This window comes from Schistocerca piceifrons, chromosome 4 (assembly GCF_021461385.2).
Source record: "Schistocerca piceifrons isolate TAMUIC-IGC-003096 chromosome 4, iqSchPice1.1, whole genome shotgun sequence".
In the NCBI taxonomy this organism is placed as follows: domain Eukaryota; kingdom Metazoa; phylum Arthropoda; class Insecta; order Orthoptera; family Acrididae; genus Schistocerca; species Schistocerca piceifrons.
Window position 1 is genome coordinate 350,534,247 of NC_060141.1, and position 1,114,303 is coordinate 351,648,549.

General features: G+C 42.8%; 4 protein-coding genes, 4 non-coding genes and 1 pseudogene across 13 annotated transcripts; 3 read left to right on the forward strand and 6 right to left on the reverse strand.

Annotated features, from left to right (window-relative positions):
• The first annotated feature begins 15,381 nt into the window (after positions 1-15,381).
• LOC124795331 (syntaxin-6) lies at positions 15,382-190,019 on the forward strand. Its single transcript, XM_047259313.1, has 7 exons — positions 15,382-15,612; positions 22,649-22,821; positions 182,409-182,503; positions 182,645-182,704; positions 186,768-187,000; positions 187,655-187,749; positions 188,341-190,019. The coding sequence occupies exons 1-7, from the start codon at positions 15,578-15,580 to the stop codon at positions 188,415-188,417; spliced, it is 768 nt and encodes a 255-aa protein (XP_047115269.1). The 5' UTR covers positions 15,382-15,577; the 3' UTR covers positions 188,418-190,019.
• On the reverse strand, positions 127,728-127,845 carry LOC124796665 (annotated as a pseudogene).
• Positions 138,726-138,800, forward strand: Trnas-cga. Its single transcript has one exon. It is a non-coding gene; the product is annotated as a tRNA-Ser (tRNA).
• Positions 190,020-249,988: 59,969 nt separating the features above from the next.
• Positions 249,989-272,643, reverse strand: LOC124794702 (selenocysteine-specific elongation factor). Of its 3 annotated transcripts, none has more exons than XM_047258274.1 (6): positions 272,562-272,643; positions 264,170-264,339; positions 263,979-264,090; positions 259,823-259,983; positions 251,248-252,058; positions 249,989-250,569 (listed from the first exon to the last, which is right to left on the reverse strand). In XM_047258274.1, the coding sequence occupies exons 2-6, from the start codon at positions 264,320-264,322 to the stop codon at positions 250,406-250,408; spliced, it is 1,401 nt and encodes a 466-aa protein (XP_047114230.1). In that variant the 5' UTR covers positions 264,323-264,339; positions 272,562-272,643; the 3' UTR covers positions 249,989-250,405. The 3 variants fall into 3 exon arrangements, with proteins under 3 accessions (XP_047114230.1, XP_047114229.1, XP_047114228.1); XM_047258273.1 differs by lacking the exon at positions 272,562-272,643 and adding an exon at positions 269,493-269,593; XM_047258272.1 differs by lacking the exon at positions 272,562-272,643 and adding an exon at positions 268,849-269,485.
• On the forward strand, positions 269,899-969,194 carry LOC124794701 (WD repeat-containing protein 47). Of its 4 annotated transcripts, XM_047258268.1 has the most exons (11): positions 269,899-269,962; positions 387,496-387,553; positions 586,978-588,693; positions 707,486-707,647; positions 741,092-741,173; positions 942,465-942,676; positions 955,906-956,075; positions 956,460-956,630; positions 962,211-962,347; positions 964,650-964,869; positions 967,818-969,194. In XM_047258268.1, the coding sequence occupies exons 3-11, from the start codon at positions 586,997-586,999 to the stop codon at positions 967,961-967,963; spliced, it is 2,997 nt and encodes a 998-aa protein (XP_047114224.1). In that variant the 5' UTR covers positions 269,899-269,962; positions 387,496-387,553; positions 586,978-586,996; the 3' UTR covers positions 967,964-969,194. The 4 variants fall into 4 exon arrangements, with proteins under 4 accessions (XP_047114224.1, XP_047114227.1, XP_047114225.1 ...); XM_047258271.1 differs by lacking the exon at positions 387,496-387,553 and having other exon boundaries at positions 269,908-269,962; XM_047258269.1 differs by lacking the exons at positions 269,899-269,962; positions 387,496-387,553 and adding an exon at positions 498,623-498,853.
• Positions 744,016-744,090, reverse strand: Trnas-aga. The gene has a single exon. It is a non-coding gene; the product is annotated as a tRNA-Ser (tRNA).
• On the reverse strand, positions 824,627-824,701 carry Trnat-ugu. The gene has a single exon. It is a non-coding gene; the product is annotated as a tRNA-Thr (tRNA).
• Positions 900,449-900,523, reverse strand: Trnar-gcg. The gene has a single exon. It is a non-coding gene; the product is annotated as a tRNA-Arg (tRNA).
• A 33,817-nt stretch (positions 969,195-1,003,011) lies between the features above and the next one.
• Positions 1,003,012-1,083,618, reverse strand: LOC124795829 (protein spire-like). Its single transcript, XM_047259911.1, has 9 exons — positions 1,083,492-1,083,618; positions 1,066,968-1,067,203; positions 1,065,167-1,065,292; positions 1,049,007-1,049,235; positions 1,042,202-1,042,470; positions 1,041,853-1,041,990; positions 1,023,511-1,023,612; positions 1,010,870-1,011,165; positions 1,003,012-1,005,105 (listed from the first exon to the last, which is right to left on the reverse strand). Exons 1-9 carry the CDS (start codon positions 1,083,616-1,083,618, stop codon positions 1,004,922-1,004,924), a joined length of 1,707 nt encoding a protein of 568 aa, XP_047115867.1. The 3' UTR covers positions 1,003,012-1,004,921.
• Between the last annotated feature and the right edge of the window lie 30,685 nt (positions 1,083,619-1,114,303).

Genomic DNA, 1,114,303 nt, shown 5'->3' on the forward strand with positions numbered 1-1,114,303 from the left:
CAGGGAGTAACTCTCAATTAGTTCACCTCTTACTTTAACAACAAACAGCAAAAGGTCATTAGAATCGCTACGACATGGGGCCTGAGTGGGGCATGGTTAAATGGGGTATGGTGGCAGAGGGGGGGAAGGGGTACCCCAAGAATCATTGCTGGGGCCATTCCTGTTTCATATTTATATGAATGATATGCCCTCTAGTATTACAGGTGACTAAAATATTTCTGTCTGCTGATGACATTAGCTTGGTAGTAAAGGCTGTTGTGTGCAATGTTGGCACTGTTTTAAATAGTGCAGTTCATGACATAAGTTCATGGCTTGTAGAAAATAAACTAATGTTAAATCACAGTAAGACTCAGTTTCTAACACACAAATCAACAAAACACCATGTTTTAACTTCATAGAATGGGTGTATGATTAGCGAAACTAAACAGTTTAAATGTCTAGTTGTTCAGATAGACAGCGAACTGTCATGTAAAGCCCACATTCAGGATGTTATTCAGAAGCTTAATGTTGCCATTCATCTGAAGTAAGTGATATTTCGACATGAAAAGTAGTCATTCACTTATGACATATGGTATTATATTTTGGGGTAACTCTTCCCTTTCTCAAAGGATATGTTTTGCTCAGAAATGGGCAGTTCAGGCAATAAATGGTGTAAGTTTGCAAACCTCTTGTCGACCCCTGTTCATTAGTCCGGGTATTCAGACATCGTCCTCTCTCTCTCTCTCTCTCTCTACCGTTATTCTTGTTAACAATATCAGCTTATTCCCAAGAATTAGCAGTTTTCACTCAGTTAATATTAGGCAGAAATCCAGTGTGCATTTGAATCACACTTCCTTGCAGAAAGGTTTGCAGTATGCTGCTGCAACCATTTTCAATAAGCTACCACAAGAAATCAAAAATATTAGCAGCAATTCACATGCTTTCAAATCTAAACTGAAGAGTTTTCTCATGGGTCACTGCTTCTATTCTGTTAAGGAGTTCCTTGAAAAATTAAACTGATTGCTGCATTATACTGTTGATTGTGTTTACATAAACTTGTGTGTTGTCATTTTTTGGATTTATAAACATTGCAGTTAATCTGTTATTACTTTTATGTTGTAATTTCATGTATTGACACATTCCATGACCGTGGAGATTTGCTCCTCAGTTTGGTCCTACAGAACTAGATGTATAAAATACAAATAAATAAGTAATGGTTATGAAGATACTTGCACAGGATAGAGTATTGTGGAGAGCCACATCAAATGAATCTTTGCACTGAAGACCACAGCAACAACATCGGAAATTAGGAACAGTACAACAACATCGGAAATTAGGAACAGCATCAACTACTAACAGTCACTTTGTCTCTGAACAGCCATGAAAAATCAGTGTGTACCCATTTCGAAGGGTGTTCTGGTGTGGGTCACAGTGAAAACTATTGTGTGGTGGAGAACTGGTTTCATTAACATGCATGGCAAACTGTTTGTTTCATTTCATTGTCAATCAATAACCTGTTTCTGAAATATTGCCTTCATTCTGCTCACACCACTTCTGCCGCCATCACCACCATTACACATTCCCCACTAGGTCTGCATCTGTAAAGCCAGTCTCTGTGAATTATTGTTCTATCACTAATTTCATGAATACCTGTCCTGCTGTGGAAGGGGCATTGGTCTCAGTCCAGCTGGGTGTTGGTAGTTGCCTTAAAATTGCCACATATTCCTATAGCTGTGCTTGGTTTCTTTATCACTATAGCATGTAGCCCACTAACACATTAATATAAGAGTAATTATTGTAATCAATCAAGATCTGCTTTTACTGTATCTTTCAATGTACTGGCTGTGCCCTATAAAAAAGCTGTTATGCCAATGTTTCAAGTGTCAGTTGCACATGAAGACTACTTGCTCATAATAACATAATTCAAGTAACTCTTGGTAATCATTCTACAGTTTTTGTAAATCCATGTATGGAATGCCCATTGGTACTAGATCGCTTAGCTTTTCATTTTTGAACCCATGTAATGTAATATCACCAAAGTCAAATTTGTTACTAGTCATAGAGGAATTAATGAAAAATAGATTAAAAGCTACTTGTGGTGTGATTTGGCTCGCATTGGGATCATCTGTTTACTGCAGGTGAGCACTTACCACTGCTGTTGCTGTAACAACAGAGGGTCATTACATTGGTATATTTACATGTTTATGAGTAACACAGAGATCTGCAACATATCCACTGTTTTTTTTTTTTTATTTAAGGAATGACGATCTCACCATTCTGGTGGTGCCGGAGTGACAATTTTCTGTCTGCTCCCACATTAGAGTATCTCATGATGTTGTAGGAGTTACTAATATAACTACTTTACTGGCTTCTGTACAAATCATTGCCTTGTGAAAGTGCGTCTGGTAATAATGATGATGATATATTTTCACCAGATGACGAATAACTGCAAAATTGTCAGCTCATGAAATACACTCAGTCAAATGTTTTATGCAGAAAAATAATTATTTCCATAGATTAGGCAATTTTGCAACTTCTTTTACACTAGGATTGGAAGCACCTAATGCCCTGGCATGTACTTTATAATCAGAAGCAAATCGGTTGATGATTTCCCATTTAAGAAAATTCACATTGGAAACGTTGAGGAAAAAAGATGAAGAGAGAAAGAAAGAAATACCCGCCATTCAAGGTTTTGACTGGACTGTAGCCAACCAGTAAAATGCCTTTTTGCTATCAAAAATGTTTAAAAAGTTCTATACTGCTAGGTCCTACTTACCAGAGCAGTTTTTGGGCCACTTCTTATGGAGCAGCATTCAAAGAAAGCAACTTAGTTTGTTGCTGACTCAGCTCATTAATATTATTTACCTCTGAAAGCATGAAGTGACGAAGGTAAGTTGCAAGCATCTCAACGGATCACTATGCTGCTGCTCTGTCTGTCACTAATGTTTAGTGTCATCTGCTGGTGTAGCTCATGCTACTGTTTTTGCAGCATTAACTCCTGCTGGCCCTACACCCAGAACTTTGTACTCATAATGCATTGAAGACTGGTTTGATGCAGCCTTCAATGATAGTCTATCACGTGGAAGCCTCTTCATCCCTGCATAGCCCCAGAAAACTACATCCATTTACTGCTTACTGTAGTCAAGCTTAGGTGTCCCTCTACAATTTTTACGTCCCTCTCCCCCACCCCCCGCATTACACTCCTTTACCAAGTTGATTCCCTGGTGCCTAAGGATGTGTTAAGTCAGTTCAGAACCTCCACATTAGTTATGCAAGCTATCCATCTAATCTTCAGCATTATTCACTAGCACCAATTTTCAAATGCTTCTGTTCTCTTCTTGTCTAAACTATTTATCATCCATGTTTCCCTTCAGTACCAGGCTACACTCCAGACAAATAACTTCATACTAGACTTCCTAACATTTAAATTTATGTTTGATGTTAATGAAGTTTTCTCTTTTAGAATTGCTTTTCTTGTTATCACCAATCAGCGCTACTCTACTTTGGCAATAGTCAGTTATTTTGCTGTTCTAATAACAAAACTCAACAATTAATTTTAGTGTCATTTTTCAATTTAATTCCCTCAGCATCTCCTCATTTAATTAGACTACATTTCATTATCTTTGTTTTATTTTTGTTGTTGTTCATGTTATGTCTCTTTCCAAGACACTACCAATTTTATTCATCTGTCCTTCCAAGCCCTTTGTTGTCATTTTCAGAATTGCAGTGTTATCAGTAAATTTCTGAACTTCAATTCATTTTCCAAATTTCTTCTTTCTTTCCTTTGCCAGTTTCTCAGTGTACATATTGAACAACATGGGGAATAAGCTATGACACTGTCACTCCCTCTCCTCATCTACTGGTTTCCTTTCATGTTATTTGACTCTTATCACTGCAGTTTGGTGTCTGTACAAGTAGCAGATATCATCTTGCTCCTCATATTTGAGGCTATCAGCACTATAGTGGCCTAACCCACAGCACATTGGTTTGTGGGAATGGCCACTGGAAGATATTGATGTTTGCAGAATTGAAGTGTAGTGATTCATCTACATCTACATCCATACTCCGCAAGCCACCTGACGGTGTGTGGCGGAGGGTACCTTGAGTACCTCTATCGGTTCTCCCTTCTATTCCATTCTCGTATTGTTCGTGGAAAGAAGGATTGTCGGTATGCCTCTGTGTGGGCTCTAATCTCTCTGATTTTATCCTCAAGGTCTCTTCGCGAGATATACGTAGGAGGGAGCAATATACTGCTTGACTCTTCGGTGAAGGTATGTTCTCGAAACTTTGACAAAAGCCTGTACCGAGCTACTGAGCGTCTCTCCTGCAGAGTCTTCCACTGGAGTTTATCTATCATCTCCGTAACGCTTTCACAATTACTAAATGATCCTGTAACGAAGCGCGCTGCTCTCCGTTGGATCTTCTCTATATCTTCTATCAACCCTATCTGGTACGGATCCCACACTGCTGAGCAGTATTCAAGCAGTGGGCGAACAAGCGTACTGTAACCTACTTCCTTTGTTTTCGGATTGCATTTCCTTAGGATTCTTCCAATGAATCTCAGTCTGGCATCTGCTTTACCGACGATCAACATTATATGATCATTCCATTTTAAATCACTCCTAATGCGTACTCCCAGATAATTTATGGTATTAACTGCTTCCAGTTGCTGACCGGCTATTTTGTAGCTAAATGATAAAGGATCTATCTTTCTGTGTATTCGCAGCACATTACACTTGTCTACATTGAGATTCAATTGCCATTCCCTGCACCGTGCGTCAATTCGCTGCAGATCCTCCTGCATTTCAGTACAATTTTCCATTGTTACAACCTCTCGATACACCACAGCATCATCCGCAAAAAGCTTCAGTGAACTTCTGATGTCATCCACAAGGTCATTTATGTATATTGTGAATAGCAACGGTCCTATGACACTCCCCTGCGGCACACCTGAAATCACTCTTACTTCGGAAGACTTCTCTCCATTGAGAATGACATGCTGCGTCCTGTTATCTAGGAACTCCTCAATCCAATCACACAATTGGTCTGATAGTCCATATGCTCTTACTTTGTTCATTAAACGACTGTGGGGAACTGTATCGAACGCCTTGCGGAAGTCAAGAAACACGGCATCTACCTGTGAACCCGTATCTATGGCCCTCTGAGTCACGTGGACGAATAGCGCGAGCTGGGTTTCACATGACCGTCTTTTTCGAAACCCATGCTGATTCCTACAGAGTAGATTTCTAGTCTCCAGAAAAGTCATTATACTCGAACACAATACGTGTTCCAAAATTCTACGGCGTATAGCAATGATTGTGGTATACATAATGTGGTATGGTGTCTGGTAATCGGCTATACGTGGTGTCCGGTAATCGGCTATACGTGGAGTTAACCATAATAGCGTTTTTAGACCATTTTTTGTGTGGGCAGGGCCACTACTGTTTCAGCGCACTTGGCTGTAATACACGAAACATGTGGGATAGGCCATTATTGCTTTACACACTGTAGTCAAACATTGAACAAGATACCCATGAGGTGTTAATGTTCACCATCGTATTATCATTTACAGGGATGGTGTCGCCACTCGCTGGCCGGGGTGGCCGTGCGGTTCTAGGCGCTACAGTCTGGAACTGAGCGACCGCTACGGCCGCAGGTTCGAATCCTGCCTCGGGCATGTTTGTGTGTGCTGTCCTTAGGTTAGTTAGGTTAAATTAGTTCTAAGTTCTAGGCAACTGATGACCTGAAGTTAAGCCGCATAGTGCTCAGAGCCATTTGAACCATTTGTCGCCACACGGCTGTGCAGATGTCTTCAAGTTACGGTAATAACCACAGTGCATTGGGGGTATGAATTGCAGCAAGATCATTAAAACGGTCTTTTTCAATGCACTGATAGCATGTCCATTGGGATATAGTACGTCCAGAGTCTCAATTACTTTCAACCCTGGTTTACCAAAACTGATGCCAGTAAGCGGGACATCTGGCTCATTGGACTACTTAGAAAGCATGATATGGGGAGAGGATGCTTTATACTGAAGCCACTAGATATGGAACCATTGCACCCTGGTATTTTGTGTCGACACTTTATGGTTGCAGTGGTAATGACATTCATCCAGTCAGAGGGTGTGTATATGTTCAGGTGAAATTTCCTGTTCTTCGCGATGATACTGAAGTCCTAGTCACATGGTAGGTATGAATGCCCACTGGCTAGGAATTTATGGTGGATTACTTCTGGTGTGAATTCTGCATGCAGAGCCATGAATTGACACAGTAAGGCCATTTTTATATTCTGATTTTGCCCACCACATTGATCCAAGTACATAATCAGTTGCTTTGTTTGGACATTATGTTTAATGTAATGCTTGAGAGACAATCCAATTTCTTGCAATCCTCAGGATGCTTTGTCCTCACTCCATACATGCATGGTAGGTTTCTTGGTATGTAGATCGTGTATTCCAAGAGGCAGTATGTCCACAATTGCCACTTGTAGTAACAGATACCTGTCGCAAGTACCAGTGTCGGTAAAGTCCTCATCAGATCAGAGGCAATCTCGTTCATATCGTTGTCCTGATGCCTCCCTTCTGCTGCATCGTGATACATTCCCGTCCGCACGGTCTCGACCATTCATTGATGCAACTCTCTTTCATGTTCCCATTAACCCTTCTCTTCCACAGTGTCAGCTGCAGCATGTTTGATTTTATAGAGGCACATTATGGCAGGAATCAGTTACAGGGGGGTTAGGGGATGAAAGGACAGATTAAATCTTGTATTAAATATCTGACCAAACATGTAGTATGAGACCAGATCATCATGCTTGTCTTTATGTAAATGGTATAACTTCCCCATGCTCAGGTCTAGTGACAAATACTTCCGACCACTGTTTCATTCATTTATGCATAATGGCTCCGATATTCTGGAAACCATTTTATGAAGTTCTCTACCGCAACCATCTTTGCTATTGGTGTTTTGTTTTTAGCAGGACATGCGCCTCGCTTATTGACGGGTACGGTCTGGTGCTGCACTTTGTGCGAAAGACCCCTTATAATCCTACCATCTGTTATTTGCAAAATGTTCTTAAGGAACATTTTACACACCTTCATGTCCATTTACTCTTCATTCTAGAAATGGTATAGGCGTGTTGTTACTCATGACTATGTAGTCCCAGAGGAATATAAGCATGCTGTAGGGACTACCTTCACCATAGCAAAAATGTATGCCAACTGCAATTCAAAACTACCTAATGCATGGAATGAGTCAGAGAGATGTTGACAGTGTTCAGGTGAAAAATATCGACCACATTCCTTCTGACGTGCATATGCTCTGAGGATGGGACATTTCTTTGGCACTATATTTCCCTTCACGTTAATGTATTCTTCTCCTTTCGATCGCTTTTCTTTCCAAATGTTCTGTTCCCACAGGTGTGCATTCCGGACCCGTTTTCTTCCTTGTTGCAGTGCAATTACGGTACCAGTACTACGATCCCACTCCGATACATCCATGGTTGACGTAGTGGGTGTGGTGTCCTTCGATGTATTGGGTAGATAGGGCTCTGCCAACATGACATGTAACTCATCCACTGTACCACTTGCACGCTGGCTGAATTGGCCAGGTGCACATTCCACATCTGAGGCATCGGTAGTAATTTCCGATCCAAATAGGTCTGAACTGAAAATGTTCCTTATCTGCACCAGTATCCATATCAAATTATACGAGTCCAACAAGGGAACGTAACACCATCCTTCCCTCGCAGTGCGGCTTCCACATCATCATCAGGGCTACTGCACATCTCGTTCTGTAGTGCACACACACTAATGACCATTCAGCAGTATGTCGACCACAATACTGTGAGTTTATACTGCAGCTGTGTCCTCCGCTGGCTGTCACGTGCTGTATGACCGGCCTACTCACTATGCATACATGGCGCAGTAGTGGCCTGTGTGGCATAGGCCACTATTGCGTCCCGTTTCATATGGCACTGCACAGTGCACAAACATCTGACACTGCCACATTGTCCATGGCGTCCGAATACATGTCCAGCGATTGTAGGATTTTTTCCAAAAATGTGGTTAAGGCTACTATTGCACTGGTAGCCTCTTTTAACCCTGCTATCTTTAGAATTTCATTGAGAGTATCCAGTCAACATTGTCAAATGCTTTCTCAACATCTACAAATCCTATAAATGTGGGTTTGCCTTTCTTCAATCTACATACTAAGATAAGGGTCAGTACTGTCTTGAGTGTTCCAATATTTTTCCAGAATCCAGACTAATCTTACTTGAAGCTGGCTTCTACAAGTCTTTCCATTTCTTTCTTTTTTTTTTCTTTTTTTTTTCTTTTTAATAATTCGTGTTAATACGTGCAACCATGATTTTTTAATGACAGGTAAATGATATGGTCACCTGTCAATACCAGCCTTTTTTGGAACTGAAATTCTTACTTTTTCCTTGAAGTCTTAGGCTATTTTTCCTGTCTCATATATCTTGCACATCTGGTAAAATAGTTTTTTCATGGCTGAGTCTTCCAGAGACCTCAATAATTCTCAGGGAATGTTGTCCCACTCCAGGTGCCTTGTAGAGTATAGGTTAGATTTTTATTGCTCATTTTTACACAATAAATTCTTATTGATTCAGCTTCAATGTGTTACAAAATTGTTCTGTAAAATATCAGCAGCTGACAGTGTGCAAAATGTGTTATCATTTTTGTATGCAGTTCAAGACAGAAAGATGTACTTCTAATTGCTAGTCAGGCTGAACTGTGTTTTATGATCAGCATGTTCAAGTGCTGATCCCATCTCAGTTATCTGTCCATCCAAACACCATAAGGGAGGAATATTAGGTTTTAGCGTGAAGTCGATGGTAAGGTCATGAGAGTTCCAGGACAAGTCTGAATGTGTCAAGGATGGTGAAGGAAATTTGCCACACCTTTTGTCAAGGAAACATACTGGCAATATCATAACCAATTTAGGGAAACCACAGAAACTTAAAACAGTATCGTCAGGCAGGAAATTTTAAAATTGGTCGCCCCAAATATGAGTCTTCATGAAACGGTAAATGTCAAAAAATAACAGTTCTGACTGTTTGACGAGTTACTGGAGACAATGAATGAATGAGATTTTGACATGCACAATTCGGAACTATCAGAAATTTCTGGTGAAGAAGATTCCTTACAAGATACAGCTAATAATGACAGCAAGTTACAGTGATGACTTTGATGGTGGTAATAAAAAATTACATGATTTTATGACACAATTAATTAAAAATTTGTAGGAAATAAAAGTAGTTCACCTTTTTGGTAGGTCATGACAAGGAATCAAAATCAGAAACTGGTTCCAGGAAAGCTATTTTCAAATAATCTATGAAAAGACAAGACAGTGGACAGAACCATACTGCCCAATTGACTACGTAACTGTGCTATTTGTGTGCCGGTCCTTCAAAGGTGAATCAGTTATTGACAAGTATCAAACTGATTAAATGAGGAGGCAAAAGTTTTCATATGAATGAGAGCTTTGGTTGAGGAAATGTTCAGCACAGATAGTTGGTGTATTGAAGGAAAGTTGGTAAAGCTTTAGTTTCGGTCAATAAAGAAACGTTTTAAGTTGATAGCATTTGTTGAGGAAATGTTGAGTAGCAGACTGTTGGTGTACCCTACAGATGTTGGTAAACAATGCAATTTCAGTCAGTCAAGAAACATTAAAGAAAATTTAGACAAGTAACAAATATTTATTAACAAAAATGGCACACCAAAAAAAGGCACAAAACTACATGACAAATATTTCACATTTTTTCTGCAAACAATTTGTATGCTTCCATTCCAGTGATGTGCAGCTGCACAGCTGGAAAAAGCTCTCAAACACAATATCTTCCACAAGTTTCTGTTATTTTAGAAACCACTTGTGTGATTTGCAATATTATTTACAGTAGAGTGTGGAGTCTGTATTCTTGAATGAACATGCCTAAGAAGCTATAAGAAAATCTGATACATGAAACAGAGCACACACATATGTTTTTAAAAAGTTAAAAACATCTTCCATAGTTAGTTACCCCTCCATTGCTTTTATTTTAGTGACCAAAAAACATCAGCTAAACACAGTGGAAAGCTCAGACGTTAATAAGATGATCAAATATGTTGTGAAGGAAATTTTCTATAGAATGTATAGCAGTTACACAAATCATACAAATCATTTTAGTCACATCATGCATAAACATGGAAAATACATTGTCAATCTCTGTAATTGCTATGACAACTTTCAGAGGCATCGCAAGCCACGTGGCATGAGGTTTATGGCCTCATACTATGTGAGCTGGTTGCCTGGGCTGTTGTAAGCCATTTTGGTGTTCATGTATATCCAAAAATTAAAGTGACATCTGTATCCTCTTCAAAACACATCCTGCAATCCTCAGGACGGTGTTTATTTTGATTTTTGGACTTTCCTATATCTGCCACATTAAACTCATGTCTGGATGTGTACTGTGATAGGGTTTCTTCTCGTGACTTGCCTGCCTGAGTCTATGGTGAATTTACCTGTTTCCTGTTTTATGAAGCCACATTTACTCCATGTATTTGTACAGAGTCTTATATGGAAATAGATGTTCCGTGATGTCTACAGAATCCAAAAGATCAGCTTGTGATCAGACATATGTACTGGTATTTTGAACTACAAAGTATGCTTGCAAAGTGCTGTGATGTACCATTGAAACTGCATCAAGTGAACTTTCATTAAGGCTGTTAAGTCATTCAATGGTTACTCAAATAAAAGCAGCAACAGACAGCGTTAGTATCACACTCCTAAAAGCAACTGCAGAAAGCAGTAACATGTGTCTCAGTTTGTCTCAAACAATGCAGAGGCATTATATCAGTCTCACTATTTGTGATGTACCTAAATTTAAAATCTTTTCATAATGCAACAAATTTTATCTAGTTATTCACCAAAAACCTTTTTGGGCCAAACTCCAAAATGCCTAATCATACTGCACAAAGGTTCATTGCGCTGGGCAGTTACTTGTCAAATTTTCAATATTCAGTTTACAAGAGCATACTGAAAAGTAAAGCTTCTGAATTTTTTATGTGAAAACTCTTAAATCTTTTCAAGCAAAACAAATGTTATTAACATTCTACACTTTTATTTTTTATGTCTGCATATTCTCACCCTGAAGACGAAACATTTCTCCCAACAGGAGAGGAGTTTTTTGATACTGGTGCTGTAGAATATTTGACTTTGTTGACAGAGCCGCAATCTTATTTCTGCTTGCACCGCTTCATCGCTATCAAAATGAAGTTCTTGTAGATGTTCTTTAAATCTTGGAAACAGTTGGAAATCAGAGAGGGGCCAAATTGGGGCTGCATGGAGGATGATCGATGACAGTAAACCCAAGGTGTCAGATTGTTGCTGCAGTCATGTGTGTTCTGACATTGTCATGCTGAAGGAGAGGGCGTTCCATGCAAGGACGAACCTTCAAAGTTTCGCTGTTTCTCATGCAACGACACAGTTACATTACACACGTCTATGTTACATGCTACAATTTGGAGCCATCTCGTGGTACAGGACTGCAAATGTGCAGACATGAAGAATAAAGATGTAGAATGTCAATAATGTTGGTTTTATTTTTAAAAAAACTTTAAGAATTTTCATGTAAAAAAATTTGCAAACTCATTGCAATAATGTTCAAAAGCAGATGCACTATATATTTTGGCTATGGAACATGATCCAAACTTTCATAAACAGGAAACTTTGTTGTTGCAAATAAACCATCACATTGTCCAACCCTCAGAGAAGTTCCTTCTCATGCGTTGGGATGCGCCACTGTGATAAGGCAAGCTCCTATTCTCAGCCATGTACTGTCTTATATGCAACAAGGTTGGTGAACCACACTATTGACAGCATAACAGACCAGTCTTCATATATTTGACGAAACAACACCAACTGCATGATTTCAAAGGAGTTACCCTCTTAACATCTGGAAATGCAGTGTAATGTGGACACTATGATGTGGCCAGTCAGCCACAAGTGTGAACAAATGAGAACTTAAGACCATATAAAGGGTGAGGAATGGTACAGGGGGGGGGGGGGGGGGGGGGAAAAGGCCCCAACTCACTATTGTAGGCATGGCAGTCTACATGCACATTCTTCGCTTGTGCTAAAGCAAAACTGGTACATGGTTGCAGGTGTTGCTGAACTGTTCTATGGTACAAAATATAATGAACTGTGTAACTGCTGTGGTCGTACTTAGCCTGGGAGTTTATAAGCAGATTGTGTTGTGTGAGAAAGTCACACAGGATAATTCTTTTGAATATCTTCCTAAAGATGGGAATTAATAATATTGGCCTATAGTTAAAGACATCTTTCTTACTTCCCTTTTCATACACTGGTTTCACAAGACTCATTTTTAGAACAGTTGGATACATTTACCCAATGTTGCAATTATTCATGTAGGTAATAGGTTTTGAGATTACTTTTAGGCACATCTTAGTAATTGCACTGGGTATGTCACACCATACAGATGAATTTTCTTTCTTTACCATTTGTGTTACCTTGCAGACTTCCTGCTCATTCACCTCCATAAATTCACATTCGGCACCTTGGGTGAGGTGGTATGGGGTCTCAAGCTGTGTATTTATAATAAGGGTTGATTGTTACTCCCAGGATGCTTTACTTATATTATCGGAGTGCTTCATTGCTTTGTTGTTAATCTGCTTCCTAAGATTATTAGTTTCAGTTTTAAAAGTTATACTTTTTCCTTAAAAATCTGTAGATTAATAGCTTTACAAGGCAGGTTTAGATTGTGTATACTGTGCCTGAGCCTAATAAGACTTGGTGGGAGCTTCAGTCTAGGGTTACTTCCATTTTGACAATGCTTAACTACCTTTTGGGTTTCTGTGACAGAGCAGCAATAAACGTAATGTCTCAACAGGCTGGAATAGAACTCTTTCCATACATCATTGGACCATTTCACCAGGTACATAGAACGCCATTTATCCTTTGCTAGTTTATATTTAGGAACATTCATATTTGATCAGTTCAGAGCTTGTTTCTGGAGAACAACCTTCACTATTTTTGGCACAGATGAATTTAGGTACTCTGATAAAAAACAGTCAGAGTAATGAAAATTAAGCTTACTATAATCTCTTTATCTATAGTATTTCTGCTGATTATAGCTTAAGATATTTGTCTGGAGTGTGGCCTTGTACGAAAGTGCAACACGGATGACAGACAGTTCAGACAAGAAGAGAGTAGATGTTTATGAAATGTGGTGGCATAGAAGAAATACTGTAGATAGAGAGAGAGAGAGAGAGAGAGAGAGAGAGAGAGAGAGAGAGAGAGTGTGCAGTAACCAGGTTCAAATGGATGTATGTATGTATGTAGCAGCAGTTTTTCACAGGTGATGTTATAGTAGCATTGAGAACCACATCTAACCATTCTTCACATTGATGACAATGACAATGGCAAGTTATGAGTTAATATGCAGAAGCAGCCATTGCAGGCTACTATCAACTGATGAGGGAATTTTTTTGTGTGTGCTTTGAGGTTCTTGCAGTTGGGATTACATTCTTTTGTTCTGCACTTTCTTAACTTTAGTAGCTGATATAGAAGACAGTACCACAAAACACATATCTTTTATAATGAAGCAAAATGCTCTTTTGTCTGGTGCCCAATTTGTTTGTGTTACTCTACATTAATTGAAACAATACTGAACAGCACTTTTTAAACAAATAATCATAAAATACTAACATTCGTTCACCTGATGGAAGTAGGCCCTAACTAAATTTTTGCAATTTTTTTTTAAATAATTATAGTTGTAGAACAGTTATGATAGTTTCACTCACAAATATAACTCAAAGAGAAACTGTTATGAACTTTTGTTTCTTATATGACATAATCTGTTATAAACAGATACTTTCTTCCCACGTGTCTCATGCTGGATAATTTCAGTGGTATCAGAAAATAGCACTATTATGTATTTATGTTCTGTGGCACAAAAATATCATGTAACAGTTATTCTTAATCAAAAGTTATGGAATTACAATATATTGCCATACATTAGAAAACTCTAAAACAAGTCATGCATATTTTCCTTCATGCTGTTCAGTAGCATTAATTCTTGAGAATTTCTCCTGAATACGTAAGTTCCTAAATGTAAGCCTATATCCATCAGACTGTTATGTGTGATATAAACCTCTGTAGCACTGATAATAACCTGGCACTCTTATACACCACCATTATGAAACATACATGAAATAAAAAGAGTCAACTCAAGAGTAGTTATTTTATTTTTATTTATTTACAAACCTTCTCATATAATAATTTGTCCTGTTTCTTAAATACCATCGAGTTACTAGACAAAGGGGATATTTAAAGTAACCATTCGGTACCAGAACCAACAGCAAACTTAATGTGAATCTTTGCAATATGTCATTTATACTAAAATAAAATTATCAATAAAACTGCAGCATAGCAAATTAGCTTATTAGGCGTATGTTTTAAAAACTGACAAATATGACTGACCACATTCTCCCCTCTCCATCCCCCCCACACGAACGAAAATGAAAACCACACGATTAGAAGCAAATTTATTGCTATATAACACTTTGTGTGCAACACGTGGGCGTTTCCCTTAAAGTTCCAAAAACTGATAGTATCACACATGAAATGTTTTAAATCACTAGATGAACGAAAGATGTACAGAAATTGCGAAGCTGAACTTCGAGGGAAGCACCTTCATAATTTTTCATGACCATAAACATTTTAATTGGTGTAAAACATACGCTAAAATACTGTGCTGCTAAACTGTTTATGGGAAATCTCTCTTTTGGCATCATTCATACAATACTACTATTCCTTTTACACAACATTAGGCATATCGAGTATATAATTGTTCGGTGGACATTAAAGTATCCCTTTATCCGGGATGACGTTCTTTTACTAATGGTGAGAGAAAAGTAGATCCCAAAACTTAACAACACCTCTAATTTTGGACTTTTGTTCGTTTTCCTACGCTATTTAAAGGCAACGTTTAATGTTTGTACTTATGGCTAAATCGATGCAAATAAACTTATGTGAAGGGAAGAGAGAGGAAAAATATTACCGATACACGGCAATCCTGCACTAGAACTCCCACATACCCACGTCTTCCTCATTACAAAATTCCTTATTACCGCGTCTCTAATCGCTCTTCGATACATGTATCTACGGTCAAAGATGTTATCTCCTGTCTACATTACCAACATTAGCCTAGACTGGAAGGTTAATACATATTTCCATAAGCAACTTTTGAACCATCGTTAAAAACCTCATTTATGCCACTCTAATTTAGCATGTAAGTGCACTGCGTTATGTAAGAGTTTCTTTTTTGTAACGTTGGTATCACAACACTTTGCTGTCAAGCTCAGCAACGAACCTCTCTGATATAGCAGAATATAGTTGTTCTAGTCGATGAAGGTGCGAAATGTGCGGTGGTTGTTTGGGTGTCTAGGTGCTAAGTATACAGCTGACTTCGCATTGATGCAACTGTGTGCTTTAAATAAAGCCTCATGAGTGAAAACGCGTGTATACAGACCGAATTCCACATCAGAAGCCTCTTGAATGAGTGTCGCTGAAAGCTGACATGACCCTTGAAGATCCATTCTTTGTAGTCAAAGAGTGAGTAAATATAATTAACTGTATCTTTTCCGTAGGTCACCTGCACTCACACTAATAAGCATTGTTTAACAGTAATATTTGTTGTCTTTTAGTTTCTTATTACTAATACGACATAAATTAATTATTGCATTGAGCCGGCGCTGCGGGAAAAAGTTTTCGAAATCCAGGGAAGAATCAGAATTTTGAAACTTCTCTGGTCTCCGTAGCGATCTACTAGTAAAGCATTTCAGACGATAAAATTCTTTCCTTTTAGTGAATGTGCCTACGTGTTAAAGATTTATCCCAACGCAGACGGTTCGTTACAAATCACTGTAGTTGAAAAGTTTCAGCGACAAAGCAAAATACCCTACGGTATTTCACATTCCTGTCTGTCACATGTGTATATGCAAGGAAGAAATAGATGCTTCTGAGTTTCTTCTTCTCTTCTCAATAGTTATTGTGCTATGCGTATAACAGTGCCCATCAAATTCCTTCGTTCTTTTTTCTACGATTTTTGTTTGCTAAGTCAAAAAGCGCACATCAGACATTTACAAAGCCCTTTCTATGATTTAGATCAAAGTACAGAGTGTTTTTTGTTTCTATGGTATTCGTAAGGCAAAGTGAGTGTGATGTCTGCATTGTTCCAGTAATTCAATATTGTGGATCTTCCGAGACATCTTGACGTTCACTTTTGTACTTTTCCATTAAAACAATACAACACTTTACAATTTGTGTATTGTATTAATACAGCATTGAACAAGCCCAGGCACTTCTTTTTTCAAGTGTAAAACATTCATTACGAAGTCGTCGCTTATACTGAAGGTTTTTTCCACCTTGGCACCCGAAAAAGATTTACCCTCACATTCCAGCCGCTATGCACCGGCTGGAACCCCGCGGCTTTGTCATTTATGCTCTGACAGCCAACAATGAGACGGGTTCTACTCGTTTATTTTCTGTTTAAATCAATTGCCTGACGTTAATCAGACGCCGAAGCATCTTGTCTATGCACGAATGATAATGAGTGCGCCGAAGTTTGTGCTTTAAAAATACGGATAGTGACGTTCTGGAATTTCTTTTCACGCCAATTCGAGAACAAGGAAGTGTCTTGTATAAATAGCATAAGTTTAAATTCCAGAAAAACGTATGTTGTTCGATTTAAAATGGGCAAAATAATGCACAGTGGAATTATGTGAAGCCTCTGCGACAAAGCGATTTCTGCCGTGTCAGTATGTCAGACAAAAAGAGCGAGCTAAATGTAGTAGTTGCGTAGAAGCAAAAGTGAAACAGGTATGTTCGATCAATATGACTCACGTGAACGCCTGCTTGCGTTGTACATGCTTCGATGTCAACGAATAAATGAATCATTGCATATTATTTCACTGTCGCGAGTTTTAAATTAGACTAAACATGAGAAAGAAAAGCAACGGCTGTATGTAGATCTAACAATCGAATTTGTAATACCAGTGCTGAAGCCAACAGGCAATAACAGTAACTTACCTCATTTTTATATATATATATATAAACTGAAAAATATTGAAGTGAATACGTCTGATAATACTAGGAAAACCTTAACAGACGGAACGGAAAATTGAGATGCAAAAATAGTTTCCAAAATCTGTAGAGAAATACAAGGATCACGCATTTCTTTAATTGCCAGAGGCCCTATTAGCGTGCGAAGACCAGCGACTTGTTGGCGATACGAGACAGTTTCTCACGAACCGGGGAGATGTTCGTGTACCTCATCCTGTATCAGCTGATGGAGAAAAAATATGTGATATGAAATGCAGACTGTCCATTTTTCCTCTGAGAGGAAAAAGTGCAGAAGAATTAAAGACTCTATTTTCTGGACCTACCTTAGTTCCATTGTGAAACCCCTCGCTTTTCATGTCAGTGCTCCAGCAGACGCACAAGCAAACATAGAGGCAACGCCGGAACTACTTTGGGCGGAAAGGCTTCTTTAAAACTACTTTGGTGTGTAGGTTGTTGCTAAAATCAAAAGGGGGGGGGGGGGGTCGAAAGATTCAGGCTTCAAGAGTGTCGGATGTTGCAGGTCAATGAAGTCTGTTATGAACGTCGATAACTATTAGAGAACTAAGCAGTCCAACTTTTTCTTCGCCAACCATTGAGAGAAACTCTTTCCCCTCCTTGTTTTCGGTGAAAGTAAATGATGAGGGATAAAAAATAAAGGAAAAACATGACTATTTATATGGCTTCCTTATGACAACAGGACATAACTGGATTCAGAACACATGTGGAGTTACAGAAGCTCTAGGAACAAGAAACTATTTTGCATGTGCTTACCAGAACCCATTTAAAAGCCACTGACACATCTAAGAGACTAATAGCTCCATAGGCAACATGAACTTACTAGAGAAGAGATTAAAGGCGGAGTGGATATGTTTGTTAGTGAAACGTATCACTGTTTCCTAGTTCTCGCACTGGCTTTCAGTTGTTGAGGTTCCTGCACAAATCAAGATCACTGTGTGTTCTTTATACCAGCTACGATGTGACCCACTGGATGAAAAAGTGCTTAAAGAGGTCGCGGAACCCCTAGTGGAAGACTTCATCGCGTTGTGTGTGTGTTATGAGGCTCAGTAACCGCCTGCCTCTGGAGTCGAATGACTGAAAAATCGTCCATGAAGGAGGGCAGCTATACACCAATGGTGCTGAAAAGCTTAAGTTAGTGGTGGGGCCTTTTACATGTCGGTCACATTTTTTTTTTATTTTCTCCAGAGTCCCAGAATGACGTCGTTTTAAGGCATTTTTCAATTTCGGGAAAAGAGAAAAGGTCCATTGACAGATAAAGTGAGTAGGGACCTGTGGAACAACAGGAATCCTTTTGAGTTAAAAAATTCAGTAATGGAAATGGCCGTGTGGCCTGGAGCGTGCAGCCCACTTGTCAGCGGTGGCCAGTCGTACTCGATTCACGCGTTTCCTCAGCCTTTCAAGAACATCTTTGTAAAACGGTTGGTTGGTGAAACAAATTGTTTACACGCGATACCCCTACTTATCAAAATAATAATATAATAATAAAAATTAATAAAAGAAAACTAATCTGCATTGTTTTGATCTGCTCATTCGAGCTTTTTCGGTTGAGGAAATGTCTCTGTGTGCCACTGCTTCTCACTTTGCTACTTTGTCTCAGGATCGTACTAAAAATCCAGAATTCATCATCTGTGATCACACCACTCAACTATTCGTGGTCATTGGAAATACTGTCAAGAAGAAAAATGTACATGTTTCTTAAATTGCCCTTTTTCTCGGCTGTGAGATTTTTCCGGGATCATTTTGGCACAAACCTTTCTTATGTGCAAAATTTCGGTAAAAATTTGATATATGGTGAAAGTGTTTGACAGGTCACCCATAATCATTATTGTTAAACAACGGTCTGATGTCACAAGAGAACGCACACTTTCGACGTCTTCGTCGATTTCTGAAGTTGAAAGTCTCCCTGAGCTAGATTCATCTTCAACGTGTTCTCGGCTTTCCAAAAAAAGTTGCGCTCTTGATAAGGAATGTTTCCCACAGGCCTATTTCAACTTTTCATAGGTGACACTCGTGGATTCCCCAAGTTTAACACAAAATTTGATGGCATAGCTTTGCTTTAAATTCCGCTTTTCCAGTTTCGGAACACACAACAAAAACACAGCTTCACTGATGGCGCTATCAAAAATCACGTGATGGCTATACGTAGCTGAAACTCGGACCGAACATTTGGAAGGAATGAACGCACCTGTCTACCCAAATAGAACAAAACAGCGTGCCAGATTTCTCGCAATGTTGTCAGTCAAATTACTTTTCTCACACCCCTCATATGACTGTACACATAGAGCAAGGAAAGATCTTGGAATGAGTTTCTGAATTACTATTCCACAATGCTACACAAGTTTGGAAGGCAGTAAGGACGATTTTGAGCAAGACATTGTATCTAGCCATATTGTCTTGATGAAATTGCCTTGAGATTGATTCATACATTGAGGGAGCAAATTTTTCAACTACAAAGTCTAACATTGCAAGCCATCGACAGGTCTGTGGAGCTTGGGAGGTTAAGCTTCTTTCCCAGCAACGAAGAAACCTGTTTTTGAGCATGGGAAAATTGATCCTGCGCACTGTGGCACCAAATTCAGTATACCATGGCTACTTATCTTTGTCTGGTAGGTGAAATCTGGTCTGTTAGTCAATGCACTGACACAGATATTGAAGCAATAATGAATCTTTATCGAATTTAGCAAGAATTACACCAGTCCATGCAATTACCAGTCTATTGCTCCCTCCTACGGATAATCGCCCAGTACCCCGTATGGGTTCTCGAATCCTAAAACCGGGGAGACGTATCCGCTCCTGATCGTTCTATCAATAACTTAATACTAAGCGGGAGCGTGCATGTACAAGTTTTTCTTACGTGTAAATCATTCATTTAGTGCCAGTGTTCAAAAATGAGTCTTATAAAGAATCCGACAATTCTTCTTCAGACTTTCTATACCTTCAATACACGTTTGTTAACGTGTTAATTGACTATTTTTAATAGACATAAATTGCATTTAATTCACAGTAAGGAATTCTTTTAAATGTTGGCTGTATGTGGGAGATTTATTATTATTTTTTTTTTTAGTTTTGACTGTTCGTTTATCCCAACAATTGAGATTCGGAGCGGAAACTGACAAATGAGAAGGCTAGAAAAATGGGCAGGAAGGCTGGTTTTAGGGTTTTGAGACTATCATCTTCATTTTTTGAAACAGCCATATCTCAAAATGGAGACAATACATCATGTTATGAGGAATTTGCGCGGTTTGCAGGCGATATCAGTAACAAGAAATGAACCTGGTTACCACACCTGAAAGACCTACAAACAAGTGCGTAAAATCACAGAATATTTTGAAATGCGTTAGCAGACGAGCATTGGGCACGACACGTGTTGTCTCCTACTGTTATGTAAAGGATTCATAACTTCTGAATGTACTGCTGTGATGTTTATAGATCACCATGGGCCTACTACGTCAAGATACTACATGCTTTCCACCATAAAGGGATTAAGGTTACGCCTTTCGGACCGGAATTGTCCTGAATCCATAAAGAGGTTTGTGAACAGTTTCTGCGAATACAGTGGCATCTCCTCAAGCGAGAATGACACTGACAAGCTTGCCACAGTCAGTGGCATTAAGTGCAGTTGACTATGGAAACTCTGGACGATACTTGATTGTCAGTCTTTATGCACTCAAGTATTGATTCACGACAAATAGAATGCCAACATATATGTCTGTCCAGATGAGATCGGAACAATACCTGTAAATTTACGCTGACGAAAATGTGAAAGTGTTACATATTGAAGCACCAGTCCGATATTTCTCAAACTTGTAGAGATGCTCATCACAAAACGTATAATAAAAGATTAAATTTTCATTCCATTCGGAACCGATGTCCTTCAACAACAATATAAACATAGATAAGAATACGTTTTTGTATTCGTTGTGGCTTGGAAGCACACAGCCTCTGAATGTCATCTACAGGAGTTTCTTACTATGCCAGACACAGATGCTGTGTCAGTTCATGAAGATTTCTGGCTGGATGCTCGTATGGAAGTATGTCATCTCGTCGCATCCCAGTCATGACCTGTGGGTAACAAATGAGATAACTGGGCAGGCCAGCGGAGGAATCGTACCTTCTTGGAGGCGTTTGTGGTGTGATCTGCATTTCCTGATCTTCATTATCCTGCGGGGATGTGACAGCAGGGTGTAGCATTTCTGCCACATATTCACGGGCATGCAACTTCCCTCCAACTACTACCAAATCACTCCTGTTTTCATATTCAGTGGCTCTCCCCACATTTCCAGGAGTTGAAGTGGTACGCTTCTCGAGGATCTCTGCTTCCGGCCTACGGACACGTTGGCGTCAATCTGACCACCACAAACAGAAGTTAGGCTCATCGCTGAGCACGAGAGGATGCTACTCAGTGTCCCAGTTTTACTGTGGCCTTACATCAAAAATGTTGCTGTTATCTGTGGTATAGTGTTAACGGTAAACGACCCATGGCAACTTGAGATATTAACCCAGTTTCCAGAAATTTGTTTCTGGCGTTTCGTGGCGACTCTACTATCACCCTTTACCCGTATTCCAGCTGTTGTCATCCAATAAAACAATATTCTCGTGGTATATTTCTTCTGGAAGAACCTGTCTCTGCTCTCTTTGCTCTTTGCCACACTGCTGTCGTGAGTCCGTCACGTCTCTACTTGTTTTTCGGTAATTCCAGTACAGTCAGTTGCCTCTGTGGTCTGTCGGTATGATACTTCCGTGTTCCTCATGCCAATGATTCGACCTCTCTCAACGCCTGAACTGCTCGAACATATCCGTTCGGCATACTGTATTGTGATTTCCGACTGAAAAGTTCCAGTAACGTTAGACACACCGAACAGCCATCATGTGCTCACACCATCCTTCATCTGTAAGAATGCCTTTTTTCTGTACTGGAAACAAGCGCGCATAAGAATGGGATTTTAATCAACATATCCTACGCCATGAGCATAATACTGGAGTATTAGTTTGGTAGCGTCTGGTCAAGGTGTTCATGGTCTAACACTTTCCATTTCCGTCAGTGCTGTTGTTTCCAGGTAAAGAAACACATTTTATCTGATTATTGCGTGGATCGCGTAACAGACAGGCTCTTGGATGTAGTTTTTGTATCTCATTCCACGACAAAACAACTAAAATAAGGCAGTTAATGCTGTAGCTTTTATAGGTTGTAAGTTACTTGTAGCACACTGTTTCATTAATACTTTATCAATATTGAAAGCATTATTGTAATCAGACTATAAAAAAAGGCCGAACTTAAATAGTTCTGTAATGTTCAGGCCACAAAATTTATAATACGGAAAAATATCTTAATAGCACTGTAAAACAAGAAAGGAAATGAACAGAGTAGCTAAAACTGATTAACTATAGATTGACAGGAGTGAACATATTTGTCATTGCCTCAATATAAATATATATATATATATATATATAACCTTAGAAGTACATGATATATTTTCCATATTTTGTTTAATAAAGTTATTTATTACAGTGAAGTATGCAAAGCTTTAAACAAAACGAGAGGATTGTATCGTCGTTGGCTTGAGCTACATGATGACCCAGGTAACAGTGTATCAAAAGATGAATTGGAATGGACTACAACAGAACTACGAAATGCGCTTCGCAGCATTGAATGGGATCTAGAAGATTTGGAAGATACTATTGATATCCTTTTTGAATGAATTAAGTTTCTTGGCAACATGAAATAGTTTTAGTATACAGCTTTCCTTTTTCTTATTAATTTTATTTTGAGAGAATTACTAATGTCCGAATAGCGTTTTCTCTTCTGCCACAAACGTAGCATCCATGCTGTGACGAGATCTTTTGAACTAACCTCGAAAAATTCTTTTATATTGCGTCTTGCAATACAGTATATCACATTCTTCTGTGAAAGATTTGAGAAACGGTGTTTCCTCTATTAATTGCGGTTGAGCGTAGAATATTTCAACGGAAGAATAGCGATACCTGAAGCGATTGTTTAGACAATCATTGTTTGCAAAATTATAGTTCATTTATAGTCTTTAAATATTTTTACGACTTCTTATGGGGACTAGAGACTCTGTAGTTTGCAGCTAGATTACCCTTGGTGTTTGCTAGTGTGCGACGTTCATTGTATGTGATGACAGAAATGGAACAGAAAAAATACTTTTGATGCATAATACCGTCATAGTGCCACAAGTTGAATGACAGTACGTAGACACATGAATAATCGAGAAAGAGAGACCATGAATAATCGAGAAAGAGAAGAGACTCATATCACTCTCTCGAAGACCAAGCGAAATAGTTGAATGATAACGAGTTTTTAATATCGGCGTACTAATTTTAAGTATTCTGCCGTCTCCTCAGAGCGTGCGTTTCATCATCCAGTCAACGCCAGCCTCCTTCCAACCTTCTTGTCCTCTGATTCGCGACGACGGAACATCTAAACGAAAAACTGTAGTAAAGAGTAGAGAACAGAAGACGAGAGAAGAGGACGACCTGATGGAGAGAATCTAAAGTGTAATTGTTTTTAAAAGCGTCACTTGCTTTTACTGCCTGTTTTCTTTTATCTTTGATGTGCACGGGACATAATGTAGCAGTTAACGATCCATACAGCGGACAAACCATTGTCACCAGTTTTTAATCCAGTTTATCTAACGTATAGCAGGTCGTTGGAAGCTGTAGGGGAAAACATTTCTAGGAGCCGCAAAGTACTCTGCAGCCATAAAATGACAAAATTTTTGCTGCATGACAGTAGGAAATACTTAATTAGCCATTCTCGCTACCATAATCGATTTCGACGTTCGAGCCATTACGAATATGTTGTGAACTGAAATGAGATGCGGAAGTGGACATTATATTCCTACAGCTGAAATGTTCACCGAGCGAGGTGGCGCAGCGGTTATCACACTGGACTCTCATTCGGGAGGACGTCGCTTCAAACCCGCGTCCGGCCATCCTGATGTAGTTTTTCCGTGATTTCCCTAAATCGATTCAGGCAAATGCCGGGATGGTTCATTTGAAAAGGGCACGGCCGACTTCCTTACCTATCGTTCCCTAATCCGATGGGACCGATGATCTCTTTGTTCGGTCCCCTCCCCTAAATCCACCCCCTCCCCCACCACCACTGCTGAAATGTACGCATTTCGTTTCGCCAACCAAAGTGAAAACTGTGTGGTGTGGTGGGTACTATATAGTTCTCGAACTTATTATATTGTTTCCCGTGTTTGCATCTTCTTAGGTGCTCTTCTTGACCATTCAGTTCCAGTCTACGTACCGAAGCACTGATTGATGATGGAAATAGTTTTGAGAATTCACGATGAATGGTTCTGAGTCCACTTGCTACTAATCATTATCCATTATATGCTCCGCCTTTCTTCGGGGTGATACGTCTACTTGTGTGACAGAGCAGGATTAAAGTTCGAAGTATTTTTTGTGTACGGAGGATAGGGGCAGTTGAAGTTTCGTCTCTTTTGATTCAAGGGTAAAGCAACCTGCTGCAGGCGTGATTCTTCTCTTACTGTTCCTAAACGAACAATATGTAAGAGGTTCAAAGACATTTGTTGACTTCTATGTGGCAAGCAAATCTCGGAATTTTCGGAGTATGCTTTCATAGATATTTGGTTTATTTCTTTTTCTTTTGAAGCGTCTGCTAGTTTAAATTTTGCAACATTTGTTCCGTATCCTCTCGCTAGTCAAACCAGTCTGTGGTCATTCGCGGTGCTGTTCTATGTAGTTGCTCGATGCAAACTAGAGAACAGGGAAATAACGTTCCGAAACCTGAAAATTGCATTTGATGATTTGCTGACGCTTTGGGATCTCTCCTGTAGTCTCTTCACAGGGGACGGCAGTCGCGCGTGAAAATATACTTCAGCCTGTCAATCCGTTTATCGTACTTTGTAACTAGTCGTACTGTCTTTCGGGGGGGGGGGGGGATTACATACTTACATATACTCACAAATTCAGAACATGGAGTTGATCTTATTTAATTCTTTGTATTCAAAAATTAGTACTGAGCGTTTGGGTCAGATACAGGAATCTCGCATTTCCGTCGTGGGCAAGAGTTTGTTTGAAGTTGTCTTATCACAGTCAGTAATATGTAGAGTTCCTTGTGACGTGTGGTGGATGCATTGGGTGAGAGGACGCAAAATTGTGAAACGCGGAGGCGGCACACAGCTTAGTTACTCCTCTAGAATAACACCAAGCGTGGCCCTGAGATTAACGTTTCCATTCGAACGGATCACAATCAGCAGTGTAGCATGCTCCCACTCCATGGGACACTGCGAAGAGATTTGGCAGCCAAGAACGGTCATTGCCCCCATTTTTTAAAGATAAACAACTTTGCTGCGCCGCCACCTGTCTTACCTCTACGGGCCAAATCTGCTGAAAGTATCTTCCGCTACCATTAATAAAATTGACTTCTTCTGAGTCGAGTGCCAGCATGCTGTAGTGCGTTAACGTCCTCGGTGGGGATGTGGGTTTGGGTTCGTAGTATACAACACCAATAAAATATTTCTCCTAGACTTACCTTGGTATCTTTCACAAACAAGTCAAAATAAACTTTCGTAAAATAACGTGTCAAGATTGCATTAACGTGAAATTAATGTCTGTGTTTACAACTTACTGTACTAAAACGTTTCAGCACGCGAGGAAACACCAGCAATCGATGACGTTTTGTAACCTTGAAGAAAGTGTCTTTGTTAAAGATTTATGATTTATCAACACAACTAGAATCACAGAGAGTATACACGGCTAACGAGAACAGTCAAGCACCCCGAAGACATGGTTGGATGATAATGTAACTTCGTACACGTACATACCCTTGAAGTCTATGTAAATTATTACAGTTGCAGTTCTGTGTGACAGAACCGCCACCAGAGAACATTAGTGTTGTTCGTTTTTAGTGCTGTTACCATTCTCGTAGGGTAAGGGAGGCGCACGAAAGCGTTAGACGTTCAATGGCAGTTGCGAAGGACCCAGATGCCACGTACTCGTGTTAGACAGCATTATCAGCACCGGACAGAGTGTGGAAAATGCCGCATTGGGGGTCTCCATTTGGCCTGCTGGTCCAATTGTGCAGCAGCCATCTTTCTGGGGCATTCGGATATGTTAGTGGCCCAACGTTGGAACGCAGGGGAACTTAAGGATCGGCATAGTCGTCGTCGATGCTCCAATCGACCATGTCTAATCTTGACGAGGTAGGATCGCCATACCGTGCACGAAGCACATCATAACCTCCTGACATCTGCTCTTACCATCCGAGAACAAGTAGTGGACTGCCAGCAACATTTTGTATTCCCGCACCATTGGTCGGGGACCAGCATGTTTAGGATGCCGTTAACACCACAACACAAACGGCTGCGCTTGGAGCGATGCCGTGACCAGGATGCCGCTCCTCTCGGAAGGAGTCCACTGTTTTATGCCGTCTACGCATTGGTTATACCAGGCTCACCCATTGTTTCCTCCTGCGTAACGAACCACTCCTGCAGTGTGATTGTGGAGCCAGACTGACGGTGTCCTACATATTGGTGGAATGTCCCCTTCTTTTGGCCCTTCGTGCTAAGTTTAGTCTTCCCGATATCTTAATTTTAATATTAGCAGACGATTAAGGAATGGCTGAACTGGTCCTCAGTCTCCTCTCTGAAAGTGGTTTTTATTTCTAGATGTAAGGTTTTGCCTTACTCCGGGAGCGAGGGCAGGGTGGTTGTGGTTGGGACCTCTCTTCATGTCTTATCGGTCTGCAAACCCACGATTACTCTTCCATGGAAAGACCGCCCTTTTTTCCAGTTTCTAGATTTGGTCTCACGTTTTATGCTTTTTACTGTGCGTGTTTTAACTTCATTATTTTGTAATTTGACTCCCCTGACGATTAATCCACTTTTAGCGGACGCTCTTTATTCAGTAAGTACCTTCGGAATCGCGGGACTGATGACCTCGCCGTTTGGTTCCATAGACACTTTCCATAAATCAGGAAGAGCGGCTCTGCATTATTTCGGATGACCGTCGTCAGCGAGTATGGCGGTGGCTGTGGAGAGTTCCCATCCTTCCAATGTTTCAGAGAGGCACGGCGGTAGTACTCTTGCCGTCACGGCGTGGGGTGCCATCGTGTATGATTTCAGGTCACGGCTGATAGTGACTGAGGAAACTCTGACAGCACAATGGTATGTCAGTGACGTCCTGTATCCTCATGTGTTATGCGTTAATATCGTGGTGCCATTGTTCAACAGTACAGTGCTCACACTTGGCACGTGTCTTTATTAAGTGTCTGCGTGATGTTTAGGTACTACTGTGGCCAGCAAGATCCCCAGATCTGTCCCCAATGGAAAATGCGTGGGACCAGCTCGGTCGTAAACTCCGCCCTAGCGCCAGTACCCAGGATATCAAGGACCAGTTACAACAGTTGCTGGCCAGCTTGCATCAACAAAGGGTACGACAGCATTAAGACACTAGTGCCAACCTAGTCAATGTGTGCATCTATGCCTTAGAGAGCGCACCGTCATATTCATATGTGGGATTATACTGCCGAGTTCTTTGTCAATTTGACTCGAATTTGTAATCAGAGAGATAACATAATGTACACTATGTGATCAAAAGTATCCGGACACCCCCCAAAACATACGTTTTTCATATTAGGTGCATTGTGCTGTCACTTACTGCCAGGGACTCCATATCAGCGTCCTCAGTAGTCATTAGACATCGTGAGAGAGCAGAATGGGGCGCTCCGCGGAACTCACGGACTTCGAACGTGGTCAGGTGATTGCGTGTCACTTGTCATACGTCTGTACGCGAGATTTCCACACTCCTAAACATCCCTAGGTCCGCTGTTTCCGATGTGATAGTGAAGTCGAAACGTGAAGGGACATGTACAGCACAAAGCGTACAGGCCGATCTCGTCTGTCGACTGACAGAGACAGCAGATAGTTTAAGAGGGTCGTAATGTGTAATAGGCAGACATCTATCCAGACTGCAACAGCATCTACTGCAAGTAGTATGACAGTTAGGCAGGAGGTGACAAAACTTGGATTTCATGGTTGTGCGGCTGCTATAAGCCACTCATTACGCCGGTAAATGCCAAACAACGCCTCGCTTGGTGTAAGGAACGTAAACATTGGATGATTGAACAGTGGCAAACGCTGTGTGGAGTGACGAATCACGGAACACGATGTAGCGGTCCGACGGCAGGGTGTGGGCATGGCAAATGCCTGTTGAACGTCATCTGCTAGTGTTTGTAGTGCCAGCAGTAAAACTCGGAGGTGGTGGTGTTAGCGTGTGGTCGTGTTTTTAATGGAGGGGTCCTACACCCCTTGCTGTTTCGCGTGGCACTATCACAGCACAGGCCTACATTGATGTTTTAAGCACCTTCTTGCTTCCCACTGTTGAGGAGCAATTCGGAAATGGCGATTGAATCTTTCAACACAATCGAGCACCTGTTCATAATGCACGGCCTGTGGCAGTGTGGTTACATGACAATAACATCCCTGTAATGGACTGGCCTGCTCAGTGTCCTGACCTGAAGCCTATAGGACACCTTTGGGATGTTTTGGAATACCGACTTCGTGCCAGGTCTGACCGACCGACATCGATACCTCCCCTGAGTGCAGCATTCCGTGAAGAATGGGCTGCCATTCCCCAAAACACATTCCAGCACCTGATTGAACGTATGTCTGCGAGAGTGGAAGCTATCATCAAGGCTAAGGTCGGACCAACACCGTATTGACTTCCCGCATTACCGATGGAGGTGTAAGTGATTTTCAGTCAGGTGTCCGGATACATTTGATCACATCGTGTACCTCTCAACCTGTGAAGTTTCAATTCGTCACCTCCTCGTCTGGTGGGTGCTTCACTTTTTTTGTCATTATGTATCTCCAATGTAGGCTTTTCCTCTCATTTTAAAATGCATGAAGGGATATGAAAACAGTGTTTCAGTGAATATTAATTTATAAGTGGAATCGTGGAAAGACCAAGTATCGAAACGATAATAACTCCTTATCACAAAAATTTTGTCACAGTTTGATAGTGCATGTAAATGAGCTGTGTATGGGAAGAGCTTCGTTGCTAAAAGACAGTCATCTTACAAAATACTGTAGCGGAAGGCGAGCAGCTGTGATGGAGATCGAAAGTAGAATTGTCGATAGCTAATTTCTAGTTTTTCATGCTAGCTCTGTCTCACGGAGCTAAACTCTATACTCGTTTTTTATTCATTAAAATTTCCCCGTGTGGCTACTCCTCGTGATATTTTTACAGCGAACTCGTACATTTACAGTTCACTCTGGGTTTGTAAGATTTGTAATTAGTGGTAAAAAAATTGTGTAATTCTGCTCTGATATTACGAACTTCCTAATCTTTGAGGCATCTGTGAAACCAGGCGAGTTGTCACTTTTTTACGAATCGAACTCGTATCCGGAAAAGAGTGAGATGGTGCAGTGGTAGGACACTGGACTCGTACTCGCGAGAACGATGGTTCGTACCCTTTTCCAGCCAGCCAGATTTAGGTTTCCGTGATTTCCCTAACCCTGTTAAGATCATTTCAAAATCTACGGCTGACTTCCTCTTCCAATTCGAGCTTGTGCTTCGATTTTAATGACTTCTTCGTCGACAGGATATTGAACCTTAATTTTCCGTCCTTCGTTTCGTATCGAGGAGGAGGAGTTTCCCAGAATGCCTCAGGCAAAGATAGGGATGATATATTGATAACCCCGACATCTTTCTCTCGTTTCTGCTCAAATGAAATGGCGCTCAGTCTTCAGTCACCTGCATATTGACAGATCTCTCTTCTAATACTCTTCCTCCATCTTGAATAAGGAATGCACCGTAGGCTATTAAGCGTATTATGTATATGCTCTTCACCTATAAGTAATTATAACCAATCTAATATTTGCAAACTTTGTCTATTCCAGGCAGCCTCCACTAAAATATTTCTTTATGACAAATAGTTTCAAGAATTCGACTGTCAGATGTCACTTGTTGCCTGCTTCACAGGAAGTGATCCTTGTGACATTTTAATTCTAAGAGTGATTCTCAGCACTAGTTGCCCCATAAAGAAAAGCTTTAATCAATCTTAATGGAATAAATTCGTACCGTATCTCATTAGTCATGTGACCTACGTGCAAGTTCATCTTGATGTTATATAAAGCCCTACATCCTCGTATTATTAAACATATGCAATCTACATCTACATGGATACTCTGCAAATCACATTAAAGTGCCTGGCAGAGGGTTCAACGAACCACCTCCACAATTCTCTATTATTCCAATCTCGTATAGCGCGCGGAAAGAACGAACACCTATATCTTTCCGTACGAGCTCCGATTTCCCTTATTTTATCGTGGTGATCGTTTCTCCCTATGTAGATCTGTGTCAACAAAATATTTTCGCATTCGGAGGAGAAAGTTCGTGATTGGAATTTCGTGAGAAGAATCCGTCGCAACGAAAAACGCCTTTCTTTTAATGATGTCCATCCCAAATCCTGTATCATTTGACTGACACTCTCTCCCCTACTTCGCGATTATACAAAACGTGCTGCCCTTCTTTGAGCTTTTTCGATGTAGTCCGTCAATCCTATCTCATAAGGATCCCACACCGCGCAGCAGTATTCTAAAAGAGAACGGACAAGCGTAGTGTAGGCAGTCTCCTTAGTAGGTCTGTTACATTTTCTAAATATCCTGCCAATAAAACACGGTCTTTGGTTAGCATTCCCCACAGCATTTTCTGTGTGTTCCTTCCAATTTAAGTTGTTCGTAATTGTAATTCCTAGGTATTTAGTTGAATTTACGGCCTTTAGATTTGACTGATTTTTCGTGTAACCAAAGTTTAACGGATTCCTTTTAGCACTCATGTGGATGACCTCACACTTTTCTTTACTTAGGGTCAACTGTCAATTTTCGCACCGTTCAGATATCTTTCCCAAATCGTTTTGCAGTTTGTTTTGATCTTCTGATGACTTTATTAGTCGATAAACTACAGTGTCATCTGCAAACAAGACGGCTGCTCAGATTGTCTCCAAAATCGTTTATGTAGGTAAGGAACAGCAAAGGGCCTATAACACTACTTTGGGGAACGGCAGAAATCACTTCTGTTTTACTCGATGACTTTACTACGAACTGTGACCTCTCTGACAGGGAATCACAATTCCAGTCACATAACTGAGACGATATTCCATAAGCAAACAATTTCATTACAAGCCGCTTGTGTGGTACAGTGTAAAAAGCCTTCCGGAAATCCATAAATACGGAATAAATCTGAAATCCCTTGTCAGTAGCACTCAGAACTTACTTTGAATAAAGAGCTAGTTGTGTTTCACAGGAACGATGTTTTATAAATCCATGTTGACCACGTGTCAATACTGTTTTCTTCGAGGTAATTCATTATGTTTGAACACAATATATGCTCCAAAATCCTGCTGGATAACGACGTTAATGATATGGGCTTGTAATTTAGTGCATTACTCCTACTACCTTTCTTGAATATTGGTGTGACCTGTGCAACCTTCCAGTCTTTTGAACGAAAGAATGTTCTTAACGTCTGGAAGAATGACCAGAACGTTGGCGACCACATAAGTGAAGGTACTAACTAACAAGCGAGCGAAGTTTCAGTGCGTACTCAACCTTCGGTATAACTACTGGAAACAACCAAATTAATAAGTGAAATATGATGCTGGTAAATATCCCTCTACTCCGGAAATTGTTTCTGTCGCTGTATATTAGGGGGTCTCGTCCTTGCCCTTTTGCAAGAGGTACCTTGCGAGTTTTGAGAACAACTGTATTCCGGTCCATGTAAGGTGGACATATGAGAGCCTAATACAGTCTAATCCGTTATTCCGAAATTCGCTATTGTGCGGATTACAAATGCGCTGCAAAAGTTCTTCATTGTTGTGCTTAACATGTCATGGAGCTGAGGAATCTGAGGGTTTGCGTTTGGATCTAGCAAGGACGGCCGCTAGACTTTGCCAGCACATCATGTATATTTTGAGGCATTGGCCACTGACCGTCATAAAGTTCTTACCACGATAGACTTTATACCTAGAAAATCTCCTGTCTATTGGTACTGCAACAAATAACTCGGTAACAGAAGGGTGAGTGTTGGGAGCTGTTAATTGTGGCTCAATAGTTTTTATTCTGGCAGGATGGGGTCGATTTTCGTCGTCTGGAGGCCATATATGATTCCATTGATTAGAAGCATGGGAAGAGGCCTTTATGTCCCGTGTGGGCCGAATTAGTTTGCACACGTTCGCGGAAGGTGGATACATACCTTCAATCGCAACTGAAAAAAATGTTGGACAGTTTTGTCAAACTGTTATTCTGTACTGAGTTGCGGACAAAACTCACTTTTGCCTCTTGTAGAAAACGAGTGCCAAGAACACTAGCTACAGCACAAAACACGTGTTTTCGGATAAGAGATTATCAGATGTCTTGCGACTTCATCATCCAAGGCATATTCAAGTCGAATGGTCAGATACTATCTTTCTAATAGACGCAGAAGAATTTGGCGGTTTTCTTTCGGTTTGTGAACAATACTCCTGGGGAGTAAGAAAAGATGCATTTGCTGAAACATATTGTTCGGTAGCAAGTAATATGGCTGAGAATGCGCTTCTTGGCCCACACGTCCTTGCTGCTGCGCGGACATTGGATTGTATTTCCCGTAAGTTGTCCGTAGCACCATTTGCAGCGTTTTACCGCAAGGAAAGCTTAAGGTAATCTGATTTAGCCCGCACCAAGCATTCATTTCGTTCCGTCCCGAGCACATTGCTCCAGTGTGTGGACTTCATCATCAAAGATGAAAACATTTCCACGAAACATTCCCGAGAAGGTCAGTGTGAATTTTGATGCGAGAAAGCATATTTACATCCAAACCACGCAAGCCGCTTTCAAGTGTGAGGTAGCGTGTAGGCTACTCATGGTACCACTATCAAGCCCCGCCCCCCCCCTTTTTTTTTTTTGTTCCATTCGCGAATGATGCGTGGGAACACAGACAATAGGTAGGTCTATGCATGAGGTCTAATATTTATAGGAAATAGACTTCGATGCGAGCTGTAGCCTAATTTGCCATTATTTCTAACTCTGAAGTCTACTGGCGATTTGCCCCAGCTTTTTGTACACTAGGCGATATGTTATTGTTCGATTAACATTAAATTTCATTTATGTTTGACAAATAATATTTAGTAGGACTACGGAGCACAATTCTGCCGTTACCTTCAAATTTATGCCGAGAATTCTCAGACATGCATTTTAGTGTACTCCCAGTACAGTACCTAGAAACTCACCGAACCGTTTCTGAACCGTCTCCATTTATAATAGAAACATATGTCGCAATTTATTCGCCTATTTTAGTTTTTGCTGTAAATGAATCATTTGGGACGCTGCAGCGAAGTCGCAATTTTATGTCTTAACAACACTGTCACTTCCTGTTGGAGGATAATCAATATTTAAGTACGTGGACATTTTCGTCGTAGGGGGCGTAATACTTACTTCTATCAGCCGTTGAAATGGGGGAGATTCGAAAGAAACGCCCAGCATTTCGGCGAGGAAAAAGGTCCGAGCTGCACATTAACAAATTTTTTACTATTACTGAAAGTCTATCAAATGTTCATCTGTGGCGACGTTGTTTGCTCCGCTAACCACATGATGCTCTGGTAAAATGCTGAACTCGTAAATTCAGAAGTATCGGCGCTACCCAGAAACTTTTTTACATCATGAAATCAGGCTGATGACTGGATTGTTTATTTAGTAAAGGCCACACTCGCGTTCTTTTTTTACCATCTGAAGAGACGAATCTTTCGTCTATAGGACGGTGAATAAAGAGAGAACGATGAAAACTGGCGTATAGCAAACACTGTTAGTAACACTGAGACTTAGGCCTGCCTGACCTTTGGGAAAGTGTTTTTTCGGTACTGGGCAACGCAATAGCAATTTTAGATATTCCCTTTGAATCCTTCATCGTGTTTGAAGACCAGTCGCAAGTGACTAGTTCGCGGCGTTGTCTGGTATCTCAAGCACCTCAACCGCGTTGCACTCCACGCGAAGGCTACTTGATATATGGGTCGCGGAAAGGATACGCTCCGCGGAACACCAGTTGCTCAAGAGAATGGGATTTCTGCAGACACGGAAAACAAGCAAGCGTGACTATTTCCTTGTCTCGGATTTGCCCTTGAGTTTCCTATTATTGTCTCATTCATACGTGTTACACCTCAATGGAAAAGCGCGTGGAATTTGCATTTTCCGTTTGGGGCAGGTGTGTAGATTCTCGGCAAGGTATCAGCTGGACAGGCTGTCCTAATGTACGTCTGATATGTATTCTGCAAGTGTGCAGTGCATGGCGGAGGGTACTGCGTACCAACATAGGGATCTTCTGTCTTATTCAATTCACGTATTGAGCGAGAGAAAAATGGGCAAGGAATTCAAACGCTGGAACAGTAATCTAGATTTCCCTTACAGGTGCATTGCACTTTCCCAGAACCCTTCCAATAAATCTTGCTTCTTTCATTCATCTTCCCGAATACTGATTTGACGTGATCGTCCAATTTCATATCGCTTCTTAGTAGTGTCCCTGTAAGATGCGACGTTCTCAAGAAGTTCGCCCCTAATATTCTAATCCGGTACTATCGGATTTTCTCTTTCTTATAGGTATTACCTTGCAAATATCCACAAGTAAAGAGAGCTGCTATTCATTACACAAAGTGGAAATATTTGTCCTGGTCTTTCTGTAGTTGTGCCTCTTCCCAATTTCTGTCTTCATCCTGAGCTATCATGCTTCTGTGCCCTGCAATGAAGCATGACGGATAGTTTAGTGTGGTTGATGTTCAGTGCTCCTTGCGCAATTTTACTGCTCATAGATGACACAAGTTCCGTTGTGCCAAAGCAAAAAAGAATAGACTGTGTTGTCTAGCTGCAAAGAGAGAATGTAATTGTCAGTGCCCTGTTAGAAGGAACCACGCGGGAATTACCTTTTAACGAGTCAAGAAATCCACGGAACACTTAAATGTTGATGGCGGGACGGTGATTTGAACCCCTCTCCTCCCGAATTCAATTTCCTAAGTACAAAGGCACTTTCCTCAGTTCCCTGCTACACATCTACGAAATTACTTCCCTTGAATTGGAGACAACACACGTAATTTTCACGAGGCTAGTAGGAGTCTCACACGTGAGACAATGACCAGCTTTATTGGCTGTTTCTCGCCTGTTGTTATCATTCGTAAATGCGTTTTGTTGCAACTACTACCACCACGTAGTTGTCATGTGAAAAAGTCCTTGACCTGATCGTAATCATCAATTACGGAAAGTGATATTGTTTTTCACAGGGGATCTGTAGGGTTTGGTCAAAAATATGGAACTGCATGCTTTAGCATAAATGCAGATGCTAGCCACCCCTTCAGGTTGCGCCGTTGTATTTGACCACGGACGGCACCTGTGCAATGCGTTCAATGCGTAAATGCATTACGTGGATAATCCGAGACAACAAGGCCCCTATCCGCAAAGCTCACATCGCCCAGGACTGGTTTTGTGAGAACGTAGATGAACTGTCTCATCTCCCCTGGCCAACAGTCACCAGGTCTCAATATTATTGAACCTTTGTGGCCAATTTGGAGAGAAGGATACGCGATCGCTATCCACCTCAATCATCGCTATCTGAACTTGCTATTATTTTGGTAAGAATCGTGTAAGATTCCTTTGAAATCGGCATATAGAACCTGTATTCCCGAAACGACTGGAAGCTGTTTTTAATGCCAACGGACTTCCTACGCCATATGAAGCATGATAATGTGTTGTTTTTTGATGTTTCCATATTTTTTATTTGCCCCGTATGTTATATGTTGTAATGCTGTTTGCTGCTTATTGACAAAAGCGCTAACGTCGAACTTAGCCAGTGGCAAAAAATTGTGATAAAAATTAGAACTGTGAGCGCAAAAATGACCACTTTTAAATTTCTCTTTAGTATCTTAACCTGGGAAAGTACGACTTGTAAGTTTCGAAACGGAAATGGTTGTTAGTACGGCAGTTGCGTTGCCAGAAAGGTGTGCGATAAGCGGCAAGCAATTAAGCACACTAAGGGGAGAAATGTGATACAAGAGTAGATGTACCAGATCCTCTTGATCAGAAGAGCCAGATCAGAAGAGCCAGATCTTTCAAGGTCCATTTAAGCATTAACACAAGTGGCGCTGAGGATTCGTAATAAAAGAAATGTCTCCGCTTTTTAGATATGAGAGATGTTTGTCAAATGTACACTCATGCTCGTAAATTAGGGATAATGCTGATACATGGTGGAACAACGCTCTGGTGGGCGGTTTGCGAGTTTAAATCATCTAGGGGTATGACCATGCGGTACATTTGACCTGCAATCGTCGCACGGTGGCGCTGGCAACAGTTAACATACGCAGAGGTGTGTTGGTGCATGTCAGAATACGGTTCAGCGAGTATGTGTGCAGACGTTTTCAGACGTGCTAGTGGTGACTGTGTGTTGAAAATGGCTCAAACAACACATTGATGACGTTATGTGGGGTACAATACTAGGGCGACTGGAGGCTAGTCAAACACAGCAGGTCGTAGCACGGGCCCCCCGTGTGCCACAAAGTGTTATCTCAGGATTATGGCAACGATTCCAGCAGTCAGGAAACGTGTCCAGGCAGAACAGTACGGGACGTCCACAGTGTACAACACCACAAGAAGACCGATATCTCACCATCAGTGGCCGCAGACGGCCACGGAGTACTGCAGGTAGCCTTGCTAGGGACCTTACGGCAGCCACTGAAACAGTTTTCTCCAGACACACAGTCTACAGACGACTGAACAGACATGGTTTATTCGCCCGGAGACCTGCAACGTTCATTCCACTGACCCCTGGTCACAGGAGAGCCTGTAAAGCCTGGTGTCAAGAACACAGTTCATATTCATTTGAACAGTGGTCCCAGGTTATATTCACGGACGAGTCCAGGTATAGTCTGAACAGTGGTTCTCGCCGGGTTTTCATCTGGTGTGAACCAGGAACTAGAACCAACCCCTTAATGTCCTTGAATGTGACCTGTATGGAGGTCGTGGTTTGATGGTGTGGGGTGGGATTATGATTAGTACACGTACACCCCTGAATGTCTTTGACAGAGGAACTGTAACAGGTCAGGTGTATCGGGACGTAATTTTGCACCCGTATGTCCGACTTTTCAGGGGTGCAGTGGGTCCCACCTTCCTCCTGATGGATGATAACACACGGCCCCACCGAGCTGTCATCGTGAAGGAGTACCTTGAAACAGAAGATATCAGACGAATGGAGTGGACTGCCCGTCTGGGGTGCTCTCGGTCGACGTATCGCTGCACGTCTTCAAACCCCTACGACACTTCAGGAGCTCCGACAGGAACTGGTGCAAGAATGGGAGGCTATGCAGCAGCAGCAGCTGCTCGACCACCTGATCCAGAGTACGCCAACCCGTTGTGCGGCCTGTGTACGTGTGCATGGTGATCATATCCCATACTGATGTCGGCGTACATGCGCAGGAAACAGTGGTGTTCTGTAGCACATGTGTTTCGGGACGGTGTTCTCAACTTATCACCAATACCGTGAACTTACAGATCTGTGTCGTGTGTGTTCCCTATGTGCCTATGCTATTAGCGCCAGTTTTGTGTAGTGCCACGTTGTGTGGCACCACATTCTGCAATTATCCTTAATCTATGAGCAAGAGTGTATATCGTGAAGACGATTTAACTTTTGCTGACCACTTTTCTGCGCCACTCACAATACAGCGACGTGCGCTGCGCCTTGAATCCGGTAATGCTGGCGCTGGTGTGAATAGTTATCCCCTGGAAATCTTAGCGCGGGCCCCACCGCGGCAGCCGCAAAGTGCCGGCGAAACCTTAGGACGGCGTGCCGCCGCAAAGCGCTTTACCTACCGCCTGCTCCACCCGTCTCACTTCTCGGCGCCCCTTTCTTGTTTCCGCGACTCACAGGATTCTCTGCCACGGAGACTCCAGACTATCGAGGGACAAACATGCAGTCCTCATTGACAACACTACCACTTCCACCACTGGCCTTTCAGTCAGTTGCGAACTTCATGTATCATGTTGAATTGTTGACTTTTGCTTCTAGTCTTCGGTCGTCTACGCACTCGATAGAAGGCCCTAAGCCAGGGGTTCCCAGTCTTTGTGGGACAGTTACTCACGAGCGAGAGCAGATATGAGCCATTATATACAACAACTTTTGCCACCAAACTCACCCTCTGAAACAAAATCTCATTATTTTTTAATTGATGAAGTCATTTATTTTATGCATCCAGGACACACACACACACACACACACACACACACACACACACACACACACACACACACACACACACAGAGAGAGAGAGAGAGAGAGAGAGAGAGAGAGAGAGAGAGAGAGAGAGAGAGAGAGAGATTAATTACGTTGAAAGAAGAAGTTACAAAGGATATTCAATGAAATACAAACATAAAGTACACTACTGACCTTTAAAATTGCTACACCACGAGGACGACGTGCTACAGACGCGAAATTTAACCGACAGTAAGAAGATGCTGAGATCTGCAACTGATTAGCTTTTCGGAGCAATCACACAAGGTTGGCGCCGGTGGCGACACCTAAAACGTGCTGACATGAGGAACGTTTCCAACTGATTTCTCATACACAAACAGCAGTTGACCGGCGTTGCCTGGTGAAACGTTGTTGTGATGCCTCGTGTAAGAAGGAGAATTGCGTACCATCACGTTTCCGACTTTGATAAAGGTCGGAGTGTAGCGTATCGCGATTGCGGTTTATCGTATCGCGACATTGCTGCTCGCGTTGGTCGAGATGCGATGACTGTAAGCAGAATATGGAATCGGTGGGTTCAGGAGGGTAATACGGAACGCCGTGCTAGATCCCAACAGGCATCTTATCTGCATGGCTGTAACGTCTCGATCCCTGAGTCAACAGACGGGGACGTTTGCAAGACAACAACCATCTGCACGAACAGTTCGACGACGTTTGCAGCAGCATGGACTATCAGCTCGGAGACCATGGCTGCAGTTACCCTTGACGCTGTATCACAGACAGGAGCGCCTGCGATGGTGTACTCAACGACGAACCTGGGTGCACGAATGGCAAAGCGTCATTTTTTCAGATGAATCTAGGTTCTGTTTACAGCATCGTGGTGGTCGCATCCGTGTTTGGCGACATCGCGGTGAACGCACATTGGAAGCGTGTATTCGTTATCGCCATACTGGCGTATCACCCGGCGCGATGGTATGGGGTGCCATTGGTTACACGTCTCGGTCACCTGTTGTTCGCATTGACGGCACTTTGCACAGTGGACGTTACATTTCAGATGTGTTACGACCCGTGGCTCTACTCTTCATTCGATCCCTGCGAAACCCTACATTTCAGCAGGATAATGCACGACTGCATGTTGCAGGTCCTGTACGGTCCTTTCTGGATACAGAAAATGTTCGACTGCTGCCCTGGCCAGCACATTCTCCAGATCTCTCAACAATTGAAAACGTCTGGTCAATGGTGGCCGAGCAATTGGCTCGTCACAATACGCCAGTCACTACTCTTGATGAACTGTGGTATCGTGTTGAAGCTGCATGGGCAGCTGTACCTGTACTCGCCATCCAAGCTCTGACTCAATGCCCAGGCGTATCAAGGCGGTTATTACGGCCAGAGGTGGTTGTTCTGGGTACTGATTTCTCAGGATCTATGCACCCAAATTGCGTGAAAATGTAATCACATGTCAGTTCTAGTATAATATATTTGTCCAATGAATACCCGTTTATCATCTACATTTCTTCTTGGTGTAGCAGTTTCAATGGCCAGTAGTGTAATAATAATAGAAATTAATACGTACGACAAATATTTATAAAAATATATAAAACAGACAGGAAAATAAAAAAATAAACGGCAAGCTACTTCTCTTAATATTATGTGGAGAGCCCAGTATTCGGTGGTTTTGATTATTTTGTTTGCTGCATCAAGATCACTGGCAGTATATGTATCCGGCAAGTTCCTGTAGACCAGTAAACGTTGTTGGTTCTGCAGAACATCACACTGACAAATTTCATCATCACTGCTGAAGTACATTATCTTAGGTTGACTTTGGATCATGACACCTCAGTTGTCAATTTGTTCAGCGTCCTGCATGTCACATAATGCATGTGTGAACCTGCGGCTGGCTCCTCTGACATTCGTTCGGTGTGCTTCGGACAAAGAATCTCCACAAAATTCCGCGCGGCGAGTTCCGGAAGATAAGTTATGTAGTTGTTGGCATGAAGCTCTTTATGTGAGTCTTCGTCGTTGATGCTCGTGCCCAAACAAGGGATCCCTTGGACCAGTTTTCTGTGTCTCCCTCTCCACTTCTGAAGCTACTTTCCCGCGGATACCCAGTGGTGCCATACCCAGAATTTGGCACAGTTTATTGACAGGAGCTGGTCGAAGACAGAATGTCACACTGCGTCTCGTTGGAGGCTGTATCAGCCTGTTTGGCAAAGTGATGAATAATAAATCATTCTTAGTTAACTGTTAAAAAACGGAGTGTTTTTGCTGTTTTTTTACTAAGTAAGAAATAATGAGTTACTGAGGGGGTTGATTCTGCAATTTTCTAATAATGCTTTTCCATAAGGAACGTAAGTCGCAGCGACATTCTTGGTTAAATGTTTCTCCGATTTCTTGCTGCGTCAGAAAGGTGTGTAAACCGAAGCTTTCAACAACTTTCTCTGTCGTCATCGTAAGGAGTTATGTTATACGAAAATGATATGTGGTATTTTCGTATTTATTTATGTCATGAAGGCGTCACGAAGTCATGAAATTTCCATATGGTACTATAGATTATGTCGATGTCTATGATGAACATTGTCGTGCCGATTCCGTTAGACGGTGGATAATTCAGCTTATTTCTCTTCACCCTTTCAGTACCGAGCGCCCGTTTCAAAGCGTCTGTGAAGGTATACCTCCTGTCCTGGTTAATGTGTAACAACAGGAAACACTGCCTATATATCTTCCGGAATAGGAAACCGAGTTGGTCTTTTTTAGGTTCAGGGCCTCTGGTTTCCACACACTGTTTTGTCTGCTGCTTCGTTGCTGGCATGAAGTTGTGAATCCACATTTCATTTACCGCAACAGATCGTCGCACAAAATTCGGAGGGATTCTGTTCAAAAAGGCCCATGCATTGCAGACATATTTTCCTGTATTAGGTTTTGATGAACATTCGGAAAATGCGGAATTCATATCGAACATATTTCTCTTAGTTGATTCTTCAGGCCATATGTAACTTACTACTTTTTGCAATATGTCTGTGGCATCAGCTGTTTCATACACCTTTCATGGCTGATAGTCCAATATCATTTTGCACACTTTCTCCATTTCATCATCCGTGGTTTCACTTTCATGGCGTCCTTCGCGTGGATGTGTTCAAGCGAAATAGGGCCACGTTTAAATTCATCCGCCCATTTATTAACTGTTGACAATGATGGCGTAGACCTTTCACCGACGTTGGTTAATTCGTTGATAAACTACCAAGAAAAAAGTTTTATGATCAAAAGTTATTTCATTTTACAGTTTTGTATGATACATATACAACACTACTATAAAAAGACGTTTAAACAAAACTGTTCCGCAGATATAGCTCAATCGCGACTTACATTATTGCATAGCGGGCACCAAAATTTTTTAAAAAATCTGTTTGTTTCAATGCTACCTCTGTGCCCCGCTGAGATTTCCCTCGCTTTCTCCTGTGTGGTTTATTATAGATTCATATGTTACATAGATATAACAGAAACATTCGTATTCTCATCGAGCGGGTAGAAGCAGTGGCAAGAGTTAGGAGTCGTATTCAGGACGATAGTGGTCCAACTCCCTGTCCCGACAATCCATATTTAGGTAATTTCCCTAAATCGCGTAAGGCAAATGGCGGGATGGTTCGTTCGAAAGGCAACAGCCAATTAATTACCTTCACCGTCCGTCCCCGACCAGAGCTTGTGCTCCGCCTACGGGACGTTAAACTCCCAGCTTTCTTTACTTTTGATTTCTTTGCTCGTGGTACTGTATAAGCCAGGAACCGACGCATATTAGGTGTTGTAAATAGCTGGTAGCTTCATAACTATTCAATTAGCGTTAAGTCTTTCGTGGTAAAGTTAAAATGAACGAAATAATTAAAAATACATTGATCTACTCGTAATCAGTAGCATACTGCAAAGCGCTGTGGATTAACCACTACTATTTAAAAAACAAAGAAATAAACGATATTTCAGCTGACAAATGTGACTGACGTCACTGGTAAATGGAGCTCTCTTCACGCACGGGTGCATGTTGGTTATAATTAAAGTGCAACTGCTCACGAAGGTCCATTGTGGACTGTAATTATTGTATGGCAGCGAAACGTAGTACTTATGCTAATGCGTTAATGTGGGACGGATTTGCTCTGGAAAAAAAATTAGTTCCAGTTTTGGTCATCAAAGTGCTAATATGACACTGTACTCAATTTGTACGATGATATGACATCCACCCAGTCATTTGACAAGCCATAACGTGAGTCAGCAGTATGGCTGTCAAGAAAAGAGAGACGATGCACGGTTAGTGAAACTGTTTGATGTCAACACCAACAATTACAGCACTCCATTGAGAGAATATCGCCGACTGAAAGGTCCGAGGTTTAAAGAAGACGATAAAGAAATTCGAAAACTGGGATGAGCTTGGTGTGGCACATGTAAGAGGGAAGCGTCCTATCCAGGTGGAAGTTGTTGACGAGGTTGCTGTTCTTGTAACTGAGCACATGCTTGTTCAGTGTCTCGAGAATTGTATCTCTCATGGTCAACAGTACGGAAAGTACTGTCTACGTTACACTGGTAACCGTAGAAGATCCAGGTGGTGTAGCAACTGAAACTTCGTGTTCCACAGCAACGTTCTGAATTTTCTCTTCGGTATCGGACACTGGTCGAATTGATGGCATGTGGCTGGTCAACAAGCACTTCTATTTTTGGTCCATCTTTCCGTGAAGAGAATACACACAGAGAGCGTGTCAGGGGTACCGTGACGTCTGGACGTCATCGAGGCCTCCTTCTATGCAAGGTGGTGAAACAGCTCACTCAGTGAACGAGCTGGTTAATGCAGCCTCCACGAACGTTTCATGTCCTGAGGTTTTCCAGATGCATGGCCTGCAATAGCTTCTGATGTGAATCCATGTGACTTGTAGCTCTGCGGATATTTAAATGAACGCGTGTAGCAAGGACACGTTTGGTATCTGTCTCATCTCAAGGTCAGTAGACAGGAACACGTTGCTCAGATTCCACCGGAACTAATATGAGCTACCCTTTGAACACGCCGTTTTACAGATGAAGTATCTCGTCGACGTCACCTGTGCTCATCTTGAACAAATTGTGTAAGCAGCGGATGATGATAAAATCAACGTTATGCCTTTCTCACTTGTCGGCCTTTTCTGCCCACGCTCAATTCCTAATCCATTACATATGGAAACATTTTTATACGTCTTACTTGCATTCACAGAGCCAGATTTGCACCTAGTCTTCAAAATTGGAACAACTTTTTTCCAGCGTAGATAGATTCCGCAATATCACATTAGTAGATTACCAAATTTCGCTGTCACACGATAATTATAGCCCACATTGGACCTATATGAGTAGCAACACTTCAATTATAGCGACGCGGTTCTTGCTTATGACAAATTTCGAAAGTGTTCCCGTATCGAACTCGCTATGGACTCAGGTACTAGCCAATCGCCAAATAAAGAGATGTAATAAAAGTTACACTTTTAAGAGATGGCGCACACGGCAAGCAATATCACTGTCCTTAAGTTTCATTAATCCGTAAAACAAAAAGCAAATAATAAATACGTCGTGATAGTTGAAAATCTGTGCCAGACCAGTCTTCAATCCACATTCCCTGCTTTTGGTAAGTAGTCATCATAACCATTTGACTCTCTGAGAGTACATCCACGACTGACTCAAACTTCCATTGTCACCGGACTGTCAGGTGTGGTGTACATGGAAACTTTGGGGAACGCTGTCGTTGGAGGATCTTGGCTGATCCTGCCACAAGGGCAGGATGAAATCAGTGAAGGTGCAAAGACATGAAATCATAGCAGTGCAAACCGCTCAGAATCGCTGACCCTGTAATGTGTCGAGCTATCTACTTCATTTCATTACACTACTTTCTCATTCAATCCATAATAAATAAATCAATGAAAGGAGACATAAACGCACAGAAAGAATGTATCCAGCACTTACCGGTGGCACACTTCTGTAACGTTTCTTAATGATTCGTTTCGCTCGCAGCAGTCCTCTCGTTAAGTGAATTGTCACGGCCTTCAACTAGTCTGGAAATTCTGAGTGCCTGCTTATACACTTCACGGGAAAAAACCCGGACAGACTCAGGTAAACTGAGAGCGTGAAGGGCAGACTGTTAGTAATGGTTTCTTGGTGCGTGCTCAGCAGACAATGGACAGCACATCATTATCCAAAAACTTTGAGGAATTATTTTAGAGTTCTATTTATCCCATCGAAAGTATTGGAATTTAAGTCCGAACGGTAGCTCATTTCTAGTGCATAAGGGACGAATTAAATGTCGCTTTAGTGGAGGAACCATTTTAATGTTCCGTAAAGTGGTTTGGATAAACCATGGAAATTCTACAGCTGTAGTGCATGTTGCAATTTGATTGTTGTTCTTTCCGAATACAAGTGCAGTTGCCCCACATCGGGTACATTTTTAAAGTTTGTCAGTTGACTGAAGCCGGGCGAGGTGACGCGGTGGTATGACGCAGGACTGGTACTCAGGAAGATGGCGGTTCAAATCCTTGTCGGACCATCCAGATTTAGGTCTTCCGGGATTTCCATAAATCGCTCAATTCGAAAGATGCCGGAATTGCTCCTTTGAAAGTGCTCGACCGATTTCCTTCCCACATCTGAGCTTCTGCTCAGCTTCTAATGAATCTTTGTCGATGAGTTTTTATACCCTAATGTTCCTTGCGAGATAAATAAAAAATGGAGACGTGAGTAGATAACTCAAGATGGTCCACACGAAGCTGGCAGCTTTCTGTTTGTGATAACAAAGGTAAACGTATTTGACAGTGTACTTGAAACTACTCGACCTGGCCAGGTCTCGATCTGGTACCCTTGTCTTTCGTGGACAGTGTGATCTTGCCGATTTTTAAAAGACAGACTTCACCGTTGTGAACATCCCTGGACGTTTGTATTGCACATAAGGAGCTGTATGAACTGCTTTTCAGCAACTCGCCATCCGCTTTCACACCTTCGTCTGTCTCTGCTGCCCAAGTTTCCTGACGATCTTGGGTCTGACGCAGTGGAACTCTCACAAAAGAGAACACTCCTCGCAGAATAAAAGATTCGCTGCGACCTGTGTACTTTGTTTATAAACTTCGAATGGTAATACAATACCATTTGTATGTTACAACCGATCTCATTCATTTTTTGAACAGTGCATCTGTCAAATGTGCCCCACCAATCTCGGTTACAGCTCGAGACTTCACTATATGTATAAGTGACTTTCTAGGTGACGTCGGACGCAGCAGGAGGCTTTTCGCGGATGTTGCTGTTGAATACAGAGTGGTCGCAACGCCAGGAAACGATTGGTTCAGTAATTGCAAACACAAAAACAAATGCGCAAAAAATAGGTGGAAACTGCCGCTGTATGTTTACACTGTTACTGAACGAGCACTGGAAGCAGTTACACCCATCAAATATCTGGGAGTGTGCATGAGGAGCAGAGCGACTGAAAATCGAACGATCGCGTAAACTAATCGCAAGAAAGACAAAAACCAGACTGAGATTTATTGGAAGAATCCTCAGGAAATGCTGTCCATCCACAAAGAAGGTAGCTTACATACAAAACACTTGTTTTGTCAATACTTGAATAGAGCTCGTCAGACGGGGACCCGTACCAAAAAGGATTGATAGGGGAAACAGAGAAGATCCAAAGAACAGCAGCGCAATACGTCACCGGTTCGTTTAGCAAGCGCGAAAGCGTCACAGAGATGCTCAACCATCTCCAATGGCAGACGCTACAGGAGGGACGTGCTTCACTGTACGATTTACCATTAAAATTCCGTGAACGTACTTTCCCGGCAGAGTCAACCAATATACAACATTTCTTCCACTTTCGCATATTTCGCGAAAGGCCATAATGGTAAGATAAGAGATTAGAGCTCACTCGGGGGCTTACCGAAAATTATTCTTACCGCGCTGTGTTTGCAACTGGAACAGGAAGAGGAGAAAAAGATAGTGGTACACAATTTACTCTCCGCCACGCACCTAAAGGTGATTTGCAGAGTAAAGATGTAGATAACCCATTCAGTCAGATAGAGCCTGAATTACCACGCGGATCGTCAACTGGATAATGTTCCGAGTAATGCTTATGTATACCAGCGATTTAAGATGTCCTTAAAGGAATTAGTCATCTAATCTCTGTGTGTTTATCTATTTAGGGATGGTTGCAGGACTCGGCTGTTCGTTAGAGGATGTCAAATTAAATGCCTTTCAGCCGTCAATTTTCAACTTAAGTTTTATTGGGCAACCAGTTCCAGCCATCTACAGGCAGGTGATGGTCGAAGTGGTCACTGCAACAAAATTCTACTAATACCATTATTGCTGGCCCCTGTTTTGCTCACAAGCGAGGTAGATTATTCCTACACGACGATCAGGGGCCTGGAAGATGGCGTAGGAAAACGCTGAAACTGGTTGCCCAGAAAAATAAGGTTGACAGTTGACTGCTGAAAGGCGTTTAGTTTGACATCCTTTAGTCACCTAAGGTCACGTCTGGCGAACGTGCAGGCGACGGTATGTCTCCTCCCCACTGGACATCACGTGCTGGAAACATATCTTGCCTCTCGCAGGATGTGCTGTAACGCCATCTCACTAAAATCATTTCCCCCGGCTAGAGATGTCACGGTGGCACTGAAGAACACACGAATATAGCAGCCCCGTGTGCCGACAAGGATTAAATGACAACCCTCCCACGCTTTAAAGATATATAGACAAGGGCGTACCCTCCTAGGGGTAGGGGAGGATAGCTACTCCCTCCCTATCCCCGTAAGGAGAAAAACTGTACATATTCACCAACTGAACTCGCAACTTGCCCGTCAAACACCGAAATATCAGCTCAGTATCAGAGTGAAGCTAGCCAGACCGTAAAATGTGTAATGGCTACTAGCAATGTTACCTAGAGTCATACGCATGAAATGTCAAAATTATTTCGTCCTCTGCGAAACTAGTATGATCGCTACACCTTCACTTTCTCTCCGCCTCCCCCACCCCCTACTCCCCTCCGCGTTATTCGGAACCGAGCCGCAGTAGCGCGATGGTCAGCATACTGGAGTCGCAATGGGGAGGACGACGGTTCAAACCCGCCTTCGGCCATTCTGATTTAGGTTTTCTGTGATTTCCCTTAATCGCTTAAGGCAAATGCCGGGATGGTTCCTTCGAAAGGGCACAGCCACTTTCCTTCTCCACGCTTCCCTAATCCCAGCTTGTGCTTCGTCTCTAATGATCCCGCTGTCGACGGAACGTTAAACACTAATCGACTCATCCTCATCCTCCTCCTCCTCCTCATTCGGATCCTAGGTGCGCTCTTGCTTTATGCGTGTAGGGTGTATTTTCGCGAACTGGATTGTGAGGAGGACACATGAGCAGCAGCAACGGATTTGCTTCTAACCAGTAAGGAATATTTTTTGTTTTGTTTCACCTTACTCGATACAAGGTTACGGGTTTCTTCACTCATTTTAAGAACCATGTCATAGGTCAGTTCATTAAGGAAGATCTCGTCGTCCAGTCGTGTATGGTTCGAGGAAAGAACGATTGCCGGTAAGGCTCCGTCTGGGTTCGAATCTCTGTAATTTTGTCTTCGTGGTCTTTTCGCGAGATATGACCTACGTAGGAGGAAGTAATGTATTTGTTCACTTTTCCAGGAAAATATGCTCTCTGAACTTCCACAATCAACACACAGTGATGCAGGATGCCTCTTTTCGTAGTGTTTGCCACTGGAATTGGTTGATCATCTCCGTGACGCTTTAGTGCTTACTAAATGAATCAGTTACGAAAAGGCGCTGCTATTCTTTGGATTTCTCTATTTCCTCTATCAGTCCTATCTGATAGGGGGATACCATGCTGCCGAACCACATTCAAGTATTGGTCGAGCGAATCTGTTGTAAGCTACCTCCTTTCTGACGGACCCTATGCCTTGAGGATTCCTCCAGTGAATCTGTTTGGCATCTTCTTTTCCTGCACTTACTTTTATGTGATCGTTCCCTTCAAACCGCATACTCCTAGATATTTTATGCGAGTAACTGCTTCCAGTGATTGTTCTGCAAACGTGTAACCTTGCAAAAATGGACCTTTCTGTCTATTTATACGCAGTACGTTACATTTATGTTGGCTGTCGCTTGTCCCTCCCTGGACAAAGCGACGATCCTATGCAGGTCGTCCTGTATTTCACAACAGTTTTCTAGCATTGCGACTTTGCTGTATACAACAGCATCGTCCGCGAAAAGTGTCATAGAAATTCCTATGAACAGTTATGGACCTATAACAGGCCCATGCCGTAAGCTAGAAGTCACTTTTACGTCTGAAGACTGAGCTCTTACATCACAGATATTAAAGTTCAAATACTTTTTCAAGATTTTGTGGGAAACTGGTACGAGTTACCTGAATTGCGGCCTCATAGTTTTCATATTGAGTGTGGAGAGCTCCTTATCAGCACATGCCTCAGTGGTCGATATTAATCGGACTTCGTACACATTCAATAGGAGGAGTTGGTTTCATCTTTTGAGTGAAAGCTGATTCAACGGAAGGTACTAATACAAAAGCCTGTTTTACAGTGTAAAGAAAACTTAGAGATCTTCTATAGAATCTTCGACGGTACACCGCTATATTTTGATGATATCTTTTATAAACTTGGACTGCGTTCGTTCCTAGCTTTTATAAAAGAGTTGTCAGTTATCTTTGAGAGTGTAATACTGGCTAGAGGGATGCTGTATTGCGGCTAGTGACGCGACCGTGACGTGCAATATTGAAAAGGCGACGGAACAGTCGCCTTATCTTCACGACGGAGGCAACCTACAAAAAAGAAAGAAAAAACTCTACTATGAACACAGTGTGAGATTTCACTGGTGGGTTACTACTAAAGTAACGTCTCTTATGTAAGCAAGCAGGAAGTACACTCAGCGCAAATACAGCAGTTTGGTCAGGCTACGAGTATTGTACTCAGAATCTTTTAAGGTTCCTTGGGTCTCACCTTGTGTACTATCTCAGTCTGAAGGAAAGTAAAGATGCAGTTGACGCATACATCTAGTAGATCATCGGAAACGCAGAGTATGCCTTCCTTGCGGTTTCTCGTGTGCGTGTTACGAGCAAGATCGAATTCAGTGCCTGTTTCTTTCCTGTGGCAGAGTAAATATAGAAGACCTGGACAACCAGCAAGTTGTTAACTAGTATGTTTGCGAGCACTGTGGCGTAACAGCGACTAGGAGAATCAGTAGTTTCCTGTTCCCGGCTGCACGTCTGCCTCACTGCACGACTGTCTCCCTTTTATGTAAGACGCATACGCCAAACCGGACCTTAAGAAACGTCGTTTCATAACTTCCTTAACCCATTTCCTCAGTCGTTCTCTGTCCCTTCTGTACGTGTGTATACATAAAGAGGACAAATTCTTCTATTAGGGACGCATCAATATTAACGCACATTATAATGGAAGGAGGTCGGCTCCACAGTACAAAGCGCGTTCGCGCTATACTAAGTAGTGATACAAATGATCACCATTCAGTAGCCGCACTGGTTCAAAGATGACTTAGTGGTTTTGAAAACAGTCGGAAACTGATAAAACGCGCAAACGCCCATATGGAAAACGTGTCAGGTCCTACCAGAATTTGCAACTGAATTAGCTCGTCTCGTGACTGTAATTGGTTGCAGATTTCTCGAACAGAACACAGCTTTCTGCGAGCAGGAAAGGTCTGGGATCACTGTAATCTACAAAAAAGGCACCGGAGTGGATTCCACTCCCGTCGTCGTCCTATGTCACTCACCTCTAATTATAGCAGCCTTCTGTAGCGTATTCTGATGTCAAGCAAAATGACCTACCTCAAGGGGAAAAACAGAGAAATCAGCTAACTAGTCGACACTTTCTTAAGACAAGGCAATTAATTGCTGGTATGGTACCATTGAAAGCGCACCACAGATTTTCTTCCACAGTCTGAGCTTGTGCTCTGCTTTAATGATCTTGTCGTTGACGAGGCGCTAAATCCTAAAACACACACACACACACACACACACACACACACACACACACACACACACACTACAAAGTGTTCCACAAAGAACTCTGTATGTCCGAGAAGCTTTTGATTCAGTACACCATTAATAAAGAACATACGTTCATATGGGTTATTTCTCAGATGTGCGATTATCTTTGATGAAATTATACCTGACGTAAATTGCAGTAACATCTAATTATATGCTGATAAAATATAAAACTGCTGTAAATATTGGCATCTAGCCGGGGTTGAATCCCAAGTCACTTTGCAAAGTTTTAAAGACTGAGTCTTGCTCTATCATCGGACAGTTTTGTAACCGATGGCCTAGTTGAGAGGCTATTTTCTGAAGCCACGGTCCGACTTGGGAAGGTATCTCACACAAGTTGTCATAACTTCAGCGTACAGCCGGCCGGAGTGGCCGAGCGGTTCTAGGCGCTTCAGTCTGGACCGCTACGGTCGCAGGTTCGAATCCTGCTTCGGGCATGGGTGTGTGTGATGTCCTTAGGTTTGGTAGGTTTAAGTAGTTCTAAGTTCTAGGGGACTGATGACCTCCGAAGTTAAGTCCCATAGTGCTCAGAGCCATTTGAACCATTTTAGCGTACAGAAATGAATATACAGTAGTTTGTGAACTTGTATTAATGCTAATAACATTTTAACTCGGACACTGTTGAAGTGGAAGAGTACTCTTCAATGCTTAGCACGTGTAGGGAGTTCTGACACGTGTACAGAACACACTTTTCAAATTCACAATGGAAATATTTTTGAAAAATAGATTTTCTCTCAGCTAGTTTACAGTCTTCCAGCACTGCAATGTGCTATTACGTAGTCTGGCGTAGAATTTGAAAATGTGTTTCCAAGTAGTCAGTTATTTCTCGATAAAGATTCAAAATGGCTCTGAGCACTATGGGACTTAACTTCTGAGGTCATCAGTCCCCTAGAACTTAGAACTACTTAAACCTAACTAACCTAAGGACACCACACACATCCATGCCCGAGGCAGGATTCGAACCTGCGACCGTAGCGGTCGAACGGTTCCAGACTGAAGCGCCTAGAACCGCTCGGCCACACCGACCGGCACTCGATAAAGGTAAAGGTAAATACAATCCGTAACATAAATTAATTTTGGGTAGGCACGGTCGCATTCAGCTGCAGAATTTTGGCCACTATTTTCTTTATTAAAAAAACTAATTTTACTAGCTCATCCAGCCAGCTATATAGCGTTAATTGCTAAGCAGAAGAATAAGTCAGTTCGCCGATGAAAAAGGGGACGGAATATGCTTCCAGGATTATAAAGTGTTACAGAATGACAACTGGTAAAATACGAAACGGGAGATACCATGTGATGATGGGTGAAATTCCAATATTTTCTCCCAAGCGACGAAAGTACTTAGGTGCACTTTTCTCGCAAGAGACAGAAGTACTTAGGTGTTCTGTATAAAATACTCTGCGTAAAGGTGCTGAGAGATAACTGTCTCTGCGTACTATGGACAGCGTAGTCACTTGCTTCATCTCTGTATATTGCAGTTTTTGTATCACAGAAGTGGACTTTAAAGTTAACCATGGGAAAAAAGACAGTATGTTTTACCGGTACGATCCTGTTTCAAAGGTGCCAGAATAGACCAGCGACCAAGTGCTAACAGCAGACCTTTGTTGCCGCTTGGAGTTTTACGATGAAAAATACAATAGGAGTCCAAACGGCTATTGATTTACTTACATAAGACGAGCATTCACACATTACAGGGCGAATAAGTGTTGGCAGAACGACAGTGCTTGCTCCTCAATGTTTGTTTTTCCGTCTCCGGTTCATTCAGTAGACGAAATGTTGCCAAAAAAAAGAAAATTCTAACCACTCCGACAGCCACTTTACCGTCCACTGAAACTCGTAAAAATAAACATACTTCGAATCCTGTAAAAATCAGGTGTCGTTTCAGATTTAAGTGCTTAAAAAATAGCATTCTGTCCGTCCACTGACACAGTTTTAGACGAAAAGCGCTATATCCTAAACAAATAAGTCAGAAATGCTGAAATGACTCGTATATTGGCGAACTATGGACCCTAAAAGATGTTCCGCTAGACGCTAAGTACCCTAGCGAAGAATAATTATGGCCATCGGTGAACGAAGTGATTGAAGGCAAATCCTTAGCCACAGGTGTCGACTGCGAAATCGCCATAGAAATTACTTGCGCACATACTGTCGGAGAAACGTGTTAGCAGTAGAGACAAATGGTTCAAATGGCTCTGAGCACTATGGCACTTAACATCTACGGTCATCAGTCCCCTAGAACTTAGAACTACTTAAACCTAACTAACCTAAGGACATCACACAACACCCAGTCATCACGAGTAGAGACAAGAAGCTAGTCTTGTTTGTTTTCTTGTAGCAGCTTGGCAGTAACTTTTAGTAACGTGTACTCAGCAGCGGATAAAAGCATTCTGCTTGTAATAATAGTGGACGTATCTGGTTTATGCCTCAATCTTTCGCGATCGCAAACACGACGGCGATGTGACGTTTGCTGGTGTCAGTTATCCATCATTATTCTTCTCCCCCTGCTTCTTCTTCATCTTCATGTCCTTATCGATCCATCTCTTCCTTGCCCGTCTTCTTGGTCTGTCGTGTTCTGCTTCCTTCTGAAACCACAATCTGTTCTATGTGGGTCCATTCCTTTGAGATGACTAAACTTCAAAGCCAAGAGGTTGTTTGATATATAAGGACAGCGCGCGCGCGCGCGCGCGCGCCTGTGTGTGTGTGTGTGTGTGTGTGTGTGTGTGTGTGTGTGTGTGTGTTCTCTGATATTGTCGTTGTCTCAATTTTTTAATCATAATTCTTAAGAACTCCATCTGCACCACTAGTAATTCGCTATTCCTTCGTTGGTTTGCGTACATATTTCTGGACTTATTTGGTAACTGGTACATGGAACATTTATACTTACACCGCCAAATTTTAGCTAAATTATGTATTTCTTGTGTACAGCAGCTTGGCGACTATTCATATGATCGTACGGCAGACATTAAAGTTTCAAATGGTGTATACATGTCCATTATCCTAAAGTCTCTACGTATCTATTTAGTGCTGTGGAAGCAAATGGGGCTGTTGCGCACACATCAACCAACCCACAGCGCTACCTAGATTTGAATGATATTTTACAATAATGGACATGTGGTATATACCACTTTCTAACTTTAAACTCTGTCAGGTGATAACATAAAATGTCGAAATTATCTGTAGTATAATAAAACCTTAAACAATTTTCTGCAGTGTGCGTATGAGATATATTTCATCAAAGCTGTGGAATAAGACCTAAAGAAGATTTAATAGAATAAAAAAGCTCGTGTAAAGTTACTTTTGATTTTAAGGAAACTTTTTTATCCCAGTCAAGGTTTCTCGCAACGTGGTAAATTATTGTCCAGTCCATAATTGATCAGTGATTTCAGCAGATGGTTGGTTATCGGTTGTTGCTACAATGCCAATACAAAGGAACTGCCGCACTTGTAACTACTTTTTCGTGCAGTGTGATAGTAGTACATATGTCCCGTTGGCTAACGATAAAACTGCCGGTCTTGACTTCCTTATTTTCAGAACGAATTGGATATTATATATATCAATGCAATATTGAATATTATAATTTAACTTCTTGTTTGTCATCCTAATTTTCGTCCCATGTTACGTTATCTGCAAAGGGAAGGACCTGAAACTCATCTATGTTGTTGACTCTTTCGATTTTGTTATTTATTTCATCATTGCAATGATGAATAAAATTGGGGAAAATGCATTGCTATGCTGTACTTTCTGCTCGATCCCTAGCCACTCGCGGCCATCATCTATTTCAACAGAACTCTGGCAGTGTTCGTACACTATTTTGCCTCGATCAATTAAACAGTACGGCGAGATATATATACTCTGTGTATTCCCAGGTTTCGTATCTGTAGTTTTTCCAAGCCGCCTCAGTATAATCAAGGAAATGAAGATTACAGATTGTCCTTTATCCTAGTGCTTCTTCAAGATCAACCTTACAGAAGATATCAAGCGTGTTTCTTCTAAAACCACTCTGCTCTTGGAACTTCCTCATTAAAACTATGTGCCAGATCGGAATTCGTACTCGGGACCTACGCCTTTCGTGGGAAACTGCTCTACCGAATGAGCTACCCAAGCACGACTAACGGAAGTACAGCTGAGTACGGGTCGTGAGTCGTGTTTGGGTAGCTCATTCGGTAAACCAGTTGCCCGCGAAAGGCAAAGGTGTCAGAGTTCGAGTCTCTCTCACACAGTTTTAATCTGCCAGGATGTTTCATATCATCGCATACTGCGCTGCAGAGTGAAAATTTCATGCTGCATACTGCTCTTCTTCAAGGTTCAAAATTTTCGTCCAGTGTTCAATCCCAGTATTCTGAGCCATCAGACAGAAGAGTAATACGCATCTAGAATTGGTATCTGTCTCTCTTCTTTAAGTTTATATTATGGGGTAAAAATTTGAATTTTTTGCTAGAATGTAGGTTTAAAAATGGCTCTGAAAGCTATGGTACTAAACATCTGAGGTCATCAGTCCCCTACAACTTAGAACTACTTAAACCTAACTAACCTAAGGACATCACACACAGCCATACCCGAGGTAGGATTCGAACCTGCGACTGTAGCGGTCGCGCGGTTCCAGGACTGAAGTGGCTGGAACCGCTCGGGCACAGCGAATGTAGGTTTCCTCGTAATTAAATTGCTGTAGAGCAGAAAGCTGAAATAGGTGTTGGCTGTAGTCACGACATTACCAGATGGTCGAAACTCTTTGTAGTCATGCACTCGATAGCTTGTTGAAAGAGGAAATTTCTTAGCAAATGCTACATCAATCCTGGGATCACAACTTTTTAAGCAATTTGCACGGCATTGTGAAAGTCGACTGTGCTGTTGAAGATGTAGAGCGCCCCTGTATTAATTTACCCACCTATATCTCTTCCTGCGTGACGTCCAAATGTGCCGTAAGACAGCGCAAGCTGTTAGGTAGCTGTGCGTTTGTCTTACGCCCTTGGTCGGACTATAACCTCTTGTTTGGAACTGAACACTATTCCTTTATCTCTGCCTGCCTTGCATCTAAACTGAAGTTGACCCCAAGTTTGTCTTTCCGCTTGACTAGTTACTCAAATAACATCTCTAAACAATCCTGTATATGGATGTTAACCCAAACGTAGCATTTCAGTACATATCCTTCATAGGTTGACTCTAATTTCTAAACCGTCATATATATTTACACACACTTACCGCCAGTTACGCTATTGTTTCTCGTAACCACATTCGTATATTAATAATTCTTGCTGATTTCCATCAGGTGTTTTTCTAAATTACTTCCGACCATATAAATATTAGTAGTAGCATGCGGAGTAGTAGAAACATGAGACAATGTGTGTGATAAATATTGTAATTTTTAATTAATATGTAGTGTACGACGAAAACAAATAGTTGTAAATCGCTGTCATACTAACTTGTTAAATAAATGCAAACTTGAACTGTAACTGTGTGTTTTTTATCTCAATGAACTGGACTTCGTGACCAAATAAAAGAACTATCGTTTGAATGCTTTTTTGAACAATGGCAAAAATCAAAGTGGCGAATGTTTTCTCTTCAGCTAGTGTAATCTAAGCAGCAGTAAATCTCTCTGTAACTACAGTGTTGTTTTTATCGGTCTGACGTTAGACAGTGGAGGTATTTTTTTTTGGGTACTTTGACTCGTATCGTTAAAACATCGCTATTTTAAATTAACAGCTTGTAATGACAAATTTACCGAATTTTCATCTACGTGTGCAAAATATATTTTTTAAAATGCTTAAAAGTAGGGTTCGCATCGTTATTTTTATTCTTTTTAAGGATTTTTAAACTTCCAAGCGAGATGATGCAGTGGAAGTCACTATTTCGCTTTCGTGAGGAGCAGGACTCAAAATCCCTCCGGTCATCCGAATTTAAGTTTTCCGCGCTTTCCATTCTAGTTCGACAAATGCCGAAATGGTTCCTTAGACGGGGCACGGCCAGTTTTCATAGTCATCCTTGTTCATCCAGTGTTGTGCCCCCTCTTTAATAGCATAGCCGTCAACTATTCTATGACTGTCTTGTTCATGTATGAATTGCCTTGAGACAAATACTTAGTTTTGTAATTTTTCTTAACAGTATCCATTTGCTCAAGTCTAGTTGTCATTTGTAGAACGCCGTGCCGTGCTCTAAGAAACAATAAAGAACTTACGCAACCTCGCCGTTAAGTCTGTTCAGATTTTGGACCCGCGTGGCGAACTGCTTCATTCGTCGTTGCTATCTAATCTCGATTGAGATATGGGCACCGAATACGCCGTGTCCAACACTAAAGGCGAAGATACCATTTTGGAAAAATTACTTCCACCTGCGTTCTTCACATTTGCGGCTGTTTAAAATCCATAATACCACCTTTGGACATTGTAATTCTGTTCGTTGTGGAGTACGTCTTGCTCCACATTCTGTACGCGAGGAAGTGCTGTACAGTTATTGTAAAGTTACCATTATCTTATATTTCGTAAAATTATCGAATGTTACAAATTGTGCAAAGTGGCTGTTTCGGTGTATTATCGTTGATGTATTTTACCATGCAGATACTGACGTAAGGCAGACAGGCGAGTGTCAAACTTCACGAAGAAAAGAAAAACAGTGGACGAAACGCTGTGAAACTGCGTCTTAAAAAAAATCATATCTCACATAAATAACCGGTAAATAAATCACAAAAAAGGTTCAGAAAGTATAAACGTTTCGTCATCCGTGACGTTACTGGCCTTCGGACATCAGCAGTCGAAAGTTAAACATACACTCCTGGAAATGGAAAAAAGAACACATTGACACCGGTGTGTCAGACCCACCATACTTGCTCCGGACACTGCGAGAGGGCTGTACAAGCAATGATCACACGCACGGCACAGCGGACACACCAGGAACCGCGGTGTTGGCCGTCGAATGGCGCTAGCTGCGCAGCATTTGTGCACCGCCGCCGTCAGTGTCAGCCAGTTTGCCGTGGCATACGGAGCTCCATCGCAGTCTTTAACACTGGTAGCATGCCGCGACAGCGTGGACGTGAACCGTATGTGCAGTTGACGGACTTTGAGCGAGGGCGTATAGTGGGCATGCGGGAGGCCGGGTGGACGTACCGCCGAATTGCTCAACACGTGGGGCGTGAGGTCTCCACAGTACATCGATGTTGTCGCCAGTGGTCGGCAGAAGGTGCACGTGCCCGTCGACCTGGGACCGGACCGCAGCGACGCACGGATACACGCCAAGACCGTAGGATCCTACGCAGTGCCGTAGGGGACCGCACCGCCACTTCCCAGCAAATTAGGGACACTGTTGCTCCTGGGGTATCGGCGAGGACCATTCGCAACCGTCTCCATGAAGCTGGGCTACGGTCCCGCACACCGTTAGGCCGTCTTCCGCTCACGCCCCAACATCGTGCAGCCCGCCTCCAGTGGTGTCGCGACAGGCGTGAATGGAGGGACGAATGGAGACGTGTCGTCTTCAGCGATGAGAGTCGCTTCTGCCTTGGTGCCAATGATGGTCGTATGCGTGTTTGGCGCCGTGCAGGTGAGCGCCACAATCAGGACTGCATACGACCGAGGCACACAGGGCCAACACCCGGCATCATGGTGTGGGGAGCGATCTCCTACACTGGCCGTACACCACTGGTAATCGTCGAGGGGACACTGAATAGTGCACGGTGCATCCAAACCGTCATCGAACCCATCGTTCTACCATTCCTAGACCGGCAAGGGAACTTGCTGTTCCAACAGGACAATGCACGTCCGCATGTATCCCGTGCCACCCAACGTGCTCTAGAAGGTGTAAGTCAACTACCCTGGCCAGCAAGATCTCCGGATCTGTCCCCCATTGAGCATGTTTGGGACTGGATGAAGCGTCGTCTCACGCAGTCTGCACGTCCAGCACGAACGCTGGTCCAACTGAGGCGCCAGGTGGAAATGGCATGGCAAGCCGTTCCACAGGACTACATCCAGCATCTCTACGATCGTCTCCATGGGAGAATAGCAGCCTGCATTGCTGCGAAAGGTGGATATACACTGTACTAGTGCCGACATTGTGCATGCTCTGTTGCCTGTGTCTATGTGCCTGTGGTTCTGTCAGTGTGATCATGTGATGTATCTGACCCCAGGAATGTGTCAATAAAATTTCCCCTTCCTGGGACAATGAATTCACGGTGTTCTTATTTCAATTTCCAGGAGTGTATTTATTTCATTTTATTCTGTCGGATGTAAAACAAAATAGAGTTCTATAGATGACATATTCGTCCCAAGAGAATCAGCAACTGTATTGATATTTGAAACAATTTTCATTTACTCTTCACTCTCAGTCGCACAAAGAAATGTGCAACTACGACTGAATGGCGAATAAAAAGTACTCGAGTTTCCAACCGTATCAAGTAATTAAAATTACACGAGCTTTCGACCAAGTACTCCTTGGCCGAAAGCTAGTATAATTTTATTTGACGCGGTTGGAAACCTGAAAATATATTTTTCAGTGTTACCACTGCGAGAGTCTGTATTGATAATGAAGAGTAAATGAGAATTATTTCAAAACAGAATAATAAAATAATAATGCGCTATGATGTTCGTGGATCGGTATGACAATAAAACATTATTACGATAGTAATTAATATTAGTATCAGAGTTAACATTATTCTACAAATATTGATAATTGATAAACGAATGGGAACGTTTAGACTATGGTGTGTTACGAAGCACTGTTTCGAGATTCCCAGAAACAACTTGGAAGTGCAATTCAAACATCGTAGTTTTCCTCCTTCAGGTAAATTTACCCTTAGTTTTACTTTCGAATCCATTTAAGCAAATCACATACATACGGTTAGCTTCATAATTATCGGGCTTTTCTGTAACTTAAAGTGGGATTAAACTTTAAGTTAAGGAATTCTGTTCGTTGTCTTGATATTGTCCGTTCAGCGGAAGACAAAACGGATTCAGTAATTAAAGTTTCAAACGGGAGTGTCGCTATTGTATATATATTAGGAAATAAAACTGTTGAAATCCGTCTCCAGTACTTCATATCGTAAATTTTAATTATTTTGTTCTGTTGTTTTACAGCTCTTTTGTGAAAGTACTTCCACATTTCCTTTCTTCTTCTTGAAAATCAAGCAAGCGTATGATTTTTCTTTTAAATATTTCCTTGTTCTGAATATCTTCTAGATCCTTCTATTTTTGCTCTCGTTAATATTGAAGTATTGAAAAATTAGTTTAGTTAATCTGTATTCTCTCATGCTTCTGATACACGCTAGAAACAAAACACATCTCTCCCGTGAGCTTAAGAGTTGTGGGTTATTTCTTAAATTTCTTTCTTAATACTTGTTTTTGCTCCAGATTTTATCGAAGCATTTTTCACTCCTTTTCGCATATTGTGTTTTCTTTGCCTTACTTTGGTCAAATGATTTATTTGTATTACTACTCCAAGCTAATCGATTCTTGCACTTTGACTTTTACAGAACCAGTTTTTAACGACTTGTTTGCTGCGGAAATGTTGGTCATGTACTCTATTTTGGATGTGGGGATTAGAAGGCTTGTTTTGTTTGAAATATTTGCCAAAATATCTGTTTATATGACGGTTTTAGAAGAAGTAAGTTCATTGTTTCCGAAGCGAGGCACTTAAATGGACGACTTGATTTTGGTCCTTAATTTGTTTTGGTTCTTTATTCCTGTTTGACAGTGACTGTTCGCACTGTTTTTATATATATATATATATATATATATATATAGAGAGAGAGAGAGAGAGAGAGAGAGAGAGAGAGAGAGAGAGAGAGAGAGAGAGAGAGAGAGAGAGAGAGAGATATTTGGGACACAGTTAAAGAGCACGGGCGACTTACAGTATACCCCATTGTCAGAGTATTGTTTTCATTTCGAATATTTGTGATAATTTTGCTAGAAACGTGGCTCACTATTTGTTTGAGATTTTTTGATTCAATTCATCAGTTTGTTTAGTACTATACATCAGGTTGCGTAAAGAACAATTGATCCATGACTCGAACGCTTCTTGGAAATATACAGAAGTCATGACAGTATGCTTCGTCATCGTATTGTGTCATTACTGAGTTGAGGTTGAAGATTTGCTCGCTATACTTTTCGGAATGTTGCCCACAGCAGTTAAGCAAGCAGAAGTGTAGTGCAAGATTAACGCACTTCTTAAGTAGTAAAATACACATATATATCAATACAGAGGGTGTAATAACTGCCTTTACACTAAAATTACAATTAAACCGTGAAACACGATGCGTGTCAACGTGTATATACTGGATGAGTCGCTTAAACCGAAACACCCCCTTTGTCATGGACGGTGAAGATTTTCGGCAGATAGTAGTACGCAGAGGTGCACTTAATTCTGGTGCGTGTTCAAAAGTCTTAACTGTTCTAGCATCCGAAATATTGGAGAAAGTATATTTTTTAATGGAATTATGTAATTTTAAGGGCGTTCAATAGTTCGTATCAAGCCATTCGACTGTTTACTTGTCTCTACTGCAGAAGTAGCAAGAGATTCTTGCTGCAGATAATGACAGAGCTTTGCATCGGAGCACCGTTTGGCGGTCTTTACACTGCAATAGCAGATTTCGGCCATCTTGCCAATTTTAAATTAATTCTCGGATCCCTTTACGCAACATTTCAATGCAGACATTAACAAGATATACGCCGTACTCGGACTTTGTAGAGCTTATGACTACCCTCAGGAAGAAAAATACACTGTTCCATTAAACAACATACTTGCTTCAGTACCTCGGTTGATACAACAGTTAAAAGTATTAACCATGCACTATAATTTGCCGAAAACCTAATTAGGTATCTTGAACCATTCACAAATTTAAGTGTGTTAACTCTTCCGCGAATCACACTGTGTATCAGTTTACTGAAGATACTTCATATTAAATAGAGAAGAAATTGCATAAGGTAGACTATACAGGTTGTTTCAAAGTCTTAGCATCAAATGTCTAGGGGTGATGGGTTGTGTTGGAGACAAAATGTTGCTTCCCGGCGATACTTGGCGTCGTTTTATTAAGTTTACCGGCCTTGGGACGACAAGATTTCACCGAACTAGCAGGATCTACTAGGTGTGCTTCATCTGCATACTACGGACCTCAAGAAATTGCTAAGAGTGGTTTTCAACCAGAAAACTATAAGAATGGGTGTCTGTAAGCGGAGAAAGGTATTTTATAGAGGAATCAGGAATTCAGGATACCCCTTGCACAGAATATCCCTTTCACGCGGAGCAGATACAGCATTATAGGCAACACACATTGCATGTGCACACTACTACTACGTGGACAGCCGAGGCGCCGTCGTCACTAGCCGTAGGGGTCTCACATCTGAAGATGACTTTAACTTAAAAGTCGAAATCGGTCATAATAAATAAATATCATTGCGATATAGACTGTTACTTCAAACAAAATACTACGGCTCCTAGCGTCACCGGGAAGTGTCAGCGAAAATTTTGTTTCTAACAAAAGTTGTTCCCCATTGCGTGAGGAATACCTATCCAAAGCTTCGTTAAGTGGAATGACCACATAAAGCAAATAGTAGGAGAAAACAGGTGCCAAACTGAGATTCTCAGGAAAAATATTGAGTAAATGTAACTGATCCACGAAGTGGCATAAGAGGCGTTTGTTCGTTCGATTCTTGAATATTGTTCATTTATCTGGGGTCCTCACCAGGTAGGACTGATAGAAGAGATAGAGAAGTTCCAAGGATTGGGTTGGGTTTTTTGGGGGAAGAGACCAAACAGCGAGGTCATCGGTCTCATCGGATTAGGGAATTACGGGGAAGGAAGTCGGCCGTGCCCTTTCAAAGGAACTTTCCCGGCATTTGCCTGGAGTGATTTAGGGAAATCACGGAAAACCAAAATCAGGATGGCCGGACGCGGGATTGAACCGTCGTCACCCCGAATGCGAGTCCAGTGTGCTAACCACTGCGCCACCTCGCTCGGTTCCAACGAAGAGCGGCACGTTTCCTCACGGGATCGCTTAGTCGACTCGAGAGCCTTACGAAGATGTTCAACAAACTCCATTCGCAGACATTACAAGAGAGGCGTTGTGCATCAGGGAGAGATTTACTATTCAAATTTCGAGAGAGCACTTTCCGAGAAGAGTCGAACAGCATATTACTTCCTTCCACGTACTTATCGCGAAATTATTACGCCAAGAAAATTCTAGAAATTAGAACTAATTCAGAGGCTTACCGACGATTATTCCTCCCACGCGCCATTTGCGAGCGGAACAGGGAAAGGTGTATGAGTTTGTGGTACCAGAAGTACCCTCATCCACACACTGATAGGTTGCTTGCGTAGTACGATGTAGATGTGATCTATCGCCCCTAGAGTTTGATGTGAAGACTTGAAACAACCTGTACGTGTAAAATTGCATTTAATCATGTGGACATAGACGTAACCTCGGTGTCATCGATATAGTGTTGCTACCAAATACCCGAGGATTGACAGATCAGCGGTATTAAAAATATTTGTCCCAGAAATTTCGATATCATCCTAGAGCTCTTTCGTCGTGAATTACAAATGTATACCTAACCTTCTCCGCCTTACTGAAAAATAATTTCCGGTTCACAAACATAGTAGTGCACTCTCAACAAGAATGAACGGCAGGAATGCTACGTAGATCGCTGATGGCAACAAGATAATTGAGACAGAACGAAACGGGAAAAAACATGCTCAGTTCTGGAAGCAAGTTGGATTTGTACCTCTGACAGCTCTTTATAGAGACGTTGAGAAACTGCGGTTTTCGCGGGGATTCGCTCGTGTGCATACTACTCACGTAGCTGCCGGCATATCGCGAACATTTGTCTCCCCGTTCCCGCAACGAGCCTGCATAAAAGCGGGCCATTACCGCCGCCCCGCGAAAAAGCTTTTCCGGCCCCGAGAGGGCGTTGTGGCCAAGCACGCTTCAAGGTAGTACAGCATTGTCTACGCGCGCCTGGGAAGCTGGGCATATCCGCACAGCCTGCCAGTCTATAAGCAAGTGCAGCGCCTCCGTCGGTTCCTCCGAAACCATCAGCCGGGGAAACCAACTAGCTGACCGTGAAAGAGTTCCCAGCTAGAAATGTGGCCGTTCGGTGAACTTAGATAAATCGGTTTCGATGTACCAACGCTTTTCAGCACTTATTCTATGGTGTGGGAATTTAGCTATGATTGTTGTACTTCCGGTGAGCATTTTTTGTACTTCTCTCTCGGATCAAAGTTTCCGAATGTGTAGAAATTGCAAAACTTCACACAAATAAGATTTTTTCGCGAAGATTCACAACTGAAGCAAACGCTGTCATAACGCAGCAGAAACCGTAGCACCGTTGCTGAATGGTTTTTCCTTTAGTGTTCCACACTTGGAGTATTTTGTGTATCGGCGATGAAGAAAGGAAGATTATGGTTTAACGTCCCGTCGACGTCGCGGTCATAAGATACGGAGCACAAGCTCGGATTGTTTCAAGGATGGGGTACGAAATCGGCCGTGTCCTTACAAAGGTACCATCCCCTCATTTGCCGGAGTGATTTAGGAAAATCACTGGAAACCTGAATCTGGACTGCTGGACACATTTGAATCACGGTCCTTCCGAACACGAGTGCAGTGTGCTTACCAGTGCGCCACCTCACTCAGTATCGATGATGAAAGAGCATTTTCTATCAGGAGACAACAGGCGACTCCTTGTGGGAGACGTAATTTCATTCTCGTTTACATGACTTACGTAAACCATCATTAGCTTGACATGCCAGGTTTTTCCCTTGTAAGTGCTTGGTATGAAATATTGTTTCAGTTCTTCTGTGTGCTGCGTTAGACACACAGTGAGCTTACTACGTTTCTGTGTGGTCTGGTACTTACTCCATCCGATCCTCGGATCAACCTTCAGGAAGTAGTGCTGAATTTATCAACATACAATAAATTACTTGCTATTTTCTTACTAATATTTTCGATTTATTTATGGTTTTTAGGAACTGAGAAAATTCTTGTTGTGCAAATGTCGAAAACCAAAGGTTGTAAAATACCCGTAAATGAAGATTAAACAGATGTAATTCATTAACTTGGCACTTGTCTATGATTAATTTCGTTCTTACCATGGCGAAGAATTGATCACGTAATTTCACTTGTGACAAGCATTTCAAGCAATTTCACCGTGTGCCGGGAATGAATATTAATGGCCTAACGCTCCATCGACAACCATGTACGTAAAGACGGAACACAAGCTCGGATAGGACAGAATTGGGAAGGAAATCGATCGTGCCCATGCCCAAGAAACAGTCGCGGTAATTGCCTTAATCAGTTTAAGGAAAGCACAAGAAACACACAGGAATGAGGAGGCCCGAACGGGAATTTCAACAATCCTTCAACGGAATAAAAGACCATTTTGCCGTAACCACTGCACCTTCTCGCACGTGCAACGTACGGGAATTCGAAAAACACTGTGCACCCAAGAATAAGACAGTGGTTTCGGTATTTAAGTTAAACTAAAATACAAATTGGAAGAAAAATATTATTCGGTTGATTTACGTTTTACACATCATAGATACAGAAAACGGACAATATGTATGCAGGGTGAATCATCTAAAACTTGCACCGTAAATACTGCGGAAATGAAAGGTGCTACAGATGTGAGGCTTTCACAGAATGGATTGGTGGTCAGGGGCTCGTATTTGTTGTGACTTGGCAAGACAGCCAAGCCACTAGGACAGGAAGCCGAAAGGCACGCGTTTAAGCTCACGCAGGCTGGCGTGAGGTCTGGAACAGTTAAAGGAGTTCAGTCTAGTAAAAAAAGTACGTAGCTTCTGGAATACTTAACTTTAATCCATAATTGGTGAACATCGGTCTGACGGTACATGCATCACAAGATAAATAGCAATTGATAATGGCGCCTTGCTAGGTCGTAGCAAATGACGTAGCTGAAGGCTATGCTAACTATCGTCTCGGCAAATGTGAGCGTAATTTGTCAGTGAACCATCGCTAGCAAAGTCGGCTGTACAACTGGGGCGAGTGCTAGGAAGTCTCTCTAGACCTGCCGTGTGGCGGCCCTCGGTCTGCAATCACTGACAGTGGCGACACGCGGGTCCGACGTATACTAACGGACCGCGGCCGATTTAAAGGCTACTACCTAGCAAGTGTGGTGTCTGGCGGTGACACTACAGTATTGTCAGCCAAACGATATATTGTAATGATACTTAGAAAGTGGTTTTTTTTGTGCAACATACATTTCTTTAAAAAAGGAGCAATGCCTATTGACATTAACAAACTAAAAGCAGTGTAAATTAGAATGTCATTGATGTTTGCTGCAGGATTCTAACGCGAAGTCGTTTAAGAGATATCGTACTTGGTAAAATTCCCGCACCGACATTTATACAACACAAGTGCACACAAGTTATATGGATTCTGACCAGTAACGAGACACTTGACTATCACAGGTTGTGTTCAAAATGACCACCGGCAGCGGCAATATACGCTTCCAGTCTGGTATGGAACGACTACTGCACACGTGCTAGCATTTCAGCGAAGATGTCCGAGCAGGCTGCAGTAATAATGGGTCGTTGCATATCATCGGGTGAAGTTGGCATGTTCTGGTAGACAGCGTTTGCCAGCTTTCCCCGCAGAATAAAAGACTACAGGTATCAAATCCTGGAACAGGCCGGCCAAGGTACAAGTCCTCTGCATCCAATCCAAAGATCTGGAAACAATCCGTGAAGACATGCAGTAGTACTCCGTGCATTAACGACTGGACAGCCATCATGTTGCTACCGCAAGCTCCTCTTAGCCCGCTCAGGAACCTCTTCTAGCATCCGTGGAAGGTGGTCTGTTGAGAGGCTACGATACTCGAGCGCGTTCAGTGTTCCGCCTATGAAAAACGGCCCCATGAGCTGATGGTTCACTATCCCACACCACACGTTTACACTCCGTGGACGCAGGTATTCCAACTGAGGAAACCAACGGGAATTGTCAACAGACAAATAGTGCATGTATCTGCGGTTTACGTGCCTATGTTTGGTAAATGTGGCGTCAACACTGAACGAGATACATGCTACATTTGTAGATGTCTTAATGCCCATGTACAGAAGTTAACACGATTCTCATAATCGTAATCATGTAGCTCTTGATGAGGTGAGATGTGATAGGATGGAACCTATGTCGATGGAGAATGTGTAGGACATTTGCCTGACTCATGCCACTTCCTCGTGCGATTGTACGAGAGATAACTTGCGGATCAAGTGGAACAGCAGCAAGAACATCAATTTTCCTTTCTTCTGTCGTCATTTTTTCTTCCGTCTGTTAGGTTCTCTAGGTGTTACGTTATCACTTGGCTGAAGAGGATGGTAAATAATTACAAGATAGTTGACATCTGTCAAGATATCTTACCGCATAAACCGTACAAGAACGAATAGTATTCTTCCTACACACTCTATACACCATGAGCATATTGGCTTTTTCTGTATTGATAAATCGCATCAGCTACTCACAACGTACTGCTTGGACTGTCACTCACCGACCGACTAGCAAGTCGCAGTGCACTCAGGGAACACACAGGCACAATGTAAGCAAATATAACAACATCGTATGTAGCAACTACGCAGTTTGAATGGCACAAACAAGTATCCACGTGGAAACGTTTCGAAACACTATATCTCGTAAACGACTTTCTAATTTACCCTACTTTTAGTTTGTTAATGTCAATTGTATTTAAAAAGCGTATGTTTGCAAAAAAAAGTTCGAAATATTATCACAATCTGTTGACTGATTAACAGTACGAGCCGTAACAACACCGCGTTCTGTGGAAACCTCGCATCAATAGCAGTTTCATTTCCGCAAATGTTGCGGATCCACCCCACATTCATACTTGGACACACAGGGTTAAACAATGTAAGACGTGCAGCTGCCAAACTAACGTGTTTGGAAAACAAAAAAATGTTGCAAAGTACCAGCACTGTATTGTTTCTCTATTACATCATTAGTTTGGTTCGTTGAACATATCGGGCCAGTGGAGATGTGTTGAAGTTTGGAAGTCGTCGCAGTCATAAAGATAGCTGCTATCAATTCGACGGATTCTCCATTTCATTGCGCTGTGTTTAGTTCTTGGCATTCCTGATCTAATTCGATTGCTAGATCTCTCCATGTCTTTCATCCATCTTCCGCACTGCCTAGTAACTTTTCCTGAGTCTGAATACATCCCTAGTGTCGTCCAAGCACGCAGCTCATTTTTGCTCCCTTGCTGTTTGGGTGTGGTAGTGATTTCATTGTCGGTATTTAGAAAGCTCTTCGTGTATAAAAGTCGTTATTTTATTGTTGCAGAGCACACGGCGTGATATACACTGAAGAGCGAAATAATCTGGTACACCTGTCTGATATCGTGTAAGGCCCCAGCGAGCACGCAGAAGTGCCAAAAGACGACTTGGCATGGACTCGATTAATGTCTCAAGTACGGCTGGTTGGAAGTTACACCATGAATCCTGCCGGGCTGTCCATGAATCCGTAAGAGTACGAGGGGTTGGAGATCTCTTCTGAACAGCACGTTGCAAGGCATCCCACATTTGCTCAATAATCTTCATGTCTGGGGAGTATGGTGGCTAGCGGAAGTGTTCCTAGAGCCATTCTGTAGCAATTCTGAACGTGTGGGGTGTCGCAATGTCCTGCTGGAGTGCCGAAGTGCGTCGGAATGCACAATGGACATGAATGGATACAGGTGAGCAGACATGATGCTTAAGTTCGTGTCACTTGTCGGAGTCGTATCTAGACGTATCAGGGGTCCCATGTCGCTCCAACTACACACGCCCCACACCATTACAGAGCCTCCACCAGCTTGAACAGTCCCCTGCTGACATGCAGGGTCCATGGACTCATGAGGTTGTCTCCATACTCGTACACGTCCATCCGCTCGATACAATTTGAAACAAGATTTGACCGACCAGGCAACATGTTTCCTGTCATCAACAGTCCAATGTCGGTGTTGACGGGCCCAAGCGAGACGTAAAGCATTGTGTCGTGCATAAAGGGTAAACGAGTGGGCCTTCGGCTTCGGAAGCCCACATCGATGATCTTCCGTTGAATAGTTCGCGCGCTGACACTTGTTGATGGCAAAGCACTGAAATCTGCAGCAATTTGCGAAAGGGTTGCACTTCCGTCACGTTGAACGATTGATTCTCTTCAGTCGTCGTCGGTCCCGTTCTCGCAGGATCTCTTTCCGGCCGCAGCAATGTCGGAGATTCGATGTTTTACCGGATTCCTGATATTAACGATACACTCGTTAAATGGTCGTATGGGAAAATCCCCACTTCATCGCTATCTCGGAGATGCTTTTGCACCGACTGTAACGCCACGCTCACTCACTTAAATCTCGATAACCTGCCATTGTAGCAGCAGTAATAGATCTAACAACTGCGGCAGACACTTATATAGGCGTTGTCAACCGGAGCGGCGTATTCTGCCTGCTTTTATATCTCTGTATTTGAATACGCATGCCTATACCAGTTTCTTTGGCGCTTCAGTGTATGTGGTATGCTTTTGTAAATTCGACGTCTGCTGCAACCTCTCTGTGGGTACATGGTGGCACTACAACCACTATGTATAAGTTTTATACATAGGCAGCCTGTGATGCTGCAGGTACTAGAGTTAAGTGCCATGTCTACTTTCTTTGCTTGTGGATAGGCGCACCACATTGGGCTTACGTATTCTACTGGCTTGAGTATTCTGCAGGCGAACAGCACAACAAAGCGGCTGCTCGCAGCCTGACAGTCCTAGCTACTTACAATGTTTTAAGGCTGTTACGTTTGGCGACTTCTTCTTTGAAGTTTTAGCAATGTGCTTCGAAAGATAGGATTCTGTCAACGTTAACTAACAAATAGTGAGGATTACTCCATGGCTCCATGTCCGTTCCATTTCACTTGACTTTTTGTTCTTGTTTGGCCTCTGCTTGGAGGATAAAATGCGCATGTCTGAATTTTGTCTGCATTATGCCGTAATTTGCTTGTGTATTGGTATGAATGCAATCTCATGAAAACTTGCTGCTTGGATAGTAAGCGCTAGACTGGGTTGCAGGTCCAGTTGGCTGGTTATACCGGTATACACTGAGGATCCAAAACATTTTAACCACATGTGTTGATCCACCCTTTGGAACATAACACATCAGTTCTTATGCGAGGCGTGGATTCGGCAAGTTCTTGATACTTTTCCGGAGGCGTGAGGCACCAGAGTCGGCCGGGGTCGCTGAGCGGTTCTAGGCGCTTCAGTCCGGAACCGCGCGACTGTTACGGTTGCAGGTTCGAATCCTGCCTCGGGCATGGGTGTGTGTGATGTCCTTAGGTTAGTTGGGTAAGTAGTTCTAAGTTCTAGGGGACTGGTAACCTCAGATGTTAAGTCCCATACTGGCGGTGGTTTGAGGATCTGATGCAGGCGCCCGATAGTCTCCCTTTCTGGCTTTGTGATATGGACAGTTGTCCTGCTGGAAGATGCCAGCGCCATCGGGGAAGGTATGAAGCCTGAAGGGATGCAGGTGCCCGAAACAGTGTTCACGTAGTTCACAGCTGTCGTAATGCCTTCGATTTTTACCATAGGTCTCGTGGAAGCCCGGGTGAATGTCTCGCACAGCATAATACAGGGTGATTCAAAAAGAATACCACAACTTTAAAAATGTGTATTTAATGAAAGAAACATAATATAACCTTCTGTTATACATCATTACAAAGAGTATTTAAAAAGGTTTTTTCACTCAAAAACAAGTTCAGAGATGTTCAATATGGCCCCCTCCAGACACTCGAGCAATATCAACCCGATACTCCAACTCGTTCCACACTCTCTGTAGCATATCAGGCGTAACAGTTTGGATAGCTGCTGTTATTTCTCGTTTCAAATCATCAATGGTGGCTGGGAGAGGTGGCCGAAACACCATCCTTAACATACCCCTATAAGAAAAAATCGCAGGGGGTAAGATCAGGGCTTCTTGGAGGCCAGTGATGAAGTGCTCTGTCACGGGCTGCCTGGCGGCCGATCCATCGCCTCGGGTAGTTGACGTTCAGGTAGTTACGGACAGATAAGTGCCAATGTGGTGGCGCTCCATCCTGCTGAAATATGAATTGTGCTTCTTGTTCGAGCTGAGGGAACAGCCAATTCTCTAACATCTCCGGGTCATGGCAACATGAGAATGTACCCTTTATTTGAGTCGTCTATGTTAGTGACGTTCAAATGTGTGTGAATTCGTAAGGGACCAAACTGCTGAGGTCATCGGTCCCTAGACTTACCCACTACTTAAACTAACTTATGCTAAGAACGACACACACACACACCCATGCCCGAGGGAAGACTTGAACCTCCGGCGGGAGGGGCCGCGCAATCACTGACATTTTAGTGACGTCTACCGTCGCCAGATGATCGGCCTCCCTTACCGTGTGGCGTACCCGCAACGCCAGCAGATGCCGTCCAGTCTCACGGTGAGCAGGTGTCATAGTTTTTCGGTTCATCATCGTATATTAAATTGAAGAGCCGCCAATACGCTTTGCTGAGATAAACTGTTACGTTGTACTCTCCAGCTATTCTTACATGCCTGAAATTCCAAGGACGGAGCGCCTGTCTTTAACCACGAAAGGAGTCTGTCAGATTCGTGCCAAAAATGTTAAACTTGATGAAAAACCAATAACAGTTATTGCATCAAGAAATCATTTAACCCTATTCAAGCAAACCGCAGATGGGTTACTTCCCAGATTTGGGTCTTTTGAATCAGAGATGAGTTGGTCTTTTTTAACCAACACGTAAACATCAGAGTAGGTAGCTATTAGACACACTGCGTCAAGGCAATACGAAGATTTAATAATATTATGCACGACTTATTCAGCTATGAAAGACCGTAAAATCATAGATTGGTTGTGTCGCTTGTGGGATAAACTTCGTCCATCTGAAAAAGTGACGTGTGCTTCCTTGGAAATTCCAGTTTGTTGACTAGATCTTTAGCAGAGAAATAAAAGGAGTGATACATACACAGAATAGTGGCCTTAGCCATGCAGCTGTTTACATTATTTTGCTTCTTGTAATCACAACTTGTCGTTTGAAGTGTTGAGTGATAACTTTTTTGTACAAAATTGTTAAGGCTTCAGTGGCGACTAATTTATAAATTGCCTGTTGGCTTCTGTCTCGGCTTCTTATCAAACAACCGTCGGCCGAACAAACCGAGACTGAAGCGAAAAGGCAATTTGTTAACTTTTTTTAATCGAATTGCGCCAATGTAGCGTTGTGAGGTGTGTAACAACTTTATCGGGGAGATGGTAATTCCGTTTTGCCCTCGTACTGCGAAAACGATATTTCGAAATGGAGCTGCATACACCTCACGAATGTGACCAGTGCCCAGTCCTAGCTTATCCCCCAATAGCTTTGAACTTGCTCACGCTTGAGCGGTGCACATTAAAGCTGAGCTAACACTGGCTACGCTGCATCTACATCTACTTATATACTCTGTAAGCCACTGTCTAGTGCACTTCTGAAAACGTCTTATTCTTTTAAGGGCCCCGCGGTTTGAGGCGCCGTGTCACGGATTGCGCGGTCCCTCCCGCCGGAGGTTCGAGTCTTCCCTCGGGCATGGATGTGTGTGTTGTTCTTAGCATAAGTTAGTTGAAGTAGTGTGTAAGTATAGGGACTGATGACCTCAGCAGTGTGGTCCCTTAGGAATTCACACAGATTTGAACATTTGGTTCTTTTAAAATTAAGTGGCATTTGATACTGAGTGTTTTGATCACATTAATATCTTTCACATACACGAGCTGGTCAACGTGTTTTGGTCATTGTTTTAGACTGTAAACTATTCTCAATAAAGAGACACTAAAATAAATTTATTAAAAAAAAGAAAAATCTTATATTCCTACGAAGATTATCAGATTGATGCACAAAGACTGTCTTGTGCAACTCATTGGTAAATCCGCGATATTCGAGGAACTGCCAAAACAGTTCAAAACGTAGCTATTGAACAGCCGTAGGTTATGTGAAAAACAGCGTCCTGTACGTTTTAATCTAACTATTCCTACGACATCAACCGTCATAACACAAAGGTTTACATTTACATCGTAGTTGAAAAGTAGAATCAATTGCGTCGGTTGTTAATTGCTGAAGCAGGCACACTTGATATTTGTCGATTACAGCACCATCTGCCACGAAAGAGAAACAACGGTTTGAGCAAACCGTACGTATTTCTTTTGTGTAGATTCCGAATATGTAGTAAAAATGTGAGGCTCCCATTTTAAAATACAAAGCTGACTCGGTCCATCCTGTAGGGGTGTTTAGGAGGTGGCCAGTTGTAACACAGACGGATGCCCCATTTACTAATATTAAATTTTGACATAGAACTTTTTTTTCGAGATATTTACTTGTCTTAATTTAAAACAAACGCCGTATATACTCCACAAGCCTCCGCACACTTCGTGGTAGAGGTAGAGGATTCCTCGTACCGATATTAGCGATTTTCCGTTTTATTCCATTCGCGAATCGAGCGGGGATAAGTGATTGTAGATTCCTCTTGTCTTATTTTGGTGATCCCTATTGGAGATACACGATGGTGACAACAGAATGGCCATACATCTTACTCGAATACACGTTCTTCAAACTTACGCTACAAGGTTTTGCGAGTGCTACGTCGCCTTTCTTCTTAAAATTCCGATTTGAAATTCCTGAGATTTTCTTTTACACTTTCATATGAGCTACAACGATCTGTTACGAACCTGCAGCGCGTCTCTGAGTTTTTGGTCTGTTGTCAGTGCGTACTTATTAAGTACTCCGAACATCGGGACAGTATTTCAGGAATGGTCGCACAAGTCTTTAAGTCGTTTTCCTTTACAGGAGTAGTGGTACTGCACTTTCTCGCAACTTTCCAACAAATCAAAGTATTCCGTTCACTTTCCCTAACATTGATCTTACACGTTCGTCCCGTTTCAATACAACATCTCATTATTACCCCTAAATGCTTATACGATGGTGTGATATATACTGTCGAGTTCATTCCCCTTTTTTTTTCAGAAATTATCTGAACGCGTACAGTTTCGTGCCCTATAAAAAAGACATGGATAAATAAGGATCTGTTTAAGAAATTCTATACAAAGCGATGACCTAATGCTCTATCCCAAGAGCGTATCCCAGCGAGGGGGGAGAGGAGTGCAACCTCTCTCAGCCCCCTCCCCCTGTCGACACGAAGGTTACCGGTGTGTTCCGATCACAACTTCGTAAAGCAGCTCAGATTATCTTGGATGTGACGCACACGCTCGCCGCGCCCCCTCCCCCCCCCCCCCCCCCACACACACACACAGTACCTCGTTCCACACTCCCATGTTGGTCACCCGGTGCCACGTTCAACTGATGTGGGTACACTGGAAAATTAGAATGAAGTTGCGATTTAATACATGTGTATTTTTGTAAATGTCAGGTGCCGACTTATTCCAGTGAATTCAGAAGAAAAAAAAATCCCAGGAAGATCCCGGAACATCGCTTCGGCACGTTCCGGCCGAAATTAATCCCTGCCCCACATTATCCAATAAGTCATTGTTTATTTCATCACAACAGTGGCATTACTTACATAATTTTTAGGTATTTCATCTACAACTCTCCGCAAGCCACCTAATGGTGTGTGGCGGAGGGTACTTTTTGTTCCAATAACTGAGCTCTCCAACCATGTTCCATTCGCGAATAGCGCATGGGAAGAATGATTGTCGGTAAGCCACTGTATTGTCTCTAATTTCTCGAATTTTCTCTTCATAGTCCTTACGCGAGACGTATGTAAGGGAAATAATATGTTGTTCGACTCTTCCCGAAAGTGCTCTCACGAAATTTCAATAGTAAATCTCTCCGTGATGCACAACGCCTCTCTTGTAACGTCTGCCAATGGAGTTCGTTGAGCATCTCCGTAACGCTCTCGTGCCGGCTAAGCGATCCCGTGACGAAACGTGCCGCTCTTCGTTGGATCTTCTCCATCTCTTCTATCGTTCTATCTGGTAGGCATCCCAGGTAGAACGAAAATACTCATGGATGGGTCGAACAAGCGCCTTATAAGCCACTTCCTTTGTGTATGAGCAACATTTCCTTAAGATTCTTCCTGTGAATCTGAGCCTGGCATCTGCTTTTTCCGCTGTTTGTTTTATATGGTCATTCTATTTAAGGTTGCTCTAGATAGTTACTCTTATATATTTTCCTGAAGATATTGTTTCCAGCGGTTTGTCGTCAATAGTGTAGTGGATTTCTTGTCCTTAATGTGCACAGTATGTTACTTTTTTTACGTTCAGGGTTAAATGCCAGAGCCTGCACCATTTATCAATTCTCTGGAGGTCATTTTGCAAATGTTTTCTGTCCAGAAGATAGTTGCTGTTTTGCTATGGTCAACCGCATCATCTACGAACAGCCTTAGAGAGCATCAGACGCTTTCTACTAGATCATTCATTAAACGACAGTGCGGGATGGTGTCAAATGTCTTCTTGAAGTCAAAGAACACGCCGTCAACCCGAGCGTCATTGTCTGTGGCACTGTGGATCTGATGGAGGAACAGAACGACCTGAGCTTCGTAGGATCTCTGTTTGCGGAGCCCATGTTGATTATTATAGAGGAGATTTTCCGTCTCCAAGAACATCATAATTCTTAAGCGTGAAACATGTTCTAATTCTACAACAGATTTACGTCAGCCATATAGGTCTATAATTGTGTGTATCTGTACTTCTATGGGAATGACCTGCGCTTTCTTTCAGTCACTCGGTACTCTTCGTTGCTCAAGCAATCTACAGTAAATTACTGCTAGAAGTGGAGCAAGTTCTTTCGCATAATCTTTGTAGAATCTTGTATGTATCTCATCTGGTCCTGGCAGCTTTCCATTACTAAGCGATTGTAGTTGTTCTTCTATTGCGCGATCCGTTATCTCAATATCTGCCATTTTGACGTTTGTACGACGATTGAAAGGATGGACCGTGTTACTATCTTCCGCGGTGAAACAATTCTGGAAGACCGAATTCATTATTTCGGCCTTATCTCTGTTGTCTTTCAGTATGGTCACTGAGTGAATGAGTAGATAATTTTGACCCACTTATTTTACATACGACCAAAATCTCTTAAGCTTTTTATTCAGATCGGTTGACAATGTTTTACTTTCAAAGTCATTAAAAGCTTCATTCATTGCTCTCCTTACACTCATTTTCATGTCCTTCAGCTTTTGTTTGTCAGCTAGGGTTTTACTTCTCTTGAATCTGAGGTGAAGTTCACTTTGTTTATGTAGCAGTTTTCTAACACAGCTATTGTACCAGGGTGAGTCTTTCCCAAGTCTTAAGACCTTATTCGGAACATATTTGTCTAGGACATTGCATGATTCCTTTGAATTTTTTCCACTTGTTTTCCTCATCTTCGTCCTCATCACCGGATATTTGATGTTGACTGCTCAGATACTCTGAAATTTGTATCCTGTCACTCTTCCAACCTTTCTTAACATTCTTTGTCAGACCCGTTGTCGTAGATGCTATCACAGCCCTATGATCGCTGTGATACCTTCCTCTACTGTAACTGATTCGATAAGTTGAGGGCCGGCCGCGGTGGCCGAGCGGTTCTAGGCTCTTCAGTCCGGGACCGCGCGACTGCTACGGTCGCAGGTTCGAATCCTGCCTCGGGCATAGATGTGTGTGACGTCCTTAGGTTAGTTAGGTTTAAGTAGTTCTAAGTTCTAGGGGACTGATGACCTCAGCAGTTAAGTCCCATAGTGCTCAGAGCCATTTGAACCATTTGATAAGTTGAGGTTTGTTTGTTGCCATGAGGTCTAAGACGTTACCCTCACGAGTTGGTTCTCTATCTGCTCACACCTAATTTTTGGACAGGATATCCAGAACAATGTCACACGAATCCCTGTGTCTGGCACCAGTGTTGACAGTATTACACTACCAATCTATACATGGAAAGTTGAAGACACCCCCTATTACAAAAGTATGATCAGGAAAATTACTAACAGTATTCTGCGAGTTCTTCTGAAGCGCTCTACCACTGGAGCTCCTTGCCCAGGCGGTCTATAAATGCATCCGATAACCGTTTTTGGCCGATCTTTGATACTTCACCCACATTAATTAACAATCGAAATCCGTGATAACCTCGCTAGATTTTATCGGATTCTTTGTTCAGTAAACACGCCGTCACCATTGGCGACTAACGTATCCTTCTGATAAATATTACATTTTTAACTTAGGATTTCGTTGTCATTAACTTCCGGTTTCAACCAACTTTCTGTTCCTAATACTATCTGTGCTTTATAACCTTCAGTAAGCTATACTAATCCTTGGACTTTTCCTTGGACGCTCTTGCAGTTTAGGCGTTTCATGCTGTGTTTTATGAGTACTGCATATATTTTAGGTATTTTTTAACATAAATTGTATTCACTTTGAACATTTCCCAAAGTTTTAGTGAATCACACCATTTTTTAAAAATTTGGTATTTGAGTCTTATTTTATCCTGGGGCAATGCATTGACTACCAATATAAACATTTCATTCATAAAATATAAGCTGAGGACTGAGGAGGTTAAGGCGTCCGAGAAAACGTGTCGGATGACGTAAGACAGGAATTAGTCAATCGATCGGCGGCCCGCTTTGAGCGGCAAGTTCGGTGCCTTCCTGTCCCCAGCCGTCCTTCCGTCCCGGCTGAGTAGTGTTCCGGCGCGCGCAGCGGCTGCGTCACACAGTAGGTCGGCGCCCGGCCGCCAGCCCCGCGACAATTTACGAAACGGGCTGCTGCTCCTTTGTATGCGCACAGCATCGACCGGCGCGATGCCCACTTGACTGTACGCTCTCAGGTTGCAGCCTCATTAGTCCACGGAGCGGGCGGTGCGCGGCTCCGCTGCGAGTATTGCTAGCACAGGCTATCCACCCGTGTGTCCACTTCGCGGCGGCGAGCTCCCATTCAGCTCCACGGACCCACCGTATTAGTTTTCTTATTGCCGTTTCGTCACTTGCACCTTAAAATTTTGTAACAGTCTAGGTGGAGCAATGCTAGAGCCTCTTCAGTGAATCTTACGTTCCAGTACTCGCGGTGCAACATCCCCTGTTTTCGCTTGGGCGCTAAAGGCGCGTATACACTAGGCCAACGAACAACAGAGACTGGTTTCGGCCGAACGCTTTTCACCAGTGCATCGGCGTTCGGCTTCTCATCCACACTAGATGAAGGGCATGGAGCCAAGGGATTCGGCCATATTGGATGGAATCGCACTTCGCTCTGACAACTTGACGAAGTTGCTCGCGCTATGTCGTTGTTATAAAGTAGTGTTTCAATTACAATTTCACTGGCCGATATGAGGAAAGAAGAGGATTTAGCAGTCGCCGCATATGCAGCATTTATTTTCCTGCAGGAAGCTGAGCGTCAGAAAAAGAAGAAACGACCCTGGTGGACGACCTCTCATTTAAAAAGTAGGGAGGAATGTGGTGGGACAAAATTGTCTGACCTTAAAACTTGATTGGAACGTGGGCTATTTCATAATCCTTTTCGCTAATGAAACCTACAGATTTCGAATTTTTATTGAATTGTGTAGGCCCTAAAATTTCCAAAGGTGACCCCTCTCTTTTAGGAGAGCTGTACCTGCAGCAGAAAGTTAAGTCACTACCAGTTTTGCTTTTGTCTTTTTGTCAATGAAGAGTTTTTCTTTTTCATATCGTGCATATCACTTTTAACAGCTGAGTGATTTCCCTCCCAGTGTCTAATCTTTTCAGTTTGTTTTTATAATCGCAATTAACAGAGGCCCATAAACATTCCCGTTCACGATTAACTCTATCAACTTTATGCTTTCTTCATACTCCACTCTATACTTCGGTTTTTAAACACTGTAAATACCGGGTGATAAAAAGTCAGTATAAATTTGAATACTGAGTAAATCACGGAATAATGTAGATAGAGAGGTACAAATTGATACAAATGCTTGGAATGACATGGGGTTTTATTAGAACCAAAAAAATACAAAAGTTCAAAAAATGTCCGACAGATGGCGCCTCATCTGATCAGAATAGCAATAATTAGCATAACAAAGTAAAGATGATGTTCTTTACAGGAAATGCTAAACATGTCCACCATCATTCCTCAGCAATAGCTGTAGTCGAGGAATAATGTTGTGAAGAGCACTGTAAAGCATGTCGGTAGTTATGGTGAGGCATTGGCGTCGGATGTTGTCTTTCAGCATCCATAGAGATGTCGGTCGATCAAGATACACTTGCGACTTCAGGTAACCCCAAAGCCAGTAATCGCACGGACTGAGGTCTGAGGACCTGAGAGGCCAAGCATGACGAAAGTGGCGGCTGAGCACACGATCATCACCAAACGACACGCGCAAGAGATCTTTCACGCGTCTACCAATACTTTTTTTTGTTCTAATAAAACCCCATGTCATTCCAAGCATGTGTTTCAATTTTTATCTCTATATCTACATTATTCCGTGGTTTATTAAGTTTTCAAATTTATACTGACTTTTTGATTGACCGTTAGCGAGAGCAGGCTTTGCTTACGGGAGAAACAGCGACCGTTGAAATTAAGTTTTCCAGGCCAGCCACAAGTCGCACTCGGTATGTTGTATTGACTGGTTTCGCTCTTTAATTTGACAGACAGCTACTGTAGCTTAAAATGTAAATTCCAAGAGTTTCTGATGATGCTCTTGTTAAATGAAAGAGCGAAACCGGTCAAGAAAGCATACTAAGTGCGGCTTGTGGCACTCCTGAGAAATTTAACTACACGCCCTTTCTAGAGGCATAGCAAATTGCTGCTGAACCAGCGAACATTCCACCCGGCGTCCACACACACACACACACACACACACACACACACACACACACACACACACACACACACACACAGAGAGAGAGAGAGAGAGAGAGAGAGAGAGAGAGAGAGAGAGAGAGAGAGGGGGGGGGGGGGGCGGGGGTACAATCCCAACCAGCTGCCAACACTTTGATGTTACCGCCAGTAGACCGAACCCCAACCAAGCCCAACCGCTTCGTTGGCTCAGATTTGCCGCCTGCACACACTAAGCAAACCTCGGCCAACAAAGGGGTTGGCTGTTGTTCGTTGGCCTTCGATGGCCTAGTGAGTACGCTCCTTTAAGACTCTGTACAGCTCTTGGCTTTTACTAGCATACCATGCGCTAGGCATGCAGTGTCAAATGACGTTCTCATCACAGCTGAGAATTTTCAGCAGCAGATTTAAAATGCAGGCTACTCGTTTTTAAGTGATGCAATAATAATGAAAAATTTATGAAAGGTATCAACAGTTGGTTCGGCACCTGGGTATGCATTGAATAGTTGTTTATTTTTCCATTATTGGCACAGTTACTATTCCCCAAATGCCTGTAATCTGATTAAAATTACTTCATAATTGACGTCTATCAGTTGCCACTACACTGTCGCCACACCCGCTGCTAGCAAACGCTCGATCATGGGCGAAACCCAAACAAGGCGGGTCACCTCACAAGGGCTGTTAATGTATTACACGGAGCAATGTTGGAAGCTGCCGCCGCGAGGTATGACGGCAATGGGAGATGCCCTGTCTACTTCAGATTGTAAATGTCCAGCGACTGAACTGTGGCAGACGACTGATTAGCCCGGAATTTAAACTCATATCCTAACCTATCCACAGTCTCGTGAACTGCAGTGTATCCGAGAAAACGGCGATCAGCAATCTGTGGCAGAAATGAAATCACGATCGCTCTGTTCACGGCATTTGTGGTTAACATTTATGACCAAACTCAGGACAGAAAGAATTCATAAAATGTTTGCATATCCATCTTCCGCAGCAAAATTTCAGTTTTAGCGGTAAATGCAAATTGTAATTTCTCACTGTCATTGGCTACCTGAAATTACTCACACTGGCTAGACGAGATGTCGCGTTACCAATCGATGAGCAGTCCTCGTTGGCACTTGGTTGCAGATTATAGGCAACACCGGCAGAATTCAGACGAAGAAAGAATGATAAGAAGAAAAATAAGAGCAAATAAAGTCAATACGACGCGACATAGTATCAGAAATAAAATATTAATACACTTAATTGAATAAAAATGATAATCAGTGTTTTGCTTCGATATAGAAGAATAAAAAGTTTTGCTGCGTTTGACGAGGTTCGAACCTTCGACGTTATACACTACTGGCCATTAAACTTGCTACACCACGAAGATAACGTGCTACAGACGCGAAATTTAATCGACAGGAAGAAGACGCTGTGATACGCAAATTTTTAGCTTTTCAGAGCATTCACACAAGGTTGGCGCCGGTGGCGACACCTACAACGTGCTGACATGAGGAATCTGATAGCACGTCGAAAAGATACACTACTTTCAGGAAACAACTGAAGCTTTGACATTTAACTATTGTTGTCATATGATCAGAGATTGAATGGGAGAAAACATTAAAATCACAACAAGGTGCTTATGGAGGGAAGTGCATTTGTTTTTGACTTACAAAGTGAACCTTTGAGTAAATCAGCGACTGGCTCTCGTTACTTGATACTATATCTGACATATAATTTGACCAGCGAGAACATACCTCCTCTAAGCCTTCCTGATTATTGGCCATTTCAACTTCAGGTATGGTACTCAAAAACAAGATCCGTTCTTAAAGTTCTCGGCCATAAGAGACAAAGATGTTTATTTTGTAAACACAGTCATCAAGTAAATCATGACGCATTGTCCAATGAGGTTATGAGTACAACAGAATTTGTACGATATAACATTCGTCTCAGTCTCAACATTTGGTATGTAGCTTTGTTCACCCAATCATTTCTGTAGACTTGAAAACAAAAAGTAATCCCTGATAGCCATATTCGGAGAATAGGACGACGTGAAAGCACTTTGAAACGACGGTCTAACATGTTTGTAGCAACAATCTGAGATATTTGTGAGGGCTCATTAATGTTGTGGAGAAAAGCTAACTACTTCGCACGAAACATAGGCGTAGCCTGAATAACGCTCTTCAGTTTACCTGGTAGTGAAGCATAGTAGTCCCAGCTCGTGGTCCTGTCCTTCCGCAGGTAGTCTGTGAGCACTAGAGTATGAGGGTCCCAGAAAATGTTAGTCATTTCCTGTTGGTAGAACCGTTTTCGCTTTTTTCGGTGCTTTCCACATTTGGTCATTCATTCTTTTTCGTCATGTCATTTGTATTTGTTATGTCTTCTCAATAGCGAATCCATATATAATCTAGTTCGATTCCAGGCGGGGTCAGGGATTTTCTCTGCCTCGTGATGACTGGGTGTTGTGTGATGTCCTTAGGTTAGTTAGATTTAAGTAGTTCTAAGTTCTAGGGGACTGATGGCCATAGATGTTAAGTCCCATAGTGCTCAGAGCCATTTGAACCATTTTATAATCTAGTTACCTGAAGCGTAGCGGTATTCACTGGAATTGCGTCCGAATAAGCGTAAACAATCTTGACCAGAGGCTACTCCACTGCGTTTTTGCTCGATGGTAACCAGAAACTGCACCTAGGAGCTGAAAGATTTATCATACGAAAAAAATCGTATAAATGCGGTGATCAGTCTATCAAAATATTTGAAACTCCAGTGAGCTCTCGTACTAGCAGCAGACAGTATTTAGCTACAGCGTTGTGAATTTTTTCCTCAGTTCCGTTGATGGTATAAATTTTTAAATGAGCGAAGGCACGTTTTGATCAATGGTCGGACGACCACGCTTAAATTTAAAACATCACTTCTTAACGATTCAAAACGAAGAGGATGACTCAGTCTCCATCCGATAAAACTCATTTTTTATATCCGATGGGCTTAAAACGAAGTATTTTACGTCAGTTCGTGAATCACTTCTATCCACTTATCGCTCGAGCGAGATGGCGGAGTGCCTGACTCATATTCCAAAGGACAGTAGTTTAAATCTCCGTACAGCCATTCGGATTTAGTATTACATGGTTTTTGTACATCGCTTAAGGTAAATTTCGAGATGGTAGATTTGAGAAAAGAAAACACGGCCGATTTCCTTCCCTATGTTAATCCAGTCCGAACTTCTGTTCGCCTCTAATAACTTCGTTGTTGAAGAGACGTTAGATCCCAGTACTTGTTTGTTTATTCTGACTCCGCACCCTCGACTAGTGCTGACGCTGATTGTGTCCTTGAATACAGACGATAAATAGAAGCTGTTTGAATTATTAAAATAAATTCGCGATTTAGGGAAATCATGCGATATCAAAATCTGAGTGTCCGGACACGAATTTGAACCGTCGTCCTTCTGAATGAGAGTCAGTATGCTAACAACTGCTCCATCTCGCTCGGTACTTGATATCGAATCTCTCGGCTTGCCGATGTACCTCAGCCCGCGGCGATACTTGACTATGCTGCAGCTTTCACTTTCCCTGGAAGTAAAAAAAAGCTGACTGACAACCAACTCCCGCCCTCGATAGCGGACAGCGTATCGTAGGTCACTCTGTAGCATGGCAGACTGCAGGCGTGTTCTGACAAGGAAATGAAATTCCTGAAGCGTGGCCAACCAAAGTGTCATGGGCAACCTTACATCTGAACTCGGCAAACGACCATGCGGTATGTGACGGAGTTAAGCAGTGCTCCAGAATTTTCCCCATCCATTCACCCTTGTGCGCGGCAATAAGCGCTCCAGTGTCAGTAATTTTACCCTAGTGGTCATTATGAGAGTAGAAGTTTGAGGATGTAGTGAAACATGGCCACTCGGTATTTTGAGACTAAGAGTTTAATGCGCTGCACGGCCCTCTCTTCATGTCTCCCTTTGGGGTTTGTCCAGCATTTTTGAAGCTAAAAAATTTGCGACGAAGCGCGCAATTCTCATTCGAAATTTCTCTCTCTCCTCCAGTGGTTCAACTAGATAGATGTCCCTCATATGGAGGGAGGTGGGAAAACGTAATGCATCAAGGGACACTGTCGAACATGATCATTTCAATGCTCCAGGTCTTATGGTGCGGGGAGGCATAAAGTTCCATGGGAGTACTAACCTCCAAATTTATGAACACGGTACACTGAGCGCTCAACGTTGTTGTGTCACTGTACTCATTCGCTATGCACGTTACTAGTATTTTCAGAGGTGCATTCGGCCAGGCATCATTTTTATATGTGGCAATTCGGACCGTATCGAACAGCACAGGTCGAGCAGCTCTTGAAACGAGAGGATATTTAGCGAGTGGGCTAGCCTGCCGTTCGCCGACTTAAAAAATCATCTCTAGTTAGGGAGACGTAGTTAATCCACATGCATCAGCGATCATCTAGCAATTGTCAACCACACTTGTGGAGAAGTGGAACGTCGCAAGAGCTTACCGATCTTGTGGCAAGCTTGGTAGCACGTTGCAGAACATGCACTGCCGGCCGTGGTGATCACACACACTGTTAAAAACCACGTTCTGCCTTTTGTAATGCCCAGAAGACCATGATACGTTGCGGTTACATCAGTGCAATCATTGTATTTGAATAAAAGTGTCGTTTCTGTTATTTCGTGTTTCTTTCTGTTACCTTCTGTAATATACACTACTGGCCATTAAAATTGCTACACCACAAAGATGACGTGCTACAGACGCGAAATTTAACCGACAGGAAGAAGATGCTGTCATATGCAAATGATTAGCTTTTCAAAGCATTCACACAAGGTTGGCGCCAGTGGCGATACCTACAACGTGCTGACATGAGGAACGTTTCCTACCGATTTCTCATACACAAACAGCAGTTGACCGGCGTTACCTGGTGAAACGTTGTTGTGATGCCTCGAGTAAGGAGGAGAAATGCGTACCATCACGTTTCCGACTTTGATAAAGGTCGGATTGTAGCCTATCGCGATTGCGGTTTATCGTATCGCGACATTGCTGCTCGCGTTGGTCGACATCCAATGACTGACTGTTAGCAGAATATGGAATCGATGGGTTCAGGAGGGTAATACGGAACGCAGTGCTGGATCCCAACGGCCTCGTATCACTAGCAGTCGTGATGACAGGCATCTTATCCGCATGGCTGTAACGGATCGGGCAGCCACGTCTCGATCCCTGAGTCAACAGATGGGGACGTTTGCAAGACGACAACCATCTGCACGAACAGTTCGACGACGTTTGCAGCAGCATGGACTATGAGCTCGGAGACCATGGCTGCGGTTACCCTTGACGCTGCATCACGGACAGAAGCGCCTGCGATGGTGTACTCAACGACGAACCTGGATGCACGAATGGCAAAACGTACTTTTTTCCTGATGAATCCAGGTTCTGTTTACAGGATCATGATGGTCGCATCTGTTTTTGGCGACATCGCGGTGAACGCACATTGGAAGCGTGTATTCGTCATCGCCATACTGGCGTATCACCCGGCGTGATGGTATGGGGTGCCATTGGTTACACGTCTCGGTCACCTCTTGTTCGCATTGACGGCTCTTTGAACAGTGGGCGTTACATTTCAGATGTGTTACGACCCGTGGCTCTACCCTTCATTCGATCCCTTTGAAACCCTACATTTCAGCAGGATAATGCACGACTGCATGTTGCAGGTCCTGTACGGTCCTTTCTGGATACAGAAAATGTTCGACTGCTGCCCTGGCCAGCACATTCTCCAGATCTCTCAACAATTGAAAACGTCTGGTCAATGGTGGCCGAGCAATTGGCTCGTCACAATACGCCAGTCACTACTCTTGATGAACTGTGGTATCGTGTTGAAGCTGCATGGGCAGCTGTACCTGTACACGCCATCCAAGCTCTGACTCAATGCCCAGGCGTATCAAGGCGGTTATTACGGCCAGAGGTGGTTGTTCTGGGTACTGATTTCTCAGGATCTATGCACCCAAATTGCGTGAAAATGTAATCACATGCCAGCTATAGTATAACATATTTGTCCAATGAATACTCGTTTATCATCTGCAGTTCTTTTTGGTGTAGCAATTTTAATGGCCAGTAGTGTACTATAGCAGTTATGTATCAAGTAGTTACTTGGCAGTGACGCATCACGCGAAAGTTACTTTTGTCCTTGAATTTTGCACGCCAGTCGATAATTAAGCAGTTTACTAGACAGTCACTATATTCCTGTAAGGCAGTATGACTAGTCTTCTTCTTTCACACCTTCGCATGTCCCTTGGAGTCGGTCCTCCTAGTCTTTTTACGCCGTACTGAATGTTTTTATGTCGTTGCAGGGTGCAATCCCGTCGTTTTCAGGTCTTTATAATCCTTCACCATGTAGTTCGGTGAATGTCCAGGGCACGCTTTCGGCTCATGTATGCCAAGTACTTACAGTTCTTGTCATATGGTTTGGTTCACGGCGCGTGATATGCTCGTAGGAGCGTAGGCGATTCTCTTGTAACTTTTCCGCGTTGTTTGCCACCTTAAACAACCCTCGGACGTGGTCGTTCCTTATTCTGTCTTTTAGGATCACTCCTCCAGGCCTCCTTGTCTCTGTAACCTCTAGTTCCAGTTCCTCTGGTCTGCGCTTGCCCCACCTTTTTGAAACATATGTTAGAGGTAGTCTTATCGCTCGTGTTTAGATTTCCTTTGACTTCGATAGGCATTTTCGTATTGTAAATGGCTCTTATTAAAGTCCTCCATTTCAACGCCCCAATCCTTGCACGGTTTTCGGTGTCTTTATTAGTGGAAGCTGTGGATGTTATTACCGAACCGAGATACTCGAACAGATAGATTGGTGTTTGGAGAGCATTGTATAGATCTAGTTGCGGTTTCGAACTTGCGCCCGTTCTTGATAAGATGCGATACACTTACTCCGTTTTGGTCCCGCTTACTCTAAGTCCTTTATTTTCTAACGCCGTGCATCAAGCATTAAGGTCGTCGTGAATTTCTGGTAGAGGTTTTGCTATTAGAAATACGGGGGTCACTCCAAAAGAAATGCACACTATTTTTGTAAAAATACAGTTTTCACTCTGCATGTGTGAAAGTTTTACAGTGTGTGGATACATCCTTCCCGCTTGCTTTCAAACTTAATTCAACCTATTCCAGTGAGTGGTGCCGTCACATCATGTCTTCAAGATGGCTGCCACACTTGACGTTCGTCAGAAGCAACGTGCTGTCATAGAATTCCTGTGCTGTGAAAACGAGACAGTGGGAAACATCCACAAGAGGTTGAAAAAGGTGTATGGAGATGCTGCTGTCGATCGCAGTACAGTTAGTCGGTGGGCAAGCAGGTTACGTGATAAAAGCGGGCACGGCAATATTGAGGTTTGTCCTCGCAGCGGCAGGCCTCGTACTGCACACACTCTAATGTACAGAGAGTTAACGAATTGGTGACTGCTGATAGACGCATCACAGTGAACGAATTGTCACGCTACGTTGGGATAGGGGAAGGAAGTGTTTGCAGAATACTGAAAGTGTTGGCGTTAAAAAAGGTTTGTGCCAGGTGGGTTCCCAGGATGTTAACAGTGGCTCACAAAGAAACAAGAAAAACGGTATGCAGCGAACTTTTGGAACAGTACGAGAATGGTGGAGATGAATTTCTTGGGAGAATTGTGACAGGTGATGAAACATGGCTCCATCATTTTTCACCAGAGATGAAGATTCAATCAGTGGAGTGGCATCATGCAAATTCACCCAAGAAAAAAAAATTCAAAACCACACCTTCTGTTGGGAAAGTTATGGCTACGGTGTTTTTCGATTCCGAAGGACTCTTGCTTGTGGACATCATGCCAAGTGGAACCACCATAAATTCTGATGCATATGTGACGTCACTGAAGAAACTTCAAGCTCGACTGAGTCGTGTTCGACCACATCGGCAAAGGCAGGATGTTTTGCTATTGCACGGCCACATGTCAGTCAAAAAACCATGGAAGCGATCATAAAACTCGGATGGACAACACTGAAACACCCACCTTACAGTCCTGACCTCGCTCCATGTGACTATCATCTCTTTGGGAAAGTGAAAGGCTCTCTTTGTGTAACAGGGTTTGAAGATGATGACTCTCTTGTGCACGCTGTCAAACAGTGGCTCCAACAGGTTGCTCCAGAATTTTACCGTGCGGGTATACAGGCGCTAGTTCCAAGATGGCGTTAGGCAAAATGGCTCTGAGCGCAATGGGACTCAACTGCTGAGGTCATTAGTCCCCTAGAACTTAGAACTAGTTAAACCTAACTAACCTAAGGACATCACAAACATCCATGCCCGAGGCAGGATTCGAACCTGCGACCGTAGCGGTCTTGCGGTTCCAGACTGCAGCGCCTTTAACCGCACGGCCACTTCGGCCGGCTGGCGTAAGGCAGTTGAGAGGGATGGAAATTATGTGGAGAAATGAAAATTTTGTTCGTAAGGGATGTATCTACACACTGTAAAACTTTCAAAATGTAGAATAAAAGATGGATTTAAAAAAAAAGTGTGCATTTCTTTTGGAGTGACCCTCGTATATCGTGATGGTATTAAAGTCTCACGGAGTTGATTTCTGTAGATGTTCTGTGACATTGTTCTGGACCAGATTGAATAACGGTGCACACAAAGCAGAGCCTAGGTATGTATGATTTTCTAGCTGTGCGTATTAATTGCAGTTAAATTCTATTACTTTAATGGATTTGCTTTAAAAAAAATGTGTATTTTTAACATCGTGTGGCTAAAAAAGCAGCAATATGGCTGCTGCCAGCCCGTTATCTGCCATTAAAGAAAATAATGCGAATCGGTGGATACCATTTACTTGTTGTAGAGCAGGAAGAAACGTTACCGGTGGAGAAAATGCTCTGTGGGATACCTGGCGTGCTGGTTGCGGCATTGACTGGAATGCGAAACAATGCGGCTCGTGAGTGCCACTTGGCTTTTTTTTTCCGTCACGACTCAGCGGTCCCGGAAACAGAAGCGGGCGCGAGCGCAGGCGCTGCTTAGAAAGTGCTCACGAGGTAGAAGCAGCTACCGACCGCGAATTGCTCCGGCGCCGAGCAGCGGTAAGGCTAATTTGCGCTCGCGGTTATCGGCACTTGTAACCGTGCGTCACAACCGGACAGAATCGTCTCACGTCAGTAGAAGCGAAGAGTAGCACACAGAATTCACTGGGCGACGTCAACGTTTTAAATCAGGCGTATCGACTGAAAGCACACTATCTGATCAAAAGTATCCGGACAACTTAGTAGACATTAATAGGGTTTTTTTCCATCCTTCACATTTATGACAGCTTGAAGTGTGATGCGGACGGTTTCAATGAGGAGGAATGGCAGGCCGTCCTTCCTCAAGAGCCGAAACGAGAGGGTAGTCATGTTGGATGCTGGGTCTGGGGCGAAAGATGTTCCATTGGGTTCAGATTCTGGCTAGGCCAGTTCATTTCAGAAATGTTAGTGTGCACATACCTCTGTCTCAAAGAGGCTGTTTCATGGCAGAGTATATTGTCGTGCTGATACAAGTAATCATCGTCTTCGAACTTTTCTTGTACTGCACGTATTACACAACACTATAAAAGGTGTTTACGTCTTTCTACAAGTAGCGTTTTCTTAAGCGCAATAAGTGGACCCCACCCTATCCTCTAAAAACATCCCCATACCCTAGCGCTACTTGCTCCAAATTTCACTGTTGGCTCTACACATTATGACAGGTAAAGCTATCCACGCATTCGACAAATCTCAATCCTTCCATCGCGCTGGCTCTGGGTGTAGCGTGTTTCATACTCCAAATCCTCGTTCCCAGTCATCTGTTGCCCATTGATATCGCTCTGTGCATCACCTAATGCTTCGGTTAGCACTGACTACAGAAATGTGCGGCTTTTGAGGAGAGGATCAGCCATTGTACCTCATTATTTTGACCCTTTACGCACAGTTATTGTGCTAGCTGACTGTTGGTAGCACTTTGGAACTCATGGGTGATTTCTTCCTCTGATTTCATGCGATTTTTTTACAACCCTCTAGTGCTCCACGGTCCGTGCCCGTCATGAAGTGTGCTTGGCCTTTTGACAGTCTCGTCTCCAGTAGTTGCGGTTAGTAGCTTTAGAAGAGTTGAAATGCGTTTGACGGGTTTGTTACTAAAGGTAATAGCGAATGAGAGGCAGCAACGTGAAGTGAGCTTGGCCTTTTGACAGTCTCGTCTCCAGCAGTTGCTGTTGGTAGCTTTAGAAGAGTTGAAATGCGTTTGACGGGTTTGTTACTAAGGTAATAGCGAATGAGAGGCAGCAACGTGAAGTGAGCTTGGCCTTTTGACAGTCTCGTCTCCAGCAGTTGCTGTTGGTAGCTTTAGAAGAGTTGAAATGCGTTTGACGGGTTTGTTACTAAGGTAATAGCGAATGAGAGGCAGCAACGTGAAGTGAGCTTGGCCTTTTGACAGTCTCGTCTCCAGCAGTTGCTGTTGGTAGCTTTAGAAGAGTTGAAATGCGTTTGACGGGTTTGTTACTAAGGTAATAGCGAATGAGAGGCAGCAACGTTCGAGGAATACATACTACGCACACTAAGACATTGAAATATATAGATCTGGTATTCCAATACCCAAGGCAAAATTCATTTGTACTGATATAGTGACTCTAGGTAAAATGAGAAAAGCAGGAAAAGAGTGAATGTATGAAACGAAAAAAGTGGAAGATTGTTTCCCGAAAGTGAACTGTTACCATTTCTTCCAATAAAAATTTGTATTATCCGCGTTTTTCGATCATGTGTGCAATATCGGGTCCGCATTAGTCGTGTATTCAAAACTTGCTGTATTTGGTTGTAACTTCTGCAGTTAATTCAACTTATTACACTTTACTGTGTGAGTGGTTAGGGCCTACCTCTTGACTTTCTTACAAGTTTTCTATCGAAGATGTTCTCTGTGTTGAAATAAGTGTCCAATTAATTTACTTTTTCCTCTTCTGTATGATATTAAAGTGTGACGACTTGTCCGGACAACCAGGAAAATCGAAACTTCCCCGGGGAAACTGAACTTACTGGAAACTTCAGGGAAATGTCAAGAAATAATGCAAGACTTAGATGTTTTTAAGAGGCTATAGGGGGAGCTGAAGTGTTCATTGACGAAAAGAAATATTCTGAGTCATTTTGTTACAAGTCACTGAGGGATTGTGTTACGTTCTTTAGGAACAGTCGGGTGTGGAGTCGTGTGTACTCAGCAGTTTGTCACCTATTGGATAGTTGAAAATTCCTGACAGATTAAAAATGTGCGCCTGTGCGAGACTCGGTCGCCGACTTTCGCAGGCCGTTTCAAAACAACGTCCACGACGATCCAGAACTGGGGTGTCCGACGTGCTACCTTACATCGGCCATTTTGGAAGAAGACGAATATTTTTGGGCCGCACATAATATACTTAACACTAATAACTGCTGAAGGGAAAAAAGAAGAAAGAAAATGGGATGGACCAATAAGAGAGTAGCCTCATGTGGCGGGAATTTCACACTGAAAAAATTCAGTTTATCGTAACTTCACAGAAACCGAATTCTGTGAAATTTATTTATATTTTACCGATCGTGTGATGGATGTTCACTTCTTGGGCCGCATTGATACTTGTTTTGGGCCGCGGGTTGGGCAACCTTGCTCTAGAGAAAAGAAAACCCTTCTAAAACCCACACCTATTAAAGCGCGCTACACAAGTGCAGTTAGAAGTGTAAGTAACTGTCAGGCCATTTCGAGGCCTGCTGAGTACACACACGATTCAGGTTTGTTGGTCCTTGGCTCAGCGGACAATACTCTGGCTATACACGATTCCTCTATGACAATCTAAGGAACTATTAAAACCAGGAAAAAATGTGAAGTTGTGTAAATAATGGTATTCAGCTATAAGCTCGTCATGAGAAATTATTTAATTTTACGTGCTTCAGCTCTAGTATCCTCGTGGCCACTTTCGATATTTGAAGATGAATTTCGAAGAACATCTCGATCATTCAATTAATTCAGCAGCATAAAGAGCAACAGCCTTATATTCTAAACGAAATCATTCCTTTACTTTTTACATTTACATTCTGCAAGTGGCGATCAACAAGTAATGCAACACGTTCTCTCTCTCTCTCTCTCTCTCTCTCTCTCTCTCTCTCTCTCTCTCTGGCAGTATCGGTTGAAGAAATGCGGGGTCTGTTGCGGGACAGCCTCCATAGTTTGATAAAGTTCCAGTAGTTGGCAGCGTTATACGTAGCTTTCAAAATGGTGTCTGTAACGGAAGTGCGTTCTAAGGAGAGAGCTGTCAATGAGTTTCTGTACGCGGAGAAACAGAACGTCGCAGATATTTTTCTCCCGCGTGCTGGCCGGCCGCACACAGCTGTGACTCCTGCAGTGTTCGAACGTGCGGACACTCTCAGTCGATGTTTCCGACGGATCACAATCGAACACCTCGCTGCTCAATCTCTGTTGATAGTGCTGACACACTCCTCGGCCAGTTGGGATTCCCAAATGTGTGTGCCCGCCGGGTTCCTCCTTGCCTAACAGAAGACCGTAAAGAGCAACGAAGGACCCTCTGTGACCGCGCGGTATGAGGCGCCATGTCGCGGACTGCGCGGGCCCTCCCGCCGGAGGTTCGAGTCCTCCCTCGGGCATGGGCGTGTGTGTTGTTCTTAGGGTAAGTTAGTTTAAGTAGTGTGTAAGTCTAGGGACCGATGACCTCAGCAGTTTCATCCCTTAGGAATTCACACATTTGGGCCCTCTGTGCGGAATTGCGCAACTGAAGGGTGCACCGCGCGGGAAGCAGTAAGTGGATGGTGGGAAAGTTGTCGATACAGCAGAACGTTGGCTCAGATGTCGACCAGTAGAGTGGTACCATTAAGACATAAAGGCCCTCACAATAAGGTGGCGTAAGGCCGTCGCATTGAACGGAGAGTATGTTGAAAAATAGGGTATTCTAGCTAAAAGAGTGGGGAACAATTTAGTGTATTGGAATCTTGAATAAAATCTACCTGCTTTCAGTGTTGCATTGGTTACTGAATATAATTGCCTCTAACATTAATTTCAAAAACTAGCGAGCCAGTGGGTGTGTTGGACCTTCCATCGAGCTACGGACTCCCTTGAAGACGTCTCCCGCAGTCGGAGACGAAACGTTGGGAATCGACACAGAATTCATCAACCGACCACGGCATAACAGCCCGGATAATTATAATGGACATGATATTTCCGGCCGTGAAAGTCTACATTTTAGTACTATTCGGTTTGTTGACAACAGATTATATTTTTGCGATTACAATCTTTCTCGGCGTATTCCACTGATGAATTCTTCTCGGGTTATCAGCCGAGTGGTAGCGTCGTCTTGTCGCAACGTTTTCTTCGCCAGAAGATGATGGGTACGAAACTCATCGAAACTGATAACCAGAGAAGAATTCATCAGATTATATTTTTCAATTTTTTCTGTAAATATTGAATATGCCACCAGGTTTTTTCTTCTGATTGCGACCTACAGCGGGAGCAACGATCACCGTAATAAAGTAAGGAAATCAGAGCTCGCACGCAAAGATACAGGTGTTCCTTTTTTCCGCGCGCTGTACGAGATTGTAATAACAGAGAATTATTGTGAAGGTGGTTCGATTAACTGTCTGCCAGGCACTTACATGTGATTTGTAGAGTATCCATGTAGATAGATATAGATCTTTGCATTTAACTTGGCAAAAGCAAGGCTGACTGCAGTAAATTTATAAAACTAACCGCGCTTTACCTGAACAGCGTGTGCGCGCGGGCATACGCAGGTATCGAATCCTTCTTTCTTTTCCGTAGCATTTATCCCGCCTAGTGCGGTGTCCGTTTTTTCAGAATCTGGCAGATTTTTATTCTATTATTTAGCATTGTGGCGGCGCTCTGCCTGACGTCGAGGTAACCTAAAGGAAGGAAGTCGTGTGCGCCATCTCACTGTGAATTGTGTACACTTTTTTCTGTGATTTAATTATTTGCTTATCGTTTTTTCCAACGTGGAATTTGGGGACCACCCCAGCATGTATCTAATCGAGCGTCCTTAACCATTTAAACCACGCTTAGGATGGCCATTAAACCAGCCAACGTTAATTAATCCTCTGCGCGGATTCGGTCAGGGTCTGGCTCACTTTGCTATCTCGCAAGCTACGACCTGGTGACCCGCAAGTATATCGAATAGCTTGATATATATATGCTACGATCCCCTGCGGAGGTAAATAACCCTGCGTGTTTGGCTTTCCGCAAATTCCGATTTGACTGCATAGGCATGATTGCGTTGGTAAACCAGTTAAATCAATCAGAACGCGCATAGTAGCCTTAATCCTTTCTTCGTTCGTCCAGCAACATATGCTGCGTCTATGGGGCATGGTAAATAGAGAAGGCGGACTGCAGAATTTGAAGTTCCGAAGACGAGTGGTGGGTCGCGCTTGGACACTTGAGTCGGGAAAGCACTCGCCAAGAAGGGCAAAAGTTCCAGTCAGTCCCACTGTAGCACATTGTTTTAATCTCTTAGAAAACTTCACGGAATCGTATCTCCGCTGCAGAGTTAAAGGTTCATTCTGGGTATTGGTTTTTTCTTTTATTTATCGCGTTTAAAGCAAATTAAAAGTATTACTAAAATATGTACCATCAGCTAGCAAGTGCAACGTAATTTCCACGTCATTACTCTGTTTTTGTCCTTTTTACCGAAACATGGCCACTTCAGTAGCGCACTGTTTTGCTGTGTGGAGGTTGTTCTTCAAATGCCGGTACATCGCAGTGGACGGTCTGTGGCCCGCTCTTGTCCGTGTACACACTCACAGTGTTGACTCCGCGCTCAAGCATCCCAAGCCTCAAGGTTGACTCTGTTTTGTGGTAACGATCTCAGTGTGTTCCGGCTCTTCCAAACCACGCATCCTCTGGTTGTGTTGGAAGAAGCTTCCCATTCAGTGTCAGCAAATTGCGAAGGTTCGATATGCTGGTTCACTAGTTCTTTTACTCCACGTGCTGGAATGAAGGTGGTTTTCCAGTAGTGAGAAAAAACCGTGGCCTTCCGAAGAAAAGTGTGTGTGTGTGTGGGGGGGGGGGGGGAGGGGGGGGGCACCATACAAACTAAGGTGACATGTGACACGGTACAGTCACGTTAAAGTGCTAAGTGTGTGAGCCGTTATGTTGTAGCACAAGCACAGTTGTCAGTAAGAGGAACGTCCTCACCAGCAGGTACGATTGTTTCCTTCTAACGTTATTAAATTGACAAGCAGAAGAAGAGTAGAGAGAGAGCCGATGAGAATGGTGTTGAAATGTGCTTCCAAGATATTGTGGTGGTATTAGAAGCCTTCATTTAAAACTTCCACGCTGAGAGGCTGTAGTTGATATCTATGGTTCAAATGGCTCTGAGCACTATGGGACTTAACATCTGTTAAAGGCGCTGCAGTCTGGAACCGCAAGACCGCTACGGTCGCAGGTTCGAATCCTGCCTCGGGCATGGGTGTTTGTGATGTCCTTAGGTTAGTTAGGTTTAACTAGTTCTAAGTTCTAGGGGACTAATGACCTCAGCAGTTGAGTCCCATAGTGCTCAGAGCCAATTGAACCATTTGAACTTAACATCTGTGATCATCAGTCCCCTAGAACTTAGAACTACTTAAACCTAACTAACCTAAGGACATCACACATATCCATGCCAGAGGCAGGATTCGAACCTGCGACCGTAGCGGTCACGCGGTTCGAGACTGAAGCTCCTAGAACCGCACGGCCACACCGGCCGGCAGTTGATATCTATCCCGAAATAAAATTCAGTGAGGCGAGGGTTTTAGCAAAGACAATACGTTATCACGTTCGCGTGTGTAAAGGCCATAGAGATTCGTAAACGTCGCTATAATTTTAACTAAAAACAATAAGGCGTTAAGTTAGATAAAATATGGATGTCGACTGTACATCAACAGAATGACGATCGATTACGTTAAATCGAGAACGATGATGCCAACCAGAGATGATCAAATGATCGGCATCACGCGTGGGCGTAATAATAAGGGGAAATTGCGTTACAGATTTATGCCGTACGTTACTTTCATGCCGGTGCCACACTGTTACATTCCCCGAAGTATAGCAGACTACTGCTTACGAATGTTTCTTGTTATTAAGTTCTGTCGTGTGCGCGCAAGAGTTATTTTAACACGATCGCGCCGGCGTGTACCACCAGAGGCTCACTCTGGACCCTCCCATTGCGCAGTGGCTCACCGTTGACTGTACAAATTATGCTACCAGCAATACAGTGACGCACGATGTATTACCTGTCAGCCAGGCGCAACGAACAGTTCCGAGTAAAATTTTGTGTAAGGCTTAAACGAGACAGCTTTCTCAATAAATGAGATGTCACGTAATTTGTGATTAATTTAGTGTTAAATTATTTTATGCGATATGTCTCGTTTTATAAGAATGGACTTAACACCACTTTCAAAAGAAAAGGTCAGTATATTAAAGTAGTAACATAAGATGTTTGAACATGACCGGCGGCCCACAGCAAGAACCAGGAAAAGCAGCGCCGCCAGGTGAAGGAAAGCTTGAATACGCGCGCCGCCTAACAGAGAGAAAAACAATTCTCAGAACAGGAGTGAACGTGTTAAGTACCAGTAGAAAATTTTGGTGCTTTCGTGAGTACCACAAGGTTATGAAGGCATTTTCTGGTCCTAAATACATATTTAATCCGGTAATACGATACATTTCGATCGTTAATGTGACTTTCTTTTTGTTATAGGTTTCTGATAGCGAAGAAGAGACGTATGTGATATGGAAAGTCTGCTTTCGTTATTCAACATTTTGCATAATACGGAGTGACGAAACTCATATTCGGTCTACTTTCCAGTCCCGAAAACATTGAGAACGTATTTTGCTATGTTTAGTCGTTTCCAGTCTTTCCTTCTCCCAGCGTTGATCCATCGAGTTTTTCGAGTTGTACTGATAGAAATTCTATAGGCAAACGACAAAAATAAAACCACTCAGTAAAAGTAAACAACACAGTCAAAATTCATTTATATAAAAGAAAACGTCGCATAAGAGTCCACTTCCGAATGGAATGTGATTCCTTTGGACTTCAGACTATAGTCAGAAAGTTTAGTATACCTGTAAATGATAGTTTAAACCCATTCCACTAGAAGGGACAACTAGCATGGCGGGCGTCGGCTTCAAGTTCGTGACGTCGTGAGAATTTCACTTATTATACGTTCATGGTATCACATGACGAATGGTGATTCCCTCTCTGCAGCTTTATATATCCGGGGTGCACTGCACCCTTGATGCAACGGTCCATAGCCTAATTGTCGCGAACATGAGCCTACCAGAAGATACATCATAGCAAGCATTCGCAGTCGAGAAGATTCAGCAAGAAGAACCGAAATGCAGGAAACGCCGCAAGGTCAACCCTGCAATGACCACCCATTAATAATAATAATAATAATAATAATAATAATAATAATAATAATAATAATAATAATAATAATAATAATAATGGCGAGCGGCCATTGATGCCACCACACACTCTAAGGCTGAAAGTTTTAACGGGATTAAACACACACTGTGAAAGTCTACATTGTCTGATTATTAGGGGAACTATTTTGTACATATATTCTTCCAGGTTTTTTTGCAGTTGACACTTCATTAATTCTTTGTACTGGGTCTGGCGGAATGAATAGTCGCATATAAAGAGAACATAACTTCGAAGCGAAATAACAAATTTATTGAAACACAATTTGAAAACAAAGAAAAATACATGCTGTTACATATTACATACGCTCTTTACTTTGTTTTGAATGCAATGCCATCTAGATGGTCGCCATCGTGCTTCGCGCATTCCACAAGGTGGCGATCGATAGCTTCCACCGATTCAGAATCGTCGATGGGCTCTGTTTCACAGCTGTACGTATCCCTTTATTCGGTTCAGCCACGATATGAGGACGTGTAGCGTACACTTGATTCTTAAAGTATCCCCGCAAGAAGAAGTCGTGGGTAGTTAGATCGGGCGACCGTGCTGCCCATTGAATAACTCCAAATCTGGAAACTAAAGAAAATGACGCCACGCCGCCGGAGAGTCATGGACTGGCGAGCCGCATGAGCTTTTGCCCCGTCCTGCTGGAGCCATATAACGTTGTTCAACCTGTGAAGGAAGAAGTCATTTAACATTTGGAAATAACGATCGCTGGTAACATTTACTGCACGGCCATGGAGATCCGGAAAAAAAAGGACCGATGGTGCCAAACGAAGTCATGCCCTACCGCACGTTCACAGTGTACGATTTTATCATGCTGATAGCGATAATTATCTTGGTTACGTGGCGCCCAGAACCTGTAAGTGTGTTTATTTACACCACCATCTAGATGAGAAGGGACCTCATCTGACATTAGTATACTGTTTCCCATCGGCGGGTCAGCTGCTAAACGTTTCAGGAAGCGTAAGACGAAGGTTTGTCGGGTAACTCTGTTGTTCGTTTAGTTCCTGTACGACCTGCAGTTTGTATTGGTGGGAGTGCAGGTGAGATGTCGCAATGAATGACCTGACGTTGTTAGCGCCAAGGCATGTCTGGCAGGAGAACGGTGGACTCCGGATGAGTGCTTAGTGCCCTTGCTCCACTCGCGCCGCGGTCCTCTGCGTCCTGCTTCACCCTGGACTTTTCTTCTTTGCACAGATGCGGTAATCTGAACTGATGCAACCACCGTGGAATCATCGGATCATACAGGACTTTATCCTTTCCTTTCAAATTGAAACAGTGACGAAAGAGTTGCTGAAATGTGGGGAAACGCGTTATTTTCGAAATACCCCTCGACGGCCAATGATAGAGATTCTAAACTCCACAAAGTCATAATTACAAATGACTCTCCTTCCGTACTGCACCGCGCTCATAGTTATTTCACTCAAGCGCAACAGCGTCTCTGTACTAAGTGACTGAAATCCTACTGTTCATTCTTGCGGACCTCTTCTTTGCATCGCGACGAGCTCGTTTCGGGAATTTTTGCCGTATTAAAGTGATCCTGTAATGATGTTATAGTTTTTATCTTATTATACGATAAAATAATGTTGCTTACGTCTATTGGCAATTGTTTGTTCTACAAGCAATATTTCTATCATATAATATTAGAAAAGATTGTATCATTATTGTAGGAACACTTGAGAATGACATACTGCCGAAATGAGCAAATCGTGATGTAAATTGCTACAAAAACGTGGAAGAATATAATATAATATGCCGTTATTGAACCTAATAAGTGCTGCGGGCCCAGCAAAAAGAAAACGTTAAGAGACTTAGCTTTTTGACGTTCCGTCGACAACGAGATCAGTAGAGGCAGATCATAAGTCCGGCTTGCACACAAGCATGAGAAGGAAACAAGCTGCGTCCTTAAAAAACAATTGTCCACGAAAAATACCGGATGTTTAAAATTAACATGCAGCTACTCACAGAGATCCAATTTGGGCTGTAATTATCATATGACAGCGAAAATTTGCAGATTTTCTAATGGTTTAATGCGAAACACATTTACACTGGAAAAAAATTTAGTCCCAATTTCGGCCACCGGGTGCAAATCTGGCAGTGTGAATGCAAGAAAAATGTTTAGCAATGTTTTCATATATAGTGGATCAGGGACGGGACGTGGGCAGAAAAAGGTCAAATAATAAAATAAACATCATGCCTTTCTCACTTATTAACCTCCGCTTACACACTTTGTTCGATATGAGCACCGGAGGCGTGAACGAGATGCTGTACAGCGCTGTATTTGCACCTGGTGGCTAAACTGGAACTAATTTTTTTTCAGCGCAAATTGGTACCGCATTACGCATTAAAATATCTGCCATTAGATAATTCCAGTCCATACTGGACGTCCGTGAGTAGCTGCACTTTAATTCATCTACATCTACATACATACTCCGCAATCCACCATACGGTGCGTGCCGGAGGGTACCTCGTACCACAACTAGCATCTTCTCTCCCTGTTCCACTCCCAAACAGAACGAGGGAAAAATGACTGCCTATATGCCTCTGTACGAGCACTAATCTCTCATATCTTATCTTTGTGGTCTTTCCTAGAAATAAAAGTTGGCGGCAGTAAAATTGTACTGCAGTCAGCCTCAAATGCTGGTTCTCTAAATTTCCTCAGTAGCGATTCACGAAAAGAACGCCTCCTTTCCTCTAGAGACTCCCACCCGAGTTCCTGAAGCATTTCCGTAACACTCACGTGATGATCAAACCTACCAGTAACAAATCTAGCAGCCCGCCTCTGAATTGCTTCTATGTACTCCCTCAATCCGACCTGATAGGGATCCCAAACGCTCGAGCAGTACTCAAGAATAGGGCGCACCAGCGTTCTATAAGCGGTCTCCTTTACAGATGAACCACATCTTCCCAAAATTCTACCAATGAACCGAAGACGACCATCCGCCTTCCCCACAACTGCCATTACATGCTTGTCCCACTTCATATCGCTCTGCAGTGTTATGCCCAAATATTTAATCGACGTAACTGTGTCAAGAGCTACACTACTAATGGAGTATTCAAACATTACGGGATTCTTTTTCCTATTCATCTGCATTAATTTACATTTATCTATATCTAGAGTTAGCTGCAATTCTTTACACCAATCACAAATCCTGTCCAAGTCATCTTGTATCCTCCTACAGTCACTCAACGACGACACCTTCCCGTACACCACAGCTTCATCAGCAAACAGCCCCACATTGCTATCCAGCTTATCGAAAATATCATTTATGTATTCAGAATGAGATTTTCACTCTGCAGCGGAGTGTGCGCTGATATGAAACTTCCTGGCAGATTAAAACTGTGTGCCCGACCGAGACTCGAAATCGAGTTCGAGTTCGAGTCTCGGTCGGGCACACAGTTTTAATCTGCCAGGAAGTTTCATCATTTATGTAGATAGAAAACAACAGCGGACCTACCACACTTCCCTGGGGCACTCCAGATGATACCGTCACCTCCGATGAACACTCACCATCGAGGACAACGTACTGGGTTCTATTACTTAAGAAGTCTTCGAGCCACTCACATACTTGGGAACCAATCCCATATGCTTGTACCTTAGTTAGGAGTCTGCAGCGGGGCACCGAGTCAAACGCTTTCCGGAAGTCAGGGAATATGGCATCCGTCTGATACCCTTCATCCATTGTTAGCAAGATATCATGTGAAAAAAGGGCGAGTTGCGTTTCGCAGGAGCGGTGATTTCTAAAGCCGTGCTGATGCATGGAGAGCAACTTATCTCTCTCAAGGAAATTCATTATATTCGAACCGAGAATGTGTTCGAGAATCCTGCAACAAACCGATGTTAAGGATATTGGTTTGTAATTTTGAGGATCCGTCCTTCTACCCTTCTTATATACAGCATCCGTTATGAACTCTTGATGCACCACTCGCAACGCAGCACGAAAACAAAGTAGCAATAAAAAAAAAGACGAAGACACAAAAGCACAATATCCATCACTATAACACCAGTGAGTACTGCGAGAACAGGTTAACTTCTGATGTTAACAGACGACGGTAAAGTCCCGCGGTTCCGCGCACGCGTAGTTTGCAGCATACCCCTTACTGGCCGTAGTAATTGATCATCGACATCACTGACCTATTCGTGACGTGACTGGCGGAAGATTTTCGCGCATGCATGTGACGCGCACCTGCCGCGAGTAGTAAGTTTTGAGTCGCTGGCGCAAAACGGGCTTAATGCAGTAGGAACTCGGTAGCCGTTACAGCGCCGCCGCGGCGGCGAGCGTGAGCGGCCTATTGATTTTAAATGGCCGAGGTATTTGCAGCGAGCTGCTAATATCCGCTGCTGGACGGTACGGGCCGCGGCGCCTGTTCGGACAATTAGGTGGCGGGCCACGAGTAATTGGGCCGGCGCCATCGCCTAACGTAGGCTAGCCTAGCCCAGCTGCAGCACTTGGCGGCGCCGCGGGTGCACGACGCCCGGGGCCCGCCGTCGTTCTGGGCGCGCTCGCGCCGGTCGGGCCGCCACGGATCGTAGATAATCAATTTTTCAAGGCGGATCGGAAGGCTATTTCGTTTACTCGCCTTCTCTACCCTGCGGAAGTAAAAGAAATTGCAGCCATAATCGAGACGTAGGTAGGGTGTATCAATCCAAAACAACGTACCGCTGGGGCGCTATATACCGCGTCGCGCAGAGTACCCCGTCGCCTGCTCCGATAAGCTGCGAGTTCATTTTAACGACTAAGATATTTAGCCAACGGGACACCGAAGTTGCTCGTCTGTAGCAAGACTGTTCTACATACAGAGATGTTACAAATGTTACTCTCGTACGACGCGGTTCTCCAGCGTTATCGAGGAACGAAGCTAAAAGTTTTGCGACCGAGTTGAATACCAGAGCGAACCGTAGAGCAACGGCGTTAGCGCAACTGGCTAAAGCGCTATTCACACTGGCCGTCACGCACTGTCACGTAATGTTACGTCATGGCACCGTCACGTCAGGGTGTATTCGCGCAGTCCGTCACGTCAGGTCACATCACATAATCTCAACTCGCATGGCTGTCCTCAACTGTTTGCAGCAAGTTCAAAATGGTTCAAATGGCTCTGAGCACTATGGGACTGAACTGCTGAGGTCATTAGTCCCCTAGAACTTAGAACTAGTTAAACATAACTAACCTAAGGACATCACAAACATCCATGCCCGAGGCAGGATTCGAACCTGCGACCGCAGCGGTCTTGCGGTTCCAGACTGCAGCGCCTTTAACCGCACGGCCACTTCGGCCGGCTTGCAGTAAGTACCAAATAGTACGAAATAAGAAAGAACCAATAACAAAGACTTACAATAACAACTGATATCAGCCATGAAAACTATGACCTAACGAAAGGATGAGTGCATGGCTATATATCGGCAGAAAATGTGCTTGAAGATCACGTGATGAAGTACGGACGATGACGTCAGCCTTCAAAACTTTTTTTTCCGCAGAAACATTGACGCTACCATGACGTGACGTGACGTGACGGTCAGTGTGAATGCCGACATTTGGTATGCTGTGTGGAATATTTTGACGTGGCGTGACGTGACGGCCAGTGTGAATTGGCCTTCAGACGGCAGACTTAGTCTGTCCGTACAGTCATCGATTCTTGTAACTTTTTTCTAATCTTCCCACGTCAGAGGTCCGAGTCCTCCCTCGGGCGTGTGTGTGTGTGTGTGTGTGTGTGTGTGTGTGTGTGTGTGTGTGTGTGTGTTGTCAACAGCGTAAGTTAGTTAAGTTAGAAAAAGGAGTGTGTAGGCTTAGGGAGCGGTGACCTCTTCAGTTTGGTCCCATAAGACCTTACCAGAAATTTCCAAATTTTTTTCTAATCTTCAACCAATTACTTGTATGGTTACAACCAACCATGTTTCTTCGGAAATGAACAATAATGATGGTGAAAATAATAGTAGTAGTAATAATAATAATAATAATAATAATAATAATAATAATAATAATAATATAATTAGTAGTAGTACACTTCTATAGCAAGTCAAAAATTTCCCGAAGCAATTGCAGACTCTCTCTACATTATTGCTGGGCCTGAGAAGATTATCTCATGGGAAGGCTGCACTGGTCTTCAATTCCTGTACGCGCATCAGTAAAATAGAGCAAGTGGAAAACGTTCTTAAAGGCCTTTTTGCAGTTTTCAAAAACGCGTTTTCAGCACTGTTGTGTTGTCAGTACTCAATTGAATGTTGCTAGACATACTCCAATTGTCAGATCCTGGAGAAAATGTTTCAAATTTTCATTACTAGAAAGTGAATTGTATTTGCGCCAAGCAGAGCTGTTTTTAGGACTTGCGTGCGTCAGCAAAAGCGAAGAAACCATTCCATGTAATTTCAATGAACACAATTGATGTGTTGGATTTACAAGATGGTACTGAAACATTGTCAGTGAAGGTAGCTGAGATCGCCATATGCAGTATCGCAGAAATGTTTTATACTCATCTGCCTCAAATAGCTATTAAAAATTCTTACTCTGAAGCACGGTAGAGGAGAGGAAAGACCAACTATGTTTCTCAGCTGGAAAAGAAAGATCTGTTGACGATGTTGCCGTTCCTTCCTCAACAGGACAGGGATTTTTGCAGTAAACTTTGTAACGTCTGATGAGAAGAATGGAGCTGTGTAAGAAACAGAAGTCAATGTGAGAGATTTGTCAGTTCTTTATACACAAATACATATTTACGGAATATGTATAATAACATGAGATTTGTCATTTAGAACCTGAAAGTTAACCACTTCCACTCTTCTGCTGACACTTCCGATACTCATATCACCTTGAAATACTCATTATTTGCCTTAAAAATATTATATCTGAACGGTCATTCTTCTTAAATATTAGTGTTTTTTTCGCAATCATTATTAAGAATAAAATGTGCTTGTCATAAACTGGCATTCATCTACATAAGTAAATAGCAAGCCACCGAACGGCGCATGGAGGAGGGTACCCTGTCCCACTCGCAGATAGTGAGGGAAAACGATTGTCTTTATGCGTCCCTATATGACCTAACTTTTCCTATCTTCGTGGTCCTTACGCGAGGTGTATGTTGGCTGCAGTAGGATCGTTCCGCAGTCGGTTTCAAATGCCGGTTCTTTAAATTTTCTCAATAGTGTGCCTCGAAAACAACGTCGCTTTCCCTCCAGGCATTCCGTTTTGAGTTCCCGAAGCATCTTCGTAACACTTACTTGTTGTTCGAACTTACTGCTAACAAATCTAGCAGCCCGCCTCAGAATTGCTTTGTCGTCTTCCTTTAATCCGACTTGGTGCGCATCCTAATATTTGAATAGTGCTCAACAGTGGGTCACAATGTCCTATATGAGGTCTCCTTTACTGAAGAACCACTGTTTCCTAAAATTCTCCCAATAAACCGAAGTCGACCATTCGCCTTCCCTATCACAATCCTTACATGCTCGTCCCATTTCATATCGCTTTTCAACGTTGCGCCCAGATATTTAAATGACGTGACTGTGTCAACTAGGACTTTAGTAATGTTGCACTCGAACATTACGGGTTTGTTTCTGCTAGTCTTCCGCATTAAATTAAATTTTTCTATATTTAAAGTCAGCTACCATTCATCACACCAACTACAAGTTCTGTCAGTTGTCTTGTACCCTCGTACAGTCACTGAACGACGACAACTTCCCGTGCGCCACAGCATCATCAGCAAACGACCATAGCAACTGCTCACCCTGTCCGAAAGATCGTTTATGTATATAAAAAATAACAGCGGTCCTATCACACTTCCCTGGGGCTCTCCTGGCATACCCTTGTCTATGATGAACACTCACCGTCGAGGACAACATACTGGGTTCTGTTCCTTAAGATGTCTTCGAGGCACTCACATCGGGGAACCTATTCCTTATGTCCCTACCTTTGTTAAGTCTGTAAAGGACATTAGTCTTTAATTTTGCGGATCCTTTCTCCTCCCCTTCTTATATTCAGGAGACACATGCACTTTTTTCCAATCGCCTGGGACTTCGCGCTGGGCGAGAGATTTGCGGCAAATGCAAGCAAGGGGCCAGTGCCGTAGAGCACTCTTTGTAAAACCTAATTGGAATTGCATCTGGACCTGGCGACTTATTCGTTTTCAACTCTTCTATTCATCTAATATGCTTTTGCAGGCTTTCGCTTTGGTTTCATGCTTGATATCCAATCGCTGATGTCGGCTTACCAATGACGACGATGAATTATAATTGCAATGATTTCAGTGTAATAACTTTTTAGTGCGCTTATAAATATATAGACAAACGTCCATTTCGTGACGATTCCTTATTATACCTTGCCACTAACGTAGCTTATGATTATTCTTATGGTTCCTTTTCGAAGAAGCTACAATTTGTTGCAGGGATACAAGTATGTAGTAACAGGTTAGAGGAAAGAAAAGAAAATGAGGGGACACGAACGCAATGGGGATAGGCATGTATTATGCCGCCTTAAAGCGGCTGCACCTAAAGCCGCTGTTTGGCGTATGGCGCTCTCGTTGGTGTTCTGCAGTTACGGTAAATCTTTGAAACTCGATTGATGGGCACATCGTACTAGAACGACACTAGTTACGTCTAAATATGTACAATAAGGGCGCGAAAGAGGAGCAAAATCGGTAACGCATTGGGTGCTTGCTCTCCTTGTAAGATGAACAGCGTTCAAAAAGTAATTGTCATAATAAAACACAATAATTATTTCTTGAAATTTTCAATAAACGGTGTATACAGCCAACCGGTTGCGTGAAGTTTGTTTAATAAGCCTTGGCCAGGTTTCAGTACCACTGAGGGTATCTTCTTCAGAAGGAATAAAGTCACATAATTTGCATTACGTTAAAATTATAAACACACGAGCTAAAACGTTGAAGTCAGACAACAGCAATTATGGGTAAAGTCCTCCGTGGAAAACAGCAGAAATTATTATGCGCAGCGTAGAGCGTACATTGAACTCAGTAATTTTTTTAGAAAGATTTGTTTGATAACAATTATGAAACCACAAAATAACTAACAAGTGGTTTCTCAACCAGTATTTCATTACCGGGACGATGATTTGAAATGAAGACCTCAGTAACCGATTCGAAACTCACTTCACGCTTTCCCCATAAACGATTGCAGAGGGCATTACGCGACTTGTAGGTTCGTATCTAGTAATGCACCATGCCATTCAAATCAACCTATGAATTTATGACTGCTGCTTTAGCTTAAAAAATAGTCGTAGCATCTAGTTCGTCTTCTTCGCACTAGACCCAGGTACCAGAAGCTGCGAGCAAATTAAGTCGCAGTCAACTGTTTATCGGTGTGTCGTACAAGACATGGAAATATGGTCAAGCTTGTCTTTTCAAAATTATAAGCTTCTGTTTCATAAGCATTCTTTCCCCTTCTCTCCAACAAACCGCCGTCCTCGAATTACGGAGCACTACAGTAGTTAGCAACGTACTCTGAGATGACAAAAGTCATGGGATATCTCCTAATACCTTATCAGACCTCCTTTTGCCCGGCATACTGCAGCAGCTCGGCATGGCATGGACTCAACAAGTCGTTGGAAGTCCCCTGCAAAAACATGGAGCCATACTGCCTCTACAGCCGTCCGTAGTTGCGAAAATGTCGGTGCAGATTTTGTGCACTAACTGACCTCGCGATCAAATTCCACAAATGTTCGATGGGATTAAAGTCGGAAGATCTGGGTGGCAAATCGTTCCCTGGAATGGTCCAGAATGTTCATCAAGCCAATTGCAAACAGTTGTGGCATGGTGGCATGGCGCATTGTCATCCGTAAAAACTCCACCGCCATCTGTAAATGTGCACATCGCTATCCGATGACTTATGTAGCCACAATATATGTCCCTCGCATACAGATTTGTTGAAGATCCTTCACATTAGCCAAGTAATTCCGTATAGCTGTTTTTCTTGGACTGATAGTATTTCTGAAGTTGATGCCAACATGATGCTGTATGATGGTGTTACAGACCATTTCCGCCCTCTGGGGCTAGTGACTAGTGTCGGGGCACAGGTTCTGATTGCGAAAGGACGGAGGGTGGACTCGGCCGTGTTCTTTTCAGAGGAACCATCCTGCCTGTTGTCTTCAGCAATTTAGGGATACCACTGAAAACCTAAATCTGGGTGGCTGGAACAGGTTTTGAACCGCCGTCCTCACGAATGCTTGTCCAATGTCTCGACCACTGCGCAGCCTCTCTCGGTAGTGATGGTGCTGGAATGTGCGCTACAGGATGCTACACGATGGGCCCTCTGGCGTAAAAACCAGACGTACGAGGTGTGTTAGAAATATAAATGAAGTTTTTGTTTTTTTGGAAAGAATTTAATTTATTCTTCTACAACAATGTTAGCTCCTTCAAAACAATCTTCATTAAATATTACACATTATGCGAGCGCTTTTCTGATTGCCCGAAACACTTCTGGATCTCGATCTTTTGGACAGCTTTTAGCTCTCTAGGTGGTGCATTTTTAATCTGATCTGTGCTTGTAAAACAACGACCCTTTAAGGTTTTCTTGTTTCGGGGAGCGTAACAAATCCTCATGGTGCCATGTTCGATGAATATGGAGACAGTGGCATAGTTACAGTATTGTGACTTAGTAAGCTTTCCCGGCGGAATATCTTGTGATACTCTTGTAGAGTTTGCACCCGGATCTTCAAGTCGCGTCGACACAGTATCTCGAAGGACACTCTGGCCGTTATCCTCAGCTTAGATCCTGCCTTTGCTGAGCCTCATTGAGCTATTGCTGTGCTGGAACCGCCCCCTACAGGGGGACAACGTATGCAAACATAAAAAACAAAACATATTACAACGCCTAATACTGTATAGGAAAACCACAAGCATTCTAAACAGCTTCCAGGCTTGTTGGAATGGATAAATACGTGTCCTCTATAGTTTTAAAAGGAGTCTTATACCATTCTTCCTCGCAACCGCTACGGTCGCAGGTTCGAATCCTGCCTCGGGCATGGATGATGTGTGTGATGTCCTTAGGTTAGTTAGGTTTAAGCAGTTCTAAGTTCTAGGGGACTGATGACCTCAGGTGTTAAGTCCCGTAGTGCTCAGAGCCATTTGAACCATTTGCCATTCTTCCTGCAAATACTGGCAAGTTCAGGTGACTTTGATGGAGGGTAGATACCGATCACGCACCGTTCTCTTCAAAGCAGACCTCAAATGCTCAAAAATATTACCTCGTGACTGTGGTGGTCAGGGAAGATGCTGGTATTCAATAATGGTGTTGGACTACCCACAGCCTTGATGACAGCTTCCACTCTCGCAAGCATACGTTCAAACAGGTGCTGGAAGGTTTCTTGGGGAATGGCAGCCCATTCTTCACGGAGTGCTGCACTGAGGAGAGATACCGATGTCGGTCAGGACTCTATCCATTACAGAGATGTTATTGTCGTCTAACTACCCCGCCACAGACCGTGCAATATGAACAGGTGCTCAATTCAGTGATTCGTCACTCCACACAACGTTTTTCCACTGTTCAGTCGTCCAGTGTTTACGCTCCTTACACCAAGCGAGGCATCGTTTGGCATTTAGCGGCGTGATGTGTGGCTTATGAGCAACTGCTCGACCATGAAATCCAAGTTTTCTCACCTCCTGCCTAACTGTCACAGTACTTGCAGTGCATCCTGATGCAGTTTGTAATTCCTGTGTGATGGTCTGGATAGATGTCTGCCTATTACATATTACGACCCTCTTAAACTGTCGGCGGTGTCTGTCAGTCAACAGACGCTTTTGTGCTGTACGTATCCTTTCACGTTTCCACTTCACTATCACATCGAAAACAGTGGACCTAGAGATGTTTACGTGTGTGGAAATCTCGCTTACAGACGTATGACACAAGTGACACCCAATCACCTGACCACGTTTGAAGCCCGTGAGTTCCGCGGAGCGTCCCATTCTGCTTTCTCACGATGTCTAAGGACTACTGAGGTCGCTGATATGGAGTACCTGGCACTTGGTGGCAGCACAATGCACCTAACATGAAAAACGTATGTTTTTTGGGGGTGTCCGGATACATTTGATCACATAGCGTGTAATTCTTGACAGTAATGCGACCTTGCAGAGTATATACGTGGCCCATGGAATACCACGAAATGCTTACCCAAATCGCCGAACTCCACCATATTTCACTCTTGGGACGTAAACTGGACCAGAAATTGGGAACAGTGTGAAACAACTCATCCGCCCAAAAGATTTTCTTCCATTTCTCCTTAGTCCAGGTTTTATAGCTCCGACTCTTAAATTTTCCTGTTACGGGCATTTGCATTTTGGAATTCCAGCACGTCCTGGAATTCCCTGTCTATGAAACTCCCTTGGTGTTGCTTTGGTGCTGACAGGGTTCGCGAGTGCGACATTCAGTTCTGCAGCGACTTTTGCAGTTGTCCTCTCATTTTTCAGCACAATCCTTTTCAATGGCCGTCCGTCACTCTCACTCAACGCACACTTTCGTCTGCGTTGTGGCATAGCGGATGGGTTTCCGCATTCCCTGTATGCACGAATATATCTTCGATACGGTACGTCTTCAAACACCGAACGCCTCGGCTCCTTTGGATACGGAAGCACCCACCGTACGAGAACCAACAATTTGCCAACGTTCGATTTCACTAAGCTCAGACATAATGAACTCACAACTGCATAGAACAATGTTCTGACCACGGCTGGCACTTGCAATGTATTAAAGGGATTGCACAGGTATCGTTGGTGGTCAAATGCACCAGCGCAAGCCGCAGGCGTGGCTAGCTCCTTGATTTATTTTCATGCATGCATTTCTCACGGTGTTTCCATATTTTTCTCTAGCCCCTGCATTTGGGGCAGCAGAGAGCATTGAGCGCACCACCAAATGACGTCATTACTGCCCGCACTGCAAACGGTACTAGTAGCAATGCCGCCAGTGGTGAAGGCAAACAAGAACAAGATATCGCTGCTGTAAGTAGCTGTCACATTCTTCTGCCGATTGAGAACGAATATGTTTTAATGCAGGTCAGAGCAGGGTTCCACTAACTGCTCAGATTACAACCGTTTCCTTTAGCAACAGCTATAATTCAGCAACAGCAGCGTCTCACCTGAGGATGAAGCCCAGGTGGACGGTCGAATTATTGTGTCAACTTGACTTGAAGATACGGGTGCAAACGCGCAAAGAGTATTACTAGTTACAGTATTGTTTTTGCCTAAAAATTTACAAACAAGTGACAAAGTGGTAGCAGGTGCACTATCGCGGTGCAAAAGCCATGAAGTCTTTCGCCATAGATACAGTTTTCTTTCGGACTGCTTGACGCATACGGCGTCGAACTTGTAAGTCGTACTCCTTATTGATCGTTCGACCTTAAGGCGAAAACGCGTGTGCACAATGCCCTTAAAATCGAAGAATGCAATGAGCAAAGCTTTCGCATTTGACCGCACTTCGCCATCTTTTTACGGTCTTTGCGATCCAGAATGCTCCCAAAGGGAAGAGTCAGCCTTATATTCGTCGTCATATCAGTAAACCCATGTTTCATCACCTGTTACGACAAGTTTCAGAAGTTCAAAATTGTTGTGAATTCATCGAGTGGCCCTGAGCAACTTGCTCTTTTTATTCAAAAGTAAACAAACAGGGAACAAATATTGCTGTCACGCCTTTCACACACAAACTGATATGCCAACATCGTCAGCGACTTCTCCAGTTCTGATTCGTCCATTGTTCAAAATCATTTCTTTCACTTTTCATTATTTCATCAGTTTATGTGGTACAGCGGCGTCCATTTCGCTCGTCGTCTTCAACCTATCCACAGTTTTCTTCGAAACGCTTCTGCCACTGGTAAATAAAAAACTAAACTCCGTGCGAACGGGACTCAGAAGGGCCAACGACCCGGGTTCGATTCCCGGCTGGGTCGGTGATTTTCTCCGCTCAGGGACTGGGTGTTGTGTCGTCCTAATCATCATTTCATCCCCATCGACGCGCAAGTCGCCGAAGTGTAGTTCAATGGAAAGACTTGCACCCTGCGAACGGTCTACCCGACGGGAGGCCCTAGTCACACGACATTCACATTTATCCTCAGCTGAGAAGGATCACTGGATATGGATGTGGAAGGTTGTCAGTTTTCGTGACCAGAGCTGCTGCTACTCAGTCGAGTAGCTTCTCAGTTTGCCTCACAAGGTTTAAGTGCACCCTGCTTGCCAACAGCCCTCGATAGACCCGGACGGTGACCCATCCAAGTTCTAGCTAGGCCCGACAGCATTTCATTAGTGACCTGACTGGAACTGGTGTTACCACTGCGGCAACGCCGGTGGCTATACCACTTGTAAACTTTGCTGTAGCCATGGCAGACTTACGAAAAGCAATATTTACAAATTTCTAAAACTATGCTGTCGTTTATTGTGTTCTTATGGTAAAATTTAATACAAATTTTCTAGTCAATTTTTATACAAAATAAATTATCACCGATACTACCAAAATACGTATAACCTCTTCCAAAACTGATAACGGATTAAATGTTTGATATGTTTAACACTGTAGAGAGATTTTTCAGGCATGTTTACTAACCCGACAACGAAAAAATCTTTCTTAGTCTGACTAATCCAACACGCGAGTGTAACGTTCCTATTACTTTTTGAACATATCTTATTTGTCGAAGGTAGCTCTTACAAATGTTGTTCTGCAGTTCTGTTCAAAACTATATTATTGCCTCAAATCATCAGTGCAACAAACATGTACTTATACACAGGCTTAATAAATTTTCACCACGAGCCACCCCTAAATCCTTTTCGTATCGTTACACAATTAGTCTTCAAGATTACGGTATTTTGAAACTTAGTCATGCAAAACGAGCATAAAAGACTAAATCTGGCACAAGAATCAGTTATTTCCTCTGAACTCTCCACGGACATGTCGCTTTTCTTTTCACGGTGCACGAGGTTTATGATCCATAACTGCCGCAAAGATAAGACAGCTAACACACTCACCGTGCGAGAAAACTTTGAACTTTTAATGACTACTTGGGTTTTTACGGTGTCTTAAAACCCGGGAACACGTGGACTGTACGCAGGAGATCTCGGTCGTGAAAATGCCACGAGATTATCTCTTATACTGATACTAGTGAAATAGTTAAGATTTTTGTGAGTGTGAAAAGAGTCCAGGAATTGTCGGGCGTGTGTAAAGAACTTTAGCTGGGAAAAGTCTTGGCGTAGCTTTTGCTGCGTGACGCAGCAGTACAGAATTTCAACGCATTTAGCGTCATTACAACGGGATATTTTAAAACTGAAGTACTTTCTTGTATTGCGTGTGTTGTATGCGGGAATTAGAAAATCACAATTGCCATCCTAGGTACGTCAAGTTGGCCACATTTTCGTAGCTGCTTTCGGATGTTTCAGCATTTCCAGTTGTCAGAATTGTAAAGGACTTGTTCGGACTGGATTTAACACCACACCTTTTCCAAACATTTTTTCCAGTACTAATAATATGACTGATTCTGTTACACATACATATACATCATGTAGAATTTTATCTTTAGGGTACCCGTCACATTTGTGGATGAAATGTGGAAAAACGTTAAGTTATTCACAGATAGGAATGATGCTGACTGTCGGGGCTTCTATTCCTGTACTGTCTTAGCCGGGAATAAAGGGGTTGCATTCAGTCAAGAGGACAATAACATGCTAAGGGAGTTACCTGAGATAAAAAGCAAAACCCATCACGGTGAGGCACCCATTTCCATGCCGTGGATTGTCGGAAAATATTGCCACTTTTGACAGGTTGATCGTGCACTAGAAAGCGGCGAATGCTGCTTATTTTTCAGTTAGTTTACCTAGGCGAAGATTCTCACTGTCTTCATTAGTCTAAGAAATTATAGTAGGTATGCTGTGGAACTGAGCTACAGATATGTCTTCTCAACATTACGACAGCTTTTAGTCTACTCCCATCCACTACTACCAGACGCTTCACATCAACTGCTGTCCGAATGCCTTCTCTGCCTTTTACATGCACTCCGGTCTTTAGCGGTAAGAGTCGATGCCATTCCTGCACGTTTTATGAAACCATCTACTCACCTTACATTAAGCTTAATTTTCGGTATTATTCTTCTTTCGTGTAATTGAGCAAAGAACTTCCTTGGTCCAGTTACAATTCCGTCGCCTACATATCCTGTCCACCTCTCTTTCACTTTCAGTACAGAATTACACCCTCCAGTCTATTTGTTTGTTTTTGCGCCTACCTAGTCCCACTCCAATAAGTGCACTTTTGTGTGTGTGTGTGTGTGTGTGTGTGTGTGTGTGTGTGTGTGTGTGTGTGTGTGTCTGTGGTGTTACAATTACAAAGGATGGTCTCATAAGTTTACACCGAAATAGATATTTTTTAAAACTCATGGTTACAAAAGGGAAAACAACATTTTCGGTACATCCATCTGAGAAGTACAGATATTTGCATGTTTAATATCTCTGCAAAGTACACAGCTGGATTTATAGAAACAGATTGAACATTTGTCCCGGACCGGAAATCGAACCTAGTTCCTTTGCCTTTTGTGGACAAGTGCTCTTCCGACTCAGCTATCCAAACGTCACTCACGACCCGCCGCCACAGTTTTAATTCCGCTAGTAGGAGAACAGTTACTCGCGAATGATGATGATATTTGGTTGTTGGGCGCTCAACTCTGTGGTTATCAGCGCCCGCATCAAATCCCAATCTTTTGACAGTCCAGTCACGCCACTTTTCCCGAATCATGATGAAGTGATGAGGACAAAACAGCAAACAGTACCCGTGCAGAGAAAATCCCCGATCCGGTCGGGAATCGAAGACCCCGTGATGCAGAGGCAGTAACGCTAGCCACTTTTATTTTTTTTTCATTTTGTCGTTGTTGATCGTTGTTTGGTCGTTGCGGACGTCACATGACATCGGTTCAAGTTCGTTGTTGATCCTTTCACTCAGTTTTTTATTAGAGGCCCACCAGCTCTCTGACCGAACACACTGAGCTACCGTGCTGGCTGCCATTAGACCGCGAGCTGCGAAGCTGTTGAAGCGCCCGTGAGTCGTGCTTGGATATATCAGTCGGTCGAGCACTTGGCGAAAGGCAAAGAACAATAACCGTAACTGATTAGATTACAGTATTTTCTGAAGATGGGTATTTAGTACCCCCGCCCCTCCATTCATTCATCCATCCATCCACCCGCGCCATCTTGGTACTGCGTAGGTTGATGAATACGAAGATATGGTAGGCAGTTTACAGAAGAGACGAGGCCTATTTCCATTTGTTCGGTTACGACAACAAGCAGAAGATCTGGTTTTGCAGTCACGTGAATCCTAGAGAGCAGCATCGGCAACCTCTGTGTGCCACAAGAAGTTGTTGTGTTGTGCGCTGTGCCCGTATCAGCTATCGTAGAACACTGCTTTTCCGATGGCGATCTATTCAGCGTTGTGCCAATGACTTCACAAAGATACGCAAACATGTTGGAAAACTTTGACTCTACAACGTCCTAATTACGATGTAAATGTGGTGACATTTTTTTCAACAAGACAGAGCAACCTCCCACACGGCAATAGAAAGCACACAATGTTGCTAAAATGCTTTGTATCTCGAAATGGCGATTTCGCAATGGCCACTCCGTTCACCGGAGTTAACAAAGAGTGATTTTTTTCTTGTGGCGTTAGCTAAAGAGTTAAATGTGTCAGTATAACCATCCCTCACCCCCCACAAACAATTGAAGCACAGAAAGAACCGATTCGTTGGGAGGTGTTGTAAATGCCACTGGGAATACTGTAGAATGTGGTGATTAACTGCAGGACTCCTCTGTAACAATGTCTGTGCCTGAACTGACATCTTACTGGTGTTTTTTTTTTAATTAAGTCGATTTACGTAATTAACTTAAATGCATGTTATTTAATGTGGTAAAAAGACAATTTGGAGAAACTTACTGATTTTTTACAGCATTTTCATAATAGTTTTTTATTGGGTTGGGGCATAAGTTCCTGGCGTTTTTCCATAAGTTTAATAAACACAACATACACATGTGAGGGACTTTAGCTATAGCACTCCGTCGTCAGGCCACGAGTGGCCTACCGGGACCATCCGACCGCCGTGTCAGTGGAGGATGCGGATAGGAGGGGCGTGGGGTCAGCTCACCACTCTCCCGTTCGTTATGATGGTATTCTTGACCGAAGCCGCTACTATTCTGTCGAGTAGCTCCTCAATTGGCATCACGAGGCTGAGTGCACCCCGAAAAATGGCAACAGTGCATGGTGGCCTGGATGGTCACCCACCAAGTGCCGACCACGCCCGACAGCACTGAACTTCGATGATCTCACGGGAACCGGTGTAGCCACTGCGGCAAGGCCGTTGCCTAAGAGACTTTAGCCATGTATAATATATTCTCTTTCACTGTTCACAGTAGTCTGCCAACTATGGGGTAACGTTTCGTTTCCGCGACTGTAGAAATCACGTGGTTTTGAGGCAAAGAACTCGTCGAGCCATGTTCGGAGAGCCTTTTCATCCGGAAAGAAAGTTCCTTGAAGGTTTTTCGATGGAGAGAAGGTGAAAACCTGAGGACGCGAGATCAGATGAATAAGATGGGTGCGGAATGACTTCCCAACCCAACTCCTGTAAAGCGTTTTTTGTCAGTCCAGTAGAATGTGGGCAGGCGTTATCGTGGAGTAGCATCACCTCACACCGTCTTCCTGGTCGTTGTTCTTGGATTGCTTCTGCAAGACGTCTCAATTGTTGACAATGTCAGCTGTGATGGTTACAGCTCAGGGAAGCAATTCGTAGTACAACACACCGTCGCTGTTCCAACAGATGCGTAACATTATATTTTTTGGATGCGTGCAGGTCTTTGTACGGGGAATTGCTGCTTTGTTTGGGCTCAACCATTCCTTTCTGTTCCTTAAGTTAGCATAAAGACACCATTTCCCGTCAGCGTTAACGGTACAGGATAAGACTGGTGTCCGCACCCGGTATCTGAGTGGTTAGCGCGACAGTGTGTCAATCCCAAGGGCCTGGGTTCGATTACCGGCTGGGTGGAGGATTTCTCCGCTCACGGACTGGGTGATGTGTTGTCCTAATAATCATCCTTTCATCCCCATCGACACGCAAGTGTCCGAAGTGGCGTCCAATCGAAAGACTTGCACCCGGCGTACGGTCTACCCGACGGGAGGCCCTAGTCACACGACATTTATTTATTTATAAGACTGGTCGGTGTCGTTCACGAGCCAATTGATGACGAGCAAGCAGAGATGCACACGTGGCCAACCGCTGATTTTTGTGATTTTGGCTTAGAGCATGCGGTACACATATACGCGCTTTTTGAACCTTCCACATTGAACGTAAATGATCGCAGCTCATCACATTTGGCAGTTCTCGAGTACACTGACGTGGATCATTGTCGATTAATGCGTGTAAACGATATTCATGAAAACCCAAAGGTCTTCCTAAACGTGGAGACACACGATCCTCCTTAACAAGAGAAAACTATTTTCCTGCCGTGTTCTGTCCCCATGCACGGCGCAAATGTTTCTGGCTGCCTCCGCTGCTGTTACCCCTTTACCGAATTCAGGCAGAAGAATAAGTCGGAGATGTTAAGATTTCTGCACTTACCGCTCCAATTTTCTAGCGTCCACTGCCCCACTCACTATCTCCAAATGACAACACGTATACTCAAACAGCAACAGTGCACTACAAATAAAAAAGACCATGGATAAATAAAGCCATAGCAACCGGAATACCAACATGCAAAACAAAAACACTGAAAACTTATGCTTGAACGTAATACACTATTGGCCATTAAAATTGCTACACCAAGAAGAAATGCAGATGATAAACGGGTATTCATTGGACAAATATATTATACTAGAACTGACATGTGGTTACATTTTCACGCAATTTGGGTGCATAGATCATGAGAAATTAGTACCCAGAACAACCAACTCTGGCCGTAATAACGGCCTTGATACGCCTGGCCATCGAGTCAAACCGAGCTGCCCATGCAGCTTCAACACGATAGCTCAGTTCATCAATAGTAGTGACCGGCGTATTGTGGCGAGCCAGTTGCTCGGCCACCATTGACCAGACGTTTTCAGTTGGTGAGAGATCTGGAGAATGTGCTGGCCAGGGCAGCAGTCGAACATTTTCTGTATCCAGAAAGGCCCGTACAGGACCTCCACATGCGGTCGTGCATTATCCTGCTGAAATGTACGGTTTCGCAGGGATCAAATGAAGGGTAGAGCCACGGGTAGTAACACATCTGAAATGTAACGTCCACTGTTCAAAGCGCCGTCAATGCGAACAAGAGGTAAGCCGGCCGCGGTGGTCGAGCGGTTCTAGGCGCTTCAGTCTGGAACCGCGCGACTGCTACGGTCGGAGGTTCGAATCCTGCCTCGGGCATGGATGTGTGTGATGTCCTTAGGTTAGTTAGGTTTAAGTAGTTATAAGTTCTAGGGGACTGATGACCACAGCTGTTAAGTCCCATAGTGCTCACAGCCATTTTCGAACAAGAGGTGAGAGACGTGTAACCATTGGCACCCCATACGATCACGCCGAGTGATACGCCAGCATGGTGATGACGAATACACGCTTCCAATGTGCGTTCACCGCGATGTCGCCAAACACGGATGCGACCATCATGATGCTGTAAACAGAACCTGGGTTCATCCGAAAAAATGACGTTTTGCCATTCGTGCTCCGAGGTTCGTCCTTGAGTACACCATCTCAGGCGCTCCTGTCTGTGATGCAGCGTCAAGGGTAACCGCAGCCATGGTCTCCGAGCTGATAGTCCATGCTGCTGCACACGTCGTCGAACTGTTCGTGCAGATGGTTGTTGTCTTGCAGACGTCCCCACCTGTTGACTCAGGGATTGAGACGTGGCTGCACGATCCATTACAGCCCTGCGGATAAGATGCCTGTCACCTCGACTGCTAGTGATACGAGGTCGTTGGGATCCAGCACGGCGTTCCGTATTACCCTCCTGAACCCACCGATTCCATGTTCTGCTAACAGTCATTGGATCTCGACCAACGCGAGCAGCAATGTCGCGATACGATAAAACGAATCGCGTTAGGCTACAATCCGACCTTTTTGAAAGTCGGAAACGTGATGGTACGCATTTCTCCTCCTTACACGAGGCATCACAACAACGTTTCACCAGGCAACTCCGGTCGACTGCTGTTTGTGTATGAGAAATCGGTTGGAAACTTTCCTCATGTCAGCACGTCGTAGGTGTCGCCACCGGCGCCAACCTTGTGTGAATGCTCTGAAAAGCTAATAATTTGCATATCACATCATCTTCTTCCTGTCGGTTAAATTTCGCGACTGTAGCACGTCATCTTCGTGGTGTAGCAATTTTAATGGCCAGTAGTGTACTTTGCTCTATCCTGTAACTGGAAAACACTATACGCGAGGGCACTTCCACGGCAGACCGATGTCCGTCGGGAGGAGTTAGTTCCGCTCGGAAATACGCTACAGTTGGCCGACAGGGGCTTAATTGCAACGGCGGTGGAGGGCCTGAATGATGGTGACGTGACGCCGCGTGCATTAGTCAGCTTCGTAGACGGCGAGTGCTGAGCGGCGTGGGAGCGGGCCGTGCCCTATGCGGCGCTGTGCTCTGCGGCACAATATCGCCAGCATACCACTGCACTCGGCTGCGGGTGGCGCGTGGCGCATTCCAGCGCTCTCGCCTCTGCAGGCGCAGGTCCCGCTGCCTGGCCGTTTCAGCGTTCCGGAGCGGCGTCTCGGCCGCTTTGAATATGTGTATAACTATACCAATTCCCGCTGCCACTGACACACACACACACACACACACACACACACACACACACACACACACACACACACACACACAACCGGGAGGGGGAGGAGGGAGTTGTTCTCAAGGAATGTTTCCGTGTCAGTTTTCCTCCTTACTTCTTTAACCTGCTTCCCTGTTGGCATTAAAGGGCTAAGTGAACCTCAACCGTGCTCCAATCCAAGCAATAACCCGATCGGTCACCGAGAGACAAACCCGGGGACCACCACGTTTGAAGATATCATAGCGTGGAAAAAGCACGTTGGGGGAGTCCCAGAGCAATATCTAGCATGTCAGATATTCTGAACGCGAGTCTGAATGTAGACCAGTGAGATAGAAGAACGCCACCTACGTCACATTTACGCCATCTTTATTGAATACATAGGCGCGAGACGCCATATTGGTTTCCATTTGGAGCTGATATGTATAATTGCCATTTCTAAGCACCAGCAAATTGAAGATCTTTCGAAAACTCGTCGTTAATTGTTTGATATGTTGTAATAACATTACCGGAAACATCATACTGGTGGTTAATGAGTTACTGTAACTTGCTTATCATGAAAGTATGCCGTTTCTGTGCAACGGCACGTTTGGGATCTATCAAAAACGCATTGTTGTTGGTAGAGTTTGTTATAATTAAATGCCAGTCAATAACCTGTCTGCGATTAAAGTTTTTCAGCAGATTGTAATACGAGTAGTATGGTCATAAATCATTCATGGTCGGTGTAGCGTAATGAAAAAAAAAGTGTTCAGATGGCTCTGAGCACTATGGGACTTAACATCTGAAATCATCAGTCCCCTAGAACTTAGAACTACTTAAACCTAACTAACCTAAGGACATCACACACATATCCATGCCCGAGGCAGGATTCGAACCTGCGACCGTAGCGGTCGCGCGGTTCCAGACTGAAGTGCCTAGAACCGCTCGGCCACAATGGCCGGCCGTAATGAACAGAGTCCCAGAATTGTAAGGTGATGCGCAGCAGGTCCGCAACTCATTATATCCAAATATTTTTTACTATCTATCGCGTTTACTATTACCTTGTGATACTTTCTTATTAGTTTGATAAAAGTATATTCTATAATACTAGATGTTATGTAAATATAATGGTGCTCTTCTTAAGAGTTTGTTCGATTGTCGTAATCTACATGATAGCTTCCAGTACTTGCAGTAAGATAATTGAAAATATCTTCTCTCAAGTTGTGTATTACACTTGTTGTAAATATTGTCCTGCGGAATAGGAACAGTGATCAAGTAAGCAAGACCTTAGGGTTTTACTAAAAAGTGGGAATGATGACATAATTTTTATCTTATGTGGAGATCTGTTTTAAATTTGTGTCGCACTATATGTTATGCAACTTTTATAAGCCGATGTCCTTATTGGTTGTACGCGGCACTTTCCTTTTTGCCTTAAAACATTTGCATTGATATTGAAACTTTTATTCATGTATATTGCAGACAGAACAACGTGACTAGCATACGCAGAAAGGAGGAAATGAGCCTTTTAATAGATCTGACGCAGGAATTTTACGCTCCTTCCATTTCGTAAACACTGTAATTTGCGAGCCACATACAGCCAACAACTGCCGCTGGACCGCGCTGCTATCGCGTTTACCTTGTTGAGGCACGTGTAGATGCACAAGTCACATGGTCTCTGAGCGTTCGGCAGCACTTTAAACTCGGCACGCTCAACGCCAAGGTTCGAAAGCACGGCCTGCGTGCCGACGGCTTTAGAGACGGAACGCAAGCTCGAATCGGCGAAGGAAATCGTGTGTTCCCTTTCAAGGGAATCATCGTGGCGTTTGCAGTAAGCGATTCGTGGAATATATAAATCTGGATGTTTGGGTGGGGATTTGAACAGTCATCCTCTCGCATTCGAGTCCAGTGTTACCACAATGCCACCATACTTATCGATCACATAAATTAATTTATTTGTGTATAATCAAATACAGTTGTATGTAGTGCTCACTAGCACGTCTCTGGCACCTGTGTTCGTATATCTACATTGTGATTGTACAGTGCGGGAGAATTGATTGCCATCCCCTTATTTCCACTGAAATGCTAAATTAGAACCCAAGACAAATTACATGATGCCTAGCGCTTTCCGATCACTGCTGAGTTTCCTGGACAAAGACACGCGTCCACTCGCTGCGGAGTCTCAAAGTACAATATCCGGCCTGAGCAAAGGGACTGGATGCTCCAGGTAATCTCTCTGCCGATAGACAGCAAATTGTACTGCATAGGTTGACCTGCCTACCCGCAACATGCAGCACTACATTCCACTTACTTAAACTTAGTTACTCCAGTGCTAATTAGCATATATACTGAGGTGACAAAAGTCATTGGATACCCCTAATATCGCGTCGGACCTCCTTTTGTCCAGCGTAGTGCAGCGACTCGACGTGGCGTGGACTCAACAAATCGTTGGAAGTACCTTGCAGAAAAATATTGAGCCATACTGCATTTATAGCCGCCCGTAATTGTAAAAGTGTTGCCGATGCAGAATTTTGTACACGGGCTGACGTCTCGATTACGTCCCAGAAATGTTCGACGGGATTAGTTTTGGCCGATATGCGTGGCCAAATCATTCGCTCGAATTGTCCAGAATGTTCTTCTAACCAATCGCAAACAATTGTGGCCCAGTGACATGGCGTGTTTTCATCCACAAAATTGAAGTCCGTGAATGGCTGCTAAAGGTCTCCAAGTACCCGAACAAAAGCATTCCTAATGAATGATGGCTCCAGTTGGGCCAAAGGACCCAGTCCAATCCATGAAAAGAAAGCCCCCCACCAGCTCGCACAGAGCCTTATTGACATCCTGGGTCCATGGCGTCATGGAGTCTGCGCCACGCTCGAACCCTACCATCCGCTCTTACCAACTGAAATCGAGACATCTGACCAGATCACGTTTTTACAATCGTCTAGGTTCTAACTGATGTGGTCACGAGCCCAGGAGAGGCGCTGCAGGCGATGTCGTGCTGTTAGCAAAGGCACTCGCGTCGGTCGTCTGCTGCCGTAGCCCATTAGCGCCAAATTTTGCCTCACTGTCCTAAAAGTTAAGTCTGCCGTACGTCCTACTTTGATTTCTGCTGTTATTTCACGCTGTGGTGCTTGTTTGTTAGCACTGACAACTCTACGCAAACGCCGCTGCTCTCGTTCAGTGGCCGGCGGCCTTTGCTTAATGCTTTGTCCGTGGTTGAAGGTAATACCTGAAATTTGGTATTCTCGTCACGCTGTTGACACTGTGGATCTCAGAATATTGAATTCGCTAACGAGTTCCGGAACGGAATGTCCCATGCCTCTACCTCCAACTACCATTCCGCCTTCGAAGTCTCTAATTTAAGCGGAGCAGCCATAATCACTTCGAAAACTTTTTCACGTGAATCATCTGAGTACAAATGACATGCTCTTTCATGCCATATGTACGCGATACTGTCGCCATTTGTATACACGGTGTTCGGAAATTCGCGTTACAAACTTCTAGGATTTGTATAGGGGACTGAGTAGATAATATGTCCGGAGGCGTGCCGTTTCCGTGCTACGACGATTTGAAAATGTGTTGGTAGTGCGACCACTTTCGCAAGTAATTGATTAGGCGTGACCCAGTAAATCACTTGTTTTACAGTTCCGCTCACTAATAACTGAAGAAATTGCTCGTGTGCTGATTTCTCTTCAACAGCATTATCGAATTTGGGTGTGTGGCGTTTCTTTGGGGCACCATAGTTGAGCTTGCTGAAGGTGAAGGTGTCATTTCCAGAAGCCGTTGCGTAATTGTGGCGAAAAGGGTATGCGATGGAGTCATATGTTGTGGAGAACGGTGAAGATAAAGGCGACGAGCAGCTCTTCCATTGCCGTGAGCTTCGCCATTGAGAAGGATCATGTCGGTGTATTGTGCAAATGTGTACGCAACCATTTTACTCTAATGTTGATAGACACGTGAATGAGATTCGAACTAGGTCAGTGAGGTAGGACAAAGGTCAAATGACATCAGTCGATCCGAATTAACCACCCAAACGTGATTACTCTGTTGCATACCTATGTTTTCAAACGGCTGTCGACATGGGTTCCTATTCGAAATATTTTATACTGACTCCCCTCTACATGTCCTAGAAATTTGTGACGGGAGTTTCCTAGTCCCTTATATGTGCGTATCGCTATCCCATGACTTGTCGGCTTAGTGTAGAGACCACTGATTCCTGTAAAGAGCTACCTGTCATTGAAAAAGTAACTACAGTCGCAATTAACTTTAGTATTTGTAAGGCAGTAGTACACAACTTTAAAACTATGTAATAGGCGTATCACCATAAGCTACTAGAGTATGTATAGCTTTTACAGAACGACTGGTTTCGGCAGCATGTCCTTTCTCAGGACCACACGCAATACATTGTACCCAGTGGATGCCTGGAGATGCCCGAGACACTTCATACTCAAACATCGGTATGCCGAGCGGTCTAAGGCCCTGCAGTCATGGGCTGTGCGGCTGGTCCCGGCGGAGGTTGGAGTTCTCCCTCGGGCATGGGTGTGTGTTTGTTAAGTAGTGTGTAAGCTTAGGGACTGATGACCTTAGCAGTTAAGTCCCATAAGATTTCACACACATTTGAACATCGATGTGTGCATGCTTTCTGTGGACTTCACACTTTGTTTAATGGTTATTGTGTGATCTTGTTAGACAGTATGTGTCGTTTCATTATTGAAATCGACTACGTGATGATATCTTCTCACTCAGCGTCATCACAGGGGCAGAGGGGGGGGGGGGGGGGCGTTTTGCCTTGCCTTAAGCCTCTTTTCAATTACAAGCCATTAGGTTTATGCCTTCTTCCATATTGGGGTGTTTTTCTCCACGCCTGTATTTTGACTTCATAGTCGGTGTAAATAAGGAATATAATACCTATGTGCACAGGTACATATAAAAGCAAGGAACTTCGCTGCATTTTCTTTCCGTAGTCTCACATTTTAGACACCTCCATTGGATGTAATGTGCTGCGTGTTGCATTGAGATTGACTGTACAACAGAAACTAGTTTCTCAGTAAAGATTATATTCTGTAGCAGCTTGCGGTGGTTCAATATCAAACTGTTTAAATTTCTGCATTATTTTAAACATCGCTTTTCTTTCTGTAAAAAACAAATTGCGCTACAAGTAGTATACGTTTTGAATTAAATACTTTTTACATTATCTGTTACGGTATATCTGCTGTCTTTCTAACAGCGGACAGGGCTGAAAAGATATTCCAAACGAATGAGAGAGTGGTTATTTCCTAATACTCCTAATGAGAACTGTGGAAATAAAATATTCGTACATGAGTAGCTGTTGTGGTTTTCAGTCCGAAGACTGGTTTGATGCAAGTCTCCACACTAGTCTAGTCTGCGCATGCCTCTTCGTCTCTACGTAACTACTGCATCCCACGTCCACTTGAATCCGCTTGCTGCATTCGAGACTTATTGTCCCTCTGTAATTTTTGCCGCGCCCCCCTCCTCCATACTTCCATCCGTTACCAAATTGAGGATTCCGTGACGCCTCAGGGCGTGTCATATAAGTCTGTCTCTGCCTCTACATACATGCTCCGCAAGGATGCCGATCGTGTGTGGTGGAGGGTACCCTGTACCACCACTAATCATTTTCTTTTCCGTTCCACTCGCAAATAGAGAGAGGGAAAAAGGACTGCCTACATGCCTCTGTACGAACCCTAATCTCTCTGATCTTATCGCCATGGTCCTTGCGCAAAATGTACGTTGGCGGCAGAAGAATTGATCTGCAGTCAGCCTCAAATGCCGATTCTCAAATTTTCTCTACAGTGTTCCTCGAAAACAACGTCGCCTTCCCTCCAGGGATTCCCATTTGAGTTTCCGAAGCACCTCTGCAATACTTGCGTGTTGTTAGAACCTACCAGTATCAAATATAGCGGCCCGCCTCTCAATTGCTTCGATGTCTTCCTTTAATCCGACCTGGTGCGGATCCCAAACACTCGAAATGTACTCAACAATGGGTCGTACTCGTGTCCTATATGCTGTCTCCTTTACGGATGAACGACACTTTCCCAAAGTTGTCACAATAAACTGAGGTCGACCATTCGCCATCTCTGCCACAGTTCTCACATGCTCACTCCATTTCGTTACGCCTAGATATGTAATCGACGTGACTGCGTCAAGCGGCACACTGCCAAAGCTGTACTCGAATGTTATGCGTTTGTTTTCCTACCCATCTGCATTAACTTACATTTTTCTACATTTAGAGCTAGCTGCCATTCGTCACACAAGTGGGTATTATTGAAGTCTGAGGTGGTTTTGCCCGTCTGACGGATATTGCACAGCATGTGCAATACTTTTTTCATGACTGGCTCTCGCAAGGACTTCAATAATTCTGAGGGTGATCTTGTCTACCCCATGTTTCCGCTTGGATCTTTGAATTTCCTATCAGATTCTTCTCGCAGCATCGTATCTGACACCTCATCCTCATTTACTTCCTCTCCCTTTTCCATAATGTGAACTGTACCGAGTAGAAAGGAAAACAATCTTCAAAACCATTTTTATGCGAGATATCTCGGGATAACACTAAATGCTTATTTTAATTAGCTTTCCTCATAGCTTTCGCTGCAGTTTCCCCAACTGCAGAGCTATCCTTCTCTTTATCTTTATTCTTGTATTCTGAGCTTTTTTGTCCATATTAAAGCTAATACACACTAAGCACATTTGATAACACCATCAGTTTTTAAGAATCGTTTGAATTGTCTGTGGAAAGGAAACCAGTACACAGTAATTTCTCTTTGCCCACACAACATGTGTAAACAATGTTAAACGACGCCCGACGTCTCAGGCTAAACTGTCCTGGTACCATTTGTTGCCTCGAAATGTGTAGAATAAAGCTCACAGTTTTTGCCTGGAGCCACATCCGGCCGCTCGGCGACGTGTTGTATTACTGGGCGTCTGTTTGCGGTTTGTGCGCACAGACGCACAACACGGTTCTTGCTTCTGACGAGGTTGCCTCTAGTGGTGATCCCTCCCACTAGGCCGCATGTAAGCAGTATGTTTTCAGCAAAGCCGACTACGAACACACATGTTGATAGGAAGAACTGCAGTACAGAACATCTTCCTCGAGAGAAACTCCGACGCAACAGTGCACTGCAGTATTTGTGTTTCCATTATCGTTTTACTTAGTTATGAGCCGGCCGAAGTGGCCGTGCGGTTAAAGGCGCTGCAGTCTGGAACCGCGAGACCGCTACGGTCGCAGGTTCGAATCCTGCCTCGGGCATGGATGTTTGTGATGTCCTTAGGTTAGTTAGGTTTAACTAGTTCTAAGTTCTAGGGGACTAATGGCCTCAGCAGTTGAGTCCCATAGTGCTCAGAGCCATTTGAACCATTTTGAATTAGTTATGATTTACAGTGACAAATGTGTAGGTCACTGCTGAAAGGATGAAAACCGACATTTGTCAGTTATTGTACGGAGTTTCTGTTGAGATGTTTCGCCTATATAACATATTCATATAAAGCAGTTTATATTCATTCGTCTCCTGTATAGGGCTCCTTTTCACGAGCCGCATAAATTTGAGCAAAAAAACAGATTTTTTCCGCATAAGTAATCGCTGCTATACTGCTGACATTTCTTATAAAACAGGTGAATTGTTATATCGTTCATAATATCCAACTTCTAAACAAAATAGACAGGTTTTGTAACACTAGTGAACAGTGCACTAGAACACACTTCGGCGCATACCTCTAACAAATGAAATGATCGTATGGCATTGTTGGCCGGGATGTCCCAGTCGGCTTCGGCCGCCAAGTGCAGTCTTATTTCGGTCGGCGCCACATTGGGCGACTGGCGGCCGATAATGAGGATGAAATTATGATGATGACAACACAACACCCAGTCCAACTCTCGAGCCCGGGCCCAGTACATGGGAGGCAAGCACGTTACCACCCAGCTAAGCAGGCGGACGACCCCTAACAAAGAGTGGTACCGATAGGTTGGGATCGCACTTTTGAACCCATCTATACGGTGATTTAGGTTAAGGTTCCAGGTATCACACCCTGCACACATTCGCCCTGGTGGGCCCTCATTTGCAAGTAATCGACGAAAGAAATCGAAATTTTGCATGGTATTCTAGAGTCTCAAAAAAGATCATTCTCCACAGAGTGGTATTGTGGTGTATCGGTTAAGGTACGTACCTGCAATGCAGAAGGTCTAGGGGTCGAATCTCATCACGTCTTTCCAAATTTATTTTCAAATTTTTATCAATCTGACTTTGATCATTATTCTTATGTAGTTAATTAGTTTAAATGAATTTTAACATTTGTAATTCTTTAAAGCATCATTTTAATCAGTATACTACTTGGTTCATTTACTCTTATTTTGTCTTGAAAGAAGGGTGATTGGAACCCTTCTGTATATGATTTTAAGTACTTTGACTTATTCATCATAATACTTAAACGTTTGAAAACGCTTATGTGTCGGTTTAAAAAAACAAAAGACTAAATAATCTCTATTTGTTCTGCAGTGGTGTTACGAACATATTTTTCGTTACAAGATCCCTTTTTTTTTTTTTTTTAGAGCAATCGTCATACAAACATTTAAAACAAAAAAAATGGCTCTGAGCACTATGGGACTCAACTGCTGTGGTCATAAGTCCCCTAGAACTTAGAACTACTTAAACCTAACTAACCTAAGGACAGCACACAACATCCAGCCATCACGAGGCAGAGAAAATCCCTGACCCCGCCGGGAATCGAACCCGGGAACCCGGGCGTGGGAAGCGAGAACGCTACCGCACGACCACGAGATGCGGGCAAACATTTAAAACATAATTTCTTGTTGCTCTATTTACAAAATAAGCAATATGAAGATTTAAACGAAAGAAAGAAGTATGTTTCGTTCTCAATCCGGCGTATGTGTCAAGAATAAGTTTTCATTCGCCAGCGAAAAATAGCGGGCATTTGTCATTTCATAGATCGGTTTTACGAGCAAGAGTCGTTGGGTTGTTTTCCGGATTTTAGGATCATCTTGCTTTTCACAGTCTTCCATTGAGTCGATGTATACTTCACTCACAGTGCCTCTGTCGACCTCGTCACCTTATTTATTGCTACACTTTTTTTTTTCTTCTCTAATATTTGATATGAATTATATTTGGTTTTCGTCAAAGACGCTGGTCAGTGCAAACTAGTTGTCCTTCCAGTTAGTGACTAGTTCTCTAAGTGCTTCGTTGAAGTGACTAATCTCCTTCCGAACAGGCCCAACGGCACCGACCGGCCGCCGTGTCATCCTCAACCACAGGCGTCACTGGATGCGGATATGGAGGGGCATGTGGTCAGCACACCTCTCTCCCGGCCGTATGTCAGTTACGAGACCCTAGCCGCTACTTCTCAATCAAGTAGCTCCTCAGTTTGCCTCACAAGGGCTGAGTGCACCACGCTTGCCAACAGCGCTCGGCAGATCGGACGGTCACCCATCCAAGTGCTAGCCCAGCCCGACAGCGCTTAACTTCGGTGATCTGACGGGAACCGGTGTTACCACTGCGACAAGGCCGTTGGCTTCGTTGGCTGGAATTTCGAGGGTAGAAGCCGCTACCCTTTCTGAAGGTCTGCTCTTCAGCGCAGCTTTCGCAATTTCCTCCGTTGTATTTTTGAATATTTGCCAGAACTGAGAGGAGTTCGTGTGGTTACACTGGCGAGTTGTTGCTTTGCTGAGAGCATTGAGTCAGTTCCTCTCGATGTTTAGGTGTGGTTCCTGCAATTGCTTGAGAGCTCAACATACGTTTCGATTTCGTTTTCAATGTCTCATGAGGAAACGAGGATTTGTGATTATTTTAGGAGTACCGTAGACTTGCGTGTTTTCGAGCAGCTCTTTACCGCTAATACATTTTGGCTCTGATGGTTCTGTGAGGGGATATCATTATGATTATAGACATAGTTTCTTATAACGTAGGAATTTTGTTTGTTGACCTCTGTTTCTTTTGTGGACTGACTAGAGTGTTAAATCGTTTCAGTATATACTTCGGTTGTGCCTACCATAGGGGCTAACAATGTAGATGCTGTGTTGTTGAGAGTTATATTGTTCGATTTGTAGATCGGTGTCGCCAATTTTCTATTGGACACGAAAACAAAAAATGGTTGAAGTGGCTCTGAACACTATGGGACTTAACATCTGAGGTCATCAGTCCCCTAGAATTTAGAACTACTTAAACCTAACTAACCTAAGGACATCACACACATCCATGCCCGAGGCAGGATTCGAACCTGCGACCGGAGCGGTCGTGCGGTTCCAGACTGTAGCGCGTAGAACCGATCGGCTACCCTGGCCGGCGACACGAAAACAAAAAATAAACTGTGTTCGTAGTGTAATATCGAAAAAATTCCATTTCCATGTATTCGTGAAAACGCCTTTTAAATTGTGAAACAGTTTTCGTACGCTGAGCGCAGCTGCTTCGCTTGTATACAATGCCATTTTGTAAACACCTGTATGGCAACGCCTCTTCATGGTGTTATAGACAGCTATTGTTTTCCCCTACAGCCGTTTGCGCTTCACAGTTGAAGTCTGTCAAAAGCACTGCCAGATGGCAAGGATTTCCGTAAGTTGACTTGATTGTAGGAGAGTCTTAGTAGTAAAGAATACATGTATTAAAACTTAATGTATGATGCGACGTTTTAACGCAGCTCAGTGTTTTATGACGTCATATACCTCCTGAACTATGATGTGTAAAATGTTCTAAGCCCCCTACCCCCTCCAGCGATTGCTGACTTATGTCAAGGGATATCTGTATCAAGTTAGGTTGAAATCGGTCTAGTAGTTTGAGATGTGGGACGTACATACATGCATGCATGCATGCATTCATTTTATAATATTTATCGGTTTCATGAGCTTTTTGGTGTTTGTGTCACCAAGTGTTTTGATGCAAGCATGGAACTAAACTGTTGATATGTTTGAGGAATTAGACTTTGATATCCTGTGGCACCATCACCACCACCACCAGAAACAGCAAAGTAAAATCCTGCATCGAAGCCCTAGGTGCCTATTGAGCATTAAAAAACTCGAATCCTTGATTCTGTTTGAATGTTGCAGAACATGTTCTGGTAGCAGTCCGATCCCTCTCTTGTTGCCTTCAACAACACAAAATGTATTCATCGCAGTAAGATGAACAGTTGTACTAACTCATTTGACTGTCATCTCGCAAGGGAAAGGCAAACTGGAAAAGTGTCACGAATTTTCTCAATAAACGGTACCAAGCGTGATTTTACAAAGAAAAAAGTTGAAGTGGCTCTGAGCACTATGGGACTTAAGGTCATCAGTCCCCTAGCACCGCTAGGCCACCCGGCCGGCGTGATTTTACAGCGAAACCGTAGGCGTCCCTTAATTTCAGCAGTATCAGCGAATTTCTTTCTTGGATTGCGAAAGGTTGCTAATTACTCAGAAGAGACATTCAACGCACTTGGCCGTGGTATAACACGTACATGCTAGTAATGTTGCGTACAGATCATAACTCTGAACGAAAGCAGCGTCACCCACGCATTCACGTATTGTGTTCAGCGCAAAATATGTGACGATGTAAATTTATCATGCATTGAAACAATACAGAGAAGAATGAAGTTCATTTAAATTACACAGTCCGCCCCCACGGAATGTCACATTTCCGTTCGTTCTACCGTGTGTTCGCTGTTTGTTTTAGGGCTAGATTGCTTTTGCTCTGCTGGTAATCTAATAGTACGGAGAGCTGTTGTCGTGACAACCTACACGGAAATTCAAAACAGGAACTGTATAAATGTCATGATTTATTGTGGAGCTACATCCAAGGGAAAAAATTGACAAAAAATTGTGAAATTTGAGTTAGTGAAATGTAAAGTAAGGAGTATAAAATTATTTTCGGTACGTGAACAACGTAGGGAGAAGAATAGCGCATAACAAAGGCAACAACTTCCTCATAGACAATGGCTTAGCAGCGGGCAAACTCCGACAAGAGACGGCATAGAAATTACATTCGTTTTAAAACCGCAATTTTAAAAAAAATTGTGCCAAAGGTTCTTGCTTCCTTGTCTTTTACCTTGGAAAAGTCCTCTAACGTAGGTGATCCGCGTCTGCATTCACAATAAACCGCAAGCAACCATTCTGCATAGAACTCATCTCAAGGCGACAGAACTGGTAGATTGCCAAGTTGGTCTCTGAAAAACACTGTCGACTTCTCCCCGACTACAAGCGAAGGATTGCGTCAGCCATTCTGCTAAGGCATACGCTTCAAGAGGAAACAAAACAGTCGTTACATCTTCTGTTCGCGATATAATATAAACAGACGCATTTAGAACATACTGTTTAACACAGCAGCCACAGGCCGCTGAAGAATACCAAGAATGCGCTGCAGTGTCCAGCTATGAGCGTGATTGCGTGAGACACGAACTTGCCGGTGGGGGATGAATAGCACGGGAAGCAAATTCACTAATTTGTTTGCGGTAACCCTGCTCTTTGTAAGACCAGAATACAAAAAATGTGTTTTCTGTCTCATTGAACCCAACTTTTAGCTGCAGAAGTGTGTCAGCACATCTCAATTTCTAAAATATTATGAATGGGTGATACTATTGACACTATTCGCTTGAAAATAGAGATTCTGTTCCTATCAGTCCTAAACTCTTCTGCACGCCGACTGTGTAATTTCGATGTATTTCACACTGTATACCAGAAAGACGCTTAGTTGGGTTACCTCGGTTTTACATCCACGTAAATATTCTGGAAGCCATCGTTCAATGCATGACGGAAGTTACTTTGTACCAATATTAGCTATCTTCTGCCCTATTCCAGTGGTGTACTGAGCACGGAAAAATGAATGTATACGCCATGAGACGCGCCCTAGTGCCTCCTGTGCCTTAATGAACAACGCACCACTTATGAGATAGTCAGCAAAACTGGACAATTGGTCAGATAAGTTGCTGAATCTTTAACTTAAAAAAAAGTGACATCACAGAATGCCCAAAATTTAGTCCCAGTACTTGCGACGCTCTCTCGGAAACAGTAGGTGATAGTAGTAGATAGCTGTTTGTAGGGGGGTCTCAGCTACCAAAATATCATACGAGTGAACTAAGAGACGCTTTGCGTGGAGCATCGAGGATAACTTTGCCCCGACTAGCGACACAGGCGCCTTGCGTTGGTATCTCAGATCTCTACTGCCGGGTTCATGTGGGTAGCGTATCCTGGCGGGAACCTGACTGGATAATGTAACGCTCTAGCCTTCGAGACAGGGAAGTGACCCACACCCGCAGTGAGTCCGCGTGCGGAGATTTAACGGCCATGACTGTGCAACACCGGCCAGCCTTAAACATTAGTATGCTTTATGTATGGTTTCCCAGGTCCGCCCATGTAGGTACACGGGGTATCGAACGGAAAGTACCGATACTTTTATCGTGGTATCGTAAGAGAGGTATCTTACTGTTAAGATATTGAATGAAAACTGTAGATACCTTGGGTATCAACTCTTGTTTTTGATAAAAAGATTAGTGTAGATACTATCTGTCGGCTCCTATCTCTCCCGCTCTGTTTTTAAAACTTGTGTAGAATGGAGAGAGAGAGAGAGAGAGAGAGAGAGAGAGAGAGAGAGAGAAAATTTTCGCAACTTTTAAACAGAATAAAGCAAACAGTATTTTTATTTTCATTACAGATTAGTTTTCAAAAGTTTGAAGCTTGAAATATGGAAGTACAGGACATATTATCAGAAAACAGCTGAAAAATGGCCAAAAGCAAATTAAATAAATCTACCTAAACTTCATTATTATACGTTTTATCAAAAAACAGCCATTCTATCTGCTGATTCAGTAATTCCTGCTCTTATACACTGTTTAAGCGAAAGAGTAAGTCGAATCGTGAAAATAGGGAGATTCCAAGTGAAGGAACTGCGAACGAAACCTTGTCGAAACCATGTGCCGGAGCGGGACTCTAACGTGGGACATTTGCCTTTCACGGGCAAATGTTCTACTAACCGAGCTACCCGAACACGACATAGCCGTGCAGGGTGATTAAAAAATAGCGAACAGATTTCAGTTGTTTATTACAGACAAACTATAAAAGATAAAAACACATTGCGGATGTGACTGGATAGAGGAAGGTTCAGAGTTTTGACACAGTCGCGCTGTTGTTTGTTTGTAGCATTTTGGCTGCTACACCACAGAGCAATCATTTTATGTATTGGAATTTGCGCGCAGTCGGTCCAATTGTTAAAACCGAGCGAGGTGGCGCAGTGGTTAGCACACTGGACTTTCATTCGGGAACACAATGGTTCAAAATCGCGCCCGGCTATCCAGATTTAGGTTTTCCGTGAGTTCCCTAAATGGAGGCAATTGCAAGGTTTCTTTGAAAGGGCACGCCCGATTTCTTTCCTGATGCCTGACACCATCCGAGCTTGTGCTCCGTCTGTAATGACCTCAAAGTCGACGACACGTTAAACACATTTTTCCTTCATTCCTTCTTTTCCAATTGCCCAAGTGCAAACTGCATTCCGCCGTCGATTCAGCAAGAAGCCGCCTCTGCACAAGCAGATTTATATATGGCATAGAAAATTCTTGGAAGCTGGTTGCATATGCAAAGGGAGGAGCACTGGTCGGCCCGTACGTCTGATGAAAATGTCTAATGTATCCGCAATGCGTTCACACGGAACCCTAGGAAGTCCACAAGACAGGCATGCCAGAATATTCGTCTTCCTCAGACGATAGTCTGTTCTCAGACGCCGCCTGCATGTGGATCCTTACGAATTGCAGATATTGCAACAGTTGCGCCCAGGCGATCATAACAGAAGGTGCGAATTTTGCATTTGAATTTCCAGGATGTGGCAGAGGATCATTTTTCCAAATGATCTTTTCGATTGAATCGACTTTCCAACTTTCGGGTAAAGTAAACAGCTATAATGTAAGAAGTTGGGACACAAAATAGTGCTGTCCTCGTCGAACATGAGACTCACCGAAACTGAATGTGTTTTGTGCTGTTTTTGTGCTCTTTCTTTTCACAAAGTTTAATTATAACGGCGTTCCGCCTCACTTTCAGCTTGAGGTGCGGCGTTACCTCAACACCATCAGCCCACAACGCTGGACTGGAAGAGGTGGACAGGATCTAGTTCATTGTTCATGGCGTCCCAGGTCACCAGGTCTTAGACCTTGTGATTTTTTTTTTCTGGGGGGGGGGGGGGGGGGGTACATAAAACATAGTATTTGTCCCACTCATGGCAGCACTGCTTCAGGATTTGATAAATCTAATTGTTGAACCTGTCGCTTCAATAAACAGGGACCTGTTCAGTCAAAAAAATGGTTCAAATGGCTCTGAGCACTATGCGACTTAACTTCTGAGGTCATCAGTCGCCTAGAACTTAGAACTAATTAAACCTAACTAACCTAGGGACATCACACACATCCATGCCCGAGGCAGGATTCGAACCTGCGACCGTAACGATCACGCGGTTCCAGACTGAAGCGCCTTTAACCGCACGGCCACACCGGCCGGCCCTGTTCGGTCATATGTGGAAGAAAATGGACTCCCATTTCAATGTTGCTCGAACAACGCATGTTGCTCATCTTTGAGTATATGGTATAATGTCTGTCTGAACACACAACTCTGAACCTTCCTCTGTCCAGTGACTTGCGCAATTTGTTTCTATCTTTCACTATTTTTCCTTTTTGAATCACGCTGTATTTCCGCCAGTACCTCATTTCATACCGTCCAAACTTAATAGGAGTTCTCCTTCTCATAGCCTGTGGTACCAACACTCCTGCTTTGATTATAGCAAGGTGACGTGTTCGAGTATTGGTAGCTGCCACATTTTTCCGCTTATAATTTCCATACTTGTAAACAAACAAAAATGTTATTTAACAAATACTGAATTAAAATTTTTATAAAGAAAGTTATTTTTAATTCTTGTTTGTATCAAACAAGATTAAAATTTGATACAAACACGCTAAATTCTTTATTGTAAATAAAAATATTATGTCATCAATAATACTGTTCCATATCCGTAAATAAAAATAGTATTTTATTTTGTAATCGACTCTTCTTCGCCAAATTTTAATTTCTCGTGAATATTATGTTGTGCTGTATTTTTAGACAATCAGCAATTAAAAATAAAAACGTTAGTTTTGCTAAAAAATTTTGATTCATTATTTGTTAATGGACATTTTTGTTTGTTAATAAATATTTTGCGCTCGAAAATCTTAAAGGCGATTTTTTCGCGTCCATTAGAGAATTGCGTTGTAATGGCGTAGAAAACTGATGTCCTATCTGTGGACTTCAAATCCTCTAAACATCAAAAGAAACCTAAGAGAGCCCGTCAGCCGGCCGAGCTGTCCGAGCAGTTCTAGGCGCTTCAATCCGGAACCGCGCGACTGCTACGGCCGCATGTTCGAATCTTGCCTCGGGAATCGGTGTGTGTGATGTCCTTAGGTTAGTTAGGTTTAAGTAGTTCTAAGTCCTAGGGGACTGATTACCTCAGATGTTAAGTCCCTTAGTGCTCAGAGCCATTTGAACCATTTGAAGAGCCTGTCTGTGATGTCTTCTTGTCAGTAATTAATACATATATCAACAGCTGTACTGTCTGCACTACGACATGTGTTTTGTGCGGTAACCCTTATGAGATTTTCTCTGCTCAGGGACTGGGTGTTGTGTTGTCCTAATCATCATCATTTCATCCCCATCGACGCGCAGGTCGCCGAAGTGGCGTCAAATCGAAAGACCTGCACCAGGCGAACGGTCTACCCGACGGGAGGCCCTAGCCACAAGACATTTCCATTATTATTATTATTATTATTATTATTACTACTACTACTGATAAGGAGTTCTTGTGGTAGTGTTCCACGCCGCCACCACCACACTGCTGAATGTGCTACAGTATGTCTCCCCAACTCATCCCACATGTGCTCAATGGGATTATGTCCGCGGCAGGGGGGGGGGGGGGCGGTCATCCCTCTCCGTTCACCGAATATCTTCTCATTCCAAGACCTGCACTACCTGCGCATCTCGATGCGGTCGCGCATTGTCATCCACAAAAAGACACACGCAAGCACGCGCGCGCGCTATAACACCGGGACCACCACTACGATCATATTAAACACTTCCTGGGTGCATTTCATACATTCATGTGGCGAGAGGGAGAACACCCTTCGTCAGATCCCAGATACGAAGCATGTTCGGTAAGTAACGCCTGTTCGGTCGCAAAATGTTTTATTTGTAACAGTTAGCTACTTCTGTACATAGTCACCGCTCCGATTTAGACATTTGCGTAGCGTTGTACCAACTTCCCAATAACCTCGTCATAGAAAGATGCCATCTGTGTCTCCTGCCAATTCTCTACGCTGGTCTACAGCTCGTTGTCTGTGCCAGAACGTTATCTTCATTGCTAGCTGTTCGTGTGAGCAGAGATCAAACTCAGGTGTAGTCAATTACAGGCTCTGTTGTGGGTGGTCAAACGCTTCCTATCGAAAACGCTGCAGGAGCATCTTCATTGCCCCTTCAGCGTGCGGCCGAGAATTGCCATGCAGAAGGAAACGTATCGCAGTTATGTTATATGGGCTGCATGACATTAGGTGAAATCTCACCAAGCCCTTATACTTGGCGGGAGACACTATTGTTCTAAGCATCTTTACGTGCTCACTGTGCGTTCAGAACTGAAAAGAGCTACGTGACGCTATCGACGGGCATACTGGAGACACTGCCCAACACATCTGTGCGAAGCTTCATCGGATATTCACTGTGGTTTCCACTTAGCACCCCATGAGACCTTACTTTCCGAATAACCCTCGTATTTTGCTTTATAGTCCTTCTGGGATGACTCGTGCCTAAACTCCCTGCTACACGGCTGCCCTGAGTCCACCGTATCGTCATTCTCTCCTCAAAGGCGGAAAGACTGCGATGAGTTGCACATGCATGTGCACGTGCAGTTCCATGTCCACACATGTTGCCATCATCACTTGAAGAAATCCAGTAACGTGACACCCTAAATCGTTTCAGGCAAATGCCGGGATGGTTCCTTTGAAAGGGCACGGCCGATTTCCTTCCCAATCCTTCCCTAACCCGAGCTTGCGCTCCGTCTCTAATGACCTCGTTGTCGACGGGACGTTAAACACTAACCACCACCATCAGTAACGTGACACACACCGTACCTCAAGTGTAGGAATGGCTTCTTTCTGCACTAAAAATACTTAAATAAGCTCGTATAAGTATGAAATTGTAATCTAGATATTCCAAGGACGTGGAAATAGAAGCGCTAGGCCAGAGCGATCATTGTGTCACACTTTTCATTTCAGTCGTTGTACTAAATGGATCATTTGTAACAGACGTTCATAAGAGTTCTGTGGAGTAATTCACGTTTATAATCTTGCTCTGGACATGTAATATTGTGTGAATCGTTTGAAGGTAACATTCTAACCATTCTTCATAGCTGTCGCTATTGGTTCAAATGGCTCTGAGCACTATGGGACTTAACATCTGAGGTCATCAGTCCCCTAGAACTCAGAACTACTTAAACCTAACTAACCTAAGGACGTCACACTCATCCATGCCCGAGGCAGGATTCGAATCTGCGACCGTAGCGGTGGCGCGGTTCCAGACTGAAGCGCCTAGAACCGCACGGCCACAACTTCCGGCGCTGTCGCTATTATCAGAGTGCACTGATTATGTGAATGATGGGAAATAATGTCAGAACAGGCAACTTCTGTCCTTACTGTCGTAATCCTCCGTCGGCTCGCGACAGCGAGTTCACGTTACACAAGAAAATGAAAGGGGGGACTAATAGGCGACTATAATTTCATGGTCGGCAGTTGGAAAACTTGTCGCCCAAGGCCGACGTGGTCTAGAGTACAGGTTTACGTGTAACGAGACACGCCGGTAGTCAGTGTTAACCTGTCACCAACTGCACCGTGTTTTTTGCAAGTCTGTTTGAACGCTCACAGGTGTCCTGCGCGTGAACCCCGAGTTCATCTTCGGGTCAGTAAAAAGGACCACCATCGTTTCACAATTGGCGTACAGCATTTAAGTGTCCTGAATTTAACGGCATGTGACTTTCAGAGTGCATGAGAATCACAAACTAAAAGGAAGCACAGTTCTGCTTTGCAAACATGAAAGGCATTGATGTGGGCTAAGGAGTCGCGCAGGACGTAAACGGTTGGAAGAATACCTTCCGGCCATGAAAGACGTTAATCGAACTTTACGAAATATCGTTAAGAGCTAATGACATGTTTCCTCCCATATGCCAAGATACAATAAGAGGAATTACTGTGCTGCATAAATGTATTGTCGTAACAAATGTGCAGAGGAAGACAGTAAAAATAAGTTTATTTACTAGCCAATCTAGGCGCTGGCGATTGGAAACTCCACGCGAAAATGAAGATATTGAAACTCATCCACATTTTGTGCGATGAGTTAGTTTGCAGAGATGCAAAAGTATCAATTTGTTAGGCTACAGGGAAAGCACTGTTACTGCAGTACACAGACATTTTGGACTGACAACTTACTTTTTTCCCTCCCTTCTTGTACAACCGAGCGAGGTGGAGCAGTGGTAAGACACTGGACATGTATTCGGGAGGACTGCGGTTCAAATCCCTTCCAACTATCTAGATACAGATTTCCCATAATTTTCATAGATCGCTTGAGGCGGATTCCGGAAGAAACGGCGTAGCCTGTTTTCTTCCCCCTTTTCTTCCAGTCCGACTTTCTGCTCCATCTCTAAGGACTTTTTCACCGACGGCGTATTGAATCCTACTCTAACCTTCCTTCGCTGCGGGGGACTAGCCGAGCAGTCTGAGGCGCTGCAGTCATGGACTGTGCGGCTGATCCCGAAGGAGGTTCGAGTCCTCCCTCGGGCGTGGGCGTGTGTGTTTGTCCTTAGGATAATTTAAGTTAAGTAGTGTGTAAGCTTAGGGACTGATGACCGTAGCAGTTAAGTCCCTTATGATTTCACACACATTTGAACATATTCTACCGACCTTCCTTCCTTCGTAATTTATGTAATCACCAATCTTAACTTTAGTTCTGTGTCAAGTGGAGATTTTTAACCTGTGTGGTGGGGTATTATTATCATGTTGTGTACAAAAATTGTTCTGAAGTGTAGTTGCTGAATTTGACTCATCTACATTAGCGAAAACAGATGTTTTCAAACAAAACGAAGCGAAGAAAGGATACTGCGGAGACATGGCTCACCTACAGCCTAGGGGATGTTTCCAGAATGAGATGTTCTCTCTGCAGCGGAGTGTGCGCTGCTATGAAACTCCCTGGCAGATTAAAACTGTGTGCCGCACCGAGACTCGAACTCGGGACCTTTGCCTTTCGCGGGCAAGTGCTCTACCTTCCTTTCTTCCAGGAGTGCTAGTCCTGCAAGGTTCGCAGAAGAGCTTCTGTGAAGTTTGGAATGTAGGGGACGAGGTACTGGCAGAATTGAAGCTGTGAGGACGTGTCGTGAGTCGTGCTTGGGTAGCTCAGATGGTAGAGCACTTGCCCTCGAAAGGCAAAGGTCCCGAGTTCGAGTCTCGGTCCGGTACACAGTTTTAATCTGCCAGGAAGTTTCATATCAGCGCACACTTCGCTGCAGAGTGAAAATCTCATTTTGGCATCAGACACATTTGTGGAGAGGATTAGTCGCAGGATATGATGGACGGTATGAAACACAGTACATACGTAATGGAGTTGGAGTGGTATATTTATAACGAAAAGTGGTATATATTTCACCTTTCGTGAAAGCAGGATGCTAGGAGTAAATAACATTCGTTGTTGTTGTTGTTGCATCTGGAGGGCGCTCAACATCGTGGTCATCAGCGCCCGTACGCTGACTGTGAGAGGCGAACGGGGCTATAGCACGCAAAATGAGGATAGCCTTAAATGCAACATAAGATCACATAAATATCGTTCATGTTTGGCACAGGTGATACTCCAAACATACAGTTAGATATCAGACTCTGGGTAAGGAACATGTCCTCCTCGGGCACTAATACACATTTTGCACCTGTTGTTCAAGCTGGCTACCAAACTGTAAAACAGTCGGTGTGGGATGTCGTCCCACACCTCTCTCAAGGCAGTTTTCAGGTCTTGCATGGTTCAAGAAGGGGATGTACGTTGACAAACACGTCTGCCAAAATCATCCCAGGCATGCTCTATAGCAGTGGTTCCTAAACTTCTTAGCTGTGCGGACTACCTATCTTCTAAAAACTGCTTAGAAGCCAAGGAACTAAATATGCAAGTAAAAAACATAAAGGCACAAAAATATATTTGTATGCGCATTTGTGTCAGTAGGCCTAATTAGTAAAAGGCTTATGCAAAAAGGATTGAAAAATATTTGATTCTTTTATGAAGTAAAGATCTGTATTGTATTCACTTAGCTGTCACAGCTATATGAAAACTCAAAATCGAGTGGTCAGTGTCAAAAATAAGAGCCCTATGGGACTTTTGACATTGTGTGTCCCCCATGAGAGAATAAAGATCAATATTAAAACTGTTAATTTTAACCTGAAATATAATTTTAGCCTTACTTTCAGTCCATTCCTTTACTTTTTTAAAAAAAGAAAGTAAAATTGTTCACACAGCTATGTTCTCGAGAACCCCATCAAGTGGCTCAGTATAATTTTGGCAATTGCTGGATACCCTTGCCGAACACATATGCAGAACGAGATTGATAGTGTTGTTTCAAAAAACAAATTTGGAGATTGATCACATGATACTTCAACTAAAGTTTGAGTTCTCTTCATTTCATGACATTTTAGGTTTTTTAAGTATTGTTTTCCGAAGGGATTTCTAATCCATTGGATTTTGCCCACATTTTTAGGGAAGTAGTTCCTAAAAGAAACATGAAAAGGAACAGATACTACTCTAGTAAGTCTAGTTAGTTGATTTCTCATTAATATGAATGAAGAACAAAATTTATACTTATAGTTTAAGACAAGTAATTAAAATAAGTTATAATTTTTGAAAATCGTTGCGTTTGGAAAATTAACTGTTTTAGAAAAAGATACAGTCTAAAGGAAATTAGTATTTACAATTAGGCCTACTAAAAATATTCGCATAAAATTGAGGAAAGTGTATGATTTTAAATTGCCTGTGGCTGGTGGTCAAAGATTTGGGGGGAGCCGTTATTTGATCAGTCTCGACTTCGTTGGTCTCCAGAAAATCACGTAAGAATGAAAACACGTCGAAGGTATATTTTCCAACTTTGAACCCACTGCTGAAGTTTCATTATCATTACTTCTACTTTGTCTTGTATAAAAAAAAAACCTTATGAAAATCCTTGCCCTGCAGAGCAGTTAAGGACGTTGAAGGCACCGAAAACATTCGTCAGATATGCCAACCGTGTGAACCAGTTTTCATCGGTCACACACTCTAAGTAGGAACTTGACAGAAAAATAAAGCAGGGCAGGTTTCGACATGACAAAAAGACTACTACGTTGTCGATGGTATGGGATAGCGATAGGGCATTTCTACTCTATTTCATTCTGTACTCGCTGACCCTGACGACTGATGAGTGAAACCCTTGAAGCTCCCGATAATTTTTATCTTGTCTTAGACTCCTCACCAGCGTTTATGGCCCAGTCCCAAGTTGCCCGTGGTCCTGAAATCGGCCGCGGCCAACGGGTTCAGAACCGCTGCTCTATAGGGTTTAGGTCTGGCAAGTATGCAGGCCATTCCATACGTTCAGTATCTTTTTCTAGTGTGTGAGATACCTCAGTGGTCCTGTACGGGCAGGCATACTTGGCCAATGAACAAAAAATCGGGACGTAGAGCAGCCTAAACAGACGTACACGATCCAGAATCATATCCCTCCAATACTGCTGTCCTGTGCTGATACGTCGGGCAAAGATACCCAACGGTATTCAGCCATTGAGCATAATGCCTGCTCACACCATAACGCCTACGCCATACCGAAGACATTCATGAACATTCTGTGATGTGCAACGTGTTCCCCCTTGTCTCCACACTAACTGGCGGCCAGAATCACTTGCCACAGTGAAGCGAGAGGGAGGACAAGGAGGAGGACATTACTGTTTAACATACCGTCGACATCGGGGTCATTAGAGACGGAGCACAAGCTCGTATTAGGGAAGGATGAAGGAGGAAGTGGGCCGCATCCTTTCAAAAGAACCATCCCGGGATTTGACTTAAGTCATTTAGGGAAAACACTGAAAACCTAAATTTGGATGGCTGGACGCGAGTTCATACCGTTGTCCACCCAAATGCCAGTCTAGTGTGCTAACCACTGCGCTAGTTGTTAAAGCGGCATTCGTCGGAGAACATCACTCTGAACCAATGTTGCCGACTCCATCCAGTATGGTCCCTACACCAGCGCACTCTTTCTCAACGATGGCGTGGTTGAAGTGGGATGCATTTAACAGGCTTCCGAGCAATACAGACCAGCCTGATTGAACCATCGCGAAATGCTTCTGGTAGAGACACGTGTACCGGTAGCGGTTGCAAGGTCTGCAGCGAACTGCGTAGAAGTGTGATGGTCCATCTACTGCCACCAGCATGGTTTCACATAGCATTTCCACTTTCAGTGGCCTTTTTTGGTCGTGAAATGACACTTTTTGACACACCCATTACTGTTATAACCATGGTGACACTTCCTGCGACATCAAGTCGTCCACGATTGATGCACTCTGATGGCGTCTCGCGGGCATGTTACGTACCACATGGAATGTCACACTAACCGATTCCATAACCACCTTCGACAAACACCACACTGCCTGAACTCTCGAATGCACAAAGAGCGTTCGTGCACAGTCTTCGTTATGCGGTTAACAAGTCCCATTTTCTTTTACTGTCATTGGTCGTGTGTTTCTTAGTAATTGTCGTCTGTTTGGTTGTTTGGCAGTCGGTCTTCAGCAGTTGTCAAGTACATATACAGATATACCCCAGAATATTATCTTGGAGGGGATCATTGTTTGAAGATACGTTAACTTACTGCTTTCGATGTCCCGAAAGTTGGCAGTTATTCTTAGGAAAAAGTAGCTGAATGAGGGCGTTTCAGCCTGTGTACTATACGTAAATTGGAAATTTCTGTTAAGTTCCTATGGGACCAAATTGCTGAGGCCATCGGTCCATAGGCTTGCATATTACTTAACCCTTTAACTGCTCTGGACGTGTAAATGCGCGCGCCTTTGTACCTGTCCCTGTGTGCTCTGAACGTGTTTACGCGCGCCACTAGTCCTTCTACCTGGTACTCTGAACGTGCCTACGCGTAGAAGTAGAGTACCAGGTAGAAGGACTGGTGGCGCGCGTAAACACGTTCAGAGCACACAGGGACAGGTACAAAGGCGCGCGCGTTTACATGTCCAGAGCAGTTAAAGGGTTAATCTAACTTAAACTGACTCACGCCAAGTACGACACACACACCTATGCCAGAGGGAGGACTCTAACCTCCGATGAGGGGAACCGCGCGAACCGTGGCAAGGCGCCCAAGACCGCGCGGCTACCCCGCGCGGCTGTACTATATGGTTTTCCCACGCGGCTGTACTATATGGTTTTCCCAATTTAAGTTTACATCAATCTGCACTGCCAAGAACTTAGAATTTTCTACTCTGTTTACTATTATTATTATTATTATTATTATTATTATTATTATTATTATATGACGCTATCTCGAGTCCTCGTTGTCTTATTTTGCTTTGATGTGACTATCAAATTGTTTCCATAACTAATCTGAATAAATTTGTGTGTGTTTCTATGTCATGAAGGCCATACTGAATCACCTGCGTACAATTATTTATGTTGTCATTGTACACTGGACGAAAATTGACTGCCCCTCTGTTATTTAAGGCCGACCGTCTGCACGATCTAGCAACTCTGTTGCATGCGGATGTGTCTTGATGAAGTATTGTCTTCAGCTCGAATTTTTACGTTGCTATATCTGTTCATTTTCTAATGGTTAACGTCGGTAAACGTCGCGCATTGCAATGTAAAGTTGCGGGTTCGAGTCCACACATTCCTTCATTTTTTATCCGCATTTCGGCTGTCTGCTAAAGGTATCAGTCTGAAGGAACCTTAAAGATAATTTGATTCCCTTTCGAACCCACCAGTAATAGCAACACCATTCACGAAAGAACTCGTGGCTGCGTCAAGATCAGAACAGTTGATGGTCGGAGGCGTCCTCGTCCTACAGCGGCCACTCGACGCTGGCGACCATCAGACCAGGTGAACGGCAGTGGCGCGTCTTAGGCGCGTCTCCGCTCTCGCACTGGAAAGCATAAAATTGCTTCTTATTGTACTTTGATTTTCCGTGCCAAATAATTTCGATAAACTGAGTGAAATTTGTGCTGTTATACAGCATGCGTAGCGTGCTACATGTATCAGTTGTCATTTTCTCTTTATTTTTGAAGTTCTAATATTTGCGTTGCAGTTACGAATTGGATTTTGCGTACTTGAATGTTATGAACGTTGTTTACTATAGAAGAGTCACAAGTGGTGAAAGGTCTCACATATACGGCGTTTGTTCACTTTAGTTTAATAGAGGGTTGAAGGCAGCAGAGGTACCTTGAAACATGTGTGTCATGTATGGAGCGAGTGTTATCCGACAAATCACGTCAGAAGAGGATTTCCTTGTTTAAAGATGGATCGTACCGGCATCACTGAAGTTCCATATTCCGAAAGTCTCGATAATTAAATGTGACGAAATGCGACATTTGCATTCAGTAGACTATGTTCAGATGCTGGAAACAGGAGTGCTGCATGCTGTAATTCACAGCAAGAAAATAATAGGGGTGACTGTTACTGCATTTTCGCTTGAACGTCGTCAGTTCGCTCATTGGGCATTCGTATGCAATATCGTTACTGGTGATTAGTTACAATGCCTTCGGGTTCATTTCTTAGGATTAAATTAATGATTGGCCCTTAACGAAAGACATTGCCTCAAGGAAAGGATAGTGCGAACAAATAATACTTTGCACGAAACTTCCTGGCAGATTAAAACTGTGTGCGGGACCGAGATTCGAACTCGGGACCTTTGCCTTTCGCGGGCAAGTCGTAAAGCACTTGCCCGCGAAAGGCAAAGGTCCCGAGTTCGAGTCTCGGTCCAGCACACAGTTTTACTCTGCAAGGAGGTTTCATATCAGCGCACACTCCGCTGCAGAGTGAAAATCTCATTCTGAATACTTTGCATCTTCTGGGAAAAAAAGGGTGTTTTACGCTACGCACTTCTCTCCTGGGGCGTGTCCATCGGAGCTGGCATTTGTTGTCAATAATGATCAATGAGCGAACAGATGAAGTTTAAACAAATAAGCGGTAATACTCACCCTTCTGATTTTTGTTGCTTTGAATTAGAGCAACCAATAATCCTCCCGACATCTGAACCTTGCCTATTGAATGCAAATGTCGATCAAAGGTTACATGGTCTGAGTTCGTAACATGCGTCAATTATCGAGTCTTCTTGAATGTAGAAAATCATTCACGTCAGAACGATCTTTACCGAAACAAGAAACTGTTTTTCTGACCTGAATTTTCCGACAGCACTCGCCCCATACAAGGCATAAATGTTTCAAGGCGTCTACGCTGCCTTCACTCCTCTATTAAGCGCAAAGCGAACAACTTGTCGCAAATGGTACACCTTTTTCCACTTTGCAACTCTCTTTTATAATGTTCCAGCAGCGTTCACAAGGTGCAGGTATGCAAAATGCGGTTTGTAGCTGAAAGACAAATACTAATACTTCAAATAAGTAAATGGCATTTGATAAATACACGCATACTAACCTACGCATGTTGTGTAAGTGCACGGTGCTCACTCGACTAATCAAGTTATTTCGCACGAAAAGTCTAACTACAATAACCTCTTCAGTTGCAGTAGTAGAAAAATACGAAGGGCATTCGATAAGCGGTGCAACACTTTTCCTCTGAAAGCGGGTTGGTTTTATTCATGATTCCAGTACACCATATTATTCCCCACTCTTTTGGCTACAAAACCCTATTTTTCAATATAATCTCCGTTGCGACGGCCTTACGCCACCTTACAGGGAGGCCGTGTCCGTCTGCTTGGTAGCACTCTACTGGTCGACGTCGGAGCCAACGTCAGCTGCATCAGTAACGTCCCCGTCATCCACATACTGCTTCCTACAGAGTGCATCGTTCACTGGGCCGAACAGATGGAAGCTCGTTATGATCTTCTCTTAGGCGGCGAGCACCTTAGTAGGCACAGCACTTTGACTACCCCTCTGGTGGACGAATGTGTCAGTAGTACCAACAGAGACATCCAGTTAAGAGTGACGTGTTTGATTGTGATCCGTCCATCACCTCGAATGAGTGTGTCAGCACGTTCCAACACTGCAGGAGTCACAGCTGTGTGCGGCCGGCCAGCACGCGGAAGATCGGACAGGTTTCCACGACCTTGTTGCAATGACGACAGACGCCTCGCCCAACGGCTCATCGCGCTTTTGTTCACTGCCAAGTCTCCGTAATCATTCTGCAAGCCTATCAACATCTGCGAAGCTCTCGTTTTTCCCCCCAAAGCAACTCAATGACAGCTCTCTGCTTGGAACACACCGCCATTCCAGACCCAATTCTGAAGCTTGCCTATAGCGTCGCCACCTACAGGAACGTGATGGAACTATATAGTCTGAAGCGGGAATAGTAGATTACGTCTCACAACAAATTCCGGATTTTTTCAACCGAAACTGGACGAGAAACGAAGTGTTGCCTTACTTGTAGAACACCCGTCGTATATTTTTCTACATAATATTTGTATTATGCCTAATTAACGACACATGTTACTGAAATTTGTTGCAGTAGATAGTAACACCTTGCGCAAGGTGAACAAAGTATTAGCTTGTTTATCTTAGGTGTTACAGAGGTTTTGTCTGCAGATAAGTAAGCAGTCCCGTATGTCGTATACGACATGCGAGAAGCGAAGAGGATGAGAAACAGTTTTATGCTTACTAATGCACAAGCACAGACGTGCCCGAGATGTGCCAAGAGGGGCCACGCTGTAATCACCTCGTCCAATGACGACTGGCGTCAAGCGTCCGGTGACGAGTGGCGGGTGCCACTAAAGGGCGAAGAAACACTCCAGCATAAACTGTTCTGGTCGTGACGCAGCCACTTCTTTCGTTGAAGGTGTTGCTAATGCTGGCGGCGTAGAAACACAAAATGATGCAAATTATCTTTGAGATTGCATCAGCCTGATCCCTTTAACACACATCCGAAATGCGGTTAAAAAAAAAATGAATGAGTTGACTCGAACTCGCAACTTTGCGCCAACAATGCGCGACGTTTGCCATTAGACCATCAGCAGATACAGCACTGTAACAGACCCCTTACTCTAGACTCTTCAGCATCATACATTGTTGCAGATCGTGCATATAGCTTAGAATTCGGAGGGGCGGCCAATTTTTGTGCCGTCAGGTGTCCTAGCCTCGCAAATGTAATTCCGTTTGTATTCACCCTTTTTGAGAACATCTAACAAGGCAATGACTGAAATCTCAAGGAGCCATAATTGGTATTTGAAATCGCAACATACAAATATTTTAACAAGTAGTAAAGAAACATGATCATAATAATAAATTAAATATTGGAGTCACAAAATGCGCCGTACCACAAATTCCCTCCAATGTAGACACGTGTTCCCTGTTGTTCTTCTGTTCCAGTCCTCCATATCTTCCCTTGCACCCGCAGTGCAGTGAAACTTATCTTCTAGTTTACTGTCACCATCATTGCGAACAGCCATTCTACCACCAGTTTCTCCTCTTTAACTATTTGTGCTACAGTCATTATGAACTCTGTAAACATTATAATATATTTGTGTCTCGCAGAAGAAGAGCGGATAATTACGGTTGATCGATAATCCCTAGTTTTGGGGAGAAAAACGAAATTTCAGTAGAGGAAGGAGAACACTGGCATTTATTTTCCCTATAAGCACCTCAGTTATAAATAATCCTATACTTACAAAACTCGCTGCCAAAATGAATATTCAGACTCCACACACTAACAAAACTTCTTGGCATATCATAAATGTGAATTGGGACCCAAATGCTGACCTTTGCCTTCTTAGGAGATAGTTCTTGCAGATTTGACCAGTTAATCGTACGTTGAGGAATGCGTGGAGCGCCCAGCTGGTAAGAGCGTTGGCTGTGTAAAGAATAGGTCTGGTAACAGTCCCGATTCAGCACGTGGTACTAATCTTTCAGGAACTTTTCCAACAAACCGGTGCTTTGCCGACAATAAAATAAGTCTACGCTACCGTGCCTAACATGCACCACGCGTGCTAAACGCTTCCCATGTGTAAATACCGGCTGTGGAAACATCGATGAGTTTTACCGCTTTCTCACACATAGCCAGTTAACATGTAGGACACATTCGCAGGTTACCTAACACAATACAGTAGGATTTCGACATAATGAACGGAACTCGGCCTTCATTTCTATCAGCCGAAGGTTCAAAGCATACTTCGTTGTTTATATTGACTACCTTTTCGTGCTATTGGTATGCAATGCTCAAAATTATATTTATGTTTGGAGTACGGCGGATTGGTTACGTCATTATGGTTCAACAACAAGTATCGCAGTCAGACATATTTGCCGTTGGTCTACAGAAACCGTTAAAGTCTGTGTCAACAGGCGATTTAAATCTTATCTCTAACAGCTGCAGAGTTAGAAAAGTACATATTTATGCTAACCTACGGCAGTATACGTAGCGACATGCCGCATTAAATGTTCTTTCATTGCTGTCAGTGGAAAAGGTATTTTTCACATTTTTGTTTACTGCAACAAAACGGTTAAACACAGACGTCTTCTACAGGTTATTGGCAGTAACGATTAGCGTGTGGCTCTTACTGGAAGATTACTTCTGTCATAAACTTTAGTGTTACGTTTTATTTCAGCGCTGTTGAGCATAAACCTGCGGTAATGTTGTGTGACACTACACGACTTGTTTAAAGTTTATTATTTCTAAAAAAGAAGCAAAGCGTCGAATATTATGATGCCGATGTCCTACTAGAGCATGGAGAAATTTGTCTGCCTGCCTGGAGTGGCCTAGTATGGACGTGCCTTAACACATTTTATCTAGGCCACTTTCGCGAGCTGTAAGATTTTATTAAATTATTTTTATTTGATAGGTTACAAAACAGTTACCAGCCATTAACTTGATGATTTTACATGAATACATTTTTCTTGCCATTACTAGTTCCGACCTTTTGTTTATCATATGGCTGCGTTGTATTTACAGGACGAGCTGTTAATCAGATGTTGAATGCTTTGAATACCATGGTGCCCTACAGTGAAAATATTACAAAGAGATAAATATTCTAAAATGAAATGAAAATAGAGGATAAATTCATGTCGGATATTACGTGATAAACATACAGAACACGTACTTAAAAGTGAATGCGTCCTAGTTGCTTCGAAGGCTTGCAGGAAAAGAATACAAGTCTTTAAAGCAACTAAGGTATATGCGCTGGAAACATGACATTCAAAACATTGAATAACGTTTTAATAGTTCATCCTGTAGCCATCTGATCATGAACAATATGTTCGAAACAGTTAATCAAAACAAGCAATAAAGTGCATTAAAGAAAAGTGTCAGCTTAGTGGTTGGTGGCTGTATTTAGAACATACGTTACAACACAGCCACAGAATCATCATAGTTTCATCTACAGACAAATAATTTTTATTTGACAGTTGGTTGGATTCGCAATGCACGCATGCAAAATTTAGGTACTAAAAGTGATAATGGAACTAAAACGAATAAAATAACAATTTTCTGCTCGGATACTGTTTGTCCCATGTTGCAACTAGAACACAACGTCATTTTAGGAAAATCTGCGCAGTTGGGCTTCATAGCGGTAGAAACGTACAGGGATGGACAAAAATAAGGAAACACCGCAAGAAATGCGTGCTTGAACACACATGTCGCTGCTAGTCAAGCCTGCATTACGTCGGAGCACAGTGCATTCGAACGTGGGCAAATTGTTGGTGCTCTTATGGAGGACGCTTCGGTGTGTCATGGTAGCCGATCAGTTTAGTGTTCCAAGAGGTACCATATCGAAGATTTATACTGCATACAGGGAAAGCGGAAAATCATAATCCGATAAGTCTCAACCCGGACGAAAGTGGGTGTTGACTGATCGTGACAGAGGTCGTTGAAGAGGATTGTGACGAAAAATAGGCGACGACAGCTGCAACCATGTCAGCACCAAAACGAGAAGGGAGCTGCGTAAGCGGGGAATTGCAGGGAGAGTTGGAAATCCAAAACCACTCATGTGTGATCCAAATACCGGTATCAGGAAAACGTGGAGCCAAAGCCATAAAACCTGGTCCGTGGAGCAGTGGAAGATTGTCATGTGGCCGGTTGAGTCTTGATAGTAATGGGCATAACGCCCTGGTCCAAGCGACAGTTCTCTGCCTGACGTTTCGCCTTCCACTGCTGGAGACTTCTTTAGGGGCCTCAACGACTCAGAAAGCTGTTGCAGAATCAATAGAAGCTCAGCAAGCGGAACTGTTCACATGCATCAACGCAACGGTCGGTTCGTGACGTCATCAGACTGCTGCCTAAGATCGCGGAGTCGCGCTTATGTAACCTGGCTGTTTCGTTTAGCACTAGGAGCCACAACGTGTCCACTTTCAATCCTTCTTTTCTCTTGAAATTGTTTTTGTGCTTTTGAATTTCTGTGGCCTCTCTGTACATCCTAGCGTATTAATTACTAGATGTCAGAGAAACGAATTTGGTGGTTTCCCGGTCTTAGTGCTTGAACTGCTACTGCTGATTTATCCCTCTTGCCCAAGCGACAGTTTCTCTTGTGTTCCTTGTGACGGATGTTAACGGTTGTACACTTGGCCGCAAGTGCAAGGTATTTTATATACTCGTTTTGCGGCAACAGGCGGATGTATGTCATGTTCATTATTCAAATATTCTCGCACCTTTCTTGTTGGATTATGCACCGTATCAATTCCGTGTTTTCTGAGTACTTTGCCGGTGCGATCTGTGATAGTCTTTACAAATGGCCGGCCGCGGTAGTCTAGCGGTTCTAGGCGCTCAGTCCGGAACCGCGCGACTGCTACGGTCGCAGGTTCGAATCCTGCCTCGGGCATGGATGTGTGTGATGTCCTTAGGTTAGTTAGGTTTAAGTAGGTCTAAGTTCTAAGGGAATGATGACCGCAGATGTTAAGGCCCATAGTGCTCAGAGCCATTTGAACCATTTTTTTACAAATGGAAGGAAATTCCCTTTGCTCTTTCATTAGAAACTTCAGACCTTGTAGGATATAGCGCCGTATTTCTCTCTCTTCCGGGAGTAGCCATTTTTTCTGAAGGCCGTTCTTAAATGATCGAGCATGTCTTCCATTCCTGTTTCACAATGTTTCCAGCTTCAGGCGAAGTTTAGTCGTACGTCCCAAGTGTGAAACATGGAGCGGGTTCAGTGATAATTTGTGCAACCATCAGCCATATCGTGGTATTCCATGGTTACTCTGCAAGGTTGCATTACTACCAAGGTTTACGTGACCATTATGGCTGATCAAGTCCATCCCATGATACACAATATTCTCCTATGGTGATGCTGTGTTCCAAGAAGACGGGGCCCCTGTCCACACAGCACGCACCGTCCAGGACTGGTTTTTTGAGCACGACTGTACATTGTCACATCTCCTTTGGCCACCACCGTCACCAGGTCTCAATATTATTGAGCCTTTGTGGTCTACTTTGGAAAGAAGGGTGCGCAATCGCCGTCCACCCTCCGTCACCGTTACCCGAACTTGCCACTATTTTGCAGGGCGAAAGGTCGAAGATTCCCTTGAAAACCATACAAGACCGGTATACAGGGTGGTCCATTGATAGTGACCGGGCCAAGTATCTCATGAAATAAGGATCAAACGAAAAAACTACAAAGAACGAAACTCGTCTTGCTTGAAGGGAGAAACCAGATAGCGCTGTGGTTGGCCTGCTAGATGGCGATGCCATAGGTCAAATGGATATCAACTGCGTTTTTTTAAATAGGAACCCCCATTTTTTATTACATATTCGTGAAGTACGTAAAGAAATATGAATGTTTTAGTTGGACCACTTTTTCAGCTTTGTGATCGATGGCGCTGTAATAATCACAAATGTATAAGTACGTGGTATCACGTAACATTCCGCCAGTGCGGACGGTATTTGCTTCGTGATACATAACCCGTGTTAAAATGGAACGTTTACCAATTGCGGAAAATGTCGATATCTTGTTGATATATGGCTATTGTGATTAAAATGCCCAACGGGCGTGTGCTGTCTATGCTGCTCGGTATCCTGGACGACATCATCCAAGTGTCCGGACCGTTCGCCGGATAGTTATTTAAGGAAACAGGAAGTGTTCAGCCACATGTGAAACGTCAGCCACGACCTGCAACAAATGATGATGCCCAAGTAGGTGTTTTAGCTGCTGTCGCAGCTAATCCGCGCATCAGTAGCAGACAAATTGCGCGAAAATCGGGAATCTCAAAGACGTCGGTGTTGAGAATGCTACATCAACATCGATTGCACCCGTACCATATTTCTATGCACCAGGAATTGCACGGCGACGACTTTGAACGTCGTGCACAGTTCTGCCACTGGGCACAAGAGAAATTACGAGACGATGATAGATTTTTTGCACGCGTTCTATTTAGCGACGAAGCGTCATTCATCAACAGCAGTAACGTAAACCGGCATAATATGCGCTATTGAGCAAAGAAAAATCCACGATGGCTGCGACAAGTGGAACATCAGCGACCTTGGCGGGTTAATGTATGGTACGACATTATGGGAGGAAGGATAATTGGCCTCCATTTTTATCGATGGCAATCTACATGGTGCAATGTATGCTGATTTCCGACGTAATGTTCTACCGATGTTGCTACAAGATGTTTCACTGCATGACAGAATGGCGATGTACTTCCAACATGACGGATGTCAGGCACATAGCTCGCGTGCGGTTGAAGTGGTATTGAATAGCATATTTCATGACAGGTGGATTGGTCGTCGAAGCACCATACCGTGGCCCGCACGTTCAACGTATCTGACGTCCCCGGATTTCTTTCTGTGGGGAAAGTTGAAGGGTATTTGCTATCGTTATCCACCGACAACGCCTGACAACATGCGTCAGCGCATTGTCAATGCATGTGCGAACATTACGGAAGGCGAACTACTCGCTGTTGAGAGGAATGTCGTTACACGTATTGCCAAATGCACTGAGGTTGACGGACATCATTTTGAACATTTGTTGCATTAATGTGGTATTTACAGGTAATCACGCTATAACAGCATGCGTTCTCAGTAATGGTAAGTTCACAAAGGTACATGTATCGCATTGGAACAACCGAAATAAAATGTTCAAACGTACTTCCGTTCGGTATTTTAATTTAAAAAACCTATCTGTTACCAACTGTTCGTCTATAATTGTGAGCCATATGTTTGTGACTATTACAGCGCCATCTATGACAAAGCGAAAAAGTGGTCCAACTAAAACATTGATATTTCTTTACGTACTACACGAATATGTAATAAAAATGGGGGTTCCTATTTAAAAAACGCTGTTGATATCCGTTTGACATATGGCAGCGCCATCTAGCGGGCCAACCATTGCGTCATCTGGTTTCCCCCTTCAAGCTAGACAAGTTTTTTCGTTTCCTTGTAGTTTTTTCGTTTGACGCTTATTTCGTGAGATATTTGGCCCGGTCACGACCAATGGACCACCCTGTATATTTATCCATTCCGAGACTACTGGAAGGTGTTTCCAATGCCAACGGTTTTCCTATTTTCGACTATCCCCTGTACGTACGAAAGTTTGTGTGAATGTCAATGTAGGAGTGGGATTCGAGATTTTCCAAATATGACAACGGCGGCAAGAGTGTCACAATCTTTCACATCAATCGGGACTGCACCGTCGGACCATCTGAGCGCGAGTCAAGCATTTTGCCGTCGAGAAAGAACTGTTAGCTTAGGATGCCAGAGGCTGACACTTGGCGGTGAAGAGGACGACAGCACTTTCCTCTGATGTTTGGTCTGTTCTAGAAAGCGCACACATAAGCGTGCAGTGAAAGTCCTGTTACCGAAGCTCGGTGTTAACCAGAGTCCATAGGAAACCGGTCTGTCATCACGTAATGCGGTTCTCCACGTCGGCGTCCCGTCTACAACAACCGGAAACACTCTGGCAGTGGCCGCATTCAGAAATTTCAAAAAATTAATCCTATTTTGTTGTCTCTGTGGAGCCTCTTCCTTAATTCTGTATAATGCTTTTTGCTACCAAGCAAAGTCTTCAAGTTTCAGAAACGTCAGGGTCAATGGAAAAATGTAAGTTACTGCGGACGAGTAGGAAGAATAAACCTATAACGTTCGGATACACTATTACTAGTGTCCTGTTTGACTCGGTCAAGTCGTTTACATATTTGGGCGTAATGTTGCAAAGTTGTACGAAATGGAACGAGCATGTGGGGATTGTGGTGGGCAAGGCGAATAGTCGAATACGGATTATTGGGAGAATTTTAGGAAAGAGCGGTTCACCTGTAAAGGAGACCACATATGGGACGTTAGTGCGACCTATTCTTGAGTGCTGCTCGAGTGTGTGGGATCCGTAACACGTCGAATTACAGGAAGACTTCCAAGCATTTCAGAGGCGGGCTACTAGATTTATTACTGGTAGGTTCAAACAACACGTGTTACGGAGATGGTTCAGAAATTCAAATGGGCGACGTTCATGTTGAGGAACACTGCTGAGAAAATTTAGAGAACCGGTAATTGAAGACGACTGCCAAACGCCTCTACTGCCGCGAACATACACTGCACGTAAGGATCACGAAGACAAGACACGAGAGATTGGGGCTTATACGGAGGCTTATAGACGGTCGTTTTTCCCTCGCTCTATTTGAGAGTGGAACAGGAAAGGAAATGACTAGTTGTGGTACACGGTGCCCTCCACCACGCAACGTACGGAGGCTTGCAGAGTATGTACATGGATGTAGAAAGAATGCCCTTCCGAGACCGGCCTCAACGATGAGTATGGCGAGAAATGAGAAAACGCTGCATACAGTCTGCACTAAGGCTGCGAAACGTGTATCACTGAATCATTAAAAATCCCAGTTAGAACCAACAGTATGTCATATATTTGGAATTGTGTTAAAGACGCAGTTTGTTCAAAGTTCTGAATATTCGGTGTACACACTGTTCTCACTGTACAGAAATTACTTTTTCTTAGATAAAAAAGTATCTAACAAATAATATAACATTTTTAAGGAATCCGTAATTGTTCCATGTGACGTACGCTGAAAATAAAACCTTAAAACATCACGACTATGTTCTTACAATATAAATTGCTCATCCCAAAAAGAACGGCATGAGCGATTCTATACAAAACTGCGCGTTTTACCACGCGAAACATTTGAATTATAACCTATTCAAGGTCTAAGAGAGGAACTTCGGCAACTCGAAGAACCGAAATATCAGTGTAATAGGACCAAACACACGTTTCAGTGTCATGACGTATTGCTGTATTTCCCTACGAAGTCTGAGCAACACATTTTTCTACTGACTGGATAGTGTTCCACAGTATCAAAGTGCACGTGTGGGTTCCAATAAAGTTGTCAAAGCAAAGTCATCATTTCACATTCAACATCACTTCTCCACTCAAGCAGTCCTGTATCAGACGTCACACTAATTACATTTTTAGTATATGGTATTGGTATGTCAGTGTCATAACCTGCCTTTTGCCAAGCATAATTATTGTAACATAGACTTGTCAGATGTACATCGTCAAAACTCTTCTTCGAAGCGAATAGAATTCACATTCTAATCGGCCTATTTCGACTGAGGTTATCAAGGGTTTGTACGAATATTTGTTCCAAAAAATTGTGTGTCCCCATTCCATCGACTGCCCATTTATTTCACAGTTCACATGCTTCACAGAAGTCTCGTCTCCAGTTATGATGCGACCGATAACTTGGTTACCATTTCTCTCGTAATCTTCGAGGAAGGTCATTGCTGCTGCCATTCTCTTGTTTTTTTGTTGTCCTCAGTTAGGATCGTGGGGACCCACCTACCACAAAATTTGTGGTAACCAAAACACTCCGCAACAGTTTCTTGCACCGAACTCCCTGAGCCGGCCGATGTAGCAGAGCGGTTCTAGGCGCTTCAGTCTAGAAGCACGCGACCGCTACGGTCGCAGGTTCGAATCCTGCCTCCGACATGGATGTATGTGATGTCCTTAGGTTAGTTAGGTTTAAGTAGTTATATGTTCTAGGGGACTGATGACCTCAGATGTTAAGTCCCATAGTGCTCAGACCCATTTGAACTCCGTGAAATTTGCGGAAAATGTCGCAAAAGTTCCATAGTAGTGAAACGATTTTTGTCGTTGATTTTCATCACCAGTTCTTCAGTCACAAGGCTAGACCTACCATTACGTTCACAATTATGAAAATTGGTACGGAGATGTTTAAAATCAATGCACCGTTGCCTCATTCGGCTTTCGCTCATTATTCCTTTTCCTACAAATCACAAGGTCGCGATAAATTTCAATTGTTTGCTGTGTCTTAGCAACAAAAACCTGATCTTACGCACCTCACAAGTGGCGAGATTTTCAATTGCAGCGCCCATTTGAACACGTCACAGAAAGCAAAGCAGCAGAGTCGCAGTCCACACGCTATCACCGATGGATGCGTACTGCGTGAAGGAAAGTTGTTGCACTAAGATGGCGGCTGTAGTACCGCTTACCGCCGCGATAGACCAAAACGTGTGTTTCGGATAGCCCTTGTACAATCCTCGATCAACAACGCTCTGCAGCCCAGCGTTAAGGAGATCGCGTAGCAAATTTCGTAGGGGAACTTCGCTGGATTGTCCTCAGTATCTCGACGACATGGTCGCTTAGCAACGCTGTGCGTCCTGGCAGCGTAGAAGTAACGTCCATTGCAGCAATTGATGTCAACTAGATTTACCAAGTACCTCGATGATTTCTTCTTCTCTGACCTGAAAAAGAACCACTCACCTATTTCGTCTTTGAAATTACGTCAGCTGGTTATTCGCTATTGAAGGGGACTTCCAGAGATGTGGGGATGCTGTAAAATATTTATAAGCCACTTACTAATCGTTATCAAATAATTGACAGCCATGGAAAATCGTAAAGGACTCTTGTACGTTAACTTATTAACACAAAATGAAATAAGGGTCGTGCAGGTGTAAGAATGTGAGTAAATTTCTACCAGCAGCATAGTGAACGCATTATCATAACCAATATAGACAAAAAGCCAACACCCACAGCAGTAGTATAAGTTTATGTGGCAACTAGCTCCGCAGACAATTACAAGATAGTAGAAATGTGTGAAAAACAAAATAAATTGTTCATGTCGTTAAGTGAGACGAAAATTTATGTAGGGGGATTGGAATTAACGGAGAGAATAATTTAATCATCATCAACACTAGGTATAAAAACCACAAAAGAAAGAAGTTTGCATTTAAGAGACCTGGAGACACAGGAAAGGTTCAAAAGAGTACACAATGTTAAAACAGACTCCGAAACCAAATTTTAAACTGTAAAACATTTGCACATATGGATATGAACTCTAACCATAATTTATTGGTTATGAGCTGAAGATTAAAAATTAATGAATTGCAGAGGGGTAGTATTAAGTAAATGGGAACTGAATAAGTTAAAAGAACGACACAGTGAGAGTTTCAAGGCAGTATTAGGCAACGATTGATTGAAAAAGTGGCAGGGAAAGCAATAGAAGACGAATGGGTAGGCGTGGTAGGTCAAATAGTGAACGCTGCAGAGAATCAAATACGTAAAAAGACAAAGCGTAATAAAAATCATAGGCAGCCATGACTAAGAGATACAGACTCTAACTGAGGAAAGAGGAAATGAGAAAAATGCAGCGAGTGAAGCAGGAAAAAGATAATATCGAAGTCTAAAAGACGAGATTGATAGTAAGTGCAAAATGGCTAAACAGGAATGGCTAGACGAGAATTGCAAGCATATACTCGTAAAAACGTGCACAACTAGGAGCAAGATACGTGCCACCTGCAGGTCAATTAAAGGTACTTCTCGAGGAAAGAGGAGCACCGGTATGAATAGAAAAAGCTCAGATGGCAAGGCATACTAAGCAAAGCAGGGAAAACTGAATTTAAATTAATATTATAGAAAGTGAAAATGAAGTAGGTGAAGATAAGTTGGGTGATATGATACTGCGGGAAGAATTTGACAGAAAACTGAAAGACCAAGTCGAAACAACGCCCCGGAGTGGACGAGTTCCCTCAGAATTAGTGAGAAGCTTGGGAGAGACAGCCACGACTAAACAATTCCACCTGGTGTGCAAGATATGAGACAAGGGAAATGTCCTCAGATTTCAAGAAGAATATAATAATTACAATACCAAAGAAAGCAGGAACTCACAAATGTGAATATTACCGAACTGTCAGTTTAATAAGTCATGGTTACAAAATACTGACACGAATTGTTTACAGAAGAATGGAAAATGCCGACCTTACGAAAGATTAATATGGATTCCGGAGAAATTTTGGGGGCATGAGGCAGCACTGACCCTACAGCTTAGTTTATAAGCTAGGTCGAGGAAAGGCAAATCTACATTTATAGTATTTGTAGATTTGGAGTAAGCTTTTGACTATGTTAAATGGACTACACTCATTGAAATTTTTAGGGTCACAAGGATAAAATACAGGGAGTGAAATGTTATTTAGAACTTGTACAGAAACAAAAAGCAGCTATAAGCGTCGAAGGGCGTGGGGAAGCAGTGTTGAGAAGGGAATAAGAGAGCGTTGTAACCTATCCCCAATGTTACTCAATCTGTATATTGAGCAATCAGTAAAGGAAACCTAGGAGAAATTTGGAGACGAAATCAAAGTTGAGGGAGAAGAAATAAAAACTTTGAGATTTGGGGATTGTAAGTTTACTGTAATTTTTTCAGAGGCAGCAAAGGATCTGAAAGAGCAGAAGTGGCATGGAATGTGGTCTAATAATTAGGAAATAGGACACTTAAAGTAGTAGCAGAGCAGCTGATGATGGCTATAGTACAGGGAATATAAAATGCAGACAGCCAGTAGCACGAAAATCATTTGTGAAGAAGAGGAATTTGTCAACATATTAAGTGTTAGGAAATCTTTGATAAAGGTATCGGTCTGAAGTAGCATGGTATGGAAGGGATACTTGGCGACAAGCAGTTGAAACAAGAAGAGAATAGAAACTTTTGAAATGTGGTGCTACAGAAGAAAGTAGGAGATTAGATGGGTAGGTCAATAACAAATCGGAATGTACTAAATCGAGTCGAGGAGAAAGGAGATTCATGACAGAACTTGACAAAAAAAAAGAGATCGAATGATAGAACACATCCTGAGACATAAAGAAATCGTCAGTTTGGTAATGGAGGAAAGTGTGTTTTACACCCGTTATATGCTATCTGAGCAGAGAAACTATTACCAGAAATCTTTCTTACTAAATAAAGTCTGAAGTTGGACCGAGTCATTAACGAGCCTTGCTATCAGACCGCTTAAAACGCGCATCGCAGTGAGAGAAGTCTACGTTGAAACTGTTCATTACAGATGTCTTACGACATACTATCTCTCACCCTGCAAATTAATAACCTGAACCCGCTTGAATGACCGTGACATTTAAAATGATATGTGCGCAAATTTCTGTTCGCACTAGCAAATCGGACTTGGTTAATAGTAGACAAGCAGGTTCTATGTAATGTATGTAAGTAAAACTATCTTAATGTAATGCCCACAGTGGCGGCCGAACAGATCGCGGCCAAGCTCCTTAATTCTAATTACAAAAACTCACCGGTTATCCCATGAGATGAGCTACTAAAATGTAATATTGTGATTAAAATAAATGACCAAAATGTAAGTAGATTCCTTTCTACCTAAACTTGTTACTCAATAAGTAGTTTTGCATGGGCCGTATGTCAGTACAGATACAATCCAGAAGAAAAGCATGAGAACAGATAACATGAAAAGAGTGTAAAAACGAGTGACACAAAAGTGAATAAGATTTTCCTTTCTTGCTGTCGGAGATAATAGCTAAATCAGCGTTACTGTACTGTATGTCCTAATAGTATGCGAGTCCTATTCTCCTAATAACAGTATTATTTCCCCTTTAATGAAAGATCACCGTCTTTAAGTTATCCCAGCGTTACTGTACTGTATGTCCTAATAGTATGCGAGTCCTATTCTCCTAATAACAGTATTATTTCCCCTTTAATGAAAGATCACCGTCTTTAAGTTATCCAACCACGAAAGAACAGAAACATGTAATTTAGTCCTTGGGCTTTCAAATGTGAGAGATAAAAATTGTAGAGGCAAAACAAGGGATCAATACAGTAAACAGGTTCAAATGGAGGTAGGCTGGAGTAGTTATTCAGAAATGAAGTAGAAATGTTGACTCCAACAGTGCTTTTAAGCTGCGTCGTCTGTGGAGTGCTTATGGTATAACTTTTAAATTCTATGCAGTGTACTTACGTATCTATTTGATTTCTTAATGTAATATATATATATATATATATATATATATATATATATATATATATATATGCTTTCCTGTTGCATAGTTTTTATGAGGCATTTGATAGTGATTAGCTAGTAGAGACTACTACAGCGTGAGGAGTAATTAAAATAAATTTGATACTTAAAAATTTTGTACTTACTGATGGTCTATGCCAATGACAACGCAAATATGAACGACTGTAGTTTTATTTAACAGGATTAAACCGCCTCGATAAACGTAACGTCAGCTTATTTCTTTTCAGACAACCAACGTATTCGCTCTTCGCTTAGGCTCTATGAAAGTACAGATTAATAATCTACGTAATTCGCCGCTACCTGTTGTTCAATATATAAGCAGATCCAGAAGTCACAGCTGCTGAGGAAGCGGCGAAGCTTGTCTGTCGGCTGCTGAGAATAGCTGTAGCGTCCGTATTTTGGTAACTACCGGAAGAGCAGCAGGAAGGTGTCTGTGTGACGCCCCTTCCTGCAGCTCAAGCCGAAAATTAGCAAAGACGACCGGCGTTTAGACTTTTCCTTTGGCTACAAGGGGACGGCAGTCTCGCTTCGGAATTCGTATTAAATGTGCAAAGAGGAAGGGTCTGAAATACAGCAGAGAACACAGCCCATATTACATTCTCTTGCGCAGGTCAACTGTGCCGCCGTCCTAGCTGCCCGCATCCACACATCCCCTCTCCAGCAGAGAAAGAAATAAATCAATAGAAGAGACTGTGTGAAATGGAAGGAGCAAACGGCTTAACGAAGAAGAAGATGGAGCGTGTCAAAAGGCGGAACTGAGTCAGTATGCTGCAGTTATTAACATGTGTTTGATGTGTATGTGATCAGCTGAAATGTGAAGTATTCTGTGACAAATTATCAGTGCAATAAAAACAAAATATGGTTAAAAATAAGGGATAATGATATATATTACGAGAGGCACAACATATTGGAAATAACGAGAAAATCAGGGAGCAAGTACGATAGGATTAATAAAACAATTTTTTCAGTTTTTTAAAAAGGAAATCTAGACAAATCTAAAAAGAAACAGCATTCAAAGATGACAAATGACGAACTGTTTTAAAAAATAAATACTTAAAATACAAGATGGAGATACATAACAAATCTCGAGCATCATGTACGGAAGGGAAGAAAACTATCAGGAAAGATGATGAAACAATATTATTATAACAGGAAACAAGAGAGAAGTACAGATAAAGAATTGAAGTTGTGACGTGAATAATTCACTTACTGATTAAAGTGGGAGATGTACTGAAAGCTGACGCATCACGCGAGATAATCATGTGCAGATTAAAGCTACAAATAGCTTATTTTACGTGCCCCATGAGTCTTTAATTCTATTCCTAATAATTCTGAGCTGTTAACGATTGCCAGGCTCATTTGGCTCTGACTCCAGTGCTGCTTTTTTATTTATTAAGAGTTCCGAATCAGTCCGTGTCTGACAAGTTGGTGTATTTCTACGGCATGCTTAAATAGTATTTTTTTATCGTTGGATCATTGCACATAAAGAATAATTCTTGATTATACCATTAGTGAAGTAAGTAACAAGCAAAAAAACTTAGAATTTTGATGCACCAAGTAATACTTTTCACCCCTTTTATTTCTGCAGAAATTGCCATTTTTTGTGTAAATGAGTTGCTCAAACTTAAGTTGTGTGGTAATTGCTAAAACACACAGTGTTGACTCAATGCGATCCGTGTCTTGAGACAACGTAATTGAGTACTCTGACTTTATTCATCCACTATTTGAGAATGAGCATTTACAGAGTTCCCACAAACTTCACACACATTTCAAACATTTACGAAACTTCTTTCGCCGCTCCCCCTCCCCCCCCCTCTCGTCCCCCCCTCCCCCCCACACACACACACACGCACACAAATGATGAAAGGGAAAAAAGTTCCTCTTACTATATTTTCGCTGTTCGTGCAGTAAAGCGTTTTAGTTTATTACTTCTTTACTACCGACTATTCGCAACACAGTTCGCAGACAGTGTCCACAATTATACCATTGAATGTAACAGCAAAATTGCCATTCTGCGACGCATAGTTCAGGAGATATGACGTCATAAACATTTAGATACGTGAAAAACTTGCTTTTGCTTAAAATGTAGCGGAAATTATCCAGCCTATATTCATCCAGTGTTTCATAATGAGAGCACTCATAACAAACTTTAACATAATTTCAAACCTTTTCCAGACTTCTCGCTTACATGCTTAATGTCAAATATTAAACACATTAACGTTCAAAGCTGTTTTGTAAATGGGAGTTCGTTAAAGAATCTGGTGTTTACTGGTAACTGGCTAATAGGTTTAGCGGAATCGGACGGCCGCTGGTGGCCGAGCGGTTCTAGGCGCTTCAGTATGGAACCGCGCGACCGCTACGGTCGCAGGTTCGAATCCTGCCTCGGGCATGGATGTGTGTGATGTCTTCAGGTTAGTTCGGTTTAAGTAGTTCTAAGTTCTAGGGGACTGATGACCTGAGATGTTAAGTCCCATAGTGCTCAGAGCCATTTGAACCATTTTTTAGCGGAATCGCGAGAAATCACTTCTGGAAGTGTATGAAAACTCTCATGAACAAAAACGCTTTACTCCATATGCCAGGCGTTCAAGATACCTAAACGATGTTTTCTGAAAATAATGGTACGCAGGGAAGTTCGTAATTTTGTTGCATTTTTGTACTCTCTAACTTCAGTATGGACAGAGGCATTGATGCAAATACCTTTTTGAATTGATGTATATAGTTTTTGTCAGGGCTCGGAAAAGAAAAATACGGCGATATAACGCTTTTAAATGTTGTCGCAGAAATTTTCGCAATGGTATTGGAGAAATGTGCCCAAATTGGAAGTATTGCGGGATAAACACTCTCAAGTTGGACTGTCATGCCAGAACGTGAGATAACAACTGGGTGGTCTGAAACGTACACCGTTCATGACTGGTTGTGCCATGGAATCACGGAGAGCTTGGTTATGTTGCTAGACAATCTCGCTCCACGCTGTTGGTATGCGGCACATTTTTCGTCTATATAACCGCGCGCATCTATGAAGCTGAGGGAGTCGCTATACGAACGTCTGATTCTTCTCAATCGAATTTCTGTCTGAGAACAGTGAAACTACTTCGGCGAGAAAATTTTTCGTTTCTAAAAAGGGATACGATGTCTTTCTGTGCATCTTTGTAGAAAGACAAAATTAGTCAGTACAGTACTTTACTTCTTAGGGTTGCGTATCCCGAGGGGTAAAAATGGAACCCATGTAGGATTATTTTGTCCGTCTTATCTGCCTGGTGACCTGTTCGTTCGTTCGTTCGTCCGTCCATCCGTCCGTCCATTCATCCGTCCATTCATCCATCTGTTAAGGTCCCTTTTTCCCCAGGAACGGGTAGATGTATAAAGTTGAAATTTATGCCAAATTCCAAGGTTTACGGTCCCCTGGCGGCGTAAATAATTCAAGCTTTTAAGCCATTACAATCAAAACATACAACCGTATATGTCCATATTTTACATTCGCAAACTCACTCATCAAACCCTACCGATGAACTATGTACGGACATACCTGTCGGGCCGGGTAGTCTAGCGGTAAAGCGTGTTCCTGGAAACAGAGGTCGCGGCATCGAGTCTTGGGCGGACTACGTATTTTTTGGTCGTCCATTTAACCTACCCTTCAGCTCTCAACGATGTGAGCAGTCGCCAGAAACAAACGTTATTCATATTCTACATTAAACGGTACATCCCCTTTCCACGGTCGGAAAACTGGGGTTTGTTAGGCACACGCAAGTCGACGAAGTGGCGTCCAATAGAAAGGCTTGCACCAGGCCATTGTGCCATTCGAAATTGTCCGATGTTTTCACCTTTTCTCTGCCTTTTAAACCTCACTTCCAATGCCTCAACTTTTGATGCTAACCTCTTGTTGTCCTATGGTTAATTGTAAGTAAGAGAGAGCTAGTAGTTCTGTCCCTATTGTTACGGAATGTTTCGAGAGCACGTACTGCAAGTTATTAGCCGCGTTGCGCCGCCAAGCACAGGCTGACAGTGGCAGACGACGCTTGAATGTTCCCGTCCGTATGGGAGTCTGAATTGTCTTACAGAAGTGCAGCAGGTTTGTCTGTATTCTGCTGTAGCTTATTCTCTCGCAGAGATCCATACACGAGATTCTGCGCGGTATACTGTCGCTGTCCCCTCCGTGACACTCCGCGTCGCTGAATGCTACCAGACGGTGCCTCATTGCAGCAGGGAGCAGCCCCCGTAACGGGTATATGCACACATATTATAAAAATGGATGTATGTATGTTCCACATCTCCTCCTAAACCTCTGGACCGATTTCAACCAAACTTGGTACACAAATCTCTTAGCGTCAGGTAAAATCGTTGTGGGGGTAAAAACCCCCTACCCATCATGGGATGTGACGTCTTAAACAACGTGACGCGAAAGAACTGCCGCGCCACGCATGACAAAAAATGTATTACTTCTGTGATACTAACTCTATTCGCAATAAATTTCGCGAACAATATATCTATATATGCCTCTAAACGTGCCTACAAAGCTACATCATGGTACCATATATATTTCAGGAGATATGACGTCATAAACACTGACGTGCGTGGAAAAACTATTGCATTCTGCATGATGTTTCAGTTTAATTAATTAGTGCTGCAGAATTTCAGTGTGTTCAGAGAGCGGCATCATGGAACCATCAAAAGCTGCTGTAACGTGTATTTCTTCAGACACCCGGACTCGGTAAAGCAACCATCTGCATGTCACGGATTACCATTACGTCAGGATTAGGAACATTCCTTGGCGTCAAATACATAATCATCATCAGTGCTAGAATCTAAATGAAATAGTAACAAAAGCAGTATGCATAACGACATTAAAAGAAAGATTCTTTATCATTTAGCTACAATATAGCAGGTCAGCAACTGGAAGCAGTTAATTCCATAAATTATCTGGGAGTACGCATTAGGAGCGATTTAAAAATGGAATGACCATATAAAATTAATCGTCGGTAAAGCAGATGCCAGACTGAGATTCATTGGAAGAATCCTGAGGAAATGAGATTCGAAAACAAAGGAAGTAGGTTACAGTACGATTGTTCGCCCATTGCTTGAATACTGCTCACGGGTGTAGGATCCGTACTAGATAGGGTTGATAGAAATAGAGAAGATTCAACGGAGAGCAGCGCGCTTCGTTACAGGATCATTTAGTAATCGCGAAAGCGTTAGGGAGATTACAGATAAACTCCAGTGGAAGACTGCAGGAGAGATGCTCAGTAGCTCGGTACGGGCTTTTGTTGAAGTTTCGAGAACGTACCTTCACCGAGGAGTCAAGCAGTATATTGCTCCCTCCTACGTATATCTCGCGAAGAGACCATGAGGATAAAATCAGAGAGATTAGAGCCCCCACAGTAGGAGACTGGAATAGAAGGGAGAACCGATAGAGGTACTCAAGGTACCCTCCGCTACACACTGTCAGGTGGCTTGCGGAGTGTGGATGTAGATTAAAATATGTGGTATGCGATCACTGATAACCCAGAATATTACAACCATCTTCTTTACGCAGTGTTGGTTCACACTTGGAAAGCAGTACAGTAGCTATTGTGCGTGACATGGATCTGACAAGCCCTTGGCAGGATTCTCAGGTATGTGTCTACACACGGGTCACACAGTTCCCGTAAATTAGTTTGTGGGCGCAGAACTGGCGTCCGTTAGCGTCCCATACATGTTCCGCTGGGTTCACATTAAGCGAATTTTGTGGCCAAGACATCACGCTCATGAGACTAGTGCAGGACGATTCTTGTGACTTGGACTGTTATCCTGAAGGAAAATGTTATCACATGAAAGGATGCAGGTGGTCCGCAGTAATGTTTACGTAGTGCACAGATGTCATGGTGCCTCTAGCTACTACCACAGGTCCCTTGGAAGCCCAGGTTAACGTTCCCCAAAGCATAATACTACTACCACCACCAACAACCTTCGTCCGTGGCGCTGTGCATGCTTCGAGCAGCCATTCTGCTGGATGATGGGTATCTGCACACGACCCTCGATATGGACCAGGCGACAAATTTCCATTGATCCACGGTCCAGTCTCCATGATGATGTGCCCACTGCAGTCGTAACTGACGATATCGTTGGGTCAACATGGAACACGTAGAGCCATGGTCGGCCACTGGCGGGCCGCGGAAGGTCAGAAACTGTAGCGCCAAAAATTTTTTGCAAGCATAAATTATTCAAATTAAGTTCGTAGCGTTCCTGCTTTGCATGTTGGTATTCCAGTTTCTATTGGTTTACGTATCGATTGACATTTTTTATTTGTGGCTCATTGTTGCTGTTTGAGTTTGCATATTATCAATTTGTCAGCTGGAGATAGTGATTGGAACTGTGGACACTAGAAAATGGAGTGCCAAGTGAACAAATAGGAATATTTCCGACATATTCGTCTCTTTGTGTTCAATAGAGGGTTGACGGCAGCGGAGGTAGCCAGAAACATTCCCGCCCTGTAGGGGGATAATGCCAGTGGACAGAGCACGGCAAGAAAAATTGTTTTCTCGTTTTAAAGGGGCCGACATTAGTGATTCTCCACGTTCAGGAAGACCTTCGAGGTTTGATGAAGATTGTTTAAACGGATTAATCCTCAATGATCCACGTCAGTGTACTCGAGAACTGACAAATCTGATCATTCCACCATCGTGCGACATTTGCATGCAATGGGGAAGATTCAAAAATCTAGTGTATGGGTACCGCATACTCTAAGCAAAATCACAAAAACCAGGAGGTGGTCATTTGTGCATCTGTGCTTGCCCGTCATCAGTTGGCTCGTGAACAACACCCATCATTCTTCTCCTAGGTAGTTACTTGTGACGAGAAACATTGTCTTTATTCTAACAGGAAAAGAAAGGAATGGTTGGGCCCAAACCAAATAGGAGCTCCCCGTTCAAAGACCTGCGCACATACGCAAAAGATTATGTTATGCATCTGGTAGAACAGCGATGGTGTGGTGTACTGTGAATTGCTTCCTCGAGGTGTAACCATCACTACTAACATTTAATGTCAACAACTGAACCATCATGCAGACGCAGTCCAAGATCAATGACCAGGAAGACTGCGTGAAGTAATGCTACTCCACAATAACGCCCTCCTCCACTCTGTTAGACCGACAAAAAAACGCTATTCAGGAGTTGGGTCAGGAAGTCATTTTCTTACCCACCTTACCCACCTGATTTTGTGCCCTCAGATTTTCACTTTTTCCGCTCTCTATCGCACAACCTTCAAGGAACTTCATTTACGGATGCAAATGCGCTCCGAACATTGCTCGACCACTTCTTCGCTTTAAAATCACGTAATTTCTACAGTCGCTGTATAGAAAAGTTACCCCAGCGGTGGCAAGTGTTGTAAATAGTGAAGGAGAAACCAATGTAACCGCCAGAATGTTGAATGCAGGCATCCAGACGTGTATGCGTTGTGGTGTACAGGTGCCGGATGGCAATTTGTTCCATGCCTACTCCACTTGGTCGGTCAAGACAGGAACGGTTAACGCTGTCTTTGGATGACATTAGAGTGGTCGGCCGATGATGTCCCATGTGTTTTGGACTGGAGACAGATCTGTTGACCGAGCAGGCCAAAGCAACATGTCGACACTCTGTAGAGCCTGTGGAGTTAGAACAACGCTATGTGGGTTCAAATGGTTCAGAGCGCTATGGAACTTAACATCTGAGGTCATCAGTCCCCTAGAACTTACAAGGGAACCTCCCCATCGCACCCCCCTCAGATTAAGTTATAAGTTGGCATAGTGGATAGGCCTTGATAAACTGAACACAGATCAATTGAGAAAACAGGAAGAAGTTGTGTGGAAATGTGAAAAAATAAACAAAATATACAAACTGAGTAGTCCATGGGCCACATAAGCAATATCATGGACAATGTGAGCTCAGGAGCGCCGTGGTCCGATGGTAGCGTGAGCAGCTGCTGAACGAGAGGACCTTGGTTCAAGTCTTCCCTCGAGTGAAAATTTTGCTTTCTTTATTTTTGCATAGTTATTATCTGTCCGTTCGTTCATTGACGTCTCTGTTCGCTGTAATAAGTTTAGTTTCTGTGTTTTGCGACCGCATAGCAAAACCGTGCGATTAGTAGACGAAAGGACGTGCCTCTCCAATGGGAACCGAAAACATTTGATCGCAAGGTCATAGGTCAACCGATTCCTCCACAGGAAAACACATCTGATATATTCTGTACGACACTGGTGACGGCATGCGCGTCACATGACAGGAATATGTTGTCGACCCACCAAACTTGTACACTTGGCGAATGGGTAAAAAGATTCTTTTACCTTGCCCGATTTAGGTTTTCTTGTGGATGTGATAATCACTCCCAAAAAAGTGATGAAAACATAAGAGTTTGTCACATAACCTGAAAATAAAAAGTTAAAATTTTCACTCGATGGAGGATTTGAACCAAGGACCATTCCTTCCGCAGCTGCTCACGTTACCACGAGACCAGGGCGCTCCTGCCTTCTCAGTCCCCTGTATGTTGCACATCTTCGCATGAACTACTCAGTTTGTATATTTGGTTTATTTTTTCACAGTTCCACACAACTTCTTCCTGTTTTCTCAATTGATCTGTGTTCAGTTTTCTAAGGCCTATCCACTGTGCCAACTTATAACTAAATCTGAGGGGGGTGCGATGGGGAGGTTCCCTTGTTAGAACTGGTTAAACTTAACTAACTTGAGAACAACACACACATCCATGCCCGAGGCAGTATTCAAACCTGCGACCGTAGCGCTCGCGCGGTTCCAGACTGAAGCACCTAGAACCGCTCGACCACAGCGGCCGGCTATCCTGTTGGAAAACACCTCTTGGAATGCTGTTGTTGAATGGCAGCACAACAGATCGAAACACCGGACTTATGAACATTTTTGCAGTCAGGGTGCGTGGGATAGTCACGAAAGTGCTCCTGCTGTCGTACGAAATCGCACCCCAGACCCTAACACCAGATGTAGGTCCAGTGTGTCGAGCGCGCAGACAGGTTGGTTGCTGGCCCTCAATTGGCCTCCTCCTAACCAAGACTCGGCCATCACTGGCACCGAGACAGAACCAGCTTTCATCAGAAAACACAACAGAGGTCCACAACAGAGACAATGAAGATGCTCCTGCAGCGTTTTCGATGGAAAGTGTTTGATCACCCTCAACACAGCCCGTAATCGGCTTCCCCTGAGTTTCATCTCTAGTCACACGAACCGCTGGGTATGGAGCCAACATTTTAGCACGGACAACCGAGGTGTAGACCAGTATAGAGAATTGGCGGAAAGCGCAGGCGGCTGACTTCTATAACAGGGTATTGAAGGGAAAAAAAAGGTTCGTACAACACTACGACAGACGTCTAAGTCGGAGCGACGACTACGTAGAGAAGTAGCTATAAGGTATAGCTAACTATTGCAAATAAAACTTTTTTTTTTTTATTCTCACAGTGGTGTCCATTTTGCGACCTATTGGAGCTAACTTTCCGAATAGCCCTCGTAGCTCGGAAACGGGGCAACGTATCGATTTTGTTTTAACAGTTATTTCTCAGCACAAGCTCCACTGCGGGACCCGTACAAGCTTTTCAGAATCTTTCTGCTGACCCTGTGTACTTTGCTCACTGCATCACGTGCACACAACGCCAGCAGGCGGCAGTCAATCTCGCTTTGGGCAGTGGTCATAATATTTTGGCTCATCAGTATACGTATATTATGTATTATAATGTCTTTACGCATATTATTTTTTAACTCTTTCATGTCGATGCTGCAACTGGTAACAATTAGGTATTCAGCGACAAGGAACCTTCCCTTAACCTAAGGCAACATCAGTCCGTGACTTGAAGGTGGTCGCTTGACCGAATTTGATTGTCTGTGAATAAATGCGTCTTACAGCATTTTTCGATGGTCCCATGATACCGGTCTGTAAATATGCGGAATACTCGCGACCTCCTGACCGAGGATTTCAGTGGCCAGCTCGATAGACTCGCATTCTGCTAGACGGCGGTTCAACCCCCCCCCCCCCCCCTCATGTGGTAATCCACATTTAGGTTTTCGTGGTTTCCGGGCGGATATTTAAAAAACGACTTGGCGTATTCCGTAGCCCCAGTAGTATCGTGTGATCTCGTCGGCTTTTATTCCCAATCTTCCTTTATAGAGTTCAGGAACTCAATCTGTAAAAACGGGATCGTTATAGGATCACTTTGTAGTCTGTCACTCGATTTGTCTGTGTGTCTGTCCGTCAGATTGTTAAATATCAAGTTGAAATTTATGTCGTGTATTAAGGTCTACAGTCCCTTCGCGGCGTAAAAAATTGAAGCTTCTAAGTCAGTGCAATCAAAAGATACGGCAATTTAGGTCACATATTTTGATACTAGAAAATTCACTCATCCAAAGCTATAGGGCATTCCCGCTGACGTAGAATCATGAAATTTGGCAAGAAGCAAGGCTACACTGTACAAGCAAAGGAAAAATCATAAAATTGTTACACTGAAAACACACAAATGTACACCACAAAATAGAAAGTGCAAGTGATAAATGCGATGTGACGAAAGTGGGCGAAATAACGCCAGAAATCAGCCAGCTGGAGCATAGAAACTAACGAATACATCTCCAGGACAAGACGCATGAGTTAACAGCGTTGGAAATCGCCACTGAAGATGCTTCCCAAATAAAAGAAGCGAAAGGTGTATGGCATGGCAATAAACAGTCTTCAATTAGTTGCATGGACGGAACATACCTCCACGAATTTATAGCAACTAAGGGAAAGACGGAAAACAGAAAAGGACGATAAAATTGTTAATTTATAAATATATCACACGAAAAAATTCTTTCGTCATTTATCTGACGTCCAGCTTGATATTAACACATTCTCGAAAGTCTTCAAAGCCCTGAGACCGACATCTTGGCAGCATCAATATCGATAACAGGCAAAAAGCGTCGAAAGTCTCGATTCCCAGAATCGATTAACTTTCTGTAATCATTGGGTTGTTTTGAAAATCAGCCTTATGCAAACACAATTTTTGTATTTACTCAGACATGTTTCGATACCTGTGTGTCATCTTCTGTAGGTCAAATTTTTATTCCTTTAAAGTTCACTATCAGATTTATAATAATTTAACTGTAGTAGGCCTAAGAATTACAGTATGTGCCATTTGTTTTGCTTAGACGCTCACCTTGAAATAACAGGACGAAAAAAGCACAGAAACGCACATAAAATCTACCCATGAAACAGTTCTTGATAAATACGCATTAATTTTCTTCATGGCTAATTGCAGATGACATGCTGTCAAAAAAAAGTTGAAAAAGAACACAAAAATGGGTGTATAATTAATGCAGTTCATCCAGCGATGTAATTTTAAGGTGAGCGTCTAAACAAAACAAAGCAAATGGCACATATTGTAAATCTTAGGCCTACAACAGTTAAATTATTATAAATATGATATTACACTTTACAGAAATAAAAATTTGACCCACAGAAGACGACACATTGGTATCGAGACATATCTGGATAAATACAAAAATAAACTAATTGTGTTTGCGTAAGGTTGATTTTTCAAAACAACCCAATTTTAAATCGCAAACCTAGAAGAACATCAAGAGGAGCTTCAAACCTTAGTAAAATGAGTATTCTATATTCATATTTGTGCGGAACTCTCAGTACTCCTAATCGTACCTGGCCATTTTCTTTTCTAAACGCTTGGCCATCTGTCGCTCCTATTCTCGTCACTTTCTTTTTCTTTCGGTACTCGTGGTTCTTTATTTCGCAAATCTATGGTAGGCAATGAAAACATCATAACTCCATCTGTCTTTGAAAACTCGAAATTCCAGCAACTAGTAACTCCATAATCAGAGAGAGATTTGAAAGTGCAAGGACTTTTCTAATCTGCTAATTACTAGGCTGCTTCTTCACATTTACATATGTAGCAACTTTCTGTTCCACTTTATATTATTTTTTAAAAAACTTCTTTTGCTTCACCTGCAAAAATTAACAAAATGGAGTTAGTAGGTTTCCATTGCCTACCATCGATATGTGATTTTCTGATGTCAACTACCTGGTGCCCAACGTCATTGAAGTTACCTTGAAAGTCGGAGTATTGTGTAACAAAGTTTGTAGTGAACCTTATCTGGGGGAAAGGCACATATGCACCAAATATGGGAGACATGACAGTGGTGCGTATAAAGTATCTCCCTATTAAGCGTGGAAAATCGGGTGAAACTGTACTGTTCCAAGACTATTTTCCGAAGATTTGTATTGTAAACTTTAACGAGTACAGTATCGTTATGCTCATTTCAAGGACTCCCAAACGCCGTGGTTTCCTCGGACATCACTTCAGGCAAATGTCCGGGTCGTTCTTTTGGAAACTTACTCTTTTTTTTTTTTTTTTTTTTTTTTTTCAAACTTACTTCTGTCTAACACCATTTATAAATAAGTGCTGCTTAAAGTACAATATACTGGATTCAGCATTTCAAAACAATTGTGATTATCATTAACTGCGAAGCAAAAAGCTTATCCTTCTGCCGAAAACCATGGTTCAGTAGCTTGTACCGCGTATGAAGTAGTAAATAACTCTTTTTCGTAGCATTTTAATTACATTCGTGTCTATGAACCCAACTGCCAACTTTGTCTCTTTCGACTCCAGCAGCTGTTGGAGAGATTTTCTTTCCCCCAGACTCGCTGTTGATATTCCCGGAAGCACGTGCGAAGCAAGGCCAGCAAGAGCCGGTCGCGGTCTCAGCTTTCGCCGCGGGGTGCCAGATGCGTCAAGATTACAAGCGGGTTAATCTGCTCGGAAACTAGCTGTCAACTCAATTTAGGGCCGGTGACGCCATTACGCGCGCAATTTGCGGCCCCGCTGTCGTTCTGTGGATAACTCGCTGTTGCTGCCAGCAACTATCTTCCTTGCCAAATTCGAATGGATGGTTGCGCATCGCTTGACGATGTAAGCTTTCCAAGGTAACTAAAAACCTAATCTTCTAAGAAACTTTGTTTGCTAATTCATAACAAGTCTCGTATCCGAAATGTGTAGCATATCACTGTCTACATAACTAAAAATGTAAATCAAATGAATATCTATGGTTCCAGAGACATTTCCAAGTCTCAGACATTAATGTTGTATATATACAGACTGAAGCGATGGCTGCGAATTTGTGACCAAGTCTCCTGTTCACTAGGCAGATGCGCTAACCACTAGCCACCCTGGCAAAGTGGCTTTGCATAATTGCACGGACTGCTCTAGCCTCCATCCTCAATCAAAATTCCCATTCACTCCTGAGCCAACTTGGTATTCCTCCTAATCCCGAACAGAATTGCAGAGCCTCTCTAACTGTATCCGAACAGCCCCTCAGCATCGAACAAAACAGGGGATCCTGTTAGAAACCCAGGCATAGGTGCTTTAATGTGCAGGAGATCCGGGGTTTGAATCCCAGCCTTGCTACAAATTTTCATTCTTTGCTTCAGTCTGCATATACAGGGTGGTTCATTGATAGTGACCGGGCCAAATATCTCACGAAATAAGCATCAAACGAAAAAACTACACGGACCGTTCGCCGGATAGTCACATTATTTAAGGAAACAGGAAGTGTTCAGCCACATGTGAAACGTCAACCACGACCTGCAACAAATGATGATGCCCAAGACAAATTGCACGAGAATCGGGAATCTCAAAAACGTCGGTGTTGAGAATACTACATCAACATCGATTGCGCCCGTACCATATTTCTATGCACCAGGAATTGCATGGCGACGACTTTGAAAGTCATGTACAGTTCTGCCACTGGGCACAAGAGAAATTACGAGACGATGATAGATTTTTTGCACGCGTTCTATTTAGCGACGAAGCGTCATTCATCAACAGCAGTAACGTAAACCGGCATAATATGTGCTATTGAGCAAAGAAAAATCCACGATGGCTGCGACAAGTGGAACATCAGCGACCTTGGCGGGTTAATGTATGGTGCGGCATTGTGGGAGGAAGGATAATTGGCTCCCATTTTATCGATGCCAATGTAAATGGTGCAATGTATGCTGATTTCCTACGTAATGTTCTACCGATGTTACTACAAGACGCTTCACAGCATGACAGAATGGCGATGTACTTCCAACATGATAGATGTCCGGCACATAGCTCGCGTGTGGCTGAAGCGGTATTGAATAGCATATTTCATGACAGGTGGATTGGTCGTCGAAGCACCATACCATGGCCCGCACGTTCACCGCATCTGACGTCCCCGGATTTCTTTCTGTGGGGAAAGTTGAAGGATATTTGCTATCGTGATTCACCGACAACGCCTGACAACATGCGTCAGCGCATTGTCAATGCGTGTGCGAGCATTACGGAAGGCAAACTACTCACTTTTGAGAGGAATGTCGTTACACGCATTGCCAAATGCATTGAGGTTCACGGACGTCATTTTGAACATTTCTTGCATTAATGTGGTATTTACAGGTAATCACGCTGTAACAGCATGCGTTCTCAGAAATTATAAGTTCACAAAGGTACATGTATCACATTGGAACAACCGAAATAAAATGTTCAAACGTACTTCCGTTCTGTATTTTAATTTAAAAAACCTTCCTGTTACCAACTATTCGTCTAAAATTGTGAGCCATATGTTTGTGACTATTACAGCGCCATCTGTCACAAAGCGAAAAAAGTGGTCCAACTAAAACATTCATATTTCTTTACGTACTACACAAACATGTAATAAAAAATGGGGGTTCCTATTTTTAAAAAACGCAGTTGATATCCGTTTGACCTATGGCAGCGCCATTTAGCGGGCCAACCATAGCAGCATCTGGTTTCCCCCTTCAAGCTAGACAAGTTTCGTACTTTGTAGTTTTTCATTTGATGCTTATTTCGTGAGATATTTGGCCCGGTCACGATCAATGGTCCACCCTGTATACATCATAGATGTTTGAGACTTGAAAAGGTCTCTAGAAGCATATAGTTTCATTTCATTAAAGCAGCTGTGTTTGGATTGCAGGCAGGATCCCCCGTGTTTGCTCGATGTTGAGATGCTATTCCAGTACAGTTGGAGTGCCTCTGCAATGCTATTTGAGTTTAGAGGGAATACCAGGGGGGCTGAGGCGTGAATGTGAGTTTGGAGTGAGGGAGGAGTCGTTTTGGGGTAATCCGTGCAGTTGTGCAAAGCCACTGCGCCATGGTAGCGTGAGCTAGCGCATCTGCCTCATGAGCAGGAGACTTGGGTTTGAGTCATGGCTTTGGTACAAATTTGCATTCGTCTTTTAGTCTTCAAACATGAAAAATGTAAATGATCATTTGTTCGAAATCGTAAATCTTGGAAAGTTCTTACGGATTGTTCCTAAATTTTGACACGACGTTGCCTTCCAAGAAGCGCATGTTTTCGTAATGTATGTAATGCATAAATAAATATTTAATACTAGTCAGTTCCAACTGAACTTTCCCTACTTAACACATTATAACACAGAAACCAATTACCGCACGAGTACCAGACTTGGTAGCATTAATTTCAAGGACATGACGAATAGAAATAATGCAGAATCAATACGAAGCATGTCCGTAGGTGTGCTGGCTACGTCTCTTGATAAACTGCGCTTCATATCAGCACATGTGTGAATGTTTCCTTGGTATACCCCGTTCTTCAGGTAGCCCCACAACCAGAAATCACAGGGAGTGAGACCAGGTGATCGTGCCGGCCAAATATTTGGAAATGGTCGGCTGATAGTTCGATTGTTTCCAAATGTGTTTGGGAGAAGTAGGTGAACTTCACGAGTGATGTGCTATGGGGCCCCATCCTGCATGAAAACTGTCTATTTCAATACGTCTCTCTCCTCTGGGGCGGGTATGACGTATTGTTGTGTCAAAAAATTGTTCCCGCCGCCCGAAGTGGCCGTGCCGTTCTAGGCGCTGAAGTCTGGAACCGCGAGACCGCTACGGTCGCAGGTTCGAATCCTGCCTCGGGCATGGATGTGTGTGATGTCCTTAGGTTAGTCAGGTTTAACTAGTTCTGAGGTCATTAGTCCCCTAGAACTTAGAAGTTGAGTCCCATAGTGCTCAGGGCCACACATTGTTCCCGTACTGTACCGAAAGTCTTAAATGAATTTCTGCCCCTGATACGCCTTCCGACCACAAAAAACGGATCACTGAACGTTGCTCTGTTTTGGTGCAAATAGACTGCGGAGCAGCCATGATTAACAGCACGGCAGCGATAACGAAACTAACCTAGCGGCTTGAATATTGCAAAGGTATAACAACAAATAAACAAAGCATTTGTCATCAACGTAAAACGACAGTACTACCAAAATAAACAAAAATATAACTTGCGGATGATAATTGAGTTACCCTCGTAGTTTAAATGCTCCTCTAAACTCAACTTCCATACCTCCATTATCTACACTGCTTCTTGACGCCTGGGCTTCCTACTTCTGAATCAGTAAAACACGTAGGACCAAAAAAGTGTTAGTGTTTCATGTCTGGTCGTTGCCAAACATAGCGATCAAACAATGTTGTGGTACTTTAGCAGTCATTATAAAATGTTATATTACGTTCGAGATTTTGATGCTACGAAAACAAATACCTGGTCTATCGCAGGCGCTAACTACGATTCCTCCTAGGAAACGAAATCTAACATTCATAGGTGTACTAGCCACACCACATGAGGGACGACTGAGACAGGGCTTGATACGGTCGCACAGCTCCTAACACATCGTCAGGAAATATGCACTGCATGCATCCTCTGCCGCCTGTTTCGACTCCCTCTACGTCTGTCTAACCCCCTGCGGTCTCCAACCCCTCGCCATCTCTGCCCCCCATTTCCACCCTCTATCTCCTCGTCACCCCCCCCCCCCTCCCACCTTCCTCCACCTCCTAACTCTGCGCCCCCCCCCCTCCCCCCGTCTGCGCTGGGGCTATTTCCAAGGTTGGAACGTGGTCTCAGAACCTATTTAGTAATATTTAAAACGTTTCCCTCAATGTTCTCCAAAACCATTCTCTTTGTGTTGGGTGAAATTAATAAATAATAATAAACACCAGTACCTGTAATATGCAGTCCCTTGCAGATCTCAAGCTTACCTGTGCTGGAATATGACATAACACTTTGTCATATAAAGGGCAGTTATAAGAAAATAAGGCAGATGAAAGAAAGTAAGTAAGCTTTTTATTGTTTCAGATCTAAGTGCCATAACTGTTACTACTTTTTTCCACTGTAAGACGAAATGGTCAATTTACTTATTTTTTCCATTTGTCTCATTTTCATGTGATTGCCATTTACATAAGACAGGCAAGCTGAACAGTTGTTACATTGTTAGCAGCAGTCTACAATCCTGTTGCTGTATGCACATCTGTATTTTGCTCGGTGATGTGCAGTAGAATACCTAGCACAATACTTTGGCTTGAGCCTACAGCAATATCTGCCAGCTAAAAGACTGGACATTGGCTCAGTTGTGACACTAAGGTGGAAAGGAACCATGTCAGCATATTTTTGGAACAAATACACTCCTGGAAATGGAAAAAAGAACACATTGACACCGGTGTGTCAGACCCACCATACTTGCTCCGGACACTGCGAGAGGGCTGTGAAAGCAATGATCACACGCACGGCACAGCGGACACACCAGGAACCGCGGTGTTGGCCGTCAAATGGCGCTAGCTGCGCAGCATTTGTGCACCGCCGCCGTCAGTGTCAGCCAGTTTGCCGTGGCATACGGAGCTCCATCGCAGTCTTTAACACTGGTAGCATGCCGCGACAGCGTGGACGTGAACCGTATGTGCAGTTGACGGACTTTGAGCGAGGGCGTATAATGGGCATGCGGGAGGCCGGGTGGACGTACCGCCGAACTGCTCAACACGTGGGGCGTGAGGTCTCCACAGTACATCGATGTTGTCGCCAGTGGTCGGCGGAAGGTGCACGTGCCCGTCGACCTGGGACCGGACCGCAGCGACGCACGGATGCACGCCAAGACCGTAGGATCCTACGCAGTGCCGTAGGGGACCGCACCGCCACTTCCCAGCAAATTAGGGACGCTGTTGCTCCTGGGGTATCGGCGAGGACCATTCGCAACCGTCTCCATGAAGCTGGGCTACGGTCCCGCACACCGTTAGGCTGTCTTCCGCTCACGCCCCAACATCGTGCAGCCCGCCTCCAGTGGTGTCGCGACAGGCGTGAATGGAGGGACGAATGGAGACGTGTCGTCTTCAGCGATGAGAGTCGCTTCTGCCTTGGTGCCAATGATGGTCGTATGGGTGTTTGGCGCCGTGCAGGTGAGCGCCACAATCAGGACTGCATACGACCGAGGCACACAGGGCCAACACCCGGCATCATGGTGTGGGGAGCGATCTCCTACACTGGCCGTACACCACTGGTGATCGTCGAGGGGACACTGAATAGTGCACGGTACATCCAAACCGTCATCGAACCCATCGTTCTACCATTCCTAGACCGGCAAGGGAACTTGCTGTTCCAACAGGATAATGCACGTCCGCATGTATCCCGTGCCACCCAACGTGCTCTAGAAGGTGTAAGTCAGCTACCCTGGCCAGCAAGATCTCCGGATCTGTCCCCCACTGAGCGTGTTTGAGACTGGATGAAGCGTCGTCTGACGCGGTGTGCACGTCCAGCACGAACGCTGGTCCAACTGAGGCGCCAGGTGGAAATGGCATGGCAAGCCGTTCCACAGGACTACATCCAGCATCTCTACGATCGTCTCCATGGGAGAATAGCAGCCTGCATTGCTGCGAAAGGTGGATATACACTGTACTAGTGCCGACATTGTGCATACTCTGTTGCCTGTGTCTATGTGCCTGTGGTTCTGTCAATGTGATCATGTGATGTATCTGACCCCAGGAATGTGTCAATAAAGTTTCCCCTTCCTGGGACAATGAATTCACAGTGTTCTTATTTCAATTTCCAGGAGTGTATTTGTAAACCCGCGATGATGTCATTCGAAATCACCTGACTAGACTGTGAACTCTGTTCATTTACATTTTGAAGAAGAATTTTGATGATGTGCATCTGACAAGCCTAAGTTACAATACACTGAGTTTACGAAAGTCGTGGGATACCTTATAATATGTATCACAACTCCTTTTGTCCATGCAGCAATTTGACCTGGCATGGGCTCAAAAAGTGATTAAAAGTCCTCTGCAAAAATATGAGCCATGCTGCCTCTTTAACGATTCATTATTGCAAAAGTGTTGCCAGTGCAGGACTTTATGTGTGAACTGACCTCCTGATTACGTCCCATAAGTGTTAATGGGATTCATCTCAGGTAATCAGGGAGGACAAATCTTTCAATCAAATTGTCCATAATGTTCCTCACACCAGTTGTGAACATTTGTGACCTGGTGCCCACATGGTGCATTGTAATCCATAAAAATTCAATCATTGTTTGGAAACATTAAGTCCATGAATGGCTGCAAATGGTCTCAAAATAGCTAAACCTAATCATTTCCAGTCAGTGATTGGTTCAGTTGGACCAGAGGACCCAGTCCATTCTGTGTAAACACAGCCCGCACTATTATGGAGCCAGCACCAGGTTGCACAGTGCCTTGTAAAAAAACTTGGGTCCATGGCTTCGTGGGGTGTGTCACACATGACCCCTACCATCAGCTCTTACCTGCTCAGATTGGGACTCATCTGACCAGGCCATGGTTCTCCAGTCATCTGGGGTCCAACTGACATATCTCAAGGCCAGGAGAGGTGCTGAAGGCAATATCACGGTGTTAGAAAAGGCACTTTCATCAGTCATATGCTACCATAGTCCATTACCACTAATTTTGGCCATACTGTCCTAATGTATATGTTCGGTTATTTCACACAGTGTTGCTTGTCAGTTAGCACTGACAAAATGGCTCTGAGCACTTTGGGACTCAACTGCTGAGGTCATAAGTCCCCTAGAACTTAGAACTACTTAAACCTAACTAACCTAAGGACAATACACACATCCATGCCCGAGGCAGGATTCGAACCTGCGACCGTAGCGGTCGCGCGGTTCCAGACTGTAGTGCCAGAACCGCTCGGCCACCATCGGCTGGCTTAGCACTGACAACTCTACACAAATGCAACTACTCTCGGTCATTAAGTGAAGGCTGTCGGCCACTGCATTGTCCATGGTGAGAGGTAGTGTGTGAAATGTGGTATTCTCGGCACACTCTCGGCACTGTGGATTTTGGCATCCCCTAATGGTTTCCGAAATAGAATGTTCTATGCATCTAGCTCCAGCTACCATTCCCCATTCAAAATTTGTTAATTCCCATTGTGTGGCCATAATCGCATTGGAAACCTTTTCACATAAATCATCTGAGTACAAATGACAGTTCCACCAACGGACTGCCCTTTTATACTTTTTGTACGCAATACCACTGTCATCTGCATATTGCTATTTTATGACTTTTGTCACCTCATTGTGTTTTCTATAGGTGTGAAAACAGCTACTTGTCAAACTTTGTTAATTACAAAATAATGCAGAACAGGGAATGGAGGAAGTGAACTCCCCTTAGCATGTGTCACAGGGGTAGAAATGGTGTGTGAGTCAACAAGCCCCAACTCCCCCACCCATTGCTAGTATTAACCAGATGCTTTGCGTTGAGCAGCTATCAAACGAGAAATTAGGTCATTTTACTGCACATTGTAACTCACCATCTCAGAGGAGAACTAACTTTGGGTGTACCCAGGGAAGTGTGTTTTCATCCTTCTTGTTCGTGTTGTATATTGATCTTGCAGACAATACTAATAGTAGCCTCACACTTTTCGCAGATCATGCAGTTATGTGTAATTAAGAACTGCCTGAAAAAAAGCTGCACAGGTATTCAGGCAGATCATGATAAGCTTTCAAAGTGGTGCAAAGATTGGCAGCTTGCTTTAAATGAGCACTTTACGAAACAAAAAAAGCATAGTGTCCTATGACTATAGTATCACCGAGTCGCAGTTGGTGTTGATCAACTCGTACAAATACCCGAGTATAAAACTTATATTAAAAACTTATATAAAAACTTATATATTTCCCACGTGAAATGTTTCCCTCTATTTTATTCATATCGAGTATAAAACTTTGTAAGGATATGACACAAAATAGTCACACAGGCTAAGTTGTAAGTAAAGCAGGTGGCAGACTTCAATTTGCTCATAGAATACAAGGAAAACACAATTAGTCTATGAAGGAGATTGCTTAAAGATCAGATGTGTGACCCATCATTGAATATAGCTACATCTACATCTATACTCTGCAAATCACATGTAAGTTCCTGGCTAAAGTGTCTGGGATCCATTGCTGAACTGTGTGGGATCCGTACCAAATAGGATTAATAAAGGATATTGACTGTATGCAGAGAATGGCAGCGTGAATGGTCACAGGTTTGTTTGGCCTGTGTAAGTGTCTGCCAGTTCAGTTTCTTCAGCATCTCTGCAACACTCTTCCAAAGTTTCAAGAACAGGCTTTAAATAATGACTCTAGGAATATACCAAAACTTCCTTATGTCTCACTCATACAGAGATTGTGAGAACAAGATTAGATTAATTATAGAATGCAAAGAAGCAATTAAACAGCCATTCTTCCCACTCTCCACATGTGAATGGAGCAGCAAGAAGCCCTAATGTATAGTGGCTAGCGTTGCTGCCTCTGCATCACGAGGTCCCGAGTTCGATTCCTGGCCAGGTTGCAGACTTCCTCTGCCTGGGGACTGGTGTTTGTGTTGTCCTCATCATTTCATCCTCATCATCATCATCATCATCCATGACAGTGGCTAGATTGGGTTGTGAAAAAATTGGGACTTTGTATGGGCGCTGATGACTGCGCAGTTGAGTGCCCCACGAAGTACCCTCTGCCATGCATTTCACAGTGGTTTGGAGAGTACGGATGTGGATTGTAGATGTGGAGAAGTTGTAAATAACACCCTGGTTGACCTGCGATTGCATTGTCAGTCGTATTGGAGCCAACAAATTAGAAGCACAGCACAATGTTTAATATGTAATGCATACTACACACATTATGGCTATTTTTAGATCCATAACATTGGCAGTGGCTGAACATCGAAGACTTGCTGCATGAAGCCATCAGACTGGTACTATTTAAAAACAAATTAGATGGCACCATGTGCAAGGAAAGTTTGACAAGCTGTGGTGAGATCTGATGTATTGTCTTTGACAGAGGGTAGCTTTTATTTACAGTGGGTGGAGGGACTTGATCTGCTGGAAGCTCAGCCTTTTTTATTAGTCTTACTAACAGTGGAATCCAGATAGATGTAACAGGTATCTACTATTTAAAATAACAGCAAAATAATATGTTAAAAAGGAGAGTTTAATATTTGATCTTAAAGCAGAAATGCAGTACATTTGTTGAAGAATAATATTAATTTATATCTGAGACTGACATCTTATTTTGGAGTGGATATGAGCCGAGATTAAAGTATTTTGTTACAGTTTTCGTAATGAAAAAGATGCATGTTCTTCCAACTAATCTGTATATTTTTTGGCGTTTGGCAAAAGGCAGTTTAGCCTAACCATCTTGCAGGTAACATCACCATTATTTTTTTTAGAAAAAGTTTGGTGGAAGCTGCAAGAGCTGAAGAAATGATAAATATGTGCCTGGGGGAGGGGGGGGGGGGGGGATTGACAGCTGCTTTGTGGTTCAATAATCTGTGTACTGTGTGGTATTTTCTTATTATGTCTTGTAAACTATGGTTGCAGCCTTAACTTTTTCACGCATTGTCGAGAAAAATCCAGGAAAATTTAAAATTGACAACAAGGAATTGAGCAGCCGAAGGAATTTTATAGACCAAACACGAGACGAAGTGAAGGTGAGAAATTTTGTTTCTGCTTTTTTTCCAAATATTAATTACAGATTGTCAACTGTTAGACTGAATGTCACTATAAAGTTGTTAACATACTGCTGTTTACAAAATAAGTAATTCTCTGTTCTCGTTTGATCTCCTCTGCAGACAATGAAAGACAAGATGAACATTTCAAGAGGTAGAGACAGGGATCGCACTGCAAGACAGGTAATATTACGTTTAATCCCACTCCCATCCACAGCTCTTTGCTTAATTTTATGTAAGTCACTTTGCATGGTTATCACATAATAGTCTAATAACTTATCAATATTTTACAAGGTATGAATAAAAATCCCCGAAATAACATTACAAGAATGAATGTACTTGGAAAGAATCTTCTTCTTCTTGGCTTCTAAGTGTGTCTAAGGTCCCATGCTAATCTCACATACTGCCACCAAATACTTCTGTCTTGTGCTACTTCTAGCTAATTACTTATACCCAGCCAGTTGCATATTGTTTTAATTTCATTTAGCCATGTATTTCCAGGTGTCTCCATTGAGCTTTTATGAAATGACTTCACTCCTAAATATTCTTGAAACCACTTGATCCTCTTTCATTTTGATGAGGTGAAGTCGGAACCATGCTACATTGGTTTGAGGAGCATTATAGTGAATTCACATTGATATCTCAGCAACCAAATTCGCCTGATGTAAATCATACGGTACCCACCTGGGTTGCTGTTGGGTGTCATCACCATGTATGAAAATCAGTGGCCTGTTATTTACTTGAATTACATGATCTGTGCATAGTTTAGTTTTAATTTAGTTTAGTTATCTCATGTTCCATACATCATTTTCACGATTATTGTATCGATATGATGTGGAACAAGTCAAATTACACACACACACACACACACACACACACACACACACACACACGAATAGTGCTAATATTAATATTACTGAAATTTTTTAGTTCTACTCATGCAACTACATTTAGAGGTACAATTCTTTTTTAACCAGTTTTGAAACAGAAATTTGTCCATGGAATAGGAGGAGTTGCCCAAAAGAAAAGATTTTAAGCTAGATTTAAAACTTGATCTGCTACCTGCCAGACACTTTGTTGTTTGGCAAATTTTTGTTGCTGAATAATGTACTCATTTTTGAGTAACTGACAGCTTCAATAATGGATAGTAAAGGTTATTTTTCCCTCTAGTGTTGTACATATCAACATCACTGTTCTTCGCGTATTGAGATGGATTATTTATAATGAATTTCATTAGTGAATATATGTACTCTGATAGTGCAGGTAAAATACCCAGCTCCTTGAATATATGCCTACATGATGTCCTTGGGTGAACATCACTAATTATTCTCCCTGCTCTCTTTTTTGCAATCAATACTTTATGTCTAAGTGGTGAGTTATCCCAGAAAACTATTCCATAAGACATTATTGAGTGGAAATATGCGAAGTACATTAGGAGGCTGATATGTTTATTACCAAGACTCACAATTATACAAAGAGCGAAAGAAGCTGAACTTAATTGTTTGAGACACTCAGTGAAATGCATCTTCCTGTTCAAGTTGTCATCAATGTGAACACTCAAAATTTGAAGAATTCTACCCTGTTAACTGAGGCCCATTAATATGCTACATCAATTGTCAGTATGACTCTGTTCGGTGTTCAGAACTGGATATAGTGAGTTTTTTCAAAATTAAGGGAGAGTCCATTTTCTGAGAACCACTTAATAATTCTTTGAAAGACATCCTTAACAATATCTTCAGCTGCTTTTTCAGAAATGGGATTTATTATAACATTCATGTCATCTGCAAAAGTACTAGTTCTGCTTGCTGAACGTTACGTGAGAGGTCATTCACATGAATAAGGAACAGCAGAGGACCCAAAAGGAAAACCTGTGGGACTCCTTTTGTGATAACTCCCCATTCATTACAATTTACCACCCTCCCAACGTTATTTGTGATATTCAGCACAACTTTTTGCTTTCTGTTTGTTAAGCATGATTCAAGTCAGCTGTGTGTATAGCCTTCAGTTCCATAAAACCTGAGTTTTTCTAAGAGTGTGACATCTTGCTAGAATGCCCACTGACTACCCTGCTGCATTTCCCCCCCCCCCCCCCCCCCCCCCCCCCCCCCCCCCCGCCCTCCCAATGAAAATACTTTGGAAAGATCCCACATTGAAACCCACTACTTACAAACTTAAGACAATGCCCACACATCTCACTCATTGTAAAATTTTTAACAGGTAAAGGAGACATTTAGTTTTTTCAGCAACTAAGTTCAATTACAACAGTAGAGCTATTTAAACAACTAACAATAGTGGTCTCGAAATTCTCTCTCCACTAAGAAAGCAACAACTTTTATTACTACTACTACTAAGCCACATTTAATACCAATACCACCAAAACTTCACACAATTTCTTAGCTAAAACCAAAAATTCAAGTGGCCATTGGAACATTCAACGAAATTAAAATAGTGAATGAAAATTTTACTGAAATATTTCACTAGACACAATAAAAAATATCAGCTGAAAACCACTGCATGAAATTTGCTAAGCCACTTCAACACACAGAAAAAAAAGAGGTGGGAGAATGTTTCCAAAAAGTTCATTAAACCATTATTTCGCCACAAGCAGTATGAGACACCACTGAAAATACTACATTTAATAACTGTGTAACAGTGCACAAACAATTTTGTCAGAATTTAAGAACCACTACAACTACAACTGCAATTGCATGCCACGAAATCTAAACACACTGCTAATATTTGGATGAAAGATTGAAAACTACTAAATTTAATATTCGAATATAGTGCACAAACCACATGCCGGCTGGTGTGGCCGTGCGATTCTAGGCGCTTCAGTCTGGAATCGAGCGACCGCTACGGTCGCAGGTTCGAATCCTGCCTCGGGCATGGATGTGTGTATTGTCCTTAGGTTAGTTAGGTTTAAGTAGTTCTAAGTTCTAGGCGACTGATGACCTCAGATGTTAAGTCCCATAGTGCTCAGAGCCAGTTTTTTTTTAACAAACCACATCTGGATCCTCTTTGTACCACATTGGTAGTGGTTGCTGTCTGGGTCCACTTAGACTCTGCTGTCAATGTGTGCAACCTCTATCTCCCTTCTGACAGGACACTTACAGCTGCTGCCTCAACTGCTCTCTCTCTGCAACTCCACTGTCTCCTCCTCTTTATAAGGGATTTTAATGCCCATCGCCCTTTGTGGGCAGTGCTTTCTCATCTAGTTAGGGTCTCCTCATAAACCTTCCAGCAGGAATATTCCATCCTGTGCCGTCTTCCTATCGTCCATACCATTGACCCGTGGTTCTTCACTCAAGAGTACCCCTCCCCCCCCCCTCTTTCTCAAATCTGCCTACTAACAATAGGGTGTTTATTCTAACTTGAAACTTGAGACAACTAACTCTATTGAAAATAATGCATCATAAGAAAAAAATGAGCTACATGAAAAGTTAATATTAGTAAAAGGGTCATCTGCCTATGCTGCAATTGGCTACTTCCTAACCACCCCTCCTGTCTGAACAGGTCAGCCTTCTATTTCCAAATGGGAACCCCCATTTTTATTGTATGCTCAGGTTCTGCATCAAAAAATATGTATGGTTTACTCAAGCCATTGTTTTCCACTGAAGGTGGATGACGACGTAATTGCCAAATACCAGGTTTCCTGTTTCTCCAGTTAAGAACCAACACACACATTCATACATTTCTTTTGTGATGTAAATGTAAACCTTTGTGTTCTAATTGTTGATATTTATGTTTGAAATTTACCGTGCTGTTTCAAATTTGATTTTACCGTACAGTATGGTTAGCTGTTTGAAGATCTGGTTAGAGACTACATTTTGCATGATCCAAGAACAATGATGTGGATGTAACTGTTTTCCTTTCCGACTGGGATGCTGGATATGAAAGCTTTACCTTTATGTGTGTATTCTCCTACTGCTACTTGACAAGTAGATTTTTCATCTAGCCAGTTACATTATATATAACCTCCTTCCCACCTCTGTGTCTGAACTTTTTCAGCCACTTTCCTTTTTACCACTGTCCCTTTTTTCTTCTTCGAATTTGTCATATGAGATTGGTTGTATTGCAGGTCTAGCATTACTTAATGGATTTCACTGATATAATTTCTAGGAGTTTAAGTTAAATGGGCATTTAGTGTGTTTATTACTTAATTTTCTGATTATTTACATTTGGTCACTGTTTCAGTTTCTTTAGTATTTACGTATATTAGTCCAATTAACTTTGGTGTATTTCACAGCCTCTTCTTGAGAACAGTCCTGTGAGAGTGCCATCTACTCATGGAACAACAAAATATTCAAAACTGGAAAATGAACTGGACAGTCCCAACAGACAATTCTTAGATGATACTCTGCAGCAACAGAACCATATGCTCCGTAGTCAAGATGAACAATTGGATATAATCAGTGACTCTGTGGGAACCCTTAAAACAGTATCCAGGCAGATTGGGAATGAACTGGATGAGCAAGCAGTGTAAGTATTCATCAGAACTAATGTAGAGACTTTTAGAAGTCAGATGTATTCTTCCTGTAAATATTAGCCACTCACTTAGATTTGTTTCTTGTCGTAATATCCTTCGCACTGTAACGAAACTTCTGTTTCCAAAACAGGGAGATTTAAATCCTCTTTTTTTTTTTTTTTTTTTACATAATTCGTTTTTCTATTTCAGTTGTGCATTTTTATTGCGTGGCTAGTTTCAATGACACTCAAACATCTTCAGATCTATGTAGTTGCTTATTCTGATGTATAGTTCACATACAGGCACGATGCGTTACTTACGCAAGTACATAAATCTAAAAATGATTGTGTGTGATTGAAACTAGTCACACAGTAAAAGAAATGAACAACTAAGATGGAAAAACAAATCATATATAAAACAAATTTTAAAAATCAACACAGTTGCAGAATTCTCTTGCAATGAATAAGTTAACCATAGTCACAGTGAGACTTCGTTTTATGAGTATGTTGATTGTGGGGGGTTAATACATTGTACTTCATTGATTATTATTGTTGTGTGTGTGTGTGTGTGTGTGTGTGTGTGTGTGTGTGTGTGTGTGTGTTAATTCATAAGATTTGCAAGAACATAATAATTTTTATGAAAATTTGATGGAAATATCTTTTTCACAGGATGCTTGATGAATTTGGTAATGAAATGGAAAACACTGATTCAAAACTTGACTCTACAATGAAAAGAGTAGCTAAGGTTTTCCATATTTCAAATGGTATGTCTTCCATTTTTTTTCATGTCTACAGTTCTTTTCTTAAATGACCATGCATAGTAATTGTAAGACAAGCCTTAAATCTTCTAACCCATATCTAACATCACAACTCTGTACTATTCCTGACATTATCAGGTTAACTATGCCTGCATGCTCAAAATGAAAATTTGAGTACCCACTGGGGAGAGCTCTTGTCCACAGCTAGTATAAGAGATTAAGTTTAAAGACAATTAAATGCTGCATGGTAAGTTTAAGTACCAATGTTTTGGTTTAAAATAGATGCAGTAATTTCTGAAGCATCATATGTAGAGAAAACTACTTAAAATGAATGTGTTAATTTGTCACTAAAAAAGCAGTCATCTTCAATATACCTGCTGGTGATTTTTTTCACATTGTGAGATGGGTAATGCAGTTCAATATTTCATGTATCCCAGGCAACAGAAATATAAAGTACTTAAGAGCTTTAATGTGCATGTGTGTGCGTCAGAGAGAGAGAGAGAGAGAGAGAGAGAGAGAGAGAGAGAGAGAGAGAGATATCCGAGTGCAAGTGCACACACATCCTATGTCCTTTTTAACTTTTCCTTTTTTTCGTAGATCGAAGACAATGGATTGCTATTGGAGTACTGTCGGGAATAATGGTTATTGTCATCATCCTGTTCATCTTTACATGAGGAGACCTACAAGCAGATTTGTGACAGTGCATGAATTTGTGTTTTATTTTCTTTATACTGCTGCATACAAGAAGAAAAAGGAATTTTGGCACTGAGTGTGTAACATTCTTTGTGCAATAACTGTTACAAAATAGTTATAAATCATTGTTATATACATTGTTGAATAACATTGGGGGCTAGGATCACACAGTTAAATTTCTGATTTTTCATATGAAAGTGTAAGTATTACTGAAGGGGTGCTTTATTATTTATACAAGGTTTTTATTCATAGCTTATAGGATTTTATAAATTAGTTTTACTGTGCGTGTGATACAGCACTTTACCTAACATTCAAAATATGATCAAGAAGTAAAACTGTACTTACAGTGTGTTACTACAAAGTACATACTGAGATTTAAATAGTGAGTCAGCAGTTTTGTTTGCAGTTTACATTTATTTTCTGTAAATTCGCAGGTGATGCAAATAATGTATAATGTATATAATAGAAATAAAGAAAATAATTCTAAGTGCTGTTTTATGCATAAAGTTGCAAAACATTTTATTAACTCAAAAGACTATTTGGTGCCAACCATCAACTTAACCTTTAATTCTAGAGATAATCATCTGGTATGTGCAAAAGATGTAGATGGCAGGTAATATAAAAACTTAATGTACTGGAATTATTAGTGTTACTTATATGAAAAGAGGATTTTCACAATTAATATGAGAAAAATACCAGTAGATATATATAGATAAGGTGTGCATCTGTACCATCTGTTTGGTAATGGATTTGATTTGAATTACTTGCAAATAAAAAGGGACTTTAATCACAGCAAAAGAAAAGTTCTAGATAGAATCAGATCCTCTCGCAACAAAAATCAAGTGGGACATGTTACTCAGAGGAGCTTCATGATATAAGTGAGAGCTTCAAAATGTAAATAATTTCACATTGTCACTTTGAAAGATGGCACAAATTTCAGAGGGTTATTTGTACAGGGAGAAATTAATTTGCATTCTCTGAATGATCCATGTACAAATGAAATGTATGGACTGTGTTACTCCAATTTCCTTAGGTACTTATAAGTCTTTTAATAGTGTGTAAGATTTTATTTATGCTTGTCTACTACAATATTACAATAAAGTAAATAGTTAAAACTGATCATTTTCAGTTATCCTCTAGGGAACAGCTGTATTATATTTTACTGTTTTAAATTTATGGTGCTGCTACACTGTATTGTTATGCACACTCTTTACTGTTCCTTTATATTACAGTATTCTGTAGTTAAGTTTCTTTCAATGATACTTCGTGTAATTTTGTAAATACCTCATTTAGTTGTGATTTATACTGGTATGAACATTGTGTAAAAGACTGACTGACATTTGCCTGCTTTAAATGTGTATTTGCATATGCTACATTGGTATTGGCATAAAATTTTCATTGTTTGTTTCCAGTACAAATGAATTGTTCATAATAATTAATTTTGAACTGTGGGTGACAGATGCAGAATTTGCCAGTGTCAAGAATAAGAGCAGTATCACACAGTAAAATAACAATTTGTAATTTCAAAATAGTGTATCAAAATCATTTGTTTAGTATAGTAAATCCATCAGAGAAAGCATTCATATTGCAGCATTTTTTTTTACCTCATCTGATTCAAAAATGAAACAAATTATACCTTACTAATGAATGTGTCGCATTTTTTAAATTACTGTATAGATTTCTCTTTTGTCAGCAGCAGCAGCGATAGGTTGAATGACTGTACTGCTGTTAGAGATAAATGGCATTTATGTGGACAATCGTAAGTTTCTGAGATTCATCTCAATGAAACATGCTACTTGCAATAGGATTGACACTAACAAAATGTTAATTATTAAAAGATACAGCTGTGTTAATATAATAGTGTGGTATCGGACCACTTCTGTAAATACACTGGGTTTATATTTTGTTATGGTGATATGAAACTGAAGGTGCACAACTGAAATTTATTGGACTGAATTTCATAAGAAATTGGACCAGATAAGAGAAAATAAAAAACAAATGTATTGAATATTACAAGTATTTTTTGATTACAGAACATCTTTGGTTGTTAAATATTTATCATATTTTCAAAAACAAAAAGTTTGCTGAAAAGGAGCAAACAGTACTTGAAACTTAGATACAGATATCTGATAGGTAGTCTAATATTTCTTTATGTGAAAATACGCAGAACACAGTTTATGTATATGTTAAAATTTCATTTATTTATTTGTGTTCTGGATTTAAAAAAGCAGACTTTACTATATGTGCAATAAATTTACAAATATAGTCAGTTATTTTCAGTTTTATCCAGTTAATGATCCATTAACCTTAACAACGAGAACTGATATACTGTGTAGACAAAGGTGCAATGGATTGATACATGAGAATCATGAAATTTATGTTGTTTCGTTCATAAAAATGTACATAGTAGCTGCACATCATAAGTGTGCCAGTTGGTTGGCTGTGTCTTTTTTCCCCCTTTATACATACAAGTAACAAAAGATTCTCTCAACTTCAATGTCTTATAGAACTGTATTATTGTGTTCTTAAGCTTTTTAAATAAATGTAGATTTGAAACTGTACATAATTTAAAATAGGCTCTAAGGATTATTGAAGTGTACATCAAAGGTGCAAGCTTATGGTGGTTCAGAAGAAAAAACCACTGTATAATCCTACTGATGGTCCCATTGTGGTGAATAACATGTGTCCTACAACTGCATTTTGTGCGGAAATGTTAAGTGAACAATAACTCAATAGGGTATTCACAGAAACTGGACTTTCTTGTCTTATTTTATTTACTCTCTCATACTGCTTATCAAAGTCAACTTTCTTCTTGATAGAAAAATGCGGAAAATCTGAAAATATCAAAAATGAAAATGGAATTGATTTTTAATTTCTGTACCATTTCTGTTAAATTCTATAATAAATTACAGAATGAACCTATATGGGCTTTTGTGAATAACATTTCATTTATTTTCAGTTTGTTACAGACCAGCACTAATAACAGTTGCAACAGGTGATGGAGTCAGTTTCCATAACCAGTAACTTGTGTGTGATTCCATACAGTTCAGCAGTCTTGCATGAATCAAATCTAAAGAATATCTACATAACTTAAAAAATATGCTAATACATAACTTCAGACCTGCTGACTTTCTTGATGAGAAATGTAAAGGGTAAAAGAACGGATCTGCAGAATTATAAATCAATATCCTTAACTTTGATTTGCTGCAGAATCTTCGAGTATATTCTCAGTTGAAATATAATAAATTTCCATGAGGAGAAACATCTTCTGCCCACTAATCAGTACAGTGTTAGAAGACATGACGTATGTGAAACTCAGCTTACCCTTTTCTCACGATATCCTGTGATCTGTCGATGAAGGGGGAGTCTATATTGCTAGATTTCCGTAAACCATTTGACACAGTGCCACTCTGCGAAGTCTTTGGAGGTACAAGTACTTGGAATAAGTTTCCAGATATGCGAGTTGCTCAAACACGTCTGAAGTAACAGAACCCAGTACATTGTCCTCGATGGTGAGTGTTCATCAGAGACAAGATTATTGTCAGGAGTGCCCCAGGGAAGTGTAATTGGACTGCTGTATTTTATAAATACAAAAATGATCTGGCAGGCAGGGTAAGGCAGTCTGCAACTGTCTGGTGGTGGTGGTGGTGGTGGTGGTGGTGGTGGTGGTGGTGGTGGTGATGCAGTATTGGGGGGGGGGGGGGATGTCGGCATTGAGTTGCTGTAGGAGGATACAAGGCTTAGACTAAATTTCTGGTTGATGTGATGAATGGCAGCTAGCTTTAAATGTAGAAAAATGTAACTTAATGCAGATGAGTAGGAAAACAAATCCATAATGTTCGAATACAGCATTAATAATGTGCTGCTTCACATAGTAATGTCGATTAAATATCTAGGTGTAACATTGCAAAGCAATATGAAATGGAATGAGCATGTAAGGATTGTAGTAGGGAAGGCGAATGGTTAACTTTGGTTTATTGAGAGAATATTAGGAAAGTGGTTCATCTATAAAGGAGACCACATATAGGGCAACAGTGCAATGCATCGCTTCATTGCTTGGAGTAGTACTCAATTGTTTGGGATTCGCATCTAAAAGAAGACACCAAAGTAATTCAGATACAGGCTGCTTGATTTGTTGTGGTGATGATGTTGGTTTGTGGGGCACTCAACATCGTGGTCATCAGCGCCCACACAAGTTCCCAATATTTACATTTCCAGTCCCACCACTTCCTGAATGGTAATGGGGATGAGGATGAGGTGGTGGTGGTGGTGGTGGTGGGATTTAGGTGGTGGTGGTGGTGGTGGTGACGACGACACAAACACCCAGTCCGCAGGTGGAGAAAATTCCCAACCCAGCCAGGAATTGAACCCGAGACCCCATTATCCAGAGGTGGCAATGCTAGCCACTGGACCACGAGCTGTGGTCTCTGGATTTGTTACTGGTAGATTTTAACAATATGCAAGTTTTACAGAGGTGCTCAAATGGGAAACACTGGAAGGAAGGTGGTTGAGCACAAGGACCATGAAGATAAGATTAGAGATTGCGGGCAGTACAGAGGCATATAGACAGTCATTTTTCACCTCACTCTATTTGCATACTTTACACTATATTCTTTACTAGTCTATTCAACAAAGGAAAATTGGAGGAGAAAAATCATGCAGTCACAAATTTTTGTACAGTGGCAGGAGGGAATGTCATGAACAACATACTAAAAATCCCCACTATTGGGGTGTGAGGATGGGAGTGGGGGGGAGCGAGAGGGGAGAGGGTATTTAAAGGTCTCTTTTCTTTTTTATTTTTTATTTTTTTTCTTAAATAACTTGAAAACTGCAGCAACTAGCAAACATTTTTCCCAGTACAAAATTAAACAACATTAAATTTGCTAAAAAAAAGATCTCATTCATTTTGTCTCTATTAAAAATAATATTGGAAAATCTCAGATTATTAAAAATAGTGTTGGAGTGGTATAAAATTATAGTTTACTGTTAAATGAAGTGGTTTAAGTACAAATATTAAATTTGTGAACCACCTTAGTGCAGTAGAGCCATAGTAAGGGATAAAACTGTTGTGTTCTGGGGGGTGTAACAGGGTGGAAGGGGTGTGGTGGAGGCTAGAAGTGTGAGGGAAGGTAGGTCATTATATTGTGGTTGTGCACTTCTCTCCTTAATAGGTGGCAAGCTGAAGAGTGAGCAGATCATTCCCCAGTCTATCCACCCCACTACATCAAAGAAGCAGTACAAGGTGTTTCACAAACTTATACTGCCCCTCTGCAGTGCATCTTATGAATTATTGGTGGCACATTATGTAGACATGCTCGGACAGCGTTTATTTCCCACAGAGTGCATTAACACTACTTGTAATACAGATATGAGTGACTAACAATGCTAACAAAAGAAACTCATGTGGACATAAGAATGTAAATCTCTGCACCCTGTTCTACACTGCTAGAGGATAGCATTTTTTCAGAAAAGGCAATTTAACTCATCACAGGTGTTGCTCACTTTTCAGTTTACAGGCAGACTATACCTCCCCAGTATGTTGTGTCCATTTCTTTTAAGGTAGCAGATAAAATAACTTTACTGAGCTCATGTTTATGTACTGGAGTTATTTTCTGTTTATTAAATGGGTACTTATTTGCAGTTGTTAAGTGAACTTTTATATAAAATGTGTTGCTGTAATCAGTGTCTGAATAATGTGTAATTTGTAACTGCAATGTTACCAGCAACCTCCTTAGTGTTGGTGGGAAAGGGATTGGATTGGTAAATGTGGCACTTTCCGGTGTCTGTTGTTTTATTGACAGTGAATATCAAGCCATGTAATTTTGTGGTATTTGCTTTTTGGTTAATTAATGATTGATTAGAAAGTTATTGCATTTCTCTCACCACTAATTGTGTTTCTGGTAGACTGCATAAATCTCAGAATGAGATTTTCACTCTGCAGTGGAGTGTGTGCTGATATGAAACTTCCTGGTAGATTAAAACTGTGTGCTGGACCGAGAATCGAACTCGGGACCTTTGCCGTTCGCGGGCAAGTGCTCTACCAACTGAGCTACCTTGGTAGCAGGTTCGCAGGAGAGCTTTTGTACAGTTTGGAAGGTAGGAGACGAGGTACTGGCAGATGTAAAACTGTGAGGATGGAGTGTGAGTCGTGACTGGGTTGCTCAGTTGGTAGAGCACTTGCCTGCGAAAGGCAAAGGTCCCGAGTTCGAGTCTAGGTCCAGCACACAGCTTTAATCTGCCAGGAAGTTGCATAAATCTCATCCGTTCAGGAAATGCTGGCACTTGTGAGTTGGCTGCACAGAGTGAGGCTGCTTGCCACACTTTGCGATATCTTCCAAGGTCGGTGTCAATATGTCTGATGGAATGGGATTTATCATGTTCAAGTCTAGAACAGTAGTCTGCTTTAATGCATCGCTTGACTTAAGTCAAAGTATCTGAAGTTCCATGACACCTAGGTGACCTATTTCTCTTGCATAGGGAGACAATTTAAGCCTCTGGGCCTTTTCAGATGTTGGTAGGGCTGAGGCTGGGTGATTATTTCATAACCTTCATGCTGTGAAAGGTATTTCAGCCAGTGACATTGGAGACAGTAAAATCAACATTGTGGAATACATATTCACTGTGTTACATCTGGGACGGGTTCTTCAGTGTGGTAGACACTTCCAACTGTTGAACTTTATATATAAACAGCTCACTTACCAGCTGCAAATAAGTACGTAAGAAACAGAAAATAATTCCACTATGCAAACAAGAACTCGGTGAAATTATTTTGTTTGCTAACTTAAGAAAAGTTGACAGGGAATGCTGGGGAGTTGTAGTCCGTCTGCAAAATGAAAAGTGAGCAGTGCTTGCGGTGGTGAAGTTACCTTTCCCCAAAGAATGCTACAACTGCCATACAGAAACACTAAGCATCAATTTTGCCTCTAGCAGTGTAGAACTGTGCAGAGATCTATTTAGAATATGCCCATATGTGTTACTTGTGTTTTTAGTGTTAGTAACTCATATCTGCATTCCACGTAGTGTTAATGAACTTTGTGGAACATAAACACTCCCAGCACATGTCTGCACACTGCATCACCAGTGGTTCATAAGACATGCCAAGGAGGGTTGATATAACTTAGTGAAACACCTTGTAGGTGCTTCTTGTGACATATTGGGGTGGACGGAATGGAGAATTACCTGCTCACTTTTCCATTTGCAGACCTATGAAAGGGAGAAGTGCACGCCCACCATACTCCCTGATACGTATATCCTCCACCCCTGCCCCCTCCATCCCACTTCCTCCCTCCACCCCGTTAAACCTTCAGAACACACTAATTGTATCCCTTAATATGGTTCTACTGCACTTGGACGTGGTACACACATTTAATATTTGAACTTAACTGATTTCATTTAAGAGTAAACAGTAATTTTATACCATTAAAACACTATTTTTAATAATCTAAGGGTTTTTGAAAACTATTTACCCCTAGAGAAAAAATGAATATAACCTTTTTTTGTAATAAAATGAATGTAATTTAATTTTGTACTGGGAAACATTTTCAATAGAAGCTGCACTTTTTGACTTATTGAAGAACAATGTAAAAAATGAGACCTTTACATGGCCTCACCCCCATGGTCATATCCCACCAGTGGGGATGTCTAGTATGTTGTCCATGACACTCCCACCTACCACTGTACAAAAATTTATGACAACACAATTTTTTCCCTTATTCAACTCTCTTTGATTGTCAGCTGGACTATAAGTACAGAGAATAAATGCATGTTTTGTGTACCTGTACCATCATAGCATGTTTCATTAATCTCAATACAGTGCATGAATCATATGCCATAAATCCCTCAAAGGGAAGACTCTGGTAAGCAGAAAGAAGTCAGTGGTCTGTATTTCAAGTACTGTACTGTAGAATGACACAGTTATGAAATAATATTATATTAATAGTAGGGTAAGGTGGGATGAATGACCAGAGTGGGAAAAGTGGCCAATGCATATGTTTTACCTTGAACAGTGCTGCTGACTGTTGAGAAGTGGTCATCGACGTTATACACCATCATTGTGATCACTGAGTTTGACAGAGGAAGTTTGTGCCTCCCCCCCCCCTCTTTTTTAAGGTAAAGCACTTTTCTGCTTTTTCAGTCATGTGATGAAGGTAAGTCATTTATGTTATTCTGGTTACCTCACTTATATGTAGACTAATACTTTTTGACAATATTAATGTTTAAATATCATCATCTGGCATAGTTCCTATTGTGTCTTTTGGTTTGGTAGTTTCATCTGTGAACCACTAATGCCAACAGTGTGTCCAATCACGAAAAGTTGACAAGATGTTTAACCTCATCTATGTTCCGTTATATTTGGCCTAATTCAAATACCTGCTGGAAAATAGCCTGCTGCAGCTGCCTGGCATTGTTTCAGATGCTAGGACATCTAGATGCCTAGAAAATACATCCAGGAATTGGGCCAACTAATACAGGATCCTGCTGTGATGGTACTTGGCACATTACTACCTTAGACAGGGAAAAGCACTTTCTATGTAAGCTTTTGGACAAATGTGTCTTGTTCATATATATCATTCTGTTTTTCACATAAAATGTGAGGTGTGATACCTTTTGATATGGAGATTGAGTCGCCAAGAGGTACAATGAAAAGTCTACTAAACACTTAAGCTTTTACATTGTTTTCGACCACAACGGCCACAGAATCATGGATCTGCACTACTCCTGGCAACCAACTTTAGCGAGTGTGGTTGTGATCTGGAGACAGGTCCCATTCTTCCATTGTTTTGGAGAGGAACAGCTTTGTTACTCCCGATGTTGTGGTTGGGAAGCCATCAAGCATAACTGCAGAACATGGCTGGCAGTGAAAGAGGGAACTCGAATGACGTAATGGAACATCACAGACATCCTGTGTCTTCATGTGTTACCTCTCATGTTCCAGTATTATTGTGCCATTTTTCAACAGGACAGCACTTATCCACACACTGCATGTGTGTCTATGAACTGTTTGCCTGATGTTGAGGAACTCTCATGGCCAGTAAGAACCCCAGATCAGTCCCCAATAGAACATGAATGGAACAGTTTGATCGTCAACTCTGTGCCAGTGTCAGTGTCCAAAATATCAAGGACCAGTTACAATCGTTGTTGGCCAGTTTGCCTCAGAAGCGGATACAACAGCTTTATGACGTCTGCCCAGCAGAGTCAGTGCATGCATCAATGCCAGTGGGAGGTGCTATGTTATATGATAAGTGGACTCATACAGTCAAGTCCTTTCAAAATTTGACTTGATTTTGTAATCATTGTAATAACATCAAATACCCCCCTCAAACCATGAAATACTAAGTTGCTCTTAATTTAATTAAAAGAGAACATGTCGGCCTTCAATAATAACAGCTTCAGTGAAGTAAAATTACCAAATACCTATGGCAGACCTATATGTATCAGTAAGAAAATAACAGTTTAGACCTCAAAATTCAAAACTTAACTGAAGTTCAAGAATCAAAGCTGAAGCTCTCCGGTTCCAAACTGGTCTCAGAATTCAGCACAACAATTCTGGCTTCAACTCTCTCGTTGGTGCACCACATCCCAGAGCCGGCTGGCCAGGCTAAGCATGAAGACGGCACTCGGAGTCAGCCATGTATTACAACCCGCCCACAAACATGCGCAGCAACCACTCGCCAGACTCCATGTCCAAGACACTTGCACATGTGCTCATGTTAGTCGCCTGTGCTCACTCTGTTACCACTCCCCAACTCCGCACCCCGTAATTCCCTCCTCCCCTTCTGTGTACTTGACTTTTTTTTTTCAAGTAGTGTAGACTGATAAGTATACCAACAAAACTTGGTACTGAAGTCCTTATGTACTGTTGTTAAGTGTGTATATTGTAATTCTGTAAGAATTCCTAGCTCAATTGTTTTCATGGGAATTCCATGCTATATTTAAAAGTCAAAGCCCTAAAATCACGGTTTTTAAAGTGTTTTTACAGTGGGTTGTACACTGCTTTCCTTTTGCAGTCTCGTTTTCCTCTGCACTACATTATTTCAAAACCAGCTTCTGCCTTCCTACACTATCTGGTTGAAAGCATCTGGAAGCCCCTATGGAAAATGGAATTGACTGCTACCTGTCACAGGAGGCGGACCCACCAGTATAAAATGAGGCGGGTGTATTGTATCATCAGTACAGAAGCAATAACAGCAGAATAGGTTGGTCAGGAGAGCTCAGTGACTTCAAACCTGGACTAGTCATTGGAGGGTAGTTGTAAAAAATCACATGAAATCAGTGGAAGGAATCACTCGTGAGATTCCAGAGTGCTACCAGCAGTGCAGCTAGCACAATGACTATGCATGTGGGGTTAAAAAGAATGGGTACAGTGGCTGAGCATCTCCTAATAAGCCATAGATTTCTGTAGTTGACACTATGTGGCACTTGAGGTCGTGTAAAGAGTGACACCACTGGACAATGGATAACTGTAAATGAGTAATTTGGAATGATGAGTCACACTATACCCTGTAGAGAGGTTTGCGTTTGGCACGTATTTGGAGAACATTACCTGCCATAGTGTGTAGTGCCAACATTGAAGTGTGGAAGAGGTGTTGTTACGCTATGGGGGTGTTTTTCATGATTACGGTGTGGTCCACTTATCGTGCTTAAGCATGCAGAAGTAAGTGAACTTATTTTATGGCACTTTGTGCTGCTTACAGTAGAGAAACAGTTCGGAGATGGTGACCGAGTGTATCAGCATGACAGTTCACTGTGTCATGAAGCAGCATCTGTGAGAGGACAGTTTGTGGACATAGACACCTGATTGAAAGTGTCCCCAAGTGGAGAGAAAGAAATCATAAAGGTGTAGGGTGGACATACCCCACATCAATATCCTATAATATGTATCTGGAAACTCTTGATCAGATAGCATATATGCATGCGTCTAGGCACTTTGTGAGCTTCTGATCTGAAAATATTTGATTTGATCTATGTAGACAAACACTGAATAATCCAGAACATACAAATATTAAAAACATATTTAGAGAACCTTCCAGAAATGACAAATACTAAATAACAAATTGCTGGTGGTTGTGTCTGAACTGGCAACCTGCAGCATGCATGGTAGTGTCAATGACCACTGCATTACATTGTATACACCACAGTTCATGGGATAGCTCCCCCTCCTGGAGAAACAGCGACCCACTGTTTCAAAAGTTGTCATTGGAAGTGACTGTCGCCCTGGATCTACATCTTGTAAGCAGTCCTCAGTATGGCTGCACTGGTGGATCCTTACGTTGTGGTCATGTTGTTACATCCTCATCACCATAAACATCAAAGGTAACCCCTACTATCAAAACTACATTACACCACACTACATTTCTACTGGGTCTTCAGATTCCTTGAACCTCCCATCACTGATTTGTGCCTCTGGACTCAAGTAGGACTTCATATGTCTCTGTCCTTTTGCATTCCTCATGAAAGGTCATAAGCCTCAACGTATCATCTCACATGCAATGAAGGTTATGATGAAACCCAACGTAGTACTTCAGTTACTTTTCCAATACTTTCTATTTCCAAACAGGCTTAAAAACCCACACCAAGTGTCCCAGGCTGCATCTCACTTGGCATTATAGTGCTCTTTCTTGCTCCTGGGCATTCAGGGTCCAAATGTGAGCTGGCTGCCTTGCTTTGTCAGTCCTGGTGCTGCAATGTTTCATGTAGTCATTCTGAGTATCATTTGGTTGAAACAGGATCAGTGTATCCAGTGTCATTTCAGCATCGCATCAATGGAGCAGAAAGAATGGTGTGAAACCCATAGTGTCTTGTTTTGCTCTGTTGTAAGTAAAAGTCACAACTGGCAGCATTGTAGCTCAAACTTTGTGCTCAACATCAGATTACATTGAGAAGCAGCAGGAGAACACACGTATAAAAAGGTACTAGTATCGCAGTTTGCAAGGTTTTGGAGCCAGAGGCCCCATCTTCTTGCTGAGAGCTTGAAGGGGAAGGGTGTGAAGGAAAAGGACTGGTGAGGTTTAGGAAAAGAAATAGTGTTCAGAAACATCACGCAGAACCCCAGGTCAGGGGCAACTTACCAGATGAGATGAAAAGGAAACACTGATTCTTGGGGAGTGTTCTCAGGTTTTCAAATCTCATCTGGTGTAGTCCCTAACAATCAGTCTTCCCTTCTCATCCCATGCAGTAAGTCTCCTCTGACCTGGTTTTCTGGTTGATGTTTCTGAACTCTACCCCTTTTCCTAAATCTCACCACTCCTTTTCCTTTACCCCTCTTCCTTTCCCTTCAATCCTTCTGCCAGGAGTAGGAGCCACTGGCTCTGAAAGTTTGCAGACTATGATATCTTTTTATGTGTGTGTTCTACTGCTGCTGCTTCACGAGTAGATTGTTTATCTATCCAATTACTTGTATTTTCAAAAACTAATTATTTTGTTGATACATTACTTTGAGAGCATATCTCCCAATGTCTTATAAAAATGTACTGAGAGGCCATTTGTCTGTGGATGGTAAGCAGTTGTACTGTGGATGACATTGCAATGTGAAATTATAGTCTCAACTGGAAAATGTTTCCATGATGAGAAATCATCTAATGGAGTGCACTGTGCTTCAGAATGATGTCTTACTAAAGAAAATCTGCAGTTTCTGGAGCATTGGCAGTCAGCACAGCTTTTGTGAGGTACTCAATTCAGACTATTATCAATTGATTCCCATTTTTCGACTTTGGGAACCTCCCCATGAGGCCAATTCCATTACAGAGGAATGGTGCTGCTGCAAGCAGGATTGGTACTAGACTCCCTGAAGAAACCAAAGCATATGCTTCTGTCAGTGGCATTACTTGCAGTGGCTCACATAGTGTCTAAAAGATTGGTAAAATCTTGGCCACTGATACTAGCATCTGATTCTGCTTAGTCTTCATGAATCCCAGCTGACAAGGTGTGGGAGTGCCATGGAAAATGCTTTAGGATTGCTCACCACAAATGAGCTGGGATGACAAGCAACAATCTCCACCCCATCAGATTATAGTTCCTCTTATACAATGTTCAGTCTATTAAATGAAATCCACTTTTGGTGGGTTTCTCATTCTTCATGAGCTCTATGGTTTTGAGCAATGCTGGAAATTCCCTCTGTTCATCAGCAATGTCATGTTATGCAGTGATGACTGAGGTTTCATCCATGCTGCTGTGTTCTACCAAAGAATTCTCTAAAAGACTGTCAGTGACCTTGTGTTTGTGTTTCTTTTTGTATACCATGATGTTGCACTCACGAAGCCTCAATACCCATCTCACCAGTCGACCCGACAGATCTTTGTCTAATCGGCCTTAATATGTATAAGGGCACTGATAACCTCAGCGTTGAGCTCCCATAAACACCAAATACACACACACACACACACACACACACACACACACACACACACACACACACACACACGTGTGTGCTAATCAGAAGCATAGAGAATAGTGATCTGTCACAACAGAGAATAGTTTGTCAAATACATAGTGCCTGAACTTATTAATGGTCCAGACAACTACAAAGCATGCTTTCTCAGTGGTAGAATAGTTCATCTCAGATTTGGAGAGTACTCTGGAATCATAAGCCATTACGTTTCCAGCATCTTCTTGACTTTGTGCTAGAACTACCATATCCCAACTCCTAGCATTGGTGTGGAGTTCTGTCTTGGAATTCTCATCAAACAGTGCTATGACTACAGATGATTTCGGTGCCTCCTTAAAGACAAGAAAGATCTTTCATACATCCCAGGCCAGGAAAATCTGGCTGCTCCCTGCAATAATTTTCACAAGGGGCATGTCTTAGTACAGAAGTCTTTTATGAATTATCAGTAATATGAGCACATTCCAAGAAAGCTTCTCATGTCACAAATGTGCTGTGGAGTCAGAAAATCTGTGACTGGCCTTATTTTCTCTGGATCAGGACAGACTCTACTGGAATTCATTAGGTATCCTAACATTTTTATTTCCTGGGTCATGAAGAAGCACTTTTAGTGGAAACCAGCTGTCTGAACACACTCCGGCACAGTTGTCAGGAGGCTTAAATGTTCTTCACATGACTTTGAAAAAGTGACAATGTCGATCCAGATACTAAACACACGTCACCCATTTCAGGTATGAAGCACGTTGTACATCATATATTAGAAGGTGGCTGCAGCATTACATAACTCTTAGAGGCTGTTGGGAGATATGAAAACAGTCTTTTCTCAGTTAGCCTTAATTTTCAAATAGCCTGCCTCCAAGTTCATAGTTGAGAAATACTTTGCTTCTCCCACACAGTCTAGGGTATCATCAATGTACATCAGTGGGCAGAGATGGTTTTTGTGATTTTGTTCAGTCATCTGGAATGCCAGGTGGCATCTTTTCTCACAAGAACCACAGGGGAGGACTAGAACTCTTTGAAGATTCAACGATATCATCTTGCGGCACTTTCTCCATTTCCACCTGCATTATCGATCACCTGGCTGGTGATTCTCTATGTTAGTACTGACTATTTAGCGAGCAATCTCCAGTGTTGATACAGAGTTTTATTGTTGCCTGGTTGATCTGTCTTTTCTTCATTCTGGATTTGAAAGCATCTGAAAATTGGTACAGAATTCCTGCCAGTCACTGGCATTGTTAAAAAGTTTCACAGTTGAATTGAGCATCTGGATAGAAATTAGCACTTATGTCATTGATGAAGGCAAGATTACTATGTCTGCAATAGCAAACAACTTCCCAGAGCAATATTTGTGGTGCGTAGTTGGTGAAACAGCTTCATCAGTTGGGAGCTCAGATCTTCCACAGTCTGTGGCTGCTTTTGATATCTGCAAAAAGTTCCAGTTGAGAACAACAATCCATTAAAAATTACAAATTCAAAGTGCCGTGTTTTGTCATTGATAGTTATTTTTGCAATATGTATTCACGTCAGCTGTACATATTTTCCATCTGCAAGCTTCAGCACAATCCCTTTCATATTATAGAACTTCATCTTCTTTATCTGGTGACAATACACATCATGACTAAAGAAAAAAGTGGCCCTGACTCTACTAGCATCTAGACTAGTCGGCCATCGATGAAATTTACTGTCATCTTGTTAACTATCATCCATGGAGGATTTTCAGCTGTGTTGTGCCGTCATCTCCATGGGTGGTTCTCTAAATTAGTTTTCCTGATTTCGGCAGCTAGGAAAGTGGCTGGTACATCAGTATGGCAACATGGAATGGCTACGGCATTTTGGGAAGCAACCTCGCATGCAGTGTACGGTGATGAGATTCAGCCCACAGGTTGACTATAATCTTCTGCATTTCACTGGCATGAATAGGAATGTTGTGATGACTAACACCTTGTGGTGCAACAGTTTTCGAAACCTCACATTCTTTCTCTGAAATAGTGCACATTGTTTCCAGGGCATCCCCAGTGAAAATCCAACAAATTTTCCTCCACCCTCCAGTTGTCTGTTCTTCTGTGGCATGTTGCACTTCCTAAAGGAGTTGTACCTGTATTGGTTGGATACTGGGTTGTCGATTGAAGGCAGCAGCATAAGTCCAGGTTGGATGAGTCTACTTTTCATTGTGTGTTCAATGGAGACCAGTGCCCAAGATTGAAACACCTCTTCTTCGACATTCTCTATTATCTCCTGATATTCTTCTTGATTCAGTATTCTTTGCTGCTATCTCCTGTGTACCCAGCCAGACAGCTCTGGCTGCTATAAAATGTTGTATCTCTTCTCTTAGAAGATGGAATATAAGAGGAAGGAGGTGATAGTGGTCTTCCATAACTGCAATACAGATCACATTTTGGAGATTGTCATACCTGTTTCGCTTGACTCTTTTTCTGTTGCATTATTTTAATGCTTTCACAGCATTAGATTATTTCCATTGTTGTGCCATCCTTTAAGAGAAGAGTTTGGACATGATGTCTGTGACTCCTTTTGTTCCTGAGTTGGTCTTCTGCTAAATGGACTTGCTGTTGATTGGCACTAAAACTTTTCTTCAGTTTGTCCTGTAATTTGTTCTAGCAGTTGAGCCTCTCTTCATTGTTCTTCAACCATTACTGGGCTGTGCTATCAAAGTAAAAGTACACATTTGCCAAACAATCATGTCATCCCAGCTTTTGTAATTGGCAGCTTGGTTGAATCCTCTGTCATTTCGTCAGGTTCTGATCACATCTCCAGAAAAGACTGAAAGATATCTTAGTGCTTTTTTGAAGTCCACCTCTCTCCTGAACATATGGGTCTTAGGAATGTACTGTTTGTATTCCATTTCCTGTCCATGTAAGCAACAGTTTTTATGTTGCCTATTTAGAACTACAGTTATGAAGATGTATTGAAGAACATGGCATCTCCACCAAACATTGTCATGCTGAAACTACAATGAAATCCAAATCCCAAGGCAGGGTGATAGGTGAAATACAAAACTTGGCCCTGGAAGAACATTTATTACTGAGACCAGTGTAGAACCAGAATGGAACTGACATCCTGGATGTAGAGTACAACTGTTGACACAAACATCAAATATTCCAGACGCTGGTATTTTTACCAACATTGAATATTCTAGCAATGGAAAGTCCAGGAATGAATGATGACAATATTATGAAAAGTAAGTTTACTACTCACCATATAGTGGAAATGCTGAGTTGCAGACAGGCACAACTAAAAGATTGCTAAATAAGTAAGCTTTCAGCTAAAAGACACACACGCAACTTGCATACGCATGACCACTATCTGTGGTTGCCAAGGCCGGAATGCAAGCAACAGCACATGATGGGAGAATCAATCTGGGTGGCGTGGGTAAGGAGGAGGGTGGCATAGAGGTAGGGAATGGTAAAGTGGTGCTTGTGAGAGCATACAGTGATGAGGTGGGGAGAGGGTAGGGCAACTTGATAGAGGGCAGAGGAGGGGGGGGGGGAGGAGGAGGGCAGGGCAGCTGAGTGGGGGTGGGGGGAGCAGAAAAGGAGAGAAGTAAAAATGCCTGTGGGTGTGTTGGTGGATTAGAAGACTGTAGTGCTGGAGAGGGAATAGCGGAGGGAATAGATGGGTCAGGGACATTGGCTAGTGAAGTATAAGACCAGGAAGATTACAGGAATGTAGGATATACTGCAGGGAGAGTTTCCACCTGCGCAATTAAGAAAAACTGGTATTGGTAGGAAGGATCCAGATGCCACAGGCTGTTAGCAGCAGTCATTGAAACAAAGAACATTGTGTTGGGCAGTATGCTGAACAATTGGGTGGTCCAGCTGTTTCTTGGCCACAATTTGTTGGTGACTATTCATGCCCATGTAGAATGCAGCACAATGGTTGCAGCTTAGTTTGTAAATCAGGATTTCTTTTGCAGATAACCCTGTTTTGGATGGGATAGATGCTGCTTGTGACTGGAATGGAGTAGGTGATGGTGGGAGGATATAGGGATAGGTCTTGCATCTAAGTCTGTTACATGAATATGGGCTCAGAGGCAAGGGGTTGGGAGCAGGGGTTTAGAAGGGATGGATAAGGATATTGTATAGGTTTGGTTGCACAATTTTTGCAGCTTAGTTTGTAAATCAGGATTTCTTTCACAGATAACCCTGTTTTGGATGGGATAGATGCTGCTTGTGACTGGAATGGAGTAGGTGATAGTGGGAGGATATAGGGATAGGTCTTGCATCTAGGTCTATTACATGAATATGGGATCAGAGGCAAGGGGTTGGGAGCAGGGGTTTAGAAGGGATGGATAAGGGTATTGTGTAGGTTTGGTGGGCAGTCAGATACCATTGTGGGAGGGTTGAGAAAAATAGTGGGTTAGACATTCCTCATTTGAGCACCCAGTGAGAGAACGGCAGAGAAAGTGACTCAGTTGCTTCAGTCCTGGGTGGTACTGAGTCATGAGGGGAACACTCCTCCGTGGTTGGACGGTGGGACTTTGGGAGGTGGTGGGTGACTGGAGATATAATGCATGGGAGATGTTTCTGTACAAAGTTGGCAGGGTAATTTCATTCAGAGGAGGCCTCAGTGATACCCTTGGTATGTTTGGCGAGGGATTGTTCGTCACTACAGATGCAGCAGCCATAGATGGCTAGGCTGTATGGAAGAGACTTCTTGGTATGGAATAAGTGGCAGCTGTCTAAGTGTAGGTATTACTGGTGGATAGGTTTGATAAAAATGGAGTCCTTCCATCAGGTAATCCTTGTGGTTCAAAACCACAGTGGTGGAGCCTTTCTCAGCAGGTAGGATTATAAGGTCAGGATAAATTTTTAGGTGGTGGATTGAGGTTTTTTCTGTGGATGTAAGGTTAGCTTGCAGGTTGAGGAATCTGGAGAATGATGATGAGGCAAGGCTTAAGGTTAAGAAAGTCTGAAAAGTCAACAGGGTGTGATTTGGGGGCAGTGAGGGTGGATCATGGCTGGATGGAGGAGTGAACTGGCTCAGGCAGGGCTAAAAATTGGTTTTGGGTTGATTCTTATTGGTAGGGATGTTGACAAAGAAGTGTTTCCACTGTAGGGGCTGAGAGAAGGAAAGAAAGTCTTTAACAACAGGTCCAGCACGATTGAATTTTTGAGTGGGACAAAAGGTAAGGCACTGAAGGGACTGATATTTCTGTTAACTTTCCAGAACCTCAAAGTTTGCCTCATCATCATTCCCCAAATCCCTGAACATGCAAGTTAATCTTACATCAATAGAAATAACTGCAGTCCATCGCCTGGAAACTGATTCCAACCTTATATTTCTACCTGCGGACAAAGGCTCCACCACTATTGTATTGAACCACAAGGATTACCTGGTGGAAGAACTCCGCTGTCTGTCAGATTAATTCGCTTACAAACACTGCCATGTGGCAGCATCCTAAACCAACCTACTCAGGGGGGCAACTAGAGGTATCTTTCATAACCACCCAGAATCCCAAACATCCAGAACCTCAAAACTGTCTCCCCCATGCACTTCACATGATCCTTCTCAACCCAAAAAGCCATGGTCCTTGATGTTGACCTCCACCTCAAAGATGGCTACATCAGTACCTCCATCCACATCAGACCTACCATTCACCAGCAATTCCTCCTTGTAACTCAGTACCAACTGGGACTGAAGCACCTGAATCACATTCTCCGCCAGTGTTCTGACTACCTCTCATTGTGTCCTGAAATGAGGAATGTCTTACCCACTACCCTTCTCACCCCTCCCACAGAGGTATTCTGCCACCATCTTAGTCTACACAACATTCTCATCCATTCCTACACAACCCTTGCTCCTGACGCCTTGCCTCATATCCCTGTAAGAGGACTGTATGCAAGACCTGTCCCATACACCCTACCACCACCACCACCACCACCACCACCTACTCCTGTCCAGTCACAAGCATCACCCATCCCATCAAAGGCAGGGCTGCCTGTGAAACCAGTCATGTAATCTACAAGCTAAGCTGCAACTACTGTGCTATGTTCTACGCGAGCAATAGAACCAACAAGTTGTCTGTCAGCATGAATGGCCACTGATGAACTGTAACAAAGAAGCAGCTGGACTACCAAGTTGTTGAGCACACTGCCAAACACAATGTTATTCACTTCAGTGACTGCTTTACAGTCTGTGACATCTGGATCCTTTCTACTAACAACAGCTGTACTGAAATGCGAAGAGTTGTGTGTGTGTGTGTGTGTGTGTGTGTGTGTGTGTGTGTGTGTGTGTGTGGTGTTGTTGTTGTTGATGATGATGATGATGATGATGAAGGCCACAATGGCCAAAAGCTTTATTTGGTAGTCTTTTTGTTGTGCCTATCAGCGACTCAGCATCTGCGCTATATGGTGAGTAGCAACTTTCCTTTCATAATATCGTTACAGTCTATCCAGGATATTTTCCATTGTTTAATGTATCTTTTTCATAATATTGTCATTGAATATACTAGAATATACAAACATTACAAATTTAGGTTATTTCAAGAAGCTTGTAGAAATGATTAATACTAAGTAACAAATAATTGCTTGTGGTTGGGTTTGAATTGGCAACCCACAACCCACCACCCACCTGCCAGGTTGTCTTCCTTGCCACTACACTACACTGCATGCACCACAGTTCACAACACTGTTCCCTCTTCTATAGAAACAGTGACCCACTGTTTCAGAAGGTCACACTGGAGCTGACTGCAATATGTTTATGAGGGTCACTCACTAATTAAATGGACAAATAGCTGGTAGCAAAACTGGTTTACTAAAGCAATACAGTTTTTGTAGATTTATTCTTGTAATACTCACCAATTTCTATAAATTTGCTTAATCTTCTTAGGTAACTTCTTGTCCCTTCAGCAAAGAATTGTTTACCTAGTTCTTAAAGCCAGTTTTGTACTTTTTTTATCCTTTGTCGCTGTTGAACTTTATGCCACACAAAGCACCTTTCATCAAATTGAGAAGAATCTCCAGGGCCAAGGCCAGATCTGTTGTGAGGATGAGCTAACAGCACCCTTTCCTTTACAAATAGTTTCCAGCATCAGATGCACTGTAAAAGATCAAGCATTGTGCTGAAGGAGCACCAAGTCTCCCCTCTGCATACTGGATGTTTCCTCTGTATCACGGAGTTGACTTTATTCTCAATTATGCCTGAACAGTATAGGCTGTTGACACTGCATCGCTCCTCAAAGGAAATTGGACCATTGGACCATGGGAACTGCAAAACATGATAAACATGATCTTACCAGCTGATGGTTGTTCTGAATTCCTCATGAATAGGTAGGTGATTTTGGATGTTTTCACTATATATTTTGATGCTTGCATTCTGGCTCAGAATGACATATCCAAGTTTTACTACAGTTTAAAATTCTGTGCGAAAACATATCAGTTCACCATTGAAACCTGATGTAAATGAAAAATCTTGTGAACCCATCCCAAATATGTCCTATGGTGATTCAGTTTGTTTTGAATAGTAGAGGTGAAATGTGGCAACACTTACTCAACATTTTTTAAAAATTTGTTCAACTACAAGCCATTGGTCCTCTTGGTCATCAAGGCTGCTACTGATGCCGGGAGGGTACTCATTGGTTATGTTTTTTCAGCTACTTCTAAAATTTTTCACTCATACATAAAAACTCTCACTGTTCATGCAACTACAGTTGTACTGTTTGTTCTTTCAAGACAATGTTTCTGACAGTTGTAAAAGTAAAAATCATACACTCTAAGTGCATGTGAGGGTAGGGGTGGGGTGATGGGGAGGGGGAGGGAAGAGTGCTTCACAAATTGATCAAGTCAGTGACACATTGGTCCACCTCTGGCCCTTATACAGGCAATTGTTCAGCTTGTTATTGACTGAGAGTTGTTGGGTGTCATCCTGAAGGACATCGTGCCAAATTCTGTCCAATTGGTGCATTAGAGTGTGAGAATCTTGAGCTTGTTGGACAGTTTTGCCCATATTGCTCCAAACATTCTCAACTGGGGAGAGACCCAACGGTGTTGTTGGTCAGGTTAGGGTTTGGCAAGCATGAAAACAGCAGTAGTAACCCTCATTGTGTATAGGCTGGCTTCATCTTGCTGAAAAGTAAGCCCAGGACTGCTTGCCTTGGATGACAACCAAAAGGGTCCTGCTGTGAAAAGAAATGGCCCCCCAGAGCACCACTCATTGTCATGCTGTATGCTGGGTGACATTCAGGTTGGTATCCACTGCTGTCCATTGTGCCTCCAGACATGTTGTCACATCATTGGGGCGCTATTCAAATTAAGACTAGATCACTGAAGACAGTTCTACTCCAATTAAATATGAAATGTAGGAAGGGGAAGGAAAGGAAAAGGATGGATGGGACACTATAATGGCTATCCACACAGGGAATTGTGGTAATGCAATGGCAAAAGTTGAAAATTGGTGCCAGACCATGACTCGAACTCAGATTCACCACTTGTCATAAGTGGTTGCCTTAACTGCTTTGGCCATCCAAACATGGTTCCTGATTGACTCAGATTTTCAGTTATCACATGATGCAATGCAGTGCCGCTCATCATGACCCACAAATCCAGATTCCCATATGAGTTTGGACAATATTTGTGCATTCGCACTGAAATGAACATCAGTCAGCAGTTCCCTTCTTTTCTAGAAACTTGTATATCTGAGTGGTGTCTGTTCTTTCAGATACACCCAGCAGTAAAGACACCACTCAGGTAGGTATATACAATTCTACTCCAGTCAATGAGATTCCAGGCTGAAGTAGTGTATGGAGATGATCCGGACTGCAGTGAGATACCAGACTGGAGTGATGATCTGAGGTGCCATTTCTTTTCATAGTTGGACCTCTTTAATTGTCATCAGAAGCATCCTTGCAGCACAACAGGATGTCAACAATATTCTATTTTTCCCTCGTTCTGTTTGGGAGTGGAACAGGAAGAGAAGATGCTAGTTGTGGTACGAGGTACCCTCCGCCATGCACCGTATGGTGGATTGCGGAGTATGTATGTAGATGTAGATGTTGTTGCCCTTCGTGACAAGACATCCTGGGCTTACATTTCAGTAAGATAATGTCCACCCGCACATGGCGAGAGTTTCTATTGCTTGTCTTCGTGTCTGCCAAGCACTACTTTGGCTAGCTAGGTTGCTGGACCTCTCCACAGTTGAGAATGTTCGAAGCATTATGGGCAGGGCCCTCCAACCATCTTCAGATTTTGATAAGCTAACAAACAAATTGGACATAATTTGGCACGATATTCATCAGGATGACATCCAACAGTTCTCAGTCAATACCAAGCTGAATCACTGCTTGCATAACAGCTAGGTATGGACCAATGGGTTGTTCGCCTGCTCAATTTGAGAAGCTCTTTCTCTTGAATGTATCATCCAATTTTTGTGAAATCATTTGTCTGTACATGTACATCACCTCTTCCAATTTCCATCTCATTTGTTTAATTCCTTCTTGGTGCATTTTTTTTTTTTCATACACAACCTGTCAAAAAACGTGAGGCACCCAGAAGACATGGTCAAATGTCAGTGTAACTCCACAAACATACACACCATAGGGAGACATATAAATGATTCCATTTCCAATTCTCCATGACAAGTACAACAGCCACCAGAATGCATTAGTATTGTTAGTTTTTTCGCATTGTTACCAGGCCTGGTAGAGTACATATGTGAGCATGAACAGTATCAGATGTTGAGTAATCGCTGACATGTGTGTAGATGCCACATAGTCATATATGTTATCAGCACCTGACAGAGTTAGAAAGAGGACTCACAGAATACTGTTTTGTGGGGCATTCAGATGTGACTGGTTTGAAGCTGGACTACACGGGAAAATGAGGGAAGCCATACTTGTCGTCAATGTTCTGGTCAACCATACCTGACTACAGCAAGATAAGATCGCCATATTGTGCACCAAGCACATTGTAGCCCCTTCACATCTGGACCTGCCATCCGAGAACAAATAATAGACTCCCTGCAACTCTCTGTCATTCTGCACCTCTGATTGGAGACTAGCAGCAGCCATACTAGGGAGTTACTTCCCATGTGTAGGCTATGGTTAACGCCACAAAATAAACAGCTGTATTTGGAGTGGTGCTGTGCTCAGGAAGCATGGCTTGCTGATCAATGCTTTGTGCATTGTGTAATGAATCACATTTCTGGACTATCCTGTATGACCATCACCAGCTAGTATGGCAGTGACCTGGGTAGAGGTCCCATTCCTCCAGTTTTTTGGAAAGGGCACAACAGTGTTACTCCTGGTGCCATGGTGAGGGGAATCAATAGATATAATTTCAGGTTACAGCTAGTAGTACTGGTTGAGTGAACACTGACAGCACAGTAGTACACCACAGACATCATGCAACCTCGTATGTTACCTCTAATGGGATAGTATTGTGGTGCCATTTTCAATAGGATAATGCCCATCCACATAGGGCATATTTCTCTTTGATATTGAGGTAAACTTGTGGCCATCAAGATCCCCAGACCTGCCACCAATAGAATGTGTGGAACCAGCTTGGCTGTCAACCCAGTGCCTGTATCCAGGAAATCGAGGACCAGTTACAACATTTGCAGGACACCTTGCCTTAGACGAGGATACAATATTTTTGACCACCCTTCCCAACTGAATCAGTGCATACATCCAGGCATTGGTGTTGCAAATCACTAAAATGAGATCATGTATCCCCTCAACCCATCAACTTTCATTTCATTTCCTCCTCTCTATCAGAGTGCTTCAGTTTTTTCGTCACCCAGTGTTTGGACATTAAAATTACAGAGAATTTCCATCCACAAGTCCAAATATTCTGATAAATTGTGGTAGTGACTGATTAGGTACTCTTTTACTATGTTTTTCAATATCTGGAAAGTTTTTTCTGCCTGATGTTTCTTGCTAACCTGTTATATACCTGGACAAGAATATGAAACTCCATTTGGAATCCTTGACAACAATGTAGTCTATATGAAAATTATTTTTACATCTACTCTCTTTAGTCCAGTCAAATAGCAGATATACCTTGCAAAAGGTGGGGTAGAAGAGTTTATTTTTTCAACTCGTTCATATGGTTGGAAAGATTAGAAAACCGAGTTTTTCCAACAAAATTTCGCTTGGGAAAACTTTCTGCAGTCAAAAAACTTGGAAAATTTCGGCCTTTTTTCAGTTTTTTTTCAAAATATCTCAGTTTTTTGCTCCTGTCGCTTTAACATCTATTTTCTTTTCTAAAGAGCACAAAATTCTCTACAAATTTGATTCTTGCCATTTTTTTCTACTCATATCTAAGGCGCTACAGCGTCTCAAAAAATACCAATTTTTTCAAATTTTGAGCATAGTGGCAAAATACCATATTTTTTAACATTATTTTTTTTCAGTTTCTGTTTGTGTAGTATAAATACATTATACATCATGTTATATGTTGGAATTTATCATTTCACTTTCAGGTATTAATTTCTCTGTATGCAACATGAGGATTGCTGGGCACCCAACTATTGTGATTCTTAAATCACTACCTGAAGTTCACTATGGGCCACCTCAGCCCTGGTACTTGTAAAACTATAAATATAAAAATACATCATTAACACACACACACACACACACACACACACACACACACACACACACACACACAAAATAAATTGTGTCAGGAAACTGAACTATTATTAGCTGCAATAGGCAACCTAATTAGGTAGGTAATTATTCTTGTGTATAAAAGCCACACAGTTGACATTAAAAGTAAGTAGCTTTATTACAATTAAAATGCATTGTCAGTTACTAAAAAATGTTGACAGTTCTGGGTGTGTAATACTTGTAATATCACACTTTAGCACACTTGAGACAGATATGAGCATCACTTCCGACGTTTTGATGGGCCAGGTTCCTCAGTGTCACCAGAAATACCTTGAGTTACAGATTCAGGGTCTGTACATAGAGTTGATCCCAGATTGACCTCTTCTTTAAACAGCGAGTCAGCCTCAGCAAGTTCTTTGATTTCGTCAGCGGTTTCCTCAACATCCTCCATAACATCTTCTTCACTGTCTCCATATCAAAATTTTGGCACTTTTTCACAGTTGACCCCAATACATTTCTTGCAAATTGAAGAACATTTCAAACCTACTTTTCTGCAGGAGCACGCTCCACCACAGTTCAGCTTGCATGAGCATGAAACAATGTGAAGAAGTGCTTCAGGTGCTGGATTTTGGCTCATTATAACAGGTATTGGACCATGGTCACTGTGATTCCAGCCCCATTTCTCAGGAGGTTTCCAGTTTCCCATCCAACTTCGGACTTGTTGGTAAGCCCGCAACGAATGATGTTGTGCAGCATCTTGTGTAGGTGGCAACCGTGCAAGATTCAGTTTGCTTTTTGTGGCAGACTTGGCGAATAGCTGGTACCGCAAATGGTCTAGTGTGTGCGAACTGCTGACACCTCCACTATACAATACAATAGTAACCTGTTCTCCTGCTGTTATTATTTCTTCACAGGTAGCTATCATTCTCTCATTAATGTACTTCTTGTAGCATGCTTCGTGCACCATCACTTCAATGAGTGTTTTCAAAAAATGGGTGTGAGCAGACTCCCTGCGTTTAGCACTACAATCGATAAGTGTGCTCAGTCCTTTCTTTTTCCCATTGCGTCCACTACTCACCACAGTTTTTTCGCAAATGAAACACAAATTCATGTCAGACATACTCATTTTCAGCACCACAACATATACTGAATGGAAGCGACTCCAAACTGTAGGACCCTTATTGTTGTGTGCTAATAGCTGTCAGCGCGCTGTGAACAATCACCAGAGATAATCGCCTTCTGCCCGCCAAAGAATAAATGCGCTTTTGTCTGCTAAAGAACAATTCTTACATACTTTTTCTTATAACTGATCATTAACATTAATCAACTGTAGAAAATGTATGGCACCTGCATGCAATCGTATTACATATTGTAACACAAATAAACTTCACGCAATCCGACGTGAATGTGTTTGTAGTTACTGAATATGATGCTGTTTGTCCTGGCCCTGCAGCAGAGTGAGATGGTAAATTCCAATGAATAACATGATGAGTAATATGTTTATACTACACAAATAAAAACTGAAATAACTGTTCAAAAATTAGGTAATTTGTCACTTTCCTCGAAATTAGAAAAATTGGTATTTTTTGAGGCGCTGTAGTGCCTTAGATACTGGGAGTAGAAAAAAATGGTAAGAATCAAATTTGTAGAGAATTTAGTACTCTTTACAAACGAAAATAGACGTCAAAGCGATAGGAGCAAATGAAACTGAGATAATTTGAAAAAACTGAAAAAAGTCCGAAATTTTTGAAGTTTATTGACTGCAGAAAGTTTTCCCAAGAGAAATTTTGTTGGCAAAACTTGGTTTTCTAACCTTTCCAACAATATGAACGAGTTAAAAAAATAAAATCTTCTACCCCACATTTTGCAAGGTACAGGCTTTTTTTCTGACAGTTTCACTGGACTACATCTGCAAGAAGGAAGTCAGTACCAAGACTAAGTTATCTTTGCACCATTCAATCTTTCGACCAACTTTGTTGTATGGGAGCAAAAGCTGGTTGGATTCAGGTTACCTTATCAATAAGGTTGAGGTTACAGATATGAAAGTAGCTAGGATGACTGCAGGTACTAGTAGATGGGAACAATGGCATGTCCACAATGAGGAAATCTAAGAAAAACTGGGAATGAACTCTATAGATGTAGCAGTCAGGGCGAACAGGCTTAGATGGTGGGGTCATGTTACACGCATGGGAGAAGCAAGGTTACCCAAGAGACTCATGGGTTCAGCAGTAGAGGGTAGGAGAAGTCTGGGTAGACCAAGGAGAAGGTACCTGGATTCGGTTAAGAATGATTTTGAAGTAATAGGCTTAACATCAGAAGAGGCACCAATGTTAGCACTGAATGGGGGATCATGGAGGAATTTTATAAGGGGGACTACGCTCCAGACTGAACACTGAAAGGCATAATCGGTCTTAAATGATGATGATGATGATGATCTAGTACTGTGGCTGTGAATTCCACATTTTATCATAAATTCACTCTTGTTATTTAACCACCTATATTATTATGGAATAAATGTATTGGCATGCAAGTGTAGAGTCTCTGAAGAAGCTACTTCAAACTATTCAGTTCCCAACTTTACACAATATCCTTGCTGATTTTTTTTACTGCATGTTCTTAGAATACTGAATGACAGTATGCTAGCAATCTCATCTGCACATCAACACAATGAGATTGTTTTCTAGTGGCAAATCAAATAGAAATGAGATTTTTTGTCAACCCATCAATATTCTGGTACTGCCACATTATTATTCATCTGGATACCTAGAAACTTCACACATGGAACTTCACCCAGAATGTGTCCATTGAACTTTACTTCCAGAATCCTGTGAGTCATTAAGATTTGTATGAAACTGGAGAACAAGATTTTTTGTACAATGCACCACAGGTATTTATAGGTACTTACAGAATATCTGCTGAGACCTGGCAGTGAACAAACACATGGTGAGTCACTGGGCAAGGTGTCTGTCAGGATCGTAACAAGGTCATGCAAATCTCCCCCATGCCAGCTGGCCACACACAGCTGTGACTTCTACAATGTTGAAATGTGTGGACACATTCGTTCAGGGTGATAGACAGATCACAAACAAACACCTCACTGCTCAACTGGACATCTCTATTGGTAGTGCTGACAGACTCATCCAGGGGTGCCAACTTATAAAAAATACTGGCGGGGGGGGAGGGGGGGCAGGCAGGCCATACTGGAGGTCTTGCCCCGGGAAATTTTCTGAAGTTTAGATGAAAAATAGTGAGGTTTAAAGTTTTTTTAAGCCCTCTAGAGTCATATGACCAACATCAGAACCCCGAAAAATGGACTCTCAATAACTCGATGCTCTGGGAAACTCGACAAGCCTGACACATCTTTTGGCTTTGAAAAAAGAAACAAAACATAAGCACACATGGTATTTTCATAATATATCTCTGAAAAGACTGAAATTATATTTAAATAAATCCTAAACTATCATTAAAAGAATAAAACATAAAATATTGCTGTTGCACAATAAAAGCACTTTGATTAATAAGTGAAATAGCTAATTTATGTTTACTTTGAATTTAATGCCTTAATACAGTTAATAAAGTTAATATAAGATGCCTTATATTTTCAGTCAAAAAGTTTGTAAATAGCGGGTAGTAATCAAGTACACTCCTGGAAATTGAAATAAGAACACCGTGAATTCATTGTCCCAGGAAGGGGAAACTTTATTGACACATTCCTGGGGTCAGATACATCACATGATCACACTGACAGAACCACAGGAACATAGACACAGGCAACAGAGCATGCACAATGTCGGCACTAGTACAGTGTATATCCACCTTTCGCAGCAATGCAGGCTGCTATTCTCCCATGGAGACAATCGTAGAGATGCTGGATGTAGTCCTGTGGAACAGCTTGCCATGCCATTTCCACCTGGCACCTCAGTTGGACCAGCGTTCGTGCTGGACGTGCAGACCACGTGAGACGACGCTTCATCCAGTCCCAAACATGCTCAATGGGGGACAGATCCGGAGATCTTGCTGGCCAGGGTAGTTGACTTACACCTTCTAGAGCACATTGGGTGGCACGGGATACATGCGGACGTGCATTGTCCTGTTGGAACAGCAAGTTCCCTTGCCGGTCTAGGAATGGTAGAACGATGGGTTCGATGACGGTTTGGATGTACCGTGCACTATTCAGTGTCCCCTCGACGATCACCAGTGGTGTACGGCCAGTGTAGGAGATCGCTCCCCACACCATGATGCCGGGTGTTGGCCCTGTGTGCCTCGGTCGTATGCAGTCCTGATTGTGGCGCTCACCTGCACGGCGCCAAACACGCATACGACCATCATTGGCACCAAGGCAGAAGCGACTCTCATCGCTGAAGACGACACGTCTCCATTCGTCCCTCCATTCACGCCTGTCGCGACACCACTGGAGGCGGGCTGCACGATGTTGGGGCGTGAGCGGAAGACGGCCTAACGGTGTGCGGGACCGTAGCCCAGCTTCATGGAGACGGTTGCGAATGGTCCTCGCCGATACCCCAGGAGCAACAGTGTCCCTAATTTGCTGGGAAGTGGCGGTGCGGTCCCCTACGGCACTGCGTAGGATCCTACGGTCTTGGCGTGTATCCGTGCGTCGCTGCGGTCCGGTCCCAGGTCGACGGGCACGTGCACCTTCCGCCGACCACTGGCGACAACATCGATGTACTGTGGAGACCTCACGCCCCACGTGTTGAGCAATTCGGCGGTACGTCCACCCGGCCTCCCGCATGCCCACTATACGCCCTCGCTCAAAGTCCGTCAACTGCACATACGGTTCACGTCCACGCTGTCGCGGCATGCTACCAGTGTTAAAGACTGCGATGGAGCTCCGTATGCCACGGCAAACTGGCTGACACTGACGGCGGCGGTGCACAAATGCTGCGCAGCTAGCGCCATTCGACGGCCAACACCGCGGTTCCTGGTGTGTCCGCTGTGCCGTGCGTGTGATCATTGCTTGTACAGCCCTCTCGCAGTGTCCGGAGCAAGTATGGTGGGTCTGACACACCGGTGTCAATGTGTTCTTTTTTCCATTTCCAGGAGTGTATTTGGAAATAACTAATGCAGTACTATAGTAATATAGTAATACAGAACTAGAACTAATATTTCGAAACTGAAAATTTTACATTATTTATGTATTTAATTCGCTACTGTACAAAGATTTTTAATATTTCTCTAAATGCCATTATTAGGGTTCAAAATGGCTCTGAGCACTATGAGACTTAACTTCTGAGGTCATCAGTTCCCTATAACTTAGAACTACTTAAACCTAACCAACCTAAGGACATCACACTCATCCATGCCCGAGGCAGGATTCGAACCTTCAACTGTAGTGGTCGCGCACTTCCAGACTGTAGCGCCTAGAACCACTCGGCCACTCCGGCCGGCCATTATTAGGGCTAGAGTGTCTTTAGAAAGGTGCAAATGTCGACTGTCTGACTGTATTACTGAATATGTCTTCGTTGATGATTGGTCAGATATCCAATTCATCCAAAACATCTCAGTGGGCATGAAAAACAGCCAAGTTGTGCAGTCGCTTGTATCCCATTGTTGACTGGAGATACGACTTCAGACACATAAGGGAGCTAAATGGCCGTTCTGCTGTTGCTGTTATGATAGGAACTACTTGGAGAAGCTTAACATGCTTCACTACCTCACATAACATTTCTCCAACTGCAGGCTCTTCAGTAATGTACTTTCTTACATCACATGTTTTTTAAGGCCAGTTGTTTTTTTTATTAGCGATATAGGCTAACATATTCAAGTGTAAGTGCAGTCTCTCAATGTCTAGGTCAATTTTGAAAAATTCGGTTGACTTTTCCAAATTTGTTTCACTTTTGCTTACTAAAAGCAAGCACTCTTGTTCAACTGTAGTGACTTGTGTGAGTCCAGTTGAAGCAAACTGCTCAGTAATGCAAGACTGCACCGTTTCACAAACTTCAATGTAAATAGCTTTGTAGTATTCCTTTGGGGTTTTGGAAGTGTGTGGTGAGCTGGCTTTGTTGTTTTCATACGTCTTTGATATACTTTGATTCTGAGGAAGCAAGGGATCATCAACTTGTGAAGGTTTTTCTTTTTAAACACAATTCCCAAAAGTGTTCAAAACTATCACACCTTCCATTCAATATGCAAATCAAGCCCTCGTATACTTTTTTCCAGAGCGGCAACACTTAGATAAGGGCATTGAATTTTTTCATTGATGTCCTCTACTGGCTTCATTATATGACAATAAATACATAAAAAGAAATAAGTATTGAATTGTAACATTAACTCAAGGTAGCCTGCACATTTGTAACCTGCCTCTGTTTCGTCCTCTGCAGAAAATGTTTCAAAAAACTCTAGAAGTTCTTGAGAGTTTTTCAATATTCTAGAGACACTAGAAGCTCACATAATCCATTGGGTCAGGCAAAGGAGTTGTAGACCAGCTTGGTCTCTCACAGCATACGCTTCTGAAAAGTCCCATCCTTTAGTTGGATTCCCTTACTGTGTTTATTAAGTACTTGGCTAAAGCCATAATATCCCTCATAGATGTAAGATGGCGGAGACTGTCTACAACTGCCAAATCTAAACAGTGAGCATTGCAGTGCACATAATGTGCTTTCAGTTGTATATCCGAAACTAACTTTTTTCAGTCCTTTGAACTTAGCTCTCATATTCGAGGCACCATCATAGCACTGTCCTCTTAAGTTATCCATTGACAAATCAAGACAAGCAAACACGTCTTTTAAAATACTAAACAGAGTTTGTGATTCAGTGTTGTGGGTCTTGTATAAGCCAACAAAGTCTTCATTGATAATTAAGGAATCATTGATGATACGAATACAAAATGACACTTGTTCGTGAATCAAAGAATCACTTGTTTTGTCAACTGTAATAAAAAAATGTTCAGTCTTCTTGACTGAAGCCAATACCTTTCTCAAAACAGACTTTCCTAGTAGATCAATGAGCTTGTTTTGAATATTGTGGGACATCCACTTGCACCCCGAACACCCTAACCAATCTTTCAACTCAGGTATGTCATTCTTTCGGAGTGCCAACAATTGAAAAAGATTTGAGTTTACATCTTCGTACCCTCTAATTCCTAGTCCTTGTTGGCATATAAAATTTTACAGTAGTAAAATTTGTCTCAAGAGCTAAACTGCCATTCTTCAGATTGTCACATAGAAGAAGGTGTAATTAGATGAATGACGAACACTGACTTTACTTAACGAAGGTTTATTCAGCACTTGCACATAGTTCAGGTGAGTTTTGAACTCACGACCCTCCATGCAAAAGTCTAGTATCATAACCACTACACCACAGTGGCGGTGCAACTTAGCTTCTTCTGTGACATTGCTCCCTCCTTAAGAGAACAGCGTCTCAGTGTTACGTCCTCCTAATCCGGAAACGAGTCATCGGTCCTGCATACTCCAACTCCTGATGACTGATGTTCGCCCTGGCACTGATCTTCTTAGAACTTCCTTTGCCACTATGCTCTTCGTCACCACTCTGCTTGTTGCCTGTCACTGGAGCTTCAAATTTACCCTGGGTTGCAGGATCCTTAAAGGGCTTCAATCGAAGGACATGGACTGTATCTCTGATCTTTCATCGTCTTGTGTTGGGATCGAAATCTTCAACTTCATAAGTAACATCAGACAACTGTCTTACAACCTTACAAGGTCCAAAGTAGCGCCTGAAGAGCTTCTCAGAGAGACCAACCTTCCGAAAAGGAGTGAAGATCCAGATGAGGTCACCAGGCTGGTAGACAATAGGGCAGTGGTTTGCATCATACCTTTAGCGACCATTTCCTTGAGCCTGCAGCATGCGGAGTCGAGCTAATTGCCGAGCTTCCTCAGCTCTGGTTAACACCTGGCTGATGTAGTCGTCATCCACATAATCAGGATGTAACGGAAACACAGTGCCCATTATCGTAGTCGCTTACGCCCATGTACCAGCAAAAATGGCGTAAATCCTTTGGTGTCTTGTTGTAGGCAAATGTCATGAAAGGTAGCACCTCATCCCAGATGCTCTGCTCAACAATGATGAACATTAATAGCATATTGGCTAAGGTCTTATTAAGGCGTTCAGTAAGCCCATTAGTTTGTGGATAGTAGGCAGTCCACATGTGATGAGTAATGTTGCACCGACAGTTTATCTCTGTCACAAGATTCAATTGAAAAACTTTCCCTCGATCCGTAATTAACGACCTTGGGGCACCGTGTTTTAATACAATGTCTTCCACGATGAATTTGGCTACCTCGAATGCTTTGTCTGTTTTCACGGCTTTTGCAATGGCATAGCATGTCAGATAATCAGTGCAAACAATAATCCATCAATTGCCACTAGCAGACGTTGGAAATTGTCCGAGGTCAATCCTAACACACTGGAAAGGTGTTTCGGCTGGTGAAATTGGTATGAGTTGGCCAGGTGGTTTCTGAGGAACTGCTTTTCTCCTCTGGCACTGTTGACAGAGCAACACATAGTGACGGACACTCTAAATAAACCTGGCCAGAAAAATATCTTGCGGACCCTATCATATGTCTCAATAAATCCTAAACGTCCGGCCTTAGGTGTGCCATGGAATTTCTGTAGAACATCTAAGCGCATGTGTTTAGGAATCACTGGCAGCCACCTCTTTCTAAACGGATCAGTTTTTCTTGCAAAGTAATCCATTAACTACCTTAAATTGTCCTTTCATATCCTCTGACTGATTTAAGGCAAGCATAATTTGAGATATCTTGGCGTCCTTCTGCTCAGCAGAGAGATCATGGAGTGCAGCGAGACAGTCACTATCTTCATCAGTCTTGATGGTATTGCACAGGGTTTCTTGAGAGACATTAGACATCTTGGTGTTTTCTTCCACTTTTGTACACTATGGTAATGCCATACTCTTGAAGATGTAGTGCCCATCTGGCGAGTCATCCTGTTGGATCTTTAAGGCCTGTCAACCAACAAAGTGAATGATGGTCTGTAACAACTGTGAATGGCCTTTCATATAGATACTGTCAATTTCTGCACATGGCCAAAGTCACAGCAAGACATTCTCTTTCTTTAGTTGAGTAGTTTCTCTTGGCTTTTCTAAGTGTCCTGGAAGCACAGGATATAACCTTCTCTTTTCCATCCGAAATTTGCACCAGAACAGCATCGATCCCATACGCTCTGTCATCATACAGACCAAGTACTGGGTCAGTCATCAGAGCTTTTCGCAGCACATTGAAAGAATCTTGTTGAGCACCTCCCCAGATAAATTTAGCATCAGCTTTTAACAGCTTTTGGAGTGGCCTGGCTTTGATAAAAAAAGTCTTTGATAAAAAAGTCTTTGATAAAAAGGCGGTAATAGGAACATTATCTGAGGAAGCTTCTCACATCTCTAATACTTTTAGGAGAAGAAAATTCCATTATAGATCTCACCTTTTCTGGACCTGGCCGCACACCTTCGTTTGACACAAGGTGTCCAAGTATTTTAATTTCTTTTGCTCCAAAGAGAGACTTTGTTTGATTTAGTTTCAGTCCGCCTTGTTGGAGACACTTAAGAATGACCCTCAGTCTTTTTATATGTTCATCAAATGTATCTGAGAACACTTTAATGTCATTTAAATTACAAAGACACATCGTCCACTTCAGGTGACGTAGAAGATTATCCATCATCCGTTCAAAAGTAGCTGGTGCATTACACAAACAAATGGCATTACCTTAAACTCATAGAGGCCCTCAGGGGTGATGAATGCAGTTTTCTCATGATCATCCTCATTTACTTTGATTTGCTAGTATCCCAAGTACATGTCCATGGTTGAGAAAAACTTAGCCCCCTTCAGACAATCTAGTGTATCGTCAGTTCGTGGAAGAGGGTAAATGTCCTTTTTAGTTATCTTATTAAGCTTGCTGAAATCAACACAAAAGCGCCAACTGCCATCTTTCTTCCTGACGAGAACCACTGGTGACGACCAGGGGCTCTGTGAAGACTGAATGATGTCATTCTTCATTATTTTCTCTACCTTGTTGTGAATTATTCGATGTTCCATTGCTGACACATGGTATGCTCTCTGGCTTATTGGTTGATGGTCTCCAGAGATAATCTGGTGATTCACCATCGATTTGTCTAATTTGCTCTTCACCTGTGGATTGAAGCATTCAGAGAAGTCTTGACGAATGGTAAGTAGCTTTTTATGTTGTTCCTTAGTGAGGTCTGGTAATAGTTGAGCTAGAAGATCTTCTCTTGTAGTACTAGCACTAATTTCGCCCACGGACTCGGCATGGGAGGTTTCTATGATGCTCAGCTGTTCTACAATTAACAGCTCAACATTTGCTACGCACACGCATCTTGGAAGGCTCTGTGGTTCTCGGCGACAGTTAACTATCCATAATTCACTGAATATGTTCTTAAACGAGATGACAGAGGCTGGGATGACCAAGTTATTCTTTAGTGGTATGCTTCTCTTACATCCCACTACAAGATCCATGGGTTGATGCATGGCTTGACACATGACAGTTACCTTTCTAGTGCTGACTGCAGGAATGATAACTTCATCCAGCACACATTCTCCACACACTGGGATGCGCATCTTCCTGTCCACAGTATCTCACCTCATCTAGCATAATCTTCGAGCGACCACAATCTATAATTGCCTAAGAAGCTTTCAAAAAGTCCCACCCGTGAATGACATCATGACTACACTCTTGTAAGACGATGAATTCTAAGGGCTGTGTATGGCCAGTTACACCCACACGAATAGTACATCTTCCTGTAGGTTGTACATATTTCCCATTAGTCACCTTCAGCAGAGATGTTTTGCTGTCAACGAATATGGTTTTCTGCAACTGGCAACGGTACTTCTCCGAAATGACTGAATATGATGCTCCAGAGTCCATAAGAGGTTGGGCTGGTGAGCCATCCGTGAGGATATTGATGTAGTTTCCTATCCTTTTTGTAGTGGTTGACGGCGGAGGATTGTTCTCTTCGGCAACCTCACCTCCAAGGAAGGTCGCACCCTTTAGTATTCCAGGTTGCGGTGACTAGGTGATCAGCTGGAGCTTCTAAACGGCGATGGAGACCTTTATTGTAGTGTTGGGGAGAGACCTCTCCAGTGCCTAGCTTGTGGCAATGGTGACCTACATTGTCCTGCACCCACATCTTCTTCTTCATCTTCGTTGTCCCGGAGTTGGTGTTGGCTAAGATCAGTCTGCTGACATCTGGCGTGGGTCTTATCAAATATCCACCGCCTTTCTTGACAACAGTGCACCACATGTCCCGGTCGTCCGCAGTGGAAACATACTGGTTGGTTATCCTGAGTCCTCCAGACGTCAGTCTTCCTTGGCGACCAAACAGGTTCCTCATGTGGCATTGTAGGAATGTAACTTCTTCTGGGTCTCGACTTTTTCACCATTTTAAAGGGAAATGAAGGACAAGATATTGGGTTCAATGTCTGTTCCACTTCCTCCCTTATGACCTCTTGAAGCGTCTCGGTTTCTTGCTCGTTGTGCAATCCAAGTGCCTTCTGAACTTCCTCTCTCACTATACGACGAAGAACACTTGTGAAATCAGTTTGTTCCTCCATCACAGACATTGATACGATGTTTGGAGGCTGTTCAAACTTCTTGCATGTAATTCTTTTTTCATGCATTGTCACGATATACTGGCACCATTTTATGAAGTCGTCTGCTGTCGAAACCTCCTTCAGGAGTAGAACTTGACACATGTCCTCAGCAACACCCTTCATGAGATGTGCAACCTTATCTCCCTTCTTCATTCATTCTAGGATCCACTAGTTTACACAGCTCCAAGACGTCTTGAATGTAGGATGCTGTAGTTTCTCCTGGATGCTGTGCCGTGCACTTTAATGTATCTTCAGCCTTGCACTTCCGTCGTGTGTTGCAGAAATACTTGTGCAGTTCCACCTGGAATACTTCCCAGCTTGTGAACTTCTCCTCGTTGTCCTCATCCCATTGCTTGGCAGTGCTCTCCAAGTAGAAAAATATGTTAGCCAAACACACGGTGTCATCCCATTTGTTAAATTTGGCTATATGCCACTTGAATATGGCTCGAACTCGGGTTTATCGCCATGTAAATGGTGGCTCTGTCGTGGCCTTATGGGAGCCATTGTGTCATTGATAATGTGTGCTATCACAAGTTCCAATACCTGGCACCTACACCAGAATAATGTCAAGTAGAAGAAGGTGTAATTAGATGAATGATGAACACTAACTTCACTTAACGAAGGTTTATTCAGCACTTGCACATACAAGACTGCGGAGCAAACTGCCTCCAGCCAAAACACATACAGTATATATACCGTTACAGAACATTCCAGTACAATGATTCTTGACATTCATGGATACTTCTAGAATGTTCTCAAACCGAATACAGAAATTAAAATTTTATAGTTCAGGTGGGTTTTGAATTCACTACCCTTCATGCGACAATCTAGTTTCAGAACCGCTACACCAGTGATGATGTTACTCTGCTTCTTCTGCGACAATATCACTGTTTAACTGTTCATTCAATTGGGAGGCCACACTTTGGTTAGTAATAGAATTTAGTTTCAGAACACCTTCTTTAACCGTAAACGTATTTTCATGAAGACAGAATTTTTTCAAAGCCTTTTTCAGTTAGGAAACATCTGCCTGTTTCTAGATTTTGCAAAAAACTTTGTCGGTAGATGCTTCATGTTCTAGCCATGTGTATTTGATCAACAAAGACTTCTGAAATGATCTTCCCTTACCGGATTGCCCAGGTTTTGGCTGTGAATGGTTCTTGCCCAAGACAACGAAGCAATTGACGACACAATAATTGCCGGAGGTTGACTTGCAATATCATCAACTTCCAAGCGTGCCTTTTTGGTAACAAATTTATCCATTGCAAACTTAATTCACAAGAGACTAAAGTAAATGAATAAAATATATTCATATAAAATAGTGCACTAGACACTAAAAATCGAAACACTCAACACGTCTGCAGCATGCACTGAATGAAACTATCCACACTGAATGACTGCAACAGCAGGGTAGGCTTTATATAGCCTCAGCATTGTAATGTCTCGAAGCATCAAGGCAACGCGAGGTGGAGGGTTCCAGGCACTTCTGTTCCAGTTCTTTTGATGTTGCCACAGCCGCAGAACTGGCCCACCAGCATCAGACTGTACTCAAAGATTCGCACACCGCGACAAATTCTAAGTGTGTCCGCAGCACCGCAACACTATCATGATTCACACCACTCGTTTTCAGTTAACCTGCTTACTATCATAATAATTATTTGTTTTAACTCATTACTGAATGTATTTTAAAAGGTAACTATCATCAAACAAGTAAAGTAAAAAAAATCCAATATAATTGTGTGATTTTACAAAGAATAGTATAACTAATAATTTTCTTAAATTATTGGGGGAGCTTTGGTCCCCAAAAGAATTTTTGAGGGGGCTTGGGCCATCTGGCCCCATCCTTCCACCTTTCTGCTTTCCCTTCTTTGCTTAGAACTGGGTTTCCATCTGAGCTCTTGATGTTCATGCAAGTGGTTCTCTTATCTCCAAAAGTCTCTTTAATTTTCCTGTAGGCAGTATCTATCTTACCCCTAGTGATAGTCACTTCTACATCCTTACATTTGTCCTCTAGCCATCCCTGCTTAGCAATTTTACACTTCCTGTCGATCTCATTTTTGAGACGTTTGTATTCCTTTTTGCCTGCTTCATTTTTGCATTTTTATATTTTCTCCTTTCATCAATTAAATCCAATATATCTTCTGTTACCCAAGGATTTCTACTAGCCCTCGTCTTTTTACCTACTTGATCCTCTGCTGCCTACACTACTTCATCCCTCAGAGCTACCCATTCTTCTTCTACTGTATTTTTTCCCCCATTCCTGTCAATTGTTCCCTTATGCTATCCCTGAAACTCTGTACAACCTCTGGTTTAGTCAGTTTATCCAGGTCCCACCTTTTTGCTGTTTCTTCAGTTTTAATCTACAGATCATAACCAATAGACTGTGGTCAGAGTCCACATCTGCTCCTGGAAATGTCTTACAATTTGAAACCTGGTTCCTAAATCTCTGTCTTACCGTTATATAATCTATCTGATACCTTTTAGTAGCTCCAGGATTCTTCCATATATACAACCTTCTCTTATGATTCTTGAACCAAGTGTTAGCTATGATAAACCTATGCTCTGTGCAAAAGTCTACCAGGCGGCTTTCTCTTTCATTTCTTAGCCCCAATCCATATTCACCTACTATGTTTCCTTCTCTCCCTTTTCCTACTACTGAACTCAAGTCACCCATGACTATTAAATTTTCATCACCCTTTACTATCTGAATAATTTCTTTTATCTCATCATGCATTTCTTCAATTTCTTCGTCATCTGCAGAGCTAGTTGGCATATAAACTTGTACTACTGTAGTAGGCGTGGGCTTCGTATCTATCTTTGCCACAATAATGGGTTCACTATGCTGTTTGTAGTAGCTTACCCGCATTCTTATTTTCCTATTCAATATTAAACCTATTCCTGCATTACCCCTATTTGATTTTGTGTTTATAACCCTGTAGTCACCTGACCAGAAGTCTTGTTCCTCCTGCCACTGAACGTCACTAATTCCCACTATATCTAACTTTAACCTAGCCATTTCTCCTTTTAAATTTTCTAACCTACCTGCCCGATTAAGGGATCTGATATTCCACGCTCCGATCCGTAGAACACCAGTTTTCTTTCTCCTGATAACGACATCCTCTTGAGTAATTCCCGCCCGGAGATCCGAATGGGGGACTATTTTACCTCCGTAATATTTTACCCAAGAGCACGCCTTCATCATTTAACCATACAGTAAAGCTGCATGCCCTTGGGAAAAATTACGGCTGTAGTTTCCCCTTGCTTTCAGCCGTTCGCAGTACCAAACCAGCAAGGCCGTTTTGGTTAGTGTTACAAGGCCAGATCAGTCAATCATCCAGACTGTTGCCCTTGCAACTACTCAAAAGGCTGGTGCCCCTCTTCAGGAACCACACATTTGTCTGGCCTCTCAACAGATACCCCTCCGTTGTGGTTGCACCTACGGTACGGCTATCTATATCGCTGAGGCACACAAGCCTCCCCACCAACGGCAAGGTCCATGGTTCTTGGGGGGGGGGGAATTGATTTAAGAAGTTAAATAGCAACAAACGTTCACAACTTCGACAACTTCATAATTTATATGGTACAAAATTGTGTTCACCACTCATCATTCTCATTATTGCAATTAGCACTAAGAGTGTGAACAAAGGACTGCAGACTGTAGTCGTAAGACTATGTACATGGGACGCGGAGGGAGGGAGGGAGGGAGAATGTGTATCTTTCAGTCATTTCCATGAACATTTAGAAAAGTGAGCCTTTATGTTATTTTTTTTCTTTTCTTTGTGGAGCCTTTTTCTCCCTTATGTCTTGACTTACTCAAAATTCTGTGGTTTGCTGGTTCCACCTATGGACTAAGTATGCTCAGCCCATTAACCAGCAGCTTTTCCCAGCTCGAATGTTGTCTGCGCCCAGTCAGGCTTAAACCAGCTCACATGAGCTACCCCCAAGGAAAGCAATGGAAAGTATCAAAAGTATCATGTTAAACAAAGCTTATATAATTTTTTTAGAATTTATTGCCATATTTGAGCTTTGGTTTTCATGCTATTTTATTATCCCGCAGATAGCTGAAACATTTGGAAATTAATATATGTAAGGATATAGATGCTTTTAGTAAAAGTTGTGGGGGTGAGGACGATGGTACCAACAACCCCCCTACCCCTCCTCCCACTCTGGATCCACATATGTATCTGTAGTGCAACTGTTGGTTCTGTTTCTTAGTTAAGCCTGATTGATGAGAACACTTAGTTGCTGGAAATGTTACAGTAGGGGTTCACACCGAGATTGATATCAGCTTCATCAATCAGAAAAATCTAAGATGAAATCAGTATTGAAATTCCCATAAGTATCACTTTGCTAAATATTAGTAGAATCATCATCTTTTCCTTATTGAAGTACTGATGGAGGTCTGTACACTGTCATGAGTGCTATCTTGTATATTTACAAGCACAGCACTCACACTCTTTTAGGTTTGTAGCCAAAAACTTTATTCCACATTCTGCGTATAAAGCCACAATCCTTTCTTTACATTACACCCACAGTAATATAGTAATAATTTGTATCCACTTAGATGCATCTGTTCAGTTCCTGGAATTCAAAACGGCATTCTGTATGCCTAGCACATTGTAAAAATACCTTTATGTTATACATTTTTTCAGGAGTGATATGACAAGCTCATGCTTCTTATTCAACAACCTTCTTATGTTCGGATGGAAAAGTCAAGATTTATTATGATTTTTACCATTTGTGCAGTCCACACTGCCATTTTTCTCCCCCAGTGATTGTTGCAGCTGTGTCTACAATTACTTGGCACTCTGCCCCTTGAAAGCAAAAAAATTACAAAAAAAGGTCTGGCGAATATACTAAAAATCACAGTGCTCTGGTTACACTGAATTCTCCTGGAAATAAGTTGTGCAAGTAACCCCTTACTAGAAAGAATCAGATGTAGACCACGATGTGTGTTGCAACCACATGAGGAGGCAATGCATCAATCACACCTGTATGTGAATGCCCCACACTGAAGCTCTTAGTTCACATGTCTAATAGAATGCACCATCTAGGACTTGTCATATTACGCAAACAATGTTACAATCTTTACATTAACATGAGCAGCATTCCCAGCGAAGAGATATGCCATATGTCATCCTCAATCGCATTGTTGAGGTTATGGTCCAGACTTCGCTGCCACCTACATTGATCACTGCATGATCTTTATCAAGATATTTTCCCCAGAGAGCCTAAATCACAGGTGACAGTGCTGAGCTCGCAACTTGCATAAAACATACTATTACCAAGTATGCCATATCCAGAGAGTCCTGCCCTAACATAAGACATTCCCCTGCCATGAATGACTACATCCAAAAACAAGGATCTTTGTAGTCTATTTCATCCTCTGACTACTACTTGACCTATCTTTTACTTTTCTCTCTCTCTTCTCAGGTTTTTCCTGTATATCTTAGTTGGTCTGCTCACTTTGGCCTAAGGTCTTTGGAGCAGTGAAGTTGTTGGAGACATCTAACCTAAAGTTAACAGAGTTGTAACTTTACAGAGTTGCAAATTTTCTTAAACTCGTGTTTGATTTTGTAGGTTTGACAGCAGTCCAACCATATATCTTATTTTTAAAATTACTGCTGACAACTGCAGCTCTCAACTGCTATGATTCTACATTTTCTGCTTCCAGATCAGCTTTGAGTTTTAAAATCAATTGCTCCTTCTTCATAATAGTAGAAGGATAAGCACAGCTACTGCAATACCGACCATTAGCAACATATCCATTCAAGGAGGTTGCTTCATAACATCGAACATGAAAACATGTAAAGGCAGCCATCAACTGTTGAGTATTCTGTAAAGTTTCCACATTTTTTCAGTGCAATAATAATGGAGATATAATAGGGGGAGGTGGCTGTACATTGTTTTGAAGCTGGTACTGCCATGTTAACAGGCCCTAAACATTACTGTACTGTCTACAATTGCTTCTTGTTCTTAACTTCTGTCATGAAGCTGCAACAGTTGTCTGAAATGGTAAATATTACAGTACTTTCTTGAATAACACAGTGTGAGGAATGCATTTTCACAGTTTTTCTGGTCTTAACAGCATACTTGATCAAGTAACAGATGCAGTTAACTTCGTTAATGTAAGTTTCTTTATGTGACACATTTTGAATAACCAAGAAGAGAAGTATGCTGTGATGGATACATGTGGGGGGGCTTGCAGGGCTGGTCACATTGCCACCCGCACCGCCCCCACCAGTCAACCCACACGCTGTTCGTTCATTTCCCTCGTCAGATGACTCGACTGGATCGAGTTATCGAGTAGTTTTATTTTTCTACGTGGCATGCGCGTCTGCGTCGTCATATTTTATATGTTTCTGTCGGGCATGTACGAGAAAAGTCGCGGCCATTCTAGTGATCTTGATACATTATTGTGTCTGGCATTTGTTCGACAAAAGTTGTGAATATTCTACTGTTTTCTTGTACAGAGAATCTTCGATAAGTAGTGTTCTAAATACAGACTATTTGCTAGTTTACATTCAGAAGCAGAAATATTAAGACTGATGAATGAATAAGTAAAAACTTCTAGTTGTAGCAAGTGCAAGTATGAAGATTAGTCCAGAGTGAGAGTGATCAGTTGATTGTCAAGTATTAATAATAGTAATTCATAGTACTTTCTCAGTAAAAATATTGTTACAAGACTCATTTTTTTTATTGTGGTAAAAGCAAGCAGAGGTAGCTCAAGATATCTTTAGCGCCCCCTCCTTGAAGTATGTGATGTGAAGAAACAACTTTTCGTAATCCAACATTTTCCTTAATGCAAACTGATGTTCAGTCTATGTCCTCTTTCCGTGAATGCTGAGAACATATTTTGCTGTGTTTGGTCTAGTTCCAGTACTTTCTTCTGACAGCTTCCACTTGAAGGGCTTTACGAGTTGGAATGATTGGTTGGTTAGTTTGTGGGGGTTGAAGGGATCAGTCTTCAAAGGTCATCGGTCCCTTGCTCCATGACCATAAAAACTCACAAGGCGTAAAAACAAGTAAAAGAGGCAACAAGGGACGACACAGAACAAGAAAGACACAGACAAAGACCAGAAAACAAGGAAATAAAAGCACATAGAGATTTACAGTGGTTGGCCGGCCATAGAAACAAAAAAGGAAAATCCAACCACCAAGAAACACACTAAAAACCACAATCTAAAACCGTAGGCAAAAGGCCAGACTCGACACAAAAAGGAAACAAACCCTTAGATCGAGCAATAAAAGCCCCCCGCATAAATAAATGACAGAAATAAAAAACACACAATAGAAAGTCCAGGTTGAGATATCAGCAACATTAGGAAAAGGACAGATTGGTACTCACCATAAAGATAACACATCGAGTTGCAGAAAGGCACAATGAAAAGATGGTTACTCATACAGCTTTTGGCCAAAGCCTTATTCAGAAAAGAAAATACACACACCTTCATACATGTGTGACTGTCTCCAGCACCAGCAGCTCTGATGGCAATTCAATTGTCAGGTTATATGAAAGCAGCAATCTGGAGTGGGGTGAGGAATGGGGAGGGATAGCAGAGTACGGGGGGAGGGGGGGGGGGGAGCGAGGAAACAGCTGTGTGGCGATGCAGGGACTAGGTGACGGTATGACAAGACTTCCAGGTATAGTGTCAGGAGGCTCTAGGGCAGGGAGGTGGGAAGGAGAGACAGGGACAGAGGAGGAGGTGACACGGAATGGCACAGAAATGGAGCATGGAAGGGAAAAAAGATGGGTGAGTGTGTCAACATAGAGCAACACACAGTGAGGGTGACAGATGTGAATAGGAAAGAGGGAATAGGACATATGGGGATGGAAACTATTGGATGGAGGTTGTGGGAACAGTTGTTTACTGTAGGTTGAGACTGGGATAACTTCGGGAGTGCAGAATGTGTTGTAAGAATATCTCCCACCTGTACAGTACACAAAAGCTGGTTGTGGAGGGGAGGGTCCAGGTGGCATGCATTGTGAAGCCAAGCATGTTGTGCCACCATTTGACAGTGGCCATTCAATTGGATGGGCAGCTGGTTGATAGTCATACCAATATAAAAACGTCTGCAATGACTGCAGCACACACATGACATAGCTGCTTTCACAAGTGGCCTGGCCTCTGATCGGATAGGATAAGCATGTTACAGGTCTAGAATAGCAAGTGCTAGTTGGGTGGATTGGTCAGATCTTGCATCTGGTTCTTCCGTGGGGATATAATCCCTCTGGCAAGGGGCTGGGATTGGGAGTTGCATAGGGATGGACTAGGATGTTTTGGAGGTTGAGTGGGTGATGGAACACCACTTCAGGAGTGGTGGGAATGATCTTGGTTAGTACATCCCTCATTTCAGGGCACGGTGATAATCAAAGCCCTGACAAAGGATGTAATTCAGTTGTCCGAGTCTGGGGTAGTGTTGGGTTATGAAGGGGGACACTCATTTGTGGCTAGTTCTTGAGGGTGGTGGGAGGATTGAGGTTGTGTGGGGAAGTGGCATGGGAAATCTGCTTGTGAACTACACCTGGGAGATAGTGCCTGTCTGTGGGGTCTTGGTGGGACATTCAGCATACTAGGCAAGGGAGTTCTCATTACTGCTGTTACATTGTCCCAGGGTCACTAGGCTGTATGGAAGGGATCACAGTTGTTGAAACGCAGGTACTGTTGGTGGCTGGTGGGTTTAATGTGGACAGAGGTGTGCATGGAGCCATCAGAGTGGAGGTGGTCAACATCCAGGAAGGTGGCACACTGGCTTGAGGGAGACCAGGTGAAGCAGACGGAACAGAAGTTGCTGAGGTTGTGAAGAAATGAGGATAGTGGTGTCTTGGCCCTGAGTCCAAATCATGAAGATATCCTCAGTGAATCTGAACCAGACCTGTAGTTTGGGGCTTTGGGAGTCTAGAAAGGTTTCCTATAGATGGCCCATAAACAGGTTGGCATAGGATGATGCCATGCAGGTGCTGATGGCTGTGCCATGGGTTTGTCTGCATACCTTCCCTTCAAACGAGAAACAGTTGTATATAAGAATAAAGTTAGTAAAATGTATGAGGAATGAATTAGTGCATTTGGAATCTTCTGGACATTGGGAGAGAGAGTGTACAGGCAGCAGTGTCAACAGCGATGAATTGGAATTCAGGAAGTAAAGAGATAAAGATGGCGGAGAGTTGAAGAAAGTTGTTGGTATTTTAGACATGGGAGGATATGTTACGGACAATGGTCGAAGGTGTTTGTCAATGAGAGCTGAAATTCTTTCAGTGGGGGCACAATAAGCAGCTGCAGTGGGGCACTCAGGATTGATGGGTTTGTGGATTTTGCAAAGGAGGTAGAAGGTGGGCATGCAGGGTGTCATAGGGGTGAGGAGAAAAACAGATTAATGGGAGAGTTCCTGGGAAGAGCCTAAGGCTTTAAGCAGGGATTGGAAGTTATGTTGGACTTCTGGGAGGGAATCACTGTGGTAGAGTTTATAGGTGGAGTGCTCAGGTAATTAGCAGAGGTCTTATGTATCAGATATTCACTGTTATTCATACTGACAATGGTGAAGTCTTTGTCTGTAGGTTGAATGATTAGGTCAGGATTTGTTTTACAACTGTGTATGGCTGACCTTTCTTCTGCTGAAAAGTTAGTGTTCTTAAAAAGGAGCCTGTAAAACGATGGTGTGGCCACATTGGAGTTAAGGATCTCCAGGAAGGTGACTAGGAGCTGTTAACCAGGAGAAGGGGCGGGGAAGGGGAGGGGGGGGGGGGGGAGAATCATAGTTGAATGCTGCTATGAACTGAGAGGGGTAGGTTTCAATGTTGGGATTAGGTTTGCTTTGGTTGGGGAGCTTGGTGGCAAAGAAGTGTTTCCATTGCAGGGATCGGGAGAAGGAGAATATGTCCTTGACAAGTCCAACGTGGTTAAATTTGTGTGTAGGATTAAAGGTGAGGATATTGTGTAGCAGAGGGTTTTGATGGAAAGGTTAACAACAGTGTTCTTGGATTGTTTCAGCTCTGGATTTAGTGTAGTGTTGGTAGTGAGTTTTGTGGAATACACTAAGCTGACAAGTTAGGCAAGGCAGGGTTTGGATGCTATGAATGGTTGATGAGGAAGAACACTGTGGGTTGGATAACTTATGGAGGTGATGCCTGGAATTCTCTTCTAGATGCTGGAGAGCAAGGGATTCCAATGCCAGAGACATGATGTATATAGCAGGGATTGCACAGTAGCATCATCTTGTGGAGGGAGCAGAGATGGTTCTGGGATGCCTGTGCCATGGATCCACGGATATGTGTTTTTGCTGCACCAGGTTTGTGAGGGACAAGGATTGGCAGAATCCGAAAAGGTGAAGCTAACTGTGGAAGGAGGGGTGGGATCCAGAGAAAGGAATTTTTATGGTTAGGCCGTTGGGTGGGGGGTACTAAATGGTTTAGACAGCATTTAAGGAAGAGGACATGGAAATGGGTTTCAGCCAGGGAAAAAGATACTTTCCTGAACTGGTGCAGAAATATGTTGCAGGGGTTCATTGTGGCACAAATGAAACAGAAAATGATGTAGGGTTTGGCTAAATGAAGGTGTTAGGTGGTTGTGAGGGGGGAGCTGGATAACAGAAACCAACACGTAAAAATACAGACAGGTAAAAACATGTGTAAATACGTGAAATAATGAAAAAATGTGTAAAGAATGTACAACAGTGGAATAAGGAATGGGTGTGGTTTATAAGAATTCACATATTGGGATATGGGGGGGGGGGGGGGGAGAGAGAGAGAGAGAGAGAGAGAGAGAGAGAGAGAGAGAGAAGGACAGGGCATTGGATAGGTTAAGATTCGGAATTTCATGTGGCATGGGTAGGAGTAGAAAATATAACACAATAACACATGAGGATGCACGAGGGAATGTCTTCAATAGGAATAATTATAATTATCAATGGGAACAATATGGGGCATGAGCTGCCGCATCAGAAATCTGTGTGTTCACATAGTCGTGTAATGTGCATGGAGGAAGAGATCATTCATGGAGTGTGACTCTGAAGACAAAGCATGTATGGTTTGGCAGGTGATGAGAAAACATAGCCAAGAATGGAGAGAACAGGCACAAAGGATAGTAATGCTTTATAGAATAGTAACAAAGGAAAACATAACAGGGTTGTGGGAAGGAATACAAGCTGTTGGGCAGAATCAAACAATGTGAAGTTCAGGTTGGAATACCATCAATATTAGGAAAAGGATGGATTGCTACTCACTGAAAAGATGACACATTGAGTTGCAGACAGGTGTAATGAAAATACTGTTATACATTTACCTTTCAGCCAGGACTTCTTCAGAAGAGAAAACACACACACATTTACACAAGCAAGCAGACCTGATGCACACATAACTGCTATCTATAGCAGCTCTGACCAGAATGCAACCATATGTTATACGTAAGCAGCAATCTGTGGTACGTGGGAAGTGGGGATGGATAACAGGGTACAGGTGGAGGGGTGAGAAGAGTGCTGTCTGATGGAGTATGCAGGGACTAGATGGTGGCAAAACAAGACAGACAAGCAAAGTGATGGGAGGCTGAAGGGCATGGGGGTGGGAGGAGGAGAGAACAGGAACAGCAGCAGGGCATGGAAGGTTCTTGCATTTTATTTTGCACACCTACCTGTGCTACACAGACTTGCCAACCTTCATATAACCAATCCCCCGTCCTCCTCTCCTTATCCCAACATGGGCACACTTTTGTACCACATCTCTTCCTTTATCCCACCCCTCGTATCTTTTTTAGATCTTTTTTTCATATTTTTGTGTTTTTTTACATACCTATATTTTCACATATCTGTTATCCAGCTCCTATCAAAATCACCTAAAGCCTTCGTTTACCATATCCTACATCATTTCGCGTTTCTCCAGTGCCATCCCTGTCACAAAGGACCACTGCTGCATCATTCTGAACCAGTTCAGAAAAAACCAGGTACTGCAAAAACACATCTCCATGGCTCAGGCATCCTAAAACCAACTCTTCTCCCTCTGCAAGATACTGCTGCTGTGCAATCCCTACTACATACATCATATCACTGACACCAAATCCCTTGCTCTCCAGCACCTGGAAGAGCATTCCAGACACCACCTCTGTAAGTTAACCAACCTGCTGACATCCTAGTGCTGCCTTGGGGCACCACTTCCAACCCCTATCCTATTCACAGTGTCTTCCTCATTAACCCCTGATAGCACCCAGAACCCGCCTACCTACTCTTTCACCTTACCACATCCCCCAAAACTCATTACCAACACTACACTAAATCCAGAGCCAACACAATCTCGGTACACTGTTGTTAATCTTTCCACCAAAATGCTCACCCCCACAGAAGTTTTAGGCCTATGCAGAGGCCTCACCTTTAGCCCTACATACAAATTTAACCATGATGGACTTGTAAAAGACATACTCTCCTCCTCCTGATATCTGCAATGGAAACACTTCTTTGCCACCAATCCCCCCACCCATAGCAAACCTTGAAGCCTACATTGAACATTGAAGCCTACCCCTCCCAGTTCATAGTACCATCCAATCATGATCCTCCCCACTCTTGCCTAGCAGCTCCTAGTCACCTTCCTTGAAATCCTTAACTCCAATTTGGCCACATCATCCCTGTCCAGGCCCCTTCTTAAGAAAACTAACCTTTCAACAGAAGAAAGGACAGCCATACACAGCCTTAAAACAAATCCTGACCTAATCATTCTACCTGTAAGCAAAGGTTCCGCCACTTTCATTACAAATCATTGTGACTACCTGGTGGAAGGCCTCTGCTAATTATCTGAGTGCCCCACCTATAAATTCTGCCACTGCGATCCCACCTTAGAACCTCTCCTATGAAACCATTCTGTTCTAATCCCTATGACGCCACATATCCACCTTCTACATGCTCCCCAAAATCCACAAATCTAACAATCCTGGATGCCCCACTTGCAGAATTTCTGCCCACTGAACAACATCTCTAACCAACTGCCTGAAATGTAGTCTCCCACATTAAGGATACCAATGGCTTTGTTTATCGATTCTCCACCACTTCCACCTCTTCATCTCCTCGATCCCTACTCATCACTGTTTATGGCGTTTCAGTATACACCAGCATCCCTCAAGCCCATGATCTTGCTGCTATTGAACACTGACTTTCCCAATGCCCTTCAAACTCCAAACCCACTACCTCATTTCTCTTACACCTTAGTAATTTTATCATAAAACACAATTATTTCTTCTTTGAAGGGAAGGTATACAAACAAATTCATGGCACAGGCATGAGCACATGCATGGCACCCTCTTATTCAAACCTGTTTATTGGCCATCTAGAAGAAATCTTCCTAGTCTCCTGAAACCACAAACCCCTGCTCTGGTTCGGGTTCATTGATGATGTATTCACAACCTGGACTAAGGGCCAAGACACCCAACTGCCATTCCTTCACAACCTCAACACATTCTGCTCTTCAACCCAGTGTGCCACCTACCTGGACGTTGACCACACATCTCTGATGGCTCCATCCACATTCCTGTCCACATTAAACCCAATAACAACCAGCAGTATCTGCATTTTGACAGCTGTCATCCCTTCCACACCAAAGAATCCCCCCATACAGCTTTAACCCAGGGATGGCATAAAAGTAGTGACAAGAACTCCCTTGCCCAGTATGCTGAAAGTCTCATCAAGGCCTCCACCGACAGACACTATCTCCCAGATCTAGTCTGCATGCAGATTTCCCATGCCATTTCCCCACAGACCTCAAGTGCTCCCACCACCCCGAAGAACTGGCCACAATTGAGTGCCCCTTCATAACTCAATACCACCCTGGACAGGGACAACTGAACTACATTTAATGTCAGGGCTTTGATTATCATTATGCCCTGAAATGAGGGAAATGCTACCCAAGATCATTCCTACCCCTCCGGAAGTGGTGTTCCATTGCCCACCCAACCTCATCAATATTCTAGTCCATCCCTATGCAGCTCTCAATCCCAACCCTTTGCCAGAGGGATCATATCCCTGTGGAAGACCCAGCTGCAAGACCTGTCCAGTCCACTAACTCTACACTTCCTATTCACAAGCTTACCCTACCCCATCAGGGGATAGGCAAACTGTGAAAGCAGTCATGTCATATACCAGCTCTACTGCAATCATTGCTCCATTTGTTATATTTGTATGGCTACCAATCAGCTGTTCACCAGGATGAATGGCCACACCAAACTGGGGCCAAGAGCAAAACAGAGCATCCTGTGGCACAACTTGCAGCTGAACATAACTTGCTTGATTTCAATGGTTGCTTAACAGCCTGAGTCGTGTGAATCCTCCCCTCCACAACCACTTTTTCTGCACAACGCAGATGGGAGTTATTCTTAAAACACATTCTCCACTCCCAAGCTACAGTAACCTACTGTCCCCACTCAACAATTTATGGCCCTTCTGTCCCATCACCTCTCCCTACTCATGTCCCCACACCCGTACTATAATACTGAATGTGAAGATCAAAAAGGGGAAAGAGAGAAAAGGAAGAATGCTAAGCTAATGGTAGGAGAAGGAATGTAGCATCAAGAACCTAAGAAATGGTGTTCAGGGAGAAGTAGTAGAAGAAATGGTGGAAAATTTAGGATAAGTCAATATAAACTGAGGATAGATAGCTAACAGAAACCAAGCACAAATCATAAAGCAAATTTCAGTCTCATAATTTCTAAGGCACTGGTATTGGTGAGAATGAGCTATCTATACATATTACGTTCCTTAATACAGTGTAGAGCTACTTTTTGCCTCGGAAATAACACAAATCCTCCTGAAAATCTATGAAAATCAATCTTGAATCACAAGCAATATTGTTTTATACTGCCCCTCACAATTTATGAATACAGTGTGCATATTCATATGGAGGTGACTGAAGAGGTTCAGGGATTAAGCCGTTTTCCCAATATAGGCAGCAATAGCTGAATACTATACAAATCTGTCAACTGTATGGAGGAGGGGTGGCAGCAAAAATGAGTCACACTTCTTGCGCATCAGACAGATGAGCAACTTTTCAAACTGTGAAGAGAGATAATCAGTATCATGGAAGATGCAGTCTCCTAATGGGGAAGATAAATGCACTGCAGAATTAACAACCCAAACAATGAGAACCTCTATATGACTGCCAAACAATTAGAGAAGTTACACCATGCTTCACAGGTAAATGAAGACAGCCTTCATTTTACATTATCCCTGTGCATATTTGTCTTGTGGCAGTGAAAAGGAGATATGTTGACTTGTCAAAGTACAGTATTATTTGCACTTGTCAGAAGTCTCTCTTTCTTCACTGAAGGTGGTCTTGTCATTTATATTCATCTGTTCATGAAGTACATCACCTTTAGGGATGTAGAATGAGTCAAGGTATACATTAACAAATGACACAGAAATCATAGAAAATTACTGTGTGTACTGCATTAATAAAAACTATCACTCTAATAAATGCTAGATGCTGTGATACACTAGAAGTACAAAACTCAGTCTTACAGGAGCAAATTGTTGGAAATGTAAAGACATAGAATGCTCCATTGTTAGTATTTCTAAAAATTATGGAGGCAACTGGGAAGCAAGGTTCATCATGGACCTTAGACAATTATACAGTGTAACAATAGGTTACTAATTTCCCTTACCTCACATCTCTGTGATATTAACCAGATGGAACATGTGAAGTAAAACATTTTTCAAAGCTTGACATGGTAAGTGGCTAACAACAGATTGTGATCAATGAGAAAGGTAGGAAGATATAACATTCAGTTGTAACAATCATGGCTATGAATATAAAATATCTGTGGGCCTAAGGGAAGCTCTAGAATACTTAAATAGATTTGCGAACGTAATCTTTTCAGGACTATTGAGAATGAAATGCTTAATTTATAAGAATAAAGGAAATTCCTGGATAGAAATTATTAATTTATTCATTTGTATGATCTATGTTTTATACTATGGTCACTCTGGGTAGATATACAATTAGAAACTCCAAGCGATATTTGCATGAACATAATTTGCAGCTGAACCTGAAAAAATTGAACTCCTGAGAAGGGAAGCTACACTAAAGTGCCAAAGAAACTGGTATGGGCATCTGTATTCAAATACAGAGATATTAAACAGGCAGAATACGGCACTGCAGTCGGCAAAGCCTATATAAGACAACAAGTGTCTGGAGCAGTTGTTAGATTGATTACTGCTGTTACAATGGCAGGTTATCAAGATTTAAGTGAGTTTGAATGTGGTGTTATGGTGCACAAGCAAAGGTAGCGATGAAGTGGGGATTTTCCTGTATGACCATTACACATGTGTACCGTGAATATCGGGAACCTGGTAAAACAGCAAATCCCCAACATCGCAGTGACCAGAAAAATATCCTGCAAGAAAAGGACCAACAACACCTGAAGAGAATAGTTCAGTGTGACAGAAGTGCAACCCTTCCGCAAATTGTTGCAGATTTCAATGTTGGGCCATCAACAAGTGTCAGCGTGCAAACCATTCAACGAAACATCATCGACACAGGCTTTCAGAGCCAAATGCCTACTCGTGTACCCTTAATGACTGCACGACAGAAAGTTTTACACTGACAATGGACTGTTGATGACTGGAAACATGTTGCCTGGTCGGACAAGTCTCGTTTCAAATTGTATCGGGTGGATGAACGGATGTGTACGGGTAGGGAGACAACCTCATGAATCCCTGGATGCTGCATGTCAGCAGGGGACTGTTTAAGCTGGTGGAGGCTCTGTAATGGTGCATGGTGCGGGGTGTGTAGAGCTGGAGTGATATGGGAGCCCTGATATGTCTAGATAATACTCTGACAGGTGATACATATGTAAGCATCCTGTCTCATCATCTGCATCCATTCATGTCCATTGTGCATTCCAACGGACTTTGGCAATTCCGCAGGACAACACAACACACCACACATCCTGAATTGCTACAGAGAGGCTCCAGGAACACTCTTCTGAGTTTAAACACTTCCTCAGGCCACCAAATTCCGCAGACATGAACATTATTGAGCATATCTGGGGTGCCTTGCAATGTGCTGTTCAGAAGAGATCTCGCCCCCTCATACTCTTATGGGTTTATGGACAGCCCTGCAGGATTCATGGTGTCAATTCCCTCCAGCACTACTTCAGAAATTAGTCAAGTCCATGCCACATCGTGTTGTGGCCCTACTCAAGACTGGGCAGTAATATCAGTTTCTTTGGGTCTTCAGTGTAATTTTATATGTGATTAGAGATGAAGGAATTCCCCCAGACATGGAAAAAATGGAAAACGTAAAGTTTGTGCTAGATCATAAAGGACCAAGGAATTAAAGGGGTTCACATTTTTGGATAGTTACTATTGTATGTTCAATCCAAGTTTAACAAATTTCTAAAGTCACACCATGAACTTTTAACAAAGGGTATAGGATGTTGATGAATGAATACAATATATGAAGCACAGAAGGAAAAACTAATGAAGCCTCCATTGCTTCAATGACCTGATTTCAGAAAGGTATTCATAACTATGTTCCACCAAGTCTTTTCTGGTAGCATAACTGCATACAATGTTTTCAATTTTCAGGCCCCATCAGTTGAGATAAAATTCTTGAGCTCTTGACGTGTGTCACCACCATCATTCTCAGAAGTTAAAACTTCTGACTGGCAGGACAGGCAAGCCATATAAAGAGCAGAATCCAGAATGTTCTACAGGTGAGTTGAATTAATTCGATTGCAGGAAAGTCAGGTGGGAAGTGTGCCACAGATCCAGCTTGCCACATGTGTGATGAAAGGTGTGAGGACAGGTGCCATATTTGAAACAGTCATGCCTGTAAACCTGTAAATGTCATTTTCCTCCATTTCCATTCTGTGTTCAGAGCTGTCCCTGTTGAAATTACTGCACTATAACAATATTTAGCTACCTGAGCCAAGATCCTTGTCTCCTCAAACAGTACTCTGTGCCGATTCTCAAGGCAATAATTCTGCCACAACAACTTGTCCAGTTTCCTTTGTTTTATATGGCTGATGTTCAGCAGAGTGCTCAGTGAGCATGCTGATGGTTTGTTCTATGTAAATACTGATGTATTCACAGGGAATACTATAGACACTTGGCAGTGTATGACCAATGTTGTCTTCACCAGGGCGTAACTTTTCCTGAATCTTCGGAGTGGGAAGACTTGCTGAAGGCTTTGCCTCTACCGCACTGTCACAAAGTGATCTCCGCCGCTTTCGCCTAAAAGCATATACATTGTCTTTCTTGTTATAGCTGTTGTCTTTCAACACTTGAAATGATCTAGATTAGATTGTAGATTATTATCACCAGTATTAATCAACACTCACTGTATTGGTGTTCAAGACCACTTTCTTGTGCACAGGATGGTGGAAACTACTGTCATTCTGGTAGCTACTGGTGTGTGTTGGCTTCCTGTACACTGAATGACCGAGCTCACCACCTGCCTTGTGCTCAGATAATGCATCCTTGATCGATTGCTTGCCCTCCCTCTCCACCTGTCTGTAAATTTGATGCTGAGATGTTCACCATTCATATGACCTACAAAATGCTGTAGCACCCATGACGCCATATTAAAAATGTGTCAACAACATACTGGAAAAACTGAGACGGGCACAGCAGTTCAGAGTTTATTCTTCAAAATATTCCATGATGAAACTCACCATGGCCAGCAACTGTGGAGAACCTCTCACTGTGCTACCCATAATTCTTCAATATTAACCATAATACAGGAAACTTGTCACCAGAATGGGGTGAAACAGTTTAATAATATCAGGTGGAAATTCAGACCAAAAAACTTTTCACAGACACCCTCGTAAAAAATACCACCACATCTAGACTAACCACAATGTAGGCATGGTCTACCTTCAGTTTTTTAAGCATCTCCACAAGCACTAGTGAATAATGTGCTGCTCAGAACTGCAAAACTGTAAGTAGGCAAGCCATTGGCTCTTAAAATTGGTGTAAGAGAAATCCCAACTCATAATTTTGTTACACATGCCAATAATGAAGCAGTAACTACATCAGATAACGGTAAGCATTTGCAGCTTGCATGTTCTTATAAAACAGTAAATAAGGCACAAAAAATTATAATGCAAAAGAAGAGGACCTGACAACTATAGTGTTCCCAAAGAAGCACTATTGACAGTATAGCTTTGGAACATGGCTAATGATGGTGAATGATCATATCTTGATGTGAATTTTTAGCTTGAAGGACATGAGTTCCAAACTTGACCAGTGGAGACCGAAGATGAATTCACATAAGATGAACAGCAATGTTGAAGCACTTTACAGAATAAGACAACTGACTCAAATGTTCAACAGAATTCTACCAGGAGCAATCTGACAGAACAGTAACTTAAAAACAAACCCAAAAGTGAGTACAACGGTATTGTGACACACACATGCCAGGTAGCTATAACAAGGAATATGATGAATGTGTGGCAGGCACAAGTAATTACAGGGAAATAAATGATGCAATAGGCTCAGTAAATGAAGTGAAAGTATTTTAAAATAAATCCATGACAACCCATTCGGGAAGTGCCCAGAGATGATGACAGTCACGGAGGACGTTTGTGTAGCACATAGTCTTCAGGCATGGAATTCTATATGCCCTCGTACAGACTGAGGTTCCAATTTCTTAAGAGATCATTTCAACAGGGTATAACAAACAGCTAAAAAATAAATTAGTGATTGATAGTATTCGATGCAGAGATTCTTACATGCTTGAGAGAAGACACCATACATTACTGGATTATTTGAGCACCTAGCATGAGAGATCACCCTATGCAATCTTTTTATTTAACAAAACTATATAAAGCTATATAAGTTATACACAATCTGAATTATTGTACAGACAAAGAGTAAATATACCGGGAGCATTACAAGAAAAATTGAGTAAGTTAAGTATGATTATGATTCCAATGTAGGCACATTAAAGGCAAGAAGCCCACAATGCAGCAAGGGAATCGATAATAAATAAGAATACTAATAAGAAGTATTTTGATAATATTCTGAACTGTGTGCATGAAGTAAAGTTCTGCTTTTTGACAAGGCAGTCAATTGTGGCCACTCCAGAAAAGCAGTCTCACAGTGGAGAGAATCTTCAATGTGGTAAACATAGATAACCCACATGAAGTAAGACCACAAGAAGAAAAGAACAGACATACAGACTACAACACTATTTTAATTTTAGGTAGTGAAGACAAAGTTCAAAATGCTCAATCTCAGCTTACCTATAACACCATATCCACACAAGACCATCAACAGTTGGTGAGAAACTTCAATACTGTTGTTTCAGTACTGTCATTAGATATAATTCTATAATGCAGGAAGAAAAATTATAAAGGGTTTTAAATTGAAAGAGTGTACACAAGAATGAACATAAATGTAATTATAAAAAAATTATGTAAACACAATTAAATATTACACTAACTGGTATGACTGAAGTGTAACACAAATGTTCTGGGCAGAGAAGCTACCATATTTAAGATCAAAATAACAAGTCTTGTTGGCATTTACCACAAAATTTGTTGTGTTGGGGACTGGGTGGTGGCCGTGCTGCTTGGAATGGGGTCTTCGGTCCCTTCCCCCCTGCAGGGTCGGGGGACGTGGGTTGCGTTGCTGCAGGTGCAGTTTGTTGTTTGACGCAATTATGATGGGCTGCCGGTGAAAGGGGGGATGGGTGATGGAGAGGGCTCGTGCATGTGGTCAGTTGTGGTATTGGGGATTTGAACTTGTGATGGATTTTTGTTGTGGATGTGGGGAGGGTGGCTTTCTTGCCGGGGGGGTCGGACATCTTGAATAGATAATGGATGATGGTAGTGCATAGAAGTGCGGTTTTCGAGACAGTGTCGTGTTGGAGTTTGAATTTGGCGCGGTTTTCTAGTGGAGGTGGGCCTGTGGTAGTGGATGGTGGTGAATGGTGGTAGATGATGGTGAATGATAGTGAATGTTAGTGGATGATAGTGAGTAGTGGACGAAAGTTGGGTTTTGCAGCCATTGACGTGTTGGAGTTGGAGTTTGGAGGGAGTTTCTGGTGGAGGCGGGTCAGTAGTGGTAAGTAGTAATAAGTGATGGTGAGTGTTGGTAAGTGATGGTCAATGATGATGGAAGGACAAGTGCGGTCTTTGCATGCATTGTCATGTTGGAGTTCAGGCTTCCCGCCGGTTTATTTTCTGGAGGCTTGGGTTGGTGGATGTGGCACGGTTGGACTGTTTTCCCACCAAGATTCGGACTTCCCGCCGTTTTTTCTGAGGGTTGGGTTGGTGGACGTGGCACAGTTGGACTGTTCTCCCACTGGGGTCCGCCATCTTGGATGGCATCGTGCGGCGTTGCCAGGTCTGCGTGCCGCCATCTTGGGTGACATCATCGCCGCCATCTTGAGTGAATTTGGCAGCAATGGAGGGTGGGGTGGGCATGGGTTGTCCCCCTACTGACGGTACGTCCAGAAACACTACTTAGATTGAATCTGCTGCCTTCGGAGAAGAGCACGCGACAACTCCCCGTTGGACCAGCCTCTATGCTCTTGGCGTCATAGCCGCCTGTGTAAGGTGTCAACGCAACACAACCTACTGGTGGTCGGGCTAAGAGACCACTCCATGCAGTCGTCGTGCCACTGTGGAGTTTGAGATTGCGTGCCTCGAAGTCCTGTTAAATGTGGTTCCAATAAGCACCCATTGTTTGACACGGGTTCTTTCTTGCTTGTTACACTATGTAGTGGTCATCTGCTACTGTAGCTAAGCCACTGTCGATCACCTCCTCTCCTTTGGGCAACAGTGCCTGCGGTTAACAATGCTACCTTATGGATTCATCGGAAGTTCACTGAGGCTTTTTGCGGATGATGCTGTGGTACATCGAGAGGTTGTAACAATGGAAAATTGTACTGAAATGCAGGAGGATCTGCAGCGAATTGACGCATGGTGCAGGGAATGGCAATTGAATCTCAGTGCAGACAAGTGTAATGTGGTGCGAATACATAGAAAGAAATATCCCATATCATTTAGCTACAATATAGCAGGTCAGCAACTGGAAGCAGTTAATTCCATAAATTATCTGGGAGTACGCATTATGAGTGATTTAAAACGGAATGCTCATATAAAGTTGATCATCGGTAAAGCAGATGCCAGACAGAGATTCATTGGAAGAATCCTAAGGAAATGCAATCGGAAAACAAAGGAAGTAGGTTACAGTATGCTTGTTCGCCCACTGCTTGAATACTGCTCAGCAGTGTGGGATCTGTACCAGATAGAGTTGATAGGAGAGAGAGAGAGAGAGAAGATCCAACGGAGAGCAGCGCGCTTCGTTACGGGATCATTTAGTAATCGCAAAAGCGCTACGGAGATGATAGATAAACTCCAGTGGAAGACTCTGCAGCAGAGACGCTCAGTAGCTCGGTACGGGTTTTGCTGAAGTTTCAAGAACACACCTTCACCGAGCAGTCAAGCAGTATATTGCTCCCTCCTACGTATATCTTGTGAAGAGACCATGGGGATAAACTCAGAGAGATTACAGCTCACACAGAGGCATACCGACAATCCTTCTTTCCACGAACAATATGAGACTGGAATAGAAAGGAGAACCGATAGAGGTACTCAAGGTACCCTCCGCCACATACCGTCAGGTGGCTTGCGGAGTATGGATGTAGAAAATTTTATAATGTAACACACTTGGAAGCAGCAACAAAAGGAACTGCAGCACCATGGTGTTATCTCAGAGTAGTGTGATACATGTTTAGTTAGTTTTATCAGACAAACAGGTCTTTATTACAGGCACCAAATATTGCGTCTCTGTGAGTAAAAAAGCAACGTGTTTATACTAAGCTACAAGACCAACAATGCATAATGGGCTAAAATGATTGGTTGGTTTGAAATGAAAGGGACTAAACTACAAGATCATCAGTTCCTTCAACCATCTTGTGGCAAATCAGGAATGGTCAATGAAGGAACGTGGTGAAAGGGAAACCCTAGAAAGCCTAAATGTAACTGACACAATAAAAAACAGAAATAAAAGCCCAGAAAGAAGACCGCACACACAAGTCAAAAGATCAGTCAAGACAAGGCTTTAAAGCCAAGAGATAAAAAAGAATAAAGAGAATAAAACGGTGGAAAAGGTAGGGGCCAGGCTGGGCCATCGAGCAAGGACCGACAAAGAATACCTGGTGAGGTGGACAGAGGGTGGGTGGGAGGGAGGGAAGGAGGGGGGGGGGGGGGGCGGGAGCAGGAGAGGGGTGCTCCACCAACCCCTCAGACGGTCAATGAGGCCAAAAAGCCCTACCTTACAGGGGTGCATAGAAACCACTTTTGCAGGAAAAACTTATCACCAGATCAGCCGCTTTGGTGTCATCTGCTAGCACCAGAGGAAGCTTGTCAGTAAGATTAAGATGCCACCTCAAATCAGCCAAATGAGAGCAATCTATGAGTAAGTGGGCCACCATTAGGTGGGTTCCGCACCGGCAGTGAGGAGGATCCTCATGTCGGAGAATGTGGCCATGGATAGCCACTTGCGGCCAATGTGGAGCCAACAGAGGACGGTGGATTCCCTGCAAGAAGCACGCAGGGAAGATTGCCATAGGGTTGTGGTCTCCTTCATTGTCCTCAATCTGTTTGAGAAGATCAGGGTAGCCCACTCTGAGTTCCATACCTCCAGCAATCGATGGGGTAAACGTGACCAAAGATCCAGTTCTGGGACCCCCACTTGCAGAATCGGCATCCTGGTGGCCACCTTGGCCAGCCAGTCAGCTCGTTCATTACCCAAACTCCCAACATGACAAGGGGTCCAAACGAAAATAACAGCTCCCAGGTCGATGGAGATAACAGGCAAGATCCTGGATAGGCATAACCAGTGGGTGAGAAGAGTAGCACTGGTCCATAGCCTGAAGGTTGCTATGGGAGTCACTACAAATTAGGATACACTTGCCAGTGGAAGAACGAACATGCCTAAGGGATAGTTTAATGAGCATTAATTAAGCAGGAAAGACACTGCAGCCATCTGGCAGAGAGTGCAGTTCACTGCACCATGCATGTGTGTACACAAAACCTGTTCGTCCATCGACTATTGAGCCGTTCTGTGAATACCATTTCCAAACCTGAATATGTCTCAAGGACAGCCAAGAACAGGTGTCAAAAAATGGCTAAAATTATCTATTGATGATTACTAACAGCAGTTCTGAGTATGACAGGGAGTGTAAGCAGAGAGAAAAGTAATTAGTCTAGGGGGAGAACATAGCACACCACTGACTGTTAATGAAGGTTTCTGTACTTCAGTACTGTAACAGTTTGCCACAAGTCACCAACAGAGATCAGACCTTCCCCCCCTCTCCCCCCCCCCCCCCGGTCTCTCTCTCTCTCTCTCTCTCTCTCTCTCTCTCTCTCTCTCTCTCTATGTGGGGGAGGGGGGTGCAGCAGTGGCAGTGTCTATTCCATCTTTAATACACTCATAGTACTCTACCTGTTTCACAATTAATGTGTTTCTCTAGCACCTTCCTTTCCTGCCATGATCACCTACAAGATTTTCCATCTAGCTACATCAGTCTCCCTCTCACTGCATTCAACTGGTTAAATTGTGTTGCTCAATCCCCCTTGATGAATTCATATCTCACTTCAAAGTGGTTTTAAACAATAGCATAAATTTCACATGTGGGTAAGCTTGAAGATGCCTTTCTCTCGAACAATGACATAGGCCTACACCAACTCAGCTCCACTAGTTTCTAGACTGACACAAATTCTATCTAATGCCTCATGAAAGAGGCTGATTTGAGCTGTCAATATTCTAGACACCAAAGTTACAATTCCAAAGTACAGAAGATATTTCTTCACAGCACTACGCTCCTGTCAGCCCTCAGGAAAACACTTCTTTAATAGAGCTTATAACTATTTCTTCTCATACTTCTCTTGAAGATAATTGAACAATATTTATAGCTAAACTAATAGAAAGGGTTTGAGGTTTTGGCTACAATGGAAGCATAAACAGATCAAAAGGTGCACAAGTTGATTCTAGCTTGATCGGTCAGTACAGAAACATTAGCAATAAATGAATTTATTAGATTTAAAAGTAGGAAGCAGGGTTATTAAACACTCCATCAACAATGAGGTCATTAGATACTCCTTGATTATAGAAGGAATTCAGCCAGATGCTTTTCAAAGGAATCACTCCAACATTCCTGCCAAGTAATTTAGGGGAACCGTGGAAATCCTAAATCTGGATGACCACACAGATTTTTGAACTGTCATCCTCACAACTGCAAATCCAGTGCCTTTGAGAACTACTCGCAAGGCTTAATTTTGACAGATCTTCCTAGTTTGACCAGTATTGCAGCATTATGTATTGAAGGAGAAATGAAAAATCACTTGGGCAATTTTTTCACATTTGAATGACTTCAGTGTCTTAGACATTTATTTTATTTCTCATTTAACAGAGTAACTTTAATTACAAACAATTTCAAGTTTGTCTTTGCAGGCATTAAAGCTGTATCATCCTCTTTTCAGGATCATATGCATATCTTTTGAATGCAACTGTAAATTTCACAGGGCCAGTATCATTTCCATCATCTTGTACAGCAACATTTTTACCCTTTTTCTTTGAGCCTTGATTTATTTGAGAAATAGTTGTATCTTTCAAGCCACCTGCAACAGAGTAATATACAGAATATGCTGCATACCCAAATAACCTGGAAATTATGTGGCAGTATACATGCAACAATAATAGATACACATGAGACAAACTGAACCATGTACTGTATACATTTAAGTCCACACATGCTGGAAAATGCAAATAGGCCTGCTTCTGTGGATATTCTAATAATTTATAGTATACGTAGATCTTGACCTACCCATACGAATAACATCTATATATGCCTCATGCTTAAGATGGGTGTACACACAACATTATCTAAAATCAGGCACAGAGATTTTTATAGAGAGAGGCATGTAGATGATGTAGAGATGACAGCACAGAAAAACAGGTCTGTATGTACGTTCACTGAAGTACCAGTTAGGAAAAAATCAAACAACAGAAAATCCATGATGGAATGTAACAACAATATGAAAAGGGAAGTTGCTGCTCACCATATAGCAGAGACGTTGAGTCGCAGATAGGCACAACAAAAAGCCTGTTACAAATAAAGCTTTCGGCCAGTAAGGCCTTCGTCAAAAATAGAACACACACACACACACACACACACACACACACACACACACACACACACACACACACACGTGTAATATTGCAGGTGATTATGTGACCTATATATTATCAGTCAACAAAGATGAAAGGTATCACTCTCCAGTAATTCAGGAACTGACCTGGAATTCTGATGTTTATTTTCCCACTCTGGCCAAATGCTCCATCTATTACTCCCTCTTCACCAGTGGACAGGTTCACTTTTAACCCTACAAACAGCTGGATGTTTGTTTCCTTCTTGAAAATGTCCTTTCCAATTACTTCATTTGCATTTTTTATTCTGTCAACAATTCCAGTCTTGCATTTGTCTTTGTAAACTTTGAGTTTTGGTAGTACAGCAGTGGAATAATTTTTATCAACAATCCTCTCAAGCATCTTTCCCCAGAATGCAATTCGACAACTGTTACTATTGATATCAATGTCCAGTTTTGAACCAATGACAAGGGAACGAGAACTTGCCAATATTGGTTTCTCAAACTCAAGTAAAACATATTGTTTTAAAGGTAATTCCTTTTCTATCTGTTTCGTGCTATCTGATTCATCAGACAGTAACTCATCTTGATACTTGTATATCTGCTGAAAATTGAAGGAGTCACCTCTGTCATCAGACTTCTTACAGCACTTATCATTCTCCATGAGCCCAAAAACTGAAACTTTTGCCATTACAGTTTCATAACCAACACTTATATGAAATTTCATTTTTGATTTTACAGAACTCTTGAAATACCTGATCTTCTGTGCAGAAATAATTGCAGCATGTATATTTGTGATATATCCTGGGCAACACACTAGCCCTCTTTCTAGAAGTTTTGGATCAAACTGTGTAACACATATACCTAGTCGATCTCCTTGTGACGCCTGTTCAACTGGCTGACGAAACATCTGCATTGTTTTTACCTTTTTAGTAACTTGCATTGAAGGGATTTCAATTGCCTGAAAAGAAATGAAACATATACATAAAAATTATGACACAACGTTTTTATAATCAAATGACTATTCCAAGAGGAAAAAGTACAGTCATGTTACACAATTCAGACTGAAAACTTATGAAAAGAAATTCATGCTATAAAAGAGTAGCCAATCTCTATTACTATTTCTTGCACATTAAAAAAGTCATAATAAAAAATTGAATGATAAGACTGATTTGAAAAGAAGATGTAACACCATGAATAGTGTTTCTATTTCCTTCATTGCCACTGCCCAACCTATGTTTGTTGACATGTAGCAAATGCAGACAGAGAGAGAGAGAGAGAGAGAGAGAGAGAGAGAGAGAGAGAGAGAGAGAGAGAGAGATGTTATGGGGTGTGGAAGGTAGGCAGAATTTGGAGGACTTGACATGCAGAATCATACAAATTTACCTAACTTTATAACTTAGGTTGAGATCAATGTAGTTAAACTGTGCAAACTTTAAAAAGGTATTAAAAATACAAACACAGTCAAATCACACTTACTGTCTCTAGGTTTTACTCACAGTCACCTAAATAATCACACACTATCACCAAAATTATAAATATGATGTCTATTCTAAAGTCTGCTAAAACCCCAATAGATCAGCAAAGAGGGGCTGCAGTAAGAACACAGGAAAATTTGACTGGTTGATCATCTACACACAACCTGAAAAAAACATTAAACTCTACCCCCCAATAATTGAGAAATGAAACCATGCAGTTCAAAAAACTTAAAAAGCTGTATCACATACATATATCTGTCTGCTAAGATAGATGGCAGATATGCAGTTGAACTAGCCTCCACATTCAGGTCTGAAAATAAAATATAACTTATTAAAATGCTGTGTCCTAAAATTGGTATGCGAAAAGACCTGGAAAATCTGCTAACTCCACCTCTTGCCTTTAGCAGCTGCAGCCAATCATCCATCACTTCCAGATACTCTCATTCCTGTGAATGCATGGTTTTGTACCTCAACAGTAATGTCACAGTAATGTGCGAGGATGTTACAAAGGGCCATGGAATTTGCAGCATCTGTTTTTCTGGCTGCCTCTTCAGCCAGTTCATCCTTTAAGTTTCAAAGTGTCTTGGCACCCAGTAGTACTTCTTCCCCGCCTTCTTTATAAGCAGAGCACAGAATTATGGATATTCTGAACTTGTTTGTGTGTTATATTGAATGAACGTCAGTTCTGGAATCAAAGCACACATGAAATTTCACAACCAGAATATCGTTCATCTGCTCCAGAGCTCTCAAGATAACATTTAGCTCCACCTAAAACACTCTGTATTTATTTGGTGAACATATCTCAAGGAAAAACTCAGAGAAAATCATAGAGAAGTGAAGACTGTCATTTCATTTAGACCCATCTTTGATTTCTGCTGTACAATTGTGGTGGTAATTTAAAATTTCATGAAACATTGAGTAAAAATAAACCCAGGAATGCAGTCCCTGCTGTACCTCAATAAACCTGAAATTACTCTGGGCATAAGGTGGTTCATCTACATCTACATCTACATAGATACTCCGCAAGCCATCATATGGTGTGTGGCGGAGGGTACCTTGTACCATTATTTGTCAATTGCTTTACTGTTCAACTCGCAAATAGAGCAAGGAAAAAACAACTGCCTATATGCCTCCATATGAGCCCTAATCTCTCATATCTTATCTTTGTGGTCCTTACACAACAATGTATGTTGGCAGCAGCAGAATCGTTCAACAGTCAGCTTCAAATGCCAGTTCCTTTAAATTTTCTCGATAGTGTTTCTTGAAAAGAATGTCGCCTTGACTCCAGGGATTCCCATTTGAGTTTCCAAAGTATCTCCGTGACACTTATGTGGTGTTCAAACCTGCTGGTAACAAATCTTGCAGCCCGCCTCTGAATTGCTTCGATGTCTTCCTTCAATTCAACAAGGAATGGATCCCAAACATCGAGCAGTACTCAAGAATAGGTCACACCAGCATCCTATAGGTGGTCTCCTTTACAGGTGAAACATACTTTCCTAAAATTCTACCAATAAACCAAAGCCAGCCATTTGCCTTCCCTACCACAGTTCTCACATACTCATTCCACCTCACATTGCTTTGCAAAGTTATGCGCAGATATTTAAACGACTTGATTGTGTATACGAGTATTACGGGTTTGATCGTCCAACTCATCCACATTAACTTACATTTTTCCACATTTAGGGCTAAGCTGCCATTCATCACACTAACCAGAAATTTTGTCTTTGTTATCTTGTATCTTCCTACAGTCACTCAACTGCGAGATCTTACTGTACACCCCGGCATCATCAGCAAATAACCGCAGACTGCTGCCCACCCTATCCGCCAAATCATTTATGTCTACAGAGAACAGCAGCAGTCCTATTACACTTCCCTAGAGTACTCCTGACAACACCATTGTCTCTGATTAACACTTGCTGTCGAGGACAACACACTGAGTTCTATTATTTAAGAAGTCTTCAAGCCACTCTCATAACTGTGAACTTATTCCATGTGCTCTTACCGTCATTAACAGCCTGCAATGAGGCACGGTGTCACATGCTTTCCAGAAATATGGACTCTACCTGTTACCCTTCATCCGTAGTTCCCAGTATATTATGTGAGAAAAGGGCAAACTCATTTTCACACGAGCAACGCTTTCTAAACTATGCCGATTCATAGACATAAGCTTCTCAGTCTCAAGAAAGTTTATTATATTCGAAATGAGAATATGTTCAAGGATTCTGCAGCATACACAAGTTAGGGATATTGGCCTTTAATTTTATGGGTCCATTCTTTTACCCTGCTTATATTAGCTTCTTTCCAGTCACTTGGGACTTTGTGCTGGGCGAGAGATTCATGATAAGTGCAAGCTACATAAGTGGCCAGTGCCATAGAGTACTCCGGTTTCACCCATGTGTCAAGGTTGACATTTGTCCCATATAAACAGTCTCTTGGCCATGCTTTGCACAGATCATACATCCCCTAATTATTCAAAGGTGAATTTAAAAAATCATTTCTATGGTAGGAAGAGCAACAGTTTGGCATACTGGTGATTACAGAACATCACAGAAACTGTATGCATAACACATTAAGAAGAGATGCCACTGAAAGGTGAGTAGTAACTTCCCGGCCTAAGCACAGGGACTGGTGGATAGAGTCGATGAGTTTGATACGTACAGGTCTCATCGACCCATACTCAGTGCACCCAAAATTAGGCCAGGATCAGAAAGAAGCCTTATAAACTGGTACAGTTCCCAGGACCAGTGGCTGTGGTTCTTTAGGACATGCAGTGAATTCAAAGAACTGTATGTAATGTGCTTTAGGATTCAACCGTGCTCTCTCACTACCTCTCTCTAATCCCTTGGTTGTGGTAACCATAATAGCTTTGAATCAAATATGAGACCCGTAAAGCTCTCCCAAATCTTTCAGGCTGGATGCTGAATCTAGGCTGACAATGGTGGTGGTTTTAGCAAATTGCTTTACCATGGGCAATGTCTTCAAGTGATGTTTGGAGACACTCTTCCTCCTGTACAACAGCTATGGATAGTCACAAGCTTCAAATATAGCCAGTTCAATACACATAGTCCAGATGGCCTCGTTAAGCAACCATTTTCGTTGCTTTCTTTTGTACACTGTTTAATCTCTCAAGAGAATTGAGATTGGGAAGTGGACACTGGAGTGCAAATTGCCAATCACTTACTATTCAGCAGTATCCGCAAGGGTGTATTGAGATAGATGCGATATGGTAAGGCACCATAGCTTTTCTGAAGTGCATGCTGTGCCCATTGTTCTGAAGAGAGGGGGTTCTCACCAGCTTTATCCAAAGGGCACTTATGGCCATACCCTAAAATCACACAGTCTGCAGCACAAATGCAAAAATGCTTGCAAGTTGCTCCCTGCAGTCTACCAGTGCTGTGTGGTGAAAATTAGTTATTAGTTCTCCCTCCACCCACCTAATGTTTTAGGGCCTCTCAACTCTATGTCTTTATTACTGTCTATGTTAAGATCATGTTTGTGCTAAAAATCAGAATGAGTAAGAAGAAAATGGCTGAGAAGGAGTCACATTATGCAAAACAAAAATTTTGTGAATTCTTCCACTTCAAGCTCAGTGGGTAGAAGATTACTGTCAGTGGGCTGATTTGTAATCTGTTACTTAACAGAAGTATCGTGAGAATGGCTGTTACTAAGTGTTTTACATCCAGCAACAGATTGTAATTGAGTGGCAGAAACATCCAGTCAGTTGTCGTCACATGTAATGAAATTTGTAAAACACAAATGCTTTATAGCACTTGAGGAAGGCCAATCTGACTTCAATGCATAGTTTTCAACTACAACATTGCAAAATATTTAACACTGATTTATATTGTGAAGAGCATTTCAGTTCCGGTAGTGCACTTAATTTTTCATTTTGTTGGCAAACTGAAAATTTATCATATTCTCCAAACACAGAAATCAATTTCTTCTTGACTTTGGATACAATAAAGTACACATCATCAAACCTCAACTGAAGAAAATCTGAAGGCTACGGAATAGCATTCTCCAAGTTTCTACATGACAGTTGGAACATAGGTCATCTGCAAATAGCAGGAACATCATGGAGTTCATAAGGTCCTTATCATAACTAGGAATTGCCTCCACTGAGTGCATTTTATGACTTTATGGCATTCTAATTGATTAAACAATCAGTACTACAACTCCTGCTTATTTACAAAGCACATAATTGTAACTACACCAACATATATAGATTCAAAACCATCACATGAGAACACCTCATACAAAACAGAACATAACCATCCATATTTGACTGTGCTGTACTGTCAGTTCATCATTCAAACTGTTTATATCAGCTTCCATACAATAATAATAATAATAATAATAATAATAATAATAAGCAACATCCACCATCTTTCAAAGGAAAACACGGCACAGCAGAATTGTGATGATGTTGGTGACAGTCAGGCATTTCAGTGCTTGGATGCTGCTTTAAGTAACTTTAGGCAAGTTCTATGCCATATCATTTGCTATCTCTATGCTGTAATCTCAAAGGTTCTTTCCATTAAGGCATTATACCACTAAGAATGACAGTAAGGACAGTCACATCTAAAATTAACAGATATCAACCTCTTACTCGGAATTATAGAATGATACCAATTCAAAAACTGGAAAAGTTTTGGGTTGTGGAGAGTTGAATGAATGCCTCATTTATTGAGCTACATGAGTTTGGAAGGCCACTGAGCAATAACATATGCCTTCTACCTATTAATAAACAATAATAAATATGAAAATTACTGTTATTTTATTACTATCTGTTTTATGATATAAACACATTTTGGAACGTCCATGAAAACTCAAATCCAAGTACAATACTGCTGATCATGCTTCAAACTACATTCTACATCTAAATCTACTTGGATACTCTGCAAATCACATTTAAGTGCCTAGCAGAGGGTTCATCGAACCACCTTCACAATTCTCTATTATTCCAATCTTGTATAGTGCGTGGAATGAATGAACACCTATATCTTTCCGTACGAGCTCTGATTTCCCTTATTTTATCATGGTGATCATTCCTCCTTATGTACATCAGTGTCAACAAAATATTTTCGCATTTGGAGGAGAAAGTTGGTGATTGGAATTTCTTGAGAAGATTCCGTCGCAACGAAAAACCCCTTTCTTTTAACGATTTCCAGCCCAAATCCTGTATCATTTCTGTGACTCTCTCTCCCATATTTCTTTCTTTGAACTTTTTGATGTGCTCTGTCAGTCCTATCTGGTAAGGATCCCACACCACGCAGCAGTATTCTAAAAGAGGACGGACAAGCGTAGTGTACGCTGTCTCTGTAGTAGGTCTGTTATATTTTTTTTAAGTGTCCTGCCAATAAAACACAGTCTTTGGTTAGCCTTCCCCACAACATTTTCTACGTGTTCCTTCCAATTTAAGTTGTTCGTAATTGTAATACCTAGGTATTTTGTTGAAGTTATGGATTTTAGATTAGACTGATTTATTGTGTAACCGAAGTTTAACGAGTTCCTTTTAGCACTCATGTGGATGACCTCACACTTTTCGTTATTCAGGGTCAACTGCCACTTTTTGCAACATTCAGATATTTTTTCTAAATTGTTTTGCAGTTTGTTTTGATCTTCTGATGACTTTATTAGTCGATAAATGACAGCATCATCTGCAAACAACTGAAGACGGCTGCTCAGACTGTCTCCCAAATTGTTTATATAGATAAGGAGCAGCAAAAGGCCTATAACACTACCTTGGGGAACGCCAGAAATCACTTCTGCTTTACTCGATGACTTTCTGTCAGTTACTACGAACTGTGACCTCTCTGACAGGAAATCACAAATCCAGTCACATAACTGATACGAAATTCCATAAGCATGCAATTTCAATACGAGCCGCTTGTGTGGTACTGTGTCAAAAGCCTTCTGGAAATCCAGAAATACGGAATCGATCTGAAATCCCTTGTCAATAGCACTCAACGCTTCATGTGAATAAAGAGCTAGTTGTGTTTCACAAGAACGATGTTTTCTAAACCCATGTTGACTGTGTATCAATAGACAGTTTTCTTCGAGGTAATTCATAATGTTCGAACACAATATATGTTCTAAAATTCTGCTGCATATCGACGTTAACAATATGCTCCTGTAATTTAGTGGATTACTCCTACTACCTTTCTTGAATATTGGTGTGACCTGTGCAACTTTCCAGTCTTTGGGTGCGGTTCTTTCGTCGAGCGAACGGTTGTATATGATTGTTAAGTATGGAGCTAATGCATCAGCATACTCCGAAAAGAACCTAATTGGTATACAGTCTGGACCAGAAGACTTGCTTTTATTAAGTGATTTAAGTTGCTTCACTACTCCAAGGATATTTACTTCTACGTTACTCATGTTGGCAGCTGTTCTCGATTCGAATTCTGGAATATTTACTTCATCTTCTTTTGTGAAGGCATTTTGGAAGGCTGTGTTTAGTAACATTAGTTCTTCATTTATACATGCTTGCTGCAACTGTAACATGAGAGCTAAGTATCATGGAGGGTTGGCAAGGGATATCCGGATTAACTAATTTGAAAGAAACTAGATTCTTTGGACCATATTGAAACACAGTGGGATAATCAGAACTTTAGCCAGCACTGATCAGTTTGCATCAAATACTCACACTGGGAACTTTTTACAAGAATCATTCTTCTATGTCATCATCAAAAAGATGAAAAATCTCTATAATACTGCTTCCATTCCACGCCAAAAAATACATCACTTGTGACTTTCCACAACACCCCTACACTTCTGATAAATTCTACAATGACTACATAATTCAGGTTATCACAAAGTACAGATAAAATTTGTAGAGTTATAACAACACCCCGATAATTAAAAAGGTACCATCAAAACTCATTCTGCAAAGCTACAGTTGTGAAAGGAATAGACTATGGGCAATTCTATGATGAACTAGACATTCAAGACATTGCCCTATCACATTGGTGGTTCGGGCACACAATGAACACAATCAAGTGCATGTGAATGGAGACATATAAAAACAATTTACACATCATGCTGTATTAATATCCAATATTTTCAAAAATAATTTAACAACACCAATAAATACCTAAAGAACTTCATTAGTTATATCAACCTCTACAGCAGAAACTAAGATCAGTTCCTACTGTGCAACAGTAACAATACACAATCTGTCAAATAATTTTTTTAATTCTCTATAACTATTTTTATGAGAGGAATAAAAGATTAAGTCTACATACATCATTAACATTTACAGATCCCTGGAGAACAGTTCCAGTCATTACAGTCCCCTGTCCACGAATGCTGAAGCAATGATCAACAGCAAACAAGAATGGTTCCGAGGTACCACGGGTGGGAACATAAGCATATTGTTTTAGTGTTTCTATAAGTTCTTCTATTCCTGTGAAACAGATTATATATTATTACCACCTACAGGGCATGCATCATATTTCAATATATAAAACATAAAATGTAACTACAACCTCCTTCATAGTCATCAAAAGAAAATATTACAATATTTTTCATTTATACAGGATTTATCAGAAAACAAAAATTGACATAAGGAAATGATATGGTAATACAGTCAAAATCATTCCAGTAAACATAGATCCAGAAAGATGCCATTTGTGAGATAATTTTGAACGTGTGGTTATAAGCTGCCATTTGTGACAGCACGGGAAAAAAAATTTATTGCATTCTAAATTAAATACGATGGCTCTTGTTGTCTTCACTGATGATGATAAATTCAGCTTCTCTTTCCTGAGTGGATCAGTAATCGAAATAATGAAATTAAATTTGTTCTTGATGCTATTAACCACTGAGACAATTAATCACTAGGCATTATCCAGTTGCAAATTATGTGAAATGATGACCTGTGACTACAACATTTCAATTTGCGCTAATAAAAGTTTATTGTCTCTAAAACTGTCACATAAACCTAAAGACTGGTGAAACCAACTACTTCAGCAAGTTGTTAAAAGCGACTTGAGCCTCCAATATAGCGGGAGGTAAACTTGCTATATAAAACTTAATAAATTGAAAAAACTGCCGAAAAATATTAATTTTGTTCACTGCTAACCGTTAAAGGAAAATCAACCACAGACTAACCCATACTTAATTTGAGTCAAACTGACACATGATGCTACTCCTAAGTGCTTATTTGTGGTAAAATCATCAGAGACCCTTGGAGGTAAAACTGGGATAAAGTCCAACTTTAGTGTTCAGAAACAGAGTCCAAAACCCACATCACACGATAATTACAAGTCCAGATGGTCACCTGGGAGAAGATAACCAGACATCTGACTAGGCCCTAAGTTTTGTAAGTCCAGCTAATCGACTGTCCATAAAATTTTTATCTCCCTAAAGCCTGTGTGCCTGGAATCACCACACAGCTTGACCTACATGCTGCTTCAGTTAGATTGCAAAGAACATTTTCCAACCAGCACAGGTCCTACTCCAACCACATTGCACCGAACTCTCTCCCTGCCATGATGGCTGTCGCCCTTATATAGCCTCAGTCCACCTCCACAGAATTCCTGTATATGTCGCTTAATGAGGTCTGCAGTTGCATCAGCCTCACTTACATCTTTTGATACAGAGTATTTATGAATTATGTGACTGCCCCATTAAGCTACGTGCCAAAATTCTTGTCTAAAATGTTGCAATAATCAAAAAGCATTCTCTCTCTTTGTGCTGTTAAATATTATTACAACTATTAATTTAGTACCACTTCCCTAACAAATTTTTACTGATCTTACCATTGCTCTACTCAAAATTTATGATCTTCAACAGTTCATCAGTTATGGATGACATAAATAAAAAAAAAAGAAACATACATCAAAAATTATAAATTTTAAGAACGAAAGATGATGAATTGTGTGTTACAACCTTCACCAATGCATACTACCTTGCTGTCTGTGAACTTGTTTCGATTATATATCAATTTTCAACTAAAGTCCAACTAAAATGTCTCACACTGCTGAATTAATTATGCTATAAATCTTGTGTATGTACCCGTTGAAGCACCTCACCAAGAGCTTAATTTGATTGCCCAATCTTCATTTTACATTAATTGGTAAAGAAATAATTATACTTTTGCTGACTGGCACTTACAAGAAAACTTCTTGATGGGTGTATCTTTTTTATATATGATGATCGCCATGACTCATGGCTGGGGAATATGGTACATGTATGATGGGAACCTGGAACGTTTTGTAAGTGAATTGTGAAACAATGCCATTGATAAAGTTAAGGAATTCAGGCATTGAATTGTACAGTCTTGTCAAGATTCATGAGATGATACAGCAGTGTTTGAAGAATCTGTAACTCATTGCAGTGATAGGTGAAGTATTACACACAAATATGAGGACAACAAGTGTAAAACTGCAGTAAACTATAACATGAAATGAGCCAAACTAGCACTGAATTTCTTGTTACATTTCAAATACATTTGTACTAAGTAGGACAACATTTCATACTGAAGTCAATGGCGGCTTACAACCACATGTTCACAATTATTTTCCAAACTCATGTCTACTGGAATGTTATTGGTTCTATTTTCGCATATCTTCAGCCACGTCAGTTTTCATTGTTAATTATCATACACATTATTTTATCAAGTTACATTTACTCTTTAACTGCTTATCAAAAACACTGATAAATAAAAGTTGAACACCATAAAATGTTCAGAAAATAGCTCTTTAAAGTAAAACATTTCATCTGAATATAGGTAATTTGACATCATACTCAGGAAAAAAAGGAAATCACACTACAACAATATGAAAGGGCAATGTAAAAAAAGGAACTGCAGAGTAGCAATCTTGAAGATGGAACCTAAAGGGAAAGAAATACTAAAAATAATTCACTTACTCTTTGCAGAGTACAAGCTAAAACGATTTAATGTAGTTCTATTAAAAATTGTCACGCTGGAAACAGAACCCTGCCTTTCACACTTGGTGTACAATCAGCTGAACTAGACAAACATACCTCACAAACTGACAAAGTTTCAAGGGAAAAATATCATGACAATTTGAAGCTTTGAAGTAGATTATTGGAAGGCCTCATATTGTGCACACCGCATGCGAAAGGATTTTTGGATTTGAATCCTGGACCAGCACTTAACTTGTCAAATACAGTTAAAAAGAAAAATGTTTACAAAATAACTATTTTTCAACCGTGTCCCTGGACTTTCAGATTACAGGAACACTCTTATGTGGTAAGTTAGCCTTCAGGTTAACTTAACCCAATTGTTACATAAAATTGTGTCAACTAATCATGTAAAAAATTAAGAAAAATAAAAAATAAATGACAGAAATATATTCTTAATCTTGGTGGCAAACTGAAGTAATACAGAGTCAAATTTGGAAAGTTAAAGCAATAGTTACTAACCTGCTAGAAAGAAAAACCAAATTAAAATTCTTCTTTCTTAAATCCCCTTTTTTCTTCGCGTATGTTTCATTTACATCAAAACATAAGCACTTATTTTCTACTGTAGGCAGTCTGTAGCTTGATAAGTGTGTAAGTTGTGGGGGGAGGGGGGGGGACATTTTCCCTCGTTACAATTGAGCATCCCACATGCAATATAGGTAACAATTAAAATAGGTACCCTGTATTGAGAGAGGAAGCAGCAGTATTTTGGTCTTGTTCTGGAAACAGTCTCTAAATTTACCTGAAGTGATGTAGGAAAATCACTAGAGAAATAAATCACAATGATCTGAATGTGCCTTTTTGCAATTAATTACACAGCAATGCACAGAGCAATAACATTTTCCATACAATGACACACTACTACTACTACTACTACTACTACTAGTAGTAGTAGTAGCAGCAGCAGTACTAGTACTAGGAGTAAGGAATGATGAGAAAGAATAATACTTTGTTCTAAATTGTATACATCATGAACACCAAAATTATGCTCAGCAAATGGACATTATTAAACACTGTACTATAAATGCATTCAAGGAACATCTCAAAGAATATGAAATTAAATTAATAAGTTATTACAGACCACTTCCGAAATAATTAGTGCTGGTGATGTTCTATTTAGGCAATATCAGTCAGGGATATTTGCTTTGGTATTTCTTAAATAGAAAGCTGTTTATTTACTTCATACAATTTAACTGCTGTTTACTAAATACTATTTACATCTGGAAGCATGAAGAATTATTTTGGGAACAGAATTATTGCATACAGTACTAACAGGTGTTTTCATTATCAGATTAAGAACAACAGATACCTTGCACTGTATGAACGCCCCAGTTAAGTAAAGGAAAAATGATCTATAATAAATTTGTCATTTTCTATAATTTCTTCCAATTATACATATTATTTAACAGATGAACGATATACTGAGAAAATAAGAAAAGGTAAGAGAGACTCAACATAAAAAATACATACCAACAGAACTACTGTTTAAATCAGAATCTCCCCCAGATTTTGCAGAAATACTAACTACAGGAGCATCTTTAAAGACAGTGTTTGCTAAAGTATTTTTCATTCTCTTTGTCATCTGTAAAATGTAATAAGTTAATGAGCTTTCTTCTGTAATTAAAGCACTGTCCTGTTAGATAATTATAAAATTATCTTACCTTTTCAATCATTACTCCTCTTTTCTCAGGTGGTAGTAAATCAATTTTATTTAAAACAACAATCATATGTTTGCACGTTATTTCCCCAATAATCAAGCACTCAGCAGTTTGAGTCTGCATGCCTTTTATTATATCAACTACAAGTATCATCATGTCTATAATCTGAGCTCCTGAAATATTTAAACGATCATTATTTCAGTAAAGACAACATTACACAGGTTCATTCATTAACCAGCAAAGTTCCATATTTATAAAGGTAAAAACACAGAAAATTATTTCTTTTATAAATATAAGGCAAGCCACTTGGTCAAAGTCTGCTGTCATCTACACAAGAGAGAAAATTAGTTGCATGAATCAGTGATATTATTCTAATAATTTAAATAAAATATTTTGAGTGTTTCAAAGAAAATTTAAATTATTCTTGTAGATTTCTGTATGGTAGAAGTTCAAGTGAAACTTACTGATAAAGGTGATAACACTGAAAAGTCTACCAAATGGAACACAATAGAAATACATAAATATGTTGCAAGGAAGTTAGGAGGAGGAAAATATAATGCAAATGGATAAGAGCACCTTGCTCCAGAAACAAAGCAAAACCGTATTAACAATCTATACCATTCCTTACTAGTTTCCTTATGCCAGACATCTGTAACCTAATAAATTAATTGCAACACCAATAATTTAGATAAATAACCTTCTATTTCCACAATTACATTATAGCTCAAATAAAATAACTCTGTGATTGACAAATTGCAGTGTTGCTGGCCTGCAGCAAGCTAAACATGACAAGATTATTTGTATATCTAACCAAACAAGCAACACAGTATGAAAACAACTACACGTGCCTGGTCACTGGCCCTTCTACTCAACTTGCTTGAACTGTTTGTCCTTACTAGCAGCTTAGTCTTTACATGAATACATTAATATTTTTCAAAGAAATTAATCTGAACTACATAGGCCTGCTTACAAAGCAGTATTCCTTGTCATGCTGCTACACACTGAACATTGTTTCTTAGCACAGACAAAACAGAAGGTTTCAATCTCAAATCTAGGTTATCATATAATTTTCAGAAGGGGTAGCTGTGGGCAGAGATGTCCTGTATTTTTATTTATGTTCAATGGGATGTTTTTGGAGATGTCTGCATCATGGTGAATTACTAAATTCTGCATCCTAGACAAAGAAGTAACAATAATTATTTTTGTGTTTTGTATTATGGTTACGCGCATCATAGTGCAGATGAAATAGCTTTTTACCATCAGAAAGAAAGAGCCTACCATTAAGAAGTAAATCTATTGTGAAGAGAGGCATTCTAAGACAAAGGTGCCCTTCCCCAGTAGAAACAAGGGCTGCCCCCACCCCTGACCCACAGCTCTCAGGGAAAGCAAAAAATGTAGTGTAGGTTTTCTCTTTCAAGAAAATGATTCAAAAGTCAATATTATGCTGTCTCTAACAAGGTCAAAACTGGAACATTTTCATGACTACTTACACATTGCTATTCGTCTTTCAAAATACTGAACATACTCCACACTCCCTGGTCTAGCCCCCTCTCCCCCAAACTATCTTATGGGTGCACCCTTGCTGTCCAACACATGTACAGTTTCACCCAAACTTCTAAGGTTATAATTATATAGACAATGTAGTATCCTAAAACAAGCAATTTCAGATAGGAACTAGAAATGACTGTTTTAGCAGTATCAAGTCTTGAAAGAGTAATGTGTGCAAGACATGTGTTTGTAAACTGTTTGTGTTTTATACTGAACAATCACTTTACATCCACATCTCAAATCCCCATCATCTGCTGAGCTGGAATTGTATAAGATACTAATACCACCCTATTTGAATGGTACACATTATTTTGGGCTCATTCGAGATGTGTTGCCACACTTGTTTGGACTTTACCTCTTATTTTCCATGAGAGGACATAGTAGGCAACACAATGGTGCACCAGCCCACTTCAGTTTTCATGTCCATGAGTATCTAAATAGTGGTTGATACCTGGACATACAAAAATAAAAATGCAACAACATTTTATTCATGACTGTACTTCTTGCATTGGGAATGGGGATTGTTATTTGCGTAGAAGTAGTGAAACTTGAAAAATGAAGTAGCAACAGCAGAAACCACAAGGAGATCAGCATCATCAAATAATCTAGTAAATTGTGTGAATGTGCTAAAGCTGTTGAAACATAAATAAATGCAATAGACCAACATGATGAAAAAGACATGTGACAAACTATAATAACAATGGAGACTTCAGGTAGGAATATCAATAATGAGGGAACTAGCAGAAATTGTGGCAAGTAGCAACCCAAGTTTCAATGTCGTGGATATCACCAATCCTCATATTGCACTTAAGGAAATGCTGAAAGGCTGTGAGAAGTCATTTAAGACCTGGCAGTGATTGTGTGCTAGCTGGAGGTGCAAACAATGTGTGTAGAAGCAAGAGGGCATGTGCACAGAGTGTTCTAATTGAAGCTTTCCAAAAATGCCAAAGGCGGACTACTACAGCATTAGTATACCAGAAAGAGCCGATCTCATGGAAGTATCATGTGTTATCTCCAAATAACATCCATCAAAACAAAACAATTGTAAAGATCTGCACTGATTACACAAATGCTACATTTGCATGTGCAGACAGTACCATAAGAGGCCACTTCATTAGACATGGTCTTCATGGAATAGAAAGGCCAAAGAAGCTATGACCATCGAAATTCTGAAGGTTGTGAAACCATGTACTCATGGGAAAAGCATGACTACTCATCTGCAAGACTGCCAGTCACCAGAACCTAATGTCAGGTCAGCCAGAGCAGAAGTCACATCACCTACAACAGAAGTCACGTCAAAGAGTTAATTTAAACTTTTGTATAGCTTTCGGACCTTGTTTTGAATATGCGTGAAGCAATAGGAATTAACAGGTGTGTAACTCACATTGGTTTATTCTAATTACAAAGTCAGATTAGTATCTGATGCAAAAAACTGAAGTAGGCTAGATAGTGTGCTAGACCTCTACCTGTTCATCTCAATATCATAGCCCAGCCGAAAATGCTAAGGACAGAAGATTGAAATTTGAATAATGGGACCATGTTTAGCCCAGAAACTACAACAGAATCATATTAATGGATTTTTAACTGCTTCCTCACGCAAAAATTTCATGTTTAAGAGTGAAAAGTAAATAAACTGTGTTTTGTTAAACTAATATAAGGGAAGGAAAACATCATTTGTTTACTTTCATCCTTGAAAAAATACAATAGGAATGTTGGACCCAGCAGGCCACAAACTTCAACAAAAAATTTTACTTAACAGATAACTCTTCTGATACATCAAAGAAAATTATTATGTAATCATACAGTCAGTATTTTAGTCTAAGCATGTAACACGTTGTGACTGAAAGGCAAAATATAAGCACGAACCCTGTTGAATGAAATAGAGAGAAAACTGGAGATACTGTCAGTATGAGCAATACAGCTGGTCTCAAAAACAGAGTCCAAAAAAAGTTAAAGACCCTGGAAGAATATATACATCTCATCTGTACATCACAGTGAGTGAATAGAAGTTACAGCCACATCCACACCAAACATAAATAATTTAATTTCATGTGGAATACAGTCATCTCTAACTTCATGTATGCCATGCTCACCCGCAAATCAAGAAGAAACAGCTAACATGGAAGCAGTAGCTCAAGGTACATTTGTTTATTTCTTTCTCTTAGGCCTTATGGAAGTATTGTAGACATATAATTTTGACAAGTCTCAATGTTGTAAGGATGTGAGGACAGGTCAATAATTTGCATTCGAAGAGACAAATACTGAGATGAGAGTCTGAAATATACTGTCTATTCGCAGAGCACATGTCAAAATTTATATCAGTAGTTAACAATTTACAGATACACTGTGTCAAGGATCAAAAGGTAAAGTGTGCTGGCAATAGCACAGGGAAAATTTTATGTAAAACAGTGAGAATGAAATAAGAGGCTTTGGAATACATATGATGGAAGTATTTCCATGACATGGTATGCTCGTTTAGCATATATCTGGTATTTTAGCTGCATAAACTTTCACATCATTCTTTACTGTCCAAATATAGTGCTGATCACTGAGTGAACTCATTGCCTCTGCCACATCTTAATCTTGCCTATCAATCTATCACTAACATTTACAAAGCTTATATGATTACAGTGCCATTAAAAAAAATTGCAGTAGCAAACACTGCTTACGTTTTGCCATTATGCATGGCTGTTCTCACAAGCTCTAAATTTGGAAACCTAAAAGCTTATTATCAAAAATAATCTGAATGTTGGATAATGTAATAAGCCTGGAAATAACAGTAAAACCATCACCATCATCCAACTGTACAATATTCCTTTATTAATGAGTCTGTTATAAACTGACAATAATTCACAGAACACATAGCAACAGAAATTGTTGAGTAGGCTAATGTACTAAATTTTCTGATTCAGCATGCACTTATACAAGTGTTCATGAACATATACAGGTAATCAAATATATACTGTATGAATGTACAAAATGAAAACTGAAAATCTCTAAGAGCAGTTGGAAATTTACGGTACAAAGTGTAAATGTATTAGGCCATTTAAATTCATAAATCACGTCGTAGAAACAGCTTACATCCTAGTGGAGGGTTATTATTTGATTCCTATAGCGTATATGAATTTACGCACCACCAATAATTGTTCGTATCAGAGAGGCATGGCCAGGACAGTCCACAAATGTGAACTGCAAAATCTCTTTATCACTATATTTCGTAAGATGGGGCGGCATGTCAACCTGAAAAGAACTGAATCCAAGATCAATCGTTATTCCTCTTTCTTGAGATTGAGGATTCTTGTCAAACGCCGCTGTGCTGGCAACTGTACTAATTGCTTTTGCTAAAGAGGTTTTTCCGGAATCAACGTGACCCAGAATGCCTACATTTAAATTCAGAATTTGTCTACCCATCGCTATTTGTTTTCTAGTCACTATAACAGAATACCGAAACTGGAGCTATGCATTAGGTTATTTAGGTTATGTTGTTTTGACAGTAATGGATGGACTCCACTGTTCTGACAATTCATAAACATTAAGCTGCTTTCTTGGGTATCCACTACAACTCAGAATGAAACGACTGTCACACGCTTGCTTTTTGGTAAGTTCCGCTGCAGATGTTTGAAAATCGCGCACGTCCTCTAACTAGCACTCAACAAAACACTCTTTGCCCACATTACTCTGCGGCTATGATGTAATTTCAAGGTGTTATCTCGTACATTAATGAGGCACTGGCTACAAAAATGTTGACGCTAGCGATAAACTGAAATCCGATTATTACATGAATCTCATGATGTGAACTGTACAGCGCCGATATTTATAGTTTACCAATGGTGTGCAACTTTGCACTATGTATGTGTGAGTGAATGGGGTGGTTTGGGAGAATCTAAACCTGTTATGTATTTTTTAAGTTATCCTTAATTTATCTTAACAAACGCGACACATTTTTCTCGTTTCTCTTAGTAAGGGAAAATTTTCAGTTTTCAGAAAATTGCTTTAAAAATTCAGGTAATCAGTTCAATCTGTTGCCCACTATTCGTGTTAATAAAACTGCAAATCCGTGGTTTAGCTCGATTCAAATAAGTTCTAGCTGTTCTGTCTATTTTGACACTAGCACGGCCAGAGATCGTTAGCACAGCGAAGAAATACATCTTTGATCGTAAGATGTTTGTTATATTTAGTGTGCGAGAAGCGTGTTGTCGAATGTGATGTGTTGAGTATCTTGTGTTTAGGAATCGAGGATTTCGGAAAGTAAGTCGCATGTCTTGATTATCTATGAATCCTAAATGTAAATCACTGAACCCTGGCTAGATTTCACAGAAAGTCGTTTGTTCTCCAAGGTTTAAAACAAATCGTCGTAAATGCCGCCAACTGACATTTGCCTTATAACTTAATCTCTTAGAATGAAATTTTGACATTAACTTCCTCGTGACATGTTTTAGTAACCCATATTACGCAGAATATGTTTTTTGCCATATGTTATGATGGATCCAGTATTTTAAGATAGCAGGTCATCTCAGCCACTGTTTTCAGTGATAGTTGTCTTCTCGGAATCAGCGTAAATTAAGAATAACCGGTACCGATTGTGTAGTTTCTCACTGTATGAAACCAGCTATTTTTTCTGATTTGTAACTGCCGAACCTGTGGAAGCAAAGAGCCTATTTGAAAATGCCTTTGGCTTGGCTTTTGCAACCGTTTGATTAGAATAATTTGAAGTACGAACCGCAATACGTGATTAACACCGAACAACAATTAACGCGCTTAAATTTTAAATGAAAACTATTGCATTAAAGGTATTTCATACAATGAGACTTCTAACAATGCAGTTTGCATTTCATTTTACGTACCACTGCCTTTTTTTTTCTTTTTTGTGTCACTCCTAATTAGTGTGAACAGCGCTCCAAAGGGCACTGTATTTTGGAGACACTTTCGTAGAGTTAGAAGGGACGTGTTAATCATGTGTGCTGGTCTTCTATTGCTGATACACTATATGCACTGTTTGTGATGATAGATTTAATGTCAGTTCTCCATTTTTGATGTTTATGCATAACATTCTTTACTGAATATCTGAGAGATGGATTATCGTAAAAAAAACATAGCTGAACCGTAAAATGATATATTGAGTTTTAAACCGTACTATGAAATTAAAGCACCTACTACTATACACCAAAATGCAAAGTTGTCTCAATATTTTCCATTTTTTATGTTTGGAGACAAAAATGTGCACAAATATCTATCTGAATTTATTTTCTAAGACTCAATTTTCTTTTCTTTTAGTGCTAGTTGTGGAATATCTCGGTCTCTCGATAACAATCAGCGTCACTCATGACAACCCTGAATTGTTGAAGTTTACGGTACTCGCTCCTTTTTGGGGCCAAGTGCCCTTTACAAAGCAGAATGCATAGATGTGTGTTCAAGCAGATGGGAATAATTTGGTTACACTGACTAAAGGATTCTTCTAAGAAATACCAAACTTAGGTAACCTGAAGATGCCTAAAAAGGCGAAACGCGTAGTTAAAAAATAAAAAAGTAAAATTGCAACCAAGATAACCAATACTATAATTTGGTTTGATATCCATGCTTTTCTCAGTGGCTCACTTGGTCCCTTTTTGACCTTTTTTCATACTCAGAAACATGCGAAACAACCATGTTTAAATCGTGCATACAGTGGCGTGTTCGCTGTAATGAAAAACTACTACTGTGACGATTGTCAGCCGACGTCAAGTAAAATGAAATTGTTGGATAAAATCAAATGGCATACGTTTAATCTTGCTGTATCTGCTTGCCCGCTACTCCCAGCGCCTGTTTTATGTTACCATGTTCGCCCATGTAATGCCTAGTTACTTATTGCTAGATACCTTTTACAAATGTCTCGTTAACCTGTCTTGGAACGTATCTCCACCCCCACCCTTACTCGTATCTTCTATTGATAAAGATTTTGCATATACTTCCTACTGTTACCTCTCAGTCTCGTGATTGACCAATAATTTTTTATCATTCCGTGGCACTCTATTTCACGTGCTTAAAGTTTATTAAAATAGGTTTTCCCATGGAGCAAGATTGCATAGTGGCCATCACACTTGACTCATCTTCAGGAGGATCAGGGATCACATCCCCGGCCGGCTATCTAGATTTGAGGAACTCTTCGACAACGAGACGGTAAATCTCCCAGTTTTCTCGCGGTGCGTTTCGTTTTATACTACACACTGCAGTTATATATAATCTTCAGTTTCATGCCATTATTTTATAGCAGTTCGTACGTTTTCTTTAGAATGTTTACCTCACAAGCACAACCTGATTCTGATGTCTCACTAGCTCCAGTCGGCCTTACTTCCTAAATAACCATATTTTTTCACGTTTTCTAATGCCGCAGCCAAACATTTTTTTTTTTTTTTTTTTTTTTTTTTTTTTTTTTTTTTTAAAAGAACGGCGCTATGTCCCTTTTGTAGTACTCTTCGCGCATCTGCCAGTGTTAAAATGACCAATAATCCTACTTAAAGAGCGGAGGGCAGTGTATATGCGTAGTAGCAAGGGGTATTGCTTTCTAGTCGTCACAGTCTGATCCCGGCCGAAATGCCGATTAACCTCTACAAACTTTGTGATAAGTGAGACATTCGTTAGGAAACTTTCCTTTTGTTCAAAAATGGCTCTGAGCACTAAGGGACTTAACAGCTATGGTCATCAGTCCCCTAGAACTTAGAACTACTTAAACCTAACTAACCTAAGGACAGCACACAACACCCAGTCATCACGAGGCAGAGAAAATCCCTGACCCCGCCGGGAATCGAACCCGGGAACCAGGGCGTGGGAAGCGAGAACGCTACCGCACGACCACGAGCTGCGGACTTTCCGTTTGTTATCAAGAAAGCTTTAACACGTGTGTCGACGTTTTGATGTGTTCTGTAATAACGTTACGCTGCTCTCAAACAGAGTTCCGTAACGGTGGCCGAGCTTTCGTACACTCTCGTCGTTGAACTCGCCCGCCAGCGACCTTAATCATGATTGGACGTCTGTCACGATAGCCGACATGCCAAGTTGTTTGTTGACCTTGCCCTTCGTAGCTGTTTCTCAATTTTCTTTGAAGTTTTGCTGTTCACTGCTGAATATTGTTGTGCCTCGTTAGACAGATAGATACAAGGGTCACCTAAATTTATAGAAACGACCAGCAATGGTTGCGTTTGAGAAGTGACATCACTATTTTAATTAATTTATAGTTAGCTGTACATTTAAAACAGTAGCAGCTCACAAATTGGCTGATTCTACTAATTAGATAGAGCGTTTACGAAACTAATTTTGTGACAAAATGGAAATTTCGCTTGTTTCATTGGTGTGCAGAATTTCATCGTGATCGTAATTCCATCAGCGATATATTTCGTGAAGTTCGACCAAAGTGGATTGCAGTTTAAAAAAATAAGGACACTGTGCGTACGCCTGCCATCACGTCAGTTGCCGATCCCGGGCAAGGACTTCGAAAACCCCTGACGTATGAGTCACATCGAATTACTTTCCCGGACCCACACGGCCTGTTGATGACCTTTTCGAAAGCGGTACGGGGCATTCGATTGTCGGCGGCTTCTAATTGTTCCCAGTCAAGAAGTATGGAAAATATGTACGTAGGAGAGCGACTAAGCGTGCTTGCCATTGGCATTCTAATATAAAAAGATTCATTTAGTGAATTTAAACTATGATTTATTAAAACCGATTTTCAGTCAGTTGAGTATCTCTAGACAAAAAAGGTCCGGGATTGCCCCGACCAGTTGATAAATAAATAAAAATAAACCGGACACCCTCAAAACTGAGACAAATTCGGGGAAACGCGGAGGTATGTCAGCTCTACCTATGCGCAAAATGTCTGAAGAGGATGGACATTCAACAATCCGAGAGATTTATTTATTTTTCATCCTTGGATCACTTTTGGTACTACACTACTTGCCATTAAAATTGCTACACCAAGAAGAAATGAAGATGATAAACGGGTATTCATCGGACAAATATATTATACTGGAACTGACATGTGATTACATTTTCACGCAATTTGGGTGCGTAGATCCTGAGAAATCAGTACCCAGAACAACCACGTCTGGCTGTAATAACGGCCTTGATACGCCTGAGCATTGAGTCAAACAGAGCTTGAGTTTGGATGGCGTGTACAGGTACAGCTGCCCATGCAGTTTCAACACGATACCACAGTTCATCAAGAGTAGTGACTGGAGTATTGGGACGAGCCAGTTGCTCGGCCACCATTGACCAGACGTTTTCAATTGGTAAGAGATCTGGAGAATGTGCTGGTCAGGGCAGCAGTCGAACATTTTCTGTATCCAGAAAGGCCCGTACAGGACCTGCAACATGCGGTCGTGCATTACCCTGCTGAAATGTAGGGTTTCGCAGGGATCGAATGAAGGGTAGAGCCACGGGTCGTAACACATCTGAAATGTAACGTCCGCGGTTCAAAGTGCTGTCAATGCGAACAAGAGGTGACCGAGACGTGTAACCAATGGCACCCCATACCATCACGCCGGGTGATACGCCAGTAAGGCGATGACGAATATACGCTTCCAATGTGCGTTCACCGCGATGTCGCCAAACACGGATTCGACCATAATGATGCTGTAAACAGAACCTGGATTCATCCGAAAAATGAAGTTTTGCCTTTCGTGCACCCAGGTTCGTCGTTGAGTACACCATCGCAGGCGCTCCTGTCTGTGATGCAGCGTCAAGGGTAACCGCAGCCATGATCTCCGAGCAGATAGCCCATGCTGCTGCGGCAAACTTCGTAGAACTGTTAGTGCAGATGGTTGTTGTCTTGCAAACGTCCCCATCTGTTGACTCAGGGATCGAGACGTGGCTGCACGATCCGTTACAGCCATGCGGATAAGATGCCTGTCATCTCGACTGCTAGTGATACGAGGCCGTTGGGATCCAGCACGGCGTTCGGTATTACCCTCCTGAACCCACCGATTCCATATTCTGCTAACAGTCATTGGATCTCGACCAACGTGAGCAGCAATGTCGCGATACGACAAACCGCAATCGCGATAGGCTACAATCCGACCTTTATCAAAGTCGGAAACGTGATGGTACGCATTTCTCCTTCTTACACGAGGCATCACAACAACGTTTCACCAGGAAACGCCGGTCAATTGCTGTTTGTGTATAAGAAATCGGTTGGAAACGTTCCTCAGGTCAGCACGTAGGTGTCGCCACCGACGCCATCCTTGTGTGAATGCTCTGAAAAGCTAATCATTTTCATATCACGGCATCTTCTTCCTATCGGTTAAATTTCGCGTCTGTAGCACGTCATGTTCATGGTGTGGCAATTTTAATGGCCAGTAGTGCATATTGGATACTTCATGATATACATGGATGTGTTACAAAGTATCTGGTACTTGCATAAAAGCAAAGACATATAGGCCTACAATTTTTCAGACATTTATAAAAGAGATTAAGAGTCTACACAATGCAAATAAAATTACTTAGCCATATCGAATACTTCGGTATGTGCCGTTTTGCACGAACGTTTAGCGCTGAAAAATATCTTTACCAACTGGATTCCGCACAATTTGACCGAAACTCAGACCTGTGTCTGTTGGTGTAAGGACGTACTCAAATAGTATGTTCGAGAAAATGCAGAATCCGTATGCAATATTGTAACAGAAGGCGAAACTTGGATGTGTTTGTACAACCCGGAAACTAAACAGCAATCAACTTTTTTGGTGTTTCGAGATGAACCGAAGCCAGCAACAGCGGTTTGTTCAGGAAGCATCTCCAAGAAATGGTCGCGACCATTGCTATAGGATCGATGATAAGTCAGAAGTGCTGAACGGTATACAGCAATTTGGTTGCCAGGTCTTCGATGAAATCAGAATAAAACTAAAACTTGGCAACATTGTTGGTCGTGATAATGCCAGCTGTGACACAGCAAGTTACGTAATTGATTATTTTACAGAAAAAAATGTGATTAATGTCTCATTGACCTATTTATCTGAACTAATTTTTGTTGCTTTGTCTCAAAAAAATGAGCGAATAATGACTTTCTTCGTCTCAAGATCCCGCGAATCCTTCCAAAACAATGTTTTTGATGTACCAATACTAGACTGGAAAAAGTTATTTCGGTATTAGGTTGAAATATAAATTACAAATAATCTAAATTGGAACGATCACATAGATAATATTGTGGGTAGAGCAAACCAAAGACTGCGATTCATTGGCAGAACACTTAGAAGGCGCAACACGTCTACCAAAGAGACTGCTTACACTACGCTTGTCTGCCCTTTTCTGGAGTATTGATGTGCGATGTGGGATCCGCATCAGGTGGGACTGACGGATGACATCGAAAAAGTACAAAGAAGGGCAGCTCGTTTTGTATTATCTTGGAATAGGGGAGTTAGTGTCGCAGACATGATATGTGAATTGTAGTGGCAATCATTAAAACAAAGGCGATTTTCGTTGCGACAGGATCTTCTCATGAAATTTCAATCACCAGTTTTCTCCTCCGATTGCGAAAACATTCTGTTGGCACCCACCCACATAGGGAGAAATGATCATCACGATAAAATAAGAGAAATCAGGACTCGCACAGAAAAATTTAAGTGCTCGTTTCTCCCGCGTGCCGTTCGAGAGTGGAACGGTAGAGAGACAGGATGAAGGTGGTTCATTGAACCCTCTGCCAGGCACTTTATTGTGAATAGCAGAGTAATCACGTAGATATAAATGTAGAACGTTACAGAAGTGCATGACTTTTAGGGTGGAAAATATTTGAGAAACAAAACAAGTTTTTCTTTCAGTGTTCTAAAGGCGGGTCTCTCCAGATATACTTTGCATACCATAGATCCATAGCGAGAACCTCAAGGACATATAACATGTCACGAACACGAAAAATACATTTTACGAAAGAACGGATATATGCTAATGTTCCTAGCACATCTCCTAAGTGAAAGGATCGTAAAGGATGTGGAATAAATCTACGTTGTGAAACATATGTTCATTTAAAAATTAATATCTCTTTCCACAACCCTGTAAATGTACATACATCGAACTAAAACTACGTCTTCCCTGTATTCGAGAAAATTGTCATACCTCCGATGCCCCCGTGGGCTCGCTTTATTGCATGAGTTCGTGTGTGGTGCCGACGGGGCCCCGAGCTATTGCAGCCTAGGCTGCATTTCATTCGCCGTCGTTGCTCTTTCCCTGCTACCCCCTCCTTCCCCTCTCTCTGTTTTCTTGACCTGGCTGTCCACTTGGTTTCCTGTATTCCTTGCGATTTTGTTCCACTTGCCCTTTCGTCCTTCCTTTTTGTCGTTTTTGTTTCTCCTTTGAGTTTAATCTCCACTTCTAAATTTTCTCTCCGTAGTGTGAGCCATTTGGGGAAGAACTCCCTCCATACCGTCTACAGCGTGGATTCCTCTCTCCCTTCCCTCCTCCTTCCTTGCCACAGCCCTCCTCTGTCCCGCTAGGTCACCTGCAGGTGTAGGCAGTCCGTTTGGTGGGTCTGTTTTGTACCCATCTGGCTGAGCCCCGTGACAATACAGGGATCACACTTCTGACACCTCATCTATTGCTTCCCCATGTGTGCCCAGGAGTGGTTACTTTTCATTCTGGAGCGTTGGAGCTCCCGGCAACAGCCACCGTGACACGCAGTTACTGTTACGGCTGGGTGGCTCCCTTGGGGAGAGCTTCGGATCAGAGTGGCTGGTGTCAGAGCGGATGCTTTGCTTATGAAACGTATCAAACTCCAAAAATTTGGCCGTTATTCTATGATCATCTCTTCGGTTGGTAAGGGATCATTGAATGCTGCTGCTTATGACCCTGTAGCCTTCCTTTCCCTGGCTGCGCACTGGGAGGAGGATCAAGGTCTCCTGGACTCGTATTCGGGAGGACGACGGTTCAATCTCGCGTCTAGCCATCCTGATTTAGGTTTTCCATGATTTCCCTAAATCGCTCCAGGCGAATGCCGGGATGGTTACTTTGAAAGGGCACGGCCGACTTCCTTCCCCATCCTGCCTTAATCTGATGAGACCAATGACCTCGCTGTTTGGTCTCCTCCTCCAAACAACCCAACCCCAACCAGGCTCTCTGGCTTGGGGCAAAAGACTTTCCCACTACCTGGTCTGTGCTAGTATAGACGAGGACACATTCACCACCACAAAGCCATTATTTTTTGTGGAAAATATCGAAGACAAATGTGGCGAAGTGGAGTGTGTATTAAGATGCGGTGGTGTCCTTGTTGATCAAAACTACTTCTTCTGCCCAGTCTGCAGCTCTTTGAGCTTGTAATAATCTTGGCGACGTTCCGGTGTCCGTTACATCTCAACAGTTTTCAAATATGGTTCATGGAGTCATTTTGCATAGGGACCTAATTGTTGAAACTGATGGGGAACTCTGGGTCAGTCTAAAACAATGGGGCGTTCATTGTGTTCTGCGTGTGCAGAATGATTGTAAGGACAATCGCACAGTTATTGGCGCCTTTATTCTGGCTTTTGTGGGAGATACCCCCGTGTAGAAGCTCAAGGTTATGTGTTATCGGTGTTGTGAAGCTGTATGTCTTGCCGTCCATGAGGTGCTTTCGGTGTGCGCATATCTTCCTGATGTATGGCGGACCATCTGTATGGTGAATGTGGACACCCACTCCATGAGGGGTGCCCCTGTGTTCCATCACCCATGTGTGTTAATTGTCACATACATCACTCTCCGCACTCACCAGATTGCCCAGCTTACAAGAAAGAAAAGAAGTGCAGGAGTATAAGTCCGTTAAACATTCATCTTACACTGAGGCTCGTCAGAAATATGACAGACTTCACCCCTTGTAAGTGACTTCTACTTTTGCTTCCGTTATGCCCTTTCTCCCTCTTCTCTCTTCCTTACCCCAGTCCCATCCCCCCTCCTCTACCCCTCACCTGCAGTTCCCGCACCCTCCCCTCAGGTGCCGCTCCTACTCCCCTGGCAAAGTGCGACGGGGCTCCCTTGCAGACTCTTCCCTACAACATCTCTCAGGTCGAAAGCCTGCTGTCACAATATGGCCACAGGACGCAGAATCTGTGCGCCCTATGGTCGCCTGCTCTCTTTCAGTTCCAAATCTTGTAGAAGCCTGCGCTCCCTCTGTGCCCTGCACTCTGCAGGCTGTGGAAGAGGAGAAGACGAAGAAGAAGAAACAACGTAAGGCCCAGGACAAGCCCACCCCTGCCCAGTTCCCCTGGACGTGCCATCTCCCCCCTTGCATCCTGAGTCTGACATTTTATTTATGGCTGTCACCCCATCATCGTTGGTGAAGGGTGGTGACCCAGTGGCGTGATTGGCTCCAGCTCGTTCGCCTCCCATTTGGATACCCACTCTGTTCAATGGAAGAACTGTAATGGATACTACCGTCACCTCCCAAAGTTGCAATCCCTTATTGCCCTTTATTCGGCTGCTTGTGTTGTTCTCCAGGAATCTCATTTTACTGACGCTCATTCAGCGACTCTGTGGATTCTGTCCTTTCGGACTGAACTGGGTTGGTCCTCTGAGGGCTTCTAGTGGTGTTCACACATTAGTCTGTACAGATATTGTTAGCACATGGATCCCACTTTATACCACATTGGAAACAGTTGCCATCTGGGTTCACTTGGACGCTGTGGTCACGATTTGCAATCTCCGTCTTTCTCTTGACAGGCCACCTACATCTGCTGCTCTAACTGCCGGCCGCGGTGGCCGTGCGGTTCTAGGCACTCCAGTCCGGAACCGCGTGACTGCTACGGTCGCAGGTTCGAATCCTGCCTCGGGCATGGATGTGTGTGATGTCCTTAGGTTAGTTAGGTTTAAGTAGTTCTAAATTCTAGGAGACTGATGACCTCAGATGTTGAGTCTCATAGTGCTCAGAGCCATTTGAACCATTTTTTTGCTGCCCTAACTGCAGCTTCCACCTCCTTGGTGATGTGAATGCCCATCACCTTTTGTAGGGCAGTTCTTTCTGTATAGTCAGGGGTTCATAATTGACCAATTTTTTGCAGACCACGACCTGTGCCTTCTTAACGACGGTTCCCCTACTCATTTTAGTGCCGTACGTGACACTTTCCTTGCTACTGATCTTTCGCTCTCTTCCCCCTCCCCTTCTTCCTTCCTTAAACTGGTCGCCACATGATGACCTCTGTGATAGTGACCACTTCCCTTTGATTCTCTTGTTCCCTTTCAACCTTCCGATGATCAGGTTACCCCATTGGGCTTTCCATCGTGCTGATTGGCCTCTACATACCTCCCAGTTTGTGTTTACACCTTCGACATGTCGTATAGATGTTCATGATCTGTCTGATAAGATAATAAACACTGCCATTATTGCCATTCTTCACTTGACAGCCCCTGTTCGCCATCGGTTGGTTCTGCAGTGGAACATGGCTATTGCCACTGCTATCCGTTATCTTCGTACCACCTTGCAACATTTTAAGGGAGATCTGCCCTCTGCTGGTCTTATAAACTTCAAACGTCTTCGCGCCAAAGCCTGTTACGTAATCAAACAGAGCAAGCGGGTGTGTTGAGAACACTTCAGTCTAGGTCCTTGTAACCCTTCATCATGGAAGTGGACTACACTCCACATCCTCAAAATTTGTCAGTGGCACTCTTCTATGTTGGGCCTTGCCCTTCCTGGTGCCTTCGTACAGCTCCATCAGCTCTCATGAAAAACCTGTGAAAAACCTCGTAAGTTTTACCCCTTGTCTGGCAGAATCCTACAATGGGGAACTTCTTCTGTCCCTCCCTTCTTCCCACGATTCTGCTCCTGGCCCTGATTCTATCCATAACCAATTGCTTCAACACCTCAGTCCTCCACAACGACAATCTCTCCACCAGGTGTTTAACTGTATTTGGCTCCAAGATATATTCCACTCTCAATGGAGGAACGTTACTGTGGTTTCTGTCATTAAGTCCAGCAAGGATCCATTGTCCCTTGATAGTTACCGGACAGTCTGTCTGACCAATGTCCCCTGCACGTTACTAGAACGAATGGTGGCTTGTCGGCTCTGTTGGCTCCTTGAACCTCGGGAGCTTTCATCTTCTTACCAATGTAGCTGTCAGGAAGGACTGTCTCTGATGGACCATCTGTTTCGATTGGAAATGGCTATTCGATAGACCTTTTCTCATAATTGCCATCTTGTCGCAGTTTTCTTTGATCTCTGTAAGGCTTACGACATAGCTTGGCACCAACATTTCTTAGATATTCTTTTTGGCAACAAGCTTTCTCCATTGTTCCATCTGAAGGTTGACTGTTTTCGTAAACTCAATGTGCCTTTACTTCCTTGCCCACACCTCTTGGGGTGCAGATGGTTCAGCCCTAAAAGCTGAATTAAATCATCCATCTTTTAACCACATGAGCGTCTGGCAACACAGTCATTACTCAAAGTAGCCTTTCTGCGGCTCCCAGTAGGGGGCACTAGGAGAGCCACCTTCCTCCAACACTGACCTTCTTGCTGTGCACACGTATTACCTGCTCCTGGCTGATAAACTTCGACGCCGCCGTGCGATTATCATCAGTCCCGTCTTGCAGCAGTGATTACCACCACCTGAAAATGTCGCAGCGCTGAAATATTGTGGGATTTACGCAGTACGATCCGGCAGCAAACCCGAAAAGTATATTTGCCACAATTTTCACCGTGTATACTTAACAAGAGTCCAGATTTGCGATTGTAACGGCCATTCTAAGCATTTATCACATAAGGCACAATGTCGTAGCGATCTTCCACTTCGTGAATGCGAGAAACATAACCATGTTACAATAGAAGCCTGTCCTCTTCCACAAGTAGTTGTAAACGGAACTTACTGTGTAGCCAAATGGGTGGTAGACTACCGATGTAAAGGTCCGGGATTCAATCCCCAACCAGTAAAAGGAATTTTCTGTCACTTATCGCTTCTTCCACCTGTGGTAATGGTATGTATATATGAAAACTGCCGAGTTCCCTGGTTTCGAGTCCACGTTAAACCCCGCCCCCCCCCCCTTTTAATCCAAAATACTGTAAACCATCTCTCAGACGACTACGATTTTTGTCTCGTGATATTTCACATAGAACTGCAATGTGAAATAGGGATTCTTCTGTGCGCCTTCGTATTGGATAGCAAGCTACACGCACCAGGGCTACACCTGCCAGAAATCTTGCATAGCTGATGCCTTTTTTGCCTTTAGATGTCGCACAGACATTCTAGCGTTGGCATGTCGCATTTCTGTTGAATATTACCGCCTCTCCGTGGTAGAGAAAACTGTACCAATGCAACGTGTTTTACTTGAAACATGTGGATGTTCAGGACAGACTCAGTAAATTCCCATAGGGAGACAATGAAGACAGCGATAATGACTCTGATTTTGAAGTATTTAGTGATCAAGACATTAAATTTGAGCAGGAAACTGAAAGCGATGAAGGTGTGAGAGGTGATGACAATGGAAGAGTTTACTTCAATCAAAATAGATGTTTTCACTGGAGAAAATAGCAGCTATTAACTAATGTCAGAGGAAGACAACTCATCGTCATCATCTTGTCGGTGCCTGGACAGTGACATGGCGAAGAGTCTTTGAGTAAACCCTGCTGCTGTGGAGATACAGAATCTCTTTTGTACCCAAGATATTCTAGACAAATTCATTCTATGGACAAATCCGAATATATATGAGCACAGTACGTTAAAAAACGCTTATCTTATCTACAAGATGCTGATGTCATTGAATTGAAGGCATTAATTGGACCATTAGAGCATTCAGCCATTTTCAGATCAGTGAACGAGTCGTTTACAGCTTGTTTACAACTGGTGGAATGGGAAGAGGCGTTACAGATGTAATTTTAGCAAATGAAGACTCTTTTTATTATTTGCATTATGATTTGACAATCCATACAATTGTGAAAAGAGAGAGAAAGGGTGGTAGTCAGTAGTTTCACAAATGTTTCTGCATTTCATTTAAAACGTTCAGCTTTGCTATTCTATAGATGCAACGGTGCGTCGATGAATGGTTGTACCTTTCAGTGGAAGGTGAAGGTTTAGAATAAACAAGAAAATAGGGATGTCAGGTAAGCTGCTCTGAACAACATAGTGAATGCAGTACCGTAAACACTCGTCGCAGCAGGAAAGGTTCATATGCCAACTAGCACTGTAGATGATGACGAGGAGATTGAAAGAATGTATGATGCGATAAAATAAGTAACTCATGTGGTTAACGGAGAGAAAAATTTTACTTGATGGGGGACTGAGATTCGATGCTATGAAAAGGAAGATAATGAAAAATCGTAGGAGAATGTAGACCGTAGGAAGGAGTGAAAGAGGAAGCCATCTGATAGAATTTTGTGCGGAGCATGATTTAATTATGGATAACATTTAGTTTAAGAATCATGAAAGAAGATTGTTTTACGTGGAAGAGATCTAGAGACACTGGAAGGTTTCAGACTTATTATAGAGGGTGAAGAAAAATACGCGCACTCGGACATCGCAGCGCAATTCCTCACGTACTAGCAATACAAAAAGTCTCACGAAATTTCGCGCATATTTCGGGCAGGAAATAGACGACAAGATCGGCAATTTGGCAACACTATAATCACATGTAAGGTAAATACCTCTGTTTTCTGTGTACTCTGCCCCGGTGGCCCACCGAAATTATTTGCAAAGCATGGTGCTAGCCCCACTGGTGACGTAAGGCCTTAACTAAATGAATGGACATGAACACGGCAAGAATAATAGTCGGTATTAATCGATGGAACCACTGAGGGAGGGTACACAAAAAGCAAGTTTGAAATCTAGTAAATGCAGTGGTGCGAAACAATTTGTATCCACGACGTAAAAAAGGTTTCTTTAAAAGCTGAGTAATGAAAAACGATTGTATTTCCATTTCTGTGTATGTAGTGCGTAACTGCAAATGTTTTGTAGAAGACCCACTGTAATCGCTGCATGACGATTAAAAAGCCAGATAGCGTACCACGCAGAATACTTTTAGCGAATAAAAACAAACAAGCCTCGATCCAGAATCGAACCCTCTACTTCCTGCATGCTTACCTAGAACACATCCACTGCACCAACTGGACAGCAGTACCACTATAGCCAGTCAGAGGTAGTTACTCTACATGTGATTGTAGTGTTGCCAGATTGCCAATATTTAATCCATTTACTGTCCGAAATATGCGGAGGCCGAAATTTTTGTAACACACAATTTTTGTATTGCTAGTATGTGATGAATCGTGCTGCGAAGTCAAATTATGCGAATTTTTCTTCACCCTGTATATCGGTAAGACACATATTTCGAAATTAGATGTTAAACTGCAGAACTTCTACAGGTGCAGATGCGGACTCTGACCATAGTTTGTTGATTACGAACCGCATATTAAAGCTGAGAAATTGCAGAAAGCTTAGGAAATTAAGGAGATGGAACCTGAATAAGTAGAAAGAACCAGAGGTCGTTGCGAGGTACAATGGAAGTATTATCCATAGTGGACCGAAATAGGGGACAAGAATACAGATGAGGGAAGACAGCAGAGGATCAAGTAGGTACAAAGACAAGGCCTAGTAAAAATCGTTGGAGGAGATAACCTGGCCTTTGAGCATCCATACACTCCCCACCACCACCCCAGAAATCCTTGGATATCACAGGAGACGTTAATTCTAATTGATAAAAGGAGAAAATATAAAAATGCAGCAGGCGAAAGAGGATGCAGACATATAAAAATGAAATTGACAAGAAGTGAAAAGTGGCAAATCAGGAATGGCTGGAGGCATGTATAACTAGGGGAAAGGTAGGTAGTGCTAACAGGAAGATTAAAGAGATCTTTGGAGAAAAGAAAAGCAGCTGTATGAATAACAAGAATTCGGATGGTAAACCAGTATTAAGCAAAGAAGAGAACCTAATGTGGAAAATACATAGGACGACTATATAAGGGAAATAAACTTGAAAGCAATGCAGTAGAGGAGGAAGATGAGGTGGATAAAGATGAGATAGAGGATATGATACTGTGGAGGGGCATTCGACAGAACACTGAGGGAACTGAGTCGCAGCAAGGCCCTTGTAGTGGATGACGTTCCCTCAGAAATACTGATGTCCTTGGGAAAGCCAGCCGTGACAAAACTATTCCACCCAGTGTGCAGGAAGTATGAGGCGGGTGAAATACCCTGGACATGAGGAGGAATGTGATAGTTGCAGTTTCAAAGAAGGCAGATGCTGATAAATATTTTATAAACTACCAGTTTAGTAAGCCATGATTGCAGAAGAATCGGAAAACTGGTAAAACCAACCTCAGGGAAGATCAGTTTGTCTTCCAGAGAAATGTAGAAATACATGAGGCAATACTGAACCTACGACTATACTTAGAAGATAATTTAAAGAAAGGCAAACGTATGTAGCATTTGTAGACTGAGGAATAATTTGACAACGTTGACTGGAATACACTCCTTGAAACTCTGAAGCGAAATATTATTTACAACTTGTACAGATACCAGTCAGCTATTTGGGAGTCAAAGGGCTTGAAGGCGAAGCGGTGGTTGAGAAAGGAGTGAGACTGGGCTTTAGCCTGTCCCTGGTGTTATTCAGTTTATGTACTGAACAAGCAGTAAAGTAAATCAAAGAAAAAATTTGGAGTAGAAACTAAAGTTCAGGGAGAGGGGGGAAAAACTTTGAGGCTTGCCAATGACATTGTTATTCTGTCAGAGGTTGCAAAGAATTTGGAAAACAGTTGAATGGAATGGACAGTGTCTTGAAAGGAACACCAACAAAAGCAAAACAAGGGTAATTCAGTGGAATCGAATTAAATCGGGCGATGAGGGATTTAGATTAGGAAGTGCGACACTAAAAACGGTACATGAGTTTTGCTATGTGGGATGTAGAATAACGAGGATAGTCGAACTAGAGAGGATATAAACTGTAGACTGGCAGTGAAAAGAAAAAGCGTTTTACAATAAGAGTATTTGACAATGTCGAATATAGATCTAAGTATTATGAAGTCTTTTCAGAAAGTATTTATCTGGAATATAGCTGTCTATGGAAGTGTAACAAAATAGATCATGAAACTAGAGATGAGGTACTGAATAAGATTGGGGAGACGAAGAACTTTCTAACACTACTAACAGTGGGGCTCAGTTGACAGGACACATTCTAAGGCATTAAGGAATCGTCAGATGCAGGGAAGGGGGGGGTTGGGGAGGGGAGACGGAGACCAAGAGGCAAGTACAGTAAGCATGTCGGAATTGATGTGATTTTCAGTATTTATTCAGAGATGAGTAGTCTTGCGCGGATAGAGCAGCATGGAGAGCTGTATCAAACCAGTCTAAGGACTGAAGAAAGGAAAATGCTTAGCGTCATGTTTGAAGGCTGGATTGTGTGTTTACATGAGAAGCATTTATCGTAAAAATTGAGTTCCGTAGTGATGAGGTTTTCACCTACTTATTTCACTGATGGGAATCAGTGGTGCCACGATGGCAGATAGTGCTGTAAAGAACTGCTTGCTACAATACACGCCAAGAACAGTGTCGACAAAATTCTCAGTGGCTATGCGTACTCGAGGGTTATGAGAACTCATACATTGACTAAACTTCGCCTGGATAATTTGACTCTTAATGAGGCGTAGCTGAGAGAGAACGAGCAGAAATGAAGAGTGCTAAGTGAGAAGTAACTTCTCCGTTTTGCCAGAGAGGATGAAACTGTCCAGATTGTTCGTGCTACATTCAAAACTGCATTGGAAAGGCTGGAAAGGGAAGGCCCTACCTCTGAACTCTGGGTGCAGTATTGTCAAATGATCGTACGGAAGAGATCAGTTGAAGCAGAGAGGATGGGTGATTGGGAGCTTCATATGGATACAAGAAGTAAAATGCTCCCTTTCTTTCACTCAGTGGGTCAATGTTTTTACACTAAAAGTGCTCGTCTACAAGACACGAATAGCCTACAGCACCGGATGCTCCCAAACAAATTTACTATTTTAACTGAAGAGGACTTCATGATTGGCAGATCTGGCACATTTGGGTGAATTCTGTCGACAGATTTAACTTTAGAGCAAGTTCTAATGAGGTCAATCAAGAGCCAGGGAGGATTAACACGTGGTTGTGATATATCCAGCAGCTTTCTCAGTGGACTGGAGGAATGGTGTACATGCTAAACATCTGCAACGGGCTAGAACGATTTTGGAACATTTCTTCTACAATATCAGAACAACACATCGATACAAGACAAGCGCCTCGATGGTATCAGAGTACTAGCTGCTTCTAGCGTTTCACATCTAGGGAGTGCGAACGACAAACGTTAATATAGTGATACCTCCTGTGAACCTGACAGCTCATTTCTATGTAAAGCGACCAGCCTCAAAAGGGTTTTATACAACCTTTGCATGAATTAAATTCAATTATGGCTGTTTAAAAATACTTAACATCGCCTTTTAATGACTGACAGCCTTCTTTGCGCTTATGGAGAAGAGGAAGGTATGAACTATGATATTAGGAAGTTCTCTCAAGGAACTGGGGGAGTCCACATTATCATCCACTGCAGACTCTAAGCCCTGCAAGTACAGTAACTTTTTTTCTTTTTGCAGCCGGCAACACGAGTCCACTTGAAAGAGCGGCCCTTGTGAAGGAGCAAAACCGGAACAAAGTAACACATTGCCTGAAAATGGGATTCTAATTGTAGAATACGTCGGAAAATCAATCAGAAACTTGAAGTGTAGCGTACACATTTAACTTCTTTTCAGAAAAGTTCACGATTGTCTGTATTCTTGATGCTTCCTGTGGCATCAAAAATTATCTAAATTGCAATCTCGGGCTGCGATGGACGACGCTTTCGCTACCTATGGAGTGTGTCTCGACCATAAGCACATCTCGTGCTCTATGTGTCCCAACTTCAGCAACGTATGTTTAGTGATGCGCACATAGAGAACAGACTAGTGCAATGGTCTAAGATGCAAATGTTGTTAACGCAGGCGCAAACAATTCAAAACTCCACAAACGATTTTTTCCGTTATAAATTCCCCGCTGTTATGGTTACGCGATCATTCAATGGTACAGTATTCAAGTGCATAAATATCGCGAGTTTCTGCGAAGCCACTGCAGGCAACAGATCATAATTAATCGACATTGAGAAAAAAACTATTTAGATTTTTGTTGCCAGCAGGCTCTGAGAAGTGTCCGGCGCTAGATAAGTAATGACCACGTGTGAGCACGTCGATAAAAGAAAGGATGTATGTGGCAGTCTCACTTCTGGCAAACTCGACAAAGAGGAATCCTCAGAGACATTATTGATTTCCTGCAAAGTGTTGGAACACACAGATCACTCAGCAGTAGCTCGTTTTGCAAATGACAGACTTAATGTGCCATGGCTTGAGTTAATTCTAAAATAAAAATCTCTTGTTACGTATTCGGATTCTGCGACATACATGCTGAAGGCGGCATCTGTCCTGCCTATTCTAGCAGCATTTAATTCATTCTGCTTGCTGCCTGGTCCAGGCACTGCAACATATCGCTGCGAAGAGCATACAATAATTTTATATGCCAACAAAATGTTTCTCAAAGCCTCGCATCGTGTGTCGCTCTACAGGAAACCACTGCCGAACCTAGTGTTGTCTCCCGAGAATGTCCTGACAATTTGGGGACAGGAATTGAAGCCGTCAGTTTTGTAATGATCTTCAAGCCACGAAATCTGTCACTTACTCGTTTCCGCGAAAATGTTCAATTTCAGTACGAGGGTACAAAATGCTTTCACCGAACCAACAACTGGGAGTGCTTCCGGCTTCTTTGCCAGCAATATTGAAGAATTATAATCTGTTGGGTTGCCGTTGCAGAAATCGTTAGCAATTGAGCAAAGGATAGTGAGTAAGTTTGACACTATTTTGGCAAGAGATCCAGGCTACTCTACTTTTGCTACTATCTGCAATATCCACAGAGGGGAAGAGGAACACAATCCAGCAGGATCTTTCAAGGAGTACTTTATCTCCTAAAATTTGCACCATCGACCTTCTTCCTCGTACAGAAACATTAGTTATGATCGGCAACTTTCTGCGAATTGATAGAATTTGGGGAAATACCTGCGCTACAAAACGAAAGATAAAGTGGGGTACCTTAGAAATATTAGTGACTATGGACATTGTAGCAGATGATACCGAAAATTTTCTTTTATTGTCGCAGTATACACTTTAAAAATAAAAAATAAGTATTATGATGTACTTTTCCTGCCAATAGAGTAATTCGAATTCAGTTGAAATTATTGTTTTATGTTAAATACACTGTCGGAAAAAGTTGCAACACCGAGGTGTTATGCGACATAAACGAAATTTGATAGTCGTGTTTCTTCATTTGAAAGACGATATCTATTCATATTTCGCACCAGTCGCGTAAGAGTTGCGCTAGAAGCTCCACTATAAGGATGCATATCAGGTTTGTTTGAAAGACGTGCAGCGACGGTTGTGAGCGTTAGTTACTTTTGAGACTGGACTTAGTGAGTTGATGTTAGTCAGTAATGTCTCTAAGACGATAAAGACGCTGTTATCAGCACCTCACCGAGTTTGAACCAGGCCGTGTAACAGGACTACGAGAAGCTGGCCATTTCTTATGTGAGATTGCAGAAACACTTGGCAGGAATGTAGCCACTGTACATGTTTGTTGGAAGCGATGGTCACGAGAATGTAAGGTCGGAAGAAGAACGGGTTCTGAACGGCTATGTGGCACTATCGAGAAGGAAGACCATCGTGTTCCGCATTCTACTCTGGCGCATCATGCTTTACCTGCAGCAGCACTTTGAGCAGCATTCGGCACCTCAGTAACACAACGAACTGTTGAAAATCTGTTACTTTAAGGACAGCTCCGAGTCAGACGCCCTATAGCGTGCATTCCATTGACCCCAAACAACCGCATTTTGCGACTTCTCTGGTGTCAAGCGAGAGCTCACTGGAGGGAAGGGTGGAGGTCTGTTGTGTTTTCTGATGAAAGCTGCTTCTGCCTCGGTGCCAGTGATAACCATGTGTTGCTAGAAGGAAGCCAATTGAGGGCTCGCAACCAACCTCTCTGCGTGCTAGACACACTGGACTACACCGGAACTCCTGGTATGGGGAACGATCTCGTATGACAGCAGGAGACTCATGATTATCTCACAAAAACTGACTGAAAATTTGAACGTCAGTCTGGTGATACGATCTGTTGTGCTGCTATTCATGAACAGCATTCCATCAGTGTTTTACAACAGAATAACGCTCGCCAGCATACCGCTGCTGTAACCCAACATGTTCTATAGTGTGTCGACGTGTTACCACGGCCTGATCGATCACTAGATCTGTCTGCAATAGAACACACATGGGACATCATCGGACGATAACTCCAGCATCATCCACAAAAAGCATTGACTGTACCAGTATCGACTGACCAAGTGCAACAGGCATGGAACGCCATGAGATACCTGTTTTCCATTAAATTGATAGATTAAGGTTCTTTGATGTTGTGTGGAGGCTTCAGTGTTGACAGCCACAAGGATTTTGTCATTGTCCATGGTCGCCTTATCACCAGGCATTATGTCAGACGGATCCTGTGGAGCATTTGGTAGTTGCTGTATATAGTGGCGGCCCTGAATTCCTTTTAATGCCAGCATCCATGTGGCAGGCGTCTGTGGGTATGTCATGTGAAACATGGACATTGGTGTAATGGAATGGCGAGGCCCGACAGAAGCTCCATTGTGCATATGTGGGACATGCTTGACACATGTGTTCATGATCGTCCTGTTCCACCACAGCTCTCCAAGAAATCTCTTGGGCTTTATCTTTGAAGAATGGAGGCGGATAGCACAGAGTGACCTCCGTAGACTTACACAGAGCGTGTCACTTAGGTGTCAGGCAGTGATAAACGCTCACGGAGGACATACATGTTACAGAAGTTGTCAGAGTCCAATGAAAAGCACACAGGATGACGGAATGAATGACTGTTTCCATTCTGTTTAGGACACCTTGTGGTCGTTACAGGTTTTTTTTTATGTAAGCGATCAAGGATGTAGTGGTGTTTTGTCATGTACTTAATTTGTGTTAAAATAAAGGTGTAATTTGCTAACATACCCAGTCCTCAATTATTGCTCAGTGGAGTCTGGCAGGCGCCCAAAGTCGTGTTCCTCTAATTCTTTTGAGCGGTGGATGTGGTGTGAATCAACTAAAACTTGCATCGCAAATATTGAAGAAATGCAAAGCGCTACTGATGTGTGGTTTTCACGGAAAGGATGGTAGTCAGGGGCTCGTACTGTTAGCCAATCAACAGAATGTAATAATATGTAGAAAGTAAATGTTTTGTGCGAACGTAAATACTTTTTTAATGAAACAATACTTGTTGAAAATTTTCACACTGACACATGTACAACACTTGTGGTAGCACACTCTAAAGAACAACATAAGTGCATACACCAGTTATGTGGATTCTGACAAGTAACGAGACAACTCTAAGACAGGCAGCAGCAATATACGGTGCCAGTCTGGTATGGAACGACTGCTGCACACATGCTAGCATTTCGGGGCAGATGTCCGAGCAGGCTGCAGTAATATGTCGTTACGTATCAAAGGATGTAATTGGAATGTCCTTGTAGACAGCATATTTCAGCTTTCCTCACAGAAATGAGTCTACAGGTGTCAAATGCAGGGGATGGGCCGGCCAAGGTACAGGTTCACTGCTACCAGTCCAACGATATGGAAACAATTCGTGAAGACATGCTATAGTACTTCGTGCACTATGGGCTGAATAGCCATCATTTTGGTACTACAGGTTCGTCCTAGTCTCCAGAGGAACGTCTTCTGGCATCCGTGGAAGATGACCGGTTAGGAGGCTGTGATACTTGTGCACGTTGAGTGTTCTGTCTATGAAAAACGTGCCTATGAGCTGACGGTTCACCGTCCCACACCACACGTTTACACTCCATGAACGCTGATGTTCCACTTGACGAAGCCATTGGGGATTATCAACAGACCGCAGGCCGTTGTGGCCGAGTGGTTCTAGGCGCTTCAGTCGGGAACCGCGCTGCTGCTACGGTCGCAGGTTCGAATCCCGCCTCGGGCATGGATGTGTGTGGCGTCCTTAGGTTAGTTAGGTTTAAGTAGTTCTAAGTCCAGGGGACTGATAATTTCAGATGTTAAGTTCCATAGTGCTCAGAGCTATTTGAACCATTTGTCAACAGACCAGTAGTGCATGTTTCGGCCATAGCATCGTTATTCCAAATGTCATCCTCTACTCTGTCTTTGTGTAAATCGTAGTTTCGCGAACGTAGTTTTTCCTCGGCCTTCATTCCTACATTTTCTATGTTTGATTTAATTGTTAGCTGATACCCACTACAAGTGGCAGTTTTTATTAAACTACATTGTTAGCATTTTCGTCCTACACACAGTTATCACCTCGTTACCCTCTTTCTGTGCACTGGTACATCAAATAGTGTTATCCATAACCAGAAACGTTGGCTCCGTTCCCGAAATGTTGCGTGGAATGTAGGATTATCATCCAGTTATTGAAGCGTGTGGGTAGAAATCCCGCGTCAAGATTGCAATTTTTGTGTGATTATCGGTTTCGGCTCATTGCCGAGCCATCTTCAGAATAAAATATGTAAGGATTGTCACACACTGAACAACATTTTAGATTGATCTGAAGATGGCTCGGCAATGAGCAGAAGCTGGTAATCAATAAAGAAAAGTTGCTATCTTGACGTACGGTTTATATACACACGTTTTAAATAAACAGATCGCGTATCTCATCGTTGGCAATGATAAAGAATAACATCCAGTTATTGCTCCTCTTGTGGTACATATGGGATAGCGATATGCAAATGGCGGTACGCGTACAAAAGGTATATAAGGGCCGTGCATTGGCAGAGCTGTCATTTATACTCGGGTAATTCTTGTGAAAAGGTTTCCAACGTGATTGTGCCTGCACGACGGGAATTAACAGACTTTGAACACGGAATGGTAGTTGGAGCTAGACGCGTGGCACATTCCAGATCGGAAATCGTTAGGGAATTCAATTTTCCGAGATCCGCAGTGTCAGGAGCGTGCCGAGAATACCCAGTTTCAGGCATTACGTCTCGCCACGGACGACACAGTTGCCGATGGCCTCCATCTATCGACCGAGTGCAACAGCGTTTACGTAGACTTCCAGTGCTACCAGACAAGCAACGCTGCATGAAATAACCGCAGAAATCAATGTGGGACGTACGACGAACGCATGCGCTAGGACAGAGTGGCGTAATTTGACGCTAACGGGCTATGGCATTACACACCGATGCGAGTACTTTTGCTAGCAGTAAGACATCGCCTGCACCGCCTCTCCTGGGCTCGTGACCGTATCGTTTGGACCCTAGACGATTGGAGGAAAATCGTGGCCTTGTCAGATAGGTCCCGATTTAAGTTGGTAAGAACTGATGGTAGAGTTCTTGTGTGCGCAGACCCCAAGAAAATATGGAGCCAAGTTGTCAGCAAGGCACTGTGGAACCTGGTGGTGGCTCCATAATGGTGGGGGCTTTGTTTACATGGAATGGACTGCGTCCTATGGACGTTTGTCTACTTGGAGACCATTTGCAACCATTCATGTACATCATGTTCCAAAATTCCGATGGAGTTTTTGTGGATGACAATGCTCCATGTCATCGGGCCATAATTGTTCGCGATTCAGTACAAGTCTTGCGAACGGTTTGGCCCCCTAGATCGCCTGACGTGAATTTATGGGACATAATCGAGAGGTCACTTCGTACACAAAATCCTGCACCGTCAACACTTTCGCAATTATGGACGGCTCAATATTTCTGTAGGAGACTTCCAACGACATGTTGAGTCCATGCCATGTCGAGATGCTGCACTATGCCGGGCAAAAGTTGGTCCGACAAGATATTATGAGGTAACCCATGACTTTTGTTGCCTCAGTGTACATATTAGTTGTAAGTCGCGTAAGGAAGGATTATTTCCTTCTATAAGCCAAGCTCGAATTGCCTCCCTAATGAGCTGGCCGTAGACAGTGTATTAAACCTCGGTACTCGTTCCTCTGCCCTTCGACTGAGCCTGTGGCAACAGAGACGGAAATGTGGATGTAAAAACTGACCAAACGTAAGAGTAACTTCATGTAAATGGTAGTCGTTCAAATAAACACTGAAACGTCGGATTACACTGTCAGACACTTAAATTGAAAGATCTCATCCTAAGATTGAGAAAGGAAGCTGCGATATAACGCATGCTGATGCATGAGGGAATTTGCCAGTTCATGGTGATTGTAGCGTAATAACTTTAGTGTCGCATATTGTTAAGCAGTTTCATTTGTGCATTGATTGGAGGATCCCTCTTTACATTAGTTGTCCGAGAATTAATTGTAATCTGTAACAGTTTGGTATTACATGTCAAGTGTCCTCCATAAAGTCACCAGTTGCTATTTGTGCTGTTTTTGCAAAAAAAATATTTTCAGTTTTATTTTTATATTGGATAGGTGGAATTTGCCCAAAATAAGTTTGCGCGTGGTATGTTTTATACGACGTCAAGCTTCACTGCTGTGTGACGAGACTGTGAGGTCAGCCGCCGGCTTACTGACTCTCTGCTGGAAACGCTGATTATTCTTCTTGCTCTCGTATCACTGTCAGTAAATATCCTTGAAATTAACATCATAGCATCCATCAATCAGGTATATAAAATTTCAAACCAGAGATTTCATTTGTAATGAGCAGGCCGTGGTGGCCGAGCGGTTCAAGGCGCTTCAGTCTGGAACCGCGCGACCGCTACTGTCGCAGGTTGGACCCTGCCTCGGGCATGGATGTGTCCTTAGGTTAGTTAGGTTTAAGTAGTTCTCAGTTCTAGGGGACTGGTGACCTGAGATGTTAAGTCCCATAGTGCTCAGAGCCATTTTTGAAATACCAAAAGAAACTGCATCTGACGGTTCATTCATGGTCGCCCGATGTTGTGTATACAGGGTGAATCACCCAAAACTTACACTGCAGATATAGTGAAAATTGAAAGTGATATTGGTGTGCTGTATTCACAGAATATATTGGTAGTCAGGAGCTCGTATTTTTAGCCCGTCAACAGATTGTAGTAATACTTAGAAAGTGGTTTTTTTTTAACAAGACACTTTTTTAAATGGAACAATGCCTATTGACATTAATAAACTAAAGGTGGAGTAAGTTAGAATGTCAGTGGTGTTTCTTGCTGAATTCTAGCGTGAGTCTTCTAATGAGATATTGTATTTTGAAAAGATTCTACACCGACAATTGGACAACACCTGTGCAAACGTGCCAACTTTTACGGTTTATACGTAAAAAAAATCGCAGAACTTGCAGCATTTTACAGTTTTACGGATGGACGGTGTCATTTTACGACTTCGCGGAAAAAAGTGAATCGTTAACGTTCGATAATCACCCCACTTCCGCACAATCGATTGTTTGCGTGGTTCGAAGGCAAGTCTGCGGTAGGTTAGACAAAGTTGAAGATGCAGTTTTCTTTTTTGTTGGAAAAGTTCTTTGATATGACCGGTATGATGTTTGTGTCGTTATTGGAATTGAATTTAAAATCGTGATAACAGTTCTTGCATGTGTCTACAGGCTCTGCTCCACAAATTCTTTGTTTCGCCCCGTTCGTTTGTTGTGATTTAACCAGTATTCTTTGACTATGCCTGAACTAATTACATTCGTTCCACGTGTGTGTGTATTTTTTACCATGTGCATATTTCTTGTTCACGAGGTTGGCGTCATGTTCATTTAATGGTTTAAGACTTTGTGTGCTTTGACATATTTCAATGAAGTGTTTGTTATAATTTTATGCGACTTTCAGTGATCCAGGTTCCTTTCGATACTTCAGTACATATCGAGACATTTGTTCTCGTACTTTTCATACGCTATATTCCTGTGTTGTAAAATTCATGAATTAATCCAATACAAAACAGACATTTTTTGAATCATGTTCTGTTGATTTTCCGTGCATGCTAAAATCAAAAAAAGGGAGAAAAATTTGCCTTTTGCACGGTGTGAGGGTGTGATACTAATAATGCATATGGTGGAAGAACGACGTAAGTAATCATGAGAAGTGCCGTGAACACGTAAGTTATGCTAAATAGAAGAAAGATAATGAGAAAACCAACACCTTTTTATCAAGTCTGGAAACGTTGACAGTGACGTAATTAGGGCCGAGTGTTTACTTGCTTTTTGGTGGAACACAATGTGCCATTACGTGCAGTTGATCACGCTGGTGCTGTATGTAAAATGTTTCGCACGAAAACGATATATATTGTAAGTAAAATGGCAAAAACTGTATCATCTGAAGTTGTTAAGTGCCTTCAGAACGCACCATTTTCTTTGGCAGCGGATGGAAGCGATGATACGAATGCCAAGTTGTATCCTATTGTTATTACATTCTATGACATTCAGCAGGAAAAAGTAGTCAGAACTATGTTATCCATACCAGAGTTTGACGGGTACTCGTCAGGGCGAAACGTAGATAACCTGATGTTATCGCAGCTGAATTCTCATAACATACCGATTGAAAACTTTGTGGCTTTCTGCTTCGACAATCCTTCCGTTGTGATAGGACACAAAAATGGGGTTTGAGCATTCTGAAGGAAGTTCAACCAGGTATTGCCATCATTGGTTGCATTTGCCACCTGATTAATCTAGCAGTTGAAAAAGGTGGCCGAAGATTACCACGTAAAGTGGATCAGAGCGTTGTTGATATATTTTATTTCTTAGAGAATAGTATCAAAAGAAAGAACGCCTTCATAGATATCAGAAGTTGCACAATAAAGAGGCAAAGAAAAGTCTGAAGCATGTATGTACTAGATGGTATTCTTTAGGCAGATGTTTGGACTACTGGACCAGTGGGATCAGCTTCTTTCTGTCTCCAAGAGGAAGTAATTTTATGTACACACAACATTTCCACAAGCTTGACTTCTTTCAGAATACCTAGAGTTGACGAAGTGGATTCAAAGACTATCAGAAGAAGAGAATTCTTGATTCTGCTGCTACCTATTCCTGTATTTGACAAATTGAATGTTGCCGTTTCAGACTTTTTACGCACAAGCTCATTTTTTATTAGAACTTCTAATGGATTTGCTAAAGCTATCGTTCACCAAGTGTGTTAAGCCCAACATTTTCAAAAGCATCTCATTACTTGAAGTTGAGTACAACTTGATTCAGAATCAAAGAAATGATGATGAGTTAGTTATTGACCTTCAGACTTCGAACATAATGAATGATCTCCAATATACAGATGAATCCCTTTTCTTTTCAACAGTGAGAAACTACTCTTGTACTGTCTCTGACTGCATCACAACAAGTTTGATATGTTAAGCATGCACAAGTTACTAGGTTAGACAAAGTTGAAGATGCAGTTTTCTTTTTTCTTGGAAAAGTTCACTAATAGTTATGCAAGGAAGAGAATGAAACTACAGAAGAGGTCGTGAATGAGCTTCAGAGGCAGTTCACAGCTCTTCTGGTAGATGGCACTTTGGCTGCAAATCGAGATGCTGCAAGTGATTCCCGTTGGGCACAAATGTCAAGAATTCGTGGAGCTGATGGACTTCTTAAGTATAACCGTATTTATAGAGTAATGCTCTCTATTCTCACCATAGCCCGTAGCAATGCAGAATGTGAACGTGGTTTCTACGTTGTGAAGAAAAATAGAACAGAGTTCAGATCATCCATGTCCAATGAATCTTCGGAGTCTTTCTTTTTTGAAGACCAGGAGATCTGGTCCGTGTAATGACAAAACATTTTCTCAAGAGTTTCTGCAGCAAGCTAAAAAGGCTACAACTGAGACTTTAAAATCGAACTAGCATGTGATTTACAGTGTGTATTATACTATTTCTTGCCTGTGTTACGTTAAACAAGTTGTATTGTGTAAAGCTTTGTTCAGTTATCGCGTATCTGCTTTAATTTAGCAAGGAAGTCCTGTTATGTATGCTCCAAACCAATATTCACCACGCCTGCTGCTGTTTAACATGGATTTCTTCTTGGTCGTTATGTTCAGTTACAAATCATTGGCCTATGATGTAAGATTTCATTGAAGTATCCTGTTGAAAGTATGAATTATTGTGTTTTGTAGCCCAGTAGTAGTATTATTATTTTCGTCAAGCCAGGGTATGTAAAAAAATTGTTAGGTTTTTTGTCGCACGTAAGTTTTACTTATAGCTCTTTTCAAAAGTTGGCAAGTATACCTGTCGTAACAAACACTGAAGAACAACCCAAGTGCATAAACTAGTTACGTGGATTTTGACCATCATAGGATGCGTTCAGAATGAACTGCAGCTGCAGTACACACTTCCAATCTGGTGTGAAACGACTGCTGCACAATTGCCATCGTTTCATCACAGATGTCCAAGCGGGTTGCTGTAATACGTCTTTACATATCATCACGTGTAGTTGGTATGTCCTTGTAGACAGCGTCTTTCAGCTTTCCTCACAGAACACTCTACAGGCGTCAAATGCTGTGAACGGGCCGGCGCTACGTACAGGTCTTTTGCCTACAAACCAGCGATTTGAAACAGTTCGTGAATATATGCTGTAGTGCTCCGTGCACAATGGGCTAGACAGCCATCATGTTGGTACCGTAGTTTCTTCCTAGTCTACAGACGAACGTCTTTTAGCATCCGTGGAAGATTGTCTGTTACGAGACTGCAATACTTGGGCGCGTTCAGCATTCCGCCTATGAGAAACGGGCCTATGAGCTGATGGTTCGCTGTCCCACATCGCACGTTTACACGCCACGGACGTTGACCTGAAGAAGCTCACAGGAATGGTTGGTAAATGTGGCTTCATCACAAAAAATGATACGTGATACATCTGGAGCATCCTGTCTTAACGCCCATGTATTCTCATAATCGTTTCAGTGCAGCTCTTGATGGAGAGACGTGATAGGGCTTTTAATATATGTCGAGGGAGAACGCATAGGACACTTACCTGACTCGCGCCACGTCTTCGTCCGATTGCGCGGTAGCTAACGTGCGGATCAACTGCAACATCAGCAAGAACATTAATTTCTCCCTCTTCTGTCGTCACTTGTTTCCTTCTGACACGTCGTCCAGTTGTTACACTACGACTTTCACGTATCTAGTTGAAGAGGTTGACAAATAATTGCCGAGATGGTTGATGTCTGTTGGGATATCTTGACGCATACACTGTACAAAAACGAACTGCACTCTTCCTAGACTCTCCTTACACCGCGGTAATGTCGGCTTTTTCTGTATTGGTGAATTCCATCGTCCACTCACTCCCTTTTGCTTGGACTGTCACACACAGACTAACAAGTCGCAGTGCTGTCAAGGAACACACAAGCCCACTGTAAGCAAACATAACAACATTGTACTTAGCAACTGCGCAGGTTGAAAGGCACAAACAAGTATCGATGAGGAAAATTTTCAAAATTTACTCGCACTAGACTCCAGCAACAAGCACCACTGCCGTTCTGATTTATCCTACTTTTAGTTTGTTAGTGTCAATAGGCATTGTTCCATTTAAAAAAGTGTATTTGTGCACAAAAAATGTATCATCTATGTATTATTACAATCTGTTGACTAGCTAACAATACGAGCCCCTGACTATCAATCCATACTGTGAAAACCGCACATCAATAGCACATTCCGTTTCGACAATATTTGCTGTTCAAGTTTTAGGTCATTCACCATGTACAATTAGCGCGCTTAGAAAGTTTTTTAGACAATTGCTTACCACTTTAGTCAGATTACTTTATCGGAGGGTGCTGATCAAATTGTTGAGTGGAAAGGAGTGACCTGCTGCAGTTTGTATTGGCATGTATTTTGCAAGGTCATGGAGCTTGGGGGAAGGTAAATTCCACGCTTAGGATATGCAGTTGCAGTAGACAACGAGGAAATGGCTTCTGAATTTTTGATTTGGCGGTCGGTGGCATCCTAGATATGGTCGATAATTTGAAATCAGATACAGTTCGTTATCGTGCGCGTCAAAGCACTGTACGCTGTGATGTGGACAGTTGTCACGGAAGAGCCACCTCCGCCGAAAAGATACCAATTTTATCAATAAAAACATTAATAAAGTGCCATCTGGACCTTCACCGTGCGTATTGGAGCAGAAGAGGTCTAAGGAGATCTAGATGAATGTCCCCATACCATAAAACGGCCTGTGTAGTCTGTATGCGTCTCGCATTGGCGGCATCTTCGTGATATGATATGAAAGGAAGCTCGATTCATCTGACTAGTCAACTTACTTCTAATGTGCATAGATCAATCGCCGAGTTTCGCTGCACACTGCAGTCGCAACTTAAGTTGTCGTTTGGGTAACGACGCCACTCTTGAAATCTGATCCGCTGTGGAATCCCATCTACAACAACGTGTAATGAACTACGTTTTCCGAAGCACTTGTACCTTGCAAACTATTCCTAGAATCTGTCTAAATATTACGATTCGCTTCGGGGCCATTTTCGTGCAGTATCGGCGTGTAGTCTAATCTATAGTTACAAATTTCAGCGATTAGTGCTATTACAAGCGGAGGGAGAGCTTTCGTTTTTATTGTATGCGCGTTATTCAGTGAATGTCTGCCGTTGAACATATCTATTGAAAGAGTTTCGAATGCAGACAGGGAGGAAAACCGAGGGTCGGTCCGGGTGTCCAGCAACAGCTGCTGCGTGAGAAAATGCGTTTAGTGCTGTATGAATAATTGACGAGGACGTCTGCTGCGCCTACCGGTACATTTATTCTATCCTTGAGTCGGATCGACGTCCATCTATACGATCTTATTTGTGAGTCCACAAGTGAGGGGTATTTGAAGTCGTCTCGAGTGGACTTCTGACGCCACAGGAGGACACATCGCCACGGTCATACTTGAATACAGCAAAACACTTAACTACATATTGTTATGAAATACTTCTTCCGTTATGAATGTGTTCACATGTGCTAGCATGGACTTACTATCGTCCCTTTTACGGTTTTTATTGGAGTGTGTGGCGTCTTAGTGCCTGCGCACGAGATGGTATGAAGAATACGGTGTTAAGGAGTCATTAGACTTGGATTTAATTACAGCTAATTAAAGGCATATGTTTCTGTCGAAACATGAATATTGACGTAGTGACTTTGAGCTGGAAAGTACAAGCCCAAAATACCTGTTTTTGTCATATTTCATTTAAATCTGTCATTTATGAAAAATACGCAAATTTAGGAGTTTGATGAAAACTATGTCCACAGCCTTGGTGAAATTTTTAAATGAAATCATTCCTCTTTTGTCTCTTAAATCATTATTTACCGCGACTGCAGTTTCGACGTGTGGTCATTTTCAAGCATTCTGCAAACAGTCAGTCGTCAGATATAAAAAACGTAATTATGAAATTAACGAACGTTAAAAGTGAAAATTTTAAGCTTAGTTACGTGGAATGTTGTAACCCATGTAAACATGTGACACGCTGTGTAAGGGCAGTTGCATGTGGTGGTGTGAATTTATCTGCATTTCCATATACCATACACGTTAGAAAGCTGGTGAAATAATGATGTAAACACTTAAGTTTAAATTTAATGTACCAGGCGTGGTAGAGGGATCATAAAAGCGGCACAGATGTAGACACACAAAGAGTATGAGCTATGGATTGCAAAGGTGCTAACAAATGTTTAGAAATCTATGTGTAGGGAGGAGAAAGGTGACGAAAATATGTGTTAAATAAAAACCGAATCCACAAACGATCCTGAGAATATAGCTTAAAAGGGGATAAAAAGATGAAGTGACTATCAAGTCACAGTACAACAATATTAAGTGTATTAATTCGACGACTGATTGTTTTCAGAATGCTTGAAAATGACCACATGCCGAAATTGCAGTCGCAATAAATAACGTTTTAACAGCCAAAAGCGGAGTGATTTCATTCAAAAAATAAATTTGTTGGCTCTAGTTTACGTCGTCTACGGGAACAGGCATCGAATGTGATGCATACTTAGGTTTATTAAAGTTACGTATTGTAGGTGTCAGTAGTGATCGTCTTTAAATAAAGTTAAACTTGAGTCAAAGCCTTTAGTTTATTTGTCATCGTCAAATTTTGACACATTAACGTCCTTTAACACCGTCAGATACCTCGCCGATTGTATCAAAATTAAGCAGGCGGATTAAGTATGGCTGTTCGCCATTGTATACAAGATACTACGCCCCTCCTAATATTAGCAGAAAGGAACTGTTGTAAAATCCTCCAAAAAAACTCAGAAGTCAAATCGGCACCTTAGCCTACAGCCAACGCTATACGGGTTGATACATAGATCGATCGACAGCAAGTCGTGTAATTACATCACAGCTGTTACCCTGTCAGGTTTTTGTGAACATTTGTTGGAAAGTTACAAAAAAAAAAAAAACCACACACAGTTTGATATATTGATTGTAGGCCTTCGTTGTCGGTTCCCATGATAGGTCGGAACCTTTCCGAAGACAGTGTTACAGGACATTTGTTATTGGCGTTACAGAAGTGACAACTTTAACCCTTTCTTGCGAATCAAAGCTAATATGGTTGCACTTGTTAAGACTGAAGCTTCTCGCAGGTTGAAACTGTGTGACGGACCGGGACACGGAACCTTCCTTTTCGAGGACAATGCACTTACTGTAACAGCTTTACTTCCGCCGTTACCTGTCTCATTGTTAAGTCCGTTTTGAAAGTGTATCAGTGCTGATGATCGATCCGGGTACCATGATAAACATTTCATTTGTTAATCAGTAGCGCAATACATTGTTTAATGCATCTCGCGTGCCGCAAATGATTGTAACAGCGCGCGGATTCCGACCGCGCCCGCTAATGGGCGATGCTGTGTCATCTCCCAACACAAGGAGAAGGAACATTTCGCTATGGTGTCAGCTATTTCGTACACTTTTCATTGGTGAACGTACAGCAGCTTGCGCACTTTCTCGTTGTTTCGATCTGTTGTTGCAGTTTTTGGACGGCCTTCAGTTTAAATGGCTGACAGTAAGCTCCGCTGTATTCATCAAGGATATACAAACGCGGTTTGCATTCGACTACGCATTACTCAACTGCTGGAAATGTAAGGAAACAAAAGAAAAATTCTCACATGCCATAGGTGACAAATTGTCCAAAACAAAAATAATAAAAAGCTATTAGCGCCACGAATTTTCAATTCATTCCTTTGAACCGAAAAAAGAAATAAACACTGCTACGTGAAAGATCCGAGAGCAAAATATTTCGCAAGGTAAGTTGACACAAGGTGGCCACTATCTGTTGGAAAAATATCCGGAGACCTGCTGGGGGCGCTTTCAGCGACGTGCCTGAATGTATGTAGTAAAACTGCAGCCCATGTTCCTAATTAGCTGAAACAGTAGAAGGTAGTGAATGTTGGACGATGGCGACTGGGGCGAAGTCGACACATAATAAAGGTGTTCCATTGCTTTATAATAGGGTACATTATCGAGCTGATACTGTTCCTCTACTCTACGCAGTACACAATGCTGTAAAATGCCATGTGCTTTAGGATTTAGCTTTTTGTAAAGCGCCATAACCACGGAAGAACATTTCCGACTCCTCCTTACTTCACTGTCGGCGCTACGCATGATGGCAGGTAACGTTCTCTAGCCATTCGCCAAACCTAAATCCTTTCATCGGATTCGCACATTACACCGTGATACTTCACTCCAAATCACTCATTTCCAGTTGTACACTGTGCAATTGCTTCTCTTTACCTAGCCTCGAGTATCGCCTACCACTGACTACAGAAATATGTGGCTTCTGAAGAGCTACTCGACCATTGTGCTAGCCGGACTGCTGGAAGCAGTTTGGAATATCACAAGTGATTCCTTCGGCCGGTGTCATTTGATTTTTGACAACTAACTCTCGTATTGCTCGACGGTCCAGGCCAGGGCTGTTACAAAATATCATTACATCGAAATTTTTGTCAAAAAAATATCGATATATAGAGCCGGTCATTACTCCACGATATATTGATATCGAAAAATAGGATCGAGGGCCGATATTTTTATTTTATATTACATTCTTCCGAAATTTTCGTTAAATATTTGAAACTGTTCTTTTGAAATTGTAATAGAACAGAGTTTTACTTTCACTGTGTGAAGGAGTCTTACTACTTTTTGAGCTTTCATCAAGTCCAGTCTTTCACTCTGATTGTGTAAAGCAAATGTATGTGGCTCAAAGAAGAAAACAGAATGAACTTCCGGGGGGTGAATGGAATAACAAGATTACCGATATGCAAAAATTTCACACCAGCATTCTTCAAAAACAGTTTCTGAAAATTATTAACAAAAACCTAAATAGTAAGATTGGTCTTTGCAGTGAGCAGAGACGTGTGAGGGGAAATGTTGACGCTAATCAGCGCTCTATGCCATCAACACAAACTACAACGTTTGAGCTTGAAACCTTCCCGTCTCCTCTATATCTCTTTTGTTACCCAACCTTCCCTTCTACAATAACCTATGAAAACTTCCCTTAGGATTTCTACCTCTTGTTTAATAATAACAAATGAAAACTTCCCTTTGAAATTAATTCTCTTTCTCAATCTTAGCATACAAATTTAAATGCTAGAATGAGATTTTTCACTCTGCAGTGGAGTGTGCGCTGATATGAAACTTCCTGGCAGATTAAAACTGTGTGCCCGACCGACTCGAACTCGGGACCTTTGCCTTTCGCGGGCAAGTGCTCTAACATCTGAGCTACCGAAGCACGACTCACGCCCGGTACTCACAGCTTTGCTTCTGCCAGTATCTCGTCTCCTACCTTCCAAACTTTACAGAAGCTCTCCTGCGGACCTTGCCCGCGAAAGGCAAAGGTCCCGAGTTCGAGTCTCGGTCGGGCACACAGTTTTAATCTGCCAGGAAGTTTCAATTTAAATGCTGCTTATTAAAAGTTATTTTCTGATTATTTCGACGAAACATAGAATGTGTCGTCGTCGTGGCCCACAGTCGTTACCGCAATAACCCAAAACTGTTCCTTACCTATTTTACTGTTACTGGATCGCCATCTGACTGCTACATCGGACTGCGACATGAATATACTTACTCTGTTTTACTATACTCTATTAGCTGCTGGTGGGCTGTCATAATAAGTGGCTGTATTTATTACCGAAGATGACGTTATTCTTTTATAACAAAGCTGACGTTATTCTTTAATTAATTTGACTGAAGTTACGTAATTCATAGTTAAACTTTTTCTTGACAGCAATAAAATTTTGCAAAGTTTTACGTTGATGGTTTTTGGGTTGGATTATAATCAGTAATGCAATATTGCTGACAAAAATTAGTTATATTCTGAATGAAATGATTTTACAAACGTTCAAATGGGACTTACTTTCTACAATAATCTTACAACTAGCAATGCGCAAACATACCGTCAGTAGTCTTGAGTTTCTCAAAAAATTATTTCAATAATATTAGTTCCTCTTATGATAATAGTTAGCTGATGTCTCTGTACATCCGTTCATAATCTCTTGTAAATCATAGCATGGCTGGTAGACACACCGCTCCTCTCAGCCTCTCGCTTCAGACCTGCTACCGACTCGCTTCACATCTCGCTTACTACTGACTTCCTACGAACGCTCTCTTGCCAACAATACTTTCTGGTGTAGACAATCCCTGCTGCCATTACAAAATGTATCAATGCGCGGTCTTTCCCGCTCTTTTTCTTAAAATGTGTCCATACGCGGTCTCTCCCGCCCTTTTTAAAAATATATCATTCTGCGGTCTCTCTCGCCAACAATATTTTGGTGCAGACATTCCCTGCTACCACAATTATTTCCAACATGACAAATATTAGTTATTCCTACTTAATCCTACTAATAAAATATAAACATCTTTCGTAAATTGTGGTTTGACAATAGACACTAGAAATATACACGTCTTACTAGCTCACCACGCAATTTTGGCACGACAACTGCTAGGTCGCTGACGTTGAAATATATATATATATATATATATATATATATATATATATATATATAAGAACTACGGCAGTCGACATGAAGTGTTCCGGACAAATCGTATATGCGACGAAACAGAACGACAGACACCTTTCTTTTATTGTGCCATTTACATGCAGTTACCATTCTTAGCAAAGTTGTTATTGCCAAGCGTGAACGTGCGTCGTTTTCCTTACAATTCTTGTTCTAAGGGGGTTGGCAGGCTGCTAGCTTGTTGATGTACAGAATATCTAGTAATAATCAGTACTTGAATATACAGCCGTAAACCAGCCTTATATATTTATAGGCCAGTGCGTTGATATATTTTCCTTCGATACATCGAGGGCCAAAAATGACTTTTCTTTTTTTTTAAAATATCGATGTATCGGATGTACGATATTTTTAAAAATATCAACAGTCCTAGTCCAGGCGTTGATGCTTAAGGCTGCCTCGTCTTTGTGTAGCTTGGCTTTCTTGTTTTCGCTTGGCAATCACACCACAACCAGTCGACTTGGGCAGATTTATAACGGTTGGAATGTCGCTGATGGATTTGTTACTCATGTGGCATCCAATGAGTAGACGACGCTCGAAGTCACTGCGCTTTCCAGACCGACCCATTCTGCTGTTGATACTTCCGTGCCGACAGCACATTACTCCCTGTTCTCTTTTATATTGGCGGTTCGGCCTCCAGTGACGTCTAGTGATCAGTTCCGCATTATATAGTTCTGCCCGGATACTTTCGATCAGACAGTGAATGTTATTACACACCACATACAAGCATCACAAAAATAGAATTTCATTCACATCAACGCTATGTCTATGCCAGGCATATAACTTTTCAGCCTGCCATCGTTTATGTTTCAGCGCTTCATTAGTGGAGCTGCACTGTAATATTTGCAGTATAAATAATTCTGCGATGCTGTTGGACTAGAAACAGTTAATGTGTGAATGCTCCCCTATCTTAATGCTTATTCGGGCGATTCACCTTTTCGTGATGTTAGTTTTATTTTTGGCCAATCTTTAATGCTGTCGGGACCGATGTTTATAACGCACACGCTGGCGACAAACGGACAAATCCGAAATTGCAGAGAACTGCCTTGATACCGATCATCCGATCGGATTCAACAAAACAGAGATTCCGGCGCGCAATTTCATATTGGATTAGTGTTATTAAGGAAGCTGTTGAGATTACAGTAGCAAGTGACGGAGAGCTTTTTGATTAAATTCTTCTTATAGTCCTCCTCCTTCTGGGCAGACAACGGAGTGATAGTAGTAGCGTCCCTTGCTAACCCTTTGTTCGTTAATATTTCACTACCGATAACGTCTGTCATTTGTTATCTTTGGTTACGTGGTTGCACGAGTTGTCCATGGCCTGGCGTGTCTCTCTGCATTCTGTCTTTTGGTTTCTTGTGTGATGGAACGAAATTCCACTGTGGATCTCCTGGTTCGCGTAGCCCCACCCACCGAGCCTTTAAATTGCCATACGCAAATATCTCTCGTTTCAAGTGCGGTTCGGAAATGACGGGGTGTTCATTTGTCGCAATATGGGCGGGATTCGTGGTCTTCATAATTAACGTACAAAGTCAACTTTAACAACCGACAAACAAAACACTGGCCACCCAATCATTAACAAAGAAAAAAGAACTTTACTACGCCACCATTTAACAAGAGCCGTGTAACTGGTGTAATGGGGGATGTGTACTAGCACAAAAAATCGGGGTGAAATCCTGAATAAAATTATTCTAATGATAATTTTGTCATATGTATTTGTTTTATGAAATAATTATAGTTGCAAATAGAGGAATATATTTAATAGTTTACGAGTCTCGAACCGTAATTAAATAACTAATTTTAGGTTGCATCCTGAAGCATATATTTAATACACACATTGCCGTTATGTAACATTTTTTGGTATTATACATATCATCTGGCGCAAAAACAGTTTGCAAATATCGTATTGTTTGAGACTTAGTTTCTACGCGACAAAGAAAATTCAAGATTTACCGGTAGAAGCAAAATGTGAAAGTTTTTGCTGATTTATCATAACGGATTCAACAGTATTAATAATGGCCGACGATCCATTTTTTTTCCAATAACAATGCGAAAATGAAAGGATACTGCGCTAAAATGCTTTCCTCGCGCTCTCCCTCCCTCCCTCCCTCCAAAAAAATACTGCAGTTGGTACAGTTGATTTTCTTTGTGACCTGTAATTACAGAGTTACTGAAATGTTTAGTGTCTTATCACTTACTACAATCTATATATACTTTTACGTAACAAATATTCTGCTCCGTGCCCGGAATCGGCACGGAGCTCTTACTACGAATGCAGAGAGAGAGATAGATAGAGATATTAGATGAACTCCCAGTGCGCTGGCGAGAGGAGAATTAGAAGGATATCGAAAATTGTTGATATCGGACATAATTCGTATGCGTTTACTTGCAGTATCTTAATTATTACCTTTGGTTGCTACTATCAACCTTTGAGGATACTGTAAACCCAAGATCATCTTTTATGAGCAGGAGAATTTCAACAACTCTGGGGCAACGCCAATTCACGCTATAGATCCACGTAGTCACCTCATAGGAAGCGTCAAAACAGGCAGAGAAATGTGAAGCTGCATCTGGATTTTTTTCGTTTCTGAATTATTGCGTCTACTGTAGCGTTTGGGTGGACAAGAATTAATACAGCCGCCCGTTCTGTGCCTCATAGCTGCAATGTGCAATTCTCTCTGCAGATTCTTTACTAGTTCATCCTCGGTTACTGATCTCCACTTCATAGGACATTGTATAAAATTGATCTTCTCTATCTTCAATTCCTTGATTATAGTAGGGCGAGCTGTCTCGCGCGCCATGGTAACAGAGAGCGCTAATGCGCTGCTTCCTGGAGTCGGGCAGGCGCGCCGGCCCCGGATCGAATCCGTCCGGCGGATTAACGACGAGGGCCGGTATGCTGGCCAGTCTGGATGTGGTTTTTAGGTGGTTTTCCACATCCCGCTAGGTGAATACTGTTCTGGTCCCCACGTTCCGCCTCGGTTACACGCCTCACAGATATTTGAACACGTTCGCATTATTTCATGGCTTACACTAGATACAGACAGCTGGGGTACACTACTTACGTCTTGGGGTGTTCGGGGTAGCGGCAGGAAGGGCATCCGGCCATCTTCTACACCTAAAACTGCCAAACCGGTAATAACACGGCCTCGTTGGCGCGGGACAAGGCAAAAAGAAAGAAAAATAGGGCGAGCTGTCTCAGTTCTTTGAAATTCTTAGATATTGACTTCTGCAATGTCGTACTGACGTAAATAACCTTTTGTGTTGTAATACACAGCCAGATGTTCTGGCATTCTGCTACCCAGCTGATCTAGTCATCAAGCTGCATGCGAGTGTCAATTTTCGGATGTAACAAACATCTGGGGTTTATGGTGACATGTATTTGGCATATGTGCATAAAGAAATTCTGTAATACGAAGAATTACTTAAATTAACGCCTTTCAAATGACAACTAAGTAAAAGTCTAACGGATGCAAGTCAAGAACACGTGCGGTATTCCAGTAATTTCTGCGCGACTCAGCTGTGTGGTATACAGGCAGCTGAAACATTTCACGCTAATGTGTTGTGTGAAATTCCAAAGTTCGCCGCAATGTCTCATGGAGTAGGGACATTTGGCCCAGTTGAAGAAGACACGCCTGTCGTGTGGGAGCATTAAGGCCAGCGGCTCCCCTTTTGTGCTATTCGAGGAGAATAGGCTACGTGCAGTTATCGGATTTCAGCATTACCCTTTTCTATAGCATCACCGACACACACAACAGTACACTCCACGCGCATTCATCAGGATCACCTTCTCCAAACAGAACAAACTCCCGATTATCTGTGTTAATGCGATCCGAGGCTGCACAGGTAATCTGAAAACAAGGGTAATCCAAAATACATATGTTTTTGCCAGAAGCTTTAATTTATTAATACTGTAGTTACAAAACATTCTACAGATCACACATGAATTCACGTTGCATTACTCACGCGCTATTCGACGGAAAGTAATAACTTTTTATAAAATTACTCTAAACCATTAGACCATCAATTTTTGCGGAGTGAATGACGTTAATGTCTGGTCATTTTAATTGCTCCCGCATTCGAAGTAACAATATGAAAAAAACTTACCTTTCCATTATCCAACTTGGGAGGGGCTGAGACAATACAGGGTTATTTAATAGTACTTCCAGGGTCTGAGAAAGCGACTGCGCAAAAATAACACACACACACACACACACACACACACACACACACACATACACACACACACATACACGTGTACGGAGCATATCGCTAAGCTTTTAAGTCACACTACAAGAGCTCAGTACGAACACCATTTGTGACGCAGCAAACGTCAATACTAGAGTGCAGTTCTTTGCGTGTCCAGCAAGGCGCAACAGCAGCCCGCTTTGCAAAAGTGTTCACTGGTTGTCTGCTTCGAGGTGCGAATTAATTGGACGTGACAATACAGAGCAGAGGGTTAGCAATGAAACTTTAAAAGACAGCACAACCAACAGTAGCAGTCTATTGTTATAAGAATCCTGTAATCCATTGGCGGGTTTCCCTTTACCAGTGGAACATTGATACATAAAAACAACAGTCAGCAAATTCTCATTGATTCTCTGATCACTTGCCGTGGGACACATATGTACCGATTGTTTCATATCACATGCATCCAGTTCATTTTCTGGTAATAATATTGCATTTTTTTGTTTCTGTTTCTCATTCACATTTTTCTTCGACGATTCTCGTAGGAAGAATAGAAAAACCTTGGCGAATTTTGCACCACGTACTCTGATACCAAATCAACGCCGTTTAGTGCCTCGGTATGCGTAAAAACCGGTTCCTCGATCACCTCATCTACGTCTTCTTTCTTGTCGAACACACTTAGTCCACTGTATGTGTTAATTAGAACGCCGCAAAAACAAGAATAAATTAATAAAATTAAGCTAAAGGAGGAAGAATATCTTGAAGATGGCATTATAACGTAGAAAAGTAGGTGCTTATGTTACTCGTATTGACTGGCGAGAAACTGCGACTGCACTAGAAAAAAATCGCAGAAATGGTGTAAATTGTCGCTCATATGGAATTTTTAAATTCCAGCATCTGCTGTTATTGGTGACGCGAGTCCCTTTTATTGAATATGATAGTATGCAGTATAAGATTGTATACAGTATGAAACGTCGTGTTTCCTGTCTGCATGGGGCAAATTTCGCAATATGGATTGTTATGTCTCGCCGACGCCGAAGAGCGTTATATCACGAAGGATACTTAGACGAACTTTGCGAACGTTGTATTTGTACGGGGAGTGATTCTGTCGGAGGTATGTGTGTGAAAAACGCAGGTCGGAGATCAGAATACTCGTCAACTCTGCAGTGAGCCACAAATTGCGACGTCAGCACAAGGATGGCACGTCATCCCTCATCCACATGACTGTGATGGATCGTAGAGCTTCACCACGAGACTTGGTGCAACGATGAAGCATTACCACACGTCTGCTCTCTTCTGCTCTCACAGTTCGTTGGATACTGTTGGACCATGTGCACCGTTCGCTTCGATTTAGATTACCATGGTGATCTAGAACACTATTCGCATTTACGAGTGATTTCAACTACTCGAATTTAGGTCACTCAATAGCCTCAACTGCAACGTGGAATTTGTTGACCCCAAAGCAATAGCCTTTCTTCGAAGCGTTCGTGGTGCTCGGCTGTGTGTTACAAGACTTTCTTTTTTGGTACGGCAAATACTGTTTCTCATTCCCATACAGTTAACGTGTCGGCCCTTGACTTTGTTAGCAATTTCATAGTTTCGTGAATTCCGAAAGTCCACACGGAGAGTCACTTCGGGCTATGATAGGAGCTGTCGAGGATCCCATCCTCAAGAACCGATTAAAAATATTTGTTTGTTTCGACGTCGTAACGGCATATAACTGCACTATTTGTATCTCTGTACGTGGTCTAAATTTAGTTCAAATGGTTCAAATGGCTCTGAGCACTATGCGACTTAACTTCTGAGGTCATCAGTCGCCTAGAACTTAGAACTAATTAAACCTAACTAACCTAAGGACATCACACACATCCATGCCCGTGGCAGGATTCGAACCTGCGACCGTAGCGGCCTCGCAGTTCCAGACCGACACGCCTAGAATCGCACGGCCACACTGGCCGGCTAAATTTAGTTCATCTACGATTACTCCTTTGTTATAAGTATCTGACTCAGTGTATAAGTACTGGACTACAGGTTCAAAGCTAAAATTCCCAGTAAGTACTAGGATTTTTATTTGTCTCGTATCACATCTTACACGTCTGGCAATGCTGGTTAATGTGAAACATGCAGAGGTGCACTGTGGTACAGCGTCCACATTTAACTGTTGGTCTCTTGTAAGTGGATGGCTAATTTACTTCTGAAGTCGGAGGAAGGATAGAGCGTACCACGTCCAGTAGAACCATATCCAGTAAAGCACTGCTGGTGTTCAAACCAACCTTGTCTTAATGACAGCTTTAGGTTTTTATAAGAAAAGACGCTGCGAGGAAATACGACAGTAAATTGCAAACAGAACACGAGACCGAACAGAGGACGGCGAAATTTCGTCAAGTCCATACATTATCTTAATGTAAAATCCAAAATAGCGTGATGTAAATACACACATCAAAAAAAGTTTTGCGTCACCTCGGTTCCGGAGGTTCCGGAACCTGTACATAAAATTGGAATAGAGATGAACATAAACATCATTTTTGCTCTTTTTATTGTTCATGAAAACCACACATTGCATGTTATACCACCATACAGCGGGACCTTCAGAGGTGGTGGTCCAAACTGCTGTACACACCGGTACCTCTAATACCAAGTAGCACGTCCTCTTGCATTGATGCATGCCTTATTCGTCGTATCATACTGTCCACAAGTTCATCAACGCACTGTTGGTCCAGATTGTCCCACTCCTCAACGGCGATTCGGCATGGATCCCTCAGAGTGGTTGGTGGGTCACGTTGTCCATAAACAACCCTTTTGAATCTATCCCAGGCATGTTTGATAGGGTTCAAGTCTGGAGAACATGCTGGCCACTCTTGTCGAGCGATGTCATTATCCTGAAGGAAGTCTTTTACAAGATGTGCACGATGGCGGCGCGAATCGTCTTCCATGAAGACGAATGCCTCGCCAATACAGTTGCACTATCGGTCGGAGGATGATATTCACGTGACCACCATCGATGTACGTCGACCCCACATAATGCCACCCCAAAACAGCAGGGAACCTCGACCTTGCTGCACTCTCTGGATAGTGTGTCTAAGGCGCTCAGCCTGACCGGGTTATCTCCAAACACATTTCCGAAGATTGTCTGGTTGAAGGCTTATGCGACGCTCATCGATGAAGAGAACGTGATGCCTGTCCTAAGCGGTCCATTTAGTATGTTATTGGGCCCAATTGCACCGCGCTGCATGATGTCGTGGTTTCAAAGATGGACCTCACCTTGGATGTGTTGAGTGAAGTTGCGCATCATGCAGCCTATTGCGTACAGTTTGAGTCGTAATGCGACGTCCTGTGGCTGCACGAAAAGCATTATTCAACATGGTGGCGACGCTGTCAGGTTTCTCAGAGCCATAATCCGTAGGTAGCGGTCATCCACTACCCTGTGGATGTCATCGACAGTTCCTGTCTCTCTGTATCTCCTCCTTGTCCGAACAGCATCGCTTTTGTTCACCCGAGATCCCTTGACACTTCCCTTGTTGAGAACCGCTCGTGGCACAAAGTAACAATGCGGACGCAATTGAACCGCGATATTGACCCTCTAGGCATGGTTGAACTAGAAACAACCAGAGCCGTGTATCTCCTTCCTGGTGGAATGACTGGAACTGATTGGCTGTCGGACCCCCTCCGTCTAATAGGCGCTACCCATGCATGGTTGTTTACATCTTTGGGCGGGTTTAGTGACATCTCTGAACAGTCAAAGGGACTGTGTCTGTGATACAATATCCACATTCAACGTCTATCTGCAGGAGTTCTGGGAAACGGGGTGATGCAAAACTTTTATTGATGTTTGTACAAGGAACAACTGCACAGATTGGCGCATCATGCCGGTGACGACTTCGTTCTCAGTTAAGTGCTAGTGATGCTAAGTAGCGTTCATTGTCGACTTGAGGTAAAATGCCACCTTTTAAATTGTAAAAGCTCCTGATTTGAGCATCAGCTCAGTCTTAAGACGATGGGTAATGTCAACTGAATTTGATGAATTGTTACTGTGTTAATTAAAAATTTTGACAGCAAGGAGATGATGAACTGAAACATTTTGTTGGTGGAAGACAATAGTAAGACGTCAGCACTTCGGCTACAATCATTGTGAACCCACCACCATATGAAGTACTTGTTACTTCACCGTTGTAACTGCGTAAAGGGCAGCGGTGCTATTCGAAAACCCTCTTCCGGGCGGTCGCCATGTTAACGAAGCCGTGGTGGCGAGCATTCTGGTGTTAAGAAGACTCCCGTAAGGCTTCCAGCACCACTTTATAAAAGAACAGTGGCGTGGATGAAGTTCAAGGGCACTTGTTAATGCAGGGGTGCCACTTTCCCTTTAAAAGCAACTCGATGAACAAGAACTAGACGCATACAGAGGGTGGATGCAAGCTGTGAAAAGGGCCGCAGGAAACGTAATCTGGTGGCCCCCACGTCTAAAAGCACTCCGCAAAGGAGCTGTGGCTGCGAACATATGCCTCAGAATCACTTTTTGTACGGGTGATACTCACGCAAAGGCGACAAGTAGATGCTAATAGTTCTTAACAAAAGAATGGAGAATGTTAGAAATTTGACTGTGATATGCAAATTAAGCATAATGCTGAGTAGATGAAGAAGTTAAAGTCTAAATCTTTAATTTGGATAAATGACACTGGTGAAGAAACACGAAGAGATGTTCTGATGCACGACATGCAACTGTTAAATTGTCCTTTATTATAACTACCAGTTTCAGTTTTCACTAACATCAGAGCATCTGTGTAAGTCAAAACAAAGCTTGAAACAACTAGAAATCAGTAAAGTCTAGTCAATTGTACATGAGTGTCATAAATGTATATTTAACAAAAGATAAAATATTAGTCACATGTCGGAGTATATCATATTAGTATAAAAATCAATAGAGACACTGCAGTTCAGATGGAGCAGTATCCTAATAATAGGGATTGCCATATTGGTATGATATGCTATGACCTGTGATTAATAATATATCTTTTGGCCGTAGGCCATTAAAATATCATTAATTTTTAACTGATTGGACTTGATGCATTTCTAGTTGTTCTGTACTTTGTTTTGATATATACAGATGTCGTGATGGTATAAACAGAAACGGGTAGTTACAATAAGAGAAAATTTAACGCAGCATGTCATGCATTTTTTAAAAAAATGCTTAACGTCTATTGGGAATCGCCTTCAAGAAATATTCACAAAAATATTTTTCGACCGTTACACTAAAGGCAGTAGTTATTAAAGTGAAGGCGACGTTGTCCTGATCACATTAATAATCAACTGAAGACAGTTATAACAATTACCAATTAAAGCAATTACGTATAGCATCTCATTTAATTCATTGATGTAACCTGTCAAGATTAGGTCTATAAGGCCATTGTTACGTATAACCATATTGGGAAATTACTACGATGTAAATAAAAAAAACAGTCTACATTCATTCGTGACGGTTAAAATCGTAAAGGCAAATTACAGGAAGGCAGATGTAAAATATGAGCGCGGGCAGATATGATAATGGCAGAAAGAGTGAGAGAAAGAGGCATTTGATTAAGAAAGCAGTGTAGATAAGGGAAAAGAAACTGGCGGACTGACAGATGGAAAGAGAAAGATGCGTAACAAGGAAAAAATGGTAGCATTTACTTTACTATTTGACACGGAGGAAACTGTCCTTCTAAATTAGTTTGTGGGAAACTTTTTGATGTTAACAGAATGGAGAACTTCAGCTTCTTCTAAAAGCAACAGGGCAGTGAAGTGTAGCTTGTTGCAGAGGCGGACAGCTGGAACAGAGAAGGGGTTAGAAATATTTATTTATTTATTTATTTATTTGTTTATGGATCGACACAGGTAGGGTATTGGGTAAGGTAAACCCCTAATTGGGTAAGTTAGACCTTGTGTTTCAATCATTATGAGATGATAGATATTTAATCTCCTGTGTTTCGTACTGGGATACATGCACACTTAGTGCCCTATGAAATGGATATGCTGCATGGTAGTCGCGTGTAATTTGTCTGGCTGCAACCATGCTAACTGGGCGTATGAAACACTGATATCGCCGAATAAATGAATGTTGTTGATGTAACCCACACAAACATTCGTGTTTTATTCAAACCGTCTGCAGTTTCCTTTATTAGTGCCTTGTTGGATAACATAGTCGTAGTGGAGGTTCGGTAGAGCAAGTGATTCCACTAGTTTGCGTTTCATGGTGCTACAGTGCAGTGCGCAGGAGACGGTAGCGCTTGTACTACCGTCATTTCCCCCTTTACCTGTTACATTCGCGAATTGTGTGTAGGGAAAAAGCGGTTGGTAAGCCTCCGCATGAGTTCTAACTCCTCTCTTTTCCCTGTCGTGGACATTTTGCAAGATGTCTTTCTGTTCTCAGTAATTGATTATAGATTTTAAATTAGACGAATTGACATAATGACAGTCGACGGTTTTGGAACTCTTGATACTGAGTGACTTTTATCGAATAGGTTGCAGCTAATCTTAAGGCTGCGCGTTGTAATGCTGGTTAGCTAAGTGAAGCAGAGATTTGGTGACTTGGCTTCTACTGAGTGGAGTTCCTTGTTATAAGGTTGATGCGTAAGTTCGTACCGTTTTTCCATAAGTTTAAAAACACAAGAGGTACACATAACAGAGACCTTAGTCATCACTTCGCTGGGGTAACGTTTCGATTCCTCGACTGTATAATTCACTGGTTTTGAGGCGAAGAACTCGTCGAACCATGGTTCAAATGGCTCTGACCACAATGGGACTTAACATCTAAGGTCATCAGTCCCCTAGAACTTAGAACTACTTAAACCTAACTAACCTAAGGACATCACAAACAGCCATGCCCGAGGCAGGATTCGAACTTGCGACCGTAGCTGTCGCGCGGTTCCAGACTGTAGCGCCTATAACCGCTCGGCAACCCCGGTCGGCGATCCATGTTCGGAGCGCATTTTCATCAGGAAGGAAATTGCTTGGAGGTTGTTCGACAGAGATCGGAAAAGGTGAAAAATTAAGGGTGCAATGTCAGATAACTAAATGGGTGCGGAATGATTTCCAAACCCAACTACTGTATAGTGTTTTTTGCCGTCTAGCGGAATGCGTTCCTGGTAGGTATTATTGGACTGCGTCTGCAAGACGTCTGTTGACAATAAATGTCAGCAAGTTGTACACCACACTGTCGCTGTTACATTAAGTGCATAACATTCTCTCTTGTAGATGCGTGTAAGTCTATGTACGCGGAGTTGCTGCTTTGTTTAGGATCAACCATTCCTCTCTTTTTCCCTATGTTTGCATAAAGACGCCATTTCTCATCACCAGTAACGATACGGTATAGGAATGGTCGGTGTTGTTCGCGGGTCAGTTGATATCGTGCTAGAAATGATGCACATGTGACCCCCTTCCCCCGAGCGAGGTGGCGCACTGGTTAGTGGTTAGCACATTGGTATGGCATTCGAGAGGATTTAGGTTTTCCGTGACTTTCCTAAATCGCTTCAGCCAAATGTCGGGATGATTCCTTCGAAATGGCACGGCCGAGTTCCTTCCCTATCCCTGCCTAACCGAGCTTGTGCTCCGTCTCTAATGATCTCGTTGTCGACGAGACATATACGAACTTCCGGAAAGCTCAGATCCTCCAGCCTATCCGTCCGCTGTCCACGTCACGCCATACTGAATTTCGTCCTGATCAATTGATGCCCGTATTTGGGCGGTTCCATATTATAATTTTCGCCCTGAGAATATAGCATGCCGTTTCAAAGCACCAACGGATTGACAATCTCCTCAAAACGCGTCGTTATTTGCACGATTTGTTGTAAAAAAAAAAAAAAAGTTACAGGAATCATTGTGTTGGCGGTTAACGAATTTTCGTATTTCGTTGTTTTCGTATTATAACTTCCATGTTATGAAAGTATGTCGTTACAAGTCAGTGGCGCACTGATAATGTATCAAAAACTCGTCACTCTTGGTAAGGTTTGTTATTATTAAATGTCAGTCAATTATATACTGCTGCTTAATGCCTCCAGGGCATCATAAAATATGACACATAAGCACGTAAGTTCACAGTAGTGTAATGGATAGAGACGCAAACTTACGACGCCCAAGTTAGTCGGTTGTGGGTCCGCGGCGTCCTGATTCCTCCAAATTTATATTATTCACCTTTGCGTTTTGTAAAATATTCTGCGACTTTCTTATTAATTTAATAGAAATATATTCTCTAATATTAGACATGTCTATATGAGCTCTCTGTCTCTCTTGTTCCATTGTTTAAACATTCCAGTAAATATGAGCCAGCGAATTGCAAGATTGCTTTTTTCGTCATTGCCTTATTCAGTTCCAAATCAGAATTTATTTATTCGTACAAAATATACACCACAACACCAAAAATTAAACTTCTGAAGTTTAGACTAGAAAAGACGAAGAACATACGCATGCAACGAAGCTAACATTCGCAGCATTAAAAATCTCCCCAAAACGCTTCTTTTATTGCTGTGTATTCGTTCTGATAAAGTGCCGGGAAATGTTGTGGTCTTCAGTCCTGAGACTGGTTTGATGCAGCTCTCCATGCTAATCTATCCTGTGCAAGCTCCTTCATCTTCCAGTACCTACTGCAACCTACATCCTTCTGAATCTGCTTAGTGTATTCATCTCTTGGTCTCCCTCTACGATTTTTACCTTCCACACTGCCCTCCATTGCTAAATTTGTGATCCCTTGATGCCTCAGGACATGTCCTACCAACCGATCCCTTCTTCTAGTCAAGTTGTGCCACAAACTTCTCTTCTCCCCAATCCTATTCAATACCTCCTCATTTGTTACGTGATCTACCCACCTAATCTTCAACATTCTTCTGTAGCACCACATTTCGAAAGCTTCTATTCTCTTCTTGTCCATACTAGTTATCGTCCAGGTTTCACTTCCATACATGGCTACACTCCATACAAATACTTTCAGAAACGAGTTCCTGACACTTAAATCTATACTCGATGTTAACAAATTTCTCTTCTTCAGAAACGCTTTCCTTGCCATTGCCAATTTACATTTTATATCCTCTCTACTTCGACCATCATCAGTTATTTTGCTTCCCAAATAGCAAAACTCCTTTATTACTTTAAGTGTCTCATTTCCTAATCTAATTCCCTCAGCATCACCCGACTTAAATGTAAATGCTTAAATGTAACTGCGGATAAATACGCTACCTATATGGCTGGTTCAAATGGCTCTAAGCACTTAGAACTTAGAACTACTTAAACCTAACTAACCTAAAGACATCACACACATCCATGCCCGAGGCAGGATTCGAACCTGCGACCGTAGCGGTCGCGCGGTTCCATACTGTAGCGCCTAGAACCGCTCGGCCACCCCGGCCGGCTATGCTACCTATAGATATTAACTTATTTACCTTTTGATATTATTTAGTAGTTGCTTATGAAACGGGAAGAAGATATGGTATGTAAAATAAGAGTGGAGTACAGTACAATGTGACGCATAAAGACGACAGAGAAAGTTACCTGAACACTTATGAATCGAACCTCCAATCATCTGATTTAGGATAAATATTGCTACTGATGGAACAGTTCTATGCCTTTCGCTGCATAATCCGTATAATGGTATGTTATTCTGCAAAAAGAGCTCCATTTTCCCCTTAATGTGAAATGAACGACGTAATAAACTGAACATGCTACACTCGTGACAAGGGCTTAACCCAACTTCATGCAGCTTGGGTTTTTCCTCTGTTTTGGAAAATTAGAAGGCGTCCGGTGAACAAATATGCTCCAGTGAATGTGAAGCTGAAAGCACAACAATGGATTCCAGTGAACACGATACAACCTTTCCTGACCAAGAATTGTAAAGTGATTTTACGCTACTTTGATGATTATATGAAAGAATGTAATGGCGCCATAATACATTTCTGTTACGTTTATTTCCCAAACTTCGACGAAGTTCAGAAAGTCACCGTTTGTGTTTACCATGATCTAGACTGTTCATGACATTTTGGGCTGTACAGATGACATACTATTTCGTCTTGTAATCTTTTGACGAATTGCTGGTAGAATAACGGAAGCAACATGCCCGCTGTAGATCAACGTGGAAGCGTAAATGCCGCTTCTACAGATGCTCACTGGTCATCACCTGATGTGAGGGGAAAATCTGGAGACCTTGGTTTTAGTTCTTTGCTCCACATTCTTCCTGATGATGTAGTGCTTACATCCTCACAGCAAGGCGAACATGTTTTGCAGCAGTTAACCGGAATCCATTAAGCAAGATGCTAGACTTGTTTGACAACTTGGTATACTTATAGTACCTTTTGTCTGACCTTTTGCATCGTTCCGTAGACGCGTGTGCGAGGAGTTCTTCGGATAACAACTGGCTCGTTAGTGCTTTCTGTCAGATATCAGTTTTCTACGTATGTTTATAACACTTTTGTATTTTTCCTCGAAAGTGTGGAATTATAAATATAAATTATGTCCATTTTATAGTTTCTTTGGGTGGCTATCTTTCTCAATAGCCGTTATATATTAATTATTTATTTTCTCCATCTTAAATGTGCTGCAGTTTAAGAGAGTTTTACAGCAGACGTGATTCGCCTTTCTTTACAAAGCATCAGCAGTGTTGATTCTATAAATATCAGTATTATGAGGGATAGTTAAATGAAAACGATACGGATAGAAAAAAAATAAGTGAGCTGCTTATTATTTCAAAAGTAATTGCCATAGCTGTTAATACATTTATCCCACTGTGATACAAGACGGTTAGTGCCTTCATAGAAAAATGTTTGCGGTTTCCTAAGGAGCCATAATTGTACCAAGGCTAGCACCACTTCGTCCGAAGCAAATCGACGGCCACAAATGACTCTCTCTCTCTCTCTCTCTCTCTCTTTTTTTTCAGGGTTTCAAAAATAGGGAGATAACCTAGGGAGAGATCAGGATTGAATGGACGATGGGTAAGGGCTTTGCTGTGTAATTTTTGCAGCATGGGCGAAACAACCTTGCCCAGTGGGCGGGCTTTATCTTGCAACAGAATGATACCGTTCTTTAACATTCCTAGGCGTTTGGACAACATGGCACGCTTAAATTTTTCCAGTGCCCACGTACCCCTGTGCTTTAATTGTGGCGCCGTGTTCCAGGAAGTCAATGAGCGTTGTGCTCTTGCAGTCAAAGAAAATGGCCACCATGACCTTTCGTAATCTGGCGTGCATGGCTTTGGATTTTTTTTGCGGGAAGGGGGGGGGGGGGTGTTGAATCCATGTGTTTCCATTGTCGTCTCTGATGCTTGCTCTCCGGCTTAAGATGACGACACCACGTTTCATCTGCCGCGGCAGTACGGGACTGGAAACAATATTCTTCATCGTTATACCAGGTGCTTCAGTGATGCCGACATTATGTTTAACTTCTGCCTAGCGGTACGTGGATAATTTGCAAAAATTGAAGCGCTCCATCAAGTTCAAACGCCCAAGGACGTTGACTGACGGCCCCGTTCTGTTGCAGGATAATCCAGCCCATATGTTGCGCCCCGCGCGGAGTGGCCGCGTGGTTTGAGGCGTCATGTCACGGACTGCGCGGCCCCTCCCGCCGGGGATTCGAGTCCTCTCTCGGGCATGAGTATGTGTGTTGTTCTTAGCATAACTTAAAGTAGTGTGTAACTCTAGGCACCGATGACCTAAGCAGTTTGGTCCCTTAGGAATTCACACTTTTGAACCTTTTTGAACCATATGTTGCCAGGGTTGATTCGATTACGCTGCGGCAGTTTCGCTGGGAAATCCGTACACATCCTCCATGCAGTCCTGATCTCTCCCCATGTGACCGAGCGAGGTGGCGCAGTGGTTAGCACACTGGACTCGCATTTGGGAGGACGACGGTTCAATCCCGCATCCGGCTATCCTGATTTAGATTTTCCGTGTTTTCCGTAAATCGCTTCAGGCAAATGCCGGGATGATTCCTTTCAAAGAGCACGGCCGACTTCCTTCCCTAATCCGATGAGACCGATGACCTCGCCGTTTGATCTCTTCCACCAAATCAACCCAACCCCCCTCTCCCTATGTGATTTTCATTTTTCTGGAGCCCAGTTCTACGGGAACACTGAGGCGTTGCCACAGTAACGTAAACAAAAGCTCACGATCTGATTTGTCGTCGTGGGTGCGCGAAGCACGTGCGCCAAGGCCTCGTCAACTGTCAGACCTCTTTTCTTGCCGTACGCACTGTAGCAAGGTCCTACTTTAAATCTTACGAAATAGACTCCGCCAGTATGTAGACAGAGAGCTATGTGAAGAACAAGCTGGATTTAGGAAAGGAAAAGGGACCAGATACTTTATTGATGATGCTAAAGTCTTTGTGTCGACAATAATAATTTATGGGAAGTACTCAAAAAGATGGGCGTACCAGACATCTCATTTACCTCATATTGTATTTATATTCTGTCCAAGGAACCACGGAGGCTACCATATATGGAGCAACTAAATGGGTCAAGATTCACAAAAGGGTACGGCAATGCTGCATGTTGTAACCTAATTTATTCAGTCTGTATGCAGTGCACATCATGAAACCGGAATTAAAATAGTTAGAATTAAATATAAATAGCTTAGATATGCAAGTGCTACCATACCTATGGCAGAAATTGAGGAAGGTTTAAAGATCCTCTTACTGAAGATGGAAGAAGAAAGCGCAAAGGCTGATGTAATGCTGAATGTCAAGAATACGAAAATTATGGCAATCGCGCCTATCACGTTGTAGCATATAGGAGAAGAAATAGAGGAAGTATTTTCTATGTTCAATTATCACGGTCCTCAAATTTCTGCTGGTGGTGACTGAAGCCACGAAATCGAGGGCGCTTGTTACTTAGCAGAAAGGCAGTGTCCAGCCTTGACAATGTTTTGAAGAGTAGAGACATAAATAACAAAAACCCGTATAGTAAGGGCTATGGCCTTCCATGATGTTCGGATGTGAGACGTGGATCATAAGAAAGACTGATCGGCATAGAATAAGCACCTTTGAATTGTGGCTTGGAGGAAACTCCTTAGAGGTTAACAGATCGTAAAAAGAGCGAGTAAGTCGGTATGACAGCAAATAAAACCAGATTGCTCCTTGGAAGGTCTAACAATGAAACAAAAAAGGACCTACTTTGGGCACACCATGAGAAGACATGAATCGCTGTAAAAGACGTTAATGCTATGGAAGTTCGAAAGCACAAGGAGAAGAGGGCGGCAAAGGATGAGACGAGATCACAGAAGTAGTGGATTCCAACCTGCAAAGTCCGGGAGAAGGTGTAGTACAGGAGAAATTGAGAAATTGGAGTGCATTAATTCATGGGGCCACGGAGAGTCGCAATCTACTGAACGGCCGGGGGAGGGAGGGGGGGAGAGAGGGAGAGAGAGAGAGAGAGAGAGAGAGAGAGAGAGAGAGAGAGAGAGAGAGAGAGGCAGTGCAACTCATGGCGCTCAAATTTCTCTCACTATATTCACCCAGTATATGAGAATGAGAGCGCTTATTGACTTGCAACAATTTTTACACTTAATTTCGAAACTTTTTCTCAAAGATACCCCCACAAGAAAGTGAAAGGGAGAAAGTTTATCACTTATCACATTTTTACTGTTTATGAAGTAAAATTTTGGTTTTTGTCTGTGGATGAATAATTCGAAACTAATTAAACCAACATACTTAGTGTTTTTCGTTTTCAACCATAAAGATTTTACATGATTAACGTCAGATATGTAACCAATGGCAACCTCGGCCAGCAGTTCTGTACAGTGGTGGTGGCGATTGTACGATTTCGCGCTGTCAGTTAGTTCCGCGCAAGCTGGGAGGAGCGCTGTGTTTCGTCTATTAACTCCGTACCGTTTACTCAAAGTTGATTTATATATATGTCTATGTCTGTATGTTCATTTTTACTCTATGGTTATATCTGTCATGACTGTCATTGTGCATAGCTCGTAGTAGCCAGTCAACAAGAGAGAGTCTTAGCCGTTTTCTTACGAGTCTTGTCTTGGCGTACATTGCGTCTAAAAGACGTACTATATTACTTGACCTACGAAGGAATAAAGTCCCTGTCATCCCAATAAGGATACATCGCTCGTGCGTTATTTATCGTAAATTAAACAGGCTAGTCGATCGGATGGGCCAGTACTCAGCCCTACGGCCAAAAACTCAACAACACATTTGTAAAATAATCAGACGTTTGAGGCTGTTTGTATATGGGAGTTTGAATCGTTAGAGAATCGGGGGTGGGGCGGGCGAGAGGTTACTGGAAGTCTACATATGGTTCTATTTTTGCTATTTATGGATTAATAACAATTTTTCCTTATTAATTTACTTATGTTGTTTATTTCTTTTTTTCGCAAGTTCTGAAGTCGAAAGGGTTTTTCCTAATGGTTAGCAGGTGTTAAAGTCAAGAAAAACTTGGTTTCTCTTTCAGCCTTCGCGATTTGTCGACTTTTACGATCCCACCCTTTCTTTTGTGAGGTGCAAGAACACAAATACAGAAAAAGGAAACTCGGGTTCGTATAAGACTATCCGAATGGTGAAAGTGCGACTTAGTTTTTTCACCTCTGTCTTTCCTAACGAGGGGAAAACTTATCAACTACAGAACATGTAAAATGGAGTAAGAAGTACCGTTAAGTAAATCGTACGCCAAATTCGTAAGGAAAAACTGCTTTTAATCTGTATATAGCAAAATGTAAAAACGTGTTATATGTACTGGATTTACAGACCACCACTAATGATGTTTGTAAATGAAAGTGAATCGTGTCTGGTGTGAAACTTTAAAATTGCATTACGCTTAAGACAGAAAAAAAGTGTGTGTGTGTGTGTGTGTGTGTGTGTGTGTGTGTGTGTTGAATTTTGTTTTTATAAGTTCTGAGTTACTGTGACGTGACGATGGCTGTAGGCGAAACGTCGTTGTAAATAGGCATAAAGTCTATTAAGTGAACTGGGCGGCTTTATTAACAAAAATCCATGACAAGTGTCGCTTAAATCTGTTAAAGACCGACAAGAAGAGATCGGCTATATTGCAATTGTAAGATAGAGTGCTGATCTATTATATACAAGGCAATGTAAATTTCCTAGTGATAAATATGAACGTTACATTAGAGATCCCCGGTAGCCTTGTCAGGTGGTCTCGCTGTGCCCTTTAAACCGTTGCGCCTCGCTCTTATTCTGTTGCCACCGCAGCATTCCAACGGATCGCTGGTCCCCATCCTCCGCACCTTTCATAAAGCAACGGTCCAGAGACCCTTCGCCCAGGTACGCCACATACATATTCATTCGTACCTCCACGATCTGTCAGTCCCTTCCGGCTTTTGCTCGAGCGTACACGGTAGCTAACTTCCTACATGTAAATCCATTTACCAGTTTTCGGCAAATTGCTGAATGAGGTCCAGATTCTCTTACCGTCCAGCTTAGAACGACAGTTTCTAGCCATGTTATACAAATCTTGTCTTAGAAGAAAGAAATTTTATGCAAAGCAGCTCATGAATTAGTGACGACTGTAAAGTGTATAATATAAGGATTCGCATTCTTTCCCCTGCCCTATCCGCTACCATCGCCACACCCAGGAATGCTGTTAATTAATGATCGGCGATGAAAAATTTCATTATTTAGGCTCAAATACAGAATAAAAATACACATTTACTGTCGACTTTCTTTCGTACCGACGCACCACTCTTAAAAATATGTTACATTCAAAACTTGTCGTGACAAGTGGGAGTACTACCTTGATACCTCCCAACCGGTATTGTAGTTAGGATGACTTGCTAATCAAGTCCTAGTATTCAATTTTTTTTTTTTTTCAGGAGGAGAATGAAATTTTTTGTGAACATGCATGGTGACGCATCTGGCCCAATGTTCTTTCCATGATGTAAATGCACTTCGGTAAAATTCTGGGGATTGACTTTTACACCATCGCTTGACACAGGAAATAAGGTCTTTCTCACTATCAAATGTTTTACCACGCAGGTGGGTCCTCAGACGACCAAAGAGGTAAAAATCAGATGGAGCCAAGTCCGGACTGTAGGGAGGATGACGAACAATTTTCCAACCCATTTTCCTGATTTTCTCCTGCGTCATAATGGTTGTATGGGGTTTGGCATTGTCATGGTGTAATCTGATGATCTGACCCTGAAGCTGTGGTCTATGGGTCTTAATGGCACGTCGCAGCTTGTCCAGTGATAAACTGTAACGGTGCCGGTTAATTGTGGAGCCAGGTTCCAAAAAGTCAATGAAAATGACACCACACTGATCCCAGAAGAAGGAGGCCATCACCTTTCGGCCTGCTGTTCGTGAAAGTCTTGGTTTCGTCTTTCGAGGGGAACCCCGGATGACGCCACTCCATGGATTGGGTTTTGCTCTCAGGTTCGGACAAAAACAATCATGTTTCATCCTAGGTAATGACGCCGTCAAAACACTGTTTCCACTCTTCAGTAAAGGTCTTCCTGAGAGCCTCGCACACATTCTTCCTCATCGTTTTCATTTATCTTGTCAATAATCTAGGCAGCCAACGTGCAAAATTTTTTCTGTACCCTAGTGACTCTACCAGTGATACCACACTACCCAATGACAAACTAGTCATTTCAGCAAGCTCTCGTGTTGTCACACATCTGTCATTTTGGATGATTTGATCTGTGGTCTCATTCACATCACTCACTGCCGTCAATGGTCAACCGCATCGTGGATTGTCCAGTAGAGAGAAATCACCTTTAAACCTCTGCAACCACCGCTGGATACTGCTGCGATCCACTGTGTCCTCCGCATAAACAGGAAGGAACTTCCTGTGAATCATTGTGGCAGAATCATCGCCTGTCTTGAAGAGGGAACTCCATCACCGACCGTTGTCGCAACCTGACATCTACTTCACGGTCCATTATGGGTCACCTGTAAATAAAAGAAAATAGTTTTATATACCAAATTATAGCAAAATGTTCCAAGTACGTTCACAAAAAATTTCATTCTCGTCCTGCAAAAAATTAAAAAAATAGAGACGTCTGTGCAAAACCTTTTGAACGCCATTTGTATGTAGTAATTCATTTTCAAAAAATAATCTACACGTTTACAAAAAATCTACTTTTTGAACTTTATTATTGGCAAAATCCATGATAACAGTACTGATTTAAGTTCAACGGGAAGAAGGGGCCCAATTAATGATAAGACTCACAAGTGTTTAGAAGCCTGTCATTGATGTAAAACAGCTGTCGTGTTTATATGTAATATAAAATTCTAATGTGGTAGCTTTGATTATGGGTTTATAATTATGCCAGTGACGGATCGTGCTCTGTTTCTACGCCCCCGTCTCCCCGCCCTCGCTCTCGGCAACTGGCTCCTGAGCAGGGCCGGTTCTGGTGAGTTCACTGTAGTTTCGTAGTTTAATATTATTTTCGCTACATGAGATGTGGAGTGGTGTGTAGCCTGTTTCATCTTACATGGAGCTACTTGAGTGAAAGCGAATCTTCCAAGTTTGTTTCAAGCCCACTGTTATAAATTAAGGATATGCACACACTGATTAAAAACAAGGCATGGATTCTGCCAACGTCAGTACACTGAAGAATGTAATCCTCAGCGTTACAGCTGCCGTTACACTTTCCCTGGGTAATGGTAAATTCAAAACTGCGCCTAAACTATTTTCTTCGGTCCTAGAGAAAGTCTTCAGATATCAAAATGGAGAAAAAAAGCGGACGAATACCTGCTGGCCGAACACACTTGCATCACGGTCGTTTTTCTTAGAGCATTGCACTGTTTTGCTCTAATGCAGGTACTCTTATTGAACGAAACGACTTCATACAGTGCGCTATAACATGTATATAACCAGCATATCCAAAAGAAAATATTGCAAATTAATAGTAACTTGGTAGAATCAGTTAGTGCAAATTAATAGTAACGTGGTAGAACCAGTTGATTAAATTTTATATTTAAAGCACGTGGAGACGATGGACAGGAAAAGTGACGAACAGAAAAATAAAAATGACCGGAAATGGTGTCGGTAAATTAAATAAGCTTTTATTAATTGTTATGGACTTTCATTTACAACATACTTTTAAAGAGATACTGCTAAACACGAAGTAAACTCTGCCACACACCCTAAGGTGATACGTTGATTGTAGATGTAGATGTTTATGTAAGCTTCATAACCTGAAAATATGTTTTAATGGCATTAATTATTGAATAAGTCGTTTGTTGTGAAATCTCAATCAATCCAGAAAATTTAGTTTAACCGCAAAATTTTGAAACAATTGTACTATCATGTAGAAGACTTCATTAAAAAGAATAAATATTTTTCAAATGGCTCTTGTTTAGCGCTGGGAATGACCAGAGAGAGAGAGAGAGAGAGAGAGAGAGAGAGAGAGAGAGATGGGTCAGGGAACAGACAGGAGTGGAAGACGTTATTAGAACTGTAATGAAGGTTAATGTGACATGAAGGCAAGCCGTTGGATGGTGGGGAACTATGTATATTTTTAAAATTTATCCCAAGAGATTAAAAAATACAGAGGTGACTACTAATGGATGATGGATACATGGCAGTAGAAAACGGAGGAGTTGCAAGGGTGCTTTTAGCAGAAAACTGTAATGCATGGTAAGGTATAGAGTCTTTATCTAGCAGAGTATGGCAAAAGGCTACGACGACGACGATGATGATGATACAGGCATTTAATACAAAATGTTGGTAATTAGGAGCGGTAGAATTTCGTTCCACTTGAGTATGAGGAAATTACACTCGATCGATAGTTGAATGGGAATGTGTCTTGTTTCATAAGGAGCATCAATTAACGGGATGTTTATCACGTAATAATTCGTAAGGTGCAAGGAAGTCCTCAATGTACCGCTTACAAACGTTACCCATTCACTGAATTATGTTCTTAATGAAAAAAGAATTAATTCCTGCCAACTTCTATAGTCCGAGACACAGCAAGCAGTCTCTCCTTTTCGCCGCGAGAAGTTGGACAATAATGGTTTGGGCTTAGGAGTATATTTTGTTTCCTCCATGCGCCCTTCTGAGATTCCCATGCCTCAGTGGCTACACATTCACATACAAAAAAGAAGAACGCAAGCCGTACGTTAGGGGTTTTCTAGTGGTCCTCCAGCAACAATTACTGGCATCTCGTGACCTCATGTTAATTAAGTTAGTAAAAAGAGAAAAATCGCCGATAACCTTCAAATGCAAGTGAATTCATCCATCTCTGATTCATGTTTTTCTGCGGCTTTCTAGTATTTCAGCCAGAAAAGCTGTGCGACGTGTTACTAAGATGAACATGTGTGTTTAAATGACAACGGCGGCATGTTTCTTTCTTCATGTGTACAAAAACCTATCTTAAGGTAAAATTCCTTTCCTAAATAAAAAATTGAAAAATTGTTCATTTTATTAGCCATTAACTCTGTTATTTGATTATATAAAGCAGGCATACACATTCAATGAAGGTTGAAGTCACGTGAATGGTGTTCGAAAGGCCAGTCGTAATGTTACCTGTATCAGTGTGGGGAAAGATTATTAAGAAAGATATTGTTCTGTTTCATAAGTTTTAGAAGTTCTTACAAAATGGATCTTTAAAATATATGTCGTTGTGCGGTATACAGTTCTGCATAGGTAGACCTTCAGTTATCTGTTACAAGTGCTGCTTTAGCCCAGAAAAAAATCTTTCGAAAGAATCCGTAGTACGGTAATAAATGCCTGTTACATCCTCCTACCTTAATAATACACGATGACATGAATAGATTACTGTAGGTGTAAGATAAGGAATATAGACACCCCTTAAAAATGGAGGGGACGCTCTGTTAGGAAATAAGGTAATTGTGAATGTACAGGCTGCTTCAAAATGAATATACAGATTTTAAGGTTTTGTAGCACATATTACATTCACCTTACAGTTATAAGTAATACACCAACTGAAATAGAAACAAAACAGTTTTTCTTACAATTATTCAGTGTGAACACCGATCACACATCGAGTCGACAGGCGAGTTGTTCCGAAACCTTGATCAGTGTGTCAGGAGTAACTGTTGCAGTAACACTGTTTCCAAAGTCGGATGGATCAGCTGGTATCGGAGGCAGATACACATGATCGCGTCAGATCGTATGTGAACGTGGTCATGCATAAAATTCTGTGTCAACCGATCCCTTGCGCCCAATCCACCGGTCGGATACAACGTCGTTTAACCAGTCTCGTACTGAGTTATGCCATTGAGACGGCGCACCATCTTGCTGCCAAACAAAGATGTGTTGTTCAACATCAGTTACAGTTGATTTACCGGAAAAGAAAGGCCCATAAACTTTCCGCAGGGATGTTTGTTGGGGGCTAAGCGTGGAAGACTCGCACTCGTTCAGCACATCTTTCAGTCACTTTTTGTCATTCCATACCCTTCCCATTGCGCACTGGTATACTGTTTGAGTTGCTCTATCATTTGGTGTATTATTTACAATTGTAAGTTGAACATAATAAATGTTACAACGCCTTAAAACCGGTTGTTCATTTTGAAACACCCTGTATTATTTATTTACTTTTGTTTCGGTATATTTACAAATACTACGAAAATACCTGAGATAGTTGTAATGATATGGTTTTTCATCATAACTGCTTAACTCACAATAAGAGCAAAAGTTGCACGAAGAAACTCTTTTCGCTAGGACATTCAGTAACCCATGTTGTTGTTGTTGTGGTCTTCAGTCCTGAGACTGGTTTGATGCAGCTCTCCATGCTACTCTATCCTGTGCAAGCTTTTTCATCTCCCAGTACCTACTGCAACCTACATCCTTCTGAATCTGCTTAGTGTATTCATCTCTTGGTCTCCGTCTACGATTTTTACCCTCCACGCTGCCCTCCAATACTAAATTGGTGATCCCTTGATGCCTCAGAACATGTCCTACCAACCGATCCCTTCTTCTGGTCAAGTTGTGCCACAAACTTCTCTTCTCCCCAATCCTATTCAATACTTCCTCATTAGTTATGTGATCTACCCATCTAATCTTCAGCATTCTTCTGTAGCACCACATTTCAAAAGCTTCTATTCTCTTCTTGTCCAAACTATTTATCGTCCATGTTTCACTTCCATACATGGCTACACTCCATACGAATACTTTCAGAAATGACTTCCTGACACTTAAATCGATACTGGATGTTAACAAATTTCTCATCTTTAGAAACGCTTTCCTTGCCATTGCCAGCCTACATTTTATATCCTCTCTACTTCGACCATCATCAGTTATTTTGCTCCCCAAATAGCAAAACTCCTTTTCTACTTTAAGTGCCTCATTTCCTAATCTAATTCCCTCAGCATCACCCGACTTAATTAGACTACATTCAATTATCCTTGTTTTGCTTTTGTTGATGTTCATCTTATATCCTCCTTTCTAGACACTGTCCATTCCATTCAATTGCTCTTCCAAGTCCTTTGCTGTCTCTGACAGAATTACAATGTCATCGGCGAACCTCAAAGTTTTTATTTCTTCTCCATGAATTTTAATACCTACTCCGAATTTTTCTTTTGTTTCCTTTACTGCTTGCTCAATATACAGATTGAACAACATCGGGGAGAGGCTACAACCCTGTCTTACTCCCTTCCCAACTACTGCTTCCCTTTCATGTCCCTCGACTCTTATAACTGCCATCTGGTTTGTGTACAAATTGTAAATAGCCTTTCGCTCCCTGTATTTTACCCCTGCCACCTTTAGAATTTGAAAGAGAGTATTCCAGTCAACATTGTCAAAAGCTTTCTCTAAGTCTACAAATGCTAGAAACGTAGGTTTGCCTTTCCTTAATCTTTCTTCTAAGATAAGTCGTAAGGTCAGTATTGCCTCACGTGTTCCAGTGTTTCTACGGAATCCAAACTGATCTTCCCCAAGGTTGGCTTCTACTAGTTTTTCCATTCGTCTGTAAAGAATTCGTGTTAGTATTTTGCAGCTGTGACTTATTAAGCTGATAGTTCGGTAATTTTCACATCTGTCAACACCTGCTTTCTTTGGGATTGGAATTATTATATTCTTCTTGAAGTCTGAGGGTATTTCGCCTGTTTCATACATCTTGCTCACCAGATGGTAGAGTTTTGTCAGGACTGGCTCTCCCAAGGCCGTCAGTAGTTCCAATGAAATATTGTCTACTCCGGGGGCCTTGTTTCGACTCAGGTCTTTCAGTGCTCTGTCAAACTCTTCACGCAGTATCATATCTCCCATTTCATCTTCATCTACATCCTCTTCCATTTCCATAATATTGTCCTCAAGTACATCGCCCTTGTATAGACCCTCTATATACTCCTTCCACCTTTCTGCTTTCCCTTCTTTGCTTAGAACTGGGTTTCCATCTGAGCTCTTGATATTCATACAAGTCATTCTCTTATCTCCAAAGGTCTCTTTAATTTTCCTGTAGGCGGTATCTATCTTACCCCTAGCGAGATAGGCCTCTACATCCTTACATTTGTCCTCTAGCCATCCCTGCTTAGCCATTTTGCACTTCCTGTCGATCTCATTTTTGAGACGTTTGTATTCCTTTTTGCCTGTTTCACTTACTGCATTTTTATATTTTCTCCTTTCATCAATTAAATTCAGTATTTCTTCTGTTACCCAAGGATTTCTACTAGCCCTCGTCTTTTTACCTACTTGATCCTCTGCTGCCTTCACTACTTCATCCCTCAAAGCTACCCATTCTTCTTCTACTGTATTTATTTCCCCCATTCCTGTCAATTGCTCCCTTATGCTCTCCCTGAAACTCTGTACAACCTCTGGTTCTTTTAGTTTATCCAGGTCCCATCTCCTTAAATTCCCACCTTTTTGCAGTTTCTTCAGTTTTAATCTACAGGTCATAACCAATAGATTGTGGTCAGAGTCCACATCTGCCCCTGGAAATGTCTTACAATTTAAAACCTGGTTCCTAAATCTCTGTCTTACCATTATAAAATCTATCTGATACCTTTTAGTATCTCCAAGGTTCTTCCATGTACACGACCTTCTTTCATGATTCTTAAACCAAGTGTTAGTTATGATTATGTTGTGCTCTGTGCAAAATTCTACAAGGCGGCTTCCTCTTTCATTTCTGTCCCCCAATCCATATTCACCTACTATGTTTCCTTCTCTCCCTTTTCCTACACTCGAATTCCAGTCACCCATGACTATTAAATTTTCGTCTCCCTTCACAATCTGAATAATTTCTTTTATTTCATCATACATTTCTTCAATTTCTTCGTCATCTGCAGAGCTAGTTGGCATATAAACTTGTACTACTGTAGTAGGTGTGGGCTTCGTATCTATCTTGGCCACAATAATGCGTTCACTATGCTGTTTGTAGTAGCTTACCCGCATTCCTATTTTCCTATTCATTATTAAACCTACTCCTGCATTACCCCTATTTGATTTTGTGTTTATAACCCTGTAGTCACCTGACCAGAAGTCTTGTTCCTCCTGCCACCGAACTTCACTAATTCCCACTATATCTAACTTCAACCTATCCATTTCCCTTTTTAAATTTTCTAACCTACCTGCCCGATTAAGGGATCTGACATTCCACGCTCCGATCCGTAGAACGCCAGTTTTCTTTCTCCTGATAACGACATCCTCATGAGTAGTCCCCGCCCGGAGATCCCATGGTACAACTAAAATGTATACTGTATTCTGAATATATCATTTGTAGAATATGCTGCTCATCCCCCGTAAAAAATCACGGAGTACTCTGTAGACCTGGATGTTATTCGTAGAATTAACGCGCGTGTTGGGCGTTGACGCTTTAGTTGATCACAAAGATAGATGTGACTAATGCGCCGTATTGCATACAGGACATTTAAAGTAACTTTCCTGTGGAAGTAAACCCAGCCAGCGGTATTTTCGGGGATTATTCTTTTTACACTACGAACGTGAAAAAGGTCCCATGCATGCTGTTGTATAAACCGTTATTAGATACACATTTTGAAAAGGCGTACCGCTTGGCTTTAGTTCCGACGCCGCGGATACAGGAGAGAAACGCAGAAACTCTAGTTACGACCGCAGTTAGTAAAAGAAACATTATGTGAAGCATCTTGAGAATGAAGCTGGCATGTAGCATGTGTCTGTTGTACAACACGCTCTACAGTTCGCAACTGCGATACCTTGTCGGAAAAGACGATTTTGTACAATATACGACATCTCGCAAATAAGGGATACCAAAATAAACACAAAATTTTCTGTGGACATATGTCCCGTTGAGATTTATCCCTGTGGTACGAACAATATTTTGGAAACCATGCCTGCGGTGCACCTCACAGTTGTATTACGTCCATGTTTCTGTAGTTTCTTTACGTAAACCTTTACCGGTCTGTTAAGAGAATATTTTCAGACTGTACTTAAAATTTATCTACCCTGTCCTCCTACAGACAAAGTAAACTTGGGTCGCACGACCGTGTAATATCATACCTGTGCGACATTTTTCTTAGCAGTTGTGCGGAATTCATTTTTCTTGACCTTCTGGGCCACTTCTGAACTGAGAATACTACACTGGATTGTTATTCAAGAACAACTGCGCAATAGTTAACGCTGAATGCTTCACTGTTGTGGCCAGTGATTGCTAAGGAGAACTGTCCACAGCAATCTATGAAGAATACTGGCTAAAATTACATGTATTAATGCAGTAGCTAGTAGATATATACGCAACAGGACACTTCCATGTGATAGAAGAGTTAAAGAGGTCCCGCAGGACGTCGTTCTTAGAAGGCCAAGTACAAAAGAGAGCGTCTCGCGTGGTTGCTGAAATCGCCGATAGGCCCGCTGAATACTAGAAACAGATAGGCTGGTCAAATAGTTTAGAACTGAGGATCTTACTTCACAAGTCAGCTACTAGAAGATACCCGTGCAAGACAGTTAGAAATAATTTCAACGCGTAAAAAGCTGTTCTCAACGCTGAGGTTGTTTTGAATACCGCACTGCTTCTAGTAGGCATGATCCTGTTACAGATGATATGCCCTTACTTTCTTCCAACCTCTAAACTGAATTACTCGCCAGTTGTAGCAAGACATACAGTTTAAAGTGGACACCCAGCCACAGAGCAACTTGTCATTTTTCATATTAACAAAATCATTGCCAGAAGTGAAAGAAGCGACAAGTAACAGAAGAAAAACAAGATAGACTGGGGAATGAACTCTGTACCTACGGTTTTGGAGTCTGACACTTTTCCTCCGAGCCGTCAAGCCGCACTTTTACGATTATATTTAGTTAATTTACATACAAAACAATGGCATGCGAATCTTTTCATATATTTTAAAGTTAAAAAATGTGCACTCTCGTTTAAAGGATGTTTACCGCAATTCAAGAGACAATGTTATCCAGTACGTACTGTCTCGAAGATTAGAGGGGTGCGTTGTAGAATATTAAAATTCCAGGGAGTCAGTTCTCCCTCAGCAGCTATATTTCTTCAATATTAAGTGCCTTTTCCCGGATCGTTGTACACATCGAAACTGATGTGACGGACAAATCTTGTAACATTATGAAAGCTTCAGTTAAACGTACCCGTGTGTGTGCCTGCCTAGTTACGATGTATATAAAACAAAATACATCACGCTTATGAAAGTTCGGGGACATTTTATTGAAGGTGACAACGGCCACTTAAGCCAACGCTCGCACGTTATCAAATCTGATTAAGTTTTCACTTTTTTACGCGGACGGTAATAGGTATTCAGCTGCACTAGCGCGTGCGTGCGCTTGTGTGTGTGTGTGTGTGTGTGTGTGTGTGTGTGTGTGTGTGTGTGTGTGTGTGTTATAGTTTTTATCGCCAGAAACTTTAAATACAGCAAAATGAAACTGGTAGGGTTAGATTGAGTGCTTTATTTACTAAATATTTATGTAACAACAAACTGCCGTACCAATTACTAAAAGAGGTGAGTATTACAGAAGTTAAATTGTTTTATAAATGTCATGATAAAATGGATATCTATCTGAAGGTTCTTTGCCTGGTTTTCAGCAGTGAAATCTAAGTAATTCTGTGTATCGGCGTTGACATAGCTATCGTTCGTCATCGTAACAACCACACTTAAAATGACCTTCAAACTCAACATTACTGTTGGCAAGCCTCGCGGCCGCTGCGTTGGACGAAGTTCTCCAGCACATCCTTAAGCTCGACGGGAATATCACCGCTGTGAATAATCTATGGGTTAGGGACACACTGGCGCAATTCTACATTAACACCAGCATCGATACCATAGTATCGAAAGTGCCGAGTTCGTCATTTTCTGCCGTAACATTCCACGCTACATCGCAGTAAACACACACGCTATGGCCACACAACATTTAATTTGGGCATGCAACTATTAAACAGCTGCTGCAAAGATCTTACGCTGAGATATAAACTGACACACATAGTCGATGTACTCAGCCTACATACGCGGTGCACGCGGATGTTAATCGTCAAGTTGACAAAAGCGATAAGGTGAATAAAAAGAAGAGAAAATAATTTACCAGTCGAATATCTCAAATGCTAAAATTTGTGCTCTTATAGCTAAAATAAAATAAGAACGAAAGCGTAAAACAAAGTAGAACTGCCATGAGTTGTTGTTATAAGGCTTTGAGGATACCTGGGCTGCTCAGTACGCCGCATCGCCGGCCGGAGTGGCCGAGCGGTTCTAGGCGCTACAGTCTGAAACCGCGCGACCGCTGCGGTCGCAGGTTCGAATCCTGCCTCGGGCATGGATGTGTGTGATGTCCTTAGGTTATTTAGGTTTAAGTAGTTCTAAGTTCTAGGGGACTGATGACCTCAGCAGTTAAGTCCCATATTGCTCAGAGCCATTTGAACCATTTTACGCCGCATCGATTATCGTCATGTGGAATGGGTAAATCTTTATTTTCTCGGGAGATTGTTTCTCTGAGATCCCACTTGTTTTGATCCTTATTGGGGAAGTATTAATGTTCCTTCGATCTGTCGTTGATAATCGCGGCATACACAAGGGTGCATGTCAGTGAATATTTACGTTAAGTAATTTTATCTTATTTTGAGTATTTCAGTGCCAGTTATTATTATAATGCACTCCAGAGAACACTTTTGCAGTTGCTTCCCCTTACGTAGATACGTTGACAGGAAGTGTAGCTTCGACTGTATGTAACAACCCTAGTAATTAAACTCTATTTTTGCTATATTTCTTGATAGTTGGGTAAGTTACTGCTTGCTTCATGGGTGCTATGTGACCCAGTCGATAGATCGTAATAATATTACAGGTGCTCGTTTTCCCCAACGATAAATATTTTGCGAACCGAACCACCTGCTGGACCTAATGAAATTAGGTCCATTGTTTTAAACAGCATGAAACCATTAAGCCAAAAATGACTAACAGTTTGTATTTTCCTTCAAACAAGGAAAAACTTTTCACTTTGTTAATGCCAATTAGCGGTTTCTCTTATCTTGTCTTCCTCTTGTAACGTTTGTTGTGGGCAGCAAGAAATACAGGTGAATTGGTCTTTTTCTGTGTTATTGGCCACTTCTCTCGTAGAATTATTTGCATATAAAATTCTTGTGATAGTTAACTATGCCTCCCCCCATGAACCATGGACCTTGCCGTTGGTGGGGAGGCTTGCGTGCCTCAGCGATACAGATAGCCATACCGTAGGTGCAACCACAACGGAGGGGTATCTGTTGAGAGGCCAGACAAACGTGTGGTTCCTGAAGAGGGGCACGAGCCTTTTGAGTAGTTGCAAGGGCAACAGTCTGGATGATTGACTGATCTGGCCTTGTAACAATAACCAAAACGGCCTTGCTGTGCTGGTACTGCGAACGGCTGAAAGCAAGGGGAAACTACAGCCGTAATTTTTCCCGAGGGCATGCAGCTTTACTGTATGGTTGCATGATGATGGCGTCCTCTTGGGTAAAATATTCCGGAGGTAAAATAGTCCCCCATTCGGATCTCCGGGCGGGGACTACTCAAGAGGATGTCGTTATCAGGAGAAAGAAAACTGGCGTTCTACGGATCGGAGCGTGGAATGTCAGATCCCTTAATCGGGCAGGTAGGTTAGAAAATTTAAAAAGGGAAATGGATAGGTTGAAGTTAGATATAGTGGGAATTAGTGAAGTTCAGTGGCAGGAGGAACAAGACTTCTGGTCAGGTGACTACAGGGTTATAAACACAAAATCAAATAGGGGTAATGCAGGAGTAGGTTTAATAATGAATAGGAAAATAGGAATGCGGGTAAGCTACTACAAACAGCATAGTGAACGCATTATTGTGGCCAAGATAGATACGAAGCCCACGCCTACTACAGTAGTACAAGTTTATATGCCAACTAGCTCTGCAGATGACGAAGAAATTGAAGAAATGTATGATGAAATAAAAGAAATTATTCAGATTGTGAAGGGAGACGAAAATTTAATAGTCATGGGTGACTGGAATTCGAGTGTAGGAAAAGGGAGAGAAGGAAACATAGTAGGTGAATATGGATTGGGGGACAGAAATGAAAGAGGAAGCCGCCTGGTCGAATTTTGCACAGAGCACAACATAATCATAACTAACACTTGGTTTAAGAATCATGAAAGAAGGTTGCATACATGGAAGAACCCTGGAGATACTAAAAGGTATCAGATAGATTATATGATGGTAAGACAGAGATTTAGGAACCAGGTTTTAAATTGTAAGACATTTCCAGGGGCAGATGTGGACTCTGACCACAATCTATTGGTTATGACCCGTAGATTAAAACTGAAGAAACTGCAAAAAGGTGGGAATTTAAGGAGATGGGACCTGGATAAACTAAAAGAACCAGAGGTTGTACAGAGATTCAGGGAGAGCATAAGGGAGCAATTGACAGGAATGGGGGAAATAAATACAGTAGAAGAAGAATGGGTAGCTTTGAGGGATGAAGTAGTGAAGGCAGCAGAGGATCAAGTAGGTAAAAAGACGAGGGCTAGTAGAAATCCTTGGGTAACAGAAGAAATATTGAATTTAATTGATGAAAGGAGAAAATATAAAAATGCAGTAAGTGAAACAGGCAAAAAGGAATACAAACGTCTCAAAAATGAGATCGACAGGAAGTGCAAAATGGCTAAGCAGGGATGGCTAGAGGACAAATGTAAGGATGTAGAGGCCTATCTCACTAGGGGTAAGATAGATACCGCCTACAGGAAAATTAAAGAGACCTTTGGAGATAAGAGAACGACTTGTATGAATATCAAGAGCTCAGATGGAAACCCAGTTCTAAGCAAAGAAGGGAAAGCAGAAAGGTGGAAGGAGTATATAGAGGGTCTATACAAGGGCGATGTACTTGAGGACAATATTATGGAAATGGAAGAGGATGTAGATGAAGATGAACTGGGAGATATGATACTGCGTGAAGAGTTTGACAGAGCACTGAAAGACCTTAGTCGAAACAAGGCCTCCGGAGTAGACAATATTCCATTGGAACTGCTGACGGCCGTGGGAGAGCCAGTCCTGACAAAACTCTACCATCTGGTGAGCAAGATGTATGAAACAGGCGAAATACCCTCAGACTTCAAGAAGAATATAATAATTCCAATCCCAAAGAAAGCAGGTGTTGACAGATGTGAAAATTACCGAACTATCAGCTTAATAAGTCACAGCTGCAAAATACTAACACGAATTCTTTACAGACGAATGGAAAAACTAGTAGAAGCCAACCTCGGGGAAGATCAGTTTGGATTCCGTAGAAACACTGGAACACGTGAGGCAATACTGACCTTACGACTTACCTTGTTGTTGTTGTTGTTGTGGTCTTCAGTCCTGAGACTGGTTTGATGCAGCTCTCCATGCTACTCTATCCTGTGCACGCTTCAGTGGTCCCTTGATGCCTCAGAATATGCCCTACCAACCGATCCCTTCTACTAGTAAAGTCGTGCCACAAATTTCTCTTTTCCCCAATCCTATTCAGTACTTCCTCATTAGTTATGTGATCTACCCATCTAATCTTCAGCATTCTTCTGTAGCACCACATTTCGAAAGCTTCTATTCTCTTCTTGTCCAAACTATTTATCGTCCATGTTTCACTTCCATACATGGCTACACTCCATACGAATACTTTCAGAAATGACTTCCTGACACTTAAATCAATACTGGATGTTAACAAATTTCTCTTCTTCAGAAACGCTTTCCTTGCCATTGCCAGCCTACATTTTATATCCTCTCTACTTCGACCATCATCAGTTATTTTGCTCCCCAAATAGCAAAACTCCTTTACTACTTTAAGTGCCTCATTTCCTAATCTAATTCCCTCAGCATCACCCGACTTAATTAGACTACATTCCATTATCCTTGTTTTGCTTTTGTTGATGTTCATCTTATATCCTCCTTTCAAGAAACTGTCCATTCCATTCAACTGCTCTTTCAAGTCCTTTGCTGTCTCTGACAGAATTACAATGTCATCGGTGAACCTCAAAGTTTTTATTTCTTCTCCATGAATTTTAATACCTACTCCTAATTTTTCTTTTGTTTCCTTTACTGCTTGCTCAATATACAGATTGAACAACATCGGGGAGAGGCTACAACCCTGTCTTACTCCCTTCCCAACCACTGCTTCCCTTTCATGTCCCTCGACTCTTATAACTGCCATCTGGTTTGTGTACAAATTGTAAATAGCCTTTCGCTCCCTGTATTTTACCCCTGCCACCTTTAGAATTTGAAATAGAGTATTCCAGTCAACATTGTCAAAAGCTTTCTCTAAGTCTACAAATGCTAGAAACGTATGTTTGCCTTTCCTTAATCTTTCTTCTAAGATAAGTCGTAAGGTCAGTATTGCCTCACGTGTTCCAGTGATTCTACGGAATCCAAACTGATCTTCTCCGAGGTTGGCTTCTACTAGTTTTTCCATTCGTGTTAGTATTTTGCAGCTGTGACTTATTAAGCTGATAGTTCGGTAATTTTCACATCTGTCAACACCTGCTTTCTTTGGGATTGGAATTATTATATTCTTCTTGAAGTCTGAGGGTATTTCGCCTGTTTCATACATCTTGCTCACCAGATGGTAGAGTTTTGTCAGGACTGGCTCTCCCAAGGCCGTCAGTAGTTCCAATGGAATATTGTCTACTCCGGGGGCCTTGTTTCGACTCAGGTCTTTCAGTGCTCTGTCAAACTCTTCACGCAGTATCATATCTCCCATTTCATCTTCATCTACATCCTCTTCCATTTCCATAATATTGTCCTCAAGTACATCGCCCTTGTATAGACCCTCTATATACTCCTTCCACCTTTCTGCTTTCCCTTCTTTGCTTAGAACTGGGTTTCCATCTGAGCTCTTGATATTCATACAAGTCGTTCTCTTATCTCCAAAGGTCTCTTTAATTTTCCTGTAGGCGGTATCTATCTTACCCCTAGTGAGATAGGCCTCTACATCCTTACATTTGTTCTCTAGCCATCCCTGCTTAGCCATTTTGCACTTCCTGTCGATCTCATTTTTGAGACGTTTGTATTCCTTTTTGCCTGTTTCACTTACTGCATTTTTATATTTTCTCCTTTCATCAATTAAATTCAGTATTTCTTCTGTTACCCAAGGATTTCTACTAGCCCTCGTCTTTTTACCTACTTGATCCTCTGCTGCCTTCACTACTTCATCCCTCAAAGCTACCCATTCTTCTTCTACTGTATTTCTTTCCCCCATTCCTCTTAATTGTTCCCTTATGCTCTCCCTGAAACTCTGTACAACCTCTGGTTCTTTTAGTTTATCCAGGTCCCATCTCCTTAAATTCCCACCTTTTTGCAGTTTCTTCAGTTTTAATCTACAGGTCATAACCAATAGATTGTGGTCAGAGTCCACATCTGCCCCTGGAAATGTCTTACAATTTAAAACCTGGTTCCTAAATCTCTGTCTTACCATTATATAATCTATCTGATACCTTTTAGTATCTCCAGGGTTCTTCAATGTACACAACCTTCTTTCATGATTCTTAAACCAAGTGTTAGTTATGATTATGTTGTGCTCTGTGCAAAATTCTACCAGGCGGCTTCCTCTTTCATTTCTGTCCCCCAATCCATATTCATCTACTATGTTTCCTTCTCTCCCTTTTCATACACTCGAATTCCAGTCACCCATGACTATTAAATTTTCGTCTCCCTTCACAATCTGAATAATTTCTTTTATTTCATCATACATTTCTTCAATTTCTTCGTCATCTGCAGAGCTAGTTGGCATATAAACTTGTACTATTGTAGTAGGTGTGGGCTTCGTATCTATCTTGGCCACAATAATGCGTTCACTATTCTGTTTGTAGTAGCTTACCCGCATTCCTATTTTCCTATTCATTATTAAACCTACTCCTGCATTACCCCTATTTGATTTTGTGTTTATAACCCTGTAGTCACCTGACCAGAAGTCTTGTTCCTCCTGCCACCGAACTTCACTAATTCCCACTATATCTAAACTTCAACCTATCCATTTCCCTTTTTAAATTTTCTAACCTACCTGCCCGATTAAGGGATCTGACATTCCACGCTCCGATCCGTAGAACGCCAGTTTTTTCTCCTGATAACGACATCCTCTTGAGTAGTCCCCGCCCGGAGATCCGAATGGGGGACTATTTTACCTCCGGAATATTTTACCCAGAAAGATTAAGGAAAGGCAAACCTACGTTTCTAGCATTTGTAGACTTAGAGAAAGCTTTTGACAATGTTGACTGGAATACTCTATTTCAAATTCTAAAGGTGGCAGGGGTAAAATACAGGGAGCGAAAGGCTATTTACAATTTGTACACAAACCAGATGGCAGTTATAAGAGTCGAGGGGTATGAAAGGGAAGCAGTGGTCGGGAAGGGAGTGAGACGGGGTTGTAGCCTCTCCCCGATGTTGTTCAATCTGTATATTGAGCAAGCAGTAAAGGAAACAAAAGAAAAATTCGGAGTAGGTATTAAAATTCATGGAGAAGAAATAAAAACTTTGAGGTTCGCCGATGACATTGTAATTCTGTCAGAGACAGCAAAGGACTTGGAAGAGCAATTGAATGGAATGGACAGTGTCTTGAAAGGAGGATATAAGATGAACATCAACAAAAGCAAAACGAGGATAATGGAATGTAGTCTAATTAAGTCGGGTGATGCTGAGGGAATTAGATTAGGAAATGAGGCACTTAAAGTAGTAAAGGAGTTTTGCTATTTGGGGAGCAAAATAACTGATGATGGTCGAAGTAGAGAGGATATAAAATGTAGGCTGGCAATGGCAAGGAAAGCGTTTCTGAAGAAGAGAAATTTGTTAACATCCAGTATTGATTTAAGTGTCAGGAAGTCATTTCTGAAAGTATTCGTATGGAGTGTAGCCATGTATGGAAGTGAAACATGGACGATAAATAGTTTGGACAAGAAGAGAATAGAAGCTTTCGAAATGTGGTGCTACAGAAGAATGCTGAAGATTAGATGGGTAGATCACATAACTAATAAGGAAGTATTGAATAGGATTGGGGAGAAGAGAAGTTTGTGGCACAACTTGACCAGAAGAAGGGATCGGTTGGTAGGACATGTTCTGAGGCATCAAGGGATCACCAATTTAGTATTGGAGGGCAGCGTGGAGGGTAAAAATCGTAGAGGGAGTCCAAGAGATGAATACACTAAGCAGATTCAGAAGGATGTAGGTTGCAGTAGGTACTGGGAGATGAAAAAGCTTGCACAGGATAGAGTAGCATGGAGAGCTGCATCAAACCAGTCTCAGGACTGAAGACCACAACAACAACAACAGTTAACTATGACATACATCGTCTTGAGCCCCAATATATGATCCTTACGTGAGGCAGGGTAACTCGTGAGAGCATAGTTCAGTTGGCGAAAGTTCGCGGAATTTCTGTGTTCTTGTGCAATAGTCGATCAGTTATGCTTTAACGTGGTATCCCAGGAATTCAGTTGTAACTACGATATTGTTATCCAGCTTTGAGTGTCTAAGGCATGGTTCCCATGCGTGATAATCGCCAACGGTTACTCCACATCTTTCTCATTACTAAAGAATTCTCTTTCGACCTCATCCCAATCTGAAAGAGAACGGAAAATGTTCAGTACTAGAATGTTGGAGAAATTGAAAATGAAACACTCTTCACTCGAGTCAATAAAGAGGTTTTATTTAATTTAACCACGGCTAGCTCCTGTTAAAAGAAGCGAGACGTAGACAACGCAAGAACTATTTAAATCTATGGGGAAACTATTTATTTCACAGTTTTAATTCGGTTTCTCGCTTGCAATTTTCTGTGACATACCTTCTTTACCTACAATCGAAATTGGTCGCTGTTAAGCAGCTTAACTTTGCTTGAATACTGCATTACACGCTCTTTCGTTAATCTTCAGCCGATACCAAGACGGTGATTCTGCAGAGCTTGTTTATTAAGGCGTATTGGTGCAACAATTCGGAGGTTCTCCAGTTATAGGGAATATGTCTCTTGGCGGAAGCTTGTGAAGGTCCTATGGCACGCTCGTGGAGAGTGTGAAGATATTATGGGGTGAGCGTGTGTAGGTACTGTGGCCAGACCGCGATGTGCAGTAATTAAGAATCTCATTTTTAAGATACTGATGTTACATGAACACAAACTGGCACAATAACTTGTCTGAGACAAGGTACAGTGTGAACGAAGTGTGGAGCTAAGCAAGTCAACTCAGAGAAATATGCTTAGAGCGTTGTAATGCTAGTGAATCACACAGGAGACACGATCGTATTCAATGTAACTTCGTAAACACACATACCATCGGCAGGTATGTAAATGATAATAGAATCGTCTTTTCTGTGACCTCGCTGTGGGTTTAAATATGGCCGGCTTGTCGAACCATGAAATATCCAGATTTTTCGGGCATTAAGACGTAACGGTGGCCCTATGTTGGACTGCATGGGATCATCAGGGAAGGCACACACGTCGTCAAGATTCACGTCGACCGTCACAAGGGAGCATCGCTTTGTTGTGCACCAAGCACATTGTTCCCGTTCAGATCTGTGCCTGCCATCCGAGAACAAGAAATGGACTCCCTGCAACGTTCGATATCATCTAATTCCAGTGGTTGGAAACTATCAGCAGCCGGATTTGGGAATCACTGTATTGTGCGTGTCCCCCCCCCCCCCCCCTCCCCCGTTAACTCCACAACACGAACGGTTGCTTTCGGAGTGGTGCCGTGACTGGGAAGCACGGACTGGTGATGCATTGTGTTCATCGATGAATCTTGGTTCTGCACAACTTTGAATGACCATCGTTGGCGAGTATGGCAACGACGTGGAGAGATGTCCGATTCTTCCAATGTTTCGTAGAGGTACAAGGTGTTACTCCTGGCATCATGGTGGGGGAACCGTCGGGAATGATTTTAGGTCACGGGTGGTGGTGATTGAGGGAACTCTGACGGCAGAACGGTACGTCAGACATCAAAATGGTTCAAATGGCTCCGAGCACTATAGGACTAAACATCTGAAGTCATCAATCCCCTAGAACTTAGAACTACTTAAACCTAACTAACCTAAGGACATGACACACATCCATGCCCGAGGCAGGATTCGAACCTGCGACCGTAGCGGTCGCGCGGTGCCAGACTGAAGCGCCTAGAACCGCTCGGCCACGCGGCCGGCCCTTCATACGTCCTAAGGTCTTATGTATTATCTCTCATGCGACAGTGTAGTGGTGTAGGACAATGCTCGTCCACACATGGCACGTTTCTCTGTGAATTGCCTGCGTGAGGTTGGGTCATTTCTGCTGCCAGCAAGATCCCCAGATCAGTCCCCGATAGAACAAATGTGGGCTTAAATCGGCCGTAACAACGTCCCAGTGCCGGTATCAGGGATATCAAGGACAAGTTACAGCAGTTGTGGACCAGCTTGCCTCAGAAGAGGATACAACGGCTTTACGACACCTGTCCGACTCGAATTAGTGCATGCATCCAGGCCACAGGGTCAGGAACTTCATATTCATAAGAGAGCTCATACTGGCAAGTTCATTGTAAATTTGACTCGATTTTGTAAACACCGAAATGATGTCATATACCCTCTCAGCCCTCAGCCAGCGAAGTTTATTTCGACCTTCCTGTCTGGGCGCTTCGCTTACATTGTCAGATATCTTGTCATCTGGTTGTAAAGTGAAAAACCTGAAAGTCAGCTTTTCACGCGCTCGTTTTGAAATTTGAATTACTGGTGAACTGTTGGGAAATTAGTTGATTTGCTTCAGTGGAATGCGAAAAGCACGGGTGCTTAATAACTTTCTGATATTACTGTATAGACGGCCAAGTCTGCAGGCATTGGTCCAGATTCAGTTGGAGAGGGAGGGGGTTAGGTGCGTCACAGTTTGTTACTCTCTCTTCCACCCCCTCCCCTCCCACGGGAATGTAACTTCCGTTCGCACCTATGATGTGTCACAGTGAACACGAATTTAACAATGAGAATATAAAAAGCTGTGATAAAAATAGTGTTTAATAACAATATAATGCTTAATAATTCTTGATAATGATCATTTGCTTGGGTCAGGAATTAATGTTCAAAGAAATACAGCATTCGTCGCTATATTTGATAAGTACATGTGGGTAAATTTGATTTAAGAGATACACTGACAAAAAAAAAAAAAAAAAAAAAAAGAGAAAGAATCGAGTCATCAAGAAGAAGTTGTGCGACATAAACGAAAGTAGGCGTGTTTCTACATCTGAAAGATGATGTCTATTCCGATTTCGCGCCAGTCTCATAAGAGTGGCGCTAGTAGCGCCACTGTGAGGATGCAATTCAGGTTTGCTTTAAATACACGCTGTAACGGTCGTGAGCGTTGATTAATTTTGAGACTCGGCGTGGTGAGTTGATGTTAGTCAAGAATGCCTTTAAGGCAGAAAAGACGCCATTGATAACACTTCACCGTGTTTGAACGAGATCATGTTACAGGGCTACGAGAAAATACATGTTCCGTCTGTGATACTGCAGAAAGACTTGGCAGGAATGTAGCCACTGTACATGATTGCTGGCAGCGGTCGTCCCGGGAATGTACGGACACAAGAAGACCGGAATCCGGGCGCCCAAGTGGTACTATCGAGATGGCGACATCGTGTCAGGCATATGTGTCTGCATTTGTAGCAGCAATTTGAGCAGCATTTGACACCACAGGGACGCAAAGAACTGTGTTACAAATTGGTTACTTCAGTGTCAGCTCTGAGGCAGAAGCCTTGTAGTGTGTATTCCACTGACCCCAGACCAACGCTATTTGCAACTTCAGTGGCGTCAAGCGAGAGCTCACTGGAGGGCAGGGTGGGGGTCTGTTGTGTGCCGCGCGGGATTAGCCGAGCGGTCTGAGGCGCTGCAGTCATGGACTCTGCGGCTAGTCCGGGCGGAGGTTCGAGTCCTCTCTCGGGCATGGGTGTGTGTGTTTGTCCTTAGGATAATTTATGTTAAGTAGTGTGTAAGCTTAGGGACTGATGACCTTAGCAGTTAAGTCCCATAAGATTTCACACACATTTGAACATTTTTTTGGTCAGTTGTGTTTTCTGATGAAAGCCGGTTCTGCCTCGATGCCAATGATAGCCATGTGTTGGTTAGGAGGCGGCCAGTTGAGGGCCAGCAACCAACCTGCCTGCGTGCTAGGCACACTGGACCTACACCTGGAGCTATGGTCTGGGGTGCAATTTCGTGTGACGGAAGGAGCACTCTCGTGGTTATCTTACGCAGCCTGATTGCAAATTCGTAAGTAAATCTGTTCATTCATGGACAGCTTTCCAGGTGGTGTTTTCCAACAGGATAACGCTCGCTCAAATACCGCTGTTGTAACCAAACATGCTCTACAGATTGTCGACACGTTGCTTCGGCCTGCTGGATCACCATACCTGTCTCCAATCGAGCACATATGGGACATTATCGGACAACTCCAGTGTCATTCACGAACAGCATTACCGTCCCTCTACTGAGCGGCAAAGTGCAACAGACATGGAACTCCACCACACAAACTGACATCCAGCACCTGTACATCATAATGTATGCACGTTTGCCTGCTTGCATTCATCGGGTTATTAATGTACCATTATCTTGGAATTACATTTACCTGTGTTCTAGGGATCTTAATCTCTCAAACACGTTACGTAGAGAAATATATTACTGAAATTTTACTACTTCACATTATTTTTTGGTGTTGCTGTTTTTTACGTCAGTGTATAACAGCAACAAACTCTCACAACGGGACGCAGGTCTGCACACTATTATTTATCTTCGAGTCTGTAAATGAGGGGAATGCTGTTTGTGTCACTCATTTCCGCCTACATTCGAGAAGTCAGTTATTTTTTCTCCTAGTGGATGGACTCTCCCTTCTTGTCTTGGATTACTCAACTTCCCATGGCTTCACGGTTCTGCCTGTGGACTCACAATCCATGTCGGATTTGTCGTCGACTGCATGTGCGGTCAGTCTGTGAAAGGGCGCGGTCGCCTTCCACTGGCTGAAGCGTTCTTTGCATCTGGAAGCCCAGCTCGCCCTTACAGCGATAGCTGAAAAGTATCTTGTGTGTAATTTCTAGAGTTCCTTGCCAATATCGAGGCATAGTTTCCAGGTTACTTTATTTTACGAAAGTTAGCTCTTAAATTTGAAAATTTATATACGAAAAAAATATAAATTCTTTTACTGGATTTTTTGCTTTTTTTTTGGGGGGGGGGGGGAGAGTGGATCAAGACCACTGTATCCGCGCCTGTAAGTCTGTAGTCCATTATGGGCTGCTGCCGACGTGACCAAGGAGTTTAAAGTCATTGCGTAAGCTGCATATTCACCAGAGTTGGTTTCTCAAGACTGTTGGGCAGTTACGAGACCTTTTTGAGAGACAAGCTGCTTCTTAACAAAGATACTGAGCTTCACGTGATGAACTAATCGTTAGGCATTGTTGTACTGACTTCCACCACTGTACGTACAGTACCATTGCTGTGGCTCAATGTGGTTAACTGCAAAAGAAAGACAAGTGACATTCATGGGAATTGGATCTATATCTATATCTGGATCCACTCCAGCTACTGCCGGGTCTGCGTGCTGAGTCCTCTCCATTTGGCTCGATCCTCCCACCACTTTTCTTCCTCCACTTGCTGCCAGGTCACACCTCTTCTTTCCACAGATATTCTCACTTCCATTTTCCACCGCGTTGTCGGGCGCCCTCTAGGTCTTTTCCCATCCATCTTTAGTTCTTCCATAATTTTGGGGAGTCTCTGCCCATGCATCCTCTTAACATTATTGGATATATGTACTAATCTCCTTGTCCTCGTTCCCATCTCTTTGTCCGTCTTCTCCTGCTGCCCCCTCTTCTATCCATCATCTCCTTTCTCGCTCCATCTCTTCCTGCTCCCTCCCCCCCTTTCTGTCCATCTCCTCCTTTTCGCTTTCTATGTCCATTTTCTCTCACCCTCTTTTCACAACCAATTCCCCGCTCTGTCTGACCACGAGCCTTGTTTATTGTTATTGCAGATTCTGGTTCTGTAATAGTGTTATAATCATAAGCCGATAAACTGTAAATAAAAATTTTCTGTTTGCTAGCATCGTTTCACTATTACATATTTTGTATGTTTATGTAATATCTCATATACCCTATACGTACCCCACACGTTTATTGCAGTAACGTGTAACCGTTAGAAGTAAATCGATCGAACACCTTTAGAGATTTTTTTAACAATGTTTCCTCATTGTCCTTCACGTATATATTTATATAATATATCTATTGAAAATATACAGCCATTGTTCGTCCAAATGTTCATCAGAGTAATGTGTAAAAATTGGAAGTAAATCGGTCAAGAACTTATTGAGTTTTTGGTAGTAACATTTCCCTTTTATACGTTGCTTATATATATATGTGTGTGTGTGTGTGTGTGTGTGTGTGTAATAGATAATCGAGATAGAGATATCAAGACACGCGTTTATGCGAACGCGCGAGTACTTTCCTGAATAATTTTTTCCTATGTCTGTGCGCACGCGCTTTTGTGTACAGTGGCAACCGAAACCTCACACTCGGTTTCCTACGTTTCTGTAAATATTTCTCTATCTCCATAGAGGCACAAAAATGTTCCTGACAAGAATGGCGCTGTAGGATGCGTTGATTCTGTTGACCAGAGTATTTAACTCTGAGCCTCCAGACAGTTGACCTTCACTGACGAATATCTCTGTCGTCATGCACTTCAATTATGTGTCCTCTGAGTTGCTAAGATGTATCAACGAAACAAATCAGCCTGTAAAATAATTCATTTAAACTACGTAAGTTTGTTATTATTGATCGGTAATTACTGATGTCCGGCAATTTGAAAATTGGACGTCATCTTTGGCTACTTAGAGATAGACTTCTCTTCACGTAAGACGATCAAAGAGGCCCCTACTTATTTAACATGCTGTTAAATGTGATAAATGAACAGATAGTTGTAATGTATAGAATAAGCATTTTAAATCTGTTGTGGGTTTCGTGAAAATGGCAAATGAAACATAATTTTCAAAGCAACGTCCCTATTTTACTGCGAGAAGCGGTTGTGGACATTAATGTAGACAGATACACCAAGACACGCTCGCGTTAAATGACCACAGAAAATCATGGCAGCGACGTTATTAATGCCGGTGTGTGAAACAGCACTCATATTAAATCCGGGATATCCCTAGAAGAATACTGTTCCTAGAACAACTTGGAGGACGAACATTTAGCATTAGTCTGAGAAGTAGATGATGGCCGTTACACTCGCCTAGCCATATGTTTAACGATACGTTGATAATAGAAGGTAATTACAGCCGTAGCTGTACTGAAGTGGTGGTGTCATCGAGACGTATTCAGTGCGAGCCTTCATTTCAGGTGGAAGACACGTGCTGTAGTGGTAAAATAAGTTAATGTTCTAGAATGGATGACATGGGGAACAGTCGGATGCCATTGAAGTTTTGGAAGGTATAATTCAATGATTGTGGAATAATTTGTAAGTACTGGATAATAATGAATATAAAAGAATAGTTGATGACGCACTGGATAGATATGATGGGAGGGGCCCTCCAAGGTATACAATCGCTGTAAATAAACTTCTACAGAACTACAGAAACGGAAACTACGCCATAGTAGGTGTAAAACAAAGAGATACAAAAGAGAGAGAGAGAGAGAGAGAGAGAGAGAGAGAGAGAGAGAGAGAGAGAGAGAGAGATGCTGAATGAGACGCATTTAGCCGTCAAATGAGCAATGCGTGAACCCTTACATGGCTGCTAAAGCATGATTTTTCACAAAACCCAGAGAAATTCTGGTCGTATGTAAAGGCTGTTACTGACGCCGAAGTTAGTGTCCACTCACATGTGGATGAGACAGGAACTGAAACTGAGGGTAGCAAAACAAAAGCTAAAATACTTAAATCTGTTTTAAAATGTTCCTTTACATCGGCATCTACGTGATTACTCTGCTATTCACAATTAAGTGCCTGGCAGAGGGTTCAGTGAACCACCTTCAAGCTGCCTCTATACCGTTCCACTCTCGAACGGCGCGCAGGAAAAAAGAGCACTTAAATTTTTCTGTTCGAACCCTGATTTCTCTTATTTTATCGTGATGATCATTTCTCTCTATGTAGGTGGGCGCCAACAATGTTTTCGCAATCGGAGGAGAAAACTGGTGATTGAAATTTCGTGAGAAGATCCCGTCGCAACAAAAAACGCCTTTGTTTTAATGATTGCCACTCCAATTCACGTGTCATGTCTATGGCACTATCTCCCCTATTTCGCAATAGTGCAAAACTAGGCGCCCTTCTTTGAGCTTTTTCAATATCATCCGTCAGTCCCACTTGATACGCATCCCACACAGCATGGCAATACTCCAGAATAGGGCGGACAAGTGTAGTGTAAGCAGATCTGTTGCACCTACTAAGTGTTCTGCCAATGAATCGCTGTCTTTGGTTTGCTCTACCCACAACATTATCTATGTGATAGTTCCAGTGTAGGTTATTTGTAATTTTAATCCCTAAGTATTTAGTTGAATTTACAGCCTTCATATTTGTGTGACTTATCGCGTAATCTAAATTTAGCGGATTTCTTTTAGTACTCATGTGAGTAACTTAACACTTTTCTTTATTCGGGGTCAATAGCTACTTTTCGCACAACACAGATATCTTATCTAAATAATTTTGCATTTCGTTTTGGTCATCTGATGACTTTACAAGACGGTAAATGACAGCATCATCTGCAAATAATCTAAGAGGGCTACTCAGATTGTCTCCTATGTCGGTAATATAGATCAGGAACAATAGAGAGCCTATAACACTTCCAAGGGAAACGCCGGATATTACTTCCATCTTGCTCGATGACTTTCCGTCTATTACTATGAACTGTGACCTTTCTGAAAGGAAATCACGAATCCAGTGGCACAACTAAGGCGATATTCCATAGGCACGCAGTTTGGTTAGAAGACGAATGTGAGGAACGGTGTCGAAAACCTTCTGGAAATCTAAAAATATGGAATCAATTTGACATCCCCTGTCGACAGCATTACTTCATGAGTATAAAAAGCTAATTTTATTTCACAAGAACGATATTTTCTCAATCCGTGCTGACTGTGTGTCAGTAAATCGTTTTCTTCGAGGTACTTCATAATGTTCGAATACAGTATCTGTTCCAAAACCCTACTGCAAATCGACGTTAGTGATATGGGCCTGTAATTCAGCGGATTACACTTATTTCTCTCTTTGGGTATTGGTGTGACTTTAGTAACTTTCCATTCTTTAGTTACGGAACTTTCTGTGAGCGAGAGGTCGTATAAAGGAAAACCCAGGATAACTGCCCAGATTTAGTTTTCTTACCACTGAAAAGATGAGTGAAACAGATATTTCTCTGTGGCGTTGAGAAACAGCTGAAATCGTTGAAATTGAACAAATGCTCCAGCGCCCGATGGAATTCCTGTCAGATTCTGTTCTGAATTTGCAGGTCAGTTAGTCCCTCTTTTAACTACACTACTGACCACCAAAATTGCTACACCAAGAAGAAATGGAGATGATAAACGGGTATTCATTGGACAAATATATTATACTAGAACTGGCATGTGATTACATTTTCACGCAATTTTGGTGCATAGATCCTGAGGAGTCAGTACCCAAAACAACCACCTCTGGCCGTAATAACGGCCGTGATACGCCTGGGCATTGAGCCAAACAGAGCTTGGATGGCGTGTACAGGTACAGCTGCCCATGCAGCTTCAACACGATACCACAGTTCATCAAGAGTAGTGACTGGCGTATTGTGACGAGCCAGTTGCTCGGCCACCATTGACCAGACGTTTGCAATTGGTGAGAGATCTGGAGAATGTGCTGGCCAGGACAGCAGTCGAACATTTTCTGTATCCAGAAAGGCCCGTACAGGACCTGCAACATGCGGTCGTGCATTATCCTGCTGAAATGTAGGGTTTCGCAGGGATCGAATGAAAGGTAGAGCCACGGGTCGTAACACATGTGAAATGTAACGTCCACTGTTCAAAGTGCCGTCAATGCGAACAAGATGTGACCGAGACGTGTAGCCAATTGCACCCCAAACCATCACGCCGGGTGATACGCCAGTATGGCGATGACGAATACACGCTTGTGCGTTCACCGCGATGTCGCCAAACACGGATTCGACCATCATGATGCTGTAAACAGAACCTGGATTCGTCCGAAAACAATGACGTTTTGCCAATCGTGCACCCAGGTTCGTCGTTGAGTACACCACCGCAGGCGCTCCTGCCTGTGATTCAGCGTCAAGGGTAACCGCAGCCATGGTCTCCGAGCTGGTAGTCCATGCTGCTGCAAAAGTCGTCGAACTGTTCGTGCAGCTGGTTGTTGTCTTGCAAACGTCCCCATCTGTTGACTCAGGGATCGAGACGTGGCAGCACGATCGGATACAGCCATGCGGATAAGATGCCTGTCATCTCGACTGCTAGTGATGCGAGGCCGTTGGGATCCAGCACAGCGTTCCGTATTACCCTCCTGAAGCCACCGATTCCATATTCTGCTAACAGTCATTGGATCTAGACCAACGCGAGCAGCAGTGTCGCGATATGATAAACCGCAATCGCGATAGGCTACAATCTGACCTTTATCAAAGTCGGAAACGTGATGGTACGCATTTCCCCTCCTTACACGAGGCATCACAACAACGTTTCACCAGGCAACGCCGGTCAACTGGTGTTTGTGTATGAGAAACCGTTTGGAAACGTTCCTCATGTCAACACGTTGTAGGTGTCGCCACTGGCGCCAACCCAGTGTGAATGCTCTGAAAAGCTAATCGTTTGCATATCACAGCATCCTCTTCCTGTCGGTAGCACGTCATCTTCGTCGTGTGGCAATTTGAATGGCCAGTAGTGTACAATCCATCCTAGATCCCTCGAACAAGACAACGTGCCCAGTAGTTGGAAGACAGCACAGGTCTACAAGAAGGGTAGCAGAAGTGATCTACAAAAGTACCGTCCAGTATCCTTGACATAGATTTGTTGTAGAATTTTAGAACATATTCTGAACTCACACAATGAGGTATCTCGAACAGAATGATCTCTTCCATACCAACCAGCATGGATTCCAGAAACAGCGACATGCTGCCTTCGATCAAGGTAGTCAGGTAGATGCGGTATTTCTTGGATGCCAAAAATAATATGACTTAGTACCACACCTACGCTTATTATCGTAAGTACGATCGTATGGAATATCAAGCGAAGTTTGTGACTGGTTTGAGAATTTTTTATTTTGTTTTTGTAGGTAGGATGCAGCAAGTTACCTTGGATGGAGTGTCGTCGATAGGCGAAGAAATAACTTCGGGTGTGCCCCCAGGAAATTGTTCATGTTCTATATTAATGACCTTGCGGATAATATAAGTAGTAACCTCAGACTTTTCGCAGATGATGCAGTTACATATTATGAAGTACTGTCTGAAACACTTTGCACAAATATTCAGTCAGATCGTGATAAGATTTCAAAGTGGTGCAGAGATTGGCAACTTGCTTTAAATGTTCGGAAATGGATAAAATTGTACTTCACAAAACTGAGATACGTTGTGTCCTCTGACCATGATATCAGTGAGTCGCCGTTGTAATCGGCTAACTTATACAAATACCTGAATGTAATACTACGTGGGGATATCAAATGGAATGTGCACATACGCTCAGTCGTGGGTAAAGCAGGTGGCAGACCTCAGTTTATTGGTAGTATACTGAGGAAGTGTAATCAGTCTACGAAGGCGACTGATTACAAATCGCTCGTGCGACCAATCCTAGAATATTGCTTAAGGTTGTGGGACTAATCGAGGATATTGAACGTATAAGAGAATTCCAGCACAAATGGTCACGGGTTTGTTTGACCTGTTCGAGAGTGTTACAGAGATGCCGAAGAAACGGAACTGGCAGACCCCTGAAATTAAACGTAATATATCCCGAGAAAGGCTCTTACAAAGTTTCTGGAACCGGCTTTAAATGGTGATTCTAGGAATATACTACAACCCTCCTACGTATCGCTCCTGTAGGGTTCGTGGGGACAATATTAGATTAATCACAGTACGCACGGAGGGATATAAGCAGCCGTTCTTCCCGTGCTCCGTACGTGGGTGGAAGGAGGGAAACCCTAATAACTGGTACAATGAGACGTACCGCCTGCCATGCACTTCACAGTAGTTTGCAGAATATTGAATCTGACGTAGATGTAGAAGAGCATGGAGACTAGATTTTATAGCTTAACGCGCAGTGCGCTAACAGGCAGGGAGGCGACCAAACCCGTCTCGATTTCGAACGCTTGATTGACGGCCGTTGGTCTGGTACGCCCTAGTATGGTTTTTCGGCAAATACTAGGTTATTTCTCAATCTCCGGAACAGGAAACACTATACATAAACAAAGTAGAATTAGTAGAAAGATGGCGCAGACCAGTTCCCTCTCTTAGGTCAACTGAAAGAGCATCCGCCCCGAAAGTTAACAAATCTGAAGTAGCATACCGTATAATAAGCGAACTCTGTAACCACGAGATAATCTTTGGGAAGGAGGAAGAGCAGACTGAAGTAGACCGGGCGTAGTCGAGGATGCAGATAAGAACTTCACCTCCCAATAACGGACTTCGGGAAGTAGCGGTAAATTGCAGATCCGCTGCACGAGACCATACAAAGAAAAGCGCCCCCAATATAAGGCAGAGTGCTACAAAAGTCCTCAGAGATCAATGGTAGTGGTGCAGTGAATTTCATCGTGGTTGCACGAGCACGACTAACAACAGTTATCCAGGCCGTCCTGTTAGGGATAGAAGTAAAGAGCTGGCAATAACATTTGTGATGATGGACATCCGCCTAGGAAAGACAGACGAGATACCAAAGGCTGTGAACACCTTAAGTGAACACGTATTGCACACTGTTAACAAAAACTGATAATCGTGCAACCATTTTGTAGCGTTTTTCTTCAAACAGAATTCATGTTAGATTCTGAGACAATGAGTCTCGTTCCTACAAATTAGATTCTTTGCGGGACTCGCCCATCAAGTTTAGAGTATGTGACGCAAATTCCTGCCTTTTTTGAAAACATGCCTTCGAATGTTGTGAAAGTATAACGAAAACCCACATTACCGCTTCTGTAGACCATCTAGATTGGTTCTTTCACGTTTTTCAGGAGAAGGAATTGACATGGGCCTTCCCTAGGCAGTAAGGTGGATATTAAAGAGGCTGGATTCGGGACTTCTGAAGAAAATGATTGGGTTGCGACCCTCCAGTGAGCAGACATGTAGTTGTGATGGAGACCCCATAGAAACCCACTAATGGGTCACACCTCCTGGATCTTTCCAAAAACTATGCATCTCCTTCTAACGAACAATCTTTATCTCACATTCCATACATACTTTACTTTTGTTTCGTGAACTTAATCGGTGAAGTCCGTAGCTATCTCTTTCATCCGATCGGTGGGGAGTCATGTTTTGTATATTGCTGCGATGTTTAATATATTTTTTGACCTTAAGAGCTACCGCTATCAAGTACACGTAGACAAAACTCCTAATGATGAGCATTCTGTTTCCCGGTTAAACAGCAGGACCAACAAATATTTTTCGCATAAATATTATCCTGCAACATCTTATTATAGGTTGCTGAGTCAGTCACAACAATGTAGTAGACATTTTGGTGAGTGCTGTGACTTCGTTTTTACTGGTTTCCTGTACGCGGAACGCGTTTTCTTCGATAGCACCTGTTGCTGAACGGCCGTTTCAACTTTCATTTTCAAGGGGATTTCTTTCGTGCTGGTATTTCCATTTCTAATTACCTTGTCGTCGAGGGGCCGTTAAACCGTAAATTTCCCTTTTTTTCCTCTGTGATGTAGGAATTCAGCGAACTGACAGCAAGCATTAGACACAAAGATAAAACTCTGAATGGTAATTGGGATCGACCAAGAAACTGGATCGCACGCTAATTTGTTCTGAAAGCTTTTTCCAAAAAATCCTACGAAACTGCACACAGTTTAATTTCACTCGCCCATTACATAGAGTACTGAAGTGAAGATCTGTCCAGTCGCACATGCAAAATTCGTCGTATCTTACCAGCTGACACGTTATCTTTTGTGTGACAGTACGCGGAACCAATTCAAAACTGTTAGACTCACACCCGTCCGAAACGTAGCACACTGTTGCGTGACGAGGAGTATCTCACATAATCATCTCTGTGTTTTCTCTTGTTTGATCGCCATTACGCTTTGGTCGTGCCTATGAAATTCTCACTACATCATGCACTACTGCTCGTTGTTGCAGCTCTCCGAAAATATCCACATGGGACATTATCAGCTGACCCAAATGTACATTTTGCGGTTTTTGCCCTGCATGGAGGCTTTAATCTAAGTAATCAGGCTATGATGGTAGTATAGTCTACAAAAGTGTAATCTAGTATTTAAATCATGCCGACTGTAGTTAAATATAGAAGAATAAATTAAGCAAAATTAACAAAATAGTGTAAAATAAGGAAAAGTACTCATTCGTTGTTAGATACATGGGGTTTTGCCTGTTGAACAGCGTTCGCTCTTACCGCAGTGTATGAAATACAAAAACGTTCAGTACAGTGGAGGTGTTAAGAGAGATTTCCGCAACGCAAGTAATATGTATCTTTAAATTATCGTTACGATGAGATTTATACTGGACTTCCCCCACATGAAAACAGTATGATCTACTTTATTAGCAGGCTTTTGTTCCCGACCAGTTAAAAGTGAATAAGCTGCCAGAAATGTTTTTTCTACGATGTATTCAACTTTTTTCGGTAGCTGACGAAGTAAAACAGTTGTCTTTATGTGATAAGAAGTATTGGCGTAAAAGAATAAAACTCCTCAATTATGTGTGAAATAAAACTTTCGAGGAATAGGCACGAAGAAAGCAACGATATTTATTTGTTATTCCCCACAAGTAAAGTGAAGGTGCTCCATCCTAATGGTTGATTTGAACAGCATAGTGCTTTAGAAACGATAATCTTACTCTAGGTGGTATGCCCTTGAATGCCACCAACCAGTGGTGAAGGGACCCACATTAAGTTTTGGATATCACTGAGATGCAGCGATTATGAAGATATTAAAAATATCATTTAGGCAGTCACAAAGTTATCAAATCTCAAGTGTGTAGTCGTTGCAGAATTGTTACGTTGGTCCCATCCTTCCTCCCAGTTAATAATACTTTCATGTAAACACTCTTCTGAAATAGTAACCTGTAATTATAGAGTAGTTAGCACAGTTTGCACACAGACGTTATCCGCCGTACCAATACACCGTTCCTGCAGTATTTTATTCTGATCTGAAAATTGTTCTTTTGCAGTAATTCCTTGGTCATGCAATGTACACACATCTTACCATCTAATTTGTAGACATTGAATATACTTTCAACCACAAATACATTTTTCCATCGCTTTGGGTCTTTATTAACATAGCTTTTTGCGACATTTTTTTCCCCTACTCACCTTTTGTTAGCAGCCTTGGTTATCCAAAACGCTCTTAAACTTCCTGTGGGCCGACTTTCGTCCCATTCTCCTCAACGCTGAGGCAATAATTTTCACCTTACGCTTGCAGTTTTATGACATTTCTCTGGCTGGTCTCTTTCTGCTAGTATCTCAATTTCTTTAGCAACACACGTTGTTGCCAATGATAGAGCGGGTTATTTTTAGTAAACGCCAGATCTCCTTGTTCAAAGTAACTCTTTTTCGTGAAGGTTGATCATTAGCTGTTGCTGATCGAAGGGGGCGCGTGACGCCTTTCTGTCTATGACATTTTAAATTGAATCTTCCAAGTTACCTGCTAACAGTTTTGTTATATTTCGTAACTAGGCCTATTTCGACGGTATTCCATTGTCAAGTATACCTGCGAATATACCGGTTGGTTGCGACATTGCATATGGAGTTAATTGTGCATGTATACTTACATATAGATTTTCACTCTGCAGCGGTCGGGCACACAGTTTTAATCTGCCAGGAAGTTTCATATCAGCGCACACTCCGCTGCAGAGTGAAAATCTCATTCTGGAAACATCCCCCAGGCTGTGGCTAAGCCATGTCTCCGCAATATCCTTTCTTTCAGGAGTGCTAGTTCTGCAAGGTTCGCAGGAGAGCTTCTGTAAAGTTTGGAAAGTAGGAGACGAGGTACTGGCAGAAGTAAAGCTGTGAGTACCGGGCGTGAGTCGTGCTTCGGTAGCTCAGTTGGTAGAGCACTTGCCCGCGAAAGGCAAAGGTCCCGAGTTCGAGTCTCGGTCGGGCACACAGTTTTAATCTGCCAGGAAGTTTCATATCAGCGCACACTCCGCTGCAGAGTGAAAATCTCATTCTAGATGAAGGCAGTTTGGCACAGCGGTTCACACAACTGCACGGATTACCCTGGCACACCTCTCTCCTCGATCCAAATTCTCAGTGCCCCGCCCCATGTTCTGGAATAGCACCTCAGCATTGAACATAAATGGGGGATCCAGCCTTTAACCCAGGTGCAGGTACTTATACAAATGAATTCACTCGCCGCTTCAGTCTATACAGGGTGTTACAAAAAGGTACGGCCAAACTTTCAAGAAACATTCCTCACACACAAAGAAGGAAAATACGTTATTTGAACATGTGTCCGGAAACGCTTAATTTCCATGTTAGAGCTCATTTTATTACTTCTCTTCAAATTACATTTATCATGGAATGGAAACACACAGCAACAGAACGTATCAGCGTGACTTCTAACACTTTGTTACAGGAAATGTTCAAAATGTCCTCCGTTAGCGAGGATACATGCATCCACCCTCCGTCGCATGGAATCCCTGATGCGCTGATGCAGCCCTGGAGAATGGCGTATTGTATCACAGCCGTCCACAACACGAGCACGAAGAGTCTCTACATTTGATACCGGGGTTGCGTAGACAAGAGCTTTCAAATGCCCCCATAAATGAAAGTCAAGAGGGTTGAGGTCAGGAGAGCGTGGAGGCCATGGAATTGGTCCGCCTCTACCAATCCATCGGTCACCGAATCTGTTGTTGAGAAGCGTACGAACACTTCGACTGAAATGTGCAGGAGCTCCATCGTGCATGAACCACATGTTGTGTCGTACTTGTAAAGCCATATGTTCTAGCAGCATGATAACGTGCTCCATTGAGCGTAGGTGGAAGAACACGGGGCCCAATCAAGACATCACCAACAATGCCTGCCCAAACGTTCCCAGGAAATCTGTGTTGATGACGCGATTGCACAATTGCGTACGGATTCTCGTCAGCCCACACATGTTGATTGTGAAAATTTACAATTTGATCACGTTGGAATGAAGCCTCATCCGTTAAGAGAGCATTTGCATCTGAAATGAGGATTGACACATTGTTGAATGAACCATTAGCAGAAGTGGAGGCCAATCAGCTGCTGATGGTGCCTGCACACGCTGTACATTGTACGGAAACAACTGGTTCTCCCGTAGCACTCTCCATACAGTGACGTGGTCAACGTTACCTCGTACAGCAGCAACTTCTCTGACACTGACATTAGGGCTATCGTCAACTGCACGAAGAATTGCCTCGTCCATTGCAGGTGTCCTCGTCGTTCTAGGTCTTCCCCAGTCGCGAGTCATAGGCTGGAATGTTCCGTGCTCCCTAAGACGCCGATCAATTGCTTCGAACGTCTTCCTGTCGGGACACCTTCGTTCTGGAAATCTGTCTCGATACAAACGTACCGCGCCACGGCTATTGCCCCGTGCTAATCCATACATCAAATGGGCATCTGCCAACTCTGCACTTGTAAACATAGCACTGACTGCAAAACCACGTTCGTGATGAACACTAACCTGTCAACACAAGCTCCGAAGTCAACATTACCTTCCTTCAACTGGGCCAACTGGAGGTGAATGGAGGAAGTACAGTACATACCGACGAAACTAAAATGAGCTCTAACATGGAAATTAAGCATTTCCGGACACATGTCCACATAACATATTTTCTTTCTTTGTGTGTAAGGAATGTTTCCTGAAAGTTTGGCCGTACCTTTTTGTAACACCCTGTATACATAAAATCATATCAGTGTGAGATCAATACAGTTTCTGAAATTGTGTCATTTCATTTGTATACGTAGCTGCACCTGTGTTTCAGGTTGGATCCCCCATTTACGTTCGATGCTGTGGTGCTATTCGAGAACATGGAGAGCCTTGGCAATTCTGTTAAGTGTGCAGGGGGGGAATTTAAAGTAGACTGGGGCGGCAGTGAGGCTTTGGATCGAGGTGGGGGGCGTGCGAGGGTAATCCGTGCAGCTGTGTGAACCGCTGTGCAAGTGGCTAGCGCACCTGCCTAATAAGGAGGACACACGGATTCGATTTTCGGTCTTGGTACAAATTTTCACTCGCCGTTTCAGTCTATATATATAAAATTATATCTGCATGAGACCAGTAAAAAACTCTGAAATTGTGTCATTTCATTTGTACAGAAAATATTACATGTGGGTCTACATTTTCATATTTTCCCAGCAGTGACTGGCCCATTAGATTTCGGATGTGCGTTGGTAGAATCTCCGTTTCTTCCACTAATATTTCGACCGTCTTTCGTGTGATCCAATCGAATGAAGCTACGAGAGTCACCTTCATCTGTTTAAATCTGCGGACAACAGATACACATACATCAAGGATATTTGCGTAGACATCTAACTGATAGGGAAACTGAAACGATGTTCATACACTCTTAATGGGCTGACCTAAAGCACGAGCGGAAGGAGAAGACACTACGCAGTGGCACATTATTTGACACATTAAATGGACCATACAAAAAAAACACAGAAACAGATAAGAATTGGCGAGACCTCCCCCACAAACACACACAGAAGAGAGAGAAGTAGGAGGGGGAAGAATAGTGGGGGGAGGGAGGGGGGGGCATGATAACAAGTGATCGTCATGTATGTGTTTGTGAAGTTTGAAGTGTTAACATGCGAACATAGTTCAATAAAAACATATACATTGTCTCTACGTGTATTTCGACTGTAGATGAACATGTGTATGTGAAACAAAAATTGCTGTAAGCAAGCCCGATATATTTACGCACAACTTACGTCTATCTACAAACTGTTTTGTTTGCTGACCAACCAACCTAATAATAGTGTCATTTCGCTGCAGATGGCTAGTTACATAAAAATTTAAAAAGGTCCTACAGAACTTAACCTTATAAATAAAAAGGTAATAATTACAACCGACGTAGAATGTTTTTAAATATAATTTTTCATCTCGATAATTATTTAAAGGATTATGCGTTTTGCAAACCTGGAAAGAAGTACCCACTCAAGATGGCACAAATTTGCTGAAACTTTTTTGAGATTAAGCAGAGTAGTTGCTTGCATACTAGGCGGACCTTAATTTCCATAACTTAATCTACAAACGCGCGTAGTGTGATGGCTTCGATACCAAACTATGTTGATTCTAAAGACATGTTGCTGTAATGGGATGTCTGTTGTTAAAGTGAATAATGTGGTACACCAGAAGACTGTGAAGAAATGGAAGAATTATGTGTAAGGTTGAAGAGGCTTAAAAGCTTAATAAAGAAACAGAACACCATCTGTATCGCAATTTCTTTTATTAACCTTCGGAGACATGTTTCAATCTGCCCAGCCTGTCGTTTTCAGATCTGAATTTGAAAAGTTAAAAAAGAGGCAACAAAATAAAAATTACAAAAGTGTAATATTACAAACAGTGCCATAATAAAACTGGATAGGCATTTCGCGGTATGCAAGAATCGTTTTACAGTTCTGTAGTACCTAGACATGTTTCAGCACTTTATGAGGTATCTTCAGTTGGATTTTTGTTCATTTTCTTTCTCGCATGACGCTATTATTTATGTATGCTGGCATGTTTATATCTCCCATACATTATAGCTTTTTCTACTGCTGTTGTAGTTTCTTACTGTTACACAGGCATTTTGTATAATTTGTCAGCAAAGCACGAGGTTCCTACCGCCCTTTCACATGTGTGAAGAGCTACGACATCCAAAAGATGATCAATACCATCAAAGGTAGCGCAATAGATATCAGAACATCATGAAAAATACACGTACTTGGTGCCGCAAATTGCAGTTTTTGTCAGCAGTGGTATGAATGACATAAAATTAACGGAAAAATACAAAGTATGTAGCGGAAATAAATAGTATAATCAGCCACGTAACATACGCACAAGTCATTGGCTTGTACATCGGTACAGCGTAAAGGAAATTCTTCCGTCATGAAATAAAAATGAACAAAATTAAAAAGTACGGTAGTCTAATAGTATATTCCCATATGTGTTATAAAGCAAAAGATAAAATACAAATGTAGAAAAAAACTACACCGTGAGCTGTAGAGTATACATATTTGTGACAATGATATTGGTTCCTATCTTTGTATTTTATCTTTTGCTTTATAACACACTAGCTTATTGCCAGCTGCTTCACTCTTGCAGACTGTGTGGTGTGCACAGATATTTTTTTTCTTTTCTCTAGTCGATTTTTATGGCGTTTACAAATTGCAATATCTTCTAAACGTAATTAAGACCATGGAAGCATGGTCTTTCCCGCATGTATTTTTAACCAGAAAGAGATTCTGGTAGCTGGTACTTTGGTGGTCTCTGTTAAACCTACCTTTTATATCATGTGATGATATTTCCATAGAAACCTTCATCTCCCAACATCTTTTTTAACAGCCAAATACCAGTTTTCATAGATTTAACTTTCAAAATGTTTTACTGTATTTTCATTAAAATTTTCATCCTCTATTTCATCCTCTTAGGGGTTGAATTTCCAAAAACATTGAAACAGTTTTTTTTATTTCTAACCGAGAAATCAAATACCAATTTTCATTTAAGTAGCTTTAAAAACGCTTTATTACTGATTGAGTAATGATTTATTTTTTTAAAAATCTTTCACCAAGTATTTTACCCTCCTAGTGGTTGAATTTCCAAAAATGTGTAATTTTATTTCTGAACAAGAAACGAAATACTAATTTTCTTAGTTATAGCTTCAAAACTGCCTTAATAGCGACATAATTTCAAGAAGCCTTTCATCCCTATTTCACCCCCTTACTAAAACATGTCTGTAGTATAAGATAAACACTCACTCCAAATTCGAGGTTTCTATCCTCAGCGATCTGGGCTGGGAGATGTTGAGTCAGTGAATCAGACAGGCCCTATATCGCTCCGATAGAGGTTGAATTTCCAACAAATATTGAAACGCGTACATTTTTATGTCGAAACGAGAAGCCAAATACAAATTTTGATAGATTTAGCTTCAAAAATTCTTTCATAATGAAATTTTTCCATGAAAACTTCCATCTCTTATTTCACCCCCTTAGGGGTCGAATTTCCGAAAATATTAAAAGAAAGTTTTTATTTCTAACCGAGAAACAAAATACCTATTTGACCCCCTTTGGGGTGGAATTTCGAACAATCGCTTCTTAAACGATGCCTATAGCATAAGACCAATACCCACTTCATATTTCAAGTTTCTCTCCTTAGCGGTCTGGATTGGTCGATGATGAATAAGTCAGTCAGGAGGTTTCCTTTTCTTTATAGAAATAACGTATATGGAATGTATTAATTGAAGGTGGTTTTAATTTTGTTGATTACTCACTCCCGTATGCGATCATGGGTCCTGAGACATAGCGTCCGATCATGGGTCCTGAGACATAGCGTCAATCAGTAAAAGCGTGGCGAAGATGATACAGTGATATCCGTCCTAGAGGTATCGAAGAGCACAAGTTATTGTGGCAGAATGTTGCCGTGGCGGTAAATTCTGTACGAAATCCGGTGATTTGTGGGTGAGGAGTAGCACGGGCGTGAAGCGCTCGCCGCTGAGGGAAGCAGGCAGGAGGGGACCCCGGAGGGTGGACGCAGGGCGCAATTTGGCTGAGTGCGTCGCGGCGCGGCGCGCAGCCGGAATGCGGCGTGTCCCTTCTGGCTGCCGGTGCCGAGAAAGTGGCGCGAGCGTGACTCCGCAACGGAAGCGCCAGCTCCGGAGGCGTCTCGTCTCTCCCAGAACTGCATTCTTATTACATTTCGTGCTTTTAGAAACAACTCTGTTGCAAGGAAAGTGCAATCGCAGTAGGCTTGTGCACATTTGCAGACGCCTCTAATATCTGGAGGAGTTTCAGTATAATTCAATTTTATCAAGTACTGTCTGGTGATCTGCCTCCTCATAGATTGTTATGTCTCCCCCAACCCCTTTGATACCGGCAGTTCCAACTTCCATTTCTCCGAGGTGTCTTGAAAAAATAAGCTGCAACTTTTTTTCTTTTAAGGAATTTCTTTTATTCGTCTATATCTTCGGAAAACTCCCTGTGAAGCGATTGTTTATTAGTGTACGATCAGTAAACATCACACCTTCGATGCTTGAAACAACCGAACTCCCCATGTACAGAACGACATATACCCGAACGGTATGTCGTGCAACGATATACCTTTCCAGGTACATTCAAAGGATATGTTAAAAACTGCCCGCAAAATCTGTTGCGAATAGAGTGAGTAGTAAAGCAGTAGTAAATTAAAACGCCTTGCTTGATGCCGCAGTTTTACTTCATGAACAGCGAGAATGCAGTAAACGATTAACATCATTTTGTGGGGGACGTCAGCGAAACAATGTTGAACGTTTGCTATTTTGTGTAAAGTTTATTGCAAATGAATAAGTGCTCCTATTCTCAAATACTGTATGAATGTAGCCTCCTATCTGCGCACGGTGGATTACGCTGCCTTAAGACAGTTTCTAATTTTAGCTGTAGATCTGTTGTGCTAAACTTGTAACATAACATTGTAGCTCTTAATGTTGGTTTGTTGGTTGATTTGGGGGACTGGAGCAAACTGCGAGGTCATCGGTCCCCTTTGGATTAGGGAAGAAAGTCGGCCGCGCCCTTTCAGAGGAACCAGCCCGGCATTCGCCTGGAGCGATTTAGGGAAACCACGGAAAACCTGTATCATGATGGCCGGACCCTAGTTTCAACCGTCGTCTTCGACTTCAATGTGGTAACCACTGCGCCACCTCGCTCAGTCAAACTCATAATCTGTAAAATGACAGCATTTTAAATTTTTAAATTTTGTCAGTAACTGTATGAAATACTGAAAATCAAACTTTTGTTCAAGCCGCTAGATAAGTAGCCAGCAACTGGGCTCGAACACCTTGTTAGCCGTTTAGTAGTACACTGATGTGAGAAATGTCATGGAATACCTCCTAATATCGTGTCGGACCTCCTTTTGCCCGGCACAGTGCAGCAACTCGATAGGGCATGCGCTCAAAAGTCATTGAAAATCCCCTGCTGAAATATTGAGCCATGCTGCCTCCATAGCCGTCCATAATTGCGAAAGTGTTGCAGGCGCAGGATTTTGTGCATGAACTGACCTCTCGATTATCTCACATAAATGTTTTATGGGTGGCCGAATCACTCGCTCGAACTGTCCAGAATGTTTTTCAAACCAATCGCAAATAATTGTGGCACGGTGCGTTGTCATCCATAAAAATTCCATCTTTTTTTGGGAACATGAAGTCCATGATGGCTGCAAATGCTCTCAGGGTAGCCGAACATACCATTACCAGTCAATGATCGGTTCGGTTCAGTTGGACCAGAGAACCCAGTCCATTCAATGTAGACACAGCCCAAGCCAATATGGAGCCACCACCAGATTGCACAGTGCCTTGTTGACAACTTGGGTTCATATCTTCGTGAGGTCTACGCCACACTCGCACTGTACCATCAGCTCTTCCCAACTGAAGTCGGGACTCATCTAACAAGGCCACGGTTTTCCAGTCGTCTAGGATCCAACCGATATGGTCACGAGCTCAGGAGAGGCGCTGCGGGCGATGTCGTGCTGTTAGTAAATGCACTCCCGTCGTGTGTCTGGTGCCAAAGCCCATTAACGCCACATTTCGCCGCACTGTTCTAACGGATACGTTCGTTATACGTCCCACATTGATTTCTGCGTATATTTCACGCAGTGTTGCTTGTTTGTTACCACAGACAACTCTACGCAAACGCCGCTGTTCTCGGTCGTTAAGCGAAGGCCGTCGTCCACTGCACCGACCGTGGTGAGGAGTAATGCCTGAAATATAGTATTCTCGGCACACTCTTGTCGCTGTGGGTCTCGGAATATTGATTCCCCTAACGATTTCCTAAATGGAATACCCCATGCGTCTAGCTCCAATTACCATTCCGCGTTCAAAGGCTGTTAATTCCCGTTGCGCGGCCATAATCACGTCGGAAACTCTCATATGAATCACCTGTGTACGCCATACTCTCGCTATCTGTGTGTGTGTGCGTATCGCTGTCACATGACTTTTGTCACCTTAGTGTATAGATGCCAACTTTTCTTCCAATCCTCCAAACACTGCTTGAACTCGACATTTGCGATAAGTTTTAACGTTCTCAGCGCTGAGTTTTAATTTCATCTGAGCTTGTAAAACGACGGCCCTTCAAGGTTTTATTTTTGGCAACAGAAAATGTTCTTTTTTGGACCATGTCTGACCAGTATAGAGGCTGGGACATCGTTGCAGTATTGTTTTGGACCAGAAATTCACTAAAACTCATGAAGGGTGGGCAGATGGATTATCGTGATCAACAAATCTTTCTTTCTTTTTTTCGAACTGCTTCATGCAAACGGCATTGAACTAGTAAGTAGCATTTCAGATTGACTGTTCTACCGTACGGCAAAAATTCGTGCTACACTATCTCGTTAAAATCGAAGAACGCAGTGAGTATGTTTGAACGCACTTCTGGAACTTTTTTTTTTTTTCGCCCAAAATGCTTCCACTGGAACGACTGAGCCTTATTTTCGACGCCACATCCGTAAATCGCTGGTTCATCACCTTCACGTTTCAGTAATTGAGCACAGCTGTTGACTTCATCTAAGGGCTGCTGAGCAACTTGCGTTCACACACAATGTATTTTATTTCGAGCAGAGTACAATTTCTGAAGACTGTTGCATCGTTTGTATCTTCAGAGTAACATAAAAAAATTATATGAAATGGGAGGAACGATTAGAATCAGTACTAGGGAAGAGGAATAATTTGTTGGAAGAGTTTTCGAAATGTGATAGATCTTTAAAGGGAGTCACATACAAAATAGTAACGTTATCAGTGCTGGAACGCTGATCCAGTGTGGAGTCCTTATCATAGAGGCAACAGAACAAACGTCAAACTAATTCAGGGACATGGTGCTAGGATATTAACAGACCGATATAGTCCATACGGAAGTGTTACAGAAATGCTTAGGGAACTTAAATGAAGTTTTGGAAGATATGTGAATCTATTCTGGTGAAATCCGATTGGTTACTCAAAGGAGACAGTCCAACAATTCTGTTGCAACTGTCATTTATCCCGTGTAGGGACCAGTAGCAGCTAAACAAGATGAAACAGAAATGGAGAAAGAAGAGGACAAGGTGGAAGAGGAAAATGTCGCCGTGGTAAATGGGGGTAACTCGCCGTAACTCTGTTGTCTCGGCGATATAGAGAGGAACGCTTTCCATTCTTGTCGATAGCTTTTTATATCATGCAGCAAACTCTTCCCTTTTATATGTCGTGGGCTTTTATGAGAACAGTAACTCAATGGAGGACGCTTAATGGAACGCCTGAAAGAGAGGGGAACAATAGCAGCCTTTCCTTGTGGTGCCTGTCTGTCAGTAGGCTAACAGCTGCATGCAGCAGCCAGGGAAGAGATGGTGAGATGCGGAAATTCTATCCGAGCAGTTTTATGGAATTGTTCCGTTAGAATAGGTATGCGTGCGCAGTTTGGCAAAATTTTATTGAAGACCTGCGTAACTTTATTTCGATGAGCATTCTGTGTGTGGCATCAGTATTAATTTAAATGATAATACTTTTTTCGGCTGTCATGTTTGTAGCACTTAGCTATTACCATACATCTTTTTGTCTACTTTGACTGGGAGGAATGTCATACATTGGAAACCTGTTTATCTGGTTCTCGTTAACCGGTATCTCCGGTACACTATTTGATGCTCCAGAAGTAATAGCGGCAACAATCAACAGCGACAGTCATTAAGTCTAAATTCAGCCAAGCTTCATACGCGGTTCATGGCACGGTCTCAGTTAACAAGTTACAGTTGAATTATACAATACTTCTTTGCCCCCGTGTATTGTGGATGTGAAATGACATCTACATGGTACTCTGCAAGCCACATTACGGCGCGTAGCGCAGGGTGCCCCGTACCACTACTAGTCATTTTCCTTCATATTCCTCTCGCAAATAGAGCGAGGGAAAAAACTACTGTCGATGTGCCTCCGTACGACCCATAATTTTTCGAATCTTATCTTCTTGTTCTAAGGCGCAAAGTATGTTGGCGGCAGTAGAATCGTTATGCAGTCAGGTTCAGATGCCCGTTCTCTAAATTTTCTGAACAGTGTTCCTCGAAAAGAATGTCTCCTTCTCTCCAGGGATTCCCATTTGACTTCCCGAAGTATCTTCGTAAGACTTGGTTGTTGTTGAAACTACCAGTAACAAATCTAGCACAGGGAAAGAATTTTCTTGGTTGTGTCCATGGACAGTGTCGATCCGTCGGAGATCGCTGATGCATTTGCAAACATTCCAGGATACTCAGACTTAAGTGTTAATGTCATAAATGACTTGCTGCGAAATGACAGTGACGCTAGCTGTAGCATGATTTATAATAGCGAAATTATCACGGTCTGTTCGTCTGCAGACAGTGGCGATAGGCGTGTTGTATTGGCTAAGTAATTTGGTTCTCTGTCTGAAGGCATTCCGATACATACAGCGGCAACAACGCTGCTAGACAAAATGATGGTTTATTCGGAACGCCAGGCGGAAACGGTTTCGGTTGAAATGATACTGGTGAAAAGGCTGCCCGATCTCGCTGTGCGTTAAACACATACGAATCTGCCGTAATATGTCTGACGAAAATTTGTATGAAAATAATGTATAATTTTTGTGTTCGTTTGTGTTCATGGTATTTCAATGATGTCACTCTAATTTTTGTACGAGTTTGCGGATTTTTCGGTAATCTAGATGACCCACGGTCCCACCGAGTCCGAATATACGAGGTTCCACTGTATGACAAAGCAGGAACGGCAAAGTTGTCGCAAAAAAGAACGGGATTCAATCTAACTCTGGTTACAGAGAGATTTTGGTACCTTGTGGTTTCAAGTAAATACTCTGCACGATGGTTTGCTACGCAAATAATCTGTGGAGCATCGATGATTTCCTGAAAAAAAAAAAAAACGCATGCGATGTGTATGTACAATAGCACCGCTTGTCTCTCCCCTTCTCTAGTTAGTGGATCCATTAGACGGCGGTATTCCTGTTGCACAGACATCTGTATTCGCTGAATCTCAGACTGTGACCAAAGAACAGCTAATGGTTAGCAGCTTACGACTGTGTCATGTGTTTCAGAATTATGTTTTATTTGTTGCCCTGTTATTAAACTTGTTCGATGGCGGCTTGTAATGTTTTCTGTTTCTTTTTTTTTTTTCAGAATAGGGGTTTATATTTATACTTTGTTTTAAGCTAGTTCTAAAGTCTTGTTATAAAATCTAATGTCACATAATGTACGAGGGTAATCACAAAAGTTAGCAAAATCAGTTATGGCAAGTATTGCGTATCGAAAGGATAGTAACTGAGGACCAGTACAGCAACGTGTAGGAACATTACAGTTAATATCTTGGTTATCCGTGGAACTCCATAGACACGGAGCATATAGTACAGATATTTCCTGTGTTCATTCAGTTTACCAATTCACTCTCCAGATTGCGGTAATTTACGAGGGCTGTTCAATAAAGAATGATCATAATTTTTATGGTCATAATTTCTCGCGCTACAATTTAATCTTGTGATATTCTCTTACCTTAATGTGCAACAAACACTCCGTAGTAGTTTCATCGTTGGGACTCCTGGTTCCCGCCTGTGAGAGGCAGGCAGGGTCAAACATGTTCAGTATCGCCTACCGCTACAATGGAGGTACACGTGAGGAACAATATGCTGCTTTGAAATTCTGCTTTCGTCTCAATAAATCTTCGGCTGAAGCCTATACAATGTTACAGGCGGGCCTCGTGATGACTGGGTGTTGTGTGATGTCCTTAGGTAGTTAGGTTTAAGTAGTTCTAAGTTCTAGGGGACTGATGACCATAGATGTTAAGTCCCATAGTGCTCAGAGCCATTTTGTTACAGGCGGCCTATGGAGAGTCTGTTCTTCCCTACAGCACAGCTCGAAGGTGGTTTAAAATGTTTAAAAGAGGGGAGACAATCAGTTTCAAAGGAAGGTGCTCAGTTACTGCTCGTACGGCAGAAAACATCAACACCGCTGTTCTCATTGCGAGAGAGGATCGACGAATTACCTTCAGATCATTTTCTGAAATTCTGAACATTTCACTGGATGCCACCCACACGTTGATAACAGAAAAAATACTCAGGACACGTGTTGGTGCGCGACGGCTTCAAAGACTGTTGATTGCCGAAGAAAAGGACATTCGCGTGCAGGTCTGCATGCATTTAAAGTTGATGTTAGAGGAATATCCGGCGTGTCTTTCAAATGTAATCACTGCTTATGAAACTTGGCTACATCATTTTGATTCTGAGAGCAAACAGCAAAGCTCAGTGTGGAAATCTCCTTTATCACCAACACCCAAAAAAGCAAAAGTGGTTGCTTCTGCTGGGGCAGTTATGGTCATCTCATTCTTTGATATTCATGGAATGGTTTATCAGCATGTTGTAACTGCACACACATCAGTAACTGGACAGTACTACAGGGGTGTCCTGAAAGTATTGCAAGTCCGTATCAGGCGCAAAAGATCACATTTGCGTGAAGCAGGCTGGATGCTGCACCACGATAATGCGCGGCCGCACATTGCCAATGTTGTTGCTGAATATCTTGCAAAAATCAACGTGAAGTGCATCCCTCACCCTCCCTGTAGTCCGGATTTAGCCCCATGTGACTTTTTTCTGTTCTCTAACATGAAGAAACGCCTTCGTGGGAGGCATTATTAATCATGAGATGCAGTGGTAAAGGCTGCGGAGGCGGTTTTGAAGGAACTCTCAAAAAATGGTTTCCAGCGTGTATTTGAAGACTGGCTGAAACGCTGGGACAAGTGCATCGCATTCACGGGCGACTACTTTGAGAAGGACCATAAAAATTATGAGAATGAGTAAAAGTATGTTGTCAAAAAAAAGATCATTCTTTTTGAACAGCCCTCGTATGTAGTAGCGCGTTCCATGACTAAGTGGCTTTGGCTTACACGGTGACACAGAAGCTGGCTGGTCTGTTAAATTTCTGCTGTGGCATCAAGCAACGGGTAAACACGATTTTAGGAGAACTGCTTCGTACAAGCGGACAGGCAGTGAAACACCGTTCTGTTCGTACACATTATTCAGCATTTGGCATTGATCTGGGACGTTGCTGGAGATACAAATGCCATGCCGTCCGCCAAGAGAAGTCGGTGGCGGGGGCTCTGATCTCAAGCGGCTCCACGCTAATGAGGAACAGGATTACAAAGCTCAGCTCACGACGGTACCGCTTTATTAACGTCGTTATAACTCGGAAGCTGATAATGTTATTAGGTAACGATGCAATTAAACGAATAAGCACCATTCACCATCAGGTTGTATCTGTATCGTGACACCACGGTATCTTCTTTGATGTCAAGACTTCGTTCTGTTCTTTGTGTGATAACTCTGAATTTATTTAAAAGTCACAGAAAGCGTAGCACATTTACGCAAAGGCTTAGCATATCTGACATGGGTTTCCGCAGAAATTTATCCCGGGGGGGATAAGATTATAATATTAACCTATTTGACGCAAATCATTCGGTGAATTTGGAGACGTATCGTGCCTCCAGTAATCAAATTCGTCAAGTAGTACTCTAAACGTACTGTACCCCAAACGGTTAATAGTTTTTCACTCATTCCTGAAGGTAAATTGCTTTCAGACCAAAAATGTAAGCATATTTCATTAGTAAGTTCAAAGTACGTCCTTTTTATTATTAATATGAATTAATATACCACCTCTTCAGTGGCAGTGACTTGAAATTACACTCTCATACGCCTACACATTCACGGAGTTAGCCGGCCGAAGTGGCCGTGCGGTTAAAGGCGCTGCAGTCTGGAACCGCAAAACCGCTACGGTCGCAGGTTCGAATCCTGCCTGGGGCATGGATGTTTGTGATGTCCTTAGGTTAGTTAGGTTTAACTAGTTCTAAGTTCTAGGGGACTAATGACCTCGGCAGTTGAGTCCCATAGTGCTCAGAGCCATTTGAACCATTTTGAACCATTCACGGAGTTCGGAGAAATACAACTAGAAAATCTTTGGAGAATATGTTTCTATTCCAGTAATATTAGGGTAAAAATGAAAATTAAAAATAGAAAAGAGAACGACAGCAAAAATCTTACTGTATATTAAGAAAAATAATACAGCAGAAAATGTCTTCTGTTACTTCTCTTGAAAATGGAAAAAAAGGAGAACTACACGGTTAAAAATTTTTTACGCTGTTTTGGTAAATCCGCTATACATTGCTTACGAAACCTAACATCGGACCATGCTAATGACTTTATTAGAGTATTTTCATGCCCCCAAATTTTTAACATTGATATTTGTACGTAATTAAAATGAAGCGAGGTGGTGCACACTGGACTCGCATTCGGGAGGGCCACTATTCAAACCCGCGTCATGATTTAGGTTTTCCGTAATTTCCCTAAACCACTCCACACAATTGCCGAGATGGTTCCTTTGAAACGACACGGCCGATTTCCTTCTCCATCCTTGAAAATTTAGGCGCTCATGATCTGTCACTAATCAATGCCTTCGACGTCGACAGGACGTCAAACCCAAACCTTCCATCCATTTTGATATGATGTAATTAAAGTTGAACAAAATGTGTTATAAAAGCTATATTTTAGGTGTTTGCGTGAAGTATAATCATTAAGTGTAATTCAGTGCCTGCATTCAACTAGGTGAATGGGGGGAAACCTTCGAAAACCGCCCGCAAATAGGCCAAATACAGCACTAAGGACAGTACTTGTCTCCGGTGTTGTGCAGCCATGCCTATTGGGTTGAACAATTTGCAACAGTATGACTACATGTCCCACTGTTTTGCATAAAATTCCAAATCATACAAACTCCGAGAGCAGCAAATCTTCTCGACGTAGAAACTTCAAGCCTTTCTTCCTTTTCTAGAAACACATAATGGTTTTTAAAAATGTCACTCTCTTTCTTGCTATTGCATCTGCATCCACGAAGATAAACACACCTTTAGTATGAAACGTCGCTATTTTACAAAGTTCAAATCACTCTGCTGTGTAAGACTTATTATAGCCTGACCACATGTCTTATTTGCGCACGGTCAAAACGTTAACTTCTTGTGTCGTTCAAGTTGTGCAGGAGAGGCAGGAGCACCCTTGTTGGTGTTGGGGACGGATTTATTAGTGTGCTTCAGTTCCATTTACGTTCCACTGCTGAGGAAGGAGAGAAGTATCCTGGATTATTTCGAAACTGTTCTGCAAAGGTTTCCATCCGTATGACTGCAAGACAACGCAGAAACTAACTGCAACCCCACCCCGCGTGGAGGAACGGGCGCACTTTCTCGTGAAAAATTCTGACAGACTGGCAGATGTAAGTTACACCGTAGTTGCTAAAGCCGAGATACAGGGTGACGGTTATTCAACTATATGAAATAAAATCGTCAGAACTTCTGAACGGTTTGCCTTAGGACGTTCAAACTGTACAGTTGGCCGCAGGGAATGATGGGAATTAATATGCGCAATATGGTTATCTTTAGCGACGAAGCCCACTTTCATTTGGATTGGTTCGTCAATAAGCAAAATTGGCGCATCTGGGGGACTGAGAATCCGCATTTCGCGATCGAGAAGTATCTTCATCCTCAACGGGTGACAGTGCGGTGTGTAATATCCAGACACTGAATAATCTGTCCGATGTTCTTTGATGGCACAGTGACTACCGATCGGTACTTGAAGGTTTCATCCCCATTATCCAAACTTTAATAAGCCACGGCTGCAAAATACTAACAAGAATTCTTTACAGACGAATGGAAAAACTGGTAGAAGCCGACCTCGGGGAAGGTCAGTTTGGATTCCGTAGAAATATTGGAACACGTGAGGCAATACTGACCCTACGACTTGTCTTAGAAAATAGATTAAGGAAAGGCAAACCTACGTTTCTAGTATTTGTAGACTTAGAGAAAGCTTTTGACAATGTTGACTGGAATACTCTCTTTCAAATTCTGAAGGTGGCAGGGGTAAAATACAGGGAGCGAAAGGCTATTTACAATTTGTACAGAAACCAGATGGCAGTTATAAAGAGTCGAGGGGCATGAAAGGGAAGCAGTGGTTGGGAAGGGAGTGAGACAAGGTTGTAGCCTCTCCCCGACGCTATTCAATCTGTATATTGAGCAAGCAGTAATGGAAACAAAAGATAAATTCGGAGTAGGTATTAAAATCCATGTAGAAGAAAGAAAAACTTTTAGGTTCGCCAATGACATTGTAACTCTGTCAGAGACAGCAAAGGACTTGGAAGAGCAGTTGAACGGAATGGACAGTGTCTTGAAAGGAGGATATAAGATGAACATCAACAAAAGCAAAACGAGGATAATGGAATGTAGTCGAATTAAGTCTGGTGATGCTGCGGGAATTAGATTAGGAAATGAGACGCTTAAAGTAGTAAATGAGTTTTGCTATTTGGGGAGCAAAATAACGGAGGATGGTCGAATTAGAGAGGATATAAAATGTAGACTGGCAATGGGAAGGAAAGCGTTTCTGAAGAAGAGAAATTTGTTAACATCGAGTATAGATTTAAGTGTCAGGAAGTCGTTTCTGAAAGTATTTGTATGGAGTGTTGCCATGCATCGAAGTGAAACGAGGACGATAAATAGTTTGCACGAGAAGAGAAGAGAAGGTTTCGAAATGTGGTGCTACAGAAGAATGCTGAAGATCAGATGGGTAGATCACATAACTAATGAGGAGGTATTGAATAGAATTGGGGAAAAGAGAAATTTGTGGCACGACTTTACTAGTAGAAGGGATCGGTTGGTAGGGCATATTCTGAGGCATCAAGGGACCACTGAAGCGTGCACAGGATAGAGTAGCATGGAGAGCTGCATCAAACCAATCTCTGGACTGACGACCACAACAACAATATCCGAAGTGGCCCTGATTTCGACAAGGTGTGGTTCATGCAAGACGACTTCGATCCCGTCGAAGCAGGAGAGTGTTCGATGTCCTGGCCGAGCACTGTGGGGACTGCATTCTGGCTCTGGGGTACCCAGAGGCCCCTGGCATGGGCCTCGATTGGCCGCTATATTCTCCGGATCTGAACACATGCCACTCCTATTTGTGGGGCTAAATTAAAGACAAGATGTACAGCAATAACCCGAAAACCATTGCTGAGCTGAAAAAATCCATTTGGGAGGTCATCGACAGCATCGATGTTCCGACACTTCAGTGGGTCATGCAGAATTTCGCTATTCGTCTGCGCCACATCATCGCAAATGATGCCAGTCATATTGATCATGTCATATCCTAAATCCCAATATCAATAGTGATGTTTACCTGTTGAATAAAGTGTGTGCACGCCGTAGTTTCTAACTAATTTACGTTTGTTTTCATATAGTTCAATAAGTGTCGCCCTTTATTTCCTTCGGTTGTGCTAAATCTGCGGTTTAGTAGAATTGCAGGCAATCATTATTAGAGATGGAAAGTAATAAATTAAAAGTGTGTATCCTAGATTCCAAGAGTTTTCATTTCGCATGTTGGTGCTTCAGTTTCCTATTTGTCGACTTCTTTTTGGTTCAGATTGTGACGTTGACCTTGACTTTAAACGCTACTACTTGCAGAGAATACTATAAACGCATTTCCCAACACACAGTTCCAGATTAAAGAGTATTCTCTCGAGTTTTCACTGAATTGCATGAGTCGTGTTGAGTTCCCGGCAGTAATATTTCATCAGAACGCGCAAATGAACAAGGTGTGGGTGAGGTAAAATACGTTATTAAGTAGGTGGAACGTAGTCCTTCAACAAGCACATGCAGAATCTAAACCTAACATTCCCCGGAAGACGGATCGGCAGACATACGTTTCTTGGACAACTCCTCGGACCTTACCCCTTAAAATTTTTTTCCTGTGGGGAATGGTTGAAAGACGAAATCTACAGATAAAAAGGAAACACAAGAGACGAATTTCTCGCGCTGCCCTCATAAAAGAACGCTAAGACACTCTCAGATGTCAAGAGATGTCGGAAGGGCATTTAAGTTGATGGAGGAATTTATGAAAATCAGTCTTGAACGCAACTATTTGCTTTTGCCTTAACATCTTCTATAAGAATTTGTTGTAGTTACATGCTAACAGCTGTATCTCTGTAGCCAATAAAAACTTAACAAATATTATACGGAATACTGTATTCGAAGTAGTTTGTACTACACCGCCTCCTAATATATTTACTATTCCTCCTGAAATAACATATAATGTCATCTCAAGATGTCCTACTAATTGTATACAATATTATCAGGAACTCTTTCGATTCTCTTCCCGCCCGGTTTCAATGCAGTTATGCGTAATTCAAGAAAATAACCATCAGTGTTGGGTATTTACTATTACTTCCACGGACTGTAGAGAAACTGCGTGACAGGGACACTAAATACCCACAAACATGTAGCTAATAACTGATAATTACATGGTATTAACACCGGCGTAAACATTCTCTTTATTCTCTTTTCTAGTATATTACAAGTAATTTGTATCTGCGTACGCCGTGCGAACGTATTGTTCCGGACGTGTCTGTAAGGAAGACACCAATAACGTTCCTGCGGTGTATTTTGGAAGCTGCACCCTGTATTATCCAGACACAGGAGGGAGTATATAATGAGTGTGGGATGAGGGAGCGGGAAGCTAATTCTGTTGCAGCAGAAATAGTAGCGGGGATTGAGTGGTTAGGGTGTTCGGAAGACGAGGTTCAGTGCGCCGACGTCTGAAGAGCACGGCAGTGCCCCATCTGGCTTGGCATCGCTTCCGTGTGCTCGAAAGCGAGATCGGGCGGTCGTAGGCCGGTAAGTCGGCAGTGCGTTCGCGTAATACCGTACCATAGGCAAGCATACAGATTGTAAGTAAAAGAAAGGAGTTTTACGTCTATCTGTGAAATAGTTATTTTTCGTACTTATTCTTAAAACAGGCAGTACCTCTTAGAGGGATCCCGCTCAATGGTTAAGACAACTACTCGCGAGAATTCTGATTCCAATCTCACACCTGCTATCCTAGCTAAGCTTTTCTATTGTTCCCAGAACTACTTCAGTACTAACATTACCCCCCCCCCCCCCTCCCAATTTTCATCACCACCATGAACTACGGCTTCTAATGCCCTAGCTGTTGTGAAACAGCTAACCTTATAAAAACAAAATGTACATATTTTGTAGAACTGGGACGTAATATATTCTAAACTAGCAGCATTGTAGATTCCATTCAAAATATTCCAAGTTCTGGGATGTTTATTTGACTCTTGGTTTCTGCCTTTTAAAAGATCTGAGCTATTTTTATGCTCCTAAAAAGCACATGAAATAAGAAACTAACATTCGTCTACAAATGGTCATTACGGAACAATCGAATACGTAGTACTTTTGTGCAGTGTGTAAGATGTTTGTGGACCTCAAATTGCCTACCAGCGACACACTTTAAAGTAATTTTGCTAAAACGACCAACATTCGTTTGGAGAAAATGTATTCTTTTTTCTTTGACGACCAAATAAAAGCTAATTCAACATGCAAAAAAATAAGAAAATAAAGACACTGGCCTGACTTTGGTCGTTTTGTGCTGAGGAGACCAGGTGAGCGAGTGAATTATTTTGCTGTAAAGGGGAAAGAATTTAGTAAACCTCATTTTTACTGATACCTGTTGTGTCCAGCATGGCCGGACAGTTTCATGAGTAAGGAAGACCATAGGCTATCAGAAAACGCGCACACATGTTTTTGTGGGCAGCTTTGACATCGTGTGCGAATATCTGTTATGGAGTGAAATAAATTAATTGAAAAATTAATTTAAATTTTTTCCTTCAATTACTAAAAATAGTGCCTCTGAGCACTATGGGACTTAACTTCTGAGGTCATAAGTCCCCTAGAACTTAGAACTACTTAAACCTAACTAACCTAAGGACATCACACACATCTATGCCTGAGGCAAGATTCGAACCTGCGACCGTCGCGGTCGCGCGGTTCCAGACTGTAGCGCCTAGAACCGCTTGGCTACTCTGGCCGGCCCTTCAATTACTGTTTCAGAGTTTACTTAATAGATCTCGTATGCTTCAGCACGGAATGTAACCACTAGTGAATATGCGATCGGAGTTAGAAAGTCTTCTGCCTTGTATCTGTCGCATGCACTCGTTAATTTCTTCCTGTAATATGAATTGTGTCTTACTCCTTAACATTTTCGGGCGTCGTTTGTGCCCCACCTTTCCTTCGTTTGACAAGAGGAGGGAGGAAGGAATATTAATGCTTAACGGTCTTCCGTGGGCGAGGTTGTTAGAAGTGGCCTAAAAGGATGTGTAAGGAAACAGTCTACGTCCTTGTGAAGCAAACCATGGATAGCCTAAATGTGTATGGCCAGTCAGGTGCCATCCTTCTGTTCAATTACAAGGAACTCTTCAAACAATAATACCATCTTGCAAGTGATAAATACACTACAGTTCGTGTTTTCGCTGAAACGACGCTGACGACATAACTATAAATGCTAATTTTAAAATCTTACATTAGTTGTACGGTCGCAGGTTCGAATCCTGCCTCGGGCATGGATGTGAGTGATGTCCTTAGGTTAGTTAGGTTTAAGTAATTCTAAGTTCTAGGGGACTGATGACCTCAGAAGTCCCATAGTGCTCGTAGCCATTTGAACCATTGTTTTGGGAGGGAGCAATGTGAGCGAGACTATCATATCCTCACTCGTTGCTGATTGGTCGTGGTCTGCCTTAATGTGGTTTATAAACCGGTTTCTACACTTGTGTATAAAAATGCGCAGCCAGTTCTGTATGTCCATCTCGTAATCACAAACACTTACGATGCATACATAACACTGCACGAAGTTCATACCATCCCAACAGTTGGTGGACACTACTTGACTCTCTTAGGATAACTGGTGTTTCTTGGTGATAGGAGGAGAATCTGACGAAGGAATTAAAATACTTTACTGATTCGCGAATGGATTAATTCCAACATTACCGGACCTCCCGCAGGCAGGAAAATACCAAGGAAGGCGAACTTAAAACCGTATGTTAATGGAACCTTCCGTTGCTTCTTTATATAACAATTTCATATTTAAGGATGAAAAGTAGATAAATTGCGTTATGGTCCGCAATTATTTGTTTAGTGCTAATCGGTTTCCGATTTATGAACTGTAAATATTAGTGGAACCAGTGACTTTGCTGTTGCACTTGATGGGACATGGCAACGTCGAGGACATGGTTCCTTGAATGGTGTTGGAAGTGCTACTTCTGTGGAGAATGGAAAAGTTGTTGATGTTGAGTGCTTATCTAAGTACGGCAAAAAGTTGTTGATGTTGAGTGCTTATCTAAGTACTGCCACACCTGCCATGATAACACTGAAGGACATATTGAACATCAGTGTTCTAAGAATTATGATGGTTACAGTGGAGGTATGGAATGTGATGGAGCTCCAAAAATATTTCAGAGGTCGGTGCCCGTTTATAACGTTAGATGTACGAAGTACCTAGGCGATGGGCACTCTAAAGCTTTCAATAAAATTAATGAGTTAAGTGATTATAGTGACACCTTGGTAACAAAACTGGAGTGTTTTGGACATGTGGAAAATAGGTTGGGTGCTAGATTGAGGAAGCTACGAAGAGAAATGAAAGGAAAGTGCTGTCTGATGGAAAATCTCTGTCTGGCCGAGGCAGATTGACAGACACTGAAATAGACCTCCTTCAGAGTTATTATGGACCGGACATTAGACGAACTGCACCTCTGAGTGATGTTACAGCAATGAGAAAAGCTGTATGGGCCACTTACTTTCATAAGTCGTCCACAGATGACCACCCTGTTCACGGACTTTGGCCTAAAGGAGCAGGTTATTGGTGTGGTTGTCAAAAAGCAAAAGAAAGTGGTCAAATATACCACTATAAGCATTCTCTTCCTGAGCCTGTTATGAATGAAATAAAACCAATTTTTAGAGACCTGAGTGACCCTGTTTTGCTTAGTAAATGTCTTCATGGGGCACTCAGAACACAAATGAAAGTTTCAACCTTTGCATATGGTAAGGATTATCCAACAATGTTTTTGTAGGACTAAATTCATTAAAAGTTAGTATACTAGATGAAGTCATATGTTTCAATGATGGAGTGATAGGAAGGTTGGAAGTCATGAGAAATTTAGGCATAAAATGTGGCTCTAATATGGAAGATCAATTGCTCGCTTGTGACAGACAACAGATGCATGAAGCTGTAAGATTCGCTCTTCAAGTTACCAAAGGAGCAAGAAGTGTTAAAAGGAATGCCAAGAGGAAGCTTAAAGATGAAGAAATGCTGCAGGATGAAGACTATGCTTCAGGAATGTTCTGAGGCACAGTTCAATTGGACTCGTATCTTCATTCGCAATCTCCCGCAAGTTGTATTTTTCAGAATTCAGGTACAAATATTTCCTAAAGTTTATACAGCATTGCTCTAATTTTTTTCTGTAACATGCAATTGTCCATACTTATGTAGTAGACCTAAACTTTATTGTAGAATCAACTAAATTATAGAAAAAATATTTTTATTAGGAAAAAATTATAAAAATTAAAATGTAAGATGTGATATTTTTTTGTTCTTGTAATATACATAGTAGGTGAAATTAAATAGGTCTAGTACCTCAGCCATCATGTCATGCATATCTGGTAAACATTTGGTCTCCTTCAAATGTATAACATTGGATTAAATGGTACCTCAATTTGAGGAAGAATTTTGGGGAAAAATGCTTCAATTTCTTTGTAATTTGTTAATAGCCTTAAGCAGGTTCAAAAATATTCAAAATACTTCTAATTTGTTTAGAACGTGTGCTGCATTGCCTGATATCAACAAAAAATCTGTGAAACATATACATTATAAACAGTGCCTCAAAGAAATCTGTGTTGGTTTTTACCTAATATTGAGCCGGGAAAGTACCCTGTATCGTTAAATAAATCTGCTTCATTGTGTGCTGTTTTGTTTCCCGATCTTACTTGATTTAATGCAATACTGCTGACAATAGAGATTTTAACGCTTCTGGGAAATTCTTATATTGTCAGTTATGATGTCCGGAGCTCAAACATGCGTTATGTGAGGAAACAATAAAAGCGAAAATAGGTACCTGCTAAGAACTTAGACTTTTGTCTTGAAATTGGCGTAATTCGTTAAGGGCGTTGGCAAAGACACGCGCACTGTCTTTGTTGAAAGCAGCGATTTATTTGAATTTAATGCAACATTTCAAATTACTTGTTGAAGAGGTATTGATAAAATCATTGCTAAACGACCCGTAACCAGTGATCTTAATCGTTCCCATGTTACTGATGCACTTTCCGTGAAGCTTCGAGAATGAGAAAGTTGTTATCAGATTCGTCATTCGAAGAAAGTTTTCTTACGTTTCATCATACCGATGCGAACGATGTACTAGAAACAGAGCACGAGGTTGGAGTGGATGGGGAAAGGAAATAGACCGTATTGTTTTAAAATTAAACACCGCGGTACACGCCTAAAGCGATTTTTAAGGAAATCAGGGAAAACCTTCATGTGGATGTCGCTACAGGGATTTGAAACTCGCTTTCCTGAATTGGAATCCTGCATGTTAACATCGCTCTATAATTGATCACTGGAGGATTATGATACTCCATTCGCTATGTGTTACTTAGTGTCATTAAGCACTACTAACGCTTTGTATAAATCGCGTAGGTCATACGGAAGAAAAACTCAACGCTCATTGAGACGTCGACGACAGCTACCAACGTTGAGTAACGTTTTTAGCGAGATGTTTTCGCATTAATGTAGCGGCATCGGTACAGGCGAGGTTGACATAGTGAAAGAAAAAAGGGCTAATTAGTATCGTGTAAGAAATGTATTTTGTCGTTAGAATTTTTTATCCATGCACGGTAATGAATACTGAGTGTCTGTTAACACGAGCGTAGCTTCGCTACGTATTCGGTAAAAACACGAGCGTAAATAGATTTTTCTGTAAGTCGTCAATTAATGCTCTCACGAAACTATATGTCTCGGTCGTTTCTACCCAAGATCTAGTTATCAACGTGGCGAATTGTCTATTGAAGTCCTCTTCAAGCCGAGCGTTGTGTTAGCGCCGGTGGATATGGAATCATAAGAGCATCTGAATCAACCACTGTCACGATAATTAAACAGCAGTTATCTTTGACTGGAAGTCAGTTAAATATTTATTAATAAAACAATACTTAAATACAATAGTATGCCAGACTATGCAGATAAGGATACAGCATATGGTTGCACTGTTTTTTCTTCTATTTCGTTTTTTTCCTACGTGCCGTGCCCCAGCTACCCAGACCACCATTCTGGCAGTACCCTGGCTGTGTCACTTCAGCGGCCTGAACATGGCTCTTAGAACAAATTTCGAGCTGCGACGGTACAAGGAGACCCTTTTCCTGGCTAAATAGCAATGTACAATGAAATTAGAATGGCCCACTCGGTACTCTAGAAAGAAGGACGAATAACAGAGTGACTCCAGACATACTCACTGTTAAAGAAAAAAAACTTGAACACGCGTACCATCCTCCGGAATGGTAAAGGGGAACATATAGACCTGTTTGTGCCTCAATAACATGTCGTAAGTTCTCGTATCTGCTATGAGAGGTCCAGAAAAACTATATCGAGCTGGAAAGAAAATAAAATATTACGCAGCACGATAACGCCTTTACGAACATTGAGGACGACGCCAAGGAACTGGTCTCGTTCTTAAGGCGAATAGTTCTGGCAGTCAGCCTCCGTGACCTCGTGGCTGCGTTGCTCTCTCTTGAAGGTGAGGTCGTGGGTTCGACTCTCACCTCCGACACGGACTTGGGTTTCAAACGAGGCATGACTTTGCGTTTTCTACGTAACTATTGGATCTGTGGTAACAACATGAGAATAAACAGTAGTATATATAACAGTGGGTGGTTTCCGTATTATAGCCTTTCCATCAAACATCTAGGGGTGATAAGATCACTTCATGGGGAACAAATTTCGTTACGGACAAAATGTTCGCTTGCACTTTCCTCGTCGCTAGTCGTCTTTTTATTGAATTCGCCGGCCCTGGGACGACGAGGTTTGACCAAACTAGCAGGCTCTACTAACAAGGAGTGCTGCATCTGCGTATACCTTAAGAACGAGTGGCTGGACGCGATCGACAGCGCGGACTACCCCCTTTCACATGAAATAACTATACGTAACACACACTGCATACGCTCACCGCAGAATGCCAACGCCCTGCCACCTCTTACGGGTATAACCAGCAAAAGACGCTTAGCGTCACATCAGCGAACATTTTGTCTCTAACAGAAGTTGTCTCCATGACGTAATCTATCACCCCTACACGTTTGATGCAAAGACTTTGAAACACCACGTATATAATAGTGGTTTGTTTCCACACTAACATTTCAAAGCCAGTACTTTGGTAGGACACACAAGCCCATTCCCATGCCAGAGGGTTACAGTAGGTGATTCTAATGGAAATGGGAGGGGGGAGGGGAGAGACCTCTTGATTACATCGTACAGAGGGTTAAAGGAACCTGCCAGCGTAGGTACCAGTCGTTCACGCTGTGCAGCCATTAGTGCTCATAAAGAAACAATTTTAATGAATCGCCTTATGGCTCCTCAGCAACGCGCAGTGAGAAAACCTGGTGAGTTAAAGTCTGCAATCGGCTCGGCAAAATGTATTTCGGAAGACCCAATGATTACATAACTATTACATCATGACGTTTTTGACTAAAGACTTCGAGGCAACTCTTATTCCATTTGAAAAAACCAAGTTGATAGCGGTATCTCGGCAACTGGTATAGCTATGACAAAAGACTGTAAGTCGTTTTGTGAAGACTTTCGTACTATTCTGGGCGAAAGCAGAATCATAACATGTCAGCAGCTCCGAAAATATTTGAAGCTTAGAGAACGAGAGACGGTGACACGATGGTTGAGGGAGCAGGTTAAATCCTGCTTAAACACTGCAATGAAAAACCTCAAATACTAGAGAATGGAAATAAGCGCTGATTATGTGGAATAGTTACCAAAGGTAAATTAATAAATTATACAATACTTCGTAAGTTCTACCCTTCAACATTTTTTTGTAAAGCTTATACACTGCTCAAAAGAATTAAAAGAACGTGACTTTGGGCTTTGCCATACTCCACTGAGCACCAATTGAGGACTGGGTATGTTACCAAATTATACCTTTATCTTTCACAAACTAAGTACACATCAAAACATAATTACATCTTCGTTCGTGTACATGACAGTGTCGAAAACAAAATGAACCAAGTCATTCATCCCTTCGTCTTGGGTGCTATTCGGTGGACTTGAGAGCTTCGATAACATGTGGGGCCTCCGTGAGCCATTTATCAATTCCTGACACCTGCAGAGGCCACCCTTTGGTATCCGTTCCCGCCCTTGAGAGTTCTCGGAGAGCCTGTGATGGAATAGGACGACCCAAACATGTCCGTCAAGCACGTCCCAAGTACGCACCATGGGGTTTAGGTCGGGACTCTCCGCCTACCGTTCGACTACTTCAGTATCCATGCTTCCCAAAACATTCCTACTGATCGCGCCTTATAGGGACTGATATTAGAATTCAGAGCCACTACCGTATGCAGCAGCCACCACATGGTCCAATAAGATCTGTTCGATGTACTGCCTGGCGGTAAGACGACCATGGACAACAACAAGACTCGCATGGCTGTGAAGACTGAAGCCTCCCCACAACATCACAGAACCTTGGAAATCTGCCAATTTCCTGACAGCATTTGGCAGGTACCGCTAACCACGAGTCTCCGCACGCGAACAAGGCCATCAATTTGCGTCAGAGGATATCTGGATTCGTCTGTGAATAACACGTTTCGCATGTGGGCTTTCGGAAGTTGCCACTCGACATGAAAACAGCGGAAATGATGACGAGCTACAAGATTCTGCCGTGTCAAGCGAGGTACTCGAACAGGACGTCTGGGTCGTAAGATCTTTCCTCTGAACCTGTTCATTACAGTAGAGATTGAAAATACCGCTTAAGTTCTAAATTTCTTTATTTTCACATTACCGGTTTCGGACTGTTATAAGCCCATCTTCAGGTGTCGTAGCTACAGCTTATAACAGTCCGGAACCGGTCGTGTGAAAATAAAGAAATTTACAACTTCAGCGATATTTTCAACCTCTGCTATAGTGCTCAGTTGCAGATGTTCTTCCAACTGGAGTGTTTGCTGTTCATTACAGTCTGATCGGACACAGCGACTCCAGTGCCCCTTCTGACACCGTCTTGCAGGACTCTGGCGGTATCCGTACGACGCCGCCACGCAGAGATGACCAGATATCGGTCTTCACCTGGGGCTGTAATGCGGCGGCAACCTCGTCCAACTACTATTGTGTACTGACTGACCTGTTTCCCTGTAAACTGTCCACAGCCTGTGAATGATCGATACATGGAGAGACATTGGCATCTGTAGCAACACGACCGAAAGTCCATCCTTTTTGGATCAAACAGACCACCCCTGCAACTTGCACAGCATTAAGATTGCCTGTGCTTGGTTGAATTCAACGTCCACAAATGGCAACTGCCATCTGTGCACGTGACTAGAAAATGCCACCTGACACTGTAATGTATGAAACAGTCAATAGCTGGCGAATTATTTCAATTATCGCCTGCACTGTAAGCAAAGATCTCAGACCATGCTATAAGACCACAGGTAGTGCCCGTATCACAATAGACTTATCGGACGTTGGTTCACATGTTCCCGCAAATCTTTTGAATATAATATAATATGTCAACGATTTGTTGTCGAGACGTGTGTGTATTTCGTCAATAGTTGTTCAAAATATAATTTCTAAGAGCATAAGCTTCGTACAAGCTGTTGTTTGTGTACACTCAATTGTTCAAAACCAGATTTGGTTCAAAAAATGGCTCTGAGCACTATGGGACTCAACTGCTGAGGTCATTAGTCCCCTAGAACTTAGAACTAGTTAAACCTAACTAACCTAAGGACATCACAAACATCCATGCCCGAGGCAGGATTCGAACCTACGACCGTAGCGGTCTTGCGGTTCCAGACTGCAGCGCCTTTAACCGCACGGCCACTTCGGCCGGCAAAACCAGATTTCCGTGCCATAATACGTAAGACAGAGTACTTGTATTCTTGAAGGAGCCAGGTCCATATCCTAGTTTGAAAATTTTGGCAATACGTTTGTTGTGATAACTTGAGCGTCTGTCGAGATTCACATTGGAATTTGTTACTAATGAGATTGACACCTGGTGTGTATGTGCGTGTTTTTTTTTTTTCTGTGGGCATTGTTTGCAAGACTACAGTCTCGTGTCTGGCTTTACAGCGTGGCCTTGTTCTGTTGCAGGTCTGTGGGCTGCAGCATTCATGTAGGCGACGTGGGCGTCGCCCTGTCAGCTGCCCTGGTGAGTCAAACAACGTATCCGCATTCTGCCTGTGCATCGACAAAAAGATTCTTACATTTTCCGGAATAATCGCGAATTCACAGAACAAATGGAGTTTCATACATAATGTAAGGTATGCTTCAGACGCAGAATGGAGTTGATTGCATTGCTACGAAGTCGTTTTTCATGCGAATTCCGATGTGAGTAGCTGTCCATTGAAGTTATCGACCATGACAGCGTGAATTATTCGCTCTAAGATGGAATAACTACACTACGTGCGGTCTATGACCGCTTCTCAGAGCTAGTGAAGGTCGACATAACTTGATTGAATGATAGATTGTGATTGTTAGACTAATTACCTCATGTAACTACGTCGTCAGTCCTAAATTCTCTCTCCAGGCGCAGTCATGGCACATACCCTCCAATGGTTGCGCCGTTTTATTGTGTTCAACACGTGGTTTATTTTAACTGCCTATTGTTTCCGATCAGCTTCTGGGAATATTGGCGACAGCTGTTCGTCGCGACGAACTCGTACCGCCTGCCCATCCCCAATCCTTTGTTGTGGGTACACACAGCGTTTTCAGATAGAGATTTCGAAATTCCGCCATAGAAGGAAAAAAAAAAATTCCTGAGAATGATAGAATCCGGCAACTTTTCTCCAAACATCGCAACACTGCCTATTCCTTTAAAATTTTGTTATCAATGTGGGCAGCTTGAAAAGGTGGAACTGTGTGTTCGGAGCGATAAAATTATCGTACTTATCAAAAAATTATAGTACATAAACTGAATAATAGTCTGACCAGCAAAGTAAAAGGCCTGCTCTAGGAGCGCCACATTCGCTTTCCTATGCTTGTTTCATTGTTCCACTGATATACCATTGACGCACCACCAATATCTCCAACAAAAAGAAAGGTCATCGAATGATTTGACGATAGAGTGACATCTGTTGAATATCAAGAAAATTAAGTATGTGCGGTTTGAACTAAAATATCAGAGATGGCATTAGTAGTAAGACTGGGCCCATAAAATACTTCCCCAGTTTCCCCCTATACCGAAATTTTCTTCCTCAAAAATTCCCTCATATAATGTTTTCCCCTAATATTACGAAAAAAAATCTGAAGTTGCTGGGTACGTAAACTACTTTATCAGTACGTGCACTGCTGTTGTACTAAATGCTACACACGACCGGTGGAGGGTTAATACGTGCTCGGGTTTTCGTGGGCTCCACGCAGTTGTAAGGACTACTGACAGAAAGCACAACAAAAAAAAATATGACGGCGACAGGAAATGTTTTAGTCAGCAGTCATTCAAATGGTGTTATACCGCCTTGTATCTCTTCCAGTCTTGTGATAACTTTTTTGTCTCGGTTTTTGTAAGATAATCTACAGGGTGTCAACTATTGAACTATATGGGGAAAAAACGTAAATTAGTTAGAAACTACGGCGTGCACACACTTTATTCAACACGTAAACGGCCCTACAGATATTCGGGTTTAAGTCATCACATGTTCTATATGTTTACCATCATTGGCATGATATGGCGCAGACGAATGGTGAAATTCTCTGCATGACCCGCTGAAGTGTCGGTCCATAGATGCTGTCGATGACCTCGTGAATGGCAGTTTTCAGCTCAGAGCCCAAAATGCTCCTCCAGGACATCAAACACTCTCCTGCTTCGATGCGATCGAGCTTCGACTTGCATGAACCACATCTCGTCGAAATCAGGTTGGATAATGGGGGTGAAATCATCTTCTAAAACCTTAACGTACCGTTCGGTAGTCACCGTGCCATCAAGGAATATCGCACCGATTGTTCCTTGACTGGGCATTGCACGCCACACTGTCACTCGTTGAAGATGAAGAGACTTCTCGATCGCGAAATGCGGATTCTCAGACCCTCAAATGCTCCAGTTTTGCTTATTGATGAACCAATCCAAATGAAAGTGGGCTTCGTCGCTAAAACAAACCACATACCGCGTACTAAAATCCCCATAATGCTCCGCGGCGAACCGTGCAGTTTGAACGTCCTAACAGAAACCGTTCAGGAGTTAAGACGATTGTATTTCATATAGTTCAGTAATTATTGTCCTGTATTTTATATGTCCTAATATTTACTCCAGTAATTTTTCCCTTATACTGGCGCTTTTATCCTCGGAATAACTATCCATCGATAATTCAGTACGCATCCCGTCCATCTCTCCCCTTTGCCGACAGCAACTATTCATAGACGTTTTACCTCGCCTGTTCCCACTAGTACCTCTTCATTTCGTACTTCATCCACCTAATCACTTTTCAGCAAACTTTTGAAGCACCTTATTTTAAATAGTTGTCTCCGCCTGTCGTATCGATACTTCATAATAATCCGTTTGTAATTGTGTGACACACACAGTTTCAGAAACTTCCTTCTCGATGCCACATTAGTATTTTATATCAACAGGCTCGTTTTCTTGAAGACTGCTTGCATCGGCTGCACCAGTATTCTACTCATGTCTTTCTTCCTTGACCTATCCTCTTTTATCTCATTACATACACTACACAACTCTTTTTCATGACCTCTTCCGCCCTGCCCTACACATTTAGGTGTTCGTGGTTTCCCTAAAACGATTAAAGTGGGAGGGCTCATTTGGAAATACCCGGTTGATATGCTTCTTAATTCTTTATCAATAATGAACTCGTCGTCGGCTTTTACATTAAACACTGCTCTTCCTCCCTTCCTTGTATTGTGCCTTCTCCAATTTTCCGTCCACAAAAATACTATTCTGTTTCTGTTAACTCTTCATCTCTTTCATCTTTGCTATATTTATTCCCCCGAACGTCCTCCTCTTCACTTAGCTGTTATGGGGGTAATTTTAATATGAATAGCTCATCCACTTTTTATTAACTATCTGTCAGTCATTTATCTGTAATGTTACTGTAAGTCCTTTGCAGTCTTAAGCTATATCGTCATTTACTATGTATTTTACTTTTCTCGAGAACTTCTTGCTCATTTAGAAAACTAAAATAACAGTATTTTAAAGTCTTCATTTGTGTGGTCTTACTGCCCGTAGTTGCTTTATAATTATTGAAGATTTTTTAAATCCGTCTTTACAACTGCAAGAAAATACCTATTTTTGGTGATAGAAATACAAATTTTCTAGTACTTGCAAAGATGGATTTACCATTCCTTCAATAACAATACTTTAGTTGCACCGCCCATGAAGCTGTGACTGTAACCCAAAACATATGAATTCAACTTATTTAACATTTTACCCGGAAATGCCAACGCAGCCGAAACTTCGTAGTACACAAAATACAAATAAAATGAAGCTAAAAATAACAAATGCAGGAAACTAATTTCTTTCAAGGCACGGTTCAGTGCTCCCTCGCACTAGCAAATGGCTTGGCTGTGTGCTACAGTTTGTATAGAACCGGATTTCGTGGCCTTAGCTCCCATGCCCGACCCCCCACGCACTGCCCATAAAATTATATGACCGCAACCCAAAATATATGTCTTTAACGGGTCAGATACTTTACTTGAAAATGGCTACATAGCCGAAACTTCGTAGTACAAAATAAAATGGATATAAAAAACAGGCATTGCAGGAAACTAATTTCTTTAAAGGAATTAAACAACATTGTTTAAATATATAGGTATTAAATTTTGATTACGAGACCCGGTCTGAAACCTACAAACCACAGTTAACCATAAACTGTACTTCTTTGAGCGCTAATAACTTAAGCCGTCGTACGACCTCAAAATAAACGACCACCGCCACCGTAGCAGAGGCTGCTAATTGACGCTAAGTTTGTCTTCATAAACCCACTGGTAGCCAGTCGGAATCCTAGTGAAGAAAAAAATTTTTGATAATAAAGGATTTGAAACCGATTGTGATTACACGCTCATTGTAGCACTATACTGCACAGCTAATCATGAAAACTGCAACATCGGGGAAAATAGCAAATAACGAAATAACACTCTTTGGGCATATACGGCATACTAAGAACAATATACACACATCGAAAAGAGTTTTGCATCACTCCGGTTTCCAGAACTGAAGATAGACGTTGACTGTGGATATTGTATCACAGACACAGTCCCTTTGACTGTTCAGAGATGTCACTAAACCCGCCTTGAAATGTAAACAACCGTGCATGAGCAACGCCTATTACACGGAGGGCTTCGGACAACCCATCAGTTCCAGTCATTCCATCAGGAAGTAGGTACACGGCTCGTGTTGTCTGTAGTTCAACCATGCCTAGACGGTCAATACCGAAGTTAGATTATGTCCGCATTGTTACTTTGTACCAGGAAGGGCTCTCAGCGAGGGAAGTGTCCAGGCGTCTCGGAGTGAACCAAAGCGATGTTGTTCGGACATGGAGATACAAGAGATATAGGAACTGCCCATGACATGCCTCGCTCAGGCCGCCCAAGGGCTACTACAGCAGTGGATGACCGCTACCTATGGATTATGGCTCGGAGGAACCCTGACAACAACGCCGCCATGTTGAATAATGCTTTACTTGCAGCCACAGGACGTCGTGTTACGACTCAAACTGCGCGCAATAGGCTGCATGATGCGCAACTTCACTCCCCACATCCATGGCGAGGTCCATCTTTGCAACCACGACACCATATAGCGCGTTACAGATGGGCACAACAGCATGCCGAATGGACCGCTCAGGATTGGCACCACGTTCATCTTCACCGATGAGTGTCGCATATGCCTTCAACCAGACAATCGGAGACGTGTTTGGGGGCAGCCCGGTCAGGCTGAACGCTTTAGACACAGTGTCCAGCGAGTGCAGCAAGGTGGAGGTTCCCTGGTGTTTTGGAGTGGTATTAGGCGGGGGCGACGTACGCCGCTGGTGGTCATGGAAGGCGCCGTAACGGCTGTACGATACGTGAATGCCATCCTCCGACCGATGGTGCAACCATATTGGCGAGGCATTCGTCTTCATGGAAGAAAATTCGCTCCCCCATCGTGCACATCTTGTGAATGACTTCCTTCAGGATAACGACATCGCTCGACTAGAGCGGCCAGCATGTTCTCCACACATGAACCCTATCGAACATGCCTGGGGCAGACTGAAAAGGGCTGTTTATGGACGACGTGACCCACCAACCACTCCGAGGGATCTACGCCGAATCGCCGTTGAGGAGTGGGACAGTCTGGACCAACAGTGGCTTGCGGACAGTATGCCATGACGAATACAGGCATGCATCAATGCTAGAGGACGTGCTACTGGGTATTAGAGGTACCGGTGTGTACAACAATCTGGACGACAACCTCTGAAGGTCTCGCTGTATGGTGGAACATCATACAATTTGTGGTTTTCATAAGCAATAAAAAGGGCGGAAATAGTGTTTATGTTAGTCTCTATTCCAGGTTTCTGCGTAAGTTCCGGAACTCTCGGAACAGAGGTGATGCAAAATTCTTTTTGATGCTTGTGTGATTAAATTTGTAGTGATTTGGGGGTATGCAGGGTGCGAAGTTCAGTAGACATTGCAACACCTCTGGCAGCAACAGTGGCTCAAACTCTGGTGGCCATCACGCACATCTGTTCGTTGCAAGCCATCTTGCGGTGTGCGGCGGAGGGTATTTTATGTGCCACTGTCACTCCCCTTCCCCTTTACTTTTCCATTCGTCAGTGGTTCGTGAGAAGGACGATTGCAAGTAAGGCTCCGTGTGGACTCGAATGTTTCTGATTTTGTCTTGATTGTTCTGCTTCATGGTACGGTTTACTGTCCCGCGTGTGTTCCTAGACGACTAAACAGATACATTGCTTCCTCCTACGTATATCTCGTGGAACTAATAAATGTCAGGAACGGTGTGGAAGGCTTCGGCATCTGACAGGTAATGCAACGTCATCACGGTATACTTAATCCATGTTATCACCGTCCACTCGACAAAGATGTGTCGCATTATTTGGGAGTGGTGCGGTGTCTGTCCGTATAGTATCACTGCGCCTTGTTGAGCAAGGTCTGGCTTCCCGGCGTCTCTTCTCCTCCTATTAGCACTTCACAAATGAGCGGTTCTTTTACGTGTTTTTGGTCATTTACTGTACAGACTATAGTCATATCTGTTAGTGAAACCAGGTTTAATCAGAATACATTGATTACTGAATCCGACTGCGCAAACGTCCAGGGCAGCCCGTAGATGAGTTATTCATTGTGAAGAACAGGTGGTTGTATTGTTCGGCAGCCGTAGTTGAGGAAATTCTGCAGGTGTTACTGTAGCAGCTCCAGCACACCTATATTCTAGCACAGTAACGCCTGCACACAGCATAGGTCTGAATATTCTGTACAGATGTGTCATGCTTTCAAGATATCAAAGAAAATGTTTGTGACCATATGGGAAGGCGTTCTGAAACATTATCAAATTTGATGGATTGGAAACACAGCATATGTAATGAGGTGGCGATGTTACAAAAAAGCCGGCCGAAGTGGCCGTGCGGTTCTAGGCGCTGCAGTCTGGAACCGCGAGACCGCTACGGTCGCAGGTTCGAATCCTGCCTCGGGCATGGATGTGTGTGATGTCCTTAGGTTAGTTAGGTTTAACTAGTTCTAAGTTCTAGGGGACTAATGACCTCAGCAGTTGAGTCCCATAGTGCTCAGAGCCATTTCACAGCATATGTCCTCGTTACATAGCGTCACTAAACTACGTAGTGTATCGACGTTTATAGGGGTTTATAGGTATATACGTAAAAATTGCTGTATTTGAGTTTTTTCAAGCATAACTCACAAACCCAGGGAGAAACTTAAACCAAATATGGCACACATTTGCTCTCCTGCCTAGAAAAAACAACCTTCATCCACCTAAGAGTGGGTAAGCGTGGCCAGGAGGTGACATGTGAAAGTGATACAAAATAGCAGTATTAATTTGGAATCCATAGTTTTGGAAGTTGCCAGGCTTATAGGTGACAACGCTGATCACATTCTCTTCCTGCCGATGTGAGAGGAGGTAGTAGTGGGTGGCGTAAGAACAATCGAAAAAGGCCAATTTTAGCGTCAGAAGTTCTAGACTAACTGGTACAATCCAGCGACATTTACGAGGCGTGCTAAAAAGTAATGTCTCCGAATTTTGTACGTGAAAATTCTTAAAGATTTTTAAATAAAACAAACATTTTTAAGAATCAACATCTTATTCTTCATATCTGCATAGTCACATTTCTCCCAATGAGAGACCAGTTTGTTGACGACATCACTGTGTGTTTGACTTTGTAGCTGGAGACACCCTCACCTCTGCTATGAACGTTAAGTACTCGAAGGTGTTATTTACGTTTTGGAAAAAGATGAAAATCGGATGGCGCCAAGTCGGGACTGATATGGAGGATGATCGATGACAGTGAATCCAAGGCGTCGGATTGTCGTAGATGTCGCATCGCTCGTGTGTAGTTTGGCACTGTCATGCTGAAGAAGAGAGTTATACATATGGATGAACTCTTCGAATTCGAAACCCGATTACAGTTCGCTGTTACTTGCGTCGTCATAGTTATTTTACACGCCGCCATGGTACACACTACAATGATTCGGAGCCTTCTAGTGGCAGAGGGCTGCAATATGTATACACGAAGAATAAAGATGTAGAATGTTAATAACGTTTGTTTTATTGCGAAAGGTTTAAGAGTTCTTACATAAAAAATTCGGTGGCATTACTTTTAAGCACACCCTTGTCATTCTATGTTTAGTGGAACAGAACTTTGAAACAGCTTAGTGAAACATGCAGAAACTTTTTTGCATGCTATTTTTCTAAGAAATCATTCGTCTTGCTATAGACAGACTCACATGTGTATGTACTGTATTTAGATTGGAGAAGCCAGGGCAAGGCAAGGGTCAGAATCAGGTGGCGGCGTTAGTTACTCCAGACATTCCATACTTACGCTGGAACATACAGTCATACACAAATCAGTTTTTGCTCGTTCAAGAATTTATTTATTCCTGCTCCCGGTGAGGAAACCAATAGTTTAGTTGAGGACTAAGTTTTGTTTTATACTAACATAATAATAAATCAGTGAAATATTTTACTTTATAATACTATAAACACTATAAAGTTAAGCTGTCAGTGACCCGAAGGTTCGTTTGGACACACGATGATTTACTGGTGATGATCCAATTGGTAATACCTCAGATTGTGAAGTCATTTACAGGAGGAACCTGGTGTTCAGCGTAGATAGCGAACGAAGGCAGAAATTGACAATTTCCACATTAGCAGTTCATTGGCAGAGGTGAAAAGAGTGATAAGTGACAGAAAAAAGTTTTGAAAAGAAAAAAAAACTAAACTTGACGCTATAGAGACATTTGATTAATTTTTCTGTCTGATAGAACCCCGGGTAAACGGGAAAGAGCAGACACAAACTCCCCATCTCAAGATAATCGATGAATGGTCCACTGAGTCCCTCACACAAATTCTGCAACATGCTCTTTGTGTTCCTATGAGCACCAGTGTATTCTGTATCAAACCACCATTTTTTTTAATTTGAAATAACAGTGCCTTTCGCATGAAAACACCGTGACATCTTGTGGTACACTGACTTACTTCACGAATGTAGTGCGCTGCACAGCGTTCAAAGCAACAGTCGGCGCGGAAATTGTGCTACGTGATTGTGAGAGATAGTGACATGTTTGTTATTTTTTTTTAATCAAATTGAGGAGGTAGTTGATAGTGAAAATAAATACACTGTGTGATCAAAAGTATCCGGACACCCCCAAAAACATACGTGCTGCCACCTAATGCCAGGTACTCCATATCAATGCGGAGGTCCACGGAACTCACGGACTTCGAACGTGGTCAGGTGATTGCGTGTTAATTGTGTCACAAGTCTGTACGCGAGATTTCCACACTCCTAAACGTCCATAGATCCACTGTTTCCGATGTGATAGTGAAGTGGAAGCGTGAAGGAAAATGTACAGCACAAAAGCGCATAGGCCGATCTCGTCTGTTGACTGACAGAGACCGCCCGACACTTGAAGAGGGTCGTAATGTGTAATAGGCGGACATCTATCCAGATCATAACACAGGAATTCCAAACTGCATCAGGATCCACTGCAAATACTATGCCAGTTAGACGGGAGGTGAAAAAAGTTGGTTTTCATGCTCGAGCGGCTGCTCATAAGCCACACATCACGCCAGTAGATGCCAAACGACTCCTCGTTTGGTGTAAGAGGCGTAAACATTGGACGATTGAACAGTGGAGAAACGTTATGTGGAGTGACTAATCACGGTACACAATGTGGCGATCCGATGGCAGGGTGTGGGTATGGCGAATGCCTGGTGAACATCTGCCAGCGTGTGTAGTGCCAACAGAAAATTCGGAGGCGGTGGTGTTATGGTGTGGTCATGTTTTTCATGGAGGGGGGGGGGCTTGGTACTATCACAACACGGGCCTTCATTGATGTTTTAAGCACCTTCTTGCTTCCTACTGTTGAAGAACAATTCCAGGATAGCGACTCCATCTTTCAACACAATTGAGCTCATGTTCATTAAGCACGGCCTGTGGCGGAATGGTTACACGACAGTAACAACCCTGTAATGGACTGGCCTGCATAGAGTCCTGACCTGAATCCTATAGAATACCTTTGGGATGTTTTGGAACGCCGACTTCGTGGCAGGACTCACCGACCGACATCGATACCTCTCCTCAGCGCAGCACTCCGTGAGGAATGGGCTGCCATTCCCCAAGAAACCTTCCACCACCTGACGTTTTGCTTGTTGTTTAAGACTGTAATTTATTTTAAGCGTTATGAGCCCATGAAAGTTCAGAGATGTTGGATTGCGTGTAGGAAAAATGCGAAATTGCTTTCAAATGAAATGATGGTGTGCTGAAAATTTTACGTCCCAGTGACTCCAAAGTGAAACCACCTCCTTAAAACAATTGATTGTTTACTTTTGCCAGTATCTTTTTGTATTCGTTACTTACTACGACAGTAAAGTTTATTTTTGTGAACAATTTTAAGATATTTTTTCGTAGTGTTGGGACTCACAAGATTAAGATACAAAGGGTACTTTCCGCGTGCATCCAGCATCGTTATCTTAGGGCCAGACAGCTTGTAGCTGGTGGCAGAGACTAGCGAAGTTTCTAAAACGTACTGTTAAACGTGTAGGTTAGTGATGCTAAAGATGGAATGAAAGTACTTGTAAGCGAAGCTCGTTATTATATAGTTTCGTTTCTTCAAACACTTTCTGGTTAGAAGTCCGTTAAGGTATTTGAGACAATTTATCTTTCTACAAATATTGTAATAAAAATACGAAATTACACTTCATCTGAAGATCAATGCAGTCCTGTAATATAACTTACCGATGTGTAGTGGAGAGTAGTCATGAGAAAATAACAGCTTTGTTTTTATTTGCAGATTTCAGGTATTGGTGGTAAGGGTAATTTCGGGAAGTTGCTGAATTCGGGTGCTGACCAGGTAAAAGTTGAGAAGTTTGTGTGAACCGCCTGGCAACACAGACTGTAATGAGGTGGCGATGTTACAAAAAAGCCGGCCGAAGTGGCCGTGCGGTTAAAGGCGCTGCAGTCTGGAACCGCAAGACCGCTACGGTCGCAGGTTCGCATCCTGCCTCGGGCATGGATGTTTGTGATGTCCTTAGGTTAGTTAGGTTTAACTAGTTCTAAGTTCTAGGGGACTAATGACCTGAGCAGTTGAGTCCCATAGTGCTCAGAGCCATTTAAGTTACAAAAAAAAAAAAAATAATCATCGTCTCGTTCCAAGATCTATTTCAGTAAAATATTGTTCTGTACTGAGTGAACGTATCATATTTATACTCTTATTTTGGCAACATAGTACTACTGTCAGTACGTGTGTAAGCATTACACTGCTACGGTTCGCTCTCAGTTGTAAGTATTGCTTTTTCAAAGTACGACAAAGACCAGGTGCGCAGCTTTGTGACCTCTCCAAGAAGAAATCCCTTTAAGAGGGCAATGCTGGAATTACTCCTTTGTTAAATTTCACTTTCGTGGGAAGGCCGTGTAGTTGCGCTCGCTTCCCTCGCGTCGTGGGAAACACTAGAGGGAGCAAAAAGCTTTTCAACTGTCTTGCAAACAGGAGTGCGGTATTCTCTTTGCGCTGACAACAGATTGCAACATTATGTACATTTCCGCCGACCAGCACAATGCTATGCGCTGATGTGACGTTTTTACCTCTGCATTTAAAATCGGATGCGTTCTTACTAGGATTTTTGATAAAATATCGATATATATCGGCGACATTTTTTTTAACCCATGTATATCTATATATCAGTATCGAAATGGCAATAATGAGTGCAGTTATTTTTATTGTATATTATATTTTTTCGCCATTTTCGATAAATGTTTGAAGTTGTTCTTTTGAAATTGTAGTAGACCATAATTTTATATTCACTGTTTGAAGGAGTCTTACTACTTTTTGGGCTTTCATCACTTCCAGTCTTTCTCTTTGACTTTGTGAAGCAGGTATAAGAGGGTACAAAAAAATCTGATTGCACTGGCGGGTGGCGGTTTTAATGGAATAACAAGATATCCGATGTGAAAAAATAGCACAACAGTTGCATTAAGAAACAATTTTTAAAGCAACTACCGTGCTGTTGCCTCACATCGGCATTCTTCAAAATCAGTTGCTGACATTGGTGAATAAAAATCTAAATGATAAGATTTGCCTTTAATCGGCGCTCAGTGCTACCAACAGTAACAGCAACGTTTAACTTCACCACGCAATTTTGACACTACGATTGCTAGGTCGCTGACATGCAAGTGGTTATCGCCAAGCGTTAACGTGCATCGTTTTCCTTACAGCGAGCATAAGCAGGCTGCTAGCTTGTTGATCCACAGAATATTTAATTATCTAATAATAAATCATTACTTAAATATACAGCTCTAAAATTGGCAGTATATATATATATATATATATATATATATATATATGGCTGATAGGTCGATATCGATATTCCGTCCGTCGATATATCGGTATACCGATATTTTTTCGATATAGCGAGGGCCGATAACTATACTTTTTAAATGTCGATATATCGAAATCCCGATATTCTTAAAAAATATCAATAGTCGTAGTTCCTACATCAAGTTGTTATCCAATTAACTAATCGCAATATCCTTATCGTAGAAGACAGTGCAGCATTGGGTCAGCTAGTTGGACGCTTGCGATATCGCAACTATCGATCGCCTAGAAATAGCACAGCCAACTCTGTGTATTATAAATGTTGGTCGTGAAAAAGAAGTAACTCTGTTTCATTGAGAAAATTCTGTGAACAGACGCAAAACGTTCTTCAATACGCAGAAAATGTATCTGACTCTCGCTTACGTGAGTTATCGATGGATTTCTAGACGATGTAGTAGATTCTGTGTTCCTAATGTACTAAACAGAAAATGTTACAGCATCATCAATGCTATAAAAGTGTCACCCTGTTCTTAAAGCGAACTTTTTGAAGAGCGATAATCTTCTTTGTGCTTCAGCAGCAATTACACTAACAGGCAAAGCAAGAGATATTCGCCATGCCTTAAAAACTGTTTCACGGGGGACAGAAGTAGACAGTTTTTGCCAGTTTTGATTTCTGATATTTATATTAGGGCTGTAGCAGCATGTGGTTCAAAATGGCTCTGAGCACTATGGGACTTAACTTCTGAGGTCATCAGTCCCCTAGAACTTAGAACTACTTAAACCTAACTAACCTAATGACATCACACACATCCATGCCCGAGGCAGGATTCGAACCTGCGACCGTAGCGGTCGCGCGGTTCCAGACTGTAGCGCCTTGAACCGCTCGACCACTCCGGCCGGCAGCAACATGTGCACCGAGGAGTCAAGCAGTATATTGCTCCCTCCTACGTATATCTCGGGAAGAGACCATGAGGATAAAATCAGAGAGATTAGAGCTCACACAGGGCATACCGACAATCGTTCTTTCCACGAACAATACGAGACTGGAATAGAAGGGAGAACCGATAGAGGTACTCAAGGTACCCTCCGCCACACACCGTCAAGGTGGCTTGCGGATTGTGGATGTAGATGCACCTGTACCCAACTTACTACCGGGAAGATTTGAACCTGTATGGGAGTGGCATGTGCATGCTTTTCTGATGGTGATCAGCTAGCTTTTTGTTTTCGTAGAGGCCATGTTAATTTTAATTTGTTTTCCTATTATTGAGTGGAATCCAATCTTCGAAATTCTGAAGGTAGCAAGGTTAAAATACAGGGAGCGAAAAGCTATTTGTAACTTGTACAGAAATCAGACGGCAGTAATAAGAGTAGAGGGGTATTAGAATGAAGCGGTGGTTGAGAAAGGAGTAGACAGGATTGTATCTCAGATGTTATTCAAGCAGTAAAGGAAACCAAAGAAAAATTTGGAGAGGGAATTAAAGTTCAGGGACGAGAAAGAAAAACTTTGAGATTTACTAATAACAATGTAATTATGTCAGAGATGGCAAAGGACTTGTATGAGCAGCTGAACGGAATTGGTAGTGCCTCGAAACAACGTTATGAGATAAATATCATCAGAAGTAATAAAGGCGGTTGGAATGTTGCCGAATGAAATCAGACTGTGTTGAGGGAAGAAGATTATGAAATAAGACAATGAAAGTAGTGTATGAGTTTTGTTATATTGACGGAAGTAGGGAGGATATAAATGTAGATTGGCAATAGAAAGTAAGCATTTCCAAGCAAAAGGGGATTTGTTAACGTAGATTCTAAACTATTGAATGTTAACAGAACTTTCTCTAAAGTACTTGCCTGAAGTGTAGACTTGTACAGAAGTGAAACGTAGACGGTTAAGTAGTTCATACTAGAAGAGAGTAGAAAATTTGAAATGTTATGCTACAGCATAGCGCTGAAAGTTAGATGCATAGTTCGTATAACAAATGATGTAGTATTGAATGTAATTGGGGGGGAACAGTAAATATATGGCTATGGCACAACGTGACTAAAGAAGACCTCGATTGATAGTACACATCCTGATGCAGCAAGGAGTCGTCTGTTTGGTAATAGAGGCAAGTGTGGGGGTAAATGTTGCAGAGGGGTGACCAAGGCTCGAATACAGTAAGCGGATTCAAATGGATGTAGGTTGCACTGGCTATGCAAACGTGAGGACAGACTTGCCTGGAGAGCAGCATTAAACCACTCTTCGGACTGAAGACCACAACAGCAGCAGTAGCAGCAACAGTAGACTATGTATGCGATGGGATGATGTACGCTGTCATATGAGCCCCCACTCAGGAGTCATTAACTGTTACTGCATGTGATTCAAGCATGGCAAGAAATTCCTCAAGAAAACATTCGGAATCTATCAGGGACATCAGTTCCGAAAGGAATGAAAGTTTAATCATTTAATACTCCTTGTGTGATAACCATCTCCATAAACTTTGATAAAAATCTGACTAGTGCTTCTCGATGATTTCCGTCAGTAGTAGTAATATAAAACACTTACGGAATAGACAAGCTTGCAGAAGTGCATTAAACAATTGATGAAATCTTCTCGTGATGTCTGCCGAGTCCTGGCGTTATGTTTCAGCGTTTCGACGAGTTTCCTATTAGGTGTGGGAAAAACCGACAATCGAACCTCCGGCGGGAGGGGCCGCGCAGTCCGTGACAGCCCCTCACCGCACAGCCGATGCTGGTATTTTAGTTCTGAATAACCGGTATTTTTCGGTATTTGTTTGGTCTCAGTTATAACAGGCGTTCTTTTCATTATTACTAAGAACTGTATGAAAAGCCGAAGTGTAAATTAGCCATAGCAGCAGTGGTAAAATATTTGGTTTTTAACACACATTTTTTTGTCAAGAACGAGTAATTTTTGTTAGTAAAATCTCCATTGTTTTGAAAGATTGCATCATTGTAGAAAAAAGGAAAAGCGATCAGTGCTATTTTAATAACAATGCCGGAAAAACGAGCGACAAACACATGGCATAGAAATTGGTACAGCAGTGGTAAGACAATAATGTACCTGTTACCATAGAATGAAATATCCACTCTACAGCGGAGTGTGCGCTGATATGAAACTTCCTGGCAAATTAAAACTGTGTACCGGACCAGGACTCGAACTCGGGACCTTTGCGTTTCGCGGGCAAGTGCTCTCCTGACTCTGACTTATTAAACTCTAGTTCAGTAATTTCCATACCTGTTAGCAACTGCTGTCTTTGGAATTGGAATTAGAACATTCTAGCTGAAGTCTGGCTGTATTTCGCCTGTCTCACACATTTTGCATGCCAGATGGATACGTTTTGTCATAGCTGGCTCTCACAAGGCTGTCAGTAGCTCTAGAGCACTTGCCCGCAAAAGGCAAAGGTCCCGAGTTCGAGTTTGGTCCGGCACACAGTTTCAATTTGCCAGGAAGTTTCATACCTGTTACCATGTTGTGCAGCCTGTTTGATGGTACGCGTGCTGTGCATTGTGGAAGAGATACCCCATCTGATCTGTGTGGAAGTTTCTCGGTGTCGTCGTCAGACATCAGTCCTGTTACAGAATGGAACAATCCTTAGGTTGGAAGCATTTTACGAAGTGCGTTATCAGCACAGTACAATGCTCCAGTTGCTTTAAAAGCACGGGAGTAGCCACAACGGACATGGCCCGGCATATAAGAACTGCAAATTTAAAAAAAATGGTTCAAATGGCTCTGAGCACTATGGGACTTAACTTCTGAAGTCATCAGTCCCCTAGAACTTAGAACTACTTCAACCTAACTAACCTCAGGACATCACACACATCCATGCCCGAGTTAGGATTCGAACCTGCGACCATATCGGTCGCGCGGTTCCAGACTGTAGCACCTAGAACCGCTCGGCCACCCCGTCTGGCTGCAAATTTAAGATTTCATTCATAATTTACAATAAAAATAAAAAGTAGATGATCTGCTGCCTGTGTCTGCATTTACTTGCTTGTAGCCATTCAAACGGAAAAATTAACGCCAAAAAAAGAGTTCAACACACTTTAGTCTGACTATTCGTAATGCCGAAATAGTTGTATGATCCTCGATTATAACATGATTTTTGAGCCGAGTTTCAAGAAATTAGAATGAGTAAGAGAATAATGGTGATATTTCCTAGCGTTGAACTACTTACCAATTTCGAGAAAAAAAAGCGAACGGAGGGCGGAATAAGTTTTCTTTTCTTTGCCTTCAGTCTGTGTTCATTTTCTACGTTTATTACAGAAAGTAACAGGAATAAAAGAACTGATAATGGGTTATTTCAGAAACCAATTACTTTGAGCGGTTTTAAGGCAGGTTAAGTACGTATTGAAATAAACCAATGCAACCGAAAACCGATTGTTCCAGCAATCACCGACATCCATATTTTCTACACGCCATTTTCAGGCAAAGTGACGAGTCCGAAACGTTGCGACAGTACGACACCACGATTCGGTTGATATCCCGAGATCAGTTCACCAATGAATGTCTCCAAGAAATCCTGCATTTCATCATGCATTAAAGGGGCCTTCGGACTGAAGGCAACGACGATACTATACCGTTACCTAGAGATGTGGTTAATCTCAGACTTAGTTCCGTTGAAATGAAGCGTTATATCGCGACTTCGGTCGCCACAGTGTGTATAACAAGTAGGTGGCGCGGAAGAAAGTCGCTGCAGGCGTTCCAGCACGCGCGCCTCGCCGTCGAGCGGACATCCTGCGTGCTGTTAGCCGGCCGCGCGCCTGCTGTCACACGCGCGTTTATTTTGCCGGCGTGTGTGAAGACAGACCTAGAAACCCCCTCTGGCGCGACGAGCCGGGCGAATCAGGGACGCGTCGCGACCACGCGCTCTGCAGTCGCGGTCAGTGGCCCGGCGGCGTAATCGTCGCTCAGCTGCGCGCCCCACCGCCTCGCGGAACACGGCTCGCCGGCAGTTCGCCACTGGCCTCACTGCGGACAGCACTCCCGCCGCGTTACAGGTCGCTGTCGTGACGAATTGCGTCGATGTGTCTGGTATCGGATTAAACCTGCGTGCACTTCCAGAGTGATTATGCACTGTGGCAGTGTACGACGTCGTCAGCTTCGGTAACAGTGCGCAAGTGTGAGTAATTTCTGTGAGTAACTAACACTCGGACTAGTGCCAGTAGTTATACTCTAGGGCGCTGACAGTAAAGTGTGTATGTCTGTGCGTGCTTGTGTACATCTGTGAGCAGCGACCGCCGCGATCGGATAACTCTCGCGTGCTGCGCGCCAGTGGAAGAAGAGTTTGCCGGAAGGAAGTTGCGCGCGAAGCGCCGTGCGGAAGTTTCCTCCGCCGCGATAGAGACCGCCCAAACCTTCCAGGTCTGCACTTTTTTTGTTTTATTCCGCGCCCCCAAACATCCGGATTCCCCGTCCGCGGGCGGAGCTATTTTCGGAAGTGTCGCTCCCGCAGCCCCGCCGTGGCAGGTTAACGACCCGTCTCGGAGAGGTAGCTGCCAGAGGAGAAGACGGAGGTCCGGCGGCGGTCACAGAGGGAGGAAGAGGCGGCGAGAGGAAGCCCCGGCGTCCAGCTGAGCGCGGCGGATCTGGTTTGTCGGGGTCCGCTCCCTTCCCGTCCCTTCCCGCGGGACCCTGCGCGTCCGTCGCCTACCTGCTAGCGGTCTGCCGCGGCGCGGCGTAGTGTGGCGCTGCAGCGGCGTGCTCGCTGCAGTCGATACACCCGCGGCCTAACGGTCGCGTGCTTGTGCTCGTGCTTGCGTGCCTCCGCGTGGTGTCGTGCGCGCCTGCGGGATGCAGAGGGGACCATGGTGGCGCGCCAAGGCCGCTGAGACATGGTCCGCCTGACCACGGGTCCCAGCGACCATCACAGCCCGTGGTACTGCGGAGACGGGTACGTACTCCTGCTGCGACCGCACTCCCGTAGTCTCATATATACCAGGTGATCAAAAAGTCAGTATAAATTTGAAAACTTAATAAACCACGGAATAATGTAGATAGAGAGGTAAAAATTGACACACATGCTTGGAATGACATGGGGTTTTATTAGAACCAAAAATAACACCCCATATTGCTAGACGCGTGAAAAATTTCTTGCGCGCGTCGTTTGGTGATGATCGTGTGCTCAGCCGCCACTTTCGTGTTGCTTGGCCTCCCAGGTTCCCAGACCTCAGTCCGTGCGATTACTGGCTTCGGGGTTACCTGAAGTCACAAGTGTATCGTGATCGACCGACATCTCTAGGGATGCTGAAAGACAACATCTGACGCCAATGCCTCACCACTCCGGACGTACTTTACAGTGCTGTTCACAACATTATTCCTCGACTACAGCTATTGTTGAGGAATGATGGTGGACATATTGAGCATTTCCTATAAAGAACATCATCTTCGCTTTGTCTTACTTTGTTATGCTAATTATTGCTATTCTGATCAGGTGAAGCGCCATCTGTCGGACATTTTTGGAACGTTTGTAATTTTTTTTTCTTCTAATAAAACCCCATGTCATTCCAAGCATGTGTGTCAATTTGTACCTCTGTATCTACATTATTCCGTGATTTATTCAGTTTTCAAATTTATACTGACTTTTGATCACCCTGTATATGTATATGAGCGGTGCATGTGTAAGAATTTCTCTGCGGTGTACGTGTAACGTACTACGTTGGGGTGCGAAGTATACTTGTACGTGTCACCTTGTGTAAAAGTCACAAAGTGGACGCGCCCCTTCCTCTCTACAACCCCCTATTCCTTGAATTTTTTGTAAATTATGCTATTCTGTGCTGTGTAAGTCTCTTAATCCGTGCATAGCTACCGCCACGTGCCAGGTGTATTAAGCCTTGGTCTTCCTCTAAATTTTTTACAGCGCCACAGTTATTTCCATTCCCAGATTGACAAGTCTCTGAAGGCTTAGGATGTGTCCCATCGAACGATCCTTTTTTTTTTTACTCAAGTTGGGCATAATTTTTTTTTCCGAATTCGATTCGGCACGTCCTCGTTTGTTCTCCGACCTATCTACCTAATCCTTAGCATTCTTCTGTAGCGCCGCATTTCAAAACTTTAAATTTTCCTCTTGTCTGTATTGCCTATCGTCCACATTTCAGTTCCAACCAAGCAACCAAGGCAACACTCCAGAAAAATCTTCGTAACTCTTACATTTGTTAATTAATGTAATGTAGCTCCATTTTTTATTTATTATTATATTTTTAACAACTTTATGACGATCTCACGACCGGTTTCGTCCTTTCTATTTGGTCATTGTCATGTGAATGAGAAACTGTCACATGTTAATACATGACGGACTTATAGGTCTTTTTAATATCTAATCATTCGAAGCTCTTAACAAGCAGTCCATTGCGAATGATATACAGGATGTTTGGAAATTACCGTTACAAACTTCTAGAACGTGTAGAGTGGAATCAGTACGTAATGTTTTGAATATCCAAGGACGCTACAGAACGTCAAAATTATCGGCTCCGGCAGCTGTAAATACATGTATATTCAAGGTGACTCCGTGATATTATAAATTTTAAAGGAAAATGGGCAAAGATAAATTGATTGATTTTAGGTACGGAACACAGTTCCGGAAACCACTCAGTCGAAAGTTATGAGACAAAACAGTTCTGATACCTCTGACAGTGGAATACGTCAGACGGTACTGTTGTTGCTAAGATCGCACAGTAGCAGAAGTTCACCGGCGGTAATATGGACCAAAACAAGAAAAAATGTCTACTAAACATGGGCTCTAAAATGCATACCTTAAGAGCAATTTGCACTCGTTCAGTAGAAGATATGGCTGTCACACTAGCGGAATGAACACGTGCTCATAGCGCTTCAGGTATGCATTTTAGATACCATGTTTACTACATGTTTTTTTTTTTTTTTGTTCATATTGCCACCTCTCAACGTTACCTATTCTGCAATCTTACCAGCAACAATACAGGTACATATAATCCAGTGCCGGAGGTATCATAACGGTTTTTTCTTATAACTTTCGACTCTCTCGTTTAATTGATAAATTTATTTCTCTATCTTCCTGAAAAGTTCATAATATCATCACGAGATCACCCTGTATGTACATACATTTACAGGCGCCTGTAACTCTGACGCTCTGTGGCGTCTTTGGATGCCGTTTCCGGACATAGGTTCCTATATAAAACTTGATCTACCAAGTCCCCTGTACAATCTCTAGAAGTGTGAAACAGGAAGTTTGAAACACACTGTATGTACGATGCATGTGTCAAAATACCTGTGATATTTACACACAACGCACATTCCTGTATGAACTGTACGATGGATTTGGAAGTGTAGATGTCGCTTTGAGTAAAAGTTACGAAAGGGACATCGCCCACCCTCATCCCCCCTCTATGAATTTTTCGCAGTTTTTGTATGTTGTTGTAGTCAATCCGAAGAATGGTTTGATGCATCTCTCCATCCTAGTTTTATACTTGAATATTTGCTCGTCAGTCTGGGACCCATACCTGATAGAGGAAACATACGTAAAGAAGAGCAGCACCTTTCGTTACAGCTTCATTTAGTAAGCACGAAAGCGCCGCGTAGATGCTTAGCTAACTCCAGTGGCAGACTGTGCAAGAGAGACGTTCTGCATCATGGTATGGTTTGCTATTGAAATTCCGAGACCTTACGGTCCTACAACAGTCAACCAGTGTATTGCGTACTTTTACGTATATCTCGCAAAAAGATTATGAATATAAAATAAGAGACATTCGAGCACACACGAAGGCTTGCAAGAAAGTGTTCTTCCCACGAACCATTCGCCACTGGAACGTGAAAATTGGCGGGTAGTTCACAAAATAGCCTTTGCAACTGCCGTAAGGTAGCTTGCGGAGTATTACACTACAGATCAGTCTGTCACCACAACCAGATTTCTGGGGGAGGGGGACTCAGTATCACAATCTGTCCGTCGCCATGTATTTATGTATTTTTGTTCAGTTTTCGAATACAGTCGTCTGTTTGCGCATGTTAGAGAGAGAGAGAGAGAGAGAGAGAGAGAGAGAGAGAGAGAGAGAGAGTTTGGGAGGGGGGGGGGGGGGCTAGTCAGTGACTACATAATTACAAGGGACCGTAACAGCGAAAACACTTAACAGTAGTAACGGAGGACGTTTTTGCGCAATACTACAAGTGAGAGAAAGTAAAGCTGTCTTCCACCCGAATGTTGGGTTGAACACCGCACTGCTTTACTGCCGTAAGTACCTACCACATTATGATGTGTGGCATACGAAATTTGTGTACCTCTGTCGCTTCACGCCTTCCTGTTCCGGTCGCGAATGGTGCACGTGAAAAACGATTGTTGTTAAGTCTCCCGGTGATCCTCTCTGATTTTACCTTATGATCTTTTTCGCTAGGATATACATAGTAGAAATCAATATATGGTTGACTCCTATAAGAACGCACCACCTGGATGCTCAACGCCTCTCTTGAGGCATCTGTCACTGGAATTTAATTAGCATCTCCGTAACGTTTTCGCTCTTACCAAATGAACCTACGGCGAAACGCATTGCTCGACTTTCTTCTGTTTTCTCTATCAAACCGCTCTAGTACTGGTCCGAGACTGACTTCCAATATTCAGGTTTTGTTCGAACAAGGGTTTTGTGATCGGATGTGACTGCTTCCGGTAATTGTTCGGCAACTTGTTTGTGTACGTTGAGGGTGGACTGCCAATCCTTGCACCAAGCGTCGGTACAATGTTTTAACGTTGCAACTCATCCATGTCGTATATGGGCCTATTGGAGGTCTTTGTAATGACTTGTGAAGCCAGTTATAGAGAGACCTACAGATCAGAATGGATTCCAATACATATTTCATTAGCGAGAGGTGAAAGAAGCGACAGAAAAAATTCTAAGGCACGAGTAACTATTCATCCCTGAAACTTTAGATTGGTGTTCTGTTATTTATCCACATAACTACAGTCACATAGGTCTCGATATATATAACTAAAAATGGAGGTCATGATACATATAACTTAAATTGCCGCGGAAGATGTAAATCGCTAGGGGTTTTTCTTCACACTTGCACCTTTTATGAGCGAGTCTGTGATTCTACTTGCCAAGAGTGCGTAGTTTACGTTTGATAGTGTACTTATCACAAAACATGCAAATTAGTAACTGCTGGTGCAAGTTGCAATTTTTTTCTGGGGGCTTTCTTTGTGTCTCGGACACCTTTGTGACTGATGCAGCATTTTTCTTAAGGGTGTAATGAAACTGAAAAAAAAAATTTAGTCGCCTTTGCGACAATAATTAATATCTAACCTTTGTGTTCGAGTACTAACACATAATATTTCGTACATAATGGGTTGTTTGTCGAGAGCTGTGATTGATTAGAAATACACAAACAAATCGATTAGGTTGTTACTTTCATTCGGGACTTCACTACGCGTTCAAATAAAAGTGAAGCAGTAAATCGATAGTGTTTTGTCTATTGGAAAACACTCGTCGAATGTCTCATAGATTCACCATGAACGCGGCAAATTCAGCGCACTGCACTGTGGCTCTAGAGCAGGGTTTCGAAAACTGTGTTCCGCGGAAATCTGGTGTTCTTCGGGAAAAAAGTGCTTCGCGAAAAACTATTAACAACATGGCGTTTTTCCGACATTTTGACGATATTATTTTTTAGGTTTATGATTTGTGTGTTATTGGTTATGTTCTAAAATTGGAATAATCGCTGATTAAAATACGTCTTTCTCATTGTTTAAAATTTGTTAATCTCGATAGTAAATAAGGTGGAAATCAAAATCCCAGGATTCTCAAAGTGTTCCGTGAGAGCAGAATTTTAGGAACTCCTGCAGTAGAGTAATTGCGTTGTGTATAGATAAGTCGTATCAGCATGAATGACAATTCCCAAAATCGCATGTTACGTGCATTATTTTTAATGCCTTTTAGTTCATTGTACATAACTGCTGACCCAGAGTTTTCGCGGACTCAGAAACAAGAGTGAGCATTAACAAATCATTGCCAGAAGTAAAACAAGCGATGAATTGCAGAAAATATCCTAGGCCTGACTAAGAGACTGGCTTCCTGATTCCAGGGCAACCATCCAGATCAAGGAGATTGCCGCATTCTTCCATGGGAAAAAGACACTGCCGCATAGCTTCTCCAATCCGAACTTTTGCTACATCTGTATTGACCTTTTCCCTGGCAGAACGACAAACCCCAAGCTTCCTTTGTGTATATTGTTTTATGGTCATTAGGCCGTGTTCTAAGAAATATTTCTGTTACTGACGTTTCGTCTCCTAAAGCTAGAGACGTTTCAGAGGTTATAAAGACTCGGATACCAATTTCAAACTTAAACAAGCTCAGCAAGTCCAACTGTTTGTTTACCCACACAACGGGCGGGTCGTGACGTTATCACAGCGTTGCCCGAGGTGCCACTGCTTAAGGTCACCTGCATTATATGATCAAACCTCAAGCATTTATTCTTCTATAAAAAAAATTACGGAATTTTTTGTTATAAATGTTACACTGTTGTCATTGCTGGTAATCAGCAATACCCAAAAAATATGTCTGCACCATAGAAAGATGTTTTTGTCATTAATTGATTATACTGTGAAATTTGGCGTAATTTGAAGTGAAAAGGCCCTCAGTGAGTACTGACATTTAGTATGAGCAAGATCTATGCTTTTACGTCTGTAGTTTGGCTCGTTATATTGAACCCTTAAACCAGAGTAAAGAATAGAATTCTTAATTTTTTCAAAGCAAGATGTCAAATTTTAACGAGGATCTCACTGAGTTTTATACATATCAGCAATCGCGCCTCCTCATAATTTCTTTTGAAATGTGTGTCAACGGCATTGTACAATATAACTAATTTTTGGTAGCCATGCTGCCTCGTGATGACTGGGTGTTGTGTGATGTCCTTAGGTTAGTTAGGTTTAAGTAGTTCAAAGTTGTAGGGGACTGATGACCATAGATGTTAAGTCCCGTAGTGCTCAGAGCCATTTGAACCATTTGGTAGCCATGGATGGCAACTTAGAAACATAATTAACTGTTTTGTATTAGAGGAGTGCGGAAAAAACGTAAAGAATTTGGTTCGTCGCCTACTGTTTGTCGAGTAATAGGCGAGCGTGTTTTCAGGAGGGCATCTTGAGTCCACTAATTTCAATTCATTTTTTCTAGATCAGGGGTCACCCGTGGGCCGTATCCGGTCCGCCGACGATACTAGAGTTCGCCTGATAAAATGTATGGAACACGAGACGTTTCTGTCGTCCTGCTGATATCATTAGGACTGCGTGCAGCAGTTAAATCTGACAGTGCTGCTTTTGCTGCAGGATTCGTGTATGGCGAACCACTCGCGTTCCTTCTGAGTTTTTCGAGCAACAGCATGGCCATCCTTCACGAGAAACTTTGTCCCTACTTCAGCAAGTCAAGAACTCCATCTCAAAATTTCTCCCGTCGCCGGCATCCCGACATACGAACCCGGATATCTTTGTACACAAGGATATACGAACGTGTTGTCATGTCCAGCGTACAGTCTCTGTTTAATCACCTGTACAGATACCGTACACGGGCGTTTGTGCCGTATGCAGTTCATTCGGCGACATGCACTCAGTCTCTGTCAGTTCCAGGCTTCTTTTGAAGAAACTGATTCTGAATTCTGTGACTTGTCTTATCACAAAGCAGTGAAATGGCTTAGCTGCGATAAAATCATGTTGCGTTTTTACAAGCTCCGAAAGAAAACATGTTTTTCTCAGTGAGAAAAAGAGCTGAGTCACTGCTGTCAGATCCTGTCTGGCTGTCAAAGTTGTCATTTTGGTTGACATCACATTCCGCATGAATGAACTGAATTTGAAACTTCTGGGAAAGTATAACCTCGTCTGTGATCTGTACGGAATCATCTAAGGATGTCGGAGAAACCTGTCATTGTTCGAAGCACAACTTGAAGGAGAAAACTTTTCTCAGTTTCATTACAATCCGCGAGGACGTCAGCTTTGATTTTCCGAAAAAAATTATCCGTGAGTTGAAGAAACAATTTTTCGAGAGAATTTCAGGTCTCAACGGAACTGAGAATGGCGTTCTTCTGTTCCACGATCGGTATGATGTACACTTAATGACGTGCTACTTGAATTAGAGTCGAAGGTCATTGGTGTGCAAGCAGATGACTCGTTAAAAGAGTAGCACAGTGAAGGAAAAATTATTGAATTTTATTGCTGCTTTCCTGATGTTGAGTTTCCGAAATTGAAAAAATTTGCCGCTTTTACAGCATCGGAGTTTGGAACATCTTACGTCTATGAGCAAAAGTTTTCCAAAATGATGTACGTTAAGTCAGCACATGGAACGAGGTGGACCGATGAACATTTAAAAGCAATTCTCTTTAGTAAATGCAGCAATTTCAGACCAAACGTAGACGATATTTTGAAAGCCAAACTTTAGTTTCACAAGTTTCACTTACATTTTTTTCTGCTTATTCTTGGTTTCTGAGATACGGATATGTGCACGCTAGGTATGTGGGAATGCTGAACTTAGCTTCTCGTTTCTTTCCCAGAGGTTTCGTTCTGGCTTGCAAGTATGGTACAAAATGACGGTGCAGCCCGCACTCGTCATTTTCTCAGTTATCCGGTCCGCTGTGAAAAAAGTTTGGTGACCTCTGCTGTAGATCATTCTGCTGCATTGTCCAGTGCATCAGCAATCTCAAATGAGGTAATCTTAACCTACTACACGAGTGTTTTTTGTTGCGACAGAAGTGAGGTTCCTGCCTAAATGTCTCACGCGGAACAACTTTCAGAATCCTTGCTTCGCGTAGGAAAGTAACTGTGTCATCAGCTAGGAGATACTGCACATTCCACAGTGGTATATATTTTCAAAATAATTACAAAAATTCACGAGTAAATCTACTGGGGCAAACAGAAACAGTAAAGCTCTTGTCATTTGGTTACCACAAGGCAAAATATATGAAGTGCAAATGGATCGCCGACATGACTGATGGCGATAATAGCACAGAATATTATGTAGACATTGGTTGACATGTGTTTTTCTTTTTAAAAAAAATCTGCCAGGAAGAGTAATGGAAATAATGTCATTTTCAAAGAGCTATTTTGATTGCTTGAATTTTTAGACACAAGACTAACGTCTCCTTAGTTAAGCATTACTAGTAGTAACAGTAAACTGAAAAGTTCTTTCCGCGTTCAAGGAGAGTTCCCAAAGATTTTAACTGTGCTGCCGCCAGTGTTTTACTTCACTGGGACAACTGCGAGAAGTCGGCACCCTCAAAGGAGGGACAGAAAGTCGAAGTCTACCGAACTTTTAATGGGATTATCTGCTGTTATCGAGCTGCTGTCTGTGTAAGCCACTTCTTTCACTCTTAATGGGAGGCGGCGTCCATTCTGCTGAGTACTGCCCTAAAAGGAGGAATATTTGTATAAGCCCTTAAGGCGCAGAACTAGCGAAGTAATAAGAAAGAGGTACTTATGCATAGAATCCAAATGGAATTTGTTCGTTATTCGCTGGCATATTTGAATAAACAGCTCATTATCTCATCACCTTCCATATAACTGCTGTGAAACAATTTATTACGTGAAGTGTTCATGCGAGCTTTCATCTTTTCAGAGGGCAAACAAGATACACACATAACAACACTGCTCTGATATTAAAAGTATAAAAAGAAGAAGAAAACAACATTGCGACGAGAGAATATTAAGGAATTTATTCGTTCACATTGAAGATAGCATTCTGTGTTTTATTTCTGCTTGCATTATTATTTCACACATCGGTTTGTAGACGTTATCGACGATAGGAGTTGGCCCATCAAAGGTATGGCTTTAGTGCTCACGTATTTAAAGAGGGGCGTTCCTGTTCTGATTATCCGTAAGTCATAGTTACTTGGGGATGTTAATAGTGTCCATCGTTTATCGAATGTAAATGCGTTGGGACAAAAGCTTTATGCGAAAAATTATATCTTAGTTCTGTGCGCCCCCATTGTTGCAATCCAAGTCAAAAGGGGATTCCTCTAAAATTAGGACTTGCTACCGATCCGCACTACATAGATACGAACAGCGGTGCATCTCGCCCAACTCTGGTTTTTCTTCTTCTTCGCGGATGGATCATTTAGCACCACGCCTAATCAACATTTGTTGGCCTTCCTTTTCGCCCAGTATTCCTTCATACGCAACGAATGGCCTAATTTTCGTTGCGCAGACCACGTATGTCGGTTAGTTTTTCTCTCTTCTACCTCTAAAAGCCCCGTGTGTGTGTGATTTTTCTGATTTCATTACTGTCATTCTCTCAGGTTATTATTATTATTATTATTATTATATTATTTGTATTTTTCAGTCTCTTCGCAGTGATTGGAAATAAAGCCCTGACGTGATTTTGACATTTGAGTACGTGATATATCGATTTAAGTGCTTAATGCAGAAACTTAAGGCAAAAACACCAGCGTAAAATAATGTCATCAGTTAATTATTAGACGTGTCGCAGTAACGCGCTTCAAATGAATTTTGTGTTATGACAATTTATAGTTCTTTACGTATGTTGTTGTTGTTGTGGTCTTCAGTCCTGAGACTGGTTTGACGCAGCTCTCCATGCTACTCTATCCTGTGCAAGCTTCTTCATCTCCCAGTACCTACTGCAACCTACATCCTTCTGAATCTGATTTACGTATGATATAGCGTAAAATACTGGATACCATTTTGAAGGGATTGGTCCCTAATTCCTGGTTCCACGTCATAGCTTTGTCGTCCCTTCTGAAGATCGAATACCAGACTATATAAATGCTTTATTAACGTTCCAAATCAGTGAAGGAGGCAAGCGTAAATGCCAACCGGCAAAGGTGCTTCCACTCTTATTTTCAGAATTCCTTATAGATGTGAATCGCTTTATGCTAAAATAGCAAAAATTTGAAATAAATGTTCAGCTGAGTTGTCAGAATAAATGATTAGTTTTAAATATCAACACAGTTGCAGAATATCTGGCGGCGAATATGTAACAGTGAATACCAAAAATGACTCGAGATAGGAAATGCAGCATCATTTAATTTTTCTGCCGTCCCTTATCTGCAAGCAATACAATTGGATGTAGTTGCTGGCAGTTCCATGTAGTTGCTGGGATGCAACTTTCAAGCAATGTTATACTGGAACCCAAAACACGTCTTTTTCAACCACAACTTTAAATTATACATTATTAAACAACAGCAGCAATTATCATCAATAGCCTCCTACAGGATGACAGTTATTGAACTATATGAAATGAAGTTGTCTTAACGTCTGATCGGTTTGCATGCAACTGCACGGTTGGCCGCGGGGCATCATGAGAATTACTATGGTTTGGTTTAGCGACAAAGCCCACTTTCATTTGGATAGGTTCGTCAATAAGCAAAATTGGCGCATTTGGGATTGGGACTGCGAATCGCAATCGAGAAGTCTCTTCACCCTAAACGCTTGTGTGATGTGCAATGTCCAGCCACTGAATAATCGGAGCGATATTCCTCGATGGCGCGGTGACTGTCGAACGGTACGTTAAGGGTTTGGAAGATGTCATCCCCATTAACCAAAGAGACTCTGATTTCTACAAGATATGGTTCATGCAAGACGGAGCTCGACCCCCTCGAAGCAGGAGAGTATTTGACGTCCTGGAGAAGCGTTTTGGAGACCGCTTTCTGAGGCACCCGGAGGCCACTGGCATGGGCCTCGATTGGCTGCCATGTTCTCCGGATCTTAACACACGCGTCTCCTTTTTGTGGGGGGCTATATTAAAGACAAGGTGTACAGCAATAACCTCAAACCAATACCGAGCTGAAAACGGCCATTTAGGAGGTCATCGACAACATAGACGTTCAGACACTTCAGAGGGTCATGTAGAATTTCGCTTTCGTCTGCACCACACATCGTCAGTGATGGCAGGCATATCGAGCATGTCATAACCTAAATCCGAATATCTTTAGTGACGTTTTCATGTTGAATAAAGTGTGTGCAAGCCGTAGTTTGTAACCGATTGACGTTTTTCTTTTTTCATGTAGCTCAATAATAGTCACCCTATGTGTGTAGAGGTGTATCCACGCCAGACAGGTGACATGAAAGTTTTGTGTTCTTGTCCTGCCGCTCAGGTTGGTGAATGCCAGTCGATAGCAGTACGAATGACATCCGTTAAAACACTCACGATGGGCCAAATTTTGTATTTTAAACAAGTGATAGTTCAGTGTGATTCGTATTTTAATTCTTGATTCTGTGTTGTGGCTCAGAAGTGAGTGACGTGAAGCACCAATCGCCAGTCTTCCTGTATCGCTGTCTGGGCTAATGCATCAGAACACTCAGTGCCCCATATGGAATATTCAAGCACTAACTTCGAGGCCACAAGAAAAGTTGAATTGTGTGTGTCAGTTATCAGGTAAAGAGCAAGAACTTCGGAGCAACAAAACTCAATTGGATGAAGCCATATCTTGTTACTGATTTCTCACTCATGCCATTCGTGACTACGGATAAACCCAGTTTCATTCTTTCCTTTATCCCAAGTAACTTTTTGTGAGCTTTCGGCGCTGACCAACTAGTAGTGAGATGTTCCTCTTCAGTATCGTCACCTGGGCCAGCAGTTACTGAATTTCTATGAAATACCTCTTCAGTGGTACTAGTCACCCCTAAAGACAGACAATCGCAGGATGTTAAAAGTGAAATAGTGAAGAGAACGGGTATCATGTTGTCTGTGAAACGACGAATATAGCGCACCTACTCTGTTTTTCCGTGTGGGGGAAGGGGGGGGGGGGAGGTAAAAGAAAGATGCCGGAGAAACCACCATTCACAAATTAGAATGTTCACCTCATTCTGGAAGGAACGCTCAGCGATATCCCCGCTGAAGCAGAGTTAACTTGAGTGTCACGACTCCATTCCACCGATCACTCTGCCTGGAAGCACTTTCTCTTTTGATCAAGAAAAATTTCGTTTGTCATAACTTTTTGGTAACTTCTGCCCTGTTTGATGGACTGCCAGAAGAGAAACCTTTTAAAATATTTTTTGAGGCAGTAGTGTAGTAGCTTAAATGGCTTAGAACAGAATGAAACATACGTAAGTGATATCTGCCCTTTACCAGTGATACCAGGTTTACAACCTTCACTGACTAGCGCATGTCTCATATATTAAATCGTCACATTTCAGTTTTTCGTGTATTTATTTTAATTTTTTATACATGTTTTTAGAAATATGATTATATAACGCGAATTATAAACTATAATCTTTTACAAAAATACCGTACTAATTTAACAAAATAAGTTCCCTTCAAGGAACAAGAGTAACTTCTCTGGTTAACCTAACCTTGTGCAAGCAACACACAGTTACCTAATCAAAAGTGTGGCGATATTGGATCCACTCTTTACTTCCTTTTATTTGACCACATCCGGCTTTCAGTGACTTTGGAACGCCAGCAGCCTGGACACTCCGAAACTCTACATTCCATACTCATATCAGTCTAATTATTAAAATACCATATTTGAGTTGGTACGTTTTAATTTTTCCAGGTTTCGTTGAAACTGCTGTGGAAGTTCCAGAGATCTCACAATTTAGTGACTAATCTGTACATACCTCTAGGTATTCTTTGGGTCACTTAAGGCCACGACATTTTTCCCAGATAGTAGATACTGCTCCAGGTGTTTAGCGTAATGCTGCCTACATATATACATATATTATTTTCATAAATATTTATCTTCAAGATAAAAGATTCCAGAAGCTTGGAAGAAACACATCGTAGGACGAATGTCAACATGGCGGTGTGTGTATTGGTTGACTTCAACATCTATAGACTGCAATCCACTGTGAACCGCATGGCAGAGTATAATTTCCATTGCACCAGTTATTAGGGCTCCTTCCTGTTCCATTCGCGTATCCTGTGTTAGTCCTATTTGGTACGAGTCCCACATCTGTGAGCAATATTTTACTATGGGTCGCCCAGAGTTTTGTAAGCAATGTCCTTTGTAGACTGATTACATTTAAAGTATCCTGCCGTCTGCTTTACCTATGACTGCGTCTATTCGATCATTTCATATCATATCCATAAAAATTGTTATACTCAGATGTTTGTATGTTATGTCCAATATATAACGTGTCAAGTTCGATGTTTGATTTGTATAATACTAACAAGCATAAATGGTTGTTTCGCTATATGTGCCGCACTGATACGTCATATGTTGAGGAGATAAACAGACGGAGGAATCCGTGTAATAAGAGCAAATGATCAAATGCAACACTCAGTATAATGTTTAAAAGACCCCAGTTGTCTTTTCTATTGTGAACCTTAAAAAAGAAGTAACAACGGTAATCTGAACATACTGCACCTACTTAAAGTAATTATGAAATACACCGTTGTTCCTTCATGCGCACACGTTGGTTTTACAGGCTGTAATAGGTTGAAACTTGAATTAAATTAGCCACGTCGCTGTCCACAGCCACAGTGACGAAAAGAAAAACAACAGCGGGATGGTGGGAGAAAATTGATTGGCGCGATGACACTTTTTCTCCCGTTACCGATTGACGTGAGATCGTATTTTCATCTACGTCGAAAGTAATATTTCTGCTGTGTGACAGAGTGAACGACTTTTAAGCTGGCGCTGCCTGGCGTATAGCTTCCGACGGCCCAGTTATTCACGTCGACCCTCCGATTAACGTTCCGTTATGTTAATGCCAGGCGTCGGCCGCTTTCTTCCTACACCCTTCACCACACACCGAGGGACTGTGTAATTGAAAATCCTGTTAGGGCGGGCGCTTCAGACAAAGCGTCTTGGGTGTGTAAGGTGCAGCTACGGCCTCGCGTCGTTGCTGAATTCCAGGTGACTGACTTAGAATCCATGCATACGTCTCTTCAGATTTATAAACTGCGATTAACAGAAATTTAGCAAGCAGCACGTACTACCTACCAGTCGAAAAAGGTGGCCACTAGAAATGCTAAAGACTTGTTCACACACTTTCAACAATTAGGACGTTCTTCTTAACCTTGTTAGACATTAGCGGGCATTGTCAAGGCCTTCAACGCCACACGCCACACTTCATCCAATAACTGATACACATATCGTGATCCGGAAGACCAGCTTGCTCTAGCATTGTTTCTATGGGTATTTATGTCGATCTTACATAAGAGTAGTCAGTGAACAAAGTTTGGTTAGTTCCGGAAGTGACGCAACAGGAAGGTGGAGACTGTGGGTATAATCTGCTACAGTTGAACGATTTAAAGCACAGACCTGAGAAAAGGAGACAGATTGTTATAATTTCCCCCTTACGCGTTGTGACCAGACTTCGTGAACAACAGCGGTTTCTAAACGATGGCAAAAACATTGTTGCTTGTTATAGCCATAACTGATTGCATCAAATTGTAGTAAATTTTTCAGTAAGTTATTGAGCACTCTTGGCTCTTTGATATTGTGTCTGTTTACATAGATCTAATCGTTGCTCCATGAAATAACCGCATAATGCGAGAGCACGCATAACGTGGACGTGCAAACATTAACACTGTGACGAATGCTTAAATTACATGAAAATGAGACCACGGCCTCGGGAGTTCTAATTTCGTGACTAATCTGTACATAGCATCAGAATGCATTTCGTAACCGCATCTGGTCGTCTGTCATCTGCAATCAGGCATGAAAGCTAAAAGTATTAAAACAATTCTATTGCATAAATATTTTAGAAAATAAGGTATGGACGAATATTTTCGTTCTCAAATATACTACTTTAAATGTAAAATACGATTTGTACGCAGATGGTAACTCATTTCGCTATTCTACATCTACATAAACAACGTGCAAGTCATGGCGTAAGGTACCTTTTACCATTACTAGTCATTTCCTGCCGGGTTTCACTCGCAGATAGAACGAGGGAAAAACGGATGCCTATAGGCCTCCGCATGAGCTCATATTTTTCGTATCTTCGCGGTCCTTCCGCGAAATGTACGTTGGCTCCAGTAGAATAGTGTTATCGAAATAACGAGAGAGCACATTCCGGGAAGAGATGGGCAACATATTACTACCGCCCACATATATCTCGCGTAATGATCACAACGAAAAGATCCGAGAAATTAGAGCAAATACGGAGACTTACAAGCAGTCGTTCTTCCCACGCACGATTCGTGAATGGAACAGGGAAGGGGGGATCAGATAGTGGTACAATAAGTACCCTCCGCCACACACCGTAAGGTGGCTCGCGGAGTATAGATGTAGATAGATGTAGAATAGTTATGCAGTCAGCTTTAAATGCCATTTCTCTTAAATTTTCTCAATACTGTTTCGCGAAAAGAACATCGTCTTCCTAGCGGTGATTCCCATTTGAATTCACGAAGGATTTCCGCATACTCGGGTGTTGATCGAACCTACTAGTAACAAATCTTGCAGCACGCCTCTGAATTGCTTCGATATCTTTCTTTAAGCAGACCTGATGGGAATCCCAGACACTCAAGCAGTACTCAAGTATGGATCGCTCTAGTATTCTGTACATGATATCCTTTACAGCTGTACCACATTTTCCTAAAACTGAAATCGACGATTCACCTTCCCTACTACCGTCCTTAAGTGCTCGTTACATTTCGTATCACAGGAGGTTTGCCTAATAACGCCTTCAGTTACAAATATTTTCGTGTTTTATTAAATTACACGATGCTTTCCGCGAATGCCGTAGGCTACACTCTGGAAAACCGAATTGGGGCTCCATCAGGACGTGGCGAATTAATTTGTATTCAACTCTTTCAGTTATTTGTCTACGACATGGATGCCTGTTACTGTGTCCTCCACCCCGGAGTCTGTGCGACGATAAAACGACCTTTTGTTTATACGATAGACCTGTGTGAATGCTTTTTTAAACCCTGAAATTTAAAACTTCAGCTTTCCTTTTGCCGTCTAGTGTTGCCACACCAGATTGTTCAATGAGTGACTGGAAAGAAGCGTTCGAACCGCTTAGCGATTTTCCGTAGTACTCGGCAAGATCTTCTGCTAAGATGTGGCTGTTGTTGTTGGATGCATCGCGCATTGATCTTTTTAGAGACGGACGAATTCCTACTGGCTTTTGCCTGTTGTGATTTGCGCATTCTTTTTCGTACCGAGAGTGCAACAGTCACTGCTTCCTCGACATTTTCCAGCGCGATTTACAATCCGTTTGAAGTTTGCCCGTAGCTCCTCTACTTCTATCATATTGGAAGTAAATGATGTCCATTCATCGACTCAGTGGGATGCTAACAAAAAAATGGAGAAATAGTGCTTGTTCAAAGTCAAATTTCCCAAAACTCGATAGCTCTTCACAGCAGCATTTCAGTAGCTTCAGCACAAGTATCAGTTATTCAACATCACTTAGGCGTAATCGATTAAGGCTTTCTGATCTCCCTAGCAGCGGCCTACCGTCTCATTAAATGAAAGATAACGCTGCCCTCTGTCTCCCTCTTTCTCTTTAACCCTTCTATCTCCTCCTCCTCCAATCCCCAGTTCCCTTTCTCCCCAGCACGCTCTGTGACTAACAACACTGCCGTTACAAACTTTTCTACGAGCGAAATATTAAAAGGAACGAGAAATAACTGTGAGGATTTACATATTCATGATTGTATTGTGCTGTCTCTTTAATCAAAAAGCGCAGCCACGAACTTGAAACACCCAAACAACATTTTAAAATAGAAAACTGAAGTCTACTTTCCGGTGCAACATAAATTAAGTGAAAACCGTACCACCTTCCTTGCAGCGATGAGCATGTCGTTCTGTGGGAGGGCAGGTGATGCGATCCCTTCGTAATTCGCTGACGTTGGATCTTTCGTAGAAAAGTAGTCGACATACGTGAACACCATCTGTGAAATTTGTTGCCTATTGTGTGGAAAGTGTTCAAAGATTCTTGACTGTTGTTGGCTGTAGTAATTTAACTCGAATCGGCGAACTAGAGCTTCTTATGGAAATTTTTCTATGTTTCAGTTATGTTACTGAGTTATCAAAACAACAGAGATCAATACCCACAATAAAATTTGAAACAAGAATTCTCAACTGAAATCTTCACAAATTAATTCTATACTTGTACATTCCGTCACAGTCCGTTGCTGGCTTCTTGTAAGAATTCCATAGTTTTCGTGTGAAGGGCTTTGATATTAAATACGACATAATTGCAGCCCTAACAGTGTGTCCAGCACCATACAAATGTTAGATAGTTAATTACAGTTAACTTATTAGTTGTAACGTTAACTATATTTTCAGTCGCTGCTTGGCAGAATATGATAGTAATATTAATTCCGAAATTTTTATTTGCTCATTAACCGTCTTCCAGCTTCGTAGGCCAAATAAATACTATAATTTTGCAGAAGATTAGGAAGTGTTTTCCTTTTTAATAGAATTGTTCCACACATTACGAGCTTCATGTATCTTTTTGAAGCTTAATTTGTTACGCTTTACGGAAGTTGCTTACACGCAATTTATATTTACCTAACTATATAGCTGCACATTACCCATTTGTAATAAAAAAAAATATTCTTATGCACTTAATCGTATTTCAGTGATTTTTTTCCATAATGGGTGTTATTGGTCAAGTTTCGAAGACGTATTGAGCGGAAACATTAGTGGAGCAGAACCCAATTTTCTTGCTTCCATAATGTTCAGATGCGTGTGAATTCCTAAGGGACCAAACTGCTGAGGTCATCGGTCCCTAGACTTACACACTACCTAAACTAACTTACGTTAAGAAAACGAACACACACACACACACACACACACACACACACACACACACACACACACGCACGCACGAGGGAGGACTCGAACCTCCGGCGTGAGAGGTCTCGCAGTGCGTGACATGGCGCCTCTAATCGCGCGGCTCTTGCTTTCACTCTCAAATATGAAACTATACTACCAAGAAGTGACGAAAAAATTCGTTGAAATGAATAATAATGTTTCGTTCTGTCGGTCGCTTAAATTATCTATCGGGAAAGTTTATGAAATACGATGTATCTGCGATATCTCAAGTGCAGAAAATCTATGGATTATTTCCAAGAGACTAATCGGTGTTACTTAATTACTTGTTTATTAGCAAATATTGGTCATTTTGTGGTATTTATCGGAAAGGATTCGCTTCTAAATGAAAGGCGAGTGTTTTAAGCTTTTCAGTTTTTCTCCACGTTAGGATAACATATCATTCTTTGCCGCTGTATCCCAGTTTCACCCTCGAATGAATTTTTACGATATGTTAAGGAGAGACTGTATTAACAGAATTCCAAAGTTGTTGCCAATGATAGCGATATGTGGCTTCATACACGGCCCAGTCACATTAATGTGACCAGCTGTCAGAAGCCCGGATAACCACCTTTTGCAGCGCAGACGTGCAGAAAGAGACATCAAGGTTCTGGAAGGTACCGACAGAGATGCGCCGTGGTCAGCTGCGCTAGGTATCACGGTTGTGGCACGAACAACGCGGTCGAGTTGGTCCCACAGATTCTCGATTGGGTTTAAATCCGTGGAGTTTCGTGGCCAGGGCAGTACAGTAAACTCATTCTGGTGGTCTTCGAAACATGTACATACAAGGAGAGCGGTGTGAGACGATGCATTCTCCTACGGGTAGATGGTATCATGCCGAGAAAAAGGAAACAGCGTGTAAGGGTGGACATAGCCTCCGAGGGTAAATGCATACCACTGTTGCTACACTGTCCTCTTGAATGACGGGATCGTCCAAGAAATGCAACGAAAACATTCCCCAGACCATAGTGCTCCCTTCTGCGGCCTAGAACCCTCCCACGATTGTTGCAGGGAAATTCGCCAAACAGCCATGCAGATTGAGAAGTTACTTTATTTTATATTCCCAACCTGTTTCGGCAATTCCATGTGCCATCTTCAGGTCCCATATGCACCTCTCAAAAATTATCGATATTGGCATACTGGAGCCATCTGTTTCTGGATGTCGTGAATTCTCAAGTGCTTCCTTCGGAGACTTGAGTTGCAGTCAAGTCTGATAGCGAATATAAAATAAAATAACTTCTCAATTTTCACGGCTATTTGGCGAATTTCCTAGTCAAATATTTGACTAGCCGCTGTCCCACGCCATAACGAATCAACAGAGATTGTTGCAGGGTGCTTGCTTTTAGCCATTCCACGCCGTACGCACCAGCGCCGATCTGTCCGATGGAGCACAAAACGTGATTCTTCTAAAAAGGCCACCAGTCGCCACTCAACGGGCGTTCAGTTGGGGTACTGGCGTGCGAATTGTAGCATTCGTCGCCGATGAATAGCAGTCAGCATGGGTGCACGAACCGAGCCCCCTCGTCGATCTGGGTGGTCAGTTGCACAACAGTTACACTTCCATTCGCCCGTAGACATCTCCGCAGCCGTCGTTCATCGGTCACGTATGGCCCGTGTTGCACAGCAATTTCCTCAACGCAGGTTTTGAATAGTACCATTTCGCCATGCGCTGTATACTTTAACCAGAGCGGCACGCGAATAGTTTACAGGCTTAGCCGTTTCGTAAATGCTTCCAGCTTCGGCCCGAAAACCAATGCTAATGCCGTTTTGAACGTCAGATAAGTCGCTCCGTTTCCTCATAACGACAACAATTGCACTGTTTTCCACGTCCTCCCCCTCCTCCCCCCCTCCTATACGCTTCATATACCGTCTCTGCTAGTGCTGCGTCCTGACGCCTGTGACTGGTTATTGCACGTTGACGTGGTGGTCGTCACATTAACGTGACTGGACCGTGTAGTACACTAATGCTCATAAATTAAGGATAATTGCAGAATGTGGTGCCACACAACGTTCCACTACACAATACTGGCGCTAATAGCATAGGGACATCGGGAACACACACGACACAGATCTGTAAGTCCACGGTATTGGTGATAAGTTGAGAAAACCGTCCCGAAACACATGTGCTACAAAACGCCACTGTTACCTGCGCATGTGCCCCGACATCAATATGGGATATGATCACCATGCACACGTACACGTACACAGGCCGCACAACGGGTTGGCATACTCTGGATCAGGTGGTCAAGCAGCTGCTGAGGTATAGCCTCCCATTCTTGCACCAGTGCCTGTCGGAGCTCCTAAAGTGTCGTAAGGGTTTGAAAACGTGCAACGATACGTCGACCGATGGGGTTTAGGTCTGGAGAACAGGCAGGCCACTCCATTCGCCTGATATCTTCTGTTCCAAGGTACCCCTCCACGATGGCAGCTCGGTGGGGCCGTGCGTTATCATCCATCAGGAGAAAGGTGGGACCCACTGCACCCCTGAATAGGCGGACATACTGGTAAAAAATGACGTCCCGATACATCTGACCTGTTACAGTTCCTCTGTCAAAGACATGCAGAGGTGTACGTGCACCAATCATAATCCCACGCCACACCATCAAACCACAACCTCCATACAGGTCTCTTTCAAGGACATTAAGGGGTTGGTATCTGGTTCCTGGTTCACGCCAGATGAAAACCCGGGGAGAACCACTGTTCAGGCTCTACCTGGACTCGTCCGTGAACATAACCTGGGACCTCTGTTCCAATGACCATGTACTGAGTTCTTGACACCAGGCTTTACGGGCTCTCCTGTGATCAGGGGGTCAGTGAAATGCACCTTGTAGGTCCCCGTGCGGATAAATCATGTCTGTTCAGTAGTCTGTAGACTGTGTGTCTGGAGACAACTGTTCCAGTGGCTGCAGTAAGGTCACGAGCAAGACTACCTGCAGTACTCCGTGACCGTTTGCTGACACTGATGGTGAGATATCGGTCTTCTTGTGGTGTTGTACACTGAGGATGTCCCGTACTGTAGCGCCTGGACACGTTTCTTGTCTGTTGGAATTGTTGCCATAATCTTGAGATCACACTTTGTGGCACACAGAGGGTCCGTGCTACGACCTGCTGTGTTTGACAAGCCTCCGAATTGCCCTAGTATTCTACCTGTCATAACGTCATCAATATGTGTTCTTTGAGCCATTTTCAACACAGTCACCATTAGCACGTCTGAAAACGTCTGCACACTTACTCGCTGCACCTTACTCTGACATGCACCTACACACCTGCATACGTGGACTGCTGCCAGCGCCACCGTACGACGACCGCAGGTCAAATGCACTGCATGTCATACCCCGAGGTGGCATGAATGTAGTATTCACAGATGGGACTGCAGTATTGCGTGCATTGGATAAGCGCCGTATAATGTGGCTGTCACGGCACGTTCTTCTATACATTAAAGTCCTACGTCGGGATTTCTGTCTGTATGTTCATATTAATCTCAGGAACAGCTGTAAAGGTTTTGATATGGTTTTCGCTAATATAGTAGTTGACAAGGGCCGTTAGTGAATATAATATATGACAAGTTTAATAATGTCGAGTATGTAATAACTTTATTGTTGTCTGTTCCATATTTAATTGGCGTTTGCAGTGGCATTTGTTTTTGGCCTCTTCTCTCTCTCTCTCTCTCTCTCTCTCTCTCTCTCTCTCTCTCTCTCTCTCTCTCTCGTTTCCCCCCCCCCTCCCTCTCCCTCGCTATAGCAACTGATATTAAGCAACAACATAAGTAATATAAGCTTGAACAACCCTCTGAAGATGAACATGTCGGTTCGAAACCCATAACGGCGCCATTTATGTAAATAATTACCGTTATTAACAGTGGGTGCTTGCTGTTTTCTTCTTTGCAACAATCGGCTTGTATTTTGTGTGTAGCCACAGTCTCAGAAATGTCAGTTTTCGACAAAACAGCAGTAAGAAAGTTTTTGTTGAAAGTGGCATTAATGCTGAGGCACTAAATTTTATTTGTGATAATATTAGTACGGAAATACAGCATCACCTTTGTAACTTGTAGGACTGTAGTCATCAAAAAAAATTTCATATCTTATGGAACACTAGAGGAAAGAACATTCTGCAGTCCATGCGCAATCTACTATCGCATGTTTAAAAGACTTTTCCATAGGTTGGCTCCTGGGTCAAATCTATGGGTATACAATAGAGTCTCGAGAAAACAACAGCAGTGGAAACGCGTTTTGTGAAAAAATGTCCGATAGAATGTTTTCCATGTATTCGCTTCAGCTGTGTGCAGATACTGTCTGCACGCTATATGTACCTGCTCGACTTGAGAGACGTCTGTTTAGGTAAATATTTAGATGCTTCTGTACGGTCTTATTACCCACGATCAAACATGTCCGTGTAAACTTCATCTTCTGCTCTTCTCTCGATGCAGGCGCATGGGTCAGACGCTTGACACTAGAAATTACACAAAGCACGTTTAATTTTGTACTGCCGAATTTGAGGTCTACGGCAGTGTGGGGTTTCTCAGGACTCTATCAAGAAATGGCCACGTCTCCCTGTGTCGTTATATCCTTTAGATTTTTATTTAACCACAAGTTCAATGTCATAGAAGAAGGGCTATTAAAGTCAGCACTACTCATTGACAGTTATCGAAACAGGACACTGTGTACAAAACTTGAGGACGAGAGTAACTTTGGCGGGATGTATCACAAGCAAATAACATAGCTCGATGAAACTGGAACCATACCTAGTAAGTTGCTACAGTATAGTACAGCAGGTAATTGAAAGAAATACGCATTGAGACGAACAGAAATGACACTTTTATTCATAGACAGTAATTAACACTAAAGTCATCCGGTTTATGATTGCCCCTCTGGACAGCACAGAAGGCGGGATATAGTTCTTAATAGGGTGGGTGATCACCACGGACGGCAATGCATGCTCTGCAACGTGATCCCATACTGGCCGCAAGGTTGCTAAGGAATTCTTTTGGTAGGGCGGTCCATTCCTCCACCAGCGTGTTGGATAATTGCTGGGTGGTCGTTGGTGCGTGTGGACGTGCTGAAATACGTCTCCCCACGGCAAGCCACAGATTCTTCATGGAATTTAAGTCTGGGAGAAAGGGCCGGTAAGTCCATTCTACAAGTACCATCTCCTTCAAAGAGCTCATCCACCAGCAGTGTTCGATGCAGTTGCGCATTGCCATTCATAAAAATGAAGTGATGGTCGGATGCACTGCTGGAAAGACGCACGTGTGGAAGGAGTATATGTCATAACTAAGTTGAGCGGTGAGTGTACAGTGTTCAAAGATTTAGAAGTCAGCACGCCCAAGCAACATTATGCTTTCCAAAACAGTAACCCGTGGACCACCGAAACGGGTCATGTTCGACAATGTTCATGCCTGCCATATGTTGTTGTTGTTGTTGTTGTTGTGGTGGTGGTGGTGGTGGTGGTGGTGGTGGTCTTCAGTCCAGAGACTGGTTTGATGCGGCTCTCCATGCTACTCTATCCTGTGCAAGCTTCTTCATCTCCCAGTACCTAATGCAACCTACATCCTTCTGAACCTGTTTAGTGTATTCATCTCTTGGTCTCCCTCTACGATTTTTACCCTCCACGTTGCCCTCCAATACCAAATTGGTGATCCCTTGATGCCTCAGAATATGCCCTACCAACCGATCCCTTCTTCTAGTCAAGTTGTGCCACAAATTTCTCTTCTCTCCAATTCTATTCAATGGCTCCTCATTAGTTACGTGATCTACCCATCTAATCTTCAGCATTCTTCTGTAGCACCACGTTTCGAAAGCTTCTATTGTCTTCCTGTTTAAACTATGCCATATGAGGATGCACAATTCACCCAGGAACACTGTCAAACATGTGACATTCGCGACCGCACTGCGTGGGTGGAAGAGCTCTTGGAACGAGAGGATATTCGGCGAATGGATTGGCCTGCCCGTTCCCTGGCTTAACACCCACGAGCACGTGTGGCATGCGTTTCGGCGAATGTATTGCAGCACGTCCACATTCCCCAACGACTATCCAGCAGTCGTCAGCCGCGCTGGTGCAAGAATGGAACGGCCTATCACAAGAGCTCGTTGCCAACCTTGTGGCCAGCACTGGGGCACGTTGCAGTGCGTGCACTCACATCCGTGGTGATCCCACACCCTGTTAAAAACCATGTTCCGTCTTTTGTATCACCCAGGGGACCATAATAAACCGACTTAAGTGTAATTATTGTCTTTGAGTAAAAATGGCATTTCTGTTGTCTCGTTGCTTATTTAAGTTACCTCTCCTGTACTGTAGCAGTTATTTCTAGGTCTGGTCAAAGTTTCATCGAGATATGAAACTTAGTAATGAGAAATCATGCGAAAGTTACTTTCGTCCTTACGTTTTGCACTCCAGTGTACTTTCAATCCCTAGAAAAACAATGAGAGAAATTTCTAAGAAAATCTAGTGAAAGATGCGCCATGAAAACAAAGGTTATTTAGGGAAACATACAAATTCACTCGAAGAGGGGTGGTAAATATTTTGTTCGTGAAATATGGATATGTAAAGAGTATGTGAATTATGCATAGAATTACGAACCGTATATAATTAATTTTAAGGAAATGGTAAGTGAATTTCCTTTCAGCATATTGTAGTATATCGCAACTCATAACTAATACTTTTCGGTGGTTCAGACGCGGGATGTTCATTTAGGAGGAGCAAGTTTCACTTCCTCGTTCAACAGTCCAGCTTTTAAGTTTTCCGTTGTTTTTACGAATCACATCGTGTGAATGCTGGAACGATTTAATTGAAAGTGACGCACCTGATTTTCTTTCGCCGAGCAAGGTGAACAAACTGAACGTGGATTCGTCCGAAAACACCATCTGATGCAATTTCTGTCCCCAGTAACGTCGTGCCATACACCATAGCCGTCTAGTATGTTTGTGCACATTCGTCAAAGGCAGGCGGCTCTGCCCGGGCACTGGATGTTTGTGTTGTCCTCACCATTTCATCATCACGATGGTGGCATTGGCTCGATTGGACTGCGGAAAAAAAATTGGACTGTGTAGAAATTGGGAATTTGTACGGGCGCTGACGCCGCGCAGTTGTGCGCCCCCCCCCCCCCCCCCCAAACCAAACAACATCATCACCAACAACAACAACAAAGGTAGGCGGAGAAGTGGACGATGTGCACGAAACCCATGCCGTAATAAACGGCGACGGACTGTCACCCCTGATAGTGTAAGATGTGTTACACTGTTCCACTATTGCGCCAGAGCCGAGGAGGACGCAGATCTGCCCAGCAATGTCATTCGGGTGAGGTGTCAACCTTCTCGGAGGGGGGGGGGGGGGGGGGCGTCTGGGTGGTGCGACCTGATCCATCTGGCCGTGTTATACGGCCTTCCGTTAACCATTCTGCACACACCCGTTGCATGCCGAAACACGTGGTCCCACACGAGCAGCAATTGCCCGGATGGATGCACCACATTCTCTCATGCCAATAATTCACGCTCTTTCAAACTCACTGATTTGACGGTACGGTTCGCGCAAACGTATGCGAGGCATCCTGCACGTCTGCTCAAATCACCCTGATCCATTAGCGTCGGTTTATAGCGACAACGAGAGCAGCAGGCACATTTTAGCGGTGGGTGGTGTACCGCAGTGATATCGATGTTGACCTTGAACCCGGGGGCCTAGATGATTCAAATGCTAATCATTTGTGCAGAACATACTAACGAACACGCGCTGTGAATATGAACGTCCTGTCTCTAGTCGCACAACGGTTTCTGTTTTTTGTGAACATGAGTGTATTTACGGGCGACTCCACACGTTGTTGTTGTTGTGGTCTTCAGTCCTGAGACTGGTTTGATGCAGCTCTCCATGCTACTCTATCCTGTGCAAGCTTTTTCATCTCCCAGTACCTACTGCAACCTACATCCTTCTGAATCTGCTTAGTGTATTCATCTCTTGGTCTCCCTCTACGATTTTTACCCTCCACGCTGCCCTCCAATACTAAATTGGTGATCCCTTGATGCCTCAGAACATGTCCTACCAACCGATCCCTTCTTCTGGTCAAGTTGTGCCACAAACTTCTCTTCTCCCCAATCCTATTCAATACTTCCTCGTTAGTTACGTGATCTACCCATCTAATCTTCAGCATTCTTCTGTAGCACCACATTTCGAAAGCTTCTATTCTCTTCTTGTCCAAACTATTTATCGTCCATGTTTCACTTCCATACATGGCTACACTCCATACGAATACTTTCAGAAATGACTTCCTGACACTTAAATCAATACTGGATGTTAACAAATTTCTCTTCTTCAGAAACGCTTTCCTTGCCATTGCCAGCCTACATTTTATATCCTCTCTACTTCGACCAACATCAGTTATTTTGCTCCCCAAATAGCAAAACTCCTTTACTACTTTAAGTGCCTCATTTCCTAATCTAATTCCCTCAGCATCACCCGACTTAATTAGACTACATTCCATTATCCTTGTTTTGCTTTTGTTGATGTTCATCTTATATCCTCCTTTCAAGACACTATCCATTCCATTCAACTGCTCTTCCAAGTCCTTTGCTGTCTCTGACAGAATTACAATGTCATCGGCGAACCTCAAAGTTTTTATTTCTTCTCCATGAATTTTAATACCTACTCCGAATTTTTCTTTTGTTTCCTTTACTGCTTGCTCAATATACAGATTGAACAACATCGGGGAGAGGCTACAACCCTGTCTTACTCCCTTCCCAACCACTGCTTCCCTTTCATGTCCCTCGACTCTTATAACTGCCATCTGGTTTCTGTACAAATTGTAAATAGCCTTTCGCTCCCTGTATTTTACCCCTGCCACCTTTAGAATTTGAAAGAGAGTATTCCAATCAACATTGTCAAAAGCTTTCTCTAAGTCTACAAATGCTAGAAACGTAGGTTTGCCTTTCCTTAATCTTTCTTCTAAGATAAGTCGTAAGGTCAGTATTGCCTCACGTGTTCCAGTGTTTCTACGGAATCCAAACTGATCTTCCCCGAGGTTGGCTTCTACTAGTTTTTCCATTCGTCTGTAAAGAATTCGTGTTAGTATTTTGCAGCTGTGACTTATTAAGCTGATAGTTCGGTAATTTTCACATCTATCAACACCTGCTTTCTTTGGGATTGGAATTATTATATTCTTCTTGAAGTCTGAGGGTATTTCGCCTGTTTCATACATCTTGCTCACCAGATGGTAGAGTTTTGTCAGGACTGGCTCTCCCACGGCCGTCAGTAGTTCCAATGGAATATTGTCTACTCCGGGGGCCTTGTTTCGACTCAGGTCTTTCAGTGCTCTGTCAAACTCTTCACGCAGTATCGTATCTCCCATTTCATCTTCATCTACATCCTCTTCCATTTCCATAATATTGTCCTCAATATTGTACTCCACACGTATCCATCCTAAAGACTGGAAAGTTGTACAGGTCGCACCAATATTTAAGAAAGGCAATAGGAGTATCCCAATAAATTACAGGCCCATATTATTAACGTCGATATGCAGCAGGATTTTGAAAGATATATTGTGTTCGAACATTGTGAATTACCTCGAAGAGAACACACTATTGATAAACAGTGAAAATGTGCTTAGAAACCATTGTTCTTGTGAAACATGACCATCTCTTTACTCATACGAAATGTTGAGCATTATCAACAAGGGATTTTTGATTGATTCCATATTTCTAGATTTCGAGAAGGGTTTTGATACGGTACCTCGCAAGCGGCTAGTAATCAAAGCGCTTGCTTATAGATTATCGTCTCAGTTATGTGACTGGATTCACGATTTCCTGTCAGAGGTAGTAATTGACAGATAGTCGTCGAGTAAAACAAGTGATTCTTGCGTTCCCCAAGGTAGTGTTATAGGCCCTCTGCTGTTGCTTATCAATATAAACGACTTAGGGGACAATCTGGGCAACCGTCGTAGGTTGTTTGCAGATGATGCTGTCGCTTATTGACTAGTAAAGTCATCAGAAGATCAAAACCAACTGCAGAACAATTTAGAAAAGAAATCTGTATGGTGCGAAAAGTGGCAGTTGGCCCTAAATAATAAAAAGTGCTAAAAGAAATCCATTAAATTTCGGTTAAACAATACATCAGTCAAATCTAAAGGCCGCAAATTCAACAAAAATGCCTAGGAATTACAATTACGAACAATTTAAATAGGAAAGGACATATAGATAATACCGTGGGGAAGGCGAACCAAAGACTGCAGTTTATTGACAGCCCACTTAGAGGATGCAACAGATCTACTAAAAGAGACTGCCTACACTACGCTTGTCCGTCCTCTTTTGGAGTACTGCAGCGTGTTGTAGTATCCTTACCAGACAGGATTAACGGAGTACGTCGAGAAAGTTCAAAGAAGAGCAACACGTTTTTTATTATCGAGAAATAAGGGAGAGTGTGTCGTAGACATGATACAAGATTTGGGGTGGACATCATTAAAACAAAGGCGCGTTGCGGCGGGATCTTCTCACGAAATTTCTGTCTCCGACTTTTTCTTCCGAATGCGAATATATATATATTTTTTACGCCGACCTACTTACGGGGAAATGGTCATCATAACAAAACAAGGAAAATCTTTTTTCCGCGCGCTGTTCGAGAGTGGAATAACAGATAATTACTGTGAAGGTGTTTCGATGAACCCTCTGCGAGGCACTTAAGTGTGATTTGTGGAGTAGCCACGTAGATGTAAAAGTAAGTGTCGTGTGACTAGGGCCTTCCGTCGGGTAGACCGTTTGCCGGGTGCAAGTCTTTCGATTTGACGCCACTTCGGCTACTTGCGCGTCGATGGGGATGAAATGATGATGATTAGAACAACACAACACCCAGTCCCTGAGCGGAGAAAATCTCCGACCCAGCCGGGAATCGAACCCGGCCCTTAGGATTGACATTCTGTCGCGCTGACTACTCAGCTATCGGGGACGGACCACGTAGATGTAGAAGGTGGCGCAGTGAAGAGCACACTGGACTCGCATTCGGGAGGACGGCGGTTCAAACGCGCGTCCGGTCATCGCGATTGAGGTCTTCTGTGATTTCCATAAACGGCTTCAGGCAAATGCCGGGATGGTTCCTTTGAAAGGGCACGGTCAATTTCCTCCCCCATCCTCCATTAATCCGACTTTGTGCTCTGTCTCTAATGACCTCGTTGTCGATGGGACGTTAAACACTGATCTCCTTCCTCAAATTTCCTTTTCCATACCTGTCTAATCGGGGCTTATTGGCTGGTTGATTTGGAGGAAGGGATCAAATACTGAGGTCATCGGTCCTATCGGAATGAGGAAGGATGGGGAAGGAAGCCGGCCGTGCCCTTTCAAAGGAACTATTCAGGCAGTGATCCTGGCTCGTGGCCTTATCTGGCTCATAGTTTCGTGACAGACGTTCATCTCACAAGGGAACCTCCCCATCGCACCCCCCCCCTCAGATTTAGTTATAAGTTGGCACAGTGGATAGGCCTTGAAAAACTGAACACAGATCGATCGAGAAAACAGGAAGAAGTTGTGTGGAACTATGAAAAAATAAGCAAAATATACAAACCGAGTAGTCCATGTGCAAGATAGGCAATATTACGCAAATGTAAACAGAGGAGCGCCGTGGTCCCATGGTTTGCGTGAGCAGCTGCGGAACGAAAGGTCCTTGGTTCAAGCCTTCCGTCGAGTGAAAATTTTAATTTTTTATTTTCGGTTTACATGACAAACTCTTATGTTTTCATCACTTTTTTTGGAGTGACTATCACATCCACAAGAGAACCTAAATCGGGCAAGGTAGAAGAATCTTTTTACCCATTCGCGAAGTATATAAGTTAGGTGGGTCGACAACATACTCCTGTCGTGTGACGCACATGCCGTCACCAGTGTCGTATAGAATAAATCAGACGTGTTTTCCTGTGGAGAATCGGTTGACCTATGACCTTGCGATCAAATGTTTTCGGTTCCCATTGGAGAGGCACGTCCTTTCGTCTACTAATCGCGCAGTACTGCGGTGCGGTCGCAAAACACAGACACTAAACTTATTACAGTGAACAGAGTCGTCAATGAACGAACGGACAGATCATTTGCGAAAATAAAGAAAGGAAAATTTTCACTCAAGAGAAGACTTGAACCCAGGACCTTTCGTTTCGCAGCTGCTCACGCTACCCACGAGACCACGGCCCTCCTGAGTTCACACTATCCTTGATGTTGCCTATATTGCGCATGGGCTATTCAGTTTGTATATTTTGCTTATTTTTTCCACACAACTTCTTCCTGTTTTCTCGATTGATCTGTGTTCAGTTTTTCAAGGCCTATCCACTGTGCCATCTTATAACTAAATGTGAGGGGGGTGCGATAGGGAGGTTCCCTTGTCAGAAACAAAATATTTCGCCTCATGAACGTGGTTTTTCAGAGATATGAGGAACTTGATCTAGTCCTACTCGTAAAGTACACTGCATGGCTACTAAAATTGGAGTACCATAAAGAACAACAGATAGTGGAATTTTACTTATTGTGCGTGTTCACTGTAGTAGGAAGAATACATAATTGTAGGTGATTTTGTGTCAAACAGGAAGCGAAATTTAGTACCCAGAGCTGCCACTTCTAATAATGTCAACGTTCCTAACGTCGCATGGCATCGAGTCGACATGAGCATGGATGACAGATTCAGGTACGTTATTCCATTCCAACTCTGTGCCTGAGTTCATCAGTCGTAGTTGCTGGCGAGTGGTTGGGTACCGTTCTCCGGGCAAGTCATGACCAGATGTTTTCAGTGAGATACCTGGAGAACGTGCTAGCCAGGGCAACAATGGAACAACCTGTGTATCGAGATAAAGTTTGGACACCACAGGGAACACGCGGTCATGCTATATCTTGTTGAAACATAACGTCACGGAGATCTCTAAAGTAGGACACAGTCACCGGCCTTGACGCCCAGAAATCTAACGCCTGTCGTCCAAATTACAGGCACGACGAACCAGAGGTGATTGGGTTATGCTCTTAGTAGCAACCCCACTGCATCATGAAAAGTGATGGATCCCATATGACAATGACGAATCATATTTGGCTACGTTCTTTCCCCTCGCAGGCTCCACAGACGGATTCGTCCTTAGTGATGCTGTACGCAGAGCTGGCACTAGCCTAAAAAGACAGTTTGGTGTTGCTCGTGTGTGCTGTGTTGTCGTTGGTCGCATCAATGCCGACGTGCATCTCTTCTACCACGTCAAGGGGTGCCACAAGCTTGATCTCCGTGGTGCACCAGGCGTCGTCTCACTGCCCTCGCCACTACCTGCCTTGTGCAGACAAGCCCGTTTCCTGATTCAAAGCACTTGGCCGGCCGCTGTGGCCGAGAGGTTCTAGGCGCTTCAGTCCGGAACCGCGCTGCTGCTACGGTCGCAGGTTCAAATCCTACCTCGGGCATGGATGTGTGTGTGATGTCCTCAGGTTACTTAGGTTTAAGTAGCTCTACGTCTAGGGGACTGTGACCTCAGATGTTGTCCCATAGTGCTTAGAGCCATTTGAACCAAGGTACTTCCCGTGGTTGTATGATCCCACAACGCCGAGCAGACAGTGTCCTCCCGGAACGCTAGTTCCGTAGGGCCATTGAGATTCTGCATCGCGCTGAGTAGAAGCCTCCAGAACTCATCGACTCCAGACCCGCAAGGCATTCGTGAAGTAGCGACCAGTGCGAGCAGCAATGTAGCGTATCGATAAACCGTAGTCCCGACAAGCCAAGACCCTGTCACTGTCTGGTTCCGACACGAGGCGGTAGGTGTTCCTCTTTGTAGGAGATTAGTATTCAGATGAGATTTCTAAGTAATGTGGATTGCTTTACCCCTCCCTATAAGGGGCAGTCAAATGGAAACAAGAAATGGAAAAAAATTAAGTAAACTGTTTGTCATTTAAAAAATAGCCGCCATAGGTGTTAATACATTTATTCCACTGTGAGACAGTACGGTCAACACTTTCATGAGAAAATGTTTGCGGTTGCCTACAGAGCGATGATTGTACCCAGACGTGCACTTCTTCGTCCAAAGCAAGTCAACGGCAACGAATGTCTTTCTTCTGGTCACCAAAACTATGGCAATCGCATGGGGAGGGAAAGCATTTAAATCGAGGATGTGTAAAGTGCTTCCCAGCTAAACATACGCGGCGTAGTCGGAACAGCAGGCACGACAGCCCCGGGAAAGTCAAGATGACCTTTGATTACAAGGACCCTCTGCTCATTGACTCTCTGGAACACAGCGCTACAATTCACGCACAGCGGTATGTGGATACTCAGCAAAAATTGAAGCGCGCTATGTGGTTCAAACGCACAGGAACATTGATGGACGGCATCATTCTGTTGCCGGATAATGCAGTTGCTAACGTTGTTCCTAGACAATCAACAAGTTTTATTGGGAAGCCCTTACCACATCGTCGATACAGTCCTGATCGGTCCTCATTCGTTTTCCCTGTTTTTGGTGAGCCGCAGATTTGTTTCGGACGAAGATGTTACTAACGTTGTTTCTAGACAATCAACAAGTTTTGTTGGGAAGCCCTTACCACATCGTCGATACAGTCCTTATCTGTCCTCATTCGTTTTCCCTGTTTTTGGTGAGCCGCCGATTTGTTTCGGACGAAGATGTGCGGTGCCTTGGTACAATCACAGTTCAGTAGGTGGCCGCGAACATTTTTCCATCGATGCATTAATGACCGTCTTTTCTCGCGGCGGTGGTGTAAATGTATTAACTGTTAATAGCGATTACGTTTCAAATAATAAACAGTTTACTTACTTTTTTTCCGTCTGCCACATAGTCCCGGCGGAGGTTCGAGTCCTCCCTCGGGCATGGGTGTGTGTGTTTGTCCTTAGGATAATTTAGGTTAAGTAGTGTGTAAGCTTAGGGACTGATGACCTTAGCAGTCCCATCAGATTTCACACACATTTGATCGTCTGCCACGTTTTCATTTGACTGCTCCTTATATCTTGCTCTTTTGCATATCCAAGCGTGTAGTAAACTTCACGCCACTCTGACATTTCCTGCATGTCACCTCTATGATGTTTTACTTGTCGCCGGCCGAGGTGGCCGAGCGGTTCTAGGCGCTACAGTCTGGAACCACGCGACCGCTACGGTCGCAGGTTCGAATCCTGCCTCGGGCATGAATGTGTGTGATGTCCCTAGGTTAGTTAGGTTTAAGTAGTTCTAAGTTCTAGGGGACTGATGACCTCAGAAGTTAAGTCCCATAGTGCTCAGAGCCATTTGAACCATTTACTTGTCACGGTGAGCATTGAACACCGCCGAGCAGTTAAATCTGTAACAGGCAGGAACTCTTGGCGTTGGTTTCTCAATGGCCACTTTGCCGGACGCAGAAACTGTTGCCGGCGCCCAGTTGTTGCCTCTGCGGCTACGGGGTCCTACTTGTAGACTGACCCGCGGCCCTAACATCGCGGGGTCATTGCGTTTGTAATCGGTGTCGCCGCGTTACCTCGTCTTCTTTTCCGGGACGCGACGGTGTTTCATCCGTGTCCAGCGGAATAACTGTCGTGGGACCTCGCGAGTTTCGGAACGGGGACGGGTCGTGTTGCGTGCGTAGGCCGCGTAACTGCCAGCGAAGCCGGTTGCTCGCTCTCGGAATGCCTGAGGGCGTAGCATTTAAGAGCGACACGCCATATTTCTGCAAACATTATGCTGCAGCCTGGTATGCACACACATCAGTAGGTGTTTTGTAACGCCGACAATCAGCTACGCACTCGGGTCATGTTAGCGCCGCAAGTGCTGCGTCCAGCGTGGTGATGTGCATGTCTCAGCTTCATTTCTGGCCTCCTGTAAATATTTGTCTGAGTCTAGAGCATTGTCGATCGCACTAGATGTTTAAAATTTTGGAAAACGTGTACCGTAGAAATAAGCTTTCTGCTTCAAGGAGGAAATTTGTCTCCGTATGCTGTTTTCAACATTTTTACCTGATACTTGTGCTGTAAAGCATTAAGTTTCGACTTCCCTTGACGACGCAGCGATTATATTCATCCTCCTCGATGACCATCAGGCATGATGGAATGGGGAGCAATTAGGAACCCGACCCAATCACCTCTGGTTTCTAATGCCGGCATAATTCACGGCAGGTGTTATATTTCTGTGCGTTAAGGTCGGTGCCTGTGCTTCATCTTCGAGAAATAGCACATGACATAATCTAGACCCTACATTATTTTATTGCGGGAAATAGGTATAGTATCTCCATAAACAATTATTGGGAAAGCAAGAATACATACCTTTTATTATTATGAAATTTTCTTCCTACATTTAGTAATTGAAATTTGACTTCAAATATATCCGCTACGTAAAGTGAAAATGTAATGATGCCAGGAATTATTATTCAAAGTGCAAGATAACATCCCAAAGATGTTCGGGCTCACATGCGGTTCCTCTTCGTCGATATGTCTTGGCTCAAACTCGTCTAGGAGTTGAACCGCACGTGTCGCATTACACGCCCTAAATTCCACTTGTGACACTTCGGTTAAATTGTCTGGCTGATGGCAAGTTTGCGAAATACAAAGTTAATATAACATATAACAGTAATAATAATATCGGGAACCAAATTAACTATCCATAAATGATGTAGGCCACACAGTTGCGATTTGGTTAGAATAATGTTTGTTCAGAAAGCAAACTAATAGCGAAAGTGGTTGTATTTAGAGTTACTGTTACACTCGAGCGCATATCCATTTGACACAGTTCGATCATTCACAATCTCATCGCGAACTACGAGTTATCTACGCGAAAAGTTAGAGTTCACACCAGGCGCGCGGCTGCTCACCGCTCAGAGACTAAGTCCCGCGATACCACACAACGCGAAATTTTCTAAGTCGTTTCACCTCCTAGCTGACTAAAGACCCACTGTCCATTTTTGCGTCTGCATCCGAACTTTATTTACCCTTTGGTGTCTCCAGCCGAACTGTCCGCTTAGGCCCGTCCCTTTGCCCGACCCCGGCCACGTTTCCCTCGCACCGAATATCGCTCAACTGACTAGGGCTGTTCCCTCTCCTGAAGCCGTCCATCTGATTGGCTACAGCTTATTCTACATTGTTTTACATTGTAACATATTTAAATAATCAAAGCTTGACCACTTTCACGTTCAAATGGTTCAAATGGCTCTGAGCACTATGGGACTTAACATCTGATCTCATCAGTCCCCTATAACTTAGAACTACTTAAACCTAACTAACCTAAGGACACCAATGCCCGAGGCAGGATTTGAACCCGTGACCGTAGCGGTCGCGATTTCACGTTCTAAATAAAGTTACAATAATATCCATTACATAATAAACGTTATATTCTTTTACATAAAACCAGTACAATTTCCTTTTTAATTTTGAATGCCATGGGCAATAGCCTTGCACCAATGAGCTTTCTGATAAATAAACAACAAAAGTAACTATTATGCACTAACCTTTGCAACGAATATTCTATTACCTAATGATTCAATAAGGTGTCATGTTGTCATTGTTCAATGTGTTTTGTGTGAAGAAAATTATGATCTGATGCGTAACTGAAAATGCTGATTATTTAAATTTAATATATCTTTTAAACAAACTAAGTTGCAGAGTTTATTTACAAAATTTGTCATTTTAATAATGCGCTTCTCTATGAAAAGTCGATCTTAACGATCGACTAAAACGTTCAGATTTTAGCATTAAGGTCTTTGTTACAAAACTTGTGAATTTCACTTTAACAGTAAATCCTAAACTATTATAGATATGATCACTATTCAAATTTTATTGGGATCACCACGAAAATTTAAGAGAGATGGTAGATTAAAATTACTGTGGCTTCATTCCCTGAATTACTACAGAATTAAATAGTTTTTATAAATGTTTCCCTTGGTAGCCGGTCTTAGGTCCGCCATATTTAACACTCCTATGTCTCCTTGGCCACAAACGGCTTCTACTGGGTTTCCCTATGACGTAGGTTCTCGTCTGTCTCACTCGCACACTGCAGCGCCTAGGCCTCAATAGACAATAGATGGACCGACCGGGGTGGAAGAGCGGTTCTAGGCGCTACAGTCCGGAGCCGCGCGACCGCTACGGTCGCAGGTTCGAATCCTGCCTTGGGCATGGATGTGTGTGATGTACTTCGGTTAGTTAGGTTTAAGTAGTTCTAAGTTCTAAGGGACTGATGACCTCAGATGTTAAGTCCCATAGTGCTCAGAGCCATTTGAACCATTCGACAATAGACGCCTGTGAGTTTCCCCATCTCGTGGTGAATCTGCGCCCTTTGTGGCGCGCGGTCCTGGACGACAGGGTTCGTTTCACAATTTCTGTAGGCTGACTCTTTCGGCCAAATATTTAAATGAGAGCGCAATGCCCGTTAACTCACAAGAGATTTATTTATTTTACTGCTACAAAAAATTACCTCTCGTATGGGTATTATATGTTTTTCTTTCTGATTCGAAATAAATTGAAAATACTTTAAATTCTGAAATATTACTTTGTCAGGCTCAAGTCAGAGTTAATGCAAGCTTCTGTTATAGAGGTTTTGCCGGCTGCTGTGGCCGAGCGGCTCTAGGTGTTTCAGTCCGGAACCGCGCTGCTGCTCCGGTCGCAGGTTCAAATCCTGCCTCGGGCATGGATGTGTGTTATGTCCTTAGGGTAGTTGGGTTTAAGTAGTTCTAAGTCTAGGGGACTGATGACTTCAGATGTTAAGTCCCATAGTGCTTAGAGCCATTTGAACCATTTTTTTGTTAGTGTGGTTTTACGTGGAGATAAATTTTCGGTAATCAGAGACAACCGTGGCGTATTAACTGAAAATCGGACATCGAAAATAACTTTAAAATGCAGGTCGTTCACAATGCAGAGCGCGAGAAAACTAATTTTAAGCTACTTTTGGGAATTAAATTAATATACCGCACTAGCTTCCACACGTACAGAGCATTTACGTAAATGGCAAGGAGAGGAAAATGCTTGTTTCACAGCAACAAAAAATTTTTAAAATTCAGTTCTGATAATTATAATTATTATTTAACGGTAAATCAACTTACATGAATAGGCAGCAAACCTCTATACATGGAATGGTAAACGGAGCCATGAGCGCAAGACAAGAGTTAAGAAACAAGGGTGAAAAGACAAGTGATTAGAAGAATACAACATGGCGTCTGTTCTTTATATAGTAGTTAATGGAATCTTTATATGTCACCGAGAAATCTAAATTTTCAATACACTGGTTCTGATAATGTTAAGCTTATATCGCTGTATTTACTTCTACCACTAATTAAATTGCGTCACCGACAGCATGTTCCCCGTGCCATCCTGACCTGTCTCAGTATATAAGTTGTTAGACTGTTGCTCTATACATTGTTTCAAAGAAATGCTTATCTTTTTGCCAAATAGTATCTCGCAGACTATTACAGGTAAGAGCGTTAAAACCGACACATCTCTGTAGTTGAAAATCTTTTTATTCGGTTTTAGCCTTTCGAGTACATTTACTTACCTTGTTAGTGAGTGGAAGGTTTGATAAAATGTAATCGTAATATTAGGAAACACATTGAATTAACCTCATTGTCGTAGAAATTTAAGGATATAGTATTTTGTGAAGCCGTCATTGTTAAAACAGTTACTGTTATTAAAAAATTCACAGTGAAAGGTTCCTAACATATCTTGGTTTTATCACTTTTGCTGCGATATACTTAAGAGAGATATATTCGTACGATTGGTTTTTGTGTAATTTCTGTGGCTGAGTTCTCTTCCTGTTATGCAACGTTCTCTCGATCTCATTCCCGAAACAAACGTAGGCTGCTGTCCGAAAAGCTCATATAAATCAGGCGATGAGAGAGTTAAACGGTCATTTGGCGTACTACTTTCAAGATCGCAAGTTGTTGGAACATTTACTACTCATCGTCCTTGATAATACTTAATGTCAGTAGGAAGTTGTAACTAATGCTAGAGAGAAAACAGTGTTGCATGACAGAAGACGGAGAAATGGGTGGCTCACCAAAAGATGTAACGATGTCCAAAGAAAAGGTTTTTTATTTTCTGTTTAAATATTGCTTTATGAAGGGATGAGTGATTTTTCAATGAATTTATCAACCATTCTTTCTGAGGTTCCCTGCACGTAAACTGTGTATTCGAAGCTCGTAAAGGCACACTAATTGCTGCTGTAGGTGTTCAGTTTCTGATCTTTCTGGCAATTTTCAGAACTATCCCCGCATTATACATGTTTTATAATTTTACTTTTTACACTGCAAATCTATTATTGTTGTTAACTAGCTGCAGAACCACTAATTAAAGAAAAGTTAACAAACACACTAAAATTACGTCAACAGTACCTAATCGCCCACAGAAAATGGATGTGAAGCTGAAGGCTATGTAACGAAGCCAGAAACATTTTCTCTCGAAAAGTAACAATCTCGTTACTCGTAAGTCGCCTTTCACAAGTTTCACATCCGGAAATTGGTCTCTGCGCTTGTTAATTGAGTTGCTTCCGTGTTGTAACAAGCTGTCCTGATTCCGTTAGTCGCAGTCCTGCGTTTCTTGCAGGAAATTACGGAATTAAGTTTTCATCGCAAAACTGATAAAAGTGCACCTACGTTTTGATGATGATGGTAACGATCGTCTAGTTCAAAAAAATGGTTCAAATGGCTCTGAGCACTATGGGACTTAACATCTGAGGTCATCAGTCCCCTAGAACTTAGAACTACTTAAACCTAACCAACCTAAGGACATCACACACATCCATGCCCGAGGCAGGACTCGAACCTGCGACCGTAGTAGACGCGCGGTTCCGGACTGAAGCGCCTAAAACCGCTCGGCCACCGCGGCCGGCTATCGTCTAGTTCCCACAATTCTTTCAGTCTGCTTAGTTTGAAAAAATAACTTTTTTTTCCTTAAGGAATTGTTGACACTTGTCTTTGTGTTCTGTTGAACACGAACATGACTGTGTTATACTGATGTTGTAGGAAGAAAGTAAGTTTTCGTAAGGCATTTCAATTGTCTTTGTAGACCTATTTTCCTCAGTTTTGTCCTATTTAGTATGCAAGTGACAGGAAAGCGAATAAGGGATAAGTATAGCGACACAGTGGTAAACAGTGTGTCGCAGGAGGAATGGCCAATATTGAGGTATATGGTAGGAACGATCATTTGAAGACGTGTTTTCTGCGCTTTAGAAAACTTGTTAAGTGTGTAGCAGAGTTTCAATAGGCGGTTCCATGTCACTCTCCCATCACTGCTGCAGCCAAACTGATGATTATACTCCATCTGCATCTGAAACATCTAACAAGACTATCGAAGGGGAGCATTAGTAATTATAAAATCCTCAGATTTATAAGAGGCTTTACCTGTGATGTGCTCCTCTAACCTGCCTATACAGTTCGGTGGATTCCATAGTTCCCACAAACGTTCCGCAGTTTTATTCCAGATTTCTTGAATTGGCGTAGGTAAATATTCAGGCTGCATGGGTTCCTATATTCCTTCTGACGTCTTAGCCACAATTCTTCGTAGCGCGTTTTCTTAAAAAATAAAACTGAAGTGGGATGCATATTCATCTGTCTAAACACTTTAAAAGCAGCACTTCTCCGCATTTGGTATGCAGTAAAGATTTACCCAACAACGTCTCTTAGACGTTTGTTGGTTAACATTAAGGTACTATTATACGTGCGGTGTCTGTTCTTTCGATCCCGTCGTTATTCCGTGGGGGTATATATACATAATGAAACAGAAATACCGACCTCAGATGCATGAGGGCATTGAAATAATTCAGTGGGGACAAGGCAAAATTTGTGTTTTACGCGAGCGGTCGCCTTATCTTCTTCGGCTATCAGAGTACGCTGCGTGACTGACCAAAATTCCCAACTGGTCGCGCACTAATTCCACAGCTCCCCACCTCTCCGTTTTCTTCACTGCTCGCAACGTCTCTCATGATCCCCATAAGAGGTCGGACCTAGTTTTAGATGACATTGTTGGGGAACAGCGATCTTTATTGTCCTAAAATTATTTAAAAACAGTCTCGATCGTAGTCTATGTTAACTTCCGACCAGTTTCGGCATTTTAATTACGGGCCATCGTCAGAGTTTGCACCATCGCCGTCATCCAGCTGATGCAAACCCTGAAGATGGCACATAATTAAAAGGCCGAAACTGGTCAGAAGTTAACATAGACTGCGATATAGACCGTTTTTAAATAATTTTACGTCGGACCTAGGGTGCCTCGACAGCGAAGATATCATGAAATGCCGTCAAGGCTTAGATATTACTAATATATGTGTGTGGTGTCAGTAGTTAACATCTGAGGGCACACGAGGTTAATGGTCTGAGAAAGGTTGGGAACAACCGACCTAGATAGTGGTAGCTCTGGTTCCGTACCAAAAACTGCCAAGGCAACTATTTTACCATGACAAAATGATGACATAGACAGATTGCAGTTACTGAAGTGTGTTTCGTATGCAGTTTAAATGTTATTGTTAACTTCAAAATATCTTCTTGATAAGGTATTTTCAATTGAAGGCCGTTATTATATACAAGGTAAGTCTGAAATGTTCTCTGAACGCTCGCCGAAACTTCAGAAAAGAAGAGCTAGAAATAAAATACCTTTACTGGTCTTCAAAGTAATCACCCTTAGCTACAACACGCTTCCGACATCGGAGGTAACGCTGTTGGAAAATTCAGCAAACACTCCTTGTGGAATCGCTCGAAACACCGTGCCCATGCATTCTTGGATATCCGTCATGTTACAGTAGATGAAACATGTAGGATCCATAGACCAAGCGACAGTCAATGGCATGATGTTCATCGTCTTCTCTTCCTCCCTCTGTTAGAAATTCACGATGCTTGCTGTCGAAAAAGACGGTCAGCATCGTCTTCATATTTGATTTTGTCAGTCGACTTTTTTGGGAGGCAGGGAAGAAGATAAACTCCATCCCCTTGACTCTCACTTGGTCTCCACATCGTATTGATAGCATCATGTCTCATGTTTACTGATTCGCATATCCAGCAACTAAGGGTGGCGGTTATCGCTAAAACATCCGGTTTTCGGTTATATCTTTTTTTTTCAGCGCTGGTTTAACCTGTCTTTTAAGAACCTCTCAAAGTAACCGGTTTCGGAAATTACTGATTTTCGGTTTTTATTCCTATTCGTTCACGTAATAACGTAGAAATCTAACCAAGTTTGAAAAATTTTGACTCGATTTCAAGAGACACAGAATCAAAATCTAAATGAAATAGGCAAATAAAAGAAAACTTTGTCTTTCCACCGTTCGCTGCTTTTCTAGAAAAGTGATGAGTGGGTGAAAAATACAAAAAAAATCACCATTATGCTCCTACTGAGTCTAAACTTTTTCAAAGTCTACTCAAAAATCATGTAATCGAGGATCATCCCACTGTTTGGGCATTACGAATAGTCGCTGGTAAAGGATGAAAACCGAGGATGAAACACTCTACTTTTTGTGTTAATTTGTCCGTTGTAAATGGCTACAAGCAGATAAAGGCATATAGACACAGTCACCAGATCAGCTAGTTTCTGTTTTTATTGTAAAGTACTTTTGTCCTTAAAATGATGTCGAAACTTTGTTCTGGCTCTCTCCGTTCTTAATATTATGAAGCAAGTGGACCACTGTACTTTATTGATACCACACTTCGTAAAATACTTAAAGACTAGAGACCGTGCCAGTCTGTAATACATCTGATGTCCGATGACGACAGTGAGAAACTACCACATGGACCAGATGGATCAGGCCTTGCGCTTGCGCCCTGTATGTACACACGTACCATCAACGTCTCAGGAATGCTGTTTCAAATCCTACGTCATGTTGTTACCCGTTTCCGTCGGCATTGTTATTAACGTAGCTCTGATAACTTTTACAGTTTTCTTTACTTACATAATAGTTCAAAACGATGGAAATTTTATGAAACAGTTACTCATTTTTGTAAAAAAAGGTTTTTTTGAAAATCAAAAATTTTGCGATTGGTTCAATGACTACCTGATTCTTTTTACCCGGTTATTAGTAAAAATAAAATACCTGTTATAACATAGATCAAACAAGTACCGAAAAATACCGGTTTATCAGAGCTAAAATACCGGTATCGGTTGTACCGTAACCGGTCGGTTTTTCCCATCCCTACCAGCAACGTGTGACACGCTGCTTCAAGTGATTCCACAAGAACCATTTGCTGATAGTTTTCGACAGCTTTATAACCGATATCGGAAGTGTGTTGCAGCTAATGGTGATTACTTTGAAGGCCAGTAAAGGTATGCTTTAGTAACTCTTGTTTCCTTTATTTTCTGATGCCATAACCCGAACTATTTAGGTGCACCGTGTGCTTTCGTTTCCCTAAGCACTTTTACGTCATCCTTTTGTTAAGTATTTAAGATGATAATTTACTTTTCTCAGAATTTTGTAGTAAAATGTAATAGTCCTCTTTAGCTCAACATTGTTACACTCCTATAAAACACTTATCGAGGTGGCGCAGTGGTTTGCACACAGGACTCGCGTTCGAGGGGAGGGGGGGGGGGGCGGTTCAAACCGGCGTCGGGCCATCCTGATTTAGGTTTTCCGTGATTTCCCTAAATCGCTTCATGCAAATGCCTGGATGGTTCCTTTGAAAGGCACGGCCGACTTCCTTCACCATCCTTCCTTAATCCGATTAATCCGATGAGACCTTGCTGTTTGGTCCCCTCCGCCGAATCAACCACCCAACAAGTTCCTATAAAATGACTCCCCGGCGTGCTACAGGGAGTAGCCAAGAGGTTACTGCTAGTTGCGGAATACTGGCAGAAAGGACAGTTCTGGACAAGTTGCACAGTTCGGGGTCCTAAGCAGCTAAAAGTTGCGGAGTCCTTGTGAGCCGATGTTAATATAGAAGCGAATCCAACACGACCAAAATCATTTTTGGCACCACATGTTTCTGTAGTTAGACTTCATATGTTCGACAATGCCCTTACATACATAGCGACAACTTTGAAAATGAGGAAAACAGCATTTCCCCGTCCCTGGCTACAAAACACTACCCTCGTCTGAAACTTCTTTTTGCTGGACTACACCAAGACTTGTCATCCAGCCGTCGTCGTACGATTACTGACATCGATGGAAGAAGGCATTCTGTAGGTAGTGGTTTGATTTCCGGGAGAGGTAAGTCCCATCATTAGGGGAACAGGTTTGCAGGACAGCGCTGGAGTGCTTGCGCGTGTAGTGCGCGCGCGCCGGACGAGTCCAATCAGCCGCGACCGGCGACCGGAAACCTCTTAAGGCGAGCCAAGGCGTCCGCGTAGCGCAAAAAAGAAAGGTCGCCCGCACGTGTTGCGACGTAGACGTGTACTCACTGCTCTCGTCCGCTTCATGCGACACGGCGCCCAACTTCTTCCGTAGGCCTACGACGCACAGTACAGCCTTCGTCAGTTCTAACCGGTTGTCTGTTATTCCGCGTACCTATTTCCTCCAGGACTCTACTTATATGAAATAATTATTTGATGTCCAAGCACTCCGTTTTTCCAAATTTTGTGCTAGATTACGCCTCGGCCTCTTTGAGTAAGCTCTGTTCGGTCTCATGTCTCTCCCTTGAACCTATCGCTACCGGTCAGCGGTTACGTCCTGCAACGTAGTGTAATGATCTTGCGGCATTATCGGCTGGGAGACAGACCCCCTGCCTGGGGTGGATCGGCCGCCTAGTGCAGGTACAGTGTGTCCCGGATAAAACTTGTACGCATCACGCCCCAGATTCAGATAACAATGACTTAGCTAATAAGAATAGATAATAGTAACATTAAAAAACATCCAATTATTTGTTTATAAGAGATGCTGGAGGTGGTGGCCATGGGCATCCAGGCATCGCTGACTCGCGTGATGGCGTTACCAGCAACACGCTGTAATTCTACAGGCGTGATGTTAATTTCTGTAATAATGTTCCGTTTTGGAACGCCTATTGTACCAAGATTGTCAGCATACACTTTGCTTTTCAGTGTGCCCCATAAATAAAAATTACACGATGGGATCTTGGGGGCCAGATGCCTATACTGACAAGCCTGTCTGGGAACACGCTGGTGATGTGAGCCATATTTTATTGGTTGTGTGAGCGGTTGATCCGTCTTGTCGGAATACTGCATGCAGCTTCTGTGAACATATTAATTCTGCATAGATAGTCAAATCTCCAGATACCTGGCACTGTTTAAGGTACAGTTAAAAATATGGGTCCAATAATGCAGATGCCGGACAACGCACATCAGACACCTATTTCCTCTGAGTGGAGAGGTTCTTCATGCAGAATATGTGGATTGTCCTGACTTGACCAAAAGAACGACGTCGTCGGCGTATGCGTGGCATTGGAAAGAAGCGGTCCGTATTTGGGCGCCTTCAGCGGGTCGTCGGAGGCCGTATTGTGCTGGTTGAAAAGCGACTGCAATTAAGATGGCCGAAACGGGGCAGCCTTGCCGAACTGAGCGCTGGATCGTGATGGGTTCTGAGCTAGCACCGTTCACAAAGACTCAAGATCGTGTCCACAAACGTAAGGGAAATTCCTATCCATTCCAAGACCGCGCGTAGGAACACATGGTCCAGTCGGTCGAAAGCGTGATCGAAATCCAGTGCCACTAGGGCTCCTCGTAATCTTACATGCCGACTTCAGTGCTATGACATCAGTGTATGCCCCTAGCGCTGTGAGTGTATTGCTCTTCCCACCTAAACAGTTTTGATCTAACTGTATTTTGTCCTTTATCGCCGCTTGAAGGCGGGCATGGAGGATACACGTTCAGTAATGTCTAAGGCCGGTAGTCCTGTGGTCTACGACCACCACTTGGTTTTGCAACACGTATCATGATATCCTCTTATCCTCTGTGAACTCGGTAGGAAGTAAGGTAGGTGTTAAGAGTTCTTCTGTGCCCTCGTCGGTCCCGTCAGAGAAGCAAAGGTGCGGTAGAACTCAAAATGCATTCGGTCCAGGAGATTCGTTTAACGCACCACACTTTAGGGCAGCGTCCGCCGCTGTCATTTCGCCAAGAAGCACGTCTGCGAGTCCTGCTCTGTCCTGCTGGTCCTCCGCATAGGAACTGCGATAATGGTGAGCGAAGACACGTACAATAGCCTTCTGTAATGTGGCCCGCGATCCATCGGCTATTTCGACATTCCGTATAAGTGTACATCGCCGCTGCCTATAACGATGCCTCGACATCCAACTATTGACACGTAGGACGGTATGTTTTTCCGAACTTCAATTCTTATTTGATGCATTCCGTTGAGCACAGCAAACGACTCGATGCTGGTCCATTTCTCACGGCGTGATTAAGGTCCGTACCATATAAGCGAAGTGCTGCGGTTACTAAGTTCGAATGCACGTACCGTTCTAACTGAGACCGACATGATCAACAGAACCACACCCACGTTCCGTCGGCGTTGTGAAAACTGTAACCGTCGGTGGAACGACGAATGAGTCTGTCGCGCACGCTACCTCATCTGTGAGTTTTACGTACACGACGCTGGCTACCATGGACGGGTGAATTACTGTCAGCACCCGCGGATCTAGCTTCACCACTTCGCGCGTGAAACATTCGATATCGTGTGCTTTCGGTTTTGTGTATTTTGCGTCGAACGTAAACTTGATAGTCGCCTTCCGGTAAGAAAGAGCCGTCGTGATATGTAGTAATCAATGCACCGCTATGCTAACCCCCACGCGTGTAAACAAAGCTCGCGCTAACTGGGCGCGGTCTGTGCGCTAGGCACGTCCGAGCCACTGTAACGCGGTCGTAGCGTAATGATCATGTTGCTTGTGACGCCATACGTGTGCAAACAGGAGAAAAGAAAATTGACAGTATCTCTTTTGTGTCTATGTTACTTGTAGGATTGAAGGTCATGGCAGACTGTAGTGTAACCCCAGGTCTAGGTTAGATTGCAAGGTGACAGGTTGTGAGTTGGCGAAACGGAATCAAAAGCTTTAGCGTATCTCTTTTAATCTAACAATTACTGTAGCCGATGTCTTGACTTCGCCTCTATACTTCTCTGCAGGCGGTATGATCTAGGCACAATGGTCAAACCACTCTATTTTTATTCGCGAGGTGTATTCGAACCCCAGTCAGATCAGATTTATCTATAGTTTCCCAAATCGAGGCAGCGAAAGCCAGGCTAGTTCGAATGATAAGGTTGTGACTAACTGCCTTCACTATCCTTGTTCAACTTACTTGTTAGTTAGCGACCATACAGTTTGCAGTGGTCATCTGTAGCGGAGGTCGCTGACACACGCTTCTCTGATGTGATATTCGTTGGCTCGAATCCTCGTGATAGGGAAAATTTTCATCCTCAGTATCTGGCCGACAAGGGGAAGAATTCTTGACAAGTGCAGTTCACCAAATTTCATGTATTGAATTTCAAAATTCTGCGCAGTGTCATGTGGAATGAGGATATGCGACAATTACAGACTTCTTAGTTGCAAATATTCGTTACTGAACGTCGTTAATGATGTAGCCGTTACACATAAATATTTTTTGTAAATGGTGTCACGATATAACTGCGGTTGTGAATGTGCCATTTCAGTGGGATCTGTCTGCTGAATAGAATTTTCTGTTCTATATACTGATGAAAAACCACCATCGCTGCGCTGGCATTGATGGTAATTGCTCATGTTGCAAGAACCCGTTTTCACATCAAAATAATTCCAAATTAAATGGACACATCACTTCCTCGGACAGGGCAGTACGCCACTGTATGCAGACATGGCACTTCTGTCTTACAGCGGCCGCCTCTGTAGTGCCAAGGCGCGGCGACATGTGATCAACGAACGGCAGTACCTGCATGCTAGACACTTGCGCCGTAGCTTTGTTAACGCTGTGGGCTATCGAAAGCCAGCTAGTTGCCGTACAGCGGAAAGCGTAGCGTGTGAAGAGAACGAATTGGAGGGTACAAATACCGCCAATTCCGCCCGAGCGGAAACAAATTTCACCCGGCGAAAGAAAACATGGGGAGTGACAAAACGCACCCGTTACACTGTGTCACCGACAACTTGCTCTGCTGATGATCAGAAACTGGAAGAATACCAACTCTCCCGTCAGCAGGAACTTCATATAGAAACATTTTCATCACCCTTAGTCCGCTGAGGGTAGGGAGTTGAAGGAACACAAAAACTGCGAACTTGGCCGAAGTTGGGTTGAATAGTGTGCGGGGAAGAAAACATGTAACGATATCTTTCAGATGGTGATGAGACACAACATAGTCCCGCGGAATACTCGTTACTCGGTAACGAATACGTACAATATGCAACTACCCGGCGCCTGTATTTTGCTTAGATCTCGGTTCTTTCATTTTGCTTAAATACAACTACATGTGTTAACAACAATAACAATAGTTGTCGTTGCCTTCTGCACAACGTTTAAAATTTAGAATTGGAATGAAACTTCAAAATCGATGCCGCCACGTTTGCAGTCTCCGGCACTATCGTAGTGTTTCTGGAATGCGGATGCTCTTGAGCAGGCTAAAGAGTCTAAATCTCGTACTTCCAACATTTACTTAAAATTTCCCCCTGAGTTGCAGTGGTTTTATGGTTACTTCGTATTCCAAGGGTACCGTTTTGTGCCGCCCATCAGCGTCGTACCTTCTGTGGCACGGAAGTTGGCCGTAGAAATGAGATAGGCCGCAACATGGCGAGAGGTTAGTCTTCTCTTTTTGTCCTTGGGTCACTGCACGGCATCATGCCACGAAGGACAGCCCATGGGGCCACAGATGGCGTAATTTCTGACACTTCCCAACTCCTATGACCCAACACCTGCAACTCAGCAAGTTTACACCGCCATCTTCACTTATATTTATTTGTCTAATTAGCCTCTATGGTGACTAAGGCATTGTTACCTCTTTTCTTTGAAGCCAAATCTCTAGGAACATTCTTCTAGCAAAGTTACTTTCAATGCGGCAGCGGTCTATGAAGGAAAAGTGTGGTCGTCGCAAAACTCGTTACGTAGCTCCGTACGGTAGATCCAGCTGGGGTATCCATGTGCAAAACACTTTACTGTTTAACATTTTTGTTCAAGGAACGGCCCCTGTATGCTTTGTCTTTTATCGCCTTGTTGTATGAAATAATCATAGATTACAGAGGCCTACGTATGTGGATAAGTTCCAGGATTGCAATGTGTGTTGACTTTCGTATTCGCAGTTCATATGGAAAGATTTTGATGACTTGCGTCCATTTAACAAAATATTGTGCCACACATAGACACTGCCTTGTAGGAAGTTCTCTCTTTCTCCGGATGTTTGATGGATGCAACCGGTTGTGGCTTCTCGCTAAATCAAAAAGTTCAGTTGACAGATTCCAAGAGAAAGGGGCACCTATCTGAGAGATACCATATTTCTAATGTATTTGTATGCCCGCTGCATAAAAAAAGTTTTGCATCACCCCGGTTCCCAGAACCCCTGAATATAGACATTGACTGTGGGTATTGTATCACAGGCACAGTCCCCTTCACTGTTCAGAGATGTCACTAAACCCCCCAAAAATAGAAAAAACCATGCATGAGCAGCGCTTATTAGACGGAGGGGGTCCGACAGCCTATCAGTTCCAGTCATTCCACCAGGAATGAAGTACCCGGCTCGTGTTGCCTGTAGTTCAACCTTGCCTACACGGTCAATACCGCGGTTCGATCGCGTCCGCATTGTTACTTTGTGCCAGGAAGGGCTCTCAACAAGGGCAGTGTCCAGGCGTCTCGGAGCAAACCAAAGCGATGTTGTTCGGACATGGAGGAGATACAGAGGGACAGGAACTGTCGATGACATGCCTCGCTCAAGCCGCCCAAGGGCTACTACCGCAATGGATGACCGCTACTTACGTATTATGACTTGGAGGAACCCTGACAACAACGACACCATGTTGAATAATGCTTTTCGTGCAGCCACAGGACGTCGTGTTACGACTCAAAACTGTGCGCAATAGGCTGCATGATGCGCAACTTCACTCCAGACGTCCATGGCGAGGACCATCTTTACAACCATGACAGCATGCAGCGCTCGTACAGATGGGTCCAACAACATGCCGAATGGACCGCTGAGGATTGAATCACGTTCTCTTCACCGATGAGAGTCGCATATGCCGTCAACAAGACAATCGTCGGAAACGTGGTTGGTAACCCTGTCAGGCTGAACGCCTTGGACACACTGTCCAGCGAGTGCAGCAAGGTGGAGATTCCCTGGTGTTTTGGGGTGGCATTATGTGGGTCGATGTACGCCGCTGGTGGTCATGGAAGGCGCCGTAATGGCTGTACGATACGTGAATGCCATCCTCCAACCGATAGTGCATTGGAGAGGTATTCGTCTTCATGGACGACAAGTCGCTCCACCATCGTGCACATCTTGGGAATGGCGTCCTTCAGGATAACGACATCGCTCGCCTAGAGTGGCCAATATGTTCTCCAGACATTAACCCTATCGAACATGCCTGTGATAGATTGAAAAGGGCTGTTTATGGACGACATGACCCACCAACCACTCTGAGCGATCTACGCCGAATCGCCTTTGAGGAGTGGGACAATCTGGACTAACAGTGCCTTGATGAATGTGTGGATGGTATGTCACGACGAATACAGGCATGCATAAATGCAAGAGAACGTGCTACTGGGTATTAGAGGTGCCTGGGTGTACAGCAGTCTGGACTACCATCTCTGAAGGTCTCGCTGTGTGGTGGTACAAAATGCAATTTGTGGTTTTCGTGAGCAACAAAGAGGGCGGAAATGATGTTTACGTTGATCGCTAATCCAATTTTCTGTACAGGTTCCGGAACTCTAGGAACCGAGGTGATGCAAAACTTTTTTTGATGTGGGGCCTGTGTATCTTCTCTTATGAACGGCTAGCGCTGCACGTGTACTGGTCGCCTCGCGTGCATAACACCTTCAGATAACATTTTATACACATTTCTCTGTAGCCTGTGGTATCACCCGATGGGGCTGCAGTAGGTGCGCGATGAATGGTTCAATGGCTCTGAGCACTAGGTGACTTAACATCTCAGGTCATCAGTAGCCTAGAACTTAGAACTAATTAAACCTAACTAACCTAAGGACATCACACACATCCATGCCCGAGGCAGGATATGCGCGATCCTACTTCTGCCAATAGGTAACGGAAAATACTGGAACCTCGGCACCTGGTGTGATTCTTGTCTTTCGCAGTCTGATATTTCTGTACTTTGCAGGCAGACAAACATGTAACGTCGTTGTCAGGTCCGTGTGAGTGTAGTCTGTCTCAAGACTTGCCAATACCTCTCCATCGCAGTTTGTATGACGTACACCGATGAGTTAAACATTACTACTATCTGCTTAATAGCATGAGGAGCTAACTGCAGTAGCGATTCTGCGTGGCATGAATTTAAGTCGTTGGTAATTTTCCGGAGTATCTGGCATCAAACGTCTTCGCACAGAATACGCAATCCCCGTAAATTACGGTCAGTGGTTTGACTGCGCGGAGCAGGCGCGCCATAGCCTTCCCACATATGTCCATCTGTTTTAGACGAGGCGAATCTGATATGCTCCTCAAACAACTTCAGCACGATTCTGGCCTTGTGATACTGACAGTTATCCTAGTGGTAGATGCCATCACCGTCGAAGATTCAGGCTTGGAGGGATGCAGGTGATCCACAATAATGTTCACGTAGTCCACACCTCTTATAGTAGGTCGTGTTATTACCACTGCTCACAAGGAGCTGCCTGCATCGACCTGCGGCCTTCGTATGGTGTACCGAGCAGCAGTTCGCCTGAATCACGGCAAAATCCAGAAATGACCATCGACCTGTTTTAAGAAGAAACGTGATTCATCTGGCCAGGCGCCACTTTCCCATTTATCCACTGTGATCTCATATTCACTACAATCTTAGTGGACGATATCGTTGGGTTAACACGTGAAAACGTTGGGCTCCGCCTGTTTCTGCGAAACCCCATGTTCAACAGAGTGCGGTGACTTATCGCCCCGTCCTGCTTTACGGAGCAGGCAAGCCTTCGACTCAACGTACTGTGACCGGATGTGGACGTCCAACTCATTTTCGCCTACGCGCGGCTTCTCTGTCCTTCAACAACTTTTCATAGGTACTCATGATTGAAACATGTGAACAGCCAATGAGCTTCGCAGTTTCGTAGATGCTAGTTTCTAGATACTGGGCCGTGAGAATCTGCATTCCGTCAAAGTCGCGTAACGCAGTGGGTTTCCCCATTTGCGGTCTGTATAGTAGTTAGAATGATTTCCCATTCGTCGTTGCCCAACTTCTACACTGAGGTGACAAGTCATGGGATAGCGATACGGACATATATAGAGGCGGTAGTGTCGCGTATGCAAGGTATAAAAGTGCAGTGCATTGGTGGAGCTGTTATTTGTACTCAGGTGATTCATCTGGATAGGTTTCCGACGTTATTATAGCCGCACGACGGGAATTAACAGACTTTGACTCGGAATTGAAGTTGGAACTAAACGCGTGGGACAATACACTTCGGAAATCGTTAGCGATTTCAATATTCCTCGATCCTTAGTGTCAAGAGTTTGCCGAGAATACCAAATTTGAGGCATTACCCCTCACCACGGGACAACGCAGTGGCCGACGGTCTTCACTTAACGTCCGAAAGCAGCGGCGTTTGCTTAGAGTTGTTAGTGCTTACGGACAAGCAACGCTGTTTGGGGGGGGGGGGGGGGGGGGGGGAAACCACAGAAATCAATGTGGGACGTATGACGAACGTATTCGTTAGGAGAGAGCGACGAAATTTAGCGTTATTGTGCTATGGTAGCAGAGACCGATGTTAGTACCTTTGCTATCAGCACGACATCGCCTGCAGCGCATCTCCTGTGCTCGTGACCTTATCGGTTGGACTCCAGACTATGGGAATACCGTGGCCTGATCAGATGAGTTTCCATTTCAGTTGGTAAGAGGCGGTTGTAGGGTTAGTGTGTAGTGCAGGCCCCACCAGGCCATGGACCCAAGTTGTCCACAAGGAACTGAGCAAGCTACTGGTGGTTCCATAGTGGTGTGGGCTGTGTTTACATGGAATAGACTGGGTCCTTTGGTCCAACTGAACTGTTCATTGACTGGAAATGTTTACGTTCGGCTATTTGGAGACTATTTGCAGTTATTCACATGTTCCCAAACTACGATGTCATGTCACCGGGCCACAGTTGTTCTCAATTAGTTTGAAGAACATTCTGGACGATTTCAGTGAATGATTTGGCTATCCAGATCGCCCGACATGAATCCCACAGAACATTTATGGGACTAACCGTGCACAAAATCTTGCATCGGCAACACTTCCGCTATTATGCAAGGCTATAGAGTAGCATGTCTCAATACTTCTGCAGGTATCTTCTAATGACTTGCTGAGTCCATGCCACGTTAAGCTGCTACAGTACGATATTCAGACTTGTCTCACCTTACTGTACCTTTTCCTTACAGCGTGAAGTGCTCGCAACGTCATTAGGTGGCGCTGAATATCGCAGTGGGCAGTAGACAAAATGTTACAGCTCACTGGTGGTATATATGCTGCTGGATCGCTTGTAATAGACTAATTTTGTACGCTGCTGCTGGCATAACCTGAACTTGAGTATAGTATTTATTATGTTTTCCCATGTTATGGCTGTTTGGAGAGTGATGAGGAGTAACACATGTTATCAGTGTCTTAAGCGTCAGTGGTAGTGGGAGTAATATTCTGGTGGTGTGAACATGTCATGGTGTAAAATATTTTAAATGTTTCTAGCAACATCAAAGGTGGCTTTCGTCAGAGTAATGCCTATGATCCGATTACAGTGGAGGCGCGAATCTGCTACCGCCTATTGTCACATGAGGAGGACACCGTAAACATGCCAGTGGGAAAACGACTGCGTTAACGCGGTGACTGGCTACGGGATGGAGGACTGCCCACGCGTTTCTTCATGGCGGCTGGGACGACTAGGTGCATGGTCCTTCTGCTGAACAGTTTAAAGCTACGCCTTACATGTTCCTATGGTCCTTCTGCTGAACAGTTTAAAGCGACGCCTTACATGTTCCTTCAGCTGCATAGTTTAGAGTCAAGCATTGTGCAATACGGGCCTCTTCTCCATTTCTCATGACCTATTTGTCGACGGGACGTTAAACCGTAATCTTTCTTTCAGTGACAGTCACGCAAGCACAGTCATCCCGCAGGTAGTAGACGGATCCTCGTCGTTCATGTTAAGTCCGTTAAACGGCTTCACCGGCCTCTGCTGCTGACGAAGCACTGTCGTCACATACAGCTCAGGAAACGCAACAGTTCAGCAGTGGTGAAAACGAGAATGAGAGGACTAAAACGATCGCAAATTCCCAGTTGCAGTTGTGTGTCTAACGGCTTTTAAAAATTTAATATGCTGCCGCAGTCTTCTGATTAAGGAGAGAAATCTTATGTTAAACATGTAACCCACCAAGTCATGTATCATAGAAATTGAATTCTATAGGTCTTGAGGCATGGCGAGCAAATTAACCAGGTTATACTCATCCAGTGTTCGCTAATGAGAGTACTGAGCTACTCCCAACGAACTTTAAATTTAATTTCACCTTTTCTAAACTTTCCTCGCTGACACTCGCCAGAAAATAATGAAAGGAAAAATAGTTTATCGGTTACTACATTTTCGCTATTCGTGCTGTAAAACTTCAGTCATGCAGATGTCTTAATTTACTAGCTCTTTACTACTAACTCTATTCGCAACACATTTTGCTCGCAATATGCACATATATCACTGAATATACGTGCAAAATGATATCGTTCTACGACGTACAGTGCAGGAATATGACATCATGAAGATTGAGCTGCATGAAAAACCTTTCTTTTGTTTAAAGGGGAGGGTGGGACTATAAAAGAGGTGTACGCAACGACTCATGAACAACCCAAATTTTATTCATGCAGTATAAAAGAATAAGATCAGTTAGTGACTTGCAACAAACTTGACGCATCATTGCAAATCTATACGAATCATTTTCTCGCTGATAGTCTATTCAAAATGATGACTGGAAAAAAATTATTGCTTACTACATTTTCGCTATTCATTTTCGCATCAGACATGACATTTAAATTTAAATCTTCTTTACTATTATCTGAATTGTCGACACACTTCGTAGATAGTATTCACACTTACCGCTGAATGTACATGCAAAATTATGTAATTGTGCAACATATAATTCAGCAAATTTGCCGTCATAAACATTCAGGTGCGTGAAAACGAAGATTTGTTAGAGGTACAGGTGAACTGTGTGTACAAAGATGTGTGAAGTGTGTTAAATGTATGTGAAATATATGTGATATGTGTATACTCCGTCAAAGCCGAGGGTACGAAGCTCCTCCTGAATCCCTTTATCAATTTCATCTATACTTGGTACACACATTACTTACTATCTTGAAAGAAATGCTGTGGGGGGAAGGGGGTAAGAACCAGCAATCTCATATTGGAGTGGGAGTGACAACGTGGAGAGAGAAGAGGAGAGGAGGGAATGGACAGAGTCGGGGTGGGGAGAAATGAACAGACAAAGGAAGAGCAGGAGATGGGCAGAGGAAGGGAAAATGAGGAAATGTGCTGAGAAAGGAAGGGAAGAGGAGGAGATGAAGAGAGAGACGGTGGCGGGGAGGAGATGAACAGAGAGAGAGGGAGGAGGGAAGGAGATGGACAATGAGAGGGGAGAGAAGGAGAAGGACTAACAGAATTATAATAAATATATACGCGAACATCGCCGGATACTCACCTAGTTAATTTATGTGTATGGCCACCAGTGAAACATTTTCCGGCCATTTTCATGTCAGGAATGACATTGGTTAATGTATGAGACAATGTTGCGGATATAAATGCAACAATATAAACATTTCAGAGTTTTTCTACTGAAGCAAGTCTGTGACAGGAATCATTCCACTTAACACTGTTTTTCGTTTAATACATTTGATGACGAATTTGGTCGCTAAAGATGGGAGATGAGCAGAGAAATCTTGAACGAAACTTACGAATTAGTAAGGTGAGAATTCTAACCATAGTGCCGTAACTGTTAAGCAAAAAGTTTTTTGGGTGTATTGCCGCATGATATTGTAAAATAACGGTCATTAAATGAATAAAACTGACAGTTCAGCCGCAGTTGCAATGGCCTTCGACTCGATCTGCAAGTGAAGAAACCAGTTACCAGTTTTACAACATGACACGGACCCAGAATACTTCTGTGTCGTTATATTCTACCGTTAATGTCGAAAATGAATGCTACAAAAATAAACGTCTTCCATCAAAAAAACAGACAACATGCTATCTAATAAAATCCAAGCCATAAACGATGCACATATCACAGTTTTAGACTTAGTAACATAGAAAAACAGTCAACCTTTGCTGTATTTTCATAGAAATAAATTGAGATCCAGTGAAAATGGCACTAAAGTGCTGAAATATATTCGAGTAGAAAAAGGAAAGCAAAACATTTGGTATTTAGCAAGAGGCAGTAATACTGAAATCGCAGCAGGATCACCGAATGTTTAGTTTGAAAACGTTGGCTAAGGTCTCAGCAACATATAGTAGCACTGTCCAAGCCATGATATTGGAGTCTGTTCGGAGACCCTCGAACCATCCAGTGTGTACGAAAAAAGGGAGAAGGCTTGCAGCGCGACTCGTTATGTACAAGAAACACGCGCCCTTGATGCGGTGATTCCAATGCCCCGCGGCGCTTCCGCCTGTGCGGCGTGAGCCTGCAGTTGCCCCTCGCACGCACGTGCCGCCCACGTGTGCTCGGTGCATGCAAGCGCCACCTTCCGGACGGTCAGTGCACTACTGTGCGCCTTTATTGGGCCGGCAGGGGTGGCCTCTTGCCGGCGTCCCTGGTGAAGTAACATCTTCCAGCTGTGCGCAATGCACATCTTTAGCAAACAGTGTAGCGAGGGCAGTTTCAGCACAGATCTACATCTACACACACACACACACACACACACACACACACACACACACCGCAAGCCACCGTCTGGTACGTGGCGAAGGGTACAATGTACCACTATTAGACATTTCGTTTCCTGTTCCACCCGCAAATAGAGCGAGGGAAGAAAGACTATCTATAAGCCTTCGTATGAGGCCTAACACACTAATCGTACCTTCCTGCTCTTCGCCGAAATGTACGTTAGCGGCAGTAGAATCTCTTTGCCGTCAGCTTCATGCCCGTTATCTAAACATTCTCAATAGTGCTCATCGGAAAGAATGTCGCCTTCCCTCTAGTCATTTCCATTCGAGTTCCAGAATCATCTCCGTGGTACTAGCGTTGTTTTCGAACGCGCCGGAAACAAATTTAGTAGCCCGCCTCTGAATTGCTTCGATGTCTTCGTTCAATCCGACCTGGTGTGATTCCCGAACACTCGGAACTGTACTCCACAACGGGTCGCACTAGTGTCCTGTTGGCGGCCTTCTATGCAGATGAACAATTGTTACAATAAACCGAAGTTGACCATTCACTTTCCCTACTACATTGCTCATTCCATTTCATATTGCTTTGCAACATTACGCCTAGTTATTTAATCGACGTGGCTGCGTCACACTACTAGTGCTGCATTCGATCATTATAGGTTTGTTTGACCTAGTTACTTACATAAACTTAAATTTTTCTGCATTTAGATTTAGTTGCCATTCAACATACCAACTAGAAATTTTGTCTAAGTCAATTGGTATCCTCCTGCAGTCAATTAACGCTATCACCTTCCCATTTACAACAGCACCATCAGCAAACAGACGGAGATTGTTGCTTACCCTCTCCGCACGATCATTTATGTATATAGAAAATAACAGCCGTCTTATCACACTTCCCTGGAACAACCCTGATGATAACCTTGTCTCTGGTCAACAATTATAATCGGGGACAATGTACTGCGCTCTGTTACCTAAGTTGTTCGATCTGTTCAACAAGAATTGCGGAAACTTTGGTAACCATTAAAAAAAGAAGACAGACAACCACTTACCTGCAGAAGGATGGTGGACTAGATCGCATATACGCACACATTTAGAGATGTATGCGGATATGGGAAATGCTACACTTATTCACAGCGCATTCGGAAGTCCCCTATCCAGTAAGTGTATTATCAGCATCCGTGAATACTAAAGTTTATTGATTCTTTCGGTGTTCGGATATAGGATGCTAGGCTTGCGATGACCTGGATTTTCGTCTATTGAAATAACCTAGTAATTTACATTCTTTACACTGAGAACCTAGAGGCTTATCATGGCCACATTTTAATAAAACATGCTCAGCATATTGACATTTTTCATACGTTTTAGATAATTACTAAATCGCGATTTCTGAAATTATCTGCGGGAGAGTTCCGCACCCTTCAAACTTCATTTGAAGTCATGTTAGTAGTTTTCGTCACAATTTGCGTACTTGATGACAGGGTACGTAGTTATTGTGAATGTGACTGGTATCTAATGTTATGTAATTTTGTAAATACAACAGTTTCTGATTGCAAGTAGTTGTTTATTCAGTTACCGGTTTCACTCGTTATAATGATCTTTTGTAAATACAACAGTTTCTGATCGCAAGTAGTTGTTTATTCAGTTACCGGTTTCACTCGTTATAATGATATTCAGGTTGATACAAAGCCATAAATGACATCGTAACATACCTGGAGTAAAATCACGATAAAGTGATAAATACTCATTACCCGTAATGTCGGATCATCGCTGACATATTGTGCTTACCATTGTGTTGTTAAGTTCACGTAAGAGATAGGTAGAGTGCAGTGAACAGCAAGGTTGGTTGAAAACGTATCAAAGAAGTTTGAGTTCAGAAGAGCCAATGGACGAACACAAAACATAAGAGAGAGTGCGAAGTCTGACCTTGTACACCCGTAAATGGCTCTGAGCACTATGGGACTTAACAGCTATGGTCATCAGTCCCCTAGAACTTAGAACTACTTAAACCTAACTAACCTAAGGACAGCACACAACATCCAGCCATCACGAGGCAGAGAAAATCCCTGACCCCGCCGGGAATCGAACCCGGGCGTGGGAAGCGAGAACGCTACCACACGACCACGAGCTGCGGATTCACCCGTAAATAATTTACATATTAAGACAACTTAACAATGTTGCCATGAAACAAAAATATTTACAGTTTAACAAAACAATTATCTCGCTAATTATTTCTAATGCAATAAGGTGAAACATGACTGGTTAGAAAAGATAAGTTTAATTGTAAAGCCGGCCGGTGTGGCCGAGCGGTTCTGGAACGGTCGCAGGTTCGAATGCTGCCTCGGGCATGGATGGGTGTGATATCCTTAGTCTAGTTAGGTTTAAGTAGTTCTAAGTTCTAAGGGACTGATGACCTCAGATGTTAAGTCCCATAGTGCTCAGAACCATTTGAACCGTTTAGTTGTAATAGCCAAGTCATTATTATTATATACAAGGTAAACAGCTTTCTTTCGGTTAAGGGGCTCCGGAACGCCCTATACTTGCAATGTTAAAATAACGCTTATAAATTACATCTTTCCTCACAAAGTATTTGAGGTAGGAAGTTGAACTTTTTACAGATTATTTATTGGAATAAGGGCTACAACTTAACACAGGGATTTTACAAAATTTTAGTTCAGTTATTAAATATGATTTTTTTTTTCAATTGTAATGAAAATTCACAACATTTTTTTGCAATTTTTTATTTATATATTCAAAATAAAATTTTTTTTGGAAAAAGGCTGTGTTAAATTATGCAGAAGGTACTGTGTAACATTTACTGAAAGTTTGAAACAAATATGTTTGGAAGATCCTTAGAAAATATGTAATTAGTATGAGAAAATAAAAGTTTTGGGAATCGAGCGACAAAGATTGGATTAACTTTTTAGTGCATTCCAGGTCCATAGGGTGGATTATCTTCATCCTCTGCAAACTCCTCCTCCAGCTTCCTCTTGTTCCTCCTCCTGTTTACTCTAGACTCTTTACAGCCCTGTCTGCAGCCCGAAGGCGTTCCTTGTCTAAAGCAAGCATCCCTCGTACCATGTTAGAACCTATCTTCATTCCCATATTTCTAAATACCTTGCACCTTACAATGTTGCCATCATTGAAAGTCGCAACAGCATCATACACACCAAAGTGAAGTGTTTCTATTCCAACAAATATAGTCTTGGGGATTCTCGACCATATGACACTATTTACACTTTCATTGGGGTTTTTGAGTTTTTCCGTGAATACACTTTTTCAACAGTTCAGGTGCTGCTAAGTCTCTGAAAATAGGTTTTATCACCTCCATTATTGCATGAGGCAGACTACGCTTATGAGTGTACACTTCACCATTTAGCAATCCTTTGTTATATTTACACCAACTGTCTTCTTCTTTGGGACACAAGCTATGTTGGGGATTTTCATCGGTTGAAGAAGTATGAAAAAAGAGCCCAAACAGCCTTCTTCATTTCGTCGACACTTTGTGTATTTTGCCTAATAGCCATTCCATAATAGTTCTGTATTTTGTCAATTACACTGTCAGTTAACCTTCCCTTCCCATCCAACCCTTTACTATCACTGAGTTTTTGTTTTTTGTACGAAGCTTTCAGTCGCCGAAGTCTTGTTCCCATTCGCTTCTGTACGTGTCCAATACACTCAAATTTCTGCACTACAACATCATCACCATAGGGCTTCAGTCCTTGAACATGTTTGAAACTTTTAGAATCACCGTCACCAAGGTAATTAACATATCGCACTTTATCACACGCCTCAGAACGCTGGAATATACTGGCAGCACCAGCCACTTCCATTCCTCCACTACTTCCACTATAGTTAGCTTTGCAATTATTTTCATGTGTACCTTTATATTTTTGTGGACATCTACAATACTTTGATATTACTGCTACATCTAAAACTTTCCCTGTATACATACTGGTGGCAGATACTACACCATGAAGAGATGTGTGTCCCCGTTTATGCCAGGTACCATCGAATGCTGCAGTCAAATCTCTGTTACCATTATTTTCCATTACTGCCTCTTCCACAGCGTTCTTCATAGATTCTATACAGATATCTTCTACTTTAAACCCTATTAATTTATTATAGGTCGTAAACTTGGTTGGGGGATTTGGAAGATTCATAATGCCACAGAAAATTGCACCTGCAGTAGCACCCATACCAACTGAACGCAAGGAATAAACAAATCTAATGTTGTGTTCGTAGATTTTGCTACCATTTTCTTCAGTTGCAGTTACTGCAACACTGTTCCAAAAGGTGGTCATGTATGAACACTTATCACATTTCAGTTGTATTTCACTAGCAAGTCCTACGTGGTTTATTATGGAGAGTTCCAGACCAACTTCACTACAATGAATACATCTTACACAGTTTGAAAAAATTCCTTTGAGAACCGACATATCAAATATTTCATTCACATCCGATTCGCTCATAAAACATTCATAGTTTTCACTCATTGAACCAAGCTTCTTCTGTGAAGTATTTTCTTTCCCACTTTGACTGCTATGGGCAGGTGTACTTGAGAGGTTAGGTTCACTCACTTGGTTATCGTCTTTATTGTTTACAGTAATAACACATACCTGTAGCTTTCCAACATTTCTCCTTTTCTTAAAAGCCTTCAGAGGATTTCTAATAACTTTACTTTTACTCATTATTATACTTCAACAAAACAGAGACTCAAGAAACAGAATTAATTACGTAACGACAGAGTAAATAAACATGAAACAATCGACAATCACACCAGCGATATATATTGAACCATTACAGGTTAGCCACAACACATACTTTATCTCACATCACTAAAATGTACCCGATGAACACGGACGTTAATAATAACACCATTTGACAGCAGTTTAACAGCGCCACAGTGGGTCACGCCCATGTAGAACACATTTCAAAAAAAAAATTAAAAATAGTTGTAGTCTTCGGAATTGAATAAATTATATATCTATTAAAAGGTAATAGTCTGCAGATTCAGAAAACGCAAAAAAGTAAAAATTGAACTTTTCATGATTTTGAGCCTTTCCGGAGCCCCTTAAGTCTACATGTAAAACAAAGCATATTTTTTTAATGTTTTTATTCTGATATAATACGGCAACATCAGCTGCTACATTACACCTTTACTCTTCTATTGTTCGATAACGAATTGCGCAGTTAGTCTACGTTTTCGGCCGTGCTTGGAGTGATAGGGCCTATTTAAAGTGATTATATTAAAGAGGGCACGATCACACTTTAATTCAGGCTCCTTCAAAGTCGTAACCAACTTTGAATTAAATTTCATAGGCGATAAAAAATACTAATCAAAAAGTTTTATGGCAGTAAAATGTCAGTCTATCTGTCTAAACAATACGCACGCAACAAGCCTGCTTTAAAAAGCCTTGCAAAAAATGGTTCAAATGGCTCTGAGCACTATGGGACTAAACATCTGAGGTCATCAGTCCCCTAGAACTTAGAACTACTTAAACCTAACTAACCTAAGGACATCACACACATCCAAGCCCGAGGCAGGATTCGAACCTGCGACCGTAGCAGTCGCGCGGTTCCGGGCTGCGCGCCTAGAAAAAGCCTTGCAGACGAAACTATAAAGGAGATGAAGATGAGACTTGACATGCTTTATTGCTCTAGTTACCAACACAAAAATTTCATTGATATCAACGCCGTTTCTATTTCTGTTATTCAAATGGTAGTAGATATTATAAGTAACAGAAGATTTGTGATTATGCATGTTCTATAACTTCCTGAGCATTCTCTGAGTCGTTATTTAAATCTATACACTTACTCAAATATAACGATGAATCTTACATTACACGCACCTTTTCAGGTTACTGTGACGAAAATTACAAGAAAATAAAGTGTCCAGTACGTTTTATTCTTCCTTCCTTATGTGTCTTGGGGCTGTCCAAATCGAGAAAGAAGTTTTACTTCCACCGTCCGTAAATCCGTCACGAGCTACCTGTGGCAAAAAGAGTTGCAGGTATTTCTTTTGGGCAACACACAAGAAAACGTATCTCTCTAGAGCTGTCCGCGCGGCATTTTCTGCCGATCGTACGACCGGAATCGTTTATGAGATCGCTAGGACAATTCCAGCGTGAGAACGTGAGCAGTTGGATGAGAATGCAGTTTGAGGGAACGAATTGGATAGCAGCAGCTATACCGGACGCCGACCTTTTCATCGTGGGTTCGGCGGCTGTTGAATCAATTGCAGACATCGAAAACACGATGGAGAAGTTACTGCACAGGAACGCGAGGTACTGTTAGGATAGATTGAAGGAAACAGTGAGGACCGTTGGCCAGCTGCTAGGTTTTCCACCTTCCGAGTGGTCGGCATTCAGTTGCAGCAAGGAGCTGGTGTACACAGCATGTCAATTCAGGCGAGGGGCTTTTTCCTTCCAACGATGTATTTGAGGTATTGTACCCTTCACCACATACTGTTTTCGTGTTAGTGCGAGTTATGTACTTATTCTTACAACACAGCGAAGAGTGACTTTTATATGCTTTTTGTTACTGCATTGCATCAACTCGATCACGCCCTTAGGGATAGACTGCAAGAGGAGTGTCTACCTTTCGTGATGTGAAGACAGTAGAAGCTGTATTGTGTCGAGGACGTCTGTATGTTGATTAAAAGCGGCACTGTGTTTGTAGCTGTGTACTAAAATAAAAGGCAAACAATGTTCAAACAACGTGTCAGTTCATACTGAAACAATTCGTCCAACAAAGGAACGACAGACTTAATCCTCACATCCTACGGAATTATTAACATTCTCTTACGGATAGGAACTTATCCTGGAGAGATATTAAATTTAATCTTGTGTATTGGCGACCATTGTGTTCTCAGTGCAGCGCTGTAAAGTCGCCACGTCCTCTAACTGCTGATAATCACCGGAATTTGCGGCTACTTCCTTTGCAACCTAGCACCGCAATTTAATAATTTTTATTGCAGGTCCGGAGTTCCATTCCTTGTGTACCATTGAAACTGCCCACCTGTGAAAAACTGCAAATTTCTTATAGCAGTTTTGCTCAAGACATGTTTTACTGACAAGCGGCACGCGGAGTGAGGCGCCATGTCACGGATTGCGCGGCCCCTCCCGCCAGATGTTCGACTCCTCCCTCGGCATGGGTGTGTGTTGTTCTTAGCATAAGTTAGTTTAAGTAATCTGGAAGTCTAGGGACCGATGAGCTCAGCAGTTTGCTCCCTTAGGTATTCACACATATTTGAACATTTGAGCTGACAAGTAGCACATACGCACTAATCGTGTATTCTGAACTAAGCACTTTTTAACGCGATCTTCGTACTTTCTATAATTGGAACCTGTCATGAAATTACCACAATCTACTTCTGTCATATATCGGACCGAGCGTGCCATCCGCCGCCATGGAGGCTGCGTTATATTTCCAAATCGTTTGATTATAGATTAATATGCTGTGGTTTGCAGTTCTCAGGTTACTGGCACCGAACCTGCCTCTAGCTACGCTGGCATGAAATTCCCCATTTCGAAAACGATGTTCCCTAATGCACAGCGAGAGGCTAAAGGTCGATGGCGGAGATCACATAACTAAAAATGGTGGTCTCGAACAAAGAGATTGGATTGAAACACAGCAAATATATTCTTTACCAAGACGTGGCTCTCAGTTTATAGATCCAGTGATTAATATTGCACGGACGCACGGGAAATGGGTGAACGAAGTTACCAAAAGCAAACACTATTCAAACGATTCCACCAAACGAAAACAATACTCATCCAGGATGTGGAGGAGGCCCTACCGGCGGCGATAGAGAGCAGTGGGTGCACCCGACTGCAAATCGTTGCTCATGTCGGCACCAATGACTCCTGCCGCCTGGGTTCAGAGGTCATCCTCAGTTCGTACAGGCGGTTGGCGGAATTAGTGAAGGCGGAAAGCCTCGCTCGCGGGGTGGAATCAGAGCTAACTTGTAGTATCGTTCCCAGAACCGATCGCGGTCCTCTGGTTTGGAGCCGAGTGGAAGGCTTAAACCAGAGGCTCAGACGATTCTGCGGAGATCTGGGGTGCAAATTTCTCGACCTCCGCTATCGGGTGGAGAAATGTAGGGTCCCCCTGAATAGGTCAGGCGTGCACTACACGCCGGAAGCGGCTACAAGGGTAGCGGAGTACGTGTGGAGTGCACATGGCGGTTTCTTAGGTTAGAGAATTCCCTCCCTAGGCCCGACAAGACGCCTCCTGAGACGCGGCAAGGTAGGAGTAGGCAAAATGCAACAGGGAATAACAATATTAATGTGCTAATAGTAAACTGCAGGAGCGTCTATAGAAAGGTCCCAGAACTGCTCTCATTAATAAACGGTCACAACGCCCATATAGTACTAGGGACAGAAAGTTGGCTGAAACCAGATGTAAACAGTAATGAAATTCTAAACTCAGATTGGAATGTATACCGCAGAGACAGGCTGGACAGTGAAGGGGGAGGCGTGTTTATAGCGATAAGAAGTGCAATAATATCGAAGGAAATTGACGAAGATCCGAAATGTGAAATAATTTGGGTGAAGGTCACCGTTAAAGCAGGCTCAGACATCGTAATTGGATGTCTCTATAGGCCCCCTGGCTCAGCAGCTGTTGTGGCTGAGCACCTGAAGGATAATTTGGAAAATATTTCGAGTAGATTTCCCCAACATGTTATAGTTCTGGGTGGAGATTTTAATTTGCCGGATATAGCCTGGGAGACTCAAACGTTCATAACGGGTGGCAGGGACAAAGAATCCAGTGAAATTTTTTAAAGTGCTTTATCCGAAAACTACCTTGAGTAGTTAAACAGAGAACCGACTCGTGGCGATAACATATTAGACCATCTGGTGACAAACAGACCCGAACTATTTGAAACAGTTAACGCAGAACAGGGAATCAGCGATCATAAAGCGGTTACGGCATCGATGATTTCAGCCGTAAATAGAATTATTAAAAAAGGTAGGAAGATTTTTCTGTTTAGCAAAAGTGACAAAAAGCAGATTACAGAGTACCTGACGGCTCAACACAAAAGTTTTGTCTCAAGTACAGATAGTGTTGAGGATCAGTGGACAAAGTTCAAAACCATCGTACAATATGCGATAGATGAGTATGTGCCAAGCAAGATCGTAAGAGATGGAAAAGAGCCAACGTGGTACAACAACCGAGTTAGAAAACTGCTGCGGAAGCAAAGGGAACTTCACAGCAAACATAAACATAGCCAAAGCCTTGCAGACAAACAAAAATTACGCGAAGCGAAATGTAGTGTGAGGAGGGCTATGCGAGAGGCGTTCAATGAATTCGAAAGTAAAGTTCTATGTACTGACTTGGCAGAAAATCCTAAGAAATTTTGGTCTTATGTCAAAGCGGTAGGTGGATCAAAACAAAATGTCCAGACACTCTGTGACCAAAATGGTACTGAAACAGAGGATGACAGGCTCAAGGCCGAAATACTAAATGTCTTTTTCCAAAGCTGTTTCACAGAGGAAGACTGCACTGTAGTTCCTTCTCTAGATTGTCGCACAGATGACAAAATGGTACATATCGAAATAGACGACAGAGGGATAGAGAAACAATTAAAATCGCTCAAAAGAGGAAAGGCCGCTGGACCTGATGGGATACCAGTTCGATTTTACACAGAGTACTCGATGGAACTTGCCCCCCTTCTTGCAGCGGTGTACCGTAGGTCTCTAGAAGAGCGTAGCGTTTCAAAGGATTGGAAAAGGGCACAGGTCATCCCCGTTTTCAAGAAGATACGTCGAACAGATATGCAGAACTATAGACCTATATCTCTAACGTCGACCAGTTGTAGAATTTTGGAACACGTATTATGTTCGAGTATAATGACTTTTCTGGAGACTAGAAATGTACTCTGTAGGAATCAGCATGGGTTTCGAAAAAGACGGTCGTGTGAAACCCAGCTCGCGCTATTCGTCCACGAGACTCAGAGGGCCATAGACACGGGTTCACAGGTAGATGCCCTGTTTCTTGACTTCCGCAAGGCGTTCCATACAATTCCCCACAGTCGTTTAATGAACAAAGTAAGAGCATATGGACTATCAGACCAATTGTGTGATTGGATTGAGGAGTTCCTAGATAACAGAAAGCAGCATGTCATTCTCAATGGAGAGAAGTCTTCCGAAGTAAGAGTGATTTCAGGTGTGCCGCAGGGGAGTGTCATAGGACCGTTGCTATTCACAATATACATAAATGATCTGGTGGATGACATCGGAAGTTCACTGAGGCTTTTTGCAGATGATGCTGTGGTGTATCGAGAGGTTGTAACAATGGAAAATTGTACTGAAATACAGGAGGATCTGCAGCGAATTGACGCATGGTGCAGGGAATGGCAATTGAATCTCAATGTAGACAAGTGTAGTGTGCTGCGAATACATAGAAAGATAGATCCCTTATCATTTAGCTACAAAATTGCAGGTCAGCAACTGGAAGCAGTTAATTCCATAAATTATCTGGGAGTACGCATTAGGAGTGATTTATAATGGAATGATCATATAAAGTTGATCGTCGGTAAAGCAGATGCCAGACTGAGATTCATTGGAAGAATCCTAAGGAAATGCAATCCGAAAACAAAGGAAGTAGGTTACAGTACGCTTGTTCGCCCACTGCTTGAATACTGCTCAGCAGTGTGGGATCCGTACCAGGTAGGATTGATAGAACAGATAGAGAAGATCCAACGGAGAGGAGCGCGCTTCGTTTCAGGATCATTTAGTAATCGCGAAAGCGTTACGAGGATGATAGGTAAACTCCAGTGGAAGACTCTGCAGGAGAGACGCTCAGTAGCTCGGTACGGGCTTTTGTTGAAGTTTCGAGAACATACCTTCACCGAAGAGTGAAGCAGTCAGTATATTGCTCCCTCCTACGTATATCTCGCGAAGAGACCATGAGGATAAAATCAGAGAGATTAGGGCCCACACAGAAGCATACCGACAATCCTTCTTTCCACGAACAATACGAGACTGGAATAGAAAGGAGAACCGATAGAGGTACTCAGGGTACCCTCCGCCACACAGTCAGGTGGCTTGCGGAGTATGGATGTAGATGCAGATACTGTCAGCAAACTAAATAATTCGCACCCTGGCAACTAAAATGAAAGCATAGTAACCACATGCTAGTGACATTAAAATTCAAACAAGAGCAGCGTAATAAAGTCTGGGAACTGAGAGATTAGCCAGACTCCAAAGAACTTGAAAAAATACATATTTATCATGTATATAATTATCGTCGTGCTATCACAAGTACATTTCTAATCTATATTGCCAATTTAAATTATTGCATAAAGATTTTAGTTTGAATTTGGAATTTGAATTTTAGTAGGCTTGTAAAGCATTCATAGCCAACGGCCTTGTCGCTGTGGTAACATCATTTCCCGTCTGATCACCAAAGTTAAGTGCTGTCGGGCTTGGCCAGCACTTGGATGGGTCACCGTCGGGGTCTGCAGAGTGCTGTTGGCAAGCGGGGTGCATCCAGTCCCTTTGAGGCCAATTGAGGAGCTACTTGACTGATGAATAGCGGCACCGGTCACGAGAGCGGTGTGCTGACCACTTGCTCTCTGTATCCACATCCGGTGACGCCTAAGGGCTGAGGGTGACACGGCGGCCGATCGGTACCGTTGGCCTCCAAGCCCTGCTCGGACGGTGTTTTTTTGCAGTAAAGCATTAATGTAACTAGTACAAAATATAAGATAGTTTCTTATTATTGAAAAAGAGGCTCATATTTACATCCTCGAACGCCATGGGAGGATTGAGGGACTAATAACAAAGTAATTGATTCGCTTTACATTTATAATCATCTCTCAACTATAAAGCCGCACGTATGCAGCACTGTAACCCGAGCGCTGTTACTCTGTGTGGAGTCACTTCAGCTGTAACTAGGTGGGTTTATGTCTACTATTGTTCGTAGCTTCGTGTTGTTTAGTTGTGAGCAACAACATTCGAAGTTGGCGACTATGGAAGCCAAAGGTCTTTCTGATCGACTCTGGAATGACTAAACTTTGTTCGTCTACCATGTGGACCAACGAAGCTTCACTGACAATTTTAATATCTCACATCTTAACAGCGTCTTCTGCTTCCCGTGGTTGGAGGGGCGGAGGGAGCGAGATGCTGACATAAGGGAAAGAAATATAGTGACTGGTAGAGAACGCTTTGGCACCGCTGTGGACAGGACGTTCGCTTACCATACGTGGCTCTAAAAATTTGAGTCAAGTCCCTGCGATCGTTTTTGAAGGGATCGATGACGTTGCCAATAAATTTGCTACTCGTTATCTATGCAGGATGTGGCTGCGAGGCCCGGCGTTCAACCCTCGGTCGACCCTGGTATTTTCTTTTCTGTCAGTTATAGCTTTTTCACCTTCGAGAGTGACTTCCACAATGTGAAACATGTCGAGTTGTACCAGCTGACAGAAAGCAAGTTAAACAATATGGACTTCCTGTGACTGGCCGAGCAAGTTCAAAAGTCGGAGGAAAGGGCATACCATCTCCAACTGATCCATGTTTAGTGAAGCACTGTTTTGGTCAAACATACCTTCGGCCTGAAGACAGCTATACTTTTCTCTCTCTTTTTTTTTTTTTTTTTTTTTTTTTTTTTTTTTTTTTTTTTTTTTTTTTTTTTTTAAATCGAAGCAAGGCAAACCCAGGGAAAGATACCCGAAATTAGAGCAGGTTTGATGTGTTAAGATAGACTCTTTCGTAGGTATCTCCTCAAAGTGGAACATACATAAAATCACAATTCAAATAGAGAGAGCTATGAAGTTCTTAGTAAATTCTAACTTCAACTAATACACAATTTTGTCAGGATTAAATTGTTTATGATCTATTTCGTTAGTTCCCGACCTTGCCCTTAACGGCGACGTGTTAGAGGATGCGAAGCGAATTAGTACAGCATGACAACATGGAAATTGTTTGAAAGTCGTAAAAAAATATTGCGATATGTTGCCATAATCGTTCAATTAGAAAATAATATCCAGTGACTATGTCATAGACGATGACGACAAGTAATCCGTCAAGCAAATCTTCGTGCACGCTAAAATTGCATATCAAATGATACAAGTAGACTTATGTAAGAGCAAAAACATTCCAACTTAGATAACTGTTTAGAAAACTCGCATTAACTGCTATTCCTGGCTGTTAGCATGATACCATATTGCCATTCGAAAATTGAATCCAGGTCTTTGTTATTACAACACATTTAAGTAGGTAATTAATTACATAAAGAAATAATGTAGGTGAATGAATTACAGACTACATCAATAACCTGCATTACATTTTCCTATAATAAACAGTTACTTCAAGAATTTTTTGGACACACTATCTTTCCGACGGATCTGCAAAAATTCAATATAAAGCATAATTGTTTTTGTCAATATTCAGTAGAATTTTTGAATAGTGATTGACAATGGATTTTTGATATGTTGGGTAGCACGAGACCATCAGAAATCACAATAAAATATACAGTAACTGCGTCAATAATATAAATTTAACGTAACGTCAAAAACGAACAAACTATAGTGTGTTTGCTATCTTTACTTTAATTGCACATGTATTCACGTTTAAGCAAATATGTGCATATTTCCCGCCCAGTCTATTTATACTGTTTATAGTATAGATGACATCCAAAATCTGCCGGCCGCGGTGGTCTAGCGGTTCTAGGCGCTCAGTCCGGAACCGCGCGACTGATACGGTCGCAGGTTCGAATCCTGCCTCGGGCATGGATGTGTGTTGATGTCCTTAGGTTAGTTAGGTTTAAGTAGTTCTAAGCTCTAGGGGACTGATGACCACAGCAGTTAAGTCCCATAGTGCTCAGAGCCATCCAAAATCTTTTTTTTTTCCCCACCACTCTCCGGTGGTACCATAATACTGCGACATACAAGCAAAACCACAGCCATCTATATATATTCACACTTTGATGAAGTGTGGTGATGAGAATGTTGCGTAGTTATACGTAGTAAAGCATTGGCAGCAAGTGACTGAGATACCATTAATTGAACTCTCACATCGTTTGATTATCTATCTGTAGCTGAGATTTTGTTATCACTTTCCAAAGTAGATACGGATGAATCACTAGGTGATTCACGGAGAAAGTGACAAATGTTATTCCGTATTGCCCTTACTTTAGTAGTTCTTTCTGCTGACGACATGCTGCTGACGGGACAATTAAGTTCGGCCCACTATTCCAAAAATAGGTTACTGAATAGTGTTTCAGCTTGCCAACTATTGGTAACACCACTCCACCTTGCCCAGCCTGAATTTTGGCAACAAGATGCACTACGCCATTTTGGTTGGCCCACATCCATTTTGCGGTGCCGCATGTTCGTTCCTCTAATCATATTAACGACAGAAGTGTGATGTGGAACTTGTTAGTTCAACAAAGTCGCACACACTCCCTTAAAAATGTGTTTATATGCGTACATGTTGGTCATTTTGGGCTTTGTGATTGACTAAACAAGTACTCAAGAGTTGCTCCACAGCATCAAAGAACATAATAATGAGAAACAACTTTAACTTGAATTTGGAAATATTTCTGTAATGGGCATATGTGAAACGGTTTTATAGCTGTGACAAGATTAGATTCATTAGATGATAGTGCAGATCTTTTTTTAATGTGTATATAACTCAGTTACATTGAATGAAAATTATTTGTCGACCAATTAATTAATTATCTCTTTCATATCATCTGACTTACTTAGAGTGACCGTAGTATAGGGACATAAAACTCGGGAGCATGATTTGTACTCATATGGCCCTTGCGTGAAACTATCAAAGAATGCTCGGGAATGCAATCAGTACCATTAACGGGCACAAATTTCTCAGAACTGTGGTCAGGAAAAAAGAACTCTCCTCAGAACATAAATACCCGTATGTATCCTGCGAATACCCATGCGATTTGTATTTGTGGTCAATAGTTGCAATAGCTGTGCGAAAGCTGTACCAGCTGGTACAGATCTTTTCTTAAAGTTCTTTCATAAATACCACTTCGACATAGGACACTTCTGAAGTATGAAAAAGTGGTTTTTCTTTTTTTATTTATTTTTATTTGTTTTTTAACGTTACCCTGTGTATATATAGACAGCATTTCTACTAGATGATCCGTTGTGCTGGAAGGGCGAGTAAATTCCAGTAACGTTTGTAAATACTACAACACCTAAAAGGATATACGTACTTGAAACGAACTTTAAACCACTGTTCATATACATGACAATACATAAATTATTGCAGTTAGACTGATGAGTCAAATTTGTATCTAAAACCAGGAAGAAAAATCAGTCATATCTACTTCCGTTCACGAAGTCGTTTTGTGCCTTCGTGAATTTACCAAGGTTGCGTTGCGAGACTCATTCGCATGCGGTTGGACCAATATTAAACATTCTGTAGGGCAGATCTGTACTGTGTAGAGAGAGAGAGAGAGAGAGAGAGAGAGAGAGAGAGAGAGAGAGAGAGAGAGAGAAATGCTAACCGAAATAGGAGGGCGTGCTGAAAAGTAATACCTCCGAATTTTTATGTGGAAACTTAAAAAGCTTTTTAAATAAAACAAACGTTATTAATAGGGAACGGATTTTTATGTGCTAAAAACTGTAAAATACTTTATTTTTGTGTAGGAAAAATATGCATCAAAAGAGCAAAAATACTTTGTTTTCAGTATTCTAAAACTGTTAATGCTAATGTTAAAAATCACTCACCATTCATGCTGAGGCCGTGGTTGATTGAAACAACTCGCTGTTGCATTGAACCATGAAAACTTTCTCCAAGTTTCCCATCGCAAACCGATGTCAGTTGTCCCGAAACAGAGCACGTTACCTGGACAAGGAACCATCAACATCGCGTGATGGTAGCCTTGCATATATCATCAAAGGAATGTCACTGGCACACAAATTTTCAATTGCACCAACGTCTACTTCCCCTTCCAAAGCCTTGGCAACTTCACATATAGTATGAAACCCACCATTTTTTTTTTCGAACATACTTTAGAATTAGCTTCCACTTTTCGACGTTTGAGTGAATTAATTTTTGTCTCAGTGCTGTGTCTTCGTTAGCGGTCTTATTTAACAGAGTGGCCGATGTTTCTAATTTTTTGATAGTGAAACGTTTCAATTCATTTTCAATGTACTGTCATTGAGTAAATTCTGAAGAATTTCAATTGAAGCGTCATCCTTGTTTAGTTCATCAAACACTAATTTAAAATTTTCAAAATTGTTTGGATAATACACTTCTGTTTCCAACCGTGTACCCCAAAGAGTAACTACGGGTCTAGGTAGCAGTGAATGATCCAGATTTTTGGCACTCAACAAATCAGTTCTTTTTGGCGTTTTCATAAACACATTTTTGCCATTTGAGATCAATTTGTCCACTTCGGTATCAATGTACTTATCTGCTCACACTCTCTGTGTAAATCATGTACTGTACCAGTTACGGATATCTTGTGTGGGAAGCTTCATGAAGGTCTTCGCCTGCCTTCTTCATATATTGAGCAAAATAATTTAAAATATTTACTTACTTAAAATGTTACAAAAATACTTTTTATGCGAAATAGAATTTCGTATACGATTTAAGTGTGCTGTTTTGGGAATTTCTTAGTTACAGTTTTACATAAAAATCTGTTCCCTAGGTGTTAACAATCTACATCTTTATTTTTCTTGTCAGTTGTTGTAGCGTGTAACATGGCGGTGTGTAGCGTATGACGGTGCATGAGAAACAGTGTGCTGTAATCGAGTTTCGAATTCGAAGAGTTGGTCCACATGTGGAGCACCCTCTCTTTCACCATGACAATGCCAGGCCACAAACAAACGCTGCGACATCAATAACTCAACGCCTTGGATCCACTGTAATCGATCATCCTTCATACAAACCCGACTTGGCCCCATCCGATATACATCTGTTTCCAAAACGGAAAAACCACCTTCGAAGACATCACTTTAATACTGATGAAACAGTGCAAGCAGAGATGAGGTAGTTGCTCCCTCAGCCAAGTCAAACATTACAGTTCGGAGAAATGTTCCGTCGCCAGGGTAACTATGTTGAGAAATAAATGTGAGCTCCACATTTCTGAGAAAACGTCGCAAAAATGCGAAGTCTCCTCCACAGAAACATTGCAGCCCTAAAGAAACAAAATGATTTCAAAATTAACATTCTATTGTCAATTACAAACAAGAAGCGCACTTATAAACCACTAACGCAAAAATATCGACTTTGGTAAATTTGTACGTGTGTAGTAGACTTGTATGCTTTGATTTAACTGTCTTCAAGATCCTTACTTTTCCTGTTGCGATGCTTGCCATGGCTATTACCTTGCTGGAATGTCTCTTTGCGTGAAACGTAATGAAAGCTGGAATACGGAAGCTATGAAAATAGTCGTTTCCTACCTTTAATGGTGTGTTTTGCAAGACTATCTAGTACTTCGTTGAGTCGAGTGCCTTATTACTCCCTTAACCACATTAAATGAACAGTTTTGTTTTCTTTCGTGGATTTCATTATTAAATCCATCGTTTTATTAATACAGATATTGGTATAAGATTTCCACTTTCGAGTTTGCAATGTTCCAAAGAACTTTTAGAGTCGGTACGAGTTAGTGTTTTGCTCCATCTTTGCGTACCAAACACAATATCTTCTTTAATTGCAGTTGCTTGTGCAGTATAAACAGTGCTTACTAGTGGTAATGGAAGTTTTTCTCTGTTTACAACGCAAAGCAATAGCAAGCGCAACCAGTTTCTTCATGTGTTGGGGATCCATCAGAATAATTCTACAGAAAACCTGGCCATCAACGTTTCAGCTAATTCTTTACACCATTATTAACGCTTTGACTGTTGAGTAATAATTATTTGTAAGTGAAAGGTGGAAGTCTGACTGGCTGGTGTTTCACAATCTTTGCTAAAAACAGATAATATTTGGTCCTTGGGTATCAAAAGAAGCGGTAATTTTAGACTGAGGAAACCCTTCACTAATAATTGTGTTAGTTTCCTCTCTTCTGTGTGTATTTTGTCTGCCATGCGTTACGCATTGACTACAACAGTATGATTGGCTAGTACTAGCATTTGAAAAGACCCTTTCTTGCTGGTGGTAATTTTCTACAGATGTCAAACTATTCCTTCGGCTTCTATTAGGTGAACATTAGTTGATGACGATCCCATTTCTTCACTTAAACAGTAGATGTCGTTCATTACGGTTAGATTATGCTGTTGGCGACAAACCGCTGGAAACAGTAAAAACAGCAAAATACCTAGGACTAATCGTCCGGCACCTAAAGTGAAGTGATCTCAGCAATGTTATTGTGGGAAAGGGGACGCAGGGTGACATTCATTGGAAGAATCTTATGCGGGAAGAAGTGACATAAAAAAAACACTTGTTCGAGCTATTCTTGAATATTGCTCATCAGTGTGAGTCTGTTACCAGGTTGTATTTATAGAAGAGATAAGGATGATCCAATGAAGAGCGGCTAGTTTCGGCACGGGATCGATTAGCAAGCGCGAAAGCGTTAAAGGAGATACTCAACAAACTCGTGTGGCAGACATTACAATAGAGGCGTTATGCATTACGGGGTGGATTACTGTCAAAATTCAGACAGTGCAGATTCGTTGCAGAATCACCAAATATATTGTTTCCCCCTGCTTATATTTCGCGAAAAGACGACGAAGGTAAAATGAGAGGGATTCGAACTCACAAGGATGATTACCAACAATTGTTCTTCCCGCAGGCCATTCGCGACGGGAACAGGAAAAGAGGGAAGTGACAGTGACGCAGAAGATACCCTCCACCAAACATCATAAGGTTGCTTGCAGAGAGATTTAGTGTTGAAATTCGGAGAGTGTGCGTTAGAAGAAGAGTCTGGCAACACATTAGTTGAAACTTCCTGGCATATTAAAACTGTCTGCCGGGCCGAGACTCGAACTCGGGACCTTTGCCTTTCGCGGGCAAGTGCTCTACCAACTGAGCTACCAAAGCACGACTCACGCCCCGTCCTCACAGCTTTACTTCTGCCAGTACCTCGTCTCCTACCTTCTAAACTTTACAAAAGCTCTCCTACGAACCTTGCAGAACTAGCATTCCTGAAAGAAAGGACACTGCGGAGACTTGGCTTAGCCACAGCTTGGGGGGTGTTTCCAGAATGAGATTTTCAGTCTGCAGCGGAGTGTGCGCTGATGTGAAACTTCCTGGCAGATTAAAACTGTGTGCCGGGCCGAGACTCGAACTCGGGACCTGCAGAGTGAAAATCTCATTCTGGAACATACCCCAGGCTGTGGCTGAGCCATGTCTCCGCAATATCCTTTCTTTCAGGAGTGCTAGTTCTGCAAGTTCCGCAGGAGAGCTTCTGTAAAGTTTGGAAGGTAGGAGACGAGGTACTGGCAGAAGTAAAGCTGTGAGGACGGGGCGTGAGTCGTGCTTGGGTAGCTCAGTTGGTAGAGCACTTGCCCGCGAATGGCAAAGGTCCCGAGTTCTAGTCTCGGCCCGGCACACAGTTTTAATCTGCCAGGAAGTTTCATATCAGCGCACACTCCACTGCGGAGTGACAATCTCATTCTGGATACACATTAGTTCCTCCACACACGTCTCGCGAAATGAGCATGAGTAGAAAATTCGAAAATTTATAGCAATACCGAGGTTTATTGTTAGTCCTTCTTTCTACACACCGTTTCCAAACTGACCAGTCAGGAGGGGAAGTGATAGTGATAACAAAAGTGCCCTCTACCACACGCAGTTAATGTGCCTTCGGAATATTGATAACGATATTTGACGGGGCATCAGCAACCGAGCTCGGTACAAACATCCAGCACCCTTTGCTTTTGCCTGATCGTGAAGGACAGTGATAACGCCATTTCTTCACAGTCTTAAACATTTATTGTTGGCACACTGTATCGCATTTTCTGCGTGATTGGGTTCATTTAAGGGTGTTGCGTATGACGGAAATGTTAGTGGAGTAGTAGGACTTGGGATGGTCACATATGCTACCGCTTACTCCATGTGAGAAACAATGCGAACGTAGATATCGGCACAGTGGTGGTCAGCAACGTGTTTGCTGGCGGTGAAGGGTTTGGTAGGTTGCTGGCTGGACTGGCGGAAGCGCCCAGAGCGTGACGGTACTCGGGCGCTTTTTTCCGAGGCGCTCTGCACGTACCCGCCGGGGTTAATCACCTCTGCCTGTGGCAGCTGCCGCCTCGCGGACCAGCGCAACACCACGGGATCCAAAGACCAACCGGCCGCGACGGGGACGTCCCCCGTGCACCACGGGCTGCTGAAGAAGCGGCTTCTTCCTGCCCCCACGCCTCCCCCCACCTCCACCGCCCCCACCCCCGCTCCGCTCTCCTCCGTCGTCACGCACACGCCGCAGTGAGTAATAACACCACTGAGTAGCGCTGTTGCAGATGGGACGTACTCGTTACTAACAGGCGTTATGAGACTTAATAGAAGGAAGATTATGGTTTAACGTCCCATTAATGACGAAGTTATTAGACTTGTATTAGGGAATCCGCGTACCAACAGCGACGCGTTCACTACTTTTGTACTGCAGGATTCAGTATGCCACATCGAGATCATAATTTAGTACGGGGTTACTGTGTAGTCCTCAGTTAAAAATTGCTGCATGCCCTCGGGAAAAATTACGGCCGTAGTTTCCCCTTGCTTTCAGCCGTTCGCAGTACCAGCACAGCAAGGCCGTTTTGGTTAGTGTTACAAGGCCAGATCAGTCAATCATCCAGACTGGTGCCCCTGCAACTACTGAAAAGGCTGCTGCCCCTCTTCAGGAACCATACGTTTGTGTGGCCTCTCAACAATACCCCTTCGTAGTGGTTGCAGTTATCTGTATCGCTGAGGCACACAAGCCTCCCCATCAACGGCAAGGTCTATGGTTCATGGGGGGAGGCAGTTAAAAACAAAGGTTCGTAATTGGTATAGTGGCTTTAGCGATTGAAATATACCACATGAAAGCTGTTAATTGACCCAGTCTCAACAAACGGGGCCGGCCGAGGTGGCCGAGCGGTTCTAGGCGCTACAGTCTGGAGAACCGCACGACCGCTACGGTCGCAGGTTCGAATCCTGCCTCGGGCATGGGTGTGTGTGATGTCCTTAGGTTAGTTAGGTTTAACTAGTTCTAAGTTCTAGGGGACTGATGAACTCAGAAGTTAAGTCCCATAGTGCTCAGAGCCATTTGAACCATTCAACAAACGGGTACTGGCCCTCCCTCAAATGGATATTTATCGACAGACGCATCATGTTGTACCATATGCACACGGGTTGTATCATGGTCACGTGGACAGCTGCATCCACTGCTTGCAGATGTATTAATAGCCCTTCATGTAGCCTGATTGGTCAGCGAGTGTGAAAGTAAAAATTCAGAGGTCTGGAATTTGGTATTCAGTCGGTCTACGGCTTTTTTCTATCGCTTGTAGTTTCTTTTGCCTCTGATAGTAATTTGTATACACGAAAGATGTCAAACTTCACAGTGGTTCGGAGTCCACAGTAAATATAGGTCTCTCTGTAACTAGTTCTTGAGGGCAATGGGCCATGGGTATTAAAACATTTCATTTACCTTTTCCTTATCTGTTCACGGCGAATCAAATAGTATTTTTCTCGTCACTTCATATGCACTCGTGCGTGCGAACGTTAACTCCAGAATTAAAATGAACTTAAATCCCAGGCCGCCCAAAGTTTTCGGGAGGTTTCACTTGCTTATCAGGCAGATGTCTAAACTTGTACCGAGCGAAGTGGCTCAGTGGTAAATCACTAGACACGCATTCGGGAGGACGGCAGGCATACAGACTTACATTTTTTGTGGTATTCCTAAATCACGTAAGGCAGGTGTTGGGAGGGCTTCTAATGACCTCGTTGTTGGCTCGTTTAAACTCAGATCTTCCCTTCTTTCTTCCTATCAGAACACGTAATCCACTCCCAAATATTTCAATTTGGAAACCACTTTGCGTCACTCTCAGCTCACTGGGTTTTGGCTGAAAAGAACAGGGTTGTATAGCAGCTGTCCTGGCGTCTAGCGCACAGATTTTTATCTCGCTATGAGTGTAATAAAGCCAGCCGGTACCTATAAAAAACAGTATGAGGCATTTTACTAGTTCTTTATTAGACTCACTTTCAATGACTACTCCAACGTGTAACAATAATAGACTTCATATTAACAGAATCTTCCGTCGGTTCTTGGTAGAACAACATTATAATAAATGAAAAGCACCAGTTTGCTTTTGTTCTACAATATTACTTTTATTGTAAATCGGTTTTCGGCTTACAAGGCCATCTTCAGACATTTAGTGAGTATTACCACCAAAGAAGTTAAATATTAGCAGATAACATTGGAAGAGAAGTAACACATCTGAACTGATGTAGAAACATACAGTAAGACAAGTCTCCATGTTGACAATTCTTTTACTGTACTTATTATTTTTCTTGATTTTCTTCAGTTACTGGCAGCCATAGAATTAGTGATTGAATCTCACACACTGAACTATTGGATGTTGTTTTTGCTATGGCCCATAGAACATTTATAATGATGCTGCTAGCACTATAACTATAAACATGCATAAACAAAGTACTTGTAAATTATATGTGGTCCAGTTACTTTAATGTGACCTCTTGTCAAAAGATTGTATATCCACCTTTTGCAGTGGTTACCACTGTGAGAAGTGCAGGAAGGTAGTGAGCGAGGTACTGGAAGGTGTGGACCCATGCTGACTCCAGTTCCGTGGCAAACTGTGCTAGGTTTCTCAGTTTAGGATCTCACAGAATTCCTACAACCTGTGTACAAGGAGTATTCGGAAATAATTTACAATAGTATTTCACATGTTATACATTTTGCAGCTGAGATGTCTTAATATACTTTCCATGAATTTCAGTGCAAAGTGGGATTGACGGAGGACATCAAAAGGGTGCAAAAAAGGGCAGCTCGTTTAGTATTATCAAGTAATAGGGGACAGATTGTGGCAGATATGATACGCGAGTTGGGGTGGAAGTCATTAAAGCAAAGACGTTTTTCGTCGCGGCGAGATCCATTTACGAAATTTCAGTCACCAACTTTCTCTTCCGAATGCGAAAATATTTTGTTGAGCCCAACCTACATAGGTAGGAATGATCATCAATATAAAATAAGAGAAATCAGAGCTCGAACAGAAATGTTTAGGTGTTCGTTTTTCCAGCGCGCTGTTCGGGAGTGGAATGGTAGAGAGATAGTATGATTGTGGTTCGATGAATCCTCTGCCAAGCACTTAAATGTGAATTGCAAAGTAATCATGTAGAAGTAGATGAAGTATTATGTATTCCACATAGACTGTAGTCTCAATAGTTAAGGCTTTCTTTTAACTGGTACTTGTATTACTGTCCATGTTTAACACCCCTTGTAGTTGTCTCAAATACTGTTCATATTTTACTTTGCTCATTTATTTAATGAAAACTGTTACACAGCCACTGCTTTGATTATAATGTTAATGTTAAAATGCAGTACCACCACACTCTTAGACGGTAGGTTCCCTCAAACACCTCCATTTTCCTGCATTTATTTATTTCTGTTTGTCTTATTGATATTGCTTAAGTTCCTTATGTATTCTGTATTTACATTAATAACTCTCTCTTCTTTTAATTTGTTGTGTGTCACTCTCCATGTTTCATACCTCCTGATGAAGCCTTATCTAGTACTAATTTTATTTTATTTTGTTAGTTTTGTGTATTAATAGAAACTTATGTAGGCATGCTATTCCTATTTTGTGCTAAAGGTTTTCCTGTCTACTCCATTGTTATTCACGTACAGTTCAGTTTTTACTTTTTCATTGCAAAGATGTTACTTACTCTATGTTTCTACATCAGTCTAGATGTGTTACTTCTCTTCCAATGTTGTCTGCTAACATTTAACTTCTTTGGTGATAATACTCAGTATATGTCTGAAGATGGCCTTGTAAGCCGAAAACCGGGTTACAATAAAAGTAATATTGTAGAACAAAAGCAAACTGGTGCTTTTATTTATAATAATAGACTTCTTCGTTCAGTCACACCGGAGAAATCATAGCCCCTTAATTGCTAGGAAGGCTGGTTGAAGTTTTTCCATCTTGATTTATTCAACACGACCTCAGCGTCTGGTGCAGTTTTTCGGCCTCATTGCAACTTGTACTCAAGAGTCAAATTGCACAAATGTTTATTTTTCCTCGAGAGATTCACATTATTTATGCAATGCCTATCGACTGTCAGACCATCCATCTTCCTACGACGTCATCTGGGTGTGAATACGGTTTGCGTGTGGTTCCGATCATTGATGTCGACTTGTTCATACCGGAATCGCTGCTTCACTTTAAAGTCGCTCCACAGTAGCATCCCGTTCCTGTCCTCGACGCCAAGGGGTAATGCTTGGCAATGTCTTGAATCGAATACAGGTCCAAATGGTTCAAATGGCTCTGAGCACTATGGGACTTAACTTCTGAGGTCATCAGTCCCCTAGAACTTAGAACTACTTAAACCTAACTAACCTAAGGACATCACACACATCCATGCCCCTGGCAGGATTCGAACCTACGACCGTAGCTGTCGCGCGGTTCCAGACTGTAGCGCCTAGAACCGCTCGGCCACCCCGGCCGGCGAACACAGGTCCACCTTGGTTAACCTGCCGTAGGTTTCTGATCTTAATCAGTGATAATTAATAACAGTGAAGAAAGCTCTCAGTCTAAAAGACCCAGAGCCAGCTGAATTCAGTTCCCTGAGAAAGTCCACCGCATTCCTGAGAACCGTGTTAGAGAAAAGCACGGTAGCGAACGTTTCGGGCAGACTTCTCCATCAGTTTCAGACCTAACGAGGGTGCTCGGCCTCAAAACGAACTAGAGGAGAGAAAAACAAGCTTCTCTCGTTAGCTGCGAAATTTATTCTGAGTATCGCTTTAGTGCGTTCTAGAACGACGCGCTGCTATTCGTGTTGTTGATGCAAGTAGGTGTCAGGGGAAAAAGTTTCTACTCGTCAGTATAACTCTTAGAATTAAATAGTAAACTTGAGTAACAGTAATTCCGCGAGCTGGTGCAGTTATAAAGTCGTTCCCTATAGTCATATGCAAGAAGACCATAAAGTAGTAAGTTATTTTTAATGTAGATTTATGTATGTGGCTGGCGGATATGAGTAATAACAAAAGTTGAACCTTATGGACAGTACATGCGTGGATCTTCGAGAACTGAGAATCGCTTTGGTGATGATTGTGATGCATGAGCGAAGGCACGTCCTGGAAGTGGCTCGTTACCATTCGCCGTAGAGGCCACCTTAGCTCAAAGAGTAGTGATCGTCCGAGTGAACCCCACCAAATCAAGCATTCATGCAGCCCCCTGGCCCTCAGCCGTATTTTATAATAGTATGCATCTAGCAACTAACAGCCATATCCAAAAACGTTAACTGCGTTTTAAGATTGTGGCTTTCCTGCTGAGTAATACTTTCAGTGAAAGTAATATTTTAAGATGTGCTTAATTTTAATTGAAATTAGTTGTTTTGGCCGTGAGCTAAGCACAATTAACCGCGTATCTTAGGGACAGAGCAGCGGTGGGCGTGTATGCCTATTACTGGTTAGTCCTGAACGTGCATTATAGAGACGGCCATCTTTAAATGCGGTACATACTTTTAGCAAGGAATACTAAATTAAATTAAAACTCTCGTACAACGCAATGAGTGGAAAAAAAGACATTCAAAACATTTAGTAAACATTTATTATTGTGTGTCATGTGTCGTGATGCATTTAAAAATAAGTACAGTCACTGCTATTAATCAGTTACTCACCCGCTCAGACAGACATGATAATACGCTTCGTCAGTCAGTTACAGTGCCACAGCTGTAGGACCGCAGAGGGTGGCAGCAATGTGAAACAGAGAACAGCTGACACGAAGTGTGCTGAATGGTGCCAGATTTTAACGATAAGTACTTGTGGGCAGGCGTTCAACTTACCGCACCCTTACCTATAGCTGGTACTGATTTATGTAGGTCAGAAGTTAATAGTAAGATCGGTACATATGCGGCATAGGTACCGCCCGACAGCGTCATTATTGCCACTTGAGCCAACGTGTTTGACGACTACTGTCGTAAAGCCTTCTTTATTGCCTTTAACCCTTTCCTTGTATTACGGTTTCGATCATAAAATTTATATATGTAACCTTGGCAAATACACAAAATATTCAAGAGGAACTTGGATGCAAATAGCTGAAAGTTTGTAGGAGATCTTTCCGCATCAGGATATATCGAACGACTGCATTCGCGTGTGTGTGTGTGTGTGTGTGTGTGTGTGTGTGTGTGTGTGTGTGTGTGTGTGCGCGCGCGCGTGTTGAGAGAGAGAGAGAGAGAGAGAGAGAGAGAGAGAGAGAGGGGGGGGGGGGGGGGCGGGAAGTCACATCAATCATAACAGGGCACCACTGACCTCGTTAGCCTCACAACTCCCTACTTCTGTAAGCTGACAGCAACGAAAAATGTTGATGGTGCAAATGTTGATGGTGCATTAGAAATGACGGTTCAACTGTAAAAATATTGGATTGTTCTGCTCCGCTGGGAGAATAACTACTTCTTAACAGTAAGAAAGTCTTTCTCTTGATTTCCTTTCCGGCGTTTTGTGACATACTACTTCATTCGTATTAAATTAAAAATCTTTTATTCGGATAGCTCATATGCCCGGAAAAACGTCGCAGAATTTTTATATGTTTTAAGCTTATTTTAACGCCCTTCCCCTTCACTCAGATTAGTTTACACTTCACATTCACTGAAATCTTAAAATCTTAACAGTACACCTTCTCGTTAGGACTGCGAACAGACAACATTCTGATTCAGTAGTTCGCAGAGCGCCGTTAACACCATATATTTGTAATACAGGCTCAGTATTAGAGAAAATGGTAGTGAGAGACAAGGAGCGTGTAAAATGCCTTGAAATGAGCCGTGACAGTCATGAGTTGGTTCAAATGTCTCTAAGCACTATGGGACTTAACATCTGAGGTCATCAGTCCCCTAGGCTTAGAACTACTTAAACCTAATGACATTACACACATCCATGCCCGAGGCAGGATTCGAACCTGCGACCGTAGCAGCAGCGCGCTTCCGGACTGAAGCGCCTAGAACCGCTCGACCGCAGGGGCCGGCCAGTCATGAGTGAAACAACAGTTAGGAAGTGGCTTTAGGCTGACGTCCATAAAACAGTAGGCGAAGAGTTCGTGTTGCGGGAATGAAATTTGTATTTTGCATAAAGTCGATGAACTTATCGCGTCAAATTATTGTAAACTCCAAGCTTTTGACAGTATTCCTCAAGGTCTTCGCCAGGAAAGCAGTTGGCTGCCACAAGACCGAACTGACTGAGTTGAGCGATGTGGTGGTGCCCGCTGTAACCAGGTATGAAGCCATCGCCCACTGTGTCACATCGCTCACAGTGTCTTTCTCAACAAAATGTAAACTGTGGTGCCAGCCGCCGATCTCTCGACCGACAAGGATTATATCGGCAAGGCTCCAGTTAACAAGATTTCAAACGTTTCAGTTACAGCCGCACACTAATAAATTTAGAGGAGCTCCTATTGATACAATTTGCGTGCAGTATGTTACCAATCTTAAATTTTGCATAATTTGGATGCGAGAAATGCAGGGTTGCCAAAATGAAACTTGTACAGAGATATGTACCTATTAGTCAAGATCCTGAGGTGTACATCTATCAGTCAAGGTTGTCCGTTTCGATGCTGTCATATTCTAAGAAAATTCCTCCTGTTCATTAACTAGAGTAACTTAATTAGTGTAAGCGTTATAAATATTTTCCACCAGTTTATTTTCCGTAACGATGTTTTATCAATGATTCTAGTCTCACTTTAGCATTCAAAAATTTCTTTTAGTAACTGTCTCATTGACGCCAACGGTCTTATCGCAGTGGTAACACAGTTCCCATCAGGTCACCGAAGTAAAACGTTGTCGCGCTTGTCCTAGCACTTGGATGGGCGACCATCCGGTCTGCGGAGCGCTATTGGCAAGCTCTGTGCACTCAGCCCTTGTGTGGCAAACTGAGGAGCTACTTGATCGCGAAGTAGCGGCTCCTGTTTCGTAAACTGACTGACGGCCGGGAGAACGGTGTGCTGACCACATGCACCTCCATATCAGCATCCAGTGACGCCTGTGGGCTGAGGATGACACGGCGGCCAGTCGGTACCTTTGGGCCTTCATGGCCTGTGCGGGAGGAGTTTATATTTTTTTTTTAGTCTTACTGACGCAACAAAGTATCATTAGAAATTTACCCACCATATCATGAAAGTTTAGTGATTTAACGAGTATAATCTTCTTGAGCATAATATTACTGCAACCTGTGAATAGATTAAAGTATTTCGATTATAATGCAATGATCTTTTTCAATTGACTTCAAGTTTTGTAATGAAGTGATAGAAAATTTCGTTGTGGCATGGCAGTGCCTTCCGTCGGTGGCAGTAAGACTTTCTTGACCTGAAAGAAATGTTCCACGTTTGCTCAGTTCGTGGATATTATGTATTCAAAATAAAAAATAATTTGTAAGCATATTGTCATCGGTAGATAATTCTTACATTATTCGACGTTCATTTCTTATATTACTTGACATTCCTGAATTATTCATATGGGAATCCACTGTCGGACCAATTTGTCTCTCTTTTTCTGGCTTGTCAACGCTTGTCTTAAGCTCTTGTTCTCAAATCAGTACCGCTGTATTATCATCTTCACGAATTATTTTAGCTGATACAACGTTGGAGGCTGGTCCCGGCGGAGGTTCGAGTCCTCCCTCGGGCGTGTGTGTGTGTGTGTGTGTGTGTGTGTGTGTGTGTGTGTGTGTGTGTGTGTGTGTGTCCTTAGGATAATTTAGGCTAAGTAGCGTGTAAGCTTAGTGACTGATGACTTTAGCAGTTAAGTTCCATAAGATTTCACACACATTTGAACATTTTTTGAACAACGTTGGAACTTTCTCAGTTGAATAAGCATCTGGAAACCGTAGCTGGCATCTGCAGGTGATGGTAGCTTCACATGTATGTGGACTGCCACTTTAAAAATCTTTCGTATAGTAAGCAGCTATCTTGCTGAAGTGAGCATCGTCTGCTTGCAGAACATTGCTTGTTTTAGCTGGTATTGGCAGTATCTACTTATGAAATCACTCATGAATAGCTAAGGATTGAAATAGTACGTTGGTGATGTGTAGCAAGTTGTGTCCTGTCACAGACAAAGCTAGCGTGTGGAAGATGCGCCAAGACAAGAACATAATTCTTCCGCCTGTAATTCTTTAGGCTGGTTCCGTGGCTTTCACGTTCACACGAAAGTGCCCCTGAGATTAATTTACCAAACGAGTTCAAAGCGAACCATAGTATAGTACATGGCGATCGTGTACTCGTATAAAATGTAGTAAGAGATTTTCATCCGAGCTGTGAAATGCGTCGTCTTCTCAGCTTCCCGGTGTGTGCTGCAGACCATGCAGTACAAGTATCAAGTTTTTAAACCAGCCCAGCGCATGCAGTACTCTCTCCTTCGCAGCTTCTAGGAAAAGAGATAGTATTATGTTCGGGGCAACGAAGTAGCCGATGCAGCAGCCAAGGTGGTCTGCAACATCCCTTTTACTACTTATTGTTTCCTCCCTGCCCTCCTATATGCAGTTATCTCGCTGTTAAGGAACAGGTCCATATCTCATTGGGGGGGGGGGGGGGGGACATTTTCCTGGTGGGGACCGAATTTGTTGCATTAAGGGAGATTAAGTTAACCGGTTTTGAGTACATTCATCTGGAAAAAATTTAAAAAAATCCTAACCCACCTCCGAGTTGAGCGCTGATGGTCGCTGCATGAATTTCGTCTCCGCTTATAGGACCAAACAGTGCACTGTGTTTGTGGCGTAGAGTATCGGGACGCTAAATTTCTTAAAGAGTGCGTCATGTTTGCTATTTAGAATCGCAGGTGCAAGAACGTTCTTGGAATGAGTTCTACAACCTCGACATCGGCGTGGAGAAGACAATAGACCGTAAAAAAAAAAAAAAAAAAACTCGATTCGTAATAAAGAAGATAACATGTGAGAAAAAACATTAAGTATATAGGAAAATATGCTGTAAACACTACAAGCACATTACACCTCTGAGTGAAAAACACGAAAGCTTGCAAATCTAAAAGAACTTTAAAATAGAGCTTTACTGATGAGGTTACGTATACAGACACACTACAGTCAAATAGCACGCTGAAGATTGTTGAGCCTCTGGAAGACCTCTCCGCACACTGTAGATGTCTTTAATTCCTCTTCCTTTGAGACCGCAAATTACACAGTTCTAAATACGATCCATAGTTTGAAGTTCACCACATTCACAGAAAGGATCATGTGCAAGATCCCACTGTCATCAAGCTTTTTCAGCGACCCGTTCCAGTTCTTAATTTTTGACACTGTTTTTGTTGTACAAGAGAAAATGACGCTTCAGTCTGGTCGTGTGGTTGCCTTATATATAAAAATCGCCTTCTTTTGTGCATTCTATTATTTTTGTGCAGTTAATGTATAAATACAAATGATCATGATTGCACACATGACCTGTAATTAATGTCGTATTTTGTAATTATAGGTGCAGTGACGTAGGTTTTGTGGCCACAGGTTGATGTTATTCAGGATTCCAATACACCATATTATTCCCCACCCTTTTGGCTACAAAACCCCGTTTTTAACATAATATCCATTCAGTGTAACAGCCTCACGCCATCTAACTGGGATGGCCTGTATGATCGAATGGTGACACACGACTGGTCGACGTCGGAGCCAACGTTTTGTTGCATCAACAACCTCCCCATCATCCACGTACTGCTTCCCGCGGAGTGCATCCTCCATTGGGCCAACAAACAGAAGGCGGAAGGTGTGAGATTCGGGATGTGGGGTGGATGAAGAAGAACTGTCCATTGGATTTTTGTGAGCTCCTGTCGGATGTGCAGACTTGTGTGAGATCTACCATTGTCACGGAGGTGTTTGATTGTCATCCGTCGAGCACCTCGAATGAGAGTGTCTGCACATTCCAACAATGCAACAGTCAGAGATGTATGCGGTCAGCCGGCATGTGGGAGATCGGGCATGTTTGCGCGACGTTGTAGCGACGATGACAGTGACTTCGCCCAACGACTCATCGTGTTTTTGCTCACTGCCAGGTCTCCGTAGATATTCTACAAGCGCATATGTATCTCTGCGATGCTCCAGTTTTCCACCGAAAGAAACTCAATGACAGCTCTCTGCTTGGAACGCATCTTCGTTATAGATGCCATTTGGAAGGCGAAGTATAGTGCTGCCACGTATCGGAACTTCATGAAACTCTAGGAGCAGAGGCAGGAATATTCTACGATGTCCCACAACGAATTCCGCATTTTTCAGCCGAAATTTGCCGCGAAAAAAAAAAAGTGTTGCATTACTTACTGAACACCCGACGTACAATGTCCGAAAAGATCCCTCACCCCGAGGTTATACACTACTCGTATATTGTATATTAGAGTAATTACGTATAAAACCTACGTATATAGCATATCTGTATTTGTACTATCGCATCTTACATAGTGATCTATGCGTCTCCAAGCTTCGAGAAGCTTACTATACACTTTCCCGCAATTCTTTATTAGTCTTGCACTTTGGTAGAGCTACGTGGAACCTGATTATTCCCCATAATGGCTTTTTTTTTCAAATTATAAAATCCAGGCTTCGAGGAGACCATTTTAAAGGGGTTGGAGATGTTGCCGAGCGATGCCGTTTCCAGAAACTTCCTTCCTTAGACCCTAAAACCACATGAGTGAAATGCTATGGATCGCAGATTAAACAGAAAATAATACTGCTTGTCGAGGTACAGCGTTTGTAAATTGTGCCAACAAAGCAGGACAGGCTGCAGTACGCTCCTCTGTCCTCGTCCGAACTTTCATTCACGAACATTGGTCTAAGTCCTTTCATATTGAGATCCTTTTTTATTCTGATCTCTCTCTGTTGACAGTGGTGGTGGTACTGGAATTTCACCTGCTCCTATGCGAATGTACGAAGTCAGGACGGATAGAGGGACTTCTCGGACACCTTGTATATGGCTGAGGATGGCCTGTTATTTGAACGAAACTGCCAGTTTTTATGAAGTGGCATATAGCTATTATGACCAATCAGTTTTCCGAAACAAATAAAAGCTGTAAATCATCACCGCCTTAAAATGTCTTCTCTAATTTCTTCATGAATCGTGTTTGCTAAGGATGCTGGACTGGGGAACAATACTCAAGGATTGGACGAACGAGTATTTTGCCATCTAGTTTTTCTGTATTATTTCATCCCTCACCCCATAAGCGTGGGATGGGGGGGGGGGGGGGGGGGCTGGCTGTCAGCGTTACAATCAACCCGCTCATCGGACAAGTTATTTTAAAATTTGGAAAGGTGAATTTAATGAAGGCTTCTTTCGTTTTGCCGTTAATTTTAAAACAGAAATACTGAAAGGTAAGACATAAACAATAAGAACACATTTAAAACACAAGGTAGAAAACTGTGATTTTCAAGATGAAACACTAAACTGTCACTAAAAGTTTAATTACCTTCCCTGGAAAAAAATCGTCTGTTGTTGGATAGGCAAATGTTAGAATTATGGAGCACTGGCAGGTAGTATCAGCGGAGGCAGAGTGGATGTTAGGGAGGCAGGGAGGACTATTGGGGGCGGGGGGTATTGGTAAGGCCATAATATGAAGGGAAAAAAGAGGTAGGGCAAGATGGGGAGGGAAGGGGAGAAGCGGTAGGTAAAGACGAGGGGGAAGAAAAGGAAGCCTTGACGAGTTGGGCTGGGCGCGGTGGAATAATAGTAGTTCGTAGAAGGGGTAAATGTTGGGACGGATGTCATTGTATGGGAGAGCAAGACGGTTGAAATTCCGTTGGGAGAGGATTAGGAGTGCGTGCATGTGTACGGATTTGGAACTTGGCGGTACAGTGGTGGCAGTGTACTACGAATCGAAGTTAAGTGAAAGACAAAAAGATTATTGGAGTCAAGTTTGCGGATGGTGTAGCTTATTCAAAGTTGTTAAATGTGATTGAGTTGAGGTGGGAATGTGATGAGATCATAAAGGCTCTTTGTGGGGGAAGGCAAACGCGTGCAGAAAGCAAGGTAGAGTGCAGCACGTTCAAGGATTTTGAGGGACTGATAGAACAGGCAATATTTGCATAGGAGAGATGGGCCAAATCAGGATTTTGTAGGTGTGGAGGAGGTGGAGGTGAGTAATCCCCAAGTAGGCCTAGTTTGTCTATTGTGAGCTTTCTTTAGCATGGTTACTACAGAGCGATTAAAATTACTTGACAGGTGTCTGTCACTTGGGGGCTACAGTGTTGCCAAATCGGCTGCCTCTCGCTTGAAGGCGAAACGCATACACGGCGGGTCACTCTAAAGCTGTTCATGTAATGCGAAGCGGTTGTGGAAGCGGTGCTCGTTAGGTATGACAGGAACGCCAGATGTTCTGTCTAGAGCTGTTTTTAAGCGATCAATTAGAATAGTGGCAGATGACACGTTTTGCAGCTCTGAATTTGCGCTAGTGTCCTAACTTAACCACAACCTCGCGATATGGCAGGTATCTGAGAAAACGGCGCTCAAGAACCTGCGGCAGAGCAATTAATCATCTTCACTTTGTTCACGGCAATTAAAGCTGAAGTGCAGGAGCAAACTAAAGACAGAAAAAAAAAATAGTTTCAGCACTAAAAGCGAACTGTAACTTCTCGCTTTCATCAGTTGTGTGAAACTATCCTCACAATGGCTACACGAGATGATGTGATATCGACCGATGAGCAGTCGTGATTGGCCACTCGGTTACAGGTTATAGGAGACACAGATTCCACACGAAAAATTAATGACACGAAGAAAAAATAAAATAAAAAAATAAAAAAGTCAATAAAAAATAAAAAGGTCAATACGATGATGAAAATGATCTGCCGAAATATTAAAAATAAAAGAAATATGTATTTAAGCGCGTTAACCGAAAATAATAATAATAATAGTAATCGATCATTTTGGTAAAGATTTACAATTTAAAAATAGACATCTAAGAGATTTGAACCCACAGCCTTCTTCATGATAAGATTCTACCGAAACCTCTACGCTACATCACATCAAATTATGACGCTACATTTATGCCTCTTTACAACCAGTTGCAATGAAGATTTGCTGCCTTCAAAACGTTCGGCCCCAGTCAATATCGTGTGAAGCTTGTCTACTGTATGCCGATCTAATAATAGAAAATGTGACGCTGAATTGCGTTTTGTGCGGTGGTTTTTAGCTAGTACTGTGTACGAAATATGCGCATTTCGTTATCATCGTTCGGCGTGTATTGTTTTTGGTGTGGTTATGACGTCTGGTGAAATGAGAAACAAAAGGCCCAGAGCTAGGATTCGGGATCCAAGCAGATCAAGAAAAGAAGCCAGATAAGGGATTAGAAGTGAATTGACCTCTTGTTGTGGAATGTTTGCAGTGGTTAACAGTTCGGGTGTGACCTTGTGACCTCTGATTGAAGAAAGGCAGCTCCATGTCTACTATCAAGTAATTGTAATGAGACTATAGGTGAGGTTTCGAAGTTAGTTGCCAGTCGAGGTTTAGTCAAAAATGGTTCAAATAGCTCTGAGCACCATGGGACTTAACATCTGTGGTCATCAGTCCACTAGAACTTAGAACTACTTAAACCTAAGTAACCTAAGGACAACACACACATCCATGCCCGAGGCAGGATTCGAACCTGCGACCGTAGCGGTCCCGCGGTTCCGGACTGAGCACCTGAACCGCTAGACCACCGCGGCCGGCAGATTTAGTCCAAGATATTGAGATCAGTTTGGATTCCGTAGAAATGTTGGAACACGTGAGGCAATACTGACCCTACAACTTATTTTAGAAGAAAGATTAAGGAAAGGCAAACCTACGTTTCTAGCATTTGTAGACTTAGAGAAAGCTTTTTACAATGTTGATTGGAATACTCTCTTTCAAATTCTGAAGGTTCAGGGGTAAAATACAGGGAGCGAAAGGCTATTTACAATTTGTACAGAAAGCAGATGGCAGTTATAAGAGTCGAGGGGCATGAAAGGGAAGCAGTGGTTGGGAAGGGAGTGAGACAGGGCTGTAGCCTCTCCCCAATGGTTATTCAATCTGTATATTGAACAAGCAATAAAGGAAACAAATGAAAAGTTCGGAGTAGGTATTAAAATCCATGGACAAGAAATAAAAACTTTGAGGTCCGCCGATGACATTGTAATTCTGTCAGAGACAGCAAAGGACTTGGAAGAGAAGTTGAACGGAATGGACAGTGTCTTGAAAGGAGGATATAAGATGAACATCAACAAAAGCAAAACGAGGATAATGGAATGTAGTCGAATTAAGTCAGGTGATGCTGAGGGAATTAGGTTAGGAAATGAGACACTTAAAGTAGTAAACGAGTTTTGCTATTTGGGGAGCAAAATAACTGATGATGGTCGAAGTAGAGAGGATATAAAATGTAGAATGGCAATGGCAAGGAAAGCGTTTCTGAAGAAGAGAAATTTGTTAACATCGAATATAGATTTAAGTGTCAGGAAGTCGTTTCTGAAAGTACTCTCCTGGAAATTGAAATAAGAACACCGTGAATTCATTGTCCCAGGAAGGGGAAATTTAATTGACACATTCCTGGGGTCAGATACATCACATGATCACACTGACAGAACCACAGGCACATAGACACAGGCAACAGAGCATGCACAATGTCGGCACTAGTACAGTGTATATCCACCTTTCGCAGCAATGCAGGCTGCTATTCTCCCATGGAGACGATCGTAGAGATGCTGGATGTAGTCCTGTGGAACGGCTTGCCATGCCATTTCCACCTGGCGCCTCAGTTGGACCAGCGTTCGTGCTGGACATGCAGACCGCGTGAGACGACGCTTCATCAAGTCCCAAACATGCTCAATGGGGGACAGATCCGGAGATCTTGCTGGCCAGGGTAGTTGACTTACACCTTCTAGAGCACGTTGGGTGGCACGGGATACATGCGGACGTGCATTGTCCTGTTGGAACAGCAAGTTCCCTTGCCGGTCTAGGAATGGTAGAACGATGGGTTCGATGACGGTTTGGATGTACCGTGCACTATTCAGTGTCCCCTCGACGATCACCAGTGGTGTACGGCCAGTGTAAGAGATCGCTCCCCACACCATGATGCCGGGTGTTGGCCCTGTGTGCCTCGGTCGTATGCAGTCCTGATTGTGGCGCTCACCTGCACGGCGCCAAACACGCATACGACCATCATTGGCACCAAGGCAGAAGCGACTCTCATCGCTGAAGACGACACGTCTCCATTCGTCCCTCCATTCACGCCTGTCGCGACACCACTGGAGGCGGGCTGCACGATGTTGGGGCGTGAGCGGAAGATGGCCTAACGGTGTGCGGGACCGTAGCCCAGCCTCATGGAGACGGCTGCGAATGGTCCTCGCCGATACCCCAGGAGCAACAGTGTCCCTAATTTGCTGGGAAGTGGCGGTGCGGTACCCTACGGCACTGCGTAGGATCCTACGGTCTTGGCGTGCATCCGTGCGTCGCTGCGGTCCGGTCCCAGGTCGACGGGCACGTGCACCTTCCGCCGACCACTGGCGACAACATCGATGTACTGTGGAGACCTCTCGCCCCACGTGTTGAGCAATTCGGCGGTACGTCCACCCGGCCTCCCGCATGCCCACTATACGCCCTCGCTCAAAGTCCGTCAACTGCACATACGGTTCACGTCCATGCTGTCGCGGCATGCTACCAGTGTTAAAGACTGCGATGGAGCTCCGTATGCCACGGCAAACTGGCTGACACTGACGGCGGCGGTGCACAAATGCTGCGCAGCTAGCGCCATTCGACGGCCAACACCGCGGTTCCTGGTGTGTCCGCTGTGCCGTGCGTGTGATCATTGCTTGTACAGCCCTCTCGCAGTGTCCGGAGCAAGTATGGTGGGTCTGACACACCGGTGTCAATGTGTTCTTTTTTCCATTTCCGGGAGTGTATTTGTATGGAGTGTAGCTATGTATGGAAGTGAAACGTGGACTATAAATTATTTGGACAGGAAGAGAATAGAAGCTTTCGAAATGTGGTGGTACAGAAGAATGCTGAAGATTAGATGGGTAGATCACATAACTAATGAGGAGGTATTGAATAGAATTGGGGAGAAGAGGAGCTTGTGGCACAACTTGACTAGAAGTTGGTAGGACATGTTCTGAGGCATCAAGGGATCACAAATTTAGTATTGGAGGGCAGCGTGGAGGGTAAATCGTAGAGGGAGACCAAGAGATGAATACACCAAGCAGATTCAGATGGATGTAGGTTGCAGTAAGTATTGGGAGATGAAGAAGCTTGCACAGGATAGAGTAGCATGGAGAGCTGCATCAAACCAGTCTCAGGACTGAAGACCACAACAACAGCATTAAGTTGACTGGATATGGTGGGGTAGAAAACAAGGAGACCGAAGCTGTGTGGGTGGTTCGTCCTATAGTTATTGCTTGGCTTTCCGAGAGGTTGATCTTGACGAGCCATTGGTTGCTCCAGGAGATTAACTGTGGAGGATTTGGAGGCATCGTTCGGGGTTTTAGAGTGTAGGGTAGAGGGCGAAACGGTATCATCAGCGTACTGTCGCCTCTTTTGGTACTTTTCCGCCTCTCAGTGCCAGATTCCGGGGAGATGACGGCGGTCGGAGAAAGGGAAATGCGGCCTGGATGTGTGACGGGCCGGGGCGCAGGTAACGGTGCGTGTCTCGGCCGGCCGGCCGGCCAGCCCCACCTCGGTCGGCGCTCTCCTCCGCCGGCGCCAGGCAGCCAGCCAACCGGCCGGCCGGCGGCCGATCGATGCAGTGACACTCCGTACCGGGCGGCCCACATGGTCGCGTCGGCCGCGCTGCGCTCCGCTCCGCTGCTCGTCTCGTCTCGTCTTGTGTGCTCTGTTGTGATGTGACTCTCTGTGCTCCGTCTCGTGTCAGCGACCGGCGTCGGATCTCGGATACACGCAGTGACCTTCGCGTCGTATAACCTCGGCGACAGTGAGGACATTGGAGTCTGGGCTGTTCCAAAACCGGGAAGATAAAAGAACGTCGTCCTCAGTAAGCGTATGTAGCCAAGTGTTGTAGTATAGTGTTTCTTCAGATGAGTTTCAACTCTTGCAATGTGTTGTAACTAAGTATTCTAACGGATTTTAACTGTCATGCGCCGGACAGGCATCGGAACCCGCGAAGTTACCGGTTCCGGTCCGATTCAAGCCACCAGGGATATGGTGGAATTCGTCCAGTACATAGTTCTTATGTCGAGAAGTTTCATTGTTGCATTAGATGCCGGTGAAAACGCGTTTTGGAGGCTGTAAGAGTGTTGCAGTTAAGTTGTGATCAGGCTGAATGTAAAAGTGTAACTGAGAACAGCATAGAATTTGGTAGGATTAAGATGCCCTAGAATATTTGAATTAGCCGGTGCAGTCGTAATCTCTACAGCGATTTTAGATGCAGCAGTCCAAATTTACTCCGTAGTTTTTCGGTGTCTGACTGATAATCCTCGTCAGTCAGATGATACAGTGTTTGGTCACAGGGAATCAATGGATACTATAACTGCCAGTCTTCTTACTCATTCACAACTCTGTTTTTAGAAGGTCGCATATTCAAATGGCCAACAATTTCATTACTTTCGACTTGCCGTCTGTGTACGCGTCGATTTCCGTTGCACATCGTTTATATAGTTCTGAAATTCAGAATCTTGTAATTCCTGAAGTTCGTTAATGAAACACTTATATTTGGTTTTAGTAAGCAAGAGTACTCATATTACAAGTAGAAAAAACTCCCCCGACACACACACACACACACACACACACACACACACACACACACACACACACGGTGATTTATAAATACGTTGTTGTTAGTATTCGTGAAGTCATTGTTGATACACAAAATATGTTTACACACACACACACATATATATATTGTGTGTGTGTGTGTGTCGCTTCTTTCCTTACTACGATATATAAATAAACTTGAAAGTTACTACTAGTTAGAACTGTTACAGTTAATTGATTACCTGTGACCATATGTTTTCCATATTCGTAGTTCTTCACCAACATTACATATTCATCATATATAACGAAATAAATTATAATACCCTCCAATGTGCAAGGCTTATAAGTCGCCGGCACTATGGCAGCATTATTTTGCCGCTCTACTTTGTAATAACTCATACCTATTATTGACAGCTATTTCTTCGACAGTTCATTTAATGCAGAACGAGAAAGCCATTATGTATATTCCTTATAATTCGTTTCAAGAAATGATTTTCAATTTATACTTGTTTCATTTTTACTAGAGAAGCATCATGTCGCTACGGTATCTTCTACACTCATCGTGACCGCTTTGTCAGTACATCGGATAGACGTTAATAATCCATACAACATAAGTAAGATACTATGTTTCTCTTTTCGTGACCAGGAAGTGATTTTTTTAAATAAATTGCTACCATAAGTTGATACATATATTTCTGTTGCCGGTGTGGACGGCATTAGTATTTGAAACTTTCTAAGTTGTTCATATAATGCCACCGCCATATATATCATGTAACGAAGTTTACCTGCATTGCGCATTTTTCATTAGATGTTCGGCTCCTGCAACATAAAACCTCTCAATGAATGTAATATTGCTGTATACGGTCCAAATCTGATAAACAGCAGCGATGTGGTCTTTGTATGCGTGACAAATTGAGTTCCGTAAACTAATGCACCAGCTGCGCGGCGTTTTGACAATGCCACGCCCCACAAATGGCTGTGCGAAGAGGAATCAGACAACCGTCCTCTTAGAGAGAAACCGTGCATAAAGTTCCATTAGCCACCATGAAACTACGAAGCTTCGGAAAATGACGTATTAATACATTTTTGATCAACTCTCTTCTGAATAAATGCTAGAAGCTTCTGCTGTACATGTCGCATCGTGTACTCAACAGCCGTTATTTCTTATTTTAACCTTTAAATACTCGTGCTGGTGTACTCCATACGTCACTTCTCCATTTCTGCATATTCTCTGAAGAAAACGTGTTGTCCAACCCTGGCCACTCACTTATTATTTTACTGAAATTCGCATATTTGCTTGGTATGTTGAAGTTATACATCTACTGCGTGCGTTTTATTATGTTAAATTGCTTAACCTTTCTTTGCTGAACTTTTTTACAAACCAAACTCACTGTATGTCTACACTAATCACAAATAGCCGCGCTTATTTAGTGGTAGACACTAAAGTTCTAATCAGGAGAATCATGTATATTTTCACACAGTACACCACGCGAGCAATAAAGTAACAAAAAGGAAACCGACTACTTAAGGGGTAAGAGAAATGGAGCGCAATAGTTCTGCAGCAATTACTCTCCCTCCTTGAATGTCCATTAAAAGTAACATCGCTTAGCATGCCACGAACCATAAAGCGTTTCACCGTTTCACTTGCTGCATTGTTTGGTTTATGTACGCGCATTTCACGAACCGCTTTCACGTTTTTTCCAGATAACTGCAATCTCTGACGTTGACTCTTGGTGCAACATCTACCTATCTTCATGTTTTGTTTCATTTAAAGTAGCAAAATACTGGTGTGTTAACTACAGTGTATTACACAAGCCAAACGAACTTATCCAGGCATATTTTTTTTCCTATAAAACATAAATATGTTGTAAATGATAGTGACTTTAACGAAAAACGAAATTTTCTAACTTTATACCGCTAGGTACCTACGAAGAATGTGCATTGCGACGCGTACCGCTTGTAGCATGTCTATATTCCCGTACGTGTGTATAGCAGCTGTTTCTTCCTTTTCTTTTTAGGATCAGCATATCGATGCAAGGACAGTTTTGCTACCGCACCAGTCAGTTTCTTTGTAGCCTTTTTATTTCGTCTTTTCAATCGCCTTTACATACAAATATGTTGTATAAGGTTTTGCAGCACTTGTATCTCAGCTAATAGATTGCAAAACAGTCAGGTAGAGAATAAAGGAGGACATTTTGTACTTATGTTGGTGTATAACATACCATTGGATACCCAGTAATTGTAATCAACTATTGCGTAGACTACAAATTACGACTTCCTTTGAATGAAATGTGGAGCTGTAAACTTCACGATGGTTAAGTAACAATGTAATACCCCCATCCCTTCTAGTGTTTTAGGGTTAAAGGTATCTAAATCCATCTAAATTTTGCCTGTGAGCGATAAATCAGCTGTTATAAGTAAACGCTGCAAATACTAATTCAAAATAACTTCGATGAAATTGGCTAACTTGAGTTGTTTGCAACAATTTTTAACAGTAAAAGACCAGAAATAGAATACCAAATAAGTTTCACGATAGTCTAGTCTAAAATAAATACCAAACGAAAATACAGGGTAACAACACATTGGCTTCAATGTCACATAACACAGAACACCAGAAATTAAATTTTCAACTTAGACAGAACAAGAACTTTCACATCTACATTGTCGAATAACAGACTCGTATTTGATTGATACCGTGGAAGATAAGTCGCCGGTTTTCATTAAGAGCCATCAACTTTGGAGAATGATAAAAAGAAACAAAGCAATCTTCAGTCAGGTTAATCATTTCGAGACCCTGTCTGTTGCCTATTCAAGTAGGAACAAAGAGTTTGAGAATGTCATACCACATCACCTGACGATGAAACATGACGCGCCAATGCTTCCTCAGAAAGCATACAAACAGTGGTAATACGGAATGTTGTATGGATACGTTCAAATAACAAAACAGCATTGTCATAAAACAGTGTTATTGTCTTCTCATCAATCCTTCGTGTATATTGAGAATATTAGCAGTCGTTTTACGTTTTCCTATGACACACTCTACATTACATTAGTTTCTGTTGAACATTCATTAGTTCTTGTATCACAGCTTCTCTGTGAAACCATTTTCCGCCGCTTTTGATTGAATACCCGAGTAAATAAAAAAGCAGTGTGGCTCCTGTGTCCTAAAAGAAATTAATGGTGAACAGGAGAATTAGTGCAGATCATAGGGTGAACTGTCCTCCACTACACAACTCTGCCGCTCAGCATGGTCACCATGCATTTATACACTTCTGCGGCATCGTTAAACAGAGACATCAAAACTAGTTTCGAAAAATTCAGTCCCGCATCGTGACCCATTATTTTAAAAGCCCGGGTTTCACTGCTGATTGTTACCTCTAACATGTTTGTCTCCTCGATTCACTTCATCAGCACGCCTTCAATTGGCATCTGTGGCAGATGTCGGCCGGTCGCTGCGCGCTTTATCTGCAAGGTATGTCCTCCGTTACCGAACTACTGTCCATTGCAGCGTCCCCATACACTATCGTTGTGGATGAATTTAAAACAGCTTTAAAATAATGTTTCAGTAAACAAATCCTGAATTTTTCAAACTGGTTTTGATGTCTGTGTTCAACGATGGCCCAAGTGTGTACAAAAGAATGGAAGCTGTGTTGAACGTTATCATTGTGTAGAGGACTGCTCAGGCTATAGTCTGTAATAATCCTTCTGTTATGTGATCGATATTAAATTTGTTAGGACACAGGAGCCACATTACTTCTTGATTCACTCTCGTACTGAGTGCCACTTAAGAGAAGTGGGTACGACAATTCTATTATTGCTGCACTGCGTCCTGAATTCTACTGGAATTGATTTGATTAGGTCAACAGCACTTTACAAAAAAATTTGTGTCCATTTCTTTTATGTAATTTGGCGTTTATTAACCTTCGAAAACGGGTCACTAAATGTTAAGAAAATTGAGAACACAAACAATGACATCGGATCCAACATAGAGTCAAATTGACCTGTTACATGTCTTCGCGTTCGTCTTAAATAACAGTTGAAATTAAGGTGACTGATGGATAATAACTGCCCAGATGAACTGCTAATAGAGCGCATGAACAAACGAAAACGCTACCATGAATCGAGTAGCTTTATGGATTCAATTAGATCAAAGCTGGGTGCGGTGCAATATGAACCTGTCCAGCATAATGGTTGAGGTTATAGCATTCAAAAACTATTTTGCGAGTCAGGCCGGGTACCTCGTTTCTTTGAATAACTGCAGTAGTTTTTCGATACCAGAAGCGCCTTTTTTTCACCCATTTATATGTAGTGCTGCATTCAAAATTTAGTTACGTAGATAGGACTCTCATGTGTGATGGATATTTGTACGGTTGGCTTTTCTGTGTGTTCGTTTTAGTTTCAGTATACGACTGACCCACGAGCAAGTGGACGAAAGGTTTCGACATCACATAGGTGCAAGATGCGCATCAAAAATAATCGTCATTTCTGTCATAGCTAGCATCCACTGCAAGATCGTACTCACGACCTGAGCTAGGATAGGGATGGGGAGCAACTCACGTCAGTTTCGCAGTGGATGGCGAAATACTAGTCAGATTTCACGATAATTCGTTCCGGGTATACTTCAAAAACATCTTGGGCTAGTATATGTTCCAGGCCTGTGAAGCCCTGGAGAAAACTCGTTGCTCCATCACCTCTCATAACGAGATTAACAAATGAAAAATATGTGGTACGATCATTACATGAGACAGCTTTGTGTAAATATGATCGTTGATTCCTTTCAGTTATAACAAGCGCACCTACAACTCTGTACCCCTTTCTGCAATTTTACAGTTAAATTATGGGTCACCTACAAAACCACCTGTCTTAGTACAGTCCTGCATCGGAGCTCGCAACCTACTGTAGGCGTTTCACTAGTCGCTTGTTTCATTTTCTTATGGACAGGAGGAACGGCTAAGTGCTGCAATTGAGTCCAGAATCCGTAAATTAACCTATAACACATGCATAATGTTCAGGCAGCCTTCACGGCCATGAATCCACAATTCTGGACTACTATAAACACAATCGAGCTACCCACGGGAAAAGAACGCAAGAAACACGTTTCAAAATCATGTTGCATCCCGTAGGGAAAATCGCTAGATCTATTGAGAGAGAATCAATCGGAAGGAAGTAGTAAATAGTTACTGAGTCATGAAATAATAGAGACGAGAACGAGAGACAGGACGCATGAGCATGTTTCTTACCGCTGACGCATCGACGTGTTGGTGGTAGGCTGATCTTGCAGAAATGGATGAAAGTGCATGTTGTTACTGCGATCACAGAAATAGCGCACATTTTGTAGAAATTCGACCTGATTCCTGTCGTGAGTTTCCTATACAAGTCTAGCATATGCTGCTACTAAGATGACGGCAGACTTGCACGCCATTTTTCACGACATCTAAAAACAACCAATCGCGGCTCTGTACTGCTTCAGAGTGGGGCTTGGGATGTCTCCCCTCTCGGTTATACACACATCAAAAAAAGTTTTGCATTACCCCGGTTCCCAGAACTCCTGAAGATAGACGTTGACTGTGCATATTGTATCGCAGGCACAGTCCCTTTCACTGTTCAGAGATGTCACTAAACCCGTCCAAAGATGTAAACAACCATGCATGAGCAGCGCCTATTTGAGGGCCGACAGCCGATCATTTCCGGTCTTTCCACCAGGAAATAAGTACACGGCTCGTGTCGTATGTACCGGGTGATCAAAAAGTCAGTATAAATTTGAAAACTTAATAAAACAGGGAATAATGTAGAAAGAGAGGTAAAAATTGACACACATTCTTGGAATGACATGGGGTTTTATTAGAACAAAAAAAAAGACACCCCATATTGCTAGACGCGTGAAAGATCTCTTGCGCGTGTCGTTTGGTGATGTTCGTATGCTCAGCCGCCACTTTCGTCATGCTTGGCCTCCCAGGTCCCCAGACCTCAGTCCGTGCGATTATTGCCTTTGGGGTTACCTGAAGTCGCAAGCGTATCGTGACCGACCGACATCTATTGTTGAGGAATGATGGTGGACATATTGAGCATTTCCTGTAAAGAACATCATCTTTGCTTTGTCTTACTTTGTTTTGCTAATTATTGATATTCTGATCAGATAAAGCGCCATCTGTTGGACATTTTTTGAACGTTTGTATTTTTTTTGGTTCTAATAAAACCCCATGTCATTCCAAGCATGTGTGTCAATTTGTACCTACCTACATTGTTCCGTGATTTATTCAGTTTTCAAATTTATACTGACTTTTTGATCACCCGGTAGTTCAACCATGCCTAGACGGTCAATACCGCGGTTCGATCGCGTCCGCATCGTTAGTTTGTGACAGGAAGAGCTCTCAACAAGGGAAATGTCCAGGCGTCTCGAAGTGAACCAAAGCGATGTTGTACGGACATGGAGATACAGAGAGACAGGAACTGTCGATGACATGCCTCGCTCGGGCCGACCAAGGACTACTACTGCAGTGGACGACTGCTGCCTACGGATTATGGCTCGCAGAGACCCGGACAGCATCGCCACCATTTCGAATAATGCTTTTCGTTCAGCCACAGGACGTCGTGTCATGACTCAAACTGTGAGCAATAGGCTGCCTGGTGGGAAACTTCATTCAAGACAATCGTCGGAGACGTGTTTAGAGGCAACCCGGTGAGGCTGGACGCCTGAGACACACTGTCCAGCGAGTGCAGCAAGGTGGAGTTTCCCTGCTGTTTTTGGGTGGCATTATGTGGGGCCGACGTACGCCGGTGGTGGTCATGGAAGGCGCCGTAACGGCTGTACCATATGTGAATGCCATCCTCTGACCGATAGTGTAACCGTATCGGCAGCGTATTGGCGAGGCATTCGTCTTCATGGACGACAATTCGCTCCCTCATCGTGCACATCTTGTCAATGACTTCCTTCAGGACAACTATATCGCTCGACTAGAGTGGCCAATACGTTCTCTGGACATAAACCCTGTCGAACATGCCTGGTATTGATTGAAAAAGTTTGTTTATGGACGACGTGATGCACCAGCCGCTCTGAGGGATCTACGCCGAATCGCCGTTGAGGAGTGGGACAATCTGGACCATCCACGACGAATACAGGCATGCATCAATGAAAGAGCAAGTGCTACTTGGTATTAGAGGTACCGGTGTGTACAGCAATCTGGACCTCCACCTCTGAAGGTCTCGCTGTATGGTGGTACACCATGCAATGTGTGGTTTTTATGAGCAATAAAAAGGGCGGAAATGATGTTCATGTTGATCTCTTTTCCAATTTTCTGTACAGGTTCCGGAACTCTCGGAACCGAGGTGATGCAAAACATTTTTTGATGTGTGTATTTCCTCGGTGGAGATTTTGCGGAGTGACTACACCAGTAAAACGTATAGTTCCTTGCAGCCAACTTGACCAGGAAGAGAGCGCTGACGCCCCATACTGCGTTATAGTGGAGGGTGAGAGTTCCTGGGTCTTAGGTTGGTCATTCAAATGGTTCAAATGGCTCTGAGCACTATGGGACTTAACATCTATGGTCATCAGTCCCCTAGAACTTAGAACTACTTAAACCTAACTAACCTAAGGACATCACACAACACCCACTCATCACGAGGCAGAGAAAATCCCTGGCCCCGCCGGGAATCGAACCCAGGAACCCGGTTGGTCATTTTACAGTGGTGTCCGTCCAGAGCCCACGCAAAAAGAGGCATACTTCCGTGGAAGCTCTGTGGCGTAGCAATTTTGAACGAAACGGCTCCTGCCTTTCTGCTCGAGGAACGCGCTATTTTTGTATTATTCTACTAAATTGATATCCAGAGACCTAAAAATTTTGTCGACCTTCTCATTCGTTGCTCCTTTTCCTTGCCAAGACGATAGGCAGCTCGTAATCTTGGGAAAAATTACTTATGGCAGGAAAATTTGCCTATAGTATTTATCAGCAATCCGTGATTGCTATCGGTTGGTTCGTGAACTCTTCTGCAGTTCGAATCTGTTATTGGATTTTACATTAACTAAATATTTATCTCTTTCATATTAAGGACTGGACAGAACAGTCGTTGGAATCTCTCCACGTGCGTGATGCAGAAAAGTCTCCTTTTCAAATGTTCTCCTCTAATATCAAACTTCCTGGCAGCTTAAAACTATGTGCGGGACCGAGACTCGAACTCGGGACCTTTGTCTTTCGCGGGCAAGTCGTGAGTCGTGTGTGGGTAGCTCTGTCGGTAGAGCACTTGCCCGCGAAAGGCGAAGGTCCCGAGTTCGAGTCTCGGACCGGCGCACAGTTTTAAGCTCCGAGAAAGTTTCATATAAGCCAATATTCCGCTGTAGAGCGAAAATTTCATTGTGGATAGTCTCCGCTAGTCTGTATCCATTATATGTTCTGGCTTCCTTAAAAGCGAAACTGAACTATGTCTCCAGACTGAAACAACGAATGAAAATTTGTACCAAGGCCGGGATTCGAACATGGGTCTAGGGCTCAGTTGGCAGAGGCACTAGCTACTACGCCATCCCGGCACTATGGCTTTCCACAACTACAAGGGCTATTCCAGTGCGCCTCAATCCAAATTACCATTCAGGCCTCAGCCCACTTGGTATTTCTCCTAAACTCGAACAGCGTTGCAAGGCTCTCCGACTCTGTTGGATTACTACCTCAGCATCAAACGAAAACGGAAGAAATACCAAGTGGGCTGAGGCGTGAATGGGAATTGCATTGAGGAGGGAAGTTCTAGTCCTTGCAGTTGTGAAAAGTCACTGTGCCAGGGTGGCATAGTGGTTCGCGCAACTGCCTAATAAACAGGAGACCCAGGTTCGAATCATGGCACTGTTACAAATTTTCATTCGTCGCTTCAGTCTGCATAAAAGGTCTCAGGAACCATTCATTTGAAACTGAATTAATATATCTGTCGGTTTGGCGAAGCAGGGTGGTGAGTTCAGTTTTCAGAGATCGCGCTCCTCTGCCCTCTCGCAGGATGCGGCCCTGACGCGCATTTTTTATTAACAGTCTGTTATTTAACTTTGCTTGGAAAGCGGTGAGTTGGCGTTAACTAGGTGGGCCGTATTGGCGGGCACCTGTTGTGTGCTAGGATGTGAGCAGTGGCGGTCCCCTGCTTTCTACTGAACGCTAACGATCCGCGCTCGGAGCTGACAGTGGCGTTTCTTGCCGTGCACGGGAGCGTACGATTGCAGACCGCCAGCCGCCGGCATTAAGGGGGCAATTCAGCGGCGCGCTGCTTTCTTGTCGCCGGCGGGGGGGCGCCGTTGCGGCATTTGCGTCCCGCTAGCTGGGACGACTGCAGCGGCTGCACTCTGGAGGCTTCTGCACTCGCAGCTGCACGCTTACTCAAGCATTTAATGCAAGCATACTTGAGCAACTCTAGGGCAGATCTGAAAACGCATCCACAATGGCCAACAATCTGTAGAGTCACCTTGGGTGCCAGTGCTGTGCAGGCTTATACAAGCAAACGTCTGTTACGATGTTGCACTATGTCGGGTGAGGAAATGAACCGCGAAGTGACGGAAATATTTGAAATTGTCAAAACAACCCATGTCCATGGAGCATTAAATGGAAAGTCTAAGACGACAAGACGTAAGAGGAAGCTGTTTCTAACTGAATGTACGAGGCATGTTCAGAAAGTGTGTGCGCTAGATTTTTATATTTTTTTTTAGGAAAATTTTATTTGAAAAAAATTTACAGGGTATTGTTGATACAGTTGCTATTTTTCCACCTTGCCATCCCGTTCAATGCATGTGGTGAGCCGTGGCACAAGCTTCTTTATGCCCACGTCGAAGAACTCTGCCACCAGCTCCTCCTCCCTGTTCAGTACCTTTTTTTTGCATCAGCTCTTCTGTTGAAAACTTTATTCCACTCATATGTGTCTTTAGGGGAGTGAAAAAATGGATCTGGAAGCGCCTAAGGCTGCATGAGGACGAGCGTTGTCGTGCAACACACACTCCTCTCCTCAGTATTCCCCTCATTTTGTTTTTAATGCTCCTTTTTAATTTTTTAGGATATCACAATATCATAGTCCATTGATGCCCGAGAGCACCCGAGGCAGAAATTTAACCAAAAAGATGAATTCTCTGTCCCAAAACACTGAGGCCATAATATTTTTGCCCGGAATCATACTATCGAATTTTTCGGTGGAGGGGTGGGGGCGGGGGGGGGGGGGGGAATTAACGTGATTAACGTGATGTGACTGTGACGACTGTTTTTTTCCTCGGTGTTTAATGAAGTCACCCACGTTTCATCTCCAGTCACAACAGAGTTCAGAAATCCTTACCTCCCAATTCAGACAGCTCAAGAAACTCGCGAGCGCTATTGATTCTTTTTTTCTTCTTCTTTTTTTTGCTCTATCAGATGTTTCGGGACCCATCTACGCCCGGTTTCCGGTAAGTGTCTCCTACAAGAGAGTTCTGGAAAGTTGTAGAAACGTTGCTGAAACTTCGTCCACTGTCGATTGGCGGTTAACAATTTCCTCGATTTTTTGCACGAACTCGTTAGTCAAAGTGGAAGGTTTTCCACTCCTCTGTTCGTCATGAATATATGTTCTGCCTCCATTAAACTCCCTACACGACTTAAACATAATTACGTGTTCTGTGTGGGGCCGAGTGGAAGAGGACAAGTTGTTATTCTATTGGTATGTACCCAGGCTTTATAGTGTTTTAAAGATTGTTCGTTCAAGTTCATATAAGAATGTGGTATTTTATTTCCAAGCTGTAGTAAATCTTTGTTTTGTCACAGCAGGATGATCGTATTACAAGGCTGCCATATTTATTTGCCCATCAACTGGGCTTTTGGTGGAAATGACACACCACCACCAGCATGTTGTCCACAAGAGAGTGTGGGGGGGAGTGGAAGAGGACACCTTCGCCGTAAGCCGTTTTGATTCGCGAAAAAGTTTCGGCATGTGTTTACTCCTTCAATGAGTAGGAAGCGGATACAGCAGGTGGTTCGCACTTGGTGGTATTTCTTACCGACATTTTTCTCCCAACTAAGCACACAACGTGAGTTTATGTACTACGGTGTTCTGTGAAGATCGCTCTCTGTAGCAGATTCCCCTCTACCACTAAGTGTCACCAACCCTCAAAAAACAAAAAAACAAAAAAAAAACCAGCCCGTTATAGTCACAGTACACTTATATAACATGCCTCTTATTGTGATTGATCCTGCTACAGTCAAATACGAGGGTAGGAACTGTAAAAGTGGCAACTATTTTTTTACAGCTCGTACAAAATAGATTCGTGTTTCAAAGTTTTACTGACCTGCAAAGTAGTCACCAGGATTGTTTATAACCCGTTGCCAGCGATGTGGAAGCCGTAGGATACTCTTAGCAGTGCCAATGAAGCGAATGCTGTGAAGTGTTTCCTTCAGTTTAGAAATCGAGTTGAACTCACGAGGGCTTAAGTCAGGTAGTGCAGTGGATGGTATAGCACTTAGCAGCCCCATCTGTCAAACAAATCAGTAACAGCTTGCACTGTACGTGCTCGTGTATTCTCCTGCAAAATGATGATCAGGTCCTTCAGAAAGTATCATCACTTCTGTCTCTATGCTGTTTATTTTTGGAACACAAGCTACGACCAGCTTAGAGACAGAAGTGATGACACTTTCTGCAGGACCTGACCATCATTTGGCAGGTCAGTGCTCTACAGTTGGAGTGATATTATCAGCATACTCTCAAAGGAACCTGGTTAGTATACAAAAGTAGAAATCATCTTATTTATCTGAAATTGGGGTCGGAAACAATGGAAAAATGTTCCAAAGATGTCCCACAGTGGGATTGGAGTCCGCATTGTATTCTGCCTTAAAACATGAGTCTTTTTCATAATAGTGGACTCCAAACGAAAATATTCCTTGAGGTTATGGCAGAACAATAATTGAGGCTTCGTGTTTTTATTTTAAGTCGCCAAAATGGTCACGGATAATCCGCACCCAGATAATAGGCCCTTGGTGTATTGTCTTTGTAGTGTTTGAAATGTAATTTTTTTTCTTAATCCCTATTTAATTCGCCGGCCGCGGTGGTCTCGCGGTTCTAGGCGCGCAGTCCGGAACCGCGCGACTGCTACGGTCGCAGGTTCGAATCCTGCCTCGGGCATGGATGTGTGTTATGTCCTTAGGTTAGTTAGGTTTAAGTAGGTCTAAGTTCTAGGGGACTGATGACCACAGCTGTTAAGTCCCGTAGTGCTCAGAGCCAATTTTTTGAACCTATTTAATTCGGCTCATATTCCAGCTATATTCCCTATTTGGGGTATGTGGTACATTACATGCACGATATGGTACCACCACATTTTGGCGCTGACACGAGACTACATCTAACGCGCCAGTACGGTGCAAGACGGACAAACCAGAGCCTGTTGCTTCGCCTCAAAGATCACCTAAACTCAATACTCTGGACTTTCTGCCTGGGCTCATCTCAGAAGTTATGCGTACTAAAACCCCATTGATAGAGTTGAACTGGAAGTGAATAGTTGTCCTGTTAAGATTTACGACGTGATCCGAAGGTTTTCGAAAGAATGTGTAATTTTTCGCAGGAACGAGTGCAGTACTGCATCAAAATGCGAGGAAGACACGTGAAACAGCGTCTTTAAGTACGAGAGTACAGTAAATTGTTAAATGTAACTTGCTGAAGTAGTGCTGTATTTATTGTTAAGGTAGGCCATGGGTGAAATGTGTGCCCAATTAAATGGAGACTTAGTCGAAAAGTTTGCTTTTCAAACACATATCTACGAAATACAATAATGTTTCATGTTATATATTCAGTGGCGGCTCCGTGCTCACACATTGACAAACGGCTACTTTACAAACTCGCGTTTACTGGAACGTTTTTGCTTCTGTTGTGGTATATTTTCACCCGTCTCAGCTTTTGTCGTTAATGTGGTACACCCTGCACAAGCCAACACTCTTAGTATCATAGACATGTATTCGAGATCTTTACAACTCCTTCGGCTCGCGAGAAATTGCATTTCACTTCGTCTTCGTGTGGCTCCTATAGTGATTGCAAACTGCGGTTTAATCAATCTATCTACGAGTGGCAGAAAGTTTGCAAACTGCGTTTTAATCAATCTATGTACGAGTCGCTGAAGGTTCAAGTACATGTTCAAGTATATGTCTTCGTTCATCCAGTGATAATTAGGCTAGTCATATGAATTCATATTTACACCGCATACCATGTTTTCTCTTCTTCCATTTCTCCCCCATTCCCCCTCCCGCCCATCACAAGGGCGAAGCGAGCCTGTCGTCGTCGCCGGGGCTCGACATTCTCAAGCCACAGTCAGAAACTTTTAAATGCCTGCTTGGACTGTGTGGTGCGAAAGGTATTTGTGCTTGCTTGCGCAAAATGCTTTAGCGTGTGTGCTTGTCAAGCTTGTCACTACGCGCGTAGCCCCTTCAACTGCTTCAGACTTCCGTTCAGCCCTGCTCCGCATGGCCACTTCTAGCATTGTTTCACAGCCTTTCTCCCTTTCTCTCCTGGAGCGGGTCTTACTTTCACGTTAGCAGTTGCAGTAAACGTTGCGCCGAACCGCTGCTTTCAACGTACTTACGTAGGACGTTAGAGTAGTTTTCGATTTGACAAAGAAAAAAGAATACTAGATTTGACTTTTTGCTATGTAATTTTGACTTAGTCGTTTCGTAAATCATTTCATTTGGACCAGTGACTACTCTACTTTATAATGTTCTCAGTAGAATAAGATTTTTAAATTTGTATAAAATGGAAGCACTTTGAAGCGAAGCTAGTTTTATTGCGACAACCCAAGATAAGTGTGAGCGAACGCAAAACATTTTGGAAGAGAACTTTTTCGCGAGGATAGAAATTTAGTACATGTTATTTTGAATTCCGGGCAACCACAGCCAAATGTCCACATTTTTCTAAGAAGGCAGAAAGCATCGCCCTGGCTGTATAAAGTTTTATGTATTTAATAAAACCACGACCGGTTTCACGCCATATTTAAGCGCACCCTCGGGTGATCTAGAAAAAGCAGTTACAAAGGAAGTATTTTAAAATACTTGTTTCTTTTTGCGTTGGTTTAGTAAATTTTATAATATGGAGTAGAATAGTCCTGTACAGTAGGTGCTTACACAAGTAGTGTCCACAACATTATTTTGCGCTGTCCTTAAGCCTCTCTCCGTCCTTCACCTCATTAATAAATTAAAAACCGCTAGAAGCGGTTGCCAGTTTGATGAAAAGTGGGTGGGTGCCGCTTTGAAACAAAAGTAGTGTTTGTTGCTGAGAAAGCAAAATAAGCCCTGCAAAGTGTGCGAAAGTTATACAAGCACCAATAAAAACGCACCGTACGAGTCGATATGGCACGGCTATAAAGAACACTGAACTAGCTAGAGGCGTGTGCAAGCAGCCATGACGAAAAATGCGTTGGACGTGGTATCCGAAAACCCACCGAGATGGCGCTGTAAAAAATGGGGCTACTGCACCGAACGGCGAAGCGTGAAAGAGGTGGTGGTGCAGTTTTAACAACACCCGCTTTTTATCAGTTTGACAAGTGCGTCAAGCGGATTTTAATGTCAGTGACGTGAAGGATGGGGAGAGGCTACGGGACAGTGTAAAATAATGTTGCTGGCACAATTTCTGTAACTATCTAACGTACAGGACTATACTACTCCTTAAAACAATATTTACTAAGCCAGTGTAAAAGGAAAATAATTGTAAAGTAGTTCCTTTCTAATCCCTGTTTAGATCACCTGAAGATGCATCTGAATTTGGCGCGAAATCGGTCTTGGTTTTGATAAGACTTTCTACAACCAGAGATGTCTTTTGCCTTCTGATAAAGAAAGATGGAAATTTAGTCTGAATGCAGTCTTTCTTTGTTTCTTTTCTAGTCGAGAACCTGATGCCGCCAGGTGATGTTTGTGCCCTTCTGTTGGCACTCTGTGACAACCTCAGAAATCAGCAACAGTGGTCATTCCTGAATAGGAACACATCCTTTCATTCTTCAGTGCGATCTTTCCTTTTACTACCCATGTTTTAGAGTGCTCCTTCGTCTATAATGTGTAACGCCGAATACAGGTTTCGTCGAATGTTACGAAACTTTGCAGAAATTCACTTGGTTCGCGTTTAATGACAACTAAACAGTCGTTGAGTAATGCTCATTCGAATGCGCCCTGGTCATTCGCGAACAAGCGAGGCATGCATAGGTGGGAAAGCTGTGTGATATTCAAAAGTTGATGCGAAATATGGTGGGCATGGCACATCGAGATCTTTGCAGTGCCGGCATTGTGAACGTCTGCCACAATCTCTTTGACCTTACAGGTCGTTGGTCGTCCTGAGCGCGTATTTTCAATGGACGTGCGGATTACTATCATATGCAACTCCACTTTTATGTTTGTGAGGTTAAACCTTTTTTGAAATGAAATGCTTCTTCGCCGCTCGTTATTCAGTTTTATCCAGAGACGGGGCGGGGTGGGGAGAGAGAGAGAGAGAGAGAGAGAGAGAGAGAGAGAGAGAGAGAGAGAGAGAGAGAGAGAGAAGCGAAAAGTGTATTGCAGATTTCAAAACTATTTTATTTGCAAGATAGATGTCATATAAAAGAAAAATTACAGATCATGGATTCAAATGTATTTCTTTATGCTTTTTCCAGTAAGTGTCAGTCCTATATCCCCTTTCCTCATGGCTAGTTTTGTGTGGTCGTTCGTTCAGTAATTCAGGCGCACATCGTGTTCCGTAAATCCAACAGTGGAGGTGAGCTTCTGGGATGTGGAACGGGTGAATTTACACATTAATATAAGAAACAACCGCTGGCGTTTCTTCTTTAAAGTAGGCCTATACTAAATACAAATTACGACTAGCGCTAATTTACTCAAACTGATAGTAATGGGTAATTCTTTCTAGATTACTTTATATTTCTGTGTAGGGAGAAAAAGATACTTCTGAAGGGGGGGGGGGGGGGGGAAGAAAGCCACTTGCCCGTCTTTTATATTACTCAGCTGATTTTTCTGTCTAATACATAAAACAAAAAAATATGTAACTTCGTATGACCAGTATCAGCTGTCTCTGTAGTGTTAAAATCAGGATCTGTCTAATAATTGTATTAAAGTTACAGGAATTGATATTCTTGAGTTCAAGTATTCCGATAAATCATAGAAATGGTTTCCGTAATCCGTCCCGCCATATATTCGTACATATTTGCAGTTGTGACTGCAGAATTTGATCCGTTAAAGCGAACTTTAAAAATAGATTTCTTATCTACTTGCGAGTAATACGTTAAAATTTCTTCTGTTTGTCAGTAATATCTTAATCAGCAACAGGTCCCTCTGTACATTTTTCAAGTTCCGTAATGAAAATACCTCCATGAGTGCATGGCAGGTTTTATATTTTTCAGACGACTTAAGAGAGCTCTACTGTGAAAATATATGCCAGATTTTTCTCTTTAAGACTGTACTTCATTCACTAAAAAGTTACATTATCTCTACACTTTTATGGTCGTCTTGTTGTGAAATATGTGAGGACTATTTTGCCTTATCTCGATGATAAGAATGGACGAGTAGTAAAGCGAGTCACTTTATATACATGGTGAACCAAAAATTACGCACTCGAACGCCACAGTACTACTCCTCGCATATTAACAGTACAATAATGTCTAGCGAAATTTCGCCCGGTGCCTGTTTTCAATGGAAGACGAACGTCAAAGGTATTTTGGCAAAAATGTATGTACGAGTATCTTGATTCAATCCTGTGTTACACAATCATCCAGTTGGTGCGGTGAGCAGTGAGTGGTTTTGAATCAGAATACCCGAGTTAGCGTTAAATTCCAGGTCTAGGGGTAATGTTAATTTTTTTGTTCTCAAATTTCAGGTTGCATTGTACTGTATCTTGCTTGTTAATGATTACATAGTAATTACAGCGAATCTTACACAAAAAAGCGTGCGAACATTTAATACCAACACAGGAATGACAGTGCAGCCGTTCTTTGGTTCCACATTAGAGATGGGTTTTGCCTTTGAACGTTTACTTCTCTTTCTGCACACCACCACTCCATGCTTTCTGTTTCATACGCTTTCGTTTCATCTTCTTCTCCTAAATTAAAATATATAAATAAATAATAAAATAATGTAAAAGAGAAAAACTGACTTCACCGCTCTCCTTCCTGGTCTTCCTTTGACGTCTTTTCTACCGAAACTTTGCAGTCTAAACCGTAGGAGTATTATTTATAATTTTTCATGTCCACCTTTGAAGGCGAAGTGCGGGAAGATCGCTCATTTCAGCCGCGAGAGTTGCAGAATTATTATGTATGTTTGGTTGCTGTAGCGTTTTTGGCCGGCCGAAGTGGCCGTGCGGTTAAAGGCGCTGCAGTCTGGAACCGCAAGACCGCTACGGTCGCAGGTTCGAATCCTGCCTCGGGCATGGATGTTTGTGATGTCCTTAGGTTAGTTAGGTTTAACTAGTTCTAAGTTCTAGGGGACTAATGACCTCAGCAGTTGAGTCCCATAGTGCTCAGAGCCATTTGAACCATTTTTTGTAGCGTTTTTCCAGAAGTTAAATAAACACAACTGGTATAAATAACAGAGGCTTTAGTCATCACCAATATATTCTCCTGGACTTTTTACAAGACTTTGACAACGCTGGGGTAACTTTTCGATTCCGGGTCTTTATAAATCACATGGCTTTGAGGCGAAGAATTTGTCGAACCGTATTCGGAGCGTGTTTTCACCCGGAAAGAAAGTTCCTTGAAGGTTGTTAAAGATCGGAAAAGGTGAAAACCTGAGGACGCAAGATCAGGTGAATAAGGTGAGCGCGGAATGACTTCACAACTCAACTCCTATACAGTGTTTTTTTTGTCAGCCTAGCAGAACAGGGGCAGGCGTTATCGTAGAGTAGCATCACATAACGCAGTCTTCTTGGTCGTTGTTCTTGGGCTGCCCCTGCAAGACGTCTCAGGTGTTAGCAGTAAATGGCAGCAGTGATGGTTAAATCTCTGGGAAGCAATTCGTGGCATACCACACTGCCGCTGTTTCACCAGATGCATAACATCTTTTGTGGGGGCGCGTAGGTCTCCGAATTGGGAGTTCCTGCTGCTTTGTTTGGGCTCCACCATTCCTTTTCTTTCCTTATGCTAACATAAAAACGCCATTTCTCGTCACCGGTAACGAAACAGAATAACAGTGCTCGTTGTTGTTCAAGAGCCAATTGATAATGAACAAGCAGAGATGCATGTATGGTCACCCGCATGCGGTAACCGTACTCCCGATTTTTGAACCTTCCCCACGGCATGCAAATGTCTCACAATGGTGCAACGACCACAGTTCATCTCATTTGCCAGTTGTCGAGTACTTGACGTGAATCATTATAGATTAATGCATTTAAATCAAACACCGAAGGTCTTCCTGAATGTGGAGTGTCACTAATGTCAAAACTATCCCCCTTAAAATGGGGAACTATCCAGTGGCATTATCCGCAAGCACAGCGCAAATGTTTCTGGTTGACTCTATTGCTGTGACCCCTCAACTGAACTCACAGGAGACTAAGTCGGAAATGTTCCGATTTCTCCACGTGGCACTCCATTTTATAGCGACCATAGCTCCACTCATTCTCTCCTAATGGTAAAAAAAGATCATATGTAAACTCAGAGAGTAACAGTAAACTACCAATAAAAAATGAGAATTGATAAATAAACCTATAGAAGTTGAGAGACGAAATTCCGTTGGATATTTTTGTACTTTTAGTGCCCAAGGATTGTTGCTGTGACGTCACAGTACGCAAGCTTTGATTCACCCTACGTACGGAACGTCAGACCGTCATTAAAGCGTGGAAAGGGCACGTAGCGGTTACTGAATTTCTTCGACTTGTGGAGCGGTAAGCACTTTCCACATCACACGCCGCCACCAGCTGGCTGGTGAGACTGGAAGACTCGCCAGCAGGCTGCGAAACAGTGCGTAGCAATTAATTATCTCCGCTGGTTTTACGTGCCGGAGAGCCGTTCCCAGCTGCCGGGAACAGTTAGCGCGATTGAGATCGTCCGGGAGCCACGAGCAAAAGCAGCAGCAGCAGCAGCAGTAGCGCGACGGAACCCGCTCCGCTTTCCAATTGTGCACTGCCAGCCGCCTCGTGGGATTACTTATCCCCGCACCGATGACTCGTCCGCCTGCCAGAGCTGCTGAGGTTACTGCAACTGTTGTTCTCGGTGCTTCAGAAGCATTTCTGTTAAACAGGGGCATGTTCTCTATCCCGAATGGCAGCCTTGTGTGGCGTACACATGTTGTGCTGAGAGCTTCTCATGGTACGCGAATACCATAGCGCCTTTTTAAAATTCGTCAACATTTCATATAGCGGCAATACAGAACAGTTTTAACTTCGGTGTTTAACAAGAATAGTAGCATTTTAGCATCGCCAAAGGATTGGCGTATGCTGGCCTGGCAACTGTAATCATTTTCTACTACTTCATGTGGCAGATCAAAAGCTGTTAACAAAATTAAAATTCAGAAATGGAATACGGAGATTGCAGTATTAAATTACCCAGTTCACTGTGAAAGTTGTGAAGCCTAAAAATGTCGGAGCATTCCAGGATATTTCCGCTGAAGTGTTCTGACGAACTTTGTAGTTACAACCGAATGAGTATTTTTTATTCTTTTTCTTGGTCACAGCAGGACAAGTGCGGTCAGCTTTTAGCATTGTTAATTGCCATTTTCATATCTGTCTCGAGTTTGCTCCTCAAATGTGATGAACGAGACTTACGTTGGTATTGTTCAACTAGATTTTGAGTGACTGACTAGAATGTCCGTTCGGCATCAGAACGTATAAAATTTGCTGTTACATTCGCAGTGTGTTCGTCAAAACTATACATGGCTGAGAAGTGTTACCGAAATAGATCTAAGTATTAGCATTATTACTGGAGATAAAGAATTTTTTTAAGTTGACATTTTATTTCGTGTTATCCCCAAGAACCCGTCTGACTTGACCGACATGCCGATATTCAGATTCAGAACCGACGACAGAGGTGATGTCAGAAGAGTGGCACAACATTTATCTTCTGGAAGCGCGTCGTAGCGGTGGCTGAAAATGGCAGGTATCGGCTTCTCTCTCTCTCTCTCTCTCTCTCTCTCTCTCTCTCTCTCTCTCAACGTAATTTTGTTTAAACTTTGTAATCTCTTGTTCTCGACGAAAGAGTTTGCAATAACAGAATAACAGGCTACATTCCGTGCCGTATGAACTTCAGATTTCACTTGTTCTCTTTGCGTTCTAAAACACCTATATCGATGTATGATCCCCTGTGAACGTAATATTGGGCATGATTGCAGATTTCGCGTCGCAAAGGATTCCAACTTGTCGGACACGCAGTCAGGAATAAGCAAGAGCAGTGTGTTCCCGTACTGCTAAAAGTAAGTACTGTTAATGTTGACGGTAGGCGTGCTTTTTATTCGATAAAGATAAACTGAAATTGCTAATGTATCAGATGGCGGAACAATTGCTTGCAAAAAAAAATGAGGAGGATAGTGTAAGAAGCAGAAATATCCCTAAATTAAGTTAGAGATGCACACTGAGCGCTACAAATTGTTGGTGACTTGTGTCGCTGAAGTAGCGAAATTTACCAAGTAGGAAGTGATTTTCACGTCTGATTAGCTACGCCTAGCGTGTGACAAAAGCGAAAGAATCACTCAGGTACCACGGTTTTTCCTTCTCGCGAGAGTGATTTCGGAGCGTGGAATTTCTTTCCCGCCTGAGCTGCCACCTTCTTTCCTGCACAGGGAGGGAAAGCGGCTGGGTGTATGTTGGAAGGGACTGCAGTTTTGGCCCGTGCCCAGTCTTGTTCAACTCAAGGCTGACTCCCACTCGAAAACAAGAATCAGTTCTCGCCATCACTACGTACCCTACGCAGTTTACCTATTTAGGACACAGGCAGATTTCTACTTTTCAGATGAGTTGCGATTTCTGTCCATCTGGTCACCGTTTTTCTACATACGAGTAGTAGTTTCCTATTCAGATGTTTTTGGTTTACAGTTTTGTCTTCTTCCTCATTAGTTTCGGATTTTTTTCTGCACTGCAGGTGAATTACTTAGTAATGAATTTAATATTTTTTCACGTACGTCCAGGAGTATGACAAGCATTTAGCAGCAAGAAAACATACAAAGCTCCTAATTCTAAGTAGACCACTTTCGATTCCGAAGATACCTCAGAAACTGAATTGCCCTATTGAAATGTGACATGAACAGTTATCAGAAGTGAGAGTTGTTAGTAAGCATTTATATTCAGAAAAATGGTTCGTTTCCTTAAGTCACACTATATTTTAGAGTGCTTAACGTCTAACTCAGACTGGGTTGTATTAATATCAACATTACAAAAGTTAATACATCAAGATATTTAACCAACTGGAAATTCATGGTTGAAGATAACGCGGCAATAGACACATAAAGAGCAACTTAACTACCGACAAGGAACGGGAAAATGTTTCTTTTCTGCTTCTTTCCCGCAAAGTGCATGCACATTTAGATTCGCGAAAGCAATGTGGAATCGTGGTTTCCAGAGTGTTGGACATCACTTTCAGGATCATCTCTGATTTTACAGGAACTCAATCCAGTATTCCAAATCAGAATTGACCTTTCTTGGTGTATTCATCGCTGCAGGAAATTTACTCTTAACATGCTTCCCGTCCGATATTATAACTTAAATTACTCAGTTGGCAAAGCGTTAGCAGTTAAAGGTGGACACAGATTTTTTTTTTGGTTAATTCATAAAGAGTTGCTTTTTGGAGTATGTCGCCACCTTTTCTTCAATGGCGTGACGGAAGTTTATTACAAGTTGGGCTTAGAGAAACAACTGCAGTCAGAATGGTAACTTTTTTATTTCTCCCCAAGATGAAATTCTTTTCTCCAGCGTCTCATGTTAAATTTTTTTTGCGCTTGCATCTCTCATGGATTTAAATTTTGCGTTCCTTGTCGCAAAAAGTAAGACGTAAGTGGTGAAGAGCTTATTCATCCATCAAAACTTTTCCTTTGCACACTTTGCAATATTAATCGACTGGTCGTGGATCGTATCTTAATGCTGTTTTGCACATAAAGCAATTAGTCCCATACCCGTCTATAACAAACAAATGTTTTTAGTGGATTCCTTATTAGTTAAAATGGTACTGATATTATCAACTACGATGACAAAATTACTTGAAATGATTGATCAATGAAGTATTGCTAGTATTTATTATTTCTAGGCACAAGAAGAAAACACCTAAAATATCGTCTGAAAAGATAAATATTTAATGAAGAAGATTATGCACAATAGATACATATTACAGATTGCACGTGCAAAACTGAGATCACTTAAGACTATTACCAGAGTAGAATGTGTTAGAGACTGATGTAGAGAGAAAATAATTCGATCCACAGCACGCATGCAGAAACAGTTATTTTCACTGCACAACGCCTGCGCCATTTGTTGGATGTATTACTACTATTAATTGAGTATTGTTTTGGTTCTTGGTGGAATATTTTATAGATTATGAATGAAGAAAACATATAACACTGGTGTAATATTCTTCAATATTTATTATTTTCTAAACCGATATTCGGCTGTTACGCCGTCGGGTAGAAAGAAATACGTATGGGCCCTGAAATTTTTTGTAGGCTCAAAGATTTTAAACTACGTGCGTCTACAGCGTACCTCAGTTGGTTTTCAAAGATAACGATTGTTAATATTTGATTTAGTTGTTCAAATGGCTCTGAGCACTATGGGACTTAACATCTGAGGTTATTAGTCCCCTAGAACTTAGAACTACTTAAACCTAACCAACCTAAGGACATCACACACACCCATGCCCGAGGCAGGATTCGAACCTGCGATGGTAGCGGTCGCGCGGTTCCATACTGAAGCGCCAAGAACCGCTCGGCCACCGCGGCCGGCCGATTTAGTTGTAAAACGGGAATAATTCTTTCAGTAAAAAGCATTGTAAAACTATTTAGCTTAGATAAAATAGGTGACGCGTTACGACTGTTTCACTTTCGTGTTTAGTCTCAGTTGTGATATTTTACCGCTTTCTAATATTGCCACCTCTCGGCTGATAACCCGAGTAGAATTCGTCATTGGAATACGCCGAGAAAGACTGCAATCGCGTATAGAATAGGACCTGTTGCAGACAAGATTACCCTGTTATGTCACCCCCTTGAAACGTATCAGGGAAGTTTATATTTCTCAACTTATTTTACTGGAGCAAAGTTCTATTGAGGACAGCAGATGGTTAGAGGAATTGCCTCCAAAGCGGATATTTGCGTTGAACCTCTGCACACCATCGCGCGAGACAAAGTGAAAAAGAGGAGCGGCAGCGGGGGGGAGTAGTTGAGTGCCTTCGCGCTTGCCCATCTAACAAAAGGGTAATTGGGTGGCAATTTATCAGGTGGTGGTGCTACACGATGATGGCATGAACAGAAAAATTTTTAAATTCTTTTCGTCAGTTGTCACAAATGATGATACACGTTACCGTTTTGAACCCTGAAACAATATAATTGTACAGTGGAATAGTACAGTCGTATTTTCATATTGTGGAGGTATCGTTGTAACTCTGTGTTCCAAGGAGTACACCGGAAACACCACCGTCTTAAAAACGTACCGAGCGGGGTGGCGCAGTGGTTAGACACTGGACTCGCATTCGGGAGGACGGCGGTTCAATCCCGCGTCCGGCCATCCTGATTTAGGTTTTCCGTGATTTCCCTAAATCACTCCAGGCAAATGCCGGGATGGTTCCTCTGAAAGGGCACGGCCGACTTCCTTCCCAATCCTTCCCTAATCCGATGAGACCGATGACCACGCTGTCTGGTCTCCTTCCCCAAACCAACCAACCAACCATCTTAAAAACGTGTTTAAAGAGGGAAACGCCTTCAGCTTTAAAAGAATAAAACCGGAAAAGATTTATTTATTTATTTTAGAAAGCAAGATATAGAGCACTTCCTATACGGGAGTATAGTACTTTAAAGTACTACGTTCTTCTGCTTACAGACTCTGTTTCAGCAAATTCAGATTTTTTTTTTTTTTTTTTTTGTGGTAGGTCAGTCACTCAAGTTCGCCACTTTTCCAATCTGACCATTATAGCATCATTAATTTTCCAATGTCCGCTAACATTGTTCGCAACGACCATGGAATCGTGATGTCGGCATTGTGAAAAATGTGTTCCTATTGAAGGGAAAGCCTAAATGTGAGAAGTTCAAACTTTCTGGTGCAAACAGTAAAAGATAAAACTGAAACAGAGGAAACACTGGTAATAGGAAGCATGTTGTTTAAGATCATGTATCGAATCCTTCAAGGCATAAAAACTTGGAGGAGGATACAATGAATCGCATAAATTCGGCAGAGAGATGCTCTTTCCAGTGGATGAACTATTCACCATTAAAGTACTGAATAGAACATTGTAACTTCGTATTTACAAGTTAATTGTGCAAGTGCCGGCCGCGGTGGTGTAGCGGTTCTAGGCGCTCAGTCCGGAATCGCGCGACTGCTACGGTCGCAGGTTCGAATCCTGCCTCGGGCATGGATGTGTGTGATGTCCTTAGGTTAGTTAGGTTTAAGTAGGTCTAAGTTCTAGGGGACTGATGACCTCAGATGTTAAGTCCCATAGTGCTCAGAGCCATTTGAACGATTTTGAATTGTGCAAGTGATCATTGCATATGGGATCGAAACATGGTCACTGAGCAAGAAGATGGGACTAATTTTGCATCTTGGACGTTTCAGAATAACGAAAACAAAGAAATAGATGCACTGTACAATGAGCCGGATGAGATCAGGGAAGATGTGGAAGCCGTGGGAGATCACGAGAACAAGGTTGGAAACAGAAAACAATGGAAGCGTTTAATGAGTGAAGCAATGCGTCAACCTACGAGGGCCGTTCAGAAAGTAACCTCCGGTTGATTTAAAAAAAATACACCAAGTTAAATAAAAGTATTTTAATATATACATCTTACAACTACATCTTTGCACTATTTTTCTACATAGTCTCCATAGCGATTGAGGCACGTATCGTATCTCTTCACAAGCTTTGAAATTCCTTCTGCATAAAAATCACCCGCTTGTGCCTGGAGCCAGCCTGTGACCGCATCTTTGAGCTCTTCGTCGTCATCAAACCGCTGTGACCCGAGCCATTTCTTCAAATGCATGAAGAGGTGATAATCACTTGGCGCCAGGTCTGGGCTGTAAGGTGGATGGTTGATAACGTCCCACTTGAAGGACTCAAGAAGGGCCGTTGTTCTGCGAGCAGAGTGAGGACGGGCGTTATTGTGCAAAAAAAACGATACCGGAAGTCAGCATACCACGGCGTTTGTTCTGTATAGCCCGTCGTAACTTTTTTATTGTTTCACAGTACACGTCTTGATTAATGGTCGTACCACGTTCCATGAATTCAACCAACAACACCCCTTTGGCATCCCAAAACACCGTTGCCATCAGTTTTCTGGCAGAAAAATCTTGCGAGGCTTTTCTTGGTTTGGTAGGCGAATTTGAATGTGCCCACATCTTTGATTGTTCTTTTGTCTCAGGGTTCACGTACTTAATCCAGGTTTCGTCGCCGGTCACGATTCTGTTTAACAATGGTTCTCCTTCATCCTCATAACGTGACAGAAAGTCTAATGCAGAGGCCATTCTTTGAGTTTTGTGGTGGTCGGTAAGAATTTTGGGCACCCATCGTGCACAGAACTTACGGTAACCCAATCTTGCTGTCACTATCTCGTACAAGAGAGTCTTAAAAATCTGTGGAAAACCAGTAGACAACTCCGACATTGAGAAACGTCGATTTTCACGAACTTTTGCATCAACTGTCTGAACGAGTTCGTCAGTCACCAATGATGGTCTACCACTCCTCTCTTCATCATGAACGTTTTCTCGTCCACTTTTAAATAAACGTACCCATTCACGGACAACTCCTTCACTCATAACTCTTGGTCCGTACACGGCACAAAGCTCACGATGAATAGCTGCTGCAGAATATCCTTTGGCTGTAAAAAAACCTTATGACAGCACGCACTTCACATTTGGCGGGGTTTTCTATTGCAGCACACATTTCAAACTGCCACAAAAACTAAACTAGCGTAGGTACGACGTTCACTCGACCACGGCTTGATGCCGACTGACCTGTTGAGTGCGTGAACGCACAGATGGCGTCGCTACTCCCCCCACAACCCGCACTGTGACCAATCGGAGGTTACTTTCTGAACCGCCCTCGTAGATTCTTGTTGCCATCTAGGTAAGTGGCAAGTGTAAATAGCAAATCAGAAAAAGTTGGACCTTAGAATTCCAACGCATCTTGTCGGTGACCACTCTGTAAAGCGACATGGTATTGAAGTTACCCTTGGCGTGGATTACCTCTTTACGCCGGTGAAGCGCGGCATGTTCCCCTTTAAAGGATGTCCCGCGTGACGCACGAGCGTGCCTGCGCTCTGGCAGAGTGGCCTCTGCGGATGGCCGCGCTCGGACAATGCCGCCTTAATGCTGCGCCCTGCGGGAGACCTCTTACTCATTCACTGCTGCGCCGCCAGACGGCAGCTTTAGAGGCGTTTCAGGCTGCTGTTTATCCAAGGGTTCTCCACGAAATCGTGCGCATGCATTATTCGGAGAAATTGCACCCAACTGGCAGAGATAATATGCAATTCCGAGCGACGAAATCGTTCTCCATCAAGTTCGAGATTGTTTCTGCTTTTACGGTTTGTGAAGTGGTGGTTGTTGTTAAGTAGGGTTCCTTATGCTCAGTTCCAAGATATTACCTGGATTCGCAGCCCATAAATAATATTGTAACAGCACTCCATAATTTCCGTTCATCATGTAACTTTAAATCTACACTCCACAACCACCTTGCGGTGTGTGGCGGAAGGTACGTTATGGGGCGCCATAATTCCTCTCATTATCTGCTAGTGGTGCGCTGGAATAGAACTCTAAATAAGTCTCCGTGTGAGGTCGAATTTCTTTTACCGGCATGGTCTTTCGCAAAGTATATGAGGATGGACTGTCCGATTCTCAGAAGAAAGCGCTTGACAGGAACGCGGCAGCGAATATGGTGTGCATTCTGGAATGTACTCTAGAGCTGAATAATACCCTGTTCTCCTTTCGAAAAGCATTTCATCAATGCAGTTATCTCAGCATTGTAAATGTGGCTCACTTCTCCAGGCAATAATATCGTCAAATTCTCCATTTACGTGAATCTGTTTTATGTACGCTTTTCCTACGGCTAGCCGTATATGGTTATCGCACTTTAAGCCAGTCTAGGCACAGGTTAGTACTAGGTATTTAATGTTTGTCACTGTTTAGAGTGATTTATCATCAAAGGTGCGACGAAACCATGATGAGTCTCCCCTCCTATTTATGCGCAGTAAGTAACAATTATTTTTGTTGGTCGACTGGCAGATCCAAGTGTCAGGCCTTTGTGGATCTTAGAGCGTTTCCCTACAGTTTTCTGGCGTAGTGACTTCAATTTATACAACTGCACGCGAAGTCGCCGACATTACCTACTAGATGATATAATACTGGAACAATGAAGATCTGCAACGCTCCTTTCGGGTACGCCCGAAGTTTCTTACACATTTGACTGTGCCAAGGCTGAAAGCTGACATTTTTTTGTGTTAATTTCCTCAAGAAAATGATGGAGCTATGAATTAGGAGTTACTTTCATTCGCCTCGAGATGCTAATCTCTTAGCAGCATCAGTCTTAGGCAGAACCGAGTGAAATTCAGAAATACACGACTCCCATTCAAATAACCAACAATGGACAAACGCTTTCTTCTTCTCTATTTCGCAAAAAAAAAAAGAGGCGACGGTTAGTCATTGCTTGTGCCTCAACTGCCGAATGGAGTTACTAGTTCACCTTTTTGCAGTTTTTTGCCAAGATTTAAAATATTTATTTTGGTAAAACAAAACATGAAATTTATTTTTCCGTGCCTAGAAACGTCTTTGAACGCAGTAATTTCTACGTAAAAAATGTGCTTTCCGTCAGGCGGCGACGACACGCCTGTAAGGCTTCGTCGACGCACGAGCCGTTTTTTACACCACTGTACTACAGCTTACATAATCGAGTTAAGATTCTGTTCACAAATATACTGATACAGATGTATTTACTGGTGGATCAAATCGTTGTAAACGTACCAGATATCGAGCTGCCTGCGCCTCAGTATACTGCAATTCCATCAAAATCATTCTGGAGAGATATCGACTGCGGAAGGCGTCTGTTTTAGACAATAAAGCGGTCAAGAGGGCACCCAACATACACTTGGTGACGCAGTGTGGTTTCCTGTTAGCCGTTACTTCAACTAAAGGCGCGGGTCTTGTACTAGAGGAAGAATGTGAGAGGTAAGGATCTGCCTTGGTGAAATTAGCAATCTCTTGTAGCAAAGTCCAAACAGCGCCTTAAATGGTATAAAGCCCTGACCCGGCGTCACGTGCGAGAGTACGGTGATGTTGGACTTCCTCGTTCAATGGAAAGGAGAAACCTTGTATGTAGTGTCGTAGCTTACTGATTTCAGTGCTCTGTTAATAGTGTGTGTTTTATTTCTCAAGAGACTAAACCGACTTGGACTAGACATCCGTTGTATCTAGCAAAAGTAAAAGTGTGGCTCACATATTGTGTACTGTCCATACTTCCAGCTAAATTTGTAGAGGGAACAGTAGAGCACGTGGCGTTTTGTTCGTGTTGGGTTCATGCGGGAGGGCGAGCGCGCTGACGACGACGACGACGACGACGAAAGCGATGACGTAAAGCTTGTAAAATGTTGTTCATTCTAGCTGCATGATAGTTATTAGTGTACTTAGCTTCATTTTCGGTAAAGGTACCTTACAACTAGCATGTACCGAGTTTGTACGGGACTACGAAATAGACCAGTAATAGTGAGTGATACATGATTATTTTCTTGTAGTCACTTAAGAGTACTAGCCACAAGACCGTCTTTACTCTTGTCCGTGATCGAAGGACCCTTAATCTGCTTTCAAGAAGTGACGTCAATCAGCTACAGGTGAAGGTAAAGCGCAACAGGTCTTGTACCCCACTGCTACCTGAAGTCGTGCGCTCAGTGACGGGGGGGGGGGGGGGGGGGAAACCTTGCAGTAAGTTTTTGTACAGAACGCTAGGGAACGTTGGTCAAGTGTCAAAACAAATGTGTATGGTATGAATTTTAAAAATTCACTAGAAATTCGATTCAAACATGCGATAGGCCTATTGTGTATCGGGTTTAACGGCAGATATCGTAGCTCATTTTTAATTACATCGTAGACTTTTTAAAATTGCCGTTAAATTCATAGACTTCCGTCAGCGAATATGACTCTTGATAACTTTGACTGTAGAAGTAAGGATTATAATATAATTTAAAATTATAACCATAAGTGGTTACTGGTATGGGTCCTTCAGTTTCTGTTGTAAATGACCGGAATGCTTTGCGCATCTTTCCTTTGCACTGTCGCCTACATGGATCTTACAGCTTCTGCTTGTTTTTATTCCCTCTAAGACAGTAAAAAACGACGCACCACGAAATAATTACTCGAATGGGACGAAAATCGGTAATTGTGATTCATATTTGCAAGGAAACAAACGTTTAAAATTACAGAAAAATTGGATTATTTATTCAAGAGTTACAAACAGAGCAAGTCAATAATGCGTTGGTCCAGCTTTGGCCCTACACATGTAGTTATTGGCATTGATTGACAGAACTATTGCATGTTCTCCTGAGGAATATCATGCCAAATTATGTCCGATTGGGTCCTTAGATCGTCAAAATCCCGAGATGATTGGAGGACCTTGCCCATAATGCTCCAAACTTTCTCAATTGGGGAGAGATCCAGCGACCTTACTGGCCAAGGTCAGGTTTGACAAGGGCCAAGACAAGCAGTAGAAACTTTCGCCGTGTGCGGGCGAGCATTGTCTTATTTAAATGTAAGCCCGGGATGGCTTGACATGAAGAGCAATGGAAAGGGGCGTAGAATACCGCTCTGGTAGAAGGGTGCCTCGATCGACAGCCAAAATGGGTCCTACTATGAAATAAAATTGCACCCAAGACCATCACTCCTGCTTGTCGGGCCCAATGGCGGGCGACAGTCAGTTTGGTGTCCCACGTCTTGGGCCTGGAATCGCACTGTCTGTAGTAGAATTGTCTCCAGTGATGAATTCGGCTACGAACTGAGCCCCGATCGCCAGCGAGGACGTGTTTGGAGAAACCCCAGACAATGGTGGGATACCAAAATCACTGTCGCCCCCCATACGGCCCGATAACAGGGGTTGTGGTCTGGGCTGCCATTCATCTTCGTAGCAGGACTCCTTCGTTTGTCGTCCGCGTCACCCTTACAGCACTGTGGTACATCGAGGATATTGTACTCCCCGTTTTGTTGTCCTTCATCGCAAACATTTCAGCAAGATAATACCAGCCCGCACACGGCGAAAATTTCTACTGCTTGTCTTCGTGCTTGCCAGACATTCCATGACCAGCAAGCCTAGCCGGATCTCTGCCCAATTGAGAACGTTTGGTGCACTATGGATAGGACCCTCATGGACAGGGCCCTCCAACCCCCTCGGGATTTTGACAGTCTGACGCTCCAATTGGAAATAATTTGGCACCGTATCAGTCAGGAGGGCTTTCAACGTCTCTACCAATGCCAAGCCGAATAACTGCTTGCGTAAGGGCCAGAGGTGGACCAACGCGTTATTGACTGCCGCGGTTTGTAAAGCTCCTACTCTTGAGCAAATCATCAAATTTTTCTGAAATTGTAATTGTTTGTCTGTACATTTACATCACACCTACCGATTTCCGTCCCATTCGGATAATTCCTTGATGGCGCACCTTTTTATTTGTTTGATTTTTCCGTATTTTAGTTCGTACTTCGGCCTCGTTTCCTTTTGCATTACTGTACACCATTCTGTAAACTGTTACACCAAGTAAAGTTCAGTAATATTAATGATTTGTTTATTGTCATATACATACTATGCTACACAATACGTTTTTTCTTTCGCACGTGAAAAATACAAACACAAGCAGTAAAGGACAAACATTCCAAGCAGGAATTTACTCGATGTAGGTTCCAAGCTACACACGCCTGCCATTATTAGCATAAATTGTGATGGGCACGGAGGAGAAAGAGGTCCAGCCACCTTCGGCCCGTTGACCGGTTTCTTTGCTGGAGGCGGTGTCGTGTGCGTAGGTCACACGGATGAGTCGCCAGCACGACGCTGGCCTACTCAGCGGAGAAAACCCGTATCTCTCGTGCTTCACGGAAAGTGCATGCGCCTAACTGCAGGGAGAAGGGGTCGTTTCCGACGCTTCCGTTGTGTTTTTGGCGCTTTTCCCATTTGGGGACCGCTGTATGCTTCATGAACGGTAAGAGTACATTTACTAATGACCGTAACTGGGCGGCTCATGTTTCGTCTTCCTGCATTGGTGGTAGTAATTTGCTGTGGATATTATTTCTGTTTAGAACTGATTCTATGCAACTGGCGACCCACAACGGCTTCGCACGGGTCGCACTAAGTACCTAAGGCGTAGTGGTAGTAAATTACATAAACAAATTCCTTGTCAATCAGTCTATTAGTGAAAAAAGTGTCAAAATCCTTACGGTAGTTCCCGAGATTAGCTTTCACATACGGAGAGGCCTCTCTGCCACCACCGGGAGTCCGTTTCCGTTAACTGCTACATTCACTGTCCTTCCAGTTTCCTAAAACTTTCTTGTCAAACTGGGGTACGACGCCACCTTGGCTTCGCCCCCGTGACCTTTGTCAGCTTCCCAAGGTATTACATTTCGGTTTCCTGACCAGTGTTGGGTTTTTACTGCGGAGCTTCACGCTGTTCTCCAGACTGTCCAATACTTCCGTCGCCATCAGCGGAATAGTACAGGGTGTACATAAAGTCTGGGAACACTTTCAATTATTTATTGTGCAAGAATCAAACATTGAACAGATATCATAGATATGTCATTTTGAAGAGAAACTCTGAAAGGTTTTTCATGTATATCGCCACAGCGTAGTTTGGTGATTTGCCGATAGTCAGCGCTTGTCGCAAACATGGGGAGCCCAGGTGCGGAGCGAGCTTTCTGTGTGTTGGAGTTCGACAAAACAAGAGTGCTACAGCTGTTCAGCGGATATGTGACTGTTTCCTGTGGGGACACATTAAAGATCTGGTGTATGTACCGCCTCTACCACGTGATGTAGCAGAGCTCCGGGAGAGAATACGGGAAGCGACTGCCACTGTCGACTATCCCATGCTGGGACGGGTATGGCAAGAATTCATGGGTCACTCATGGTTTGCATATCGAATGTTTGTAAAAAAAAAAAAGAAAAAAAAAAGTTTGTCTCCACGTAAAACATTTCATACTTGCATGGAATCCGGTACACAGATGGCTTTCGTAGACCTAGATCGTCTTTAACGCTGCAAAGAAGATTTTTTTATCCTTGTTGAAGGGAACTAAGTAGACTTTTACGTGGGGGGATACTATTAGAATAGTCGTAGAGAAATTGAAGGACTGTGACACACCCGACTGAAACAACCAAGCAAATAAACTGTCGACGAATATTGTCTCGAATATAATCATGAAATGAAATACGATGAGACTACTATCGTGGTGCAAACGCGTAGCTTCTGGTACTGCGTAATAAAGGGGTATAGCGAAACAAAGATGTCGGAAAATCTAATAAGCAGGGACGGAGGTTTCAGTTTAAAGAAGAATTCGTTCGGGTCTGGGACACAGCTTATTAAGATCTTGTTAGTCATCACATATAACAGAGCTGGGAAACATTAAGACAATGTGCTTTTCACGGAATATCAGTGCCGACTGTGAAACTCACAAAAGCGTCAAACGGCTTAGTGGGCCTCGGGAATCGAACTCAGCTTTATAAATAAAGCACCAGACCAACAATAATTCAGTGTGGTTGTACTCCAGGCAGCGTGTACATAAAAAAGAAAACCTCTCAGCACGTCGGTCGTCAAATATTGTGCACAAAAAGCAAACAACACGTCAGTACACACGAAACACAGATGAAGCGAATTATAACTGTTTACTTTACGCCAATAGAAAAGACAGTGAGTGGGAAGGGGTACGCGGAACATCATGTGGTGCGAGTACTGCTTTAAAGTTAGAGCACTCGTGTGTCTTTGCGTTGTTTCAACAAATGAAGAGTGCTAAAAAGACAGACTTCTTAATACTCGATAACTGCCAGCAACTCTGATACCATGAAAGAACTCGACAGAAGACACCTGGGTGAAGTTGTTCTAGAGTGTTTTCTACGTGAAACCTCCAAAAAGAAGTAAGGAAGAAAACCGCGACGGCCAGCAGCGAAAATTTTCAACGATGTGTGATGTGCATCGGCTGGAAACGGCCGAACTTAACTCTTCGTATTTTATTAGTGCTGCACACGGTGAAAGCGTTAAGTTCCACGGCAATTAAAATTAATAAGACAAGGAAAGCTGTCTAACGAAATCTACAGTACACCAAGGAGATAAAGTGTCCATTGTGACACCTTTGTAAAGATATAGGGCTGACTTCATGAAGAAACAGTGTTCAAATACCTATCCGTCTTGAATGAATCAATGAAAAATAGCCTGTGTTGTCCCATAGAGGGCAAAGGCCTGCTACTAGTAGGGCTAGCTGCTTTTAGAGACTCACGCGGTGAGCTAGTCCGCGTAAGAGGGTACCGCACTTACTTCACACTACACATTGAATTACACTTGATCACTTAGTTGTAGTTCTTTCCACTCCTTTATGTTTCTGGCTATGCTGGTCCACTGTCTTCCTGCTTGTTTTCTGAATAAGTCCGACCATTTGCGTCTTGATCTTCCTGGGAGTCTCTTGCCGATGTAGGGGTCCCATGTGGCGGCTCGTGCCGTCCATCTGTCGTCTTGCAGCCTCGCCATGTGGCCGTCCCATTTCCATTTCATCTTCGTAGCCTGTTGTGCTATGTCTATCGTTGCTGACAGCTTGTGTATCGACGTTTTCGATATTCTGTCTTTCAGAGAGATGCCAAGGATCTTCCTCTGCATTTTCCTTTAGCGTACCTGTAGTGTGTTTCTCTCTTTGACTTTGAGAGCTCATGTCTGACATCCATATAACAACATCGTAAAAACACAGCTTTCGAGTGCCTCCATTTTGAGCCTCCTATTCAGGGATCTGTCTAGCAATATGAATTTTAAGGCCCAGAAGGCTTTCCAAGCTAAGGAACATCTTAGTTTTATTTCTTTTTCCATTTTGTTGTTAAAGGAAATTATTTGGCCTAGGTATATGTATTGTGATGCATACATTAGTTCCGTTCCTTCAAAATATATTGGGGTTTCTAATCCATTACTTGCGTTTTAGATTAGTCCTTTTTGAGTCCTGCCTTCTTGATTCGTGTGTTAAGCTCCTGTAGCACTGATTTCAGTTCCCTTGTAGTTTTTGCGATGAGGACTATGTCGTCAGCGAACTTCAAATTTGTTAGTCTCTTGCTGTTGAGGCATATTCCGTCATTCATATTCCATTTTAGTTTCCTGAATATGTCGTCCAGTATGCCGGTAAATAGTTTTGGGGAGATGGGATCCGCTTGTCTAACTCCTCTTTCCTTGATTTGTTAGTGCATGAAGTGTGCTTGGATGTTCGGTGGTATCGAATGCTTTGCTGTAATCAACCAAAGCTAGGTATATTTTGAGGTGGCGATCTTGCGATATTTCTATTATTTGATTAATGGATTGAATATGGTCCACTGCGCTAAATCCTTTGCGGAATCCTGCTTATTCTGAGGGACGGTTCTGGTCTAGTGTTTTTGTTAATCGCCTTGTTAGTATTTTCGTAAACAGTTTATATAGGTTAGACACCAGGCTTATAGGTCTATAATTGTTCATGTCATCTTTCGCACCATTTTTGCGCAGAAGTACAATCGTACTTATTTTCCTCTGATCGGTAATGTCTTCGGTTTGCATGATTTTGTTGAACACTTCTGTGATGATTGGTGTTAGGAGATCTTGGGCTTCTTTTAAGAGCTCATTGTATATGCTCTCCTCTCCTGGTGACTTCATTTTTCAATTCAGTGATAGTTGTTCTAACCTCGCTGTGTAATATAACGGGTATGGTTTCAGTGGGGGTTTGGGTCTGGATCGACAGGGTTGCGGTCTGTGGCTTTGTTTGGTAGAGAACTTGTGTATATTCTTCTTCCTTAGCGTTTGTCCTTCGTGCTGGCGGAGTCTGCTGTTTGGGCTCGTTGTCGCCACTTCTTGCGATCTTGTGCCTGATCAGGGTGGAGGCCGTTTGGGCTCGTTGTCGCCACTTCTTGCGATCTTGTGCCTGATCAGGGTGAAGGCCTGAGATCTTGAGGTCTTCATACAGGGCGTCAAGCCATAACCGCTTTGGTCGTCCTACTGGCCGTTTCCCATTTACATTTAGGTTGAAACTAGTCTTTGCCACTGTTGTCTCGTCTGCTCTAAGGACATGCCCGTACCAACGTAGGCGGCTTTCTCTTTTTGTCTACTATTGGTGCAACACCGTATAGCCTACGAACTTCATTATTTGTGACGTGGTCATGCAATATTGGCTCTGAGCACTATGGGACGCAACTGCTGAGGTCATTAGTCCCCTAGAACTTAGAACTAGTTAAACCTAACTAACCTAAGGACATCACAAACATCCATGCCCGAGGCAGGATTCGAACCTGCGACCGTAGCGGTCTTGCGGTTCCAGACTGCAGCGCCTTTAACCGCACGGCCACTTCGGCCGGCATGCAATATTAATCCCGATGTCCACGTAAGGATTTTCGTCTCCATAACAGCAAGTCTTATGCTCTACTTCCTTTGTTGAAGGCCAGCATTCAGCCCCTTACAGTGCAACTGGGCGGATTACCGATCAGTATACTTTTGATTTGAGCCTGTTCGGAATTTTCTTGTCGCATAGTACTCCAGTAATGGAGCGGCATGTGTAGATTGGTTTGTAGAATGCCGTTGCTGATTTGATTATATCCTTTCCTGTGTTTAGATGTTCTCACTCCTGATTCTTCCTTCTTAGTATCCATTGTTTCCCGCCCCGGGCGCTTATCCTCGTTTTCTAATTGATTTGCCGGCCGGGGTGGCCATGCGATTCTAGGCGCTACAGTCTGGAACCGCGCGACCGCTACGGTCGCAGGTTCGAATCCTGCCCCGGACATGGATGTGTGTGATGTCCTTAGGTTAGTTAGGTTTGAGTAGATGTAAGTTCTAGGGGAATGATGACCTCAGAAGTTAAGTCCCATAGTGCTCAGAGCCATTTGAACCATTTTTTCTAATTGATTTGTTTGTTTTCAGTATTTGTCTCGCTGTTGCTGATCGTTGCTCGCGGATATCTTTCCGTTTTTTTCTTTCCGTTATTTTGTCTAGTTTTGCGTATTCTTCTTCATTCCTGTCTGAAATATCTCAAGTTTTTAACATTATCGATCTGTGATCGATTAGCTGTATGGTACTCTGACTTAATTTGATTCGACTTTTCTGCAGTTGCTCGTCTTTGCTTGGGTCCTTGTGAGTTAAGTATATGCATTTTTGTGGTGCGTTATATACTTCTTAAGTGCTTTGTTTTGCATAGATATTTGCTTGTTGTAGTTGCTTCTGTAGTTCTTGTTTAAATTTGTCTCTGTTCAGTTTTTCTATTTCTGGTTTGATTGCTTTTCCTATGTTTCTTCGTAATTTTTATTGTTGCGCTCACCATTCTACGGTCTGTGCTAAATTTAGATTGTGAGATTACTTGGATGTTCTTTATTGTGTTTTGTTTGTCCGTTAGAATGTAATATATTTCGGTTTTCGTCTTGCCATCTTAGGTTTTGATTTTTCCTGAAGAAGGTGTTGGTTATTTTCATTTCGTGTTCTTGGGGAAATTGTGCCATTCTTACATGATGTAATTTACTCGTGGTTCTTTGAGGTAGTCTGATTCCGGTCCTGTCTTACGAACTTGTTCTGTCTATTCTGATCGCTATTTAGACGAGAATTTGCCAAAACAGGGAGAAAGCAAATTGTAAAGTATTTTATAACAGTGGCTGTTGCATCTTAAAGGGGCATCGTTATAAACGTATCCTCATGACACAAGTATATTCGACGCACTAGACGGTGAAAAATTAGTGTATAAAAGAATGGGCAACATCCATGGATGCAACGCAGAACCTTCTAGAATGTTGGAAATTGCACAGAGTCGACATTTTCCACTCGTCTGCATACTTTGCGTCCAAGTAACTTTTTTACTCCATTATTTCCAGTCGAAAGTAACATCTACAAAAAATTATTATAATGCACAAAGGTGCACCACATCTTTGCTAAACCAACTCATTACCCTATTTACTTTATTAATTATCTAAAGATAGAGACTGAGGCCCGAAATCAGTCATGGCTTGAATAACATGAATAATCTTGTCAAATTGTGACTATTGGAGTTTCAGTTCAACGTGCAAGTACTTACCGTGACATAACTCGACAAAATAAGTGACACAGGTTTGTAAATAACTAGCAAATTACCATGACTATTTCGTATCCCATATAGAAACGGAACATTACATATCCATTTTTGGAGGGATAGTGTTCATACGTAAACATTGTACCACCGCATTTGGTCGTGTTTCCATCTGCTGTGTGACAGTGCTACGTGGGATTGGAGTACGAGGGAGAGGATACCTTCCGCCTAGAATAGTGGTCATCAGACTTTCTTGCTCAGGAGTCACTATGACTGCTGGGCAACACCGCGGAGCGCATATGTGTCGAGCTTATTACTAATTGAGAAGTCACATAAATTAGCATGCTATGATCCCTCTATAGACGAGCTATAGTGAGGGCGCTGTAAGCCAGCCCCCAAGCACTGATCGTTAAATGCCGGCAGCATTTCGTGTCGACTGTTTTGTTTCAGATTGGTGCCACCGTCACCGATGCCAAAAGTGTGACACTGCAATTGTCTGACGAAGTTGTCTACGTGAGCTGATGATTAATTGATCAATAACAGTGATTTTGCTTACATTAATAGCATTATGCAGTATGAGATACGAACATAAATCTTTTGTGGATGTTCTTCTTCTACCCAGTGCGACAACAGCTTCAATTTAATTTCACATTCCTTACCGCGAATATGTACCGCATTTTAAGACGACCGGCTCTATACTGCTCATCCTTGAATCCAGGTTACTTCCGTTTGGAATTTATAGCAGCTGATCGGTAGGAGTCGCGCGTATCTGTTAGTTGCCAGTGCTGGGAGACAATAAAACATTCTCCCTCTCACATCCGATAGCACCGAAATACCCCCCTTACTCGAAGCAAAGCGGCCAATTTTACGTAGCTCACGGCCGAATTCACCAAAGCCATGTGAATGTATGCTGTCGGTTCTTTCGTACAAGAACGGACACCATGCGAAATCCACAGCTGTGATACACACACTACTGGCCATTAAAATTGCCACACCAAGAAGAAATGCAGATGATAAACGGGTAATTATTGGACAAATATATTATACTAGAACTGGCATGTGATTACATCTTCACGCAATTTGGGTGCATGGATCCTGAGAAATCAGTACCCAGAACGACCACCTCTGGCTGTAATAACGGCCTTGATACACCTGGGCATTGAGTCAGACAGAGCTTGGATGGCGTGTACAGGTACAGCTGCCCATGCAGCTTCAACACGATACCACAGTTCACCAAGAGTAGTGACTGGCGTATTGTGACGAGCCAGTTGCTCGGCCACCATTGACTAGACGTTTTCAATTGGTGAGATATCTCGAGAATGTGCTGGGCAGGGCAGCAGTCGAACATTTTCTGTATCCAGAAAGGCCAGTACAGGATCTGCATTATCCTGCTGAAATGTAGGGTTTCAGAGGGATCGAATGAAGGTTAGAGCCACGGGTCGTAACACATGTGAAATGTAACGTCCACTGTTCAAAGTGCCGTCAATGCGAACAAGAGGTGACAGAGACGTGTAACCAATGGCACCCCATACCATCATGCCGGGTGATACGCCAGTATGGCGATGACGAATACACGCTTCCAGTGTGCGGTCACCGCGATGTCGCCAAACACGGATTCGACCATCATGATGCTGTAAACAGAACCTGGATTCATCCGAAAAAATGAAGTTTTGCCATTCGTGCACCCAGGTTCGTCGTTGAGTACACCATCGCAGGCGCTCCTGTCTGTGATGCAGCGTCAAGGGTAACCGCAGCCATGGTCTCCGAGCTGATTGTCCATGCTGCTGCAAACGTCGTCGAACTGTTCGTGCAGATGGTTGTTGTCTTGCAAACGTCCCCATCTGTTGACTCAGGGATCGAGACGTGGCTGCACGATCCGTTACAACCATGCGGATAAGATGACTGTCATCTCGACTGCTAGTGATACGAGGCCGCTGGGATCCAGCACGGCGTTCCGAATTGCCCTCCTGAAGCCACCGATTCCATATTCTGCTAACAGTCATTGGATCTCGACCAACGCGAGCAGTAATGTCGCGATACGATAAACCGCAGTAGCGATAGGCTACAATCCGACCTTTATCAAAGTCGGAAACGTGATGGTACGCATTTCTCCTACTTACACGAGGCATCACAACAACGTTTCACCAGGCAACGCCTGTCAGCTGCTGTTTGTGTATGAGAAATCGGTTGGAAACTTTTCTCATGTCAGCACGTTGTAGGTGTCGCCACCGGCGCCAACCTAGTGTGAATGCTCTGAAAAGCTAATCATTTGCATATCACAGCATCTTCTTCCTGTCGGCTAAATTTCGCGTGTGTAGTACTTCATCTTCGAGGTGTAGCAATTTTAATGGCCCGTAGTGTATTACGTAAATTGGCGGTGGAGGGGGGGGGGGGGGAGAAGAAAGGGAAGGGAAGGAACTGTTGATGTCGGCTACATCGGGGCTTCATGGTGAATCAGCGGTGACGAGTGAATTGTCCCCCGGTCTGGGATTCGAACTTGGGGCTCTTGCCTACTAGACAACTGCGTATCGCAATTGCGCGGACTACCTTGGTACGCCCGTCGGTCGACCCACACTCCCACGTAGTGCCACCTATCCGCAGCCCCGTCCGTGTCCTCCGTGCTTACTGCTTTGAGATTGCCGCAGGAGGCGGAAGTTCTGCATCCGTGCTGAAGACGGTGGATTCATTGCCCATCGGGGCGAATCAGTTACATGACTGCATGTTGTCTGGTCTTTAAGACATGTCCATGCTTTAGTGATTCTCTCTCTCTCTCTCTCTCTCTGTGTGTGTGTGTGTGTGTGTGTGTGTGTGTGTGTGTGTCGCACAACATTTCCCCGCCAGCTGTTGAGAAGTTCTCCAGTGGTACGGAGTGAGCCATTGCGAGGTGGGCGTGCTTTGCGGGGACTAGGAAGCGGAGGTGCGACGTCGCGAGTCGGGCGAGCGGCGAGTGCCTTGTGTGTCGGCTGGCTGGGCTGGCCGCGGGCCAACCAAGGTCGGGAAAGCCCGCCGCTCTAACGGTGCCCCTGTTTGGCCAGCCAGCCACCTGTCGCGGCGCGTTCAGCTGCCAGCGTCTGCGCCTAGTTGCCCGTCACGCGCTGACATTTCTAAACAAGGCACGCCTTTTATGTGAACCACCCCTGTACGGGGGCTTACACTGTGCTGCCCACCGCTTCCACTAACAAATGGAATCCAATGAAGGTGATGCCATACTTTGTGGCGTGGAAGCATCCGACTCAATCCTACTAAAAGATGTCAGCCGTCACTTCGAACACTGATTAATCGAAGTTCATTGTGGTGATGTATATGAGCAGGAAGGACAGGACCACAGTCATAACAATGGGAAGACCCGAAAGTCGTCTCCGTAATTGAGATATATTCTGATTTCAAGATTAACAAGACGACAAAAACGAATATTTAGCACTAAAATCGGAAGGAAATCGTGCGCTAGTGTCAATATCAAATACAGACGTTAACAAGCTTCAAGTAATATACACTGAAGAGCCAAAGAAAGTGGTACACCTGCCTAATACCGTGTAAGGCCCCCGCCAGCACGCAGAATTGCCGCAACACGACGTAGAATGGACTCGACTAATGTCTGAAGTGGTGCTGGAGGGAATTGACACGCTGAATCCTGCAGGGCTGTCCATAAATCCGGAGTACGAGGAGTGGAGATCTCTTTTGAACAGCACGTTGCAAGGCATCCCAGATATGCTCAATAATGTTCATGTCTTGGGGAGTTTGGTGACCAGGGGAAGTATCAGAACAGTGTTCCTGGAGCCACTCTGCAGCAATTCTGGATGTGTGGGGTGTCGGATTGTGTTACTGGAATTGCCAAGTCCGTCGGAATGCACCACGGACATGAATGGATGGAGGAGATCAGATAGGATCCTTACGTCAGAGTCGTATCTAGACGTATCAGGGGTCCCTTACCATTCTAACTGCACACGCCCCGCACTATTACAGAGCCTCCACCAGCTTGAAGAGACCCCTGCTGACGTGCAGGGTCCACGGATTCATCAGGTTGTTTCTATACCCGTACACATCCGTCCGCTCAATACAATTTGAAACGAGATTCGTCCGACCAGGCAACATGTTTCCAGTCATCAACGGTCCAATGTCGGTGTTGACGGGCCCAGGGAGGCGTAAAGCTTTGTGTCGTGCAGTCATCGAGGGTATACAAGTGGGCCTTCGGCTCCGAAAGCCCATATCAATCATGTTCGTTGAATGGTTGGCACCCTGACACTTGCTGACGGTCCAGCACTGAAATCTGCGGAAGGTTTGCACTTCTGTCACGTTGAACGACTCTCCCCAGTCGTCGTTGGTCCCGTTCTTGCAGGATCTTTGTGCGGCCGCGCCGCTGTCCGAGATTTGATGTTTTACCGGATTCCTGATATTCACGGTGCACTCGTGAAATGGTCCTACGTTAAAATCACCACTTCATCGCTATCTCGGAGGTGCTGTGTCCCATCGCTCGTGCGCCGACTATAACACCACGTTCAAACTCGCTTAAATCTTGATAACCTACCACCGCAGCTGCAGTAACCGATCTAGCAACAGTGCCAGACACTTGTTGTCTTATATAGGCGTTGCCGACCAAGCACCGTATTCTGTCTGTTAACGTATCTCTGTATTTGAATACGCATGCCTATACCATTTTCTTTGGCGCCTCAGTGTAAAAGTTACAAAAATGTAATCAGTGAACGCATAGACGTGCGAGAGAGAAAAATACTGGCAGCGAGAAGCAACTGTGCGACATGACGGCTCGTTACGTGGCGTGTAAGCCACATCATCTCGCCGTGAAGGCCGACGGTGGCTGGCGGTTGTCCACGATGTCCTATACGATGAACAGGAACGCTACATATTAACTGCTCCAGGACATCGATAAAAATGAGGCCGAGTGACCGTGCTGGATGACGTATAAAAATTCGGTCACAGCAAAATAAAAATACGAAACAGCACACTCTCCGGGCAGGCACTATTTTCTGTACCCACCGTAAACGGCTGTTCCTACGAAAAATTGTGGGTCTAAATACGAAGTTCTGAGGGAACTTTCCACATCGGTTGCCATTACCTGGGTGGTCCTAATTGCCAACTACATGGCCCAGTCATATTAATGTGATCACCGCCTATACTCGACGTCAGCGTGCAGTAACCACTCACTGACGGGAGGTGGTGGTAGTCGTAGTATTAGTGGAGGATGTGGAAACAGTGGCAGTCGCTGCCGTAATGCGGAAATTAAGCTATTTATCTGATGTCCAAAACGGCGTGATCATTGGCTTTAGAGCCAAGGGTAGAAGCATTTCCGAAACGACTAAGTCGCAAACTGTTCGCACGCTGCTTTGATTACAAAACTCCTTGCAGTTGCAAAATGGCTCTATCAAAAACCGGCACCGAGGCAGTTGTGATGCATCACGGGTCATAAATGAGAGGGGTGAACGATCACTGTTGAGATGTGTATTGACGAATATACGTAGGGGGGGGGGGGGGGGGGTACGACGACAAACCGCCAAGATGAACCGTGGAACTACCAACTGTCTGTCCTCAACGACGCTTCAGCAAACGTTGCTGCGTATGTGCCTCCGCAGCAAGCACCTGGTCGATGCACCCATGCTGACTGCTCTTCGTCGGCCTACGAAGGCTGAAATTTGCATGCCAGTAACGCAGCTGCACATCAGTTGAGTAGCGACATGAAACATGTTCAGCTGAGTTGCGTTTATGCTCCATCGGACAGATGGCCGTTGGCGTGTACGGCGTGAGAACTGTGAAAGTAAACACCCTGCAACCAGGAGGAGCGTTAAGATCTGGGGTATGTTCCCGTGGCATCCCCGGCTGCTATCGTAATCTTGGAAGGCACAGTGGATCAACACAAGTATGCATCTATCTTTGGGGACCGTGTCCCACACCTACATGCTGTTTGTTTTTCCTCAGCGCGATGGCATCTAGCGGGAGGACAATGCATGCAACATGTCACCCAGTTCGAAGTATACGTACAGTATTCGAAGAGCACCCGGATTAATTTACCATACTCCCCTGACCACCAAACTCCCCACATTTAAACACAGTCTAGAATTTGCCGGACCATACCGATTGGGCTGTTCACGCCATTGATCCTCAACCTAGAAACCTAGCGCAGCTGGCTGCGGCACTGCAGTCGGCTTGGCTCCACATCCCTGTCTGTAGATTCCAGAATTTCACTGATTCTCGTCCTGCACGTCTCGCGCTGCAAAAGGTGGATGTTCAACCTTTTGGCAGGTGGTCAGATTAGCGTGCTTGGACAGTGTCTCCCAGTAATGCATTCCTCCACTCTGGCGTCCTCCTTGAAACCAAGGACCTTAAAGATCGGTCACTGCCATATTGGTGACTAACAATGATTCTAATTTGAAAGGCCTTGCCCTAAAATTAACCTTGCTTGAGTGTAGTCGTCAACGATGTCGCGAGTAGCTCAGGGACGTCAATGATCAGGTTACTGTGCCCATTGTCATATTCTAAAAACTTGAGTATGTTGCTGACTGTGCATGAGCGGAGGCAACTGTGCCGTCGTCTTCCAGCACCTAGAGTTACCCTATCCCCGCCGAGCTCACGCCTGATGTAGTAATGGATTTAGTGCCATTGTGTCCTCTGAATCTTTTTGTCGTTCTCTTTGTTTTCAGACACATTGCAGAGGTTGCAAGTGGCACTCGCATATTCCTCCCAAAGGAGAAATGAGATATCTGAAAGCATAAAGGTATTTACGTTTTATAATAGCTGGACAAGGAAAAAGCCTACGTTAGGCATAGATAGAAAACATAAATAGATAAACGTTATTAATTAAAGTTGTTGTAACAGTAAAAAACTCACATCTATTTAGCGAGGAAAAAACTTCAGTATTACTTAGCATTTGGCAAGAAACCAAGATACGAAGGATAAAGTAAAAAAAGCGCTACTTACTTACTACCTTGTGAATATTGTTAGACGTGTTTGTAAGTGTATGTTTTCTCGAGCAGATAAATGTAGATGTTTTGAAATGTTGGACGACATGTTCTCAGGAGTGTGGAGAATTTACTATATGGCCTATAACAATGACTTCTTCTATGAATTTTGCTGTCGTCCTTAATAAACTGTCATTGCTTGTTCCTACATTTTGTTACTGTATTTAGATTTTTTTTCGTGGAAAGGACGTTCGGTGATAACCTCAGTTTTACCGTTTATGTACCCAACTGCACAGCAGACAGCTCTCACAACGCTCGCAATTTTAACATTGAACTGTAAACGTAAACGACCACACGTGACAGGCGAGACTGTACAACATTAAAGCTCTGGGGGCGCTGGTTGGTTGATTGTTCGGTTGATTTATTTTTGTGGGGAGGGGGGAGAGGGGACCGAAAGCAAGGTCATCGGTCCTGTCGGACTAGGGAAGGTTGGGGAAGGAAGTCGGCCGTGCCCTTTCAAAGGAACTATCCCGGCATTTGCCTGAAGCGATTTAGGGAAATCACGAGAAACCTAAATTAGGATAGCCGGACGCGGGTCTGAACCGTTGACCTGCCGAATGAGAGTCCAGTGTGCTAACCACTGCGCTAACTCGCTCGGAGGGGGCGCTGCAGTAGACTCACTTGCCACGAGTAGCGAAGGCTGTCAGTTCCTACTTTCCCACTGGTTCCACACAATCAAAATAGAATTCAGTGAACTTCCTGACCAAGGCGCTGGCCCAGTGGTGAACACATCGCCACTTGCAACAATGGCTGAAATGTTGGTTTTATTAACATGAAGGCGCAGTCACATACCCGCGAACGTTTTCTTGAAGACGTCAGCATATTTTGCGTATTTCCTCTCATTAATGGCACAATGCATAATTTTATGGGATAGCTCATCACTTAGAAACAAAGCACGGATCACACTAAAGCGAGCTGTGAGAATAACAGATGGTTTTCACCCACCGCTACGGTCGCAGGTTCGAATCCTGCCTGGGGCATGGATGTGTGTGATGTCCTTAGGTTAGTTAGGTTTAAGTAGTTCTAAGTTCTAGGGGACTGATGACCTCAGAATTTAAGTTCCATAGTGGTCAGAGCCATTTGAACCATTTGAGAATAATAGTGATGCCCACAGTTATTACCTTAGAAAAAGAAAATGATCATTACTACTCATTCAAAAGAAGTCAGTAGGGCAACAAAAACGACATCTTCGATCATTTGCTACATGAGAAGTAGGAAAGTAGATTTTAAATCTGGTTTAAAAGCGTTCCTTATGGTCAGCTCCTTCCAATCCATGACGAATTTTTATTAAAAATCGGCAGTAAGTGTAGCTTAAACTATTAAAGCGTATAACTACTTCAATGTTTTCATTCGTATTAAATTTGGGCCAGTGATCTATTTAGTAACCTATAAATGACCATATAGCCATGCTGTCAATGCCTCTAAAGTTTCTAGTTTTACATCATCTCGATAAAAATCCTGCAAATGATCTATAAACTATTATGTTTGCGGAGGAATACAATGCGCACATAGTGTAATGTCAGTGGCAATTATAATTGATGTGTTCATCAGAGAGAAAACGGTTTGCAAATATCTGAAGTACGAGGGGACTTCAAAAAGTAAGGTACATATTATTATGACAGGCGAAGTAACTTTTATTGGATGGTGCCCCACACTTCAAAGTGATCACATTCGTGACACTCTTTCCCCTCAAGATGTTCTTTATCGATTGCCGTGGATATTGTCGTGCTTTTTCAGTGTCGATGGCCTTCCCTCCCTGTCACAACCACCCAAGTCACTACGGCGTTGGCCAAATTGTTGACACCGTTTCAACGCCCGCCAGAATTACACGATGAATCTGTGTGGAACTTACACATTCTGCTCACAAGAATCGTACTGATCTGCCTACTTAAACTTTGGAAAATTGCCGCTTTGTTTAACTTCTGCACTGTGAAGCACCTGTTACTAGGGCCGTTTTTGAATACGAATCGAACTGTTCGAACAGTTTACGTCACAGTTCGGGAAATCTCGGGTTCTCTTGGATATTTCGATCGGCCTGCGATCTGTTGACCTTCGCTGGTACCATAATAACGATCTCTCTTAGCGTTTATAATGCACTATTGATTTTAACATTAAAAATAACTGCGAAAAAACACACTTAAATTTCTTTTAGATCGTAGGTCACACGAAGTAGTGGAAACTAATAAGCATATAAAAGATTGAATCATGATTCTGTGGGATTCTCGAGCTTTCAATCGTCCCGCGATACGGTGAGTTCTGAAGGCACTATCTCCAAGACGCGTCATGCCGCTGTAAATTATTCTCGCGATAAAAATTACAATCACTTTATTGCGTTACAGTTTGTTAAGCATTTAATTCTTGATTATTTGTCGTGATAGTTTCAACTGAATGTTGCTGTCTTGTTTTCAAATTGATTAAAATCTGATAAAGTTTTTAACTGTTGTTCAGATATATGAAAAGAGATTGAATTGTTCATTTGCAACCTAGGTAAATCATTACCGCCTCTCATAATCAAATAAAATATTATACTGGCTTCAATCAAGTAAGTTTTTTTGGAAGAGAACGTATTCGTATTTATATAAGTCTGCAGGCTTTCGTGGCCGTTGTCACTGAAGTTAAAATCTTCTGGGTTATTAGGCCGCGTCATGTTTCTTCTAAAATGTTCGACGTTTCGACCCCTCTGCTGGGATCTTTCTCAGGATCTTTTGGTGTCCACTACTGCTAGAACACTGTCAAAGACGACTGTCGCGTCCACTTATAAAGGGGGAGTTTACTGGCGTTCGTGCTGGAGTAGAGATTGTATGGGTTAAAATTCATATGGCTAGCATTGGTGGGCCATAGTCAGGCTAATGCAGAAGAAGGGGGCGTTGGTACCTCATCTCCTGTGGATACCATTGGTGGTCATCGTCATTGGACAGAAAGGCTCTATCCAACACTTATGCTGCAGAAAGGTTATTGGCTGGAATGCCTGCTACCGCTATTGGTTGGTCGTCATCAGCGGCTAGATTCGAACGGACAGAGCAAGAGAGGGGGAATGTTTACCCAAAATATTATTGTCCGCCGAGGTGACTTGCAGGGCGTTGTTTGCACCTCGGCCGCGTATTTACTTCCTTCATAGCCAGGAGCCACGGTGCTGGAAGCCTATAGCCATCCTCTGTATTGGAATTAGATGCATTCTTAGAAATTTCAACCGCTTCTCGGACCTTTCTTCTATAAATGTTTGTTTCTTTAGGCAGTACACGCACGTTATTAAAATCGATGTTAGTGTCACAGTTCTCGTGATGTTTCGCTACTGCCGATTTTACACTTTGTTTTAGCCTTATGTGTTCTTTAACATTTATTCCCGTTTCGCCTATATAGACTTTGTCGCAGCCACATGACACTTGATAGATGCCTGCATTGTGGAGGTAATCAGGTGCATCCGTTTTCCGTCGCAAAAAGTCTTTTATTTCGTTTTGACTAAAGAAAGATGTCTGAATACCATTTTTCTTTAAAATTCTGCTTATGCAGTCAGTGACCCCAGAAACGAATGGCAACCTGACGGAGTGAGAAGGCGATTCCTCGTCATTCTTATTAGCGGTATAAATATTCCGCCTAAAAGCCCTGTCGATTGAATAACTATCATGCCCATTTGCCTTCAATGTCCTCTTTAAAAAATTTCTAAGTTGTCGTTAGCGCTGATACGGAAGGCACGTGAAGACAAGAGTGTTGAGTACTGCTTGCTTCTGGGCTGGGTGGTGATGCGAAGTGGCATCTAAATACCTGTTTGTGTTGGTCGGCTTTCTGTACACTCTGTGACTTAGTGTTATCAGATCTTCTGTATACCAACACATCTAGGAACGGAAGACCGACCTCACTCTCAACCTCCAAGGTGAATTTTATTTTGGAGTGAATTCCTTTTAAGAAATTGTGGAACGCATGAAATTCTTCTTCGCCGTGTGGCCATATAACATCACGAGAACTGTGGCTCTGACATCGATTTTAATAACGTACGTGTACTGCCTAAAGAAACAAACATTTATAGAAGAAAGGCCCAAGAAGCGGTTGAAATTTCTAAGAATGCATCTAATTTCAATAGAGAGGATGGCTTTAGGCTTCCGGCATCGTGGCTCCCGGCTATCAAGGAAGTAAATACGCGGCCGAGGTGTAAACAACGCCCTGCAAGGCACCTCGGCGGACAATAATATTTTGGGTAAACATTCCCCCTCTCTTGCTCTGTCCGTTCGAATCTAGCCGCTGACGACGACCAACCAATAGCGGTAGCAGGCATTCCAGCCAATAACCTTTCTGCAGCATGCACAGGAGATGAGGTACCAACGCCCCCTTCTGCATTAGCCTGACTATGACCCACCAATGGTAGCCATATGAATTTTAACCAATACAATCTCTACTCCAGCACGAACGCCAGTAAACTCCCCCTTTATAAATGGACGCGACAGTCGTCTTTGACAGTGTTCTAGCAGTAGTGGACACCAAAAGATCCTGAGAAAGATCCCAGCAGAGGGGTCGAAACGTCGAACATTTTAGAAGAAACATGACGCGGCCTAATTATAACCCAGAAGATTTTAACTTCATTTTCGTATTTGTCTGTTACCTATACTTAAAAATCGGCATTAATGTTTCTTATATCCATACATATACCCATAGGCGTATTGTAAATTTGTTCAAACGAAATAGGAGTGAGTGCAGTGGGAGGATTTAATGCTGTTTTCTCCACTGTTTCAAGAAATTGGGAATTTATGCAGAGCCACAGCTTACTGTTGTGGCTAGCTCGTAGTTTTTTTTGTTATCCCTTGCACTCGCACCGCGCGAATCAAATGTCACATGACTGCGATATTGTATCGAACGCGAGTACCGCTTGCTCAGCCTTATGTTATCCGTACCGCAGCAGAACTCTCCCTGCAGTAAAAGCAGAAAGTGCACTCCATTCTGACAATGCGCCATACTTGTTGCACAACGGTCTTAGCGTGGACCGCCATGTATAAATTACTTTATGAAATAAAAAACAAAAGGTCATTTGTTCAAATAGCTTCAGCGAATGCAGCTGTGTAACGTTCTCGCCAACCACTGATATTTCGATTAAAAATCAAATACCTTACATTAGGTTTACCTCAGTAGCAGCATTCAACTTCTTATTGGGTTTCCTAACTTCATACATGATATTAGCAACAAGGTTTAATCTTTGCTTTCAGATATACGTGTAATATTGCTTTTCACGTGGAAAAGTGGGAGGGTAACATCCAGACATTATTTAATCCGTTGCAGTGTCGTTCTTGATCTTGCATATCTGACGAAATTACATGAAAATATATTATGAACGTGATGTAGTAACTAAATGACACGAAACAAAGCAATACAGTAGCAGAGACTGAGGAACGAGGATAGTGCAATAACTGGCTTAATTTCCCATTCTCTTTCGCCCACCCCCTTTTTTTGCATTAATAATTATTCCGGTTTGTAGCGAAGTGAGCAAGCTCAGCCTGCAAATCAGGCCAAGGGCTCAATCCTCGAGCAACTTCTAAGAGTTCTTCTGTTGTTGTAGCTTCATTCACCTTGGGCTATGTGAAAAATGCCAAGTCGCACCGTGGTTGGCAGTCCGGGTTGAACTGCAGGCCCCTGTAACAGGGTCGGTCAGTCACTTCAGAAGTCCGAGGAAAACAAGCGCATACTATCTCCAGTGCAATCGCGCGTAAGAAAGCTTCGTGGTACACAGCTTTCGGGTCGAGGCGAATCATTACCAAAGCATAGCAGATACCAATCGAAGTGGTTCATATTACTAGTTGTTAAAGGACGCCGGCCGCGGTGGTCTAGCGGTTCTAGGCGCGCAGTCCGGAACCGCGCGGCTGCTACGGTCGCAGGTTCGAATCCTGCCTCGGGCATGGATGTGTGTGATGTCTTTAGGTTAGTTAAGTTTAAGTAGTTCTAAGTTATAGGGGACTAATGACCACAGATGTTAAGTCCAATAGTGCTCAGAGCCATTTTGTTAAAGGACGAAATTGCGTATTTGCAACGAAAAATAACTTTTTAGTTTTTAAGCGAAGGAGGTGCCATAGTGATTGAGATTCGGGACTCGTATCAAGAAGCACCAGGATTAAAATCCTGTTAGACCACCATATTCATATTTTACATAAACCGTATGAAGCAAATACCAGATGTTTCCTTCAAGGACCTTTGCTTTCCCGGTAGCTGCTGGCACACAGTGTTAATGTGGAGCCTCCTCTACGGAGAAAACAAGGTTCACATTATCAACCAGACAGCCATATTTTAGTTTTCTGCGGTTTTGCTAGATCACGTAAGTGTGATTCATTTGAATAGGTCGTAGACGATTCCCCCCTTTCCATACCTGCGGAATCATTGCAATTCTAGCTTTTACTCTGTTCCTATTGATGTCAACATCGACGACGGTTGTTAGACTTACCGTTCCTCGTTAATTGTTTGACATACTAGACACCTAAGTTATTGGATACCATTCCACTTTGGAAGTTACTTTTATTGTCATCCCGGGTGAAGTTTATTTCCCTTAAGCTACTGTCCTTATCCGTATAATGAGCGTTACTTCTGTGTATCTTTCTTTAGAAAGATTATCACAGACAATATACGTAATTGGGGTGTAACTTGTCGTATTAATAGGTTATTCCTCGGCGATAATCGAGGATCTGTTTTCTCGGGTGCTCGCGGAGAATAGCATGTTGTAACAGGTCAAGCTTTCAGTAAAGTGTTGTCCCCTTTTTTAATCGTGAACCGAATTGAATATCACTTTTCGGTGTGGCTGTCTTTCTGAATGCCGGCAGACATTGGAGGAAATATTGTCTGATCTCGCCTGGGACTGACATGAGAATGGCCGCCCACCGCTACCTATTTTCGTCAGCCACTGAGCGGCAGCCAACTGCATCCGCCAGAGACTTTTTGTTGAGACGTCGTGGTTCTTGTTTGCGACGTTCGTCTTCTCCAAGTCTTATTACTGCATCCGATCGATCGGTCGCCGTCCAAGCTCTCCATTGTGAAGACAGTCGTCTGAAAGAGCTTTCTCCTTCCGGGAAACGCTGTCGAAAGAATCTCTCTCTCTTCCTCTCGGAGCATGACGTCCTGTTCGTTATTCTTTTTAAAACAGCATGTTTCCTGCGTTGTTTGCCGCTGCTGTTTCTGGACCCAGAGAGCTTTTTTTTTTTTTTTTCGATATCGGGTATGCACTCTTGAATTTTAGTTGAGTATATTTCTAGTTACAGACATTTAGCGATTTTGCTCCTTATTTTTCTCCTCTCACGCTAGACACGCAAAGGAGTGGTGTTTTCGCATTCCTCAGTGAGTTTCTTCACGTACGCAGAAACGTGGTAGGACAAACAGCGAACTGTATATTCAAACTACAAATGTTTTACTAAGAGGAAATTGATTAAACCAAAGAAAAATTCTCTATTTTGCGTTGTTATTTAGAAGACAGCGATTTTATTGAAAGTGGATTGTAGGGGCAGGAATCCGGGCAGGAATCCGGGTTTTCTCACTTAAAATGCGGAACCCAAATCCTTTATGGTATATGTAAGTCACAAGCTAGACCCATTGGCAGCTGAGGGTTGTATTGGCCAAACGTTAACATGCGTCCTAGAGCCGACGCGGTATGTAATCGCATGTTCATAGGTAGCTGTTCTGTCTGCTGTTCGAAACGCTATTCCCCGTCGGTAGCACGGCAGATCGCTAACCAGAGGGACCCGGGTTCGATTGCCGGCCGGGTCGGAGATTTTCTCCGCTCGGGGACTAGGCGATGTGTTGTCCTTACGTTTCTATGCCATATTGTCTTTCCATTACTGAGATGGCTGAATGGGCACGACCCGAAAGCCGATGAATTGAGATAAATAAATTTAAAAAATTCCGAAACGTTGCACTTAGGCGGCAGGAACACCGTGATGGTTTTATTGAATTGCTATGAATAGCCATTGGTTAAATTCTGTAGGCAACGTTTAACAAAAGTCCTGCACGAATATTAAGCAAAACATACGGAAATGCGGCTTCAGATTGTTGCCATAAAATTAGCCTGACAACAGTTGTCAAACATAGATGTCATAACACTGAAAGAAATAAATAATTGCAGGCAAACTTTGAATTCGATTCTTCCAACTGGAGTGCCCTTTGTTGTAGTAATAAGTTTGTGTAAAGAAACGTAGGAACTGTTTCAAAGTTTTACCTACTCCTTGGCGGCGGAGAGCAGAATAATGATCGACTTGTCGATAGGTTTCATGTAGATAGTAAGTAAATCATTATGTACTCGTAGGTCTCTAAATTTGTCGTCTCGCATCCACAAAGCCACCGAGTCAGTCGTGAGGATGTACGTAGCAACTTTAAAGTACCCTGCGGCTTCAAGGTTGCCTACACGGCAAGTACGCTGGTAGTTTCAGGTGGTGAAGCCGTTGTTTGTGGACAACCTCTGGCATTCAGATTTATTGTCCGCCTTGATTGCATTTGTGTTGTAGGTATGAACATCACTACTCTTCTCAAGCCGGCCGCGGTGGTCTAGCGGTTCTAGGCGCTCAGTCCGTAACCGCGTGACTGCTACGGTCGCAGGTTCGAATCCTGCCTCGGGCATGGATGTGTGTGATGTCCTTAGGTTAGTTAGGTTTAACTAGTTCTAAGTTCTAGGGGACTAATGACCTCCGAAGTTGAGTCCCATAGTGCTCAGAGCCATTTGAACCATTTTTAACTCTTCTCAAGTTGAGATGCATTATTTATGAGTTTCGTTAGAGAATATAAGTATTGTGATGGTGCAGTTAAAGTAACTCAATCATTGAGAAGATGCCTGCATGACGATCGCGAATTAACAGCACATATAAAACTTAATCCTCGGTTTTGTGCAATCAGTACTTTCTTTCTAAGTGATGTTATCGCTGAAAATTATTGAATAAGACATTATTGAGTGGAAATATGCAAAATACGTCAGTAGATTGATTCTTTTTTTTTCAGCACAAGCAATTGTATGAAGAGCAAAAGAAGCAGAACTTAATTGTTCGAGCAATCCAGTAATACGCTGCTTCCATTTGAAGTGTTCATCAATATGTACACCCAAAAATTTGGAGCATTCTGCCATGTTCGCTGACTTACTCAGGCGCTACATCAATTATTGCTTGTACAGAACTGAATATAGTGCGTTTTTTCAAAATTTATGGAGAGCCCTTTTTGCTGAGAACCGCTTTTTTTTTTGAATCGTCGTTTACCATCTCTTCTGTAGTTTTCTCTCTAATGGGGTTTATTATAACACTTGTCTCGCGCGCAGAAACTACCAATTCTGCTTGTTGAATATTAAGTGGAAGATCATTCATGTATATAAGGAATTGGAGTGGACCCAAAATTAAACCCTTTGGGACTCCCTTTTGATTCCTCTACGGTCACTAAAATTTTCTACCCTTCCGAGGTGACTTATTTAGAACAACCTATTACATTGTATTTGTTAAGTAAGATTGAAACCAGCTGTGCGTAATGCCATCAATTCTATAAAACTTGAGTTTTGTCTAAGAGAGTAACATGATGTACTGTAAGACAGTAACATGATTTACACAATCAAACGCCTTGGAAAAGACCATAAAAAACCAACTGGCGATATAATATTATTATTTAAGGCTTGTGCTATTTGTCTGAATATATAAGCAGCATTTTCAGTCCAGTAACCCTTCTGAAATCCGAACTGTGATACGCTAAGTAAACTGTTTCCATTTACGTGTGAGACTATTCTTGAGTGCATAACTTTTTGGAATATTTTGGAAAGAGGTGTCAGTAAGGAAACTGTAAAGCAGTTGTTTGTCTAGTTACTTTTCTTATGAAGGGGTATAACAATTGCATTTTTTAAGCTTTCTGAAAAAAAATCTTGTGCTAGTGATGCATAACATTTTTCACACAAGACATTACTTATTAATTTGGAACAACTTTTCAGAGTTCTGTCTGAATTTTCATCGACGCCACATGAACTTCTGTTTTTTAAAATTTTTATAATCTGCTATTCTATTTATAGTATCAATGAAGGGGATGTTGTGTAACGTCTCGTGACGTGGCGTTTTAAATGTATTGTGTAGCTTCTTGAACTGAACCTACCCTATTTTTGCCGCTACATTTAGAAAGTATTGGGAAAAGTACTTGCAGCTTCTGAATTACCTTTCACAACATTCTCATTTAACTGTTTGGGTATCTTGTACATTGACTAGCTCTTGTACATTGACTAGCTGTTCTGTCTCCCGCATCACAATGTGCCATATAGTTTTAATCTTATATCTATTTTATTTATTTCTCTCTGCACGTGCATACTTCTGGACATCTTAATGGATTTCCTTAAAATACTAAAGTACTTTTTGTAGTAGGTAAGTAATGCCTGATCTTAACTTTGTGTTTTTTTTTTAAATTTCCCTCTTCCTCTTATATGAGATTTTAATTCCCTTTGTTATTTACGGCTTACTTTCTTTTCTTTTTGTTATGGATCTTGCGGAATTTTTTTTTTAGGAAAGCAGCTTTCAAATGCTGACACAAATTTATTGTGGAAGAAATTGAATTTGATACTAGTGTATTTTGCTATAAGATATTCCTCATACTATACCACCCTTTCTAAGTTACCCTTAAAACAATGTGTCCTGTTCTCAGTAGTAAGTCTCACTGCTTTGTATGAACGTGCCTCAGGGTTGTAAGGTGCCGTATTGTTTATTTCCATTTATTGTGCATGATGGTCAGACATTCCATTAGTAATTGGGTACACATTAAATGTTTCAGCGTGAGCACTGTCTGTAAAAATGTTATCAATCAGTATCCTACTATCTTGCTGCACACGAGTTGGAAAACTGACGACAGAAATCAGATTTCGCAAGAAAATAATATTCTGGTTCACTTTTCCTGTCCATATATTTTAAGAAATTTGCATTGGAACACCCAAATAATAATTGTAGTTCATTTTTCGTGTCTGTATCTTTTAGGCAATCTGCATTAAAATCTCCACAAATTGCTAACAGTCGCTTTTTATTTGACAGGTAGAGAACGTCTATTACTTCAGAGTTTTCGACATCTTCTAGTCATACAATAATCTCACCCATTTTGTTTTCATCCTTCTAACGTTCTGATGAAAAAAATTAATTTTATTCTTCTGAATACTGTTACATGTATTATGATCCCGTTCGGCTCTAATTTATTTCAGTACTGTCTAGCCATAAAGTGACTCTCACCTAAAAAAGTGCCTGTGACTCCAGTAGTCGCAGGGATTTTTTCATGTGTGCTTGTGGCCCCCCTTACACTTCTTGCAAGATGCTCAGCCTGATATTTTCTCCGTCCGCCCATTCATGTGCAGGCCATGATTGGTGTATATTCCCCATCTCCCACAACAGGCACGGCACAGATATGAGACTTCCACTTACAAGCGATTAGCCGAGCTCTTTGCTCGTATGGCTAACAGCCATTTCAACTCTGGGCTGGTCACGTGACTACAAAACGCCCACAAACCCCACACGAGTTTGTGTTGTTGCTGCACCTATTTTCTCCAGGTCACCGTTAATTCTGTGCTAATTTGGTATCCGTGCGATTTCTTACTACTCTTACTTCAAGCATTTTCTCCTCTCCATTAAAATCTCTGCACGAGGCCCCTTTGCTCTTCGTCGTTTGGCTAAGCTTGGCGCTAAGTTTAAGGATGCCTGTGACCTGTTCAGGTAGGCCATGCTGGCTAAAGCCAACATACCGTAGCTAGTCCCCTGATAAACATCAATGAAAGTAAGTTCAGTGTTGATGATACGATAATTGCGTGATTGCTTCTGTAATAAAGAGAAGACGAACCATTCGAAAAAAATTTTAAATCCTCTAAATCCTGAAGACTCTTCAATGTTCTCTCTCTCTCTCTCTCTCTCTCTCTCTCTCTCTCTCTCTCTCACACACACACACACACACACACACACACACACACACACACACACACACACACACGATTTGACTATTAAGGTGCCAACAAGGTATTTTGAGAATATTAAGCATTGTAATACTGTGAAACTTTGGTAAAAGAAGTTTTTAGAATGAACATCACTTAGTTGCTAATAGAATCTACAAGAGAAAATATAATATATGGAGTGAAATGCTACTACCTACATTGTGACGTTTAATGCATTACTGCTCGCAGAGCATTAAGACGGGGTTCATTTACCCCAAGCGGAAGCACTACTTTACGTATCCCATTGCTCTTCGTAACATGCAAACGCTTTGGCCACGGTAAGCTGGCATGTAAGGTGGAAGGAACTCCAGTATCTGCAAGTGCGGCTAAGCTGTTCTGGAACCGGCCCGCCTAGTCCATATATATTTTCATAGCTTGAGGAATGGGAGATGCTGGAAATAAAGATTACGTAGCGGGTTTAGTGGGCGGAAGCATAAAAGGCACATGAGCAATAAAACATAGTCGTTAGCGGCTTTATTTGCTACGGCACTTAAGAAAACAGTAGTCTGAAGGCTGATACCTCGACTAAACTCAGGCAAGCACCATTAGGAATAACACCTGTGCCTGCAAATGCAGGTGGAAAAGCGCACGCATTAACTTCAGAAACTTTCATCTCCTACAGTTTACAAACTTTACAAATACTGCTTGTACGCAAGTATCCACGTATACCTAGAGCTGGCAACATTTTCTAAAAATTTTATAAACTGAATTTGCGCTAAATCATCTGAATGATCTCGATGCTGCCAATATAATGGAGGTCGTCCTATCCTATATAGGTGTATGATCAGGATGAAATAATAGGGTGAACCACTCTCTTTAAAGTTCAAGAATGATTATTAAAACACAGTTCAAATTAATGGTTCACGCTGTACAAAAGTAAATTGACTATAAAAAAAAGTCTTATCTGGTGGCTGCAGCCTTGTGGGTGGCGAACAATTATGGCGGCCACACTACCCGCAGTAAGGTCTGCAAGTCTCTTGCTGTATGGGCTTGATTTCTCTTCTTGGCATCGTTCAGTTCTATATAAAGTAGCCCAACAACTCGCAACTATGCGTCTCCAGTCTCCATCCGAGGGGCATTTTGTGCAAATTTGCAGGCAAAGCTTCTCCTGCTCCACAAAGGTGCTGCCTCAATCACTGCTGCCTACAGACTGTGTTTCTTACTTCCCGCGCTTGCTCGAGTTAGCGCACCAATTGGCCCTAGCCATCTTTTTCACTCCGCAGAGCCAGTTGCGTTTCAGATAGAAGCACACTGGCTGTTACATATCACTTATTTCTTACATTGTTTGTAAGCGTGACCATTTCTTAAATTCTCAAATTTACATCAACATGAAGAATTAATACACACACAATATTTTTAAATACGAAAGGTCATCAGAAAATTATTTAACATAATAAACAATTTACATAGTACAGGGTGTTTATAAATGAATATTGGGGTTTTAACGCTTTATAATATTTGTTATACTAAACTTCCACTTATAAATGATATGTCAAATGAAAGAGCAACTCAGTTTTACCAAGAACCTTATAAATGTTCAATGTGAGCACCATTTGTCACACGGCACACATCAAATCTATAGCCGAGTTCTTCCCAAACGTTGATAAGTGTGTCTTCAGCAGTGATTTTAGCAACAGCTGCCCGGTTTCTTAATTCAGGGAGGCCTTCTGGTAGCGGAGGCACGTATACACGATCCTTGATGAAGCCCCAAAGGAAAAAATCTCATGGCGTTAGGTCGGGTGAACGTGGAGGCCTTGCAAAGCAAGCCCTGTCATTGGGCCCCTTGTGGCCTATCCAGCGCTTGGGTGCAGTGAAGTTCAACCAATCACGCACTTCGCTATGCCAGTGAGGTGCCAAACACAACTGTTTAAGTTGCTCTTTCACTTGACATACCATTTACACCTGTAAGTGTAATGTAATAAATATTATAAAGCGTTAAAACCCCGATATTCATTTATAAACTGTTGTGTCTAGGCAAGACAGCCTAGACAATGAGAGGAAGCCGAAAGGCACGCGCTTAAACTCACGCAGGCTGGCGTGAGGTCTGAAACAGGATACGTAATGAATGCTATAAAGAAAAGTACGTAGCTGCTGGAATACTTAACTTTAATCCACATTTGTAGAACATCGCTCTTGATGATACATGCTTCATAATATTAATTAGCAATTGAATACGGCGCCTTGCTAGGTCGTAGCAAATGTAGCTGAAGGCTAGGCTAACTATCGTCTCGGCAATTGAGAGCGTAATTGTCAGTGATCCCCTTCTGGCAAAGTCGTCTGTACAACTGGGGCGAGTGCTAGTACGTCTCTCTAGACCTGCCGTGTGGTGGCGCTCGGTCTGCTATCACTGACAGTGGCGACACGCGGGTCCGACGTATACTAATGAACCGCGGCCGATTTAAAGGCTACCACCTAGCAAGTGTGGTGTCTGGCGGTGACACCACATAAACACCCTGTATTTTACTTACATATTGTTATAACTTGCTAGTAAATTTATATTCGATGCTAACAGATTTCTCTTATTTAAAAGCTCTTACCTTTTTATACGCGTCTGCAAGTTAGGTCTACAAGTTATATCCCTACCTGACTATCATCAGTTATTTTGGTGCCCAAACTCATCGGATTCATTTAGAGTGTTTGATTTCCTAATATTTTTCCCTCAGTATCACCTGCCTTAATTTGATTAAACCCCTGTTTTACATCTGGTGGGGTATTTATCTCATGCCCTACGACTGGCGCACAATAAATAATGCAACACTTTTTTTTTCTAGGCAAATTTCGGTTGAAAAAATGCGGAGTTTGCAGTGAGACATCACGAAAATTTCCTGCTTCAGTGCCTAGCGTTTCATGAAGGCGGCGCTATGCGTAGTCTTGAAAGTGGCGTTTGTAACGTTCCAAGCAGAGAGCTGTCATTAAGTTTCTCTTGACGAAAAATCAGAGCATTGCAGATATTAATAGACTCTTGCACGATATCTACGGAGGCCTGACAACGAACAAAAGCACGATGAATCGTTGGGAGAAGTGACTGTCATCATCGCAGCAACGTTGCGCAAACCTGTTTCGTCACCCACGTGCCAGTCTGCTGTAGAGCTGCGTGACTCCTGCAATGTTGGAACGTGCAGGCACACTCACCTCGCTGCTTACCTGGACATCTCTGTTGGTAGTGCTAACACACTCGTCCACCAGTTGGTGTGTGACCACTGGGTTCCTCGCCGCCTAAAAGAAGACGTTACAGATCAACGAAGGACCGTCTGTGCGGAATTGCATGCGCGTTGCGAGGCAGATCGTGACAATTTTTTAGTCGAACATCGACGCAAGCGATGAAACATTTGCTCATCACTTCCAACAGGAAACAAAACGAGTCCATGGACTGGCGCCACACCATTTCTCCTCCGATGAAAAGGTTCAAAGCAGCGCCCTCATCCAGTAAAGTCTTCTGGGACTCCGAAGGGGTTATTCACTTTCATGTCCTCCCCCATGGGGCCACGATCAACTATGGAGTGTATTGGTTCCCTTCAGGAAATAGAAGATACCACTTCAGCGTGTTCATCACCACAGATACGCAAGTGAACTACTACTCCATGACCCAAGTCCTCGCACCTGAGAGAAGCCCACAAAACTTCATTGGATTATTCTTCCTCATCCTCCCTACAGCCCGATCTCGCACTTTTCGACTTTTTTTCCCATCTGTTTGGCCCCAATGAGGGATGCACTCCGCGGGAAACAATACCTGGATGATAGGGAGGTTATTGATGCAGCATGACGTTGGCTCCGACGTCGAGCAACTAGAGTGGTGCCATGAGGGCATAGAGACCCTGCCAGTAAGGTGGCGTATGGCCGTCGTATTGAACGGAGATTATGTTGAGAAACAAGGATTTGAAGCCACAAGAGTGGGGAATTATGTGGCGCATCGGTATCCTCAATGAAACCAACTTGGTTTCAGAAAAAAGGTATTGCATTATTTATTGAGCGCCCCACGTATTTCTGAGACACCATCCATTAGCTGCTCTTGAAAGCCCTTTGCCGTCTGTGACAAAATTACAATGCCATCAGGAAGTCTAAACGTTTTTAGTTTTCCACGCTGAACTTTGTTCTCAGTGTATAAATTGAATAGGAAAGAGGGTATGCTACAACCGTGTGTCACTTTCATCTCAACCACTGCTTCCCTTTCATGTTCTTCTACACTTATAACTTCAGTCTGGCTTTTGTGCAAGCTGTAGATAACGTTTCGGTTTTGGTATTTTGTTGGTGATACCTCAGAATTTGAGCAGTGTATTCAAGTCAACATTGTCGAAAGCTTTGTCAAAATTTAAAAATGCTATAAACGTAGTTCTGTGTATCTAGTAACACAAGTCATACGATCAGTGTGACCCTTCTTGCTCATACATTTCTGCGAAACATATTACTGATATTTTCCGAGGTCGGCTTCTATCAGTTTTTCCATTCCTCTGGAAATAATTTGTCATTATTTTGCAAATATAACATATTAAAGTGACACTTCAGTAATGTTCGCATATAGCGAATTTTCAGTACGTCAAAAACTTGTCTTATTTGAAAAATTTTCTAGTTGTGCAACAATCTTGTTTAACACCGTTGTATGATAGGTTAATCAATGTTGACGTACACACACACATTTTGTCGAGAATTTTGTTTAATTATTACTACGAAACATTTTTTAAAGTTTTCATTACTTACAAAATAAATTTATGCAGTTGGTTAAGTACTCTAAGCCTCAATTAATATTGATCCAGAAAGAATAATAGTATTTCTAGATTTAAAATAGAATTTGAAAACAAAAACAGTTTTTGAAGTTCTTAATCTCTGAAGTCCGTATGGCTAAAAAGTAAGACATTAAAAAAGTTGTGCCAAATGCTGACAATCTGCAAATTAATAATTATGAATTTAAGAATAGGCTGAGCCGTGAATAAAACTGAAACAGTGCCAAAAATCTACAATCTGTTCCACGTGCCTGGACTTCAGTACTACTTTCAAAGTGATTTCATCGGTAACTCCATTTTTATTGGATATGTTATGAATTTTACTGTGGTATTAGAGTGCTTAATAAATCTTAATTTTATATAGTTGATTCTATACAAGATTAGTGAGAAACAGTAATTGATTGCGTCCAATAATCGATAAAAGTATGCAAGAAACTGCAATTGTGCAAGCCCTGTACATCTTGCGTATCTGTCGATATCGACTATGTAGCGGTTGTTTTAATACATTCTACAAAATATGAATATTTCCAGTCTATCGAGTTACACTTGCCGTCTTCGTATTCCGACAGCAGGTTCTGGTAGAAACAAAAAACAGACCTGCAATACTACATTAATTTTTTAAAAAAGAGTGGAACGGGAAAAAGTCCATATCATGCAACTTCAGTTTTTTGAACACTTTTAGAATATGGAGACTGTGGCACTATCAGGTTGTATCCATCATTATCATCACCGCCATCTTCTTCGTCTACTACTACTACTACTACTACTTCATTCGTAAAGATTTGAATTATAGTGATTTTTTAAGTAGTGCACACATCAAAGATCAGTTAGTCAAAAATGTCCTGTGTGAACTTCGGCACTTGTAGTACATAATCATTTTTACGGTAACGACAGGAAAAATATTAGTGCCCTAATCGTCGACTGTCTTATCTAGCGTGGAACAGCCACGCCCTCATGGCGTCGTCATTTTGATGGTCTCAGGAAATGTGTGTACAAATTTTTTTATTAAGGCACGATGCAGGTACACAATTTAGAGAGAGAGAGAGAGAGAGAGAGAGAGAGAGAGAGAATGAATACGCTGCATATATCAGTTTGGAGACGGATGAACGTGACTATTTATGCAACGAAGTCGTGTCATGATCTTATGCGAGAAACGAGTTATCAAGCCCTTCATGACTTTAACAAAATCTTTAAGGGATGTCTGTACGATATTCTTATGCGTCTTGCGGTATCACCGATAAAATTTACTATGGTTTGCAACAGACGAGATCGTTCTGATGTGCTATACCGACCCGCTCCTCATATCAACTACAGGCTTCCTACAACGAAATATTTTGTGGATAAGGACATTTATTCCTTATGTTGTGGCGTAACAAGACAGCTACGCCACACTGAAGTAGCCGAAAAGCACGCGTAATCTCACTTAGGCTAGATAGAGGTCTGAAACAGGATACGTAATGAATGGTAGCAAGAAAAGTACGTAGCGGCTATTATACTTAACTTTTAATCCGTCATTGGTTTACAACGTTCGTGATGAGACATTTCATACGATAACTATCAAACTATGTAAGGCTAATGGCGCCTTGCTAGGTCGTAGCCATTGACTTAGCTGAAGGCTATTCTAACTGTCTCTCGGCAAATGAGAGAAAGGCTTCGTCAGTCTAGTCGCTAGCAATGTCGTCCGTACAACTGGGGCGAGTGCTAGTCCGTATCTCGAGACCTGCCTTGTGGTGGCGCTCGGTCTGCGATCACACTTTGGCGACACGCGGGTCCGACATGTACTAAATGGACCGCGGCCGATTTAAGCTACCACCTAGCAAGTGTGGTGTCCGGTGGTGACACCACACCTTACATAGTTGTTGTGATCGCGTTTCGCCACGCCGCAGGTGCACGGTCGTGATCTAGCCAGGAACAAGACGAATCCGCATCAATCTCCATACAATTAATTATCCTTCTGGCGAATCCAGTGCTCGGATAGCAGACACTTTTCGATAACGGAAGGTAGAACGGGAATGTTTTGCACGTTTAATTTTTAGTTCCGTTCGTGGATAAAAAGTTTGCAATTTTGTGAAACAAACGAACTGTCACTACATAGATGTTCACATAGTTCCTTAATCTCTTGTCGCAATTTCTCCTTCGTTTACATTTTGTTATAATTTCTTCCAATAAGGCTCAATAGAGTTCAGAAGCATTTCAGTAACCGTCTCGATGTGATGTCACCCTTCAAATTTCGATAAGATAGGTTACGTATCAATACTCAAATCAGATATGAAGCACAGTCAGAGATAACACGACCACCAAGAATCGTGGTAATGCATACTGAAATATCACTTCGGTATTCGTTGTGGATGAATTAAAGGACGGCAACAGACCTATAACATCGATATTTACGCCATACAAATGCATTTCCATTGTACAAATGCCGTTAATAAGGCAGTTTCGGATCAGTCAGTCTAAATTCACGTGAAATCAATTCGTAACTTTTCGTTACATTACTCGTTAGTTCATTTTGACTAGCATGTATAAGGAGGGTATAAGATGAACATCAACAAAAGCAAGATAAGGATTATGGAATGCAGTCGAATTAAGTCAGGGGAACGCTGGGAGGATTAGATTAGAAAACGAGACACAGTAGTAAATACGGTTTGCTATTTGGGCAGTAAAACAATAGACGATGGCTGAAATAGAGAGGATACAAAATGTAGACGGTATTTGTCTGGAGTGTAGCCGTGTATGGAAGTGAAGCCTTGACGATAAACAATTTAAACAAAAAGAGAATAGAAGTTTTCGGAATGTGGTGCTACAGAAGAGCGCTGAAGATTAGGTGTGTAGATCACGTCACTAATGAAATATTGAAAAGAATTCGGGACACAATTTAACTAAGAGAAGGGCCCCGTTGATAGAACACATTCTGAGACATCAAGAGATCACCAGTTTAGTATTGGAGAGAAATGGGGGTGGTAATAATCACAGGAGAAGACCAAGAGATGAGTGCAGTAGGCAGATTCAGAAGGGTGGAGGTTGCGTTAGTTATTCAAAAATGATGAGGATTGCACAGGATGGAGTAGTATGAAAGACAGATAAATGAGCTGCAACATTCATAACACTTTATTGAAAGTTCAGTACGTAATTGAAGAGTGATGTACCAATTAATACCTAAAGTTTCTTCACTGTTAACAATCGGAGGTATTACTAGGTTGACGCAGCTATCCATCCTACTTCATCCTGTGAAACCCTTTTGATCTTCGAATAGCAGTTGCCGTTATTAGTCTTCAGTTGAAACTTCCATAACTTCATCTGAGCTCTAAGAAATTTCCTTAAAGTGTCTTAACAAACCTTTCTTCATATAGTAGCCCTTAACGTAATGTATATTACATTATATATAAATCTCAACTGAGCCATTTCAGTACTGCTTCAGAACAATTCTTACGTATCACGAATTATCAATAAACACGCATTTAATGGCCCACAACTTTTGACGTGTACAGTTTAACTTCAGATGCAATAGGGAGTACAAATTCAGCATTTCAGTCATTTTGACAACCAAAAATAGGTCTCGACAATATCTCCCAGGTCGCCTACCGCGCGTTGACCGTCGGCTGGGTTCTAATAGTGCCCGGTATACTCATTGCCGCCTCGCCTGAACAGCACAGTAACACCTTGGCCTGTACGCTATCGTAGAACATGAAATAAATTACAAACATAGCATTTTCAATACAATAATTCATTTAAAATTTATAATACAAAATTACGACACGTATTTATACTTCTCTGGCATCGTTCAGTGGAACATAAGTGTTAACCAAGAATATCGTAAACCCAACACTGAGCATGTACTATTGTAAAACATGTCGTCGTCTGCTGCCAGCATTCTTTCTGCTGTCTTCGTATCCACGCATTCGGCACTGTCCCCAGTAATTAAATTAACATTCTACGACCAGAAGCTCGGGTGTACCAGTAGAGCTTCTGACGACGTACTTTGTGTATCCGGCAGCTCGCATAACCTACGAAATGTGAGTCATCGCGCTCGCGTCATCAAAGTGCAGTTCACAAGTTGCTTGTTAGGAGGTCTGCGTGCCGTTATTTTGCTTTCTGCTAAAGACGGCCATCGCCAGCGGTGACTTGTGCGGCTGTTGTCACAGCACGTGCGCCAATTTATCTAGAGCGCTAGCAACGCGGCTGTCCATATTAGTGCACAGTTCCAAGGCTCGCCCATTGCGTGTGGGCTTTAAAGTGGGCTGCGAACGTGCGGAGGCGCTTAGAAGGCTCTTTGCTCAATTGTGTTCCGGTGATGGAGACTGGAATTCATTGCGGCGAATCAGTTTATCCACCTCCAAGCTTTGGGGCAATGAGACGGTTCCCACATTTTTGCGCCTGTAGCTTAATATAACTTGCGAATATCACTTGCCATTTTTTTCGCAGAATATGTAACTTCAGTTCGAAATACTTTTGTTGCAGGTAATTAATTAAAACTTGTGGGCAACTATACTGAAAAAAAAACCCACCCGATACAGTAGTAGGAAACTAATTTCAGATGTGCTGGATACAGAATTGCTCGCACTTTCTAAAGATTTGACGAAAATATCAGTAACATTCTGTCGCACAAACGTCTTTCCAGGCTTCATAGTGGGAACTATTTTCGAGACAAAAGTAGGGTTATGTTTTCGCCTTACTGTTTTGTTTAAGATCAGTGAATTTTACAAAACATTTTTTCCAGGTAGTTTCCAGTTAGTTACTTCCCAAACTAATATCTCGAAGATCTACTAAAACTCAACTTTTGTTGCTATAACCTAATCTCTGGGCTGAAATTGCGTATCTGCCACGATTGTTCGTATATGTAGGAATAGGGGAGTCAATGAGGTGCCAAATCTGCTGAATAGGGTAGTCTAATTGTTATGGATATTCGTCCTTCAAAATCCTCGGTTTTCACATTTCCGCAGCACCTGAGCGATGTCGAAACAAATGTATATGTATCAACAGCATGGCTTGTACATTTTTAAGCTTCTTTTAAACACAAAAGGACTTATACAGAATACATGACCAAATATGGAAAATTATTCCATATTTTCCTGCACCAGTATGAGTATAAAGCAACTACAAACGTAATGAGTAAAGGACAAATTTTCCAAGAGCAAACAGAATGCAGGCCTTGTCATTACATTTTGCTACCCATTACTAACGTGTATTTTCAAAAGATAAAAGCGCTAGTTTTGAATACAAGAAAGAGTATGAGAATTACGCTATGTTCGCACGAATTAGCTCTGTCTTAAAGTTGGTACTCGAATGATTTTTCCAAGGTAATAGCTACGTACATACCGAGCGAGGTGGCGCAGTGGTTAGCACGCTGCACCCGAATTCGAGAGGACGACGGTTCAAACCCACGTCCGGCCTTCCTGATTTAGGTTTTTTTCCATGATTTCCGTAAATCGCCTCAGGCAAATGCGGGGATGGTTCCTTTGAATGGGCACGGCCGAGTTCCTTTTCTAATCCAATGGGGCCGGTGACCTCGCTATTTCTGCATGCAGCTCGGTTTCTATAAGTAGTTACTATTTTCTGCAACACTAATCGAAACTTCAGAGACCGATTCTCCGATATTTCTTCAGATACTATAAAGTTACCGATTACTTAGTATCAGTACCGATGCCGTAGTCATGGAAGCAAAACTACTGATATTTACTAATGCCAGGAATATCGGAATCTGGCTGCTGAGTGCAAGATACGTTCCGTAGGAAACTATAGCTTTAGGGAACGTGTTAGTGGCAACGCCGACCGTCATGCACAAAATTTTAGCGAAGATGAAAAAAAAAAGTTTTGTAAGAATGTATCGAACAAAGTTTTAAATTCCTGTTTTTATTGTGCTTCTTGCATGTATGGAGTATCACAGGAGTTAAACTCAGTTTTAATATATGTCATCCTTTCTCATCATTAATGTTGATGATTTTGGTAAGAAGTACTTCAGAAAGTGAAGACGAGGGTTGGCAATGTCATTCCTTTAACGATGCTGTTATCTTGAGGCCAATGTGACTGGGAAAGGGGTTTGTTCTTCCGTAACGCATTTAAACGCTAGCGCTCGAAACTTACTTTGTTTTCATATGCTTCTACATATCTTAAGACTAAAATGAAACAAAAACTGGTATTCTACCTCTTCTGATACAGTAGCTTAGTTTGTGTTTAAAAGTTTACAGCATGTACAAATATCGGTAGTAAAATTTTATTTCTGTATGTCTGAGAGACGTACATAATGTTTTTTGTAACAGTGCAGGTCTTCGCTTGCTTCTTGTTGAAATGCGTGAAGATACACAAGAATTCATTTAGTTTATTACGATCAAAAAATTATCGAAGCACTATCGCCACCAGTAATGTTTCATCAGCTGTTTGATTCGAACGCAGTTCATGTATCTAACCTAGTAATTTCTTTGGGGCTATTATAACGAAATGATTTCTTTCTGACGAGCAGCCGGCATCGTTACTAAATGCATCTGACAGTGCGGAGAATGTTTGTGAAGAAGAAAAAGATACCGTGAAGGACAGCATCCTACATCTGAACCAGAAGGGACTTCAGGCGTTTGTATCTCACTTGTCAAAGTGCAAGCGGTACAGGTAGTTCAGTCAAATGGTTCAAATGGCTCTGAGCACTATGGGACTCAACTTCTAAGGTCATCAGTCCCCTAGAACTTAGAACTACTTAAACCTAACTAACCTAGGGACATCACACACATCCATGCCCGAGGCAGGATTCGAACCTGCGACCGTAGCGGTCGCGTAGTTCAGTCAAAAGACAAGTTTATCACCTCGTACATAGAACATTTTTCCACAAAGTGGAACAGCGTTTAGTTGAAATATTATAAAACTGACTCTTGGTGAGATAAGTTATATCCAGACGAAGTGATATAAAATCCTCTTCTCAAACTGTTACGAACGATAGTATGTAGTGTATTGTGTTGGAAATGACTAATATTGAGGTCACAAAATTTATGGTGACAGTTGGGCGGAATTAGTTCAAATCAACGCTTGAAGCCTGCATTGATCTGTTGTTAACGCTGATGTGTATAAATCGTGTGGTGGGTCAACAGTCGATAGGATCCAGAATCAGCTAGAGCCAGCTTTCTTTCTGTAGTGTCACAAAAAGATTCTGTTGCATCTCACGTGCGTTATGCTTAGATGTCAAACTTCTGATTGAAGAGCAAATGACAAGTTGGTACTTGTAAGGGTTCTGTGGGAAAAGGCGGTGGTAGTACTTTCGAAACTACATAATTCTGGCACAACTGTAACTGTAGATGACCAGATTGAAATCTAGAATAACTGAAGTCGGTCGGTGTGGCCGAGCGGTTCTAGGCGCTTCAGTCCGGATCCCCGCGACCACTACGGTCGAAGGTTCGAATCATGCCTCGGGCATGGATGTGTGTGTGTGTGTGTGTGTGTGTGTGTGATGTCCTTAGGTTAGTTAGGTTTAAGTAGTTCTACGTTCTAGGGGACTGATGACCTCAGATGTTAATGATGACCTCAGATGTTAAGTCCCATAGTGCTGAGAGCCATTTGAACCATTTAGAATAACTTTTAAGAATTTGAGTATTATTCCCTCAAGTACCAGTCGAGTCATTATTACAGAAAGAACATAAGTCTATAGTAATGTTCTTGTTAAGGAAATGGGCAGAGTTAATCTTGCACAGAGATGCGATGCACACCATGATTAATTTGTATCCTTTTTAGAAACACAACAACCTTTTTAATTTACGTGAGTAAGATTTGAACCTTTTGGCTGAAATGTCTGAGGGGGAAAAAAAAATTATTTGGCGCGTTGTTTTACGCTACGTTCCTCATTTTTCTTGTGGGAACATGTTACGTGTAGAGCTCTTCAGCGTTACAGTTCCAGTGCAAACCCTTTTCGCAATTGATTCCCTCAGTTCTCCCCAAACTGCTCACCCTGCCACCCCCACTCTCGTACTCCTCCCATCTCTCTGGCCGGTGCTACGCAATTTCCCGCCGTCGAGGTGGAACCGCACCCACGACCCGGCAGTTTTTCTCCAGTAACCCAATAGAACGTCTGGCCCATCCATCACGGCTGCCGCATTCACTCGCGGTGATTCTTCAGCCCACTGGCTTTCCATCGCTTCTCTAAACTCTGTCTTATTCATGACCGCCAGGCGGACATTACGTAGGGAGAGGAACTGCGTGCAAACGACGCCGTAGCGAGTATAATGCGTGAACCATTCTGTGGCACCGTAGAGCATTCAGTTTTTACGAGTTTTCTCAAAGATCTCTATCGAACTGTTCCTCAGGTTTCTCTGACATTTTTACAGCTCCTGCGGAAACATCTGGAAAGCGATCGGTCTTATAAATGCATCAAGATCGTTACCATATAAAACACATTCGGATTTGGAGAATGTCCATAGGGATTTCTACTGAGGCTTTTGTAGATCTTTCGCAGTTCTCCAAAATCATTCTCGCCGTTAAAGCCGCTTTTCAAAGATCCGAATGCTCGCAGCCAGCAGCAGAAAATCGTATTCGTATAAGACTATTTCGTTTTAGTGGTAGTCAGCTGGAGGATTCTGCCCTTAGCTACAGAACAATATCTCCGTTTATCATGATGTGCACTGTGATTAACAAAATGTGGTTACAAGTAATTATGACTGATCTTTTACAGCGGAGTACGTAAAACACTACAGAAACCTTAGATATGAGTGTAGATACGAACGCGATTTCCTCCGTACTAAATACGAATCCCCCGTGCATTGCTAGACAAGCTCATGAGTTAAATAGGAGAAATTCTTCACTACGTCGCGTTATGCTCCTTTTCAAAATAATCACTAACAGGGTAACAGTTATTGAACTATATGAAAAAAAAAACCTAAATTAGTTGCGAACTACGGCGTGCACACACTTTATTCAACATGTAAACGTCACTACAGATATTTGGATTTAGGTTATGACATGTTCGACATGCCTGCCGTCATTGGCGACGATGTGGCGCTGACGAATAGCGAAATTCTGCTGACGAATAGCGAAATTCTGCATGGCCCGCTGAAATGTCGGAACATCGATGCTGTCGATGACCTCCTGAATGGCTATTTTCAGCTCAGCAATTGTTTTGGGGTTATTGCTGTACACCTTGTCTTTAATATAACCCCACAAAAAGGAGTCGCATGTGTTCAGATCAGGAGAATATGGCGGCCAACCGAGGCCCATGCCAGTGGCCTCTTGGTACCACAGAGCTATAATGTGGCCCACAAAGTACTCTTCCAGGACATCAATCACTCTCCTGCTTCGATGGGGTCGAGCTCCGTCTTGCATGATCCACATCTTTTCGAAATCAGGGTAGTTTTAGATAATGGGGATGAAATATCATCTTCCAAAACCTTCACGTACCGTTGAGTAGTCACCGTGTCATCAAGGAATATCGCACCAATTATCCCGTGACTGTACGTAGCACACCACACAGTCAGCCGTTGAGGATGAAGAGACTTCTCGATCGCGAAATGCGGATTCTCAGTCCCCAAAATGCGCCAATTTTGCTTATTGACGAACCCATCCAAATGAAAGTGGGCTCCGCGAATACTAATTCCCATCATGCCCCGCGGCCAACCTTGCAGTTTGAACCTCCTAACACAAACCGTTCAGAAGTTATGACGATTTTATTTCATATCGTTCAATAAATTTCACCCTGTAAATAGTGGTTGCCTCACTCGTTGTTTATTCTGAAAGTCGCGACAAAACAATTCGATAACATTCAGCTTGCGTGAAAATTTGCAAATAAATGGAGGAATAGAATCAATCACAGATGTGCACTCTGCAAACGGATGCAACTGATACTTAAACCATTTTAGGGATGTCGACGCTTGCGCCTTATACACTCCTGGAAATGGAAAAAAGAACACATTGACACCGGTGTGTCAGACTCACCATACTTGCTCCGGACACTGCGAGAGGGCTGTACAAGCAATGATCACACGCACGGCACAGCGGACACACCAGGAACCGCGATGTTGGCCGTCGAATGGCGCTAGCTGCGCAGCATTTGTGCACCGCCGCCGTCAGTGTCAGCCAGTTTGCCGTGGCATACGGAGCTCCATCGCAGTCTTCAACACTGGTAGCATGCCGCGACAGCATGGACGTGAACCGTATGTGCAGTTGACGGACTTTGAGCGAGGGCGTATAGTGGGCATGCGGGAGGCCGGGTGGACGTACCGCCGAATTGCTCAACACGTGGGGCGAGAGGTCTCCACAGTACATCGATGTTGTCGCCAGTGGTCGGCGGAAGGTGCACGTGCCCGTCGACCTGGGACCGGACCGCAGCGACGCACGGATGCACGCCAAGACCGTAGGATCCTACGCAGTGCCGTAGGGTACCGCACCGCCACTTCCCAGCAAATTAGGGACACTGTTGCTCCTGGGGTATCGGCGAGGACCATTCGCAACCGTCTCCATGAAGCTGGGCTACGGTCCCGCACACCGTCAGGCCGTCTTCCGCTCACGCCCCAACATCGTGCAGTCCGCCTCCAGTGGTGTCGCGACAGGCGTGAATGGAGGGACGAATGGAGACGTGTCGTCTTCAGCGATGAGAGTCGCTTCTGCCTTGGTGCCAATGATGGTCGTATGCGTGTTTGGCGCCGTGCAGGTGAGCGCCACAATCAGGACTGCATACGACCGAGGCACACAGGGCCAACACCCGGCATCATGGTGTGGGGAGCGATCTCCTACACTGGCCGTACACCACTGGTGATCGTCGAGGGGACACTGAATAGTGCACGGTACATCCAAACCGTCATCGAACCCATCGTTCTACCATTCCTAGACCGGCAAGGGAACTTGCTGTTCCAACAGGACAATGCACGTCCGCATGTATCCCGTGCCACCCAACGTGCTCTAGAAGGTGTAAGTCAACTACCCTGGCCAGCAAGATCTCCGGATCTGTCCTCCATTGAGCATGTTTGGGACTGGATGAAGCGTCGTCTCACGCGGTCTGCACGTCCAGCACGAACGCTGGTCCAACTGAGGCGCCAGATGGAAATGGCATGGCAAGCCGTTCCACAGGACTACATCCAGCATCTCTACGATTGTCTCCATGGGAGAATAGCAGCCTGCATTGCTGCGAAAGGTGGATATACTCTGTACTAGTGCCAACATTGTGCATGCTCTGTTGCCTGTGTCTATGTGCCTGTGGTTCTGTCAGTGTGATCATGTGATGTATCTGACCCCAGGAATGTGTCAATAAAGTTTCCCCTTCCTGGGACAATGAATTCACGGTGTTCTTATTTCAATTTCCAGGAGTGTAGTTCACGAAGCTGCTGATAATATTTCATTGACTACAGCGATCAATGTGGCTTCGCAACTTGTTTTGAAAGGCCCATCTGTGTTCGTGGTATATGTACTGAGCTTAAGTTACTAAGAGTGATGTGGCTAAACATGGTAATGGTTGGGTTACCGCAGCTGAAGTATGTTGTGGTGATCTTAAAGATAAACTGGGTCTGGAGAGTTATTATAATAGAGATGTGATTGCATATCGCACTTTTCAAATTAATGAGCTGTTCAACAGAGACATTGGTACTTCGTATTTTTCGTTGAGTATGCCTTAGGTGGTTAGGACTCGGAATCATCGTAAAGCGAATGAGTCAGAGTCTTTTGCAAGATGGTTTAAGGCTGATCTTTAGTGTAAAAATATGTATTATGGCAGTTGAAATAGAGAACCTGTTCAGAAAAAAAACTACACTGTGATCCTGCCAAAAGCCGACTAGCGATTTTTCTTGAAGTTGTAGATCTTCGGGGCACCCTGTGACGTTCTCTGTGTAAGGTGCCTGACATAGTTAATAACGTCCTTGTGACCTAAAGTCTTTGTGGATAGTGAAAATACTTCTCGCCCAGGCAACGTTTTTGCGATGCCACTCCACTGTCTGCTGCCAAGTGATGAATTTTTCATCGGATTCATGCTGTCCTCAGAATCTTCTTATTTTGAACTAATATTTCCATACCTACTGCACTGCACGGCTAAATTATCTGTTCTGAATAAGTTGCTGGTTTTTCTATCTCTGTATTTGTCTGTAATGATTTCTTATAGCACCTTGTAAATTCTTCGTACAAGCAGATGGTCCACTGAGCTCTCTCTTCTCCCGGCGAGTTTTTCACATTTTTTCTCGGCACCCTTTTTTTATTTTGTATATCGTCTTAGAGTTTCACATTTCAAATAGGAATGTTCAATAAGTAATGAAATAGATTTTTTTCTGAAAGCAGCCTGGTTTTATTCAGAATTCCAATACACTCATTGTGGAGACCTGACGCCACCCTACTGGGAGGGCCTGTATTCCCGCAGTGGTTGAGAAGAAAGTGACACACGGTTGTAGCATACCCTGTTTGTTATTCAATCTATACATTGATTATTCAATCTATACATTGAGAACTTTAAGTTCAGAGAGAAAAAGTAAAAAGTTTAGACTTCCTGATGGCATTGTAATTTTGTCAGAGGCGGAAAGGGCTTGCAAGAGCAACTGAACGGAATGGATGGGGTCTCAGAAATACGTGGAGCGTTCAATAAATTATGCAATACATTTTTTTTTCTGAAAGCACGTTGGTTTCACTGAGGAGTCCGATACATCAAATTATTTCCCACTCTTATAGTTACAGATCCCTGTTTTTCAACATAGTCTCCGTTAAATGGGATGACCTTACGCCACCTTTCTGGTAGGGTCTCTATGCCCTCATTCTACCACTCTCTTGGTCAACGTCAGAGCCAACATTATGTTGCATCAATGACATCCCCGTCATCCACTTACTGCTTCCCGTGGACTGCATCCTCCATTGGGCCAAACAGATGGAAGTGGGAAGGACGATGAGAAAGAACAGTTAGATGACGTTTAGTGAGCTGCTCTCAGGTCCGCAAACTAGTGCGAGGCCTTGTGTTATGGGTAGTAGTTCGTTTGCATTTTTGTGACGACGAATGCGCTGAAGCCGTTTCTTCAATTTCCTGGGTGTAGCACAATACACTTCGTAGTTGATCGTTGCACCATGGGGGAGGACATGAAACAGAATAATCTCTTCAGAGCCCCAGAAGACCGTCGCCATGACTTACAGGTTGAGGGTGCGATTGTATCCAGTTCGAAGTGATAAACCGATATTTCTTCGCCTGTGCTGATGTTGGACAAAAAATTGTCACGATCAGCCCCACAATGCGCAAGAAATTCCGCGCAGATGATCCTTTTTTGCTCTTAATGTTTTTTCCATTAGGCGACGAGGAACCCATCGGGCAAACACCTTTTAGTGGACGAGTCTGTCAGCACTACCAATAGAGACGTCCAGCTGAGCAGCGAGGTGTCTCAGTGTGATACGTCGATCACCTGGAATGAGTGTGTCGGCCGGAAGGCGGAAGATCGGATAAGTTTGCGCTGTTTTGACGTAATGATGGTAGACGATGGTCCTTTGTTGATCTTTATGGTCTTATGTGCTTTTGTTCACTGCCAGGTCTCCGCAAACATTCTGCAAACGCCTATGAATATCTGAGGTGCTCTGGTTTCCCGTCAGTAGAAACTCAATGGCATCTCTCTGCTTGGAACGCACCTCCGTTACAGACGTCATTTTGAAGGCTACGTATAGCGCCGCCAACTGTAGGAATTACTTGAACTATAGGGACTGAAGCGGGAATATTCCACTACGTCCCACTACAGATTCCGCATTTTTTTTCAACAGAAATCTGATGAGAAAAAAGTGTTGCATTACTTATCGAACGCCTCTCGTACTTCACGTTCCTTCTCGACATAATGCTAAAATTGACACGCGCACAGCGTCCTGTCGTCTTGTTTCTCAGGTACGACGGTTATTTCTTGTCTGCTAAAGTGACTTCTCCAATTCTGGTATTCAGAAATCATTTGTTCTGTTTTCTACTTCTTACCACTTTTGCCGTAGCTTTATTTATCGTTAGCTGGGTGTGTTTCCGCATTACATTTTACACTTCTCCTACGTCTTCCTTATCTTCGGTCAAAGACTGTTTTCAATCCTCACTGCCATTCGTATCCATTTCCCTCAAACGTCAGTCACTTTTCTAAAACATTGTCTCAGTTTCCTCATTACATCTTGGTCAAACACGTTTAAGACACGGAGATATTATACAGTATTGTCAGAGGCTATTGATAAATGAGTAGTTACAACTTTGGTTAATTTTCTGCTCAGTTAAGATCCAATGTTGACAAATATGGAGAACTTGACCTACTTAGTTGCCTGTGCAGTGTTAGTGATTCTTCAGTCGTCGATGCGCACAGGGCCGAATTATGGACACATCTTAATTCTAACCTCGTGTTAGTTCCTTACATTCTTTATTATGCTGTAACTGAAATGCCTTCAACGTTTGGAGAGATTTGTTTGCACATAGCCACTTACTATCTCTTTCCAGAATAACAGATTTTTTTCGTTATTGTACTGTATTGTAAACTAGCGACTTATCAGCACTTCTCCTTAGCATGGGTTACGGTTCGGATCCCTTCGGTGAGAATACTTTCCCGGTACTCCCATAAATGTATTCAAGGGTTGTGTCGAGCTTTTCTTGCTATTGCCAGTCTGCATTTTATATATCCTCTTACTTTCTACAATCGCCAGTTGCTTTGCTGTCCAAGTAGGAAAACTCTTCTACTACTTTGAAGACTGATTTTTTTAATCTGATTTCCTCACCATCACCTAACTTAACTACACTCCTTTATCTTTGTACTACCTTTGTTGTTGTTTATCTGATAACCACCTTTCAAGACTTCGTCCATTCCATTCAATTCAACTGGTCTTCCAAGCCCTTTGCCATCTCTGACAGTGACAGTGCCCTCTACTAACATCAACGTTTTTATTTTTTCTCCGTGAACTTTGATTCCTTCAAATTTTTGTTTGGTTTCTTGTAGTATTTGCTCTGTGTACATACTGAAATGGGCGGATAGGCTACATCCCAGTCTCACTCCCTTCTCAACTACTGCTTCCCTTTCATGTCCTTCAGCTCTTATAATTACAGTCTGATTTGTGAACAAATCGTAGATAACGTTTATATCGAAAGAATTTTCACTCCGAAGTGGCGTGTGCGCTGATATGAAACTTCGTGGCAGGTTAAAACTGTGTGCCGGACCGAGACTCGATCCCCGGGACCTATGCGTTTCGCGGGCAAGTGCTCTACCCGATCACGACTCACGACCTATCCTCACAGCTTTACTTTCGCCAATCGCCGATCTCGTACCTCCAAAATTCACCGACGTTGTGCTTACATAACATTTTGGAATCGCGTTACTGATGATTTCGCCGTTTAGTCCCGTAACCCCCCTCACCAATCAGTCTCATACGAAACTTCCAAGAGTAGCACTTGTGGAAGAGTCTCCCTCTTGCTCACAGATTGTGCCAGGGAGTGGTGTACCCATGATGACTTCGGAATTCGAAGGAATGTATAGATCTCAACAGGCCCGAAAGCATTTTTCTTAATATGTTGTTAAATGTTTCCCTTCCCACAAGAGGACGCCACGACATTCTGATCATGAATTTACTTCAGATTTTGTACACTTTAACTACACCATTAGGACAACGTAATGTGCAGTTAATAAGGTGTAAGGTGTGATTTCGAGTAAATCGCAAGAGAAGTTTTACGCGTGAGTAATGTACTGATGCATTGCGCGATCATGTGGTTAACGTTCAATCACCGTAATTGGTGGATTGCTGGATCGGACCCCTCTAGTGTTCTTTTATTTAGTTTTTTCAGTACTAGTAATATTTAATGCATATTACTTTTGAGAGATAATATGATTAAAACACACGTAAATTTGCTTGAACTTTCACTGAATTTCCATTGTTATTTGGCTGTTCTGCTAATTTTTATCATCAGAACAGATATTATATTTGAAACTCTCGACAAGTAAACGACCAAACGCTTAAAGTTTTCCTGAAAATACATACCTGTCGTGATCCCCGATATCCTTTACATCTGCAATGGGATAAGATACCGAGAACTGCTTTGCACCTCGACGCTTCGATCTACAGACAGATGTTTCAAGGACAAGGGACAGGCTTTGAAAGCCCAGGTGAAACATAGATAAATGAAGATGTAATTAACTTTATTCAATAAGACAATGAGTTGCAATATGACAGAATATGAGGGTAATGTACGTTTAACCGCCTGATGCCCTTTCGACATTACATGTTGCAGAATGATATTTTCTCATACGGAAAACATAAATCAAGTCTGCATCCATTGCATCGAATGAACGCAGTTGTCCCGCATGCTCAAGAAATCTTCAGAGTTTCTGAGGGGGGGAAAACAAAGCCCGTTGACTTTTGAAAAATCTCTCTTTCTTGCGACAATTTGGGTGCAAACCAGGCCTAAACGCAACATTTTCGTAAGTACCGGTGCTGAAAATTGGCAATGTACGATTGAATGTGATTTAATAGTATAATCACAAGAAGCAATTCTCCTTCGTTGTCAGTCAAAAAGTCGAACAAGTTTGATGACGCTTGATAACGTCTTAACTTACCTATAGAAATAAAAGTCGCATAATACTTTTTGTGATGGTAAAAATTAGTAATCAGCGAAATAACATTGGAAAACCAATAAAAAAAATGGGTCTGAGCACTATGCGACTTAACTACTGACGTCATCAGTCGCCTAGAACTTAGAACTAATTAAACCTAACTAACCTAAGGGCATCACACACATCCATGCCCGGGGCAGGATTCGAACATGCGACCGTAGCGGTCGCTCGGCTCCAGACTGTGGCGCCCAGAACCACACGGCCACTCCGGCCGGCTGGAAAACCAATAAAACTTCATGCAAATACACGTGTCCTTCCATCATATTACCTTTCAAATGTCATATGTGTGAAATGTGACTAGTGTTGAAAAAAATAAAAAAGAAAAACATGAGCGGGGCTCGATGCAGCGATCGACTGGTTTCGGATCTTGAACGCTAACCACATGACCACAGCCATCTCGTGCTCAGGGCTGCAACGTAGTGGTACATCATTTACGCGATTTCGATAAAATCACAAGAGAAGTTTCACGCGCTAAAGTTTACAAAGCTTGAAGTAAATCCGTGAACCGAATGCCTTGCCTCCCCTTGTCACTGAGCGTCTCCAAGCAGTTTCTTCCTAGTGTTGAAAATTACCTTGCGTGTTAGCAGCTCTGGTAACTGTGTGTACGTGCTGAAACGTTACATGAGCGATATGGATGCAGCATTCTGTTAGGGCATATGCCCTGCAGTGTGCATTTGCATTACACGCCGCATGACACTTGATGGCTGTGTTTGTTTTTGCGAGCAGCCATCCAGCGGACGTGTTGGGCTACCAGGCGCGGCGTCACACGGCGCAGGGGCCGTGTACTACAGATTGCCTCTCCCTGCCACCCCCACCCCTCATGTGGGTTCGGCATTTTATGCGCCAGGGTGCACACCGAGTTAACGTGTAACATTTCGTTAACAGTGCCGAAGATTTCACGCGTTGGCAATAACCTCGCGGCAAACCAGGCATAACGGATCACTTATCCGAATGTTCATGCATCAAGAGACACTGCAGGTATTGCACCGAAAACACTTTCAAGTTATTTTTCCATTCATTTATAGTTTCTTAATTCATTCACTAAACATCAAATAGTAAACGAATAAGGACAGCCTTATTTCAATATACATTGGAAGAAATTCGTGCAGTAACCTTCTACAGACATGGGTAGATAAATGAAAAACAAAAATAAAAGTAACAATTTGGTTTCGGACAAGGGTCGCAAAAGCGTGAAGCAGCGACGCTAGCCACTGCGCCATCGCTGCGGTCGAACTGTTTATTCGGCAAAAGGCACGTGCAGTGCCTCGAAAACTTTGTCATTGTCTCAGGAACGGTCAAGTACCTACGGATCAGCCGAGGCACGTGTTCGCTTATTTTGACCCCTCTTCCACTGATCGAAGTTCTGGGAAATCGAGTTATAGCACTTGCTGTCTGCTGTGTTCTCCTGGTTAGAAGCCGCTACTTCTAACTCAAATAGCTTCTAAATAGCATCACGAGACTGAATGCAGCCAGTTCAATTTTTCCCACCAGTGGAAAATCCCTGGCAGAACCAGGAGTTAAACCCGGGATTAATAGCGACGAAACAGGACGACAACGTAGCTAAGGAAGCGGACGTTGAAAACTGACTAATGACTGAATTTCACTTTTCCACCATCGCCTCGACTGTGATAACGCCTGTGTCCGAGCACCATGGCCTCACGTCTCTCTGCGTTTTCGGTTCTTCACAGACAGTTGTTCTGTCGCTTCGTTTTTCTTCGTCCACACTTGTTTGTGGATATATTTTAAGCGTCAGCATCTCCTAACCACTGCTTCATATGATAGTGCATTGTTGGCGCACACTTCAACCAACTCAGCATGGCTTGTTGCAGCACTGTTCCCCTGCAAATGCAGAAACCGAATTGCCGCGCAGTACTGCGTTTTAACAATGGCCAGCGCCATTTTGTTTTGGTGAAAGTGGCGCGCTGCGGAAATGTGGTGCGGGGATTTCGATGTGTACCCGGACTGAAGACATTTACCTACAAACAAACGTTGTGTGATTATGAGGAAGATAATGAGACTAGTCAAGGAAGCTAAAGAACATAAAAGACGATCAAATCAGGTGCTCTACAAATTGTGAAAAAAATATCGACGTGGCTGCGAAGAGACGTGTAGCCTCAATTGGACATGTCTACAGGATGCATCCCAGAAGGTTGAACTGACAGCCTCTTGTATAAAAGCAAAAGAGGGAGACCAAATCACCATGGTAGAGGGAAGTGACGAAAAATCCGCAGGAAATTAAAGGTACCGTAAGTGACTGGAAAGGCCACACATTTCTCAGGAAAATGCAAAGTAAATTGGGATCCAGGACAATCACCAATATAGGAGAGGAAGGAACAACACAGCCAGAGGACGAGCAACTACTGGCCGAACGTACCCTCTCCAAACACGACAGCTGAATGCCGTGGTCCTTAATAGGCCTATATGGAAGAAGAAGAAGAAGATAAACACCGCCTGGATCACTGTGTCTTTTTTCACCACTACCGGTTTAGATTGCGCTGCCGACCATCTTCAGATCCAGGTTGGAAAAGGGAAAAGAGGCGATCAAATAAAAATTAAAATTTACGAAGCTATAATATTACAGAGTGTAGTCGTGAATAAAAGTAAATTGTCATTTAGATGCTGTTCCTTCATTTATGATAGTCTAATTGAGATCACAATTGCTAAGAACTGGCTTCAATTCTGTAATTACGTAACTTTTATTTTTTTTTTAAATGAAAATTAATACCTTGGCTGCCGCTCGTACGAGACTCATTACTTCGTTAAACTGGTCGATAATAGGGTGAAGTGTATTTGTTGGTACTGGATCGGTTTACCACTGGCTAGTAGACGTTGACAAACTATAGCTGATTACCAGACTGTTAGTCTTCAGCGGGGAGGTGAGGAAGCGGTATGATGTGAGGAAACTTCACTTGGCTATTTGGATGTGGTACAGAAATGTACCAGAAATTGGGTGCCAAAATGACTATAATCTATATCATCATTTACGTATTAATTTGGAAACGTACCAGATAGGCTGCCTGTATGCTGAAAGGATTTTCCTTGTGGCTTTTTATAATAAATTTATTACATAGTACGAAGTATTTTCCGAAAATATCCAAGTTAGAACGAAGACTTATTGGTTGAGTACTTCAAGCAACCATGTCGAGACCGTTGCTCTGTCAGGCATAGAGTTCAGTGATAGCATGTCGCCTGTTTCGTAAAACTTTGTAATTGTTACTTCAAAAAATATACATTCAATACAAATTACTGCACTGGTATGAAAATCGGCTGTTGTCATAGTTGTAGGGTGTACATAGAAATACCCATTATGATTAAACAATTTAGTGTGTGTCAAAAGTGAGCTAAGTTTTTAAACGTCAGTTCGTAGGCTTTCGCAGCCAGACTGAATTTCCGTGCACTACTTCTGGATTGGCGTCTGATTTAAAAATGGATTCTATTGCATCCCATGGCAGTCACAAGCAATTTGTGCTTGAAATGTTTGTACAAGTCCTTACATCCTCACGTGGTCCACAAAAACAAAAATTAAGGAATGTTCAGTGTCTCTGTGCCTCAGTTTTCACAGGAGGGTAGTAACACTGAAAGACAGTGGTGTTTTTTAAAGACGTGCGATCAATATGAACATCAGAATGATTATAATTTCCTTCAATTTATTCATAGTTAGTGATTTGTGAAGTGGTTTTTGCCACGAAGTTACTACACCTTGTTGCTTTGGTAAACTGTTCAGTGTAGGACAGGCGTAGAAGCAACAACTCATCGATGAAATAAATATGTTTGTGGCATTCCAGCATCTCGTGCGAAATTTTAACTGCCACCAACACTTGCAGTATTCTTATGCGACGTGTTTTACTCCTAAGCAGGCTTCTATAATACGTATTTCCGCGAATCAGTTACAGTCTATGGAGGTAACTGTGGTCTATCGAGGTGTCTTGGCGTTGTGGCTATTAGGACACAATTAGTTGGGCTGTAAGCATCATTATCCTCCTACTCTTCCTCCTCTTCTTGAGTTCTCATGCCTGTAAATAGGATAGTTGGTGAAAGATTTACATGTATTTTTATTTAAAGCCAGATTACCTCCCAGTCGTTGCACACGTGTGACTCAATAACGAGTGGGAGCCGTATTCAGCCTGTCAGTGAACTACTTAAACTCTGTTCCACCTGAGTTCATAATTTGTCCGTCTAGTGCGTTGCTGGCACGACAGAGATGAGGAAATAGCCTGATATTTGTGTAGAAGGGTTGGGTGTACCCTACTTCCCTGTCGCAAAAGCGATGCACCGCGTCCTAAGTTTTACGAACTAGTCATTTGGAGAAGTATACCACGCAGTTATCGTAATGCTTCGGTAAAGTGAAATTTAAATGAACGAACGTTAAATATTAGTTCGCTGTATAATGTTGTGCTGCCAACGATTATTAGACGCAATACATCAACATCGTCAGTATCTACATGGCTTAAAAATAGTTTTTTTGTGGTTTCCACAAATTGATTGAAGTAACAAGGCCAATTCACTTCCCAATCACTGTCCAATGTGACTTTGTGCTCCGCCCCAATACAGTCAGCAGTTTTACCAACTAATGCATGTAAAATCAGCGATTTAGCTCAGTGCGTGAACAGCCATCGTAAGCGATGTGACGATCTTTATCGACTGAGGCTGCGTTTATCACTAGTGTGGAGCCTGCCAATCGTTCTGAACGGATATTTTCGCAATTTTTTATTAGTACAAAATTCGTATTAGAGCCGTAAAGGATGTCGCGTCAAGCGTTTAATTCTTGTTTTTCAGCTGGAACACAAACGTAAATCCGGGATCTTCAAGTCCGCCCTTAATACATTTAACTTCAATTAAAACTTAGGCTCAGGAGCTGTCCAGTGTGACGCAGATGTTGATGCAAGTACTTCGTGAACACACATTCAATAGTCGCTAGAAATCTTTGTTTCCGTGTTAAATGACACAAGCGAGTGTCCTCATCGCGGTGAGATCTCAACACGCACAATCATAGCGATCAGTTTCTAAATTTGAATTCACATTGTCGTCGCAGAATTGAATTCGACGATGAATTTGCAGACGCCGTCCTGCAGTGAAATATTGTTCTCGCTACGCAGTTTCGAGGGCTGTCTCGTGCCGTTATTCGGAGCAAGATCCCAGCGTGAGTGCAACGTAATGGCTTCGTTAAATCGGCGACGACTACTGCTTGCTATTGACTGACGGCGACGTAAGCTGCTTACTACTTCAAAATTTTCGAAGTACTGTCAGTGTGATAACTTATGTATTTTCCGAAGGGCTTTTAGCCTTTGAAATCCCTGTCTCTCAGCCGCAACTGTAGGCTGTTAATACACACCGATTTCACACACGTGTAATGCGTACTTTTGAAAACTATAATTTGTGCATTAAAAATTCTCCAGGGAATTTTTATTCATTTATTTCTTATCTGTTCAACCAGTCATTATTAACTACTCTAAATACAAAAAATCCGCCATCTGGTTCTGTGACGTAGTTGATAAATTGTACTATTTCTTGTTATGTGTTCGTTGTACTTTATAATTTATTTTCCAGTCTACTAGAAAACTGCTTCTATTAATTTCTTACTTTAGCTGTTGAAATTTACATGCGCTAGAGGCAAACAGTGCAGTGTCATTAGCAAGAGGTGGTGGTTCCGAATCGATTTATTAACTCATTTTCTTTCTTTGTTACCCCAGTTTAAGAATCTGTAAACTTTGCCCAAGGCTACTGAGAATAACTGCTTTTCTCCGCGTTCAATTTTAAATTTCTCACCACCCTAATGAAGTCTAATAAAAGCCACAGAATTGACAGGTGTCCGCAGCTCGTGGTCGTGCGGTAGCGTTCTCGCTTCCCACGCCCGGTTTCCCGGGTTCGATTCCCGGCGGGGTCAGGGATTTTCTCTGCCTCGTGATGACTGGGTGTCCTTAGGTTAGTTAGGTTTAAGTAGTTCTAGGGGACTGATGACCATAGATGTTAAGTCCCATAGTGCCCAGAGCCAATTGACAGGTCTTAATTCTTCAGCATGTTAACATACGTTGAATCAGCACGTTGTTTCTTAAGATTGTCAGATTGCTGTCCCACTACTGTCGGGGCGCCCCTAAACACATCTCCGCTGGTCATCGAGCCTCATTTCGAAGCGAGACTCATCACTCAGTTCTAATCCAGTCATTGAGATTCCACGGCGAAGATGTGTCTGGAGACGCCCGCCCAGCTGGCGGATACCAACCTGACTATCGCTCGCCATAAGACCCGCCAACCAGAAGTACTGGTATGGGGTGCACTTTCTTTTCATAGCAGGACCCTTTTGGTTGTCATCTGCGGTGGCGTTACTGCACAGCGGTACGCCGATGATATTCTAAGCCCAGTTTTGTTGCCCTTCATGGCAAGCCATCTTGGGTTTACATTTCAGCAAAATAATTCCCGCTCGCACATGGCGAGAGTTTCTACTGCGTGTCTTCGTACTTGCCACATCCTACCAAGGGCCAGAGGTGAATCAACGCGATACTGACTTCGTCAATTTTTGAAGCTATTTCTCTTGGTAGTTTTATTAAAAGCATAAATATCGGGTTTTCCTTGAGTTTGAAACCGAAGGCTTCGTTAAATTTGTATTCTTTTGAAAACATCATGTGAGAAAGTTTGACTTTCACATCATTTACACACTTCGGAAACATTTTAATGCTTCCATAAGTTGCCTCAAAGGATAACGAGATTTGTATGCATGAAAGAAGTCGTTTTCACGGTAGTATTTAGGATTACTCTCTTCTCCCTGGCATTCCTCGTTCACTCCTAGCATATTTTTGAGACCATACTTAGTAACGTACTTAGACACCACCACGCTTAGGTATGGTCTTCTTTCTTTAGCTTGTGAAATCTCTCAAAAGTGACAGTCCTTCATGTCTTTGTCCAGACTTGCCGATTCCCCAGTTTGTCTGTTTCTTGAAATCCCTGTCATCAGACAAGTACGCAGTTTTTCCTTGTAGGTCGAATCGTTTCGCATCTGTAGCAAGTGGCATATTTTATTGCTGCTGCCGTATCTTCTACTCCACTGTCCAAGAATGTTCTCACTCGATTATTTCCGGGGAATTTTTAACTACAGTTAGGAAAAGACTGTTAAAATGTGAAGCAATACAAGGCAAAGGAGAAGACCTGTACAAGTCTTATCGAAACATTTCTGAATTAAAGAAAGTAGAAACAAATGTTTCTACCAGCAGATTACAAACTTTTCCTGTTTCAGTAATAATTCCCGTCAATACTAATCTCTCAAGAATGTACACAACAAGCATGGACCCTGAAATAGCTTGGATACCTGTCTTAAAATACGATGAATCACTTAGGAAATTTTACGGTTCCGTCCGTTAATGTTGTATGAAAGTAAACTTGCACTTGTTGACTGATTGTTGTCAGTTCGTATTACACTTCACAGCACCATGCCCTTTATGTTACACAGGCTATATACAGTGGCTTGCAGTAGTTTGTGGTTGCAACTAACTTCTCGCCAGATCGCCTGTTGCAAAGTGACGCGACTCCGTAAATGTATCCAGGTCTCCAAACAGTTGGCCCTACACCCAAAAGATAAGGTACCTCTTCATCTTCTTTCGTTACAGTATGTATAGGACCTTTGTATCCATTACATGAGTGCGATTTTCTTCTCGTCTTTTTTTTTCTCATCCCAAAATCTTACTCTTCTCTCGCGCTCTGCTTCAGAGATCTTCATTATCCTATTCTCTTCACTGCACAATTGTTTGTCATTTTCCTGTATTGTTCTCCGCCGTTGATCTCTGGAATACTAGTCAATGTGTACTTGCTTCTCCAGTTTTGCTTTCCTTCCACCTTCTCTCTCGGCTCCAGCTAACACCACCCGAGTTTAACAAACAACTTGGCTCCAGGTTTCTCTCTTGTACTAGCTGTTGTTCTCCATAATCTTTCGATTGTTTCTCTCCACAGTCATCCTGATGACGATGTCCTTCAAATCTTGTCCTTTCCTGTCTGAGTTCTCCTGGTAGTGTCCTCGAGGTCTGGTACAGTTCTTCCCCTATATCTTTGCGTGCACCTCACCACCACCTCAGTTAGGGCCTAGAATTTTCCTTAGCATTTTTCTCTCTTCTTGCTTTATTTGTTCTACGTCATTGCTTCTAGTGTTATCACCTCAGCCTAACGTAGTACTACGCTCGTCACTGTTGCTTTGTAGCATCCGTAGGTGCAATGCAATACAAAACGAATGTGGTGATTTTGAATGGCTGTAACTATATAATGGATAGCGATACAACGGTAAGAATTAAAGAGAATGTAAAAGAAACATTTTTCACGTATTGCGTCGGTGGTCTATATTTCTCTCCTTGGTCACACGGACAACATGTAAGTGGTAATCCATTTGATGGCGTACGCTCTCAAGCACATGGGGAGTTACCGACGCGAGCGTATCAGAAATGCGCATTTTGAGCTCTGGAGCTGTTTTCACCAAAAGGGGACATACGGATGGTCTTTCACACAACCCCATAAAAAGAACTACATGGGTATCAGGTCGGTATATTAAGATAGCCAAGAGCAGAACATGCCATCTTAGGTGCGACCCATCCAACGGTTTGGAAGATATTGGTTTGTGAACACACCAAACTGTTGTTTGTGGCGTTTCAAGCTTCCTCTGGCTCCTTACGTTGGTTTCCATGGTTTTCGTTCAAACGAAAGGCGGACAAATTCTTCAATTACACATCGCCGGATATGGGCCCGCATCCCTGCACTGGTGCGACGATCGAAGCTTTGAATTTCCTTTTACATTATGTGTACGGCTATGCATTAAATAATTATAGCCGCTTGTAATCCATCCATCGATTTTGACCCGCCATGTATTTTTTTTAAATCTATATCTATGTAGAAAAGGTTTGTGTGTGTGTGTGTGTGTGTGTGTGTGTGTGTGTACACGTGCTGACAGACTTTTCTCCATGGTCACCTCTTGCCACCCTCTCGTGGTTATGGTGGTAGGTAGCCCTTGATCTAAAGCTTTTTGTAAGGGAATTTGGTCGCGGTGCGTGGCAGTGGGTGAGTGTGGCGAGCAAAAATCCGCAAAATGTGGAGCAATAAATGGTCTCAGAAAGTCTATGAAAACGAACTTAACAATGTACATTTGAAACTGCGTTTATTGTTTCCTTCGTCCAACGTAGTAGGATGCTTGCACGATTTTGTCATTCAGACTTAATAACATGTTATTAATAGATCAGTTTTTAGTTTGTGTGTGTTTTTGTCAGTCACACTTAGTCGACGATCAACAGAGAGACACAGGAGAAGGAGCCACATAGACTCAGATAAAAGTGCTCGTACGTGACAAATGAATAATAGAACTGCACGCTACAGTGATTTCAGATAAACATTTCGCTTATTCTTCGTGATTACAATCCTCATGATTTAGCGTCAATTATTTTTCTTTTGTAGTACTCTTCGTGAGTATATTGCATCGTGAATGAAAGAATAAGAACATTTTCACGTATACGGTAAACTTCGTAAGTCATATACTATTTAGCTTTGTCTAAGAATATTTATTGCTCAATATTTCTCGAATTTTTGCCGTTCACTCACACGCACTGTCGCGCACGTTGCTAACAGGATAACTGCACTCATAATATCCTTAATGAGATATACGTGTGTTTGCATCTCATAAGTAGAATGGTACTCATGCCTTATCCTATGCCATGTATTCTGTCCCAGGCAACGCCCGGTTTCTCAACTAGTTGTGTATATTTGTGTTGCACGAAAGGCTAGTCTCTCCTCGATTCGCTACAGCCTTCTAAATGCAAGACGTTACTCCCGTACACAAATCTCGCACCAAACGAACGTATACGTCGTTGTCTATTTAGCTTTGGAAGCCCGTTAGTAATAATTTAAACTGCCGTGTCATTTGTGGCTGCCTCTAGCTCTAAGCACGTCGTTGTAGCGCAGTTGGGTATAACAGCGGGTGTGTTTGGCAGGTTGCGGATCCGGTACGTAATGCCTTCTGCGCACCTGACGCTGCGCGAGGAGGACGTGGTCCGGCTGACGCTGGACTTCCTGCACTCGCGCGACCTGCACATCAGCCAGCTGTCGCTGGAGCGCGAGACGGGCGTCATCAACGGCAACTACTCGGACGACGTACTCTTCCTGCGGCAGCTCATCCTCGATGGCCAGTGGGATGACGTGCTCGAGTTCATCCAGCCGCTCGAGGCGCTGCCCACGTTCGACGCGCGCCGGTTCCGCTACGCCGTGCTGCGACACAAGTACGTCGAGCTGCTGTGCATCAAGTCTGAGGCGCTGCTGGCGACTTCGCCGACGGCGGCGCCCACCTCCGTGGACAGCGCCGTCGAGGACGTGGTCAAGGTGCTGAACGAGCTGGAGCGCGTCGCGCCCTCGAAGGAGGACTACTCCAACCTCTGCCTGCTGCTGACGCTGCCGCGGCTCTCCGACCATCTGCAGTACAAAGACTGGAACCCGAGCAACGCGCGCGTGCAGTGCTTCCGCGAGGTGTACCCACTAGTCGAGCAGTTCCTACCGTGCATCAAGAAGACGGCCGCCGGCATCGTGGAGCCGACGCCGACCGCGAAGAACGACCGCCTGATACACCTCATCATCAAGGGGATACTGTACGAGTCGTGCGTCAATTACTGCCAGGCGAAGGCGACGGGCAACAAGGAGTCCCAGCAGCAGGAAATGACCTTCTCGCGCCTGCTGGACGGATCCGTGGGCTACAGCGACTCCGACCTGAGCCTGCTGTCGTGGCTGCAGAGCATTCCGGCCGACACGTTCTCGGTGCCGTTCGAGCAGCGCACGCTCAACGTGGACATCGTGCGCCTGGAGCGGCCGTCGCTGGAGACCTCCTGGACGGAGCACATGCTGGTGACGCCCATCAAGCCGAAGCAGTTCCCGCACTCGGCGATGCCGTTCACGCGGCCCCGCTCGGCCGCCGACATCATGTCGCGCTCGCTGCTGCCGGCGCTGGACGGGCTCCCGCACGGCCTCCAGCAGCAACAGCAGCAGAACCACCAGCAGCAGCAGGGCGCAGGCGTGGGGCCGCACCGCGCGGGCGCCGGCCTCGCCAACCCCGTCGTCATGGCCCTCTCCACCGGCGACATCCTCAGCGGCCACCACGCCATGTCGCGCTCCTCCTTCGCCAGCTTTCACCTAACGGGCTACAAGAACAACAAGCTGATGAACACCAGCGTGGACCGGCTGTTCGAGAACGACGGCGACGTCTTTCTGAGCACCTCGTACTCGGAGTTCCAGCCGCCGAGCCCGGCGGGGGCGAGCACGGCGAAGCGGCCGGTGCGCGGCCAGTCGCGCAGCCCCGACCGCAAGGCCGGCGGCGGCGGCGGCGCGCTGTCCTCGGCGGCGTCCACGCCGGAGCACCGCGGCCGCGACTCGCCCGCCACCGCCTCCTCCACGGCGACGACGGCGCGCTCGTCTCGCCGCGACTCGCTGTCGGACCGCTGCTCCGTGGGGCCCCCGCAGCCGCAGCCCCCGCCGCAGCTGCCGGCCGTCCACCCGGTCGCCGTCGTCGAGCCGCAGCCGAACGCAAACTTCGAGGGGGACCTCTACCGCGAGTTCCAGCGCCAGAAGCAGCGCATCAACGACACGCTGCAGGCCAAGGAGCGCGAGCGCGACGAGCTCGTGCGCCAGATCGCGGCTGCCGACAACCGCCTCTCCGAAGTCAGGTCAGTGTCTTTCTTACAGCCAAGTTAAACACGTTTACTATTCCGTATTATGAAGGCTTTGGAAACCTAAAATCTACTTTGTAGAACTCGAAATGAATTCCGGAGGCGGCTCATTCCCTGTGAAATCAATCGGTTATAAATAAATAAATTGGAATTTAGATAGTGTGCAATTTTGTAATGTTTTCTCACTTTATTCGGCCTGTCAAATAAGGTTAAATCCAAAATTACAAATTTTTTTTTTACATTTCGTTTTTGAGTTACTAATTTTTAGTTTCCCAAGTTGTGATATTTTTCCACGTTTTGAAACCTTAAAATGGCCATATCTCGAAAACTCGTATTTCACGCACTCGCCAGAAATGTATACCATATTACTCATTATCTTCTTTTCGGGCTGGGCTCACAGCACAGAATACGTCATAATATGAAATTTTGTAATGAATTATTGCAGGCAGACTGCGTTTAGTTTAACTAGTAGTGCTTCTTACTTACGAGCTTGTTCCGGCTGTAGAGTCATTCTCAAGTAAACTTGTTGATGTTATTACAAAAATGGTTCAAATGGCTCTGAGCACTATCGGACTTAACATCTATGGTCATCAGTCCCCTAGAACTTAGAACTACTTAAACCTAACTAACCTAAGGACATCACACAACACCCAGCCATCACGAGGCAGAGAAAATCCCTGACCCCGCCGGGCATCGAACCCGGGAACCCGGGCGTGGGAAGCGAGAACGCTACCGCACGACCACGAGATACGGGCGATGTTACTACAGTTGGTGACTGTACACAATTTTATAGATGATGTAAATAAAGATCAGTGTACATATACATTTACATCTAATTGGAATATATGCACATATTGCATCAGAGAGTAAAAACACACAGTAAACGAAAACAAAAGATAAATATATATACCAATCATAACAAGATTATAATTTTAATGAAACACAACTAACGTCACTGACTTGGGAAGATTACACTGTAAACATAAAGCATCAACGAGAATAAACTGTCAATCTAGCTACCAAAAGTATTTCACGGAAATAGAAATTTCGTGACTTATAACAGTCTAGTAACAAATAGTCGTTGTTTACTCACTGATGCAATATCGACGTTTATCCATCTAGACGTAAGTAAGTATGGAAACTGACGTTTATGTTCAACTTCTACTAAGTCGACTCATCAACTGTAACATCGAAAAGTTCACTTAAGAATGGCGCTATAGGCGAAACAAGTTTGTAGTAAGGAAGCACTACTAATTAAACTATTTGCAGCTTGCCTGGAATATTCATTATAAAATGCCATTTTATTCGGTTCATTATATGTGCTGCTTGAGCAAATTCATCGAAAGGCTGTATCTTCCCAAAGCAACCTTTTTTAAATTTTTTAAATTTCAAAGTAGGATTTTTGCTTTGGAAAAAAGTGGGTATATTAGCTCTACAGTGTTTGTTAATAAGTGTGACATTTCATGATGATATTCCAAAGGGAACGTGTTAAATTTTTATTTTACTGCAAATTGCACCTCTATTGGAAATAGTTTGCAAGCTGCTTCATAAAACTACAGTTAACATGAAATTTAGTACTATTTAAGCAGTCTTATCATTTTAAAATAGCACATAAGTGTGCCATATAACAACCGACAAAAATAATATGAAGGATCTTATGACCTTTCCATTTTATATAACTTTTAATTTAGTTGTGGTTCATATCTAAAGAACAGTAGGAAATATATGTTGATAATATACAGGCTGATCAGAAAGTCTGAAAAGCTTGTACAAGAAATCGAAGGAAAACTGCACTTCGGGCGGTAGTAAGGATCGAACCCGAGAATAAGGCTGATCAGTCTCGTGCGTTGTCAGCTGACACTAATACCTGGTGCGCCGCTTGAATTTGAGCGCGCAATAGCCTGATTGGCTAATTTCAATGCTAATTAACTCTGTAAAGGCGCAACGTACCTAGTTTTTTCGTAACCGTTATTTCTCAACACAATCTACCCTGCAACACTCTTAAAAGCTTTTCAGAGTGTTTGTGACTACTTTGTATAATAAAACAAAATGTTTACTTCTGTTCAGAGTGATTCACATCAGTTGATAGCATAGTGCTGACTTGGGAAACGGGAGCAGATTGCTGCATCCATCGGTGCATGCGTGCATGAATAACTCGTTAGGCACATGTGCTCATTGGTAAAGTGGTAGAAAAGTATCGTGCTCACTCGTCCAATAAATTACTTAAGTACTTACGCTGGAGTACAAGTGCTAGGCAGAGCGAACGAAGTGGTACATTGTACTTGTCGAATTCCAGCATATGCCTTTTAGTGTTTTACTGGGCGATTGGGGATTTATTCGTAAATCATGACATGAGCATGTTTTTGCAAGCACCTACAGTAACAGTTGAGGTAGTTTTGAGAACATTAATTTTAATGAGCCGTGGAAACACAGCCATAAAATATCAGCTTCTTTCCAGTTGTTTGAGTGAAGTAAATTAGATATGCCTCCAGTCTATTTTTCAGTGTGACAAATGAGCATGCCGCGGCAAAAAGATTTTACAAAGCCATAGCAGATACAGGGACTCAAAAGTACCGTGCGTTTATTCCTGTGTACAAAGCCATAGCAAAAGTTGTTTCTAAGGATTTTGAAGATTTTGATGTAAATATAATTAGAGTGGGTGTAGATCCATATGAATGCTAATGAACACATCATAGGACTTTATGCTTGTGCCAATGACAACACACGGTGGATGGCTTCTGTGCTATCAAGAGATGATAAAGAAGTAGTAAACATTACATTTACACATCCTTGTGGACCAACACTCTCTTTTTATAACCAAGAAGATCCGCAAAATTGACCGTAGTTAGAAACTTCGTAATTCGTAAATTAAATCTCATAACTGCCACTGGAAGAGTATGTCAACTATGAGATGAAGAGTTGGAAAACAACGTGTTGTTAGATCAATAGTGTGTCCTTATTGCTTGGCAGAACTATTCATAGATTATTTCATTTAAAAGAAAACTGCAATTTCAACTGTAATAAGATTGTTATTGGATCACCTTGCCGACTTTCTTGTTGAATATGAGTAAAGAGTTTCTCATCGCAAGGCACTCAAATAAAACATAGTTATATAATAACAGCAACACCAGTATGTAATCAACAACATTAATAGTATTGTATTTGTAAAATGTAAGTATAATTAAGTAAATTACTCGTAGTCTTCTTTGAGCGTGTTCTGGTGTATGTTAAAACATTTTCGCAGTAAGTTTTGGGAAAGTAAAATCTCAATTTAATTGTGTGATTCTAATCATGTAATAAATTGTTACTAAGGAAAAAATAATGATCTGACAGACTAGGTTTGCATTACAACTTGGTAACAAGTTCTAGAATACGCACTAGGTGCTGTGCAGATAAGTACAGTTAAATTAATTTTAATATGCCCCCCCTGGAATACTATCACGGGATTTGATATACACATTAACAAATAATGTATGACTAACATAACATTTTTTTTAAACCAGAAAAGTCCGATGTGAAACTGTACAAAAAGTTTGATTTGGGAAGATTCAGTGGTTACGAATATCGCGAAGTAGCACAAATTTTTGATGCTTACGAAATAGTGAATAAAGTGATACAAATGTTAGGTCTGTAAGTCAAATAGATTTGATATGATTATTTTAAAGTTTCAAAAGTAACAAAAATAACATAATTTTGGAGGTTTTAAAAATTAAGTGAAATATAAGAGCCCCAAAAAATTTAATTTGCGAATTTTCATGCAACCTACTCTTAGATTTGAAAATTTTTTTCTACATTTATGATACTGAGACATCAAGAACTTATTTCTCATGTCAAAAAGTTACATCTTCACTTCATACTTCACAAACAAAACACAAATGTTATTTTCACAAAGCTCCCATATCCTTTGTTCTCCTCAAAATGAGGCGCACTGTCTGTGCGTCCGGGAGCTGTGAAGTACACAGGCGCAGACTGTTTGCCGCACTTGACAGCAACATGCAGAAGGAGGGTGGGGATAAGCGAGTTCAGTCTCCACAATTCACCAGACTCTTAAATGTGGAATGCCTAAATGGATCAGTCCATGTGAAATCAATCAGTGGTCTACATAACAAGCTTGTTGTAGCCGAAATAGTTTTCTTTATCCATGTAAGCAGTGATTTTTTTTTTTGTTATTTACATTAATTTTATCTTGAAAGGAAAGCATACCGCATTTATGAAGTAACTATTAACTTGTAATTTTACACAAGAAGTACGCCCCGAGTATTTTTTCAGCTAATTAGCAACTGTTAATCTAAGACTAGTTACTAACTAAATTTATCTATATAACATTATAACTGGTAACTAATTAGCGTCTCTATCCTTTCTGTAATTATTATTATTACATGCACCGTGAGACCTACACGAGTAGATTTGGTAATTATTATTGCTTTCTTCATAGATTTTCTTGCTAATGTAGAAAAAACTGGACATTAACTAACTATAAGATATGTAGAAAACGTTGTAAATCATTTGAAAGCTTTTCAGCTAGCTGCAAATTTCTAACCAGTGGCTTGCTCGAAGTAGGTACAACCGGTCTGTGGACTCTGGCATGAGGACAGTTTCTTGGGTCATACTGAAAATCACCTTACGATTTTTTACTTTTTTCAGCGTTTTCATTGACCTCTTATAAAAGTACATATAATTAATTTTATCACGAACTTACTTTTTAGCGGAGTGTCTGCCGCACTTAGTATGTCACTGCTCTGGAGATGTCAGAAAGGAATGGTGAGCCTCCCGTCATTTACTTGTGTCCCTCTGTTGCTCGTTTTACAAGACTTACGCCAAAAGAAATGCACACCTTTTTTTCATAGAAACGTTCTTACTGCCTATATTCAAATTTAATTAAACTTGTTTCCGCAAGTCGTGCTGCTGCAGCATTTCATCAAGATAGCTGTTGCACATGTTCGTCTGAAGCAACGTACTGTTATAATGTTCCAGTATTGTGAGAACGAGGCAGCGACATTCACAGGAGATTGAGCTTTTGTGTCTCCATCCTTCTGACTGGAGGTTTCATGCACTTCGGCCGTTCACTTATGTAAGAAAATGGAACACCCACAGCCGTCCTTGCTATGTTATTTGTTATAGGGCCACCAGTTGCGGTGCTTCGTTACACCATCTTCAAGCCTTAACTGACGCTGAGGGTGTTACCTTCAATCGTATACACGATTCCTCAGTGGCCACCGTTTATGAACTGGATTTGTTTTCGCGGACTACGTGTAACACGATGTTGTATCTCCAACCATCAAGTTGATGGTTGGAGACACATCGTTGTTACAGGTAGTTTGCAAAAACCAGATCATAGGTGTCGTCCACTGAGGAATCGTGTGTTCGACGGGATTTAGTCCCCTCAGCGTCAGTTAAGGCATGAAGATGGTGTACTTACGCAACTGGTAGCCTTGTAATAAATAACATCGTAAGGACGGCTGTAGGTGTTTCATATTTAACATAGACTCCCGGCCGGGTTGGAAAATTTCTCCGCTCGTGGACTGGGTGTCGTGCTGTCCTCATCATCATTTCATCCTTGTCACAGTCACGCAAGTCGCCCAGTGTGGTGTCGACTGAAATAAGACTTATACTCGGCGGCCGAAGTTTCCCGGATGGGGCCTCCCGGCCGACAATACCATACGATCATTTCGCTACAGTTATTCGTTAGGCAGGTACATCATGCGATGAAAGTGGGCACTATCGTACTTAGAACCACCCGCACAGAGGCAGAGCACTGCAAGGATTGCTAAGAATGTGCAGTGTATTCACAGTTTGAATTTGGCTAACAAACGCATAACAGTGGACGATCTGTAGATCCAAGTGGGAGTTGGATAAGCGAGCGTATGCATATCATTGAGACAGAGAAAATTGAAAAATGTTGGCACCACGTAGGTTCAGAGAGTAGGGATGCCCACAAAGAAACACGGAAGATAGTGTGTAACGAATATTTGGAACTGTTTGAGGATTCTGGAAATGACTTCCTTCCAATAATTGTAACCGGAGATGAAAGGGTGGTTACGTCACTTTGATTGGAAGACGAAACGGCAATCAGTGGAATGGCGTCATACAAGAAGAAGAAGAAGAAGAAGAAGAAATAATTCAGAAATGCGCCTCGAGCAGGAAAAGAAATGGCTACTGTGTTAGTTGGTTAAGTAAGACTTTCGCTTGCGGACATCGTGCCATTCGGATCCACAAAGAGTACTGACGCGTATGTGACAGTCCTTACGAAACAACATCGGCAAAGAAACGATATTTTGTGTTGCGTGATAATGCCTGGGCACACGTCAGTGAGAAAATTCCCACCGAGATCACAAAGCTTGGATACACAACACTGAAAAAAGCCACCCTACATCCCTGATCTGGTGCCGTTGATTACCACCTGTTCCGTAAACTCAAGGAATCCTTTTGAGGAACCAGATTGAAAGGTGACGACTCTGCTAAACAGCGGCTCCAACGTGCTAGTCCTGACTACTACCGTGCGTGTATAGAGACCTTAGTTCCTATGTGGCGTAACGCAGCTGAAAAGTACGGAGATTGTGTGGAAAGTAATATTTAGCTTCTCAAGAATATATCTACATACCTAAAAAATATCAAAAATAGGGAAAATAAATTATATATTTTTTTAAAAAAGATTGTGCATTTCTTTTGGAGTAACCCTTGTACAGCAACATGATGCGGAGGACAGGCTCAGGGACCACAGAAGTTGTAACTTGCGGTGTTACCCAATAGTTACCACACTCCATAGGCAAATCAACATACATTTAATGTGTGATCCTCACTTACGTTGTGATTAAATAACGTCTTCTAGCAATCAAAAGTTGTTGATTGAACGTCCTTCTGGCCTTCTGTAGTAATAAGCTTTTCCTATATATAATTAATTCTCTGTGCCGATCGTCATTCGTTGTCTTTGAAGATAAAGTTCCGTATCCATCTTAAATAACTTCTTATCTATTTAGTTTTCCTTAGCTTCTCTCATAGCACTTCGCACTTTACAATCTACAGTGAGTGAAATGTGCACAGACTGCCTTTATTCATCTAGGATATCCACTTCGCCATTGGATCTCACATAGCATGCGTCCATTTACGCCTGCACTGTCGCGTGAACACTGAGGTAACAAAAGTCATGAGATAGCGGTATCCACATGCACAGATGGCGGGGACAGTATCACGTACACAAAGTTTGAAAGAGCAGTACATTGGTGGAGCTATCATTTTTACTCAGGTGATTCATGCGAGAACATTTCCGACGTGATCATTGCCGCACGACGGGAATTAAGACTTTGAACGCGGAATGGTACTTGGAGCTGGACGCTTGGGATGAGACATGGTGCTCGAATACCAGATTTGCCACTAACACCGTACATCCTCTTTCCAAATACATTCAAAAAATCATCTACTTAACCGTGATGACTTACTGTCTTCATAAATCCTAATACACACACTTAACTTTCTGCCATGACTCAAGCCAGTGGTGAAATGTCACACGACCACTGCCTGTTACCAGGTCGACGCCATCTACTACATTCCAAGGTGAAAACGTGCTCTTTTAACGCGGTGCCTGATGTTTTGTCCAGCGTGTTTTTAAGACAGTAAATGGCTCAGGAGGTAGGGCGACGGACTGCGTACAACTGTCTCAGACGAGGTAGAGCCTTCTGTGCTTCGCATCTGTTTGGAGGCTCTGGTCCCTAGGCTGTGCGATTTGTGGTCCGAAGGGGACTCATTAAGTGTCTCAGGAAAGCGGACAGCTGCGAGATGCGGCCAACAGGTTTCCGAGCGGATGCGGAGTCGGCTTGGAGTCTGTGGATGGGCACGCCGAAATGTGTGTCGCTCAGATGCCGTGGTGAGATAGTCTTGTCTAACAAGCTATTCCAGCTTGTCGCTGCCTTTTACCTTCACTCATGCGAGGCTCGGGTCACCTAGATAGCGGACGTGACAAAAAGTGAGAGACAAGTACCAGTCAAAGAGGGAACATGTTGAAATTCCGAGAATCTAAAACACACACACCGTATTTCGTGTCTGTCGCAGTTTGAATATTTGGCAAGACTGATTGAAAGAAACGAAAGGAATCACATGAAGGGGAACATCCTCACTGTGTCGCTTATGAACTGTCGGGTTCGTGGTAGCAAAAGTTTTTAGCGTAAACAGCCCCCAAGAAAAGTTTTCCACCACGAGAGTATCTGCGAACGTCTGTGGCATTAGTCAGAGAAGCAGGGGCTGAAGGAATAAGCACTATGAAAATAGAAACGTAAGTTCATTGGGTATTAAAGTCACCAAAACAAAAGCAGTTTGTGTTACTTCATCCCGTTTCATTCGCGTCCCTTCTCCTGGAGCAAGACATTGGACTGGGTGTATTCGCGCGGTAATGGTATTGAACGACGAACCATTAGTCGAAACAAGGACTGTAGACTGTAGCGTTGGAGAATATTGCGCAGCCCTTATATTGCTGTCGGAATTGTGATAAAAACCGACATTCGCGCGTGAAACTGGCCCAAAACGCAAAACGTGTCGCTGTGGTACACAGGAAAAAAAAAAAACAATCGTATGATAGTATTTCTTTTATTTTTTTTCTCTTGGAAAAGTAGTTCGAAAGAAAAGAATGATGATATCTCATCATTAAACATGGTCTTCTTTCCCTTATGACTCTGACTTCGCTTTGAAAGAATAAACAGTGCCAGCAATCCCAGCAGTATTTGCACTAAGCGGCCTGTGTAAAATCGTGATGTAGTCAGAGGTTGTTGGTTACGTAGCCGGTCAAACCTCGCATGCAGAATGAGTCAATCCACTGATTATTAAGTCGTGTTAAATTTGACTTCGTGTTAAGTATATAGAGATGATTTTGATTTAGTGACAGAAGTTTGGAGCTTTTTTGCTCTATATAAGCCAAGAACTTCTATTAGGTTTTCTTACCTGTCAGATATTTTGTATCATTAGGTAAGTAATCATAGATTTTGGTAACATATTTATTCATCCTTTTGGTCTGATAAAGACATTTTTTTTAAAAAAGTAATTTTTTCTTCCTGTATTGTATAGGACATAGATTTCTCTTGTGAACTGTAATGAATTATTAACAAATTCCAGTAGAGAATGTGTACTGTTATGGTGCAGTTAAAACACATGTCTGCCGGCCGCGGTGGTCTCGCGGTTCTAGGCGCTCAGTCCGGAACCGCGCGACTGCTACGGTCGCAGGCTCGAATCCTGCCTTGGGCATGGATGTGTGTGATGTCCTTAGGTTAGTTAGGTTTAAGTAGTTCTAAGTTCTAGGGGACTGATGACCACAGACGTTAAGTCCCGTAGTGCTCAGAGCCATTTCATTTCAAAACACATGTCTTCAAGCGGACCTGAGATGATAACGCCGTATTATTCTTACAGCATGATTTTGGGCAGTTAAGACTTACGGATGAGCTCCCCCAGTAGATGGAATGGAATAAGCAAAGTAGGTTAATGTTTGGACTGTTTCTCTCCGATACTTTCAACACTACCAACTACAAAAATGTGGAAACAGTTGTTTATTAAGCTATGAGACGTGTTTTGAAACGTTTGTTACATATAAACGAAATGTTTTGAAGATTGTCGATTGTTTATTTAACCCCTGTCAATCATTTAAATTTATTACTGGCGTTGTGCTTTTTCATGTGCAGAACTAAACTGCTGAGCTTCTATAATTCTCACTTAATCATAAAATGTCATTCTTACGCATGAGCATATTTTGTTCTTTTCTCAGTCCGTGACTGACGAAATCATAGCTGCAAAGAATTTGAGCATTTACCAATGTGCCCTTGCCACCTGTGTGATCCCTCGAATTAACGCAGTGTCATTAACATAGGATCACTCTGTGTGACAGACAGGTTTTCTTCGAAGGGAAACGCGCGCGAGATCAAATACGCGAATTTGGAAGTTTCTTATCACTGAAATCGCAAATTGCGTGCTTGGTCATTTTTTATTAGGTTTCAAAAATTTGTGTTGGAATATAAAAAATCTGATATGGTGAGAGCATCGTTGGGGGTGTGTAAGTAAAAAAAATTCCATATAACCATTTCGTCGGAATACACCGTTAGGGAGCTTCGGTCGTTAAACGACAGCCAATCTGCGACGAGTGTGTGGAAGTGTGCGTATTTAAACTGGCTTACCCAGCTAACGCCTGTTGTACTGAAGAGTGTAGTTACTAATTACATTAGCTGTAGATAATGGTTTCAGCTGAACAGTCAAAGCTAGGCAAACTTTCAATTTCTAACCATAGTGGATATCGATAGATGCGAATTATTTGTGATGTTTACACCGTAAGTTTGGCTATTAAAGTAACTACGTTAAAAGTCCTATAGGGTTATAACTTTAAGGTAACAAGCTAATCTACAAAAATAGCACTGCAATAATACAGGTTGTCCCACAAGGAATGGTCAGTATTCTGGCATAAGACAAGGACGATCTTTCTAAGCAAAAAAGTCCAGTAAACCCTGGCTTTAAAATTCATACCTTAAGAGCTATTAGCTCTTCATCTTCGATAAAGTGAATCAAATCAGTTTCACTGCAAGCTGTTTTGTTTCTTTATTCTGAGAGAAGATAGTAAGCACAAAAACTAGAAAAATGTTATCCTGCAAACATGCTCTCTGAAATGCATACCGGAAGAGGAAATGAGCACTTGTTTAATAGGAAGAGACGTGTTCCACAACATTGAAGAGGTAGTGCTCATAGTTATTAAAGGTTGCATTTTTACTAGATGTTTTTGCTTCCAGTGATCGTTCCTTCCGTGTCCCTGAACAACTTACATTCCTCCTAGGACCATCTGTATAGTCGAAATGTGGTACAGTAAAATACGATGTAACTAATGGTGAAATCTAAAGGCCACACGGTGAATACTTTTACGTATGTACAGAGCATGAATTCACTTCTTTCTAGCAAGTACAATATGTCAGTAAGTGTCAACTAAGTCAATGGCGAAAATGAAATTTAAGCTGTAAATACTCATTTTAATCAAATTACATCTTTATGACAAACGTTCTAACACCTCCAACTTCGCTAGAAAGTTGATATTGGCAGCAGCATTGTTGACGAGCGAAAACATCCTTCTGCACAGTCCCAAAAAACATTGGCCTATCGGATAAACTTCCACGCGCTCCTTGCTAATGGGCTGTGCATTTACGGTGTATGGTTATCTGGAGAATATTGCATGCATTACGCTTGTCTCATCGGGTTTTTCTCTTTCTTCCACCCTGTAGTTTTTACAATGAGTAGATATAAAGTGAGATTTCTGGCCAACTTTGAGTGCACTTCCTTTCTTCATTTCTGAAAAACGTAGCTACCGGACACGTGACGTCCTGAAAGCCATGCATCAAGGGAGTCGGGTAGGCAGTAATTCACAATTTCCGAATGCATGTGACTCACTACCACCTACGCTTATTGTCAAAAGTGGCTTTGTTACTGGATTGAGAATTTTTTGATAGGGTGGACGCAGCAAGTTAATTTGGATGGAGAGCCATCGACAGATTCAAAAGTAGCTCAGTGTGTGCTCCAGGGCAGTGTGTTGGGATCCTTACTGTTCGTGTTACGTATTAAATTCCTTGCAGACACTATTGGTAGTAACTTAATATATTTCGCAGTTGGTGCAGTTCTCTACAATGAAGTTGACCTGCATTGGTAAGATTTCAAAGTGGTGCAAAGATGGGCAACTTTCTTAAAATCTTCAGAAATGTGAAATGCGCTCTTCACAAAACGAAAAGAAAAAAATAATATGCTGTGAGTACTGTATGAACGAGTAACAAGTGGAATGGGCCGACTCATAAGTGGGTGTAACACCTAGTTCAGCCCAACTTTGGGGAAACAGGTGGCAGACATACTGCTAGAATACTGGGGAAATGCAGTTTGTCTACAAAGGAGATGTCTTTTAATCATTCGTGCGACCCCTCATATAATATTGCTCAAGGACTAACAATGGATATTGAACATATACAGATGAGGACAGCACGAATGATTACAGAATTGTTTGACCGATGGAAGCGTGTCATTGAGATGCTGACGAAACTAATCTGACAGAGGCTTGAAGATACATGTAAACTATCCTGGCAAAGCTTACTTATAATATTGAAAGAAAGAGCTTTGAATGATGTCGCAAGGAGTATAAGAGCACTACAACCCAATTCCTGTCTCTCCCTTCGGTATCAGGGATTCTGATGACAAATTTGTTAATTATAGCGGGCAGAGATGCATTTAAACAGTCATTCTTCTTACGCTTCATACGTGAGTACAACCTAATAATTAGTACGATTGGATGTGTCCTCTGCCATGTACCAAGCAGTAGTTAGCAGAATATGGATATAGATATAGATGTAGATATAGCCATATAAATACACCCACTTCCACCCCCTTTTTTCAAAGCTTTAAACCCCATCGTTGTTCTGCTCAAGGAATCCTGCACGGAAAAACACAAGAACGGAAAAAGTAAATTTAAGTGAAAATCAGTTAAATGCCACTTTTGAAAAAAAAATTACAAAGTTTCAAATTCAGCATGCGGGATCTGACATTTTTAATATTTCGATAAACAGACTGATTTTCATACTGTTAAATAAGTTTAAATGGTATTGTTACATTCTGACTGTCGTGCAGGCTGCATTTTTAAGGTTTTGAGAAAAAAGAAATTTGAGTTTAACTTAAACTATCTTTCTTTTCTTCATTTTCGTGATTTTCTGTCTTGGATTTTCTTGAACACAACAATGAGGGTTTCTAAGATCCTCTAAGAAAGGATTGAATGTGGTTGAATATAGTTGAATATTTTGAAGATCTGGAGACCCTTTTTTAAGAAATGAATAAATTCGTAAGTGCGCTCGAAGCGGGCCAGAAATCCAATTTTATTGCTACCACAGTAACTTCATTCCATGAATTTGGTACTTCAGTTTTGTGTTCTGTCAAACATGTAATTACGTCGTCAAACTATAGACAAGAAAGGTGCTCCGCTCTGCTGCTACACCATGCCGACTGACTTGTGGTACGGCGCGTAGATGCGGCGCGCCAATGGCTGCCAAACGAGCGTAGGATCACAACGTTTAAGTTATGAGGTGGCACTCCCCGTCCTTGACCAGTTGCGGCGGGTTCGTTCGTCGAACTTGAAGCAGTTACGGACTCGTCCCTGCTGCTGCATGCCGGGCACCTGGCTACACCTCGCAGGTGGTTCATATTCCTCTGGTCCGGAAACAGCGCTCACTGGACTCCACAATGTGAGGCAGTCTAACTGGAATAAGATTGCTGAAGTAGCAGTGGGCGTCGTCATATTTGTCAGAAGCTACTTCACTGCTTGAATGATGTAGTTGATATTACTGTCTCTTGCGCAAGCCTTCATTATCGATCGACGTGGCGCAGTGGTTAGCTCACTGGACTCGCAATTCGGGAGGACGACGGTTCAAGCGCGCGGCCGGCCATCCTGATTCAGGTTTTCCGTGATTTCCCTAAATCTCTTCAGGCAAATGCCGGTATGATTCCTTTGAAAGGTCACGGCCGACTTCCTTCCCCCTCCTTCCCTAATCCGATGAGACCGATGACATGGCTGTTGGTCCCCTCTCCCAAATAAACCAACCAACCAAGCCTTCATTATTATCTGCATTTTATCGCATCTTAGGCCGCCTCCATTGTCTAGTCGGTAGCGTAATTGCCTAATGACGAGGCGGTCCCAAGTTTGATTCTCGGTGCGCACCTAAGATTTTTCTGTGGGGGGGACAAATCGGAAACGGGGTTCATTTAGCCTCGCGAGGCGAAATGAGAAGCTGATTTAAGTTTAAAAAAAGCAGCGAAATTGACGCGCAAGCCGCCGAAGTGGCATCAGAGATAGCTGGAAGCCGTATGGCATTATTATTATTATTATTGTTTATTTGCGACCAACTAGACAACCTCAGTTCAACTGTCCCTTTCTCCGAAGTTTAATTGCCGCCCATTGCGCGTGCATTTGTTTCTGGCATTGTTCTTCTCTCTCTTTGGTCTACGTTTTTCCTGTCTTCGGCTTTTCTAGGAAACATTTGTGCGTTCGTAACTTTTCCTTAAGCCGATTACGCCCCTTGATATCTTTGGAAGTAATTTTCCGTTTTCGTAGATCTCCTTCGACTCCTTTGAACCATACCACTTTGGTTTTTTTTTGTCTTGAAAGTAGGTTAATATCCTTTCCGATATCATTCCTGGGCTCACTGATGTCATTTGGCCATAAAAAGCAAACCTTTTCCAAAATGTGACTCTTATATTCCTCACATGGTGTGGTTAATGGGTGTAACGCCTTCTGTACTCACTGTTCTATTCGATGGGACCTAGGATTTTTCTCAGAATATTTCTTTCTTTGGCCTTAACTCCATTAGGCCTTTCTTGTTCATTGTGTCTGCCGCATATACACTGAGGTAGAAGTCAGGGATACCTCCCAATACCGCGTATGACCTTTTCCCCGGCGTAGTGCAACCACTCGACGTGGCATGGACTCAATAAGTCGTTGGAAGTCCCCTGCAGAAATATTGAGCCATGCTGCCTCTATAGCAGTCTATAATTGCGTAAGTGTTACCAGTGCAATATTTCGTGCAGCAAATTTTTGTGGTGGTAAGTTCCTATGGGACCAAAATGCTGATGGCATCGGTCCCTAGGCATACAGACTATTTTGTCTAACTTAAACTAACTTAACGCTAAGGACAACATACACCCATGCCCAAGGACGGACTCGAACCTCCAACGGAGGGAACAGCGCGAACCGTGGCAACGCGCCCCCTAGACCATGCGGCTTTGTGCAGGAACTGACCTCTCGACTGTGCCCCATAAATGTTCCATGGGATTCATGTCGGGCAGTCGGGGTGACTAGATCATTCGCTCGAGTTGTCCAGAATGTTCTTCAAACCAATCGTCAACAGTTGTGGCCCGATGACATCACGCATTTTTATCCATAAAACTTAAATAGTTGTTTGGGAACATGAAGTCCATGAATGGCTGCAAATGGTCTCAAGTAGCCACATAACCATTTACAGCCTGCACCAGTTTACACAATGCCTTATTGACAGCTTTGGTCCATGGCTTCATGGAGTCTACGCCACACTCAAACTCTGCCATCAGCTCTTACCAACAGAAATCTGGACTCATCTGACAAGGCCACGGTTTTCCAGTCTTGGGTACAACCGATAAGGTCATGAGCCCAAGAGAGACGCTTCAGGCGATTTCATGCTTTTAGCAAAGGCACTCGCGTCGGTCGTGTGCTGCCACAACCCATTAACGCCAAATTTCACCGCACTGTCCTGAAGGATACGTTCATCGTTACGTCCCACATTGATTTTTGCGGTTATTTCACGCAGTGTTGCTTGTCTGTTAGCACTGGCAACTCTAAGGAAATGTCTTTACTTAACGAAGTAGAGGCTCTCGGTCTCTGCGTTGTCTGCGGTGAGGATTAGTGCCTGAAATTTTGTATTCCCTGCACACTCTTTACAGCGTGGATCTCGAAATATTGAATCTCCTAACGATTTCTGAAATAGAATGTACCTGCATCCAGCTCCAACTACCATTCCGCCTCCAAAGTATGTTAATTTCCCGTCGTGCTACCATAATCAATGCTGGAAATCTTTTCACATGCATCACCTGGGCACAAATTATAGCTCAGCCAAAGCATAGCCTTTTAACACCTTTTGTACGCGATACTACCATAATGTGTATATGTGCATATCCCATATAACGACAGTGCTATAATGACTGATTGAGGCGCCTGAGGATTTCGATCTCTTACTGTTTTAGATGATTTTAGTTCCATGGTAGTCATTTCGATTTTGTTAAAGCGTGATGCGAAGGCTTCTTTCTTTGATAGGTTAGGCTCCATCTATTCAAATTTTTCTGCCTGCTTGATTTTTCCTAGTCAGAACTCCATTTCTCTTGGGGTGACTTTCTGCTTGTCATAAACTGCGTCTGCCCAAAGGAGATTTGAAGCCCAGCCTTTACTGCCTCTGTCTTCATTTGATGGTTTTGTTGTCGTGTCTGGTAAGTCTGAAAAGTTCACTAGATCATCTGCAAACGCTAGACTGTCGATTGTAAAATTCATACACTTACATCCTAGTCTTACCTCATTTTCTGCTCCTGAATTATTCGTTTCCTTCCGCCATTCTGGGAAAACACTTTCTAAAATACAGTTCAAGAGCATAGGCGATAGTCCATCTCCATATCTCGCACCTGTCCTGATTTCAACGACATCAGATACCTCTTCTATGAACTCCGCTTTAGAGGTGGCGTTCGTTAGGGTTTGTTGAATAATCATTTTTGTTTTGGTGTCTAGGCGAGACTCTTCAAGGATATGAGATAGGGTCGTTTGAATCGTACACCTTTCTGCAGTCGTCGAAGGCCGCTTCGAATTCTCTGTTCTTGAGTTTCGGGTATGGGAGGATCGACTTCAGATTTATAATCTGCCCAGCACCTGGTCGTCCATTCCTGAAACCCATTTAGTATTCCTCCCTAAACGATAACAAAGTATGCCATTAGTCTAGTGGCGGCAGTTTACAACTTCGAGCACACAATCCATTAACATGAACATCAATTTTCTTTACGTGTATTCGCCCGAGAAAAGTGTTTTCGTCCATGTTGAACACTTGGTTTTCGCAAAAATAACAAATTATCGTTACGGAATGCACGTTACAGCTCCTGTCTTACTTACACTGACTAACTGAACTAGTTAAGTTCGACCCCTTCTTTTTTTCTCCCGACGTATATGAGGAGATTATAGAACCGAAAGTTCTAGAACTTTTTATACGCGCAATGTTGTTCATACAATAAGTTTTATAGTAAATATGTCACAGTATTATACCCATGAAGACATGGATGGTGTCTAAACAGTCATATTTAAACAAAAAAACTCATCACAGTAGCATTAGAGAAATATATAATTTTTAGCTGTCAAATGTTTTATGTACATTCCTCGACAGTAATTACTGCTTAAATAAGACATTCGAACAAAAGTTATCTGAGCATGATCAATTGAATTCAAATATTACGCTCCGACTGGTTAGAGTGCCCTGGACACGCACCAATGTGGTTTTAGGTTTTACCCAATAGCACTCCACACCATAAGGCCTTGAGTTGGAGCTGTATGTCACGTGCGAATGCAGTCACTGTGATGCCGCTCCACCGGTCTGCGGCGAACGAACATCCGGCCATCATTTTTATAGAACAAATTGAACCTGGATTCGTCCGAAAACACTATCTGATGCCATCAATGTCCCCAGTGATGTCGTTCCATAGACTATTGCCGTCTAGCATGCTTCTGCACATACGTCAAAGATAGGCGGAAAAGTGGACGACGCGCACGTAACCCACGCCGTAATAAACGGTGAAGGATTGTCACCACTGATAGAGTACTATGTGTTAGAATGTTCCACTTTTGCACCAAAGCCGAGGAGAACGGAGACCTGACCTGCAATGGCATTCGGATGATGTATCGGTCTTCTGTAGGGGTGGTGTGGGTGGTGCGGCCTGACCCCTCTCGTTGTTCTACGGCCTTTCGTGAACCATTCTACACATACCCGTTGCACTGCCAAAACGCTTCGTCCCACACGAGCAGCAATTTCCCGGATGAGCTTCACATTCTCTCATCCCAATAATGCGCCTTCTTCCAGACTCACTAATTTGATGGTAAGGTTCGCGCATACGTCTGCGAGGCATCCAGCTCGTCTGCTCAAGTCACACTGATCTAGTCCCTTAAGCTTATAGAGACAACGAGAGCCGCACGCACATTTTACCGGTAGGTGGTATTGCGCCGCGATATCGATGTTGACCTTGAACTCGCGGACCTACATGGTTCGAAAACTAATCATTTCTGCAGAACATACTTTAATGTACAAGTCCTTTGAATCTGATCGTCCTATCTCTAGTCGTTCAAGGTGTTCTGTTTTATTTTCCGAACGTGAGTGTATTTTCCATTGTTCAGATAAATTACTGATAAGGAAAATTATATTTTTTGGCCATTTGGGTTTTGCTTTAAGTTCATGACCGTTTTGTGACGTTCAACGTCCGTTGAGCAGTATCAAGCTAGACGAAGACTGTTCATTATTTATACCTATTACAGTTAATTGTTGATATCCCCACAACATGGTTTACTGGTCTCCGATAAGAAAGAAACCACAAGCGGGCACTGCAAGATCATTTTAAATTATTTGTTATCTATTATGTTTTTGTACCACCACACGCTCATCAGGTAGCGTGTTATTGCAGTAGAGTACGTACAGTTAGTCGCTCGACTTAGGGTGGCCTCATGGGATACAGGAGCTTGGCTGGCTTGGAAAACGGGACTCTGTAAGACCTGCATTGTGAAGCTACCTGTTTTAACCCAGCATCCTTACACAATGATTAGCTGCATGAGGATAACTGATAGTGAGTTGACTGACTGTCAGTAAGTGTATGTCCTGTTCGCACACCTACAATGGCTCGAAATGTGGCAAACGGTATTTAAAAGAAATTAAAAATATCTACTGATTGTACAATAACAAGTTGCCGCGTTTATCCAAATTAATATGTATCGTACAACTGCTTCAGTGTTCAGTTTGCAGAATGGGTGTCGTAACTAAGTGTTTACTCCTAGAACTTCTTGAAGCCTGAAGGAAACAATGTGTACAGTTTTGCTGTTTATCTACAACCATTCTCTGTAAATCACTGAAGTGCGAGGCAAAGGCTGCTTCCCATTATCACGTATTAGATTTCTGCCAGTTCCATTGGCGTAGAGTGCACGGGAATAAAGAGTACCTAAAGATGTCTTTGTGCGGGTGTAATTAGGCTAACGTTGTCTTAGCGGTCTCTATGGGAGCGATACACAGTGTCCTGCAGTATATTCCTACATACTAGACACTTTGTAAGTAGGCTTTTGCGGAATGGTTCTCCTCCATTTTCAGGTGTAGTCGGTTCAGGTTTTTCGGGCTTTCCGTGACACTCTGTTGTGACGCAAACAACCCAGTGACCATTCGTGCTGTGCTCCTTTCTGTACGTTCAGTATTCCCTTTCAGTATTCCCTTTTGGTGGTAGTCGCTACGGGTCCCACACACTTCAGTAATATTGTAGGAAGATGTCGCACGAGAGTTGCGTACACGGTCTCCTTTGTTGTAAACCGATTGAATTTTCTGTGTATCCTGCCAGTGAACCGAAGTCCTGCCTCCTGCCGTACTTACGACTGGACCTAAGTGAGCATTTCATGTCATATCCCTGCAAAGTGTTACGTACAGGTCTTCACGACTAGACTGCGTTTGTGGATCGCTGATATTGTAGTAATAGGATACATCGTTTGTTTGCGTTTTGTGAAGAACACAGGTTTATATTTCTGAACATTTAAAGTACGTTGGCATTAACGTACCACTTTGAAATCATATCAAGATCTGACTGGGTATTTGTGTGGCTTATTGAGATAGTACTTTATTATAGATACGAGCATCACCTGCAAAAAGTTGGACATCACTATTAATCTGCCTGATCATTTATATACAACAACATACACTTCTCTGTGTTACTTCTGTATCCGTCGATAACTCTCCATCCAAGACAGCACTCTACGCCCCTCCTACCGAGAAATCTTGAATCCAATCATAAATTTCATTAATAAGAGGTAATGCGGTATGGGGTCAAAAGCGTTTTGAACGTATTACCTGAGTAAGAGCCAACGACTGATCTCCTGAGCCATAAGTGGCGTCAAAAAAGGCAATAACATGAAAAACTGCAAAGAAAGAAAGAGAGACGTGTACCAGGTGACAAACGATGGCAGCCGGCGGCGGCGGCGAAGACTTACTACCCGTGCGTTGTGGGCTCTTGTCAGTTAAGCAAAAAGTAAACCACTCTCGCAGCTCAGTGAACGGTGCGTCATGCCTCAGTCTGTCGCTATGAGAGGGAACCGCCGCGCAGCCACGCTTTCTACACGGCTAGTCCGGTAAGTGATGGGTCGTACACTTTCCCTACCACACTAAAGACATTCAGTATATTATGGCTTAAAAGGCGACACCCTAAACGTCTTCCTCCTAGGCATCGTGTGGAACCAAGAATCTGAGCCAACAGGAGAAACGCTTAAGTTCAGTTTTAATGTAGCTTTTGTTTCTCAATAACTCATCCGGAAGCAAAACAAACTTTCACCTTTATGTTCATCGGCAATACACCTTCTGAAATACAGTTTCTTGTCCGTCTGCAAAGACTTATTAAGTAGCTGCGCGTGATGATCCATTTCTCAGCGAACTCGATCGAAATAATTGTTCGGTCCAGGGTAGAATCAGCTTTATAAAACATACGTCAGCTCCGAAGTGCATACGTTGGACTCATTGTTATGATTACTTGGTAACAGTTTTGTCATAAATTTTGAGTTCCGTGACAGTATTTTAAAACAAGATATAGATAACGCCTGTCAGCGTCTGTCTTGAAACTACGTTTGGTTAATGCTTCTATCTGTCGACTAACGTAAAAGGAAGCACGAATAGCCATTGCCACCTGTGGTAAGAAAGAAGTGGTATATGTAAGTCACGCGTTGTCTTATTGGCTTCACACGAAATAAAATCGTAATAATCTTTTCAGATCTTTACTGGCAAAGGTCCATTCCTGAGACGACATACAGTGAAATGTGACAACTTGTGTATCAATTACAGAACGTTTAACAGCGTGTAGTTCTGTAATTGATACACAAGTTGTCACATTTCACTGTATGTCGTCTCAGGAATGTTGAATATATTTAAACCATTAGCCGTTCATCAAAACTACGTTTCGGACGCTCGGAACCGTTAGTCCGTGTGCCAAGCGATTATCAAATTGTATCTTTCTCGCGGAAGTGCGCAGACGGGCCGCTGTATTTTGGAGTGACATCAAAAATCGATCTACGAATGAATGTAGAAATGTGCTCTTCACATATAAATCCCTTTCAATTTGATAGATGATTCCAGCAGAAAATCCTTCTGGAGCGAAAGTGATGGGCCGTGTGACTGCAGAAACCTCATAGAGCGGACCATTTTGTTCATTCTGAGATTATGGCTGTCAGGCACCATATTAGACATGCATAGGGAGCTTCAAATCTTCATTGGCGTTCGGAGCAATACTGTTAACACAAAATGGATTAGAGGTTGGGCATTCCAACGAAATGTGCAACTTCTGAGAGGCGTAGTTGGTCCATATCTCCACTTCATGGACGATAATGCCACTCACTATTTGGTTGGACTTGGGGATTAACTTCCGATTTATGAGTTAGCCACTCGATGGACAGGTTGGAGCTCTTGCTGTAAACCTACAGGGCTGGGATTCTGATTCTTGGATCCACAAACCGCTTTGATTCGCGAGAATTCTGGTGATCTTGTAACTGCATGTGAATATAACGTTATATTGCTCATCAGTTGGTTTATGCAGTTTGTTAGGTGTCTGCTCAAGTAGTATTACAGTCAGTATAGCTTGCATTTGCCTTCATGTTTTTGGAGGTTTTGTTTATGTCGACGGCTTCACAAATAAGAATCACAAAAAGTAGTTCAGGAAGTGACGTAGGCCTTGGGGCGGTCGAAACTTCGCGGTTAGCTTTACTGCCTGTAATTGGATTTGATGGTACGACAGTCGTTTTCTCAGACATTACTGTAGTGAATTTTTGTGGTGTCTGTAATTCACATTTACATGCGGAAACAATATTAATGACAGTTGTGCAAGAATTGCCCTTAGCTGACATGGGAGTTGGACAGAACTTCCTACAGCCAGCGCCGTTAACGAAATGTTCAAGAATTTAAATATTTTGCATTTTTTCACATCTTTACACGACGATGCTGTGGTGGAGAAAGCATTAAAGTATACCATCTTTTATTACATCAATATGCGAGAGTGCGTTGTCAGCTGTAGTGCGCACGAAAAATAAATAACGGAATTCATTGTATATACTGATGCGGCAACAGACCTCTATTCAGGATACGATTGTTAGGAGATTCATCTGAAGTTCACAAGCTTATTATTCTCGTTTCAGCTCATCTGTTTGATGAGATTTTCAGTAAAATGACTCCAGCTATAACTGTGTTTTCTGTTAATGTTTTATAATAATATTTAAATAAAAGTTGTTTAAGCCCCCTGATTGGTTTTTGTTACATAAAATCGGGGACTGGTCTGGAAGCTGGTATAATTGATTCACTGCACTCTGCTGTGCATGTATCTGTATATAACTCTTAGTATTACTGTGCGCAGTGTTTTAAGCTGACATCTTGAAGTGTCTGGTATTCTGCCAAATGTCAAATACTGGACCCGTCCCACTCCACGAGCAGTCTCACGTAGCACCAGATCAGGATAACGAGTCACATTGTCGAAATATCGTGCAAGAAATACACTTACGTTCGGCAGAATACCCGACACCTCAAGGGGTCAACAGATCGCCGGGAAAGTATGTAGAATTATAGTGTATAAAGTTGTTGTATTCCTACACTGGATGCGGTTATCAAAAATTTCTGAAGGTTTTCTTTCCAGTGATTTCAACATTTATTTAAGGTGGGCCGTCTTTGAAAATTATTAACAAACGCAGTATAGAGTGTATTTGGAATGCATTGGGAGAAAAGATAGGAGCTATCAACCACCAATAACGTGTTCCGTACTTCTGGGCAACTACCTCTGAAGATTGGGATCAACTGCAAAGAGAGGTCGTGAACCGCGTTATAGCCCACCTCACTACCAAGCATGTGCCTCAGCTAATTATATTTCTTATTATCTGCTTGGTTATTACGGAAAAGATATGTGTCCTTTTTGTTTTCGGTTTCAGGACTATTGTAAATAGGTTACAATTTATGAGCTCAACGGAGTACCGTAGCAGCTTCGTGACTGTTTCCAAGACTTCGTAGCGTATCGAATACCACATCGATCGTAATTGGTTTATTGCAAGGCAGTGTTGTAAGATAGGTTCTGTAAGTGACGCGGTGTATAACGTCGGAAGTCCTGCGAGATTTTTCGCGGCTGATTCGGTTCATGTAAGAAATTTGCAACGCCAGAAAACTGTATCGAAATACTAGAAGACTTGGAAAGAATCCAGGCTTGGTGCAGGGACGTGCAGTTAATCCTGACGATTAATTAAGTAAAGTACTAGGCATGTATAAGAAGAAAACCGTTTCGCAGTTGGCGATAAATCACTGGAAATAGCAACAGCTGTAAAATACACAAGAGATACTTTCCGAAGAGATCTAAATTGGCATTATCAAATAAAACTAGTCTCAAAAGCATCATAATCGAAGTTGAGAGTGATTGGCATAGTTTTAAGGGAATGTGAAACACCGAGAAAAGGTGTGTTTATATAAAAAAAATAAGAAGCACTCGTCCGTACGATCCTTGAGTATCTCTCATCAGTCTGAACCGGTAACCAGGTTTGAATTATACAGAAGAAATGGAGGTGGTTCTAGGGGGTGCCTTTCGTCACGGGTATGTTTTAGTAAGCGTTACCGAGCTGCTCCTTCGACCATAGTGGCAGACGTTGTGAGAGGCGTTGTGCATTACGTAGATTACTGTTAGTACGAGACTGTTCAGAACGTTGCGGAATATTCGTAATTTCGCGTCAGTGGTGTGTTGGAGCGAAATGCGGTTAGCATCCCAGCGCACACCTGTGTTAGTTGTCTAAGTGCCGGAAGTTTCGTTTTGGTTGTCTGTCAGTTATTGTTTTAGTGGTGTACTGAGTAGAACTTCGTGTCGCACAGTTTGCGAATTTGGAGATAGTAGAGTTAAAGAAGCAACGCGTCTGTATTAAATTTTGCGTGAAACCCAAGAAACCTTTTACAGAGAAACACCAAATGACGCAGGAAGCCTACGGTGATAAGGTCTTAAGCCGTACTCGGTGTTACGAATGCTTCATGCGGTTTAAAAATGGCTTGACGACAGTTATAGATGACCCTCGTTCACGATGTCCGTCGACGTCTACCGACGACGCTCATGGCAGGAACATCAGCGAAATTGTGCGTGTCAGTCGAAGACTGACTGTCAGAGAGATTGCAGAAGAATGCAACATTTCAGTTGGATCATGCCTTGAAATCCTGACACAGCATCTTGGAATGGATCATGTTGCCACTAAGTTTGTCCCAAGGCTCGCGAGTCAAGTCCAGAAAGACATTCGCCTCGCAATCTGTGAAGAGCTTTTGGATCGCGCAAATTTGAACGAGATGTTCCTTATGAAAATCATAACTAGTGATGACACTTGAGTATATGGTTATGATGTTGCGACCAAGGTTCAGTCTTCACAATGGGTCGGGAAAAGTTCTCAAAGACCAAAAAAAGCTCGTCAGGTCAGGTCAGCTCAGGTCAAATATTAAAGCCGTGCCGATAATTTTCTTTGACTTTGAAGGATGGATTAATACTTAATTCGTGCCACAGGGACAAACTGTTAATCGATGATACTATCGGGACGTGTTGCGACACCTGCGCGATGATCTGAAAAGGAAACGGCCTGAAGTGTGACGAGACAATTCATGGTGCTTGCATCACGATAACTCACTCGCACGTGCATCTCTGTTAGTACACGACTACTGCAAAAAAAACAGTCACAGGCCGCCTCATCCTCCGCGCTCTCCAGATCTGGTCCCTGCCGACTTCTGTTATATCCAGAGTTGAAAACCCCACTGAAAGGACGAAGATTTGGAATGATAGCCAAGATAGAAGGAAATTTGCAGACGGCGTTTCGCGCGGTCCAGCAAGAGGCGTACTGAGACTTTTTCCCGGAAGTGGAAATGGCGTTGCGAACAGTCTACCAATTGTGGAGGAGAATATTTCGAGGGAGATCACGCACAGTAAGTAAAAGGTAAGCATAGAAAAAAATTGTGGACAAAGTTCCCGAATTTTTTGATCAGACCTCGTATACCATGTGCTAACACTAACGTATTTAACATAAGCCAATTTTCAACAGAACCTGAAAACAGAAGTGTTATTCCTGGACCTCACTTCAGCGTATTGATGCGTCTTTCTTTTCGCCACATCGAAATTAAACACATAACCAGTTTGTAGTTGCCAAACACTTCTTTATTACACACACATGCTGTTAATGAAACCAAGAGCAACACGATTATAATAAAATGCACCTGGCCTACAGAACCAACAGCGGTACTCAGATTGGAACATTAATGCATTTAAATGTGACAGACTCAGCTCATTCAAAATTTACTCATGCAGTTTTCACTAATTAAAACAATGTTCATAAAATCCCATTAATAAAATTTAACTGACGTAACTGAATGATTCATGACTTACATAGGAACTGCCTTCCATATCAAATTCTAAAACTGCGTACATGGACTGATTTTAATCAATTGTAACAAATTAAAGTGTTATCAGATTAATGCACTCGACTAAGCTTCTCTTTAGTATTACTCGCAAGTACGAGGTTCACATACATTTCATGGCCACCATATAATAATACATATTAAATAATCTTAACATGGAGCCATTACAATTTTCACGTTGTAAATTAGTGATGGACGCGAGCAGACCGAAAGGTGCTACCAGATAGAGGACATTCACGGACGAGAAGGTAAAATGGAGCTATACTCAAGTTTGGGCTACAATTAAGCTTCCAGAAAACCACAACGCTCCACCGGAAAGATCGAATTGCGGGACACTAACAACGTAACCAGAGACACCGATCCAGGTCCTTAAATTTCCCTCTTCCACAGTGATACCCCGATCGGAGTTCGCTCGCATCGACCACTGCTAATTATCTGAAACACAAACAAATCAGCAGGAGATAACATTCTGTCGCATCAGATAGACAAACATACCTGCCCAACTGGTTATAAATAAACCTTTAATTATGCACAGCACCAATGAACCCAAGTCTGACTAACCTAGATGAGCACTTGTCCAGTAACGGCTCTTAAAATTTGATTAGCGAATTCTCTAGAACAAATACGTAAAATAATAACATAGTAACAGGGAATAGGAAAATTATTTCAGCCCGCTCTTGAACGTCGGGCACAGATTTACGTACTATTTGGCATGACCTCTAGCTACGCATTAAGCACGGCTTTATGTCTATTTGTTGTTCGCAGCAGCTCTCCCATAAATACCATCAACATATCGGGCGCCCAGACCAAGTACAGTGACAAATAACTGAAACAACCAAGATAATTTTCAGTGCACTCAGGTATTCAATTAACGTGAACAGAACCCACCAAGAAACAATTCGGCGACTTCAGTTCGTTCACTTTGAGCAACATGTAACAGACGCGAAGTAAATCTGTCCTTCAAATCTCCAGTAAATACCAATCGCAATCACCATCGGCAGCGAAACTGCATTCAAACGGCGAAACACGCCGCAGCAGCCGCCCACGCACCATCGTCGTACCGGCTCGGTCACTCGCCAGCGCCACACGTCGCTGTCGCTCATTCAGGTGATACCCGAACGCAAGCCCCTGCAGAGTGCGCGCGCCGCAGTTAAATAGCCACCCGCCAAAGATGCGAAGAAGACAAGCAGGCATCGAAAATCGACTCACAACCATCGGGATGACAATCGATGGAGACAGGCGCCAGCAGCGCACCAGCTCACGTATGACACAGACTGGAGAGAGGATCATCTGTGAACTGCTAAGAGCTGTAGCGTCCCAGACAGCGACGCGTGTAATACAAAATATGCTCGGTAACACAGGTTTTCGGGTCTCATTTGATGAAAATACACTCCTGGGAATGGAAAAAAGAACACATTGACACCGGTGTGTCAGACCCACCATACTTGCTCCGGACACTGCGAGAGGGCTGTACAAGCAATGATCACACGCACAGCACAGCGGACACACCAGGAACCGCGGTGTTGGCCGTCGAATGGCGCTAGCTGCGCAGCATTTGTGCACCGCCGCCGTCAGTGTCAGCCAGTTTGCCGTGGCATACGGAGCTCCATCGCAGTCTTCAACACTGGTAGCATGCCGCGACAGCGTGGACGTGAACCGTATGTGCAGTTGACGGACTTTGAGCGAGGGCGTATAGTGGGCATGCGGGAGGCCGGGTGGACGTACCGCCGAATTGCTCAACACGTGGGGCGTGAGGTCTCCACAGTACATCGATGTTGTCGCCAGTGGTCGGCGGAAGGTGCGCATGCCCGTCGACCTGGGACCGGACCGCAGCGACGCACGGATGCACGCCAAGACCGTAGGATCCTACGCAGTGCCGTAGGGGACCGCACCGCCACTTCCCAGCAAATTAGGGACACTGTTGCTCCTGGGGTATCGGCGAGGACCATTCGCAACCGTCTCCATGAAGCTGGGCTACGGTCCCGCACACCGTTAGGCCGTCTTCCGCTCACGCCCCAACATCGTGCAGCCCGCCTCCAGTGGTGTCGCGACAGGCGTGAATGGAGGGACGAATGGAAACGTGTCGTCTTCAGCGATGAGAGTCGCTTCTGCCTTGGTGCCAATGATGGTCGTATGCGTGTTTGGCGCCGTGCAGGTGAGCGCCACAATCAGGACTGCATACGACCGAGGCACACAGGGCCAACACCCGGCATCATGGTGCGGGGAGCGATCTCCTACACTGACGAAAACAACTGGTGATCGTCGAGGGGACACTGAATAGTGCACGGTACATCCAAACCGTCATCGAACCCATCGTTCTACCATTCCTAGACCGGCAAGGGAACTTGCTGTTCCAACAGGACAATGCACGTCCGCATGTATCCCGTGCCACCCAACGTGCTCTAGAAGGTGTAAGTCAACTACCCTGGCCAGCAAGATCTCCGGATCTGTCCCCCATTGAGCATGTTTGGGACTGGATGAAGCGTCGTCTCACGCGGTCTGCACGTCCAGCACGAACGCTGGTCCAACTGAGGTGCCAGGTGGAAATGGCATGGCAAGCCGTTCCACAGGACTACATCCAGCATCTCTACGATCGTCTCCATGGGAGAATAGCAGCCTGCATTGCTGCGAAAGGTGGATATACACTGTACTAGTGCCGACATTGTGCATGCTCTGTTGCCTGTGTCTATGTGCCTGTGGTTCTGTCAGTGTGATCATGTGATGTATCTGACCCCAGGAATGTGTCAATAAAGTTTCCCCTTCCTGGGACAATGAATTCACGGTGTTCTTATTTCAATTTCCAGGAGTGTATGAGCAACACTTGTAATGTCAGTAATGGACAACAAGAAGTCTGTCTTGACACCCCTCCTGTTCAACCGTTATATAGCCGATCTCTCAGCCACGGAGAGGAAAAAAAATGTGCCGTCGATACAGCCTTGATAGCCTTGGTCACGATAGATAAATTTCCTGAGGCCACAGAGGTAGTATCAACAACGATCGTACTGTACCGCATAGATACTTCAAATCTTAATCCATCTAAAACTTGGGTCCCGACTTTCCACCTTAATAATGAACTAGGAAATGTAAGAATAAGTGTGCACCGTGGCGTGTCGCGTCGAATCATGGAAAACTCCCCAATTACCGGAGAGGACACTTCACCGCGCCCTTTCCCATTTATCATTCGTGATTGAAGTGTCAAAGATTAGTAGTGATACCTGCAGTACCCTACGTCACACACTGAAAAACGGGTTGTATTTGTTTCTTGAATTTTGTAAATCTTTTGGACACAAGTTGTGTTCCAATGAGGTGACAAAAGAGATAAAAATTCTTTTGAGGCCTTCATGAGAGGCAGTCTCCACTCCTTCCAATCTGAATATGTAAGCGTAGACAGACGGGCTTTAGGTTCAATGTAGTAGTATCGACGGCTATTAAGAAACATATACCAAATAAAATAATAGGAAATAGTACTGATCCTCCATGGTACACTATACAGTTCATAACACTGTTGTAGAAACAACGAAAAAAGCATGACAAATTTAAAAGAACCCAAAACCCCAACATTGGCGGAGTTTCACAGAAGCTCGAAATGTAGCACGAACTTCACTGCCAGATGCTTTTGATAGTTTCCGTTGATGTGCTTTACAAAAGGCTACAATCAGTATCATCACTGAGCGATAACAATGGTGATATAACTGTTGACAGTGCCGCTAAAGCCGAATTACTAAATACGGTTTTCCGAAATTCATTCACCAAAGAAAACGAAGTAAGTATTCCAGAATAACAAAGAACAACTGCCAACATGAATAACGTAGGTGATATCTCCGGTGTAGCAAAGTAACTTCTATCACTTAATAAAGGCAAGGCCTTCGGTCCTGATGGTATGCCATTTAGATTCCTTTCAGAGTACGCTGATACAATAGCTCCATATACAGCAATGACTTACAACTGATTGCTCGTTGAAAGAAACGTACCTAAATACTGGAAGGTTACACAGGTCACACCGGCACACAAGAAAGGAAATAAGAGTAATTCGGGGAATTTCAGACCCATCTCGCTGACGTCGATTTGCAGTAGTATTAGTATTTTGGAATACATACTGTGCTCCAACATAATGAGTCACCTAGGGGGGGGGGGGGGGGGCGATTTATTGACAAACGGCTAACACGGATTCAGAAAACGTTATTGAGTGTTATTCCATGTTTTCAGGTTTCCAGAATGCTTTTGAAACAGAAGGAAATGTTACAGGCCCTCTGCTGTTCCTGGTGTACATAAACGATTTAGGAGACAATCCTAGTAGTATTCTTAGATTGTTTGCAAATGATGCTTTCATTTACAGTCTTATAAAGGCATCAGATACGCAAAACAAATTCAAAAAGATTTAGGACCAGATACTAGTGTGGTGCGAAAAGTGGCAGTTCCCCCAAAATCATGAAAAGTGTGAATTCATCCACGTGAGGACAAAAAAGGAATCCGCTAAATTTCTGTTACACGGTAAATCACAAATCTAAAGACTGGAATTCAATTAAATACTAAGGGATTACAATTACTTGGGACGATCACATAGGTAATATTTATTGGCAGAACACTGAGAAAATATTACAGGTTTACTAAAGAGACCGTCTACACCACGCTTGTTCGTCCTCTTCTGGAGTACTGCTGTGCGGTGTGGGACCCGCAACAGATAGGAACAACGGAGGACATTTAAAGATTCAAGTAAGAGCAGTTCTTTTTGTACTACAGCGAAATAGTGGAGTGAGCGCCACTGATATGGTACGTGAACTGGGTTGGCAACCATTAAAGTCGTTTTTCGCTGTGGCAGTACCTTCTCATGAAATTCCAATCACCAACTTTCTCCTAAGAGTGTGCAACTATTTTATTCGCGCCCAACTACATAGGTAGGAATGATCATCATAATAAAATAAGAGAAATCAGAGCTCGCGCACAGAAAGATTTAAGTGTTCATGTTTCCCGCGCACTGTTCGAGAGTGGAACGGCAGAGGAGAAACAGGTTGAAGGTGATTCGATGAACCCTCTGCCAGCCACTTAAGTGTGAATCGCGTAGATGTGGATGTGCTTGTGGGCACCGCGCACTTGCACTTTCTGAGGCTGACGCCTGCCTCGTCGGCCTAGTGCTTGCAGTAGCCACGCGCAGCACCTGGGGCACTCTAGTTCATTGCCCCGCCCGCCTCGTGCAACCATCCCGCCCACGGCACGGAATCGGCGCAGAAACCGCGCTACGCGCCACGGATAACTGGCTCATCACTTGGAATCCTCGCGTCCCTGCCGCGTTGCTGAAACTATTCATATAAGATGCAGTGTACTTGGTTCCGTCGTGTAACTGTGGTAAGTAAAATGCTCTGCGATGCAGTCGCTTCGTTAACAATGTCACACCATTGATGACTAGAACTCAAGACTTTCCGAACTTCTACTGAGGCGAATTCAGCTTGCTACCTAATCTTTGTAGCAGAACCGTATCTTTGCTTGGGTTACATAGTTAAAAAAAAAAAAAGTCAGAAGTACATACTGCAGTCCTGGTTTAGTGTTCTTTGTGCTACCATCTTAGTGCAGTTTGTGACCACACATTTTCCTAAACTTGTGTTCACACAGTGTTTTTTGTATGTGCAAGTTTTAATAACCTTCGTAGAAATGTCCCTGACGATAAAGCTGCAAGAACAAAAAAATGGTTCAGATGGCTCTGAGCACTATGGGACTCAACTGCTGATGTTATTAGTCCCCTAGAACTTAGAACTAGTTAAACCTAACTAACCTAAGGACATCACAAACATCCATGCCCGAGGCAGGATTCGAACCTGCGACCGTAGCGGTCTTGCGGTTCCAGACTGCAGCGCCTTTAACCGCACGGCCACTTCGGCCGGCCTGCAAGAACACAACAATATGAGAAAGAAAAGACGTTAGAAATGAAACGTAAAATCATTGAAAAACCCAAACGTGGTGTGAGTGTTGCTAATTTAGCACGCACTTACAATTGATCTACATCAACTTTTTGCGCTATCCACAAGAACAGGACAAGATTAAAGAGATAGATGCGTCAAAGGAAGTGACAATATTATCTAAGCAACTGTTTCGTATTCTGGACGATGTCGAAAGGTTACCCCCTCCCCCCCCCCCCCCCCTTTATGTCGACAAATGAGAAGCAAGTGCAAGGCGACACTTTTAACGAGAACATCATTTTTAAGAAGGCGAGAATGATTTTCGGAAACCTTGTTAAGAAGACACCAGGGTCATCAGCGGCGGAAGAAGTATTTGAGTGAAGCTGTGGGTAGTTAGAGAAGTTTAAGAGATCAACCGGCATCAACAGCGTTGTGTGGCACGGCGAAGCAGCCAGCTCCGACACAAAGGCAGCAGATTCTGAGGGTTGTTTGCAGCAACAGGTTTTAATTGTGACGTTTTGTATTATCACGGAATATGGGAGAGAGTGTGGCAGATATGATACGCGAGTTGGGATGGAAGTCATTAAAGCAAAGACGCTTTTCGTCGCGGCGAGATCTATTTACGAAATTTCAGTCACCAACTTTCTCTTCCGAATGCGAAAATATTTTGTTGAGCCCAGCCTACATAGGTAGGAATGATCATCAAAAGAAAATAAGAGAAATCAGAGCTCGAACAGAACGGTTCAGGTGTTCGTTTTTCCCGCGCGCTGTTCGGGAGTGGAATGGTAGAGAGATAGTATGATTGTGGTTCGATGAACCCTCTGCCAAGCACTTAAATGTGAATTGCAGAGTAGTCATGTAGATGTAGATGTAGAGACGGGTGTATTCTGGAAAAACATGCCGAAGCATACCTTTATAACAGGATAGGGGGAATGCATTGCCCAGTCCCAAGTCAGCGAAAGACCGTCTGTCACTGCTATTCTGTGCCAAAGCAAGCGGCGATTTTAAAATTAAACCACTGGTTGTTTACCATTCAGAAACTCAAAGAAGTGTAAACTCCAGAAGAGCACGTTAAATGTGACGAGAAGGTCCAACAACAAAGCTTGGGTGACACTTGATATTTTTTGTGATTGGATCAGTGAAGTGGTTGGTCTTTCGGTGAAAAAAATAATTGCTTGAGATGAATCTGCCACTCCGTGTCTTGCTTGCTTGTTGTGGACGGGGTTCTGTCCATTCGCCAGGCCTACAAGACCACCTCCTTGAAGAATTTCAGCTCATCAAGATCCAATTTCTACCTTCCAACACCACTTCATTGCTCGAGCGTATGGACACGCTGCAGTTTATTTCTAAGTTTAAGAAACTCTACACTAAAACATTCTTCGAGCATTGCGTTGATTGATTGAAGCTACGAATCTCACTCTGAGAGTTTCGGAAATATCACTTAAACACCGCTGGCTGTGTCAACATGATTGAAAAGGCGTGGGAAGGGATTATTAAGAGAACTCTCACTTCTGCATGGAAGATGGCCGGAGTGTGTTATCGAATGTGACTCTGAGGCATTTGAGTCAGTGCATGTGGAGCCTGTAGTCAATGGGATTGTGTCTTCGGCCAAGAGTATAGGACTAGAAGTGGACAACAATTACACCGATGAGCGTGTGGAAGATCACAGCCAAGAAATGACCACCGAAGAGCTTATGGAGTTGCAGTGTGTTTCACAGCAGGAAGTTGTGGAGAGGAGGAGGAAGTGGGTACAGCAAAGCAGCAATCTTCAGGCGCAATAAGAGAAATGCTGAAAGCATAGGAACCGATTGCATCGTACATTGAAAATCATCACCCTAAAAAAGTAGTGGCTACGTGCGCTACAAATTTGACGACAATGCAGTGTCGCATTTTCGCCAAGCGATGACGCGTCGGCAGAAACAAATGACTATAGATAGATTCTTTGTAAAAAGAATTAGTTCTGTGTCGTGAGCTACAAAGTACGTATAACTGTATGTATAATTTTCTTTGAATAGTCGTAAATGGCATGAATAAGATAAAACTTTCAGTACTTTTTCTGCATGCAACGCATTATCGTATTTTACATTAATTTATGTGGAATAAATTGTTCCGCTTAACGAGTGTTTTGCACTACTAGTAAGATACTATAGCGAATTACGCTCTCTATGCGAGGTTCCACTGTATTGTAAACTAGCTTAGCGCCCGCTGCTTCGCTCGCATAGACTGTATGGCCTGCAAGGATTTTTTTGTTTTTGTTTAATCGAATTTTTATGTTGTTCACAAATTGCAACTCCTTCTAAGCTTTTCATGCTAGTTATGGCCATATAGGCATGGTCTTTTTCGATGTACTACTGACCAAAAAGCGGTTCTGGTAGATGGAGCCCAAAGTGTTTATCATGCCTTTTGCGATCTTGTCGAGATACTTTTTTAGCAACCTCTATCCCCTAACAAATATGTCTTAATATCTAACTGTGAAGTGAAATACCAGTTCCCATAAATTTAGATTTAAATTTTTTGCAGTAACGAAATATTTTCTTAAAAATTTTCATCCCCTATTGCATTCCCCTAGGCTTTGAATTTTCAGAAACGCTGAAACACGTAATTTTTTTTTAAATTTCTAACTAAGACGTCAAAAATCAGTTGTCATGGTCGCGGCCTTAAAAACCTTTTAGTAGGCTTATTTATTTAATAATCATGTATTTTGAAAAGAAAAAAAATTTTCCCCCACTATTTTACACCCTTAGTGGTTGAATTTCCAAAAATGCTGAAACATGTATTTATTTTCCAACTGAGAAACCGCACACCAGATTTCGTAATTCTAGATTTCAAATTCTCTTAATAGCGACATACTTTCAAAAAGTCTTTCGTCCCCTACGTCGCGCTCTTAGGAGTGGAATTTCAGACAATTCCTTCTTAAACGATGCTTACAGTATAAGATCCATACATTCCCAAACTTCAAATATTCTTCCTTAGCTGTTTGGGCTGGGCGACGATGAGTCATTCAGTAAGTAAATTGCATATTATAGGCAGAGATTTGTCACAGCGGGCCACTCGTTATTGGTTGGTGTCTACATCTACATATATACTACGCAAGTCACTGTAGAGTGAGCGTGGTAGGGTACTTCTTATTAATATTATCAAGTTCCTTTCCAGTACAATTAGCATACTAATTCTCATGATCCCTGCGCGATCTTAACACTGAAATGACAAAAGTCGTGGGATAGCGATGTGCACAAAAACAGGTGGCGGTAATATCGCGTACACAGGGTGTAAAAGTGCAGTGCATTGGCGGAGCTATCATTTGTACTCAGGTGATTCATCCGAAAAGGTTTCGACGTGACTGTGGCCTCACGACGGGAATTAACATTTTTTGAATGCAGATTGGTAGTTAGCGCTAGACGCATGGGACATTCCATTTCGGAAATCGTTAGAAAAATCAATATTCCTTGATCCGCAGTGCCAAGAGCGTGCCGAGAATGCCAAATTTCAGACATTACCTCTCACCACAGACAGTGCAGTGGCCGACGGGTTTCACTGAACGACCGAGAGCAGCGGCGTTTGCGTAGTTGTCAGTGCTGAGAGACAAGCAACACTGCGTGAAATAACCGCAGAGATCAATGTGGGGCATGCGAAGGAAGTATCCGCTAGGACAGTGCGACGAAATTTGGTATTAATGGGGGTATGGCAGCAGAAGACCGACGAGAGTGGAGTTGCTAACAGCACAACATCTACTGGAACACCTCTCTTGGGCTCGTGACGATATGGTTGGACACTAGACGACTGGAAAACCGTGGCGTGGTCCGATTTCCGGTTTGAGCTGGAAAGAGCTGATGGTAGGGTTAGTGTGTGGCGTAGATCTCACGAAGCCATGGATCCAAGTTGTCAACAACGCACTGTGCAAGTTGGTGGTGACTCCATAACGATGTGGGCTGTGTTTGCATGGAATGGTCTGAGTCCTCTGGTCCAGCTGAACCGATCATTAACCATTTGGAGCCATTCATGAGCTCTATATTTCCAAACAACGATGGAATTGTTATGTACAACAGAGTGCCATGTCACCGGGCCACAGTTGTTAGCGAGTGGTTTGAAGGACATTCTGAAAATTTCGAGATAATGATTAGGTCATCCTGACATTCATGGGACATGATCGTGCAGAAAATCCTGCACCGGTAACGCTTTCGCAATTATGGACGGATGTAGAGGCAGCATCGCTCAATATTTCTGTAGGGAAATTCCAACGACTTATTGAATCCATGCCACGTCGAGTTGCTGCACTATTCCGGCAAGGAAAGTCCGACACGATATTAGAACGTATCCGATGAGTTTCTGTCACCTCACTGTATTATTAATTAGTAACCTCCCTAAATTACCAAGTAACCCCTATCGAATAGCTATAGTAAGAGCGCCATAAGTTGGCTACGCCCCCCCTCCCCTCGCGCCATGCCCCCTCGATCCGATGCGCTACTATTTGTTAAATGTCGGTACCATTCGGAACACTTCGTGTCGACTGTTCTGCTTCATATTGCTGCCACCTTGGCAACCTAGAGCTTGTGATACTGTAATTGCAGAGTGCAGTTTTGTTGTCTGTGTGAGCGGATGTTTAGTTAATAACAGTAATTTAAATTTAGATGCATTACCATATGCAATTTGAGAGACGATCAAAAACTCTCACAAAATGTTTTGAATGTCCTTTCCTTCTTAATGCATTCTATTAGAACCCCTTAAATTAATTTAATGTTCCTTGCTACAGATAAGTGCCGCAGTTGAAAATGACCATCTCTGTAACGCACATTCACGAATCCGTGTTACTTTCGTTTCAAGATTTATGTCATAGTAGCACACTCCTGAGTTGTCTGTATTGGAAGATAGACAATAATACATGCCCCGCCTCATTCCTCTTAACTTGCTGTGGCTGCACTGCTGACGCCTTTTCCCGTGGCGTAAGCTGCGAACCTACTTTGCTCAGGGACAAATCAACCAACGTAGATTAAAATGAAGCGCATCATATAATACACTTAGTTGATCGACGCATGTTGTTATAAAATACGGCTAAGAACCGAGGACTGCCTGAATTCTTGATTGGGGTCGAATGCTGCCTATGGGCCGCAGTTTGACGGCCACTGCTCTAGATTTATGAAATATTTGATAGTTTTTTTGTTTATTTTTATGACCATTACCGGTTCATATTCCCATAACTGGTATATGTTTACGAGCGCGAGAACACTGATCATACGTTCCTTGTTATTTCTCGCCGTGCCGCCCTGGAACCAAACGTACTGTCGAAGATAAAGCGGCAGGAAATAAATATCATACGAAATAATTGGGGGGTTACGTCAATGTGCAAATGCGTAATCACCGTTTCTATTTCGCCTCACTTTATTAATAAGCATCTTCAGTTGTCGTGTGTTGGTGTTGCGTTACAAATGTTCTTGGTTTTCTGCTGGTGAAACTGTTCCACTTCCAGCACTAATCGGTTGTCTGCACAGAAAACTGTGCCCACATTTCGCCGCTGTGTTGAAATGTTTTATTTTTGTCATGTTGTCAACGAGTCAGAGACTGCAGAGTCTGTGTGTGTGTGTGTGTGTGTGTGTGTATGTGTGTGTGTGTGTGTGTTGCTAAACTCGGGAAAACAATCTGACCCGTGAAAACATGGGGATAATGCCAGGTTCAAAATGGTTCAAATGGCTCTGAGCACTATGGGACTTAACACCTGAACCTAACTAACCTAAGGACATCATACACATCCATGCCCGAGGCAGGATTCGAACCTGCGACCGTAGCGGTCGCACGGTTCCAGACTGTAGCGCCTAGAACCGCACGGCTACCCCGGCCGGCATAATGCCAGGAAAAAGAGGAAATAAAACGATAATATTTGAGAAAAGAAAAATGGTTCATTAGAATCTTGTGACTTCATCTACCGTTAGTTTCGAATAAAGATGATGAGAATAAATAAACTCCGTTGCGGAAAGTGGGCTCTAATGAACTTACGAAAGACTGACACAATGTGCCGTGCCGGATGAGACTCATAGCAGGGTCTTCATCTTGTTCTGACAACGCTGTTACGACATTAGCTTTCTAAAATCGCATCTCGAATCGACTTGTAGGTTTTCATAGGGAAGTGCGGTTGGCTGCTGGTAACTTTTGCTAGGCTTTGACTAAGCCGTTTTCCACGCTATCATTTCTCACCCAACAAGATATTTAGAGATGAATCTTTCAAGTGAGGAAGAGCGAAAGACAGATTGAGAACTTTGAGCCCGAATGAGAAGCATGTCTGCTTGGTTACACGGTAAAAGCATTGCCCCTGAGAGTCAGTCGTGTGAAAGATCCGGTCTGAGTGCCAGTAAGACACGGAGTTTTTAACCTGTCAAGAAATTTAAGTGTGTGCAGCGTATATAATTAACTATTTAATATTAAAAAGGAAATTGCGCAATTTTTTGTAAATGAAATGACTTCTAGTGACGCTACATAATCCTGATTGGCTCTTTCTGAGATTTTTGTAACGAACGAATAGGGTACCTTGTATTTTACGAGATGGTTCTGCACTTCTATACAATTGTTTTCGTTTAATGTAAAAGGAAAACTTCTACTGAATTTGGTTTTTTGACTGCTGGAATTAACCAAGAGCGAGCAAAGTACTAGGTGCAAGTAGCCATTATTACTTTTTTCCCGCTAGTGCAATTACAGTAATTAAATGCGCGTCAGTGTTAGTTCAAAGGGAGTTATTTCGTGACAAACTAGACGTTCTCTACGAGAGCAATATTTCACGTTGTCATGTTTCATCCTGCTTAAATACCCACGCCCATCCTCACTTTTTAGAACGCTATACTGTGCGAGACATAAGAAATAATCTACAACATTAGCTGAAATAGCATTCATAGAAATACGCGGGATTGAATTTTTTGGGGTAGATTCGCAATTGATATGATTAAATACCCTAGAGATTATAATTGTTTTCACAGACAATTAACTTCTTAACTCTGTGCATATATTATACATTCCTCTGAGTGATACGTATGCTTTAAAGCTATTTTGTCAATAGGTGACAGCATGAAAATGCAGTGTCTGCATCTGGATGTATAGTGGTGTGTGTGTGTGTGTGTGTGTGTGTGTGTGTACAAATAAATATTAAAAACTAAAAAAAAATCTTCCTTATGAATTGCGTATTGCGCGATCTTACCACAGTTCTTTAAACACCTTTTTTGGAGTTGCCTTCTTTTGCTACGATGTAAAGGTTTTGCGGGATCGGTACACGTGAGCATACCATGTAGTTGTCCATGAGGAAAAAACTGTTTTTCTTAATTCTCACCGGCAACTGAGTGTTTGCCCTTGAGCTTTGTCATTCCAAAAGCAGTTGTTAGTGGGAATTGCAGTAATTTAAATTGAAAAGGCAATTCCGTCGGTATAACTGGAATTCGTGAAAATAAAAAATTCCTTAGTCACCCTCTTTCGGAGTCAGCAGTTCTTTAACATGCTAAAGTAGTTTCTGTCCTTCCGCAGTTTTAAAGCTATCTCCGTACTATGTCACGAAAATTAGTTCAGCGATTTAGTCCGAAAACGGAGCAGGCAGCATTTATAATATCAGTATGGATCTGCAGAAGGATTTGTATTTTAGTGCGCCACTACGTTTAAGGAAAGGTGCAACACACAATCAGTAATTCGTCTCATTGCTGTATGGAAACCATTTAAAGATAAACTTTTTCTTAGAAACCCATAATTGCAACGAACACGAAATGACTTACGTAACATAAATTTAATGGTTGGTAACTCTTTAACTGTATTTTTTTCTCTCATTTGCATTGTAGTTCACGAATTATTATTTTTTAGGAGTAATTGCAAATACTGCTTAAGATTCGCTATAATTTCAGTATTGATAAGGCCTGACATTTCTTGAGGCTATCAAACATATATTAATTCAATATAACGTTTCAGGGAACACGAGCAACAAAGCGTACAACTAAAGGGACCCGAAAGTTGGTAAATGTGCTGTTTCTTCTTAATTTTTAGGCAAGGAGGTTAGTGCACTCTAAAGTCGCTCGCGAATGCTAATCCTTTTTATATTGTGTTAAGAAAGTGGTTAGTGATTATTGTCCCTCTTCAGACATCACAAATGTAGACGAGCAAAGTAGGACGATGTGGCTCCAGTTTTGTGGGTATTGGAAAATGTGGATTTCATTGCGTCGCATATTTGTTTATCGCGAACGCTGAATATTGCGTTCTCAGGTGGTGAGTAAAAGCGCCAAAGTCATTGTAATCCGACATACCTTGAAACCACATCCAGACTGAGAGTTCAGTGCTGTACGAAAACCACCATCTCCCGCGACGGTGTTCTGCTGTACACCGAGATGTCCTCAGGCTAGGATCATCTTAGGATTTCTCCTCATGCTATAGAGCAGATATGCAGTCTGAGCTGGGCGCTGATGGATAAAAGTCGTAGAACGCTTTGATTTGTTCGTTTTGAATCCCTGTTCAGTGCCCACTGTTATCAGAGAGTACCCGCTAAGCGTAGAATGCAGACGCGGGGTTTCAGAGGTGACGGAGTTGAGAAACATTGAAGGAACGTCTGTCTGCGGATCATTCTCAGAGAAACACTGTTTGTATAGCAGAACCTTAGAGGGAGCTCTAACCACAAGAGCAGATGCAAGTTAATCCTCTGCCGTCAGTAAAATAGGTGTAAGCGATTCTTTTTAATTTCCTTTAAAGGTTTTCGCTGTCGTTGTTCCGTCATTTAAGATTAAGACTTCCACATTTCCGGGATAATTTTAATCCACTTCGTACTGGCATTACTACGGGATGGATAGGCTAAGAGGTGACGTGTTCTACAACTGAACTAAATATTTGAAGCTATGGGAGTGTTGTTAATTCTTAACGCCAGGGCGGCCGTCGATCAAGGTCACGTGATGTGCGGCGATTTAGTGATTAGTGCTGCTTTGTCAGTTATCAATTTGAGCTCGTTGTGAGTCAGTTCTGCAAAACGCCGTTTCCAATTGAACAGTGTGTGTTTATGGTGAAACTTCTTTTGGATGTAAATCATTTAAAACGTTAAACGAAAGGTTCACGATAAAATATCCAGAGACTGCTGCTCCTGCAGAAGTGCTGTGCAGAAATTGATCAATAAATTTAGGGCAACAGGTTCAGTCGTTAACGGAAAACGTAAACGTGTAAAGAAAGTTAGTTCGGCGGAAAATACTGAACTTGGTCACGAGACTATGGTAAGAAGGCCACGGAAATCAGCTGGACGTCTATCCTCCCCACTAAACATCAAACGAACGTCATGCCAGAACGTGCTGAAGCTGTTGCATAGGTGAGCATACAAAGTGAGAGTGACGCAAGCATTAAAACCTACGTACGCATTGCGAGTTGCTCAAAAATGGTCCAAATGGTTCTGAGCACTATGGGACTTAACTTCTGAGGTCATCAGTCCCCTAGAACTTAGAACTACTTAAACCTAACTAACCTAAGTACATCACGCACATCCATGCCGGAGGCAGGATTCGAACCTGCTACCGTAGCGTTCGCGCGGTTCCAGACTGTAGCGCCTAGAACCGCTCGGCTACACCGGCCGGCATTGCGAGTTGTCAGTCAAGCATGTCGCTAATGGCTATCTGGGTCCAAATCTGTACTTCAACTCAGACGAAGCCTGTTTCACCCTAGCGAGTACGCGAACTTTCAAAACACACGCTGTTGGTCAACAGACAATCCAAGGGAACACTTTGAGGAGCCTATGCATGGTCTGAAAGTAGTAGTTTGATAACGAAACTGTTGCAACCATTCATAGCGCAGCTAACGAGGAAGAACGAGAGTCTGCGTTTTTCCAGCAAGATGGCGCTAAGGCGCATATTTAACGGTTTTCAGTGTCATACGTCCATAGAGATTTCGGAGAAGAACGTACATTGTCCGCAGGTTTATGGTCTTCCAAAATCGCCCCATCTGTCTGCCTGTGATTTTTATTTGTGCGGTAATTTGAAGGCTAAGCCGGCCGGTGTGGCCGTGCGGTTAAAGGCGCTTCAGTCTGGAACCGCGTGACCGCTACGGTCGCAGGTTCGAATCCTGCCTCGGGCATGGATGTGTGTGATGTCCTTAGGTTAGTTAGGTTTAATTAGTTCTAAGTTCTAGGCGACTGATGACCTCAGAAGTTGAGTCGCATAGTGCTCAGAGCCATTTGAACCATTTTTGAAGGCTAAAATTTACAATAACAATCCACATACAACTGAAGATCTGAAAACAGATACTCGTAATGCGATTGCGGAAATCACACCAAATGAGATGGTATACGTTTCGAGAAACGTGTCGAGACGTGTTGAATGTTCAGTAAGTTTTTTTTTTTTTGTAGCAATTTTCTATTCTGTAATTACAATAAAAGAGCGAATTGTCTGTATGTTGCTTATTAGATACGAAACCTCTTACTTTGGCCACCCTGTACTTCGACATCCACATGACTACTCCATACCAGCATTAGCATTTCTGCCCAGTTTCATTTACGTATTGAAGGAGGGGGCGGGTGGGGGGGGGGGGGGAGAGGGAGAGCAAGTTGGTCTTCACACGAGTACTTCTTGTACAACCCACGTTTATTATTTGAGAGGCTCTTCCCTTCCACGAAATACTTCGGATGTGTAAGACAGCAATTGGGAACGTCATTCACATTTGGTTTTTAAGTAAACACAAACTTTTATACATACTCTTTACTACATCCATGTTATATTTACAGCCTTGTACTACTTCTCAGCACACACTGAGGTGACTGGAATACCTCCTAATACCGTGGCGAACCCCCTTTTGCCCGACGTAGTGCAGCAGCTCAACGTGGCATGGACTCAGCAAGTCGTTGGAAGTCCCCTGCAGAAATTCTGGGCCATGTTGCTTCTATAGCTGTCCATAATTGCAAAGTGGTGCTGGTGCAGGATTTAGTGCAAGAAGTAACCTCTCGTTATGTTCCATAAATGTTCGATACGGAGCGAGGTGGCGCATTGGCTAGCATACTGGACTCTCATTCGGAAGGACGACGGTTCAGTCCCGCGTCCGACCATCTGATTTACGTTTTCCGTGATTTCCCAAAGTCGCTCCAGGCAAATGCCGGAATGGTTTCTTTGAAAGGGCACGGCCGACTTCCTTCCCCGTCCTTTCCTAATCCGATGAGGCCGATGACCTCGCTGTCTGGTCTCCTTCCCCAAACAACTCAACCCAAATGTTCGATGGGATTCATGTCAGGTGATTGGAGTGGCCAAATCATTCGCTCGAATTGTCCCGAATGTCTTAAACCAATTGCGAACAGTTGTGGCCCGGTGACGTAGCGCATTGTCATCCATAAAAATTCCATCGTCGGTGGGCAACATTAAGTCTGTGAATGAATGCAAATGGTCTCCAAGTAGCTCAGTTAGACCAGAGGACGCAGTCTGTTCCATGTAAACACAGCCCACACCATTATGGAGCCACCATCAGCTTACACAGTGCCATGTTGACAACTTGGGTCCATGGCTTCGTAGCGTCTGCGCCACACTCGAACCGTACCGTCAGCTCTCACCAGCTCTAATCGGAACACATCTGACCAGGCCCTGGTTTTCCAGTCGTCTAGGGCCCATTAACGGATGCGTTATTCGTGCGTCCCACATTGATTTTTGTGGTTATTTCGCTCTTTATTGCTTGTCTGTTAGCACTGAAAAGTCTATGTAAACGCCATTACTTTCGATATTTAAGTGAATGCCGTCGGCCACAGCGTTGTCCGTGCTGAGAGATAATGCCTGAAATGTGGTATTCTCAGTACGCTGTTGACACTGTGGGTCTGGGAATATTAACTCCCTAGCGATTTCAGAAATGGACTGTCCCTTCCGTCTACTCGAACTATCATTCCGCGTTCGAAGGCTGTCAGTTACCGTCTTGCGGCCAGTCGGACACATTTTCACACGAATCACTTGAGTGCAAAACACAGCTCCACCAATGCCCTAATATACCTCGTGTATGCGATAATATCGCTGCCGCCATCTGTACATGAGCATATCGCTATCCATTTACTTTTTATCGCCTTAGTGTAATTTCTGGCTGCATGATGTATCTTACAGTTGTGTTGCACGAGATCCACTGTGCCCTCTTAGTTGAGCTTTATCGACACTAGTCGTTCACGAAACTCCGTGTCAACAGATTTTTTTTCTTATTGGGATAATTTGGTTGTCACAGCTTGCCCAAACAGAGATTACCGAGGGCAATGCTACGACTCCGGTTACAGTGTCAAGATTGATCGAGTATTCGTAGCGTGCAGCAGGATCATGCCGAACTCAAGAAGCCAAATTGTGTGCTTTGAATTTCTGTACTTAGCTTCGCCGTACACTGTCAATGTGTATGTCGTGCCTCGTTCCATAAAATGAATCGGCAGTCCACATTGGTCCTAGAAGAAAACTCATGTCGCTATTTCACATGTACCTGTGGCAGCCTTTCGTGAGCCCAGTCCATGGAGTGTTACTCTACAACAAATTTTACGAACGGAACCTATGTTTTAACCCATCTGTGCAATCGAGAAAAGTCACCTTCACCTGCATACCATTTAAGAAATCTAAAATCGACATGGTCTTTAGAATCTTACCACAGACGGAAATAAATTGGGACACTCCAGGAACGCAAACTCTGGGATAGCATAGCATGTCAGTTACCATATAGTTAACTCGTGTTTTGAGGTTCGTCCAACGATGACAACAGATGATTGTTCGCGTGCTCGTCTGGTCATGCACACCGATTTGTACGTACATTCCGAAACGTGCCACATTAAAATCTCTCGTCGCTGTCTGTCCTAATCTTTGCCCCGTAAACTGCTAAATCACAAAGTGAACGTATGAATATATCCAGTTAACAGTAACTCTACCGACTAAATTTCTGAGGTTGTGCGGTGATATTTTCTGAGAATCTGAATTAAGGGCCCTGTGGTATCCAATGGCCCTGCCATATTTTCCATGAAGGCGGCAAACAGTGTGATCTCCACGATGTCTAATACTCAGCACCACCAGCAGAGGACGCTGTCGCCTTTTCGTGACGTAAACCAAGATGGCGAGGGAAAATGGTGGGAAAACGACTCAGCCTGCTCTGGGCTGCTCGGTTGATAAGTAAAATTCCTTCGCAGGTTTAGCGCAAGTGGTGGGGTATGGGTGTCGGAACACATTTCAGGCAGCTGCAGTTCGATTGGAGTAGGGACATTACGGTATTACTGATATGAGGAAGTAGCGAATCGTATACTGGAAAATAATAACCTTCCACTACTAGTTCATGAGAATTAAAATATATGTTACCTCTATGAGATACTGACAGGTTTCAGATAGATTATATAACGGTAAGACAGAGATTTAGGAACCAGGTTTTAAATTGTAAGACATTTCCAGGGGCAGATGTGGACTCTGACCTCCATCTATTGGTTATGAACTGCAGATTAAAACTGAAGAAACTGCAAAAACGTGGGACTCTAAGGAGATGAGACCTGGATAAACTGACTAAACCAGAGGTTGTACAGAGTTTCAGGGAGAGCATAAGGGAATGATTGATAAGAATGGGGGAAAGAAATACAGTAGAAGAAGAATGGGTAGCTTTGAGGGATGAAGTAGTGAGGGCAGCAGAGGATCAAGTAGGTAAAAAGACGAGGGCTAGTAGAAATCCTTGGGTGACAGAAGAAATATTGAATTTAATTGATGAAAGGAGAAAATATAAAAATGCAGTAAATGAAGCAGGCAAAAAAGAATACAAATGTCTCAAAACTGAGATCGACAGGATGTGCAAAATGGCTAAGCAGGGATGGCTAGAGGACTAATGTAAGGATGTAGAGGCTTATCTCACTAGGGGTAAGATAGATATTGCCTACAGGAAAATTAGAGAGACCTTTGGAGAAAATAGAACCATTTGTATGAATATCAAAAGCTCAGATGGAAACGCAGTTCTAAGCAAAGAAGGGAAAGCAGAAAGGTGGATGGAGTATATAAAGGGTCTATACAAGGGCGGTGTACTTGAGGGCAATGTTATAGAAATGGAAGAGGATGTAGATGAAGATGAAATGGGAGATATGATACTGCGTGAAGAGTTTGACAGAGCACTGAAAGACCTGAATCGAAACAAGGCCCCAGGAGTAGACAACATTCCATTAGAACTACTGACAGCCTTAGGAGAGCCAGTCCTGACAAAACTATACCATCTGGTGAGCAAAATGTGTGAGACAGGCGAAATACCCTCAGACTTCAGGAAGAATATAATAATTCCTATTCCAAAGAAAGCAGGTGTTGACAGACGTGAAAATTATCGAACTATCAGTTTAATAAGTCACGGCTGCAAAATACTAACTCGAATTCTTTACAGACGAATGGAAAAACTGGTAGAAGCCGATCTCGGGGAAGATAAGTTTGGATTCCGTAGAAATATGGGAAGACGTGAGACAATACTGACCCTACGACTTATTTTAGAAGCTAGAGTAAGAAGAGGCAAACATACGTTTCTAGCATTTGTAGACTTAGAGAAAGCTTTTGACAACGTTAACTGGAATACTCTCTTTCAAATTGTAAAGGTGGGAGGGATAAAATAGAGGGAGCGAAAGGCTATTTACAATTTGTACAGAAACCGCATGGCAGTTATAAGAGTCGAGGGACATGAAAGGGAAGCAGTGGTTGGGAAGGGAGTGAGACAGGGTTGTAGCCTCTCCCCGATGCTGTTCAACCTGTATATTGAGCAAGCAGTAATGGAAACAAAAGAAAAGTTGGGAGTAGGTATTAAAATCCGTGGAGAAGAAATAAAATCTTTAAGGTTCGCCGATGACATTGTAATTCTGTCACAGACAGCAAAGGACATGGAAGAGCAGTTGAACGGAATGGACAGTGTCTTGAAAGGAGGATATAAGACGAACATCAACAAAAGCAAAACGAGGATAATGGAATGTAGTCGAATTAAGTCGGGTGATGCTGAAGGAATTAGATTGGGAAATGAGGCACTTAAAGTAGTAAAGGAGTTTTGCTATTTGGGGAGCGAAGTAACTGATGGTGGTCGAGGTAGAGAGGATATAAAATGTAGACTGGCAATGGCAAAGAAATCGTTTCTGAAGAAGAGAAATTTGTTAACATCGAGTATAGATTTAAGTGTGAGGAAGTCATTTCTGAAAGTATTTGTATGGAGTCTAGCCATGTATGGAAGTGAAACATGGACGATAAATAGTTTGGACAAGAAGAGAATAGAAGCTTTCGAAATGTGGTGCTACAGAAGAATGCTGAAGATTAGATGGGTAGATCACATAACTAATGAGGAGGTACTGAATAGGATTGGGGAGGAGTTTGTGGCACAACTTGAAGAAGGGATCGGTTGGTAGGACATGTTCTGAAACATCGAGGGATCACCAATTTAGCATTGGAGGGCAGCGTAGAGCGTAAAAATCGTAGAGGGAGACCAAGAGATGAATACACTAAGCAGATTCAGAAGGATGTAGGTTGCAGTAGGTACTGCGAGATGAAGAAGCTTGCACAGGATAGAGTAGCATGGAGAGCCGCATCAAACCAGTCTCAGGACTGAAGACCACAACAACAATAACAACAACAACAACATGTAGTACGTAGAAAACGTAAGTGCAGTAATAAAAATTATAAGGGACAGTCGAAGGAAAAAAGGAAGTAATTAGTTTTATTTCAAACGTAACAGCCGTAACTGTTTATACATTTATCCCACTGTGAGACAAGATTGGAAGTGCGTTCACAAAAAAAATGTGTGCGGTCTCCTGTGGAACCTTAATTGTATCCAGGCATGTACCTCTTCGTCCGGAACAAATCGACGGATACGAATGTCTTTCTTCAGGGCCCTAAAAATACGGAACTCGCGTGGGGCAGGGGGACTATATGGACCATGTGTAAGAGCTTCCCAGCGAAACTTCTCAGCGTAACCCACCCAACTTTTACGAAAGTTTTTTTCGACTACATTGCACAAGTTTCACTGGGAAGCCCCACGTCCTCCATATAGTCTCGTCCTCTCCCCATCCGTTTTACATATTTTTGGGGAGTTGAAGAGAGACATTCTTGCTCGTCGATTTGCTTCGAAGGAAGAGGTGATACGCCTGGGTATAATTTTGGTTCCATAGGCAATCGCATACATTTTTCCCATGGTGGTATTGACCGTCTTGTCTCATAGTGAGGTAAACAGGTATGGCGACTGCTTCTGAAATAGAGAACAGTTTACTTACTTTTGATGTCTGTCATTTTCATTTGACTGATCCTTAACACTCCATGCGCAATCTGTAATGAACATATTAGATTTCAGCAAAATATTCTGTGCACGCATCTATCATGGAAAAGTGGTTGGGTATTGGTCGTTTAGGCCCTACTCCGGTTCGTTAATGCAAAATTGGCACGAGTGCCATATTTAGACTTATATTCAAAGTGAGTGCTTACATTGAAAAAGACAAGGTTTTTTGTGAATGAGAATTTCACGATAAAAAGGTTTTAGTGATGACTTCTACACGTAGTCCGGAACTTATACTGTATCATTACTTAATTTTGTTACAATTTTTTTAAACTGATTGTTTACTCAAGGTGGTTCGCCGAAAAATATAGAATGATTTCCAAATTTCGATTTGTATTCTAAGTAATTTCCTAGTGTTAATATCCGTCTGAGTAGTTCCCATCCGGACATCTAAACGGGGGAAAGGGGGGGGGGGGGACTATTTTACCTCCGAAATACTTAATTTGCCCAGTATGTCGCCATCGTCCATAAGCCGTCCAGTAGAGCTGCATGTTTTAGGGAAATATAACCGCTGCAAATTCGCCTTGAGTTACGGTGCTCGCAGTACCAGTGCAATAAAACACGTTGTTCAAAATTAACTACTCCAGATGAGTCAATTATTCAGGCTGTTGCTCCTGCAACTACTGAAAAGGCTGATGCCGCTCTTCGGAATCCATGTGTCTTGCCTTTACACAGATACGCCTCCTGTCTGAGTGCATCTACTGTACGGTTTTCTGCATCTTTGATACATACTAGGCACCCCATCACGATACGTTCCGTGGTTTGTGGGGTTGTCCATTTGACTAAACGGAAGGATCAGTTGATAGGTGACAAGACACATCGTGAATCGTCAATGATCAGTTAACATGGAAACGAGGGAAGAGTGTGTGTGTGTGTGTGTGGGGGGGGGGGGGGGAGAAGAATTATAGAGGGACACCAAGGCGTGTCTGCATTAAGGAGGTACAGCTCGCTGTAGGTTGCAGTAGTGATGCTGATAATGGATAATGCAGGGTGAAGAGGCTTGCACAGGTCGAACTAGAGTGGGCAGCAGCATCAAACTAGTCCGCCAACTGAAGCCAACAACACTATTTCTTTTGTCTTGAAGAAAAGCTTAATATGCGAGGCAATTAAAAATGAATTTAGTGATTATCGACTGCTACAACTATGTAATGGATAGCTATACACCAATAAAATTTACAGAGGATGTATAGGGAAGTTCTAAGAAAAAGAAAACCGTACTTTATGGGCATTTTATATGACTGTCGTTGAACGCAGGGACACCATCAAAACAATCCATTTCGTGCCATAAATTCTAAAGGCTATGTGGCGTCACTTGCGTGCCGCATTACAAATTCGTATTCTGATTTCCGGAATTGTTATCGGGAATGGAGCTACATAGGCAAGATCTTCCACATAAGCCCATAAAAAGCAATCCACCAGGATCACATCTGGTGATGTAGGCGTTAAAGGGAGGAACAGCGTCCTCATGCCCAGTACGACCAATCCAGTGGTTTGGAAGACGTCAGTTTAAAAATGTTCGAACCCCATTGTGGGGCTATTCCATCTTGATGGATTCCGTATTAAGCTGTGCCGTTAAACATTGTCTAAACACGCCCATGTAATGTTTGCTGGAACACTTAACTCAATGAAGTAAAATAGACCATTCAGCAGTTGTGCTGAGATCGCACGAAACACATCAACTTTTGGCGAGTCTCACTGATGTTAGTTCCACACGAAGACTTTTCTGTGTCGGTTATTCGAATATTGTGCCGGTTAATATTGTCGCTTGTGTTGAAGTTTGTCTCCTCGTTAAAAATGAGATATACTTCTTTCTTAGTGGCTTGCAGCACTGACATAGTATGCACGGACGTCCTTTTCACTCCACCTGCGCAGTGATTGAAATTTTGAACTTCATTTTCCATTGTCTATAATTATTATAGACGCGTTCTTATGCGTAAGGTAGTTACAGCCGTTCGTAATAGCTTTATTGGTGTAAATTTGTTTTATTCATAGTTGTTATTTTTCAGCATAAAGTCGTCAGCAGCATAGATATTTTTATTTCGCTTTACTGGAATCGACAAATTAATTTGTCAAATTTAGAAGCTTACAAAGTTAGGGATAGTACAAGTCATTAGACTTTGACTATACTGTTACGTAAATTATAAGAAGTGTGTTACAGGAACTTACTTAGTATTGGTTTAGCGGGTTTCAGTATCTTCTTTACAGAAGCATAATCCCATGACATGTTCAAAACTGTACATATAGTGTATGCTTATTGTTAACACAGATTGGCAGATTGATAATTCACAGTAAATGTATCACATCCGTGTGCATGTCAAGCTGTTGTGCCAGCAGCTAGGAACATATATAAAAGCATATAAAAAGTGTAACTGAGGTATATCACGAAGTTTTATGTAATACATTTGAAAAACATGGCACATAGTTCTAATACCTAGAAGGAATGGTCTAATTTTCACATTTTGTGAGAGATGCTATACAATCAAAATAGTGTCGACTTTCTGAAATGATTCTAAAAGTCTCTTGAATGTAGATAGGAATGATTATACATTTCAGATTCTTGTGAAAGGTTCATTTTGTATCCCCCGTCAATTATACCAATGCAAATTTCCCATGTTAAGATGGACGAGGAAGTGGATGTTTCTCTAATTTAAGGTGTCCTGCAAAAGTTGACTTATATGAATTCTCACTGCCTTTGTAGAGCAAGGATTAGTTGTATAGAATTTCATATAAAATGTGAAAATTAGCTCATTCCTTGTATATATTAGAATTATACGTCAAATGATTTCAAATGCATTTTATATAACTTTCTTATATACCTTAGTTGTACTTTTTATATGCTTTTGTGTGTGATCCATACTAATGGCTCAGCAACGTGACATGTTCGTAGATGTTGATCATTTAGTGTAAATTATATCAGAACGTATTTACAATAGTCACTTATAATATGTACATTTGTGAATATATTATGGCCTTACGCTTTTATGAAAAAGATATTGACATCTGCTAAACCAGTACTAAGTAAGTTTCTGTAATACACTTCTTGTAATTTACATAAATCTAAAGCAAAGGTCTACAGACTCATAATATCCCTAATTTGATAGGGTTCTGAAAATCAAAAATTGTTGAAACCGGTAAAGCGAAATAAAAATATCTGTACAACAGACGACTGAATTTTTTACTTGAATTCATGTAAATTTCCCTTTATAAATAATCAAAACCTTGAGATACTATGTGTATCGACATAGTCATTCAGATACTACCGGGGTAGCGATATTTCCGATATTGGTGTCTTGGAATCGATAGCAGAGTGTGGTACAGTCGTAAACTTCCGGACTCCGGATTTAAAAGGTCTGGATTTCTATCTCACTCCTAGGATTTCCATCTGTCACCGTTCAATTCTTTCATCTCTAGCACTGGCTATTAATATAAATAAAACGGAGTTATATCGTGGTCCGGAAGTCATGTTAAGCTATATATGCCCCGCTTTAACTGATTGTCAGTTATAAATTCGGAACAAAGCGACGGCATACCACCTCTAATAGGATCATACTTAGTAACGCCAGCCTTCGGTTTGATGACAAATTTACTTTCTTGCCGATAGCAGATATCGTACAGGACAGGGGTGTCCAACCCGCGGGTCACATGCGACCAAAACCAAGTTTCGGTGCGGCGCAAGAAGTCAGAATCTTTCACACGATCGGAAAAAGAATTCCATAATATCCTGTTTATGTAAAGTTGTGATAAATTGTATATTTTCAGTTGAAACTCCCGCCAAGCGATGCTACACTCATATTGGTCCACCATTATCTTAACATTTCCGTCTGTGCTGTACTTGAACCCCAGTAGTCCTATTCTTATAACCGGCCAATCTGTCAGACTCGCTTGTCTGTTATCTTACGGCTACTTCACTTGCAGCTGCGAAACTGGAGACTTAGAGAGGTATAATGAAATTAATATGGAAACAAAAGGAAGTGCTGTGTTACCTTCCACTGTATTTCTGATCACTACAAGTCGGTGGAAGTTATAAATGTTCATGTGGATTGAAATCACTGCCAATGTTTGCTATCAGACAGTACCGTAATTCTGTTATGATAGGTAGACTTTGGTATATCTGTTTGCAACAAAAAAGAACCACATTCCAACATGAACGTCTCTATAATGGACTTATACGAAATCTTTGTACGTTTGTGTGCAATTTCTACCAATGCAGATGATCGGTACAAATAAAAATGTGTTAGTACGGCACGTGATGGCGAAAGCTGCTTCCCTCGCCCTTCGTCGACCCGTAGCAGACACCGTCTCATTCCCTACACATCCCTCCCGTAGTAGAGAAAGTTCATCATAACGTGGTTGTACTGTAGGGGTATCTGATCCACGTCTTTGGCAGATGACGGAAGTCATCGTCTTGGAACTACTGTCAACCGACGCGAACTAACAGTAGATAGATTTTTCAGATGGAATGCATCGAATAGCCGTCTGACATCCACCTTAAAGAAAAATTTGACTTGTATCTTTGTTGGACTTCTAAAAATCATACCTGCCCAGAGACAAATATCTATCACTGCACAGTCATGCGTTTTACAGGGTGGTCCATTGATAGTGACCGGTCCAAGTATCTCACGAAATAAGCGTCAAACGAAAAAACTACAAAGAACGAAACTCGTCTAGCTTGAAGGGGAAAACCAGATGGCGCTATGGTTGGCCTGCTAGATGGCGCTGCCATGCGTCAAACGGATATCAACTGCGTTTTTTTAAATAGGAACCCCCATTTTTATTACATATTCGTGTAGTACGTAGAGAAATATGTTTTAGTTGGACCACTTTTTTCGCATTGTGATAGATGGCGCTGTAATAGTCACACACGTGTAAGTACGTGGTATCACGTAACATTCCACCAGTGCGGACGGTATTTGCTTCGTGATACATTAGCCGCGTTAAAATGGACCGTTTCCCAATTGCGGAAAAGATAGATATTGTGTTGATTTATGGCCATTGTGATCAAAATGCCCAACGGGCGTGTGCTATGCATGCTGCTCGGTATCCTGGACGACATCATCCAAGTGTCAGGACCGTTCACCGGATAGTTACGTTATTTATGGAAACAGGAAGTGTTCAGCCACATGTGAAACGTCAACCACGACCTGCAACAAATGGTGATGCCCAAGTAGGTGTTTTAGCTGCTGTCGCGGCTAATCCGCACATCAGTAGCAGACATCTCAAAAACGTCGGTGTTGAGAATGCTACATCAACATCGATTGCACCCGTATCATATTTCTATGCACCAGGAATTGCATGGCGACGACTTTGAACGTCGTGTACAGTTCTGCCTCTGGACACAAGAGAAACTACGGGACGATGACAGATTTTTTGCATGCGTTCTGTTTAGCGAAAAGCGTCATTCACCAACAGCGGTAACGTAAACCGGCACAATATGCACTATTGAGCAACAGAAAATCCACGATGGCTGCGACAAGTGGAACATCAGCGACCTTGGCGGGTTAATGTATGGTGCGGCATTATGGGAGGAAGGATAATTGGCCCCCATTTTATCGATGACAATCTAAATGGTGCAATTTATGCTGATTTCCTACGTAATGTTCTACCGATGTTACTACAAGATGTTTCACTGCATGACAGAATGGCGATGTACTTCCAACATGATAGATGTCCGGCACATAGCTCGCTTGCGCTTGAAGCGGTGTTGAATAGCATATTTCATGACAGGTGGATTGGTCGTTGAAGCACCATACCATGGCCCGCTCGTTCACCGGATCTGAAGTCCCCGAATTTCTTTCTGTGGAGAAAGTTGAAGGGTATTTGCTATCGTGATCCACCGACAACGCCTGACAATACGCGTCAGCGCATTGTCAATGCATATGCGAACATTACGGAAGGCGAACTACTCGCTGTTGAGAGGAATGTCGTTACACGTATTGCCAAAGGCATTGAGGTTGACGGATATCATTTTGAGCATTTATTGCATTAATGTGGTATTTAGAGGTAGTCACGCTGTAACAGCATACGTTCTCAGAAATGATAAGTTCACAAAGATACATGTATCACATTGGAACAACCGAAATAAAATGTTCAAACGTACCTACGTTCTGTATTTTAATTTAAAAAACCTACCTGTTACCGACTGTTCATCTGAAATTGTGAGCCATATGTTTATGACTATTACAGCGCCATCTATCACAAAGTGAAAAAAGTGTTCAACTAAAACATTCATATTTCCGTACGTACTGCACGAATATGTAAAAAAAAAAGGGGGTTCCTATTTTAAAAAATGCAGTTGATATCCGTTTGACCTAGGCAGCGCCAGCTAGCGGGCCAACCATAGCGCCATCTGGTTTCCCCCTTCAAGCTAGACAAGTTTCGTATTTAGCAGTTTTTTCGTTTGACGCTTATTTCGTGAGATATTTGGCCCGGTCACGATCAATGGTCCACCCTGTATATGTCCTCTTTGTTTGGAAACACGTACGCTTGTGAACAGTTCTTTCCAAGTGTTAAAGCACACAATGATTAAAAATAGAACCAAAATCTCAGATGAACACCTTGAGAACGCGTTGAGAATTGTAGCCACTTGGATCAGACCTAATATTGATAAATTAGTTCCCCAAATTCGTCTCAACTGTCACATTAATTATGTGATTTGTAATTACTTAGATATAAAATTATCAATGAAATCTCTTACATAAAATGTCAAATTAATTCCATCTTCCGTTTTTAGACTAAGGAATCAAATTAATAAATTTTAAATTACTTAAGTGTGTTTTTTCTACACCTACATGGATACTCCGTAATTCACCGTATGGCGCGTGGCGGACGATACCCCATACCACTATTAGTCATTTCCTTTCCTGTTCCACTCGCAGATAGAACGAGGGAAAACCGATTGTTTGCGTGCCTCCTTATGAGCCCTAACTTTTCGTATTCTCGTGTTCCTTACACGCAATTTATGTTGGAGGTAGCAGAATCGTTCTGCAGTCTGCTTCAAATGCCGGTTCTCTAAATTATCACGATCTTCGAAAAAGAATGTCATCTTCTTTCCAGCGATTCCTAATTTGAGTTCCCAAAGCATCTCCGTAACGCTTAGCTGTTGTTCGAACCTACCAGTAACAAATCTAGCAGCCCCCTCTGAATTGCTTGGATGTTTTCCTTTAATCTGATCTGTTACGGATCGCAAACAATTGAGCAGTATTCCAGAACAGGTCGCACTAGATTTCTAAATGTGGCCTCGTATAGAGATGAACCACACTTTCCTCCATACGTCTTCCTTACTGCAATCCTTCCATGTTCGTTCTATTTCATATCGCTTTGCAGTGTTACGCCTAGATATTTAAACGAGGCGACTGTGTCGAGCAGCACGCTACTAATGCTGTATCCGAACATTATGGGTTTGTTTTTCCTCCTCATCCGCATTAATTTACATTTTTCTACATTTAGCGCTAGCTGCCAGTCACCACACCAACTAGAAATTTCGTCTAGGTCATCCACGGGACTGGAAGAAGGCCCAGGCCATAGCAATTTGTAAAAAGAGTAGAAAATCGGATGCACGTAATTACCAGCCAATTTCACTGACATCGATTTGTTGTAGAATCATGAAACATATTTTGTGTTCAGACATAATGACCTTTCTAGACTCTGAGAAGCTCATCTGCAGAAACCAGCACGGTTTTAGGAAACAGCGGTCATGCGAGACACAGCTGGCCCTGTGTGTGCATGATATACAACATGCTCTTAGATACCGCGTCCCCGGTTGATGCCATATTTCTCAACTTTCGAAAGGCGTTCGACTCAGTTCCGCACTGTCGCTTGCTACAAAAAGTGCGCGCTTACGGTCTATCCGATAACATATGCGGTTGGACAGAAAGTTTTCTAACAGACAGGGAGCCGTATGTCGTCCTGAACGGGGTGACTTCAACAGAAACAAGCGTAACTTCAGGTGTGCCTCAGGGCAGCGTAATAGGTCCTCTGCTTTTTACGATTTACATAAACGATCTGATTGATGGTATTGACAGCGGCATTAGACTGTTTGCCGATGATGCTGTAGTCTACAGGAAAGTAGTACCACACGAAAGTTGTGAACAAATCGATGAGGATATGCAGGGAATAAATGAGTGGTGTAATGATTGGAAGTTACCTCTCAATATTAGTAAGTGTAACGTACTGCGTACAACAAGGCGAAAATCCCCATTAATGTAAGAGTACAAAATAAGTGATCAGTCTTTGGAAGCGGTAACATCAGTCAAGTATCTGAGTGTGACTATTCGAAATGATCTCAAATGGAATGATCAGATTACACGTGTAACGGGTAAGGCGAACTCTAGATTGCGGTTTATTGGTAGAATCCTGAAGCGATGCAGTCCTTCAACAAAGTAAATAGCTTACAGTACGTTAGTTCGTCCAGTCTTAGAGTATTGTTCGTCTGTATGGGACTCTTACCAGTTGGGTCTGGTTCAAGAGATTGAGAAGGTCCAAAGAAGAGCGGCAAGATTCGTGACTAATACATTTAGCCATCGCGAGAGCGTTACAAATCTCTTAGAAAATTTGAAGTGAGACACACTTGCAGATAGACGACGCGCTAAACAGAAGGGGCTGCTCACTAAATTCCGAAATCCAATCTTCAACAAGGATATGGAGCATATGTTATTATCGCCAACTTTCAAATCGCGTAATGATCATCATTCAAAGATAAGGGAAAGGAGAGCTCGTACTGAGGCGTTCAGACAGTCGTTTTTCCCTCGCGCGATCCGCGAGTGGAACAGAGGGGGGGAATCTGACTTTGGCGCGAATTGTGGCCTCCGCCACACACCGCTTGGTGGTTAGCGGAGTACATATGTAGATGTAGATCTTGTATCCTCCTACAATCAAGTTTTTTCTAAGTGTATTATGTATGGCCCTAATATACTCGTCCTCTTCAATGAGACCCAGGTAAGCTAAAAGGCTGGGCACTTCTGGTTTAGAATATGGTACTAGAGCGTCCTATGGTGGAAGCGCCGTTGCTACGAGAAAGCTGCTCGCCAGCATCGAGTAGTCGCGACCCCGCTGGAAAAAAGTTCCTCGCAGATTCCCCTCCCCACTCTCTTTTTTTGCATGCCGTTGAGTGGCGAGTGGGATGCTCCTGCTGGTCCGTGTGTGCAGCTGAGTCATCGGAAGCGGGGGTGACGCAAGGCGCGCGCGCCGCTGCAGGCTTCCTCCGATCGAACCAGATGAGAAGCCGTGGCCGTGCGGCCGCGACCAGTTGCGCGCGCACCCGTTTGGCGCCACGCGACTCGCTTCCTTCACCTCCTTTCTTACTCCACACATTTCAAAAATAGCAATTTGCGAATGGAAGACTGTGTCGCATGTTCTCAGCTCGCTTCCTGCGTCACCCCTCTGGCATCAGCTGTTCGAATAGCTCGTTGCGCACGCTAGTCCAAACATACAAAAACTGAATACTGCTCAGGGGGCGTATTCTCCATGTATGCAACACGTGCATTGCATTCTCTATCAAATTTATGAGTCGTTAAAACTTAAATATTTATAATAAGTCCATCCGTAATAATTAAATAATATGATACACATTTCACAGTCCGCATTGTCTTGCCTTTGAACCGACAGCTAGTTCCTGTACTACACAAGAGATGGTCGCCTGCGTGAGCGCATCCTTGTAATAGTTCTTGAAACGTGTAAGCAAGGCGCTGTATGGGCGTCACGACTCCGATGTGGCCGTTTGTCATGTCACATTCGGTTCGCGTGAACCATGAGTAGATGTATGCAATAGGAAGATTGCATTCAGCACGTTTTGTCTTCTGCTAATCTGCATCATCGTGCATTAGTGAGTTTAGCGACGTGTGAATGATGGTTCTAAAGGTGCCTGAATAATATTTTAGCCAGCAGTTCCGTAAAATGAGTGACTGCACCGTAGTGACCTTATTGTAGGTATTTTTAATAAGCTTTTCCACTCTCGGCCAGTCAGTGGAAGGTTAGGACTTGTTAAAAATGGTTGATCTACCTCCTGCCTCAGCAATGTAGACAGAGAGCAAATCCAGAAATTTTATATGAATATTAAATCATCGTATCTACAACAAAAAGTTTTGTTATACGGCAGTGAAACGTGTTAATTGTTTGGCATGTTTGTTGTCCGGAAAGGACAAATCTTGGAACAGTAAACATTTTGGTTATTCGGACCTTAATAATCTGCACCTGCAGTTTCAACGCATGAACGATCAGAATCTTGTGTACATGCACTGTCTGGATAGCTCTGGACACTTTCCGTAAAAGTAGGATTGATTTGCAATTACATGAACCGAAAAGTGCAAGCACAAAGCTCAATGAAGCAATGAAACAGAACCGGGAAATACTTAAGGGACTTACAGAGGCCACCTGCTTTTTGGGATAGCAAGAGTTATTACGAGGACACAGGGAAAAGGAAATACAAAGTTTCCCGTATCAAAATGAACTTCACACTGGACTTCTAGAGCTCTATCAACTCTGTGAAGTGATTGTTACCATACAAACTAGATCGTCGTCATTAGAGCGATCGTTTTCCAAACAGAAAAAGAGTAAAAGCAGTAAAAAGGTATAGTTGTGTGATAAGTCTCTCTCTCTCTCTCTCTCTCTCTCTCTCTCTCTCTGTAGACGCGGTATAGCCGTCACTTCAACCTATACGCAAGTGCCAATGCAGATGCAAACATAAAACAGCCACGATTTACATACATATAATCTTAAGAAGGCTGTTTTCATAGGTCACTTGATAATGGCAATAACCCGAAACAGGCCTATCGTGTAAGATATTTAAAAAAAAATTATTGCGTCATTGTAGCTAGGTTTGGAGCATTCATTTTCATTATATCTTATGCTGGCGTATACTACGCTACGGGCCCGACGGAACGTAAAGAATTAAGAAAAGTAAAAGAACTGACACGTGTAGTTCCAGAAGTATCCAGAGGAAGTGCTTCAGTCTTATGTAGTCGAGTACTGACCACGAAGTCCCGTGGCATTACAGCAGGCCGAAACAACGAATTGGGTAGGGTCCAGTTCATCACGCCGATGTCGTACTTAAGTCTAGCGTCAGTGGCTGTTATCTAGTTGAGACGGCTCACCGAAGAGAATTGACTTGGGCAGGCTCAGTTACCGCTTGTATCACTTCATAGTTGCCCAGGCGGCCGACAAGGGTGTGCGGCTGTCACATGGCATAGTTACCGCCACTTGCGGCGAATACCTACCGAGTTCGCGGTCTCTGCCATTGATAGGTCTTCGCCCATTAACGTAGGAAACTTCCCGCGTCTCGAGAGACTCTATTGAAAACTGATTTGACGCCGGTCGGCCATAAAGTACACTCCTAAAAATTGAAATAAGAATACCGTGAATTCATAGTCCCAGGAAGGGGAAACTTTATTGACACATTCCTGGGGTCAGATACATCACATGATCACACTGGCAGAACCACAGGCACATAGACACAGGCAACAGAGCATGCACAATGTCGGCACTAGTACAGTGTATATCCACCTTTCGCAGCAATGCAGGCTGCTATTCTCCCATGGAGACGATCGTAGAGATGCTGGATGTAGTCCTGTGGAACGGCTTGCCATGCCATTTCCACCTGGCGCCTCAGTTGGACCAGCGTTCGTGCTGGACGTGCAGACCGCGTGAGACGACGCTTCATCCAGTCCCAAACATGCTCAATGGGGGACAGATCCGGAGATCTTGCTGGCCAGGGTGGTTGACCTACACGTTCTAGAGCACGTTGGGTGGCACGGGATACATGCGGACGTGCATTGTCCTGTTGGAACAGCAAGTTCCCTTGCCGGTCTGGGAATGGTAGAACGATGGGTTCGATGACGGTTTGGATGTACCGTGCACTATTCAGTGTCCCCTCGACGATCACCAGTGGTGTACGGCCAGTGTAGGAGATCGCTCCCCACACCATGATGCCGGGTGTTGGCCCTGTGTGCCTCGGTCGTATGCAGTCCTGATTGTGGCGCTCACCTGCACGGCGCCAAACACGCATACGACCATCATTGGCACCAAGGCAGAAGCGACTCTCATCGCTGAAGACGACACGTCTCCATTCGTCCCTCCATTCACGCCTGTCGCGACATCACTGGAGGCGGGCTGCACGATGTTGGGGCGTGAGCGGAAGACGGCCTAACGGTGTGCGGGACCGTAGCCCAGCTTCATGGAGACGGTTGCGAATGGTCCTCGCCGATACCCCAGGAGCAACAGTGTCCCTAATTTGCTGGGAAGTGGCGGTGCGGTCCCCTACGGCACTGCGTAGGATCCTACGGTCTTGGCGTGCATCCGTGCGTCGCTGCGGTCCGGTCCCAGGTCGACGGGCACGTGCACCTTCCGCCGACCACTGGCGACAACATCGATGTACTGTGGAGACCTCACGCCCCACGTGTTGAGCAATTCGGCGGTACGTCCACCCGGCCTCCCGCATGCCCACTACGCCCTCGCTCAAAGTCCGTCAACTGCACATACGGTTCACGTCCACGCTGTCGCGGCATGCTACCAGTGTTAAAGACTGCGATGGAGCTCCGTATGCGACGACAAACTGGCTGACACTGACGGCGGCGGTGCACAAATGCTGCGCAGCTAGCGCCATTCGACGGCCAACACCGCGGTTCCTGGTGTGTCCGCTGTGCCGTGCGTGTGATCATTGCTTGTACAGCCCTCTCGCAGTGTCCGGAGCAAGTATGGTGGGTCTGACACACCGGTGTCAATGTGTTCTTTTTTCCATTTCCAGGAGTGTAGATGTGACCTTCGTCGAAGAGGGATTGCTCACTACATTTACAGCGGCGGCCTAACTCGGTTTCTAGTAATCGATATCCCATTATTGCATCTAAGCACTCCAGGACGGATTCTGGAAAGGCCTCTTTGGCTCCAGGACTGCAGCCTCGATATTAGATACACCACTGGTGATCGTAGAGGGGACACTGAATAGTGCACGGTACATCCAAACCGTCATCGAACCCATCGCTCTACCATTCCTAGACCGGCAAGGGAACTTGCTGTTTTAACAGGACAATGCACGTCCGCATGGATCCCGTGCCACCCAACGTGCTCTAGAAGGTGTAAGTCAACTACCCTGGCCAGCAAGATCTCCGGATCTGTCCCCCATTGAGCATGTTTGGGACTGGATGAAGCGTCGTCTCACGCGGTCTGCACGTCCAGCACGAACGCTGGTCCAACTGAGGCGCCAGGTGGAAATGGGATGGCAAGCCGTTCCACAGGACTACATCCAGCATCTCTACGATCGTCTCCATGGGAGAATAGCGGCCTGCATTGCTGCGAAAGATGGATATACACTGTACTAGTGCCGACATTGTGCCTGCTCTGTTGCCTGTGTCTATGTGCCTGTGGTTCTGTCAGTGTGATCATGTGATGTATCTGACCCCAGGAATGTGTCAATAAAGTTTCCCCTTCCTGGGACAATGTATTCACGGTGTTCTTATTTCAATTTCCAGGAGTGTATTTGCGCGATGTGTACGTTCTACCCCATTGCCAGGGCACTGTTGGTATTGGACTGTCCAAAGTTTTTCCTTTATTTAACTGAAGAGAAGCATACCTTGTGGTACCTGATTAAGACGAGGAGTCACGTTGTTGAAATACAGTGTATGGACGACAGTGATACCAGGCAGAAAGCGTGGCACCTCAAGATGTGAAGTATATTTACAAGGCAGAAAGGAATCAATGACATGTAGCTGCTAGTGGGCATTGATTTACATCAATGGGGAAAGTTAAAAATTTGTTGCGGACCGGGATTAGAACTCGGGTGTCCTACTCACTAGGTGGTCACCGCAACTGCAGGGACTACCCTAGCACACCCCTTGTCAAACTCAGATTTTCAACTTATTCACACACTGCTGACGTAGTGCCGCTGCCCATTATCCTCATTCTCTGGATGGCATGGTGAGACCACTATCTGTCTAGTGAGCACGCGACCTGCGTCGAAATTCCCGTCCGGCACAAATTTTCTACTTTACCTATTGATGTAAAGCAACGCCCACGAGCAGTTAAATTTCAAAAATTCCTCTGTGTCTTGATTCATAATGACTGCAGGGTGAAAGTGGTGTCTCTTTTTTTCCCAGATATGTCCGAAAGAAAAGACACCACAAACATAAGTATATTTACGTTTATTATACAGGAAGAGGTACATGATATATTTTCCGAATTAGAAAAACTCTAAATTCTGCACCGTACTAATATGTGAATTGCTATAGTGATACGCACTAAGACAGAGTTTCCTACACGTTCATTGACTGGTGGCAAAACATTAAATGATTATGTACTCAGGGATGAAATCACTCTTTAGTCATTTGGAAGTTTTCTAGTCAGTACGAATCGCGAGAATTTCTTTTAGTGATCACTTCACAATTTATGCCTCCACCCGTGTGATCTGAGAGCACGTAATAATAAAGTTAAACACACGTTAATTGGTGTGGATGAGATTTTTCAACATTTCTCCTTGAATAATCTTCCCCTCGTCCGTCCGCGTTCACACGCATCTGTAAGGAAAATTTATTCAGTTTATTAAAGTATTAAGAGATACTCGTCACCTTTACTTTGTCGTCCTAACGACGTCGAATCTGCTAGCTTAGAAACACCATCGGGAGAAAAAGACTGCGGTTGAAAACCGATCTTTCATCAGGGTAGCAAAACCATCCAGGCCCAACAAACTAGCCAGCGAAAATCATTTTCGAAAATTAGGTTTTCATTTACCGGACTTGATTGCATGCAAAAATAGCAATAACAGACTTCTGAACTTGAAGAGAGAAGCAGCAAGTATTTGATTTAGCTCAACATCCGTAGTTCGGGTTAACTACAAGAATGGCTCTTCTGGGAGATATAAACTATGTAGACCAGCGGGACACGAACATTAAACCTGAGTGTAGAACATCGTGAAATGAATCCTTCACTCCGCAATGACGTGTACGCTGTTCTGAAGCCTCGTGAGACTCTAAACCGGTCTGTCAAACCGGGACCCGAACCGGAATCTTTCCTTTCGCGATGGTGCACATATCGCCTTGGGGGTTGTCACTAGTTACAACAATTCAGTCGATAATACCAGTGCCTTCGAAGGGCAAGATTTCGGGCTCGGTTCCCGGTTCAACATAAAGTTTTAAACAACTACACTAAAGCACGAAAGAAACTGGAATAGGCATGCGTATTCAAATACGGACGTATGTAAACAGGCAGAATACGGCGCTGCGGTCGGCAACGCCTATGTAAGACAAGAGTGTGGCGCAGTTGTTGGATTGGTTACTGCTGCTACAGTGGCAGGTTACTAAGATTTAAGGGAGTTGCACCTTGGCGTTACAGTTAGCGTACGAGCGATGGGACACAGCATCTCCCAGTTAGCGATGAAGTGGGGATTTTCCCGTACGACCATTTCATGAATGTAGGCGTGAATATCAGGAATTCGAAAAAAAACATCAAATCTCCCACATCGCTGCGGGCTGAAAAATATACTGCAAGAACAACCAACGACTACTCAAGAGAAACGCTCAACGTGACAGAAGTGCAATCCTTCCGCAGATTGCCGCAGGTTTCATTGTTGGGCTATCAACAAGTGTGAGCGTGTGAACCATTCAAAAACATCATCGATATGGGCTTCCGGAGTCGAAGACCCACTCGTGTACACTTGATGACTGCACGACACAAAGCTTTACGCCTCGCCTGAGCCCATCAACACCGACACTGGACTGTTGACGACTGGAAACATATTGCCTGGTCGGACGAGTCTCGTTTCAAATTGTATCGAGCAGATGGACTTCTACGGGTACGGAGATAACCTCATGAATCTTTGGACCTACGTGTCAGCAGGGGACTGTTCAAGCTGGTGGAAGCTCTGAAATGGTGTGGGGCGTGTGCAGTCGGAGTGATGTGGGACTCCTAATATGCTAGACACGATTCTGACAGGTGACACGTACGTAAGCATCCTATCTAATCACCTGCATCCATTCATGTTCATTGTGCATTCCGACGGACGTGGGCAATTCTAGCAGGACAATGAGACACCCCACACATCCAGAATTGCTACAGAGTGGTTCCAGGAACACACTTATCAGTTAAACTAACAGTTCTGCGCGTCCATAGAATATAAACTTCCTTCAAATAAATAGTGTTCAGTATAAGGTTCTCGAAACGATTGTGACGCGTACTCAAACGGCCTTAATATTCGTGTCAGTGTGTCAGTACATTTTAATGATCCTCTTATTTAGCTCGAAAAACCAAAATAGAAAATAAAAATAAGAAATCAATTCATTACGCATTGACAGTGAACAGCAAAGCACTCTCTCACGTAAAATAATGTTGGAGAAGCTAATTTCACACGTTTAGTCACCTTACATCCCTACTAAATAACAGCATTTCGGCGCCATTGGGCGTGAAACATTTAAGTTCCGAGATACATGGTGAACCATTTGAACTTGGCGCAGTTTCCAGTTGTTACAGAGACAAACGTTAAAAAAAGGTAAACTCTTGTGGTGCATCTAGAGGCAGCGGTTCATGGAAGTAACCACCCGTTGTGTTATTGGTATCTTCTGAATATCTTTTGAAATCGTTTATGCGGAAAGAGTCCCATGGAAAAATTGAGATGGAGTGTTGACGTTATCAGCTAATATTTTTCAGTAGTCTCATGCTCTTACATCATACAGTCCGACGGAGAGATGCTTATAATTCTGTATGCGGTGTCCCCGCGCCCTTTACACAGAACTGAGTTGGAGAACTTTCAGAGGGTAGTTCAAGAACATGCTGAGTGCTTCGGGAAATACTAAAAGCATATAAATCAGCAATAGTTATCTCGAAAGCACAGTGATTGTAAAATGAAACAGTAGAGTTCTGTAAGAAAAGTTCTGGTTGCTCTTATTGGGGAATGTTGCGTACAAAATATGTTGTAGAAAACTTAGAACAAAAATAATGTCATTCCAAAAGTGTTGTGCGAAAGTAAAAACAGAAGTTGGTGTATGTTGTCATATACAATAACCTCGCTTCGGAAAATTTAATATTTCCAACACAGTTTTTACTGCACACCAGATCCCTTTGCTCCTTTCTAAAGTCAGGCTCAGGGTCTTAACGAAGTTTAGTGAATTAACTAGTTAATAACAACGTTTACAGACATCTGCAGTACGCCATTACAGTGACCTGAAAATCAGCGGCCGGCCGGAGTGGCCGAGCGGTTCTAGGCGCTACAGTCTGGAACCGCGTGACCGCTACGGTCGCAGGTTCGAATCCTGCCTCGGGCATGGATGTGTGTGATGTCCTTAGGTTTGTTAGGTTTAAGTAGTTCTATGTTAGGTTTAAGTAGTTCTAAGTTCTAGGGGACTGATGACCTCAGATGTTAAGTCCCATAGTGCTCAGAGCCATTTGAACCATTTTGAATTTGAAAATCAGCGCTATGAGAAGCTATCTAGCTGTCGATAAACTTAAGACAAAACAATACTATAAATGGACTGCTACAGTAGGTTAAGATAGAATCTATTTTTGTGGTGTATAAAATGTTCCATAGCAAATCTAGATATAATTAGGTAGCTTATGATGGATGGGTGCTTGGAGCGTATAGTGCAATGTGAATACCGCAAATTGGCGACTCGCTGCTATAGTTGTACATGCTCAAACATGGCAGCATCCACGAATCAATCGTAATAATTACGAATTTCTTCCAATAATTACGAATTTACTAACGACCTGTCAAAAATTACTATTTCTTCGATATTTTGGTTTATAAGTGTAAGCGTTTCGAGTGCTCAAAACGATGCACAAGAGAAAGTCCCCACCCCTCTCACGTGCTTGCACTATCCTGCACATTACTAACTGGCTTTCTTAAAAGTTTGCATCTCTGCATACTCTCAGCGAGTCTGTTGTCAGCTGATGAGAATCAGTGCAACCGTTTTACGAATGGAACGCCTGCTGTAGTTCACAACGCAACCTGCATCACGAGGAAGCAGCAAGTGTTGCCGGCTGTGTGTGCACGGCGAACAATGGGCTGTCGGTAATAACGTCGCGCCATCGATCCGTGCCCAATTCCTCCACACAATAGCTAATAACCCTGATGACGTTTTCCACTACAACGCCCGCGGAGACTACGAGTTCGTTTCATTCGCCTTAGCCGGTCGTATTGGAATCAGATCCGCAATTTTCGATTAACAGACACGCAGGGTACTCCAGGAAAAGCTTAAGTGAACTAAAGAGAGAATATTTGAATTCTGTTGTGCAGCTGGTATACACAATACACATCTTTAATTTTGCAGTACATACTGGGATATATACATTGTCACACACTTCTTTCGCACATTGTAGTAGCAGAAAGTGTGTGACAATGTATATATCACAGTATGTACTGCAAAATTAAAGATGTGTATTGTGTATACCAGCTGCACAACAGAAGCAGACATCATACAATGTTAAACTGCAAACAACTAAAAAACCTGATGTAAATCACTAAAAAGCACCTGAAGATGAGCCTCCTGGGCTCGAAATGCATAGTGCAGTAAATAAACACAACTTGTGACTGAAGGCTGTTTGTTCTTCATTTTACGAAAGTAAAACAGTCGCGGACGAAACACTGAAAAACAAAGGATAAAATTAAATTTAAGGTTTCGCTGTCATGTCAAAGGTGCTCTGTCTTAGAACGTAGTTGGGATTTTGTCCAATCACATAGGAGTTTCTCTTTCTGATTTTTTGCAATTACAATTTCGTCGTACGAATTGATACTAATAGTTTTATCTTGTTTTTCCGTATAAATTACATAGTTACGTATCATGGCGCCTCTGACCTGAGACTTTGAATACCATAATAAGAAAAAACTTCATTTTTCCTCTTCTTCAAATGGTTCAAAGGGCTCTGAGCACTATGGGACTTAACTTCTGAGGTCGTCAGTCCCCTAGAACTTAGAACTACTTAAACCTAACTAACCTAAGAGCATCACACACATCCATGCCCGAGGCAGGATTCGAACCTGCGGCCGTAGCGGTCGCGCGGTTCCAGACTGTAGCGCCTAGATCCGCTCGGCCACTCCGGCCGGCTTTTCTCTTGTGTATTTGGTTCTGAGAACCGAGCAAAGTGACGCAGTCTCGCATTCGGGAGGACGACGCGTCAAGCCCGCCATCCTGATTTAGTTTTTTCGTGATTTCCCTAATCGCTCCAGGAAAATGCCGGAGTGGTTCCTCTGAAAGGGCACGGTCGATTTCCTTCCCCTCCCCATACAGAATAGCTCTTCAAATTACCTCAGTATTTTTATTTTCCTTCGTTCATAAAATTATTGGAAGTATGTGATTGCATTTAAATATATTTCTTGTTTTATGATAATAGTAAATTAGCTGCCGCTTTCGTATACCTTCTTGTCGTGGCAGATATCTCATAACGGCAGACGAGTGAACAAAAAGCATCATATTACTATCAGTGACGAACTAGAACTATCTTCCACGGCATCATATCCGTCTTCAAATAAAGGGAGAAAAAGAATGCACGGAGATTGTGTACCTCTACCTACTTAGCATAAGTGATGTTTAATAAACAACGCGTTATTATATTGTTTAGATGTCGATATGATTTGTTGCTTCTTTGGAAGCCGGAAGTAGATAGATATTACACGCGTCACTTCACTTTCTAGGCAGTCTGCGCTTTATTCTACGATTGACACTTGTTTATTGCGTTTCTTGCATGCTACACAGAACATTGTACAGAAACTGCTGGATATTAGTTATGAGAAGTTAATTTCGTTAGGTTTTCGAGTGACTGTTGTCCAGGGAGTAGTAACTGCATGCTAATTGTACGTATTGTTTAGTATTAAGCACACTCAATTTAGTGGGTGAGCCATCGTACGAACTTCTGTCTCCTCTCCCTTCCCTCACCGAACCCTCGGGGGTGGGGAGCGGATTAAATAATGCAGCGCGGCCATTATGAAGTTTTCAGTTGTTTCATCTCACTGCAATAATAATTAAAAAGGATTGTAAACTGGAGCTTGATGTAAGAATTCTAATATGCAGACGCTATAACACTTCTTGAAGATGAAGTGAAGCCGTTATCGGTAGATCGTGCATGTTAGCTAATACATAAAGCTGAGGTGGAACATGAATATTCGCTTTTGTTTTGTTGACATTAGTATTTGTCTTCATAATGCTTGTCAATTTTTTAATATACAAATACAGGTAACTATTACGAAGATGTTGAGTGGTAGCTTTGACAGTCCAATTTTCTTTAAACTCGAAGGAAAGTAAACAGTATTATTAGAAAAGCGATAAACATGTGTACTCTTATTCTTTTCATACCGGTTCAAATGGCTCTGAGCACTATGGGACTTAACGTCTGAGGTCATCAGTCCCCTAGAACTTAGAACTACTTAAACCTAACTAACTTAAGGACATCACACACATCCATGCCCAAGGCAGGATTCGAACCTGCGGCCGTAGCGGTCGCGCGGTACCAGCTGAAGCGCCTAGAACCGCTCGGTCACACCGGCCGGAGCCGGCCGGAGTGGCCGCGCGGTTAAAGGCGCTTCAGTCTGGAACCGCACGACCGCTACGGTCGCAGGTTCGAATCCTGCCTTGGGCATGGATGTGTGTGATGTCCTTAGGTTAGTTAGGTTTAAGTAGTTCTAAGTTCTAGGGGACTTATGACCACAGCAGTTGAGTCCCATAGTGCTCAGAGCCATTTGAACCACACCGGCCGGCTTTCATACCGGACCAAAAAGAAGTTAATAAATAAGGATGTCGAGGGTGTGTCTCCTAAGAGTCTCCAGGCGCATTTTCTCTGGTGTTTTGGGAGGTATTTGCACTTTCGCTTTTGCGACGTGTGCTGGAATCATCCCAAACAAATACTGCTCATCACGACTTTCATGCGACGCCTAGCGTCCATACCAAGCGTCGCTTTGTTTCCCGTTACAAACGAAATTATTTTTTAAGTGGAATTCTGCGTACCCATTCGATAGGGCGGTCCCAAATTAATCTAGTTCGGTATTCATTTTAGCGATGTGTATTAACAGCGGCATTAAAACACGAAGAAGAACCAGTTCTCCAGCATCGAAAACACCACTCTGGTCCGCGCTGAATGCTACCGCCGTGCAGAAGCGCTCCTCTGTCGCTGTTGGGGGTGCTTATTATTCTTTATGTTTTACTGTTCCTGTTAAAACGAATAACGCCCTAGGCCAACTTGGGACCGCCGTATCGAATGGGCACATAAAATCCCTATTTAAAGATCATTTTGTTTGTAACAAACCAACGCTTTCCGTCGACGCTGGACGTAATATGAAAGAGGCGATGAGCAGGATTTGTTTGGGCTGACTCCAGCTATACGTGGCAAAGATGAAATCGCAAATACCTGCCGAAACACCAGAGGAAACGCGCCTGACGACATATAGGAGACACACCATGTACTCCTACACACTCCTCACACCACTCAACCGTGAGATGGTAAGTCAAAGTTAAAAAAAAAAGTGTCAAAGTACGGGAAGATGTAAGTAACAATAAAGCATAAAACTACGGTTATATTTTAGAAATTAATGGCTACTGTCGCAGTAGTGAACAACACTGAATTGTCGGTTAAAAAACCGTGTCCAACATCCAGAAATGATGAAACTTCCTGGCAGATTACAGCTGTGTGCCAGACCGAGACTCGAACTCGGGACCTTTGCCTTTCGCGGGCAAGTGCTCTACCAGCTGAGCTACCCAAGCACGACTCACGCCCCGTCCACTCCGCTGCAAAGTGAAATTCTCATTCTGGAACCACCTACTCCTAAGCCATGTCTCCGCAATATCCTTTCTTCCAGGAGTGCTAGTTCTGCAAGGTTCGCAGGAGAGCTTCTGTGAAGTTTGGAAGGTAGGAGACGAGATACTGGCAGAAGTAAAGCTGCGAGGACGGGGTGTGAGTCGTGCTTGGGTAGCTCACAACGGAACCTCCCCATCGCACCCCCCTCAGATTTAGTTATAAGTTGGCACAGTGGATAGGCCTTGAAAAACTGAACACGGATCAATCGAGAAAACAGGAAGAAGTTGTGTGGAACTATGAAAAAAATAAGCAAAATATACAAACTGAGTAATCCATGTGCAAGATACGCACATCAAGGAGAGTGTGAGCATAGGAGCGCGGTGGTCCCGTGGTTAGCGTGAGCAGCTGCGGATCGAGAGGTCCTTGGTTCAAGTCTTTCCTCCTTTTTTTTTATTTTTGCAAAGTTATAATCTGTCCGTTCGTTCATTGATTCCTCTGTTCACTGTAATAAGTTTAGTGTCTGTGTTTTGCGACCGCACCGCAAAACCGTGCGATTAGTAGACGAAAGGACGTGCCTCTCCAGTGGGAACCGAAAACATTTGATCGCAAGGTCATAGGTCAACCGATTTCTCCACAGGAAAACACGTCTGATATATTCTATACGACACTGGTGACGGCATGTGCGTCACATGACAGGAATATGTTGTCGATCCTCCTAACTTGTACACTTGGCGAATGGATAAAAGATTCTCCTACCTTGCCCGATTTAGGTTTTCTCGTGGATGTGATAATCACTCCAAAAAAAGTGATCGCATCGGACGGACGGACGGGCAGGTAATAAGTGTCTGAAAATAAAAAAATTAAACTTTTCACTCGATGGAAGACTTGAATCAAGGACCTGTCGTTCCGCAGCTGCTCACGCTAACCACGGGACCACCGCGCTCCTAAGCTCACACTGTCCATGATGTGCCTATCTTGCACATGGACTACTCAGTTTGTATATTTTGCTTATTTTTTTCATAGTTCCACACATCTTCTTCCTGTTTTCTCGATTGATCTGTGTTCAGTTTTTCAAGGCCTATCCACTGTGCCAACTTATAACTAAATCTGAGGGGGGTGCGATGGGGAGGTTCCCTTGTCAGATGGTAGAGCACTTGACCGCGAAAGGCAAAGATCCAGAGTTCGAGTCTCGGTCCGGCACACAGTTTTAATCTGCCAGGAAGTTTCATATCAGCGCACACTCCACTGCAGAGTGAAAGTCTCATTCTATCCAGAAATGATATTTCTTGTAATTGTGAAGGGCTGCAGTAGACCGCTTCTCTACAGTGAGAAAAGAACTTCAATAACGGATCAGTTGCAATAAGCTCCGAAGAACACAAGAGCAAGAAATGAGAAGGTGCCTCTGAAGTTCGGAAACATGCAACTAAGACAGTGAAAAAGCAATAGGCGCGGTAATTGGCATAATCTGGCTATAACCGAAAGCGAAAAAATTTATATCTAATGGTAACAGTTCCTGTACCACTTTCAGATAATGCTACACCGCTTATTAAATTATCAGCGTTTACTTTTTCAGCTGCAGTCGCTTTCCGCTGTAATCTGTCGGTACGCGAACGGTAAACGACGACGACACGTGCCGTTTGGTAATGCAGACGGGATGGCGTTGACAGATGGGATCTGCCCTTGTGCCGAGAGGCCAACCTGCTGCCAGTAGCAGAGGCGCCAGCAGCAGCAGCAGCAGCCAGTGTTATTGATGGGTCTGCAGCCTCCACGTGCGGCCGCAGGTGCCTGTCATTACGGCGGCAGCCGAAACACGTCACGCGGCCGGAAGACGCCCATCAACTTATGTGATGCGCGAACGGCGATTCACTGCCAGTTCTGTCATGGCGTCTGGCCCGATCAGACTTCAGCCGTCTTACATTTCTCACACACCAGGACTTTCTTGCGGGGGAGGAGGGCAATCTTGTCGTACACGAAGCAAGAACGAGCGAACGATTGACCACATGTGTGACATGTGAAGTGTCAAACGGGCACATAATTACTAAAAGGTGCACCAATTCGCAGGTCTGTTATGGCACCCGACGATCTAGTCACACAATCACTTTGCTTAGTCCATTCCCTCGTGAGGCTGCAAGTTTCCTCGAAATAAAAACGCCCACGTCCAGGTACAAACATGCAGTTTTCTGTCGTTTCACATCAGTTCCATTTTCTGAAACTGCATTGCAAAAGGAATTACACATTATCAAATTTATTATCGCTACCAGTAATGACTACAAATCTGATGTGATTTATAATTATCTATGAAAAAGGAAAGCCGTAAAATTACGTAAGCCACTTCTGTACACACGCGCGCGCAGGGACCTGTCATTAGTTAGAGAAACTGCTTTACAATGTCAAACATTGGCGAAATTTCAAATAGCCCTGCAAAAATATTTCTTCATACTTGCGTTTTACAATAACAAAAGCATACCTGAATTATTATTCAGTAGTAAAGACAGAATTAAACCAGAGGGTTAGAGGGGCGCGTATAGTATTAGATGCAAGCACTGTTGAAAAACAAATGCGGGTAACTGAATTTTCTCATTTTGAGAAGACAGAAGCAGCGATTTGCGTTACTTAGCCAAGACAGCATACATATTTATTTAAAACAACCGGTCCCGACAGAGTTTTTTTTTTCTTTAGGTCTTAAAATGAACACGTTTCATAACAAAAAAATTTTTCAGGACCTGAAGAAGACAGCAAAGTCTGTCGAAATCGGTTGTTGTAAATAAAGAAATATTTATTCGGTCTCGGCAATTTTTGTTGTTGTCGCAAATGTGGGTAACTCAAGCTGACCTGTGGCAACTAGGTTATTAGGACGTGAGAGAAAATGGATAGTAGGAAAGACATACTCAACCTTTGCGTAACATCTTTTAACAGAAATGTAGATTCTGAACTTCTACATACTGTTGAGAAAACCAGGACGATGACTCTACTGGAAGCACTTGAAATCAATGAACATACGGCACAGAATTCCGGTTTAGTTTTAAATCATGAAACACTATTTACATTTTGGTTCAAATGGCTCTGAGCACTATGGGACTTAACTGCTGTGGTCATCAGTCCCCTAGAACTTAGAACTACTTAAACCTAACTAACCTAAGGACGTCACAAACACCCATGCCCGAGGCAGGATTCGAACCAGCGACCGCAGCGGTCGCGCGGTTCCAGACTGTAGTGCCTAGAACCGCTCGGTCACTCCGGCCGGCACGATTTACATTTTCACACATTCTGTTGATTTAAGTTCCTGTTACGCTCATACTAGAATGCAAAAGTAAGATTAAATTATTTTTAATCTGTTATTCAAATGTAACGATTTCTGAGTAACATGAAAAAGCAATGTTTTTTATGTAAATACCTCGTCGCATCATTTTATGTAGTTCTTGTGTCAGTAACATCTGCGTATTAAGTAACAAGCAATATTATTTATGGTTGCGTCATTCAGTTGTCACCTGACAATAGCTTAAGAGGCTTTAAGCCGTTCCTTGCCAAATAAATCATATCAATAAATATCAAAAATAAAGAAAATTGGGGAAGTGTTTCTTATTTAATATTGTTAAACAGTTTCCTTCACTTCTGATTATTATTTACGTCACTTCATTATTATCATGAAATTTCACAAAATTTATATTTTGTGCTTGCAGCGTCTTATGATCCAAAATTTACAGCCCTTTCCAGGTATACAACGTAACATGTGATGTTATGCCCTTACCAACTATAGTTTTCAGTGCATTCTTATTAAGGATGCCATTAGTTGTCCTGTACAAATTGTTGGAAACAGATAGACCCTAACATAATATGTCGCTTGAGAATACCTAAAATGGTGTATTCAATTAATCGCGAATGAACTAAAAACAGTCTCGCGAGGGATAACGAATTCTTCCAAGAAGATCCTTGTGCCTGGGGACGCAAACGTAAAGACAGCCTCATTCACTTAGAGTTTACACAAGATCTGTGCTTTGGCGGGGAGGTGGGGAAGGGAAAGAGAAGGTACACTTTTATTATTTTCGTGGAACGGAGACGCTTGGAGAAAACAAGGCACAATTTCTTAAAAAATAAAACTCAAGAGCCATATGGCATTTTCAGTTGGTAAAAGAATAATGACGAACGGCGAAATAGTTCCAAAAATTCATTATAAATGGCTCTGAGAGAAATAGCTACTCGTCGACATTCATTACTTTTTCTTGCGGGACATAGAAACGGAAACTGAACTGCTAGGTCGGTATGTGTAGCGAGGCAGGATGAGAGAGTGATTTTCGAAGGTACGTCCCTCGCTGTCTTTGCCCTAAGTTCACCTGTAACCGTGTCGTACAAATATCACTCAAACCTTCATTGGCACCAGACACCAGCATTGTCGGGGAAAGTTTGCTTTGATCGCGCTAGTTGACTGAATGCGGTCGCCGTAATCTAAGTTTATATTAGGCGGCGGATTGTTAGTCGATAGTCGATGTATTTCGATTGCTTTATGTAGCCTGACAGACCACGAACATTAAAGCCCCCCAGTCTTGTCTAGTCCAAGCTAAATATCAGACCCTAATGAATCGATGTCTACTCAGTATTAAGTAATGATGTAAGACAACCAATCACAAGCAATCTATGGCCTATGAACGGTTACAACAGCAGCAGCCATGACGCTCAGTTGTTCCTGATGGAGGATACGTCTCCATCAGGAACGGCTAGCCGTCATGGCTGCTGTGGCTTCTATCTCATAGCCACTAAAACTTCTGCCTCAAACTTCAGCATGTGCCCTGGGTCAGGAGAAATTCTCATGCAAAGAAATCACCTGAGGTTCGGCGAGTGAGGTCACAAGGTTACATCGTGCAGATGGCGGTGCTTGTCTGCGGTCGATGGGCAACCAACCCATCGAAGACAACAGATATTGATTCAGGCTCTCCTGAACCCTGTGTTGTCGTCAAATGAACCACAGTTGCTTCTCTTTCGGCATGATTACTGACTGGCACTAACGAGTCCCAACATATCTAAATACAGAAGTGTGATAGTTCTATCGCCGAAAGGAGTGCTTCACGCACAACTGGGTTTAGAAACTACACAAAACGTGTTTACTGTTCTCCTGCCGAGTTTCAGCTTAGCGGGCTTTCTCGACTGCCTTTATACGAGTGCTGTGCTTAATGAGATTACCACGTAATGGTCGTCTTCAAAGTAGAACCCAACAAAGACTTAGACGTCTTTATTCTCTCCTTTCACTGTTCAGAAGAACTCTGCACGTAGTTTACCGCTCCGACGAGCTTGAGTTCCACAGCCTTTGCCTTCTGATGGAGTACAAGAATGCGGCCTGTAGTAATAAGTTGGTCCATTGCCATTAAGTTGATACTTTCTGATCAAATTTGGCACAGCGGAAGGACACGGCTATTAAAGCAGCCGTGTGCTAATACGTCTCGACAAATACGGAAGCGGTCAAATGAAAACCTTACATTTATTTGTACTTGAGATTCATTGTGCAGACGGGGAAACAGTTGTTTCGTTTTTCGACATTGTGTCACTGATGCTCAACTCCCACTTCCAGTGAATAGGCAGTGCAGGTTTCTTCTGGTAAGAAAGTCTTGTGGTGATGTGCATTCGTGCACGCCGGAACGAAATTTCTTTGCTGGTTCAAATGGTTCAAATGGCTCTGAGCACTATGGGACTTAACTGCTACGGTCATCAGTCCCCTAGAACTTAGAACTACTTAAACCTAACTAACCTAAGGACAGTACACAACACCCAGCCATCACGAGGCAGAGAGAATCCCTGACCCCGCTGGGAATCGAACCCGGGAACCTGGGCGTGGGAAGCGAGAACGCTACCGCACGATCACGAGATGCGGGCATTTCTTTGCCCCTGTTGCATGTGTGAGTGGTCGAAACATGTTGTTATCACTTCAGGTGAATTTTGATGGGTACGGAGGAGTGTAGTGTGACGGTGAGTGATGATAGCAAACGTTGCACGGTCAGTTTGAGGTCATTTTACAAAATGACACCTGCAGTCGGACTTTCTCGTCGATTTTATCAGATTGGAAGCCGAAAATGTTCTTTCAGCAAATCAGAACGTTTCACTTGTACACTTGTACTGCTGTTTTCCGTAAACCTATAGGGTTTTTTTTTTTTTTTTTTTTTTTTTTTTTTTTTTTTTTTTTACGACACCCCGTTCATCCAAAAAGTGTCAGCGTAACATGGCTGCGCCTAGAACTTATTGTTTTTGGTGATGAAGAATGATGCCATTCCTTGCTTGCTCTCTTGGTTTCAGATTGGCAGCCATCTCCTGTAAAGATTGTCGCAAGGAAGCTATCGCCCTCTGCTTTGAAGGGCCGCGAATTTTCTTCACAAAGTCAGCGCATCGTGGAGTGGAGTGAGGCACCGCAGCTCCCACCTTGCAGGCACTTTGTGAAATCTAAGCACATTATCAAAAATGTGATGTGCTGAGCAATAACTGGAGTTCAGATTTGCGGCTGTTTCATCCGTCAAACGGCGAGTGTCCATCAAAATGGCCTCATTTGCTGCTTTAGACTGGCGTAACAACGCAGTGTGCCTGACCTGGGCTGGGAACCTCCTACTCCATTCATATGATTGCTGCAGCGATAAACAAGCTTCACCATATTGAAGTTTCCATAGTAAAGTAAGCAGTCAAGATTCGTTCGTGTCGATTTAAACTGATCAGCGAAAACATTATGACCACTGACTTACTGTCGATAGCAGGCGATAGCAGCGTTACCTGCCGAGGAATGACTGCACGTCAGACACACGCATTGCTCATATCCGGTGCTGTCCGCATGTAGAATGGAGAAGGCGTGCGATCTATCTGAACTTGGCCCGAAGGCAGATTGTGATGGCGCAGAGGCTCGGCACGAGCATTTTGGAAACTGCGCGATTTGTCTGGTGTTAGAGGAGTACTGCGGTGAATGTCCTCAACACGTGGCGAAACCGAAGTGAAACCACGTCCAGACATCATGGTGTTGGGCGGCGACCCTGTTGGGCGGCGACCCCTCATTACAGATGTCGGACGTCGTATGGTGGGCAGACTGGTAAAACAGGAAAGGCGGCGAAATGTGGCGGAAGTAACGTCAGACTTTAATGCTGGGGAGAGTACAAGTGTGTTTGATCACACCGTACACCGAACACTCCTGACGATGTGCCTCCACAGTCGACGACCCATGCGTGAACCAATGTTAACACCACGACATCGGCAACTACGACTGAAATGGGCACGTGAGCTTCGCTCTGGATGTTGGCGCAGTGGTAGAGCGTTGCATGATCTGATGAATCCCAATATCCTCTAAATCACGCCGATGGGAGGGCGCGAATCCGCAGTCTTTCAGGGGAACAGCTCCTTGACAGCTGTACTGCGGGCTGGAGACAACTTGACGACGGCTTCTTTATGCTGAGGGGAACATTCACGTGGGCATCCATCAGTCCACTGAAGCTCGTGCAAGGCACCATGACGGCCAAGGATTGGTTGCAGACCACATGCACCCCTTCATGACGATCATGTTTCCCGACGGCAGTGGCATTTTTCAACAGTGCGCTATGTCACCAGGTAAGGAGTGTGATGTAGTAGTTCGAGGAACACAGTGGCGAGCTCCATTTTATGTGCTGACTCGCCAGTTCTGACCCCGATCGAACTCATGCGGAATTTGATTGAACGTGGCATTAGAACTCATCGCCCCCTTCCCAGAATTTACGGAAAATTGGGTAACTTGTGTGTATAGGTGGGGTGCCAACTCCGTCCAGTGACCTACCAAGGCCCCATTGCTTTCATACCACAACGCGTCGCTGCTGTTACCCGTGCCAAAGGTGAAATACCGGCTACTAGGTAGGTGGTCGTAATATTCTGGCTGATCAGTGTAATGTACTCATACTAGTAACCAAACCGTACACTTCCTGTAGCTAGCGCCAGTGTGTTGTGAAATGCACAGTTTTTGTGAGTGAGGTTCGTGCTTCGGAACGGAACGTCTGCTTGCAGGGCGAGCTGTTTGGGAGATACAGCCGGCACGTTCGCCGTAGCCGCCTGTAAACGCGCGCCGCCGGGTGTTAGCTCAGCCCCCACTCCCCTTTTCCGCCTTCAGAGTTACGGCCATGCCACGCCTCGGCACGTGTACGCCTCGCCGAGCTGCTTCCTGCCGTCCGGGATGTAGCTTACTGCTGCCACAGCTACTCGCTGTCACCCACTGTGATAAGCGGTGTCAAGTGTCCAGTTGAAAAAGTTCTCGCACGATACACTTTTTCCTACCTATGTGTTCCCTAGACAGCAGCGTAAATAACTCGTATACGGACATTAATACAGGGCGTGTCCACCGTTCGCCTTTCTGATTAAGTTCTGCTGGGAGTATTTTCAGTGAGGTGTCTGAATGTTTGTGTCAGCCTTTTCTTCCTTAAGAGCCGAAACCAGAGATCAGCCTAGTGATACTGGGCACTAGGATCTGGAGCGAAGTTGAAATTCTAAGTCAACTGATAGTTGTTCCATTGGGTTCAGTTCGGGGCTCTGCTGTCAGGAATGTTATTTTCCACATACAATTGCCTCACACATGCTACAGATCTTACGACAGTGTGCATTCTCATTTTGATATAATCATCATCTCCGAACTGTTCCTCTTTTGTACACAATACACACTGCTGTAAAATGTGGTCATATCATACAGTTTTTAGTGTTTTTTAAGCGCGAAATAGGACCACATCCTAACCAAGAAAATCACATCAATACATTAACACCACCACCTGCGTACTTCACTGTTGGCACTACACACTATGGCGCGTAACGTTCTCTAGGCATTGGCCAAACTCAAACCCTTCCGTCGGATTGCTACAGGAGATGGGCTGATTCATCACGCCGAATCACTCGTTTCCATTCGTCTGCGATCCAATGGCGCCTTTCCTTATGCCTCCTCAAGCGTCGCTCAGCACTGACTACAGAAATGAGCGGCTTAAGAAGAGCTGCCCGACCATTCACTGCACTTGCTGGAGTACTGGTAGCACTCTAGAACTCATGAGTGATTCCTTCGCTGATTTCACTCGATTTTTCACAACCACCCTCCGCAATGCTCGACGGTCCTGTCCGTCAGCACAAGAGATTTACCTGGTCTTGGTTTAGCTGTGGTAATCCCGTGATGTATCCGTTTCACGACAACATTGTCAGCAGTTGACTCGGACAGCTTTAAAAGGGTGGAAATGTCCTCACCGATTCATTCTGCTGTTACTGCTTCTCTGCTGACAGCACGACACTCCTAGCCACATTTTCTATTGGAAGGTCCGTCTCTCGTGACATATAGTAGTTTATTGCATAGCGTATTTAGAGAAATTCCACATTTTTTTCGAAGCGTTCTGTCTCATAAGCTGACTGTACAAAAAAATTAGCCGTGTGGCCAGCTGCTGATTGTAGTAACGCCAGGCTTTTATTGAGATATCACAGGTATAACCACCAGTGACAAAAGTATGTCAGGCCTGGAGACGTGCACGGATAGCCCAATACTTAAAGCGAGTTCTGGCCGTAAGCAGGGAATCTAGTCCTTGTCTGTTATAAATTTCGAATCCCCACAATAGGTTTACCTGCAAAACATGTAGAATGGACTGTCCAGCGGTACCTGCTCAAGTTGTGTTGACTAAGCGGTGCTAATTGTCCTCGGGGTACTGCGGCGCAGTGTCCGACTAAGGTATCAAAGAAGTTTCGAGAGTTCACACTAGGTATAAATTATGGGGACAAAGTTGGAAGCTCCGTTAAGCTATTAGTGAGCTGCGCTGTTGTAGATAGGGAAGTCTCGGCGCCATAAACGAAGACCGTCACAGGACTGACGTGTTATACTGGGACTGGCTGTTGTCCAAAAGCATAGGCAGATGTAGCGTGCTGCGCGTAAATGCGCGGAAAGATCCGTCATTATTTGATTAACCGTTGTCACTCAGTCGCTGCAATCATTGAAGTGAAATGATCATATGGCATTATTGCCAGGGAGAGGCTATCTGGGGTGTTGCAGTAACTAACACGTCTGAAATAGTTACTAGTACTCGTTGGAAGCAGTGTAAAGTGGGACGACTGGATAAAATTAGTTGTACAAAAAAGCGTCAGATTCAAATTAATTGGGTGAATATTAATGAAATGTACTACGGCCCAAAAACATGTTGGAATAGATTCCAACTAATATAAGAAACTGCTTGAAGAAACGTGGAGAGGAGAGAGAGAGAGAGAGAGAGAGAGAGAGAGAGAGAGAGAGAGAGAGAGAGAGAGTGAGTGAGTCAGTAGAGCTAGACGAAAGATTCGAAAGGTAGGAGACCCTGGAAGCTAGGATGCGAGAAATACCTATAATGTTTCATTAAATCGTAGGAAAAAAATACAGCTATAAAGAACGGGCTTTAAAACGTTTGAGATATTCTTTCGTATTGCTTGCCATTTTGGGACTCTTGCCAGTTAGGTTTTCTTTTGAAAATAGCACTATAAATTTCTTTTTCATACATTACCTTAGTTGTGTGCTATTCATTATCAGAATGACCTTGTCTGTTGGCTACTACATTTTGAACTAAATTCGAAATTTCATGTAGGAAAATTATGTGTGTGAGTACTACCGACGTCTTCAATTGATGAAAGATTACGAAACGACTATAGGCGTACGTTTAACCCATTCACGTTAAGTATGTTTGTACAACATTCTATCTCAATCAGTCCAGTAGTTTATGCGTAATTAACACGTGATACCCTCTCACACTTGTACATTAATATAAGTAGGATAAATTTAGAGTTTCCGTAGTACATCGCCAGAGTCAATGAACAATGTTAATTTAATCGTATGTCGCAAGATTAATTAAGAGAGTCTGTCTTTGAAGCACGAAGCGTTCCCAGTATGTCTTCCAGGCAACATTTAGTAGTGAATAGATACTTCACGAAGTTCTTGTCGCGTCTGATTTGTCAATTTAGAGCCTTCGACGACAACGGCGTCGTCGTCATCGTCCGCGTCCTCCTCCTCCTCCTCCTCCTCCGTCATCAGGAGATTTCAGGAGGCCATGGGGTACTTCGGTTGGCTGCATTGTCACGGAGACATCACGGTACTTTTGTATGATACCAGACATTGCCGATGTGTCTGACTGAAGAACATCGGTAGCGATGCTGATTCCCTTAGATGGTGAATGAATCAATTTCTCTGTTGCCTTTTACCATCAAGCGTTCGTCTCCGTCCAACACTAAGAGCTTAATCACTGTCTCGTTTAAGGTTGTTGTTGCACATTCTGGTCTCTACGGTTTCTTTGATGAAGGAATCCCAGTAAGCAGATCCATGGGGTATTATTTCCGTTTTATCAAACATCTTTTTTTAAAAAATTTTTTTCATGAATATTTATTAGGCAACAGCAGGTTTACCGAAATTGCGTATTTAATGTGCTGTCGCTGCTGTGTCCAGCGTTCTGAAATCTTTCGTATTGACTGACCGATGTGACTGCTAGCTCATTAACAAAACTGCCTTTTACTGGGAGCGACATCTCTCTAGTTTTCTTGTATGATTGGAAAATGGACTGAATACAGTATCTGCGCAGGACTCTGCAAATTTCATTTGTTGTACCTCCGAAGAAAGGCAAGGAATGCTATGGGCTGCTCATCTTACGAGGATTATATCATTGTTTTTATTTCTTAGACATGGCCAAATGAAAATCTCTAACACTATAGCCGTTCTTCCGGAAAACGTTTCTTATGCACTGAAGAGCCAAAGAAACTAGTACACCCGCCTAATATCGTGTAGGGCCCCCGTGAGCACGCAGAAGTGCCTCAACACAACATGGCATGGACTCTAATAAGGTCTGAAGTAGTGCTGGAGTGAACTGACACCATGACTCCGGTACGGCTGTCCATAAATCCGCAAGAGTACTAGGGGAGGAGACATCTTATGAACAGCACGTTGCAAGGCATCCCAGATATGCCCAATAATGTTCATGTGTGGGGAGTCTGCCAGAGGAAGTGTTTAAACTCAGAAGAGTGTTCTTGGAGCCACTCTGTAGCAATTCCCGGCGTGTTAGGTGCACATTGTCCTGCTGGAATTGACTAGCTCAGTCAGAATTTACAATGGAGATGAATGGTTGCAGGTGATCAGACAAGATGCATACATACGTGTCACCTGCCGGCCGAATCTAGAGGTATGAGGGGTCTCATATCACTCTAGCTGCACACGCCCCACACCATTACAGAGCCTCCATCAGCTTGAACAGTCCCCTGCTGACATGCAGGGTCTGTGGCTTCATTAGGTTGTCTCCGTACCGGTACACGTCCGTCCGCTCGATACACTTTGAAACGAGACTCGTCCGACATGTTTACAGTTACCAACAGTCCAATGTCGATGTTGACGGGCCCAGGCGAGACGTAAAGCTTTGTGTTGTGCAGTAATCAAAGGTATACGAGTGGGCCTTCGGCTCCGAAAGCCCATATCGATGATGTTTCGTTGAATGTTTCGCACGCTGACACTTGTTGATGGCCCAGCGTTGAAATCTACAACAATTGTGGAAGGTTTGCACTTCTGTGACGTTGAACGAATTTCTTCAGTCGTCGTTGGTCCAGTATTTGCAGGATCTTTTTCCAGTCGCAGCGATGTCGGCGATTTGATGTTTTACCGGATTTCTGATACTCACGGTACACTCGTGAAATGATCGTACGGGAAAATCCCTACTTCATCGCTACCTCTTGAAAGGCTGTGTCCCATCGCTCGTGCGCCGACTGTAACACAACGCTGAAAGTCACTTAAATCTTGAAACCTGCCATTGTAGCAGTAGTAACCGATGTAACAACTGCGACAGACACTTGTTGTCTTATACAGGGTGTTACAAAAAGGTACGGCCAAACTTTCAGGAAACATTCCTCACACACAAAGAAATGATGTTATGTTGACATGTGTCCGGAAACGCTTAATTTCCATGTTAGAGCTCATTTTAGTTTCGTCAGTATGTACTGTACTTCCTCGATTCACCGCCAGTTGGCCCAAATGAAGGAAGGTAATGTTGACTTCGGTGCTTGTGTTGACATGCGACTCATTGCTCTACAATACTAGCATCAAGCACATCAGTACGTAGCATCAACGGGTTAGTGTTCATCACGAACATGGTTTTGCAGTCAGTGCAATGTTTACAACTGCGGAGTTGGCAGATGCCCATTTGATGTATGGATTAGCACGGGGCAATAGCCGTGGCGCGGTACGTTTGTATCGAGACAGATTTCCAGAACGAAGGTGTCCCGACAGGAAGACGTTCGAAGCAATTGATCGGCGTCTTAGGGAGTACGGAACATTCCAGCCTATGACTCGCGACTGGGGAAGGCCTAGAACGACGAGGACACCTGCAATGGACGAGGCAATTCTTCGTGCAGTTGACGATAGCCCTAATGTCAGTGTCAGAGAAGTTGCTGCTGTACAAGGTAACGTTGACCACGTCACTGTATGGAGAGTGCTACGGGAGAACCAGTTGTTTCCGTACCATATACAGCGTGTGCAGGCACAATCAGCAGCTGATTGACCTCCACGGGTACACTTCTACGAATTGTTCATCCAACAATGTGTCAATCCTCATTTCAGTGCAAATGTTCTCTTTACGGATGAGGCTTCATTCCAACGTGGTTTGTTCAAATTGTAAATTTTCACAATCAACATGTGTGGGCTGACGAGAATCCGTACGCAATTGTGCAATCGCGTCATCAACACAGATTTTCTGTGAACGTTTGGGCAGGCATTGTTGGTGATGTCTTGATTGGGCCCCATCTTCTTCCACCTACGCTCAATGGAGCACGTTATCATGATTTCATACGGGATACTCTACCTGTGCTGCTAGAACATATGCCTTTACAGGTACGACACAACATGTGGTTCATGCACGATGGAGCTCCTGCACATTTCAGTCGAAGTGTTCGTACGCTTCTCAACAACAGATTCGGTGACCGATGGATTGGTAGAGGCGGACCAATTCCATGGCCTCCACGCTCTCCTGACCTCAACCCTCTTGACTTTCATTTATTGGGGGCATTTGAAAGCTCTTGTCTACGCAACCCCGGTACCAAATGTAGAGACTCTTCGTGCTCGAATTGTGGACGGCTGTGATACAATACGCCATTCTCCAGGGCTGCATCAGCGCATCAGGGATGCGACGGAGGGTGGATGCATCTATCCTCGCTAACGGAGGACATTTTGAACATTTCCTGTAACAAAGTGTTTGAAGTCACGCTGGTACGTTCTGTTGCTGTGTGTTTCCATTCCATGATTAATGTGATTTGAAGTAATAAAATGAGCTCTAACATGGAAAGTAATCGTTTCCGGACACATGTCCACATAACATATTTTCTTTCTTTGTGTGTGAGGAATGTTTCCTGAAAGTTTGGCCGTACCTTATTGTAACACCCTGTATAGGCGTTGCCGACGGCAGCGCCGTATCCTCTGCCTGTAACATATCTCTATATTTGAATACGCATGCCTATACAAGTTTCTTTGGTGCTTCAGTGTAAATCTGCCAGTAAATAGGAGTTGATTTGCATTCGTCCGGTCAACTGTCACAAAATAGCACTACAGGTACTACCGACAACAAACGAAGAGGCGAATGAAACAGACACATCCCACACGTCTGTACTGTGTGCAGTTCATTGCTTGATGAGCGTTGCATTCCCAAGATGAGTTCTCATTGTTGAACAGTATTTTGCCAGTTGTTCATATGCACGTGTTGCACACTAATTGCATTGGAAACTATCCAGGTGCAGCAGCGCCCAACTTTTAACAAGGACTTGATTACACTGAGATGACAAGAGTCTTGAGATACATCCTATTATCGTGTCGAACCTTCTTCTGCTCGGCATAGTGCAGCAACTCGACGTGAGATGTACTACACAAGTCGTTGAAAGTCCCCTGCAGAAATATTGAGCATGTTCTTCTATAGAAAATTAAAGAGTGCGTCTTATTTTCAGACCGAGACCTTTTTCTACGTCACTCGTGTTATATTTAAGCAACCGACATTTCCAGTATCAGATAGAGGTATTTCATAGTCCTGCGTATGAAAGGTTGTGAGTGGAAGCAGCTATTGAATATGCGGCGCGCTGGCCTCGTGGAGATCGGAGCATTCGTGAAGATTGAGTTGGATAGGAGCGGCTAACGGTCGCCGTGTGGAGGAGAATGCCTCACGTCTGAAAGTAGTTTGGACGAGTTCCTTATGACCCGTTATCTCTCCGGGATGACCACTTGGGTCGTGGAATGTGTGTTTTAACCGCCACTTCCTATGATTAGGTGCCTCCTCCCGCCGCCTCATTACAGCTTGCTGGCCTTCCGAAACCTGACGACCGCTACTCGTTGACGGCTCCCATCTGCATTACTACCGCGCTACCCTGCAAGCGTGCTTAACGTTATACACACGCCAGTGCGTAGCAGCGCACTGCTGTTGCCAAATCTGACTTGTCATCAAAGAATGACTGCTTCCGAAAGCTATTGCAAAAATATGCCTTCTGTTGATCACAGGCTGCACAACAATCCTATGAGAAATGACAGTGATAGAGTATGTCGCACCATTTGAAGCTATATACAGACATTTGAGTCATTGAATTACTTGACGGAGCAAAACTAATTTGTCGTCAATCTTTCTTACACTGCCTTACAAGCGCGATTGCATACGAACTAACAAGATACAATGCTTAAATTGTTTCTTATAATTTTTGGAAATAAAATTGTTAACTCGTCGTTGTGCAAGACAGGTAAGTAACGATTAAGGTCGACTACTATTACTACTACGTGATTAAGGAATAGATACGACTAATATTAAACAAGGATATTTTTGTCGCCAATTCCTTGCAATATTTACACTGAGGTACTGACGGACATAGTATTAAAAAAATGAAAGAGACAAAATAGGCCCAGAAAGGTTTGTCAGTGAAGTACAAACATGATCAACCAGTGTTGAATGAATCAGAGCAACAACGGCAATGTATCATGGAATGTGTTGCAAAACAGGGAGGAGGAGTGTGAAATAAGGATAGAAGTATAAAAGACTAAAGTGATTAAAATCAGCAAACACGAGGGTTCCGTCAAAAGATCATTGGAAGGAAGGACCTTGTAGTAAAATCTTTCAGGTACTGACGTACTTTGGTGACGAAGTAGACGCTGTGTGGAGGATGTACTACAATACGAAGCGTGTTCAGAAAATGTCGAAATACATTTATTGATTTGGAGGTAGAGAAGCCGATTCCCTTTCACAGTAGTCTCGCTAGTAATGGACACGGTTCTCCTAGTGCTCTCGTAGTTGTTGGAAACACTTCTGGAACACTTCTGGAACACTTCTTTGGGAATAGTTATAAGCCGGGACTTCGCTTTCCGCACTCGTTGACTCAATTCGGGTTCCATTCAGGGGTATTTTCAGATTGGGAAATAGCCACAAGTAACATGAAGTTACTGTTTACGTCGTACGGTATGCCCTGTTCTGTTTCCAGACGGCATTCCTCTGTTTCCATCTCGTCGGGTACGGTACGAATTTCGCGGCCACTCTTCTCATGCACAAATCGTCTGACAACATTGAAAGTACCGGCTCATATGCCGTCTGCCAATAACTTACGCTTTCTGTTGTCATGATTTCATATGGATGGTCCCTCCACATACTTCCACCAATGAAAGTTCCATCGCTTCGTTGGTTTTTTTAATAGAGCCAACTAGAGTCGCGAATTGTTTAGAGTATAGTGTTTTACGGGAGTGAATCATAAACTGCCGAAAAGGAAGTGGGAAATGTATGGAAGAAAGTGGATAGTGTCTGGTCGATAACTCTCATAAGACAGATGTACCACCAAAGAAGACATTCGTGCACACACTGGTTGTCACATGCTAACACGTCAGATTTTTTTTTTTTTTTTTAGAGAGAGAAAGAGAGAGACATGAGATACCATACACTACCTAAAGATTTTAGTGCTTCACTACGTCTACACGTAGCATGGGTGTCTCAGAGGCGACTGACTACTAACAAACAGCAGTATTAGGCGGTTTTCACGAGAAATGACAATTTGTCATCTTTTGGAATTTATTGTACAGACTGCTGCAGGGTATGAATAGAATTACCTCATCCCGATAGTTCTCCCATTGTTCAGTATCAGCTTCTTACTGTCTAGCAGACTATTCGCAGTGCGAAAGTTCTGTACGTAAAATTTCCGCGTCACAAATGATAATCGGCGGTAACCAGTAATAGTTACAGTACTTAATGCGGTCGCGACTGTGGGTATAATTGCAAAAGAGAGCAGGCAATGCCAATCTGGACATTGGAACCACGGAAGACGTCTGATCATCTGCATCCTTTGTTACCTGGAAGGTGTAGATTATCTGTTCCTTAATAGCGTGTGGAGAATAACGATGGAACAAAATAACATGTAATACACGTACTGCCGACCAACAGTCATTGCACACGGATTAATAGTGTAACCGCATCACAAACGTATCACATTCTGCAGCTAAGATCATATCCGAGGGTAAGTCAGTTATTGTCAGCAAAGTAGTTATAAAATTTTATTATAATCAAATAGGAAACTTACAAGAACATTTTTCGACGTAGTCTCTCTGCGTTTCAACGCACTTCGTCCATCGTTGTACAAGCTTCCTGATGCCCTTATAAAAGAAGGTTCTCGGTTGAGCTGCGAGCCAGGAATGCACCGCTTCTTTCACTACTTCGTCCGAGGCAAATCGACGGCCCCTTTGAGTGTACCAAACAAGTGATAGTCAGAAAGGGCAAGATCGGGACTATATGAAGGATGACCCAGTACCTCAAATTTGAGTTTCTGGAGCGTTTCAGCAGCGTGGGCAGCAGTATGCGGACGGGCATTGTCATGCTACAACACTACACCTTTTGACAGCAATCCTCCGCGTTCGCTTCGAATTCCTGGCAGTAAGTATCTCACTGTAACGTACTGTTTATTGTTGTGCCCCTTTCCCCATAATGTTCCAGTACTGGGCCTTGTACGTCCCAAAAAACAGTAAGCATCAGTTTTCCTGCGGACGGTTGGGTCTTCAACTTTTTCTTGCACGGCGAATTTAGATGTTTCCATTCCATACTCTGTCGTTTCCTGTCTGGCCCGTAATGATGGATCCATGTTCCCTTCGTTACCATAGCGACCCAAATGTCTTTTGCAGATGTCCAAGAGCGTTTGTTTACGCAGCTGTGTGTGTTGTTTTGGGACCCATCTTGCACAAACTTTATGAAACCCAAGTCTGTTGTGGATGATTTCGTATGCAGAAACGTGACTAATTTGCACTTCGTCAATAGCTGATCGTCTGTCTAAGAGAATCATTTCACGTGAACGCTCAATGGTTCATTTGTGGTGGTAAAACGGTCGTCCGGCTCCTTCATCGTGCGTAACGCTTGTGTGATCTTTTCGGAACTTTTCAATCCATTCGTAGACACTCCGTTGTGGCAAAACACTGTTCCCGTACTGTACCGAAAGTCTTTGATGAATCTCGGCCCCTGACACGCCTTCCGACCTCAAAAAACGGATCACTGAACGTTGCTCTTCTTTGGTGCAAATAGACAACAAAGCAGCCATGATTAACAACAAGGAATCGATAACGAAACTAACCTAGCAGCTTGAAAATTGCATAGATATAATAACAAATAAACAAACGATTCGTCATCAACGTAAATCGACAGTATTAACAAAACAAACAAAAATATAACTAAATTGCGGATAATAATTGACGTACCCTCGTATGTATTATTTCGAAAGTCAGCATCCCTTTTTCTCAACATACTAATCGTAGAGGGTTGAATGAGGTATCGTTAGAAAGGTTTTTTAACCGCCTTCTTACATTGTGGAAAATTTTGACGAGATTTTTAACTATCATAGGCAAAACGTCTTCATGGATGTCCACCTTCATACATACGTGTTGCGAAGCTAACTAATTAATCGCGAAGAAGAGACTCCCTTTTCATACATTATTACAACTACCGTTTTATTCGTTTTAAAGTACTTATTAACTGAATAATTAACCGCCTCAATAGCTGAGTGGTCAGCGCGTCTGAATGCCATGCAGGGGGCCCGGGTTCAATTCCCGGCTGGGTTGGAGATTTTCTCCGCTCAGGGAATGGGTGTTGTTCTCTTCATCATCATGTCATCCCCATCGACATGCAAGTCGCCGAAGTGGCGTCTACTAAAAGGACCTGCACCAGGCGATCGGTCTACCAGACGGGAGGCCCTAGCCACACGACATTTAATTTCATCTGGATAATTCGTATACAGCCTTTCCATAGATAATAACTGTGACCAGCTGTCTTTTCAAAACTAATATACTTTTCGAAATAACAAACATATTTGTCACTGCCGCCTCGAATTGCTACTACGGCCTATCGTGCGCACTGTAGTTGAAAAGGTTGCGTTAAAGCCATAGGATATGCGCCCTGCTGTCTGTCTCTGATCTCTGCCCGTTATAGGAGCCAGGACAAACATTCCCAACGCAGAACACATTTTTTGACACATAGAAATGAGTATACAAGGATTTATCATAAATTTGTTATTATTTCACGTCGTTCGGCTCACTTTTAAAGATGTTTTCTCTTCAGTCGAAAACAACCCGTATCCTAACGAATACACTATTCCAAATACTGTCATAATTTACAGATATAAAAGTGCGAAAGTTTCGGACGAGTCCCCTGGTGACCTATGTTAATAAGTATGTCTAAAAATCAATAAGCACGTAGATTTCATTACAAAGAGGGGAAGTGGTAGATTTGGTTGCTGAGTTAGTGGAGCAGCGTTCGCCTGGATGCAGCATATAGATAACGGCTGCGTACCACTGACAATTGGACGTCCTCCCCCCCCCCCCCCCCCTCCTCCTCTCTCTCTCTCTCTCTCTCTCTCTCTCTCTCTCTCTCTCTCTCTCTCAAGCGCAGTAATTAATTAAAATGTTTAGTTCCGAACATTCTGGTGCGCAGCAACAGTTGTATTTTACTTCTCTCCCAGGTGGTCCATAAAGAGTAGCTTTTACTGTGGGGTGTCGATAAGGGCGAACGAGAAGAGCGGATGTTGACATGTTTTGCGGTTTATTTTCCGCGGAGCGTTGTCAAGCCTCGATTCAGCAGAATCCTAGCGCTCGTAAATTAATGTATCGGGCAGTGAAACTGTGCCATAACTTGGTTGCGATAGAATTAAACTCCCGTTCGTTATCTCTCCCATAGATTTTTTATCCTCCTGGAATGTTTTAGATAAGTGTTTTTTATGGGGATATCGTGTGGGATAAATGTTTATATCGATTTGAGTTATATTTATTCTACCTATAGCAAGATAAATTACCATTTTACTCAGATATTCTTGCAGTCCATTTTTCTATCTCACCAATTCATTTTTACGGGGAAGTGATTCGCAATAGAGAGTTGTAGCTTCATGTTTAGGATATGCCGATATGTAAATGTTAATTTTGTTACTGATTGCGAGTGTAGATTGCCCTTTTTCTTCGAAAATGTTGCTAGAGAAACTAATTATGAAGAAATTATTAATGATATGTCAAATACAACTCTATAGATAAATATTTGAGATAGAGAAACAGACTAGCCGTTCAAGTCATATTGTTCATTGAAGAGTTGAAAACTGCAGTAAGGGGCAAAAACTGTATGTTAATTATTTCTTGAAACTCCAGTATCTTGAGTGGTATTAATTGGTAACCGAAGCAGCGATGGAGTGAGCGATTATAAGCCGTAACGAGAGTGGGAGATACCATACGTCGACGCTTACTGAGAACGTTGCATATGAGAGGTAATAACAACATAATGCGGATTGAAGAAAAGGGAAACGTTGACGAACGGTTGGTCCGTGATTTAAGCAATAAACAAATTTATTTCTGGGTATCCAAGAAAGTGTATGACTGGCTCTTATTCACAATAAATTAACGTATGACCCTTGATAAGAATTTGATTTTTGGGAATGTGCTGCTATCACGAGACAGCGATTCGTGACTGACTGCGTTAACCGTCTGTGCTTTATGACAAATCAGGTAAGAGTCTAGAAAAAGTTCCATATTTTGCCCTTGAGTGGATTTTTCTTCTACGTAATGTGTGAGTTGAACAGAAAAGGGATAGCAACAAGTATTAGAATTAGAGGGGTAACATGAATTGATTTTCTAGAGGCGCTGTTACCTTCATTCGACAGCAACTACTCCTAGCGTTCTGTACTTGATATTGACAGGCTTTATCTGTTTTGCCAACAGTGATATATGACAAAGAATTTTAACGTGACGTTATAAAGCTTGTTGTACTTATTTGAGTGCTTCGATTTTTTCTTAAACGTAATATTGGCTCAGTTGCCACGGAAAACGCACTTGTTCATATTCTTCGCTTAGGTTGGTGAACTGTATGGACCGGGGCACTCTCTTCGTGAATATATTGCGCTGTAGCCCAACAGCATATGCATTTTGGGTTAGGGTGCGTTACTGAACCAAGTTATTGCCAAATTGTACATGTACTATTGCTCGTTTGCGTCACTATCAGATACTTTTTTTATTAGTAAAATTTTTCGCCCTTTCAGTTTCAAAAAGGTGCCATCTGATTCGACCTGGGTGACCAATAGACAATAGTTCAAATGTTGGTTTCCTAAGAACCTGAAATTCACCATTTTTCAACTTAACCTACAATCATCGAGCGAATGATAATTGGTGAATAATACTATAACAATGACATGCCGTTTTTATGAGATACACCGAATGCAGTGCGTTCTCGTACTGGTCAAAACCATAAAAAGCGCTCACCAACTCTGAATTCTCTCAGTAAGATAACCATTTCGACTTGAATAATGTCTAATCTGACTTTGGATAATAATAAGTTTTAATATGCAGCTAGCTGCCCGAGCATTATTTTTGTTTCAGAGATATCGCGAGGTAACGGTTTTTATAAAAGGAATAACTTCACTGCAAAAATAAAGACTATTTGTATTTATGCGTGCAGATTGAAACGACGAATGAAAATTTGTACCTAGGCCGGTATTCTAACCCTGGTCTCCCGCTCACAGGCAGATGCGCTGACCACTACGGCACCCAGGCACAGTGGCTTTGCACAACGACACGGATTACCCTGGCACGCGTCCCCCCTCAATCCAGTTTCCCATTCACGCCTCAGCTCACTTGGTATTCACCTTAAACTCGAACAGCATTGCAGAGGCCTCAGCATCAAACGAAATCTACATCTACATGGATACTCTCCAAATCACATTTAAGCGCCTGGCAGAAGGTTCATCGAACCACCTTCACAATTCTGTTATTTCAATCTCGTATAGCGCGCGGAAAGAATGAACACCTTTCTCTTTGCGTACGAGCTCTGATTTCCCTTATTTTATCGTGTTGATCGTTCCTCCTTATGTAGGTCGGTGTCAACAAAATATTTTCGCATTCGGAGGAGAAAGTTGGTGATTGGAATTTCGTGACAAGATTCCGTCGCAACGAAATACATCTTTCTTTTAATGATGTCCAGTCCAAATCCTGTATCATTTCTGTGATACTCTCTCCCATATTTCGCGATAATACAAAACGTGCTGCCCTTCTTTGAACTTTCCCCCCTGCGGGTTCGGGGGTAAGAATAGGCCCGCGGTATTCCTGCCTGTCGTAAGAGGCGACTAAAAGGAGTCTCATCTGTTTCGGCCTTTAATGTGATGGTCCCCTAAGGGGTTTGACCAATACCTTTAGTGCGTACCATTTGGGGAAGGACGCCTTACGTGGTGCATCTTAAATCCATCTTGCCCTAAGATCTGGCACACCTGATATTTTCATGGAGTTGGACTTACATCGAGCTTCCAGCCACATCCGCTGCAGTGTGTTCTGGATAGCATACATTCCCTCCATTGTGCACTTCCATCTTTGCCCTCGTGATGTACATGGATATTTCGACACCCGACATCCAGCACGGTAACCAGTCCGTTGTGGTGGGGTCGTCATGTACCCTCTTGGTGGTAGCCCCCTGACTACACAGGGATCGCACTGCTGATGCCCGAGTTGCTACCTCCCCACGTATGCCGAGGAGTAGATGCTTATGCCTCTGGGGCATCGGGACTCCCGGCAAAGGCCATCCTGCCAGGTGGTCTTTGCTGTGGCTGGGTGGCGCCCGTGGGGAGAGCCCCTGGTCGGAGTGGGTGGCATCAGGACGGATGACCCGCAATGAAGCGTGGTACATCATCTCTCGCTGGTGGGCCTCCACCAGCAGTCTCTAATCGATCGAGGTCTAACCTCAACGGGAAGAAATTTGATCCAAGATCATTTCCCTCCCTGGCCACTCCATGGGAGGAACGTATTGCTAAAGAAGGCAGTGGAGAATATTCACCCCGGTACCTCGTGTGTACGCGAGTTGATGGGGAATCGTTTATGTCGACCAAACCCCAATTTTTTGTGGAGCGCATAGAGGACAAGTTCGGGGAGGTGGAGGGCTTGTCTAAAATGCGCTCTGGTTCCGTTCTAATCCAGACAGCATCCTCTGCCCAGTCACGGAGGTTGCTCGCTTGCAGTAAGTTAGGGGACGTTTCTGTCAGCATCACGCCGCATAAGAGTCTCAACATAGTCCAGGGTATTATATTCCACAGGGATCTCCTTCTGCAGTCGGACGATGAACTACGCGCCAACCTAGAACGACGGGGTGTTCACTTCGTCCGGCGCATCCATCAGGGTCCGAGGGATAATCAGGTGGCCACCGGTGCCTTCATCTTGGCCTTTGAGGGTGACGTCTTACCCGAAAAGGTGAAGGTGATGGTTTACCGCTGTGATGTGAAACCTTATATCCCTCCTCCAATGCGGTGTTTTAAATGCTGGAAGTTCGGGTACATGTCATCCCGCTGTACTTCCAGCATGACATGTCCAGATTGTGGACGTCCATCGCATCCCAATACTCCATGTGCTCCGCCTCCCATCTGTGTTAACTGCGGAGAACACCATTCCCCCTGCTCGCCGGACTGTCGGATATTCCAGAAAGAATGGAAGATAATGGAATATAAGACCCTGGACCGCCTGAACTACTCAGAGGCGAAGCGGAAATATGAGAGGCTCCATCATGTGTCAATGACGTCGACGTACGCCGCTGCTGCTACGACCGTTCTCCCATCTCCTGTGTCGTCCCGTCCGGTGGGATCTCTGATTGGTCAAAATCCACTAGCCCCCTTGTGTGTGGGGGGCACTTCACACCCTGTTGCTCCTGCTCCATCTACTTCAGGAGGACCCCCCCCCCCCCCTCAACCATCGGGGACATCAGTTCCCCCTTCCCAGCCGGAGAAGCGTAAGACTTCTTCGGCTACTCTCGCCAGGAAGGGGTCCTTTGGGGACCTACCTTCGCAAGTTCCGACCAGTGGAAAAGCGGACACCCGCAAGTGGCTGAAACAACCACCAGTCCCTGGTTGTAGGGCCTGACGGTCGTCGTCCGTCCCTGAGATTGACCCAGTGAAGCCCTCCAAGCCTGAACCACCGAAGGCACAGCGAGAGAAACAGAAGAAGAAGAGAGTCCCCAAGGCTAACGACATTGTGGTGGCACGCATCCCACCGCTTCCTACAAGCTCTGCGTCTGAGGACGAGGTGGAGATTCTGGCGTCCGCTGAGGACCTCGATCTCGCAGGTCCCTCAGACGCCATGGACAGCACTAGCACAGATGCTCAGTCGGAGGCAGCAGGTGACCCAGCGGCGTAATCTGCCTTCCCAGTCCCGTCACGCCTTTCTCAGACATGGACAATACCATCCTCCAGTGGAGCTGCAGCGGTTTCTTCCACCATCTCGCTGAGCTCCGCCAACTTATCAGCCTTCACCCTTTCTTCTGCATTGCACTTCAGGAAACTTGGTTTCCAGCAATGCAAACCCCCGCCCTCCGTGGCTATCGGGGTTGTTACAAGAACCGGGCAGCTTATGAAAGGGTGTCTGGTGGCGTCTGCATATATGTCCTTAACTCTCTTCACAGCGAGTCTGTCCCTCTACATACAGCTTTAGAGGCTGTCGCTGTTCGGATGTGGACGCCACAGGCTGTTACTGTCTGCAGTCTTTACCTTCCACCGGATGGTGATGTCGCACAGCATGTCCTGGCTGCGCTGATAGCCCAATTGCCGCCACCTTTCTTGTTACTGGGCGCCTTTAACGCCCATAACCCTCTGTGGGGTGGGTCAGTGGCAACAGGTCGAGGCGCCACCGTTGAGCATTTATTGGCGCAGCTCGATCTCTCGATTTTAAATGATGGTGCCTCCACACACTTCAGTGTGGCGCATGGCACATACTCCGCCATTGACCTATCGATCTATAGCCCTAGCCTCTTACCGTCTGTCCAATGTAGTGTGCATGACGACCTGTGTGGTAGTGGCCATTTTCCAATCTTTTTGTCCCTGCCACGGCGTCACTCTTCTGGGCGCCCCAGCAGATGGGCTGTGAATAAGGCTGACTGGGACTTGTTCTCCTCCATTGCCGCTATTGAGCCTCTCTCTAGTGACGACATTGATGCGGTGGTTCACTCAAGTCACCACCAGCATCGTTACTGCCGCAGAATCTGCCATTTCCAGTTCTTCTGGGTCCCCTCGGCGGCGGACTGTGCCTTGGTGGTCGCCTGAGATCGCTGAGGCGATTAAAGATCCCCGGCGGGCGCTACAGCGTCACAAGCGACATCCCTGCGTTGAACACCTCATCACCTTCAAACGGCTGCGTGCGCGGGACCGCCGCCTTATCCGCCAAAGCAAGCAGGAGTGCTGGGAGCGGTATGTGTCCACCATTGGCCTCCATGTCTCTCCATCGCAGGTCTGGGCCAAGATCCGACGCCTCTATGGCTATCGGACCCCTGTCAGCGTCTCTGCGCTCTCACTGAATGGAGCAGTTTGTACAGACTCCGACGAAATTGCCAATAGCTTGGCAAAGCATTTTGCTCTTAGTTCCGCTTCTTCCAATTACCCACTGGCCTTCCGCTCCATTAAAGAGCGGATGGAACGTCGGAGCCTTTCTTTTCGCACCCACCATTCTGAATCCTACGAGCTCCATTCAGTGAGTGGGAATTTCACAGCGCCCTTGCCGCTTGCCCTGATACCGCTCCTGGGCCAGATCGCATTCACTGTCAGATGCTGAAACACCTTTCAGTGGACTGCAAGCGACGCCTCCTCGACCTTTACAACCGTCTCTGGGTCGAGGGTGAGTTTCCGTCGCAATGGTGGGAAAGCATTGTCATCCCCGTTTTGAAACCGGGCAAGAGCCCTTTGGAGGTGTACAGCTACCGCCCCATTAGCCTCACCAACGTTCTTTGCAAGCTTCTCGAACGGATGGTTAGCCGGCGCTTGAATTGGGTACGAGTCTCGGGGCCTTCTGGATCCGTCTCAGGGTGGGTTCCGTAAAGGCCGCTCCGCCACCGACAATCTGGTGAGTCTGGAGTCGGCCATCCGTACTGCCTTTGCCCGCCGTCAGCACCTGGTCGCTGTCTTTTTCGACATGCGGAAGGCGTACGATACGACATGGCGTCATCACATTCTTTCTACGCTTCATGGATGGGGTCTTCGGGGCCCTCTGCCGGTCTTCATCCGAAATTTTCTGTCGTATCGTACCTTCCGTGTGCAAGTCGCAGCCTCTCATAGTTCCTCCCGAGTCCAGGAGAACGGGGTACCACAGGGATCTGTTCTCAGTGTCTGCCTGTTTTTAATCGCAATAAACGGGCTCGCTGCAGCGGTGGGAAATTCTGTCTCCGCTTCGCTGTATGCTGACGACTTCTGCCTTTACTACAGCTCTAATGGCATTGCAGCTGTTGAACGTCAGTTACAGGGCGCTATCCGCAAGGCGCAGTCTTGGGCTGTAGCGCATGGTTTTCAGTTTTCGGCTGCCAAGACCCGCGTTGTGCATTTCTGCCGGCGCCGAACAGTCCATCCTGAGCCGCGGCTTTATCTTGCCGACGAACTACTTGCTGTGGTGGAGACCCACAGGTTTTTGGGAGTAGTTTTTGATGCCCGGCTGACTTGGCTGCCTCATATTCGTCAGCTTAAACAGGCGTGTTGGCGGCATCTAAATGCTCTGATATGCTTGAGCCACACCCGCTGGGGCGCCGACCGATCTACCGTGTTACGGCTTTACCAGGCGTTAATCCACTCTCGCCTGGATTATGGGAGCCTGGCTTATGGCTCAGCATCCCCATCTGCGCTGCGGGTACTGGACCCAATCCTACACAGCGGAATACGCCTTGCCACTGGTGCTTTCCGTACCAGCCCCGTGGACAGCATACTTGTGGAGGCTGGTGTCCCTCCACTGCGGTTACGACGCCAACAATTATTGGCCGCTTATGCTGCCCATGTTTTTAGGTTGCCCGGGCATCCAAATTATCGATTCCTGTTCCCGCAGTCAGTCGTCCATCTCCCAGAACGTCGGCCCAGGGCTGGATGTACGATCGCGGTCCGCGTCCGAGAGCTTCTCTCCGGGCTAAGGGTTTCCCTGTTCCACCTCCTTTCCGGGCCCCTCTGCATACACCGCCGTGGTGTGTGCCTCGCCCATGCCTTCGGCTCGAATTGGCACAGGGCCCGAAGGACTCAGTCCCTCCGGAGGCCTTCCGCCCCCGCTTTTATTCCATCTTAGCCACGTATCAGGGCTCTGGCGTTGTATACACTAACGGTTCGATGGTTGCTGGTCGTGTCGGTTATGCGCTAGCTCTAGGGGACCATTCCGAACAACGTTCCTTGCCGGCTGGCTGCAGCGTTTACACTGCTGAGCTGGTCGCCATCTTTCGAGCCCTAGAGTATATCCGCTCCTGCTCAGGTGAGTCCTTCGTGATCTGTAGCGATTCCCTGAGCGGTTTACGTGCTCTCGACCAGTGTTTCCCTCGTTCTCGTCTGGTGATGGCTATCCAGGAGTCCCTGCATACTCTTGCCCGTTGCGGCCGCTCTGTGGTCTTTGTGTGGACCCCCGGTCATGTCGGTATCCCGGGTAATGAACATGTTGACCGCCTGGCGAAAGAGGCCTCCAGTAAACCGTCTCTGGATGTTGGCCTCCCAGAGACTGATTTGCGGGCAGTCTTACGCCGCAAAGTTTTTGGGCTATGGGACGATGAATGGTGCGAACTGACAACGCGTAATAAACTCCGTGCTGTCAAGGAGACGACAGCTGCGTGGCGGTCATCCCTGCGAGCCACTCACAGGGACTCAGTAGTCCTTTGCAGGCTCCGCATTGGCCACTCCCGGCTGACACACAGTTACTTACTGCGTCGGGAGGACCCTCCTCTATGTCGCTGCGGGGCGGCTTTGACAGTGGCCCACATTTTGTTGGCCTGCCACCTTTTAGCTGTGGTCAGGCAGACATTTGCGCTGCCTGATACGCTCCCTGCCCTTTTATCTGATGACCCTGCTAAGGCTGGCTTAGTTTTACGTTTTATTCGGGCAGGGGGTTTTTATCGTTTAATCTGAGTGTTTGTTATGTTCTTTTGTGTTGATTCTGGCCATTGGCCTACGATTTTAATCTGAGTTTTTAATGCGTTTCTCGGTGGTTGCCTTTTCCTTTTTTGTTTCTATGGTCGGCCAACCACCATCACACTCTGTGTGATTTTAGTTCGTCTTGTCTGGTCTTTGTCTAAGTTTGTCTTGTTCTGTGTCGTCTGTGATCTATTCTTTTACTCGTTTTTATTCTCTGTGGGTGTTTCTAGTATTTGGAAAAAGGGACCGGTGACCGTAGCAGTCTGGTCCCTTTAATCCCACAAACCAACCAACCAATCTTTGAACTTTTTCAATGTACTCTGTCAGTCCTATCTGGTAAGGATTCCCCACCGCGCAGCAGTATTCTAAAAGAGGACGGGCAAGCGTATTATAGGGAGTCACGTTAGTAGATCTGTTACATTTTATTTGTGTCCTGCCTATAAAACACAGTCTTTGGTTAGCCTTCCCCACAACATTTTCTATGTGTTCCTTCCAATTTAAGTTGTTCGTAATTGTAATACCTAGGTATTTAGTTGAATCTGCGGCTTTTAGATTAGACTGATTTATCGTGTAACCGAAGTTTAACGAGTTCCTTGTAGCACTCATGTGGATGACATCACACTCCTCATTATTCAGGGTCAACTGCCACTTTTCGCATCTTTTCGATATTTCTTCTAAATCGTTTTGCAGTTTGTTTTGATCTTCTGATGACTTTATTAGTCGATAAATGACAGCGTCATCTGCAAGCAACCGAAGACGGCTGCTCAGATTGTCTCCAAAATCGTTTATATAGATAAGGAACAGCAAAGGGCGTGTAACACTACCTTCGGGAACGCCAGAAGTCACTTCTGTTTTACTCGATGACTTTCCGTCAATTACTACGAACTGTGACCCCTCTGACAGGAAACCACAAATCCAGTCACATAACTGAGACGACATTCCTTAAGCACGCAATTTCACTACGAGACGCTTTTTTTTATTTGAAATCCCTTGTCAATAGCACTCAACACTTCATGTGAATAAAGAGCTAGTTGTGTTTTACAGGAACGATGTTTTCTAAACCCATGTTGACTGTGTGTTAATAGACCGTTTTCTTCGAGGTAATTCATGATGTTCGAACACAATATATGTTCCAAAATCCTGCTGCATATCGACGTTAACGATATGGGCCTGTAATTTAGTGGATTACTCCTACTACCTTTCTTGAATATTGGTGTGACCTGTGCAACTTTCCAGTCTTTGGGTACGGATCTTTCGTCGAGAGAACAGTTGTATACGATTGTTAAGTATGGAGCTAATGCATCAGCATACTCCGAAAGGAAACTAATTGGTATACATTCTGGACCAGAAGACTTGGTTTTATTAAGTGATAGGAGATCCCATCAAAAATCCAGACCTAGTTGCTTCAATGAAATGAAACTATATGGTTCCAGATACCTTATCAAGTCTCAAACATCTTCATGGTTTTTTTTCGTTTGCAACCTGTAACCGCGTAAGCAACGTGCAGCCCTTTGTGGCTCGCCATCACAATTTTTTATTTAAATATCTTTGTGACTAATGCCCTTTTGGCATATTTATTATTTTGTAAATGACATATAAGTACTGCCAGTCTTTCACGATGATTCTGTACTTACGCTCTGTATCATACGATTTTAGTCATAGTTCTATGACCATGTTATAGCAGTGTTGAAACCCGGTTAATTCGTTAAAACAGTGACCGAGGGCTGTTTTCTTCCGATTGTATCTTCATAGGTATTTGAGACTTCAAAAGGTTTCCAGAACTATATAGTTTGTTTTGATTTATTTTTAAAAGTAATTTTCATATGATTGCTATGACCTTATGATGGTGTTTTATCTTTTTTCGGTTTAAATGTTTGCCACATTCAAAGGAACGCGTAAACATCAAAATTGCACTGGTTGTAAGAGGTAAAACGTTTTCCCATCTGAACCTAACTGTTCTTTGGCAGTGAAGTTAGATACTTCGGTCTTGATTGGTCAGATTTCAGTTATTTAGTTGTTTGTTAATATTTATTATTAATTCACCACTTTCAAAATCACATGCAAAATTAACAAATTGTAGACCAATGTTAGTCATCAAAATTATTACTGTTGTTGACGTGGCCTAGACTCGTAGAAAAAAATCTTGTACCTTACTAATTCTCTAGCAGTTTCTGACGTACGCTTTCTGTTCAAAAGGATAAAACAGATATCGAGCAAATCCTATACGGCTTCGCCACTTGTATACAAACCAGAAAAAAGGTCCAGTTTTCAGACGTTGCCTACTAACCCGCTTTCAACTCTTCCACTACTGTTCTCTAAAATATTTCGCAAATTAAACTGAAATATCTAAATCAGCGTCTGAGCATTGAAACGCTCTCTTCTACATCCTTTACCTCGTATTAACATACAAGTCCAGAATATAATTCTTGACGTGCTCGATGTGCTGGGTCTGGTTTAACTCTCTTGAGAGAAGAAATTAATCTTACAAACGCACTCCAGGCGTAAAAAGGAGCAGCGCTTTGATTCTTTACCCTTCGACCACGTATCGGTGCCAACGCTGACGCCAACATTGACCAATATTTTTTGGCCAGCACCCACACATTTTAGCCAACAGTCAGTTGAATTCGTATAGAGCCAACGTAAACATGTCTGACGTACAGATCACTGCGAGGGCATTTGCTGTTTTGAGCGTTAATAATATTGCTCCAGTGTTCCTGAGACATTTCGAAGAATTCAATTTGAAAATAAATAGGACGATGAAGAACGAACGAGCGAACGAACTAACTAGGTTTCGAAATGGCAAAGACAGAAATCAAGCCGGCTGCGGTGGTCTTGCGGTTCTAGGCGCTGCAGTCCGGAACCGCGGGACTGCTACGGTCGCAGGTTCGAATCCTGCCTCGGGCATGGATGTGTGTGATGTCCTTAGATTAGTTAGGTTTAAGTAGTTCTAAGTTCTAGGGGACTGATGACCTAAGATGTTAAGTCCCATAGTGCTCGGAGCCATTTGAACCATTTTGAACAGAAATCAAACAACGTTGGCACCGACGTGTGGTCGGCGTATCGATAGTAGCGCAACGTCATTTGATGTTTCTCGAAGCACCGACAAGCAACGGAATCGTACCAACATGGGGCCAACGTTTGTTGCAGTTATGTTTCATCAATCCACACACTAGACTGATACTCTTAGCGCCAATGTGTGGTCCGGCCTTAACAATAATAACAGCAGTCTTAAAATTTTGCGGCCAGCTGTAGCTTTATTTTTTTTTTGGGGGGGGGGGGGGGGGGGGCGGCGGCGCTAAGGCGTTGACACCCAACAGCATCTTTGGCCCATGTTCTCGTTGACCATATCCTCAGCTCTCTGAAGCTGTGAAGTAAACATGCAACATAACATTGCAGTCTCAAGTAATATACATATGAACACCCCAATTAGTACTTTACACAGTTTCTCACAACAAATATCGGCGGCTCGACATTCCGATGGGTGGAAATGTGCAAAAAATATAAACACTGAGATCTGTACTGCAAAGTGGTATTTAGCATCAAGTAGTTACCTTTTTGACATATTTTACTGCTTTCTGAAGCGTCATTTTGTTCTGTGTCCTTTAAACCACTTCACTGGTCGCTTTGTCTTGTTGAGCAGAAACTAAACGACAGTTATATTTTATTCGTTTATTATTTTTAACTTTGTGAAAATACGATGTACTTGTGCTTTTAGATACAACTTACTTCGTCAGGTACTTCAGGTAGTTGACTGGATGTAATATTTCCCACTTGTGTAACGTGTTACTTTGGATGAAACAATACAGCATGCAATACTTAGAGGAGAACTTGTTTAAGCAAGCTTAGAATGGCGCTTCTCTTCCTTGACAACTAAACCGTTTTTGTTTGGGAGAATGTCCGGCAACTTTCACAGATTGGTGTCGCTCCGTTCAACGGCACTTTTCACAGGAAATCTGCGTGAAATGACATGCCAGTTCCTTGAAGCAATGACGGTGCAGCAGAAATAACTGAATTCGTAGCCTGCCGAACGGTTCGGCGCCGATAACAAAGGTTTCTTATATCAGTTCGGTGGTTACGTGAGCTTTGGATTAAAATAGTTCAAGTGAAAAGGTTCAAATGGCTCTGAGCACTATGGGACTTAACATCTGTGGTCATCAGTCCCCTAGAACTTAGAACTACTTAAACCTAACTAACCTAAGGACATCACACACATCCATGCCCGAGGCAGGATTCGAACCTGCGACCGTAGCGGTCACGCGGTTCCAGACTGAAGCGCTTAGAGCCGCACGGCCACACCGGCCGGCCAAGTGAAAAGTATTTGTTGTGAATGAGTGAAACAAATTTATGTTGTTCGATTCAGGTGGCAAGATGCTGGAGTGAAACTTTATTATTGTTATTACTGCTATTTTTATTGCAGGAGAAAGATAATGTTACTGTTTTTCATAGAACTCAGAAGTCCCAGAAATGGAACGTCCTAGAAAATTAGCTACTACCTACATGCATTATTATTGTTATTTATTTAAGAAAAAGATGTTGCCTAAATGTGTAAATGCAGGCATTCGTACCTGACGTAATTTCGTATTCGTTGTGAGTGTAGATATTATTTTGAAAACATGCTGGTTTATATTCACTCTAAGCCAGTTTCTCTCTCCCTCCGTAATCAACGATGTACATCAGAGATATATGAATTGAACAGTGCCTGGAAGTACGGAGAAGCATACAGACGTTTAAAGTTCTCCAAGAAAGTCCAAAAGAAGCGTCCAGGAGTGCCCCCAAACAATCCCAATATCTCCATCAGGAATAGATTATGGAAAAAAGAGAAAAAGACAGACATCACAGATCTTCCAAGATAAATATCGAATGTTTCAGTGGGTTGATAAGAGGTGCCCGTTAATGAACTTTTCGGGATTTTGGGGAGGGGGGGGGGGGAGAGAGAGAGAGAGAGAGAGAGAGAGAAAGGAACAGAAACCGCGAGCCACTGATGCAAAATGATGTACAAAATCAGAAAGAAGCATATTGTGTAAGGGGTCAGACATGATATGCTAAGCTCAAGGAGATTCCCTCTATTTTCAGGATCAATTTTTTTCAGAGTATAGTTACGTGAAGCATAGAAGCTTATAAGCTGATAATGCAAATTTGTGAATGTTGCAAAGACTAGCATTTTTTATGAGGTAAAATAAGCGATTAGGCTGAGGATTAACGCCAGGATTTAAATATGAATAATGTTTCCACGAGAACACTATCGGGCTGTTGTCTTTTTGCACAATATTTCGACATCATAAGCCTGTTGACATCGTCAGGTTCTGGAGCAATGTGGTTGGGGAAGTGGTTGATATTAATTTGGAAGAAAATTTTTATCATTAGAGGTCGTATCTTAAAAGCAGTAAAATAACGCCAGAAAGCTCAATTAAACCACAAGCAGGGAAAGTGGCCACTGACCTACCTCCTGAACACCAGTCAGCAGACCGCATGCAGAACGGCTTGGAATGGGCGATGAGAACTCGGGAGCGGACGGCATACCGGACACCGAAGCGAGGACCACAGGAAGGTGAAAGGAAGGATGAATGGAAGAGATGTCCACCTGACGCTTCAGTACGTCAGGGAACACCTGATGCTGACGAGCTACGTTGTCGAAATATTATGCCAAGGAGACACCAGAATGGTGGAGCGTACCCACGAGAACATTATACGTCGTAAGTGCAAGCAAAATATGTGATATTGAAACTTTAGGCTAACCTTTACCCACTTAACCAGTGAGCCACAATCTGAGCTACAGTACACCACCACTGGCGATCCGTTGGTGACGATAAAAACTTGTTAAACGAGAACGTATTATATCAGCTTATTATCACAATACGAGGGTGAGTCAAATGAAAACCCTAAATATTTTTTAAAATATTATTTATTTTGCAGAAGTGGCACAAAGCTGTATCACTTTTCTACATAATCTCCCCCACACTCAGTGCAAGTCCTCCAGTACTTTGGCAGTTAGTCGTAAGAACTACAGGCGAAGAGGATTCAGAGATAACTGCGGAACTTGTTATCTATCAAGTCTAACTGAAGCCGCAGAGCGCCCGGTGCATACCATACCATACCATTCCTGTTCACTCCATTTGGATGTTCATTCGTTGTGGTGATTATGACGTTGTCCGTCACTGTGGGGTGATTGTTGTTCGTGGTTATGGTGATGGCGATGGTGATGTGGCTTTCACACTCCGTTCCTTAGAGATGCCTACAACACTTGCTGCTATACTCTTACATATCAAATGTCATCACGTGTTAAACGTCTGAGAAATTCAATTGGCACGTTTGTTCGGCAAAGATTCGCCCATACACACAGTCACCTTGCCGTATTTCTTCACTATGGTTCAAATGGCTCTGAGCACTATGGGACTCAACATCTTTGGTCATAAGTCCCCTAGAACTTAGAACTACTTAAACCTAACTAACTTAAGGACATCACACACATCCATGCCCGAGGCAGGATTCGAACCTGCGACCGTAGCGGTCACGCGGTTCCAGACTGAAGCGCCTTTAACCGCACGGCCACACCGGCCGGCGACTCTTCACTGTGTAAAGTGTGTGAATTCAAGTATAGTTTAAATGAACAACTTGAACAGCAGTACTTCACCGCTTTCTTAATAATCTGTTACACTGTATACCCATAGCAAACCATGGTTCGACGTTAACATACATTGATTCGACGAATGCGGCACTTTTCAAAGTTTCCTAGATAGAATAATGTTTTTGGGAGTTAGTTTGTTAGCCATTAAGCCCTGTGTGACAAAAGCTGTGAAATGTCTGCAGAAGTAATATTTCCTTCCATTCTGTATATTTATGCATAAATGGAAACTTTTGGGCACTTTGTGTCCCTCTCCTTCTGTAATCTACACGCCATTAACTTAATGAATTACAGGCATTTTTGGAGCAACGTTTCGTGATCTTCTCGGTCGGCACTGTAAAGTTTTTCTCCTCATAATCAATATAATGATGTTTATAGCAGGCTGCGGCAAAGACTTTGTCGGTTAAGGTTTTTCACGCTTCCGCAGCGAAGTTCAAAAAATGGTTCAAATGGCTCTGAGCACTATGGGACTCAACTGCTGTGGTCATAAGTCCCCTAGAACTTAGAACTACTTAAACCTAACTAACCTAAGGACAGCACACAACACCCAGCAATCACGAGGCAGAGAAAATCCCTGACCCCGCCGGGAATCGAACCCGGGAACCCGGGCGTGGGAAGCGAGAACGCTACCGCACGACCACGGGATGCGGGCCGCAGCTTGGAACAGAAACGTGACTTCATCCAGTCACATAGGCATCGCATATACAATAGCTGATAATATTATCAGGACACCTTTATGTAATGGGGAATCGATCATTTATTGTCCGGAGAGCAGACGATGAGTAATTGTTGTCAGCAAAGAACCAGAATGGGTCGGTCAGGAGCAGTTCCGTAACTTCTAACGTAGACTTGACGTTTGATGTCACCAGTGCTTAATTTCTGAAATTTTAGGTGCTAGAACGCCCCTCTTCAGGAATAAGTCTCTAACCCCTCCTCCCCCCCTAACCACCCTCGCCACAGCCACAAAAATCACAGGTTTCAATTTTTGAAAACTTGTGATAAAGTTCATAACGAGAAATCATTTTTACACAATATTTTTCAGAAATTAAAGTTTTTAAAACATAATTTCTTGTATTCAAAACAATAAAACAGCAAGACTTTATACAAACAACAGGTGGTGCTCCCTAGTTCTGCTCGATGCATATCCGCACAAGTCGGTAATCTTCGTGACTGACATGATGTTTTCAACTTTCAGACACTTGCATTATAGCTGCTCGGTGAACGTTTGTCCAATATCAGTGAATAGAGTATTAAAGATTTAGCGATAAATAATGATTACCCCATTGGAGTCGCGTACGGTTCTGACTCCCGAAGAGTTAGGGGGGGGGGGGGGGGGGGGGAACAGAAAACGATGTGACATCAGACACAGAGTTAGATGTTTAGTAAATGCTTTAAGCGCCGTGTGTCTTATACTCATGAAGTTGTACAACTAGATTAAGTTAATATTTATTACTACGCATAAGCAAGACATTTGTACCTGAACGTCCCTGTATTACGTGTCAGCGGCAAATTACAGTGAAGGAAGGAAGGAAGGAGGTTAGTGTTTAACGTTTCAACAACGAGGTCATTAGAGACGGAGCGCAAGCTCGGGTTGGGGAAGGATGGGGAAGGAAATCGGCCGTGCCCTTTCAAAGGAACCATCCCGGCATTTGCCTGAAACGATTTAGGGAAATCACGGAAAACCTAAATCAGGATGGCTGGAGACGGGATTGAACCGTCGTCCTTCCGAATGAAATTACAGTGACGGCGCGATTTAGTGCACGTGTACTATTTTAAATATCCAGTGCCGACTTGTTCCATTGAGTTAAAAATAAATAGCCTGCGTGGTACGAGAACGGCTTTCCGCCGCATTCCGGCAGAAATTAAGCTCTGGATGTCACCTGAGGTTACAAATCCCATCAGGAATATTTCAACCTTTCCAAAGCAGTCGAAGTCGTCTGTTGAATATGTAATTGTGAAGTGGATACGTGTGGGAACAACCAGCGCTGAACGACAGGGACCATCGACCATTGCCGAGGTTGGTTGTATAAAACTAAACTCCGTTCGAACAGGCCTTGGAAGGCCCAACGGTACCGACCGGCCGCAGTGTCATTAGCCCACAGACGTCACTGGATGCGGATATGGAGGGGCATGTGGTCAGCACACCGCTCTCCCGGCCATATTTCACTTTACGAGGTCGAAGCGGCCACTTTTCAATCAAGTAGCCCCTCAGTTTGCCTCACAAGGGCTGAGTGCACCCCGCTGCCGACAGCGCTCGGCAGACCGGATGGTCACCCATCCAAGTTCTAACCCAATCCGACAGCGCTTAACTTCGGTGATCAGGCGGGCTCCGGTGTTACCACCTCAGCAAGACCATTGGCGATTGTATAAAAAGAAATTGTTCGAATATTGCATGAAATCAGCAAAACATAAGTAACACATTTCGGTTGTCAATACTAAGCTACGCTTGGGGCGCTGTTATGTGTGTTGCTACTGGTCAGTGGATTACTGGAAACAAGTGGTTCAGAGTGTTGTGGCAATTTGATTGAAGCGTGTGGGTTTGGGGAATGCCTGGAGAACATTACCTGCCATCACGTGTAATGCCAACAGTGGAGTGCGATTGTGGTGGTGGTGGTGGTGGTACGGTATGAAGATGTTTTTTTCGTTTGGTCCACTTATTGTGTTTAATAAAAAAAAACTAAATGCAGGAGAATGTGAGCACATTTTACGTTATTATTTACTGTAAGAACGATTCGGAGACGGTGATTCATTGCATTAGCATTACTTTTGCTCTGCCATTAAGCAGTATCTGTAATGCAGTTATTTGTAGACAATAATTTACATCTACATCCATACTCCGCAAGCCACCTGACGGTGTGTGGCGGAGGGTACCTTGAGTACTTTTATCGGTTCTCCCTTCTATTCCAGTCTCGTATTGTTCGTGGAAAGAAAGACTGTCGGTATGCATCTGTGTGGGCTCTAATCTCTCTGATTTTATCCTCATTTCTCTTCGCAAGATATACGTAGGAGGGAGCAATATACTGCTTGACTCCTCAGTCAAGGTATGTTCTCGAAACTTTGACAAAAGCCCGTACCGAGCTACTGAGCGTCTCTCCTGCAGGGTCTTCCATTGGAGTTTATCATCTCCGTAACGCTTTCGCGATTACTAAACGATCCTGTAACGAAGCGCGCTGCTCTCCGTTGGATCTTCTCTCTCTCTTCTATCAACCCTATCTGGTACGGATCCCACACTGCTGAGCAGTATTCAAGCAGTGGGCGAACAAGCGTACTGTAACCTACTTCCTTTGATTTCGGATTGCATTTCCTTAGGATTCTTCCAATGAATCTCATTCTGGCATCTGCTTTACCGACGATCAACTTTATATGATCATCCCATTTTAAATCACTCCTAATGCGTACTCCCAGATAATTTATGGAATCAACTGCTTCCAGGTGCTGACCTGCTATATTGTAGCTAAATGATAAAGGATCTTTCTTTCTATGTATTCGTAGCACATTACACTTGTCTACATTGAGATTCAATTGCCATTCCGTGCACCATGCGTCAATTCGCTGCAGATCCTCCTGCATTTCAGTACAATTTTCCATTGTTACAACCTCTCGATATACCACAGCATCATCCGCAAAAAGCCTCAGTGAACTTCCGATGTCATCCACCAGGTCATTTATGTATATTGTGAATAGCAACGGTCCTATGACACTCCCCTGCGGCACACCTGAAATCACTCTTACTTCGGAAGACTTCTCTCCATTGAGAATGACATGCTGCGTTCTGTTATCTAGGAACTCTTCAATCCTATCACACAATTGGTCTGATAGTCCATATGCTCTTACTTTGTTCATAAAACGACTGTGGGGAACTGTATCGAACGCCTTGCGGAAGTCAAGAAACACGGCATCTACCTGGGAACCCGTGTCTATGGCCCTCTGAGTCTCGCGGACGAATTGTGCGAGCTGGGTTTCACACGACCGTCTTCTTCGAAACCCATGCTGATTCCTACAGAGTAGATTTCTAGTCTCCAGAAAAGTCATATTTCTGAAATGGACCCACCTTCCCGGTATGGTATCGTCCAGAGATCGCGGTGCCACACGAGTCGGCAAGGCAAATCGGTATCACAGACATTAGCCAGTGCTCGCTAGAATCCGCAGCGATGTATGGGAAGCGCTCCAGAAGACCACGCCCCCCTCTCAGCAACAGCAGCGCCTACGAGTTGAGGTCAGTATAGTGTCGAGCAATGCAAGACGTCTCGCAGTTCGAGACCTCAGCTGAGCAGTCAGCATCATCGAGTAGGACAGTGACCATTAAAGTTTCAGATGAAATGTACTTCGTTAATGTTGAATATTGTGCCTGAGGAGAACAGTTTGTTAATTGGTGCATCAAGAGACGCTTTGCTAGTTGATGAGAGTTGTAAATTGTCCAGTATTTCTATGGCATGAAATTATGTCAAAATTACGTAAATGTTTTACTCATTTATGTAATAAAGTGAAGTAATATTTCATGTTTTATAGTTGATGAGCATTCTCCCAGAGCAGACAAGTAACACACAGTTGTAGCGTGACGAAAGTAGCTTCGTCTGGTCACAGCACCAGGAACCCTGTCCTGAACGCAGTGGGAAACCTTTGGGATGAGTTACAATGTCGGTTTCGCTCCAGACACCGAAGTGCACCAGCACAGCCTTCTGTGGTTTCGGCTCTTGAGGAATGGGTTGCCATCCTCCACAGACATTCAGGTGCGTGACTGAAAGTGTAATCAGTCGAGTTCAACCCTCCATAAAAGACGAAGCGTGGACACACGCCGTATTAATGCTCACTAATGGTTTATCTGGATAGTTTTGATGAGAGATAGTGTAGTTCCAGATATGAGCTGGAGCATAGTTAAATGTGTTGATGCAGAGATTGGATAACTACATCCCGTAACTGCAGTGTGAGAGACTGGAATGCTTGCACAACTAACTGTTGTGATTAAAAAACAGGCAATAATGTATCGATTAGCTCCTAGCGATTCCCAGAAGCAAGTGTCCCGTTACCGTGACGAAGACGTGACCGTGGAGGTCGTGCCTGCCGTGTACCGCTGCCGAAGACAAAAAGCGCGCCAAGTGAGTGGCGGTTTTGCCTGTGCGAGCGATTGAATCTCGCGAGGCGAATGACGCAGCAAGTGCAGCGCTTCTTTTTGTAGCGGCCGTGTTGTGTTGATTGTGTGACGTCCCGGCGCCGCGCAGTGCAGCGCCCAGTCCCCAGGCTCTAGTCGCTAGTCGCGCGCGCATCGCCGGCCTGTGCACACCTCAGGGCCGCCGACACCACTGGCCATGTTCGGCCACAGGCAGCACCGGCCCCCAGTCAGGCTACACCCCCGCGCCGCACCCACCCCCGCTGCTTCCGGGACGTGCAAAGCCTGGTGAGTGCTGCCTCTGTCTGTGCCTCTACTGTCTACGCATCTCCGGTGCGAAATGTCAACACCATTGTGGTGCTTCTCCTCCGTCGTTCCTCATGTTGTTGTGGTAGCGGCGACGGTGAAAGGAGTTGGGGGGGGGGGGGGGGGAGGGCAATTGCGGGCCGGCCGCGAGAGGTGGAAGAACAATATTACTGCATAAATCTCATACGAATTTGACTGAAAGTGTGACATCTTCACTGAGATGAAGAGATCCCAATACTGTTCGTAGTATGTTTTCTGTCTCGATCGCAAAGAAATTTTAACGCCGCGCGGGGTTAGCCGAGCGGTCTAAGGCGATGCAGTCATGGACTGTGCGGCTGGTCCCGGCGGAGGTTCGAGTCCTCCCTCGGGCATGGGTGTGTGTGTTTGTCCTTAGGATAATTTAAGTTAAGTAGTGTGTAAGCTTAGGGACTGATGACCTTAGCAGTTAAGTCCCATAAGTTTTTTAAAAAAAAGAAATTTTAACAACATATGACTTGTTTCAATACCGTATACATCATCATACATAAAATGATCCGCTACGAATAGCACATCATTCTGACCACAAAGTACTGCGTGTCGCATAGAGTAATGTATTAGTAATAAATAGGCAGCTGAAAATTGCAAAGCACTGCGGAAGCGCACTATCTGCTGCTTACTATACTGCAGTTCACATGACGTCCTATTCGCAGCCAAGTCCTTTTTATGCCTGACACTGATTTCGGTCAAGACAGGATTTTTTTACATTATTATTCTAATTTTATAATTCATAACAAATTAACTGCTTACTAGCCGAATTGAGATGTAATGCAGGATATACTTATTTATTCTGCCCCTTTAGTGGTCCGCACTGAGAACGGATGTATCTGCACACATCTGTAGCAATTTTTACCCCTGTTTGTGCTACACAATGATGAACAAGTTAATTTTTATGTTGTATAAATTCACCGTTAAAAGTTGTTAATTGCTAACGAGTGAACGCTTCACAAATTCACAAAACGCAGCGCGTTTTTTGTTTGCCACTTCTATTACTAAGATTAATTTCGCAGGAGACATTAAGAGAGAACAGTGTGACCTTCAACTGCCCGTATTATTATTAATATATCATTCTGTGTTACACAGACTTTCATAATGGTTTTTCGTAGGTGTTCTAGTTGTTATGTGACGTTGTTGTGTATCCTCTCAATTTTGTCTGTTTATCTCAGAGTAAACAGAGGATGGTTTTAACTGGTTAATACCAAACTAATTAATCAGAGTAGACAATATTTCGCCACGTTAACACGCACACGTAGGAAAGCGTCACAGAATAAAGTACCGCGTAGAATAATGTGTTAACAATAAATAGGCACCTAAAGATGACAACACGCTGCAAGAACGTACAGTTATGAAACGTTTTTGTAATTAAAATGGCTTAAGCAAAAACTTTTCCTGTTTTGTAAATTTCGTAAGACATTCCATAACGTCAACCAATAATGTTGTAAAACTGTTTAATAAAATGTTTAATAATGCGAATGCTGTATGACGTAAAAAAAGCATATCAATGTAATGAACTACACTAGCGAGGCTTATTTGGCAGTCAGTGAGTTATTTTCATGAGAACGTTTCAATCTGAGACCTGTCTTAAACACACTGTATATTGTTACATCTGAAGACATTACATTTTGTAATGCAAATGACTAAATATGAAACTAAAATCTTTAAACTGTTGCAAATATCAGACATTTTAAAGAGAGGAGTCATACATGCAGACCCATAAGAACGCAACACACAATATGTACGAGGTAGAGAGAAACAGTCAGTTCAAGATATTGTGCCAAACATTGTCCTTTTTGGTACGTCAATCATTAATTTCCATCTGCTGTAATCGTATTTAAAATTCAAAACTAAGTACTTCTATGTGCAGTAAGTGAGTCACTTTTTTATATTGAAACTCTAGCAAAAGATATTTTCTCTTCCTACGCAGTGGTAGAGTGAGTTTGCCAGAGCAGTGGTGCTTGCTAACTTTCAGGGGGTAAGCTACCCAATGTTTTCCTATTCATGTCAAATTCCTAATTTAGGAAAATACGTCCGACGTCTCAGGCGTCAATCATATAACGTAAAAGATACCGTGATGTCGAGTGAGCGCTCAACGTCAGCATTCCATTCACTAGTAGAACTTCCGTTTCAGTGCTGTACATTTTCAGAGACTAAGCCATGTGAAACATTTAATGCTGTTTATTAACCAAACGGTTAAGGAACTGACTGACTACCGCATATTGTTTGGGATAAAAGCCAACATTCATTTTCCTTAGCTTGCTGTAAAATCTGTTCGCCGTATGCGCCAAGTACTTCCTTTTGTTAATAGCAGCTCATACAAATTAATGCCTGTCCAGAGAAGGCTAATGCAGAACTCTTGTGCTTTTGTCTTCTGGCTAAAATAAAAGTATTGAATTGACATCTGTTAAACTGCTGTGATAGATCATATTGAATAAATTTGTTTTGATGGCCTTCGTGTCCTGTAGTACTCAGCCATTTCGTTGAGTTTAACATTCTCGTGTCCCGTGAGGGGAGAAGATGAATTAGTACCCCACGCCCTGGTATTATCACCGTTCACGGTCGCTAAAGAAATGAGAAAATGTCTTTAGTTGCATTTTTCCTTACTTCCATGAGATCGGTGTCTACATCTACATATATTTACCCCCGCAAGTCACTATGCAATTCGTGGCGGTTGGAGGCAGTTTGTTTGCAATCCTAGGGTTTGCTGTTTCTTTGTAACTTTCCAATTTGTATTCCATTGAATCAACCTAGCTCTGTACGGAGCGAGTGGGAACTCCCTTCTTTGTTCGTCAGAGGATACTAGTATTCCGTTTCATGTTCATATATAGTTCATATTATTTTGCTTCTCTGTAGTGAATCTAGTGTCTGATGTTGTAATGGATGCTGAAGAATAGATTCTCATACGGGGTGCAGAGATCAGCCGCAATATATTTCCGCTTAATGCCATGTCGACTTTCGCAACAATACATCAGCTCGGAATAGCAGAAACCATTCGCTAATTTCATCGACAAGCCACACTTTTATGAAATTGGAATGTGATTTTTGTCTTTACGAAGCCATAATAAATCTCGAACAAAACCTTGCTGCCTTTGATCTAACTAGAACTACAGTAAACTGTCGATTATCCAGGGTAATGCACTCCTGAGATTGCGTGGTTTTCCGAAAAGTACGGATAATGCAAAATGCACGTTTTGTTGCCGAAAACTGCTGTTCAGTATATTTACAAAACATGCCACACGTAACATTTGAAAGGCCGCTTTATTACTTTTTGTACTATGAGACTCCTTACCCTAACGAAGAGTCCTATATTTTCTGTGGCAGTAGTTTCCGATAGGATATTGAAGTGTGAGTGAGACAAGTACACGTACGACTGATAAAAGAAATTGTGTGTCATAATATTTAACTCTATTTTGAACAGATGGTCATTCTTATTGCGTTCGGGGTTTTACGCCATTATAACAAGAACACGCAACGATGCGTGCTGAAGAGGTAAGAAACTGCTGTTACCGAGGGATATTGATCGTGTACATATGGTTTTGTACAGAGCTGTAATTACATTTTAAATATTCATTGAGTTCCTATGTTTTGTAGATTGACATCGTTTATAACCATAAAGGGTTTAAACTTGACAGGTCACGTCGCCTGATGTAGTGACGAGTACAGTATGTGAGTAATCTTATGTTTCTGATTCGGAATATACAAAGTGTTGCTGTGTTGTCGACGTAGGTTGTTTGTCCTCTGTTGTTAGATGCCGGTCTGGCGAATAAATACTTTCGATATGCCGAGTTCAGGATGTGCAACGAGATGTCCATCAAATACATACATGCTGCGAAGCATCGAGCATGAAGGATACCACTTTCTGTGTTACTCTCCTGAAACAGCGGGTCGGAAATTACCCATCTTTAGCTTATGGGGATATGGTTAGGCAATCATTTAAGACGGTAAATCAGGAAGCTCGCGTGTCACGGGATTAAAAGCAGAAACATTAAAAGAGCGTGATGGTTACGTTACTTACGCGTTCAAAACACGTTAATTGTAAGCATCTAATCGGAAACTTTCGTTCTCTGTTTTGATATAACGTAGCTTAATGAGTGTAAACGGTGCGTTTTCTATATACATATGAAATATTTTCTCGTGTCTTACATATATTCACGCATTGCGGATAACTGATACCTGAAATAGTATCTCAGCCTGTTTCTTTGAAAGAGCGGCGATCTGTAAAGGCTTTCTCGTAAAATATGAGTCATACTGCAGTGCTTCACTGATTACAGTTGTCTGCGTCATTTTCTTGGCATGGAATGACGAAATGTTCGTAGGTCGCCGCGATAGTTGCTGTTCTGGAATGCGACAGACTGCAGGATTGACCGAACCGGAATAAAAACTTGGGGTTCGAAGTGTCGCTGTTACCGGCACGCTCCCTTCTGGCTGGCTCTTGGCTTTGTTGAAACTGCTCACATGTGCTCAGACTTCCCAAGGTTTTAGTGCGATCTTTGTCAGCTTACATGAAGTGCATAGCTGCGTTGAACGAGTGCGTGCTTGAGCAACTATCACATTTCATTCCTAGGAAAAATAACTATTCGCATCTAGGACTTACATTTTTAACAAAAAGAAACGAGACTGCACGTATTACTAAGGTACTATGTATCTTGGAATGTTAGAGGTGACTGTCTTTCTGACCTTTAACTGTTTTCTCATTCTGCGGAAAGTTCGGGAATATTGCTAAGAGCTTTTCTGCTATACTGTTCGTGTAGTGTTCTTCCGTTCAGCTGGAAGGAGGGAAAAAATTGATGATATTCCGGCGCAGCATCACGGGAAACTACATTAAATAAATGTTCTAAGCAGTGGAAGCAACGGATGTAGAAATGGAGAACATTGGTCATACTTCGAAGACATCCCTCCCTCAGTGGACATATTTGTTAAGCATACAAATGTGTAACACTATTATCGTTTCTTCTTGGGTCAGATCTCGCACAGATCTTCTGGCGGAATGCCAGAACGGTATGCAGTAAATTGCTCGTCCGCTGCTACGCAGCTGATCGATTTCGGATAAACTTGTCATTGCGTAAGGACACAGTTAAATATCGAGAAACAGCGCCCACGAATACGCCATGGAACATACTTAGTAATGCGAGCAGTCTCATTCCTTTTGTTCTTTTAACCCTTTGTGAGCGTAACGCTTAAAAACATATTCATTTCGATGTTCACAAAACTCCCGTGCTCCTTTGCCATACCCTGTAGCTTTCCCCCCTCGCAGAGTCAACAGGAAGCTACCAATGCAGGACAAGCTGATGGAGATGTTCGTAGTCCATAGTATGATGCGGCAAATCAATATCCACGACTCGTCTCTGAACAATGTAGTTTAATTTTCCGTGTTTTCTGATTGAGAATTGTGGAATGTTCTCAAGAGTAAGTAGGTGGTGATTAAATTGTGTGTCAGTTTCCGATTTTAGGTTATTCTGTTGTAGCTTCGTAACAGAAGTTGACATGTAGTACAGTTATCGGATTGCTCGAGAAGTTGTGGACACACTACGAACTTACAAGAATTCCAAACACTTTAATAATTCTGGTGATTTATATGCAACAAAATTTTGGAAGGTGATCACCTTTAGGTATATCGCTTAATGTGTTCTCAGTGAACCTAAATCCAGTACTTGCTTCACCGGAGCGTTCCACTTTGTTCATCGTATGACTTTGGGGGTTTGCAACTTCCGTTTGGAAAATTTTCCATTATAATTAAATAGATGCCATGTCTGAATGAGCACGACAATTCGTACGTTTCTTTGAAGACATCAGTGCGCAACAACTCTGCTTTGAAAGTGTTGCAACACACCGTAAGTTTGTTTTGCGTCAAGATTGTATCAGAGGAAATTGCGGTTAGGCAAGTTCCCAGCCCTCCTAGAATAAGCGTCGCACTGTTTTGGTTTCGTTTGTTTTATCCTTCAGAGGACAGCGTTGAACCAAAAACACATTACACATTAAAGTTGTCTCTTTAGTTAAGCATTATACAAATCTGCATGCCATGTTCAGAGGTGTGTTTTATTTTGGTCTATCTCAGCGCTACTTTGTAAGGAAATCAGGGAGTGGCCCATTGTCCAAGGCGCCTAAATTTGGAGACCGGAACTTCTTTTGCTCCAGCCGCATGGCGGCAGTTGTATATAAAGAAGCAGAGGGGCGCGGGAAGTGTCTAAATATAGCTCGTGTAACTTCCTTTCTTTCTTCTGGAGCGGGGCTTTCGGTGACGCATTGGAGATTTACAAGATAAAAGGCACGTGGAGGATGGGCGTTTTATAACGCACCACCGCGTTAGCAAAATATCCACAAGCTGTCGTGAGTTCGATCAATACGTTTTTAAGGCCTGAATTTGTTTTATTATGCTCATTTCATGTTTACGATGATGTTGCTGAGGAAAGCAGTTTGTCGGAGGAATAAATATACATCTCTTCCTCTGGGAAGAAAGCTCCTAATTTTTACTGACAATTACAGAGAGCGAATTGATGCTGTAACGAGGAAATAAAGCTACTTAGCACAAAACCTGAAGATAGTTTTCCTAGTGTCAACTTCTACGATTTCTTCTTCATTCGGATCGATGACCGTAGCAGTCTGGTCCCTTTAACCCCCACAACCCCTGCTTCATTCGATTAAGCTCCGTTACCGCCAAAGTCAACCAGACACTTTACTAGCGTTTGCTGCGGTAGTTACATGTTAGTGCAGCCGCTTTAATTTCTCCTGTTCTCACTGTTTATGCTACGTACAGACAAATTATGAATTTCTCTGTGGTTGATTCCCTCCGAATAGTGTGGGCAACGAATAAACAATTTTAAACAACCCACCATTTAACAAGCACTGCTTGTTATTCGTATAACTTTCCCCACGGAATTAGCAAAATTTTCTGCGTTATCATCTAAAGGACGCACTGCAGAGTCCTTAAGATCACTAAATCAGTGACCACTTGTATTTTCTACTGCGTTGTGATAGATCTCCACCCACCATTCAATTTCCTGTGCTCGTAGCAATACAGAGTGTTTTTCAAACTGGTCAAATGTCACTACGTTATCTATTTTTCTTTAGCATTGTTTCCGATTTTACGGATCTCATTTAAAGTGGCTGTTTGTTCAGTCTGGAGTTTTCAATTACCTTAATGGCCGAAAGACTCGTCTCCTGGCTCCACGACGCCACCTTTACTGGGCAAGATCATCTATACTTACTTTCCATCTTCTTCCATTGCCTTCTTGACACACACACTGTAAAATCGAGGCAAGAAGATAATTCGTGCACACGACCAGCTTATTAACGTGCAGTGTCTACCCTTCGTGTTTTACTAATGTGTATGCGTGTTGCTAACTGAGATGGATATGCCGAACCAACCCAACGTTTACGTAATAGGACGTGGAAAATTATCTAAAATCTGTAACTAAATGCACGAGATCTGTCACGGGGAATGAAGATTCACATCTTTCACTGTACAACAGGCATGTTATTTCACGTATAAATAATGCCATTAAGAAAGGTGTTCAGGAAAGTTATCGGCTGGTTGCTGTTATCCGCTGCTGACTGGAAAAATCCACCATCTTTTCTCTTGGTAAAATCTATCGTAGGTGTCTTCATCTGACCAATGTATGCGATATATAATTACCTGCTTAAACGCCCTTATCTCAGCCACAACACGTTGTGTCGATGATGCTTGTAGAAATGAGAGTTACGTACATAGCGCCGAAGATTGCATACGTCGGCCGTCAGAGTCATTACCATTAGGAGTCACACGCTCTTAGTCCGTATAGACTACACCGCGATTAGGAATCAAACCTAGGACATTTGCACTCAGTCTTATGACGAGAATCTGTATGCCACCACTCTCCTGACCTACGCTGAACAAGTATTGTTGATGCAGATTCTTTGAGTAGGACTCGAACGAGGTAATTTCAGGTCGAAGAGCGTGACAGTGCTCGTGTGTCAGTGATCACCAGTAAGGAGGGTGGTGGATGTGTATTTCGAAAGGCTGAAATTGACTTTTCCGTCAGTCGTCAGTGTTTACAGTCAGTCAGTGATCATAATACGTGACACATACTGGTCTTGCGTGCTGTCTCCGTGGAACTACTGCAGTTTGTTTCTGGCCATACATGACGATGGATACAGTTCTCGTCACCTTTCCCCAAAGTGTGTTTGACTCAGTCAAGTTTCGGGGTCCTGACGTACTGTATCTATGTAAAAATTTCCTACTTGAACCGTGATTCTGATTCCACGTTAAACTGTAGATAACCTTCAACTGGCTGAATAATCTAGTCCGCTATCGGGGGAAAGCAAAGACATATCACATCCATTAGAGCGATACTTCGTAATGCTTTGTGGTATTAAAACCAACCCTCCAGTTTAGACATTTTACGTACTGGACAGTTTTCTTGCTGTAGTGATATATACCATCTGTGTTCTACACACTGCAAAGGCCGCATTAACTGCCGAAAATGTATACTGAGTGATTCGGAACAAACCGCAGGATACGATCCCTAATATGTAAGGTCTACTAAACATTCCTTCGGAAGTGCTTAGTTTCTATACTGGAAGCTGTTTCATAATACCACCGGCTTGTGGAATCGGTCTTTCCTCCAGTTAGATTCAAAACGAACTGTATCTGAACCTCTTCCGGGACATACTGCCTGCCCTGCTCGAAGAAGTGTATTCGACGATATTGAACGATCATTATGGTCATTTAGCATTCTGACACATTCTTCTTAGATCGATGTATCGGACTTGACGGTCGAATTGCGTAGCACGCTGTGTGGTCGAACCTCATTACCTGTAATAGAAATGTAGCCTATATGTAGACACCATCTGAGAAGTACAGAGGCTGAAATACCTCCATTCGGCTACAGACTAGTGTTTTGGAAATATTGTGTAACTACATATTACGACGTGTGCATAAATGCCATTGGGAATCACATCAAACCGCTCCTCCACTTCACATGGGACTTGGAAGCTGTGTCATATTAACAGATATGACTTGTAGCATGGAAACCATTTGTTTGAACATAGATCGTCGTAACGGATGCCGTATTTGTTCCTCGTCTTCTCAGGGACTGTCTCCCGCCTCTTTCGTATAGCCAGTCCTCTTGTGTATTAATGAACACACAACACACTACTGAAGTTTTGTTTATAAGTGAGCCTAAAGAAAAGATGTTCGGTTTTAGCATATTGCAGGTTGAGGTAGCCAAGGTAACGGACGTACTCACTGAAGTTTTTGTATGACGAGTTACTTAGCGCTGGCACTTCTTTCGTGTGTTAAGTGGCTTGGTAGACGTGTGGCTGAACTGGGTTTTGCTTGTTGCAGCGGGGGCAGCGCGTCTGGCGGAGTGGTGATGGGGAAACCCCCTGTGGGTGGCAGGCCTGCGGCGCCAGCTGCCGCTACTGTCGTCGTCAGGGCCAACGCGCCGCCGCCCGCCACCAGCAGGGTCGCCGTCAACGGCTCTCTGCCGCACCACGAGGTCAACAGGTAAATACCTGCTGCCGCTGCTCTAGCATAGAATCACAACCCTAGTCATGCTCATCTGCCTTTCCGCAGCCTATACGGAGACATAACGTTAGACATGAATTTTCTTTCAATACTGATGGTGGAACAAATTTCCATCGTTAATATTTAGTCGGCAACGGTGGGAGATATAGTTACCGTCATCTATGTTGTGTTCATCGAACCACCCTTGACACAATTTACTGTGCGAGGTGGCGCAGTGCTTAAGACATTGGACTCGCATTCGAGATGGCGGTGGTTCTAATTACCATGTGACCATCCAGATTTAGTTTTTGCGTTGTTTCCATAGATCATGTTAGGTAGAAGCAGGATAGTTCTATTTTAAAATACGAGTGCAATTTCCTTTCCTATGCTCCACCTAAACTGAATTTGTTCTCCGTTTTTCATGCCCACGTCGTAGATGGTGAATTACCTATTAAATTTGTTTATCTTTGCCTTGTATCAGTTCATAATCCCTCACATTTACATGTCCCACATTTCTGTGTTGTGGTTGTAAATCTAGACAAAACAAAATAAAATTCAGTAATAGTATACGAAATGAAGGGGAATACAATGAAAAAGGCAGCAAAAATCCCCATAACTTTCTACACTATTTCGCAAATGGAACCTGGGTATACCAACCGCGTCGCGTAGAGACTGTATTGGAACCGACCAGGATGCTACAGGTACGTAAACGTTGCTGGTTTTGTTTCGCTCTTTAAACGCGATTATATCATATGTTAAAATATCCACGGGTGTGCTGCCGGTCTATAGTGTCCAACGGGCACAATATTTCGGCGATCATACATGTCGCCATCATCAGGTGAACTGACGGACTGAGCTCCTGTGAACGTGCCGGCACGGAGATCCGTACGCTATGGCTGCTCAGAGGGAACTGGGTTCGGTCGCGGCGGCGGCCGATTTAAATACCCTCCGCCCGCGGCGCGCTCCCTCTGCCGTCCGCGCCCCGCGCCACGGTCGCGCGGTGGAACAGATTGCGACGGCGTCTGAGATGTCGTCGGTGTGATGGCTCTGTCCGCCGTGGTCGTCACAACTATACGTTTGCTCGATTTACTCTTGATTAACCCAATCGCTGGTTCCCAAGCCTTGCTAAGATTATAGCCACAGTCACGGTTTATGAGGTCGTCATTGGTGCGAATTTCGATGGCCTCTCTAACAACGCTGTCCCAATATCTCGACGTCTGTACCAGAATCGTCGTGCGGTCATACTCCATGACGTGATTTTCCGACAAACAATGTTCAGCGACCGCCGACTTGCTCGGATACATCAGTCGAGTGTGCCTCTGGTGTTCACGGCATCGATCCTCGACGGTACGCATCGTCTGACCAATATACGACTTGCCACATTGACACGGAATCTGGTACACGCCGGCCTTCCTCAAACCGAGGTCATCTTTGGCGCTCCCCACCAGTGCACGAGTTTTATTCGGAGGACAAAACACAGTTCCGACCCGGTGTTTCTTCAGAATGCGGGCGATTTTCCCCGAGAGTGCGCCTGTGTATGGAATAAATGCAGTGCCTACCTCCTCCCTCGTGACTTCATCCATCTCAACAGGTTGTGCTGCAGTGGTTGGGCGGAGAGCACGTTGAATCTGCCACTCTGAGTACTCATTTTTTTCGAAATACAGTTCTCAGATGTTCCAATTCCTGGGGTAGACTCTCTGCGTCAGAGATAGTACGCGCCCTATGTACTAGAGTTTTAAGTACCCCATTCCTCTGTGAAGGGTGGTGGCAGCTGTCTGCGTGCAAATACAGATCAGTGTGCGTTGTCTTCCGATACACCCCATGACCTAGGGTGCCGTCAGCCCTTCTCTTGACCAAGACGTCAAGGAAAGGTAATTTACCCTCCGTTTCAGTCTCCATAGTGAATTTGATGTTGGGGTGTATGGAGTTTAGATGTGTAAGGAAGTCAAGGAGTTTATCCATACCATGTGGCCAGATGACGAACGTGTCGTCCACGTAACGGAAAAAACAAGTAGGTTTCCATACGGATGACGACAGGGCTTCCTCCTCGAAGTTCTCCATGTACAAATTCGCTACCACCGGTGAGAGTGGTCTACCCATGGCGACTCCCTCCGTTTGTTCGTAGTATTCTCCATTAAAAAGAAAATACGTGGAAGTCAAGACATGCCTAAAAAGTTCAGTGGTCTTCTCGTCAAACTTCTGACTAACCAATTCTAGTGACTCTCGCAGGGGTACCCTCGTAAACAAGGAAACGACGTCAAAACTCACCATGATATCTGACTCATCCAACCTGAAGCTATCAAGGGGTTTAACAAAATCCACGGAATTACGGATGTGATGAGGGCATTTACCCACATAAGGACTTAATATTCCCGTCAGGTATTTGGCCAACAAATATGTAGGTGCCCTGATGTTGCTGTCAATGGGGCGTAATGGTACCCCCTCTTTGTGAACCTTCGGGAGTCCATATAGCCGCCGCGACCGAGCCCAGTTCCCTCTGAGCAGCCATAGCGTACGGATCTCCGTGCCGGCACGTTCACAGGAGCTCAGTCGGTCAGTTCACCTCATGATGGCGACATGTATGATCGCCGAAATATTGTGCCCGTTGGACACTATAGACCGGCAGCACACCCGTGGATATTTTGACTATCAAATACGCCGGGAGAAACTCAAGAATCATGTCATATGTTACTTGTGGTCAAGCATCTGTACTGTGAAGAGGGCAACGGAAGCAAGTGGTCGAGTGTTACAATTAAATTTCATTTGAGATTCGACGTATCGAAGTTGATTATCTTCTTGCTCTGTCCGCCATTTGCCCTTTGAAATCTTAAATGGCAGGCTCCGCCGACGTTTATAACCCTTGCAAAGACACACACTGGGTTACGGCATTGACCGTTTCATAAAATAAATCTCAGCTCTGTTGTAAGGCATAACAATAACCAGTGAACTCCTGGATCCGTCTTGCTTTCATCCTAATTGTTTGGTGGTGGGCCAAATATTATTTAACGAATAGTTTGTTCTATTTCTTGCTAGATCTGCCAAAGTGCTAGTTGTCCTGTTGACCTACTGTATATGTAACGTACCCAGTGAACTTCTCGCATTCTAAAATTGTTGTTTTGCGATTAATATCTTTAAAGCGAAAAACTCTCGCCGGCCGGGCTCGCCGTGCGGTTCTAGGCGCTTCAGTCCGGAACCGTGCAACTGCTACGGTCGCAGGTTCGAATCCTGCCTCGGGCATGGATGTGTGTGATGTCCTTAGGTTAGTTAGGTTTAAGTAGTTATAAATTCTAGGGGACTGATGACCTCAGAAGTTAAGGCCTATAGTGCTCAGAGCCCATTTGAACCATTTGAAAAACTCTCACGCAGCTTGTCCTGTGATTTGAATCTTGCGCAATGACGCATTTTTCTCCCAGCTTTACTAGAGTTTTTTGTGACCACAACCAGAGAGGGTTGTAGCGTAAGTGTTGGCAAGTATAACATCATTTATAGGAAAAAATCACAATAAAAGTAGTTCGGTCAATGATTTTGGATTATTTAACAATTTCCACATAAGTTCAATACCTCTAGCTAACGGATGGCAACATATGAGTTAAATAGAACGTAAGAAAGAGAACTCGGCAAGGATAGAGAATCATACACAGGGAGATTGTGTGTATGCAGTCACAGATAGAGCACCGAATATAATACAGGCTCATTAAAATTTTGTTGAAAGCAAAAAACAGGCTTCATGTATTCGAAGAACTTCATAATATAATAAAACAGTAGCACATATCGATTCCTGGCTGATAGGGAACCGCAATTGCTTTCGCGCAGAGATCTGCTTTTAGAGATTTTGCTGTCAGTTGGACATCTATGTGTGTTTGCTGTTGACCGTTGTCTTACCCTTAGTGGGCACAGCAGGCACACAGTTATTGAATGAATGAAATCGACATTTTTCCACTGACGCTGTGATACTCATTAAGACTTCTTAACAGTTTGATTTAGTTGTGAATTTGTTCTGAAACTCGTTCATAGGAGTGTCACCTTCGAGCTTTCCTTCATAAATGTGTAATCATAAAATAGCAACTCCTCTGCACATAGTTGTATTCCAGTGTGTGTTTATTTATAGTTTACTAATGAATGTGATAAGATCGTATAATAGAAATGTGACAGTATCAAAATAGTCCACAGGAATAACACAGTTCAAGTCGAGAAGTGATAGATGAAGTCGGTATGTGTTTACCTTCACTTGGTTGCGATCTTTGGAGTCTGTTGTGTACTCGAAAATCGACTTTGAGCGAGAAACCTGGGTTGAACACAAGTAATAAAGTTTTGTTAAACAAGACAAAAAGAGTGCACGCCTCCACATCCGGTAATTGCGTCCTTCCTGGTTTTTGTTTTATGGTCACAAGGTCGCGGTCCAAGTCATATATCTCCGCCCACAGATTCGGCTTCCTACGCTGGAGAAAGGACCATCAAGAATACAATGACTCAGAAAACGATTACAGTCTCAAACAAGCTCACCAAGCTGGACAGACTGTGGACTTGACAGACTGTGGACCTTAGTGCTACTTAAAGCAAACAACACCAACTCTTTCCATGTACTATCTCGCAACACACGGTCGGTGCGACTCCGCGGTCTTGGCGACGGTCTGATGACGTCTGAAAGCCTCACGAACCGACCGTATCGTGGATACGTATAAACAGTTCGGCTTGCTGAACGTGTATGAGATAATAACTGCTTACTGAGTCGTTGCAGCTTCTGATGTGTCTAGCATTGGCAGACGAAACGTTAGCCGGAGAAACACGCCTTGAACCAAGGCCTAGTGCACGTAAAACAAAAATCAGAACAAAAAATTGTTTCGTATAGTTAATGCTTATTAAGTCAATTTTCGTGCGCTTCGTTGTTAGTTCTTAACCATGACTTCGTACGCTAGCATGTAGAACACGTTATTTACAATAGGTTTCACAGTCACAAATTTGTTGAAGGAAGGCTATAATAGGCTGTGATGCTTCCCTGTTAAGTAAGTATTTTCCTGTGGTTTTGTACAGGTACGCTGTCATCGGCTGTTTTGTAATGCTTACTGTTGCAGCTCAAGGTAAGCCACAAGATTTTCTACGATTTTATCAATACTGTTTCAGACTTAAGCGATTCAGTGAGACAGACGTAATAAATTTGCAACTTTTTATTTACAACGTGGGCCTTGTTGTCGTCGTCGTTGGTAAACACTTGAAAATGGCTTTGTAAGCAAAACCAGTTGTGTATAATGCGTGATAAATATTGCAGCGTCAGTGGAAAGAATTTCGCTTTCATCCGTAACCCGAGTGTACTAAAAGTGGAAAGAAAGGAAAACTGTGCGGAGCAGTATGCAGCTGTAGTAATGACAGTGCCAACAGGGCAGATTTTGAGTGCACAGGTGTTTGTGAGGCGCGCGTGGAATGCCGCGGCGACGAGGTCCGGTGACGGGCGCGACGCTTTGCGCCCGGCGCACGTGGAGCCTCGGACCATCCGTCATCGTCGCGTCCGGCGTTACCTTGTAGGTGTACGTCAGCAGAGTGCCAGCCTGTTAGCGCCGTATTAGCATACGGACCTCCCCGCTCCCGCCCACTGCACCTGGCCCGCCTGATGCCATGTTAATTTGCTACGGAGTACGAGCAGCAGCTCTGCTGTTGCGAGGTACGCTAGCGTTGAAAGTCAAATAATACCATCGAACTGCCATATTTGGTAACACTGTTTGAGGTTTCCTAAACGGGGCCCCCTTCATATTGCGCATGGAAGGATGAGGATTTTAGTCGTCATAGCTATCCACCTCTCCTTCCGGACTTTATTTTCTCATAAATCTCTCTCTTGTAGAACTGGAGGGGGAATTTCTTTTGCGCGTCACATTTTTGGGAGCGAAAATTGTCCAACTAGGTGACAGCAATCATTTTACATAGAAAACTCATCCGTAGTGGACGTGTCACGTTTTGTAGTGCCTTAAATGGAATCTACACATTCTACTTCCTACAAATTGTCAATTTTAACCCACAGCACTTCAACAAATAAATTTTTGGATAGAAATCATAAAAACAAATGTTTCTTATAAGGAAAAATCTCTCTCTCTCTCTCTCTCTCTCTCTCTCTCTCTCTCTCTCTCTCTCTCTGTCACACACACACACACACACACACACACACACACACACAAAGGCTCCTACTTTCGCTCATGTACTTCAGTGACTTTGCACCAATAACATTACCATATAAGTTTGTTTTGTCCGGAACTGTGACGAACATTGCCGTAAACAGTAAATCAAGTATACCTCTTGAAACAGCGGTAATGAGTTTTTCATGGACTTCACTAAATGGTCCTAGCCAATTTTTTGTTCCTACACGTCGAAAAGTTACATCATATGTATTTCAGCACTTACGACAAGTTTCCTCCAGGATATATCTAAAATACGTTAAGGAGATAGAACCAGCTGTCAGTGTTAAATTCCTGGAATTGCAACTCCACAGTAAATTTAATTGCGAAGAGCATACTACAGAACTTCGTAACACTTAGAGAGGTTTTTTCGTTGGCGATCATTATGGCTATTCTCTCTTTTTCAGTTACAATGCGAAATAGTTCTTCAATTCACCGAGCGAGGTGGCGCAGTGGATAGCACACTGGACTCGCATTCGGGAGGACGACGGTTCAATCCCGTCTCCAGCCATCCTGATTTAGGTTTTCCGTGATTTCCCTACATCGTTTCAGGCAAATGCCGGGATGGTTCCTTTGAAAGGGCACGGCCGATTTCCTTCCCCATCCTTCCCTAACCCGAACTTGTGCTCTGTCTCTAATGACCTCGTTGTCGACGGGACGTTAAAAAAACACTAACCTAAGTTCTTCAATTCTTCTTCGTCCCGGAAGTCTCTTTCCCTCGAGTTTTCCTTGCAGGATACGTTGAAGCAGCTCTTTTTTTTTTTTAATTCCTCATGAAGTGCCCAAGGTATTGTTGTGCTTTTGTTAACTCGATGTAGGACCTCGATGTTTGTCACTTTTTGAGTCCATGATATTCTCAACCCTTTTTTGTATAGCCAGAATTCAAAGGCTTGGAGTGTGGCAGTGTTTGCCTTTGTAAGGGTCCATGTTTCCGCACCGTACAAGAGAACTGAGAACACCCAACAAGTGAGGATCCGCTTTTTTGTGTTCATGGTGATAGTGACTCTTGAAGACTGAGCTAATCGAGTTGAAAACACTCCTCACGTTTCCGATGCGACACTTAATCTCCTGCGAGTTGTCCCATGCTTCGTTAATGACGGCGCCCAGTTACGGGTACTGTGAAAGACGCTCTATGCTTGTGCCAGTGGTGTACAAATTCACACCTCGAATGTTCTTCCTGCTGATGATCATAAAATTTGTTTTGTTTGTGTTGATGTCCAAGCCGTATTTCTTGCTTTTCTCCGAAATTTTATCAGCTTCTGCGGTCCTTCCATTGTATCCGTAAACACCACGGTGTCGTCTGCATAACGAAAATTGTTGAGTGTGACCCCATTCACTGAGATTCCTTCTTCCACGTCAAGTAAGGCTTCTTTGGATGTGTGTTCTGAATACAGGTTAAAGAGTATCGGTGATATTGTACAGTTCTGCCTGACGCCACGTCGTATTCCCACATGTTCTGATTGTTTTTGATCTATTCTCATGACTGCAGATTGGTTCCAGTATAAATTGGCTATTATTCTTAGAATTTTCCCATCAATTCCTGTTTCATTTAGTACTATCATATGTTAATGCTTCACGCGATCAAATGCCTTCTGATAATCAATAAGGCAAGCAAATACACCACAATAGATGTCCCTACATCTTTGGAACAATACTTGTACACTAAATACTGATTCTCTTGTGCCAACTGCATGTAGGAACACGAACTGATTGGGCGCTATTTGGTCTTCACAGCTACAAAAATAAAAACACTGGAATATTCAGCTTATGTTCGTTCCATATCACCACACGGGATCACTTATTAAAACACTCAAGGCAGGCTAAATTCTTCAGTATCCAGTATGAATTATTCGTGTGAGGAACTCAAGAACGTCCTTCAGCGGACTGTTCAAGGAGTTGGGGATGCTGCTGCTTCCTTATTGAAATTCGTCATAGATATTGTACGTCTTTTACAAGCCAATCGCTCAGTTCAGTGAAATAAGAATGATCTTCACAAAGTTTGAAGTCACCTGATTTAGTTAAGAAAGATGTCCATTATTTACAAATACAAAAAGCTTAGCTACGAATAAATTTATTTTTATGACGGGCCTAGAGGATTTACTGGTGGTTCTAGTTCATTGGCGAGTTTATTAGTAGAACCATTTGTTGTATACACAGATCAGTCAGAACATTATGACCACATACCTAATGGCCGCTACGTTCACCTTTGTCACGGATACCAGCGGCGACGCATCGTGACATGGAAGCAATGAGGCGCTGGTAGATCGCTGGAGGGATATGGAACCACATCTACACACACAAGTCACCTAATTCCCGTAAATTCCGGGGAGGTGGCGATGAGCTGTGACGCCATGTTCAATCACATCCCAGATGTTTGATCGGGCTCAGATGTGGCCAGTTGGGGGGACCATCACATCAGTTGGAACTCGCCGCTGTGTTCCTCGAACCATTCCGTCACACTCCTGGCTTTGTGGTATGGCGCGTTATCTTGTTGAAAAATGCTACTGCCGTCGGGAAACATGATCGTCACGAAGGGGTGTACTTGGTGTGCAACCAGTGTATGATACTCTTTGGCCATTGTGCTGCCTTGCACGAGATCGTCTGGACACATGGATGCCCACGTGAATGTTATTCAGAGCATAATGGAGCCGCTGTCAGCATGCCCGCCCCGAGGTACAGGTATCAAGGAGCTGTTTCCCTAGAAGACGACGGATTCGCGCCCTCCCATCGGCATGATGAAGGTGGTATCGGGATTCATCAGGCCATGCGGCGCTCTTCCACTGCGCCAACGTCTAGTGTCGATGCTCACGTGCCGATTTCACTTGTAGTTGTTGACGTCGTCGTATTAATATTGGCTCATGCATGGGTCGTCGGTTGCGGAGGCCTATCGTTAGGAGTGTTCGGTGCCTGTGTTTTAAGACACACTTGCACTCTGCGCAGCATTAAAGTCTGCTGTTAGTTCCACCACAGTTCGCTGCCTCTCCAGTTTACCAGTCTGCCCAGCCTACGACGTCCAACATCTGTAATCAAGGGTGGCCGCCCAACCCCACGACGTTTGAACGTGGTATCACCGTGGTTTCGCCACGTGTTGAAGACAGCACAAAACTCCTCGGACACCAGACAAATCATGCAGTTTCCGCAACGCTGTTGCCAAGCCTCGAGGTCATCACAAGCTGCCCTTGGTCAAACGTAGATACATCGCGCCTTCCCCATTCTACACATGTACACCACGCTCACTGATACTACATGCACAGTGCGTGTGTCTGACTAGCAATCATTCCTAGCCAGGTGACGCTGCTATCGCCTGCACGTGTTTATATCGATAGCAGGTAGGTGGTCGTAATGTTCTGGTTGATCAGTGTATGTTATTAGTGATATGAAATAACATGTTACGTTAATCAGACATTCGCACATCTTCAATGCAATAATGTGAAAACTGTAAATAATAGTTGTAAACAGGTTTCCGTTTGATGGTGTGGGGCTGCAACGGGCTTAGATTCTTCTTATATACTGTGAATACACTCACTTCCGGTGTTTCGTGTATCAGTACACATTCCACGACTAAAGGGGCCATAGAGATCAAAGAAATTTCAGGCACAGAGGTACACTACAAGATCCAAGACAACATTTCTACACTTAAGACAGTGATTATATCTGGCAGCGATCATACCTGACTTGTGTGCTAGCAGCTCTGAATACACCAATTACACGTAAGGACAGCAACATTCTGTTGTGATCATACTGCAATCATGAGTTGAGCTGTAGCAATCGGAATTGTGGGTAATCTTTGTCTGGATTCCATCGCATCAAGGCCCCCAACAAAACAAGTACGCAGACGTCATTGCAAAGAAGCAATTTCCCACTGGAGAAAATAGAACTGTTAATGTAATGTCGTTGAAGGTGCACTCAGATATTTGGCACAACGAAGTAGTTGGAAATTATGGAAATGGCCATGGCAAACATCGTAACAGTAAAAGGTAGGCTCAGTCCACATCAGTCTTTTGCGTTAGTGTTGTTAGTAACTCATATCTGTATTCCATGCAACGTTAATGCTCTTTGTGGAAAAATGTATGTTCGCGCTCTGCGTCACTGGTGATCCATAAAGTGCACTGCGAAAGGACTGGTCTAATTTCGTGAAACACCCTGTTGGATGGTTGTTTCGGGAGAGGGGACCAAACAGCGAGGTCATCGGTCCCATCGGATTAGGGAAGGATGACTAGGTAATATCTGGTTACTCCCAAGGGTAACGGTGTTATAAATGTTGGGAACCAATGCCCCAGACACACACTTTTATATTTAATGAGATTACAGAACTTTAAGGCATATGCATTGAGCCACTGTCGTGAATTAGTCTATTGTGTACTACGATTATACGTTAGTTCTCTCATAGAGACAATTTTTGTTGTAGTCCACTACTGTTAACAGTCGAAGATTTTCATTAGTTTTTATTTTAAGTATCTAAAGATGCTGCTGCTGATGATGATGCCAAATTTTTTTTCTGTGATGATGTGCCATGGAAATAAACATGCAGTTGTAATCTTAACAAAAAATACCGCCTTCTGAAATGAAGAAAATCTGAGGAAAAGACACAGAAGTTTTTCCACATGTGTATATGGCTGGCTGACCAGTAATATAAAAAACGGTAAGAAGCCAGGCACTCGAACTTTAAAACCAGGAGCTCCTGGATGGAGTTTTTTAGAGATTAGAAAATTTTTAAATCTGTGTTACATTCGTCCAGTCCCCTCTCGAAATAGAGGGCGTGCCTTCGGTCAAACAGTTTGATGTATAGAGGTTGAACTGGTTGCCTGATTTTGACTGATTGTGATTTGTCTTTTTCGAGTTCCGCCATTGAACGCGTACTACAGGTTCCCAAACATCAAATCAGACAAGCTATTTTGGCTTCCTCCTCCGATGAAATGTCAGGACGTAAAAGCATGTGGTAAGTGTTGTCCTATACGCAGTAATTGTAGTATTTTTAGAAATTTACTTTAAATTGTAGAAACATTAATGCTTTGAGCTTTAGGTAGCAATTCGAGTTAGTGTGTTCCGGTTTTTCAGTCTCGTATGTACTGGTGCATGTTGAACTTCGTGTTACTGATCTAGGGTGTATATTCCGTGCAGAAAGTGAACGTCCTTTTATAATGTTGAGCAGCTTGCGAAGGAGATGACAGAATATTGCCAGTGGAAGTAACGTGCAGCTTCTAATTAAGAAAATTGGTTAGCGAATAAGAAATGAGCTACGGGAATACAAGGATAACACATGAAAGTTTAAGTTTCACAAGATACTTTGCAACGTGGAGAAGCGCGAGTTAATGCGGTTATCGCGGGACTTTGCAACGTGGAGAATATAGTAGAAGCGCGATTTAATGCGGTTTTCGCGGGAAATGCTTTACCCCCGTATTATAGCGCTGTATCAAGAGTGGGTTGTGGAATGGAAAAATACGCATGGAACGTTTGGAAAAACATAATGCAGTATTATACTGTAGGATATATAAATTTAAAGAACATGAGAAGTAAAGCATATAAAAACTAATCGGTTTCTGCAGAAAATCACGTACAGAATGGATGTTACTGCTGTTGAAACCTGTCACTACACTCTTCACATTCCCATTTTCCAGAGTGACGGTGCAAACAGAAATTACTCATGTGAATGTTGATGCAGCGTGGTATTCACCTTGCGAAATTTTTACATAACACAAATACGTAGTATGGAGTAAAGGAAATATTATGCAAGTGGCTAAGTGAAGAAATATATCCGTTTCGGAGTGATAATACGCAGTTGTCGGGAGATATGCTTGCCCCCGCCTTAAACTTAAATCCACAATATATCCGACTGCGTTATGATTGTTATTTTACTGCGGTCTTCCATTCTCATGTTTCTGTAACGAACTCGCGAGAGTAACTAGGCATCTGTACGTACTGTTTGCGGTGTGCTCGATTAGTTCGATTTCTGTCTTGCTGTTTAGGGAAACAGGGAAGTAAATAATTGTTCCGTCACAGTCAGAAAGCTTCCGAGAGGAGTTGAAGTGTCGGAACTAGAGCGCAACTAGAAATGAGAATGAACTGGGAAGTGAATTACGGATGTTTCTTTCAGGCATAATCTTGAGATTGTTAGAGATGTATCGGTCTTCTTATTTTCCTCTCGTCGCTAGTATTTATGTGTAAAAGCTACTAGCTCAGTAGCGGAGCGGGAAAAGTACACGAGAAAGCCGTGGTGGTATCCCATTCCAGTATCCGACAAACAAATCTCGCGCAGCTATGTTTATGTGATCTTAAGAGTATCCAGGCTCCCGATGCTGGAAACGTCTGGTCGAAGCTACGCGATAGCTGAAATGTTTGGAAGTTTACGTCGTTTGTCAGGGTTGCGCCGTCGTCCATTTCTCGCAGATTATTTTTCAATCTCAGCGCTTACAGCAGGTGCATCGAAGTGAAGAATGTGTAGTCACAGTTCAGAGAGGCGAGGAACATACAAGCCACAGTAGTTTAGATTACCTCAGGTGTGTGTGTGTGTGTGTGTGTGTGTGTGTGTGTGTGTGTGTGTGTAGTCGCTCAGTCATTCGTGACTGTCATCTCTCACTTTTTTCACTAGGCTCTTCATTAAAGTGTGACGCCTCTGTACGGAAATGTTCTGTATACTTCAAAATATTTTCTATCTTGGGATGTATCTGTCGATATCAAGCAGAAGTCTGTTGTTCGCTTTGCTGTTCTGTTACATTCCTGTTCATCTCATGTTTTCATTTTGGTCATATGATGACAAACAAGAGTATTAATAGACCAATTGCACCTGGGAATGAGGAGACTTCAGTCGTCTTCCCTTTAGTTTTTATCGTGAAATTTCCCGGAGACAAGGTGAACCACTTATAGTATATGCACAACTGTCTTGAAATCATTCACAATGCGACGCGTTTACCTTAGCCGCCACTGTGCTTGTTGAACATCACGGACTGTTGCCGGTTCTGATATTAAGTTAAATCACAGCGGTTATACAAGCTAACACGCAGTAATTTCACTCATTTTGCTGTAGAGAACGAAACAGGGAGTGAAATAGTTGATCGAGAAAGAAGACAGAACGATTATGCAAGACAGCTAACATAGAGTGGTGGCTTTCGGGCTGCAAATACACGCGGGAGGCAGGAGAGTAGATTTTAAAATTGGTAGTGGTGACCAGATCCACCTTTTAGAAGTGTTGAAAGCTGCCAACAGTCTTCTTTGTCTTGTATCACATAGATCCCGTTACCGATGAGAACGGAAAATGGAACGTCGTGAAAGGCATAAGAGAGGTACATACCTTTTTTTTTCACACGAACTAATATTTGCTAAGCTGCATCCACTTTTCTGTAGCGCACAAACAAGTTGTACGAGCCTAAACTAATTAATTCACTCGTAAAATGATAACATTGGTCAGATTTCACGCACTTGCTTCTTCAAACGAAACACGTTGGTCGCAAAATACAGGAAAATTTTCAATTGTGAAGCAAGCGAAAAAGGGTCTTAAATTTGGAAACTGATTACTACTTATGGGCCTAACCGACAGCTCTATAGTTTCTCATACTAATCCTTGTGAATGCACTTCAACCGTACCTCTGTCGATATACACGAAAGGGTATCCGAAAGGTCGTTCCTATAAATAGAAGTAAGGCCAAACGAAAAATGAAAGGGAAATTTTAGTCTGCAGATTGTCATTATCCTCTGCACGCGTCGGGAAGTTCTTGTGTATATAGACAACTTCGTTGGAATATGCAGGTGAAATACATTTTGTTGTACAAGAATAAAAATGAAGTGAATGCACCGAAATTAACCATCAGTGATAATAAAAGTTTGAGTAAGGCCTGGAGACATACCAGAAATCCTAATCGTTTTGGTGACAACTCGTCAAAAGAAGGAAATCTGGGTTTTCTGTCTGCGTCAATTTTTCAATTTTTATTGCATATTCATTAAAAACACAAACTCCACGAAGAGTTCCGTGAGTCACATGGTACCGACTCACTTTTTGGTCTTGTTTGCGTAAGTTGTCGTAGACGCAAGTGTCGTGAAGCTAGTAGTTATCACACTGCTCGCCCACCCATTAATGTAGATTTTCACACAACAGTGCCGTCATTTCTCGTCAAGCAGCTAGTCTCACTCACGAGCCGTAGAGGGCTCCGTGTAAATCCTCCCACTAGGCAAAAATTCTTAGTCTGTAACTGGGGAAACGAAACTGGCGTCTCCGCATCGTAACCATTCACACTGTCAGTCATATGCGGATAAGGACCATCGTATGAAGATAGATGAAATGTACTGTGCGCCTGGAAACTGTTCCATTAAATAGCTCTATATTAGAAAATATTTCTCTCGTCCTTTGTTCGTTACTGTGTTATGTCCCTTTTCAGAGAACGATTAACGAACCCTCGGCGATTATTGATTACAACTGGAATAATATGACTGAAGTCTGTTACGAATGCAGTTTTCAGCTGCGTGTCTCAGAAAGATCAGCAGCAGTCTACTGCGACGTGGGTCACTGGTTTGAAGCATTCGTCCGCAGCGGTGTATTTGGAAGATGCTAAATATCCACGCCAGCTACGTTTCCACCTCTCATTGTGTTCGCATTAGTGCCTTTAGCCGCGGAAACGTCATAAATAAGAGCTTTAAAACATACACTGTTGTAAAATGTCTTACACTTCCACGTGCTTCTTATCTCTTTCGGTACCGGGGCGTATGTGTGCCACAGAAAGCTATCGGAGAACCAGCGAGAGTTTTCTGCATGTTATTGCATTGTGTCATTGTCCCAATAGTAATATGATGTCCGATAATATTTCCAGAATTCTTACAATTACAGCTAGCACCTGTGGCCTACACTGTATTCAGGTTTCATTGTTAACCTTGTCTTGTACTCGCTAGATGCTAGTATTCTCGCATCGAATTAATTCTCGCCTGCTGGTAGACAACCCAATGAACGGATTTGCGTAGCGGGTTCTGTCTCGCCTACCTGGACCATTCGTGCCAATTAATTGCGCACTCGTATTTACATTTGTCATGTCACAGATGGTGCCCATTTTGAGCATATATAATGTGAGTTAAAAACTTCGAGACATATTGTATCCACTCCTGTACGTGTTTTCTGTATGTATTGTAATTTTTACTCAGTCAATTTCTGAAACAACGAAGGTAGCCATACTTGGGAATAACCCTGTGTGTCTAACTCCTCCCAGTGTTCGAAACGGGAATGACGGGAAATATTTTCTTCAGATTGTTGCTTCTGTCTACGACATTAATTAAAATAACCATACATTGTCTTCCACTCCGAAGTAAAATTGTAGTGAAACGCTCAAAGCTTAGCCAGTCGTAATGAGTTGACAGCCTAAGAGTATTACGAGATCACAGTATTACCAACCTGGCAATCCACCTGCGCACATTATCGGAATAATTATTGCAGTAGTTATCATATTATGTGAGGAAATAGCTCACTTCCGATTGCCCGTACATTTTGTGCCAGTGGAAACAACCTTGTTTGTTTCGTTTTATCTATCTGTATCGTTATTAGTGAGTGCCACGCATTGAACGAACGTAAACATGACTACACCTGTAGCTTCCTGGCAGATTCGAATTCGGGACCTTTGTCTTTCGCGGGCAAGTGCTCTGCCATCTGAGCTACCCAAGCACGACTCACGACCCGTCCTCACAGATTTACTTCCACCACTACCCCATCTCATACCTTACAGACTTCACAGACGCTCTCCTACGAAACATGCGGGATTAGCACTCCTGGAAGAAAAAATGTCATGTCACCTTAACACTTTTCTTTGCATCTTTGCACCAAGATAGGAGGCGTCGGATCCCAAGGAAAAGGAACCTACTGAAAAAATCTAAATCCATGCTTAACTTCAACATGTGCAAACTCTTGACTGAAATGAACTCTCATCACTCCGCTGCAGAGTGAAAATTTCATTTTGGAGTGTGATTTCAGTCAAGCACATGCATAAGCAGCAACAAACAACACGTATGTCATGGAACAACTTCTCGATCACTGCAGCATGGGTTCCTTATCTCCAATTTCACCAAAATGGGTCTTAAAATTCTTCTTCTTAAAACAAAAGGAAATAAAACTAGGGGCTGTGTGTGAAGAAATACGGAATCTGAAAAAAATAAAGGCCACCATAGTGCTGCATATTACCTATGTCGATAAACTGACAGTGATTTTCAACAAGAAAAACGTATCTAAGAGCAAAAACATATTTTAGAAGCTCTGCTTACCCCCCTTTCATGCGAAGCAGAGGTCTGAATTATAGGCAACACAAATTGCGTACCAGTACCTACGCCTTGCCGAATGTTACCATGGCGTAACTCATAATAACAGACGCCTAGCGTCGCCAGGAAGCATCAGCGAACAGTGTCTCCAACAAAAGTTGTTCCCCATTACATGATTTGTCACCCCTAGACGTTTGATGCAAACACTCCGTGTAAGATCTCAGTAAACGACCGTGTATGTGATATCAGAGAAATTCGAGCTTACGAAGAGGCTTCCCGAAAATTGTGTTTCTCGCGCGCCATTCACGACTGCAATGGGAGGGATGCTTAGAGATCACTGTACACTGTGCCACACATTGTTAAGTGGCTTGCAGAGAACAAATGGAGATGCAGAATGGATAACGTGCATAGAACGAAAGTTTGGGAAGTTCTTGAAAAGGCGTGCCTTTCTGAGCATAAGCCCATGAGAGCCGCTGGTTGAAGTTCGTTGTGAGTAGTGGCATGTATGGCAGTTCCTTTTGTGAAATGCCACCGCAGCCTTATTTAGAGAAGCAGCGCAGTTGACGTCACGGCCTGCACGCTGCATGAATAGCCGCGTGTCCCCTTTGTTCTGCAATAGTCGTTTGGATTTCCTAGCAGAGGAGAAGATAAGCTACACCGGCGTTGTGCAAAAGGAAGCGTCATTTCACTCTTTCATTAGCTCTGTTTGATGTGTACTTGTGTTTGCCGACACTGCCTGTTGCATTCGAAGGCAAGGTGATAATTTCTCGGTCTGACACTGGACGACTGGTTTTAGATTAAGAAGACTTTAAAAAAACTTGGTTCGTAACCACCTGTTAAATCACGAACTTCACCGAAAGTTGTTCCAGAGATCAAACTATATTCCTTAATGTGCGGATACAGGAAGAGTCGCAAAGTAGTTTAGCATATTTCTTCTCTCTTCGTCAGTTCATGATGGTATGTCACCCATTCCCAGAAAACTGCGAAGAATTGAGGCGTTACGTTTACAGTTTAAAGTTCAGAAAACTTCGTATACAGGGTGACAATTATTGAACTACATGAAAAAGTACATTAGTGACAGACTACGACGTGCACACACTTTATTCAACAGGTAAACGTCGCTACAGATATTTGGATTTAGGTTATGACATGTTCGATATGCCTGCCATCATTGGCGATGATATGGCGCAGACGAATAGCGAAATTCTGCATGATCCGCTGAAGTGTCGGAACATCGATGCTGTCGATGCCCTCCTGAATGGATGTTTTCAGCTCAGCAATGGTTGTCGGATTACTGCTGTACACCCAGTCTTTAATATAGCCCCACAAAAAGGAGCCGCATGTATTTAGATTCGGAGAATAGTGGCGACCAATTGAGACCCATGCCAATGGCCTCTGGGTACCCCAGAGCCAGAATGCAGTCCCCAAAGTACTCTTCCAGGACATCAAACATTCTCCTGCTTCGATGGGGTCGAGTTCCGTATTGCATGAACCACATCTTGTCGAAATCAGGTTCACTCTAGATAATGGGGATGAAATCATCTTCCAAAACCTTCACGTTCCGTTCAGTAGTGACCGTGCCATGAAGGAACGTCGCACCGATTATTCCGTGACTGGACATTGCACACTACACCGTCACCCGTTGAGGGTGAAGAGACTTCTCGATCGCGAAACGCGGATTATCAGTCCCCCAAACGCGTCAGTCATGCTAATTGTCGAACCGATCCCAATGAAAGTGGGTTTCGTTGCTAAACCAAACCATACAGCGCGTACTAATTCTCACCATCCCCCGCTGCCGACATGCAGGTTGAACGTCCTAACGCAAACAGTTTAGAAGTTATGACGATTTTATTTCGTATAGTTAAATAATTGTCACTCTGTATCTTAGATTTGATAGCTGTCTTTTATTGGCAAAGAAGTTATATGTTGTATAATACAGAATAACCAAATTAAGAGCTGTCTGCGCGAGTACAAATTACTCTTGTAGCTTTTGATAAACAAACAACTGCTAATCGCGTGTGTTCAGCGGCAAAACGCATATCTGGATTGTTATTCGACGAAGACTACTAAGGTAACCATCAAAATATTTTGACAAGGATGAAGCTGCTAACTTTATTGCATGCTGTAAAAAATTTATTTCATCAGTACCGATGGGTAAACGACCAGATCTTTGTTGTTTTAGCGAGTGTGATATTTCACTTCTTTTTCTGTATTGTTGTGAAGAAACAGAAGGATTTCTGAATGTTCTCATTGATAGTAAACGGAGTCCTACAAAGATTGCTGATGTGTTTTCTGTGCGATTTTCGGAAATATAAGACGGCTAAATTATGTCTGCTACTCATCTTACTGGAAGCAATGAATCAGGTTAACATTGAAGCAGTTACCACGAGAACATTGTTCGGAATATTTCCAATTTACTTTCCTGTGCCAGATTGCCAATTTGACGTTACGTAGGGGCAACTACTCGGCCACAGCTGCAAAAACCATGTCTTCGCTCCGTGTAGTAACGATACTAAGACGAGTTACTATAGTGTGCACTTGGCTCATAGTTGGCGATTGATGGTTTTCATATGTCAGAAGGGTCCCTTCAGTCGCTCAGGGTTTCTGTACTACGGTCACTTTGCCCAGGTTGCGTTTTCGTTAACTTTCCATTTCCCAGTGGTGTCGGCAAATGGTTTACTCGGGTATTTTCTGTAAGATCGCCGACACACTATTCACAAACCAGGAACGTCGATGATAGTAAGTCGTCTGAGCATATTATGATCGAAAAGTCCGACGAGACGACACATTCTGCTTTCTCGCTTTGTCTCACACACCGATTTGTCCGCTTCATGTTACATGTTGTAGGTGTATTTGACACCGCAATGCGTGTAACACCCTTCCTGAGCGACATTCGGGAAGTTGTCATACAATGTGGATGTCTAATTGTAGACACGTGGAGACACGTGTAGTGTCTCCTTAGGTAGCCAAAGATTTCGTCTCCCGTCGTTAATATTCTGACAATGGAAAGAACGCAGCCTGGTAAAGCGTAAACATGTGTATTAGCTTCTGTATCGTTTCTTGTCAGCCCCAAATGCAACAGTTGTGGTAATCTCTAACTGTTGAATTTTTTTGTCCTCGAGTATCAGTCGAGATGACGCAGGTCTCGAAACGCTGTGAGCGTAATTTGTGAGGATTGGTTTTGAAATCACTATTTATCACGATTTATGTCTACCATGATTTCACCGAATCATGTAATGCAAAAATTTTCCGTTGGAAGAAGCCGTCGCCGAATTTTTTCCTCTTCACATATCCACTCTCAACTTGTGCTCCGTGTTGCGGGTACTTCCGCGAACCTTTCTTTCAAAAATTGATTTGCATATTGGCAAAATTTATTTGCGTCAGCTACTTGCGGCAAATGGAAATTTGTGGCGTTCTGAGACTCGAACCCGGATTTCTTGTTTGTCATGAGTGGCACCTTAACAACTTCGGCTATTCGACAACGCTCTTAGTGCCTGTTCAAACCTCCACATGTCACACAATCACAGTTCAAATACTCGCCAAGTTCGTGATACTAAGCATGGGAAGACACGTATTATTTCGTATCGTCATTTTAGCCCCCAGGCGTTATTATACCATTAGACTAAACGTCTGATGGACATCTTATTTTAATGAATGCAGTTACAGCACAGAGACTGTCGCCATTAATCATATAATCTTTCTTCCTTCACGTCAGTGTCACCAAGGCCTGTGTTTAACTCTTTCATGGTTCTTTATTTCCTGTATTACTTTCTCGCGGGGCACGCCATTTTTAATTGAATTTGGAGTTATTGGATAACTGTTGGGTTTATGGTTGAAGTTTTATTGTGAGAGAGACGTAGAGCGATTTATACTGTGCTTACCATTACTCTTCTCTAAGTACGCACTCTGGCGAGCAAACTGTATTGTATATGTTAAGTCTGGATCCAGTAACAGTCTACGCATGAAAATGAGTTCATTCAGCAAATTCATAGCAGCTTTTGCCCCCTTACATACAAAAACATGTCAAGAGGGCATGATGCCGCACAAAACGTAATAAAAGGCAACCTCACGGAGGCTGCTTTTTGGAAGACAATTTCTGATCTTTTAACATAACCTGATGATGCCGTATCCGGGCGAAACGCGTCGTTCGTAAAGAAAGATGTGCAACTTACTACGGTTTTTTAAATAGTAGCAATAGAAGCTTGCTGTCCCAACGTGCGAAGCTGGGCTGGAATAATTTTTAAATTCTCTTTCTGCCTCCCAATCCTGTAGCATCAGAAGTACTTTTAATTTTAGAACATTGTGACTTCCAGTCAAATCGTGTTGACAGCTTAAAATTTCTACTATGAACTGTCGTAAAACAAGCATAGTACAGAAGTGATGGATTGCTGTGCAAATTTGTTATTGTTTCGCAAACAGAATGTCTGTGAGTACATTATTTAACATATGTTAGCATAAATTGTATCCTTCACATCAAAATATTTGCAGATGTCTTCTTCACTGCTTGATAACTGCACCGGTGTATCGATAGCCTTATCACACTTGTTAGTTGTTTCCTGGGTTCACCTGTTTCCATGTCATTTCCAGTGCGCAGAATCTACGGAAGACAGGAGCAAAAAAAAAAAAAAAATTGAATTTTATCTGCATATTGTAACTTATTTGCTTTCCTGTAGTTCAAAGTTTAAACTGACTCTTTGCAAAGACTCTACAGCCGCTACTGTTTGTCACTACAAAAAAGAATCGTGGATATGAAGATAATCCTCACATATAGCAAAATATAATATGGTAGTATTTGGATATTCCAGCTACGTGTGACCATGTAATTCGTTACTTCTCTGCATCCGTCGTTCATCTTCCAGTACATTCAGTAGCGGATGTTTCCTCCTGAATCTGATTATAATGACCATCATGAACAGCAACATGTCCGCGGATTTATGCTTAATTAGTTTTGCCTGGAAATTTGTCGAAGCTTTATTTTGTAATGTATATTTCTTCACTGTTTGGTGTCAAGCGCGTTACGTTTGGTCGAGTATGAACGACTTTAATGTCAAATAACGTTTGTTTGTAAACATTTATGAAACTAGAAGTTGTTTTCATTTTCAAACAAACTACAAGAATGAACACTGGCTCAAAATACGGTAGGATGCTGCTGCTTTCTATTTAAGTGAACATACATATGGAAAATAACGCGTGGACATAAGGAGAGATATCGCAAATACTTTAGTAGGTTATCCGACAGTGATAAGATTTGTAAGACCAGTTCCTTCAAGAGAAGTATTTTTCTCTTCCGATAAGTTACTTTGTGACCTATTTGATGAGGCCGGTGATTAGCGGAATTCATTAAAGCTACCTGTCCATGAAAGTAATGTCACTGTTAACGGCGTGAACGTTAGTGACCAGTTATGTGAAAAGACTTGAATGATGTAAATAACTCTGTATGTTACTTCGACATTTGAGCCGCATTTCGGAGACCAAAGAGTCAGAAATGTGTGTTACATTAACTCAGTGTGTTATTTATTTCATTATCGTGAATGTCATCAGGAACTAGGTATACCTTTTGTTTAAACGTGAATCGAACGAGATGAAAATCTGTCCCTGCTCTACTCGAAGAAATCTGATGTAACTTGAGCAGTAGTTGGTGAACCCAAATATCTCGACGTCGATTTCTACGACAAACATTCTCGTTGGGAAAAAAAATCTGTCTCGTAATTGAATTGCTTCCTACATTTCTTGTGTAATTCTTGGTCTTCCTACTGAGGAACTTGGCGAGGGCTTCGAATGTAATTTAGGAAACGTCGTGGCAGCATATTGATAAAATCCCATTGAGAGAGAGAGAGAGAGAGAGAGAGAGAGAGAGAGAGAGAGAGAGAGAGAAACACGGCAGTGAGTCGGTTACTTGGAGATGAAAAACCTCATCCCTTGAGAGTCACTCTTCCAGCGTCCAATATCGGCGGTGCCTTATTGCGCTCCTGTCGTGATATATTATTAGCAACAGGTTAAATAGCCTTTGCTGGAGCCAGAGTGCCCTCAACAGGTAAAACGTATCTTGCAATGTATTTGTCGTTAGTTATGGCGGCTACTGGGGACAATTGGATGTGATGGTGTGATGCTAAAGTTCTCTTACTCCATACTTTAAGGAAAAGTAGTCATCAAATTATAGATGAACGCACACTTCACTGGGTTAAACTAAACAAGATCCTCTTGTCCGTGCTACGCTGTCTCCTTACTCTTTATCACGTTACTAATAAAAAAAATAAAAAAAACCTGTCATTCGCTGGAGCCGATTTAGGATAATTAAGGAAAACGTACATGGGTGGGAGGGCAGGCTTTTGCACCGCTCTTCCTTTGAATTAGAGTTGAGTGCCGTGGTTGCTTCGACTCCTCGCCTCTTTGACACGAAAGGGTCCGTTGTTACGGGCACAGTTACGAACCGTGGTTCTGTTTGCCGTTGTTCACAAAGCACTGCTAGGGATGAATGTCACACTACGGCCGGGAAACATCATGGAACCGGACAGTTAACCAACTGAGGTACTGAACCACATTCTCTGCGTGTAACAGAGTTACATCATTTGATTATCCACATTATTGTACGACTAGATCGGATAAAGCACCACTGATTAAAATATCGCCCGTTAATAATTATCAGATACGCGTTAATAGGTTCTGGCATAATACCAAGCCAACAATTCTGCTAGAGCAGCCATCACTCTAGTCATATGGGTGGAAAGAAGCGGTTTTGAAACGATGCCCTCTACGCTGTTCTGATGGCGTGCCACTTTCAGTGCATCTCGGTGATTTTGTATTTTTTTTTAATTCGGTGAAGATGGCAGTGACTTTCCTACATAACTATATTTTCTCAATTGAATGTACCACTGACAAGTGTGAAAAGGATTTAAGGTTTACTTGGCTCAGATTCCTGTTTAAACTATAAGGTAGGATAATTTGCTCGCTTAGAGGCCATTATTCTTATATTTTAGTTTTTTACTTCTCCTTCACCTATTCATGTCTAATATTCGTTTTAAAATTTTTATTTCAGCTATTTTTTTTTTCTTTTGTACATTTACTGCTGGGACTTGCATTCGGGAGGACGACGGTTCAATGCCGCGTCCGGCCACCCTGATATAGGTTTTCCGTGATTTGCCTAAATCGCTCCAGGCAAATGCCGGGATGGTTCCTTTGAAAGGGCATGGCCGGTTTCCTTCCCCGTACTTCCCTAATCCGAAGAGACCGATGACCTCGGTGTTCGGTCTCTTTCCCCCAAACACACTACGTTATCAAAATGCGGGGGTCACCACTCATCAAAATTCACTAGGCGTAAAATCAGTACCAAGCAAGAATTATAGTTACTCTCATGGTATCACACTCTTCGCATTCACCACCTCACGATCAAACTGTGACCTTGGAAAATAAATGCTGACGTTGTTACGCCTGCGCACGTTTGACGTCATATCGTATCACTTAAATTGTGGACTTGATGGTATGAAACAGTTTGCGTTGTGTGAAAGCGCTATTTCAAAGCAATGCTTTGTGCTGGAGTAGTCAGACAACATAAATAGCCACAAGACAGTACGCCATATATGCTGGGTGGTTATAATTAAACTTTTGTTACTTGACAGGGCCCCCATGGGAAAATGAGTGATCTTGGGACAACGAAACTTAATGGAAACATTTTGAAGGACATGTGGAAGAGAAGTAAAGAATAAACCGTTGAAAGAAACGTATTTAATTTCTACATGAGAGGGTAACATTTGTTAATAACGTACCATGTTTATCATCCATATTACTAACGTTGCTCACTGTGACGAAAACTGTGCCCACGACAGTGTGGAACGCGGTAGAGATTGCTCTACTGCGGCCCGAAACATGTCAACTGGGATGTGGACCCTGGAATGTTCAGCTGTCGTGAAGGAGTCGTGCACTACTTGAAGATCGCACATTGCGTCCAACATTCTCAGACATGGCAACAGTAACTTCAGCAATGTGTGACGCAGTTGGCCATCGGTATCTCTCGGGAGCAATTCCCAAATAACCAGTTAATTCGAATTTCCGAGCCATCTTCTTTAACCCTGGTGCGGAACGAGGACCTCTCCGTATTCCTTTAATGTGTCGATACTCACGAGGAGCCGCAGCATTACTGCTGTTGTGTTCATAAAACAGCTCATCTTGTCCAGACCCATGTTGACGATCTGCAGCTATAATGCACGCTTACGCTTGTGTTTAAACCCAACTTCGCCGTACCAATTCCGGAGCCTAACAGCAAGTCATGAAGCTGATACTACTAAAAACGCAGATTCTGCAGCACACCGTCTGAACGTCATTCCTATAAAGTTGAGTAACAACAAGGTTAAATGTTTTTCCATGTACACAGGCTCAAGTATCGAAAATTAAATTATAACCCCCTAGTATATTGACAACTGACAATGATCAAACGTAAGTTTAATCCTATTCCTCGTGATCTCTTCTGTAGCTGTTACCGTGCGAGATGAAACTGTGGTTGGCACAACGATTCGAGTTCATGAGGAAGACGATTCAAACTGCCGTCCAACCTTCCAGTTTCAGGTTTGCTGTACCTCCCCTAAAAGCGAAGGCCGATTTTCTTCACTATCCTTCACCAGCTCGTAGCTTGTGCTCTCTGCCTCTAATGACGCCGTCCTCGACGGGACGTTAGACCGTATTCTACCTTTTTTCCTTCCTAACTCTTCGTTCTTGATGGAAATGATGAAGCTCCCTGAAATGTTAATTCGTTGATATTTGCGTGTCCCGCCGTGATTCTCGACTGTTATCACGGCATACCTGCTCTAAATACCACCTCGTCACTAAAGAAGCGAGACTGGTGGTGGCGAATTAGTGCGCAGTTGTTTCCTTGCGGTGCACAGTGGGCCAATTCTCTTCAAAACCAAGACCTAATCGAAAACTGGATATAAAATCCAACAAAATTGTGTTCTTTTTAAATTCTGTGGCTCGATGATTAGCAATCCGTTGTCGGAATTCCAAAATTCAGAATAGCAGATCAAACATCATAAATTTAGCGGATTCGAGTGAAACTTCTAATTTAATGTAATATGAGGTCGTAGAAGACGAATTATAAGCGGAAATTTTCGTATTGAAATGTGTTATTGGATATTTTACATTTTTCGGTCGAAATCATAGTCACATTGGTAGCTTTGTTACTGGTTTCAGAAGGGTCGCTGTCGGATTGTCTGGTGGTACCTGTTTATCTTCTTCAGTTGTTATTCTCTAGACTATTGAGATGAATCGATCAGTAGATGCCAGAAACCGATGGAATGCGATTTGATAGTTTTCACACGTGAATATTTGACTGTAAAATATTCTCGGTAACGCCGGATATCGTTATTCCGAGATTGCTGCGCATCTTCAGATAGCTGACCAATCGGCAACGCAGCAGCTTCGATTATGTCATATCCGTGCATCGTAATTATATGGACTGATGTTGCCATGTGTCATTACTGCAGAATATTCTGAGTCCGGTGAAGCTGGCGTTTTTTGAGAGTTCTTGATGGATATGTTTTAGTTCTAGAGTTCTTCTTACAAAACTTTAATAGTTCTGCAGCATTTTGGCGAAATAAATATTACTCGGGAAATTATTTTCCGATTTGCGAAAAAAAATATGATCGCATTACGAATAGCTCCCCGAGAGTTCTACAGAAAACGCTAGAGACATATTTTCGTCCAGACAGTAGTTTGAGATATTTGCAATAAGGAGGGACCCGTTTTTACCATGCAGCAGCATTGCCCACTAAAAAGAGCAAATATGTGTTCGCAAATACATCTGAACTTGGTAACTGTAATATTAAGGTAGTAAGAGAGCCATTTACGAACGTGGGACGATACAGGGGACATTTTGTAGCCAACGATTTCGGATAAAACCCGTAGTAGTTTAGTTCTAAGTCGCTATACGTCATTACACCGGTTAAAAATGTCATACACATACCTTTTCGAGCGCCACACTTCATATTTTATCGTGACAACTAAACAGGATCGCTGTCGTGCATTAAACAGACCACACAAACAATATCTGAAAAATGTATCGTCGTCAGATTCAGTGTTTACTGTCAACTATCACGGCACGTGTTATATCGACTTGAGACTGGAATGACATGCACCGGTGGAATCTGCAAAAAATAAAAAAATAAAAAAAAATAATAAAAAAAAAAAAATTGCGAGACGAAAGTGGGAACGCGCACATTTTTCTCTTGTTCTGTCTAGGTTTTGAAGCGAGGTGGTCCATCGTGTGCTGTCACAAGTTAATTTAAAACAGATAGTGAATGTGAAAATCGACTGTATGATAAGGCAGTCAATCAAGTTTTGTTGAATATAAATACAGATAACTGAAACCAGTTCTTTAATAAATGTTCATTTCCATTAACTAGTTTTCGACCCTTCTCAGTATTATCTTCAGATAAAGCATGTAGAAGTTACGTATTAATGTTCCGTGCGCAATGCTGAGTACTGGAGATTAATACACCGCCTCGTGTGGTAGTTACACGGCAAATTGTGTCGAAAAACGAATTTCTTTACTTACTGCGACAGTATGAGGAGCAGTTGTGTTAATAACCACCTGGCAATGAAAATGTAAGCGGATGCCCACGAGTATGTGACAAATAATGATAAACACTCTTTTCACACCCTGAGTGACTTGGATAGGGAACGACATATTTCGACACGATAATGCAAGGCCCCACACTGCAACACACACCGCAGATGCCTTGAGGAATGTACGGATGCTTGACTGGCCTGACCAGTCCTATCGTTTGTCTCCTATAGAGCATGCCTGGGATGCTGTGGAAGACGTACGCGTTCGTACGAGCCTCCAACCGTCAAGAACTGACATATCGTTCACAAAGTGTATTCTTTCCCCTGGGTGTCACACCTCGTGCTGCTGTTGATCTACATCTACGCACATACACACTCTGCAAGCCGTCGTACGGTGCGTGGCGGAGATACCATGTACCGCTACTAGTCCTCCCAGAATAGAGCGAAGGGAAAATGACTGTCAAAAAATGGTTCAAATGGCTCTGAGCACTATGGGACTTAACATCTGTGGTCATCAGTCCCCTAGAACTTAGAACTACTTAAACCTAACTAACCTAAGGACATCACACACATCCATGCCCGAGGCAGGATTCGAACCTGCGACCGTAGCAGTCGCGCGGTTCCGGACTGAGCGCCTAGAACCGCTACACCACCACGGCCGGCAAAACGACTGTCTGTAGCCTCCGTATGAGCCCTAATTTCTCGTATCTTACCTTCGTGGCCATTACGCGAAATGTATGTTGGAGGCAGCAGAATCGTTCTGCAGTCAGCTTCTAATGCCAGTTCTCTGAATTTCTCAATAGCGTCCCTCGAAAATAATGTCGCCTCCTAGAATTCCCATTTGAGTTCCCAAAGCATCTCCTTAACTCTGGCGTGTAGTTCGATCCTACCGTTAAAAATTTAGCAACCTGCCTCTTAACTCCTTCAATCTCTTCCGTTAATCCGACCTGGTACGGATTTCTAACACTGCAGCAGTACTCAAGAAGAAGTCGCTCTACTGTCCTATGTGTGGTCTCTTTTACGGATGAATCACACTTTCCGGTAAAATTCTCCTAGTAAACCGATATCAACCATTAGCCTTCTTTACTGCAATCCTTACGCACTCGTGCTTCAATAGAAGTGAAAGTGTCAAGCAGCGTACTGCTATTGCTATATTCGAACATTATGGATTTGTTTTTTCTACTACTCCAAATTAAAAATTTTGTCTGTCATCCTGTATCAGCCTCCTGTCAGTCACCTTCAGCACCTCCCCATACACCACAGCATCATCAGAAAACAACCGCAGATTGCTGCCCACCCTATCCACCAAATCATATATGTTTGTATAAAATAATAGCGGTCCCGTCACACTTTCCTGGGGCACTCCTGATCATACCTTTGTCTGTGCACACTCACCGTCTCGGGCAAAATACTGGATTCTGTTACTTAAGAAGCCTTCGAGCCACACACATATCTGGGGACCTGTTCCGTATGCTCATACCTTAGTTAAATCTGCAGTGAGGTACCCTGTCAAACGCTTTTCGGAAATTTGGAAATATGAAATCTGCGTTTTGCCCTTCATCCATAGTTCATAGTATATCATGTGAGAAAAGGGCAAGCTGAGAGATAAATTCTAAAACCGTGCTGATTCGTGGACGTAAGCTTTTCTGTCCTTAGGAAATTTATTATATTAGAATTCAGATATTCTAGAATTCTGCAGCAATCTAGTTATGGATACTGATCTTTAATTCTGCCTTCTTTTACCACTCTTGTATACAGGAATCACCTGCGTTTTCTTGAATTTGCTTTGAACTTTGCGCTGGTCATGGACGTGGTGGCGGACGTCATCTCCGTTTGGAATGAACGTTTATTAATTTAATACGCTTTATGTCATAAATTTCTCCCGAAAGTTTGATAAATACCGTATCGCACTTGTGTAACACATTCAATTTTGGCCAGGGTGTAATTCTTTTCTGAGTAATGTCTGCGATTGTGATAAGTTGATACACCTAGATTTGAAACGAATCACACGACTTCCTTGATCTGGGTAGCGCATGTCGAACTCGTCCAGCTAATCCAGCAGGTGGCGCGGGCCTCGCTGACTCAGCCTACCACTGCCGGAAATATCTCTCATTGGGCGCAATTGCCGTTCATGCTGTAGGGAGGCCTGTCCTAATTGAACGTCTAAAAATAGATTCAGACACCAGTGGCCGCACAGTTGCTGCTTCCGTCCCTCTCCGCAACTTCCACGAGACAATCACACAATGTCAGTTTGAGGTTTAGAAGTGGCCGATGGTTTCGCACAGCAGAACGCCGCTTTGCACAGAAGAATCACGACATTGTTTGGACAACCGAAATTTTTTTTATACAGTCCTTCTTTCCCTCTTGTGCTTGTATTCTTATCCCTACATACGAGAGGGTACCCAAAATAAACCGAACTTTTTTAAACTTATTTATTTACATTTTAAGCACAAACCTTCCATCACCTTCAAAATACTCTCCACTTCTACTAACACACTTGTCAGATCTTTTATTCCATTTTTCAAAACAGTTTAAATTCATCTTCTGTCATGTTTGACAGCGCCTCCGTCGCCTTTTTTCCCTTCACCTCCGCAAGATCAGCAAACTGCTTTCATTTCATGTCTCTTTTTCATTCTAGAAAACAAGACAGAAAATCGCACTGGTTAAGATCGGTTGAGTATTGGGGGGGGGGAGTACCATTTTTGATCAAGAACTGTCTGTGAGCAGGGGCATTGTCATCATGGAGAGGAAAAAAAAGACCTCTTCCGTCGTACACCGTTGCGCAATCTTTTTAAATCTTCTAAGTAGAAAGCCTCCATAACTGTCTGATCCTGCGAAATAAACTCTGAGTGAACGACTCCTCTCACATCGAAAAATAAATCAATGTTGTCTTAATGTTTCATTTTTCCTGACGAGCTTTCTAGGGGCGTGGTGAACTTAGTCTTTCACTGGCTTAAATTTTTTAAAAAAAGTACGGATCATTTCGGTAGTTCTTTCAAAGCACTGCATGCTTCCACGCCACCTTGGTTTTGTTCAGTAGTCAGCAGTCGTGCCACGAATTTGGCAGCCACTCTTTTCATTCCAAAATCTTCTGTCACAATTCGCTGCACTGAACTCAAGTCATTTCCGACAGCTCCACAATTTCTTCAGTGGTCCGTCGTCGATCTTCGTTGATGATTGCACGAATGTTTCCAACATTTTCATGTGTTCGGGCCGTGGAAGGACGACCAGAATGAGGTTTGTCATCAATTGACATTGCACCATTTTCGTAACGGGAAAACCACTCAAAAAGCTTGAGTTTTCCTCAAATCTTCCTTGTACTCTAATTTTAACATTTCATGAGTTTCTGTTCCACTCTAAAAAGCAGAATTTCACCACCGTACGCTGTTCACGAAAATCAGCCTTTGCGAAAATGACAATCACACCAATCAGTTGTCAATATAAACTCTGCCGGAACTAGTCCTGACCTGCTCCAGCGGCGGCACTCTGCTGACTGACTCAGGAATGTTCGCTCTGTGCGCTCCTAGCGGCAAAATGGGGTACTACATGAGCTTTGCCCAACAAAAAAATTAATTCGGATTCTTTTGGGTACCCTATCGTATGTTTTCTACAACCATCTTTCTCAAATCAGTTTACTTTATTCCAAACTTCGTTTGTCCTGAGAGGTATTCCTCTTTAGTGCTTAACTATTTCTAGATCTCATATTAGTTGTTTCGCTGAATGTTCCTTCTTCTCATAAACACTGCCCCAGGACTAATTCTCTCACAAATTCTTCCCAATACACCTTCGTTTTACACTTCGCCTCCGCGAAATTAAGAATCTTCTGTAGCACACCGTTTCAAATTGTACAAGTTCCTTCATCCCCGATTTGACGGTTGTTCCACATTTCACCTTCATTCAGTGGTGTGCTTTGTATCTATACTTTCAGGCCCTACTTACCTATTATATGTTATTAGCGAATACCAGCGCAGCTTTGTAGCTGAGGATGTTGTCTTTGTCTGCATCATTCTACTGCAGTCGCCTTCATTCTTCGGCTATCTTGTTTAGCTTGCTTGTCAGATAGAACCCTTCCATTTCTTTTACTGTCAAGTTTTAAGCAAGACATAGGTTCGATGCTTACAACATAAGCCTTAGTTTCGTTTATCATTAATAGACATAATTTGCTGCATATCGTGTTGAGGTGTGGTGTTTCTTTGCCATTTCGTTTTCGAACTTTGACGTCTTGGCTGCGCAGTTTTATGTGCTGCTGTGACATCATCATCAAATTTCAAACAATTTAGCTTATGTATTCTTCACGTTCATGATATGATAGCAACGTATTACCTCATAAACTCCACTGCTGTAATAAATAACCAGAAGAATAGAGGAGAGCCGGCCGCGGTGGTCTAGCGGTTCTAGGCGTGTAGTCCGGAACCGCGCGGCTGCTACGGTCGCAGGTTCGAATCCTGCCTCGGGCATGGATGTGTGTGATGTCCTTAGGTTAGTTAGGTTTAAGTGGTTCTAATTTCTAGGGACTGATGACCACAGATGTTAAATCCCAGAGTGCTCAGAGCCATTTTTTTGAATAGAGGAGAGCTCTACTCATCTCCTAACGATCATCTAAAGTCCCCCCCCCTTTTTACTTAGATGGCTTACATTCGACATCTGCCTAAGAATCAAATGACACTAGGCAATTTCAGGAAATTCCACTTGTGCATCCTTCCTTTCAAAGAACTGCCATGTGACTCAAACTGTTATTAGAAACTCAGATATTATTGCTGCCCGATGTCGTTTGCCTCCAGGGTATCCATTACGTTGCGTCATTTAAAAATCAGTTAACTGAATTGCTTAAAAGGAAGGAAGGAAGTGCGAAAGAAATTGCCCGAAAACTACGAGAAAGACACACAACGTTCAGTCGGAACAAGCTGCGTATAGTTGTTAATCTCATTACTGTATTGCCACAAATTCATCTGAAAATTCAGTTCTAATTTCAAATTACCATATGTAAATTGTTCACGAGAATCCCGTAATCTTGTTAAATACTTCGATTACGAAGAGTTAGTTCGTGTTAACAACCCTTGGACCATTTTAGAAAATAATTCATCTACGAGCTGTTCAGTAGATTTGCCACACTCTGGCTTCCACCTATTTCCGCATCCAAAGAAATTTGTCGTGAAAACATTTTACCTCCAATGAAGAGAACTCTTCCAATAACAAGTTGTAACAGGGTATTTTGCACACCATAAGTATGCAACGACCTGAAAGGGATCAACGCCGTAAATTACGTGGGTTCCTACCTGTAAAGGTTCTGTCAGTACAAAGCCAGATAAGTTCAATTTTGCCCTCATACTTACCATACTGACCAGTTGAAGCAGTGAAATGTTTTTTACCTTCTATTCATGCGCAGAGAGCATAAGATAATTGTGGTCCATTGTTTACTTGTAACACCATTTCTGAACAGCGATCTACGTTTGCATACGTTGCAAACTTGTTAGCATCATACTGCATGGTACAGTTTCTTCCTGTTCCAATCGCATATACAGCATGAAAAGAATGACTGTTTAAGTATCTTCTTAATTAGTCTAATCTTGTCTTCGCGGTCTCCACGGGAACAGTACGTAGGAGGATGAGGAATATCTTTACATTATTCTCTTAGTACTTGTTGGAACTCTGAGTACGCTTTCGCGGGATAACGTGCGGCTGTGTTCAATAGGATGCCAATTGAGATTTTTCGGCATATCCACGACACTCTGTCTGGAATCAAACGAACCTATAACCATTCGCGTCGCCCTTCTGTTAATCCTATTCGGTATGGGTCCCATATATTTGAGCTTTGTGTAAGCACTCTCGTTGTACACTGACTGCATTTCAAAAGATTGTAATAATCAGTAAGGCAATGGGCAGTCCTCAGCCAGCCGCTCTATAAACCAGGTGTAGAAGAAACCTTTATGGCTTCGGAGACCTTTTCAACCAAATTGCGTATGCAGGCTGAAGCGAGGAATGAAGGCCGGGAATCGAACCCGGGTGTCCTGCTGACTAGACATTGGAGCTAACCACTACATGACCCTGGCACAGTAGCTTTGCTCAACTGCACGGACTACCCTATCACGCTTCCCTCCTCAACCCAAATTCTCAGTCACGCCTCAGCCCACATGGTTTTCCCCCTAAACTCGAACAACAATGCAGAGGCTCTCCAACTGTGTTGGAGTAGCACCTCACAATCGAAAGAAACGGAGAGGGCGTGATATATCAGTCCAGCAGCTGATCAAAACCACTGTGCTAGGATAGCGTAGTGGTTAGGGCATCAGCCTAGTGAGCAGGAGACCCGGGTTCAAATCCGGGCCTTGGTACAAATTTTCATCCGTTGCTTCAGTCCGCATGTAAGTCTGTGCATACAAGAAAACAAAGTCTAGGGCATATGAGGTATTTGCAGTTTCAGCTAGGTGGGCAAGTAAGCATTTGGAGCTGCAGAGACAGTTTGTGTATTTGGCTTACTGCTGTGTTATAATTGTATTCTTGTCCACAGGGATCACCCGCCGGCGCCGCTGTCGTATCACGCGGGGAACTGCGCGGTGGACCTGCCCGACGGACACTACGACACCGTCAAGGTAAGTCAACGCCTGCGCTGAACCAGGATTTAGGACATACCGTGTGGATTTTAACATTGTTCTATAGACAAAGGAGTTGGTATTTCGTGTGCAAATGCTCTTTGACAAGTGACAAAGTAGGCAGTTATGAGTGTTGAAGCCACAAGTTGACACAATATTGTAGCTCATTGGCAAACGTTCCCCTGTGTTGCTGACCTCTGACGTTTTATTCGATGCTCTGTCGGAAAAAAGCAATAACCTCAAGAACAAGGTAGTTTTATTGACAAGACAATTCATCATTGTAGGAATTTATGATGACAGATTCAGACCAGATGAAACACGTCGCAGTAAAGAGGGCCAAACAATCGCATCAGTACACGATGCAGCCCCCCCCCCCCCCCCCCCTCTGGCAACAACGCAAACGTGATTCTCGCTTGCAAAAGATCATAAAGGTACCGAATGGCATCCTGCGGCAGGTCATCCCAAGCATTTGGCGGCTTTTATTGCAATAGAGTAATGGTTCTTGCAGGCCCAGAAGAACGAGCAATTTCCGCTTCACCATGCCCCTCAGGTGTTCATTTGACGAGAGATTTGGTGATCTTGCTGGCCAGGGCAGTTGTTATATGCCAGGAAGAGCATTTGCGTCGTAGCAGCCGTCCTGCTGAAGAAGCATATTAAGTTTCTGTAGAAGAAATGGCAGTAGCATTGCGTTAACAACCTGTGAAATGTAGCGGGGACAGGTTACTTACCCTGTAGAAACACCAAATGTAACCGCATGTTGTAAGTGATGTTCCCCCCCTCCCCATACCATCAATCCTGGGATGGAACCTATGCGTTGCGTGCCAGTGCACTCTGGAATAGGTAGCTCACCAGGTCTAAGACGTACAAAAGTACGTCCGTCACTCGAATACAGACAGAACATACCCTCATCACTGAAGAAAACGGAGCTGCATTCCGCTCTCTAGTTCACTCTTTCACAACACAAGAGTAGCTACGCTTGGCATTGTCGTGATGCCACTGATAGCCTTGCCAGGCGCACTGGTGATCTTAATCCTGCGGCTAGCAGACGTTTCGCAATGGTCCTTAACGACACAGCAGGTGTAACATGTGGCTATATTGCGTCCCTGGATAATATTTGATCAGCTACTGCCATCCACACAATGCGTCGATCGCAACGTGCATCTGAACCACGCGAACGGCCAGAACCTGGTCTACAGTTATGGGAATGTACTACAGACCACCACCACCACCACCGATACATCTCCTCGACACATGTAGCAGTCCGTCAGTAAGACCACCCAGCTTCCCGCAAGCCCACAGCATGACCCCTTTCAGATGGCTGAGGCTGTTCTATAGGAGCACGTACTCATTCTAGGGGCATGTTTGTACTCTAGAATGAATGTTGCGAGCTCTGTTCACTTTTTGACTCAGCACAGTTACTGCATGCAGAGTCGAAACAGAGGGTGCTAGAGACAGGCCTCCTGATCGTCAACAGATCGTCGTGACTGTGACAGATGAATCATTAACTCTGCAACCCCTCAACGTGCATATACTTATCAAAGTACCACTGAACACAGTCCTTGAGGGTGTTGCATTTTTTCCAGCAATATATTTACATCGCGATTTACAGAAATGCAGCCACTGTCTCCGAGCCGTCTTAGCACATCTAGTAGGAGTTTTAATGGTAATGAATATTTTCTGTCTCATATTAGCAAGGATTTGCATGTCACGTTTAACGTCCAGATACGTGATCGTAGAGTTTCGAAGGACGACGGTTGCAGCATCATCACAAATTTATACGAGGGTTATTCGGAAAGTACGAAACGATCGGTCGTAAAACGGAAACCACGGTGAAAATCCGACGAAGCTACGTACAGATGTGTTGGGCCGTGTCTCTACTATGCCTGTAGATAGCGTCTCGTCGCTCTTTTCCGTTCTGAACGCACAGTAAACGTGTAAAAAGCCTAGAAAATAATTTCTCCGGACGAGTATGAGTGCCTGGCGAGAGTGTTCGCCTGATTTCATGCAACCACACGAACGTAACTTTCACGCGTTTCCATCTTCATAACGGTTTATAGCCGCAGACTGCAGGGGCAATAAGGACGCTCCTGCAGCGTTTTCGGTAGGACGTGTTCGATCACCCATCATATAGCTCGGACTTGACTCTCTCTGGTTTTCATCTCTTCTCAAAAGAACCACTGGGTATGAAGACAACATTTTGGCATAGACACTGAGCTGCAGTCCAGCGTAGAAAATTGTCGGGAAGCACAGGATGCGTTTTCTCTGACGAGGGCATTGGAAAGTTAGTACAACGCTACGACAAATTTGTAATTCGGAACGACGACTGTATAGGGAAGTAGTTTGAAGGTGTAACTAACTGTTGCAAATAAAACAGTTTTCGTTTCCACAGGGGTTTCCATTTGGCGACCGATTGTTCCTTATTTTCCTAGTAGCTCTTGTAAATGACTCTAAAAATTTCGACTGATATAAACCAGTACGTTAATCTGGACGACGGATATTCTTCGGCAGGAACAGAAGTAACATAACGTGCGACCGAAAGAAGAGTAATATCACCGCTTTTGGTCTCCATATACAAAAACTATTTATAAGTGTCAACGGCATATTCAACTGTTAGCTGACAGTGCTGTTGCCTACAGGGAAACAACATCGCAGAAAGATTGTAAGGAGATAATACCCATAACAGAGAGAGAAAGTCCGATAGTGTTCAGTTATTCTCTTGTCAGTCACGTCATTTAAATGTGTAGGAATCTTACCGTAGAAAGGACATGAAAATGTAGAATGAAATTTTCACTCTACAGCGGAGTGTGCGCTGATATGAAACTTCCTGGCAGATTAAAACTGTGTGCCGGACCGAGACTCGAACTCGGGACCTTTGCCTTTCTCGGGCAAGTGCTCTACCAACTGAGCTACCCAAGCACGACTCACGCCCCGTCCTCACAGCTTTAATTCCGCCAGTACCTCGTCTCCTACCTTCCAAGCTTCACAGAAGCTCTCCTGTGAAGGTAGCTCAGTTGGTAGAGCACATGCGCGTGAAAGGCAAAGGTCCCAAGTTCCTCGGTCCGGCACACAGTTTTAATCTGCCAGGAAGTGACATGAAAATGGCAGATCGTAGTAACATCGACCTAAAACTAGTTTACGTCTACAGTGAAGCCAAAGGAACAGAAACGCATTTGTGAGAAGCTCCGTTGTTACGCTATTGAGAAACTTTATAGTACCTATGCTACCTATGAAACCGACACCGAGTGCACAAAATTATTGAGTACTAGTGGTCTTTATCGAACAGTATCGTGTTGGTGTTACTGAACACGAGTGTTATTTCAGAGGCGAACGGGTGGTTATCAAAATCAGTGCACCAGTATTCATAAAAAACACCGAACCAGTGTTTTTGACCCGTTGATGCATTTAATGTAAGGCTCCTGTAGATTGCAAAATTGAAGCTAATTTTCTTACAGATCTTTATGCATATTTGTTCTAACTACTATAACATATTCTGGCTGCTGTAAAGGGCTGTCCTGTTTGGTGTTAGATATGACATCTGTTATCCAGTGATCAGGGGCTTTGTCAAGAGAGCAGCTGATGGTTTGATCTAGATGTAAAATGTCTAAAAGTCTTTTGTGCTCGGATCCAACTAGGTTGATTTAGGGGCTAGTGATTTTCCAATGAAGAGAGGTTTTTCTCAGCACCTATTGGAAATAGAGTTGCGAAAAGTCCTGGTAGGAAGCAGCACTTCACAGGTAAATGCTATTAATGAGAGCATAAAATTACCACTGGACATTACTGAATTCTGCTCCTGAAGGTGAGTTGGCTGAAAGGCCTGAATGGTGAAACACTTTCGTGGAACTGCTTGGAGCTTGCGAAATCAAGGGGCCGGCAACTCACTAGATTTTAGGGGTCAGTGTCGTGAACTTTCTGGTTCGAAGTAGTTCTTTGAAAGTATTCAAAGGGGACTTTGTGATACTTTGATCCATAAAGCCAATTCGTTTCAATACAGAAAACCAACTAAAATTGACAGTTCGCTCTAAGCAGAAACTGAGACCAATAATGGTGCTTTTCTGACAGTTACAGCGTTAACGATAAGAAGCAGCAACTAGTGAAGCAAATTCTTCCCGCTCCCCATCGGTTGTGCTCTCCTTTGTTTATCTAGTCTATGGCAAACGCAGATCTTCTATGTATGAGAACCAGCCGTTGTTGGCTAGCACAGAACTTTTCGGGAGTTCCATGTATGTTTTATTAAATGATGTCCCAGCATGTTATCTCAAAATTCGAGGGATTGTAGAGGACGTCTTGAGGAACAAGTGGAGGATAGGAACCCCTATTTGGAAACGTCGTCCAGTGACGCTATAGATCATCGAAGTTACAGGCTCCGGCGCCAACCACTGGGCCATCCTTTCGGCAACAAACATGGGTTTGTACGCTGGCAGGTGGCAGGCGAGACGTCTCGCAGTGTTGCTTTTAGTGACCACGACTGAAGATGGAACTGGCTGTAGCGTTGAAAGGCCTTGTCTCGTATAAATTCAATGCTCTGTTGATTCAATGGATGATGGTTTTCGACACGGGCTTCCATCTGCCATTTATTTTTCTCCTAGAGTCCTGTAAAATCTCCAATGTTTTTCTGTGTGCAGGAAAAAAAAATTGCAACCCTTGTCCGGAACAGTCATCCACCAAGGCAACACAGCGTCGCATTCACAGAAGACGAGGCCCTCCTACGCAGCAGCTAGCTCTATCTTCGCCACTGGCTATCGTGCTAATCAGTCGCGGTCATTGAATAACAAACAGCGTTGCGAGACGTTCCGCCTACGGACCGTCAGCGTACATCACATTGGCTGCCGAAGGGATGTCCTACTGGCAGGCGCTGGCGCCTGTAACTCAGCAGATGCTCTGTAGCGTCGTAGGATGACGTTCCCGGACAGGGGTTTCTATTCTCTATTTGTTTCTCGAGACACCTGCTAGGCAACCGTTTCAAGTTTGTCGCAACATTTCTGGGACAGCCGATACATGGCGCTGCACACATACATTAAATCGTATTGTCCACTGTTCATATAAGATCTTCCTCACACTCAAACAACCTCTCGTAAAGAATAATTCATACTCTACCCTCACAGTAGCTATTAAGTACTATAACCATTCTAACTCTGTAGACACTCCTTGCTTGTATAATTTTATATTTGAGGGTTTAGGGAGAATTTGGGGGAGGAGGAGATCAGTACGGCATACTGTCATTAAGTCTTCTGATAGTAACTGGGATCTCACGTGATTCACGTACCATCTGTGTGGTTGCGCATAGTAATTTCGAGGTGATGATCAATGAGAGGGAATACATTTTAATAGATATCTAAGATGCCTGTATTTGGAAATAATAGAACACATGATTGAGGTCCCCAGGAAACAAATTTTGTTGATTAGTTAGAAATCTAAAATGTTGAGTTATACTTTCCCAAAGCAGAAAGTTTGCAACTTCGTATCTCAGGTGCAATTCTATCCGTGCTTACTACGCTGCTAGAATGCCTTTTAACTGGTGTTTTCTGTAAATGATGTTCAGAATAATGGAGAGTGCATTAACGTCGATTTTGACTGTGATAAGTACGACCGTGCGTCTATGAAGAATCTTGTACTAAAGTACGAAGCGTATCCGTTAATAACAACCTAACCAGCTCGTTAGCATGAAAACATAAACTCCCTAGTGCTTAAACTGCAAGTCGGAGACAAAACACTAGATTAATTCTACCGTTAAATAAGTGCAAGTTCCTGGCGTAGAGGGCGTTGTTACTCGGGTTGCTGTTACTAACAGGAGTCGGGAACACGAGAAGACACATTCCCGCGGAGTCGACGACACAGTCTTAAGCGACTCTGGGGTATAAATCTGGCGGTTAAGAGCGGCTTTTCGCCGGGCACCCCGTGAATGATACACTGCCTCTCGTTTTGCTCGTATTCCAGAACAGCGTCTTATCTAAAGAGCTGCCGCGGAGGCGGCGGGCGGATTTCTGGGAGTTGGCTTCTAAAATGTGCAGCGACCGTTAAAGAGCTTCAGTGGCTTCTCATTTCTAGGAAATCTCCCCGTCCCCCTTCTCTTTCCATCTCGGTCTTCTCGTCCCCTCTACTTCTTTTTTGCTTTTGTGTAAATTTGTTGGGTTTAATACCCTTAACTGTGGTTTCTCTACTGATCCGCCCACTCTCTCTCTCTCGTGTACTTCCGTGCATGCGTTTTCTTCCGTACATGTACACTGCCTGACGAAAAAATATTAACCACACAGAAACTTCATACACGTACACACAACGACGGGCATGTAAATAATTATAGTTAAAATTATCTACCTTAGGTAAAACGGCCATCAAAGTGCATTAATGTCGTTTGTGTTTAGCCCTGTTACCAGCACTGATAAGACATACAAGGTGAGTGAGAAGCGTTAGCTGTTGAGTGATAACTGTTCGAGGACACGGAGACGCCGCGTAGTCATGTGAGACAGCAATTACAACGATGGGCAGAGGTTGAAGAAGGGCTCAGTTTGGCCTGCTGGTCGAATCGTGCCGTATCCAGATTTGTGCCGTATCCAGATTTGTGGAGCATTCGGATTTGACAGTGGCCTGATTAAATCCATCGCAAGCCTTTCACACCTGCGCTTCCCATCCGGGAAGAACTAATGAACTTCTGCAGCGTTTTGTCATCCCGCACCGTTCGTCGGAGACCAGCAGCAGCCGGACAAAGGAATTACTGTCCCATCAACATTACAACACAAACGGCTGCGTTTGGAGTAGTGCCATGACGAGGATGCACGGACTGATGATGCATGGCGTCGCGTTTTGTTCAGCGATGAATCGCGGTTCTGCCGGCCGGAGTGGCCGTGCGGCTCTGGGCGCTACAGTCTGGAGCCGAGCGACCGCTACGGTCGCAGGTTCGAATCCTGTCTCGGGCATGGATGTGTGTGATGTCCTTAGGTTAGTTAGGTTTAATTAGTTCTAAGTTCTAGGCGACTGATGACCTCAGAAGTTAAGTCGCATAGTGCTCAGAGCCATTTGAACCAATCGCGATTCTGCAATACTCCGGATGGCGAGCGTCGTCTAGTATGGCTGTGACCTGACGGGGGAACCATTCTTCCAATGTTTGGAGAGGCACAGCGGAATTCAGTTGCTCGAAACCATCGGGTATGACTTCAGATCACGGGTGGTAGTGGCTTATGGAACAAAGGTACGCCACGGACATCCTGCATAGTTATACACACATCAAGAAAAGTTTTGCATCTCCTCGGTTCCGGAACATGTACAGAAAATTGGAATAGAGATCAACATATACATCATTTTCCCCAATTTTTATTGCTCATGAAAACCACACATTGCATTTGTTCCACCAAACAGCGAGACCTTCAGAGGTGGAGGTCCAGATTGCTGTACACACAGGTACCGCTAATACCCAGCAGCACGTGATCTTTCATTGATGCATGCCTGTATTCGGCGTGGCATACTATCCACACGTACATCAAGCCACTGTTGGTTCAGACTGTGCCACCCCTCAACGGCGATTCGGCGTAGATCCCTCAGAGTGGTTGGTGCATCACGTCGTCCATAAACAGGCCTTTTCAATCTATACCAGACATGTTCGACAGGGTTCATGTCTAGAGAACATATTGGCTACTCTAGTGGAGCGATATCGTTATCCTGAAGGAAGTCATTCATAAGATGTGCACGAAACGGTTACACTATCTGTAAGAGGATGGCATTCACGTATCGTACAGCCGGTATGACGCCTTCCATGACCACTAGCGGCGTACGTCGGCCCCACATAATAACACCCCAAACCATCAGGCAACCTCTACCTTGCTGCACTCGCTGGTCAGTGTGTCTTAAGGCTTTTAGCCTGACCAGGTTGCCTCGAAACACGTCTCCGACGTCTGGTTGAAGGCATATGCGACACTCATCGGTGAAGAGAAGGTGATGCCAATCCTGAGCGGTCTATTTGGCATGTTGTTGGGCCCATCTGTACCGCGATGTACGGTGTCGTGGTTGCAAAGATGGACCTCGCCATGGATGTTGGGAGTGAAGTTGCCCATCATGCAGCCTATTGCGCGTAGTTTGAGTCGTAACACGACGACCTGTGGCTCCACGAAAAACATTATTCAACATGGTGGCGTTGCTGTCAGGGTACCTCCGAGCCATAAGCCGTAGGTAGTGGTCATCCATTGCAGGAGTATCACTTGGGCGGCCTGAGCGAGGCATCTCATCGACAGTTCCTCTCTCTCTGTATCTCCTCCATGTACGAACAACATCGCTTTGGTTCACTCCGAGACGCCTGGACACTTCCCTCGTTGAGAGACCTTCCTGTCACAAAGTAGCAATGCGGACGCGATCGAACCGCGGTATTGACTGTCTACGCACGGTTGAACTACAGACAACACGAGCCGTGTACCTCCTTTCTGGTAGAATGACTGGAACTGATATTGTCTAATAGGCCCTGCTCATGCATGGTCGTTTACATCTTTGGGCGGGTTTAGTGACATTTCTGAACAGTTAAAGGGACTGTCTCTGTGATACAATACCCACAGTCAACGTCTATCTTCAGGAGTTACGGGAACCGGGGTGAAGCAATTGTCTTTGATGTCTGTATGCGATGCAGGTGGCAGTGTAGTGTTGCCATTTTTAAACGGGATAATGTTCGTCCATATATACATCCTGTCTGCATGAACTGTGTGTATGGTGGTGAGGTAGCCCAGTGGCCAGCAATTTCCGTTCTGTCTCCGATAGAACGTATGTGGAAGCAGCTCGGACGTTGCCAGTGCCAGTATCCAGGATGTAAGGGACCAGTGACAATAGTTGCGAGCCAGCTTGCTTCAGGAGAGGATGCTATGCATCGAGGCCAGATAGCGTGCAGCGTCATACTGCCATGCTATGTATACATCCGTCTCGATTTTTTAATCATTGAAATATCACATACCCTATCAACTCATGAAGTGGCACTCCGTTTCCTTCTCCCCTCTGTGCGCTTTTATTTTGTCAGGCACTGTTTCCGGAAAAAACTGAAATTAATAACAAATAGTTATGGGTGTTGTGGGACACTTAGAGACATTAAGAAAATGTGACAGTTATGTAGACATAACACGCACACCAGACTAGAAACATTGACCTCCATTCAGCGAGGAACATAATCCACACGGTTCTTGTGGTATGCCGCATGCAGCTAAAGGCTCTGATTGAGTGTTGCATCCAACAGAGATACAAAACTGCGGGGACGTCGATTGCTGCATTTCGCCTACTGTTCCAAGTAGCCCTAGAAATTTTCTCTGGGATCAAAATAGGGTGATTTAGCGGAACAGCCTAAGTGCAGTAGGGTTTCTGAGTGTCCGTTAAACCAGCGATGCATTGGTGCAGCCCTGTGAACGGGCGTGTTATCTTAGGAGTGTTCACTGCATACTGACCACGGAGGTGCAGAAGACAAGGAAAACTTGGTCACCGGGAATGTTGAGAAAAAAAAAAACATCGTGGTTCATCTTCACGGTAATCCGAATGGAGACACCAAGTAATGGTACGAAAAACATCTCCCTCCTCAGACGTATTCAGTTCTGCACACACTGGCTGCTCGTGCGTACCGAATGAGTGACAACATCAAAGAGGAATCGTGGGAGCTACACCATACGTTTCCCCCCAACGGTTATGAAAACATGACGATAAAAGCTACCAAGGCCATCCGAAACCGTTGAAGACAAGAAAGAGCGCATGTACCGTATGTGAAGTGCATCAGTGAAAGGCTAGGCAGCGTTCTCCGCCGACGAGGTTTCAAGCAGATTTTCCACAAGTGCCGTAGTATCCACAGCATGATAGGATCTATCAAGGATGTGGTCAACAAATAAAATACTGCAGGAGTATATGAACTACGTTGTCAGTGCGGAGCTGTCTACTCACGGGGGACAGAGAGACCAATTAGCAGACGAGTGAGCACATGCGTAGCGTAACATAAACTGTATGTGCGATTAGTACAGCGATAGCGGGACACCGCCGTGACTTGAACAGCCTATCTTGTTCCAGGAAGCCCGTGAGCTGGCGAAATAGTCTTGGACGAGCCAACGCGAATTTCGAGATACGATAGAAATTATCAAGCAAACTGAGAACATCAGTAGAGAGGACGGCTTCTTGCTGCCAGCTGCCCGTGTCCAACGGGGTACGAGCGGTATCGCAACCGAAGCCTCACCGGGCACGGATGCGACAGCCTAAACAAACAGCTTGAGAGGGACTGTCAGTGAATTTCCCCGCACATCAGGAAGAAAACCTGTACACCACAAGCGAACCGCTGATTTGCAGTCTGTCTCCAATCACTAACAGGCCGGCTAGCTAACGAATAGCTTCTTTCCTACCTCTCCCTTTCGTCATGACTAGCCTATTATATTCTAGGGCCAATAAAATATCACAAATATAACGTATTGACACCAATCGTATGCAGTAAATACAGGCACCTTTCCTTCACCAAAACCACTCGTGCTCTGAGGAAGGCCGTTGTAATACAGTCGAAACGTTGGTTTTACACTTCATAATTAAAATATTTTATACAGTGTTGCGGTACCTCGCCCGTAAGAATTTTGTTTCATCATTTCTGTTGGTTATTTGTATGCTGTTACTCTATCACTCGTAACCATTTGAGTGGTGGCGTCGGATGTTCCTCATCTTGCGCCTATGTATCACCAGTAAACGTAAAATGTTTGTGGACTTACACATTTTACTAAGTAGTTCGACAAGTTCTTACTATAGAACGAAAAATGTAGGATACAGTCCGTCCTGCCTGTTTGTTAAACGAAATGCTACTGCTTGACGTAACACTGGTAACATCTGTAAAGTACAAAAGATTATATAATTCTCGAAATGCGGTTCTTCCGTGAGGAAACACAAATTCTTCTTATTCAACACTCAAACACGTTTCGGTGAATTTTCATCACCAGTATTACATACTGATGTTTATGTGGTTAACTTCTTCGGTACAACTGATATTTCCAGAATGAAGTTTTCACTCCGCACCGGAGTGTACGCTGATATGAAACTCCCTGGCAGATTAAAACTGTGTGCCGGACCGAGACTCGAACTCGGGACTTTTGCCTTTCGCGGGCAAGTGCTCCATCAACTGAGCTACGCAAGCACGACTCACGACCCGTCCTCACAGCTTTAGTTCCGCCAGTACCTCGTCTCCTACCTTCCAAACTTTACAGAAGCTCTACTGCGAAACAGGACGCTGCTTTGACCTTCAGTTGTCATCACTACGCGCTTAGCTATTATCGTTTTTTTTTTTAAAAAGAAATCTACATATAGCTCTCCTCTTCGCGGCACAAAGATAACAATAAGAAGAAAGATAACTTTTACGTGCGGCGTCAACTGCGCTAGCCACCATACGGTGCATGGCAGAAGGTACCTTGTACCACTACTTGCCTTTACCTTTTCTGTCCCACTTGCAATTGGAGCGAGAGAAAAAGATTATGTCCTCAGTATGATCACTAATTTGTCTTACGTTGTCTTCGCAGTCGTTACGTGAGATGTGCGTTGGTGGCAATATAATCGCTCTGCAGTCAGCCGCAAATATTAGTTTTCAGAATTCTCACAATAATATTTCGCCAATAAAACGAAGTCGGCCATGCTCGTCCCCTCCTATCGTCCTTATGTGCTCGTTCCATTTCATATCGCTTTTCAGCGCTACGATTAGACATTTAACTGATGTGAATGTGTGAAGCAGCACATCACTAATACCGTATTTGCACACTGTGGCATTGTTTTTCGTACCCATTTGCATTAACTTATTTTTCTACATTTAGAGCAAGTTGGCATTCATCGCACTACAGAGAAGTACCGCCCAACACATCCTGTATCATTCGACGGTCACTCAACGTCGATACTTTCCCGTGTACTGCAGCGTCATCAGCAAACAGTCGCAGGCTGTTATCCCCGCCACCTGTCCGATCATTAATGGATACTAATAGACTACGGGAGCGGTCCAATCACACTTCCCTAGGGCACTCCTGAGGATACCCATGGCTCTGATGAACGCTTGCCGTCCAGGACAACGTACTGCGTTGTATTATTGTACTTAAAAAGTCTTCGAGCTGCTGACATATCTGAGAACGTATTCCGTATGCTCGAACTTAACGTTAACAGTGTGCAGTGGGGCACTGTCGCAAACGCTTTTCCGGAATTCTAGGAATATGGAAACGGACTGTTTCCCTTCATCCATGGTTCGCAGGATATCGTACGAAGAAACGGCTAGCTGAATTTAGCACTAGCCACGCTTTCTAAGTCGGTGCTGGTTTGTGGAGAGTAATTTCTTAAAATAATTCCATTAGAAATTATACACGGTGAGTCACTAACTATTGCCACCCAGAATAACTCCCAAAGTATGATAGCAGCTGAAAAGTTCGTGGGACGAATGTTGCACGGGACAACTGGTGCCATAATATGACGTTGATTTTTTTGTTGCTAGGTGGGGTCGCGTCAGAGTTATGGTCAACTTTTTTTTAAAAATGGGATGTTACAGTTTGGTACTCATTTTCTGAAAGCGGCTATCGAGACGAATCCCATGATGTGTAACAGTGAGGTCTTTGAAGGTCAAAAAGGTGGCATGAACGCCCATTTACAGAAAGTGTTAGAGGTGATGACCATTGGTATCAATGCAGTACTGCAAACTTCTTATCATGGATTGATTGGTATTCCTTATCACTTCGACTCGTATCGAAGCACATGCTCTGACAATTGATTCTCGTATATCGTCCAATAGTAAATGTATGCCGAATACGGCGTATCCATCTAACGTGCCATTGACACGTGAACACCATTCAGCAGTTTCGCAATACAATACTAATAGGAACAGTAAGACTAGTATCGTCGAATCAAGCGAATGTGAATGATCTATTCCTTCGAAAAACAAGTCGATTTGCTTCTCATTTACGGAGAATGCCAACGAAATTCGGTGAGAGCTAGAGACTTATACGCTGGAAGATATCCTCAACGTACCCACGCTACACGTCTTACATTTAAATATGTGTGTGGTAAACTGGGAACAACTGGATCTTTAACGCATCGGAAACATGTCTGGCAAAGGAAAGTTACTAACGAGGAAGCGGAGATTGGTACGCTTGCCACTGTGGTTCGAGATCCTTGTGTTAGTTCGCGTCCAATCGCAAGGGAATCTGACTGAGCCAGAGTAGTGTTGTCCGTTTTCTGCATCGCCATAAAAATCATCCTTATCATATCAGTCTCCACCAAGAATTACCTGGTACGGACTGTATGCGTCGCATTGAATTCTGCCGATGGACTCAACTTCAGATTCAGAGGGATGACACATTAATTAATTTGATTTTACTTACTGACGAGGCTACATTCACGAACCATGGAAATGTTAATTTGTGTTACATTCATTATTGGGCAACTGAAAATCAATGTTGGCTGCGACAAGTTGCACACCAAAAACTGTGCTCGGTGAATGTATGGTGTGGGATTCTGGAGTACAAAATTATAGAACCTTGCTTCATCAAAGCAAATCTTAATGGTAGAAAGTACACCACATTCCTGCAATTAACATTAGGTCTGTTACAAAAAAAAAAATACTTTTAGAAACAAGGAACAGAATGTGGTATCAACACGATGGGTGTCCGGCACATTTTTCGCTGATGGCTAGAAATGAGTTGCAGAGACAATTTCTAGATTGTTTGATTGGACGCGGAGGAGATGTGTCGTGGCCAGCTCGTTCGCCAGACTTGACGCCCCTGAATTTTTTTTCTTGTGGGGATTCGTAAAAGATGTTGTTTATAAAGACATTCCAACTACACCTGAAGATATACAAGACAGAATTGTCAGAGCATGTTATTCTGACCACTCAATCCATGATAAGATTGCAGCATTGCATTGATACCGATGGTCATCACTTCGAGCACCTTCTGTAAATGAACCTTTGTGACCTTCGTTGACCTTCAAAGACTTTACCGTTACACAACTATCAGAAAATGAGAATCAAACTATAGCATCTCATTAAAAAAAAAGCAAAGTTGACCTTCATATCTCCGAAGCGACTCCACCTAGCAACAAAAAACGAACATCATATTATAGCCCCCGTTGTCCCACGCAACTGTTATCCCACAAACTTTTCAGCTCCTATCATCCTTTCGGAGTTATTCTTGGTGGCAATAGTTAGTGACTCTCTCTGTATAATTTTTTTCTAAGGTGAGATTATAATTTTGTTGGGGAACAAAGAAATGTATGAAAACGTCAGAAGTCGAAAACAAAAAGCCTGGTGTTCAACGTGTGGGCAAGGTGGCCGAAAAATCTTCCTGTAGAGCGCCGTCGTCTGTAAATCCAGCCCTCCTAGGAATTCTCAAACTCGCCGACCAGCTACGCTGTTTTGGACGGTTTGGCAGCGACGGTAGCTGCCTCGCTGGTGTTGCAGCCCCATCGGCTTGCTTCCACACGCGGAAGATAAAACTGAAGTACCTTCTCAGGGCTGGGTGACCACGCTGTCGTGTCTAACACCGATTGAATAATTAATGGGCTCGACGGGTACTAACGATCCGCCTGCACGTAGTGCGCGCCGCGACCGCCAGATGTGGCCACTGCCGGCGATCGCGCCGCGTTTCACTCTCGCACCACCGCCTGGTCTTCCGGGCACGGAGTGGCTTCAATTAAACTTGCCACAGCCTAATTACTTTACGGCCTCAGTGTCTCCTAGTTTGTGGGCGCACTTAACGTGATTTGCGTGTATTCCGCGCAAGCGTTGGCAGTAATGGTCTCCCGTGTTGCTTATCGTGCTTCCTTGCATGTGCTGTCGAAGCCGTAACGTCTGAAATGTGATAGTGTAATTTGGGGTCTTGCGTTAGTTCCTTTTGACAGTCAAATAAATCGTGACTTTCAATATCATATTGCTTACATTAAAGCCAAGCTAATAATCCTGGAAGGTGTCTGTCTCGGATTAGGAAGAGGCAAAACACATCGTCATAAATGTCGGTGCTTATGTATTGTCCCATCTGAACGTCCTGTTTCCCAGATCACGAAATGCGCTGTGAACTCATGAGAAAGCTTATTGCTTCGTTACGTCCGTTGTACAGGAGAGCTAACATCTTCGTAGAAAATAGTTTTAATTGTACAACGAAGCGGATCCAACGTCACTGTTTTGCCGTAAAAATTTTATGTGTGTGGAATTGCCAATTTCTTGGTATGTCGTTGGGTAGACAAATAGCATATGTAAAATTCGGGTGAACGCTTCCTTGAACAATTATGTACCTACACGAAATAAATCGTTTCAGAAAACTGTTAAGGGATGGATAAGCGCCATGGACACACATTTGTTTTGTAGTCAACTGACGTAGACTCTCACACAATTGAGTAACATGAAATGGGATCACATCTTACATTACATGAGAATTTTGAATTAAAACCGCAACTAGCAACAAATACTTTTATTTAAAGAAAAATAATGGCTAGTTTCGGGTGGCAAAAAATTCTCTTCGAACGACTGTTGGAACAATTTTTTTTTACTTCGTTTACAAGTTTTATCAGGTAACTGCCGTCTTTTGTACCTGTAATAAAATTCTTGTTAATACCAGATGCGTTTCGCTTTTAGAATAAAGCAGCTTCAGTGGTCGCTGTAACAACATGGTTTTCTCCTCACAATTTTGTTTGTAATGGTCATGAACAGTTCGTATGCTTCGTTAGCTACTGTAGACAGATTTTTTCTTTTCGCTACTCACGGTCTGTGGCAGTAAGTAAAGCGTGCGAGCTGTTCATGATCATAACAAACAAAATTGTAAGAGAAAAAAACATATTGTTACAGTAACCACTGAAGATGCTTTAGAATAATGTAAAAGCATACGGTCGTAATAAGAGTTTTGTTACTGTTGCAGAAGACAGCAGTTAACCTATAAACTTGTGCTTGTGCAACTGCAGAAAAAAAGAGGCCGAAAAACAAGGAGACAACATATGTTTTGTTTGTTGCGCTACCGTGAGATGAACAAAATCGCGTTGTTGTACGGCAAATGTCTTCATTTGATTCTGTTGCAACACTCGTTTTGTCGGGAAAAAAATATTATGTATTGCGCTTCCCTGTTCCAAATTAAACGACATTGAGAAAGGAATGGGTTAAATTAGAAGTGCAGACTGCTCATTCGACTGCGTAAGGATTGTAACGTTAAGAATGTCGTTTCTCTGCACTGTAAACGTAATTAACGTAAATTTTTGAGAATCTTAGCCTTTAAGATAGGTCTTAGAATGACCTGCTTTTGTTACCGACAAGCAGCTAGCGATCCTCAACAACGCCTCGGTGTATACAGTTACGGAAGTATCAGACATCTGTACCTTCTGTTAGGTAGACTCAATATTTCTGGCCGAGTCTAGGTACCGCGAAAGAATACCAGTAGCCATGGTAGTCAGTATAAGACTGTACCCCCACACGCTCTAAATTATTGCGAAAATACTCTTGTGGAGTATTTTGAAAATGCAATTTGAAGCCATTACTAATTGGATAGTGTGACTGTGTTCCATATACCAGTGGCATCCAAATACAATCCTGAAAAGCGCAGTAGTATGCTTCTTAGAAAATGTTCAGTGCAGAGCTAAAACTTCATGCTAAAGCAATGCATTTGTTTTGAAAACTCTGGACAACTTTAGTCGTTTCTGTCTCATTTTGTTACTTTCCATTTTACGTTTGGGAAAGAGAAAAATAGAGGCTTCTTTTGACGTACACACACAGAGAGACCACCTCTACAGCCAGCTTTCCTCCTCGTTCACTGATGTTTATGCAAAGTCAGCTTGAACGCCAGTTACGTAAACTAATTTCCTTAAAGAGTGTCTTGTGTTCACAGCGAACTCTTTGTGTTGGATTTGCGTAGTAGTGGTTGCTAAACGTCCAGGTAAGCTTCACACGTACTATATGTAAGAAATTTAATTTGTAATTTGTGTTAACACGCAATAAAGAAATAATTTCGGAGTGAACTTCAGACATTAATGCGATCGTCGATCTAAGCGAGAGATGCAAATTTGTTCGTGGTAAAATAGGTACAGTGATTATTACTGACCGATGAGTGGAATGGTAAAATTGTCACGTGACTTTGCACTGCCGATTTATTATATGGGGCATCTTCTGGGATGCATGATTGACTGAAAGAATATTTGACGATAGAAACTAGATGAGTTACGCTGTAGGGCAAACCCTCCGCAGAAACGGTATTAATATCAGATGTGGCCCCAAAAAGCGTAATGGAGCTACTAAGATTTTAGATAAACATAAATGATTTATCCTAGGAACCGAATAGAAATACTGACGTTCTCAATTAATATTTGAATTATCGAATGCATTAGCAGTCTCATTCTTCGCTTATGATGTTGCCTACTAGCTAATTAATTGCAGAACGCCATAGACATTATTTCCACTTTGTGGTAAATGTTAGTTATGTTTAAAAGTTAGTATTTATGAACAAGAGAGAGAGAGAGAGAGAGAGAGAGAGAGAGAGAGAGAGAGTGTGAGAGAGAGAATCTAGTAGTATTAGATTATGAGATTAACTGTGAAATGAAGCCTGTTACGCTGTTTAAATATCCGGAATTAAATACTACGATGCCATATGCAATGGAGCGAAGATGTGAAACGAGTAATGGAGAAGGCGAATGCAGGACTTGGATTTGTTAGGAGAAATGTAGGAAGTGTAATGCCTCGTTTCAAGGGAACCGTTAACAAGGCGATAAGGCGACCTACTTTACGGTGATGCTCAAATGTTTGGAGTCCTTACCAAACAGGCGCGATAGCAGACATTAAAGGAGCTACATCCCTCGCATTGGCGAGCAGAATCGACGTTTTTACTCCGAAATTATTTCTTGGATTTCGTCTTAACCGTAAATACGGTTTAAAACAACATTCAGAGAAAAACGGAGAAGACGAACTGGAATTGGAACGTGACGGTCAGTACTAAATGGGGGCAAAAGTGTCGGAGATAAATTGAGATACATGATACAGGTCTAAGGCGCTGCAATCATGGACTGTGCAGCTGGTCCCGGCGGGTTCGAGTCCTCCGTAGGGCATGGGTGTGTGTTTGTCCTTAGGATAATTTAGGTTAAGTAGTGTGCAAGCTTAGGGACTGATGACCTTAGCAGTTAAGTCCCCTAAGATTTCACACACATTTGAACATTTTGAACATGATACAGGAGTCCGCCCTGGTAGCTGAGTGGTCAGCGTGACAGACTGTCAATCCTAAGGGCCCGGGTTCGATTCCCGGCTGGGTCGGAAATTTTCTCCGCTCAGGGACTGGGTGTTGTGTTGTCCTAATCATCATCATTTCATCCCCATGACGCGCAGGTCGCCGAAGTGGCGTCAAAATGAAAGACCTGCACCAGGCGAACGGTCTACCCGACGGGAGGCCCTAGCCACACGACATTTCCATTTATGATACAGGAAATATCACAAGAAACAAGATGATATGAATAGAATGGAAATTCTTAATGATCTGGGAACGAAAGCTACCTTACGCTCTAGGATACAGAATACGAAAGTGACACCTTGTCCGGATTAAGCGTAACGTCTCCTCTTCCACCGAAAACAATATATCTTTATCCCCCAAGACTTAACAACACGAATCCTGTCATAGGTTTTATTACTACATTTGTAATATCTTCACGGTTCATGGAAACAGGTTGATTAACTACGCCAGCGTCTCCGAAAACTGCAACACCTAAATGGGAACTGGTAAAAATGGAAATGTCGTGTGGCTAGGGCCTCCCGTCGGGTAGACCGTTCGCCTGGTGCAGGTCTTTCGATTTGACGCCACTTCGGCGACCTGCGCGTCGATGGGGATGAAATGATGATGATTAGGACAACACAACACCCAGTCCCTGAGCGGAGAAAATTTCCGACCCAGCCGGGAATCGAACCCGGGCCCTTAGGATTGACAGTCTGTCACGCTGACTACTCAGCTACCGGGGCGGACCTGTTGTGTAATATGGAATTCATACCACAGATTTTGGGTAATGAACTACGCAATTGTTTTTTCACAAATCTACATAGTGTCTGCCTTCCTGAGTTCAATGTGCTGTCTAGCTCCCACGTGCAGTTCGCAGAATAATCTTGCTTCCCCCCTCATCATTTATGCACTTAATATACGAACTGTTGTGACAGCCCACAAGACGTAGGCGTCGACATTTCACGTTCTGTGCAGTGGCGCCCTCTAAGCACCAGTCTCGGCATTTGTCCGCTATTCCGCCCAGACGTGCTGGCTCCTAGAACGAGGTCACTACAGTAGCGTCCACTAGCTTGCGGGCAGGTTGTAAGAGGGAGTCGTCAGAAAATTTTCCTTTCTGCACGACTGGTAGTTCACGAACCCATTGCATTCTGAGGCGTTTGCGGTACTTGCTTTCACAATTTCCTTTCATTTCATGAATCCACCACAGCCTGAGATTTGCGTAGTTTTGAGCTTAAGGGATGCGCAAGAAAAGTCGTCGCTTAGTTCTACGTGTAAGGTGCATTCACGACTCTACACATCCTTGGATTCGCCGAGCTCCGTCTTTTTGTGTATCATAATACTTTAAATACATTAAAAACTCTTATTTCTGTCGTTTTGATTTGCAAATGATCACGGAACATCGTGCGGAAATGTGTCGAAAGCGTACGGAGCTACTGCACTAAATATGGTATTCTACCATCTGTTTGCTGCGTCGATGCGACTGTATTGTTACTGTACAATTAATAGCCACCCTTTTGAAGGATATATACAGTAGTAATTGAAACGTGGAAGTGATTTACATTATGTCGCCAGCGCACACTTACATTACTTTCATTGAAAATTTGAATATTGAGCTTACCGATACCATCCTTGTGATATGATGCATGTCGTCGTTAAAATAGCGGACATAAGCCACTCGTAGGAATCTGATGTATGTAAAATACAAACCACAGTAGTATTACAGTAGTTATTATGACAGAACGTCAAAAAATATGAAAGCAAAACAAATATGATCAGTTTTCTGTTCTGTCGCGCGGCATCTGTCAGACAGACATACAAGGAAACACCTGAACGTGATATAGCTACAGTAAGACATGAGCTGACGATAGTTGTGCTTTCGGGATAAAACAAAATACATTGCATGTGTAACGGTAAAACAGAGATAGTGTTTTTTGCGTCTGATAAAACTGTAAACACACATCAGCAACAGAAGCCGTAAGTTACACACAAGCAATCCGAAATGATACAGCGATTTTCAGCTCGAAATGAAAGAGAAACGTAAAAATATAAAACATTCCGTTGTTGTTTACGGGTGACAAACTGTATAAAGTATGGTACGTATAAAATTACCTGCACAGAATAACAGATAGCTTCATGTGAGGTAAATACATTTTTATAACACGTATTTTCCTATGTATTATTGTAGGCCTAATTTTCAACACTGTATAGGCGTACAGTATTTCATGGCGTAAATGTGTAATTTCTGCACAGCCTTTAGCTGTTCATTTACACGAACGTAAAGGAAAATATTGCGTCACGGGTCAAACCCGACGTCTGGAATCTGTAGCTTCTTTAGTTTTCATTTATGCGTTTATCATATTCTGTGGCACATTGCAGACTGTTAACAAAGATATGAGCATACGAAATAGGTTCCCAGATATGTGAAGGGCTCAAAGAGTTCTTAAGTAACAGAGCTCAGTACATTGTCCTCAACGGCGAGTGTTTATGAGAAACAAGGGTATCGTTAGCAGTGCCCCGAAGAAGGTAGGACCGCTCTTCTTTTTTGTGTACAGGATGAGAGGCCGTCTGCGTCTGTCGCTGATGATGCTATGGTGTACGGGAAGGTGTCCCAAGTCGAGTGGCTGTAGGATGATACAGGACGACTTATACAGAATTCACAGTTGATCTGATCAATGGCATCTAGCACTAAATATAGAAAAATGTAAGTTAAAGCAGATGAGTGGGAAAACAAAAGCAGTAATGTTCGGATACGGCATTAGGAGTGTCCTGCTTGACACAGTCAAATCATTTAAATATTTGGGCGTAACGTTGGAAAGCAATAAGAAATGGAACAGACACGTAAGGATTATAGTAGGGAAGACGAATGGTCGACATCGATCTATTGGGAGAATTTGAGGAACGTGTGGTTTACCTGTAAAAGAGACCGCACATGGGACACTAGTGCGACTCATTCTTGAGTACTCCTCGAGCGTCTGGGATCCGCTCCAGGTCGGATTGAAGGAAGACATCTAAGGAGTAGAGAGGCGGATTGCTAGATTTGTTACCTGGTGGGTTCGAACAACACAAAAGATTTATGGGGTGCTTTGGGAACTCACATAGGAGTCGGGAGGGGGGGAGAAGGAGGGAGAGATAGAGAGAGAGAGAGAGAGAGAGAGAGAGAGAGAGAGAAGGCGACATTCTTTTCGAGGAACACTATCAAGAAAATTTAGAAAACTGTCATTTGAAGCTGTTTGCGAAATGACTCTACTCCCGCCGACATACATTTCGCGTAAGGATTATGAAGATAAGTCACGAGAAATTACGAGTCGTACGGAGGCATATAGACAGTCGTTTTTCCGTGGCTCTATTAGCGAGTGGAACAGGAAAGGAAGTGGCTACCAGTGGTACAATGTAATCTCTGCAATGCACCGTATCGTGTCTTGCAGAGTATTTATGTAGATCTAGAACAGCGAGCCAAAGCTACTTTGTCGTGGGACGAATAAATAACATAGTTTACTGAATGCTGTTCAGAAAATTTATAAAATAAAATAAAGAATTGACACGACCCGACAAGGATTGGTGAACTGGCCAGCCTGGATGTAGTCTTTATGTGGTTCCCTTCATCCTACTAGGTAAATACCATACTGGTACCCAAAGTCCTACCTCAGATACACGCTACACAAACGTTTAGAAAACGCTCTCGCGTTAGTACGTAGATTTACCCTAGACGTAGATGGAATACACAGATTCCGTCCTGGTGGGAGATCTGGCTTCATAAAGCGAATTCGGCCGCCCACTGTCACTAAAACCGACTTCTCACGGGAGGTGAAAACCTAAATGGACGAGGAACTGGTAACTTCACAACATGGAATTCCGCGTTCCGCTACCCTGGGGATCGTGAAATAAATGAATTGCCATGTGCCTCGTGGAGGAGAACGTGGCCAATTAGATCCGACGTCGGTTTTACGTCACAAGCAGAAAAGATAAGAAGCCACCTTGTATGGCGTTAAACATCGTGTTTGGTGGGTTTTCTTTCTCATGGAGTACGTAGTATGAGTATAGGCTGTTTGAAAGCATGAGCAAATTGAGGATCTCTCGAAAACGTGTAGTTTTAGATACCTCTTGTTATAATAAAAAAGACAGGAAATTACATATTGGTAGGTAACGGCTTTGTGTAGTTCATGTTTTTGTGTCATAACTTGCGTGTTACGGAAGTATGCAGTTTGAATGCTACGGCACGTTGATAATCTATCAAAAGCACTTCTTTTCGGTACAATTTGCATATTAAATATCAGATAATGACATTTGTAGGTAAAGGCTTTAGATAGTGTATACGAAGGTCCAGTCGCTGTGTCGAAGCCATAGTGCTGTTGCCAGCGTCGTGAGTTCTTGACTTCTGAAGAGAAAGGTTGCAGGTTAGCGTCCATTTCAGTTTTTCGCCTCTTGTTTTCTCAAATATTCTGGCTCTTTCTTATTCATTTAATAGAAGTATTATCTGCTGTAGTCGATGTTTTTTTTTTTTTATAAATAAGGCATTTGCTGCAATTCTTGTTGCAGAGGCGAACAGCTGGTATGTTTCCCCAGTAACCAGAAAGCTTTACGTGACTCCCAGCCTGTGTGAAAATAAACGCAAATTACACAGTGGAAGATTTTGCTATTATGAAATTTTCTGTAAAATATATATTTCTATCTCTGAGTTTAGGGACAGTCTCGTCCTGGTATCTTACCGGTAAATATCCTTTTTATTCATGATGAGCAGCTTCGGAAGAATCTATTCGAATGAATTTACGAAACGACTCTCGATCTTGAAATCTGTGTGATGAAGTACGTTATTTCAGAGTTTTGGTAATCAATGCAACATCGAGAATATGGACATTATGAATGTCCAGACTGACATTAGACATTGTATCTTAACTGTATTCAATTTAAAACAGAAAATGGGATGAAAATTTGAGTTAATGAGCAACTGCTACTAGTATAGAGGGTGGTCCATTGATCGTGACCGGGCCAAATATCTCACGAAATAAGCGTCAAACGAAAAAACTACAGAGAACGAAACTTGTCTAGCTTGAATGGGGAAACCAGATGGCGCCATGGGTGGCCCGCTAGATGCGCTGCCATAGGTCAAACGGATATCAACTGCGTTTTGTTTTAAATAGGAACCCCCATTTTTATTACATATTCGTGTAGTACGTAAAGAAATAGGATCGTTTAAGTTGGACCACTTTTTTCGCTTTGTGATAGATGGCGCTGTAATAGTCACAAACATGTGGCTCACAATTTCAGACAAACAGTTGGTAACAGGAAGGTTGTTTAAATTAAAATACAGAACGTAGGTACGTTTGAGAGTTTTATTTTGGTTGTTCCAGTGTGATGCATGTACTATTGTGAACTTACCATTTCTGAGAACGCATGCTGTTCCAGCGTGATTACGTGTAAATACCACATTAATGCAATAAATCCTCAAAATGATGTCCGTCAACCTCAGTGCATTTGGCAATACGTGTAACGACATTCCTCTCAGCAGCGAGTAGTTCGCCTTCCATAATGTTCGCACATGCATTGACAATGCGCTGACGCATGTTGTCAGGCGTTGTCGGTGGATCACGATAGCAAATATCCTTCAACTTTCCCCACAGAAAGCAATACGGGGACGTCAGATCCGGTGAACGTGCGGGCCATGGTATGGTGTTTCGACGACCAATCCACCTGTCATAAATATGCTATTCAATACCGCTTCAACCGCACGCGAGCTATGTCCCGGACATCCGTCATGTTGGAAGTACATCGCCATTCTGTCATGCAGTGAAACATCTTGTTGTAACATCGGTAGAACATTACGTAGGAAATCAGCATACATTGCACCATTTAGGTTGGCATCGATAAAATGGGGGCCAATTATCCTTCCTCCCATAATGCCGCACCATACATTAACCCGGCAGGGTCGCTTATGTTCCACTTGTCGCAGCCATCGTGGGTTTTCCATTGCCCAACAGTGCATATTATGCCGGTTTACGTTACCGCTGTTGGTGAATAACGCTTCGTCGCTAAATAGAACGCGTGCAGAAAATCTGTCATCGTCCCGTAATTTCTCTTTTGCCCAATGGCAGAACTGTACTCGACGTTCAAAGTCGTCGCCATGCAATTCCTGGTGCATAGAAATAGGCACGGGTGCAGTTGGTGCTGATGTAGCATTCTCAACACCGACGTTTTTGAGATTCCCGATTCTCGCGCAATTTGTCTGCTACTGCTGTGCGGATTAGCCGCGACAGCAGCTAAAACACCTAGTTGGGCATCATCATTTGTTGCAGGTCGTGGTTGACGTTTCACATGTCGCTGAACACTTCCTGTTTCCTTAAATAACGTAACTATCCGGCGGACACTTGGATGATGTCGTTCAGGATACCGAGGAGCATACATAGCACACGCCCGTTGGGCATTTTGATCGCGATAGCCATACATCAACACGATATCGACCTTTTCCGCAATTGGTAAACGGTCCATTTTAACACGGGTAATGTATCACGAAGCAAATACCGTCCGCATTGACGGAATGTTACGTGATACCACGTACTTTTACGTTTGTGACTATTACAGCGCCATCTATCACAAAGCGAAAAAAGTGGTCCAATTGAAACATTCATATTTCTTTTCGTACTACACGAATAAGTAATAAAAATGTGGGTTCCTACTTTAAAAAAACGCAGTTGATATCCGTTTGGCCTATGGCAGCGCATCTAGCGGGCCAGCCATAGCGCCATCTGGTTTCCACCTTCAAGCTAGATGAGTTTCGTTCTTTGTAGTTCTTTCGTTTGATGCTTATTTCGTGAGAGATGTGGCGCGGTCACTATCAATGGACCACCCTGTATATCTCGGATCGTTCGTTCTATAGCATTGTGTAGTATTCCTGTACCAGCAATTCACTGTGCGAGCCACGAGAAGTCCAGAATCTTATTCGACAGTGGCCAACAGAGTTAACGCAGCTATTTTACGCGAGTCCGTTTTCGTAAAGAAGCTATGTTGTCTGCGAGCCAAATAAAGCAGACAACGGCCGGTGGAGAGCGCTGAGAGCGCAGATGACGTTTAACAAGCTCGTCTCGTGTGCCGATAACGCTGTCTCTCGTGAGGTCGGATGTCCCGCCCTCTCCCGCGTCAGTATTAGCTGCCTCGTTCCGTGTGAGGACGGCAAAAAATTGCCGAGGCCCATGTAACAATGCCGATCTAGAGTCGGGAAAAAGGCAAGGAAGAAGAGGAGTTGACTGAAACTGCAGTCCAGCCGATTCAACGTAAGTTCTGGTTGTACTACGTCAGCTAGAAAGGAGGATATCGCTGCAGTCACCTTTGGCTGCTGAAGACTTTTTCCAGCAGAGCTGAAGTGTGCGCTCCAGTGCCGAGACAACAGGTAGTGCGTCACGGCGCCGTTTATGGCCGGCGTCCTCTGCCACGGACGACCGCGACGCCGATATGGCGCCCGCTCGCGTTTCCTCACAGCCGGCGCTGGATCAGGAGCCGCTCCGGAAAAATACCGCCGATCTGTGAGAGCGGTCGGCCTTGCGACGTGTTAGGAATGCCCGCGCACGACCCACAGAAATGCGGGGTCGTCACGCAGGCGCAGTTGCGTACACAGATACGAGTGGCGACACGGCGTTGCGAAATATTGCGGTAGCTTCTGTGGTTTGATAGTCCAGCGCATATGCCAGCTGTGTTTTAAGAAAACTGAAGGCAGCGACGTGTTTCCGGACCTCTGTCGTGGAAATGATGCTAGCGGTACTCTAGTCAGTGTAAGAGAGATGTGTATATGAAGAGGGAATGAGTCCAGAGGACTGGTATTCTTGACTTACATTAGCACGTTGCTGCGTCGGTTAAGTTCCGATTACTAAATTGGACCACGTCAGCGCCGGCCGGGGTGGCCGAGTGGTTCTAGGCGCTACAGTCTGGAACTGCGTGACCGTTACGGTCGCAGGTTCGAATCCTGCCTCGGACATGGATGTGTGTGATGTCCTTAGGTTAGTTAGGTTTAAGTAGTTCTAAGTTCTAGGGGACTGATGACCTAAGATATTAAGTCCCGTAGTGCTCAGAGCCATTTGATTTTTTTGAGCCACGTCAACGTAGCTTGAAGCTGAACTACGAGTGACAAAGAATTTCCAAAGAATACGTCTCGTAAACTTGCCGTGTCGCTGTGGTGCAAATCTTTGCTGCGTACCGAACAACTAGAAGAATGTATGCCATAGTTTAGCCAAAAGAAGTAGTTCTTCAGTAACTTCGACTGACAAGTTTGATTTTTATTCCTATAGCTGTGTCTTCATTGTACTACGGTAGTCCGCGAGCCACCGCACAGACTGTGGCAGAAGGTGTTTTGTCTAGCATTGTCACTTGCCCCCTTTCCTATTTCAGTTCAAATGGTTCTGAGCACTATGCGACTTAACTTCTGAGGCCGTCAGTCGCCTAGAACTTAGAACTAATTAAACCTAACTAACCTAAGGACATCACACACATCCATGCCCGAGGCAGGATTCGAACCTGCGACCGTAGCGGTCGTCCGGTTCCAGACTGTAGCGCCTAGAACCGGACGGCCAGCTCCTACAGTCTCGAATGGTGCCCGTGAGGAAAGATTACTGGTAAGCGGCCGTGTGACGTGGAGTTTTTCTAATTTTACCTTCATGGGCATTGCACGAGATAAAAGTACGTATATTTGTTGACTCTTATTCGAACAGCTGCTCTTTACACGTAATTTCGTAATTTTTCGTTCACACACTATCATCTGATACGAATATTCTATTTATGCTTATCCATTATGGATATTTCAGAAGCAATGACTGTTAATTGAATGTAAATACGTACATGAAACTGCAGCCAGTCACTTTTTTGAATAGTTATTTATTATTCCATGACCCAGTTTTCGAATCTTTTCAGGTTCATCTTCAGACGGTTTTTTGATAATTACATCACTATTCCTAGCATAATGCTGTGTGCTGGCTCTGTGACAAAGATGGAACATGCTTTAATGTATCGCCTTCAGTACTGTTTATCCGTCGATATGGGTGCAAAATTTCAGAAGAGGCGGCTTTTTTCTGTTAGTGTCTATCTGTCTGCTTCCATTTTGATGTTCAGTTGGTACACCACTTCACACACTTGTGCACAATCTGTATACATTTACACTGCGATAGCGAAACTTTGACAGCATCCGGCATGTGCTATACAACTGTTGCTTGTCACAAAGACCTTGACAAAAGATATGGCATAGGCATATTTTGCTCAGAGATGTTATTTGTTTTTGTTTGCATGTATTAAAGTTGATATTTGGGCAAATACTTTAATCAGACTGTCGTAAACACGAGAGCTCAAAATAAAATAAATACATAAATGAATTACTACAAGAACAAACTTCAAGTGATCTGACGTCTTATTTCTATTCGTATATTAACGTATAACGCTGTCAGTTTATGAGCACTACATTATACGTTAATATTCGAATAGAAATAAGACGTCAGATCACTTGAAGTTTGTTCTTGTAGTAGTTCACGTACTTATTTACTTTATTTTTTATATGCAAACAAAAACAAATAATATCTTTGAGCAAAATAGTCCTATGCCATAACTTCTGTCAAGATCTTTGTAACAAGCAACAGTTGTATAGCACATGCCGGATGCAGGCAGAGTTTCGCTATACAGTGTAAATGTATACAGATTGTGTAAAAGTGTGTGAAGTGATGCACCAACTGGCCATCAGAATGATAGCAAAAAGATGGACACTAACAGAAAAAAGCCTCCCATACTGTCGCACTAAGTACAAAACTAACATTTTGGATCCGTATCGACACATATAGCGATACATTAAAGCATGTTCCAACTTTGTCACAGAGCCAGACCACAGCATTATGCTAGGAATAGTAATGTAACTTCCAGAAAACCATCTGAAGATAAACCTGAAAAGGTTCGAAAACCGGTTCATGGAATAATAACTCTTAAAAATAAGACTGGTTGCTGTTTTATGTACTTACATTCAGTATATTCTTTTGAAATTCTCTAAAGACTCGGCTCGAAGACAAATGGAGTTACCGGCACAGGCATCTGATCTCTCTGTCTCTGCCTCAGAACATAAGCCGGCCGAAGTGGCCGTGCGGTTCTAGGCGCTGCAGTCTGGAACCGCAAGACCGCTACGGTCGCAGGTTCGAATCCTGCCTCGGGCATGGATGTTTGTGATGTCCTTAGGTTAGTTAGGTTTAACTAGTTCTAATTTCTAGGGGACTAATGACCTCAGCAGTTGAGTCCCATAGTGCTCAGAGCCATTTGAACCACAGAACATAATTTATTGTAAACTGTTTGGTACAATCCAAATGCTGATTGCGTGGTAGGGCTGATGCTTGCAGTTTACTTTGTACAGCGTGTACTCTATGTAAGTGCTGATATTGTTGCTGATGACTGAGGACAGTGTACTTCATGGCTCTTTCAAATCGCCAAATGCCCTGAAAATAAGTTGTCAACTCGTGTATCCGCTGGTATTTGGTGACATCACGAAATACATGCTTGTAAGATCACATACTAAAGCTCACGCTCATCATTGCAAAACACACATGGCATAAAGGGCAGTCATCAAGATACTGTTGATGCAAAACATAATATGCCTCACTTAAAGTTGAACCGCGAAGTCATTATTATGCGTTTACACAAACAGCACGCCTCCGTATATTTAACTGTATGTACGATGCAAATTTAGCGTACAGATACCGAATTCATTACTTTCTCCAGATAACTAGATGACCGTTAAGCCCTGCATGATACAAAAGGTCAGAAGATTGTTTCGTATCTGTAGCAATAAACCAGGCAACAAATACATTAGTGGTAAGCCTACTCTGTAAGAAATGCGTTGGTCACTGTGCAAAGAAGCCAGAGTGCATGTGAACCTTCAGTGAGCTGGAATGAATAAACAAACTAAGCATAATATTTGTATACTTGTTAGCATACTTCACCGTTTTTTGTTTGTCGTACAGCATCTCTTCGCTCGGATGTTTCTGACAAGGAATTTCGAAGGTCTTCCCCGTGGTCTTCACGGTGTGCTACGTATAATGAAAATGACTTCGTTCCGTGATGTTTAGGATCGAATCAGCGCTTTTCTCGTTAACATTTCTTTGAGCGTATATCATGTCACACGTGTTTATAGTACTTGTACACAAACATAAATTACATGAATCTCTATCAGCTCAGGGTGGTCAGAAGACTGCTCCCACATTTCAGTACCTTCAGAAAAATAGATGAAATTCAAATTAGACGGCTTCTCCCTGCAAAAAGTCACTCAGCGGCCGATTATTATGTGAAGTATTGGAGTTAAGACGAAGACTCGTAGATACTTGTTAGTTGTCACACACACTAATTGATTTCGAGGATCGCCCTCTTTGGGCAACCATCAGTCATTTCTCGTAGTCTCTTTGTGTTTCTTGTCGAATGTGCCATGAAAAACGTTCGCACCGTGCACTGCAGCCTTATAATCAATTGAATGTCGTGATCTCTCTCTCTCTCCCTCCCTCCCTCCCTCTCTCTCTCTCTCTCTCTGTCTCTCTCTCTCTCTCTCTCTCTCTCTCTCTCCCTCCCTCCCTCCCTCCCCCCCTCCCACCCCCTGCCTGCCTTTTGCAAATGACCATGTAATACCTCTATGAGAAATGAAGACATTGAATTTATTGAGGTGCGTTAAAAAATTAGCAGATCAGTATTTCAATATCAGATTGTTTGTCATATGAATTTATGTTCAGCACCAGGGACAAGAATTTAATCCTTATTTCACTCCAAGCCAGTGCCTCATTCGGTGCATTACTGTTGTTCAACTTTTTAGACTATGTTCATGTCTTTGTACAAGTATTTTTTCCTTTGTATATTAGGTTTAGAACGCTTATGAGACCGGCTTTCCCAGCCAATGCAACAGCTCCATTTGCTTGTGCTGCATTTCGTAAAAGGAGCGTGGTAGCTGGAGTTTATTGGTGCACGTAGGCGATGTGACATCACCGAGAAAAAAGAAACTCAACACCTTACCATTTCTGTAAACCAGTTCCGCGCCTCGCTCTTCCCAGAATCAGGACAATTATGTTTGGCTTCTTATGTAACATTAACATTTGTGCAACTGATTTCGAAGTGAAACTGCGACTCTGAGACACACACACACACACACACACACACACACACACACACACACACACACACACACACGTGCTTCCACATTTCAGTACCTTCAGAAAAATAGATGAAATTCTAATCAGATGGCTTCTCCCTGCAAAAAGTCACTCAGCGGCCGATTATTATGTGAAGTGATAGAGGTAAACTCTTTATTATTTCACAGGTAAACGTCGTACTTCTCGATACATTTATCCCACAGAGAGACAAGACGGTCATCGCCTTCATGGAAAAAAGTTTGCGGTCGCATGTTTGTACCCAGGCGTGCATCTCTTCGTCCGAAGCAAATAGTCGGCCATGGATGTCTTTCTTCGGGGCTCCAAAACTGTGGAAATTGCATTGTGAGATATCAGGACAGTACGGAAAGGCTTCACAGCGAAATTTCTGCAGCCAACAAAAGGTTGTTTCGACTACGTCGCAGAAGTTCCTCTGGGAAGCCATTACGTACGCTCCATAGAGTCGGTCTCTACCCATGCGATTTTTGTATTTTTGGAGCCCCGAAGAAAGACATCCATGGCCGTTGATTTCCTTCTGACGAAGAGATGCTCGCGTTTTGTTCATGGTTCCGTACGAAACCGCATGCATTTTACCATGAGGGAATTGACCGTCTTGTCTCTAAGTGCGATAAATGTATCGACAGGTACAATGTTTACTTGTGAAATAAGTTTACCTACTTCTTCCTTTTTTAAAATAAGAGTTTACCTAAATTTTCATTTTTTCATTTTTCGCACACGCACACCCACGCGCATGCATTATTACCTCCAACAACAGCCAAGGTCAGCCATGTATTGCCTCCAAAAACAGCTTCTGTATCACAGGTGAACTCCATTCGTAGTCCACGAAAAACATCAGGGCCACCCATGAGCTGCTGCTGATTGAACTGTCGAGTCGAATCGAAGTCTATTGCTCTAAGTGTCTTATAGACAGGAGTACTGCGCCACCAGCGACGACGATACCCTCGTCGCAAAGGTGTGTGTGAGTGAATCAGTTAAACAAGTGTTAATGTTACATAAGAAGCCAAACATAATAGTCCTGGTTCTTGGAACCAAATCAGCGCTGGTCATAATGGTGTTTTGTGCAACGCCAGGTGCCGATGAAAAGCGAGGTTTTGTCTTGTTAGAAACTAAATTTATATTTCAAAAGTTGCTTTTCAGAGGGCCCAGTCTAGTTCTATAGTCTATTTATAGACACATTTCCGAAGAGGAAGCAAAACACGAGTAATAATCAGTACTCCAGCAGCGATTAAGAAGCGCTGAAGTGCATTAGGGTAGCAGACCGACGTACTGACAGACAACGCGACCACACCTAAGATGGAAATTTCAGCCAAGGAAGACGTAGCCAACAAATTATTATTTAGGATTTTACTTATTTGACCTGGGAAAGCCATTGAGTTTAACATTCTTCCTTCTTAATAACCGCACACGAGACCACACTCCTGGCCCCTGTTAATAGAGAACCGTGGACGGCTTCAAAAGAACTGTCAGACAGGGGAATGGTTAACTGTGTATCCTTGTCGCAGGAGAAAGCGTCATCCACTTGTCCAATACATAGCTAACCTTTGTTGTGGCAAATAACGAAATTTTACTTATTGTGCTCCTAATAGGAAAAATACGTGGGTGAATTGGTAGGTAATTTGGTGACATACGGCGTGCGAAATGTGATACACAGAGCTGCCACGAATTCAGTACTGGGAGTTTTCCCATTCAGTTGCGCTATGAATCCTAGTTCATCTTCCAGCATATCTCGGCTGCTCTCTCCGTAGAAACACAAATCAATGAATTCCGTATGAAGCCTATATTTCTACCTTTCCTTCAACGCTGCTAAGAATGTCACATCCAACTGTGTGTGATATCTACACTTCCATAGAGCGCTAAAGAATATGAAACAACTCTTAAAAATATTTAAGTCTGGCTTTGAACGTTGTCTGCCATAACTTGTATGTGGGGGCATGGTTGTCTTGTTTGATGACACCGCGCGAAACTGTTGTACCTGAAGTGGACGTAGATGTTCAGGTGCAACTACAAGTATTCTCTTATTAAATCATCATCTGTGGAAGGGTGCAAGGACTTTGCTAATTGTAGAAACGTGTTGTAAGTCGTCTGAACGGCACACTCACTTGATTTTTCTTCCTCTTCTTCCTTATTTTTGCTTCCTTTTAAGTTTTAAAACTTATGAGACACAGAACACTTAGCAAGCACATCTTTCTGTATAAAGAGATAAGATTCTTCGTACTTTCGATTGAAATTGGAAGACATTGTCGGTGTTACACAGTGCCGACTCGTCATTGCTCTTTTCGTCACTGCTACTTTTAGATGACACAGCTGTCACGTGACTCCTCCCATGTTTCGCAGTTGGTACTTATCCTGTGTTTGCTACACCACCACATATTGCGCGCGGATTTCCCTCAGTTCCCAGTACGCCACAACTCCTCTGCTCGCAAGTGCCTGAGTTGGCGCGAGTGCTCGTGCTCAAAATCGGCGAGCTGCTCTAACCCGTCTATAAATCGATTGTGACTGTCTTCGATGACAGATCTGGGTACTTCATTCCTAGCTGCTTGAATTCTATGCCAGAGTTCAGAAATCTTAATACCTGGTCAGCAGTGACGTGCCAGGCTCTCGACAATCTATCCCAAATGTTTTCATGGTGTGAGAGAGATGGAAAACCTTCCGGCGAGAGCAACAGTCAACGCCCTCTGTGTCGAAGTAGACTGGGGCACCTGGAGCAACATGCTGTTTTGCGTTATCTCGTTGATAGCTATCACCACTGGCATTAACGGGTCAGAACTGCTGTCCAAATTGCCGATTATGCGAACCAGAGATGCTGGTGTCGTGTACCCAACGGCATGCACACTCCGTCCGCTCTCACCATCACACCTGGTTCTGGGCCCGGAAAGCAATCGCGAATGCAGTCTGGCAAAGCTTTTTCTCCTCGGAGCCTCCACACACGGGTACGTCCATTGTGATGCTGTGACAGAATTGGGACTCACCTGAAAAGACAACGTGGTACTATTGCTGCGTCCACTGTTGTCGTTGAGCGCACTTCTGTACTGCCGCGTCAGTGGAAGCCGCAACAATTGTGGCCGTGCTGACAGTACGTGGTGCTCCAGGCGTCGTCGCACTGCCCCAATGGATACTTTTCTTGCCGCAAATAAGCTGGTTTCTTCACTGAAGGTATTTAACGTGGCTAAACGATCCCCCACGACCGAGCGTATAATATCTACATCTACATTCATAATTCCATCAATATTCTGTAAGCCACCTGACGGTGTATGGCAGAGTGTACTTCTGATACCCCTACTGATCCCCCCTACCCAGTTCTCGCGAATGGCGCGTGGGAAGAATGATTGTCGGTAAGCCTTCCTATTAGCTCTAAATTCTCGAATTTTCTCGTATTTATTGCTCTATATGTATGTGGGGGGAAAGAACTTTCTAGAAATTTCGGTAGTAAACCTCTCGGTGATGCACAATGCCTCTCTTGTAGCGTCTGCTGGAGTTTGGTGAGCATCTCTGTAATGCTCCCGCGCCGACTTTTAACGAGACACACGTGACGAGACACACCGTTCTCCGTTGGCTCTCCTCTATCTCCTGCATCAGTCCTACGTAAGTGCTTCCTCTCGGGCGCTAGTCGCAAGAGGCCAGGGAGATCCTCAATGGCATCGAGTGTGACCCTTTAGAACCCATTGATTCCTTATTCAAATGACAGGCATGGAATCCCAACCCAGGCGAACAACAGTGTCGCTGTACGTTAAACCGCAGTCATGATCCTGCCGCTGGCGAATTCCAATACTTGCTGGTATACTTTTCCCTTTCTTACGCTGGGTATAACAATCAGTCAACATTCAAATGCGTTTTCTGAATCATAAACCCATTAAAATTCGCATAAATGTAGAATACACTGAGCTGACAAGTCATGGTATAACGATGTGCACGTGTAAAGTGCATTGGCGGAGCTGTCGTTTGTATTCAGGTGATTTAAGTGGAAGGGTTTTTCCATGTGATTACGACCGCACGAGGGGAAGTAACAGACTTCTAACGCGGAATGGTAGCTGGAGCTAGTCGCATGGGACATTACATCGTTAGGGAATTAATATTCCAAGATCCACATTGTCAAGAGTGTGCTAAGAACACCAAATTTCACGCTTGTTACCACCGTTTACTCAGTGGCCCACAGCCTTCACTTAACGACCTTGACCAGCGGTGTTTGCGTAGAATTGTCAGTGCTAACAGATAAGCAACAGTGAAATAACCGCAGAATCAATGTGGGACGTACGAAAAACGTATCCGTTAAGACAGTCCGACGAAATATGGCGTTAATGGGCTATGGCAGTAGACGACCATCAAGAGTGCCTTTGCTAACAGAACGACAACCTGGACTCTTGCTCATATCGGTTGGACCCTAGACGACTTGAAAACCTTGGCCTGGTCAGATGGTAGGGTTAGTGTGTATCGCAGACCCCACGAAACCATGGAACCAAGTTGTCAACAAGGCACTGTGCAAGTTGGTGGTGGCTCCATAATGGTGTGGCCTATGTTTACATTGAATGGGCTGGGTCCTCTGGGCCAACTGAACGGATCATTCACTGGAAACTCTATGTTCGGCTACTTGGAGACCATTTGCAGCCGTTCATGAACTTGATCTTCCGAACCATGTCACATGCCACAGTTGTTAGCGATTGGTTTGAAGAAGACTCTGTACAATTCGCGCGAATGGTTTGACGATCCAGATCGACCGACATGAATTACTTGGAATATTTGCGGGACATAATCGAAAGGCCAGTTCGTGCCCAAATCGTGCACTGGGTACAGTTTCACATCTAAATTGCCGACGTTTCGGCCGACTAGCTGCGGCCATCTTCACCCGGTGAACCGCCCTGGAGGGGATCGCAGACGAAACGTCGGCAATTTGTTTGTTTTAATAGTTTACAGCGACACGGCCCAGTACCCACAATTATTTTATCGAAAATGGATAAAGCCTACGAACTTCTACCGAGCGAGGTGGCGCAGTGGTTAGCACACTGGACTCGCATTCGGGAGGACGACGATTCAATCCCGCGTCCGCCCATCCTGATTTAGGTTTTCCGCGATTTCCCTAAATCGCTCCAGGCAAATGCCGGGATGGGTCCTTTGAAAGGGCACTGCCGACTTCCTTCCCCATCCTTCCCTAAACCGATGAGACCAATGACCTCGCAGTTTGGTCTGTTCCCTCAAAACAGCCTAGCCAGCCTACGAACTTCTATCAGTTAGACCTGGATTTCTGAAAAAGCTTGGTGATAAGAGGTAATTATCAGAAAGGTGGCCGCCCATTTCCCCCATTGCGTTTAGTAATGGGCAAATGGGCGACGTACACGGGCGTGGCTATTGGAGAGGAATGCGAGAACTGGTGTGACGGCGAGGCGCACCATTTGGGCAGCAGGAGCGCCTGAGGAATGCGGCGCCTAGCCGGCGGATGTTATCTGGACCAACAAGGCGCTGTTTGTGCAAGCCTGCCGCGTTCCGCCGTCTGCTGACAGCCGCAGGCCGGGACACGGGCCTCGCTGCAGCTCGTCTCGCCTCGCCTCTCCGTTGACGTTCTTAATGGTGCGTCACAGCTTACATCGCATCCACTCCAGGGGTCGAAGCTGCTGCAGCCGATTTTCTGTGCCGTTAACTGCCGCGGCAGAAAGCTGTAACAGCTGGAGAATTGTAAATCAGTGATTCTGTCGTCACAGTAATGTTGCAAATTCCCGGAACGAAGTAAACGTACCAAATCTGCGTGCGCAGGTTCATATCTACGTGAAATGAGTATTACATCAGATCACAAAACAGGGTGAGACGGTGATTGTGTAAATAATACAAAAAAGTAAAAGCAATGACCAGACACTCTTGCTAATGCTATTTATTAAAACGAAATAATTCCGGTACCGGTTTAGAAGCAACAGATTCATCTTCAAAATGCTGTTCGCTTTTAAAATTAAGTTCAGCTCGTGCTCTACACTTGGCCAGTTTTCGTCGTGGCGTAAGTTCATTCGGTTGGTGGTGCCCTGGAAAGAATTACACTAAGGTGACGTAAGTCATGGGATAACGATTTGCACATATATAAATGGTGGTAGTTTCGCATATACAAGGTATAAGAGAGAATGCTTTGCCGGAGCTGTCATTCATATTCAAGTGATCCATGTGAAAAGATTTCAGACGTGATTATGGCCGCATGAAGGGAATTGACAGACTTTGAACGCGGAATCGTAGTAGGAGACAGGCGCATGGGACATTCCATTTCTGAAATCGTTAAGAAATTCAATATTCCGAGATCCAAATTGTCAAGAGAGTGCCGAGAATGCCGAATTTCAGGCACTAACACTGACCACGGACAACGCAATGGCCTTCACTTAATGACCGAGAGCAGCGGAGTTTGGGTACGGTAGTCAGTGCTAACTGAATAGCGACACTGCGTGAAATAAGTGCAGAAATCAATGTGGGAATGTATCCGTTAGGACAGTGCGGCGAACTTAGGCGTTCATGAGCAATGGCAGTAGACGATTAATGGGAATGCCTTTGTTAACAGGCTTGCAGCGCCTCGCCTGGGCTCGCAACCATATCGGTTGGAGGCTGGACGACTGGAAAACTGTGGCCTGGTCAGATGAGTCCCGATTTCAGTTCGTAGGAGCTGATGGTAGGGTTCGAGTGTGGCGCAGATCGAACGAAGCCGTCGATCCAAGTTGTCAACAAGGCACTGTGCAAGCTGGTGGTGGGCTGTGTTTACACCGAACTGACTGGGACATCTGGACCAACTGAACCGATCATTGACTGGAGACCATTTGCAACCATTCGTGGACTTCATGTTCCCAAACAACGATGGAATTTATATGGATGACAATGCGCCATGTCACCGGGCCATGAGTTTGGTCACCTCAGTTTTCGCGATAGGTTTGAAGAACATTCTGGACCATTCGAGCGAATTATTGGCCACGCAGATCGGCCGACATGAATCCCATCGAACATTTTTGTGATAAATCGAGAGGTTAGTTCGTGCACAGAATCCTGCACCGGCAACACTTTCACAGGTACGGACTTCTGTATAGGCAGCATGGCTCAATATTTCTGCGGGGGGCTTCCAGTGAATTCTTGAGTCCATGGCACGTCGAGCTGCTGTACTAAACAGGACAAAAGAAGGCGCTGTACGATATTAGAAGGTATCCCACGAGTTTGGTCACCTCAGTTTTCTTTATTGTGAAGGGACCTAACAACGAACTAAACGGACGTAAACAAAGTTCTATCATGATAACGAGAAACTGCGCCATTTGTAATATTGTTGACTATTTTTGAAGTAGTTCATATTTTTACGGAGTGAGAACCAAGATACGACACTTTTTTTAACTTTGAAGATGCAACAGCGCAACCAGTTTGCCAAATGTACGTAAATGCAGTACAGTGTTGAATAATGATAACGTGCTGCACTTCTTAGCGTTCTAAGCGTTGCATTTGTTCTTGTAAGTACACTTAAGAGAATCTTTTATAGCTCCACTAATTTTCTACCGAACATGACTTACCTCATATGCGACACACAAAAAAGGCAACAGATCTTGAAGTAAAGATTCCAGTCGATGGAGTCGTCTTTATGGTGTTTTGTGACTGCTTTCGGTGACAGATAAGTAACGTCTCTTATTGCAGACTAAACAGAAATAGCTCAGATGTTAAGGAGCTGCTAGTATGACGGAAACCTTGTGGACATGTAATTATGCGGAAACCTAGGAGGACGATATTTCCGCAGCTTTAACATCAGCCGGCTGGAGTGGCCGAGCGGTTCTAGGCGCTACAGTCTGGAACCATGCTAACGCTGCGGTCGCAGGTTCGAATCCTGCCTCGGGCATGGATGTGTGTGATGTCCTTAGGTTAGTTAGGTTTAAGTAGTTCTACGTTCTAGGGGACTGATGACCTCAGAAGTTAAGTCCCATAGTGCTCGGAGCCATTTGAACCTTTAACATTACACACTTGTCAACAACGCATATATCCTTTCCATTCAAGCTACTATGACATCACTCGGTCCAAAATAAGTACTAAAAGTGACAAATAGCATAACTGTGTGTATCAATCCCATGTATACATCTACATACTCTACAAGCCACCTAACTGGGTGTGGCGGAGGGTACTTGCGGTGCCACTAACTGATCGCTCCTGTCCCGTTCTCCTCGCGAAGGGTGCTTGGGAAGAAAGATTGTCGGAGAGCCTCGGTTGGCTTGGGTTGTTTGGGGAAGGAGACCAGACAGCGAGGTCATCGGTCTCATCGGATTAGGGAAGGACGGGGAAGGAAGTCGGCCGTGCCCTTTGCAAGGAACCATCCCGGCATTTGCCTGGAGCGATTTAGGGAAATCACGGAAAACCTAAATCAGGATGGCCGGACGCAGGATTGAACCGTCGTCCTCCAGAATGCGAGTCCAGTGTCTAACCACTGCGCCACCTCGCTCGGTTCAATATAAAGCAAGTGGACGAAAATCATAATGTTGACGTTGTCCTTTAACTTTGAACTACAAAGAAAATCCGCATCCCAGCAGACCGCTATCCATAACCTACCTGAACTCTGCTCTGCTGGCAATCAGGATGAATTTTCTCATGCAGTTTTCGACGCTCTCTGATCTTGCCGTGCGTGTGTACCGGACTGTACCGCGGATACCTAATTGGCGTAATAATAAGAGACTGGACTCACATTCGGGAGGACTGCGATTTGAATCACCTTTCAGTCATCCAGATTTAGGCCTTCTGTGGTTCCCGTCATCGTTTAAGGTAAATGCCGCGAACGTAGTTTGGAAAATACACGGACACTTCTTTTTCCAGTTCGAGTCTGCGCTCCTACTTTAATGACCTTATCGTCGATGTTACGTTAAATCTAGATCTTCCTGCATACATATCCGAAACAGGTCGGACAAAAACAATGACGAGACTACCTGAACTGTAATCTTGCTGTGAGTCCATCGAAATTGTCTCTGCTCAGTCACGCACTATACAGGGTGGTCAGAAAATGTGTGAAATGCTTGTAGGGATGTTACAGGGCAGGTTGTACTGAGACATAAATGTTAAGAAAAAAATTCGATACGTTGCTCCGTTTCCGAGTTGTTTAGCATAGAATTTAGCCAATCGGGACGTCGCGCGCTCACATTCAAGCGGCCTACCAGGGGCGGTGTTGCCCAACGAGTGCTTTGCCTCGTTAGCTGAAACTTGAACTTACGCGCTCGACGATCTGATTGGCTAACTTCAATGCTAAATAACTCTGAAACGGAGCAACGTACCGATTTTTTTCCTTAACATTTGTGTCTCAATACAACCTGCCCTGCAACATACCTACAAGCGTTTCAGACATTTTCTGACCGCACTGTATAGAACAATCGAAGCAGCAAAATGGAACAAAAAAAAAAAAAAAAACTGTAGTGGAAAGTAAGTATAATAACGTGATATTTGTGCTGAGACTGTAAATTAAGCACTTGTCAAGGGCAATCTCCGAAAGCACAAGCATAACAAGTCTACATGACGCTCTTACTGAAACGGTCAGCATGACGTTACATAGGTTGCGTTCTCCCCCCTGGTAGTAGAGCAAGCGCCCTTGTAATTCACATTGGGGGCAGCAAAGTCCTCCTTGTGGTCAGTAAATTTCTGAGTAGATAGTACGGTATGGAAGGTTGGTGTTGTGACATAGAGAATCTGTTCATAGGCGGAATCGAAATTCATTGACGATGTCTTCATTTTTGAAAAATATGACTCCATTAGGACACAAGCTCGAGTATCGGCAAATACAAACTACGTTTTAGAGGGGACTTATGCAAATTGCGATTACACAATAAATCAGTCAAATCTATAGGTCATAAATTCAACTAGATACCAAGGAATTATAATTACGAACGACTTAAATTGGAAGGAACACACAGAAAATGGTGTGGGGAAGAGAAACCAAATTCTGCGTTTCATCGGCTAAACACTTAGAAAATGTAACAGATCTACTAAAGAGACTGCGTAAACGACACTTGTCTGTCCTCGTTTAGAATACTGATGCGCGGTGTGTGATCCTTACCAGGTAGGGCTGACGAAGAACATCGAGAAAGTTAAAAAAAACTGTTAGTTTTGTATTATCACGAAATAGGGGAGATAATGTTACAAATGATTGAGGTTTTTGGTGTGGACATCAGTAAAACAAAGACGTTTCTCGTTGCGGCGGGATCTACTCAAGAAATTTGAATCACCAAGTTGACCCCAGCCTACATAGGGAGAAACGATCAGCATTATAAAATAAGGGAAATCAGGGCTCGCACGTAAAGATACAGGTGTTCGTTTTTTACGCGCGCTGTTCGTGATTGGAAAAAGAGAATTTTTGCGAAGGTGTTCGATGAACCCTCTGCCAGGCACTTAAGTTTGATCTGCAGAGTATCCATGTAGCTGTAGACATTGCCTTTGCTTTACATGCTCAAGGTAAAAGGAGTGTATGCCCCCAGGAATAGTGTAGTGTTCAGCGAAATCACACCTTCATTTGTAGAAAAAGAACCTTGAGGCGTCTGGTGGTACTATGTTGTAATTTGTTTCGTTTTAGCTTTTTTCAGTTCTGTACTGACTCGTATCTTCTTCGGGTTCTCGTTATTTAGGAATGCATTTAGTGAGGTAAACGTCTCATTTGGTTTGTACAATCTCGTGAAGTACGTCCAATTGTGCTCTAGTTCTAGTAAGTACCATGTCTATAGCCTCATCAGAGCACAGATGAATAACGGTGTTCACCAAAGTCATTTAATTCTTTGCGCCTTCAGGCTGATTTTCGTGTCTAAGCTTATGGCTGCAAGAGAACGTCAGATAGTTAATGTCTACCACAGGTGTATTAAAAATGCATCCTTCTCACTATTGCAACAAATAACTATATTCTGGGGGCTGATTGAACGTTGCCTCTCGTGTAGACGGTACTGCCACAGTCCTCTTTGTGATAACATAGTGGAATAGGAACTTGTGGGCATCCACGAACTGGTACTGACCTCGGAGCTGGCAACATTCCCCGCAGCCTACCATACGCTCTGATCGCTCATCAAGATGCAAGCAGTGCGCACACGGTGTCCTTGAGTTGCGTGATTCAGATCCCCCTTCTGTGGCAGATATTGACGTTCTGATGGCGTCAACAATCTTGTTTAGTGACTGCCAGAGCCAGTTATCGCTGTTAAGGTCGACTTCTACGTCGCTAACTGCGCGTGCCACAGGTTTCACCTGCCAACCACATTCATACATACATACATTATACGAATGTGTGGTGTCTGTTCATTCGGACGCGTCTGAAAGAGCAGACACTTCGCGGAATCCGAAGCCGTGATACATATTATGACATTGAAGTTGTAGAAGGGAGCAAAGAAAGGAAAGGGGAGGCACTATTGATATCAGCTGGTCGCGCGGAGTGGCCGCGCGGTTTGAGGCGTCATGTCACGAACTACGAGGCACCTCCCGCCGGAGGTTAGAGTCCTCCCTCGGGCATGTGTGTGTGTGTGTGTGTGTGTGTGTGTGTGTGTGTGTGTGTGTGTGTGTGTTGTTTTTAGCATGAGTTAATTTTAAGTTAAAGTAGTGTGTAAGTCTAGGGACCGCAGACCTAAGCAGTTTGGTCCCTTAGGAAGTCACACACATTTGAACATTTGATATCAGCTGCAACGGGACGTTATACGGAGTCAGCGGCGACGAGTCAAAATGTGTGACGGGCCGGGATTCGAACCCTGTATATCCTGTTTACTAGGCAGTTGCGTTAAGCACTGCGCCACCCGGACAAATTATTCATCACAATTGTGCAGACTATCTCGATACGTCCCTCGCCAGTTACGCTGCTAACAAACACTGACCGAGAGGACCTCTGGCGCTATGCGTTTTGAGGCACTAGCGTCGCCCCGGCGGTGAGAAATTAGTGCGTAGATAGTTAATCGTCAGTACGTGAACCCAATTCCACGTAAAATGGAAATACATTTTTCATGGTGTGGGCTGTATGCCCAAAACAACATGTTCGGCGACGCCGTTCCTGTGTGTGTTCACAATGGCTCTGGTTCTCAACAAAGCGATCTGTGGGCCCGCTACAGTGTTAATCAAGTTCGTGGCGTTTCACAGCACAGCCACGGTACAGTTAGAAGTAGTTAGTAGACATTATAATCTCGTAATGCAAGCATGCAAAGTAATACACTGACGCACCAATGAAACTGGTATAGGCATGCGTATTGAAATACAGACATGTGGAAACAGGCAGAATACGGCGCTGCGGCCGGCAACGCCTATATGATAGCAAGTGTCTGGGGCAGTTGTTAGATCGGTTACTGCTGCTACAATGGCAGATTATCAAGTTTAAGTGAGTTGCAACGTGGCGTTATAGTCGGCGCACGAGCGATGGTATACAGCATCTCCGAGGTAGCGATGTAGTGGGGATTTTCCCGTACGACCATTTCGTGAATGTTCCATGAATATCAGTAATTCGGGAAAACATCAAATCTCCCACATCGCTGTGGGCGGAAAAAGATGCTGCAAGAATAACCAACGACTACTGAAGAGAAACGCTCAACGTGACAGTAGTGCAACCCTTCCGCAGATTGCTGCAGGTTTCATTGATGGGCTCTCCGGAGCCGAAGGCCCACTCGTGTACCCTTAATGACTGCACGACACTAAGCTTTATGCCTCGCCTGTGCCCGTCAACACCGACATTGGACTGTTGATAACTAGAAACATGTTGCCTGGTCGGACGAATCTCGTTTCAAAGTGTATCGAGCGGATGGATGTGTACGGGTATGGAGACAACCTCATGAATCCGTGACCCGTACATGTCAGCAGGGTACTGTTCAAGCTGGTGGAGGCTCTGTAATGGTGTGGGGCGTATGCAGTTGGAGTGATACGGGACCCCTGATACGTCTAAATATGATCCTGACAGATAACACGTATGTAAGCATCGTGTCTGATCACCTGCATCCATTCATCCTGACAGGTGACACGTATGTAAGCATCCTGTCTGATCACCTGCATCCATTCATGTCCATTGTGCATTCCGACAGACTTGAACCATTAGCAGGACAAAGCGACGTCCGACACGTCCAGAATTGCTACAGAGTGGCTTCAGGAACACTCTTCTGAGTGTAAACACTTCCGCTGGTCACCTAACTCCCCAGACATGAACATTACTGAGAATATCTCGGATGCCTTGCAACGTGCTGTTCAGAAGAGATCTCTCGTACTCTTACGGATTTATGGTGTCAGTTCCCTCCAGCACTACCTCAGACATTAGTCTAGCCCATACCATATCGTGTTGCGGCACTTGTACGTACTCACAGTTGCCCTAAAAGTTATTGGGCAGGTGTACCAGTTTCTTTGGCTCCTCAGTGTATATAAGACAGTTTATTCGCGGACAGACACAATAGCTTGCGATTAACGTCTTCAATTTTGACGACAAGATGATGACGAAGGGCGAGACTTAACAAGTTTCCAAAATGTTAGTTTAATAATTAGACGAGTTGCTACTGCGGAAGGATAACGTGCAGAGCATGATTAGAGTATCTAATTCGAGTAAGAAGGTAAGGGCCCACAAAAGGTATTGTTTTGACGATATGTGAAATATACCACAAGGCAGACATTTCCGCTGACTTATAAACAGTACACAAAAATACCAACTCAGCATGAGCTTCGCAGCTCTTCATACCTACATCTGGACTGAAAAGGTAGTGGAGGAAGACTCCGGGAGATCATTCTGTTTATGCGATTCGCTTTTAAATTTACGAGAAAGTCTCACGTACGAATTTAAATGAAAATAAATAAATAAATAAAACATTAAATTCCAAGCGTACTATTTAGAAGAGGCACAGTCTTACGCTCATAACACTGAAAACATTTTCGCATAGTAAGTGAGTATGACAGAAATATCAACAACGAAACGGACGACAAGTGTTTATATGCTGATAGAAACAATGCGTGTCTCAGCGCCCCACTTGTAAGAACACTGGAGCACATTGTGCTTAGCTCTCTCTCTCTCTCTCTCTCTCTCTCTCTCTCTCTCTCTCTCTCTCTCTCGTTTTGTGTAAACACCACGGTGCTGCCATTCCGGCTAGAAGTACAGTTTGCCTTGATGGGTAATATTTAAAAACACATCGAGAAACTGTAGTTCATTCTCTATATTAGCAAGAGCTACGTTGGCGTCACATGACCATGCCACCCTCTTCTTTCTGACTTTGTAGTGCTTGATATTCGATTCGTATTTACACAGCAGGAATCTGTTTTTATACACATATTTGGAACCCTTTCGCTGTAGCAGTTAAGCTGATGCTTACAAGCCGGAATAGCGAAGCCAGTTAGTTATGGTGGGCAGTTTTCGTAACGAGATCTGAAGAAAGCGTAATGGCTGTCTTATGCGCTCTAGTTCCTTTAAAGAAGAAACTGCTACTCTAAACACGAAACATCACCGTTAGCTATGCTTCTCGTTATTTCGCTCGCGTCGAGTAGTGCCTACTGAAAGGAAGGGCGGACGCTAGAGGAACAGAAGAGAAAGCTACTTACCATCATATGAAAATAGAACGTTAGACGAGGCGCGAAATGGGTGAAAAAGCAACATGTTATTTCAGTACAATTTAACTCTCTTCACCACCTTTTTCCCATTCAAATTCCTTGATTTATTGTAAGTGATTTTCTCGAGGGAACGACCTTTCTCTGTCTGCTGCAATGCTCCGCAAGCCACCTGGACATCCGCTTCCCTGCTCCATTCACGAATGACGCATACGAAGAATGATCGTTGATAAATTTCTATATTAGCTCTAATTTCTCTGATTTTATCGTTGTGGTCATTTCGCGAGACTACAACTTAAAATGGAAACATGTTTTTTTTTTTTTTTTTTTTTTTTTTCGCGATTTATGTGATGTTATGCTCCAGATGTGTTACATGCTCATAATAATCCATGACATGCGACAATTGGTATGTAAGAATTCTATCAAGAGGCCACTAAAACTGTCGAGTGTGCGGCAGGATTAAAATGCAGAAACAAAATGGTTCAAATGGCTCTGAGCACTATGGGACTTAACATCTGTGGTCATCAGTCCCCTAGAACTTAGAACTACTTAAACCTCACTAACCTAAGGACATCACACACATCCATGCCCGAGGCAGGATTCGAACCTGCGACCGTAGCGGTCACGCGGTTCCAGACTGAAGCGCCTAGAATCGCACGGCCACACCGGCCGGCAAAAATGCAGAAACTTCTGCGTAACTCGAATGTTACGCTGCTGGAAATGATGTCATGATTCTCCGTATGCTTACATCAACTGCGCTGCGATAGAGCGCCCTGCCAGGAGCGGCGTTCTTCCGAGTGTAAACAGGCGCAGGAAACTAATCCGATGCCATGCACGTGTCCTTCAGCGCCTCCTTACTTTGATGTAGTATTTAATGTTTGTAATCAGGCGCTAACTGTATTACAAAAAAGAGCAGTTATTAGATGGGGGCAGGGTGTGCTGCTTTCTTTTCACATACATAGGATGGAGTGCGTCCACCCTGCCCCCTACCACCACTACTGCTGCTGCTGCTGCTGCTGCTGCTACTACTACTACTACTACTACTACTACTACCACTACTACTAGTGGTTAGAACACTGGACTCTCATTCGGAAGGTTCAAACCTGCGTCCGGTCATCCAGGGTCAGATTTTCCTTGATTTCTCTAAATCGCTCCAGGCAAATGCCAGGATGATTCCCTTGAAAGGACACGGCCAGTTTCCTTACCAACCTTCACACAATCCGAGCTTGTGTTCCAACTCTAATGACCGTTAAACCCAGTTTTCCTATTATACTACTGCTACTACTACACAAGCATGTGCGCGCGCGTGCACACACACACACACACACACACACACACACACACACAAATGCTAAAGCAAGTATTCATTGAAGTGGATATATAGGGTGTTACAGAAAGGTACGGCCAAACTTTCAGGAAACATTCCTCACACACAAAGAAAGAAAATACGTTATGTGGACATGTGTCCGGAAACGCTTACTTTCCATGTTAGAGCTCATTTTATTACTTCTCTTCAAATCACATTAATTATGGAATGTAAACACACAGCAACAGAACGTACCAGCGTGACTTCAAACACTTTGTTGCAGGAAATATTCAAAATGACCTCCGTTAGCGAGGATACATGCATCCACCCTCCGTCGCATGGAAACCCTGATGCGCTGATGCAACCCTGGAGAATGGCGTATTGTATCACAGCCGTCCACAATACGAGCACTAAGAGTCTCTACATTTGGTACCGGGGTTGCGTAGACAAGAGCTTTCACATGCCCCCATAAATGAGATTCAAGAGGGTTGAGGTCAGGAGAGCGTGGAGGCCATGGAATTGGTCCGCCTCTACCAATCTATCGGTCACCGAATCTGTTGTTGAGAAGCGTATGAACACTTCGACTGAAATGTGCAGGAGCTCCATCGTGCATGAACCACATGTTGTGTCGTACTTGTAAAGGCACATGTTCTTGCAGCACAGGTAGAGTATCCCGTATGAAATCATGATAACGTGCTCCATTGAGCGTAGGTGGAAGAACATGGGGCCCAATCAAGACATCACCAACAATGCCTGCCCAAACGTTCACAGAAAATCTGTGTTGATGACGTGATTGCACAATTGCGTGCGGATTCTCGTCAGCCCACACATGTTGATTGTGAAAATTTACAATTTGATCACGTTGGAATGAAGCCTCATCCGTAAAGAGAACATTTGCACTGACATGAGGATTGACACATTGTTGGATGAACCATTCGCAGAAGTGTACCCGTGGAGGCCAAACAGCTACTGATAGTGCCTGTACACGCTGTACATGGTACGGAAACAAGTGGTTCTCCCGTAGCACTCTCCATACAGCGACGTGGTCAACGTTACCTTGTACAGCAGCAACTTCTCTGACGCTGACATTAGGGTTATCGTCAACTACACGAAGAATTCCCTCGTCCATTGCAGGTGTCCTCGTCGTTCTAGGTCTTCCTCAGTCGCGAGTCATAGGCTGGAATGTTCCGTGCTCCCTAAGACGCCGATCAATTGCTTCGAACGTCTTCCTGTCGGGACACCTTCGTTCTGGAAATCTGCCTCGATACAAACGTACCGCGCCACGGCTATTGCCCCGTGCTAATCCATACATCAAATGGGCATCTGCCAACTCCGCATTTGTAAACATTGCACTGACTGCAAAACCTTGTTCGTGATGAACACTAACCTGCTGATGCTAGGTACTGATGTGCTTGATGCTAGTACTGTAGAGCAATGAGTCGCATGTCAACACAAGCACCGAAGTCAACATTACCTTCCTTCAATTGGGCCAACTGGCGGTGAATCGAGGAAGTACAGTACATACTGACGAAACTAAAATGAGCTCTAACATGGAAATTAAGCGTTTCCGGACACATGTCCACATAACATCTTTTCTTTATTTGTGTGTGAGGAATGTTTCCTGACTTGCTAATGATTTCGTGGACATGGCATTCGCGAGTGTCGTGGGTTGGGTTTAGCGCTATTTTCTTCCAAGAAATGTGCGTTAGATGGACTGTGGCAAACTCGGCGCTAGGACTAGCGAGGGAGAAAAAACACTGCAACACTCTGAAGTCTGCAGGGGTGTCCACCATCGGCCTACATTACAATCTGTCTTTCGACAATACCAGTGGGTATTACGTTTTGTAGTTCGGGACCAAACAGCAGTCGTTTGAAGCTCCTTAAGAGGCAGAAGCGGCAGGAGAGGCGTCTACTCTCTCTGTAAAAGTAACGTAGATGAAGTGCACATACAGTTTAATTGCGTTTTTTTTTCTTAAATATTTTAGGGTCCCTAATTGTATCACTCATCTATGGTTATTTACGTGGAAATGAGGTATTTAACTGTATCTTACGGCGAAGGAAAATGTGACATTCAAAAAAATGACCGATACGTATGACAACATGCTTCTGATAATTTCCAAAACTATTTCAAAGTTAATGTGTCTGTGTGTTCAGAAGCGATGATGTATTGTAGCTAAAAGTTGGGACGAGCAAGAAAGCAGTTCAACGTACTAGTTGATAACGATTCGCTAAGCGCAAAATCTTGTAGAGACGATTTAAAATGGAACTAAATTGAAAAAAGTCTGAGAGATATAGGCGCGACGATGATACTGTTTGTATTCCTCTTTATTAGCTGGACAGTTGTAGGAATAAAATGCCGTAGAATCCAGAGTAACAATGCTTTTTTCTCTTTGCCTTGCTTTCAGAGCGAAAACTTGATATCTTTTCGCCTGTAAAAGACTCTTTAACGAAGCTACTGACGTTCTCCAACTACTGAGGACTATTAATACACGATTTTGATATAAAAAACACCCTCACAACACGGTAATGACGTGGTCACAGTTGTGTAGTGTGGGTGTATCAAAGGCAAACTTTTCCTGAACGCTGTACACCTGCAACCCAGCAGTGACTCCCAATACTTAAGCGTGTTTTCTTTGGAATCTGCTGCGCATATATTAAAGAATATTTAATTGTAACTTTCATTAATAGTTAAACAACTTATTTAGGGCGTAGGAAAATAAGGCAGTGAATTGGACAGTTAAGTTCTAAACCAAATTCATATATTTATTTACGACCCATGTAATAAAATATTTTGGTGTCTTTTTAGGTAGTTTGTTGATTTTTGGAACGGGATTGACTAATTACTTACAGTAGCGGACAATAATCATAACGAAAAAAATTGTCTTACTATCTCTGTTCTGACAAGGGAATTCTCTGGGCTTGAACTGGAATTCGGTGTTCCAGTTGTATGTAGAAGCTTCACGTACCGCTGTGGTTAAAATGGTGATAACATTCGATTGTGTTACTCCTAGTTTGCCCATTATCAGGCTTCAAATATGTACATGAGGTTCCTCAACAAAATGTGTGAAACAGTATGCGGCATCACAATCGGCACATTTGACGGAAGCAATATCTGGACAATCCTCAGAATCACATTCTTGAGCTGCAAAATCAAATGCCACCTGCACCACATTCGTGAATTGAGCAACATGTGCGGCAGTATTGCACGCAGTCGCGTCTCAGGAATATTCAATCATAGGATGATTCAGTGGAGCAGACAACTGTTCATGAATAATAGAATGCCTTTTTATTACGAAAACTGTATTTCGTAATTTTGTGTCGAAGTCTCTCCAAAGTGTCCTTATCCCTTTTAGACCTGAATTTTTCTGGAGGAAAGATAATTTTTTTTATTTGGTAATGCTCTCAGGTGATTTTTTTAGTGATTTTAGATGGAAGATTTATACAGAAATATCTTACAGTTTTCAAAGTATCCTTTGTACACTTGGCTTCGTTTTGTGAACTAAGATAACTAATTACGAAATATTCTCTGTTGTAATAAATAGTAAAATAATCATTCAATAATTACCATGCAAAGTATCAATAACAACAAAATGTTCAAATGTGTGTGAATTCCTAAGGGACCAAACCGCTTAGGTCATCCGTCCCTTGACTTACACACTACTTAAACTAATACCAACACACACATCCATGCCCGAGGGAGGACTGAAACCTCCGGCGGGAGTGGCCGCGCAGTCCGTGACATGACGCCTCAAACCGCGCGGCCACTTCACGGGGTAACAACAACATCATTTAATTATACAGAGGAAAGTAGCGAAACAACCACGTCCGCGTACTCCGGTGGTCACGAGTTGCTGCGCAATGCTGTATTGACTTCCTCATATTTTCATAGTGATGCTCAATAGTTGACAGCACGTGTGCATGGTGAAAAGGTTGAACATTCACAAATGTGTGCCTCAGGTTTCCATTGGGGAAAAAATTCTTCAGTTGCAGCTAAGACGCAGTAAAAGCTAATGTACACAATTGTAGCCAGCTGCTGTGAAAGGGTTAAAGAGAGTTAACTTGGATGCCACAGTATTTAAAACGTTCCAAACATTAATGATCTTGTTCCTTTTCACTGTGTATGTATATATGACAAACACTTACAGTAAACATGTGAATTACTTGCTGAGGTAACTGACTGACTGCCGTGTTAACTCTCCCCTCCTCCTGGACTGCAAGTGCTGTTGTGGACAAACCAAGAACAACACAGTCACACGCCGTCGCAGGTGTGGTTAGAAATCTGAGGTGGGTCTGTGTTCAATAGTTTAAATATAAATACAAATTCCTGTTGTAGCCGAGAGACGTCCCTTGTGAAACTTCCCACAACGCATACCCGATGTTACACTATGAGTACCATCGTCCCCTTTGCACTGCTCCATTCATATTGAACAGCGCGCACAACGCTCTGAACCGGTGTGGACCACGTGACGGGCGTACACGTTGCGTTCGTGTCGCGGGGTGTGGTTACATGCATTCATTGACATCAAATAATATCCACTCGTCCGATCCGCTTTTATTTGCCCCACCCGGTAGATGCTTTCGCCTCTTTCGGGACGCTGCTCAGTGATTTAGGTGTAAACACGATTGGAAAGGCGATCAGGGGAGCAGAGTAGGTGCGCAGAGTGCTTCGGGGTGGGGCACTTAGAGATAACAGCGGGCTGTGCTCCCTCGCGCAGCTGCGATGATTTGCGGCAACGGGCCTAATATGGCGAGCGGAGGTCTGGCGCGTGCTGGCGCGCGAGCGCGTGTGTGGAGGGAACCACGGGGGCCCGACTGGTGGGAGACCGCCGGCTGCCGCCGCCGCGACCGGATCGGCCACAGTCGCTCAGCCGAGAGCCAGCAGCAGCCGCGCTATGAGCAGCGCCGCCGCGACGCCCGTGAATCGCCTCGAGGCGCTCTTCAGGGACGTGAGGCTGGACGCGCCGCAGCAGGGCCGGCGCGCCTCCGACGTGGTCGTGGTGGAGTCGCGCGTGCAGTCGCGCAGCTGCGAAGTGCACGGCTGCGCCGCCGCCCGCCGGGGCTCCGTGGCCAACCTGGCGGGCCGGCGGCGCTCCTCGGTGGGCCCGCGGCGCGAGTCCATGCCGGCGCTCAACTCCTTGTCGTCGTCGGCCGCGGCGCAGCGCCGCAGCTCGCTCGCGCTGTCCACACCCCCGGCGCGCCGCGACGTGCAGCTCGTGCACCCGTCCGCCTTCCCCGGCACGCTGCGCAGGGACTCCATCGCCAAGTCCATGGGCTCGCTGGTGCGCCGCGACTCGCTGGCGCGATCCACGGGGTCCCTCCTGCGACGAGACGGCCACGGCGGGTCCGCCGCCGTGCTGCGCAAGGACTCGGCCGTCGGCTCGTCGACGAGCTCGCTGCGCAGGGACTCTGTCGGCTCGTCGTCCTTCGGCTCGGGCCGCAGGGACTCGGTCGGGTCGTCGTCAGTCGCTTCGTCGCGCCGGAGGTTCTCCACAGACTCGCTCGACTCCATCAGGCGCAGCTCCCATGACGTCTACGGCTCGCGTCGCTTCTCCTGCAGCTCCGATGACCCACTCTGGGAGGACATCATCAGAGCGGCGGTAAGGCGCGCTGCAGCTGTCTCGCAGTGCACTGAGAGCTAATTAACGTCCTTGTTTTCCTTCTTTGTACCTCCTTCGCGTATTGCTTTGCGGGCTAATTGGGATAATCTTCTCATCTGTTCGATCGTATCGTAGCATTTCTTCCCCCGGTACTTAGTGTTTCGAAGTGTTACGTGTGCGGAACTGTCTCCCGTGGTTTTGGGCTTCGTGTTAAACTTCAGACGCGCACTAATTATGTACAGGGTGCTTTACAATTCATGTTACACACTTCTAAGAGGTTACAGAGGCTACTTGCTAGGCCAAGGAGACTGAAACACTCCCGATTGGTTTGGATATTATCAATCACCGAGTACCAGGGTAATAAATGGCTTATTAGATTGACCTTGTCCTAAGGATAAGGGTCTGGTCGACGAATACTGCTGTGGCGGTTGTTTCGTGTCAGTGTTCCTGCTGGTTAATAATAAATTAATATAATCAATAAGGTTCAGTACGGTGTTCCGATGTACTTGTGTTACATTCTTGATTTTCCACAAATGTGAGGCAATTATTCCTTTCGCTTTACAATTTGTTCAAAATGTTCAAATGTGTGTGAAATCTTATTGGACTTAACTGCTAAGGTCATCAGTCCCTAAGCTTACACACTACTTAATCTAAATTATCCTAAGGACAAACACACACACCCATGCCCGAGGGAGGACTCAAACCTCCGCCGGGACCAGCCGCACAGTCCATGACTGTAGCGCCCTAGACCGCACGGCTAATCCCGCGCGGCGCTTTACAATTTAATGTTGGTTATATTCATCACAGGTCTTTCTTCGATGTCTTCACCCGCTATTGCATTAATTAAGCAAGTCACAACCCTCCTTGCAATCCATTTGTAGGTGGACGGCGTGGTTGATGCGACACGCGTAATCAGGGTTCAGTATAGATACCAAATAAAAATACTTCAAAATTAACTCTTTCGACACGATTGGTAAATGGCTGTTGGCAAACACGCGGCTTCGGGGACATTTTCAGTCGTAAACAGGCATGCGCCGGCGCATGTAAATGTATAGATATACAGGGTGATTCCGTGCTGACCTTACAAATTTCTAGGATGATGGAGAAGCATAAGTGTATCAGTTTCAAGCAAGGGTCCATGTACCGGAAACGAACGAGTCGAAAGTTATAAGCGAAAACCCTTCTGACAGCTCTGACAGTGGAATATGTTCTTGCTAAGAATGTAAGGTAGGCAACAATTAGAGGGAGTAGTATGGACGACAATAAAGAAAAAAGTCCAGTAAACATGGGCTCGAAAATGCATACCTTAAGAGCTATGAGCACTTGTTCAATAGTGGAGGTGTTTTTCACATTCGCGAAGATGAACAGGTGTTCATAGCTCCTCAGTATTGTAGAGCCCATATTTACTAGACACGTTTTCTTGTCTTGTTCCGTGCTACCACATCTGAAACTTGCTTAACTCACATTCGTAAGCAACTTCAGTACCAGTACATCAACTCCACTGTCAGACGTATCACACTCGTTCGATTCAAAACCAGGGACTCTTATTTCAAACTGATGCATTTATCCGTCTCCATCGTCCTTGAAAGTTTGTAACATCATCACGGCATCACCTTGTACGTATATAAATTTAAAGTCGCCGGCGCCTGGAACTTTGACACTTTGTTGCGTCGTTGGATGACGTTTCCGGACATGGATTCCCTTGTAAAACATGATCTGCCAAGTCCCCTCTACAGTCTGTAAAAGTTGTGTAATATGTATTGTGAAACGTCCTGTATATGTGGTGTCTGTTCTTCTGGAGATGTCGGAATGAACAGACACCGTTTGGATCCTGCAACCACCGTGAATCAAGAGACAACGGAATAAGTGTGTGATTTATATCAGTGTGGCAAGCTGAAAATTTGTACCGGACTAGGATTGGAACCCATGGTCGTATAAGTTGAGAATTTGGGTCTGACAGGATACATGCGAGGGTAGTCCGTGCGGTTGTGGTGACTATTGTGTCTGGATGGCGTACTGGTCATCGCATGTTTCTAGTAAACAGGACACCCAGGTTCAAATCTCGGTCCAGAACAAATTTTCAACTTTATATAAATCAATGTCCACTGGTATCTAATGTCTAATGTCCTTTGCGAACAACTCTGTAACCGAGACACAATCTACCGTGCACTGTACTGCACAACGTAGTTCCTTTAACTAAAGACTGCCTCTGAGAAATCCATTTTAAATAGGTTTTCGTAAATACACCTAGCAATTCTTGTTTTAATACACGTTTTGCCATATCTGCGCCATCATGTGTGTGTGTGTGTGTTGCACTGTATGTACATAAAAGTGTGGGAGTGTTTGATGTAATCTTACATATTATTTTAGGTCTAAATTATTACCGGTGCGTGTAATTTAGATATAGTAGTCACCACAATGTCTGCCCTCTACATCTTGAATTTGCATATTGCTTTGCGACCTTAGATATGCCCGTAAATGATAGAATTTGTCTTACTTTTGGACGCAAAACGTTGGTCTTAGCTCACCGCTGTCCGCTCCGAAAGTGATGTTTCTCCCTCTGACATTCTAGTAAAGCCAGGCTGTACCCTTGAACGATAGTAAAAGTTCATTTACAGGGCCTTTATTAGCCACAACTTCTTTAGGGATTCTGGCCTCCACTTCGTCGCATTGCAAGATGCAGAGCCGTGTTGTTTCATACTGTGTACCACATAGTCCGTACTTCCGGACTTCTTTCTCTATACCTATTGTGTGCAGGTGGTTCCTGAAGTTCCTATGGACAGTCGTTAGTCCTATATGGAGTTTAATCTGCCTCCTTTTTAGTAGTACAAGCTTGCAGAATATCCCTTTAAACATGGTTCGGCTTCATCCGATATTCTGCGTGCTGCTTCCTCGTCCAGCTACGTAGTTTTGATTTGGCCATCGCTTTAGTGATGGTTAGGACATATTCCGGTTCAACAAGTTGGGTCGTCTCACCTGTCCTGGCTAGCCTCCTCAGCTACCCTAATTCCAATCGATAGGGATCCATAGCAGGTTTAACCTGTTGTTTTCCTCTGGCCTCACAAGGAATTCATGACATTCTGCAACTCTCTTTGATAGAGATTCCAGCGCTGTTTGACAGTGTGAATAAACGTACACGTCACGATCCTTGCAGCACCTACGTAGATACTCATCCGCGCAACTCAGTCCGTAACTGGTCAAGGATCTCGAATCACTAATAACGTAAAATCCTCTGATAACGTTGTGATATTAAATATACTGGATTCGCCATCGCTAGGAAGGAGGTAGGGAATTAAAATTAGGCCATCCCTAATTATATTCCCCGTGTATTCTTTAAATGTCACAGTTAATTCTAGAATGGATTCTTTTATAAGGCTGCAGTCGATTAGTTCCTGTTTTTCAACCTTGATGCACTGCAGTAGCTGCAACCGAGATCCAGCGTGGGCAAAATATCAGCTCTTTGCGTATCATCATTTGAAGAGTGGCAACACACACACACACACACACACACACACACACACACACACACACACACACACACACAGAGAGAGAGAGAGAGAGAGAGAGAGAGAGAGAGAGAGAGAGAATGGGGGGGGGGGGGACCCAACGAAACAAGATAGAAAGTTAGGACAAATGCATAGCACCAGTGATAACGACTGTGTTACGGGAGAGCAAATAGTTTTCGTGTAGGTTTGCCACAAACCAAATGATTCGTGAATAAGATATTTTGTTTTAAAGAAAGGAAATGCTGAGACAGAATATTAACACGTCAAAGGAGTCGGTCAGTTTTTCCTACTGTGTAATATTGAATACGCATCTTGTCCGATTGTTTAGACCGATCCTAACTGAATTAAATAAATCAGTGGCGGATCTTGCAGTTACATAATAGGATTTACGTACATGATTACCATTTATAATACTATGCGTTCTTTACAAGTGCTCCATTGAATTCATCGGGATTTTAATTCTATATATCGCCGTCTCGTGCGAGGCTATCCACATTCGCTCACAGGTCCATTTACTCGTGTACCGATCAAAATTTATAGTGTGTGAATTAGTATTAAAATTTCAACTTGCGCTCCATGTCCAATGACTACACTGTTGCAGAGAAATTGAACTTAATTCAACCTTCTTTCCTTACTATATTACCGAGATTAAAAAGGCATTGTTGTACTACAAGCAGCCTGCAGGTTAATACCACTTGACTGCTACCAGTGATGAAGTTTAGATGGAGCTTCAGTTTTTATCGTACGTTGGCCTCCCGAATGACTGGTGCTACACAGCCCCAAAAAACATCACGTGATGACAAGTGTTGAACGACAAGTGGTCTGCAGACAACTCTGCTGGCCTTCACTGTCGGCTTTCGAAACGAGACCAAATGCTCCTTAAGCCAAGTAATTTCCCGATTGTTATCGTGCGACTGACTCTGGGTACATTTACAGCCTCGCAAAGGAAGATTTCCTGCCAGCAGCAAGAAGAACCCAACCCGCATGGGGTTCAGATTTGCTGACAACTCGTCCACGGAAACTTATACGAAACTGTAACAACCATTCTATTATTAAACAGAAAATACTTAGTCCCGCACGTCCGACACATTGCGAATGTAGAGAATTAGAACTGTCAGTAAAAAAACCTTCATAAAATACAACAATATTCCCAAAATCAGCGAGATTTAAATTATTTTAAATGATGCTTGTTGCCTGTGGTAATCTGGCGCAATCCATACTTGCTGCAGCTATTTAAACACTTAAACGTTCGTGAAGTGACTGTCGACAGCGTTTCTTTGAGGTTGGAAAAGCGGAAACGATGGTGGTGTAACTCTGTAAAGCTACAGCACGCTTTATCTCATATGCTGGAACAGGCTTGCTTGCAGTGTTTACATTCTCACAGGTCGCCCTGGCGGAGTGTAATAGGTAAACTGAGCCCGTCGTTGTCAAACATGTTTGCTAACGCTGTGCGCCGTTACCTTTAGCGACTGGTGTTTGTGCATCCTTCGTGAGGCCGGGAGCAAACTTCCGCCGTGGGGCGGATATCTTCGCCTGGCACAAATTAGCCTTGACCTCTGAGGTATGCGTCCTTACAGTTACACTGTTGACATTCAAAATCACCACACACAGATTTTTGCATCTATGAAGCCGGTACCATTTTCCTTCGTCAGAACTGGTATAAACTATATAAATCTCCTCTAACTCCCTGTGACCACAATCCTGCCAAAACAGACGTTGCTCATGATTTTGTAGCGGAAATGTTAGAACCGTTTGATTGGACTACAGTAGTGCGTGATGTACGGATCTTTCTACAAGGTATGTTTGCTCGGATGAGTTGCACAGATCGTACAGCTTCCGTTTTATCTTGCAGCCCCAGACGTCAAAGGATATCACGCCCGTCTACGCGAACGCGTCGCGCAGTATTCTGGATTTGAAATCTTATTTCTATTGTTTTTTTGCCTATTGTGGGCGTTGCTGAACATCGTTGGTTTGTTTTCTTGGGCATCGTAAGTCAGTGGTTGCATTTAATTCCCACTATTCTTAATATTGTGGTGCCAGTGTTTTGAATTCTTGGGCAATTTTTAGGACGCCTTGGTGAAACAAAAGGCGTTTATTTGTTTTTTTGCTTGTTGGTTGGTTGTTGTTGTTGTTGTTGTTGTTTGCCTGTAGTCTCCGGTTTCGAATATTATGTGAAAACCTTTGTTGTGTATGAAATTGTTAGCTTCACTAAATTTTTTTCAAGGAATACACCATTACACACGTATGTCCAAGAAACATAATTAATAAAACCAAAATTCCCAAACAGTTCTTGTTTTATCCCTAGCTGTTCAAATACAGACAACTAGTTGATACAGGTTTTCGATATTTCTACAAAGGACTGCTACACAGCATATATTAAGAAGGTATCAGATATAATTTGAGTTTATACCATTGTTGCTCCACCTATTCACAAGCAGATACGTCTCTCTTCAGTATTGCTTTATGTGGCATAATACGTGCTGTATTGTTTAGGCTGAGTTGTTTGATAGTTTTCTTAGCCTTCCATGAAACAGTTCTATTTATATCATAAACGTGAAGGGTAACGAATGAAAGAAATTGTTCGAAAAGTAGTATGTACATGCGAACGACTTGATGGTATGGAAAAAAACCGTGGAAGCTAAGAACACCAAACGTAGTCCAGCTGGCTCTCCAGCTACGGCCACTGCTGGCGACGCGGCGGAACAACGCGTTGACTCAGTGCTGACGTAACGCTGAGTGTCCCGTTCGCCGTACGTAGAACTCGATGATACAGCCGGCTCCAAACCACGCCTCCTCACGGACTACTTTGTACAACATCCGTCCGCCATCCGCGCACTTAGAAGCCGACAGCACTCCGAAGAGCTCTGCCACGAGCAATCCTTCCTAGCCGAATGGTGGTCGAGTTTCTGTACATACATGAAGTACCCAACCGCTTTATTCTGTCTGCGTGAAGGCTAATCTGAGGAACTACCGTAGTTCATTGATACGGTTTTCACTAACAGATAAACTGATTCACAAGGAAGGTTTTTGTCTGTCTATCTATCCATATTACAAACAAATCGCCCGCTCATAGATACTTTGTGCTACTCAGGCGAAGCAAGGACAGGTCGCTAGTTGTTCAGTAAAGCCAAGATAATTTCCTTTACCCTTCCTTTTAAACGCTAAAATAGGGATCTGTTACTGACGGCCTCACATTTTGCACTAAATCGCAACAAAAGCCCAGCACTCGATGTCGTTGGTACAAACCTGTCATATTGCGTATTGTAATTATAACAAAAAGCTACTTTCTCCGTTAATCACTGGGCAACTGTAATAAATGACTTAACAGTAGATTTTACAGTTCTGTTACGAGCTATGTTCGCCCATTGTACCTATAATATCCCCTAGTAGTTCCAGAAGATGCTACACTTTCAGCGCTCCTACAACCCAGCAATCGCTTCCACTGCCATTTTAACGAAATTCAGCTATGTTTCCAGCTTTCTCTTGATATTGTAACTGACACCAGTGATTCTAGTTGGTCGACCATATGACGTGTCTTATTCAAATTTCTTAATTTCTTAAGGTCATGGCATCAGTTGTAAGAACAAGCAATGAAAGTTAACTTGAAAATAAACGAACCGTTTCCCAGTTGCTAGTGCAAATCTCCCAGTGCTTCGCAGTAGATAGTCAGGTTGGTTATATCATGTCTCATCCTGTGACATTGTGACAGGCTCTGCCTCAATATATATATATATATTTCTCCAATGATATATCGTTAGAAGAGCAAGGGTTCCAGAAATTATAGTACCGATTATCACACTGAACCCTAAGCCGAAATAATTGCATCGTGTGGAATCTAATCACACGTTAATGATTTTGTTTTTGAATTGCTTAATGGGCAGTGGTGAGTCTTAAGGCTACACCGCTATGGAATTACAGAGTTAATATTCTCGGACGTGCTGCGTTCACTATTGACATCGGTATTGGAAAATAGGAAGAGATGGCAATGTTTGACACTCCCATAGTGACGATCAGAAGGTTTCATAGTAAATAAGAATTCTATCTTTCTTTCTAGCACGTCACACGATTTTTGAAAACACGGTTGGTGTCTTTTTTTTCTTATTCTGGTTGCATATAGGCAGTTCATCTTCACTAAGAATACCACTTAGAAAATTTAAGGTAGGTTATTTCTTTTTTTGTTTGCAGGCACCTGTCTGCATTTCTGGTGCACATTAAAATCCCCGTTCCACAAAAGCGCAGTCCCGCTCCACAAAAGTGTAGAACGCCTACAGAAGACCCAAAACAAAATTCCCCGTTGATGTAGGGCTATGTTGTGAGTTAATTTGTTTTCAGCATAAACTGAAATATTGCAACTGCATCAGGCTAATCCAGATGATTTCTTTAACCGCTTAGATTGGTCTGACACAGCTGCAACATTTCGGCATTAACTCGCAACATGGCCCTTCATCAATGGGCTGCCTAGTTTCGTTCCTGGTTTTCTAGCGGCGTGTTGTGCTTTAGTGGCGCGGGGATTTCAATGCTTACCAGAAGTGCACACAAGTAAAAATTCACGTTACTTTAATTTTTCGAAGTGATAATTTGGGCTTTGACTGCAACTCTTATTCAGTCGCCCATATCTTTTCTTAAACGAAACCGAAGCATATGTCCACAAGAGAGGAAAACAGTCAAGTTTCTGGAATGAAATTTTCACTTTGCAACGGAGTGTGCGTTGATATGAAACTTCCTGGCAGATTAAAACTGTGTCCCATGCCGAGAATCGAACTCAGGAACTTTGCCATTCGCGGACAAGTGCTCTACCGACTGATCTACCGAAGAACAACTCACGACCCGTCCTCACAGCTTCAAAATCCGCCAGTACCTCGTCTCGTCAAGTTTCTTACCTCTCTAAAAGGATAAAGTCTTCGCAAATCCCAAACTTAGATGCAACTGCATTAACATGTTGAACTCTTAAAGAAAAAGCTGTGGAAAGAAAAGCAGCCTGCCAGATGCTGACTCGTCTTTTACTACACAATTCCGGAGTCCATGTTAACTTTCCTGTTTCTTTCTTGTTCTCCATACAGGAGATATTTTTCTTTTCTACTTTTCTGTATAGTCGAGTTACGAATCACAATAATAAAAGGATGATTGTTACTAGACACTGATATATGGAGTTCGCTACACTTTATTTTCACAACGCCTGGGTGCACTGATCACCTTATTGAGAGCGTTATTTGATTTTGCTATATCTCGTCTACGTCAGTAACACTGCAAGTTCTGATGCGCGAAGTGCTTAAGCATGCTTTCCGGAAGCGGCACAACGCAATACGGATCAGAGAGTGGAGAAATCGTATTGCGCAAATGTGCAATGGGTGTTACATAATGTTGCTTTGCACAACGGACCGGAGGCTTGACTGTTATAAGAGATTGCTCTTAGTGAAACCTACAGAGATTCATATAGATATGATGTCCCCTCCCTTACTCTCACCACTTGTGTTACTTGTTGTCAAAGCGGCTGTATGTGGAATGTGGAGAGAGAGAGAGAGAGAGAGAGAGAGAGAGAGAGAGAGAGAGCTCGCCTGTCCAGTTTTGACGTGACCTCGCTCCCGGCGACGGCGGTTTACGATGTTGCCCGTGTCATGACCCGCGCGGACATTTAGTGCCGTGTAGCAGCAAGTGGGACGCGCGACCCCGGATCGGCCCGTGACCCACTGGAAGCCCTCACGATCTGCATGGCGTCGCCCTCTTTGACGCCTTCGGTCTCGGCACACCCAGCGAATTCGAGGCGCTCCTTTTCTGGTCGTACAGAATAGTCGCGCGGATAATCGTCTCTGTCCGTGACGCAATCGAAACCGACACTTTTGGAGCTGTTGCTTCTCTTCATATGGCGGCCAGCACCGTAATTTTCAGTCGTTAAATGATACTTGTCATTGTGAACGGGCGGTGTTTTTAGTCAGTTGTTGATAGCCCTGCCATAGGAAAGCTTATGAAGTACTTGCCTCCATACTTGACCGTTCACTGACACTTAATATAAACTGGTCACCTACCTTTGATTCTGCTCATACACGGCATGTTCCTTCGAGTCGGACACTCCGGGTATTTTAAAGTGTTTAAAAAAGGTCGAAATAAGAAGATTAGGAAGTACTTATTCGCAAATGGGCAAAAATTTTTCTTCTTGGTGTATATATCAAAACTGAACAATTTCTTCTAAGTAGGGGTGCAGTATGAATGATGGAACGTTAATACTCCGTGATATACGCCAGATTTTAGAACGAAAAGGTTCAGGGTTCAAACCTCGAGCGGTCATAGGATGGGCCGGCCGCGGTGGCCGAGCGGTTCTAGGCGCTTCAGTCAGGAACCGCGCGACTGCTACTGTCGCAGGTTCGAATCCTGCCTCGGGCATGGATGTATGTGATCTCCTTAGGTTAGTTAGGTTTAAGTAGTTCTAAGTTCTAGGGGACTCATGACCTCAGATGTTAAGTCCCACAGTGCTCAGAGCCATTTTTTTATCATAGGATGTTTGCTTCGATCACTGTTTCTTTCGCCTGTGCCAATGATTGGTATACATGAAAAGTGTCAAGTTGCACCGTTGTTGACAGTATACATAATACGAGGGCGGTTCAGAAAGTAACCTCCGATTGGTCACAGTGCGGGTTGTGGGGGGAGTAGCGACGCCATCTGTGCGTTCACGCACTCAACAGGTCAGTCGGCATCAAGCCGTGGTCGAGTGAACGTCGTACCTGCGCTAGTTTAGTTTTTGTGGCAGTTTGAAATGTGTGCTGCAATAGAAAACCCCGCCAAATGTGAAGTGCGTGCTGTCATAAGGTTTTTTACAGCCAAAGGATATTCTGCAGCAGCTATTCATCGTGAGCTTTGTGCCGTGTACAGACCAAGAGTTATGAGTGAAGGAGTTGTCCGTGAATGGGTACGTTTATTTAAAAGTGGACGAGAAAACGTTCATGATGAAGAGAGGAGTGGTAGACCATCATTGGTGACTGACGAACTCGTTCAGACAGTTGATGCAAAAGTTCGTGAAAATCGACGTTTCTCAATGTCGGAGTTGTCTACTGGTTTTCCACAGATTTCTAAGACTCTCTTGTACGAGATAGTGACAGCAAGATTGGGTTACCGTAAGTTCTGTGCATGATGGGTGCCCAAAATTCTTACCGACCACCACAAAACTCAAAGAATGGCCTCTGCATTAGACTTTCTGTCACGTTATGGGGACGAAGGAGAACCATTGTTAAACAGAATCGTGACCGGTGACGAAACCTGGATTAAGTACGTGAACCCTGAGACAAAAGAACAATCAAAGATGTGGGCACATTCAAATTCGCCTACCAAACCAAGAAAAGCCTCACAAGATTTTTCTACCAGAAAACTGATGGCAACGGTGTTTTGGGATGCCAAAGGGGTGTTGTTGGTTGAATTCATGGAACGTGGTACGACCATTAATGAAGACGTGTACTGTGAAACAATAAAAAAGTTACGACGGGCTATACAGAACAAACGCCGTGGTATGCTGACTTCCGGTATCGTTTTTTTGCACGATAACGCCCGTCCTCACTCTGCTCGCAGAACAACGGCCCTTCTTGAGTCCTTCAAGTGGGACGTTATCAACCATCCACCTTACAGCCCAGACCTGGCGCCAAGTGATTATCACCTCTTCATGCATTTGAAGAAATGGCTCGGGTCACAGCGGTTTGGTGACGACGAAGAGCTCAAAGATGCGGTCACAGGCTGGCTCCAGGCACAAGCGGGTGATTTTTATGCAGAAGGAATTTCAAAGCTTGTGAAGAGATACGATAAGTGCCTCAATCGCTATGGAGACTATGTAGAAAAATAGTGCAAAGATGTAGTTGTAAGATGTATATATTAAAATATTTTTATTTAACTTGGTGTATTTCTTTAAATCAACCGGAGGTTACTTTCTGAACGGCCCTCGTATTATTGGTCCCCATACAACTGATGATGGGATAAATCGGCTCGAAAGGTCAAACGAAGGGAAAGGAATACCACCTCTATTAAGAGAATATCTAGTAACTCATTTCAGTATTCAAGCCAATCTTCGAAATAACAGGATTACCTTTCTTTTCAAACTGAAAAATTTCCGCAAAATATTTGTTTCACCTCCTTTGTCGCGAAATATCGCATGTCTTTACCTGAACTGATGGCTCCGTCCCCCTTTTCCAATCACTTTCACCAGAAATCACGGTTAATTTTGCAAAAGGCTTCACAAGCTTCACTTTTTCTAAGGCTTAGGGCTTTCTTCTATCGGATTACAAGAAGATTTTGTCACCAGTTTAGTGCTTAGCATATCAGAGCTGCTAAACTGCCGATGATAGGAATGAAACGCCCGTCCTGTTTCACATGACACAGAGAGAAAGTATATTTACATCTCCTTTTATGTGCATAATAACATTTATTATGTTATAACAGTCATCACCGACTTCATTCATACATTTGCTATCTTCAAATATTACGTCATAGGTGGCAATGTATTGTAAAAAGACGATGATGATTGTGTGTGTGCGTGTGTGTGTGTGCGTGTGTGTGTGTGTCCGAAATAAAAACAAGCGTATAATGTCATTCTCTCGTCTCCTTAGAAAGAATTCCCTTTTCCTTTATGCCCTGTGTCTTTTCACGGGTATGTATAAAACTACAAATTTTAAGTTACGAAAATTATAAAATTTTTAGATCCTCATTTATGTAGACATATTCTGCAGACAAACGTTATTTTCAGTTATATGCAGAAAAATCTCCTTTTAACTTCGTCATATGTCTTGTGAACTCGTAGTTAGTCAAATAGGTGAGAGAAGGTTGTTGCGATGTGCTGCGGAGCTGCAAAAGACTTGGAAAGTGATCAGAACACCTCATGTTTGCGAAACTCCCCACTCAGTATGCCAATGAAGGCAGTTAGTCATTTGAGAATTGGTAATTGCTTCGGGAGAGAGCTGTTCTGCATTATACTCAGAATTAGTTTGTAGAGCTGAAAATCAAAGCATATCCTTTACAGCACGACGTTTCCGAAGACAATAAAACACTTACTCAGTCCACCTCTTCAGTCCTTAGTCAACTTTACAATGCAACGCCGCTGTTTTAGCGTGCCTCGAGGACAAACAGAGGCGGCGGTTTTGCAAGACTTGAGTTATTGCTTCCTCGCTTGCCTTCGGCTCCCTTGTTTCCTACGCGAGACCGTGTTGCTCGTCAGGTGCTGCTGCTTAAAATGTCCTTGGGATTCAGTTCCTGCGCCCAGAGTGCATTGCTGTAGAGCGTAACGGGTAGCAACAGCTCGGGGCTTCGAGCGTTTAGATTTAAAGCTCTACGTTAAGAGCTTTTATACATAACTGAGCATGGCATTATTTACGGCAGAACGGGTACCTCAAGAACACTTGTTGATGTCCGACTTGTGGTGTATCCAAGCGGTTGAAAGAGTTTTAACGAATTCCAATGTGAATGTGGTATTGCGTAATAGACAATCTGTTTGTCGACGCATATTGAATACTGATCTACTGTTAACTAACTGTTCAATAAAATACTGATAGTAACTGCATTACAGTCGGTGAGGATACAGTTATTTTTTTCATCTTACGTTTGTCGCTTAATATGAGATATGAATTGATCTTCCATATGAGTTCATCCAGAATATCCTTTCTTATTAATCAATTCTTTACATTGCTGATATTCTCTTTGGTGGGAGAGTGGTGTGTGGTGGGGTTTTATGGAATCGAAATGATGGGACTGTATTATGGCGCAGAGGCTAATTCATATTTTAAATAAAACATAGGTAAATTACCGAATTGCTGTTCTCGTGTAGTCATACGGACGTGTTGAAGGTGCTACTGTGTGTTACTAAAAATAAGTTCCAATCTGCCATCCAGAAATTCAGAGAGCGCTTGTAAGAAGTGAAAAGTCAGATACGGTCCACGTAAGGTAAGCAAAAAAGCAGGAAGATCACTCTATCTCATCTGTCTGAGATATTTTTTTTATTTTTCTTACTTTGATCATTTACGGGACATTAGAATGCGCACAAATCAGTTCCTCCTAAATACAAGGTGATACAGAAAGAAATAACCGATTTCAATTGCTTATTACAGGCAAACCGTAAAAGATAGAAATACATTGCGCATGTCACTGGACAGAGGAAGATTCCCAGTTTTATGTTCGCACAGATACTATACCACACATTCAACACGAGCACCATGCTTTGCTCGAGAAACATCGGAAAGGTAGTCTACTTCATTCCACGTAAGAATCAACAGGTCGCTGTTTATTGAACCGACAGTTTCAACAATTCGATTTCTCAGCTTTAGAAGAATAGCTGCGTATGTGGAACAAAGACTCTGCCTTTTATGTATGCCCCGAAGAAAAAACTCGCAAGGTGTGAGGTCTGGTGACCTAGGAGGCCAAAACCAATAAAAAAGATCTTTTTGTCCATCTCTTGCAATACAGCGTTATGAGATGGTCCTGTTAAGGTAATGCCGCACCTCAAGGTGAAAGTGAGGCGGGGCGCTGTCATGCATAAAAATGAAATCATTGGAATCTTCGTGAAGCTGAGGAACCAACCAATTTTGCAAAATGTCCAAGTATGATATTACTCTCACAGTTTCCTCCACAAAAAAGAAGGGTCCAAAAACTTTTTGTACAGATACGGCACAAAACACATTCACTTTCGGTGAACCTCTTTCATGTTCGACTACGACGCCAGAATTTTGTGACCTCCAGATTCTTAAATTATGGCGGTTTACTATATCAAATGTTCAGATGTGTGTGAAATCTTATGGGACTTAACTGCTAAGGTCATCAGTCCCTAAGCTTACACACTACTTAAACTAAATTATCCTAAGGAAAAACACACACACACACACACACACACACACACACACACACACACACGCCCGCGGGAGGACTCGAACCTCCGCCGGGACCAGCCGCACAGTCCATGACTGCGGCGCCTTAGTTACTTTATCCGTTAAATGAAACGTCGATTCGGCCGGAAAGATAAGTCATTCGTTCGCAAAGTAATCTCTGCCATATCCTGGAGAATTTAAATGAAAAATTCACATTCTCAGTTATAATCGCCGGGACGAAATTGCTGCAGTACTGCAACTTCCAAGGCTTCATACGCAGGGCTCGTTTCAGAACACGCCGCATCCTTTGTTTGGGCTGGCCTGCTCATGTTATGGACTTCTCCGAGGGCTCCGTGTGAACGCACCTCTGAAACGCTCGACTTTTTCATCAGACGTGCGTGACCGACCACTGCTCTTCGCTTTGCATATGCAACCAACCTCCAAGAATTTTTTATGCCATTCATAAATCTGCTTGTGCAGGGGCGGCTTCTTGCTGGATTGTCGGCGGAATACACGTTGCACTTAAAGAATGGATTGACTTAGCGCAAATTCCAGCATACACAATGATTTCTCTTGTGGTGTAGTCAGTGTGTTGCTACAAACAACAGCGTAGCTGTGTCAAAACGTGGAACCTTCCTCTAACCACTGACACGCGCGGTGTGGTTCTGTAGCTTATCTGTAATAAACAATGAAATCTGTTCTTTCTTTTTGAATTACCCTTTGTATTTACAAATACACAGCACAACGCTCGTTACGTTGAGAAGTGTACCGCGTTAAAATGATTTAATGTTATGGGGAATTAACGTCATTTATAAAAACGAACTACGTGGCTAACATTTAACAGTGTGCAAGATAAAACATTTTTATACGACTTACTTTGACTACTCAGTGTTGCTTAAATGATCTAAGAAAATTTCATGTAATGCATTTCAGTAATTACGACATAAAGTTGTAACTTACGGAACGTATGAAACGTGTGAAAAGTTATATCAAAATGTAGTAACTATCACCCTCTACTTTCGTAGCCTATGGAATGTACATTACGAGGTGAGACTTCAGCAAACGAAAAATCAAACCATCTATAAACCTGTCGCTGGACCTCTGGTGTACAGAATAGGTTAAAGTGGTTTACAAAATTTCAATATCCACAGATGTGGGTAGAAGACTTGGAGGTGCGGATAGCATTCCTCTTATCCATGCAGACCTGTATCAGTATCCGAAAGGGGAAATGGTGAAGTAGTTCAAGACGAAAACCTGAATTGTAGTCTTTAGAAGTAGGTGATCAAACCGCGTCGGACATAGTAAAAATAAGAAGTCATTTTTTATTTTATATCCATATTATAGTAAAAATAATACGGTGAAAGTCTGTTTTCTGTCTGTATTATATACTCTGATGTGGCTTGGTAGCTCTGTCGGGGAAAGTGCCAAAGTAAAAATCCAAAGCAGCAGAGTTCGTAACAGAGCTGCCTTCAGGACCTTTTATTACGTTTGTCGCTTCTGTGACTCGTGACAGTGGTTTTTAATACAAAAAATAACACGTCGGTTCGGTGTCTACGTAAAACCAGAGGTCCTTTAAAAGCTGGAAAGCTAGGGCACTTCAAAGGTCGGACGAAAGTAGTGACACATATAGGAGTATGTCTAGTTGAGCACTGTGGTGTTAAAACGACCTAAGCGTCGAGTTGTGTCCTATTTTTATTAAATACGCTAACTTCAGTCTTACAATCACGGTGTGTCCGCAGACTAAGATCGCCGGCCACGTACCCAATCTGATCAAAAGTATCCGGACACACATTAGGGGTAATTAATATAGGGTGTGTCCACCCTTCGCCTTTATGGGACCTTCAATTATTCTGGAGACATTTTCAGTGACCTGTCTGAATGTCTTTGGAGGAATGTCAGTCTCCTTCAAGAACCAAAATCAGAGAAGCTAGTGATGTCGGGTGGTAGGGTCTGTAGTGATGTTGACGTTCTAACTCATCATAAAGGCATTCCACAGGGTTCAGTCGGTACTCATGGCAGGCCCGGCCACTTCAAGAATGTTATTGTCCACAAACCATTTCCTCACAGAATCTGTTTTTGACAGGGTGCATTCTCAGGCTGATGCAATCAATCATCGTCTTTGAACTGTTGCTCTACTGTACGCGGTACACAACGCTGTAAAATGTGTTGATATCCTTCGGCATTTAGCGTTTTCTTAAGCACAGTAGCGACCACACTTCAACCGCTAGAAGCACCCTAACACCGTAACACTACTTCCTCCACCCTGTACTCTCGATACTAGACATGATTGAAGATAACGTTCTCCAGGAATTCGCCAAACCCTAATTCTCCCATCGGATTGCCAACGTACAGGGCTATTACAAATGATTGAAGCGATTTCATAAATTCACTGTAGCTCCATTCATTGACATATGGTCACGACACACTACAGATACGTAGAAAAACTCATCAAGTTTTGTTCGGCTGAAGCCGCACTTCAGGTTTCTGCCGCCAGAGTGCTCGAGAGCGCAGTGAGACAAAATGGCGACAGGAGCCGAGAAAGCGTATGTCGTGCTTGAAATGCACTCACATCAGTCAGTCATAACAGTGCAACGACACTTCAGGATGAAGTTCAACAAAGATTGACCAACTGCTAACTCCATTCGGCGATGGTATGCGCAGTTTAAAGCTTCTGGATGCCTCTATAAGGGGAAATCAACGTGTCGGCCTGCAGTGAGCGAAGAAACGGTTGAACGCGTGCGGGCAAGTTTCACGCGTAGCCCGCGGAAGTCGACGAATAAAGCAAGCAGGGAGCTAAACGTACCATAGGATGGTGCTCCACCGCACTTCCATCATGATGTTCGGCATTTCTTAAACAGGAGATTGGAAAACCGATGGATCGGTCGTGGTGGAGATCATGATCAGCAATTCATGTCATGGCCTCCACGCTCTCCCGACTTAACCCCATGCGATTTCTTTCTGTGCGGTTATGTGAAAGATTCAGTGTTTAAATCTCCTCTACCAAGAAACGTGCCAGAACTGCGAGCTCGCATCAACGATGCTTTCGAACTCATTGATGGGGACATGCTGCGCCGAGTGTGGGAGGAACTTGATTATCGGCTTGATGTCTGCCGAATCACTAAAGGGGCACATATCGAACATTTGTGAATGCCTAAAAAAACTTTTTGAGTTTTTGTATGTGTGTGCAAAGCATTGTGAAAATATCTCAAATAATAAAGTTATTGTAGAGCTGTGAAATCGCTTCAATCATTTGTAATAACCCTGTATATAGCGTTATTCGTCACTCCAAAATATTCGTCTTCAGTCAGCCACTGTCCAGTGGCGTCACTGCTTATGCTACTTCAAGCTTCGCTTATCATCGACTGCAGAAAAGTGTGGTTTATGAGGAGCTGTTCGATGATTGTCCCCCATTCTTTTTTACTCCCTACGCACAGTCATTGTTCTGGTAGCACTTTAGAACTCAAGAGTCATTCCTTCTGCTGATTTCATTCTGTGTTTTACAACCATCGTCCGCAATGCTCGACCGTACCATTCCGTCACCACAAGGCGTATGCCTAATCTTGGTTTAGGTGTTGTTGGTGCTTCGTGTTTTCACCACACAGTTACCAACTGTTACATCAGAGGAATTCAAGAGTCAAAACGTACAGAACGGAACGCAACGCAACTTCTAAAACGTTAAAAACACATGTTTCGACAGAGCACAGAGAAACTGTGTGATTCTGGAACTGTTGCCTCGATTTCATGCAGATTATGTGACAAACTGTTATGTTTTCATCATTTTCTTGAGAGTGATCATATTCACATTCATACGTACACGTAAATCGGGCTAGGAGGCGTATCTCACTCACTCACCAGACGTACAAATTAGGTGCGTCGACAAGAGATACCTGTCATAGACAGACTTCTGTCACTAACGCCCTGTGTGACACACCAGACGTGTTTTACGGTGGAGGAGTCGGTTGACTTGTCGCTTTGTCATCAAACGTTTGCAGTTCTCATTCGAAAGCCACGTCCTTTCGGCTGCTAGTAGTGTGGCTGTGCAGAATCAACTTTCATTATAGGCCCCTTCCTTACACTTTGCTGTTGGAAACGGATGTTACAGCACGACACGACGCGACACAAATTTGAATACAGCGAACAGCGGGAAAAAAAAAAATTAGGAACGAGGGAACTTTGATCGCGAGGCCGTGGCTATCCCATGCTGCTCTGCGTTGCACTTGTTAACCTTGGACCGTTCACTGTTTCTGTTTTGCGTTCTTTTTTCACAGTTCAGAACACTTTCTTCTTGTTTTCATACTTGATCTGTGTTCAGTTTTTGGCGGCCTCCCATCTGGGCCGTCTTACCACTAAATCTGAGGGGCATGCGATGGGGAGTTTCCCTTGTGACATCCAATAACTAGTCCACGATGGAAGTTACTGATCTCTCCCGACCGACTCATTGTGCTGTTACCTGCTTCTGTACTGAAAACTTTCTATAGTTCTGGGTCCACCGTTCGTGACTTCTAATAGTCTCCGCATTACATAGAGATGAAATGAAATGATCGTGTGGCATTGTTGGGTAGGAGGCATCATTCGGGGAATTCGGCCGCCGAGTTGCAAGTCTTACTTCAGTCGACGCCACACTGAGCAACTTACGTGCCGGTGAAGACAACACAACACCCCCCCCAGTCCTCGGCGGAGAAAATCCCCAACCCGGCCGGCAATCGCACCCGGGCTCGCTGCATGGTAGGCCAACACTTTACCACTCTGCTAAGAAGGCGGACATTACACAGAGATGTCCGGATACTTTGGACGAGATAGTGTAACTTTTCTGTAATGATCCCTGAATCGGTAGTATGCAGATATGTTCGGCACATTCATACTGCACGTACGCTCTCCAATTTGTGATGAAGCGAAAACTGAGCCACAATGCTTTATGGTAACGTCCAAGATTCAGTTCTCTCGTGGTTTCCCATAAATCACTTGGAGCAAATGCCCGGATGGTCCCTTTGAAGAGTACACAGACGACTTCCTTCCTGAGTCCGAGTTAGTGTTCTGTCTCGAAGGACCTCCTCGTCGAGGTCACTTAACTTAATCCTTTAACCTTCATAAACTAAAATCAGTAGCGCCTTTCTAAATTATAGTAATTCGATCTCCTATAGACAGCCTACATATAAACTGTAAGAATACGCGCAGCCTTGTCCTGTTGTCGCCAGATGGGCTGCTTCTTGGTCTGTGTTCAGCCGACAGGAGCGGCACCCCAAGTTTTCAGGGCCGCGGCTGCCGGCCGGAACAGTTCTCCGCGGCCGCGCCGCGATCCGCCACGGAGATCGCGCCGTGTCGCGCAACGCTCTGTTGCCCGCAGCCACCAGCCGGCAAGCCAGCCAGCTTTCATTACGTTTATCCGCAGCTTCAGACTCCGGCAATGGTACTTGTTTGGAAGGCTGTTACTTTAAAGTAACTTGTGGTCTTGGATGAGATAATGACTAACGTGGCAGAAAAAAAACTGGAGAAGACAAGATGAAAGTAGTGGTGTTCGCGGACGACTTGATGATCTGTGAAAAGAGGGAGGAGGAGGAGATTCAGGAACAGCTGGGTGTTTAGGAAGAAACTGAGGGTATGGAATGGACTGTAACGTAAACAAATGTGAGATCTTGTTTACAGCTATGGGGGGGGGGGGGGGGAGAGAGAGAGAGGGAGAGAGAGAGAGAGAGAGAGAGAGAGAGAGAGAGAGAGAGAGAGAGAGAGAGAGAGAGAGAGAGAGAGTGATCAGTGAACGTGGGAGACAGAAAGCAGCATTGCCGCGAAGTGTTAGGACATGGTTTAGAGCAAAGACTTCCCACAAAAAGAAGCAAAGAAATAATATACAGAAGGTACTACATTCCACACATGCATCCGAAACATGAGTAATGAAAAACAGAAATGGAAGTAGATTACAGGCATGCGAAATGAAGTTCATTATAAATATGATAGGAGCAGCAAGGAGAGATAGGATGAGGAATGAGAGGGTAAGAGAAACAGTGAAAGAGGAACCCTTGACGAGCAGGATAAAAACGTAAAGGCTAAGACGGTATGGACGCTTAAAGAGAATGGAAAACAAGAGGATTCCCGAGAAGGTACGTCAAATGGAGATGTGAAGGAAACGACCAAGAGGAACACCATGGGATAGAGGGCTGAAAGATTTGAAAGAATGTGTTGGAAAAAGAAAGGGGCGAGGACTGGAGCGATGATGATGATGATGATGATGATGATGATGATGACCACCACCTTACTAGCAGGAAAGGACCCGCTTGGTCTCCCTTCCATTTGTATTCTAATTTGGAAAAAAGTGCAATTTATCATCTCATTTTTATAACACCTAACTCATCCAAAGTATATTTTTATAAACTATATTTCAGATTTTGCTTTCGGGCACAAACACCAATAAGTTTTCTGACCGTCCAGAATGCGAGCGTTACGTATGGTCAATGCAGGATGCACGGTATTTTTAAATTCACTCCGCGACATTGGAATGTTTGGTTTTGTGGTTTAGTGATAGTCGAACTGACCTCTGATCTTACCGGAAATTGGATCCTTTTAAAGCTGAATGGTAAGTTACTTGAAATGAGCGGAGTTCGTGGTTTCACTACTGATATGCCTATTCTGTACCGCTTATTCCGCTTCCATGATGATCTTTAAAATCTGTATTGCGGGAGCATACGGAAAAAGCGAATTTTGAATTACGCTGGAAAGCTTACGCTTTTGACACGGTTTATCATTGTGTCAGTGGATTTAAATATTCTTTCTTCTGCTAGTATCATATTCTGAATTCGTTGATTTGTTTGTTGAACTAAGTCATTTCTTCTTGCTAAAATTATTCGCTCATAGTCAGTCAATGTCGATGTAGTTTCTCCCTATAAGAGGACACAGTTTTTCGATGAATTGTTCCTCTGCCCTTACTGTGTTGGACAAATCTTTGGTTGAAACAATTTTTGTCGGTGTGCTGCGGCTCAGTGCGATGTATACAGTTTGCAAGTAAGCAGCGAGTGTCGTATGGAGTGAGCAGTTAGTACACGTGAAGCCCAGGTAATTGGAATGTACTATTCTTTAGATTATGTCTTTAGATTTACGGTGTTCCAAGAATACAACAGCTTTCGAAGTACTTTGCCATGCACTGTACAATGACTTGCGAAGTGTGTATTAGGATGGGTTGCGAAGCTCTGTAGGAATTAAACAACGACAATACTACACTTGGACTACCTGCCGCACTTCTGTCGTGCGGAAATATCAACCATAATACCAACGTAGGGCAAAGCTCAAAGTTTGTCCTCCTGTAGGTCTAGTACGAGATCGACCGAAACATTCTCAAACTGGTAAGAAAACCTAATGGCACTGAATTACTGATGTTAAGTAATCAGTATGGTTCGCTCCGTGCTGCAAGGAATCACCGAAGTCAAAGATGAGGCTCCTAGAACGAGCAATTACATCGGTACTCCCGTACCAACAAAAAAATTGATACTGGGTATCTTGGACAAGCGCTGACAGCGAGAAAGACTTCTACTCGTAAACGAACTGCGAAATGAACGTCCTGGATGACGGATAACACAATTGTTGGCCAGTTTTCCTCATCCGCGATGGTTGGTCTTCGGCATGTGCACTGCACAAGTAGTAAACACACTGAATTTACGTATGTTTATCACACAATTACTACTTTTGCGGTGCACGTGCCGAAGGCCACCAATCGCGGATGATGAAAAATAGACTAAAATTGTGTTATCCATCATCCAGCATGTTTATTTCACAGTTCGTTTTCGAGTAGATGACTTTTTCGCTGTCAAGGCTTTACTTCATGTAAACCGACGCACTTTCAAAACTTAGACAGCCGCTCCACTTTGAAAGCTTCCTATGGCCAGCCCGGTATCGAGAATGGAACTGACAGCAGCTGTGTTCGTGAATACAGGCAAGACACTGGTTTATTTATTTAGCGTATGGCAAGTACAAATCACGTATGAAAAATCTAAAAGTACATAACACACAGAACAGTTACAATATCACAAACAAACATCTAGGTTAGAAATATAATCGATTGCACTGTTAGTCGCATCCATGAAGTCCCTTGTTGGCCCAGGGTAGGCCCTCAGAGGGCATTCTACCACGATATGGTGAATTGTCTGCCTGTCAGCGCCGCAGTCGCACTGTGGTGATGGCACTATGCTCCATTTGTACAAGGAGTCCGCACAACGGCCGTGGCTCGTCCTGATCCTGTTAAGGGTAGACCAGATTTTGCGGGGCAAATCAAAGCCCCGAGGTCTGTTAGATGTTCCCAATAAGGTGTTAACCTGAGGCGGTGTCTTTTCCTCCCATTCTTCTCTCCAGCGGTCCTCAAGAATAAAAGCGTTCTTTACCAGATCTTTGGCACTTGCGAGAGGCGGTGTCTGGATTTCAATCTATTTTGCTCAATTCCATTACTCTGGGTGTGGATAGGAAGATCTGGGCTATTTTGGATTTTTCGACACTCCCTGACAAGTGCGTGTTCTCTGCGCAAATGTGGCGGCGGGATATGGCTCAATACAGGCAGCCATTGGACAGGAGTTGACCTGATCGTTCCAGAGATAATCCTCATCGTTTGGTTCAAGACTGCATCCACCTTCTTGATGTGAGCACTATTTAACCATATTGGGGAACAGTACTCTGCTGCAGAATAGACAAGTCCTAGTGCAGAGCTACGCAGAACGTAGGCAGTGGACCCCCAACTAGTGCCACAAAGCTTTTGGACAATGTTGTTTCTAGTTCTGACTTTTTCAGCAGTGTTTACAAGGTGTTGTTTATAGCTCAATGTTCTATCGAGTGTCACGCCCAGATACTTTGGTGTTCTATTATATGGAAGAATGCCGCCATCAAAGCGGATCTTGAGCTCTTTGTTTGCTAATTTGTTATTCAGGTGGAAACAAGTGGCCTCTGTTTTGGATGGGCTGGGTTGTAGCCTCCAGTCACGGAAGTATTTTCCTAGAGTGGTCAAATCGCTGGATAGTGTGATCTCAGTTTCCTCCATCACTCGGTGTGGTGTGGCCAAGGCCCAGTCGTCCGCATATCCGAACATTCTGGATCTCGTCCTAGGCATATCGGCTATATACATGCTGAAAAGCAGTGGAGCCAGTACTGAACCTTGGGGCAGGCCATTATTAAGTTTCATGAATTTACTTCTGTTGTTACCGATGACAACCTGGAATGGTCTGTTGCAGAGCATTTCGTTGATAAGGTTAGCCGTTTTTAGACATGGCACGATGCGGAGGAGCTTATAAATCAGGCCCTGTCTCCAGACAGTGTCGAACGCCGCCGTCAGGTCAACAAATACCACTGATGTTTTTTGCTGTCTTTGGAAGCCCGCCTCGATGTAGGTTGTTAGACCGAGGACCTGATCCGTGCAGCTTCTTTTCGGCCGGAAGCCCGCCTGTTCTACCGGTACAGCCTCCAGGATGACTTCGCTCATTCTGTTGTACATAAGTCTCGCCAGTAATTTATAGATCATGCTGAGTAAGGCGATTGGGCGGTAGCTCTGAGGTTGGTCACTCAGTTTGCCCGGTTTTAATATGGCAACAATTTTAGCCTTTTTGAGAGTGTGCAGAATTTTTCCAGTTTGCAACATGTTAGAGAAGAATCGCGCAAGCCATAATCTTGCAAATTTACCACAGTGGAGCAGAAATTCTGGGTGAATCCCACAAACCCTGGGGCCTTTCCTGGTTTTATATCGTTCAGGGCCATATTTAACTCTTCTACTGAAAAGGGTTGGGAATAAGATGTGTTGTTCTCTGCTGTCGATTTTAGCTCTTTAAGCTCCTTTTTAATTTTTATAGTATGGGCTCGTTCCTTTGGGGCCCTGGACGTCTTGCTGATGTGAACCGCAACTGTGTTTGGGGACATAGCGCTGGTCATTCGCAGATTTTTACCTCCACCTCCAAGTCTCCGAAGCAAAGACCACGCCCTTCTGCTTGATCTTGTAAAATCCATTTGTTCCACGGTCTCCATCCACTTAGCACGCCTGGCCGCGTCTAGGCTATGTAATAGATCGTCTGCAATTTCTTTATCCCCATTGTCCAGAAACTGTCTATAAAGCCGTTCACTTTCCTCGCTCCATCCTGGCACATATTCGTTTCTGAATCCTCTGGGCATACTAACTTTAGCTGAGCTGATGACGGCTCCAACAAATCTCTCGTAGTTCTTATACGTTGGGGGTATCCATCCAAGGCATTTATCAAGTTTCTCCGAGAAAGCAGCCCAATCTGCCCTCCCAAAGTTCCATCTAGGACGAGGATAAGAGGATATCAGGGGAATAGTAAGGCCTATTTCTAAGAGCACTGGACGATGCTGAGAGTGGGGGAAATCCTCAAGTACCCTGCGAGAGACCGGCAGGGATTTGTTGTTCTTGTCAGTGGTAACAAAACTGAGGTCAGGGCAGGTCTCAGTTAGCCAAGCGGCTGATTTAAATGTACCTCGGTCTTTGGCGTCAAAGATTAGTTGAATATTATGATCTTCTGTCCATTTCACCAGGTCTTCGCCGTTTTGGTCAGATATTCGATATTTCCACAGTTCATGGTGGCTATTAAAGTCACCCACGTATATTGCTGGGTGAGGCAGGATTTGAAGGGCTTGTGGGGGCCACGGTTGCCCTGGAGGCTTGTATATATTATTTATTGTGACTTCACCCACATTTATAATGACTTCGTGAATCTCGTTTGTGGTAGATGTTGATACGAGAGCCACTTCTTCGATATTTCTCCTGACGTATGTTGCCGTGCCATAATGTCTGTGGTGTGTGGCGCCTATTAGGTCATAGCCAGATATTATGCCCCTTGATCTTAGCTGCTCGTCATCTTCAGTATGGGTCTCCTGAATTGCGACTACGTCAATGTCGTTCTTTGTTAAAACTTTATGCAAGTACATGCATTTGGCTCTACTTATGCCTTCAATATTCAGGTGGCAGACTCGAATCAGCGATCCGAGTTCTCTAGTCAAAGGGTTCGTTTTGCTAGAATTCATCGTGATTTGCCGTGACCAGGAGATCGACTAAGGATTATCTGGTCGCCTGTACTTTGCTAGTTCATTTAGCGTTACCCAGGGTGCACGTGTAGTATTCTACTACGGACGCGAACTAGCTTTACACCCCACACCGGTATACGCGCGCGACACGAGTTTTAGGGCTGAAAGCCATTGCTGAGTGCACTATCGACTTCCCTGTCTTGCGCCCAGGAAGTTAGTGGCGTTAGGTTTCCACCGTGGGCGGCACCTGCGACCACGCACCAATTACTGGGTACCGGCTCTGCCCACCTGAGCCCCGCGCCTGGGCGGGAGCGATTTAAACGCCATCAGCAGCGTGTGGGCTGCGCGGCCGCCTGGCATTTCGCAACGCTTCGGGCTGGTCGGGACCGGGAAGTGAAACACCTGACCTGCTCCAGGTTTTTCATTACGTCCCACTATCTCACTTGCAAAGTAAATATGTAGCAAATGCCAAGAGCCACTCTTAGCGTACTCAAGGAACGTGATGTCGATTCATAGATTTCCGTATCTCCCCCCCCCCCGCCCTCCCTCTCTCTCTCTCTCTCTCTCTCTCTCTCTCTCTCTCTCTCTCTGCCCCACTCTCCCCCCTCTCCCCCTCTCTCTCTCCCCCCTCCCATTCCCCCCTCCCCCCTGCACACATGCTCACGCGGAGTGTGTCTTACCTAAGAGTCGTCTGGGTCATTCTCTCCGGTGTTTTAACTGAGATTTAAATTTTTTTTTTGCAGTGCTTTGATAGTCAGCCAAGCAAATACGCTCATTGAAAAACATCGTTTATTTTCTATTTACGAATAAAGTGTTTAAAATTCGTTTTGTGTGTCCATCCTATCGAGCTGTCTTGCATTAGTCTTGCGATATTCGGTGGTCTGGTGGCTAGCGCTGCTGCCTCTGGATCACAGGGTCCCGGGTTTGAGATATTTTCCGCCCGGGGATCGGGTGTTTGTGTTGTTCTCATCATTTCATCACCAATCAGGAAAGTGGTGAGACTGGGAAATGGAATGATTTGGATTTTGTGCGGGTGCTGATAACCTCGCCGTTGAGCACCTCACAAACCATAATAATAATCATCATCATTGGGCCGGCCGCGGTGGCCGTGCGGTTCTGGCGCTGCAGTCCAGTACCGCGGGACTGCTACGGTCGCAGGTTCGAATCCTGCCTCGGGCATGGGTGTGTGTGATGTCCTTAGGTTAGTTAGGTTTAAGTAGTTCTAAGTTCTAGGGGACTTATGACCTCAGATGTTGAGTCCCATAGTGCTCAGAGCCATTTGAACCATCATCATTGGCTAATAAAAGGAAGTAATTGATGCTGTGGCTAGGTCCGCCCCCGGCAGCTGAGTGGTCAGCGCGACAGACTGTCAATCCTAAGGGCCCGGGCTCGTTCCGGCTGGGTCGGAGATTTTCTCCCCTCAGGAACTGGGTGTTGTGTTGTCGTAATCAATATTATTTCATTCCCATCGACGCGCAAGTCGCCGAAGTGGCGTCAAATCGAAAGACTTGCACCAGGCTAGCGGTCTAGCCGACGGGAGGCCCTCGTCACACGCCATTTCGTTTCATTGATACTGTGGCTTACTCTCGATCAGCATATAATGCCATTTCCTGGCTGTGCGTGTATGCTTTACCTTTCGGTGTTCGGATACTGGGGGAAGCAAGCTTTCTTCAGGCTTGCAGCTGATGGGCCGATATTTCCCAAATCATTCTGAATGGCTGACTTACAGGGAGAGCTTTTCCCCATGGCGGCCGGTGTTTCCACCATCCATTGCAGAAAAAGTTTTTAACAGAAGCGCTGTAAGCAGGAGCTGGAAATAGCCAGTGAGAACGCTTTCATGCTGCTCCTGATTCTGATTGGTTGGAAGTTCCATATGAAAAAAAAAAAAAAAAAAAAAAAAAAAAAACCCTGGGCGGTCCGGAGCTCGCGAAATTTATGAGTCGGCCGTCAGCCCTCGTGGGGTTGAAGCGGCAAGTGTGGGCCCTCTGAGGCGGAATTTGTGTTTTAAAGTACTTATCATTCGGGAAATCTGCATTTAGCAATCATTCGTAATCAACGAGGTTATTTTTCCCGTACGGAAGGCCAACAAAGCATTACAGAATGCCTTCCCATGCGCTGGCGTCGAATTCTGCGTAGGCACTTACCGATGTTTCTGTGCGGGTGTTCTAGATTGATGAATGTGGACTGTGAATGTCCGGCAAAACAAGGCCTCAGATCATAACGTGGAAAGATTTGCTAGCTGAAGGTGGTGCTGGATAAAAGTGACGGACTTGGCTAGTGTAATAGATACCAATAAATTTCACTTGTTTTCGTGTAACTTTGAGCATGATGTTTCTGAGTGAACTTTCCACAATTGACTTTGAATTGTGCTCCTCCTGTTGTTGTCGTGACAGTCGGCGGGTGTTGCCAGGAAGCAGTTGAAAACGGTGCATTGAAGTGTGGCAGTAAACACATTCCATTCCAGTGGTGTGATCTGGGAATCTTTCTTGAAAGTAGTAGTATAGCAACAGGGCTTTTAACTATTGGCTTTGGAGTTGTTCCAAGTTGAACCTTATCTTGCAAGTCAACGTGAGGCTGGCGACTCTTACTTTAGATGCGTACCAGTGGAGAGAATTAATCCGGATCCACTAGTAAAAGTTTCCGGTTCAATTTGTGGAGCCGGTCGTCGCGTAATTTAGCATTCATTTGCCATTTCTTCCCATTTCTGTCTTGCCCTGCTTCGTGTACCAGTCCGCGCCGCACGGTCCGTTGCTGCAATGCAACAGCACCATCAAGTTGGGACAGGAGTATTAGTTAGCCTCGTTTATCTTTATTTAACTCTGCTAATACATATTGTTAATCCGAATATATCGCTATACTAAAGTGGGATTTCACTTCAAATACAAGGTTATTTGTAGCGCGAAACAAATCGACGTTTCACGTAGACATTGGATGTCACATGAAACACCCGATTAGTAGTATTTCTTTGGACTGATCCCTAGACACTTCCAAACACGGCGGCGTCTTCCGGGCTGGGGAGAGGAGGAGGTCGTGATTTCCGATGCTTAAGTTACATTTATTCAACTCCTCAAGCCACCGGTCAATTTGTCGCAGAGGGTACGTAGTGTAGCAATGTCTCTGTTGGAAGTTGTTTCAGAGATTCTAAAGTGTGGAAAGGTGCCATGAGAGCAAGGGAAAGATGATAGCGGAAACTTAGAAATTGGTCCCCTTACGAAACTAGATTTACCAGTGATGGTGGAAGTAATGAGAAGTCGCAACACCAGCCTGGTTGGCCTCGCCCCCCTGCGCGTGCAGGGTCCTGAACTTGACTCCTGGCTGGTGGGCGTGGCGCGCGGCTTGATGAATGTCCGACGTGGGTCGCTGCCGCAACGCCGGGTACGTTGCCGCGCGGCACCACGCAGAGTAGGCCTTCATCTGCAATTCCGATTGCTGCGTGTGGAGAGCTGCCAAATAACCAGCCTCTCGGCTGTTATCGATCACGGCGTTGGGAGTGCGTGTGACGCGAGGCCGACTAATCGTGCGGCATAAACGTCACTGTTCATTAAGACCCATCCTCCCTCGCTCCTATTGATTCTTTGGCGAGTGCTGCGACCCTTGGCTGTAAAAGTAAGATGAACTTTCACCATCATCGTCATTTTCAAGGCCAACTGCTTGTTTCGTCTTCAAAGGTTATTTATGAGCCTATCTCATTTTGGGCATACCAGCGTTTCTTCCTTCTCTTGGCCTGTATCCCAACAGTTGTTTCGTCAGTATTTCTTCTGGCATTCTCCTAACAAGTTTTTTCCCACATCGTCGTTAAGATGACTTAGACAAAATTTCTAGTTCGTGTGATGAATGACAGCTAGCTCAAACTCCAGAAAAATGTAAGTTGATGCAGGTGAGTAGAAAAAACAAATCCATAATGCTCGGATACAACATTAGTAGTGTCCTGCTTGACACAGTTACGTCGTTTAAATATGTTGCCTTAACGTTGCAAAGCGATATGAAGTGGAACGAGGATGTGAGAACTGTAGTGGGGAAGGCGGACGATCGATTTCGATTCTAGGAAAGTGTGGTTCATCTGTAAAGGAAACAGCATATAGACGCTGGTAAGACCTAGTCTTGAATACTACTAGTTTGTTTGGGAACCGTACCAGGTCAGATTAAAGGAAGACATCGAATCATTTCAGGGGCAAACTGCTAGGTTTATTACTGTTGGGTTCGAGCAACGCGCAAGTGCTACGGAGATGCTTCGGAAACCCAAATGGGAATGCCTGGAGGGAAGACGACAGGCTTTAAGAGGAACGCTGTTGAGAAAAATTTAGAGAACCGACATTTGATATTGATTATAGAACGATCCTGCCGCCGCTAACGTACATTTCGCGTAAGGACCACGAACAAGATATTATTACTCTTTCGGAGGTATATAGGCAGTCGTTTCCTGTCCCCCTTCGCTCTATTTGCGAGGGGAGCAGGAGGGGGAGTGAGAAGTAGTGGTACAGGGTACTTACCGCCACGCACCGTACGAAGACCTGGCATGCTAAAACCTCACGTTTTGTTTGGGTTTAAAGAGGGTCCGTAAGTTTTACGTTCTAAAACATTTAATATCTCTCTAATTTTTGAAACCATAGGCTCCTAATTTGTGTGTGTGTGTGTGTTTTGTAATAAAATGGAAGGTCACCTTGCAGGGTCGACAATTGAAGACCATCACGCCACGGCTAGATTTTTTTTCCGCATTTGCGGAAATGTCAAACATCTGGCGGCAGGCTCACGTACAAGTTTCTATCCAATTAACGTGTTAATCATTTTTTGGCCCAAAATACATTTTAGAATGGAGTGCGCTCAACCACGGAACGCGTAGAAAATATGAAATTTATCCCAGTGCTTTTCCGTTAATGTCCTAATTACCATTTAGTGTACCACTGTCTTTGGCGGACCCGTGCCTGGCTGATGTCACGTGTTTGACTGCAACATGATGATTGTAAGCTACTTGCGGTTTAAGTTTGTATTCCATGTTATACCATGTAATTACTGTATGAGAGATGGCGGTGACACCTGTACTGCGCTCATTGCCTCCTGTTGTGCAATTGACTTAATCTATAACCTGCACATATAATCTGAATGAGGTTTTGCGAAGGTGCTTGGTCATATACAGATCGAAAAGGCAACGTTTTTGAGCTACGACCGTAAAACGACAGCCACAATCGAAGAATGCGTGAAAGTTTGCCCAGTAAGCAGACAGAATCTGTTGCGTCAAAAAATGCTTTTTTGTCGGATTGTAGGATGCTGTTGTGTTCTGATGTGCTACAGCTGTTGTCGTGTACATATCTGAAAGATGCTGAATTTATGCCTAGGCGTAACAAGTAAAATTAAACGATTATGTAAAGCTAACTTAAGCAGTATACACTTTTTAGCAAACGTGCAAGACAGTTGGGGATATATGCGCACGCGGTCGTGCATTTCCGACCCGTGACTAAATGGAATAATTTGCTGGATTAGTCATCCTCTCTTCTGACATGAATATAAAATGTCTCCTCCCTTTATTTAAGGCCGGCCGCGGTGGTCTCGCGGTTCTAGGCGCTCAGTCCGGAACCGCGCGACTGCTACGGTCGCAGGTTCGAATCCTGCCTCGGGCATGGATGTGTGTGATGTCCTTAGGTTAGTTAGGTTTAAGTAGTTCTAAGTTCTAGGGGACTGATGACCACAGATGTTAAGTCCCATAGTGCTCAGAGCCATTTGAACCTTTATTTAAGCACGCTGTACAATATTTAGAAATAGACACCGGTAGTTGCCCCGTAGTGTCGGCGAAATTTGTGCGATACAGATTTCACTCTTCGCTGAGATCCAAACCGAGAACATCAGCGCATGCTCCATGGAGCCACCATTTGAGTGGCTTCGATAGAATATCTTCACCTATACACTTCACTAAGCCACAATATGTTTGGCTGAGGGTACTTTGTGTAAGTAACTACCTCCGTAATGTGGATGTGACTTAGACTAATTTCTTGCTTTTTCATCGCGACGTGGAAAGTTACTTGGCAGATTTTATGGACATGATAATTCATTGTCTCCTCTTTTTGTATATTGACAATGGGATAATGGCCACTGGCTAGTCGAAACCGGTTTCGGAATTGTGAAATGCTAATGTAATTTACTTTTAATTTTTACTACACAATCCCTTAATTTCCGTACGCAAAATCGTCTGTGCCTCCTAACCCGTCAGGCCACTCAGTACCCACGGCCGCCATGTAATCCGTAGGCAATGGCGTCATTCAAATGCAGTATGGAGGGGAATATGGTCAGCACACACGTCTCCCGGCCGTTATCAGCGTCCCAGACCTCTAAGTAGCTGAAATTAGAATTATATTAATACCGTCAGCTGCGCACGGGCGTTGATATAGATCAACGGGGACAGGTGAAAATGTGTGCCCCGACCGGGACTCGAACCCGGGATCTCCTGCTTACATGGCAGACGCTCTATCCAACTGAGCCACCGAGGGCACAGGTGACAGTGCAACTGCAAGGACTATCTCGCGCACGCCTCCCGCGAAACTGACATTCTCAGCTTGTATTCCCACACATTACATTCGTAGTGTCCGACCCCAACACACTCATTACTCGTGGAAGACATTCTTCCAAGTCCCGTAAGAATTCGGGGAATATGTGTGCATCCGCACAGAAGAAAAAGGTCATGGCCGGTATCGCGAGAACTATATACTTATGTGGATATCTAAGTAGCTGGTTCTCATTCAGGTACCTCCTCCGTTGGCATCATGAGGGCGGGTGCTCCCCGTTACACGAAGGAAAAATCCTTGGCAGCACTGGGAGTCGAACCCACATTCTCCCCATAGCAATCGGACGCGTTGAGCACTTAGCTACGGACGCGAACACTTTTTGTGAACAAGGCTGCCAGAGGTTCACATCGTCTTCCTAATTTGTGGAGTCCTACTACAATTCTTGAAGCATTCCTGTGACACTCTTATATTGACTGAATACGCTCGTGACGAACCATACAACTCACATCTTACCCAGGGTCTACATCCACATCTACGTGGATACTCTGCAAATCACTGTTAAGTACGTGGCATAGGGTTCATCGAATCACCTTCACAATAATTCTGTTTTCTAATCTCGAACAGCGTGCCGGAAAAAAAAACGAACACACATATCTTTCCGTGCGATGTATTTCTCTTATTTTATTATGAGGATGTTACTCCCTAGGTACGTCGGCGTCAACTAAATATTTTCGCTTTCACAGGAGAAAGTTAGTGTTTCAAATTTCGTGAGAAGATTCCGCCGCAACGAAAAATACATTTGTTTTAATGATGTCTACCCCCAATCCTGTATCATGTCAATGACGCTCTCTCCCCTATTTCGCGCTAATACAAAACGTTCTGCTCTTCTTTGAACTCTCTCCATGTTCTCCGTTAATCATATCTGCTAAGGACGCCAGATCGCACAGCAGTACTCCAAAAGAGGACGGACAAGCGTAGTATTGGCAGTTTTTAGTAGATCTATTACATTTTCGAAGTTTTCTGTCAATAAAACGCAGTCTTCAGTTTGCCTTCCGCACAAATTTTTCTGTATGCTCTTCCCGATTTACCGGCCCAAGTGGCCGTGCGGTTCTAGGCGCTACAGTCTGGAACCGCGTGACCGCTACGGTCGCAGGTTCGAATCCTGCCTCGGGCGTGGATGTGTGTGATGTCCTTAGGTTAGTTAGGTTTAAGTAGTTCTAAGTTCTAGGGGACTGATGACCACTGCAGTTAAGTCCCATAGTGCTCAGAGCCATTTGAGCCATTTTTCTTCCCGATTTAAGTTGTTGGTAATTGCAATTCGGAGGTATTTAGTTGAATTTACGGCCTTTGGATTTATCTGATTTATCGTGTTCTTGAAGTTTAACAGATTCCTTTTAGCACTCGTGTGGATGACCTCACACTTGTCATAATTTAGGGTTAATGGCCAATTTTCGCACCATACAGGTATCTTCTCTGAATCCTTTAGCAATTTGTTTTGATCTTCTGATGAAATTACTAGACGATTAACTACAGCATCATCTGCAAACAGCAGAGAGCCTATAACTCTACCTTGGAGAATGCCAGAAATCACTTCTGTTTTACTCATTGACTTTCCGTTAGTTTCTGCGAATTGTGACCCCTCTGACAAGAAATCACGAAACCAGTCACAAGACTGAGACGATATTCCATAAGCACGCAATTTCACTACGAGCAACTTGATTGGTCCTACAGTTAGGAACTCACCCAATTGATCGCTGCTCACTGTATGTCGTTGCTAACTGGAATAAAGTTTCATTGCAGTATACAAACGTGCAGAAGTGTAACGTCAATTGCTTTTGAATTACACAGTTTGTTTCTGTTCCATTTCAAAAACGATCTGCGCGACTGCACTCTGCAACAAAAAATTTCTTCAAACTGGAGCGAGCTGTTATAAGCGTCAGTCGTAAATCGAACTCCCCATTAAAGATGCAAGCAAAGGGGACGAAAAGTGAGATTATCGAGAAAATCCACCTAACAACGACATAATGGCACGCAGTATTTTAGTGGGTTTAATAGATCTGTCCGGAAAGTTTGCATTTTATAGAAGTAGTGAAGTTAAAGTATGCAGAGCTCGACGCCAGGTGCGAATGCCGCAAATGACGATGTGGCGAGCTGGTAGGGGAAGCGGCCCGGGACTCGGTCTTCCGGTAGAGGAATTGCGTAAGGAGCGGTCGTAGAAAGCGGCGTCGGTTCCAGCCGGCTGGCGTCCGCCGGGGGCGTGAAGGTCCGGCCGGGTCCCAGCGGGGGCAGGCGGAGGCGCACAGCTCAGGCGATTGTCGACCAGTGGCCGGCATGGCTCTGCGCGGGCTGCTCGACAAGAAGCGGCTGCCCGCGGCCCTGCCCACGCCTTACCTCTGCCTGCCCCTGCAGCTCGCGCCCTGCTGCCACGTGCTGCCGCCCTGCTGCCTCTGTCCCAGCACCGTCTGCCACCTCCCGCCGCCGCCGCCGTCGCCTCCTTCGCCACCGGTGACGGATCGCGAGGACTCTCCGGTATGTCAGCTTACGCTTGTTCGTGAGTGGTCTTGTTACTAGCAAACTATTCGATCGGCTAGGTCGCAGCTCGCGGCCAAGTGGTTAGCGCACTGCCTCTAGATCTCGGGCTCCCGGGTTCGATTCTCGGCAGAGTCAGCGGTTTTCTCCGCTCGCCGACTGGGTGTTTATGTTGTCCTAATCGTTTCATCTCATCGCCCCAAGTCGCTGAAGCGGCGTCCATCAAGCGGCCGAATAACCCCTGACGAGGTCTCTCGACCAATGACATACGATCATTTCACTCTACATCTGCACCCACATTCTGCTAACTACTGTGTCATGGCAGAGGTGTATCAGTCGTTAAGACATTTTCCCGCTTCATTCGCATATGGAGCGCGGTAACAAGAAGTTCATAAATGCACTTGTGCGCGCTATAGTTACTCAGGTGTCCGAAGTCATGGGATAGCGATATGCACGTATACACTATGTGATCGAAAGCATCAGGACATCTGGCTGAAAATGGCTTGCAAGTTCGTGGCGCACTACATCGGTAATGGTGGAATTTAGTATGGTGTTGGCCCACCCTTAGCCTTGATGGCAGCTTGCACTCTCGCAGGCATACGTTCAATCAGGTGCTGGAAGGTTTCTTGAGGAATGGCAGCCCATTCTTCACGGAGTGCTGCACTGAGGAGAGGTATCGATGTTGGTTGGTGAGGCCTGGCACGGAGTCTACATCCCAAAACATCCCAAAGGTGTTCTCTAGCATTCAGGTCAGGACTCTGTGCAGGCCAGTCCATTACAGAGATGTTATTGTCGTGTAAGCACTCCGCCACAGGCCGTGCAGTAGGAACAGCAGCTCGATCGTGTTGGAAGATGCATCGCCATCCCCGAATTGCTCTTCAACAGTGTGAAGCAATAAGTTGCTTAAAACGTCAATGTAGGCCAGTGCCACGCAAAAAACAAGGGGTGCAAGCCCCTTCCATGAAAAATACTACCACACCATAACACCACCGCCTCCGAATTTTACTGTTGGCACTACACACGCTAGCAGATGGCGTTCACCGGGCATTCGCCATACCCACACCCTGCCATCGCATCGCCACATTGTGTACCGTGATTCGTCACTCCACACAACGTTTTTCCACTGTTCAATCGTCCAGTGTTTATGCTCCTTACCCCAAGCAGGGTGTCGTTTGGCATTTATCGGCGCGATGTGTGGCTTATGAGCAGCCGCTCGACCATGAAACCCAAATTTTCTCACCTCCCGCGTAACTGTCATAGTACTTGCAGTGGATTCTGATGCAGTTTGGAATTCCGACCCTCTTCAACTGTCGGCGGTCTCTGTCAGTCAACAGACAAGGTCGACCTATACACTTTTCTGCTGTACGTCTCCCTTCACGTTTCCACTTCACTATGACATCGGAAACAGTGGAGCTAGGGATGTTTAGGAGTGTGGAAGTCTCGCGTACAGACGTATGACACAAGTGACACCCAATCACCAGGCCACGTTCGAAGTCTGTGAGTTCAGTGCAGCGCCCCAGTTTGCTCTCTCGCGATGTCTAATGACTACTGAGGTCGCTGATATGGAGTACCGTGGCAGAAGGTGGCAGAACAATGCACCTAATACGAAAAACGTATGTTTTTGGAGGTGTCCGGATACTTTTGAACACACAATGTACATATGGCGGTAGTATCGCGTACACATGGTATACAAGTACAAGGACAGTGCATTGGCGAAGCTGTCATTTGTACTCAGTTGATTCATGTGAAAAAGTTTCCGAAGTGATTATGACCGCACGACGGGAATTAACAGAATTTGAACGCGGAATGATACTAGGAGCTAGATGCTTCGGACATTCTATTTCGGAAATCGTTAGGGAATTAAATGTTCCGCGATCATCAGTATCAAGAACGTGATCAGATATCAAATTTTTGGCATTGCCTCTCACCACAGACAACGCAGTGGCAGACGGCCTTCACTTAAAGACCGAGAGCAGCGGCATTTGTGTTGATTTCTCAGTGCTAACACACAAGTAACACTGCGTGAAATAACCGCAGAAATCATCGTGGGACGACACGGCCAACGTATCCGTTAGGAAAGTGCGGCGGAATGTGCCGTTAATCGGCTATGGTAGCGGGCGACCGATGCGAGTGCATGTTCTAACAGCACGACATCGCCTGCAGCGCCTCTGTTGGGCTCTTGACCATATCGGTGAGACTGTCAACTATGGGGAATACCGTGGGTCGTGATCACATACCCTAGACGACTGCAAAACACTGGCCTGCTCAGGCACCTCCTGATTTTAGCCGGTAATCTGGTGGTAGGGTTCGAATGTGACGCAGGCTCCACGAATCCATGGACGCAAGTTGTCAATAAAGCACTGTGCACGCTGATGGTGTGGGCTGTGTCTACGCGGAATGGACTGGATCCTCAGGTCCAGCTGAACCCGTCATTGATTGGAAATGGCTACTTGGAGACAATTTGCAGCTACTCATGAACTTCATGATCCCAAACACTCCGTTCGCGATTGATCTGCAGGACATTCTGGACACTCTAGCGAATGATTGCCCATCCAGATCACCCGACATGAATCCCACCGGTTGTGTCCATGCCACGTCAAGCTGCTGCACTACTCCGGGCACGATATTAGGAGGTATCCCATGAGTTTTTCCACCTCATTGTTGTCTGATTTGGTCTTCACGATCTCTGTGGGAGCGACACATAAGGTGGTTGTATTATATTCGTAGATTCATCACTTAAAGTTGGTTCTGAAGTAGGATTTCACGGGATGGCTTGCGTCTGTCTTAAAGCGTCCGCCAATTCAGCATGTTCGTGGCACTCTCCCACGGGTCCAACAAACCTGTGACCATTCGTGCCGCCCTTCTGTGTATCCGTTCGATATCCCGCGTTACTCTTATTTGGTATGCGTCCAACACACTTCAGCAGTTCTGGGATGCGTCGCGCAAGTGTTCTGTGCGCAGTATACTTTCTAGACTGATTGAATTTTCCCAATACGTTTCAGTGAACCGAAGTCTTCCACCTGCCCTATCTACGATTAAGCCCCAGTGATAGTTGCATTTCATAACCCCACAGTGTTACATCGAGGTATTTGTATAAGATGACCGATTCCAACTGGGACCGACTGATGCTACACTCGTAAGTTACTACACTTCTTCGTTTTGTCAACTGCACACTGAACATTTAAAACAAATTGGCGATCTATGCGACGCTTCAAAATTTTATCTAGATCGAATTGGATATGTGTGCAGCTTTTTTCAGACAGTACGTAATTATTGGTAACTGCATCAGCTGCCAAAAAGCACAGGTTAATTTTTAACTGTCTTCAAGGTCATTTATATGCAACATAAAGAACAAGGTCCGACCATACTTCCCTGGGGCACTTCTACATCTGTACCTGACTGTCCATCCACGATAACTTTCTGCATCATCTCTCTTCCCCCCCCCCCCCCCCCCCCCCCCCCCTCCCACTCCCAAAAATCTTCCATATTTTCAGAAATTTTGCTTTTTACACCATACGATCATACTTTCGATAATAAGCTTAGAAGTGGTGCAGAGTCAAATGCTTTTTCGGAAATTGAGAAATACAGCATCTCCCAAACTGCTTGAATCATGGCTTTTTGTATGTCATTCGATCGGCTTTATATTTGGAGTTGGGTTTTAGTGTGCTGTGAGTGCACGTATGTGACCATTGCAATTTGTAGGTGTATTTCCTTGGCAGTGAGACCACAGCGGGAATTCCCACCCGATTAGTGTGAGACGTGCGTCGTTGGAGAGACATTTAGAGCTGGAGATCTTGTAATTTACAATTCCTCGCCATGCCGTGGAGTCGTCGTCTTCGCTGGTTACGGACACAACGGCCAGCTTCCAGCAATCAGTGGATTTTGAATTTGTCCATCCTAGAGCTGATGGTTTGGTATTTTACCTAAATCTCCTTAGCGGGGCTATGATCTGAACACAATAGGCAGTCTGAAAGCTAGTGACTTTCCCACGACAGCAGGCCTTTCCTATACCTGTTGGAAATAAACGTCAGAATTTTTTTTTTAATAGATGAACACATTTCACAGGAGTTCTGTTAGGGAGGGGAGGAAGGACATGTCAGGCGAAAATGCTGGTGTTCCGTTCCTGATGCTGGTTGTGTGAAAAGCCCTGCATGTTCGAGGAGGATGGACTCCCCTGTACTTGCCATGTTAAAATTAAGAAACGTTTTCTCTTGCATCACTGGCACAGTAATGCATTTTTTTTCAGTGGCAGTATGAGCACGTTATTGACATTTCGTTATGGGAGTTTCAGTTGTTGGCAATTACTCTTTAGATAATAATATTTTTATGGTTGAAAAAATTGAAACAATTTTTTCACCAGCATTCGTTGTCACTGATGTTGTATTTTTCGACACATCTTGAAGAAGCTGAGACAAAATGTAAATTGCAATGCTGTAAAAACACCGAAATCTGTAAGAGTTCACATGAAAAACTTCTTTATATGAGAAAACAGTACATTTGCGGGAAACTGATTTTTCCTTTATATTTGAAGTCTTGGCCAGTAGGAAGGATTTTCTGAGTCACTAGACAGCTCTTCGTCTATGCTTATTTTAGCAGCTTCCGTCAATTGTCTAGCTTGCCTCTCCAAATCTGTGTGTCCTCTCGGCGACCCTCGCCCTCGCATTATCTGTGAACAACATAGCACTAATCATGTACTTCTCAGAGCAGTAATTTCTTTGTTGTTTGTGGTAATAGGATCGTATACTCCAAAATGTAGACCATAATATACTCTTTCTACAGATCTTGAACCTTTACACGGTTTTCGTCCAAGTGAATCAGACACGTGGTGCAAGTCCAGTAGGTACATAGAGCTAGAAAATTTTTGTACACGTAACCACAGTATACAACAAGCTGTCGCGGAAATTGTGAAGCCCTTCTTCAGAGAGAGGCCTGATAATGAGTTATAGGCTACATCTCTTCATGGTCTTACATACAAACAGAAACAAGCTGATCTGCACCAGAGATGTGGTCTTTAGCTTCTTTTTATTGATGACTCTTCATAAATAATCTGAGTGCAGCTGATAACGTTGCCTGCAGTATCACAAAAAAGTGTCATAATTATGTTACCTGCTCACCGTTCTGGAGGGCCTTTCTTTTTAGTAGCTCTGTTACCGCATCACCCGATGCTTGCACTAAACAGGCAATAAAATTCACAAAGCAAAGACAAATACATGGTGTATCAAAAAGAATAACCCGATTTGACACGTCTATATTTCTGACACGAGTGAACATATACAATGAATTTTATTTATTTATTTTTTTGATGAACGGGAAACTCAGAAAGATGTTTTTCATACCTTCTCATACGTGTTCAATTTGTCCTCCTTGAGATGCACGGCATGTGTCAGTGAGGTATTCAGATTGTTCCCACACGGCAGTGAGCATGTCTTGAGTTACAGCTTCCACAGCTCCTGTTATGCGATGTCTCAGTTCATTCATTGTTTTTGATAACGGAGGCGCATAAGAAGAGTCTTTAATAAGCCGCCACAAGAAATGATCACATACAGTCAGATCCGGTGACATTGGAGGCCAGTAATGTAAGACTGAATCATTATGTCCATTGCGACTGATCCATCGTTCAGTAATCCTTTGATTTAAAACCAGATGCCAGTGTGGCGGTGCCCCATCCTGTTGGTAAAGGAAGTCGTTCGAATCAGTCTCCAACTGTGGTAAAAGGAAGTTCTCAACCATATCGAGATATGTGCATCCTGTAACAGTGTTCGCGGCAGAGGAAAATGGACCATACACCTTTTGCCGTGAAACTGCACAAAACCCATTAAATCTGGCAGAGTCCCTCTCATGTTGTACAACTTCAGGTGGTTGTTCCGTACCGCATATTCTCGCATTATGACGGCTCACCTTTCCATTTAAACAGAATGTTGCCTCGTCACTAAACACTAAGCGTAGATGAAAACTGTCGTCCTCCATCTTGCCAAGTTGTTACCTTCACGAAGATCTTGCGGTAGCTGAATTTTGTATGATTTGATGTGTAAACGTCGACGCAACACACCCCAGGCGGACATCTGGGACACGTTGAGCTGTCGAACTGCACGGCGAACGGATTTCTGCGGACTCGTTGTGAAACTATGGCGGGTGCGTTCGACGTCTGTGTCAGACACTCGGGGACGGCCCGGCGATTTGCCTTTACACAAACACCCTTTTTTTGGGAATTGTTCATGCTATTGTGTAATGCTCTGTTTTAGCAGGATCAACACCATACCTAGTACGAAAGTCACGCTGAACGTTATTACTGACCCACACTGCACAAAACGTAGAACACAAAACGCTTTCTGTTGTCCCAACACCATTTATGCCAGAACTGAAGTGGCCGCATACTGCTGCTACCTAGCGGGAACCATGTGAAACTCTAGAGTTTGCTCTTTCCAACAGTAAGTTGTTTACGCATATCTCAGATAACATAATCGTTAAGATTTTTTGAGTCGGATGGTTCTTTTTGATACTCCTTGTATGTTACGTTATTCTTGAGATTCGCCATCGGACACTGAAACACTTGCCCTTGGTACTTACTATGTTAGCCAGCTGTGGGAACATGTTTAAGAGATATATCTGTGGAATTACTGGAAAGTTCGAATGATACACTTTTCAGAGAACCTGTTGTGACAAAACTGGGCCACATATTCTTAGAGAATAAATTAAGCTAAATCCAAAATACATACTAATTTTAAAAGGAAAGTTTGTACTAATTTAGTATTACACAACCAGAGACAAATTTTTTGGTCATTTTCTGGATCTAGGTAGGCCTACTCTTAAGAATTTTGGGAATTGTTGGGAGCTCGCGAAATCGAAAAGTCGGTCGCCAGCCCTTCTGGGTGTAAAATTTAGACAACATTGTCCATGGAGTACAGTGACCTGGTGCTATATTTAGGTTAAAATCAACAGTCTAGATGGCATTAACATTTGTTTATTTACCGGTTTCGGCATATACTGAAGCCATCTTGAAAACCTTTGGCCCCCTGTGGTTAGTGCCGGCGGCTCCACAGTGTATGATCGTTGCATCACGAGAAAACCGAGGAGCCGCCAAGCACCAGCCATAGGGGGCAAAAAATTCTGAAGATGGCTTTTACGTAAGCCGAAACCGGTAAATAAATAAACGTTATTGCCATCTCGATTGTTGATTTTATTATCGTATCGAATTTAGGCATGTTGCCCCGCATCAGATCGTTAAAGCCTCCCCACTGGATACTAGACAATGTCGAGACACTTGATAGTAGGTTCAACAAGAGCGGGAAAAAAATTGTTCATATCGTCTCTGAAGTGTGGCTGACACTGCCTAGCAGCTATTATACGAGGCAGGCATTATCTTGTTTACAAGTCCTTCCGTCCATTTGCTGGCAGATCAGGTGTGGAGTAGGCAAACTGGTCACGTAGTACACAGCGCTCGACTCTACGAAATGTAATTCCGTAATCGGCATCTCCGGTAAACAAGCTGGTATTTCTTCTAGTTTCACACTGAAGCACAAACTACCTTGTTTCTTTACCGTATTGCTTCACCACACACTGCTACAGTCCACCTGCTCGCATGAAACTAATTTTTATGTTTGTCTAAGCTCTGTCGTCGTTAGCCTGTGATTTTGGGAAGTGACATTACATTTGATATGGGCATCATCCATATTTTAGTTTTCCCTTTATTGTTCCGCGCGCGCTTCTGTCTCTCTCTCTCTCTCTCTCTCTCTCTCTCTGTGTGTGTGTGTGTGTGTGTGTGTGTGTGTGTGTGTGTGTGTGTGTGTGTTTTCACATTTCGGATGTATTCACATGTAATGTCATGTTTCAGGTCTTGTCAGCCGCTCATTCCTGAACCAAAATTCCTTTTTAGCGATGAAACGTAGAAAAACACTTCTTGTCTTATTCACATAATCTAAATTTTCCACTATCTTATTACGTGGACGCACAACTCCAATAGAAGTGTGTGTAGATATTTATAAACTCTGACGTTGTTATTGTTGTTCCCAACAGATTGGTAACGCAATTGGAGCCATTGTACTCTGTAGCCATTGTCGCAGTGTTAGATCCGGTCGTAGTTTTCTTTTTGGGATGTCCTCTCGACCGCTACAAGAAGAGGTTGGCCGGCCGGAGTGGCCGAGCGGTTCTAGGCGCTACAGTCTGGAACCGCGCGACCGCTACGGTCGCATGTTCGAATCCCGCCTCGGGCATGGATGCGTGTGATGTCCTTAGGTTAGTTAGGTTTAAGTAGTTCTAAGTTCTAGGGGACTGATGACCTCCGATGTTAAGTCCCATAGTGCTCAGAGCCATTTTTTTGATGTATATCATCCAAAAGGTTACGCTGTTACTTTATTAAGAACGTTCTAAGTGCCAGTAAGAAAGTTTTTACGAGTTGATCCTCGCAAAGAAGAGAATGGCTATCTGCCACTGTTAATAACACTATTTACCGACAGGTTTGTCGTCAGACGTTTGTTCACATTTCTACTATGTTTGTGTTATTTACATTATTGGTCGGCTTTTTTTGATTTTCAGCAACTCATGTAAACATCATCAGATGTAATATAAATGCCAACACCCGTCTAATAATGAACATGTCAGTTCGAAACCGGTAACAGCACTATTTGTGTAAATAAATAGCATTATGAACAGTGGCTGGATGCTGTTTTCTTCTTTTCATGGATGAACTTGTTTTTCGTACGCAGCCGCAGTCTCAAACTATGTCAGTTTTCAACAAAGTAGCAGGAAGAAAGTTTTTGTTGAAAGTCTCTTTAATACTGAGGCACAATGTTTTATTTTGTGATAGTCCAAGTCCGGAAATACAACATTATGTTTAGACTAGTAGAGCTGTAGTCAACAAAAACCGTTTCTCGTGGATTTTAAATTTTGAAACTCCAGAGTGAAGCACTGTTTGGCATAAAGACGATGCTCGATCTACTACCGCGTCTTTGAAAGACTTTTTCCATGGTTTGTCACGTCGATCAAGCCTAGAGATAGGCAGTAGAGTACGTTTGCCATATTCACTCTTCATTTGTCTAACAGATATGTGATAAAAGTTGTTGTAACACGGGCAACATTTAAAACTATTGATTTAATGTAGACTGATATGGTGATGGGTACAGAGAAAAAAGGTTCTGATTTTCGATACAAGCCAACGCTTACCGCAGCAGCGATGAGAGCCGTTATGTGCCTCTGGTTGTAGTCGGAGCGTGTGATTCACGTCAACTCGAGTTCCTTTCAGCGTCTTGCAACTCGTGCAACTGTTTACTGGCAACGGCAGTCGCGTTCTATTCTTTTTGGGGAGCGGCAGCGCTCGGCGAGGAAATATTTGGCTCCATTTGCAGTGCTGCCAGTCGATGGCCCGTAAAGAGCGCTCGACCCGTGTAATGCCTGCGGGCACGCCTCCCGAATGGGGAGCACGCTCGCAGCTGTAGCCGCGTTCGTTTTCCACCGAATCAATACACGCCTGCGCGCTTCGCACCATGCTCTACCTGCCGCCTGTGCGTTCCCTTCCCAACGCTGATTTGCCCTGTCAGAGTTGCCCCAGTCGTGACAGCTGACAAATGGAGGACATGCAGTTATAAAAAAGCCTCACTTACATTGCAACAAGTATGGGTGTTCCGTCCTGCGGCAAACTTAGCTTGCATTTATCGCGAATCTCTTGCCCAACGTAAAGTCCCGAGCGACTGGAAAAAAGTGCAGGTGACGGATGTATATAAAAAGGGTAGAAGGACGGATCCTCAAAATTACAGACCAATATCCTTAACATCGATTTGTTGCGGGATTCTCGAACATATTCTCAGTTCTATATAATGAATTTCCTTGAGACAGGGAAGTTACTGTCCATGCATCAGCACGGCTTTAGAAAGCATCGCTCCTGCGAAACGCAACTCGCCCTTTTTTCACATGATATCTTGCGAACCATGGATGAAGGGTATCAGACGGATGCCACATTCCTTGACTTCCGGAAAGCGTTTGACTCGATGCCCCCACTGCAGACTCCTCACTAAGGTACGAGCATATGGGATTGGTTCCCAAGTATGTGAGTGGCTCGAAGACTTCTTAAGTAATAGAACCCAGTACGTTGTCCTCGACGGTGAGTGTTCATCGGAGGTGAGGGTATCATTTGGAGTGCCCCAGGGAAACGTGGTAGGTCCGCTGTTGTTTTCTATCTACATAAATGGATAGGGTGGATAGCAATGTGGGGCTGTTTGCTGATGATGCTGTGGTGTACGGGAAGGTGTCGTCGTTGAGTGACTGTAGGAGGATACAAGATGACTTGGACAGGCTTTGTGATTGGTGTAAAGAATGGCAGCTAACTCTAAATATAGATAAATGTAAATTAATGCAGATGAATAGGAAAAAGAATCCTGTAATGTTTGAATACTCCATTAGTAGTGTAGCGCTTGACACAATCACGTCGATTAAATATTTGGGCGTAACATTGCAGAGCGCTATGAAGTGGGACAAGCATGTAATGGCAGTTGTGGGGAAGGCGGATAGTCGTCTTCGGTTCATTGGTAGAATTTTGGGAAGATGTGGTTCATCTGTAAAGGAAACCGCTTATAAAACACTAATACGACCTATTCTTGAGTACTGCTCCAGCGTTTGGGATCCCTATCAGGTCGGATTGAGGGACGACATAGAATCAATTCAAAGGCGGGCTGCTAGATTTGTTACTGGTAGGTTTCATCATCGCGCGAGTGTTACGGAAATGCTTCAGGAACTCGGTTGGGAGTCTCTAGGGGAAAGGAGGCGTTCTTTTCGTGAAGCGCTGTTGAGGAAATTTAGAGAACCTGCATTTGAGGCTGACTGCAGTACAATTTTTTGCCGCCAACTTACATTTCACGGAAAGACCACAAAGATAAGACAGATTAGGCCTCGTACAGAGGCATATAGGCAGTCATTTTTCCCTCGTTCTGTTTGGGAGTGGAACAGGGAGAGAAGATGCTAGTTGTGGTACGAGGTACCCTCCGCCACGCACCGTATGGTGGATTGCGGAGTATGGATGTAGATGTAGAGGATGTAGATTTATTAGCCATAGAACCACCATATACGGACAAAAATTTCCCATTAATTTTTAATTTTATTTAAAAAATCGTAATAGATATCCTTTTCCTATTCGCTTTTCACCTTATAAAGTGCTTTACTGTATACTTACATGGTTCAAATTTTAAAAATTGGAAATACAACTTTTGTGTTCAAGGGCATATTTTACCCTGGGTTGACACTACCTGTGACCATAATTCAAACTGTGTGTCAATTTAATTTTGTAACCTTGGCATGGCAGTAACAGCTGTTTCCTCAAATAAGTTCTGGCTATGTGTTTTTACCTTTAAATGCTATCTCCACTTGTTTATTCATAAACAAAAACTCCTCGATGTGGAGTTTGTGGCTATCTGTGTAAGGGTCATTCAGAATCATTCATTTTGTATGGAGAGGGTAAATGTCATCTGTAAATGACAGTATTCTCTCCAATTGAAGTGTGTTTCTTGAAAGTTTTGTGTATGGCGTAACCTATATTTGTGCGTTTTTATTTCCGTTTTTGAAATTTTTCGTCATAAACAAAAATGTATTACTCAGTTATTAGGTCAAAGAGCGAATAGAAATTTTGGACAGCCTGTATGATCAGATACGGACTTAATGTTTGTAATTTATACAAACTTCCATTGTCCAAGTTTTCACCACTGTTGCTTGTCATACTTTCTACCAGAAAAAAATAGTATATTGAGTTATAGATATTTGAACGCCCTATATGTTACAAAAATTACGTCTTTAGTCATCACTGAGCACTTTTGCGCTGATTTCACATTGGAAACATAACACAGGCAGATTTTGCCCTTTGTTGGTGCTCCATGTAACTAACCTAAGTAAGTTGGTACTCCTAGGATTAATTAAGAATAAGCCGTGCTTAATTTTCAGGGCAGTGTCTTATGTTCCCATCTGACCCCACAGAGAATACTGGCTCTAGCCTCAGACCTTTCGCAAATGATGCAATTATTGTTATAATGAAGTACTGTCTAAATAAAAGCTGGACAGATATTAAGTGGGATCTTGCTAGGGTTTCAAAGTGACGTAAAGATAGCCATCTTGCTTTACATGTTAAGAAACGGAAAACTTTCTACTTAACGAAACGAGAAAAATCCATATTCTTCTATTATTACAATTCCAGTGAGTCGCAAGTACAATCAATCAACCCTCACAAATACCTGGATGTAACAATTTGTTGGAGTATGAAATGAAAATATCACTGAGGCTCAATCGTTGGTAACGCAGGTAATAGACTTCGGTTTATTGGTAGAATACTGGGAAAATGTAATCAGTCTAAAAAGGAGATCGCTTTCAAAATACTCGTGTGATCCATTCTAGAATATTGTTTAAGTCTGAGAGACCCATTCCAATAAGGCGAGCAGGGATATTAAACGTATACAAAAAAGGCCAGCACGAACGGCCACAGGTTTGTTTGACCCATGGAAGAGTGCCGCGGAGATGCTGGAGAAGCTGGACTGGCAGGCACTGGAAAGATACACGCAAAATAACCGTGAAAGCCTACTTGCAAAGTTTCAAGAATCATTTTTCAGTGATGAACCCTCCGCCTACAGCTCCCGTGGGGATCACGGAGACACATTTAGACTAATTACAGCGCGCGATTAGACGTCATTCTTCGCGCATTCCACATGAGAATGGAATGGAAGAAGTTATGATAATTGGTACGGTGGGAAATACCTTTGCCATGACCTTGAATGGTATAGATGTAATAGTAACGTCGATTACTGTGGGTTGTATTTTCGAAAATTAGATGGACGTAGATTTGTGCATTGTTTTCAATGGTGCACATATACCCTCGATGTCGAAATTCAGTTTTCATTTAATCAAATATTTATTCCTTTTTTTGAAGAATCTACAGTTTCTTCTAGCCCATTTCTTGACGCCAAATTTACTAGGTTCTAATTAGGGTTAGGATATATTAATGGATGAGGGCAAACCTGCCGGCTATGAAAACAGTCAAGCACTGATCTCACAAAAATATTTTGCGAAGTATGCCTAGCGACTCTGCTAATTTGGGACCGAAGTATAGCAGCTCAGTGCAATCCGCGCCCTGAAGATGAGGAACTAAGATGATAATTAACAGCGTCTGTCCTCTAGTAAAGCACAGGTATATTTTAGTGTTGAACCAAACATATTTCACCACCATTGTGGTATCCTTTTCGCTTTTGATCACATTTTGTCTCTTTGTAAATATCTACTATATATCCATTTCGGCCACTGGTCTGTAATTAATACACATCGCCATTGTTGAAATGAAATGACCCTTGTGATATTTTCAGGTTTCTTTCTGCCTCTTTCTACACGCTTTTTATTATTCAATGTTTTCGACGTGCACGTTACGTTTCCTGCTGTTACTTGTGTGGTGGCACAGTATCCAGGTTACAGTTCCGCATTTCATTATTTTTCTTCAAAAAATGTAACATGGTTGGCAGCTAAAGGTGCATAACGCTAACGGCATTCGGCCTCTGGTTTATCACATATTGATCGATACCTCTCCTCGGTGCAACACTCCGTGAAGAATGGGGTGCCATTCCCCAAGAAACCTTTCAGCACCTGATTTAACGTATGCCTGCGAGAGTGCAAGCTGTCATCAAGACTAAGTGTGGGCCAACACCATATTGAGTTCCAGTATTACAGATGGAGGGCGCCACGAACTTGTAAGCCATTTTTAACCAGGTGTCCGGATACTTTTGATCACGTAGTGTATGTTCAGTTGGGTAACTGTCAAGTAAACGTGCAGGGCAGAGCATCAGCTCTCTACTGTCATGGGGACACGTGGACGGGTGTTACTCCTGCTACAAGAGTACATTGACGAAAAGTATTAGATAGCCACGTGTCCCCCTCCCTCCCCTCCCCTCCCCGCCTCAGCCATTAAATTATTTGTGCTGTCTGATGTGCTCGTGGCTACAGTATTCGCCAGTGTACCTTTAACGCGCACTGAAAATATCATTGTTATTACACGTGCAGCCAGTCTTCGTAAAAGGCATATTTGTTCTTAGTTAAGAGAGAAATCTTACTGTAGCTCAAGCGACGGCACATCGGCGTTGGATCAGTGTACTGCCGAACGCTATGTTGGAGCGCAGGCCGTTTGGTATTAGTGCTCTAATAATGATGGCATGAAAAAGTTAGGTGACACGTCTGGAGACCTGTTGTAAGTTCACAAATCGTCTGCTTCTCTTTAATTCATATCTTCCAGTTAAGCTTCCCTACAAAGGTATGAGTTCCGTCACGAGTTGCATGGTTTGACACTCACAGAAACTGACCTTCGTTTCCGTTACAGCTCCGTAATTTGCTAATATGGAGCCTTGTGCCGTCTACGAAGCATTTCTTTTTTTTTTTTTTCCTTCCCTGTCTCACAATGATTCTCTATAGCTGGACCAAATTGTATGCTCGGGAGGACAACAGTTCGGTCTGTGGCTACTTGAGATGCAGAGTGCTTCGAGCGCCATTGTTCTTCATTGTTTCCCATTCCTTCAACAGAGAGGAGAGTGACGCAAATTGTAAACTATCGTACTTGGTGTTAAGTTTATCACTGGGCCCGAATACACGAATAGCGCCATCCGTTCTCTCACAATCACATCACGGCGCCGCGCTGGCGTCATCGCCAGGAGCACTTCGGTTGGTCGAGCTAGTATACGGTCCTTTGTGTGTACGCCCAGCACGGCTGTTCCGAGGACGTTGTTCGCCGCCCCCCACACATGTGCTGCCGTCCACTAGCTCTAATTATTTATATTGCTTAACGCTAAGTGAATGAATGTGCTGTTAAGTCTATCACATACTTCACGGCATAGCAGTTTACAGAAGCAGTGGTGATATCACTCAGTTGCATAACTAGATGAGAGTACGTAGCTGTTTTTTGTATGTTTGGTCTGTCGCACTCTCTCTCGTTGGATTAAAATACCCTTTTATTTTGCAATCATCACTCTTGCTCACTAGTACGAGAGCTATTCGGAAAGTAAGGTCCGATCGGCCACGCAATGGAAACTACAGTGAAAAATCAAAAAATATTTTATTTCCCACCATTTGCTACACCTTCAAACTACTTCTCTACATGTCGCCGCACCACCTTTACAGTACATTCGTCGTACACGGCAGCCGCCTGTGCTCTCCGCCACTTCTTTGCAGTGTTCTGCTGTTCTTTGTCTTTGCTAAACTGTTGTCTTCATAGCCAGCGGTTCATGTGAGCAGAGTTGAACATCGAAGGGAGCCAACTCCGGACTGTATGGTGGGTGATCTGTTACTTCCCATCGAAAACGCTGCATGAGCGTCCTTGTTGACGCTGCACTGTGCGGCCAAGAATTGTCATGAAGAAAGAAATGTGTGACAGGTACTTTACGTGGGATTGTATGAAATCTGGCGAAACCTCTCAGCGGGCAGCCAGACATGGCGGGAGACACTGTTGTTGTAGGCTTCTTCACGTGCTCACTGGATGCTTAGAACAGAAAACAGCGACGTGAGGCGATCGACAGACACGGTGGAGACACTGACCAACACATCTGTGCAAAGCGTCATCGGATTTTCACTATCGCTTCCATTTCGGGACCTATCGGACCTCACTTTTCCGAATAACCGTCCTATAACCCGTCAAGCGGACATATTTTAGTTACGGTCTGAACAGTCGTCTAGCCGTGTTGTTGTCGTTTTCAGTCCGAAGACCCATTTGACACAGTTCTCCACACTAGTACTGCAAGCCTCCTCATCTCTGTTGAACTACTGCAGCCTACATTCATTTGAACCTCCATACTGTCCCAACCATTGCTCTCTCTCTCTCTCTTTCTCTCTCTCTCTCTCTCTCTCTCTCTCTCTCTCCCCCCTTCGCCACCACTCCGTTAGCATCGTTACCATACTTTGATACCTTTGGACACATACTATCAACTAATCTCTTTTAGTGAACTTGTACTATTAACTTGTACTATAAACTTGTTTTCTCCCCAAATCGATTCAGTACAAACTCATCAGTCAATCGATTATATTGGTAACCCTTTACTGTGCTGATCTGATCAGAAGTCCTGTTCTTGACACTGCACTTCCCAGATACGAAACTTCCTGGCAGATTAAAACTGTGTTTCGGGCCGAGACTCGAACTCGGGACCTTTGCCTTTCGAGGGCAAGTGCTCTACCAATCTGCCAGGAAGTTTCATATCAGCGCACACTCCGCTCATTCTGCACTTCCCTAATTCCAACATATGTCTCCTTCTTTACAGATTCTGTAACCTAGTTCCCCTGTTAAGGGATATAACATTCCACACTCCATCCCACAGAACGCCAGTTTTGATTTTCTCGACGACAGTATCCTCCTGAGTAGTCACTGCCCAGAGAATCGGATGGGGGACTGTTTTAAGTACTGGAATATTTTACCCAAGAGGATGCTGCCATTAAGCCATACAGTAGAGCAGCATGTCCTCGGGAAGTGTAACTGCTGTAGTTTCCCCTTCCTCTCAGCCGTTCGCAGTACCAACGTAATTGGGCTGTTTTGATTAATGTTAACGGACTGAATCAGAGATCAGCCAGACTGTTACCACTTCAACTACTGGAAAGGCCACCGCTCCTCTTTAGGAACCACAGACCTCTCCACAGATACCTCTACGATGTGGCTTTGTGGGGGGACAGCGCATACCAACTCAGAAATAATTTGTATCAACAGCGATTCATTCGTCTGTTGCAACAGAAGTAATGTTCCCTGTACTTTACAAAAGGCTATTGGCGTGAAATCGGTACCGCTTTTGCGCAGCATTGCGCTCCAGTGGAGCGTCGTGCGGTCCTTGGCACGGATCTGGGGAGCAGGCGGTACTTCTGAGCCTTGACCCACACCCGCGCCGCCTCCGACGGTGCAGACCACTGCACATTCCACAGCGGCTGAAGTCATCTGCAGCCGGCTTAACCTGTCGCCTGCGTCTGGCGCGAAAGGATGAGCTGTGCTCTTCCCACATACCGGAATTAGGGATCCACCACTGGTTCTTGGAATTCATTGCGAGATCAGAGCTTCTAACCTCCCACAGACTGTTTGTAGCTGACAATTAAAACAACTGGCAGTCACGTTATCGTGCTGTGAACCCTCGTCCACTTAAAAATTGATTGTGTTGATGAGAGGGGCATTTAGAATATTAATAATCGTTAAGATATGCTTCCTACTAATCTGAATTAGAAATCTTTCCATTAGAAAACGTTGTTCTTGATGTCTCCGTTCTTTAAGAGATTCCTCGCTTTAAGAGGTTTATTGGATTCCGGGTCACTTCACGTTCTCTTACAAACGAAACGTTTCAGTCTAGTTTTCCCATTGCTTTAAAAATGTGCGTCTTGTGTCAACGACTACTCTACATTGCGAACATTGGCACTTTAGCGTAGTTCTGCGGTTTACACACAGTACCTGTGTCTGCTGCAGTTAGTCCAAAATCAAATAGTTGCAAAACGAGCTCACGATTGACGTTCTCGAGCATTTGAATGATTGACTACATTCCAATTTCCTACATAACATCTTTAGTTTCGTACTTAGTACTTTGTTTTGGTCCATATTAACAATCGTTGGTTTTTTCCAATAAACAGATAACCTGATACAAATATTATTGAATTTTTACGTCATTTAGTTAAATTCTGTAGCACCCATGCCAACATTCCCATGAGTAATTTCTGAAATATTTCAATTTTAGTGATTCCGTGTTTCAGACAATAATTAATCATCGTCAGTACTGCAGATGAATGTGAAATTAATAATAATGACATTATAGTTCATAGTTTTTAGAAAAACATTAAGTGGAGAGCTAGTTTTCTAAAATATTTAAGTTTTGAATATAGGATACCGATCACATTTGGTTATGAAAAAGCACAGTTATCAGAACAGGACTCTATTTTTCGTGGAATGCAGGTTTGTGAATGAACACTAATAGTACGCGAAAGGTGTCAAAGAACTTAGATATATCAAATACACAGCCACAGCACAAAGGGCCCGCTAGTAACCATATCTTCTACATCAAAATAAATCAAGCACCAAGCCCAGTTTCATTACAAGCTCTGTGTGAAGCACAACGGCTTTCCTGTTGCGTCTCCGATTGGACGTATTTCTTTTCTTTACGACATCTGCAGCCGCTGATGCAAACGCAGTATGTCAGTTTCGGTCTAAAATCTATTGCCCTACAATAAAAGCTGTGCAGGTGAGGCAAAATTTGTAAACTGCGTTTATATAATCGGCAGAATTATGCACGATGAAGAAAATTTGACCATCCATACTGGTCCAGGTGAGCTGGATAACATTGAAGTATCAACGCACTTAATTGAAGGACTTCTACTACATTTCGTTAATTATTTTCTTCAGATACCACTTGAAAATGGAATTGTGGGTCTAAAGTCGGCGTTCGTTGAGCATTTCAGTTACACCCTGTGCCGACTCAATAGACTGTCCTGAATCGCGCAACTCCTCTTTGAATGTATTCCACCTCTTATGTTAATCCAACTTTCTAAATGTTTCCAGACCGACAAACGGTAACTATGGGTTCGTCGAACGGGAGTTTCGTAACCGGCCTCTTTCATGAGTGAATCAAACTTCCGTGATTACCTTCTTAATGGCTAGATGTATCTGGTTGTGACGTAAATCAGATCAGACGTACACTTCTAAACACTTAACGGATGTGACTTATTTCCGTGACTTTCCGTTCATGCATTCAAACGGTACCATCCACGCTTTGCCCCACGCCCTTCCAGAATATTGTAAGAATTTTCTGTTTATGTTCATAACCAATTAATCTGTTCTGCTTAATTTCGCTGACTTGAAGTAAAAGTAGCTAATGGGGATTAGTGAATAGATATACACTGAACTCGAATGTAAGGAAAATTTTGTGGTTAATGAAAATTTATACCACACAGGGAATCGAATTTGCGATCAGTCACCGTAACCATTGGGCTGTCTGAACACGCTTCCAGGCCTGAATTAAATCTTATTCACTCATGATTCCAATTATTACTTCCGAACAAACATATGATTCTCCGTTTTGGAACAGAACCACCAGAGGAACGGGCATGGAGGAGGACCGTGGCATACCGTACCCTATCGAAGTGGAGAACCCTCTGTTTGTTCAGAAGTAATGGAGGAAAACCGGGGACAGTATAAGTTTGAGTCATGCCTCGAGACGTTCTCAGATAGCATTATGGCCAAGTAGACTGCTCGTGAAAAGCAGGAAATTTGGATCCGAATCCCAATCTGGTGCAAATATTCAGCTGAAGATTGTAAATGGGAAGCGCTGAAAGTGCCATAAGGGGATGTGCTATGGTTAATAACTCAATACAGTCTAGAAGTACCAGAGAAACTACCTTGTACTTCAAAACGGCTTCACTAAATTGAGCAGTGTGTAAGTTCCTTTGTACGTAACCTCAGGAACACTCAATTTGCCGAAAGTGTCTGACCACGGTGATGAACATGCTGTAACCTGTTTCTCTCCCACTTCCCTTCAGGCAAAAAGCAGCAGCACCTTTACTTCATTTAAGTTACTTTCGATATTGTCTTTTTTTTGTGGTATGGTTTTTGTGCTGTGGTTGAAAGGAAAGGCAAGATTGTAAACATAGAGAAGTATACTAACGAGAAGAACACGGCAAGGGCCACTACCCGGTTTCTCAGGAACTTCGTCAGTGGGAGAGGAGTCAGAATCAACGAACATGCGTCTCGACCTATACGTAGATATTCGACCGTTTCTGAAAAAAAAAAAAAAAACGACGGTCAAAGTTTTCGAGGCACTTTATGTGCCTTTCATCGCGCGATATCCTCAGACGAAATGGCTCAGTGGCTAGCGTCGCGGTTTCTTAATTCTGCGCCCCGTGTTTGAAACCTGAATATTGTTTTCATTTATTTTTATATGTACTGTTTTCATTTCTCTTCCCACGTGCGCAGAAGGTTACTAAATGAATGTTAATCAGATTAGACGATAAAGGGGCGTTATATTAATTGTAAAATTACATCCCATTTTACAATAAGTGTCACATTTATTGTATAGAATGTGTGTATATGATAATTTGAGAGGTTACAGTCTTTATAAATTTTCATATTCTGATGTTTCATATCAATTCTTATTGGCTTGGAAGATATGGTGCATTCACTTGGATGATACCGATCGTAGAAACATTGAAAAGACAGGTATTTGAAATACGACGAGCATCATCCGAAGGCGTTGAAACTGCATGATCTTCCCATTCTAGGAAATATTCCTCGCCTTCCATTGACCAACAAGTGAAGTGCTCAAAAAAAAAAAAAAACGGAAGACCTATTAGCCGTGGTCGATTTTCTTGAAGTGAGATGCAGGGAATTTCATTTCTCGTTGTGTCAGTGAGGAATAAGTGGGGTGATGCTGTGCACATTCAGCAGTTCCGTGGAAGGGGATCATGGCACGTACACATTCACCTAAATTTCTATTTATAATTCTAAATTTATTACACTTTGGTGACACTTTTCTAGTCAGACATGAAAAATTTGTTGTAAGGCCGGGATTCGAACCAGGGTCTCCTGCTATGTAGGGAGATGCACTAACCACTACGCCACCCTGGAGAGCCTCTGTAATGCTGTACGAATTCTGGCCCGGGGGGGGGGGGGGGGGAGAACCAAGTCGGCTGAGAATGAGGCGTGAATAGGAATTTGGATTGAGGAAGAGGGTGCGGGAGGTTAGTCTGTGCAGTGTGCAAAGCGACTATGGTAGGGTTGTGTAGTTTTAAGGTATCTGCCTAGTCGGCGGGAGATCAAGGTTCGAATCGTGGCCTTGATACAACTTGTTCGCCTCAGTCTGCATATATACATCATAGATGTGTGATACTTGGAAAGGTCGCTGGTACCATATAATATGGAAAAAAGTTTGTAATTCGAATGTCATCGTTTTTTTTCTGTTTTTTCGTGTTCTCCATTTCGCACTTCCAGTGGTCCCCATTTCCTGTTGACAACTGCCACAACACATTCATTACTTTCTTCTGTGTTGGCTGTACCGTGTAGTCGAGACGGCAGTAGGTGATCGGGAAGCGCAGACACGGGCCCGGCACGCGCTGGCGCCGGTTGCTGGGGACAAGGCTTGCTAATGAGTCACGGAGCGGACGCCATCTGCATGCGGATGCTCCGCTACAGACGGGAAGCCGGTTTCCAGACGGCCCGTGGACCTTAGCTGCCAGCTGCAGGCGCCTGATGGCGCTCCTTGCGGGATGGTGTGCAGCATTCTAATCGACACTCTGATCACCAATGCAGCAGCCAAGACGAATCCGCCTTCCTCCAGCATGCAACTCCAGCAATTTAATACGCTTAGCTGACGAGATAGTTCTCTCTCAGAGGTTATCGACATACATTTTTCTAAAAAAAAGTTAATCCTCAATTGTGCTTTTTTCTCAGCGTGATTGCTGGAGGATATGTTTACAGCCGACGTGATGATTTCATTTTTCTGTGCAGTGTTCGTAGAACGAAAGTGACAGTGAACGTGCACACCAAATTCGTGTAATAGGGCCTCTGTTATTCCCAGTATACATAAACAATTTCACCATTACGATTGTTCGCTGATGTAGCTGATACCTCCCAAAACAAAGAAAAAGAAATCGATAATACACGATTACAAGATTAGTGACAAGGATCTGGATCACGTCACATTTAAGTGTGTAGGGTTGTAGGTTGGCCCGGAGTTTCAGTGGCAAAATGCCAGACTGCCAATCCAAAGGTCTCAGGTTCGATTCTCAGTTCGTCTTAGCATTTTTCTGTCATTTATCGCTTCTTACACCTCCGGTAGTGTTTTTTAATTTGAAAAATACCGAGTTGTGCCATGGTTTGTGGTCCACTTTTAACTGTAGGTCCGTCTATAACTGGCTGTATGAGTTAGTTCAAAGTTCTGAGGAAGGCAACGGCGTGCTGCCTGCATTAGGGCCATGGCAAGTAAATCTCTTTGTTGCAGAAATCAACCTTCGGTTTGATGACAGTTTTACCTGTACTTAAAAGCTATATGAAACGGGACAAACACGTCATACCAGTATCACGAAAAGCTAATTTCCGTTAGCCTTGGGATACAAGACGCTATTGCGACCGATTCAGGGTTTGGACTTCCGAGTCCTCACTAGGTAGCCATGATCATAGAAATGGAACGAGTTCAAAGCCGCGTTGCTGAAAGAGTAAGGGGCCGGTGTATACGAGTATATACTGAGAACTCAGTTGGGAGTTTTTTTTTTTTTTTTTTTTTGAAGGAAATCGATACGGTTCTCCAAAATCCCTATTGGGTCAATTTACAGATTCAGTATCCGCGGGAGAACGTGTGAAAATTTTACTGACGCCACCGTTTATCTCGTTTATAAATGCAGACAGTAAGATAAGAGAGTTAAACATGACAGTTGTTTTTCTTTCACTCAGTATGCAATGATAATAAGACAGAAGATCATTAATATTGCCACGGAGAGTATTCGCCACCATGGACTGTACAGTGGACCGTGAAGTATACGTATGTAAATTTAGACATAAACATGGATAAAATAACAGTGACAGTAACTCAGGGAAGGGGCCGTGCCATTTCGCTGTAATCACTTTTGGCAGCGAAGGCGTAGCAACAGCTGTATGTTTCTGTGATAGCAATGTTTATGCTCCCCTGGTCAGCGTGTTGCATTGAATTTGTTGTCCGCCATCGTGATATCCTTACCACTTTCTTATTAGCTGCGACTGAGTCTGATTACGACAAGATACCTGAACCGTATTAGTAATGAGACAGAAGTAGTCAGATGGTGTGGCTAGGCCAGTTCTCTGTTTGTTGTTGTGGTAACTCTCTTGTAGACATTTAGCTCCCAGTCACTTCGGAATTGCGATCAAGGTATACACTACCTCATCGTAAGTGTTGCGGACACCTATCAGTGGACATTAATATAGTGTGTGACCACCCTTCGCCTTTATGACTGTATGAACTCTGCTGGGAGCACCCTCAATGAGGTGTCTGAATATTTGCACATGAATGGCAGCCCGTTCTTCTTCAAGAGCCGAAACTAGATAAAAAGGCAGCGATATTGGACTCTGAGGTTTGGAGCGAAGTCGGCATTCTAACTCATCCAAAAGGTGTTACATTGGCTTCAGGTCCGAACTCCGAGCAGACCTGTCCATTTCAGAAATGTTGTTGCCCACAAACCGTTGCCTCACAAATGCCGCTCTGTGAGAGGCTGCGTTGCCGTGCTACCATCGTCTCCGAATTGTTCCTCTGTTTTACGCAGTACATAATTCTGTAAAACATGTTCATATTCTTCCACATTTTGAGTTTTATAAAGCGCAACAAGGGGACCATACCGTAACCGCGAAAAACACACCCATACCGTAACACCATATCCTCTGTACTCCGCTGTTGGCACTACACATGATAGCAGGTGAAATTCTACAGGCATTCGCCAGACCCAAACACTTTCATCGGATTGCCACAGGGTACAGCGTCATTCATCACTCCAAATCACTGGCTTCCTGTCATCCAACGTCCAGTGGCTCGCTCTTCACACCACCTCAAGCGTCATTTAGCACTGATTAAAGAAATGTGTGGCTTACAAGGAGCTGCTGGCGCACTGTACCCATTTTCTTTAACTCCCTACGCACGTCATTGTGCTACCTGGACTGCTGGTAGCAGGCTGAAACTCAAGAATGATTCCTTCCGCTGATGTCATGCAGTTTTTTACAACCACCATCCAAACGCTCGAATGCCCAATCGGTTAGTACATTGGAGTCTGCCTTGTTGTTTAGCTGTGGTTGTTCCTTCGCGTTTCCACTTTCCAGTCAGATCACCAAAAGTCGGCTTGGGCTACTGTGGAAGGGTTGCAACGTCCCTGACGGATTTGTTATTCAGGTGACGTCCAACTACTAGTGCGCGTTACAAGTCACTGAGCTCTGTTGACCTGCCCACTCTGCTGTTCCTGCTTCTCTGCTAATAACACAATACTATCGGCGTCATTTCATACTGGCGGGTCCACCCCTCGACATCTAGCGGCCAGTTCCGCATTACGTAGAGGTGTCTGCGTACTTTTTAATCAGATAGTGGAGGTGCTGCGAGCGATGATCTTAATGTTTTGTTTACTGCGTGGACTCTGATGGAACAGTGAGGTGATCGGGGAGAGAAGAGCAGGGCTTAACACCCATGGAGGCGACCATGTCATTGAAGACGTGAGGTACTGTTGGTGTTGCGCTGAAATGTATAGCAGAATTGGATTTGAGCCTGCTATGCTCTCTAAAACCCATTTGTTTTCAGGCGACTCGATATTTACCGGCTCTGACGGATGAGAGATCAATAAATTGCGTTCAGACCCTGTTCATAACGATTCTCCATATGTGACGCCAGGAAAAGCTATAAAACAGGCATGGAATTTTCAGTGGAAACAACGCTTGTAGTTCGGCTCTTAATACCGTCACACCGGTCATTTCATTCGTCATGGCAGGCAAACACCATGGGAATATCTACTCGACGGAAATAAACATACGCGCATCGAATGGCATAGCTGACTACGAGAGTAAAACTCTGTTATAAACAGGGCCGGTACGACAATTACTCATTAATCTTATGTCTAAGCAGTGAAGATATATAAACGTTCGGAGCCCCTGGGCTGCAGAGATTCAATGCTCAGCTCGACTGGGAAACCTAAAACATTTCGCCGTTCCACTAAAAGTTTGGTGCGAGGTGCATTCAGTGTCGTGCACTCTTTCATCAGTTAGTGCATCCTTGGTAACGCTTTGCAAAAGTTCAGTAGCAGTGCTTCTGAAATCGAAGACACAATTCCTCTTTGATTCCTCATTGTTCGTGATGGTAGTTCCAATTTTCATTAACATATAAAATAAGTATGGAAAATTCAAGTGCAAGATTGCAAGCACTGGAATGCGAAGAATATATGAACGCCCCTCTAACATTTAAAAAACTGACAGTACTATTATTTTATGATAGTGCTCTGGATAAGACGCGTACCGACTGTGAAATGCTGTCTTTGTCTGTAACCTATATTTCGGGTGTATTTCTGGACGTCCAACTTCGAAACGTTTCACAGTTGGACAGACAGAACCTATTGTAATAAAAACTGCAAACGTGAATATTATTTCCTTAACATTATTTCCGCTTGTTTTTTTTCTGTGCCAAAGTGTGTCCGATGGAGTTTTAGTTTTGTTACAATGTAACACCCGTGTTTCGCTCGGTAAAACTGGTTCAAATGGCTCTGAGCATTATGGGACTTAACATCTATGGCCATCAGTCCTCTAGAGCTTGGAACTACTTAAACCTAACTAACCTAAGGACATCACACAACACCCAGTCATCACGAGGCAGAGAAAATCCCTGACCCCGCCGGGAATCGAACCCGGAACCCGGGCGCGGGAAGCGAGAACGCTACCGCACAATCACGAGCTGCGGACTCGCTCGGTAAATCTGGGTACTAAACAGTCGGCGTTTTTTGAGTGATTGATAATCTTTTTGGCTTCGGTTCTAATTTTTTTCAGAGAAATCAGAGTGTATGAAGGAAAGTGATAGATTTACACACACACACACACACACACACACACACACACACACACACACACACACACCTGTTACCGACTTCCAAACAGTGAAATAATAGCATAAAGAAGTATTTATTAACGTTTTCGCGAATTAATTTAAACGCTCTAAGAATGGTAATGGGCATAGTTCCTACCCTAAATGAGGAGTGAGGGGTGCAAGAAAACAAAAAAAATGTTGTGAAAGTGCATTGTCACAAGGAAGGGAAGAAATTTGAAAATTTAATTCCTTTGACAAGTGCAGATGAAGTGAATGCTACACAAAGTAGTACGTACAAGTGTGAACATTTAGTGAGAGAGTTGAAAATTCCGGTAGTTCCACAGCATGGCCATGCATATTCATACCGTGTGGGCAATGTGACTTTTGCGGTGAAAGCGTCCCCTCCGTCCCAGTTACGCCCACAGCTAAGTGTAAATGGCTTGTGGATAACTGTTTGCCGGCGTAAGAATCTACAGTTCAGACAAGAGGCGAAGCACGGCTTACCGGTACAAATGCAACCTTCCAGATTTAAAAATAAGCAAGTTTTTTTTGTCGAAATTTTAAACGGATGGGTCGGCAGAAAAAGTTCCTTCTTCTTTGCCATCACAGATGGTTCTTAGTTAATCTTGAACGTAGGTGTTACCTTAATTGAAATTAAGGTGCTGTTTGTACTGTTCAGTAATGATCTTAGTTAACATTGAAATGTGGAACAGCGGTCCTGGTCGTTTCTCCGTCCGATTGTCTGATCAATGAGTGTAAGTATGTAGTCTATAACCGGATGAAAATTAAACGGCGTACATCGATTCGTAATATACCGCAGATGCCGTGAACAAAAGGCTGTACCTAGTAGCTGGAAAAGCACACAAATATCACCTGAGTCTACAAGAATGGTAGCAGAATGGATCAACAAAACTAGCGCCCAATACCACCTCCATGCCAACCAGCAAGAGTTCCGAAAACATCGCTAATTCTTAGCTCAACTTGAACTTTTTTCACTTGACTTCCGAAAATCATTTGACCTAGAATCTCGCCAGTGTTTATTGACAAAAGTACGATTGTATGAGACCTCAAACTTAATTTGTGACGGGGTTGAGGGTTTCGTAGTAGGGAGGACGCAGCAGAATCGTAGAAGTAACATCAGATAGTCTAAAGGAAGTATATTTGGACCCTTATTATTGATGTGTATTAATGACCTTGCAGACAATATTAATAGTAACCTTAAAGTTTCCACAGATGATGCAGTCACGAATGATACACTTTCTGACAACTGCACAAAATTCCCTCTGGTCTCGATAGAATTTTAAAGTGCTGCAAAGGTTGGTGGCTTGTTTTAAATGTTCAGAGATATAAAACTGTGCACTTCGTAAAATGTAGGGAAGTATACTGTTGTGTAAAAATTAAAGGTGACAGTAACATTCGCATGACATTTCGCTGCCAAGTAACATAGCTCGATGAAATTTGGACTATAAAATAGAAAGAACTGGTGCAGTATAGTACAAAAGGTAAATGAAAGAAGTACGAACAAAAATGATACTTTTATTCAAATACAATAATTAAACTGAAGTTACCGCGATTGATTATGGTCCCCTGGACAATAGAAAAGATGGAACGTGGTACTTAATAGGATGTGTGATACCCATGGACGACGGCGCATGTTCTGCAACGTGCTCCGATGTGTACACAAGTTCGGGAGGGAGTCCGTGTGGTAAAGGCGTTCCATTCCTCTACCAACGCTGTTCACAATTGCTGGATCGTCGTTGGTGCTTGTGGACGTGCTGCAGTAAGTTCAAAATGTTCAAATGTGTGTGAAATCTTATGGGACTTAACTGCTGAGGTCATCAGTCCCTAAGCTTACACACTGCTTAACCTAAATTATCCTAAGTACAAACACACACTCCCATGCCAGAGGGAGGACTCTAACCTCCGCCGGGACCAGCCTCACAGTCCATGACTGCAGCGCCTTGGACCGCTCGGTTAATTCCGCGCGGCGTGCTGCAGTAAGCTTCCCCATTGCATCCCACATGTGCACTATAAGATTCACAGGGGATATTGAACGAAAATAAAGAACGGCGGAACAAATGGTCACGAAGGTTTGAGTCGTGGCAGAGCGTCACGGGAATCTTGAAAAGCCTTAACTGGCAGACGTTTGAAGACAGGCACCAATTACGCAACGAAAGCCTACTTACAGAATTTCAAGAATCAGCATTAACTGATTAATTTAGAGATGCTCATCATTCCCTACGTATTTCTCCCGTAGGAGCCGCAGAGACAAGATTAGACTAATTCCAACGTGCACACACGTTTACCGTCGTTCTTCGCGCGCTCCATACGGTATTGGAACGGGAAGAAACTGTTACAAGTATAGGCATTTGCTAAGCAGTTGACACTGGTTTGCGTAATAGAAGTCTAAATGAAGAAATAAGCAGCTGGCTATATTTGAATCATCTTATTTCTTATTTATGTTTAACCACCGTGTTGTGAGAAATCCTAGCGATTGTCTCCATACTAGATTACTTCTGAATAAACTTTATTTTTTCTTGTTTAGTCATTTTCTAGGTTGTTTTGTATACTAGTCGTAACAAAGATAATCAGTAACATGGTAACTAAGAAAAATATTCATATAAGGTATAGTGTTTGTTTCAGTTCTGTTAGGACTGCTTGTGTGAAATTCCAAACTGCAATGCTACCTCGTAGCTAGTTACGGAGTTACGATCCTTGAAGTTTCGAAAACAGCAGTATAGAAAATCAAAACGTTAGCATTGCTGCAGCAGGCATCCTGGCGCGAATATAACAGCACATGTCTGGGACTCCTCGGAAGATGGCAGTGGAGTAGTGAGGCAACATCAAATTACTTGAGTCCTACAGCGTTTGTGGGCGAGAATTCATTGAATTCGACCCGAATACCGAGAGGTAGGTTCTTTGGTGCTCCTAAAAACGATATCCCAGTCCACAGAGCGGAGACATTGCACGAGCTTTTCAGATGGATCGCAGTGCTGGATATCCCACCGTATTCAGTATGACGCAATGGAGGACATGCAAGAATGTTGTACAGCGGTACTAAATGCAACTCCAGAAAGGACTACGGTGGCTGTTTAAAAACGCTTTGAAAACCATTTCAGCTGTGTATAGTTTTGTTTGATAAATACAATGATTTTGTGAACATAATCTCTGAACTATTTTTCATAGACAAACAACAGTTTGCACTGGCCTTTGATTTCCTAGTGTACTCATTTGCTGAGTAGCATTGAAACTATATACTTTTCCATCATATTCCACCGCGTAACATTGAGGAGTGCCGCATGTCCATTCGAACGGATTGTGGCAGCAGCTATCCTTGTTAGCTTATGAGTGGGGCACTCCAGTGAACGGAAACCACCTGCCAAAGTCGGCATTTGGCTGCAACCTTGGCGGCGTCTGTCCGATGCCTTATAGAGGTCGGAGTCGGCGGCGGCAGCAGCCCACCCACTTGAGAACCTGTCCACACTACCCGACTTCTAAGGAGCGTGCGTCATTCTTCCGCAAAGGTAATAGACAGGAAGCGCCTCGCTCAGATGCTTTTCTTTTGAGTTCAAGACGGAGAAGACGTCACAAATGCGTAGCTGTAAGCTTCCGAATTCTGTTGTACATAGGTGGAATCTGCAAGGTGAGCATCAGAGAGAGAGAGAGAGAGAGAGGGAAATTTTTTATGTCATAGCCTTCTGACTGGTTTGATAAGACCCTGCACGAATTTCTCTTCCGTGCCAATCATGTCATTTCCGCTTGGGTAAGCTGACTGTATCTGCGGTAACCTTCAGTGTCACCTTCCATTTTATACAGTGATAGACTAAATTTGGATATGTAAAGTAACATGTTAATGAGCCCTGTACCCAAACTCCGGTGTATATAACAGTTTGATTTTTTTTTTTTCTCTCTGTAGTGGACGAAGTGACGTATTTTTTCTGACATTCATCCGACATTCCTCAGCAAACCCTATCAGTTTGTCCAGAGAATTCTCTGTCACCCTGTGTAAGGAAATCCTGACCTGCATATGACTTAGTGACCGTGAAAACATAACAAGAAGGAAGAATGCTTCTGTAACGGAAATTCATTTAAAAACAAATGGACGTAAGATGTGCGAAGGAATAACGAATACCACGGTTTTGGTTTCATTTACCTGGAGCTTTCGACGTCGCACAATGGCACGGCACTTAGAGTTACCATCTGCCGAGCTAGCTGCTGACTCACTGTGAAATATTACTTGCGTCACAGTGAACAGATGGTCTCCACATTTTGAGAGAGCTGTCGCTCTCCCGGAAGGGGGCAGCGGTTGGGTGGGTCTGTTCCTACAGTGCGAGGCAAATTCACGAGGGACGGTCATTTTATTATCCCTCCATTTTCCGTTGGTTCTTCTAGAAACAAATACTCTGCAGTTTGAAAAAGAAACTGTGAAAAGATGATTTTTTTTTTTTGTATCGTGCATGATAGCAATGTTTATTGAGTGCGATTTTTTTTGAAACTGTGCCTACTCTTCGTCCTCTGGTCGAAAGTAGTGTCAGGGACCGACGTCACGAAATTGATGTTCTACGTCCCAATAACTTGATTAATTGCAAGAGTTTATCGTTGTTTTAATGAATCGATAAAGCCTACTTTGGCATGATTGCCTTCTTCAGATTATCTGTGCAGTGGCAATCACGCCAAAATAGGCCTGTAGTAATAAACAATATAGTCAAACACAGCAGCGTCCTGGTCTCATAACACATATCGGGCCCAGATGAGTACTAATCAATGACTGTTGCACGTGCCACATAAGAACGGTGAAAGATCTTATACAATACTTGTAAATAATAAATTTCAGCTATCAGTCGTCCCTTTTTTAAATTTATTGGCAGATCTAGATTTCAACTAGAAACTAGACATTCTCAGTGCAATATCATTTTTTGATCAATGCATGTAATGCCTGTTCGTCGGGCTTCTTCCACAGTTAATTGAATATGTAATAAGTAAAAATGTGTAGACTCTCTTGCGACACATCTGTGGATTACCTTGCCTTCAATTACTCCGGGAGAGATTAAGAAGTCAAATTTCATAGCGTTTCACATACTCGTACGCCATCCACTGCGCAGGCCACCTTCAGAAGGCAGGTGATTTAAGAAGGCATTAGCATCCATTACTATTGGCGTCAACACACACATGATTGCATGCCATCCGTATGGGTGTCTGAGGATGGCACTACGTTATTCTGCAATGAAAATATGAATTTCACAAATGTAGATTGCGGAGTGGAATATTCCTGACATATTAGGAGTAAATGCAACTGAACGCTTAAGAGCTCCGACAAAATGGACCTCGAAGAAAGTCCTCTGTGCAAGGGGTTCCATTTTACTTGTACCGGTGTGATGGCCTGGCATATATTATACGAGACTGTATTGAGCTCCACATTGAATTTCTGGAGCGTGAATGAACGGGAGACGCGAGACAATGGACTGTACTGGATGTCGACGGCGTTTGGAGGATTGCAACTCGCTTTTACGTACACGTAGCTCGTACGTCAAGGAAGCTGTAGAGGTGGAATTCCAAGGTCCTGACCGCGTTCCCACCCGTAATGGCAAAATTGTTCATCGCAAGGCAACAGGCGCAACTTCAACTTGCCGTGTGACCGGTTGAACAAGTTGAGGGGTGTGGTCTTTCGGCGACCAGCCAACATATTTTTCTCCAATGATCATTTATAGTAAGCTTAAAACTCAGAATCACACTAGTTGCAACAAGTCAGAGGACATCTCGTCGATAGGTAGTCTTTTGGTAAGAAGTTATTTTCGGTGTTTATGCCGGACCCATAAAGTACCAGTAATATGTTTGTATTGCTATAAAACATTTTTTATTGTGCGTGAGATTAGGCGCATTTGGCATAAAACAAAATGCTTCGGTTTGTTCTAGATGTTTCAGTATCCACAAAATCACAGTGTATAATTTAATATCGATCTACACGAAGTGGCTCACTGCATTTGATAAAAGACCCGAATGTCAATCAAGCGTTATTGTAAAAATGTTTAGCGATTCACTCATTTTCGATACATTTTAGAGTCTCAGGAGCATCTAACTCTTGCTTTTACGAACTGCGGTTACGATTTATGTCTCGACGTTTTTACCGTTAAAATTCCGACTTACTGAAGGTTCCCGTTTTCATGTGTCTATTTGAAAGTTGTTAAACACAACAGCCAGACTTCATGCTCTGCTTTTCATTAAATGCTTCTTGTTGTTACCTACGTGATCTGTACTTCCATGTCTGTCTATACGTGATTCAACTTAACGTCTGTATTTTCTCCTAAACATATGCTCTGTAAGACACTGCTGCGTGTTGCTCCGGACCTAACGAGGATAGAACACACAGTATCTAACAGTCACAATATAACAATATACCATCGAAAATCCATTTGCATAGACGGACAGTTTTGGAACTTGCGTTCCCTTATGAATGAAGAACTTTCCGTTTCAGGCCTAGGAAGCACGATATTCGTCGCGAAATTATTTCAGCCGCTACATTAGCTTGTAAGGAAACTAATGGTTCTTCGTAAGTATGATGGCGCGCATTGATACGTTATGTTTTGCGTATTGGGCACAGGTGTTCGTATTTTATCTTCGGTATTCCACTCAGGAAGGGAAGTATGCCACGGCGTGAGGCAAGCCTAGATGGAGTCTCGAGATATGGGGGACTGGTCGTTGTGTTGGCGCCACCGCTTGGGCAATAGAAGCGATGAGACGCCAGCTAAATGTAGGCGTTGAGAATGAGGGGGCCCGGTAGACGGACGAATGGACGCGAAACATTCCACAAAACTTAATCCCCGTAGTTCTTTAAGCAGCCGCGCTTGCTCATCTTCAAACCCGGAAGTCTTCCTGAAAGTAGAGAGTCTAATATCAAAACGATCCTCTTTAAAACGAGAAAATTATTCTCATGCCGCGTTCTGCCCAATGGTATTATCCCCACATATTGCTCAAATGTTTCTGGCTGCCTTCGCTGCTGTCACCACTCTATTGAACTCAAACAGAAGAATATGTCGACGATGCGCGTTCCTGCCGTCCGTTTGAGCTCACCACAGAGGAAACCATTGACAAAGTCCATGATATGGTAATGCAAGACCGCCAAATAAAGGTTCGTGACATTGCTAAGACTGTAGGCTCCTCAACTGAGCAAGTGCATAATATCCTTCATGGAGAATTTACTGTGAAGAAGTAGTGTGCGAGGTGGCTGCCGCAATTGCTCGCAGCCGACCAAACGCGCATCCAGCACATGTCAGCACAATATCTGGCGATGTTTAATTGCAGCCGGGAAGAGTTTTTTGCGGCGGTTTGTGACCTTGGTTGGAAAAACTGGATCCATTATTCCACACCAGGGTCAAAATGGAGGACAAAGGCTTGTGAAAGCGCACCGAAGAAGACAAGAACATTTTGTCAGTTTGTAAGGTGATTGCCTCTATTTTTTTTGGGGGTTCCCAAAGAATAATCGTGACATATTACTTGGAAAAAGGCAGAAAACCATAATTGGACATTGGCAGAAAAAAGGGCATAAGGTTGGCATTCAAAAAAAGTGCCCTTTCGTCAGGAGAATGCACCGTCCCCACACATCAGCAATATCAATGGCGAAAATGCACGAATCTGGCCTTGAAAGTGTTCCTCATCCACTCTGTTCACCACACTTAACACCAAAAGACTTCTTCCTGTTCCCTAACTTGCAACTATGGCTTGCTGGGGAGAAATTTTCGAGTCAACGAGTTCGACAAAACATTTTTCTTCTGGGATAAAAAAAGCTGGAGGATCGCTGGACCAAGTGTGTAGCCCTCAAAGGGGATCATGTCGAGGAATTAGATGAGTTGTTAACGAAACATTTTTTCTTGCTTTTTTACCAAACTTATCAAACCACCCTGCTAGATCACTGAAATGTTTAGTGTCGTTAACCCTCCCTGAGCAGGCATAATTTCGACTTCCGACCATCGAGATTCAGTTATTTCGGTCGGTTGCAGGAGTAATCGCCTAGAAAAGCCACGGCCTCTTTTCTTCATCGGTTCTGGCGCATCTGAGCTTACCTTTCGTCTCTTTACTGTCAACTGTAATCTCCGTCCATTTTCGTTACGCAGGTTCGGGAGAGACCGTTTACAAATCAACAGTGACCGATTAATTTCGAGGTCTCAGATATGTGCAATTCAGAACACGTTCTCGTAGTCCGTTCATAGTGATCGCCTAAAATGTTAGACCAAGTATAAAAGTCTGTGATTAGATTTAAAGTTATTTCTCTAGATTTTCGACGTGTTGGAGAGCCATTACTTGCTAGAAACCACCACGGCAAAGGACTTATTTGAGAGTCCTAGTGGAATTAGATTACGCTGTCGCAGACGATGTCCGATCCTTTAGAGTACGCTTTGCAAGTGTATTAAGTAGTATCCTGTGGAGAATGTTGAAGGCAAAATCCCCCATTATTATTATTTGAGTATCCTAAATGACGATATAAAATGTTGTACGAAAAATTTATATGTGCTGTCGTATTGATAAGGTTGGTAAGAAACGTAAAAAAGTAAAGAAGATCGCGATCTGTGGGTTGTCCCGAAGAGTGGTCGTTAGACCAACTGTGGGACATTTCGATTACGAAAGTGAGTTCCATTACGGCTTGGCATGTAGTCATCTATTCCGAAAGTTGTGAAAAGCTGCCGAAAGACATAGGTTACGATGTAATTCATGAAGTGAAAATCACTCGAATTTATTGTGTATGTACTATATAAAAAGTAGTTTTAGGACAGGTTTACTACTGTATTATATTCACGTGTAATAAAATCCTATCTGAGATAGTTACATTTCATAAAAAACAGGATCAGTAAATACTGCCAAGAAATTATCATGCATTTCTTAAAATTGTGCTAATGACGTGAATTTCCAGCTTTACAAAACCAGAGATCGATAATGCAGCACAAAACGGTTGCCGGCACGCTACAGTCTGAGGTGCGCGTGCATATTAGGTTGCTGTTGCTTCTCCGAGAGGGGGCATATGCACGCAAATTGTCACAGATTTAGTTATTAACACCGCGGTATTCGGACTGTTGAATGTTCCTATGGGCGTCAACCGTCAGGTACAATGAGCGGGCACTAGTGCGCTCTACCGGGCGACAGAGAAACGTTAGCCGTTGCCTGCTGCTCTCTGGCGACGAGAGCTGGAACTACAAGCAGCTCAGCTGTTCCGAGTGACGTAAAAGGCTTAATGCTAATCCAGCCAAACAAATCGTTTTTGTAAGACGAGCTACGGCAGTGGATTATGTTAGGAACACAGTCGCGTCACATACGGGTCGTTCATTTGCCTTGTCAGAAACTCTGCAGACAAGGGAACCTCCCCATCGCACCCCCCCTCAGATTTAGATATAAGTTGGCACACTGGATACGCCTTGGAAAACTGAACACAGATCAATCGAAAAAACAGGAAGAAGTTGTGTGGAACTATGAAAAAATAAGCAAAATATACAAACTGAGTAGTCCATGCGCAAGATAGGCAACATCAAGGTTATTGGAGCTCAGGAGCGCCGTGGTCCTGTGGTTAGCGTGAGCAGCTGCGGAGCTAGAGGTCCTAGCTAGAGGTCCTTGGTTCAAGTTTCCTCTCCAGTGAAAAGTTTAATTTCTTTATTTTCGCAAAGTTATGATCTGTCCGTTCGTTCATTGACGTCTCTGTTCACTGTAATAAGTTTAGTATCTGTGTTTTGCGACCGCACCGGTAAACCGTGCGGTTAGTAGACGAAAGGACGTGCCTCTCCAATGGGAACCGAAAACATTTGATCGCAAGGTCATAGGTAAACCGATTCCTCCACAGGAAAACACGTCTGATATATTCTATACGACACTGGTGACGGCGTGTGCGTCACATGACAGGAATATGTTGTCGACCCACCTAACTTGCACACTTGGCGAATGGGTAAAAAGATTCTTCTACCTTACCCGATTTCGGTTTTCTTGTGGATGTGATAATCACTCCCAAAAAAGTGTTGACAACATAAGAGTTTGTCACATAAACTGAAAAAAAGAAATTAAAGTTTTCACTGGAGGGAAGACTTTGAACCAAGGACCTCTCGGTCCGCAGTTGCCCACGCTAACCACGGGACCCACGGCGCTTCTAAGCTCAAATTATCCTTGATATTACCTATCTTGCACATGGACTACTCAGTTTGTATATTTTGCTTATTTTTTTCGTAGTTGCACACAACTTCTTCCTGTTTTCCTCGATTGATCTGTGTTCAGTTTTTCAAGGCCTATTCCACTGTGCCAACTTATAACTAAATCTGAGGGGGGTGCGATGGGGAGGTTCCCTTGTGAGCATGCCCCCCAAAATAGGTGTATTACTGATGTTTTGGCAGAAACAGATTTTCGACGCTACGAAAGATAGGTACAAGAGCAGCGTATGTCAGTAGACGCGATATGACCATGGGAATGATAAGTGAATTACACATCTAGCGTCATCTTTACCCGCCAGGATACCAGAGAGCGCTAACGCGCTGCTTCCTGGACTCGGGTAGGCGCGCCGGTCCCGGATCGAATCCGCCCGGCGGATTAACGACGAAGGCCGGTGTGCCGGCCAGCCTGGATGTGGTTTTTAGGCGGTTTTCTACACCCTTCTAGCTGAATACCGGGCTGGTCCCCATGTCCCGCCTCAGTTACACTACTCGCAGACATTTGTAATACATTCACACTATTTCACGATTCGCAGACAGCTGGGGTACACTAATTCCGGCACAGGGGGATGGGGTGGCGGCAGGAAGAGCATCCGGCCACCCCTAAAAAATTAAGCATGTCAATTCCGTACTTACTCCTGCTGACCCTTCGCACAATGCGGAAGACAGGCAGTAGCAAAAGAAAGAAAGAACATCTAGCGTCATATTTAGTAACCATCTTCAGTAGTTACGCACGTGTGCAGAAAACTCAGTTTGTAGTTGTGTGCTGTAGAGGCAACGCGAATTAAACTATCTTCCAAATTAACAACTTACCCTGATTAATGTATTGTTGAAAAATTTGACATTCTGCGATTCGTTAATTACTTACAAGTTGCATGTACTTATGAGAACAACACGACAAACTGTAACAAGTAATACCCAAAGTTATTGGGTAGTACTGGGTGGTTATAATTAAACTTTCACTACTTGAGAGGCCTCCCACGAGAAGCGAGTGATCATAGGACAATGGAGTATGTGCCATAATTTGTAAGGACACGCGGAAGAGAAATAACGAATAATATCGAAAGAAACACATTTTAATTTACGCATGAGAGGGCAACATTTATTAATTGCGTACCGTGTTTACGTTCCAGGTCACAAACGTTGATCACTGTGACGGCACTCTGCATCCACGATGCCGTGGAACGCTCTAGAAATTGCTCTACTGCCCCGTGAATCTTCTCAGGTGGGATGTGGAGTATGGAATGTTCAGCTGTCATGACACAGCTCGTGCACTGCTTGCAGATCGCAGATTGCGTCCAGCGTTCTCAGCCATGGCAACAGTAACTTCTCCAATTAGCGGCGCAATTGGCTGTTACCCTCTTCCAGGAGCAATTCCCAAATCTTCAGTTACTTCGAACTTCCGAAACATGTTGTTCAACTCCGGTGCAGAAAGATCTCTCCGTATTATTTTTAATGTGTCGATACTAGCGAAGAGTAGCAGCACGATTGCTGTTGTTTCATAAAACAGCTTTACAAGTAAAGCCCTGCTCACCTTGTCCAGACGCATGTTGACGTCTGCAACTGTAATGCACACTGGTGCTCGTGTTTCTCCCTACGTCGCCGTACTAGTGCCGGGCGCCTGACGCAAAGTTATGACAGTAATCGTACTAACAACGCAAATGCTGCAGCGCCTAGTCTGAACATAATTCATATAAAGTTTGGTACCCAATACGGTAAATAGTTTTCCGTCGACCCTGACTCAAATAGCAAAACTTTTAATCATAAATACTCTTTTCATCAATATAAATGTTCGCGCGCAAATTGTTTCAGGTCATCGGTAGATGCTTCCTAAATGTCCATGGTGAATTTAATATGTTGGGGCTTGTAATTAGATTTCAGTGGCTGCAGTAGTTGTAATCAGTGCGGGTACAACTACAAATGTTTTTCGAAGGACTCGATAAAAGGCAGTTTTAATGACTTGGAACTGTTGTGCCCCTGCTAAGAGACTTGCACAGTGAACAGTGGAATTCATCCCTAGGCGTTGGGTGTCTGGTTTACTCGCCCATAGTCGGCCGGAATAATGTTTAACATCCACACTCCATGCCTGCCTGCATGAAATCGCTCTATCACCGGCGTATCACGGCCATGAGGATGGTTTTTCCCATTCCGCTCATTCAGGATACACTCTGACAGTTGTCATTACGCTATACTCTTCATATCGTCTGGAACACACTTTTTTATGAATGTGACGCTCATAAGCTAGAAAACATTAATATATATTATAATTAGTTAGAGTGCGATAACAGTCTGTTGTGAAATTCCTTTTGACGCCCCTGAGGTGTTAGGTACCACTAGCGACGACTCATTGGAACTAGAAAGCGTGAAATACGCGGACCATATCTGAATACTAATGGAGGAGATAGTAGAAACTGGAGAAATCTGAAGTAGGTGGAAAAAGTCGTGACCAAATGTTGTAGAAGCTATCTAAAGATCAGCTCGCTCTGTTAGAAACAAAGTGGCATATTCTATTAATGCATATTGTAAAGTATACTATTGCTTCGTCGTTACAGTTATTGGATACTTGGAAAACGCCAGAGTATGTTGAATATGTTTTCAAATACGTGACTTGCTCGAATTTGTTTAGTAATAAAATATTTTAATTTTTTTTAAAAACTATTAAAATCATGAAAATTTTTTTTAGCCACATCGGCTGATAGCATTACCTTTATTACAGGATCATACACAACCGTTTGCGCGATGCTTTAATCACATCCTTTGGTGTATACATATAACTAATTTAAAATTGGTTCGTGAAAAAATACACGGCTCCCGACGTTCGGATGGAGGTCGCGTTGCCAGAACCACCTAAATTGTGTGGTTACAGGGTGAAACGTCTAAAATTTAAATAGGTAGCAGGCGCAGGCAGTGTACACGAGGTTTGTGAGCCACAGGTATGGACCAGTGGTGAAAAATCAACAACTTCCCGCAAATGCCACTTGGTGGAGACGTGACTATGCCTGAAGGAGGGAGGTCAGGCCGCCTAATAGTTCAGTTGACGTCATGTCATTGAAATGCTCTTGTAATAAAGGAACTACTAACAACTAAGCAGCTACCATTCTTTTTAGATGATGTTAATAGTTTTTAAAAAAAAACTGAAAATATTTTATTAAGTAACTTAGTTGTGGATGCCCAAACCGTAAAATTGTGTGTGTTTATTGATAAACTCGGTATGTTGTTCTAGACGGCGAGTGTTTATCAGACATGCAGGTAGCGTCAGGAGAGATGCAGTTAAGTGTGATAAGACCTCTTCTCTACTTACTGTACAAAACTATCGGATATGACGGTTCGCGATCGGATACTGTCAGTTGATGAAGATATGTTTACATGTTGGTGTCGTCATTGAGCCACTGTAGGGGCGAGTTGGACAAAACTTTGGTGTGGTTTTCATGAATGACAGCGTGCTTTAAACGTTGATAAGTGTAAGTTGTTTCGGATGAGTAGCAGAAAAATTCCTGTTACGTTCGAATACATTATTACTGCTGGAATAATGTGCTTAGGTTAAATAACTTGACTAAAAGGCAGGAAGTGGAACGAGCTCGAGAGGTCAGTTGTAATGAACGCGAATGACCGACTTGAGTTTAGTGGGAGAAAGTGTGGTGCACCTGTACGCGAGACGGCATACAGAACGCTTTCCCACACTATTCTCTAGCAATGTTAGAGTATTTGAGAGCTTTATGGGACCGGATTAAAAAAAGACACCGAAGAAATCTGAAGGCATGGTCCTAGATTGGTTCGGTCAGTAAGAAAGTGTTATGAAAATGCCCATGAGCTGAGATGAGTCCTAGAGGGGAAGGAGGCTATGTTTTCGCGGAACAATTTTGCGGAAATTCGGGAAACGGCACTTGCGACAGACTGCGGAACGATTTTACTGCCGTCAGCGTTCGTAACGTGTAGCGACCGTTTGGACAAAATACGGGAAATTAGGTCTCGAACTTAAAAAGAAACTCGTACAGTCACTAATATTCGCCACCCTGGATTATGGTGACCCTGTTCACCAAGGACGTATGAGAGCTCACGGCGGATGGAACTGGCGGCGAATGCTTGTGTGTGATACATTTGTGATATACGTTATTCACAATTATCAAGGCTGCGTGCCGATAATCGAAGAGACTATCATATCCTGTGTTTGTTGCATGTTCTCCTCAATCATGGTACTCCTTCCTATTATCTTCAATTCACAAGCTGCTATCTAGTCAGCACAGCAGAAATACTGATTATCAACAAATTAAAATTCCCTGGTTATCGCTATACAACATTGCCATGTTCTATAAACCGTTTTCTGTATAAGGAACGCGACTCTGAAACTGTTTTCTTCAAAATATTAGAGAAATTAAAATCCTTTCAAACATTAAAGGACAACTAATGGTCCGCCTTCTATCACCACAATAGCTATCTCTTCTTGCAGCTCACTCTCGTCAACGCCCCCCCCCCCCCCCCCCCCCCCGCTCCCTCTCTCTCTCTCTCTCTCTCTACTTTACCCTCCCCTTGTCTATAGAGTTCCCTATTCAAATTATCTTCTTTCCTAGCAACCACTTTCACTTTCATTCAAATCCTCTCTTCTTTCATTATCCCTTCCACTTCCAATACCAATCAAAGCTTCAAAAGCGCTAAACTAATTAGTATAATTCTTAATGCCTTTATTATTATTGTTAGTAGATTTGTATTGCAAATCATTACTTTTTGTTCAAAAAATGTTCAAATGTGTGTGAAATCTTATGGGACTTAACTGATAAGGTCATCAGTCCGTAAGCTTACACACTACTTAACCTAAATTATCCTAAGGACAGACACATACACATACACCCACGGCCGAGGGCGGACTCGAACCTCCGCCAGGACCAGCCGCACAGTCCATGACTGCAGCGCCCCAGACCGCTCGGCTAATCCCGCGCGGCTACTTTTTGTTAATAATGCGAATTATAATTATTGTGATTGCTATGTAAAAGTGTCTTTAGTGTGTTGTTCCTGGTCAGATGTAAGAGGTCAGGCTAAACAAACAATAAATAAGTAATAAAAAGTAAAAATCAGTGGCGAAAGCCCGTACCCGATCTATTAGCCTGTCTATAAGTAGATTACAACCTTTCATCGCCTCGGCAGTAGGAGGACTAGGGTGGCCGGTCCATCGCGCAGGCCACTTTTTACTCGTGGTAAAGAACCCCGGTTCTCATTTCATAGGAGGCTGAGTAGACCTAGGACCCTCTAGGAGAAACTGCAACTAGGGAAAATGTCCTCCCCTATCTGATTGTGACATTGGTACGAAGTATTCTCCGCCGTGCCATGCATAGCGGCTATCGGAGCATATAGTGTATGTGGGTACAGAACTGTTAGAGGGTTATTATACAAGAAACTAAGTAGCTAGGTAGGGCATGCTGCCGTAGTTGGCTTAGGTGCGTTTTGACGCGCGTGCGCTTGAAGGGTGCAGCGGAGATTGCAGCACAATGGGTAGTTAGGGCGATTTCACGGCAACGGCAGCAGAGGCACCTTCCGGGAAACGAGGCCAGCAGCTGCTGTTGGCGTCGGGCACCCATCTCCCGCACGCGGCAGAGCGAAACTAGGAGTAGTCAGCTGGTGCGGCGAAAGCGCCGGGTACCGCACCGCAGACGCCGCGTTCATCCGGGAGCACGCTCTCCCCTGTGCTGGCATCCCGGCACCGCCAACGGGGCTCGAGTTCTCGGCACTGACTTGGGAAATATGGTAGTACACTGCTGGTCATCAAAACTGCTACCCCAGCAACTGTGTGTGTACAATATGGTGTAAACAACCTGATAAACGGGTGCGTGACAAGTAGTAAGGGAGCATAGCAAACAGTCGCAAATGTTAGTTGCCTATCCAGATTTCGATCACCATGTGGCCATTTTCTGTGCAGTAAATGTAATTAATCTGTCACCATATGAAAGCGATTTCCCTCCGCAGAGAAGACGAAATTAAAGAGCTTCACGAAGTGCTGAAACGAACCGTTTGTCATTATTTCTGAAATATTTTCTTCCATTTATCTCCACAGTTCTTGCCTCTGCCTCTGCGTGGTCTGGAAAAACCACAAAACCTTGCGAACTCTCTTTCCGTGCAATTTCAATCCAGAATCATAGAAAAAAACAATATCATTGAAGCATATTTTGCCAAGAACCTTGTGTAGTTCAAGCGTGTCCTTATTAAGAAGCGAGGTATGTTCTCTCGTTTGCTGCGTAAAGTTTTTAAGCTTCTGCGAGTCTTTAAACCTACTTCGCAGCAAATAAACAAGGATAGGGGAAGGAACAGAAGACAGAATTAGGGAGAATATGGGCTTGGTAGAAAGAATGAGAGAGGAAACAAGCTAATAGTGTTCTGCAGCAAATTTCAGTTGGTAATATCGAACACAGGCCAACGGCCTTGCCGCAGTGGTAACACCGGTTCCCGACAGAACCCCTAAGTTAAGCGCTATCGGGCTGGGCTAGCACTCGGATGGGTGACTATCTGGTCTGCCTAGCGCTGTTGGGCAAACGCGGTGCACTCAGCCCGCGTGAGGCAAACTCAGGAGCTACTTGATTGAGAAGTAACGGCTCCGGTCTCGTAAACTGACATACGGCCGGAGGCCGGAAGAACGTTGTGTTTACCACATGCACCTCCGTATCCGCATCCAGTGAAGCTTGTGGGCTGAGGATGACACGGCGGCCGGTCGTCACCATTGGGCCTTTATGGCCTGTTCGGACAGAGTTAGTTAATATCGAATACACTGTCCAAGAATCACAAGACGAGGAGGTATACTTGGAAAAGGCTCAGAGACCCAGGAAGATGCAACTGTTTACTTTATTGTGAGACAGATTCTGAAATCAAATATTGGATTGCAAGGTGTAGCCAGGAGCAGATATAGGCTCAAGATCACACTTTAGTAATGATGGAGACTAAACTGAAGTTAAAGAGAGTAGCCCGAAAGAATCACCGAGGAAAGAAGTGGGATACTGAAGTACTGAGGAAAGTTTGCATTTAAAGTTCTTTAAGGCTGTTGATATGGTGATAATGAGTAACTCAGTAGGCAGTTCAGTTGAAGGGAAATTGATATCTTTAAAAAACCCAATCGTAGAAGTTGGTCAGACGATCTTTGTTAACTGAAGAAATTTTGAGCAACAAGAAATTATTCGATTAATCGACGAAAGAAGGAAATACAGAAATGTTCAGGGAAAAGCAGGAATACAAAAATGTAAATTATTTATAAGTGAAATAAATAGAAAGTGTAGAAAAGATAAGGCGGAATGGCTGCAGAAAAAAATTTGAAGAAATTGAAAAAGAAATGGTCGGTGGGAGGACTGAAATTAAAAGCAGTGGCGGCTACATTAAGAAAGTAATGGAAATTCCACTGTTAAACGCAGAGGAGAGGGCGAATAGATGGAAAAGAGTACATTGAAGGCCTCTACGAGGGTGGACGAACTTATCTTATGATGTGAGAGAAGAACAAATGAGGTCAATATGGAAGACGTAGGAGAACCAATACTGAAGTCAGACTTTAATAGAGATTTGTAGATTTGCGATCAAATAAAGCAAAACGAATAAATGACATTCCTTCATAATTTCTGAACTTATTGAGTGGGTTGGCAACCAAGCGACTATTTAATTTCAAATGGCTCTGAGCACTATGGGACTTAACAGCTGTGGTCATCAGTCCCCTAGAACTTAGAACTACTTAAACCTAACTAACCTAAGGACATCACACACATCCATGCCCGAGGCAGGATTCGAACCTGCGACCGTAGCGGTTCCGGACTGCGCGCCTAGAACCGCGAGACCACCGCGGCCGGCTGACTATTTAATTTGGCGTTCTAGAATCTGAGTCTGGAAACATATCATCAGACTTTCGGAAAAACATCGTCCGCGCAATTCCGAAGACGGCAAGGGTAGATACGTACGAGAATTATTGCATGATCAGCTTAACGGCGCATGAGTCTTAAATTGCAGAGAAGGATAAATTACAGGAGAATGGAAATGAAAATCGAGTAACTGTTGATGACAGTCAGTTTGGGTTGAGGACGGGTAAAGGCGATTGATAATGGAAGCAAGATTTAACAAAAATCTAAAAACTTTCGTTGGTTTTGTCGACCTAGAAAAAACCATTTAATATGTAAAATGGTACAAGGAGTTCGAAATTCTAAGAAATATAGGAGTAAGCTACAGGGAAAGATGTGTAATACAGAATAATGACAAGAACCAAGAAGAAACAATAAGAACGGAAGACCAAGCGAACTGCTCGTATTGAAGACGGTGTAAGACAGGGACGCAGTCTTTCGCCCCTGCTAGTCAATCTATACGGCGAAGAAGCAATGGCAGAAAAAAAAAGATTGGTTCAAAAGTGGGATTAAATTTCAGGGCGAAAAGATATAAAAAGATGACATGACTATCGTCAGTGAAAGAGAAGAATTACTACAGGACATGCTGATTGGAATTAAGTCTATTGAGTGCAGAATATGATTTAAGAGTAAACTGAAAATCGACGAAAGTATACGAATTGATTGAAATTAGAATAGCGATAAATTTAAAGGACAAAATTGGTTATCATGAAGTGGACGAAGTTAGGGAATTCTGGTACATACCTTGGAAGTAAAATAATACGTGACGGATGAAGCAAGGATGGCTTAGAAAGCAGACAAAGGGAGCGTTCCTGACCAAGAGAAGTCTAGTAATACCAATTTGAAGAACAAAATTTCTGAAAATGTTCGTTTGGAGCACAGCATTGTATCAAAGTGAACCATAGATTGTTGAATCAATGGAAAAGAAAAGAATCGAAGCGTTTGGACCTGGTGCTGTAGAAGAAAGTTAAGAATTAGTGAATTGGTGAGATAAGAAATGAAGAGGTTCTCCGCAGAATTGGCGAAGAAAGGAACGTTATTGGGGGGGAGTTTGAGGGTAAGTAATGCGAAAGAAGACATAGATTGGAAAAGATCCAACAAATAATTGAGGATGTAGGATCCAAGTGCTACTCGGAGATGAAGAGGTGGGCACAGGATAGGAATTCTTGGCAGGCTACGTCAGACCAGTCAGAAGACAGGTGAGTCAAAAAAAGATTATTATCTCTGTCCACAAACCGCTGTACTAAAGGATCACTTATTTTTCTCCGTTTTCAGTTAGCTTGAAAAAATTATAGACACTTAAAACTCCTTTAATTGGCATTTTTGTTGAGAATGGAAGTTACCATTACAAAGTCACAACGAAGTCTTAATTAGATAAACAATTTTGCTCTGGCTTTTGCTTTCGTAGACTCTTGATCTCTCTGTCGATGAATTTTCTGTCGATAAATTGCTGAAATAAGTAGTGATAAATACTGTAGCCTTGAAGTGATTGGCTTAAACTGTACTGTTCGCAGCTCGCAGAGCTTGAGGTTTGGGGAAAGGCGTGTGAGGACAGTACTTCTGGACCACCGTGCGTTAGAGGCAGCCAGCGCTTGTTATTACGCCACGTACAAGTTGGGGCGTCTGATATATGGCGCCGTTTGTAGCGTTACCTCGACGATAAAAAAAGTTTCGTGGGTTCTTAACGCTCATATACCAGGCTCTGGTGCCTCCAAATGTCACAAACATCAAGTGAGAGTGGAAGGGAAGGACCGTCTGCCAGACTTTACGTAACCGCGTTTCGCTTTCGTCAGACTGTTTTGGTTACTTAGTAGCCGCGTTATTAGCTACGTAAGTTCTCATTCACTTTTGTGTGTCCCGTACTGTCAGCTCAAATATCTTGGCTCGAGCTTTACAACTAGTGTCAAAAGAAGCCGTACAGTAAGAGAACGTTCTAAGAGTCAAATGACAATAGATTCTCTAAGAGAAACATCTCAAATATATTGTTTTTCTTAATCAAATGCACAGTTTATTTTTCTTAATGCAACTGATTTAGAATAAGCATTTCGATTAAATCGTTTGCATCAGGTACTCTCTACCTCTGTGGTTAAAATATAGAGAAAACTTTGGCAACTTTTGAGTTCGCGTGTTTTACATGATTTATTTGTTTTTGTAATTTTATAGGGTCGAAATTTATTATTTATCAGCTGCTCAAGACAACGTCAGTAGGAGTGATTTATGCTGCTTAAATGGCGCGCAGATATCTTCGGAATGTCAATTTCCTTCTCTTTTTGTTGTTCCGAACCTCAGTCGGTAAAAATGGAACCCTTATTGGACCACTTTGTCGTCCATTTGTCCGACTGTAAAAAAAAAACCCTTTTTTCCCCATGAACGGATAAACGAATGAAGTTGAAGTTTACGTCACATACTAAGTTCTGTGGGCCCTTGGCAGTGTAAAAAATTTAAAATTGTAAGTCAATGAAATTAAGAGATGCGAATTTATATCTACTAGCAAACTCATCAAAACCTTTAGGGCACTTACCGTTGACTTAGAATCACGAAATTTGGCAGGAAGCATGTTTCACCACAGACGTAAAGGAAAAATATCTGAAAATTGTTTAAACTGTACCGTATTTTACGGACTTTCAGACGCTAGGGACTATAAGGCGCACCTTAATTTTCAAGCATTTTTAAAAAATAATATTTTTACCATTTTGTTATTAGACTTCAAAGCCAGACAAACTTTCTGTTTATAAAATCGAACTGACCTTTAAAATCTCTGAAAATCGTAATTTGAACTTTCGTCTTCGTCATCCTCGTTGTCCCCTTCATGTATAAGATGGTCTTCACTGCCGTGGAGATCGTTTACTTATGCCACAATTCTCGAAAGATTTAACAATAATGTCTTCTCTCACTATGGACGACGACTGTTCTATCCACTGACACATTAGTGTGATTGTAGGTCGTGGTCCGTAAAATACGTTATGTCGGGTATCTTTTTGCCGTTAGGACTTACAGTGCATACATCATCCGTCAAAAGCGTAATGGAAAAATATTACTTCACGCAAACATAAAATGTAAGTTGTGGTCGTGTTTTAGTAAGTGAATGAAAATATTACATCAACTATCTCTTTGCACATATAAACTAAAGTCCCTTGCTCGCTTCTTTTTGTATATCCGGTCTAGTCTCAGAACCTACTGTAGAGATTTCGATACAGTCTTGGAATTCCCATGACTGATATCTTGCAAGAATCGATATCCATAACAGGCAAAAATAGTAGAGATTACCCATTTCCTTGGAGGGATGAACTGTCTATATATATATAATTGAGTTTGTACTGAACCCTCATTGCCCAAGTCCTGCTCGCACTTGGGGAGTTTCTACACTCCTGGAAATTGAAATAAGAACACCGTGAATTCATTGTCCCAGGAAGGGGAAACTTTATTGACACATTCCTGGGGTCAGATACATCACATGATCACACTGACAGAACCACAGGCACATAGACACAGGCAACAGAGCATGCACAATGTCGGCACTAGTACAGTGTATATCCACCTTTCGCAGCAATGCAGGCTGCTATTCTCCCATGGAGACGATCGTAGAGATGCTGGATGTAGTCCTGTGGAACGGCTTGCCATGCCATTTCCACCTGGCGCCTCAGTTGGACCAGCGTTCGTGCTGGACGTGCAGACCGCGTGAGACGACGCTTCATCCAGTCCCAAACATGCTCAATGGGGACAGATCCGGAGATCTTGCTGGCCAGGGTAGTTGACTTACACCTTCTAGAGCACGTTGGGTGGCACGGGATACATGCGGACGTGCATTGTCCTGTTGGAACAGCAAGTTCCCTTGCCGGTCTAGGAATGGTAGAACGATGGGTTCGATGACGGTTTGGATGTACCGTGCACTATTCAGTGTCCCCTCGACGATCACCAGTGGTGTACGGCCAGTGTAGGAGATCGCTCCCCACACCATGATGCCGGGTGTTGGCCCTGTGTGCCTCGGTCGTATGCAGTCCTGATTGTGGCGCTCACCTGCATTGCGCCAAACACGCATACGACCATCATTGGCACCAAGGCAGAAGCGACTCTCATCGCTGAAGACGACACGTCTCCATTCGTCCCTCCATACACGCCTGTCGCGACACCACTGGAGGCGGGCTGCACGATGTTGGGGCGTGAGCGGAAGACGGCCTAACGGTGTGCGGGACCGTAGCCCAGCTTCATGGAGACGGTTGCGAATGGTCCTCGCCGATACCCCCAGGAGCAACAGTGTCCCTAATTTGCTGGGAAGTGGCGGTGCGGTCCCCTACGGCACTGCGTAGGATCCTACGGTCTTGGCGTGCATCCGTGCGTCGCTGCGGTCCGGTCCCAGGTCGACGGGCACGTGCACCTTCCGCCGACCACTGGCGACAACATCGATGTACTGTGGAGACCTCACGCCCCACGTGTTGAGCAATTCGGCGGGACATCCACCCGGCCTCCCGCATGCCCACTATACGCCCTCGCTCAAAGTCCGTCAACTGCACATACGGTTCACGTCCACGCTGTCGCGGCATGCTACCAGTGTTAAAGACTGCGATGGAGCTCCGTATGCCACGGCAAACTGGCTGACACTGACGGCGGCGGTGCACAAATGCTGCGCAGCTAGCGCCATTCGACGGCCAACACCGCGGTTCCTGGTGTGTCCGCTGTGCCGTGCGTGTGATCATTGCTTGTACAGCCCTCTCGCAGTGTCCGGAGCAAGTATGGTGGGTCTGACACACCGGTGTCAATGTGTTCTTTTTTCCATTTCCAGGAGTGTATTAATCTGCAAACTACATCGTCTTGCCGTTCTTCCCCCTCTGTCTGTTGCTAGTTTGTTACATATCTGTGTATTTTTAATACGCATTGTAATCGAGGCTGACCATAATTTCATTTGGGCCTATCCTCGTCTGCTTGATGCCATCTACAAACATTTGACTTCTTAAAATTTTCTCTACAGGAGCACAGTTTGTTGTGACCTGTTTAAAACTTGTCCACGTCCCGTTTGATGGCGGAGAGAATTTTAAGACACATGGATCCATTAAGCTTGATATCAAAACTACTTATAAAAAATACCTAGCTTTCGAGGACTGCCTCTGTCATCGGCGTGAAGGGGTGAGTCCTGTCCTGAAACTGGCGAGGCTCCTACTTCTTCGCGCAGATGACTGCATCAGATTGGTTAGTTTACATCATGAGATTCTAGAGATGGCGGACGCCTAACGAGTTTGTGTTTATTCCGATTGATACCTGCCGTAAATGTTAGCCGGTAAGGCAGTCTCCTTATTTCGAGGCTCACACACACACACACACACACACACACACACACACACACACACACACACACACACACCCCGCAAGGATCATTACGTATCTTTTATAACAGCAGTATAACATTATTAACTGCGATGCAGTCTTGTAGAACATAACAACAGATCTCAGATGAATACTCCGTACGATTCAGAGCAATAATCCCCTCTTCCCCATTCCCACAAGCAAATTAGTCTTCTGAAATTATCGTGGGAAGGGCACTTTACTGTTGTTTACTGCAAGATAGCACATGTCCAACAATTACGGTATTTATCACTCTGTTGGATGGTGAAGCTACCTCGGAGTGGTTTTTATCACTTAACAAAAGTATGAGTAATAAAATTATATAGCGCGGTTTTTTCCACCGTATAGAAACTCTAGGGATTCATCGATGAGAGGATACAGAACAAAAAACGTCTATGAACTTATGTTCGGAAATGTTTGGTTTATTGTAACAATGTATGATTGAACAAATGGTCTTTAGCATGGCAACCATGCTTCCGGACATAAGTTCATTAGACCTTTTTTGTTCCGTATCCTCTCATCGACCAGTCCCTAGAGTTTGTACACGGGGGAAAAATCACCTTGAATTATGTCTAAATTACACTGGTTATCGTAGCACTAATCAGGCTGCAGAAAACCGCGCTAAGTTTGTTCTGTATGTTTACCCTTCAGTGTGACGATAATGTACGTTCGTTACATCGGACCCTGCTGATACGCAGTTGTTGATCTGCACGATAGTAAAGAATTAGTTGTTGTTCAGTCAGCAGTTTACCTTGGTTGGTATGACATAGTTTACATACGTTAATGATCGTAATCTCTGCAGTGTCGTCGACGAATGGATTTCGAAACCAAAGAGTGGCGTGACTAGACTTTCGGCCGCTTTAGAGCACTCGTCCGGTGAAATCACGCTAATGGCTTCGGTGAAAGACTGGACACGCCACACGCAGATGGATTCAAAGAGCAGAGCTGTCCCGTCCCCCGTCTGGCGTCCGGATGCCTTCCAGAGAGTGACTCCTGGGCTCGCCACGCCGCATACCGCCCACCGAACAAGCGTGGCGCCGCGCCGTGCCGTGAAATAGAAATCGTCCATGTGGTCCGGCGGCAGGCGATAACTTTCTAACTCGGAGTCGTAAGCCTGCTCATGGACCTTGAATTTGGGGCAGGTGCGGTCTGTTTCTTACTCCGCTGGGGGAGTCTGGATGCTTGCGGTGGCCCGTATTCCGCAGGTCGATGCTCCTGTCCTTTGGACGGTTTCCTTGTGCAGTGATCTATAGTTTAGCAGATTTTTCCCACGCTGCGGAGCCTGAGCCTTATATTTACAGGGAGACTGAGAGAATTTGTTAATATAACAAGTTCAAAAAGCATACAGGTAGTTACAATTACTCATAACTTAATTTTATGGCGGAAAAGGAATGGAAAATTTAAACAAAATCTAACGTCCTGTCGACGGGATTTTTACAATCGGAGGTCAAGCTCAGATTAAGGAAGACACGGGGAAGGAATTGGGAAGTATCCTTTTCAAAAGCTCCATCCGGGCATTTGCGTTCGACGATTTAGGGGAACAACGGAAAAATTAAATCTGAATGTCCGAACGGGGAATCGAACTGTTGTCCTTCCGATGCGAATCCAATATGTTGACGACTGCGCCATCTCGCCTATACGCTACGGAATGGGCTTTAGCGAATCTATTTCTACTTTTTAATCACTACGCATACCACCTTGCGTCGTGTGGTGAAGGTTGCTTTGTGTACCACAGAAACACAACTCACACCGCCCCCCTCCTCCACCTCACCCCTCTTGTTTCAGTCGAGAATAGTGCGCGAGAAAAATAAATATTGACAAGCTTCAGTGTGAGCTATGTTTAATTTTACCTTCGTGCCCTTTCTGCACGTAGGGAGAAGCAATATATTGAGAGACACTTCTAGGAAAATCCGCTCACGCCTATTTAGCAGTAAACCACACCATGACACAAAAGACTTCACATTCATCAAGCGAACCTGGTCTTCTTTGAACGTCCTCTATTTCCTCTGTCCATCCTGTCTGTTACGGATCCCAGACAGACGAACAGTATTCCAGTATTCGTCAAACAAGGGCTTTATAAGCTACCTCCTTCGTGGGATCTGCACCAAAATACATACACGTTGTTCTCTGTGTAAGAAAATTTTCACCTTCTGCTACGCTACAGCTGAACGTATAAATTCACTAAGTAACGTTGATAAAACTGACGTTTCCGCTGCTCGATTTAGACTGACTGCGGAATACAGAGTTAGTCACCTTGGCGTAAGGTTTATTGTTTTAAAACGCTCCGTACTCGCAACGCGGTGCGAATTTGTGGCGGCAGCTGATTCTTTTTTATTTTCATATTTTTCCTTCATTCACAAGAAACAAAATGAAAACACATCGGTGCAGATATTCAGGAGTAATTAAGATAACCCGATACATATTCACAGATCCTGTGATAACCAGTAAATCGCACTCCTCCCCCCCCCCCTTTTTTTTCCCGCCTGCACACCAATACTCATTCTTTAAAACTCCCACATATAAAACAGCTTCAAACGCTTGATTACTTTACAAATGGTTTAAAGTGTTAGATATTTGACGTGAAGCGTGTAAAATCTTTACGATTTAAGAGACAAAGCCCTGTAAACGAGAAAAAAATTTCGAAAAGCTTGGAAAGACATGTAAAGTTCGTGGAAGTCGCAAAGTGATGTCATCCGTAAATACTGGTTGAATGTAATTTGGGTAATGTGTGGGTCGTGAGTTGCACTGCCTCCACACACAATTCGTAACTGTAACACTTGTCTCATTGTGTTACATCTCTAATATAAAATTCATTCCTCTTAATGAGTAGAATATGACAGCATTTTAAATTTTTAAATTCGGTCAATAATTACATAAAATATAGAAATTAAAATTTTTATTTCCCTTGGAAGCCGTTAGATAGGCAACCTGCAACTGTAAATGTTCCTCGGATTTCCCGTACGTAATACAAATTACGTCTTTCGTATTTCTGAACTGGCTAATTTGATAGAAAATAGTACAAAATAATACAGCCATCACCTCTCCGAATACGGTAAATTTAAGAGATATTTATGTTAACATACGTAACAATTATGTAATATTAGAAGTAGCATTGTTGCTATGTTGAAGTTTACCATTACTCAATGGCTAAGTGTGCTTCAGAATACAATCGATATCCTGTTTTTACTAGGATTATTTCAAATGTTGGTTACTGCTTGTTTCATCTTTCTGGCAAGGAATGCAACAAGTCTATTCACAGTGAAGCACTGTGATGTTAAAAAAAAATCTCCATCCTTTCTTGGTAACCCTCCGTCCAGTTTCAACGGAGTGTGCAGGAATCACCACCCTCCCACTCGCACCCTTCCTCTTCGCATGTCTTATTCCGTTCAGTAATGGTGCGGTGACGCTACAGACAACATAAACTTTCTTATTCTTGTTCTGGGCATGTCAGTAATTTAGTGTGTTCATCATTAGAATTAAGTAACTAATCGGGCAAGAGAGTAACACTGTACACAAATAATCAATTACAAAGGCGTTTAATGACAGCATGCGGTTTCTTCTTCTACTAGCAGTTTATATTTACTTGTACAGTCAATCAACTTTTACGGTTGTTGCGGCTCGATGTCTTCACATCACAGAATTTAGAGATGAATGCCCATTTCTTGTGGAAGTATCTTGCGATGTGGGCGTAAAATTTTGTCTGCGGACAAGGCTCGCCTTATGAAGTTCGGCGAGAACAGCCAAGGAGGAGGTGATTTAGACCTACTTCCTCAGGAGTGGTCTTCGCAATATGAAGAGGTTGAAACTTCGATTTTGTAGAAATGTCCTGGGTAACACCCGCGTCCGTTTGGTATTCGTATCACTGATGTATGTCTTCGGGAAAGCTTTACCTTTTAATACTATGTTCTTTTGTGAAAACATTGTTGAAACCGTGCGAAGTTATGCTCTCGCTTGATTTGAAAGGTTTTCCAGAATCGTTACCAGTACTGCTGATCTGTATACGTCCCAATGCCTCTTTTATTTTGTTCTTGTAGCCATTATACGAGATCCGAAACCCAACTGGTATCGCCCTTCCGCAAGGCCAGATTTGATTGGCTGTTCCACATGAAATTACTCTGGATAGATACTTGACAGCATGATCTATTACCGAGACTCCTGTAGTGTAGCCGAACTGTATTGAAGTTGTGCCAGTTTTACTCTCCGATAATTAATTCAGACGCAAAAAAAAGTTATCTGTGGTGGAAAATTTGGTTCCCTCCTGCACGACTCCCCTCCATACCTCTCTCTGTGGAGGACGAACAGGCTGTTGCTCCTGTAGTGAGCGGAAAGACTGCAGAAGTGGAGCGCGGAACGCCGTGATAGGCGAAGTGAGGCAACAGACGGCGTCCATTGTGTGCGAGGGCAGCCGTTGCCCAACTGCACGCACCGGATACTCGACGAGAGAGAGGTCCCAGGCCCTGAGGTCCCAGATCAGAGAAAGTTCCGATCCTGATCTGGTCTGCCGTGGACTCACGCTCACCATTCTAGTGCTTGCAAACAACTAGATAAGTCATCTCCGAGCTGAGCTCCGAGAGTAACTGCAAAGACGTGTATTTTCCAAAGATGTAATCTTTGCCGCTTTTGTGATAGTTACCAAGCGTACTACATGAAATTTAAACTGCCATGTTTATATCATTATTTCGTCAGCTCAGTAAGGTATATGGAAGGGCTGATAGATCCACATCGCTCACGCCACTGCTCTTACACAGCATGACACAGCTTTATATTACTGAGTAAGCTACCTCATCTCTCAATGCTTGAGAATAACAGCATGTCGAAATTTCAGTAGCAATAAATGGTGTTTTAGCAGCCAAAAGCGGAATGGTTTCATTTGGAATATACAGGATGGTCCATTGATAGTGACCAGGCCAAATATCTCACGAAATAAGCATCAAACGAAAAAACTACTAAGAACGAAACTCGTCTAGCTTGAAGGGGGAAACCATACGGCGCTATGGTTGGCCCGCTAGATGGTGCTGCCATAGGTCAAACGGATATCAACTGCGTTTTTTTAAATAGGAACCCCCATTTTTTTGTATTACATATTCGTGTAGTACGTAAAGAAATATGAATGTTTTAGTTGTACCACTTTTTTCGCTTTGTAATAGATGGCGCTGTAATAGTCACAAACGTATAAGTACGTGGTATCACGTAACATTCCACCAGTGCGGTCGGTATTTGCTTCGTGATACATTTCCCGTGTTAAAATGGACCGTTTACCAATTGCGGAAAAGGTCGATATCGTGTTGATGTATGTCTATTGTGATCAAAATGCCCTGCGGCCGTGTGCTATGTATGCTGCTCGGTATCCTGGACGACATCATCCAAGTGTTCGGACTGTTCGCCGGCTAGTTACGTTATTTAAGGAAACAGGAAGTGTTCAGCCACATATGAAACGTCAACCACGACCTCCAAGTAGGTGTTTTAGTTGCTGTCGCGGCTAATCCGCGCATCAGTAGCAGACAAACTGCGCGAGAATCGGGAATCTCAAAAACGTCGGTGTTGAGAATGCTACATCAACATCGATTGCACACGTATCATATTTCTATGCACCAGAAATTGCATGGCGACGACTTTGAACGTCGTGTACAGTTCTGCCACTGGACACAAGAGAAATTAGGGGACGATGACAGATTTTTTGCACGCGTTCTATTTAGCGACGAAGCGTCATTCACCAACAGCGGTAACGTAAAGCGGCATAATATGCACTATTGGGCAACGGAAAATCCACGATGGCTGCGACAAATGGAACATCAGCGACCTTGGCGGGTTAACAATGCTGATTTCGTACGTAATGTTCTATCGATGTTACTACAAGATGTTTCACTGCATAACAGAATGGCGATGTACTTCCAACATGATGGATGTCCGGCACATAGCTCGCGTGCGGTTGAAGCGGTACTGAATAGCATATTTCGTGACAGGTGGACTGCACGTTCACCGGATCTAACGTCCCCGGATATCTTTCCGTGGGGAAAGTTGAAGGATATTTGCTATCGTGATCCACCGACAACGCTTGACAACATGCGTCAGCGGTTTTTCAATGCATGTGCGAACATTACGGAAGGCGAACTCCTCTCTGTTGAGAGGAATGTTGTTACATGTATTGCCAAATGCATTGAGGTTGACGGACATGATTTTGGGCATTTATTGCATTAATGTGGTATTTACAGGTAATCACGCTATAACAGCATGCGTTCTCAGAAATTTCACAGAGGTACATGTATCACATTGGAGCAACCGAAATAAAATGTTCAAACGTACCTACATTCTGTATTTTAATTTAGAAAACCTACCTGTTACCAGCTGTTCGTCTAAAATTGTGAGCCATATGTTTGTCACTATTACAACGCCAACTGTCACAAAGCGAAAAAAGTGGTACAACTAAAACATTCATATTTCCTTACGTACTACACGAATATGAAATAAAAAATGGGGGTTCCTATTTAAAAAAAAACAAAACGCAATTGATATGCGTTTGACCTATGGCAGCGCCATCTAGCGGGCCAACCATAGCGCCATCTGGTTTTCCCCTTCAAGCTACACAAGTTTCGTTCTTTGTAGTTTTTTCGTTTGACGCTTATTTCGTGAGATATTTGGCCCGGTCACGATCAATGGACCACCCTGTACGTATTTTTCATTTACGATGACTAAACCATTATGCAGTGCTGTCCTCTGACCTGTCAGTGGCTTTAGCCGTAACAGTGCTAGATAACCGAAATGAGCGTTTTCGCAATAGCCGCCCAGCGTTGCTGCAGATGGGGGCCACTTCCTCCTCAGCCCTTCCCGGTCGCGGCCATGTGGCATTTTTGCGTCCTTCACCTCACGCTGTTCAGTGTAGGAGACTGTCTGCTGCCAGCAGTTCCCTTCAAGGCAATCTCCGCGCCTTCTTGCGTCAGTGTCGAGGCGCCGAGTGTTTGTCGCTGGCGCAGAATTCCTGTGTGGACAGTAGCGTGTATGGATGTGTTGATTCTCAAGCTGACTTCATTCACGAAGTTAGTCAGTGACATTAGTCCTGGAGAATACCGCCTCCTTAATCGTGCAGAGTCAGTTGCTGCAAACGAAGGTGCAGTGGTAGTTCCGGATGCACGGACTCCGACGCCGACGCGAAAACTCACCGCTAAAGAGGAACAACACTTAAGAATTTCACTAGTACCCGTCTGATTAGAGAACTACTGAAAAAATACGTAGAAACAACTAAAGACGTTGTTTCAGACTATACACTACTGGCCATTAGAATTGCTACACCACGAAGATGACGTGCTACAGACGCGAAATTTAACCGACAGGAAGAAGATGCTGTGATATGCAAATGATTAGCTTTTCAGAGCATTCTCACAAGGTTGTCGCCGGTGGCGACACCTACAACGTGCTGACATGAGGAAAGTTTCCAACCGATTTCTCATACACAAACAGCAGTTGACCGGCGTTGCCTGGTGAAACGTTGTTGTGATGCCTCGTGTAAGGAGGAGAAATGCGTACCATCGCGTTTCCGACTTTGATAAAGGTCGGATTGTAGCCTATCGCGATTGCGGTTTATCGTATCGCGACACTGCTGCTCGCGTTGGTCGAGATCCAATGGCTATTAGCAGAATATGGAGTCGGTGGATTCAGGAGGGTAATACGGAACGCCGTGTTGGATCTCAACGGCCTCGTATCACTAGCAGTCGAGATGACAGGAATCATATCCGCATGGCTGTAACGGATCGTGCAGCCACATCTCGATCCCTGAATCAACAGATGGGGACGTTTGCAAGACAACAACCATCTGCACGAGCAGTTCGACGACGTTTGCAGCAGTATGGACTATCAGCTCGGAGACCGTGGCTGCGGTTACCCGTGACGCTGCATCACAGACAGGAGCGCCTGCGATGGTGTACTCAACGACGAACCTGGGTGCACGAATGGCAAAACGTCATTTTTTCGGATGAATCCAGGTTCTGTTTACAGCATCATGATGGTCGCATCCGTGTTTGGCGACATCGCGGTGAACGCACATTGGAAGCGTGTATTCATCACCGCCATAGTGGCGTATCACCCGGGGTAATAGTATGTGGTGCCATTGGTTACACGTCTCTGTCACCTCTTGTTCTCACTGACCGCACTTTACATCTACATCTACATCTACATCTATACTCCGCGAGCCACCTTACGGTGTGTGGCGGAGGGTACTTATTGTACCACTATCTGATCCCCCCTTCCCTGTTCCATTCACGAATTGTGCGTGGGAAGAACGACTGCTTGTAAGTCTCCGTATTTGCTCTAATTTCTCGGATCTTTTCGTTGTGATCATTACGCGAGATATATGTGGGCGGTAGTAATATGTTGCCCATCTCTTCCCGGAATGTGCTCTCTCGTAATTTCGATAATAAACCTCTCCGTATTGCGTAACGCTTTTCTTGAAGTGTCCGCCACTGGAGCTTGTTCAGCATCTCCGTAACGCTCTCGCGCTGACTAAATGTCCCCATGACGAATCGCGCTGCTTTTCGCTGGATCATGTCTATCTCTTCTATTAATCCAACCTGGTAAGGGTCCCATACTGATGAGCAATACTCAAGAATCGGACGAACAAGCGTTTTGTAAGCTACTTCTTTCGTCGATGAGTCACATTTTCTTAGAATTCTTCCTATGAATCTCAACCTGGCGCCTGCTTTTCCCACTATTTGTTTTATGTGATCATTCCACTTCAGATCGCTCCGGATAGTAACTCCTAAGTATTTTACGGTCGTTACCGCTTCCAATGATTTACCACCTATGGCATAATCGTACTGGAATGGATTTCTGCCCCTATGTATGCGCATTATATTACATTTATCTACGTTTAGGGAAAGCTGCCAGCTGTCGCACCATGCATTAATCCTCTGCAGGTCCTCCTGGAGTACGTACGAGTCTTCTGATGTTGCTACTTTCTTGTAGACAACCGTGTCATCTGCAAATAGCCTCACGGAGCTACCGATGTTGTCAACTAAGTCATTTATGTATATTGTAAACAATAAAGGTCCTATCACGCTTCCCTGCGGTACTCCCGAAATTACCTCTACATCTGCAGATTTTGAACCGTTAAGAATGACATGTTGTGTTCTTTCTTCTAGGAAATCCTGAATCCAATCACAAACCTGGTCCGATATTCCGTAAGCTCGTATTTTTTTCACTAAACGTAAGTGCGGAACCGTATCAAATGCCTTCCTGAAGTCCAGGAATACGGCATCAATCTGCTCGCCAGTGTCTACGGCACTGTGAATTTCTTGGGCAAATAGGGCGAGCTGAGTTTCACATGATCTCTGTTTGCGGAATCCATGTTGGTTATGTTGAAGGAGATTTGTATTATCTAAGAACGTCATAATACGATAACACAAAACATGTTCCATTATTCTACAACAGATTGACGTAAGCGAAATAGGCCTATAATTATTCGCATCTGATTTATGACCCTTCTTGAAAATGGGAACGACCTGCGCTTTCTTCCAGTCGCTAGGTACTTTACGTTCTTCCAGCGATCTACGATAAATTGCTGATGGAAAGGGGGCAAGTTCTTTAGCATAATCACTGTAGAATCGTAAGGGTATCTCGTCTGGTCCGGATGCTTTTCCGCTACTAAATGATAGCAGTTGTTTTTCAATTCCGATATCGTTTATTTCAATATTTTCCATTTTGGCGTCCGTGCGACGGCTGAAGTCAGGGACCGTGTTACGATTTTCCGCAGTGAAACAGTTTCGGAACACTGAATTCAGTATTTCTGCATTTCTTCGGTCGTCCTCTGTTTCGGTGCCATCGTGGTCAACGAGTGACTGAATAGGGGATTTAGATCCGCTTACCGATTTTACATATGACCAAAACTTTTTAGGGTTCTTGTTTAGATTGTTTGCCAATGTTTTATGTTCGAATTCGTTGAATGCTTCTCTCATTGCTCTCTTTACGCTCTTTTTCGCTTCGTTCAGCTTTTCCTTATCAGCTATGATTCGACTACTCTTAAACCTATGATGAAGCTTTCTTTGTTTCCGTAGTACCTTTCGTACATGATTGTTATACCACGGTGGATATTTCCCCTCGCTTTGGACCTTAGTCGGTACGAACTTATCTAAGGCGTACTGGACGATGTTCCTGAATTTTTTCCATTTTTGTTCCACATCCTCTTCCTCAGAAATGAACGTTTGGTGGTGGTCACTCAGATATTCTGCGATTTGTGCCCTATCACTCTTGTTAAGCGAATATATTTTCCTTCCTTTCTTGGCATTTCTCATTACACTTGTAGTCATTGATGCAACCACTGACTTATGATCACTGATACCCTCTTCTACATTCACGGAGTCGAAAAGTTCCGGTCTATTTGTTGCTATGAGGTCTAAAACGTTAGCTTCACGAGTTGGTTCTCTAACTATCTGCTCGAAGTAATTCTCGGACAAGGCAGTCAGGATAATGTCACAAGAGTCTCTGTCCCTGGCTCCAGTTCTGATTGTGTGACTATCCCATTCTATACCTGGTAGATTGAAGTCTCCCCCTATTACAATAGTATGATCACGAAACTTCTTCACGACGTTCTGCAGGTTCTCTCTGAGGCGCTCAACTACTACGGTTGCTGATGCAGGTGGTCTATAGAAGCATCCGACTATCATATCTGACCCACCTTTGATACTTAACTTAACCCAGATTATTTCACATTCGCATTCGCTAATAACTTCACTGGATATTATTGAATTCTTTACTGCTATAAATACTCCTCCACCATTGGCGTTTATCCTATCCTTGCGGTATATATTCCATTCTGTGTCTAGGATTTCGTTACTGTTCACTTCCGGTTTTAACCAACTTTCCGTTCCTAATACTATATGCGCACTATTTCCTTCAATAAGAGATACTAATTCAGGAACCTTGCCCTGGATACTCCTGCAGTTTACCAATATTACGTTGACTTTTCCTGTTTTTGGTCTCTGAGGACGGACGTTCTTTATCAACGATGATAATGTCCTCTCTGGTAAGCCGTCAGGTATTTTATCGTTTCGCCCAAGGGGGGGGGGGGGGGTCCCTCTAACCTAAAAAACCCCCGTGTGCACGCCACACGTACTCTGCTACCCTAGTAGCTGCTTCCGGTGTGTAGTGCACGCCTGACCTGTCTAGGGGGGCCCTACAGTTCTCCACCCAATAACGGAGGTCGATGAATTTGCAACCATTATAGTCGCAGAGTCGTCTGAGCCTCTGGTTTTGACCCTCCACACGGCTCCAAACCAGAGGACCGCGATCGACTCTGGGCACTATGCTGCAGATATTAAGCTCAGCTTGCACTCCGCGTGCGATGCTGGTTGTCTTCACCAAATCAGCCAGCCGCCGGAAGGAACCAAGGATGGCCTCAGAACCCAAGCGGCAGGCGTCATTCGTTCCGACATGTGCTACTATCTGCAGCCGGTCACACCCAGTGCGTTCAATAGCTGCCGGAAGGGCCTCCTCCACATTACGGACGAGACCCCCCGGCAAGCACACCGAGTGCACACTGGCATTCTTCCCCGACCTACCCGCTATTTTCCTAAGGGGCTCCATAACCCGCCTAACGTTGAAGCTCCCTATAACTAATAGGCCCGCCCTCTGTGACTGTCGGGACCTTGCCGGAGAATCGGCCACTGGCCCAACAGGCGAGGCATCCTGTGGTGGCTCGGAAACGATGTCATCACCACTAGGAAGCACCCCGTACCTGTTGGAAAGGGGTAAGGCAGCTGCCACGCGGCCAGATCCCACCTTCGCCTTTCGGCCAGGCACGCGCGAGCCCACCACTGTCCGCCATTCACCCTGGAGTGATGGCTGACCGGTAAGATGCTCACTGCCGGAAGACGCAGCGACATCAGGGGTTCCATGTGATTCCAAGGCCACCGAAGTAGGCATAGGTCTCACCACAGTTGCCCCAACGCCACTACGAGCCGACGCCTGCGCCTCGAGCTCGATGAGCCTAACAGACAAAGCCTCCACCTGCCCCCGAAGAGTGGCCAATTCTCCTTGCGTCCGCTCACAACCACCACAGTCCCTGCACATGACTATGTTTACCCTACTCTATACGGTGACAAATTCCCAAGATAATCTTCTGATGAGCTACTCTGATAATCAAGAAACACTCACTGAAATACGAGACGCGAAAACTACGCTAGGTTTTCCCAGAAAAACTATTTAAAAGCTAAGCGCAGCAAATAAGTACAAAAACGCTTTATACAAACAGTACTCGCTGCTGCTGGTGCTCTCGCTCTGGCTGTCACAAGACAACTGCTGATTCAAGTGACTAGTGGCTAACGGCCGCGAAACAAACAAAAGACGGTTTTAGGGCGCTTTCTGTTCTAAACGATCAAGAAAACACTAAGAAATCTAACACGAAAACTACGTAAAGTTTTATCAAGAACTGTTAGTTACTATGCAGAGCAGATAAACACAAATAGAATCCCTTCCTTAATGGAAGGTCGTAAACAAAATGCAAAATAAACGCTTTATACAAACAGTACTCGCTGCTGCTGGTGCTCTCGCTCTGGCTGTCACAAGACAACTTTAGACAGTGGACGTTACATTTCAGATGTGTTACGATCCGTGGCTCTAACCTGCATTAGATCCGTGCGAAACCCTGCATTTCAGCTGGATAATGCACGATCGCAAGTTGCAGGTCCTATCCGGGCCTTTATGGATACAGAAAATGTTCGACTGCTGCCCTGGCCAGCACATTTTCCAGATCTTTCACCAATCGAAAACGCCTGGTCAATGGTGGCCGAGCAACTGGCTCGTCACAATACGCCAGTCACTACTCTTGAACTGTGGTATCGTGTTGAAGCTGCATGGGCAGCTGTGCCTGTACACGCTATCCAAGCTCTGTTTGACTCAATGCCCAGGCGTATCAAGGCCGTTATTACGGCCAGAGGTGGTTGTTCTGGGTACTGATTTCTCATGATCTATGCACCCAAATTGCGTGAAAATGTAATCACATGTCTATTCTAGTATAATATATTTGTCCAATGAATACCCGTTTATCATCTGCATTTCTTCTTGGTGTAGCAATTTTAATGGCCAGTAGTGTAAATGACATTTACATGAAGGGAGAAATAGGCTTTAATTTTTAGCAGAAACAGTGTATAATTTTTGAGCAGAAAGGTATGATATTCATTCTACAGACTAGCAGTGGAAAAAAAAAAAATGCGAACAGTTCGCAGTCACGTATCAGATGCCTTAAGAGTATTGATCAAGAATATGTGTGACGGTATGCGGGAGGAAGATGAAAAATATTTACAAAATGATGTTTGATTTCGAAGGAACCATGGATCACGAAGGCAATATTAACTACGCGACTAATTTTAGGTAGTACCTTGATATTTGACGCACCAATCTTGGTCGCCGTTATAGACAGAAAATATTCTATAATCTTAACTTGAACGAATTGTTCTAAAAGATGAAGAAACCAGAAATACACTGCAGGAATAAAGGGATAAGCATGCATTTCTCCAAGGATCAAGAATCAAGGGAGGTCTGATCACGAACTAAGATATTAAAGAGATACTATATTTAATTGGTACTTGGAAAACGCAATGATAGATTCCTCAGAAACCAACATACATGGGATAACAGTTGATAGAGAATGCCTCAGAAAGATCCGTTTTGCAGTTCGCATTGCTTTATTTGGCGTAAATGAAGACGAGCTACAGAAGACGGATCACCAGATGAATCGGGTCTTAATGGAAAAAGTGAGAGATCAGGAGAAACAAAAAAATTCATTGAAAATTCGTGAAAAAGATATCGAAGTCGTGCACCTTCGGGATGAAAAGTTGGCAGAAGTACTACAGATATTAGATCTAGAATAGTCGAGTTAAAAGACGCATTTATCCAGAAAAGAAAGCCACTCAAGGCAAACAGTGTTTCCTTGCCTACTAGGAAACGATTCGTTAGGAGTTTATGCAGGTACGCAACAGGAACCTGAACGCTGAGGAAGGTGGAAAATAAAAACTTGGAAGGTTTCGAAATCTGGTGTTGCAGGAGTATGTTGAAGATACCATAGTGTCTAAAACGAAGAAATGCTGGGAATAGCAGGAGCAGCGTACTCAAAACAGTCATCATTCATCCCATTTCAGCACTGTGATTGAGAGAGTGACGGGGGGGAGGGGGGGGGGGGACAGTGGGTCAGTGGGTACGACATAGGCAGGAACTCATGGATAAAATTAAACCTGACCGAAAACACAGAACAGTATCAAGAAGGGAGATAACTTCCAGGACGGGGGTGGGGGGCACAAGTGAGTAGCGATGTTGCCTGCGTACATTGTGAAGTTATTCTGTGAACATGATTTGTGAAAGTAATGGCTTAATAGCTACACGGCATCGGGAAATATTCGCAGCTTTTTCAATTTCTGGCTCTCGCTTTCACTCGTTTAGTGTATTACAGCATGACGACACAGCAGCGAAAACGATGGAGCGTGGAAACAGCTTTCCAAAGGCGATTCGCCGGGTCAGACCACGGGATTACTGCCGTGGGTATGTGGTGGAGCTGGGGTCCAACAGCTGCACTCACTGTTTAATATCTGGTTATGTAACATTATAATCCAGGTTTTTGCTTCGTGTGCGAGCAAGTAGTCCATTGGATAGCGAAACTGGTGCTTTTTGCTAAACTGAACATTACGTTAAGAAAACTGCTAATTTCTAAAGTTTTCCGCAAAATAAGCTTGGCAGACTTCTGAAATTGACGCTAGACGAAAGTTTACAAACGTAGATAAGTACTATACTTTGAGATCATATGTCTTTAAGATGCATTGGGGTCCAAAAGTGCGTGACGTAATAGCATTGACTGTAAGAAGATATACTTCACGTACAAATAGCGTCGTATCATGGTTTGTGCACTTTAGCTACCTGTGGCAGCCAGCTGTTCGCAAGGTGAGTCAAGTGTTGTATGTGTTCAACAGGTGGCTCGATGTTTAGGAACGAAGTCTGTCTCTACTCAAGCTGCCTCTGAAAATCTGAGAGCACCAGGTTGCTGATCCCCGTGAGATTACTGAAACAAACAGATCTGGTACGTTCATTAATTTGTTGCCAAGAAAATTGGCTTCCGGGAAAATGTTTTATCTATGCACCAGCTTAACCTGCAGACGTCCCTTACGACTGAACATACGTGATTGGATGGTCGGAGAGCGGCGATCGCCCAATTACTATAGAACGCTTCAAAACAAAACACAAAAGCCAGATCTCTCCTCCGGGATCTAACTCACTCGGAGATAGTAATTATTTTCTCTCTATTCAAACTTTTTCTTTTGCGTGTCCGGGTCTCAAAATTTTTTCAGCCCGGACAGAAGTAGGCTACATTCAGTGCTTCCTTTCTTCCCTACCATAATTCATCGAGGGTACATTCACTGAGGCAGTTAGGACAGGTTAGGAAATGTTACATATTGTGATCTTTGGCACAGCCACATCTGACGTCTTATTCTTCTATAAGGTTCCTGTGTATTCAGAACGTATATGCAGTATGATATTAGTCCAGCAGGCGTCAAGTGGATACATTAGCTTGCTTAACCGAATGTGGCATCGCTTTTACATACATCCATATTGCGTGATTGCGCGTAGGAAAATGATGGGCTCTCACGGCTTGGATACTGCACCAATTCGTCGGTTTGTCGTTCTTGATAGAAGTTTTATTCCGTATTTCTAAAACACGTCACTTCTGAGTCATGGAATTTTAATGATAGCAGCAATTTATTTCTCTCACTCCCTGTAGAAATGTAGCTACTGGCACTATACACTGATATTAAAGTAGTGCATAATTTATTCTTAAAAGTACTTTGAACTTTTCTTGTCTTTTATTGTGATATAAACCCTATCACACTATTGAACTGCATACTGTATAAATACACATCAGATCGTAGTTTCCCAATAAGCTAGGATATGAAATACGCGGTTTATCCGGAAAATCCTGAAGTTTAATGAAATTATAACACAATTAGTTTTCTTCATAGTAGATACAACTGCTGGGTTTTTTTCTTAGTGTTTTCCCAATGTGTCATAGCCCTTAGGAGCGTGAATGTTGTGTGTGAAAATCGCTTTCAAAATGGTTGTACCGTTTTCTAATCCCGACTGAAATATTCGTGCAGTGATACAATATGGAAATGAATTTTAGGGACCGATGGGTGTTGAAATTTGTATAGCTCCCCATACACTATAGAATAAGCGACAATAGATTGAATTTTATCACACCCAGGCGCCGTGGCATCTAGTGGAATGACTCATAGAGTACAGTGAGGTTTAAGAGGTCATAATTTAAGCAGTTCAGAGGAAAGGCAGAGCTACTCCGCTGTTTGGAATAAGGCTTATCAGAATGTATCTTTAACTAAACTAATCTTGGACTGTCTGAAATATAAATTGAGATGCTGTGCTACAAGTTAAAATTAACTGTATTGTTTTGATAAATTTCAGTTACTCGTATTAAAAACTAAGGCTACGAAAATTAAGTTTTCATTGTTGTTCAATAAATACGATACTGTGCTACTAATCATTTGGGGCGTACGATTCGTGGACACGGATAGTTTCCATCGCCACGTTTTTTTCTAATCTTGGTCCCATGAAATATTTTTATGCCTCTCGGATTCTCCCTTTGACGTTTGCTGTGTTGTTTCCTCTTATAGCTGGCTTCAGTAGTCATCCTCTTGTAAGTGGTATTTCGTATCTCAGAGTACACGCGTGCTTAGTTTATTGTACAATTTTCTTTTAGTTTTTTTGTTAATTGTGGCGATATTTTCGATTACTACACAGTTTATATAATTTTTCTTTATGCTTTCTACTTCTCGCAACGCTCGAACGCCAATGACCGCGCTTTCGTGTAGTATCGACTTCAATAATCACTTACTTTAATTTTTACCATAATTTTATCTGCAGTTGACAACTTCATAAATAATATTATTTTTTGCAGCAGTTGTAAAACTTCCTTTCGGCCAAAAATATTCATTTTTTGTTTTTGACGCTATGCATTCCAAGCCTTGGATTCATTTCCAGCTGTAACTTCCTTTTTGCTTCATTTTTCATGTTTTGGAAAAGATAGATTTTTAAAAATTTGCATTCTTGTCACGAAGTGGTTGTCTACGGATAAAATAAAACGTAGGTTGAACTGGCCTTCCAACTCACCGAAAATGCATATAACAAGAAGTCCCTCTCATTGAATGCAAAAATAAGAAATTGCAATACAGTAATCAAACCGGAAGCCCTGTATGCAGCCGAAACATTGTCCATCACCAACCGTGGTGCAGTTGAAAGGCTGGAGACCAAAGAAAGGAAGACATTAACAAAAATCTTTGGTTTCAGATTCCACAACAAAAAACTAATTCACACCAACAATGAAACTCTCTACCGAACTATCGAAAAACTGTGACACAGTGAGGAAAAAGTATTGCTTTTTATGGACCATCATAAGAACTAACGCAAATAGATCAACAGAAATATTTTTGACTCCTTCTGGAAAAAAAAGCAAGTTGATGTAAGGAAACGGTGAAGTACCTAACTCTTTCAGACCTGAATTTTTTCTGGAGGAAGGAATTTTTCTTTATAGGGTAGTGATTTTTTGATGATTTTAGATGCACGATTCATACAAAAATTTTGAAAACATACTTCGCACACTTGGCTTCATTTTACGGACTAAAATAACTAATTACGAAATAGTATCTATTGTAATGAATAGTAAAACGATCGTTCAATAATTACCATGCAAAATAGGGATGAGAATATTCAGTTACGCAGTGAAATATAGCGAACCAACCATATCCGTGCATTCTGGTGCTCAAGAGCTGCTGCGGACTGCTACACTGACGTCCTAATATTTTCGCACTGACGCCCAACACGTAGCAGCACTTGCGCGTGATGAAGGGTTGAACATTCACAACTTTCAGTACATTAACCAAGTTCGTTCGATGGCGCACCAACAGTGAAAAAAAATTAATATCATTATTGTATTTACGTGATATTCCTGCTATATTTACCTGACATTCCATTTGATTTTTTCCTTCACATATCAGTTCCATAATCATGTTGATTGAAAAAAATGATAAACTAGACATTAAATTTGAATCGTAATATTGCCATAGCTTCGTCACTAACACTGATTTACATTATCAGCCTAACTCTAAGACACCTGAACTTCGACTCCTCTCTCTAGCCCAGCTAAACATAGTGTGCTCTACTGCGCCCTCGCGCAGCTCAAAGATGCTGACTTCTGCGATGCAGCTTACAACATCGCTGCTCGCTCACAATCGATGCTGTTACCAAAAATTCAGATACCAAAATTATACAACACACCTATCAGTGTACCACAGGTTTCTTTGGGGAAAATACTTCTGTTGCAGCTAAGTCGCAATTAAAGTTACTGTACACAGCTGTCGCCAGTGTGTCTGAAAGGGTTAAGAGAAGTTCAAATCGTAGAAAATAGACCCATAGATAAAGCTGAAAAACAATGAAGACAAGAAAGATACGTTCCAACTCAAAACGAAAACCAAACGAACAATCCAAATCTCTGGAGAAGAAGCTACATCAGAAAGAATGAAACGATACTGGGTTAATGGAACACAGAACACTAAAAATTGATTGATTTCTTAACGTACCCGAAAGTAGAGTGAAACGAAAGAAGAAGAAAATGAAAGAAAAGCAGGGGAAAAAGAGAAACTGCGAGAACGTAAGAGTTCTCTGCGAACATTTGGCAACAGCAATATTACATCCATGAATCCGTCTCGCTGAAAATCAGGAGCAATGATGTAAAAGGTAAATTACGACTCAGAATGAAACCACGTGGCTTGAAGTGCATGGTATGATACATTGAGCAGTAATAATTAGACAGCGGTGACAGAAGTCATAGGATACCTCCTAACATCGTGCCCGACCTCCTTTTGCCCGGCGTAGTGCAGCAACTCAACATGGCGTGGACTGAACAAGTCGTTGGAAGTCCCTGCAGAAATACTGACCCCCTGCTGCCTATACAGCCTTCCATACTGGCGATAGTGTTGCCGGTGCAGGATTTTGTGCACGAACTGACCTGTCGATTACGTCCTATAAACGTTCGACGGGATTCATGTCTGGTGATCTGGGTGGACAAATAATTTGCTCGAATTGTTCATAATGTTCTTCGAACGAATTGCAAACAATTGTGCCCCGGTGATAGAACGCATTGTGCGAGCATAACCATTTCACGTTCAGTTGAATAGTCCACACCATTATGGAATCACCAACAGCGTGTGCAGGTTCTTGGGTCCACGGCTCTGTGATGTGCGCGCGCCACTCTCGAGCCGTACAATCAGCTCTTACCAACTGAAATCTGGACACACGTGGCCAGCCGAGGGTTTCCCAGTCCAGGGTCCAACAGATACGGCTACGAGCCCTGGAGAGGCGCTGCAGGCGATGCCGTTCTATTAGCAAAGGCACTCGCGTCGGTCGTCTGCTGCCGTATCATTTTACGCCCAATTTCGCCGCAGTGTCCTAACGGATACGTCCGTCCGTCGTACTTCCCACAGTGATTTCTGCGGTTATTTCATTGGGTGTTGCTTGTGTGTTCGCAGAGACGACCCAAACGCCGTTGCTCTCGGTCGTTAAGTGAAGGCCGTCGGCCACTGCGATGTCCTTGGTGAGAGGTTATGCCTGAAATATGATATTCCAGGCGTGCTCTTGACACTGTGGATCGCAGAATATTGAATTTCGTAAGAATTACCGAATGGAATGTGTCCCATGCATCTAGCTCCAACTAACATTCCGCGTTCCAGGTCAGTTTATTCCTGTCTCATGGCAATAATCACTTCAGGTCATCCCCGTTTACAAGAAGGGACGTCGAACAGATGTGCAGAACTATAGACCTATATATCTAACGTCGTTCAGTTGTAGAATTTTGTAACACGTATTATGTTAGAGTATAATGACTTTTCTGGAGACTATAAATCTACTCTGTAGGAATCAGCATGGGTTTCGAAGAAGACGGTCGTGTGAAACCCAGCTCGCGCTATTCGTCCACGAGACTCAGAGGGCCATAGACACGGGTTCCCACGTAGATGCCGTGTTTCTTGACTTCCGCAAGGCGTTCGATACAGTTCCCCACAGTCGTTTAATGAACAAAGTAAGAGCATGAGGACTATCAGACCTATTGTGTGATTGGATTGAAGAGTTCCTAGATAACAGAACGCAGCATATCATTCTCAATGAGGAGAAGTCTTCCGAAGTAAGAGTGATTTCAGGTGTGCCGCAGGGGAGTGTCGTAGGACCGTTGCTATTCACAATATACATAAATGACCTTGTGGATGACATCGGAAGCTCACTGAGGCTTTTTTGCGGATGATGCTGTAGTTTATCGAGAGGTTGTAACAATGGAAAATTGTACTGAAAAGCAGGAGGATCTGCAGCGAATTGACGCATGGTGCAGGGAATGGCAATTGAATCTCAATGTAGACAAGTGTAATGTGCTGCGAATACATAGAAAGAAAGATCCGTTATGATTCAGCTACAATATAGCAGGTCAGCAACTGGAAGCAGTTAATTCCATAAATTATCTGGGAGGATGCATTAGAAGTGATTTAAAATGGGGTGATCATATAAAGTTGATCGTCGGTAAAGCAGATGCCAGACTGAGATTCATTGGAAGAATCCTAAGGAAATGCAATGCGAAAACAAAGGAAGTAGGTTACAGTATGCTTGTTCGCCCACTGCTTGAATACTGCTCAGCAGTGTGGGATCCGTACCATATAGGGTTGATAAAAGAGAGAGAGAGGATCCAACGGAGAGCAGCGCGCTTACAGGATCATTTAGTAATCGCGAAAGCGTTACGGAGATGATAGATAAACTCCAGTGGAAGACTCTGCAGGAGAGACGCTCAGTAGCTCGGTACGGGCTTTTGTTGAAGTTTCGAGAACATACTTTCATCGAGGAGTCAAGCAGTATATTGCTTCCTCGTACGTATATCTCGCAAAGAGACCATGAGGATAAAATCAGAGAGATTAGAGCCCACACAGAGGTATACCGACAATCCTTCTTTCCACGAACAATACGAGACTGGAATAGAAGGGAGAACCGATAGAGGTAGTCAAGGTACCCTCTGCCACACACCGTCAGGTGGCTCGCGGAGTATGGATGAAGATGTAGGTGTAGAAACCTTTTCACATGAATCACCTGAGCACAAATGACTGACCTTGTATACGCGTTATTACTGTCATGTGTGTGTGTGTGCAATTCGTTATCAAGTGACTTTTGTCACGTCAGTGTAGTGTGGCTGTTCACGTTAGTTTGGATGCGCTGTTTCTGTTGAGATAACGATGCGCGGGTCCAGAGAGCTAGGCAAGTAAGGCATGAGAGCAGGCTGCGACGTCGCGGGCCAGTTGCGTCGCTGATGATGCTGGCGGCAGTAGTGGGAGTAGTAGTAGGAGGAGGAGGAGGCTGCGGGGCGTGCGTGAGCGAGCGGAGAGAGTAGAGAGCGGGCGGCGGTCAGCAGCGCTCAGTCGTGTCGCAGCGCGCGCCAGAGATGCCCAGTAGAGTAGCCTAGCGTAGCATGCTGTCTCACACGAGGCCGTGGCCGCCGCTCTACCACCAGCCGCAGCCGCAGCTGCCGCGCTGCGAGTACGTCGAGTGCAGCAACAAGAGCCGCGGCGAGTACTACTTCATGGCGCCCGCGCTGTACCGCGACACGCGCGCGCCGCAGCGCCGCCTGCTGGTGGTGGAGCCGGCGCGCCACCACCTGCCGCTGCCGCTGCCCGCCCCCCAGCGCCGCGCCTCGCGCGCGCGCGCCGCCGCCCCCTGCGCTTGCGCGCTGCCGGCGTGCCGGCGCTCCAGGACGCGCTCGCTCGAAGACGTGCGCTCCGACACGGCCAGCGACTGGGACGACGCCTACCCTGACGACCCTTACGCGCCCTGGGCCGAGCGCGACGCGCGCCGCCACCACCACCGCTCCTCCGCCGAGAACCTGCTCGCTCCCGCGCGCCGCTGCCGACAGGTACCGCTCCACCCTGCCGCATCTCTACTCCGAATTCGATGGCTTTGAGCCACAGCCGTGCAATACTTTTTAAGAGAGTATTTGACTGTGTATTATTATATTTGTCTTTTGTACTAGCCAGACTTCGGTTTTTATGTCATTATCAAGTAAAATGCTAAAAGTTGTTATATGTTTATTAAGTCATATCTCTTAAGGCATTCCCGTAACAGATATGACTTGATAATGGTCTAACAACTTTTACCATTTTACACAATAATAGCATAAAAGGCGAAATCTGGGTAGTATAAAACATAAATATAATAATACACAGTCAAATGGTGGTTTACTCGAATTAAAGTAGACATCTGAAAACTAGTCGACTGGCTCGTAGATCAGTTAATTACACGTGCAGTGGTTCATAATTACTACCTTTCACTACGGTGTGGAACGAACTTACTTTGCAATTACAGGGTTTTTCACAATGCGTATTACAAACTTCGAGAAGTTGTGGTGGGGACTTGATAGATAAAGTTTTGATAAGGAATGCAGAGAGTGCACAGTGTCTCGCAAGGTGGTTATAGGATGAACGTAAACAAAAACAATAAAAAGATAACGAATGTAGTCGAATGTAGTGCTCTGAGCACTATGGGACTTAACATCTGAGGTCATCAGTCCCCTAGACTTAGAACTACTTTAACCTAACTAACCTAAGGACATTACACACAGGATTCGCACCTGCGAGCGTAGCAGCAGCGCGGTTCCTGACTGAAGCGCCTATAACCGCTCGGCGACAACGGCCGGCGTTTCAGTACTCGCGTGACATTCGATTAGCTACGGCGTTTCGGACCTTATCTGCGAATAACCCTCGTTATTGTGACATCGCACACCATTTTCTTCAGACTACAAAACCGGCTGCGAGAAAGTGGTACGTTCGCAACTAGAAGGCTTGGCTGCGGTGCTTCACGAACGCGCTGCGCTATCCATGACTACTTTCTTCGTCACGTACAAGAGAACCCCACTGTTGCTTAAAACATTGCCCATGCCCTGGGCTCCTGTAGAGCAGACAGCTGAGAGCTCATTGTCTCCGCTGTGTACGTACCGTAAAAATGGAGGTTTCAAACTGACCCATCTTTAAAATTATTCTGCATCCAACGATACGTGGCCGGACACAGGTTTGTTATCAGAATTGTATCTAAGACCCCTCTACAATCCCTAGAAGTCTGTAACGCAGATTTTATGTGGCTATACAAATGAAAAAACACACGAACGCTCGTAAAACCAAACTACGGCGTTATAAAATAGCTGCATGGTGTGAGAAACTGCTTTACTGGTGGCCGATGGCGAAATTCGTCGACATTATTTGTGTACGTTGTACGCATATAGTCACGAACATAACAAGAAACATAGAAAATAAACACTACGGGACCAAAGTGATTTGCCTAGAGAAGTTCTACCCTAGCCAGTTTACAGGGAGCCACTGCAGTGCAAGACCGCTACGGTCGCAGGTTCGAATCCTGCCTCGGGCATGGATGTTTGTGATGTCCTTAGGTTAGTTAGGTTTAACTAGTTCTAAGTTCTAGGGGACTAATGACCTCAGCAGTTGAGTCCCATAGTGCTCAGAGCCATTTGAACCATTTGAACCACTGCAGTGAGAGATTTGCGTAACGCTCAGTTCCGCGTGCCATGTGGTGAGCGATAAAAGCAGTCAAGAGGAGCATAAGGGAGATACTAGACAGATTCGTAATTTTTCTAGGCGATGCTTTAAAGACATTTCAGATCGCCGTAGAGAGCAGGGCGCTATGATGGCGTGTCTGCAGACATTGAGCCTTTGGCCGCGACAGTGTTGCAACTTTGGAGCTTAAAAGTTAAAGGCTAATTAATTTTAATAAGGTTGTATATTCTTTGCGCTGTTCGATATGGTTGCGAGAAAAGGATTCGTGTAATCACTTACACGTATTCATCGTCCCCATTTAGTGGGACAAACAAAGAATTACGACGAGTAATTGCAATTACTTTCGGGATCAATCTCTGTGATACACAACGTACTGTTATGAGATTTACGTGACTGAATGTCAAAGACACCACCAGTTGAAACTTCCTGGCAGATTAAAACTGTGTGCCCGACCGAGACTCGAACTCGGGACCTTTGCCTTTCGCGGGCAAGTGCTCTACCAACTGAGCTACCGAAGCACGACTCACGCTCGGTACTCACAGCTTTACTTCTGCCAGTATCTCGTCTCCTACCTTCCAAACTTTACAGAAGTTCTCTTAGCCACAGCCTGAGGGATGTTTCCAGAATGAGATTTTCACTCTGCAGCGGAGTGTGCGCTGATATGAAACTTCCTGGCAGATTAAAACTGTGTGCCCGACCGAGACTCGAACTCGGGACCTTTGCTTTTCGCGGGCAAGTGCTCTACCAACTGAGCTATCGAAGCACGACTCACGCTCGGTACTCACAGCTGTACTCCTGCCAGTATCTCGTCTCCTACCTTTCAAACTTTACAAAAGTTCTCCTGCGAAACCTTGCAGAACTAGCACTCCTGAAAGAAGGGATATAGCGGAGACATGGCTTAGCCACAGCCTGGGGGATGTTTCTAGAATGAGATTTTCACTCTGCAGCGGAGTGTGCGCTGATATGAAACTTCCTGGCAGATTAAAACTGTGTGCCCGACCGAGACTCGAACTCGGGACCTTTGCCTTTCGCGGGCAAGTGTTCTACCAACTGAGCTACCGAAGCACGACTCGCGCTCGGTGCTCGCAGCTTTACTTCTGCCAGTCAAAAGCCCACATTATTTACGTATTAGCATCAATCACACGTTCTGTTAACTTCAAAATAGGCATGAATACGTGTCCAGTTTCCCGTGATCAGCAGAAATAAGGTAAAATACGTAGAAACGTTCTTTTGAATCGTACTGTCAGAAACAATCCGTAGTCCGGCAATTGCCGCGTTTCCATTTGAAATACGCTGGCTAGGTCGGTCATGCCATGTCGGTACGATTGAGGGAGTTGTGAGGTACAACAGTGCGTAAGGCACTGAGAAACTCATTTGGAAAGAGCACTGTTATTGACGGTCCCCTAAGTGGCCACTGCCGCTGACTGTCATGCGGAGGACCGAGGCCTGGTACGGGGTGCACGCAGCCTCTTAAGTCCAACTGATGAGCTACTTCAGCGATTAGAAGAGGTTCCAAGGTCGAGAAACCCCCATCTGTACCGCTTATCACGACGCTTGGCAGACGATTACATGGGGGTTAGTCTGGCCCCATTGGCCTGTGTAAAGCCACAACGCGAAATATTGTTACTGAGGGAGAGTTTAGGCATAGAGGCATTGTTTAAATGCCATTTTGTCCTTAGTTTAGTCCTTTTTTTCCTAATACATCCGCTTAGGAAGCTGATGCTATAGAAGCTAAAATCCACACGATAGAAAAGCTACTCTCAAAGTGTTGCGCAAGTTCTGAAAACAACCAAACACATAGGTATAGGGAGGATACTTTATCTGGCAGACTTCGCAATCTTTTAATCTATTTGCGACCTATAAACCTGTGCCAGTGATTTGGGTTTGTAAACGCAAAAATAAATTCCAGCTCGGTCCAGAACTACGCTGTGAAGTGAAGGCCGCCCTGTAACTGATCAGGTGGGCCAGTATCTGGATAAGAGGAAGTCAAGCGCTTATCAGGGGCAATAGGACCATGCATCACGCCTAATATAAAATTCCCACATGGCTGGGATTATCGATTTTCCATACTTGTAAACAGTGTGCTGAGCGGCATCGGCCCTGAATTAATTTCTGTAGCCCACGCTCCACTATCTATAACAGCCTGACGAAAAATGTTCCTAAGTCATGTGGGAAAGGAGCACTAGCAAACATTGGTCTAATCAGCGGACATAAAGACTACGGAAGGAGAATTGAACACTGCAGTGAAACTTATACAACCCAACAATGAGACAGCTGTGTACGATGACAGCAACCTACATCCATGATAGGTTTTGCCTAAATTGAGTGATCCGTTCCAAAATATATTTTACAACAATAATGACGTAAATTTTGTCTGAGCCACCAATCTTTAGTAACTGCAAAGACAAATGGCATAGGATGACGCAGTCACTGGTTGACTATTTTAATGATAAACACAGTTAATTGTAAACACTGAGAGAGTTGTCACAGTGGTTAAGATACTAGACTCACTTGCTGAAGCACAGTAAAATCTCGTACCGCAAATGGTGCATTGTGTACCAATAAACACAGTTTTGATGTCGTTACAGGCTTTTCTAACATTTCTTTCACAACATATCCGATTGATGAATGAAAACACCACTGACAGCTGGTGAAACTTGGTTTTAATAGATGACACTAACGGTTACACGGCTCACAGCAGTGTCTTCCGGTGCTACCTACATATTTAAAAATTGAAATATGATTATAAACTGTATTGCGAATATGTGTTATGATACGAAGCAGAATTTGTTAATGCAGTCAATAATGGATATTAAAAAAGAAAAAGTTGTTCCCTCAGTGGAAACCAGGTGGGATGGTGTAACGCTTCAGCCATCTGATCAGACCAATGAAGCGGTATTTTTTATTAGACTACCGTATTTAGGTTCTATTTCTGAGAAAACTGTTCTTTTTATCAGGTCGAAAAACATGGTTCCTGCATGTTTTAGCCTTCAGCACTGTTTCTTTTTCTCATAGATACTTGCACATGAAATGAATGGCCAGTATACCTGTTCGATCTACCCGGGAACATTGTTAGGGAATATTACATGGACCGCCTTCGTAATTATCCTTCGTTCGTATAATTTTTTTAATACTGTTAATATTCTCAGAATGGCAATAGCTTGACTAAGAACGCTATGGCTTAATAAAATCATTTTTGTGAGGATATGTCTTCCAATAATCTTCATATAATAGTGCAAATTCGCAATATAATTTATAACTATATTTTAATTCTTTACTATCTAGGTTGCACTTGAAAACGCGGCTTAAGCCACGAATCCGGTAGTGTGTTCAATTAAAACCAAGTCGTGCCAGCTGTTAGTGGTGTTTTCACTGACCATGACCTTCAGCAGTTGTGCATGCCTTTCATATACACTAAAGAGCCAAAGAAACTGCTACACCTGCCTAATGTCGTGCAGGGCCCTCGCGAGCACACAGACTGAGAGATATTAAATACTGTAGAAGCATAGTTTGCCCCGTTCTTGAAGCGAGTACAGTCGCAAGTAGGAGAATTTTTAGTAAGACTCAGTTTTCACTAGGATCACGAGTAGGCAATTCACTGGGAATCGTATGGCTGTATCACGTAAACGTCTTTGCGGTCAGAGTAACCAGGGCGTGTAGCGAGGCGCACGACCGATCTCCCAGCGCTCCGCTCCGCAGATGGAACAGCGAAAAAGAAAGCCAGCGATGCCGCTGCCAGGCTGTGCGTTCTTTCCATCCGTACGATAGTGACGTCGCCAGTGCCTCATTACTCACATTCACCACTGCTCAGTGTTCAGAACAGAGCCAAGTGCGTGACCGTATCACCGTTGTCCTCTCACACTCGACTCGTCACTTCTGTTGGCTCGGTTTTGCTTCGAGCAGTTCCTTTGTAATAACTGGCTTGACGTCAGTGTTCCTTTACTTATTGTTTACAATTTCAGCATACTAACTGCGTAGCTACGCGCCTCCATACCCGAGATCGCTAACGCAAGCTTGTGAGGTGGCGCTCGGCTCGGCGGTAAGCTGTTTCGAATCCTGCTAGTGGAAAATTTTCGCTGTCAGTATTATGCCGGCAAGGGGAGGAGAGGTTGTGGCGTAGAAGTTCCTGACGATTAGTGGCGCCAATGTCCTGGATTAAAATGCAAACCTCTCTGCAGAGCTTCATGAGTGGGACACTGTTAACGGTGATCCGTCTGTCGGATGAGGACGTTAAATTCGGCTATGCAACAACGCCCTCAAACAAACTTTTTGATCGACCATTTATTTAGCGTATGGCAAGTACATAACACACAAAACAGTTACAATATCACAAACAAACATCTAGGTTAGAAATATAATCGATTGCACTGTTAGTCGCATCCATGAAGTCCCTTGTTGGCCCAGGGTAGGCCCTCAGAGGGCATTCTACCACGATATGGTGAATTGTCTGCCTGTCAGCGACGCAGTCGCACTGTGGTGATGGCACTATGCTCCATTTGTACAAGGAGTCCGCACAACGGCCGTGGCTCGTCCTGATCCTGTTAAGGGTAGACCAGATTTTGCGGGGCAAATCAAAGCCCCGAGGTCTGTTAGATGTTCCCAATAAGGTGTTAACCTGAGGCGGTGTCTTTTCCTCCCATTCTTCTCTCCAGCGGTCCTCAAGAATAAAAGCGTTCTTTACCAGATCTTTGGCACTTGCGAGAGGGGAGTGTCTGGATTTCAATCTATTTTGCTCAATTCCATTACTCTGGGTGTGGATAGGAAGATCTGGGCTATTTTGGATTTTTCGACACTCCCTGACAAGTGCGTGTTCTCTGCGCAAATGTGGCGGCGGGATATGGCTCAATACAGGCAGCCATTGGACAGGAGCTGACCTGATCGTTCCAGAGATAATCCTCATCGTTTGGTTCAAGACTGCATCCACCTTCTTGATGTGAGCACTATTTAACCATATTGGGGAACAGTACTCTGCTGCAGAATAGACAAGTCCTAGTGCAGAGCTACGCAGAACGGAGGCAGTGGACCCCCAACTAGTGCCACAAAGCTTTTGGACAATGTTGTTTCTAGTTCTGACTTTTTCAGCAGTGTTTACAAGGTGTTGTTTATAGCTCAATGTTCTATCGAGTGTCACGCCCAGATACTTTGGTGTTCTATTATATGGAAGAATGCCGCCATCAAAGCGGATCTTGAGCTCTTTGTCGACCATTATCTCATACTACCGTCTCAGAATCTACATCTACATGATTACTCTGCAATTCACATTTAAGTGCTTGGCAGAGGGTTCATCGAACCACAATCATACTATCTCTCTACCATTCCACTCCCGAACAGCGCCCGGGAAAAACGAACACCTAAACCTTTATGTTCGAGCTCTGATTTCTCTTATTTTATTTTGATGATCATTCCTACCTATGTAGGTTGGGCTCAACAAAATATTTTCGCATTCGGAAGAGAAAGTTGGTGACTGAAATTTCGTAAATAGATCTCGCCGCGACGAGAAACTTCTTTGCTTTAATGACTTCCATCCCAACTCGCGTATCATATGTGCCACACTCTCTCCCCTATTACGTGATAATAAAAAACGAGCTGCCCTTTTTTGCACCCTTTCGATGTCCTCCGTCAATCCCACCTGGTAAGGATCCCACACCGCGCAGCAATATTCTAACAGAGGACGAACGAGTGTAGTGTAAGCTGTCTCTTTAGTGGATTTGTTGCATCTTCTAAGTGTCCTGCCAATGAAACGCAACCTTTGGCTCGCCTTCCCCACAATATTATCTCCGTGGTCTTTCCAACTGAAGTTCGTAATTTTAACACCCAGGTACTTGGTTGAATTGACAGCCTTGAGAATCGTACTATTTATCGAGTAATCGAATTCCAACGGATTTCTTTTGGAACTCATGTGGATCACCCCACACTTTTCGTTATTTAGCGTCAACTGCCACCTGCCACACCATACAGCAATCTTTTCTAAATCGTTTTGCAACTGATACTGGTCTTCGGATGACCTTACTAGAGGGTAAATTACAGCATCATCTGCGAACAACCTAAGAGAACTGCTCAGATTGTCACCCAGGTCATTTATATAGATCAGGAACAGCAGAGGTCCCAGGACGCTTCCCTGGGGAACACCTGATATCACTTCAGTTTTACTCGATGATTTGCCGTCGATTACTACGAACTGCGACCTGTCGCCGGTGCGTACCTGAGTAAGTAATTACACAAACGTCATTTAGCGTGGCTCGTAACTCATTAAAACGCTCCACCATTACTCGTTCGTCACATCACGACGTCGTTCTCTCCTGTCGAAGCGAAAATACCTACTGTGACCAGTGGCTCATGGGCAGCAGCGCGATTATAAAACAACCCTCTCGCCTCACTATAGACCGCCGTGACACTGACCTATCCGCGGGAGCAGAAATTTGTAATAATTGACAAAGCACCTTTCGCAAATCTGCTAATTTACCGTGGCTATCAGACCGACAGCTATGTTTCGGTAACATTTCCCCCTTCAGAATAAAAATGCTAATAGTGGATCTTGGAACATGTAAAATCTCTCCCACTTAATTGCAATGGACAGTCCGGATCGCAATTATACTGTGTTACTTCCCAAACAGCTAGTTTCGGCCACAGGCTATCATCAGAGTCTGTTAAAAGAAAAAGAAGATACAATGAAAAACTGACAGCGCTGTAGTCTGCTTTCTGCAGAAAGTGATGATAGCTACCGTCCCTAACAACGTATTTGAGAAGTTTTGAAATATTGTATAAATTCCATCGTGACTGTACATTAATAGCTAAATTGTTGTTGTCAAGTGGTCGCGTATTCTTATCCGCTCTTTGTGTCGTTAATTGATGAACTTTCTCTCCCGGATTGCTCGAACTCAAGCCTATCTACAATTGCCCCTTGTTAGAACGCTGTGGATTATTTGCGTTAACTCTTTCTGATGGAAGACTCGTGTGTCGCGTTTACTTGCATGCATGCGCGCATAAGTTCAGGGTGAACGTGAAAAATCATACAGATGGTACAGGATCCTTAACTGAGTAGTTTCAGATAAGGAATAATGGTCGGAAAGGAGCATTTCACCCTCCTAGAAGGTTATGAATGAGCAATGCCTGTGAGGTATGTGTTTGTTATCTGGTTGTGCCTCGTGGGGAAAAAAAAAAACTCTCTGCCGCATCGAAGTCGGGGGGCGCTTAATAAAGAAACTATACGCAATCATCGGGGACATCTCCACACTCCTTACCGTTCATGGTAGCTGAAGGTGGAGCGTTACTCGTTACAGGAATTTGAAGATAGAATTAATGTGTGTTGCAGAAGGATCAGAAGAATGTGATGCCTTAAAGCTGAGAGAATTAACAGAAGAAACATTCGAAAAAAATGTCATCCTAATTGCAAGACATTGGTACAAGTTAACTAGAAACTAGGTCGCATAAGCCGCAGAGAGCATGATAAGGTTCTCTACAAAGAATGTATCGCTAAGTAGAATTTAAGGAGGCGGTATTGGATTTTATGGGGAAGAAAAAGACTGGTCTCACTGCTAAGCTGTTCACGTGAAATCGGCGCTGTCACAAAGCCCAGTATAAACTGATTAGAGGCTTGTTGTTAGTGTACCAGCTGCTTGTCTCATTGTACCGGTTGGTTATAATTAAAGCGCAATTACTCACGGTGGTACAGTGTCGACTGTCATTATCCTATTGCACCGAAGCTTGGTAGATATGCTAATACGTTAATGCGGAACCGATTTTCGCTGGAAAAAAAATTAGTTCCGACTGTGGACGCTAGGTGCAAATCTGATGATGTACAATTGTACATTGTTCGTACGACGATGTGACAAACACACTGTCATCTGACAAGCCATAACGTGATTGTACAGTGCGGCTGTCGAGAAGAGAGAACGCACACTGTTAGTGAAACTGTTTTATGTGAACGGCACCAAATACAGTGCTGTATTGACGAAGTATCGCCGACCGAAAAGTCTGAGGAAAGGCCCCATCTCATTAAATGGCTTGTGGAAGACAATAATAAAATTCGAAAAAACCGGTGAGCTTGGTGTGGCATCTGCCACGCGATAATTAAAGCCCACATTGGACCACTGTGAGTAGCTGCACTTCAATTACAACCACCGAGTACAACAGACAATTAAGATGTTTGACACGGAGCAGCTTAATTTCACTCGAAGATGTTTTGCATGCGTCAGGGTTGGTGGACGTCACTGTCAACAGCTACTACGAGCTCAGGCTCTATCTGTCAGGGAAAAACGTCGAAAACTAAAGATTCAGTTCCGGTCATTACTTCCTTATCTCAAAGTACCTAATTTCTACCTTAAAATTATGGAACTTCACTATACTCTAGGTTGCGTAGCCTAACGCCGCACAAAACTCACCGTAAGATATCAGGAAATTTGGCCACGCGAACTGATCAAAAGTATCCGGACACCCTGTATGTGATGAGGAATCGACCACCAGACGTCGGGAGAGGCGGAGCGGCGAGTGTAAAACGGGACTGGGGAGTACTGCGTTGTCATCTGGCTGTAAGGCAAATTCCGTAGCTGTCCCCACAGCAGTCTCCAGATAAATTCCCTGTTGGCAGATATAAAGCCCACCCAGCACTAAAAAAAAAAGGCATGCAAACAGCATAACAAAACAGAATGACTGAATAGGGCATACAAGAAGCCTTTGAGCTGCCCGCCCTCCTTGATTAGAGCAGAGAATGAAAAGTTAAAAAAAGTGATCTTGGCAGTGAAACAGGAACAGCAGAATAAGTCGGCCAGGAGAGCTCAGTGACTTCGAACGTCGCTAGTTGTTGGATGCAGCCTGAGTAACAAATCCATCAGGGACATTTCACCCTGTCTTCAAGTGGTTCAAATGGCTCTGAGCAACATGGACATCACACACATCCATGCCGAAGGCAGGATTCGAACCTGCGACCGTAGCGGTCGCGCGGTTCCAGACTGAAGCGCCTAGAACCGCTCGGCCACAACGGCCTCACCCTGTCTAAAGCAGCTCATGTGGACTACTGATGAAACAATTTTGAATTGGAAATGCAGAGGAATAACCACAGCTAAAACAAGACCAGACAGATCTCATGCACTGAAAGACGCGGAAGGGATCACCCGTGCATTTCAGAGTGCTGCCAGCATTTCGGATAGCACAATGACTGACTGTAGCGAATTAAAAATATTAAAAAGTGCGGGGTACAGTGGTCGAGCAACTCCTCATAAGCCATGCGTTTCTGTAGGTGATGTAAAAAGCGACTGCGCTGGGCAGTGCGTGACTGGAAACGAGTCTTTTGGAGTGATGAATCACGCTATACTTTTTGGCGATCCGGTGGCAGGGTTTTGATTTATCGAATGTCTGGAGAACGTTAATTGCCACCAAGTGTAGTGCCAGCGATGAAGTACGGAGATGGTGTTGCGGTATGGGTGGGTTCTTCGTGGTTAGGGTGTGCTCCTCTTATTGCGTTTAAGAATGCGGGAAGATCAGAAGGATATGGGAATATTTTACAGCATTTTGTTCTGCATGCGGTAGAGTAACAGTTCGGAGATGGTGATGATTGATTGTGTCAGGATCATGCACCCTGCCATAAAGCATCATCTGCGAAGCAATGGTTTGTAGGCAACAGAACTCTTGAATTCTACTGGAAAGCCCAGAGTTCCGACCTGGAATATCTTTGGGATGGGTTAGAACGTCGACTTCGCTCCAGACCCCAGCGATCCCGTCACTATCTTCTCTTGCTACGGATGTTGAGGAAGAACGGGCTGCCATTCCTTCATGGACATTCAGACATGTCATTGAAAGTGCCTCCCACACAGTTCAAGTCACCATAAAAGCGAACGATTCACACCCCCAGTATTACTGATCCACTAGTATGTGTGTCGATACTTTTGATCATATAGTGTATGTGTTGTATTGGCTGCAGACAGAATTACATGGCTCGCCACTGAAACCCCAGGCATATATTCGGGACGATGGACATTAGTGTCATCTGTAATTAGTATTACTACATTATCCGATTTATTTATCTATCATGTAACGTAGGTGATGGAGTCAATAAAGTGGGCAATTGTGGGTACGTTTTCGAAGTACAAGCTGCTGTGGTAGTTGATTGGTACGACATCTCTGTTCGTCTCACTTATTCATGCCTGTGAGAATAGGGAAGTCTTAATGGAACATTGGTACGCTATAGCCCGCAAAATGGAATGGAGTTACTCTTCAGTCGTGCAGTGAAGATGCAAAGGCTCTGAAAATAGTATTACTTATGAAGCAAGTACATGTAATTCGGTCTAAAACTCCTAGGGATACATGACAGGACGGTAATAGTGTTGAAGTTATCGGCTTTTTAACGCAAATGGATCTGTCACCATAATAAATTGATGATACGTTGATGATTGTTATATCGGTGCATAATGTGATCCACAGTTGGTTGGCTCTCTTATTTATCAAAAGATCGCTGATAATACTACCTTTACACATCGTTGAACGAAGATGGCAGTACAAAACTTCAGAAAAATACTCTTGAGCGTTTCTCTTGGTTTTACTATCTGTGGGAAACACTTAACATCTAAGAGTGCCCGGGCTTGTTATCCAAAATCTTACCCGCAAGTTAAATCCAGAACGTGTGCGTTCGTGCTTGCCTTCTCGTCAGACGGTCGTTTCCCTCAAATAGTGCGTTTATCAGTTACTTGTGGCGCGTGTTCGTTTACTCAGTGTCCCCGTTACCACGAGACGCTGCCGTGGAAAGCTGATGTCTGCTTCTCATGGTATGCGCTCGGCCGTGAAATATTGTAGTTGCTCTCCTGTGCCGCGTAGAAGGCCACATGCAGGCACTGCAGAATTCTTCAAAGGTCTCAGCTCCTCTGTTCCGACACACGCCAGCGCCGTGAAATCTCACGAGTGGCTGCGAAATCGGCGAACGTTTCGGCCTTCAAGAATAGTTATTACCAAACAGTTTCGTATCGAATTCCTTTCTCTCCACTGTGCGGTGAAGGGCTTTCAGCGCAGCTGTACGCAGATGAAATACGTCCGCACCGGAATGCGACCTGAGAGAGTATGGTCATAAATATTTCGCTCGCGGTATCGAAAGTACGGCAAAAGGTCGTAGTCATGCGGTCTCTGTGAGGAGCCACGGCGAAACTAACGGATTGCGAAGTTAATATGACGATCTCTGAGGCAGTGGCACGCTTTTGATTCTGCACGCCCTTTCTTAGTTTAAACCCCCTCCCTCCCCGACATGTTTAGTAGCAGGTAGTCGACACATCTGCAGCTTAGTCAAATCGAGTGTCAGGTAGCACAGTGGTAAAACAATAGACTTTCATATGGGGTTAGACAGCTCAGATTCCGTTCGGGAATCCAGCTTAACGTTTGTCGCGGTTTTCGCAAATTGCTTAAAAATTGTTCGCTTTCAACAATACAAGATAGATTTCCTTCCCAAATCCGTAATCAATCACCGTCACTAATGACACCTTCGTCGACAAGATTTTAAACCCAAATATTCTGTATTTTTATACTGATAAATGAATATCAGAAGTAGACGGTTTCAGAATGTATAACTTCAGAAGTGCCTACTTTCTTGAGAGACAAGGGATTGGAAGAGAGGAGAGGGGACTGTAGAAACACTGCTAAGTTTTTGTTCTGTTTTTAACGTTTTCGTCCAAATGGGCATAATAGCAGTTAGTATCGATGTTATTCCTTTTTTAGTTTTTAAGAGGTTTGGGGACTGTGAATAAGAGTCAGGCTTTGCCAATTATTAGAGTCATTATTTTGTGAACCGTTGGGCACGCCCCTCGGGGGAGGTTATTTAGTGATAAACGCTTTAAGACACTACCTAGACACCTGTCTGTAACCTTGGAAATCTTTGAGATCCACGAAAAAATTTGCCTCATGGTGCCACTACGGACTAAACGCTCGTGAGGAAGCGCAGATTCACATAATGTACTTTGCATCGAACGCAGGGACGAAACTTTCGTTTTTCTGCAGCTGTACATGGAAGTAGCGTTTCTGAGTGTATATGCATTTGGTACGCTATTATTGAATCGTTTGGTAACAGGATAACACTTTTGGATACCATACTCGTGATCGAAGTATTGAAGTAATAATTGGCCATAGTCTCATAGGAGTTCAGTGTCTTCTGTAACATAATTTCACAGCCGTAGGAAAGATTCTAGATGGGTAGAAAATGTAACAATAGAGCGGACACGCTCCACCACGTGGTGCAATCCAGTGTGGGGTTGTCATCTTGCCTTAAGTGCTGGAAGACATCTACCTAATGATTCGAACCCTGCCTTGAGATGTCCTCGCATCCTTAAGGTCGCACTTCTCCCTTCAAACTTTATATCACGGGCTTCGATATGTCGTTTTGTATGATCAGCGAACTATGAGATGAATTTTTTTCAAAAAAATGGCTCTGAGCACTATGGGACTCAACTGCTGAGGTTATTAGTCCCCTAGAACTTAGAACTAGTTAAACCTAACCAACCTAAGGACATCACAAACATCCATGCCCGAGGCAGGATTCGAACCTGCGACAGTAGCGGTCTTGCGGTTCCAGACTGCAGCGCCTTTAACCGCACGGCCACACCGGCCGGCTAATTCTTTTCAGACTGAGTTGTTGGCTTTGGAGGCTGTACCATAAGAACTGTGACACACCACATGCATTCCCCTGATACACACGAATAGTGTTTTTCGGCAAATGTGGAATCTTGTCCACCGTGTGTGAATCCAAGAACAGTGCAGTATTGACCTGCTCACATTTAAAAACGTGTATTTTCTTCGTAAGGTGGTAATTGCACTAGGGTCTTGAATACAAACCAATATGCTAGCATCAGCGCTTCCATTGGGGCCAGAGCACGTATGCCACTGCATGTGGTTCCGTAATGTTTGTGGGCTAAGTGACATCCAGCAATGATGTGAGAGCTTCATTGGTGGCGTATATTAACCTGCGTAGTACATCTGATGGATGATACACAGGGCTGAATTAGTCTGGTGTGCCAGATGTACATCCGATTGGACAGGGACGAGACGAATTCGGTCGAATGACGGCAACTCGAACACAACTATCATGGACCATTGCTGATATCCATTAAGGGCTTGTCCATCTATGGAAGGCGTTAGCGAAAGTAATGTCAGCAATATTGCCATGTGAAGGCACCTCATCTCTGTTAAAGGTCTGTATGTTACCGGCAGAAAGATATCTCTCGCACATTTAGTGTCGCCCACCACTATGGGTTTTCCAGTACACCATGTATCGGTATGACTGTCTCACGCATCGCAGTATTGTGCGTTGGTTATAAGTTTTAATTATTACTTCGAAGACATGAATTTACGTAATTATATTTTTTGTTTGTTTGATATTACAGGTGTGATATACATTGAAATCTCCCCCCAAGCTGTGTCATTTTGTTATGGCGCCACTGTCGACTTGCTACAGTATTATGGCGCGAGGATTTCAATGTATACCTGACATGTAGCAGCAAATGGAAAAAAAAGTGTTTGTCTAGGTGTATTATTTCGAGACAATGATGAAAACTTTATAGCTAACCTTTGTATTTAATTATTTTGACCCTACGTCACTTTGTTTTATGGATCTCAAAAATACTGTCAGTAATCGACAATGTGCGAGAGGTGTTCAATAAGTAGTACAACACACTATTTTCTCGGCCAGTTTTGGTTTAAAAAAAAAAAGAAAGAAGAAAAACAATTTTTGTGGGACATCGTGGAATATTTCCACCTTAGCTTTCATAGTTTCGTAAGTTCCGATAGGTTGCGGTGCCATATGTAGCCTTCAAAATTGCATCTGTAACGGAGGTGCGTTTCGCTCAGAAAGCTGCCATTTAGATTCGTTTGGCGGAAAACCAGAGCGTCGCAGATATTCATAGGCGCTTGCAGAATATCTACGGCGACCAAGCAGTGAACAAAAGCACGGTGAGTCGTTGGGCGAGGCGTCTGTCGTCACTGCAACAAGGTCGCGCAAAACTGTCCGATCTCCCGCGTGCCGGTCGGCCGCATACAGCTGTGAGATTCAAGAAACGACTTCAGTGTTTTCGTCGCCTTAAAAACGCAAACAAACTTCTCGTTACCCAATCTGCGCAGCCGAGAGCAGCTCCCAACTTCATTGGACTGTTCTCCCTCGTCCACCCAACAGCCCGGAATTCGCACCTTACGATTTCCGTTTGTTTAGCCCAATGAAGGATGCAGTTTGCGGGGAGCAGTACGTGGATGATGGGCAGGTTATTGATGCAGTAAGACGTTGGCTCCGACATCGACCAGTAGAGTGCTGCCATGCGGGCATACACGATCCCCCATTAAGGTGGCGTAAGATCGCCGCATTGAACGAAGATTATGTTGAAAAATAGAGTTTTGTAGACAGTTTTGCTACAAACGGAACGAGGTGACACCCTGGAATCATATTAGGGATGGACAGGTTTCAAATTACAGTATCACCATCCACATTTAGGTTCTCCGTGATTCTCCTAAATGATAGAATGGTTCCTTCTGAAAAGAACGTGGTCGATTTCCTGGCCTTCATTCTCCGAACTGTACTTCAGCGCTCTCTCTCTCTCTCTCTCTCTCTCTCTCTCTCTCTCTCTCTCTCTCTCTCTCTCTCTCTCTCTCTCGACACAAAGTTTTATTTTCCCAAAATATTTCATCAGTGTATGAGAGGAACTGCCGAACTGAAGCTGTGAAGGCAGGTAGTGAGGCATAACTGTATGGTCTACCCGGTAAGAGCATTGCCTGCCAAAAAGTACAGTTGGGGTTAGAATCCGTTTCCACCGCTCACTTAAACTCTAGTCCTGTCGAATACATCCTCTGAAAGAATTGCCGTTTCTAACTTCAGATGAAAATCTAGTATTTTAGCGAGTTTTGAAATTAAATAATACCTCACAGCCAGAACATAGTATAATGAGTGTAATTTTTATTTTACTTTTTCTGTTGACACACTTTAAGTTACTAATTTATCTTTCAACCCATTCTGCAGTCTTATTGACTATTAGTGTTACTACAGTAGTTAGAAATGCACACGAATCTGCGTTATATTCATGTTCTTTAACTCTGGGATGCTCTCCCGACAAATCATTGTAGCAGATAGAAATGCTTTGTTCCTGTGCGTCGGATCTGTCAGTCAGGAAAGCAGTAATATTTATGTAATCAAAATTGCTAAATGAATTCTTTTCATCTGCACAGCAGACTAAGTTATGGATGTCTGCCTTATGATCTGGAACGACACGGCATTTAATTGCTAACTTCGTTGATTCCAAACCTCGTGGAGTTAGGAACAGCAGCCGGACGACTCATCATCACGGGATGAAACTTACCGGCAGCGAAGGAAAATCCGCAGTCAGTCGCTTTCTCTTTTCCCGAATTTGGTTGGTCAAACCGGTTTCGGATGAAGGTTTCGTCTTCGGTAACTCACAGTTATTTTTAGGTCCTCGAACTGCTGTACGAAGTCCAACAGCGCTCTGAAGTACTTGGCTGCTTTACTTGGAAGTTTATATTTGGACGGCCTTGAGACTTTACGAAGCTAAAGAAGTCGTTGTAACCGTATTCCGGTACTGGGTTGAACATTTTATCTTCACATCCGGTTTTGACAGAGGAAGGTAGTTCCAATAATGGGAGCCTTAAAGGGCGGATTCCGGCGATTGTGCGAATTTGGCGAAGCGGCCGGTGTTGGCGTTGGCTGCAGCTTCTCGGGATATCGCGGTTAGCAGGACGCACGACACTCTCTCCGCAGCCAGCGCCTCTAATCTTATTTCCTGTGGCGGCCGGCGTCGGGAAAGCGAAGCTCCCACCCAGGTCCGCGGCTCTGTGTTTCTGCTGCACTTCTTGTTATTAATCTTCCCGCTGACTTATCCCAAAGCGAAATGAATTTCCATTTGGACCTAAAGCGTCACTTCGGCGTGATGCGATTCTTCTCGACATAGCCTCCTTGGAGAACTATACACTTGGTCCAGCAATCCTGCAGCTTTTTCTTCCCTTCGAAAAAACATGTTCCGTAGAAATCTGCAAACTACTCGTCGATGCAGCTATCCGTTCCTCATTGGTCTTGTGGTAGCGTTCTCGCTTCCCGCGCACGGGGTCCCGGGTTCGATTCCGGCGGGGTCGGGGATTTTCTTTGCCTCGTGATGACTGGGTGTTGTGTCTTTCATCATCGTTGACTTGTAAGTCACCGAAGTGGCGTCAACTAAAAAGTACTTGCAATACGGCGGCCACATGGGGCCTCCCGGCGAGCAATGTCATACGATCATTTCATTTTGATGAAAATTTCTTCCCAGCAACACAAAGTTTCATGTTAGGGAACAGGAAGGAGTCACTTGGGGCTAATACTGGTAAATAGGGTGGATGAGGAACCAGCTCAAGGCCCTTTTCACGCGCTTTCGCCATTGTTATCACTGATGTGTTGGATAGTGCGCTATCCTGGTGGAAGAGCACTTTTTTGTGTGGCAACCTTGGTCATTTTTCAGCTAATGCAAGTTTCAAACGACCCAACAATGAAACATAATAGGGTTCAGTTATGGTTTGTGCCTTTTTCGAAGTAAACTGTGAGCATTATTCCTTGGGAATCCCGAAAAACAGTGGCCATCACCCTAACAGCTGACAAAATGGTCTTTGCCTCCTTCAGTGCACTATCACCAGCATTTGTCCATTGTTTTGACTCTGATGTGTAATTATGGATCCAATTGTCAACCGCAGCCACAAACCGCAGCAAAAGTCTTCTGGATTGATGTTAAACATCGCCAGACATTGTGTTGACATGTGCTGGGTGCGCTTTTGGTCGGCTGTAAGCAACCGCGGCGCCCACTTCGCGCACAGCTTCTTCATAGCCAGTTCTCCGCACAGGACATCATGCACTCGCTCAATTGAGATCCCCATTGTCTCAGAATTCTCACGAACTTTTCTTCGGCGGTCTTCATTACCATATCGTGGATTTTGACCTCAACTGGACGGCCGGAACGCGCATCGTCTTCGGTGCGAGACCGATCATGTTTAAATTCATTAATCCAAAAGTAAATTGTCTTCAGTGATGATGCAGAGTCCATCTGGACTTCATCCAGTTCTATTTTGATTTGTGCGGTAGTCCATCCTTTCAAACGAAAATGTTTAATAACAGCACGAAGCTCGATTTTCTCCGTTTTTAATAAATTAAAAATATTAAGAATATTATCCGTGGAATAATCAAGCTTACCAACCAGAAGGCGCAACAAAAATGTTCCAATCGGTCATGGAAATTAATCTTTGTAATGTGGCGTATGAAATGAATTGACTTTCAGTCTTTGTATTCTTTGCTGTTGCATTTCATGGTAAAAGGACCGGAATAGTTTTAACTAGAAACGATGTCTATGTCTTGAGGTAGTGTAGTTCACAGCCCACAAATTACCCATACTATAACCATCCAGTATTTGAGCGACTTCCAACAAATTTACACACTATTCCAAACCATGTCTAAACTTTTATCTGGGTTACATACTTAAATATGTAACACATTAATTCATTTTAAAGTAATCCGACGTTTGAAGCTGTATCGTACGAGGGTCATTCAGTAATTAAAGAGACAAATTGGTCTGGAGAAAAAAGCGTTTATTTTTACAAAACAGTACTTTTTCTACTCTTCAACATAATCCCCTTGAATATTTATGCATTTGTTCGAACGGGCTACAATCTTTTTTATTCTGTCTGCAGAGAACTTTTTATCTTGATGTTTAAACCAATTTCCCACAAACTTTTTCACATCCTCGTTGTCCTGGAACCTCTTCCCACGTAATGCCACCTTTAGTGCAAAAAAAAAAAAAAACAAAAAAAAAAAAAAACAAAAAAAAAAAAAAAAAGGAAATTACTAGGTGCTAAATCAGGACTGTAAGTGGGATGAGGCAGTACTTCTCAGCTCATTTTGTCGATGGTTTCACAGGTTAGTTGAGCAATATGAGGACGTGCGTTGTCTTGCTGGAGAATCACACCTCCTCTGACATCCACGTCGTCTCTCTCTCTCATTGCTGGCTTCATCTTGTTTAAAAGCAAATCTGAGTAGTATTGGCTGTTCATTGTTCGCTGCTCTTTAAGATAGTCACAAAAAACTGGACCTTCAGCATCCCAAACCACCGTTTGGTTTGCTTCCATTCCATGCTTTGTCTTTTTGATTCTGGCTCATAATAGTCAACCCAAGTTTCATCACAAGTTAAAATTTTGTTGAGGAAGTGCTCACCTTCTCTTCCATAACGTTCCTGTAGCTCTATGCACAGTCTCAATCTTGTTTCCTTGTGTAGCTGCGTCAACTCCGTTGGGACCCATCTTCCACATATTTTGCGATACTTCAGTTTGTTACAGACAATGTTATGAACTGTACCAGTACTAACTTGAACACGGCGGTCAGCACGAATACTGTCATCAATTCGACTTTCAAATGAGGGTGTTGAAACTGAACCGGTCGGCCAGAACGGTGTTCGTCAGTGACTGAGCCGCGCATATTTCTGAACTGCTCTACCTACTTGTAAAAATTTGCACGATTCATACAACCTTCACCATAAGCTTTAAATATTCTAAAGTATATATTCACTGGTTTCTCGCCTTCTGGAAGTAAAAAACGAATAACAGAATGTTCTTCAACTAATGTGGACGTTTCAAGCGGACTCACCATCTTTAAATGTATTTTTGAGGATATAAACAAAACAGTGTTGATACATCAGCTGACCAGGGCTCATCCCAGTGATGCCAACTTAAAGCCATAAAAGTACCAAACTTGCCGTACTAACAGTTTTTTCCCCAGAGCAGTTACCCTCTTTAATTATTGAATGCCCTTCGTACAAAGGAGTTCTATTCTTCGAAGAATCGGAGGATTTACTGATACACCCTAAATGATTGTATTGGTGTGTGTATTCTTGCACGAAAAACACACTGAATCTGCGGTGATCTTCTGTTAACTGTGAAGACAGTTATATTGTATGTTCTATGGGAGCGCTGCTTCTCTCTCGTCGGAATATTTGAGAGTGCGACCTCGCGGTAAGGACACTGACACAGAGTTCCTGATGCCGAGGACCGGGGCGCAGCAGCAATTAATCCTGCCTGCCTGACTGTGAAAGTCTGTTTTCGTGCGAAACAAACCGGCACCGAGTCGCGACTTGCGGCCGGCTGCCGCGTTCCCTAATTATGAAGGACCGACTGCGGCGTTTCGGGGAACGCTTTCTAGCAATTACCAACGCCCAATTGGCCGGGCTTCCCTTGTTCCGCTCGCAGCTCAGCTTTCCTTGCGCACTCGGTCGCCCGGTATTGCCCCGGCCGGTACCTTTTCAGGGGCGCAGTTCAGACAAAGTTCTTTCGCCCACTCTTTCCTGTTTGTCCTCCTCTACCGCACCCGAGTGAAGAAGCGAGCTGATGTGTTCACTCTCTTTTCAGCTATAGCCATAATGTTGAAACGCTCATTTCGCCCGTGCTTCGAGGGCTTCTGTAGCGTCGCCGAAATCGTACTAGAGGCCGCTGCCTGAACCCACGTGCTCTTGGCGATGTATAGCGTGCGGGACAAATTACGGGGTGTACTGCTGCGCATTTTAATTGGAAACGTTTATTGCCAGGTCCAGATTAATTCTGTGCACTGCCACACACATTCATCCTCCGAATGCCAAGGGTGGGGAGGGGGGGGGGGGGGTTATTTATGTCCATCTTCCGAAAACTTTGAAATATAGTCGGTTACTTTATATTTTAAAATTTTGAAAAAAGTTATTGTTTATAATGAATTCTTCTACCAGATTCCATAAATGTTTTAAAATTTTCAGCTAAACTTAACCTAAAAATTTAAGTCTTAGTAGATGATGTCACTTTTCACAATGAATGTCATATAAATTTTTTTCGGTTTCAGGACCTCACTGAGACATTGGTTTCTCTGTAGAAGTTGTGTGTAAAAGTCTAAAATTACTAACGAAATTTTTCTTGGTGTGATTATAAAGTACCCCCAGCTTGATAATATACATTATTGAAAATACATTGATGTTGCTAAGGGTATGCTAAAAGATATTTTCAGTTTCTGGACCCTACTTACACATGAGCACCTATTTAAAAAGTATGTTGTTAACAGAAGTCAGCAACAGTTAACGAAGATTGTTTCTAACTTTTTTAGGGTAGGCGCAACGTATCCCCCTTGGTAATAGGCGTTATGGAAAATGCGTTGGTATTGCTAGGGTTTGATTAGTTTAACTAAGAATCGTCAGCTCCACTTTGACCCACGGAATGGAGTTAAACTTTTCACTACTCCAAAATCAATAATTAATGCCCTGTAGCAGCCCTACTACTATCGCAATAATTACGAGACACGAACTTGGCATATAACACAGCTAACAGTTCACGCACTACCTCCAGCTTCTTCCTAACAACTCCCGCCGATAATCTCTACAACCAAAAAATAGAAAAACTGTTCAAATCCAATAGGGAAAGAATAACAAAAACAGACACTCAGATTTCCGTGCAAACTACTATACTTAGAACATAATAAATTAATTAGTTTCAATGAAAACCTGTGCCAAGTCCACCTCAGTCATTGAAACATCAACCATCCAACTAGCTTCTCAGCTCCACAACTTAGTTTGAGGATTGCTTGGCTACTGGCCATGTACACCCTCGCTAAAAACAACACTCTGCTATAAAAACCACTTAGCACTCAACACACAAGAAATACCATTACCACTCTTCTCAGATTTTCGTAGTGGAAAAAATACTTGGTGGATCAGTAAGAGTATGAAAACAGAAATCAATACTAATCAGCACCTCCACTCTAGATAGTTCACAATATCAACACCCAGTAGAGCTAGTGATCGAGTACCCGGATTTCGCAATTCCTGAACCGCTCCACGAAGTTATTTCACTTTCAGGCCTTCTAACCAATCAGAATCTGGAGCAGAATGTGGCAACTCTCATGGGCCATCTCCTGCTCCCGCTAATACATCTAATGTAAAGTGCTCCTTCCTGGCTGGTCTTTCAGTAGTTTTTGTGCGACAGATGTTGGAAAACACTGGCCATCGTGCCCTTAAAATCTGCATAGTGTAGCCGGCCGGTGTGGCCGAGCGGTTCTAGGCGCTTCAGTGTGGAACCGCGCGACCGCTACGGTCACAGGTTCGAATCCTGCCTCGGGCATGGATGTGTGTGATGTCCTTAGGTTAGTTAGGTTTAAGTAGTTCTAAGTTCTAGGGGACTGATGACCTCAGCTGTTAAGTCCCATAGTGCTCAGAGCCATTTGAACCATTTTTTTTGCATAGTGTACTCCAGCTGACACCCATTTAAGATAATTAGCGAAAGACTCACAAAAACCCCTTCCCCCTGCAGCCGGAAACTATCCGAGGCGACTTCAGTAGCGAACGGGGCTAGCACGCATGGGTCGCGAGAAAATGTGTTACAGTGGGTACGATTGAGATAGTATTTATTTTTGCATTGGTGTTTGCGGAGCATCATGTTAATATCTTACATTAATTATCTTAAGAGAGACAATTGATACATCAGGGCCTACGTCTTACCTGAAGAGCAAACCTCTCAAACTTTGCCGCTCATTTGAAACATCATGACAGATTAAAACTGTGTGCCGGACCAGGACTCGAATCTGGGATCTTTGCCGAAGATTATGTGCTGTTGTTTCATATTATTTATTGTCTATAACACTTTAAAGTACAGCAGACTCCCGATGTTCCGGGTGGAAATTATCCAACGTGCGAATTATCTGTGCGAAGTTCGACACTGTCTGAAAAATAAAAAAAATAAAAACAATGTTCAAATTATTACATTCGTTCAAATTATAAAAAAATTGAACGAATGTTTTCGTATTTCTAGTTGTAGACACGTAGATGACGTGCGACCATAGGTAGTTGCATAGCGACGCCTTTGAACCGGATTTTGAGCATTTAAGTGATGCAGATATAATGAAAACTGATTGTTCAGTAAAGGAACAATGCGAAGCCGAGGTAACCAGGGAACCACTTATCACAAACGCCGAGCCACTGCACTGTATCGTATTATCATTAGTGTGCAGGACAAAATTCGTTTGACTATACCGCCGTCTCGGCTTTCCGGAAAGTAAAGTGAAAGTGTTACGAAATACGGTGAATTTTAAATATACTTTTGTAAATAAATTCAGTTTCTGGCGAATAAAGCGTAAGTAAAGCAGTGGGCTGTCGGATGTGACCTTTAGCGTGTTTTGTAAATACTGTAAATAACAATTTCCGGTAAAAAAAGTGTATGCTTTGTACTCCTACCATCCGAGTCTTTCGGTTAGCTGTGCACTAACACTTTCGTATTAACTCCATAAAAGGGAGCTCGTTATATTAATTAAGATTATACAGTGCATAACTACACGATACACACACAATGGGGTTGTAGAGGTTGTCTTGAAGAACAGATTGAGGATCGGAACCCATATCCGGAAGCATCTGACGTTAGATGGAGTCGGGCGCAACCCGCCGTCGAGCGTACAAAGTGTTTGCTGCCTGGGGTAGCCTAGCGGCAGGCGTTTTACCGCTACACTTCGACGTTCTGCAGTATTGTTCAAGTGGCTCTGAGCACTATGGGACTCAACTGCTGTGGTCATTAGTCCCCTAGAACTTAGAACTAGTTAAACCTAACTAACCTAAGGACATCACAAACATCCATGCCCGAGACAGGATTCGAACCTGCGACCGTAGCGGTCTTGCGGTTCCAGATGCAGCGCCTTTAACCGCACGGCCACTTCGGCCGGCCTGCAATATTGTTGTACATTTTCCCGACACTAGTTCTTGTCCTCGATTTGGTTTGAAAAACCATCTCTGCAACCTCTCGAATATTTTCGTTACCCTTTTCTTTTTTTTTTCCAGTATATCACCCATCCACTCACTCACTGTGTTGGCTTGTTTGGGACGTGAAGATCCGGCGCCGCTCACTACTCACTATCTGCCTCCAGTTCTTCCTGTCTCGTGCCGCTTCCAGTGATACCCAGAACTCTGCAGTCTGAGGTCACCTCGTCGTGTCATCTGCTTCTTGGTCTTCCAGAGGGTCTGGAGCCTTCCATGTTCTTGTAAATTTTTGTGAATTTGTGGGAAGATGGTATGGGACCAAACTGCTTAGTTCACCGTTCCCTGAGCTTACACACTACTTAATCTAACTTAAAATAACTTACGCTATGGACAACACACACACCCATGCCCGATGGAGGACTCGAACCTCCGACGTGGGGAGCCGCGCGGACCGTGACAAGACGCCTAAGATCGCCCGGCTATCCCGTGCGGCCATCTTCTTGTCATATATCTGAGGGATTATTCTGCCATGGTCCACTCTGACAACATGGCGTGCCCATTGCAAAATTCTAGCTTTGGCGATATTAACTACCGAGGGTTGGTGGGCTAGCTTAATTAGTTGACTCTCCAAATCCATCTGTATGTTGCTTGATCAAATATTCTCGTAAAGAATTTTCTGTACACATTATTTTCGACGACTGAGAGTTGGTGCTCTTATTTTTTGGTCATGCACCATGCTTCGGCTCGGTGTAGTAGCACTGTCCTGATAATTGCGATGTAGAGTTTGTTTGGTTTCTTAGTCAAGAGTTGGGAGTACATAAGTTTTTGTAGCGAAAAGTAAACTTTTTTTCCTTTCCGTAGTCTAGTTTGGTATTTGACTTTTGTATTCCACCCGACACGGTAGATTCAGGTCAAAATCTTAGATAAGGCGTAGGTATAATTTGTTTTTATTAGAATTGGTTGCTCAGTAACACTAGATGCCGAGTAGTTTTATTTTTGTCTCTTTTTAACCAAACATATTTTTTGAAACGATTAACTGGGCACAAAGACTTATTCTGAGTCTTAACATAAGCAGAGACTTACATGAAGCCCGTTCCTTCATTTTAAGCAGTAAGGAAATGTGGCACAGAATGCAAACATGGGCGCACGTACCTTGAATGCGACCCTTGAAGACGTCACAACACTGCAGCCACAGATCAACGGAAACACCTAAGCATCACTCACGGATTGGATCTTAGGCTTGTTTTGGCTGGCTGGCTGCAACTTACAAGGCAGTACGAGGATCCATAAATGATCGTGGGACATGTGATCTGCATGTCTCCAATCCCTCCAGAGGTTATTGCAAGTACATGAATCCTGGTCATTCCGCTGCTTCTTTATTCAAGCAGCTCTCATTTGCCGTCCGCAGTTCGTGGTCTCGTGGGTAGGTTGCTGCCTCTGTATCACGGGGTTCCCGGTTAGATTCCCGGCCGTGTTGGGGATTCTCTCTGCCCGGGGACTGGATGTTTATGTTGTTCTCATTATTTCATCATCATCATCATCATCATTTGTGACAGTGGCTAGATTGAACTGTGAAAAAATTGGACTGTGTAACAATTGGGACAGACTTCAAGCAGACTATAATAATTACAATCCCAACGAAAGCAGGTGCTGACAGATGTGAAAGCTACCGAACTATCAGTTTAATAAGCCACGGCTACAAAATACTAACACGAATTCTTTTCAGACGAATGGAAAAACTGGTAGTAGGCGACCTCGGGAAGATCAGTTTGGAATCTTAGAGAATAGATTAAGGAAAGGCAAGCCTACGTTTCTAGCATTTGTAGACATAGAGAAAGCTTTCGACAATGTTGATTGGAATACTCTCTTTCAAATTCTGAAGGTGGCAGGGGTAAAATAAAGGGAGCGAAAGGCTATTTACAATTTGTACAGAAACCAGATGGCAGTTATAAGAGTCCATGGACATCAAAGGGAAGCAGTGGTTGAGAAGAGAGTGAGACAGGGTTGTAGCCTCTCCCCGATGCTGTTCAACCTGTATATTGAGCAAGCAGTAATGGAAACAAAAGAAAAGTTCGGAGTAGGTATTAAAATCCATGGAGAAGAAATTAAAACTTTGAGCTTCGCTGATGACATTGTAATTCTGTCAGAGACAGCAAAGGACCTGGAAGAGAAGCTGAACATAATGGACAGTGTCTTGAAAGGAGGATATAAGATGAACATTCAACAAAAGCAAAACGAGGATCATGGAATGTAGTCGAATTAAATCGGATGGTGCTGCGGGAATTAGATTAGGAAATGAGACACTTAAAGTAGTAAAGGAGTTTTGCTATTTGGGGAGCAAAATATCTGATGATGGTCGAAGTAGAGAGGATATAAAATGTAGACTGGCAATGACAAGGAAAGCGTTTCTGAAGAAGAGAAATTTGTTAACATCGAGTATAGATTTAAGTGTCAGGAAGTCGTTTCTGAAAGTATTTGTATGGAGTGTAGCCATGTATGGAAGTGAAACATAGACGATAAATAGTTTGGACAAGAAGAGAATAGAAGCTTTCGAAATGTGGTGCTACAGAAGAATGCTGAAGATTAGATGTGTAGATCACAGCCGGCCGTGGTGGCCGAGCGGTTCTAGGCGCTTCAGTCCGGAACCGCGCGACTGCTACGGTCGCAGGTTCGAATCCTGCCTCGGGCATGGATGTGTGTGATGTGTTTAGGTTAGTTAGGTTTAAGTAGTTCTAAGTTCTAGGGTACTGCTGACCTAAGATGTTCAGTCCCATAGTTCTCAGAGCCATTTGAACCATTTGGTAGATCACATAACTAATGAGGAGGTATTGAGTAGAATTGGGGAGACGAGAAATTTATGGCACAACTTGACTCGAAGAAGGGATCGGTTGGTAGGACATGTTCTGAGGCATCAAGGGATCACAAATCTAGTATTGGAGGGCAGCGTGGAGGGTAAAAATCGTAGAGGGAGACCAAGAGATGAATACACTTAACAGATTCGGAAGGATGTAGGTTGCAGTAGGTACTGGGAGATGAAGCTTGCACAGGATAGAGTAGCATGGAGAGCTGCATCAAACCAGTCTCAGGACTGAAGACAACAACAACAATTGGGAGTTTGTACGGGCGCTGATGACCGCGCAGTTGAGCGCCCCGCAAACCAAACATCATCGTCGTCGTCATCATCATCATCATCATCATCATCACTCTCATTTGCCCTCATGAAACTGAGTGGACCCCATTCCAGACCAGCCTAAGGGAGAAAAAAATTTGAGTACGTACCGGGAATCAACCCAGGGTCCTTCCGCAGAAGAATCAGCGTTGCTAACCGTTAGCACGATAAATGTACAGTCTGGTATTGGATGATAGTCGATGTAAGGAGTAACTTAGTTGGGATTATACACGTATAAAAATAACGAGAGAACTTCATAGATGTACAATTAGCGATAAAAGAGCCCTTGTTGAGTGCTGTGTTAAAGTGTGTGCGCAAACTGTCTCCATTTTAGACACCCCCCCCCCCCTCTACACACACACACACACACACACACACACACACACACACACACACACACACGCTACACTAACGGCAACAGAGGAAAGCATGGGAGGTAGAAATAATTGATCGGTGGATTCCACTCGTTGGGTGCTTTTCTCTCTCTCCCCTTTTTTTTTTTTTTTTTTTTTTTTTTTTTTTTTTTTTTTTTTTTTTTTTTTTTTTTTTTCGCAAGCCTTAGCAGGCTGAACTAGTCCAAACAGAATTGGCGTCCAGTCTCCTGAGGGCTGCGGGTAGCGGCTTCCGCTTCCGGCTCGTAAATCTGTCGGCAATTTCCCGTCCCGGCCGATCAGAAAGCGGCGTGCCGTAGTTATTATTTCGTCGTCACTGGCAGCCGAGCCGCGTCGGTGAAAGTGAGCTCGTGAGACGAGGGGCGCGCGCACCACTTCCTGCTTGGGTCTAGCTAGTAGTCGCCTTCTTTTTTCCTCTCGCGTAAGTTATGCGTAAAATGGAAACGGCCCTTTACGCAACAGGGGAAAGGGGAGTGCTGTGTCGCCACGCCTTTGGAACGGCAATGAGAGGTTCAGTAAACACTCTTGAGTGGGTGTTCCGTACAATAGTATAGATATGGACTGATAAATTATCTTCATTACACCTACAACATGCGTTTATTGCACTGACGCGAAAAATTGAATGCGTTATTCTCTTGACTGTGGAATCTGTTTTTTTTTTAACCTGCCTGGTTGAGCTGTAGAAGTAACTGCAATTTTTTTAATCGCATGTACCCTGTATTCGTAACGAATCTTTGTTAGTGATTGTCGTTACGTCCAACAGGCGTCTACCTGCGCGTATATATGTGTGTGTGTGTGTGTGTGTGTGTGTGTGTGTGTGTGTGTGTGAAAGAGAGAGAGAGAGAGAGAGAGAGAGAGAGAGAGAGAGATCCGAAATATTTTTTAACCAGGAGGGAGGTCAACATTAGAGACGCTGGAATCACATTTTACATGTCGTAGTCCTGTCGGCCGCCGAATCCAATGCATTGTCAATCATTTTAATGCTGGTCTGCAGTTGTGGATTCAACCAGATAGCCGTGAAATTTCCGTGATATCTCTTGCCTTGCTGGCGCTCACGTTACACACCTGAGCTGTGCCAAATTTAATGGTGGAAGGTGTCACGTTTTGACGAACCACTCGTATATGGAGATGTGAAATTACTATCGTATCGAAATGTCATTTTTTGAAATAGTAGCTGTTCAGAAATTGGCAGAATAGTTCGCGTCCACGACGAACTTTTAAAGAAACAGAGTTATGAAAAAATGGAGAGTGCAAGTGAAAATTTTCTTTGGATGATTTTTTCCAAATTTTTCGTAAGTCTGACTCTTACAACAACGTCTGGAATGTCTCTATTCAACTTCTAGTAATCAGTCACTTTCAGAAAGTGCGTTCACCACTGGTTTGCAGAATTTCGGTGGTCGGCCTTCCATCAACGATTAGTTTCGTGACGGTAGTTTCAGAAAACATGGGTGCTATTCGCACCGTTGTCTGAGAGGATCTTCAGTGACTTACCGCCGGCCGCGGTGGTCTAGCGGTTCTAGGCCTTCAGTCCGGAGCCGCGCGACTGCTACGGTCGCAGGTTCGAATCCTGCCTCGGGCATGGATGTGTGTGATGTCCTTAGGTTAGTTAGGTTTAAGTAGTTCTAAGTTCTAGGGGACTGATGACCATAGATGTTGAGTCCCATAGTGCTCAGAGCCATTTTCAGTTACTTACCATGAGATAGAGCTACCCTTACACATACCGAAGACTGCGGCACGTTCGTACGAGCCGGACGCTATGCAGCAGTCAATCGCTTGGGTGTTCCAGGATCAATCGAAATCAACAAAAATCGTTCGCTCGCGAAGCACTTCCAAAAAAACCATCACTTGCTTCATTAGTTGAATGGACATGTCCGGACTATTGTTTTAGAAGATCGAAGAACTGCTGATGCTGAACGATATAAAATATCGCAAATCAGTGATGAATTCAGGAAGAAACAACCGAAAACTATTCATCACGATGACAATGCCATATGTCATACAGCTAGTCATACATTTGATTTTTTGACGTAAAAAATACCTACGTAATGCCTCATTGCCCGCTTTTACCTGATTTATCGACTAACGATCTCAGTTGGTTCCCGTATTAAAAAAAAATACGTTGCCAGCGTTTTCCATCACCACAAGAAGCTGTGGAATCCTTTCGAAATCATGATTTTGAGTTACCAACAAGGAGGTGGAAAAAATGTTTCCAAAATTGGTTCGAACTCATACAGGAGTGCATCAACATTAACAACGAATGCACTGTCTGATCAGAAGTACCAGAAGTACGTGGATAGCTACTAGCGGACATCCATATGCGGTTGTTCAGTCTTAGCCTTTATGGCGGCTTCTTCTCTCCTGGAGACAGTTTCAATAAAATGTCTGAATGTCTGTGGAGGAGTAGCAGTCATTCATGTTCAGGAGTCGAAACCAATGAGGTTGGACGCTGGGATGTGGAGTGGAGTTGACGTTGTAACACATATCCCCCCCCCCCCCCCCCCGTCAAGACGGTTCATTGATTTAGGTTGAGATTCTGTGTGGGCCTGTCCATTTCAGGAATGTTATTGTCTCCAAACCATCGCCTCACAGATGCCGATTTATAGTAGGTTGCGTTGTCAAGCTGATAAAAAGTATCATGGTTTCTGAACTGTTCCTCTACTGTACGCAGTACACAATGCTGCAAAAGGTCTTCACATCATTCCACATTTAGCATTTTCTTAAGCACAATAAGGGAACCACACCCTAACCACGAAACACACCCCCATACCTTAACACCATCTCCTCCTCCTTTCTGTTGGCACTACGCATGATGGCACGTAACGTTCTCCAGGTATTCGCCAAACCCAAATCCTTCAATTGGATTACCGCAGGGTATAACGTGATTCATCACTCAAAAACATTCGTTTCTAATCATCCACTCGCCAGTGACGTCGTTCTTTACATTACATCTGGCGTCGTTTAGAACTGACTAAGAGATACATGTGCGTTATGAGGAGCCACTTGACCATTAAACGTCATTCTTTTTAACTCCCCATCCACAGTGACTGTGCTGGTTAGTCTGCTGGTAGTGCTTCGGAACTCTCAGTGAACCTTTCGGCTGATTACATTTTATTTTTTTACAACCACCGGCCGGCCGGAGTGGCCGTGCGCTTCTAGGCGCTACAGTCTGGAACTGAGCGGCCGCTACGGTCGCAGGTTCGAATCCTGCCTCGGGCATGGACGTGTGTGATGTCCTTAGGTTAGTTAGGTTTAATTAGTTGTAAGTTCTAGGCGACTGATGACCTCAGAAGTTGAGTCGTATAGTGCTCAGAGCCATTTGAACCATTTTTTTTACAACCACCTTCCGCAATGATCCCCCGTTCCCATCCGTCAGTACAACAGCCTGCTTGGCCTTTGCTTAGCTGTGGTTGTTCCTTCGCGTTTCCACTCCACAGTCGCAATATCTGCAGTCAGCTTGGGGAGCTTGAGAAGGAGCTTGGAGAGCTTGGTTGAGATGTCACTGATGGATGTGTTACTCAGGCTGCATCCAGTAACTAGCCCACTTTCGAAGTCACTGAGCTCTCCTGACGGATTCATTCGACTGTTGCTCCTTCTCTACTGACAACAAAGAACTCGCCGCCTCCTTTTATACTGGCGGGCCCGCTACTCGTGGTATCTAATGGTCGATTACGCATTACATGGGGTGTCTGGATACTTTTGAGCAGATAGTGTGTTTTGAGAAACACTAAAACGATCTAATAAAAATCTGTCAACCTTTAAGATATTCTGTAAAACTTTAGAAAGTAGCAGAGCATTGTCGAATCCGACACGTACCAAGAGGGGACCCTTCTGTCTTCAGGCTGAAGTAGGTACGTCAGCGTTCATCTATTACGAAAATGAGAGGCTCCCGGTTCTGTAACTGGATAACCACGGTGACTTATAATTTTTTTCGTCTTTGCGCATGTGCTACTTCCGATTACTGGGTGCCCACGACACTATAGTTTCGAAGCAAGTCTGCAGGCTCACCTTCGGTCCCCCACGTTCTGGCCAGCTCAGTAACGCCGGTGACACAAGCATTGTGCACACGCTCTTCGCCGTCAACTGCATGTGCAATTTACGGTTGAGCCACGGGCAACACGCAAGCCTTTAAAAGTGTCATCAACTAGAAAATTTTACGCCAGGTCGTAAGCCTGCTAGAAAGCAAATGTGACGCTGCCCTGCTTCATCGTCCAAGCTGCTTGTTTTCTAGCGGCCTTAATCACGCCAGCGAAATGCCAGAGTGCTTTCTTGGAAGAGAGGGTTCCCAGCTCGTTTTCCCGTTCCAGTAATTAGCACCACGGTAGTATATTCAACACACGCGCAGTCGCCAGCAGTGCGAAGAAACTATGAGTTTTTGTTAAGGCTCATTAAATGAATCATTACACAGCTCTAAGCGGAACGTACCTTATTTTCATTTTTTGTTGGAAGACTGCCATTTCAGCCGTTTAAATTTCGGTGTTGCGTGTCACATAGTTATCCTTTCCAAACAGGAGCTCGCCTCATTTACGTAATGATAAAATGAAAAGTCTTGCGCTGAACTGCTGGATCATTATCGATTTCTCGGTTATTTACACTAATGTTCTGGAAGCAGATTCATGCCTCTGATTTAATCTATTTGTCACTGCTTTTCACCCGGTTTAATCTACATGTATGCCAAATACGCAACTTCCAACACGTCGTGGAGGGTGGATAAGGTAGCGTCACAATAATTTCACCCCTCCTTTGTCACGGCAAGGAACGCTGTTGTCTAGCGTATGTATAAGCTAGAGTTCATGTGATCTTCACCTTCAAGGCCTTGTATCAACATGAAGTTCACCCTGGGAATGTGACAGAAAGTATTATTTTGCTACTGGAACATGTACAGCTTTTTCTTTTCTTTTGCAATATGCGTCATGAACGACACATGTCGTAGCGTCTGCCACTGGAGTTATGAGCTCCCTATGGTGCTTTCGCAATTAGTAAATAAACGCGTGACGGAACGTCTTGGAATGTCCTGTGTCTCCTTTATAGGCACCCATGCAACAGCGTGCTTGCCTATATGTTCCAACACCTTTGCATAAAAATGGTATTTTTCCAGGTCTCATACCTCGAGTTCTGTTGGTGATAGAAAGTTAGGGTCAAGTGTTTTGTATAGCTTTTGCGCTACGGGCCATTTGTATAAACAACAGAAAGGTCATCTTAGTGTTACCATTCTACAATACATGCTCAAAATATGAGTATTACACACTTCTTCCAGCTTAGGGAGAAAAAAATGGCTCTGAGCACTATGCGACTTAACATCTGTGGTGATCAGTCGCCTAGAACTTAGAACTAATTAAACCTAACTAACCTAAGGACAACACACACATCCATGCCCGAGGCAGGATTCGAACCTGCGACCGTAGCGGTCGCTCGGTTCCGGACTGTAGCGCCTAGAACCGCACGGCCACTCCGGCCGGACAGCTTAGGGAACGAAGATGTACTGGACAATAAAAAAAAAGAAACAGTGAACAGTCCAAGCTTAACAAGTGCAACATCGAGGAAGATGCTAGAGCGCTGGTGTCGTGGTTAAGTGGTTACGGTGTTGGATTACCAAATGGGCAAGTCGGCTTCTAAACCCCCTTGTGCCATTTATTTATTTTTATTTTCTTTCCACAGCTTTATGAACTGTCCTCCCGGTCATTGAAATGTTTGTTCTCTTCCTGTAGTCCTGGCAGTTGTAATACTATACGTTGGTTATAGAATATGAGTCGTGTGGTAGGAATACATTAACGTCGCAAGTATAAATATGATGAATAGTGAAAGGAGCCGAGATACAACGTAGACGTCTCACAGAAATGAAAACAACAAATAAACGCATGTGAATTGCGTTACAACAAAGGGATTCAAGAGCGAAACTTCCAAAAACGGAACGCAACTTCAGAAACGTTAAAATCTCATGTTTTGACTGAGCACAAGGAAAATTTTTGATTGTGAAACTGTTGCGTTCATTTGTCGCAGCTTAGGTCACAAACTATTATGTTTTCATCATTTCCTTGGGAGTGATCACATTCATACGAACACCTAAATTAGGCAAGGAGGCATATCTCACCCACTCACCAGGCGTACATATTAGGTTCTATTATATGACTCACGTACTGTCACTATTGCCGTTTATGACACACCAGATATGTTTCCGGTGAAAGATTCGGTGGACTCTCGCTTTGTCATCAAATATTTGCGGTTCCCATTCGAAAGCCCAACACCGTGATCATTTAACTACGATGCCGTCGCTTCTCTTCATCGCTCAATATTGCACTTATTAACTTGGACCGTTCACGGTTTCTATTTCGCTTTTCTACAGTTCAGTACACTTTCCTGTTTTCATGCTTGATATGTGCTCAGATTTTGGCGGCTGTCCGGTGGCCCCTCTATTCGCTAAATCTGAAGGATGTGCTTCCCTTGTAATTTTCTTGATATCTCTATCCATTCCCGAAGTACAGGTGTTCGAAGTTACCCTGCTTGTACTCGTAAAATTCACACGTAAAATTATTTCAGTTTCACAAGAAGTAGACTCAAAATTTTACTACCTAATACATTTTTTATACGAGTGACTTGCCCCGCTGCAGCAGGAAAAAGAAGGGAACCAAAGAAAAAATACTCCTGTCGGAGCACAAAAAAGGCGAATATGCTCATCTATAAAAGACTTCGAATGAAAAGTGAGGTCTCAACTGAACCAGGCTCTGAAGTATCAGTTGCAAAAAAATTGGCTTGCAAATATATTCGTGCTTTTTATGCTGAGAGAGGAGATAGTGGCAGTGAAAGGAGACGAAAAAGTAGTAAATACTGGAAGACAGTAGATAGTGGTTATGGCATAGAAAAAGCAAAGGAGACAATGGCAATGTGAGAGAAAGCGAGGGAAACAGTGGCAGTGAAACATAACTGACAGTGACAGAACAGAGTTAGGAAAAGAGTGGAGGAGACAGTGCCATTGGGACAGGAATAGAGGAGGAGAAAGTGGGTGAGAGCCAGTGACAATGAGAGGCAGAGTCTATGACAGTGACAACGCGGAAGGTAGAAATAGTGACAATGAGAAGAGGCAGCAGCAGGCATGAAGGAATGAGATAATAGAAGTGTGTGTGTGTGTGTGTGTGTGTGTGTGTGTGTGTGTGTGAGAGAGAGAGAGAGAGAGAGAGAGAGAGAGAGAGAGAGAAGTGTCAGTGAGAGGAGACGTGGTGTAGGGCAGGAGAATGTGGCTGTGAGGCGGGAGACAGTGACATAAAGAGTTACTGACAATGAATGAGTGAGTGAGAATAGGCGAGTGGTGGCAGGGGATGGGTATGAGCGACTTAGTGATGGACTAGTGGTTGTGCGCTAGTTACAGTTACGGGAGCCTGTCTGAGTGAGAAGTGTGTTAAAAAAGAGACCGAATACACTACTGGCCATTAAAATTGCTACACCAAGAAGAAATGCAGATGATAAACGGGTATTCATTGGACAAATATATTATACTAGAACTGACATGTAATTACATTTTCACGCAAGTTGGGTGCATAGATCCTGAGAAATCAGTACCCATAACAACCACCTCTGGCCGTAATAACGGCCTTGATGCGCCTGGGCATTGAGTCAAACAGAGCTTGGATGACGTGTACAGGTACAGCTGCCCATGCAGCTTCAACACGATACCACAGTTCATCAAGAGTAGTTACGCGTATTGTGACGAGCCAGTTGCTCGGCCACCATTGACCAGACGTTTTCAGTACGTGAGAGATCTGGAGAATGTGCTGGCCAGGGCAGCAGTCGAACAATTTCTGTATCCAGAAAGGCTACACAGGACCTGCAACATGCGGTCTTGCATTATCCTGCTGAAATGTAGGGTTTCGCAGGTATCGAATAAAGGGTAGAGCCACGGGTAGTAACACATCTGAAATGTAACGTCCACTGTCTAAAGTGCGGTCAGTGAGAACAAGAGGTGACAGAGACGTGTAACCAATGGCACCACATACTATTACCTCGGGTGATACGCCACTATGGCGGTGATGAATACACGCTTCCAATGTGCGATCACCGCGATGTCGTCAAACACGGATGCGACCATCATGATGTTGTAAACAGAACCTGGATTCATCCGAAGAAATGACATTTTGCCATTCGTGCACCCAGGTTCGTCGTTGAGTACACCATCGCAGGAGCTCCTGTCTGTGATGCAACGTCAAGGGTAACCGCAGCCACGGTCTCCGAGCTGACAGTCCATACTGCTGCAAACGTCGTCGAACTGCTCGTGCAGATGGTTGTTGTCTTGCAAACGTCCCCATCTGTTGATTCAGGGATCGAGATGTGGCTGCACGATCCGTTACAGTCATGCGGATAAGATTCCTGTCATCTCGACTGCTAGTGATACGAGGCCGTTGGGATCCAGCACGGCGTTCCGTATTACCCTCCTGAACCCACCGATTCAATATTCTGCTAACAGTCATTGGATCTCGACCAACTCGAGCAGCAATGTCGCGATACGATAAACCGCAATCGCGATAGGCTACAATCCGACCTTTATCAAAGTCGGAAACGTGAAGGTACGCATTTCTCCTCCTTACACAAGGCATCACTAGAACATTTCACCAGGCAACGCTGGTGAACTGCTGTTTGTGTATGAGAAATCGGTTGGAAACGTTCCTCATGTCAGCACGTTGTAGGTGTCGCCACCGACGCCAACTTTGTGTGAATGCTCTGAAAAGCCAATCATTTGCGTATCACAGCATCTTCTGCCTGTCGGTTAAATTTCGCGTCTGTAGCACGTCATCTTCATGCTGTATCAATTTTAATGGCCAGTAGTGTATGTTCGCATGCCAAAAATTTTTGGCAACTTTTTTAAAGGCGCTGAGAAAGGTAGAATGAGGCGGCTGGTACCCCCCCCCCCCTTTCCAGTTATAGTCTTTTAAATTAGCAAGAACACATTCGCGTTTTTTGTGCTCAGATGGGACCATTTTGCCTCTGGTCGATATTACACAACAAGTATCTTCTTTGTGGTCGTCCCTACAGAAAATGTTGAGAGATTCTTCCGCCTTTAATCGCTTCGGACGCACAGCCGTAGGTGATATACGGTCCTGATAATTCATCGCTGATGTTACGACCAAACAACAACGGGCATTCCCGCATATTTAAACAAAAACACATTGTGGGTGAATTGCCAGCTTCTACGCCAAAGGTAGACCCTCTGTAGTTTTCAGTGCATTTTGCCCGGTTGTATGGCATTGGAAGTTCCCTATTCGCAGGTCACATTGTTTTATTTTCATATTTTTTTCCAACAGGTTTCCTAGCCAGAGCTCCATTTTCAGTAACAGTCTTCCACATATGCTTCAGCTCGTATCACCTACATTTGGCCACGAAATGTTCATCTTCTGTATCGGTGAAAAACTTCGTAATATACTTAATGTAACATGTTCATGGTATTTACCAATGCACCTGTGCATATGTTGCTTGAGTTGAAGTTTAACTGCAAATTTGGACGTTATTCAAAGATGTTGCGTGGGTCAGGAGGTAGTTTTAAACTTAAGCAAATGTTAAGCCTAAATATAGTCAATGTAGTTATAGAGAACAGAGTTGTAACTCCAAAACGTGTTGTTCGACCAAAATAGGGAAATAAATTATTGCATCTAAAGCTGGCGTGTTACAAACAAAATCCTGAACATAGACAAATGATAAGTACTACGCGTAAACAGTCAGAAAGACCAATTATTTGTGGTTACTCGATTGCACAACAATCACTGGAAGCAGCCGCATACATAAAATATCTGGGACTACGCGTGCGGGGCGATTTAAAGTGGAATGAAAACATATGCCAGGCTGAGATTCATTGGAGGAAACCTCGTAAAATGTAGTCCACCCACAAATGAGATAGCTTGCAAAACCCTCGTTGGAGCAGTGCTTGAATAGAGCTCGTCAGTTTGGGATGAGTACTAGATAGCGGTGATCGAGGAAATAGAGAAGGGCCAAAGAATAGCAGAGCGTTTTGTTACAGGTTCATTTAGTAAGCGCGAAAGCGTCACGGAGATGCTCAGACGACTGCAGTGGCAGACACCGCGAGAGAGGCGTTCTGCATTACGATGTGGTTTGCTGTTGAAATTCTGAGAGCGTACGTTCCTACAGGGCTCAACCAATATATTGTTTTCTCGTACGTCTATCTTGAGAAAAGACCATGAACTTCGAATTAGGGGATTTCAGCTCACATGCAGGCTTACTAACAATCGTTCTTCCAGCGGACCATTCGCGACTGGAAGAGGAAAGGGGAGAAGTGACAGTGAGGCCTTGCGGGGTGTAGATGTAGATGTAAAGTAAGCTGATCACGGACAAACTGTGACGAAATGTCTGTTAATTTATTTTCTACAACAGTATCGTAAGTCGGCAGTCGCACGGAGCTTCTGAAATTAGTCTCTAAATGTTTAAAAAGAATGGCAGTATGAGCTGATTATGTTCGTGCATGCTCTTCACTGTTGTTACTAATGGTGTTTTATCATTCTTAAATCACAACTGGCAAAAAATTACTAATTACAAAATAAGACACAAGTGTGAACTGTGATTTTCGGGGGAAAAAAAGTAAGTACACTTTTTAGGTTCGTTTCTGTCCCAGCGCCAACATCTCACAGAGCCTGTTTCTCATCGCCAAGCCCGTCAGACGGAGTGACCGTCGTGGTTGCTGCACGCTGTGAAGACGAAGACCTGTCACATCTAACAAAACGCGCTCCTTATCGCGATATGCGACCGCAGCGCTCCAGCGGTAGTTCCTGGCTGCATCTGGCGTCTAAATCACAGTTCGTGTACGAAAATGAACGTACATAAATAGCTGCGTTAACTCTCTCAGCGATTGTCGAAGAAAATCGCGAAGAAGATTCTGGATTCGTCGTTGGCTTGAACAGTACATAAGGCTGTACAACGATCTGAGATATAGGGTGAGTTATTGAACTTTATGAAAACAGGTAAACTAGTTACAAGCTAAGGCGTGCACTCACTTCACCCAACGTGTAAACGTCACTACAGATATTCGGATTCAGGTTATGACATGTTCGATATGCGTGCCATCATTGGAGATGATGTGGTGCAGACGAATAGCGAAATTCTGCATGATCCGCTGAAATGTCGGAACATCGATGCTATTGATGATCTCCTGAATGCCTATTTTCAGCCCAGCAGTGGTTTTGGGGTTATTGCTGTACACCTTGTTTTTAATATAGCCCCACAAATGGAATCGCATGTGTTCAAATCAGGAGAATATGGTGGCCAGTCGAAGCCCATGCCAGTGGCGTCTGGGTACCCCAGAGCCAGAATGCGGTCCCCAAAGTGCTCCTCCAGGACATCAAACACTCTCCTGCTACGATGGGGTCGAGTTCCTTCTTCCATGAACCACATATTGTCACTTTGGATAATGGGGATGAAATCATCTTACAGAATCCTCACGTATCGTTCGGTAGTCACCGTGCCGTCAAGGAATAGTGCACCGATTATTCCGTGACTGGACATTGCACACCACACAGTCACCCGTTGAAGGTCAAGAGCTGTCTCGATCGCGAAATGCGGATTCTCTGTTCCCCAAATGCACCTATTTTGCTTATTGACGAATCCGTCCAAATGGAAGTGGGCTTCGTGGCTAAACCAAACCATGCATGTTTATACTAATTCCCATCATGCCCCGCTACGTACCGTGCGGTTTGAGCGTCCTGATGCAATCCATTCAAAAGTTACGACGATTTTATTTTGCATTGATCAATAAATTCACCTGGCACGTAGTAGTAGAAGTTATTCGTTAACTCTGTTGAATCTTCATTTCATTTTCGGTTTTACGTTGAATACACTTAAAGTGCATGTGCATATTATCCATATCCTCGATGTTGCATAACTACCAACACCCTGAATTAACGTTCTCCATCTCTTAAGTTTCAAGATAGAGATTCGTTTCGTAACTACATTTGAATGGGGGAAGAGATTTTTTCTAACTGCTCACCATCACCGAAAAAGATATTTTCCGGAAATAAAAACACGAGGCAGTCTATAGAACCAGGAGACAGGTACATATATTTTACACGAAGTTTATAATAGCTAAAACTTCCAGTATGTAACTTAAGTTTACTTTCTGAGATATACTAGCATTCACGTTAAGATTTCAGGTCATTGGAGAATCATTCCAGTCATTGGATTATGTAGCAAGAATTGTAGCAAATACATTATTTTTAATAAATAACATCGATTATTGCAGATAATACTTCAGTTAAATTAATAGGAACCTCCCAGAACCTTTTAGGAAACAAAGGTGAAAAAATTGGAAGGGGGGGGGGGTCATACTATCAACTACCGTATGGCTTCGACATGGCAGCCGGGCGTACGTATATGGTAGACTGTATGTACAAACGTCATTATTTTATATTTAACTGACAGACTATACCAAAACGACGCTCTTTTCGCTGGGTCATTGTGCCGTAGCATTGAAACGGTGTACTTCTCATAGCACACAAGTTAAAACACTAAAAATGTCGAGCATGGAACCACAGATACGTAGCTTCCCGCCATTTTATTATAACAAATGGTATGTAAAGCAAAGCATTTTCGAGATATTCTCAATTTGCTGATGTCTTGAAACAGCTTATCTTCGTACCACGTAACCTATGACAAAAAAATCCATTAAAACAGTATTTAACGCCACAATCCGGGGACTTCCAAGTCCTGCTTGTGACAAAAAAACGATATCGCATCTCGATGCCTACATTCATCTCCATAAGATGACACCCCAGATTCTTGATGACACCCCAGATTCTTGATGACACCCCAGATTCTTGATGACACCCCAGATTCTTGATGACACCCCAGATTCTTGATGACACCCCAGATTCTTGATGACACCCCAGATTCTTGATGACACCCCAGATTCTTGATGACACCCCAGATTCTTGATGACACCCCAGATTCTTGATGACACCCCAGATTCTTGATGACACCCCAGATTCTTGATGACACCCCAGATTCTTTTCTTCACGCTTAGCAGTGTAGTGGAACGTGGAATTCTACGTTGTGACGCCACAAGCTCCTTGCGACGTGAGGACGGCTTTTAAAGGAGACGGTGTAGGATTGCGGAAGTCGTCATGTGGCTGTCACGTCACCTAGCACGTTTTTGTATCCTTAGCGGCAACCGCTTTTTTGTTTTTGTATTTTTTTCCGGCGCTATAGCGTACGTGAGAAAATATTTGTGATGCTGGGCCGCTAATAACCGCTTTCATTGCCTGCGGATGCTTAGCGTGCTGGCGTGGAATCGCAGTAAACCGACAGCGGGAAAACACAGCGACTGCAAACCGCGTTCTCACTCGCACGCGTCTGCATCCTCGGGCTTTCTTTCGTCGCGGCCTTTGGCGAAGGTATATTCAACTCTGATCGGAATCGCGCTTTGAGTTCTCGGATAAATATGCTCTCTGTTGCCTTGATCATAACTACATCCGTTACGAAGTCTTGAATTTTTGCATTTTTTGCGAAGGTGTTAGACGGTTCTTCGTGGCAGTGACTGATTCGGCGGGGTTTTGCCATTGTGTAACGAAACCATAGACTGAGCCAATAAACTCCCTCTTCAGTCACGCTAGAGATTTTGGTCAAAGAGTGAGTGTGTGCGTGAGATATCGGCGTGCTTTCTGGATAGCAGTGAAAACCTATTTTTTGTGTGTTTCAAATACTCACTGCCTTTATAGAACTAAAAAAAAGTTACATTTGACAGTAATCGTGTCTGTTTCTTATTCCATATTCTGTGAATCTCTTATAGAAAACAAAAGCTCGTTGTATACAAAACAAAACATTATTGTCGAGTTATGAAAGTAAAATTTGGAAGCTGGTTGTGGCAGTGTGTGGATGTTTCAGTATATACAATGGTTATATGCCTCTTTCCTAGTCTCAAAAGAAAACACCAGTAGTGAAAAACGCTGCTTTTTGACTCCACAGCAACGAGCGATAACGGTGACTTTATCGCCGTCCGTGGTAAACTAGTAGCTTTCCGTCACAAGTAAGTCGCCGCGATACACTAACGACTTTGTGACCGAACACTGAGAGAGAGCAAGAAATTATTACAACGTGAGATAATGGAATCCTAACGCTCTGTGGTTGTTTTGTCAGGAGTCAACGGTGTGCTAAGATAACCAGCTTGCTTTATGTTCCTTCATGGCTGTACTTTACAGCTCACGAAAGATACATGATATTTGATGACTCCACTGTCGCAGTATTTTCTGAAACAAAAGAAACAGTTATTTTCTTGGGACCCCGTTATTTTTTCTGTAAAACTCGCGTGTTAATATATTACTGTAGTTCTGTGCGAACATTCCGGATGACATTGTCTCACTCTTAAAGCCAGTTGTAAAGTTTCCTTACAGATGCACGTACCGCTTGTGGCGAATATGATTTCGTGTATTCCGAATACGTTGGGGAATGGTATGGATGTTTAGTAGCAATAAAGCGCGTCAGTGTCCCTTACCTATGCTTACTCGTATGAGAGATACTGTTGCTTTTCTTGCAATACGCGACCATCCATCCATTTAAAATAGGTTTGGACGCACCAGAAGTGATAACCGGCATTGTTGTTTGTTTAATTTGATAAGCACCACTTCAGCGACATGTGGCGCCATAGCTTTTTAATTCAATCCGCTTTTCAGCCTAACGCGCCTCATTCCAAAACTCCCTCTCACTGGTCTGCTGTCAGAACATCAAACCCTCTTGTCTTTAGTATTACACTTGTACTACTAGACCGCGCAAGACATACTACTTTTATACTCCGTCAAGGGAAGGAAGTGCCATTCCTCTGGTTACCGGGCCGCTGGAAATCCAGGGAGACAAGCAAGCTGTGATGCTGCAAAAAAATGTGTGTTTGTAACAAAAGTAATGTGCTACATCGCGCTGCCCCTTCGCCAGTACCTCGTCGTTGTTGAGTATAATCGTGAGTCAGTGGAAGGAATCAGTGGGTGGAGAACAAAATAAGTTACAGCAAGTTAAGTTCTGCTTTGGCGAACAGCCGTATGATGTGTGATGGTTGGGAAACCGTTGTCATTTAATTATTCGCCAAAACCTGCCTGACACCTTTTGCTGTGTGCGCAGTGGCGTTTTCATAGTGCGGAAGCCCATCTCCTGCTTGTCACAGTGCGGGTCGTTTCTTTGTCACTGCTTCACTTAATTGTATTAGCACTTCAGGGTAGTAATATTGGTTAAATGTGAAACTCTGGAGAACGAATTGGTGGTGGAAGATACCCTTGATGTCGAGATGTGTGTGGGTGTGTGTGTGTGTGTGGGGGGGGGGGGAGGAGTTATTATTGATTTGGCCTCCGGCAACTAACGACTATTCAGCCAGCTAAATGGAGGAGTCTTCAAGTGACTGTATTGTTGGCTGGTTTCTGTGTCTTATCCATAACACCACGATTTGAAGTCTGTGATATCTTTTGCGTCAAAATCCGGATCAGTTTTTGACTTTTCTTACAATTTCCGACACGCGCGCAAGTGATTGACCCTCAGGTCGTATGAAAGCACACACGGAACAAGTTTGCTGAAACACGTTTTATCTTCAGTCCAAATTTCAGGATATTCCAGTAATTTCTACGAATTCATCGATTGTTCTACAGTGCGATCGCAAGAAGTATTTTTTCAATGTTTCCGTGCGTTCTGGAATTCGTCGGACGTCGCGGTCGTGATTCGTCATCAGTTGACATTTGACCACTTTTAAAACCAGAAAACCACACGTAAACCTCTTAAGTCGTCCGAAGCACTAGGACAGTTTGTGCTCCTGATTTCCGTAACAGGAAACGCAGCCTGTTATCACCACCTTGGTATTTAGGGGTCTAATGTCTGCCAGCCGAACACGTGAAATTAGATTAGATTAGTAATTGTTCCATAGATCATGAATACGACACTTCGTAATGATGTGGAACGTGTCAGGTTAATAAAAGGTGTCTTTACAAGATATTACACTACACAAAGTATTACATGACACTCAATATTTTCAATTTTTTTTTGGGGGGGGTGGGGTTGGGAAATTACCCACTTACTATATCCATAAATTCATCTAATGAGTAGCGCTCACAAAGAGAGTCACAATGACCTCAGTAATGTTACTACACCAATGCCGCTAGGGGAATTAATACAAAATGATGTCTAGTGAAGGCGCCAGTTCTACCAATTGCCGAAGAATTATTCTTGTCACTTTTGCGACTATTCCCCGCCCCCGGCCCCTAACCACGGCTCGTAACTTCAGAAACTTAGGAAAGACATTTGTCGAATCCCTGCCACGTGGAATCGCTGCTGTATTGCTTTCCAAAGGTGGACGAGCACTCTGTTAGGCAGTTACAGTTTCATTAAAATTACTCGAGAGCTGCGGCGCGCTGTGCGACGCTAGGGGGCAGCGTGTGACGGTGTGTTTCCCTGCGTGTTACAGCAGCCGGCGACGGCGGTGGGCGACGGCGACCTGAACGGCAGCGTGGGCAGCGGCGGCGGCCCGGGCCGGCCGCGCTTCGTCGCCGTCACCACGCTGGAGGACGTGCAGGCCGTGCGCTGCGCCGAGTTCCACCCGCAGGGACGCCTTTACGCCGTCGGCTCCAACTCCAAGACGCTCCGCATCTGCTCCTACCCCAAGCTCTCGGACCTCAGGTGCGTTCGCCTAATTCTGATCCCTCACCTCATTCTTAACAACCGGATTCCTTACACGAAAAGCAGACACGTTTCGCACCTTATCATAATCGTGCAAATACATCTTTCAAACTATTATTATTGTCTTTTACTTTTCCTCCTCCTCCCCTCTTGTCCATCAGCCATTTGACATCTACTGCTTTTTTTAAATCTCATTTTGTTCGTTTTTGTTCGTTGAATCTGATCGGGGCGGACGTCGTAAGACACCCTTTTAAGTTCGTTGTTGATCTATTAACTCAGTTTTTTTTATTACAGAGGGCAGCTAACCCTCTGACCGAACACGCTGAGTTACCGTGCCGGCTACTGCTAGGTGGAAACCTTCTGTAGACTTCACTTGTCAGTACAGTGTCCAACCAGAGTCGTCCATACAGGGTGAAAAGTATTTAAGCCGACGAACTCTGGGAGGTCGTAGGGGACATCAAAACAAATATTTATCCCTAATGTCATTTTTTCCTATGAGGAGTGTCTGATTCGTCCCCATGTTAAGTGCAGTTGCACGAGTGTTGATTGAAGGATCCCGCTCCACATGCTGCGAGACAGCTTCCACAAATTACAGCGTTCTTACCGTGCGACGGCGTCCCTGTCCAGGTAATCTGCTAAATGACCCGGTCTCACGCAGACGTTGGTACACAGCAGCAAAGGTCGTATGATGCGGGATACGGCGATTAGGATATTGTTGTCGTTAAACCCGCTGTGCAGCTCGTCCGTTGTGGTGCGCTATGTAGTACGCACTAACCATATCAGTGTACTCACTCCAGGTGTATCGCTCCATTAGTAAACAGAGACAGTGCACTACTACACTGGTGGACAGCAGTTGCCTACAACTGAAGAGCCTAATACGCCCTCTAACAATAAATAATCCTCATAGGAAAAAATGACATTGCTAAACCACGAAGATGACGTGCTACAGACGCGAAAATTAACCGACAGGAAGAAGATGCTGTGATATGCAAATGATTAGCTTTACAGAGCATGCACACAAGGTTGGCGTCGGTGGCGACACCTACAACGTGCTGACATGAGGAAAGTTACCAACCGATTTCTCATACACAAACACCAGTTGACCGGCGTTGCCTGGTGAAAAGTTGTTGTGATGCCTCGTGTAGGGAGGAGAAATGCGTACCATCACGTTTCCGACTTTGATAAAGGTCGGATTGTAGCCTATCGCGATTGCGGTTTATCGTATCGCGACATTGCTGCTCGCGTTGGTCGAGATCCAATGACTGTTAGCAGAATATTGAATCGGTGGGTTCAGGAGGGTAATACGGAACGCCGTGATGGACCCCAACGGCCTCGTATCACTAGCAGTCGAGATGAAAGGCATCTTATCCGCATGGCTGTAACAGATCGTGCTGCCACGTCTCGATCCCTGAGTCAACAGATGGGGACGTTTGCAAGGCAACAACCATCTGCACGAACAGTTCGACGACGTTCGCAGCTACATGGACTACCAGCTCGGAGACCATGGCTGCGGTTACCGTTGATGCTGCATCACAGACAGGAGCGCCTGCGATGGTGTACGAACCTGGGTGCACGAATAACAAAACGTCATTGTTTCGGATGAATCCAGGTTCTGTTTACAGCATCATGATGGTCGCATCCATGTTTGGCGACATCGCGGTTAAGGCACATTGGAGGCATGTGTTCGTCATTGCCATGCTGGCTTATCACCAGGCGTGATGGTATGGGTGCAATTGGTTACACGTCTCGGCCACCTCTTGTTCGCATTGACAGCACTTTGAACAATGGACGTTACGTTTCAGATGTGTTACGACCCGTGGCTCTACCCTCTATTCGATCCCTGCGAAACCCTACATTTCAGCAGGATAATGCACGACCGCATGTTGCAGGTCCTGTAGGGGCCTTTCTGGATACAGAAAATGTTCGACTGCTGCCCTGGCCAGCACATTCTCCAGATCTCTCACCAATTGAAAACGTCTGGTCAATGGTGGCGGAGCAACTGGCTCGTCACAGTACGCCAGTCACTACTCTTGATGAACTGTGGTATCGTGTTGAAGCTGCATGGGTAGCTGTACCTGTACACGCCATCCAAGCTCTGTTTCACTCAATTCCCAGGCGTATCAAGGCCGTTATTACGTCCAGAGGTGGTTGTTCTGGGTACTGATTTCTCAGGATCTATGCACTCAAATTGCGTGAAAATGTAATCACATGTCAGTTGTAGTGTAATATATGTGTCCAATGAATACCCGTTTATCATCTGCATTTCATCTTGGTGTGGCAATTTTAATGGTCAGTAGTGCACATTCATACTCCAATGGTGCGTGGCGGTGGATACATTGGTTATAGTGGAATAACATGGCTCATTGGCGTGGTGCAAATCATTCAATTCGACGCCACTTCGGCGACTTGCGTGTCCCTGACTTATCCCAGTTATCCAACCGGTGGAAATGTGACCTTCAGTTTAACGTGGAATCCGAACCACGTGTCGTTTCTGGCGACTCCCCACCTCGTTGAGAGGCGAGGCTATCTTAAAACGCGAACTGAAAAATGCTTGGTCTGACCAGGATTCGATCCCGATCCATCTCGGTTTCCAGTCAGGCTGGGCCACCAGGCGCGACTCCTTGTATCACTAGCAGTAATTACCTTTCCTGTTCCACTCGCAAATAGAGCGACGGAAAAACCACTGTCTCTATACCTCTGTACGAGCCCCGATTACTGTCATGTTATCGTATCGTCGTGGTCCTTACGCAAAATTTGCGGCAGTAGAATCGTTCTGCAGACTGTTTGAAATGCCGGTTCAGCATCTCCGTAGTACAAACCGATCGTTAGAACTTACAAGTAACAAATAGAGCAGCCCGCCTCTGAATTGCTCCGACGTCTTCTTATAATCCGACCTGGTGAGGACCCCAAACAGCCGAGCAACTCTCAAGAATGGGTCCACTAGTGTCCTATATGCTGCCTCCTTTATGGAGGAACCATACTTTCCTAAAATTCTCCCAATGACCCGAAGTTGAACATTCGACTTTCCTACTACAATCTTTACATCTTCGTTCCATTTCATATCGCTTTGCAGCGTTACGTCTAAATATTGGCTATGTCAAGCAGCACACTGCTAATGATGAGAATATGTTCAAGAATCATGCACCAACCCGAATTTGTGGATATAGGTGTGTAATTTCGCGGGTCCTTTCTTTTATCGTTCTTACATAAATAATGAAAGATATTTACCGTACCGCTAAATTGTATAGTAGCACGTCACGTTGGAGACCCATAATCAGTACTGACTACAATGTAATGCAGTGTCTGCATAAAATCTGAAAAGGAGCTGGCGTTATAATAAAGACTTCATGCTCTTAGAGTCTAGCAGCCCCATCCAAGAGAGATTGAGAACTGGATTCGAATTCCTGGGGAGCATGATTCAGACTCTTGTCCGGCCATCCAGATTTGCTTTTTCTGTAGTTTCCATACTTAGATCTAGACAAAAACCGGTAAGTTTCCTTCGCAGGAAACACAACCCATTTCCTTCTCCACCTGTGTAGTATTCGTGCATGTGCTCTGCCCGTAATGAACTCGCTCTCGACGGGATGTTAGTACTTAATCTTCTGTCCTTCCCTGCTAGCTATTAAAAGAGGAGTAATATATATATATATATATATATATATATATATATATATAAATCATAATTGCGACATTTATTTTTACTTGGTAATAATCAGTCATGCTTTTTATTGTTTGGTCCAAAAACTGTTTAGCTCTAACACGTTAGTATTATGAAATTACTGTGAATACATTGGCAAATAGTGTCTAGGGGCTACCCACTACTAAAATAACTACATCAGAATCTACTACCACGTCTTCCAGAATAAAATAACTTTGCTGGTTCTTTCTCGCCGCGCGGTTTGAGGCTCCCTGTCACGGACTGCGCGGCCCCTCCCGTCGGAGGTTCGAGTCCTTCCTCGTGCGTGTGCGTGTGTGTGTGTGTGTGTGTGTGTGTGTGTGTGTGTGTGTGTGTGTGTGTGTGTTGTTCTTAGCGTAGGGTAGTTTAAGTAGTGTGTAAGACTAGGGACCGATGACCTCAGCAGTTTGGTTCCTTAGCAATTCACACACATTTGAATATTTTAGTCCTTTCTCGTAAGCTTTTTGGGGAAGTCGACACGTGAATGACCTGGACACTCTCTGACCTTTTTATTTATTTATTTATTTTTGTTCAAAATGAGAACAACTCTCGTGTAACATTTATTATTGTGAAATAGGTCGTCTATCTCTGTCTCTCAACCCGAATTAAGTAAGACACAATAAACCTCAGCACTGGCAACCCACAGAAAACGGATTGTTGTGAAGGACAATGCATGCAGTACCCAAAAACCAGATCGATGTGTAATTTACATTGTTCATCATTTCATGGCTTTTTCGATTTATGTAATATGCACGTGGGCTTTTCTGTTCCGATGCTCCTTTGATGCGGAACAAGTTGATAAAATAAGCATTAGCCGCGGGTGAAGATTTTAGAGTAAAAGTTTGAAAAGCCTAAGAAGTTGTTTTTGCAGACATCCACACGCCTCTTCCTCGTATCAGCAGTCATCTACTGTCTAGCACACAATGCCAATAGGCCCAAAACTACCCATAGACGTAGTCGGTTATGTATTAACCCAGTTAGTCTCGTAACATCACTAGTCACGTTTGAAACATTGAAATTGTGGGTGTTAGAGAAAACAATTCCTTTATCCCCACATATATTTAGCAATAACTTAACACTACACACATGAATGAATTGTGTAGACATGAACAGCACGGAATAACTAATAAAAGCTAAGTCAAAGAATAACTATATCACTGCACGTAAATTAACACTTCACGGAATGTTTATGAAGACACTTGTAGGGATCGATTGTCAGAAATAGGTCACTACAAAATAACCGTATGCCTGCATGTGGTCGAATGTAGAAGTCACGAAATACACACCTGGAAATGGAAAAAAGAACACATTGACACAGGTGTGTCAGACCCACCATACTTCCTCCGGACACTGCGAGAGGGCTGTACAAGCAATGATCACACGCACGGCACAGCGGACACACCAGGAACCGCGGTGTTGGCCGTCGAATGGCGCTAGCTGCGCAGCATTTGTGCACCGCCGCCGTCAGTGTCAGCCAGTTTGCCGTGGCATACGGAGCTCCATCGCAGTCTTTTTAACACTGGTAGCATGCCGCGACAGCGTGGACGTGAACCGTATGTGCAGTTGACGGACTTTGAGCGAGGGCGTATAGTGGGCATGCGGGAGGCCGGGTGGACGTACCGCCGAATTGCTGAACACGTGGGGCGTGAGGTCCCCACAGTACATCGATGTTGTCGCCAGTGGTCGGCGGAAGGTGCACGTGCCCGTCGACCTGGGACCGGACCGCAGCGACGCACGGATGCACACCAAGACCGTAGGATCCTACGCAGTGCCGTAGGGGACCGCACCGCCACTTCCCAGCAAATTAGGGACACTGTTGTTCCTGGGGTATCGGCGAGGACCATTCGCAACCGTCTCCATGAAGCTGGGCTACGGTCCCGCACACCGTTAGGCCGTCTTCCGCTCACGCCCCAACATCGTGCAGCCCGCCTCCAGTGGTGTCGCGACAGGTGTGAATGGAGGGACGAATGGAGACGTGTCGTCTTCAGCGATGAGAGTCGCTTCTGCCTTGGTGCCAATGATGGTCGTATGCGTGTTTGGCGCCGTGCAGGTGAGCGCCACAATCAGGACTGCATACGACCGAGGCACACAGGGCCAACACCCGGCATCATGGTGTGGGGAGCGATCTCCTACACTGGCCGTACACCACTGGTGATCGTCGAGGGGACACTGAATAGTGCACGGTACATCCAAAGCGTCATCGAACCCATCGTTCTAGCATTCCTAGGCCGGCAAGGGAACTTGCTGTTCCAACAGGACAATGCACGTCCGCATGTATCCCGTGCTACCCAACGTGCTCTAGAAGGTGTAAGTCAACTACCCTGGCCAGCAAGATCTCCGGATCTGTCCTCCATTGAGCATGTTTGAGACTGGATGAAGCGTCGTCTCACGCGGTCTGCACGTCCAGCACGAACGCTGGTCCAACTGAGGCGCCAGGTGGAAATGGCATGGCAAGCCGTTCCACAGGACTACATCCAGCATCTCTACGATCGTCTCCATGGGAGAATAGCAGCCTGCATTGCTGCGAAAGGTGGATATACACTGTACTAGTGCCGACATTGTGCATGCTCTGTTGCCTGTGGCTATGTGCGTGTGGTTCTGTCAGTGTGATCATGTGATGTATCTGGCCCCAGGAATGTGTCAATAAAGTTTCCCCTTCCTGGGACAATGAATTCACGGTGTTCTTATTTCAATTTCCAGGAGTGTATTTTCCGTGCCATTTGATGTGTTTCTACATAGATTCTCCCAACTTCAAAACACAACTTTTAAAGATCTACCTACACTTTCATAATAATATCCAGTGTCGCATATTAGTAATGATGAATACGTATCCGTGAAGAGAAGATAAAAATGAACGCGCACATGGCTGTAAACCACTTAGCAGCAGTTAATCGAGGATCGGGCGAAATATTACGTTAAGGCTGTAGTGGTTAACGTGTTTCATGCAAATCTGAGGAACTCCAGAACATAAGCTTGTAATTTGTTACGCGTGCCACCTCGAGTAACGCAGTCGGTGGTGCCTCCACAGCTTTGATGCCTTTTGTTGACTCCGCTTGTATAACAGGTGGAGTCGCCCTCGCAGACGTCCGTCGTCTTGACTTAGTTCACTTTCTCGCGTTGCTACTAATGAGCGGGACTGCTTTCTCCAACCAGTTTCTTGTGGCCGGAAAAAAAAAAATTCTTGACACGGACCGATATCACGTTCTGGGGAGCAATGTCTGCCAGGACCATCCTCGTTTCATCTTCTTATTCTACGTCTCCATTCGAAACGGAGATTTTCTGGAATTTCTTGGGTTTCACGGCTCAGCCGGACGCGCTACTAAGCATTTTTCTACTCGTCCATCAGAGACGTATCACGTCAGAACCTACCCTTTTCTTTGAATCTTTGCATACTGTTGTGGCAGCTGACGACTTCGTTATTTCTCAGACGATTTTACGCATTCTGTTAAATCATTGTTGATCTACAATCCCAACCACAGTGGTATATGTTGAGACGTACGAGTGATGATCACAAAGTTTCGATTATCACCTCGAACAAATCGTGCTGCGACCATGAAAACTGGTGGTGATTTCAGTCCTCCTCGACATACTCATTCTTCAGGGTGACACTTTTTCCCCTATGATTGAAGACTTCGTGGCGACGTTGGTTGTAGAAGTCTGCGTTTCGCATATTAAGGAAAAGTTCAACCTCGAAAATCACTTCGTAAATAACCTCATTGTCAAATGCCTACCCTCAACTGTCTCTTCATATCAGGAAAGAGAAATAAGTTACTTGGTGTTCTGTCGGAAGAATTCGGGGGCTGGGGTGAAGTTCGGTAGCCCAAAGAAGGAACAAGTGCGACTGCTTCCTGTGAAGAATTAGTTGGGACATTGTCGTGAAGCAAAAACACACCATTGGACAGCTTCCAGCGATACTTGCTCTTGACAGAGTCCCATAACCTCGTCAGGAAATTTCGATAGGATGCTTCTGTGACAGTTTGTTCCTGACGAGTATAATCTGTTAACACACAAACGTGAGAGTCTTGGGGGGGGGGGGGGGGGGCGACACACTCAGGATCATTGCGTTGTACTCAAATATGGTGATTAGGTGGCTTAAGAAATCGTGTGTATTGGGCTGGCTTTTTGAATGATGTGAGCAGTCACGGAACCCAGCGGTGGCAACCACTGTTATGTTCAAAATATCTTGCAATATGTCACGTGTATTAAGTCCCAACATAACTATAGAATTTGAGCTTCGTTCCTTAATCGTGATCGGTGTACGTCAGCAAACTTTGCGTCTATTGTCTTTTGATTACGACTATCAGCCGCATCAGAGATCTACAGTATAACCCAAGATAAGCCTAGCTTTGTTCATATTACAGGGACCTTCATGCTCAAATGTTTTTCTTATTTCTAGTAGTGAATATGAACTTAAATCAATTCAGTTATTATACAACTCAGTGAGTAGAAAATAAATGAAACCTAACTCCATGTTTCATGTCACATGGTGAATTCTTTTTCCTAACTGTTCAGAAAGTTGGAATTGTACGTGACCCCAATGGCTCAGGAATATCTTTGTCAGCCATTGCTAAATGGTTTCTTAATTAGTACTGGACACATTTTCACATACCAGCTACAATGCAACTGTCTTAAAGTTGTGGCTGGCAGCAACTGAAAAAATGACATCATAGTCATGAAGACTACCACCTACCGGTAGCCCAATATGTATGGAGCAGAACTAGGGAGCAAAGTGACACTGTATGGGGAAAGAAGGTAGCACCAATTGTTTATATTAAATCTTGTGGTTTCAAAAATTCCAGAACAGTATTTTGTAAAAAGACAATGATCTATTTTGTAGAAACATGATCTCACCGTAAGATTTTTATGCATTCCAGCACCTAAAATTTTATAAATTAAGCATTGCCTAGGCCACCACTTCTCTTGTGAATCCCAGTCCTTCACAGAGTATTGTCTGGCATTTCGTTCTTTGCCATTCAGACCTTTCTTTCACAACACAGGAAACACCTGCACCACGTAACCCCAGTGTCGTACTGATGATAAGCAACTAAAACCTTATAACTCCATTGTCTGTCAAAATCTTATGACTCGAGTAACTCCATTATCAAAGAGTAAGGTGAAAGCGCATGGATTTCTCTAATCTGTCGATAAATAGGCTTCTACTATATAGTTACACATGTAGCAATACTATCTGTACTGGTATCACTTTATATATTTTTTAAGAAACCATTTTTGCTTCTCTTGTACAATTTCACAAAATGCAGTTACGAGGTTTTCATTGCCTACCATCAATAAGATGATGCGATGTTGCCATACACTTTTACCAGCTCAGCATGTATTGTTGTAACATTATTCCCTTGAAATACAGAAAACAGATTAAAACATGATACTCAACTTTATTAGTGGGCTGTACCATTTTGTTTTGGATCTCCAAGCAGCTTGCTATGATACTGTGGCATAGGGATTTCATTGTGTTCCAGGACTGCAGACATGTACATGCAAACACACACAAAATCAGTTATGTAACTTTATCTTTTTGAGGTGGTAAATAAAACTCTGGCCACTCCTTGTACATTGTTGTAAGTTGTCTTTTGTGTGTTGCAGCTAGATTAGAGCACAGAAGTTAGCGATTAATTGCTGTAAGATGGCAGTGACAGAATTTGCCTGCTTGCTGGGGAAGAATTTTATCCACTTACATGTACACTTTGTCTTTTGCAGTAACAAATAATTTGAGATACAGTGTGTTGCCCTGTTTAAAGATCTGTGGACACATCTCTGATACATCAGCAAACTGAAACACACATTATCAGTTTATTTATTTTTAAATGACATTAAATTTGCTTTGAAATTCATTTTGACATATACTTCTTAGCAGCTCAGAACAAATGCAACGCCACCTACACAAGGCTCTTACATAGATAATTCGTCATTTCTGATACCCGCACCCATTTTTCTGATGTAACTGTTGTGCAGCTATTTCATACGCCTTTAACCACCATCTATTCAGTATCATATTGTCCAGTTTCTCAATGTTTTCATCAATGATCACAGTTTCTAGGTGTCTTTCACATGAATCACTTCCAAGAAAAGTGCAGCCATATTTTAATTTTGGTACCATTACTCAGGCAGAGAGAACAAAGATGCAGTATCCATATAAATGTTCACCGATGCTAGATGAAATTCTGTTGATGGCAAACTGTGCAAATTTATTTATTTATTTTTTACATACTGAATTCAATTTCTCCATTTTGAGGTAACGTATGACGACGACAACAACCTACATAAACAAAATGATTTCCACCGAACCAGCTGACACTTGACCTGCATTATTGTTCACCTGTATGAACACCTCAAATACAAGTTTCAATTATTAGCTATATAAGTCTCAGAACTTCTCACTCTGTCCTCGTGCACAATACTCTGTAATCCTGTTGCTCGTTATTGAACGTCGAAAATGGAAGCAGTGTGTCAATTAATGGCCTAGGGTCAATGACATCAGTGAGGGTACACAGGTTCAAATGGTGGAAGGATAGTTCAAATTATTGAGTGCATCTTTTTCAGAGCAACCGCATCTGCATTTGTCTTTATCAGTATAGGGATATCCTGGAAAACAAATTAGGATGGTAGGAGAAGGGTTTCAACTCTAGTTTGCTTGACTGGAAATCTTATGAACTGTACGATCTTGCTCAGAGGAAACCCAAGAGTGCCGTGTTCTATAATAAGTGAATGATCCTCACTTCCACTCCCATGTCTTTTGGGAGTTATGATATTCTTTGTTGAAAACCGAAGTAAATTATTTACTCTACAAATGATACCAGGTCGACTTTTTGCCACATTTGAAACCCTTGTCAAACATCTCATTCCTTTCCGTGTGACACACATGAAATGTGCAGTGACTTGCTATGAAGCAAAATAGATTTTGTGCTTTGTAAATCATTTTTAGTTTCAGTGAATCAAATACTACACTGAAGAGCCGAAGAAACTGGTACAGCTGCTTAATATCGTGTAGGGCCCCCTGCGAGCATGCAGAAGTGCCGTAACATGACATGGCATGGACTCGACTAATGTCTGAAGTAGTGCTGCAGAGAACTGACACCATGAATACTCTAGGTCTGTCCATAAATCTGTTAGAAGTATGAGGGGATGGAGATTTCTCCTGAACAGCATGTTACAAAGCATCCCAGATATGCTCAATAATGTTCATGTCTGGGGAGTTTGGTGGTCAGTGGAAGTGTTTAAATTCAGAAGAGTTTCCCTGGAACCACTCTGTAGCAATTCTGGATGTGTGGGGTGCCACTTTGCCCTGCTGGAATTGCCCGAGTCCGTCTGAATGCATGATGGACATGAATGGATGCAAGTGACCAGACAGGATGCTTACGTATGTGTCATCTGTCAGAGTTGTATCTAGACGTATCAGGGGTCCCATATCACTCAAACTGCACATGCTCCACACTATTACAGAGCCTCCACCAGCTTAAACAGTTCCCTGCGGACATGCAGGGTCCATGGATTCAATTGGTTGTTTCGATACCCATACACATCCATCCGTTTGATACAATTTGAAATGAGACTTGTCCTACCAGGCAACATGTTTCCAGTCATCAACATTCCCAACAGTCCAATGTCGGTGGGACAGGCCCAGGCGAGGCGTAAAGCTTTGTGTCGTGCGGTCATCAAGGGTACACGAGTAGCCCTTCGGCTCCAAAGGCTCATATTAATGATGTTTCGTTGAATCTTTTGCATGCTGACACTTGCTGATGGTCCAGCATTGAAATCTGCAGCAGTTTGGGGAAGGGTTGCACTTCTGTCATGTTGAATGACTCTCTTCAGTCATCGTTGGTTCTGTTCTTGCAGGATCTTTTTCCGGCCACAGCTTCACCGGATTCCTGATATTCACGGTACACTCGTGAAATGGTCGTATGAGAAAATCCTCACTTCATCTCTACCTTGGAGATGCTGTGTCTCATAGTTTGTGTGCCAACTATAACACCACATTCAAACTCACTCAAATCTTGATGACCTGCCATTGTAGCAGGAGTAACTGATCTGACAACTGTGTCAGACACTTGTCGTCGTACATAGACTGCAGCGCCATGTTCTGCCTGTTTACACATCTCTGTATTTGAATATGCATGCGTATACCAGTTTCTTTGGTGCTTCAGTTTAGATTGGTATTTCATATGCAAAGCTTTAAACGTCTCAGTGGACTTCTACACCACTTTGATGTTGGAAAAAGAGACATGAGAGTTGCTGTACACTCACCAATGGTTGACCTTTTTCACTTACCGAAAGCACTGCCAAGTCGCATAATACACTAGAGAAAATGTGGGAATGATGAGTCTTTTTGTTCCACAAGAGAATATGCCATATTATTTGCTGTTCTTGTTACTATAAAATTGTGTGCAAAAGGGGAAAGATTGCTCCTTTCATCACTGGCACCTAAATGAAATGGCAAAGATGGAGAACAATCTGTTAATTGTGCTTGATGCTGGCACAGGATGATCCCTAATAAAATTGTGAAATAAAAGAATTTATGTGCTCTTGAACCTCTCCAGGACTCCAGTTGTATTCTTGTGTTGCAGTTTATAGTCCCTGTTAAAGAAAGATGCCATTTTTTCCAGTGTAATTATCTATAAATTGCTCAATATGTCACTAAGCTGACAGGCTGGGATAATTTTGTTTTTCTGGTAATGTTGCTGTAATTATTCTGTTGTTTGTAGAGGGCACCAAATATGCATAGTACAATAAATAAAGGCAGGAGTATATGATGCTGAGAAATGAAATCACCTGTCCAAATGTGGTAATGAGGGGGAAAAGGGCAGAGGTGTTTGGAGTAGAACTGCATTGTGAAGTAAGTGGTTACAAATTGTGGTGGTGTTGGAATGAGTGCAATGTCTTTTCTTGGACTGATAAATCCATTTTGTAGTTTTAGATCTATTTCTTTGAATGTAGACAGTATTAAGTGCTGTTCTCCATCAATTTCTTTATCAATTGGGTACACCTGTCTGAAGGCAAAAATTAAAGCAGTAGCGTAGCAAATTCTTAAATAGAAATGAGAGGGGAGAGGAAGAGAGACTGTATACAGACCCATGTGAAGTGTAAAGTAATCAGTCAGGAGTGATAAGCAGTGTTTTCATGTTGTGTCCTGTCAGAACCTACTGAATCAAGTGGCGCAGTGGTCAGCATACTAGCCTTGTATTCGGGAGGACGACAGTTCAAATCCACCTCTGCTCATCATGATTTAGGTTTTACGTGATTTCCCAAAATCATTTGAGGCAAATACTGGGATGGTCCCTTTGGGAAGAGCATGGCCAGTTTCCTTCCTCATACTTTTGTAATCCAAGCTTGTGCTCCATCTCTGAAGACTTCGCTGTTGATGGGATGTTAAACTCTAAAACTTTTTCACCTTTGTTTCAACATCTCTTCACAAAAGAAAAGCTAATTTTAAGTGACTGTATACTTTCAGAAATATTATGTGTATTTGCTAGTCCAATAGTGTAGTTTAAAATAAAATAAATAATTTTCTTGCTGATGTAGGTCATTTTCTGTGTTACAGGGAAGATCATGCAACATATCAGCCAACAGTATTGTTTAAGCGTACAAAGCACCACAAAGGTTCAATATACTGTTTGGCATGGACTCCAATTGGTGATTTAATGGCTACAGGAAGCAATGACAAAACATTGAAGTTAATGCGATTCAATGCAGATACTTCCAATTTAGAGGGTGAGTTATTGAATTAATACTCAGGATGAATTACAGTGTTCACTAGTGAAATGTAAGGATAATTTATTTGTATAGAGTTTGATGTTGTGAGGAAAATCTGATGTCATTTGCAGATACAAGTATATTGTTGATCATAAAGCTCCATAACTAATCTGTACTAAAGGTTACATAAAACCTTTGACACAATAGGTATTGTCAACATAATCCAGAAAATCTATTTCTGGTTTATCAAAGAGAAGTAACCATTTATGTTATATAATTATGTTTGTTGATTTTTGTGCTTATGCCCTGCTTTGTATATTTTCTGTGTAAATGCAAGATGTACACGTTGAACTAAGCTAGTTGGAATAGGCAAGTTGTAAAATAAAATTTTCTATCTTACAGGTCAAGAAATAGAGCTTACAATGCATGATGGAACTGTCCGGGACTTGTGCTTCCTTGAGGATACAACAAACAAGTCCAGCCTTCTTATTAGTGGTGGTGCTGGTGACTGCAAAATATATGTGACAGACTGTGCTACAGGAACATCATTCCTGGCACTCAGTGGTCATTCAGGTATGTCACTGATCTAAGTGTAAATTAATAATTGATCATTATTGTTAAGTGTAACACTTCTGTTTCATAAATACCATGGAAAGCTTAGCAGTGGATCTATTATGACTTCTGAAAAATCTGTTATACAATAATTGAAGTTGTTTAATTTCAAAATAAGCTCGCATAACTCCTACAACAAAGCTATTTGAAGTAAGGGATGACTATAATACTAAGTCACAATGTGCCAAATCTGAGGACCTTTATGTCATTATGTGACATGTGCACATTTGTGACAAGTATTCTGCTTTCTCTGGATCAGTGAATTGTTTCAGCAGACTGGTTTAAAGTTTGTATGTACATTAATGAATATTGTGGCCTATGTAGAGTATCTGTAACTCTTATGACCAATTAAATTAGAGCTAGTTGTGTTGGAGAGTGAGTAGGTGTATTTAATGTGGATTGTACATCCTACTAGACTGACTGGCCTAGTAGGATGAGATGCAATAGTGTGGAATGTTGGCATGTCAGTATAGTGATATGCCAGCACTTCAGCACCCAGTGTGCCAACCAGTTCTAGTTTCTGTGAATGATCATCTCCAGAGAGCAAACCCAAAAAGTAACCCTAAGGATGAATTTTTTATGACAATGTAAAGTATGTATGAAATACCAAATTTAAAAAAAGAGTGCTAGAGCCTTAATTGAAATCGTGAAAAGTGACATGAATAGTATAGGTGAGGGAAATAATAAAACACAAGTAGTTGATGCTCTGAGCATACATAAAACAAAATCTGTAATCCATGGATATGGCACATGCAATTTGCATTTGAAGAAGTAGGTGAAAAAAATAAATTAACTTGCCAGACATATCATGGGACAATCCAGTTTCACTCTGTTATGTAGTAGGCACCACTTATGTCCTTCCACTTTAAGTCCTTCTAATAGTCATCCCAGTGCAGTCACAATTTGCACATTACGTGAAATGCAAGTTTAGTTTAAAGTGCTGACTTCTCACACTCAATTACCAAAATACAAATGAAGAGCACAGGTCCCACTTCCATAAGCGGTGTTTGAGAGGCTTCAGATGATTGGGTAGTACATTCAAATTCATATAGTCCCTTACCCTGTTACTTCATCCCAGAGATTTATGTAGTTTCCTTTATAGTTGTCTGTTTTGTTAACAGACCAAGAACAATACAGCTGCTAAGTCTGTTTCTTTGTGAGTTTCTGTCAGTTTGTTTCCTCTGATTTGAATTGGTCAGATGTTTTAATAGCATAGCTTGAGGAAAAAATGGTTTTGAATATGAAATTTTTGTACATTAATATGCAGGTGACATAGAAGTATCAGGAAATGAGGTTTTGTATAAAATGAACAAAAATGCAGGATTGGTTTTCTGTGACATGAATAACACTGTGAAGCACCCAAAAATTACTATGATAGTGACACTATAAATATTTTTGTGTACTTGATGATGATGATGACGATGATGATGTTGTTGTTGTGGTCTTCACTCCAGAGACTGGTTTGGCGCAGCTCTCCATGCTACTCTGTACTGTGCAAGCTTCTTCATCTCCCAGTACCTACTGCAACCTACATCCTTCTGAATCTGTTTAGTGTATTCATCTCTTGGTCTCCCTCTACGATTTTTACCCTCCACGCTGCCCTCCAATACTATATTGGTGATCCCTTGATGCCTCAGAATATGCCCTACCAACCTATCCCTTCTTCTAGTCAAGTTGTGCCACAAATTTCTCTTCTCTCCAATTTGTGTACTTATGGTACAGAAAAAAATACAGTTAATAATGATGATCATTTACTTATTCACTAGCTTAAATTTTGATGCCAGTTTCCAAGCCCATGCATCATAGCTCGGCTTGCTGGCTTATTGGTTGTTGGCAATTTGAAAGCATTTAAGTTCACACCATAATGAAAACGTCATTCACTAATGATCACAAACACACACAAGAAAAGATCCTATCCTAGCACAACTTCCTAGTCACTCATAGTTAACTATGATGAATCAATGAATCAGAGTTTAAAACAACAACACTATTATTTACTGTATACTTACTTTAACCATATGCCCCCCTCCCCATTCCTCAAATCTCTATCCCTCTCACTCACTCACTCACACACACACACACACACACACACACACACACACACACACACACACACACACACACACACACACACACTTTTTCTTATGTCTTCCATATTGATTTGAGTATTTTGAAAGCCAGTAGTTGATTTTCATGTCTTTAGGTATTAATTACCCTGTGTGATGTACACAGTTTCAGTCTATGCTGCCAATTTGCAGTGTGCACATGTGTGATGCCCTTCAGCCACCACCAGAGTTGGGCAAAATTTATTTGAATGATAGATAACAAATATAGATAAAATTGTTGTTCATTGCCCATGATTAACAAATATTATTTGAAATGTTTTACACTTACATGAATAAAAACACCTGTGAATAAAAATATAGGGTTTTCATAATTGAATTTCCAGTTTCAAAATGCTGTAGAAAGCGATCAACTGCTCAGAATGACATCAAATTTGAGCAGCATATTATTGATGCAGCGGGAAACATGGAACGAAAATAAAAGAAGTTAATGAAAATTTTACCAGTAGATGGCACTGTATGTGCCTTAACGTACGGGGCATTGGCTACAAATGATAAATGAATTGCAGTATGATAACTATGCTTTGAATTGCACATTACATCATCCATACTGTTCAAAGTGCTTGGCAGCACAGGTTCGGCAGTCAGCAGTTGTGGCACCGTTAGTTACGTAAGCCCATCCACCATGGCAAGGCCATACCACATCAGATAGAAAAAAATTGGCACTTAATTGTCTTGTGTCCAAAAACAGCATATAAATCAAAATGACATGGGCTTCTAACTGTCATGAGATTGGTGCAAGTAGTGTTCAATATGCTGTCCACCATTTTCTGCCACAACTTGATGTTGAGAAACAGTACATCCCACAAGAGATCGGAGTGCCTGAGGGGTAACGTTCAGAATGCATTGCACAGTGTGCACCTCTGATTCAGCTACATTCATAACTGAAGCATTGAACAGAAAATCTTTCAGATAACTCCACAGCCAGAAGTCATATGGATTAAGATAAGCGATTTGGATGGCTAGGCTGTAGGGAAATGATGACTGATAAATCTAGCATTTCCGAAATGCCTCTGCAGCAGCCGCTTCAGTGGCTGTGTAATGTGCGGAGGAGTGCCATCTTGCCTAAAAATAATCCTACCCACACATTCATACCATTGAGGGGTTGGAGTGATGTTGCTGTGCAAAAGACTGTCATAGCATTTACCAGTGATGCTACAGGTAACATGAACCGCAGGACTCATCTCCTCGAAAAAATACAGCCCTACAATAAATGATGCTGTCAACCAGCAGGACACAGTCACTTTTGCAGAATGAAGTGATACCAGTTGATGAGTGTGCAGATTTTCCATTGCCCATATAGTGTTACAAGGTAATGGAGGTCAGAGCATGCTTGTATCCAGCACAGTGGGAGACTACTGTGTCTGTGTTCGTATTAACAAAGAACAAATGAGCCAAAGTAAATGACCAAGAAATGGATGAAATGCGACTGAGGTACAAATGAGGTGGAATCCAGTGTCACTGGTCCATTTTATAACCTGTGTAGCGTGGCTGTACAGCTAAAAATGTAGTTCATGTTTCCAACACTGCAAGGAAGCTGCACCGAACTACCCCTATTAAATCTTTGACAGGGATGAGACATTTTGTTGCTCTAGGGTTGCGTTTTCCATGTGGCACCAATGTGAGGACAAGTACATAAAAATTTCCTTCTGTGAGCACTTGGACCACAAGCAAAATTTGAACGGGCACAACTTTTCCTAATGTCCAACACCCTATTGGGATTTTCAATAAAAGTGATTTATCATAATCACAATTATTCTAACAGTTGCATACTTAAGCAACACGTTGGCAGTTTCAGAATTTTGCACGTAATTAATTTATTAGGCTACATCTGCAATTAAGTTTATGAACTTGCTAGATGTACATGTGATTGAGCTGTGATAACAACCATATGATTTTGTCAGTTGTGGGAATCTGCGACCATAATTTAGTTGTATTGATTTATAACGTGCTCTTCCTTTGTATGAACTGGATGTAATGGTTGACTTGGCCTCCCCAACAACATTATGAATCACTCCGGAAAAGTCTATGCTCTCTGTCTACACTAATGAGCCAAAATATAATGACCACCTGCTTAATAGCTTGTTTGTCAGTCTTTGGAATGAATACATTGCTGATTCTGTGTATCAAGGATCCGACAGTTTGCTGGTAGGTTTGCAGAGGTACGTGGCATTAGATGCCTATGCACAGGTAATGTAATTCGCCTACACAGATGGGTTCCATATAATTTACATTAGGAAAATTTGGTCACTGAGACACCAATCCCACCAGTCTGTGTCTGTGGTATGCTGCACATTTGGAGATGCCGTTCACCTCAATGATGCTGTTTGTGGAGATGACCAGTGACCTAGTGTAGCAAAAAATGTGATACACCTGAAGAGCTAAACACATTTCCATTGATTCACAGTCAAATACGGATGGTCCCGTGCTCACTGCAATCATAATTGATGTTGTTGGTTCAACAGTGAACACTTAGGGGTGGCCTGCTGTGGAGCTCCATGTTCAACAATGTATAATGAACAGTGTGTTGTGAAACATTTGTGCATGCATAAGCATTGTGCTGTTTCAACAAGGATGCCACAGAGCACCATCTATCCTACTTTATCCTACTTCACAGAGCAGACAAGCCTCCAAACTCCATGTTTTGTGAAGAGCTGTGGATGTCCAACTATTTAGCACCTAGTGGTAGTTTCACTATCCCCCTACCTCTTTCAATAGATGCTGAAAACAGTGGCATGTAACAATCAACCAGCTTCACTGTGTTCAAGATAGTACTTCACAGGCTCTGCATAATAATGATCTGCCCTTTGTCAAATTCGTTTATCTCAATGGATTTCTCCATTTTTGCAGCCTATATCTTTGCTAGGGTGATTCGGCGTCCATATCTGCTCTGCTTACATACTTTGTTACCATGTCACATCCCCACAAGACCATCAGGCGGCGTCCAATATTGCAGTGGACAGTGGTCGTAATGTTTTGGCTTATCATTGTATAACTCAATAGCGGCAGTTAAAATCCCCATCTGGTTGTCACAATATAGGTTTTGTGTGATTTCCTTAAATGGCTTAAGATGAATGCTGGGACACTTCCTGTGAAAGGGTGTAGCCAATTTCTGTTTCTGTTCTTCCTCAGTAAGCATCTGATAAGTCTCTAATGATTTCATCAGCAATGGGACTTTGAACCCTAGTCTTCCTCCTGTCTGTGATCATTTTTATTAATGGTATATTTCTACCGGCATCAGTGTGTTAAAAATATTTTGTAATGTGCATGTGGCTATTGCCATAGAGTCTCACATCTAGTGAATTTAACATATTTAACTGTGAAAATAAACTGAGGCAAAATAAATATTCTGTAGTGGATTGCTTGATGATCATGGCGTTAAACCACTAATAACAACTGTGCCCTCTCTTTTTTTCAGGTCATGTTTTGACACTGTACAATTGGGGAGGTGCAATGTTTGTTAGTGGCTCACAAGACAAGACCGTAAGATTCTGGGATCTGCGGACCCGTGGGTGTGTGAATATGGTGACACCAGCTACAGCACCAGGAAACAGAGTAAGTCACAATAATATTAATTCTAACTTTGTCAAACAATTGAAAGTTCAGGATGGAATAATGACAATATTATGGAAAGGATGGTGCTACTCACCATATAGAGGAGACCTTGGGTCACAGAGAGGCACAACGAAAAGACTGTCAAACAAGTAAGCTTTCTGACAAAAAGGCCTTCTTCCAATTTAGATCTCGATATGTTGTTTGTTGTCTAGTTTGGAAGGAGGCCTTTTTGGCTGAAAGTTTACTTGTTTGACAGTATTTGTGTTGTTTCTATGTGTGACTCAACAAATCTATTGTGATATTGTTTCATTTATAAGCACAAAAATTTGTTCTTAATAAATTGTAAAAAAACTACAAATGAAGAGGGTAATTTCTGACATCAGTATGATTTGGTGTGCAGATCAGCCATAGGTTATTTTAATTCTAAAAAGTTGGCAAAGTTCAGGTAAGAATGCTATGCAATGTGTTTAATGGCTGGTGGTCCTATTCAGCAGAGTGTGACTATAATGGACAAAGGATAAAACCTAGGCTGCTTTGTGTGTAAGTTAGTCTCTTCTTTAATAACGACTAGTTAGGCTCAGCCATGTATCCATTTTCGAGTGATAACTACAGTCCCTCCTACATAACTTGGGTGAAAAGTACCAAGATGAAATAATAAACTGTTTTGCTCAAGATTAAAGCTGCCTATGAGTAAGAAGAAATGATACTATCCTCTTCAAGATATTTTGGATGGTGTAGGACCAGTTTCTGAGGGTTACCTTGAAGTAGTTATCTAAAGTCGTGCTGCTGTGGACAGTTGGCGTCAAGTGCATTTTTCTGGATTGGAGTTCATCACACAACTCCTTCTTGTGTGCCCACAGGTGTTTGACACTTTCCTTGTCTCTGTTGGAGGCGGTTATATATGAACAATGCCTGGACTTGAAATTATACTTCCTGTCAAAACTGTTATGATGTTGAAAACAGTTAACAATGATGGTATGTGAAAAACTCAAGTGTATGAGTAGTTTTCACTCTTCAAAATGGCAACTTGTCAATTAATGATAAACCTTGTTCCAGAAGTCCAGCAACTGCCGAAACAGATGAAAATTTCAGGAGAATTCAAATTTGTGAGCTTGTGCTTGAATACTTACAGCAGATAATTGAAAATATAGCAGAGTTAATTGGATTGTATTAAAGCTCAGTTCAGCGAATATTAATGAAACATTTAGTAAGAAGAGGGGTTTCTGCCAAATTTGTGTTTCACATTCCGACCAACCAGCAAAAAGGGCATGGAGTGGGAGCATGTTGTGCTTTGAAAGATTTTTTTAAAACTGAACCCACTACTTTTTCCAAGATCATTAGTGATGAGAAGTCATGGTGCTATTGTTCTGTCTCTGAAAACAAACAACAGTGAATTTCGCCCAAGAAAAGCTCATTGAACCAAAATTGGTGCTCATTTATTTATTTATTTATTTGATGTGAGAAAGAGTGTGGATGTAGAGTTCCTCCTCCGTGCCAGACAGTTACTCAGGTTTTTTGTTTGGTAGTTCTGAAATGATTACATAACAGTATGCATTAATAAACACTTTTGTGGCAGATACATTTTTTCCACCATGATAAGGCTCCTGCTGATACAGACTTCTCGGGGCACCAGTGTTTGGTCAGAAACAGCATTACTCCTTTGCCACATGCATCTTACTCTCCTGAAATAATTGAGTGCAATTTCTTCTCATTTCTACATCTGAAGAGGAGGAGTCATTGCAGATGAGTATAGAAAATGTTTCCATCAAAGGACACTCTTGACTGGACAAATGTATTGTGTGTAATGGAGAGTACTTGGAAGATGATGAGAATTTTTGTTAAAACAAAAGAAGATAAAGCTTTGCTGTGTGATATGTTTCCTGATCCAGGCCATTCCGTAGTAGGTGAATTGCGTATTTTTCTCATTTATAACTTTATACAAATATTTAATACTTTCCATATTTTTCGCATTTTCACTACAGTAAGGGGAAGCAAAGCAGTTCATAGTTCAGTTTGAGTGTTGCCCATAAAATTCTACATTGGAGATTTTTATTGTTGGTACATAACGCATGTAAAACTGAATTCATTGCACTGTGTCTTGTGAATTAATTATTTAATTTCATAAACTTTCGTGCCTTCCAGTTCTTGTGCTACCTAATTAAGCTTAGAATTATGTCAATTATTAGCTCTCTTGTTCAATCATCGCAGATAGCTTCTGTTTATGAAATACTGTATTGCATAATCTGCTTTCTGGTACTTACGTTGCACTGTGTCTTACTGTATTGTCCTTTCTGTCTTTCAGGGCTCACCAGTGACCGCTGTGTGTGTTGATCCTTCAGGCCGTTTGCTTGTCTCTGGTCATGAAGATTCTTCTTGTGTTTTATATGATATAAGGGGTGGGCGTAATGTGCAGTGCTTCAAACCGCACTCTGCTGAAGTTCGGTCAATACGATTTTCCCCCAGCGCCTACTACCTTCTCACTGGTGGATATGACAACAAATTAGTCCTCACAGATCTACAAGGTGGGTGCACATGGTTAAACTACATACAGTATAAATGTATTTGCTTTGGTTCTATATAGTCCACCCCTGGTAGCTGAGTGGTCAGTGCGTCAGGATGTCATACCTAACGGCCCGGGTTCAATTTCTGGCTGGGTCAGAGATTTTCTCCACTCAGGGACTGGGTGTTGAGTTGTCGTTATCATCATCCTTTCATCCCCATCAACATGCAAGTTGCTGAAGTGGCGTCAACTCGAAAGACTACCGGACGGGAGCCCCTAGCCACACGGCATTTCCAGTTCTGCATAGTCCAAGTTCTTCAGGAGACTGCCCTCCCTCCCTCATCCCTCACTGTCCATCTCCTTTCTTCCATATGTCTTTTACATCAATCCGTGTTTGTTTGTTGTTGCAAATTCAGATTCCGTAACAGTATTCTAAACATAAGTTGATATACCATAAATAAAATTTTCCTGTTTTCTGTGAAAACTGACTGCAAGGAAGAAAATGAAATGGCACATTTGCGTATACTATTTTTGTTTAGAAATGTATACAAGTTGAATACACCTGATACTTGAACCACAAATGTTGTGGAGATCATGGTGCTATTGATGTGCTGTTTTCACAGAATGGACTGATAGTCAGGTACTCATATTGTTATCCAATCAGCAGATTGTAATAATACTTAGAAATTGTATTTTTGCACAATCATACACTTTTTTAAATGAAACAATGTCTATTGATGTTAACAGGCTAAAAGTAGAGTAAATTAGAATATCAATGGTGGTGGTGTTGGATTCTAGCATGAGCCATTTACAGAGATATCATATTTTGAAAACTTTCCATGCCGACACTTCTACAGTACATGTGGTAGCAGACACTAAAGAACAACATGAGTATGTAAAATGGTTATGTAGATTCTGACAAGTAATGAGAAACCTAATCATCACAGTTATGTTCAGAATGACCAAAAGTAGTGGCAGTGCACGCTTCCAGTCTGGTGTGGAATGACTGCTGCACACTTGCGACCAGGCTGCAGTAATATGTCATTGCCTACAATTAGGTGTAGTTGGTAGATAGCATCTTTCACCTTTCCCCTAAGAAAAAAGTCTACTGGCTTCAAGTGTGGAGAATGGGCCAGCCAAGGTACAGGCCCTCTGTATCCATCCAATGATTTGGAAACAATTCATGGAGATGTGCTATAGTACTTGGTGCACTATGGGTTGGACAGCCGTCATGTTGGTACCACGTGTTCCTCCTAGTTTGCAGAGGAACATCTTATAGCATCCGGTTAGGAGACTGCAATACTTGGGTATGTTCAATATTCTGTCTGTGAATAACGGACTTATGAGCTGATGGTTCAGTGTCCCACACCACATGTTTACACTCCATGGATGCTGAAGTTACACCTGACAAACCCAATGGTATTGTCAACAGACCACTAGTGCATCTTTCAGAAGTTTGCTTGGCCATTATTGGTAAATGTGACTTCATCACTAAACAAGATACATGATATACATCTGGAGTATCCTGTCTTAATACCCACGTACAGAATTTAACATGATTCTCATAGTTGTTTCCATGCAGCTCTTGATGGAGAGAAATGTGATAGGGATGAAACTTACGTTGACGGGGAATGTGTAGGACACTTGCCTGATTCATGCCACTCCTCTTACAATTGCACAGGAGGTAACATGCGGATCAACTGCAACAGCAGCAAGAAGATTAATGTGCCCTCTTCTGACACCACTTACTTCCTTGTGTTATGTTGTCTAGGTGTTATATTACTACTTTCATGTAACCGGTTGAAGAGGTTGATAAATAATTTCCGAGATGGTTAACATTCCTTGGGGTATCATGCTGCACACACCATACAAGAACAAACTGCATTCTTCTTGCAGTCTCCATACACCATGAGCATGTTGGCTTTTTCTACATTGATAGATCTCATCATCCACTCACGACCTACTGCTCGGACTATCACACATTAACTGACTAGCAAGCTGCAAAGCACTCGGGGAACACACAAGCACACAGTAAGAAAACACAACAATTATGTACCTAGTGGCTATGCAGATTGAATGGTAGAAACAAGTGTCAGTGTGGAAACTTTTTAAGCAATAATCCTGCAACAAACACCACTGACATTCTAATTTACCCTACTTTTAGTTTAATACCAATAGACATTGTTACATTTAAAAAAGTGTATGTTCGCACAAATATACACTTCCAAAGTATTATTACAATCTGTTGGTTGGCTAACAATACAAGTCCCTGACTATGAATCCATTTTGTGAAAACTGTACATCAGTAGCACTTTCCATATCTGCAACATTTGCCATGCAAATTTTAGGTGATTCATACTGTATAGAGAGACCATATGTATACGAGAGAAACAACTTGTGTAAACATGCTGCCCTGCTATCATTAGTTAAAACTGATTGTGAGAAAGAAAACAAAACCATACATTTTCACAGCACAGCAGAGCATTTTCTTTCTTGCACTTGGCAGTAACAGAGAAACTGTACATTGTTGTAAAAAAAATTATATAGATTATTTCAGTTAATATTTCCAGTGGAGTATTATGTAAAAAGGTGAATTACATTTCCATACTTTTGGTTACATCATTAAACAACAACTTGTCAGTATGTAGTAGTATAGGCTTGCAACTGTTTCTTTCCTTCAGAGTTGCCATTCTGACGTTTCTGTCCCCTTTGTATCTGTTGTTAGTTATTTCTTATCCTCTTTCTATTTTCAGTGTTAGCTGAATTTATCATGTCTTTGAGGAGTTAAACTTCCCCCACCCACCACGATCTTTCCATTTTCTAAATTTAGGCCAAAGTTGACATAATCTGTGAAGTTCTATTAGACACAATATGCACTCAGTGTTCCAATTTTGCAGAAAATATATGCCAATAATATGTAATGCCATCTCTAAATTTGTGTACAAGGTATTTGTTTTTAAACATTTCTAGGTGATCTGACTCTACCTCTGCCAAGTGTTGTCGTGGCACAGCATCAAGACAAGGTAATTTCGGGGCGTTGGCATCCAACTGAATTCTCATTCCTCAGTACGAGCGCTGACAAGACTGCAACTCTATGGGCTTTGCCTCCTGTTTGAATCTCATTTTATCTTTTTTCTTTGTATGTTAACAATGGCAAATAATCCCTTTAAACTAATTAATTTTTGATGTTTAATATCAGATGTACCTGAGGAGAAAATTCAAACTGTGTTAGTACCTCTTGTACAACATGCTTGTTCTAACTTTGTTGGATACATAGCTTTTTTTCAATGTGTATGGTATTTTTTGGCTACTATCAGCTGCACTTGTGTAGATCATTGTGAATATAGATTCTATTTTCATAAAAGTAGATCTTAATTCACTCCGTACACATCTTAAAATTTTATTCCTCAATGGTTATTGAGTTTGAGTTCATTGTTTTAATGTGACTGTTCCAAGTACCATTTGTGTAATCAATGTTAATAAGCAGTGCTGATGTAGGAAACAATTCACAAAATATTAATAAAAATATATATGCTGAAAATTAATATGAAATAAGAGAGAGAGATACAGCACATTTTGCTCTTTATTTTCAATGAAGAATTTGCGAGGCAAGATTCTTATTCTTATACAGAATCGAACAGAATTTTAACTCAGTATATGATGTAATAATGATGCTTCTTACTGAAGAAAATTCTATAGTTTCTGACAATGCAGGTCTTGTAAGTTTTTATTTGTAGGAATATGTATATAATGTACAGTGCATACAAGTAACATTGTTTCTGAATTGTGTGTGTGTGTGTGTGTGTGTGTGTGTGTGTGTGTGTGTGTGTGTGTGTGTGTTTCTGTACAAGTGTAAGAGGTTAGAGAGATTCTTATGAATTGTTTAAACATTATTTTTGTCACCTTGTGCATGTTATGAGTTAAGTGAAGTTTTCATTAATATTGCCTGTATAGAAATCTGCGAAGTGTTAAACTGTATATCATAATCATGTAGTTAAATTTGCAGCATGTAATGTAAGATAAACGTTTTCTGTAACAGAGTAGCTTCAGAATGCTTTTTATCATTATTTTACAAGTTCATGGATACTCAGTATTTTTAGACAATTTTTTTGTAGTAACCAATGATCTTCATTAGAATAAAACAAAACTTTTTCATTGTTATTGAAAAGTATTTCATTTTGGTGGTGAAATTTAAACTATTGTATGTATGGATTCCAGGTGCCTTCATTTGCAGATACTATGAGTGACAGCTCCTAATCATTTGTCATTTTCAATCCACTCAAAATAGCAAATGTCTACTGCTGTATTTTTTTCTATGTGCAAATTAAACTGCAGTGTAATAACAGATGAAAATTGAAATATGTTTTATTGACCCTTCCAACTATTGAACTCAACATAATGTAAACAAATGGAAACTGTATTTTGTAGCTGGATGTGAATAACAATTTATCAGAGTTATGTGTTTTTAACCACAAAATTGATCCCATGAAATAACAAACTTTTTGTACGGTCAGGCAATCCCAAAAGGATGGCTCCATTGTTTGAACTCAGCTGAATGTTTCTGAGAAAGTTTCAGCACTGGAAGTACTGGAAGACACTGCTTAAAACAGTTCAGTGCACAATAGCTCCCAAATGTTGGCTTAAAATTTTGTTACCTCGGGTAACCACTATTGTTAGATACCTGGTACAACTAATGTTTGCGATGGCAAACAGTAGTAGTAGTAGTGGTAGTAATTATTGTAAGTATACCAAAAAAATAGTGTATTTGTGGTCCATTTTATAGATGATTTTGTGCTATCTTAATTATTTGAATAATTATGCTTCCAAAATGGTTGCACTTGTATAGGACAAAATACAGAAATCAAGATGGAAATTCTGGAAACTATGATTTCTTGAGAGCAGTGATTTACATTTTCCGTGTTTGAAGTAAGATAGTATTTGCCAATAGAAGTGCTGACAAATAAATCTCTCAACCTGTTACTTAACACTGTTGGGTGAGATAAGGAGAAATGGAAAATATTATCCCAACAAATCTTCTATTACAAAATTTTAGTGCACAAGAAATTAATACATCACTTTCATTACCCCTCAGACACCTCTTTTATATATAAAAACAAAGATGATGTGACTTACCAAATGAAAGTGCTGGCAGGTCGACACACAAAAATACACAAACATACACACAAAATTCAAGCTTTCGCAACAAACTGTTGCCTCATCAGGAAAGAGGGAAGGAGAGGGAAAGACGAAAGGAAGTGGGTTTTAAGGGAGAGGGTAAGGAGTCATTCCAATCCTGGGAGCGGAAAGACTTACCTTAGGGGGAAAAAAGGACGGGTGTACACTTGCACACACACACATATTCATCCACACATATACAGACACAAGCAGACATATTTAAAGACAAAGAGTTTGGGCAGAGATGTCAGTCGAAGCGGAAGTGCAGAGGCAAAGATGATGTTGAATGACAGGTGAGGTATGAGTGGCGGCAACTTGAAATTAGCGGAGATTGAGGCCTGGTGGGTAACGGGAAGAGAGGATATATTGAAGAGCAAGTTCCCATCTCCGGAGTTCAGATAGGTTGGTGTTGGTGGGAAGTATCCAGATAACCCGGATGGCGTAACACTGTGCCAAGATGTGCTGGCCGTGCACCAAGGCATGTTTAGCCACAGGGTGATCCTCATTACCAACAAACACTGTCTGCTGTGTGCATTCATGTGAATGGAGAGTTTGTTGCTGGTCATTCCCACATAGAATGTGCCACAGTGTAGGCAGGTCAGTTGGTAAATCACGTGGGTGCTTTCACATGTGGCTCTGGCTTTGATCGTGTACACCTTCCGGGTTACAGGACTGGAGTAGGTGGTGGTGGGAGGGTGCATGGGACAGGTTTTATACCGGGGGCGGTTACAAGGATAGGAGCCAGAGGGTAGGGAAGGTGGTTTGGGGATTTCATAGGGATGAACTAACAGGTTATGAAGGTTAGGTGGACAGCGGAAAGACACTCTTGGTGGAGTGGGGAGGATTTCATGAAGGATGGATCTCATTTCAGGGCAGGATTTGAGGAAGTCGTATCCCTGCTGGAGAGCCACATTCAGAGTCTGGTCCAGTCCCGGAAAGTATCCTGTCACAAGTGGGGCACTTTTGTGGTTCTTCTGTGGGGGATTCTGGTTTGAGGGGATGAGGAAGTGGCTCTGGTTATTTGCTTCTGTACCAGGTCGGGAGGGTAGTTGCGGGATGCGAAAGCTGTTGTCACGTTGTTGGTGTAATGGTTCAGGGATTCCGGACTGGAGCAGATTCGTTTGCCACGAAGACCTAGGCTGTAGGGAAGGGACCGTTTGATGTGGAATGGGTGGCAGCTGTCATAATGGAGGTACTGTTGCTTGTTGGTTGGTTGGATGTGGACGGACGTGTGAAGCTGGCCACTGGACAGGTGGAGGTCAACGTCAAGGAAAGTGGTATGGGATTTGGAGTAGGACCAGGTGAATCTGATGGAACCAAAGGAGTTGAGGTTGGAGAGGAAATTCTGGAGTTCTTCTTCACTGTGAGTCCAGATCATGAAGATGTCATCAATAAATCTGTACCAAACTTTGGGTTGGCAGGCCGGGGTAACCAAGAAGGCTTCCTCTAAGCGACCCATGAATAGGTTGGTGTACGAGGGGGCCATCCTGGTACCCATGGCTGTTCCCTTTAGTTGTTGGTATGTTTGGCCTTCAAAAGTGAAGAAGTTGTGGGTCAGGATGAAGCTGGCTAAGGTGATGAGGAAAGAGGTTTTAGGTAGGGTGGCAGGTGATCGGCATGAAAGGAAATGCTCCATCGCAGCGAGGCCCTGGACGTGCGGAATATTTGTGTATCAGGAAGTGGCATCAATGGTTACAAGGATGGTTTCCGGGGGTAACACATTGGGTAAGGATTCCAGGCGTTCGAGAAAGTGGTTGGTGTCTTTGATGAAGGATGGGAGACTGCATGTAATGGGTTGAAGGTGTTAATCTACGTAGGCAGAGATACGTTCTGTGGGGGCTTGGTAACCAGCTACAATGGGGCGGCCGGGATGATGGGGTTTGTGGATTTTAGGTAGAAGGTAGAAGGTAGGGGTACGGGGTGTCGGTGGGGTCAGGAGGTTGATGGAGTCAGGTGAAAGGTTTTGCAGGGGGCCTAAGGTTCTGAGGATTCCTTGAAGCTCCGCCTGGACAACGGGAATGGGGTTACCTTGGCAAACTTTGTATGTGGTGTTGTCTGAAAGCTGACGCAGTCCCTCAGCCACATACTCCCGATGATCAAGTACCACGGTCGTGGAACCCTTGTCCTCCGGAAGAATGACGATGGATCGGTCAGCTTTCAGATCACGGATAGCCTGGGCTTCAGCAGTGGTGATGTTGGGAGTAGGATTAAGGTTTTTTAAGAAGGATTGAGATGCAAGGCTGGAAGTCAGAAATTCCTGGAAGGTTTGGAGAGGGTGATTTTGAGGAAGAGGAGGTGGGTCCCGCTGCGACGGAGGACGGAACTGTTCCAGGCAGGGTTCAATTTGGATGGTGTCTTGGGGAGTTGGATCATTAGGAGTGGGATTAGGATCATTTTTCTTTGGGGCAAAGTGATATTTCCAGCAGAGAGTACGAGTGTAGGACAGTAAATCTTTGACAAGGGCTGTTTGGTTGAATCTGGGAGTGGGGCTGAAGGTGAGGCCTTTGGATAGGACAGAGGTTTCGGATTGGGAGAGAGGTTTGGAGGAAAGGTTAACTACTGAATTAGGGTGTTGTGGTTCCAGATTGTGTTGATTGGAATTTTGAGGTTTTGGAGGGAGTGGAGCTGGAAGTGGGAGATTGAGTAGATGGGAGAGACTGGGTTTGTGTGCAATGAGAGGAGGTTGAAGTTTGCTGGAAAGGTTGTGAAGGGTGAGTGAGTTGCCTTTCCGGAGGTGGGAAACCAGGAGATTGGATAGTTTTTTGAGGTGGAGGGTGGCATGCTGTTCTAATTTACGGTTGGCCTGTAGGAGGATGCTCTGAACAGCCGGTGTGGATGTGGGAGAGGAAAGAACCACAAAAGTTCCCCACTTGTGACAGGATACTTTCCGGGACTGGACCAGCCTCTGAATGAATGTGGCTCTCCAGCAGGGATACGACTTCCTCAAATCCTGCCCTGAAATGAGATCCATCCTTCATGAAATCCTCCCCACTCTACCAAGAGTGTCTTTCCGCCGTCCACCTAACCTTCGTAACCTGTTAGTTCATCCCTATGAAATCCCCAAACCACCTTCCCTACCCTCTGGCTCCTATCCTTGTAACCGCCCCCGGTGTAAAACCTGTCCCATTCACCCTCCCACCACCACCTACTCCAGTCCTGTATCCCGGAAGGTGTACACGATCAATGGCAGAGCCACATGTGAAAGCACCCACGTGATTTACCAACTGACCTGCCTACACTGTGACGCATTCTATGTGGGAATGACCAGCAACAAACTGTCCATTCGCATGAATGGACACAGGCAGACAGTGTTTGTTGGTAATGAGGATCACCCTGTGGCTAAATATGCCTTGGTGCACGGCCAGCACATCTTGGCAAAGTGTTACACCGTCCGGGTTATCTGGATACTTCCCACCAACACCAACCTATCCGAGCTCCGGAGATGGGAACTTGCTCTTCAATATATCCCCTCTTCCCGTTACCCATCAGGCCTCAATCTCCGCTAATTTCAAGTTGCCGCCACTCATACCTCACCTGTCATTCAACATCATCTTTGCCTCTGCACTTCCGCCTCGACTGACATCTCTGCCCAAACTCTTTGTCTTTAAATATGTCTGCTTGTGTCTGTATATGTGTGGATGGATATGTGTGTGTGTGCGCGAGTGTATACCCGTCCTTTTTTCCCCCTAAGGTAAGTCTTTCCGCTCCCGGGATTGGAATGACTTCTTACCCTCTCCCTTAAAACCCACTTCCTTTCGTCTTTCCCTCTCCTTCCCTCTTTCCTGATGAGGCAACAGTTTGTTGCGAAAGCTTGAATTTTGTGTGTATGTATGTGTGTGTTTGTGTTTCTATAGACCTGCCAGCACTTTCGTTTGTTAAGTCACATCATCTTTGATGTGACTTACCAAACGAAAGCGCTGGCAGGTTGATAGACACACAAACACAAACATACACCCAAAATTCAAGCTTTCGTAACAAACGGTTGCTTCATCAGGAAAGAGGGAAGGAGAGGGAAAGACGAAAGGATGTGGGTTTTAAGGGAGAGGGTAAGGTGTCATTCCAATCCCAGGAGCGGAAAGACTTACCTTAGGGGGGGAAAAAGGACAGATATACACTCGCGCGTACACACACACACACACACACACACACACACACACACACACACACACACACACAAGCAGACATTTGTAAAGACAAAGAGTTTGGGCAGAGATGTCAGTCGAGGCGGAAGTATAGAGGCCTCTGTACTTCCGCCTCGACTGACATCTCTGCCCAAACTCTTTGCCTTTACAAATGTCTGCTTGTGTCTGTGTACGTGCGGATGGATGTGTGTGTGTGTGTGTGTGTGTGTGTGTGTGTGTGTGTGTGTACGCGAGTGAATATCTGTCCTTTTTTTCCCCCCTAAGGTAAGTCTTTCCGCTCCTGGGATTGGAATGACACCTTACCCTCTCCCTTAAAACCCACATCCTTTCGTCTTTCCCTCTCCTTCCCTCTTTCCTGATGAAGCAACCGTTGGTTACGAAAGCTTGAATTTTGTGTGTATGTTTGTGTTTGTTTGTGTGTGTATCCGGCCAGCACTTTCGTTTGTTAAGTCACATCATCTTTGTTTTTAGATAATTTTTCCCACGTGGAATGTTTCCCTCTGTTATATATATATATATATATATCCGTATGTATACATTTTAGGGTTCTCACTGGTTTACTGCTCACTTTGCCCCCCACTTTCCCTCTCCATTGTTTCCTTAAGCGACCCTAACATGCCCAATATTTACTGCACAGTACTGGATATTTCCTAATAATACTGGCTCTGTGCGAGCAGTATTGACAACTAGCGCAATAGATTGAAGGCGACTGCAGAGCTAGCTATAAGTAATATTGTTGTCTGCCTAATATATTGTACTGTATAAATGTGATATTATGCAATACATTGCAGTTCCTGCTGTGACTTTGTGATTTGCAGACACGCAAAAAATGGAGACAGCAATGCCATATGAATATGCATACATCAGCAAAGGCAGATGAAATGAATCGTCTGTTGAAGTGCTTTTAGCGGAGTAGTTTGATTATATACTAGGGGGTGCTGAAAAGTAATGCCTCCAAATTTTTAATGTGAAAACTCTGGAGTCTGCGCAAGTTTGTTACCGTAACAACACATATCTGTTATGTCCACTGGTTACTTGAAGTTCCGGGATATGTAACGATTTTAAATTCTGAAATGTAATACTGATGATAAGGTCTTTTTGCACTCAGTCAGTGACTTTTCACTTACTGGTCTGTTCAGCATTTTGCAGCACATGTTGCAGTGCTTGGGTGTGGTCTGGCATTGTCGTAATGAAGGAGAGTGTGCTCCATGTGTGGACAAACTCTCTGAATTAGAAACTTAATTACAGCATGCTGTTTCTTACGCACTGACATTGTTACCTTACACACCACCATGTTACATGCTACAGTTCGGAGCCTTCTAGCAGCGGAGGACTGCAAATATGTAGACATGAAGACTACAGATATAGAATGTTAACGATGTTTGTTTTATTTAAAAAGCTGTAAGAGTTTTCACATAAAAAATTTGGAAGCAATACTTCCCAGCACAGTCTCATTTGTAATACTTATTCAGGTATTAGCTGTAGTAACATTCAACAGAAGTGCTTAAATGCAGAGAAATAAAACTGCAACTGCTTATTTATTCATTTCAGAAGCTTGAATTATCTATTGAAGAACACATAACAGCACAACCTATCGATTCTCTACAATAATGTATCATACTCTTTTTGGGTTTGTAGTTCTTTTCCAGCATTATGGAAAGCCAAATTTGATGAGTATTTGGACAGTATCTTTTCTGTGTACATAGGGGGTAACAAGATTCACCAATTCACTGAAATATTCCTTGCTCATCCTTAAAATTTTCTGATAGTAATGTTGCTCTACTGCAAGTTCTTAGCGTTTTGGTATGGCTGTATTTAGAACACCATCCAAGTCTCTTTTTCACCCATTGCTGCTTCCTCTTCCTTTTCTTTTTGCAGCACATAATGATTGCAGTAGCAGTACATCGGAGTTCAGCACCAACAACTACACTACAATGGCGCAAATATTGTGCTGTTCTTGACCTCAGACTTTCTGCAGTATACTGACACAGTATTATTGCAGAATAAATAGTGAGCTTGTAAGAGTCACTTTACTGGTCTGCCTGTTGTGCTCTCCCTCTCATCTGCATTTGTGTGTATATCATACCACTACCACTGTTCTTTTATGCATCTCCATATCTGGAACAAGAAAACTCAGAATTAAAAATTAAAATACATGTTTGAAAGTGGCAGTGAACTGAACTTTCATACAAATGATGTCATGGCTCCCATTCTCTCATTTATGTACTCCATAAAAGATTTCACATCTTTCATATTCAGCATGACATTTGTAAACAGTGTAGCAGCTCTGCCTGAATCAGTTGCCACACTTTTTCTTTCACTCACTACAGTGAAGCTTCTAGGACAGTATTTACTGCAAAACAATTGGTTCTTCATAGCTTAATGATAGTCCTGGCAGTGCATTTATTTTATGAGATTTAAAATTGAAAAAAAAAATTCTCCTGCTTGTCAACAAAGATTTTCTATAGTCCAATTACAGAACAACTATTTTTTAAACATAATATTGTGAAGGGAGTTGTTGATTAACTGCCAGTGTTGAGATGAACCCCACTGTTTATGGAAGTTTGAACTTTATGTTGGAAACTTGAGAACTTTTAGATTGTAAGATATTTCTATTAAAAGTGTTTTAATTACATGTAAATGACACTAATTTAAGTTTCTCCTTTTATCTGTTATTTTGTTATAAGATTTGTATTGAAGCTGAGGTTAATTTAGCAGTATCTTTCTTGTTGCCTTAAGGTAAGTAAATAGTAAAGTCATCAGCGAGTGAGATGTGGTTACTCTGTTTAGGCAGTGCTTTTCTGTATTAGCTGTCAGGATTGAATCCATCATGAGGAGCAAGAGACTTGCACCACTCGTTGACGGTTGTGTGGAAAAGGAGAGGAGTGGGGAAGGGGTAAGAAAGGCAGGTGTGTTAGCAGAGGGTGGGACACAAAGAGAGTGTGGGGCAGGAATAGGGAGGCAGCGACAGGACAGGGGACGGAAACTGTTAGGTGGAGGGTGTAGGTTATACCTAGGTTCAGGCCAGGATAATTTCAGAAACAGTAAAGATGACTCCCATCTGCACAATTCAAAGAAGTGGTGGTGGAGTGTTGGACCCAGATGGCCCTGGATGTGAATCAGCCATTGAAACAGGCAAGGAGGGGTGAGAAGGATCTTGGGTAGGATATCCCTCATTTCAGGGCATGATTGTAGGTAATAAAAGCCTTGACAAAGGATGTGGCTCAGTTATTCCAGCCCAGGGAGGTATTGGGTGACAAAGGGGACAATTCTTTCTAGCTCATTCTTGGGGGCTGGTGGGAGGACTGGGATTGTGTGGTGAAACAGCATGGGAGATATGCTTGCAGACTAGGTCTGGCGTATAGTGCCTGTCTGTGAAGGCCTGGGTGAGACCCTCAGCATACTGATGAAGGGAATTCTTGTCATTGCAGATATGCTGCCCATGGGTGGCCATGCTGTATAGGAGGGATTTTTTTGGTGTGGAAGGAATGACAGTTGTCGAAATATAGGTACTGTTGATGGTTGGTGGGTTTAATGTGAACAGAGATGTGGATGGTGTCATCAGAGAGGAGGGTGTCTCATCTAGAAAGCTGAAGTAGATGGGAGAGAAGGTGTTGAGATTGTGATGTAATGAGGATAGATTGTGCAGACCCAAAATATATCATTTTGGGAGGCTAGGAAGATCTTGAGATGGCCCTTAAAAGTGTTGTTCGTAGGAAGGTGCCATCCAGGTGCACATGGCTGTGCTGTAATTGGTTGTGTACCTGCCCTTCAAAGGAGAAGTAGTTGTGAGTTAGGATAAAGTTAGCAAGGTGTATGAACAATGAAGTAGTAGATCTGGAGTCTGAAGGATACTGGGAAAGGTAGCATTCAATAGCAACAAGAACATGGGCATGTGCGAAACAGTCACAACTAGGTATATATGTGGTGCCTATCTTTCAGACATGTCCAATAGAACAGTCACCAATATATGATTAACGTGACACAGCCAATGATCTTGTCACTGCAGATGCACACCAAGCTTGAACTCTTACAGGAATCAGTAAAATGCTGTGAGTAATGAGGATAATGGACAAGAGGCACTACATTACTAGTGTGTGGATAAGTTGAGAATTTGTGTTTGACGGGAGGCATTCTGGGATAGCCCGTGCATTTGCAGTGACTACTATGTCCGTATGGCTTAGTGGCATCTGCCTAACAGGCAGGAGACCTGGGTTCAGACTCCAGTCCAGTACAAATTTTCAAGTTTCTGCTTGATTACAATCATTGCCCACATGCAGCCAGTGTCTGCAATTCCTTTGTGTATTAAGGTTAAAACTGTCCGAACCAAAATACTAATGAAGTGTGGATAATGGAAATGTTATATGTGTTGTTTTCTCACAGAACATGTTTTCAGTGCTATTTTTTCCTCGGAACTGTGCAGTATGTCCCTAGACTTGATGCAGGTGACAAACTATGAATCAAGTCTTTCAAACATGCAGTAGTAGGTGGCACAGGGTCATTGTGCCAAGCTATACTTCGCTCTCGAATTCAAAAATTAGAAAGATAAGGGAATCAGTTTTTGTTGACTACAATTCTACTGGTTAGTAACCTAATGCTGTATTTCTGTACTTGTATTATCAGAAATAAAACATAGTGCCTCATTATTAATGGAACTTGCAACAAAAACCTTCTTCCTACTATTTTGTGGAAAACTGATGTTTTTTAGACTGTGACTTTGTACAAAATACAGGATGATGATTGCAAAGAAGAAAACAGCAATTAGCCATTGTTAGTAATCCTATTTACACTACCAGGAAAAAAAATAGTGCACCCTTTTAAAGGTTTCTAATTCAGTCAGGACCTATTGTTGCAACAGTGCATATGGAGTACATGAAATTATTACATTTACAGATCAATAGCCCAAGTGGTTCTGAAGTACCAGGTGTTGACCCACATTGACATATCCATATTAGTATATGGTCTATGTAGCCTTCACGGGCAGCAGTGCGGGCTCCGACTCTGACATCCAGTCAATCATATAGTTGAGGAGTGCTGTCCTGGGATACATTATTCCTTGTGTGCTTGAACTGTTCATGTAGTTCTGTAAGAGTTGTTGGTTAATGTGTCGCCCAAGTCACTTCTCGTCCCATCATATCCCACATATGCTCAATTGGAGACAATTCCAGAGATCGTACTGGCCAGATGCTGCACATCTTGCAGAGCATGTTGAGTTTCATGGGCAGTATGAGGGCGAGCATTATCATACTGCAACAAAATGTAACCTCTTTGTTGCAAGAATGACTAGAGAACAGATCTAACAATATTCAGCATGTACTGAGCACTGGTTATGTACATTCCAGAAGCACCAAAGGTGAATTAGAATTGTAACTTTGTAAGGGGTCCGTAGGCCCTTACTATAAGTTTGCACTCGGCACAGGTCGGTAGGGCAAACAATCGATAGTGTCGTGTTGCGAGGGCGAGTGTAGAGTTGAAGTCAGTTTCCAGGTTGCGGGCCAAGCCGTGTGGAAGCCTGTTGCGGTAATACAAGGCTGACCGACAAAGGGAGTGGCCATCGCCACGGTTTAACCCCTTTGTGTTAGAATAATACGGGAAAGTGAAGAAGTACAATTACGAGAGTGATCAGTGATTCTTCTGTGCCGATATTTGTGGTTTCGCGTCTACCGTGCCGGCATCATTTGGATTGCAGTGTTGGATTGCAGTGTTGGATTGCAGTGTTGGATTGCAGTGATTGAACTTGCGTGTGACAATAATGAATAGCGGGGAAGCCTGTGCTGAGATTAGCCGTAATTAAATATGTATGACGAAGGCAGTGGCTGTCTCCTTTTTCTTGTGTTTTAGAGACGAATATAGGTTCTTGATTAATGAAGCTGTGTTGTTGTTCTTCTTGTTACCAGACATTACATTATTACTGCATTGAGAAGGACAAAATGGAATGTAACAACTCCGTAGCAGTCTATTCCGATTGGCAGCCATTAGGTACGTGGTCACATTAATTAATATTTATTTGGGCTGCTATCAGATCCCGATCGAGCAGGATACATAAATCGGAGGTGTTACAACTTACTGCACCCCAGACCATTAGGCCTGGCGTGGGGCCATTGTGCCGGGGGTGAATGCACACTACAAGGCAGTGCTCATCAGGTCTACATCGTATGTGTAAATAACCGTAACTGGCAGGCGTACCCTGGCTACATCCTGGGAGAAGGACTAGGCTCACCATCTTAGGAGGAAGCACATTTCCCGCTACTTAATCTGTACTAGAATGGATAGGGACACATTCACCACCATAAGGCCGTTGTTCGTTGCTGAAGACCACAGTGTGCCATTCCATATTCCAACTCATCCTTTGATGGCACCAGTTGAACTTTGCACGTTGGTGCTGTTGTGTAAGTGGAAGATGGGCTAGAGAGGCATGCCTGTAGTCCCACACCAAAAACTGGTTCACAACAGTTTGTGTTGACATGTAAGGGCTCACAAACCCTCTTCTCTCTGCTGTGGTAGCTGTACGATCTGCCACTGCTGCTTTACTGTATGATGATCCTGGCATGTGTCTGTGCTGCATGGACATCCAGAACCCTATCTACAGATGTGAGAAGGTTCACGTGATCAATGGTTACAGAATCATTGCACAACTGACGCAGCATGTCCAACTTATGTGGCACCTTCACTTCTAAATTTTCTGTCTTTATTGTGATCCATTTGGACAAGAACTCACTCCCTGGCATCTACAGCTTGGGATCCACTCCCCCCCCCCCCCCCCTCCCCCATCCTTCCCCTATTCTGTCCCCACCATAGCCCCTCCCCTCTGCCCTTCTAGGCCACCAGCATGTGTAGCCAGTCTATGTGATGGGGCTGTTATGTAACCATCTGACTTGAGTCCCATGCCAACACAGGGATCACACTACTACTGATACCTGAGCTGCTGCGTGCCCATGTGTGCCAATAAGTGGTTGCTTGTCATCTTGGAGCATGGGAACTTCTGGTAACAGCCACCTTCCAGGCAGCCCATACTGTAGCTGGATGCCACCCATGGGGGAAACCCCTGATTAGAGTGGGTAGTATCAAGGTGGATTCTTGGCACATGGACTGTATCAAGTTGCAAAAATCTGGGCATTCACAAACAGCCATCTGGTTGAATGGTAACAGAACATTGAATACTGCTTCGTATAACCCTGCAGCCTTCCCTTCCCTTCCCTTCCCTTCCCTTCCCTTCCCTGGCTACACCCGAGGAGGAGGGTTAGGCTCACCGTCTTAGGATGAAGCACATTCCCCGCAATGTAGTCTGTACTAGAATGGATGGGGGCACATTCTCCACCATAAGGCCGTTGTTCTTTGTGGAGAATATCGAGGATGAGTTTACGAAGAGAAATCTCTTGGTAAGGTGTGGTCGGACTCATGGTAGATCAAAGCTTCTTTTGCCACCCAATACACAGCTCTTCATGCTTGTGATGATCTAGGTGATGTTCCAGTGTCTATTACCCCTGACCAGTCTCCAAACATGGTCCAGGGAATGACTTTTCATAGGGACCTGATCCTTGAAACTGATGAAGAACTGTGGGCTAATCTGTAGCAACAAAGTGTTCATTTTGTTCGATGTGTGCGGAAGGCTCATAAAGACAACCACACTGATACCGGCACCTCTATTCTGGCTTTTGAGGGAGATACCCCCACAGAGAAGGTCAAGATTAAGGTTTGTTACTGATGTGATGTGAAACCATATGTCTTGCCACCCATGAGGTACTTTCAGTGGTTGTGTTTCATGGCGGACACCGTGTGGTGGCTGTGGACATCCAGTTCATGAAGGAAGCCCTGTGTTCCACTACCTGTGTGTGTAAATTATCGTGACTGCCACTCTTTCACAGAACACCTCAGAACAGCTGCCTTTCTCCTCTGGAAACAGCAGTCTGAAGCTTCCCACTTATGTTTTACCCCTTGCAGACTGGATCCTGTAATGAACCTTTTACTGAAAGGGAGCTTCTTCTGGCACACAATGAACAGCTCTCCCTTTGTAGTTGTGGGGCTGCACTCGTTGTGATCCATATTTTGCTGGACTGCCCCTGCCTTTTGGCCCTTCGCACTAAATATGCCCTCCCACCTTTCTTGTCTTGGGTGTTAGTGGATGACTTTTGCATGGTTAAGTCTGTTCTCAATTTTCTTTGCAAAAGTGGTTTGTACTCTTAGGTATAAGTCCCTGGATCTTCCTCTGGAATTAGTCCCTCAGTTAGCATATGCGTTTGTTATGGAGGTCTTGAACTTGCCTCCACACTCATCAGGTTCTCCCTGACTTTCCCTATATTTTAGTCTGGTCGGTTGTGGCGTTCTGTTTCTCCTTTTCTTGTGTCTTCTTCTGCTGATGTTATCCCCATTGTATCATGATAATGGTTTGGAGTGGGTATCTGGATAGGTTGGTATTGGTGCTGGCCCCTCACTGTGCGTAGCAGTTCTAGGGCAACTCTGCTCTCCTCGTTTCCATTCACCCCCCTCATGTTCTTTCCTCTTCCTGATGCCCTGACGTTCCTTTAACCCTCGTTGTTTGCTTGTTGATTGGACTGTGCTGTTTGTCTTGTTCTTCCTTTGCTTCCTGCAATCCTAATTCAAGGGACTGATGACCTCACTGTTGGGTTCCCTCCCCCAATTCAACCAGCCAACCATCTTCGTGGCACAGTCACCTACTTGCTTTGCCCATTTGCACCACACTGAGCCTTCTGGCTGTGAGCATTCCCTACTAAAGGGTAGACTCAGATGGCGTTCTGTTACCTATGTCACTATGCTATCTGTTGACACTGAAACCATTAACAGTACATCTACTATCCTCCAGGTGGCATACGCCATCATTGGATCAAAATCGACATCGTCTTTTCAGGTGCAGAGATTTCCCCCCGCCACCTCGCAATAGTGTATTTACACAAATAGCATCACTATCAGTTTTAAACCAAGAGGTTCATCTTCAGATGGCTATCCATGTTTATACAGAGTGTCTCAATCATTTGAAGCAAAAATCTTCATGTGGCCCTATTCCAAATGGTTTCTGAGATCAAACAGAGATTCCTTGGCTACGGTCGCAGGTTCGAATCCTGCCTCGGGCATGGATGTGTGTGATGTCCTTAGGTTAGTTAGGTTTAAGTAGTTCTAAGTTCTAGGGGACTGATGACCACAGATGTTAAGTCCCATAGTGCTCAGAGCCATTTGAACCATGACAGATTTGGTAGTTAGAACATTTTCCATTGTCACTCTTCATTTATGGAAATAACAGACTGCAATACATAATCATCCAAAATCTAGACTCCAAGTACTATGGTGTGCCAGTTATTTTGTAACCTCTCACATATTGTTAATAGTGTTTGCTCAAGTCTTACTGTCTTTTCTAATAAATAGGGACATGACTATATTCACTTGACAGGGCTTACTGCGCCATCTGTATCCACTGTGGAACTTCTTTTGTTTAAACACATCTCATTAAATGAACGATAACTATGAAGTGTGAAATAATAAAATCCAAGAGAAGCATTTTCCATTTTACAAATGAGTAGCCCAGGTGGAAATGGCATTTAAGTTGATGATGATAGGTTTTTGGGGAACCATGGAAAATTGTACCCTTGCTCTCATGACAGTGTTGTAAAAGTGGTTATTTTCTCAATAAAAATGAAAAACCATTATGACCTAATGATGAACGTTCTGCAGTACTACTACATTAACCACTAAATTATTAGTTTTGTATTAGAAATCATGTTTAGCCTATTTTTCAACCAAATGGTTGAGTTAGCCACTTGTGCAACTGCATCAGTGGCCATGATAGAAATGCAGTTGGTTGCACAACCAGCCATAGAAGTAATTCAGGTGCATATCTGGCTATGTCAGGAATTATGGTAGATAACAGCTGTATTTTAAAATAATGTGAAAGGGAGAAACTTAAACGAAGAAAATGCTGAAATGCTATTCTATTTTAAATCTGTAGAGAAGTTCAAACCTTTAGATAAAAATACAAAACTTGAACTATGATAAGATACAGTAATAATTTTAATTAGTGCTAGTCATTCACTTCAGACTTAATGTAAATTACATCTTTTATGAAAATGGGGAAATCTTTGGAAACAATTTCAGTCTGGCACAAATTTTCAATCTGCCCCATTGATATAAATCAATATCGGCTGGCAGCTTATGTCTTTAATTCCTCTGTGTCTTCGTCCCAATCGTTGTCACATTCTTATTTTTCCCACTGCATTCTTCCGAAAAGATGACATCATCCAAATCAGCATGAAGCAGATGATGACAAAGTTTGAAGCAGTCTGGTTCAACATGTTTGCAAACTTGTTCTGCAGCGAAGGTCACATTTTCGTTTCATCTGAGTACTTCTAGAAGAACTTCATAAGACCGTGAAATTATGAAAGTACATATGTCTTGACTAATAGGCTGCCTGGTTTGGGAGGAATGAGTTCTTCTGCCAGTCATAACTTTAAATAGGTTGACCATTGATGTCTTCCTTCAGTATTTCATAAAATATATTACTCTGAATTTTGTGAGCTATGAGCTGATGTTCCAAATTATTCTTTTCAATTGGTCGATTTTCTAAGGAAATCTTTGTTTGTAGGGATAAGTATGTAGAAAATGTGTCAACACAAGGTGCTCTGAAACTGATATTAAAATTATTGCAAAACACTGTCGTAGTGTCATACTTTACATACAGATCGGGATGTTCTTACAAAACATTTCCCACTTTACTTTCACATGTAACACACTGCTCAAATAAAATATTGGTAATGAAGCATTTTTCTCTAGAATAGTGACTTTTGATAGGCTGGAATTATTCAATGTGTCTGACAACTGTAGTTTTCAGATCTTCACACAACTTCATTCTTCTGTCACCACCTCTTCTTTCAGTGGTTGCAGGCGAGGAACCATTCCTCATACTCTGACAATTATACTGAGTCTCATTTTTTTTACCTGAAAAACGTCACAAAAGCCACTCTGCAAACCCTTACATTTTTAGAAACTCCTTCACATCTTTTTGGGAGTACAAAGTTTGTAATTAGTTGCCTTCTTGGCACTTGTCCCTCTAAGATCAGTTTTTCAAGGAGATGACATGGCGGCATGCTGTCAGATACAGATTCTCTGCCAGTCAGGGTTACTTTATTCTTAAAAATGTTCATGGATCCATCATACATTCTCATAGTGAGTTATTTACGTTTCAGCTTTCAGCAGGATGTTTACAGTTCGGCATCTGCAGAAACCTTTTCGGTTGGTATCTGAAGGTAGACAAAAAAAAAAAAAAAGTAACTTATAAATATATGAATATTACTATAAGAAGTGGTCTTCCTTACTTCTTCTTCTTTTTCTCAACATTTCATTTCCACTGCTCTGTATCTTTTCTCTCTTCCTGGAACCACAGATTCTCGTGGCCTGTCATCACTAACACTGCTCTCAGCACTATTTATGTCCGGTTCATCAACATGTTCTTCAATAGTAGAAGTTTCCTCTTCATTATCTGTGTCAATTTCAGACTGTCCTACAGTAAAACCAACCACAAAGTCTTTCTAAAATCAACAATGGAACGAGCGTGCCAGCTGGTCAATTTATCATAAAACACCACTTTCTCATATGTTTCTTCTTATGAGGGAGCAATAGGAGCAAAAACATATGAGATTCTCTCCAGTACTACCAGTCTGAACATTTTAGTCACAGGCTGCTCAGAACTGCAGCTTTTATAATGTGTAACATGTGCCAAGATGACATGCCCAGTTCTGCATCCATACCCTTTGTTGGTGGCCATGATTCCTTAAGACTTGGCCCCTGTTGGAACTGATTAGGATTTTACCAGTTTAACATTCTAATGTGTTGAAGACATGGCCATCTTTGTACATGCACTTGATTTTTCCACCCCATTTTAAATGCATTCGAGTCATTTTTTGCAGCCTAATTGATATGGCATTTATAGCCAGTGAAAAACCATACAAGAGGGTGGGTCTAACTCAAATTTTGTTTTTTGTTCACATAGCTGCATTTGAACCTAAGGTACTCAAATACAAAAATCTATATTTTCTTTATTTCAAATAAAACAGAAAATGCTTTTTGAAAGAAGTATTTCAAGTAAAAATAGGTATTTCTAGCATTTCATATTTTCATTTCAGATACAAGTATTTCACATAATTCACACCTCTGATAAGGTGATACTAAACATAAAGAAAACAATTCCATAAATTTCAGTCTTAAGAGGGACAATGACATTGTAATTTAATTGTAGATGGCACCTTCACAGACTGCACAAAAAAAAAAAAAAAAAAAAAAAAGCAAGAAATGATATTGATTCTCAGTTCATTGTGAGAACACAAAGGGATACTTAATGTTATGCCCTTAGAGTTCACGCATCACTTTGTAAAAGCCAGTGTCTTTTTAGTTACAATCTATTCATATGTGAAACTATGAAAAACAGAAAGGATCATAAGAATACAATGAGCTCGATTACTATTTTTAATTGTTAAAGACCTGTTCAAAACACTGGGGATTTTAATTACACCAGTCGGTCATACATATCGAAAATAACATCAACAATTATTGTACAAACAGCTCTGTTCATGGCTATGGAACAAGAGCTTGACTGAACTTGCGTTTACCAAGAAAGAATAAGCTTAACATAAAATCCAAAACAGCATTTTCCACCAAGGAATAAAACTGTACAATAAATTGATCTGGGCGATAAAAGAGTTTTACTAAAAGAAATTAATTTAAAATGGCAATTAAATGGTACCTACTAAGCACTACATTCTGTACAGTGAAGGGTTACTTAGATAACACAGATTAAGGGCTTGGTAAAGAAAAGAACATAAAAAATAATAGTTAATGATGATAAAATGTCATTTCACATAATACTTTCACATTACGTTTTTTCCTCCCTTTTTTTTTCTATTCTGGAAAACCTTACTCACAAAGCTATGCAGCCTATAGCACTAACACCCCATCCTCTTTCTGAGCACTTCTCACTCATTATAGAGGGATGCTGATTAAATTTTTCAGGCTAGCAAATTGGAAGGAAGCTACCACACAGAATGGAATCAAAGCATTGCTGCTGTGGTCTTAATGTAAGCTGATGGGCGTGTGCAGTGACCAGAAGTGGCAAACGAATGAATAATGTAGACTAACTAGCCTTTTACATAATTAAATAATTTATTTGTAAAACAGTACTGTATAGTAGGGATGACCTGAATGAGCTAGCACTAACTTAAACAAAATGGCCTTATATTTGGGAGGATGGAGGATCCAGTCTCCACCCGACCATCCTGATTTAGGTTTCCCTAAATTGTTTCATACAAATACCAGGATGGTTCCTACTATAAGACCATGGCCGACTGTCCCATCCTTGTTGGACTAGACATGTAAGTATTTCAATGTCTGTATGTACAAATTATCTTTGTTGCTTTTAAATTATAATGTCAAGGCATATTCAGTATCCTTGAAAAGCCATCTTTGGATGAATAAAGCAACTACTACCCTAACATTTCTGCTCACCATTACGCACTATGTTCTATCATTTATTTTAGAGTTTTGCAGACATATGATAAAGAGCTTTACTGGACAATATGGTGAGATAGCATTTCTTAATTTTCCTGCCTTCAATATTGCCCTTAACCATGCAGTCTTTATATCTAAAACATACACCATGTTTCTGCAAATACTATTTAAATTGATTAAGAAGAAGAACATCCCACTGGAGATGAAGCAGAGTGTAATTTATATTGCCAGGGCCTGGAGCTGTACTTTTGTTATGGTTAAATGCTCTATCACACTCTTGGAGTGAAAATGCTTTGTTAAGTAGGTTGCCTTTGTGTGTTTCGCATCAAAAATCTTCCATATTTTCTTTTACATAGAGAGTCTGGTGAGGTGGTCATAATACTGCTTCCAGGAACTGTTGGAGGAACACGAGAAGAGACAAGCCTGCGTGTGTCCTATGTACTCATTTAACTTTTTCCCAAACTTTGTTTTTTATTTTTATTTTGCAACAGTTTTTAACCCTTTCCTGGATGCAGGTAATGCAAATAGTTGCCATCAGATCTCATTTGTTTATATGTCTTATGGGGTGGGGAGTACTCTTTATTCTTCAGTACTTTTTTTGTATTCCTCTTCCCACAATGCAGTTGGTGACTGTGTCTGAGGATACAACAGAAGGTACCTGGATTTTGTTAAAGGACATCATATTCACCATTGACTGCAGAGATTATTTATTTCACAATTGCAGTTTCAGTGTTAAAGCCATTATCAGGTGGTACTGCAAATGTTTTCGCTTCAACAATGAGCTCTCATTCAATACTGCTATATTATTACAGTGAAAAGATTGAGTCCTGACAATGACGTGTGCACATGTCAGAAGATTTTAAGGTGTGACAAGTGTTGAAGAAAAATCTTTTGCAGTACCACTTGATAATGGCCTTAAGGCTGAATTTGCAATTGAGAACTAAGAAACCTCTGCAGTCAATGGACATGATTTCCCTTAACAAAATTTTACATGACTGTGAATCCCAACCATGAGACATTAATCAGTACGTGGATTTGATAAAGAGAACGTGCTCTCAACAATGTGGATGAAATTATTGCACTAGTCCTGCAATCTTCCCTGGACCTGCAAATTATTTATCTCCTCAGTAACATGGGATTCATATGCCCCCCCAGTCAGCTTTCTGTTTAACAACACACTTGAAGGTTGTAGTTGATAGTGTTTGTTCATTTAGGGAATTATTAAGTGTGTTCAATATTAGATGATGATTGGGTCCCTAGTAATCTTGTAATATATTCTTTCAGCATGCATGGCTATGCTGTTACATATGACTGATATCAACTCCATAGGGCTGCTGAACTGGTCCAATTGCTTTTGTAACTTAAACAAAGTTCATTACTACAACTTCCTCGTCCTGCCATCTCTCAATGATTCTCCCAAGTTGACCCTTGTCGGAACCTCATGTTGGGTGCTTAGTATTAAATTCATTGACCAAAGTATGTTTAGGTGGTCAGCCAGTTTGTCAATTTTATGAAAAACAAAATGTAGAAAATTAACATTTAGTGGAGTACACCAGCTATAAATATTATATACTCTGTTGCCTCTCTTATAAAGGAATCAATAAAAATTGCCATTAATTTTATTTAGTTTATACAAATAGGATCTCACAGAATTGCACAATATCCATATACATCCCCACAATCACTGTGCAGTACATAATAGTCTAAGTATGAACTTCTCTGATTTTTAAAACGTTTCAACAATTGCTCTGACAAAGATACACTATCAAAATAATAGTGTTTGTTTAAAGCTCTCTTTGTTCGCTTTCAAAGACTGGAAATTCCACTTCAGCTATTCTCAGCACATTTTTCCATTAGCAGCACTATTTGCAGTTAAATTAAGAATTAACTATTTAAAATTAGTATATTTAGATTTTCTTAGCATTTGCTTTGAATAGTTGGTATGATGCTTTACCACCATGATCATCTCAAAAATATTATTTGTGTATTGTTCCAATTTTTTTTTTTTTCTTTTTGCCCGAACTTACATTTGAGGTGTGTTGATGCTAGTTACCTTCAGTGACTGTAATACTCTACTTGTTCCTCTGCCTTTGATTGATGTAATTTAATTTGTGCAGCTTTCTGACGCCTGTGGACACTTTTTACTGTGTTAGTTCCTGAATGAGTAAGTTCTCTGCTGTAAACATATAACAGCTGCAGAACTTTGAAGTTGACAGGCAGACAATGCATCAAACTGAGGCTTGATAGTAATACTAGGTATACGATGCACTGGCAGAGATTGTGTGGCATCTCTGTTCTTAACAACCCACTTAGCCCACGCGGGATGTTATTTGACCATTTGGGCTGATGCACTACAAATTTCAAAAACTTTTGATTATTCCTCAAAAGATGGTTACAAGTAGCCACAGTCTATCTCCTAGTTTAATGACTGCTACTTGAAACATAAACCCTCAGAACTGATTATGTAATTGGGGTAGAGTGGGGAATAGATTTCTCCTATGACCTAACTTCATGAAGGGTCTGTACAATAGAAACAACACGGCTTTCCTCTACACTGTTGGCTCCCACGACCATACCTCAGAAGCTTATATCACGTTATAGGCCTGATGCGTTGATCTGCTGGATAGCTCACTCCATGGATTTACTCATATTCTAAACATCATTGAGATTTGAAAGTAATGTTGTTCACAGGAAGTGTACAATCATTACAGCCATTATATTTCCATCTTAAAGTATAACATCAACAATTTCCAGTTCTGTTAACTCTGTCATGATATTGCATGCATATGTTTCCCCATTGGGTGGTAGTAAAACACAGAGTCCTTCATGTAGTTGATAAATGACATTTTTTTATTTGTATTCAAAGACAAATTTGCTTGCTTTTTATATTTTTTAATTTATAGTACTGTTACTGAGCTTATGCTCATTGACAGTGGTCTTGTATTTAATTTTTAAGCCTTCATAAAAGTTTTTGTATATGTTCTGTTAATTTTGTATTGTTTCTAGCATATTCTCCTATTAGTATAAATGAGGCTAATTGTACTATATAAGATGTGTGATATACTTTGTTGTCAAAAACAACAAATAAACATGTTGTGATCTCTCCCCACATTATTATTTTTGCTTCAGTAGTACTAATGTTCTCTACAATGAGAAACTGCAGTACATAGAGTTTCTGTACGTAATTTTTCTTTTGCAGGTCAATCTAACTGTCTGCTCTGCTTTGCTATGCTCATCAAAACATGGAACACTGGTTGTCTTTTTCATTAGGATCTATATTCAGTTGGTTCAGTGAACTATTAGGGAGTTTTATTGTTATAATATGCTGTCTTTCTATAATACATTTCTGTATTCTGCCCAATCCATCCCAGTCTGATTTGTGTAATTACGGAGTAAGTCTTGTGGGATTATCTCTTCACAGTAGTCCTTGGATGAAGAATTTCAAGGACTTTTTTTAAATTTTTTCTCTCTCTGCTTCTTTGATCTTTCGATTTTCAGAAGTCATATCCAGTGGAATAACATCAATGTGTCGAAAGGCAACATGTTTGCTCTTTTTTTTGTCATTTATTTCATTCCTGTTTGTTTTTTGTATCAAGATCTTAAACATCATAGCTATTTGTGATGTCACATTCTGTAGGCTATTGCCATTTTTAAAAAAATGTTTAATGAGGCTTCTTTTTTATACAGCTGATATTATTTTTTTCATTTTTTTCCAGTAGTGCTATCCATTATCTTGGTTAGTTCCTACCTTTTATTTTAGGGAATCTGTGGAAAATCACATACCTCTATATCATATACTGAAAGCTGTTTTTTGTCATCACACCCTTCATTACCATTTTCCAGCACCATTAGATTTATTTTCTAACTGATTTTTCAACTGCCATCATTACAGATGTGGACTTTACTTCTTTCTGCATTCATGTCATTAGACTGGTACCTACACCAGAATGTGCATTTGGTAGCCCAGAAAATCTGCTTGCATTATTGTTTCTAACACTTGAGAGCTGAACTGTTTTTCATTTACTGCAGTTCATTCACAACTGACCAGTTGAGTAACAAATATAACTATGTCTGTGACTTTTCACTGCTTGAATGACTACACTGTCCTGTAACGGATACACATGATGGGTTGATTTTCTTAGTTCAATTTGAACTATGTCTTAGGTGCTAAGAATTTATGTTACTGACTAATTATGGCATTCAAAGAGAAGATTGTACATCTTTGTATAGCAAATCACTAAATGCACTCACTGTACTATCGTGATGCTTAAATTTCCTAATACCTACAGTTTTAGACTAATTTCTGATGGTTTTCGAAGTTTTTCCATTTTCAAAATATCCAGTTGAACTACTTTCACATCACATTCTTCTATTTTCATTTAATTAAAATTTAATTTGTGGTTGTCCCTCTTGTCAGCCAGGTAAAAGCTAGTCCCCAGGTTCAATAATTTCCCTGCAGAAATTATATGAGAATTGAATTTGTCCAAATTTCTCACTTAATAATTATAAAATCTGTTGAAATTTATCAAATTATGGAGCAATTAATTTTTTGTGGGGCAAATACCATTTACAATGTTTACCGGCGTATAAGACAATCTTTTTTGTTCAAAAACTGGATGGGTCTTGCACACTGGAAGCAAGTTAAAGTAGGTACCTAAAATCTAAATTTCTTTGAAATTTCTGTGTTTCAGCTTGAAGAAATTATATCTTAGCTTCCTTGCAAATTTTTAGCATTCTGGTTGTATAGTATTCAATGGATGCACATGCACCATCTTTACCAGTTATTGTTGTGTTTATTGTGGAGATCCACTTGTGTCGTATCTATATTGTAATTTTATTTGCAGACTATGAGTGAAAAATGGCATTGCTATACTATTGCATATCCTGGAGAGCATGGGAACCGGACTGTAGAATGCATTTTGGGCCACCTTCAACTGATAAAATGATAAGAACTCAATGGAATCAGAAAGATGTTTTGAAAGAAGCACCTCACAGTAAATATAATCTGAGAAGTGAATCTGTTCAATGGTCAAAATTTGAAGAAAAACTCAGTACTTGGATTTTATAGAGTACAGACATGAGGGAATTTTACTTTCTATGAAAATGACCATACAACACTCGAAAGCAATATCCAATAACAAATGGATTGCTGACTTTCTAGGGTCATGAAAAAGTCTCATTACACAGTCATTGTATCCTGCTGTGCTTACAGGACAAAATTGTTGTCACTTTTGATTTTTTTAAAGAAGGATGCTTCCTAAGGAACAATTTCTGAAAGGAGCATTTGTCCATCTACACAGTAAAGACTCGACAGACGGAGGAGGAATGAGGTTGTGGATAGATAAAAATTTGATCTAGGCTACTTGGAGGCCTGCTGAAGAAGCATGCCCTGTTAGTGTGGGATCAATTTCGTTCTCACAGAACAGCTGATGTTAAAAATAGACTCAGGTACTTGGAGACTCCGTTGTAACTAATAGGACTGATTAGTTTACTTCAGCCATTAAACATGCATACAACACACCATTTAAGGGACTTATGGAGGGGGAGTGGAACAAATGGATGCATTCAGATTTTGAAGCTACACCATCAGAAAGCATTTCTCCAGTTTGTGAGTGGGTCAAAGCTTTATGGGACTCTGTAAAAACAAACTGCGATTAAGTCCCTTAAGATGTGTGAAATCAGTAAAACGTTGGGTAACTTATTGTTTGAGTATTTAGCTTCTGACATGGTGGCTTTAAGTATTTCTTCCTTCAGTCCTGAGAATGGATTTGAGGATTTCCTACTTATAATGCCTAGATTTTTGATGTACATGCACTTATATTTTACAGTAGATGTATTAAGTAAGAAATTTTATCGAAAAAAAAAAAAAAAAAAAAAAAAACCAAGTCTACAGAGTGACGTCATCCTCAGTCACCACAGAAGCCATCCAAATTCAGACAAACTGCATCAACTCAAAAACTGGTGGTTTCTTCTATATACTAGGACATCGAAGGGGTCCTACTCTTCAACTTAATGTCCTGCAACACAACAGTCAATAGTGACGCACACTGTGCTACACATTAACATCTTTATTGGGTTATCCAAAAGCACCAAAAAGGCAAAAATTGATGTGGAGTTTTTCTATTGCATGACAGTACACAGCACACCAGCATACTTCCCAGTAGCCACAAGCCTTGCTGCTTGAGAAATTCCGGTGTGGTGTCTTTGAGCACCCCCTCTACAGTCTGTTTTACATCTGTTGGACATCTTCAGTTTCACAAAACTGAAGAAACACTATGCTGGTAAATTCTTCATAAATCATGAAGACCTGATGGACAATGTCATGACGTGATTAAATAGGCAGGTGGCCACAGATTATATAGAGGATATACACAAACTGGTGCCAGGGTATGACAAATGCCTTAATGTCAAAGGTGACTATGTGGAAAAGTAGGCAAAGTAAGTCTGAAAACATGTAGTTCAGTTTCCATATTATTATTAAAGAATATCTTGGTATAGCAAAACATCCTTTACATTCAGGATGGCCCTTGTGTGCTTGTTCTGATTTAGTGGGGTACAGCTGTAATTAACAAGGTATTGGTATTTTCTTTCTTTTGAATCACTGTTTTACATCTGAAGTAATTGTATAGATTTGTTTTTAGTAACTGTAGTAAACATTTCCTTCAGTACTGATCATAACTTGCATGTCTTGCAGGATTATTCACCATTACACGACAGAGTACACACTTACCAGATGATGATGCTGGTGGTGCACTTTTTAATCTTTGGTGCAAACTGTCTAGGAGTTCCATGCTTACTGGCTGACCAGATCAGTGAAAAAAAAAGTGTAGTGTTATTACTCATCACAATGCAAGTTTAATGCTGTCCATAGCATTTCAGTAAACTGAATTTGATAGGTAGATAAAAATCCGTTACTTTCCACTTAATTATGCTACTTACTGGAGATGCGACAACAATGTTTCCATGGCAACAAAACACAGTTTTAATAGTGCCACATCTCATTTTAGCATCAAGCTCTACATTCTGAGTGCATTGGTCTACATTTATTGAAGTTGTTTTGTTATTACATAAAGTAAACAGTGATCATCATGCCATGAAAAATGTAACTTGCATTGCTGAGTTTTATGCTGCAAGTAATTAATTATGTGTATGTATGATGCCTTAATTCATGATTGGAATACAAACAATGTAATGACTCACCTCAGATCCATTTCCTTAATTGGGCACCAAGGCCTCAACAAATTCCAAGAAAAATAGTGTCATTATCGCAAACAGTTATAATTTCAGTATGAACTATATGCATGTACTACTGACCGTGCACACGTATGTACAAAATACACATCACTAGATTAAGGATGTTCTAATCCACATGCTGTTGATCAAAGTGCAAAACTGAAATTGAGGGGTAGAACAAAATAAAATAACTATTTATTCTGACTGAATTCTCTTTTCTATACTCATGCTCGTAAATTAAGGATAATTGCAGAATGTGGTGCCACACAGCGTGGCACTACACAAAACTAGCACTAATAGCATAGGCACATACAACACAGATCTGTAAGTCCAGGGTATTGGTGATAAGTTGAGAAAACCATCCCAAAACACGTGCTACAAAACACCAATGTTTCCTGCGCGTGTATCCCGACATCAATATGGGGTATGATCATGATGCACGTGTACACAGGCCACACTACGAGTTGACATACTCTGGATCAGGTGGTTGAGCAGCTGCTGGGGTATACCCGTCCATCCTTTCACCAGTGCCTTTCAGGGCTCCTGAAGTGTCTTAGGGGTTTGAAGACATACAGCAATATACCGACCGAGAGCATCCCAGACGTGCTCAATGGGGTTTAGGTCTGGAGAACAGGCAGGCCACTCCATTCACCTGGGTACTCCTCCATGCTGGCAGCTCAGTGGGGCCGTGTGTTATCATCCATCGGGAGGAAGGTGGCACCCACTGCACCCCTGAAAAGTGGACATACTGGTGCAAAATGACGTCCTGATACACCCGACCTGTTACAGTTCCTCTGTCAAAGACATGCAGGGGTGTACATGCACCAATCATAATCCCATCCCCCCCACCACACACACACACACACACACACACACACACACACACACACACACACACACACTACGACCTCCATACAGGTTCCTTTCAAGGACATTAATGGGTTGGTATCTGGTTCACACCAGATGAAAATCTGGCGAGAATCCCTGTTCAGACTATACCCGGACTCATCCTTGAACACAACCTGGGACCACTGTTCCAATGACCATGTACTGTATTCTTGACACCATGCTTTGCGGGCTCTCCTGTGGTCAGTGGAATGCACCTTGCAGGTCTCCGGGTGAATAAACCATGTCTGTTCAGTCGTCTGTAGACTGTGTATCTAGAGACAACTGTTCCAGTCCTAAGCAAGGCTACCTGCAGTACTCCATGGTCGTCTGCGGGCACTGATGGTGAGATATCGTTGTGGTGTTGTACACTGTGGACGTCCCGTACTATAGTACCTGTACACTTTTCCTTTCTACTGGAATCATTTCCATAATCTTGAGATCACACTTTGAGGCACACGGAGGGCCCGTGCTATGACCTGCTGTGTTTGACCAGCCTCCAGTCTTCCTAGTTTTCTACCCCTCATAACGTCATCAATGTGTTCTTTGATCCATTTTCAACACAGTCACCATTAGCACGTTTGAAAATGTCTGCACACTTACTCGGTGCACCGTACTCTGACATGCACCTACACACCTCTGCATATGTGGATTGCTGCCAGAACCACCTTGCAATTACTGCAGGTGAAATGCACCACATGGTCATACCCGGAGGCGATTTAAACCCGCAAACTGCCCACCAGAGCATTGTTTCTCCATGTATCAGCATTATCTTTAATTTATGAGCATGAGTGCATCTGCATCTACATTCTGCAGACCACCATGAGGTGTGTGGCAAAGGGTACATCCCATTGTACCAGTTATCAGGGTTTATTCCCATTCCATTCACGTACGGAGTGCAGCAAGAATGATTGATTGAATGCCTCTATGCACACAGTAATTATTCTGATCTTATTCTCACGATCTCTATGTGAACAATACATAGAAGATAGTACGTTCTTAGAGTCCCCATTTAAAGCCAGTTCTTGAAACTTTGTTAACAGATTTCTCGGAATAGTTAATGTGTCCTCAAGAGTCTGCCATTTTAGTTCCTTCAACATCTGACTCTCTCCCATGAATTAAAAAAAACCTGGGACCATTCGTGCTGCCCTTCTCTGTATATGTTCATGTTCAATATACCCTGTTAGTTCCATCCAGTACAGGTCCCACACACACTTGAGCAATATTCTAGAACCAGTTGCATGAGAAATTTGTAAGCAATATCCTTTGTAGATTCATTGCACTTCCCTAGTATTCTACCAATCAACCGAAGTTTACCATCTGCTTTACACATGACTGAACCTATGTGATCATTCCATTTCAGACTCCTACAAAGTGCTACACCCAGGTACTTGTATGAGTTAGCTGATTCCAACAGTGACTCATTGATATTATACTCATAGGGTAGTACATTTCTTCGTTTTACGAAGGGCAAAATTTTACATTTATGAACAGTTACAGCAAGTTGCCAATCTCTGCTCCAAGTTGAAATCTTATCAAGATTGGATTGAATATTTATGCAATTTCTCTCAGATAGTACTTCATGAAAGATAACTGCATCATTTGCAAAAAGCCTGATTTTACTGTTAATATTGTCTGCAAGGTAATACAACATTTACAGTAAGGGTCCCAACACATTTCCTTGGGGCACACCCGAAGTTGCTTCTACATCTGCTGATGATTCTCCATCCAAGATATCATGCTGTGTCCTCCCTACCAAAAAGTCCTCAGTCTAGCCACAAATTTCACTTGATATGCCATATGAGCCTACTATAGACAATAAGTGTAGGCATGGTACTGAGTCAAATGCTTTTTGGAAATCAAGAAATACTGCATCTACCTCATTGCCTTGATCCAAAGCTTTCAGTATGTCATGTGAGAAAATTGCAAGTTGGGTTTCACATGATCATTGTTTTTGAAATCCATGCTGGTTAATGTTGACATCATTGTGTTTGAGATATCTCATATTGAGCTCAGAATATGTTCTAAGAATCTACAACAAATTTATGTCAAGGATATTGGACAGTGGTTTTATGAACCACTTTCACTATCCTTCTTGTAGACTGTTCTGACCTACGCCTTTTTTCCAAGAACTGGGCATGGGTTTTTGTTCAAGGGATCTATGATAAATTTTAGTTAGAAGAAGGGCTAACTCTGCTGCAAATTCAGTACAGAATCTGACAGGAATTCCATCAGGTCCTGGAGCTTTGTTCAACTTTAACAATTTCAGCTGTTTCTCAACACCACTGACACAATACATATTTAAATTAACCTTTTCAGTGGTACAATGATTAAAATGGGGCAATTCTCCTCAGTTTTCCTTTGTAAAGGAACATTTGAAAACAAGTTTTTTGCTTTGCTACCCTTAATTCAGTTCCTGTCTCATCTGCTAGGGACTAGGCTCTAACTTCAGTGCCACTACCAGCCTTTACATGTGACCAGAATTACTTTGGATTTTGTGAAATGTCATTTGACATTATTCTGCTACAGTAGTCACTGAAGGCATCACACATTGCTCTGTTGACAGCCAAGCACCATTCATTCAGCATCTCTCTATCTATAGCCGTACGCTTTGTTTTACACCTATTGTGCAGTAATCTTTGTTTCCTTATAAGTTTCTTTGCAGTGACTGTATGGCACAGAGGTTCCCTCCCATTACGGACCGTTATGTGGGGTACTTAGCTATCCAGTGCATAGTCTTAACTTGAGCCAGAGTTCCTCTACATGCTCTTGACCTGTGTTGAAAGTTTCAATTTCCTCACTGAGGTAAGACATTACTGCTTTTCTGTCTAGTGTATGAACATATACATCTTTCTGCTTTTTGTTTAGTTGTCCTCTGTACTTTGGTAATCACTGTTGCCATAATTGCATCATGGTCACTAATACCAGTTTCATTGTAGACATCGTCAAAGTGGTCAGGTCTATTTGTTGTCCTTAGATCCAACAAAATTCCAACATGAGGAGGGGTTCCTGCCTATCTGCTATATGTAGTTTTCTGAGAAGGCATTTAGTGAAGTTTCACTGGATGTCTTGTCACCCATCACTAACAAAACTAAAATTGTCCCAATTAATTGTTGGATGATTAAAGTCTCCACCAGTGATTACAGTATGACTTAGGAACTTTCATACAAGTGAACTGAGGTTTTCTCTAATGTTTTCAGTTGTGTAATTCTTCAGGCTTTCCTGGCGACCTAATGACAGCATGGGTTGTCAGGTGTTCTGCCAGATATCAGCATTGTTCTTGCACAATATTTCAGTAATGTAGCTTGTAACCTTCATCAAGTGCGAACTGAGACTGCTCCTCGAGTGGACCTGGTCCAGTATTCATGTCTGTGGCCTTCCCCCTCCACCGGCAGTTGCAGGTGTTCCCTCTGCAGTCCGCACCTGCTCGCTGCGACCTGCTGGAGCGCTGCCGTTCCATTTTCCGTCCACTGTGGTTCTGGGCATTCTCTCTGTGGTCCACACCCACTCCTAGGTGTTCCATCTTCAGCCTGGTACGTTTGGAGTTCTGTCCAGGTTGCGAGGTATTCTCCCTGCAGTCCTCTCCCACTCACTGCAATCTTCTGGAGTGTCGCTGTTTCGATTTTGGTGTTCCGTCTGTGGTCTGCGCCCATCAGACCCGCTCCCGGACGTTCCATCTTCAGTCCGGAGAGTCTGGCACTCTGTCTGGGGATCTTTTTTTATATCCGTGTCTTCAGTTCTTCTATTCATGGAGTGCTGCAGCTGTCCCTGTTGCTCCTTTAACAATTCCAGAGCAGGATCCCAGGCTCTGATGCCAAAGACACACCCAATTAAGACAGATGACAAAATCAGCCATTGCTGAACACTGTCTAGAACTAGATCATGCCATGAATTATGATAAAACCAAGATTCTAGCACAGACACCCAGATTTTGGGACAGTGTTATAAGGGAATCAATAGAGATAAAAGTAACCGACAATCTCATGAACCGCGACATGGGGTACCAGCTAAACAGAGCCTGGGATCCTGCTCTGGAATTCTTAAAGGAGCAACGGGGACAGCTGCAGTACTCCACGAATAGAAGAACTGAAGGCGTGGATATAAAAAACGATCCCAAGACAGAGGGCCAGGCTCTCCAGACCGAAGATGGAACATCCGGTAGTGGGTCTGACAGGCGTAGACCACAGCAGGAATACCCTGAACTGCAGCGGACTGAAAACAGAACAGTGACGCTCCAGAAGATCACAGTGAGCAGGAGAGGACCGCAGGGAGAACGCCTGGCAACCCAGATAGAACCCCAAATGCACCAGGCCGAAGATGGAATGCCCAGAACTGCAGCAAAACTGAACGGCAGCACTCCAGCAGGTTGCAGCGAGCGGGTGTGGACCGCAGAGGGATGCCTGCAACTGCCAGTGGAGGGGGAAGGCCACAGACATAAATACTGGACCAACAAGATTCACTTGAGGAGCAGTCTGAGGTCGCACCTGATGAAGGTTACGAGGCACGTTACTGAAATACCATGCAAGAATGATGCTGATATCCAGCAGAACACCCGACAACCCAAGATGATGATTTCAGTTGTGTTGGGTGGCAAGTCTGGTGGGCAGCAGAAGGATCCAATCATCATTTTATGCCCACACCTGATACTGAGTCTTGCCAAAACGGTCTCACATGCAGCTTCAATTTCTATAAATGAATTTGAGTTTGTCTACTGTGACAATTACGTGACCCCATTTTCCTTTTGCCTATCCTTTCAACATACATTTAAATTTTCCCCAAAAATCTTAGTTATCAATTTCAGATTTCATCTAGCTTTCTGTACCTACTTATTATGTGAGCTTCACTGCTTTTCATATGTGCTGCAAATGCTTTGGCAGTTTACCATTAGGATTTTGATAAGCTCAGCTGTGGAATGCATTTCTTTCAATCTTCTGGATTTCCTACAGCTGTCGTTACCTGGATTGGATGGAGAGTCACCTAGTCTAAGAATCCCTTGTGTGCACCCCACAGAGTCAGCTACACGAGTATCAGCCTCTGATGTGTAGTGCACACCTGACCCATTTAGGGGGACCCTACAGTTCACAAGCCTATGGCGCAAGTCCACGAAGTCACTGCCTACCTTGTCACAGAACCTTTGAAGCCTCTGGTTTGGTCCTTCCACATGACTCAGAACCAAAGGGCCACAATCAGTTCTGGGGGCAATGCTGTGAATTGTGAGCTTCGTTGAAACTACATGCGCAAGGCTGGTCTTCTCAACCTTCTCTGCCAGTTGCTGGAATGACCCAAGAATGACTTCGGAGCCCAGACAACAGGTATCAATTGTTCCGACGTGTGCCACGGTCTCCAGTTGGTTGCAGCCTGTTGCCTCAATGGCTGCCGGAATAGCCTCGTCAACATTTTGAATGAGACCCCCCAGGCATACGCAATGAGTCCATCTGATGTCCTTCCCTATCCCTTGCTACTATTTTCCTAAATCCCTTGCTACTATTTTCCTAACGGGTATCATCATTCGCTGTATATCTGAACTGCTGAGCCCTATCCTTTTGCCTTTACCTTCTATTGACACCAGACAAAACGGGTTTCCCCAAAACAGATGAAATGTGTCCCAATGGCTCAGAGAGAGAGAGAGAGAGAGAGAGAGAGAGAGAGAGAGAGAGAGCACCTCAAACTTGTTGGTTAGAGGAATTGGTACAACACCGTGTCCTCCCTGCTCCCCGTCTACCCTGTACAGGACACCTAGATCGACGAGTGACATGCCACTCACAGTCAAGTGGACGGGTAATGACAGATCCTGTACTTTCTGCAGAAGAGGCAGGATCCACAGGAGAGGATAATACTTGAGGTTCCAGCATGACTCTTGGAAGCTCTTTCAACACACACATTTGCAGCAGCTGCCAATCGTCTGACAGTAGTCTTGGCGATTTCCAGCTGCTTACAAATATCAACCAATTCACCCTGTGTTTGAGAACAACATTCATAGTGGGGCTGCATTTTGGCTGGTACAATGTATTACAAGGCAGTGAACAAAGAACTTTAAATTAAGCCTGCTGATTATCTTTTAATCTGTTGAGCTAAGACATTCTTAATTCCCAATAAGAACTAAAGCAAATACACAAAGTGAAATTTCTATCAAGGGAACACAAGAACCTGTGGTAGAAATTACTAGTTTTCTAAAATATTTTGAGGTTAGTTACAGTTGATTGCAAATTCGAAAACAGAGTTAATTTATGATAAATGTAGATAATATATTAAGGCAACTCCTCTTAATGGAAAACTAGACGTAACAAAATACCTTAGTTAGAAAATCTGCTACAGTAGCTAAATCACAAATGCTGATTGACTATGAAGTGCTTGTGAATTATGCAAAGGAAAATGGTAGCTTCTGAAAATTCTCAAAAACAAACATTTATTTGCACTGATGTCCAATGAAATTTGGGGGTGATATATTCTTGGCAGGACTGCAAACAACAAACACTGTCCTGCTAAAAAAATAAATTACGTGTCCAAAACACTCGTTCCAGTAACTTATGAAAATATAGTTTCTTTTTTAAGCATCCAAAAACTCTCAAAAATATCCTGTTTCTGAAGTAACTGTACAACGAAATTGACAAGGTTAGGCCTCCTTTTCTCAAAAATTTAATAGGAGCTCCAACAACTTTAAGCCTACAATTGACGATAACAGTACCAGTTTATTGCAGCAATCTTAAATGCTTGAAATTTCACAATATATTGCAATACAAACAGATATTGATACAATCAATGAAACATGATGCAGAAGCGATGTGATCAGTAATGTAAGTGAATCTAGAACTTTGAATTGGAACACGCTTCTTGTACATTGTCTCTCAAAGGGAAATTCCAAAATTGGCTTTTATATATGAGTAAACGTACGTATTGCACACATTTTTCACTTGGCTGATTCTGTGCACACTTTGTGAAAACAGTAGCTTTCTTGGACTCATTGTACAGCTGAGGTCTTGAGCAACTCAGAGGCATATAAATAATTAATAAACATTTACACCTAGGTTATGTTCCTGCTGACAGCTCAACACCTCAACTGTAAACTTTGGCGTACTTTTACTCCTTCTGTTGTTTAAATTTAGAAATATGCTGACTTCTTGTGCACCACCTTGAAAAGAATGTGAACATTGTTGTTTACTTAATTATTTATGGCTTATTTACAAAATATCAGAATGGATATGGAAAATCATGTGATCATTCAATTAAAAAACTCAATCTTTTTATTGAAGGGAACACAGTTTTAATAACAATGTGCAGGACAGGAAATGAGCATATTCATTACAGTAGAAGAAAACCGTACACACCTGTATGTACAAATATGAGGCATATACTGTTGTGAACTACGAATGTCTGTGTTCCTTCCACACACACTCCTATCAAGGGTATGACTTATGAAAGTGAAGGTGAAGGATGAGAATCACATCTAAAAGGCAGATCATATTCATGTGGAAATTGTTTTAAAATAATGTGACAACCATTTCAACAATTTAAATGACAACAGAGTGCAAATAATTATACAACAATTCAGGTATAAAAATAACATTTGTTAATTAAAATATAGCGATCCTATTTTTATCATCCTTCACATTTAAAATACTCATCTCTTCATTATTGTCTATGCTGACAATTTTGATTTTTTAGTCATCACTTACTTTCTCCTTGCTGTGCTGCCTATGTTTTTCTGGACTCCTGTACGAAGACAGTATATACAATTTTGAAGTGTGGAGAATCTCATATGTAACGTAAATCCCAATGTAATAACACTATTTATACAAAAATACTGTGGGTTTCTAAAAAATTATTCAACATTTCTGGTTGTATCCAAGTTTACTGTACTTTTGAATGGCACAAACAAATGTTCTATGAAAAATTATACAAACAGGATTCAGATCAAGCTGTGACAAACTATATGCAGTATTAAATTATATGGTAAAGCAAAGTGCCTGAATCTCTCTGTTGCACAATATCTTGTGTAGGAGGGTGTTTGTAAGTACTACATTTTCACAGCTTTTCCTTTTATCTAAACAATGTGTAACTAGCTTATATGTGAAGGCCATTGTAGGAGATTTACAGGATTTTTCTTAAAATAAAAAAGCTGTGCACTTGATTGTGTACTCTTCAACAATTATCTCCTATTCCCAACAGTTTGTTTGATACAACTACTATATTATGCTTTCACACATTGTATCTACAGCATATTATCAAATTAGATCATTCATTAGGTCTTAAATAAATATTAGTATCACATTACTCTAGACATATATTTTTAGGAATGATCACCAGAACTATTTCACCACTAACAACTATAGAAAGAACCAGTCTGACACAGACCTAACTTCTACAGATTTTTCAACGAGATGAAAAGATACATTCATTTCTTACAGTCATCACTTTTCCATGCCTTATTTACAAATCATTTCATGAACATTAATGAAACTCAGATCTCAGATCTTCCTTTCTCTGAGATTCAGAGCAATGTATCACTGATACTATAACTGCAGTCACTGTGTGGAAAATTTAATTTTGTGAATGACCCTGAAATTTTTAACCTCATTCTCACACTCCAGAGATTCAAAATTTTCATGAAACTCCTTAAGTGAGGACCAAGAATGACACACACTGTCAGAACAACAGACATGTTATGCCTGTCTTAGGTTTCAGTAACATGACAGAACAAAATATTAAACCATATAAGACAACTCAGCAAATTATGCAATCTTTTTTATGTCTCAGATGCTTTGTAACACTTCCATAATTCACTCAACAAAATGTTGAGGGATGCAGTTTTACACATTTATGTGCGACAGACAAAAAAATTACAGAAATAAATAAAGAAATGAGAGAAAATGAAAATGATTACAGTTTTAAATTATTGTACAGAATTATTTACATGGGGTTGCACAGCACCTTCATTTAGTTGTCAGCCTTCATTTTGTTATTTATGTAAAGAAACAGCAATATACATTTGATGGCTGGGATGATATAGAATAGCTGGGCTCCAGTTACAAAGTCCTTAACAACACAATATTACCCTGGGTTTAACAGGTCAAGTGCAGGTACAGACGTCTTTATTCATCTAGGATATTTACAACTTTTACACATCTTTAACATTTCAGTATACAGGAGAAAGGTTTAATGTAAGGTGTCTAATGGCATTATTGCGACTTGTGCGTGATGATTTAATAATCTGTATGACCATCGTCTTGCAGTCATGACAGACTGTCATCTGGAGGCCCTTCAGCTTATCTTTCTTGGTTTCAGGTCGCCCAAGTGTTTTTGATCGGCTCAACATACTCCTGTAACATAAATTGTTACATTTGGAAAATGAAATTTTAACAAGAACTATTCCTGAATGTGAAAATAATTCAAAAGAGCTAAACGTAACAGCACAACAAACATCTATTTATATGGTGCAAATCCTCAGGCCATTGGAACACTCAAAAGTTAAATGACTTGTGTTGCTGCTAGATATATATTTTGAGCAACATAATCTCATAAGTCTCACAGATGAATAATTTTTTTGAATGATATCAATCTGCAGGACTTGTTCATATAATTTAATACACAACAGCCTGTGACACAGGGAATAAGCCAAATCCAGACTGAAATTATGGCATAATAGGGCAGGATATTTTAATAAATGAAAGGAATCAAATATCTCTCAGAGAAAGTTAGTAGGAGGATGATTTGGAAATCATTAACCTGCACCCCTCTCATGACTAGGGTATTGGCATAACTATTGTATTTTTAGGGTAGTAGTTTCCAGCATGTTTAGAAACTGGGTGCTCAAGTTGTTTTTCTACGTAGACAGTTGGTTATTTAAATTTTCCACATAGACACTTCATAGTAATTGCAATTGCAGCTTCTTTCACACTATACATTCCTATCTTTTGTTCTACATGGTGCAGAAATGAGAGCGATTGGATTGGATTGGATTGATCTCCTCTCCAGACATGACAAGACGCAGTCAAAGCCTTGGTGAAGGTTTTGTTTTAGTATTTCAAAGCCTGAGTGATAAGATAAATATTGGTCAGTGACTGGTCCAAAGTAGTGATGGAGTGGTTGATGTCATAGGAAAGATAGTGTGGGAAATCTGTCTCTGGATTAGATGTGCAGCATATTGTTTGTAAAGCTATTTCTACATAACTTTTTGATGTTAAACTAGTGACAGCTGTCTAAATGTAATAGTGGTTGGTGTGATTGCTATTAATTGCAGTTTTCATGAAGTGATTTGAAGAGTTGAGAAGGACCAATTGAAGCAAATTTGGTAGTAAATTTTAGATTTCTGCAGAAAAGAGTAGAGGCTGTCATTGCAAAACCACAAATGGCTGAAGTTGTTTGGTGGATACGAAATCTTCCTTTGAAGGAAAAATAGAGTTTTGGGTTAGAATGTGGCTGGCGAAGAGGATTAGAAAGGAGGTGTTGGGCTTGATACCAGTGAGATGATGGGATAACCTTCTTGTCTAAAAATATAAATAAGAATTTACAATAATGGAAATCTAGGAAGGAAAAAAAAATTTAAAAAAGGCAACTGGTCACCTGCAGTCGACTGTGAAATGTGTCACAGACAATTCTGAACGCCCAGACTTCACTAGCTTTCGAGCTTATACTCACTAACATAAACATCATGATACACCCACCTGGAGAAACAGAGACACTGAATATCCAAAATTTGTCAGTTTGACATGAACAGGGTGAGCATAAATGTGTGTGTCAACTGGGAGGGTGTATAATGTATGGAGCAAGGATTGGACAGGGAGGGAGCACAGTGGTGGAGACATGTGATGTTCAGTGCTAATAACTAAATGAGGATGGAAAATGGTCTAGAGAGGGTGTTTAGAAGCAGTGTGTTTTATTGCATGTGTGGGGTGGACATTGGGGTGAATGAAGTTTCTGGGAATACATGCGGCAGGGTAGATCAGGAAGGCAGTGCCTCTCAACACATTCATTAACCAACTTACCAAACACCTGACCCATTCAGAAACTCAATACTCTACTCTCAACATCATTATCTGTAGCCCCAAGCACAAGTTTAGTCATGGAGGATTAGTGAAGGACCAGGTTTCCTTCATTCATTCCCTTTAAAAGAAGCATTGAAGTACCCATCATATTCTTACCAATATCGAACTGAAGAACATCAACTCAAACAATTGCAACCTCCACGGAACAACAGTTCTTCACCCCTTCCATCCTGACACTAATCTTCTAGGGAACCCTCACTTCCAATCTGGCATCACCTTCCTTTCCTCAATCTGTTCTCACAGAGTCAAAAATCACTGTTACGGAATGAACTGCTATTCATGACCATAAAGTCACACTTGATCTTATCTTTCTTCCTATACAAGGTGTCTCAAATCTTTTGAGTCAAATTGAATCAGGTGATGGTGAGTCGACAACTGATTATACTGAGAAATGGAACCAATGGTTGGAAATGAGTATTAATTGCATTATGGACGTACACAGCACACACCATATAACAACAACATAGCTCTCAGTAAATGCTCAAAGTGATGACTGCCAGTCTCAATGCATGCTCTCAGTAAATGCTCAAAGTGATGACTGCCAGTCTCAATGCATGCATGCATGGCAAAGGTACATGAAGTTCTGCTCCACTGTATACCAAATTCTTGATGTAAGTCCAGAAGAAAATGTCCAGAGGCGAGAGATCTGGTGATCACGCTGGCCATGAGACAGGTGCTTTCAACCCAACAATGACTGTACATGTTGCTCAGGTCCTTGCAGGCATTAACATCGAAGTGGGCTGGTGTACTGTCATGTTGAAACCATATCCTTCCACAGACATCAACGTGTATATTCTCCAAGAACTGTGGCAGCACACCTCACAAGAACACCAAGTAAAATGGAACAGTCAAATGGGGAGGCAGCAAATGAGGTCCTATTAGGTTATCTTCCAATACGTAGACAGAGAATCATTGCTGGTAGCCACCAATGTGAGTGGCATGGGCATTGGCATTGTCCTCATTTCAGACATGGCTGTTGTGGCTGTTTAATTCACGATCATGGGTGAATGAGGCCTCACCTGTGAACAATACAAACTGTAAGCACTGAGGTGGGTAATCCACTGAAGGAAGTGAACGAGAGTCTCAAAGTCCATTGACCCCAATGCCTGCACATGCTCTGTGTTAGGGATGTAATACATGTTCCACCAGTACTCTCCACATTGTATCATTCAAAGTGTGCATTCTATGGGTAAGCTGGTGGGTGCTTACTCCTGGACTGTCAGTCACATGATCCAATACCATCTTCTCAAAGGTTGTTCCGACATGTCTTTGTTGGTAACTTTGGCTGAATCTCTGTGGTGTAAATGATCTTGTCTCTCATAAGTTGGTGTCCATGAAGATAAACTTCTTCCACTTAGGATGATGGCTGTTGGGAAAACATCCTCCGTACATCTGTGATGCTTTACAGGCACTGCATCCTGCTGCACCACACATTAAATGCATGTCTGCCAAACCTAATCACAAGTAATGTTCCATCTTATCAAATGGTTCAAATGGCTCTGAGCACTATGGGACTTAACATCTATGGTCATCAGTCCCCTAGAACTTAGAACTACTTAAACCTAACTAACCTAAGGACAGCACACAACACCCAGCCATCACGAGGCAGAGAAAATCCCTGACCCCGCCGGGAATCGAACCCGGGAACCCGTGCGTGGGAAGCGAGAACGCTACCGCACGACCACGAGATGCGGGCTTCCATCTTATCATCTCATGCATTATACACAGTAACACACCTCACGATGGACACATTGCCAGCTGTGTGATGCAATAGACAACTGGTAGTAGGGATGAGAGGTGTGTGTGTGTGTGCGTGTGTGTGTGCGTGTGTGTGTGTGTGTGTGGGGGGGGGTTAATATGCCGGTGCAATGGATGCCGTTGTCACATGACACATATGCTATGAGCTAAGTTATGTACAGTATGTCTGTCTGGTGGTTAGGGGTCTATGCTGTTTATCACTCACTGTCAGTTTCAGTGTACAACAGACACCTGGGATCTTTGTGAGTGTGTGGCAGAACTGTATACGCCACATATACATCGAGACTCGTGGTCAACGCTTTGAACAATTACTATGAACTACATTGTTCTTATGCGATGAAAGCGTTGTGTGACCATAACATAATATGTCGTTTTGACTGTTGATTCTCCCACCCTAATATCAGTTTCTGACCCACTATCACTTGTTTCAGTTTTAGCACAAAAAGTTGGGGACACTTTTAGACAAGGTTTCCACCATTTTCATCATAAAGTGTGTGTGTGTGTGTGTGTGTGTGTGTGTGTGTGTGTGTGTGAGAGAGAGAGAGAGAGAGAGAGAGAGAGAGAGAGAGAGAGAGAGAGAGACTCCATCAACATACTGACACCAGTGCCTACATACCTGACATATACAGTCCCATTCCTGGAGTTCAATGCAACCTCCACCAGCTACTCAAACATTAGATCTGTAACATTGGTCACTCAGACCTCTGGCCTCCCTCACACTAGTATAACCTCCCACACCCACCTCTTACTCATTCCCAAAGTACTTCAAGCCAAAATGTGCTAATTTCCTTTTTTGTGGCTGGTCATAATGACCATACAGAAAGATCCTCTGTCTTTGATGACCCTCATCTCCAACAGGTCTTAAAGACACTCACTTCCTATATCTATAACACTAATCATTTCATCCACCATCTTTTTACGGTTCCTGCCCAATCATCACTATACCTCTTGCATTTGTCTGTGGATGCTCCCCTCTGCACATTAACGTTCTCCATGTCCGTGGCCTTGCTACCATGGGCACTTATTCTCATGATCTTTAAACAATATAAACAATCCAGAATGAGATTTTCACTCTGCAGCAGAGTGTGTGCTGATATGAAAATTCCTGGCAGATTAAAACTGTGTGCCTGATCAAGACTCTAACTCGGGGCCTTTGCCTTTCGCGGGCAAGTGCTCTACCAACTGAGCTACCCAAGCATGACTCACATCCCGTCCTCAGAGCTTCAGTTCTGCCAGTACCTCGTTTCCTACCTTCCAAACTTTACAGAAGCTCTCCTGCACACAATGGTGGAACAACCATTATTGTACAGCCTACTTCTAAAACCAGTTCTCTAAATTTTGTACACCAGGATTTCGTGTAAACATTGCTGCCTTCCATGTAATCACTCTCTTTTTAAGTTCCCTTGAAGTTTGTTACATTGTTGTATGGAATATATTTATCAGTTACAATTTGACCAGTGTGTGTCTCAATTCTGTCAATATCTGTTACAAGCCTAATTGTTAAGGTCTCCTAACACTGAAAAAGTACTCTAAAATAGGTTACACTAGCATCTTCTATGTGGTTTCCTTCACAGATGCACCACATCAGAATTCTAACCTACTACTGATTGCACACATGCTGTCATCCTATTTTGTATTGTTTCACGGTATTTATCCAATATATGCTTTTTGTTGAAATCTGATTTTTGTGTGTGCACTAAATAATTATAATTAACTGAGCATGAAACACTTTCCTTTTTATGACATCTTTTATATACATTCAAGCAATGCAAGCATTTGAAAATCAACTACTGTACATAAAGTTCACATACTTATTGATCTAAGTGCTACAGACCAGAGAACATACTTTCTATGTCATTAACATTCTCCTGCTTGTGTACTTAAATAATTTGTTACAGTTCCAAAATCCATGCTACACATGGAGACAAATGTATTCTATTATTTTACTACTTAATTTCCTCCCATCATACTGTTTGCAATGATACTGTCAAATAATTTATATCTATGAACATTTAAGAATAAAAAGCAGCATTTCTTAGTGAAACATATAAATACATCATGTAATTCTCTCTAAACTGGAAAAGATGTTGAACTATGGATGCCAAACAGGTGATGACCAAGATAAGCAAAATTATAAGCTGCTACTTCAGTTTCAGAGTTGCACTGGAATTGTATGAAGTCACATAGCAACATACTGCATTGGAGAGATTTGTACAGGTACAGTGTGGGATATATTTAGCAGGCAGGTGACACCTAGGAAATGAATAAGATTTAATTATACCTCCTTTCACTGGCTGTAGATGCAGGACTCATGGCAGGTAACGACTGTGGTCCTTCTATGCTGCCCGTCATGCTAGAGCTCATAGCAGAAGGTGGTGCAGACATTGATTCGCCTCTTGTAAGATGTGGACTGGATGGTGCACTCCCAACACTATTTCGTGCTGCTGTGTCAGGAACCATAAGTCGTGACATCAACGACCTTGGAAATGACTCCTTTGTCTCCTCTTCTGGAGATGACAGACCCGGACTCAAAGCAAAGACAGGTACTCTGGAGAAATGTTCAGTTGGTATCCTCATCTGGAAATGATGTTGAAACATATTTTATTAATGTAATTATTACAAGCAGCAAAAATACATGGAAACATAGTCATGATATGCAGACATATCGGGTAGTCTCATGATGTTCTTGTGCCTCTGAAGGTTTCTTGTAGGTCCATTCTGATCTTTAACCAACACTTTGTATGCTTCCTGAACATTCAGTGTGATATAGGCAGAATTTATTAGCACTTGTTATATGGTCGATAATCATTATGGACAACTACCAGAAAAAATTTACATACCATTATGTGTATGTGACGGGAATTCAACCAGGCAGTTGTTCATCATGATAACACATGAACAACTTGGGACACAATACTGACAGCTCCAAAATTACTTTACATTGTATTCATCGGTCATCCCAAGAGGAGTCTCTGGGACATGGAAAAAAAGAGTCAAAAAAGGACTTTTGAATAAATGTGTAATCCATAAACTGACTTGACTTTTATGAAATAGTTGTATTGGACAGCTAGTATTAATTATGAAACAACCTAAAACATTACTTTTAAGGAGTTTATACAAAGGTAATCTACAATGGAGTAAAAGATTATTAGAAAATGATAGGGCTTGTTACAAAAGGCAACTCCACAAAAAGTTGGAGTACAATAGCTTCAAAAACTACTCAAATTAATGACACTGGCCACATATCACTGTATGGCTATGCAAATAAATATAAGATCAGACAACAGCGTTGAACTTTAAGGAAGTAAACAATCTGTCAGGAAGTCACATTTCAGTATTATATTTACCATGTTTACCAACAATATCTGGAGAAAGAGCTTTCCCAGGAGCTGTTTTATGTTATTAACAAAACAGAGCATTGTCACAAGAACTGTTAAAATCTAAGTTAACAATTGTCAATACAAATAACACACTTTCAGAAAAAAAATATTTATTGGGAGTTCCATACAATGAAGTTAGTACTGTGGATGCGAATGGCCCATAATTTCTTTTATAAGCATTGGCAAGCAAAGATGAACGCGCCTGTGTGTGTGTGTGTGTGTGTGTGTGTGTGTGTGTGTGTGTGTGTGTGTGTGTGTGTGTGTAATCCAGAGAATAATTGTTCAGATAGGTGGACTGATGGGGTTAAAGGGATCAAACTATAAGGTCATCAGTCCACTAGCCCTTTGTGTGTCAAGCTGGGAATAGTCCCTAGACAGGAAGAACACAAGCCAAATCCCAATGGCTTCAATTGTGTCCAAGAATCAAGACAGCCAACAGACATAAGTAAGTACAAGTTAGAGAGTGTTAAAACAATGAAGGGGGGGGGGGGGGGAGAGTAGCCCAACCCAGAAAGCAGCTGAAGGCCCCTGGGACAAGTTATGCAACTGGACACACATTCTCTGCATCTGGACAGCACTTCCACATCCTCCATTACCACAAGAAAGCTAGCAACATGTGTTAAAATCTCAGGAAAGACAACAATGACAATAAGCCTGTTAACCAGTTACAGGTACAAAACTGTACGAACATCTAAAAATGTGGTAAGGGCAGAAGGCAGGGCGGACCACTGAGCAAGTGCAGCCATGGGCCCCTTGGGTTGGAGCAAGTGCCGTATGCCACAGAGAGGAGTGAAAACCATTTCCACACGTAAAACATAAAATCAGATCAGCTGCTTTGGAATCGTCCGCTGGCATGAGAGGTAGTGTGGCAGCAAGTTGAAATGGGCACCACACTGATGATTGGGTGGATCCTCACTTAAGACGATGTGGCTGTGGGTCAGCCAAGTGTGGCCAACGTGAAGCCAACCTAGGATAGTAGATTCCCTATGAGAAGCACGAAGGGAAGACTGCCACACGGTCACTATCTCCTTTATGATTTGCAGTTTATTCAGAGAAATCAGACCACACCAATCTGCATTCCAAGCCTCCAACAACTGTCGGCACAGAGTTGACTGGAGGTCCAGTTCCCATATCCCCATCTCCAACTTGGCCAACAGGTCAGAATTTTCATTCCAAGGGATCTCCACGTGACCAGGGGTCTATAGAAAGATGACCAAGCATCCAGCATGGTGGGTTTCATACAGGAAATCCTAGATAGTCATAACAAATGTGTGCCAAAGGTAGTGCTGGTTGACAGCTGGATTACAACTCAACTCAATGAATCACTGCTGATTAACAATGACTTGCCAGTGTAATACCAAAGGTGACCAAAGGTCTGAACAATGGTCACCAATTCTGATATACACTGCATCCATTCAGTAGGGGGTGTAGTTCACTGCATCTTCCAAGTGTGTAGGCAAATCTGGTTCATCTATCAACTGTAGAACTGTCAGTGAATATCACGCCTGCACCTGGAAATACATGAAGGATGTCCAGGAACACGTGGCAAAAAAACCATAGCGATCGAGTTTTTCAGTTCAAAAGACAAGTAGAGATAGATCTGAGGACAGGGCACATGTGATTCCTGACAGGCGACAGTGGGGGGAAAAGATGGAGTTCAGATCAAACATTCTGTATGCAAACTAAGGTCATGACTACAAACCTTGGCCTCTGTTGTAGGAAATATGTCTCCCAGCAGGAAAAACACAGTAGTTCAGATGCTCAGGCGAACAGCGAATGTTTATTGCATAAATGAGCAGCCATTGCTGGTACCTGCTCTGTAATGCAGACACGCCAGCCTCCTGTTCACAGGGATTGTCCAAAAGGCGCCTCTCACAAGTTGGACCCCACATCAGCTGAAAGTGATGCTGAGCCATATTTCAGGCTCCCATAACCAAGGTGAAAGAGGATTAGAGCTTCACAGAGCTACAGAAGTGTAGACTAGTCTGCATCCCAGATGGTATTATGGAGACTGTTAGGAGTGTTAAGGAAGACTAGCATGTTTGCTGAAGTAGGTGAAGATGGCAAGCCACGTCAGCTGGGTATCAAAGACCAATCCCAAAACCTAATAAGACTACAGTATTGAGCATTTGGCCCTCAGTGTAGAGTTCTGGTTGAGGATGGACAGTAAGATGGGAACTGAAGTGCATGACATGTCTTGGCAGTGGAAAAAGAAGTCTTGAGTGAGAGCCCAGGATTGCACCTTTCATATGGCACCATACAATCGGCATTCAGCAACACCCACAGCTGAGGAGCAATAGTACATGCAATAGTTGTCAGAATACAGGAAGGGTGACACTGTAGACTGCACAGCCATAAGATGTTGATATGGGGCAAAAACTAACTGACAAACAGGCAAATTGTCAGCAGTAGAACTGCACTGGCAAAAACCACCTGTGGATGGAGCCAAGACTTGAGGTACCAGCACAGCCACTGGCTCACTGTTTTGAGAGAATCCCAAGGAAGAAGGGATCACTGAGTCAATTGCTGACAACGGCTGTAGTTGTGCTCTGGAAACTGCATCAATACCTCCTTGTGGGGGGATGCTAAGGAGAACAGCAGTCATGAAAGCATCGTAATCAGCTTTGGAGAGAGGCCATCTGGCTGGACATCACAATGAGTAATGCCAAGGGAGGGTCAAAACGATTGGAAAATGTGGTCACTGTAGCACACGTCATCACAGACTCTCCAGTGGATGGATGGGAGAAGACCTGGCCTGCAAATGGAAAGGTCAATGGCCAAATCAGACCCATATGCCAAACTGAAGTATGTGGGAACACCAGTATTAAGGTAAAGAATGAGCTCTGCGAGCAACAAGTTTTAACAGCTTTAACATGGCCAATGGTCATAATTCCACCATGTACAGGGTTGCAGTTACTGAAGTCACCCAATATTACAAAGGGTAAGGGGAGCTGAGACAACTGTTATGCAACCTGTTCTGCGACACTTCCTCATTGGGAAGAAGATATGTTATAGTTTCACACAAACAGCCACAGCCTCCAATGTCATGTTGACTGGCATGTACACTCCTGGAAATTGAAATAAGAACACCGTGAATTCATTGTCCCAGGAAGGGGAAACTTTATTGACACATTCCTGGGGTCAGATACATCACATGATCACACTGACAGAACCACAGGCACATAGACACAGGCAACAGAGCATGCACAATGTCGGCGCTAGTACAGTGTATATCCACCTTTCGCAGCAATGCAGGCTGCTATTCTCCCATGGAGACGATCGTAGAGATGCTGGATGTAGTCCTGTGGAATGGTTTGCCATGCCATTTCCACCTGGCGCCTCAGTTGGACCAGCGTTCGTGCTGGACGTGCAGACCGCGTGAGACGACGCTTCATCCAGTCCCAAACATGCTCAATGGGGGACAGATCCGGAGATCTTGCTGGCCAGGGTAGTTGACTTACACCTTCTAGAGCACGTTGGGTGGCACGGGATACATGCGGACGTGCATTGTCCTGTTGGAACAGCAAGTTCCCTTGCCGGTCTAGGAATGGTAGAACGATGGGTTCGATGACGGTTTGGATGTACCGTGCACTATTCAGTGTCCCCTCGACGATCACCAGTGGTGTACGGCCAGTGTAGGAGATCGCTCCCCACACCATGATGCCGGGTGTTGGCCCTGTGTGCCTCGGTCGTATGCAGTCCTGATTGTGGCGCTCACCTGCACGGCGCCAAACACGCATACGACCATCATTGGCACCAAGGCAGAAGCGACTCTCATCGCTGAAGACGACACGTCTCCATTCGTCCCTCCATTCACGCCTGTCGCGACACCACTGGAGGCGGGCTGCACGATGTTGGGGCGTGAGCGGAAGACGGCCTAACGGTGTGCGGGACCGTAGCCCAGCTTCATGGAGAAGGTTGCGAATGGTCCTCGCCGATACCCCAGGAGCAACAGTGTCCCTAATTTGCTGGGAAGTGGCGGTGCGGTCCCCTACGGCACTGCGTAGGATCCTACGGTCTTGGCGTGCATCCGTGCGTCGCTGCGGTCCGGTCCCAAGTCGACGGGCACGTGCACCTTCCGCCGACCACTGGCGACAACATCGATGTACTGTGGAGACCTCACGCCCCACGTGTTGAGCAATTCGGCGGTACGTCCACCCGGCCTCCCGCATGCCCACTATACGCCCTCGCTCAAAGTCCGTCAACTGCACATACGGTTCACGTCCACGCTGTCGTGGCATGCTACCAGTGTTAAAGACTGCGATGGAGCTCCGTATGCCACGGCAAACTGGCTGACACTGACGGCGGCGGTGCACAAATGCTGCGCAGCTAGCGCCATTCGACGGCCAACACCGCGGTTCCTGGTGTGTCCGCTGTGCCGTGCGTGTGATCATTGCTTGTACAGCCCTCTCGCAGTGTCCGGAGCAAGTATGGTGGGTCTGACACACCGGTGTCAATGTGTTCTTTTTTCCATTTCCAGGAGTGTATTTGCTGTAGTCAGAATCCAGAATGTACACGCAAACACCACCCGAAGCTGTTTCACAGTCAGTGTGATTCTTATAATAGCCCCAATAGCTGCAAAGAGTAGGGATCTGCATTACTGGAAGGAAAATGCAAAGAAACAGGGCAAGTACACAAAAACTGTCATTGCTCAGCCAAGTGGTTGAAAAAAACAGCTACAGTTTCAGTGGAGGACCAAGCCTAAAGTATCCTGTGGGGACACGAAGGGACCAAGGATGCAAGTCATGCCTCAGTACCACCTGCTGCCACTGGTTGGGAAGGTATACCTTGCCACTTGTTCCAAATCAGGTTTCATTGGAGGCAGGAGAGTCCAGATCCATAGGGGCTACCAGGAACACTGCCTTGGATACAGAGGTGGAATGTGGGGTCTGGCGGCATGGGGTCCATCACAATCTCCCTTTTTTTGGAAGGACTACTTATTGTCCTTAGACGATTTAGAATTCTGTGAGGACTTGTCTATCACAGAATCTGGGACAGATGAGGAACACGAAGTCCTACAACCTCCAACTCCTTCGGCTTCTGGCTAGCATTTGGTTGCAGATCAGAAGAGTCATTAAAAATGAGAGTCCTGAGGGACCCCTTCCTAGTAAGGGTGCTAGCAGAGGTTGTTGCTTCTCCAGTTGGGGCTGGGGACTAACATCCCTGGTGGACAGGGAATCTAAACTCTAGAGAGGATGTGGGGAAACAGTAGGAGGAGGACCCTGAACCACCAGGGGAGCAGGTGCCGTCAGGTGACCCTGAGGGCCATATGTATAGAAGAGACAGAGGGTGTAGCACAGTCACTGAAGAGGACTGGCATATGTGTAGGATGCAGGCGATCATATTTTTTTTCTTGGAATCTTGATATGTGAGGCGGTGAAGGGACTTGTATTTCAAGATTTTCTTTTCACATTTGAAAATGATGCAGTCTGGTGAACAAGGGAAATTGTGCTCCCCACGGTTGACAAAAATGGAGGGAGGGGCACAAGGAGGGTTTACGTGCAACTGAAGGCCTCAATTCCTATAGACAGAGCTGGTATTGTAACGTGTAGACATGTCTCCAAATCTTACGCATTTGTAGTACTGCGTGGGAGGAAGAGTATACAGTTTGACATCACAAAGACACACCATCACCTTCACCTTCTCAGGGAATGAGTCACCTTTAAAGGCTAAGATGAAGGCTCCAGTATCCACTCTGTTGTCTTTTAGTCCCCAAAGCACAATGCCAAAATGCACACCTCGTCTATGGAAAATGATACCTTGTAATATATTGAGACTTTTATGTGCAACTATAATGACATCATCATCCTGCTTGTTGGAGGTGAGCAGCACTCACAACAAAGTGGCAGAAGCCATTTAAAGTAGAACAGAGCCACTTTTCATTTTTGAAATTTCTGTTACTACCCCAAATGTGTCCTCAACGTTCAATAAAGAACAAAGGCTTTATAGTCAAAGAGGAATTCCCATGTGTCCTAGAACATACCAAGTACTGGGGGGAGTATTTTTCACCTTGTCTCTGAGCCCTAAGTTCCTTCCATGTAGTAGCCAGGGGAAGGAACATTTTGGAGGCATATCTCTCCGCAGTATAATAAGTCTTGCTTCAGAAGAGACTGTGTGACCACCAGCAGAAGAAAGTCTAATTTTCTTTGTGTACAAATTTCAGCCATGGTACCACCCCATTCTGAATAGGGGCTCTCCCCATGGATGCCTCCCAGCCACAGCAATAGTTAATGGTCAGTAAACCATTGCCGGAGTCCCCATGTGCCCAGCCTTGGTGGGCATGTACTTCTTGACTTATGTGGGGAGTTTCCAGCTCAAACACCAACAGTGCAGTCTCTGCGTGTTCAGGGGGGCTATCACCACGCAGGTACTTTGAAACCCCCTCCACCCAACAGAATGGCTATTGTGCTGGTTTTTGGGCACAGAAACCATTGCAAGATAAAATGGTGCAAAGACAGAAAGGCACATAGGTGGAATATATGCCATGTCAAATGACTTTCCCTGCATGATCCATACTTCTGTAAAATTTAGAAAGGAAGTAGCAAGTCAAACCCAGCAAGCGGGCCGTACAATTAATAATGAAAAGTTGTAGAAGGCTGGAAGGTAAGAAAATGAATGCACAAAATCAACCAGATCCAAGCACAATCAGGACAAAGAAGACCATCCAATGGAAAAAATAAAAAAATAGTAGATAGATAGATCTGCAGCACATAGTGAGAAGTAGTGCTGCAAGAGCTGGGAACTCATGGTGTCCGATCACATGTTCACAAAAGATATGTTTATTCAGATTTTACAACAATGTGTAAAGACGTTATGGTTCTACTAATGCTGTGTTCTAAAGCAGCCAGTTATCGGGGGACCTGCAGTTTGATGTGGATTCTGAACACTGCTGCAACTTGGCGATTTTCATATCAACAGACACTGCCGGAGTTAAAAGAGGTTGTAAGTGACAGATAAAAATCCTAGGATTTACCAAGAGCTTTGGGCTTGCAGCCTGGCACTTAACCACCCAGCCTTGAAAAAGTTTTTCTTTGAAACTGTTTCCCCTATTTTGATCCACTTATGATTATAAAAGACTTCTAATGGAAAGAAAAACAACTTGAATGAGAGTATGACCAAATCATACCACAGTCTTATAGCCATAAGCACAAAAATAATAAAACCCATTATATTGACATATGATCATATATATGGCATTAGCAGATATTAAATGTCAGCAAAATATACACTGAAAACAATTACACAAAACTGCATCCATGGTACTTCATGTGGTGAATGGAACTATGGGTTGAGGGCAGCTTTAGTCTAAGACTTACTTCTAAAGCTGAACTTTCTGTCTGAAGTAATAGGAAAGTCACCCAGAAAGTCAGGTCAGGGGAGACTTACCAGACGGGATGAGAAGGGAAAGACTGAGTGTTGGAGACTGTGCTGGATGAGATTTGAAAACCTGAAAGCTTACAGGGTAAATATGCAAGACAGAGATTACTATTAAAACACTGTGCATGAGTTAATAAGAGTGAAAAGCTAAGTGCATTGTATGTAACAGAGGTAAGAGGGGGGATGATAAAAAATAGACAGGTCAGAAAATGAAACTGAAATGTAGTGAAGAAATTGCTGTGAAGAAATTCTGAGACAGGAAGAATTAACATAAATTAAGGCCAAGTGGATGACGAGAACCAAAAAAATGTTTTTGTGCTCGTTTCCAGCTACAGAGATCTGAGAAACTATTGTGTGGCATGCGTGTGGTGAATACAAACTGAGGTCATGACTGTCGTGTAAGTACAGCATGCTCAGCAACAGGATTTGTGTGTTAACTGTGTACACACACTGCCTAGGCCCATCCATCCTGACTAGTAACTGGGTGGTAATCATGCCGATGTAAGAGGCCGAACAGTGTTTACATAACAGCTGATATATGACATGTCGTTTCACAGGCGGCTCTCTGTTTGATAGTATATGTTCTGCCAGTTACAGGGCTGGAATAGGTGGTGGTAGGAGGATGCATAGGGCAAGTCTTGCAGCAGAGATGGTCACATGGGTTGCAGCCATAGGGTAGGGGGGAGGGGAGGGGTGCAGAAGGAGCATAGAGTCTGAAAACAATATTGCAGAGCTTGGGAGGGCAATTGAAACAATTTTAGGTGTGGTGGGCATTGACATATGATCATACATATGGCATTAGCAGATATTTAGTCCCAGCACAATATACACTGAAAACAAACCTAGAATAACTATGGCTGCTACCCCTGTGACCATCCCCACTGCAAGACTTGCCCTATGCATACTCCTACCACCACCTATTCCACCCCTGTAACTGGTAAAACATATACCTTCAAAGGGAGAGCTACCTGTGAAATGAAATGTCATATGCCACAAATTATGTACATGCTGTTCAGCCTTTTACATTGGCATGACTACCACCCAGTTATGAGTCTGGATGGGTAGGGGTGGCGGACAGTGAGTGCTGCTGGGGAGCATGCAGTGACTAGATGGAGAAAGGGTAGGGCGGCTAGGTGCAGTCGACAGGTTAGATGGAGAGTGGGGAGACGTGGGGGGGGGGGGGGGGGGGGGAGGTAACGGAAGAGAAGACAAGTAAAAAGTGTGTGGGTTGAAGAGAGGGCTGTGTAGTACTGGAATGGGAACAGGGAAGGTGCTGAAGGTTGAGGACAATGACTAATGAAGGTTGAGGCCAGGAGAGTTACAAGAACAAATTCAGGAAAAGCTGGTATTGGTGGGAAGGAGCCATATGGCACAGGCTGTGAAGCAGTCATTGAGATGAGGGATATCGTGTTTGGCAGCGTGTTCAGCAACAGGGTGGTCCACTTGTTTTTTGGCCACAGTTTGTCGGTGGCCGTTCATATGGACAGACAGCTTGTTGGTTGTCATGCCTACATAGAATGCAGCACAGTGGTTGCAGCTTAGCTTGTAAATCGCGTGACTGGTTTCACAGGTAGCCCTGACTTTGATGGGATAGGTGATGTTAGTGACCCGGTCTGGAGTAGGTGGTGGTAGGAGGATGCATGGGACAGGTCTTGCATCTAGGTCTATTACAGGGGTATGAGCCATGAGGTAAGGGATAGGGAGCAGGCGCTGTGTAAGAATGGATGAGTATACTGTGTAGGTTCGTTGGATGGCGGAATACCACGATAGGAGGGGTGGGAAAGATAGTGGGCAGGATATTTCTCATTTCAGGGCACGATGAGAGGTAATCGAAACCCTGGCGGAGAATGTAATTCAGTTGCTCCAGTCCCGGATGGTACTGAGTTAGAGGGGAATGGTCCTCTGTGGCCGGACTGTGGGACTTTGGGAGGCAGTGGGAGACTGGAAAGATAAGGCACGCGAGATTTGTTTTTGTACAAGGATGGGAGGATAATTATGGTCAGTGAAGGCTTCAGTGAGACCCTCAGTACATTTAGAGAGGAACTGGTCATCACTGCAGATGCGAAGACCACGGGTGGCTAGGCTGTATGGAAGGGACTTCTTGGTATGGAATGGGTGGCGGCTGTCGAAGTGGGGGAATTGCTGCTGGTTAGTAGGTTTGATATGGACAGAGGTAGTGATGTAGCCCTCTTTGTCGAGTAGGGCCAGGAGAAGTGAATGGGTGAGAAGCTGTTGAGTTTCTGGAGGAATATGGATAGCGTGTCCTCACCCTTGATCCAGATTGCACAGATGTCATCAGCGAATATAAACCAGATGACGGGGTTTAGGATTCTGGGTGTTTTAGGAAAGACTCCTCTAGATGGCCGATGAATAGGTTGGCATAGGATGGTGCCATGCGGGTGCTCGTAGCCGCACCTTGGGTTTTTTTGTAGGTAATGCCTTCAGAGGCGAAGTAATTGTGGGTGAGGATACAGTTGGTCATGGCGACCAGGAAAGAGGTGGTTGGCTTGGGATCCATCGAGCATGGGAAAGGTAGTGTTCAATAGGGGTAAGGCCATGAGCATTGGGGATTTTAGTGTAAAGGGAGGTCGTATCAATAGTGATGAGCAGTTCATTTTGTGGTAAAGGGACAGGAACTATGGAGAGTCAGTGGAGGAAATGGTCGGTATCTTTTATGTAAGAGGGTAGGTTCCGGGTAATACACTGAAGGTGTTGGCCTACAAGAGCAGAAATTTTCTCAGTGGAGCACAGTAACTGGATCGTCCTAGCTGGTTGAGTTTATGGATTTTAGGAAGCATGTAGAAGATAGGACTGTGAGGAATGGTAGAGGTGAGGAGAGAGATGAACTCTGGGGAGAGCTTCTGAGATAGGATTTGAGGAGAGACGAAGATCCTGCTGGATTTCCGGTATAGCTGGCTGTCGCCCTTCCTTCCATAATGACCTCCATCTGTGCAGAGTGAGCCAGTCCTTACCCCTCACTGACATATTCCCACAAAACTTTATCAACCAAACCCAAACCACCTTACAATACCTCCTCTCCATCTGTAAAATTCTCCTGCTATGCAATCCCAAATTCCTGGATCCCATAAAACGCACTGAAACTCTTGCCCTCCACGAAATAGGGCAACATGCACAATGCCACCTCAAAAAAACACTCAATCCTGTTCACTTCCTATTCCCACCTTGGAGTACCACTGTCCACCCCTTCTACAACAATCTCCAAACCTCCCCCATGTCCCCTCATAGCTGACAAACCCTGCCTCACAGACCTACAAATATTTATTCCACCCTCCAAAATTTCCTCCCACCACCACAGAAAATCCAGAATCCTTTCTCCACCCCATCCCTGCATGCTCCCCAGCAGCTCTCACTGTCCCCCCACTCCTACCCCGCTATTCCTCCCCCTCCCCACCCCAGACTACTGCTTGCCCCCACCCAGTTGCCTCTCCCATCATGCACTGCTGCTGCTGCTGCTTGTAGTGTGGCTTCAGCTGCCACAGACTGGTGCGTGTGTGTGCTCGCGCAACAACTATCCTTTTCATAATGCTGTTACATTCCATCCTGGATTTTCTATTGTTGAAGTAACAAAACTATGTTGCTGTTGTCTTCCGTCTGTGAAAACTGATTTGAAGCAGCTCTCCACACTACTCTACTGTGTGCAAAAGTTTTCATCTCTTTTATAACTACTGCAAACTGCATTTATTTAAAACTGCTTAATGTCTTCATATCTAGGTCTCGCTCTACAAGCTCTACTAGTTCTGTCCCTCCCCCCCCCCCCCCCCCCCCCCATACGCCACACTTACCTGCATTACCAGGGCAAGTCAAGCAAGTGTCCTATCAACTGATAATGTCACATAATAAAGTTGCAACAAATTTCTTTTTTCCCCCCAATTCAGTTACTATCTCTTTATTAGTTATTCAGTCTACTCAATCTTCAGCATTCTTCTATAGCACAGCATTTCAAAACCTTCTATTCTCTGCTTCTTGCGCAAACTTTACTATGTATGCCAATACAAGTCTGCATTTATGCAATGGAACAGGATCACTTACAGATTACGTGGAAAACAATATGGATGATACACATTTGTTCGCTTCATAGCAGTGCTCCAAAATTATCTGTCAATTACTATTACAAAATTAAACACATTCATGTTTTTCTCCTTACCTTTGAATAACATTTGGCACACACTGTTCTCTTGCACAGTTTGCACAACTGGCCCCAGGGACCAAAGATTCCAAATCTTGTTTTCAGGCAAAGGAAGCACACCTAGAAAGAAAATAATATCTCAAATAAGCAGAACAAATTTTAAGTACGTGGAGCTTAATACTAATTTGAAGTCCAGTTTAAGTCCTATCTCAAGAGCCAATTTACGATCAACTTGGGAAAGTAGATTTGTTTTTTAGTGTTTCACTACACCTTCTGTTTAACAGTGTTTCTTCAGATTCTCTACTTGTTTTACAGTTTTATAATAATGTCAGAGCATCAGATACTTGAGGAAAAACCCACACCAAAGAAGCAATATTCTTTATAAAAATTTTCTGTTTGCAAGAAATTTGATGTAAAGGCAGTATATACAGAGGGAATGAAATGAATACATTTCCATACCAGTATCTGTCAAGGTTTCAGAGTGACTGGAAAGAGGACCAACTGAAGCTCTTATTTCAGTTCAATGTGTAGTCTTTTACTGTTCTTTAAATGAGTGTCCTTGATTTAGGCTGTTTCTGAGGACATTTGTTGTTGCTGAAGAGTGTCACAAGCCCCAGGGGGATTAGTCCAGCCTTGAAAGAGCCAAATAGAGATTCTTCTATGACGTATCAACTACTCAAGCTCCTGCCTTATATCACAAACCATTGACTGGAATTATCTTCAGTGATCACATTTAATGTAATGGTTAAATCCATATCTATATAAATCAAAGGGGAGTACTACATGCCTCTTTGACTCTACATACTAAGTACCCACACCAATCATTGATACTGCATCCATACATGGCTGTACTTAGTTGCCAAATATGGCTCTTGTATCAGCTGTTTTCAAAACCTGAAACTTGACATGTTGATCAAATCTGTCATTGGTGGAGAGAGTGGCTTTGGCATTTGCTTACATTAAGAGGCTTTAACACTCATGTGAACTACTACTACAGCAAATGTACAAATGCAACTGTCACATCAACAAATTCTGCATATTCAAATCTTAAAGGTTTACGATTATGACTATTTTGAAGAGCACAGATAAGCATTAACAGAGATAATATGAACAAAGAACATTTTCAGATTTTCTTTACAAGATAAATCTTGTGACAATGAATTTAACTAAGTCCCACATTAGGAAGCTAATCAATCAGTTACATTCATTAATTGTGAAGTAACTGTATTTTGATATGGCACTTGCAATTAATAATAAATACAATGCCTGACAAAAAAGTGAAGCACCTGGATGACATGGTTTGATGTCAATTTAACTTTGCACACTTACACATCATCGGTGAGTATGTCCAGCAGAGTGCATTAAAGTTGTTAATGTTTAGTGTTGTAACCATGTCTGGTAGGGTATATAAGGGGTATGAACAGCATCAGACACTGAGTGAACACCGTAACGTACACTGAGATGCCTTGTACTTGGGTGAAGCAGCGTTACGAGCATCTGACAGTTTGAAAGGGGCCGCATTGTGGGTCTCTAATTTTCCAGCTCTTTGAATTATGCAATATACATATTTGTGGGGCATTCTGAGAGACAGTGGCCCAATGTTGGGCTGCCTGGGAGCATGAGAGCAGGTATACTTGTGAAGGTCCAGTCAATCACATCTGACCACCACAAGAGAGTGTTGCTGTATTGTGCATCAGGCACATTGCATCCCATTTACCTTGGTGCCTGCCATCCAAGAACATGTAATGGATCCTCTGTGACGTTCTGTATTGTCTCGCACTGTTGCTTAGAGACTAGCAGCAGATGGATTGGAGAATTACCATCTCATGCGTAAGCTGGAGTTAACACCACAACACAGACAGCTGTGTTTGGAATGGTGTCATGCATGAGAAGCATGGACTGTTGATGAATAGTATCCCATTATGTTGGGCAATGAATGGTAGTTCTGCACTATCCCGGATAACCACTATCAGCAAGTACGGTGGCAACATCGGGAGAGGACTCATTTTTGCAATGGTTTGGAGAGACACGCAGCAATGTTAATCGTCATGGCATGGTGTGGGAAACCATCGTGTATGACTAACGGTTACAGCTAGTAATGATTGAAGGAAATCTGATGGCACAGTAGTATGTTACAGACACAGGATGTCCGAATATGTTACTTCTCGTGAAACAGTATCTTAGTGTCTTTTTCAAAAGAACAATGATAATCCATACATGCCATTTCTCTATGAAATATCTGCATGATGTTGGGGTACTCCCAAGTGCCAAGAAGATCACCTGATCTGTCCCTGATAGAACATGCATGAGACCAGCTCGGATGTCAACCGTTTCTGAGTGCAAGTAACAGGATATTAAGGGCCAGTTGCAACACTTGTGTGCCAGCTTGCCTCAGGAGAGGAAATAACAGTTTTATGACACTCTTCCCAGTTTAATCAGTGCTCAGGCGAGGGGGGAGGGTGTGTGTGTGTGTGTGTGTGTGTGTGTGTGTGTGTGTGTGTGTGTGTGGGGGGGGGGGGGGGGGGGAAGGGTGCATCATCATACTGGTAAGTGGGTTCATAATGCCAAGTTCTTTGTATATTTGACTCAGTTTTGTAATCACTGAAATAACATAACATATCCTCTCAACCAGTGAGGTTTTATGCTGTTTCCTCCTCCCCTTCTGGGTGCTTCACTTTTTTGTTAGGCACTGTAAATGAATTAGTTGTGCCAGCAGCAGGAATGTAAAAAGAATACATTATAACCATATTATTTTCACTAACTATATTATCTTGGACCATGGCTTGTTAATCTCAGTTCCCATTACAAAATACACTGATGAAAAAAACATCACAACGCCAAAATATAATTAATGTAGACTAATGAAATTCCAGGAATACATTTGTCTAGGTGACATATTTAAGTGAGCAACATTGCTAGATCACAGGTTAATGTAAGCACGAGATGAGCCATTGCAAATTTGAAATGCTGGCACATTAATAACTGGTGTCACCAACAAAATGTTGAAAACAAGCATGCAAACATGCATTCATTCAATTGCACAGATACTGGATATCAGTTTGTAGGATGGAGTTCCACACCTGTTGCACATGGTTTGTCAACAAAGCTGTTTTTGGACAACCCTGGAGTAGTCGGCATCCAATGATGTTCCACATGTGCAGACAGATCTGGTGATCAGGCAGGCCAAAGCAACATGTCAACAAACTGTAGAGCAAGTTGGGTTACAACAGTGATATGTAGGTGAGCCTTATCCTGTTGGAAAATATCCCCTAGAATGCTCTTTACAAATGGGAGCACAACAGTTTGAATCACCAGACCGACAAAGATTTGCAGCCAGGGTGTATGGGATAATCACAATAGTGCTCCTGCTGCCACATGTAATCTCACCACAGACCATAACTCCAGGTTTAGGTCCAGTGCATCTAGCACACAGACAAGATGATTGCAGGCCCTAAATTGGCCTCCTCTTAACTAACACATGGGAATCTCTGGTATCAAGGCACAAGCAGCTTCCATCAGAAAATACAACCAACCTCCACCCTAACCTCCAATGACCTCACACTTTACACCACTGGAGTTGCAAATGGTAGTGGTTTTGGATCAGTGGATTTCATGCTACAGCATCCGATTTGGAGCTGTCTTTGACGTAACAGTTTGTTGTGTGTCTGTGGAGCCAACTATTGCTCAAACTGCTGCTGCAGATTCAATACAATGCACCAGAGGCAGACACCAAACACATTGGTCTTCCCCGTCGGTAGTGCCACATGGCCATCTGGAGCATGGAATTCTTGTGACTGTTTATCCTCGTGAACACTACTGAAGCAGTCATGTACAGTGGATACCCCTGCCACATAAGGAACATCCAGCTTCTCATAGCCCTCTTACATGACCTCATCCAAACTCAGTGAGGTACTGATAATGGCATCTTTGTTACCTTAAAGGTGTTTTTGACAAGCATCAACAAACCATGTCCAGTCTCAAAGGCAAATAATGCTCATGACCATTACAGTGTGTATTTAAAGCAATTCTGATTTGTATATTCATAGTGACACTACTATCGCCACTCTTGTATGTGACTGGTGTGAAATTAGAAGAGAGATCATCTTTCAGATGCAGAAACGGCCTACCAACATCTGCTTATGTTGCGCAACTCTTTTCCTTCTTCCACTGGTGTATTATCGTAAAACAATATTTTTTCCATCACAAATTATGATTAAATAACAGAAATAATAATACGTCCATTATATTAATGAAACTCTCAAGGCCATTTTTCATTGACTTTAGGTATTACTCTGAGACACACAGAACATTGTAAAGTGGGCTGTTACTGGAGTGCTTTAGTGCTTTCAGTACCACGCACTGTACAAGTGTGGAGTGGCTCTCAAGACTCCTCAGTAACATCTCCCACATGGTATCAGTCTGGTGGTAGCAGGACACAGCTCACAGATATTCTTGTGTGACCTCTCAGTATTTGTTGCAGTACTCCACATAAAATGTAGTGGTGTTGTGCCTCTCATGAAGCCTAGAAGTGAATTCTTTCACACTATGGGGGTCTCTCCCCTAGCATCATGAATAATTTCCTGTGGGCTTGTCTTTATGTCCGATTGACTAGATCAAATTCTATGTATCATCAATTCAATTACTGGGTAAAAAGTAACCATGTTACTGGCCTGACTGCAGCACTAGGAAGGGGATGGTGGTGGATGCATCACCCAGCCACATTTTCCCATGGGTAAGATCGCCAGTACTCATTTGAGAGCAGGTTGAGTGGACCTGGGGCCATCCTGGAGGGAATGCCATGGTCAAATTGGCACCATAAAAATTTTCATGATTTTTAATAACAATTTTCATGCAGGCAAGTCACAGCAGTCTGCAGATAACATCGTGAATTGTCTTTGAGAATCCACACACAAATCATTTAGGTATTTACACTAAATGTGATTAGGGGATATATTGAACATTTACACTGACCAGTTTCCCTTAGCCTTGGACATTCAACAATTTTCATTATTTATCCTGCTATGCACACTGAATGTGAACCAAAAGTAAATGTGTGTACAACAGCTGAATACCATGGCAAGTTATAAAAATTTTAGGAATTTGAGTATGCGACTACAAAAACAAATATAGGGTACTCTACTTGAGAATACACATAAATGACAAATATCTACCATAACATATGAAAATACTTAACCCACCCCCACAAAATGTAATGAAATTAACCCTAATTTCTGTAGCCCAAAATCCACACATAGTTAAATCACAATCACATGATACTTTCTAGTACAATTTTAACAACATTTTTGCCTCAAATCTGTGAAGAACACACATCGTAGTACAAAGGTATCAAAACAAATTACAGTAACGCATAGAAAAAGTAATGAATTGCATAATTATTAACTCTTATTGGCACGCACAGATGAAATGGAAATTACATTTTTTTCACTGTTATCAACACAAAAAGTGTCTCTTTGTACCCACAATGTCTCATAGAATTTTCTTCACACAAAGGTCAATTACATATTTCAACTTGTGTATTTCATTCATCTGTCACTTACATTCAGCATAAAAATACCTCATTCATAACATTGCACTACATATTACTCTGAACTACAACACTGTTTCCTTACTAAACTGAATTACTCTCCCTTTCACGAAGTATGGCATTAAACCATTGGCTGCTGCAAACATACCTTCTAGATGCTGAACTGAGCACTGTGTCATTATCATCTAATGCATCTACCTGCAGTAAGTTGCCTGCATTTGGGCTTCTACCTGAGTGGCATACCATGGCCTGTGCTTCCGCAATGTCTCCTTGTCACCACCGAGATGAACACTTTTGTAGGTGTAAAAATTGGTTTCAGACTTTGAAGCTTCTCTGTGAATTTTTGGTTGTTACAAAGTCTCAGAGACATAAAGATCGCTTATCCTTCAATAATTTCTGATCTCATTTTGGTAGCCCACTTCAAGAGTTACTGTCACTTGCAGATTCTTTGCTGATGCAGAATGCTTAAGACTGTTGCGTCCAGAATCTGCGGAGGAGTTATCACTTATGTCAAATTGAATAGTTCATCGGAACTATCACTCTTCATTATCTTCTCTTGATTACTTCCTCAATGCAACCATGACACCCCGTCATTTTCTTTGCAGAACATGATGAGGAGGAAAATACTATGATTACGATCCTGAAGAACAGTTGTATGTAAAGCAAAGTAGAATACAGCAAAATGTAATCACAACAGACAAATTATCTTAACACAATTTAGTGGCTAAAATTGTGAAGATATACTGAGATATGAAGTGGATATAATGAAACTTAAACTCATCAATAGCACTAGGTACCTGAGTGGTGATGCATCTATACTTGTCTTCAGCATTCAGTAGTTGGAAAGGAGGCCTGAGATAACTTTTCAGTAAAACTGAAGGAAAACTTAGAAGCTGCACTTAACCTTGTCGTAGCACCTAAGGAGTGGAGGAGCACGACATATCAACTTATCAAAAGCAATTAGGTATGAAATATTTCTTAATTTCACTGTATGTAATTTTATTACTTCTCTTCTACCTTCCGATAAATTTTTGAACCATATATTCTCTTTTATGTCTTTGGTTATCTTCACAAGAATGGTGTACTACTACAGGTCATAACTTCCCTCAGTAATCACATTCCCTCAGCACATATTCCAGTGGCCAATTTCTCCAAGGGATTCTCAAATTCTCAACTGAATATTTCATGGTGCATGTTCCCAAAGCCTACCAATTTATCTCAATGACTTTTGTCAACAAACTGCTGTTCCTCTTAATCACCTTCCTTTGCACTAACAACTCATTTAACTGTATCATATACAGTGACGCTGCTTTTCTTTAACAGCTGTGATTACCTTCAACACCAAGCTCCACCACTTCCAATAATTCATCATTAATCAAAACTTCTAGCATCATAAAACTTTGCTGGTTCATATGGATTACTCCTGCAAAACCTCCCATTATATTCATTCTCCTCTCTTCTGCACATATACTCCAATACTCCCATCCTGGCTTTACCATTTCAATCAATTTTGGAAGCTGACTGCAGGTGGTGTTTTCTTTCTAAACTATCACAGCCAGAGTTTCTCACAACATATTACTGCCAAAAAGAACATCACATATTTACACAATTGTGATTAACATACTCTTACCCACTAGTAATCCAGCTGAATCAGTCCATGTTCTTGTACCTATCATTTTTCTCACAATCAAAATCCTAGCACCAACATTTCACATTATCATTATTTCTCTATTATTTTACTCAGTTCTCAACACTTTCTATGAATACAAAAATTTAAAACTCCCAGTACTGTACTGATCTCAATCTCTTATTCTTATTGTCATGCATAAAATTTTTCAGCCTTTAGTCAGTTCTGGAGACAGCTCCTTGCCTCAGTGACTCTGTCTACATCTGACTTTACATTTTGTGTTGAATTGGTCATTTGTATGTCAATACATTTCTTTTCTCCTGTTCCATGAAGTGTTAAAAATTGACCACTGCAGTCATTACTATCGACAATGTTTCATGGTTCATCACATCCTCCTTGCAGTTCATGACATGACATTTGAGTGTATCTTATTTGGACCATATAATCAATGTCCCCCCATGAACCATGGACCTTGCCGTTGGTGGGGAGGCTTGCGTGCCTCAGCGATACAGATAGCCGTACCGTAGGTGCAACCACAACGGAGGGGTATATGTTGAGAGGCCAGACAAACGTGTGGTTCCTGAAGAGGGGCAGCAGCCTTTTCAGTAGTTGCAAGGGCAACAGTCTGGATGATTGACTGATCTGGCCTTGTAACAATAACCAGAACGGCCTTGCTGTGCTGGTACTGCGAACGGCTGAAAGCAAGGGGAAACTACAGCCGTAATTTTTCCCGAGGGCATGCAGCTTTACTGTATGATTACATGATGATGGCGTCCTCTTGGGTAAAATATTCCAGAGGTAAAATAGTCCCCCATTCGGATCTCCGGGCGGGGACTACTCAAGAGGATGTCGTTATCAGGAGAAAGAAAACTGGCGTTCTACGGATCGGAGCGTGGAATGTCAGATCCCTTAATCGGGCAGGTAGGTTAGAAAATTTAAAAAGGGAAATGGATAGGTTGAAGTTAGATATAGTGGGAATTAGTGAAGTTCAGTGGCAGGAGGAACAAGACTTCTGGTCAGGTGACTACAGGGTTATAAACACAAAATCAAATAGGGGTAATGCAGGAGTAGGTTTAATAATGAATAGGAAAATAGGAATGCGGGTAAGCTACTACAAACAGCATAGTGAACGCATTATTGTGGCCAAGATAGATACGAAGCCCACGCCTACTACAGTAGTACAAGTTTATATGCCAACTAGCTCTGCAGATGACGAAGAAATTGAAGAAATGTATGATGAAATAAAAGAAATTATTCAGATTGTGAAGGGAGACGAAAATTTAATAGTCATGGGTGACTGGAATTCGAGTGTAGGAAAAGGGAGAGAAGGAAACATAGTAGGTGAATATGGACTGGGGGACAGAAATGAAAGAGGAAGCCGCCTGGTCGAATTTTGCACAGAGCACAACATAATCATAACTAACACTTGGTTTAAGAATCATGAAAGAAGGTTGTATACATGGAAGAACCCTGGAGATACTAAAAGGTATCAGATAGATTATATAATGGTAAGACAGAGATTTAGGAACCAGGTTTTAAATTGTAAGACATTTCCAGGGGCGGATGTGGACTCTGACCACAATCTATTGGTTATGACCTGTAGATTAAAACTGAAGAAACTGCAAAAAGGTGGGAATTTAAGGAGATGGGACCTGGATAAACTAAAAGAACCAGAGGTTGTACAGAGATTCAGGGAGAGCATAAGGGAGCAATTGACAGGAATGGGGGAAATAAATACAGTGGAAGAAGAATGGGTAGCTTTGAGGGATGAAGTAGTGAAGGCAGCAGAGGATCAAGTAGGTAAAAAGACGAGGGCTAGTAGAAATCCTTGGGTAACAGAAGAAATATTGAATTTAATTGATGAAAGGAGAAAATATAAAAATGCAGTAAGTGAAACAGGCAAAAAGGAATACAAACGTCTCAAAAATGAGATCGACAGGAAGTGCAAAATGGCTAAGCAGGGATGGCTAGAGGACAAATGTAAGGATGTAGAGGCCTATCTCACTAGGGGTAAGATAGATACCGCCTACAGGAAAATTAAAGAGACCTTTGGAGATAAGAGAACGACTTGTATAAATATCAAGAGCTCAGATGGAAACCCAGTTCTACGCAAAGAAGGGAAAGCAGAAAGGTGGAAGGAGTATATAGAGGGTCTATACAAGGGCAATGTACTTGAGGACAATATTATGGAAATGGAAGAGGATGTAGATGAAGATGAAATGGGAGATATGATACTGCGTGAAGAGTTTGACAGAGCACTGAAAGACCTGAGGCGAAACAAGGCCCCCGGAGTAGACAATATTCCATTGGAACTACTGACGGCCGTGGGAGAGCCAGTACTGACAAAACTCTACCATCTGGTGAGCAAGATGTATGAAACAGGCGAAATACCCTCAGACTTCAAGAAGAATATAATAATTCCAATCCCACAGAAAGCAGGTGTTGACAGATGTGAAAATTACCGAACTATCAGCTTAATAAGTCACAGCTGCAAAATACTAACACAAATTTTTTACAGACGAATGGAAAAACTAGTAGAAGCCAACCTCGGGGAAGATCAGTTTGGATTCCGTAGAAACACTGGAACACGTGAGGCAATACTGACCTTACGACTTATCTTAGAAGAAAGATTAAGGAAAGGCAAACCTACGTTTCTAGCATTTGTAGACTTAGAGAAAGCTTTTGACAATGTTGACTGGAATACTCTCTTTCAAATTCTAAAGGTGGCAGGGGTAAAATATGGGGAGCGAAAGGCTATTTACAATTTGTACAGAAACCAAATGGCGGTTATAAGAGTCGAGGGACATGAAAGGGAAGCAGTGGTTGGGAAGGGAGTAAGACAGGGTTGTAGCCTCTCCCCGATGTTGTTCAATCTGTATATTGAGCAAGCAGTAAAGGAAACAAAAGAAAAATTCGGAGTAGGTATTAAAATTCATGGAGAAGAAATAAAAACTTTGAGGTTCGCCGATGACATTGTAATTCTGTCAGAGACAGCAAAGGACTTGGAAGAGCAGTTGAATGGAATGGACAGTGTCTTGAAAGGAGGATATAAGATGAACATCAACAAAAGCAAAACAAGGATAATGGAATTTAGTCTAATTAAGTCGGGTGATGCTGAGGGAATTAGATTAGGAAATGAGGCACTTAAAGTAGTAAAGGAGTTTTGCTATTTGGGGAGCAAAATAACTGATGATGGTCGAAGTAGAGAGGATATAAAATGTAGGCTGGCAATGGCAAGGAAAGCGTTTCTGAAGAAGAGAAATTTGTTAACACCCAGTATTGATTTAAGTGTCAGGAAGTCATTTCTGAAAGTATTCGTATGGATTGTAGCCATGTATGGAAGTGAAACATGGACGATAAATAGTTTGGACAAGAAGAGAATAGAAGCTTTCGAAATGTGGTGCTACAGAAGAATGCTGAAGATTAGATGGGTAGATCACATAACTAATGAGGAAGTATTGAATAGGATTGGGGAGAAGAGAAGTTTGTGGCACAACTTGACCAGAAGAAGGGATCGGTTGGTAGGACATGTTCTGAGGCATCAAGGGATCACCAATTTAGTATTGGAGGGCAGCGTGGAGGGTAAAAATCGTAGAGGGAGACCAAGAGATGAATACACTAAGCAGATTCAGAAGGATGTAGGTTGCAGTAGGTACTGGGAGATGAAAAAGCTTGCACAGGATAGAGTAGCATGGAGAGCTGCATCAAACCAGTCTCAGGACTGAAGACCACAACAACAACAACAACAACAATAATCAATGTGGCCTTAGTGTATGTAAGCATATAAAATTTATTGATTTCACACATAAAAATACCTGTCTATGCATGAGAAAATGCCTCCACACAGTAGGTCACAAGTTTTGATCAGACATCCTGCAGTCTGGATGATATGCATGAATGGCTAAATTTGACGCTCAAGTAGCTACGGCCTGCCTTGAGTATACTTCATACTGTCTATCAAAGATTAAGTTTTAATGGTGTTTATGCCGAAATGCTGTATATGTTCTCAAGAATTTCTCCTTAAAATGTAAGTATATTGTTCAATTGCTACATAAAACTGTACACCATGCACCTTTCTTGCTGTCTATTGCTTTGTGAATTATCAACATCTTTTACTCCTCAGTGATTACTTCCACTCAGAAATGTGCCTCACAATCTTTGAGGAACAATATCTGGTTCACATTTCTGCTACATCTGTACTTTGGCAATGAAATTTCTGTTGCTGGCAAGCCTAGGGGAGTTTGTCTTATCTAAGGGCTACTGTTACTTTCATTTACAGTTTATTACTGTAATCTCCCATTATATCTGTTCAATCACCTGTTCTTGCACAATATTAATCTGTGCACAGGCTTTATCAAAATTCATGTGTATCCATAGCAATTTCTCTCTGACTCTCACTTTTAGATCTCGTGATGATGCACACTCTTTTTCAGCTGCTGAGATTTGTTCACTTTCTCATTGCAGGTTTTCATTTATACTGGTTATTTCTTGCATGAAAATATAAATCTCATCATCTATTACTTCTTGTGTTTCTTTCTGCTCTTTCCCAAATTTACTATAAGTTTCTGCCTTGAAATCTTTCGTATCTTTGGTAGAATATTTTCACATCTCTCTAAGATCTAGGAACTGGTTAGTTTTATTTGAGCATTAATGTAATCTTCTCAGAAGTAATGTTGGATGTTTACTTTATAAGACTTCAGTAAATATTTGGGTTATCAGTTGACAAAGGTTTGGGCAGTCACGTACTTTCATAATGATTTTCCATTTTATTTCTAATCCTGTAATTTGTTCATCTGTTTCCCCTTCATTCGCTTTAACTCCTGTAGGGAATACTATCTCCCTATCTTTCATTGCTGAATTCATATTTACAATTCTCACTGGAACCCACATTAATTTTTGTTCTACACCACAAAATAATGAACTACATGCAATTTTTACTCTGTTGCTTTTTTCAAGCAATTCAGTAAAAGAAACATTCCCTAATTTCATGATGAAATCATGATGAAACAATATCAGAATTACATGCACAACCCACCAACGAACAACATGTCCTCATGCAATCCACCTGTAAGTTTATTGCCAACAGCTTGCTGAGTCAATCTGTTAATCTGTTAGCTGATGTTTATTTCAAACAAAATTTGTGGCAATCCAGAAAATGGACATATAATATCACATTGGGCAAATTGAGCTATGGCCATTCATGCTACATGCTACAAGGGTGGTTTGAAAAGTTCTCGAAATCACCACAAAAGGTCAGCACTAGCACAAAGAGTTTTTCCAAGTTACATTCACTGAACTGTTGGCTGTAAAAAAGGTGGCATGTCAGTGGTCTTGGAAGACAGCTGTGGCAGTGACGTGGCTCTGCTGTTCCCACATAGTGATTAGATTTGAGCAGTGATTAAGTAGTTCCTAATGAAAGGTATGAAAGCAAATTACATTCATGCCGATTTCCAGAATGCGCTTGTGGGGGGGGGGGGGGGGGAGGGGGAGGGGAGGACTGCTTCTTCATATTCGTTGCCAAGTGGACAAATGAACAAATGAATTTAGTGCACAAAATGGTCTTGGAGGATCGCCAATTGAAAGTGCATGAAATTGTTGAGGCTTGCCAGATGTGATTTGAAATGGTATATCACATTTTAACTGAAGAATTAGAAATGAAAGAATTATCTGCAAGATGGGTGCCGCGACTCTTGATACTGGATTAAAAATGTGCCGTCGCCATGGCAAAAATTACACGAACTAAGGTACGAGTTGTTACCACACCTGCCTTATTTACCTGATGTGGCTCTCTTAAACTTCCATCTGCTCCCAAAACTGAAAATTTTTCTTGGTGGACAAAGATTCACTTGAAACAAAGAATTGACAGCCAGAGGTGATAACAATTTTGCAGGCCTGGAGGAAACTCATTTTTGAGATGGGATCAAGGCACTAGAACATCGTCGGACCATGTCCATTAATCTACAAGGAGAATACATTGAAAAATAAAATAAGTTTCAGTGATTTAAGTACTTTTTCCTATCCCATTCTGAGGACTTTTCAAACCACCCTCGTATTATGGGGACGTCCTTACAAATTGGATTCCACTTTGTAACCTCCAGTTATGTGGTGATGCATTAGTTAAACACCAAGTTTGGGAAGTTAACTGTATTTATTAACTGTGAAATAATAGCATTTGAGTGAAGTATATGTAATTAGTAATAAATAAATATTGTAGTGCACAAGCTGCGGGAATGTAAATGTATCACATTACAATTATTTTATTTCCAATAAGCATATTGTTTTGGAACCATGGTTAGTGAATTTCATTTACTGCCTACAAAAACCAATTATGAAAGAGTATTGTTCCATTACACACTAAAATTAAAACATGAAAACAATAATACACCCATTTGTTAATGAATATTGCAGGGTCCTATTTCCTAGCTTTTAATTATTACTCCGAGACAAATGGTAGAAGGGTTGTTACTGGAGTGATTGAGCACAATTTGTTACCAGGTGCACCAGGTGCAGCACAGTGGTGAGCTGACATCGCGAGGCTCTTGTGACATCATCTCCCAGGTGGCTGTTGCAACTGCAGTGATGGAGGCCGCGGCGTCTGGGTGGAACTGAACATGTGGCTGCCAGCTATTATTGCTTAATCACAAAAGCAAGGTCTTGTACAACCTCCCAGCCTCCCAGAAAATGTTGGTGGACCTCACCTCAGTCATAGCAGCAAAGTGTGCCATGAAACCTACTGTTCTGCAAAATCAGCTATGGGTTTCCCGATACCTCTCTCTCTCTCTCTCTCTCTCTCTCTCTCTCTCTCTGTGTGCGTGTGCATGTGCGTGTGCGTGTAGGAGGGCACAATATAGTTCCTCTCCGAAAGCATTCCTGTGTTACACTGGGTAAAGTAAAGTTCCCACAAAGGCGTTCCCATACTACACTGGTTAACATTTCGTTTCTCCAGTATCTGAATGCTCAGCATCCTTCCATGTTACCAATTTTTCAGTTATATTCAACAAATGCCTTTACTGTGCAAATATTACTCCACTGCAGTCCAACTACATGCTTTGGTTTGGGGTGGTGGTCTTCAGTGGCAAAGCTTTCCTGCCTTTAACCCAAAAATATTACTATCTTTAAAAGAGAACAATCCTACCAATCTAGCTTCGGATACCAATGATTTCACATCATCTATGTACACAACACACTGATCCTGCTAAATAACACCACACACATGTGTGTTGATATATACCATACTTCAGTTACTTATTGTCTGCAGTATACCTCAAATGGATTTGTCGTTTGTGCTTCTCCTTAATTTATATTCACTTGTGGTATAGAGGGGGCAAAATTTAACACTGATACAAAACACGCATCACAAGAAATGCTGTAAAACACTACTTTGATGTTCCATTCAGTTGCTGTCATATGTCAGCACATGCATATCTCCCACGTGCTCTGTCCATGGGTACTTCAATGTGTCATTATGTTTGAGTGAGTGAGAAGAGCAGATGCTTTAGTCACCAACTGGATGCAACAAAAAATTAGATTCATGATAAAACAGTATATTTTTCATTGTCAATTCATGCAAAATGTGTGGAACTATTTGTGCAAGAGTTCCAGACTGGAAGTGTTTTGCTGAAATCTACAGTAAAGTGCCATTATGTATTAGAAAATTCCCATCAGTACTTTGAAGAACCATTGCATAACCTCAAGACTGGTGTTCAGCACATTATGTCTGGTGTCGGCATCTTAACACGAGTCTGTCTACGAACTGTTAATGCTAACTACAAAGTTCTGAAACTGTGTAATCCGTATGTTGATCAACTCACAAAAGACAAATGACTGTATGTATATTTTCAACATGATGGAGAAACAGCACACACCACCTTGACAAACTTGTCAAGCATGTATGAGGTGTTTGGTGAGGATAGGACGATCAGCAGAGGCCATAGAATCTCTCCACTTGTGACTTTTACCTGTGGAGCAAACTGAACAGCCAAGTGTTCTCAAATAATCCTCACACACCAGAAACACTATTTTTGCTATCCCTCGGGCAGAGCTGGTATATGTCTCTCAAACAGTCAGATAGATCAAGCACAGTGCTGCATCAACATCGACTGTGTTCATTTACAGGTTATTCTGCGATGTTCATTAACACTTAAGGGTCAACCTTGTGTCAGTCTTATAATTTTCTTGGGACAGTTTTATATTTTTCAGCCTGTAATTTCACTGTAATACTACCTAATCCCAAGTACTTATTCTGTATCATTAAAGGAATCAACATGGCTTTCTCAAAAACAAGAGTCTGTAAAACTCTGCTGTCTATGTTCACAGGATCCTGTGTATTGCACACACAGAAACTGAAGTAGATGCTTTTTTTGTTCAGAACTCAGAATTCATTCAGTGCAGTTCTGCACTTCTATTTAGTGAACAAAATATGAGCTAACTGTATATCAGACCCGATTTGTGATTAGATTCACGACTTCCTAGATCATATTCAACTAGTCATCCTCAAAGTATGGCAGTGCCCCAGAGGAGTTATGTTTATCTATCACACTCACTCACTCACTCACTCACTCACTCACTCACTCACTCACTCACACCAAGAAGAAAATCGCAGAAGTTTGAGTTTATATGGAGGCTTATGGACAGTATTTTTTTTATGTACAGTTAATGACAGACAGGAAATGGGAGAAATTATATCAGCTTTTTTACTTTCTGTCTGAAAAAGTTAACAACAAATGACACAATAAATAACAAAAATGTATGTTTTTCTACTCAGTATAATTAACTGATGGCTCAGGACAACTATGTTAATTACTATACTGTTCCTGATAAACAATGAATGTTTTCCTGTGATAATATGATTTTAAATATGTTTTCCAGTCAGCCATCTTATGACAACCCCTAATTTTAGATACTTTCTAAACAATCCCAACCAACAAAGACAGCATTACTGTTGCCCAAATATCGCATATGACATTTGCAAAACAAGGTTGTTCAGACAGCAAGGTGTGAGGTTTCAGAGGCATCCCCCTGTTGTCAGTTGTGTAAGTAACCAATTATCAATATTTTCTGGAGATATCGATGACTGAATTATGAGGAGCTACAATAAAATACTTTGCTTTAGGTTGTTTAAATCCATAGCAAATAGAAATCAAATTAAAAATCTAAAATGAAGATTCTTCCCCTCTGTAAACAATAGTTAATGAGTAACTTGTTGAATTTAAGTATAGTCACGCATCTAATGAAGATGAGATGGTTTGCAATGCCAACACTTATATGACTGATAAACCTCTGGCAAAAATTCGTAACTCCGTGGAAACTGACCGAGTGTTGCAATATTAGAAAGGTCTTAATAGACAACATCTACCACATTTTGCATAAAATATAGTGTACGACAAAGTTTTGTGCGAAATACATGCAGCACCTGTCAACAACTGATCAAATACACACTGAACTGAAATTTTAAAGTCTTTGTTTAAGCAAATTAATGTCTGTGTAACATTAAATAATGCAAGATGAACCGTGGGTTCATCATTACATGCCAGAGGTAATGGAGCACTTCAAAGAGTGGGTGAAAATGAGGTTAAAATGCACCGGTCCAATGATTCTACCAGTAAGAAAGAGTCACAGCTGCTGTTTTCTGGGATTCTTGTAGCATGGTGCTCAGGGGCTGTGTCCACATGGGAAAACCATCACCAGAGACTATCACAATTAATTACAGAACAAATTAAAATATGCTATTTACACTACATAAAACTGCATCTTGCAGAAACAAAGAGAGTGCTCTTCTATTACAAAAACATATTCCCAAACATGCCTTTTAGCAGAGTTGCAAAACTACATGACCTTCACCTCAAGGTGCTTCTAAATCTGTATTATTCACCAGATTTGGCTCCTAGTGATTATTTTTTGTTTACCAGGTCTAAAGGAATATCTGGATACACTAAGATTCACTTCAAGTGATAAGCCTGGAGTTGCATGTGTTTTGCACAGCTAGACGAATGTTATCTTACTGTGTGTATTAAAAATTTTGATTCATTAGAGTAACTGTACTGATTTACTATATGACTATGCTGAAAAACATTCTCCTTAAATTGTGTACTTTCTTTGTCAGACTAAAATATTTTTTAATGTATCACATTTTTACAGTTCTGGCACTTTATTTTTATATTCCTTGTGCTCTGAACTCATATTTAAACATCATTTTTATGTATTCACTAATTTTTTCCCTTTGTCTCATTTTTTTATGCTCACATGTCAATAAGAATGCATTTAGTTCAGAAATATGTTTAGTGCATTAAAATAATAATTTTGCTGCACTTGCTTATAAGCCAAATTTTACCAAGTGACTGATAGGATTAATTTCTGTCTTTACTGTAGAGACATGTTCTTTGATGATTAAATTGTTCATGCTTCTGCAACTACCAGGTTGGAAGTTGCATTAGCCATAAGATACATTGCTGGCCACTTTCAGTAGCAAAGTATTGAGACCGGTAAGTAACAAATCTCTGACTATAAAAAAAAATCATGAAAGGACTAACTGATAACTTTGTTTTGTTGCCTATAGCTTCATGTATTGTAAATATTCATCAAGTCATCTCTCTTCAGTAACCGTCACATCACACATGAGTCTTCCCATCTCATGATGTACTTTTCTTTCATAACCATGTGCCTGTTCTGCACAAGAATGCTTCAAAGAACCAATAAATAAATGAATGAATGAATAAATAAATAAATAAATGAATAAATAAATAAAAAATAAAAATCAATAAAACAAAAATTTTATTAGAAAGTTTCCTTAAAAACTAGGCTTTCAGGATCTTATCTCAGAAATTGAGAATGATTATTGTCTACACTTTTGACAATATTATTGTGTTTTAGTTATTACTGTAAATACAGTATTACAATGTATTTAAATTAAATCACAAAAAACAGATTGGAATGATAACCAAAATATGTTACAAGTGCAGAAGGAGCAAGTGGGAATACTATGTAGTCAGTAATGTTGCTGCAATGTCGTATATATACTCATCTAAGTCACAGATTTCATCTCCTAATTTGACACACACACACACACACACACACACACACACACACACACACACACACACACACACACACACACAACTTGAATAATGTTTTGTGTTTTGTCTGACTTCCTTTTTTAAAATAAAGCTGATTACATTATATTACAAATCACCTTTCGTTTCTCTACATCCTCTTTCACATGCCCCTCTACTGGTAGACTTTCCAATTCTGCTTTAGTAAGCACACTCCGTATGTGGACAATTTCCTCCAGTGTGAGAGAGAGGCACTCCATGGCTTGCTGCCAGTTTTTCTGCAAAAGTAAGAAGAACTGGTGTCATCCCAACAATAAGCAATGTAATAAAAATTCTTAAATTCATTTTTCAGTGATGAGCTAAAGCTTTATGGTCAATGTGGATGGAGAAAAAATGCTATTTTGACAATTTGGTTTGCCACAACTCTTTCACACATTTTTGCTAATCCAGAAATACAACTAAAAACTAGCACATTTCAGCAAAACTAACCGAATGCAGCAGCTCATCTTGCAGGGAAGACCTCGACCACGACATCTCAGGAAGTGTATTTCCTAATCCCAGCATGCCTGTATCTGTACCCGCTTCTGAACTTGCCGACGATGGGGTAGGGCCCCTAGATTGTGGCCTCGAATGTGGCACTGACTGGCTACCCAGGCCAGCTTCTGCTGCCAACTGCTGTTGCTGCGGATTACACACGACGATTGTGTGCCTCCGCATTGAAGCCCGGCGACTTGGACACTGCGTTGCGAGGTCGTACGCTGTAAGATAACAAAATATTATCAGCCTCTTTTAACTGAAATTAAAATTTTTTGCTAGCCCTTCACAAATAACATCAAATAATCATCATAAAAAACTACAGTTAACTGAATTAGTATGATAAATTTCTCTCTTCTTTCTTGCTTCATCATTTTGGGTAAATAATCAGGCTTTCAGTTATGGAAAAAAACATCAAAAGCATAAGCTTTTTATATAAACCTCTTGCAACAAGAAATCTGAGAATTTTTTTGCCACTGCTGACTTCTTGTTAGTCCAGCAGAGAGAGAGAGAGAGAGAGAGAGAGAGAGAGAGAGAGAGAGAGAGAGAGAATTACGTTCCCTGATGTTGGAGTCAGAGAATGGATAATATAAGTTCTACTAGCAATCTTTGCATGTCATTGTTGGGTGACCACTAAGGTGTTTGATAAGAAAACCATAATCTCCAATGGTTTGTTTCGAACTGGTTGTGCTCGCTCGACTCAGTATGCCGCAACAAACTATCTCTGTGTTTTTTTCTCTGCCACATTCCAAGCAATGATACTTCATGGCTTTCTTTGGTTTAAACACAAAGGGTTCCATTCATGTTGGTGATTATATTGGGGACCACCTTAATGAACATTTTGAGTAAGAACTGAATGGTTATACTCATGGGATTGGGTGACTGGGTGGTAGGCATGACATTATATATGACACCAAAGGACAGCCACCTTTGCAGCAATGCATAGCGTCTCATTTTACAAAACTGTAGTCACCACCTGCATGGAGTTTGTAGTTAGGCTTGTCCTTGCAGCACTGGAGCTGTGGGCAAATGCCTTGTAATCCAACAATTTTTATAGCAACTCACAATGTGTCACTACCATCTCTTCTGACCGTCCAATACGACATTTTAAACAAAGATTTAAAAGCACAGTTCCATACAATAACAGAATCGATATTTAACATTACCGTCACAGAATAATACTCTCCTGTATCATAGTTTCACGTTATTAATTTTGTCAGAATGATTAAAATATGTTCTTTGTATGATATCACAGTTACTAAAATATGAATATTATTTTATCCATTCCTGACAATCTTGGAATGACTGTTTGTTCAACATATAATCAACATAAAGTTACATGAAAATGAGATATTGAAGATCATGAGTTCCTGCCATTAAATTAATCGTAAAGCATAATCGAACAACGTCAAATTTTGGCAGTAGGACACACATCCACATTTACCAAACAAGGGGAGAGAGTTGTCATAATGTGTACCATCTGTCAGACAAGTCAAGCTAAATTATGTATGTATAACAGGTGCAAAATATATCAGTGACTGCACATTTTAAAAAAATAATTAAAAATCACCCAACACTTGTTACACTCAAAAAGTACTACCATGCCTATAAAAATGAAAAATTTCTAAATATTTTAGAAGCTTTATATAACAACAAACAAGATAAAAAACATTTAGTAAATTAATAGACAAACAGAAAATTTTGCTGTCTATTGTTAATTAATCTATAAAGCAAATACTAAAGCATGCAAAATTAACTTTTATCACATTTATTCTAATCATGCTCATATGTAAACTAAAGTTGCTAGCCTTATAAACTTATACTGAATGCAAACAAAATTTCATATTTAATTATACTAACTATTATGAACAACATTTATAAAGCTTTTATGCAGTTTAGTGGCATTTCTGTTGACACAACTGTTTTCATCATTTAAGCTGACAATATTTGTAACTGTTTGAGAAGTATACGCCGAAGATGTTAAGGGAACTCCACAGATGTTGACAAACTCTGGTTAATTTTAACAGTTTATAGTGTTTTAAAATGAAGTTTTCTCCTCACACATCTAGCCAAAACAAGCCCATCACTTAATGATGTATCTTCTGCCATCAACTGTACTTGCTCAGTTATGACTGCTTGAGCAAACAGCTTTGTAACAATATTATGTTTAACGCTGTTTTACTGTTCCAACCTCTCTCATTAAATACATAACATATCGCATGTATAGAGACAAAATGCCAGTATGACAGCTCTGCTCTTAACAAGTGTCTCAGCCTCTGTTGTTTTCAGTGTAGGTCACAGATGGATTATACCAGTTTGCAGATGGTGCAGTACACAACTTTCAACTGATTACTCAATTCTGTTTAGATCAGAAGTCTGAGCCAGCCATTGAATGCCATTTTTCCCAATTTAATCAAATAACTTGATTAGAATCTTTGTTGTCCTAAAAATAATCTTTGTCAAATTGGGCTTCCTTAGGAGACTCATATTAATGTCAAAAAACATTCAAAAATAAAAGGGCTAGTACCCAGTTGTCAACCCAAGATGTCTAGAAGAGAATTTAGTGGCAATGAACCTTTATAATTGCATTTCTCCATGTAACGGTGTGTGAAAACACCCTTTGACAAGTGATACAAGTGCTGTTGTTGCTTCCAAATTTCAATTTCAAGTCTATAACTACAGCATTCAAGGTAGCATGCCCATTTGACCTTGCCCCTTGCATCAGCATCAGTTTTCTTAAGTTGATACTTTCCTTGTATTCCCTAGTCATCATGATTCATAAAACAATGAGCATCTCATTCCACTGTTGCTTAATCCACTGCCAAGTGCAGTACCTGAAACACCCAAAATGTCACTGAGGGAATGAGTAATTCAGTGAGTAACTGTAACCATGACCCTCTCAGCCTTAGTAAATGTGGACTTTATACAGTTATGAAATGCTAGTGGCATTTGAAGCCATGAGAGAGTTCGACAAGTCGTCTCCTTTACTAACAAATTATTTATAATCTAGATGACAGTTTTGTGAACTACTCTGCTACAGTGTAACCTTTCTGAACAAATTGCACAGAACAATTCAGTTCTTGTGATCTTCGAAAACTATTCATAGAGTGGGACCAGATGCTTTTAATGCATCATTATACAAGGTGTTTCAGTTACAGTATGCAAAACTGATATTAGACATAAGGGCCAGTATACTGAGCTTTTGATACAGGGAACTTGTGAACTGACCAAGTTGTTGTGAACTGTTATTTATTAACAATAAATTATCACTCTGTTATAAGTAACAGTGTAATGGAATACCATGCCAATAATAAACCATTGTTAATTGCATAAATGCATATCAGCAATGAATGTTCACAGTAATGGCTACCAACACTGATGCAAGCATGGTAATAAAATTTTATCAGATTAGGTTACATCCATTCAAGCGCACATATTGTGGATTCCGTAACATGAAATAATAGTCTGGACAATAACGTCCACAAATCTGTATCTACTGGTATCTACTATACACAAGATTTCAGATCTCTTTGTATGAATAATTTACATTGTGAGAGTTTGTAAGCTTTTAGAAGAGCCATCCATCTCGTCTAGTGACCAGGAATCCGTAATCCTGCTGATATCTACACTGAAGTCAGAAGTTGCATAATCATGCTGCTGCCACATTCTGATGGATATGTAGAAGAACGTCCATTAATGGCACAGGTAAAATATGTTCCCTGAATTTCAAATTAATTTTTAATGATCAGCATGAGGCAAGGTGCAATTACTCTTTTGGTTTGTGGACTGATAGCTCAGACACAGAAATTGCACATACGTAGCTGATGCTGCTGTTTAAAATACCTTCTAGGTGAACATGGTCCTGTGTGTGTATGGAGAATGAAGTGTATGAAATATGCTTGTTATGTTCATTGCTGCACTAGTCATTGAAAATTTCACTCTTTGGGAAAAGTACCTATCAACTCTACACCATCTATCAAAATGGTTGCAAGGTTGATTTTATTCCTGGCATACAAGTGACATCAGTGCAGTGACTACAGTGGCAAATTGAATGAACAACTGCAAACAAGAGATACATGTTCTACTAATCTATTGTGAACAGGTTGTGTCGAGAAGTGGACATGCTACCATATTGTGTCAATGTGGTCGTTTCATAAATTGCAATGCAGCAACATCTCTAAATCAAGTGTTCAAAACTTTCTCCAGAATGTTTTGAAGGAGATGGACGTATGTGCAATGCTTGTTCTGCCCACCTTGACTCCTGAATACGAACAGCAATGCACGGCTGCCTCCTGTGACTTTTTGGAAAAAATTGAAGAAAATTATTGTGGATGTTATCAGTACAAACCTGCCACAAAATGACGAAGTGCAGAAATTCACATGAAGGGTTGATTCTTTTAAGACAAACAATATTTAAGCCAGTGTGACACGTGAGTTGACCAACATACCAAAGAGCAACATTTCTGACAGTTTCACATGGTTATATGAACACTCTTCGCATTGTATTCAAATGGTGGAAGACTATGTAGAACAGATGAAGCATTAAAACCATCATATTAACAGTTCTCTGTTATTTATCAATATCATTTTGAAACTTGTTAGGCTGACGAGATATCAGCTCTGTTCCTTTGTGGGACTCTTGCTCTGTCGATTGTGAACTGTAACTCTACCAACGCTTTGTAGGCCTCTCATTCAACATGTGAACAGACAGTGTTCGTCTGTATCATAAGGGATACAAAATACAAATTTTCAGTGTGTTACACTTTGACTTGTTTCGGCACTTCCTTCTCAAATGTGGGCACCAGTTATCTGCTAGTTACGAGATCCCTGTTTTCTTTGGCTGCTAATCAACAGTGCTGGATGATGCTCATTAGGAAATTGTTACCTGTAGTGTCATTATGCAGCAAGAACACTACTAGAGGTACACACCTGCAGGCTCTGTGAAACTGTTCTGGCTCTGCTCCATCAATATTGTCCAGCTCAAGAACATAATGTCTGTGATCTACACTACTGGCCATTAAAACTGCTACAGCACGAAGATGACGTACTACAGATGCGAAACTTAACTGACAGGAATAAGATGCTGTGATACGCAAATGATTAGCTTTTCAGAGCATTCACACAAGGTTGGTGCCGGTGGCAACACCAATGTGCTGACATGAGGAAAGTTTCCAACCGATTTCTCATACACAAACAGCAATTGACTGCTGTTGCCTGGTGAAACGTTGTGATGCCTCGTGTACAGAGGAGAAAAGCATGCCATCACATTTCAGACTTTGATAAAGGTCAGATTGCAGCCTATTGCGATCGCGGTTTATTGTATCGTGACACTGCTGCTCGCATTGGTCTAGGTCCAGTGTCTGTTAGCAGAATATGGAATTGGTGGGTTCAGGAGGGTAATACGGAACGCCATGCTGGATCCCAACGGCCTCTTATCACTAGCAGTCGAGATGACAGGCATCTTACCTACATGGCTGCAACGGATCGTGGAGCCACGTCTCGATCCCTGAGTCAACAGATGGGGACGTTTGCAAGACAACAAACATCTGCACAAACAGCTCGACGATATTTGCAGCAGCATGGACTATGAGCTCGGAGACCATGGCTGCGGTTACCCTTGACGCTGCATTACAGACAGGAGCGCCTGCGATGGTGTACTCAATGACAAACCTGGGTGGACGAATGACAAAATGCCATTTTTTGGGATGAATCCAGGTTCTGTTTACAGCATCATGACGGTCGCATCCGTGTTTGGTGACATCGTGGTGAACGTAAACTGGAAGCGTGTATTCGTCATCGCCAGACTGGCATATCACCCAGTGCGATGGTATGGGGTGCCATTGGTTACACGTCTCAGTCACCTCTTGTTCGCACTGAAGGCACTTTGAACAGTGGACGTTACGACCCGTGGCTGTACCCTTCATTCGATCCCTGCAAAACCCTACATTTCAGCAGGATAATGCACGACAGCATGTTGCAGGTCCTGTGCGGACCTTTCTGGATACAGAAAATGTTCGACTGCTGCCCTGGTCAGCACATTCTCCAGATCTCTCACCAATTGAAAACGTCTGTTCAATGCTGGCTGTGCAACTGGCTGGTCACAATACGCCAGTCACTACTCTTGTTGAACTGTGGTATCCTGTTGAAGCTGCATGGGCAGCTGTACCTGTACACGCCATCCAAGCTCTGTTTCACTCAATTCCCAGGCGTATCAAGGCCGTTATTACGGCCAGAGGTGGTTGTTCTGGGTACTGATTTCTCAGGATCTATGCGCCCAAATTACGTGAAAATGTAATCACATGTCAGTTGTAGTATAATATATTTGTCCAATGAATACCCGTTTACCATCTGCATTTCTTCTTGGTGAAGCAATTTTAATGGCCAGTAGTGTATCACAAGCATGAACTGAGGTGATGTACAGTTGGGAGGGTTATCTTCTGGAGCACAGGTGAACTACAAACACATTATGGGTCACTTACTTGTTTACTACCGCATCTGTTCGACAGCCTTTAAGATCTGTACCAAAATGCTCACAATAATAGCCCCCAATTTCAGTTTCACGTGATTTTACAGACACACCAGGGATACATTTCACCCACAAGAGCTTTAGGTCGCTACCGAGTAGCTCGGTCCGTCCTGGAGGGCAGATGTCTGTCGGTCGGTCAGGCCTGTGGTGGAGCGTGCGTGTTAGCCAGGCGCTCATGCTGCATGCCACACAGGACACAGACAGGCACAGGCACGTAAGACTTGGAGAGCGTACACTCGAGAGCGCTGTCCATGTAGCTGTGGTACTCGTGGTGCGTCAGGATACCTGTCCGGTGCCAGGGGTGGCGGCGACCTTCGCCACTCGAGCTGCCCTTGGTCGCTGCAGTCGACGACGCAGGGGTGGGGCCGCCGTTCCGCGTCGGCGACGTTACATCCACGTCGTCGTCTTCGTCGTCGTCATCGTCGTCACTCTGGAACAGACAGTTTGCCGCTTCAGTGAGGTGCTGCTCGGTATGTAATAGAGTGAAACATTGGCCTATTAAAGGTGCAAACCGTGCCTTAATATCTGTTGTGATTCGAGCAAATATTTTCGTTCAGAATAGACCATTATGCCTGTAATTCCTGAAACTTCCTGGCAGATTAAAACTATGTGCCGGACCGAGACTCGAACTCGGGACCTTTGCCTTTCGCAGTTAAGTGCTCTACCAACTGAGCTAACCAAGCACGACTCACGCCCCGTCCTCACAGCTTTACTTCTGCCAGTACCTCGGCTCCTACCCTCCAAACTTAACAGAAGCTCTCCTGCGAGCTTGGATAGCTCAGTTGGTAGAGCATTTGCCTGCGAAAGGCAAAGGTCCCGAATTCGAGTCTCGGTCCGGTACACAATTTTAATCTGCCATGAAGTTTCATATCAGCGCAGATTCCGCTGCCGAGTGAAAATCTCATTCTGGCATATAATTCCTGTTTTATCCCACACACATCGAGGCACGGGAGTGCATTAATTTTTCAAATATGCAAGCCCAAATTTGTTTCACTATACTGATGTAATGACACTTTGGAAAAGGAGAACCATTGTAAGAAAAAAAAAAGGCGAATGAAAAACAAACAAAATTGAAGGATTGTTTCTGGAAAATGAACTGAAACGAAAAATGTGATTTAATTGTAATTTTGTAAAAAGTTCTCCGATTTAGAGCTGAGGTCTATATCGAAGGTAACAGAAGTTACTACATGAAAACCTTCATAAAATAAAACTGTGTCGGTGTAAAGCTCTTCACAATTTATTATAAAAGTAAGCTTAATGACATTTGGCTTGTGGCATTGTTGCTACGGAGATTGGCAGCGAACTAGGAATTGTTGCAGAGGTTCTTCGTGAAGTCCTTAAATTGAAGATTCAAGATAAAAGTCCTAGTTGAGAATCTTTTAAGAAGTCAGCCTCGGGTGTGACAAAACTCTGGGAAGAGCGCTCTTCCTGAACAACTACGTAACTGCGAGCCAAAGCCTGCTTAGCGGGCGCTTAGCGACAGCTAACGGGATTGCCGCCAGCAGAGCTGAAGACTAAGTCATGTCCCACAGCTCCACTCTCATTCCCCCTTTCCTTTGTTATTTGAAAAAGTGCTGTCCTTTCAGTGTTCATTCTTTCAGAATTCGCAAACTATTTCAGCAGTATTTGTCGTAAGCTTGTCCGCTCATTACCGGTCTGTGGCAGTTATTAATTACACGGAAGAGAAGAACTAGCAAAGCACAAATCAACCAATATCTGATGATTTTTCTGTAGCTTGGGAGCACAGTCATACTGTTTAAATGACAGTTCCGCCATTTGAGTGTATAGATTGTTTATTCTATTGTACAATCACGATTTCTGGCTTTTAGCCATTTTCAAGTACCACAATGTTAAACACGATCAGACTTCTCTAAACAAAATCATTGTCCAAATACACTCTAGAGAGATAGGGGGGGGGGGGAGAGAGAGAGGGAGGGAGAGGGGGGGGGGGAGAGAGGGAGAGAGAGAGAGAGAGAGAGAGAGAGAGAGAGAGAGAGAGAGAGAGAGAGAATTATCAGAATGGGGTGGAAATCGATAAATGTGATGCACCTGGTGATAAAAACGTCAGTATAAATTTGAAAACTTAATAAACCACGTAATAATGTAGATAGAGAGGTAAAAATTGACACACATGCTTGGAATGACATGGGGTTTTATTACAATCAAAAAAATTGCAAGACGCGTGAAAGATCTCTTGCGCGCGTCGTTTGGTGATGATCGTGTGCTCAGCCGCCACTTTCGTCATGCTTGGCCTCCCAGGTCCGTGCTATTATTGGCTTCAGGGATACCTGAAGTCGCAAGTGTATCGTGATCGACCGACATCTCTAGGGATGCTGAAAGACAACATCCGACGCAAATGCCTCACCATAACTCCGGACATGCTCTACAGTGCTGTTCACAACATTATTCCTCGACTGCAGCTATTGTTGAGGAATGATGGTACACATATTGAGTATTTCCTGTAAAGATCATCATCTTTGCTTTGTCTTACTTTGTTAAGCTAATTATTGCTATTCTGATCAGATGAAGCGCCATCTGTCGGACATTTTGTGAACTTTTGTATTTTTTTGCTTCTAATAAAACCCCATGTCATTCCAAGCATGTGTGTCAATTTGTACCTCTCTATCTACATTATTCCGTGAATTATTCAGTTTTCAAATTTATACTGACTTTATCACTCGGTACATGTACAAGCAATTTCAGAAGAGCTGGATGATTTATTCGAGAGTAAGAGGTTCAATAGCTGACCAAGTCAATAACGTTTTGGTCCGCCTTTTGTCCTTATGGAAACAGTTCTTCAGCTTGACAATGATTGAGAGAGTCCAACTGGCGCGTTAGATGGTCAGAATGCCGAGATAGTTGGAGGGCCCAGCCCATAATGCCCCAAATATTCTAAATTGGGGAGATATCCGGTGACCTCGCTGCTCAACGTAGGGTCTGGCAAACGTGAAAGCGAATCATCGCTGAAGACAATTCTAACCCAATCAATGGAATTCCAGGCCGGAGACGCCTCTGGAGACGTCCTGGACAGTGGCTGGATACCAACCAGACTGTCGTCTGCCATGTGGCCCTACAACCATGAGTGATTGTCTGGGGTGCCACTTCTTTTCGTAGCGAGATCCCTTTGGTTGTCCTCCGCGGCACCCTTACTGTACAACGGTCCGTCGACTACACTCTACTCCCCGTTTTGTTGCCCATCATGACAAGCCATTCTGGGCTTAGATTTCAGCAACATAATACCTGTCCGCATATGGCGAGAGTTTCGGCTGCTCGTCTTCGTTTTTGTCAAACGCTATCTTGGCCAACAAGGTCGCTGGATCTCTCTTAACCGAGAACGTTTGGAGTAATTTGGATAGGGTGCTCCAACCATCTCGGGATTTTGCGATCTACCGCGCCAGTTTAACAGAATTTGTCACTGTATCCCCAGGAGAGCATCCAACAACTCTATAAATCAATGCCAAGCCGAGTAAGTTGTTGCTTATGGGCCACAGGTGAACCAAAACGTTACTGACTAGCTCAATTTGTGAAGCTCTCTCTCTCTTGAAAAATCATCCACTTTTTCTGAAATTGTAATTATTTGTTTGACTGTACATCATATCCATCGATTTCCGTTCTATTCGAATAATACCTTCGTGGTGCATTTTTTTTTTGTCTTAAAGTGTATATGTGGTTCATGGTGTGGGTTCCTGTAGTCATGTCTTAGTTCTGAACAACGGGCAACGTATGAGTGGCCAAGTAAGTGGTCCCGACAGTCTGGATACCAGTTACTTTGGAGTCGTGGTCACCTTTGTGCTCATACGGCAAAGACTACCAAATCCACCGGTTAGTCCCTCAGCCGTTAGGGGTAAAACCCAATGGGACTCGGGGCAAGTAAGGCTAGCAACCTGCTTCCCTGGTACTTTAAATATTATGCTGGCAACAATCAGAACAAAATGCCTCGGACCTTTGGAGGTGACGTAAGAACATTCACCGGTATACTTGGGAAGGCAGGGGAACCAGATCTGTCACTGACTATATAATAACAGATCAGGAATTCAGGAAGGCTGTGAGGGACACATGTGTATTCAGGGGATTCTTTGATGACACTGATCATTATTTAATTTGCAGTGAAATTGGGATTGTGAGGCCGAAAGTGCAGGAGGTCAGGTCCATATGTAGGAGGATAAGAGTGGAGAAACTTCAGGATAAGGAAATCAGGCACAAGTACATAACAGCGATCTCAGAAAGGTACCAGTTAGTTGAATGTAGTCAATTACAGTCACTGGAAAAGGAATGGACAAGGTACAGGGACGCAGTACTAGAAGTGGCTAAAGAATGTCTTGGAACAGTAGTGTGTAAAAGTAGGATGAAGCAAACAGCTTGGTGGAATGACACAGTCAAGGCAGCCTGTAAAAGGAAAAAGAAGGCGTATCAAAAATGGCTACATACCAGAACCCAGGTAGACAGAGAAAGTTATGTTGAAGAAAGAAACAAAGCCAAACAGATAATTGCAGCATCCAAGAAGAAATCGTGGGAAGACTTTGGAAACAGATTGGAGACTAAGGCTCAAGCTGCTGGAAAACCATTCTAGAGTGTAATTAGCAATCTTCGAAAGGGAGATAAGAAGGAAATGACAAGTATTTTGGACAGGTCAGGAAAACTGCTGGTGAATCCTGCGGATGCCTTGGGCAGATGGAGGGAATATTTTGAAGAGTTGCTCAATGTAGGTGAAAATGCGATCAGTAATGTTTCAGATTTCGAGGTAGAATGGGATAGGAATGATGATGGAAATAGGATCACATTTGAGGAAGTGGAAAAAATGGTCAATAGATTGCAGTGCAATAAAGCGGCTGGGGGGGATGAAATTAAGTCGGAACTCATCAAATACAGTGGAATGTCAGGTCTTAAATGGCTACACAGGATAATTGAAATGGCCTGGCAGTTGGGACAGGTTCCATCAGACTGGACAAAAGCAGTAATCACACCAATCTTTAAACATGGAAACAGAAAAGATTGTAACAACTACAGAGGTATCTCTTTAATCAGCGTTGTGGGTAAAATCATCTCAGGTATTGTTGAAAGGAAAGTGCGAGTATTAGTTGAGGACCAATTGGATGAAAATCAGTGTGGGTTTAGGCCTCTTAGAGATTGTCAGGACCAGATCTTTAGCTTACGGCAAATAATGGAGAAGTGTTATGAGTGGAACAGGGAATTGTATCTATGCTTTATAGATCTAGTAAAGGCATATGACCGGGTTCCTAGGAGGAAGTTATTGTCTGTTCTACGTGATTATGGAATAGGAGGCAAACTTTTGCAAGCAATTAAAGGTCTTTACATGGATAGGCAGGCAGCAGTTAGAGTTGACGGTAAACTGAGTTCATGGTTCAGAGTAGTTTCAGGGGTAAGACAAGGCTGCAACCTGTCTCCACTGTTGTTCATATTATTTATGGATCATATGTTGAAAACAATAGACTGGCTGGGTGAGATTAAGATATGTGAACACAAAATAAGCAGTCTTGCATATGCGGATGACTTAGTTGTGATGGCAGATTCGATTGAAAGTTTGCAAAGTAATATTTCAGAGCTAGATCAGAAATGTAAGGACTATGGTATGAAGATTAGCATCTCCAAAACGAAAGTAATGTCAGTGGGAAAGAAATGTAAACGGATTGAGTGCCAAATAGGAGGAACAAAGTTAGAACAGGTGGACGGTTTCAAGTACTTAGGATGCATATTCTCACAGGATGGCAACATAGTGAAAGAACTGGAAGCGAGGTGTAGCAAGGCTAATGCAGTGAGCGCTCAGCTACGATCTACTCTCTTCTGCAAGAAGGAAGTCAGTACAAAGACTAAGTTATCTGTGCACCGTTCAATCTTTCGACCAACTTTGTTGTATGGGAGCGAAAGCTGGGTGGATTCAGGTTACCTTATCAACAAGGTTGAGGTTACGGATATGAAAGTAGCTAGGATGATTGCAGGTACTAGTAGATGGGAACAATGGCAGGAGGGTGTCCACAATGAGGAAATCAAAGAAAAACTGGGAATGAACTCTATAGATGTAGCAGTCAGGGCGAACAGGCTTAGATGGTGGGGTCAGGTTACACGCATGGGAGAAGCAAGGTTACCCAAGAGACTCATGGATTCAGCAGTAGAGGGTAGGAGGAGTCGGGGCAGACCGAGGAGAAGGTACCTGGATTCGGTTAAGAATGATTTTGAAGTAATAGGTTTAACATCAGAAGAGGCACCCATGTTAGCACTGAATAGGGGATCATGGAGGAACTGTATAAGGGGGGCTATGCTCCAGACTGAACGCTGAAAGGCATAATCAGTCTTAAAGAATGATGATGATAAAGTGTATATCAGATTTGGTTATATAATGCAGGTGTCACAGCATATAATTTACAACACAAATCACAACATATTCACGAAGTGTCTGCTAGAAAAGGAATAGGCATGTCTTACAGACATTTAGTAACTGTGCCACACATGATCACCAGGAACAGCCATTACATTTGCAGCGACCATTTCCTAGATAATGATAGATGTTTTGTTTTGTTTCCGCCTTGTACTTTGGGAATATGTTCCCATTTATATGCTGTGACACCTGTATTACATATTTCGACAATTACTTATTTTGTAGAAGTCTGATAATGTTTAACATTGTGGTACTAGAAAATGGCCAAAGACCGAAATAATCACTGCACAACAGAATGAATCTATAAAGCCAAATGGCGAAACTTTCATTTAAACAACCAACACTTGTTTCCGTAGCTTACAATTTAGACGAAACAGACTAAACCAGTAAAAAGACTAATTGTGACATTCTGAAGCATTACTTTGAGAAATTATAGATCTGTGAAACTCTTACAGAAAACTGCCATCTCATAGACGCATCCCCAACAATGATTCAATTTCACCGTCTCGCGCTAAGATGCATTGCAACATATTAACACCTCGAAAAGAGCGAAGCATTGAGGTAAGACGGAGTAACTGTTGACTTGCTGAAGATCGGAGACAAACCATGATTTACAGAGCACAAGCTATCGATTGAATATTTGAGAGAGCAAAGTTATACCTACAGATTGAAAAACTGCTTTGATTTATCCTAAACAAAAGTGACAATACAGATCCAAATAATTACAGAGGTATTTCTCTTCTACTATTCGCATACAAAGAAATACTCTCTCGTCGTCCTTACCTGATTAGAGTAACAGATGGAATGGTAGATTACCAGCCAGACTTACGACAAGGTAGATCTTTTGTAGAAACGATCTGGAATCTGAACATGACGACGCGATCAGGTGATTCTCACAGTGGTCACGTTTGCTCTATTTTTTTAACCTAGACTAGACTGAACGCACCACACTGTTTTATGTACTACATAAATATTTAGTGTGGACAACAAAACAACTAATTTAATCCAACATAATTTGAGAAAGACAACTCAAAGTGAAACCCATGGGCGGAATCTCCAAATATTTTGATATCACGGAGAAGTAAGGTGGGTGATGGGTTAACTCCATTTTCAATCTGATACTACATAAAATCATCAAAATTTCGTGAAAAGAAATACTCGGAATAAATACAAGAATAAAAAAAGTAAAAGAATTAACATCAAATGCCTACCCTTTGCCGATGACCTACTGTACCGCTGAAGCCAGGCATGCCCTTGTGAAGATTCATGAGACTGCTGTCAAAACTCGCCTCCAAGAGTCTAACGAGGAGGGAGAGAGAGAGAGAGAGAGAGAGAGAGAGAGAGAGAGAGAGAGAGTGTATGCATATGGCCCTCAAACATGCAGACCTGTTATCCCTCACGAAAAGCTATGGCATCATCATTCGGGTTATCAATTTCGAGTACTAGGGTGAAATTGTCGGCAACATTGCCGACGATAATGAGTACCTAGACTACGAAAGTTGGTAGGTGTGTTTCTACATTTGAAACACGATGTATATTAGCATTTCGCGCCTGTCGCATAAGAGTGGCGCTAGTAGCGTCACTATGGGGATGCAAATCAAGTTTGCATTAAATACACGCTTGTGAGCGTTAGTTACCTTTCAGATTGGTCGTGGTGAGCTGATGTTAGTCAAGAATGCCTTCAAGGCGACAAAGACGCCATTATCAACGACACTGCAGAAACACTTGGCAGGAATGTAGCCATTGTACAGTATTGCTGGCAGCTGTGGTGAAGAGAATGTACGGTCGCAAGAAGACCCGACTCCGGAAACATCGTGGCTCTACCGAGAGGGGAGACCCCTTGTTCGGCGTATGGTTCTGGCACATCGTGTTGCATCTGCAGCAACAATCTGAGCAGCAGTTAGCACCACAGCAACACAATGAACTGTTACAAATCTGTTACTTCAAGAACCGCTTCGAGCCGTATGCCTTAAGCGACCGCAGCCATTTGCGACTTTAGTGATGTCAGGCGAGAGCTCATTGGGCGGTAAGGTGGAAGTTTGTTGTGTTTTCTGATGAAAGCTGGTTCTGCCTCTGTCCCAATGATGGCCGAGTGTTGGTTAGAGGAGATCAGTTGAAGGCCTGCAACCACCCTGCCTGCGTGCTAGTCTCGCTGGACCTATACCCGAAGTTATGGTCTGGGGTGTGAATTCGTGTGACAGCAAGAGCACTCTCATGGTTATCCCACTCACCCTGACTGCAAATTTGTATCTCAATCCGGAGATCCGACCAGTTGTGCTGCCATTCTTGAACAGCATTCTGAAGGGTGTTTTCCAACTGGGTAACTCGCGCCCACATACTGCTGTTGTAACCCAACATGTTCCACCGAGTGTCGACATGTTCCACCGAGTGTCGACATGTTGCCTCGGCCTGCTCGATCGGCAGATCTGCCTCAAATCGAACACACATGGAATATCATGGGGCGACAGTGTTACCCACGAACAGCATTAACCGCCTCTATATTGACCGACCAAGTGCAACAGGCATGGTACTTCAGCCCACAAGCTGACATCCAGCAACGCACGTTTGCATGTTTGATTCAACATTCTGGCGGTTACCTTGGATATTAATGTACGAGCATTTTACATTTGGAATAGCTTATCTCGCGCTTACAGCAACATGTACGGGGAAAGGCATGGCTGTCTTTTCCTGTAGGGACACACAGTAATAATTTATGGGCTGAGGCTATAAAGTCGCTACTTTAATCAATTTCTCAGTGAGTCTTCGATCAGGAAGCTAATTCTCGTCAAAATAGCTACTTGGCTAAAAACAGAGAAGTCTTTCTAGTAAAACCTAAGGTAATGGAGGGGCGCAGAGGTTGGCCATACTAACCGCACGACTGTGTCTCCATGGGCGCAACATGCGAGTCGTGCAAACATTTGTCGCTTCCGCACCTCGCTCGATGCACATACTTTCGAGCATTTAACGTTTAACAAAGTATCGCCCTACTTACGTACTTAACGAGAAAATATATATATATATATATATATATATATATATATATATATATATATATAAGCAGGTAATTAATACTAGACTTGTTAAGTCTTATGTGATTCATCACATATACAGGGTGTTACAGAAAGGTACGGCCAATCTTTCAGGAAACATTCCTCACACACAAAGAAAGAAAATATGTTATGTGGACATGTGTCCGGAAACGCCTACTTTCCACGTTAGAGCTCATTTTATTACTTCTCTTCAAATCACATTAATCATGGAATGGAAACACACAGCAACAGAACGTACCAGCGCGACTTCAAACACTTTGTTACAAGAAATGTTCAAAATGTCCTCCGTTAGCGAGGATACATGCATCCACCCTCCGTCGCATGGAATCCCTGCTGCGCCGATGCAGCCCTGGAGAATGGCGTATTGTATCACAGCCGTCCACAATACGAGCACGAAGAGTCTCTACATTTGGCGCCGGGGTTGCGTAGACAAGAGCTTTCAAATGCCCCATAAATGAAAGTCAAGAGGGTTTAGGTCAGGAGAGCGTGGAGGCCATGGAATTGGTCCGCCTCTACCAATCCGTCGGTCACCGAATCTGTTGTTGAGAAGCGTACGAACACTTCGACTGAAATGTGCAGGAGCTCCATCGTGCATGAACCACGTGTTGTGTCGTAGTTGTAAAGGCACATGTTCTAGCAGCACAGGTAGAGTATCCCCTATGAAATCATGATAACGTGCTCCACTGAGCGTAAGTGGAAGAACATGGGGCCCAATCAAGACATCAACAATGCCTGCCCAAACGTTCACAGAAAATCTGTGTTGATGACGTGATTGCACAATTGCGTGCGGATTCCCGTCAGCTCACACATGTTGATTGTGAAAATTTACAATTTGATCACGCTGGAATGAAGCCTCATCCGTAAAGAGAACCTTTGCACTTAAATGAGGATTGACACATTGTTGGATGAACCATTCGCAGAAGTGTACCCGTGGAGGCCAATCAGCTGCTGATAGTGCCTGTACACGGTGTACATGGTACGGAAACAACTGGTTCTCCCGTAGCACTCTCCATACAGTGACGTGGTCAACGTTACCTTGTACAGCAGCAACTTCTCTGACGCTGACATTAGGGTTATCGTCAACTACACGAAGAATTCCCTCGTCCATTGCAGGTGTCCTCGTCGTTCTAGGTCTTCCTCAGTCGCGAGTCATAGGCTGGAATGTTCCGTGCTCCCTAAGACGCCGATAAATTGCTTCGAACGTCTTCCTGTCGGGACACCTTCGTTCTGGAAATCTGTCTCGATACAAACGTACCGCGCCACGGCTATTGCCCCGTGCTAATCCATACATCAAATGGGCATCTGCCAACTCCGCATTTGTAAACATTGCACTGACTGCAAAACCTTGTTCGTGATGAACACTAACCTGTTGATGCTACGTACTGATGTGCTTGATGCTAGTACTGTAGAGCAATGAGTCGCATGTCAACACGAGCACCGAAGTCAACATTACCTTCCTTCAATTGGGCCAACTGGCGGTGAATCGAGGAAGTACAGTACATACTGACGAAACTAAAATGAGCTCTAACATGGAAATTAAGCGTTTCCAGACACATGTCCACATAACATCTTTTCTTTATTTGTGTGTGAGGAATGTTTCCTGAAAGTTTGGCCGTACCTTTTTGTAACACCCCGTATATAAACAATCTCAAGAGAAGCAGTCTTACAGCGTAGGTCGTTAATATAGAACGACCATTAGCAACCGGACAATGCAGGCACCGTCCACAATACATCACGCTAATAACCTCTAGCCTTGGTAATGGCTGCATTTTAGCGAGGAATGGTATGTGCAGGGTTTTTCTGATATGTCATATGAAGCCACTCATTGATGATGACATCCTGCAGAGCTATGATATTGCGAGAATATTTTATCTGGTGAGCTTATGATACGTAGCAACAGTTCGTTATGACGGTTTCAAAATTTATGTCTGTGATATTCATGTCTTAAAAAATGGCAAAGCAATCCAACTCCGGAATGATCTGGAGGAGAAAACAGTCTATTTCTCTCTTTTCTTGTATTAGACTAATGCGTTTAAAAACAAAATCTATCTAAGGAGGACAGCAACTCATACGGCTACGTTACGGCCATGTTTCAAGATACGTCGTGACTGCTAGTGAACACTTCGTAGTGTAGTGTAGTGGCTGGTCCTATTTGGTGCCGGAGACTCGCCTCAAGGTTATGAATTTATGGGGGCTCTTCCCTGCGGAGTGCTTCAGACTGCAAAATGAGGCCAGCACTCAGGTGCACCCTCCTTGCTCTTCAGCTAGGCGCGCTTCTACCGAGATGAAACTTCTACCTCACAGCGAGAGCTCGCACTGGGCCCCCAGAAATCACTTCTCCAGAAAGTACTGCAGCCGGCCTTCAACCTGAAATACTGAGTTCTTGGGTCACGTAACGCAGGCAGAAATATCACTGTGGTCCATAGTGCACACATCGGTAGAATAAGCAGATGCAGTAAAGTCACTGCGAGAACCACTGATAATTATAGCTAAGTGAAATAATGTAAAACATTTCGTGCCAATCATCAGAACGAAAACCCAAGATTTTGCTTTAGCAGCACATTTCTTCGATTTCATGCGAGTTTCATTAGATACCTACCCACAGTGAACGTGATGATTTTGTTTGGCGTTGATTCTGGGGGCGATGCGTACGGAAAACTGAATTTCTGGTTGTGTAAGGAAAAATTTTAACGATAAGGTGTGCACTGAAAATCTCACTAGTTCTGTTTCTCACAATAAACGGATGTCGCTGAGTTCTGAAAATGCTTAGTTCTCAGACAAAGAACTGCTGAGTTCTTGCAGCAAAGATGATCACGATTTATTTATTCCGTAAGTAGCACCATGAAGCTGCTCGTCACCAGCAGATACGTAACTTTTGCCTCATACTTATTCTCTGCTTTTGTGCTATTACATGTTTTACGTCGCTGATACACTCTGCATTCCTTTGATGTTACTTTTTTTTTACTTTGTTATTATAGAACTTTGGAACTGTGACATTCAATTCCTAGTTAACGTTCTGGAAAATATTCGTAGTCCCACAAAAACGCAAAATGTTCACACCTAACCGCGTGGGCTGCATGCGAAACACATTCTGTAGGCGTCTCAACACAAAAATTAATTACCCATTTCAAGTCCAATAGTCACCGATACGACCGCAACAGCGCATTTTGGTATCATCGATATACAGTAATTCTGAAACATATAAAAGAAACTACAGTTACATATCTACAATCGCGTTTCCTGTTTCGTTTGTCTTATGAACAGACGACGTACCACCTATCGACTAAATAGCTTTACGTTGTTACGAGGGTATTTAGGCTCATCATTCACAACACGCGTGTTAACAGGAATGAAATGGCATTTAACAATGGATTCTCACATATTACGTTTTTGTCGCAGCAGTCAAACTATCAGATACGTAGATACTATATAGTATCCTGAGGATGCGAGATAAATCAGTGTTTACATTGCAAGACTTTTCAAATTCGGTTACTGTCTGTCAATTCACTTATTTCGAATGACAGCAGCAGACGTCTGTGAAGTGAGCTCGCTAGGACTCAGGCTGCAGCTCCGGGACATTAGCGATCGATTCTCTACATATGCGATCGTTCTTCTTTCCCCTCACAAAGTGCTGTTACGCACAGAAAACATTTGTAAACAGATGAGTTCTGGCGACGTAGTACGGCCTGTCGGGAATAAGCCGCTGAGTGACGTAGATCAACTATACTCAGACTACAATAGAATGCAACGAGAGAGAGAGAGAGAGAGAGAGAGAGAGAGAGAGAGAGAGAGAGAAAGAGAGAGAAAGGGGGGGAGGAGGAGGAGGAGGAGGAGGAGGGGGGGATTGGATGCATAGGACAATATTCAGAAAAGGCTATTGTCATTTCTGAAAGCCATTTATCCTCCCAGCCAGCACTGCGGCAGTTTGCACAATAAGATTGGAAAGGTCACTCATTGCCTCACTGAAACAGACCAATAGCGCACTTTCTGCTGCTGGGGGAACGAAATTCTGCTCGCACAGTGCTAACTGCAGCAGCATGAAAATTCCGACTTCTTCGCAGTCACTTTGTATCAAACGAGCATTTAATAATTTCACGTGTTATAGTCTACAAGTCTATAGCTACACTTAGATACTTACAATGACTATGGTGATATATTACACCCCCTTTCTCCGATGGACACAAAGCAAAATTTTGACACACGAGTAATTCACGTGGGGAAAATATTAAGTTATTTGAAGTCTAAGAATTATTTGACACTCACTACAAGCGTTCAATATCCGGAAACGAATTTCTTCCACTTAGATTGTTTGCTCGCGCATTTAGATGTTCCGCGATGTTCTATTAAGAGCTGATGCACAAACTTACGGGTGAAAATGTGGAAAAAAAGCGAGAACACAGTGTTTCCTCGCTGTCTGCTTTGATGGCGAGTAAGGAGCGCTAAATGTCTGCTAAGAGCTGTTTATCAACGCTCCGTTTTCGCAATATTAACTAAACATCTCCCTAACGTTTAACGTAGAAGGGCACACATTCACAATCACTGATGCATAGTGAAAGCAGAACAACCGACGCAGTCTAGACAATTTCGCAAAATAAAGGAAAATTACTATTCATATTTTCGGGAAATAGTTTCCCAGTCACGTGCTCAGTGTTTGAGAAACGTATTAGCATCATTGTGTTTGCAGACACACAGAGTTTACGTGCGATAAAAACATCTACGATATATCTTGAAAGAAGCTTCCATCTCACCTGGGTACTTTGAAACAGTCTCCAATATTCCCGTTTTGTCAAAATGAAAGCTATGTGCGTCTTTTATACGAAACGGCGGGCAGTTTGATTCCTTCGTGTTATTGTGCACCTTTCCTAACACAACAATTTGCATATTTGCTGAGTCCTTTGGTATAAACTAATCGCTGTCTCCGTTGGCTCGATACAGAGTAGTTCCATGTCGTTTGATTTCTACTCATTTATTTTTGTATCCATACTGAGCTGAAAACATCTATACAACAGAGTAAATGGTGGCATCCACTCACAGTAATTGCCTTTGACAACAGTATGACACATTTTACTCTTCGTCCTCAAGCTTTGTCAGTCCTGCTCGGGGTCTGCTTTTGGCAGCGTTAGTTGTGCGTGTACAGTGATACACAGCAGTATGGATAGGTTTACCGACGAAGAGTTGGCCGATATGCACAACCATATCACCGTACTGCGGATTGTTGCATTAATCCGTGTTGTGTGTGGTACTCGTTGGTCATTGCATGTTACGGGCTTTTTCACTGTTCTGAAGGTACAGGGTGGCAATCATTGAACTACATGAAAAAAACGTAAATTATTTACAAACAACGGCGTGCTCACACTTTATTCAATGTGTAAACGTCACTGCAGATATTCGGATTCCGGTTGTGACATGTTCGATATGCCTATCATCATTGGCGATGATGTGGCGCAGAGTAATGGAGAATTCCTGCATGACCCGCTGAAGTGTCAGAACATCGACGCTGCCGATGACCACCTGAATGGCTGTTTTCAGCTCAGCAATGGTTTTGGGGTTATTGCTGTACATCTTAACTTTAATACAGCCGCACAAAAAGAAGTCGCATGAGTTCAGATCCGGAGAATTGGTGGCCGATCGATGCCCATGCCAGTGGCCTCTAGGTGCCTCAGAGCCAGAATACGGTCCCCGAAGTTCTCCTCCGTAACACAAAATACACTCCTACTTCGATAGGGTCGATCTCAGTCTCGCATGAACCACATCTTGTCGAAATCTGTGTCACTTTGGTCAATGGGGATAAAATGATCTTCCAAAACCTTCACGTACCTTCACCGTGCCATCAAGCAATATCGCACCGATTGTTCCGTGATTGGACATTTCACACCGCAGTCACCCGGAGAAGAGACTTCTCGATCGGGAAATGCGCATTCTCAGTCCCCCATATGCGTCAATTTTACTAATTGACGAACCTATCCAAATTAAAGTGGTCCTCGTCGCTAAACCAAACCATACATACGCATTTTAATACTTATCGTGCCCCGCAGCCAACCGCGCAGTTTTAACCTCTTACAGCAAACTGTCCAGAAGTTACGACAATTTTATTTCATATCGTTCAGTAATTATCCTGTAACTTCATATAAACCAAGGTAAATAGGATAAAAAACCGAATAAATTGCGATTGTATTATTACTGCGCAAGCCCGCCCGGAAAGCGCTGCTTCCGGGATGGGGAGATGCGTCGACCCCAGATCGAATCCGGCCGGTGGATTAACGAAGAGCGTCAGTGTGCGGGCCAGCCTGGATGTGGTTTTTAGGCGGTTTTCCCACATCCTGCTAGATGAATACCGGACAGTACCGAAGGCCCGCCTCAGTTATGCGACTCGCAAACATTTAGAAAAGTTTCTCTCACTTTCAAATGAGTAACACTAAACGCAGACAGACAGGGCATCCTGCCATCCCTTAAACTACCCGTGACAATTCCAACGTACCCATGCTGGCCCTGCGCCGATGCGGGGCAAAGTCACAAGAAAAAGATTACTACTGTGCAACGAGCCACCTGAAACTACGGTTATCTTATATGAAAATACGCAGACAATATCTCTGAACATCCTCTGAAATTTTGTCTATGAAGTTCGTGCTCAGAGCGGCCATAGCACGATGATAAAGATTTAACAATTCCAAATAACTGAAAATTTACACGCTCAATATTAACATTTTGTCGTAAACGAAGTATTTAGAAACGAAATTCTGAATATCCTGGACAAGGATAATGTTAGGAGATCGGTGTCATCTTGTTGCCGTAGCCGTCAGAGACGATGGACAGAGATCTGAAGTTAATACTACTCGAGAACGAGCCCAGCGGTTGGTCATTGCGCCACCTCGTATTGTGTGGCAGTCTATTTTACTAGTAAATTAATCTGTTTCTTCACATTCGTACAGATATCGGGACCGGCTGGTTACTTGGCTTCGACCACGTGTGGGTGCAACAGCATGTAGTTGCGTAGCTAGGGGGTTGCGGGAGGTGCGGTACGCACTGGGTACCCGCTCCGTGGCGGTGATAAAACTTGCCATATTCTTTGGCACGAGCTGTAAAAAAAGTATTTTTTCGTACTTTCATTGTCGACACTTACGGAAGCGGGTGGGCAACTACACAACTTATGGACTGGGTCTGGCCGTTTTGCATGATTATGTGCAGTTTACTCCTAAAATAGTCTGTAAACAAAACTTATTATCTCACCGTACTTGAGGCAGTGATGCTAATGATTTTAGAGACACTGACTTTTACACCAGGAACTGAGGAGGTAAATGTTAGAGGGCATCGACAGGTTTCTATGAGAAATCTATACACGTTGCAAAACCAGAACGTGTATCATATAGTTTTGGTACTTCAGAGCCCAGCCATCTGATTAAAACCACAGAAACCGAACTTTCCACGATTGTAAAACTTCTAGTTAACACTTGTTATGAGCTTTCTGAAGACTGTATGATTGCAGAAATTCCACGCCTAATAAGATTTCTGTAGTCCATCGAAGTTCCAACAGGAGTATCGGTTGGACATTCTTCAGATTCTTACAGTTTGTGATTGCAAATGAACTATCCGAATCCTTCACAATTTTATTTTGGCGTCAAAAGTTTCCTTAACACTGTGTGTTTCGGTAGTGCCATGTGAGGTATTTAAAGCCTCAAGATAATTAAGAATTTTTGAGATTCCAACATAACATCGGCATAAAGGACAGCAACCATATCTTATTATTTACTTCGTTTCCTGTCACATTTCCATACATATTCCTTAACGATGAGTACTTTGGAACAAGTCCGTTTATTTTCGAACCACTGCTTACGTCCAGAATGAATTTTCATTCTGCAGTGGAGTGCGCACTGATTTGAAATTCCTTGCAGATTGAAACTGTGTTTGCAGCAGGCAAAGGCCTCAGGTTTGAGTCCCGATCGGTACACAGTTTTAATTTGGCAAGAAGTTCCATTGCCTGCGTCTTTGCCATGTGACTGTAAAATAATTTCAGGGGAATATATAAAAGTTTTGTGGTAGTTTTACAATATACGAGTACATGGAGACGCTGTGTTTGGCACAACAGACTTAGAAATCGTAGGTAAACTTAGTAACTTTGCCAAGTTGATATAATGTATGCAAGTCTGTCGTGCCAAGGGCTAACAGTTCGAATATGTACTGTAAGGATAGTACAAAACTTTTATATATTACACTGGAATTATTTTGCAGTCACGTGGAAAGACGTAGGCTGCGGTTCGGAAATGAACGGGCTCGTCGGAAACTAGTCACCATTAAGGAATATGTATGCAACTGACAGGAAACTAAATAATTAAGAAGTATCTTAAATCCATTATGAGTGAAATGCGACTACCTAGTTTGGCAATTCTGCCAATTGAAAATAATGTAGGTATAGACGTCGATTTTTGTAATGCAGTTTCAAAATTTACAACACCACAAGTCAGAAGGAACAGATTCTAAACTACATGTTGAAGTCGCATATCAATAAGAAGATCTTTAGTTATTAACACGACTTCATTAACAATCAATTAAACTATGTTATTTATAAAACTGCGTTTTACTAATTTGTTCCCGTTCACAAACGCGGTTTACTATATAGTTAACGTTATACTTTGTTTACTTGACGTGTATCAGAGAAATTGCTTTTCAAAAAATTATTCGATGGTCATGTTTTGTGGATTGGTGGGAGTGGGACAGGGGTGCCAATTAAGACTTCCACACAGGGTGCCAGACTACCCAGTTGCGCCACTGGCAGTGCGAGTTATCCTCCGTGTGCTCCGCGCTCACTGAGACGCGCGACGGCTGAGCCAAAGTGAAACCGACTGTCGATCGGTAGCGTACGGCGGGCGGGCGCCTGTGAAGAGTAGACGTAGCGGTTCGGCCGCGGCATCCCGAGGTCGCCACAGCCAGGACGCCGCGCCACGCCACGTCACGTCGGACCTTGGGCGGAGGACGGCGAACAGCTGGCGGCTCTGCAGCACATCCGGAAACGTTAGCCGCGCGTCTGCACCTCTCACGGAAGGTGCGTCACGCAACCAGGCAGCCTCTCTAAGCTGGCGACGTCTGACGAAAGCAATATCGACGAAGACTACCCAGCTATTCCAAAAAGCGCAGGTCATTCCCGTTTACAAGAAAGGTCGTAGGACCGATGCGCATAATTAGAGATCTTTATCATTTACCTCAGTCTGTTGTACAGTTACCAAAGACTTCGTATGCTCACCGATTATGACCTCTCTTATAGAGCAAAACCTTCCTCTAAAAATCGCCTCGGATTCCGCAGAGTTGGTGCGACACTCAACTCGCTTCATTTATCCATTAGGTGCAGAACGCCGCAGCCAGAGCCATAGGTTGATGCCGCGTTATTTGACTTACGCTATGAATCCGATATGCATCCGCACTGACGTTCAGTGAACAAAATATTACAAGCTTACGGAGTATCGGACCGGAGTTTTGATTAGATTGGGACAACAGGACTTACGTGCCGGCATAAGTTGCCACACCTCTCTTAAAGAAGCAAAACCGGCAGATGTAAAGGTAATTTAGAAAGTACTCACTGGAGTGTTACAGGACCCTTACAGTTAATAAGGGTCAGTCAAATAAAAAGGTGGCATACGGAAAAATTTAGTTAACTGTTTAGTATTTCAAAGGTAATCGCCCACAACTGTTAATCTTTGATAGACAGGGCTGTCAATGCCTTTGTGGAAAAATATTTGCGGTTGCCTGCTGAACCACGATCGTACCCGGGCGTGCACCTCCCCTTCCGAAGCAAATCGAAAAAGTGTAGTCGAAACACCCGCCACGCCAGCTCCGGGAAAGTCATGATGACCTTTTTCTTTGACTTCAAGGGCCCACTACTCAGACTTTCTGACACAGGCGACACGACTGACGCTAAGCGGTACGAGGACACATTGCCAAGACTGAAGCGCGCCATATAGTCCCAACGCCCAAGAATGTCGACGGACGGCATTATTCTGTTCCAGGACAATGTTCGCCCACATTTGCCAAAGTTTCGCTGGGAAGTACTTATCCATGCCCCATACAGTCCCGCTGTCTCCCCCACTCCGTCTCCACATTTCTGCAGCCCTGAAGAACGACATTTGTGACTATGGATTTGCTTCTGCCTGGAAACAATCAGGGTTCAGCAGGCAACCGCAAACATTTTCCAATGAAGGCATTAACCGCTTTGCCTCAGAGTGCGATAAATGTATCACCAGCTAGGACGATTACTTTTGAAATAAACAGTTTATTTTTTCCATCTCTGGTTCCCATTTGACTGTCCCTGATAGATTAATGATCTAGTGGAAAAGCTGAAAGTTCCATGAGGTTACTATCGGAAGATGCTATTTATAGGAAGGTTGCAACGCTAGAAAAATGTAGCGAAATGTAGGAAGCTCTGCACACGATCGGTTATTGCTGCAGTGACTTGCAGTTAACCCTGAACGTAAATAAATTTAAGATATTGTGCATAAATAGCCGAAGAAATCCACTACTTTCAATTATACCACTGCCGATAAATCAGTGGAAACAGAAACTACCTTAAAACACCTAAGAGTAAGCATGCGGAGAGACCTACAATGGAATGACTTCATAAAACAAACTCTAGGAAAAACATGCCACGCTGGAATTCATTGGGAGACTCTTAAGAATATGTAATTCATCCACGAAAGAAGTGCTTTACTACACCCTTTTTTCTATCGATTCTTGAGTATGGCTCTCAGTGTGAGACACTTACTGATTAGAACTAATACAAAAGAGAATATCCAACGAATAGCCGCGGGTTTCGTCACGGGATACTTTACGTGGCCCGACATCATTACGGCGAAGCTCGACATAGAGTATATTAGAGGCTTTCCGCCTCACAGAATTTTACCACTGAAATTTCGAGAGTGCACGCCCAAGGAGAAGCGGGTAACACGTTACTTCCTCCCAAGCGTGTCTCGTGAAACGACGACCGCAAGGAAAGCATATAAATTAGAGCTCATATGGATCTTGACTCACAAATCATTCCAACCACACGCGTCGTTAGTGAACGGAGCAAGAAAAGCGGAAGAAGAGAGAGTTATCAGACTATCCTCCGCCATACACCGAAAGGAGATCTGCGGAGTACAGAAGTTGCCGGCAGTGGTTACTGGAAACTGAATGCTCATTTCGAAGCAACGCGGCTGTCTTACGGAAAACTACTCGAACAAGTGTTTCGTAAGCCACATTACTTTCCCAGCCTGGAGTCCACTTTTCCTACCATTTATTTCATGTCATCGTTCCGCTTTATGACAATTTTGGATGGTTAACTTCTACGTATTTTAAGGTAGTTACTCTTTCCGGTTATTTGTCGCCAACAGAGTAATTATCTGGTTTCTTCGCATATTTATACGCTGTACTGCAATAGGACATTAAAAATAAAGAAAGGAATCCACAGCCTCCTGAGACCTGACATGAAGTAGAAATTATAATCTGCGAGATTTTCGTTATGTTTTTGTCTGAAAAAGCGTTTCATATATCTTAACTCATTTCTTCTGGTATCACTTACCTCTTGGCGGCTTATCTGTCTGCACGGATAGTAGAAGGTGATGCTGTTGTACAATTTATATTAATTACACATGATTTAAAGCTGAACTAATTTTGTTTGTTATCACTAGTATTTCTTGTCATAACCTTCGTTTTCAATGTATTTTACAGGATTGTGATCGGGGAACGAAATCTACGATGATAATACATTTATGCTGCTCATCGGTGCCATTGAGGGAGCCCTAAATGCATACGGCATCATCAATAAAAGAACATGGTTTTTTCCGAAATCTGGTATTCGAAGTCCGGTCCATTACAAAAAATTATAAAAACACTGCTCTTCAATGCAAATACTAGCGTTGAAATACTTAGATTTCTTTCAACGGTCATGCATCACTCTTAATAGCGGACCAAAAATCACAGATTGTGCGGGTTTGTAAACTCCTTGCCGCCATTAAGATAATTCCGTCCTCTCTTTCTGCACATCATATGGAACAAACAACACAATACGCTACTTTTTTTACTATCAGGGTTAACTTCCAGTCACTGCACCGCCCATCGATCCTCTGCAGGTCTTCCAGCAATTCGCCACAGTCTTTTAACGTTGCTGATGCCTCTAATTTTTTCTCGGTTGCTGTTTCGAAACACTTTTTAGTATCGATTCTTCAGGCATCAATCGCCCTGCAGGGTTTTGTCTCAATGTCTAAGCCCCAATAAGCCTATACGAGAACTAATATAAAGAAACACACCGCCCACCTTTTACAATATTGATTAGACTCGCAGAAAAAAAAAGATCCATGAAATCTCTCTTTCTTTGCCCAATGACTCTGCAGACGAACCTTCTGCTTGGTCAAAGCTAGGGAGACATCATCCCCTAGTTTTTGAGACAGTAATAGCAGTCGTGGTTGCAGAATATATTGTGGGAATTGGATTCCGTCTGTTTATACAAATCACAATCTTTTTTATTACATTTCTTGTTCAAACATGTTTCACAATATTGGTGACATCATCAGTGCTGTTTTGTATTAAGACCATAAAAATGAGACTCCATAGACTTGGCTAGAAGAAGGGATCGGTTGGTTGGACATGTTCTGAGGCATCAAGGGATCACAAATGTAGCATTGGAGGGCAGCATGGAGGGTAAAAATCGTAGAGGGAGACCAAGAGATGAATACATTAAGCGGATTCAGAAGGATGTAGGTTGCAGTAGGTACTGGAAGATGATGAAGCTTGCACAGGATAGAGTAGCATGGAGAGCTGCATCAAATCAGTGTCTGGACTGAAGACAACAACAACAACAACAACAACAACAAGTTTGAACAAGGAAAATAGTATTATAAAAAGATTTCGTGATTTATTTAAACAGGCGAGACCCATTCCAATAAAAAAAGGATTCTATGGCTTTAACATTTTATTACGTTATGTTTGTGTTACGCAGTTGCATTGGATTACGTGATATTGCAGACTTTTCACAAGTGAATACACGAAGCGCAGCTCTTGCAACAACTCATCTTACAAATTAAACGAGTCCTGTACGTAAATATGGAACAGCAAACATAGCATATTTAATGAAGGTCTACTTAAGAGAAAAAATGTAGGACGAACCTGTTGAGCGGGGTAGTTATGCGGTTGTCTGTGATAAGAAATCCCAGGAGTCGCGATCAAGAACTCCTGGGCTTCTAAGCGGATAGCAGGTAGTGCAGTCCTCCACCGGGCTGCTTCGTCATAACTGTGGAACGATGTCATGTTTCAAAGCATGCAGTAATACTCTCACTGGCTTCGTGGAAGAAACACAGTAGCCCCCAAAGTTTTTACTGCTGAAGTGACAACTCATTTACCTTAAGGAGCGACCTAGCGGATCCAAGAAAATACTCCTGGGTTTCTCATCACCCGAACTGGTTATGCAACTTCCCCGACGTATTTTTAAGGTCTTTGTGTTATTAATCCCTCACTGTAATTTAAAATAAGGAGAAAGTTCTCTCTCATTATGAAAATAAAAACACATTAGCTACGGCGAAAACAAATATGATGTAGAACACATTACAATGATTTTCAGTGTTGCACCTGCTTTTTGACTGGAACACGTATTGAATCTAACGACGATGTAAAGTTAGTCGCAAGTTGGTATTCTGCAGGCTTTCCAGACACATAATTTTAACCTCGCCGTTGCAGCGCACTGTCCAGAATTCAGAAAGCGTCTTTTCGCGCCCTCATTAGAGCACAAAGCTGCGCCTCGCCTCATTCATGGCATTTTGCTTGGCTTTGTTTTAGCCTCTAATAAATTTTATAGATGCTCAAGAAAATCTCGGCAGATGAACGCGTAATTTTTATTTCTCTGCTCAAACAACCAGTATGACCATCCTTTAGTAACACGTGTTAGCATGAAAGGATGCACGACGACAATGTCTTTTTTCTGCTAATAATCTTATTTCCACGGAGTCTGCTCATTTTTTTCTCTTCTCTTCATTCCTAAGATGACCAGAACTCAACCACAAGTGAAAATGAATAAGAACAATCTTAAACATGTATATAATTTCTGATAAAATATACTGATAACTGTATTCCAGTCAGATTTCGCTAGGCAATTTTATACCGGCATGTTATATCATTCTTCAGTAAAGACCGCAGAAGAATGAACAGTATGTTACTCGTAGCAGCAGCAGCAGTAGTAGTAGTAGTAGTAGTAATGCTGATGCGGGAAATGCGCAAAATTAAGCTACTGTGTAAGAACTCGGAAGGAGTCCCCATCCAAGAAATGGTCATTTATTAACAGTGTAAAACGCTCTCACTTCCCGAGATGCAACGGCATGTTTTATAAGTTAATCAGGGCTGTAACATAACCTAACAAGCTAGTAGTTTTACGCCACTGGGTACAAAGTATTCTAGTAATAAAAACGTTGTCCCAGAGATTCAGCCACGGGTGGAATAATATTGGGGTTTAGATCTTAGCTTCTTCTAACATGGAGGCGAGCCACAAATTTTGCATCTAGTACAATTTTGAGACTTCCAGTTCCAGTCTCATATTGACGAAATTAGCCAATTACAAATCTAGCAGTACGCCTGTGATTTCCGTCTGCCTTCTCCCGTAATTAGGCCTGTTGGTGATACCGAACACCCCGCACTGGCTTAAGGCTAAGAGGTCGAACGAGAGTGTTGCATTCGGTATTACTTACAGTTGTAAAAAAAAAAAAAAAACACCCTTCCCCTGCTCGCACTCTTGTGTTTATCCACGTTTAAGGCAAGTTGCTATTCCTTACGCCAAGTGTGGGCGATTTGTCACACATTTCTGCATTTTCTTACAGTTATTTTCTTAACTAGTCGGCAGCAACCAATCTCAGTGCGCTGTAGTCATTGTCTTAAAAGGTCATTTAAGCACTTCATGTTAATTTTAGAGGTTTCTGTAGTGAACACAAAGATACGGGCCAAGAGAAGCAAAAGGAGGAACTAATTTCTGCCCATTCCCCTTCCCTAAAGTAACATTACCGAAGAGGCCAATGGGAACCATGTAGTTAGGGAACAATTACATGTATCACAAACCGAAACGAAGTGTCACTTGAGGTATTAGATTCTCTTGATTACATATTAGGATACCGTACATAATGGTTTAGATAAAAATCTGAAACAAAGTGGAAATGAAAGGGTTGAATGACGACGCTGTCGCTGTTGAAAATCCTACGCCTTCGTTAGAAAGTATCGGGTATTCCACGGGACTAAGTATGATATGTTACTCCCCAATGTGTGTTTTTTTTACTCGATGGCTTTATTCCTACATGGAATTTGTGTAGGTCAATGGGCTAGTTGGCTGTTTTCCTATGCTTTTTGTTACTCTCAGTGGGTCGAATCAGCAATGACTTCCGTGTGAAGTACTTCTTGCTGATTTAATGTTTTTCCTTCTTCGCAATTTTCGGTTCGGATCTGTGGTTTTTGTGTAATCTGTTGACGTCTTAGATAGGTTTCGTTTCGCTCTAATACGATCCGCCGTATGTGTGTTTGGTCACCAAATATAAAATACATAAAAGCGTATCTCTGCAGTGGCACAATTCTTACCAGCTTGCAATTCTTGACTGATTCCTAAAAACAGCAATGATGTCGCTACAGATACAGTAATACAGTTTTTTTAAATATATGTGTCCTAAGTTATCTTCTTGCTGTAAACAACTTTCGTGCTATATACAGGGTGATTCATGAAGATATGCAAATACCTTAGAGTATTATTCTACAAGTAAAACTAAAGAAAAAGTTCATATAAACATAGGTCCGCAAATGTTTAGTTACGGAGTTGCGGCTAACAAAAGTTTTTGCCTGAAATTTAGCAACTTCGCCAATATGAACCCATCGCAAAACTGTACGAGATTAAAGTACGATTTCCATTTATTTCGTTGTTTTTGATCTGGTGAATCTAATAAAACATGTACCAGACGTGTATCTGCAGTATTTTTTCAGAACATCCAGAGAAGCAAAGAAGTAATTTCGTAAAATTTTTAATTTATTAACTACTTGGCGCAATTTGTTTTTTAAATTCCAGACAATTGCACAAAGTTTTCAACAGAAGTTGCAGAGTACTTAATTTTGAAAAAAATGATGGTAATAACGTTAATAAAATGTATGAATGTCTCAGATAATCTGCTTTTATTAATACCGTAGCACGTGTGAATTCATGTTAAACTGGAAAAATCGAAGCCCACTGTTAAGGAAGTTTTACAGTATACATACAATTTTACAATACATTCACAATAAATGTTCAAAAATGCCTCCACCAAGTTCAGTGCATTTAGCTGCACGTGTGTGAACATTTTGTTGCTCGTTTCAGTTTCACAGGCTTGTGCTTAATTTCGTCTAATGGTTTGTGCATTCGGAACCCTCTGAGTTGAATAACGTGCGCTACATTCGTTAACTGCAGCCGTAGCATTACCCTCACATTTGCCATAAATCAACACCATATCGGCACATTCCTCTGTCGTAAATTTGAAAAGCATCGCTATTTCATAAATAACCTACAAACTACAACAGTTATTATCTGGTTTCACTTATATACACTATTCTTTCAGTGAACAATACAGAAAACTAACTCGTTTCAAGGTTAGGAAACTACTGAAACAACTCACTAACGGTTGCCAACAATGACAAACGTTTCTGCATTCTTAATTGAAAGTAAACAAATTTACTTGTATAATAATCTGATTCTCTGGATGTTATGGAAAACTACTGCAGATACACGTCTGGGACATGTTTTATTGGATTCACCAGACCAATAACAACAAAATTAATGGAAATCGTGCTTTACTTTAACCTCTTACATTTCTGCGATGGCTTCATATTAGCCAAGTTGCTAAATTTCACGCAAAATTTTATTAGCCGTAACTCCGTAATTAAACATTCACGGACCTATGGTTATATGAACTTTTTCTAGTTTTACTTTTAGACTAATACATTAAAGTATTTGCATATCTTCGTGATTCACCCTGTATGTAAACTATGAGAGGCGTATTGAATGAAACAACTTGACAGAATATTTTGCGGAGGCAGCAGTAGAAGCTAACAGCAGGAGCTACCGAGGGCAGGAGACAGATGTAACCAGTACAGGGAACAGTACGATTCAACAGTATTGAAATACGCTACAGTATTATCATCAAATGTAAAGTTTTAACTTTCGTGCAGAGTTCTATAAGAGGGATTGTTCATGAGTAATATTTTGGTCCTAGCGACTTAGAAATCTGCCATATCCACGCTTATTATTTACTCTGTGTTGACAGTGTTTTGAAATGAAGTGTAACTATGTCCGCCATCTCCACCCACCGTGATCTAGCCGTATTAATGACGACTACCGGCAAATAATGAGTTTAACTGCGTCGCCTAGTTGCTGTTTATGCTCCGAACAACGTCATTCGAGCGAGAAAGGTTGCTGTCAGAGACGCAAATATGATGTTGTCCCACGTTTTGCTACTCTTACCGATTGATAGATACCGGGTGATCAAAAAGTCATTATAAATTTGAAAACTGAATAAATCATGGAATAATGTAGATAGAGGGGTACAAATTGACACACATGCTTGGAATGACATGGGGATTTATTAGAACCAAAAAAAATACCAAAGTTCAAAAATGTCCGACAGATGGCGCTTCATCTGATCAGAATACGTTCCAGCAGGTGTTTCTCAGCCAGGCTGGGGATGATGCGATTCTCTAAGATATCGGCGTACCTCTCACCCGTCACGGTAGCAGTTACAAAATCAGAATCACGCATGTCCTTGAAGAAAAAAGGCCCGATAACGGTAGATGTGGTAAATCCAACCCATACCGTGACTTTCTCGTCGTGCAATGGAGTTTCCACGACAGTTCTAGGATTTTAGGTATCCCAAATTCTGCAGTTGTGGGCGTTGACAGACCCTCGGAGCGTGAAATGAGCTTCGTCGGTCCACAACACGTTACTCAACCAATCGTTATCTTCCGCCATCTTTTGAAACGCCCACACCGCAAATGCCCTCCGCTTCTTTAAATCGCCAGGTAACAGTTCATGATGCCGATGGATTTTGTACGGATAGCATCGGAGGGTACGCCTCAGTGCCAACCAAACAGTAGTGTATGGAATGCCGGTGCGACGTGCGACTGGACGAGCGCTGACTTCCCCGTGCATAGACGAACGCGCTACCGTCTCCATTTCTTCCTGAACTGTCTCAGCAGCATTACGCCTTGTGCTCGGTCGGCCACTACGGGGTCTATCGTCTAAACAACCCGTGGCTTCGAACTTCGAAATCATTCTCGCCGCAGCTGCATTTGTCAACGGACCTTTACCCGTTCGAATCCCCTTCCTAAGGGGATAGGATCGTAACGCTGAACTAGCACATTTCCCATTCTGATAATACAGCTTCAATCAACGCGCCTTTTAAGGTAACGTCAACATGCTGCGACCGCTGGCGCATCTGATTCTCTCTCACATTACAGCTCCTTTTATACACGACTGTCCAGCGCCATCTGTCGGACATTTTGTGAACTTTGTCTTTTTTGGTTCTAATAAAGCCCCATGTCATTCCAAGCGTGTGTGTCAATTTTTACCTCTCTATCTACATTATTCCGTGGTTTATTACGTTTTCAAATTTATACGGACTTTTTGATCACCCGGTATATAGGGAGGCAAAAGTGATCACATCGGGCTTCGTTGACACACATCCAACGTTAGCTTCGCCTGTGATGAACACGCAGCTCTCGATAAGATATTTGGTTCCGTTAGCCTGTCGCAAACGTTTTTAGGTACTCCATGTGCTTGTTCCTTTTGTCTGTCGGCGGTGTGCTAAGGCGACCAGCGTCTCTTCGGAAATATCTAATTACGCCGCTGCAGAGTGTTACATTTCAACTTCTGAATTATAGAGGAGAAGGACCCTGAAAGACGAAAAAACCCGCAGCTCGTGGAGAGGCAGTGGGCGTGGCCGGTGTGCGGGGGAATGCCAGCAGGCAGCAGCCAGCAGCCGGTAGCGAATGGCGACCCTGACCCGCGAGCAGCCAGCAGCCAGCCGCCCACGTAGGCACCAGGCGGCGCACGGTTTTGCGAGTGGACACACACAAACCCCGCTACCTAACAGCGCAGCGGGTCTTCCCCTTCTCAACGGTATACCGATTTCTTTGCCAACAGATACCGTTACGATCGGCCAGCGGTAAATATTCCTCTCAGTAGTTATGATGCACAACGGTTATCTGTACGAAAGTACAGAGTATTCTCTTTTTCTGATGTTCCTCGTCACACCGGATACGATACACAATTTTACTTCTGCAATTTTTCTATCTGAGTTCTCTGCGTTACTAAAGAATCGCTAGTAGTTTGAAATATTTTGTTACGACCTCGGCCGTTCCCATAGTTTGTAGTAAGTAATTTAATTTCAATTGTTTTAAAGACAATTTTTTCGAAGAGAAACCTTACCAGTTCAGAACGTTTTCGGTGTTAATGTACTAATACTTTAAGGGTATCAATACAGATGGTAAATTATAGTCACCCGGCGCGTTTTTCTGCATGTCTGTGAAGGCTAATCTCAGAAAATTCTGTAGGGGTTTTGACACGGTTTTCACTAATATACAAGACTGATTCATGACGGAGGCTCATGTAGGCAGATATTTCCCCCTCTTCAGTAACTTCAACTTTCAACCGTACACGAAAAATCTGGTCATGTTTAAAAAATAACATTTAACTCTATTACGTCTGACCGCAGCGTTCATCGTGTGAGCGAATGCGAATTTCAGTACGGACGTACCAGAACATACAAAAAAATGTCTGAAATGTCCACTGACCGTGTATGAGAAATGCAATAGTGGCGACTTGCACCGCACAGTTCGTTGCTTATATTGCGACATATCTAGTAGTACCCACGTCCCGCGTCAGTTACCAGAGTCGTAAACAATGTGAAAATGTTCTCCGTTTCACATGTGATTACACTAGCCGCAAACAGAGATGGGGTACTCACATTCCGCCCTGGGAGAGGGGAGGTATCGGTAAGATCAGCCACCCTTTACAACTACCATTGACAAATCCAAAAACAGAGATAACTTCGTGGAGATACGGGGTAAAGCCAGGAAAGAAGAAGGGAGATTATAATATTTTTATTGTTGTTAGGGTATAATATTTAATATACGTGTAACTATAATCAGCAACGGATAATATCCTTCTGACGCCAATCGGAAAAACGTCTTCACGACAGTCCTGAGATACTTTTTCAGTTCCATACAATTTTACTTCTAAATGAAAGGCTCCACGTAGCCTAAATAGCACTAGCTCATGCAGGCTAGAGTACCTGAAGTTCATTGCATAAGACCCTTTGTTGGAGAAGACGCTATCTGCACGCTTGTGGTACTCCAGTGAGGATAAGGCACGTAATAACCGGTTGCAAAGGTATACCTCCAGAAAATGCATCGAACATTTGTTAACTTCAGCTGATGAACAGCTATATTTTGGGTAGCTGCAAACCTTTACACTTGTTTGAAATTGGGCATTATGACTGGACGGCGTTAACGATAGTAACCATCAGTTTAGTATAACATTAGTGAATAAAAATAGCAGCTTCGCACTTTTCACATCTACTGCTAATTAATTACCCGTCGAAAATCTCAAGTGCGCTGAACTGCTGAAAAACTACAAAGATTTACATTTTGCTCAAATTCGCATGTTATTTGTAATCGTTTCGAGCAAAGGAGCTGCATTTCATACCTACTCCATGAAAAGTTGCCTATGTATTCTATAACGTATTGGTACAGAACGCTCCGTCGGTTGAATCAGCAACCAGAACAATTCGGCAATACCGGTCGTGTGTGTGTGTGTGTGTGTGTGTGTGTGTGTGAGAGAGAGAGAGAGAGAGAGAGAGAGAGAGAGAGAGAGAGAGAGAGAGAGAGAGGGGGGGGGGGGGGGGGGGGGGGGTGGGAGGGAGGGAGGGGGGGAATGTGGCTACGAAGTATGGCCAACAGAAGCTGAAGCAAGCATATCAAAATATGGCCACTCTTAGTAAAAGCAGTGAGTCCTACGTACTAAGCTACAAGAACATTTGATAATGACCGCACAGAAAGAGAAACACGATAGATACTATGCTGTCAGGCAACTCAACAAAGAAATATCTAAAGACACAGAACATATCCACAGGTAAATTCAACAAAGCTGTTATCCTTCAGTTGGGGCTTAGTTGACACCAGTCTGGACAAATATCCAGAAACTTCATAATGTAACTTCGGTACGGCACCGCTACACATTCTGGAGAACCAAGGTTTCAATTCCCGCTTCGCCATTTCGATTTAGATTTTTCGTGGCTTCCCTGAACTACTTACGGCATACGCTAGAATTTTTCCTTTGTGAAGGGACACACCCAGTTTGTTTCCCCATTCCGAACTCACACACACACACACACACACACACACACACACACACACACACACACACACACGGTATGAATCAACTAAAAAACTTGCACCGTAAACACTGCGGTAATGGTAAGTGATATTGATGTGCGATTTTCACAGAAAGTATGTTTTGAGGAAACATGAACTTTTCAAATAGAACAAAGCCTGTTGACATTAACAAACTAAAAGTAGGGTAAATTGGAGTGTCAGAGGTGATTGTTACAGGATTCTAGTGCGAGTCTTTTACAAGATACAGTAATTTGAAAAGTTTCCATACTGACACACAGTTTTGCCATTCATCCTGCTTAGTTGCTAGGTGCGATGTTATCATGTTTGCTTACTGTGTACTTGTGTGTTCCTTGATTACATTGCAACTTGCTATTCAGTCAGTGTGTGACAGTCCAAGCAGTAGGTAGTGAGTGGACGATCGGATTTGTCAATGCAGAAAATACAGACATGCTCATGGTGTATGGAGAGTGTAGGAAGAATTCTGTTCGTTCTTGTACGATGTATGGAGAAAGATATCCCAATAAAAGTCAACCATCTCGGCAATTGTTCATCAATCTCTTCTAACAATTACATGGAAGCGGCAGTGTAACACCTAGATAATGTACCAAAATGAAACAAGTGACGACAGAGGAGGGGGGGCATTAATGTTCTTGTTTCTGTCGCAGTTGATCCGCACGTTATCTCCAGCGCAATCGCACGAGGAAGTGGCGTAAGCCGGACAAGTGTCCTGCGCATTCTCCATCGACATACGCCCCATCCCTATCGCGTCTCTCGCCATCAAGAGCTGCATGGAAACGATTATCAGAATCGTGTTAAATTTTGCACGTGGGCATTAACACAGGGTACTCCAAATGTATCATGTAACTTGTTTAATGATGAAGCCCCATTTACCTACATGGCCACGTAAACCGCCGATACCTGCACTACTTGTCAATTGCCATCAGTTCATAGGCCCGTTTTTCATAGCTGCAGACTAGGACGAAGCTATGGTATCGACATGATGGCCTTAGTGCACGAAGTACTGCAGCATTTCTTCACGAATTGTTTCCATATCGTTGGACTGGACCGACCTGCTCCCAAGATTTGACGCCTGTAGACTATTTTCTGTGGGAAAAGCTGAAAGACGCTGCCTACAACGGCATACCAACTACTCACGATGGGATGCAATGACGTATTACTGCAGTCTGCTTGGACATTTCCGTTGAAATGCTAGCAGTGCGCAGCAGTCGTTCCATGTCACATTATAAGCGCGTACTGCCGCTACCGGTGGTCATTTTGAGCATAACCTGTGATGATCAGTTGATTCTTTACTGGTCAGAACCCACGTAACCATGTATGCACTTGTATTGTTTAGTGTGTGTTATCACAGATATTGTAAAGTCTCGTTGTGGGAACTTTCCAAAATATATATATTTCGTAAACTACTCGCACGAGAATCCTGTAACTAACACCACGAAGGTCGTAATTTACCTTACTTTTAGGTTGTTCACGTCAATACGGATTGTTCCATTAAAAAAAAGCATGTTTGCACAAAAAATACACGTCCAAAGTATTATTACAATCTGTTGACTGGCTAATACCAATCCATTCTGTGAAAAACCTCACATCAATAGACCTTTACATTGCCGCAATATTAGCGATGCAAGTTTTAGGTAATCCACCCTATATATCCTTCCCATAGCGACAAGAATATTAAAAAAAAGGAAGTTCCGTTTGAAAGAGTAATTAGTATGTGCGCTCGTTCGTTTCTTGAAGTACCTAAAGAACCTACATTCAAGTGAAGTAGAGAAAGTGAGGAAAAAAAAAACAGTGTTCACAAAAGTTATCAGAAAACACATCAAAGGACTTCATGCCAATGGCACGTACATACAACACGGTCACTACCAGTCCCCTTGCAAAACTTTCAGCAAGAACAGCTCCTTTCTTCTGAGCTAATCAGCGGACTATTCCACCGCTACTTTGCAGACGAGAAGCTGTCAGCTCATCAGCGGACTATTCCATCGCTACTTTGCAGACGAGAAGCTGTCAGCTCATCAGCGGACTATTCCATCGCTACTTTGCAGACGAGAAGCTGTCAGCTCATACTATCTATCGTAGAGCGGTACTCTGTATACTCAAGACGTGGAAGACATACACTGTAGTGACTACTACGTCTAAATCAAAAGCATCAGTAATAATTTGGACCTAAAATAAAACATCAAACACTCCTATACCTTTACATACGTAAACTGACACGCGCACGATGGCGCACACATGCCAAAGCATGTATTAAAGAAGAGTTACACTGAGGAGAGGAAACTCATCGCCTGGCGATATCCACATATACAGATGGCCGTAGTATCGTGTACAGAGTATAAAAGGGCAGTGCTGGAGCTGTCATGTGTAATCAGGTGATTCACGTGGAAAGTTTTCCGACGTCATTATGGCCACACGACGGGAATTAACAGACTCTGAAAGCGGAATGGTAGTTGGAGATAGACGCATGGGACATTCAATTCCGGAAATCGTTAGGGAATTAAATATACATAGATCCACACTGTCAAGAGCGTGCCGAGAAAACCCAATTTCAGGAATTACCTCTCAACACTGACAACGCAGGGGCCAACAGCCTTCACCGAGAGCAGCGCCATTTGGATAGAATTGTCAGTGCTAACAGACCAACAACATTGCGAGAAATAACAGCAGCATTCAAAAATGTGTGTGAAATCTTATGGGACTTAACTCCTAAGATCATCAGTCCCTAAGCTTACACACTACTTAACCTAAATTATCCGAAGGGCAAAAATACACACCCATGCCCGAGGGAGGACTCGAACCTCCGCCGGGACCAGCCGCACAGTCCATGACTGTAGCGTTTAGACCGCTCGGCTAATCCCGCGCGGCCAGCAGCAATCTATATGGGACGTACGACGAACGTATCCGTTAGGACAATGCGGCGAAATTCGTCGTTAATGGGCTATGGCACCACACGACCGACGCGAGTGCATTCGCTAACAGCACGACACCGCCTGCAGCGTGTCACATGGGCTCGTGAGCATATCGGTTGAATCCTAGAAGACTGGAAAACCGTGGCGTGGTCAGATGAGTCTCGATTTCAGTTGGTAACAGCTGATAGTAGGGTTCGTGTGTGGCGCCAGGATGCCATCGACCCAAGTTGTCAACTGTCAACAAGGCACTGTGCAAGCTGGTGGTGGCTCCAAAATGCTGTGGACTATCCTCTGGTCCAACTGAATCAGCGACTGGAAATTGTTATGTTCGGCTACTTTGAAACCATTTGCAGCCATTCATGGACTTCATGTTCCCAAACAACGAAATAATTCTTGTGAACGAAAATGCGAAATGTCATCCGGCCACAATTATTCACAATCGTTTTGAAGAACACCCTGGATAATTCGAGCGAATGATTTGGCCACCCAGATCGCCCGACATGAATCCCATCGAAAATTTATCGGCGATAATCGAGGGATCAGTTCGTTCACAAAATCCTGCGCCTGGAACACTTCCGCAATTATGACTCAACATTTCTGCACGGGACTTCCAACGGTTTGTTGAGCCCATGCCAGGTCGAGCTGCTGCACTATGCGGGGCAAAAGGAGGTCCAACATGATATCGGGAATTATTCCATGACTGTCACACAATTTTAACGTCGTCCGTGCACAGAGGCAGTCTTTCAGTTGAAGTACAGTGCACAGCAGATTGGAAACGACTCTGAAACCGTTTTCACAGGACAAGACACACTGGGTAGTGAAGAGGAACTGTGTGCGTCCTGAAGCAGCTGTTACATGCCTGAGCTGAATCTGCGTCCTGCGCAACGGAGTAGCTTCGATCGGCAGCGCTGCCTGCCCGAGGCCGGGCAGTAAACAGAGGGCGCATTACGGCGGGGACAGCCCATCGCGATGACGCATGGCAGCCGTAAAATACGCCGGCCCGCCATTAAAACCGCGCAGCGGCCGCGGGTCGTCGTCACCACCACCACCACCACCACCACCACCACCACCACCATCCCCCAGGTCGCCGGCATGGCACAGGCAGGGCCAACGTAGCGGCGCGTTTCAGACAATACTTTACGCTCTAATTTTTTTAATATAATCATACAGTTAAGAAGCGAATAGTTAACCCGCTGTCAACAATTCGAAATCATTTCGATGGTTACGCCATCCAAGTGCAATCGCGATATATTAAAGATGACTGTTCCAGATAACTCAGTGGTATATCGTTCGGTATCTGTAACGTAGTATAAACTAAACTCAGTCAGAAACAGGCCTCGGAAGGCCCAACGGTACCGACCGGCCGCCGTGTCATCCTCAGCCCACAGGTCTCACTGGATGCGGATATGGAGGGGCACGTGGTCAGCACACCGCTCTCCCGGCTGTATGTCAGTTTTCGAGACCGGAGCCGCTACTTCTCAAGCAACGCTTGCCAACAACGCTCGGCAGACCGAATGGTCACCCATTCAACTGACAGCACACCCCGACAGCGCTTAACTTCGGTGATCTGACGGGAACCGGTGTTACCACTGCGGCAAGACCGTCGACTGTAGCCTAGTATACCAACAAGAAATAACAACGAGGGTACAAAATTGTACGTTCTTATGTCTGTATGCGCTACTGATGAAAATTTAAAGCGCACAAACCATGAACAGACCTGCTGTATCATTTAGGTTCAGCTACTTTTGTCTCCAGAGTAACTGCTAACTTCGGAAACATGCAAGTCAGTTAATCAACATATTTAGGATATTTTTATACGTTGATGTTTTATGCGATAATATTCAAGGGTAGCTCTTCACTTAGGCAAAAATTATTCATTTCACAAAAAAAGCATTTAAAATATGAGCGGACTTCAACACATAAGCCTCTTGCAGGCATCTCCTTAAGCAGCTGGGAATATTAACCACGGCATCACAGTACATTAAATTCACTTTCGAAATTTATTAACAGTCCATCTGAGTTTGACAATAACAGATATTCACAAGCCAAATAATACGACACATAATCTGCATTACCCTTTAATATATCTAACTGTGGTAGAGAAAGGAGCAGCTATGAAACTCTTCGGCAACTCACTCATGTAAGGAAAATGTGCGGCGTACGATCCTTGGACTAACTGTTTTTACCTCGAATGAGGTCTATTAGCGCGAATCTATATTACTGTAGAGATTCTCAGGTATGTGGGCATGTCAAACTGAAGGAATATCACTACTCCATCGCCCCGCTTTATTTTTTACTTTTTTGCAAATTTTACATGTGAATCGAAACTTTTTATCAATATTAATTCTATTTCGTATACTAAGATCCGATAAAGTTTTTTCTGCGCCTACGAAACTGATGACAGAACAATATTAAACACTTCCATACGACAAAAATTCAGCTGCTTCAGAAAATGATGGTTGAATACCATATTCCCTATCCCAGACCGAGCGAGGTGGCGCAGTGGTTAGCACACTGGACTCGCATTCGGGAGGACGACGGTTCAATCCCGTCTCCGGCCATCCTGATTTAGGTTTTCCGTGATTTCCCCAAATCGTTTCAGGCAAATGCCGGGATGGTTCCTTTGAAAGGGCACGGCCGATTTCCTTCCCCATCCTTCCCTAACCCGAGCTTGCGCTCCGTCTCTAATGACCTCGTTGTCGACGGGACGTTAAACACCACTAACCTAACCTAACCCTATCCCACTTTTCTCAAAATCGATTTTTTGATGTATCGATTATAAATGTTCAGCCATTTTGAAGTCTTCGGCCTGGAACCTCATTGCCTGGAGTAGAACCGTCTTCAGTGAGGAGTCCCTCTTCGAACTGACCCCGATGACCACCGAAGACGCCCCGGACAGTGGTGGGACACGTATCAGACTATAGCCCGGCATGAGGCCAGACGACTACGAGTGATAGTCTGGGGTGTCATTTCTTTTCACAATGCCAAGTCGAATAACTGCTTGCGTAAGTGTCGGTCGTGGACAACAGCGTAATTGACTTGTTCAATTTGTGAAGCTCTTTCTGTTGAAGAAATATCCAAACTGTTCTCATTTGTTTATCTGCACATGTACATCAGATGTACCGATTCCCTCCTCATTAGGATAATTCCTTCGTAGTGCGTCGTTCTTGTTTTGGGTGTTAATACGTACCGACATTTTCCCGTCGCCTGCCTCTTTCTGGGGGGCTCACTGAACTGTTCGAGTGAACTTCTGTGATACAGGGAATTGCCGTGGTGTAATTACCATGTTAAACGAATCCCCGAAGTTAGTGTGGAGCCGACTTCCCTGGCGCTCTATTTGTCCCTCCATCTGATACTGTATTGTAGTAACGTTTTTATAAATTTGCCTGCAATAACATTAACTAAACAAACACTTTTTTTAGCCTTGTTTCACAATTTTGTTGTTAATGCTGTTGCACAACATCAGTTTCGGGTTGTAAGTCCATTTTCAAGTACATTACTGATTCTCAAAGGTGATAATGCACAGATGAATATGATGACATGGCAAAGATAATCATCTCAACTTCTTAAGGTATCGATCCATAGCGTCAATGACCATTTTTTAACAAATTACGTATATTATTACACATACAGCAATTACGCTACAATTACCGGCCTAAACTTACGTCGCCAAGAGCTTTTTAACTCCGGTGGACTGGGGCCCAAAGTTTTGCTTCTATCCTGGGGTTGTGATCTCAACTAAACGAGGTGGATAATTGAATTGGATTTTCCCGTTTAATGATAGGTGGGGATATACACAACTGTCTTTATTTCCAAAATTTCTAATTGGTTGAGATTGAAGAAGCCTGATTCAGCCTTTGCAAATACACAATAGATGTACAAGTCCTACACACAGAGGAAAAGGGGGCCAAACTCAACCAATTTGATATTTTGGAAATTAAGACACATGCGTATATTCCCACACCTGTTATTAAACGAGAAAACCCAGTGTAATTATTCACCTCTTCTAGATGAGCTCACAACCCCAGGATAGAAGCAAAACTTTGGGCCCCAGTCCATAGGAGTTAAAAAGTTGTTGGTGATTAATTTTGGTACGGTCATTGTAGCGTAATTGCTGAATGTGTAATAATGTATGTAATTTGTTAAAAAAAGGTCACTGAGGAAACTGCGCATTGAGCTATGGATCGATACCTTCAGAAATTGAGATGATTATCTTTGCCTTGTCAAATGTTTATATGTGCATTATCGTCTTTGGGAATCCGCACTGTACTTGAAAATGGGGTTATAACCCGAAACTAGGTTGTGCAATAACATTAACAAAATTGTGAAACAAGGCCAAAAACTGTGTTTGTTTAGTTAATTTACAATGTTTCACGAAGAACCAACAGTTTATTCTATTCAAATGTAATAACATTGTAGAAGGATAGCGGAAACTGTTCACTGAAAGTTGGTATCTTAAAATACATTTAACCCCATGTCACACTGACTTTTCGTTGCATAATACATTCTTTCCTGTAATGAATGTTTTCTGGAAATTAAACGATTCGCTCGCAATTCGCAGCGCGATTCAGATTTCTATTGACTGAAATATCAGCAAGTCAAAGTCATTAGAAGTAAGAAAAATGCGTACGACACGCTACCCTAAATTTTTTAGTGCGCGAGATCGTAGTACAACTTTGGTCTCGTTCGTATAACGTTCTTTATTCGTATCTTTAAAAATTGTCGACGTAATAGCATACGAACGCATTAAACGACAATTCCGATTGGGAATAAAAGTTTGTTATAAATCGAAAGCATTCCAGGTCCTGTATTTCAGCGTCCCCCCCCCCCCCCAAATTATAAGCTATCTCCTAAGTAAGTTTTCATATGCACACAGCTCCCACATCTATCAATGCGCTGTTGAAAAGTCTGTCCTTCAAGATTTCCAGACGACACTAACAGTTTACCGAAACATCTGCGCACGAGCGCTTGTATCTTGTTCACGTACGGAAGCCAATCCGACGCTCCAGGCCGAATCGATAACGGCAACATCTCACACACGAAACGCAAACAGTGGAATTAGCGAGAGCAGTTGTTTGTTGACCCAGCGGTACGCAGACTTGGCGTAAATCGCTCCGCACGAAACCGACCGAGTGTGAACTATGACACGAGCAAAGTCGGCCTATCTCCGAAGTTTGCTTACTTTGGCGTTTTCTGGCAGTCAGAAATGCTCGGAACACGGGTCAACAGTCTACGCTCTTCGTCGCTTTGCACCCCGTTATTGTCCTTTGCCACGCTTGTACGAAGCCAGACAGGAGACGCGAACTGGTAGAAGTTGGAGCTAACATGTATACGCTTATTTTTTGAGATGATGATATCAGGTTCCACTTGAAGTTTGGTTGTTTGTTGCCCGCTTCCATGATCATTCAGATACTGTACAGGGTTTGTTAAACATTTAGTAATAATGAACTGCTACTTGAGACTAATTTAAATATTTATTGGCGGTTTGCTTCAAGAAAAATACGGTAACTCAAAATGTTTTCTATGTTTGCTTGCAACAGTTGGTACCGCGTGAGCAAGCTTTTTCCACGTAAATACGCTTCAGTAACCATGTGGACTCCACAGCAGGTGTTGTGTGTCCTTTCTCTCGCGGAGCTATAGTCCGTTACAGTGGTACAACATCGATTTCAGCAAGATACGGACTGCGAAAAAACTGACGATGTTTCCACTTACGTAACAATCATGAAACGGGATAAGCGGCTTCGGAAAACTGGGAGTTCGCTTTCGATATGGAGCCACGTAGTTCCAGAGGCCCATATATTATCACTTGATTTTTTTCTGTGGAAGCTTGTCAAGAATGAAGCGTACCACACACCAGTTCGTATTCTACCAGATGTGAGCCATCTCATTCGTACAGTTGCCGCAATTGTTACGCCTGCTATGCCGAAAAACACTAAAGGCAGAAGTCGAGTACCGATTGTGTGTTTGTCGCGCCACTAAAGGTGCGCATATCGGTGTGTAGTAAGAGTGTAAAAGCATTTTGAGTTACCATACTTCCAGAAATATACCGTCAATAAATATCTCAAGTTACTAGATATTATATTAATGTATGTTTAACCCGGATAACCTGTACTTCGCGGCGGCGAGACAGTTTGTCACGGTATCTACTAGATGAAGCCATCGGAGCTCCGAAATTGATCGTAATGAATGACCATAATGAAATACAGCTGTCAGGAATTAATTTCAAAGAAAGAGAACAAACAATATGTTACTGTAAGCAACAGTAGAACACGACGTGTATTACAATATAGTAATTTTTTTAACAAAATGGAGAAACAACATACTGCGCTATCGGTTTTACTATGTAGCGAAACTTAATTAGTCTGCCTTTTTTTTTGTTCTACAGAGGTAGAGTGTTTTCCAGAAGTAACGCCGTTGACTTTCCACTAGAGCAGCAGCCCCCGTTTTCAGGCGGGAGAGCAGCAATTATTCGCCCCTGCAAATCCAAGGTCGTTAACGTGCTACCGGAGATGAAAGGACTGCACTCCCCGTGATTCAGCTAACCCCTCGACAGCCAGTGCTCTCTTCACGCTGCTGCGTGAACGAGTTGTCGGAAAATTATCTCCCTGTAAATCACTTTTCTCTCAGAAGCTACCGTTACAGTTTAACACTTGCCGAGTACGTGGTTCTAAGCGATTATAGCTGTAGACAACTGTACTATCTCTAGTATTTTTCGTTGATTTTAAGTCAGAATTAACTGTTACGACGCGACTTATAGAATGTATAAAGTAACGTCGTTTAGGTCCTTCACAGTCCTTATGATACAAGTAGTCATGCTTTTATCCATTTACTCCTCCTCTTATTTCTTTTCTATCCGCCAGTCCAATAAAGTTTAATCATCATCTTGGCCCAGACATTCAATGTGGAAAGCGACATCAGTACAAAGACTTGAATTTTTGGGTTACGTTTAACTGAAAAATTTAAAATATTTATGGAATCTCACAGAAGAAATTATAAATAATATTTTTTCAAAATTTTAAAATATAAGATAATTGTCTACGGCCCCAGTTGTCTCTAGGCGCTGATTAGCGACCTGTGCCGGGAGTCGCGTCGCGTCGGTATCATTGCTATAAACAGCTTCGGATGCCGTAATAAGTTACTCGGGATACGCGTAACCATGAAATCATTTTCGAGTGAAGTGTTAATTCTGGGATGACTTTAATGATCTATCTTCAGTTTGCGTATGTCGTGTTTTCACGTGCCGTCGCGGGACAGACATTCTACCATTATTTAGCGTGGCGTTTGATGAACATTATCATCAAATTATGGCGAGCATTCACTTAAACATTTAATTTGAACAGTTATAGTTGCATCAGCGCATTAGACTCTGAACTGCTCTGGTAGTTGGATTGTGTGGATTCTTTTTGGTCTGTGACTTTCAGAATATAGTGAACATTTTAGAGAGAATCGTTTTTGATTATGAATCCCAGACAATCTCCTAATTCCTCAGAGCTATAAGCTGTAGCTCAGATGAAGTGGGCACTAGGAATTCTAATTACAGGCTTCACGTTTTGCTAATCACTTTCTGGTTGCCAATATTGTAGTTAGAGCGCCAGTGTTGAGAACGGCAAACAACAGCATTAAATAAATAATAGGAACATTTCATAACAATTATTCCACCCGCCACCCCGCATATGGTGAATCGGCCGGGTTAATTTGAGTGAGAAATTTCTGAGAATGTGCGTGTGGTGCACAGCCATACACGGAAGTGAATCATGGACTGTCGGAAAATAGAAAAAGAAGAGACTCTAAGCTTTTGAGGCGTAGTTTTACAAAATGAGAGGATCAGTGATACAGGAAATGAGAAGGATCTTTACAGAATAGGCGAGGAATGGAACGCCTGGAAAACACTGGCTAGGAGAAGGGACTGGGTGACAGGACATGTCTTAAGGCACCAAGTACGAACTATGTTATAAGTGGAAGTCGAAGAGAGCAACAAGTGTAGGGGGAGAACAAACATTGGAATGTATCTAATTCATAGCTGAGAAAGTCGAGTGTAAGTACTTCTCCTATACGAAGAGATCGTCACAGAAGAGAAATCGGAGCAGTCCGCAGCAAGCCATTCAACATACCTTTTACTACAATTAGACCTAGGGCACGGACAGCCAAGAATTCTGCACGACTGCAGATCTCTCTCGTCTGGCTGCACACTTGGCCCGTTACCACGCCATGCTGTCTGACTGGAGGAGGGCGAAGATGGGGAAGCTGTGAACGCACTGCATTTAAATGGCAATGCAGTGGCGCAAGTGACCGTGCACGCAGTTTGGTTTCACATTTCATATTTCTCAGTAACATATAATATTCAATTATTTTTAGCGCGCAGAAGAGAAAATTATTATTTAGTACAAACTGTCGACATATGGACAGATGGCGACAATATTGCAGATTTTTGTCATTCAGTTTGCCACGTAATCGAAATATTTTGTCACATTTACAACCCAATTATGGAGACGTGGAAACAGTTCCCGACGGAAACAAATTAGTACTGCTGGACAGTTTTGACATAAAAGAACTGTTTTACATCGGAGATCGGTGAGTCCAATCTGCGCGTGCGCTGGGGTGCTTTGTATTGGCACGACGAACGGTCTCGAAAACAGCTCAAAAACAGATGTAAAACAGCCAGTGTCTTCAAAACGTTTAGAAGTCACGGTTCTTTCACCGCACAATGAATTCTTCAAAATTCGCGATTTCCTTAACGACAGTGAACTTAGGGAAATGGACGGTGCTTATTGTCAGTACATGCTCCCTTTCACATTCCAATCAGAAATAAATTTCTTCTCTTCTTGTCAAGTCTTACTATGGGCAGCGTGCCGTCGAGTCCATTTAAAATCCAAGGTTACCGTCTACTCCGCATGTTCTAATTTCTGTTCCTGCTCTCCTGTTTCCTTCAGAAGTTGAACAACGGCGGGTTTTAAATCGAAAAAACGGTCCAGGCATGTCCTTTGACTTAACCAACGCACTTTGCAGTAATATTTAAAGACTCCTTTCGACTATACCTTCAAATTATTTCTGCACGTCTTTCCACAGCAAATTCGCGATACCCATTGATATGTGACCGCATAACAGACACTGAGAATTCTCATCCTTCTGACGTGTTATTCCCATTTAATTTCAGAGGCTTACGACGACAGATATCTAGACTGGCTGTTTTCGTGCAAATAGCCACTTGACCTGTGAGTTTCCATTACACGCGAACAAATAGCGAAGGATGGACAGCACTGACACCAACGTCCTGCTAAACTGATGAATGTCGCGCCGACCGAAAAATGCCCTACCGCACTGCTAAATGAAACTTCGCATTGTAGCGACCATTTCCGAGAGTGACCGAGCAGTGCCTCGGACTGCAAGCCGTCGCCCACCCTGGTCTAGGACATCCCGGAGTGCGTTAAGCACTTCCGGTGATAGGTTATGTACGTAAATCTGTACAACCCTCTGTAAAGCTAGTCTCAGATGCTACAACCATTCTCACCGATGTATGTATGTGAACATTGATGCTGCTTTCTATCTTCACGAACTGTTTACCAGACAAACTCAAAGACTAAACTAAAAAGAAGGAAGATTAGGGTTTAATGTTGAGTCGACGACGAAATAATGAGAGATTGAGCACCAGTTTGGTATGGGGAAGGAAAGTGACAGTGCCACTTCCACAGGATTCATCTCGTCGTTAGTTTTAAGGAATTTAAGGAATTCAGGGAAATCTTGGAAAACATATCTGGTTGATTGGATGAGGATTTCTTGCTGATGCACATCCAATGTCTTACCTCGGCGGCCATTTAGCTCGCCACGCCATTGTAACTGTACGTACACTTAAGCTTTGACAAATCTATTTATGTCTCTCTGTAACATTGTACAAGTGCTCTGGCAATACAGTGTAGCAGCTACAAATGCAATGTAACCACAAACTTCTTGAGGGGAGAAGAGTGTAAAAGAAAGACGGAAGCTGTAAAATGAAAGCCACTGAAACGACCGTAATGTCATTGACTGTCTAAGAAGATGCGGTCCCCATAAGAGCGCCAAGGTCTCAAATTCGTCGCTCGAGTGACACGGACACACATCCACGCGACGACGAAGCGAGCACTCTTTAAGTGTCGACCGCCAACCACACTCACGAGGGGACCGCGTATACTTGTTATCGTCAACGACAACATCCAAAGCTATCGCATACGTAGGGCCTGGCTAGAAATACATGTGCAGAACTGGTCACTCTACGTGGTCAAGCGTTTTGAAAAAATGCAATTTATGGCTCGGGTCGGGCAAGGCATTAGACGTTTAATGTTAGCGTAGTTTCCAGGAAGCGAAAAAAGTACAGAACAGCAATCCCAGGTCGTGTTTGCCGAAACTACGTTATTTTTAGTTTTTACGTTACTTACATTGCAATTAAACCTAGAAAGAACTCAGTATATAGTATTTATTATTAATTTCACGGAAGGCATGAAAACTGTACTTACAGCTTTCACGAGGGCTCTGCAAATGATCTTCCACGAAAAGACTGTAATTGAAGCGTGTAGGACTTCTTGTTACGTTGGCCTCATTTTGACTTTCGAGCGGCCCTCGGTAACCCTGCGATTTCTATTTTATCATCAGTTAATAAATTGATCAAAAAGCTTCAAAACTGGCCTTTTTTCGGCGAGAGAGAAAAAGAAATCATATCCCGAGAAGACTGCCTCAAAATTCATTCCATTTTACATCATCAGCTGTCTTCGGCAGTATGTGGAGAAGTAATTCGTTAGGCGTTATTTACAGCGAAACCGTGCGAATGCCAACTTTTTATGATTGTAAACCATGTTTGTTTTTCTACAGGAACTTCAAAACAGCAATGTAATTGTAAAAATGCGACTTTTACAACGTGTGCAAGCTACCTAGAAAATTACTGCTGCCAATGTTTTTATGATGAATATCACCGCAGCAGATGTAAATCATCAACTGTGAAATAATCCACGTATGTAATTTGATATGCGAAGTTCTCGTGTACGCCTTATGATTCCTTCCTGGAAATTTATTTGCTACCCCAAATGTTCTTTCGCCTTTCCTTTTCTTGTCTCTTTTGGAAATATTAATGTACACAGTAAGTAGAGCATTATTTCGCTTTATTTGCTGCTGACGTAAAAATTGAATATAAAAAAGTTTCCGCATGGAGACTCGATTTTACGGCCCTTCGGGTTTCCGTGCGGTACTCTTTCGGCTGCGCTAACAACTGTGTGGAAGCAGCGCTAACAAACGGCTCATGTCTCGCCCGACATGCGCGAAAAATGCTATTTTGTTCCAAGAGGTTGGCCATCCAGATTGCCCAATTCTGTCACTTATTCCTTGCCAAGGCGCGCAATACCAAAAAATTGGAAGAAATCGGTGATGAGTAGGAGAGGCCGGGCTGACAACAGTAAAATCTATGCTTGAAAAGAACAACAAAGGGATGTAGTCCTGCGTTTGCCCCTGAACCGAATCCTACGATCAGCAGCAGTGCACACTGTCGATGGACCAACGCAAGTGCACGCTGTCGGCGTTGCTTGGCTGGGCCGTCACATTCACTTACTACGGAGAAATACCGGTGCACGCTGACAGCGACGGAAGCCGGCCAGGTGACGTCACAACAGGCTTAAAGCCTCGCGGCTGGCTCGCTCCCCCAAGTTGGAGTTCAAAGGCTTCGCGGGGCGGCGGCAATCCTGTTATGCTCGGCTCGCCTTCACGCTTGTATTGCTGCTTGTCAGCCGAAATATTTGGCGGTCTGGGGGCGGCCGTTCCCTCACCACCGTCGCCGCAAAGTACGCTCAACTATCTACACAGAGGCGTTGAAAAAATCTAAGGGAGTCTGATCAGTAATACACTTTGGCTGCTGTAGACGAAGAACAGAGCCGTACTGGCTACTTACGAAGCTGGTTAAACACAAACAAAAAAACTCCCTTTAATGTTCTGATTTTATGTATCGAGTTTGTCCTCAGGACCGTCAGGCGCATTTTCTCTGGTGTTTCGGCAGATATTTGCAATAACGTTTTTACAGCGTGTAGCTGGTGTCAGACCAAACGAATGAAGCTCATCACAATTTACGTGCGACTTCCTGCGTTGACGGAAAGAATCGGTTTGTTTCCCGTTTCAAACAAAATTATTTTTAAATCGGAATTTTACGTGCCCAAAAGAAAGAACGCTACCAGATTAGTCTAGTGCGATACTTGTTTTTTTGGTGTTCTCTTCAGTTCTGAGACTGATTTGATGCAGCCCTCCATGCTACTCTATCCTGTGCAAGCTTCTTCATCTCCCAGTAGCTACTGCAGCCTACATACTTCTGAATCTGTTTAGTGTATCATCTCTTGGTCTCCCTCTACGATTTTTACCCTCCACGCTGCTCTCCAATACTAAATTGGTGATCCCTTGATGCCTCAGAACATGTCCTACCAACCGATCCCTTCTTCTAGTCCAGTTGTGCCACAAACTCCTCTTCTCCCCAATTCTATTCAATACCTCCTCATTAGTTATGTGATCTACCCATCTAATCTTCAGCACTCTTCTGTAGCACCACATTTCGAAAGCTTCTATTCTCTTCTTGTCCAAACTATTTATCGTCCGCGTTTCACATCCATACATGGCTACACTCCATACAATTACTTTCAGAAACGACTTCCTGACATTTAAATCTATACCCGATGTTAACAAATTTTTATTCTTCAGAAACGCTTTCTTTGCCATTGCCAGTCTACATTTTATATCCTCTCTACTTCGACCATCATCAGTTATTTTGCTCCCCAAATAGCAAAACTCCTTTACTACTTTAAGTGTCTCATTTCCTAATCTAATTCCCTCAGCATCACCCGAGTTAACTCGACTACATTCCATTACCCTCCTTTCAAGACACTCTCCATTCCGTTCAACTGCTCTTCTAAGTCCTTCGCTGTCTCTGACAGAATTACAATGTCATCGGCGAATCTCGAAGTTTTTATTTTTTCTCCATGGATTTTAATAACTACTCCGAACTTTTGTTTTGTTTCCATTATTGTTTGCTCAATATACTGATTGAATAACATCGGGGAGATGCTACAACCCTGTCTTACTCCCTTTCCAACCACTGCTTCGCTTTCATGGCCCTCGACTCTTATAACTGCCATCTGGTTTCTATACAAACCTGTATTTTACTCCTGCCACCTTCAGAATTTGAAAGAGAGTATTCCAGTCAACATTGTCAAAAGCTTTCTCTAAGTTTACAAATGCTAGAAACGTAGGTTTGCCTTTCCTTAATCCTTCTTCTAAGATAAGTCGTAGGGTCAGTATAGCCTCACGTGTTCCAACATTTCTGCGGAATCCAAACTGATCTTCGCCGAGGTCGGCTTCTACCAGTTTTTCCATTCGTCTGTAAAGAATTCGCGTCAGTATTTTGCATCTGTGACTTATTATACTGATAGGTCGGTAATTTTCACATCTGACAACACCTGCTTTCTTTGGGATTGGAATTATTATATTCTTCTTGAAGTCTGAGGGTATTTCGCCTGTCTCATACATCTTGCTCATCAGATGGTAGAGATTTGACAGAGCTGGTTCTCCCAAGGCCGTCAGTAGTTCTAATGGAATGTTGTCTACTCAGGGGGCCTTGTTTCGACTCAGGTCTTTCAGTGCTCTGTCAAACTCTTCACGCAGTATCGTACTCGTTTTACCGATATGTATTAACAGGAACAGTAAAACTAGAGGAATAACTGGTATTCCATTAACTACCGAGAAGCACGCTTGTGCATGGCGTTAGCAGTCAGCGTGGGCAAGGGCGGCGCTGTCGCTGCATTTGAACTTCCTGTTTCGGAGGCTTCAGGGACATTTAACATCCCACGAAGAACTCTTCGAGACTGGTTGAACGAAGATTAAGGGAAGATGCCAACTAGGAAACTTGATCATAAGCCTTTGTTGCATTACAGCACTGAAGAACTTAAAGAGCTGTTAGGCTGCAGAAAATTGTTTTTTGGGTCACCAAGAAACTTCTAGACAAGAAAGCAGCTGAAATCAACAGTCTTGGGCATTAAACTCCTTTCTCTGGCGTTCCAGCAGGAAGATATTGTTTTAGAGGATTTCTAAAGCTTAATCTGGACATTGTTCTTAGGGAAAGTGAAAATTTAAGTTATGCCAGACTTATGCGATTCAGTATGGCTCTGAGCACTATGGGACTTAACATCTGAGGTCATCAGTCCCCTAGAACTTAGAACTACTTAAACCTAACCAACCTAAGGACATCACACACATCCATGCCCGAGGCAGGATTCGAACTTGCGACCGTAGCGGTCGCGCGGTTCCAGACTGAAGCGCCTAGAACCGCTCGGCCAACGATTCAGTTTGCGGAAAGTGAAGCACTTTTTTTGATTATGTGGCTTCGGTGTATGACCGAACTATTGCCACATCAAATTTAAAATGTGGATGCAACTGGTCTTCAGTTAATTTTCAGTGGTGCCGACAAGGTTCTCCCTCGAAACGGCAGTAAAAGATGTCATATGACTATACATGGAGAACAGGAGAAACAATTACAGTTGCTGCATGTTGTACTGCTGCTGGTGTGTGGATTCCGCCCATGGTCCTTTAAAAAGCCATCTGTGCATAAAAGGGATTTGGAGAGGACTCGCAAACTGGCAGCATATTTGCTTTGGCACTGAAGTGCTACGTCACCAGAGGTTTTCTGCTCATTTCTGAAACATTTCAACCATTACTAGTCTTTTGTAAACTGCTTGCTGACCTTGGACGGTCACAGAAGTCATATGGATGTCAGTGTACTGGATGTAGCAAAAGAACTGCGTATCAAGATATTCTGCCTTTCTGCCCACTGCAGGCGTGAGCTCCAGGCCCTGGACAAGAGCTTTTGTAAAGGTCCAATGGAAGGAGGCTAGACAATTTCCGTCGTCAGAATCCAGGATGATCACTTGGGAAGTATAATTTCCAAAACTATTTTCTGAAGCATGGTACTGAGACCAAACTCCTGTAATGCTAGTTCTGGGTTTAGGGCAATTGGAATTCTTCGATATCCAAGTGTTTTCTCAGAAACTTCATTCGCACCGAGCACTGTGTCTGAGAGACCGAGTGCTGAAGTCAGCTTGCCAGGTCAAAGGGAGAAGACAGCTGACAAATGACTACTGGCATCTCCAAGAATAGAAAGGAAAGCTAGCTTTTTACATATATTCAGTAACACTGTGACTGCGCAGTTCGTCGCACTGTTCATGGTAGCGGGCGTACAGAGTTAACACAAAACGTGGACTGTTTAGCTTCCAGCGGTGTGCAGGAGCACGTTTACGTTTCTGTCCAGCATGTTGCTGGTGGCGCCTGTGGTGGGGCGCTCGTTGCGACAGCCCCGCAGTCGAAATGAGATGTGGTGGGCCCTCGTGCCGCTGCCGCCGTATCGACCGGGCCGCGTTTCGGCGCGTGTTGCGTCAACACCGACTGCGCCTTCCCCGCCAGACCGCAAACGGCCCACCGCACGCCAGTATCCTGTTCCGCCTGCCGCCGGGTCCTCGCCATCAGATACTCGCGGACAAAGTCACAACCGCAGCCAGCCGCTAAACTAGCCTTCCGACACTGATCCGCTCGCTTTACGTAACGGCTTCCTGAACCGACCGTGAACATCCTACAAAGCCATCGAGTTTAGTCCTCACAAACCTGTCAGTCTGCAGCTCGTTTTAAACAAGCGCGCTTTTGGTCAAAATCGGTTATTCGTTATCGCTGCGCGTTAAGCGCTTGCCTGTAAATCTGTTATCAGCTGACTTTGGACAGTGTCATCGATGATCAACTAACTCTTCCGGGTTTGGAGTTCGAAGACGTCGAGTACCCTGCTAACTGCGCATCCACAGAAACAGGAAGTTGTACAGCCGTCTTAACAACGGAAGTTCACTCCTATTATAGTAATGGTTTCTGTGCGTCTCTGTCTTCTTAACTTTCATTGTGTTGTTTGTTTTCGTGGCGCATTTAAAAGACTGAGCGAAGTCACGGTGTTTTTCCTACTGGCGTTCTTTCGTAATAGATGAAATGACTGAAAGCGAAAGGTATTTGCGCTTTTTAGCACCTGGACGAAGAAAAGCCTGCACTACGCATAAATAAGAACGTAAACAGATAAAGGTGCTTTAATGAAAATTACTTCAACAGTAAAAAATTTATAATTACTTAACGAGGAAAATAATTTTCACTGTTATCTGGCACTTAACAAGAAAAGATGATGAAAAGGATAATGTAAAAAGCGCTGTTTACTGCCTTCTCAAAATTGTCTGATGTGCTTTTAAGTCTACATTTTCTCTAGAAGATAAATGTGCTGTTTTGGAATGTTTGGACGATCTGTTCTTTCAGCCTTCAGGAGTGGAGACTTTACCATACGACCTTTGTTAAGAACATCCACTGTGAATTTTGTACAGGCCACCGATAAACTGTTATCGTTGCTTTTTCCTACATTATGTTAACATATTGTGGTTTTTCGTAAAAACCATAGTCCTTCGTAACCTTACACTGTTCAGGCGCAAAAATGCACAGCAGACAGCACTCAAAACACAAAGAATTTTGTCACCGTCATGAAAACGAAAATGAACACAATAAACAAGCGAGACTCGGTACAGCTAGGGCACCGCTGTAGACTCATTTGCCAGAAGTAGTCGAAAGGGACAAGAAAGGTGCTGTGTAAAAGGGGCCTTGCACGAAGAGAAGATGCACAGAAATATAATCATACGAATATACCTTATAACCAGCTGAAATTTCTTCAAATAAAATATCAAGTCTTTTCCTTGGGTCTAATTGTTCTGCTATTCTACATGGGAAAATGATGAGCCGTGACGAACTCGTTGCAAGCCCATATTTACACTGGTTCGACAAAAGTCATAGGATACCTCTTAATGTTGTCTCTCACCTCCTTTTCCCGGTGTAGTGCAGCAAGTCCAAGTGGCACGGCCTACTCAAGTAGTTGGAAGCCCCTTCAGAAATATTGAGTCATGCTGCCTCTGCAGCGGTCAGTAATTGCGGAAGTGTTGCCGGTAAAGAACTTTCTGCACAAAGTGACCTCTCCATTATGTCCCATGATTTTCGATGGGATTCAATGTGTGGCAAGGTCATTGACTAACTTGCAGAATGTTCTTCAAACCAATCGTTAACAACTGTGGCCAGGTGACTTGGCAGATTGTCACCCCTTTTTTTTTGTTTTGAAACATGAAGTCCATGAATATCAGCAAATGGGCTCCAAGTAGTCGAACATAACCATTTCCGGTCAATGATCGGTTCAGTTGGACCAGAGGACCCAGTTCATTCCATATGAACACAGTCTACACCATTATGGAGCCACTACCAGGTTCCACAGTACCATGTTGACAACTTGGTTCCATGGCTTCATGGGGTCTGCGCGACACTAACCCTACCATCAGCTCTTACCGTCTAAAACAGACTCTCATCTGACCAGGTCACCGTTTTCCATTCGTCTAGGCTCCAACCGATATGGTCACCAGCCCACGAGAGACGCTGCACGCTTTGTCGCACTGTTAGCAAAGCCATTCGGGTTGGTCGTTTGCTGCCGTAGCCCATTAACGGATACGTTCGTCCCACATTGATTTCTACACTTATTTTACGCAGTGTAACTTTTTTACTAGCACCGACAACTCTACGCAAACACCGCTGCTCTCGGACGTTGAGTGAAGGCTGTCGGCCACTGCGTTGTCCGCGATGAGGTAATGCCTGAAATTTGGTGTTCTCGACATATTCTTGGCGCTGTGGATCTCTGAATACTGAATTCGCTAAGGACTTCCGAAATGGAGAGTCCCATACCTCTAGCTACAACTAACATTCCGCGATCAAAGTCTTAATTTCCATTGTAGGAAACCTTTCAACATGAAACATCTGAGTATAAATGACAGCTCCGCCAGTCCACTGCCCTTATCACCAATAATACATATTTAAAATTATTTAAATAGGCAGCCTTCGAAGCGTCTTTGTCTTGTTCTATGACGACCGTAGGATGGGTTTGTATTACTCTGCGCCGTACAAAAGGCCAGCCGAGTTACAGCGAGTAGAAAACCAGTGTTGCTTTTTCCATTTGGCTCCACGTTGTCTGATTGGTAATAGTGTTCGTTTTGCACATTTTGGAGTGGTTGTCGTACCTCAAGTACGCTTTAGAAACTGAAAACGCATCCAACGAAAACTTCTAATAAAACGTAGTAAATTTCAGAAACCGGAATGCACAGCAATGTTTCACTATTGCTGTATTCCGCTGCATCAGAAAGAAATAACCACATCTGCAGCTGTTTTCTGTACACGGAGAATGATGACGGTCTCTAACATAATGTCATAGCTAAATAATGTGTGACAAATAAATGCGTCTGTGAGTAACGTAAATAGCTTAGAGAAATCAGTCGAAGTAGTACATTAGTTTATGAACTTCATAAAGATTACAATCATAGTAGTCTATAGTTCAATTCTTTTATCTTGGCGGTTCGCGCATGCCCGCCCAGACGCGGGAGATTGCTGCGTTGCCATTTGCACACGACGCACGCGCCAATAGAAGCAGCGCCATAGTATAGCATAGTTCGCAAGCTTACGTTTAGGGGGGAGCGTGCAGTTCATGAAGTAAAGCCACCACGGCCGCATTAACCCTTTGTCTGCTACAAAGACGTGCTCCCTGCATTTTGTCACTGCAATCCTGTGCAGACACATCGTGTTCCGACTGCTTTGACACTTATCATTCGATTCCACAAAAACTATCTGGCCAAAAAATTAGATTTTTACACATCTTCTTGACTGATACCTTCCCCCCATAAATGACAATTTTGTTTCGATGTTCAACGCAGTTATTATGCAGCATTAAATATAGTAAAACATTGCACGAAATTTTGAAGTTTGCAGAGGTAAAAGTCCATAGAGTATACTTTCCGTATGGTCGATTTTAGTTGCCACAATGTTGAGAATGAAATATGGACAAGATACCTAAATTTCATATAAAATTTACTGTATAACCATATCTCATGTAAGTACCACATAGGTGTCGTATGTAATATTGAGAAATATTCCGTCTTTCGCGACTGTAACAAAAGTTGTATTTACACTGAGCACGTTTGGTTTTATTTTAAAGCACTTCAATCAATCAAAAGGAAGTAGACAAAATACATTAAACAAAACTGTGGACTTACAAAAACATTAGGACCTGAATATACCGTCTATCAGTGAAGTGCTCTGAGCTATGTCAAATATAATTTTTGTGTGTGGCACACACAAACATTTATTTGCTAAAACACTGATCAGCCAACACAAACGTTGAATATTGTGTTACCGCAGAACAAAACTATGAAAGGTGACTTGGCAATGGAGGAGACAAAATACTATCAATTGAAGATGCTTCAAAAGAGAGAAACGCGTCTGGTCTAAATAAGTCGCTTATTACAGTTGCAGAAGAGGAATATATTTCAGTACCACTGGTAAAACTGCGACTGTGGAACAAAAACAAGAAAGAGAACATGAGTACCATTGTGTATGTGCCACACCTTTCATTGATTGAAGTGCTTTAAAATAAAGCCAAACGCGTCCGGTGTAAATAAAACTTTTATTACAGTCGCAAAAGACGGAATACTTCTCAATATTACATACGACACCTTTGTGATACTTAAATTAAATGAGATATTGTTATACAGTAAATTTTATATGAAATTTAGGTATCTTGTCCACATTTCATTCTCAACATTGTGGCAACTAAAATCGACCACACGGAAAGTATACGCTATGGACTTCTATCTCTGCAAACTCTTCAAAATTTCGTGCAATGGTTTTCTACATTTAATGCTGCATAATAACTGCGTTGAACATCGAAACAAAATTAAGTCATTTATGGGGGGAAGGTATCAGTCAAGAAGACGGGTAAAAATCAAATTTTTGGGCCAAATAGTTTTTGTGAAATCGAATGATGAGTGTGTCAAAGCAGTGGGAACACCATGTGTCTGCACAGGCGAGCAGTGCAGTGATGACAAAATCGCGCACAGCGCGGAGTGCGGGGAGCACGTGTATGCAGCAGCGAAAGGGTTAATGAAGAGACAAAGCACTAGAAATTTAAAAAAAATTGCATTCAAACGAATATAATTCGTGACGTAAGGCACTTCGATATTGTTTTTAAATAATGAAAATATTAAGCACCGCACAAGGTTTGAACTCATAACGCCATGAGGATTATAAGACATCACGCAAAATACTGACAAACACTGTTGGTATGACTATGAATTACTCACGCTTCGTCGAAGTACAATAGGAAATAAACAATTCCCGCTGTTCTTTATTGCGAAAAAGCGGTTCGTGAGATTGGTACAAACACCTTTCCTTGCTATCGCCTGAATTAGGAGTCTTATTGCTTGTTTGGTTTAATTAATTAATAGAATATGAAGCAATTGATATAAAGAATGCTTTTTCCAAACTTTCTATAAAAGAAAGTCTGCTATCAAGACATTGCTTTTGTTCTATTACTTTATTTATGACTGAACGTTTCTAAAACTGAAGACACTCGTCCATGCTCTGCACTGCAGTCGAGATCTGGCAACGTCATTCTCTGTTCATTGGCTGACTGTGTTTTGTGACGTCAGATGCGCAGAACGAACCTAAACTCGGCCGCCAACATAAATGACGCGCACTTTAGTGTCGGTGTAAACATTTTGCAGGGAGTAATAAAACGACAGAAAGAAAATAATCATCCCTTTAAGAGGTCAAAAACAAATAGCAATACTTAGATATTTATCAGTGGGGCGGTATTCTTTCCACGTGGATGCACAGAGCACTATTTCTCACATATCGCTAGAGCGGAAGGAAGGAAGAGTAGGGTTTAACGTCCCGTCGATAATGAGGTCATTAATCACAAGCCTGGATTGGTGGAAAGATGGGACAGCAATTAGGCCGTCCTCCGGAATGGCGCTCCAGTGCCTAAAGCACTACACCATCAAGCTCAACGATGACCATGTTGGACGACGTGTGATCTGGACACGCGCTTAACGGAAACGTTGGGACATTATGAAGAAAAACGGCGAGGAAATTGTGTTTGTGTATTCGGTGGGGCAATGGATTAGGATCCGCTTCCGCAGACAAATCGCAGGCACCTTGGCGGTGGAAGAAAGTTTTTAGCTGGAAACTGTAGGAGAGGTGGTGGCGTTAAGTTTCTGATCACCAGTTTTAGTGGCAGTGTCACGGATTACATTCTAAAGGTCCCCCCAGTGTCGCACGGAGTGAACCCATGTGGCACTCGATGCCGAATTGTCCGACGGATGGGGTTGTGAACTATGACAGTGCCACTGATGCCCCCGCGAGAGAAGTATACTATGTGCCAGTATCGGCCTCTACTCTCGCCCTTCCTTTCATCTACAACGTAAACAGAATATTACTCTGCAACACATGGTACAAGCACTGATTACAGTCACGCACGTGATTATTATTATTATTATTAACAGTAGTAAGAAAAGCATCAGCTATATTGCAATACAACATCGTAATTAACTACAAAGTAATAAATGACCACCCGTGTGGAGTTTGCTGGTCTCCCATCGGGCGCCTCCCCAGATGGCGGATAGGGGAATGCGGAAAAATTGGAACTTTGGACGACGAACTGGCAATGAGAAACGGAAAATTATGTTTGGATGCTGGAATGTGCAAGGTATTTCCACTAAAATAAATTTACTCCCCGCAGAACTTGACATGTTCAACATGGATGTTGTCGTACTCTCTGAAACAAAGAAGAAAGGCCAAGGAGAAGAAGAACTGGATAATTATGTACATATCTGGAGTGGGGTGTCAAAAGCAGTAAGAGCCAAAGCAGGAGTCTCCATTATGATAAAAAAATCATGGAAAGAATCACAAATTGGACATTCATCAATCAACGTATAATAACTGTTGAAATGACATTATTTGCTAGGGAAGTTGTGATTATTGGCGTATATGCACCCACGAACGACACAAAAGATAAGGAGAAAGATACATTTTGGGACACCCTCAGGGAGACTATTGAAAAAATCCCAAGAAGAAAGGAACTGATTATCATGGGAGATCTGAATGGAAGGGTAGGAATTACAGAATCTTGTAGAATAGTAGGAAAACATGGAGAGGACGAATATAATGACAATGGAGAACGATTGATTGCAATTTGTGAACAATTTGATCTAAAAATTACCAACACATTTTTCAAACATAAGGTCATTCATAAATATACTTGGCAACAGAACACCAAAGAACTTCGTTCTATAATAGATTATATTATCATTAGGCAAACAAGTAGTTTCAAGGCAGTAGACGTCAGATCTTATAGAGGAGCCCAGTGTGGATCAGACCACTATCTAGTTAAAATGAAGTCTTTCTGGCCATGAAAGAATGCAAGGAGTGATACAAGTAACATAAATAAAACGAACCAGACTGAGAAAGATGAAAATTTACCTTTTAATATTGACAGCCTACAAGACGAAAGTATCAGAACACTCTTTGCGGCCAAGATGGAAAGGAAACTGGTTGAATCATTTGAAGGAAGTACAGAGGAAATATATGACTATATAAAAGCTAATGTGAAAATCATAGCAAAAGAGGTGTTGGGTAAAAAAGATAGCAACCACAACCGTGCAGCAGAGTGGTGGTCAGAGGAAATAGAGGTCCTCATTAGAGAAAAACGAAATGCGTTCCTTCAGTGGTTGAATGATAAATCAGAAGAAACAAGGTCAATATACAAGGAAAAGAAGAATGAAGTGACGAAAAAATAAGGATGGCAAAAAATGAAGCATGGGAAAGAACATGTGCCAAGGTGAATAGCAAATTAGGATTTGGGAGAGCAAAAGAAGCATGGTCAGTATTGAAAGGGCTTCGACAGGATACAAAAAGCAAAACTAATCTCCAACTGATAACACAAAAGGAATGGGAAGAGTATTTCCAAAAATTATTAAATGAGGACAGAGAAGAATATCTAGAAGAAGGAACAGGGGAAGATAAAGGACATGAAGATGATGAGATCCATATTTTAGAAAGTGAAGTACTTCAGGCGTTGAGAACAGGAAAGAATGGTAAATCACCGGGACCAGGCAATATCAATCTGGAGTGTCTGAAATATGGTGGTGACAAAATTGTGAAACTGATAACACAGCTCTTCAACAAAATGATACATGGAGATTCAATACCCAACGAAATGAAGCTAGGTTACACTAATACAATATTTAAGAAAGGGGATCGCAAAATTTGTTCAAACTATCGAGGAATTTGTGTTACAAACACATTAATGAGAATTTTTGCGAAAGTAATTAAAAACAAACTGGAAAAAAATTTTAGAACCCAAGAAGAACAATGTGGATTCACGGCTGGGAGATCATGTGCAGACCATATTTTCACATTACGACAGATTTTGGAGAAACATAGGGAAAAATCAAAAAGTATAGGAATAATTTTCATAGATCTAGAAAAAGCGTATGATACTGTTCCAAGAAAATTACTTTGGAGAGCACTACATATGGCAAACATAAACCCTTCCTTGATTAAAATAATACAACAGATGTTTAAAGATAACATTTGCCAAGTGAAAGTTGGTAACAAACTTTCACAGAAATTTAGAACAAGCAAAGGCCTTTTACAGGGCTGTCCCATGTCACCATCATTATTTAAAATCTATATAGATGTTAGCCTTAGAACATGGTCTCGTAAATGTAATAGTATGGGATTAGAAATAAGAGATGGAGTTTACCTACATCATTTATTATTTGCTGATGATCAAGTAGTCGTAGCACAAGATGGGGAGGATGCTAACTATATGTGCAATCAACTAGCAGTAGCATACAAAACTTGGGGTTTGAAGATTAATTACCAAAAAACAGAATACTTGACTAATGATTCAGATGAGCTATACATTGAAGGAAAGAAAATCAAAAAGATAAACACTTTCTGTTATTTGGGATCCATTTTAGAAATCGAGGGAAAATCAGAGTCAGAAATCAATAAAAGAATTAGTAGCGGACGGAGGGTCATTGGGATGCTTAACTCAGTCTTATGGAGCAGGAATGTAATGAGCAGAACTAAAAAATTAATATACAAATCCATATTAGAGAGAGTGGTTCTGTATGGAACGGAGACCTGGACAATTAACATGAAGCACATTAAAAAATTACAAGCTCTAGAGATGGACTTTTGGAGAAGATCGACAAGAATCTCCAGGAAAGAAAAGATAAGGAACACCGAAGTAATAAGGAGAATGGAAATAAAAGAAAGAATATATGACGTAATGGATAGGAAGAAATTACAGTGGTACGGGCATGTACGGCGAATGGAGGAAGCCAGAATACCAAAATTGATACTGGAGTGGGAACCGGAGGGGAGAAGAAGAAGAGGACGACCTGTGACCACCTGGCTCCAAAATGTACAGCACACAATGAGGAGAATGGGCGCAGAGGAAGAGGACACGCAAGATCGAAACACCTGGAGAAATATTTTGAGAGTGTAGTTTAAGAACGTTTGTTGTTTGTATTGTCATTTCCAGGTAAATTATTATGTTGGAGATAAGCCTCTGTAATGAGGAAAAGCTCAAAATAATAATAAAATAAATGACCAGCAGTTCAAGCAATATACAGTTTAGCACAAAACTGGCCACGAACCTTCCGGAGTTGCGATGATGTAAGCTCTTCCTTGGAACGCCGTACAGTGCACCGGGACAAAAATGTACCAATATGTACACCGTCAATGATGCACCACATTGGCGGGGTCTTGGAACGTCTAGAAAACCCCATCTATAGATGGCAACATCACATAGAAGTCATCTGAGAGATCCCAAAGTGGTCCAAACCCTCCTCGTGTATAGCTGAAATTTCTTCTGATTGTGGGATCGAGTGGCGTCCTTTAAATTTTACCCACGTCTCCAATCGGAAAATTGTTTCTACTCTGAAGTCTCCAATAGAACCAATAATACCGTACCTGGACTTCGGTCCTGTAGCGGCTGGTTGTATATTATGAAGCGGAGGTGCGAAGCCAGCCAAGTAATACAGTTTCTCAGACTTGGTCGGTCGTAGGCTTCCACTTAGCAATCTGCAATCTTTTTGGCACAGTTTACTTTCTTAACATGTGCTGATTTATACCGCACTGAGTAAACGTACTCGTCACTGGCAAAGCACGTTGGTAAAGCTGTAGTTTTCACAACTGATGGTTTACCTCTCAAAGTTTTGCTGGTTAAGTTCTAAAGTATTTGTTTCTATCACTGATCGTCAACTTTTATTTGAACAATGTTTGTGGGAAGTGCAATCTCGATCTAGGCTGATTTTCAAGTAAGTGGGGTATGTACAGTGCTCCAGTATCTAACCTCGCAATAAGGCTGTCTTTTCCTTGAGGCCTGCGGGTTCTGCAGATGAAACTAGAGAGTGGTTAAAGTTGTTTTCTACGCAGTATAGGTCCAAGCTTTTAAGTGCTTTCATAAGCTTTTTTCCCGCCTCCATAAAATGTCTATTGCTCTGTCATAAGCGTAGATTTATGTATCTGCGTGACACCCGGAAATTGCACATAACTAATCCTTTCATGTCTTAAAGATCACAATGATCTGTCGTTGCTTAAAATGAAGTGTCACCCCTCCATCTGTATCGTGTGTATCCTTTTGATGCTGCATATGCTGATCTGCGATACACGTACACGGGTGACATTTCGTTATCATCCGGAGGAAGTCAGTCGCAAACTACCTCCAGCACGTTTTTCCTGTACTTCAATACAAGAGTCCTGAACCTGCCTTTGACTTTCATTTCCATAGTATGGGACCGAATTCAGAATGGTAGGTATACATTAGAGTACACCGACTATAGTGTGCACAGCACGCTCGCCATGATTGTCAGGCGGTCTGCAGGATGCTTATAAGATCGTCATATTCAGTTTTTGCCTCCAGTGCTACACAAGACACGATTTTGGTACAATCCGGTAAGCAACCTGACAACGTTCTAACGAACGAAAGCGGCCGTGAAGCAATAAATTTGTATCAATGCAGCTGCGGTGGTTCTCATTAATGATTACTATTAGCATCAGACACCTGTGGAGCTCAACATGATCAAGATTGTAACCCACCTAAAATGTCATCGCAGTTCACTGCAGAACAATACGCTCCAGATATTTAAAACTTAACCCTAGATTATTAAACCCTCGTAAAATTTACGACTGCAGCAGAGTAGAAAACGGGGCATTTTGTACTTAATTTGGTATGTAACATAGCACTGGAGATCTGTTAACCGTAATCAAGTAACGCATAACCTATAAATTATCATTTCCTTTTAACCAAATTTGCAGTACAATTTACGATGCTTCAGTAGCAATGTAACATTCTTCTCTCCCCCCCCCCCTCCCCCCCCCCCCTTTGATGTCGCAGTGGTTAGACACTGGACTCGCATTCGGGAGGACGACGGTTCAATCCCGCGTCCGGCCATCCTGATTTAGGTTTTCCGTGATTTCCCTAAATCGCTCCAGGCAAATGCCGGGATGGTTCCTTTCAAAGGGCACGGCCGACTTCCTTCCCCGTCCTTCCCTAATCCGATGAGACCGATGACCTCGCTGTCTGGTCTCCTTCCCCAAACCAACCAACCAACCCCCTTTGATGTGTTTTAGGGTTGATGCCTTCGTGTGTGTGTGTGTGTGTGTGTGTGTGTGTACGAAAGTTGACGAGGAACAAGGTAGCTAAATGAGATAGTTGTCACACTCTATCCAAACTTTGCAAGTCATAAGGCGGCTCACAATGCAGTTATTAGACAAGTGACGAGCCAAACAAATGATTATAAACATTAGATGGAAATATGAAAAGATTACTGTTTCTGAGCAGCTGCCACACGCCTTTTCATTCCATCTAGCCTCCTCCCCCTTTCGATCCGTTTCGAAATTAAAAACCTGCCAGAAGGAATGTTTGTTGTGCAATTACTTTGTTTATCTGCAGTTACCCCCCTGCGTGAATAGTAATTACTCTGGTTGACAAGCTGGGACAAAAAACAGTACTAGCCGCCGAGGCTGGCCTTGGGTGCAGTTCCGGCGGTAGTCAGCACGAACAGGCGCACAGCACACCGTTAACGTAAACACGCCCAAGGGCGACTGCGCCCATCCGCTCGGTGCTCAACTTCCGCGTGTTGCCATGGAAACAATATTCCAGACTGCTATTACGGGCAAGGCACTAAACAAGGGGAGCATAGGCCGAGAGTGTTACCGATTTTGCTCACTTTTCGCACGATTGTAGTACACACTGTACCAGTTCCATGTAATGTTTGTGTCTAAGGTCAGGGAAATGGGCATTAAACAGAAACGTACATGAAAAAAATAGTTTAGAATTCAATATTCAAAGTACATTCCGTTATAATGACTACATTCGGGCGCGCTCTGGAGTTGCTGAACAAAACAGCAAATACACAAGAGGGACACGGTACGTCTTTCTCGGTAAGAGAGTTCTGGAACAGGGTACGGAGACCATTAGGGGTGAGAGAGGAGAGGGAAAGACGTCTTGCCGAGCTGAGAGGCAAAGCCAGAGAGTGTGTCTGGTCGCAGGCCACTGGCAACACGTGATTTTACTTCCACGCTCCCCGTCGGGCGATCAGACGTGGCGCGGCGAAACTGATATTCCTCAGTTTCCCCGAAACAAACAATTTTATGCTGGAGTCATGCTTCGATCCGGCACGTACGCCACACGAGTCAGTACAAAAGTAAAAGACGTGAGACCTAAGAAAGAATTTTGGGAGAGGAAAAGCGAGGAGACTGCGAAGTACTGGCAGTGAAGTGCGACAGCATTTTGTATTAACAATAAAATAGCCCCTGTAACCGGTTCCCCCTTTAGACGTATTTTCGAAGGTGGTCTCTGAAGATAACTATGGGAACGTCAATTTCAAACTCGTGACGTCATCTGACTCCCAGTATAGCTTGATGCTTTACGAAGCACAGCGTCGGCGTTAGGAGAACAATAGGTGCGCAACACAATACGTTCCTCGATTATACTGTGCCACAAGGCCAATTCTTTGACGACTTACAGATCACATGACTGTAACGAGACGTTTATGGTCTCTTAACAAGAGCTTTGACTGTAATATGAATACGGTTAGAAAGGTAGATTGACAGAGAAGCCCTATTCAGTTGCCGCACAGGTGCTAATAATACATTTCATTCAAGACCACACGTAAGTCTCTTGCGGGAAATGTGGAAACACTTGCGTACTCTTTACGCGAAAGAACTTTCCCCCCTTCTAACAGCCGTGTACCGCAAGTCTCTAGAGGAACGGAGGGTTCCAAATGATTGGAAAAGAGCACAGATAGTCCCAGTCTTCAAGAAGGGTCGTCGAGCAGATGCGCAAAACTATAGACCTATATCTCTTACGTCGATCTCTTGTAGAATTTTAGAACATGTTTTTTGCTCGCGTATCATGTCATTTCTGGAAACCCAGAATCTACTATGTAGGAATCAACATGGATTCCGGAAACAGCGATCGTGTGAGACCCAACTCGCCTTATTTGTTCATGAGACCCAGAAAATATTAGATACAGGCTCCCAGGTAGATGCTATTTTTCTTGACTTCCGGAAGGCGTTCGATACAGTTCCGCACTGTCGCCTGATAAACAAAGTAAGAGCCTACGGAATATCAGACCAGCTGTGTGGCTGGATTGAAGAGTTTTTAGCAAACAGAACACAGCATGTTATTATCAATGGAGAGACGTCTACAGACGTTAAAGTAACCTCTGGCGTGCCACAGGGGAGTGTTATGGGACCATTGCTTTTCACAATATATATAAATGACTTAGTAGATAGTGTCGGAAGTTCCATGCGGCTTTTCGCGGATGATGCTGTAGTATACAGAGAAGTTGCTGCATTAGAAAATTGTAGCGAAATACAGGAAGATCTGCAGCGGATAGGCACTTGGTGCAGGGAGTGGCAACTGACCCTTAACATAGACAAATGTAATGTATTGCGAATACATAGAAAGAAGGATCCTTTATTGTATGATTATATGATAGCGGAACAAACACTGGTAGCAGTTACTTCTGTAAAATATCTGGGAGTATGCGTACGGAACGATTTGAAGTGGAATGATCATATAAAACTAATTGTTGGTAAGGCGGGTACCAGGTTGAGATTCATTGGGAGAGTGCTTAGAAAATGTAGTCCATCAACAAAGGAGGTGGCTTACAAAACACTCGTTCGACCTATACTTGAGTATTGCTCATCAGTGTGGGATCCGTACCAGGTCGGGTTGACGGAGGAGATAGAGAAGATCCAAAGAAGAGCGGCGCGTTTCGTCACTGGGTTATTTGGTAACCGTGATAGCGTTACGGAGATGTTTAATACACTCAAGTGGCAGACTCTGCAAGAGAGGCGCTCTGCATCGCGGTGTAGCTTGCTCGCCAGGTTTCGAGAGGGTGCGTTTCTGGATGAGGTATCGAATATATTGCTTCCCCCTACTTATACTTCCCGAGGAGATCACGAATGTAAAATTAGAGAGATTAGAGCGCGCACGGAGGCTTTCAGACAGTCGTTCTTCCCGCGAACCATACGCGACTGGAACAGGAAAGGGAGGTAATGACAGTGGCACGTAAAGTGCCCTCCGCCACACACCGTTGGGTGGCTTGCGGAGTATCAATGTAGATGTAGATGTAGATGTAGACCGTATCTTATTGGGTGTTGTCTAAGTTGCAACATTCACTTTTCTTATTTAACTGGTGACATATAGTATATTCCATAATAGCATGCAAACTATGTTAAGATTGTAGACTACATACGTGAATATCAAAGTTTTTCTACGAACACTGGCATGACAAACATCGAAATGGATTTAGTTAACTCGAAACATCAGTTAAATAAAAAACTAAATCTTGCAACTTTTGCTGTTTTCTACCTCAAACTGATTAACACAAGCTGCAGTCTCATTATTAATCCAGCGTACTGGAAATCCATTATTGGGTTTTATTCGCTATGGAAGACAGGTGGACACAAAAATCACATACTGATCTTATCCAGACAGCGGCGTGATGTGCGCATACCGCTTCTCCATGAACCCAACTACGTTTTCGAATACAAGCGCAATATACCAGACCGTCAACTGAATTAACTCATCTCGTAAGACAAACTACAAAGGTATCAAATTCACCGCATAAAATGATCTGGCAAACGCAGGCTCCAAATAGAAATATTGCGGGAAAAAGTTTCACAAAACATTGCCATTGTGTATCAGGACACAACGTTACTTTCTCACATACGATTATATATATATTCCTAATTCTGGAAGAGAGGTTACTTGTTCCTCAGCCCACATATTTTTCAGTTTCCTTCTCTTCTGACCTCTACATTCCGAGATACGTAGTGTATAGACAAAGTTATAGGTATGTGCAGGAGCATCGCTAGATTCTACTGAACCAGAAAGAACTGAATGACACACGGATGTGAACCTCGGTCTGCAGCAAGGCTTCAGCGCTCTCCTATGCTGCCAACATCTTCGCTCGAACAGAGTCCATGTAGGTAAACCACTGTCACAGTCACACAATCGGTCGATTCAGGAGATTACACTCAGCGAATCTCCGTTGAGTGCATGTTGACAGCATCTGAGCATCCTCTAGAGCAGGGCTTCCCAACCTGTGGTCCGCGGACCCCTTATGGGTCCGCCGGCTCTTTCTAGGGGGTCCGCAGCCACCTTTCACCAAATCGTGTAAAATAGTGAGTAAAATTATTGAATAAAATGTGAAAATAAAATTCATAACTATTTTTTTTTTTTTCGTGGGAAAATCATGTGTACTTTTACTTCAGGTCGTATTCGCAAGTAGCCGTTCCGGTTCCTAAGTGAGAACGCATACACAGTTTAGTGCCGGAGAATGAGGCTTCTCTGATCGACTGTTTCGCAACAATACGGGGGTCATTTCTGCCCCAGCTCACGGCGCTAGATGCGCTGAAACCTTTTACGCATGCGCGGAGCGAGCTTTGTCGACCAATCACAGCGCTCGCTGGTACGTATGCGGGCCCAGGCATCATTAAATGTTAAACTTGCTTTGTCAGTGCACTACCTATTTCGTAAGTCGATTTTTGACCAGTTTATTACTTCTAACATGGATCGGTGACTGAAGTCAGGATCACTGAAGAAGGGTGCAGTTTCTCCATCGCCTTCACAACAAGGGAAGTTTCCAGTTGAAATGAATGAGGAGGGAGGACGACCAAAGGAAGACTTTACATACATCTGAACATTTGTCTTCGGATTTCATGAAAAACCACACACACACACACACACGACTGTTACGAAATATGCATATTCCTTACACAACCGTAGCCAAATAGTGGAAGTGAAGAGACCATAAGCGGCAGCATGTCAACAGCGAACAGTTTGGACGTGACGTTGATTGCTCTTGGAGGAAGACAGCTCCATCGTGTGAAATTTCAATTACCAAGTAATTTTAATCAGGCTATAGTGTGTTGAACAGATGGAGTAAATCCACTAGTGTCTGGATAAAGTGGGAATTCAAATTGGATCGTTAATTTCAAGTTGTTTTCATTCATCTTTAAACCAAAGACTATTGATACTTCGGTGGGAAGGGTATAGGGGGGGGGGGGGGGGTCATTGGGAACATGGCACTTGCATTAAGGAGCTTTCAGTTCCCATGGGTTTAGCTCTGAAATTTACTGTGCTCTTGACTGACTAGGGGTCCGCCATGGATTTTCGACTGAAGAAGGGGTCCGCCAGCTGAAAAGGTTGGGAAGCCCTGCTCTAGACAACACATCAGCAAAGAAATGAAGATGCAAAGGTAATGAAAAAACAGTACTGTTCCTGCATAACATCAAGCGCCG

Bases quoted from the DNA above. Each gene is read 5' to 3' on its own strand.
- LOC124795331 (XM_047259313.1), top strand. From the start codon at position 15,578: ATGACCCTTGAAGATCCATTCTTTGTAGTCAAAGA. The intron at 187,001-187,654 runs GTAAGTATTCAT...TCTTTTTCACAG, and splicing joins GAACTGGATGAGCAAGCAGT to GATGCTTGATGAATTTGGTA. The intron at 187,750-188,340 runs GTATGTCTTCCA...TTTTTTTCGTAG, and splicing joins GGTTTTCCATATTTCAAATG to ATCGAAGACAATGGATTGCT.
- LOC124794702 (XM_047258272.1), bottom strand. From the start codon at position 269,125: ATGGGTAGACAAATTCTGAATTTAAATGTAGGCATTCTGGGTCACGTT. The intron at 264,091-264,169 runs GTAAGATAATTT...TACATTTTACAG, and splicing joins GAGGAGTAATGATTGAAAAG to ATGACAAAGAGAATGAAAAA. The intron at 259,984-263,978 runs GTATGTATTTTT...TCTGTTTCACAG, and splicing joins TTTAAACAGTAGTTCTGTTG to GAATAGAAGAACTTATAGAA.
- LOC124794701 (XM_047258268.1), top strand. From the start codon at position 586,997: ATGCCTTCTGCGCACCTGACGCTGCGCGAGGAGGACGTGGTCCGGCTG. The intron at 956,631-962,210 runs GTATGTCACTGA...TCTTTTTTTCAG, and splicing joins GGCACTCAGTGGTCATTCAG to GTCATGTTTTGACACTGTAC. The intron at 962,348-964,649 runs GTAAGTCACAAT...TCTGTCTTTCAG, and splicing joins CTACAGCACCAGGAAACAGA to GGCTCACCAGTGACCGCTGT.
- LOC124795829 (XM_047259911.1), bottom strand. From the start codon at position 1,083,618: ATGGTGGTGGTGGTGGTGGTGGTGGTGGTGGTGGTGGTGACGACGACC. The intron at 1,067,204-1,083,491 runs GTAATGCGCCCT...GATGTGCTGCAG, and splicing joins CGCGATGGGCTGTCCCCGCC to AGCCGCCAGCTGTTCGCCGT. The intron at 1,042,471-1,049,006 runs GTACGCTCTCCA...GTTATCTTACAG, and splicing joins CATGGACAGCGCTCTCGAGT to CGTACGACCTCGCAACGCAG.